Source organism: Carcharodon carcharias, chromosome 6 (genome assembly GCF_017639515.1).
Source record: "Carcharodon carcharias isolate sCarCar2 chromosome 6, sCarCar2.pri, whole genome shotgun sequence".
NCBI classification, from domain to species: domain Eukaryota; kingdom Metazoa; phylum Chordata; class Chondrichthyes; order Lamniformes; family Lamnidae; genus Carcharodon; species Carcharodon carcharias.
The window spans coordinates 74,543,960-75,680,932 of record NC_054472.1 but is presented as its reverse complement, the minus strand read 5'-3'; the positions used below and the strand labels follow the sequence as shown (position 1 = coordinate 75,680,932).

At 44.3% G+C, this 1,136,973-nt stretch overlaps 4 protein-coding genes across 6 annotated transcripts; 2 read left to right on the top strand and 2 right to left on the bottom strand.

The window, feature by feature from the left end:
* Positions 1–169,395: 169,395 nt before the first annotated feature.
* On the bottom strand, positions 169,396–199,756 carry pex2 (peroxisomal biogenesis factor 2). Of its 3 annotated transcripts, none has more exons than XM_041190590.1 (2): positions 199,512–199,756; positions 169,396–172,365 (listed from the first exon to the last, which is right to left on the bottom strand). In XM_041190590.1, the coding sequence occupies exon 2, from the start codon at positions 172,346–172,348 to the stop codon at positions 171,440–171,442; it is 909 nt and encodes a 302-aa protein (XP_041046524.1). In that variant the 5' UTR covers positions 172,349–172,365; positions 199,512–199,756; the 3' UTR covers positions 169,396–171,439. The 3 variants fall into 3 exon arrangements, with proteins under 3 accessions (XP_041046524.1, XP_041046525.1, XP_041046526.1); XM_041190591.1 differs by lacking the exon at positions 199,512–199,756 and adding an exon at positions 193,588–193,633; XM_041190592.1 differs by lacking the exon at positions 199,512–199,756 and adding an exon at positions 188,228–188,333.
* A 344-nt stretch (positions 199,757–200,100) lies between these two features.
* Positions 200,101–486,835, top strand: LOC121278804 (filamin A-interacting protein 1-like). The gene is made up of 14 exons (XM_041189257.1): positions 200,101–200,503; positions 223,109–223,258; positions 227,279–227,410; positions 256,854–256,924; positions 261,755–261,890; positions 321,016–321,156; positions 377,704–377,862; positions 378,590–378,673; positions 391,575–391,721; positions 409,762–409,929; positions 426,242–426,421; positions 448,510–448,593; positions 486,418–486,585; positions 486,818–486,835. The coding sequence occupies exons 1-14, from the start codon at positions 200,225–200,227 to the stop codon at positions 486,833–486,835; spliced, it is 1,917 nt and encodes a 638-aa protein (XP_041045191.1). The 5' UTR covers positions 200,101–200,224.
* A 19,133-nt stretch (positions 486,836–505,968) lies between these two features.
* Positions 505,969–863,621, top strand: LOC121278803 (polyamine-modulated factor 1-binding protein 1-like). Its single transcript, XM_041189256.1, has 18 exons — positions 505,969–506,094; positions 508,290–508,532; positions 510,003–510,233; positions 554,791–555,021; positions 578,818–578,940; positions 587,656–587,940; positions 596,947–597,193; positions 650,272–650,461; positions 679,046–679,199; positions 734,422–734,589; positions 735,510–735,677; positions 768,647–768,814; positions 788,109–788,218; positions 801,444–801,518; positions 810,069–810,162; positions 817,905–817,975; positions 841,853–841,955; positions 862,984–863,621. Exons 1-18 carry the CDS (start codon positions 505,969–505,971, stop codon positions 863,446–863,448), a joined length of 3,252 nt encoding a protein of 1,083 aa, XP_041045190.1. The 3' UTR covers positions 863,449–863,621.
* LOC121279310 (histone H2B type 1-B-like) lies at positions 529,594–529,974 on the bottom strand. The gene has a single exon (XM_041190455.1). The coding sequence runs from the start codon at positions 529,972–529,974 to the stop codon at positions 529,594–529,596; it is 381 nt and encodes a 126-aa protein (XP_041046389.1).
* Positions 863,622–1,136,973: the final 273,352 nt, after the last annotated feature.

Below are 1,136,973 nucleotides of genomic sequence, written 5' to 3'. Positions count from 1 at the left end.
AATACATGCCCTCAAAACCTGGGTAAATGGGATATGCACCCTGAGGTTCAATTAACAGTCGCTATGGCTATAACTTCAAATAAACTAAACCAAAAATGTTATTGATGTTTTATATATAGAGAGTTAGTCTCATTAGTTTTTGTTACTGTAATGTTTGAAGTCTCAACTGTACCGTATTACGGTAAATAACATGGTTTTGAAAACATTTTTTATTTTGTCACAGACCTGTTGTCATAGTTGAAATGACGTTTATTGTAGATGGTATCTGAACTTATTCTTCTGGAAATAGTTCATCAAGTATGTTTGTTGCTCATTGTGATACATTAAAAACTGTATCTGCAAATCTTGTCTAGTGTCCTGTGCTCTGCATACAGACATTAGAAGTTAGTTTATGAGAATATACACACAAAATAATAAAACTGTTAGAATTCTACAAGTCACATGGTTAAGAAACTCACTTGATTACATCATATTTTGCTATGACTCCCTTCAATAACATCTAAAACTGTTCAAGTTATTGGAAAGTTCAAAATTCAACCAATACATTTAGATTGCAACATGAAATATTTTTAGGTATTTGGGAAACTCCAATCGCTCTGTTTCAGGATAATTTATCATATGATCTGGACCCCTTGTCAGAGCTTTATAAATCCTTTCCACTTAGATACTTTTGCAACATTTAGTTAATTAAATACATGTATCATTAAAAGATACAGCAAACAAAAAAACATTTATAAATACCTGCTCTCCTTATGTGACCTAAATGACTTCACAGTACTCTTATTTCCCAGTTTTTACTGGTGTTCCATTTTAAGGTATACTAAACCAGTTTTTACTGTTTTTTCACTCTGGGTTTTACTATGTTTTCTACAGATCAAAGACTTCTGGTCTGCAAAAGCTCTGAATGCTCCATGCAACAAAGAAATAGTTTGCTCGGTGATTTAATAGGGAGAATTTTAGCCTAAAAAGCATGCAGTTTTGGGTCGGCTTAGGGCTGGTCTGAGAAATCTATTTTCCAACTCAAAACCACCCCTAATGCAGCCATTTCTGGCTTTAACTGAGGCTGGAAGGTGGGAGAGGAAACCGACCCACCGCAAGGATGCGGGTTGGTACTTTTAAATAAAAGGAGGCCTTGAGTTTCATTGTCATTCAGCTTTTCAACTTTAACCGTTGTCAGTCAGGTTTCCTGACTGTCAGAAACTCAGCAGCTTCATCCAGGCAGAGACGTGATCACTTCAGGAGGTGGATGTCTTTACACCTACCTCCTGAATCCAGGTCCATGCCTGAGGAGTCTCCACAATCGGGCATCCCCTCAAAAATCTCCCCCACCCTGAGGCCTCCAATTTCACTGCCCCTTTTTTGGCCTTTGATATGCCCTACAAAGAGGCCTTCGATATCTCCCACTTCCCTAGCACAAGCTTCTGATCACCCCCTTGTCCCCCAACCAAACCCCAGGACCCGACCTCCCTGAAAATGAGACTTCTTATTCTCTTCCCAGGCCTGACAGCCCACGTGATCAATCCCCCTTCTCTCCCCAATGGAGTCTCATCTTTCACAGTCGACTCCCAAATCAAGACACTTCCCCCGCCCCAAAACATGGATCTGCCAGCAGTCTTCACTAATCGGTTTCTGCCCAACTAGAGGTCACTCAGGCAGGGAAGCAACCAGTGGTGTCATGGACTTGTTGTGGAGTTCAAACTCCCCAATATATATGGAAATTCTAAACTCCAAATTCATAATGAATTCCTGACTGACCTTTGGGCAAGTGGAAATTTAGTAAAAGTAAAGTAATAGTAAAAATACCTTGAGGTTTCTACCATCGCAAATATTTATTTACCACATTTATCAGCAGAATGGAGCATTTTGGTAAATAGCAAGACCTCCCTCCCTTAAAAATATAACATCATATAAAATAAACCACTGATGAAGACAAAGTACACTATGGCCACAGAATTGTGGCTCATGTTCTCTCATAGTTACCAAAACTGGCAGCTTCTTGCAGCCACCCCAATTGATAGTTCTATAATCTCTGCGTACTATTCAATCACGGTCACAAACAATGACTAGCTAGAAAAAGCAGACAGTTTCTTGTACATTAAGTAATTCAGACAGTCAATATTTCTGAACTTTTGACATTTAACTTTAATAGAATAAGTGAAACCCTCAATAAAGCTGCAGGTAAGTGACAAAATGTTGTTTAATCAAATCAAAAGCTATTATTGGCAGTATTTACAACTGGAAAATCTGTACATTTGTAGAACTGTTTTTGTGCTTGCCTCAAGAGACAATACTTAAATTCTGAGCAACTTTTTTAAAATTTCTTGTTATTGCACTTTTTTTATTGCAAATTCTACCAATGTTTCCTTGTTACAGTCTGACTTGGATGAATGATTGAAGGAAGAAGGTCAAGAGACTAAAGGTCAAGATCATTAATCTTTCAGTCTGCACTCAATTTTGTAGGGCAGTACAGATATGAAGTTGATGATTTCTATTCAATCAAACCTGTTCTTTTCCTTTCAGTACTTTAGTATCTTCGAAACAACAAATTCTTTGTAAAGCCTCAAGATAGCTGCAAATTACAAAATTTCCCAGCACCAGAAATCCTTATTCAGGTACTCATGAATTTTTCGAACTTCTTTTTGGGTTGTTGGATTGCTGGCAAAGCTGGCATTTATTGTCCATTCCTAATATTCCTGAGAATTTTTTTTTAACTGTTATTTTTTGTAGTGATTTGATGCAATGGAATGGCTGGCTGGTCAACTACTCTAGTGGGGAGCAAGAATTACATACAGGCTAGACTGGCTATGGACAGCAGGCTTCCATCCCTAAAGGACATTATTTAGGTTTTTATAACTATCTGATTGGCTGCTTCATAGTTATTTTTACCAATACCAGCTTTCTCCAGATATTTAAAACTCTAATTCATATTCATATGCTGTGATTTGAATTCATGCTCCCTGGATTACTTGGCCAATAATATAGCCATTATACTAAACGACCAGACTCAATAACCCCTTTGTGCTTCAGTTGAGTTATTCAGTTGGGGAAGATGAGTAATTATGACAGCTGTTCAAGACAGTCTGTTCCTAACAGTAAAGGAGAATGCGTATCTGCCATAATGTTTTTAGTCTCCAAAATTTTGAGAAATTATATGGAGCCTTCTGTGTATTGGATATTTTTATTTATTATTTCATGGGATGTGAGCATCGCTGGCTAGGCCAACATTTATCGTCCATCTTTAATTGCCCTTGGAAGGTTAGAAATGAGCTGCCTTCTTGAACTGCTGTATGTACACTCAGAGAGCTGTTAGGGAGGGGGTTCCAGGAATTTGACCCAGCAACAGTGAAGGAACAGCAATATATTTCCAAGTCAGGATGACGTGTGGCTTGGACAGGAACTTCCAGGCGGTGGTGTTCCCATTTATCTGCTGCCCTTGTCCTTCTAGGAAGTAGAGGTCATGGTTTTGGGAGGTGCTGTTGAAGGAGACTTGGTGAGTTGTTACAGTGCATCTTATAGATGGTACACACTGTTGCCACTGTCATCAGTGATGGAGGGAGTGGATGTTGAAGATTGTGGATTGGGTGCCAGTCAAGCAGGCTGCTTTGTCCTGGATGGTGTCAAGCTTCTTGAGTGTTATTGGAGCTGCACTCATCCAGGCAAGTGGAGATTATTCCATCATGGTCTACTCCTGCTCCTACTCCTTATGTTCTTATCAAACTTCAGACTTGTACCTTGTAGATTGTGGATGGGCTTTGGGGAATCAGGAAGCGAGCTACTCACCACACAATTCTCAGCCTCTGACCTGTTCTTGTAGCCACAGTTTTTAAATGGCTGGTCCAGTTCAGTTTCTGGTCAATGGTAACTCCCAAGATATTGATAGTGGCGGACTCAGCAACGGTAATGCTATTGAATGTCAAGGGGAGATGGTTGGATTCTCACTTATTGGAGATGGTCATTGTCTGGCACTTGTGTGGCGCAAATGTTAATTGCCACTTATCAGCCCAAGCTTGATTGTTGTCCAGGTCTTGCTGTATAGGGGCACGGACTGCTTCCATATTTGAGGAGTTGCGAATGTTCCTGGACATTGAGCCAGTCATTCCCATTTCTGACCTTAAGGTGGAGTGAAGGTCATTGATGAAGCAGCTGAAGATGGTTGTGCCTAGGACACTACCCTGAGGAACTCCTGCAATGATGTCCTGGGACTGAGATGATTGACTTCCAATAATCATAACCATGTCCCTTTGTGCTAGGTATGACATCAACCAGTAGAGAGTTTTCCCCTGATTTACATTGACTCCAGTTTTACTAGGGATCCTTGATGTCACAGTCAGTCAAATGCTGCCTTGATGTCAAAGGTTGTCACTCTCACCTCACCTCTGGAATTCAGCTCTTTTGTCCATGTTTGAACTAAGGCTGTAATGAGGTCAGGAGCTGAGTGACCCTGACGGAACACACAGTGAGCATCAGTGAGCAGGTTATTGCTGAGTAAGTGCTGCTTGATAGCACTGTCAACGACTCCTTCCATCGCTTTGCTGATGATTGAGAGTAGACTGATGGGGTGGTAATTGGCTGGGTTAGATTTATCCTGCTTTTTGTAGACAGGACCTAACTGGGCAGTTTTCCACATTGCTGGCTAGATGCCAGTGTTGTAGCTGTCCTGGAACAGCTTGGCTAAGAGCACAGCTAGTTCTGGAATGTTGTCAGGGCCCATAGCCTTTGCAGTATCCAGTGCATCCAGCCATTTATTGATTTTTTAAAAATTAATTCACAGGCTGTGGGCTTCACTGGCTGGGCCAGCATTTATTACCCATCTCTAGTTACCTTTGAAAAGGTGGTGGTGAGCTGCCTTCTTGAATCATGTGGAGCAAATCGAATTGGCTGAAGCCTGGCACCTGTGATGCTGGGGACCTCAGGAGGAGGCCAAGTTGGATCATCTATTGGCACATCTGGCTGAAGTTTGTTGCAAATGCTTCAGACTTGTCTTTTGTAGTGCTGTGTTGGGCACTCCCATCATTGAGGATGGAGATATTTGTGGGGCCTCCTCCTCCGCCAATTGTTTAATTGTCCACTACCATTCATGAATGAATGTGGCAGGATTGCAGACTTAGGTCTGATCCATTGGTTGTGGGATTGCTTAGCTCTATCTTAGCGCATGCTGCTTTTGCCTTTTGGCATGAAAGTAGTCCTGTGTTGTAGCTTCACCAGGTTGACATCTCATTTTTAGGTATGCCTGGTGCTGCTTCTAGTGCAAACTCTTCATTGAACCAGGGTTGATCCGCTGGTTTGATGGCAGTGGTAGAATGAGAATCTGCCAGGCCATAACGTTACAGATTGTGGTTGTATACGTTTTTGCTGCTGCTGATGGCCCACAGTGTCTCATGGATGCCCAGTTTTGAGTTGCTAGATCTATTTGAAATATATCCCATTTAGCATGGTGGTAGTGCCACACAACATGATGGAGGGTATCCTCAATGTGAAGGCATGACTTCATCTCCACAAGAACCTTGAGGTGGTTACTCCTACTAACATTGTTATGCACAGATACATTGGCAGCAGGTAGGTTGGTGAGGATGAGGCCATGTAGGTTTTTCCCTCTTGTTGGTTCCCTCACCACTTGTCGCAGACCCATTCTTGTAGTTATTTCCTTTAGGACTCGGGTAATGATGGTGCTACTGAGGCACTCTTGGTGATGGATATTGAAATCCCTCACCCAGAGTACATTCTGCACTCTTGCGACCCTCAGTGCTTCCTCCAAGTGGTGTTCAACATGGAGGAGTACTGATTCATCAGCTGAGCAAGTGCAGTAGTGGTAACCAGCAGGATGTTTCCTTGCCCATGTTTGACCTGATGCCATGAGACTTAATGGGGTCCAGAGTTGATGTTGAGAACTCCCAGGGCAAATCTCTCCCAAATGTATACCGCAGTGCTACAACCCCAGGTGGGCCTGTCATGTCAGCAGGACAAGATATACCCAGGGATGGTGATGGTGGTGTCTGGGACATTTTCTGTAAGGTACAATTCTGTGAGTATGACTATGTCAGGCTGTTGCTTGACTAGTCTGTGCAACAGCTTTCCTGATTTTGGCACATACCCCCAGATGTTAGTAAGGAGGATTTTGCAGGGTTTGGGTTTGCCATTGTCATTTCCAGTGCCTAAGTCAGGTGGTCTGCCTGGTTTTATTTCTTTTTGACTTTCCTGTAGTGGTTTGATGCCATTTCAGAGGGTATTTAATAATTTGGGTCTGGAATTGCATGTAGGCCAGACCAGGTAAGGCAAGCAGATTTCCTTCCCTAAAGGACATTAGAGAACCAGATGGGCTTTTATAACAACCAACAATGGTTTCATGGTCACTATTACTGAGACTAACTTTTTAATTCCAGATTTATTAACTAGCTGCTGTGATAAGATTCAAACTCATGTCCCCAGAGCAATAGCCTGGGCCTCTGAATTATTGGCCTGGTGACATTACCAGTATGCCCCCTCCCCTTTCCGGACGAATTTGTTGCTCCCTTGCAAATTACATATTCTAATGATAATGATCTTTGAAATATATTTCTTCACTCAATCACTTTTTAGTAATTTATTCAGGTATGATTGAATATTTGTTATTGATGAATATGAAGTTTTTGTGTAGAATTAAAAGGCATACTTTGGCCAAGTAATAGCATTTGAAAATAGAAATCCATTCTGTTAGCTACGAAGTTAAAATGTCACTATTTCAATCATATATTTGCAATTGAGTAGCTAATAAAAGCTATAACTTAGCAGTTAGTGTTTGTGATCTTAATGAACAGATATTTAATGCTTTTGTATGATAATCCACTATTCACTATTTTAACAAAGATGTTAATCTTCTTACTTTAAATATATTAATAATAACATGTAGGAGACAGCAGAATGTGACACTAATTCTTTAAATGTCCATGTGGTAATATAACATTAGCATGCTATGAAAAATTAACTTAAACACTGTCAATCTCAGGTATCTTTTAACCTTTGAAAAACTTCAGGCGCCAGGAACATTTCCAGGTTCCAACCCCACGTGTCAGAGTTCTGCCAACAGGAGGAAATCTTCCGGAAGACCAAATAACAGGTTTCTTCTGCATCTGCCATCCAATTAAGAATGGCTAGAGGAAGGTCAAATAGGAGGGCCCGCAGCACTGGATGAATGGTTGCCTCAATGGGAGAGGTGGACACTGCTGAGGCTGGTGTAGTATTAGGATGTTCGGGACTGTAAGGGTTAATGTGGGACTGGGAAAACTGTTACTCCCTATTATGATGTACAGGGTCACATGGGAGTGGTAACGTGTAGTAGTGAGTCTGGTCGAAGTCAGCATGAAGATAGCACCTAGTCAGGACTATATCCTGTATGTATGTAAACAGTTATTTGTTATTAATAAATTAAGCCTCTAGACCGCTTCATAAGACGACATGTGACTTACAACATGGTGGCATTGGGTGAAGGACCCCAAAGTCCCTAAGAATGAAGAAATAAAGAAACTGCAGTCTGATCTGAGAGAAGTGCGCCCAACTTGAAGACCTCAACTACGCAGCTGAAGATCACCTAAGAAGTTCCATTACAGGCGTGGAGGCTGAAGGCAGAAGAAATATCCACTGTGCAGCGTAAAAGAACTCCACCAGAGCACATGGAGGTCAATTGTGAGACCCAATCGAAAGCAGTCAAAGGACCTAGTCAGATTGCAAAAGAAGGCTGAAATAAGCTTTGAAATTCGGTGCAATAATCAGGCAGAACTGGCAGACCAATTGTTTAACGAGCACGGCTCGAACGCAACGGCCTGGATCCAGAATCAGCGCCATAACACACCTGAACAAAAAAAAAATTACGGAGAAGTCAAAGCAAAAAATTGGCTTCAGTTCAATTCTTCAAGCTCAGGAAAGCAACCTGCTGGCCAAAGTGATTTGTTCAAAAGATCTTCTGCAGAATCGCTGAAGTTTAAAACGACTCCGTCATGTCAAGAGCCCATTAAATCCTGACAAGCACAAGAAGAAAAAAATGATTACTGCGGCGCCATTTAAAAAAATAAATTTAAAGCTCTACTGTGTCATGATGGTAAATCAACATTGTCAGATCAATTAAGGCAGATGGAAGAGCCAGACCAGGTGCAAAATTGGGCATTATGGAGAAGACGATTTTTAAGATATATGATAGCATCGGGCTTGGATAAGAAAACAAAGGCTGAACAAGTCAAGACGCTATTATGTTCAGTAGTTCCAATAGCTGATGACATAATTGCCATAAAAGGAATAAATGAATCTTCGGAAAACTTTGAAGAGGTCATGAATTCCTTTGACATCTACTTTACCCTGAGGCAATAAAACTTTGGAGCAAGCAAAATTTAACTAGAGTCCAAACACCCGGAGAACCTGTAGGCTCTTTCATAAATAAATTATACAGATTGGCTAAAGACTGTGACTGGTGACCTTAAGTTGGAGCTCATAAGAAACCGAATAGTTTTGGCCAATGGTACTTTTTCAAATGTGCTCCAGTCTAAAGAAGTTCTGACTTTGGAAAAAGCCATCCAAATCATCAGACAATCGGAAGACCACCAGAAAAGCCAATCCATTTTGCGTGGCTAAGTTAAACTGTGGTATGGAGCAACCCCAACAGTCCAGTTGATAAAACAACAAAAAGACAAAGTGACTCCAGGCCAAGGAAAACAAGACCCAAGCAAAACACAAGATGATGGGAAAGCATGTCAGTGCTGTGATGCCAAAGGACCTCTCAGTTGTGAGCAATGTCCAGCAATCACTGTGCAGTGCTTTCACTGCAATCGCATGGAACATTTTGGAAAGATGTGCAAGTCCAAAACCTCAAGACGTGCGGAGGATCCAAAATGAGTCCATGAGATAGAAGAGCCACACCAAGACATCCAACAAAACTTCTTTCAAGAAATTAAGGATCCCAGATTCATGTTTTGGAATGTTGACGTATCTGTAAATGGTCACTTCACTAATTTCAAGTTAGACACAGGGGCCAATGTGATGTTCCTGTCTGATAATGAACCGTGGTTAGTGAAACAATGTCTGAAGCTGCCTACAACACAGTTATATGGATGGGAGACATCAAGCTCCAGGTCAAAGGTACATTGCAAGCAATGGTCCAATATAAAAACAAACAAATATGGGCAACGTTATATGCGCTCCACAACCAAGAATTTTATCTACTGAGCAAGAAATCCTGTGTCGACCTCATCCATAACATTGACAAAATTAACCGGCAAGGATCTAGTCCCAATTTTAAAAAGGATTTTCCAAAATTTTTCCATGGCCTGGGGCAATTTAAGGCTGCATACAGCATAAACACTGAGAAACAATGGCAAACCCATGTGCTTGTTTACACCATGGAAAATACCGCACCTGTTTACGTAGCAAATACAACAGCAACTTGATGAGATGACCAAAATGGGGGTCATCTTCTTCGCTCAGCCGACAGAATGGTGTTTCAGGATGGTCCCAGTTCCGAAGCCAAATGGGTCCATCAGTATCATCCTGACACAATTCAACAAGGCAGTGGCGAGGGAAATCCATCTGATGTCCTCAGTGGGTGAGAGCTTGACCAAACTCGCCAAGACGACAATGTTCTCAAAATTTGATGCCAACAGCAGCTTCTGGTAGGTTCCTTTAGACAAGAAATCTAAGTCACTGAGTTTGGAGGAGTCTCGACTGTTTTGGGCGGATTTTATTGGTTTGGTGTTGAAGTTGTTCTTGGTATTTCCATCATTTGGGGTTTCTACTTCTGATTCACTCAAATGTATGAAAGGAGGTTTGCCATGAGGAATGAGGAGAAGACTTCTGGGGTATATATCAATTAAGAACATTGCTGATCTTCATCTCTCAGGACAATTACACCTTCTCTGTCAAGGTCCCTGATCCAAACCTTGACACCTTTGTTTAGCCTGGGCAGGTTTTTAGTACAGTACCACCTATTAAGTGGAAGCTTGTCGTTGTCTGTTGGACTGATTTCGGTCCTGAATCTCCTGATAGTCCCTGACAGCCAACCCAGGAATTAATTGCATCGGCAGCATGGGAAGTTGAGTGTAAAGTTTTCTGCCCATCAGCAGCTCCAATGGGACTAATCCACATTGTACTGGGGTGGATCTATATGTCAAAAGCACAATTGGAAAATCATCATTTTTCTTCAAGAGGGTTTTAATAGTGCAAACGCCACTTTCTGCCTCACCGTTAGATAGTGGATACCTTTGGGAGCTGGTGAAGTGTTGAAACCTGTAATTGCTGGCAAAATGAGTGAAGTGCTCATGAGTGAATTGCGAGCTGTTGTCGGGCACCACTTGGTCTGGAATGCCATGGATCGCAAAGATTTCTCTTGATGGCCTAATGACCAATTCTGTGGTCGTTATGTGTAAACACTTCACTTCAATCCACCAAGAGAAAAAATAAACAATGAGGAGGAAGGAGTTGCCATTTTATAGGAATAGATCCATTCCCAAAAGTTCCCATGGTCTGGTAGGGAAATCTTTGGGGATAAGGGGCACCCATGGACTAGTTTGTGCAGCGCACACACCTGGCAGTTTAAAATCACCTCAATTGCTCTTGATATTCCTGGCCACCACACTGCAGACTGGACTCATGCTCTGCACTTTGTGAAGCCCAAGTGGCTTTGGTGGATTCGGTGTAGAATCACTGGCCGGAGTGAGACGGGAATGCCCAACTGATCTTCATACACTGGCAGATCATCAATAACAGTGAATTGAAAGAAACATTCTTGGACTTCTTCTTGGTGTAGCTCATCTACCTCATGGGCTCATTTTGGATCCTCTGCATGTCTTGAGGTTTTGGACTCTCACATCTTTCCATAGTGCCCCATGTGATTGCAGTGAAAGTACTGCACAGTGATTGCTGGAACACTGCTTGTGCCACAGCATTGACATGGTCTACTACCATCTTCTGTTTTGCTTGGGAATTGCTTTCCTTGGCCTGGAGTCACCTTGTGGATTTGTAAGACATTTCTTAGTTCATCCAAAAATACCCTTCATTCCCCTCATTAAAATTTCTTTTAGTTTCTTAAATTACTCCATGTCGATCACGGTCTGTGAGAAGTACTTCTGATATTGGTCCTAAGTTTCTCTTTTGCTAGTTTGAACTTATGCTCCTTTGTCCTACTGTTGTAATAAACTAAAGGGAAATGTTGGAGAAGTTGTTGAACTAAAGGAGACATCCAAAGACACTAACAGAAATTGAGGAAGAAATAGCAAAAGCTCTGTTAAGAGTGGAACTGTTCCAGAGGACTGCAGAGTGGCCATTGTAATTTTTCAATTAAAAAGGAAGATAGAGCACAGGTCAGCTATTTTACCATCTCTGATATTAAAAATGGGTAAAGTGGTGGGGAGAGGTTACTAAATATCTAGATGAATATAAAGTAATAATCAGAATTTAAAAAAATATATATCTGAAAAGATTACACTTCAAAACAAAACTGATAGATTCCTTTAAGGAGGTAAAATATACGGTAGATAGGGGAAATGCAGTGGATGGGGTGTGCATGGACTTCTCAGAAAGCCTTTGACAAGGTACCACTTTGGAAAAATTAAGGGGTATAGAATTAGGGGAGGGTAACAAATTTTATTACAAGTGGATTGGCAGCAAGGAAACTCAAAATGCAAATTCACCTCAACATTCTCGATCATAGAAAGGCCCAGCGGCAGATCCTGCCCCTGTTGCCGGTGTTTGGTTTCCCAGTCATGAAATTTTATAGCCTTTCCTGCCAGCTTCCTGCCCAGAACAGGTGGAGTATGAGTCAGCAGGATATAAATGAGACCTAGAAGTTTTCATTTTTTTCATTCATTCATGGGATGTGGGCATCGCTGGCTAGGCCAGCATTTATTGCCCATTTCTAATTGCCCTTGAGAAGGTGGGGGGTGAGCTGCTTACTCGAAGCACTGCAACCCATGTGGTGTAGATACATTCACAGTGTTGTTAGGGAAGGAGTTCCAGGATTCTGACCCAGCATCACTGAAGGAACAGCGATTTATTTCCAAATCAGGATGGTGAGTGGCTTGGAGGGGAACTTCCAGGTGGTGGTGTTCCCATGTGTCTGCTGCCCTTGTCCTTCTAGATGGTAGTAGTCATAGGTTTGGAAGGTTCTGTCTGAGGAGCCTTGGTGAGTTCCTACAGTGCATCTTATAGATGGTACACCCTGCAGCTACAGCGCGTCGGTGGTGGAGGGATTGAATATTTCTTTGTGCATGGTGTGCCAATCAGTCGGGCTGCTTTGTCCCGGATATTGTCAAGCTTCTTCAGCGTTGTGGGAGATGCACTCATCCAGGCAAGTGAGGTGTATTCCATCACACTCATGACTTGTACCTTGTAGCTGGTGGACAGGATTTGGGAAGTCAGGAGGTGAGTTACCAGCTCTTGTAGCCACAGTATTTATATGCCTAATCCAGTTCAACTTCTAGTCAATGGTAACCCCCAAGATGTTGATAGAGGGGGATTTAGCAATGGTAATGTCATTGAATGTCAAAGGGAAATGTTTAGATTTTCTCTTGTTGGAGATAGTAATTGTCTAGCACTAATGTGGCATGAATGTTACCTGTCTCTTGTCAGCCCAAGCCTGGATATTGTCCGGGTCTTGCTGCATTTGGACATGGATTGCTTCAGTATCTGAGGAGTCGCGAATGGTGCTGAACATTGTGCTATCATCAACGAACATCCCCACTCCTGACCTTATGATAGAAGGAAGGTCATTAATGAAGCAGCTCAAGATGGTTGGACTGAGGACACCACTGAGCCTTATTTCTGAAGCAGTGTGGAGGCACACAACAAAGGTTGTAATGCAGCACAGCACAACATCTGATCTCCTGTTTGGCACTTCAGTTTACCCTCCCCTGAGGAGTGCAGCGTACTTTGCCTCTCAGAATGTGGTGGTTGTTCAGGACACGACTGCCACCTCCAATACCTTAAACTCTTGGGTACACGAACACCTGCTAAATGTTTGGTGCTCTGTCAAACCACTGCCTTCTTTCCAAAACAAAAGCAGTGAAAATGTTGTTCCTGAAGAAAAAGGTTTCTGGTACTTGCTTAATGTATCTGTGAGCAACTGGCTGGGTGATTTCATATTTTTCACCCATGGTAGCGTGGAACAATGGGATAGCAAATATTTTTAAGGCAAAACCATGAGAAGAATTCCTATGTGATGCACATCCTCTGCAGGTTGGCCTCCAAGAAGTGCTATAGCTATATAGCAGCTGCTTATTTAAATGGCAGAGCTGACGATACTCTTTTATGAAAGAATTTCTGGGTCAGAAAGAGTTAATTATGAAGTAAGAATGGGTGCTTACATAACAGAATCTTAACAGTGCAGAAAGAGGCCATTCAGCCCATCAAGCCTGCACTGGCTCTCTGAAAGAACATTCCACTAAGTCCCACTCCCCTGCCTTATCCCCATAACTTTGCACATTCTGTCTTTTCAGGTAGCAATCCAATTCCCTTTTGAATATCTCGATCAAACCTGCTTCCACTACTCTTTCAGGAAGTTTGTTCCAGACTCCAACCACCTTCTGGGTGAAAACATTTTTCCTCACATCACATTTACTCTTTTTGCCAATTATTTTTAATCTGTGCCCTCTAGTTCTTGATGTTCTCTTGAGTGAGAAAAGTTTCTCACTATTTACCCTGTCCATACCCCTCAGGATCTTGTATACCTCTATCAAGTCTCCTCTCAGCCTTCTTTTCTCCAAGTAAAAAAGTCCCAATCTCTCCAATCTATCCTCATAGATACAGTTCTTTATTCCTGGAATCATTCTTGTGAATCTTCTCTGTACTCTCTCCAATGCCTTCACATCCTTCCTCAATTATGGTGCCCAGAACTGGATGCAGTACTCCAGATGAGTCCTAACTAGTGTCTTATACAAGTTCAACATGACCTCCTTACTCTTGTATTCAATGCCCCTATTAATAAAGCCTAAGATACTATATGCTTTATCAACTGCTCTCTCAACATGCTCTGCCATCTTCAATGACCTATGTACAATTCACCAAGGTCCCTCTGGTCCTACATCTCCTTTAGAGGCACTCCCTTTATTTTATATTGTCTCACCATATTTTTCCTGCCAAAATAAATCATCTCATACTTCTCTGCATTGAACTTCACCTGCCACTTGTCTGCCCAATCCACCAACATATCTATGTCCTTTTGAAGTTCAAGACCATCTCCATCACAGTTGACAACATTTCCAATCTCCGTATCATCTGCAAATTTTGAAGTCATGCCCCGAACACCACAGTCTAGGTCATTAATATATATCACGAAGAGCAAGGGTCCCAACACTGACCCCTGGGGAACTCCACTACAAACCTTCCTCCAATTTGAAATTTCACTACTCTCTGTTTCCTGTCACTCAGCCCATTTCTTATCCAAATGCCTACTTTCCCTTTTATTCCATGGCCTAGAATTTTGTTCACAAGTCTATTGTGCGGCACTGTATCAAATGCCTTTTGAAAATCCATATACACCACATCAACAGTGTTTCCCTTATCAACCTTCTCTGTTACCTCCTTAAAAAATTCCAGCAAATCAGTTAAGCATGATTTTCCTTTAATGAATCCATGCTGGCTTTCCTTAACTATCCTCCACTGAGTGACTATTGATTTTATCCCATACTTTAGTTTCCAGAAGTTTCCCTACCACTGAGGTCAAACTGACTGGCCTGTAGTTGCCAGCTTTATCCTTGCACCCTTTTTTGAACAAGGTTGTAACAGTCATGATTATCCAGTCCTCTGGCACCTCTTCTGTGTCTAAGGAAGACAGAAAGATTTTCACTAGTGCCTCTGAAATTTCCACTCTCACTTCCCTCTGTACCCTTAGATGCATCTCATCCAGTCTTGGTACCTTATTTATTTTAGGTAAAGATAGCCTTTCCAACACCTCCTTCCTTTCAATTGTAAGTTCTTCTAGTGTACCAGTTACCCCCTTTCTCATCTAGGCTTGGTTAGGATCCTCTTCCTTTGTAAAGGCAGATGCAAAGTATTCATTCATCACCTGCACTATTTCTCCAGCCTCCATATGCAAGTCCCCCTTTTTGTCCCTAATTGGCCCTACTCTTTCTTTTATCACCCTTTCATTATCTACTTGCTTATAGCATGACCTTGGGATTCCCTTTTATGTTCACTGCCAGTGTCTTTTCATGCTCTCTCCTTGCATTTCTTACTAGCCTCTTCACTTCCCCTCTGGTCCTTCTATATTCAGTTTTATTCTACAGTTTATTTTCTACCTGACATTTATCGTACGCTCTCTTCTTCATTTTCATCTTAACCTCTATCTCTCTCATCATGCAGGGCGCTCTGGATTTATTTGTTCTACTTTTCCCCTTCAAGGGAATATATCTTGATATTGCCTGCAATACTTTTTCCTTGAAGGTGGCCCATTGTCCAATTACCATTTTTTCTGCCAACATTTGATTCCAACTCACTTGACTCAGATGCATTCTCATCCCATCGAAGCTGGCTTCCCCCCCCAATTAATTATCCTCCCTGCTCTGGATTGTTCCCTTTCCTTTTACGTGATAAACCTAAACTTTATCATACAATGATCACTGCCCCCTAGAGGTTCTCCCACTCATATCTGATCCACTTGGGCCAACTCATTCCCCAGAACCAGGTCCAAAAGTGTATGTCCTTTCGTTGGCTTGGAAACATACTGCTGCAGAAAATTATCTTGAACACACTCCAGAAACTCTCGCCCCTCTTGTCCCTTTGCACTATTCCTATCCCTGTCTATAATTGGATAATTGAAGTCCCCCATTATGATTACTCTATAATTCTTGCATTCCTCCATAACTTCTTTGCACATTTGTTTCACTACATTCCTTCGGTTAGCTGGTGGTCTATATACCACACACATCAACATTATTGCACCTTTTTCATTCCTTACCTCTAGCCAGAGAGATTCCACCCTTGACCACTCTGGAGCATCCTCTTTCCCCAGTACTGTATGCCAGCTTTAATCAATATTGCCACTCCCCCCACGACCACCCACAATCCGCCCCCCCCCCCCCCAAACTCTCCACCTCCACTTTTCCTCCTAAACAACTTGTACCCAGGAATACTTAATGTCCAGTCCTGCCTGCTTTGAGCCAGGTCTCTGTTGTAGCAATAATATCATAATTCCATTTGTCAACTTGTGCCTGCAGTCCATCAACCTCATTTAACACACTCCGTGCATTTACATATATGCATATTAGCCCTGATTTAGGCTTTTTTACTTTCCGCCTTATTCTGGCCCCATCTAATGACTTGCTATTGCCTACCCTAATTCTATCAAATGCTCCAAGTATTCTGTTTACCTTGATACTACTCTCTAATTTATCCTCATTATCAGTTGATACTTCACTACTTCCCACTGCCAGTTTTTCTCCTTTGCACACTGAATTTTCCCTCAGACTTTCACCCCAGCCAATCTAGTTTAAACCCTTCCCAACAGCACTAGCAAACCTCCCCATGAGGACATCCCTCTTCTTGTACAGGTTACACTTGCCTCAGAACTAATCCTAATGCCTCTGAAATCTAAAGCCTCCCTTCTATTTAATTTCTCCAGCCACATGTTGAATTGCTCAATGTTCCTATTCTTATGCTTATGCTCACTAGCATGTGACACTGGGAGTAATCCTGAGATTACTGCTCTTGAGGTCCTGCTTTTTAATTCCCTTCCTAACTCCCTAAAATTTGCTTTTAGGACCTCACCTTTTCCTACCTATGTCATTGGTCCCAATGTGGACCACGACCTCTGGCTGTTCACCCTCCCCCAAAAGAATGTCCTGCAGCCACTTTGTGACAACCTTGAGCCTGGCACCAGGGGGACAACATACCATCCTGGATTCACATTTATGGCCACAGAAATGCCTGTCTGCTCCCCTAATTATGGAATCCCCTACTACTATAGCACTTGCACTCTTTCTGCTCCCCTCCTCTGTAGCTGAGTCAGCTGTGGTGCCAAAACGTTTGCTCCTCTGTGTCCTCTGTGTCCTCTGTGTCCTCTGAGGAACTATCTTGCTCACCATAATCCAAAATCAAATGGAAAAGCAGTTAGAGACCAAGATAGCCTCAGCCTCAGGGGCTTTCTGCACTACTTGCCTGTTTCTCTCAGATACTCTGGCAGTCACCCATTCCCTCTCTGCCTGTGTACTACTTAGCTGTGGTGTGACCACCTCTCTAAATGTGCTAACCACATAATCCTCAGCCTTGTGGATGCACCACAGTGACTTCAGCCACCGCTCAAGCTCAACAATTCGGAGCTCAAATTTCTGTAGCTGGCGACACTCCTGCAGATGTAGTCATCAAGGGCACTTTGTGCCTGCACAACTTTCCACATGCCGCAAGATGCGCATTCCACATAGCTGAGTTGTACTGACACACCTTAAACTTTTATATAAAGTGTTTACTACAGTACTTATTTACTAATTTATTTTAATTTAATTATTTATTTTAATTATTTTCTTAATTAATTTAGAACAATTCCTATGTATACTACTATTTACTGTGTTTATTAAGTGTTAGAACCACCCACAAATACAACTAAAAGTTATATGTTTCTTAATTACACAGGTATGTGTTTTAGGTATTTATTTTAATTATTTTATTTTATATTGATTTTATTTTGAAGTTTTACTTCTTGCTATTTATAGATCTACCTTAACTCCTGTGTCCTAAGCTGGCTTTTAACACACTGTCCCTTCCACCAAGCACTAATCGGCCAATCAACTTACCTGTCTCCTGTGATGTCACAGTTGTTTTTCTCCCACTCAGTTTCTTCAAAAGCTGAAATGCACCCACCCTGCGTCTGCCGCAATCCGATCCCTGGGCTTTATTTATGCTGCTCCCAGCTCCCGGCCTGCCTCTGCTCTGCTCCCAGATAGGAAATGCTGCGATCCGATCCTTGGGCTCTTTTTATGCTGCTCCCAGCTCCTGACCTGCCTGTGCTCCACTCTAAAGTTGGAAAGTCTGGGCTGAACACCTGAGCTACACTCACATCTCCCTTTCTGTCTCTTCAAAAATTGCTTCTGCTCCAAATCTGGGGGCATCATTTAACTCCCAAAGGGATTCCCATCCAATCTGTAACAATTGCTGCCAAAGTTGGTGCAAGTGAAACACCAACTGGAAGCATCATCCAAGATTAATCAACCAGAAATGCCGAGTGGATGATCCATCTCAGCTTCCTCCTGAGGTCCCCAGCTGTCAGTCTTCAGTCAATTCAATTTGCTCCATGTGATATCAAACAATGGCTGAATGCAAAAGATACAGGAAAGGCTATAGGCTCTGACAACATCCCATTGTAGTTCCAAAGACTTGTTCCAACATTGGCATTTACTGAAAACTTGAAAAACTGCCTAAGCATGTCCTGTACACAAAAAGCAGGACAAATCCAATGCGGCCGATTGTCAATCAATTCTCAATCATCAACAAACTGATAGAAGGTTATGTCAGCAATGCTATCAATTGACCCTTACTCGACAATAACCTGCTCACTGATGTTCAGTTTGGGCTTTGCTAGGGTCATTCAGTTCCTGTCCTCACTAAAGCCTTAGTCTAAACATGGACAAAAGAGCTGACCTCCAGAGGTGAGGCGAGAGTACCTATGGCATCAAGGAAGTGCTTGACAGAGTGTTTCCTCAAGTAGTTTTAGCAAAGTTGAAGTCAACGGGAATCGGGGGGAAACATCACCGATTGGAATCATATCTAACATAAAGGACGATGATTCCTAACATAAGGGATGATGATTGTGGTTGTTGGAGGCCAATATCAGCCCAGGGCATTGCTACAGGATTTTCTCAGGGTAGTGTTGGAGGCCCAACCATCTTCCACTGCTTTGTCAATGATCTTCGCTCCATCTTAATGTAAGAAGTAGGGATATTCGCTGATGATTCACAACTCCTCAGATATTTAATCAGGTTGTGTCTGCATGCAGCAAGACCTGGACAACAGTGGCAAGTAATATTCATGTCACACAAGTGCCAGGCAGTGACCAGATCTAACAAAAGAGAATCTAACCATCTCCCTTTGACATTCAAAAGCATCATCATCACCATCATTGACATCCTGGGAGCTACCACTGACCAAAAACTTAACTGGGTTATCCATATAAATACTATGGCTACATGAGGAGGTCAGAGACTAAGAAATCTGGTGAGTAACTCTCCTTCTGACTCCCCAAGACTTGTCCATTATCTATAAGGCATAGGTCAGGAGTGTGATGGAATACTCTTCACGTGGCTGGACGAGGGCAACTCCAACAACACTCAAGTATCTCAACGCCTTCCAGGATAAAGCATCCCACTTTATTGCTACTCCTTCCACTACTTTAGACATTCAGTCCCTCCACTGCCAATGCACAGTGGTGGCAGTGTGCACCATATACAAGATGCACTGCAGCAACTTGTGTAGGCTTCTTTGACAGTCCCTTCCAAACCTGCAACCTCTACCACCCAAAAGAAAAAGGGCAGCAGAAGTTTGGGAACATTACTATCTGCCAGTTCCCTTCCAAGCCACACACTATTCTTACTTGGAACTACATTGCCATTGCTTCACTTTCACTGGGATAAAATCCCTCCCTAACACCATTTTAGGTGTACCTCCATCACATGGACTGCAGTGGTTCAAGAAGGCAGCTCACAACCACCTTCTCGAAGGCAAGGATTGGCAATAAATGCTGGCCTTGTCAGCGATGCTCGATCCTATGAATGAATAAAAAAAACAAAAGTTGTAAAAAAATTGATTTCCAAATAAGCCATGCAGTGCAAAAAAAAAGGACCTAAATGGCAATCACGTAAAAGTGCAGGAAAGGTAATGTGATGAAACTAAAATAATCTCCAAACTGGTAAAAGGCAATCCTCATTCCTGCAGGCTGAATTATGTACATGCTGTTGGGCCACTTTCAAAAGGGTGAGCAGAGGAAGCAGTAAGTTAGGTATAAGATGCAGCGTGGGACTCATTAAGTGTTTCTACCTTGAGCAGTCTATCGGTGAAGCCTCAAAAATGGCAACACTTTTCTTCATTGCAAAACATGAGCCACTGTGAATCATGCACACTGGACTATTGGCCCAAATATAAGCAAGGCTTAAGAGAATTGGTTCCATCGAAACCTATACTGGAAATATTTCTTATTCATTTTTTTAATTGTTTACCAGTATAATTTGCATCATCTGTGTCTAAAGGTTCTATAGTAAATGAGCTGTTTTGTGCAATAATCCATTTAGATGTTCTTAAATTTAGATTAATAACCAAGATGAATGTATTTGAATATTTTTGATTGTACTGAGTAATTAATCAGTATTTACAGGTTGATCTCTGGAACTAGGTTTATTTCTTAAATGTCATTCTACAAAAAGAAGAGAAATTCAAAATACAAGCATTCCAAATGTATATACACAGTAGGCTAATTAGAACTTGCTCTGCCTCCAGTTACATTGGAATTAAGCCACTAAGGAATATAATGTACTATCAAATGCTTTTCCCCAGTTTACCTAATTAAGGTTGCCTAATTTATTTTTAATATATGGTGTAAACAGAATGTATAATGACTACCCCTGGGATATGACTTGCATCCTACTCATTGTCCTGATCATGGCTGCTCTAGAGTAGTTGTGACCCATCTCATGAGTCTTTATAATAGTCCACTACATATGGTGCTTTGGGTGATGATGCTCTTGCGGTTCTTTAATAAGAAATTTGAATGGAATTTATTTTACATTTGGTTAAAGAATTTCTCAAGTAGTCTAATAGTTTGAATAAGAGCATTAGAGTTTAATGGCCTTTCTTGTGTCAATTTTTACAAGGGCATTATTTTTCAGCTTGCAGACTTGTTGCTCCTGGCATGGCCCTAGTGAGAATAAAAAGATACACACATACAAACAAATGAATTAGAGGCAGGAGTAGGCCACTCGCCTCTCAAGCCTGCTCTGCCATTCAATAAGATCATGGCCAATCTGTTTGTAATCTCAACTCCACATTCCTGCCTATCCCAGGTGACCTTTCATCCTCTTGCTTATCAAGAATCTATCTACCACTGCGTTAAAAATATTCAAAGACTCTTCCACCGCCTTTTGAAGAAGAAAGTTCCAAAGACACACGACCCTCTGAGAGGAAAAAAAATTCTCATCCCTATCTTAAATGGGCGACCCCTTATTTTTAAAGAATTCTGGATCAAGTTAGAAATCACTTTCACAAAACCCCAGCCCAATTCACACTTTTTGCCTTCAACTGTAATGTTTTGGAGGAATCAAATCAAGGGGCTCAAATAGTGCTAACTTTTAGAACAGCTCTGCAAATGGCACACCATCAAAAGCACACACTGTAATGCCCTTTAGTAGGACCAAGATAAAATAAAATTAAAAATAGAAGTTTTTTAAGCACCCCAAATATTCTATTTTATATTTGAAGTGCCACAAGATGAAAAAGCATATAAGGGGATCAGCAGATATCAGAGCCAGGCTGCTCATATTCGTCATTACGCCGAGCCCTGGCACAACTCCCTGATAGTGGCCAGGGGTCAGCATGCATTTTCAGAACCGTAGCATCCACTTTAAGAGCCACAGGATCAAGAGCAGTATGGGCGGGCTTTGAAAATCATGGTCCCAGAGGTCATATTGGAATCTCAACACATCTGGGACAGTTTCAAATTTTCAAAGGGCTAGCAGGGAAGGGAATGGGAAACCCACTCACTCCTAATTAACTCCCATTTAAGCATATTAAGGAGATCATTAAAGAGCTTATCCTCTTGAGTTTAGAATTTTAAATTATTTTCTTGGCGAGCCCTAATGGTCTTGTGCGTGTGCACAACTGTCAAGTTCGTCTAGGGAACTGGTAATTTTTTCTGCAGTTGCTTTGAGTTGAAATCTGGGGGACCAACTCGCACTGGCAAGAGAATGGGTCAAAATCCTGGAACTCCCTTCCTAACAGCACTGTGGGTGTACCTACACCACATGGACTCAGCAGTTCAAGAAGGCAGCTCACCACCACCTTCTCAAGGGCAGTTAGGGATGGGCAATAAATGCTGGCCTAGCCAGCAATACCCACATCCCAGGAATGAATTTTTAAAAAAGAGCGGTGCAACAAAGCTTATTGTCCATGGCTGCATTAACTTGTCCTTGCAAGGAGCTGCCTGCTCTAATCCTTGATAAAAATGTCTGGAGTGCTTTAAAAAAAATACTTGCTATTTCACTCTGTCTGTTGACTTAAGCCTGAGGAGTATGACTACTGGATTAGTGCTGTATGACTGATTTCACAACCTTCCAAAATCACAGGAGGATGCCTTCCATTTTACAGTGTGATTGACTGTAAATTGGTTATAGACTGTTTGATGTTGGACTATGAATTCAAATGTTTGTGTTTATAAGGATTAAGGATTTGAATTTTTTTATAAGAATGTAGTTAAAGGAATGTAAACATTTTGAATGGGTTTTTTATAAATTTTTTTAAAATAAAGTTTACATTGACACTTGGAACTTTATTTTATTTAATCTCAGCAAGGGTCCTGAGGTCTACTTATGGTGAATACTGGGTGAGTTGGCAAGGTAGATGTAAGGGCATGGGTTGGCATGAGTAGACACTAAGTTGGCATATAGGCTATAAAGGGCTGTAGAAAGTGGGTAAAGGTTGGTATGGAGGGTAACAGGGATGATGGGGGTGAGTATAGGGGCACACTTTGACATGGACTATATGAGAGGCCATAGGGGGTCGGTAGAGAACATGGGTTGGCATGGATGGAGCATGGGGAATGTGCAAGGGGTGTGAGGGGTGAGGGCTGTTTTTAGTTTTATTTATTTTTTTAAAATCTTGGACATAGTGCCAGAGCACATACTCAGACCTTCTGCAAGCCCACCTCCACATCCTGCAGCCTTCACACTCATTCCAGGAGCGGTGGGCCCAACTCCCAGAGAACTCCACCACCCCGGAACAAAAATCCAACCATCTGGGGTTCTTTCTCCCAGGTCGGGTTTGTGAAGCCGAGAAATGTCCCGACTCTGCACTCCTGACACCGGAATAAAAATCCAGGTCTCAACACCTTACGCAAATGTCATACAGGGAAATAAATGTTAATATCTACTTTCTATCTGGATTGTAACCAACATTGATTCTTTCATTCTTCTCTCTCTCTCTCTCTCTCTACAAATGGCAATAGGAAGCTTACAATTTTTATAGGACTCTGGTCAGTACACCCATCCATTGTAACCTTGATGATTCATTATAGTGATGAGTCATTTTTCAGTTTTCCTAATGAATCTGTTGATCATTGCCTTTGTTTGTATGAGATATAGGCTACCCTCTTATCTAAAAGACCGTTGTAGCTTTATTCATCACTCATTGCTAACAAAAAAAAACCCTCCTTGCTGGCAAAGCCTTTTCCTGTAAAGGTCCTCCATTCTGTAAAACATTCTAGGAATGAGCTAATTGACTTTTATTATTTCTGGCCAGATTATAAATCTACATGCTATAAGTCAAAAGAAACCAAAAACCTTAACCATATGAGGTTAAAACAAATTTTATCCCAACATATATATTTTTATTTGTTCATAGGATGTGGGCATCGCTCTATAGGCCAGCATTCCTAAAAGCCCTTGAGAAGGTGGTGGTGAGCTGCCTTCTTGAACTGCTGCAGTCCATGTGTTGTAAGAACACCCACAGTGCTGTTAGGAAGGGAGTTCAAGGATTTTGACCCAGCGACAGTGAAGGAATGGCAATATACTTCATAGTCCGGATGATGTGTGCCTTGGAGGGAAACTTGAAAGTGGTGTTGTTCTCATGCATCTGCTGCCCTTCTTCTAGGTGATAGAGGTTGCAGGTTTAGAAGATGCTGTTGAAGGCATCTTGTAGATGGTACACGATGCCAACACTGTGCATCAATGGTGGAGGGAGTGAATGTTTAAGGTGGTGGATTGGGTGCCATTGAAGCAGGCTGCTTTGTTCTGGATGGTGTCAAGCTTCTTCGGTGTTGCTGGAGCTGCGCTTATCCAGGCAGGTAAGAATATTTCATCACACTCCTGACTTATGACTTGTAGATGGTGGACAGCCTTTGGGGAGTCAGGAGGTGAGTTACTCCCTGCAGAATTCCTAGCCCCTGACCTGCCTTTGTAGCCATAGTATTTATATGGCTAGTCCAGTCAGTTTCTGATCAATGGTAACCCCTAGGATGCTGATAGTGGGGGATTCAGCGATGGTAAAGCCATTGAATGTCAAGGAGAAATTGTTGGATTCTCTCTTGTTGGAGATGGCCATTGCCTGACACTTGTGTGGCACAAATGTTCCCTGCCACCTAGTAACCCAAGCCTGAATGTTGTCCAGGTCTTGCTGCATATGGATATGGACTGCTTTAGCAGCTGAGGAGTCACAAATGGTGCTGAATATTATGCAATCGTTCGCGAGTATTCCTACTTCTGACCTTATGACAGAGAGAAGGTCAGTGATGAAACAGCTGAAGATGGTTGGGCCGAAGACACTACCCTGCAGAACTCATGCAGCAATGTCCTGAGACTGAGATGGTTCACCTCCATCACTTTGCTGATGATCGAGAGTAGACCGCTGCAGCGGTAATTGACCAGGTTGAATTTGTCTTGCTTTTTGTGGACAGGGCATACCTGGGCAATTGTCCTCATTGCTGGGTAGATGCTAGTGTCGTAGCTCTACTGGAACACCTTGGCTAGGCGTATGGCTAGTTCTGGAGTACAAGTCTTCAGTACTATTGCTGGAATGTTGTCAGGGCCCATTGCCTTTGCAGTAACTAGTGCCTTCAGCAATTTCTTGATATCACATGGAGTGAATCAAATTGGCTGAAGAACAGCATCTGTGATGCTGGGGACCCCTGGAGGAGGCTGAGATGTATCATCCGCTAGGCACTTCTGGCTGAAGATGGCTGCAAATGCTTCAGCCATGTCTCTTCCATTGATATGCTGGGCATCATTGAGGATGGGGATATTTGTGGAGCCTCCTCCTCCAGTTAGTTGTTTAATTGTCCACCACTGTTAGAGCTTGTATATCTTTTGTTACAGAAGATTTGTCAAGTACAAATGTTTGACTCACCAACTGTCATAAGTTGAGGCAGGCTGCTTTCTTTCCTGAACATGGCCACAATGCTGTCTTTTCACTCAGCTGTAGTTATCTAAATCAAAGTTTATAGTTGTGCAATCTCTGCTGCTAATTTTTGAAATTAAAGATTAGAGTCCAAAAATTGCCATCGGTGATCATAGTTAAGTTGACAGAAATTGTGTGATTGTAGTCAGTAAAGTCAGAGTGTGAATTTCCACGTGTTCCCTCCCCAATTTCCACCTCTGAAGGTTTTGGGGCTGCCATGCATTAATACTTTGCTGTCCTTGCTATTTCTCATGCAACTGGTCATTAAGGGGAACATGTACCAAATTACAGGCTTCACAGATCACACATGCAACCCATTCTTATTGGCCATTTGGATTTTGCTGAGCAGCTGAACTCAGCTGTTCTTCTCACCTCTACACATCAAGTTGTTGTTTCCAAGATCGTGACTGACCTCAATTCCTCTGACAATCTCCCCTCTACAGCCTGCAACCTCAGTCTCCCAACCCTGAACAGCTGACTTCTACCTGCTTCCCGAGATTCACTAACATGACTGTCCTAGAAGACCCATTATTGCAGTCTATTCCTGCCCCACTGAACAAATTTCTTACAATCTTCCATTTTCAATTTTTCTTCTTGCCCGGTCTCTTCCCATCACCACTCTTAAGACACTCTCCACCACTTTAAGTGTTTCCAGGCCCTAACCATGTCATTTTCACCTTGGATGTCCAATCCTCTAAACCTTCATTCCCTATCAAGGTGGACTAAGGGCTCTCCCTTAGAAGGAGAGGCCAAAACAGTCGAAATCCGCCACCATGCTGTTCCACCTGCCTGAACTTGTTCTTACTTTGAACAAAGTTTTTAACTCTACACCTTTCCTCCATGTAAAAGTTGTTGCTTTGGTTGCTATTGGTCCAGTTATTCCTGTCTTTTTGTGCAAGATGTGGAACATTCCTTGTTCCAGGACTATGCAGGTTGCCTCCCTCACCTCTTTTTCTGATACGTAGATAATTGTATTGATGCGTTTCTTGCTCTTGCCCTAAACTTGAAAATTTAATCAACTTTGCTTCCAATTTCCACCATTCTCTGACCTTCACATGATCCATCTCTGATTATTCCTCAACTTTCCAACTTCATTTCTGGGCTTAGGCTTTCGACAAATATCCATTTTAAACCCACTGACTCCTAGAGCTACTTTGACTACCTTTGTTCTTACCCCATTTCCTGTAAGGAATCCATTCCATTCTCTCAGTTTCTCCATCTCTGTCACATCTATTCTGATGGTGCCACCTTCTGTACTAATGCTTACAAAATGTTTCTTTTTTTTTCTCAACCAAGGATTTCCTTTCCTACTGTGGTTGACAGGCTCCTCCAACATAGCAATTCCATTTCACGGACTTCTGCTCTCATCCCTTCCCCTCCGCTCCTCAAATTAAGCCATATAGGGAGAACTGAAAAACAAAAAAGGAACAGTCACATTGCTGGGAGTGTACTTTAGGCCCCCAAACAGTCAGAGAGAAATAAAAGAGCAGATATGGAGGTAAATTTCAGAGAAGTGTAAAAATAATAGGGTAGTAATAGTGGAGGATTTCAACTTCCCCAACATTAACTGGGTTAGTCATAGTGTGGTAGGTTTAGTGGGAGCAGAATTCTTAAAAAGCATCCAGGAGAACCTTTTAAGCCAGTACGTAGAAGGTCCGACAAGAGAGGCGGCGGTCCTGGACTTAATTTTAGGGAATGAAGCCGGGCAAGTGGTAGAGGTATCAGCGGGGGAACATTTTGCAAATAGTGATCATAACTTGGTTAGATTCAAGGTTGTTATGGAAAAGGTCAAGGATGGGCCAGAAATCAGAGTTCTAAATTGGGGCAAGGCCGATTTTAATAAGATCAGATATGATTTGGCCAGAGTGGACTGGGAGCAGCTACTTTTAGATAAATCTGTATCAGAGCAGTGGGACTCATTCAAGAAGGAAATAGGGAGAGTACAGGGCCAACATATTCTAGTAAAAATGAAGGGTGGGACCAACAAATCCAGGGAACCCTGGATGTAGAGGGATATACAGGATTGGATAAAGAGAAAAAGGGAGGCAGATACCAAGGGCTCAAAACAGCAGAAGCCCTAGAGGAGTATAGAATGTGTAGAGGGGAACTTAAAAAGGAAATCAGGAGAGCAAAAAAGGAGCATGAAAAAACACTGGCAGGTAAAATAAAGGAAAATCAAAAGTTATTTTACACGTACATTAAGAGTAAGAGGATAACTAGTGAAAGAGTAGGGTCCATTAAGGATCATAGTGGTAATTTGTGTGTGGGGCTGGAAGACATAGGTAGGATTCTAATTGAATAGTTTGTGTCGGTGTTCACAAGTGAGAGGGACAATGTGGGTATAGAAATCAGGCAGAAGGACTGTGATATAATTAAAGAAATTAACATAGAAAGGGAGGAGATTCTAAGTGATCTGGCAGGCTTAAATGTAGATAAATCTCCAGGCCCGGATGAAATATATCCCAGGCTGTTGAGTGAGGCAAGGGAGGAGATAGCAAGGGTGCTGGCAATAATTTTCAATATCTCTCTGGCCACAGGAGAGGTGCCAGAGGACGGGAGGACAGCCAATGTGGTACCATTATTCAAGAAGGAAGGAAGGGATAAACCAGGGAACTACAAGCCAGTGAGTCTAACCTCACTGTTGGGGAAACTATTGGAAGCAATCCTGAGGGACAGAATTAATCTACATTTGGAGAGGCAGGGATTAATAAAGGATAGTCAGCATGGTTTTGTTAAGGGGAGGTCATGCCTGACCAGTTTGATTGAATTTTTCGAAGAGGTGACCAGGTGTGTAGATGAGGGCAATGCATTTGACGTAGTCTACTTGGACTTCAGCAAGGCTTTTGATAAGGGCCTGCATGGGAGACTGATAATGAAGGTAAGAGCCCATGGGATCCAAGGCAATTTGGCACATTGGATCCAGAATTGGCTGAGTGGCAGGAAGCAGAGGGTGATGGTCGAGGGGTATTTTTGTGACTGGATGCCTGTGTCTAGTCAGGTTCCACAGGGGTCCCTTTCTGTTTGTGATATATATAAACAATTTAGACTTTAATGTAGGAGGGTTGATCAACAATTTCGCGGATGACATGAAAATTGGTGGGGTGGCAAATAGTGAGGAGGGTATCCTTAGATTACAGGAGGATATAGACAGGCTGGTCAGGTGGGCTGATCAGTGGCAAGTGGAATTTAATCTGGATAAGTGTGAGGTGAGACACCTGGGCAGGACAAATAAGGCACGGGAATACACGATGAATGGTACGACCCTGGGAAGTACCGAGGGTCGGAGGGACCTTGGCGTGCATGTCCACTGGTCCTTTAAAGTAGCGGGACAGGTAGATAAGGTGGTTAAGAATGCATTTGAGATACTTGCCTTTATTAGCTGAGGCATAGAATATAAGAACAGGGAGGTTATGCTGGAACTGTATAAAATGCTGGCTAGGCCACAGCTAGAGTATTGCATGCAGTTCTGGAAGGATGTGATTGCACTAGAGAGAGTGCAGAGGAGATTTACCAGGATGTTGCCTGGGATGGAAACTTTTAGTTATGAAGAGAGATTGGGTAGATTGGGGTTATTTTCCTTGGAGCAGAGGAGATTGAGGGGGGACATGATTGAGGGGCATAGATAGGGTAGACAGGAAGGAACTTTTCCCCTTGGTGGAGGGATCAATAACTAGGTGGCATAGATTTAAGGTAAGGGACAGGAGGTTTAGAGGGGACGCGAGGAAGAATTTTTTCACCCAGAAAGTGGTGGGCATCTGGAACTCACTGCCTCGTAACATTTAAGAAGTATTTGGATGTGCACTCGTGATGCTGTGCATACAAGGTTATAGTCCTAGTGGTGGAAAATGGGATTAGAATAGTTAGGTACTTGTTTGACCAGCACAGACTCGATGGGCTGAAGGGCCTTTTTCTGTGCTGTAGACCTCCACGATTCTATGACTCCCCCCCCAGAACAACGAAAGGGTTCTCTTTGTCCCCATCTTCCACCCCACCAGCCTCCACGTTCAACAGATCTCCCTCCACCATGTCCATCACATTCAGGGTGATGCCACCACCAAACACACCTTCCCTTCCCTTCCCCTTTCTGCATCTGAAGGGACTGTTCCCTCTGCGATATTCTGGTCCACTTCTCTATCACCCCCAACACCTCCCTCCTTTTCTATGGCACCTTTCAATGCAAGTGCAGGGATACACCACCTGCCCTTTTATCCCCTCCCTTCCCACCCTCTAGGGTCCCAAATACTACATCCATGTAAAGCAAAGATTTACTGGTATTGCTTTCATTTTGTGTGCTGTGTTTGCTTCTCATGATATGGTCCTCTTTACATTGGGCAGACCAAACCCAGATGAGGTCACTGCTTTGGGATCATCCCCATTTTACTTCACTGCCTCAATCCCATTCTTACCTCTCTCCCCTCAGTCTCCCACACTGTTCCATGTATCACAACATAAGCTCGAGGAACAACACCTTGTCTTTTGATTAAGCACTTTACAGTCTACCAGATCCAATGTTGAGTTCAATCATTTTAGATCATAGCTGTTTTCAGCCTTATCCTATGTTTCTGGAGTCTGAAGCTTAGATGGAAAGCTGTGCTGTTCATTTCAGGAAGACCTACATCCAATTCTTACAAACAAACATACAGCCCCTTGAGCCTGCTTCGCCATTCAGAAAGATCATGGCTGAGCTGTTTGTGTTTCGAATTCCACATTTCCATCCTTCTCCAGTAACCTTAGATTCTTGTTAGGCAAAGGAATCAATCTACCTCTGCCTTAAAAATATTCAATGACCCCACCTCCACCGCCTTCAGAGGCATAGAGTTCCAAAGTCGCACTCTGTGAGAGAAAAAAAATTCTCCTCATCTCTGTCCTAAAAGGGTGACCCCTAATTTTAAAACACTGCCCCGTAGTGCTGGACTCACCTACAAGAGGAAACATCCTTTGCACGTCCACCTTGTCAAGACCGTTCAGGATCTTATATACTTCAATCAAGTCACCCCCTAACTCTTCTAAACTCCAGTTTAGAAACAAGCCCAGCTTGTATAAACTCTCCTCATAAGAAAACCCACTCATTCCAGGTATCAATCTTTTAAACCTTCTCCGAACCACTTCCAATGCATTTACATCCTCCCTTAAAGAAGGAGGCCAAAATGGCACACAATATTCGAGATGTGGTCTCACCATTGCCCTGTATAACTGAAGCATAACATCCCTACTTTTATGTTTAATTCCTCTCATTATAAAGGATAGCATTCCATTAGCCATCTTAATTACTTGCTATGCCTGCATACTAACTTTTTGTGACTCATGCAGTAGAACACCTAGATCCCTCTGCACCCCAGAACTCTGCGGCCGTTCTCCGTTTAAGTAATACTCTGCTTTTTTATTCTTCCTGCCAAAGTAAACAACTTCACGTTCTCCCACATTGTACTCCATCTGCCAGATTTTTGCCCACTCGCTCAACCTATCTATATCCATCTGCAAACTCCTTATGTCCTCTTCACAACACACTTTCCTACCTATCTTTGTGTCGTCTGCAAATTTAGCTACCACGCCTTCACTCCACTCATCTAAGTCATTGACATAAATTGTAAAAAGTTGAGGCCGCAGCACATAACCTTGCAGGATTCCACTCCTCACATCCTGCCAATCAGAAAAAGAACCATTTGTGCATTCTCTTTGTTTTCTGCCAGCCAGCCATGACACTTGTGCTGGAGTGTTCGCATGGTCTACAACCTACAAAATTACCAAAAAGATAAGTTTTTAAAAAATGTGATTTGAGGAGCAGCAGTGTCTTTCCTACTCCACAACACACTTAAGGCCCACTAACAGACTATGGTTGTCACAAACCCCCCAACCCAACCTCCCATTATTCTTCCCCTGTTCCACCTACGAGTATTTAACTGTAATTGTATCACTCAGCATGTGTGAGCTGCTTCTGGAGGTGAGTCAGGTACTAGCTGCTCCACCCATAATATTAAAATGAGGCCAGGGGTGGCAGTGGCGCGGTGGTGTTGTCACTGGACTGGTAATGCAGAGACGCAGGGTAATGCTCTGTGAACCCAGGTTTGAATCTCACCACAGCACACAGATTCCAATTAAAATCTGGAATTAAAAGTCGATTGTTTGAAAAGCCCATCTGGTTCACCAGTGTCCTTTAGGGAGGGAAATCTGCTGTCCTTACCTGGTCTGGTCCACATGTGACTCCAGATCCACAGGAGTGTGGTTGACTTTTAAATGCCCTCTGAAATGGCCTAGCAAGCCACACTTCCTCTTTGCTGGAAACTAAGCATTTCCCAGGCACAGTGTTGAACAAAATCTGCCGTCTTGCCTTTTGAGGGTTTGTTAAGTACTGTGAAAGCCTTTTTAAAGCTGAGCATACTTCTGTTGTAGTGTGCCTAGTGATTTCTTGGTGGACAATTGGAGAGGAAAATCTTTAAGTTCTTTATTTTGGCTATCTGGGAAGTTGGAGCAAAATTGAGCAAGTATGCAGTATGAATAAACAGTAAGTCAGGCATTCTCTCTTGGATGAGTATTAGTCATACAAAAAAAGGACAAGATTTGGATTAACAGCACACTATTAGGAGAAATTAACCTTTCATATGATTTTTTAGCCCCAAAAAATGAATGAAACAGTCAGTTATTTTATTGTGCAGCTGAATTTGAGAGAGATACAAACTTGGGAGTGCAGAGAAGATGGGATGCATACTCTCACAAGACTAACTAGCCCAGGGGCCTTTTGTATTATAACATTCAGCTATCCCAGGATGATGCGAGACCACCATATGTTGAAATTCAGGGTCAACATGGACACTGCAACTGTTGTCTGATGTGAAAATCTAACTCTAGACTGGACCATTGTCTGATGCTGAAAGAATCAACATAAGGAAATAGACTTTGTGATCTTATCCTTGCCAGCCTAACTGGCGTAGCCATATCCGCCCCTGAAGTAACCATCGCACAATTCTGGTGAAGAAAATGTCTTGTTTCTGCCAGGATGTCCACCATCCTGTAAGGCGGTGCTACCACAAACTGAGGACAGATGTAGCATCCCAAAGACAGGCATTCATAAGGCATTGTGGGCCATCAGTGGCAGCAGAACTGTACACAACCACAAACTGCAACCACATTGTCCACCACAATTGATGACCTTGAAGTCAGGAGATCCACTCTGAAATCTGACTCAAGCAAAGTGCACTAAATATAGAACCAGACAAATCTTGGAGTGAGGTGGTAAGCTGGTATTGCACATAGCTACCCGAATGCAAAGCACCAAAGTTTTGGCCTAGAGATAGAACTACCCATAATCAATGGATCAGAGTGCAGCTCTAACACCTGAACGCATCCAGTCAAGAATGGCAAAAGACAATCAGGCAAAGAGGCACAATGAACATTTCCATCCTCGACCGAGGTGGAACTCAGCAAACGAATGTAAGGCATAGCATGAAGCATCTTCAGTGAAAGGTGCTGAGTTGGTGACCTTATTTGGCATTCTCCTGAAGTCCCCATCATCATAGATGGTGTCTTAGGCTCAACAATCTTCAGCTGCTTCATCACGGGCCATCCCTCCATTCTAAGGTTAGAAATGGGGATGTTTGCTGGTGATTGCACATTTCTCAGCATAATATGCCACACCCCACCCCCACCCACCCCCTGCCCAGATGATAAAGCAGTCCATGTCCACATGCAGCAAAACCTGGACAACATTAAGGCTTGGGCTCAAAAGTGGCAAGTAACATTCATGTCACACAATGACCATCTCCAACAGGAGAGAATCTAACTATTTCAACTTGATATTCAATGGCATTACCATCACTGATTCCCCTACAGTTAACAAATTAGGGGGTCACCATTGACCAGAAATTTTTCTCAACCAACCACATAAATACTGTGGCTACAAGAGCAGATCAGAGGTTGGGAATTCTGCAGTGAGCAACCTCACCCCCTGACTTCTGAAAAACTGTCCACTATCTACAAGGCACAAGTCCGGACTGTGATGGCATACATTTGCTTGGGTGAATGCAGGTCCAACATTGTTCAAGAAGCTCCACACCATCCAAAACAAATCAGCCCACTTGATTGTCAACCCATCCACAACTTTCATCATTCACTCCCTCCATCACAGGCACACAGTAGCAGCAGTGCATCATATTTACAAGAGGAACATAGGACTTAGGAGCAGGAATAGACCATTCAGCACTTCGAGCATGCTCTGCCATTCAATAAGATCATGGAAGATCTGGTAGAAATCTCAACTCCACTTTCCCTTGACCCCCTTGTCTACCAAAACATAAACCTTACTCTGAATTTATCCAGGCAATGTCCCAGCCTCCACTTCTTTCCGGCGAAGAGAGTTCCACATACTAACAACCTTCTGAGAGAAAAAAAAAATCCTCGTTTTTGTCTTAAAAGGAGACCCTTTATTCTTAAACTGTGTTCCCTAGTTCTAGACTCCCCCACAAGTGGAAACATCCTCACAGTGTCTACCCTATCAAGTCCCCTCAGGATCTTATCTGTTTCAATAAGATCATCTTTCATTCTTCTAAAGATACAAGATGCACTGCAGCAATTCACTGAAGCTTCTTTGATCTCCCAAACCCACAAACTCTGCCACCTAGAGCAAGGGCAGCAGGTGATGGGATCACCACCTCTTGCAGGTTCCTCTAAGTTGCTGAAGACCTGGGTACCAGAATTATCTACCAATCTGTTCCAGCACAGCTATGACACTGGCATCTACCCATAAATCGGAAGATTTCTTGTCTAATTTCTATCAAAAGAAGATAGGATAAATCTAACTCAGCCAATTACCACCCAATCAGCGTCCTCCCAATAAGCAAAGTGTTAGAAGAACTCATCCCTCTTGCCATCCAACAATATCTACTCACTCGTAATCTGGTAACCAAAGCTCAGCTTGGATTCTACCAGAATCACACAGCTCTAAATCTCATCAGTCTTGATCTGGTCCAAGAGCTAAATGCCAGAGAAGAGTTAAGGATACTTGTTTTGAACAACAAGGCCGCAATGGACCAAGTAGAGAATCTAAAAGCCCTAGCAAAAGTGAGGTCAATGAGAGTTAAGGGGATAGCTCTATAGACCCTTGGTTTAGCTTCTCACCCAAAAGATGATGCCTCTGACAGTTCATCAATAATCTTTCCTCCATCATGAGATAAGGTTGGGCTTTTGCTAACATTTTCACAGTGTTCCATCCATTCACAAATCTTCTCAGAACAAAGCAGCCCATGCTAACCTACAGCATAACTTGGATTTGCCAGTGGCAGGTACAATTCATTCCATGTATGTGTCAGGTAATCATATTGAACAAGAGAACAAAAAGCCCAATTTTATCCCCTTCAATTTAACGGCTCCCATCATTAGCTTCCCATCATCCTGTGGCTACAGAAATGAGGGTAGAGGTTAGTTAATTTTGAATTAGTGGCTCATCTTCTCACCAGTCAAAGCTTTTCTACCATCTACAAAGCTCAAGTCATAAATATAATGGTGTACTCAACATTCACCTGGATGCTTGGAGCTGAAAATATACTTAAGAAGTTAACTCAAGCCTAGAACCAAGCAACTCATTTGAATGGTGTCACTGCCACAGATTCACACATTTGGCTTAAGAAAGTAAAAGTACAGGGTATAAAATGAACAGTTGTGACTTGGGCATACCGTTGGCTAAGGGACAGGGGGCAGAGAGTAGAGGTCAAGTAGTGGCCCTATGGGACTGTCAACCAATGTTCATTTTTTATGTGAGCCAAGTGACTGGAGTGTCATTTAGGTAGATTGAATGAGTGATTAGACCATCACTTGATTGGAATGGTTTTTAGGGAGTCACTGAGCTTAGCACATGCCATGTACTTCTTTTCTGCAAGTGTGGCATAACATCAAAGGGAATAGCTGACATATGAGCCCTTGTATAGGCACATTAATAAATGTAAGGTTGTCAAATGAGCAATGGGGCCAATTAAAGATGAAAATAATGATCTATTGGTGGAGACAGAAGGCATGGCTGAGTACTTTGCATTGGCGTTTACCAAGAAAGAGGACTTTTCCAAGGCTAAGGTAAATCAGTTGTTGTCAGGATACTGGATAAGATATAAATAGATAGGAAAGGCTGACTACTTAAAGTGGATAAGTTACCTGGTCTGGATGGGATGCAGTTTAACATTGGCAGTAGGGAAACAATATTCTGGGCAAAAATTAATAGTCATATGGAAAAGAATAGAATAATAAAGAATTTGATAAGGCCAAATCATGTTTGACTAACTTGATTGAGATTTTTGATGAGGAAACAGAGAGGCTGGATGCAGGCAGCACAGTTGATGTTTTTATGTAGGCTTTCTGAAGGATTTATCAAAAATTACCACATAAAAAGGTATTGTTAGCAAAATTGAAACCCATGGAATAAAAAGGGCAGTAGCAACATGGAGAAAAACTTGACCAAGGGATAGAAAATTATTTTGGTGAGTGGCTGTTATTTGGACTGGAGGGAGTTATGCAGTAGTGTATATCAGGCTTCAGTACTAGGACCACTGCTGCTTTTAATATACATTAAGGACTTGGACTTGGGGTACAAGGCACAATTTCAAAATTTTTAGATGGCATGAAACTTGCAAGTGTAGTAAACAGTAAGGAAGATAGTAATGGACTGGGATGGGCAGACACATGGTAGATGAAATTTCACACAGAGAAATGTGAAGTGGTGCATTTTGGTAGGAAGAAGGAAGAGAGACGATACAAGCTAAATAGTACAATTTTAAAGAGAGTGGAAGAAGAGAGTCCTGGGGATGTTTGTGAACAAATACTTGGATGTGGCAGGACATGTTAGCCTGGTAATTAATAAAGCATATGGGATCCTTGGCTTTATAAATAGAGACATAAAGCACAAAAGCCAGGAAGTTATGTTAAAGCTACAAAAAAATCTAGTTTGGCACCATCTCAAGTACTGTGTCCAATTCTGGGCACCACACTTTACAAAAGATGGGAAGGCTTTGGAGAGGATACAGAAAAGATTTACTAGAATAGTTCCAAAGATCAGGGCTTCAAGTTTTGTGAATAGACTGGAGAAGTTGGGATTGTTCTCTTTAGCGCAGAGATGGCTAAGAGGAGATTTAACAGAAGTGCTTAAAATCATGAAGGATTTATGTAGAGTGAAATAGGAGAAACTGTTTCCAATGGTTGTAGTGCCTATAATCAAAGGGCAAAGATTTAAGGTGATTAGCAAAAGGATCAGATATGACATGAGTCTTCTTATACAATAAATCGTTAGGATTTAGAATGCATTGATTAGGTGGTGTAGATTCAGTAGTAGCTTTCAAATGAGAATTGAATAAATACTTGAAGAAGAAAAAAGATCAGGAATATGGGAAAGAGCCTGTGGTTGGGACTAAATGGTTTGCTCTTTGAAAGCGCTGGCTCAAACTCGATAGCTGAATGGCCTCCTCTTATCCTACACTATTCTAATTGGTGGCCCTTTTTGGATGTAGAATGGGAGACTTGAGAATTCTGATGCCTACTAATCACACTATGTGGATGTCCATTTCTCTTTCATTAACTTAACAGATGTATATATGTTTTGCTACATGAAGGGTGATTGAATGGCAAGTAAGCTTAAGTAATTTTATTTGAATAATACAAACAGATTACTGTTTTTATATTGGTCTGGGAGCTTCCTGTAATTAAAATATTTGAGAATGAAAATGCAGCATTTGCCATGGCCGCTGGCCCCATCTGCAAGCCTCTAAATCTCAGGGTGAAAGTTAAGGCTTGTTATGAGTAAGGCTTTAAAAGTGTGAAACTCTACTCTGTGCAAGTTTTGTGAATACCATTTTACCAAAAAACATCTTTGGTTTGAAACGCAACTCATTTAGGAAACTAACTTGAATCTGTTTAAAAGTAAATTAAATGATGTTCTGCACTTTTATGTGAAGATGTCCCTCTTGTCCCTCCTTCCCTCTCCTTGTTTCAGAATTTGGAAGAAAACTATTTTGAACTGTATCGTAACAAGGAAATGTGTTCGTAACTCCTGTGAAAAATGTTCCCCAGACACGAGAGCCTTGACTTTCAATAGTGGGTAAAAATGGAATTGAGCAAAACACAAACATTCTGGTGCATACAGTATAGGGAACAGACCTGGTTTAATTTTCTGATGGGAGTCCCTTTCCATAATCCTATAGGTACAGTAAAACCAAGACATTATGCTTGGAATCAAAAAATCTCACAAGGCAGTAGTTCATGAATGACTCCAGATGGCAGTTAAAGGGAAAACTGTGGTGGAGACAGAATTAATTAATTACAATGGCATTCCATTACAATTACAATTGCATTGGAGAAATGCAGGCAATGGATTCTGCTTTCAGAAGTGCATCAAAGGAAATTACTTTTTTTGGAGGTTGAAGAACAACCTCCAGCAAAAAGTACAGTTGCCAGCTGCCTGGAGGGAGATTGGCTCAATTAGCAATGTGGTCATCCAAATTTTTCTTGCACCTGTCTGCAAACTGGAAGAAGTTTACTAATATTTATGAGCAAATGAAGGTCAATGCACTTTTCACTTTTGCACATATCTTGTGTGTGTGTGTTAGGGCGGAATTTTTCAAGCCCTCTGGTGGCAGGCGTGATAGGTGGTGTGTACGGAAAATATGGCTTAACCTGCTTCCCGACGGCCTGAAGGCAGGTTGTGATCGTCCACTCAGCCTGCCGATGGTGAGCTGCAGTTCCTGCCAGTGGTCAGCGGGGAGCTAATTGCAATACATTGGCATATAATTAAAAGGCCATCCTGCCAGGTTCTTGGAACCCCACTGTATCGTCCATCCACGTCGGCGGGAAAACACGCTGACATGTTTCACAATAGCACACAGGCAATGTGAACCTTGGCAGCCTTCATTTGGGGGAACTGATGTGAGTGGGCAGCAGCGTTCTCCATAACTCGCCCGTTGTTTACAGGCCTCAGGAGCACCAGGGGGCAGGGGCAGCTGATGCCTGGCCCCAGAGGCAACTACTGAGGGGGGCGGGGATGGTGTCCGGGGGCAAGTGCTGGATGGCCTCTGAGGAGACTGGTGAGTTGGTGGGGGGGGAGCGGTCAAGTGCTGTCCTGGCGCTGCATCCCGTGCACAGGCAATCGAGGAGGGGGGCAGGGTAAGCGAGGGGAATTGCCACACATTAGGGACACCTGTATAAACTGACCATGCCTCTGCAACTAAGACAGATTGGGGTCAGACCATGCAAACAATGTGGAGGCACCAAAGGGCCACCAAGCCCTCCATACTTTACCCACTCACGTCCCAACCCCCCCACCCCGCCAGCACAGACTTCGAATCCGCCACCACTTTATTGGATCGCGGAGCAGTTAGACTGCACACATTGTACAAAGTCCTCACCAACGCTGGCATGTAACTGTCACTGCTGGAGGCACTCACAGCCCCTTGCAAACTCAGCATCTTGGTTTGGACCAGTGTCCCCCATGTCGCAGGTCAACAGGGCAGCCATGCAGCACACTCATCTCAGGCGATTCGAGGGGTGACCTGCACCCTTCAGAAAGTATTAAAGGGTGTACACACAGGGCCAGGAAAGGTACTAAGTACAGCCAAGGTAACCACATCTCTCTCCCTTTCATGCTGCAGGAGGACCACATCAGGATCATGGATCCTGGTGACCTAGTTGTAGGCCTGATGGCCTACAGAGACTGTAGGGGAGAGCGACTGAGGCACCAGGCCATGCAAAGGCAGAGCAGCAACCTCAGGAAGAAGGGGTAGCAGAGGCTCCTGCACACGCTGCCCAGGAGCGACAGCAAGCCATGGCTGGTCGGCGCCTAGCGACACCCAGGGTCTATAGATGCCGCCTGCCATTCCTGGAGATGACTGAGAACCAGTGTCACCAATGACTGCACATGCCTAGGGACCTGATGGCTCTCATCTGCCACTTACTGCAGGACTTGGTGCCAAGGGGACATGCAGGGTATCCACTGCCAGTGGCTATGAAAGTGACCACGGTGCTCAATTTCTGTCAGTTGCTCCTTTCAGGGCTCCACAGATGACCTCTGTGGGATTTCACAATCCACTACCCACAAATGGATCCACAAGGTCACATATGCCTTTTTTTCCATGGTACACAACTTTATGCATTTCGCCCGGGACCGGGACAGCCAGGATGCAAGGACCATTGGATTTGCCCTGATCTCAGGATTCCCACAGGTGCAGGGCATGATTGACTGCACTCATGTAGCGCTCAGGTCTCCATCCCTACACTCAGTGGGCTTCATCAACCGCAAGGGCTTTCACTCACTGAATGTGCAGCTTGTATGCGACTATCAGAAACACATCCTGCAGGTATGAGCATGGTTTCCAGGGATTGTGTATGACTCCTACATTCTAAGTCACTTGCAAATCCCTGCAGTCTTGCAGGGTTCACAGAGGCTGCAGGGTTGGCTCCTTGGTGACAAGGGCTACCCGCAGAGGCCGTGGCTGATGACAGCTGTGCGGTGGCCTCAGACTGCAGCGGTGCGAAGGTATAATGAGGCTCATGCAGCAACTTGCAACTTTGTGGAGAAAACTATCAGGATGCTGAAGATGCAGTTCCAGTGCTTGGACTGGTTTGGTGGAGCCCTGCAATACAGTCCGCAGAGGGTGTCACACATCGTTGTCATCTGCTGCGCCCTTTACAACCTGGCACTGCAACAGGGAGAGGAGCTGGCTGAGGAGGAGATGGAGGAGCAGCATGTCTCCTCCAATGAGGAAGATGCTGATGGAAATGAATGTGAAGAGGTCCTTGGTGGTGACGACAACGGGGATGAGGCTCTCGCACTGGCTTGACGAGGCAGGCACACGCGGGAGGCCCTCAAAGCTGCCAGATCTGTGGAAGATGATGACGACATGCAGTGAGTGCATGTACAGTTGTGAATGTTTGACTCCAATCTGGCTTTTGGCAGCGCCAATACCCTCTGTGAGAATGTCCCTGTCATTGAGATGTAGTGGAGGCCCTAATAGTCCCTCGATCACAGGAGGATGATGACGATATGCAGTGAGGACACTCCACAGATCTTCACATAGCCTCTGAGAATGTCTGGCTCCTGTCTGACCGAGGGCGGCTCACCTGCGCTCCATGATCAGGGCCATCTCAGAGACACAGCCATGAAACTTTAGACGCATTTGATGCTGTGTCCGTCTTCAGTGCCCCAGCGTTTTAGGAGATGGTGGACAGCATCACTGGGTGCAGATGCTGGTGGGCCAGCTCCACCTTAAAGGCGCTGAGGGCACACAGAGAGAATGAGAGAACTCTGTGGCGCCTGCCCACTACAGTCTTTTTGCCTTTGCTGGCCATGTCTCCCAGACAGCAGTGGTGGGCTGGTGATGATGAGTACTTTGCTGGTGGCCAGCTTTTAAAGATGGCAGTTGGCGTTATGCAACAGCAGGTGATGGCAAGTGGGCGAATGGGAGCCTGCCCGCCTTGGAAATGGTGTGTTTCCCGAGAATGCTTAAATAACGAGATGGGCTCGGGATGATACAGCATGAAAACCAACTATTTTCGTTGGCAGGTAGTTTACTGCAAATTTGGGAAAATTCCGCCCATAGAGCTGATTTTCCTGGCAACTTTTCTTGGTGGAAATATTGAACTTTATTTACAAGATGAAAGCAGCAACTACATGCGTGCACCAAACTCTAAAACTAAAGGAGAACTCTCCTCGAGGCTCGCCGCACTGCTAAGTCATTGGTTTACACAGATCATGTGATCTTACAACACAGGATTATTCTTAAAGCTATAGTCCTATGTTTTTCAAAACTATAATTACTATATTCCTCCCCCTTTAACTTTTCTGTACATTTTGTATTCACAAGGATATTTATCTCATGACATTACAATGTTTACACAGGTCATGAAATTGCAAGTTCAGTCTTTCAGGTGGTTTCCTGATCCGTGTGGAAGGTCGTAGCTCCATGACCTCCGATTCTTTGACAGGAACCACATTCTCTGGATGCATTAACATCAGGTACTTCGTTAGGCAGCTCAGTGTTGTCCGCTCTAACAGAGACATCGGGCATGTCTATCCTTGGTTGAGCAACTTCAACAGGAACCACAGGTTCAGCAGTGGTTACAGATGGAATATCATTTTTTGGGGTATCTCCCTCCTTCTTAAATGGCCCACATGTTTACGGGTGGTCCTGCCCTCCACTTCCACGTGGCATGACGATGGTATGGTCACAGAGCTTACATTACCAGGTAACCACTTCAGTCCTCCACCAAAATTCCTTACATATACTGCTTCTCCAACAGTAAATTGTCACTTACAGCTATGCAGATCATGAGTCACTTTTTGGTTCCCTTGGCTTTACTCCACCTTCCCGTCCAAATTGGGAAGTATCAGGTTTAGACTTGATCGAAGACAGTGCCTCATCAGTAATTCTGGAGGTGTTGCACCTGTTGTAGTGTGGGGGTGGGGGTGTTGTTCTGTAGTGAAATAGGAAACAAGCAAGTTTAGTTTCTAACAATTCACTTGTTAACTTTTTCATTCCCTCCTTTTATTGTCTTTTCGGAACCTTCTTCCTTTTTGTCTTCTTTCTACCACAGAGTTTAGAATTGGCCTTCTTTTTGATTTCACTCTCGGCCAGACTTCTCTCAGGTGAAATCTCAACTTTTCTTAGTTCAGTAGTTGAGCTACCCATGATTTCATTATCTACTCGCATCTTAGAAAGTTCTACGACTTTTGCTTTTGAAGCCTCTTTAGCTTCATTCAGATAATTCTTCAGCTCTTCTGTCTCCTTCCTGTATCTGTTGGCTTCCTCCTGGAACCTTGAACATTGCTACGTCCTCTCTGCCAACTGGTTCTTCAGTTTGTTCAGAGGGATGTTAAATTCTTCCTGGTTCTCTTTGTAATTTTCCAGAGGTGCAAACTTTGACCTGAGGGATCCTTGTAATGTGTGAAGGTCTTTCAACAGGTTTTCCTTCTCTTTGTGAAACTCACTCACTTCATCTTGAATCCTGTCATTCAGTAGAGTCTCCTTGAGTTTCTTCTGCTGTTCTTCCATGCTGTTGTTTCAGACAGTCTTCATTTCTTCAGGTTGCTGAATGTTTACGCATTCCTTTTTCATCCACTTGCGGTCTTTGGACTCTCCAGGCTCTTTCTGCAGTACCTTGCCTTGTTCTTTTTCCAACTCAGGAACTTTTCCTGCTTCCTTTTGAAATCTCACTGGCCAATTAAGGTTAATTTCCCTCAAACAATTTCGATCTAGAAGGCTTGGTCCTCTACCTCCTAATACCATCACTGGTAGTTGTGCTGTTTGGTGTCTATAATAAACAGGTGCTCTGGTGATATCTTTTACCTGGATTTCTTCACCTCGTATACATTTTCAACTTGGCAGAAGTTTGTTCCAAATTTAATTGTTGAGCACCATTATTTAAATATCTGAAAGCGTGTTCTCCTATTACAGTGGTAGAAGCACCCATGTCTACTTCCATTTTTTAAGGTTTACCATTCACTTGCAATGTGATGGTAATTGGCTTATTTGACCCAACTTTCACGTTGAATCCGGAATAGATGTGAGAAATGTAAGGTTGTTTCAAACTCTTCTACGTTATATAATTTATTGGACTTCGTTTGTTGCCTGGAAGCCTGTTTAAATCTCGCTTTGCAACATTTAAATATGTGCCCCCTTTTGTGACAAAAATAACACTCCACCTTCTTAAATTGCCAATTGTTAGGAGTAAGATTATTTCCATGTCAATAAAAACTAGTTTTTGAATTTGCAGCTAAGCTGTTTCCTCTAAATTTCCAGTTAACGGGGCTGTTTCCCACTTTGTGGCAGAGTCCTGGCTTTTCGTGTCACTTTCGGCTGACCATTCCCACCCAACTAGGGAAACAGCGCTATTTCGCGCACCTTGAATCACTTGTCAATCCCTTATAGTGCTTTCCATCACAAGTGCTATTTCTAACGCTTTCTTAAAATCAAGATCCGTTTCAGCCAGCAATTTTCATTGAATAGCATTATCTTGCACGCCACAGACCAAACAATCCCTGAGCAGGATTTCACCAAAATTACAATATTCTGTTAGTTGTTTTAATTTTGCCATGTAGATAGCAATGGTGTCCCCCAGGTCTTTAATTCTGTGAATTGAACCTGAACCTCTGCAGGGCTTGGGTTGGAAATGTCCCTTAATGAAGTCTACTAATTCACTGAAGGTCTTTGAATCAGGGGCACTGGGGACCGTCAAGCTTCAAATTAAACTGTAGGTCTTGCTCCCACAAATACTCAGGAAAATCACTCTCCTCTCCCCACCCCATGCATCCCCCCCATGATTTTGTTGGCTTGAATGTAGAACACAAGACGTTCTATATATTGAGACCAGTCATCTGTGGCTGGCTCAAATGAATCGATTTAGTCAAACTGTGGCATCTCGGATGAGTATATCTTCCTTTCCTTTTAATTACGTTAGATATTCACAATCGCTGGGTGAGGGACAGCACCGGATCTGATTTATCCTCATCGCTAGTTTGTTATAGAGTTGATTTTCCAGGCAACTTTTCTTGGTGGAAACACTGAGCTTTATTTACAAGATAGCAGCAGCAACTACATGCATGCGACAAACTTTATAACTAAAGAAGAACTCTCTCCTAGAGGTTCACTGCGCTGCTAACTCATTGATTTACACAGATCATGTGATCTTACAACATAAGATTATTCTTAAAGCCACAGTCTAATGTTTATCAAAACTATAATTACTGCAGTGTGGGGATCATCAAACATGGTACAAGCCAACTTAAGATCTTAAACACCTTCTCTGAAATGCAATTGGATGTCACTCTTCTCTTGTAGGTGGACTAATCAACATGGAAGGAAAAAAACAGGTTCTAAGTCTCTCAAGCCAATCAGTGGTCTTAACAGCAATGGATACAGAAGTTATCCCTAGTATCCTAAGAGCCATTAACTTCTCCCTTCCTCCATAGTGCAAAAATTCAGGAACCGTGGACTGGTAGTTACTGATGAAGTAGGGCCAATTCCCTGATCAAGATCTGGTCTTTTAAATATTTTTAGTATGCCTCCTGTATTTTGTATAGATCTATTTAAATGCTAACAGCAACTAACAACAATTAAGGAAATATTGACTAAAAGAATAACATGCAAAAATGGCAGAGGTCCTAACAAAAACAATTAATACAAGGAGCAAATTGAGCCTTAAGTGTTTCGAAACACAAAGAAAAAGCACTTTTTCACACAACAGCATCTTGACTTACCTTTAAGAAGTAGGCCAGACTCCAAAATTCCCAATGAGTTCAACTGAAATGAGCAAGAAGTCCCTAGTTATGTGCTTGAAATTCCAACAAGGCTCTGTGTTCAAATAATTATTCACTATAATAGACAAGCAAATGCTAGTAGTATGGTCTCATTTTTTGAAGCCAAAATTGCAGGCTGTGTATCAGGTGCCTGATTTCTCCAGCTTCCACACTGCTGAGACAGCCTTGCAAAGTTTACATTCTTATTTAACAAAATCATGAATCCATTCTTTATAAACAGGTTTATGAAAGTTAGTTTCCGAGGATCTTCTCCCTTGTTGAAGGGGGAAAAACCCTAACAAGTTCACCCTCTATGACTATACTACACAAAAGAAACTATTCCCCCCTATCAGGTGTGGATATGAATAGATAACACATCTGCAAAGTTACTCAGCACTTTTACAAGCCCCTAGCATAAATTCAGTTACCTAGGTGGATTCTGAAATAATATCTATTTCCAGTAGATTTTTCTGCCTGCACAGGTAACCCTGACCAGGGCTGAGGCTTTCCATGTATCCATCTCACTGATGCTGCTGGGGACTTATGAACAAACATTTAAGTGAGCAGTAAAGTGTTGGAATGCCCAAATCCTGTGACTTAAGCTCCCAATGCACCAAAGGTACTTAGAATTAAGTAAGAGTTACACCTGTGGCCAGTGTCAGTTGATATTGGTGGAACTTTAGGATCTTGAAGGAAGTTTTACCAAGTGTTTGCTGGTGTTTCAGAAGTGCTTTTAAGGCACTTCTTTTTTTTGCCTTGTGTCTGGATTAAGATTTTTTTAATTCACTTACTGGGATAGCATTTATTGCCCATCTCTGATTGCCCTTGAGAAGGTGGTGGTGAGCTGCAGTCCCTGTGGTGCAGGTACACCCACAGTACTTCAACATCCTGAGAGTCTCTGAGGTTATTGAAAAATGTTTACCTCCACCCATGGAGAGACGTTCCCAATGTGTATTCCATTAGATGCAATTATAATGTAGCAGGATGATGAGCAGTGCTCCCCTGGGGTCTCTTCACCTCTCTCCATAATATTCCCAACCACAAGAACCTTCTCTTCTTTGCTATGTTTCCCTCCTCATGTTGTATTCTGGTTGTAACCCACTGACATTCCTCTAGGTCCAGCTTTATTTCTTCCCTCATTGTCCCCCACTTTTGCATTGCACCAACCCTCCTTTTCTCCTTCCCTCCACAATATTACCAACATTTCCCTTTGTTATTTTCTCGTTCCCTTTTTTTGAGACCTGGTGCTGAGGGATGATGGGTCAGTCAGACAGGCCCAGGTGATCAGGGTGGGGGGAGGGGAGGTAGGCCCGCCACCTGGAATCTGTTGAAAGGGACAGCAGGTCTCCCCGACATGAACAAAATGTCCATGGAGGCTAGAAGTGGCCCTTAGTTGGCCAATTAAGTCACTCAATTGGACTCCAAGCAGGTAGCTGATCCGCCAGATGTGCAAATCCACCAGGTGTGATCCGCCATTGCTGTGAAAATGGCATGGAGGCAGGCAGATATTGGGCACTCCTCCAAGACTTTCCCACACCATTTTTCCCATCTTCCCTCCTCCCATCCCATCGCCAAAGGCTGGTAAAATAACCATCATTAACTCTAGCCGGGTTTTTCCATTCCCACCAGTGGCAAGTGTTATGGCAGGCAGGCGGGGAAAATATTGCAGGAGCAAAATAGTCACCATAAAAACAGGTTGTGATTGTCCACTCCCGCTCTCAATGGTGGTGTGCTTTTCCCGCCATATCATGTTGGAAATGCCATTTGAATACATTAGAATACATGAGAATATCATGAATGCTCATTATCAAGGCAGCTTGCTGGAATCACATCCCCACACTGGATGAAAAGGCCACGCTGGCATCTAATTAGATGGTGTGATTCACAACCACATATAAGCAACCGGCACCTGACGACCTGCACTTCGCTCATAACTTCGAGGTTAGTTTGCCCACCTTCCATCATGCAACACTTGTGGCACCTTGGACTCTGCACCAGCTTCACAGGCAGCACCACTTTGCTTTCAAGAGAGTGCTGTAGAGGCAAGGCTTTATATACCAGACCAGCCATAAGACAGGGGTGGGTTGTGATATGCTGCAGGGCAAGGGCTCAACTGGGCGGTGGGTGGGTGGGGGGGAAGGCAAAACAGTGACAAAGGAAGGGGCTGGAGGGCAAGGGCTTGGCTGGGGCATGGCGAAGACAAAACAGAGATAAGGGAAGGGACTGGAGGGCAAGGGCTTGACTGTGGGGGTGGGGGGAGACTTGGGAGGCTTGCACTCAGATACATGACTGGAGTGGGCGGGGGGAAAGGGTTAGTGTCCTCTGGGCCAGGATTCGGAGAGTCTCTTACAGTAAGACATAAGCAAGTCAGGGACAGAGTGGGAGGATTGCGAGTGAAGAAGCGCTTCAGCTTCCATTGTTGAGCTTCCAAAGACAGTCCTTGTCCCAGTCTAGGGAGGGGAAGGGCATATCAGTCCGCTGTCAGTCGTGCTCAGCATGGTGTGCGCAGGAAGTGATCATCTTCTCACAAACAGCAGTCCAGGGGTTTCTGGCACAGTATTCAGCTGCAGATTGTACAATCACAGTCAGAGGAGGTATCTGCAGCCTGTAGATGGGGAACAAGTCATGTAGGGGTGGGCACGATGGTTTCTTGGGGGGGATCCCTATATATGACAATACAGTAGGCTTCAAGATGGGGAGGGGCAAGGCTTACATGGGCATAGGCACATCCACCTCAAATGACTCGGGGTAACACCGGGATATCAACCAGAATTACAATGGGATCAAGGATTACAGGAGGAAGACTGAGTAATAGGAGGGAGTGAAACCTGAGCATTATGCTACTCCAGGACAATGGGAGGGATGTCCACGGTCACATAGAGAGAGTTGAAGCTGGTCTGGTAATAAAAGCCTGAGGACCATCACCTTGGAGCCTCAAGCAATGGTGCAGCAGAAAGTGAAGCTAAGAAAAAACACTGCCGGAGAGAGCTGTTAGGGCTTCTGGGAGGAGTGGATTACAGCCTTGGAGGGCTGATTAAAGGCACATCCATCTGAAAGCTGTATTACCAAATGGGGAGCTGAGACATGTTAGGAGCATTTCAATAACTATTGAGGCAATCTGGATCCTTCAATGTAATAGCACGTTCATGGGAGATTAATTCTGATGCATTACAATCATCGATTTCCCTGCAATAATCCATTGCACCAATCATGGTAACTCTCCAGTGTGATCATGACTCCAAACACAAGTGGGGACCTGGGCAAACAGGAGAAGCCTCTTGGAAACATCACCTTGCAGCTGCAAGGTTCAGAGATGGGAACTCCCAGGCCCCCCTGAAAAGCATCTCATCCCCTCACAGAGCATATGCCCTCATTTATATTCCAAAGGATGTAGTTATAGGGTCCACTGAATGAGCAATTTATCACCTCGAATAAATACAGGATATCCAAGCGCCTGGCCAAATCCATCTCATAGTAGTAGGTCTATTGAAATATGGCTGGGGGTGTGGGGAGCGGAAGCATACTGTGACACTTGAAGCGGTCATTGCTCAGGCCAGAACTATATTGGCTAATAGGTGCCTAGACTGTAAGAAAGCCCTTAAACCCACAGTCACTCATGAGCCAGCAACAAAAAGAGAACCACTGGAGGCTGATGTTCAGTCATGTCTTTCTATGTTCCTGCAGAGAAGAAACCTTCAGGAAGAAAGAGGGTGCATTTAATGTTGCCTGCATCATCGCATGCAGGCAGGAGAAAGGCCGCCAAGTGTGCTACAGTGGCGCCAGGCTCGCTAAAGGGAGGAGCTTCACTCTGATCAGCAAGGGGCAGCAGTGCCCCTTCTGGTCCCAGAGGATGAGGCCCACAGAAACGTTGCGTGTAGGCACCTCATGAGACCGAGGGTATACAGAAGACACATGTCTCTTCTGTAGATGAGTGAGAGACAGTGTCGTCGACGCCTCTGCATGTCCAGGGATCTGGTGGCTCACATCTGCCACATTCTCCATGAGTTGATGCCGTGGGGATTGGGAGGGCATCCTTTGCCAGTGATTCTGAAAGTCACTGCCACCCTGAACTTCTACGCAACTGGCCCTTTCCAGTATTTCACTGGGGAGCTTGGCGGGATCTTTCAAGCTTCAACCCACAGGTGCATAGAAGAGGTGATGGATGCCCTCTTTGCCACGGCCCGCAGTTATATGCATTTTGCTAGAGATCAAGTTAGCCAGGCAGCCAGAGCACTAGGCTTTACTGCTATTTCCAGATTCCCACAGGTGCAGGATGCCATCAACTGCACTCATGTGGCTATAAGAGCTCCCTGACAACAAGCAATGCAATACATCAAATGGAAAAGCTTCCACTTGTTCAATGTGCAGCTGGTTTGCAACCACCAGAAACACATCAATGCAAGTTTGTGCGAGATACCCATGAAGCTGCCACGACTCCTACATTTTGAGTAGATCTCAGATTCCGAACATTTTCAAGGGATAGAACCGTTACAGCACAGAAGGGGGCCATTTGGCCCATCTTATCATTGCCAGCCCGAGGACACCCAGGTGCCTTTTCTAATCCCACCTTCCTGCACCTGGCCCATAGCCCTGCAGCTTACAGCACTTAAGGTGCAGATCCAGGTACTTTTTAAAAGAGTTTAGAGTTTTTGCCTCGATCACCAACTTGGGCAGCGAATTCCAGACGCCCACTACCCTCTGCATAAAAAAGTTCTTTCTCATGTTCCCCCTCCACCTTCTGCCACTTATCTTGAATCTATGTCCCCTGGTTCTAGAATTCTTCACCAAGGGAAACAATTTTATCCTGTCCACTCTATCTATTCCCCTCATAATTTTGTACACCTCAGTCAAGTTACCTCTCAGCCTTCTTTGTTACAAGGTAAATAACCCCAACCCATCCAATCTCTCCTCGTAGTTACACTTTTATAACCCTGGCAACATTCTTGTAAACCTCCTCTGCACTCTCTTCAGAGCTATTACATCCTTCCTGTAATGTGGTGACCAGAACTGCACACGATACTCCAGTTGTGGCCTCACCAGTGTTTTATATAATTCCAACATTATATCCTTACTTTTATATTCTATGCCTCTGCCAATGAAGGAGAGCATTCCATATGCCTTCTTTACAACCTTGTCTACTTGAACTGCTGCTTTCAGGGGCCTGTGTACTTGTACACCAAGATCTCACTTCATCTACCCCTCTTAGTACATTCCCATTTATCGTGTAATCCCTGTAACTGTTTGACCTCTCTAAATGTATGACCTCACACTTCTCTATGTTAAAATCCATCTGCCACTTTACCGCCCATTCCAGCAACCTATCTATATTGTTTTGGAGATTATGGCTATCCTCTACACTATCCATTACTCGGCCAATCTTTGTGTCATCTGCAAACTTCCCAATCGTACCCCCCATGTTCACGTCCAAGTCATTAGTATATAACACAAACAGCAAGTGTCACAACACCGAGTCCTGTGGAATACCACTTGAGACAACTTTCCATTCACAAGGGTATCCGTCGACCATTACCCTTTGTTTCCTGTTACAAAGCCAACCTTTTATCCAGTTTGCCACATTACCCTGAATCCCATGGGCTTTTACTTTCCTGACCAATCTGTCATGTGGAACCTTGTCAAATGCCTTGCTAAAATCCATGTACACAAAATCCACTGCACTACCTTCATCAACCCTTCTTGTCACTTCCTCAAAGAATTCAATCAAATTTGTGAGGCAAGACCTTCCTTTAACAAATCCATGCTGACCATCCCTGACTAGTCCATGCCTTTCCACATGACAGTTAATCCTATCTCTCAGGATTGATTCTATTAATTTGCTCACCACCGATGTAAGACTAACTGGCCGATAATTGTTTGGCATTTCCTTTGATCCCTTTTTAAACAATGGAATCACATTTGCATTTCTCCAGTCCTTCGGTACGTCCCCTGCATCTAATGAAGTTTGGAAAATCATCCTCAGAGCATCTGCTATCTCCTCCCTGACTTCCTTCAGCAGCCTCGGAAACAATCCATCTGGCCCTGGTGACTTATCAACTTTCAAGGGTTTCAACCCTTCAAGTACTTCCTCTCTCTTTATGACTATCCCATCCAAAATCTCATAGTCTTCCTCCTGGACTACTATATCTACATCTTCCCTTTCCTTTGTAAACACGGAGACAAAATATTCATTCAAAACCCTTTCCACAGCCTCTGCATCTACACACAAGTTTCCATCTTCATCTCTGATAGGTCCCACTTTTTCCTTAACTAACCTTTTAGCATTAATGTATTGGTAAAACATCTTTGGGTTATCTTTAACTTTACTTGCTAATCTTGTTTCATGCCCTTTCTTTGATTTTCTTATTTCCTTTTTTACTTCATCCCTGTACTTCCTATATTCGTCTAGGCTATCTGCAGTGCTTAGTTCTTTGTGCCTAACGTCCGCTTTCTTTTTCTGTTTGATCTTCCCCTCTATTCCTCTAGACAACCAGGGGGTTCTAGATTTGGCAGTATCACTCTTATTTTTGTAGGGGACGTGTCTACTTTGTACAATTAGGATCTCGCTTTTTAGTGCTTCCCACTGGTTTTCCAGTGTTTTATCCTCCAACAGTGCTGTCCAATCCACCTCAGCCAAGTCCCTTCTCATTTCTGCAAAATTTGCCTTCCCCCAATTCAAGACTTTTGCTCCTGCCTTATCTTTGTCCTTTTCCATTGTAATGCTAAATCTAACTGAATTGTAATCACTGTCCCCGATATGGTTGCGAACTGTCACTTCACCCACTTGCCCTTCTTCGTTCCCCAAGACTAGGTCTAGAATTGTATCTCCTCTTGTTGTTTTTGTCACTAATTGGTTGAACAAAATTCCGGGACAAACTGCATGAATCTTTCTCCCTCAGTGCCCCTTATATTGTTTGAATCCTAGTTGATATTAGGATAGTTGAAGTCTCCTACTATTATTGCTCTCTTGTTCTTACAAGCAAAAGTTTGCCTACATATTTGTTCTTCTATCTCCCTTTCACTATTTGGGGGTCTGTAGTATATTCCCAGTAGGGTGACTGCCCCTTTTTTATTTCTAAACTCAATCCATAAAGCCTCGTTTGTTGACCCATTTAGTATATCATCCCTTCTCACAACTGGAATTGATTCTTTAACCATTAGTGCTACCCCCCTCCTTTTTTATTTCCTACTCTATCATGTCTGAAGACTCTATAACCAGGGATATTAAGCTGCCAGTTTTGTCTCTCCTTTAGCCAGGTCTCCGTTATAGCAATGACATCCTGCTGCCATGTGTCTACCTGTGCCCTTAACTCATCTACCTTGTTTGTAATACTCCTTGCATTGAAATATAAACAGTTTAACCCCAACAATTTCCCTTGCTGGACACTTTTTAAACTTTGTTTCTCCTGTAACTCCATGTCAATCACAACGTCCCTTGCTAATGTTCTACTTCCATTTTTCTGATCTGAATCTGACCTATCTGATCCTACTGCTGGAATCCCATTCCCCCTGCCACACTTGTTTAAATACTCCCCAACAGAACTAGCAAAAGCCCCCGCAAGGACACTGGTCCCAGCTCTGCCTGGATGCAGCCTGTCTGCTTTGTACAGATCCCACCTTCCCCAGAACTAGTCCCAGTGCCTCAAGAATCTGAATCCCTCCCGGCTACACCATCTCTCCAGCCACATGTTCATTTGGTCTATCCTCTTATTCCTGCTCTCGCTAGCACATGGAACTGGGAGTAATCCTGAGATTACTACATTTGAGGTCCTGCCTATTAATTTATCTCCTAACTTCCTGTACTAAGCTTGCAGGTCCTCATCCCTTAGTTTACCTATATTGTTGGTACCAATGTGTACCACGACCACTGGCTGTCTACCTTCCCTCCCCAGAATGTTTTGCAGCCGCTCCATGATATCCTGGACCCTGACACCAGGGAGGCAAAATACCATCCATGATTCATGTTAGGGGCACAGACAGACGCCTCTGTGGCCACAAACTATTGAATCCCCTATCACTATAGCCCTGCCACTTGTTTTCCTCCTGCCCCTCTAAGCAGCAGAGCCACCATTGGTGCCATGAACTTGGCTGTTGCTGCTTTCCCCTGAGAAGCCATTCCCCTCCCAACAGTATCCAAAGCGGTATATCTGTTAGAGAGAGGGATTATCACAGGGGACTCCTGCACTACCTTCCTGAGTCTTTTACTATTGCTGATGGTCACCCATTCCCTTTCTGCCTGTGTAATCTTCACCTGCAGTGTGACCACCTCACTAAATATGCTATCCACGACTTGCTCAGCATCGGGGATGCTCCACAATGAGTCCACCCGCAGCTCCAGTTCCAAAATCTGGTTAGCTAGAAGCTGCATTTGGACACACCTTCTGCACGTATGGTCACCATGATACACAACATCCATGGTTGGCTCTTCGGTGACAAGGGCTACCCACAAAGGATATGGCTGATAATGGCTGGCCAACAGCCACAAACTCCAGCTGAGGGAAGGTACAACAAAGCTCATTCTGCCACACGAACATTGGTAGAGCAGACCACTGGCATCTTGAAGATGCAATTCCGACACCTCGACAGATCTGGCAGTGCATTCCAGTACACTCCCCAGGGGGTTTCATGGATCATCATGGTTTGCTGTGCCCTGCACAACCTAGTGCTGCAAGGGGGGAAGGATGCCGAGCCAGAGGAGTTCCGTGTCTCTTCCAATGAGGAGCATATCAAGAGGGATGGGGGCGATGAGGTTGAGAAAGCCAGGACTGTAGGGGAAGAAGCCAAAGCAAGGGCCAGACGAGGCAGGCGTGTATGTGAGGCATTCATAACTACCAGATTCCAGGCAGATGATGACGAGTTGTAGTTCTTATCCTGTCGGACCAGTGCCCTCCATGATGGGCCCACATCACCACCAGCATGGCTAGCCTTCTCAAGCATTCTGAGATTGAGAGTTTACACATTCTGTTCACCATGTCCTCATCCTTTGAAAGATGATGAAGCCTTGGGGGCATGTGTCCTTGCTGAGATGAGGTACCAACTGGTGAACTGGTGGTTGTTCCGGCATCACATGGCAGAAGGTGCTGTCTCTTCAAGCATCTCTCCAGCATCCCAGTCACTAAGGCAGTCTAAAAGAGGCAGAAGTTGCACTACAGTGCTCAGTGGATTCATGGCCAGTGTACCTTCAGTCTAACAAAGCACCCCAAGAAGATCCATCTCCAGCAATGGAAAAATGCCTAGTGTGTCACTTTGATGGTGATACTGCTACGTTAGACTTGGGCCAAGGCAGGCAAGGATGTTCAACAGGCGTTAACGCTTGTTCAAAGCACTCAGTCCCCAACATTACCTTAATCTCCATTACACTGAGACTCTCAATTCTCAGTTAGGGATGCAGGGCTCCTGTTAGCCTGATCTTTCAATGGGCATAGATCACTTCACAATGACCATCTTCACACATTTACCTGGAAAAACTCAGCAGCTCTGGCAGCATCGGCAGAGAAGAAAAGAGTTGATGTTTCGAGTCCTCATGACCCTTCGACAGAACTTGAGTTCGAGTCCAAGAAAGAGTTGAAATATAAGCTAGTTTAAGGTGTGTGGGGGGTGGGGGGGGGGCGGAGAGAGAGAGAGAGAGAGAGAGAAGTGGAGGGGGGGTGTGGTTGTAGGGACAAACAAGCAGTGATAGAAGCAGATCATCAAAAGATGTCAACAACAATAGAACAAAAGAACACATAGGTGTCAAAGTTGGTGATATTATCTAAACGAATGTGCTAATTAAGAATGGATGGTAGGGCACTCAAGGTATAGCTTTAGTGGGGGTGGGGAGAGCATAAAAGATTTTAAGATATTTAAAAATAATGGAAATAGGTGGGAAAAGAAAAATCTATATAATTTATTGGAAAAAAAAGGAAGGGGGAAACAGAAAGGGGATGGGGATGGGGGAGGGAGCTCAAGACCTAAAGTTGTTGATTTCAATATTCAGTCCAGAAGGCTGTAAAGTGCCTAGCTGGAAGATGAGGTGTTGTTCGTCCAGTTTGCGTTGGGCTTCACTGGAACAATGCAGCAAGCCAAGGACAGATATGTGGGCAAGAGAGCAGGGTGGAGTGTTAAAATGGCAAGCGACAGGGAAGTTTGGGTCATTCTTGCGGACAGACCGCAGGTGTTCTGCAAAGCGGTCGCCCAGTTTACGTTTGGTCTCTCCAATGTAGAGGAGACCACATTGAGAGCAACGAATGCAGGAGACTAAGTTGTGGGAAATGCAAGTGAAATGCTGCTTCACTTGAAAGGAGTGTTTGGGCCCTTGGACGGTGAGGAGAGAGGAAGTGAAGGGGCAGGTGTTGCATCTTTTGCGGGGCATGGGGTGGTGCCATAGGAGGGGGTTGAGGAGTAGGGGGTGATAGAGGAGTGGACCAGGGTGTCCCGGAGGGAGCGATCCCTACGGAATGCCGAGAGGGGGGGGGTGAAGGGAAGATGTGTTTGGTGGTGGCATCATGCTGGAGTTGGTGGAAATGGCGGAGGATGATCCTTTGAATGCGGAGGCTGGTGGGGTGATAAGTGAGGACAAGGGGGACCCTATCATGTTTCTGGGAGGGAGGAGAAGGCGTGAGGGCGGATGCGCGGGAGATGGGCTGGACACGGTTGAGGGCCCTGTCAACGACCGTGGGTGGAAAACCTCGGTTAAGGAAGAAGGAGGACATGTCAGAGGAACTGTTTTTGAAGGTGGCATCATCGGAACAGATGCGACAGAGGCGAAGGAACTGAGAGAATGGGATGGAGTCCTTACAGGAAGCGGGGTGTGAGGAGCTGTAGTCGAGGTAGCTGTGGGAGTCGGTGGGTTTGTAATGGATATTCGTGGACAGTCTATCACCAGAGATTGAGACAGAGAGGTCAAGGAAGGGAAGGGAAGTGTCAGAGATGGACCACGTGAAAATGATGGAGGGGTGGAGATTGGAAGCAAAATTAATAAATTTTTCCAAGTCCCGACGAGAGCATGAAGCAGCACCGAAGTAATCATCGATGTACCGGAGAAAGAGTTGTGGAAGGGGGCCGGAGTAGGACTGCAACAAGGAATGTTCCACATACCCCATAAAGAGACAGGCATAGCTGGGGCCCATGCAGGGACCCATAGCCACACCTTTTATTTGGAGGAAGTGAGAGGAGTTGAAGGAGAAATTGTTCAGTGTGAGAACAAGTTCAGCCAGACGGAGGAGAGTAGTGGTGGATGGGGATTGTTCGGGCCTCTGTTCGAGGAAGAAGTTAAGGGCCCTCAGACCATCCTGGTGGGGGATGGAGGTGTAGAGGGATTGGAGGTCCATGGTGATGAGGAAGCGGTTGGGGCCAGGGAACTGGAAATTGTTGATGTGACGTAAGGTGTCAGAGGAATCACGGATGTGGGTGGGAAGGGACTGGACAAGGGGAGAGAGAAGGGAGCCAAGATAACGAGAAATGAGTTCTGTGGGGCAGGAGCAAGCTGAGACGATCGGTCTACCTGGGCAGTTCTGTTTGTGGATTTTGGGTAGGAGATAGAAGCGGGCCGTCCATGGTTGGGCGACTATCAGGTTGGAAGCTGTGGGAAGAAGATCCCCAGAGGAGATGAGGTCAGTGACAGTCCTGGAAACAATGGCTTGATGTTCAGTGGTGGGGTCATGGTCCAGGGAGAGGTAGGATGAAGTGTCTGCGAGTTGACGCTCAGCCTCCGCGAGGTAGAGGTCAGTGCGCCAGACAACAACAGCACCACCTTTGTCAGCGGGTTTGATGACAATGTCAGGGTTGGACCTGAGAGAATGGAGTGCAGTAAATTCAGAGAGAGACAGGTTAGAATGGGTGAGAGGAGCAGAGAAATTGAGACGACTAATGTCGCGCCAACAGTTCTCAATGAAAAGATCAAGAGAAGGTAAGAATCCAGAGGGAGGGGTCCAGGTGGAGGGAGAATATTGGAGATGGGTAAAAGGATCCGTTGAACTGGGAGAGGACTCCTGCCCAAAGAAGTGAGCCCGGAGACGAAGACGGCGGAAGAAGAGTTCAGCATCATGCCGAGCCCGAAATTCATTGAGGTGAGGGCGTAAGGGTATGAAACTAAGTCCTTTGCTGAGCACTGAACGTTCAGCATCGGAGAGGGGAAGGTCAGGGGGTATAGTGAATAAACAGTCACTGAGAAAGGAGATATGGCTGTGAAAGCGGGTTTTAGTAAACACCTTGTCAAACACCAGGAGGGAAATGGAAAGCAATGAAGGTGAGCAAGGCAAAAGAGAGGAACGGAAATCTTGTCGCAGAAAAGAACAGCTTCTTCAAGGAGGTAGGCATTCCTTGAAGAGCAGCGGCAGTCAATTAAACATAGAGATAAAAACAAAAAAACTGCAGATGCTGGAAATCCAAAACAAAAACAGAATTACCTGGAAAAACTCAGCAGGTCTGGCAGGATCGGCGGAGAAGAAAAGAGTTGACGTTTCGAGTCCTCATGACCCTTCGACAGAACTTGAGGACTCGAAACATCAATTCTTTTCTTCTCCGCCGATGCTGCCAGACCTGCTGAGTTTTTCCAGGTAAGTCTGTTTTTGTTTTGGATTTCCAGCATCTGCAGTTTTTTTGTTTTTATCTCTGTGTTTAATTGACTGCCACTGCTCTTCAAGAAATGCCTACCTCCTTGAAGAAGTTCTGTTCTTTTCTGCGACAAGATTTCCGTTACTCTCTTTTGCCTTGCTCACCTTCATTGCTTTCCATTTCCCTCCTGGTGTTTGACAAGGTGTTTACTAAAACCCGCTTTCACAGCCATATCTCCTTTCTCAGTGACTGTCTATTCACTATACCCCCTGACCTTCCCCTCTCCAATGCTGAACGTTCAGTGCTCAGCAAAGGACTTAGTTTCATACCCTTACGCCCTCACCTCAATGAATTTCGGGCTCGGCATGATGCTGAACTCTTCTTCCGCCGTCTTCGTCTCCGGGCTCACTTCTTTGGGCAGGAGTCCTCTCCCAGTTCAATGGATCCTTTTACCCATCTCCAATAGTCTCCCTCCACCTGGACCCCTCCCTCTGGATTCTTACCTTCTCTTGATCTTTTCATTGAGAACTGTCGGCGCGACATTAGTCGTCTCAATTTCTCTGCTCCTCTCACCCATTCTAACCTGTCTCTCTCTGAACGTACTGCACTCCATTCTCTCAGGTCCAACCCTGACATTGTCATCAAACCCGCTGACAAGGGTGGTGCTGTTGTTGTCTGGCGCACTGACCTCTACCTCGCGGAGGCTGAGCGTCAACTCGCAGACACTTCATCCTACCTCTCTCTGGACCATGACCCCACCACTGAACATCAAGCCATTGTTTCCAGGACTGTCACTGACCTCATCTCCTCTGGGGATCTTCCTCCCACAGCTTCCAACCTGATAGAAGCGGGCCGTCCAAGGTTGGGCGACTATCTCCTACCCAAAATCCACAAACAGAACTGCCCAGGTAGACCGATCGTCTCAGCTTGCTCCTGCCCCACAGAACTCATTTCTCGTTATCTTGACTCCCTTCTCTCTCCCCTTGTCCAGTCCCTTCCCACCCACATCCGTGATTCCTCTGACACCTTACGTCACATCAACAATTTCCAGTTCCCTGGCCCCAACCGCTTCCTCTTCACCATGGACCTCCAATCCCTTTACACCTCCATCCCCCACCAGGATGGTCTGAGGGCCCTTAACTTCTTCCTCGAACAGAGGCCCGAACAATCCCCATCCACCACTACTCTCCTTCATCTGGCTGAACTTGTTCTCACACTGAACAATTTCTCCTTCAACTCCTCTCACTTCCTCCAAATAAAAGGTGTGGCTATGGGTCCCTGCATGGGCCCCAGCTATGCCTGTCTCTTTATGGGGTATGTGGAACATTCCTTGTTGCAGTCCTACTCCGGCCCCCTTCCACAACTCTTTCTCCGGTACATCGATGATTACTTCGGTGCTGCTTCATGCTCTCGTCGGGACTTGGAAAAATTTATTAATTTTGCTTCCAATCTCCACCCCTCCATCATTTTCACGTGGTCCATCTCTGACACTTCCCTTCCCTTCCTTGACCTCTCTGTCTCAATCTCTGGTGATAGACTGTCCACGAATATCCATTACAAACCCACCGACTCCCACAGCTACCTCGACTACAGCTCCTCACACCCCGCTTCCTGTAAGGACTCCATCCCATTCTCTCAGTTCCTTCGCCTCTGTCGCATCTGTTCCGATGATGCCACCTTCAAAAACAGTTCCTCTAACATGTCCTCCTTCTTCCTTAACCGAGGTTTTCCACCCACGGTCGTTGACAGGGCCCTCAACCGTGTCCGGCCCATCTCCCGTGCATCCGCCCTCACGCCTTCTCCTCCCTCCCAGAAACATGATAGGGTCCCCCTTGTCCTCACTTATCACCCCACCAGCCTCCGCATTCAAAGGATCATCCTCCGCCATGATGCCACCACCAAACACATCTTCCCTTCACCCCCCCCTATCGGCATTCCATAGGGATCGCTCCCTCTGGGACACCCTGGTCCACTCCTCTATCACCCCCTACTCCTCAACCCCCTCCTATGGCACCACCCCATGCCCACGCAAAAGATGCAACACCTGCCCCTTCACTTCCTCTCTCCTCACCGTCCAAGGGCCCAAACACTCCTTTCAAGTGAAGCAGCATTTCACTTGCATTTCCCCCAACTTAGTCTACTGCATTCGTTGCTCTCAATGTGGTCTCCTCTACATTGGAGAGACCAAACGTAAACTGGGCGACCGCTTTGCAGAACACCTGCGGTCTGTCCGCAAGAATGACCCAAACTTCCCTGTCGCTTGCCATTTTAACACTCCACCCTGCTCTCTTGCCCACATATCTGTCCTTGTCTTGCTGCATTGTTCCAGTGAAGCCCAACGCAAACTGGACGAACAACACCTCATCTTCCGACTAGGCACTTTACAGCCTTCCGGACTGAATATTGAAATCAACAACTTTAGGTCTTGAGCTCCCTCCCCCATCCCCACCCCCTTTCTGTTTCCCCCTTCCTTTTTTTTCCAATAAATTATATAGATTTTTCTTTTCCCACCTATTTCCATTATTTTTAAATATCTTAAAATCTTTTATGCTCCCCCCACCCCCACTAGAGCTATACCTTGAGTGCCCTACCATCCATTCTTAATTAGCACATTCGTTTAGATAATATCACCAACTTTAACACCTATGTGTTCTTTTGTTCTATTGTTGTTGATATCTTTTGATGATCTGCTTCTATCACTGCTTGTTTGTCCCTACAACCACACCCCACCTCCACTTCTCTCTCTCTCTCTCTCTCTCTCTCTCCGCCCCCCCCCCACACACCTTAAACTAGCTTATATTTCAACTCTTTCTTGGACTCGAACTCAAGTTCTGTCGAAGGGTCATGAGGACTCGAAACATCAACTCTTTTCTTCTCCGCCGATGCTGCCAGACCTGCTGAGTTTTTCCAGGTAATTCTGTTTTTATTTTGGATTTCCAGCATCTGCAGTTTTTTTGTTTTTATCTTCACACATTTGCCTGGCAGGCGTAAAAAGGCCTCCTTCTTGACACCATCAGTTTCCCATAATTGTCAGTCTTGGCTCTTGTGATCCCAAAAATGCAGACACACCACGGAGCCCTCAAGGTTCTGCTGCATTGATAATAAACAGCACACATCAACTGCATTACATCCTAGCTCCTAGCCTGTTTCTGCCCTGAACATTGTTTTCCCATCAAACTAACATATAAGTATTGAGGCCATGCGTAACGGTTCCATTGACCACAACATATCTCCATATGGATGTAGAATCACTGAGCTTGGCGAGTGCTTAGGGGAGGGGAGGCTAAGCAGAACGAGTGGGCCGGCGCTGCATCCCTTTTTGATGATAGCCTTATGGGTGTTGTGCAGATAATTCCAAGGTGTAAAATGGTTAAAGCTGTAGCTTTGAACACCAAGACAAATGAGGTGGGAAGGTATGCACATATTCGTCAGCTTAGCAGATGTACATTCGTAGAGTCGACAGTACTGGCAGGAGCGCACACGATGTCTGAGTATGGGCTTATAGACAGGAAATCCTCACGGATGACAGAGAGCACAGAGTTTAAGGAAAGATTACCCTTCACCATTCACATCTACATCTCTCTTTCTACACTACACCTTCACCTTCCCACAATGAAGACAAGTCAGGGAATACACAAGCCTCCATCTTACACAGCCAAGAAAGAACATCACTTGAACCTGCAATGACTTGCACAAGCACACTTTACATTGACGGTGAGGCATCACTGATTTCAAAAATGAACTGAGAAGTGACACTCTGTGATGAGATGGCTGCACACACATCGACCAGAGGCACATGATGCAAAGTTTTCCATAAGGAGGGGGAGGGAACATGGTTTGATATCTGATTGACCACAACACAACTCAGCATACAGAGGAGGCATACACAAGAGGAGAAGTGGAATGGGTGTGATTCTATTTGCATTGGTAGAATGTATATACATATTGTGCTCTAAATATTTCTTGACCTTCCTAACCCTGTCATGACATCTTGATGCATCCCCGACATCCACAGCGGAGGTGGAGGCAGCCTGCTGACTGCTCTGCCCTCTTGTCCATGATTACTTAGTCAGGCGTCCTCTGGAGGGCCAAAACTTGGAGGGCCCCAGCCTGCTTTGAGTCTCCTGCTGTGGGGCAGGTGCACCCTGCTCGCTTGAGTGGCTGAAGGTGATGGGGTCACAGACAGAGGGGATTGGAATTGGCCGGACGCTCCCGGAATCACCCAGAGTGGATGGCTCCGGGGTGTCCTGCTGCTGGTCCTTGTCCCTATGGGTGCCCGAAGGCCCCTTGCTGACTCCTTGAGGGCAAGGAGCACATGGAATGAGATCTAGGTGCCCTGGCCCCCTCTCACATAGCCACTGGTGGATGCCACCAATGCCTATAGTGATGGAGTGCAACTCCCGCAGTAGCTCAGGCACAATGTCCTGGACGAAAGTCTTCATTGCAGTCGCCACCCTACCAGTGTTGACCTCAGTGCGCTGGCATGCCAGGTGCTATTACCTCAGACTGAAAGCAGACGGACTCCTCCATCAAACACTGCAATCTGTGGAATGCAGCTGAAAACCCTGCCTGATATTGCCGTGTCTGTTGCTGCAGCTCAAATATCTGCATTAGGACTGAGTCCACAGGCTCGTCATCTGACTGGGACTCAGCAGAATCCTGGCCTTCAGCAGTCCTCTTGAGTGTCGGTGACCTTGGATATCCCTGCCTCTACCTGCTGTGGATCAGAATCTGTGCTGTGCTCATCAGATTATGACACCGAGCCTGCTCTAGATATAGGTCCCACTGTGGTGTATGTCTCTGCACTGGTGGAGGGTGTGGGTGAACACTGTGATGGGTCTTCCATAAGTCAGTTCTCAAGATCCTCATCCGAGATGTTTTCAGGGCTGGACTTGAGGGGACTGGCTCCTATTGTCCCTGGGATGCTTAGCTGTGGTGCCTATGGAAGAGAGTAGAGAGTAGTTATTTAGACAAGCTGAGTGAGTGGGCAAATGCATGGCAGATGCAGCATAATGTGGATAAATGTGAAGTTATCTACTTTGGTAGCAAAAACAGGAAGGCAGATTATTATCTGAATGGCTATAAATTGAGAGAGGGGAATGTGCAAATGAGACTTGGATGTCCTCGTACACCAGTCACTGAAAATAAGCATGCAGGTGCAGCAGGTGGTAAAAATGGTATATTGGCCTTCATCGCAAGAGGATTTGAGTACAGGAGCAGAGATGTCTTGCTGCAATTGTACAGGGCCTTGGTGAGACCACACTTGAAATATTGTGTTCAGTTTTGGTTTCCTTATCTGAGGAAGGATGTTCTTGCTATAGAGGAAGTACAACAAAGGTTTACCAGACTGATTCCTGGGATGGCGGGATGACATATGAGGAAAGATTGAGTCGGTTAGGATTATATTCGCAGGAGTTCAGAAGAATGAGGGGGTATCTCATAGAAACCAATAAAACTCTAACAGGACTAGACAGGGTAGGTGCAGGAAGTATGTTCCCGATGGTGGGGGGAGTCTAGATCCATGGGTCACAGTCTGAGGATAGGGGGTAGACCATTTGGGACTGAGATGAGGAGAAATTTCTTCACCCAGAGAGTGGTGAGCCTATGGAATTCGCTACCACAGAAAGTAGCTGAGGCCAAAACATTGTATGTTTTCAAGAAGGAGTTAGATATAGCCTTTGGGGCAAAAGGGATCAAAGGATATGGGGAGAAAGTGGGAGCAGGCTATTGAGTTGGATGATCAGCCATGATCATGATGAATGGCGAAGCAGGCGAAGGGCCGAATGGTCTACTCCTGCTCTATTTTCTATGTTTCTATAATTAGTGCATGGCAACAGACTCCAAGACATAACATTGCACTTACAGTCGCCCTATCTGAAAGAACAGTCGGTGCAGGGTCCTCACTTGGGTGTGTGCCTCCGATCTCACCGGTCCCAGTCCTCTCCAGCCAAGTGTACTGCATGCTCCTCATACTGGGTGAGGGCCCTGATCTCTGGCATCCCACCACTAGTCTGGGACCTCCTTTTATTATGGGCAAACTTAGCCTGCATGAAAACAGATGGAGAGTGTGAGCATGAAGCAATGCCTGTGTTGTGTGGGTGCTGAGTGGAGCCTGTACAGGATGAGGACACAAATTACACAAGATGTGAGCCCCTATGGAGATGTCAAGGTGTGTGTGGGAGAGTGAGTGATGATGTCCCTTGTGCTGGTAGTATGTGAGATCCATGTGGACTGTCATCCTGCGAATATGCGAGGTGTTTGTGAGTGTATGAGATTAGAGGGATGAAAAGATTGAAATACCCTGGCTGTGTGGATGAGATCATTCATCCTTTTGTTGCACTGAATTACTGTTCTCTTGTGGGCTGAGTTTGCGTTCACCTCCTCCCAAGCCGGGCTGGTGACCTTGCTAAGCCTCCGCCAGCCATCCCCAGGGTAGAGAATGCCTTGGTGGCCCCGACAGCATCCAGAAGATGACCCAGCGAGGCATCACGAAACTTGGAGGTGGCACTCTCCCTGCTTTTGGGGGCCATTTCTTGCCTGGGCTGTAGACATTGAAAGATGTGTATGCGGGTGCAGTTTAAATATGGTGCCAAGGGCAAGGACCCGCTGAGGTCACGGCAAGGTGAGCGTATAATATGCCACCAACAGTGAAATGGTATGTTTCCAGCACATTTAATGAGGCAAGAAGTGGACAATTGGGCGTGAAAACATGCCATTGAGGTCAGCGGGGAAAAAGCTGCTCTTCCCACCTGCCACTGCATTTAGATCACAGAGGGGAAAATTCCACCTGTGCTTCTTCTCTTCACAGATGCTGCCTGATCTGGTTAGTGTTTCCAGCGTTTTCTATTTTTTGTGAACAGTTGGTTGGTGGGAGACTGCAGGGCTAACCTCTGCAGCAAACACAAAATACTATGGATACTGGAAATTTGAAATAAAAAGAACAATAGTGTTTTTTAAAGGAAGTAGTATCTGAGGAAAGGGAGAGACTTACAATGTCAGCTAGCATGGGGGCCAGGGAATTTGATAGTCAGCAGTTTAATAGAAATGAAGTGAAGGGAGTGGTAAGTCAACCTCATGGACAAGGTGAAGTTGAAGAAGGCATGACAGAAAAATGGGAGGTAAACCAGAGAAAGACAGGTTCAGAAATAAAGTGGTGGGGTGAAAAAGGTGAGGAAGTCTTGCTTGAGATTAGGCTTGGTGGGCAAATCTATCAAATATCCAATTAGCCTTATTTCTCTATGGAGAAGAGTCCCAGCTTTTAGAACCATAGAACACTACAGCACAGAAAACAGGCCATTCGGCCCTTCTAGTCTGTGCTGAAATATTATTCCGCTAGTCCCATTGACCTGCACCTAGTCCATAACACTCCAGACCTCTCCCATCCATGTATCTATCCAATTTATTTTTAAAACTTAAGAGTGAGCCCGCATTTGCCACGTCAGATGGTAGCTCGTTCCACACACTCACCACTCTCTGAATGAAGAAGTTCCCCCTAATGTTCCTCCTAAACCTTTCCCCTTTCACCCTAAAGCCATGTCCTCTCGTGTTTATTTCTCCTAATCTAAGTGGAAAGAGCCTACTCGCATTTACTCTGTCTATACCCCTCATAATTTTGTAAACTTCTATCAAATCTCCCCTCATTCTTCTACGCTCCAAGGAATAAAGTCCTAACCTGTTTAATCTTTCCCTGTAACTCAACTCCTTAAGACCCGGCAACATCCTAGTAAATCTTCTCTGCACTCTCTCAATCTTACTGATATCCTTCCTGTAGTTAGGCGACCAGAACTGCACACAATACTCCAAAGTTGGCCACACCAATGTCTTATACAACCTCACTATAACATCCCAACTCCTATACTCAATACTTTGATTTATGAAGGCCAGTATGCCAAAAGCTTTCTTTGCAACCTTGTCTGCCTGTGACGCCACTTTCAGGGAATTATGTATTTGAACTCCCAGATCCCTTTGTTCCTCCACACTCCTCAGTGCCCTACCATTTACTGTGTATGCCCTACCTTGGTTTGTCCTTCCAAAATGTAACACCTCACACTTTTCTGCATTAAATTCCATCTGCCATTTTCTGGCCCATTTTTCCACTTGGTCCAGATCTCTCTGCAAGCTTTGAAAGTTTTCCTCGCTGTCCACAACGCCTCCAATCTTAGTGTCATCAGTAAACTTGCTGATCCAATTCACCATATTATCATCCAAATCATTGATATAGACAACAAACAACAAGGGTGCCAGCACAGATCCCTGAGACACACAACTAGTCACAGACCTCCAGTCTGAGAAGCAATCATGCACTATCACTCTCTGTCTTCTGCCACACAGCCAATTTTGAATCCAGTTTACAACCTCTCCATGGATACCAAGTGTCTGAACCTTCTGAACTAACCTCCCATGCGGGACCTTGTCAAAGGCCTTACTAAAGTCCATGTAGACAACATCCACAGCCTTTCCTTCATCTATTTTCTTGGTAACCTCCTCGAAAAACTCTACAAGGTTCAGTAAACACGACCTACCACACACAAAGCCATGCTGACTATCCTTAATCAGCCCTTGGCTGTCCAAATAATTATATATCCAATCTCTCAGAACACCTTCCAATAATTTACCTACTACTGACATCAGGCTCACTGCCCTGTAATTATCTGGTTTACTTTTGGAGCCTTTTTTAAACAACAAAACAACATGAGCTACCCTCCAATCCTCCAGCACCTCACCTATGACTAAGGACATTTTAAATATTTCTGCCAGGGCCCCTGCAATTTCTACACTAGTCTCCCTCAAGGTCCGAGGGAATATCATGTCAGGCCCGGGGGATTTATCGGCCTTTATTCGCTCTAAGGCAGCAAGCACCTCCTCCTCTTTAATCTCTATATGTTCCATGAAACTACTGCTTGTTTCCTTCTTTCCTTATACACTATGCCAGTTTCCTGAGTAAATACTGATGCAAAAAAACTGTTTAAGATCTCCCCTATCTCGTGAGGCTCCACACATAGACGACCACTCTGATTTTCAAGGGGACCAATTGTGTCCCTTACTATCCTTTTACTCTTAATATACTTGTAGAAACCCTTCGGGTTTACCTTCACATTATCTGCCAAAGAAACCTCATGTCTTCTTTTTGCCTTCCTGATTTCCTTTTTTAGTATTTTCTTACCTTTTCTATACTCTACAAGTACCTCATTTGCTCCTTGTTGCCTATACCTGCTATACACCTCTCTCTTCTTAACTAGATCGCCAATATCCCTTGAAAACCAAGGTTCCCTTTGCCTGTTGACTTTGCCTTTAATCCTGACAGGAACATGCAAACTCTGCACTCTCAAAATTTCGCCTTTGAATGCCTTCCACTTACTGAACACACCCTTGTCAGGAAACAACTTATCCCCATCCACTCTTCCTAGATCCTTTCTCATTTCCACAAAATTGGCCTTTCTCCAATTTAGAATCTGAACTCGAGGACCAGACCTATCCTTATCCATAATTAGCTTAAAACTAATGAGATTGTGGTCACTGGACCCAAAATGTTCGCCTACACGTACTTCTGTCACCTGACCTGTCTGGTTCCCTAATAGGAGATTAAGTATTGCATCCTCTCTCGTTGGTACCTCTATATATTTATTTAGAAAACTTTCCTGAACACATTTGACAAACTCCAAGCCATCTAGCCCTTTTACAGTATGGGAGTCCCAGTCAATAGGTGGAAAGTTAAAATCTCCTACTATCACAACTTTCTGTTTCTTAAATCGGACTGCTATCTCTCTACAGATTTGCTCCTCCAATTCTCTGACTATTGCGCGGTCTATAATATAACCCTATTAGTGTGGTCACACATTTCCCATTCCTCAGCTCCACGCATATGGCCTCTGTAGACAAGCCCTCCGGGCTGTCCTGCTTATGCACAGCTGTGATATTTTCCCTGACTAGTAATGCCACTCCTCCCCCTCTATCACTTCTAAAACAACGGAACCCCGGAACATTGAGCTGCCAGTCCTGCCCCTCCTGCAACCAACTCTCACTAATAGCAATAATGTTGTAATCCCACGTGCCAATCCACGCCCTAAGCTCACCTGCCTTTCCGACAATACTCCTTGCATTGAAATAGATAGACCTGAGAACATTTCTATCATGTACAGACCCTTGATTTCTGTCTATACATGCATTCCTCGTTTGACCTTTTTCCTCCTCCACCTCACTATCTGCTCTAACACTCTGGTTCCCCTCCTCCTGCAAATCTAGTTTAAATGCCCCGGAGCAGCACTAGCAAACCTACTCGCAAGGATGTTAGTCCCTCTCCAGTTCAGGTGCAAACCGTCCCGTCAGAACAGGTCCCACCTTCCCTGGAACAGAGCCCAATTGTCAAGAAACATGAAGCCCTCCCTCCTGCACCATTTCCTTACCTACGTATTTAGCTGCAATATCCTCCTATTTCTAGCCTCACTAGCACATGGCACGGGTAGCACTCCTGAGATCGTAACCCTGGAGGTCCTGTCCTTCAACTTTGCACCCAACTCCCTAAACTCTTTTTGCAGGACCTCCTCCTCCTTCCTATCCACGTCATTGGTCCCTACATGGACCACAACATCTGGCTGCTCACCCTCCCTCCTGAGAATACTGGGAACTCGATCCGAGATATTGCGGACCCTGGCACCAGGGAGGCAACAGACCATCCGGGATTCTCGATCTCTCCCACAGAGCCTCCTATCTGTCCCCCTAACTATCGAATCCCAGTCTCTTCATGGATCCAGCAGATGTAGCTAAATGAATGCCTGAGCTTTAGTAACAAAGTTGTCTATTAGCGCCTCGCAATTATTGCAGGTGGGGGTGGAGGAAGAAAGGCAGAAGGGTTTTTCTAGTATAGACAAATGCAATGTTATGCACACTGCATAGGACCATGTGGAACCAAGCCTATGGGTGTTGAGTAGGGAAAGACTCAGATGGTGTAGTGTATGAATTCCTGAAGGGGCACAGCCAGTGTTGAGAGGCTATTACAAACACAAATATAGTTCTAGGATATATTGCCAGGGCAATTAAATATAAAACAAATAATACTATTCTGACGTATGTAAGACCTTGGTTAGGCCACGTTTAAAATACTGTGTCCAGTTTTTGTCACTCCCCCTTCATTCTGCATGATGAAGAGGATCTGAAAGTAGTTCAGAAGAGTGTCAATGGTTAATATATTGATCAAAGGCCATTAGTTACCATGGGCAGAATTTTACGCTGGCAGGATTTTACAGTCCTGTTGATGTCAATGGACTTTTGAATGGCTTGCTGCATTTTATGACCCCACCTCTGCCACAACAGGGCCATAAAATTCCTACCCATGAGTTGGAACTTTTTAATTCAGAAAACCATAGACTTCAAAGAAATTTGATTGAGGTCTTTTAACTAATGAAAGGATGAGATTCAGTCCATGCGGATTGGCTATTTGAGTTGGATTGGTTAGGAAGAATTAGGGTACATGAATATAAGTTGCACAAACTTGGAACAAGGTTAGCTATCAGGAAACATTTCTGTTCATAGTTTCATTGAGCAATGAAGAAATTGAGTGTGGATTTGCTGCAAACATTCAAGAGGAAACTGGACAAGTTCCTAACAGTGGCTGACAAAACCACGGATAGAAAGATAGATATTGAAATGTGTCTCTAAGTCATCATGGTCCTCTGGAACTTACATGATTGCCCTTGGTGATAGGGGTGGGGGTGTGGGTGTCAAAAAGAAATATCCTAGCAGTATACCTTTTTAAATTGGTCTAGAGTTTTTTTTCTTAGGCTTTCGCAGGTTATTGCATGCTGGTTGGGAGGGAGGGGGAGCAGATGCGAACCATCATGTGCATGAGTTGCACCATGACAGTCTACAGCAACCTTGATGGACCAAATGATCTTTTCCTGTCTTTTGTCTTTCTATATTGATTTATATTGATTATCTGTCATTCATTCATTTTCTGCTTATGGGACCTGGCTGTTTGCAAATTGGATGCCACTTTCACCAACATAAATGACTATCCTTCAGAAGTAATTTTTCCACTGTGAAACACTTCTGGTCATCCTAAAGGCATGTTACGGTGTGAAATAAATGCAAATTCTTTCTATCCAAGTAACATTTTTGTATCTTAAACAGCAAAAGAACATTTATGAATCCTTTTGTTATGGAAGGCTAAGGCATAAAAAATGGTCAATTAAGGTTTTGCATCTGTGAAACACTCCAGTAGGCTTAACAAGGACCTGAAATAGTTCAAAGCTATTCATTATTGTGCATATTCATCAAATTGGGGTCCATTGGCCATCAAGCTAATGTTAAAATTGCTCTTTAATGTTACTTTGTATCTGCAGTTTATACTGTTAACACAGTGTAGCAGTCTACTTTTCTAGCACTGCACTAACATATTATTTTAAATTGCAGTATGCCTGCCAGATGTTTAACTGAAGTATGCCAACCAGATGTGAAGCATGTATAGTAGAATAAAATATATGCAAATGGAACACCAGAAATGCAGATAGCAAATAATTGTGACATAAAAACACAACTGAATCTAGGCCAGTAAAGAAGGATTTTGTAACAATGAAATTGGCATTCTTGTTAAGGAGTTCTTAATGTTATGTCATAAAACTGCTTTAAATTCCCAGCCAGGGAGGCAATGTTCTCTAAAATGTAGGAATAAATTATTGCTGCTTCATAGATTTTTTTAAAAAATGCAAGAAACTAATGACTAATGCTAAGTAAAGCAAAATCTAAATGCAGGTAGAAGGCATTCACTGAAACTCAACTCTCCATTCTAGGAAAATGAACACTCACTGTGGAATAAATGACAATGGAAATTAAATTCAAATCACTAAACATGTTAGCAGTGAAATAGAAGGACAGAATCAGCCACCATTAAACCATTAGAGTGAGGAAAGAATGATAAAACTGGAAGAGATCAAGAAATACCGCTAAGTTTTCCATCAATGTAAATATTTAGAATTAGAAAATCAAAGGCGCTGTGAGGGAAAAAAGAAAGGAATACATACAAACTGGATAAGGTATTCTAACACACTATTCCTCAAAAAAGCAGGCAAAGTTTCACTTTCAACCATTCTGTTATGATAAAGAGAGTATGAAGGACTTATGACATCAAATGAGAAAGTTAGTAAATATAGTCATGATGATGTTCTGATAATCACATACTAACTCAATTGAATAAAGCTCTTCCAAGTAATACATGAGGAGTAAAAGTGGGTCCCCAACACATTGAGAAATCCTATACTGGCAAAGACTAATATTTATTTCTCAGTTGCTGATACAGATTTGAAGAAAGAAAACAGATGCATGGAGCAGCTCTGTGATGCAATATTAGTTGAGAATCTGAAATGTACTGGTGACAATATGAGTGCTCCAGCACTCTTTACTAATAATGGCAAGGCACAATCCTCAGTGAAAGGTCATTCCAAATCCTTTATATATGCCAAGATCATATAGTATCCATTTGTTAAATATCAACATATGCGAAAATCTCAGATCCATCAATGTAACTACTTCTCCAAAGTGTTTTACATAGGCTTCTGTGCCTTGCAAATAGAAAGCCTTCAGATATTTTGGAATTGTCTTGGCGATGACAGATGCAGCTGTATTTTATATGCAGGTTCTCCATTTAACCTCATGAAAAGTGGTTTTAACAGTGCCACAGGCAATTACCACTTAGTGCCTACAAATTGCCATATAAAATAGCACATGTGGCTTGAAATGTGATGGTCTACATCATTTATACAAGTGCTAAGTGCTCCACCATGCTATGGGGCATGCATATAGCGACAGGCACACTAAAATGAGTCAAACCATGTTGTGTTGCAATAAAACTGCAAAGCATAAATAAATACATTTTAATCCCCTAAATTGCAATTCCAACATGGCACTGGCAAAATACATAAAAATATGACCTAGTCATGTTCTAACTTGTGGAAAAAAAAAATAATTAAATAGCTGATATATAAGCAGTTTTCTAAAATATACCAGGAAATATTGTTGATCAGCATATTGTTAAATTAGAGTACAAATCTGTTTGAAGCATTAATTCAAATCTTTCAATGCAATTATATGGCGATCTTGAAATACCACATGGTAGGGTTGCAAGTGTCAAGCAAGTTTCAAATATTCCATATGCAGTGGGGTGGGGAAGGGGAAGGGGAAGGGGAAGTCTGAATTAACAGTTTAAATTGGTCAGTTTTATTGATAATATAGGGATTGTGGTACTAAATGATTGTAGAATTACTTTATGACGTAACGGAAGTATAGATGGAGCCCAAAATATCAAGGAAAGAATCTGAGTTGGATTAAAAAAGGAAAGTTTGCAGGGAACAATCAATTGGTAAAGTTGGAGTGCCAAGTTGATAGCCACTGTACACCTTAAATGGGAATAACATTGATTTTGACAATGTAACACATTTTGCATGCTTATATGTGACATTGGTCATGGAAGAACACTGGCTTGGGTTTAATTCTGTTCATGTAGTGGATTAAAATATCAATTTTGTTGTCCTATTACCTTCACTTTGTCTATAATTTCATTTGTGATTTGTTATAGTATAGATCACCTTTACCAGAGCAAGACACACTAGAGTACAGCATCAGCAATAATTTCCTAACATATTTGTTGTCAATGAAAGTTCCAGGTAGGTGGAAGGAAAAATAAAGAATAGCTCTGAAAGTAAGAAGAACTGAAAAGAGTGCAAGCACAAAGAAACATGTTCCGTAAATGTTAAAGTTTTGTGAACCTAATGTCAACTCAGGAACTTTGGTTTTGGTATATAGGCCATACATCCCAATGACTGGAGGATTGTATCATACAGCATGTCTCTTTGGCTGTTCACAACAGGCAAAGTACTGACTATCCCCAACCAGGCCGTGCTTGCAAAACTCAAAACATAGTGTCCAACAATAGATGTGATTCTGTGATTGAACAAAACTTGCTAAACAATTATGACTGTGCTAAGAATTACACTGAAACCAATTAAGATTGTCAGTTGGGCTTGCAATTTGGTTCACTTATGCATGCTAGAAGCCACATATATTCACACACAGGGCCCTGCCCTTTACAGACAGAAGGAGCATGTCCACACATTGAGCCTCTTACAACTAAAGAAAGGTTGGAACAGTCATTCCTGATTCATTCTCCAGGCCAATGCCTTGACCAATCAGAGTTGACCCACCCATTTTAAATTTGAACAAAGTTGGGCAGTTAATTGTTCCATGTTGCATTCTCCATGGGAACGCCTCCACCAATCAGAGACCATTTGCCAACCAAACAGCAATCTCTTCTCATGAAGTATAAACTGTTGTTCCTTTTTACTATTGGTCTTCACATTTTTCATCAAACCTTATCCTAGGGCGGGATGATGTTTCCTTTATGAAATAGAATAAAAATAAATATCTGTGGACAGCATTCTAATCATTTATATTTTAGGTCATTGATTGTAAAGCATGGAGATTTCTTTTCAACTTTTAAAAACTTTATTTTAGCTTTTTCAGGTCTCCAGTGCCCTGAGGCAGCTGTCTGCCTTCAGTGAACTTTCTCGCAGCGCTCACCCACGACCGTGGAAACATTGCCCTCCCTCTTGCCCCCCCATCACAGCAGCGCTGAGCCTTTCAGCGTGCATTTCACACTGGCTGGCCAATTAATTGGCGTGAAATCGCGGTTAGGGGTCGATCGTGATCAGGGGTCCGTTTCTCGACTGTTCCCAGGCCCGCCGATTGGGTACACCTGCTGAAGGCAATATTGAGGCCTATAAGCCCAGCTTGCCGGAATCATCCCCCCCACTCTGGATCATCTGATGTATTTCACAACTGTGCATAAACAATGTGCACCTGGCGAGCTGCACTTTGCTCAGGACTTCGGGATTTGCTTGCCTACCTTGCTTCAGGCAGTCTCGGCGCCTGGCTTCACAGACAGCACCACATCACTTTTAGGGCAGGTCTCTACGTACCAGGCCAGCCATAAGGCAGGGGTGCTTTTCAATGACTGCAGAGCTAGGGTTTGCTTGGGGAAGGGGGAGAAGTGGCCTTAGGCAAGGGAAGAGGCTGCAGGGTGAGTGCTTTACTGGGGAAGGAGGGTATCCCAGGCTGTGTGTGGGGGCACAAATTGATCTGTGCAAGTGGCCTCAAGATGGTGTGGGCTGAGGAGTTAGTCTCCAGAGGCCAGATGGAGATGTGAGGGTGTGTGTGAAAGAGTAAGTGGTGATGTCCCTTGAGCTGGCAGTGAGTGAGATGCCAGTGAATGTGTGATGGGCTTGAGTGTGAGAGTTTAGAATGATGAGATGGTTGCCCTACCCTGGCGGCACAGATGAGGTGACTCATTCTCTATCTGCTTTGGATGGCCAACCTCTTCTGGGCAGCATGGGCACTGACCACAACTGCCATCACCTACCAAGCCTGAGTCTTCAAGAGTCATATGGACTCAAAATGTTAACTCTTTTTCTCTCTCCACAGCTGCTGCTAGCCCTGCTGAGTTTTTCCAGCATTTTCTGTTTTTGTGTCTGGTTTGTTAAAGCTGCTGAAAAAATTTATAAGTGCATGACTACATTGGGGGAAAGGATCTTCCAACTTTTAAAAAGGTAAAAGACAGTATTTTTTAAAATTAGCAGCCTTTATAAAAGTTTCTTTGTAGATGCAGAAACAGGGCAAGCCAAATGCGAGTGAAGTGAACCCAATGCTAGGATTAAGTCTGTTGCAAGTCTATTGCACAGGGCCTAATATCAGTTGTTTGATAGCTGATAAAGAGGACATGCTATTTGACTTCTGTTTGATAACTCCAAGCCATCCTCCCTACAAGACAGTATTGTGCGATTACTGGCAGGATGTGCCAGCCAGACTTAACACTGAGTATAGTATACTTGGATTCAGAAAATGGAAAGGTAAGACTACCCAATAGTACTGTGCACCAAATACATGGCTCCACATTGCATGCAACAAAACGTTGCTTGTCAACCTGTTCCATTTTTACTGCTCAGTCATTACAAGCCCTCAAAGCTCTTTCATTTCTATGATTTAGTGATGGCGGCTGAAGTTCAGAACTGATGGTTGGACTTTTTGTTTCAGTGAAGACCATTGCTTGGTACATAAGTGATATAAATGGTACTTGCCTTGGTCGCATACTAGCTGTACATTCAGCGAGTGGAAACTCTTCCTGTTGATGAAGGCTCCTGGCACCTCTTTAAAACCCTAAGATGCAGGACATTAGGTCCAAGGTATTTGTTAGTTTTTCAGTCTCAATAATTTCTCCAGGACTATTTCTTAACTAATAATATACTTAAATCTTTCATTTTCACCAAACCCTTGGTTCCTCATTACTTCGGATATTGTTATGGGTGGAATCATCCCAGGTTTGCACTAAGTGAGGTAGCGGGCAGGTACCCGCCGGCCGCAATGGCAGCTTTTCATGCCATTTCATCCCAAACCTGCCGCATTAATTATGCCTTCCCGGGAAACACACCATTTCCATGGCGGATGGGGCTCTCATTTGCCCATCATACCATCACCTCACTGCTTCATCACGTTGGGCGCCATATTTAAAGTCCAGCCACGCACACACCTCTCAGTGCTTCCAGCCCACCATTGCTGCAAAGAAGACGTGGCCCTGAAAGACAAAAAGGCGGCAGCCCCCGGGGTTCAATGACGCATCCCTCGAGTGCCTGTTGGATGAAGTGGAGGCTCACCCTGATGTCCTCTACCCCTATCTGGCCGCAGGATGGGCAGCAACATCACCAATCCAGCTTGGGAGGCAGTGGCGGCGGAGGTCAGCGCCAACACCCTGCAAAAGAGGACAGCCACCCAGTGCCGCATGAGGACGAATGATCTCCTCCGTTCCACCAGGGTAAGTCACTCTTCACATCACTCTCAACTCACACACTCACAAACCCATCATACATCCAAAGAGCCCTCACTCACTGCCAGTTCAAGAGACATCACCATCCACTCTCTAACACTCACCTTCATTGTCTTCATCCTGCCGATGGGACCACTCACCATCCACATATGCCAGGCATACTTATCATCTGGCCTGGCAGGGGTCCTGCTTATGCTTTCTCCATTGCGGTTTATGCAGGACAAGCTGGCACCCAACAAGAGGGAGAGGTTGCAGACTGCGGAAGAATGCTTGAAATCAAGGTCCACATAGACTTTGAAAACAGAGGCATTCAGCTGGCCGGCGAGGACCTGGACTGTTCCTGTGCTGACGGTGAGATCAGCGGTGTTCTACCAAGTGAAGATCCAGCAATGTAACATCCATCAGACAACCATGCCATAAATGATATGTCCTGTTTCACAGGCCACTGCCATGCACTAATTATCTCTCCTAGTTTTTGCAGGTGCATCTGGGAAACAGCCAAGGCAGATGACGACCCAGGGCCTCCAATCAAGCCCTGAGGAATGCTGAGAAGAGGAATCCAGTGAAACCCTCCCTAAAGATCCGTCACAGCGCTCACCCACACCCTCCACTAGTGCAGAGACACACACCTCAGTGGGACTTAGCTTTAGAGTAGCCTTGGGATCATAATCTGGTGAACACATCGCACTTTCTGATCCACAGCAGGCGGCAGCGGGGACTTGCCAGGTGTCTGGCACTCAGAGGACTGCTGGAGGCCAGAACATTGCAGAGCCCAAGTCAGATGACGAACCTCTGGGCTTGATTATGTCACAGTTGCTGCAGCTGAAAAGGCAACTCAGGAACATCAGGAAGGCATGTCCACTGCACTCCTCAGATTGCAAGGCTCGATGGAGGAGACCTTCAGGCTGAGTTGATAGCGCCAGCATGTCAATGCACCGAGGTCAACACTGGTAGGATGCCAGCTGGCATGGAGACCTTGGTCCAGGTCTTTGCTCCTGCGCTGCTGCGTGGGCTGAACTCCATCGTTGACGCCATAGTTGGCCTCCAATAGTGTATACGTGAGAGGGGTGCGGGGCAGACCAATCTTACTCCTGCTGCCCCTTCTCAAGCAGTCAGTCTGGGGCCCTTGGGTACCCATAGGGAGGAGGGTCAGCAGATGTACCCTCCAGGGCAATCCACCCAGGTGACTTTGGGTGTGTCCGGCCCATCCGAATCCCCTCTCCCTGTGACCTCAGCGGCTGCAGCTCCACAGGCTGAGGAGGGTGCCACTGCCACACAGCAGGGCTTTGAAAGTAGGCCAGGACCCTCCAGGTCACAGCCCTCCAGAGGACGCCAAAGTCACACAGACAGGGCGTAGCAGTCAGCAGGCTGCTTCCACCTCCACTGTGGATGACCGGGGAGCACTATGACATAGCGGCAGGATTAGGAAGATTAAGAAGATGTAATTATACAGCCTGGGCACGGGTGTTAATCAATTGTACATAATGTTCACTATTGTCAATAAACTCCCAAGACTGTCTCCCTGCCCCTTGTTATAACAAGCAATGTTCATGTCACTCAGATGTGAAACCTTGGTTCCTGCACAAGATAAAGGCAGGGCCTCTTCCCTGTGCTTTGTGCAACCTTCAGACCAAAGTGATGGTCTGGCCTCATACTCATTGGGCACATTACTGATGCCTGCACCTCGATGGTGCTTGTCATTATTCCCAGAAGGTAGTGGGCAGGCGTCACAGAGTTCCATCATTCTCTCTGTGTGTTCTCAGCACCTTATGGTGGGGCTGGCCCTCATCTCATCTGTAACCAGCAACACTGTGCTCCTGAAGGGGTCAGGTGCTGAAGGCAGACAAAGGTTCAGGTGCTTTTAAAGTTTCATGGCTGCGTCTCTATGATATGACCCTGATCACAGAGTGCAAGCGAGCTGCCCTCGGCCAGACAGGAATCGGACATTCTCAGAGGTTATGTGAAGATCTATGGACTGTCCTCACTGCATGTCGTCATCATCCTCCTGCAATCAAGTGACTATTTGGGCCTCCACTGCATCTCCATGACAGGAGCTTTATCACAGGGGGTATGTGCACTGCCATAAGCCAGATTGGAGTCAAACATTCGCAGATGCAATGTGAGGATCTATGGGGTCACCTTCCTGCATGTCATCATCATCCTCCACAAACCAAGCAGCTATGAGGGCCTCCTGAGTGTGCCTGCATTCATCAGGCCAGTGCAAGGGCCTCATCGCCATCATCGTCGCCTTCGAGGATCTCCTCACACTGATCACCATCAATGTCCTCCTCATCGGAGGAGACCTCCAGCTCCTGCATCTCCTCCTCAGCCAGCTCCTGTCCCTGCTGCAGCGCCAGGTTGTAAACGGCGCAGCAGGTGACAACAATCCATGACACCCTCTGTGGTCTGCATTGCAGACCTTCACCAGACTGGTTCAGGCACCAGAATCTCATTTTTAGCATCCCGGTGATTTGCTACGCCAAGGTGCGAGTTGCAGCATAAGCCTCCTTATCATTATACCAGCGGTCTGCTGCAGTCTGAGGCTGCAGTCTGAGGCCGCCACATGGGTGTCATCAGCCACGTCCTCTGCAGGTAGCCCTTGTCCCCAAGGAGCCATCCATGCAGCTTCTGTGGACCCTGGAATATGTCAGGGATCTGAGATTGACTGAGAATGCAGGAATCGTGGACACACCCTGGAAACCATGTGCAGACCTGCAGGATGCATTTATGGTGGACACACACCAGATGCACATTCAGCGAATGGAAGCCCTTGTGGTTGATGTAGTTGACCATTTGTTGCGACAGATATTTAAAAGTTACATGAGTGCAGTCAATGACACCCTGCATCTGTGGGAAACCTGAGATCTGGGCAAATCCAATTGCTCTTGCATCCTGTCTTTCCTGGTCCCGGTCGAAATGCACAAAGTTGTGTGCCCTCACAAAGATGTCGACCGTCACCTCATGGATACATTTATTGATGGAATCTTGTGAAATCCCACAGAGGTCACCTGTGGAGCCCTGAAAGGAGCCACTGGCATAGAAATTCAGCAGCACTGTCACTTTCACGACCATTGGCAGTGGATGCCCTCCATTTCCCAGTGATGCAAAATCCTGCAACAGGTGGCAGATGTGACCAATCAGTTTCCTAGACATGTGCAGTGTTTGGCGACACTGGTTCTTGGTCATGTGCAGGAATGAAAGGCAGCATCTATAGACCCTGTGTCTAGCTAGGCGCCAACCATCGACAGATCACTGTAACTCTTTGGTGGCGTGTACAGGAGCCCCAGCCACCCCTTCTTCCAGATGGGTCTGCTCCACCCTCTGCGCAGCCAGGCACCTCAGTCCCTCTCTTCTCCGTCATTTTCACTCTTCGTATGCCACGAAGCATACTGCGAGTTCACCTGGCTCCATGATCCTGATGTACTCCTCCTGCATGATAAAGGAGGTAGACGCATGAGTTAGCTTGTGTGTACTAAGAACCTCTCTTGGTTAAGTCTTAAGGTCCCTTAATACATCCCGGAGAGTGCTGGCCACCACTTGGATGGCCAGATATTAGTGCTCTGCATGGCTGCCTGAAACCCCACCCACCTCCGACCCACTCCACCTGACCAAAGCGGCAGCTTTGCCCACTGGACTGCAGGCTGTGCTCTCAGCTCAGGCGCAGGAATTCTCCTAACCCGCATTGTAAGGCTGTACTGTTAGCTTGAACCATGGGAAGGACTGGTCCAAACGGAATGATGACATTGCAAGGGGCTGTGAGTGCCTCCACCAGTGACTGCTCCATAGCCAGCTTTAGCAAGGGGATTGTACAATATGTCCTGTCATCCAACTGTTCTGCAGTCCACTAAAATGCTGTCTGTACCCGAGGGGTGAAAAACTCTGGAGCACTTGGTGGCACTTTGATGCCTCTGTTTTGCTTGAGTGGGCAGATAAGCTAGAGGCCTGACTCCAATCATATCAATGTGGTTGCACCTGAACTGTCTCAGCTGCAGAGGTATGGTCACTTTATACAAGATTTCCCTCTTGTGTGGCCACTTCTTTTGCCCACCTTGTGCGCTACCTTCAACCGCAGGTCAGCCTTTGCCGCCCCCCAAGTTGCCTCAACCGCAGGGCAGCCTTTGCACCCCCCAACCCAAAGTTGCCTCAACCACAGGGCCGCCTTTGCCCCTTCCAACATTCCTCAACCTTGAAGTCCAACAGGCAATCCTCACAAGCACTCCACAACGTTACTGTGTACTCACCCCTGAGTTCCCCTCAAAGTGCAGCCCACCAAGTGCACGCCTTATGCATACTGTTGTGAAATACGTCAGCATTGTGGGCGGATGATCCAGCAGGAGCGGTGGGTGGGAATTATTATGCCAGGCTGTCCTTATTATGACATGCTGATGTATTACATTGAGGGTCCCAACGTCCAATGGTGGAAAATGCGGCCCACCATCAATGGGCTGAGCACAAACTGGTTTGGTTTCAGGACATTGCGAAACTGATTTTTGGCCTTCTTCCCATATTGTCTGCTCACGCCACCAAACACGCCAGCGCCACTGGGCAGGGACAATTCTGCTCTATATCTTCTGCCCTGAAGACAGATATAAAGTATTTGATTAATGACTCATTTCTTTATTCTGCATTTATGATATTTCCTGCCTCTGCCTCTAAGGGACAAATGTTATTTATCTCTTCCTTTTTACATACTGATAGAAGCTTTACAATCTGCGTTTATGTCTCTAGCTAATTTATACTCATATCCTGTTAATTTCTTTCATCAGCAACATTTTTGTCATCCTTTGCTGAATTTTCACATCCTCCAAGTCCTTAGGCTTACTATTCATTTTAGCAACATCATAAACCTCTTCCTTTAATCTAATAATATCTAAGTTCTCTTGGCATCCACTTTTCCAGTGGGGTTTCTATTTCTTAATGGAAAGTGTAATTGTTGAAAACTATTAATTAATTCTTTAAATATTTGCAATCATGCATTAATATAGTTTCCCAATCTACCTTTCCCACCTTTGCCCTCATTTCTGCATAGTTTGCATTATTTAGGTATAAGCCCCTTATTTCAGAATTAACCACCTGATTCTCAAACTTGATTTAGAATGTTGGCCTATTATGATCACTATTCCTCAGTGGCTCCTTTACCACAACATTATTGATTCATCCTGTCTCATTGCCAAATCTAGATCTAAACAGCCTGTTGCCTAATTGGTTTCTTTACATACTGAACTAAAAACGTGTTTTTGAACACATTTCACGTATTTGTCTCCCAAGCCATTGCTGCAAATTTGGTTTGCCTAGTCCTTAGGAAGGTAAAAGTCCTCTATGATTACTGTATTACCCTTATAATATCCACCTCTAAGTTTCCAATTTATAATCTTCATGACACTACCAAAATTGTTAAGGGACCTATAAGCTTCTCCCACTACTATTTCGCCTGATATTCCTTAGGTCCACCCAAACAGATTTTGGGCAGGATTTTGGGTTTTGGGTTGGGTCCCAGACATCAAGGTTAAATAGGGATTGCAACCTTCACTTTGTGGGGAACAATCAACCAGCAGTGATTTTCTCCAAACTGATCATTAGCAGCCAAAGGGCGGGCTTGCTGTCCAATTATGAATGATAAGCTCCCAAAGCTAGAGGGCCCATAGGGGACCCCCACCACTGAAGGAGATGAGGCTGCAGTTCAGACAAGAGGCAGAGAGAGTGCCAACATCTTAAGCTACTCTCTCTCCAATTTTTTAAACCTTTTAAAAAATCCCTTAGCAGTCAGGCCATGGACCCCATCCACAAGGTGACCTGTGGCAGTGGCAGCTGTGGCTGGGCAGGCAGGGAGTGTCTCAAAGCCTGCCTGGAGCACTGGATGCTGATCTGCTGTCAGGAAGCTGCATCCAGGATGGTTGCCTACTCCCCAAAGCCTTGGAACATTCCATTTGACCTCGACTAGTAGACCTTAAGTGCCCATTTAACCTCCTTAATTGAGGAAAATCTAAAATGGCCCGGGTGGGGTGCAGAATGACACTGGCAAACCAGCCAGCGACATAGATTTTTGCACCGGCACCTCCATGCTCTTCCCATCAGGGGTAAAAATTCTATGGGCTGGATTTTATGGGACACTGCTGACCCTGCCCTCCCAGACCATAAAGTCAGGGGGGAGCTCACCCAGCAGAATAGCTGCCCACAGCCATTTAACACCAATCGGCCATTAAAAGACTGGAGGCAGGATTTCTGCACCTCAGGGCAGGAAGTTCCACCTCAGAGAGCTGGTGGCCAATCAGATGCTGGCAGCCCTCCAACATTAATTGCCCACTTAAGGGCCTTAATTGGTCCACTTATGAGCTGGCCACCTGATGCCACCCCCACCATTAGTAAAATTGCGGCTGGAGCAGGGATGAATGGCTAGGTGACGGATAGGTTGTAGCTGGACTTTTTGTGTTCCCCCACCTTCAAACCCGCCAGTGGGAGGGCATATAATCCAGCCCTATGTCTTAATTTCCGAGCCAAGATTGTTTTCTCTACTGTCTTTATCCCATTCTTCAGAATCAGGGCAACTCCTCCTTTTCCATTTTGTTTATCTCTTTTTCAGGTCAAGTACCATAGAATATTTAATCCCCAACGTTGTTCACTCTGTAACCATGTTTCCATAATGGCTATTAGATCAAACCAGTTAATTTCTAGATGTGTTATTAATTCATTTATTTCCTTGTGAAAGTTTCATGTATTCAAATATAGTGCCTTTAGTCTTTTTAAATTTGTTTTCTATTTTTGCCTGATGTCACCCTAGTTGATAATGTTCTATACCTCGATTACTCTCTGTCCATGACCCGCTCTGCTCATTTTTCCCAAATTGCTACATGTCTACAGCCTTGACATTTCTCTTATTGCTTTTGAAGATACCCTTTCCTGAATCCACCCAACCCTTCCCTTCATTAGTTTAAAGCCCTATTTGCCACTTTAATTTTTCAATTTGTTGGGACAGTGGTCCCTGCCTGGTTTAAGATGAGCCGGTTCCAGTGGAACAGCTCCATCTTTCCCTAGTACTGGTACCAGTGCTCCATGTACTGCCTCCCTCACTACTCTTTCACTGACACATTTAAACTTCCAATCTGTTTGGTGCTATCCCTATTGGTGTTTAGCTCAGGTGACAATCCAGAAATTATTACCCTCAAAATTCTTAATTTTAATTTCAGCATGAGCTCCTCAAATTCCCTCTCGCAGCATCTCATTCTTAGTTCTGCCTGTGTATTTGGTTCCAACATGGACCACAACAACTGGATCCTTCTCCTCTCATCCTAAGTTCTTCTCCAAACACGAGGGGATATTCATAACCCTGACACCAGATAGGCAACACATCTTCAAAATTCCCGGTGTTAGCTGCAGGAAGCAGTATCTAGCCCCCAGACTATACTGTTGCCAACCATTACCACATTCTTTTTCATTCCCGCCAACTCCCCAAATGGCCTCCTGTACCATGGTGCCAGGGACAATTTGCTCATCCACCATGCAGACTTTGCCCTCATTCAGACAGGCAGCAAGAACCTCATACCCATTGAATCAGAGCAAAGGCTGAGGCTCCTCCACCACTGCACCTGGGGTCCTCTTACATGCCCAAAACACATTTGTATCCTCCTGTCTCTGACCACTAAACAGGCCTTAATCATTTCCTTACCTAAGGGGTGTAGCTATCTTCTGAACCAAAAGTCTGCATTTTACTGGAAGAGAGGATGTTGAGACGTTGGGGCCCAAATCACATCACGTGTCCACTCAGGTAAGCGGTGGGTCATGGAAATGGGTTTCACTGCTCAAATTTAATTAACAGCCATTAGTGTGGGAGCCGGCCAATAATAGGTAGCAAACAGGAGGAAGTCCCAGCAGCTGAAACACGGATGCTATATTTAAAAGGAGGGCATCATTCTGTTTAAAAACATCACAAATAGAGGCACTTGGATTGGATTGGAGAGTAAACAAGGGTTCTTCAAAGGAATGACTGTATTTCGAGGAAGAGTTGCTACTAGGTGTTTTGTCTTGTGTTCAGGGTCTAAATGGGATTCTTTAGGGTTTGTCTTTTTCCCTAATAAAGCTATTTTAGACTGTAGTTCATAAAAATAATTCTTATTTATTTACAAATCTACGAACATCTCAGCAACTCTGCACAAGTTTATACATCCCCTTCCCTCCAGATCTCAGTTCCTTAGCCATGTGTCATTAGATCATAGTTACATTAACATCATGTGCTTCTGATGTTAACCCTTTACTCTACATCTAACCTCAAGTCTTTATCCCAACTATATACATCCTCCTTTATCCTTCCCCCAAAGTTGCAGATTTCCTAGGGTTAGTCTCTGAGTTGCCTTGACCAATCTCCCTGATCTTGTTCTGATCTCTTTCTAAGATTGAGGACATTCTGCACTCTCTCTTCATTCAATACGAGTGTCCATCTCCTGCGTGGCTGTCGAGCTTTGTCTTGTTTCTTGTCTTTGTCTGTATCTGAATAGTAAGCTCAAGCTTCTATTGGCTTCCTTTCCAAGAATATTAAGGCATTGCAGTTTTTCCTTATATTTCTCTGGTCCATCTCAATCTTATATGATCTTGGCTGTGGAGCTCTTTCTATGACTATGCCTCCTGTCTATTGCTCTCATACACATACTTTCTTCCCAGGCGTCACCACTAACAAGTCTCGTGCTCTGTGCTTGAAGCTGAAGTCATGAGCTTGTTTGTGTCTCTGTTGCTCTTCTCATTTTTTAATTCTTTCTTGGTCATCTGAGGTGATATTTGGTTCTAGTTTCTGTTGCAGAGCTTCAAGTTGCATTCTTAGTCATCTTCCCATTGTTATGATATGGTAGGTGGTAATTGCTGAGGCTGTCCAAATGCCAAAGGGAAACTTGGCCAAGCTATCACAATGGTTTGCAATTTGTATTTTATTACAAGAAGGTATGTCTACTAAAGTGAGAAGTAAAGATTCCACAACCACTTTTGGAGATTTTAAATATTAAATTAAAACATTTATTAACAAAAGAAACAAAAACTTAAACACACAAGATTATAGTCACATAGCTAAATTTAGCCTTATAACATTTCCCAAAATATTTCTACTTAGCTAGATTCACAAATAAACACCCTTTTACAGTTCCTATAGATTCTTGAGCTATAAAACATCCAATAATATTACTGCAAGGCACTCACTGTTGCTATAGGAGAGGTATGCCATGAACCTCTCACTCCCTCTCATTCGCCAAGGCTTATTAAAAAAACCTGGCTTTCTGGAACCAACAGACACTTCTCTGGGGTGACTAGGAGCTGCTACTTCAAAATACAATCTTCAAGATTTCACATAGCCACTTCCATACAGCTTTCAATCTGCTTAAAAATATTTTTTCTTTTTCATCTTTACCCATTTTTCTTAACTGTCTTTTGAAAGTTACTTTTCCCAGAATCTAAAATCTTTCATGTTGCCTTTATGGCCACCACCCTCAGGAAAAGTAAACTTAATAACTTTGCTTTATTTATTTATGATCTTTGCCAGTTGTAAAACTTCCTGTTATGTCTCTTTGAAATTCAATAGCTAAAAATTCAACTCCATATCTAACTCTTAATGCAAATTCTTAATCATGCTGTATCTACTAGGATCCCAACTTAACTCGCTTATCTCCACTTCAAAATGCCTACTTTTATACTAACCCCTCTGAAGATTTAAACTTTGCAGCCTGACCATTTTCAGTTTAATTAAATTAGTCACACATCCAACATGCACATAGCCCCCACAAGCCTGCATCACAGTATCCCAAAGTAATATTGAAACAAATGATATTTCCTTTACACCATTAACAACTCTGATGGTGAAACCGATTTTGTAGTGATGAAGTTCTATAAATAAAAGGTCTTCATTCTTTCTCATCAAGTTTTTTTATGGCTTTCACACCTCTCTCAGCTTTTCCATTAACCTGAGGATACTGAGGTGAGCTAGTCATGCAAATGAACCCATATTCCTTCACAAAGTTGTGGAATAATTCATCAGCAAATTGCAGACCATTGTCTGACACCACAATATCCAGAATTCCATGTGTTGCATAAATTCTCTTCAGTGACTAAATGACTGGTCCACCATGATGCTGGGCAATCTGTTCACTTCAATCCGTCTGGAGTAGTAATCAATGATACTGATGAATACTTTGCCTTCAAACTCACATAAATTCATTCCCAGGTGTTCCCTTGGACTCAAAGAAAAAGTGGAGAGTGCCAGTGGTTTGCTCTGCTGATGGCTATTTACTGCACATGTAAGACAATGGAAAGTTATCTCTTCAATAGAACAAGTAATGCCTGGCCACCAGACTGACTGCTAGGCTCTTGCTCGGCATTTCACTATCCCAAAGTGGCCTTGATGCATTTTTTTGGAGAATTTCAAGTCAAAGTGTTTTGGGGATGACTAGTCTATCGGTTAAACCAAGAAATCATCAATGATTGTGAGATGTTTTCTATGTTCAAAGCATTGGCAGAGTACTGGGTTGTTAGGAGTACAATCTGGCCATCCTTTCTGGCAATAGTCTTTTATTTGGATACATTTATCATCCTGCTGTTGTGATTGTTTAATCTCATAATTTAATCTCTTGTTTACTCTCTTCTCAGTGGCTGGTAAGTGTTTGATAATGAGTGATGTATATGCTTCCATTTCCTCAATAAATATCAAATCTTCCAGTTTCGTTACTTCAACTATTATTCTTGATAGTGCATCTGCTGTCATCTAGTATTTCTTTTGAACATACTCAGTCACTGAATTGTAGCCCATTAGTCTGAGTCTGAAACATTAAATTTGAGTCGCCATTTTTGCAATCTCCTTAGATTAATAAGAGCAGCTAAAGGCCTGTGGTTGGTTTCAATTTTAAATCTTAATCTCATCACATAATCTGAGAACATCTCACATGTCCAAGTTGTTGTCAATGTTTCTTTCTCAATGGTTGCATACCTTTTCTCTGTGTCTGTAAGTGATCTTGAGGCATAATAAATTAGTTTTATTTTTCCACCATTTTGAACTTGAAATAAAACTGCCTGTAGACAATGCATCCGCTGCTCTGCTACAATTATCGGCAATTCTGGATCGTAGTGCGCTAGAATTTCAGGAGAAATTAGAAGATTTTTGATCTTGTCAAAAGCATTTTGCTGGTCCACATTCCAGCACCACCGTTGACCTTGTCTCAACAGATGTCTCAATGACTCACTGGTTTCTGACAAATATGCCCACTTGGTTAACCATTCCTAGGAAACTCCATAGCTCTGTAATATTCCTGGGTTGCAGGAAAGGTCTAATCACCTTAGTTTTCTGTGGGTTGGCTGGTATTCCATAGGCTTTAAAAATGTGCCCTAAACATTTAATCGTACGTTTTGCAAATTCGTATTTCTCGTTCAATGTCGAACCTGTATCCTGTAGAAGTTTCAGGTCCACTTACGCTCTATGGTCATGCTTTTCTTTCATGGAGCTACATACGAATATGTCGTCCATATGGCATATTACTCCTTTCATGCTTTATAGGGTCTGAGACATCGTTCTCTAAAATATTTCTAGAGCAGACACAATTCCAAATGTTAATCTATTTAAGCAATAGTAGCCAAATGGTGTTATAAAAGTAGTCTGCAGTCTGGATTCTTTGTTAAGAGGTAACTGCCAAAAGCCATGGTTTGCATCTAATTTGGTGAAGAGGGTACTTTTTGCTAATTTGGCAAAAATTTCATCTGTTGATGCCATTGGGTGAATCTCACACTCTACTGATTTGTTTCATTGAATCAAGTCTCTTCAGATTCCAATTGAGCCACTAGGCTTTGGTACTGTGACCAATCGAGAACACTACTTTATCGGTATGGTTATTGGAGAGGTAACCTCTTGTTGTAGCATAAACTCAATCTCTCTCTTGACAAGCGTGGGTGAGGGACCTTTGTCAGTGTGAAGAGGCAAATTGTTTTGTCATCTGCTCTTAGGGTTACATGACACTCTGTTTTCAGCTTTCCTAAGCCTGCAAATAATGTTGGAAATTTATTCCTGAATACGTTATTGGACTGCTCATGAGAAATTTCATCAACCTTATAGATCAGCCTCAATTGTAAGCATGCTTTCCTGCTTAATAATGATGATTCTTGGTTCTGTATGACATTTAGAGGTTCAATAATTTCTTTACCCTTATATCTTCATCTTGCCAAGTGTTGTTCTATGACTTTCAGTGTAGTCCCTCCTGGATGAATGATGGTAGTACTGTGAAATATTTAAGCGCTTTGCTTCATCAGATAAGACTGAATCACCTGCATCTGTGTCTAATTTAAACACTGTAGGGTGTCCATCCACTTCAAGTTTAGTGCTTCAGTAATTATTTTCTTTTAGTTTCTTTAACTTCCCCTAGGAAGGTTTTTGTTTCTGTGGCTCTTCCACGTCTTGTATTTGGTTTGACCTTGTTGTTTTCTCTTTTCTCTTGTGGCTACTTGTGTTTTAGATTGGCAAACAATTTAAAAGTGTCCTAACTTTCCACAGTTCTGGCACTGTGCCACACCCTTCCCCCCCCCTCCCCCGGCCTCCCCCCCGCCCCAGCCTCCTGCTGGGCATTCTTCCTGCTTGTGCAGGGTTTTCTGCCACACCAAGAGGATTTCAAGATGGCAGTTGGAGCGATTTTCCCTGATTTCACAGGCTTCTGCTTTAATGCGCTTTCTCTTTACTGTCTGACACATTGAATGGCCTCACTCATTCGTTTCCAAAGGACATCACTTTCCCCATGAGCAACCACTCTATTTTGCTTTCTGAGCTTGGTCTGTCATGTGATTTGTATCGCCTTAATGAGAGTTAGGTCTTCTCTTGTTTGCAAGAGATCTGAAAGAGTTTCATCTAGGATCCCAACTATTATGCGATTGCGTGTTAATTCATCCCTTAGGATCCACCTAGTTGGAATTTTACGCTAGCCTGTACAGGTCATTAATGAATGAATCCAAACATTCACCTGGTTTTTGTTTCCACTTATTACATTTATTTCAATTATTACATTTTTTTGAATTCCGAAGAATGAATCAAATACCTGGAGGCTTCATCTTAAAAGCTTGAAACCTCGTTGATTCCCTATCTCACTATTACATTGTTGGCAATAGCTCCAACAGCATAAAGTACCGACCTGATCCTTTTTTTCCTTATGTAAACGTGAAGCTGTTTGATACCTAAAAAATCTCTTTTTCCAGTTGTCTCAGTGTTGAGCTTGTTGTGAGCCTTCAGTACTTTGGAATGATTCTGTGAGTGGCAGTGTAGACTCCATGCTTGTCCTAAGCTCTGAATCTGCTGCTGCTTCAGTAGTCTGGCTTGTAGATTCTGGTCTTTGCTCACTGCTGTCTGGACTCCAGGCCTTTGTCTCAGCTTGCATCTGCTGCACCCACGATCTTCCGAGCCCTCAGATGAGTCTTCAATCTATTTTCTTTTTGTCCTTCTTCCAAGCATCAGTAAGTCTGTCAGGTCTGCAGTCTTCACTTCACAGTCTGCAATTTCCCTAAGAAAGCTGCTTTAGATTGTAGTTCTGAAAAACTAGTCTTGTTTATTTACAGACCTATGTACATCTCAGTACTCTACATGAGTTGTACTTCTCCTTCCCTCCAGATCTCAGTTACTTAGTCATGTGTTGATACATCGTCATTATCAGCAAGAAGCAGTCCATATCCAAATGCAGCAAGACCTGGACAATATCTAGGTTTGGGCTGACAAGTGGCAAGTAACATTTGTACCACACAAGTATTAGAGTGTATAAAGTGTTTTCCATTTGTTAGCAAAGGTAACCTAGGTGTTTGGTAGCGTAGCATGACAGCGGTAGTAGTTTTAGCCAAGAAAAGGTATTAGGTAGGAGCCTGTAAAGCAAAGGCCGCTGGGGAACTTGACATAGGTTAGCCTAGACAAAGGACAGAGCACAAACTAGGCCATAATAGTCCAAAGCGGTTGTGAACCCAGTGATTAGAGGTATATGGGTGTAAGTTATTAGGCTGCTAAGTAAGAACAGACAGGAGACCTACAACACTTAGCATTTATTGGCCCAAATTTTACACCACATGGGTGGATGCGTGCCTGACCCGAACGGGCGTAAAATCGCACAAGATGACGCTGGGTGAGCGTCCCGATGTCATCTCGCGATCATACGTTCAGTGGTCGCGTGCAAAAGTCGGAAGAGCATCTGCCAACAATTAGGCAGGCAATTAAGATCATTAACAGCCTAATTGCAAACGATCTTTCATAGCCCATCCAACCTTACAGTTGGCGGACAGGCCAATCAGCCAGGTGGGCTTTATATTTTTGATGAAACCTCATCCAAGGGCGGGATGAAATCTTCATTAGGATTTAAAATTAAAATAAATATCAGGGGATTGTTTTTTTATGCGGTATGCTTTCAGGTGCTTGATTGTGCTGCATGGACATTTTTTGCAGCATTTTTTACTTTCTTTTATTATTTGGAGGTCTGCAACTCCCTGAGGCATCTGCCTGCCTTCAGGGAGCTCAGTGGAAGTGCTCACCAACACCCGCGTTGACGGTGACGCCCACCCTCTTCCCACCCCCACCGGCAGTGCTGAGTCTTTCTCAGGGCACGTTTCACACTGGCTGGCTGTTAATTGGCCAGCCATCATGAAATCGGTCAGCAGCCGATTGCGGTCAGGGGACCATTTCCCGTTTGCTCCCAGGCCCGCTGATCACGCACACCCGACAAATGCAAAATTCAGGCCATTGTGACAGCAATTGTAGGTAACGAGGTGTCAGTCAGTGGAATACCGCACAGCAGGACAGGACAGTTGATTGGAAACACTTTACACCTATTGTGATAGGTTGTGTGACCAAGAACACATAAGGAGTCACGAGAGGACAGGGACTAAATGTATAAAAGACAATGTAACAACTCAGAGGGAAAAGTACTGACTTCGACTGGATTGACTAAGACAGGCTCTCCCTGTGTTCGCTCGAACAAACGATTGAAAACCGTACCTGAATCTCTGAGGTGTTTGATTTCACCGCCACACAAGTGCTAGGCAATGACCATCTCCAACAAGAAAGAATCTAACCATCATCCCTTATCATTCATTGGCATTACCATCGCTGAATCCCCAACTATCGACATCCTGAGGGTTACCATTAACCAGAAACTGAACTGGACTAGCCATATAAATAGTGTGGCTACAAGAGCAGATCAGAGGCTCAGAATCCTGTGGCGAGTAATTCACCTCCTGACTCCCCAAAGCATGTCCACCATCTACAAGGCACAAGTCAGGAGTGTGATGGAATACTCTCCACTTGTCTGGATGAGTGCAGCTCCAAAAACACTCAGGAAGCTTGACACCAACCAGAACAAAGCAGCCCACTAGATTGGAACCCCATCCACAAACACTGTCTCCCTTCACCATGGATACAAGTGGCAGCAGTGTGTAACATCTTCAAGACACACTATAGGAACTCACCAAGACTACTTAGTCAGCATCTTCCAAACTCATGACCATTACCATCTAGAAGGACAAAGGCAGCAGACAGATGGGAACACCACCAGCTGCAAGTTCCCCTCCAAGCACTCACCGTCATGAGTTGGAAATATATTGCTGTTCCTTCACTGTCACTGGGTTCAAATCCTGGAGCTCCCTAACAGCACTGTGAGTGCACCTACACCACATGGATTTCAGAGGTTCAAGAAGGCAACTCATCACTACCTTCTCAAGGGTAATTAGGGATGGGTAATAAATGCTGGCCCAACCAACAAAGGCCACATCCCACTAACATGTTTTAAAAATCATGTGCCTCAGATGATAGCCCTTTACTCTACACCAGATTTAGTAATGCCTCCCTGGTGATAGCTGTATTGTTGCCAATGGAGGAGGAGGCAATGGAGCTCGAGGAATTTCAGCAGGACAGTCAGTCACTGAGGGTGTGGTGGGTCCACAGCCTTTAAAGAGTGAGTTACTTTATGGAAGCATCTGTGAAACCTTCTATCAAGCAATACCTATTGTGTACCTTTAGCCAGTGATGAACACGGGGAGTTCCAGATGAAGGAGTTAGTGGAAAGTGAAACTCTATACATACAAACATACTAAATAGAAACAGATGTAGGCCATTCGGCCACTGGGGCATGCTCCACCATTCAATAAGATCATGGCTGAGCTGTTTGTGTTTCGAATTCCACATTCCCATCTACCTCTGATAATCTTTGATTCCCTTGCCTAACATGAATCTATCCACCTCTGCCTTAAAAATATTCAATGACCCTGCCTCCACTGCATTCAAAGACAGAGAGTTCCAAAGTCATACAACCCGCAGAGAAAAAAATTCTTCTCATCACTGTCCTGAAAAGGCAACCCCTTAATTTTAAAACAGTGCCCCTTATTTCTGGACTCACCCACATGAGGAAACTTCCCTTCCATGTCCACCTTGTCAGTATCGTTCAGGATCTTATATACTTCAATCAAATCACCCCCTAACTCTTCTAAACTCCATTAAAAACAAGCACAGTCTGTATAACCTCTCCTCATAAGAAAACCCACTCATTCCAGGTATCAATCTTACAAACCTTCTCTGAACCACCTCCAACGCATTTACATGCTTCCTTAAATAAGGAGACCAAAACTGCACACAATATTCGTGATGTGGTTTCATCATTCCCCTGTATAACTGAAGCATAACATCCTTACTTTTATGTTCAATTCTTCTCATAATAAAGGAGAGCATTCCATTAGCCATCTTAAATACTTGCTGTACCAGAACATTAACATTTTATGACTCATGCACTGGAACAGCTAGATCCTTCTGCATCTCGAAATTCAGCGGATGTTCTCCGTTTAAGTAATACTCTGCTTTTTTATTCTTCCTGTCAAAGTGAACAACTTCACATTTTCCTAAATTATACTCCATCTGCCAGACTTTTGTCCACTCACTCAACCTACCTATATCCGTCTGCAACCTCCATACATCCTCTTAAGAACACTTTCCTGCCTAACTTTGTGTCAAATTTAGCTAACAGGCCTCCACTCCTCTCATCTAAGTCATTGATATAAATTGTAAAATGTTAAGGCCCCAGCACAGACCCCTGCAGGATTCCACTCTTCACGTTCTGCCAATCAGAAAAAGACCCACTTATACATACTCTCTGTTATCTGCCAGCTAACCAATCTTCTGTCCATGCTAATATGTTACATCCTATGCCATGAGCTTTTATTTTTCGCCATACCCTTTGTTGTGGCACTTTATCAAATGCCTTCTGTGGCTCCTCTTTATCCACAGCATTTGTTACTCCTTCAAATAACTCGAATAAATTTGTTAAACATGATTTCCCTTTCATAAAACCTTCTGACTCTCCCTGATTACTTTGAGTTTCTCTAGGTGCCCAGCTATAACCTCCTTAATGATCGATGCTAACAACTTCCTCATGACATAGCTCAAGCTAACTGGCCTATAGTTTCCTGTTTTCTGCCTCTCTCCGTTCTTGAATAGAGGGGTTATATTTGCTATTTTCCTGTTTGATGGAACCTTTCCAGAATCTAGGGAATTTTGGAAAATTAACACCAATGTACATCTACTACCTCATCAGCCAGCTCTTTTAAGACCATAGGATGAATTCCACCAAGACCCGGAGACTTGTCAGATCACAGCTCCATCAGTTTGTTCAGTACTGCTTCCCTAGTGATTGTAATTTCACCAAATTCTCCTCTCCCTTCCGCCTCCTGATTTACAGCTACTGGTGGAATGTTTGTTTTATCGTATATAGTGAAGACAGGAGCAAAATATTTGTTTATTTCTTCCGCCATTTCCGTATTATCTACTATTTACTCCCAACTGTCACTCACGAGAGGACCAACACTCACTTTACTTATTCTTTTCCTGTAGAAACTCTTGCTATCCATTTTTACACTTGAAGCTAGCTCCGCCTCATACTCAAATTTCTTTCTCCTGATTAACCTTTTGGTGATTCTGTGCCATTCTTTATATTCTGATTAATCAGCTGGCCTGCCACTCATTTTTGCGCAGGACAATGCTTTTCCTTAAGTTTGATGCTTTCCTTAACGTCTTTAGTTAACCAGATAGTGGGTTCTCTGCTTAGAATTTTTCATTATAGTCGGATTATACTTATTCTGAGTATTCTGAAATGTACCCCTTAAATGTCTGCCACTGCCTGACTTGGTATCCCAGTTAACTTCAGCTAGCTCAGCCTTCATGCCCACATAGTTGCCCTTATCTAAGTTTAAAGCGCCAGTCTTAGATCCAGTCTCTCTTTCAAGCTGGATGTAAAATTCAATCATATGGTGGTCGCTGCTGCCTCGTGATGCCTTCACTCTGAGGTCATTTATTAATCCTATCACATTACACAATACCAAGTCTAATATAATCTGCTCTGTGGTTGGTTCCAGAATGTGCTGTACTAAAAAGCTATCTCAAAAACATTCTATGAACTCCTCATCCAGGCTGCTACTGCCAATCTGATTTTTCCAGTTTATATGTAGATTAAAATCACCCATGATTATTACTGTCCCTTTATCACAAGCACCCAATATTTCTTCTTGTATACTTTGTCCTACATCGTGGTTACTGATAGGAGTCCTGTAGACCACTCTCACTAGTGACTTCTTTCCCCTACTATTCCTCATCACCACCCAAACCAATTCTATATCCTGATTTTCTGAACCAAGGTCATCCCTAACTATTGCACAAATGCCATCCTTGATCAACACTTTAACTAGTTTCCTACTTTTCTTGAACATCAAATACTGCTCAATGTTCAGGACCTACTCTTTGTCAACCTGCAGCCATGTCTCCTTAATGGCTGTTAGATCATATTTATTTACTTTAATGTGTGCTATCAATTCATTTACTTTGTTATGAATATTATGCGAATTCAGATACGGAGCTTTTAGTTTTGTCTTCTTGTTATCTTTGTAACATCTAGTTTTGGCTATTGGTGTATTCTTAGGTTTTATTTCTCCATCCCTTCTTGCTATTCTATAACCCTCACTTCCAATATTACTATTATGGTGCCTCCTGCCTTGAATCTACCCCTTGATTTGCCATATCTACCCAAGCTTGATCCCTCAGCCCCCTTGTTTAATTTAAAGCTCTCTCCACTTCCCTAGTTGTGTGACTTGCAAGAACCCGCATCCCTGCATCGGTCAGGTCCCAACGGTACAGTCCCCACTTTCCCCAGTGCTGAAGCCAGTACCCCACAAACTAGAACCCACTTCTCCCACACCAGTCTTTGAGCCATGCATTCATCTCTCTAATCTTATTTGCCCTAAACCAATTTGCACGTGGCTCAGGTAATAATCCAAAGATTATTACCTTTGAGGTTCTGCATCTTAATTTGGTACCTAGGTTCTCATACTGACTATGCAGAATCTCCTTCCTTGTTCTGCTTATGGCACTGATACCTACATAGACCACGATGACTGGATCCTCCCCCTCCCAACTGTAAGTTCCTCTCCAGCCCTGAACAGATGTCCTGAACCCTGGCACCAGGCAAGCAACACAGTCTTCTGGACTCTCACTCTTTGCTGGTGAGAACAGTGTCAATCCCCCTCACTATACTGTCCCCTACTACCACTACATTCTTGTTTGCTCTTCCCACTTGAATGGTTTCCTGTACCATAGTGCTATGGCCAGCCTGCTCATTTACCTTGCAGACCTCATCTTCATCCACACAGGTTGTGAGCACTTCAAAACTGTTTGACAATTGCCAAGTCTGAGGCTCCTTCACTACTGCCTGCTCGGTCACATTACCTGCCTCACTCGTAGTCACATCCCCCTGTCCCTCACTGCTGATCAAAACAGGCGCCCCTATTCTGAGAGGCATGACCGTCTTCTGGAACAATGTCCAGGTATTTATCTTATGTTGCGCAGTGTCTGCATTTTGGCTTCCAGATCGATAATCTTGATCCGATATTCCTCTACTGCTTACACTGTGCATTCCGATACAGAGGGGGAGGTGGTGCCATAGTTGTATTGTCACTAACCTAGTAATCCAAGGACCCAAGGTAATGCTCTGGGGACCCGGGACCACGACTGATGGTGGAATTTGGATTTAGTAAAAGTCTGGAATTAAAAGTCCATTGTTAATTGTTGTAAACCCTTTAGGGAAGGAAACTGGTGACTCCAGATCCACAGCAATGTGGTTGACACATAAATTCCCTCTAAAATGGCCTGACAAGCCACTCAATTGTATCAAACCACTATAAATTCAGTAAGAAGGAATGAAAGCGAACAGACCACCCGGCATCGACCTGGGCACTGGAACTGACAATGGTAAACCCAGCTCTGTTGACCCTGCAAAGTCCTCCTTACTATCATCTGAGGATACTCTCCATCATGTTGTGTGGCACCACCACCGTGCTAAATGGGATAGCTTGCAAACAGATCTAGCAACTCAAGGCTGGGCAACCATGACGCGCTGTGGGCCATCAGCTGCAGCAGGATTGTACTCAACCACAATCGTAACCTCATGGCCCAGCATATCCCCCACTCTACCATTACCACCAACCCTAGTTCAATGAAGAGTGCAGGAGGGCATGCCAGAAGCTGCACCAGGCATACCTAAAAATGAGGTATCAACTTGGTGAAGCTATAAAACTGGACTACGTGTTTGCCAGACATCATAAGCAGCAAGTGATAGACAGAGCTAAGCAATTCTAGAACTAATGAATCAGATCTATGTCTGCAATCCTGCCACATCCAGTTGAGAATGGTGGTGGACAATTGAACACCTCACCGGAGTCCACAAATATCCCCATACTCAATGACGGAGGATCGCAGCACATCAATGCGAAAGATAAGGCTGCAGCATTCGCAACAATCTTCATTCAGAAGTGCCAAGTGGATGATCCATCTTGGCCTCTTCCGGAGGTACCCAGCATTGCAGATGTCAGTCTTCAGCCAATTCACTTCACTCAATGTGATATCAAGAAACGGCTGAAAGCACTGGGTACTGCAAAAATTATGGGCCCTGAAAACATTCTGGCATTGGCACTGAAGTCTTCTACTTCAGAACTTGCCATGCCCCTACCCAAGCTGTTCCAGTACAGCTACAACACTGGCATCCACCCAGCAATTGGAAAATTGCCCAGGTATGTCCTATACACAAAAAGCAGGACAAATCCAACCCGACCAATTACCACCCTATCAGTCTACTCTCGGTCATCTGGAAAGTGATGGAACGGGTCATCAACAGTACTATTAAGCAGCGCTTGCTTAGCAATAACCTGCTTACTGACGCCCAGTTTGGTTTCTGCCAGGGCCACTCAGCTCCTGACCTCATTACAGCCTTAGTTCAAACATGGACAAAAGAGCTGAAACCCCGAGGTGAGGTGAGAGTGACTGCCCTTGAGATCAAGGCCGCAGATGACTGAGTGTGGCATCAAGGAGCAAAATTGGAGTCAATGGGAATCAGAGGGAAAACTCTCCACTGGTTGGAATCATACCTAGCACACAGGAAGATGGTTGTGGTTGTTGGTGGTTAATCATCTCGGTTCCAGGACATCACTGCTGGAGTTACTCAGGGTAGTATCCTAGGCCCAGCCATCTTCAGCTGCTTCATCAATGACCTTCCTTCCATCATAACGTCAGAAGTGGGGATGTTCGCTGATGATTGCACAATGTTCAACACTATTCATGACTCCTCAGATACTGAAGCAGCCCATGTCCAAGACCTGGACAATATCCAGGCTTGGGTTGACAAATGGCAAGAAACAATCATGCCACAAAAGCGCCAGGCAATGACCACCTCCAACAAGAGAGAATCTAACCATTGCCCCTTGACATTCAATGGCATTACCATCACTGAATTTCCAATTATCAACATCCTGGGCGGTTACCATTGACCAGCAACTGAACTGAACTGAACTGTGGCTATAAGAGCAGAGGCTAGGAAACCTGCAATGAATAACTCACTTCCTGATTCCCCAAAGCCTGTCCGCCATCTACAAGGCACAAGTCAGGAGTGTGCTGGGATACTGTCCACTTGCCTGGACGAGTGCAACTCTAACAACACTAAAGAAGCTTGACACCATCCAGGACAAAGCAGCCCACTTGTTTGGCACCCCATCCACAAACATTCATTCCCTCCATCACTGACGAGCAGTGTCAGCAGTGTGTACCATCTATAAGATGAACTACGGGAACTCACCAAGGCTCCTTAGACAGCAGCTTCCATACCCCCGACAATTACCAACTAGAAGAAGGGCAGCTGACTCATGGGAACAGCACCACCTACTACTACTTCTGATCTTAATTCTTAATCTATAGTTAAAACCCGAAAAGGACTTACCTGAACTTACCACATTAACCTAATTCTCTGCTCACTCAGTCTCCATCTCACTCTGGCTTAGTTGCCTGTCTTCTTGCACACCCCTTACTGATGGGCAGCCCTTCTTCTAACATTACTCTTGTCTCTCTCACAGGTCCAGTACCAGAGAAGGCAACAACTAAGGAAGAGGAACCTGATGAGACCTCAGAAGGAGCCACCATCTGAAGATACAGAACCAAATTATTCTAGTGCACCCTCCATCTGCACAGATACTCGCATATCAGTGGGCATTAGTGTGCAATTAGAAATGGTGGCACCAACTGGTCAGCATGGTACAGCAACATGTGAGCAGCTATCGGAAGTAGTGATAGGTATGCAGCCCCCCATTAGAGGACTGAGGAAGGGCTCAGTGATGCTCAGCTTCACACAGATAGTGAGCCTCTGGAGCCATCAGCAAAGTGGCAGATACTGGAGCAGCAACAGCCGAAAATGTGTGGATATCTGTCCAAGTTTCCAGAGGTTGCTCACTCCCATGTGTGGGCAATGGAAGAGTCCATCCAAACCATAAGTGGAGTCATATATCCTCCTTTGAGAACGTGGAGACCATCATAGAGAGCCATAAGTAGAATACGGCCCAGTGGGTGCAGCAAGTATCTGCTGATCTGCGCATGTCATCGCCTCATCCATGAGCTCTGCTGAACAAAGGGTGGGTGAGATGGTTCTGAGATACCTGGACCAGGTGCCAGCTGCTCAAGTGCTCCAGGAGCAGCGAGAGGGACAGGTGGGCCTTGAAAGGGTGGAGGGGTGGCTTTCTGAATCTTGTAGGGGTTTCTCTCAGCGTGCTCCAGTCATTGATTGTGGCTTTTCAGCCCTTTTGAGGGTGACACCAATGTTTCATGAAGCCACAATGACAGACAAGCATCCTGCATTGATGCAGATGCCCCCACCTTGTGCCTGGACCCTCAAGGCCTCAGCCACCCAGAGGATGAACGCCGTGGTCTCAAATGCACTGAAACAGAAAGGCAGGCAACCTGTTTCCACTTCAGCTGCATGCATCGGGACAGCACAATGTTGGAGCACTATGAACATTCGCATAAAACCACTTAATTGCACTTGGGCCTCACAGGTCATAATTGATTGTGGAAAGTGAGAGATTTAACTCAATATGTAAAATGAAAGATAATGTCTTGCTTCAGGTAATATCTCAAGTGCTCATTTCTGATCACTGGGCCATCACCAGCTGGTGAGCTCTTGAGAAGGAGCTTTAGAAGGTTTGCACTGCATGAGGTATTGGTGAGTGTATGCCTTGGCATCCTTCAAAGTGGACTAATAATAAGGGCATTCATGGAAAGGCCACCAAGGCTGTCTGAGGAAGTGAAGCACTTACATAGGCATTTAAGATAGGCTCAGGAGGAACGGGTCCATATGAATTGTTCACGTTTCCCTGGCTGGCACTTCAGTGCCCATTGGCATCAGCCACATTAGCTATCTGGTTTTGAGCCCCTTCCAGATCCTCCTCTAGGACGAGGCTTCATGCTCAAGGAGGTCCCCATTCTCCAAAGACTCCTCCCCTCTGCAGCACAACGTTGTCCAGAATATAGTACAATGCTACGTGAGACCCTTGATAGGGCATGCTGGAGTGTTTAGCCAGATCTCTCCAGGCACTAGAACCTAACATTCAGAAGGCCTATGGCATGCTCAATGGTTGCCCTTTTAGTCATGTGGCACTTGTTGTGGGTGTCTCTGCCTCTGTGTTCAGGTGCCACACAGGTGTAAGGAGCCATGTCTTCAGTACATAGTCCTTGTCGCCCAGGATCCATCCACAAAGGCATGTGGGTAGCCTGGAAGGTTAAGGCACTGAGGACTATCTCAGGATGAACAAGCCACAACAGCTTCCTGGGAACCTTGCACATGACAGCAGGAACCATTTGTGATGGTCACATGCTAGCTGTTCATTCAGCGAATGGAAACACTTCTTATTAACAAAGCCTCTGCAGCAACCTTAATGGCCACATGCTTGCAGTCTATTACGCTCCACACCTGGGGGAATCCAGTGACAGCCCTGAATCTGACAATTTTCTTGGCCTGACTGGCCTAATCTGTGTGAAACCATATGAATTGGCCTACCCTCTGGTACCAGGAATCAGCTACCTGCTTGACGCACTGAAAGGTTGCTCACTGGGAGTTCCCACAGAGGTCTCCAGAGATTCCCTGGAATGATCGTGAGGCATAAAAGTTGAGGACCATGGTGACTCTCATTGCCACAGGCAATGGGTGACTGCCACATCCCACAGGTCTTCAGTCCTTCTCCAGAGTTTTGGACAGCTCCAACGCCGCCTGCCTGGACAGCCACAGCCTTCACAGACACCACTACTGTGACATCTGCATGCATTTGCCGATAAATACTTTTGGCCGGATAACCCCTCTATGATGGTGAACATGCAATCATGGCCACCTCCGCCCTCCTCATCTATGTCTCTGTTCACCCTCATGAGCAGGCTGCTCCCCAGGACTGCTGTTGCAGTCCAACACCCTGTAACCGTACCTGTCACTCTCTCTCTCTCTCTCTCATCCTCTCCATCAGTAGAACAGTCAAAATCTAAATCTGAGGAGGTATTAAATATGCCGTCTGTACTTAACGTTGATAAGGCACCATGACTGGATGAGATCCAAGAATCTGAGTGCAGCGAGATTGGAAATTACAGAGGCAATGACCATAATTTTCCAGTCTTCTTTAGACTCAGCACCCCTAAGCTAGGGGTGCTGAGTCTAGAGATTGCTAGAGGACTGGAGAATTGCAAATGTTACACCGTCATTCAAAAAGGGGTGTAAAGTTAAGCCCAGCAACTATAGGCGATTCAATTTAACCAAAATGCTTTTAGAAATGATAATTCAGGACAAAATTAACAGTAGTTTGAGAAAATGCAGGCTAATTATGGAAAGCAGCTTTGATTTGTTAAGGGCAAATCATGTTTGACTAACTTGCTTGCGTATTTTGATGAGGTAAATAATGAGCGTGATGTTGCTGATGTAGCGTATATGAGCTTCCAAAAGTCATTTGCGAAAGTGTCACACAACATTAGCTGTCATGTTCAGGTAAATCTTTAAAGGTGTCGTGTCCTTCAGTGGTTGAGTGAGTGGATGAGTGAGTGGGTGAGTAGGTGGATGGGTGAGTGGGTGGGTGAGTGAATAAGTAGGTGAGTGTGTGGCTGAGTTAGTGTGTGAGTGAGTGAGTAAGGAATTTGGTGGGTGACTGGGTGGGTGGGTGAGTGGTTGAGTGAGTGGGTGAGTGAGTTGGTAAGTGGCTGAATGGGTAGTGGTATGGGAGCATGTAGTCAGGTCAGGGGGGTAATCAGGTCAGGCCAGGAGTGGTTGGGTTGTTGGGATAGTCAGATAGGGTTGGGGTAATTGGCTCAAGTTGTGGGGGTAATCGGGTCGGGGGATAGTCAGGTCGGGTCGAGGGGTAGTCGGGTCGGGTCGTGTGGATAGTCAGGTTGGGTCAGCCGGGTGGTAGGGGCGCGGTAGTCAGGTTGGGTCAGAGATTTACTAATGTAACATTTCAATGTAAGTCTTGCATGTCTGGCCTAAGTCTCTGACCATAAACTCTGTATCGGAGACTTTCATGTAGTGTCCTGGACAGTGCAAACAGCTCACTGAAAGCCTGAAATTCCCAGGCAATTTCAACACATCCCAGGCATGTAACAGCAACTTTTGTCCAGATTTTGCTGCTCTGGATCTTGGAGGATCCTGGACAATATAAAATAAAGGGTATAATTTTAAAGGGGATTCAGGAGCAGAGGGACCTGACTGTATATGTGCATAAATCATTGTAGGTGGCAGGACAAATTGAGAGTGCAGTTAATAAACCATAGAGCATCCTGAGCTTTATCAATAGGGGCATAGAGTACAAGAGCAAGGAAGTTATGTTAAACTAATAAAAATCACTGGTTCAACCTCTACTGGAGTACTGTGTCTGAAGGGTGCGAAAGCAATAGAGAGGGTACAGGTTCACGAGAATGGTTCCAGGGAAGGTGAACTTCGGTTACATAAAAAGATTGGAGAAGTTGGAACTGTTCTCACTGGAGAAGAAGAGGTCGAGAGGAGATTTAATATTGAGGTATTTAATACCATGAGGGGGTCTGAACAGAGTAGATAGGGAGGAAGTGTTCCCATAGATGGAAGGATTGAGAACCAGAGCGCACAGATTTAAGGTAATAGGCAAATGGAGCAATTGCGACATGAGGGAAACCCTATTCACACAGTGAGTGGTTAGGATCTGGAATGCACTGCTTGAGAGCGTGGTGGAAACGGGCCAATTGAGGATTTCAAAAGAGAATTAGATAATTTTGCTGGGCTATGGAGAAAAGGCCGAGAAATGACACGAGATGAATTGCTCCTTCAGAGTGCCAGCCCAGACATGATGGGCTGAATGATCTCCTTCTGTCCTGAAACCATTCTATGATTCCATGATTTTATGAATCATGAGACCCATTACTAATTGCTGTGCTTGTATCTCAAAACTCTCTCGATTCCAAACTCTGCATGCATGAGTTGCACACGAGAGAGATCTTTCCCATATTCTGTCCCCGTTGTGTACACCCACTTGGCAGCACCTCCAGCTTCTCCCTCCCATGCTGAATTACCTATCCCCCTTCCTGTGTTGAAATGCTGCTGCTCTCAGTGCTTCCACCTCCAGCCACTACACAGCTACCACTGAACTCTCTTCTCCTTATAGCTGATGAGCGCTGAAGCTCCATGGGCCCCGTGCACCCCTAGTAAAAACTGGTCAGTGAGAAACAAGGATAAACTCTCCAGTGGCTGCAGTCATAAGTGGAACAAAAGAAGATGACTGCAATTGTTAAAGCACTAAGGTCTCAGCTCTACGACATCACTGCAGGTGTTCCTCAGGTTAGCATCCTAAATTCAACCATCTTCAACAGCTCCTTCAATGATCTCCTCCCCACTGTGCCTTCTCAGGATGACAGCATCGGTTTTGCAACTGCTACCAATTCACCCAGTACCCTTAAATAAAAACATAAGAAATAGGAGCAGGACTAGGCCATTTGGCCTTTTGAGCCTGCTCCAGCATTCAATTCAATCATGGCTGATCTTCTATCTCAATTCTACCTTCCAATGTTATCTGCCAGGCAGCCACCCTAGGCTGTGGCTGTCCATGCCAAGGCAGTGCAATCCAAAGGCAGGCCTACCAGGGCCATAGCCATGTAAGGTTGTCCCACTTAATTTCTTAAACTCAATTGAATGATTTCTCATGTTACAGGCTTGAGCCTATAGTCCAAGTGCAAATTTATTTCTCAGACATCCAAAAGTATCACAAATTATGGTTATACAATCTAGCTTACTGCAGACCCAAGGTGATCAAACTTGGCCTCTGTAGTTGTTTCTCTTTCAACCGTCCCATGAGCTCTGACTCAAGAAAGCTGCTCCTTGATCCATGTGTACCCTTTTTTTCTGAGAGTCATATCACATTATGCCCAGAATGTATATTGAAGCAAAGTTCCTTCTCGCCATCCTCCAGACTTGACATAATAGCCTTGATGGTTTAGCTGTTAAGCAGCTAGTATTATAAAAGGAACAGGTGACCTAGACAATCCCAGATGGTTAAGGTCAGGATTTTAAGTCCCACAGGCAGCTGGGTGCCCGACCCGAACAGATGTGAAATAGTGTGAGATGGGCCGGGTGTCCCAACGTCATCGCGCACTTGCGCAACATTTCGCTCAGTGGGTGCGCTTCCAACTGCCACGCGCACCCACCAACAATTAAACAGGCAATTAAGCCCATTATGCTACAATTAACAGCAATTTTACATGGCCTGTCCACATTTTCAGTTTGGGAATGGGCGGCATTCCAGATGGCATTCACATTTTTGCTCCAACCTTGATCCAGGGTAGAATGAAATCTCCATGGGGAAATAAAATAAAAAGAGATATCTTGGGGACCTTTTTTTATGAGATATGCTTTCAGGCGCCTGATGGTGCTGCATAGGCAAATTTTACAGCATTTTTGTCAATTCCTTTTATTCTGTGGAGGTCTGCAGCTCCCTGGGGCAGCTGTCTGCCTTCAGGGAGCTCACTAGAAGTTCTCAGCTGCACCCTCAATTAGGTTGGTGCCTGCCCCCACCCCGGTATTGTTGAGCATTTCAGTGCACGTTTCACACTGGCTGGCTGTCAATTGGCCAGCCAGCGTGTAATCGCAGTCAGGGGCCAATAGTGGCTGAAGGCCCATTTCCCATCCGCTTCCGAGCCTGCTGATCGCACATGCCCAACGAACTAAAAGTTCAGGCCATAGGAGAGTTATAGTTCAGAAAGTGGCCATTCAGGCCATCGTGCCTGCACCAGCCAAAAAGAGAAAAAAGAAATTAGCCAATCATTTTAATTCCACTTTCCAGCACCTGGCACCTGGTCTATAGGCTTGCAGGTTACAGCACTTCAGATGTTGATCCAGGTACCTTTTAAATGAGTTGAGTGTTTCAGCCTCAACCACCAACTTAGGCAGTGAATCCTAAAAGCTCACCACCCTCTGGTTGAAAATTTTTTCCTCATCTCCCCTCTAATCCTTCTACTAATCACCTTAAATCTATGCCCCCGGTAATTGAAACCGTGAGCTAGAGGAAAGATGCCTTTCTTGTCTAGTCTATCTAGGATCCGCATAATTAGGTCAGTTAGGTCACTCTTAGCCTCCTCTGTTCTAAGGAAAACAACCCTAGCCTTTCAAATCTCTCCTCATAGCTGCAATTTTCAAGCCCTGGCATCATTCTTATAAATCTCCTCTGCACTCTCTCCAAGGCAATTATGCCCATCCTGTAATGTAGTGACCAGAAATGTTCATAAAATTCCAGCTGTAGCCTAACCAGCATTTTATACTGTTCCATCATTACATCCTTGCTTTTGTATTCAATACATTGCCCAAGAAAGGAAAGCATTCCATTTACTTGCTTAACCACCTTGCCCACTTGTCCTGCAACCTTCAAGGACCTGTGACCATGTACTCCAAGGTCTCTCACTTCCTTAGCACCTCTTAATAGATTCCCATATATTGAGTATCCCCTTGCTTTGTTTGCCCTCCCCGAATGCATTACCTCACACTTTTCCAGATTGAATTTCATTTATCACTTCTCTGCCCACCCAACCAAACTATTGATATTATTCTGAAGTTGACAACTATCCTCTTCGCTATCAACTACACGGCCAATTTTTGTGTCATCTGCAAATTTCCCTATTATACCTCCCACATTTAAGCCTAAACCATAATGTATGCAACAAACAGCAAGGACCCCAACACTGAGACTCATGGAACACCACTGGAAACCATTTTCCATTCGCAAAAACATCCATCGACCATTACCCTTTGTTTCCTGTCACTGGGCCAATTTTGGATCCAACCTGCCACCTTTCCCTGTATCCCATGAGATCTCACTTTCCTGACCAGTCTGCCATGTGGTACCTTGTCAAATGCCTTACTGAAATACATGTAGACAACACCCACTGCACTACCCTCATCAATCCTCCTTGTTGCTTCCTCCAATAATTCTATTAAGTTAGTAATACACAATCTTCCCCATAACAAAACCATGCTGACTGTCCCTGAACAATCCATCCTTTCTAAATGACAGTTTACCCCGTTTCTCAGAATTGTTTCCAATAATTTGCCAACCACCGAAGTCAGACTGACCGGCCTAAAATTTTCTAGCCTACCCCTCGCACACCTTTTAAATAATGGTGTAACGTTTGCAGACCTCCAATCCTCTGGAACCTCACCTGTATCAAGAGAGGATTGGCAAATAATCCTCAGAGCATCCGCTATTTCTTAACAAAAACAGAATTACCTGGAAAAACTCAGCAGGTCTGGCAGCATCGGTGGAGAAGAAAAGAGTTGATGTTTCGAGTCCTCATGACTCTTCAACAGAGGACTTGAAACGTCATCTCTTTTCTTCTCTGCCGATGCTGCCAGACCTGCTGAGTTTTTCCAGGTAATTCTGTTTTTGTTTTGGATTTCCAGCATCTGCAGTTTTTTGTTTTTACCGCTGTTTCTTCCCTGACTCCTTCAACAGCCTAGGATGCAATCCACCTGGTCCTGGTGATTTATCCACCTTCAAGGATGCCAGTGCCTTCAGTACTTCCTCTCTCACTATGCTTATTGATACTGCATGGGTACATCCATTGTTTCCTTCATGAATTGGCAGCCTGATGTGGTAGAGATGCTTGTGTATTCTGACAATTCTTTGAGTGATGCTGTCGGGAGATCTTTGCTCCTGCTAGAGTCACCATGGCAGCAAGATTGGGGGCAGGTGCCAGACAAAGTGTAGTCAAAAAAGTCCTCAATGGCCGAACAGGTAAAGGAAGACTGTGCATCTCTTTGGCTACAAAGGCAGATGAAGACTGCAGTGGCAAGGTGGTCCTGGTTATTGTGGCTCAACATGTCACCAAAATCTAACCACTAATCTGTCAAGATTGTGTGGAAATTGATGACACCCAAGGTTCCTTTGTTAAATAAAGCCACGCACACAATTCTACCAGGGTCCATTTGTCAAGTCCTGTGGCGATGGAGAATTGGTAACAGGGACAGGGCTGTGAACCTGAGAGTCCCTAGTCAAGAATCTGCACACAGACAGATGCTTTGGGTTGGGGCAGAGCTATCTTTAGGGTACAGCATCTGTAACTGAGCAATCCTCTTCAGGATACCATCTGCTCACCCTAGATGGGGAAGGGACTAGAAAAGGTGCCCTAAAAATAGGCTGTTCCACTTTCTCCTGACTGGAGAACCACACACTGCTCGATTACCATCTTTGTCTTCAAAGAAAGAAAACTCTGAATTTTGCAATTTTGAATGTTAGACCACTCATGGATAATCTCAAGAGTGACCATCCAGAAAGAAGAACTGCAATTATATCGGACCGTTGGCAGACAAGGAAGGAAAAGGAAGCAAAGCCAGCACTCTGGATACCATTGCCTCATGGGACATCCTGTCCTTTGCGCCCAAGGAACAATGGGTTGAGAATTGGCCTGTTCAGTCACGTGAAGAACCATGGCAGAAAAACGTGATCCTGAGTAGATGTCATCCTCGAATCGAGGGGCAGGCAATGACAATGCTTCCCTTGTTCTGCTGCATCTCCGATGTTAACACAAATCCTTATCAAGGTATGATTACCTTTGATGGGGCACAAACAAAATCTAACATAAGGCCATATGCAGTTTCCCCTAATGAGTCAGCAGCCTTTCACCAGCCATACTGCAGCTGCTGTTTAGGATCGAGCACTAGGCCAGGCAAAGACATTCTCAAAAGAGACACCAAGGGAACATAGATAGCCCTTGTTATCCAGTAACCCTCTGGTTGTCCAATACCCTCTGGTTTCTCACGGTACCCCAAATGCTGATAGTACAGAGGACTACCATGAAGTGAAGGCATCATTACTATTTCCAGAATACCAGGCATTGATGAGCATGATGTGCTAAATATGATCAAAAACCACTGAAAACTGAGAGAGGAACCCTTTGCAGCTGCAGTATATCTCTTGATTTAGGTGTGGTGCCTACAAAGCAATGTGTGTGCAGCTATTGACATTCTGCATATTGGGGATGCCTGCTATCTTGGCAAAGCTACATGCTCACTCTGCCTGCTTCCCTCTAGAAAGAGAGAATTCAATATATTCAGCTGTCTTGGAATACACATCCTCAAATCACCTCCCTTGTACAAGCCCTCCTTCCTGCACTATCTCTCAAGTCACACATTCATCTGCATTATCATTCTACTTCTACCTTCACCAGTGTGTGGAACTGGGAGTAATCTGGTGATTACTACCTTTGCAATACTGCTTATTAATTTCTTTCCTACCTCTCTAAAATTTCCTTGCAGGACCTCACCTCTCTTTCTACCTATGTCATTAGTACCTACATGGACCACAGCTGCTGACTGGTCATCTTCACCCCTCAGAATTTTCTTCAGATGCTTAGTAACATTCTTGTCTCTATCACTAGGGAGGCCACATACCAATAATTTCTGTGACCACAGAAATGCCTGGCTGTTGCTCTAACTATTGAATCCCCTATTAGTATTGGTTTTCAGACAGTGCTCTTTCCCCCACCCATCCACCTGTACAGCTGAGCCACATGTGATGCCATGTACTTGGCTCTAGCTGTACACCCCAGAGGAATCATCACCCTCTCCAGTATTCAAAACTAAATACCAGTTAGAGAGCAAGATGTACTGAGGGACTCCTGCACTATCTGACTGGTCCTCCTCTCTGACGGTCACCCATTCTCTCTTTGCCTGCATACACACTAGCTGTGGTGTGACCACCTCCAGAAACATAGGGGGAGGCAATGGCGGAGTGGTATTGTCACTGGACTAGTAATCCAGACACCCAGGTCAATGCTCTGGGGACCCAGGTTCAAATCCCACCATGGCAGATGGTGGAATTTGAATTCACCAAAAATCTGGAATTAAAAGTCTGATGATGACCATGAAACCATTGTCGATTGTTGTAAAAACTCATCTGGTTCACTAATGTCCTTCAGACAAATGACTCCAGACACAGCCATGTGGTTGACTCTTAAATGCCCTCTGAAATGACCTAGCAAGCCATTCAGTTGCTACAAAGCCTCAAAAAAGGAATGAAACCAGATGGACCACAGGCATTGACCTAGGCACCTGAAATGACAATGGCAATCTCAGCCCTGTTGACCTTGCAAAGTCCTCCTTGCTAACATCTGGAGTCTAGTGCCAAAATTGGGAGAGCTGTCTCACAGATTGGTCAAGCAACAGCCTGACATAGCCATTTTCATGGAATCATACCTTACAGGTAATGTCCCAGACACCACCATCACCGTCCCTGGGTAAGCCCAGGCCCAGCAGCGCAGTGGTATACAGTCAGCAGAGAGTTGCCCTGGGAGTTCTCAACATCGACTCCGGACCCCATTAATCTAACGGTGTCTGGCCAAACTTAGACAAGGAAACCTCCTACTGATTACCACATACCGCCCTCTCTCAACTGATGAGTCAGTATTCCTCCATGTTGAACACAACTTGGAGGAAGCACTGAGGGTGGCAAGGGTGCAGAAAGTACTTTGAGTGAGGGACTTCAATGTCTATCACCAAGAGTGGCTCAGGTAGCACCACTGCTGGCTGAGTCCTAAATGACATAGCTGCTAGACTGGGTCTGCGGCAGGTAGTGAGGGAACCAACAAGAGGGAAAACCATACTTGACCTCATTCTCACCAACCTGCCTGCCGCAGATTCATCTGTTCATGATAGTATCAGTAGTGACCATTGCATGGTCATTGTGGAGATGAAGTCCCGCCTTCACATTGAGGATACCCTCCATTGTGTTGTGTGCCATCACCACCACCACTAAAAAGGATAGATTTCGAACAGATCCAGCAAATCAAGACTGGGCATCCATGAGAAGCTGTGCGCCATCAGCAGCAGCAGAATTGTACTCAAATCTGTAACCTCATGGCCTGGCATATCCCCCACTCTAACATTACCATCAAGCCAGGGGATCAACTCTGGTTCAATGAAGAGTGCAGGAGGGCTTGCAAGGAGCAGCATTAGGCATACCTAAAAATGAGATGTCAACCTGGTGAAGCTATAACACTGGACTATTTGCATGTCAAACCACATAAGCAGAAAGTGATAGACAGAGCTAAGCAATCCCACAACCAATGGATCAGATCAAAGCTCTGCAGTCCTGCCCCATCCCCCCGGTCACAAATGGTGGTGGACAATTAAACAATTCACTGGAGGAGGAGGAGGAGGTTCCACAAATATCCCCACCCTCAATGATGGAGTAGCCCAGCACATCAATGCAAAACATAAGGCTGAACAATCTTCAGACAGAAGTGCCAAGTGAACGATCCATCTCGGCCTCCTCCAGATGTTCGCAGCATCACAGATGCCAGTCTTCTTTCAATTTGATTCACCTCACGTGTCAATTTGATTCACCTCACATGATATCAAGAAATGGCTGAAGGCATGGGATACTGCAAAGGCTATGGGCTCTGACAACATTCTGGCAATAGTACTGAAGACTTGTGCTCCAGAACTTGCCGTGCCCCTAGCCAAGCTGTTCCAGTACAGTTACAACACTGGCATCTACCTGGCTATGGAGAAAATTGCCCAGGTATATCCTGGACAAATCCAACCCAGCCAATTACCGCCCCATCAGCCTACTCTCCTTCATCAGTAAAGGAAGAGGTCATCAACAGTGCTATCAAGTGGCACTTGCTTAGCAATAACCTTCTCACTGACGCCCTGTTTGGGTTCCGCCAGGACCACTCAGCTCCTGATCTCATTACAGCCTTGCGTTCAACCATGGACAAAAGAGCTGAACTCTCATGATGAGGTGAGAGTGACTGGCCTTGACATCATGGCCACATTTTACTGAGTGTGGCATCAAGAAGCCCTAGCAAAACTAGAGTCAATAGGAATTAGGGGGAAAACTTTCCGCTGGTTGGAGTCATACCTAGCACAAAGGAAGATGGTTGTGGTTGTTGGAGGTCAGTCATCTCAGCCCCAGGACATCATTACATGAGTTCCTCAAGGTAGTGTCATCGGCCCAATGATTTTCAACTGCTTCATCAATGACCTTCCTTCCATCATAAGGCCAGAAGTGGGGAAGTTCACTGATAATTGCTCAATGTTCAGCACCATCACGACTCCTCAGATACTGAAGCAGTCCATGTCCAAATGCAGCAAGACCTGGACAATATCCAGACTTGGGCTGAAAAGTGTTAAGTAACATTCACACCACACAAGTGTCAGGCAATGATCGTCTCCAACAAGAGAGAATCCAACCATCGCCCCTTGATGTTCAACGGCATTACTATCATTAAATCTCCAACTATCAACATCCTAAGAGTTACCAGCGACCAGAAACTGAACTGGACAAACCATATAAGTACTGTGGCTACGAGAGCAGGTCAGAGGCTAGGAATCGTGCAACGAGTAACCCACCTCCTGACTCCCCAAAGCCTGCCCAGCATCTACAAGGCACAAGTCAGGAGTGTGATGGAATATTCCCCACTTGCCTGGTTGAGTACAGCTCCCACAACACACAAGAAGCTTGACACCGACCAGGACAGAGCAGCCTGCTTGATTGGCACCACATCCACAAACATTCACTCCCTCCACCACCAAAGCAGTTGTAGCAGTGTGTATCATATACAAGATGTACTGCAGGAATTCACCAAGGCTCCTTCTACAGCACCTTCCAAACCCATGACCACTACCATCTAGAAGGACAAGGGCAGCAGATAGATGGGAACCCCACGACCTGGTAGTTCCCCTCCAAGTCACCCACCATCCTGACTTGGAAATATATTACCGTTCCTTCACTGTCACTGGGTCAAAATCCTGGAACTCCCTCCCTCACAGCACTGTGGGTGTATTTACACCACATCGACTGCAGCTGTTCAAGAAGGCAGCTCAACACCAACTTCTCAAGATATGGGCAATAAATGCTGGCCAAGCCAGCAAAGCCCACATTCCATGAATGAATGAAAAAAAACAAGCTGGCTACATAGCTGTCATCTTCACAGATGCACTGCAGTGCTGCCACCTGCCACTCAAGCTCCAAAACATGGAGCTTAAGCTCCTCCAGCTGATGACACTCCCTACATGTGATTGTCTAGGGCATAAGCAACATCCTGGGGTTCCCACATCGTACAGGATGTGCTTGGTCTGAGGTGCCCTCCCATGCCTCTACTTGACAATGATCTAAACTTACCAGAGATAAACTAAGAACTTGTCCCTGATCTGGCACACTAGATTTTTTTTACCTCTCACCCTGACACTTGTGGTTCCTTACCTCCGAGCTCTCTGAATGAGGGGATTCACTACTTATAACTCTTCCATCACTCTGCTGTTCCATCCTGAACTCTCTCAGTTTCACATTCCCTTACCTCTGAGCTCTGAAATTCTTTCTATGAAACTGACCTCTGAAAAGCTATGATACTGTTGGTCTCTTGCAATGTTTCCCCCCAGGCTCCCTCTCTCTCCAGTCTCGCTGACTTTCTGCTCCTGCTTTTACCTGACAGTCTTTCTCCCTGTTTCCCCTCAGGCACGATCTTTCTGCTGTCACTGATGTAGAAATTCAGTTATTTTTATCCAGCTTATTTGTTTGATGTCAACACTGCTGTTTTAGTATTTGGGTGATGGTGTTTGCAAAGGACTGAAATGTTACTATGGGGACCAGGATTAGATGCATTAGAAACATTTTCATCCTCCTCTGCCTTGTCCCTATCCTGCAAGTTCTTCAATCTCTTTGTCTGAGGTCTGTTTTTCCTCACTCAGGTCAAGTCCCAGTCGATTGCAAAGTTCTGTAGGATAAAGCACATCATTATGATCTGAGATACTTTGATGGGACTGTGCTGTAAAACTGCTCCTAATCAGTCAAAACATTGGAACCATTCAGATTAGAATTATTGAATTCCAATATTTCCGTTCATATTGGCCATGGGGTTATATGAAGAGCTCTAATGTCCACTCCTAATTGTGATTAAAATGAAACAGAAAAAGGCTTATGGAAATTGTCAAGCTCATAATGCAGCAGAGAAATCATGCTGAATGCAGGAAATGCAGAGAAAAACTGAAAATGGAATTAAGATAGCATACGAAACTAGATTGGCAGGTAAAATAAAAGAGAATACTAAAGTTTTATAAGCTGATAAAGAGTAAAATGATATTCAAAGGAAGATTAGTGATCAAAAAGGAAACCTGGACAGAAGGCATGGCTAAAGCGTTAAATGAATGCTTTGCAACTGTCTTCATAAAGGAGGAGAACGTTGCCGATTTTGAAATAAAGCAGGAGATGGTAGGGAAATTGGTTAGAATAAAAATAAAGAGGATGTTCTAAAAAGAATGACAGAACTCAAAGTAGTAACATCACCCGTTCCAGATGGGAAATATCTGGGTTGCTGATGGAAGTAACAGTGGAAATTGAAGAGGCTCTGGCCACAATCTTCCAATTCTCTTTGTAGTGCCAGAGGAATGGAGAATTACAAATGTTATACCTTATTTAAAAAAGCAGAGAGGGTAAACTAGGTATCTATACATGACTCGGCCTAACTTCGGTGGTAGGGAAATTTCTAGAGACCATAATCCAGGACATTTACTGGTATTTGAGAGAATATGGGTTGATAAATAACAGCTAACCGATTTGTTAAATGCAACATTTGAGTTAGCTGATGAAATAACAGAGAGGTGTGATGAAGGCAGAGCAGTTGATATGCATAAGGACTTCCAAACAGCATTTCATAATACGTCACACAATAGACTTATTAACAAAATCAAAATTAAACGAGCAGTGACACAGTGGAGACAAAATTGGTTTAGAGAAAGGAGAGAGCAGTGGCAAATGATTGTTAGTCAAACTTGATGGAAGCATACAGTGGTGTTCCACAGGGATTGGTTTTAGGCCCACTACGCTTTTGACACGTATGAATAACTTGAACTTGGGTATAATAGGCAAAAAAAAAGAAGCTTGCAGATGACACAAACTTGGAAATAGAGTAAATAGTGAGGATGATAGTAACAGACTTCAGGAGGCCATAGACAGATAGTTGAATTGGGTAGACACTTAGCAGATGAAATTTAATGTAGGGAAGTGTGAAGTGATGCATTGAGGAACTAAGAATGAGGAATGGCAATATAATTGAAATGGCACAATTTTAAAGGGGGTGCAGAAACAAAAAAATTGGGGGGGTTAATTTACACAAATCTTTGATGCCTTGTCGGACAAGTTGAGAGGCTGCTAAAAAAGCATTAGTGATCCTGAGTAGAGACATAGGCCTCAATATTAATCTGAAGGTGGCTTCCATGTGGGTTTGGGGGGTTGGTGGCACAGGTGGTGGAATTAAGTGATGGAAACCTAGAAATGAACTGAGCGGGTCAGAATCTGTGACCGCAACTCAAATGAACTAATTAATTTTAACCTCTGAGTTTTGCATTTCCAAGTTGTGTAGCGAGCTGATGTGATCTTAACCATATTTAAAGGGCCAGTTCATAAATGTAAACTGGAGATGTTAAGGGTGAATGGTGAAAATAAAGCAAGGGTAGTATCTAGATTTAATGATGTTTTGCGAGAATTACTGCTGGGTGCAGTCAAGAGGAGGAAAAGAAGGGACATACATTTTCCCAGCAATGGGAGGAAGAAACTATGGCTCTCACCAAGAAGGTATAGTTGGAGGTAGCTGAGGAGGTAAGTAGCAGAAGCATCGTGTCTAGTTCATGGATGCAACATAGAAAGTTATTTAATGACTGACCCAGATAAGAAAAAGTGAGTACATCTGATGATTGAATTATGTCCTCTGATTTAAGCAGGCTCCCGTTTACTCTGGCCGGGGTTTTCCGGCCCCGTCGTGGTGGGACCTGCCGCTGGAGATTCGGCGCCCCAGCCAAAAGTCCATTGGCTGGACTGGCCAGAAAGTCTCGCCCTCTGGCTTTTTGTTTTCCATCATTCCTCACGTCCATTCAACTTTCAGCATCTTCCAACCTTCACTTTCTATGTATTTCATCACCTCCCCATTTACCCATCCACTGTTGATACTCAAACAAATACTTTTGCATACAATGCACCAAGCCCTGTTCACCAAGCCCTATTACTCCTGTGCTCACTGACCTATATTGGCTCCCAGTCAAGCAACTTGTTGATTTTAAAATTCTCATCCTTGTTTTCAAATCCTTCATGGCTTTTCCTCTCCCTATCTCTGTAATATCCTCCAGCCCCACAGCCCCCCAAGACATATGCACTCCTCTACTCCTGTGCTCTTGAGCATCCCCAATATTAATTGATGGCCAACCATCAGCTGCCTACATTCTAAGCTCTGGAATACTCTCCCTATACTTCTCCACCTCTCTACCTTGCTGTCCTTCACTAAGATGCCCCTTAAACTTACTACTTTGGCCAAGCTTTTGGTCATCTGACCTAATGTCTCCTTAGGTGGCTCAGTGTCAAATTTTGTTTTATAATGTTCATGTGAAGCACCTTTTGGTGTTTTATTATGTTAAAGGCAGTATATAAATATAAGCTGTTGTTGTTATCTCATATTCACCATCACTGGCTCCACTGCATCCATTGGGCAAATACCACCCCTTCACTCACAGGCAATTATCCCACTAAACTGTGTGGGTTTACGACCTCTCAGCTGCCTTGAAGGTATCTTGCAGGCTTTATTTTGTGATAAGTACTGCACTTTAGCAACTGCTGCAACAAAAATTAAAGGGCAGCACACTGAAAAAACTGGCAGCACAAAACAACTAAATTTTAAAGGGGCATTACACACAGGTTTGCTTTCTCAGGAGGGGGATTTACAGGACTGAGGTGAATCACTTCGAATAGTACAGTTCACAGAGGGGGCCACCCTGGGGGTAAGAGCCACAACTGCATCCCTCTCAGTCAGAGATGCAGAGATAGGGAGCTCTTAGATAGCTGGTGATAGAATTACAAATATCTCTGACAGGGGTATGCTGTGTTCATTTTATTAAGGACTGAACTATGAGAAGGCTGAGTATGGTGATTGTCAAGTTTGTGACTTTGCTAAAGCTAAATGAATTATTTTGTCTTTTATGTCCTTCACATATAAAGCACATGTCCCAGGACATCCATGTGAAGCATTCCTCAGAGGACCTCATTCTTCTCTGGGCACACGACTACAGAACCAATAGTCCTGCACCTTTGCAGATGCTCACACTTCAGTTGCCCCACTAAGACAGTTACTGGCTTCTCACCTTATGATTCACATATCACAAATGAACACGAGTAGGCACTTTTGGCAGGAATAGCTGTGGACAGTGTGCTTCAGGAGGCACAATCCTTTGCAAACTCTACTCAGCTGGCCACATTTGCTGAACCCTGGGACATATCATTGAGAAGGAGAATGTTAAAGGTGCATCAACAAATTCACTAAGTACCGACAGGCGTTGCCATGCACACTCTCTATAATAGGCAAGAGGTTAGAGGAGTCCAATTTGCTTGCTAGTGGATTGGTGGTATGGTGGTGCAGGGAATTGTTAGAATTTCTGCCAATGGAGAGAAAGCCCACATCAATGGATATTCTAGCAAAGCACTCAAATGAGTCCATGCAGACTATGACCACAGCCTGCAAACTTTGGATGCCAACATGGCTGCTATCTTAGACAGGATAACAGATATCTTATCTGTAGCCTCGTAACATGTCTTTGATCTTCACCAAGCTGATATGCAGCTGAGAGGAGTTTTGTAGTGCTGGCCAGAGATAGGGATGATGGTGAAAGGGGAAATGGAAGTGGGACTCCACACAAAGTGCTTCCAATCCCTACTTGATACACTTCCCTCAGCCAGTGTCTCACATGTTGCCTCAGCACCCGATAGCCAACTCTGTGCCTCCACAGGTGCAGGTGTGGTAGCCTTTGGCCAGAACATCAATTTCTCCAAAACCCAGGAGTCATCGGCCAAACGTAACTCAGCAGCAAGGGCAGGGAACTGTAGAGCCTGCCTCTACCTCTATTAAAAACCTTAAGGGTTGCAACATATAGAAACAATAGGAGTTGTAAGTTAAAGAAATTGTTATTCACCAAGGGTATGTTCGTGTTTGACATAATGTTATGTTGTTACATTTATTTTTTCTAATAATGCTACATAAAATTTATTGATTTGCACCAATTCCACATCTTCTCCATCATTGCATCCCAGTGGCCAATTTGTCCTTTCATTAATTTCACAATGGATGTCACATTTTGGGACTCCTTAGACAGATGTGCAGTGAATGGATGAGTAGTTGAAGCACTCTGTAATGCAAGGCTGGTGGATCGGTTGCTGGTGGTTGTGGGGGTGAACTGTGGTATTTCATTTCTTAATCTTTTACACTGGATGAAACCCATTTGATATTAGGGCACCATGGCATTCATGGCAGGAGGTTGGTCTAACAATGAGTGCTCCACCTTGAAACTCTTCTTTGTCCTCCGCCCCTTTCTTTTCATCCAAAGATGAGTGGTAAGCCCCATTTTCCTCCCCAATCAGGACCTCTCGCCTGTGGATCTCTCTCCTGTATACATGCTGTTCCCACCATAGCAAATTGTCACTGCTGTGGATGGTGGTAGTCTTCTTCTTCTAACGTATTATTAAAGATATCTAAGGTGTTTCCCACTTGCTCTTTTCAATTTGAAATTTTCCAAGCTGTGTCCAAGCACTCTTTGGAGGCATCTGTCAGAGGGAACTGAGACCGCAGCTGTGTTGAGGTTTTATTCAGATGGGACAGTGATGCATAAATAACCACCTGAGCAGCTGCTCAAAGTCATCCCTGTTTCCCTTGCCAGTTTCTTAAGCCCCAGGAAATTCATCCTGCTCAAGCTAAATTTGCAGTCAAGTTTAAAACAATTTTTAAAAACCTCAGTAACATCTCTTAAGGATGTTAATTGAGCCGACAATGAGCAACAAATTAGAAAATCCCTCAACTGCAGCCCGTCAGTTTCTTGCCAGGAACCAAACACATCTCTATTAAACCCGGAAGTGGGCAAATTGGAGCCAGGTTGTTCTTCTGCTCTAAAAGTCAATAATTATTTTTCTTCCCTGATGCTCCCAACCCATCCATTCTACCCATAAAGTACTAAAACATGGAAATTACGCTAAACACTTATAAATGACTGGTTAGGTCTCAGTTGGAGCACTGTGTCCAATTCTGGACACAACACTATATGAAGGATGTGTACGCATTGACATAGATACAGAGGAAATTTACTATAAGAATGCTGAGATGGAGAGAATTCAATTATATGGAGACACTGAACTGTGGGGCATAGAGTGAATTGGGAACTGCATACTTCATAAACAGGGTGTTGAAGTTAGAAATTTAATGCTTGTGGGAATTTGGTGCAGAAGAGGGAGAAAGTGTTGCTTTTATTTCTTTTTGTTTTAACTCCAGTAGCTGCTGATTGTTTTTCTTTCGTCCTGAAGCAAGGAAACTAACTTACTGTACTTTACATTACTAAATTATTAACTAATTAAATAAATAAGATTGAATAGACACAGCAGGCAGCTAGTGTGCCATAACCGTGCTATGTGGGAGTTTGGGGCATGCATTGTGACCCTGGATAGACATATTTGCGGTCAGTGTCCAAGTTCAAATACTTTGGCTCAGAGTTGTTGAGTTGGAGTCTGAGCTGCAGACATTGCAGTACATCGGGAGTGGGGAGCGTGGTGGTGGTGGTGGGCAGGGGCGTTAGCTGGGTATTTGTTCTAGGAGGCAGTCCCTCCCCTTAGGTTAAGTAGAACTTTTGAATTGGTCAATGGTCAGGGACAGAAAGTTATGACTACGAGTCAAGTAGGTACAGGGATCAGCATGTAGTGATGGGAGTGCCTCAGCCCTTGACATTGACCAACAGGTATGAGGTACTTGCCACCTGTGTGAATGAAAACAATGCAAGCAGGGTGGATGGGCAAAATGACCATAACATCATGGTGCATGAAGCCATTTAAGTAGGGGAAATGAAAAGGAATGTAGTAGTGAAATGGAACAGTATAGTCAGGGGGATAGATGGTGTTCTCTGCAGCTGTGACTGGAAGTTCTATAGCTTGTGTTTCCTGCCCAGTGATAGGGCTAAAGACATCACCTCAAAGTTAGAGACAAACTTGGAGTGGGAGAAGGAGGATTCATGTTGTGGTCCATGTAGAAACCAATGACATAGGTAGGCTAGGAATGTTATTCTGTTCAGAAAGTTTCAGGAGTTAGGGTCCAAACTAAAACACAGAACCTCAAAGGTAATAATCTCTGGATTGTTACCTAAGAAACATGCCAATTGGCATAGGGTCAAGCAGATTAGAGAATTAAACACATGGCTCACAGGGTGGTGAGAGAAGAAGGGGCTTTGATTCATAGGCACTGGCATCAGTACTCAGGAAATAGGGAGCTGTTCCGTTGGGATGGGCTCCATTTAAACTGGGCCAGGATCAGTGTCCTGGTATGTTATATAACTAGGACTATGGATAGGGCCTTAAACTAAAAAGGGGAGAAGGATCATGTGAAGGGAGATTTAGAAACCTATAGAGAAAAGCTAAGGCAGTAGAGCAATGTAGCGATCTGGGTAACATAAGCGGAGGGAGACAGGAAGGCATAGAGTTTAATAGTCATAGTGCTTCAAAGAATAGTAGTAAAAAATAAAATTAAATCTTTTTTATCTAATATGCGAAGCATTCATAATAAAATAGATGAACTAGTGACACAAATAGAGATTAATGATTTAGATCTAATCGTAATTACAGAGACATGATTCCAAGGTGACCAAGGTTAGACATTAAATATTCCAAGGTACACCACATTTCATAAAGACAGACAGAATGGAAAGCAGAAGGGGTAGCCTTGCTCATAAAGGATGATGTAAGGACAGTGTTATGACCACAGCCGATATTAATTGCTGTGCAAACCAAATCCCAGAGGGAAACCTGGTTTACGAGCTATACTCCTTTTTTTGTATTCTGGAAACAAGAAGAGAATGTATTGATCTCAGCAGTAAGAAGTCCAGTAATACTTTTGGGATTTTAAAGATTAAAAATAAAAGTGTTATTAACAAGAATAAAAGAAAACTTAAGCACATAAGATTACCGATATAGTTAAAATTAGTCTGACAAAACATTCCCCCAAAAAGACTCTCTACTTGGTCAGACGCAGAAGTGAACACCTTTCTGGCAACACTCCCTTATAACTGTTTAACTTTTAAAAAATCCAGTAATATTACCCAAGGAAAACTGCTGAAGCTTCAATAAAAGGCATATCACATGACCAGTAGCTGTCTTCCACTCTGCTGTGAAAATACAAACTTCAGAATAAAACTGTTTTTTGCAGCCCAAGACTTTTCTGGCTTAACTGGATGGTTGATTCAAACTGCATCTTCTCTCAGCCAGAGCTCAAGCCAAAGCTCCAGCTGCTCCATCACACACCTCCAGCTCAATAGTCCAACAGCTTCAAACAGCTACAGCCCCCATAAGCTCTCGACAGTAACTCTGAAATACCTTTGTTTCCCTTTCATCTCAGGTTTCATTGTTTTTACACCTCTTTGAAACTTAAACAAAGCTAATTATATTGGCATGAGAGGAGAGCTGGCTAACATTCATTAGGTAAGTAGACTATAAGGTATGGCAGCAATTAAACAATGCGAAACATTTAAAGAAACAATTCAAAATATTCAACAAAAATAAATCAAAAACAAACATTAAAAAAACAAAACCTCAGCGAGTAACCTCAGCCCTGGCTTCCAAGGATAATTAACGACTGCATTAGATTAACAGAAGAGGCATATGGTGTTGGGAAGAATAGTATTGAGTCTGATGACTGGGAAAGTTTTAGAAACCAGCAAAGGGAACCAAAAGTTGATAAAAAGGGAAAAGCTACAATGAGAGTAATCTAGCCAGGAATACAAAAAACAGAATGCAAGAATTCTTACAAGTATATAAAAAGGAGTATAGCTAAACTAAATATTGATCCCTTAGAGACAGGCAGCAGAAGTTATTAAGGGAAATGATGAGATGACAGAGAAGTTGAAAAAATATTTTGGCCAGAATTATCCCGTCGGTGATTTGAGGGTGGGGCCTGCTTGTTGATGGGAACATAACGCGGGATGATGTTGGGAGGAATCCCCAACACCATTCCGGTCTCTTTAAATTTTTAGGAAGGCAGGCAGACAGCGAAAGCAGCTGTCCGCCCGCTGACCTGTCAATGGCCAATTGAGGCCATTGACAGGGTTATTAAATAATTAAAGACCTTGCCTGTCCAACCTTAAGGCTGGCGGGCAGGCCAGGAGCCCCAGCGGGCTTCTGATAATACATGAAACCTCATCCAGTGGCGGGATGAAGTTTCATGTCCATTTTTAAAAACTTTAATAAAGTTTATGTCCTTTTTATTAACATTTCCCATCTCAGGTAACATTGTCACATGAGGGGGACATGTTAATAATTTTGATATTTTTCTATTTTTAATGTTTTTGACACTGTCAGTAATCTCCCTGAGACAGTCTCAGGGAGCAGGGTGCTCTTTCACACGCATATGCGAAAGAGTGCACTTTGACAGATGGGGATTCCCTCCCCCCACCACAGGAAGCACATAGCTTCCTGTCGGGCAGGCTGCTTGGCGGGCCTTAATTGGCCCGCCCGCTCAAAATGGCAGCGGGCCCCGTTTCGGCAGCAGAGTTTAGCTGCTCGCCTACTGCCGAGCCAGTAGGGCCCGCCTGCCAACCGAGGGCAAAATTCTGCCCTTTGTGTCTGTCTTTGCAATAAAAGACACAAATTACATACCAAAAATAAATGGTAACAAAAGATCTAATAAAACTGAGAAATATAAGGTAATTAATATCAGCAAAGAAAAAATTATAGAGAAACTTAAGGGACTAAAAGCTGACAAATCCCCACATATCTTTGGGTTTTTTTTTAAAAGAGGTAGCTTCAGAAATTGTGCGTGTGTAAATTATGATTTTCCACAATTCCCTACATTATAGAATAGCCCTAGTGAATAGGAAGTTAACAAATATAACATCGCTATTCAAGAAAGGAGGGAGAAAGAAAACAGGAATCTACAAGCCAGCTAACCTGACAGCAGTCATTGAGAACATGCTGGAATCTATTATTGGGGAAATCTTAACAATGCAGTCAGAGTTAACATGGTTTGACAAAAGGGAAGTTGTGTTCAACAAACTTTTAGTATTTTTGAGGATATAACCAATGTTATGATGCAGCAGATGATTTGTGCCAGGCTGACCAAATCCACAAGGGAAACCTGGTCCCGCTATCACAATGGTTTTGCAGTTTGTATTTATCATGAAAAGATGTGTGTACTGAACTCAAAATTAATTAGTCTATCAAGACATTTAGAGATTATAAAAAATAAATTTAAATATTTACTAACAAAATAAAAGGTTTCAAGCACATACATAGGACTACAATTACTTAATCCTATAATAACTCCTAAAATTCCTAATTAACCTGACTCCCAATTACACACACCCTTTAAGGCAACAGTCCAAAATAGATTTTAGATTTACAACAAAACCAGCAAACTGACACAGTACCCACTTGACAGTGGAATTCCAAATGGTTTTCTCCAACTTTAGTTACTGGACACAGCCGACTTATGCACAAATAGCTGGAGGCTTCTTGATAGCTGTTTCACACATTCTTGTTAGATATTACATGGCCCTCTCTTCACATAGCCTTTCATTCTCCTTTATATAGGTTTCTCTCTCTTTAATATGCAAATTCCATTGTTCCATATGTCTCTGGAATGGTACCTTTCCCATAATATAAAAGCTTTCATGTTGCCAATGTTGTCAGCAACCTTTGGGAAAAATGAACACACTCCTTAGCCTTGCTTATCTGTCTAGTTGTAAGCAGACTAACTTTGCAATCCAAACAATTCCTTCACTTATCTAAAAATGCAAATTCCCTTCACCTTTTACATGCTAAGCCAGCATCCATGTTTACTCATGGGTATTTCAAGCACATTTCTACACTGAACTTCTTTTGATAGTTCCAAACTTGCAGTCTACCTGACTCCAAATGTAATTAAATCACACAGACAAAGCCAACTATACTCACACCCATAAACCTACTTTACAATAAACTAGAACAATATTATGAAAATTAATAAGATTGAATAAATGTTGTATACATGGATTTCCAAAGGGCATTCAATAAGGTGCCACACAAAAGGCGAATGTGCGTAAGGGTGCATGGAGTCTGGGATAATATATTAGTATGGATAGAGGATTAGCTAATGGATTGTAAACAGAGAGCAAGAATAATAGGGTATTTTCAAGTTTGCAGGCTATAACTAATGGATTATCATGAAAATTGGTGCTAGAGCCTCATCAATTTATACTCTTACATTAATGCCTTAGGGCTGGAATTTACAGGCATGGGATGGACAGCTTTTCCCCCCCATTTCAGGAGTTAGCCAATAGCTGAAAGATCCAAAAGAACCCTGCACTGCCGGTGGGCTTAACAAGCTGTGAGTGGAAATTATGCCTCACAGTGGAAGGAAGTTCTGCCTTTGAGAGCTGCCAGCCAATCTGATTGGCTGCTCAGACTGCATGCAGGCCCAAGAAGAAGGCAGCCTGGCATCTGGCCCTGGGTAAGTTGAGGATCTTAGGCAGGGAGGAATCCAGGCAGCCTAGGGAGGGGGGTGTGGTTTAGGGGGTGAGAGGGCCCATTTTGGAATCCAGGTGGGGAGGAACAAAGTGGAACTAACAGGGCAGGGGGAAGTCCCAAATGCACAAGGAGCACCCCTCAACAGTTGTACCCTCATCCTTCCCTCCCACCTTTACAAAGCTTTTTTAAAAAAAAATCCCTGCCCATTCCAGCCTGCCCATACAAACTATTTAATGGCGTGGGCAGTACATTTTATGGGTCAATTGGCTTCTTAACTGTTGTAATATGCCTTTAAGAGTATAGCAGCATGACATCACTAAAAGGGAAATGTGATCATGCGATCCAGCCTTCCACTTTTGTTAAGCATAGACCATTGCATACAGAACTGTTTTCATCAAGCTTAATGTGATCTCATGTTCCACATCTTAATAAATGAACCCACAACCTGTTTACCCAATCCCATATGAGCGATAAGATATTATGTCATTAAAATAACATGATGTGATGATGAGCAGTGGTTAAACAGCCTGGCAGTGAGATTAGGTACAGGGATTACAGGGTGAACAGCTTTAGGTAGTCCTACATGGCATGAGAAGACCCCCAACATTTTGGTCAGACCTCAGCGAGTCCGCAGCATCGATGAGTATTAAAAACACAGCGTCCAACTGCACAGAAAAGCTTTGAAGATACAATGCTGAGATGGTGCACAAATATAGAGCTGGTAAGCAGATGGATCCCTTGTGCTGAGATGGCTAAGCATAGCCTGCCTGTTCCATCTGTCGAGAGGACCAGCATTGGGTTAGCTCAAATATAAAAACAAAAGATTGCAGATGCTGGAAATCTGAAACAAAAACAGAAAATGTTGGAAAACGCAACAGGTCCAACAGCATCTGTGGAGAGAAAAACAGAGTTACCATTTCGAGTCTGTAAGACTTCTTCAGAGCTAAAGAGAAGTAAAAATGTAATGAAATTTATATTGTTTAAGGGTGGTGAAGCAGGTGAAGCTGGATAGAAGGCCAATGATAGGTGGGGGCAAAGGAGAGACTGACAAAGATGTCATGAACAAAAGGGCAAAGGGGTGTTAATGATAGTGATACTGGCTAAAGGTGGTGCTGATGGAGGCATTAAGGTAAGAAAGCAAACTGTGATAATAACAGGACATGGGTAAGCACTCTGGAAAGAACAACATGAACAAGTGACAGATGGCCCTCATGGGGGTGGGGTGGGGGGAGGGGACAGTGATGGGAAAAAAAGATTGAAAATAGGATAAAAGGTAGGGATAAAACAATGAATAAAAATGAAAATAAATAAAAATAAGTGGAGAAAAAATTAAAATTAAAAAATAAAAATGAATATTGAAAAAAGGGATAAAAAAGGGTGGAGGAGACAGTTCATGTTTGGAAGTTGTTGAACTCAATGTTAAGTCCGAATGCTGTAAAGTGCCTAATCGGAAGATGAGGTGCTGCTCCTCCAGTTTGTGTTGAGCCTCATTGGAACATTGCAGCAGGCCAAGGACGGACACGTGGGCACGAGAGCAGGGTGGTGTATCGAAATGGCAAGTGACAGGAAGGCCTAGGTCATGCTTGCAGACAGACCGATGGTGTTCTGCAAAGTGGTCACCCGTCTGCGTTTGGTCTCTTCCAATGTAGAGGAGACCAAATTGGGAGCAGCAAATGCAGTACACAAAATTGAAGGAGGTGGAAATGAAGTGCTGCTTTACCTGAAAGGAATGTTTGGGCCCTTGGATGGTGAGGAGGGAAGAGGTAAAGGGGCAGGTGTTGCACCTTCTGTGATTGCATGGGAAGGTGCTGTGGGAGGAGGATGACGTGTTGGGGGTGATGGAGGAATGGACCAGGGTGTCCTGGAGGGAACGGTCCCTATGGAATGCTGACGGTGGAGGTGGGGGGGGGGTGAGGTGAGGGGAAGATATGTTTGGTGGTGGCATCATGCTGGAGTTGACAGAAATGGCAGAGGATGATCCTTTGAATGCGGATGCTGGTGGGGTGAAAAGTGAGGACAAGGGGGACCCTACCAATGGTCCTTGTGGGGGGGGGGGGCGGGGAGACGAGGAAGGTGTGAGGGCAGAGGCATGGGAGCTGGCTCGGACACGGTTGAGGGCCCTGTCAACCACAGTGGGTGGGAAACCTTGGTTAAGGAAGAAGGAAGACTTGTCGGAAGCACTGTTTTGGAAAGTGCCATCATCAGAACAGATGTGACGGAGGCAAAGGAACTGAGAAAATGGGATGGAGTCCTTACAGGAAGCAGGGTGTAAGGAGCTGTAGTCGAGGTACCTGTGGGAGTCGGTGGGCTTGTAATGAATATCAGTGGACGGTATATCACCAGAAATTGAGACAGAGAGGTCAAGGTAAGGAAGGGGAGTGTCAGAGATGTACCATGTGAAGGTGATGGAGGGGTGGAAGTTGGAAGCAAAACTGATAAATTTTTCCAGGTCCAGATAAGAGCATGATGTGGCACCAGTACAGTCATCAATGTACCGAAAAAAGAGTTGTGGGAAGGGGCCTGAGTAGGACTGGAACAAGGAATGTTCCACATACCCATAAAGAGACAGGCATAACTGGGGCCCATGTGGGAGCCAACAGCCACACTTTTTATTTGGAGGAAGTGAGGTAATCTTAAGAAGAATTTGTTCAGTGAGAGGACAAGTTCAGCCGGACGGGGGAGAGTGGTGGTGGACGGGGATTGTTCGGGCCTCTGCTCAAGGAAGAAGCAGGGAGCCCTCATCAGGTTAGCTCAGTCAGGAAAGACAAGTGACCAGGGTGTGGGCCAGATCAATAGCAAGCAAGGAAGTGTCAAACAAAAAAAAATCATAAGACTCGAACCAGTGAAGGTTGTGATTATAATGGGCAGCTTCAGGAGTTGCTGAACAAGAAATAGAATAAAAAGTAAAGACGCTATTACTCTTTGATGCATTCCTGCTGCAACTCATCTTCTTCCCGGACGGTGCTTCAGAAAACCAATCTAGGTGCTAAAGAAGAAGGAAGGTCAAAGGGATATTGTCAGAATGTTCACAAACTCCCCAGTTTGAATTGAGATGCAGTTGACCTACTATTCAAATTCAAAATGTTTAACCAGCATACAGAGCTATGGTTTCTTAATTCAGGTGTGGCTGAACCAGACAAGCAAGCTATAAAATTTCACTTAGCAATTGAGAATGAAGGTTTAATAGGCTGAACAAATCAGGATTAACAGAGGAAGAGCTAAAGGATCTACAAAATATATGGATGAATTGGAAAACTAGTTCAGAGGCAGGTTAAACTTCCATATTCATCGATTAGAATTCATGCTATTTCAACAACAGCCTACAGAATCTATAGACCGCTTTGTCAGCAGATGCAGAGAAAAGAGTACATGCTGTGATTTTTCAAACATAGAGCTAGCAGACAGAATTATTGAATTGGTGCTTGCATCCACTCCCATGGAAGCATTCCAGAGAGATCTGCTAGACAAGCCCAAAACATATAGCATCGACTCAAGGATGGAATTAAGTACAAAACAATCCTTGCAAGTTGACAAAGCTTACAGGTCCTCAGTACCACTCCAATTGTTGACACACTCACTAGAACACCCAAACCTAGTAAGGCACTTAGAAGGTATGGCATTCTGCATGCACCAAGAAAATGCCCAGCTTTTCACCAATCTGCAAGAGAAGTGGTAGAAAGGGACATTACATTGGCAGTGCACTAGAGCAAATGTTGATGCAGCTACAAAGAGTTGTGCACTGATCCAAACAGACCATACACAACCGGTACCTTCAAGCAATAAGAATGACCATCTGATGTCCCATCAGAAACATTTATATGGGGTGATTGACAAACCAGAAATGATGATGATGTGCATGACGAGACAAAGAGCAGTGAACACATGTTTCAGACTGTCAATCTAGTGGAAAACATAGGTGCGACCACACCACCCAAACTGTTTACCAAGATTCCAATTATCTGTCGTAAGAAATTTGGTAACTACTCGTTATTGGCCAAGAGTGACACAGGGGCAAGTGGCAACATACTACCTCTGCAAATTCTATAAGACATGTACCTACAGATGTGGAAGGCCATGGCAAAACCTACTATTGTGAAACTTTCTGTGTACAACGATTGTCTAATTTCATGCACAGGATCCATTGTCCTGGAGTGCAAGTAAAATCAATCCTCCTTGGTGTTACAGATGTTCCACATTGTGGAGGCTAAAGGCCCAGCATCTGCAGGTCTACCAGCATTTTGTGATCCCACGCTAGTAATAATCCATGGAATCAGTCAGACCTTACAAGGTAGATCAACATCAGAACCTACTCCTACTGACATAGTTCGTGACTTAACATTGAGATATCCAGAATGTTTCAACAAAATTGATAGTTTCAAGGGAGCTGCAACATGACACTCTCAGGAGAATGCACGTCTGTCCACCACACAAGCGCAGCATCCACATACAAACCAAATTGAAGGTTGAACTAGATAAAATGGAGAAAGAAGGAATCATTAGAACAATACAAGAGCACACAGATTGTTGCAGCTCAAACGTGTGTCATAAAGAAGGACAGATCATTGAGAGTATGCCTTGATCCACGATGTTTAAACACAGCTTTGAAAGGTTGTCCTTACAAAATACCCACATTAGAAGAGTTAAACCTGCGATTTGCAGATGCAAAATTCTTTTCTACGCTTGATGTTAGTAGTTACTACATCTTACAGAGAAGTCCCAAAAGTTTACTACATTTCGTATCCCATTCAGATGATACTATTTTCAACAAATTCCTTTCAGGCTATCTGTTAGCCAGGATCACTTTCAACCTCACACAGACCACATTACATGCACTGAGTGAGGATGCACCTATTTTGCAGATGATATTGCTATTGTGGGAAGAACAAAGCAAGAGCATGATCATAATCTGCACTTATTGATGCAAGCGACACATAACGAAGGATCAATGTTCAACAGACTGAAACATGATATCAACGTGCAGCAGATCAATTTCTTTAGTTCTATTTACTCCAGTGCTAATGTATGTCCCAATCCAAGTAAAATGGAGGATATTAGAGCCATGCCAACTCCTTAAGATAAGGACGATCTTTGAAGATGTCTAGGTCTCTTTAATTTCTTGTCTCCATACATTCCCAATTTCGCTAAAAATCTTTATTGCTAAGGGAATTGTTGAGAAAGGATGTGCCCTTCCTGTGGCATGAAGGCCACCAATACCTCTTTGAAGCACTGACATTGCATTTTTATGATCCTTGGGAGAAAACTACCCTGGAGATAGATGCCTCACAGAAAGATCTAGGAGCATGCATACTACAAAAAGGCAAACAGTTTGCATTTGCTTCAAAATCTCTGTTCATAAGGCAATCCAACGATTCCAAAATTGAGCAGGAAACATTAGCTTTAGTGTTTGGAATCATACATTGTCATACCTATCTATTGGGCAAAAGGTTTGTGGTAGAGACCGACCATAAACCACTGGATTTGGCAAAAACCATTGACCAGTGCACAGCCAAGATTGTACCATCTCTTGGTAAAGATTTTAAGGTTATGACTGTGAGTTTAGATACATGCCAGGTAGCTTGATAGTCACATCGGACATACTTAGCAGATTGTCTTACCTAGCTAAAACAGAAGGTATGTCCTTAGATCTACAAGTTGACTTCATTGACATTGAACTTGAAGATGTTCTACAAATCGATCTTGTTCATTTTGCTTAATGCAAATACCAGCAGCTACAAGAAGAAATGGTGCAAGATCCTACACAACAGAAACTGGAAAACCATCATTGAAAGATGGCCTGGTTTAATACAGCACGTCCATGAATAGGTGAGACCATTTTGGCCTTATCAGGATCAGCTAGGCATCTACCAGGGAGTCATTTTTAAAGGCTGGCAGATCACCATACTGGAATCTTTGAGACCTGATATTTTTCAACAACTCCATCACTCATACATGGGCATAATCGGCATAAACAAGAAGACTCACAAGAGAGAGACAGTCAATTGGCCAGGTATGAACAATGACATTGACATTGTATTCAAGAAGTGCAAGGCATGTCAGCACAAAGCTCCATTGATCCCACATGAAATTCCTACCCATCCTTGATCCAAAATTACTTCCAATCTCTTTCATGTTCAGGGTACTGATTTCATCGTCATTGTCTACTACTTTACCATCAATTGACAATTGTACAATATATCAAGCATGACTGTCAGACAAACTCTAAGTGCAATTTTCTGTTTATTTGGTGTGCCTAGAGAGATCATCATGGATAATGGTCTGCAATTTATTGGCAAGCCTGGGGTCTGTAAAATCCAGCCCTTAGACAAATAGACCGAACGTAATCTGTCAAAATTTGCTGATTATACAATGTTAGGTGGGAATGTAAGCTGCGAGGGGGACACAAAGAAGCTGCAAAGGGCTACAGACAAGTTAAGTGATTGGGGAAGTGCAAAGTTATTCATCTTGGTCGTTAGAATAGAAAAGCTGAATATTTTGTAAAGGAATGAAACTTTTAACTGCTGACGTTCCGAGAGACTTGGATGTACTCATACAAGAAACTCAGAGGCCTGAATTTTTGCTCCTGTGACCCAGCACAGTGTCAGGACAATGCCGGCTCCACAAACCCAACCTAGGAAAAAGTGCCCCGGAAGTTCCGATTTTTGGTCCGGCGGGGTGGAAATGTAAAAATGGGAATCGCGGAGGGCAACCCCTGAAACAGTACAGAGACTGTCAGGTGCAGAGGCAGGCTGGGCGGAAGACCTGCCTCAGTGTTCTGGCACTTTGTAGATGATATCAAAAAATGAATAAAACAAAAAGCATTCTTCCAGCCCTCACCCATCACATCCTCTCACTCACCCAGACACACGCCCCTGTCTGATCCATTCCAACTCATGACACCTCATGCCCCCCACCCACCCCCCCATAGCCCCCAAACCCTCCATGCCAACCTATGCCCCTCTATCCATCGCCCATAGCCCTTTATAACACCTATGTTAACTTATTTCCCTCTACCCACCACCTGGCTCCTTACAGCCCATATGCGAACTTATGTTCCTGCACCCACCATGTAACCATTTATAGCCTCTATGCCAAATTATGCCCTCTACCCTCCCCCATGACCCTTTATAGTCCCTATGCAAACTTATGACCCTCTACCCATCCCATTACCCTTTATAGCCCCTATGCCAACTTAGTGCAAATTCATGCCAACCCATGCCTCCCACCCCCATTACCCCCTGAAAAAATGGCAGAGGCCATATTCAGGGGTGGGACTTCTGGATCCAGGCCTCCACCACCATTTTTGCTCTCCATCTGCATGAAAATTCTGGCCAGAAGGTTAGCATGCAGGGACATCATACAATTAGGGAGGCAAATGACATTTTGGCCTTTATTGCAAAGGGATTGGATAATAGAGTTGTTTTACAATTGTGTTGGCTTTTGTTGAGACTGCACTTGGAGTAGTGTGTGTAATTTTGGTCTCCATGCCTAAGGAAGGATATACTTGCAATGTAAGTGGTAGAGCATACGTTCACTAAACTTATTCCTGATATGAGAGTTTTGACCTAAGATGAGAGGCTGAGTAAATTCAGCCTATGCTCTCTGGAGTTTAGAAGAATGAGAAGCGATCTCATTGAAATATATTGGGCAGAATTTTTAGGTTGGTGTGCAGGCGCACACCCGACCCGATCGGATGCAAAATCGCGCGAGATGAAGTCGGACGAGCATCCCAATGTCAAACCAAGTACGTGCGACGTTTTGGTCAGCGGGCGCGTGCAAAAGTCAGAAGCACGCCTGCCAACAATTAAGAGGGCAATTAGTATAATTAAAGTTGCAAATGTCTCCGATTTTTTTGTTGTTTGTCCAACCTTATTGTTGGCAGATGGGCAAATCGGTCAGGCGGACTTTGCATTTTTCATGAAATCTCATCGAAGGGCAGGACGATGTTTCCATTATTAAATTAGAAAAAATAAAAATGTATGGGCAGCATTTTTATCATGTATATGTTCAGGTGGCTGATTGTGATGCTTGGACATTTTTTCCTGATTCTAAAAGCTTTATTTAATTGTTTTGAAGTCTTCAGCTTCCTGAGGCAGCTTTCTGCCTTCAGGGAGCTTTCATTCCGTGCTCGCCCACGCTTACAGCAGCACGCCCCCTTCTCCCGCCCCCACCCTGGCAGCGCTGAGCATTTCAGCGTGAGCTTCATGCTGGCTTGCCCTTAATTGGCTAGCCAGTGTGAAATCGTGGACAGGAGCCGATCGGGGTTGGCAGTCCATTCCCCAGCCAATCCTGGACCTGCCGATCCCACCCGCCAACCTAAAAATCCTGCCCATAAGGTTCTGAAGGGGCTTGGCACAGTAGATACTGAGAGGAATCTAAAAGACCGGGGTACTGGATAAGGGGCCAATCATTTAGGACTGAGACAAGGAGAAATTTCTTCACCCAGAGGGTTGGGAAGCTTTGGAATTCTCTACTCCAGATGGTTGTGCATGCTTCATCATTGAGTGTGTTTAAGGTTGAGTTAGACAACATTTTGGTCTCTCAGGGAATCACAGGATATGAGAAGTTGGAAGGAAAGTGGAGTTGAGACAGAAGTTCAGCCATGATCAGATTAAAAGTAGAATTAGGCTTAAGGAGCCCTATAGCCCATTCCTACTCCTATTTTTTATGTTTTTATGTTCTTCAGCTGGGACTGTTGTTTTTAGAGCAGAAAATGTTAAAGGAAAGTTTAATATATGTGTTCAAATTCATAGAAGGCTTTCATAGGATATTCAGGGAGAAACAGTTTGGTATCAGAGGGCTGATAACCAGAGGACCTAGATTTAAGACAATTGGCTAGAGAATCAAGAGAGAGATGAAGAGACATTTTATTTTATGCCGTGAATTATTGTAATCTGGAATGCACCACCAACTAGTCAAGCATGACTGGCTGAGTCCAAATCCTGGAACTCTCTGTCTCACAACACTGAACAGCAGTGGTTCAAGAAGGTGGTTCACCACCACCTTCTCAAAGGCAATTAGTGATGGGCAATAAATGCTGGCCTTGCTGGCAATACCCATATCCCGTGAATGAATTTTAAAAATCTGTCAGCTGCAACAAAAATGTCTAGAACAAGTGCAAAAGCAAGTGGGTGCGAGATCCTACACCAGAAGAACTGAAGATGAAACAATCATCAGGAGAAACTAGAGACACCAGCAGGAATCTGCACCATTATTTATGAAGGCACATAAAAGACTGATTATATACTCTATAGCAGAAGTGGAGCTATCCAGATGGCTCACAATAAACAAATCACTGGTTACAAGTACAAGTTACAAGTTACACGAGAGAAGAAAAGATTGGATGGCAACCAATAAATAAGCATCCATATGAATATAGTTAAAACAGCAACTAAAATTTCTAATCGAAAAGACTCCTAGTCACCACCAATAAAGAATGGTAGAATAGTGCAAAAATCTATAACAATTACCTTATTTATCAGTACCTTAAAGTTATTGGCACCAGAACTGTTAAAGTTTATAGTTAATACCCTCTCTGATTATTTTCATTTTATATAATCTTCTATTTTCCTTTGAGAAGGGTAATGTAGGAATATTGGTGTAACTTTGTAAGTCAAGCACAGGTTATTGCTGTCTCTCCTCTCTGATGCGGAAGTGTATGTATGACCGACTATTACATGTTCTTAGTTTAAAATAGCAAAAGTAGCAACGTAAAATCTTCAATCACTTTTTTGACATCAATTGAATACAGTAACAACATTGCAAAAGAAGATGAAGGGAGAAAAAGATAAAGTTAACAGGAGAAGGAAAGAAAGGGAAGCTGGAGAGAAAAGACATGAGGGGAATTTCAAGGGGTGGGTTTGGGTTAGGTATTAAAGTATTAAGTATTAAAAATCTGAATCCTGACTCCAACCCACTTCCAACCCCACCCACTTCCAGTTTTAAACAGAGAGGGGAGGGCGTTGCAGGTTGGCAATCTGCATTCTAATTTCCTTTCACTGCGCAGCCTATTTGTTGAACTTTGCAAGGCATTTAAGATTGCCTCGTGGCTGCACATGCATGCATCCTAAAGGGACTGCTTCTTATGCATAGCCTGTTTATTCCCAGCGCAATAAGTTCTGAAGTGCTGCGAGACTATGCACCTGTGTAGCTTTGGGGGGATGTTGAGAACGGGCAACTATTTCGCTTCCAGATGGTGGGTTGGCAATTTTAATGCTATAATGAGCCTGTATGCCTCATATTTATCCACCATTTCCAATTTAACTCTGGTCAGCTTGGTTTCCAGTCAGGTGGAGAATACTGGAGAAGAAGCCACAGGACCAAGTAAGGAGTGGTGGGGGGGACACCATCCCATGGGAATGGTCCAATCCCAACCCTGTACTTTGGGGGACAGAGGGGTGGGGTGGAGTCATCCAATTCCTGACTCCAGGTGGTGAAGACTGCTGTTCATGGAATTAAGTGGCTTTCCATTTACCTGCTGGATCCAGTATATCTGCCTCACCAACGTCCCACAATCAAACGCACCCCCAACCATTCTGATCCACCCCAAGACCTCCAAACTCCCTCCCTCCCAAGGCCTCCAATCTCCAACCACCCCCCCCCCCAACTCCACCGAGGCTTTTGAACTCCCCCACGTCCTCTGATCTTGCCCCTCCACTTCCAATAAATTAGAATCAGACCCTCCCACCAGGATTAGATGCCCCACTATAGGGTTGAACCCCTTTCCAGCGTCACGCATCAGACCACTCCTCCTCCCTGGGTTGGGAGTCTGACCTACTTGGTCCTGTTGCAACCTCTTCTTCAGCATTCCATGCTAGATTGGAATCCAAGCCTGTCAATCAGGTTGGTTTCCAGGCAGGGAACCTGTCAATGACATCACACATACGCTGGGGAGTTAAATCTCAAGAACATGTGAAAATGCACTCACTTGCATGTTTCCTGTGTGTGACCTCCCTCCCCCATCTCATGGGTCAATAAGTTAAAATTCCCCAGAGAGAGAAACAATGCATAAGTGAGAGATAGTCAGGGGAAAAGAGTGATTGCATTAATTGATTATCCCATTGAAAATGATGGGTATGCAGAAAATAAGAAAGAGAGAGAAAGGAAAGAAAGATGAAAATATAGACAGAGAAAACTAATAGGGAATGAAAAGCACAGAGGAAGACAGACAGATAGAGTGATGGATAGATATTCAATTTTGACAGCTAGACTTCATACGACAGTTACGTATTAAACTGTCTCCTTTCATTCAAGGTAAACTTGAAGTTTGGAGAGGGGGATGTGACCTCTTACTAAATCTGTCCAGAGATAAGGCCATGTAACCTCATACATAATCTGCCCAGAGACAAACCCATGTGACCAGCTTGTTATGGAGACAAAGACTTAAATCAAAACTTATTGAAGTAATGTACAGGTTTTAAGAGCTGGACACAAAGGGGAGGCTGGTCTTGTTGTGCCCTGATATATAATGTATAAATGTGGCATAAGGTTTACAGTTGTGTTAAGAAGTTAATGGGAAATACCTTTTCTGTAGTTTAATCTATTAGTTGCCCACTCAGTAATGTTTAGTCAACGTTGATTTTAGCTCGTTTAGAGTCTTAAAAATGTGAAATCTTGCCATGCGATTCTTTGCGTTGATCACTGGGAAATTTATATTTATTTTTAAAAGTTATCAGTCTCAACAAGGCTTATAACAAACCAGAGGTTCTTGTGGGATATCAGTGCAAAGGCTGTAAAATGGATATACTGGAATATTCCAGAGTTTCAATGAACAAGATTTCATATTTATTTTTGCTCCCTTCATTGAAAAGTTGGCGTGGCTGCTTCTATTGCTCGAGCATTTGTTTAAAGAGAGGAATTGTTTCCAAATGCCTTACAATAGTTAACAAAGGTTAATTTGAAGGTTGTAGCAAAGAAGTTAAGAGTAACTTTGAAAGTAGAAGCCAAAAATGCAGAGATTTTTGATGTATTGGCTCAGCACTTGAATTTGAGGAGGAAAAGGGTGATTCCAATAACACTCAGGCTGTGTTAGATAGCAATTAATTAAAAATGAAACAACCTAAATTGGAAAGAGATAGAGAAAGGTCAAAACTTGAATTCAAGAAGGAGAGAGAAGAATTAAAAAAAGAATTTAAAAAAAGAAGAAAAATTAAGAGAAATTTGAAAACTTGAACTTGTTTTCCAAAGTGCAAAATAACAGGAAAGCCTTGGCCTGATTTTCACTACTGAGTCAAAAGCACAGAGTCAGGACAATTCTTGGCTCCACAAACCTGACCTGGGAGAAAATGCCCTAGAGGGTTGGATTTTCAGTCGGTGGGGGGCGGGGGTCGGGTGAAAATAGGAATCATGGCAGGTGACCCAAAACAATTGTGGAGACTGCCTGGTGCGGAGTTGGACTAGGTGGAAGGCCTGCACTGGCACTGCATCAAAGATTTGTTTTCAAAAACACAATAAAACATAAAACAGCCCTCCAGCCCTCATCCTTCAAAGCTGGTCAACCCCTCACACTCCCTATGCAAAACCATGCCAACTGATGCCCTCCACCCATCCCCATGGCCTCCATGGCAACCCATGCCCTCCCAGCCAGCCCATGACCCTTACACCTGACCTCTCTTAAAGGTGTCCCAGGACCATATCCAAAGGACTCCGCAAAGGTTAGACTTGCTCCAACCAGATCTAATCTGTACATATCATGTTTCCCACTCATAATTAATGAAAATCAGACATGACTGGAGACCACTGATGTTTTATATGGGCAGCTACCTCTGCGAAACATACATGTGCAAATCCCGACCCTCCCCATTCCTTCACCCATCCTGAAAATTGTAGGTGCCATGTTAGGGATCAGACTTCCAAATTTTGCTTCTTCCACCATGAGAGTCTGTCCGTCACTGTGAAAATCCAGGCCCTTGAGTTTCAAAGAGAAAGCAAGATAAAGGGAAACTGGAATGAGATAAATTGGAAAGGAAATTTAAACTCGACAGAGAAAGGCTTTGATTATGTGAACAGAGGGTGGCAGGAACGCATGATGACTCATCTAACTCCTGGTTTTGATTTGACAAGAAATTTTCACTTAGTGTTTAAATTCAGTGAGGAAGGAGTTGAAATTTGTATGATTTGAGAAAGTTGTTATGAAACTGCATTGGGCAAAAGAAAGTTGGATAATTTCATTGCAGATCGAGTTTGTGGGGAATGCTTTAGAAGTGTACTCACCTCTTTCAGAGATACAATCTGACGATCATAAGTGAAAACTGCTGTTCTCAATGGCTATGACTTAGTGCCACAAATTACAGCCACAAATTTAGAAATTTAAGGGAGAAACAGGGTAAGACTTTTGTGGAATTTGTAAGAGAAAACAAGATGATATTTGGTAGGTGGTATAGGTTTATGAGGGTTTAACCATGATTTTCAAAATCTTAGAGAGAAAATACTAATGGAAGAATTTAAAAATATTGTCCCTTTAGGCACAAGGTCCCACCTAGAAGACCATAAAATTTCTAAGATAAGAATGGCTGTAGTAACGCCAGGTGACGATGAATTGTCTCATAAGCACAAAAGTGGCAGTAAGCCTTTGTTTGCAAACCCACAGAGAAACTGGAGAAGTAAGAGGTTTCATTATGAACGAATTGCTAACTACAGTAAGGAAGATAGCAAAAATGAATTGGCAGATACTCCTCACTGGTAGGAAAAGAGAATATGGTTGATAAATATGATTCAAGGAAACTAACAAATTACTTTTGTTATAAGAGAGGGCAAGTAAAAGTGGACTGCTTGAAATTACAAGATAAACCTGTAGCATGGTAAGATTGCACAATATTTCTTCAGAAAATGCTGCATTGGTGGGTGAAACTTAGGACAAACCAATAGCTTCAAATATATTTACCATTGGAGTAGATCAGAGTATATACAATTATAGATGTTTTCTGTTTAAAGGTGAAGTAATTCCACTTTTGTCTGGTATAGTTGGCAGGTTGGTCGGTATTCTCAGAGATACAGGGCCATCTCAATTATTGATGTTAGCAAGTGACATGAACTTCTCTCCAGAAATTTTGTTAAATGAAAGCATTTTGATATGGGGTATTGATGGAAATTATTTACCTGGTTATGTAGGGGTGGAATTTTACCTGTGGGTGCACTGCTCTCAATGACAGAACAGGAAGTAGGTGCTATTTACGCTCTGTTGCCTTTTGCTGATTCCCAAACGATTACAATTAAAATTTAAAGTGCCAGCATCATGCACTTTAGACACATGTGATGATGTGGTAGAGGAAGTTTTGCAGTGATGAAACCCATCGTCATCTGACAATGGAAGCAAGTTGGTTGAGTCCATTCCTGACTTCTTCCTTTAAAATTGGAGGGCTATCTACTCCATTCTACCCTATTTTCCTTTGAGCTTTTTCCTCCTTCCTTTCTGCCCTTTCACTAATATCCCATTTCCCACTCTTCTCCCACCTTTTGTCCTTACCACACCTCTGGAGATGATTCGGGAAAGGTCTGTGAGTCAGCTCATCAATTAACTAGTGCATTCTCCATTGCAGCACTTTTACCAATCAGAGTCCACTTGCCAACCAATCAGCACTGTCTACTCATGAAGTATAAATTGTTGTTCACTTTACATTTTGTATTCTTGCGAATACCTTGATGAGTGCAAGATGAAAAGTTTCATGTTTTTCTTTCAACGATAATCAAATTCTTATTATTTTGCTAATAATCTAAGTACCTGCTTTATCTTTATAACTCATCTTTTCTTGTGCATATGGGTTTGTGTGTTTGAGGCAGTGAATGCTTTCGTTGCTTTTACATTTCAGGTGTTGTGTAAATAAACATTTATTCTTTCTTTTGAGTTAAATGCACCAGAAAGCTTGTTTGTATCAATCCTTTAAAGTCACAACACTCCAAAATGTTTATAACACCCCTAAAATATATACATCTTGTTGTGAACAACTATGAGTTGAGGGAAAAGGGGAAAAGTTATCCCAGCACCCCTCTCCATTTATAACAATGCAAGCTGCCATTCTCCTGCTCCCCTACCTTGCGCTGCAAAGTTCAACAAGTGGCAGTTGGAGATGAGGTAAAGCCATCTGAATTAAACATGCAGGCAAAGCGTGAACAAGGTGTGACAAAGCACGTAGCAAGAGTACTCAAAGCTAGTTACAAAACAAAGGAAAGCAATGCTTTGAAACAGTATGGCTCCACTGGAATCAATACTGACACCTTCAAGCTGTGAGGGACAATTCGTGCCCTTGGAGATAAATTCAAGCTTCAGAACTATGAAGGTATCACTCTTGCTAGAAAATAATTGGAATAAACTCGAATTCATTGCGAGAATGAAAACAAAAAAAAATTAAGGAAATTTGTGAGCTGAATAAAAAGTAGTAACAACATTCTTAGATAAACATTGAAATAACCTTAACAAGGTTCTTAAAGCAGCTTAAAAGGATTTTATTGAGCAAATGAATGAACAGCTTGCACAAAAGGAGGCAAAGGATTAAATGGTGAAACAAACTTAGATAAACGTGATCCTGAATGTAAACAGCATGAAGTGAATTCAATTGCTGTAGCGAGCAATCCAGAAGTTTTGTTGGTTGAAACTTTCTTCACAGACTTAGACATTAAGAAAACCTACAGATGTGGAAGAGAATGGGGATCAGGGGTTAAAACCTGACAAGGAAGGTTCAAAGACTGTGTTAACACCCAGATAATGATACTGTTCTTGACAAACTTAACCAGACCAAACTAAGTATATAACTTTCTAACCAAGGACATGGAAAAGTTGTAAAGGCTACAGAAAATGAAAAAGGAGATCTTCTATGACAAGAAATGAAAGTCAAGCGAACAGTAGTAAAGCAACCTCTCATTTGAAAGAAAGCTGGGGTTCTAAGAACCCACACAAACTAAACTTTAAATCCTAAGTATCACATGCAGTTGATTTCGATGGATTAAGCCTTATAGAGTTGTCAATGAGATGTTTAATTGCGAAACGCGGCAAACAAGGAAAGGATATTACCTATACTGTATGTGGCAAGTTAATGGTTAAACTGTTTAAAATGTTATATTTTGATACAGTTGGAGAAAACTCATTCCTACGGTAATAATTTTTCATTTCTTGGTGGGGGGAGGTGTTATGACCACTGGACTTTATTAGACGGTTATGTTCTAAACTGTCCCCATTAACTTAAGGTGAAATGGATTAGTTTGGAGAGAGCGATCTGACCTCCTACAAAATCTGCCTGGAGACAAGCTCATGTGACCCCATACTCAATCAGTGCAGAGACAAGCTCATGTGACTTACTTGTTATGGAGACAGAAACTCAAATCAAAAATTAATGAAGTAAGGTACATGTTTTAACACCTGGACACAAAGAATGAGACAGCTGGACTGGCTGTGCCCAGACTCTCAATCTCTCTCAGTCAGTCTGACAAAGAGATTTGGGGAAGAAGGTCCACAACAGGTGCTGGTATTCCACGCACAGTAAAAGCAGAGTGCAGGTGAAGATGGAACCCCTGTTTGAAGAAACGAGACTTGTGGAGAATTAAAGACCATGAAGTCACCAGAGGTTGCTTTGCTACTGGAAGTTCATTCAATTATGCTCAGATGATTAAGTGAAGGGATTTGCTATAAAAGGGCATTAGAAGATTCATGCTTGTGGGGCAGGGAGAAAAGATCGTCTCAAAGCCAGGCAGAGTTTGGGACTTTATACACAAGACTAGGGTGTGGTGTAACATATAAACATGGTGTGGGGTTTTCAGTTGTATTAATAAGTTAATGGGGAATACCTTTCCTTTGGTTTAGTCTGTTAGTTGCCTACTAAGTAATGTTCCATTGATGTTGATTTTGGTTTGTTTGTTGCAGTAAAAGTCTTAAAATGTGAAATCCTGTTGTGTGATTTTTTGTGTTGATCACTGGGAAATTCATATTTCTTTTTAAAAGTTATCAATCTCCACAGGGATCATAACAATTGTCTGGCTAATCTCTTTGAATCACTTTGAGAAGACCACTGAATTAATAGATAGATGAGTTTCTATGGATGTTGTCTTCATGAATTTCCAGAAGGCATTTGATAAAATTCTGCACAAGTCATTTTTTTTAAAATGAATGAACACACAATTGGAGGCAACCTCATGATATGGATTGGTAATTAAATTGCTGATATCAAGCGGTACTTGCACAGAAATACCCTGCTCAGCAATGCTCAGTTTGGGTTCCACCAGGATCACTTGGCTCCTGACCTTATTACAGCCTCATTACAGCCCTAGTCCAAACATAGAAAAAAGAGATAAACTCCAGAGGTGAGGTGAGAATGAGTGCCCTTGGCACCAAGGCAGCATTTGATCAAGCGTGGCATCAAGGAGGCCTATCAAAATTGAAGTTAATTGGATTCAGGGGGAAAGCTCTCTACTTGTTGAAGTCACAACTAGCATAAAGGAAAATGGTTGCAGGTTTTGGAGGCCAATCATCCCCACCCCAAGATTTTGCTGCACGAGTTCCTCAGGGTAATATCCTAGGTCCAAACATCTTCAGTTGTTTTACCAATGACCTTCCCTCCAACATAAAGTCAGAAGTGGAGATATTCACTGATGATTGCACAGTGTTCAGCACCATTTGTGACTCCTCAGATACCAAAACAGTCTATGTCCGCATGCAACAAGACGTGGACATCATTTAGCATAGGGAAAATCAGTAGCAAGTAATATTTGTGCCTCGCAAGTGCTAGACAATCTTCAACAAGAGAGAATCTAACCATCTCCCTTGACATTCTATGGCATTACCAACACTCAATTCCCCACTATCAACATCCTGGGGTTTGCCATTGACCATAAACTGAACTGCAGCAGCCATATAAATACTGTGCTACAAGACCAGGGGCAGAATTTTACAACAGCGGGATTTTACGTTCCCGTTGTCATCAATGGGATTTATAACAGCCCACCGCATTTTATGGCCCCGTCCCTGCCGAAACGGGGCCATAAAATTCTGCCCCAGGTCACAGGCTGGGACTTCTCGAGTGAGTAACTCACCCTTTGACTCCTGAAATCCTGTCTGTCATCCACATGGCACAAATCAGGAATCCACTCCACTTGCCTGGATAAGTGTTGCTGCAATAGCACTCAAGAAGCTCGACACCATCCACTTGATTTTGTGATAAATATTATTAACCTGGATGAAGGAACAGAAAGTTGTAATTTTGCACAAGACACTAAGGGGCAAATTTTCACAGAGTCACAAAGATTCTGCGGATCTTTAAAAATTGTGGATGGGACCTGGATGCTGAAGCCCCACCACCATTTCCAACAGATCCAACTTTTGCCTGCAAGGGGAAGAGGGCTAAACGCTACAAAAGCATGTATCTCAACAAGAGGTTCTGAGTTCACAGATTGATTGACAGTTTAAAGAGGATCTTAAAGGATTAGCTGTCTCTGCTGCATTACTGAATAATGTGGGTTTGTTTTTATAACAGATTAACCACCTATGCAGATTTAAAAGCTTTGAACGGGTTTCATGAATGGGAGCTTTTTTTACTATCAAGTGTGTGTGTGAGTGAGAGTTGTATTAGATTCTTAGAAGATTATTTTCTTTCATGGATGGCTCTTGAGGTCCACTCAAGGTGGATATGGTGAGTGGCTATGGATGTGGCATGACAGATATGAGGGGGTGCAGAGAGTGGGTGGGCACATGAGTTGGCATGGAGGTGGCATGAGTTGGCATGGAGGTGGCAAGGGGTTATGATGGGAGTATGAGGTGGCATGGGGATGGGTTCATGGCATGACTTGTGGGTAGGGAAGTGAGGAGGTGTGAGGCGTGAGGGCTAGAGGGCTTAACAGCTTCTGAAACAACTGGGATGAAGTCCCAGAGAACCAAGAGGAGCCCTCTAAACAACATTCACTGATGCCTGTGGCCACCTACAGTGTGCTTTCAGGGTTGACAGGCCTGACTCTATCCTGTCTCTGCCTTCCCAGAATGAAAATTTGGTCTAATGGGCTCTTTAAGTTGAGGCAGGTCTAGAGGAAATTTCCCGACTCAAGCTAACCACCTGGATAGTGAAAATCAGTCCCTAAGTTGGGAAGCATGAAGAGTTGTGTGCTTAGGATCAGGAAGTTACAAAGGTACATAGATAATCCAAAGTTAACAGGCAAAAGTATAGCCAATGGAGTTCAAAATGGGAAAGTGCAAGCACATCCACTTCGCATTCAAGAAAGGCAAATTGGAATACTTTCTTAATGGGGAGAGATTAGGAGCTGTGGAGGAACAAAGAGGTTTAGGTTTTCATAAAACACCAAAAACTAGTGCACTTGTGCAAAAAGAAATCAAAAAAGGCTGGTGGAATGTTGGCCTTTATCTTAAGGAGAATATGGAATTGAAAAATGAGGCACTTATACTTCTGTTATACATAGTCTTGGTTAGTCCCCATCTGGGGTATTGTGTTCAATTTAAAGCAACACACCTCAGTAAAGATATTAGCTCTGGTAGGGGTACAGTACAGATTCACCAGAATTATGCCAGGCTTAAAGGATTAAATTACAGATTGCTTAAATTTTGATAATGTTTCAAAAGGTTTCTTCAGATAAAGCTTCTAATTAAGTTTTTTTTAATAAAAAAGAAGCTGCCTGTGTGAGACAGGATGAGAAACAAACGGGCAGACTTCAAACATCACAATCTACTCACCTTCCTAGCTTTCGTTTATATCTGAATTCTAACCAGTCAAACAATTACTCTTTGCAATGGAAATTCACATTATGGGGGTGAATTTAACCTAACGTACCCAGTGGAAACCTGGCATGATTAGGTTGGTTGTAATTGTAAAACAGGTATGTGATCTGATCCCATCAGGGATCTGGGAGGATTAGGTTAAAATTACCTCCAGTCTGTGTATATAGTACATATATTTCAGTTAGTGTTTTTCAAAATGTTTTGTAGTACAGAAATTGGATAATGGAGTAGTTTTTCAAGTGAACTTTTAAATAAAAAGCTATTTTTTTTATGAGAGACAAATGTGACAGAGAGAGATAGAGGGAATGTTGTAGTCCTATAAAGAAAATTCCTGTTTACATATGATTTGTTTATACAGCTGCAGGGGTGGTGGGAGAGAAGCACAAATCATTTGCAGTTGAGTGGAAAATTCCAGAAGCCATGCAAGTTTTTTTTTAATTTTAACCTGATAATAAAGTTAACCATTTTGTTATCCGTTCTTTTTAAATCAGAAATCAGGGCACCCAACTCTAACAAGCAGATTAGTCTTGGGGGATGAGGTAACATCCAAATATAAGTGGGTTTGGATTAGGTGGGAAGCTAAAATATTTAAAAATTCCAACTTGACTCCAATCCTGCAACATTTGGTTTTAACTGAGGCAGGTTAAGAGACGGAAACCCTCAGGAGGCAGTTGGTAAAACTTCATAAGGAGGCTGCATGCCTCCATTTTAACATGATTTCTATTTTTAACTCATGGTAGCCGGGTTTTCCTGGTCTCAAGAAACCCAGTAGATAAAAGGAGGCAGGAAGGGCTGGATCCTTAAGGTGCATGCCTTTGCAGTGGTTCTTGCATGGCCCAACAAACTACCCATCGTGATCGCTCCTCTCCCCTCCCAATCTGTTTGCTGCCTGACCCCAATTTCTCTGCTCCCACCCCAATCCCAGCCATGTCCCCACTGCCTCCCAATCTCTTTGCTCACCTGGGCCAGATTTTTGCTCCCAAGGCAAGTAGCTCAAGTCAGGAAATTTCCTGGCTCAGTGCACCTACTTCAGCATGAAGTGCCCCAAATGGAGCAATTTTCATTTGGGGAGGTTGCAAGATAGAGTCAGGCCCCCTGCACCTGGATATTGATAGGAGGCTGCCACAGGGGCTACCTGCTGATTGCCAAGGTGCGCTGTTTAAAAAAGCAGCTTTGGTTCTCTGGAACTTCATCCCAATTGTTTTGTTAAACTGTAGGCTCTCTAGCCCCTACCCCTCACAACGCCTACCCATTCCCCATGTCCATACATGCCAACCCATCCCCATGGCCCCTTACAGTACTTATGCCAACTTAATGCCAATTAATGACCTCCCACCCACCACCCTTTTCCCTGACACCTTCCATGCCAGCTCACCCAGTATTCACAATAGGCCGATCTCTGGAGCCATGCTGAGGTGAAATTAAGTTCTAAATACCTATTATTGAATTCACAATATAAAAAAAGAGCCCCATTCATGAAAGTCCATTCGATATATACCCTTGAAGGGTCAAGCGCTTAATCCCTTATAAAATAAACATCTGTATACATAACCCATAACAACAACTAATCCTTTAATAACTTCTTTGATCAGTCAATCAAATTGTGAACTTATAACATCCCCACTGTGATAACGGGAGGTTATGGAAGGCAGGCAAAGCATTAACAATGCTATAATGATAGCACTTAGGGTTATGCCAGCAAACAGCTATTGAAACTGCTAGAACAGATTACCTTTCAACTCTCAGACATAGGCAGGCAGATTTTTTCAAATTTTTAAAGTTCAACTGCCCTTATCCACTCTTCAAGAGTATTTAAGATCTCTCTAAAGATTTGCAACTCTCACACTGCAGAATGAGGCTCTTGCTCCTGGAAAAGTGGGGTCTGTTTGAGCTCAGTAGTAGTGTTCAGACATTGGGTTTCTCTCATGTGTGAGTCACGTCCCATCCCCATTCCTATCAAAAATGGGGGTAGAACTTCCGGATCCAGATCCTGTATTTTGTAAAGATTCCCAGAGTCTCCACAACACTGCAAAAATCCAGCCCAATATCTCTACTCCACCACCACTGAACCTATCCACTCTGCAATTGTGGCACTGTGCCACAGGCTTTCTTGTCCAATGGTCTGGTCAGCTTGTCAATCAGGCTGGCTGTTGGCAGAAGGTCTGGAAGAAAATATTAAGTTAAAGCTGGAGGGTGTTTGGGGAGATTGGTCCTTCTGCATTTCCTGCTCATTACTCCTATAATGCCTATCCACCACTCTGCCCCTCACCCTTGGCTCTGACCACTTATCTTAGTAAAGCCTTGGGGTCAATTCCAAACTCCCTCACAGCAGCAAAAAAGAGGCATGAGATATTTTAACTCAATGGGCTTATTTAAATGCTGCTGGCCCAATTTCCACTTGTTCCAGAGGCAGGAAATTGATGAAAAGTGGCTTAAATTCACATGGTCCTGATGCCACCCGCTAAAACAAGGTAGATGGCTTGCTGGCTGTTGCTCTGTCCCGTGAGGTCCCAGTGATCAGAGGAGGGGTGAATTCTCCTGGCCCCACGAGGAAAGTAACAAAACCAAATAGCAATTTACCTTTTGGGCCTTTAAAGCTTTATTGACCCCAGTCCATTTCTTCACTAGGATAGGTGAGCAACTCTTATGAAACAAAATAAGTGGCATTTCGACTGTGGGATTGGGAGTTGGTTGGGGTTGATGGTAACTTTGAGAATGGGAGGGGGCTGCTGGTGACCCTGACAGCAGGGTGCTGGTGACCTTAAAGCCAGGGGAGAAAAATTATTTGCAATGCCTGTAAGCTATTGCAACATCACATTTAAAGAGGAACAACAGAAAAATATGTTAAACAGCTATAGTTTTTAACTTCCTTACACTGTTGTTGAATTCAAAGCTGCCATCTTCAAATTCGGCTGCTCTCTGGGGGCTTCAACACCACCTTGTGGCCGATGGGGGTTGCGCAGTTCAGTTGTGCAAATAACAAAGAAACACAGGTAGTTGCAAGACTCCAGCCAGTCTCCTAGATTGCAGGCCAATCAAAGCTTTAGAAATATGGGATAAATGCCATCCTGGGAAGAAAAAATACGGGATGCAGGATATTCAGCAAAATTATGGGATGATCCCATAAAAAAGAGGAGGGTTGATCATCCTGCACTAGGATGACCTGCAGGAAACTGAGGCCTCCTAGTAAATTTTGTTGTTGGGTCTTGATGATGTCATGGAGATCCAATATGCTAATATTAAAGGGGACCTCACTGCCTTTGGTTGGGTGTTCTTGCAACCTGCTCAATGGACAGCTCAGCTCCCAGCAACACAAGTGACCTGGACCATTCTTGCTGACCACTTGACACCTGGATTTCATCAGTGGAATGGATTAATATTGCCCCTTTGGACATTTGTTTCAGGTCATGTTTTGAGAAGTAATTGCTGGACGTCTTAATTCATAGCAAGATTGGCCATTCACATTGTTAGCTCACTTCATTTCCAAGAGATTTAAAAGTTGCTGACTAAATCTTGCTCAGTTAAATTTAAAATTAAATGGTGTTTAAGTAGCTATTCATTTCACAGAATCAGAAACACCAAGATTAAAATTTGTATAATTTATATATTTATTTCAGCTGTGGTTTGTATTTGATTGAAGGAAAACAGCATTTACCAAAACCAGGAAAGTAATCACAAAACATTGTATTCACTGGGCCAGAGTTTGCCATCCTGATGAGGGGTAAACCCTTGTCAGGAGGGGTAAGGGGAGGGGGAGAAGCAAGCAGGACCCAATTCCAGGATTCCAATCTCCATTCCCACCATGGGTCATGGTAAGGGTGCAGGTCATAAGCCTGCACACAGCATTCCCAACGTCATTTGTTCTGTTGCAGGTGTGATGATTTCACATATCCAGCAATTTTCATGGAGTCAGACTGGCTTCTGAAGGAGATATGGTTCAAGATCGCTCAGCGGTGTCATGACCATGGAGGGTGCCTGCTTTGGAGTTGGGAACATTTAGACAGGTAATTTTAAAAGGCGTTGCTAACTTCACATGCTATAATGTAATGCTGTAAGATAAGTTAATTATATTTTAATGTGATGATTGGTGATTGGGTTTTGTTTAGAAAAGGTGAGTGACCATTAAATTGACCAGCATTGTGAAAGTGGAAAAGCCTTCAGATGCATCGGTTTAATTTATCCAATGGATAAAGCCCTCTTCTGCATGGAACAATTGATCTCAATCTGCATTGAGATTCAGATTTTACAGTGTTAATTGCACCTTGAGCTTTGAGAATTCCACTGATTGACAGGTCAGCAATCTTTTCAGCCTTTTATGCAGTGGAACAGATGATAAACTGCTGCCTTAATTCGATGGCTTTTATGTATTCAGCTCTGGAGATTTTGTTGACACAGTTGTGTAATGAAATCTCAGTATGTACGCTTTGCCGACTCCAAAGCCCACTAATGGACTCAATTCAGAAGGGGTGGTTGATGCAGCTGTCAAGGAGACTGTGAGCTTCGTTTAGCTTGATAGTTCTGTTAGGAAATAGAGACAGTTTAAGTTATATTGGTGTTTGTGGGTGTTAGGAATGAGTTTTAACTTTAATGTTTAAGTTTGGTTTGTATTTCTGTATCTGTGTGTTAAGAAAAGGTTAAGTTGAGTTTTAGTTTCACTTTAAAAGATGCCTACATTTCTAATGAGAGTTTACGACTGTAAAAGACGTTAAGCAAACACAAGTGTAGAAAAACTGGGCTGTTGCCTAGCAACAGGGGTCCAGAGAGGCAGGTCCCTCCCACAGATACACACAGAAGAAACTAGAAACAGTAGTTGTTAAGTTCAGCTTGGAAGACAACTGCCAGATAGAAGTAACCTAGAAGGAGCAGATAGCCAGTCCCAAGCTAAAGTTGGTTGAAAATAGCTGCCAGAGAGAGACTGGGCAAAAGGGACAGATAGCAAGTCCCAAGCTAAAGAAGAAGGTCCCCAAATCTAGGGGAGTGGAACAGAAGAAAGTCCCAAGAAGACCTTCTAGTCAAAGGAAGGACAGGAACTTGGAAAAGGCCCTGTTAAGTGAAGATAAGAGTGAGGATCAGAGAATGGCTCCAAGTTTGAAGCTCAAAGAGATAAAGGCTTGGAAAAAGTCAGGAGGTCCAAAGAGACAACTGAAGGTCTGTAACTCTTTACTATGGGCATGTGAAGCAGTGGTGTACTGTTAACAGCTGAGTCAGTGAGAGACAGAGTGTGTGGAAGAAAGCTTGAATGCATGTGATGACCCAAGAGAGAGGAACATTGGAAGGAGAGTTTGAAACCCTGGAAGGAGTCTGAGAGAAAGCGTTGGTTTAGGAGAAGATTCCAAAGTGAGTTCTTGGAAAGTAGAGATCGGAAACCTCACATGAAAGATGGAGTTCAGTGAGATTGGTTGGCTCATGGTGTGAGAAGTGTCTGGGGTCAGGGGCGGGGGTGGGGGGGGGGGCATGGCTTTGGAGGGGGGAGTTGAGGAGAGATCCATAGCATTTGGCTGAGGTGGCATCTGTCACTTGGTTTCAGAGTGTGGTGTGTCTGACCACAGGTTGCCTATTGGTTTACATGGACTGCGTACTTACTGTGAATATTACAGTATAAGGTGGCTTTTGTAACTTGTGTTATCCTTACAAATCTGTATACATCTGTAAAGGTATAGTTGTGGGTGAATGAGTATTGTAATATAGTTAATATTTTCTTGTTCAATAAATGTTTTATTCTTCTGTTAAAAAGTTCATCAGCTGACTCCTTTGACTCTGACAGTAGCTACTGTCTACGTATCTAAATAAACAAATAAAAGTTAGGATCGATCAAGCTGGGTTCCACTCTGGGATCAGGCTTGAAGTGGTAACCTCAGCTGTAGATCTTAATAGTCTTATGAATCTGAAGAAGATTAGATTTTGGAAGTGATGTTTGAATGACTGCTTGTTTATTTTGGCAGTTTTATGACCAATTAATAGGATTAGGGTATTTTCAAGTGGTGTTTGAATGGCTATGTGTTTTATTGACAGTTCTATGAGCTCCTAAGAGGATTGAAGTTTTTTCAAATAGAACTTGAATGGCTGTTTGTTTATTTTGACAACTTCATGAGTATCTCAAAATGTGATTACAGACCTCATGAGTTCTGTCCAAAATGGATACTGGGAGAATAGTGGGTGGGGTTTGAGGGGTAAGTGGTGAGGAGTGAGGGCTAGGGTGCCTAATACCCATATATAGAACTGGACCAATGTCCCAGTGAATGGAGATGGACCTTCTACCCGGCCAACCTTTTGCATCCACCTGCATCTGTCCCCATCTCAGGCCTACTTCGGGAGGTGGCAGCCCCGAATCCAAGCTATCCTTGTCACTCCACCATGAAAATAGCATGGGTGGTCACTATCAGGCAGGAGATGGAAATGCAATGTTGGGAAGTCTCCCAACTTGGGATTCCTAGTTCAAAGGGGAAAATCTAGGCTAATATTTGGAAAGATCTCTTAGACAAGGAAGTCAAGGGTTATGGGGGCAAAGCGGGATTGAGACACAACTAGATCAGCCATGATCTTATTGAATGGCAGAGCAGGCTTGAAGGGCTGAATGGCCTACCCCTGCTCCTAAACTCTATGCTTCTATGTCCTATGTAAAATGACAAACCAATGCTGACAGTTCCTCCCCTCAATGCTGTCAGGCACACAACCTTCCCAACTCACTGTCAACTAACCTAAGGAATAACTTATTACATTCCATGACAATTCTGCCAAGCCTCAGGTTCCCTATCCACTGTTATGGCAAACCACAGGATCCCCATTCAAGTACTATAACACTGCAGGGTCTCCAATCAGTTTCTGTCAATTCCAGGATTATCTCCCTAGTGCTACTAAAGACCAGGATTTCCCCCTGGGCTACCAAAGGCCATGACTATCTGATGATAGCCATTACTCCTGACGGGGGAGAGCTGCATCACGAGGTGACCATGTTCCGGACTTTGATCAGGTTCTGGTAAAAAACGGGCAACGCCTGCAAGGAGCCACGAATGTCCCTCAGGTCTACAAACAGGAGCTGCACATCATAATTAAGGCCGTTCACCTGGTGGAAGAAATACATCGCCAGGGCACACCATCTCGGAGGGGGCTTGAAGTAAAGGTATCGCTGCAGGGCCTGAAGGCGGAAAGTCGCCATCTGGGTGTGTAGGCACACCAGCGCCTGACCGCCCTCCCTAAGCGGGAGACTCAGAACCTCAGCAATGACCCAGTGCAGCCTTTAGTCCCAGAAGAAGTCAACAGGCATTCTCTGGATTTTTGTGACAAAGTCCGGGGGAGGGGTCAAAGTGACCAGCCAGTACCACAACATGGCGGCAATCAGCTGGTTTATGACCAGCTCTCGACTCCGGTAAGACAGCACTCAGAGCAGTCCTGTCCAGCGCCACAAGCGAGTGATAACTTTGGCCTCCAGCTTCTGCCAGTTCACCGGCCAGGATTCCTAAGCAGGGCAGAGGTGGACCCCCAGTAGAGGAGGCTGGTCCTGCTCCAGGTAAAAGGCCTGAGCTCCTCAGGTAGGGGATTCATCTTCCACGGGCTGCCCCAATTGATCCTGGCAGAGGACGCGGCAGAGTAGACCTCCTGGTACTTGCGCATCCTCCACAGGTCAGCTGGTTTGGTGAACATGAGGAGCACGTCATCAGTGTAAGCCGAGAAGACCACCCCGATGCCCGGCCGGTGCAGAACCAATCCCGACAACCTCCTCCACAAGAGGTGCAGGAAAGGCTCCACGCATATAGAATACAATTGGCCAGACAGGGGGCAGCCCTGATGCACTCCTCCCCTAAGCGAAGGGACGCCATCAGGGACCCATTAACCTTAACTAGACACTGCGGCCGCGTACAGAAGGCGGATTCGGGTGACAAAAAGCATCCCGAGCCCGAATGCTTGCAGAGTCCCGCATAAATATTCATGATCCATCTTGCAGCACGCCTTCTCCTGGTCAAGAGGCAGGAAGGTGCTCACTAGACCAGTCCACTGGGAATGGTGGATGATGTCCTGGACTAGATGGATGTTATCAAAAATAGTGCAGCGCAGGACCATGTAGGACTGGTCAGGGTGGATCATGCAGTCCAGCACGGTGCCAAGGCGAGAAGACATTGCACTGGTAAAGATCTTGTAATCAGCGATGAGGAGGGAGACCGGGCGCCAGTTCTTCAGTTGGAGATCCTCCTTTTTTGGTAGCAGGGCAATGACCGCTGTGCGCCATGAGAGGGGCATCTCCCCGGTCACAAGACTCTCCCCCAGGACCCCCGCATAATTGCTCCGCAGGACACCCCAGAATGCCCTGCAAAACTCCACGGTCAGCCCGTCCAGCCCTGGGGACTTGCCCTGGAGAGGCTGTCAAGGACACCAAGGTCAGCTCCCTCAGACTTACAGGGGAGTCAAGCTTTCCGGCGTCCTCCAGGCCGACCTGCGGCAGGTCCTCCTGCAAAACTCTGCCAGCATCCTCGCTGGACGGATCCAGAGAGGACAAGGCAGTGTAATAGGTTTTGACAATGGCCCTGATGCCCTCTGGATCTGAGACAAGGGATCTGTCATCGGCCAGCAGCATAAGGAGCTGCTGACAGACCCTGTGTCTTTCGTCTAGTGAGTAGAAGAAGGGGGAGCCATGGTCCAGATCCTGAAGGAACTGGATCCGCAACTTCACATTCGTGCTGCAGGACCCAACAAGTTGCAGGTCATGCAGAGCGCCCTTCTTCTCTTTGTATGCCAGCCACAGGGCCAGGTCTGCGTCGGGCTGACGGAGATGTGCCTCCAGGTCGAGCATCTCCGTCTCCAACTCCTCGACCCTGGATTTCCGCCTCTTTGTCGACCCCTTCGCGTACTCCTGACAGAAAACGCGGACGTGAGTCTTGCCCATGTCCCACGATAGCCTCAAGGAGGGGAAGCCTCCCCGCTTCCTTCTCCAGCCAGCCCAGAAACGACGGAACGAGTCCAGGAACTGCTCGTCCTCCAGTAGTAGGTTGTTAAAGTGCCAGTACATGGACCCCATCCGAGCACAGAACGGAGCGAGCTCCGCCCACAGCAGACGGTCGTCCATGCATGCATGGTGCGCCTGACGCACAGAAGCTGACAGAACACAGGACACAAACGTCTTGGAAACGTAAAGGCTCCAACTCCAGGTGACACGAAAGTGAAAACACTGGAATCAGGATGGAGATGTCACCAGATGTCCACCAAGTCGAAGGACCCGACCAGTTCACTCAACTTACTCTCATCTAGTGTACAGTGCTGGGCACCGAGACGGTCCCTGGCCTCGAGGGTAAAGTTGAAATCCCCCCCGAGGATGGTGCACTCGCCAGCATCGATGGAACCCTGATGAGTGGACACTTCTTCAAAGAAGCTCGCTTGCTGCTGCGCGCCCACGGGAGCGTACACATTCACAAAGTGAAGCAGCGCGCCCCCCCAGGCGCACATTAAGGTGCAGCAACTGGCTTGGCACCGGCTCCTTGACCCCCAAGATTTCTGGCTGAAAATGTGGGGCCAACAAGATAGCCACCCCACCAGAATTTGAGGCTAGGTGGTTAATGTAAACTCCCCCTCATTGCCACTCCAGGAGCCACGTAGCTTTGTCTCCCAGAACGGTATGGGTTTCCTGCAGGAAGCACAGTGCATACTTCCTGTCCCTGAAGACTGAGAAGTTCTGGAACCTGCGCTGTGCGTCCCTGCTGCTGTTGATGTTGAGGCTTGCTATGGTAGTCTTCATTTACTATTTTAAGCCTTCCTCTCCTTCAGGAACCCAGCGAGAGACCTGTGGTCCCTGCTCTTAGCGTTCCAATCCAGCCCAGGGGCCTTGAGGGCCTCATGGGTGGACCAGAATCCAAGCGGAAAAGAATGCTAATGGTCCAGGGCCAACTGGACACTGTCTTGGTGACCACAATTACTCACTAAAAAATCCTGAATCTCATTTAAAGGGATGAGGGGAGAATCACTGGGGGGCAGCAAGGGATCCAACACCTCACCCGACAACGACTCTAAGTCATCCCCGGTGCTCACCACCGAAATCCCATTCTCCTCCAGGTCGCCGCCTCCAGCTTCCAACCCCTCCCCCATATTGAGTACGGGGGCTGGTTTGGAGCTGCCAGTCGGCTCCGCCTCCACCTCAGTCCCACCTCCAGGATCAATGGCAGAGGGGTCCTCTCTGGTCTCCTCTTGGGGATGTGGACCAAAGGGCGGTGGAGGCTCAGAGCCCCGCTTCCCCCCAAGGCACCAGGTTGCCTGGCGAGTCTGGAAAAAACTCCGGACCAAGGACGGAGGTGCCTGGTGTTGAAGGTTGGGAGGGAGCAGGGAGGCCTTACCACCGCTGCCTGATGACCCAATTGTTGGGACCACGAAGGGACTGCCGCAGTCCCCTGGTGGGCCAGATGGTATCTCAAGGGTACAAGGTGGGTCGGGGCGGGGCCCCACTGCAATACCATCACTGACCCCCGAGGGGCCCTGCTCAGGGAACTGCAGCAGGGGGTCAGGGATTTTGGCTCCCCCACCAGAGGGCAGAACAAGGACTTATGGGGCAGAGATGCCACCATCTTTTCATTGTGGAAGAGGACACATGTGACCTCATAAGTCGCGAAGTCCTCCTCCTCCAAGGGATGGCATCTCTTCCAGGTTAGGCTGGGGCCTGGGGTGACCTTCATCTGCGTGGCCCATGCCGCCTCATCCATCCCCTATGGACGCTCTGCCCTCTGGGGCTTTGGCTGGTCTATTCTTTTTAGGACAACCACCAGCTCGGGATCACATGCCCCAATGCCGCCGGACCCAGGAGCCCATGTATGAACCACGCCGGGCCCAGTACATGGTGCTGAGGCGCACTCGGGCCCGGGCCGGATGATGATTTTCTCCCCGAGCCGGTGTCCCTGGGTGTCTGGGGATCAGGGTTTGTTTGGGGAGTTTGAGGAGTTTGAGCGGCCACCTCCGCAAGGCGGTTCTTCCGTTGCGCCTTTCTCTACTCAGGGTCTCTCCCCTCCGCCTCGCCAGCAGCCGAGATGGTGGTGGCCGCCGGTGGCACCTCCCCTTACGGGGGAGGAAGATAGAGTGGTGGCAGGGGAAGGAGCAGCAGTACCAGCACGGCCGTTTAAGTGACATTGATGGCCTTGGAGGCGGGGCAGTTCTTTCAGACATGCCCCACCTCCTTGTAGGCATGGCACCACATGCTGTCCGCCAACCAGAAGACATGGTAGGCAGCCCCCTCAAAGGTAACATCAAACCACACCTCCGTGAAGTCCTCATGGGCCAGGTGCACCACCTCAGGAAGAACACCGCCTTCCCATACATGCACGAGGCTGCAACAATGGCCAGGGGGCCTACAACCCCAGCCAAAGCCTTCATGCATGTTCCTACAGTCAACTTGGGGTGAATGGAGCTCTTTACGCCTATGGGTCTGGTCAGGAGGCAGAAAGGTGACGAGGCCATGGGAGCAACGGAGGCCACAGAAGCAGTCACTCCCACATAGGTCTTCTTGGTGGGTCCCACCACTGGCGATAGCGTCGCCTCCACAGCTGCTCCGGCCACGGGTGACCCCACGGTCGCCATTGGGAGATTAGCCACACCTACCTCGAGCTCTGTCGGTGGTAGCAACAGCATTTAGAAAGGGGGAGACGGGGAAAAGAAGGATTACCCTCTCTTTCCTGATGGTGTGTAAAGACAGAAGGGGAGGAGAGAGAGAGTTAGGGAAAAATGACAGGGAGGCAAAGAAGGGGAAAGGGTAATGGGTGCAGGGTGGGTGGGTGTCACTGGGTGGAGTGGAGAGGCGTGGTGGGGGCCTAGCTGTTCTTCTTGTAGGGGAAGGGCAATGTCTTCACCAGGCAGCTGGTACTGCCTGGCACAAGGAAGTCAAGCCCATCCCTGTTCACCAGGCAGCACCTGCTAACTGGACTTGGACATGGGCAGGGCAAGAAGGCGGGGTGGAGGGGCAAGATGTTAAATGGACATACGCATGCACCCCTTCTCCCCGAGTCCTTTCAGTCGTCTTCTTCCTCCCCCTACAAAGCAACATGGTCTTCACAGCCCCCACCAACAAAAGTCCAGACACCCACCGCAAATGTAATAAAAAAAAGTCCTTGCCTCCTTGTCTTGCAGCATCTCCTCTCTCTCTCTCTCTGTCTCCTCCAATTCTTTAGGCCTCAGGCCTTGCAGGCTCCAGGCCCCTGCAGCCCTGGAAACAATACCAGCAGAAGGCTTCTAGTGTCCCTTGGGCAGCAGCAAAACCAGAGCAGCTTGTAAAAATCCAGAGGAGTGTGTTGGAAAACCAATAATAGCAGCAGCAGGGTGTGCCTCTCCCAGCGGCAGCAGCGTGTGCCTCTCCCAGCGGCAGCAGGGTGTGCCTCTCCCAGCGGCAGCAGGGTCTACCTCTCCCAGTAACAGCAGGGTGTACCTCTCCCAGTAGCAGCGGTGTTTTAACTCTCTCAGTAACAGCAGGGTGTACCTCTCCCAGTAGCAGCAGCCACAGCCAGCACACAGCAACAGCTCCCACTCAGGCAGGGACGAGCTGCCCCTGAGTCCAATCAGGATGCACAGCCTGGGTACGGGTGTTAATCACGTGTACATACTGTTCACTATTGTCAATAAACTCCCAAGAATGTCTTCCTGCCTATGGCTCCTTGTTCTGATGAGCAGTGTTCATGTCACTCAGATATGAAATCTTTCTGCACAAGATAAAGACAGGTGTCTCAGTCCACCGCCTCTTCCCTGTGCTTTTGTGCAGCCTTGAGACCAAATTGATGGTCTGGCCTCACACTCACTGGACACATTACTGAAGCCTGTACCTCGATGGTGCTTGTCATTGCTGCCAGAATGCCGGGCGCAGGCGTCACAGAGTTCCGTCATTCTCGCTGTGCTCTCAGCACCTTTAAGGTGGGGCTGGCCGCCATCTCTTCAGCATCTGTGACCACTGATGCTGTGCTCCTGACGGGATCAGGTGCTGAAGGTGGACAAAGTGTCAGGCGCTTGTAAAGTTTTATGGATGCGTCTCGATGATATAACCCTGATCACAGAGCAGAAGCGAGCTGCCCTTGGCCAGGCAGGAGTCAGACATTCTCAGAGGCTATGTGAAGATTTATGGATTGTCCTCATTGCATGTCGTCATCATCCTCTACAAATCTAGCAGCTATGAGGGCCTCCCGAGCATTCCTGCCTTTTCAGGCTAATGTGAGGACATCAGCCCTGTCATTGTCGTATTCGAGGACCTCCTCATCATCCTAGGAGACCTCCAGCTCCTCCATCCCCTCTTCAGCCAGCTCCTCTCCCTGTTGCTGCACCAGGTTGTAAAGTGCGCAGCAGAAGATGATAATGCGTGACACCCTCTGTGGGTTATATTTCAGGGCTCCACCAGACCGTTCCAGGCACCAGAGCCTTATTTTCAGCATCCCGATGGTCCGCTCCACCAATTTGCGAGCTGCAGCACGAGCCTCATCATACCTTCGCTTGGCTTCAGTCTGAGGCTTCCAAATGGGTGTCATCAGCCATGTCCTCTGTGGGTAGAACTTGTCCCTGAGGAGTCATCCCTGAACCCTGGAATACATCAGGGATCTGTGACCAATTGAGAATGTAGGAGTCAAGCACGCGCCCTGGAAACCCTAAGCAGATTTGCAGAATGTGTTTCAGGTGGTTGCACACCAACTGCACATTCAGTGATTGCGGTTGATGTAGTTGGCTGTGTGTTGTGATGGAGACCTGAGGGCCACGTGAGTATAGTCGATGGCATCCTGCACCTGTGGGAAACCCGAGATCTGGGCAAATCCAATCGCTCTTGCTTCCTGGCTGTCCTGGTCCTGGGTAAAATGCAAAAGGTTGTGTGTCCTCGCGATGATGGCATCTGTAGGTGCAGATTCATGGATGCATTTGTGGGTGGAGGCTTGTGATATCCCACAGAGGTGACCTGTGGATCCCTGAAAGAAGACACTAGCATAAAGCATGAGCACTGCTGTCACTTTCATGGCAGTGGATGCCTTCCATGTCCCCGTGGTACCAAATCCTGCAGCAGGTGGCAGATGTGACCGACCAGTTCCCTAGACAGGCTTAGTCTTCAGCGACACTGTTTCTTGGTCATCTGCAGGAATGAAAGGCAACGTCTACAGACCCTGGGAATTGCTAAGCGCCACCCGGTGACAGCATGCTATTCCTGTTCGGCGGCATGTGCGGGAAGCCCAGCCAACCCCTCATCCAGGCAGCCAGGTGCCTCAGTCCCTTTCTCCTGCCTCAACTTCACTCTTTGTATGCCAGGAGGCATACGACTGATTCACCAGGCTCCATGATCCTGATGTACTCCTCCTGCAGGATGAAAAAGAGAGGCGCTTGGTTAGCATGGGTGTACTAAGAAGCTGTCCTTGTTAAGTGTGAAGAAGCCTTAGCACTTCCTGGAGAGTGCTGGCCACCACTTGGATGGCCAGAGATTAGTGCGCTGCATGGCTGCCCGAAACCCCATTCACCAACCCGACTGATTGGTGGCAGCTTTGCCCATTGGACTGCATGCTGTGCTCTCAGCTCAAACGCAAACATTCTCCTAACCCACGCTGCAAGGCAGCACTGTTAGCTTGAACCATGCTGTTAGCTTGAGCTTGACTGGTCCAATCCGTGATGCTGACATTGCAAGGGGCTGTGAGTGCCTCCGCCAGTGACTGCTCCATGGCCAGTTTTAGCAAGGAGATTGTACAACATGCAGATTCGTCCAACTGTTCTACAGTCCACTAAAATGCTCATTAATTTGCAGTCTGTGCTTGAGTGGTGAAAAGTTCTGGAGCACTTGGTGGCACTTTGATGCCTTGATTGGGCAGATAAACTAAAAGCCCGACTCCAATCATATCAATGGCTATGCCTGAATGGGCTCAGTTGCAGAGGAATGGTCACTTTATATAAGGTGCCCTTAATGCATGGCCGATTCCCTCACTCACCCGACCCGCCACTTTGAATGTTTGTTCGCTACATTCAACCACAGGGCTGCCCTTGTCCCCTTGCAATGCAACTCAAACTTGAAGTCCAACAGGTGACCTTTGTGAGCACCGCACAATGTTACTACGTACTCACCTCTGAGTTCTCCTCAAGATACAACCCGCCAAGTGCATGCCTTTTATATGCCATTGTGAAACATGTCGGCATGCTTTCCCACTGACATGGGCGGACGATCCGGTGGTGGAGCCGGGGGGGGGTGGGGGGTGGTGGGGAGGCGATTCCGGCAGCCAGGCCTAATAATGACACGCGGATGTATTACAATGAAGCTCCTGATGTCCGATGGCAGGAAATGCGGCCTGCCATCAGCGGGCTGAATGAATGATTGCAAACTGGTTTCATGCCATTGTGAAACTAATCGTGCTATGTTGACTGCTCAAGCCACCAAACACACACAATGCTGGAGGGCACGCAATATCCTGGCCTTCATTGCTTCTCCATATCCCTTCTGCTAAATGCATCACTTTACACTTCTCTGTATTAAATTCCATCTACCACATCTGCCCATTCTAGTAGCCTATGTCCTGTTGCAGGAAATTTGTGTTATCCACACTGTTTGCCACTCCCCTATCCACAAATTTTGAAATTTTACTCCACATTCCAAGATCCAAGTCATTTGTATATAGCAACAAAAAATGTTGATATTCCAAAAGCCTATCGATATTTCAGGGGCAAAATATCAAATGCATTTCCCCCATCAGTAGTAACTCTGAAAAACTCTCAACAGGCTAGTTAAACATGACCTTTCTTTCCTGAGCCATGCCTTCTCTTTTAAAGTTATGTTTTTTTAAATATTTATCCATTAGATCTTTCCAAATTGTTTCAAAGACTTTTCCTACAATCCTCCTTACATATTCATTGCATCCAACACTGCTTCGATTCTTTTTCAAATAATAACTACATTAACTATTTACCAATCCTTACAATTTGCTTCTAAATTTAACAAACTTACAAAAATAGCAGAGAAGTTTCAGTAATTTCAGTGCTTCAAGACTTACAGGGGGTGGGGGGTGGGAAGCGTGTTTTCTGCGGTTTCCACAGTTTTTGCATGGAAGTTACTGTAACCAAGCAGGAGATCCTCATGGATAGTCACCCCACTGGTGTATGTTAATTTTTTTTGTCATGCCTTTATTGTTTTCTATTAGTCACTCTTGTGGAGAAGTGTAGAATCACTGAAGGCAACCTCTAGATTTCCATTTAATGGTGCATATGGGGACTCTAGGCACCGTTGTCAGTTTCAGATGAACAATGACAGCGAAAATGAACAGTTTTGCTCCAATTGCTACTGCAAAATCCAGGCCTTTATTATGCTTAAATCTTGTCAAACACTGACCTACTATAGTGTAGTATATTACACGCTTTGGGTAGATCTTCTATGTTAAATTGCCTTTTTTTTTTCTATTTCCTAAGTCTTCATTGAATTTCTGGTGAGATAGGAAAATTTAACAAGATAGATGTGTTAATTGTAATATCAGGTTTTTTTGTAATTGTAAAAGACTGCAAAAAAATGTATTCAATTTATACTCAGCCTTGCAATCAAATGTGGTGTTTAGAGTTATAGTCAACCAAATAATTATTTTACCCTTTTATCAAAATGGAGGATCTACCATAATTTTAGTTCTACAATAGATCAACTTATGTTAATTTTGCAAAGGACAGCAAAAAGTTAGCCTATAACTGTTTAATACCGAGACTGTGCATTCCTAAGGGTCTGCCGTCCAAGGCAACTGCAGTGCAGGAAGTAGCTTTTTGCCAAGCAGGTGCTTCCCATTGAGCTATAGTTGACCCAGAAGGCAACCAACAGGTGCTTCAATTTCTGAAAACAGATTGAACAGTTCAGAGAAAGGAGATGCTATGATTGCCACGTTGGAATCTCCAGTGAGACAGGCTGGAGACTATGTGAACTCAGCAATTGAGGACAGAAGGCTATAAAAATGTGCTTTGAAATGCACTAATGGAAGTAATTTGCCTGAACTGCAAAAATTAGAAGGAGACTGTGAAGTTCACCTTTGGGATCTGTAATGTTCATTTTTTAAAAAGTGGATTAATTGAGAATGTACTAAAATGTAATTAAGTATAGTTTCTGCTGAGAATGGATGCTCTTAATTCTTCACTGGTGATGCAAATAAGCCCTGGGAGATTCACTCTAGTTTGACCTAGGCACATTGATAACAATGCTCTGATAGATACTTACCAGGCAATACATGTTACAGCTTGTACAAATGTCCAATATTGACCGAGAATTTGCTGCAACAGGGCAGTTTGTGGTGTGCTCTCTTCATGTATTTTTTTTCCCCCTCACTCTTTAGCTCCAGAATATTTTGTGCCACAGATTGCTGACAGGGCAGCAAGGTCCCATTTTTACGAGGCTAACGGTGGGGCAGTGCAAATTATTCAATAATTTCTGGTAATTGGCAACTCATGACATATCACTTCCTTGCCACAAACTGGATTACTTACATGCTAAATGCCAAGCACATTAAACTCTATTTTCCCAGCAAATAGGAATCCAAACAGGTTTTTGTTTAATTATTCTTGAGGCAATAATTTGCCTCTACAAAGGTTCTATAGTAATGGATAAATAAGGGACTTGTTATTAAGACAGGAATTTAGAACTTTATCTCTGTATTTTCTCACTAATCACTACAACCTTTGGCAAAGTATACAATGTAATTACATAGAGGGAAGAGAGAAATTAGGGTGAAGGTACATAATTCCACGAAAGGTGAATACAAGCAATCCATAAAATGTCAGTTTCTTTACTAGCGATAGGGCAGGTAAATTTTCATGCATGTTCTCCCAATTGTCTGTCATAGCTTTGATTGAAGAGCTGTAGAAACCCTGGGTAAACAAGTACAAGCTCAAGAGATAGTCTTGAATTTGTAAAAGGCATTAAGTAGGCCACAGACCAAGCAGTGTGTGTAGTTTTAGATGCAGCATTATAGAAGACATTAAAGCCACAGACAAAATACAGTGTAGATTCACCAGGATGATAGCAAGGATGAGAAACTGTAATTTTATGAGAGACCCAGATAAATTTCCACTGCAGCAGAGAAAGCTAGGAGATTTATGAAAGGCTTTGATGGGCTGCATACTGAAAGACTTTTTCCTCTGGTAGGGGAATCATTGCCAAGTGGGTCATCAATTTAAGATGGTCACCAAGGGAGTTAGGAGAATTGTTTACACAAAGAGTTATTAGGACATGTAATGCTTCACCACAGGGGAGTTGTTGAGGCAGAGATCACTGCACCTTTTAAAGAAAAGAATAGATAAACATTTGTGTCAAAGGAAAATATAGGACCAAAGGGTGACAGCAGACAGTGAGAATATTTTGGATAGCTCAAGCAAAGAACTGGCAAAGACAAAATGTGGCAACTGGCCTCCTTCGATAATGCAAGCTAACGCTGGAATTTTGTCAGGCTGACAAGATTATTGTCCACTGGCCAGAGACCCAGCTTGTTCCATGGGGGAGTTCTAATGGAATCAAGTGCCCTTCAGGCAATTAGTTGGCTGCCATCGGGCCTTCTCTGTGGTTGGGGTCACTGGTGATGGAAGTACTTTGTGGATAAAGGTGTATACTTTTGAAAGATCAAGGGCCATTTTTGAGTGCATAAACAGTGACACCCCAATAGGAAGCCCAAGGTACCACAGTGACTTAGGCAACAAGCATAATGGTGGTCTTAGGCAGCTACATGAGATGCCTAAAAAATGGGTGGAAAGAATTTACTAGATAATTGAATACACAGCAGATTGGGCATGGGCTGTCCCATTGCTAAATTTGCCAGCATTGTACCTATTTTACACCTGAAAATTTCTACTCCCAAATGGTGTTTGTGTAGAAAGCCAAATGTTGGAGGTCCATGAACTTTAGAAACACAGAAAACCTCAAGGCTAGAAAAGACCAAAATGTGCTGTCTTCAAGATTCTTGTTTAATTTGACTTCAAGGAGAGCAAAGTGATATGCTCTACAACATCCCTTGACGAGATAACTGAAAACTAACCATCCGATGAGAAGCTTTCATGTATTTTGCTGAAACTCATATACTCATGTGCAAATAATCTATCATGTACTGATTAAAATACCTCCGATGGATCCGCTGTATCTCCAAATCATATGCAATTGAAAACCTCCAACATATACGGTTCCTCATTCTTCTCCTTTGGCAAGAATAGTCTCAGTTTTGAGAGTCTATTCCAAATTTTTATTCTCTAATCTTTTAATCATTCTTGGAGCACTTCTTTCAGATCACCTAAATCATTCCTGCAGTGAAGTCTCCAGAACTACACAAAATATTGCAGGTGTAGTCTCACATATGCTCTACAAAATGGCAGAATACCTTCCTTCAATAGACTATATTCCTCATTTTATTCAACCAAATCCTAATTCTTTTTCGTGACAGTAACTAGAAATTGGTTTGATGTTTTGAGGAGTACATCAAATACAATTCCTTTTCTGAGTTATTTTGTCAGTGTTTACCCTGTAAGTGCATAGTTTCATTCTTATTGACATTAAAGTGCCTCTGCCAATTATTGACCCGTGTCCCCAGTTTAGGTTCATTTTATCTTCGACCAGTTTTCCAGGATTTGAGGTACACCTTTTTGCAAATGAAGCTGCTGACACCCTCTTGCAGATCATTGGGCCGAATTTTACCATTCCAGCTTGGGGGGGGGGGGGGGGGTGCGGGTGCTCGCCTGATAAGGCGTAAAATCGTGCGAGATGACGTTGGGCAAGCGTCCCGACATCACTGCACACTTCTGCAATATTTTGCTTGGCAGGCGCGCACGGCAGTCAAAAGCACACCCACTGACAATTAAACAGGCAATTAAGCCCTTTAATGCTGCAATTGAATGTGATTTTTCATGGCTCGTCCAACCTAATGGAAGGCGGACAGGCTAATCGGCCAGACGGCCTTCACATTTTTCATGAAACCTCATCCAAGGGCAGGATGAAATCTCCATTAGGAAATAAAATAAAAAGAAATATCTGGGAACAAGCATTTTTATGAGGTATGCTTTTAGGTGCTTGATTGTACTGCATGGATATTTTTTGCAGTTTTTTAATGCTTTATTTTTTGCAGGTTAGCAGCTCCCTGAGGCAGCTGTCTGCCTTCAAGGAGCTCTCTCAAAGCACTCACCAGTGCCCATGGTGACATTGTCGCCCACCCTCTTCCCTCCCCCACCCGGGCAGCAAGAGCTTTTCAGTGCGCGTTTTATGCTGGCTGGCTGTTAATTGGTGGTTGGGCGCCTGTTTCCTGACTGCTCCTGGGCCCGCCAATTGTGCGCGCCTGATGAGGGAAAAATGCAGGTAACAGAGTACAGAACCCTGCAGGAACCAACTCATGACATCTCTCCAATCAGAATACTTGCAATTTATATAGACTCTGTGGATCTAATTCTCAGACATATTGTAAGGAGAGTTGGTGGTATTGTAACAGGACTGGTAATCTAGAGACCCAAGGTAACGTTCTGGGGACCTGGGTTCGAATTCTACAGATGGAGGAATTTGAATCCGATCAAAATCTGGAATTAAAAGTCTGATGATGACCATGAAGCATTGCCGATTGTTATAAAAACCCATCTGGTTCACTAATGTCCTTTAGGAAAGGAAATCTGCTGTCCTTACCTGGTTTGGCCAATATGTGACAGCAATGTGGTTGACTTTCAAATGCCCTCTGAACAAGGACAATTAGGGATGGCCAATAAATACTGGCCCAGCCAGCAACACCCACATCCCATCAACGAATAACTAAAGTTCTACATCTCATTTGCTAGACACTCAGGCAGCTTTTCCTACTACCCCCATGAACAGTCTTGACCCTAGATACACCCTCCAATGCTTGCTGATAGCACCCCTTAGAGTATGAAAGAAAGCTAGATAGAAATGTAAAACAACACCAAGGGTAGAACTTTTGGGTCGGCAGGCGGCTGCGATCAGCAGGCCCGGCAGTGGCCGCAGAACGGATCACTGACTGTGATTAGCCCCCGACCGCAATTTCACGTTGGCTGGCCAATTAATGGCCAGCCAGCATGAAAGGTGCGCTGAAAGGCTCAGCACTGTTGGGTTGGGGGTGGAGGAGGGCTAGCGCTGAAGTCAGTGTGGGCGTAGGGGAGCATGCAATGAAAGCCCCCTGAAGGCAAAGAGCTGCCTCAGGGAGCTGACAAATTTCAAATCAATAAAAACAGAATTTAAAATCCAGAAAAAATGTCCACGCATCAGAATGAGTCACCTCAACATATGGATGCTGAAAATTCTGTCCAAACATTTTAATCTTTTTTTTAAACGAATCTCGGAAACCTCATCCAGCCCTTGGATGAGGTTTTCTCAAAAAGGCAAAGACCGCCTGGCTGAATTGCCTGCCTGCCAACTGTAACATTGGATGGGCAGTGAAAAATCGGCATCAATTGCTACTTCAATGGCCTTAATGGGCCTCTTAATCATTGGCGGACGCGCTGCAGACTCTTGTTCATGCCCGCCGACTGAAATATCGCGCGAGTGTGCGATGACATCAGGACACTCGCTTGACATCGGCATGCGCTATTTTACGCTCGAGCCTGCCAGCTTGTGCCTGCACGCCGAGTGGAAAATTCTACCCAAAGAGTTTCTACAAGTATTTAAAAAGGAAAAGAGTAACTAAAATGAGTATTGGTCCTCCAGAGAGAGAGAGAGGGCCTGGGGAATTAATAAGGGGAAATAAGGAAATGGTGGAAGTGTTGAACAGATGTTTTGTGTCTATCTTCATTGTAGAAGATACAATAACACCCCAGAATTACTTGTAAATCAAGGCTCCTGGTGTACAGGATAACATATTAGCATGAATGGAGGATTTTTTTAGCTAACAGGAAGCAGAGACTATGGAGGCTGTAACTAGTTTAGTGCCACAGGTCTCAGTGTTGGGGTCTCAACTATTTACAATCTATATCAATGACTTGGATGAAGGGACCAGATGTATAGTTGCTAGATTTGCTGATGACACAAAGATAGGTAGAAGAATAGTTGTGAAGAGGACATAAAAGACTCTAAAAGGGATATAAATAGGTTAAGTGAGTGGGCAAAAATTTGGCAAATGCTGAATATAATGTGGGAAAATGTGAACTTGTCCACTTTGGCAGGAGGAATAGAAAAGCCGAATATTATTTAAATAGAGAGAGCTTACAGAACTCTGTGGTACAGAGGGATCTCGATGCCTTGGTACAAGAATCATGAAAATGTTAATCTGCAGGTACAGCAACTGACTTAGGAAGGCAAATGGAATGTCATTTTTTTTGCAAGGTGAATGGTATATAAAAGTAGGGAAATGCTGTTACAATTGTACAGGATGGTAGTGAGACCACATCTTGAAAAATGTATAGAGTTTTGGTCTCCTTAAGAAACTATATAATTGCAATGGAAGCAGCTCAAAGAAGGTTTACTCATCTGATTCCTAGATGATGGGGTTATCATATGAGGAAAGGTTGGACAGGTTGGGTCTTTATCAATTAGAGTTTAGAAGAATGAGGTGGTGATCTTATTGAAACATAAGATCATATGAACATATGAAATAGGAACAGAAGTAGACCATTCAGCCCTTGAGCCTGCTCTGCCATTCAATAAGATCATGGTGGATCTGTTTGTGTTTCAAGTTCTACATTCCCATCTACCTCTGATGACCCTTGATTCCCATGCCTAACAAGAATCTATCTACCTCTGCCTTAAAAATATTCAGTGACCCTGCTCCCACTGTCTTCTGAGGCAGAGAGTTCCAAGCCCTCAGAGACAAAAAAATCTTCTCATCTCTGTCCTTTTAGGGTGATTCCTAATTTTAAAACAGTGCCCCCTAATTCTGGACTCACCCATAAGGGGAAACATTCTTTCCGCGTCCACCTTGTCAAGACCATTCAGGATCTTATATACTTCAATTACGTCACTCATCAATTTCTAAACTCCAGTGGAAACAAGCCCTGTTCAACCTATCCTCATAAAATAACACACTCATTCCAAGTATCAATCTAGTAAACCTCCTCTAAAACACCTCCAATGCATTTACATCATTCCTTAAATAAGGAGACCAAAACTGCACACAGTATTCAGGTTGAGGTCTCAACATTTCCCTGTATAACTGAAGCATAACATCCTTACTTTTATGTGCAATTGTTCTCATATTAAAAGGATAGCATTCCATTAGCCTTCTTGATTACTTATTCTACCTGCATACTAACATTTTGTGACTCATACTAGAACACCTAGATCACTCTGCACCTTGGAATTCTGCAGTCGTTCTCTGTTTAAATAATAAACTGCCTTTTTAAAATTTTCTTGCTAAAGTGAACAACTTCACATTTTCCCACATTTTACTTCATTTGCCTGATTTTTTTCCCCACTCACTCAACTTATCTATATCTGTATGCAAACTCCTTCTGTCTCCTTCACAACAAACTTTCTACCTATCTTTGTGTCATCTGCAAATTTAGCTACCATGATTTCGTTCCCCTCATCTAAGTCATTGATGTAAATTGTAAAAAGTTGACGCCCCAACACAGACCCCACTAGTTGCATCTTGCAAATCTGAAAAAGACCCATTTATGCATAGTCTTTGTTTTCTGCCAGTCAGCCAATTCTCTTTCCAGGTGAATATGTTAACCCCTACACCATGAGCTTTTATTATCCGCAATAAACTTTGATGTGGCACCTTATCAAATATCTTCTGGAAATCCAGGTACAGTACATCTACAGGCTCCCCTTTATCCACAGCACAGGTTACCACTTCAAAGAACTCTAATAAATTGGTGAAATATGATTTCCCTTTCACAGAACCATGTTGACTCTTCCCGATGACCTTGAGTTCTCTAAGTGCTCAGCTATAACTTCTTTAATGATCGATTCTAACACCTTCCCCACCACAGATGTCAAACTAACTGGTTTATAGTTTCCTATTTTTGGCTTCCCTTCCTTGAATAGAGGGGTTATACTTGCTACTTTCCAGTCTGGAAGAACCTTTCCAGAATCTAGGAAATTTTGGAAAATTAACACCAATGCAGCTACTACCTCATTAGCCACCTCTTTTAAGAACCTAGGATGAAGTCCATCAGGACCCAGAGACTTGTCAGCCCACAGCTCCATCAGTTTGCTCAGTACTCCTTCCCTAGTGATTGTAATTTCACCAAGTTCCCCTCTCCCTTCCACCTCCTGATTTACCCACCCAAACTGATTCCAGATCCTGCTCTCCTGAATCAAGGTCATCTCTAACTGTTGCACAAATGCCACCCTTCATTAACAGTGCTACCCCTCCACCTTTACCTAGCTTCCTATTCTTCTTGAAGGTCCGATATCCCTCAATATTCAGGACCCAATGCTTGTCATCTTGCATGTAATGGGTATCAGATCATGTTTATTTACTTCAATGTGCACTATAAATGTGTTTACTTTGTTATGAATGCTATGTGCATTCAGATACAAAGCCTTTAGCTTTGTCAGCGTGTTATCTGTGAGATATCTAGTCTTGATTCTTGTTTTTTTCCATCTCTGTCCCTTCCTGCCATTCTCCGACCCTTATTTCCCATTGACTATTTTCCTCTCTTACCTGTCTCTACTCTTTGATATAACACATCTTTCCAATTTTGATCCCTTGCCCCCACTATTTAGTTTAAAACCCTCTCTACTTCCCTAGATATGCAGTTCACAGGAACACTGGTCCCAGCACAGTTCAGGTGTAGACTGTCTCAACGGTACAGTCCCCACTTTCTGCCAGTGCCCACAAATCAGAACCACTTCTCCCACACCCATCTTTGAGCCACGTGTTCATCTCTAACTTTATATATCATGTGTCAATTTGCATGCAGCTCAGATAATAACCCAGAGAGTATAACCTTTGAGGCTCTGCTTTTCAATTTAGTACCTAGCTCCATATACTCTCTTTGCAGAACCTCTTTCCTAGTTCTACCTATGTTGTTGGACCTACATGGACCATGGCAACGAGATCCTCCCCCTTTCACTGCCATTTCTTCTCCAGCCGTGATCAGATGTCCTGAACCCTGGTAATGGGTAGTCAACACAGTCGTCTGGACTCTTGCTCTTTGCTGCATAGAACAATGTCAATCCCTGTCACTACACTGTCCCCTACTACCACTATGTTCCTTTTTGCTCCCCCAACTTGAATGGCTTCCTGTATCATGGTCAGTTACTCATCCACTCTACAACACCCACTCTCGTCCAAACAAGCTGAGAGAACCTCAAACCTATTGGACAATTGTAGAAGCTCACACTCCTGCACTCCAGCCTTCTGCATCCCCTTACCTGCCTCAGTCACAGTCACACCCTCCTGTCCCTGACCAAATCAGAAGACCCTATCCTAAGTGGTGTGACTGCCTCCTGGTACAAGGCAACTGGTAACTTTCCACCTCTCTTATGTGTTGCAGAGTTTGCAGTTCAGCCTTCAGCTCAACGACTTTGAGCTGAAGTTCCTCGAGCCACAATTACTACAGACATGATTGCCCTGGATCACAATATTATCCAGGAGCTCCCGCATGCTGTAGCCTTGGCACATCACCTGTCCTACCATCCTTAATATGTTTTAATTAATTATATTATTCACTTACTTATGCTTTTTAATATATTTTATTAACTCTGCTACCAAATTGTATACTATTTTAAACCTTAGGAATGGAATAGGCTTTAGCCACTCACCAGATACTCACCAACTAGTTCCTTTTCCTGTAGTAGAGCAATAACCAAATCCTACAGTGTGAGAAAGATAGAATGAGAAAACAAACACCTCCCTCCCTCCTTCACCAACCTCCCCCCTCACCAAACTCCAAGTCTGCACTCAGTTTCCTCAGCTGCACTTCATTTGCTAAGGCTGAGATCCAGAGGGTACTTGACGGAGTGGATGTTGAGAGGATGTTTTCCCTTATGGAAGTGTCTGGAACTAGGGACATGAAAAATAAGAATCCTCCTATTTAAGACAGAAACAAGGAGAATTTTTTTCTCTCAGAAGGCTGTTAGTCTGTGGAATTCTCTTTCGCAAAGAGCAAGGGAAGCAGGGTCATTGAATATATTTAAGGCTGAGTTAGATAGATTCTTGATTAACAAGGAAGTCAAAGGTTATAGAGGAAATTAAAGTTGAGGCCACAATCAGATCAGCCACGATCTTATCAAATGGCAGAGCAGGCTCGAGGGGTCGAATAGCTTATGCCTAATTCATATGTTCATACATATATCCAAAGACACCCTTCCAATCCAATTCTAGCACATTGTTTAAATGCCTGATGTGAAGGACACATGCACATGTCAAACAGATGAAAAGTAAACGTGTGTTGGTGTACCTCTTGCTCTCTCTCTCATTCTATGATTAGTATTTATGTGAAATGCTGGACGAAACGACAAGACTAATCAAGGAAAAGGTTCCAGTTGGCAGAGATCACCAGAGGAACAGAGAAAGCACTGGAAGCAGTGAGAGAAAGAGAGTGTGATGAACATAAAGAGAAAGTGGGAGAGTATTTGACATAGAAAAACTTGATAAAGTAATACTCTCTTTCCTCTTGTTCTTTCTTTTTAAAGGCATGGAGAAGCACAGACCAGCTTCTATTAAAGGGTAGGGCTGGGTGTTCAAACCTCTGGCTGTACATACTAGACACTGCAAACATTAGCATACAAACTGCAGCAGTTGCGGCTAAGTCTCACAAACATCCAAATATCCTCAACTACAGAAAGAATAAAGCACATCAGTCTCAACTCAGCACTGCAGCCTGTCAAAGTGTTCCCTATCCTCACACCCAGCACCTGGATAAGCTAAGCTCACAAGAGATAACGGTATCGAAGATGGTGATGAGCTCCATGTTTTACATCTTAAACGTACCCACGAGAAATGCCATGGAAAGCTTAGTGTTCTAATAAAATATACACTGCCATTTCTTTTTGGCAGCATGGATGATTTAGAACTATCAGTCCAAAATACATTTTTCCCCTGATCATTTTAGAAAGGAAACTAATTTTCACAGTAAAAGGGAAAAAAGGTGATGCATAATGAATGGATTAAAATAATGAATTATTAAAGAGATAGACACATTGAGGTTTATCTGCTGGACATCATCTACATGTAGCACGATCAGCACAGAAAGTTAAATTGATGAGTGAAGGAATAAGGAAATGACAGGCTGATTACCTTTTGATTATTTTGCAAAACTGATGAGACAGCAGATGGTATTCCTTTGCATTAAAAGACTGAGCACAGTGTTTTTCTTCTTTCACATTCCTCATAGTGGGACTGTTTGTTAGCTTCCCCCTCCCCCAACTCAATTCAGTAAGATTGGAAATTACTGCATATTTGCAATGAAATTGGTTTTCTCAGGAAAACTGATGTATCACTTACTGCCAGTGACTGGAAGGAAAAGCTGCTGTATATGCCCTCACATAATGAATTTTTAGGTGATACACTTCATGGAAAAATATAACTCAAAGCAAGAACAGTCACAATAGTGTTTTTGGGTGATAATAAATGAAGGGACTGATTCATACTACTGGTTACAGGAAATATAAATTGTCCGAGAATGCATTCTATTTCTCCTGCAGAGCTTTATACATAGTGTTTACATATTTTCTCTCATAAGTAATGAACTATTACACTAAACTTAATATAGTAGACATTTGTGTGAATCACCATTTTATTAATGCAAATGGATACAGTAACTGCCAATGAATGCACTTCTAAAATGAATATTCCACCTTTCCCAGATTTTTCAAAGATCATCAATTAGTTGTTTTTTTCCCGAAACCCTCCGCCCCCAAAGTTTAAAACAAGCAATGATCATTGATAAAATAAAAGCATCTGGTGAAACACTCTTCCACCTCAATAAAATTAGTTAGCCTGCCTTAATTCTTGCTTCCACACAATCACTGTGACCCCAACTCATTATGTCTTAAAGCCCAAGTTCATACTATACCATTATGGAAGTAATTTTGACATCTATAGATGCAAAGCTTAGCAATTTCTGGACCAATTTAGTAACCAAATAATTTTGTATTGAGATTTTTATAGAAAACTTGTTGAGAATTATGCTGAAATATTTAAGTAATTTGAACTTGGGAACAGCATCAAAATTTGCAGGTGGCACAAATATGATGACCATTGTTTAAGAGTACCTGAAATGACTTCAGGAGCATATAGATTAGTAGATGAGTTAATGAATGTTGGATTAAATTTAGAGTGTTCTATTTTGGGATGAAGAATAAAGAGACAAAATATATACACAATGGTCAAACTCTAAAGAGCAGATAGATTCGGGAGTTCAATAAAATCTTTATCCCACTCTTAAAGTTGTAAAAACATAAAAGGGGTCATTTGAGATCTTTGTTTATAATTTAAGGCACCAAATCCTAAACATTTAGACCGGTTGTGAAACCAATCATTTCTGTAGGTTTTGTATTCGATGCCCCTTTTAACGAAACTAAGTTATAAACAATGTTGAGGTTTGGGAGACGGTACAGGAGATGTAAGATATATATACACCACGTTGAGGCTTTAGTTACAAGGATTATTAGAAATTTTGGTGAGGAGACTAAAATCACCAAAATAAAGGGAAGGCTAGATGATGTTTTTTGAACGTTGCTAGGAAATGGATTATCTTACCAGAAATCACGTTAGATGCAGAATCCATAATAACTTTGAAAGGGAAGTGGATAAATATTTGAAAAGGAAAATTTTTAAAGAATATGGGAAACATGTTTACTCTCAGGGCAGGCAAAATGGACCAAGAAGAATATTGTGTTGTAAAATTTTATGAGGGAGGTGGGCTAATAGTACCAACAGCTCCTCCAGCTATTTTCACTGCTTTTCTATCATCATTTCACTACAGAAACAGTTATTTTTCCATCATCAAAGTTTAGGTTAGAACAAATTGAATACTCAAATATAGTTGTAATACAGGATTCAGTATAATGAACAGTGAATTTTAAAAGCAAATAAATTGGGGCGGCAGGCAAATACAGAGTATATTGAGGACATTTTTCAAGAATTTCCATGTGTTACAGATGAAATTAAGATGCTTGGTACAAAGGATCTCAAGTTAATCAAAACAAATGACTATGCTCTAGTAATGCACAAAGTATTAGCACAATAGTCATTTGGCAAGGAAATTATGTTCAATTTCATTCATGTACTTACGTATTGAGTACATTAGATTTCTAAAACCCAAAAAGGTCACACACTGTAATCACTAGTAAAGGAACAGGAACAATACAATTTGGTCTTAACTGACAGATAGCAAAATACAGAGGTGATAGGTAAATGATTTCTGCAGTGAATTATTTAGAAAAGATTTCTGTATTTCTGCAGCCAAAAATGTACATGTTTTATCTTATTTCGAAAATAATTGTATTTATGATGTCCTCAGGATGTCTGAAAGTTTCTACAAATAGCAAATTAAACAGCCTAATCTGTTTATAATGATAGGTTTGATCGAGGGAACAACTTTGGCTAAGATACTAGGAGCAGTCACCACCTGCTCTGCAGATAGTACCATGTAATCTTTCACATCCATCTAACGAGGTAAATGTGGCCACATTTTCTCTTATCCAAAAGATGGCATCTTCAACAATTCAGCTGTTCTTGAAATATTGCATCAAAATGTCAATCCAGATTATGTGTTCAAATCCCAAAATTAGGGGTTAAGCATATTTGAATCAGACTGACTTGTGAACTTCAGGTGTCAAAGGTACTAAATTTTGGACTTCACTGTTGCATTTTGGGCAAGTGAAGTAAGCATCAGATAGGTAATTACTTTTAATGCAGTAATAACAAAAAACGTGCTTACAACCAATTGTGTGAGGCATTGTTGGCCAATCACCACAAAGGGCACATTCTTTACAGTGGATAGCTAGTGTGCCATCATTATCATGGCGATGACCTACTGGAAGGAACCACGATGAGACAGCTGTTTTCAGTTTTCTTGCATTGATCAATGGCAGAAGAAATATTAGGAATTCAGCAAAGCCGTGCCATAACAGTTCTCGATTCATGTATTCAAAGCCAACTTGACGAAAACCCTGAGGTGTGGAGAAAATTGCTCTGATTCCCAAGAGTCGTTCTGGAAATGTGGCAAACCTACCCTTCTGAAGAAAGATAAGAAAATTCAGTAGTCCAGCCACCTTCAAAAGTCCAACTATAAAAGTGATGAAATATTTCATCTTGTGAATACTTGACTCTGGAGAGCGATGACTGAATAAATCATGGGCTCTCTCTTGCAACCATTTCGCCCCAATGGTGCATAACGCATACCATAACTTCTGATGTTTACTCATTGGCTGATACTTTGGTCCCTGAGATAAGTCATTTTTATATTTGATATTCAGAAGTGTCTGGCCAACTGTTGCATTTTTGGAATAGACTGTAAATCTCCACAACAGAAGTTGTAGAAAGGCTTTCAGTTCTGGCTCAAAGTGTGTTAACAAGCCGGGTTTGAAACATTGAAAACACTGGGTAAACTGGGACCATATGAGTTGTTCTAAGGCTCCATCCAGTTCAAAAGCATCCAGCTGGCTTATTCTTAGTACTGGATTCAGGGAACTTAAGCTGTCCTCTTTGGAATCCATGTTACAACCAATGGCATCTAGAGAGAAACAAACAAATAGAATTCAGTATTTAATCTCATCTAATTACCTGAAAGAGAAGCTTGCATATCCTCAGCCATCATAATTTAGCTACAATAAAAAAAACAAAAAATACTATACAATCCATAAAATCAAATTTTTCTTGTGGGGTCAACATTTGTGAAAGTTAATTTTCAGCATATCATCTTAATCCTCAACATACTTTCTGCTCTCTCCAAACCTGAAGCTAATAACTCATGTATACCATTTCGTTGTACAACCAGTCCTCCTGTATGCTCATCAGCTAACTATTCTCATGCGTACAGATGTGCAGTGTGCAGACCATTGAAACACAAGCAGAAGCAAAGTACTGTAGATGCTGGAAATCTGAAATAAAAACAGAAAATACTGAAAATACTCAGCAGGTCTGGCAGCATCAGTGGAGAGAGAAATAGAGCTAACGGGCTGGATTTTTGTTGAAGAGATGGGAAGGGCCAGTTGGGAAAGTTCCTGACCTTGCATTGAGATAATTCCTGGCTTCCATCTTTTTGTTCCTGGGCGACAGGGTGAGAATAAGTCAGGGCTGCTGACTCTGGAGGCAGGACTGAGGCAACAACTGAGGCAGGCAGATGGCTAGGCTGGCAGGCTGAATGCCTGCCTCCTTTTACTAGGGCATTGGCCCAGTTGTAATCACGACTGCTAGGCACCCACCCGGCCACAATTCCCATATCCCACATGCCTCCTCAAATCCCAATGTCCTTTCCATTACCCACATGCCCCTTCAATGCCTCCCCATGCATCCTCCACACCCACTCTCCCGGTATCCACTATGGACAGAACCAATGGGCCATTTGGAAAGTCTTTGAAACGTTCCTGAAACTGACAGCTTAAGCAGAGACTTTGAAAAGATAGTTTGATAAAAACTTTTCGGTTTACAACTTCTTAAAATTTGTTAATAAATCATAGCCATTCATTGTTTTAATGTCAGAAGCTTTTATTGATTTCAGACTTCTTAATCTTGTGCAAGTAAACACACAGGCTTTGAAAAAAAACACAAAGAAATAATAACTTATTACAAAGTAATAGAGATGTCAAAACCAAGCTTGCTCTCCCCTCTGCAGCTGTGTCAACATAGTCTGCTGACCCAAGTCTAGCATTCATGCTGAGGTCATCTGGAAAAAAAGGTGTCTGCTTCTGTTGATACAGTTGCCAGATGAATTCATTATGAATGCTTGGCTGAGCTTCAGGAATGACTAATCCAAATAGCTTAGCAGGAAATTTTGACAGCTGCAGGGGGGAGTGCAGGCTTTGTCTGACTATCATCTTGATCAATTTGTAACAAGTTATTCTTTGATGTGTTTTTTCAATGCTGGTGTGTGTTTATTTACATAAGAATTTAAGAGGTCTAAACTAGATAAAAGCTTTTTGAAATTGAAACCACGAATGGCTGCAGTTGACTGACAGCTTTATGGTAAGGTAAGAACGGCTGTTTTCTCTTGGTTGCCAACTCATAACGAGCGACCCCCATGGTTCTCAACTCTGAGGTGCTGTGAACCACATATATTAACAGAATGGGTCCAACTCCATCAACATTGAGGTGGAGAGGGGTTGTTGCATGTGTCTGAAATGCCCTACCAAGCAATGGAGCTGGAAGGGCAGGAGTGCAGGCTGGTTTTGATTTCTTTTTTCTCTTGTTTATCGCGCACCAGCCAAAATTGCCAGATATGGAAATGGTGGCAGGAATCCGAGAATTGTATCCCACCTGCCATTTTTGAAGGCCTCACTACTCGACCTAACTACAAAAATCTGGGTCAATGTTTCAGGTCAACAACCTTTCATCAAAAGTGGGGAGATTAATATGTTTTAAACAAGTGAAAGTGGGAAAGATGACAAAAAAAACAAACGGGAGGTCTGTGAAAGGGTGGAAGGCAGGAGATTAAATGGCAAAGGAATTGATGGTACAAGATGAAATGGAACCAGGTCAAGAAACAAAAAAAAATGTCGCGAGGAGGTGTGAATGGCAGAATCATGAACAGTTGCCATCTGAAAGGAAAAAAAATACAAAAAAAGAGAAATAAACAAAATCTGCGAAGAGAAAATACACAAAATGGGGATAGAGCTTACAATATAAGATTGCTGAGCTCATTGTTGAGTCTGGAAGGCTTTAAACTACCTAGTTGAAAGATGAGATGCTGCTCCTCAAGCTTGTGTTGAGTTTCACTGGAACATTGTAAGGGACTGGAGATGGAAAGGTCAGAGTGGGAGCAAGGTGGAGAATTAAAACAGCAGGTGGTTAGAAGTTTGGGGTCAAGCTTGTGGACTGAACAGATCTAGTCCACAAAGACGCCACCCAACCTGCATTTGGACATTGTAGAGGTCACATAGTAAGCAGCAAATATAGCACACTAAATCGAAAGGGGTACAAGTAAATCATTGTTTGACCTAGGAGGAGTGGTTGGGACTTTGGATGGTGAGAAGGAAGGCGGTAAAAAGGCAGGTGTTATATCTCTTACCCTTGCATAGAAAGATGTCACGGGAAGGGGATGGAGCGCTGGGAGTGACTGAGGAGTGGACCAGGATATCTTGGATGGAACATACCTTCATGATGCTGAAAAGGAAGGAAAGGGAATATGTGTTTGGTACTGGCACACGCTGGAAGCATCAGACATGGCGAGGATAAACTGTTGAATGTGGAGGTTGGTGGGGAGGAAGGTGAGGACAAGTGGAACCCCAATCTGGTTCTAGGAGGGAGGGGAAGGAGTGAGAGCAGAAATGCGCAAAAGTGAATGGACATGGTTGAGTGCCCTGTCAGCCACTATGAAGTGGAATCCTCAGTTGAGGATAAAGAAAGACATATCAGAAGCACTAGTATGGAAGGTTGTGCTTTTGAAACTATTGTTTACTTTATACCCACCGACTCCCACAGCTATCTTGACTACACTTCCTCACACCCAGCTTCCTGGAAAGATTGCATTTCATTCTCCCAGTTTCTATGTCTTCAAGCGCTCAGGTCTCCATTGCTACACTCAGTGGACTTCATCAACCGCAAGTGCTTCCACTCACTGAACGTGCAGCTGGTATGCGACCACCAAAAACGCATCCTGCTGGTGTGCGTACGGCTTCCAGGGAGTGTGCACGACGCCTACATACCCAGTTGCTCGCAGATCCCTGCAGTCTTCCAGGGTCCACAGAGGCTGTAGGGTTGGCTCTTTGGGGACAAGGGCTACCCGCAGCGGCCGTGGCTGATGACAACTGTGCGGCACCCCCAGACCGCAGCAAAGCAACGCTATAATGAGGCTTATGCAGCAGCTTGCAACTTGGTGGAGTAGACCATTCCGATGCTGAAGATCGATTCCAGAGTCTGGACTGGTCTGATGGAGCCCTGCAATATAGTCCGCTGAGGGTGTCACGCATTGTTGTCATCTGCTGCGCCATTTATAACCTGGCGCTGCAACGTGGAGAGGAGCTGGCTGAGGAGGAGATAGAGGAGCTGCACATCTCCTCTGGTGACGATAACACCGACGGGGATTAAGGTGAGGGGGACCTTGGTGGTGGCGATGATAGGGATGAGGCTCTTGCACTGGCTTGATGAGGCAGGTGCACACAGGAGGTCCTCATAGCTACCAGATTTGTGGAAGATGGCGACGACATGCAGTGAGGTGTCCCCATAGATCCTCGCATTGCTGTTGTGAAGTTTAAATCCAGTCTGGTTTATGGCAGTGCCAACACCCTCTGTGAGAATGCTCCTGTCATGGAGATGCAGTGGAGGCCCTAATACTGACTCGATCGCAGGAGGATGACAACAACATGCAGTGAGGACACTCCATATATCTTCACATAGCCTTTGATAATGTATGACTCCTGTCTGGCCGAAGGCAGTTCGCTTGCGCTCCATGATCAGGGCCATCTCTGAGATGCAGCAATGAAACATTAGATACATCTGATGCTGTGTCTGCCTTCAGCATCTCAGCCCTTCAGGAGCTGGTGCACAGCATCACTGGGTGCAGATGCTGGTGTGATGGGGGCCAGCCCTACCTTAAAAGGTGCTGAGAGCACGCAGAGAGAATGAGAGACCTCTGTGGCACCTGCCCACTATATTCTGGCACCAATGACCAGCACCGCCGAGGTGCAGGCAGATGTTTCCAGAGAGTGTGAAGTTGGACCACTGCGGTCTGACAGCTGCACAGGGTACAGGGCAGAGGCCCTGGACTGAGACACCTGCCTTTTATATTATGCAGAAAGGTTTAACATCTGAGTGACAAGAACACTGCGCATCAGAACAAGGAGCTACAGTCAGGGAGGCATTAAGAGTTTATTACAATAGTGAACCGTATGTACAAGTGATCAACACCCGTAGCCATACCGCGCAACTACTTTAACTAACTTTCCTAATCCTGCCACTACGTCTTGGTGCTCCCCGGACATCCACAGCAGAAGTGGAGGAAGCGTGCTGACTGTGATGCCCTGTCTGTGATGACTTTGGCGGGCATCCTTTGGAGGGCCCCAGCTTGCTTTTGGGGTCCTGCTGTGTGGCAATGGCACGCTCCTCAGCTTGTGAAGCTGCAGCTGCTGAGGTCACAGGAAGAGGGGGTTCAGATGGGCCGGACACTCCCAGGGTCACATGTGCGGATGGCCCCGGAATGTGCAGTTGCTGATCCTCCTCCCTACGGGTGCCCAAGGGCCCCTGGCTGACTCTGTGAGTGTAAAGGGTAGCTGAAGTTCAAGCTGTCCAGCACTCCTCTTGTGTACACACTGTTGGAGGCCAACTATGGCATCAGCGATAGAGTTAAGCCCGTGCTGCAGTGAAGGAGTGATGTCCTGGACCAAGGTCTCCATGGCAGCTGCATTCCTACCAGTGTCGACCTCAGTGCGTTGCAATGCAGGTGATATCACCTCAGCCTAAAGATGGACAGAGTCCTCCATCCTGCCTTGCAATCTGAGGAGTGCAGCGGACATCCCTTCCTAATGTTCCCGAGTTTGCCTTTGCAGCTCCAGCAACAGTGACATGACTGAGTCCAGAGGCATGTCATCTGACTCAGACAAAGCAACGTTCTAGCCTCCAGCAGTCCTCTGAATGACGGGCACCTGGGAAGTCCCTGCTTCCGCCTGCTGTGCATCAGAAAGTGCGATGTGCTCACCAGATTGTGATCTCGAGGCTAGTCTAAAGCTAAGTCTCACCGAGCTGTGTTTGAGAGTGAGAGTTCGGAGTGATGAAAGTGATAGAGTGACTTACTCTAGCGGAACAGAGGAGATCATTCATCTTTTTGCGGCACTGGGTGGCTGTCCTCCTCCGCAGGACATTTGCGCTGACCACCGCTGCCACCAACCGGGTTGGTGACTTTGCTGCCCATCCTGTGGCCAAAGCGGGGGTAGAGCACATCCCTTCGGGCCTCCAAGGCATCCCTCAAGTTGCTCAAGGGACCCGTCGTTGAAGCCAAGGTCCGCAGTCTTTTTTCCTTTGCTGGCCATGTCTTCTGGGCAGCAGTGGTGAGCTGGTAGTGATGTGTGCCTTGCTGGCAGCTGCCTTTTAAATATAGCGGCTGGCATGATGCAACAGCGGGGTGGTGGTGAGCAGGCGAATGGTAGCCTGCCCACCATGGAAACAGCGTGTTTTGCGGGAGTGAATAAATAATGAGGTGGGCTCGGGAAGATGCGGCGTGAAATTCGCCATTTTCGTTGGCGGGTAGGACTCCATTTTACCCGACCGCTACCGCATTTAGTGCAATGCTGGGAAATTGCCGCCCATTATGCGTTCTTTATCCCATCCAACACCACCCCCCACCCCACCCCCTTTTGCTCTAAACCTGTTATATTCTACCTCTCTACCTCACTTTCCTGCTTTAAGATGCTCTTTAAAACATACTTTAACCAAGGTTTTGGTCATGTGACCTAATATCTGCTTATGTGGCAGCTTGGTATCATTGTTTTCATAATGTTCCAGTGAAGCACCTTGGGATGTTTTATTACATTAAAAATGTATATAAATATAACTTGTTGTTTGTCTGTCATTTTCCAGTTATAATCAAAGGTCATTGATCTGAAATGTTAACTCTGCATCTCACTCCACAGATGCTGCCAGACCTACTGAGTAGTTCCAGCGTTCTCGGTTTTTGTTCAAATAAAAAGAGCCAAGAGGATTGTAAGGAAATGGCAGACCACCCAACCCTGACCCTGCCTTTGCCAGGCATTTATTTACTTTCTAGCTGAGGTCAATAGATAGCGATCAAGATTTCTTTCCCTTCATGTTGAGGTCAACTGCAGCATGACCACTGCCATCAAGAGAAAATGTGTTTAATGATAGTTTAGCAATATATTGTGTCCCCATTTTATTTATTACACTCAAGAACGTTCCAAAGATTCTCTGCAATACAGTAGCTTTTCATTTCTACATTTTGAGTAGAATTTATGTTTAATTGAAATACTACAGTAAAAGCGTTTGTGACTCTGGTAAAACCACATTTCACAGGAATAAGCACTAAATAGAAGACCACTTAACCATCTGGGGATGATCAATGTTGTTATTTTAAATCATTTCTTAATTTTTATACCAGTTTATCTATCATGTGCATTCTTTTTATTTTTAAAAATTATATATTTTGGATGAAAGTCAACAACCAGCTTAGCGGATTTGTGCCACAGCAAAACTGCTAATTCACATTGTGCCTTGAACACAAAATATGGATTAGAGCTCCAATTACATTAGAAACAATTACATCTCAATATGCAGAAGTAATTGTATCAATGAATTCTGCATATTGATGATGCAACTACTCCATATTAAGAAAAACCCAATAAACAGTATTGTCAAACTGCAAAATGCCCAAACTAGCGTTATGCTATCTAAAAGAGGACAGAATGGGTGAAATTGACCCAAATTTGCACTAAGTATGGTAGTGAGCGGGTAAAATGGTGTGCTGCCTGCCGACGGCAATGGCGGGTTTTCATGCGATATCATCCCGAGCCTGCCTCATTATCTATTCATTCCTGGGAAACACGCCTTTTCCGTGGCGGGTGGGCTTCTCATCACCCTGCCGTTGCATCACACTGGGTGCCATGTTTAAAAGCCAGCCGCAAGCACAGCGCTCATTGCATCCAGCTTACCACTGCTGCCCGGGAGACATCACCCTCAAAGGCAAGAAGACTGCAGCTCCTCGGTTTAATGATAGATCATTTGAGCGACTGCTGGATACTGTGGAGGAAAGCTGGGATATCCTTTACCCCTGCTCTGGCCGCAGGATGGGGAGCAACCTGACCAATCTGGCTTGGGAAGTGGTGGCAGTGGTGGTCAGCGCCAATGCCCTTCAGAAGAGGACAGCCATCCAATGGCGCCAGAGGATGAATGATCTCTATTCTGCTAGGGTAAGTCACTCTTTTCATCACTCAACGCACACACTCACAAACCCAGCACACATCCATAGGGCCCTCACTTACTGCCAGTTCAAGGGGCATCACGATTCACTCTCACACTCACCGTCATTGTCTTCACCCCATCCATGGGACCACTCACCAACCGCACAGGCCAGGCACATTTATCATCTGATAAAAACAAAAAAACTGCGGATGCTGGAAATCCAAAACAAAAACAGAATTACCTGGAAAAACTCAGCAGGTCTGGCAGCATCGGCGGAGAAGAAAAGAGTTGACGTTTCGAGTCCTCATGACCCTTCGACAGAACTGTCGAAGGGTCATGAGGACTCGAAACGTCAACACATTTATCATCTGGCCTGGCAGGCGTCCTGCTTATCCTTCTCCATCTCTATCCATGCAGGACAAGCTGGCACACAACAAGAGAGAGAGGTCACAGACCGGTGGCGGAATGCCTGAAATTTAGGTCCTCTCAGGCTTTGAAAACAGAGCCATCCAGCTGGCCGGTGAGGATCTGGATCACTTTCACAGGCCACCGCCATGCACTAATTATCTCTCCTTGCTTTCACAGGCACATCTGCCAAACAGCTGACAGAGTCCATGGCCCAGGGCTTCCAACTAAGCCCCGAATCTAGAGGCACCCTCCCTGAAGTCCTGTCACAGCGCTCACCCACACCCTCCACCGGTGCAGAGACACATACCTCGGTGGGACCTAGCTTTAGAGTAGCCCTGGGATCACAGTCTGGTGAGCACAACGCATTGTCTGATCCACTGCAGGTGGCAGCAGGGACTTCCCAGATGTCTAGCAGTCGAAGGACTGCTGGAGGCCAGAAATTTGCTGAATCTGAATCAGATGAGACGAGCTTCTGGACTCAGTCACGTCAGGAGTTGCTGGGGCTGCAAAGTCAAGCTCAGGACAATCAGGAAGGGAGGGCCGCTGCACTCCTCAGATTGCAAGGCATGATGGAGGAGTCCGTCTGCCTTCAGTCTGAGGTGATAGCACTGGCATTTCAACGCACAGAGGTCAACACTGGCAAGATGGTGGCTGCCATGGAGACTTTGGTCCAGGACTTCGCTACTGTGCGGGCTCAACTCCATCGCTGATGCCATTGTTGGCCTCCAAAAGTATGTGAGAGGGGTGCTGGGCAGCTTGATCTCACTCCAGCCGCCCCTGCTCCTCAAAGAGTCAGCCTGGGGCCCACGCTCACCCAAAGGGAGGAGGATCCACAGGTGCACACTCCCATCCATCCATGTGATTCTGAGAATATCCGGCCCATCAGACTCCACTCTTCATGTGATCTCAACAGCTCTAGCTCCACAAGCCGAGGAGGTGCCACTGCCACACAGCAGGACCCTGAAAGAGGACGCCTGCCAAAGTCATCATAGACAGGGCATCACAGTCAGCAGGCTGCCACCACCTCCGTTGTGGATGTCCATAGTGGCAGGGTTAGAACAGTTAAGGAGAATTAACTCTTTTTGAGTCAACCAAGTAAACTAAATTAACAAAATTAGGGACAAAGTAAAAGGCAGCCCCTTTAAGGGAAACTGCAAAAACAAAGACAAAATTTAAAGGAAACTTACAAATATTAAACCAAAATGTGATTAATAGTGTCAATAAAACACCCCAGCCCCCAAGGTGCCCACCGAGCATGGAAGGCCTCGAGGTGCTGGCAGGCACCGCGTGCTCCCTCTCCAGGGACACCCGGCCGTGAACATAGTCGCGGAAGAGGGGCAGACAGTTGGGTCGGACGACCCCTTTGATTGCCCGCTGCCTGGACCTGTTAATGGCCAACTTGGCCAGGACTAGGAGCAGGTTCAGTAGAAGGTCCTCCTCCCTCCCGGCCTCCCTCCGGACTGGGTGTCCGTAGATTAGGAGCATGGGACTGAAGTGCAAACAAAACAACAGTAGAAGATTTTTTTAAATAACTGAAAAGGAAGTGCAACCTAAAACACCCTATATATACACACACACAGGGTCCACGGACTCCACAAGGCCGCAAAAGACGCAGGTGTCTTGGGAGTCCGTGAACTGACACAACCTACAATTGTATGCTGCACACAACACCCTCCACCCCAGGTCTCCAATGGAAGCTGGAGGACATCTCCGTAGATGGCCCCCCCCACTGGGGAAGCAGCAGAATAGATCTCCCGGCACTTGCAGGTCAGCCGGGTCGGTGAACATGAGGAGCAAGTCATTGGCGTAAGCTGAGAGGACCACACTGATGCCTGGCCTGCGCAGAACCAATCCTGACAACCTCCTCCGCAAAAGGCCCAGAAAGGCTCCACGCAGATAGAATACAATTGGCCAGACAGGAGGCAGCTCTGACGCACTCCTCTCCCAAAGCGAAGGGGCACCGTCAGGGACCCATTCACCTTAATTAGACACTCTGCGGCAGTGTACAGAAGTCAGGTCCGGGCAACAGAATGCGTCCAGAACCCGAATGCTCGCAGAGTCCTGAATAAATATTTGTGATTCACCCTGTCAGACGCCATCTCCTGGTCAAGAGGCAGGAAGGCACTCGACAGACCAGTCTTCTGTAAGAAGTGGATGATGTCCCGGACTAGATGAATATTATCGAAGATGATGCAGCCGGGACCATGTAGGACCGGTCAGGGTGGAGCATGTGGTCCAGCAGGGTGCTGAGGAGGGAGACCAGGCGCCAGTTATTAAGGTGGTGGAGATCCTCCTTCTTAGGCAGCAGGGCAATCACAGCCTTGCGCCATGAGAGGAGCATCACCCCAGTTGCGATACTCTCCCCCAGGACCCCCATGTAGTCGTTCCCCAGGACGTCCCAGAACACCCTGATCACTCCATGGTCAGCCCTTCTAGCCCCAGGGACTTGCCCCAGGAGAAGCTGTCGAGGGCACCAGTCAGCTCCCCCAAACTTATAGGGGAGACAAGCTTTCCGGCGCCCTGCGGGCCGACCTGCGGCAGGTCCTCCCACAAAACTCTTTGAGCATCCTCGCTGGACGGATCCGGAGAGAACAGAGCAGTATAATGGTCTCGGGCGATGGCCCTGATGTCCCCCCAGATCCAAGACAAGGGATCCGTCATCAGCCAGCAGCATAAGGAGCTGCTGACAGACCCCATGCCGTTTTTCCAGCAAGTAGAAGGGGAAGCCGCAGCCCAGGACTCGAAGGAACTTGATCCGCGACCTCACGTACGCACGGCATGACGCGACAAGTTGCAGGTCACGCAGCGCGCACTTCTTCTCTTCAAACGCTAGCCTCAGGGCTGGGTACTTATCAGGCTGACGGAAACATGCCTTCAGGTTGAGTACCTCTTTCTCCAACTCCTTGACCCTGAATTTCCGCCTCCTTGTTGACCCCCTCACGTACTTCTGACAGAAGACGCGGACATGAGCCTTGCCCACTCCAGATGGTGGTCCGTGCATGGCACCTGCTGTACAGAAGCCGACGGAACGCAGGGCATGAATGCCTTAGAAACTTTAAGGTGGTTGAGTCTGGATGCTCTGAATCCAGGTTAACACAAAAGTGAAAACACTGGAGTCAAGACGGAGAAGTCGCCAGACGTCCACCAAGTTGAAGGACCCGACCAGGTCCCTCAAATTACTCACATCTAGCGAGCAGTGCAGGCCTGGCCCTGAGGGTACAGTTGAAATCCCCCCCACCGAGGACGATGCACCCGGCCGCGTCGATATAGCCGAGATGAGTGGACACTTCCTCAAATAAGCTCACTTGCTGCTGTGCGCCCAGGGGAGTGTACACATTCACAAAGTGAAGCACCCCGCCCCGTAGGTGGACAGTAAGGTGCAGCAACTGGCCTGGCACCAGCTTCTTGACCCTCAAGATCTCTGGCTGAAAATGTGTGGCCAATAAGATAGCCACCCCGCCAGAATTGGAGGCTAAATGACTCATGTAGACATATCCTCACTACTTCAGGAGCCTCGTAGCTTTGTCTCCCGGAACGGTATGGGTTTTCTGCAGGAAGCAAACTGCATAGTTTCCGTCCCTGAGGACCGAGAAGTTTGGGAAGCTGCGCTGTGCGTGCCTGCTGCTGTTGATGTTGATGCTTGCAATGGTAGTCTTTATTGTCAGAAGTATGTGCTACCTTCACCTAATGCAAAGTGTAAGAAGGAGAGGACTATTTTAATCCTTCCCCTCCTTCAGGAGCCCAGCGAAAAATGTGTAGCCCCTGCTCTTAGCGTTCGGGTCCAGCCCAGGGGCCTTGAGGGCCTCACGTGCGGACCAAATCCCAAAAGGAAAAGAATGCCACCGTCCAGGGCCAGCTGGACCCTGTCTCGGTGACTGCAGTTATTCGCTAAAAATTCCTGGAGCTTCCTTAAAGGGATGAAGGGGGGAATTGGTGGAGGGCTCTGTCAGTGGTAGCAACAGTGTTTAGAAAGGGAGAGAGGGGGAAAAGAAGGATTACCCTCTCCGTCCTGATGGTGTATAGAGACGGAAGGGGAGGAGAGAGGGGAAAATGACAGGGAGGCACAGAAGGGGAAAGGGTAACGAGAGTAGGGTGGAGTGGAGCAGGGTGGTGGGGGCCTAGCTGTTCTTCCCATAGGGGGAGGGCGATGTTGTCACCAAGCAGCCGGTTCTGCTTTGCACATGAAAGTCAGATCCATCCCTGTTCACCAGGCAGCAGCTGCTACCTGGGCTTGGACATGGGTGGGGTGAGAAAGGGGGAGACCCAAGATGTTAAATGAACATGCGAACATACCCGTTGACCCAGAGTCCCTTCAGCAGTCTTCTTCCTCCCCCTACAGAGCAACATGGTCTTCACAACAAAAACAGAATTACCTGGAAAAACTCAGCAGGTCTGGCAGCATCGGTGGAGAAGAAAAGAGTTGACGTTTCGAGTCCTCATGACCCTTCAACAGAACTGAGTGAATCCAAGGAAGGGGTGAAATATAAGCTGGTTTAAAGTGTTGGGGGGCGGGGGGGAGGGGGATGCGGTTTGGGTGAGAGTAGAGAAGTGGAGGGGGTGGTGTGGTTGTAGGGACAAACAAGCAGTGATAGAAGCAGATCATCAAAAGATGTCACAGACAACAGAACAAAAGAACACATAGGTGTTAAAGTTGGTGATATTATCTAAACGAATGTGCTAATTAAGAATGGATGGTAGGGCACTCAAGGTATAGCTCTAGTGGGGTGGGGGGAGCATAAAAGATTTAAAAATATTTATAAATAATGGAAATAGGTGGGAAAAGAAAAATCTATATTATTTATTGGAAAAAACAAAAGAAAGGGGGAAGAAACAGAAAGGGGGTGGGGATGGGGGAGTGAGCTCAAGACCTAAAGTTGTTGAATTCAATATTCAGTCCGGAAGGCTGTAAAGTGCCTAGTCGGAAGATGAGGTGTTGTTCCTCCAGTTTGCGTTGGGCTTCACTGGAACAATGCAGCAAGCCAAGGACAGACATGTGGGCAAGAGAGCAGGGTGGAGCGTTAAAATGGGAAGCAACAGGGAGGTTTGGGTCATTCTTGCGGACAGACCGCAGGTGTTCTGCAAAACGGTCGCCCAGTTTACGTTTGGTCTCTCCAATGTAGAGGAGACCACATTGGGAGCAACGAATGCAGTAGACTAAGTTGTGGGAAATGCAAGTGAAATGCTGTTTCACTTGAAAGGAGTGTTTGGGCCCTTGGACAGTGAGGAGAGAGGAAGTGAAGGGGCAGGTGTTACATCTTTTGCGTGGGCATGGGGTGGTGCCATAGGAGGGGGTTGAGGAATAGGGGGTGATGGAGCAGTGGACCAGGGTGTCCCGGAGGGAACGATCCCTATGGAATGCCGATAGGGGAGGTGAATGGAAGATGTGTTTGGTGGTGGCATCATGCTGGAGTTGGCGGAGGATGATCCTTTGAATGCGGAGGCTGGTGGGGTGATAAGTGAGGACAAGGGGGACCCTATCATGTTTCTGGGAGGGAGGAGAAGGCGTGAGGGATGATGTGCGGGAGATGGGCCGGACACGGTTGAGGGCCCTGTCAACGACCATGGGTGGAAAACCTCGGTTAAGGAAGAAGGAGGACATGTCAGAGGAACTGTTTTTGAAGGTAGCATTATCGGAACAGATGCGATGGAGGCGAAGGAACTGAGAGAATGGGATGGAGTCCTTACAGGAAGCGGGGTGTGAAGAGCTGTAATCGAGGTAGCTGTGGGAGTTGGTAGGATTGTAATGGATATTGGTGGACAGTCTATCACCAGAGATTGAGACAGAGAGGTCAAGGAAGGGAAGGGAAGTGTCAGAGATGGACCACGTGAAAATGATGGAGTGGTGGAGATTGGAAGCAAAATTAATAAACTTTTCCAAGTCCCGACGAGAGCATGAAGCAGCACCGAGGTAATCATCGATGTACCGGAGAAAGAGTTGTGGAAGGGGGCCGGAGTAGGACTGGAACAAGGAATGTTCCACATACCCCATAAAGAGACAGGCATAGCTGGGGCCCATGTGGGTACCCATAGCCACACCTTTTATTTGTAGGAAGTGAGAGGAGTTGAAGGAGAAATTGTTCAGTGTGAGAACAAGTTTAGCCAGACGGAGGAGAGTAGTGGTGGATGGGGATTGTTCGGGCATCTGTTCGAGGAAGAAGCTAAGGGCCCTCAGACCATCCTGGTGGGGGATGGAAGTGTAGAGGGATTGGACGTCCATGGTGAAGAGGAAGCGGTTGGGGCCAGGGAACTGGAAATTGTTGATGTTTTGGTCTTCACAACCCCCACCAAGCAAAAGTCCAGACACCCAACGCAGATGTAATGAAAACTGTCCTTGCCTCCCAGCTTCCCTGTCTTGCAGCACCTCCTCTCCCTCTCCTCCAATTCTTCAGGCCTCAGGCCTTGCAGGCTCCAGGTCCTATCAGGGACAGCCACAGGAATACAGCAGCAGCAAGAAAGCTACAGGAAATCCCACAGCAGCAGCAACAGCCACAGCCAGCACCAAGCACAACCACAGCAACAGCACACAGCTCAGGCAGTAATGAGCTGCAGCTGAGACCAATCAGGAAGCACAGCCTGGGCACAAGTGTTAATCACTTGTACATAATGTTCACTATTGTCAATAAACTCCCAAGGATGTCTCCCTGCCTATGGCTCCTTGTTCTGATGAACCATGTCCTTATCACTCAGATGTGAAACCTTTCTGCACAAGATAAAGGCAGGTGTCTCAATCCAGGACCCCTTCCCTGTGCTTTGTGCAGCCTTCAGACCAAAGTGACGGTCCGGCCTCACACCCACTGGAGACATTACTGATGCCTGCACCTCGGCAGTGCTTGTCATTGCTGCCAGAATGTAGTAGTCAGGCACCACAGAGTTCTCTCATTCTCTGTGTGTGCTCTCAGCACCTTTAAGGAGGGGCTGGCCCCCATCTCTTTAGCATCTGTGAGCACCGATGCTGTGCTCAGGCTCCTGAAGCACTCAGGTGCTGAAGGTGGACAAAGCATCAGATGCTTCTAAAGTTTCATTGTTGCGACTCTATCATATGATCCTGATCATGGAGCGCAAGCGAGCTACCCTCGGCCAGACAGGAGTCAGGCATTCTCAAAGGCTGTGTGAAGATCGATGTCGTCATCATCCTCCTGCAATCGAGTGGCTATTAGGGCCTCCACTACCACTCCATGACAGCAGTCTCACAAAGGGTATTTGCACTGCCATTAGCCAGACTGGAGTCAAACGTTCATAAATGTGATGTGAGGAACTATGGGGTCACCTCACCGCATGTCGTCATCATCCTCCACAAATCTAGCAGTTATGATGGCCACCCCCAAGTGCCTGCCTTGTCTAGCCAGTGCGAGGGCCTCATCCCTGTCATTGTCGCCTCTGAGGCCCACCTCAGCCTCCTCCCTGTTGGTGTCGTCCTCCTCAGAAGAGACATGCAGCTCTTCCATTGCCTCCTCAGCCAGTTTGTCTCCTTGCTGGGAGCGCCAGGTTGTAATGGGTGCAGCAGATGACAACGAATCATGACAACCTCTGTGGACTGTATTGTAGGGCTCCACCAGACCAGTCCAGGCACTAGAACCTCATCTTCAGCATCCTGATGGTCTGCTCCACCAAGATGCGAGTTGCAACATGAGTCCCATTATGCCATCGCTCTGCTGCAGTCCGAGGCCGCAGCATGGGTGTCATCAGCCACGGCCTCTGCGGGTAGCCCTTGCCCCCAAGGACCATCCCTGCAGCTTCTGTGGACCCTGGAAGACTCCAGGGATCTATGACCGACTGAGGATGTAGGCTTCGTGCAAACTCCCTGGAAACCGTGCACACAGCTGCAGGATGCAGTTCTGGTGGTTGCACACCAGCTGTACATTCAGCAAATGGAAGCCCTTGCGGTTGATGCAGTCCACCGTTTGTTGTGATGGAGATCTGAGTGCCATGCGTGCAGTCAGTTGCACCCTACACCTGCGGGGAACTCTTGCGTCCTGGATCCAGGTGAAATGCACAAAGTTGCGTGCCCTTGCCAAGATGGCATCCATAACCTCATGGATGCATCTGCGGCTGGAGGCTTGAGAGATCCCAAAGAGGTGACATGTGGAGCCCTGAAGGGAGCCACTGGCATAGAAAATAAGTACCACAGTCACTTTCACAGCCACTGGCAGTAGATGTCCTCCATGTCCTCGTGGCACCAAATCTGCAGTAACTGGCAGATGTGAGTGACCAGTTCCCTAGATATTTGCAGTCTTTGGCAATACTGGTTCTTGGTCTTTTGCAGGAATGGAAGGTGGCATCCATAGACCCTGGGTGGCAGGTGCAGGAGCCCCAGCCGCCCCTTCTTCCTGAGGTTGCTGCTCCTACTTCTGCCAACCAGGAGCCTCAGCTGCTCTCTCCTCCGTCTTCTTTGCGTTCTGTAGGCCATCAGGCATACAGCTAGTTCACCAGGCTCCATGATCTTGATGTACTCCTTTGCAGGATGAAAGAGAGAGACACATGGTTAGCATGGGTGTACTAAGAACCTGTCCTAGTTAAGTGTGACTGTCCCTTAACGCCTCTTGGAGAGTGCTGGCTACCACTTGGATGGCCAGAGATTAGTGCGCTGCATGGCTGCCCTGTTAGCTTGAATCATGGGGGAGACTGGTCCAAACCAGGACTGTGAGTTTGCAAGGGGCTATGAACGCCTCTAGCAGTGACTGCTACATGGCCAGCTTTAGCGAGGAGATTGTACAAAGTGTGCAGTCCAACTGCTCTGCAGTCCACTACAATGCTCATGAATTTGCTGTCTGTACTGGGTTGGGGGGAACTCTTGGAGAACTTGGTGGCAATTTGAAGCCTCTGCATTGCTTGAGTTGGCAGATAAACTAAGTGCCCGAACCCAATCATATCAATGTGGCTGCGCCTGGACTGTTTCAGTTCCAGAGGAACGGTCACTTGCTGCAAGTTTTCCCAATGCGCGGCCACTTCCCTCGCCCACCTTACCCCCAACCCTGAATGCTTGTGCGTTATATTCAACAGCAGGGCTGCACTTAGCACCGCCCCTTCACAAATTGCCTCTGAGGTAGGGTGACACTTGCCACCCACTCCCCCTCAAAAGTCACCTCCGAGCAGGGGACACCCCCTGCCACCACGTCCCTGAAGCCTATAAAGCAACAGGTGACCATGGCGAGCTCTGCAGAAAGTTGCTGTGCACTCACCTCCAGTTCACCCATAGTGCAGGCACAAAGTGTACGTCACCTTTGTACTGCTGTGAAACACCTGTGTGTGCTTTTCCACCAACGAATGCAAACGATCCCGAGGGGTGCAAGAGCCTGGCAGGATGGCCTGGTAATGATATGCTGATATATTACAATGATGACCAATAGTGGGGAAACTAGGCCCGCTGTCGGTGGGTTGAGCAGACAATCACAACCTGCCTTCCTGCCATCGTGAAACCATCACGCCATATTGTCCACTCACGCTACCTGTCATGCACGCCACCAGTGGGCATGGAATATTCCACCCAATATTTTTAATGAAAGACTGCGTAAACTTTAAGATTACTCAAATAGGCTACAACGTACTAAAGTTGTACATGTATGCCTGTGGATTTATGTGGTTGAAGGTCAAATTTACATTTTTCTCAGCACCAATCGTAAAAAAGTAATTAAATCTAGGGCAGGAAAGTACTGAAAAGCTCGGATTAAATCTTAGAGAAAATGATTTGGGGTAGACAAAGTTCGACTTAAACCCATTTAAAATAACTGATAATCAAAGATTAGTCATAGCCTAACTGACATAAAATATTTGATTAATATCTAGATTTTATGTTATGGTAATATGTATAAAAGCCAAAATAAAGGATTGTTTTACTGAAAATTACTGTACATAAATGCCATGCACGACTGTACAGAAATATTTACTTCAGCATAGGTAAGGTACCAGTAGCCTGGATTTTGCAGTGGTCATGACAGGAAAACTGTCAGCATTTGCTGTTATTACTCCACTGAAACTGACAGCAACTTTGGAGACCTGACATCTGCAGAATTACAAAAAAATCCAGAAGTTGCTGTCAGTGATCCTATGCTTCCCTAGAGGGTATGTTGTTAAGGTACCCCCAGACGGCAATCAATCAATGAGAAATCAAGTGAATTGATGAGAAACTTCATTCTTAAACAGTTAGTCTCTCTGTAAAAACCCTTGAAAAAGTTACACCTTATTGAATGAGGTTTTTAACTGGGCTTTTAAATGATGTGCTAACTTCATAATTAACGTTAAATCTTCCCACTGGTCATGAGTAACTAATTTCATATTTGTGGAATGCCAAATTTCTCCATAGTAAAAAAAGTGGAGTTCTTTTATTAAGTTTGTTCATCTTTATTTTAGCTCCTACTTAGTCCAATCGTAATAATTTAATTTATTTCTCTATTTGAAAATTTAAATTAAATGTTAAGGATATTAGGTGCTTTTAACTGCTTGGTTTGTTGTATGCAAGAATACTTCAATTTGATTAGTTGCTTGCTGACACCATTGCTGCTACATGCCAAGACTTCCCCTTGACTTAGTGCCAGATTTAAACTGTTGTCAGGAAAGAGGAAAACCATGCCACAGAGATCACTAGATCTTTTTGGGCAGCTTTCTTCAAGGTCAGTAGCATACTGCCATTAATGGAGCAAAGAGAGAGGTGATGCACAAGATTCCACGGTCAAAGGAAGGGACAGACAATGAATTTGTGGTTTTGAAGATAGTTAAGACTAAGACCACAAATGGGATTTAAAAATAAGGATGAGAATTCTAAATCTATGGCATTGTGGGTCTGGGACCCAGTGTAGGTAAGCAACAACATGGGTGAGAGCTAATCAGGACTAGCTCCCAAGAAAGACTGCCAACTTGTAAGACAAGGGTTAATGAAGCTGTCTTGAGGTATTCTAATGTTATATTGCCATTGATTTCTTTTTATATTGTAGTAATATTAACCTTTAGCCTTTGCTTGTTAAGCAGGGAAGTATGAATCACTTTGGAATGGTGATCTCTAGGCTGTTGGATCAGGACTGACCCTGCAGCAATGGTCAGTTTCAAGATGAATGAATAAAAGACTTAATTAAAAGCGTCCCATTTTACACCTGTTTCTTGAGTTTCAGAGAACTTTAATCATTTGATAACGATATGAGAAAATATAGTTTCACAAAGGAACACATCTGGTCGTACATCATCAATTTAAATGGTATGGATGATACAGAAACAACGACAGACTCATAATTAAAGGTTTCATTGGCAGAATAGCAATTATATGGAACAAGAGGGAAACTATCAATAAGATAATGAACTAAAAGAGTTATACTTGTTAGCTCAATGGAGAAAAAAGCATGTTAAGCAAGAAAAACTAACGTTATTGATAAGGTTATGTCAATTAAATTCTCCTTACATGGATTTGTATTTTAACATTTATATAATTGTGCAATGAAGAGTTATGTGTTTTGTCATGCACACCAACAACTTGCACTGTTAATGTAGCAAAATGTGCCAAGGTGCTTCAAAGGAGAGTTGGCAGACAAAATTATACACCAGCCACTTAAGGAGATATTTGGACAGGTGATAAAAAAGCTTGGTCAAATAGGTTTTAAGGTGCATCTTAAAGGAGGAGATAGATGTAGAGAAGTGGAAAGTTTTCGGGAAGAAATTTCAGGGCTAAGTGTCTAGATGGCCAATCACACCCTAGTCAATGGTGGGGTGATGGAAATCCAAGATGCATGAGGCCAAAATTGGGGGAACACAGACACCACACATAATGGGTATGAAAGAGATATGTAAATTGGCATTTTTTTAATGAGTATTTGATTTTGTAAAAGCCTAAGATACAAAGCTCAGAACTGTAGCATATTTGAAACGCCAACCAACCATCATCAAGTGTGGTGGTCAGTACGACTTTTTAACTGTATGCTTAAGTCTATCGCATGTAGTGCATACTTGAACATTAAAGGCAGGTGTTATAGGTTTATTAAGTATGCCTTATTAGAAACCTCATGCCAATATCCTAATCCATTGCCAAAATGAGTTCTGCCACCCTGGCTTTCCTTTGATGCTAAACTTAACTCAGTTACTTGCTGACATGCCTATCACCTCCAAAGCTCCCAGTTAGAAATCATTGTTATTCCTTGGTGCAAACAATCACCCCCCTTGCAAAAAATCATTCTGCACCAATTCCATCAGTGTCAAAAGCTTGTCCCCCAACAACAAATATGCCTACTAGCCTACTATTTAAGAACACCATATCTCTACTTGATGCCTAGTCATGTGGGCTCTTAATTCCAGCGTCACATTTTTCCTATGGTCTCAGGAGACTCTGAGGTGACTAGCTGAGCTATTATTTCCAATCATTTGGTTGTGGGCCATTTCCCTTTTAAGAAACAATGAAGAGTAAAAGCACTTGCATGATATCATATGGAATATAACCCCGGTTTCAGAAAAGGCAAAAACAGGTACTATCAAGGAAATATTCATCACGTGAGTCTTCTACATGTCCAGCAATAAGTAAAGAAACACTTGCGGGAGAAGGGAAGGGGTGTGAAGGGTACTATGGTACTCCTGCACATAGATGTTAAACTGCAGATGGGGCAAGAGCAAGATAGCTGCAATAGGAAAACATCCTCATTAAGGTACGACTGCCTCCGGCTACTCTGACGGCCTTGGAGATGTCACTGAATTTCTTCTGGCACTGAGAAACCATGCAGGGGTTGCAGAAGGTGGCACTAATTGTTAAAGCCACCTCCTTCAATGAGTCTGCACCACACCCTCAGTGGGCCTCTTTCACTCTGCAAAAGTGCAGTTGCAGTAATGTTTTGGAGCTAATCTCTCACTAAAAAATTCTAGTCTCCAAATATCTGTATAACTTTTCATCAACATTTTATTTCAGTTTTTGAAAGGAATGCATTTAGCCAACTTTGAAGCAGATTTTATGGCTTGTCTGCACAAAACAGAATGTTAATTTGTCACATGCTATAATGTACTCTCTCCAGTACGGAAATCCAAATTCCAGAAACAGCAGAGCTGGATTTTCATGCCTTCATAAAGGCTGGATGCTGCAGGGGGACTTAAAAATGGCAGGCAGGACCAGATTCCGGAATTCCCACATTATGTCAGAAAATGGTTTGACTCTCAATTCCCATCTTGAGGTTAAAAATCTGGGCCCAGCTGTCCAGAATTTTTTTGAGCAGGCCTAAGCAACTCACAGGCTCGCCACTCATTGCATTGCAACAGATTGTGAAATAGTGAATGTGAAAGCCTTTACAATCATTCTAATGGTCCTGCTTCTACTGAAGATAAGAGTAAGTCTTTAGTGTTTCAGTGGGAAGGCTGCAGGAGAGAGACAAGATGGATGACAGAGGAAGAAAAGTCAGCTAATTGCTTAGGAATTAAAATTAAAAATCAAAGCCTCTCACACTGGTAAAACATTGCCAATCTTTTTGGGAAAGAAACCTGTTTTTTTTTATACTGAATTTTTAGTAAATAATCATTACCCTACTTTTCCCAGCCTGAGCTTGTTGGTAATGCAAATTCTGGGTCACCTGGAATCACCTGTTCTCTAGGCATCATTTTGGTACAGTACTTTGGAAACATGGAAGATACAATATTTGGATAAATAAAACCATTTTTGTTAGTGCTTTATAATGTTTTGTCGCTGCTTTGTATCGCAGGTCCATATGTATATCTAGTTCACGCACTTATGGTTATCATTCTAACATTATTCTATAATCCAGAAAATTCTGAAATCCACAAATGCCTTGGTCCCAAGCATTTCGGACTGGAGAGCTTTATTACCACAGGACTTTACACCATTTGTGTTTATCATGTTTCTTAGCTAAACTCACAATATCTGGCAGTAATGCTTGTTCTTAAAATATATCTTAAACCAATATAAATTATAATAGCATATCACTGTGGGAGTAGGAACTTCCCTTGAATTTTTCTTCAATACAGTTATTGAACAGTTTACAAATTATGAATTAATACATTTTATTTGGCAACATATTATTGACAGAAACCTATCAATAGTAATGTGACTATTGTCAGGAGCTTGTCAATATTAATGTAGTTATGATTTAGAGATCACACGGATGTAAGGCAGGCAGAAAAATGTCTCCCACAGGCTTCTATCAATACCTACATTTCTATTGACAAGCTCCCAAGACGTACCAGGAGATGTATTACCATCACAGTCTTCTGTCAATAGCTTTTCCCTTTAAGAAAATTGTTGTCTAAATTTTCAAAGCTTATGGAAAAGCCTGTTTCCTCAAACAACTTTTAGGCCTACTACACTCCACAAGCACTACCAATAACTTGCCTTCAATTTGGAAAAGTATGCACTCTATTATATTGATGGTAATAACTAAGGAATTAGATTGAATCAAAAATGTGTTTAAAGGCATTTAGGTATTGTACTGCTCACTGCTTAAGATAAAAGTTTTTTCTGCAGTTTTTTGGGGGGGAAATGCTTGGACAAAGCAAAAAAAACAAGCAGCAAGAAAGATGAGATGCTTCCTTGTTACTTTGAAAATGCACCAACTTGAAGCATTGCAAATATTACTGTAATATATAGACAAAAGAATCTTGGAGCTGCAAACTTTTTGCCAAGTGCAGATTCTAGCGGTAGACACATTTGGGGGTGGGGTGGTTGGCAGTGGTTACAAGCATCATTTAAGTTCGAATTTTTACTTTGGCCACGTTAATAGATTTGTTGGGTGGTTTACATTTTATTTAGTTCATGCTTGTCTCTAGTTGCCCTGAGAGATAGCTTCTGTTTATGTTACCAACTCCACTGGTGCGATCCAAGGCCTCCCAACTCTCCAAAAAAATGCTCTTCCTGCAGTTTCCAGTGGCAGGAATGTCAGTAACCAGAGTTCATAGATTTAAGTTGACTGGCAGAGGAAGTGGAGGCATTTTTTCAAAACAGCAAGTAGTTATGATTTGGAGGACTGCCTGAAAGCATGGTGGAAGCAGATGAAGTATCTTTCAAAAGGAAATTGAGAAATATTTAGACAGCATCATGGAATGATACAGCACAGGAGGCAGCAATTCAGCCAATAGTGCCTGTGTTAGCTCTTTGGTAGAGCTAAACAATTACAGCCTGCTCTTTCCTCATTGCCTTGTAAATGTTTTCCCTTCAAGTATTTATCCAATTCTCTTTTCATCTCTCTAAATGCTGAATTATGTGCAACTCTGTTCTGTGGCCTTAAGTTGCAGCTCAAAGGAATTGTTGAAATTTTCTAAACATTTTTGAGAGGATTTCTACAGCCCGCAGATTTCTATCTCATTGTCTTCACTGGATTTAAACCAAAGTCTAGCTTCTAGAACAGGATTTATGAATCATTTACCTCACTGTTCTGTCGCTGGCAGCAGTCCCATTAAACGTAGAAACTAAATGCCAAAGCACCACTGCCACCCAGAGATGCTGAGACCTACCAAAAGCAGTTTTCTTTGGTGCTTGGGAGGCAATATATTAGAAGTAATGCTACATTTCTATCTGATTTCAGATGGGCTTAGCTGCCTGCTCAAGCCTCACAGTTTCCCAATTTCTGCCTTGTATGAACTCAGGCTTCATAGATTGCAAATTGCATCTTTCATAATTAAGAATAAACACACTTGCATTTTTATAGTGCCTTTCACAAACCTCAGGGCATTTCAAAGTGCTTCACAACCAGCAAAATTTTTTTTCATTCTTTCATGGGATGTGGGCGTCACTGGCAAGGCCAGCATTTGTTGCCCATCCTCAATTGCCTTTGAACTGACCTTGCTACATCATTTCAGAGGACAGTTAAGAGTCTGGAGTCACATGTAGGCCAGACCAGGTAAGGATGGCAGATTTCCTTCCCTAAAGGACATTAGGGAACCAGATGGGTTTATATGACAATTGATGATACATTCTAGATGTATTAATTGAATTCAAATTCCACCAGTTGCAGTGGTTGGATTTGAACCCATGCCTCCAGAGCATTAGCCTGGGTCTCTGGATTACTAGTCCAGCAACATTACCACCACACCATCGTCTCCTCCAGTGTAGTCACTAGTAGTAATGTAAGGAAATACATGACAGTCATTTATTCCTGCTAGTGCATTGGAGTCTATCTTCATTACAAGTTGGACAGATCCCTCAGCATTGCATGCTCCAGCATATTAAAGAACAGGTTCCACTTTAACCCGCTGTTCAGATCAACATGACAAAACTTCGCAAAAGTGATACTGTATAAACTTCCTTTGAATTCTGAACTTTAGTTTTCATGTATCAAGTGGACTTTTTTATATTATAATTTGCACATTTTGAAAAGACAATCTTCTGAAATGACAGCTTATTTTTTGCAACATTTAGAATTATGTCACTTTTCAGTAGAATACACTTCTCTAGTGGCTAGCAATACATATCAAAAACAGTATCCTGGAAAAGATTAAATGAAAATGGTAAGATAAATCCTTGAAGTGCTGTTTCATAAATTACTACAGTATCTGTAAAACACCCCCTATAATAAATAACTTAATAAGATTCTCTCCAGGTAGCTGGTTTTCCAAACAGGACACAATCTGTCCTGTAGTTCCAAGCTCCTGGAACTTCTCATTCTGTTACCAACTTTTAGCTCCCAGGACTGCCACTGCTACTGGGCTTGGCAAAAGAATGTTATATTTCTGTATCTAAACCTGAGAAATGCAGATAAGATGGAAGCCCCAATCAGGAAACCCGTCGCCTTATGTTAAATTTATACACAAAAAAGGCAAAAAAAAGTCTGCCAATTTTTTTTATTTGAACAGACAGATACTTGAGTACTCATCAAGGGACTGATAACCTGCAGCATTCCTTTAATATAGTTACATTTTTCTAGAATTCTGAAGGTTATGATGTCATACAAATGTTTACAATTCATTCAGGCTAAATTAATGTACCTGCATGTCAGCCGTGGTTCAGTTGGCAGCATTCTGACCTCTGATTCAGAAGGTTGTGGGTTCAAGTCTCACTCCGGAGACTTGTGCACAATAATCTAGCCTGCTACTCTAGTGCCATACTGAGGGAGTGCTGCACTGTCAGAGGTGCTGTCTTTTGGAATGAGATGTTAACCCAAGGCTCTGCCCTTTCAGGTGGGTGTAAAAGATCCCAAGGGTCTACATCGAAGATGAGTAGGGGAGTTAACCATGGTGTCATTTTTAAAAATATTCTTTCATGGATGCAGGTTTCGCTGGCTAAGCCAGCATTTGGTGCCTATCCCTAATTGGCCTTGAGAAGTTGTTGGCGACTTCTGGGCAATACTTATACCTCAACCGACATCGCAAAACCAGATTATCTGTCATTATCACATTGCTGTATGTTGGAGTTTGCTGTGTGCAAATTGGCTGCCACATTTCCCACAATACAACAGTGAATACTTAAAAAGGCCCATTTTCTCATAGGCTTTGGAGAAGGAGTCAACAATGACCTGGAGCTCAGTTTCTGAGTGAATCAGTGACACTTGTGTCCTTTAGGGGTGTCCTCAAAGCAATCTTGAAGAGGTCAAATATCCCACTGACTTGTGACTGATTAAAATGGAGAAGGTACATTTAGGAAGGCGCCAAGCACATTGAGAGAGTTTGTAAGGAACAGCAGAGGCAAAGTCAAGAGAGTGCGCCCCAAACTCCAAACAAATCATCTACCCAACCCTTCAAGCACCACCTGCCCCACATGTGGCAGTGTCTGCAGATTGTGCCTTGGATCTCATCAGCCATCTCAGAATCCATTGAACTGGAGTGGAAGCAAGTCATCCCGAGGGGCTACCTAAGAAAACACCTAAAAGTGCTTCATTGGCTGTAAAGTGCTTTTGCGTGCTCAGTGGTTATGAAAGTATTATATAAATGTAAGTCTTTTTTCTTCAGCCAGACATTTTAACAAGAGGGCACTCAGTAGAACACATACTTCTGCTATGCTGTGTTAACTCAATGTTATTACAATTACGCAGCTCTTTGTTGTGTGATTGTTGCTCTGTAACAACAAAGCTAAAAAAAGAAATCTTTTTATTAAGAGCTTCCAACTCACAACTCACTGGGGGGGGGGGGGCTTCAGGCCAATCCACATCCAAAAACCTGCTCTGAAAACTCTGCTCACATTTTGACAACTGTGACAAATTCCATCACAGTAGCTGAGACAATCCATATCATTCTAAAACAATCAACAACATTCTAAATAAAACAGCCCAAAACATTCTAAAAAAGTCAATTCACCCCATCTCCCAATGTTAATGGATCCTTTTAAAATTCCAGGATCTGAATGCGGATCTGCATATTCACAAAAGACTAATCAGTTCTTCCTTGGGCCATGCTCCATCTGTGTACCAAGCTTCATTGAAATCTGCCCATTAGTTTTGAGATCATTTATAGATAAACAGGCTAACAAATGGGTGAAAGCATTACCTCCACCCATCGTCAGTGGCAGAGGTTAAAATATTTCAGTAGTAATCAAAATGGCAGTTTGCTAACAGTAGCTTCCTCTCCTTGCGTCCTCCACCCACCCTGATTTCTGTTCTAAGTCTTATGATGATACATCCATTGCTGGCTTCAATATCTATTCATCTGCCTTACATGGGAAAAAGAAAAAAGTAGTTGAACTCTAGTCCATGCCTTCACACAGTCTGAGATCAGGATCTCATTACGGACCATATAGGCATTAACCTCATGGTATTGTATTATATACTACAGAAGAAGGCCATTCGTTCCATCAGGCCTGTGCTGGTTTCTTGTCAGCACTCTGTTCATACAGTATAAAATTGTTGCTTCCCCTGACATTGGTATTCTTGCGATTGTCCTGATGAGTGCAAGACAAAAAGCTTTGGCAAAATATCTTTTTTCAGCAATACTCGAGTTGTGTACTATGAAACGATTATTTATAACATAGAGTAATCTTTTGTGAAACACCAGATCTCTTCAGAAGGTACAGGGTAGGAAACATGCAGCAAATTAGAGAAAGGGGAAGAAATCCACAAAACAATACATGTCAAAGAGGCTTCTGGAGGCAAAGGGTGAGGTAGGTGATTTTGATACTTCACCAGAAAGCTCTCCATTGTAGGAGTAATATATTATTTCAGTGGTCTTCCACATTATAAGTTGAAGAAGCTAAATTTGCTCTAGTAGCAGTTTAATGCTAGCCACCAAAAATACTATGACTAAGATAACGTTTCCCTCTAAATTTGAGGGGCTACGGAAATCGTAAAAGCGCATTCGAGGTAAATTTGTACCTAGAGGTTGGGCATGCCCTGGCTCAAGCGCTCCGTAGACCAGCCACAGGTAGGCCATGATTTATTATCGTGCTTTTTAGTTAAGGAAACTGAATCAGGACTTTAAAAGAGAGGACGAGGAAATAAACGCCCGGTCCTTTTTTAAAAAGATACAGCTACAGAGCATTGATCGAGTTTCACCGATTACAAGCACAACACCTACCAGAACCTCTCTTCTTCCCAACCGAGTAAAGCCTCTGTAACCAAGCGACCAGTTGCCCTTCCGGAATGCAAAACAACCAATCAGAGGGCAGCTTCCGCCTGTCACTTGTCAACGGTTACCGGTTCAGGGGTGTGAAAACAATCGCTGCAAACCCGTTTGACCCTTTTCAACCGTGTGAGAGAAGAAAATGGAGCTTGTCTATGCTAAGGAGGGCACTCCTACCCTTTCCCGGTTAATAATTCACATTTTCTCCTTTGCGCCGCTGATTATAATATAGGCTCTCGGCCGACGAAGTGCGAGGAATCGGTTTTAGTGACGTACACGATTGGCATGGGAGCGAACCAAACCGCCCGCTCGAGCGACCTTTCTCACCAATCAGTGGAGAGCAGGCGGGCGCCCCAAACGCACCCTCTACCAATTAGTGTAGAGGAGGCGGGAGTAGCAGCCCCCCCCCCCCCACCCCCTGCCTTTTCACTAATCAGTGTAGAGAAGGCGGGCGCTCCAGCCACACTCTGCACCAATCAGTGTAGAGGAAGCGATCGCTCCTGCTGCCCTTTCCACCAATAGGGGTAGAGGAAGCGGGAGTTCCAGCGGCGCATTCCGTTAGATTCAAAGTTTGGTTAACAGCTATACCCAAACGGCTGGAGATTGGCGTATTGTCAAAATGTCTAACGACAAAAGTCCACTGTCTTTTGTATGATTGAACCAAATCAATGGATATTGGAGAGCAGGACCTGAGGGTCCGTTGTTCTGATCGGGATCGAATAAAATTACAGACTGGCTCCTCGGGCCATGGTAATGTTGAAGGAGACGTTAGTGGCGGCTTGCGGCGGGACTTGGAGCTGCTGGGAGCGGGAGCCAAGGAATCTGCGTTTCCAGCACGAACGTTAGTCAGGCAAAACATGAAACATTTATCGAACGAATTCCAAGGCTTGTATGAGGAAAAATTGACACAGCTAGAAAATAAAGATGAAAGTAAAGGTACTCTAAAGGTAAGTAGTCTGCAGAAAACAAGAATAAATTTGTAACTGACAAAGATCCAAAGTGTGTCTTTCTTAATCAGATACATTAGAACAGATACACATTTGGAAGAGAAAACATAGGCAATAGGTTGTTCATATGGCGCCTTATTTTTCCTACAATAAATGGCAACAAGTGCTATCCGTCTACCTCAAAAATGCGATGAATGAACCATTCCTCAGTTCAATTCATGCCTCACGACATTAAATACTTATTAAGACTTCAAAACTTCATAAATTCTTGCTAGATCACAACCTCTTAATATATTTGGCCACATTTGAAACCATAGTTCTCTTTCAAAATGGAAATTTTCAGAACCATCCCTGATATATTTAAACAGTGAGGTTAGTTACAGACTTCAGGGGGATGTAAACTGATAAATGCGAGATGAAATTTAAGAAGAAAGGTGTGAATTCAGTCACCCGGAATCCTTAGGAAGCTGCAAGGACATGTCTCTCCTGTGTCCAGCAATAGTATCTCGCAAAGCCAAGCAGCCTTTCTCTCGGCTGTCGACACAACTGCTGTCTGTGAGATTCATTGATTTGTAGGGTAGCTTGTAGCCTGATCTTCTCTGCCCTCTTTCCCCATGGCAATGTGAAACACATTAATTTTGTGTCCAGGTAGAACTGCTGATTAGCTATTTTTGACCCAACTCCCTCTCATCATAAGTAAATGGACAGATTGCAGCACAACTATTTATAACTGGTTATCTACAATACCTTTCTGGCACTCAGAGTCTACTCATCGTAAACTCAGAGACTGTTGCTATTGTCTCGAAGTATAAATACTTTGCACCTTCTTCTCAGTAAAACAATCTAAGTCCTCCTTTGATGTCTAACAATTAAACCACCCAGGCTTACTGTCAGGCAGACTGCAGAACAGGTCAGATCGCATGACCTCCTTCATTTACCCTAAGTTTAAAGCTACAGTCCCAAAATATAACTTATAATTGTACCACAGTTAGCTCAAAGATTATTGAACTGCACAATGAACTTGGCCTGTTCACATTATTTGTTATTTCTGATGTGTGGATCACTACTCAAGAAAGTAGGGAGAGCAAAAACTACAAGCCAGTTACCCTGACATCAGTTGTTGGCTAAGTGCTGGAATCTATTATTTAAAAAGTCTTAACAAAGCACTTAGAAAATTCAAGGATGATCAGACAGTCAACATGATTTCACGAAAGGGTTTAACAAATTTAGTTTTTTGAGGATGTAACGAGCAGGGAACCAGGGGATGTAGTGTACTTCGATTTTCAAAAGGCATTCAATAATGTGCCACAGAAAAGGTTAATAGGCAAGATAAGGGAGGTAATATATCATGGATAGAGGATTGGTTAACAGACAGGAAGCAAACAGTAGGGATAAAAAGGGCATTTTCAAGTTGGCAGGTTGTAACTGGTTTAGTGCTGCAAGCATCAGTGTTAAGGCCTCAACTATTTCAATCTGTATTAATGACTTAAATGAAGAGACAGAGAATGTAATGTATTTAAGTTTGCTAATGATACAAAGCCAGGTGGGAATGAAAACTGTGAATAAGACGCAAAAAGATGTGGACAGGTTAAATGAGTGGGCAAAAAGGTGGCAGATGGAGTATAATGTGGGGAAGTGTGATGCTATTGACTTTATTTGTAAGAATAGAAAAGCAGAATATTTTTTAAAAGGCATGAAACTTGTTAATGTTGATGTTCAGAGGTACTTGGGTATACTCATACCAGGAACACAGAAAGCTAGTTTGCAGGCACTGCAAGTAATTAGGAAGGCAAATGACATTAGCCGTTATTGCAAGTGGATTGCAGTACAAGAATTAAGAAGTCTTGCTACAGTTGTACAAGGTCCTGGTGAGGACCTGGGATATTGTGTGCAGTTTTTGTATCTGTATTTAAGAAAGGATATGCTTACATCGAAGGCGGTTCACTAGCCTGGTTCCTGGGATGAAAGGCTTGTCCTAAGATGAGAGGCTAACTAAATTGGGTCTATATTCTCTGGAGTTTAGAAGAATGTGAGGTGATATCATTGAAATGTACAAGATTCTGAAGGGTTTGATAGGGTAGACACTGAGGTTGTTTTCCCCTGGCTAGAGAATCTAAACATAAGAACATACGAATTAGGAGTGGGAGTAGGCCACTTGGCCCCTCAAGCCTGCTCTGCTATTCAATAAGACCATGGCTGATCTGATTTTAACCTCATACCCTTGCCTACTCCGATAACTTTCACCTCCTTGCTTATCAAGAATCTATCTACTTCCGCCTTAAGATATTCAAGGACACTCCCTCAACCACCTTTTGAGGAGGAGAATTCCAAAGTCTCACTACCCTCTGGGAGAAAAAATCTTTCCTCATCTCTGCCCTAAATGGGCAGCCCCTTATTTTGAAACAGTGATCCCGAGTTCTAGATCCTCCCACAAGAGGAAATTTCCTTTCCACATTCACGCTGTCAAGTCTCCCCAGGATCTTATCACAGTATATTTACAGTGCAGCAGGAGGCCATTTGCAACGGGTTGTCTGAAAGACCATGCCACCTCCACCTAGTCCCATTCCTCTGCCTTATGCGTGTAACCTTGCACATTCTCTCTTTTTAGGTAGCGATCCAATTCCCTTTTGAATACCTTGATTGAATCTGCCTCCCCCATCCTTTCAGGAAGTTTGTTCCAGACTTCAACCACCCTCTGGGTGAAAAAAAAATTCCTCACATCATATTTACTCCTATTGCCAATTATTTTGAATTTGTGCCCTCCAGTTCTTGATGTTCTCTTGAGTGGGAACAGTTTCTCACTATTTACCCTGTCCATACCCCTCATGATCTTGAATACCTCTATCAAGTCTTCTCTTAGCCTTCTTTTCTCCAAGGAAAAGAGTCCCAACCTCTCCACTCTAGCCTCATAGCTGCAGCTCTTCACACCAGCAATCATTAATCCCTTCAATGCCTTCACATCCTTCCTCAAGTATGGCGTCCAGGACTGGACACAATACTCCAAAAGAGGCCTAACTAGTGTCTTGTACAAATTCAACATGACCTCCTTTCTTTTGTACTCAGTGCCCCTATTAATAAAGCCTAAGATACTGTTTGCTTTATTAACTGCTTTCTCAACATGCCCTGCCATCTTCAATGACCTATGTGCGTATACACTGAGGTCCCTCTGTTCCTTTCGAGGCTCTCCCTTTATTTTATACTGTCTCACCATACCTTTCCTGCCAAATAGAATCACCTCACACTTCTCTGCATTGAACTTCATCTCCCACTTGTCTGCCCAAAATGTTGATGTCCTTTTGAAGTTCAAGATTATCTCCATCACAGTTGAAAAAATTTCCAATCTTCGTATCATCTGCAAATTTTAAAATCATGCCCTGCACACCACAGTCATTAATATATATCAGGAGGTGCAAGGGTCCCAACACTGACCCCTGGGGAACTCCACTACAAACTTTCCTCCAATCTGAAAAACAACCATTTATCACTACTCTCTGTTCCCTGTCACTCTGCCAATTTCTTAATCAAGTGCCTACTTTTCCTTTTATTCCATGATCTAGAATTTTGCTTGCAAGTCTGTGTGTGGCACTGTATCAAATGTCTTTTGAAAATCCATATACACCACATTAGCAGTGTTTCCTTTATCAACCTTCTCTGTTACCTCCTCAAAAACTCCAAGTTTGTTAATCATGATTTATGATTTTTATCCTGTTCTATAGTTTCCAGAAGTTTCCCTATCACTGAGGTCAAACTGACTGGCCTGTAGTTGCCAGCTTTATCCTTGCTCCCTTTTTTGAATAAAGCTGTAACATTCGTAGTTCTCTAGTCCTCTAGCACGCCCCCTGTGTCTAAGGAAGACTGAAAGATTATCACTAGTGCCTCTGCAATTTCCACTCTCACTTCCCTCAGTACCCTTGGATGCATCTCATTTGGTCCTGGATCCTTATCGATTTTAAGTAAAGATAGCCTTTCCGACATCACCTTCTTGTGTACCAGTTACCTCCTTTCTCACCTTAGCCTGGGTAGCAGGTGCTTCCTTTGTGAGGACAGATGCAAAGTACTTGTTCAACATCTCCGCCATTTCTTCAGCCCCCACATACAAGTCCCCTTTTTTGACCCTAATCGGCCCTACTCTTTCTTTTACCATCCTTTTATTTTTTTACATGCTTATAGAAGACCTTGGGATTTCCTTTTATATTTGCTGCCAGCATCTTTTCATGCTCTCTCCTCGCTTTTCTTATTAGTTTCTTCACTTCCCCTCTAGTCCTTCTATATTTAGCCTGATTCACCATTGTATTTTCTACCTGACATCTGTTGTACGCGCACTTCTTCCTTTTCTTCTTTACCTTTAACTCTCTCGTCATTCAGGGTGCTCTGGATTTATTTGCCCTACCTTTCCCTTTCAAGGGAATATACCTTGACATTGCCTGAAATACTTTTTCTTTGAAGGTGATCCATTGTTCAGCCATTGTCTTTTCTGCCAACAATTAACCCCTACTCTGGATTGTTCCCTGTCCTTTTCCATGATTGACCTAAACCCTATGATACAATAGTCACTTCCCCCTAGAGGCTCGCCCACTTTATTTGATCCACTTGGGCCTTCTGATTCCCTGGACCCAAGTCCAAAAATGTATGTCCTCTTGTTGGACTGGAAACATGCTGCTTTAGAAAATGATCTTGAACACATTCCAGGAACTCTCGCCCCTCTTGTCTTTTTGTACACTTCCTATCCCAATCTATATTTGGATAATTGAATTCTTCCATAATGATAACTCTATAACTCTTGCACCTCTCTGTAAATTCTTTGCAAAGTTGTTTCTCCACATCCCTTCCACGAGTTGGTGGTCTATATACTACACCAATCAATGTTACTGCACCTTTCCCATTTCTTGCCTCTAGCCAGAGAGATTCTGTCCTTGACCTCTCTGAAACATCCTCCCTCTCCAGTACTGTAATGCCAACTTTAACAAATATTGTCATTCCCCCCCGCCCCTCACTTTTCTTCCTGTCCTGTCTCTCCTAAACACCTTGTACTCAGGCAAATTTACGCCCAGTCCTGCCCTTCTTTGAGCCAGGTCTCTGTTTTAGCAATAATATCATAATTACATTTGTCAACCTGTGCCTGCAGTTCGCCAGTCTTATGAACCACACTCCTTGCATTCACATACATTAACCCTGATTTAGGCTTTTTTACTTTCCTGCTTATTCTGACCTCATCTAATGACTTACTGTTGCCTAATCTAATTCTATCAAACTCTCCAAGTATCCTATCTACCGTGATGCAACTCTCTGATTTATCCTCGTTATCAGTTGATATTTCACTACTTCCTACAGCCAGTTTTTCTCCTCTGCACTTTGAATTCCCCCCTAGGCCCACCCCCACCCCGCTAAACTAGTTTAAACCCTCCCCAGGAGCACTAGCAAATCTCCCTGCAAGGACACTAGTCCTGTCTTTCTTGTACAGGTCCCATCTGCCGCAGAACTGATCCCAATGCCTCAGAAATCTAAAGCCCTCCCTCCTATTCCATTTCTGCAGCCTCGTGTTGAATTGCTCAATCGTCCTATTCTTATGTTCACTAGCATGTGGCACTGGGAGTAATCTGAGATTACAGCTCTTGAGGTCCTGCTTTTTAATTCCCTTCCTAACTCCCTAAAATTTGCTTTTAGGACCTCATCTCTTTCCCTACCTATGTCATTGGTCCTAATATGGATCACAACCCTCACCTTCCCCCCAAAGAATGTCCTGCAGCTGCTCTGTGGCATCCTTAACCCTGGCACCAGGGAGGCAACATAGCATGCTGGAGTCACGCCTATGGCCGCAGAAACACCTGTCTGCTCCCCGAACTATGGAATCCCCTACTATAGCACTTCCACTCTTCCTCCTCCCCTCCTGTGCAACTGAGTCACCTATGGTGCCACGAACATGGCTCTTGCTACAGTCCTCTGAGGAACCATCTCGCTCACCAGTATCCAAAATTGAAAATCAGCTCGAGAGTGAGATGGCCTAAGGGATTTCCTGCACTACCTGCCTCTTTCTCTTAGATACTCTGGCGGTCACCCATTCTCTTTCTGCCTGTGTACTTCTTAGCTGCGGTGTGACCACCTCTCTAAATATGCTATCCATGTATCCTCAGCCTTGTGGATGCACCGCAGTGACTCCAGTTGTTGCTCAAGCTCTGCAACTCGGAGCTCAAGTAACTGCAGCTGGTGACACTTCCTGCAGATGTAGTCATTGAGGCCACTTTGTGCTTTCACAACTTCCCACATCCAGCAAGATGCACATTCCACCTGGCCGAGCTACACTGACATGCCTTATACTTTATATAAAGCACTTACTACAGTATTTACTAATTTGTTTTAATTATTATCTTAATTTAGGATAATTCCTGTGTATACTACAATTTATTGTGCTCATCTCAGTCTTGCTCCTTCTCACGCTTTTAACTCTCTGATGCCGCTCTCAGTCTCATCCCTTCTCGTGCTTTTTTAACACTCAGACTCAGCTCTCCAGTCCCGTTGTATGTTTCAATCAAGTTGCCTCTTATTCTTCTAAACTCCAGCAGATACAAGCTTAGCCTGTCCAACCTTTTCTCATAAGATAACCTGCCCGTTCCAGGTATTAAATGAGTAAACCTTCTTTGAACTGCTTCTAATGCATTTACATTTTTTCTTAAATAAGGTTATCAATAATGTACACAGTACTCCAGATGTGGCTTCATCAATGCCCTGTATAACTGAAGCATGACCTCTCTACTCTTGTGTTCAATTCCTCTTGCAATAAACTATAGCATCTCATTAGCACCAGCATAATAACCTTTTGTGATTCATGCAAGTCTGGAACACGAGAACACAGTCTCAGGGGCTGATTATTTGGGACTGAGATGAGGTGAAATTTCTTAACTTAAAATGTGTGAAACTTTGGAATTCTCTACCCAAGAGGGTTGTAGAAGGCTGAGATAGACAGATTTTGGTCTTTTAGGGAATCCAGTGAGTGGGCAGGAAAGTGGAGTTGAAACTGAAGATCAGCCATGATTGTATTGAATGGGTAGCAGGCTTGATGGGCCATATGGTCTACTACCCCTATTCCTTATGTTTCTTATGGAGGATTGTTTATTTTGTGTGCTTTTCCAACAGCATCAAGTATGTTTTGCTCAAAGCACTAATCACAAGCTTTATATTTGTAACTGTAGTATATTATCCTTGATTGGTCTGTCTGTGACATTCACCTTATCCACTGTCTCTCTTTTGTAATTCATTTTTGAAGTACTAATGTCTTGCTTGGTTCCAATGCAAGTGACACAGCTCCAAAATACCACCACCTTGGATTTCATGACTACTACTATGCTTCCCTGATGTTGGGTGTGAATGCTCAAGAAATTTCTCTAACTTAACACTAATAAGTCCAACAGTATCCTGATCATCTCCTTCCAAAACCTCCACGTCTTAGGCCTGGTCTGTTATTATTTAGACTGAACACCACTGCACACCAAAGATAATTTATCCATGATGCACAACCTCATTGGTTACTTTCACCTTGAGTCTCACTTGAATTCCTATTTGCAAAGCATCACTAAGGTTGCCCTATTTCTGCCCCTGCAATATTACACATCTCTAATCTGTATCACCTCACTGCCACCAAGACCTTCATCTAGCATTTATTCATCTTTAGGCTCATCAGTGGTCTCCTTGCCAGCTTCCTGAAATTTAACCCTACATAAACTAGTGGTCAGTTAAAACTCTGCCACACAAATGATGTCATCTTTGTTTCTGCTAACTTGCATTGGCTTCCTTTCCCCTAGCACATCAAATTCAATGCTGAACCTTGTTCTCATTTAAATGGCTTTACACCCCACCCCCCCCAACAAACCTTACATTTGCAAAGTCTTCGGGTCGTTTGTGTCTGTGCATTTCTTTCGCTCTTCCAACTTTTTAAGAATTCATGGTTGGCATATAGGTGTCACTGACGAGAATATCTTTTATTGCCCATCAGTAGTTGCAACTGAAAAGGCAGAAGTGAGTTGCCCTCTTGAACCATTGCAGTCTGTTTGGTGAAGGTACTCCCATAATGCTGCAACGTAGCAAGTTCCAGGATTTTGACCCAACAAAAGCAATGGAGATAAGTAACTTGGAGGGAAATTTGCCCTTCCCTTTCACTATGGTGGAGGTTCTGGGTTTGAGAGATGCTGTCGAAGAAGAGTTAACATGCTGCTGCAGCGAATCCTGTATATACTACATACTACAGCCAGATGGATGCAGTAGATGTTTATGGTGCTGGATGAGTTGCTGATCAAGCAGACTGCTTTGTCCTGTATGATAAACTTTTGAGTGTTGCAGCTACACTCATCTAAGAAAGTATGGGGATTCTGTTACATTCCTGATTGATGCATTGTAGGTGGTGGTGAGGCTTTGGGAAGTCAGGAGATGAACCATTCTCTGCAGAATACTCAGCCCCTGGCCTGTACTAGTAGCTATGACATTTATTTGGCTCTTCCAGTTCAGTTCTGGTCCATGGCAATACCCAGGATGGTGGAGAATGGTGAAGGCAATGCTGATGAATGTCATGGCGGGATGGTTAGACTTTCTCATGTTGGCAATGGTCATTGCCACTTGAATTGTACGAATATTGCCACTTAATCAACTCAAGCCTGCGTGGAATTTGCTCAGGTCTTGCTGCATGCAAATGGAGCTGAACTCTGCAATCATCAGTGGATAGCTTTCTAACCTTTTGATGGAAGGAAGCTAATTAATGAGGCAGTTGAAGATTTGGCCTAGAATGCTGCCCTGAAGAACTGCTGCAGCGATGTCCTGGGACTATGATTGGTCTCCAACAACTCCAACCATTTGTGCTTTGTACCTAATATGAATCCAGCCAGTGGGGAATTTTCTCCTAATCCCCATTGTCCTGTTTTACAAAGGTTCCTCAGTGCCACATTGGTCGACTGCTGCCTTCTTGCCAAGGACGGTCTCTTTCAGTTCACCTCAGCTCTTTTGTCATGTTTGAATCAAGACTGTAAAGAGGTCTTGGAGATTATGCAATCCTGACTGAACCCAAACTAAGCTTCAGTGAGCAGGTTATTAGTTAGTAAGTGCTATATGATGACCCTGTTGATGATCTCTTCTATCACTCTGACTATTGAGAATAGATTGATAAAATGGACATATTGGGTAACTTTCCGCAATATCTGGTAGATGCCAGTCTTGTAGCTGCACTGGAACAGTTGGTCTGTTGTCAAGAACCACAGCCTTTTCTGTGCCCAGTGCACTCAGCCATTTCTTCATATCATGTTCACAAAATCACAGAATCAAACAGTGCAGAATAGGCCCTTCGGCCCATCGAGTCTGCACCAACATGTGAGAAACACCTGACCTGCCTACCTAATCCCATTTACCAGCACTTGGCCCATAGCCTTGAATGTTATGACGTGCCAAGTGCTCATCCAGGTACTTTTTAAAGGATGTGAGGCAACCCGTCTCCACCACCCTCCCAGGCGGCGCATTCCAGACTGTCACCACCCTCTGGGTAAAAAAAACTTTTTCCTCACATCCCCCCTAAACCTCCCGCCCCTCACCTTGAACTTATGTCCCCCCATGACTGACCCTTCAACTAAGGGGAACAGCTACTCCCTATCCACCCTATCAATGCCCCTCATAATCTTGTACACCTCGATCAGGTCGCCCCTCAGTCTTCTCTGCTCTGATGAAAACAACCCAAGTCTATCCAATCTCTCTTCATATCTTAAAGGTTTCATCCTAGGCAACATCCTGGTGAATCTCCTCTGCACCTCCTCCAGTGCGATCACATCCTTCCTATAATGTGGCGACCAGAACTGCACACAGTACTCCAGTTGTGGCCTCACCAAGGTTTTATACAACTCCAGCATGACCTCCTACTTTTGTAATCTATGCCTCGATTGATAAAGGCAAGTGTCCCATATGCCTTTTTCACCACCCCACAGATATGCCCCTCCACCTTCAGTGATCTATGGACACACGCCAAGGTCCCTTTGTTCCTCAGAACTTCCTAGTGTCATGCTGTTCATTGAATACTTCCTTGTCAAATTTACTCCTTCCAAAGTGTATCATCTCACACTTTTCAGGGTTAAATCCCATCTGCCACTTATCTGCCCATTTGACCAGCTCGTCTATATCTTCCCGTAGCCCAAGACACTCAACCTCACTGTTAACCACCCGGCTAATCTTTGTGTCATCTGCAAACTTACTAACCCTAGCCCCCCACATAGTCATCTATGTCGTTTATATACATGACAAATAATAGGGGACCCGGCACAGATCCCTGTGGTACACCACTGGACACTGGCTTCCAGACACTAAGGCATCCTTCTGTCATCACCCCCTGTCTCCTACAACTAAGCCAATTTTGAATCTACCTTATCAAATTACCCTGTATCCCATGAGCATTTGCCTTCTTTATAAGTCTTCCATGTGGGACCTTATCAAAGGTTTTGCTGAAATCCATACAAACTACATCAACTGCATTACCCTCATCTACACACCTGGTCACCTACTCAAAAAAATCAATCAAATTTGTTAGGCATGACCTCCCTCTGACAAAGCCATGCTGACTATCCTTGATCAAACCTTGCCTCTCCCAGGTGGAGATAGATTCTCTCCTTCAGAATTTTCTCCAATAGTTTCCCTACCACTGACGTGAGACTCACTGGCCTGTAGTTCCCTGGCTTATCTCTCCAACCCTTCTTAAATAGCAGAACCACATTAGCTGTTCTCCAGTACTCTGGCACCTCCCCTGTGGCCAGAGAGGAATTAAAAATTTGGGTCAGAGCCCTTGTGATCACCTTCCTTGTCTCCCTCAGCAGTCTGGGACACATCATCTGGACCTGGAGATTTGTCCAATTTTAAGCCTGCCAACTCCTCCAATACCTTGTCACTCCCTATATTTGTGAATCAAAGTGGTTGAAGACTGGCACCTGTAATGGTGGAGACTCAAGAGGATGTGAAGAAGGATCATCCGCTCAACACTTCTGGTTGTAGTTGGTTGCAAATGCCTTTTCTTTTGAACCTATCCTGTATTCCGCTATTATTGAGGATGTTTGTGGAACAATTAGTTGTTTAATTGTTCACCACCAGTCATGACTAGATCTGATAGGCTTTCAGAGCTTTCATCTGACTCATTTGTTGTTAGACAGAGCTAAGCAATTCCACATTGTACTTCTCCTGTTTAAAATGCATATAGTCTTGTTGCTTCACTAGTTAGCATTTTCAAGCATGCCAGGTGCTGTTCCTGGAATGCTGATTTACTCTCATTGAACCAAAATTGGCCATCTGACATGATGAAAAAGTGGGTATATGTTGGGCCATGAGGTTACAGTAAAGTACATTCTTCCCTGTACAACTACTGCCAAAATCCTGGGTTCTCACTGTAGTGTTGCACCATCCTCTGAAATTTCCTGCCTCATCATTAAGCTTGATCCTGGGATCTATGCTATGAGCTCTAGTTGTGGTTTCAAGCTCCACTTTTTGCCAGAGGTGTATAATTCATGTGTACCTGAGTGTTGTTACTAAGATTTCAGTGAAGGCTTGTGATGGATGTGTAAAATTATTATGCTCTGTCTACTTGAACTATAGGGCAGGGAAGAGAATAACCAATGGGCCCAATTGTGGTTTTTGATTTTCTAAACATAGGTTCTGCCTGGAGAGAACATTTTTAACTTTCAAATTGTAGGGTTAACTATTGGCAATTACAGGCCTGGCACTTATAATTTTCTTTTGGTGGTGGGGAGAGGGTGCAGGAGGGGAAGAATGGAGTGAGCTGGATGCCTGGCATGTACAGAGATTAATTACCATGGCTAAAATGGCCCAAATAAAGATATTGAAATCTCTAACCCACTTGTTGGATTTCTGTGTGCCAATTCTCTAAGTCTGGAGTCCTTGGGTGCAGAATAGCAGAATTTGGATTTAGCTATCATTAAGTGTGCATGGGGTTACTGCCAGAGCTTAACCAGTTAAAACTGTGCAGCTTACTGGTGTTGCTGGTGTTTGTTTAGCTAAGGCCACTTTGGGCATTGTCTTGTAGACTTTCTGGAGCCAGGTGGAAAGTACCGCAACTCCCAGTGACAGATCTAAGTTGTAAAGTGCTATTAGTGAGCCAGTTTTGCTGGTCAATCATTAACAGAACTCTGAAATATTATGGACTTGCCTAAAGTGAACCACCAGTTTAGGTCTGAAGTCACGTGCATTCTAGACTTAGTAAAGGTGACCGTTTCCCATCCGTGGAAGACATTTAGTGGCCAGTTTTTTCTGTTGTTGCTAGCTGATACATTACATGATTCATTAAATTCATTTTTGCACCGTTCCATGGTGGGATTTGAACGCAAGATTTCTGGGTTTCTATCCTAGTAGCGTGGCCACTATACTACCAAACCCAATCGGAAAGCAGAGACAAAGAATGCCTTAAGGTGCACGGTGAGCAACAGTGTAAAATGAAAATGCATTGCCACGATCTTGCTTATCATAACATGGATGTATATTGCACAATGGCTGAAGGTGTAGAATTTCAGCAGCTTCAGTTTGTTTCTCTACAGCTTGGGCATGGTCGCTACCAAGACATAGATGTTGTTTATTTGAGGGTTACAATTCATTTTAAAATTTAGTTTGTAATTCAGGCTTGAGATTCTACAATGAGATACTAATTGAGGCAAAATTGACATAAAATTATCAAAAAAGTTATTCAAAATTCATTCAATGTAAGATGATCATACATTACCAATCTGGGAGACGACAATCGTTCCTAACCTGGACCACTTCTCTTGCATGCTCCTGGGGATGAATTCTTCAGAATTTCTTGAAATTTGCTGAATTAATTTCCAAGATCCTAGGTGTACGTGATCACTGTCATGCCTGCTCATTAAGATAATTATACCAAAAGAGTTAAAAACAAGTCTATATAAGGCAAAACTAATGAGCAGACATCTACAGTTCTACTAATGAGATGAAAACTCTTCTTTGAACTACTGAGCACAAATTATGTTATCACACATTCTTTCTGCAGCTGGTTAATGCTCAATCTTGGAATCGAGTGACTCCAGGTCTGACTTTAATCCTGCAACCTTTCCATATTACAATGCATTAGTGTTACATTATAATTGGTATGTTAATTCTTTATTTCAATAGATTCAATTTATATTTCAACAATACAAAATGCAGTGTCATACCTAGCCTTCATATTACACTTCGAGAACTTCATCTTCCTAAGTCTCTTTCCTTGTCAGCGATGTGATAGGTCTTTGTAGTGTTTTGAAAATTGCATTGTGCATTTTGTCCACATGGGGCTACCATATGCACATGTACCAGCAGAGGGAGTCTGCTAGGAAGAGATAATAAAGGGTCCATGTTTACAGTTCGAATTCTAAATGTCTTTGGTTGAATAACTGTTTCTGTCCCTAGAAATTCACAATTGCTTCAGGATGGGGGAAAAATAAGAAACATTGCTTTCAGGAATGAAACTTTGAGGTTTTTTTGTCTACTTGCTGCAGATAGCATTTTAAATTGGAGATTTAGGGATATACACAAGAGGCACTCCAGCTCAGATTTAGAAACAAGAAAGCTTGCACAGTGTACACACACACTCACTGACCTTGCAAAAATAACTATCAAATCAAAAAAAAATCTTGAATCATTACAGAGAAGTTTTATCACTGTTACTGATGAATATGGTGTTGTCTGTGCCCAAGTTACCACCTTCTTGATGTACATTCAGTGTTTCAAAGGTGTGATGGAAGGTTTTGCAATCACAGATGGCAAAAAAAGCCTGACTTCTCCACAATAGAGGTGAAGAATTGGAAGATATTTTTGTGACACTTTGCCTGTGCAAGATTAAAATGCCTATGACTTAAATAAAATGCATTAACGACCTATTTCATGCCCAAGAAAAATATAGTTTACGAACAATTGTCTTCCAACTCACTAAGCAAGAAGCAAACTGGACAATTGACCAATATTGCATGCATTTGAGGCAACTAGCAATCAAGTGTGACTTAGGTGATATTGAACATGTCAAATGAGAAATTGAAACACAAATAATCGAAGGTCATCTCTCTAGTCAACTATGCTGAAAAGCAATTAAGACAGAAAACTGTCAGAGCTGATGGAGTTAGCAAGGTTGCTGTCGCTTTCAGAATCCAGAGCGACTGAAGTTAAGGCTGCCAAAAGTAACTACCACAAGTTCAACTGTCAGGAAGATATAATAGTTTTCATAATGTTATTGGAATTTATTGTAGAGGGGTGTGTGTGTGTGTGTGTGTGTGTGTGTGTGTGTGTGTGTGTGTGTAAACCGAATTAAAGGCAGCTGCTCTGAAGGCTTTGATGCAACAGAAAATAAGCTAGGTTTGAAATGTAGATAAACATAGATGTAAAGGGAACTTTTGCATTTTTAAATAAACCAGAATAACTTGAATTCAAAAGAGGGGGCTGAAATGTTTCACCTAGCCAGGAGAAGTTAAGAAACAGTGTGTTAATTTTTCCCAAAGATTACTGGTAAAATTGGTACTATGGTAAATTTTATTATTGGAGAGGTAAAGTCCAAAGACGTAGTGAAACAGTGGGAATTTGCATTTAAGTGGGAAAATATGTATAAAGGAGAGTAGGCTGTGTGTAAGGGAAGGCATTTTAAGACCTAACGCTAGTGTGAAAAGCTTCCAGCATCTAAGCATCAAGCTGCTGCTACAAGGAACCAAAGCTGAGAAAAACACTTTGAATTCGGCTGTTCAGGGTATTTTGTGTTACTTTGCCTGGGTCTTTTAAAATCTATGTGTCTCGCTCTTGCCTTATCAGAAATGAAACTGGGGTTTAGATTAATTAGCGGATTTAGAAGTTATCATTGTAGTAATTTGTAGATCTATGTATGTGCTTAAAATAATTTCTTCTATTAATAAGGGTTTAATTTCATTTTGTAAGAAACATATAAGACTTGGTGGCCTTATTTTTACTAAATTCAAAGCCTGCATCTCGAAATAAGTACAAATTGCAAATTGTTGTGGCAGCTGCTTCAAGTTTACCTCTGGGATTTGGGCAGCTTGGCATTTACCATCTGCCTGCAATACATCAACCCCTGTGAATACCCATCACTCATGTGCCAGGAAAGCACCTGCAAAGCAACAATGGCACACTTCTCCAAATGACGCTTCCACCATGGTGGCGCTTCTCCACACTGGATAGTGTCCTGTTACGACAAAATAGTGTAAAGCTTGTGGAAAACCCAACCACTTTTCTTGTGTTTGTTGCTCATCAGCAAAATCAACTATTAAGAGCAATACCACAGAAGGGTGCCACATATTCGTATCATAGCAAAAAGTTAAGAAAAGGTAGCCAATGGAGAGACAGACGACTCTGAATATACTTTTGCGCTCTTTTTTGGACACTGTGACTAGCCCTTTGTGACAGTGACCTTTGGCTGCTTAGACATAGATGCTCTGTGATTGCCAATTGCAATTCCACCATTGGACAACATTTGCTCAGTGTGCAAAAAATTACGCTGACTACCAATTTAAGATTGTCAGTCGGGCTCGCAGTGTGGCGTACTTGCATGTACTGGAAGCCACATATATTAATATATAGGGCCCTGTTCTTTGCAGACAGAAAGAGGAAGTACACACATTGCGCCTGTTTTAGGTAAGTAAAATAAGTGACAGCCGTTTGCTGACTCATTCCTCGGCAATGCCTTGACCAATCAGGGTCAAGCTGCCTGCTTTAAATTTCAAACAATGCTTGGCAGTTAACTGTCAGTCACCGTCACATGCATTCTCCATGGCAATTCTACTTGCCAATTAATCGGCACTCTCTTCACATATGGTATAAATTGTGGTTTTCTCCTTATGTTGGTATTCTTGCAAAATGGCCTGATGAGTGCAAGACAAAAAGCTTAGACATGTCTTTTTTTTCAGCAATACTCAAGATCCAGGAGCATCTCTCAGTGTCACGAGAGACAAAATGTTTAACAAACCTCAGGATTGCCCCATTTTCTGCAAATCAGAGAACACAAAAAATTTCCCTTACAACAGTGACAAAGCACTGAAAGTTCTCGGAGTTTAGAAACCCCCAATCTCATTCAAAGACACCAGAATAAATGCTGTATTCTATGTTATATCTGGACAATGTGACACAGGGCAGGATTTTCAGGTCGTTGGGCAGGCATTGCAAGCGGTTCCCCGAACAGCTGGGAAACGGTCTGCCTCCTGTGATCGGTCCCCAACCACGATTTCTCTCTGGCTGGCCAAGTAATGGCCAGCCAGCGTGAAAGGTATGCTGAGAAGCTCAGCATTGCCGGGGTGGGGGTGGGAGGAGTGCGAGCACAAAAGTCTGGCCATGCATGGGGGAGTGGCACTGAAAGCTCCCTGAAGGCAGGGAGCTGGCTTGGGGAGCTGCACAGTTTTAAAATCAAAAATAAGTATTTATAAAATCTGTAAAAAACAAGTCCTCACATGGGACTCACTCACAATTACATGAAGAGAATAAAAATTCTGCCCAAAAATTTACATTTATTAATTGTAGAAACCTCATCAGATTAGGTTTGCTAAAAAATCAAAAGGCTGCCTGGCTTATTCGCCCGCCCGCCAACTGTAAGGTTGGACGTGCAGCGAAAAATATGTTTAAATTAATTGATTAAGGTCCTTAATAGGCCTCTTAATTGTTGGTGGGTGCGCTGCTGCCTGCCCATTGAAATTTCGCATGAGTGCGTAATGATGTTGGGATGCTTGCTCAACGTCATTGCACACTATTTCACGCCCGATCGGGTCGGGCGCGCACCCACCCATGGGATGTCAAATCCTGCCCATTGTTATCAGTTTCCACACAGCAACAGATCTGCATGTGATCGCAGTCACATATGCAGTTCCTACACATACCTGCAACATTCTTGAATTGCTTGCTGGTCACTGCATTGCTATCAACAAACTGAAAGATGTTAAATGCAAGCTGCCTATAGACCCCAATCTGTCACATATTAATGCCCACAAATACCATTTCAAGTAAGGAAGCAGACAGAGAAAGAATTTTAGTGCCTACTTGAACTTGACATTATTGAGAAAGTTGGGGATGAGCCTACCCCTTGGGTCTCACCCAGACAAGTAATGAAGAAACCCAAGAGTGAGAACCAGATTAGAGTCTGCGTTAAAATGCGGTCACCAAACCATACAATCAATGGCATCACAGAGAAAGTGAATGGTACTAAACCCTTTGCTAAACTTGACCTCAATAGAGACTACCATTAATTCGGGTTTGGAGAAAAATCAAGCTATCTTACAGGATTCTCCACTCACATTGGCTTTTTTCTGTACAAGAGGCTCAACTTTGGAGTTAATTCAATAACAGGTATTTTAGCACCTGATTCAGGATGTACTTCAAGAATTTGAAGGCATACTGAACATTATTGATGACATTGTCATCTATTGTCACACTGAAAGTGAACTCGAGATGTGCCTACAACATCTTAGAGAACGTAACCTCACTTTGAACAAAGACAAGTGTTTGTTCAATGAAAGTAAAATCGAATCCTCCATTCATGTGTTCAACAGTGAAGGAGTATTACCTGATCCACGGAGAGTTGAAGGCATTGCAAATCTGCGAATCCTACAAATGTACAGGAAGTCTGGAGTTTGCTAGGACTCGTCATGTACTGATGTCGCTTCATTCCTGACCTCGCTATGTTATCTGCCCTCCTACGTGACCTGACAAAAGAAACCACCAAGTGGCAGTGGACTACATCACACAAGCAGGCTGTGATCGAACAAGTTGCACATATCCTTATTTCAACCCTGAGAACTTGAGAAAACCACCAAGCTAGTTGTGGCTGCAAGTCCGGTTGGCTTAGGTGCAGTTCTCGTGCAGAAAGTTGAGACAGGCAACCTATCAATCGTTGCGATGGCAAGCAGATTGCTAAAACTCGTAGTGCAGCGTTCTTCACAAACAGAGAAGTGCTTTCAATCACATGGGGTATCTACACTTTCACCTTTCCTTGTGTGGAAGCAAGTTTTAAGTAACCAATCATAGACCACTACGTAAGCCAAAATACAGTGCCAGAGTCACTAAAACTGTCTGGTATTAAAGCAGCAACAAAACAAGATGAGGCATTAGAACTATGTATAATGCCTATGGAATCACAAAACTGAAAAGAAATGATCAGAGAGCATCTACAAACAAATTCGCTCACACACGACAAGGTCTTCACAATAATTGAAATGAGCTCACCTCTGAATTCTGCTCAACCAAATCTGATCTTGTGTTAACCAACAACTGCATTGTTATTTTACATTCATTGAGAGAATGTGTTGTAGATATAGCATGTGAAGGTCACCAGGAAATTGCCAAAACTAAACAACTCCTTAGAGAAAATATATGATTTCCAAGAATTGACTGCATGATAGAACGCAAAATCAATCAATATTTGCCATGTCAAGCAACCACAATGTCAAATCTTTGTGATCCTCACAAGGTGTCTGAACAACCTCTAAGACCATGGATTGAGGTTAGTGTTGATGTCGATGATTTGCACTCTGGTGAACGCCTGCTTGTTGTCACTGATGATTACAGCAGATTCCTAATCATGGAAATAGTTACATCAACTTCAACAAAAGCAGTTATCCAAAAGCTTGACCAGATTTTTGCCTTGCTTAGAATTCCTTAAACAGTGAGAACTGACAGTGGACCCCCATTCAATAGCGATGAGCTCAGTAAATTTGCAAACTACCTAGATTTCAGTCATTGAAAAATCACACCCTGTTGGTCAAGAGCTAAAGGCAAAGTTGAGAGATTTATGTGTACTTTGAAAGAACTGATATAAAAAGCTGCAGCTGAGAACAAGTCATGGAAGCAAACGTTGTATTGCTTTTATTGCAATTACAGAGTGACTCTGCACTTGGAAAACCTCCAGCTACAATCATCTTTGGTGCTTGGCCTAAATAGCCAAGTGGTTATGGTACTGGGTTTGTAACCCTAAGATCAAGCGTTCAAATCTCACAATAGCAAACTATGAAACAATGTAACTTCATCTGAAACAGATGGAAACGGGTTTGTACTCGAAAGAGTTACAATCATCTTTGCACATCCTATGTGCACCTGTCTTCATGAGCTACCCTGTGGAGCTAATGAACAACATGTATGCAAATGTGATTGGAACAGAAGGATCAGATGAGAGCTGAGCAAAACTTGAAATTTAGAGCTACACTGCTAAAGCCAGGAGATGAAGGACTTGCGAAACGTGATGGTCATGTTGGAAAGCAAACAGTCCCACTATGACACCAGACCATTTATTCTGACCAACACAAAAGAGTCCGTGATCACTGCTAAGCACGGTTCACAAATCATCACACGCGTGCCCCATTCGACAAAACGTAATTTGTAAACATTGAATCTGATTCCAAAGTCGACACCTCAGAGGAAGAAAGTGAGTTAAATGAGACCACGGCTGATGTTAGTCGATACCTTACCTTACTCGTGAGAGAAAACATCCACCATGCTTAAATGATTGTTATGTAGTGAACTATTTTCAATTGATGAACAAATCTTACATCTCATTTTATATAACTGAGTAAATTGTTAAATTAATACAAAAGTTAGAATATGTAATAGTGGGCTGAATCTCCCATGGAGTGGCAATCAGCGTTGAATTGACGCTCCACTCCTATTTGTTTACACAGCGCTGGAGCTCCACATTTCTGGACTGGACTACCAAACTGGGTCTTCAGAAATGCGGAGTGTAACTGTTCTTGGAGTCTATCCTCGTAGTCCAGGATCATTGGGGAAGCCAAGCCACACCCCATTTCTGCAGCACTAACTGCTGTATTCTGGTAAGTTTTCATTCATTAACACACTGAAACGCTTTGCGACATTTAAATAGCGTTTCAGTGTGTTAGTAAATGAGTGCGAGTGTGGTATTTGGGTAGATTGGTGAGTTCGGGTCGGATCAGGGTTGGGTGGAATCAGAGGATCGGGGAGGTGAGTCGGAGGTTGGAGGGTCGGGGTGTGGGGATGTCAGTGGGGATCAGTTGTATAGTTAACCAGGAGTTAGACATGGTTTTCTTCTGTCTAATATTCCCTGTGTAACTATCCAGGTAACTGAGTTGGGACCCTCTGAAATCTCCAACTTTAACTCAGAGCAGGGGAATTGCCCATCGGAAGTTCAAACCTCTTAGGTAATTGCCTCGAGTCCTTGCATTGGGATTTTCTAAGGTTCCCACGTTGCATCTTCTGAAATCAGAAGATCTGGGCCAGTGTTACTGATGAAGTTGAAAGTTCAAGTTATCCCTAAGTTTATTGTTTACACTTCTGGAAACAAACCATTGAAGTATGCTATGCCTCTTATCAACTAAGAAGGGGAGGAATGTAGTGTATTGAAAATTACATTGTGCATTTTGTCTACTTGAGGCTACCATACACAAGTGTACCAGTAGAGGGAGTCTGCTCGGAAGAGATAATAAAGGATCTATATTTAACAGTTCATGTAGTTCTAATTATAAGCATATCTGTCTGAATGTATTACTGTTTCTGTCCCAAGAACTTTGTAGCATCTGCTTTCAACGTGATGGAAGAAATTACATAGGGGACCTTTTGTCCTGCTGACCACTTTGATATTCTAGACGTCCAAGTCCAATAACATAATCCAGGCTTACTCATTGTCAATTTTCAAACGTGACCTTATGGAAGAGCTTGTTGAAGGAGTGTGTTTGCTATGAGGCTGACTCCCTTCCATTTTAATTACTGAAGACTGATATAGACTGGAGTCTTCCATTCTGGTATCTACTTTTCTACTTTGCCATATATCCACCTTGGTATTTGGTCCTGGTCCTCATGTTTTATGGAGGAAGCCCTTCTGCACTTGACTGGGTGGACAGCCCTGCAGACCACCCTATATGGTGGCCTCCACCATAATATTGAGGAAGCCATAAAATAGTCTGGGTAGCACAGGGAATGCTTGTCTTACTGCTATTTTGAGAGAGAATAGTTCAATAATCCTCTTATCTGCGCTGGCATTGACCTTGAAGCTTGAATACACACCGTAGATAAAAGATTTGGCCTTGCAGTTCCATAGCTTCCTGCTTCTTCATGAGGACCATGAGCTACTAGTTTGATAGCCTTAAGTATCAATGAGTGTAATTAAATGGAGCTCCTGCTGAGCTTTATGACATTCTCCAGTCTCATGCAAAATGGCAACCTATGCTTCCTATGACAATCCTAAGTACCACTTTAATAACTCATTGATGCAAGTGAAATTCTTGGTATGTTTTCCGACTCAACTCACAAGGATCCTGTTCTCTGGAGTGCTAAAGGTACTGTGCCTCAAATAAAATTCTATTGATCAGCTTTGGAAGAATAGTTTCAGAGTGAGTCAGTAGTTCCTGGCATGGTTTTCCGAAAGCATTGTAAGTTCTCTCTTTACGCTTTTGCTTAGAGCAGGTTTAGGAATTTGAATGCCATGTTAAAAGTGGTAGGAACAATTTTAATTGAATAAAATTATCACATAACTAGCTAATTGGTTTAAGTCTGATAATTTGTCTCTAAGTGTATTAGTGTTAACCTGCTTAATAAACTGAATGACAACTATCATGTATAGAGGTGGAGTTTAGCTGCATTTGTGTTGATTTTTTTTTTATAAGGCATTTCCTTTTCTCTTTTTCCATTTCTTGGAGAGACTAAAGGATGACCAATCAGCGGGCAGGCAAGTAACTTACTTGTGGGCCTCTGTGGATGTGATTTTAAAACTGTCTGCTGTAAAGAGAACATGAGAGACTCAAAGTGACTATCCCTTTAGTTTCCCCTCCAGGGAGGAAGCTATCTGGCCTTGTTTTGGCATCTTCCCATATTGGTTAGCTTCCTGTCCTTGCAGGTGCAAATTCAGTTTGAATTCTGTGTCATTGTACACTGGATCTTTATTGTACTACAACATTATGTCACCCAGTTAGTGAAATTGATATGCAAATTGTATGATTGGAAGTTGGCTGTCTGCCACAAAGCAATTAATTATAAAATTGATTGAGCTATAAACACAATAGTGCTATATTTTTTATCTTGAAATTTTTTGAAAAGGAATAGTAGGTGGGTATTGTTCAATTGTGATTTGAACATATGGGCAGATTTCGTAGCTTCTGCACTCAGCTGCCAGATGGTGGTGTTGTGGCTGTGCTAAGACCTGGTGTTTTATCCAGGATGAAGTTTCCAATCTGTCTGAGTTGCTGTGCTAACTTTCTATACAACTGATGCATAGTTTTTGCATATCAGGCAATAGTTATTTGTTTTCCAATTGGTCAATCAAGTGGCCGGCATCCTCAAGTACTAGGTAGAATGGAATGGAAGAAATGGATATAAAACTAAAATTTATCAAATGGGTGCACAGTTTCTGAAACTGCACCAACTTGAAATTATTCCTTGAAATGGGTCATATTTACATTGGTAGTGGTTTAACACAAATCGGGCAAATTTTATAACATTTGTATTTTGACTAATTTTGGGTCCAATTTGATTTCAAGCCATGTAAAAATGACACATTGAGCTGTTCTGGCCTTCAAGTTGAAGGAAATGTGAAGGGTCAAGTATGAATTAAATGCTTTTGTTAAACTTTGACTTGGTTTAATTTTGTTTTAGATGAAGTTAAGGATTCTTCAGTCCTATGTAAATGATCTTAGTGACCAGAATGAAGTATTGGTTCAAGCCGTTGAAGACCTTGAGAGAGAAGCAAATGAAAAGGTTACAAATATGGATACTAAACTTCAGAGAGCTGACCAAACACTATACGTAAGATTATATATATTCTATTTTTCCTATTTTTTCCTTGTTTTTGAGTTTCAGCACAAATGGTCTACAAAAGTTCAGTGAAGAATAATTAACTCTTTAGCAGTATCTTCTAGGCAAAATTATAGAAATGTTTTTTCACCAGAATACAATTGTGAAGCTTAGAAACTGTCTAATTAGATAGATTATTTGAGGTGGAAAGGGGTGGGTAAACTAGGAGGCATTCATATAAAACACAGAGCAGGGACTTAAGTTTGATCGGAAGTATTTCTTTTCAGGAAGAGTTATCACTCTGGAAACAGTTACCAAAGTATGCAGTATGGATTTGCTAAAGAATTTATTGGTCACTTGTATCCTGAAACTTAGGAGACTGGCCGAGATATTTACAAAAAAAAGGAGTTCACTGAAAAAGTCTTGTAAAATGAGTTGATAAAATTGTGGGATCCTGGGTTTTATAACTAGGGACAAATAACAAAAAAAAATCAATAAAGGTAACAATAAACCTATACAAAACATTAGTTGGGCTATAGTTAAAGTACTTCTACTTTAGAAAGGACGTCAAGGCCATGGAGCACAGACTAAGATAATGTACTGTAACTTCTGAAGGAATGGCAATTGTTTTGATATGCCACTCCGCTTGAAAGTATTTAGTATCACCTGGATTTCCAGCTATCTCGCCTGACCTTCCGACTCAGGGCTGGTGAGATCTGTGTAGCGCATATTTATTGACTTGTCTTGTAAATGCTTCTGTAAATTCTGTGCCTACCACTACTTCTGGCAGGGCATTCCATGTACGAATAACCCACTTCATTAAAAAAAATTCTTCTAGTATTTTCCTTTGTTGTTTTGGCAATGATTACAAATATATACCCTTTAGTTACTAACTTGTGGAAAAAATATTTCCTTATTTACCACATCAAAACAGTTGGAATTTCAAACACATCCAATCAAGTGGTCTCTCATCTTTTACTGGCCTAATAAAAGAAGCACCGTTCCTCTAGTCTCTCCTCATAATTAAAATTACTCAAAACTAATGGGCTGTAACTTCTGAGCTCCAGGAAAGTGTAGGTTAACTCAATGGTGCACTGGGGTGTCGGGTCAGGCCGGGATGGTGGGAGGGGTGTTGAGCGTGGCCGGGGGCAAGAAGGGTGTCTGCCCTGGGGTGAGGAGTGGGGGGATTGTGGGAGGGGGTGTTGGGCTTTGCGGGTTCGGGGGGAGGTGTGGTGTCAGGTGTGGCTGGGGGTGGGAGGGGTGTTGGACATGGCCAGAGGGGGTCACGGGGTTGGGCATGGCCTGGGTGGAGGGGAGTCGAGCCTGGTCAGTGGGAAGGGGAAGAGGGGTTTGTTGGGGGAAGTCGGCAGTTGGGCCTCAGGGAAGGGAGCCCTCGGGTTGGGGAGGGTGCAATGGGAGTGGAAGTCCCATGGGGGTGGTGTGGGTAGGGGGTGTCCCATGTGGGAGGTTGGGGGGGTGTGTCCCATGGGGGATCGGTGTGGGTCTGCACACTTCTTGCTAACTATTGTACAGACCCATACCAGCCCCCATGGGACTCTCCCCACCCGCCACTCCTAAAATATGCCCCCCACGGGACTCTTCCACCCCCACCCCCACCCAGGAACCCCCTTTCTCGAGGCCAGACTGCGACATCCCCCACCATCAGGTCTAACTGCCGACCCCTCCCACCACCAGGTCCAACTGGTGACTGCCAACCCCACCCCCCACTTAACCCTAGGCTTGTCAATGACTTTTAAACCTGGCTGGACCTTTAGCTGCTGTAAACCAGGTAAGTTTAGTGCTGTAAACAGGGGGTGTGGCATACTTACCTGCGACTGAGCGACCCTCGGCGATGAGCCCTGGGAGTGAGCATTTTCGGATGGTTCTCGGTGCAGGGCAATTGCCCATTGGAAGTTTGCACTTCTTGAGCAATTGCTGTGCAATCCTTGCCTGGCAACATCTGGGGATGGGAGTGGGGTGGGTGGTTTCCCCAGAGCACCTTTGGGGTAACCCCCTACCTACAATACCCTGGAACTCAGAAGTTACAGCTCATTAGGTTTGAGTAATTTTAGTCATGAGGGCAGACTAGAGGAACTGGGGCTTCTTTCATTAGACTGGTAAAAGATGAGAGATTCCTTGATTGGAAATGTTTAAAATCCAAATGTTTTGATGTGGTAAAAATATTATTTCCACAAGTTAGTAACTAAAGGGTATACATTTGTAATCATTGCAAAACAACAAAGGGAAATATTAGAAGAATTTTTTTTATGAAGTGGGTTATTTGTACATGGAATGCCCTGCCAGAAGTGGTGATGGGCACAGAATTTACAGAAACATTTACAAGGGCAGTCAATAAATATTGGTAAAAGAAAAGAAATGTGATAGAGCAGGGGATTGGATCTGAGAAAGACAAACCTGAATGCTTTGTTAACGGTGAGAGACGAGGAGCTGTGAAGGAGCAAAGGTATTGGCAGATTAACTAACGGGCTAATTCTCCCCCAACCCCGCCGACCCCCTGCTGTGCCCCCCCCCCCCCCCCATTGCCGAGTGCACTTTGGGCAGCTGCCTAGTGGAATGTGCCCAGTGGCCTTGGGAGGAGGCCAGAACCTTTTGAGGCCCGAACATTTTGAAGGGCGAGCCTCTTGAGCACTGGAGTGGTAATCAATTGTCCAGCTAAGACCAGACCGCATGAAGATAGGTAAGATGAAATATTAGGGTGGTCCTGATCTTTGGAAGGGGTCAAGGGTCAGAGTGGTAATGAAGCAAGCTGAAATTTTGGAGCCTGGAAGTGCCTTCCTGTTCATCCTGGCCCCACAAAAAGGAAGAGGAACTTATCTTTGGAATCTTCTTTGGCTGGGTCATCTGATTATGGTAACCACTCAGTTTAAACCAAAAATAACCAAACCTATGTATGTCTTAGGGAGCCGATCAGAAAGACTTGCATTTATATGACATGTTTTATGATCCTTTACTGCCCCAAAGTGCTTTACAGCCAATGAAATACTTATTTAGGTTTAGCCACTGATAGTGTAGGAAATGCAGCAGCCAATCTGGATACAGCAAGATCCCAGAAACAGCAATGTAGTATTGACCTGATCGTTTCTTTAGTGATACTTAGGAACAAACACCGGTCAGGATACTTGTGGGAACTCTCCTGCTCTTCTTTGAAATAGTGCCATGGGATCATTCACATTCCAACAAGAGGACAGATGGGGTCTCAGTTTAACGGCTCATCTGAAAGCTGGCACTTCCTAGTATTGCACTACAGTGCTGCCAGTGTTTTGTCTCAGCCTTTGGGATGGGACTGGAACCTACAACCTTCTGATTCAGAAGCAAGTGTGCTTTCACTGAGCCATGGCATTAGAATTTACAGCTTAACTCGGAGTCATTGTTGCAGCTGCAGTGATGGCAGCAATGGAGAGGTAGATCTTTGCCCTTGGTTTGGGGCCTTAACACACAGTTCCACAGGGTTATGGGCACAAAAATTTAACCCTATGTTCCAGTGGCGAACAGTGGATAACTGGCAAAAGTATGTAAGTTGCTGGATCTAAAAATACATTCTTACAAAATGGAAGCAGAAGTAGGCCATTTGGCCCCTTGATGCTGCTCCACCATTCAATTCGATGACCCCGTATATGAATACGTAGAACTGGTAATAGACCCAAAACAAGAGAAACTTGAAAAAATTTCAATTTTTTGTCTATAGTCACAATCTTGTGGGGGTTGGTAAGCTCATTTGGCTAGATGGCTAGAGTGTGATGCAGAATGATGCCAATGGTGCAGGTTCAATCCCCGTATTGGCTGTGATAGTTCATGAAGGCTTGCCTCCTTGCTTTGCCCCATGCTTATTGCGGAGTGGTACCCCTCAAGCCATATAACCACTTGTCCCACTCTAATGGAGAGATATCTATGGTCCCTTGTAGACTATGGCTAATTGTCAATCACAGTTCTGCAACTATTATTGTCAAAAGTTTCAGTACATATGTTTCATCAAAGCAAAATAGAATGACTCCAGTATTTTGTATTTGACAGGAACAACAGTTGAAATGGGAAGCTTCTAAGAAAGAGACTGATCATCTACGCAGAGAAAACCTGGACATTAAAGTGGATCTCAGAACCCTGGTTGGTGCCATCCAACAAACTGAAATAATGCAGAGCTTTGATGTAGGTGATTATTATTAACCTTGGCATCTAAATTTTGCATGATTTTGGAACCATAGAGGCTACCACACTGAAGGATGTAATTTGATCAATTGAACTTATTTAACCTAAAAATAGAGGCACATCTGGATCAATAGAGGGAGGGGGTATGTGCTAAAGTCTGAAAAACTATTTCATCTGCTTTCAACCTGCCACTTTCTAGCTTTAACTGAGGCCAAGGTAGGATGGGCAGCCAACCAGTTCCAAGGAATTCTTTTGGAACTTTATCTGATAATGAGACCATCAAGCTCGTTGTCATTTAGGTTTTTAACTTTAACTCCCATCAACCAGGTTTCCAGAGCATCCAGGTGAGGACTTGGTGGATTTGGGAGGTAAGTGCCTTCACACCTACCTTCTGGATATAGGTGCCTGTCTGAGATCAAGGCTCCCCCATGACCTTCTTTCTTTGCTGATCTCACCTTGAGTCCTCAGATTTCCACACCCTCCCCATTGCCACAGCCCTAGATTTTTTCCCCTCCCACAGTCAGACTTCCAATTTTCCCCACATCGTAATAGGTCTCCAATTTTGTTTTCCTTTCTCCCCACGCCACCCTTTCACCACTGCCCCCAACATGAGGCCACTTATCTAACCACCCCCCCCCCCCCACCCTGACTTCCAAACTCAGATTACCCCTGTGAAGTCCAATTTCCCCCACCCCAGACCTCTCACTTCTCCTGGGATCGGCATCCTACCAAACTGGACTCCACTCTTCCCACCCTTCCTCCTACCAATTCCTGACCGACCCAGCTCTGAACCCAGCACTGATTTATGTGCTACTGCAGCCTTCACTGGCTTGCTGCTCGATTCGAGGCCCAACTTGTCAATCATGCTGGTCTCCTGGAAGAAAACTGATTAGCGATGTCACTAACATGTTGTGAAGTTAAAAGTACACACGGTGCTGGGAAATCCCAAATTGTGGATTCGCCATGACTTTCTGACTGACCGTCATTCTGTGGCTCAGGTAAGTAAAATTTTGCCCCACTGTGTCTGTGCTGGCCCTTGGAGCAATCCAAACTTGTTCTCAATGCCCTGTTCTGTCCCTGTCTTCATCTGCTTCAAATATTTATCTACTTTTCCCTTTGAAAGGTGTAGTGATGGCTGCCTAAAATACCCTGTGGTAAAGCATTCTTTATTTCAACAATTGTCTGTGAAAGAAACATTGCCTACCTTTCTTCCTCACATCTTTGTGCTAATTTTAAATTGATAACCTTTCATCATTGACTATGCAGGAGGAATTTATCTTTCCCTGTTCATTTTCTGCATATTTTAAAAGTTCCATTAAATCTCCTCTTTGTCCCAGTGTATTTACTCCTGGAATCTCAAATGCCTCCTTATAACCAGATTGTTGTTTGGTTGTACAGAACTTAGTATCGCTGAAAAAAGACATTTTGTTGAAGCTTTTCATCTTGCACTCATCAGGCCAATTGCAAGAATACCAATGTCAGGTGAAGCAACAACTATACTGTATGAGAAGAGAGTGCTGATTGGTTAGCAAGTGGACTCTGATTGGTAGAGGCACTGCCAGAGAGAGTACTCCAGTTAATGGTGAGTGACAGTTAACTGCCAAACATTGTTTGAAATTTAAACCAGGCAGCTTGACACTTATTGGTCAAGGCATTTCCCTGAGGAATGAACCAGTGAATGGCCATCAGTTATTTTGTTTAGCTAAAACAGATACAATGGGCAGAATTTTGCACTTGTTGGGCAGGCTCGGTAGGGTGGGTTGAGAAGCTAACTGCTGCCCGTGATTGGGGCTGGACCGCGATTTCTTGCTGGCGGGCAAATTAAGGACCGCCCATGTGAAATGTGTGCTGCAGTGCTCAGTGCTGCCTGTACGGGTGGGGAGGAGGGCAAGCGGGGAACTTTGCGCATGCGCATGAGTGCACGCTGGAAAAGCTTCTTGAGGCACAGAGTTGCCTCAGGAATATGAAGAGTTCTGAAAAACAAAAATAAAAGGCAGAATTTTCACCTCGGCGGGCGGATGCGCGCCTGACCCGCTCAAACATGAAATGATGTGTGATGACGTCGGGCGAGCGTCCCAACATCAACATGCGATTGTGCAATAGTTCAGTCGGTGGGTATGGATGGGATTTGGCAGTGTGTCCGCTGACAATTAGAATGTCTATTAAGGCCATTACGGTATTAATTAACTTAAATTTTCCGCTGCCTTTGTACCTTTTAGGAAATCTCATCCACAGACAGGATGAGGTTTCCAACAGCAAATAAAATAAAAAATGTTATATTTCATTCATAACATGTCCCTGCTCATGTGACAGAGCCACATGAGGGGACTTGTTTTTTACCATTTAAAAATTCTTTATTTTTGTTTTTCAGAACTCTTCATCTCCCTGAGGCAGCCCTGTGCCTCAGGGTGCTTTTCCAGTGCGCATGTGCAAAGGTCCCACTCGCCCCGCTCACCCTCCACCCCCTTCATAGGCAGCGCTGAGTGCTGCAGCATATATTTCATGCTGGCGGGCCTTAATCGGCCTGCCAGTGTGAAATCGCGGTCAAGCCCCAAACCCTGGCGGTGGGTGGGGGTGGGGGTGGGGGCGTCGGTTGGCTTCTTGACTGCCCCTGCCCAGTCCGCCCGACAAAAGCAAAATTCTGCCCAAGGAATTTTTAAATGTTAAAAAACATGTCCCCTCATGTGAAACTTCTGCCCAATGTGTTTACATCTTCTTTCTCTCTATAAAGAACAGGGCCCTGTGTATTAATATATGTAGCTTCCAGTACACGCAAATGTGCCATACTATGAGCCGACTGACAATCTTAAGTTGGTTGTTAGCTTAATTTTTAGCACACTGAGGATTGTTTAGCAAATGTTGTCCAATCGCAGAATCACATCTAATATTGGATATTGTTTTGAGTTTTGCAAGCACGGGCTGGTTGGGTACGGTTTGTACCTTGCCCGTTGCAAACAGTGGAAGGGACATGCTGTTTGATTCGATCAGCCAGTCTTTGGTATGTATGGCCTACATGCCTAACATCACACTGGGGTACTGAAATTCATATACCACATTACTCATTTGTGTGACAGGTAAAACATCTTTTTGACTTGATGGCAGCATCCTGTTAGCGGCAAATACCCCTCGTGTTGCTACTGCATAGTAGCAGTGTGAAACAGTTAGCTTCACCTGTTGCTCAAATTTTTGAGAATTGCCCTTCCAGGGTCATCTGAGATAGACTGGGCACTTCTCAGGGTCGAAAGTGATATCCTTAGGTCAATTTATGAGTTTGCTCGAAATAATCTGATCAGGGTAGCCATTACCCCGCAGAATATCTTTGAAGCACCCTATTTCAGCATCAAGCTTGCATGGTGAGCAAATGGCTTGGGTCCTATTTATAAGGTTGCTGATAAGGCCAATCTTATAGCATGTATAACTGTAACTTGCTATAGTCCTAAAATGAATATGAAAAACTTCAACAAAATGTCTTTTTTCATCAATATAACCAGATTCTCTCCCCTTGCATACTCATGGTGGATATTTGTTGTATGCTCTCGGTATCTTTAATACCCTTTCTGTAACATAATTTCTAGAACGGCACACAGCATTCTATGGCCTAATCAATGTATAAATGTAATATGTAGTTTATATTTAAGGGTTATATGGGGGGGCAGGCAAAAAAGTGGAGTTAAGGCCACAATCTGATCAGCCACTCCTAGTTATTATGATCTTATGATCATCTTTACTTATTTGCATCTGTTTATAAAAAGACAGTTCTACTGGACATTTTAGAGCTTTATCTACGTATATTTTTTGTTCTGAAGGAGTCATGTATTTAAATTCATGGATTTCTGTTCATCCACACCCTTCTATTTAGTGTATGCATCCCATTAATTGTATTTTTTTACTTATCCTAAAATGCATTACTTCACACTTAGATTAAGTTGCATTTGACGCCTGTCCAAAACTCTTCTCACTGCCTTGTTCTGTCCCAATCTTCCCCTACCTCAAATATTTGTCTCCCTTTCCCTTTGAAAGGTGCAGTGATCTCTGCATAAATCACTCTGTGGCAAAACATTCTGTACTCCAACAACTTCCATGGAAATAAATTTTTCCCAACCTTGCTCCTCACTTTCTTAGTAACCTGAATGTAACCAATAGAATTGTGGTTTTATAAAGGGGGACAAAGAAGTCCATTTCACTAAAACCTTTTACTGGACTCCTCATTGTTTGGAAAACCTCTCACTTCATTATTATTCACATATCATTTATTTTTGAAAACAAAAGGATGTGACTACAAGTGAGGCAGGTATGGGGATCTAAAATTTAGTATTGGAGGGGCCTGGGCCTTTGCAATTGTCCAACAGATTTTAGGCTCTTGCATCTTGTGGGGATGAGAGTGGGCGCTGCAGGGAGGATGAGCAAACTGACCACGGCGTCGTGGTGCAGGGAGCCATTCAATGGGGTGGGAGGAGTAAAAAAGAAGGTAGTGGCAGTAGTTAGGGACAGTATTGTTAGGGCCAGACTTAAGGACAGATCCTCAGGGATGCAAAGGAATTTGAATTGGGAGGAGAAGGATCCAGTTGTCGTGGTCCATGTGGTATCAATAACATAGGTAGGACTTGGATAAAGGTTCTGCTGAGGGAGTATGAGCACCTAAGGAGTAAATTAAAAAGCAAACCACAAAGGATTACTGCCTGAGCCAAGAGCAAATTGACATTGGGTAAGTAGGATTAGAGCGTTGAATGCGTGGCTCAAAGATTGGCATGAGAGAAATACATTTCATTTCATGGGGTACTGGCACCAGTAGTGGGGAAAGTGGAGGTGTGCCATTGGGCCGGCCTTCACCTGAACTGTGCTGGGATCAGTGTACTGGTGAATCATATAACTAGGGCTGTAGAGAGAGTTTTAAACTAAATAGTGGTGAGGAGAGATTTGTGAAGTTAAAGAGAAAGGAGAAGATAATAGTGCAGGGTAACAATGAAGGTAATGATAACCAGAGTGTGAGAGGAAGGGGAAGAGCATACAATCGTAAGAGAGCTCCAATAAAGAAAGTCATAGTGGAGAAAAATGGTAAAAAGATAGAATTAATGGTTCTTCATTTGAATGCATGCAGCATTCTTAACAAGATGGATGTATTGATAGCACAGATAGAAATAAATTAGCATGATATTGTAGCCATTGCAGAGTTGGTTGTAAAGTGACCATGGCTGGGACCTGAATATTCAAAGGTATTTGACATTTTGGAAGGACAGGAAGAAAGGAAAAGGAGGTGGCTCTGTTAATTAAGGATGAGATCATTAGTAAGTAATGATCTTGGTTCAAAGGGTCAAAATGTAGAATCAGTTTGGGTGGAGATAAGAAAAAGCAAAGGAAAGAGATCACTGGTGGTGGTGGTTTATAGGCCCCCCTAACAGTAGTTGCACTATAGGACAGAGTATAAATCAAGACATGATGTGGGCTTGCAAGAAAGGTACTCCAATAATCTTGGGAGATTTTAATCTTCATTTACATTAGATGGATCAAATTGGCAAATGTAACTTGGAGGATGAGTTCATAAAGTGTATTCAGGACAGTTTCTTCGAACAATACGTTCTGGAACCAATGAGGGAACAGGCTATTTTAGACCTGGTAATGTGTAATGAGTCAGGATAAATTAATGACCTCATGTTAAAGGATCCCTTAAGTAAGAATGATCATAAATGATAGAATTTCACATTGGCTGGAGTTTTCCGACCCTGTTGGTATCAGGCGTCATGACGGGTGGGGAGGGGGAGCAATATAGTGAAAAGGCCAAAAATTGGTTTCATGTTGGTGTGAAAGCACAGCAGGATCATCTGATGTCTTTTGTGGCAGAACATCAATCCTGCTTGAGGCCTGTGTGAACTCACTTTGCATCCCTTTAATGGAATGCAAAGTAAGGCCCAACTGGAATCATCCTCCCACACCAGATTTACTGTTACACCCGCAGGAAAACAGGTCTGTCCAGAATACGTCTTGATGTGATGTAGAAGTTGGGACTTACCATTAGGGCCTTGCTCAGATCATGGTTGTTTGAGGGGCAGAATATGCTGGAGCCCTACAGCTGACCCTGGAGGAACATGTGCATTGCATGCTGGGTGGACTCTCATGGACATGGATCCACCATGAAGCAGCCCACAGAAGGTAGGAGGCCTCCGTTGATGTCTTGGGTTGGCTTCAGAACATCACAGTCTTGCCATGGGCTGCTGTGGATGATCAGCTGGGGGCTGGGTGGCAGAGAGGAAGGTCCAGCTGTGAGTGGGAGAGCACCAGGAGCTGGGGCAAAGGTGTCAAGGGGTGGTGAGGTTGGGAGGGGAGGTGAGGTTGGGAGGGGAGGATGAAGGTGGTGGGGGGGGTTGAGGTTGGGAGGGGGGAACATGGGGGAGTAGGGTGTAACGGGGGAGAATGCAGCAAGTGGGGAGGTAGGTGTAAGGGGTGGAGGAAGGTGTAAGGAAAGGAGTCTGGAGGAGTCTGGAGGCGGGGGGGAGAAAGGAGTCTGGAGGCGGGGGGGGGGAGAAAGGAGTCTGGAGGCGGGGGGGGGAGAAAGGAGTCTGGAGGCGGGGGGGGGGAGAAAGGATTCTGGAGGCGGGGGGGGGGAGAAAGGAGTCTGGAGGCGGGGGGGGGAGAAAGGAGTCTGGAGGCGGGGGGGGGGGGGGAGAAAGGAGTCTGGAGGCGGGGGGGGGGGGGAGAAAGGAGTCTGGAGGCGGGGGGGGGGGGGAGAAAGGAGTCTGGAGGCGGGGGGGGGGGGGAGAAAGGAGTCTGGAGGCGGGGGGGGGGGGAGAAAGGAGTCTGGAGGCGGGGGGGTGAGAAAGGAGTCTGGAGGCGGGGGGGTGAGAAAGGAGTCTGGAGGCGGGGGGGGGAGAAAGGAGGCGGGGGGGGGGAGAAAGGAGTCTGGAGGCGGGGGGGGGGGAGAAAGGAGTCTGGAGGCGGGGGGGGGGAGAAAGGAGTCTGGAGGCGGGGGGGGTGGAGAAAGGAGTCTGGAGGCGGGGGGGGAGAAAGGAGTCTGGAGGCGGGGGTTGTCTAGGTGAACATGCAAGTGAGGGGTCTGTGGAGTCAATGACTGCCTCCTGGTGAGCAAACTGAGGGAGGTTGTGGTACAAAGGAATGGTGAGTATGAGAAAAGGCAGAGGGAGCCTGAAGGTTGGGAGGGTGAAGGTGTGTTGGTTGTAGTAGAAGGGACTGTGAGGATGGTTGGTGGGGACTTGGAGGCATACATGGACCCTGGGGATGGGAAGGAAGAGATTGGGGAGGTCATTGTGGATGAGGATAGGACTCTTAGGAAAGTAGGGAACATGCATGTTCACCTGGAAATCCTGGAATGACGAGGGTTCGGGTTGCTAGGCGACTGTGTGGATGTGGAAGGTGATGCTGGGGGATCAACAATGATGGGGTAAAGGACATGGATGACTGCTGAATGGGAAAGGACAGGGAAGTTGAGCAAAAATCTCAATACAGCCATTGTTTTCAAAATCAAAAGTGAGCGGAGCCTCATGTTGGATGGGCACAGGTGCTGCATGGGAGTGCGGTCAGTGGGTGGGCGGAGATGCAGGTCAGCTCAGGTGGACAACTGAAAGAGAACCCCAGCAGGCAGCATTGAAAATGCTCGGGATGTTGAGATGAGTGTGATGAATGAAGGATCTGCGTGCGTGGGAGAGTGCTTGCAAGAGGCTCTGAAAGGCCTTGCCACACACACTTCTCCCTCTGGAATCACCCATGCTCTGGCTGGGTGCAGCTGAACTGTTTGTGGGGACAGCAGGGGTGGTGAGTGGTGGGTGAATGTATGGGGAGGACTTGCGGAGCCTGACAATGAAGCTGAAAGACAACATTACACATTATTCAGTGAAAGTGAATATATTTTCAGATTATAAAGTGACAAAATGTGTTCACTCATGCATCCACTTGTGAGAATTTCTTAACTTTTCTCGGCCTCCGACTCCTTCTAGTTGCTGACCTGACATCCGCAGCAGGGGTGGAGACAGCCTTTGCAATTGGTGGCCCTGATGACTTTGTCCTCTGGAGAGCTGAGGCCTTGAGTGCTCTGGCTTGCTTTGGCTGTCCTCTTGTGGGCCAGCTGCTCCCTCTGCTGTGACAGGGACGAGGTTGAGGCGGTCACAAGCAAACGGGACTCCGAGGAAGTGGACAGCTTCTGAGATTCTTGAGTGGATGACCCAGGAGTGTCCAGCTGCTGTACCTCTTCCCTTTGGCTGCCCATGGGCCCTGGCTTGACTCCTTGAGGGGAAGGAGCAACTGGAGGGACGTTGAGATGCCCCGTTTCTCCCTTACGTTGCCACTGCAGGAACACACCCATGGATATTGTGATGGAGGGTAGGTCTGAGCGTATCTCCACGTTCTGCTGGACCAGGGTGTCTCTCCATGGCATCCACCACCCTTTCCGTGGAAACCTCCATACGCACACATCTGGGCACCAATTCATCGCAGAGCATCTGACTCACATGCCACTCTGTTGAGGACTTCCAACGGCTCTGTGTGATGTTCCCCCACCCTTTGTTGATTCTCCATGATGAGTTGGAAGGCCAAATCCAGAGGCTCATCATCTGACTCGGACCTCACTGGTGCCTCTTCCCCAGCAGTCCTCCGAGTTTCCGGAGCCCAGCTGAAGCTGCCTCCTCCTGCTGCCCCATAACCCTTGATTCCCTTATTGATTTGAAAATCTGTTTATCTCAGCCATGAATATACTTAATGATCCAGCCTCTAAGTCCTCTGCGGTAAAGAATTCCACAGATTCACTACCCTCTGAGAGAAGAAACACCTCCTCACCTCTCTTAAATGGGTGACCCCTTACTCTGAGATTATGTCCCCTGGTCTGAGGTTCTCTTACAAGGGGAAACAGCCTCTCAGCATCTACCCTGTCAAGCCTCCTAGGAATCTTGTATGTTTCAATAATGTTGCCCCTCATTCTTCTAAACTCCAATGAGTAAAGCCCCAACCTCCTCAAACTCACCTCATAGAAAATCCCTCCACACCTGGGATCAGCCTAGTGAACCTTCTCTGGACTGCCTCCAATGCCAGTATATCTTTCCTTAGATAAGGGGACAAAAACTGTTTACAGTATTCCAGGTGTGGCCTATTTAGTGCCTTGTATAGTTTTATCAAGACTTCACTTTTTATACTGCATTCCCTTTGAAATAAAAGCCAACATTTCATATGCCTTCCTGATTACCTGCTGAACTTGTATGTTAGCTTTTTGGGATTCATGCAAGAAGACTCTCGAATCACTCTGTGCTGTATTTTTCTGCAGTCTTTCTCCATTTAAATAATATTCAACTCCTCTATTCTTCCTGCCAAAATGCATAACCTCACATTTTCCCGCATCATCTGCCAGGTTTTTGCCCATTCGCTTAACCTGTCTATATCCCTCTGTGGACACTCTGCTGCCATTTCCTGGGTCCCCATTATTATTTCCCCAGCCTCATTCTCTAAGGGGCCTATGTTCACTTAGGCCTCTCTCTTCCTTTTTATATATTTAAATAAGCTCTTACTTGCTAGTTTATCCTCAAAGTTTATTTTCTCCCCCTTTATTATTTTTTTGGTCATCTTTTGTTGGTATTTAAAACTTTCCCAATCCTCTGGTTTACCATTAACCTTTGCCACATTGTATGTCCGAACCTTTTTGTCACACTCTGGGTATCATTACCTAAATAGCTGCTCTGCAATGCTGCCATATCCTTTTGCTTTGTTGGCCTACGTATCCCCTCTCCACTATCCTCCCCTCTACTATTTAGTTTAAAGCGTTCTCTACAGCCCTAGTTATTCAATTCACCAGGCCATCGGTCCCAGCAAGGTTTAAGTGAAGCCTGTCCCAACGGAACACCTCCCTTTTGCCCCAGTACTGGTGCCAGTGCCCCATGCACTGAAATCCATTCCTCCCACAACAATCTTTTAGCCACACCTTTAACTCCTTAATTTTATTTGCCCTATGCCAGTTTGCCCGTGGCTCAGGTAGTAATCCAGAGATTATTACCTTGGAGGTTCTGCTTTTTAAGTTAGCTTCTAACTGTTCAAATTCTTTTAGCAGAACCTCCTTTCTAGTCCTATCAGTGTCTTTGGCACCAACGATGGACAATGACAACTGGATCCCTCCCACTCCAAGTTCTTTTTGAGCCCTGAGGAGATGTCCTTAACCCTGGCACTGGGTAGGCAACACAGCCTTCAGGACTTAAGCACACGGCTGCAGAGAACACTATCTATCCTCCAAATTATACTGTCCCATACCACTACTACATTTCTATTTCCTCCCCCCCACTTGAATAGCTCCATGTACCACGGTGCCGTGGTCAATTTGCTCATCCTCCCTGCAGTCCCTGCTCTCGTCCACACAGCTTGCAAGAACCTCATGACTGTTGGACAATTGCAGGGGCCGAATCCCCTCGAATGCTACCCTCCTGGGTCCCCATACCTGCTTCACTTGCAGTCGCACCCTCTTGTCCCTGATCACAGACCAAATTTGAATTACCTAGTCTGTGGGGTGTGACTGCCTTCTGGAGCAAAGTGTCCAGGTAATTATCCCCCTCCATGATGTGGTGCAATGTCTGCAGCTCGGACTCCAGCTCCTTGACTCGGATCCAAAGCTCCTCGAGCTGCAAGCACTTAGTGCGGATGTGTTCGCTCTGGATCGCCTTGGTGTCCAGTAGAACCCACATGGTGCAGCAGCAACATATCACCCATTCTGCCATCGCTATCTTATTTTATTTATTTGGTTACTCTAGTATCCCTGCTCTTTATACTTGAAGGATCTCCCACTCTTTACACTTTATTGTAATTCTTTGACGCACCAATGTTGATCTTATACTTAACAAGCTATTTTTAAGAAAAAGACAACAAATGAAAAATAAGACTAGAGACCTAAACACAAACTAAAGACCTTACTTTTACTTTAAAGACTGGCAATATTCACCAATGCTACTCACCAATCTGCTTCTCTCCATGTCCTTTAAAGGTCTCTCGCCCCTTTCTCCGTGCTCTTTAATGGCCTCTCGCCTCTCTCTCTGCGCTCTTTAAGGGCCTCTCACTCTTCTTGCACTCTCTCACTGTTAATGGCTCCACTGACCCTCTTGCTGTCTCATTGTTAAAGGCTCGCTGCTCCTCTTGCAGTATTGCTGCTAATGGCCCTGTGACTCCTCTCGCACTCTCACTATTAAAGGCCCCACTGCTCCTCCCACTCTCTCAATGTTAAGGCCCCGCTGCTCTTCTCGCTCTCACTGTTGAAGGCCCTGCTGCTCCTTTCGCTCTCTTGCTGTTAATAGCCACGCTACTTCTCGCATACTTTCGCTGTTAATAGCCTTGCTGCTCCTCTCGCGCACTCTGCTGTGTCACATAAGACTCTCGAGGTCAAAGGATCAAGCACTGAGATGTATCTTTTATTTTCTATCTAAGCGTTACTTTAAGGGAGGCTTAATGATCAGACTGCATGATGAGATGCTGGCTTTCAACTCATCAGGCGTATCTCAAGAACGCTGGATGCAAAACATTGATCCACGCTGCAGTGTTGCACTTTGGCCTAGGTATGGGCATCGCAACTTGGTATATGTGTTTGACATATGATGAGGCCTATGTTTATGATCAGGAGAGGTTAAGTAGCCATATGAATGTGACTGAGTCAAGCGCTTTGATGTTCATTTGCTCCCTTGTAGAGATAGGCACTCCTTTGAGTAATTGTACAAAGGTCTTTATGTGGAAGTATTTCACCAGTGACCTGCTGATGGCAATTATAATAAAGATGGATCTCATGAAAATCTATTTTCAACACGGACCTCTCTAATGATGAACCCCTTCTGCATGGTATCAGTCTTGGTTACATGGCCATGTCTCCCTGCTGCTCTGCTATTGGCAGGCTCCTCATCCTCATCCGTTTCGGAATTAGCAGAATGTACAGGAGCACTCTTCTCCAACTCCTAATCCTCTTCTTCCTCAGAGATAGCAGCTCTGCCCATGGCCTTGTCATCATCAATTTGGAGGCCCCTACGCTGCGTAGTGTTGTGCAGCATACAATCACTATTCTTGAAACCTTTGCTGGGGCATATTGCAGAGCTCTACCTGAGCGATCGAGACACCTGAATCTCATCTTTAAATGCCAGTGGCCTGCTTTATGGTACTCCTAGTGATGGTTTGGCTGCTGTTGTGGTTGTGTTCTGCCTCGGATTGTGGGTTCCTAAAGGGGTCATCAGCCAAGTTCTTAACGGGTAGCCCTTGACCCCTAGGAGCAAATCACTGATCTGTATTGGTTGCTTAAATAGATGGAGGAGTTGCAAACTCTTTAATATGAAGTAGTCAAGGCAGCTGTCTGGGAATCTTGCATACCTTTGAAGAAAGACCTTGTTGTGGTCACAAACCACCTGGACATTGAGAGAAAGGTCTTCTGGTTAATAATGCTGTCTGCATGCTTAGTTGGGGCCTTTATTGCAACATGGGTGCAATCTATGATACATTGCACCCGAGGGAAGCCTGAAATTTGGGTGGAGGCTGTAACTCTGCATTTGAGAAGGCATTAGTTACTGCCTTAATAAATCGATGTGCTGCTGACTGGGATATACCAGACAGGTCTCCTGTTGAGCCCTGGAAAGAGCCAGAGGCATGGAAGTTTAGTGCAATGATTAACTGGCAGGCATGCAGGTCAATGGATTGTGCCTGCTGGATCATATGACAGATGCCTGTCATAACTTCATGGCTCAAAATAAGTCTCCTACTGCACTGGTTTTCTGTCATGTTGAGGTCAGTATGCCCTTCCCACATGGTAGAACCTGGTTGTGACTCCACACAAACACGCTGCCACCCCCCCCCCCCAAAAAAAACAATTCTTTCCTAGTGCCTTCTCCTCATGACCTTCGGCCTTTCCTCTGGGTGCAAGAGTCAGTAAGGGCAACAAAAAAAATTGCCCTCGGAGAGCTGCAGTTCCACCCTCCCACTTCCTTGGGTGATGAGAAGACATTTGGAGTTAAGTTCTTCACACTTCTTGAGCAGTAAATACAGATTTGAAGATAAATCTACAGGAGTACCTTACCAAAAGGGGTACCCTGGCTATCCAAGGAAATGCACAAAGAACAGACCTGCTCTGACTTGGTCTGCTCTGCACATGTGGGGTTCCAAAAAGCAGGAATGGCAAAATCCAACTTGACTGGAGGCAACTGATGATTTAAATGGCCAGCTGCCTTGTGAGCCGTGCATGTGCAAACCCGCTCCACTCCTGCCAAAATAGGAAGCGCTGTGTTTGGGGGCAGGACTTAGGATTTCTGAGCTCATCTGCCATTTTCACCATGATGGAGAGCCTCTTCGTTGTGGTAAAAATTCAGGCCTCTCTCTCTCTCCATTCAACTTGGCTCTACCAGTAGTCTAAGTCACAGTTAGGAATTCATTAGAATTTTAAACTCTTCTAGCCAACACACCAGACTTCAACTGAATCTTTCTTGAAAAAGATGTTTCTTTCATTCCAGCTTGTGCTAAACTCAAAAATATCAAAGAACCTAAAAAAAAACCCTACTTGAACACAGAATCACACCCACAATCTACTCACAATATAATTAACTTGTTGACCCCTTCTTTGAATGGTTTACCTTGCAGGCAGGGAGCCACGTTATCTTTTACTGGAAACCCGGTGCTTTACCAGAAAATCTTATCTTGGAGGAGCCTAGTTCTTAGAGGGACCATTGTTCCAAGATTAAAATATAGTTTTGTTTACCCCCAGAAGCACATGGGGCATCACACTTGACAATTAAAAATGCTTACATCTTGTGACAAGCTATTTTCTATCTGCACCAGGTTACCGCTCTTAAAGCACATCAGTGAATATTATTCAATATAAAAGGGAAAAAAAAACTATTATGTTCTATTACTGACTTCACAGGTTTCTGGACTGGTTTGAGAGAGGAGGGGTTTTAATTTGCTTGGGACAGTGAGTGATTAACCTCTGACCCACAAATTTGATTTGAAACAAATGACAATCAGGGATGGAAGGGAAAATCACCCTAAAAATTGGTGGGGGCGCAGATGGGGAAATTATTGTTGAAAACATTTCGAAATAATATCTATATGCTGGTCATGGCTAGACCATGCAACCATTAAAAATTTCAAAAACTGCCTCACATGCAACACCGTGGCCAAAGCTTGTAATTGCGACAGTTTACAGCAAAATTAAATAGGAAATGTTGATACATCAATTAATAGTGGGAAAGGTTACCTATAACTATGAGCAATAAATGTGACTAGAGAAAGTAAGGTTTTGTAGACAAGAAGTGTATTTAGACAATAGATTTTAATATTATAAAGCAATATATATATATATATATATATATATATATATTGAGATCTACATAGATATTACCTGACACATTGAACTGCACTTGCTATCGACTGGCTCAGTCACCTAAAAGAATCTGCTTACTTTGTTGTGAATTATTTATTTTGATTCGTGCATGTTGGTCATCATCTGCAATCTTGTAAATGTGTGCTAATATCCTGATCCAGGTCATTTATATGTATACACTTAAAACTATCAACGATTCTCAGGATGACACTTGGTATATTGCAAATTACTTCTTTCCATCCTGGAAAGTTCCTATTTTCAGGCCGTTACATCAAGGCCTATGGGAGCTTAATCCTCCAGTACTTAACTATCTGAATCCTACATCTGTATTTTGCCATCCAAATGAATTTTGAATGCATCCAGAGGATGGGTATAGACTAGTCAGTCTAATTAGTTATTCCTGATATTTATCATTCCAGGGGCAGAATTTTATCTGCCAAGGGGAGGTGGGTTCGGATGTGGGGTTAAATTCTCAAAAAGCAGCGTTGAGTCGGGAACCCAGTATGCTCCTGCACACTTCTGAGTTTGAACGTGAGTGGGGAACCCCATGCAGCTGTTGGGAAATTCATCAAAATATGCAAATTTAATCCTGCATTCTGGCTTTAACAGCCAGTGTACAGGCTTCCCAAGCATTCTGCATTTTGCCATGGTCACCGAGGCGAGAGCACATCAAGGAATGATTGTTTGATGAAATTGATGTGTTAGGAAGACTTCAATAGTCAAACTGAAAATCTGTAGGCTTGCCTATCTGAGAGGATGCTGCTCACAGCACTTCTAAGAGTGTGCTCTTTGTGCTTGACAGGTGATTTCCAAAAGTTTACTGGCCTTGAACTCACCTTGATTGCATTTCCCTGTTGTTAATCTTCACCGTAGCAAGTGAGCAGTTTATACAGCCTCTGCCTTGCACCTCTGCTGAGAAATAAGAGGAACAGCAACACCGACAGTACCAGCAGCAGAAGCAATGGCAACAGCAGCACCAGCTGACCTCTCAGCCACATGGCACTCCACAGGACACAAGATAGACACAGATCCAGCTCAAAGGAAGTGAGACACCTAACACAGAGTATACAGGCAGAAGATCATCTCCCATGACATGTGTAAGTACTTGTGCCTTAGGAGGCTCAGGCTTCCATGGCGGGTTATTGCTGACATCTGCAGCCTCCTTGAGGAAGATCTCCTTTCCAGTGGACTGGGAGAGCATGCATTGAAAGCATGGCCAACAGGGTGGTTATTACTGGAGCAATCCCCCCGTTCCACCCTGCCCCACCTCACTGCACTCGCAGTTCTCTATCTTTCCCTGGATATATAGAGTTCTACACTTTCTTAACATGTAAGGAGAGAAAGCAGAGAGTTGTTAGTGTGACCTGGAGAGGAGGGAAGGACATCATGTGTGGAGGGTAACTTTGAGACATGGGTGCGAGATGGCACAAAGATGTGGTGAGTGTGTGTTGACTGTTCGAATGAGGATGTGAGGAGGTGCCTGGAGAGAGAGAGAGAGGATGCGTGGATCTGCAATGTGTGTTGGTCTGAGGAGTGTTGTGCAGGAGAATGTTGGGAAAGTTAGAATATTGGCTTTGTCACCTCAGTGATAGACCACTCACCTTTCTTGCACACCCTTCCCCCCAGAGGTCCTTGAATCTCTTGGGGCGCTGTCTTCAGGTTTGAGGGACCACACTCACTTTCTTGACCATTTCTATCCAGGCCTGCTTGGTTGGAGAGACTGTCCCTTTCCTCCTGTCCTTGGCAAACATCATCTTGTTTCAGTCCTTAAGATCCCTCCAGGTAAGAGTCCTAGAAGTGGTGGGGGTAGTGGGAAAGAGCAGGGCAGCCTTCCTTGGCCTCCATTCCTGTGGTTGCTGAAGACACAAGAATCAACGTACAGCTCAGCCATTTCAACCCCTACTGGGGTCCCTTTTAACTAGAAACCCTTCCTCTGTCAGATTGGTAGTCATCCTGCCTGCCTTCTATAATTGGTGGAAAACTCAGAATTCGAATTTTGAAGCTGTATTAAACAGCCAAGGCATTGCTTGGATTAACTGCAGGTTTCTGACTTGCTACCAGTCTACCTGCTGCATGCAGGTCAGTTCAGTTAAGATTCTGTTCTAAATGTCAGCCTGACTTGTGGCCATTTTTTTCTCTGAGGATTTGGGATCGAGCCCACTCACAGACATGAGGAGTAAGCCAGGCTGATAACCTGCTGGAGGTTCTGCCCTTTAAATGAATCTGAGGTTACCTGATCATGAAATCATGTGCTAATTGCCAAGAGGAGAAGTGAGAGTAAATGCCCATCAGGGCAGCGTTTGATTGAATATGGTGTTAAAGAGCCTTTGCAGGACTGAAGTTAGTGGGGTCAAAGAGAACACTTTCCAATCACTGGAGTTATATCGAAACCAATGAAAGATGGTCATTGTTGTTGGAGGCTGATTATAGCAGCACTAGGATATTACTGAATGAGTTCTTTCAGGGCAACATTCTTGGTTCAACCATTAATCAGCTGCTTCATCAATGACCTACCTTCTCATTAAGTAACCTAATTACTTAATGCTACTTTCACAAGTGTAATTCTTCTGATACTCCTCTGGTAATGGAGCAGCCTAAACTGGTGTATTGCAAGACGTGGATATAATTCCATTTGTGGTTGACAAATGGCAGGTAAAGTTCATGGTTGGTGATAACAATCTCTTTCTGACCTTCAACAGCACCATCATTGCTGAGTGTGCCACCCTCAACATCTTGAGGGTTGCTGCTGATCAGAAGCGTAATTGGACTAACTATATTCACATTGGGTTTACGAGAGCACAGCAGAGGCTGAGTAGTCTTTGATAAGTGGCTCACTTCTGATCCCTTAAAACCTCTCCACCATCAGCAAAACTCAAATCAAGAGTGTGATACTGTAATCAGCTCTTGTCTGGATAGGTGCTGCTATAATAAGGCTCAAGAAGTTTAACACTGGGACAGAGCAGTTTGCTTGATCTTCCCCACAAAAGGAAACATTCTCTCTGTATTCACTCTATCAAAAGCTTTCATAATTTTAATGATCGCTATTAGGCCACCCCTCAGCCTTTTTTGAAGAGAGGAGAGACCTAGCCTGTGAGTCCTTTCCTGATACTTATGGCATCATTCTTGTAAATTTTCCCTGCACCCTCTCCAGCGCCCTCATATCCTTTTTATAATCTGGCGACATGAACTTCAGACAGTCCCTATTCGCTGCTAGACTTAAAATTCGTAAAGATGATTGACTGCTTCCAAATTAACTTTTTTGTTGGGAGGGGGTGGTTTTGTTTATCTTACTTTAAATTAAAAAAAAATCACTACTAGTACTGATTAGCAGCATGGTAAAGCAACATGATGGAGTGGTGGGATGCAGGTTAATTCACACTTTAATTTTGCGGGCTTTACTGGAGCACTGTGTGAAGTGCCAACTGATGCCAGGTAGTTTTCCACAGGCATGGTTTCATGCATTGGCTCTTGCCTGTTCTTCCTCTTTTTTGGAAGGGATAGCGACCTGGGTTCTGCATTCTCCCACCGCTGCTTTCAGTAACACTGTGATCAGTAGCAGATTTGTTTCTGTCACATGATTTTGGTTATAGGAGATTTAAAAAAAAACTTTGTTACTACAGCCTGCTCCATCTAGTGGCTTGGACAAGAAATGGTCTATGTCATATAGTGTAAGATGGTGATTCTACTTCAGTGAAGACTGTGGAACAACTTTCCAGATCTTTTTACAGCTTAACATGTTAATTCCTCTTTGTCGAGGGAGGCTTTCTTAGGCATACTTTGACATTTTAGTTCTGCTAATATCTCATAGTGCTTCACCAAAAATGTTGACATTTTTATGTTAAATTCATCTATCTTCAATGAGTTTGAGGAGATGCTGTTAATAATGGTTGCATTTTATCATGTGTGTAAAATGTATTATATTCAAAGAGAAATAGAAATATTCCCTCACTTGAGCAACCAGAAGAACTAGGTAGATATTTCAACATAGCTGGAAATGTTGTAAGTTCAATCTTCCTGTTCCAGTAGCTCAGGTGAAAGTTAGTGATTGGCACTATTTGAGGAAGAGCAGGGAATTCCTCTAGTTTGGATAGCATTCTTTTCTCAACCAAAGTCACCAAGTAAACTTTGAAACATACGATAATGCATTTCATCGTAGAGTGACAGGAGAGGAATCAGGAACAGCAGAGTTATGAGCTGAGAAATTATGGCAGTTGCATTTTTGAATCTTTCACTAGATTCAAGAGATCAAAGTTGCTGATGAGGGATGGAAACTCTGGGAATACAGCAGAAGGCAAACCTAAATTCCCACCCAAAAAGCAGAGTAATATATGGGTGAAAGTTATTGTTGCTATTGGAAGGTGTGATTGGTGAGCTTATAGATATAGTTTGCAACTATAATACAAACATATGAATGCATTTTCTGTCTTTAAGACTGTTAGACACTACGCACTCTAATCCAAACGTATAAAGAAAATCTGTCATTTGCAGTCTGTCTATTATTTCTATTAGATATTAAATTTGTACATGGGGCATGCACTTCACTGAAAAGTAATTGTAAGTACTTGCAGTAACTTTAACTCCTGTGGGTGATCCTCCTGCTTCTCCAGATACCATGCCCTAAGAGCATGCTGGTGAGCATGGACTTCCATGGAATTGGTCCATGCTTATGTTTGGCAAAGTACTTCAGTGGTTTGCCTATGTGGTGTAAGTACACCCACAGTGCTTTTAGAGAGGGTGTTTCATGACTTGGACACAGTGACAGTGAAGGAATGATTATAGTTCCAAGTCAAGCTGGTGTGTGACTTGGAGGGGAACTTGCAGGTGGTGGTGTTCCCAAGTACCTGCTGCCCTTGTCCTTCTAGGGAGTAGGGGCTACAGGCTGTTGAAGGAGCCCTGGCGAGTTGTTGCAATGCATCTTGTGAGATGGTACACACTGCTGCCTCTCTGTGCTGGTGGTGGAGGGAATATTTACAGTGGTGAATGGGGTGTCGATCAAGTGGGCTGCTTTGTCTTGGATGGTGTTGAGCTTCCTCAGTGTTGTGGGAGTTGCACTCATCCAGGTAAGTGAAGAGTATTCTATCACACTTCTGACTTGTGCCTTGTAGATGATGGAAGGGGCTTGGGGAGTCAGGAGGTGAGTTATTCATCACAGAATCCCCAGCCTCCAATCTGCTCTTGTAACTACAGTATTTATGTGACTGGTTCAGTTCAGAATCTTGTCAATGGTAACTCTCCAGGATGTGTACTTGGGCTCAAATGTTAAAAAGAAAGTATATTGCAACATCTTTGTTGAAACTTAATTTATTCTCCTAAGGTAAAGTCTCCTAGATGACTAAATTGCTTTGGTGCTGTGCAGTGCTGGGAAAGTTTGAGAGAATCCTAAACATTTTCCTACCATCATGCTAAGTCAAGTAAGGCCAATCAGCTGAGGGCTACAATTCACAAACTCTCTATGTTTTAACTAGAGCTTCTCTGCAAGGTTGTTTCCTAGTTTTATTGACATTTGCAAATTACTGTTCCATCATTTTATATGCTGTCTTATTGATCAAAGGAGAATTGTAGTATCCACTTTGCAAATACTTGCACAGCTCCTCATTTCTGTTTATTAAATTTGATGATTTAGGAATTCTAACACCTGTGTGTGTATTGGTTGAAAAGTATTGGCAGGATTGTGAGCTGTAATCTTACTACTGCATTCTAATTAGAAAAGTCAGGGGTTCAGTGAAAAGACATTTCCATTCATTCTATTATGGCTTCTTGAGGTTTCCTTAGGTCTGAATTGGCAATATTTATAAAGGAGATGCTTGACAAATTTATTGACATTACTTGTTTAAAGTTGACAAGTATTTTTGACGCCAGAGTTTGGTGTTTGGTACATGCCAGCAAAGCCCTGCTCCACATATTCTGCAACACTCTGTATCAAATGATTTTTAAAAAAAAAGCTACCATAAAGGAGCGTCCTCCATTTTTTTCAAATATTGGTCTTTTTCTCATTTTGAAATCTCTCCCAGCTATCAGCGCACATTAGGTTTGTTTTTCGTAGGATAAGAATTTTATTGGCTTTGATTAGCTTCATATCAAAATGAACTAATGCTATTTTGTGGTACTGGGGCTTTATATAACTTGGCAGAGGAAGGTTAAGTTTGATTTGCCTGGCATGTGATCATAACCATGAATTTTGGCATGCCCAGCTGCTGATGTTCCCAGAAACATTCAAACTTAGCTTTAAACAATGTCCTATGGTATGACAATGTGGGAAAGGTGTATATAATTCAAAGAAGAGAGAAAACCATACACGATAGATGACTGTACCATTGTTATTGTTTGGATCAGTCTGGATTTTTAATATTGTTTGTTCGACAATGAGCTGAAATTGCAGGAAAGAATAGAAATAAATGGTTTCAGATCAATTGGAAGAGTAACATTTATTTATGTAAACATATTGAGATAAGTGGGTTATGTTTCTATTATAAATGAGGATAAAGAGTTTTCTTTTGCACTTAACAACATAAGAGAGGTGTTGTTTGTACCTTCTGAGCTATTTCTCACTTAAAAGCTCTGCAACATGCAGATTCAGCAATATGCTGCAATGGGATTTGAATTTTCATGTAACTGACAAAATTGTTAATCATTCCTGTGTTTTTATGCTTTTCACAAAATGACAGAGCAATGTTTACACTTCTTAATGGCTTCCTTTATGGTCGCTAATTGATTTGCTTCATTACCACATGCCATTAGGGTAGTGGAAAGCAGTAAATGAGCTGTTTGATGCTAGAACATAATGAACTAATTGGGCTAATTAAAATCAATATGTGTGCCAATATCTAACCAGGAACTGGAATGCTACTTTTATCTGTGGAAGATTACCAACTCTAGCTGCGACCTAATGCTGATTTATGAGAGCCCGATGATCATTAGTTGGAATAAATTGCTTGTAGTCGTAGAAACAGCCTTATTCAAGTAGATGATACTAAGTGCATTGTTAGGTCACCAAAAAGGGCAAGCTTACATATGTTGTAGATTGTCACCTTAAACCTCTGTTCGTATATCAGTCTGCTGTTGTGAAAATTTACTTTATTTTTGGAACTATTATTAGATGGTGTAAACTATTTTGCCTGATGCACTTCACTGTGATAGTGAAATTTGAGCAAGAAATTAAATATTAAAATGTAGTACCTTCTAATTAAAATACCTGTATGTATGCTTATCAAAAGTAAGAAAAATACAAATAAAACAATATTATAGACAAGCTACACCTGACAATGCTTCTGAACTGTATTCACAAACCCCTATGCCAGCTGACACATACAGTTACAATTCGCTTCAATAGTGTTTTGCCAGTTTGTGGCTGAGCTATGATGTTGATGTAGCACTAATTTTGTAATATTTAATCTCTTCGTAGAAAACAAAAAGATACAACTCGAGTCAGCAACCTTAACAGTTGTGGAAGTCTGAACAGCATATGCTGAATCAATATTGGGTATGCTTTTTAATTGTTAAGGGCCTCAGAAAGGTTCATGATTCAGAATATAATACCTTGGCCCGAACCTTCCGTTCAGGGTCAGAACACCTATTTCCAACTCTGACCATTCAAAAAAAGTCATGCTTACCTTCCTCCGATTTTTCAGGGTAATTTTCTGATGAAGGATCCTGCAGAACTCAGTGCAGGAAACCTTGGAGGGAGCAGCAGAGAGAATCCACGCAGAAACCATGGCCCTTTTTTTATAGCACCAACTGCCATATTCTGAATGTAAAGAGTTTAAATGGCCCAAAGCATCTTTGAAAAGCTACGGTGGGAAGTTAAAGGTGTAAGGTGGGTTAAGTAAGTGGGTAAGGGGATACAGTGGAAGCTGGGTAGGATGACAGGTGGGTGAGGTGGAAGGGTGGTAGGTGGGCAGGGTGGAGGTGGGTGAGGTGGTAGGGTGGCAGGTGTTTAGGGTGGGAATTGGGTAGGGTAGAAGGTGGGTAGGATGGCAACTGGGTGAGGGGGTAGGTGGGTTGGAGGGTAGTTGGGTCGGGAGGAGTTGTCAGGTTGGGTGCTAGTCAAGTTGAGTTGGGGGAGTCGGTTGGTGGGGGCTAGTCAAGTTGGGTCAACAGGAGCCGGCAGAGACGGCATGAAGCTCGTCTGCCAACGTGAGGTCAGTCTGGACCTTCTTGCTCGCCATTAATAGACGGCACCTAGCAGAGATTTTAGGTGCCTCATCCGTCTCTCACACTGGCAGTGACCTCCTGAAGTCATTGCTTGTGTGAAGGCTTGCAGCTCCGAGCGCAAGCCCAGAGACCCCTGACTCTGTTCCTGGAGCTGCCTCTCCATGAGAGTCACCATCTCTCAATGGAGGAGGCAGTGCATTCGGTGCCCAGGGTCAGTGCAGTACTCATGCTCTGCATGGACCTCTTCATGACAGAGACCATGGCACGAAAACCCTCAGGAATCTCCGCCAGATCCTCCCGTATCCTCCACTGGTCATCCAGCATCTGCCACCAGAGGCTCGTCATTTGCCTCAGACTCAGCATGTTCCTGGTCTCCAGCAGTCCTCTGACTGTTGGCACCCTGAGCATTCTTTGCCTCCAACCAGCTCCTCAGAGTGTAGTGTGCCGTGCTCTCCCCACTGTGCACTGACATTGTAGCTGATGATTTAATGACCACTGGGGTGCTTGTCTCTGCGCTGGTGGCTGGTGCAGGGAGGGTGTGACACAGCTGCATCTGATGGGCTCTGGTCCTCCGGTGTCAAGGGTGGCTCCTTGGGGTCCTGCAATCGTTTGCTGGATGGCAATTCTAGGGCAGGAAAATGACATGTCAGTGGAAAATGACATGTCAGTAGTATCAGTCATCACACCGTCACTGTGCATGCTAGGCGGGCTGCGACTTTCAATGAACAACGGGGTCTGAAGGTTTGAGGTTTCCATTTCAGATGAGATAACAGGATAATGTTTACACACTTCAGCACTCTTGCATCTGTGCACTGCGCTCTTACCTTCATCAGAGACCCCTGCCTCTCCACACCAGTAGATCGAGTTGGGCATCGGCATTCCATCTCCAGGGCATCCATCTCGTACCTTGTCAGAATCATCAGGTATGCCTGTCCTTGATCTCTTGATGGTGTTATGGCTTCTCTTCTGAAAGAACAGAGGAGCATTGATTAGTCCTCTCTCTCTACCGGCAGCGCCATTGCAGCCTGGCCAACCACACCTGAGGAACATCTTGCACGGCACATCCGAGTCGTGGCCCTCAACCTGCAAAGTAATCAGGCCAAGCAGCCAGAGCACTCAGCCTTGGCCGATGCCAATATCAATGATAGCTGACACTCAGACTTGTACACCCCTGAGCAGCAGGGGGGGACGGCCAGCTGTGTTAACTCGGTACCAACCCTTGCCAAGCACAGCAGATCATTGAACCTTTTAAGGCACTGTACCCATGTTCACTGCACAACATTACGGCTGCTGACCTGGGCTGCCACCTCTGTCCATGCCTTCTTCGTGAGGTCTGGTGGCATCCTCTTCTCACCCCTGGGTATCAAGATGTCCTACCTGACACTGACATTCTCCACAAGGATTCCTAAGCACTCATCCAAGAACCAGGGGGACAAGTGCCCATCGGACTTGCCCTCCCACCTGGCGTGCCCAGCAGGGGCAGATGCCATTGCTATTCCACACAGATCTTTCTTCCTGGAACTTGACAGCTTCCCCGGGGACCTGGCAGCCTTCAGGGAGCTGCCTCTGCTCCTTTTGAATCTCCCACCGGTTTGTCATTGGACCCGGCATCTGATAGACTCCCGGCCCAACTTAGCCCTTCCGACCAGTGAAAAGATGCGTTTCCCCTGGGTGGACCTTAATTGGCCACCCAGTGTGAAATTGCATGGAAAACGCGATCCCACCCAGTAGCAGATTTTCCATCTGCTTCTGGGCTCGCTGACTGTGTGTGCATGCCTAGCATGAAATGCAGGCCTTAAAGTTGGAGACTTTTTCTGAAAGGTCCTGGAGAGCAGTGGAATTGCCCCTCCGAAATTCAATGTTCCCAGGCAATTCCAAGGAGTTCTTGCATTGGGACTTCCGAGGGGTCCCGTAGTGACTGAACATTGGGTATGTCCAGTCTCCGACCATCTAGAGATTGGAAGATCTGGGCCTTTGTTTATTTGGTGTCAGTAGGAAAGCTGTTTTGTAGTCCAATGCCCTGTAATGTTCAAGCTAAAAGTTAATATTTTGCTGTTTTCTATCATTAACAAAGTATGTGCACCCAACTTCCCCTCCTGGGTTCCTTGTTAGTCGATATTTTAAATGGTACTCCTTCAGGTGCTCTCTCTCTCTCTCCTTTAAATCTGCCATCATTACCTTTATCTTTAAAAACCCAACCTTTGACCCCACTGTCCTTGCAAACTACCATCCCATCTCTAACCTCCCTTTCCTCTCCAAAGTCCATGGAGGTGTTGTCACCTTCCAATCCTTTCCCATCTTTTCCAGAACTCCATGTTTGAAACCTTTCAATCAGGTCCTGCCCTGGCACTGTACTAAAACAGCTCTTATCAAAGTCACAAATTACGTTCTATGTGACTGTGACAACGTAAACTTTCCCTCCTTGTCCTTCTTGACCTGTCTGTAGCCTTTAACATGGTTGACCACATCATCCTCCTCCAGTGCGTCTTCACTATTGTTCAGCTGGGTGGGACTGTTCTCAACGTGATTCCATCCTTATCTATTCTAATTGTAGCTAGAGAAGTACTTGCAATGGCTTCTCTTCCTGCTTCTGTACCATTACCTCTGGTGTCCCTCAAAGGTCTATCCTTGGTCATCTCCTATTTCTCATCTACATGCTGCCTCTCGATGACATCATCCAAAAGCATATTGTTAGTTTTCACACGTAAACTGACGACATCTACCTCTATCTCACCACCACCTCTCTTGACTCATGTACTGTTGCTAAATTTTAGACGGCTTATCCAACATACGGTACTGGATGAGCAGAAATTTCCTCTAATTAAACATTGGGAAGATTGAAGCCATTGTTTTTGGTCTCTGCTCCAAACTCCATCCCTTAGCTACTGACTTCATCCCTCTCTCTGGCAATAGTCTGAGATTAAGCCAGTCTGTTTGCAACCTTAGTGTCACATTGGACCCAAGTTGAGTTTCCAACTTCATTTTTGTAGCATTAAGTCTGCCTATTTCCACCTCCTAACATCTCCTAACTTCATCCCTATCTCAGCTCATTTGCTGCTGAAATCTTCATTCATACCTTCAATGCCTTGAGACTTGACTCTTATCATGGAATCTGCTGCCAAGCTTTTATTTTTTGAGGCAGACTCCAACTGAAAAGGGAAACTGAGAAAGGAAACAGGAAAAGGAAACTAACCCTTCCAGTTTCTAACGAAATGGAAACTGAACTTGAGATTTGAAAACCAAAATTTCTGTGCAGACTGAAACTAAGGCTAGAGAAAGGGATGTAGAGCCGTCCAAGCTCAATAGTATGTTATGAATATCTAGTTTATGGTTCATGTGTTATAGAGTTTAGCTTTAGGTTTGGGAAATTAATGTCTTAGCTGTAGAAAATGGGATAAATGCAATTCAAGCAAGCTTGGAGCCTATTATACTTAAAAGGTTGGGACCATGTTGCTACAAGATGTTAACAGCTAGAAAGGTAAGATAATTCAAATGCTGAATTTTAGAGATTGCCATAAAACCTCAGGTAATGGCAGTTTAACAGGTAACCCATGTCTGTTTAATTAAGTTAGAAGAGATAGAGCTATAAAATAGCTTGTGGGCTTACTTAACCAAAGAGCTGGAGATGTGGTGTAGTTTTGTTTTGGTAGGTAGAGCTAAATTAGTTTAAAAGCATTGAGTAAAACCCATTCACTTCATCAGGTCAAAGAGAAATTGTAAATGAGGGAGAAAGTCATTTAGTAGTACAGAATTTGAATATAATTTAAAAAAAGACGTACTCAGTTTGAATCTTGTGAGGGAGCAGAAGCTTGAAGATTGCCTAATTTGAAGCTAGTGGGAGAATCTACAGTGGGCCTCACAGTGTCTCATTGCAAAAGAATCAGCTGAAATGGCTTGGAAGTATTGAAATGTAACCAGAACAAGGGACTTGAGGCATCCACAGTCAAGAGATGGTAAATGAAAGTTTTACTGCTGAGAATAGCTGGAGGAGAATTCTCTAGAGGACCATGGCATACTTGTGGGTGGTCCCCACAGAAGTAAATAGCTTTAAAATTGAAGTGTCTTAAAAGAGAATTCTTGGGGGAAGCAAGAAGTAAACATGAGTGCATAACATGTAGTCATAAGCTAATATTTGCTTTGTTTAATTTTTTTATGTGCAGTAATGTTTGTTTTGATAAAAAAAGTGAAAACTTGTGGTTAAAGTGAGGTATTTGGATTTATTTTTAATTGTCAATGGTCCTAACCAGTTCGTAAGTACAGGCAAGCTGAAGAAGACAGGGCCCAGATCTGGAAGCTGAGAATAAATTATTTTTTAATTCTTTCATGGGACGTAGGTGTCATTGGTTAGGCCAGCATTGTTATTGTCCATTCCTAATAGCCCTTGAGAAGGCGGTGGTGAGCCAAATTTTTGAACCGCTGCAGTTCACAGTGCTGTTAGGGAGGGTGGCCCAGGATTTTGACCTCGCGATAGTGAAGGAACGGTGATTTAGTTCCAGATCTGATTGTTGCGTGGCTTGGAGCCCTTTCTTATTTCAAGATAGCATTGGAAGATTTACGCTATCCAGTTCATTGGAAGAAGAGTTTTGGAGGTTCTGCAGACATCTGCCATTTTTGGTAAAGACCCCCATGTCTGTGGAACTCTGGTTGGTTGTGTGCTGCTATTGGCTGAGGATCAGACTATATCCTAGAAAGAGAGGAGTTGAAATTCTTTGTAAGGAAGACAGAGTTTTGAAGAACTTTCTGATTGAATTTGATGTGTGGACTGCTGAGCAATTCATAAGGTCTGTCTTAGTTGTACTTGCCATTTAATGTGTAATTTATACTTATATTGTAGTTTATAATCAACCATAATTTGCTTGTTAATTCATGTTTAACTTTTGTTGATTCTAGATGTTAGCGTAAATGAGGTTATTTAAAATAGTATTTAGTGTTTGCTTTGTTTGACTCCTGTAGAGTAAAAATTCTTGTGTTCATGACTGTGGAATCTTGTGGTTTTATTCTTTTAGTAACTAACTGGGATCTCAGATTCCTTTTTTAAAAAAAAGTTATTAGTCTCTACTAAGATCGTAACGCCATTCCAATGTACTCCTGTCTGGTCTCCCACATTCTGTCTTGCCACAAACTTTAGGTCATCCAAAACACTGCTACCCATGTCCTAACTCACACCACGGCCCTTTCCCTTATTACCCCGTGCTTAGTAACCTGTATTGGTTCCCAATCAAGCAACATCTTGATTTTATAATTCTCATCCTTCTTTTTAAATCCCACCATGGATTGGCCTCTCCCTTCTCTGTAATCTCCTCCAGCCCACAGCCCTTCAGTCTGTGCCCTCCTAATTTTGGCCTCTTGAACATCCCTGATTTTAATTGCTCCACTATTGATGGTCGTGCCCTTAGTTGCTTAGGACCTAAGCTTTGGAACACCCTCCCTGCACCTCTGTACCTCTCTACCTTATTTTTCTCCTTTCCTCCAAACATACTTCTTTGACCAGACTTTTAGCCATCTGACCTAATATCTCATTATGTGACTTGGTGTCGCATTTTGTTTTTTAATGCCCAGTGAAGTGCCTCATAATGTTTTATTATGTTAAAGTCTGTATATAAATTTAAGCTGTTATTTTTGTGTGAACTTCTTAAATTGGGATGAGGAGAAACTACCTTTAATTGCACTTGGCAAATCACAGCTGGGTTATGACTCTTTAATTCAATGATAAAGTCCCAATTGAACCTGTGTAACTTTTAAGGGAAGGAGCATGAAATTGTTGAGAAATTTAAGAAGCTAACTATGGGAAACTGCTCATGAATACTTAGCTTTTTTTCCTTTTTGCACAAATTCGTGGGTTGGGGGTGGGAAAAAGTATCTTGATAGACTTTGCTTTCATCCCAAGTGTTAGAATTCAGGCAAGTTTAAGGTCTAGTCCAAATCGAGTCAAGTCTAACCTTCCTTCTGGATACATATGCAAGCTGGCCCTAAATTTGGCAATGGACATGAGAGAATACTTGGTGTATGGGATGGGGAAAATTCACATTAAAGCATTCCTGATGGTACCAATCTTGTTGTTAAGACTCACTGTTGCTGCTGAGAGGAGGAGCCTTCACTATTTCTTTTAGGTAATGTCATATCTGCCTTTAGGGTTCTTTTTTTTCTTCAGTTCTTGGTTACATTGTGCAAACCTGTATTGTTATCAGTAATAGAAATTGCATGAGAGTTAAACTCAGGATGTTGCATGATTCTTCCCATTTCAATAATCATCATTGGTCAAATATTGGTGAAGCTTCAATGACTGTCCACCACATGTTGTGCTTTGGACTGTCCATTGCTCTTCCATTTAATTATGTGTTGTAGCAATGTCATGGTTTGTAGTTTGAGGGGTACCATTGGGTAATCAAAGGATTAATTCATCTGCCTTTTAATATTTTCTTCATTAAGGAACCTACTACTTTCCTCTCGGCACTCATCTGACTGAAACAGTTGTCACTTTCTGGGGATAGCCAGGTTTTGAACCACTATTTGGCCATCTAGCACTCTGTACTGCTGTCACAGTAATGTGTTTTATCACCTGACCTGGCACCAGTGCCTTTGAGTAGTTCTGTGCAGTGACAGGGTTAAATGGATTCTTTGAATGTGGGACAAATTTAGCAGGGTAGTTGGGTCAGGGCTTACCAGCACTGGAAGTACTTAAGGTCTGAATATTGAGTGGTCCTGGCGTTTATAGGTGGACAAGGAGCTCCAAGCCCACTATCATGTGGAAACTGAGCCAGATGGACCTCAGTCTTTTTAGAATAACAATTACTAAGTTCTTATGAAGTGTTATCAGTAGATATTTTACTCCATGTCCTTCTATTCACTGCCAAAGCAAATGTCCATAGAGCTCCATGGACCAAATCTGTAAATAAAAATCTTTAAAATGCTTAAAAGGAAAAAAACCTGAGTTTCCTCTAACCATATTCCTTTTCCTTTTATACACTGTAGTTTTCTTCCCTTAACTTGAGGAGTACTCCATTGGAGCAAGTTGCAAAATCAGCACTTCATAGTTCAATCAGGTAAGTGTAGAATTAGAGATTTTCCCTGGTTTAAGCCAAGCTGTGTAATCTGATGGCTCGCTAAGTGCTCTATGTTTGGATGGAAAGAAATGGGTATAACTTGCGCCATGCACGCTATATATAGTTGTACCAAGCACTTATTGGCCTAACAAATGATCCTTAAAAAGAATGAAGGAGGCTGAAAAAAAAAAGGTCAAAGAACATTTTTTTTTCTTGTTCATCTTGAAGAAGCAGGCGTGCTCTCCTTGAGTCCACAAGGAACTTTGGGACACTCCTGGCTTATTTTTTTGACCCTGTGTGGGATCTCCTTCCTCCAGCCCCTTGACCTGATCTGCCTGTTGGTCAGCACAAGGGCCAGTTGACCTCCCTGACCAAGCTGCTTCAGCTGGATACCGGTTTGGTCCAATTGTTTCTTACTTTCATTTTAATGGGGCCCAATGCTGAATTTCACGGTCCTCAAACTGGAAAGTTTTGGACACCAGTTTAATTTTTCCACATGTAACTGACAAAAGTGCTGTCTTACAGCACAGTGCTACTGTCTTACAGACAGTGTTGTCTAACAATTTTAAAATTTCTCTTTTTTTAGGTGAAACACTAAAAAGGCTTGCTTAAATTGTTAATTGTAGAGTGTGAAGGTTGCTAGTCCAGTTATGCTGCCTACTTTGTAATGCACTAAATTTATGTAAGGTCAGTTAATATAACAACAGGCAGATTGATATGAAATTATTGAAGTATTTGTTGTAGTTTTGAAACCATGGAGCCTTCCCTGTTGTTTAGCTTTCCTCAGCTGGTAAGTTTTGACATCTGCTGGTTTGGAACAGTTGTCAACAGCAGGGTAGCTGCTTTCAGTAGCAGTTGGCTGGATGGCTGCATGCCAGCTCGTACCATCTGTGCACCTGACATTTCCTTCTAATTAACAGAGGGGTTAATTGTTTTGGCAGGCTCAAGTGTAGTGTCTAACATTACCCAAGGGAAATTCGTACAAGTGCAGGAGTGGCGGGGAACTGGGGATGGTGGAGCTAACATTCTATTGTCAGACAATGGTTAACAGTTTTACTGGCTAGGCATTTGCAATAAGCTTGAACAATTTTTCTGATGAATTGTGCCAGGCTGCGGTAATGATGTAGAAGGAATTGAGCTTAGCAATGCAAAGACCACTGCCTCGAGGCAATTGTGGGAGACCAATTTGCATGTTATTACTGCATATTCATACCTAATTTTGTTAGGCTGTGCTAATAGAATAAAATGACAGTATGAAAAACCTAACATCGAGTCTATTGCCAACAAAGTTTTTGGGTTTCATTTTTTGGTCTTAATACTGATAACTGATCGTTTGGATAAAGATCCAGAAATTGACAGTAGCACCATTTTTTAGCCTGACAACATAATTTATAAAGCTGTATTCTGTGAGGTTTGTTTATACTGATAGTTTTATATAATTCTTGTAATGGTAACTCTAATAGTGTAAGGTTCATGGCTTTTCCAAATATGAAATTACACTAAATACCAAAATCAGATACCTCTTTTTCTGATTATAATTTGAGTTCTGCTATAATTTGAGTTCTGCAATATTTTTAAATATTTTTACATTTCATTTTTCATTACAATGCTTTCAGATATGACTTGGGATACTTAATTATATATTATCCTGCTTTCACATTGATCCTAGTGACTAAAAGTTGTATTAAAGACTGGACTTCTGGATCACAGGAAAATATTTTTTATTTTAACTTCATAAATGCTAAATATATTTTGCTTTGATAATTAGTAATTGAAATTGAATAAACTGTTGTATTTTATTAGCTGATGTTTTTTATTGGTTCATGGGATATGGGTGTTGCTGGCTAGGCCATTTATTGCCCATCCTCATTGCCCTCGATAAGGTCGTGGTGAATTGCCTTCTTGAGCTGCAGTCCGTGTGGTGTAGGTACACTCACAGTGTTGTTAGGCAGGGAGTTCCAGGATTTTGATCCCGTGATAGTGAAGGAATGGTGATATATCTCCATGTCAGGGTGGTGCGTGGCTTGAAGGGGAGCTTGCAGGTGATGGTGCTTCATGCTTCTGCTGCCCTTGTCAATCTCAGTGGTAGGGGCCGTGGGTTCGGAAGGTTCTGTCAAAGGAGGCTTGCTGAGTTACTGCAGTGTATCTTAAAGATGATACACTCTGCTGCCACTGTGTGCCAGTGGTGAAGGGAGCGAATGTTTAGTATGTTGAATATGATGCTGATCAATGTGATAATATTAAATGCTAGTTAATAAAATATAAACTAGTTATTAGTAACACTTTTCTAGTAATGGAAAGATGTTGTAAATTGCCCAATATGTTTGGCAAACTCATCCGAGGCCCTTGGGTCAATCTCAGCCAACTTGATAGGATGATATTTTGGACCAATGGGCATGTTGTAGGGGAGTTGACATCTAGCCACCCCCAGCAGCTCACTGGAGTAGCTTTGACCTCCTAGCAGGGAATCCCACAGCTCTGCCTACACTGTGCCCCCAGTGACACCATAACTCAGACATGCTTTAACCAACCTTAACCATACAGCCTAAGGAAGAATGTGATGAATTTACATCATAAATCCCCGACTTTCTTTCATATTTCATTTTTTTCCTCATTTTATTTGTTTCATGTAACCTTTATGTTCTGAGAAAATACATGTTATTGCTTAATGAGGGAAAGGGACAGGCAGCATTCAGAGCCAGGGAAGATGAAGAGGCTAGAGCAAAAAGTTGACAGCGTGTGACAGAGCGGAAGAAGAATCATTATTGCAAGTAAGAGACCTGGATGTTCGCCAAGTTGGGATGGCATGGGAGCCCTTTAAAAATAACAGGCGGGTCCCAATTCTGGGGTTCCTGATTCCTGATCTCATTCCTGGGCTTTCTGATTTCTGCCGGGGCCTTTTAAGGGTGCGACTTGGTTCAGATCAAATGCCTGCATCCTGCACTCCAAACTTAGTCAGCTCCATTGCGAAGATAGGCACGTCCAGTCCTCTACAATTTTCATGTAGTCAGGCGAGCTTTTTAAAGAGTCATGGTTTCACAGCACCTCAAAAGGTGTCATGAACCATGGTCTGCATGATGAAAACTTTTGAAAGGTAAGTTTAAAAGGCCCTTTCATGCTCCCTATGCATTTTATAGGTTTTATAGTGTATAGTGAGTCAAGGGGCATGAAAGCCCCACAGCTTGACAAAGGAAACATGAGGGTCTGTGGAGGTTGGGCGGAGGGGCATAAGGTAGCATGGATGGAGCATGGGAAGTGTGTGGCTTGTGTGAGGAGTGTGGGTTGAAGGGCCTTACTTTTCTCATTATAGCTGGGATGGAGTCCCAGCAGCACCAAGGTGGGCCTTTTAAACAGCCCACCTCGGCACCGGGCGGCCTCTGTGGCTCCCTCCGACCGCTTTCACAGGTTGGCTGTCTCAGCTGCATTCCACACTCGACCCATCAATGAAGATCCCATCTTTGCGGACACTTTCTCCCGAGGTGGGCATGCGAGGCTGGGAATTTTCCTGACTCCCACTACCCGTCTCAAAAATGAAAATCCAGGCCCAAGACTCTTTCAGGAAGCTTTCATCTATGATTCTCGCCATAATTGTGAGTAAGACCAAGATGATATTGGCATTAGGTTAGAGGTATGTGAATATTGTGGAACGAAAAAGTGGAAAAAAGAGCCATCTTCCATGTGTTGTGTAAATGGTAACATCTGATTGCCATCCTTAAATGAGCTGCCTGACCTACTGAATGTTGTTCTTATGGGAACAACAAGAAAATCAAAACATTCCTTGAAAAACATCAGTAAGTATAACAGCTGAGTAGGATCGTCAATAAATCTCTTTATTTTGGCTCAAGAAGGAAGTTCTAATGTGGTCTATCATTAAATATTTAATGTTTCAACAAACATTGAAAATGCAGACAGTGGCACTGAAAATGTAGAGGATGACACCACAGATGGTGTCTTTGACACTGATGATGAAATATTCAGAATATTAACAAACACTGAAGAAATAGGTGTAGATGTTGATTTTGATCCTGAGGATTTTGAGCGATATTGAGGATGTAGAGTATGATTAGTAGAAATCATATAGGCAGAATTGTAAATCTAATTAAACTAGAGTTAAGTAAAGTAAACAAAAGTAAATTCATTGTGAAAAAAATCGTCAAATAATATTTTTGAGCATAATAATTGTGTGAATTTAGGTATGTGTTTCATATTTGTATTATTAAAATTGTTGATTAAGAAGGTAATTGTGAATTATTGAATGAAACTTGTTGGATATGTGGTCCATATGCCCTTAGGATGAATATCTCAGCTTATTACTTAATAAAACAATTTTTTCTTATTTTTAGTACCTTATTTTTAACTCCAAACCCTTTATTTAAGAAATAGGAGCAGGAGTAGGCCATTTGACCCATTGAGAATTTCCTGGACTGAGGACGGGTAGCCCAGCTTGTACATGAATAAAATTGACAGCGTGTACATTATCTAGATCTTCATATTTCCTATTTTAGTTATGACTTAATTTGGTTTTTAGAAACGTGATATGACATAAAGCTTACTATGTTGAGCTCACCATGAAAGCTTGTTCCATCTGCTTTAATCATAGGTTTTTGCCTGTTTTATAATCTTTGCTTAAAATTATGTTAGTAAACATTGAGGTGCCTAATAACATAGTAAAATCATGCAATAAGTAAGATGTAATTATGATAAAGTAACTTGTATTTGCCATAATTTCGCTTTTGTAAATTTTTCACGAGCTGTTAGTAAAGATCGAAATGTTATGTATAGTAAATGGAATTTTATTTTGGCTATGAACTATATATTTATACCCAACAGAGAGAAATCAGAGGAGATTTTGAAGCCCCACTTGAAAAGCTTAAAATCCCAGTTGGTAGCCGGAGATCAATTGGCTCAAAGGCTTCCTGAGGAACTAAAGGAAGTGTTGTGTGACAGTGGAAGAAATAAGGCCGAGGTATGTTTAATTATATTATTCAAAGGAAATTAAATGCAGCAGAAAGTGCTTGAATACTCTGCAAATGTTAGCCTCTGTGGAGAGACCAGACAAGTTAATGAATGGTGCTCGCTGTTCATTATCTCAAAAAGCTACCCACAAAGATTTAGTGAGGTCTAGAACATAGGCCAGGATTTTCCGTGCCTGCCAGCGTCGGGAGTGTTTGGTGGTGTGAGTGGACAATATGGCACGATCAGTTTCATGATGGCGTGAAACCAGCTCATGATCGTCTGCTCAGCTGGCCGATGGCGGACCGCGTTCTCTGCCATCAGACGTTGGGAACCTCATTGTAATACAGCAGCATATCATTATTAGCCCTGCCCGCCGGAATTGTTCTCCCCCCCCACCCCCAGCTGGATCGTCCACCCACTGGCGGGAAAACACGCCGGTGTAGGACACACCTTGCCAACTGTGATGTGCAGAAGTTGGGACTTACCCGCCAGGGCTTTGCTCGCGTCGCAGACATTCAAGGAGCAGAAGATGCTGGAGCCTGACACCAGTTGCACATTGGGGGAACATCCATGGCATGCTGGGTGGATTGTCATGGATGTGGCTCTGCTGCGAAGCAGCGCATGTAAGTTGGATGATCACCGTTGATGCTCATGACGGATGATGTTGAGGGGATAGGAGAGGAAGGGTTAGGATTGCCTGGGAAAGGAAGAGGTTATGGGAGTTTGAGTTTGTGGGGAGGCAGGGGGAATGAAGGTCGTAGGATGGGTTGAGGTTGGGAGGGGGTGGAAATTAAGTTGTTGGGGGGAGGGAAAACGGAGGAGAGGGTAATGGGGGAGAAAATGGCAACTGGGGAGTTGGGTATAAGGGGGGCTAGAAGGTGCAAGGGAAGGAATGCGGAGAGGGGAGGGTGTCTGGGGGGAGGAAGGGGTGTGGAGAGGAGAGGGTGTCCAGGGGGAGGGAGTAAGGGCGGAGGAAGAACTAGGAGCGGAGGAAGGAGTCAGGAAGGGGGTAGTGGTAACGCTGGAGGAAGAAGCAAGGCTGGAGGAATAGGTAAGGCTGGAGGAATGAGTCGGGAGGGGGGAGGGGCTAAGGGTGGTGGAAGAGGTAAGGGTGGAGGAAGGGGGAGGGACTAAGGGGGATTGGGAGGACTAGTGGGGGTGGGAAATGGGTTCTGGCAATGGGGAAGGGGCTCCAGAGGGAGGAAAGGGGGGAAGGGGTGTGGAAAGGGGGGATGTGCATGTGAACGTGCATGGGAGGGGTCAGATAGGTTCATGTCTGCCTCCTGGGGAGTGAACTGAGTGTGGGCATGGTATGGAAGAAGGGCCCTGGGGGTGGGAAGGAGCAAGTTTGGTAGGGGTGAACGTGGGGGGGGGGGGTGGGGGGTGTCTGATGGGGGAAAGGAAATGGATGACTGGGGGAGGGTAAAGGACAGGGGAGCGAAAGTAAAACCAAATTAGTGCCGTGCCATCCAAATTGAAAGTGAAACGAGAGTCGTGGTGGACGAGATCAGGTGCTGCATGGGAATGTGATGAGTGCGTGGGCGGAGATGCAGGTCAGCTCAGGTGGACGACCGAAAGTGAACTCCAGCAGGCAGCATTGAAAATGCTTAGGACATTGAGATGAGTGTGAAACGTGAAGGATCCGCATTTGTGGGAGTGTTCTTGCACTAGGCTCCGAAAAACCCTGCCCTGCAAACATTTTTCCTTCTAGAATCACTCGTGGGCCGGCTGCTCCCTCTGCGGTGATGGGTCTTCCAGGCTACTTATTTCCACCTCTTCACTGGAGGAGGAGTCCACTTGGCTGCAGGTGAAGATGTGGATGGAGCTGAAGAACTGGCTGGCTATGGGTGTCGGTTCCAGACCTCCCTGTGAATCATAGTAGAGATAATATTGCATGGTAACAGAGTCAAAAGCAGGAGAGGAAGCACCCGCGGTTGCGTTGAGGGAGGCTTGATGTGGTGCAAGGTGCTCAGGTTAGTGTTCGCTGCCGACTTTACCGTCACCACAGGCATGGTCCACGTCCTTGTCAGCTAGCGTGATGGCACACTCCTCAAAGTGAGTGAGAGGCCTAATGTGGGCCACTCCACCCACAGTCTGGTGATGTGAGCGGGCTTCTCATGTAAGAAAGCAGATGGAGAGAATGTGATTATAACACATGGCACTGCATGTAATGTTTGTGTGGTGAGCGGCGCCATGGACATGAATGAGGATGTGAGCTTGAGAGGATATATGAGCCTGATGAAGATGTGAGGGTGTGCGTGAGTTAATGGTGTTGTCCCTTGATGTGTGAGATCCCTGTGCATGTGTGATGGGTTTGTGTGTGAGTTGAGAGTGATGAGAAGAGCGAGTTACCCTGAAGAATGGATGAGACCATTCACCCTATAGTGGCACTGGGTGGCGGTCCTCTTTTGCAGGGCACTGGCACTGACCACTGCCTCCCAAACCTGGTTGGTAACACCGATGCCCACCCTGCAGCCAGAGCAGGGGTAGAGGACATTGCGATGGGCCTCCACGGCATCCAAAAAGCGTTCCAGTGATGCATCATTACACTGGGGGCTGCAGTCTTCTTATGATAAAAGCAAAAAACTGTGGATGCTGGAAATCGAAAATAAAATCAAAAATACCTGGAAAAGCTCAGCAGGTCTGGCAGCATCTGTGGAAGGGAGCACAGTTAACATTTAGAGTCCGCATGACTTTTCAATAGAACTAAGGAAAAATCGAGAAGGGGTGAAATATAAGCTGGTTTAAGGGGGGAGGGGAGGTTTAAAGTGGGTCTTGTCCCAACCCCCCCCCTTAAACCAGCTTATATTTCACCCCTTTTCTATTTTTCCTTAGTTCTGTTGAAGAGTCATGCGGACTCGAAACGTTAATTGTGCGCCCTTCCACAGATGCTGCCAGACCTGCTGAGTTTTTCCAGGTATTTTTGTTGTTGTTGCTGTAGTCTTCTTGCCTTTTGTGAACATCCTTTCTGCAGTAGTCGTGGTTTGGAAGCACTGAGCTATGTGCGTGCAGCTAGACTTTAAGTATGATGCCCAGCATGATGAAGTGGTAAGGTGATGGAGGGTGGGCAAAGAAATGGCGAAGAAATGGAAATGGCGTGTTTCCTGGGAATGCATAAATAATATGGCTGGTTTGGGACAATATAGTATGAAAACCTGCCATTGCTTTTTACCTGCCCGCTACCACACTTAGCGCAAATCTGGGATGATTCCACCTACAGCTTTCCTCATTTTTGTTGTCTGTTCCTTTTTGCCACCATCTACAAGGGATCTGTAGCATCCAACAGCAGGACAAACAGTAGGCAGGCTGATCAGCCAATCAGATTGAATAATTCTTAGACAGCAAGCCATGAAGGAAAAAACAGAGAATGTAAGTCACATTCAAATCATTGTACGGTCAGCAAAATAAAGATCAGGACATACACATGGAGGTAAGGGAAAAACATAAATGTCAGGACAGGCTTTTAAAACAATAGCTTTTGTTTTGTTAAAAATCTGTAATTTTTAAATGTTCTTAGGCAATGAGACACCAGAATTGAAGAATTAGTTTTTCAGGGCTAGAGGGATTGTTCAATATTTATTACTTAGTACATCATTTAAAAATACAGTTACTCCTGTTCTGAATAGGGTTTAACATTTTCATTGGTTTTACAGTATGAATAGTGCATGGATAGTTGTAGTTCACAATAAATCAGCGATTTCTAATGGTTCCATCAGTGAAGACTGCAACAGTACACCCCAAGGAGGTCCAGGGTATCGCTGACTGTAACTTCTGAATGTACGGATGCCAGATGGTGCGCTGACAGAATTGCCAATCATTGTACTGCAAATTCTGGGGCATTGTTTTACTTGTGTAACCTTTTTCAAAGGGGGTTTACACTCAAAGTGTTAACTTATCTACTCTGTCCATTGAGGCTAACAGGCCTGCTATGCCATTGTAGCATTTTCTATTTTTGTTTTACATTTTAACTATCTTCAGAGTTTTTCTTTAACTTGTATAGTTAATGTTCTTCATATGATATAAATATTAGTCTTTGATCGACAAACTTAAAGAAATATTTTAAATTATACATTCATGTGAATTTACTGCAGCTTTCTTTTGTTTATGCCTTATGTCATAAAATATTCTGCATCTATTAAATTCCTTTAGAACGTACCTATAAATTCACTGTCTTCCTAGCAATGACCAAATATAACTAATGTAATATAAGTAGGATATCACATCCTTCAACAATTTCTGTAATGTATCAAAGAGAATTTAATCATGAAGTAAGATAAAGTACATTAAGTCATTTTAAAAATGAGGAAAACCAATTACAATCTTATACTTTTTTTCAAAATAACAGGGTCACAAACAATATAATTTCTATATTTGTCTCTTAGAAGATAGTTTATACATAATAGAACTATGATACTTTCAACAGACAAGATTCACTCTAATTACACCACCAACAGCCATTATCTTTGAGCTAAAAATTGTAGTGCACTTGTAGCACAATGGCATTTGCTGTACTGAATGAATTAAACAATAGAGTTGGATCTAATATAGACTGGCTATTCAAAGTAGTAATGATTTTTTAAGGGCATTTGAATTTTTATTAAATAGACAAACTCTCTGCTGAAGCAATCGTTAATATGCATTATCTGGAAAGTATCAAGCTGCGAGAACTTTTCACTGTATATAGTATTTTCACAAGCTTCTTTTTAGGCAATAAACTAATGTTTTATTATAATGTAGTGGTTGCTGATAAGTAGCATTTTTATCACTTGATGCTTTGATATAAAACTACAATACTTAACATTGTTAAACTTTTAATTTTACAGAACAAATAAATGTAAAAGTATTTACCAACAACATAACAGTATAAAGTCAAAACAAAGTGATACGATTGCATTATCTGCATCTATTAAAATCTCAGTTGTGTTTCTAAAATTTGACAGAACAAATCATTGGAAAACATCCTAGAGCATTAATTTTTACTTGCGCCTTCTGTAGTTTGTGCATTGAATGATAACAATGTCATGAATATAGCTTGTTGTATGTTGTAATATTCAACTTGCTTGATGAAAAATATTGTGAATAATTTTAAATTATGTGTATTCAATGGTTTCAAATAAGGGTTGGGTATCTATGCAGTATCCATGAAGAGGTAAAAAGGTTTATAGAAATTTATAAAGCTCAAAAAAGTAGACACTTCAACGCTTTTCATTATAAAAAGCTTAACTGTTTCATAGAAGAAGTCTCCATTTTCAATCTCCCAACTGTCTAGCTTTTGGCCCTTCGTTTACCACAGCAACTCCCTCAAGTCTGTTTTTGCTGCCTCTTTGTCCTATAAAACCCTCATTTTCTCCTGCCCTGGTTGTTCCCCCTGTCATCGTCCTCATTTTCCTCCCTCAAGCCCAAGAGATTTTACAAATATGGCATACGGTTGACTCAACTAATCATCACATGATTTGGCTGGAACAAAAGAAGCACAATTAGACCTTCCCCTTCTTTCCCAAAACTGCTAACAATCCAGGATCATATTGGAATGCAGAAATAGCCCCATGAATTATTTTCTCTGCTATCAACTGTCTCCTTAAACCCCTCTCCCCTTGCCCCTACATCCTGGCCTCCTATGTTTGAGAAGCTCATGGACTTCTTTGTCACTAAGATTGAGATGATCCATTCAGCTGTCCTGTCATATTCCTTTCTTTCCCATCAGCCGCTATGCTAGACCTCGCTCAAGGTTCAACCCCTGCATCTAGCCTAAATGTTATCCCATCATTCTATCTATCTTACCTGTCAACACTTCTACAACTCCTTTTGCTTGGATGATGCCCATCTGGTCCTTATAGGTTTCCTCTATTTTAAAAGGTGTTGCCTAAGTGACCAAAATCGTGATGCCCTATGCCAATACCTTAATTTTTTGCTTTGACTAACTACCCTCAACTTGTTCACCAGTATGTAGAATAGGTAGTGTATCAGAAAATATAACACAAGCTCCTTGCTGAAAGTTTCCTTCCTTAGGCTGGAATCGTCCCAGATTTGCACTAAGTGCAGTAGCGGGTGGGAAAAAGGACGTTTTACCCACTGGCCGCAATGGCGGCTTATCACACCGTATTGTCCAAATCCCACTTCATTAATCAAGCATTCCCAGGAAACATGTCATTTGGCTGGCGGGCAGCCTCCGATTTGCCCGCCATGCTGTCATCTCGCTGCTTCCTCACAGCAGAAGCCATATCTAAAGTGCAGTCACGTGCGCACCTCTTAGTGCTTCCGGCCCAGAACTGCTGCGCAGAAGACATGGCCCCGAAAGGCAAGAGGACTGTAGTCCTTCGATTCAGTGACACGTCCCTAGAATGCCTTTTGGACCCCATTGAGGCCCGCCGTGGGTCCTCTAGCTCCGTTCTGGGCGAAGGTCAGCAAGCAAGGTCACCAATCCTGCATGGGAGGCAGTGGTAGCGGTGGTCAGCACCAACGCCCTGCAAAAGAGGACAGCCACCCAGTGCCAAAAGAGGATGAGTGATCTCCTTTCCACCGGGATAAGTTACTCTTCTCATCACACTCAACTCATACACTCACAAATCCATCACACATCCACAGAGTTCTCACACCTCAAGACAACAACACCAATTGCGCACAACCTCACATCTCCATCAGGCTCATATCCTCTGGAGCTTGTTTTCTCATCCAGTCCATGGGTTGAATTTTCCCCCGCTTTGGAGGGGTTGTGGGGGGGCGGGTGGGAGTGAGTGCGAACCCGATTGGTGCCAATGATCGGGTTTGTGCTACTACTGTATGTGGGCGAGCCAATTAAGGCCCGCCCAGTGTGATGCTCGCCTGGAACCGCTAAGCGGCCCCTGTGTGATTGTGGAGTTGTGGGATGGGCGGTGGAGTGATATTCACTGAGTCCGAGTCTGTGCTCTTTCGCGCATGTGAGTGAAAACACGCAGAAATCTCCTTGAGGCACAAAGGTGCCTCAGGGAGATTTGTTTAAGTTTTAAACATCTGAATAATGTAATTTAAAAACTTTTAAAACATGCCCCCTCATGTGACAGTGCTGTCAATGAATTTTTAAAATAATTTTCATTGCACATTTAAACCCTTCATGAAACCTGCCCGTGGATGAGGTTCCATGAAAAATGCGAAGGCCACCTGGGCTCTTCGCCTACCACCAACCTTAAGGTTGGATGGGCAGCTCATTTAATTATATCATTTAGTTTTTAACAGGCCTTAATACGCATTTGACAGTTTGGCAGACGCGCAGCTGACTCAGCTCCCAATCGCCGACCAGAAAATTCTCCCCATGGTTCTGCTCACCACACAAACATTCCATGCAGTGCCATGAGACCTGCTCACACTCGCTCCATCTGTTTTCATGCAGGAGAAACTGGCTCACAGCAGCAGGGAGAGGTCCCAGAGCAGGGGTGGAGTGGCCCACGTTAGGCCCCTCGCTCACTTTGAGGAGTATGCCATTGCGCTGACTGGTGAGACCATGGATCATGCCTACGGTGACGGTGAGGTCGGCGGTGAACACCCACGTGAGGATCCTGTACCACATCGTCCCCCTCTCAACACAACTGTGTATGCTCTGTCCCCTGCTTTTGACTCTGCCGTCATGTGCTAATCATCTCTACTTTGGTTCACAGGGAGCTCTGCCAGGTGACCAGTGTCCTCAGCCAGCCAGCCTCTCAGCTCCATCCAGGTCCTCGCCTCCTCCATTAAAGAGCTGGAAATAAGCAGCCTGGAGACCCATCACAGCGCTTACCCACGTCCTCTACCAGCACAGAGAGACACACTTCGGTGGGACCTAGATCTAGAGCAGGCCTTGGTTCACAATCTGCTGGTCACCATACAGACACGAGTACACAGCAGGAGGATATAGGTTCAGCTGAGCTCCCCGGCACTTGGAGGACTGCTGGGGAAGAGGCATCTGTGGGGTCCGAGTCAGATGACGAGCCTCTGGATTCGGCCTTCCAACTCATCGTGGAGAGTCATCAGAAGGCGGGGGAGCATCATGCAGAGCTGTTGGAATCTCTCAACAGAGTGGCATGCGAGTCGGAAGAGTGAGTCCACCTGTTCTTCGATGAAGCAGTGCCCACATGTGCGTGTATGGAGTTCTCTATGGGAAGGATAGTGCATGCCATTGAGACCCTGGTCCAGTACAAGGTGAAGATGCGCGCAGACCTGCACTCCATCGTGGTACCCATGGTTGAATTCCTGCAGTGACAATGTAAGAGGGAAATGGAGTACCTCAATGTTCCCCCAGGTGCTCCTCCCCTCAAGGAGTCAATCCGCAGCCCTCAGGCACCTAAAGGGTGGAGGAATGGCAGTTGGATACCGTTGGATCATCCACTCAGGAATCTCAGAGGCTCCCTCCGAGTCCCCTTTCCCTGTGACCCCCTCAACCTCGTCCTCTATCACCGCAGAGGGAGCAGCTGGCCTACGGGAGGACAGCCAAAGCAAGCCGGGGGCCCCAAGGACTCGGCTGTCCAGAAGACGCAAGCCAAAGTCATCAGAGGCAACAGGACCAACCAATGCACAAGCTGTCTCCACCCCTGCTGCATATATCAAGGCAGCACCTAGAGGAAATGTAGGCCTAGAAAAGTTAAGAAATCCTGATCACAAGTGTTTCCATGGGTGAACACATTTTGTCACTTGATAATCTAAAAATTATATTCACTTTCACTGAATAATGTGTAATGGTGTCTTTCAGCTTCATTTGCATGCTTTGAAAGTCCTCTTGCTGCATTCCTCCCCCACTAGCAGTTCTGCTGCACGCAGCTCGCCCACGAGTGATTTTGGAGGGGGAAGTGTGTGTGGCAGGGCCTTTCGGAGCCTCATGCAAGCACTCTCCCACGCAAGCACTCTTCCACGCATGCAGATCCTTCCTCCATCACACTCGTCTCAATGTCCTGAGTATTTTCAATGCTGCCTGCTGGGGTTCTCTTTCAGTTGTCCATCTGAGCTGACCTGCATCTCCGCCCACCCACTGACCGCACTCCCATGCAGCACCTGTTCCTGCCCAACATGAAGCTGCTTTCACTTTCGATGTTGCAAAATGTATTGGTGAAGTATGTATTTAGTTCTGCTGTCCTTTTCTCCCCCGCATTCGCCCATATCCTTTCCCCTATCACTGTTGACCCCACTGGCATCACCTTCCACCTCCCCACCATTTCCTACCAGCCAGAACCTTTTTCTTTCCAAAATGTCCAGTTGAACGTGTGCATTCCCTACCTTCCTGAGAATCACACCCCCATCCACATTGACATCCCTGACCACCTCCTTCCCAGCCCGGGGTCTGTGTCTGCCTCTGAATCTCCACCAACCAACCTTGCTGTCCCTTCTACTGCTACTGTTGCACCTTCACCCTTCCACCCTACTGGCTCACTCTGCCCTCTCTCATTCTCACTATTCCCTCCTACCACGCGCAACCTTATTTCACTCCCCAGGAGGCGGTCATCGACGCCACAGACCCCTTCCTTGCATGTTCTCCCCCACTTTACTCCTTCCTTCATCCCCCCCTTACTCCTTCCTTCATCCCCCCTTGCTCCTTCCTCCTCCCCTTTTGCTCCTTCCTGCCCCCCTTTTGCTTCTTTCCCCTCTGAACTCCTGCGCTTACACCTTGCTCCCACCTTACACCTACCTCCCCAGTTGCCACATTCTCCCCGTTACCCCCTCCACACCCCCTATACCCTACCTCCCCCTGCCAACCTCACCAGGCCCTGACACCTTCTTTCCCTCCCCCTCCCAACCTGCCCCCTCCCCTCTACACTTTCTTCTCCCATTCACAGCTGGATCTTGATGATTATCCATAGCAGACTATGGCCAAAACACAGATGTCCTGAAGCAGACACTATGTCCATATAAATCCACCTGGTATGCAATGCATGTGTCCCTCCAGGGTCTGGTGGCTGTAGGGCTCCAGCATCTTCTGCTCCTTGGCTGCTCACAATGTGATCAAGGCCCTGATGGTAAGTCCTGACTTCTCCACGTCACACTTGTCAGATGTGTTCTGCAACGGCATGTTTTCCTGCCGATGTGGGCGGTAAATTTGATTTGGGGAGATGATTCCGGCAAGCAGGGCTTATAATAATATGCAGATATATTAAAATGAAGTTCATGACATCTGGCGGTGGTAAAGGCGGCTCACTATTGACGGGTGGAGCAGACGATCGCAAACTGGTTTCACGACACTGTGAAACCGATTTTTGGCCTCCTTGCCAGTTTGTCCGCTCACGCCCGCCATGATGCCCAACGCCAACAGGCACAGACAATTCTGCCCTTAGTCTAACATGAAGGACCTCTGGTCTACTACTAGCTATGCTATTTGTTCCCATCTGTTAATTTTACTTCCTATTTCACACTTTCCTACTTTGCAGACAAATTGTGTCTCATGGTATTCAAAGCCTTGTTGACAACAGATGATTTGCTCACTTGTGTGTAGTTCCCTAGGTCATAGCTTTTTAAAGATTAATGTTATTTTCATTATTTTCAAATTCTCGGGCATTACCCCAGTTTCTAATGATCCTCAGAGATAATGGCATTGGAGATGTGACTAATTTTGCTTGCTACTTCTGTAAGTATCTTAATAATCTTGGACTAGTGCCTTGTTTTCCTTTGTCTTCCCCTGTCTATTTATAACCAACTCTCCCCTTTGTGGGAGATGGTGGCATTGTGGTAATGCCACTGGACTAGTAATTCAGAGGCCCAGGCTAATGCTCTGAGGGGTATGGATTCAAACCCCATTATTGTAGCTGGTGGATTCATTTCATAAATCTGGAATATAAAATGAGTCTCGTTAATGGGCACCATGACAACTGTCATTGATTTTTGTAAAATGTTCTTTAGGGAAGAAAATCTGCTGTCCTTACCTGGTCTGGCCTACATGTGACTCCAGACCCTCAGCAATGTGGTTGACTCTTAACTGCCCTTTGAAATAGCTTAGCAAATCATTCAGTCAAGGGCAATTAGGGATGGGCAAGAAATGCTGGCCTTGCCAGGGACTCCCACACCCTATGAAAGAATTTTTAAAAAATCTGTTCAATCAGCACTTCCTGGGTTAGACATTAGTTTGAGCCTATTTTCGGTCTGGGGCAGAGTTCAACCTCTATGCTGGGGAAACTATTCCCGTTCTCTGTGAATACAGAAGAAAATTATGTGTACTTCATAGACTGCAAAGGTGATATGGTATTTCATGGGTCCCCACATTTCCTTTTTCCTGCAAATGTGTATTTATAGAAATCATTGACTTTTTTTAATATAATTTTTCCTACTTTCATAAGATTTTTCATTTTAGGGCTGTGATTTTCCGGCCCCGTCGCAGGTGGGACCTGCCCGTGGGTAAAGCAGTGCCCCAGCCAGAAGTCCATTGACTTGCGATGGGACCGGAAGATCGCGGTGGCAGGCGGGAGTGGAAAATCGTCGATTTCCTGACAAGTTTCTTAACCAATTTTTACCGTTGGCAGCAGTGTGCACTTTGGCAGCACCTCCCAAACCTGTTACACCTACCACCTAGAAGGACAGGGGCAACCAGTGCTTGGGAATAGCATTGACTCCAAGTTGTAAAAAAAGTGTAACGTGTTTTGGGCCTTGAAACTCTGTTATTTTCAGGTAATTCCAGCTTTGTGAGATATCATTTCTGTTAATGTGCAAACATGGGAGGGTTTGCATGTGGTTTGGAAACTGATCCTTGAGTCCATCCAAGCTTTAAGAACTTATCAGTGTTACATCACTCCTTAACAATTAATTCTGCTGAAGGCAGGATGCTTCATGTTAATATTAGTTTCGTGAGAAAACTAGAACATAGCAATCTTTCACACTGTATCAGTGGTATTCCTTTCATATATATTTCTCTGATTTTTTTAATATATCGATAAATAGCTCGACCAACAAGACTTGATCAACAGCTGCACAACCAGATAGCAGCCAATAGAAACAAAAGTAGTTTATAAAAAAATTGAATTTGCGGGGAAAATAATTGATATAATAGGTAATAGTCTGATTAACAGTTATCCTTATTGTGTGTGTTTTTGGCATCCAGATGTTTGTATAACACATCTGTCTAACATCACGGGGCACTTAAACAGCTTGTCTCTTTCTAATTAAGTCATTATGCACATTTGTACATGTGTATATTAGCGGTTTATTCCACATTCTAGTGTAGACAGAAATATTGCATGCATCAACCTTGGCAGACAAGATGTTTCAAAAATTTAACAGTTTTTAGGTGACAGTTTTACATTGCCTTTTTTAACCCTTATTAACTAAAGAAAAAATGCAGCATTTGAAAAGAGAAATTACTGAAACATGATTGAATAGTTATTGCTTAACAGAAAATGCATTGAAGTCTTTATTTGTTAATGACATTGTTGCATTCTATTGAATCAACCTCTAAAAAGCATGGTAATAGTTAAAAATGTAAGTTTAGAGATTATTTTAATTGAAAATATTGAATTGTGGAGCTGCCACTGCTCACCTTGCTCTTCGTTTCTTTTGCAATTTATAATTGATTTAATAATTTAATATTCCCATCATCACAGATGAATTATTTATTACCCATAAGCTCTTATCTGACTAATTATTTAATTTTAGTGGATGCAAGTGTTTCATTAAAAGCTGAATAGTCATGTTCAGTGATATATCAAACTTAAACATGACAGTGATGCATGGAGATAAGGCAACTGAAGTTTATCAGCTAAGATAAAAGCAAAAAACTGTGGATGCAGGAAATCCAAAACAAAAACAAAAATACCTGGAAAAACTCAGCAGGTCTGGCAGCATCTGTGGAGAGGAACACAGTTAATGTTTTGAGTCCGCATGACTCTTCAACACAACTAAGGAAAAATAGAAAAGGGGTGAAATATAAGCTGGTTTAAGGGGGGTGGGGGGGGGGGGGGTGGGACAAGAAGAGCAGGATAGAGGGCCAGTGATAGGTGAAGATAAGCAAAAGATGTCACAGACAAAAGGACAAAGAGGTGTTGAAGGTGGTGATATTATCTAAAGGAATGTGCTAATTAAGGGTAGAAAGCAGGACGAGCAAGGTACAGATAGCCCTAGTGGGGGTGGGGTGGGGTGAAGGAATCGAAAAAGTCTAAAAGGTAGAGATAAAACAATGGATGGAAATACATTTAAAAATAATGGAAATAGGTGGGAAAAGAAAAATCTATATAAATTATTGGAAAAAACAAAAAGGAGGGGGAAAATCGGAAAGGGGGTGGGGATGGAGGAGAGAGTTCATAATCCAAAATTGTTGAACTCAATATTCAGTCCTGAAGGCTGTAAAGTGCCTAGTCAGAAGATGAGGTGCTGTTCCTCCAGTTTGCGTTGAGCTTCACTGGAACAATGCAGCAAGCCAAGGACGGACATGTGGGCATGAGAGCAGGGTGGAGTGTTGAAATGGCAAGCGACAGGGAGGTCTGGGTAATGCTTGCGGACAGACAGAAGGTGTTCTGCAAAGCGGTCACTCAGTCTGCGTTTGGTCTCTCCAATGTAGAGGAAACCACATTGGGAGCAATCATTCCCTCCGTGACACCCTGGTCCACTCCTCCATTACCCCCTACACCTCTACTCCCTCCCACGGCACCTTCCCATACAACAGCAGAAGATGCAACACCTGCCCCTTTACTTCCCCTCGCCTCACCGTCCAAGGGCCCAAACATTAATTTAAGCACCATTTCACTTGCATTTCCCTCAACTTAGTCTACTGCATTCGTTGCTCCCTATGCGGTTTCCTCTACATTGGAGAGACCAAACGCAGATTGGGTGACTGCTTTGCAGAACACCTTCCGTCTGTCCGCAAGCATTACCCAGACCTCCCTGTCGCTTGCCATTTCAACACTCCACCTTGCTCTCATGCCCACATGTCCGTCCTTGGCTTGCTGCATTGTTCCAGTGAAGCTCAACGCAAACTGGAGGAACAGCACCTCATCTTCCGACTAGGCACTTTACAGCCTTCCGGACTGAATATTGAGTTCAACAATTTTAGATCATGAGCTCTCTCCTCCATCTCCCCGCCCGCCCCCCCCCCCCCCCCCCCCCACTTTCTGATTTTCCCCCTCCTTTTTGTTTTTTCCAATAATTTATATAGATTTTTCTTTTCCCACCTATTTCCATTATTTTTAAATGTATTTCCATCCATTGTTTTATCTCTACCTTTTAGACTTTTTCGATTCCTTCACCCCACCCCACCCCCACTAGGGCTATCTGTACCTTGCTCGTCCTGCTTTCTACCCTTAATTAGCACATTCCTTTAGATAATATCACCATCTTCAACACCTCTTTGTCCTTTTGTCTGTGACAGCTTTTGCTTATCTCCACCTATCACTGGCCCTCTATCCAGCTCTTCTTGTCCACCCCCCCACCCCCCTTAAACCAGCTTATATTTCACCCCTTTTCTATTTTTCCTTTGTTGTGTTGAAGAGTCATGCGGACTCGAAACGTTAACTATGCTCCTCTCCACAGATGCTGCCAGACCTGCTGAGTTTTTCCAGGTATTTTTGTTTTTGTTTTGAAGTTTATCAGCTGCTGTTTGTATTTCTATGAAAGTTCTTTCAGGCTGAACTGATAACTTCAGATTAAAGAGTTTGATAGAATAATTTGATTAGTAGCATGTGGTTAAACTTGTTTGAGTAATATACCTGATTAGCGAAACCATTTTCATTACAGATGTGATAACTAGACATAACTAGGGATACCACAGAGAAAAATGGAAAAACCTCTCCATCAAAATACCCACAAGTCAATCGACTTCCTGTTTTTAAAAATATCATATGTACCGGGTACTTGAGAAATCTGGCTCAATATTTGTTTTGCGTGATCTATAACATTTGGCAAGCTCAGTTAATACGATAATGACGAAAGAAATGCTCAACAAAAAATCTACAAAGTACAACTGCTCCAGTCTTCTTGTCAAATATTTGGCTAATAAATACTAATAGTCATGAACGCTGTTGAAAAAGTAAGAGAGCCAGAATTTGAACCTATTAAAAACCACAGACAAAACATCCTAAATGCAATTGGAGAGAGATTCTACAGTCTGAGCATGAAGTATGCCTAATTTTTTAGGATACCTTAATAGTAATTAATCTACCTAAATAAGAGATTACTTCTTTTATAGTCTCAAACAAAATTTGGGTGATTTTCAAAATTATTTGAGGGAAAAAAAGGAGAAAAATTTTATAACTTTATTTAGGTGAAATTTATACAGGGTGATTTTTTTTTTAAAGCGGGGAGTGACTTTTAACAACTTATCTGTTGAATGGGTTAGGCAGATCATTGAAATAGTGAAAAGTGACTTATTGCACTGTTCCCACCAGAAACCTGCCAACTGTTATTTTAATTGGGAGTAGTTTCTGATGGCAAACTTAACTACCAGAAACCTCTTTTAACATTGACTTGTTATGAGAGCGAAGTGCATGTATTTCTTTCTGGCTTTATTCAGTGGGGGGATATTAGATGGACAGACATATCAGTTTCTATCATATCTATCATACCAGATGCCAGGATTAATGCTTTGGAGACAATGGTTCAAATCCCACCATGGTAGATGGTGGAATTTAAATTCAAATAATTAATACAATCTGGAATAAAAAACTAATCTCATTAAGGATGCACATGAAACTATTGGATTGTCATTTAAAAAAAATCTGGTTCAATAATGCCCTTTAGGCAAGAAAAACCTGCTGTGCTTACCCGATCTGGTTACACGTGATCTCAGACCCATAGCAATCTGATTGACTCTTAATTGCCCTCTGCAGTGGCCGAGCAAGCCACTCAGTTGTATCAAACTGCCACAGAAATGTCAAATAAGAATAAAACCGGACTGACCGTCCGACATTGACCTAGCACGTCCTACCCAACTGACTGCGCAGCCCTCCTTACTAACATCTGGGGACTTGTACCAAAATTGGGAAAGCTGTCCCACAGACATATCAAGCAACAGCCTGACATAATCATATTCACCGAATCATACCTTACAGCCAATGTCAAAGACTCCTCCGTCACTATCCCTGGTATGTCCTCTCCCATGGTAGAACAGACCCACCAGAGGTGGCAGCACAGAGATGTACATTCAGTAAGGAGTGGCCGTGGAAGTCTTCAACATTGACTCTGAAGTCTCATGGCATAAGGTCAAACACGAGCAAGGAAACCACTTGCTGATTACCACCTACAGCCCTTCCTCAGCTGGTGAATCAGTACTCCTTCATGTTGAACACCAATTGAGGATAGTAAGGGCCACAGAATGTACTGTGGGTGGGGAATTTATGCCCATCACCAAGAGTGGTTGGTAGCACTGCCTGAACCCTGAAGGACATATCTGCCAGATTGGGCCTGTGGCCAATGGTGAGAGATAACAAGAGGGAAAAGCCTACTGAAACATCTCTATCAACAATCTATCTGTCTTCTTCTGAGGTTCTAAGCATCACAGATGCAAGTTTTCAGTATGTGATATCAAGAAACAGCAGAAATCACTGCATATAGCAAAGGTTAAGGGCCTTGGCATCATCCCAGCAGGTAACATTGTAGACCTGTGATCCAGAATTAATTGCGCCCTTAGCCAAGCTGTTCCACTACGGCTACATCTTTGGTATTCTCCCGGCAATGTGGAAAATTGCCCAGGTATGTATTGTCCACAAAAAGAAGGATAATTTCAATCCAGTTAGTTATCACCCCATCTGTCTACTCTCAACCAACAGCTAACTATTGGAAAGTGCATTTCACAATGCTATCAAGCAGCAGTTATTTAGCAATAACTTGCTCACCTATACTCAGGATAGGTTCTTCTGAGGATACTCTGCTCCAGACCTCATTACAGCCTTGATCCAAACATGGACAAAAGAGCTGAAGTCCAGAGAAGAGGTCAGAGTGACTGTCCTTGACATCAAGGCAACTTTTGACAGAGTGCAGCATCATGGAGCCCGAGCAAAACTGAAGTCAATGAGGATTAGGGGAAAATTCTCAACTGGTTGGAGTCATACACCACTCAAAGGAAGATGATTATGGTTGTTGGAGTCCAGTCATCTCAGCCCCAAGACATTGTTGCAGGAGTTCTTCAGGATAGTGTCATAAGTCCAACCTTCAGCTGCTTCACCAATGACCTTTCCACTAACATTAGGTCAGAAGTGGGGATGTTTGTTGATGGTTGCACAGTGTTCAGTAACATTCACAGCTCCTCAGATTTATGAAGTAGTCCTTGCCTGCATGCAGCAATATCTGGACAACATTCAGACTTGGGCTGATAAGTGGAAAGAAACATTCACATCATATAAGTGCCAGTCAATGATCATCTCCAAAAGAGAAGTCAACTTCCTGGGAGTTACATTGACTGGATTAATTGCACCCACCATATAAATACTGTGGCCAAAAGAGCAGGTCAGAGGCTGGGAATTCTGTGGCAAGCAATTCACCTCTTGACTCCCCAAAGCCTGTTCATCATCTACAAGTCAGGAATGTGATGGCACATTCTCCACTTGCTGGGTTAAGTGAAGCTCTGATAACACTCAGGAAGCTCAACACCATTCAGGATAAAGAAGCCCGCTTGTCGGCACCTCATCCACCACCTTAAACATTCATTCCCTCCACCACTGGTGCACAGTACCAGCAGTATGTACCATCCATAAGATGTACCTCAGCAAATTGCCAAGCCTTCTTCAACAGCACCTTCTAAATCTGCGACTTCTACCATCTAAAAGGGAAAGGGCAGGAGATGCAAGGAACACCGTCACCTGCAAGTTCCCTTTCAAGGCATACACCATCTGACTTGGAATTGACTTGACCATCTCCTGCCCATCCTGCGCATCCACCCTCACACCTTCCACTCCCTCCCAGAACCATGATAGGGGCCCCTTGTCCTCACTTATCACCCCACCAGCTTCTGCATTCAAAGGATCATCCTCCGCCATTTCTGCCAACTCCAGCATGATGCAACCACCAAACAGATCTTCCTTTCACCCCCCACTGTTGGCATTCTGAAGGGACCATTCCCTCCAGGACATCCTGGTCCAGTCCTCCATCACCCCTTACAGCTCAACCACCTCCCGCAGCACCTTCCCATGCAACCGCAAAAGGTGCAACACCTGACCCTTTACTCCACACCCCCCCCCCGTCCAAGGGCCCAAACACTCCTTTCAAGTGAAGCAGCACTTCACTTGCACTTCCCTCAATTTAGTCTACTGCATTCACTGCTCCCCGTGTGGTTTCCTCTACGTTGGAGAGACCAAAGGCAGACTGGGTGACCGCTTTGCGGAACGCCTTCGGTCTGTCCACAAGCATGACTCAGATCTCCCTGTCGCTTGCCATTTCAACACCCTGCTGTCATACCCATGTCCGCCCTTGGCCTGCTGCAATGTTCCAGTGAAGCTCAACGCAAACTGGAGGAACAGCACCTCATCTTCCGATTAGGCACTTTACAGCCTTCCGAACTTAACTTTGAGTTCAACAACTTCAGATCAGGAACTCTCTCCTCCGTCCTCACCCCTTTCCAATCCCTTTTTCTAATTATTATTATATATTTTTGAATATATATTTTTTTCACACCTCTTTCTATTATTTTTAAATTTGTTTCCATCCATTGTTTTATCTCCACCCTTTAGCCTATTTCGATCCCTTCCCCCCACCCCATCCCCACTAGGGCCATCTGTCACTTGCTCATCCTGCTTTATACCCTTAATGTCACCATTAGCACATCCTTTAGCTAATATCACCACCATCAACACCCTTTTGTCTATGACATCTTTGGCAATTTCTCCTTTGCCTCCACCTATCACTGGCCCTCTATCCCGCTCCACCTGTCCTACCCCCCTCAAACAGCTTATATTTCACCTCGTTTCTATTTCTCTTCAGTTCTGATGAAGACGCATATGGACTCAAAACATTAATTCTCTCTTCCTCTCCACAGATACTGTCAGACCTGCTGAGTTTTTTCCAGCTATTTTTGTTCTTGTTTCAGATTTCCAGCATCCACAGTTTTTTGCTTTTGTCTGACTTGGAACTATATTGCTGTTTCTTCATTGCCACTAGGTCAAGATCCTTGAACTCCCTCCCGAACAGCACTGTGGGTATGTTTACTCTGCATAGACTGCAGTGGTTCAAGAAGGTGGCTCTCCATCACTTTCTCTAGTGCAACTAGGAATGGACAATAAGTGTCAGACTTTCCAGCAATGCTTACATCACTTGAACAAATAAAAACAAATGTGTGTGATATATTCTCGCTTACATATCAGTCATACTTATATTGACATTTTTCCTTTGATTCCCATTGATTTCAGTTATGCTAGCCTTCTTTGATGCCACACTCAGTCAAATGCTACCTTGATGTCAAAGGCAGTCACTCTCACCTCACCTCTGGAATTCTATTCTTTTGTTCATGTTTGGAATAAGGCTATTAATGAGGTCTGGTATCGTGCCCCTGGCAGAACAGAAACTAAGCATTGGTGAGCAGATTATTGCTGAGTAAGTGTTGCTTGCAGTATTGTCATTGGCACTTTGCTGATGATTGAAAGTAGATTGATGGAATAATAATTGTCTGGCCTCTGTGTACGTATTATGGTTAGGATTTAATCCATCCGGTTGTGGTAGGAAACATGGCAGACGGGCCCACTAAATCATGTAGAACACCATGTATCAGTCTGCTGGCAGCGGGCAAATCTGATTGGTCGGCAGCTTGCTGAGGGTGGGATTTCTGCCTGCAGGATCCCATCCTGGGGAAAGCCCGATGCAGGCCAGCTTAAGTGTCTGATAGTTACTTAATTTCATTGGGTCTTCACTGCGGAAGCAAGGCAGGGTTCCCACCTGTTCTCCAACGTGTGGGCGAAATCCCCATTGCCCACATTAAATCCTGGCCCGTGTATCGATATTTAAGTGTACCAATAAACAAAACAGTAACAGTGATTACTTTGCAGCTTGTATCTTCTCACTCTTGGGTCCTTCCTCTCCAACCTCTCCTCAAATGGGACTATTTCCCTGCCTTTTATCCTTCCATGCTGCTGGTTGTCCTTGCTTGACCTTAATTTCCGGTTAAACTTTCTTAAAGCTATCGTGTCTTGCCTTGATCGTTCTGATATTATAATTCTTAAAGTGTTCCTATTGCTGATAAGGAACTCTCAAAAGCCTATGTCTCGCACATCATCCCTCTCGCATTCTTACAATGTCCCCATGTGATTTTATTTAGTTTAATTGTGCATCATTTTCATTTTCTTTGAACTTTTACGTGTTTTTTTTCCTCCTGATTTACATGGCAAGAATTGAACCCGAAAAAACATACCTGTGTTCTTGCTATGGAAATAAAGGTTGAATTTAATAATCCTCTCATATCTTAATCTCTTTCTACGACAAATATTTATGCAGACCCTGTTTGAATTTGTTAGCATCATCCACTTGTACTGCCTGCTCAGACTTTCTGTTCATTCTTTTTATTTGTTCTTGGGTTATGAGCATCTCTGGTAATGCCAGCATTTTTGCCTATCCCTGTTTGCCTTTGAGCAATTGGTATGAGACACCTACAACTGAATGACCTGCTAGGCCATTTCAGTTGGCAGTTAAGATTCAACCACATTGTTGTGAGTCTGGAGTCACATTTAGGCCAGACTGGGTAGGACAGCCTCCTCTTCTGAAGGATGTTAGTGAAGCAGGTGGATTTTTTATTATCATTATTAATGAGACTAGCACTTTATTTTCAGATTCATTAATTAAATTTAAATTCCTCCAGATGCCAAGGTGGGATTTGAAATCATGTCTCCAGAGCATTAGTCTAATAACAGTACCATGATGCTACCGTCCTCACCTCTCATATATATTCACCACTCTCTGCACAAGGTGATCCAAAACAAAATGTCTGCTTTCCTTCGAAGCATGAATTGTACCCCCTTGCTGAATTAGTCATTATATTAAACATTAAGGTTTAATTTTCCTGTACCTCTATAGAATATTAAATATTTCAATTAGTTCATTTATGAGCCAATTTTTCACCAGTGTAAATAACCAGTCTCTTATAGCCCCTCCTTATAACTCCTGTGCTTCATCTAAGTTATCAGTTTAGTGCCCTTTACCAAACCTTCTTTAATACCAGGCTGATATGGTTACCATAATTGTACACAATATTCCAGACTGGGTCAGATATAGCTTTGAACAAACTCATTATCACTTCCTGGCACATAAGATGTGTGTTTAGATGTTAGAACTTAAGATCAAGATTGCTTTGTTTGCAACTGGCACATACTATACTAATGGTTTTGTGTAATTTATCTACAATTGTTTCCAGATTCTTTTTTGAGCTATATTCTGTAAACTAAAATCATAGTTACACTAAAATTGTTGGCATTGATCACCACACTTGAGTATCCAGGTTATCAACATTATAGCAATAATAGTGAGAATTTGCTGTTCAGCAAAATACTTATTTTTAACTTTTTTATATTTCATAATGTCTGTATAAATATAATGGTTAGATTTACAAGATGGCTTAATTTAACATATTAATATACTAATGCCAGATTAATATAAATAAGCTACTATTGTTGCCACCAGTGCTATTTCAACAATCTTTGTATGAATCTTTCGTCTGTGCACTGCCAGTACTACCTATCCCCAAATTAGAGAGAGAGAGAATGAGAGAGAAATTCATTCATGTAGCACTACTTCTAGTGGTACTATGCAGACTTTCCTCAATTTTCCAGGGCAGGCAGCACATGGGCCACACGGCACCCATCTTTAATATGGAAGCACACAGTCAGGTAAAGGGGGCCCATAAACACTGGCATAGACTTTTGGCGTTTATTGGTCTATTTCTCTGCTGTAAATTCTATGGCCAGGATTTTCTCCTTGTCGGGCAGGCTCGGCCAGGCTGGGTGGGAGCGGATGGGAAGTCGACCGCCACCCGCAATCAGCGTGGACCCCGATTTCCAATTAAGGCCCACCCAGCGTGAAATGCGCACAGCAGCGCACAGTGCTGTCTGTGTGGGGGGGGGGAGGACGGCAAGTGTGCAACTTTGCGCATGTGCGTGGGTGTGCGCTAGAAAAGCTTGCTGAGGCACCGAGCTGCCTGAGGGAGCTGAAGAGTTTAAGAATTAAAAATAAACAATTTTAAATTGTTAAAAAAACATGTTCCTCATGTGACTCTGTCACATTAGCAGGGACATGTTCTTAATGAAATGTTAAAATTTATATTTTCTTTTTAATTGCTATTCGAAACCTCCTCCTGTGGATGAGCTTTCCTAAAAAGTGCAAAGGCCGTTTGGCCTTTCTGCCTGCCAGTTGACCGTAAGGTTGGACGGGCAGCGAAAAATTACATTTAATTGGGACTCTAATGGCCTTAACGTGCCTTTTAATTGTCGGCGGGCACACTGCCGATTCCAGCGTGCGCCCACCGACTGAAATATTGTGTGAGTGTGCAATGACGTCAGGATGCTCGCCCGTCATTTTACGCTCGAGTGTGTCGGGCTCAGCGAAAATCCTGCCCTATGTAAAAATTGTACTGGACAGCCAATCACAGATTTTCCATAACTTGGGCAGAGGTTTACCATTGAAATCTGCTAAAAAAAAAAGTTTCACTTGTTTTCTCCACCCCATTTTTATGAAAAACTATGATCTTTGGATGTTTGTGCTAAACAAAGAAACTAGGGGCAGGATCTTAGCCCCAATAGGGGGACAAGGCTGGGGCAGGTAGGCTCGTAATTTAACACCTCCATTCAACATGCTGATTTAACACCATATCACCTCCAAGCCATTCTGGGGAAAGCCAGATCGGGGCAGAACGGTTACCTACCTTAAACATGTGGTGAGTAACTTGTTCAGGTAGTTAAAAGGAAAATTAAGACCATCAATCAGAGTCCAAAAGAAACTTTATCATGGCCAAGTCATCTGTTTCTTATATAAGATAAAAGCAAAAAACTGCAGATGCTGGAAATCCAAAACAAAAACAAAAATACCTGGAAAAACTCAGCAGGTCTGGCAACATCTGTGGAGAGGAGCACAGTTAACGTTTCAAGTCTGAATATGTTTCTTATGTTATGCTGTGCTACCATGTGTCAGGTGAGATGTTGATATTGTCCAAATATTAACTATATACTTTTGTGGGCTATGCCTTGCAGTCGAGCAGTTGATGTTACGATGGTTGCAGGTAATTTTGAAGAAAATTATATTAGATATTATGTAAAAGGTTTTGAATTTCTCCATGCAAGTCAATCTCCTTTGGAGTTTTCTGTGGCAAATTAGAGAATGCAATCTGTTATTCATAGACCTGTTGCCCCACTGAAACTGTTTCTGTCTACTGCATTGCACCTTCTCTGATGGCAATGTGACACAATTTGACTATGAAGCTCTCATGTTTCCTTGCAATCTCAAACGGCATCATATCTTTAATAATCATTTTAAAATTGTAGTAGTAATATAAGATCTCTTCTAGCACATTCAATAAAAATGTAGTTCATAATTATCCAAATCTAATTCTCTAAAATATTAAGATAGTTCATGCTATTAAGTTAATTTTGGAAATGATAATTAATGAAATGGTACATTGCAAAATGTAGAAATTATCAGTCATCTAATGTAAATCTGTAAAATGTTAAAATTATTTTAAAAATTCATTGCAAGCATGTCAATATGTAATTAAAATAAATTTATATTTATGAATTAAATATACAAATGTACATTTATATCTATTAATATTTATGAATTGAACATTTAAAATTATTTACCAAAGATGGTTAAATAAATATTTATGAAATTATAAGTGACACAACATTTACAAATTAAATGAATAAATATTTATTGAAAAGGTTGGTGAGTTGCTAACTGAGTGAATTGGTGCATCCTAAATACTAGACTTAGAATCTCCTGAGTGGTTGGGGCTGGGTGCAGTGGAAATGATCTTGAGCCCTAATTCTGAGATGGATGAATTTTAAGAAAGTTGAGAGAATGAAGCTGATTGAGTTGGGTGGATATGATGTTTTTTCGGTAAATAAAAATTATATAAATCTTAAAAATGGTTAAATGAATAAGTATTTCCTGAAAAAAGACAGGGGGTGTGTGTGAAATGAGTGGAATAGGGGATGCCCTGGAGACTAGAACTGGAATCCCATAGCAAATGGCAGGTGGTGCAGTGGTAATGGGAATGACCTGAAGTCCCAATATTGGGCGGAGCAAGCTTCTGCAAAGTATCAGACTCCAGAGGATGGTGGATACTCCATTATTGAGTTGAGATAGATATATTTTTGATCTTTCACTGAATAAGGGATATGGGGAATTGATGGGGGAGGAGGGGATACGGGAGGAGTGTTGAGGCAGATGATCGGCCATGATTGTATTGAACAGTGGAGCAGGTTCGAGGGGCCATATATTCCACTCCTCCTATTTCTTATTTTCTCGTTATGCAAGGTGGATGACATGCAGATGGTGACAAACATGTTAAAAATAATGTAAAAAAGAGTTGAGGATGCCAAACAGGGAGAAGGGAGGGTCCAATTTGGAAAAGTTTGATATGTTATTTTAATGATAATGGTAAATCATTTAATAATTAAACATAAGAAAAACTAGAAAGGCAACAGTAATAAAGTTATTTCCCTGAATTAATAGTTGGCAGAGTAGTTGGGTGGTTAGAACACTACCTGTATCCTGGGGGTGTGAAAGCTAGGAAGCTGTGGTGACTTAGCAGTGGGGACCTGGAGCTTTTGAAATGGAAATGCTGGTGTGACTGGAATCATGATAGCCAAAAGGTCATTATTTAATTTGGGGAAATTCTATTAAAGGCATGCCTAGAAGCATGAAGTGAAATAGTGAGGTATAACTATGGACACCTTAACATTGGAAAACTCATACCTATCTATCTATTTTTGAAATGGAATGTGTAGCATACACACTGATTTTCATGCATTATAAATGCATAAACACTCAAGTTGAAAACTGAAGTTGGGAGAAAAATGGTAATGGTGGTTGAAACAAAACTCCTTACAGAATACTGAATTAAGTACACAAACAGCATTGCTCAGTTGGGATTGTTGTGATTGAATTGAAAACCACTATTGGCAAAGTTTTAGTTGTGGAGAGAGATGAGAATCTGAAAGATGGTAGTCTTGTTCTACTGACAAATCTTACAAAGAAAAAATGACATGGCTTTTTCATAACTAACTGTTTATTGGAGTTGATCCATTGGGACTGATTTTTCACCCATCAAAACCTATGTTAATAAGGCAATAATGGCCTCAAAATGTTCAGTTCTTTCCATCCCCCCGGGCCCTACCTACCTGTGGATTGGTGAGGCATTGGAGCCACTCTTGATACTGCACTGACCTGAGTTGCAGTTGACTGAACAATTTGAGCTATGCAGCTCGATGGTAAGATTTAAGTGAGGCCCAAGCTTAAAATTGAAAATTGGCTACATTGCAACTTATCTGCACAAATTTTAAAAAATTTTGTATCTCAGTGAATTTAAAGTCCTTTTATCAGATTATAGCAATAACCTAGTTTCCTATGATGGCTCAGCTCTAATATAGCTGGCATGTTGGAACAAGGAATTGTGCATTGTTTTTAGATGGTCTTGTGAAGTGATTTTTTTGAAAAAGTTTGTATTTATAAAGCATGTATGAGAATTTATTTAATGTTATCCTGTTGAATAGAACATTTCTTAAACATTTTATAACAATTTTGCTCCTTCTCCTTCACCTCTGAGGAAAAGCTATGTGAGTTATTTTTAAATTATCTAATTAATTGGAAAAGAAGTTGACACATTTTTGAAAGTATTACACAGTACTATAGTTTGCACTTGTTTGTCAAATATTGAGTTCTTTTTACAGTTCTAATAGCCTGAATATTTCAGTTTACTATATGCGTTTAATGGACGTTAACTATACTCAGGCAAAACTCTGCGTATGCCTTCAGGCAGTTGGAATATTTTGAGTATGTACCAGGTAGTTTATGAAATTGAGAGCTGCAAAAGAAATATATGAGCACTAAATTATTTAGTTTGTTCTAGTATAACTTAGCTTCCAAGACATATGAATGTCAGGATGAAAAAATACCATAAATTGGTTTTCTGGACAACATTTACTCATATTGCTCTTCGTCTCACTTTGCTTACTCAGAGCATTTATCCTGATTTATTTCCTCATGAACAATTATATCAGGTGTGCAGTATTTCAACATGCTGGGATAGATAGGAGTTATTGAATATGAGAATGTCTTTCCTTTCTTCTTCCCAAATTGTGGTTAATATATAATATGGTATGACAGCAGGATTTAGGTAACTATTGAGTTATCATTACTGGAAGATCTTCAATTTTCTTATTTCCCCACTTGCTCCCACCCTTTCAGTTATTCAGCATTTTGTTCTTTGTTCTTACTCCCCTTCACTATACAAAATACTTGGAGAGGTGCTCGGTACGACACTACATTGTAGTTTTGTGATCATTATAGACCTGAACCCATTAGGGGTGCTGAGGGAAGATGTTCCATCGGTAGGTTAAAAATGCTGGCATAGCTGTAGTCAATTCTTGCCCTACTTGTCTTACTTTATAGTTATATCTCAGGATAGCCATCAGGCTACGTGGTATATCATATAGGATTTGCCAGACCCCTCTCCTATTACAGTAGTGACAGTTTCTTTTCCTTGCCTTTTTTCCCTTTACATGAATGTAGACCAAGATTCAAACTGACAGGCTCCTGAGAAACCCAAACTGTATTCAGCAAACACACTACTTTCCATCTAATTTAACCTACAGTTCTGTAATTTGTGATGCTTTCTTGAATTTGAACTTGCTTTGTGACAAATGTAGAATTTTTGTTATGATAGAGTTGTGTTTCACCCCACAAACTCCAACTCATGCAAAATTCTCTGTCTGCATCCTGTTTGGCACAAGGTTTAGCCCATCTGTCACTGCAACTGAATGCCCAGTTAGTGTCCACCACCTGCAATTAATTGATGTACAATTAACAGATTCTCTTCTCTCTTTTAAATAAAAAATAAATTATTAAATGTGTCAACTTGTTTTCCAATTAATTAGACAATTTAAAAATAACACGTAGCTTTTATTCAGGGAGATGAAGGAGGACAAGGGGTGAAACTGTTAAACAATGTTTAAGAAATTTTCTATTCAACGGAATAACATTAAAAAGTTCCCAGAATTGGTAGCTTTATAAGTACAAACCTATAAAGAAATCACTTCACAAGACCATCTAAAACCAAAATTTTAAAACGAAATCAAATATCTCCATATTTTGTACAAAGCATTGTGAGGCACCCTTCCTCTAGGATCCGTAACAATTTCTTTATACATGCATTTCTCTTGTAAAACAATCTGATAGTTAATGGCCTGCATCCACTTGTTTAATTTTCAAGATTTCCTTGATCTCAATTTGTTGCAAGCCAGCAAGGTTAATTCATAACCTTGTAATGCTTACACTTTTTGTAAAGTGTACATTATCCCACCAGGAATGATTATCTATGTTAACACTTAATGGATATTTTCAGTACATCCATTATACAAAATCTCAGGAACTATTTGATAAATAGAATCCCATATTGACTGCCTCCATAAGAGCAATGTTTCAATAGCCAGGGCACTTTTGGCAACCCTTTTTATTTTCTTAGCATCATATTCTCACCAATCAAATTATAAAACCAGCTGCATTAGAACTCCCGTCGGGAAGAAATCCAGGTTCCCACCTGCCCTCGTAATGCAACCTTGGCTGATAGCCATGACCAATAAAAGCATGAGCTCAACAGGAATTCTGTTTTGACAAGTGAAGTAAATTGTTGACTTTGCTTGATTGACATCTTTAAGTGGTTACAATAAATTGTTCCTTCCGACTCTCTTTTGTCAATGTCTCTCCATCTATTTGGACAAGATTAAGAGGTGCGAAGTGTTTTAAAGCCTCTGTCATTGATACTTTAATGGTTCGCCTGGTTGACACTTTTATATGGTTGTAGGAACCCCATTTTTTTTCAAAGCTAATTTCTGAATGTGTAGCTTTTTTCTTCTCAGATCCGCACTTGCCATTGATGTTATATGACTCTGGTTATGTACATACTGGGTGAATGGACATTAGTTGACATGGAGAGTATGAGGGGCCTTGGGGAGTGGCTGGGGGCATGATTTGGCATTGAGTTGGCATGGAGGGTTTGAGGGGCCATAAGGAATGGCTAGGGGTCATGGGTAAGACCTTTTAAGCTTTCCTTTAAAAAGGTTCCTGAATCCAGACTTTGGTTCACAGCTCCCCTGAGGGACCATGATCCACAAGTCATGAAGAAGCTGGTCCAATTCCATGAAAATTGGGAAGGGATCGTGGGGAGGGGGGTGATGGGTGGACCTGGAGATACTGACCTCCGTAATGGATTTGGGAGAGCTTGCTACTGCACCATTATCCCGGGCTAGTGAAAATTGCCGGCACTGTGAATGGGGGTGAGAATCCCAGAATTTTTCCACAGCATCTATTTTTAAATGGGTCTGGAGCCCCTGACTACGTAAAAATCAGGCCCAATATATTTAAAAACCACACAGGTCTGACTGCAAATTTTAAGTTCTACTTTAATCTCAGTAATAACACACATCAAAAAACAAAACATGCCCATGAGTTCATCAACATACACCATGGAGATACCTGAAAGATTATTTTGTGGTACCAATAAAACATTGCAGGGACTGCTTTTAGTTGAACACCTATTTTAAGCAAAATAGATCTCACCTAAAAAAGCACCATGCCATTGATGCATAATTCAGGCCGTAGACGCATTAGTTTAGTTTCCATAGTTTTCCTTCTGCATCAGCTGCCTCTTCTCTCTGAAAGGTATTGCCTTAAGGAAATGTGACTTTTATGTGGATTGACCTACACTCCCATGAATATGTTACCAAAAGATTTTCAAGATTACTTTTCCAGCTGTGGGGGAATCACACTAACATCTCTACCAGCCAGTGGCTCTTCAAATCCTCTAGAAAATAACCCTACTTTAACCTTAAGTCACATTTTTCAGTACAAACCCACCTACTGGTATGTGACAAAGCTTATTGTAATCTTGAGTAAATTCCAAACTCTCTCCCAACCACCTAATTCTTTGTGCTTTACTTCTCATTAGTTTAAGCTCAAGTTTACTGGCAGCTACCATAACTTCATAGCCATGAGAACTTTTGCTTATAACTTCTGTTATGAGACTGCTCTATGGCTGTTATTTCATTGTTTAGTGTATTCAAGCTATGGCCTTGATTTGCACTTTTATATTTGTCAGGAAGACTGCTGTGAGATCTCCCTCTTTCACTTTCAGAGGTTCTTTCTCCAGTTCATTGCTGTTTTCTGAAAAAGAGTCATGTCTGGACTCACTTTCACTACTTGAAACGTGCTTTCTTACTTTCCACTCTTTCACTTCAAGTTGTTAGTCTCCTTCTTGGCTGTTACCCTGAACATTCAACCAATATTTAAACTTTACAGTAGTTCTTCCTGCATATCCCACCATTTTCACAACCCTCCATTCATTAGACCCATCTGGAATATATGTCACCTTTGTTCCTGCTCTGGGCAGTTGGCCTGTGGATGTATTAGCTTTGTCTGTGTGTCATGATCACTCACGTTATCACTCTCCAGCTCTTGATCAATTGCATTCTGTTCCTCAGAACTCTCATTGCAAAAGACATGTTTGAGGTACAAGGTGCTTTGTTTGCTTCTATTAGCTGCTTTGATTCTGAGATTTTATAATGCTAGTTAATCATGACAATTGAATGGATTGATTGCCATCATAGTCAATTATCTTACTAGGGACATTCCATTCCCCATGACCCTCCCTTTTACAACATACCAAAGCTCCTGAATTAAACTCTGTCTCAGGTTGTCTTATACTGCCTCAGTTCTTTCTGAATTTTCTTTCAAATCTCAGCTTTGATGGAACCCTGTCTCCCTGCATGCAGAACATTCAAATATGCAGAAAAATTGGAAGTAATTGTAGTACCTTCTAGAGTAGAAAGACTACACACAACACAGAAGGTAATTTGAGATTTTGCCTGTAGACTAATTGATGGGGGCTATGTTCTCTGACCATCTTCAGTGAATTCTTGGTAGAATGCTTATGTGACAGTATCATGAAACAAAAATTGTGGAACCAACTAAGGAAAAAGCTATTTTAGATCTAGTATTGTGCAATATGACTGTTTTAATTAGTAAGCTCATAGTAAAGGATCCTCTGGGAAAAAGTGATCATAATAAAACTGATTTCCATATTAAGCTTGACAGTGACACACTCTTAAGGCAGAATCATCCCAGATTTGCACTAAGTACAGTTGCCGGCGGGAAAAAGGATGTTTTAACCATCGGCCGCAATGGTGGCATTTCGCGCCATATTGTCATTGATGGCAGGCCGCGTTTCCTGCTGGCAGACATCAGGAACGCCATCCTAGTACATTTGCATCTAATTATAAGCCCTGCTCACTGGAATCATCCATCCACACTGGATCATCTGGGCATGTCCGCGTGATTGCACGCTGACATGTTTCACAACTGTACATAAGCGACGTGCACCTGATGAGCTGCATTTCGCTTGGGACTTCAAGGTTTGTTTGCCCACCTTGCTTCGGGAAGCACTCACAGTCATTAGCGCTAGCTTTCGCAAGCAGCTCTCATTCTTCTAAACTCCAATGAGTATTGGCCCAACCTGCTCAACCTTTCTTCATAAGACAAACCTGTCATCCCAGGAATCAGCCTGGTGAACCTTCTCTGAACTGCTTCCAATGCAAGCATTGTACCCCCTTAAGTAAAGTGACCAAAATTGCACACACTACTCTAGGTGTGGTCTCACTAATGCCCTATACAGTTGTAGCAAGACTTAACCTACTTTTATACTCCCTGCTTGCAATAAAGGCCAACATTCCATTTGTCTTCGTAATTATTTGCTGTACCTGCGTGTTGTCTTTTTGTGATTCATATCCAAGGACACCCAGGTCCCTCTGTACTGCAGCATTTGGCAGTCTTTCTCCATTTAAATAATGTTCTGCTTTTCTATTCTTCCTGCCAAAGTGGACAACCTCTCATTTTTTTCACGTTATACTCCACATGCCAATTTTCTGCCCACTCACTTAACCTATTTATATCCCTTTGCAGACTCTTTGTATCCTCCTCACAACTTGTATCCTCCTCCACTACTTTCCCAAGTGCACCTAGGGATGGACAGTAAATGTTGGCCTTGGTAGTGATGCTCATTTCTCGAGGATGAATTAAAAGATTAACAAAACAAAAACTAGGACCGTTTATGAAAGGATTAAACTAAACATTGCCATAAAATTGAACAGATATTGCAATAATACACGTGAACTGGTAACGTAAATTTCATTTAAATTATATTTTAGGGTGATACATGGTTGGAATGATCTAGTCTATGACCGTAAATATTTTTCTCCTGTATGGTTGTACTCACAGATTATTTTCAAAATCGTATATTTTTGCAATACATTATGCTTTAACAAAAAATAAGGTTGAGATTTAAATAGAGTTTGATACAGAAACAGCCAGTTTGTGAATTGAAAGAAATATTGTTATATTACATAACTGAATGTTGCCCATTGATAGAATGCTCTCACTTGACCTAATACGCGTGGAGTAGGTACCTCACCATGGTAACCCTGGTCTTCAGGCGCTCAAGACAGTAAATCATTTGAACCCTTTCTGTGTAATACTTTTATTGGCTCTGCAATTGAAATGTCACGCTTCACGAGCAGAAAAACTAGTAATTTCTTGCGGGTGATTAAACTACCTCTATAATGTATGAGGATGGATGAAACCCTAATGCTGCTGGTCAAAATAAGGTTCAGATTTTCTTTGTAAAATCCTATTGCAGCTATGCTTTCCAGGTTGCTTTGTTTTATACTGTAGTTGCCAATGTTTTGATAGATTTCTGAATGAATATACTATATCAGCACTCTGCTGTAGCTAGAGCAGTAAAGGATGCCTTGATTTTTTTTTAATTTATAAAAATATCACTTGGCAGAAGTAAACATAAAACCCATAACTATTAACAGAAATCAAATAGTGTTTTATGGTGAAACACATTTTACCCCTTTCAAGAGAATAGTTGGAAAATATATTACAACCTGTCTGATTTTCTGATGAATGTAACGTGCCTGAAATGTTTTTTTCAATTCTGTGTAAAGTTAATTTTAAATTTCAAATTACTGCAAGCAAAACATCATCTCATGTTCCGGTGATAGTAATTATTCTGCTAAAAATCTTTATCAGATTTCTCAAAATCCCCTAAATGTACCTTTCATCTGCTGATTTAAAGAACTAGTTGAAATCCTTTCCCATTTGTACCCCCTTTTCACATCCCCCATTCTCCTATCACATGCCACACTGGAAAATCCATTATTTCCCTCTTGTTTCCATTCACTGTCTCCTACCGTAGCATTCTAGATGCTTCTGCCTCGTACCCTGCCCCTTTTCCACCTTGCTCCTTTCCTGGCCTGCCTTACCCATCTTCCTTCACCCTACCTTACTCTGATGCTTCTCTCATGCAGCACCTGACGGCCACCAATGCAGAACACTCAACACGCTACCATACCTCATCCCACCTAAAAGAACATAAATGAGGCAAGGGACCTGAACATAAATGAAGCAGACGACCTGAACATATAAGGAGCAAATCAACTTAAAAATTGGATGAGAGTAGAAGGTGTCAAAAAAAGGGAGAGAGATGCAGAAAAGAAGTGAGAGAATGAAAAGAGCACACAAAGAAGAAGAATCCATAATACACTGCTGAGAGAGATTCTTCCCCTGCTTTTCTGTTGTTTAAATCATAGGAGACGCAGGAGTGATACTACAATTATTAAACAATTGAAAAGACACCAACAAAAATAAAGTTGTTTCAATCCTCAGAATGCGGCAATAACATTAAATTTTTCAAAACTAATTTTGAGACACCTGTCCTTATTTTCTAATCAAATAGAAGTGGAAATATGCATATGTTGAATTCATTTTTGATGTTGCTTGAAGCATTTCTTAAAGCTTTCAGTATTGAAGTTTTCTATTGACACTGAGCCATTTTATTTGTATTGTGGGACAAATTTGATGACAGTGGGAAAACATTGTGCAATTTTATGTATTTGCAGTTGCTCCAAGCTGCTCCTGCATGTGTCTAAGTCAAACATGTGTAGTTATTGTGAAGTCATATTTGCAACTTTGTCAGTATGGATTGAACTTTTCCCAGAGTCCATGGTAAGTCCATAAAGGCCAACAGTAATGGAATTTCTTGGCTGGCTTGTACAAGTAGGCAATGTGGCTATCTTTCTTTCAGCAGGAGACAACGTGGCAGGCCCAATATTAAGTGTCACTGGTGGGACATGTTTAGTTTCACCATCAGCAGTGTTTTGGTTAGAAACAGCTGATTTAAGCTTATGCTTAACAAAAATATCATGGGCTGAATCTCCCCCACCCCCCCCCCCGTGACATCCACAGGGAAGCGCTAGGCACTTCCTGTGCGGGCGGGGGGAATGCCTAAAATTGAGAGTGTGCTCTTTTGCGAATGCGCATGAGGCTAAGTGCTGCCTCAGGGAGACGCCTCTACTTTCAAAAATATTAAAAATAGAGAAAAAAAACATTCCCATACATGTCCCCTCATGTGACGATGTAACGAGTTGGGACATGTTCATAATTTCCAAAAAAACTTTATTAAAATATTTAAAACCCTACATGAAACCTCATTCCGCCCGTGAATGAGGTTTCATGTTTTTTCTAGTTCCTGCTGGGGCTCCTGGCCTGCCCACCAACCTTAAGATTAGACAGGTAGGTCCACTAATTATTTTAATTGCTCTGTCAATGGCTTCAATTGGCTTTTGACAGGTCTGCAGGCGCGCAGCTGATTTTGCTGCACTCCTGCTTTCTTGAAAATTTAAATGGGGCCCGGTGACGTCGGGAGTTCCGCCTGACATCACCGCGTGTCATTTTACGCGTCGGCGATGGTAAAATCTAGTCCCATGTATCTGATGGAAAGTACTTCGGAGCATAGGACTTAGGAGCAGGAATAGGACATTTGATAAGATCATGGCTGATTTGATTGTGGTCTGAACTCCTTTCCCTTGTATCTCTTCTTTCATTAGATTTCTATTGTGTAGGGGAGGCGCCAAAGTGTTAACATAAACACCAGTATAGACCAGCTGGACTGAATTACTGGATTCTCTGATGTACCTTATATGTAATGACCCCTTTAAATAATCAGCTTGGTAAAATATTGATCTCTAGTTGAATTTGACATTTGTATAAACCTGGCAGGGGCATCTAATGATATAGATGAAGTATTACAACATTGTGGTGTTATGTTTCCATGAGAGTCTTAAAATTGACAGGAATATTTTAGTTATTTAGAAAGAAACTCTTTAAGCTGAACATTTCCTATTCAGGTTTTTTATTCAATTAAATATTAAAACAATCACCTATGTATATACTGCATGTTTCAAATCTCAAGCTATCAAACGCATATAGGAAAACACAAGGAAAAGCTAATAATTTGCTGCTATTTTTTCCAAGGGCAGAATTTTATGGTCTGCTGATGGACTTGCAGGCGGGGACCTGTAAACTTCCCCGAATGGCCTACCTGCCTCTCTCCTGCTCTCCCTCAACATGTCCACAATTTTACGTAGGTTGGGTGAGGCCTAGGGATACCTGCCTGCTCTGACCCCAATTGAGGCCCTTTTTAAGGGCTGCTTGCTTAGTCTAAATTTTGCAGCTGGTGGGAGGAGTTCATGGGCAGGCTGGAAGCTTAGCAGTGATCCTGCTCAGGCGTCAGATGGGAAGGGGGGGTGGTTGTGTGCCTCTCTCGCTGGCCTGCTTTCCACATCGGATGCCTCTCCCCGCTCCTCCACAGGTCTGCCCGCCGACATCTTCATCAAGACACCCCTCCTACTCCTCCCTATTAACATGCCGGGCCTCACCTACCATTCCCTGTGAGACCCTCTGGACTTGTCTCTCCTGGACTCTGGGACTTATAATCTGCGATCGGTTGTGTATGACTCTTGCCCCTGCTGCTATTGGCACTACTGGGACTACAGAGCTGCTGGCTAGTCTGACTTGTGCATTAAGCAGCTACTGTGATTGGTAGGGATGCTTTTTCTGCTGAGTCCTAAGGTGGTGGGGCAGAAAACCTTGCTATCCGAGAAATCCTAAACCTGGTCTTTCCCAAGACCAGTATTGGGGTGATTATGAACAGCTGTCAATCTACAAGAACTTGCTCTGACAATTGACCTCAGCCCGCTTCCCTGTAAGGAGCAAGTGAGCAGTTGTCATAAACAGTTTGGCAGATTAAATGCAAGTTCAGTATAGACCATCTGACTACTTGCGTGCAATGTAAAGGAACATCAGCTACTAAGTAAATATGTGCACTTAATGATAATTGTATATAATTCTGTTACATTGTATACAGGTTATGGACATTAAATGGGGATTCACTTAGCCATGATGAATAGGAACAGACTGAAACTTTGTTGGGTTGGAAGGTGTGCACTTGTGCTGTGTATCTCAGTAAATAATGCTTATTAAGGTGTAAAGAATGGCTTCAGGTGTATCCTTCATTGCTTGGCTTTCTGGATTAGAACATAAGGGGGGTTGAATTTTCATGTGTGTGAAATAGCACGCGACCGCGTCGGGCGAGTGTCCTGATGTCGCACATTCACGTGATATTTTGGTTGGTGGGCGCATACGGGAGTTGGCAGCGTGCCCATCGACAATTAAGAGGGCTGTTAAGCCCTTTAATCAATTAATTAAATAGATGATTTCCCTGCCTGTCCAACCTTACAGTTGGCGGGCTGGTGAATAGGCCAAGCGGCCTTTCAATTTTTGTGGAAACCTTATCTGCGGGCAGGATGAGGTTTCCGATGTTAATTTAAAAATAAAATAAGTTTTCAGAACTCATTTGCAACATGACCCTGCTCATGTGACAGAGGGGACATGTTTTCTTTATTTTTAAAAACTTTATTTTTAATATGGAAAACCTTCAGTTCCCTGAGGTAGCTCTATGCCTTCATTAAGCTTTCTGAATGCATCCATGTGCATGCGTTGACTTCCACGCTCGCTTGCCTCCCCCCCCCCCCACCCAGGCACGCTGAGTATTTCAGCATGCGATTCATGCTGGCTGGCCGTAATTGGCCAGGCAGCATGAAATTGGGATCGGGACCCGACTGCAGGCGGTGGACCGTTGCACAGTTGCTCCCAGGCCCGCCTGACTAGGGGAAAATCCTCCCCATAGTAGCGGAGGATGGTTGCCTACAAGTGAAAGTTGGAAACTAAGAAAATATTTTTACAGACAGAAAACTAAAATCCAAGTAGTCATTGTGGAAAATGGTAGAAAGCAAATGAACATTGGTGGGGGAGGAGCTATCTGCTTACCAAAGAGAAACAAGGCAGGGCATAGCCTTGAATGCATTTCTTACAGGTAGTAAAATCAGAAGTAAAGTATTTTGTGAGATGGATGTCTGTCAGTTAGATAGTGATGAAGGTTTGGATCTTGTATTAGAATGCCTTTGAAGAAGTCTACAAGAAAAATGAACTGTTAAATCCTATGAGGCATGGCCAGAACTTGAGAGATTTCAGAAAACAGATGTCCATTCAATGGAGGAATATATTGTGGACCATAACAGGTTGTATTAAAGATTGATGAAATTCAAGTTGGGGATCCCTGGATGAGTGCCAGCATTTAAATTACTGGAATATGCTAAGATGCCTCATATAGACAGACAGTTGATTTTAACTGATGTTCAGTTTCTCAGAGAAGGAGACCTTATTGGATCATATGTCTGCTGCCTTAAAAAAAATTCCTGGGGAGAAAAATAGTAATTTATTTCCGGCATCATAGAATGAATAATATACTTTCAGTGACACAAAGAATTGAAGACACAATGATTACCAGAGTTTGAAATAGTCTAAACACTAGATGCAGGTGTCAATACAATGGAAGGATTAAAGAGTGGCAGAATAAGGATGAAAGCATGTTTAACAGATCTAGCTATTACAGCAGAAGACAAAACTGGAACGGAAGTAATTATTGAACGAATCCCAGAATGTTCAAAGTGCTTCAGGTATGATTTGAAATATCACTATGTGGTGAACTACCCAAAGCAAAGAGGCAGGGTCCTCAAAATTACACATAACAAAGACATTGCTGAGAAGGTGGATAAAGATAATGATGAATTCAAGCAAATTATACTGCTCACAAGAAATTTTAATCCTGTGATCAATGTTAGTCTTGGACTCATTTAACTATGCAATGCTAGATAGTGTTTGTACTTCTACAGCATACCTGACAGATTGTTTAGATAGACAATTTGCTAACTCTACTTGTGAAAGGTTAAAAATCTTGCTATAATAGACAGGTGTGGTTACTGAAGTGTATGTGAGGCTCTAGAAGAGATTAATGATAATTGTGAAATGTATAAAAGTGTTGGAGGACAACACCACATTCTATTGTAAGCCTTCTACTGGCATGTGACTTTAATGAGGTAATTGCCATGGATCTAAAGGCATGGGACAGACAGGTATTTTCATCCTACTTTATAGGCCTGTCTACAACAATACATAGTAAGGACAATAGGGTTTTTATAGATAAAATCATGGAAGAGGACTGGATTTGGGACGCCAGTAAAATTTATGATTTGAAAACTGTGGAAACTAAATAACTGCACCTGTATCTATGGCTTCAATGATCCTTCCAGATCATGGTATTTTTAGCTGCGATGTGTTTTGCTGAAAATAAGTTGTTTTCAACTAAAAGCACTCCCGCAATGTTTTATTGTTACTGTAAAGGAAAATTTTTAGGTATCCTCATGATGCATGTTGATTTCTTCTGAGATCGTACTATGGAATTTGAGAAATGCGTTGTTAGTAAGATTAGAGTGGAATTTAATTGGGAGCCAAGCTTGCGGTCCCTTTAAATTTTTAGGAAGGTGGGCGGACAGCGAAATCAGCTGTCCGCCTGCTGACCTGTCAATGGCCAGTTGAGGCCATTGAAGAATAATTAAGATAATCAAAGACCTGCCCATCCAACCTTAAGGCTGGTGGGCAGGCCAGGAGCCCCAGCGGGCTTCTGATAATACATGAAACCTCATCACTGGTGGGATGAGGTTTCATGTCTGTTTTTAAAACTTAAAAACATTTTATGTGATATTTATTAACATGTCTTATCTCGTGTGACATTGTCACATGAGGGGGACGTTAATAATTTTTAAATTTTTCTATTTTTAAATTTCTTTGGACTGTCAGTAATCTCCCTGAGACAGCACTTTGACAGCTGGGGATTCCCTCCCCCCCCTGCACTGGAAGCGCATAGCGCTTTCTATCGGGCAGGCCGCTGGGCGGGCCTTAATTGGCCTGCCCACTCAAATTGGCGGCGGGCCCTGTTTCGGTGGTGGGGGTCGGCTGTCCGCCGCCGCCGAGCCGGTGGGGCCCGCACGCCCACCAAGGGCAAAATTCTGCCCATTGGTTTAGATATTAAAGAAAGTATGGCTAGAATAACTTTAATCAGCAATCCTATTCAGACTATTACTCCCATCCCGTTTAATCATACTAGATCATGACAGAAAGGTAGTTTCTTTACACTTGGGGACAATTTCTAAGCTTGATTGGTCTGTTGAATTAGTTATTCTCTCAGACTAGAGCAGATGCTAGTTTTAATATGATGGAGAAAAGAATACGATGTAACATCCTAAAGTAGAGAATGTTTTAACAGCAAATAAAACTGGATAAATACATACTTAATTTCCCATCCATGGATGACCCAGAGGACATGTAGCTTGTCATTTTTAGTGATGCTTCACATGCTAATCTTCCTGATGGATATTCTCGTATAGCTGATTTCATAATATTTCTGACGGGTGAAAATGAGAAATCTTGCCTTTAGCTTGGGAAGCTAAGAAAATGAAATGTGTTGTTAAAAGTACTTTAGCTGCTGAAACTCTGGCTCTTATGGAGTCAGTGGATGTGGGATCTTATCTGTCAAGTGAAATTCTGTACAATGGACATAATGAAGATAGAATGCCCATTGAATGTTCTGTAGTTAAGCATTCCTTATAGGATAATGTACATTCTATTTAAAAGTGTAAGTGAGAAAAGTTAATGAATAGACCTTGACCGCTTGAAACAAATGCGAGAGAAAAAGGAAATCTTGAAAATTAAATGGGTTGATGTAAGTCATCTGTTCAATTGTTTTACAAAATGAAATGAAGGAACAAAAACATTGTTAGGGGTCCTGGAAGATGGGTATCTCACAATGTAATGCTCTGTACAGAAAATATGGAGGTCTTTGATTTAATGTATTTTGAAATTTTGGTTGTATGTATAAACTCTAATTTTTATTTAAAAGAAAGACAAGGGAATCTATTAATTGTATATTAATTGTATTTAATTATATTCAGATGGTGGACATTAGCTGGGTATTTGCTTGTGCTCCTAGAGATAGGAACAGATTTAAACTCTGGTTTGTGTTAGCAAGTGCATGCTTCTAATGTGTATCTTTGTAATTAAAGCTTATAAAAGTTTGTAAAAATTGGTGACAATTCTATCCTTCACGAACTAGCTTTCTGGAAGAGAACAGTCATTTCTGGATGGTGAGGAGAGGTATTGCTGGTGACCCTGCTGCTGCTGTCTGTGGAATTCAGAGGAGAGGAAAGATGTTGCAGCTGGAGGAACCTGTGGCAGAATTTTATATTGGCAGGTTTGCAGGCAGAGGAAGCCCGTAAAATTCCTTGGATGGCCTTCCTACTGACCTGCCTGCCCTGACCTCTCTGTAATTTTACAGTGGAACAGGCTAGACTTAGGCCAGCCCTTGCCCCATTTGAGGCCCTTAAGTAGCCAATTAATGACCACTTAAGGGCCGTTCCCCACCCAGCCTCAACTTTCAGGCTGATGGGAGAAGTTTAGGAGCAGGAGGGAGGCTTGGAAAGTGACCCTGCATAGGCCTTGCCCCCCCCCCCGCCAATCACAACTCCCTCCACTGCTCGACCTATCCAACAACACCCTCACCTGTCTTGCCCATTCCCTGGGCCTCGCCTCCCTTCTCTTCCCCACTCTGAGACCCCATGTTTACCTGGTTCTGGACTCTGGGACTCAGAAACTAGGTACTGCTTGTTATCCCAATCTTGTCCATGGCAGCCTCTGGTGCTGCTGGGATTAGAGAGCTATTGGCCAATAGCTCTCTGAGACAGGACTTCCTCCCGAGAAAGGGGGAGTAAGTCCTTTCTTCAGCCAAAGGCTACAGGGTAGTCAGTATCTGCTGTGATGCATTCTCCACTGACTCTTTGGCTGGAGGGCTGGGAAACGCTGCATCCAAAAAATCCTGGCCCTGGAGTAAGTAGAGGAGCCTGGGAAGAGGGAGCATCTTTGAGCTCCTTTGCTGTTGACTCTTCTTATTAGGAGGGGGAAAGGGAGGAAGAGACAATGAGACTTAGCAGCATCTGTTTCAGAGAAGGGAGAGAGAGAGAGAGAGAGGGAGACCAACTTTACTGCAAGGGGTGGTGTTATATTGTTATGTTATTTGTGAAGAGCTAGGAACTAATTGTTATGCGGACGTACAGCCAGGGTGCTACATTTACTGCTGTACTGCAGTCAGGTGCTGAGCAACAATATATCAGTCCAACAACCACATGGAGAACTGTAAGAAATACACTCGATGAAGCCCCAGCATTTTGGGTATAACAGTGTGTGACTATTTTGAATTTATAGGAACTAGAAGACATGGTGGCAGCAAGTTATAGTGAGTAAGGCTCAAAACATTTAAAAGGATTTAATTTTGGATTAAAAAAAATCAACCTGAATTAGTGCCACAGAGAGCGCAAAAAACTCACTGAATCGTGCAAAAAGAAAATGCCCACCACTGCAGCAATGAATGAATTGCTACAGCTCAGGGTGAATTGGGAGGCTGATGCTGTAGTAGAGGCATTTGATAAGTTTAGACAAAAGTGCAGACTGATGTTCAATAGTTTTCTAAAAGGCACTAGTGGAGAGGAAAAGGTTAGCTACGTCCTTTTGTGGGCAGGAGAGAAAGGGTCAAATTTATTTAATAGCTGGGAGATCAGTGAGGATGACTGTATAAATCCAGTCAAAATTTTTTTTTGAAAAATTCAGTGTACATTCACAGTCAAAGTAAAATCACCAGATCCACCAAAATGAGTTTCAAAGCTTGAGGTAGGAACCAGGTGAGCCTTGTTGATAATTTCATAACGAATTTGAAAAATGGAGCTTAAAAACAATTCCAAGAACCAGTTGAAACGCTGCTAGATTAGCTCACTTGGCTCTCAGGACACTCTGAAGTACAAAAATATTTATTGGAAAGGACAAACTCTCAATATCTCAGGCTGTAGACATTGCCAGAGCATAGGAAGCCACAAGTATGCAGATGACAATGCTGACTACCCAGATGGCTAAATAAAAGCAGCAGGGTTGGTGCAACAAAATAATGGAAACCAGACAGAGGGACAGATATGCAGGAGCTGTGGACAGCCATGAGTTCACAAACAGAAGGAAACGACCCTCATATGGTTCAAAGTGTAGAGCTTGTGGAAAGCGCAAACACTTGGACAAGAGGCGCAGAACAAAGAAAGAAGATGGTAAACAAATTATCAGAGACTGAGCAACAGGGCGATTGAGAAGGAAAAGAAACTAAAACATCCATACCCTGGCAGACGACGGAGTATTACGTATTGTGTCTCAGCAAATGATCCAGGGATGGCCTGATAAGATACAGCAAACACAGCAAGCAACGCAGCAGTATTGGTCTATTAGAGATATCTCACTAGAAGATGGTGTTCTGCTAAGCAGATCCAGAATGATCATAACAAAAACGATGCAGAAAGAACTTCTGAAGATCTGAAGACAAGATAGAAATGGAGAAGTGTGTAAGCTCAGAACCAGATCAGCTGTGTACTGGATGGGCATCTACAAAAGTATTGAAAGAATGGTGTCTACGTGCAATGCACACCAGAAGTACACAAATAGACAGCAGAAAGTGGAGATGATGGCTACTGAAGTACCAGCCAGAACATGACATACTGTGGCAGCCGGTTTATTCACACACAATCAAGAATGGTATCTTGTGGTTGCAGCTTACTACTCAAAGTTCCCTTTTATCCAAAAGGTAAAAGGTTTGAGAGCTGCAATAATCATCTTGCATCATTAGTTCTGTTTGTTGAGCAAGGGATTCTTGAAAGAATAATATATGACAATGGAACCCGATTCACCTCTACAGAGTCTAAGAATTTGCTGAACAATATGGGTTCAATGCCATCCCCTCATCACCACATTACCCAAGGAGGACATGGTTTTTGAAAGACACATTTAGATGACCAAGAGAACCCTCATGAAACACCAAGAGACAAAGGAAGACTCAAATCTTGCCTTAGTGTCACTCTGATCTACACCTCTCAGGGCTGACATGAAATTGCCTGCAGAGCTATTGAATGGAAGATGGCTCTGCCAAGCAAGATACACCTCCAAATGACCAGGAGGAAGTAAGACAACAACTCACTGATGCACAGGTAGAAGGAGGTTAACACTTCAACATGCATGCCAAATCTTTGCTTGTCTTGTTGGGCGGACAAACTGGACATGAACAGGATCCAATCGTGAAAACCTGGAACCCAGTAAAAGTTGTTGGTGAAGCTGATTCTCTAAGGTCATACATTGAGACAGAAACCATCCACATTTGACCTACACCTGAGCTGGAAAAGCAGAAAAGATCATCTAACCAGCGAGGAGACATCAACAAAATCACCAGCAAGTGACACTGCATTAATGACCATATAAATACTGTGGCTACAAGAGCAGGTCAGAAGCTAGGCAGCCTGTGGAGTAACTAGCCTCCTGACTCCCCAAAGCCTGTCCACCATCTACAAGGCACAAGTCAGGAATACTCCCCACTTGCCTGGATGAGTGTAGCTCCCACAACACTCAAGAAGCTTGACACCATCCAGGACAAAGCAGCCTGCTTGATTGGCACCCAATCCACAAACATTCACTCCCTCCACCACCAATGCACAGTAGCAGCAGTGCGTGCCATCTACAAGATGCACTTCAGGAATTCATCAAGGCTCCTTTGACAGCACCTTCCAAACCCGTGATCACTACCAACTAGAAGGATAAGGGCAGCAGATAGATGAGAGCACCACCACATGGAAGTTTCCCTCTAAGTCACTCACCACCCTGACTTGGCAATATATCGCAGTTCTTTTACTATCTCTGGGTCAAAATCCTGGAACTCTCCCTAACAGCACTGTGGGTGTACCTATACACCACATGGATTGCAGCAATTCAAGAAGGCAGCTCACCACCACATTCTGAACGGTAACCAGGGATGGGCAATAAGTGCTGGCCTAGTCATCCTGTCAACGAATTAAAAAAAAGCATGACTCCTACAACACCAGAATCAACAATTAATTATCGCCTGTGCAGCATGCCAACTCACTGCTGAGAGCAATGATTGCTAAATCAGGGAGGCAGTGGCATAGTGGTACTGTCACTGGACTAGTATTCCAGAGACCCAGCGTAATTCTCTGGGGACCTGGGTTTAATGATAAAAATTTGAATTCAATAAAAATCTGGAATTAAAAATCTAATGATGACCATGAACAATTGTCAATTGTTGTAAAAATCCATCTGGTTCACTAATGTCCTTCCTTTAGGGAAGGAAATCTGCCTGTGACTCCAGACCCATAGCAATGTGGTTGACTCTTAAAAATGCCCTCTGAACGAGGGCAATTAGGGATGGGCAATAAATGTTGGCCTAGCCAGCGATACACACAACCCATGAATGAATTTAAAAAATCTACAAGATGGAGGCACAACATCCTACCATCTGAACGATATCATGAATAATATTTTGAGAAACACAAACTATAACACACAAGGTATTCAGTTTAATTATAAAAGGTGACTTTGAATCTTCTTTAACTTTTCTCTTTATCCAAACTAATGATTGGAACAGTTAGATTGATATAAAGACATTATATTTTGTAAAGAATATTATTCGTAAAGAGCCAGTTGTTATACAGACGTACATTAAGGATGCCACATTTACTGCTGTACTGCAGTCAGATGCTGGGCAACAGTGTATTAGTCCACCAGATACATGGGCCAGAATTTTCCCGTTGGTGTGTGGGGGCAGGTCCAGCAAGCACGTGTGTAAAATGACGCGTGGTGACGTCGGGCGAGAGTCCCGCCGCACCGTCGCAATATTTTGTTGGGCAGGCACGCGATACACTCCAGTGCGCGCCCGCCGTTAATTAACGGGCCACTTAAGGCACTTGAGGCACCAATTGACTGCAATTTTTCAGCCCTTGCAATCTTCGGGTCGGAGCATGGGTGCAACAGGCAGGCGGGTAGGACACGTTTGTATAAACCTCATCCACGGGCGAGATAAGAGAGCTCAGTTGGGTCACGAGTGTGCTCTGTCAAATATTGATGTTTCAAAGTTACTGACACTTGCCTGTGCGATCAGCAATACTTCAAAACGTAGACCAGCTGCTTGGTCTGGACACTCAACCTTCAGGTCAGCACTCTGCAGTGAGGAATCTTTTTTGGGCCTGCATGTTTCAGCAAGCCTCCCCTTAGCCTGGGAATGGTGGCTGAACTCTCCACTGGAGGCACCTCCTCTGAGGAGGAAGGGAGGGCTAAAATAGGGAGAAGGCCAGGACTGCACATTCAGCCTCCATGGGAGCCACCTTTGGGAGGTCAGGTGCAGGCACGAGGGGTGCAGGGCCAAGAGGTAGTCCAAGGCAGAAGGGGCCGCAGAAGTCATTACTATCCTGCTGCCAGGGTATACAGGTGGCGAAGCAGCTACCTCAATATGTCTGAGGTGCAGTGCCGAAGGAGGCTCCGTCCCTCAAGGGAGACAGTCAACTATATCTGTCAGATGATTGGGCCTGAGATCTCCGCTAGCTATGTGGTTGGACACCCTATGCCAGTGGCTGTAAAGGTCACAGCTGCCCTGAACTTCTATGCCTCTGGTTCCTTCCAGGGACCAGTGAGTGATCTTTGTGGTGTCTCCCAATCAGCTGTCCACACTTGTGTCAAGCAGGTTACAGACACAATGTTCGTGCATTGACCTTCATCCTTGACTGTTGGGACGTGGCAAGCCAGACACAGCGAGCCAGAGGCTTCGCGGCCATTGCTAGCTTCTCCCGTGTCCAGGGTGCAACAGACAGCACATGTGGCCATCATGTGGCCAGGGTGAGCCTGGTGCCTTTGTCAACAGGAAGGGCTTCCATTCCATGAACGTGCAGATGAACGTGTGTGATCACAGGTTGCTGATTCTACAAGTCTGTGCAAGGTACCCAGGCAGATTCCGCGAAGCCTTAATCCTCAGGCACTCCCAGGTGCTGGGGCTCTCAGTGCTCCAGCTGGGCTGGATGGATAGCTCCTGGGTGACAAGGGCTACCCCCTCAGAAGGTCGTTCATGATGCCTCTCCGGCATCCAAGAACAGAAACTGAGCAGCTGTACAATAAAAGCCACGCCTCCACAAGGGCTGTGGTGGAGAGAGCCAGTGGTCTTTTCAAGATGCGGTTCCAATGCTGGGACTGCTCACGGGGCACATTCCTGTAGCCCCCCAGATCGTGTGTCGCTGATAGTGGTTGCATGCTGCGTTCTCCAAAATCTTGCACTGGGAAGGGTGGGGGACACTGTGGAAGATGAAGACGTAGATGCATTGGCTGCAGATGCAAGCGAAGAGTCCAGCAGTGAGTCTGGGGATGAGCATGCACAGGGAAATGCTGAGGGGGTAGATGCTGACCCGGGCATACTCCAAGGAGGCAGAGACACCCGGGAGGCTTTAATCCAACAAACCTTCAGCTAGCACACCACAGATGGACCTCCAAGACAAGCCTGGGCTGTATGCTCCATATTTGAGACCTAAGTTCAAAATTTGCCTGGTTAGGAACATTAACTAAGGCCCTTGTTAATAAAGCTGAATGTACCACAAATCACTCATTACATTATATGAAACCATCCACCTGCAGAAGGAAAGAGGCAACCTCAACCATGGTGACATGACTGAAATTATTATTGCAACCAAAGAAACTTAATGAAACAAAATGAAAAAGTTGTTAAAAAATCACTAACTCATAAAAACCTCATTGTGAGCCAACACAAAAGCACCAGTGATAAACCCGGGTTCTACGTCTTGGTGCTGACTCCTCGCTGTCAGTGGCATCTGAGACAGCCTGCTGACTCTGCTGTCATGTTTGCCTCGATGACCTTGATGGTCGCCCTCTGGCCCGTGGAGCCTGTGCTGGCCCCGCCTGGGAGGGAGCTGCCAGTTCCACAGCTGGCATCACCCCAGTCATTGCAGCCTCACCGGATGCAACGGTCACTGGCAGAGGGGCTGAGGAGCCACTGCCCTCATCCGGAGCACCCTGAGAGGAGCCCACGGAGACGACAGGCAGCTGCTGCACCCAAGTGAGGTTGCTTCGGACCTCCCTGCTCACGGTGGATGGATGGGCACCAAGCTGGGAAACTTGATGCCCAGACCATCTCCCACACTGGCACTGACCAGCTGAGGTCAATGCTGATGTGAGGGCTTGCTGGTCCAAACGCATGCCCAGGAAGCCCTGATGGGTCTCCTGGAGGAGCCTCTCCACGAGAGTCGCCACTCACTCCATGGAGGACATGGTGCTTGGACATGAGGCTCACTGACACCAAGCCAAGCTTAGCCTCGTGTATCTCCCCCAGATGTTCCACACCCGGCCGCATTTTCTGCGCTTGCTGTGTCGCAGATAACTCCAGAGGCACATCATCAGGCACCAACTGAGCATATGCCTGGCCCCCTGCAGCCCTCCGACTGCTTGCGCCATGGACACTCTCTGACTCTGCCAGTTCCTCCAGCGACTGTGAAGTGCCCTCACCGCTGTGCCCTGGGACACTAGCTAACGTTCTAATACCCACCGAGGTGCTAGTATCTGCGCTGGTGTCTGCCTGGCAGAGATGGTGTGACGCTGGTGAGACTTCAGGACCCTCAGGTGTGGGAGGGGACCCCTGCTGCTCCTCCTCCCGGCCCTGCTTAGCTGATGCTGAAATGAAGAACAAGGACATTGGATTAGTTAACGTGGAGACGATGTCAATGTGTGTCCCTGTCCCCCGGATCATTATGTGCTCATACTTCTATAAGCAATGGTCAAGGCATGTTGCAAACTTCAATCACTGAACAATCAGCACTGCCATGGCTGCTGGGAGAACAATGGTGACCTCACTGCTGGGCAAATATACCTACCCATGGCACCCCAGCCTCACCGACACCAGTGGACCAGCCCGCATGGTGCCTCTCCAAATCTAGGGCCTCCTGCTCGAAGCGGCTGAGAATTGCTAACTGTGCCGGCCCGCCGGCAGTTTTCACCCGATTGGCAGCATTTTGTGCAATATTCTCCCCAAAAAGAGAGAAGAGCATTGATTGTGCTAATTGTACCTCTTCGCGGACGGCCCACCCCAACCAGAGTGGGACATTGCAGGGCTCCAGTGTCTTCTCAGCCCACTGCTGTTGAACACTCACATAAAGATGCTAGGCCCGTCCCCACCTTACCCTCACCCCCTTGGCCAAATGCTGCCTACATCACATCAGGCACCACACGGGGGAGCTGGGGGCAGGTTGGGGGGCGGGGGGGGGGTGGGGGGGAGGGGGAGGCACACCAGGCGGAAAGCCCACCTGCTGGGTTACGTGACCAATGCCAACATGTTACTCACCCTTCCTGAACGCAACAGGTCGTTGAAGCGCTTGCGACACTGGACCCAGGTGTGGGAGCTCACCACCTCTGCCACCTCCTCCCCGGCACGTTTGATCATGTTGGCGGGCTGCCTCCTCCCATCCAGGAGGCACCAGATACCAGGACCTCCCGCCATGCTGCCACCTCCTTGAGGACGGCATTGAGGCAATCATCGGAAATACGAGGGGCACAGTGCCCCCCCTGCCCTACCCTCATGTCTGGCCTACTCACCAGCAGCGCTCTGGGAAGCCCTTCCACTGGCCATCATTCGCAGCCTTTGAAAGGTTGCAGCAGCTTTTTAAAACAGGCCCCCAGGTCGCCATTGGACCCGGCGGTCATTGCAGACCTGCCGCTGCCCGCCCACTCCCGCTATCCTCGGGAGCTGCGTTTCACGCTGGGCTGGCCTTAATTGGCCCGCCTGTGTAAAATGGGTCAGCACCGCCCACTCCTGCTCTGCACCCCCTGCCAGCCAGAAAATTCAGCCCATGGAATGCTGTAAGAAACACACTCAATGAAGCACCAGCATTTTGAATTTACAATGTGGTTATTTCAAATTTATGGGAACCACAAAACACAACAGGTGGATGCCTGGTGCACTATTTGAAAAAGACTTACCTGAAGATAGTGAGGGGAGGAAAGAGACGGTGTGTGTGTGTATTATATAGGCCACACAAACAATAAAATGCACACACACACACACACACACACACACACACACACACACACCCCCCCCCCCCCCCCCCCCCCTCCCCCATTGCCTGGCCTGGGATAGCTGGAGCTGCCTGGATGAAGTTTTTTATGAGACCTGGTGGAGGACTGTGCCCAGGCAGTCCACGCCATCCCGAGTGAGGACATCTGCTTCTGCCTATCAGGAAGATCAGTACCAGAGACTTTTAATAATCGCTAGAAAGTGCAACCCTGCAGCACTCTCCCACCCACCAAGCCCAAGCCTGACTTTGAGTGGTGACCCCTTCCCTTTGTTTTCTCTCTCTCTCTCTTTAAGACTTGACCTGCGTTCTCCTGGAACTGCATTGAAGGGAGGAAGCCACTCTCCAAACCCAATCTAAAAGTGGGGTTTTTCCTTTTCAGTTCCATTCCGTGCAGATTAAGATCATAAGAATAAGATCATAAGAAATAGGAGCAGGAGTAGGCCTATCACCCCATCGAGCCTGCTCTGCCATTCAATAAAATCATGGCTTATCTGACTGTTGTCTTAACTCCATGTGCCTGCCAGCCCCTGATTATCCTCGATTCCCTTGTACAAGGCCATCATGAGGAACATCAGGCCTGAGACTTGGGGTGGGTAAACCTCGCAAAGCTTCAACAGTGACTTCAACTTTCCTGGCTCTGGGGTCCACAAGGACCTATTCGGGAATGGTTGCCTCTGCTGCTTCAGCTGCCTCTGCAGCCTTGTCACTGTTCGCTGTAATCACCATAAAACATGAGTGAGGAGCTACCCTTATCCCAACACAATGATTGGCACCTCAACCATCGGAACAGCCTCGAAAATGTATAGGAAGGCCATCCTTTTTTGGAAGTGGAAGTGGTGCACCTGCCCTCGAGAGAGAGGGCACACGGTGGGCAGGACCTTCCTGCTGGTACATCCTCTTGAGGCTAGTGTGCAGCAGACTGTCATCTCACCCTATATTCAGTGTGAGCTCCCCCTCCCCTGCCTTTGCCAACTGGAGGAAGTAAGGTCAGGGAGGGTGCCGATCCCGCCCTGCTTTAGAGAGACTAATCCCGACATGCCTTCTTTATTCAGCACCTAGTCTCTGTGGAGATGGCACAGGAGGACAATATGGAGGATTGATTCTCCATTTAGCATAGGGGATCACCTACTGTGGCTTCTTGATGTTGGACACTGAGTAGTGCCATGCTTGTAAGGAGGTTGGGCATAAATGATAAAACTGCCCCATCTCCTGGGTTGCTGACAAAACCCAGGCAACTGAGGGTGGCACCCATCGCCATTCGTCCTGCTGCTGCCATACCCAGATCCGAGCCCTTGGGCCTGCAGTCGGCAGCCAATGTCAATGCTGCTGTCAGTGGGGAGGGGTGGAATGTCTGCGCAGAAGGAAGGTGAGGTGAAGAACCAAATACCTCGATGCAACCCCCCCCCCCCCCCAAAAATTATGCAAACCTGCTGCATGTGTCCCCGTATGCGACTCTGGGTTGTGCCTAAGCCTGAAACGTGCCTACTTTGGTGGAATTTTCATATCTCAGTTGCAGTAGTGAAGGAGAAAGGAAGGGTGCATGCTGGAGGTCTCAGCAGACTTCGAGGTCTCCTTTCCTCTCCATCTCTCCTGGAAAAGGAGAAGAAGGTGCCACTCCTCAGATGTGGGAAAGAGCCTGGGTAAAGGATGTCCCTCTGCGTTCACCACGCACTATTCGTGGAAGACCTCCATCTCTTGTCTGGCCTTATCCTCTTGAGCATGTCAGAAGACCCTGCCCGAGGGTGGGATGGAGGATCCACCTGGTATAACCCAGTCACTCATTGCCAGGTTAGGCATCCTGGAGGCTGTGTTGGGTGAGTTCAATGAGGCTAAAGCTGCCTGCTCATGTACATGACCTGCTCGACCTGCTGCAGGATTCAAATAAAATGGCCCCACCCACTAGGTCACTGCTGCTGGTGGGGAAGGAAAGGACCCCTTTCTCTGTCTTAGACAGGAGTACTGGTCTTGGGGATGAAGCTTTTCCCTGTGTCAGCACATGCCCCGAATTCTGGGGCCTTGATCCGCTGCTTCCCTCTGGCCCAGCTCCCCTAGAGGAGCGCACGGAGGACCTGTCTGCTGTTGATCCTGCATTGGGATAGTGACAGAGGTAGGGTTGGCTGGCGCAGCTGAGCGGTGAGCGGGTTGGTTACTAATGGTGACAACCCAGAGGAGGACATGGCACTTGGTGGAGGGCACCATGGATGACTTGAAATCCATCGCGAGTGAGGCGGTGGACAATTGAGTGTTTTCTACTGAGTCTCCCCTCATCCCCCTTGTGGAACTCTGGGAATTCCTGGCCAACAGATTGTGAGAAGGTTCAGCTGGATCTTAACTGATGATTGGAGCTGGCACTGACTGACAGATCTATCTGTTCTGTTGCAAAGACTACGGGCATATGAGAAAAGTGAGCTGACTTGAGGTACACTGGTTCAAGACGTTCCTCACTAGGCTGCTGAAGGAGGGAGGATCATACGTGACTATGTTCCCTCCGCTCTGTGCAGTGTAGGTGGTGGTTACAGTATACTCTAGCCTGAAGGACAGCTATAGCCAGCCTCAACATCAAAGGCAGCTTCCTGTAAGAAAACCACACCTTTCAAGGTGACAAAACTATGCAGCTCCTAGAGTGGCATGGACTGGTCTAGATGAGCCAGCTCACCTCCATTTCTGTCTTGCTGGCCCTGCATTTTCAGCTGGAGATCTTAGAGGTTGAAGAATCTGTGCAAGGTTGCTTGCTTCACCTCCCCAACCAGCTAGGGCATGTGCCTCTTCACTTCATGAATGTCTACGTTCTCCAGGCTGGCATATGCAGTAAGCACGCTCCTTTGAAGAAGAAGCTCCATCTTAGCTCCATTGTCATATTTGATCTTTTCCTCAGGGGAGATTTCAACTGTTACCTCGAGGTGAGGGACCGCTCTGGTTCCTCGCACTGCCAGGTGGTGATGGAGAAGTTGAGGGACTGGGCCAGGCACTACGACTTGGTGAACATTTGGTGAAATCTCCAGACCTACTCCAGCGCTTTCACTTTCGTGAGGTCTGTAGGAGGGTCCAAAATTGACTACCTTTACGTTTCTTGGGCATATGTCTCCTACTTTCCGGCAACCTCTGTGCAGGCAGTGCAGTGCTTGGAGCACTGCCTGGTGTGGGCGCAGCTGGTTTCCCTCTCTGCTTGGGTGGGCTCTGTATACTGGCATTATACCTTTACTTCTGGAGGATGAGTGGTTCTGGGTCTTCGATTCTGGTTTGACTGGAGAAAGAACCAGGGAGGTTTCCTCTCCTTGAAGTTATGGTGGAATGTGGGCTAGGCTCACATCAGAACATCTTCTTTCGGGAGGACACAAAAGGGTCAATAAGAAGGCAGAAGGCCAGGTTCCAGAGGTTGGAAAAAAGGTGCTCAACCTGGAGTTCCACCTTGGTCAGGCCGTTAAAGACCCTGCCCTGTGGAAGGCCTAGGGAGAGAAGAAGGATGTGCTAGGTGCACCTCAAGGCATGTTCATGAGTTTGTGGATCAGGCTCCTCCAGAACCTGGACTGAGGCTCCCCCTTCTACTTCCTGGAAAAAAGGCTGGGAGTCTGTAAGCAGCTTCTGGGGCTGCTGGCTGCCACCAGGTCCCCGGTGTCCAACATTAGTGTCCAGGCCTGAGCCTATTATAGTACTCTGTTCTCTTGGGATGCTCACAGGAGGAACAGCTGAAGATTGGCCCAGAGAACGTACAGCATCTCAGTGCTCTGCTTAGACTGGCGAAGCTGACTGGTGCCCACGACAGGTTTTTGAGGGGCATGTCCTCTGGGCTGGAATGGTTGACAGTGGAGTAATGAGCAAGAATGTCTTGTTGAGTGACTGCGCACAGGTCCTGGGGAAAGTCTGGCGACTGGGGAGATGGCCCTCTGTTGGCACAGGGCCATCAGTGTCCTGCTGCCCAAGAGGGGTGAACTCAACCTGCTTACGAACTGGCACCCAGCCTCTCTCCTCTTCACGGACTACAAGATTTTTGTCAGGGCCAAGCCTGCTTGCCTTGGCGTCTTGCTGACCCGCATGACCCAACCTGACCCATCCTACATGTTCCCAGCTGGACAATCCATGACAACATCCATTTGATCCAGGACCTGGTCCACTGTTAACAGAGAGCTGGTTTGTCGGTTGCCATCCTTTCCTCACTTGAAGCCTTTTGCCTGGAGCATTATCCAGTTCCTTTACTTGGGAGCATACCTTAATTCTGGCCAGAATGCCTGGCTATTGAACTAGCAAGAGCTGGAAGCCAAGATAAGCACTCACCGAGGGCGCTGGATAGGACTGCTCTGAGTGCTGTATACTGTGACTAAATTGCATTTATAACATTACTAGAAGATTTTTTTGTGGATTGGCAAGTTTAAGGATACTGCTTTATAAGGACACGAAGATTATATCATTTTTTCATTCATGCATGGGATGTGAACATCGCTGGCTAGGCCAGCATTTATTACCCATCCCTAATTGCCCTTGAGATGAAGTGTACAATGCATTTTTCTGCTGCTAAAGAATAGGTGAATGTTTCCTTAATCATTCTTAAAATCAGCTGTGCGGTCAATTACAGATAAGACAACTCTGTTTTTTAAATATTTAAACCTACAGAATTTAATTGTCAATATACAGAGGTTGTGATGAATCATGGTTTGATTCTTAATTTTGCTGATTGTAAGGCATCAGTTTTAGATTCCGGTCAGAAAATGGGCAGCTTTAGGCAAATGACTTTTTCTTTTTAATTTATAGGTATACAGCATTATCCCATGTAGATGAGAATTTTAGTTCAGTTTTCCACATCGGATAAATTAAGGGTATTAACCTGAGCTTTGCAAACAAGCAAAGTATTATACATATAGAGATGGGGCAGAATTTTCTGTCTACTGGGCGGGTGGGCCAATTAAGGCTCGCTCAGCATGATGTCCGATGGGAAGCGCTATGCGCTTCCTGTGCAGGTGGGGGGGTGAGATTCCCCAAAAGCGAGAGTGTGCTCTTTCATGCATGTGTACAAAAGAGCGCACATCTTCCTGAGGCTAAGTGCTACCTCAGGGAGATCGCTGACACTTGTACAAACATTAAAAATAGAAAAATAAAATCCTTAACATGCCCCCCTCATGTGACAATGTCACATGAGATGGGACGTGTTCATAAATTACACTGAAACTTTATTAAACTTATAAAATCCCTACATGAAACCTCGTCTCGCCGGTGGATGAGGTTTCATGTTTTTTCTATTGCCCGCCGGGGCTCCTGGCCTGCCCACCAACCTTAAGGTTGGACGGGCAGGTCCTTTAATTGTTTCAATGATCCTGTTAATGGCCTCAATTGGCCATTGACAGATCAGCGGGCACACAGCTGATTTTGCTGCGGGCCTGTTTTCCTGAAGATTTACCTACGTCATTTTACGCATCGGCGAGTGGGCCCCGCCCCCTGCTCGCCGATGGCAAAATTCTGCCCATGGTGTCCTCCATATTATATGCTGCATGCACCACCAAAGTGGTCTTGTAGATTGCTGCATTGCACTATGAATTTGGAAACCTTAGGCATTGGGAAAAAATATATAAGGAATAACTTCTTTTTAAGCTATTTAGTGATATTACATTGCAATAATCCCATGATTCTTTGCAGTGTAAAAAGCTTAACCACCCTGCAACATTAGTTAATTTTTCTTCATTTAGGCTGAATATTGGTGCTTATTCTCAAGTAATCCTGCTTGGGAAAACAAAATGTTACACTACCAATTTCCCTGACTAATTTTTTTCACTGCTCCTTTAGATGCTTCAATTTTTACAGACTTCCTGTTATATCTTTCCAGGATTGTTGCTAGATTTCTTTTCATCTTATTAAATTCTTCCAGTTTTTCAATAATGGCCGTTACCTATTTCAGTTGTAAACATGGGATTTTACCTTGCTGCATAGCCTTGACTAAAGTCTGTCATTGAAATGTGATTACAGGACCTGCAACCACAAGGTTTTCCTGCTCAAGGACCTAGCCTTTGGCTCAGGTACCCTGTGGCACTAGGTACAGCTCCAGCTTCACTCTCTCAGGTTATCACATCTAGTCCAACCCACAAGGTACATGGGTGTGTGCTTGTTTGACATTTTTCATCAATGTAGGAGAGAATCATGGCAGAGGCTTAGGCATGGGAGACAATCATTAGGGGTTACTCTGTATAAATTCAAACTGACCTGCTGCACTTTTGCAGCGTGATTTGTTCTAGTTACCTGAGGGAACCTTACTTAGTGGGTATATCCTTCTGTTATTTGTGACAGATGCACAGATAACAGAATCTGTGTATGTCTGAATCAAAGGGACTGATTTTACTTACAATTTTATGTATTCCTCAGAAAGTTGGAAGAGTACAATCATTTATTTGATATTTGAGCAATGATCCAGGTTCCTTTGCAAAGATTTGTTCAAGAAGGCAACATGATCTCAAGGCATTTGGACAGCATATCCAAGAATCTTTCAATAGATTCAGAAGATGCCTACTTTTACATTGTTGCTTAGCAATGTCACCATATGTGTCACAGCTTTTGTTCCAGTGTCTTATTTGGCAGTATAACATGCCTTCAATTGTCCTTTCATTCCAAGATTGTTCAGAAATGGCTAAATATTGTTGTATTGTGTTCTTAAATGATCAATTCTTAAAAATACTTTGTCACAACACCATTTAAACAGTCCTCCACAAATTTGCTTTGCATCCCAGGAGTTTGGTTTCATTGACCACTATAAGTTTCATCTGTAGATATAACAAGATGTCACATTTGTAGATAGCTATCTGTGTACTATATTGGAATCCTGCCTCCAGATTAGTTTGCAGAACTGGTTAGTGCTAGATTCATATTCTTGACCAGATATTGGTGTCTATTTTCAGCAACCTATTCAAGATTTCTACATTTGAAATTACTGTGTAAGTGGTCTGCCTACAGGCTATCATTATTCTAGTAAATGAAAGGGTTCTGCTGTGCATGTGAGATACTAGCCCCAAGTGTTGAATGTTCTCCAGGTGGGCTTGTTATTGACATTGCCTGCTCAATATTAGTTGCATTCCACCCATCATAAACTTAATGGCCTGAACATCACTTGCATGGACAACCCTAAGCAGGCTCAAAACTAAAAATTGCCGTTGATGGGTACAAAGTATGTGAGGGTTGGGTCTGAGGCTGGTCACATGGAGATAACCTCCAGTACGCAGTGCCCTGGCCAATATTTATGCCTCAGTCAAAATGTTTTTTTTTAAAAAGAGCAGATTAACTGCTCATTGCCACATTGCTATTTGCAGAAACTTATTGAGGAGAAATTGGCTGTCATGTTTCCTACACTACAACAGTGACAACACATCAAAATAAAAAGTCCTTAATTGGCTGCAAACCTTAAGGGCATTTTGAAGTTGTAAACAGCACTATATAACTGCACTCAAAGCACTGGAGAAGTATCACCAGCAGTGCCTTCACAAGATCCTCCAAATCTAGTGGCAAAAGAGATGGTCCAACAACAGCGTCCTCTCCTGAGCCAACATGCCAAGTGTTGAAATGCTACTTACGCACAACCAGCTCTGCTGGGCAGGACATGTCATTCGCATGCCTGACACCAGACTCCTGAAGCAACTGTTTTACTCGAATCTCAGTCATGGCAGGAGGCTCCCATGAGGACAGTGGAAAAACTTTAGGGGTGTCCTCAAAGCATCCCTGAAGAGATCAAACACCCCTGCTGATTCATGGGAGTCCCCATCTTTTGATCTTTCAAAATGGAGAAGCTTCATTTGGGAAGGCACCGAACACATCAAGAAGCTTCATCGAGAGCACGCAGAGGAAAAGTCGAGGCATCCCAGCCATCTCAGTAGCCATCAAACTAGAACTGAAGCAAATCATCCTCAGTCCCAAGGGACTGCCTAAGAAGAAGGAAATAAATGAAAGTCTTTCTTTCTTTAGTGGCACTATTGAATGCCAGTGGGAAGTGGTTAAACTTTCTGTTGTTCGATATAGTCATTGACTGGCACGTATGCAGTATATATTTTACTTGCCACTTGTCAGTCTAATCCTGGATGTTTTTTGGGTTCTGCTGTAGGCTGGCATGGGCTACTTTAGTATTGGAGGAGCTATGAAAGGATGTGAATACTGTGAAGTTGTAAGCAGTAGAGCTGTTTGCTAATATTGTTAAGAGAGTTGCATCAATGAAGCATATGAAGGTCATTGGTCCGAAGATGGTTTCCTTAGGCGTTGCTGCAGTGATGTTGTTAGGATTGTGATGAATGTGCCTGACAACCACAGGCATCTTTCTTTCATGTCAGGTATGACTTCAGCACTGGAGAGTTTGCCTATTAGCATGCATTGACTTAAGTTTTGTCCAAGTTCCTTTGTACCATATTTGATTGAATGCTGCCATAGTGCCGAACGTAGATTCGTTACAATGATGCTTGGGTTGGGAAATTGTAATTTTGAGGAACAATATGAGATACTAGGATAATTTCCACTGGAGCAAAGAAGATCAACAGGAAATTTAATTGAGTTTGTTAAAATTATGAAGGATTTTGCTAGTGTTGTGAGATAGTTGGAAAGTTAGCTATGAGTGCTCATCAGTTTAAAAATGTCACTTAGAGTAAAGAAAGAAGGGGGAATTTCTTTGCATTGTTGTTGGAGCATGGATTGCTTTACTAAAATGTTTGGTTAAGGCAAAGATTGTAGCATATATTACTGGAAAGTTGATTAAATATTTGATGTGGAAGGGCACACAATGGAAATGCAGGATTCATTTGGTTTGTTCTGCAAAGAACAAGCTCAGATATGATACGTTGAATTACCTCCTTTTTGTGCTGTGAACTTCTATGGTTCTATGCTCATTAGAAAAAAAAATACCCTACATTTATCCTGGTGTACCCTTACCCTGGTAGCTAATTTTCCTCCTGTAAGGAAGCTCCAGGTAAGAGGAATTTTATTTGTGCTCTTGAAGTATTTCAGTAACTCTCAAGAAATACTAAAACGTTTGCTTTCAGAAGCAAGCTTTCCAAAGTTGTTTGTCTTTGCAGAGAAAATTTGCTACTTACTGTTGAGTGTAAGTGAATGATTCACTTCCTGCACCTAGAACCACATGAGGCAGACGAAACGCATACTTGCATCTGTTTCTGTAGCTAGTTTTTTCTGGACCAAGTTGCCAGAGGCTTGAGGGGTGCCACTCCACATCAAGCATTGCTAACAGGACACTCTCCCGCTCTTACCGCCTGCCATTGACATATTAGAAGGATTTACAAGTTGAAAATCAATTGTTTGGCCACGTTATGAATGCACCTTCTGTGGCCATCAAGCCCTGGAGTGGAACTCAAATCTGGAGCTGTTGGCTCAAAGGCACTGCACCACAACATCTCCTGAATGTCAAATGATCTTCAGATAAAAATAAAATGTGATATAATTGCAGTGTTTACCTATAATTGGCTCAAATACTATTAAATTACTATTGCTGCCAAGAATTTAAAAATTAATCATTAAAATTTTTAATCATAAAATTAAATACCTGCTAATCTTGGTTTTAATCACATTTTATGAATGTATTTACTGCATCTGTCTCTTTCAAGTTTGTTTTATACATATCTTTAAATAAATCAATGGAGTATTACCACAAACTGTTAATAAATGAATAAATAGATTTAAAAATCGTTTTAATAATGAAAACACAAAACCAAGCCTCACTGAACTATAACACAGCCTCAGTTCAGCATACTGAACTGAGCCACTATGTGAAAAGGACACCTGAGCCCTATTGCTTGCTATTAGTTACATCACAAATCTCAAGTTTAAAAAAAAACATTAAAAAAACTCCAAAAATATTAACACGTTAATTACAGAATTTAACTACAATTAATTAAAATGCTAGTATATGAATATTATTTTGATTAGTATGTTCTAACTCGTAAAGTGTCAGCTTTTGGCTAACTTGGACTTTATCCTAAAATATTTACAGTGGAATTTAAACACAATTAATAACAATATGTAGAAATTGATTATCTTGGCAAGGTTTACAGCTTGCTTTAATTGCTTAAAATAGCATTTGTCAGTTTTATGTTTTATTGACAAACTTTATCGATTTATCTGATTTTTGACTTTGTCTTGTCTCTGGTACATAAGGTTCACATGTGCTGTTGAAATGGGAAATGGTTGTATTGATTTCCTTAACTTCAGCTGAAATGCTAAAGATTTTTGGATAAGCTTTCTCATTACTTAAGCCAAAATCAATGTGAAAGAGCTTCTTTTAATGAAAGAGCAGCCTGAGCACCTACTACAGAAATGGAGTCCTGTTCATCCTTTGCTTTAGGTATTGATCACCTAGGCTGTTTTACTGATGTCCAATTGGTTGACTTTGTCGTTCAGCTTTGTGTGTAAACTTGCAGCTTCAGAAAAGAAAAGGCATGATACAGAGATGACAAATGAAATCCTATTCCTGCAACAGAAAAAGGTGGGTTCCTTGTTGAGGTTTAGCTCTAAGCTATTCTGTGTAACTTATATTGAATGATTGTCTTAAATGTGTGATCTACTAGCACAACAATACAAGTACTTGCATGGAAGGCACATTTATGTTCGTACAAGAGAAATAAAGGAATGTTGATTGAGTTTTCAGTTTGTCAATTGTGGATAGTATTTTCTGATTTAGGAGAAGAGATCAAGAATCAGTATTCGGTCTTCCTTTGCTGAAAGTACGTTCGTAGTAACATTAATATATTTTCTTTGGCTAATGTTATTAATTATTTGTTGGATTTCTTTCAGCTTGAAGCAAAGGAACACAGGATTCATTATCTTCAAAAAGAGCAGCCAAACAAGAAGACAGAAGCTCATGGTAGGACAGCTCAGCAAGAACAGAATGAACTGGATGTTGATTGCAAGTCACTTCAGCCGGCACAACATAAGGTATTTTGCATAGCTATCATTAACTGTCCTGTACTACATAAATTATCTAATTACTCGTGTTAATTAAGTGAAAGGGACTTATTGACATGTGAGTCAGATAGCAGTATCATGGTAATCTGTTCTGAATTTATTAATTTTCAATTAATGGTCTTTTCACGTAAGCTTCCTAATTTCAAAATCTGCAAAGCTACATAGAATTATTTTGTATACAGAACATTATGTTTTTGACTCATAACTGAGTCAACATTTATATAATGCACCATGGATTGGCACTTTCTGAGCAGAATATTTAGCTGTTGGTCAGTCTGCATTTTTTTCCTGTTATTTCAAACGTCAGTGAGTGTCAAACTATTCAAAGTGTTGGCAATCGATTTATATAGTTTCTGTACATAGAGACCAGAAGGAAGTCAATATTTTAAAAGCCGTACACTGGCAACAAGAACGCACTGAAATGGAGTAGTGGCATTTTTGGTGCATTCTTCCTCATCTCTATTTCCCCGTCAGCATAACAGCAGCCAAATTGATCCAGGCATACTTGAGTGTATGCTGTAAATTGCACCGAAATTTTTATTTGTGTAATCTTAGAGGGCCGAGTCATACATATTTTTTCATCAGCCTCAAATTTTGGAGGAGCATACCTGACATAGTGATTCTTCATTTATACCAGAATATTAGAATCTGTGCTGTTGAAGTTAATAGAACAAGCAGCTGAGAAGTATCCATCATTTTGGAGTGGGTTGAGGCCTTGACTTGTTTATTTTAAAACTTTCGGTGCTAGTTGTGTTCATATATTGTATGACACATTGCTTGAAATTTATTTGAAAATGTTTCATTTTGAAATGATTTATTTCTAATTATTCTGTTGTGATTGACATGGATACATAATCCAATGAATCTTTCTTTAAGAATTATTGAAGCTTTTTCTTTCATTAGCACCTATATTATAATCATTATTTAATTATTGATTGTTTTATACTCATTCATATTAGCATAAACACACAAGCAACAAAAGAGAAAAAGTGTTTTATACAGAGGTACAATGACAATGCCTATGTTATATTTGAAATTACTTTGATATGCTCATCCATATTGCCACTCCTCTTGTAATTACTTACCTTGAAATCCAGCCGCTGCTAACCCGCCTGACCTTCCAGCTCAGGCCGGGTGAGACCTGTGTAGTTTTGCACACTCCTGGAGCCTACAGTTGAGGGCAGCTCAGTCGCAAGTGAGCAAGCCATGCCCCCTTTTTTACAGCATTAGCTGCCATAAACCAGAGAAGTTTAAAGGTCTTTTACAAGCCAGGAAGAAGGTAAGTGTGTAAGGTAAGTGGATAGGATTTGGGGAAGTGGGGAGGGTTGAGTCGGCCTAGGGTTGGGGGAGGGGAAGGGGGGTGGTTGTTGGGTTGGGCCTTGGTGGAGGGGGAGGGGGAGCAGCATGGGAGAGATGGGGGGTAGTATCAGGCCCGGAGTCAGGAGTCGGGTCGGGCCTGGGAGAGTAGAGTCGGGTCAGGGGTGGGGTGTGGAGTTGGGTGTAGGGAGTTGGGTAGTTGGGTCAGGGTTGGGAGTCGGGAGCCGGGAACCGGGAGCCGGGTCAGATCTGGTGATGGGGTAGGGTATTCAGGTGAGTATTGGTGAAGAGTCCTGTGGGAAGTCGGGGGGGTAGCTTGGGGTGGTAGTGGGGGACTGTGGGAGTCCCGTTGGGGTGGTGGGGGGGGCTTTCGTCGGGGGGGGGTCAATATGGGTCAGTACAATAGTTACCCAGAAGCTGGAAATGGTTTTAATTCTTTCACCCGTTTCTGGGTAACTATTGCTGTAACAAAGTCAGAACCATACAAAGTTTATGATTTAAAGCACATTTTCAGATGGTTCCCATTGCAGGGGAACTGCCCATCAGAATTTTGAACTTACTGGGCAATCTCCGTGCAACCATTACATGGGAACTTTGGGGGTGATTCCCCAACGCATCTTTTTACCCCCAAATACACTGCCCTGGAGCTTGGAAGTTACAGGCCAGTAAGTTGAGAGGGTAAGTGAAGAGGAAAATGTGATTGGCAAAGAGAGAATATGCTAATAGAATGACAGTTAACAACCCAAAAATCTTCTGCTGGTATGTAAATAGTAAGTTGGTAGTAAGAGGCTGTCCTATTAGGTACAAAGAGGGTGGTATATGCTTAGAGGCATAGGGCAAGGTTAGAATACTTAATGAGTACTTTGTATTAGTGTTTACTAAGGAAGAGGATGCTGACAAAATATCGGTAGAAGTGAAGATGGTTCAGGTATTGAATGGAGGGAAAATTGATAAGCTATACTAGATATATTAGCAAGATATACCAGAAAGGTCGAATGTGCTTATAAGGGATAAATTGCCTGTTTGGGATGATTTGTATCCCAGGTTGCTAAGGGAAGTGGGGCTGGAGATAGCGAAGGAGCTTGCCATAATCTTCCAATCTTCCCCAGACAGAAGGAAGGTGCCAGAGGATTGGAGAGTGGCAAATATGACGCTCTTATTCAAGAAAGGGTGTAAGGACATTCCGAGTAACTACAGCCTGGTCAGTTTAACCTCAGTGGTGGATAAGGCTTTCATCAGGGAAAAACTCAACAGGCACTTGAAGAGGTTTGAGTTAATTACAGAGACCCAGCATGGATTTGTAAAAGGCAGATTGTGCTTTACTAATCTAATTGAGTTTCTTGATGAAGTAATAGAAGGTTGATGAAGGACTGAATGTTGTCTATTTTAAGAAAGTGTTTGAAAATACCACATAAAAGGCAGGCTAACAAAATTGAGGCTTATCAAATAGGAGGGTCATTGTTAGCTTGGATTAAAAAAAAATGAATTAAGGCAGAAAACTGCGAGCTGTGGTAAATAGTAGTTTTTCAGACTAGAGGATGGTAGTGGTGTTCCCAAAGGTTAATGCAAGGACCGCTACTGGAAATGTTTGAATTGGGAGCACATCGTGTACTGAGTTGGTAATAGAGCGAGGTAGGATGAGTAGAAAAAAATAATTCCATTATGAGAATTTGACTAAACTTGGGAATTTGTAGCAGAAGGGATGGAGTAATATTCTTGGGTCACGTGGACTGCAGCGGTTAAAGAAGGTGCTTCATGACCACCTTCTTGAGGGCTACGAAGGATGGAAAATATATTCTGACATGTCTGGTGATGTTCTGATTCTGAGAATTAATTTTAATAAGCAGTTTAATTTCAATTTAAATGACTAAGGAATTTCTGGTCCTGCCCAAGGTGGGAAACGCCACAGGTGGGACAGAAAATTTGGAGAGGCAGCCAAAAGTCCATTGACTTTCAATGCATGGAAGCGATAGGACTGGAAAATCACAGCCAAAAAGTCTGAACCTATGCAACATTTATAGTAAAATGGCAACACAGGAAATAGCTATATCACATGTTCCTGCAGAATGTGGGAGTTTTGAGTCACAAATATTAATTTGGACAAACACAACTGCAAACTTTCAGTGCATAGAAGCGATGGTACTGGAAAATCACAGCCAAAAAGGCATATCTGTGCCTCAGGAATATAAGTTTTAAGTTTTAAAGGTTAATGAAGTGGAGAAATCATTTTTATGACATGTCCCCTCATGTGAAACTGCCACATGTGCATTAATTTTAATAAAAATTTGTGTGGAAATTTAAAATCATTCATGAAACCTCATCCCGCCCGAGGATGAGGTTCCATGAAAAATGCGAAGGCCGCCTCGGCTCTTCGCTGGCCCACCAACCTTAGGGTTGGACAGGCAGCTGAGGTAATTGCTCAATTGCCTTTTTTATGGCCTTTGACAGTTTGGTGGGTGCGCCGGCTGCGCGCCCGCCGAACTGAGAATCTAAATGATGTGTGGTGATGTCGGGATGCATGCCCAATGTCACCCCGCTTCATTTTACAGCTCGGCGAGCTGAAGATTCAGGCCTATGTTGCTGTTCATTCACTGTTGCTGCGTCAAAACCCTGGAATTTCCTTCTTGGATGCTGATCTTGAGTACCCGAACACTGAGATTTAGGAGCTGGCGAGTAATGTGGCCCGAGTCAACAAGAAGACCTGCACCAACCTCCACCACCTGCTGCTCACCATCAGCAATGACAAGGTGCTTATCAAGCTGCCGGGAGAAACCACCATAGCCCTGAACATCATGGCCGTGCTACTGCCCAAATAAACCAGACATCTTAGCAAGGTTTATGCCTGAAGGGGAAAGATCAGAAAAAGATCAAAACATAATGCGAATAAAAAATTTTAAAGAAAAAATATACCACCCAATGTATGGCTAAAAACCATAATCTTGTGGTACAGCAGCCCCCCACTGTCAAAACCTCAGTTCTTCCCAGATCCCACTTCCCCTGCCGTAAGTCAGCAAACGGCCAACTTGCAGGCTGTCTGGACCGTTCCCATCCCCTTCAAGCCTGGTGGAAATGTACCTACATAGGACTGTGTACCAGCTCCCATCCCAGTCTCGGGGCCAATCCCTGACGCCCTTGCAAGCCTTGGCCCTACACACCCAACCCTCAGGCCTCGGCCCCCTCCTCCAAGCCCGCCATCCGAACAGCCTATCTGCACTCCCGTCCAGTCTTGCCCCCCTCCTCCCCCAACCCTCTCTGTCTAACCCCCTTCCCCAGCACCCCCCTCTGTCCATGTCCACCTCTTCCTCTGTCTCCCCCTCATCCGCCTCTCCCAACCCCTCCCTCCCTGTCCCCCTCCTGCTCCCTCCATGTCCTCCTCCCCCTCCCTCCTTGTACCCCTCTGCCCCGTCCCCCCTCTCTCTCTCCATCTCCCTCTATCTCTTTCTCCCCGTCTCCACCTCTTTCTCTGTCTTCCCTCTCTTCTTCCCCTCTCACCCTGTCTCTCCTTCTCCTCTCTCTCTCTCTCTGTCTCCCTCTCTCCATCTGCCTTCCTCTCTCTCTCCATCTTCGTCTCCCTCTCTTTCTCCATCTCTGTCTCCCTCTCTCTATCCCCCTATGTCTATCTCTCTCCCCCTATCTTTCTGCCCCCTTGCTGTCTGTCTGTCTCTTTCTCTCGTTGTCTCTCACTCCCTCTCTCTCACTGTCTCACTTGCTCCCTCTTTCTCTCTGCCACCAACCCCCCACCCCCCTGCTATCTCCCAGCTGATGTTACAACTGGACAAGCCTGATCCCAGAGTAGAACCCAGCTTGATAGATCCCAACTTTTAATTTGTTTGGATACGTGGAGAGTGGCTACTGAGCAGAGTCACTGGAGTTAGCTGATGAACTTTTAACAAAAGAATAAAACATTTAGTTAACAAGAAAAGATGAACTATATTACAGTACTCCTTCACCCACAACTATACCTTTACAGACATGTACAGATTTGTAAGGATAGCACAAATTACAAAAGCTATCTTTTACTGTAATGTTCACAGTAAGTACACAGTCCATGTAAACGAGTCGATGACCTGTGGTCAGACACCCCACACTCTGAAACAAAGTTACAAATGCCACCTCAACCAGATGCTATGGATCTCTCAACTCCCCCCAAATACTTGTCACACCATGAGCCAACCAGCCTCACTGAACTCTGTCTTTCACGTGAGGGTTTCCAACCTCCACTCTCCAAGAACTCGCTTTGGAATCGTCTCTCAAACTAACGCTTTCTCTCAGACGCCTTCCGCAAGTGTCCACTTCCAGTGTTTTGAACCCTCCGTCCGATGTTCCTCTCCCCATGGGTCACCGCATGCTTTCAAGCTGTCTCCCATGCATTCTCTCTCACCGACTCAGCTGTCAACAGTACACCACTGCTTCACATGCCCATAACAAAAAGTTACAGACCTTCAACCATCTCTTTGGACCTTCTGGCCTCCCACTAGCCTTTATATCACTTTTAAATCTGCTTCCCACGTTGTTTGTCTCTTTAAGCCGGAAGCCTTTCTCTGCTCCTCACTCTTAACTTCACCTAACATGACCTTTTCCAGGTTCCAGTCCTTCCTTTGACTAGAAGGTCTTCTTGGGACTTTCTCCTTTTCCACTCCCCTGGATTTGGGGACTTTCTTCTTTAGCTTGGGACTTGCTATCTGTCTCTTCTAGGTTGCTTCTGTTTGGCAGCTGTCTTCAAACTGAACTGAAAGCTGCCGTTTGTGTGGGGGTGGGACCTGCCTCCCTGGACCCCTGTTGCAAGGCAGGTTTTTTCTACTTGTGTTTGCTTTAACTTCTCTTAGAGTTGAAAAATTAATTAGAAATGCAGGCACCTTTTAAAGTGAAACTGAAACTTAACTTGACCTTTTCTTAACACACAAATATAGAAATACAAATCAAACTTAAAGCTAAATCTCATGTTGAACACCCATAAATACAAATATAACTTACTTAAACTGCTTCTATTTTCTAACACTTGCTCTCGTTCTCTCTCTCTCACTCTCGCTGTCTCTATCTCTCCTTCGCTCTCAGTGTCACTCTCTTTAAATCTCACTGTCTCTCTCCCTCTCACTGTCTCCCTCTCTCTTGCGTTCTCGCTGTCTCTGGCGGAATCGTCCTAGATTTGCATACAACGGTAGGCTTTCATGCCATATCATCCCGAACCCGTCGCATTATTTACGCATTCCTGGGAAACATGCCATTTGCGGGCGGTCTCTTCTTTGCCCGCCATGCCATCACTTCACTGCTTCATCACGCCGGGTGCCACATTTAAAGTCCAGCTGCATGCACACATCTCAGGACTGCTGCAGTAAAGATGTCCACGAAAGGCAAAAAGACTGCAGCCCCACGTTTAATGTCACTGGAATGCCATTTGGATGCCATGGAGGCCGCCATGATGTCCTGTATCCCCACTCTGGCAGCAGGATGGGCCGCGACATCACCAATCCAACACGACAGGCGGTGGCAGTGGTGGTCAGTGCCAATGCTGTACAGAAGATGTTGGCATCCAAAGCAGATAAAGGATGAATAATATCATCCGTGCAGCCAAGGTATGGCAACCATCTCATCACTCTAATCTCATATACTCAAGCTTATCACATATTCACTAGCATCTCACTCATTGCCAGCTCAAGGGAAATCACCACCCAGTCTTATATACATACCCTCACATGTCCATCTGGCTTAATTTCCTCTGGAGACTACCTCCTCAGCCTTCACCATCTTGAGGCTACTTGCAACATGTGCCCCCACGCTCACCCTGGGATACCCTTCTTCCCCAGTACAGTTCTCGTCCTGCAGCCTCTTCCCTTGCCTGAGGCACTTCTCCCCCTTCACCAAGCAAGACCTTGCCCTTCAGCCATTGGCTGATCTGGTAGGTAAAGACTTACCTGTGAGCCCCCCCTAAAAGTGATATGGTGCTGTCTGTGAAGCCTGGTGTTGATGACTGCGGGTGCTGTCTCTCTATTTCTCTCTCGCTGTCTCTCACTCTCTTTCTCTGTATCACTCTCTCTTGCTGTCTCTCTTTCTCTCGCTGTCTCTCTTTCTCTCGCTGTCTCTCTTTCTCTCACTGTCTCTCTCTTGCTGTTTCTCTCACTCTCGCTGTCTCTCACTCACTTGCTTGCTATCTCTGTCTCTCTTTCTCTCGCTGTCTCTCGCTTGCGCTCATTTGCTCTCGTTATCTCTCTCTCACTGTCTCCCTCTCGCTGTCACTCTTGCTGTCTCTCTCTGGTTGTCTCACTGTTTCTGTCTCTTGAGACTAGTTCATATCTGGTACCTGTGTCTGAAAATGGCTTTTAAAATTCTGGTCGATTCTAAGCACATGGGGCAGCATTTTTCGCTGAGTGGGTGGGCACGCACCTGACCCGCTTGAGTCTAAAATAATATGTGATGATGTCGGGTGAGTGTCCCGACGTTATTGTGCACTCGTGCGACATTTCGGTTGGCGGGTGCGCACGGGAGTTGGAGCCGTGCCTGCCATCAGTTATGAGGCTAGTTAACGCCATTAAAAAGGCAATTAAACGTCTTACGTTGCCCATGTGATAATGCGCTTGTTGCACGGGCAAAACGGGCAGGCAGGCAGCCAACAATTTGCTAAATCTCATCCAAGGGTGGGTTTAAAAGGGTCAACAGCATCGCCAGTGTGAGTAGTAAGGAATTTTGGAGATAGTTTGCTGCTGGTTGCTTACTGGTACTTGGCAGCTTCATCTCTGTTTGAGGCTTCATTGTTAGCATTTCCAGGCTTCATTTCAGGACTTATTGGTGTTTCCAAGGCCCCCAGAGGATTCAGACCGTGTGGACCTTTCCAGGTACCAGACAGCCTCCTGTTACCTTGGTAATGGGGATTGTGTTCTCTGATGGTGGCATACCCCCCCTTGGAGGAGAAGAGGGGCAGAAGGGAGAGGAGGCCAGGTGTCCCAATACAGCTTCCCGAGGAGGGATCTGTGAGAGGAGAGGCACAGGCACAAGGGGCGCAAGGCCAGCAGGAAGTCTAAGGCGGTAGGGGATGCAGAAGATGCTACTATCCTGCTGCCAGGATTTACAGGTGGCGCTGCAGCTACTTCAAGGGAGACTGTCACCATTTGTCAGATGATTGGGCCTGAGATCAGCTCCACTGGAGGAAGAGGATCTTGATGCAGCTGCAAAGGCCACAAATGATGAATCCAGTAGGGAGTTAGAAAAGGAGCACGGTGAGGAGAATGCTGAGGGTGTGGAGGCAGACCTTGGTAACCTCCAGGGAGTCAAGGACACCAGGAACGCCTTGATCCAATGCTCCTTCAGCTTGGCTGAAAGATCTGCTCCCACCTCATGCTAGGGCTGCTGCCTCCATCCCAGATGTCTGAAATGACCCTTTCATTTGCACCCAAAGTCCACTCAATGCGCAATAAAGTACCCAGTTGCTCACGTCCAGCATTACATACTAGCGTACTCTGCACCAGAAAGAATAAAGGTGAAGCATACTCAGGCCATCAGAACCAAAGCAAATTTAATGTTATTGTCACATTGAATGCATAATAACATTACCATTACTGGTATTGATGCCTACACCAGCAGACATATAAACCAAACATAAATAATGGAAAATTACTTCAGAACTGTCCTTCTTGTGCTCATGGTGCCTTTCTGAGTGCTACGTCTTGGTGCCTGCTCCCCCCCCACCTTGCTGGCACCGGCATTAGAGACAGCCTGCTGACTCGGCTGTTTTAATGGCCTTGATGACTTTGGCAGTTGCCCTCTGGCCAGTAGAGCCTGTGTTGGCCCCACCTGGAAGGGAGCGGCCAGTGCCATGGCTGGTATCTCCCCAGTCATCGCAGCCTCGTGAGATGCGATGGTCACTGGTGGAGGGGCGGAGGAGCTGCTGTAGTCATCCAGAGTGCCCTGAGAGGAGCCCGCAGAGACGACAAGCAGCTCGTGTGCCAAAGTGAGGCTGCGCTGGACTGCCCTGCTCACCATTGATGGACAGATACCTTGCTGGGATACTGGGTGCCTCATCCATCTCCCACACTGGCACTGACTACCTGAGGCCATTGCCTGTGTAAGAGCTTGCAGGTCCGAGCGCAATTCCAGGAACCCCAGATCCTGTCCCTGGAGCTGCCTTTCCATGAGAGTTGCCACTCTCTCAATGAGGAGGCAGTGCGCTTGGCCATGAGGGTCAACGCAGTGCTCATGCTCCGCATGGACTCCTCCATAACAGAGACCATGGTGCTCAGACCCTCTTGGATTCCGCCACATCCTCCCGCACATCCTGCTGGACATCCAGCATCTGCCACCTAATGGGTGACTCCAGAGGCTCATCATCTGCCTTCGACTGAGCATTGTCTTGGTCTCCAGCAGTCCTTTGACTGCCGGCACCCTGGGCGCTCTCTGCCTCCACCTGTACCTCAAGCGAGTGTGAAGCGCTCTCACCAATGTGCACCGACATCCTTGCCGCTGATCTAATGTCCACCGAGGTGCTGGTATCTGCGCTTGTGCCTCTTCAGAGAATGGGTGTGATGCAGGTGCAAATGAAGCTTGGTGGTCGTCCGGCGTCAAGGGTGGCCCTTCAAGGTCCGGAGACCTAACGCCTGCTGGCGAATCTAAAAGGGAGAACAAGGACATGTCATTAGTTAAAGTCATCACACTGTGCATGCCAGGCACCCTGGTGAGACAATAGAGATCTGCATCAGTGTACCATCGTCTTTCAACAATCAATGGTGACGCCAGGCTCGAGGCTCACATCAGTGAGGAGTCTACACTGGAATGGCTGCACAATTTGAGAGTATCACCTCTGTGCAGTATGTTCTTACCTTTGTCTGGCCCCCCTGCCTCTCCATGCCCAGTTGCACGTGGAGCATGCTGGCTCTCCAGCTAAGGGCTCGAACCTGGTCAGCAGCAGTTGGTTGGCGGACCTCTGCCTGTACGTGACCTCTCTGATTGGTAATGGCTTGTCTTTTCCTGAAAGAACTGAGGAGCATTGATTAGTCCACTCTCTACTTGCAGCCCTATTGCAGCCTGGCCAACCCCAGCTGAGGAACACCTCGCAGGTCACATCCGAGTCGTGGTCCTCAAGCCGCCATGCACTCAGTCCAACAAGCAAGGGCTCACCCCCTTGGCCAACTCCGGCGCCATTGACAGTTGGCACTCAGTCTCTAGCCTACCTGAGATCCATGGAGAGATGGCCACACCTTAACACTTCTGCACATTGACCCATGCCAATATGGTACTACCCCTTCTTGAGCACAGCAGGTCATTGAACCTCTTCCGGCACTGTACCCATGTGCGCCGCACAATGCCATGGCTGCTAACCAGCGCTGCCACCTCCTCCCATGCCCTCTTTGTGAGGTGCAGTGGCCTCCTCTTCCCACCTCTGGGGACAAGGGTGCCCCTCCTGGTAGCCACCTCCTCTAGGAGGACCGCGAGGCACTCATCTAAAAAGCGGGGGGCGGATCGAGTGCTTACCTGAACTGCCCTCCCACCTGGTGTCTCCAGCTGCACTCGGCTCCTTCACTTAGCTAACGCAGAACAGGCGTTCTTCCATGGCAGGGCTGCCTGGGCCATTTTTAAACTGGCCGCTGGGTAGCCACTGGACCCAGCGGCCGATAGGCCCTCACCCCCACTTGGCCCTTCCCAACCGCTGAGGAGCCATGTTTCATGGGTTGATGTTTCGAGTCCTCATGACCCTTCGACAGAACTTGAGTTCGAGTCCAGGAAAGAGTTGAAATATAAGCTGGTTTAAGGTGTGTGGGGGGGGGGAGAGAGAGAGAGAAGCGGAGGGGGTTGGTGTGGTTGTAGGGACAAACAAGCAGTGATAGAAGCAGATCATCAAAAGATGTCACAAACAACAGAACAAAAGAACACAAAGGTGTTAAAGTTGGTGATATTATCTAAACGAATGTGCTAATTAAGAATGGATGGTAGGGCACTCAAGGTATAGCTCTAGTGGGGGTGGGGAGAGCATAAAAGATTTAAAAATATTTAAAAATAATGGAAATAGGTGTGAAAAGAAAAATCTATATAATTTATTGCAAAAAAAACAAAAGGAAGGGGGAAACAGAAAGGGGGTGGGGATGGAGGAGGGAGCACAAGACCTAAAGTTGTTGAATTCAATATTCAGTCCAGAAGGCTGTAAAGTGCCTAGCCGGAAGATGAGGTGTTGTTCCTCCAGTTTGCGTTGGGCTTCACTGGAACAATGCAGCAAGCCAAGGACAGACATGTGGGCAAGAGAGCAGGGTGGAGTGTTAAAATGGCAAGCGACAGGGAGGTTTGGGTCATTCTTGCGGACAGACCGCAGGTGTTCTGCAAAGCGGTCGCCCAGTTTACGTTTGGTCTCTCCAATGTAGAGGAGACCACATTGGGAGCAACGAATGCAGTAGACTAAGTTGTGGGAAATGCAAGTGAAATGCTGCTTCACTTGAAAGGAGTGTTTGGGTCCTTGGACGGTGAGGAGAGAGGATGTGAAGGGGCAGGTGTTGCATCTTTTGCGTGGGCATGGGGTGGTGCCATAGGAGGGGGTTGAGGAGTAGGGGGTGATGGAGGAGTGGACCAGGGTGTCCCGGAGGGAGCGATCCCTACGGAATGCCGATGGGAGGGTGAAGGGAAGATGTGTTTGGTGGTGGCATCATGCTGGAGTTGGCGGAAATGGCGGAGGATGATCCTTTGAATGCGGAGGCTGGTGGGGTGATAAGTGAGGACAAGGGGGACCCTACCATGTTTCTGGGAGGGAGGAGAAGGCGTGAGGGCGGATGCGCGGGAGATGGGCCGGACATGGTTGAGGGCCCTGTCAATGACCGTGGGTGGAAAACCACTCCATTCTCTCAGGTCCAACCCTGACATTGTCATCAAACCCACTGACATGGGTGGTGCTGTTGTTGTCTGGCGCACTGACCTCTACCTCGCGGAGGCTGAGCGTCAACTCGCAGACACTTCTTCCTACCTCTCCCTGGACCATGACCCCACCACTGAACATCAAGCCATTGTTTCCAGGACTGTCACTGACCTCATCTCCTCTGGGGATCTTCCTCCCACAGCTTCCAATCTGATAGTCGCCCAACCTCGGGCGGCCCGCTTCTATCTCCTACCCAAAATCCACAAACAGAACTGCCCAGGTAGACCAATCGTCTCAGCTTGCTCCTGCCCCACAGAACTCATTTCTCGTTATCTTGACTCCCTTCTCTCTCCCCTTGTCCAGTCCCTTCCCACCTACATCCGTGATTCCTCTGACACCTTACGTCACATCAACAATTTCCAGTTCCCTGGCCCCAACCGCTTCCTCTTCACTATGGACGTCCAATCCCTCTACACCTCCATCCCCCACCAGGATGGTCTGAGGGCCCTTAGCTTCTTCCTCGAACAGAGGCCCGAACAATCCCCATCCACCACTACTCTCCTCCGTCTGGCTGAACTTGTTCTCATACTGAACAATTTCTCCTTAAACTCCTCTCACTTCCTCCAAATAAAAGGTGTGGCTATGGGTACCCGCATGGGCCCCAGCTATGCCTGACTCTTTATGGGTTATGTGGAACTTTCCTTGTTCCAGTCCTACTCCAGCCCCCTTCCACAACTCTTTCTCCGGTACATCGATGATTACTTCGGTGCTGCTTCATGCTCTCGTCGGGACTTGGAAAAATTTATTAATTTTGCTTCCAATCTCCACCCCTCCATCATTTTCACGTGGTCCATCTCTGACACTTCCCTTCCTTGACCTCTCTGTCTCAATCTCTGGTGATAGACTGTCCACCAATATCCATTACAAACCCACCGACTCCCACAGCTACCTCGACTACAGCTCCTCACACCCCGCTTCCTGTAAGCATTCCATCCCATTCTCTCAGTTCCTTCGCCTCCATCGCATCTGTTCTGATGATGCTACCTTCAAAAACAGTTCCTCTGACATGTCCTCCTTCTTCCTTAACCGAGGTTTTCCACCCACGGTCGTTGACAGGGCCCTCAACCGTGTCCGGCCCATCTCCTGCGCATCCTCCCTCATGCCTTCTCCTCCCTCCCAGAAACATGATAGGGTCCCCCTTGTCCTCACTTATCACCCCACCAGCCTCCGCATTCAAAGGATCATCCTCCGCCATTTCCACCAACTCCAGCATGATGCCACCGCCAAACACATCTTCCCTTCACCCCCCCCATCGGCATTCCGTAGGGATCGCTCCCTCCGGGACACCCTGGTCCACTCCTCCATCACCTCCTACTCCTCAACCCCCTCCTATGGCACCACCCCATGCCCACGCAAAAGATGCAACACCTGCCCCTTCACTTCCTCTCTCCTCACCGTCCAAGGGCCCAAACACTCCTTTCAAGTGAAGCAGCATTTCACTTGCATTTCCCCCAACTTAGTCTACTGCATTCGTTGCTCCCAATGTGGTCTCCTCTACATTGGAGAGACCAAACGTAAACTGGGCGACCGCTTTGCAGAACACCTGCGGTCTGTCTGCAAGAATGACCCAAACCTCCCTGTTGCTTGCCATTTTAACACTCCACCCTGCTCTCTTGCCCACATGTCTGCCCTTGGCTTGCTGCATTGTTCCAGTGAAGCCCAACGCAAACTGGAGGAACAACACCTCATCTTCCGACTAGGCACTTTACAGCCTTCCGGACTGAATATTGAATTCAACAACTTCAGGTCTTGAGCTCCCTCCTCCATCCCCACCCCCTTTCTGTTTCCCCCTTCCTTTTTTTTGCAATAAATTATATAGATTTTTCTTTTCACACCTATTTCCATTATTTTTAAATATTTTTAAATCTTTTATGCTCTCCCCACCCCCACTAGAGCTATACCTTGAGTGCCCTACCATCCATTCTTAATTAGCACATTCGTTTAGATAATATCACCAACTTTAACATCTATGTGTTCTTTTGTTCTGTTGTTTGTGACATCTTTTGATGATCTGCTTCTATCACTGCTTGTTTGTCCCTACAACCACACCAACCCCCTCCACTTCTCTCTCTCTCTCTCCCCCCCTCCACACACCTTAAACCAGCTTATATTTCAACTCTTTCTTGGACTCGAACTCAAGTTCTGTCGAAGGGTCATGAGGACTCGAAACGTCAACTCTTTTCTTCTCCACCGATGCTGCCAGACCTGCTGAGTTTTTCCAGGTAATTCTGTTTTTGTTTTGGATTTCCAGCATCCGCAGTTTTTTTGTTGTTATATTAGAGCCATGTTTCATGTTGGGTGAGCCTGAATTGGCCCACCAGTGTGAAATTGCGGTCTGAGGCCAATTGTGATCTGAGGCCAAATGCGGGCAGGGGTCCGTTTCCTGGCCGATCCCGGGCCCACTAACTGCTCCTGCCCGCCGAACTCAAAATTCTGCCTGAGGTATTTCATCTGTCTTTAATTAAATTCAAAGATATCCCTGTGTGTAAAATGGGTAAAAGGTTTGTAGGCTTCTTCTGTCTGTTAACAAATTGATTCAATTCTAAATTATAGGGTCCTAAATATATATGAATTCTACCTAATATCTATATTCTGCTTAAATATATCTCTATACTCCGTGATACCAGAAATTGGGAAGCGGAAGTGTTCACTACCTGGCCGGCCCATACTAATTGCTGGTACATGCATTTAACCACACTGCAGGAACAAATTTCCAAGTACAGCGGATGTAGGGACTTAGTTCATTTCCAACAACATTCTATCCCTGAGTCCTTAAACAAGCCAAGATACTTACTGTGAGCAAACTTGGAGCTAGCCGATTGCTGATCCAGCATGATTCCATGACGGTTTAACACCAGTGATGTCAGCTGAATGGTGGCTGTTCGTAATTGATGTGGTTTCACTGCCTGCAAGCGAATAAATGTCCGCAATTGATGTGGTTTTAGGTCAATTCGTTCACTTGATTACTTTCAGATGTCAAATGATGACTTAAAAATTACTTTCGGACATTGAGCCTCACACCAGTCCAAGTTAGCATTTTTGCACGCACCCATAATACGGTCGGCGAGTGGTGCAGAAATTGGCAGCCCATCCTGCCATTTTAAAAAAAAGTAATTAATGGGAAATTGAGGTGGTTAACAAGCCAATTCACCTAAATATTATACTGCTCACGCCATAATACAATCGACATGGGCAGGTAGGCGAGATTCAGAAGGCCTTTTTTAAAATAGCTTTGTTGAAGGAAAGGGAGCACATCATACGGGGGTGTGTCCTGTTCACATTGGGGGACCCCCCTGGGCCAAAAATGGTAACCCGCCTTCTTTGTGCCTCCCCCACCTGCCCTCCAAAAACCACCTCCCTCACCCTGCGCCCCTCTCTTTCGGCTCCCTAATCCCTTCCTGCCTTAAAAGCCCAGGACCTACCTTAGACTGGGGCCTCTTTCTTGCTCTTCTTCCTGTGTGTGCTTGTAGTCCCAGCAGCAGCCACTACTGAGTTCTGGAATTGTTAGGACTGCTAGTATTGCCAGCTTTGTTTCAATGTTCTATTGAAGTTTGATCTTTGTCACAGCACTGGAGAATGGCTGATGTAATTCATGCCTGTTTTCAATTAGGATCTAACCCAGGTAATTACAAGCCAATTGGTTTAATATCTGTGATAAGAATACATGAATTTTTTAAAAATAAAGATGATATTACTAAATATATAATGAAGAACAAAATCAAAAATGGCCAACATGGATTTCAGAAAGCAGCATCATGCATAACAAATCTGAGTGAGCTCTTTGAGTTGATTGGTGATGGGAAGAATACAGTGCATGTGGTGTATGTGAAATTTCAGAAAACCTTTACCAAGGAGATCATTGAAGATGATTAAGGAGAATGGATTTAGTGGGAGGGCAGCAAACTGGATTAAAAACTGGTCAAAAAAAGACAAAAATTGTGGGAGTTCGGAGCAATATTTCAGAGTGGTTGGAAGTGTTTGGTAGTATCCCACAAGATTCTTGTACTGAGACCACTTCATTCACTGCACACATTAGTGATTTGGATATAGGGCTAGAGGGAATTGCAGCCAAATTTGTAGCCGTTCTAAAATTGCAGGTATAGTAAATGATTCTGAGGACCAAAGGAATCTGAGTGGGTTATTGATAAAGTGGTGGAAGAGGCAATAAAGCGGCAGATGGAATTCAGTGTCAGTTGATGTGAGCTGGTACATTTTGAATAAAAAAATAATAAGACTTTGGGGGAAATCTAGCTAAGTGATATGAAAGAGCAGAGAGATTTGCAGGATTAAGTTCATAAGATGTTAAAGGTAACATCTCAAGTGGCTAAGCCATAAGAAATCTAATAGTGTTTTGGAAAGAAGGATTGTTCCTTCCATGAAGAGCATCTTCCATGGAGAAAGATAAGTTGAGACCTTGGGTATAAAACCTTGGGGTGGTAATATTTGTATCATCTCCCAATTTGTCATCCACAGTTATATATGGAAGGTCTTGAGGCTCTGTCTAGTGAAGGAGCTGAATACATTTCATTCTCTCTTGCTGGAGAGCTGCAGGCAGAGCAAAATGCAGCTTTGGGAGGATTACCTATAGTGCAGGGTGCCATTGACTGCATGCATATTGAGTTACAGGCATTGCATGTCAACACTGAGATGTACTGCAAAAGAAAGGGAATCCACTCTATCAACATGACATTGGTGTGCATGAGGAGTTATGCAGGTCAGTGCCTGGTACCCTGACAGCAGTTATGATGCCTTCATTCTGTGGCCGTGCACTTCAGCTGTGCCATCTGCATTTAACCCAAGATGACAAGATGGCCACCGGGTGACAATGACTATCCTTTGATGACATGACTAATGATTCCAGTCCGCAAGCACACGCATGTGGGCAGCATGCATAGAACAAAAGTCATGCTGCCACACATAATGTGATAGAGGAGACTGTCAACGTGTTGAGACAATGCCTCCACTACTTCACCTGCTCTGGTGGAACCCTGCAGTACTCAGCTGAATGGATATCGAGGTTTGTGGTAGTATGCAGCATTCTACACAACCTTATCATCATGCTGGCACAGTCCTTGCTCTAGTATAAGGGTCTGGCACAAAAAGGGTTAATGTGGAGTTGAGAGTACTGCCCAGATAATGATGTAAGAAGCCACATAACCTAGATCCAGGGTCATTGTGGTGTTGAACAGAGATGTATGTAGACTTAAGCATGGAGATAGCTCTTAGCTTGTACCCTTTACTGTACATGTGTAAATAGCTCTAGTAGTTATTAAAGACTTACAGTTAACCTATGGAAGAATATGGAGACTTCTTTAAGACATACTGATCTGTAACCACTACCCTCCCAACATGCTGGCAGCAATGGGATAAAAACCCAGAATCTTGCTAAACTGCAGAGACAAATCAAAATGTTAGCAGACTGAGAAAAGTTTGACAAAGCCTTCAGACCTGAAAAGAAGCTCCTCAAGAAGCAGAGGAAAAATCGCCGGAAAATGCTCCAGAGGAAGGCCTGGAAGCTGAAGGCAGAGATTTATAATGCAGCAGAAGACTCCATTGAATCCCCTTTGGAAGTACAGCTTCAGAATGCAGAGTCAACAGAACCTGAAGCCAAATTTTGGAAAATTCCAGGCTGCAGCTAGTCCTGAGAACCCCTTTAAGTAATTCATTATAGAAGTGTTAGAAAGAAATCCATCACTAAAACTTGATTCCCGAGTCAGAGCCTGAGCATGTGGTGCCGGAAATTAAAAAAAAGAGAACAAATTAATTTAATATTTCGGAAACATCGTGACTGCTCAGCTCAGTAAAAAAACAAGCAGAAGCTCCAATTCAACCGACTTGACAGTTTACAAAGTAAACAGCTGAACAAAGGAAGCCGGTAGGCAGCCATTGTTAAAATATTTTTTCAAGAAGAGCACCATCGCCATTTTGCAGAGCCCATCAAAACCAGCAAGCGTGGGAAATCCCTTTGTCTCCGAGTGAACGGCGATGCCATCTTGAAAATTAGACAACTCTTAAAGGTACACATGTACTTTTAAATTTTTTTAACTTGGGTCAAAATTCCACGCTTCCAAGTCAATTTGGACTAATCCAAGGCCTAGAACAATCACAAAATTGTAGACTTGGAGGAAAAAGTTCTTAAGATTCAGGTTTAAATAAAAAGCCAGAAGACCTGTAAGCAAAGGAAGATCTAACACTGAAAGAGGCAAACTAGATAGTTAGGCAATCAGAAATCTGTGAGCAGCACAGGACAATCTTAAGGAGAGAGAATAAAGTATGCTGTATAGATCAACCCTCAGTCCAGCTAGTTATGCAACAAAGACACATGAACACTCTTAAGTCAGGGAAAGCAATACCGGAACGGGCCAGCACCGCAACCATGCCAATATTGTGGAGCAAAGTGGCCTTACAGGCAACGTCAATGTCATGCAAGTGCAGCCCAATGCCTTCATGGGTTGGACACTATGGCAAACCATGTAAGACAAAAACTCTGAAACGCGTTTCCCATTTTGGACTGTGGACATTTCTGTCAATGGCATAGAACAAATCTTAATTTAGATACAGGAAACAGCGTGACAGTCTTGTCGGACAAAGAACCATGGCTGGACGACCTCTGGCTTTGAACAACTGACACACCACTTGTTAAGACATGCTGAACTGTAACCAACACCCTTTCAACACTTGCCACCAGCTAAAAACCGACCAGATAAGGATAGTCATTGAGCATTACAACGTTTGCTTGGCAACAATGCAAAAAGAAAGGGCAACGCAAAATAAACATTCAAAACCAAACTTATGGACTGAATTTTGTGATCGTCGGGCGTGTGTGATTGGTGGGCCGGAGAGTGGTTGGGAAATGGGTCCACGACCGTGATCGGCCCCCAACTGTGATTTCATGCTGGCTGGCCAATTTACGACCAGCCAGTGTGAAACATAAGCTGAGAAGCTGCCAGGGTGGGGGCAGGAAGAGGGCTGGCGACTACGCCGCCACGGGTGTGGGTCAGTGCTTCCACTGAACTCCCTGATGGCAGACAAATGTCTCAGGGAGCTGCAGACCTCCAAATAATAAAGCACAAAAATGCTGCAAAAAATTGTCCATGCAGCACAATCAAGCACCTGAAAGCATACTTCATTTAAATGTTGTCCCTAGATATTTCTTTTTAATTTGTATCCTAACGGAGATCTCATCCCGCCCTTAAATGAGGTTTCATCAAAATGTAAAGGCCGCCTGGCCTGTCCACCAACTGTGAAATTGGACAGGCCACAAAAAAGCGCTTACAGTTGCGCCATTAATGGGCTCAATTGTCTGCTTAATTTTCGGCGGGCGCTCTTCCGACTGCAGTGTGTGTCTGCCGAGCAAAACATCGCGCGAGTGCGCAATGACGTCGGGGACACTCGCCCGACATCATCTTGTGCAGTTTTATGCCCGTTTGCGTTGGGCCTATGCCCGCCCCCAGAATGATTTTGCCCTGTTTTAGCCTGTCCTAGTGCTACCTCCATGGCTGGTGGAAGACTGCTGACTTTTATTGGTGAAACTTCAGATGGCCTTGTGTGATGACTTTGATCAGCTCTGGCTTTAGAGAAGACCTGGCTTTTGGACTGCAGCTCCTTGGCCTGGCCGGCATTAGGCTGGTCTGGTTGACGGCAGGCAACAGCATTGATGTAGTATCAGTTGTAGGAGCATGAATGCAGCCATCCTGAGAGAATCTGAAGCTGGTTGTTCAGGTACCTTGTACACTGCAACATCTGGCCCAACTGTGTTACTAATTCACATGACCTCTGTTGCCGTCTAGATCCTTGTCAGCCATTGCTTGATTGGGTTGGGGCTCAACGGTACAGGCAGAGTGGGACAGCAGAGCAAATTGTTAGTGTCAGCCTCCACAATGTGCCCTTTATGGCAGTCACAGGGATGGTGGCCCAGGCGGTTGCAACTAAAACAGCACACCGAATTCCTGGTTAGTCCAGACTTCTGGTTAAGCAATGAACCTTTGACGGTCACTAGCTAAGTCTTCATGAGTGCTTGGTAGAAGTTACTGTTCCCAGGTCATACGGGAATGGAGGAACAATGGGCACTAACCTAGGCACCCTGTACATGTGTGAATGAATTCTCTCATATACATTGCAAGGCAGCTCGTCACTCTTATACAAGTCCAATAAACCTTTTCGTAACTTTCGAGCAAAGATGTGCATAATTAAGATACCTGGACGATACATTCATGATCTGTGAATCTTCAACCACATGTAAGGATTTCCTTGTATACATTAATATGCTCCATACTGTGCACCATTTCACTTTCAAGATGGAGTAGGCGGACACACTCCCTTTCCTCAATGTGTTAGTTGAGAAATTGCTAAAGGTTTCTCCACATGTGCCTATCACAAACCCACCTTCACCAGTCAAAATATGCATTAGGATTTGTATAGTTTCAAACGCTAATATTGACTTAATCAGCAACCTTGTAAATAGGAACTTGATATTTGTTCACCTGCAGGCATGGTGTAAAAATAGAGTGCATCAAAGCTATGTTGCAAGATAATGGCTATCCTTATTAAATCGTTGTTCACTGTGTCCCACAAACTTGCAAATGGGCCAAAGACTGCCATTTTCAGGCCTGAAAAGTGCCTGGTCTATCTCAAATGCTCAGGAGCTGGTGCAGACACGATGGGCCAAATGGCCCCCTTCTACACTGTAACAATTCTGTGATTCTGAAAAGGTAGCAGATTTGTGCTTCACTGAGCCACCTCCAGCTCCCTGGAGTGGCCCATCATTAATCGTAGTTATCTGAGCTGCTGTGACACCCTGCGAGCCTCTTTGAATGCTGGTATCCTCAGTCGTGACAGCAGCAAGTCTGAGCTTGCACGACTTCGGTCTGAGCTTCCATGTTGCAGCACTCAGACGTCAGGTGGCTTCTGCTTGTGTGCAATGGAAACTGATATATTGGCCATCAGACATTGTATTGCGGTGCACAAGTGTGCTAACGGAATTGCCCATCACTTCCATGCTGGAAAGGATGGGCGCCAAGCTCTTTTAATCAGTGTCAGACTTCATCTGCTGCTTAACATTGCAGACAGGCTTTCTAACAGGTAGGCCAATGCATCAGGCATTTCATTGTTCATACCCGTCAGTATTCTTCTGTAGCCAACCTCATCAAAGTGCTCACCTGAATTTTGTACAGAAGAACTTGTGTGTGGTCTCACAAGGGATATGGGTCAGTGAGTGTGGCGCAATGTCTTTGGGCAATGTGTCTGTCAAGGTTGAATAGAGGGCAGTGTATGCAAACTGTGAGATGTGGGTGTGAGGCTTGCAGTAGATCTATGTATATAAGGGTGAGATAAAGCTATGAGTAAGAGCTATGAGTTACAATTAATAGAGAATATTGGGTGGTGGGTGATAAGGTTGTGATGCATTGTGCTGTATGTGAGGCCAATGGTGCAGTTGGTGGGATGTTGCATTCGAAAATGAATTAATTGACTTTGACCATTTATGAGGTTGTTGAACTTCTTGTGGCACAGCTTCCAGGAGTCTGGGACATAACTGCTGGCATTTACCGCCAGGACTGTCTGCTCCCATTGCCTCTGCATGGTTTATCAGCAGAGCTGTCTGATATTTTGTGGATACAGGACATCTCTACTCCCCACACCTCCTCCACCCAGGCCTCCAGTGCACTGCAAGAGAACCTTAAAGCTGGTCTTTCTCTTTTGTGCCATAATATACTCTTCTTGTTCAGATTTTCGTCCACTGGTTCCAGCCAGAATGCACCTTTCCTTTAAGAGGTTCAGACTGGCTTTAAGCAGCGCTGCCTAGCTTTAAGTGGTGTAGCCTCACATAAATTTCGGCCTCTTCTGAGGCGCACAGCCACTCAACCTTCAACAATCATTAAATTTAGCAGGCTAATGAAGCTGTCATGTTGCCTGTATCAGAAGCAAGAAAAGTAGGTTAATTATGCATCGCCATCTCCACACCCATTTCTGGGGCTATTGAATTTAGTCCCCATAGAGTTTTGTCGAGTAGCCCCATCAGTAAGTTTAGCTGCCCTTCTCTGTCTTGGTAAATGTGACTTAATGTACTTGGCCAAGGTGGGGGGTGCAGGTTAGGGGGCAGCACATTAAACCACAAGATGTAGAATGTGGGACCTGCAAGAGGTAACAGCCCCATTATTTTGATTTTTCTGATTTCTATCAACAGTAAGAACAAAAGGAAGGAGTGATCTAAAGTCTCAGAAAAGGTGCTCATCTCTGAAGTACCGAAACAGCACCCACGATATTTTGTACTTTCTCTTCTTATTTTGTTTGGACTTGCCCTGCAACAACATTAGCAGATATCCAAATCTCACTCGGCCCACTTTTTCCCCAATCAACTGCAGCCGAATTTCTCCTCTTTTTTACTCTCTCTTTTTCAGTTTCCTTGTTATACTTTCGTTCTGGTTTCCTCCATAGAAGTTGGATGTTCTTATACTTGATCAGCCCCTTCATTACTCACTTCTGCTCATTTAACACCTTTGAATCATCTGCCTTGTAACTGTGAATAAAATAAATGTCTTCCTTGCTGAATTCACGGTTTACTTGCTCTGCCTGTTGCTTAATGGACCTTGATTATTCCCTAGAACATTTTAACGTTTTGTCCAACAAAATAATAACCTTCAACATAAACTTCTTCCCCTTGCCCCTGCTGAAATAACTATTATTGGTGACTTAATTGTCCACCATCGCACCAGCACCAGCATGAATTGGTATTAAATTGACAAGTAGGCTATAAGGGGCCATTGGGGTGGGTGAGGGAGTATGAGAGGGCATTAAGTCAGCAAGGAGGTAAGGGGCCTTGGGGTTGGGTGGGGGACATAGTGAGCTTGGGGGGGGGGGTCATGAGTGGCATGGGTGAGACCTTTTGAAGTTATCTTTCAAAAAGTTTCCGGATTCCAGATTATAGTTCATGACTCCTCTGAGTTCCTGGGAAGCTGGCCCAACTCCATGAAAATTGCTGAGGACTAGGAGATGCCTACCTCCACTATGAAGCCAGCCAGGTTGGGAATTCAGGGTGTGGGCTCACTCTCCGCACCGTTCCCCCATGCCAATGAAAATTGGAGGCACCAGGAATGCTGGAATAGGGTATCACCTGTTATTTTTAAAGGTCTGTGGAGTCTCCATAATTCTGTAAAAATCTGGCCCATGGTGTTGCAAGATCCACTAAAGGAAAAACAGTAAAGAGAAAGAACATTTGGAGAGACCAAAGGCATCTCAGAGGCAGTCACCATATCTTGCGGGAAGTACAATGATCTATTTGCTTTCTCTACCTTTCATTCATACAACTGGGATGATTGTAATCTGTTCTACACTTGTTAGGGATAATGTTCCTAATTTTCAATTTTCTCAAAACAAAAAACCCTAACCTAAAGCCACACATCCTTCTATTTTCTTTCTATTACATTGATCATCCTTCATATAAAAAATTTGAACATTAGTGGCACCTCTGACAGGAACATAAAGTGCTTTTTCAACTCTAATTTTTGGAAGTGTATAAACTACTAATCTCTAAGATGTCCACATCAAAAGGTTAAATGGAGCCTACTTGTGGAGACCTTTAGCCATGCGTAATCTTGGAAATCGTTGCAGGGAGTGGAATTTATGCTTCAATATTTCGATATCTTGTCCACCAGCAGAACTGTCAATCAAATTTTTGTTGAGTCTATAAACCTGCTATCCTCTAGTTCTTTTGCCAATTATCATAAGTCTCTGACTTCCAGTTACTGAGCCTTCTGCCACCAGAAACAGTTTCTCTTTATTGACTGAATCAATACCCTCTATGATTTTGAACTTCCCTGTTAAACATTCCCTTAACTTTCTCTGCTCTAGGAAGAACAACCCCAGCTTTTTTCCACTCCCACTTAACTAACATTCCATATCCTTGATACCATTATAAATGTGGCTATTGCAATTTACAATGTGAAAAAGTTGACAGGACATACATAGATATGCAAGTCTTTTTAATAGATTACAGATATATAACCATTGCAGTGATGAAGGCACTCTTCACTGTATTACTAAGTCAATGCAGACTTGAAATTCCCAGGTTCAAGTCCTGGACTGCTATCACCTATGGCACCAGACCTCAACAAGAATCAGCACCTCATTGAGGGAATGAGAAAAATGGGGAATCAAAACTATATAAGATAAAAACAAAATACTGCAGATGCTGGAAATCTGAAGCAAAAACAGAAAATGCTGGAAAAACTCAGCAGATCTAGCAGCATCTGTGGAGAGAGAAACAGAGTTAACGTTTCGAGTCCTTGTGACCCTTCAGCTCTTAAGATACAGTTATACTGTTTAAGAGGGGTGGAGCAGGTGAAGCTGGATAGATGGCCAGCAATACATGGAGAGAAAGGAGAGATTGACAAATATGTCATGAACAAAAGGATAGATGGAGTGTTAATGGTAGTGATAAGGGCTAAAAAAGGTGCTGATAGTGGTGTAAAGGTAAGAAAGCAGAATGTGATAATAGCAGAACAAGGGTAGCATTGTGTGAAGAAAAATATGGAACAAGTAACAGATGGCCCTATTGGGGATGGGGTGGTGGGGAAGAAAAGGATAGAAAATGGGATAGAAGGGGGAATAAAAAAGGGATAAAACCATGGATAAATAAATAAAAGTAAGTGGATAAAAAATAAAAATGAAATAAGACCCCCCTGCACTTACCTGACCCTCTCTGGGTTCTGGCACTTAGAGTAGCAGGACTGCTTATTGTCCCAGAAGTGGCCACCGCTCCCGGTAGTGTTGCTGGGACTACAGGGCTGATGGCCTATCAGGTGGCTGGCAGCCTTGTGAGGCAGGACTTTATCCCGAATGAGGGCCAGGAGTCTCACCTCTGATCAATTAGTGCTCATGGCTGTGGAACAGCTGGCATCAGCAGGAATATGTGCTTTGCTGACTCTTGGGGTGGCGGGATGTGAAACACCACCGTCCATAAAATCCAGTGCCAGGAGATGACAAGGTTTAGGAGGTGGCCATGAATATGCTTGGCAGCATCTTTATGAAGACAAAAGTTTGAAGAGAGCAGGAGGGCATGTAAGTTTGAAGGAGACAGAGTAAGGGCAGTTGAGGTGAAGACTGAAATTACCAAAGTTAAGTTATTATTTGGGCCAGAGGCTGAGGGAAGGAAAAAGAGAGCATCCTCAGGGAGGAACATTAGGTGCAATTTGGATAAATTATGAACATTTTAAAGGAGCAGAGGGTAATTGAGGACTACGAGGAAGAGAACACTGTGTGATAGTAATGCAGGTACAGGATCCCTTATCCAGAATCCCAAGATCTGGAAGGACCCGAAAACTGGCAATTTGAAATTAGCATGCAAATCATTTTATTCTTTATTTGATTCTCCTCATTCTGTGATATTTGTTATCTTTGTTTCAGCAAAGACTCTACTGTACCTCTTCTTCGAGTTGTCCACTTCTTCTTAAGCATAACTGACAGATGGCCTTGTTAAGGAAGTCTGGGCAGTGTTATTTCTCTTATAGTTGGCAATGCCGGTTGTATCGGAGATGTCAGGAAAGTACTGGGAGAATGCATCTGGATAGCTCTCTGACTTCATCCCATCGCTGGTCACATTTCCCAGGGACAGCTGGGGAGTAGGAGGAGGAACCTTCAGGCCAGTGGCAGGTATCCAATTCAGGCTGTTAAGGGGGTCATTAACTGTGATTTTGTGCAGAGCTTTGAATGTTGTAGGAGACGCACAGGTCTTGTGGAGCTTCAGCTCATCAACAATAATGAGGTGAGAGCACAATAGCGGGAGGCTGTTGTTTGTAACTTTATTTTTCATAGTTTATTTTATTTCATGTATTATAAGCATTTTATGTATTGTAAGTAGAGGACTCAAAATCTGTAAAGTCCCCAAATCCGGCACACATCCGGTCCCGAGCTTCCTAGATATGGGGTCCAGTGCCTGTGTGAATTTTGATGCTCGTGTGATGGTACAAGGGTAAGCTTCCAGGAAGGAGAAAGGTGTTTCCGCTAGTGAGTGACATTTCAATAAATATCAGTACATCAACTTAGTCATACACAATTATGTCATAAATGGTGAGTGAGTAGATATTCTGGAGGGAAATGCCGAGAGTGATAGATTTGTTGATCTGTTGACAGAAGCCAGGGAGATGGTAATTAATGAGTTGAGTAGAATGGGAAGGAGATTATTTTAGTCAAGCGCATATCTTAACTTCATCAAAATTGCAACATGGCTACTGGCTTAGCTATTTAATCACTGTATTTGACATGTGGGGTTGCTTGAATTAACAGAGATTTATGCCAGGGTGAGCCTGGCAGACAATGCTGAGTTACAGAGAGGGTAGCCATGGCTTTTGCAAGGGTATAAAAACATGATGGTAGAATAGAAGCTACTTTATAGAGTAATGATGGTTGAAATAGAGATTGGTGAAGGGACTACCTGAGGAGGGGAGATGAAATGTTGATGTGACTGGGTGAGAAGAGATCTGGGTCCAAAATGAGCTGTAAAAAGGGAGATAGAAGTACTGGTCTTGGATCTGGAGTGGCTGCTAAAATGCATAGGCATGAAGGGTTCTATCTGCATGGCAGAGATTACACAAAACATGTAAGACAGGATTTTAACTCAGGACCCTTTTCCCTGACCGGAATCTTCTTGTAGCATTGAGTGTCCTGATCGTGGGACTGTACAGGACTTCTGCTCTTTGGTGGAACGGCTGGCCACGCACAATGGTGCAGCAGGCAGCCAATTAGATATTCATGGACGAGGTGCCTAGCCACTCGTGCGATGGGCCCGGGTAGGAAGTTAACAATTTCACCGTTACCTCATGGGATTGAAGGTCTTGGTGCCATATTTAAACGACACATGGACTGGCATTTATGAGGGCAATAACTTGGGGAGGATGTCCCAGAAATCAGAATCCTGACCCCCGTAGAAGAGGATTCTGCAGAACTGGCAGGGGAGTCAGAAATCTGGAGTGCAAAGGGACTAATTCAGAAATCTGGAGTGCAAAGGGACTTGGGAGTCCTAGTCCAGGATTCTCTTAAGGTTAACTTGCAGGTTGGGTCAGTAGTTAGGAAGGCAAATGCAATGTTGGCATTTATTTCGAGAGGACTAGAATATAAAAGCAGGAATGTGCTGCTGAGGCTTTATAAGGCTCTGGTTAGACCACATTTAGAATATTGTGAGCAATTTTGGGCCCCGTATCTCAGGAAGTATGTGCTGGCCCTGGAGAGGGTCCAGAGGAGGTTCGCGAGAATGATCCCAGGAATGAAAGGCTTAACATGGGAGGAACATTTGAGGACTCTGGGTCTATACTCGATGGTGTTTAGAAGGATGAGGGGGGATCTGATTGAAACTTACAGAATACTGAAAGGCCTGGATAGAATGGACGTGGGGAAGATGTTTCCATTAGTAGGAGAGACTAGGACCTGAGGGCACAGCCTCAGAGTAAAGGGAAGACCTTTTAGAACAGAGATATGGAGAAACTTCTTTAGCCAGAGAGTGGTGAATCTATGGAATTCATTGCCACAGAAGGCTGTGGAGGCCAGGTCATTGAGTGTATTTAAGACCGAGATAGATAGGTTCTTGATTGGTAAGGGCACCAAAGGTTACGGGGAGAAGGCGGGAGAATGGGGTTGAGAAACTTATCAGCCATGATTGAATGGCGGAGCAGACTCAATAGGCTGAATGGCCTAATTTCTGCTCCTATGTCTCATGGTCTTATGGGAGGATGGTTGTTGATCATGTGCGGACAGAGAGGCATCAGAGTGAAGATGTCTCCGGCCTGATATTCAGAACTGGGCATACAGGATACAGACATGATATCTTGATGGGGAAAGAGAACTTGCATAACCGTCAGCTAATTCTTTGTGTTCTCCACTACAGGTACTCACAGTCACAACAGACGGCGAAAGCAGCCTGTAGCAAGCCCGACCTCCACCTCTGCAGATGATGAAATGAACCAGTCAGGGGATGCACTGTCATGTCATTCCCCTGCACCCTCCACCAGGGCAGAGACATTCACCTCAGTGGTTACACTTTTGAGATTATACTCAGTGTCACAGTCTGATGATCACATCATAGACACACCCTTGCAGTTGATGAAGAATCTGACAGCTGAAGTCCCTGACAGTCAGAGGATTGTTGGAGACCAGGGCCATGCTGATCCCCATGCAGGAACCTGTTGGAGATGCAGAGATAGGCAGGGGAACATCTGGCAGGTTTGCCAGAGGCCATATACAGCCTTGAGCTAAAGTTGGAGGAGTCCACCCAAGTCTTGAGTGCTGATATGGCTCTGCCATGTGAGCACATGACATCCTCCTTGAAGAGGTTGGCAACCACCATGGGGAACCAGGTCCAGGAGAACAATCAGTAGCTGCTGGTTATGCACTGGAACCTGTATTCAGTCAGACTGGCCAGGGGCTGCATACAGCATTGGCTAGGCAAGAGGTACGAGCACTTTGATCTCTCTCCAGGTGCATCTGCTCCTCCTGGAGTCAGGGAGGTGCCTCGGGTACCAAGGAGCACCAGCAAGTCACCCTGAGAGCACCATCTTAGGGCGCCATAAGGGTGTGCTATCACCGCTCCTCCCCTCTGCTAGTGTTCTCATCGCCTCCAGCAGGTGAGGTTGAAGAGGATGCAATTGCACTTGTGCAGAAAATTTTCAGCAGGCTGGAACCCTCTAGGTCTCAGACTGTAAGAGAAGCGCAGCCAAAGCCAACTCAGGCAACAGTGTGTAGCGTTCATTAGGCTGCCTCCAGTTCAGCTGCAGATGTCGGGGTTGCACCAAGACATAGTGTTAGGAAACGTAAGATGACAAAATTTTAAAGGCACAAAGGTGGCAGGGGTGCCTATTCATTCTATGGATATTATAAGTCATGTGTTAACATGTGGTTTAGATCAATTTATTCATGTGCATTTAATGGTCATTTTGTTGGGAATTGCTCGTCCTGATGGGTGTATCTAAGGGTATGACACTTCAATGATTCTCATTGATGTTTGATGTGGGCTTCTGCAAGGTTGTGTAGGTGTAGCAGGCCACAGTGAACCTGGATACTCTGTGGCATGCACTGCAGCACTCCAGCTGAGCAGCCCAGGTAGCGGAACTTCATCTTCAGTGTTCCAGTGGTCTGTTCTATTGTTGCCCTTGTTGAGGCATGGGCAGCATTATAGCTTTCCTCTGCTGGGCTTTAGGGGTTCTGCACAGGTATCTTGAGCCAGGCCGTCCGAGGATATCCCCAGGAGCCACCCCTGCAGTTGCTGAGGGTGAGCAAACAGTTGTGGCACCTGAGACTGAGTGAGAAATTAAGAGTCATGAGAGCTCCTTGGGAATGGAGCACAGATCTGCAAGATTTGTTTGCGGTGATCACAGACCAGCTGCACATTGAGAGAGTGAAAACCTTTTCAGTTTATGAAGGCCGCTGGCTGATCCAGGGAGTTTGTAGCCCAACAGGTGTGCAGTCAATTGCCCCTTTTACCTGTGGAAATTCAGCCATGGCACCAAACCCCACAGCTCTTGCTGCTTGGCTCTTCGGGTCTGTGGTGAATCTCACAAATTCATTGGCTCTTCTGAACAGGACATTGGTAACCTACTGATGCATTTGTAAGTGGCTGACTGCGAGATGCCACGCGTCCCCAGTGGAATGATCCGGTAGCGTAGAAATTCAACACCATGGTTACCTTTAAAGCTACTGGCATTGGATTGCTACCCCGTCCACAGGAACTTAGATCACCCTGAAGCAGCTGACTTGGTGAAAATCCCTGGACATCCCTGGCTGTCTCCGACATTACTCACTGACATTTGCAGTGGTATATTTGATTATGCGCCAATGCTTGGCATCTCACAGGACCCCTGGTTGCCATCATTTGAGTTGCCTGACCCTCTGCTGGTGCCCCTTGTTGGAATTCTGGCCATTGTTGCACCTGGCCCTTAAGCACCCTCTGCTGATTCCTCTCCAGAAGCATCAGAGCTAGCAGAAGCACTGGGTGCAGTTGACCCATCTAGTCTGCTTGAGGTGAAATACAGACACAGGGCAGGCAAGGATCTGGTCAGCACAGCCTTTAAGGCCCTCTCTCCTGACCTGAGAACTTTTGACCAATGGGGAGCATTGGCTATGCCCTCATCTCCACCCATACCACCATGGATACCTCCATCCTCGACTTGTACTCCGGTGATCTCTTCTTGTAGTTGCAGCCATGTTCCTGGACATTCCTACATTGATCCTGGAGCTTGAAACCATCACCCTGCATCCTCCCTCAGTCACCTTTCCTCCATCACCCTTGACCTGCCTTCTGCTACTCTCAACTCTCAGGGCCTTACCTTTGACCTTCCCTCTATAATCCTGTATCTCTGCACTTAACCGACCATTTATCGACATTGATCTTTCCTGTGTCATCTAGCTTCCTCCATCTGTCCCACATGAGTCCTCATAGGTTCTCCATGACTCTTCTTCCCTCTGTCAGCCATGTCCCGATCCCTTGCGCTGCCACCACCTAATCTCAATACATGAATCCCTACTCTCTGGTGGTCCAGCAAAACTTCCCATAAAAGAAAAGCAGCTCCTACTCAGTCCAAATCCACCAGGAAGACCACCTTGCCTGCTGCACGCCACCTTTAACCATTTGTGAATCTGAAAGCATGTGCTTCTCATTCACTGCAGTTAATTGCTAAGGTACCATTTAATCTGGTGAAATGGTGATTTAATGAGTATGCATGACATGCTAATGCATTACAAATAGGTCTCTGCTGCTTCCTATTGGGAAGCTTGATCTGTCTTCAGCCCTCTTGGTTCCCTACTTTCATCCCACTGTCAGGAAGTTGATATTTCACTTACCACACAATTAAGTGTGCTTGCCAACCTCGTTTCTTGCTACCAGTAGCAGCACAAGATTCTGCCCTCTATCTTCCATTTCAGGTACTGAAATGTGAAGATACCTCTTCCAAAAGAGGAAAGCTAGCCTATGGCAACTCTCTGTTGCCATCAAAGCTCAGATGGCTGACATCTTGGCCCTGGGAAGGGAACCTTCAAAGTGACACAGCAGTCTTGAACTCTGTTTTTGTGCAGAGCTGTATAGGGTAAGGTGAATATTGAGTCCAGTGGAAAGAATGCCAATTCACTGAACTCTGTCCAGGATGGTGTTGAGCTTCTTGAGCATTGTAGCAGCAGCAGGTGAGTGGTGAGTACTCTATCATGCTAATAAACTATGTGAATTATCTGAAGGCTTTGAGGGGTTAGGAGGTGAGCCACTCATTGCAAACTACTTAGCCCCTGTCTTGTTCTTGCAACCATGGTGTTAATATAGCTAGTCCAGTTCAGCCTCTGGTCAATAGTGACCACTAAGGTATTGATTATGGGACACTAGGCGATGGTGGTTGAACGTCAGGAGACGGTGCCTAGGCCTTCTTTTGTTTGAGATGCTTATTACCTGACACTTAACATTATGTGAATGTCACCTTTCACTTGTGAGTCCAAACCTGGATATATGCCAGGAAGTGCTGTAGGTTTATATGGGCTGTTTTTTTTTTTACTGAATGAAGCTGAATGCTGTGGAGTCAGGAACAGTCCCAGTCCTAACTTTATGACAACAAGAATATCATTGATGAAGCAGCTGTAGGTGGTTAGGCTGAGATGATTCACTGAGGAACCCCTACAATGATGACTTGGGGCTGTGGTTATTGTCTGCTGACAGCCACAGTTGCCTTTCCTCGTGAAAAATCCAGCCACTGAATGGTTTTCTTACTGATCACCATAGAGTTCAGTTTTGTTAATGATGCTCAGGGCCATAATTGGTCAAAAGCTGCTTTGATGTCAAGAGTCAAGCTATCCTCACCTCTCATCAGGCATTTCACTGTTACATCCATGTCTATAGTAAGGCTGTGATGATTCGGAGCAGAGAGACCCTGGGAGAAACCTAACTGAGTGTTGGTGATCAGGTAATTGATAAGTAGGTATAACTTGATGCTACTATCGATGGTTCGTTTAACTACCTTTACAATAATTGATTAAGGGCTAATAGAGAAGTAATTTGCTGAATTATATTTGTTTTGTTTCTTGTGGATAGAGCATATTAATCATTCAAGTTTTGGCTGATGACTGTCAGAGCTGCACTGGCACAACAACCAGGAAGTTATCAAAGCCTTGCTGTATCTGTTGCATTCAACTGCTTTTTAAAATCTCATGGAGTGAACCAAATTGGTTATAAATTGTAACTAAGTTACAGGCAATCTTGTCCATTCAGCATTTTTCGCAGACACTTGTAAATACTTCAGCTTTGTATTTTTCATTCATCTGCCTAGTTTCTCCATAGTTGAAGATGGACATTTCAAGGGTCTTCCGCTCCCAATAGTTACCATATTTTCCATCACCATTCTCGATTGGATTTGGTCAGGCTACAGAGCTTTGCCATGATCCATTGATGATTGAACTGCATGACTTGCTGAGTTTGGTACTTAGCGTGCAAGTAGCCGTATGTAGTACCTCATTTTAAGTTGACCCTGATGCTGGTCCTGGCATGCCGTTCTACACTCTACACAGAACCAGGGGTACTCTCCTGGCCTGATGGTGAGGTCTGAGGGATATGTTGGGCCATAAAATTATGACAGTGTGCAATTATTCTAATATCCTATGGCACCTCCAGTTTCTAGATCTGCTGTTCATCTGCCCCATGTAGCACAGCAGTAGTGCTGCAGTACATGGTAGACAATTTACTCCATGTAGTGGTGAGATTTTATTTTCATGTAGGACTGTGGAATGATTATGCTCCACCTGTAGACAGGCAGGTTGGTGGTTTTAGCCCTTTTGATGATTTGGTGCATTCAAGTTAGGGTGGCACGTATTAGTATTCTTTGAGTCCAAGAATCTCTAGCTTTCCTTAACTACAGACAGAAAATCTATATGATACTTAGTCAGAAGATATGAAGAGAAACCTTCTGACTTTAAGGGGATAATTTTGATTTTGGGTGATTTGAATCAGCAGCCTGTTTTCAGTGCTGTCAATGTAAGTGAAAATCGTGAGAGATGTGAAACAGGTTGCTGATTTGCTGTCGCGCAAAGTCAGAATTACCCCTTTGTAGTTAAATTTTAACTAGACAGCATCCCTTCAAGTTATTTTCCTCCGAGATTCTTACTAAAAAAAAGACTTACATTTATATAGCACCCTTCATAAACTCAGGGCATCCCAAAGTGCTATACAGCTAATGAAGTACTTTTTAAAGTCACTATTGTAATACAGGAATTGTAGCAGCCAGTTTGCAAACTGTAGTATAAGGATCTGGCATGTGTAGGGTCAACGTGGGACTGAGTACAGTACCACCCACACAGTGATGTAAGAGGAGAAAATAAACCGTGGTACAAAGGGAACCCTACTTTCCAGTTACACAGAAACGGGGACAATCCAGGCAAGGGAAGCAATACCCTAACTGACCAGTAGAGCGACCATCCCAGTGCTGTGGAACAAAGTGCTCCCACAGGCGAGCTCAGTGCCCTGCCATTTCAGCCCAATGCTTCCAATGTATCAGAATTGGCAAATTGTGCAAAGCCAAAATATCTAAATGCACAGAAGACCCAAAGATGATTCATGAGGCCGAGACTGCACACCAAAAGGACTTACAGCTATGCTTCTTGGGTGAGGTCAAAGATCCTGGATTTTTGTATTGGAATGCAGATATTTCAGCTAATGGCCATCTCGCAAACTTTAAATTGGATACGGGAGCCAGTGCTATGGTCCGATTGGACAAAGAACTGTGGTCGAAAGATCTTGACCTCGATCAACAGACACAGGACTCTATGGGCCTGAACATGATTTCTGGTCATAGGCATGATTCTGGAACCACTAAGGTATGGCAGTAAACAAATCTTTGTGCTGCTGTACGTCATCCGTAACCAGCCTTTTTCTTTCTTGAGCAGAGATACCTGTGTAGCCCAGAATCTCCTCAAAACAGCAGAATATGTCAAGACAACACTGTCGTAAATTAAACAGAACTGAAAGTTCCTGAGAACTCAAACAAGAAAGAATGTCCTGACTGGGACTTCCGCTCTGAACTGTGTACTCTCTTTGAAGAGCAGGTTTTGTTCATTTCCTTTATGGGTGCCAGAAAACCCTTGTGGTCAGACCGCTCAGATGGTTATCATGATGCCTTCAATGGAGGATAGACAAGAGAGCAACCAACAACCAGAAGAGCCTCAACCTCCGGTTCTGACGGCTGTTGATGAAGTCAACACTGAGACCACAGAGTAAACACTGCAACTCCAGCCAGCATGACAGTGCCACAAATGATGCTGGAATCAAGTAGCAGCTACCCATTGCCGACAGCACACCACACAGCCTAAAACAACTGTGAGCTTACTGAAAAACCACATCCTCATAACAGGAAAGGCCATCTTCTGTCAGTGAGGAGATCACGACGACCCACACGATGAAAGTAGAGGAGGAAAAAATAAGATGGAGATGAGCACAATGATGGTATGCTTCGGAAAAAATGGGATAGAATAACAACCACCTAACGCCACAGCTGCTGAACCGACAAAGAGCTGTTCAATACCAAGGAAAGAAAAAAAAGGATAAAAAGATATCCAGATGTCAGAACAACCTCCAAATTAACAGAGCCTACCTGCAATGACAGAGACTACTACTCCTCCGATAGTAGTGCAATCGAGATTTGGAAGTGTCGAAAGGCCTCCAGACCGCCTGAACCTATGAACTCAGAGACTTGAAGAGACTTGATAATTTTGAAGTACTTTGGATAAAGACTTTTGGGGGGGCGGTGTAGTATAAGGGTCTAGCACATAAAGGATTAACATGGGACTGAGTACAGTACCACCCACACAGTGATGCAAGCGAATACATGACCCGCACTTAGAGGTCAGTCTAGTGCTGGACAGAGTCGTGTACATAAGCAAGCATGGAGACAGCTGCGAGCTTGAACCCTTTGCAGCATATGTGTACATAGTTTTTGTAGTTAATGACTACATGCACTTAAGAATGCGATGACTTCATTAAGACTTACTGAACAGTATCCAAACCTCTACAAACAACAGTGTTCCACAAACAACAGTGGCCTAATGAATAATCGGTTTTAATGATAATGGTTAAGGGATAAATACTGGTCAGGACACCAGGGAGAACTCCCTGCACTTTTCAAATTCACCTATTAGTACTATAATCTAGTTGTCTAAGTGACCTAATAGTCAAAAATAATGCACACATTGAAATTGATAAAATTAATTTTATAACATTTGAGCAACTAAGAGTGAGATTCCTCCTGTCAGTACTTTTTTCCGAAAAGTTAGTGGGAGCATACAATATTGGAAATCTCAATTTTTAATTATGCCGCATTTTTAAATTTTAAGAACCCTGGAGAAAAATATATTTCATATTTAACAAATGTTGACTACATTCATTGTAAGCATATGCTTCAGGAGCAGAACTTCATATAAACATTACTAGCATTTCGAGTTACGTTTGCCACTGGAACAATATCAAATTCCATGAAGAAAGTCAAAGCCTAAGTTTTCAGATCTTGGAAACTTGTGCATGGTACAGATATTTAATGAATAATAAATGAAATGCTTGTTGCATAAAGATTCATCAGAAAAAGGTTTGGGGTGGTAGGGGCTTATACTGTAAATAATAAATTGTAGAATGCAGCCACGCTTGTAGAAAATAACTATTTGAGGGATGGCGCATGAACTGAAAGCTGTAATTTTGACAGGTGGCAAGGTGTCATGTCACCAGGCCCTTCTAAAGTCTTATATCTCATACTCATTGATTAATGGCTCTAATTAAGGAATGAAATCAAGCATGTGAAGACAGGGGATCGCTTAAGGTCCTTGTTTGGTAGTTTTCTCATCCAGGTGCATAGCTCATCCATCTAAATATCACTGTTCTTTCATTTATTACAGCTGGATGATACCAAACATGAACTGTAGGGGATTCAGGCTGCTCTGTTCATTGCTAAGCACACGCTTGATATATCATATTCTAAGATATTACACAAGGTGATTGATTCATCTGAGTAACCAGTTCTTTTAGGAAATGCTCAGTGCATAATTTTTTTCCATTGGATTATTTTGTTTTCCTTAGACTATCCATATTATTTTTAGAGCTGCCCTGTTTTTGCATCTGTATGTTCTTATTCTTTCATAGCTGCTCATTTCATGTTCGCTGTATTTGAAAATTAGATCTGATCTTTGTAGTCCCTGGAAACTCAAAGTTCAGAAATAATTAAAGCAAAGGGAACCAAAAAGCTTTGAAACTCATTTGATAAAAAAAAACTTGATGTTTTCTGCTGTCAGAGTCGGAGAGGGAGGAAACAGTCTGCAGAGATGGAGTAGAAAGGGATTTCTAAAATATCCTATTAAATCAGGTTGAATCAATGATTCCAGCACTGTTTGTTTGCTCCGCGAGTGCAGCCACACAAACTGCTTACTAACAAGGCCTAAAGTCAGACATTACATTGCATAGCTAAATAAGTCCCCTGAGAGGGTAAGCAGCTGCTTTTTGGCCTCCATTATAATGCTTTATTATTGAATCCCCTATTGGTTTTAGGTGTGAGGTAGTCAGAGGGAGCCACCACCTGGAGTCTCTTGTGTACTAGGTGGAATTATGAATCATTTAAAATCCTACATAATACGTGATATTTAAAGGAAATGTCTGATTAAACGAGCTGCATTACTGATGAAGCGCAAATTTCTATACGGGTGCTCCACGGCTTGCATACGTTCATTTAGATTTCTGTGATAGTTTTAGTTTGCCTAACTTAAGAAGAAAAAGAAATCATGCCTTTAGAATAAGAATTTCAATAAAAGTCTTCAACTGAGATTTGTTTCATATCAAATGATATTTGGTATTCTATGATTAAAAAAGATTTTAAATTCATAAAAATTGGACTCGCCCAACTGCATTCACATATTATAGCTAGCTGTTTTGGCATCTGCAGAACAAAAAAAATGGATTTCTGATGAATTCTTGCATGACCATATGTGGTATTAGTCAGTGTGAGGTATTGCTAGCAAGCTCATTGCTTTCAAAAATCAAAGTTAAATGGTTCATCTATCATCAGAATTTGTGTCTGGGAGACTTGTCTGAACATCAGTATGATTTATGGTTTGAATTGGAGGAGTCAACCATGCATGTTTCTTAGTTTATCGTTTTATGCTGTCTTCAATTAAATGTCTATAAACATGGTGATGGCTTTACGACATTGTCCATCAATAAAGACCATCCGGTTTTTTGCATGAGAATATGTAATTTTCAGGAAAGTAATGCCCTTCTGACTTCTGATAAAACAGATTCTACATATGGTTTGTATTATACACAAGCTTAAAAGCTGGCCTCATCATACTTTGATTTCAGTCTTGTAGCATAATTAGGTCAGTAGCCAGTTTAATAATTTTATTTATATTTGATGTGCTGTGCCTTTATCGTGTATCTAAGAACATTCCTGTAATATATTTTAACATATTAGTGTCTGGATCTTCAATTTACTTATATGTTTGCATGTATGCATAAAGGCAAAATAAGGGTGAAGATGAAGGGGTGAGATGGCATGTCTGAATTTTCCAAAAGGTTTTAACTTGTTACAAACATAAATGTACCTCAAAATGGATATACATAGTGTATAATTATAAATGTTTTGCAATGGAAAAATAATGACTAGCAAAATTAATGGATATTCGAAAACTGCGGCCTTCAGTTTTCTTCAGGGACAATGCATAATATTACCTTCATTCTCTACATGTATAAATCTGTGGCATTCATGATAGCAGCATTTGATACCAGATCACTGTCTGTGCAGCTGTGCCTTAATACGGCTATCAACTACTCAACCTCTGTGGCTGTGAAATGCATTAGATAGGATATTTCATGGCTTTTTCAATATATTTAGAAAATTCTTTTTGTTATTTCCATTTTTATACCCTTACTCAGTTTGATTTGAATTACAGCTTTGTAAATTTTTTGTATAGGAATTGCCATGTTAAAATATGGCTACTTCACTGATGTAAGAGAATGTGCTCAAGGAATGGGGAGGGTAGGAATTGTGAGTACGTACTTAAGATTGGGGATGGGGGGGCAGGGAGAACTGTGGTACAGTTCCTGGAAAATATAACCAATAGCTGGCGAAATATTTCCATTTCCCACTCTTTATCACTTGGTATTAATAGATTTTAATAAAGTCCAATTTATTGCACCAAACCGAAGCCGATTCTTTAACTATAACTATTAACAAGTCTTCTATTGTAAATTATTTTTCAGTAAACTAAGAGAACTTATGCTCAACGGAGCTTTTGCTTCACTTCTTCTGAAGTTATAGCAGCGGAGCAAAGAAGCACTGAGGAAATTTGCTCTCTGTCTCAGTGAATTAAGAGGGAAGGACACTGGAATGAAGTATTCTTAAGGAAAAAACTTACTTTTTAATTGCTTTTGCTTTCTAAACCTCTGCCCCTCTCTACTGTCCAATCTGGTTTCCATTGCCGCAGCAATGAAAAATCACAAATGATGTTTCCTGTGATCATGACCTAGGGTGCATTTTCCCTCCTTGACCTCTCTATAACCTTTGACATGGCTGACAACACTCAGTTTCCCCAATCCATCCCCCCTCTCAATCTCTCCACTGACTGTGCACTAGCAGACTACTTTTCAGGCTTTTGTTTACCTTCATTTAGGCATCGGGAAAACCATTTTTTTTTGATCCCTACCACAAATTCTATATCCTTTCCATTTCCTCCTCCAACCACAATCTTGGGTTGAACCAGACTGGTCACAATCCTTAGATTCTATTCAACCCCGAGTTGTGAGGCCAGGGTTTGGGGGATAGTCTGGTCTGGTTCAGGGTTAGTTGGGGAAGGTGGTCGGGGCGGGGGATTAGCCAGGATAGATTGCAGGGGGGATAGTTAGGTGGTCGGGGTTAGTCAGGTTGGGCGGATGGTCAAAGGGATAGTCAGGTCGGGTTGGGGGTTGTCAGGTCGGGCTGGGGCTGTGGTCAGGGAGTTGGGGATAGTTGGATGACTGGGGCTTGGGATGGTCGGGTGGTTGGTGGGGGTGATCTGAGGTGTCATTTGTGATGTTCAGTTGACTTACACAGCTGTTAGACCAGGTGTTAAACTGTGTAACATTTCCTGGGTAAGTATCTGCACAAGTCTTGCCCTAAGCTCAGATCAGAGACATTCGCAGAAGGCCCCAAGTGGCAGGGAAATAGCCCATCGGGTGTTTAAACTTTCCAGGCAATTTCTGTGTATGTCTGTGCTTCAAGACTTCTGCGGAGTCCTCACGAGCATTTCCTAACATACGTCCCATTTCTGGCAATCCAGAGACCGGAAAATTTGGCCCATCATCTCATTCTTTTCCTCATTGTCCATTTTTATCTGCATATGGCTCTGCGAAGCTTAGGATACTTTTCTATTTTATTGAACCAGACTAACATTTTGTGTCTTTTGACTTGCTTGCCAGTTTTTTTTAAAACAGTTGCAAAGTCCAGCAAATATTTTCTCAGTGCCTATGGATAAGCTGGTAATTGAACATTATATAATGTCCTCAGCTGCAAAACTGGTAATAGACTAAAAATTAACTACATATGTTAAGGAATATATATAAAATGCAAGCTATGTTTTTACGGTATTTACAGAATAATGCACACTTTTGAAATTTGATCCCCTGAACAGCAATAATCCATTTAATACAATTTGAGTTACTCAGTCACTAAATCAGTGGCCCTAATGTTATATTTTGTATGGCACAATTATTCTATTCTTATAAAAAAGAGTATTCTCCAACTCACTGAGTCATGGGAGATCAATTTCAGTATGTTATGCGCCTGTATCTTCTATATGTATATGAATGTTTCCTATTCATCCATGTGTCAGCCATGTTGGTAGTACTTTTGCCTCTGAATCAGAAGGTTGTGTAGGACTTGAGCGCAAAAATCAAGGTTGACAATCTAGTGCAGTATTAAGGGAGTGCTGCACTGTTGGAGGTGCTGTTTTTATTTGATGAAAGTTTAAACTAACATTCCTCTCAAAGTGGACATCAAAGATCCCATGGCACTATTTTAAATAAGCTCAAGGCATTATCTCTAGTGTCACGGCCAATATTTATCCCTCAATCACCATGACAAAAGCAGATTGTCGGTTTGAGGGAAGTTGCAAATTAGCTGCTGTGTTTCCCCTACATTGCAGCAGTGACTACATTTTAAAAGTACTTTTTTTGGCTATAAAGAGCTTTGGGACGTTTGGTGGTTTTTAAAGATGCTATGGAAATGCTTGTCTGGGTTAATCATAGCCAAATTTAATCTTGGTAAATTGATTAGCTCACACAAGTTTATTCTAATGATCTTTCAAGACAATGGAGAGAGAAGCACTGTGATTTAGAATTTACAGAGAAATTTTCTCTCTGATAGATCAGGGTTCAAGATCTGCGAATAACCTGTGCCTGTTGATTGCAATACAAACACTAAAGGAATATACAAGGATAATTGGTGGACATTTGCATGCAATATGGCATGCTTTAATTAAACATTTGGTTTGGAATGTTTATTTTGTTTTGTATTGTGACCAAGTTGATGCTATAAAGGACAGTGACAGAGGGAAGGTGAGCTGTGGTAAGTTATCGAATGGAAATTGTACTTACTGGTATCTTACTTGGATGAGTCTTCAGTTGACCTTGGCAGGAAGTGGCTGTCTAGGTTGCCTCCAACCTTCCTTCTTTTTCCCCTCCTCCTCCTCCTCGTGTTTTTGTTTGTCAACTGTTTGTTATATAGCTGGTGGTCAGGGTTGAGCTCTCGTGATGGTGAGATTGAGTAGCGTGCACCATGAGTTTTGACACCCAACCTGCTGAGCACTGCAGGGGTCCTCTAGGGTAGTCAGGCAATGGATGTTGTTTCCGCATGCCATTTTGTATGATAGCGTTAATTTTAATGTATGCATGTTGCGCAGTGGGGTCATCAGCCACTTGGTCAGTGGATAGCACTTGTTACCCAGTAGCCATCCTTTGGTTTGCAATAGTGGCTCAAATGTAGCTGACTGCCACAGAATGAAGGCACCATGACTGTGGCCAGAATACTGAGCATTAACCTGCATGATTCGCTACCTATGGCCATGTACCAGCTGGATGGTGAAGACATGGAATCACTTTTGGTTCCAGTATATAGCATGGTTGACATGTGACACCTGCAAAGTGATGTGCATGCAGTCAATGGCATGCTGCACAGTGCGAAACACAGCAGTCCTAGCAAAACTGCTTGCTCACTCTACCTGCTAGTCTCAGACAAGAGTGAATAAAATATCATTAGTTCTCATTGAGTAGAGAGCTTCTTTGACCTCCATTATGCAATAGTGTCCATTACGTAATAGTGTATGACAAATTGCAAGATGTTGCAAAGATCTTAAGCTCCTGCCTGGAAGGAGTTAAATACATAAATCTTCATTGCCATGGTCACCTTTACAACCTCTGGTATTGTGGTTCTTGTCCTGCTCTCAGACTGCAGTTGTGGCTGCAGTAGATCATAGAATTCAATGAAGATGTCCTTACTGAAACACAGACTTCTTACACATTATCCCTCTCTGAGGTTTTAACAGGTTGCACGATGGGCAGATATAGCCTCCTGCTGAGGACCCTTCTCCCCTTATCCTGCTTCTTCCAGCAGCCTCCTGTACATTTCCCAAGTTACATTGTATTCCAAAGATGCCTACTAGGGCACCAGTGTTTGGGAGCAGTTGCTTTTTGCAAAAACCATGGGGCTGAATTTTACACTTATGTCAGGAACCCTCAGCCCATCTCCATTTGGATGGCTCATGCCACAGCCATTGAATGACTATCAGAAAATCATGCCCTGAGATCTGTTGCCAGTCACATGGCCAGGAGACCTCTTGTCCCAGCAGTGCCACTGGGAGAGATGGCCCTGCTGGGCAATCCTGAAGAAGAGACGCTGATGGAACTGGGACTTGAAGGCGCTTTGCTGGGCCTTGCCAACCTGGGGGTGGGAGGGTAGCTGGGATTGCCTGGGGGATGTGGGAGGGGAAACCCAGAGGGGAAAATTACCTTGCAGGGGTGACTCTGATGGGGATAGGGCGTCCGATAAGGAGGCATGCCCACCCTTGCCTTGCTACCAGTCCACCAGGTTTTACTTGGCAGGACGGACACTTGGCCCCTGTAGACCATTTGTAATTTTAAGCAGCTATAGAAAGCATCAAATATTCATAGTGTCTTATTTAGAACAGCCAGAACAATTCAACCGGCAAGTTATCTGTAGGTAGTTGATGATCCATTTAAATAGAGCTGGTTGGAGTTCGTTAGTGTTGTTTAAAGCATGTTTACCTGTACCAGGCTAAAGGAGAGTGGCGATTGGAGCATAGAGCTCTAAAATGGCTGTGTGTGTGTCTGTGTCTGTGTGTGTGTGTCTGTGTCTGTGTGTGTGTGTCTGTGTGTGTGTGTGTCTGTCTGTCTGTCTACCAGCATAGTGTTCAACTTTGTCCCACTGGTGTGTTCGCGCATGTTGCAGATGCTTTTTTGGAGCTCTGAGGCAGTATTGCCCATGAGCATCGTGATGCATGCTAAATTTGTGGTGAGCAGCTCATCATATTTGCTACATGATGCAAAATATCTGCAATATTAATGAAACAAATGCAAAATCTTTAGAAAATAAGTTTGAGGTTTTAAACTGTCAACAGCCAAGAGCAATACACTTCCTACCAGAGCCAGGCGAATAGCTTCAAAAGGATTTTACATTCCAACAATTCCCTAAAGCAAGCCTGCTATATACATTCTCAAATGGTGGTGACAATCTGTTAACGGAAATGTTCTGTTTCTGACAGTGTACTCCAGTTTATTTAAAAAAAAATAAATTTCCTCAAGAGTAAATTATCTTAATTTTGTAAGAATTAATATGTTATGATGCTCAGGGAGGGAAAATAATTAACAGGTATTTTTGTATCAACTTTAGTGGACCTTTAATTCATGGCCCACCTTCTGTAATCTCTCCTTTTATGCCAATAGCTATGACCAACCTCCTGTTATCTCCTGATTTGTGCCAATAGTTCCCTATTCCTTTCAATCCCTTATTTAACAGATTTATTAAGATGAAGACGGATCACTTTAGATCTTGCTATACCTCCCCACCTTGCCAAAATTGTACATTTCAACCCTCATTAGTAGCCAGTCAATGCTGTACGTTACTCACACACCTCAACTATTTCGCAGAACCGCCAACTACCAGCTAAACAAAACCAAGTTCTTCAGTTAGTATCCCTTGTGTCACTAGATTCCCCAAGGAAATTTCGAAAGTAAAGGGACCGCTATCTTTCCAAAGGCTGGCTCTGCTTTTGCAGCGATTCACAGAGTGGTCCTACTGATCTAAATGTATCATTCTTTTAAGGCACCCTGAAAGAACAAAAACAAAGAGGGTAACAAATTGTGGACTATTTTTGTTGTTTCATTGAGCAAGTGACCTTTCAGCTTCCAGGTCACTAGCAATTTGAAAACTGAACTATGTTCTGATGAACATAGTCACAGTCTGACTAGCTAAAAGTGGTTCCTATCTAAGAGCAATGTGGTTGTTTTTCCTTGCTTAATTGGGGATGCATGATACATAATGGTCTAGTGAATGACACGCATACTCATACCCATTGCTGTAATTTTAGCAGAACTCTATTATCTGGCTCCAAAAATGAACAACTTCAATTAGCCACATATCTGTGGCCGATTCGCCACGTGACCAGTGGTAAGTGCATTGGACAACACTGCTTTAAGGCATTGAGAAAATGTGTACAAACAATCCTGAATTCTCGCCCAATACATCAAGCAGAAATTATCTTAGTAAGATAAAAGTCAGAAATTCCATAGCCAATGACTTAATCAATAACTGTAAAAACCATATTTTCTTTCTAAAATGAGAGGCATTTCTTCACTGGTTCTGAAGAGCAGTTAAACTCTCATTGACTGCATCTTCCACAGTCCCCAACAACCATTAAAGCTTTGTCTCAGGCTGTTTATTTAAGAGTATGAAAGTGCGGATGTCCTTTATAGACCGCTGAGAAACCTTGGGCCACAGTTTGCCATGAATGACTGTCTCTTGTGCTGCCTCAAAATATTATTTTAAAACTACTGTTATAAATAGGTAAGGAGGGGTCGAATGAGTCTCCTCTTTGCCCTCTCCCCATTTGTCTGCAACAGGCTTTTTTGTTTGAAATGCTATACCTGCCACTTTAGTGAGTACTTAAGTACTTATGTGTTTCGACCATTAAAAAACCAACAAGATAAGTTTTCTTGGGTCTAACAAAGAAAGAGGTTAGCTTTATTATTAAATCGATCCAAGTAAAATAATAAAATACATACCGACTTTCATATGCACACATACTCGAAGTTCACTCACACATAAATACAGATTACAGAGTGGGGAAAGATAGGTTGGCCAAATTAGATTCCATAAAAAAAAAAGAGATTACAGTCTATTGTCTGGTGACTCAGCTGGCTTCAGGCTGAATTCGATAGTCTCGATGCCCCCGATATAAAGATGTAGACAACTGAGTTGGTTGTTCTTCGGGAGAAAGCAGTGCTGGGTTGGATTCTTTTAAGAAAGTTCTGCAGCAGGGTGCCCCTGGAAGGTCGCAGTCAACAAATAGGGCTAGAAGCTTACCAGGTAGGTTAGAGGAAACTGGAGGCAGGACGAACCCAGTTTAGGTCTTCTCCATTTGCTGCTTGTCCTCAGTTCTGCTGAGAAAACATGTACTGAAAACATACAAAGGTTGGCTTGTCATGTGACTTTCATCCTCCAACTGCCAGGGGAATTTTTAAAAAACACACTGGGAGGATATTTCCCCCATCCAGCAGGTTCGGCGGGGGTGGTCAAAAGAACGCGCACGGTAGCACTCAGCGCTGCCTGTGTGTGAGGGCGGGAGGAGGGCAAAAGCGCAAGTTCGCGCATACTTGTGTGTGTGTGCACTGGAAAAGCTCCCTGAGGCACAGAGCTGCCTCAGGGAGATGAAGAGTTTAAGATCTTGTGATTCTGTTACAAGAACGGGGACATGTTATTGATGAAAGGTTAACATTTTTATTTTATTTATATTTACTGGTGGAAACCTCATGCTGCCCTTGGGTGAGGCTTCCTAAAAAAATGCAAAGGCCGCTTGGCGTTTTCATCTGCCTGCCAACTGTAAGGTTGGATGGGCAGCGAAAAATTTCTTTCAATTATAAACTTTAATGGCCTTAATACGCCGAAATATCACACAATGTCAGGACGTACGCCCAACGTCATTGTTTTACTCTCTGGCGGGTCGGGAGTGTGCCCGCCTGACGAGCATTATATTCTGGCCATTGTCTGTGTATTTCAAAGGTGACTTTATTAGATTATGTCTAGAAGCTAACTTAGCCAAGGTCCCATTATCCAAACCATTAGTCTTAATGGCCTGTCTCCAACAGTGAATACCTCAGGTGATTGCCATAGATGCCTTGTTCATGAGACAGGAGATGTGAGCCCTTTACACTCCCCTGAAGTTATTGTCTTTGATGGGTTTTGTGGATGGACTGTCTCCACTCCAATGAATTTGTATGTGAAAACTATAGTAATGCAAATTGGAGTTAGCCATCTTGGGTTGTGCGTTCAAATCACTTTAGTCTCTTTGTTTTTCGAAAGTCTGCTTTTAGAAGTTCAATTCAGATTTCCAGCCGGCGGAGTAAAAATTATCATTTGGCAAAAGCACACCTTCATGGCACCAATTGTGTTTTTCAACTTTGTGGTCTACAAAGATCTCACAGCCTAACAGGGTGGTAGAGGCAGTAACTCTCAGCACGTTTAAAAAGTTCTTGGATGCTTACATGAAAATCCATGACCTACAGGACTATGGACCAAGTGTTGGAAGATGATATTAGGTGGGGTAGCTCTTTGTCAAGCGGCATGGACGCACTGTCTCCTTCCATGTTGTAAATTTTCTAGGATTCCATCCCACTGGTGTTTGGTGGTTAAAGTTCAAGCTTTTATTACTCTGCCATGATCAGATTTTTTTTGTTTTATTTATGATACTTGCCAATTACTTTTACATTTCCTTTCTGCTATCTGTAGTGAGGCTACAGTTTTTGCACTACTTCAAACAAGGTATGTAGGTTTTCCACTGGGGATTATTCTTTATCTTTGCTTTATGGAAGATGTACAAATGAAAGTCAGTCTGGATCAGAGATGCATCATACCCACCTGCTGATACCCCACAACTTTATGTACAGCAGAGGCGCTCCTCCACACAGTTTACTTCAAAAAGGAATCCCTCACTGATTAAGCACAGATGTAGCCCTTCTCATCATAGGCACTATTTTTCCCATGTCTATTAAGATCATCACTGCCCTGTACACCTGTGCTGGAGTGTCATGCCAGACTGCCAATAGGTTAATCTGTCACGGAACCTAAACAAATCAAGCAAAACACGAGTGCATTGTTCTCTTAGCAATTTTACTAGCTATCATGTCAGTGTGACAGATGGAATTTTATTGAGTGGTTGAGGTCTGCAAAGTATAAGGTGTCATAGATAATATATACACTTGGCCATAGTGTGACTTTCCTGTTGACTCCCTTTATCAATGGAAAGAATCACAGGAAAGGATACCACATAGTACACAAAGTACCACATATGTTTTTGATGGCATTAGTTCATAATTATTGCTAAGCATCTTCACTGGTCATGTAAGAGTAGTTTAAACTTTGTTGAATTTTCACAAATTTCTCCATTATGGTAAGAAATTTCACATTTTTAATATTTTTTCAAAAAAAGCTTGTTTATGGTATTTTAGCTCATACCTTAATCCCTTGTGAATGTTATAATTGCTTATTTTGCTACCTGTAAAATTTAAACTTAAAAGTGAAGGGGCTCTGTGGCTTTTACTTCCTGGTTTGCTTGCTGAGAATACTGTAAAGTGATTGGCTGCTGGATGTCATCATTGTTGCTGGATGCCTGAGATTTCCTTGACATGGCACCGGATTCCAAATGATATTGGGAAAGAGGAAATCAGCACTACAGAGATTGCTAGATCTTTGTGGGCAGCTTTTTTCGAGGTCAGCGCCAAGCACTGTTGCTTCGTTGCTGACCACCGCCTCTATTTTTCTTTCTTATCCTCTTACTTTCCAATGGGCGAAAGCAAAGGAATATTATTAAGAAGTGAGGCTGCCTTGAAAATAGGTTTTTTAGATTTAAATAAATTACTTTCATTTGTACTAAGGTGTTGTCTCTTGTTGAAGAGCAAGAAGGAAAGATAATAGCATTTAAAATTCAACATACGCAACAATTGAGCAGGACTGCCAGATTGTTACAAAGTGTATTAAGTTTTTATTTGGTGACCGGAATGTTGCTATCATTAGCAGATTTTACTGGGTGAACAAGGTTATCTCTAATGAAACGAATATGTGTGTAGGTTAAAATATTTGAATTATTAAGACAATGGGCGGAATCATCCCAGATTTTCTTAACTGCGGTAGCAGGCAGGCAAAAGGACATTTTACCTGTTGGCTGCAATGTGGCTTTTCATGCCGCATTGTCCTCTTTCCACCTCATTAATTATGCAGCCACAGGAAACATGCTGTCTCGCTGGCGGGTGGCATCTGAATTGTCCGTCATGCTGTTACCACACCGTTTCTTCACTCTGGATGTCATATCTAAACAGCAGCCGTGTACACAGTTCTCAATGCTTGCAGCCCAGGACTGCTCCAGTGAAGCCATAGCCCTGAAAGCCAAGAAAAGTTCAGTGACCCGTCACTGGAATGCCTTTTGGAGATCTGCCGTGATGTCTTCCACCCCCGCTCCGACTGCAGGAGGTTCAGCAATCTCACCACTCTGGCTTGGGAGGTGGTGGCAGTGGTGGTCAGTGACAACGCTACACAGATGAGGTTGGCCATCCAGTGCAGAAAGAGGATGAATGATCTCATATGTGCCGCCAGAGTAAGGCAACCGTCTCATCACTCTGAACTCTCACACTCACAAGGCCATCACACATTCACTGGCAACTCGCTCATTGCTAGCTCACGGTACATCAGCACTCACTCTCTCACGCACACCCCCACATCTTCTGGCCTCAGCCCCTCTGGAGACTGCCCCCTCAGCCCTCACCATCTTGAGGCTACTTTCACAAATCAACAAGTGCACAACCCTGGGATAATCCCCTTCCCCAAACAAGCCCAAGCCCTGCAGCTGTTGAAAATCCCTGCAGCCCCTTTCTCCCCCTTCCCCAAACAAGCTCAAGCCCTGCAGCTGTTGAAAAGCTACCCCCCCTTCCAGCTGGTTTGGTAGATGGAGACCTGCCCGTGAGCCCCCCTAAAAGTGATGTGTTGCTGCCTGCGAAGCCGGGCGCTGATGACCGTGAGTGCTGCCTGAAGCAAGGTAGGCAAACAAGCCCTGAGTAAAGTGCAGCTTCCCAGATGCATGTCGCTTATGTATAGTCGTGAAACACATGCTGAGGCGCTCGGATGACCCAGTGTGGGGGGATGATTCCAGTGGGCAGGGACTATAATGATATGCAGATGCATTAAAACGATGTTCCCGACGTCCGGTGGCGGGAAACGTGGCCCACCATGGACAGGTGGAGTGGACAATCCCAAATGCTTTCACGATGTTGTGAAACCAATTTACAGCCTTCCCGCCATATTGTTCGCTCACGCCTGTTGTGACGCCAGACACCAGTGGCGACGGAAAATTCCGGCCAATGTGCAATTTACTATTATAATGTTTGGTATGATATTTATTCATAAATAAAGTCAATTTTTTATAAATCACATGGGATGTGGGCATGGTTAGAATGGCCAGTATTTATTGCCCATCCCTAATTGCCTTTGATAAGAAGTTGGTAAGTCACCATCTTGAACCTTGGTAGTGTGTTGTATAGGTATATTTACAGTACTGTTAAGTAGAGGGTGCCAGAATTTTGACCCAGCGACAATGAAGGAATGGTGGTATATTTTCCAGTCAGGAAGATTTATGGCTTTGGAGGGGAAACTGTAGGCGGTGGTGTTCCCATGCACCTGCTGCCCTTGTTCTTCCGGTGCTAGAGGTCGTGGGTTGAGAAGGTGCCGTCAAAGAAGCTTTGGTGAGTTCCTGCAGTGCACCTTGTAGAAGTTACACACTGTAGCCATGATGTATTGACAACGGAGAGAATAAATAGTTAAAGTGTTGGTTGGCATGCCAGTTAAGTGGGTTGCATTGTTCTGCATAGTACGAAGCTTCTTGAATGTTGCTGGCGCTGCAGTCATCAGACAAGTATGGAGTATTCCATCACATTCCTGTTATGTGTCTTGTAGATGGCAGAATGGCTTTGGGAAGTTGAGAGGTAAGATATCTGTTGCAAAATATCCAACCTCTGACCTGCTGTTACAGCAATAGTATATTTGGCTGTTCCAATTTCTTGTCACTGCTGAACCCCAGGATGTTTATGATGGGGGATTCAGGGCGCTGGCAATGGGTATGATAGGTGGCATGCGCGGACAATATGGCACAATCGGTTTCACGATGGCAGGAAGGCAGGCCTTGATTGTCTGCTCAGCCCTCTGACAGTGGGTTGCATTTCCCGCCAGTGGTTGTTGGGGAGCTCATTGTAACACATCAACATCTCATTGAAAGGCTATCCCTCCAGGCTCTTGGATTCCACCGGATCATCCGTTCATGTTGGTGGGAAAGCACGTCGATGTGTTTCACAACAGCACACAGGCGACGTACACTTGGTGGCCTTCACTTTGGGGGAACTGAAGTAAGTGAGCAGCTACGTTTTCCACAGCTCACCAGAGCTGCCTGTTGCTTTGCAGGCATCAGGGGCGCCGGGAAGCCTGGGTGAAGTGCTGCCCTGCCTCGGAGGCAACTGTTGCTGTTGTTGGTGGGGTGGGGGGTGTAACTGCTGCGCAGGTGTTGGATCCCGCGCACAAGAAATTGAGGTGGGGGGCAGGGTAGGTGAGGGAAGTGGCCACGCATAAACTGACCATTCATCTGCAACTGAGATAGTTCAGGCGCAACAATAGTGATATGATTGGGGTCAGGTTCCTAGCCTGCCCGCCCATGCAAGCAATGCGGAGGCACCAAAGTGCCACCAAGCGCTCCAGACCTTACCCCCAACCGCCCCCCCTCCGGCACAGACTGCGAGTCCGTAATCACTTTACTGGATCGCGGAGCAGTTGGACTGCACACGTTGTTCAATCTTCTCGACAATGCTGGCCGTGTATCAGTCATTGCTGGAAATGCTCACAGCCCCTTGCAATCTCAGCATCCCGGTTTGGGCCAGTGTCCCCCATGTCACAGTTTGACAGTGCAGCCATGCAGCGCACTCACCTGTGGCCATCCAAGGGGTGGCCAGCACTCCAGGAAGCATTAAGGGGCCGTCTTATAGGGCCAAAAACAATGCTAAGTACAGCCATGGTAACCATGTCTCTTTCTCTTTCTTTCGTGCCGCAGGAGGACCATGTCAGGAGCATGGAGGCTGGTGACCTAGCTGTATGCCTGATGACCTACAGAGAGCAAAGAAGACGGAGGAGAGAGAGGGACTGAGGTGCCTGACTGCGCACAGGCACAAGCAGCAATCTCAGGAAGAAGGGACTGCTGGGGCTCTCACATACATTGCCCAGGAGCGACAGCGACCAGGTGGCTGGTCGGTGCCTAGCGACACCCAGGGTCTATACACGTTGCCTGTCATTTCTGCAGATGACCGAGAACCAGTGTCGCTGACGACTGCCGATGTCTAAGGATCTGGTTGCTCACATCTGCCATCTGCTGCTTGACTTGGTGCCAAGGGCACATGGAGGGCAACAGGTGCCAGTGGCTGTGAAAGTGACCGTGGCACACAATTTTTATGCCACTGACTCCTTTCAGGGCTCCACAGGTGACCTCTGGGATATCACAAGCCTCCACCCACAAATGCATCCAAGAGGTCACGAATGCCACCTTCTCAAAGGCACACAACTTTGTGCATGTCTCCCGGGACCTGGACAGCCTGGATGCAAAGGCCATTGGGTTCGCTGGATCTTGAGATTCCCACAGGTGCAGGGTGCAATCGACTGCATCCATGTGGCATTCAGGTCTCCGTCGCTGCACATGGCAGACAACATCAACTGCAAGGGATTCCACTCATTGTGCAGCAGGTATGTGACCACCAGAAACACATCCTGCAAGTATGCGCACAGTTTCTAGAGAGTGTGAACGATGCCTACATCCTCAGTCAGTCACAGATCCCTGGAGTCTTCCACCTTCCACAGAAGCTGCAGGGATGGCTCCTTGGGGACAAGGGCTACCTGCAGAGGCTGTGGCTGATGACACCCATGTGGTGGTTTCAGACTGCAGCAGAGCGGTGGTATAATGTGGCTCATGCTGCAGCTTGCAACTTGGCGGAGCAGACCATCGGGATGTTGATGATAAGGCTCCCGTGCCTGAACGAGTCGGGTGGAGCCCTGCAATACAGTCTGCAGAGGGTGTCGTGCATTGTCATTGTCTGCTGTGCCCTTTACAGCCTGGCACTCCAACGGGGAGACGAACTGGCTGAGGAGGAGATGGAGGATCTGCATGTCTCCTCCGATGAGGAAGACACTGACAGGGATGAGGGTGAGGAGGTCTTCAGAGGTGACAATGATGGGGATAAGGCCCTTGCACTGGTTACGTGAGGCAGGCATGCTCAGGAGGCCCTCATACCTGCTAGATTTATGGAGGATGGTGACGACATGCAGTGAGGTGACCCCCTAGATCCTCATAGCGCATTTCTGAACGTTTGACTCCACTCTGTTTTATGGCAGTGCAAATACCCTGTGAGAATGCTCCTGTCATGGAGACGCAGTGGAGGCCTTAATAGTTGCTCGATTGCAGGAGGATGATAGTGACAAGCAGTGAGGACACTCCATAGATCTTCACATAGCCCCTGATAATGTCTGACTTCTGTCTGACCGAGGGCAGCTCGCTTGCGTTCTGTGATCAGTGTTATATCATGGAGATGCAGCCATGAAACTTTAGAAGCATCTGGTGCTTTGTCCGCCTTCAGTACCTGAGCCCTTCAGGAGCTGGAGCACAGCATCAGTGGTCACAGATGCTGAGGAGATGGGAGCCAGCTACTCCTTAAGGATGCTGAGAGCACACAGAGAGAATGAGAGAACTCTGTGGTGCCTTCCCACTACGTTCTGGCAGTAATGACTAGCACCGCTGAGGTACAGGCATCAGTAATGTTTCCAGGGAGTGTGCGGCCAGACCATCACTTTGGTCTGAAGGCTGCACAGAGCACAGGGAAGAGGCCCTGGACTGAGACACCTGCCTTTATCTCCTGCAGAAAGGTTTCATATCTGAGTGACAAGAACACTGCTCAAGGAGCCATAGGCAGGGAGACATTCTTGGGAGTTTATTGACAATAGTGAACAGTATGTACAAGTGACTAACACCCGTGCACAGGTTATTCAACTAATTCTCCTTAGTTTTCCTAACCCCGACACTACATCTTGGTACTCTGTGGACATCTACAGCAGAGGCTGAGGCAGTCTGCTGACTGCGACATCCTGTCTGTGATGACTTTGGCGGCAATACTCTGGAGGGCCAAGACTTGGAGGGCCCTGGCCTGCTTTCAGGGTACTGCTGTGTAGCTGTGGCACCTTCCTCAGCTTGTGAAGCTGGAGCTACTGAGGGTACAGGAAGAGGGGATTCAGATGGGCCGGTCACCCCCAGAGCCACCTGGGTGAATGGGCCCACCTGCTGATCATCCACCCTATGGGTGCTCATAGGCCCCTGGCTGACTCTTTGAGGGGAAGGGGTAGCTGAAGTGAGACCTAGCTGCCCCGCACCCCTCTCATGTACACTATGTAGGCCAACTTTGACATCAGCAGTGGAGCTGAGCACATGCAGCAATGCAGGAGGTCTCCATGGTGGCTGCCATCCTACCAGTGCTGACCTCGGTGCTTTGGCATGCTGGCGCTATCACCTCAGCCTGAAGGTGGATGGACTCCTCCATTGTGCCTTGCAATCTGAAGAGTGCAGCAGACATCCCTTCCTGATGTTCCTGAGCTTGCCTTTGCATCTCCAGCAACTGTGACATGACCAAGCCCAGATGTTCGTCATGTGAGTTGGACTCAGAAAATTTCTGGCCTTCAGCAGTCCTCCAAATTCTGGGGACTTGGGAAGTCCTTGCCACCGCCTGCTGCGGATCAGACAGTGTGATGTGCTTACTAGATTGTGATCCTGTGTCTATTCTAAAGCTAGGTCCCACCAACACGTGTGTCACTGCGCTGGTGGAGGGTGTGGGTGAGCGCTGTGACGGAACTTCGAGGAGGGTGCCTTCAGATTCCCCTTCGGAGGTTTCTTCGGGGCTTGATTGGAGGCCCCGGGTCATGGACTCTGTCAGCTGTTTGGCAGATGTGCCTACGAAAGCAAGGAGAGATAATTAGTGCATGGCAGTGGCCTGTAAAAGAGGACATATCACTCACGGCATGGTTGTCTGATGGATGTTGCACTGCTGGATCCTCACTTGGTAGAGCAGTGCCAACCTCACCGTCAGCACAGGACCGGTCCAGATCCTCGCCAGTCAGCTGGATGACTCTGTTTTCAAAGTCTGTGAGGACCTTGATTGTGGGCATTCTGCCACCAGTCTGCAACCTCTCTCTTGTTATGTGCCAGCTTGTCCCTCATGGATAGAGATGGAGAAAGTGTAAGTAGGACGCCTGCCAGACCAGATGATAAATGTCCCTGAAACAAAAACAAAAAGTGCTAGAAAAACTCAGCGGGTCTACAGCATCTGTGGAGAGAAAGGCAGAGTTAATGTTTTGAGTTTGTATGACTCTTTTTCAGAACTCTGAAAAAGACTCTTTTTGTTTCAGATTTCCAGCATCCGTGGTATTTTACCTCTATTTTAGATAAATGTGCCTGGCCTGTGTGGGTGGTGAGTGGTCCTATAGACGGCTGAGGACAAAGGTGTGTGTGAGAGTGTGAATTGTGATGTCCCTTGATCTGACAGAGTGAGGGCCTTGTGGATGTGTGCTATGTTTGTGAGTGTGTGAGTTGAGAGTGATGAAAAGAGTGGCACAGGATGGCTGTCCTCTCCTAAAGGGCGTTGGCACTGAACCCCACTGCTACCGTCTCCCAAGCCTTGGTCACGTTGCCCAACCTACAGCCAGAGCGGGAGTACAGGATATCCCGGCGGGCCTCCACAGCATCCACAGTCACTCGTGGGACCCGTCATTAAACCGGGGTGCTGTGGTCTTTTTTCCTTTGCTGGCCATGTCTCCTGGGCCATGGCGGTGAGCTGATAGCGATGAGCAGTATGCTGGTGGTTGCCTTTTAAACATGGTGGCCAGTATGATGCAATGGTGGAGTGATGGTGGGAAGGCAAAAGAGAGCCCGCCTGTCATGGAAGCGGCGTGTTTCCCGGGAGTGCATAAATAATGAGGTGGGTTTGGGATGATATGCCGCGAAAACCTGCCATCGGCGGCGGCGGGTAGGATGCCTTTTTTGCCCACCCACTACTGCACTTAGTGCAAATTTGGGAAAATTCCGCCCTTAGTGATGGTAATGTCCTTGAATGTGGAGGTGGTCATTGCCTCATGTGGAGTGAATGTTACCTGCCACTTATCAGCCCAATATTGTCCAAATTTTCTTGCGTATGATGACAGACAGCTTCATTAGGTGATGAGTTACAAATGGAACTGAACCCTGTAATCATCAATGAACATCCCCACTTCTGACCATATGATGAAAACAAGGCTATTGAATAAGCAACTGAAGATTTTTGGACCTAAGTCACTACCCTGAGGAATTCCTGCAGCAATGTCCTGGGGCTGAGATGATAGTCTCCAACAAACACATCCATCTTTTTTTGTGCTAGGGTATGACTCCAACCAGGGATAGTTTTTTCCCCGACTTCAATTTTGCTAGGGCTCCTAGGCCACACTCGATCAAATGCTGCCTTGATGTCAAGAGCAATCACTATCTCCTCACCTCCATGATTCAGCTCTACTCTCCATGTTTGGACCAAGGCTATAATGAGGCCTGGAGCCGGGTGGCCCTGAAGGAAGCCAAATCAGTATTGATGATCAAGTTAGTGCTGAATAAGTTCTGTCTGATATCACTATTGGTGACACCTTTGATGATTGAGATTAGACTGATGGGGCAGTAATCAATCAGCCAGGTTGGATTTGTCCTGCTTTTTGTGGACAGGACAACCTGAGCACTTTTCCACTTTACAAAAACAGAATTACCTGGAAAAACGCAGCAGGTCTGGCAGCATCGGCGGAGAAGAAAAGAGTTGACGTTTGAGTCCTCATGAACCTTCGACAGAACTAGGCGAATCCCAGGAAGGGGTGAAATATAAGCTGGTTTAAGGTGGTGGGGGGGTGGAGTTGGATGGGGGGAGAGAAGTGGAGGGGGGTGGTGTGGTTGTAGGCAAAAGCAGTGATAGAAGCAGATCATCAAAAGATGTCACAGACAGCAGAACAAAAGAACACATAGGTGTCGAAGTTGGTGATATTATCTAAACGAATGTGCTAATTAAGAATGGATGGTAGGGCACTCAAGGTATAGCTCTAGTGGGGGTGGGCGGAGCATAAAAGATTTAAAAATATTTAAAATATTTAAAATATTTTAAAATACCTCCACTAGAGCTATACCTTGAGTGCCCTACCATCCATTCTTAATTAGCACATTCGTTTAGATAATATCACCAACTTCGACACCTATGTGTTCTTTTGTTCTGCTGTCTGTGACATCTTTTGATGATCTGCTTCTATCACTGCTTTTGCCTACAACCACACCTCCCCCCACCCAACCCCACCCCCTTAAACCAGCTTATATTTCACCCCTTCCTGGGATTCGCCTAGTTCTGTTGAAGGGTCATGAGGACTCGAAACGTCAACTCTTCTCTGCTGATGCTGCCAGATCTGCTGAGTTTTTCCAGGTAATTCTGTTTTTGTTTTGTATTTCCAGCATTCGCAGTTTTTTGTTTTTTGTTTTTATCACTTTTCCACTTTGTTGGGTAGATGCTAGTGTTGTAGCTAGACTGGAATAGCTCGGCTAGTGGCACAGCTAGTTCACAAACACAAATCCTCAACATGACAGCCAGGGTGTTGTCATTATTATTCACCAAATTATGATGATCATTTTTACCTGTTTGTGCTTCATAATTAGCTTAAGCCTGAATTCAAATCTTAATTTAGCTATAGAGTGCTTTAGCCCTCTCAGCTGTTGTGGGTAAAGTAGTAGCTTACCTGTGATTTAATTGCAACATATAAGCAGCTCCTTTCAAATGTTAAAAATAGTTTATTTGGCTAAAGTTACAATGAATGTATAGCTTACCATTTCCAAATTTGCATGTCTTTTTCATAAGATCATTACGCATTTAGACATTTATTTCCTAATTGAAGGTTCAAAAGAAGAAAGTCACCATTATTGACCTGAAAGATCAAATGAAACAACTTCAGCAGCAATACAATGAATCGGTGGAGGACAATGGACGCTTACGAGCCCGACTTGAAGCTTGGATTATCACTGCGCAAAGTGAACAAGATATCCTTTCAAATGAGGTAATATCCAGAATTTTTAATATATATTCTGACAAATGTATCTGAAATGCATAGATCTTTGAAGGTGTCAGAACATTTTGAGATAGCAGTTAGCAGAACATACGGGACCTTGGGCTACATAGAAGTATTGAGTACAAAAGGCATTAGGCTGAACATATGTAAAATTTTGGTCAGGCCACAACTAGAGTATTGTGTACAGTTCTGGTCACCAGACTTTAGGAAGAATGTGAAGGTCCTTGAGAGGAGATTTACTAGAATGATTCAAGGAATGAAGGAATTCAACTATGTGATGGCTCGGTGAAGCTGGGGTTGCTCTCCTTGGAGCAAAGGAGATTTGATAGATATATATAAGATTATGGCAGGTTTAGATAAGGTAGGCAAAGAAAAGTTATTCCCAGTAGCTAATGATACAAAGACTAGGGGACACAGTTTTGAGATTTAGATTTTGGGCAAGAGATACGAGGAGGTTGGGGGGTTGGTGTGAGAAAGAACTTTTATGCAGCGAGTGGTAATGACCTAAAACTCACTGCCATGCGGGTGGTGGAAGCGGAGATGATCAATGATTTCAAAAGAAAATTTAATAGGCACTTATGGGAAATAAACTACAAAGGCTACAGGTGACTGGATTGCTCTATAGAAAGCCAGCATGAACTCAGTGGTCTAAATGGTCTCCTTCTATGCTTTTATGACTCTTAAATAATTATTTTTTTACTTTATAAATCTACAGGTCTTTTGTAAAGAAGACATAATCCATAAACTAAGAATGAAACAATTAGCTCAAGAGGAAAAATGTAATATAGCAGAAGAACAGGCAAGTTTTTAAAGTTTTGTTTCATGTCAATATAGCGTGTTATGCAAACAATTTTATTAACTGAAATCATTTTTATTCTTAAAATACATATATAAGATTCAGTGGACTTCCATTAAATTTTCAACTTCTCATATTTTATATATTTATATATTCCAAACTAACTTGAGTTGTATCAATATATGTTCCAATAATTTACCTCATCCAGCATCCGACAGTTATTCAGGCTTTCAATGGAGAGAACCATTATGGCATACTGACTCCAAGATGTTACCCCATTATTTTCCCTTCCCTCAATTTGTAGGGTGCCCCTGTGATGTGATGCATCAGTTCTTTTCTCCATTTTCTCCATAAGGATTCCAAACTGGATAAAAACCTATTCCAATAAGATAGGAAGGGGTCAGCTTCAATTAACTGTGCATGGCGATGGGGGGAGGTTGAGGTTAAGAAACAGAAATCCAGATTAGAGATGAAGAATTTCAAATTTAAAATGGATAAAGTGCAAAGGTGAAAGAGGGAGGCGTATTAGAGAAAGATATTCTTTGACTGAATAGAAAGAGATGGAAACCTTAAAGATAGGCATATGATAAAACTAATGCAAACAATGCTAAGGGATATCGTGAGGAATGTGAGAAATGCAGCCGGGGAGCAAGGGTGAAAAGTAGAAGGGCCAAAAGAAAACTTATAAAAATCTCAGTAATATAAAAGGAAATAAAAACAGTTTTTATAAGGAGATTGTGAAAGAATAATTGGAGAGAGTGTAGGATTTGTCAGGGATTAAGAGGGACTCTAGTTTGCGAAGTTAAAAGTATTGGGGACAACATAGTTTATATCAGCTTTTACAAATAATAATTAAAGCGAGAATGTTGGTGTACTAGGGGAGAATTTTCAATGTAAGCTGTTTTCTTCCATAAATGTGCATATAATTTTGCTCCTTTTCTTGCTACGCATCTTTTCTTTATTCCCAAAGAGGTGGTGGGCCAGTAATAGACAACCCTGCTGAGAGTCTGGGACCAGGGATCTCACAAAACAGTGGATTTAAAGTGTTCATTGATTGCCAAGATAAGCTAACAAATTGCTTATTGTTTTTGATTCTTGGGGAAACAACTTCATAGCGTAGCTTATTAGAATTTGAATCATAAGTTAGATTCCCTGCTCTTATTTAAAAACTTGTATGAACACACTTTGCTTTAAAGGCCAATTCTTCATTCTTTTCCAAATCTTTAATATGGAAGAATGGGAGGCAGTTTTAGGCATACACCCAAAATGGCTCGACCGCCTGCCTGAAGCTAGCATTTCTGGATTCAAGTGATGCTTGAACTGTGAATGCCTCCCTGCAACTCACCAGTAAGGTAGTGTGGCAAACCAGCCTGGTCCTATCCTGGGCCTCTAGGAATGAAGGAACGAGAACTTAATTTATTGGTATTGGGGCTCACTAGGCTGTTGGAACTGGAAGATTTCTGTGGATCCAGGATTACAAATTTCTTCAGCTGTAGATGGTTTTTAATATAAGTGAAATTTGATTCAGTTGGTATACTTTGTCCATCCATGAACATGTCAAGAGCTCAATAATGCAGGACCCTTTATGGAATGGTTAAATTAAAAAGAAAGCTAGGAAAGCAAAGAGAAGCAATTAAAAATATATTGGCAAGTTGAATCAAGGAAAAGCCAAAGATGTTTTATAAACACTAAAAGAGAAAGAGTACAGAGTAGTGCAGATTAGAAATGGAAAGGTTAATTGTGTATGGAGGAGCAAGTTGTAAGTATGGTTCTTAGATTCATAGGACTGGATTTTAGAGGGTGCCAAAGTTGCCACCTCCCTGGTTAAAAGGTCGGCGGGGTGTGGTGGAGGCGCACGGCAGGAGCCTGCCCCCACTCCAGTCAGCTGCCCCACGGCCATTTAACACTTAGAGAAGTTTTAATTGGCCTGAAGCTGGCCTTCTGCCCCATCTGGGCAGAAAGTTCCTTCTCCAAGAGCTGCCAGCCAATTGTATGTCCAGCAGCTCTCTGGTCCCAGCAATACCATTGGTGGACATTGCTGGAACTGCATCTAGTCCGGGATATCGGGGAGCCAGGTGACGAATGCATATTAAAAACTGGGGACCAGGATCATGCTGGCAGGCTGAGGGGGCAGGGAGGCAGCGGGCATGGCCCTCACTGGATTTTACATGCCCTATATATTCAAATCCACCATGGGGGAGCTTAAATCCAGCCCATAGCCATTACAGCACAGAAAGGTTCCATTCGGCCCATGGAGTGCGGCCTGGAAAACAGGGCTTTTCTGGGATTTGAGCCCAGGACGTCTTGCATACTTTGACTAAGAACCACAAAGTAAGACAAGCCAATGATTATTTAGTGCCTGCTTCCACAAAAGAGAGGGACGAAGCAGACATTGTAATTAAGATGTGTGAAATATTGGATAGGATAAACGTAGTGAGGGAGGCAATATTGAGGAGGAATTATTGGACAACCTCAGCCTCTTTGAAATGAAATAAACCACTAGACCCGGATGAAATGTATTCCAAGCTGCTCAGAGAAGCAAGGGAAGAAATAGTAGAAACTCTGACCATTTTTTGACTCTCTCTCTAGCTGCAGGTATGGTACTGTTTAAAAAGGGAAGGATAGCCAGAGTAATAGCAGGCCTATCAGCTAACTTTGGTGGAGGGAAATTAATTGGAAGAATGCTGAAGGATGGTATAAGTCATCATTTAGTGAGGCATGGATTATTCAAGGACAGTCAGTATGGATTTGTTAAGGGCATAAAAACATAGAACAGAAGAAATAGGAGCAGGGGTCGGCCATTCGGCCACTCAAGCCTGCCCTGCCTTCCAATAAGATCATGGCTGATCTGCCTCAGGCCTCAACTCCTCTTTTGTGCCAGCTCCTCACAGTCCTCAACTCTCCAATACTTCAAAAATCTATCTACATCCTCTTTAAATATTTCCGTGATCTAGCCTTCACAACTCTCTGGAGTAGAGAATTCCAGGTATTCACTATTGTTTGAGAGAGCAAATTTCTTCGTATCTCAGTTTTAAATGCGTGCATTCTATAACTATGTCCCCTAGTTCGAGATTCCTCCACTAATGGAAGCATCATCTCAACATCTACCTTGTCAAGCCCCCTCAGAATCTTGTACGTTTCAATAAGATCACCCTTCATTCTCCTGAACTCTCATGAATAAAGGCCTAACCTATTTAGCTGTTCTTGATAAATCAACCCTTTCATATCAGGAATCGGCCTAGTGAATCTCTGTTGAACTGCCTCCAATGCCAGTATATCCTTTCTTAAATATGGGGACCAAAACCATATACAGCACTCCAGGTACGGCCTCACCAACACCCTGTACAGTTGTAACAAGACTTCCCTATTTTTAAATTCCAACCCCCTTGCAATACAGGCCTAAATTCCATTTGCCCTCTCAATTACTCGTTGTATCTGCATGTTAACTTCCTGTGTTTCATGCACAAGAACACCCAGATCCTTCTGTGCTGAGGTTTTGGGAGTCTCTCTCCAGTTAAATAACAGTCTACTTTTTGATTCCTCCTACCAAAGTGCATGATCTCACATTTTCCTACATTAAACCCTATCTGCCAAGTGTTTGCCCACTCACTCAACCTATCTATGTCCCCTTGCAGATTCCTTATATCTTCATCACAACATGCCTCCCATCTATTTTTGTATCATCAGCAAATTTCAATACATTACACTCTGCCCCCTCCTCCAACTCATTAACATAGATAGTAAATATTTGAGGCCCTAGGACTGATCCTTGTGGCACTCCACTAGTTATGTCTTTGCAGCCTGAAAAAGCCCCATTAAACCTGACTTTCTGTTTTCTGTGTGTTGAAAAATCCTGAACCCATGCTAATACATTTCCCCTAATACTGTGAGCTCCTGTATTGTAGAATAACCTTTTTATGTGGTACTTATGGAATGCCTTCTGGAAATCCATCTACCGGTTCCCCTTTATCAGCTCTGCTTGTTATATCCTCAAAGAACCCTAGCAAATTTGTCAAACATGATTTCCCTTTCACAAAACCATGTTGACTCTGTTCGATTGCGTTAAGCTTTTCTAAATGTCCTGCTATTTCTTCCTTAACAATGGACCCCAGCATTTTCCCAATGACAGATGTTAGGCTGACTAGCCTATAGTTTCCTGATTCTTGCCTCCCTCCCTCTTTGAACAGGGGTGTCACATTAGCAGTTTTCCAAACTGCTGGAACCCTCCTGAAATACAATGAGTTCTGGAATATTTCGACCAATGCCTCCACTATCTCTGCAGCCACTCCCTTTAAAACCTTTGGATGCAGGCCATCAGGTCCTGGCGACTTGTCTGCCTTTAGCCCCATTAGTTTGTCAAATACTTTATCCCTCATGATGGAGACTGTTAAACGATCTTTCCTCCCATTAGCTCCTTGCATATCTGATATCTTTGGGATGTTTATAGTGTCCTCCACTGTGAAGACCGATGCAAAGTATTGGTTTAAATTATCTGCTGTTTCCCTGTTCCCCATTATCAATTCTCCAGCTGCATCATCCAAGAGCTCACCCTCACTTTAGCCACTCTCTCTTTTTATATACCTGTGGAAGCTCTTGCTGTGTATTTTTACATTTCTTGCCAATTTCCTTTCATAATCAATTTTCTCCCTCTTTATTAGCTTTTTAGTTCCTTAAAAAAATCCCAATCCTCTGGCCTACCACTAGTTTTTGCCACTTTGTATGCCTTTGTTTTTGATTGGATATTCTCCTGACCACCTTTGTTAACCATGGGTAGTTCATCCTTTTCATCGAGTCCTTCTTTTTGACCGGGATAAATTTTTGCTGAGTGTTATGAAATATCTGCTTAAATGTCTGCCAGTGCTCATCCACTGACCTTTCCCTTAGTCCATTTTCCCAATCCGCTTTAGACAATCCTTTCTTCATACCTCTGCAATGCCCCTTATTTAAGTTGAGGACACTAGTTTGAGACCCGAGTTGCTCGTCCTCAAACTGAATTTGAAATTCTACCATGTTGTGATTGCTGTCCTCTAGAGGATCCTTAACTACGAAATCCCTGATTAACCCCACTTCATTACACATTACCAGATCTAAAATAGCCTGTTCCCGGGTAGGTTCCCCAACATATTACTCTAAAAACAATCCCTGTTGCACTCTACAAATTCGTCTTCCATGTTACCCCCGCCAATCTGATTTGTCCAGTCGATATGCAGATTAAAATCACCCATGACAATTGTAGCGCCCCTCTTACACACCTCCATTATTTTCCGACTTATACCTTGTCCTACAGTGAGGAAATTCTTCGGGGGCCTATAGACGACTCCCACCCATGACCTCTTCCTCCTGCTATTCCTTATTTCCACCCAAACTGATTCCACATCACGACTTATTGTACCTATATCAGTACTAACCACCACACTGATACCTTCCTTTATTAACAAAGCTACCCCACCTCCTTTTCCTTTTTCCCTATTTTTTCGGAATGTCGAACACCCTTGAATATTGACTTCCCAGTCTTAGTCACCCTGCAAACACGTCTCTGTAATAACTAGCAAGTCATTCATTTATTTCTATTTGTGCCATCAACTCATCTATCTTGTTACAAATGCTACGTGCATTCAGATAAAGAGCCTTAAGCTTTGACTTTTTACCATTATTGCTCATTCTGGTTCTGATTTCTTCTGCACTCTTCTGCTTATATTTTCTGCCTCTCCTTGTCACACTTTGATTATTGTTCGCCTCTTCACTACCCTGCACCTCTTCTCTCTCGTTTCTTTTTGATTTTTTTAAACATCCCTTCAATTGAACCCTCACCCCACTAATTAATTTAAAGTCCGATAGGACTTTAAACTAATTGTATAACCCTAGTTATACGAATCGCCAGGACAGTTATCCCAGCATGGTTCAAATGAAACCCATCCCAATGGAACAGCTCTCTCCTCCAGAACTAGTGCCAGTGCCCCATGAATCAAAACCCATTTCTCCCGCACCAGTCTTTGAGCCATGCATTTACCTCTCTAATCTTATTTACTGTATGCCAATTTGCACGTGGCTCAGGTATTGATCCAGAGATTACTACCTTTGTGGCTCTGTTTTTTAATTTAGCCCCAAGCTGCTTGTAGTCCCTCAGCAGAACCTCTTTCCTAATCCTAGCCATATTATTGGTACCAACATGAGCCATAACAACTGTATCCTTCCCCTCCCACTCCCACTCCCAAGTTCCTCTCCAGCCCAGAAGAGATGCCCTTAACCTAGAGACCAGGTAGGCAACGCAGCCTTCGGGACTCTGTCTTTGCTGCAGAGAACAGTATCCATTCCCCTAACTGTGCTATCTCCCATCACTACTACATTTCTCTTTTCTCCCCTCACTTGAATGACACTCTGTAGCACGGTGCTGTGGCCAGTTCGCTAATCCTCCCTGCAGTCTGTGCCCTCGTCCACACTGGGAGCAAGAATCTCTTACCTATTGGTCAAAGGTACTGGCTGAGGCTCCTCCAAAACTAAATTCTGGATCCCCATACCTGCCTCACTCGCAGTCACACCCTCCTGTCCCTAACCATGGTCCATATTTGAAGTAATTAATCTAAGGGAAGTGACTTTCCTGAAACACAGTCCAGGTACCTCTCTCCCTCCATGATATGCCGCAGTATCCACAGCACGGACTCCAGCTCATCAACTCTGAGCCGAAGTTCCTCGAGCAGCCAACACTTACTGCAGATGTGGTCACCACGGACCACACTGCCGACCACTGGCGACCACCAGTACCACATACTACAGCTGCAACACATCGCCTACCCAGACATCTCTATTCTATTTGATTAATTAATTTAGATGTTAAATATTTTAAAAGTGAATTTCTTAACTGTACTCTTCAGCTGTAATAACATCTCCTGATTTAAACCAATTGGCCAATCAAAAGAGTCACAGAAGAGATACCCACCAATCACCTACCAGCTTTCCTTTGATGTCACACTTTGGCTCTGAAATGTAGAAACAGGTTTAAGGGGATCTCTGCCGCTGGTTTTTATCTGCCGCTGCCCTTCTCACACACAGGTCAGCTCCCTGTGTCCGAACTCCCGGCTCTCCCCGCTGTTTTAAACTGAGCTCCCAGCTCTCTCCTCGCTGTTATAAACTGAACTCCCCGCTCCCCTCGCTGTTTTAAACTGAACTCCCGTCTCTCCTCGTTGTTTTGAACTGAACTCCCGGCTCTTTCCTTGCTGTTTTGAACTGAACCCCCGGCTCTCTTCTCGCTGTTTTAAACTGAAACTCCTTCCTCTCTCCTCATTTGGTGTGTTCTCCATGGCAAGTAGCACCTGACTAACAACTAAATTTTTTGAGCAGTAAACAAGGAGAGTTGAGAATAGCCCGTTTGAGGTTGTCTATCTGGATTTCAACAAGGTTTTTGACAAGGTCCCACATAGCAGACTGATCAGTAAATGGATAGCTCATGGGATCCAAGGAAAAGTGGCAGGTTGGATCCAAGATTGGCTCAGTGGCAGGAAGCAAAGGGTCATGGTTGATTGGCGTTTTTGTGACTGCAAGGCTGATTCAGGGCTCACTACTGGGTCCCTGGCTGTTTGTGGCATATATCAATGATTCAGACTTAAATATTGGGTGCATAATTAATAAGATTATAAGATGATCAAAAATAGAAATAGAATAGGCCATTTGGCCCATCAAGCCTGCTCTGCCATTCAGTAAGATCATGGCTGATCTGATTGTGGCATTAACTCCACTTTCCTGCCTGTCCGCCAAAATCAAAAATTTGTCTAACGCAATCTTGAACATGTTCAATGGCCCAGCCTCCACAGATTTCTGGGGAAGAGAATTCCAAAGGCTAACAACCTCCTGAGAGAAGAGACTCCTCCTTATCTCTGTCTCAAATAGAAGACCCCTTGTTTTTTTAAATTGTACCGCCTAACTCTAGATTCCCCCATGAGGGGAAACATTGCCTCAGCATCTACCCTGTCAAACCTCCTCAGAACCTTATGTTTCAATAAGATTACCTCTCAATTTGCTAAACTCCAAGTCTGTAATAGTTACTTAGAACTTTATTTTCACCTTAGCATAGCTCCTGAGGTCTACCCATAGTGACTACTGGGTGAGTTGACATAGAGGCTGTAGAGGAAAGGTTGGTGGGTGGGGGGGCATGGGTTGGTATCATTTGGCACTAAGTTGGCACAGGGGCTATCGGGGGCCATGATGGGGTGGGGGGGGGGGTGCGGTGGGCGGGGTGGTGTTATGAGAAAGGACGGAATTTCACTAGAGAGGGTAGAGAGGAGATTTACAGGGATGTTGCCAGGGCTGGAAAATTGCAGCTATGAGGAAAGATCAGATGGCTGGGGGTGTTCTCCTTGGAACAGAGGAGATTGAGAGGTAATTTCTTTGAGATGTACTAACTTGTGAGGGGTCTTGTTAAAGTTTTTTCCTCTTTCACGGGATGTGGGCTTCGCTGGCTAGGCCAACATTTATTGCCCATCCCTAATTGCCCTTGAGAAGGTGGTGGTGAGCTGCCTTCTTGAATCGATGCAGTCCATGTGGTGTAGGTACACCTACAGTGCTGTTAGGGAGGGAGTTCCAGGATTTTGACCCAGTGACAGTGAAGGAACGGTAATATATTTCCAAGTCAGGATGGTGAGTGGCTTGGAGGGGAACTTGCCAGTGGTGGTGTTCCCATGTGTCTGCTGCCCTTGTTCTTCTAGATGGTAGTGGTCGTGGGTTTGGAAGGTGCTGTCTAAGGAGCCATGGTGAGTTCTTGGTGTGCATCTTGTAGATGGTACACACCGCTGCCACTGTGCATCGATGGTGAAGGGAGTGAATGTTTGTGGATGGGGTGCCAATCAAGTGGGCTGCTTTGTCCTGGATGGCCTCAAGCCTCTTGAGTGTTGTTGGAGCTACACTCATCCAGGCAAGTAGCAAGTATTCCATCACACCCCTGACTTGTGCTTTGTAGATGGTGGATAGGCTTTGGGGAGTCAGGAGGTGAATTACTCACTGCAGGAATCCTAGCCTCTGAGCTGTTTTTGTAGTCACAGTATTTATATAGCTAGCCCAGTTCATTTTCTGGTCAATGGTAACCTCCTGGATGTTGATTTAGTGGGGGGATTCAGTGATGGTAGTGCCATTAGATGTCAAGGGGTGATGGTCGGATTGTCTCTTGTTGGAGATGGTCATTGCCTGACACTTCTGTGGCGTGAATGTTACTTACTGCTTGTCAGCCCAAGCCTGGATATTGTCCAGGTCTTGCTGCATTTTGACGTGAACTGCTTCAGTATGTGAGGAGTCGCAAATGATGCTGAACGTTGTGCAACCATCAGCGAACATCCCCAATTCTGATCTTATGATGTAAGGAAGGTCATTGATGAAGCAGCTGAAGATGGTTAGGGATAGGACACTACCCTGAGGAACTCCTGCAGTGATGTCCTGGAACTGAGATGATTGACCTCTAACAACCACAGCCATCTTCCTTTGTGCTAGGTATGACTCCAACCAGCAGAGAGTTTTCCCCCTGATTCCCATTGATTCCAGTTTTGCTAGGGCACCTTGATGTCGCATTGAGTCAAATACTGCCTTGATATCAAGGGCAGTCACTCTCATTTCACCTCCGGAGTTCAGCTCTTTTGTCCATGTTTGAAGCAAGGCTGTAATGAGGTCAGGAGCTGAATGATCCTGGCAGAACTCAAACTGAGCATCGGTGAGCAGATTTTTGCTAAGCAAGTGCCATTTGATAGCACTGTTGATGACCCCCTCCATCACTTTACTGGTGATCGAGAGTAGACAGATGGGGTGGTAATTGGCTGGGTTGGACTTGTCCTGCGTTTTGTGTACAGGACACGCCTGAGCAATTTTCCACATTGCTGGGTGGATGCCAGTGTTGTGGATGGAAAGAGCTTATTTATCTTAGCAGAGAGATCAGTGTCCAGGGGGCATAGATTTAAAGTGATTGGTAGGAGTATTTGAGGGGTGATGAAGAAAAAACGTTTCACCCAGAAGGTTGTAGGGGTCTGGATCTCACTGCCTGAAAAGATGGTAAAGACAGAAAACTTCATCTCATTTGAAAAGTGCCTGGACATATACTGAAGTGCTGTAATCCGCAGGGCTACGGACCAAATGTTGGAAAGTGGGATTAGGCTGGATAGCATAGTTTTGTCGTTTCTATGATTCTATGAGTTGGCACTAAGTTGGCATAGGGGCTATTAATTAAGATACAACTGGGACCAAATCCCAGAGAACTAAGGCGGGTCTTTTATCCAACCTGTCTCAGCACTCAGCAGCCCCTGTGACCACCTCTAATTTGTGTCCGGTAGCAGCAGACCTGACTCTATCCCGCGCTTGCCACCAGAACGAAAATCGCAGCTTTCGGGGCACTTTTTCTTGAGGCGGGTGCACGGGCTGGGAAATTTCCAGACTCCAACTATCTGCCTCCAAGATGAAAATCCAGTCCATTTTTCTTTTAGAAATGCCTTGATTGAAAACTTTTTTTTGCCATTTACTGATTTCTTACTGCAATTTCAGACCTTTAATTATTTGATAATGATGTTAATGACACAGTGTATATTTCTGAAAATTATACAGTCATTCATGTATTTACTGCCAAAAAATGTTATCCAGTTTGTTTCATAGCATGTGATCCCATAAATGTGTTAAAAGACAGTGGATTGCCTTGTTCTTACCCCAGCAATGTCCTGCTTTTGTACGGTATATGTCTTGCCGTATGTAATGTACTTGCCAAACAGATTAGATTAACTTTGCTTATCTTTATTCACAACTTTCTTTGGTTATAATACCAAAGGACTTTCTATTTTCTGTGCAAAAAACTTCTGGGCTGACACAGCTCCTTCAAACTATCTAGATGCTATTCTGCTCTGTGTATTTGCTAAAATGAAATGCACTTCATACAATAGTATTTTTGGGCTTCTGCAATTTGATTGTATCAATTGTAGGAAAGAGTTTTTGCTTAAAGTACAATTGGTGATCAGGTGCAAGTTGTGCTCAAAATTGTGCTAGTTTTGCAATTTTTTTATCTGTTCAAACTTATTTGCATATTGTCAAAATTTTGCATGAGCTTGTGCAGTTGGACAGCGTTTTAGAATGTAATTTTAAAAAATATTGCTTTGTATTAAAAAGAATTCCATGGTGTATTTATGACTGGTGCAGTTTTATTATTTTTAATTAATTTATTGATTAAGCATTTTTAATCAGAGCATCTAGTCTAGCGTTGTCCAATATACTTGTCACTTGCCACACATGTCAAAATGGTCACATATGACTAATTGATGCTGTCCACTTTTACAGTCACACATTACTGAGTTGTGTTAAAGTTGCAGCAGTGGGTATGAGTATGGGTGTCACTTGCTAGACTGCTAATTGTTGTACGTCCCGAATTGAGCAATGAAGAATGAACCACGTTGCTGTTAGATAGCGGTCACCTATTGATCAGACTATGACTATGTTTATCAGAATATAGTTCAGTTGTCAGGTTTCTACTGACCTGGAAGCTTAAGGGCCACTTAGTCAATGAAAGAAGAAAAACAATTTACTTTGTTACCTTCTTTTCCTGTATTCTCTGGATGCCTCTAAATGACAATACATTTAAATCTATGGGACCACTCTGTGAAGCGCTGTGAAAGCAGGGTTGGCCTTTGGAAGGACATAGGTCTGATTGCTCTTGAAATTTTCTTGGAGAGTCTAGTGACACAGTGAGTGTTAACTGAAGAACTTGGTTTGCAAAGCTGTAATTGGTGTTTTTTAGAAAATAAGTGAGGTGTGTGAGTGGTGGACAGCACTGCATAGTTGCCACTGAGGGTTAAAATGTGCAATTTTGGCAAGTTGGGGTGTGTAGCAAGACCCAAAGTCCTCTGGATATCTGTGGAAATGAGCTACTGAAAGGAATAGAATGCTATTGGCATAAAAGGAGAGTTTACAGGACACTATTGAAGGGCCTATTGAATTTCCGGATGCTGTGTTTGGAAGTGGCAGGTGACAGAACCTGAGCAAAAGTTGGACCGCAGAAGCAATACATAGAGGTCTGTTGATTATTTTCCCTCCCCGAGCCTCCTGATATATCAGTTCTGTTTCTTTTTTCAAAAAGAGACTGTTTACTCTTGAGGAAATTTGTTTTTTTGAAATAAACTGGAGCACAATGTTGGAAACAGAATACTTCAGTTAACAGATTGCCACCACCCTTTGAGAGCATATACAGCACATTTGCTTTGCTGAACAGTTGGTTTACAAAACTCTTTTGAGGCTCTTCTCCTGATTTTTTTTTGATTTGATTGAAGTGTGGCTATTTGCAGTGCAGTAGCTTGTGGGAACTCTATTTACATTGCATGTCGGTTGGCACTTGAAATTCTCAATCTTTTATGCTGGTTTGGCTGATTTTGGTTGAGTTGTGCTAACACCAACTTGACCTAGTGGAAACTCCATGCCTATATTTGTGTTTCGAGATCAACCCAAGAGTACAGGAGCAGTATGAGTTCCTTTCAATTTTCTTGCGTAAATGACTAAAACCAAGGTGCTAATTACTTTCCATATTTGAATGCATTGCAGGTTAGTGACTGGTTTGACTCAAATGTTGCTACTTCATTGAAAACAATCAGAGTAGTTGAATTACTTAGGTTTTTTTGTTAGTGGCAAAAAAATTGCAACTTTTTCTGAATGTATTTCATTTTTATTTTTCTGAGCACTATAAAACTATGTAAAATTACATTGAATATACAACACAGAAACAAGCCATTCAGCCCCACCAATCCATGCTGATGTTTATGCTCCGCTTGGGCTAATTTTCTTGGGTAATCAGTTAGCTTCACTAATCCAAGCTAAATTGGATCTTTTTCACGTTTTTGAGCCGACATGATTTTGCAAATAGAACACTTGTAATTGAACAACTTTTCAAAATTTATTTTAGATCCAGCATCAAGAGAAGCTGCTGGACCAACAACATCAGAAATACATGGCTTCAGTTAACATAGTTGAAAAGCATCAGCAGATGATTCATTCTTTAGAAGAGGACCTTCAAACTGCCATGATTGCAGAAAGGGAAATGGCTACTCAGGTAAAACAAGAATACTATTTTTAAATACAGACATTATAACCGTATTATGAAAGTACTATTATTTAATACTGTTAGCGTATTATGATTGTGAAATGGATAAGCTCAATGCTTTGCCACTTTGTGTAACTACTGTGGATCACAGCATATAAGTTGACCTTTGAATCCTTGAAAAATCCTCCCAAAATTGGGGGTTGATTTATACACTAAGTATAAAATATGAACTGCTGGTGTTGTGTTCGGGATTTTGAAATGTGAAAAAAGGATAACATTAGTAATTCAAATTAAATCAATGTGACACATTTATTGAATGAATTAATTGCGAACATGATCCTTAAATGACTTATTGAGGCTATTATGATCACAGCTGGTGTTAATTGCTGCGCAAACCAAATCCCAAAGGGAAACTTGGCTCATGGGCCATAACTTTTTTCTTTATATTCTGAAAATGAGAAGAAAATGTACTGATCTCAGCAGTAATCGGTTCAGTAACACTTATTTGGGATTTTTAAAAATTAAAAGTAAAAGTTTTATTATCAAGAATAAAAGAAAACTTAATCACACAAGATTGTAGTTACACAATTAAGGTTAGCCTTACAAAATATTCCCAAAAAACACCCCTCTGCTTGGTCAAACCCACAAGCAAACACCTCCCAGGCAACACTCCCTTATTAGATGTCTAAACATGAAATCTAGTAATATTATCCAAAGCAAACTGCTGTTGCCTCAATAAAGGCATACCACATGACATTCACCCTCATCCACTCTGCAGCGGAATCCATTTCAGAATAAAACTGCTTGTTGCAGCCCATGATTTTTCTGGCTTGACTGGATGGCTGAACAAACAACATCCTCTCCCAGCCCAGAGCTCCAGCTGTAGCTTATCAGCTCAAACAATTCCAGCTATCTCCCCAACTAAGCCCTTCATACTAACTCTGAAATACCTTTTTTCTTGCCTTTCAACTCTGGTTCCATTGTTCTCACACCTCTTTGAACCTCAAATCCTTCCAAAGATAAAAGTTGTTATGTCTTATGCTTGCCTTTGCTTTTGGGTTAATAAGGTATAATACCCTCACTACTATTGACGTATGGAACTCCTGCAAGATGCAAACATGTTTCTTTGTACCTCTGACTCCCCTTTGATATTCAAACAAACTCTCAACTTATCTAAAAATGCAAGGGGAGGCAATAGCATAGTGGTATTGTTGCTAGACTAGTAATCCAGAGACCCAGGGTAATGTTCTGGGGACCTGGGTTCGAATCCTTCTATAGCAGTTGGTGGAATTTAAATTTAATAAAAATCTGGAATTAAAAGCCTAATGATGACCATGAAACCATTGTTGATTGTCTTAAAAACCCATCTGGTTCACTAATCTCCTTTAGGGAAGGAAATCTGCTGTCCTTCCCTGACCTGGCCTATATTTGACTCCAGGGCAAGGTTAATATATTCCACAGCAATGTGTCTTACATGTCCCCTGAACAAGGGCAATTAGGGATGGGCAATAAATGCCGGCCAGTGATGCCCACATCTCATGAAGAAAAAAAAAATGTTACACCTAACCTATTCACAAACCTGGAGACAACCTGGCTCCTATCAATCTCTTTCCCAGCTTAATTAAATCTCCCTCACTCACGCACACAGTCTTATTTACAGAATAACACAATATCCCCCAAAAATATATAAAACAATAACATCGATTCTTACAAGGCACACATCCAAAAGTTGAACTACAGATGTTAGACCCCCTGGTGTACTGCAATTTGGGTGTTATTTCTTCACTGCCACCACTTGATCTCATTGGTTATCTGGGATCTGAACAATGTTCCACACTAACACAAAAACAAAAATTGCTGGAAAAACTCAGCAGGTCTGACAGCATCTGTGGAGAAGAAGACAGAGTTAACGTTTCGAGTCCGTATGACTTTTCATCAGAACTGGTTCCATGCTAATAAGCTGTATTCTTTGCATAGGACACTCGGGTGCCTATTCTACACATTATCGATCGACAACTTCACTCCACCTCATCCATCCAACCTCTGTCATGGACATACACAAAAACTCCAGCAGGGAACTTGATTTTCAGCGTGGTTTTATGTTTGAAAATTATGATAATTTTGTTCTGTTGGCCATACAGGTTAATACCACTCTGAATCTTGTCTTCCCATGTCCTGTGGTTTTCACTATAACTGTTTTTGAACCATTTCAATCCATAGTTTGGTTGCTGGTCATATTAAAATTCATGGGTGTTTCATCCATGTTGCTGATGTGACATAATGGGTACTTGTGTTTTTGCCACTGTCTGATGATGAATTGCTGAAAATTAGTAATTTTGGCATTGAGATATTTTGGTAGTCTCTGAGTGATCTTGATCTTCTGCCACACTGGACTGTTTAATTCCATAAAGTGGCTATGCCAACTAGCTGTTGCTCTGAAATCTTTGCTTGATTCATGGTCTAACTTGGCCCACATAAGTGCCTATATATGCATTGCATTTCTGGCGATGATGAAACCATTCTGATGATATTTGAGGACCCATTCTGATAGATACTTCTCAAGATCAGGCCAGTAGCTGATCCCTGTTCTCATGGCGCTTTTGATCTTGGAAATCTTCTTCAGGGCAGATTCCTCCTTCTTCAATTCTCCCTATGTAGCACAGTTATTTGATGAGTTAGCAAATGTTACAACTTTTACCTCAAAACCTTCATATTTCATTCTTTTGCTGGATGACCCATTTCTCTTTGCCGTTCGCCAGGCATAGTCTGCTCCGTGTGGGTGTGTCTTAAACTCCCACACATCTTGGTAACACAGCCATATTGCCAGGTTGATTGCATGCGCTGACTTATAAGGTGAATAAAGCAAGCATTTCTGAAGTGAAAAATTGAGGTGACTCCAAATGCGAGTATAGCATTTCTTAATAGAAAAGGCAGTGTGAGGGGGAGCTAAGGCCTAAACATAATTTTTGTGTTGAGAAAATGGGGTCGACTTATATGCCACGATCTAAGATTAATTATCTTAAAATTGTTTGTTTTCAGGAAAAGAGTGCTTAAAAAATCCATCTCCTCAATTTACATTTTCTTATTAAAATTTTAAACATGCACTTTGCTTCTGAATCTTAAAATATACCTGTGCCATACATGAACTCTAAATGATGTTTGCCTCATTTTGCTGTGGATGTCCTTTGTTAGGAGATAAGCGGCCTTACTTTAAATGTGAATTGTTGTGATGTTGGTGCACTTGAGTGTATTTGGAAGGATGCAAGTGGAAGTATTTCAGATGATTTGAACTTATCCTGTAAATTTGTTTGTAAAGTAATGCATGTTAAAAAGTGATCTTCCACTTTTAGACAAATAATTCTTCGAACAGCAGTGCATCCATATTTCAACCCCCAATTTTGCTGGAGCTCTTATTTCAATACCCTTCTCCCTAACTCTCGATTTTCTGCTCCCTCCTTAGGCTCCTGGATTTCCATTCACCTTTCTCTGGTTTCTGAACTCTCATGCACATCTCATCATTGATCTCTCATTCCTCCATTTGTACTCAGCAGTGCCTCAGTTAGGTATTGGGTGGGGGGAGTGGGGCAGGGATGGTGATGACAGCACTTAATTCAAATATATGCTCAACAGACTGCATTTTAAAACATTTAATAGACAGTTGTTTAAATTTGTTTGTGTTTCGCTGGACAACCTGGCTGAACCTGGCTGGTTCAAAATGGACAATCTGCCTGAAATCTTTGGAAAGGCCATATTACATCTGTTTTAACATTTTCACTTTCTCAGCCCGCTGTCTTCCTCTGCAGTAAATGTGATAGACAATGCAATGCCAGAGTGGGGCTCTTGAACCACACCAGGCAATGCTTAACACAGAGTTGACCACCACAATGCAAACCATCATCTTACAAGATAGAAGGCTGCCACTAGGTATAAAATATGTGAGCAGTAAGAAAAGTAAAAGAACTGTTCTATAAGAATGCAACAGTTGTGACATTTCTACTTAGAAGAATTAAGTTTAACAACGAATGTAAAATGTATTTTGTCATTCCTACTTTTCATTTCCCCTTACTGTTTAATAAATTTGTTTGTCAGTTAAAGCCTATGTCACAGTTTAATGTAGTATTGTTTTTTCCATCCTTCAAAGGTAAAGAGTATCATGTGCAGATATGTGGTAGAAGTCGAAGAAGATTCTCTGTTCAATTCTAGGGCGCACCACAAATTTACTAGATATTATGACAAAGCAAAAGGATGTTGTGAGACAGTGAAATTAATGATTAGGTTTGGTATGTAAAGTGGGTATTGAAGTGTAGAGATCTACACATAGCCTGTTGATTTCATTGAGGTCACAAGTAGATTGTCATCTGCTTTCCTTCCGGATGCAGTGGGCCTGTAGTAAAGTATTTGTTTAGAATTTTCAGTGCTTATTGTCTGAATCATAGAAGGGGATGGTTACAGCACAGAAGGAGGCCATTTGGCTTGTCATATCCATGCTGGCTCTCTGCTAGAGCAACTCACCAATCCCAATCCACTGCCTTTTCCCCGTAACTATGCTTATAGTGTTTTACCTGCTGAACAGAGGAGTTTTTCTGTGCCTGTGGACAGCAGGAGGTATAGATCCCCTCTATCTGAATTGGTTTTTTTTAAGTCACTTTGGACTTCTGTTATTTTGAGGCAGTAGGCAACCCATTTCCATGTAGGAGAGCAAACTACTGCAAATAGTAGAAATCTGAATTAAATACAGAAAATGCTGCAAATACTAAACTGGTCTGGAAGCATCTGTGGAGAGAGAAACGTGTTTGAGAGAAAAATCCTTGATGAGAATTTACAGCATTTTGTGTCTTTATTCAATTTGTATGTATTTCAGGTTGGACTGATTACTTCCTCAAAGGACATCAGTGAGTCAATTGGATTTTTTCTAACAATCCAGCAAATTTTATGGTCACTTTTTTTTTGTGATAGCTAATCAATCGCCAGTCTAATTAAACTCAATTTCATAACTCGCGAGATGGTGAGTTTTGAACTTGAAACCTGTAGGATGCTAGCCTAGGACTATAACCATTACACTTGATTACATTTAGAAGGGTTTATATTTGGCATACTGTATTTATATGCATTCCAAACGTGAATCCTCTCCTACAAAACAATATAAAACGTGAATAGGAGTAGACCATTTAGTTCCTTGAGCCTATGTTCAGCCATTCAGTGAGATCAGGGCTGAACTATGACTTAACTCCAGGGGCTGGATTTAATGGGATGCCGTAGCTCCCACCTCTCTCTGGCCAAAATATCAGAGGAGGTGGGGGGAGCCTGCCCGGGAGCTCTGAGTCCCAGCTTAGACGACCGACCGGCAGCTCTGTAGTACTAACAGTGCCCTTGGGAGTGGTGGCCATTGTTGGGATTGCAGTCCCACAATGCCAAGGAACCCAAGTAAGCCCAGGGTCACCAGGGTCAGATTGACAGGCCCAGGTGTGGGGTGGCATTCAAGAGGCCATAGGTGGAGGACTAAAGTGGGGGAAATGATTTTGGAGCATGAGGTTCCTATTGTGTGTCCAGTATTCTCGCAAAGGAGGTTTCCCTAACTTGCCCGACACCAGCCTGTGCAGCTAAAACTGCCAGGCTTCTTGACTGGCATGTGCCTCCCTCTGCCATGGATATAATAAAAGCGGCTGAAACGTGAAGCCCTTAAGATGCTGTTAATTGGCCATATAAGGTGTTCCCAGTATCCAGCTTAATTAAGATGGAAGCAGGTAAGTGGTGGGCATGGCACCTGCCTTCAAAGCTGCCGGCTGGGCAATGTGTAATCCAGCCCCATTTATCTGCTCTTGCCCATTCCCTTAATACCTTTCGTTATCTGTTATGACCACAGCAGATGTTAATTGCTGAGCAAACCAAATCCCAGAGGGAAACTTGACTTACGGGCCATTCCTTTTTTTGTGTTCTAGAAACAAAAAGAGAATATACTGATCCCAGCAGCAAGAGGTCCAGCAGCACTTTTGGGATTTTAAAAATTAAAAGTAAAAGGTTTATTAACAAGAAAAAACATAAGCACACAAGATTACAGTTACACAGTTAAAATTAGCCTTACAAAACATCTCCCAAAAAGACTCCCTACTTGGTCAAGCTCCCTACTTGGTCAGACTAACAAGTAAATACCTTCCAGGTAACACTCCCTAATAGATGTTTAACCATAAAAATCTAGTAGTATTACCCAAGGAAAGCTGCTGTGGCTTTAATAAAGGCATACCACACGACCTCTTAAACTCTCTTACACTCTGCTGTGGAAATCCAAGACTTCAGAACAAGACTGCTTTTTGCAGCCCAAAACTTTTCTGGCTTGACTAGATAGCTGATTCAAACTGTATCTTCTCCCAGCCTAGAACTGTTTCCAGGTGATCTTCCTTACACAGCTAACAACCAACAGCCAACAACCAACCTTTCCACAGTAACCCTAAAATATCTTTTTTCCCCTTTCTTTTGGGTTCCATTATTCTTGCACCTCTTTGAAACTCAAATCCTTCCAGGATTGGCGCCTGCCATTAATTAACAGGCCGCTTAAGGTCCTTAACAATGCAATTGTCTGAGATTTTTCATTGCCCGTGCTATTTTCTGCTCATTGCATGGGCAAAGTGGGCAGGCAGCCAGCTGACATTTCTTCCAATCTTATCCAAGGGCAGTATATAAAAGGTCAGTGGCATTGCCAATGTGAGTAGTGAACGGTTTTGGAGATTGTTTGCAGCTGGTTGCTTATTTGTACTTGGCAGCTTCATCTTTGCACCGGGCTTTATTCTTAGCATTTCCAGGCTCCTGGAGGATTCAGACAGCATGGACCCTTCCTGATATCAGACAGTCTTCCTTTACCCTAGTAATGGGGATTGTGATCTCAGCTGGGGGCACCTTCTCTGAGGAGGAAGAAAGGGGCAGAACGGAGAGGAGACCACATGTCCCCATGCAGCTTCCAGGGGAGGGATCTGAGGGAGGCGAGGTGCATGGCCAGCAGGTAATCCAAGACGGAAGGGGCCGCAGAAGACACCATTATCCCGCTGCCAGGGTTTACAGGCGGTGATACAGCTACCTCAATATGTCTGAGGCGCAATGCTGAAGGAGGCTCAAGGGAGACCGGCACTTTCATTTGCTAGATGATTTGGGCTGAGATCAGCTCCAACTGTGTTGGTGGACACCCCATGCCGGTGGCTCTGAAGGTCACAGTGGCCCTCAATGTCTATGCCTCTGGCTTTTTCCAGGGCTCAGCTGGGGATCTGTGTCGATTCTCCCAATCAGCTGTCCACAGTTGCGTCAAGCTGGTGACAGAAGCTCTGTTCAGGTGGGTACTGACCTTTATTCATTACTGTAAGGATGAGGCCAGCCAGGCTAAGTGAGCCAGAGGCTTTGTAGTGATTGCTGGGTTCCCCTGCGTCCAGGGTGCCATCGACTGCACACATGTGGCCATCAAGGCGCCAGCAGATCAGCCGGGTGCCTTTGTCATCTGGAAGGGATTTCACTCCATGAACGTGCAGATAGTGTGTGACCACAGGATGTAGATTCTGCAAGTGTGTGCAAGGTACCCTGGCAGCTCCCATGACACATACATCCTGAGACACTCCCACGTGCCAAAGTTCTTCAGTGCCCCAGTCTGGCTGGATGGATGGCTGTTGGGTGACCAGGTGGCTCATGATGCCTCTCTGCCACCCATGAACAGAGGCAGAGAAGCGTTACAATATGAGTCATGACTCCACAAGGGCGGTGGTAGAGAGGGCCATAGGTCTTCTCAAGATGCGCTTCCATTGCCTGTACCATTCAGGGGGAGCACTACAATACCCCCAAGAGCGGATGTCACTGATCGTAGTTGCATGCTGTGCTCTCCATGATCTAGCACTGGCGGTGGGGTGGGGGGGGCATGCAGGTGGGATCCACTGCAGAAAGCGGATCTTGATGCAGCTGCACAGGCCACAGATGATGAATCCAGTGGTGAGTCCAAGATGAGCATGGTGAGGAGAACGCTGAGGGCATGGAGCCAGACCTCGGTAACCTCCAGGGAGGCAGGAACACCAGGGATACCTTGATCCAATGTCCCTTCAGCTAGGGTACTAAAGATCAGCTTCAAATGCATGCCAGGGCTGCCTCCTCCATCCTGGATGTCTGAAAGGACCTTTTCATTTGAACTCAAAGGACACTCAGTACCTGTGCAATAAAGTTTAGAACCACGTATGTCCAGCATTACGTACTGGCGTACCCTGCACCAATGAAATAAAAAGGTGAAGCATACTCAGGCCATGATGACAAAACCAGATTTATGTCATTTTGACAAGTACACACTATTTACATCAACCTCCCTGGTCTTAAGTCCCAGACCAGTATACATGAACTAAACATAAATGAACGTAAAATCACCCGTGACCTGTTCCTCTTGTGCTTATGGTGCCTTTAACTTAACGCTTGTGAGTGCTACGTCTAGGTGCTCCCCCCTCGCTGGCACTGGCATTGGAGACAGCCTGCTGACACTGTTGTCTTGTTGGCCTTGATGACCTTGGCAGGTGTCCTCTGGTCAATGGAGCCTGTGCTGGCTCTACCTGGGAGTGAGTGGATGGGCACCTAGTTGCAATACTGGGTGCCTCATCTATCTCCCACACTGACACTGACCACCTGAGGTCAGTGCCTGTGTGAGGGCTTGCGGGTCTGAGTGTAACCCCAGGAACCCCTCATTCTGTACCTGGAGTTGCATCTCCATGAGAGTCGCCACACTCAATGGAGGGGGCAGTGCACTCGCCCATCACAATCAACGCAATGCTCATGCTCTGCATGGACTTCCCCTATCACAGAGACCATGGCATGTACACCCTCATGGATTTCCACCAGATGCTCCTGCACATCTTGCTGGACACCCAGCATCTGCCACCTAATGTATTACTCCAGAGGCTCATCATCAGCCTTGGACTGAACGTCGTCCTGGTCCCCAGTACTCCTCTGATTGCTGGCGCCTTGGCCACCCTCTCCCTCCACCTGTACCTCAAGCAAGTGTAAAATGCCCTCACCAATGTGCACCGAGGTACTAGCCATCGGACTGATGCCCACTGAGGTGCTGGTTTCTGTGCTGGTGCCTGCTTCAGAGAGTGGGTGTGATGCAGGTGACAGTGACGGCTGGTGGTCCTCTGGCGTCAGGGGTGGCCCTTTGGGGTCAGCGGATGGGACACTTGCTGGTGAACCTAAAAGGGAGAACAATGACGTGTTATTAGTTAAAGCCATCACAGTGTCGCTGCGCATGCCAGGCACCCTGGTGAGACAATGAAGATCCGCATCATGATGCCCTTGTCTTCCAATGATCAATTGGGACGCCAGGCTCGAGGCTCACATCAATGAGGAAACTACACTAGAATGGTTGCACAATCCAAGAAGCTCACCTCTGTGCATTGCACTCTTACTTTCCTCTGGCACCCCCACTTCTCCATGCCCAGTTGCACGAGGAGCGTGTTGGCTCTCCAGCTCAAGGCGTCCTACTGTAACCGGGAGATCAACAGCAGGTTGGGCGGGCCTCCGCCGGTATGTGACCTGTCTGCTTGGTTATGGCTTGTCTTCTCCTGAAAGGACAGAGGAGCATTGATTAGCCCACTCTGTATCTGCAGTGCCATCGCAGCTTGGCCAACCGCAGCTGAGGAACACCTCACAGGGCAAATCCAAGTCATGGCACTTGAGCCACCATGGACTCAGTCCAAGCGACCAATGCTCTCACCCCCTTTGCCAGCTCCAGCGTGATTGACTCTCAGGCACTCAGACTCTAGCACTGATGAGGTGGGGGACAGCTGCACCTTAACACTTCTGCACACTTACCCACGCCAACAGGGTGCTCACCCTTTCTGAGTGCAGCAGGTAACTAAAGCGCTTCTGGCACTGCACACATGTGCACTGCACCACATCATGGTAGAGGCATCAGTGGGGGAACATTTTGCTGATAGTGATCATAACTCCGTTAGTTCAAGGTTGTTATGGAAAAGGGCAAGGATGGGCCAGAAATCAGAATTCTAAACTGGGAGAAGGCTGATTTTAAGAAGATCAGGTATGATTTGGCCAGAGTGGACTGGGAGCAGCTACTTTTAGGTAAATCTGCATCAGAGCAGTAGGATTCATTCAAGAAGGAAATAAGGTGAGTACAGGGCCAACATATTCCAGTAAAGATGAAGGGTGGGACCAACAAATCCAGGGAACATTGGATGTTGAGGGATATACAGGATTGGATAAAGAGAAAAAGGGAGGCTTATGGCAGATACCAAGGGCTCAAAACATCAGAAGCCCTGGAGGAGTATAGAATGTATAGGGGGGGAACTTGAAAAAGAAATCAGGAGAGCAAAAAGGTGACATGAAAAATCATTGGCAGGTAACATAAAAGAAAATCCAAAGTTATTTTACAAGTACATTAAGTGTAGAAGAATAACTAGGGAAAAAGCAGGGCCTATTAAGGACCATAGTGGTAATTTGTGTGTGTAGCCGGAAGATGTAGATAGGGTTCTAAATGAATGCTTTGTGCCGGTGTTCACAAGTGAAGGGGACGACATGGGTTTGGAAATCAGGCAGAAGGACTGTGATATAATTAAAGAAATTAGCATAGAAAGGGAGGAGATTCTAAATGGTCTGGCAGGCTTAAACATAGATAAATCTCCAGGCCCGGATGAAATGTATCCCAGGCTATTGAGTGAGGCAAGGGAAGCGATAGGGGCGCTGGCAATAATTTTCAATACCTCTCTGGCCACAGGAGAGGTGCCAGAGGACTGGAGGACAGCCAATCTGGTACTGTTATTCAAGAAGGGAGGAAGGGATAAACCAGAGAACTACAGGCCAGTCAGTCTAACCTCACTGGTGGGGAAACTATTGGAAGCAATTCTGAGGGACAGAATTAATTTACACTTGGAGAGGCAGGGATTAATAAAGGACAGTCAGCATGGTTTCGTTAAGGGGAGGTTATGTCTGACCAATTTCATTGAATTTTTCGAACAGGTGACTAGGTGTGTAGGTGAGGGCATTGCATTTGACATAGTCTACTTGGACTTCCAGTAAGGCTTTTGATAAGGTCCCACATGATTGATAATGAAGGTAAAAGCCCATGGGATCCAAGGCAATTTGGCAAATTGGATCCAGAATTGGTTGAGTGGCAGGAAGCAGAGGGTGATGGTTGAGGGGTGTTTTTCTGGATGGCTGTGTCCAGTGGGGCTCCACAGGGATTGGTGTTGGGTCCCTTGCTGTTTGTGGTATATATAGACGATTTGGACTTGAATGTAGGAGGGTTGATCAGTAAGTTCGCGGATGACATGAAAATTGGTGGGGTGGTAAATAGTGAGGAGGACAGACTTTGATTACAGGAGGATATAGATGAGCTGGTCATATAGGCTGATCTGTGGTAAATGGAATTTAATCAGATAAATATGAGGCGTTGCACTTGGGCAGGACAAACAAGGCACAGGAATACACGTGATTGGTAGGACCTTGGAAAATACCGAGGATCAGCGGGACCTTGGTGTGCATGTCCATCGGTCCATTAAGGTAGCGGGACAGGTAGATAAGGTGGTTATGAAGGCATATGGGATATTTGTCATTATTAGTTGAGGCATAGAATATAACAGCAGGGAGGTTATGCTGGAACTGTATAAAACCCTGGTTAGGCCACAGCTAGAGTATTGTGTGCAGTTCTGGATTCTGCATTATAGGAATGATGTGATTGCACTAGAGAGAGTGCAGAGGAGATTTACCAGGATGTTGCCTGGGCTGGAAAGTTTTAGTTATGAGGAGAGATTGGAGGGGTTATTTTCCCTGGAGCAGAGGAGATTGAGGGGGGCACATGATTGAGGTGTATACATTTATGAGGCGCATAGATAGGGTAAACAGGAAGGAACTTTTCCCCTTGGTGGAGGGATCAATGCCCAGAGGGCATAGATTGAAGGTAAGGGGCAGGAGGTTTAGAGGGGATGTGAGGAAGAATTTTTTCACCCAGAGGGTGGTGGGAATCTGGAACTCACTGCCTGGAAGGGTGGTAGAGGCAGAAACCCTCATAACATTTAGGAAGTATTTGGATGTGCACTTGTTATGCCATGGCATGCAAGACTATGGGCTTCGTGCTGGAAAATGAGATAGGTACTTGTTTGACCGGTGCTGATGTGCTGAAGGCCTTTTTCTGTGCTGTAGACCTCTATGACTCTGAGATTTCCAAATGTCTACCACTCGTGTGTAGAAGTGTTTCATAAATTCATTCCTGAAATGTAATCAATCCCCTAACTTAACCCTTCAAGTCCTCTATCATTCTGATAAAGCTGTGCTGCACTCTCTCCAAACCCAGTGTATCCTTCATGTGGTATGGTTCCCAGAACTGATGACAGTACTCAAGTTATCACCTAACCAGAGTTTTGTGTAGCTGGAGCATGGCTTCTATCCTCTTCTAATCTCAGCTTCTTGATATAGGGATCAACATTCCATTATCCTTTTCAATTATTTTCTGCATCTGACCATGACATTTTAATAATCAATGTACCTGAACTCCTAAATCTCTTAGAACCTCTACTGCTTCTAGCTTTGGCCCATGTACTAAATACCATGTTCTATTCTTCTTACACCCTAGGTGGATGATTTAACATTTGCTGCCTTGAAATCCACTTGCCACACTTTAGTCCATTCCCCTAATTACCAATACCTCTGCAGTGTTATGCTTCTTCTAAGCAGCTTACAGTGCCACCTATGTTTCTGTTACCTGGATATGTGGCTTTGTATCCCATCAACTGATGACAGCAGATTCTTCATAGGCGAAAATCATGGGAAGGCTTGTGACATGATTGGTGGTGATTGAAGGGGCCAATTTTTGATCTGCAGGCTTTTGCGCAATCGGAGCACTGGAACTCCTGGTGTGTAGAGGCTCTGGCATAAGCAGATTTCATCTGTTGTCTGCACGTGGTTTCACATCTGTTTGTTTTGAACTTCTCGGTTGCTTTCCTGGTTGTTATGCACCAGCTGTCCCTGTTAACAGCATCCTGCCCGCACACCTGTTGGCTAATGTCGGCCAGAGAGAGCTGTTTTTTCAGGTAGTCTTTGAAGCGCTTGCAAGATGCACTTCTGTCTCGCTTACCGGATCATAACGCACTTTCCAGGGCAATTAGTATTGTAAGGGAATGCATTCAATGCTGAGTCAATCAGTTCTGTTGAGGACTTCATTATTTGTGATGTTCATAATGGATGAAAGACAGCATTACTGGAAACGTTCCAGCAATTGCATTTGTCCTCTCTACAGCCCAGGCACAGCATCTGCTCTGTGGTATCTCAGTCTAGATCACGTATACCATTTATATCCATTTTTTAGTTTGTTGTAAGTTGATATTCTTCTACACACTTTTGCACGAAGTAGTAAACACTGGACAAAAATCTTAAATATCTACTGCCTCAAGGTTATATGAACTAATGTAAGCAATTGAAATCCAAAAACAATACCTCCTTCCCACTATGTACCGAATTGTCCCCTCACCAAATTTACAACTGTTGCACTCTATTCATGCCTCATTGTTCTTGTAACCAGCCTACTGACTTTTACTGTAAAGTATTGTTATGATCCCTATCTGAAGCTACCACTGGACAAGCCTAATCTGAGGGTGGAACCCAGCTTGATAGATCCTAACTTTTATTTTTTTGTTTAGATATATGTCGAGGGGTTACTGAACAGAGTCATTAGAGTCAGCTAATGAACTTTTAACAAAAGCATAAAACGTTTATTAAACAAGAAAAAATGAACTGTATTAGAATACTCTTCCACCCACAACGTTTACAAATATATTCAGATTTGTAAGAATAATACAAGTTACAAAAGCTATCTTATACTCTCTAATGTCCACAGTAAATACACAGTCCATATACCATTAGGCAACCTGTGGTCAGACACACCACACTCTGAAACCAAGTGACAGATGTCACCCCACACAGATGCTATGGATCTCTCCTCAACGCTCCCCAAGAAACTTGTTACACCATGAGCCAACTGCTGTCACTGAACAATGTCTTTCACCAAGGGTTTCCTATCTGCACTCTCCCAGAACTCGCTTTGGAGTCATCTCCTAAAACTGATGCTTTCTCTTTAGATGCCATCTGCAAGGGTCTACCCTCAGGGCTTCAAACTCTCCTTCCGATGTTCTTTCTCCTGGGTCACCACATGCATTCAAGCTTTCTTCCACGCACTCTCTCTCATCGACTGAGCTGTCAACAGTACACCATTGCTTCACATGCCAATAGCAAAGAGTTACAGACCTTCAGTTGTCTCTTTGGACCTTCTGGCCTCCTGCAAGCTATTCTCGCTTTAAGTAGCTTTCTGCAGCTTTAGTCTCTAAATCTGAAGCTTGGAGCCTTTCTTTCTGCTCATTGCTCCTAACTTCACTTAACAGGACCTTTTCTAGATTCCTGACCTTTCTTTGACTAGAAGGTCTGCTTGGGACTTTCTTCTGTTCCAACCCCCTGGATTTTGGAGTCTTTTCTGTTCCCTTTGTTCCAGTCTCTCCTAGCAGCTGTCTTCAAAACCAACTGAACTCAAACAGTTTCCAAATCAAACTACTGTTTCTAATTTCTTCTGTGTGCCTGTGGAAGGGACCTGCCTCTCTGGATCGCTGTTGCTAGGCAACAGCCCAGTTTCTCTCTCCTTGTTTGTTCAACTTAGCTGCAACAGTCGTAAAACTCTCACGAGAAATGCAGGCATCTTTTAAAGTGAAACTAAAACTTAACTTGACCTGTTCTTAATACAGAGATACAGAATTACAAATCAAACTTAAGCTTTAAAGCTAAAACTCATTGCTAACACTTACAAATACAAATTTAACTTAATTAAACTATATCTATTTCCTAACGGTATTTAAAGTAGCTGAATAAATAAAACCCCAAGTAAGGTATATGTAAGTACTATAGTTTGAACAATGCAATATATTTTCCATATTCTGATTATTTAAGTGTTCATTAACGTGGGCCCAGATTTTGTGGGAGTAATGATGCCAAAGTGTCAAGCATCACTGCTTCGAAACTAACAGCAGCTTCTGAAGTCTGCACATGAGCAATTAAACGTGGAAATCCAGAAGTTGCTGTTAATAACTCTTATGAGTTGGATTTTACATGTCCCCATGAACGCTGGGTGTGTTTTTGTTAGGGGGCACATAATGTAGGTCGGGTGGCTAGCTCACAATCTTCCTGCTCACCCCAGGCTGACCTCCATAATACACTAAGTGGGCTTAGAAACGCAGCCCATTGGCCTTATGTAAATAAATAATTAAAGGTTAATTAGGCTTGTTAGTAAGTCTATTGACCTGAATAATATGCTGCTCACACCTAAATATGGCTGGCGTGGACGGGAGTGGGGAGGTCATTTTTTTAGGGCCTAGATGTAAAAGGGTGGGCAGGGGATCACCTCATTTCGGCGGTGCCCCATGCTCATCTGGAGCACCCTTCCTGCCACGATGTTCCCCCCACCCCCTGTCAACCTCTGCTACCTGTACTCCAAAACGTGGCCACCCACCCCTCTCCCACTTCTTTGGGCCCTTGGATCCCTCCCTGCCCTGAAACCCCACAACTTACCTTTGGGTAGCCATGATCTTCTTCATCCTCCTTCCTGTAGACCCAGCAGCGCCCACTACTGAACTCTGGTGCTACTGGGACTGCTGGAGCTGCCGGCCAATCAGATCCACTGAGGGGCAGAAGACCCTCACCCAACCAATTTTGCCTCCCCCCCCTTCCACCCCCAGTGTGTTATGGGCTTGTTCCGGTCATTCTGGACTAGTATTCCAAAAATCCAGGGTAATGCTTTGGGGTTCTGGGTTCGAATCCCACCATGGCAGATGGCGAAATTTGAATTCAGTAAAAATCTGGAATTAAAAGTCTGATGATGACCACAAAACCATTCTGGTTGTTGTAAAAATCCATCCATCTCACTAATGTCCTTTAGGGAAGGAAATCTGCCGTTCTTACCTGGCCTGGCCTACATGTTATTCCAGACCGACAGAAATGTTGTTGGCTCTTAAATGCCCTCTGAACAAGGGAAATTAGGGATGGGCAATAAATGCTGGCCTAGCCAGCGATGCCCACATCCCATGAACGAAAAAAAAGTCAGCTTCTAACTGACTTTCCTTCTGGGAGGGGTGGTGAACAGATCCCTGCACCCCTTGCCAACCCCCTGTAAAATGAAGCATTATGCTTCTCTATGGAGAGCGCCATTGAAGCTGGTAAGGTTGTAATCAATTAGAACTCACTGAAATGATAACAACTTGTCATTTTACACTATTAGTCTTGCTGTACAACCCTTAAAAATGTTAGACCCAGTTGAATGAGGTGTATCTGAGTTTTTAACCGTGCCCTGAGTTCAAAGTTACTGCTAACAGTCTCACTGTTCCTGAAAAAACTAATTTCCTATTTGTGGAGTGTTAAATTTCTCCATTACGATATTAAAAAACCCAACACATTTTTCAGCTGTTACCTCCAACCTGTGAGTATATTGTTGTGAGCCCCATAGAGACTGAACTTTTAAGAACACTTTTAGTATAGAACACAAGCTAAAAGCAGCATCGACTTAACACTATTTAAGTAGGCAATGTATGCTCCAATCTACAGAACAAATCTCACATTTCACTTTGAAATGACCTAGGTGAGGATTTCCCGTTAGTCGAACGGGCGGGCCCGGGAGCAGTCAGGAAGCTGACTGCCCCCTGCCATTGGGCTCCGACTGTGATTTCACACTGGCTGCCCAATTAATGGCCAGCCAGTGTGAAACGCGTGCTGCAGCGCTGCCAGGGTGGGGGTGAGAGGAGCACGAGTGCTGAAGTCTGCGCAAGCACTTGGCTGCATGCAGTAAAAGCTCCCTGAGGCACAGAGCTTCCTCAGGGAGCTGAATATTTTTAAAATTAAAAATTAAAATCTTAGGTAGTGTTTAAAAACACGTCCCCTCATGTGACTCTGTCACATAAGCAGGGACGTTATGAATGAAATTTAAAAGTTTTTATTTAATTTGTATTTTCTGTTGGAAACATCATCCCGCCCATGGATGAGGTTTCCTAAAAAATCCAAAGTCTCATTTAAAGCCTCACAAATTTGGCCTTTTCAGTCCAAGTATGAACTCCCAACTGCATTATTGTATGGTGAACAATAGTGACTTGCTGCTCCTGTCTCCTCTCTCTCTCTCTGTGGAATTCTGTCTGACTGACCCTGACTGTGAAGCTCAGAGATATTTTAAAAAAATGCCCTGTAATCTGATTCTCCAATGGCTTCCTATGGACTCTCCCCCTCCCAAAGCCCATCTCTATAGCACCATGAATCACAAGTCTTGTATCCAGATAGAAATACAAATTAATTATCCTTTTAACTCCTAACTGCGTTCTGTCTTGAAACTAAATAGATAGTAGAAACTATAAACATTTGCAAAACCTGACATTCCCAACACCTCCCTGGAAATTTGGACACTAACACTTTATTCACCTTCAAATTGGATGCCTTGGTTATTTGTTATAGACATGAACACCTTGCACATTCTTTGAGTGAAACAACCTGTGCTCCCCTTTAATATTTAACATCTAAGCCACCCAGACTTGCTGTCAGCAGAAATCAGAACAGATAATATTGACCCCCTTCATTCCTCTATTTTATTGTAAATTAAAGACAGTTCCGAACACAACAATCTTATAAAACCTTGCATTTGTAACAATGTCCCAATCATTTATTTTGCTCTTTGTAACTTAAAAGTGAAGGATAATCAGTGCTTTTAGCTTCTGTTTGCTGTCTTGGCTCCTTTCCTTGCTTGATGGCCTGGCCTGATGTCTGGAGCTCCTTTTGACTTGGTGCCAGATTCAATCTGACATGAGAAAAGACGAAATCTATGCCACAGAGGTAACTAGATCTTTGGGGGCAGTTTTCTTCAAGGTTAGCAGCGAGTAGCATCACTTTACTGCTGATCACAAAATCTGAGCCATACAATTCATGATTTGTTGTAAGTAACTGTACCAGTTCTCTCATCAAGTGTTGGCTTGTAAATTACTTTTATGATAGTTTGGTATCATTTTTATTTTTATAGGTGGCTCAGTGTGAAGAAACCATTAAACATTTGCGAATTGAATTATCTTCAACACATTCAGCACAAGAATTGAACAATAGGACCATTACACATAAAAAGCAGATTATTAGTGAGCTGCAGGAAGAAAATAATTCACTGAAGCAGAAATTGAAAGAAACATTATGCAAGGTGTGGTGAGATTTAACAATTAAGTTTGTATTACATTAAGTATTGATCTATTGTGTTAGATGATATGTACTTGCCGTACACAAGCCTTACTTTCTATTATCAAAGATTTCCAGCACTCTTCCATACCAACTTTTCCCGTTGTAATTTTTGAGTCCATATTTCCTATCCAATTTTGCTTTTTCTGCCATAATTCTAGCTAATAAATGATGGCAGAATAGGACCAGATCTGAGAAAATTCCAGGCCTCTGTAATTAGAGATTAAGTGGCACCGTATTATCTTTTCCCACACATCATCCAAAACATGTTCTGAACAAAATTCTCTCTGTCATTTCCTTTCACAGTAAGTGGAATTTCTAATGTCTAAAATTAGGATTCAAACAACATTTTTATAAATTATGTATTTCATAATATTATTAAATGTAACCATTGAATTGTCTTTTTGTCTTTTAATGTTGTCATTGAAGTCTTTACTTGAGGCCGTAGTCTCCCAAAATTCTGAGAGTGAAATTGATACATTTCTCCCAGAGCTGTAATTCTGTTGGCTGATTGTAGATTTTATAGCCTGGGCAAATGCAATGTTCCTAATTTGTCAGCATGCATCAGTACCATTTAATCAGCTGACCTGCTGGAATATCTTTCGTTAGCTTCCATTAAATTCTGCTCAATTATCAAAGTCCTGGAGGTTACCATTGACCAGAAACTGAACTAGACCAGCCATATGAATACTGTGACTACAAGAGCAGGTCAGAGGCTGAGAATTCTGCAGTGAGTAACTCACCTCCTGATTCCCCAAAAGCCTGTCCACCATCTACATGGCACAAGTCAAGAGTGTTATGGAATACTCTCCATTTGCCTGGATGAGTGCCACACCAATAACATACAACAAGCTTGATGCCATTGAGGATAAAGCAGCCCGCTGGACTGGCACCTCTTCCACCATCTTAAGCATTCACTCCTTCCACCACTGGTGCACAGTAGCAGCAGTGTGTACCATCTATAAGATGGACTGCAGCAACTCACCAAGCCTCTTTGGACAGCACTTTCCAAACCGGCCACCTCTACTATCTAGAAGGACAAGGGCAGCAGATGCATGGGAATACCAGCACCTGGAAGTTCCCCTCCAAGCCACACACCATCCTGACTTGGAACTTTATCGCTGTTCGTACATTGTCGCTGGGTCAAGATCCTGGAACTCCCTTTCTAACAGCACTGTGGGTGTACCTATACCACATGAGGTGTCAACCTCATAAGCTATAACACAGGACTACTTGCATGCCAAACAGCATAAGCAGCAAGTGATAGACAGAACTAAGCAATCCCACAACCAACGGATCAGATCTAAGCTCTGCAGTCCTGCCACATCCAGTCGTGAATGGTGGTGGACAATTAAACAACTCTCTGGAGGAGGTAGCTCCACAAATATTCCCATCCTCAATGATGGAGGAGCCCAAAACAGCAGTGCAAAAGAAACATTCGCAACAATCTTCAGCCAGCAGTGCCTAGTGGATAATCCATCTTGGCCTCCTCCAGAGGTCCCCAGCATCACAGATGCCAGTCTTCAGCCAATCCGATTCACTCCATGTGATACCAAGAAATGGCTGAAGGCACTGGATACTGAAAAGGCTATGGGCCCTGACAATATTCTGGCAATAGTACTGAAGAGTTGTGCTCCAGAACATGCCACGCCCCTAGCCAAGCTTTGTCAGGCTGTTGCTTGACTAGTCTGCATGACAGCTCTCCCAACAAAGAGATAAAAATGAGGGCATCTGAATAATAATTGTTAACTGATATCAACCACCAGCTCAACATTTGCAGATTTGACTATATAAGTAAGAGAGTAAATCAGATAAAAGAAAAAGGATTATTTGTGTTGATGCATCCAGGGCAAGACAAGGCCATCAAGCCCAAAAGTGCCCACTTCCATCCCTATTTCATTTCATTCCCATTATCAAACACTTTGGCCCAATATTTATGTGGAGGATGCTGTAATTGGCCAAAGAATCTGGCAAGGATAAACCTCAAAAATAAATTTCACACTTGTCATCTGGCACAGGATCTGGTACCAGACTGGTTTTGCCTGATGGGGGAGCAGACAATCCACGCCCATCTACGCCCCTACCGCCTCGGGCCTCTGATCGATATTTCATATTGTGTCCTGATGGCGTCATCGGACCCGATCTGCATAGTTAAAACAGGACCAAGAGTGGCATCAAGGAGCCCTAGTGAAACTGGAGTCAATAGGAATCAGGGAGAAAACTCTCCACTGGTTGGAGTCATAGCTAGCACAAAGGAAGATGGTTGTGGTTGTTGGAGGTCAGTCATCTCAGCTCCAGGACATCACTGCTGGAGTTCCTCAGGGTAGTGTCCTAGGCCCAACCCTCTTCAGCTGCTTCATCAATGACCTTCCCTCCATCATAAGGTCAGAAGTGGGGATGTTCGCTGATGATTGCACAATGTTCAACACCATTCGCAACTCCTCAGATACTGAAGTAGTCCATGTCCAAATGTAGCAAGACCTGGACAATATTCAGGCTTGGGCTGACAAGTGGCAAGTAACATTCGCGCTACACAAGTGTCAGGCAATGACCATCTCCAAAAAGAGAGAATCCAACCACCACCCCTTAATGTTCAATGGCATTACTACCACTGAATCTGCCACTATCAACATCCTGGCGTTACCATTGACCAGAAACTGAACTGGACTAGCCATATAAATAATGTGACTACAAGAGCAGGTCAGAGGCTAGGAATCGTGCGATGAGTAACTCGCCTCCTGACTCCCCAAAGCCTGTCCACCATCAACAAGGCACAAGTCAGGAATGTGATGGAATACTCCTCACTTGCCTGGATAAGTGCAGCTCCTACAACACTGAAGGAGCTGGACGTCGTCCAGGACAAAGCAGTCCGCTTGATTGACACCACATCCACAAGCATTCACTCCCTCCACCACTGACGCACAGTAGCAGCAGTGTGTATATACAAGATGCACTGCCGGAATTTACCAAGGCTCCTTAGACAGCATCTTCCAAACTCACAACCTATACCACCTAGAAGGACAAGGGCAGGAGATAGATGGGAACACCACCACCTGCAAGTTTCCCTCCAAGTCACTCACCGTCCTGACTTGGAAATACATTATCGTTCCTTCACTGTCGCTGGGTCAAAATCCTGCAACTCCCTTCCTAACAGCACTGTGGGTGTACCTACACCACATGGACTGCACCAGTTCAAGAAGTCAGCTCACCACCACCGTCTCAAAGGCACTTAGGAATGGGCAATAAATGCTGGCTTCACCAGTTAGGCACACAACCCGTGAAAGAGTAAAAAAATCTGTTTTATAGGATTATATGTAGAAAACCTAGAGCTTTATTCATATAAAGGTTTTTTTTAATAGACAGGCTGTTTGTTTGACTGTGTTGATGCATCATTATGGACATAACTTCCGACCAGCATCGGAAAGTGCTGGCCATCAGAAATTAGAAGAAATAAATGCGCACTTACCTAGTGTTGAAAATTGTGTAGCCACTTCCGTTCACTGGAGCTGCTTGGGGCCTGCAGCGAAAGACTCCTCACAGGCTCCAGCAACGTCTAGATCTAGCATATTCAAGGAGAACATGCCCCCATTTTTACAGCACTTGCTGCCGTAACACAGGTAAGTGTAAGGGGCCAGGGAAATTGTCAGGCCAGTGTCTATGGTAAGTAGATAGGATTTAGGGGCATCCTGAGATCGGGGGGTGGTGGGGGCGGGAGGTGAAGGGCGTCCCAAGGTCATGAGTGGGGGGGAAGTCGGCGTCCTGAAGCCTGGAGCAGGGCGGGACATGGATGTCCTGAGGTCGGGGGCGGAGCAGGGGGTGGGTGTCTTGAGGTTGGGGGCGGGGCAGGGGGCAGATGTCCCGAGGTCCGGCGTGGATTGGGGGTGTGGGCGTCCCAAGGTTGGGGGGGGATCCCAAGCTCAGGGGAGGGGTCCGAGGTCTGGGGCAGTTGGGGGGTGTCCTGAGGTCGGGGTGGTCTGAAGTCTGGGGCGGTGGGGGGTTCTGGAGGTTGGAGGGTCTGAGATTGGGTGGGGAGCTGTTGTCCTGAGGTCGGGGCCGGTGATGTGCCCAGAGGTCAGGTGGCGGGGGTCTGTCCAGGGGTCTGGGGGTCCAGAGGTTGGGGGGTCCGAAGCCTGTGGGGGATGTCGAGTGAAGTGCGTCCCGAAATCGGGAGGGTCTGAGATCTGGGGGTGTGGGGGCGCCTGGAGGTTGGAGGATCTGAGATTGGGGGGGTGTCAGGGCGGGGGTCTGTAAGTCGAGGGGCCTGGAGGTGAGGAGTGTCCGGAGGTAGGGGGTGGGTCTGGAGTTCGGGGGAGGGGTCCCGGAGGTCGAGGGGGAGGGTCCCAGAGGGCGGTGTTGGGGTCCCTGGAGTCGGGGGGGGTTCCTGGGCGTCAGGGCAGAGATGAGGACATTCAGAGGTCGTGGGGTTCAAGGTCTGGGCAGGGTCCAAGGTCAGGGTTCGGGGTCCGAGGTTGGCTGGGGATGGGGTTGTTGGAGGTCGGTGGGGGTGGTGGGGGCATGGTTGGGGTCCTGTGAGTCGGTCTGGGTCTTTACAATAGTTACCCAGCAGTTAGAAGAGGTTTTAATTCTTCTAATATTTTCTGGGTAACTATTGGCATAGCCTTGGCAGGACCATCGAAGTTTGCGATTTAAATCGCATTTTCGGATGGTTCACAGTGCGGCACAACTGTCCATAGGATGTATGCACTTCTGGGCACTTTCTGTGTAAACCCTTGTTTGGGAACTTTTGCCAGAGGGATGCCCAGCGCATCTTTGGGATACCCCCGCCAAATCCGAAGCTGGGGAGCATGGAAGTTACGGGCCAGTTTTTTCTTGAAACAGTGCAGTAAATGTATTAAGCTGAGACCTGAAAATCCCAGCTTCCTGGTCCTGTTGTTCTGTAGGATTATGCTGCTTTGCCATCCTGTGCCAACTTCACTACACATCATCCAACTTTTAAAAAAATGTATTCTTTCATGGGGTTTGGCTGTCATTGGCAAGGCCAGTATTTGTTGCCATCCCTAATTGCCCTTGAAATGAGTGGATTGTCAGGCCATTTCAGAGGGCAATTAAGTTTCAATCATATTGCTGTGGGTCTGGAACAGACCAGGTGAGGATGGCAGATTTCTTCTCCTAAAGGACAGTAATGAACCAGATAGTCATAAAAAACCTATCGGTGATTGATTCATGGTCACCATTACTGAAAGTAGATTTCAATTCCAGATTTTACTAATTGAATTTAAATTCCAACAACTGCTATGGTGGGATTTGAACCTATGTTCCTAAAACATTAGCTTAGGTATCTGGATTACTGCTATGCCACCATCTTCCCCAATTATATATTAGTATATAACTTCCAGTAATGTGTCAAATCTCAACTGATCTAGCGAAATAAAAACCCTTTGTATAGGGGATTTGCAACACAGCACTGCTCCCTTACTATTTTGAACTTGAATGAAAGAGGCTATGTTCTGTGCCTTACAAGTTGGACTTGGTTCTTGCTATATCTGGTGAGTTCCTCCAGACTTCCACAAGAGTTATTTGCAGTATTTTTTTTTAAAGTCAGCTATTTTTAAGGAATGCAAGGGGGGTGACTTTCACTTGGGGAAAATAGGGCAATTAGGGCTTCAAAATGTGTTTAACAAATTTAAAGCTTTGTTAACACTGATACTCCAGCTCCTGCCATTTTGAAAGATGCCTACACCTGGATTGTCAAAGTATCCACCTAAATGGACAGTAGTCTTTTTTCCACACAAGTTGGGGTCCTAATTACATAATTATGGTCCGATTTTTTAAAAAATTGTATTTTTGTGGAGTTGGGAACAGGCCTGTGCCCCCTCCCCAACTACTGAACACTTCCTGCCAGCTTCCCAGCTGTCTAAATTTCTGATGCTAAAGACTGGTATAGAAACATCTTTTTCATGTCCACAGTTTGCATGTTAAATTCAAATAAGGCTATAGCCCCAAAATCATGGCTGTTGGTATGGACAGCCGCTTAAGAGTTAAAATCGGCACCCACATGTCTCTTTATATCATCTGTGTTATTTTAGCGGTTATCACAGATGTCACTTTGACGGCAGGGAACATAGATTGAGCAATGAATAAAAACAAATGTTGAACTTTCAAAGTAGATAAAAAGCCTGAAATTATTACAGATTGCCAACCGTATTTTGTTTAAAAAATGTTGCCATTCTTACAATTAACAATGGTCAGATACTGAGAGAGACAGATATAAAGAATATATATTTGAAATGTTCGCAGCAAAATGATATGTAATTTGATTCCTACAAGGTAACTGCAAGGAATACTCCTGAACTGATGAGTAATCTTTTGGAGCATTTATCATCCATAAATTATGTAGCAAATTGTGTGTTAACTTTCATCACAGTTAATCAGTACTGATTCATTGAGGTAGCTCATTTAAAAAGACATTGGTTAATTATGTCAGGAAGTGAAAATGAAGGTTATGGAGTTAGATTTAGCTTTTAGTGAGTAAATACAACTGGAACATTTTTTTTGTTATATAAATTAAGCATGTTACTTAGTTCACCTTCAGGTCTTTTTTTCTTCCATCAACAATTTTGACTGTTAACTCTTTTTACTGTTCAGTATATTTGTACAATTTTACCTCTGAACATAAACTGGGGGCGGAATCTTCTGTGCCCGCTGGTATCAGGTGTGTTTGGTGGCATGAGAGGCAAATATGGGGAGAAGGCCAAAAATCAGTGAAACCAGCCCTGGCCATCAACGGCAGGGTGCGTTTTCTGCTGGGAAACACCGACACATTTCACAACATATATAAGGTGTGCACTTGGTGGCCTGCACTTCGAGGGGAATTCGGAGGTGAGTGCACAGTAATGTGGCGCAGCGTTCGCCAGGGTCGCCTGTTCGACTTCAAGGTTGAAGTGCTGCGTATACAGGAGAGGCCACAGGCAAGCCACTTTTTCCTGGCTGGCTTTGCTGGGGTAAGGGCTGCCCTGCAGTTCAGGCAAGTTTGGGGGGTGCAAGGGCTGCACTCCGATTGATGGTAATGCACAAGCACATGCGGGGGAGGGGCTGGGGGGGAGTTACCACACATAAGGGAAACCTTGTAGGAAGTGACTATTCCTCCGCAGCCGAAACAATTTTGACGCGGCCAGATTGACATGTTTGGAGTCGGGCCTCTAACTTATCTGCCCACTCGAGCAATGCAGAGGCACTAAATTGCCACTAAGTGCTCCTGAACTTTTCATCCCTCGGGCACAGACTGCAAACTAATGAGCATTTTAGTCGACTGCAGAACAGCTGGATGACTTGGCACGTTGTACAGTCTCATTGCTAAAGCTGGCCATGGAGCAGTCACTGGTGGAGGCACTCACAGTCCCGTGCAATGTCATCATTCAGGTTTAGATCAGTCTCCCCCCACCCCGGGTCAAGCTAACAGTGCAGCCTTGCAGTGCATGTTAGGAGAATGTCTATCCCTGAGCTGAGAGCACAGCATGCAGTCCAGTAGATGAAGCTGTCACCGATCAGTCAAGTGGAATGGGGAGGAGGTTGGTGGAGGCTCAGGCAGCCATGCAGCATACCAAACTCTGGCTATCCAAATAGTAGCCAGCACTCTCCAGGATGCATTTAGGGGTCTTCAGACTTAGCCAAGAGAGGTTCTTAGAACACCTAAGCTAATCCACGCATCTCTCTCTCATCCTGCAGGAGGAGTACATCAGGAGCATGGGTCCTGGTAACCTACCTGTATGCCTTGTGACATACAGTGAGTGGAGATGAAGGAGAAGAGAGCGACTGAGGCACCTGGTGGGAAGAGGGAGGAGCAGCACCCTCAGGAAGAAGGGGCATCTTGGGCTCCCACACGCGACGCTGAAGAGCCACAGCGAGCCGTAGCTAGGCTGCCTTACATTCCTGCAGATAACCGAAAACCAGTGTCGCCAAAGACTGTGCATGTCTATGAAACTGGTCAGCCACATCTGCCAGCTGCTGCAGGATTTGGTGCCATGGAGACATGGACTGCATCCACTTACCTTGGCTGTGAAAGTGACCACGGCACTCAATTTATACACCGGTGGCTCCTTTCAGGGCTCCAAAAAGTGACCTCTGGAATATCACAAGCCCCCACCCACAAATGCATCCCTGAGGTCATGGATGCCATCTTCACGAGGCACACAACTTTGTGCATTTCACTCGGGACTGGGAAATCCAGGATGCAAGAGTGATAGGATTTGCCCAGTTCTTGGGTAGAATTTTATATCCCTTGGGCGGGTGCGTGCCTGACCTGATCAGGTGTAAAATTGCGTGTAATGACATTGGCGAGCATCCAGATGTCATCGTGCACTCGCGATATTTCAATCGGCGGGCACGCATGCATGTTGGCGGTGTGTCCGCTGACAATTAGGAGGCCTATTAAGGCCATCAATTTATTAATTAAGAGAGATTTTTTGCTGCCCGTCCAACATTACGGTTGGCGGGCAATTCAATTGGCCAGGCGGCCTTTGCATTTTTGGGGAAACCTCATTCACGGGTGGGATGAGGTTTCTGACATTAACTAACAAAAAACAATGTTTTGACATAATTTTTATTATGTATATGTTCATGTGAGTGAGTCTGATGTGGGGACGTTTTTTTCAGAATTTCCAAATCTTTATTTTTGATTTTAAAATTCTTCAGGTTCCTGAGGCAGTTCTCTGCCTTCAGGAGCTTTCATTGTGCGCTCCCCCGTGCCTGTGCAGACTTCAGTGCTCACCCTCCTCCCATACCCACATCGGCAGCGCTGAGCATTTCAGCACATGGTTCACACTGGCTTGTCATTAATTGGCCAGCCAGTGTGAAATTGCAGTTAGGGGCCAATTGCAGGTGGTGAACCATTTCCCGGTTGCTCTTGGGCCCGCCAACCATGCCCACCTGACAACCTGAAAATCCTGCCCCAGGTTACCAAAGGAGCAGGGTGCCATCGACAGTACTTATGTGGCGCTCAAATCTCCATTGCAGCAAGTGGTCAACTATGTCAACCATAAGGGGTTCCATTTGCTGAATGTGCAGCTGGTGTGCAACCACCACAAATGCATCCTGGAGATCTGCACACGATTCCCAGTGAGTGTGCATGACTCCTGCATTCTCAGGCAGTCACAGATCTCTGAAGTCTTCTCGGGTCCACAGAAGCTGCAGAGTTGGCTCCTTGGGGACAAGGGCTACCTGCAGAGGATGTGGCTGATGGAATCCGTGCAGCAGCCTCAGACTGCAGCAGAGCCAAGATATAACGAGGCTGATGCTGCATTAGTGGAGCAAAACATCGGGATGCTGAAAATGAGATTCCGGTGCCTGGCCAGCCCGGTGGAGCCCTGCAATATAGTCCACAGAGGGTGTCATGCATCCTGCTGCACCCTTTACAATCGGGAGAGGAGCCGATTGAGGAGGAGCTGGAGGAGTTGGACGTCTCCTCCGATGTGGAGGACATGAACGGGGATGAGGGTGAGGGGGTCCTCAAAGGTGATGATGACAGTGATGAGGCCTTCGCACTAGCCAGACGAGGCAGGTGCATTTGGGAGGCCCTCATAGCTGCTAGATTTGTGGAGGATGATGATAACATGCAGTGAGGGGACACCATGTGTCCTCACATTGCATCTATGAACATTTGACTCCAGTCTGGCTCATGGCAGCGCACATACACTCTGTGATAAAGCTCCTGTCATGGAGACCCTAATAGTCACTCGACTGCAGGATGATGATGATGACATGCAATGAGGACACTGTATAGATCTTCACGTAGCTTTTGTGAATGTCTGACTCCTGTCTGGCTGAAGGAAGCTCATTTGCGCTCTGTGATCAGGGTTATATCATGGAAATGCAGCTGTGAAACTTGAAATGCATCCGATCCTTTGTCAGCTTTCTAAACCTGACCTCTTCAGGAGCCCAGCCTCACGGGTCACAGATGCTGAAGAAATGGGTGCCAGCCCACCTTAAAGGTGCTGGGCGCGCACGAGAGAAAAGGATGGAATTGTGTGATGCCTGCCCATAACATTCCGGCAGCAATGACAAGCACCATCAAAGATGTGTTCAGGGAGTGTGAGGCCAGGCATCACTTTGGTCTGAAGGCTGCACAAATCACAGGAAATGGGCCTTGGATTGAGACAACTATCTTTATTTTCTGCAGGAACCACGATTTCATGTCTGAGTGACACGAGCACTGCTCATCAGAACAAGTAGCCATAGGCAGGAGACATTCATGGGATAAAAGCAAAATACTCTGGATGCTGAACATCTGAAACAAAAACAGAAAATGCTGGAAAAACTGAGCAGGTCTAACAGCATCTGTAGAGAGAAAAAAAGTTAATGTTTCGAGGCCTTATGACTTCTTCAGAGCTAAAGAGAAGTAAAAATGTAATGAAATTTATATTGTTTAAGAGGGGTGGAGCAAGTGAAGCTGGATAGAAGGCCAGTGACAGATAGAGGCAAAGGAGAGATTGTCAGAGAAGTCATGGACAAAAGGATAAAGGGGTGTCAATGATAGTGATACTGGCTAAAGGAGGTGCTGATGGTGGCATTAAGGTCAGAGAGCAGAATGTGATAATAGCCGGACCAGGATAAGCATTCTGGAAAGAACATGAACAAGTGACAGATGGCCATGTGGGGGTGGGGTGGGGAAAAAAGATTGAAAATAGGATAATAGGATAAAAGGTGGGGATAAAACAATGAATAAAAATGAATTTAAATAAAAATAAGTGGATAAAAAATAAAAATTAAAAAGTAAAAATTAATAAATTGATTAATGAATATTGAAAAAAAGGGATAAAAAGGGGTGAGGGTGGAGGAGAGAGTTCATGATCTGAAGTTGTTGAACTCAATGGGCTGAATTTTGCTATCGCCGAACAGGGGGGTGGGGCCCGCTCGCTGACGCACAAAATGACACGGGATGATGTTGGGCGCAACCCCCGACTCACCCCGCCCCATTTAAATCTTCAGGAAGGCAGGCCCGCAGTAAAATCAGCTGTGCGCTTGCCGACCTTAAGGTTGGTGGGCAGGCCAGGAGCACCAGTGGGGAATAGACAAAACATGAAACCTCATCCACTGGTGGGATGAGGTTTCATGTAGGCTTTAAAAAAGTTTAATAAAATTTTGGTGAAATTTATGAACATGTCCCATCTCATGTGACATTGTCACATCAGGGGGACATATTAAGGATGTTATTTTTCTATTTTTAATTTGTACAACTTTCAGCGATCTCCCTGAGGCAGCACTCGGCCTCAGGGAGATGTGCGCTCTTTTGTGCACATGCATGAAAGAGCGCACTCTCACTTTTGGGGAATCTCCCCCGTCCGCACAGGAAGCGCATAGCGCTTCCCACTGGGCGTCACACAGGGCGGGCCTTAATTGGCCCACCGGCTTAAAATGGCGGCAGGGCCTGCTTCTCCGACAGGGATCGGCTCCCCGCCCGCCGGAGATTGGGTCGGGCCTGCCCGGTAGGCAGAAAATTCTGCCCAATGTTAAGTTCGGAAGGCTGTAAAGTGCCTAATCAGAAGATGAGGTGCTGTTCCTCCAGTTTGCATTGGGTTTCACTGGAACATTGCAGCAGGCCAAGGATGGACATGTGGGCATCAGAGCAGGATGGGGTATTGAAATGGCAAGCGACAGGAAGCTCTGGGTCATGCTTGCGGACAGACCGAAGGTGTTCTGCAAAGTGGTCACCCAGTCTGCGTTTGGTCTCTCCAATGGAAAGGAGACTGCATTGGGAGCAGCGAAAACAGTAGACAAAACTGAAGGAGGTGCAAGTGAAGTGCTGCTTCACCTGAAAGGAGTGTTTGGGCCCTTGGACGTTGAGGTGCGAGGAGCTACAGGGACAGCTGTTGCACCTTCTGCGGTTGCATGGGAAGGTGCCGTGGGAGGAGGCTGAAGTGTTTGGGGTGATGGAGGAGTGGACCAGGGTGTCCCAGAAGGAACGGTGCCTACGGAATGACGACAGGGGAGGAGAAGGGAAGATGTGTTTGGTGATGGCATCGTGCTGGAGGTGGCAGAAATGGCGGAGGATGAATACGGAGGCTGGTGGGGTGAAAAGTGAGTACAAGGGGGACCCTATCATGGCTCTGGGAGGGAGAGGAAGGTGTGAGGGCAGAGGCAAAGGAGATGGGTCGGACACGATTGAGGGCCCTGTCAAACCACGAAGTGGGAATCCTCGGTTAAGGAAGACATATCAGGAGTGTCAGTTTGGAAAGTGGCATCATTGGAACAGATGCAGTGGAGGCGAAGGAACTGAGAGAATGGGATGGAGTCCTTACAGGAAACAGGGTGTGAGGAGCTGTAATCGAGGTAGCTGTGGGAGTTGGTGGGCTTGTAGTGAATGTTGGACAGTCTATCACCAGAAATTGGGACAGAGACACCTAGGGAGGGAAGGGATGTGTCAGAGACGGACCATGTGAAGGTGATGGAGGGGTGGAAATTGGAAGCAAAATTGATAAATTTTTCCAGGTCCAGATGAGAGAATGAAGCAGTACCGAAACAGTCATCGATGTACCGAAGAAAGAGTTGTGGGAGGGTGCCTGAGTAGGACTGGAACAAGAAATTTTCCATAAAGGGACAGGCATAACTGGGGCCCATGAGGGTATCCATAGCCACACCTTTTATTTGAGGGAAGTAAGACAAGTTAAAGGAGAAATTGTTGAGTGAGAGAACAAGTTCAGCCAGATGGAGAAGAGTGGTGGTGGATGGGGATTGTTCGGGCCTCTGTTCAAGGAAGAAGTGGAGAGCCCTCAGACCATCCTGGTGGGAATGGAGGTAAAGAGGGATTGGATATCCATGGTGAAGAGGAGGCGGTTAGGACCAGGGATCTGGAAATTGTTAATATGACGTAAGGCATCAGAGGAATCCCAGATGCAGGTGGGAAAAGACTGGACAAGGGGAGAGAGATAGGAAGAAATCAGTTCTGTGGGGCAGGAACAGGTGGACACGATCGCTCTACCAGGACAGTCCTTTCTGTTGATTTTGAGGAGGAGGTAGAAGTGGGCTGTCCAAGATTGGGAGACTATGAGGTTGGAAGCTGTGGAGGGAAGACATTCTTGGGAGTATATTTACAATAGTGAACATTATGTACAAGTGATTAACACCCGTGTCCAATCTGTGCAACTACATCTTTTTAACATTCCTAACCCTGCTGCTATGTCTTGTTGCTTCCCAAACATCTACAGCGGAGGTGAAGATAGCCTGCTGACCACTCACTGTTTGTGATGACCCTGGCGGGTGTCATCTGGAGGGCTGAGACCTGGAGGGCCCCTGCCTGCTTTCGGGGTCCTGCTGTGTGGCAGGGCACCCTCCTCGGCCTGTGGAGCTGGAGCTGCTGAGGTCACAGGAAGCGAGGGTTCAGACGGGCTGGACGCTTGCAGAGTCCCCAGGGTGTGAACCTGCTGATCTTCCTCCCTATGGGTACCCGAGGGCATCTGGATGACTCCTTGAGGAGAAGGGGCAGCTGGAGTGAGATTGAGCAGCCTGCACCCCTGTCGTGTACACACTGTTGGAGGCCAACTATGGCATCAGTGATGGAGTTCAGCCTGCACAGTAGTGCAGGATAGATGTCCTGGACCGAGGTCTCCATGGCAGCCACCATCTTACCAGTGTTGACCTCGGTGCATTGGCATGCCAGCGCCATCACCTCAGCCTGAAGACAGACAGAGCTTCCATCGTGTGTTGCAATCTGAGGAGTGTAGCAGACATCCCTTCCTGATGTTCCCATGATTGCCTTTGCAGCTCCGGCAACTGAGACATGACTGAGTGCAGAAGCTTGTCATCTGACTCTGATTCAGCAGATTTCTGGCCTCCGGGAGTCCTCTGAGTGCAGGAGACTTAAGTCCCTGCTGCTGCCTGCTGTGGAGCAGACAGTGCAATGTGCTCATCAGATTGTGATACCGAGGGTATTCTAAAGTTAGGTCCCACTGAGGTGTGTGTCTCTACGCTGGTGGAGGGTGTGTGTAAGAAACATTCTTTTGCAGAGGTTTCTGCAGGGCTTGATTGGAGGCCTTAGGTCATGGACTGCCCTGGCTATTTCCCAAATGTGCCTGCGAAAGCAAGGAGAGATAATTGGAGCATGACGGGACTGCGGAACAGATCATATCACGCACAGCATGGTTGTCTGATGGATATTGGATTGCTGGATCCTCACTCGGTAGAGCACTCCCAACCTCACCATTAGCACAGGAACGGTCCAGTTCCTCACTGGCCAGCTGATGGCTCTGTTCCCAAAGTCCGTGAGGACCTTGATTTTAGGCATTCCTCCACCGGTCTGCGACCTCTCCCTGTTGCTGTGTGCCAGCTTGTCCTGCATGAACAGAGATGGAGAGAGTGCAAGCAGGATGTCTGCCAGACCAGATGATAAGTATGCCTGGCATGTGTGGGTGGTGAGTGTCCCTACAGATGGGATGAGGACACTGAAGGTGTGTGTGTGAGGGAGTGAATGGTGGTGTCCCTTGAACTGGCTGTGATATGGATATGTGGATATGTGATGGGTTTGTGAGTGTGTGAGTTGAGAGCGATGAGAAGAGCGACCTACTCTGGCGGAACGGAGAAAATCATTCATCCTTTTTTGGCAGTGGTCGGCTGTCCTCTTTTGTAGGTCATTGGCGCTGACCATCGCTGGATTGGTGATGTTGCTGCCCCTCCTGTGGCCAGAGCAGGGGTAGATGACATCACGGCGGGCCTCCACAGTATCTAAAGGGCACTCGAGGGACACGTCATTAAACTGGGAGCTGCAGTCTTCTTGCTTTTTGGGACCATCCTGTCTTCCGTGCAGCAGTCATAGCTGGAAGCATTGAGAGCTGTTCGTGGGACTGCACTTCAAATATGGTGCCTGGTGTGAGGAAGCGGCTAAGTGATGGTGTGGCGGGTGACTGAGAGCCCGCCCAACATTGAAATGACATGTTTCCTGGGAATTCTTTAATAAAGAGGCAGGATGTGGGCTGTACGGCGTGAAAAGCCGCCATTGTGGCCGACAGATAAAACGTCCTTTCCCTTGTCCGCTACTGCACTTAAATTCCGCCCTGGGTTTCTGCTGGTATTTTTTTCCTTGCCTGCTCCATAGCATATTCAGTGACACTCTAATGGTTGTTCTGTACATCAACCCACTGAAGATTGGAATCAGGATGCACTTCTGCATAGAAAGGGTGGAGCACAATGTCATACACTTCCCCAAAAAGGCTACTTTTGCTAGGTGAATTGAAATTTTTAAGTGTGATAGAGGCAGGTTTTGTTTAGAGGAGGGTATTGGGAAATCTGGAGCAAAGGTAGGTATATGGAGTGAAGGTGCAGATCAGGCACAGTCTATTGAAGGGTGAAATAGGTTTGAGGGGCTCAATGGCCTTTTTCTACAAAACACAGCTTACTTCATGAGTGTAATTTCCTTCTTGAGAGAACACAAGAAAATAAGACATAGGAGCAGGAGCAGGTCATGGCTATTCAATACTACTGCTCCATTCAGTACTCTAATGGCTGATCTTTGACCCCTAACTCCATCATCCTGCATTCTCCCCAGATCCCTGAATTCCTTTTATATTCAAAAATCTATCAATCTCTATGTTGAATATATTCAACGATTAAGCATCTACTGCCTTCTTAGGTAGATAATTCCAACGATCCACAATCCTTTGGGTGAAGAAATATCTCTTCATCTCAGTCTTAAAATAGCTGATCCCTTATTCTGAGAATCTGACTCTCCAGCCAAGGAAAATATTGTTTTAACAGCTACCCTGTCAAGCCACTTAATAATTTTATGTTTCAGTGAGATCACCTCTCATTCTTTCAAATTCAAAGGAAATTCTTCCAGTCTACTCAATCTGTCCTCAAAGAATAGTCCCCCTCAATCCAGGAACCAGTCTATTGAATCTTTGCTACACTCGCTCCAAATCTAGAAAATTCTTTGTTGGGTAAAGATACCAAAACCATATACAGTATTCTAGATATGGTCTCACCAAATCCATTTGCAATTGCAGTAAGCCTTCTTCAGTTATATACTTCAATGCCTTTGTAATAAAGGCAACATACATACAGACAGGTTTTCTACCTTCATAGAGTAAACCTTTGGATCTCAGGATGGAAACTTTTGCTAAAATGTTTGCTATGCTTAAAAGAAGATAGTCAAAGATTTACCAAGTGGAAATCACTTGCAAATGAAAGGCTCTTGGAAGAACTCATATGCGTCAAATTACAACTTTTATCTTATCTGTGCTTAGTGGAGTATTATTTGTATATTTGTTATAACTAAGGGTATATAATAACTTCTATAAAATAAACTATGAAAAAAATGTAATTACTTTTAGGTAAACGATAGTGAAGAACAAGTTAGCACTCTGGATCTGGAAGTAAATATGCTGAAGATGAGATTGGTGGAAAAGACAGATCTGGCTCAAAACTTGGAAGATCAAATTCTGAAACAGCATGAGTCCTTAAACAGAGCAAATGAAACTCTCAGAGATACAAAGAAGGCAGCTGGAAATAAGGTAACAACTGTCATAATGCAAGAAGTCATCTCCATATAAAGGCAGGGGTCCTGATTTCCAAAAGATTTTCAGGATGACCTGTTCCTGAACATAGGGGGGAATATTCCTTGGTCACCTGGATGAGTGTGGTTCCAGCAGCACCATCCAGGACAAGGGAGCCTCTTCGTTAGCACCCCACCCACCACCTTAAACATTCACTCCCTCCACCACTGGCACAGAGCATCAGCAAGGTGTACTATATAGGTGTACTGTAGCAACTCGCTAAGGCTCTTTTGACAGCAACTTCCAAACCTGTAATCTTTACCACCTAGAAGGACAAGGGCAGCAGGCACATGGGCACACCAAACCATACAAGTTCCCCTCCAAATCAAACACTATCTTGACTTGGAAATATATTGTCTTTCCTTTAGTATCCCTGGGTCAAATTCTGGAACTCCCTTTCTAACAGCACAGTGGGTGTACCTATTCCACATTATTGCAGCAGTTCAAAGAGGCAGCTCACCACCTTTTCAAGGGCAATTTGGGATGGTTAGTAAATGCTGGTTGGTCCAGTGATGCTCACACCTCCTGAACAAATAAATAAAATATAAGAAGCAAAAGTTAGCATTATTGATTTAAGATCCAAAACCATAGCCCACACCATACATGGGACAAATGCCCTTTTCAGTTGACCCATTTATACCAAATGATCTACGATAAATTTAGTGATCCTACACCTCCAGCATAGAGTCTCATTGAAGGGAGTGTTGGCTAGAGTTAAAGCTATAACACTGTAGCCTCAACTCTTCCACCTGTGCTACCTTTGAGCATGGCTCTGCAGGGAGGATGAGCTTTACCTGTTTGTTTAAAAACATTAGTAAAAGAATTACACATAAACTTAGTATCCATAAATGTATTGTGCAGTAACTAACAAATAAATTATCTGTTTCTGGCTTTTGTGAAATGTGGCTTTGTTTTCCTTCATTCCATGTCATTTAGGCCTTGTTTGGGAGTATACTTTAATTATTTTTCTCCCACTATTGGCACCATTTTCATTGTGGTCAGGACAAGAAGTTCTAAAACCACACTTACATAGTTGATAAGGGTCCTTTACTAGCCAATCCCTCATAGTAATGTAGATGGGAGATAGAATTAAATTTAACTTTGGTGCAAACTGTGATGCTAGCAGATGAGCTACCTTTAAACACTCCTGATTTTCCTTTCCATTGACTTCAAGGATAATATGGCCCTCAGTGACTCCCTCTCTGTCACCTACTGCAATCACTCATGTTTCCTCCATTCCCTTCTTCCAGTTATGTCCCCTACTAATTTACCTTCACACAACGACTTAATTCCCTATTCCCGCTCACACCCATTGCTACACCTACTCACCTCTATCTAGGTTATAGCCTATCTCTTCTTTGAAGACCTCTTCATGCACTCTATTCTTTGTGCCTCCTTGTTCTGCCATCATCCACCTGACCTTCACCCATCTATCCACTCCTCTCTTTTCACCTGCTGTCCTGAAGGGCAGATATTGAACAGCCAGAGGCTCATTCAACATAATTCCTTTCTCCCCATCCTTCTGCTTATCTATTTGCCTCAAATGAGGAAAGAAACGGTTTGCCTACTACTTTTCCGTTTGTGCCTTTTTGAGCTCAGTTTTAACTCCCAGGAGGAATGCAGCAAAGGGAGGGATTGTCCTGTCTAGGAGAGGAAGAAGTTGGAGGGAATCTCCGATGTTGAGGATTGAGTGTTTTAACTTTACAAAAATAATCTCTAGTAATCTTCAAACACCACATATTTCCCAATATCTGTGCTTTGTAAATAAAATGATAAAATACCATTACCTTACAAATTATCACTAGGACGCTCCTGATAGCTCAAATTATTTATCGAGTGAGCACCAAGTTTATCTAGTGATTAGTTGAACCATGCAAACCAGGAAGATGCAGCACCTGATCCTGCAGTAAAGGAAATATTAGCTCATTTCACAATGCTTTAGGGTGTTCACCCCAAAATCAGCACTTCCAGCAAACCAGAACAGAATGTCAGGGAACCAAACCCACGAGAGGGGGAGGTGGTGACGTAGCAGTATTGTCGCTGGACTGGGAATCCAGAGACCCAGCGTGATGCTTTGGGGCAAAAACAAAAAATGTTGGAAAAACTTGGTAGGTCTGACAGCATCTGTGGAGAGAAAGACAGAGTTAATGTTTCGAGTCCATATGACTCTTCTTCGGAACTACTCGCTAGATAAACTAGATAAATAATTTGAGCTATCAGGAGTGTCCTAGTGATAATTTGTAAGGTAATGGTATTTTACAATTTTTTTTCTTCATACGGACTTGAAATGTTAACTCTGTCTTTCTCTCCACTGATGCTGTCAGACTTGCTGAGTTTTCCAGCATTTTTTGTTTTTGTTTCAGATTTCCAGCATCCGCAGTATTTTGCCTTTATCGTGATGCTTTGGGGACCCGGGTTCGAATTCCACCCGTGACTGGTGGTGAAATTTGAATTCAATAAAAATCTGGAATTATAATGTCTAATGATGACCATAAAACTATTGTCGATCGTTGTAAAAACTCATCTGGTTCACTAATGTCCTTATCAGGCCTCCCCTGCAAGTGACTCCAGACTCACAGCAATGTGATTGATTCTCAAGCCACTCAGTTGTATCAATCCTCTAAAAGGAATGGAACCAGACAGACCGCCTGGCATTGACCTAGGCACCAGAAACGACACTGGCAAACTCAGCCCTGCAATGTCCTCCTTACTAATATCTGGAGGCTTGTGCCAAAATTGGGAGTGCTGTCTCACAGACTAGTCAAGCAACAGCCTGACATACTCACGGAAACATACCATACAGATAATGTCCCTGACATTACTTTGCATCTGTGCTGCTTAAGGTCAGTGGGAGATGATTAGGACTTTCTTATTGCAGATGGTCATTGTATGTCCCATATGTGACATGAATGTTATCTGCCACTTCTCAGCTCAGGCCTGGATGTTGTTCAGCTCCCCCATGGCTGCTTAATTATTGGAGGAGTTGTGAATGGAGTTGAACATTGTAGAATTGTCAGGAAATGTCACACTCCCAATCTTATGACTCTTGTTGAGTGACAATGACTGTCTTTCAGCAACAACAACTACTTTTCTTTGTGTCAGAACTGAACTAGGGCTATTTTGACTTGCCATATTCCACACTTATCCCTTGCTATCGAGCCATAAAGTTGCAGTTTGAGGTTGTATGTAATTCTGTTGCAATTGGTGGCCCAGAGAACATTTTGGTTGGCCAATTGTGAGTTGTTAGATCTGCCTTGGTCTATCTCACATGGTATGGTAGCTAGAGGGTCTTTTTACTGTGAAGCTGTGGCTTTGGGGCATTTTTGATTTCCATCCAAAATGGATATGAAGTCAGTGAAGGGGTTCTGCCACCCATTCAGACTCGGCATTAGGAGGTTTGAAATAGTTGCAGATCACACTGCAGCTCCCTGGTTGGGGAGAGTGGGAAATCAGCTAGCTTCAATGCTGAAACTTGTGTCAGGTTGTATCTGTGGGGTGAATGGGAGCCGATCACAAAAGGGAGTGAGCATTTGCCCACTAGCTCTGTCCATTTTCTCATAGACTCATACATTCTACAGTACAGAAGGAGATAAAAACAAAAAACTGCGGATGCTGGAAATCCAAAACAAAAACAGAATTACCTGGAAAAACTCAGCAGGTCTGGCAGCATCGGCGGAGAAGAAAAGAGTTGATGTTTCGAGTCCTCATGACCCTTCGACAGTTCTGTCGAAGGGTCATGAGGACTCGAAACGTCAACTCTTTTCTTCTCCGCCAATGCTGCCAGACCTGCTGAGTTTTTCCAGGTAATTCTGTTTTAGTACAGAAGGAGGCCAGTTGACCCATTGTGTCCGCGTCAGTCAACAAAGATCTGACTACACTAACTCCATTTTCCAGCACTTGGCCCATAGCCCTGGAGACAATCACAACGCAAGTGAATATCTAAATACTTCTCAAACAAGAGTTTCTGACTCAACCACCTTTTCAGACAGTGAGTTCCAGACTCCCACTATCCTCTGGGTGAAAAAAAATTCTCCTCAACACCCCTCTTAGCCTTCTACCTCTTACCTTAAGTCTATGTCCTCTGGTTATTGACCCCTCTATTAATGGAAAAAGTATCTCCCTATCCACCCTATATATCCCTATCATAATCTTATACACCTCTATCAGGTCCCCTCTCAACTGTTGTTGCTCCAAGGAAAACAACCCCAACCTATCCAATATTTCCTCATAGCTCAGACCCTCCAGCCCAGGCAGCATCCTGGTAAATCTCCTCTGCACCCTCTCTAGTGCAATCACATCCTTCCTATAATGTAGTGACCAGAACTGCACCCAGTACAGCAGTTGTAGCCTAACCAGCATTTTATACAGTTTCAGCATAACCTCCCTGCTCTTGTATTCTATGCCTCGGCTAATAAAGGCAAGTATCCCATATGCCTTCTTAACCACCTTTCTACCTGCCCTGCTACCTTCAGACATTAATGGATATGCACGCCAAGGTCACTCTGATCTTTAAGATAAAAGCAAAATACTGTGGATGCTATATATTTTTCTTTTTTCACCTATTTTTAAATTTATTTTGATCTGTTGTTTCATTTCCACCTTTTAGCCCATTTCAATTCTTTTCCCCCCACCCCACCCCCACTAGGGCCATTTGCCACTAACTTGTCCTGCTTGCTGCCCTTAATGTCCCCATTAGCACATCCTTTAGATAATATCACCACCGTCAACACCCCTTTGTCCTTTTGCCTATGACATCTTTGGCAGTTTATTCTTGACCTCCACCTATCACTGGCCCCCTATTGAGCTTTACCCGTCCCACCCCCCTCTACCAGCTTATACTTCATCTCATTTCTATATTTCTTAGTTCTGATGAAGGGTCATATGAACTTGAAACGTCAACTGTATCCCTCTCCGCAGTTGCTGTCAGACCTGCTGAGATTTTCCAGGTATTTTTGCTTTTGTTCCCTCTGATCTTTAGTACTTTCCAGGGTCCTACCATTCATAGTTGACACAGTTGGGGCCCTTGCTGTTTGTGGTGTACATAAAAGAGTGTAATCCCTTGCATTGTTAGCCCTCCCCAAGTGCATTACCTCACACTTTATCAGGTTGAATTTCAATTGCCTTGCTCTGCCCACCTGACCAGTCCATTGATATCCTCCTGCAGTTTACAGCTATCCTCCTCACTATTTACCACCCTACCAATTTTTGTGTCATCCGTGAACTTCTTGATCATACCCCCTAATTTATGTCCAACTGATTTATGTACACCACAAACAGCAAGGGCCCCAGCACCGAGCCCTGCGAAACCCCACCTGAAACAGACTTCCAGTCACAGAAACATCCCTCTTTTATCACCCTCTGCTTTCTGTCTCTCAGCCAATTTTGGATCCAACATGGCACTTTGCCTTGGATCCCATGGGCTCTTACTTTCTTGATCAGTCTGCCATGAGGGGCCTTATCAAAAGCCTTGCTAACGTCCAAGTAGGTCACATCAAATGCATTAATTACCCTTATCAACAGTCCTAGTTACCTCCTCAAAAAATTCGATCAAATTTGTCAAACACGATCTTTCCTTAATAAATCCATGCTGACTATCCCTGATTAACCCATGTCTCTCCAAGGGTAGAATCTTCGGCTCGGTGTGCAGGGGCGGGGCCCCTAGCCAAGTTGTAAAATAACGCGGGGTGATGTCAGTCGTGCGTCACTGCGTGTCATTCAGATTTTCAGTTTGGCGGGCCTGCAGCCGACTCGGCTGCGCACCTGCCAAACTGTCAAGGCCTCTTAAGGCCATTTAACAACCAATTAAATCATTGACCTGAGCTGCCCACCCAACCTTAAGGTTGGCAGGCAGGCGAAGAGCCGAGGTGGCCTTTGCATTTTTCATGGAACCTCATCCACAGGCGGGATGAGGTTTCATGAATGTTTTTAAAGTGTTGGAAAATTTTTTATTAACATTAATGGAGATGTCCCAGCTCATATGACAGTTTCGTATGAGGGGAGATGTCCTTAAACTTTTTTTCTTCTTTCATTCAATATTTTATATGTGAAACTTTTCTCCCTGAGACATCTCTGTGCGCGAAAGAGCGCACTCTCCGCCTCAGCCTATTTCTCCCGCCTGCGCAGGGAGCACTCAGCACTTCCAGGCATGCATCAGGCTGGGCGGGCCTTAATTGGCCTGCCCACGTAAAATGGTGGCACCCAGCCGATTGGGGGTGTCGATCGGCTGTGCACTCACCCCCGCACAACCCCCTGATGGGGAGAAAATTCTCCCCCAAGTGCAGATATATTCTGTCTCTTGGAATTTCTTCTAGTAACTTCCCCACCAACGAGGTTAGACCGACTGGACTGTAATTTCTTGGTCTATCCCTTCCTCACTTTTTTAATAATGGGACAACATTAGCAGTTCTCCATTCCTCTGGCATCTCACCTGTGGCCAGGTGGGTTTGAAAATTACTGCCAAGGCCCCTGATATCTCTTCCCTCCCTCAACAGCCTGGGATACATCTCATCCGGGCCTGCAGATTTATCCACTTTTAAGGCCACTAAATCCGCTAGTACCTCCTCTCTCTCTCTATGTTGATTTCCTCTAATATTTCACAGTCCTCCACCCTGATGTCTGTATCTGTGTCGTCCTTTTCCATTGTGAAGACCGACGCAAAGTATTCACTGAATAAAGACTTCACCCACGTCTTCCAGGTCCACACACACATTACTTGTATGGTCTCTAATTGGCCCTAATATTTCCCTTGTTATTCTCTTGATCTTTATATATTTAAAAAAACTCCTTTGGATTTTCCTTTATTCCACCCACCAATGCTTTCTCATGCACTCTTTTAGCTTTCCTAATTTCCTTTTTAAGTTCCCCACTGCACTTTTTATATTCCTCCAAGGACTCTGCTGAACTGAGCCCTTGGTATCTGCCATAAGCATGTTTTTTTCTTAATCCTAACCTTTATGCCTCTTGCCATCCAGGGTTCTCCGGATTTGGTCCCCCCCTTTTTCTTTATGGTAACATATTCGCTCAGTACTCTCGCTATTTCCTCCCTGAATGCCTCCCACTGCTCTGACATAGTTTTATCTGTAAGTAGCTGCTCCCAGTTCACTTGGGCCAAATCGCATCTCATCTTAGTCAAATTAGCCTTTCCCCAGTTTAGAACATTTATTCCTGGCCCAACCTTATCCTTTTCCATAACTATGCTAAATCTAACTGAGTTATGGTCACCATCTCCAAAACGCTCCCCTACTGGTACCCTCTCCACCTGCCCGGGCTCATTTCTGAATACTAAGTCCAAACTGCCCCCTCCCTTGTTGGGTTTCTATATACTGGCTAAAAAAGTTCTCCTGGATGCAACTTAAGAATACCTTGCACACTAAAACTATCCCAGTTAATATTTGGGTAGTTAAAATCCCCAACTATTACTGCCCTATTATTCTTACACTTCTCTGAAATTTGATTACGTATTTGATCCTCTTTTCTCTCCCTGTCTGTTTGGGGACCTATAGTACACACTCAGTAGCACGTTTGCCCCTTTTGTGTTTTTTACTTCTACCCACATGGCTTCATTTGATAATCCTTCCAAGATATCATCCCTCCTCACTGCTATAATTTATTTCTTGATCAATATCCTCTAAACCCCTCTCTATCTCATCTGAATACCCTATAACCAGGAATGTTGAGCTGCCAAACGTGCCCTTTTAGCCAAGTCTCGGTCATAGCTATGATATCATACTCCCACATGCTTATCTGTGCCCTCAGTTCATCTGTCTTATTCCTCAGGCTCCTTGCATTAAAATATATTCATTTAGCCTTGCTAAACTCACTTCTTTCTTATCTAGCCTATGTTTCCTCTACCTTCCAGACTCACTTACTAGCGTTTTAACTTCTAATTCCATCTGTTTCTCTCCCCTCTCAACTGCTTTTCAGGATCCCATCCTCCTGCCAGTTTAGCTTAAATCTGCCCCAACAGCATTGGTAAACCTCCTGCAAGGGCCGCGTTCCTGTTCAGATGTAACCAGGCCCACCTCCCCCAGAAACAGCCCCAATGCCCCAGGATTCTAAAACCCTCCTTCCTGCACCACCTCTCCAGCCATGCATTCATCTGCTCTATCTTTCTGTTCTTATACTCGCAACTGCATGGCACTGGGAGTAATCCGGAGATTACTATCTTTGAAGTCCTGCTTTTCAATTTCCTACCTAACTCCCTAAAGTCTGCTTGCAGGACTTCATTTCTCTTTCTTCCTATGTCATTGGTCCCAACATGGACCACGACCTCTGGCTGTTCACCCTCCCCCTTCAGAATGTCCTGCAGCCATTCTGTAACATCCTTGACCCTGGCACCCGGGAGGCAACATACTATCCTGGAGCCACGTCAATGGCTGCAGAAACGCCTGTATACTCCCCTCACTAATGATTCCCCTACCACAATTGCCCTTCCACACTTCTTCCTCCCGCCCTGAGCAGCTGGACCACCCACAGTGCCATGACATTTGATCTGGTTGGCCTGCATAGAGGAACTATCACTCTCACCGTTTTCCAAAGCCGAAAAAACGGTTTGCAAGCGAGATGCACTCAGGGGATTCCCTCACTACCTGCCCAGTCCCCTTCTTCTGTCTGGCGGTCAACCATTCCCTTTCTGCTTGTACTTCCTTAAGCTGCGGGGTGACCACATCCTGACACATGCTATCCATGAACCTCAGCCTCGTGAATGTACTGTAGTGCCCCCAGCTGCCACTCAAGCTCCAAAACTGGGAGCTCAAGTTGCTCCAGCTAGAGGCACCTCCAACACACATGGTCACCCAGACTGTCAGGAGTGTCTAGGATTTCCTACATAGCGCAGGATGTGCAAAGCACGGGACTGAGCTCCCCAGACATATCTTAACTAAATGGACCCTTGTTTTTAAGACCATAAGGCATAGGAGCAGAAATTAGGCCATTCGGCCCATCGAGTCTGCACCACCATTCAATCATGGCTGATAAGTTTTTCAACCCCATTCTCCCGCCTTCTCCCCGTAACCTTTGGTGCCCTTACCAATCAAGAACCTATCTATCTCGGTCTTAAATACACTCAATGACCTGGCCTCCACAGCCTTCTGTGGCAATGAATTCCATAGATTCACCACTCTCTGGCTAAAGAAGTTGCTCCTCATCTCTGTTCTGAAAGGTCTTCCCTTTACTCTGAGGCTGTGCCCACAGGTCCTAGTCTCTCCTACTAATGGAAACATCTTCCCCATGTCCACTCTATCCAGGCCTTTCAGTATTCTGTAAGTTTCAATCAGATCCCCCCTCATCCTTCTAAACACCATCGAGTATAGACCAAGAGTCCTCAAGTGTTCCACTTATGTTAAGCCTTTCATTCCTGGGATTGTTCTCGTGAACCTCCTCTGGACCCTCTCCAGGGCCAGCACATCCTTCCTGAGATACAGGGCCCAAAATTGCTCACAATATTCTAAATGTGGTCTGACCAGAGCCTTATAAAGCCTCAGCAGCACATCCCTGCTTTTATATTCTAGTCCTCTTGAAATAAATGCCAACATTGCATTTGCCTTCCTAACAACCAACCCAAACTGCAAGTTAACCTTAAGAGAATCCTGGACTAGGATTCCGAAGTCCCTTTGCACTCCAGATTTCTGAATTCTCTCCCCATTTAGAAAATAGTCTATGCCTCTGTTCTTCCTACCAAAGTGCATGACTTCACACTTCCCCACATTGTATTCCGTCTGCCATTTCTTTACCCATTCTTCTAACCTGTCCAAATCCTTCTGCAGCCTCCCCGCCTCCTCAATACTACCTGTCCCTCCACCTATCTTTGTATCATCTGCAAACTTAGCCAGGATGCCCTCAGTTCCTTCATCTAGATCATTAATGTATAAAGTGAAAAGTTGTTGTCCCAACACTGACCCCTGCGGAACTCCACTAATCACTGGCCGCCATCCTGAGAAGGACCCCCTTATCCCCACTCTCTGCCTCCTGCCAGACAGCCAATCTTCTATCCATGCTAGTACCTTGCCTCTAACACCATGGGCTCTTATCTTACTGAGCAGCCTCCTGTGCGGCACCTTGTCAAAGGCCTTCTGGAAGTCCAAGTAGATAACGTCCATTGGCTCTCCTTTGTCTAACCTACTTGTTACCTCCTCAAAGAATTCTAACACATTTGTCAGGCATGACCTCCCCTTGATGAAACCATGCTGACTTTGCCCTATTTTATCACTTCCAAGTATTCTGAAATCTCATCATTAATAACGGACTCTAAAATCTTACCAACAACCGAGGTCAGGCTAATCGACCTGTAATTTCCTGTCTTTTAACTCACTCCCTTCTTAAACAGGGGGGGTTACATTAGTGCTTTTCCAGTCCTCTGGGACCCTCCCTGACTCCAGTGATTCCTGAAAGATCACCACTAACGCCTCCACTATCTCTTTAACTATCTCCTTCAGAACTCTGGGGTGTAATCCATCTGGCCCAGGTGATTTATCCACCTTCAGACCTTTCAGTTTTCCTAGCACCTTCTCCTTGGTAATGGCCACCATATTCGCCTCTGCCCCCCCCCAACTCTCTTGAACTTTGGGGATGTTACTCGTGTCTTCCACCGTGAAGACTGACACAAAGTACCTATTCAGTACCTCCGCCATTTCTTTGTTCCCCACTACTACTTCTTCAGCGTCATTTCCCAGCGGCCCAATGTCCGCTTTTGCCTCTCACTTACCCTTTATATATCTAAAAAAACTCTTGCAATTTTCTTTTATATTACTGGCTAGCTTACCCTCATATTTAATCTTCTCCCTCCTTATTTCTTTTTTAGTTGTCCTCTGTTGGTTTTTGTAGGCTTCCCAATCCCCTGGTTTCCCACTGCTCTTCGCCGCATTGTATGCTTTCTTTTTAGCTTTTATGCTGTCCCTGACTTCCCTTGTCAGCCATGGTTGCCTCGTCCTCCCTTTAGTATGCTTCTTCTTCCTAGGGATGAATTTTTGCTGTGTCTCCCAAATTACTTCCAGAAACTCCTGCCATTGCTGTTCCACTGTCTTTCCTGCTACGCTCATCTCCCAGTCAATTCTGGCCAGCTCCTCCCTCATGCCTCTGTAGTTGCCTTTATTCAACTGTAATACCGTTACATCTGATTCCAGCTTTTTCCTCTCAAATTACAGGGTAAATTCTATCATATTATGGTCACTTCCTCCTAAGGGTTCCTTCACCTTAAGCTCCCTTATCAAATCTGCCTCATTACACATCACTAAATCTAGAATTGCCTGTTCCCTAGTGGGCTCCACCACAAGCTGCTCCAAACAGCCATCTCGTAGACATTCTACAAATTCCTTTTCTTGGAATCCACAACCAACCTGATTTTCCTAGTCTACCTGCATATTGAAATCCCCCATGATCACTGTAACCTTGCCTTTCTTACACGCCTTTTCTATCTTCTGGTGTATCTTGTGCCCCACATCCTGACTACTGTTCGGAGGCCTGCACATAATTCCCATTATGGTTTTTCTTCACCTTTGCGGTTCCCCAACTCTACCCACACAGATTCTACATCATCTGACCCTACGTCATTTCTTGCTATCGATTTAATTTCATTTCTTACTAACAAAGCAACCCCACCCCCTCTGCCAACCTGCCTCTCTTTTCGATAGGATGTATATCATTGGATATTTAGCTCCCAGTCCTGATCCCCTTGCAGCCATTTCTCCGTGATGCCCACCACATCATACCTGCCAATTTCAATCTGCGCCACAAGCTCATTTACCTTATTTCATATACTGTGTGCATTCAGATACAACACCTTCAGTCCTGTATTTCCAGTCCCCTTTCTCATTGTCATCCCTTTATCTGATGTGCTTGAAGTTAGATTCCTAGCCCTTTCCAAACACTCTGTCCTATTTTGTGTTCTGGGGTCTTTAATAGCCTCTCCTGGGCTCTCCTTTCTTTTTAGTTGTTTCATAATTTTCCATGCAGTTGAATCTACACCCCCCCCCCCGCCACCACCACCACCATCACCACCACCACCACACAGTCCTCCTCTCACATTCTCCTTACCCTTAATCCTACTTGAGTATAGACTAGAAGCTAGATCCTCTAGGAAGGCTTGATCCTCTAGGTGGTGCTGACTGCCTGTGCCAGGGTCCTCCTCTCGCGCTCTCCTCTAGATGCTGCTGACTGCCTGTCCCAGGGTCCTCGTCTTGCACTCTCCTGTAAGTGCTGCTGACTGCCTGTCCCAGGGTCCTCCTCTCACTCATTCCTCTAGGTGCTGCTGACTGCCTATCCCAGGGTCCTCCTCTCACGCTCTCCTCTAGGTGCTGCGGACTGCCTGTCCCAGGATCCTCCTCTCACACTCTCCTCAATTTCAGTTCAAATTGTGATTGGAGTCTTACAAACCCACCAGTTGTATATATGGGCAGCTTTACACCTGAGAAAGGCAGTCATGGCATTTGCCCACTTATTGGTCCACCTAAAATTTGCAAATGGTGGCCAAAATGCCCCATATCAAAACCAATTTTGCAGGCCATGCAGTGGCCACCTCACTTGTACTATTGTGGACAGACAAGTAACCCATTAAAAAAATGAATTCTGATTGAGAATCATAAAAATGAACTTAAATGCTAAAAGTGGTCTTTTGGATTGGCAATAAATCAGTGTACAAAAATGATTTTCAACCAATTTTCACTGAATAGTTGTTAGTGTTATTTTAGGTTGAATAAGTAAGTAATGATTTACTCCCAAATTTGAGAAAATAAACTTGAAAATTAGTATTATTTTCTCACCAAAATCAAGTGCATGGCTACTTGTACATGTTGTATATATGTGCTTTGCTGCTGTCATGGTTTTTGATGAGCAAGCAGTTATGCACAAGATTTTCTTTAGCAAATCTAACAGGCTGTGTAGTCCAGATTTTTTTCAAGGGGATCTGGATCATCTTTAGGTGTTGCTGAGAGGTTGATATTCTTTATGCTGCTTTAAATGTCAGTCTTCATTTCTAATTGGGTACAAAGGAAGAACAGCCATGCACTGCCAAAATTTCCACACTAATACTCCCCGAAATAATAACATCATCAATCAAAAGTTGACTCAGGTCACACATCAAGACAATGGGGTCTTGAACATTTGTCTTTCCTAAAGACAATGTCAAAATTGTTTCCCTATGCATTGTCACCAACTACTTGTATTATCTCACCATCAGAGGGTATTGTGAGTGGTTAGTTTTACTTTGAAACTTCCTAGGGTTTAAGTGAGAAACTATTGTTGTCCGTGAACTGTGTAAACAGTTGTGAATTATCATTTAGCTTGAATACATTTTTTAAATACAAAAATACCATGCTTGTTTTCTTGTGTTTTGATAATGCTTAAGACATTTGGCGGTATCAGCCTAGATTTGCACTAAGTGCGGTAGTGGGCGGGTAAAATTATGTTTTACCTGCTGGCCTGAATGGCGGGTTTTCATGCCATATCGCCACATTATTTATAGATTCCTGGGAAATACGCCGTTTCCATGTGGACGGGCTCTCATTCGCCCGCCCGCCATCACCTCGCCAATTCATCACACTGGGCACCATATTTAAAGTCCAGTTGCGCGCACACATCTCAGTGCTTCCAGCCCACGACTGCTACAGGAGAGGTCCATGAAAGGCAAAAAGACTGCAACCCGCAGGTTAAGCGATATATCACTGGAAAGCCTTTTGGATTTCGTGGACACCACCGGGATGTACTCAAACTCCTGCTCTGACTGCAAGATGGGCAGTGGCTTGGGAGGTCTGAAACAAAAACAAAAATTGCTGGAAAAACTCAGCAGATCTGACAGCATCTGTGGAGAGAAAGACAGAGTTAATGTTTCAAGTCCTTATGACTCTTCAGAACTAAACAGAAATAGAAGTGTGTGAAATATATGCCATTTAAGGGGGATGGGACAGGTGAATCTGGATAAAAGGCCAGTGGTAGGCAGAGGCAAAGGAGAGATTGCAAACTATGTCATAGGGCAGGACTTTCCCGTTGGCGAGTGGGGGGCGGGCCCTGCTCACCGACGCGTAAAATGATGCGCGGTGATGTCAGGCGGAACTCCCGAAGTCACCGCGCCCCATTTAAATTTTCAGGTAGGCGGGTCTCAGCAAAATCAGCTGTGTGCCTGCTTCCCTGTCAGTGGCCAATTGAGGCCATTGACAGAGTCATTAAAGTAATTAATGGACCTGCCCGTCCAATCTTAAGGTTGGCGGGCAGGCCAGGAGCCCCGGTGGGAATTAGAAAGGAGGAGATTTCCAAAGTGTTAAAAAATTTAATTAAAGTTTTTTTAAAAATTATGGACATGTCCCAACTCATGTGACAGTGTGAGGAGACATGTCAGGGAATTTTTTTTTTCTTCTATTTTTAATATTTTTGTCAGTAGAGGCGATTTCCCTGAGGCAGCACTTAGCCTCAGGGAGATGAGTGCTCTTTCGTGAGCATGCGCGAAAGCGCACTCTCAGGTTTAGGGATTCCCCCCCATCCGCACAGGGAGCACAAAGTGCTTCCATGTGTATATCACGCTGGGCGGACCTTAATTGGCCCGCCCAGGTAAAATGGCGCCGGTCGGAGACGCATCTCAGTGCGCCCGGGTTTCAATTTCGCCCCCGACGGGAGGTAAAATCCTGCCCATAAACAAAAGGTCAAAGGGGTGTTGATGGTGGTATAAGGACTTGAAACGTTAACTCTGTCTTTCTCTTCACAGATGCTGTCAGATCTGCTGGGTTTTTCCAACAATTTTTGTATTTGTTTCAGACATCCAGCATCTGCAGTATTTTGCTTTTATCCAGGCTTGGGAGATAGTAGCAGTGGTGGTCAGCACCAACGCCTTTCAAAAGAGGACAGCCTCCCAGTGCCGAAAGAGGATGAATGATCTCCATTCCGCCAGGGTGAGTCACTCTTCTCATCACTCTCGACTCTCACACTCACAAATGCATCACACATTCACAGGGCCCTCACTCACTGTCGGTTCAAGGGACATCACAATTCACTCTCTCATATTCACCGTCAGTGTTCTCATCACGTCCATGGGATCACTCACTACCACACACGTCAGGCATGCTTATCATCTAGCCTGGCAGGCATCTTGCTTACACACTTCCATCTCTATTCATGCAGGACAAACTGGCACACAACAACAGGGAGAAGTCGCAGACCAGTGGAGGAATGCCTGAAATCAAAGTCCTCACGGACTTTGAAAACAGAGCTATCCAGCTGGCCGGCAAGGTTGGACCATTCACTGTGCTGATGGTGAAGTCAGCAGTGCTCTACCAAGTTAGGGTCCTGCAGTGCAACATCCATCAGACAACCATGCTGTGAGTGATGTTTCCTGTTTCACAGGACACTGCCATGCACTAATTATCTCTCCTTGCTTCCGCAGGCACATTTGAGAAACAGCCAATGGAGTCCATGACCCAGGTACTCCAATCAAGGCCTAAAGAAACCTCTGAAGAGGAATACGGAGGCACCCCTCTTGAAGTCCCATCACAGGGCTCATCCACACCCTTTACCAGCGCAGATCCATGTGGGACCTAGCTTTAGAATAGCTTCAGGATCACAAAATGGTGAGCACATCGCACTGTCTGATCCACAGCAGGTGGCGGCAGGGTCTTGCCTGGTGTCCGGCACTCTGAGGACTGCTGGAGGCCAGAAATTTGCTGAGTCCGAGTCAGATGACTAGTCTCTTCACTCGGTCATGTCACAGTTCCTGGATCTGCAAAGGCAAGCTTGGGAACATCAGTAAGGGATGTCCATTACACTCCTCAGATTGCAAGCCACAAGGGAGTTCATAGAGCCAGCATACCAACGCACCGAGGTCAACACTGGGAGGATGGTAGCCACCATGGACCAGGTCGTCACTCCTGTACTGCTGTGCCGGGTCAACTCCATCACTGATGCCATAGTTGGCCTCCAACAATGTGCACATGAGACGGGTGTCAGGCAACTCGATCTTACTCCAGCTACCCCTTCTCAAGGAGTCAGCCTGGGGCCCTCGGGCTGCCATAGGGAGGAGGACACTTCGGGGCCATCCATCCAGGTGACTCCGGGTGTGTCCAGCCAATCCAAATCCCCTCTTCCTGTGACCTTCAGCAGCTCCAGCTCCACAGGCTGAGGAGGGTGCCACTGTCAAACAGCAGGACCCCGAAACAGGCCAGGGCCCTCCAAGTCTCGGCTCTCCAGGGGCCCGCCGAGGTCATCGCAGACAGCGCGTTACAGTCAGTAGGCTGCCTCTACTTCCTCTGTGGAGGTCCAGGGAGCATCAAGATGTAGCGGCACGGTTAGGAAAGTTAAGAAGAATTAGTTGCACAGCCTGGGCATGGGCGTTAATCACTTGTACATACTGTTCACTATTGTCAATAAACTCCTAAGAATGTCTCTACGCCTTTCGCTCCTTGTTCTGATGAGCAGTTTTCTTATCACTCAGATGTGACACCTTTCTGAATAAGATAAAGGCAGGTGCCTCAGGCCAGGGCCTCTTCCCTGTGCCCCTTTGCAGCCTTCAGACCAAAGTGATGATCAGGCCTCACATTCCCTGGACACATTGCTGATGCCTACACCTCGACAGTGCTTGTCATTGCTGCCAGAATGTCGTGGGCAGGTGTCACAGAGTTCCGTCATTCTATCTGTGTGTTCTCAGCAGCTTTAAGGTGGGGCTGCCCCCCATCTCTTCAGCATTTGTGACCGGTGACAGTGTGTTTCTGAAAGGCTCAGGCGCTGAAGGTGGACAAAGATCAGATGCTTCTAAAGTTTCATGGCTGCCTGTCTATGATATTACCTTGATCACAAAATGCATGTGAGTGACCCTCGGCCAGACAGGAGTCAGACGTTCTCAGAGGTTATGTGAAGATCTATGGAGTGTTCTCACTGCATGTCGTCATCATCGAGAGATTGTTAGGGCCTCCACTGCGTCTCCATGACAGGAGCATTCTCACAGAGAGTATTTGTGCTGCCATAAGCCAGACTGGAGTCAAACATTCACGGATGCGATGTGAGGATTTATGGGGTCACCTTGCTGCTGTCGTCATCATCCTCCACAAATCTAACGGCTATGAAGGCCTCCTGCGCATGCCTGCGTTGTCTAGCCAATGCGAGGGCTTCATCCCGGTCATCATCGCCTTTTGAGGACCTTGTTACCTTCACCCTCATTGGCGACTTCCTTATCGGAGGAGACGTGCAGCTCCTCCATCTCCTCCTCAGCTAGGTCTTCTCCCCATTGCAACGTCAGGCGGTAAAGGCGCAGCAGACGACGACGATGCATGACACCCTCTGTGGACTATATTACAGGGCTCCACCTGACTGGTCCAGGCGCCGGAACCTCATTATCAGCATCCTGATGCTCTGCTCCACCAAGTACCGAGCTGTAGTACGAGCCTCATTATACTGTCACATTATATCAGCCACAGTCTCTGCGGGTAGCCCTTTTCCCTGAGGAGTCATTCCTGCAGCTTCTGTGGACCCTGGAAGATGGATGTAATAATTGTGCGGACCTCCAGGATTCATTTCTGGTGGCTGCACACCAGTTGCACATTCAGTGAGTGGAACTCCTTATGGTTGATGTAGTTGACTGCGTGTTGTGATGGAAATCGGAGTGCCAGGTGAGTGTAGTCGTTCACACCTTGCACCTGTGGGAAACCGGAGATCTGGGCGAATCCAATTGCTCTTGCATCCTGGCTGACCTGGTCCCTTGTGATATGCACAAAGTTGTGGGCCCTCGCAAAGATGGTGTCCGTGACCTTATGGATGCATTTGTGTGTGGAGGCTTCTGCGATCCCACAGAGGTGACCTCTGGAACCCTGAAAGGAGCCAATGGCATAGAAATTGAGTGCCACGGGCACTTTCACAGCCACTGGCAGTGGATGCCCTCCATGTTCCCCTGGCGCCAAATCCTGCAACAGGTGGCAGATGTGAGCAACCAGTTCCCTAGACGTGCACAGTCTTTGGCAACACTGGTTCTCGGTCATCTGCAGGAATGAAAGGCTGCCTCTATAGACCCTGGGTGTCACAAGGCGCCAACTAGCGATGGCTCACTGTGGCTCTTCAGCGGCATGTGCGGAAGCCCCATTCACCCCTTCTTCCTGACGTTGCTGCTCCTGCTTCTGCACAGCCAGGAGCCTTAATCACTCTCTCCTCTCTGTAGGCCATCAGGCATACAGCTAGTTCACCAGGCTCCATGATCCTGATGTTCTCCTTCTGAACGATGAAAGAGAGAGACATGTGGTTAGCACGGGTATACTAAGGACCTGTCCTGGTTAAGTGTGAAGGCCCCTTAAAACTTCCTGGAGAGTGCTGGCCACCACTTGGATGGCCAGAGATTAGTGTGCTGCATGGCTGTCCGAAACCCCACCTATCTCTGCCCCACTCCGCCTGACCGATTAGTGGCAGCTTTGCCCATTGCTGTGTTCTCAACTCAGATGCAGGCATTCTCCTTACCCGTGCTGCAAGGCTACATTGTTAGCTTGAATCATGGGGGAGACTGGCCCCGAACTAGGTTGCTGACATTGCAAGGGGCTATGAGCTTCTCCAGCAGTGACTGCTCCATGGCCAGCTTTAGCAAGGAGATTGTACAACGTGTGCAGTCATCCAACTGTTCCGCAGTCCATTAAAATGCCCATGACTTTGCGGCCTGTGCCAGGGACCATTTGGTGGCACATTGATGCCTCTGCATTGCTTGAGTGGGCAGATAAGCTAGAAGCCCTACTCCAATTGTCAATGTGGCTGTGCTTGAACCATCTCAGCTGCAGAGGAACGGTCATTTCATACAGGTTTCCCTAATGCATGGCCGCTTCCCTCACCCACCCTGAATGCTTGTGCGCTATATTCAATGACAGGGCTGCCCTTGACCTCCAACCCCCCACCCTCCCAGTCACCTCAATTGTAGGGTTGCCCTGACCCCCCCTCCCACAAGTCAACTCAGCAGAAGGGCTGCCCTTAACCTCCCCACAATCAAGTGCTCCTCAAGCTTGAAGTCCAATAGGCGATCCTGGCAAGTGCTGCGCATTGTTGCTGTTCTGAGTCCCCCTCAAAGTGCAGCCCGCTAGGCGCACGCCTTTTATGTACTGTTGTGAAACATGTCGGTGTGCTTTCCCACTGACATGAATGGATGATCCAGTGGGGGCGGGGGGCGGGGGGGGTGACGATTCTAGTGGCCTGGCCTGATAATGATATGCAGATATACTAATATATTACAATAAGGTTCCCGATGTCTGATGGTGGGAAATGCGGCCCAGCCCGACCCAACCAAGCATAAAATGACGTGTGATGACGTCGGACGAGCGTCCTGATGCCGTTGCGCACATGCGCTATATTTCGGTTGGTGGGCACACACCGGAGTCAGCAGCGCGCCCACCGACAATTAAAAGGATTATTCAGGCCATTAAAGCCATAAAGAAATAAATTTTTCACTACTGTCCAACCTCATGGTTGGCGGGCAGGTGAAAAGGTCGAGCGGATTTTGCATGTTTTAGGACACCTCATCCACGAGTGGGATGAGGTTTCCAACAGCAAATAAAAATAAAATAACAATTTTAAAGTTTCATTTCTAACATGTCCCTGCTCATGAGACAGAGTCAAATGAGGGGACATGTTTTATAACATTTTTAAAATCTTTATTTTTGATATTTACAGAGTTGCCTCAGGGAGATTTTCAAGTGCGCGCGCACATATGCAAAGTTTGCACTCGCCCTCCTCCCATCCCCGCCAAGTCTGCCTGACAAAGGAAAATTCCTCCCCCTAATTTTTACACTAAAAACAAAATGGAAAAGAATAGCTTTTTAAAAAGGCAATGCAAACTGATTTAGACATTATTTAAATATCTTGCCGAATTGACACTGAAAGTTCCCACACAAAAGGGAAATACTATGTTATACATAGGATTGTTTTTTCCTTGATTACCTGGTCCAGGATTTTACAGCCCTCGAATGGCAGGCTAAGAGGTACAAGCTAGTAAAGGTCCCGGGAGCCATCTCAGGAGGGTATTCCAATGTAGTGCCACTGCTGGGCCATTTTACAATAGTTTACATAATTAAAGGACCAATTGACGAACATTTCCCCAGGTTACTGGGATTTTGACGGTGGTGGAGCACACCCCCCCACCCCTCCATCTGCATGGAGTCAACCCAGAAGCAGTTTCCCAGGCGTTGGAGCTCTCAGCGCTTTCTGGCCCAATGAGGGGGCTCCTGGTGGCAAAGGCCATCCCCATGACGCCGATGCTGCTGCTGGAGGGGTTTCCCCTCTGATCACTGGGGCCTGCCTACCTGGCAGGCCCCACTCCACCTCATAATGGTGGCACCAACTCATTCTCCTTGCAGCCTCAGCAGCAGCCACTGCTTGCCAAGGCTGCCAAGCTGCCAGTCCTCTCTTTGGGCTGGCAGTGTAGAGAACCAGCACGCTGTTCTTAATTGGATGGTGGGTCTTGCAGCGGACTCATAATTATCTGCCGCCAGTAAGTTTGTCACGATCCAAGCCTTAGTCTCATTAAAAACTAAACAGTCCAAACACTTATAGGAGAACCTACATTCTTGTTTTAGGTCATCTATTCAGGCCTTAAATATGAAGTTGAAATTCGTTTTAAACTAAAATTATGTGTGATTCAGCATCTGCTTATTGTGAATATTTTGACCTTAATTATATTGGTTTAAAGCTGTCATCTCTAAGTCTCATGCTGATATCTATATGTGATCACATTTTTATGAAAATTAATTTTTGCAGATTTTAAAATCTGTTTGATTTACAATATCTCCAAAATATTATCTGCTTTAAAACACAATGAACATTTTCAATCTTCTTTGTAGAAAAGGAGTTTGGATTCCAAAAAATAGAGGGGAAGCGAGTGAGCCACCCCTCAGTTGTATCACAGATTATTGAAGATAAAATATTTTTTCATTTTGTGTTTTTAGGCGATTTATCAAAAAGAGGAAAAATAGTGTTTTCTTTAGACATATTACTTTCATTCTATTATATTTCACGTAAGGAACATAAATTCTGTTGGAGAAATAGTTTATAAACACATATAATAATTCACTGATCTCAAAAAATCTAAATTTAAATATTTTTGTCGTGATTTGCTATTTCCAATATATTAAGAGTCCCCATGTACTATGTAAAATTATTCAGGTGTTTACAAGAAAGCTATTTTTGAAATGCAAAGGTTGTAGAATTAGTTTATACTGTAAATTATGTTCATCATTTTAAATTATATATATTTATGAGGTAACCTTGATATTTATATGGGCCTCTGAAGAAATTATTCAACTAGATCAGCTTAAAAATAATAAATTAAAGGACATACTTTTGAATTTGTGAAAATTACAGACTCAGAACAGTATTAAAAGATGGTTTGCAATTTAATGACGGAAGGTTGAGGTAATTAAATCTTGATGTACAATTATGAGCACATTTCAGAACATAGCTACAATGTGATATAGAATGAAAAGGACAATATCCAAAAACTTGTATGATGCTCTGTCATCTGAGGCTATATTTCATGAGTGCAGGGTGAAGGTCAAGGAGCTATCTAAACTCCATCAATCCTGTGGACAGTTACAAATGACCTTTCACTTTCCATAAGACATTCAATATTCTGAATTGTAGGGATACATTTTTCTGTGTTTAGAAAATGGAGAAATAAAAGCCTTTCATGCTGCCATAGGTGCAGTTATTGCAGGATCTTCTGAATGGTGCATTCACCCTGTGCGCTGATAGAAACTAATATCTAATTTACACCGACTGAGTCTCAATTTGAAAAATTGCATTTCTACAGTTGTTAGTGAAACCATAGGTAAACTTTCAGCATATAGAGTGGGTTATTAGTCACTACATCAGATGTTTTACCATTCTGAATAGAAACAGGGAATTTGTGCATTTTTTATGTCTATCTTGAGTTGAAACATTGGAAAACAAAAATGCAGCTCATTGTTCAGCAGTGAATTATCTTCAATATATGTACAGGAAAAGTATAGCATTATACTAGGTATAAATGGGCCAGGCGTTTGGGTAGATTGGCATAGTAAAGACTGCAAAAGAAAAAAATGTGCTCTTGAATTGTCTTCCTTTTTGTTTTATAGATTCATCAGAAAGAAAACAAATTGTGTGTTTTGCAAAAAGAGCTAGTGGAGGCCCAAACACAATACTCTGCCTGTTATGAGGAGGTAATAATTTTCTAAATAAATAAACTTTGGAACCTTATTTCATGACCTATTGTTTCTCATGTATCATCTAATGTAATCAGATATAACAGTTTGCATAATTGGGCAGCTTTTGTGCTGATAAAAACATCTGTCGTTCGAATAAGGGCCTATTATCCATCATATTTACAATAGTCCAGATTTTGCTGGAGCAGGACATCTCACAGCATATGCTATTAATTAGAATTGTGTATGTTTTGGTTTTAAAAGTTTTTAACTCGCAAAGTTGCTAGAACTACGATTGATAATGGAACAGCAAAGGCAATAGGCCATCTGGTAACTTGAAGGACAGTGTACCCCCCTAACAAAGGAGATTTGAACAGAGGAAGGACTGAGAAGTAAGATGAATTAGAATGGGTGAATTCAATGCATACAAAGAGAAATAAAGAGAGAGAAGAAAAGAAAGGCTTAAGAGAGAGACAAATTAAAAGTAAGAAAATAGAAATTTAAAATTTGACATTTTTTAAATTGCCTAAAACAGTTCACGACCTGAAGGAATGAGACGCCATACTTAAAGTAATTTCCTGGGCAAGAGAGGTTGATTGGGTGTCATTAATAATTATTACATCATTAATCAGATACTGTTAATTACTAGATTTAATGTCCTATGGAAAGGTTAATGGGCAATTAATATGATGATCACGGGGAATTTAAGAGTGAGATTTTGTTTTCGTAAAGCTCATGCTGAAGCAATGCAAGTCAACCAGCAACTTGTGGTGATTTGCAATTCTTCCTAGTCACAAATGGCTGGCCAATTTGTGCATTATTGACTGTGAACATCTTTCATTTACTATTATTCTTGCAGCAACATCTGGGCTTTCTATCTCATTATGTCTTTCATGCATATACTTGTCAGTGTACAATAGATCATTTTTAAAATAATGGAACCCTAAACAATTGTTCATGATCCTTTGAGTGGTAGGAACAGGTAAAATATTACTTCATTTTAATTTGTATCAATTCGATCAAAATATATATTATGCTTATTGCATAATCATGTTACTAGGCTAATTAAAATGGACTATTAATAAAGGGACTATTAATAAAGCAATTTTAGGGTTTAAGAGTTCCCTTGGAGTTATTTATTTGTAGTCCATCAATACACAAATGTGAAGCTTACAAATAGCAAGTTCTGTTTAGTCTTCCTGTCAATCAAAAAACTTCCATATTGTGACCTGTAGTCTGAAACCTGGTCCTAGAATGTGGTGTTGCGTACTTTATCTGTGCCTACCTTCTCAGAATTCCATGTTTGAACCCCTCCAATGAAGTTTCCACCTCAGACACAGTACTGAAATGGCTCTTATCAAAGTCAGAAATTACATCCTATGTGACTGTGGCAAAGGTAAACAATCCCTCCTAATTCTTCTTGATTTGTCTATAGCCTTTGACACAGTTGACCCCACCACCCTTCTCTAACATGCCTCCACCATTGTCCAGCTGGATGTGTCTGTATTCGCTTGTTTCATTCTTATCCTATCAAAGCCAGAGAATTGCCCACAATGGCTTCTTTTCCCGCTTCTGCACCATTACCTCTGGTGTCCCCCTCCTATTTCTTATCCTCATGCTGTCCCTACAGCACCAATTTTCATGTGATCGCCGCCCACACCCATCTCCACCTCACCACTACCTCTCTTCACTGTCTAAATTGTTACACAGCTTGTCAGATTGCCAGTACTTAGATGAACAGAAGTTGTCTTCAGTCCCTGCTGAAACTCCGTTCCTGAGTCATTGACTCTATCTATCTCTCTGGCAACTTTCTGAGGCTGTTTGCAACCTTAATGTCATTTTGACTCTGGTCTGAGCTTCTGACCTTTCATTTCTCAGCATCACAAAACTACTTTTTCCACCTCTGAAATACCTCCAGATTTTGCCCCTGCCTCAACTCACCTGGTCCTGAAATCCTCATCGGCACCTTTGCTATCTCTAGACCTCTCTAGATCTCTCTCCAAAGCACTGAACCCCAGCCTTTCACATTCCTCCCTCCATAAACTTTGAAGTTACCCAAAGCTTTGCTGCCCATTTCCTTGATCGCAGCAATCCCGTTCACCCTTCACCTCTGCATTCACTAACCTTCTTTTGCTCCTGGTTAAGCAATGCTTCTATTTTAAAATTTTCATCCTCGTTTTCAAATCCTTCCACAGCTTCACTCCTCTCTATCATTATCATCTCCTCCAGCTCTACAATCCTTTGAGAACTCTGTGCTTCCCTAATTCTGGCCTCTTGAGCATCCATGATTTAATTGATTCACCTTTGGCAGCTGTGCCTTCAGATGCCTAGACTCTTAAGCTCTGGAATTTCCTCCCTAAACCTCTATGCCTCTTTGACCAAGCTTTTGATCATTGGCCCTAATATCTCCTTAAATAGCTTGGTGTCAAATATTGTTTGATAATGCTCCTGTGAAGCACCTTGCAATGTTTAGTATATTAAGGATGCTATATAAAGGTGTCAATGATGAAGAAGATTATTCTCCTGTGAAGTTTGTAAATTTGATGTTGCATAATGTTACTTTATTTTGACTAGTTTGCTAATTGGGATGGATTCAGAGCAGAACTTGCAGTTCAAAACTAGGCATCCATGAGGTGCTGTGGGTCATTAGCAACAGTATTCAACCAAATCTGTAACCTCATGGTCCGGTATATCCCTCACCCTACTATTACCATCAAGTCAAAAGATCATCCTTGGTTTAATGAAGAGTGCAGGAGGGCATGCTAGGAGCAGCACCAAGCATTCCTAAAAATGAGGTGTCAGCCTGATGCAGCTATAACACAGGACCGCTTGCATGCCAAACAGTAGAAGCAGTATGCAATAGACAGAGCTAAGCAATCTCACAACCAACAGAGCAGATCAAAGCTCTGCAGTCCTGCCACATTGAGTTGTAAATGGTGGTGCACAATTAAACAACTAACCAGTGGAGGACAAACTACCAATATCCCCATTCTTAATGATGGGGGAGCTCAGCACATCCGTGGAAACAGTAAGACTGAAGCATTTACAACCATCTTCAGCCAATAGTACTGAGTGGATGATCCATCTCAACCTCCTCCTTAGGTCCCCAGCATCAAAGACGCCAACCTTCAGCTAATTCAATTCACTCCATGTGATATCAAGAAATAGCTGAAGGCACTAGATACTGCAAAGGCCCTGATAACATCCTGGCAATAATACTGAAGACTTGTGCTCCAAAACCAGCCGCAGCCCTAGCCAAGTTGTTCCAATTCAGCTACAACATTAGCATCTACCTGACAATGTGGAAAATTACCCAGGTATCTCATGTCCACAAAAAGCAGGACAAATCCAAACCAGACAATTACTGCCCCATCAGCCCCATCTCAATCATCAGCAAAGTGATGGAAGATGTAGTCAATAGGGCTATCAAGCATCACTTACACAGTAATAACCGGCTCATTGATGCCCAGTTTGGGTTCTGCCAGGGCCACTCAGCTCCTGATGTCATTACAGTCTTGATCCAAAAATGGACAAAAGAGCTGAATTCCAGATTTCAGGTAGGAGCAACTGCCCTTGTCATTGAGGCAGCATTTGACCAAGCGTGGCATCAAGGAGCCCTGGCAAAATTGAAGTCAATGGGAATCAGAGGTGAAAACTCTCCACTGGTTGGAGCCATACCTAGCACAAAGGAAGATGGTTTTGGTTGTTGGAGACCACTCATCTCAGTCCCAGAAAATTACTGCAGGAGTTCCTCAGGTCCTAGGCCCTACCATCTTAAACTGCTTCATCAATTACCTTCCTTCCATCATAAGCCCAGAAGTAGTGATGCTTGCTGATAATTGCACAATGTTCAGTACTGTTCACAATTGCTCAGATACTGAAGGTTTTCGTGTCCATATGTATTAAGACCTGGACAACATTAGCTTGGGTTTATAAGTAGCAAGTAACATTCACATCACATAAATGCCAAGCAATGACTATGTCCAGCAAGAGAGAATCTAACCATCTCCCCTTGACTTTCAACGGTATTACCATTGCTGAATCCCCTGCTTCCATCTTCCTGGGGGCTACCGTTGACCAGATACTGAACTGGACCAGACATACACAGAGATGAGAAATTTCCATCCTTTGGTAGATTTCTGACCCTCAGGACTAGTGCAACATACAAAGGTTAAAAAAAAAGCAACTCTGCTGTTAGTCAGTGAGAGCGGAAACTAAATCCAGAGCTGTGATTGGAGGAACAGTTACTCATAGATTATGTCTCTCCCACACTTACTGTGCCTCCAAACATAGGTTATGTCTTTCCCATGCTGGCTGTTCCAGCTCCTCCAATTACAGGTTCCCTCCCTTCTGCTTTTGCTGCTCTTCCAGAGACAGAATATATTATGACTGAATTTCTGCCAAGTGGACAAATTCACATTTTCTCACATTATACCCCATCTGCTAAATTTTCCCCATTCACTTAACCAATCTAAATTCTCTTGACAACTTACTCTACTATCTACCTTTGTGTTATCAGAAAATTTAGTTACCATACATTTGGTCCCTTCATCCAAGTCATTGACGTAGATGATAAATAGTTGCGGCCACAGCACTAACCCCTGTGGCACTCTACTAGTAACAGCTTGCCAACCTGAAAATGACCCATTTATGCCTAATTTCTGTTTTTTGTCAGCTAACCAATTCTCTATCCATACTAATATGTTCCCCCTGCATCCCCCCACCCTCACAGTGTGAGCTCTTATTTTATGTACAACCTTTGATGTGGCACCTTATCGAATACCTTTTGGAAATCCAAGTGCACCACATCTACAGACACCCCTTTATCCACCTTGCCTGTTACTTCCTCAAAGAACTCTAATAATTATTCAAACTCAATTTTCCTTCACAAAACCATATTGACTCTGCCTGATATTATTATGATTTTCTAAATGCCCTGCTATTACCTCTTTAATAATGGATTCTAGTATTTTCCCTATGACAGATTTTAGGCTAACTGGCTTATATTTCTTGTTTTCTGTCTCCTTCCTTTCTTGAATAAAGACATTCCAATTGCAATTTTCTAATCCACTGGGAACATTCCAGAACCTAGGGAATTTTGGAAGATCACAACCAATGCATCTACTATCTCTGAAGCTACTTCTTTTAAGACCATAGGACGCAGGCCATCAGGTTCAGTGAACTTGTCAGCCTTTTGTTCTAATAGTCTTCTCAGTACCTATTCCTTAGTGATTGTGATTGTTTTAAGTTCTTCCCTCTCTTTTACCTCTTGCTTTTCAAGTATTCTTGGGATATTTTTTGTGTCTTCTACACTGAAGACAGACACAAAGTACTTGCTCAATGCTTCCACCTACTTATAGAAACTTACTATCTGTTTTTTATATTTCTGGCTAGCTTTCTCTCATACTCTAACCTCTCCCTAATTATTTTTAATCATTCTTTGCTGGTTTCCAAAATCCATCCAATCTTCTGACCTGCCACTAATCTTTTCAGTGTTGTATGATTTTTCTTTGAATTTGATACTATCCTTAACTTCCTTAGTTAATCATGGATGGTGCATCCTTCCCATAGAGCCTTTCTTTCTCAATGGAATACACCTTTTTTGAGTTGTGAAATATCTCTTTAAATGCTTGTCACTGCTTCTCTGCTGTCCTACCTTTTAGCCTATTTTCCCAGTTCACTTTAGCCAACTCTGTCCTCATACCCTTGTAATTGCCTTTTTAAGTTTATGGCCCTAGTCTTATACCCTCACTTCTCACCCACAAAATTAATGTGAAATTCTATCATGTTATGATCACTATTTCTAAGAGGCTCCTTTATTATGAGGACATTAATTAATCCTGTCTCATTGCACATTACCAGGTTTAAAGCAGCCTCCTCCCTGGTTGGCACTAGAACTTACTGCTGTAAGAAATTGTCCCAAATACGTACAATGAACTAATCTTCCTGGTTACCTTTACCAATCTGACTTGTCCAATCTATATGAAGATTAAAATCCCCCATGATTATTGCGGTACCTTTCTTACAAGCTGCCATTATTTCTTCCAGCATACTCTGCCCTACAATGTAGCTACTGTTAGTGGGCCTATCAACTATACTTCTTACCTTGGCTATTTCTCATCTCTCACTGTACTAATTTCATCCTTAATTAATTAACAGAATTACCCCACCACCTTTTCCTAGATTCCCTTCCTTTCAAAAAGCTAAATACCCTTGACTATTCAGTTCCCAGCCTTGGGCCAGGATTTTACTGCCTCGTCGAGACAGGTCTCCCTCTGCCGCCCCCTCCCCGGCAGATGTGGCGAGCCATTTAAATCTCCATTCAGTTCGGCGGGACTGTAGTATCCTGCCGGTCAAGAGGGGCCGTAAATCCTGGCCCAGGTTATCTTGCAACCACATTTCTCACATGGCTATCAGGTCATACATATTTATTTCTATTTGTGCTCTTAATTCATCTGTTTTGTTATGACTGCTGTGCACATTCAGTTACAGAGCTTTTAAATCTATTTTTTTAGCCATTATTCTAAACTTGGCCTTATCTGCTTATGCAATCTTAAATTTATACGCTCCATCCCTTCCTGACACATTCTGCTTATCATTCTAAGATCACTTCCCTACTCTATTGCCCTGTCCTTTCCCTTTAAATTACTACATCTGCCCTCACATGATCCCTCCAACCCTCCCACCAATTTGTTTAATGCCCTTTCTATTGCCCTAGGTGTAGGAGTCGCCAGATCACTGGACCCAGCATGGTTCAGATGAATACCGTCCCAATGGTACAGCTCACAATTTCCCCTGTAATAGTGCCAGTGCCCAATGAATCAAAGCCATTTCTCCCACACCAATCTTTGAACAATGCATTCAACTGTCTAATCTTAAACAAAAACAGAATTACCTGGAAAAACTCAGCAGGTCTGGCAGCATCGGCGGAGAAGAAAAGAGTTGATGTTTCGAGTCCTCATGACCCTTCGACAGAACTTGCGTTCGAGTCCAAGAAAGAGTTGAAATATAAGCTGGTTTAAGGTGTGTGTGTGGGGGGCGGAGAGATAGAGAGACAAAGAGGTGGAGCGGGGGGTGGGGGTGTGTGGTTGTAGGGACAAACAAGCAGTGATAGAAGCAGATCATCAAAAGATGTCAACGACAATAGTACAATAGAACACATAGGTGTTAAAATTAAAGTTGGTGACATTATCTAAACGAATGTGCTAATTAAGAATGGATGGTAGGGCACTCAAGGTATAGTTCTAGTGGGTTTTTTTTATATATATATAATGGAAATAGGTGGGAAAAGGAAAATCTTTATAATTTATTGGAAAAAAAAGGGGAAGGGGGAAACAGAAAGGGGGTGGGGATGGGGGAGGGAGCTTACGACCTAAAGTTGTTGAATTCAATATTCAGTCCAGAAGGCTGTAAAGTCCCTAGTCGGAAGATGAGGTGTTGTTCCTCCAGTTTGCGTTGGGCTTCACTGGAACAATGCAGCAAGCCAAGGACAGACATGTGGGCAAGAGAGCAGGGTGGAGTGTTGAAATGGCAAGCGACATGGAGGTTTGGGTCATTCTTGCGGACAGACCGCAGGTGTTCTGCAAAGCGGTCGCCCAGTTTACGTTTGGTCTCTCCAATGTAGAGGAGACCACATTGGGAGCAACGGATGCAGTAGACTAAGTTGGGGGAAATGCAAGTGAAATGCTGCTTCACTTGAAAGGAGTGTTTGGGTCCTTGGACGGTGAGGAGAGAGGAAGTGAAGGGGCAGGTATTGCATTTTTTGCGTGGGCATGGGGTGGTGCCATAGGAGGGGGTTGAGGAGTAGGGGGTGATGGAGGAGTGGACCAGGGTGTCCCGGAGGGAGCGATCCCTACGGAATGCCGATAAGGGGGGTGAAGGGAAGATGTGTTTGGTGGTGGCATCATGCTGGAGTTGGCGGAAATGGCGGAGGATGATCCTTTGAATGCGGAGGCTGGTGGGGTGATAAGTGAGGACAAGGGGGACCCTATCATGTTTCTGGGAGGGAGGAGAAGGCGTGAGGGCGGATGCGCGGGAGATGGGCCGGACACGGTTGAAGGCCCTGTCAACGACCGTGGGTGGAAAACCTCGGTTAAGGAAGAAGGAGGACATGTCAGAGGAACTGTTTTTGAATGTAGCATCATCGGAACAGATGCGACGGAGGCGAAGGAATTGAGAGAATGGGATGGAGTCCTTACAGGAAGCAGGGTGTGAGGAGCTGTAGTCGAGATAGCTGTGGGAGTCGGTGGGTTTGTAATGGATATTGGTGGACAGTCTATCACCAGAGATTGAGACAGAGAGGTCAAGGAAGGGAAGGGAAGTGTCAGAGATGGACCACTTGAAAATGATGGAGGGGTGGAGATTGGAAGCAAAATTAATAAATTTTTCCAAGTCCTGACGAGAGCATGAAGCGGCACCGAAGTAATCATCGATGTACCGGAGAAAGAGTTGTGGAAGGGGGCCGGAGTAGGACTGCAACAAGGAATGTTCCACATACCCCATAAAGAGAACAGGCATAGCTGGGGCCCATGCGGGTACCCATAGCCACACCTTTTATTTGAAGGAAGTGAGAGGAGTTGAAGGAGAAATTGTTCAGTGTGAGAACAAGTTCAGCCAGATGGAGGAGAGTAGTGGTGGATGGGGATTGTTCGGGCCTCTGTTCGAGGAAAAAGCTAAGGGCCCTCAGACCATCCTGGTGGGGGATGGAGGTGTAGAGGGATTGGACGTCCATGGTGAAGAGTAAGCGGTTGGGGCCAGGGAACTGGAAATTGTTGATGTGACGTAAGGTGTCAGAGGAATCACGGATGGTCCACTCCTCCATCACCCCCTACTCCTCAACCCCCTCCTATGGCACCACCCCATGCCCACGCAAAAAATGCAATACCTGCCCCTTCACTTCCTCTCTCCTCACCGTCCAAGGACCCAAACACTCCTTTCAAGTGAAGCAGCATTTCACTTGCATTTCCCCCAACTTAGTCTACTGCATCCGTTGCTCCCAATGTGGTCTCCTCTACATTGGAGAGACCAAACGTAAACTGGGCGACCGCTTTGCAGAACACCTGCGGTCTGTCCGCAAGAATGACCCAAACCTCCCTGTCGCTTGCCATTTCAACACTCCACCCTGCTCTCTTGCCCACATGTCTGTCCTTGGCTTGCTGCATTGTTCCAGTGAAGCCCAACGCAAACTGGAGGAACAACACCTCATCTTCCGACTAGGGACTTTACAGCCTTCTGGACTGAATATTGAATTCAACAACTTTAGGTCGTAAGCTCCCTCCCCCATCCCCACCCCCTTTCTGTTTCCCCCTTCCCCTTTTTTTTCCAATAAATTATAAAGATTTTCCTTTTCCCACCTATTTCCATTATATATATATATAAAAAAAACCCACTAGAACTATACCTTGAGTGCCCTACCATCCATTCTTAATCAGCACATTCGTTTAGATAATGTCACCAACTTTAATTTTAACACCTATGTGTTCTATTGTACTATTGTCGTTGACATCTTTTGATGATCTGCTTCTATCACTGCTTGTTTGTCCCTACAACCACACACCCCCACCCCCCGCTCCACCTCTTTGTCTCTCTATCTCTCCGCCCCCCACACACACACCTTAAACCAGCTTATATTTCAACTCTTTCTTGGACTCGAACGCAAGTTCTGTCGAAGGGTCATGAGGACTCGAAATGTCAACTCTTTTCTTCTCCGCCGATGCTGCCAGACCTGCTGAGTTTTTCCAGGTAATTCTGTTTTTGTTTTGGATTTCCAGCATCCGCAGGTTTTTTGTTTTTATAACTGTCTAATCTTGTTTACCCAATGCCAATTTGTTCGTGGCTCAGGTAGTAATCCAACGATTATAACCTTTATACTTCTGCATTTTAATTTAGCCCCTAGTTGCTCATAGTTCCCGAGCAGAACTTCTTTCCTGGTGTTATCTATGTCGTATATACCCACATGAACCACAACTGTTTCTTCCCGCTCCCACTGCAAGTTCCTCTCCAGAGCAGATGTTCCAAACTCTGGCGGCGGACAGGCAGTGCAGCCTTCTGGACTCTTACTTTCAGTTGTAGAGAACTGTGTCCAACCCCCTGACTATACTGTCCCCTACTACCACTACATTTCTATTTACTTCCCAACCTGAATGGCTCCCTGCATCCTGGTGCCATGGTCAGCTTGCTCATCCACCCTGCAGGCCCTGCTCTCATCCATTCATGCTGCAAGCACCTCAGATCTGTTGGCCAATTGCAGTGGCTGAGGATCCCCCACTTCCACCTTCTTGATCCTCATACCTGCCTCACCTGCAGTTGCACCCTCCTATCCTTGACCATGAACCAAATCAGAAGACCCTAGCCTAAAGGGTGTCGTTACCTTCTGGAACAAAATCTCCATGTAACTTTTCCCTTCCTGGTGCACCGCAGTGTCTGAAGCTCAGCCTCCAGCTCAACGACTTTGAACTGAAGTTCCTCAAGCCGCCGACACTTACTGCAGATATGGTTGCCGTGGATCACGCTGGCATCCACCAGAACCCACACACTACAGCTGCAACACATCATCTACCCTGCCAGCCTTATTCTGTTTTAATTAATTAATTATTTACTTAAGTAAATGTTAATTAATGTTAAAGTCCTGTTTGTACTTATACTCTTAGTATATAAATTAATGTTGTACTTACCCCCATAAAATTTCCTAGTTTAAATAAAAGAAAAAGAGAAAATACTCACCAACCAATCACTTAGCTTCTTTCTTATTACATCACACTTCTATTTTCTTTAGAATGCAGACGGTGTGCTCTGAATTCACAGACTTGCCTCTCGCTCTTTAAAATCTCACTGCTGTCTTACTACTCCCTTGCAGGCAAACTCCTTAAAATCTCCCCACTTGGGACTAGGACATGAGGAACTCCAGCAATGTACTGGGAATGAGATGAATGGCCTCCAACAACCACAACCATCTTCTTTTATGCTAGATACGATTCCAACAAATGAAGAGATTTCCCCTGGATGCACTTTTGTCAGGGGTCCTTGATGCCACTGAGCCCTGGGGTGATCCTGGGGTTTGGCAAAACAGGGACTGTGCAGTGATCACTCCTAACAATACTGTCATGGACAGATGCATCTGTGACAGGTAGATTAGTGAGGACAGGGACTAGTATGTTCTCCCTCTCATTAATTCACTCATTACCAGTCTAGCAGCAAGGACTCAGTCAGTAGTGGTGCTATTGAGCCACTCTTGGTGAAAGACATTGAAGTCCCCCATCTAGAGTACATTCTGTGCCTTTCCACCCTCAGTGCTTCCTCCAAGTGGTGCTCAACTTGGAGGAGTATGGATTCATCAGTTGAGAGGGGGAGGGGGTGGTGGGTGGGGGTGGCAAGAGGTTTCCTTGTCCATGTTTGATCTGATGCCATGAGAATTCATGTGGGCCAGAGTCAATAATGGTGACTTCCAGGGCAACAATGCCACCACCTCTGTTGGGTAAGTCCTGCTGGTGGGACAGGATATACCCAGGGATGGGGATGGTGATTTCTGGGATGTTGTCTCTAAGATATGATTCGGTGAGTATGACTTTGTCAGGCTGTTGCTTGACTAGTCTGCGTGACAGCTCTCCCAACAAAGAGATAGAAATGAGGGCATCTGAATAATAATTGTTAACTGATATCAACCACCAGCTCAACATTTGCAGATTTGACTAGATAAGTAAGAGAGTAAATCAGATAAAAGAAAAAGGATTATTTGTGTTGATGCATCCAGGGCAAGACAAGGCCATCAAGCCCAAAAGTGCCCACTTCCATCCCTATTTCATTTCGTTCCCATTATCAAACACTTTGGCCCAATATTTATGTGGAGGGTGCTGTAATTGGCCAAAGAATCTGGCAAGGATAAACCTCAAAAATAAATTTCACACTTATCGTCTGGCACAGGATCTGGTACCAGACAAGTTTTGCCTGATGGGGGAGCAGACAATCCACGCCCGTCTACGCCCCTACCGCCTCGGGCCTCTGATCGATATTTCATATTGTGTCCTGATGGCATCATCGGACCTGATCTGCATAGTTAAAACAGGACCAAGAGTGGCATCAAGGAGCCCTATTGAAACTGGAGTCAATAGGAATCAGGGAGAAAACTCTCCACTGGTTGGAGTCATAGCTAGCACAAAGGAAGATGGTTGTGGTTGTTGGAGGTCAGTCATCTCAGCTCCAGGACATCACTGCAGGCGTTCTTCAGGGTAGCATCCTCGGCCCAACCATCTTCAGCTGCTTCATCATTGACATTCCTTCCATCATAAGGTCGGAAGTGGGGCTGTTCTCTGGTGATTGCACAATATTCAACACCATTTTTGACTCCTCAGATATTGAAGAAGTCCATGTCCAAATGTAGCAAGACCTGGACAATATCCATGGTTGGATTGACAAGTGGCAAGTAACATTCACGCCACACAAGTGCCAGGCAATGACCATCTCCAACAAGAGAGAATCTAACCATCGCCCCTTGCCGTTCAGTGGCATTACCATCACTGAATCCCCCATTATCTACATCCTGGGGGTTGCCATTGACCAGAAACTGAACTGGACTAGCCATATAAATACTGTATCTGCAAGAACAGGTCAGAGGTGAGGAATTTGGCAATGAGTAACTCACCTCGTGACTCCCCAAAGCCTGTCCTCCATCTACTCCACCATCTACAAGGCACCAGTCAGGAGTGTGATGGAATACTCTCCACTTGCCAGGAGAGTGCAGCTCCCACAACACTCAAGAAGCTTGACATCATCCAGGACAAAGCAACTTGCTTGATTGGCACCACAAACATTCACTCCCCCCACCACTGACACAGCAATCTGTACCATCTACAAGATGCACTGCAGGAATTCACAAGGCTTACGAGACAGCACTTTTCAAACCCATGACCACTACCATCTAGAAGGACAAGGGCAGCAGTTAGATGGGAACACCACCACTTGGAAATATATTGCTGTTTGTGAACTGTCGCTGGGTTAAAATCCTGGAACTCCCTTACTAAGAGCACTGTGGGTGTACCTACATCACAAGGACTCCAGCGATTCAAGAAGGCAACTCACCACCACCTTCTCAAGGGCAGTTAGGAATGGGTAATGAATGCTGGCCCATCCAGTGAAACCTACATCCAGTGAATGAATTTAAAAAATCATTGAATAGTCACAGCACAGAAGGAGGCCATTTGGACTGTTGCGTCTGCGCTGATTTTTCTGGTAATCCTGCAAATTCTTCCTTTTCAAATAATGATCCAGTTGTCTTTTGAAAGCCTCAATTGAACCTGCCTCCACTGCACTCTCAGACAATCTATTCCAGATCTTAATGACTCACTGCACGAAAAGGCTTTTCCGCATGTCACCATTACTTCTTTTGTCAATTACGTTAAATTGGTGCCCTCTGGTTCTCAATCCTTCCACCAACGGGAACAGTTTCTCCCTATCTACTCTGTCCAGACCACTCATGTTTTTGAATACCTCTGTCAAATCTCCTCTCAACCTTCTCTTCTCCAAGCAAAAGAGTCCCAACTTCTCTATCTTGCTACATAACTGAAGTTTCTTATCCATGGAACCATTCTCATGAATATTTCCTGTACCCTCTCTGATGCCTTCACTTCCTCCTTAAACTGTGATGCCAAGAGCCGGACACAATACTCCAGGTGAGACCAAACCAGTGTTTCATGCAGGTTCGACATAACTTTCTTGCTTTTGCGCTCTATGCCTCTTTTGATAAAGCCCAGAATGCGTTATACTGCCACCTTCAATGATTTATGCACACCTTTAGAATCCTACCTTTTATTTTATATTGACTCTCTGCATTCTTCCTGCCAAAATAAATCACTTCACACTTGTCTGTATGAAATGTCATCTGCCACTTGTCCACACATTCCACCAACCTGTCTATGTCGTTTTGAAGTTCTACACTATCCTCCTCATGGTTCACAATGATACCAAGTTTCATATCATCCGCAAGTTTTAAAAATGTGCCCTGTACATTAATATAAATCAGGAAGAGCAGGGGTCCTAGCACCGATCCCTGGGGAACGCCACTATAAACTTTCCTCCAGTCCAGAAAAGAACCGTTTGCCACTACTTTTTGCTTCCTGTCACTTAGCAAATTTCATATTCACATTGCTACTGTTCTTTTTATTCCATGAGCTCTAACATTGCTCACAAGTCTGTTGTGTGGCATCTTATCAAATGCCTTTTAGAAGTCCATGTACACCACATCAACAGCATTACCCTCATCAACCCTCTATTATCTCAACAAAAAAGTCAAGCAAGTTAATTAAAATGAATTCCCTCCCTGGTGCCAGGGTATCACTTCTGACTGAAGGTGGCTGATAACACCTTAGCTTATCTTTTCCACTCATACTGGGCTCTGCCATCATTGAGGATGTTGACGTTTGTGGATTCTTCTCCTCCCATTAGTTGTTTAATTGGCCACCACCATTGACAGCCTGACTTGGCACTTGCAGAGCTCTGATCTGATCCGTTGGTTTTAGGGTTACTAAGCTCTGACTATAACACACTACGCCTGCTGTTTCGCATGCATGCAGTTTTGTGATGAAGCTTTACCAGGTTGGCACCTAATATTCCCGGTGTTGCTCTTGGAATGCTCTCCTACACTCCTTGCTGAACCAGAGTTGATCCCCTGGCTTGATGGTAATGGTAGAATGAGGGATAGGCTGGACCATGAGATTACAAATTGTGGTAGTATACAACTCTGCTGGAGATAGCCTACTGTGCCTCATGGATGCTCAGTTTTAACCTGTTAGATCTGTTCTGAATCTGTCCCATTTTGCATGGTGATGGTACCACACAATACAATGGAAGAGTCTTTAGTGTGGAAAATGGAACTTGTTTCTACAAATATTGTGTTGTAGTCATTTCTACCTATACTGTCTTGGACAGATGCATCTGAAACATGTAGATTGGCGAGGACTTAGGTCAGTTGGGGTTTTTCCATGTGTTGGTTCTCTCATCACCTGCCACAGGCACAATCTGACAGATGTGTCCTTCAGTACTCAGCCAGCTTGGTCAATAATGGGACTACAGAGGCACTCTTGGTGATCGATTTTGAAGCACCCAACCCAGAGTGCATTTTGTACCCTTGCTACCCTCAATGCTTCTTCCAATTGATTCTCTGGAAACTTCATTGCACCAGTATCTTACTGTTAGATTAAGCATTAAAATGTATGAAGGGTGTAAAATTACAATGCTTATCCACTAACTACCCACGAAACATACCAGAAATTTTAGATGTAAGTGAAGTTTTAACAATGCGATAAGACTTAATTATCACCAAACAGCGCCTCTGACACTGAAAATTAAATTTTACAAGTAAGTGTTCTCATTCCTTCAGGATGTAATTATTGTTAGAGTTTTTAAAACTCTTTTCTTTATGTTTTTTATCACTTTTTCTTAATCCTTTCTTTCCATCTCAGTATTTCATTTTCTGTACATAAATTTACGTAAAACTAAATATTCTAAATCATACTTCATGGTTACAGCTCTTTAGGGGAAGTTTAACCCTCAAAAACAGGTAGGTTTGGGTTGTTTGGGCTATAAGAAGGTTAAAAATTTTAAATATGAACCCAAACTGCTTCGAACCCATCCACTTTTGGTTTTGGAGTGAGGCGGGTGGCCAATCTTCTCCCAGGAGGCAGGTTATTTACTTAAATATCTGAATGAGCCATTTTAGGTTTAAATATGACCGTCTGGATTTTCTGGGCATGGGGAAATCTGGCAACTAAAGGGGTTTTCAGCATTGCTTGTGAGTTGAAAGGAGTATTCACCAAGCTAATCTGTCCACCAAGCTAACCTGCTTGCTCCCCCAATTCTTTGATTGGACCCCTTCACCCCTACCACCCCCAGATCCAATCACCCACAAGCCACAGTCTTCTGCCCACCACCCTCACCAATCCATTAGTCTTTTTGATTCCTCCCTCTCTCTCTGTCTCCTGGGCATGGCCCCCAATCCTCCATTTCCTGCCTGAAACTTTCCGGTCCCTTCGTTTTAACCCTCTCCCCCACCCCCTCCACCATTGCCCCAGGTTTTCCAATTCCTCTGTTTCTCTTCTCCACTCCCCAGTTGCAGGCCAAAGGCTTTCCTGCCCAGCAGCCAACTGCTTCTCCATGTGGCTGTGAAATGGAACCACAAAATTTGGCAGAACTTGAGTGAAAAGTTTTTCGGGATTTCAGGAATGCAGAACTGTCCTCCCCACTGCCAACCTGACTTATTGCTAATGTCAGGGCCTTCTTGTCTCAGTGAGGATTCTTTAATCTGAATGACTGAAGAGACACATTGTTGCTTTTCCTGCTTTTACACACATCACAGTTCCCATGTAAAAAGCGTTATACTAAAAGGGATCTCTAATAACTGTAAATTGCTGTGCAAAAATCCACAAAAAGTCTACAGGCAGCTGTAAGCATAATGAACAACATGCTAATTTTGCCGCTGATCACAAAATCTGGGCTGTTGAGTTTCAGTGTCCAACTCACCAATGTAAATTAGAAGCAATAGCTGGGATTTTCTGGCCCCGCTGTGGAGGGACCTGCCGCAGGGGATGCAGTGGGCCCGCCAAAAGTCCAGTGACTGTTAGCGGGACTGGAAATCCTGGTGGTGGGTGAGCCTGGAAAGTCCTGGTGAATAGGGGTCCCAATCTTGGCCCTCCAACCTGCAGCCTGACAATATCCCTCTAATGAGTAGCCATTGTTTCTACAATTCAGCCAACTTCTTGTCCATATTCAAGTTTTATCATGAATTCCACAACTTTGAGCTCAATTAATAATCTCTTTTATTGAACTTTACCAAATGCTTTTGGAAGCCTAAGTATAGAACACATTCAACTTGAGTTATCACTTTCTTAAAAGAAATCAAGGAGGCCAAGCAGATTTTTCACCATCTAAAGCCCATATTGACTTCATCTTAGTAAGTATGTATAATTGTTATTTTTTTTCTGAATAATCAATTCCATTATTTTACACATAATTAATGTAAAACTAATGGACCTGTGGTTGCCTGTGCCTGTTTTATGAACTTGTTTTGAGTACAAGCAACAAGTTTATCTGTTTCAAATCTACTGGGACCTCATAATTCCAATATCTTCATCAGAATAATTCTCGGTGCCTAAAAATGTCTTCAGTAGTCTTACAATATGCCAGATAGATAACATCTAGAGAAGAACATAAGAAATAGGAGCAGGAGTAGACCATGTGAATCTGCTTCACCATTTACAGGAAAAGTGAGTCAAACATGGCTAACAAAGGAAATTAAAGATTGCATTAGATCAAAGGAGGAGGCTTATAAAGTTGCCAAAAAAGTAGTAAGCCTGAGAATTGGCAGCAATTTAGAATTCAGTAAAGGAGGACCAAGAAACTGATAAAGAAAGGGAGAATAGAAAATGAATGTAAACTGACAAGAAACATAAAAGCGGACTGTAAAAGCTTCTAGAGGTATGTAAAAAGGAAAAATTAGCCAAGACAAATGTGAGTCCATTACAGGCTGAGACAGGGGAATTAAGGGGGATTGGGAAATGGCAGAGAAGCTAAATAATTACTTTGTGCCTATCTTCATGGAGGATCTTACAAAAAACCTCCCAGAAATAATAGAGAGTGGAGACTACTGGAGATTAGAAACTGAAAGAAATTAATATTAGTAAGAAAGTAGTACTGGAGAAATTAATGGGACTGAAAGTTGATAAGTTCCCGGGACCCGATGATCTACATCCCAGAGTGCTGAAAGAGTTGGCTATAGAGATAGCGGATGCATTGGTGGTCATCTTTGAAAATTCTATAGGTTCTGGAACACTGCCTGCAGATTGGAAGGTTGGAAATGTAACCCCACTGTTTAGGAAAGGAGGGAGAGAGAAAACTGGAACTGTAGATCTGTTAGCCTGATGTCAGTAGTAGGGAAAATACTATAATCTATTATCAAGGATGTGACAGGTGGACACTTAGAAAATGATGATCTGATTGGCCAGAGTCAGCACTGATTTATGAAAAAAAATATGTTTGACAAACCTATTGGAGTTTTTTGAGGATGTTACTAGCAGAATGGGGGGGGGAAACCAGTCCCACACAGGAGATTAGTAAACAAAATAAGAGCACATGGGATAGGGAGTAATTTACTGGCATGGATTGAGGATTGATTAACGGACAGAAATCAGAGTGTAGGAGTAAATGGGTCATTCTCAGGTTGGCAGGCTGCAAATAGTGGGATACTGCAAGGATCAGTACTTGGGCCCCAGCTGTTCACAATCGATATCAATGATTTGGATGGGGGGACCAAATATAATATTTCAAAGTTTGCGGATGACACAAAATTACATAGGAATGTGTGTTGTGAGGATAATGCAAAGAGGTATCAAGGGGATTTAGACAGGCTTATTGGGCAGAATTTGGCCCTTGGCTGGTGGGCGGGCCCCACTGGCTCGGTGGCGGGCGAGCAGCCGAATCCTGCCGCCAAAACGGGGCTATGCGCTTCAGTTTCGTGGGGGAGGGTATCCCCAACTATCATTGGGGATTTCGCTGTCCGCCCGCCTTCCTTAAGATTTAAATGGACTGGGATGACGTCAAGGATTCCTCCCGACATCATCCCATGTCATTTTCCCCTCGGCGAGCAGGCCCTGCCCCCAAATCGCCGAGGGGAAAATCCTAGCCATTGAGTGGGCAAGAACATGGCAGATGCACTATAATGTGTGTAAGTGTGAGGTTATCTACTTTCGTTGGAGGAATGGAGTATTTCTTCAATGGTGTAAGATTGATAAGTGTTGCTGTCCAAAGGGGCCTGGGTGTCCGTGTTCATAAGTCATTGTAAGCTAACATGCAGATGCAGCAAGCAATTAAGAAGGCAATGGTATGTTGGCCTTTATCACCAGAGGATTTATGTACAGGAGTAAAGATGTCTTGCTGCAATTGTATAGAGCCTTGGTTAGACTGCACCTGGAGTATTGTGGACAGTTTTTGTCTCTTTACCTAAGCAATAGTATACTTGCTATAGATGGAGTGCAGCGGATATTCACCGGACTAATTCCTGGGATGGTGGGACTGTCCTTTTAGAAGAAACTGAGGAGATTGGGCCTGTATTCCCTAGAATTTAGAAGAATGACAGGTGATCTCATTGAAACTTATAAAATTCTTAAGGGATTAAACAGGGTGGATGCAGAAAAAATATTTCCTCTGGCTGGGGGATCCAGAACCAGGGCACACAGTCTCAGAATAAAGGGTAAGCCTTTTAGAACTGAGATGAGGAGGTATTTCTTCATACGTGGGTAGTGAACCTCTGGAATTCTGTACCCCAGAGTGCTGTGGAAGCTCAGTTATTGAGTATGTTCAAGGCAGAGATCAATAGATTTCTAGATACTAATGACATCCAGGGATACAAGGATAGTATGGGAAAATGGTGTTGAGGTAGATGATCAGCCATGATCTCGTTGAATGGCGGAGCAAGCCCAAGGGGCTGAATGGTCTACTCCTGCTCCTATGTTCTTATGGCTAATTCACCTCAACTCCAGTTTCCTGACCAAATCCCAAGTCCCTTAATTCCCTAAGAGACCAAAAATCTGTCTATCTCAGCCTTAAATGTACTCAGTGATGGAGCACTCATGGCCCTTTGGGTTAGAGCATTCAAAATCCTTTGAGTGAAGAAGTCCTAAATGATCGATCCCCTGTACTGAAACTGTGTCTCTGTGTTCTAGATGCCCCAGCCAAGAAAACAAATTCTTGCATGGTTCAACAAGATCACTCTCATTTTTCTAAACTCTAAAGAGTATAGGCCCAATTTACTCAGCCTCTCATCATAGGAAAACTTTCTCATCCCAGGAACCGATGTAGTGTACCTTCATTTGCAATTCAAGTATATCCTTCCTTAAATATGGAGACCAAAACTGTACATCTTACTCCAGGTGTGGTCTGACCAAAGCACTGTACAATTGGAGGAAAACTTCCTTATTCTTCTACTCCAATCCCCATGTAGTAAAGGCCAACATGCGGGCTGCCTTCCAATTGTTGCTGTACCTACATGGTAACTTTCTGTGTTCTTGAACAAGTACACCAAGTCTCTTTGAACATCAATGTTCACAAGTTTCATGCCTTTTAAAATGTATTCTGCTTTTCTGTTCTTACTAACAAAGTAAATAACTTCACAGTCCCCCACGTTATACGCCAGGTGCCACCTTGTTGCCCATTCAGGACATTGGGCCCTAACACTAGTAATACTGAAGACTTGTGCTCCAGTGTTAGCTGTGACCTGAAACATGCTGTTCCAGTAGAGCTACAACATTGATATCTACCCAATAATGTGAAATATTGTCCAGATATGTCCTGTCCACAAAAAGCAGCACAGAATTTGCAACTCCTCAGATACTGCAACAGCCTGTGCCCATATGCATCAAGACCTGGGAAACATTCAGGCTTTAGCTGACAAGTGATAAGGAACATTCTCACCGTGTAAGTGCCAAGCAATGACCATCTCCATCGAAAGATAATCTAACTATCTCCCCTGGACATTCAATGGCATTACCATTGCTGAAACCCCACCCACGTCCTGGGCATTACTGTTGACTAGAATCTTAACTGGACTAACCATATAAATACTGTGGCTACAAGAGCAAGTCAGAGGCTGGGAATTCTATGGCGAGTAACTCAGTTCCTGATTCCCCAAAGCTTGTCCACTATCCACAAGGCATAAGGGGTGTGATGGAATACTCTCCACTGGCCTGGATGAGTGCAACTCAAGAAACTTGACACCACCTATGACAAAGCAGCCTGTTTGACTAACACCCCAATCACTACCTTAAACTTTCACTCTCCCCATCTCCAAAGCACAGTCTACCATCTACTAGATGTACTGCAGCAACTCACCAACGCTCCTTCAACAGCACCTTCTAAACCCATGACCTAGAGTCATAGAGTTATACAGCATAGAAAACAGGCCCATCAGCCCATCATGTCCATTTTGGCCATCAAGCACCTATCTATTCTAATCCCATTTTCCAGCACTTGGCCCATAGCCCTGTATGCTAAGGTGTTTCAAGTGCTCATCTAAATACCTCTTAAATGTTGTGAGGTTTCCTGCCTCTACCACCCCCTCAGCGTGTATGTTCCAGATTCCAACCACTCTCTGGGTGAAAAAAAAATTCCTCAAATCCCTTCTAAACCTCCTGCCCCTTACCTTAAACCCATGCCCCCTGGTTATTGACACCTCCGCTAAGGGAAAAAGTTTCTTCCTTCTACCCTATCTATGCCCCTCATAATTTTATATACCTCTTATCAGGTTCTCCCCTCAGCCTCCTCTGCTCTAAGGAAAACAACCCTAGACTATCCAGTCTCTCTTAGCTGAAACGCTTCAGGCCAGGCAACATCCTGATGAATCTCCTCTGTACCTTCTCTAGTGCAATCGCATCCTTTCTATAATGTGGCGACCAGAACTGCACATAGTACTCCAGCTATGGCCTAACTAGCGTTTTATACAGCTCCAACATTACCTCCCTGCTTTTTTATTCTATGCCTCGGCTAATATAGGCAAATATCCCATATGCCTTCTTAACCACCTCTACCATCTAGAAGGACAAGGGAAGCAGACACATGGGAACACCACTAACTTCAAGTTTCCCTCCATGCCACATGCCATCCTGACTTGGAACTATATTGCTGTTCCTTCACTGCCACTGGGTCAAAATCTTGAAACTGAATTCTTAACAGCACTGTGGTTGTATCTACACCAGATGGACAGCAGCAGTTCCAGAAGGCAGCTCACCGCCACCTTTTCAAGGCTAATTAGGGATGAGCAAAAAATGCTGGCCTAGCTAGCAATGCTCTCATACCATGAAATTATGAAAGAAAAACTTAACTTGTCCATATCTCTTCACTGCTTTTTTGTAGCTTCCTCACAGCTTACATTCCCACTGATCTTTGTATCATTGGCAAACTTAGATGCATTACGTCTCTTCAGCTAAATCATTAATATAGATTAAATAGCTGAGGCCCCATCACTGCCGAACTTCTTTGGTTAAAGCTTGCCAACTTGAAAATTTTCCATTTATCCCTACTTTCTGCTTCTATCCTCTATCCATGTTAATATATTATCCCCAACTCCATGCACCCTTACCTTGCGTATTGGCCTTTACTTAGGAGATTTATTTGTTTTGCGATGTTTCATCTTGTTGGAACTTCCAACTTATCAAAGCCTTGAATTATGCTTTGCCATTGTCTTTTTGCGAGCATCTGTTGTTCATTCTTTTTTCTGAATATTTACTATCTCATGATCATCATCAAGACCATTACCTTTTCCCCATCTTCCTGACAGCTGTTTTGCTATTGTAATTCAGGTATTGAAAGAACTTGCCACAAATTATTTTAATAGACAGCAGATCTGTGGGCTAGTTAATGCACAAGCAAGTAATTTCAACTATACTGTTTTACAAGAATTACTCACTGTGTGAAGAATATCATGAATGAAGAATAAATGTTGTTTTCTCACCTTTAATCCTCTTTTTTGGATTAAACAATATGCATAAAGTATTCTGCACTCTCCTTGTATGATTTTGAGCAAAAGTGCACTCAAAAAAGATAGCTACCCTTAAAGAAAATTTCCAGTTGTACACTGATTTAACAGTGGTATTTAGATAGTAACTCTATTTGAAGTTTGAAGAATGCCATATGTAATGGTGCATTATCTACCTTTACTGGTAGCTGTAGCTTTTATCCCTTATGGCTTCACAAGAACAGCAGCTTGTCTGAAAATGTCTAATCATAAATAGACATGCCTTGAGAGAGAGTTCAGCTCATTTTAATATTCATGCCAATGTCACAGAAACTGGAACACTTTCACTGACACATTACAAGGTTTTATTTTCACATACTGGCATATTACTATCTGAAGCCATGGAAGGTCCTTTTACCTTGTCAAACAAATATGATTGCTTATTAATTGAGATGTAGAACAGTTGACAGGTATACATACTTCATCACAGAGTCTGAACTTTGACAACTCTACTTGATTCATTACATAACATGATTCTGCTACTGAAGTCACAGTCGACTAGAAAATTACAGCATTGCAAGACTCTGGAAGGCTGATTGTAAAAGGAAACAAAATCTTCATTTTTATGCTTTCCACTTATTCTTTGTAAATATTCAATAAATGGGAATTTAAAATTTATGCACCTAACTAAAGTTAGAATAGATTTTATGATGTGGATTTATAGAATCGCAGACTACACAGCACTGTGACAGGCCTTGGTCTATCAAGCCTTTGCTTCTCCATGTGAACTACCTAGCCTAATCTCATTCTTGTTCTCTTCCCATATACTCTAATACTCCTGGCAAACAACCGTCAAATTCACTATTAGAACAATTTGTAAATACTGCTTAAGCAACATTTTGTGACAAAGAAATCATTATCATAATCTTCCTGCAGGCTTTTCCTTACGCCTGAATATATGTCATAACAGTTTCTCCCCATGTCTCCTCAGGCACTCTACAAGCTCATTTTATCCATAAGAATTTTGTCCCTTGACCTTACTGACCACCCAACGTCCATTCCTAGCTTGCATGCTCTCTCACATTGTAAATGGTTCACTCTCCTCAAGCACTCTGTCTCACTTTGAAATCAACCATTGTCGCCTCCTCCACCTCAAAAAAAAACACCCTCACATCTCCTATCATTCCATCTCCAACTTCCCCTTCCTCTCATAAGTTTTAAAGAACAATGTTGCCCCCCAAATCAGTGCCCATCTCTTCTACAATTCGGTATTTGAATCTCTCTGATCAAGATTCTTTCACATTTGCAGCACTGAAATGGCCTCAAAATTGACATCTTATGTGATCATAGACTATTCATGTACTCTTCTGGATGATCTCCCATCTTTCACTCTGCATAAACTTGAATTCATCTAGAATGCTGCTGCCCATTTCCTAGTTCACACAAAGTCCCATTCACCCTTCACCCCTGTGTGCTCATTGGATGACTTTCACTTCAGGTGCACAAATGTCTTAATGTTAAATTTCTTAGCCTTATGTCCAAATCCCTCAATGGTCTCACTGCTACTTGTCCCTGTAACCTCCTCCAGCCATACACGCTCTGAGAACTTTGTGTACCTCCAACTGTGGCCTTTTTTAGCATTTTCCACTTAGTTTGCCCTGTCCTAATATCTCCTCCTTTGGTTTGGTGTCACTTTTAGCCTGCTTACACTCCAGAGAAGTGCCTCAGGACATTTTCCTACATTAAAGGTGCTATATAAATACAACAGTTGTTGTAATCATACCGTATTATTCCTCCTTGACCTCTCTGCAGTCTTTGACATGATCAACCATACCATCCTCCTCCAATGTTTTTCCTCTTGTCTAGCTTAGTGGAATTGCCTCGTTGGTTCCACTTTTACCTATCTGGCTGTATCCATAACATCTCCAGCAATGACTTATTTTCCTATCTCCTGCACCATTTTCTCTGGAGTTTCCCCAGAGATCTGTACTGGTCACCTCCTTTTCCTCATCTACATCCTGTCTCCTGTTTACATAATCCACAGACACATGTGGACATTTTCTATATTTCCCCCTCTTATCCCCTCTGTTATCACATATCTTAGGGGAGAACTTGGTTAAGACCTGACGATAGGCTCAGGGATCATGGTGCACAATCGGCCCACACCGTACATAGCTTTGCAGGCAGCATGGTAAGTTTGTACTGCCTCAGCTTTTAAATGATTTCTGCATGCAGCCAGCACTAGCATACATTAGCAGGGGCCTTGATAGCATGAGTGTCTAATGCTGTTTAAAGGTAGGTAGCACATCTTGGAGTAGAAAGGCACCAAGTGGCTGCACCAAGCCATAGAGAGTCATGAAGTGATTACAGCACAGAAGGAAGCTATTCGGCTCATCAAGTCCATGCTGGTTCTCTACAGAGCAATCCAGTCAGTCCCATTCCCCTGCTTTATCCCCATAGCCCTGCAAGTTCATTTCCCTCAAGTGTCAATCCAGTTTGCTTTTGAAATCATTGATCATCTCCACTTCTGCAAAGTTTGTAGCCAGTGAGTTCCATGTCATTACTACTCGGTGCATAAAAAAGTTCTTCACATTCCCCCTATATTTCTTGCTCAAAACCTTAAATTTATGTCTCATACTTCTTGTACCATCAACAAATGGCAACAGCTTTTCATTATCTACCTTATTTAAACCTGTCATAATCTTGTACATCATTGTACATCACTATCGGATCTCCTCTCAGCCTCCTTTGCTCCAGGGAGAATAACCACACCTTTTCCTCCTTTTTCAAAAATGAAACAGTGCTGTCTTACTTTGAGCAATGGCTGAACCTGCAAGAGAGCAAACACCAAGGTTTTCAAGCAATGCCTGGAGGCCTTGGTGCAAGAGGTGGAAAAGAGCAGAGATACCCTGTATTTGCCAGGGGATGGGAGGCCCTCCAGACACATGTTCAGGAGACAGTGCAAAGAAATAGCAGAAGACGTCAATGCCAGGTGCATTGTTCCAAGAGCACGGATTAAGTACAGGAAGAAGTTTCATGATTTCATACGATTTGTCAAAGTGAGTGACTTCATCTTCAAATGGCATATCATACCAACTACACCAATAGCTTCACCCACTGCTCAATTTATTCCATTCCCATCACCAATCTCTAACAAGCAGGGCTCAACCTAACATTCATATGCTTTACCTCACCCACATGTCTATAACTCACAGCTTGCACACACTGGCAACTTGTTCAATCGTGGCACCATATTATCCAAACATAGTGCACGACACTCACTGACATTCTTTTCCTCCTTCCTGCAGGAGAATGTGACACATAACAGCAGGAAGCAAACAAATAGAGGGGGACAAGCACACCTGCATACTTCAAAAACCATGAGTGATGCAGTATTGTAAATCATGGGAAGGGACAGTCACTGAGACAATGGCTATAGGAGGTGCTGAAGCAACTGACGAGCGGGTATGCCCTTACCAAACTCTTATCTCATCCCAGTTCTGCCTCATCTCTCAATACTTTCAGTGAGAGACTACAGTGGGTGTAAGCATTCACTTCTAACTTTCTTCTTCCTGCTCACCACAACCCAATCCTTGTCCCTTTATAATTCCAGACACCCAAGGACTGGAACCTGCCTAGTCTATGTAGGAAGGACAAGAAAACAAAGAAGCTGAAAATACATTGGGCGCAATTGTCTGCTCCCGTTTGCGGTGGGCATCATGGTGGGTGGGGGGTAGAATTTGCTGGGCAGGGCAGAAATCATTTCACGCCAGCGAGCAATCACAGTGGGATCATCCAATGGTGTTCGCTAGGGCGGATCGTGAGTCCCACTGGAGGCCGATATGAAGCCAATTTGCATCTCGCTGATGGGGAAAGCACTCCGGCCCAGAACACGTCTGCTCAAGCATGACGTGCAGAAGTCTGGACCGAAATTCAGAGTCTTGCTCAGATCACAGACATCCGAGGAGAAGAAGATGCTGGAGGTCTACAGCTGCTGGACCCTGGAGGAACACATGCATCTCACGGTGGGTGGATGCTCATGCACGTGGCTCCACCACAAAACAGAAGATGGGAAATCTCCACGCAGCAACTTGCTGAGGCTCAGGAACTTCACAAGCTTCACCATGGGCTTACACCATCTTCCCTGGTCTCCATTGATACTTCAGACCTGCTTCAGAACTTCATGGACTTTGCTGTGGGCTGGTACGGATGAAGGTGGGGGTGGGGGGAAGAGGAAGGCCAGGTGTGAGTGGGAGAGGAAAGTGTACTGGGGGGGGGGGTGGGGGGGTTGCGGTGGGTTGAGGTTGGAAGTGGGGGTTGAAAGTTTTAGGGAGGTAGAGTGAGGTTGGGGGGGTGATGGTTTCGGGGGATGAGGTTGTGAGGGATTGCGAAGGTGTCGGGGGTGAGGCGAAGGTGTCGGAGGATGAGGTTGGGTGGGGGGGGGTCGAAAGTGTCAGGCATGGGAGGGGGAAGAAGGGTGTCGGGGGGGAGAGGATGGATTCCGGAGGGAAAGGTTAATGGGGAGAGTGGTGCAAGTAGGGTGGTAGCTGCAAATGTGGAGGAAGGTGTAAGGGAATGGAACCCCGAGGGGGAAAGGTGTAAAGGAGGGAGTTCGGATGGGGGAAAGTGCCTGGGGGGAGGAGGGAATATGGAGGGAGGAAGAAATAAAGGTGGAGGAAGGAGTAAGGGGGGAGGAATGTGTGGGGGTGGAATGTCCAAGTGAACATGCAAGGGAGGGGTCTCTGGAGTCAATGACTGCCTCCTGGGGAGTGAACTCAGGGTGGGCATGGTAGCTTGGTATGGTTAGAGTAACAGGAGAGCAGAGGGAACTGGTGGGGTGGGAGGGTGCAACGGTATTGGTAGAATGGGTAGTGAGGGTGGTTATTGGGGACACTGAGGTAAACATGGACACGTGGGGGTGGTAAGGAGGAAATTGGGGAGTTGAAGTGGATGGGGGTGAGATTTTCAGGAAGGTAAGGAATGTGCATGTTCACCTGGACATATTGGAATGACAAGGGTTCGGGCTGGAAGGATACAGTGCGGAGGTCGTAGGTTATGCCAGGGTGTCTGTTGTTATGGAGGGATGGACATGGGTGACTGGTGGAGGAGAAATGGTGGGGAGTGCTCATGAGCAATTTGACCATAGGCATCTTTTCAAAATCAAAAGTGAGCGGAGCCTTGTGTTGCACGGGCACAGGTGCTACATGGGAGTGCGATCAGTGAATGGACAGAGATGCAGGTCAGCTCAGATGGACAACTGAAAGGCAACCCCAGCAGGCAGCATTGAAAATGCTCAGGGCAGTGAGATGAGTGTAATGGAGGAAGACTCCATGTGCGTGGGAGAATGCTTGCATGAGGCTCAAAGAAACCCTGCCCCACACACACACACACTTCTCCCTTCAGAATCACTCGTGGTCCGGCTGCATGTAGCTGAGCTGCTGGTGGGGTGGGGATGGTGGGGAATGCTTATTTTCAGCTCTTCCATGGAAGAGGTGTCTTCTTGGCTGGAGGTGAGGACCTGGATGGAGCTGAGGGACTGGCTGGCTGAGGACATCGGTCGCTTGGCGGAACTTCCTGTGAAGCGAAGTAGAGATAATTAGTGCATGGCAGCAGAGTCAAAAGCAGGAGAGAGAGCACTCACAGTTGTGTTGAGAGAAGGATGATGTGGTGCAGGATGCTCACATGGGTGTTCACTGTTGCTGCAGGCGTGGTCCATGTCCTCACCAGTCAGCATGATGGCACGATCCTCGAAGTGAGTGAGGGGCCTAATGTTGGCCACTCCATCCCGGTCTGGGACCTCTCCCTCTTGTTGTGAGCCAGCTTCTCCTGCATGAAAACATGGAGAGAGTGTGAGCAGGACACATACCATGGTAGATGTTAAGGATGTGTGCTCTGTTTGTGTGGTGAGTGGAGCCGTAGATGGGATGAGGACCACAAGCTCGAGACGATATAAGCCTGATGGAGATGTGAGGGTATGTGCGAGAGTTCGTGGTGTTTTCCCTTGAGGTGCGAGATCACTGTGGATGTGTGATGTGGTTATAAGTGTGTGTTGAGAGTGATGCGGTGGTTGATTTACCCTAGTGGAACAGATGAGATCATTCATCCTCTTCCTGCACTGGATGACTGACCTCCTCTGTGCTCAGTCAGCGCTGACTGCCACTGCCACCACCTCCCAGGCCGGATTGGTGACTCTGATGGCCCTCCTGCAGACAGAGCGGGGGTTGGGGACATTGTGGCGGCCTCCCACTGCATCTAGCAGGTGCCCCAGAGAAGCATCACTAAATTTAGGGACTGCTGTTACCTTTGCTTTCTGGACCATCTGTTGCTTGGAGCAGGCCTGGTCTGTAGACATGAAGTAGGCTACGCTCTGATGCGTTTTGAATATAGCACCCGAAGCAAGGAAGCGCTATGGTCATGGCATGGCGGGCAAAGCTGAGCCTGCCTGCCAGTGATCTGGCATGTTTCCTGTGAATGCATTATTAATGAGGCCAGGATAGCAGGAAGCTGATGATATGGCACGAAAACCCGTCATTGCAGCCAGTGAGTAACAAGTTTTTCACGCCCGCCACCACACTTAGTACAGTTCTGGGGACGATTCCATCCATTGTTACTTGATCTTGCACTCACAGCCACCAGCTAAGACACTGGCACTGCATGTATTTTAGAGCGTAGAAAGAGAAGGAATTTGCGCAGGGTGAAATACCAAGCATAATTGTGCAGAAGCTGGGGCATGAGGAAAGAATAGCACAAATGCCAGTTCAACAGAGGGCGAGATTGCACAAGAGTTCTACTACAAAGACTCAGATGAGGACTTTGATTGGCCAGGCAATGGAGGAAAGAGGATGAGTGTACACATCAAAATGCTTGGTGCACTAGAAATCCTGCCAAAAAGCCTGCACTCAGTGTTAAGAGCATACAGATTAGAAGTAGGCCATTTGGCCCCTCCAAAAGTGGAACCCAACACTAACTTTGCACAGCACAGGGCTTTGTGTAGATCATGGAGCTCATCTTTTCCAACATGGAATGGGTGATAACCTCCATCACATCTATAGAACTCAGCATGCTTCAGTCTCTGATGGCCTATATCACAGCTTGCATTACAGCACAGATAGTTTCCTACAAAGGTCTAAGTGCTGCACTAGAAGATCCGACTTGTCATGCAAGCTCGGGCTGCTGCCAGCATGACTCTGGATAGCAGTGTTCAAAGGGGCTTCCAGGGCATAATGGCAGTCCATCAATCTGTTCTGTAACCGATTACTAGGATTCCTGAGGCGCTGCCAATGGGAACTTAAGTATTCATTCCTCCAAATTTAAAAAAATATTTTATTTGCCCTTAAAAAAACATTCTCTACTTTGTGTATTTCATTGTGATACTTAACTGAATCGATACTTAACTCAAACACATCACAACCGGCAAATCTGAATGCACAGCCAGATCAACTGACCAATCAAACTTTGCAAGTTCTCTGTCTCTTCTTTAGATATGATGTTATCTAAACACGATGTTATCTAAATATGTTGATTAGCCAACATTTTATACAACATGCCATTATGATACAGAGGGATCTGGGTGTCCTGGTACATGAATCACAAAAGACTTTCAGGTCCAGCAAGTGATTAGGAAGGCAAATTGAATGTTGTTGTTTATTGTAAGGGGAATAGAATATAAAGTATAAGTTTCAGTGCAGCTACACTGGATCTTGGTGAGACCACATCTAGAGTACTGTGTACAGTTTTGGTCTCTTTTTTGACAAACAGATAAAATTGTGTTAGATGCAGTTCAGAGAAGGTTCATTGGAATGGCTCATTGCTGGAATGAAGGGCTAACCTTAAGAAGAAAGGTTGAACGAGTTTTGAGCTTAGAAGAATGAGAAGTGACCTTATTGAAACATATAAGATCCTGAGGGGACTTGATAGGGTACATACAAGGAGGATGTTTTCTCTTGTGGGGGAGACTAGAACTAGGTGACACAATTTAAGACTAAGAGGTCCCTCTTTTAAGATGGAGATGATTTTTTTTTTCTCTCAGAGGGTGATAAGTATGCGGAATTTACTTCCCCAGAAAGCAGTGGAGGCTGGGTCATTGAATTTATTAAAGGGAAAGTTAGATAGATTTTTGATAGACAAGGGAGTCAGATAGGAAAGTGGAGTTGAAACACAACCAGATCAGCCATGATCTTGTGGAAAGGTGGAGCAGGCTTGAAGAGCCGAATGGCCTGCTCCTGCTCCTAAATCCTATGTTCCTTTCAGTCACGGCATGATTTTTATCACACAGTCTATTGCTGAAAGACTTTCAGCTGCAGTATTCATGGTCATGATGTCATGCTTTCACTAAGATAAAAGCAAAATGTTGCGAATGCTGGAAATCTTAAAGAAAAACAGAAAAGCTCTCATTTGCCCCCACAAATCACTGGCCTTCTATCCTGCTTCACCTGTTCCACCCACATTCAGCAGTATAAATTTAAACACATTTCTACTTCTCCGTAGTTCTGAAGAAGGCTCATACAGACTTGAAATGTTGACTCTTTTTTTTCTCCCCAGATGCTGCCAGACCTGCTGAGTTTTTCCAGCATATTGTTTTTCTTTCATAGTTTCACTCATGCCTCTGAATTCATCATTGGTACATTCCCCTTCATTATCAGTGAGAAAGTTTGCTGGTGCCCAAGTCTGGTCCATATCCATTTCTTCATTATTTTATCTATAATGATCTTTCTGCCCTTACTAAGTATTATTGTGGAAAGACTAAATCCAGTTGGCAGGTCTACAAAATGTAGAATTAAAATATTGCTTTTTTTGCCCTATGGCAACTACCTTGTTAAAATCAAGTGCCAGTGGAAAGCTTACAGTAGGTTTTCTGCACCCTTTGATACTTTTTACAGATTTCACACATCTCACTAATCCCTTCTATTAGCCTTTTACTCTTCATTGACCACACCTACATCTTTAGGCAAAGTTTTAATCTTTGACAATTAGGGTGGTAACATTGTCAATGTAACTTTAAGGCAGTTTACCTTTTGCCTCTGATTCTTATCACCTGATGCCATTAATACTTGTTTAACACTCTCATCAGGTTTTGTTAATGGAATACAATAATGTCCTGACTAGGTAAACTGCAGATCCACTGACTTTCTGAAAATAATTGCCTTATCAAGCTCTATTTTAAGTTTCATTTGTGCCTTTATACTTATAAAATGGCTTACTCCCAGCTATTTTACATGCAATTATAGCTCTCCTTAGTGACTAATGTGTTCTCATCACCAAACTTAAAGCAAGCGGTACTTGTGTTTTCCTTAACCTTGTGTCAATCCTTAGTACTTAGTGAATCAAGGTAACATTTTAACTAATCTTTTTCACATAGTGTTGAAGTATGAGTGCTACTAGCTCTACACATCTGCAACTAAAACATTCATCATGGTGCTAAAACTCATTGTGACCAGTATAATTTGTTCGGATTAATCATTATTGTCATCCTCTTCAGAATTCTCTTTGTCATGTGTCATTTTGAGCTCCTTGCCTCTCCACTTTGAGTAGGTTATTGCACAATGATAATTCTAGTCACACCTGAAGCACCTATCTTCTTCCTCAGGCATTCCTAGGGTTCATTCGTCTTATATTGCTGTTCCAATTCTGTCTCCTGCTGTAATAGCCAGGTCTGCTAAAGGTACTTTCATTCAGCTTGTCATTAACCCTTCAGTTGTAATGGCATCTGTGTCCAGTATCTGGACCAATTTGAAATATGGCAATCATTAAGTACGTTATTCTTTGTCACAGCGGAATGTCCTTTATTTTTTCCATGAAGGCTGAAGGAAATGATTCTTTCCCCTGGAATTTTTCAAGGCAACAGACAACTTATCCAACAGATTCTCCCTCTCTGAGAACAAAACACTAGTTTGAATCAGGAGCCTGTCCATATGAGACACCTTAGCATAATCCAGCAATTTAAAAGTTAGTACTGATCCAGGGATCCCCAAATTGAATTTCATCAATCCTTTATACTATCTGTTAGATTCTATATGTTCCTCCATGGAAAGGCCATCCACTTTTCCAAATCTATCAAAGTCTAACCATGCCTGGTAGGTATTTAGCAGATCATTTAAAAAAAAAATTCAAGAGCACTAATAAAAGGTCTAAACCTTCATTACTATCCAACTGACAGGCATCCAGCTCACAAATATACTTTGTTTCTGATTTTACTTTTTGTAAGCAACAACCCAAGGTCATATCTTGTTTCATGTTTGGTAGGGACATAACTCATGTTCACGTATCCATTTCATTCTTCCACTGGTCATATGGTTCAGAATCCAAGAACATTAGAGTGTCATCATACCTTGACAATTTACACTTGCTTTCTGCCATTTTTCACAATGACCAATAGTTTGTAGTTTTCTGTCTGAATTTTTTTTCCTTTACTTCGAACATTCAACTTTAGGCAACCATCCTGTACTGCCACATTTTACTCCAGAAAGTCAGTTGGTGAAATATAGAAATGGAGCTAATTTTTGCACACTTTTACATTTATTTACAGAGTGACACATTACAAGTATGCACCTCCTAAACCCCCATGAGAATACTTTTGGCGTGTGTCTATATAAAGGGGCTTGCATGAATCCCCAGTTAAAGCCCACCACCTGTATGCAATTAAAACACAATTAATATATAATTAATATCCTGGGGGTCAGCATTGATCAAAAATTTAACTATACCAGCCACATAAATACTGCAGTTAAAAGAACTGGTCAGAAGCTAGCTATCCTGTGGCAATTCACTTGCCTCCTGGCTCCTCAAAGCCTTTCCACCATCGACATAGTACAAGTCAGGACTGCGATGGAATACTCTTCTCTAGCTTGAATGAGGACAGCTCCAAGAAATTGTTGGAAGCTCAATATCATCCAATTCTACATGTTTTTGGAGCTCTCTTATATTTTTAAAAAGTTTTAATAGTCTACAGAGAGCGGCATGGCACCGAAGTACTATATTGTCCATTTAAAAACCTGTGCAGAAACATGTTTCTTTTAGAGATGAATGGCCTAGAGGGCCTTCATCTTGGAATTGAGCATGCCTGGAAGAATGAAGAGAGGTCACCCAGAGCAATGCAGGTGGCTAGAAAAGGGAGGAGGTGGAGTGGAAGAAAGGTTCTCAGCCATCTTTGTTCAGGATCTTTAGGGAGACGCTCTCTAACCTAAATATCTGCAAGGATCATGCATGAATGTTTGCGCAACACAGTGCTTGTAACTGAAATCAGCCGACTGCTGTAGCCAGAATTACAATGCCAAAGCAGCAAAAAAACCACATTGCCCATGACTGCCAAGCTGACCGTGGCTCTTAAATTGTGTGTGTCAGATTTCTTCCATGCTGTTGCTGGAGAAATAAACATCTACCAGTTTGTGTTGTACTGCTGCATAAGGAAGGGCACAGAGATTCTCTATGCAAAGAAAGGCAACTTCACTTTAGTCCTTCTTGCCTCAAACAAGTTGGGGGGAGCGAAACAAGGGTTTGAACAGATTTTCATTTAATTTGTTGATGGGATATGGACACCACTGGCAAGGCCAGCATTTATTGCTCATTCTTAATTGCCTATCAGAAGATGGTGGTGAGCCGCCACCTTGAATTGCTACAGTCCCTGTGAGGTAGGTACTGTCACAAAACTCTGTTCCAGAGAGTTCCAGGCTAGCGACAATGAAGGAATGGAAATTTATTTCCAAGTCAGGATGGTGTGTGATTTGGAGGGGAAGTTGTAGGTGGTGGTGTTTCCATGCGCTTGTTGCTCTTGCTTTTCTGGGTGGTAGAGGTCATGGGTTTGGTAGGTACTGTTGAAGAATCCTTGGTGAATGCTGCAGTGCATCTTGTAGATATTACTTACTGCAACTACCTGGTACAGAGAATAAATGTTCAAAATGGTGAATGAGGTGCCAATCCAGCCAGCTGGACGATATCGATCTTCTAGCGAGTTCTTGGAATTGCCCTCATTCAGTCTGATGAGAAGTAGTCCATCGCAGTCCTGACTTTTGCAATGTAGATGGTGAAAAAGCTTTGGGGAGCCAGGAGGTGAGTGAATAGCACAGAATAGCTAGCTAGAATAAGTAAACCAGCAAGTAACCTGTAACTAGTTTTTGATCCCTTTAATATGTGTTGCTGGGGAATTGGAGGGACCTCCTTCATGCTGTTGAGCATGTTTTCATTTGTGGAAGGTTAAGAGAGGCTATTGGCTGGAGCTGGAAAGTGGCAGTGCTGGCATAAAATTAGCATTATATGCTGATTGACATCATAATCTACCACTACATGTGCTACATGCTGCTGGCAGCTGTTAGCTACATACTGCAAAACCCTTTCCAAAGTCACGTTCAGTGCACTTCTTGACAGAGAAGCTGTAATGGTCAGCATGGCTGATACCTGACTAACACTCCATTTTTGGCATGCAGTGGAGCTGACTTATGGAAATAGCACCATGGAGTGGCATAGAACTCTTTGCTAAGAGTAGATACTGCATCACCTCCAATTGGTTGTTATAAAACAGAGGGTCAAGTGCTGGGCTGCATCACCAATTATCTGCACCATTTCAGGCTCCATTTTCCTTCCTCATCCTCAGTGATTTCAACCTCCAGCTCAACTCATCATGTTCTCTCTCCTCTGAATTCATTGCCCTCTTACTCTCCCTAAAACTGTCTCTCCAATAAATTCCCCAACCCATATTCATGACCACCCCTTTGATCTTGCCATCTCACATGGCCTCACTACTCCCATAGTTTTAATCACAGATAAGGCCACCTCTGATAAAACTATTACTCTCTCTCACCCTGGCTGTTCCCTCTTGCACAGCTCTCATCTCTGCTTACTTAATTCCAAGGAACGCAGACTTGAATGGTTTAAAAATCTACCCCTGATCTGGCTGGACCACTTAAAACACTACCCAGTCCTCCTCTCACCTGCTAAAACTGTTCACTATTCTATGATCATCCTGGAATGCAAAGATAACTCCCAGCTTCTTTGCTTGACTGCAGACCATCTTCTTAAATCCCTCTCCCCTGTCTTCTCCACCCTCACCTCCAACTATAAATGCAAGGAGCTCACTAAGTTTGAGATGATCCAATTACCGACCTCCTTTCCACTAGTCCACCTGGCCAGACTTCCTTTAATGATCTTCCTTGCCTAGCCCTAAACTCATATTTGTCTTTTTCTCTCATGTTTCCCTCATGGTTTCTCTGAGCTCATCTCGTCCAGAAGACCCACCTCCTATTCCCATTAAACTGCTGATCACTCACCTTCCCCTCCTGCCCCCAATGCTAGCTGATATTGTAAACTTCAGGTGTTGTCCCTCTCACCTTTAAACCTGCTAACATCACCCCTCTTCTCAAAAAAAACAACCCTTGACCCCTTTGTCCTTGCAAGCTGCCATCCCATCTCCAACCTCCCTTTTCTCTCCAAAGTCCTTGAATGCATTGTCGTTTCCCAAAACCGTTCCCATTTGTGCCTCTGCCATAGTAGTGAAACGGGTCTTATCAAAGTCACAACAGACTTCCTGTGTGACTGTGTCAAAGGTAAATTTTCACTCCTCGTCCTTCTTGACATGGTTGACCACACCATTCTCCTCCAATGCTTCTCTATGTTATCCAGCTAAGCAGGACTGCTCTCACCTCATTTCATTCTTATCTATCTAATCATAGCTAGAGAATCACTTGCAATAGCTTCTCTTTATGTCCTCGCACCGTTCCCTCTGGTGTCCCCCAAGGATCTATCCTTGATCTCCCCCTACTTCTCATCTACAAGCTATCTTTTGATGACATCATCTGAGGGCATACCATTTGTTTTCACATTTATGCTGACGAGACCTAGCTCTACCTCACCACCACCTCTCTCAATTCCTCCACGGTTGCTAACTTATCAGACTGTTTATTCGACATCCAGTACTGGATGAGTAGAATTTTCCATCAATTAAATATTGTTTTTGGTCCCTGCTCCAAATTCCATTCCTAACTACTGACTTCATCCCTTTCCCTGGCAACAGTTTGAGATTTAGCCAGTCTGTTTGGAACCTTGGTGTCACATTTGACCCCGAGTTGGACTTCTGACCTCATATTTGTGCCACCTCTAAGACTACCTATTTTCACCTCCGTAACATGGTTTGACTTAGCCCTGTCTCAGCTCATCTGCTGCTGAAACCCTCATCCATGCCTTCATTACCTCTAGACTCAACTATTCCAACACACACTTGCCTGGTCACTCACATTCTACCCTCCATAAACTTGATGTCATCCAAAATTCTGCTGCCCCTGCCTTAACTCATAGTAGGTCCCATTCTGCTATCACCCCAGTGCTCACTGGCATACATTGGCACTGGTCAAGCAATGGCTTGATTTTAAAATTTTCATCCTTGTTTTCAAGTCCCTCCTTGGTCTCATCCCTCCTTATTTCTGTAACGTCTTCCAATCATACAACCCCCTGAGACACCTGCACTCCTTTAATTCTGGTCTTTTTTTTGCATTCCTAATCATAATTGCTCCAACATTGGTCCAAGCTCTGAAATTCTCTATTTACACCTCTCTACCTCACTTTCCTCCTTTAAGACACTTCTTAAAACCTACCTCCTTGACCAAGCTTTTGGCCGTCTAATATCTCCTTTTTTGGCTCCATGTCATACTTGTTTTATAATGGCTTTGTGAAGTGCCTTTGGATGTTTCATTATTTTAAAGATGCTATATAAATGTGAGTTGTTGCTCTTGTTGCTAATGGGTTTTAATGTCCGTCTAAAACTTTCAAAATATTTTTCATCCTTTTGTGAAACCTCCCTTTAAATGTCCCTATTAATGTAAGTTTGATTCACACTCAAGTTTATTCTCACAGAATTAATATACTCCCGACACCCATCTGAGTCTGTACTGGTGCTGTCAATAATATGTCACTGGAGAATTGAGTGCTATTTGCAGTTGACCTTTCGGAAAGAATTTCTTAACCATTCAGTATTGACTTAGACTTGGAGCCAAGAATTGGTGCTATTGTGTGTTAAAAGTTAAGAATAATTGAAAAGAGATGATATGATGCTGTTATATATTGTACCATCAAAGTGAACGTTCACATGAGAGGACGATGCAATGTAGTTTTAATGGGTCATCAGAACCTTCCAGAGAGCTACAAAAACTTTATATCCTGACTGTAAGCTAGAAATATTGATATGTGGACAACTCTGTTTGAAAGACGACAGCTACTTCTGCTGTGAATAATGTATTATAAATCACTCTAACTCTGAATTGCTCACACAAATATATTCACATAGGAAATTGTATTAGGTGTTAGAATTCAAGGACATGATGAATATCATTTGAAGTAATGGTTGCAGCTTTCAGTTCTGATCTCAGTTGCTCCACAGAGAAAAGCTCATGCAGAAGCTACAAGAAGAAGCTATGAAGTTGACAGACCAAATAACACAGCATTCGCAGGATGTCAGCAAGCTCAGCACTGAGAAGCAGGAAATAGAACTAGAGATGGCAGTAATTACTGAGAAACATAGAACTGCTCAACAAGAGGTATATTGGAGATGTCAATACAAGCATAAATTGTTGCTGTCGCCCTTTGCATATTTTTGTTAATATTTGGATAATGATTTACCTACTTTAAAATTAATGATCATTATAAAAATGTAAAGGATTTTAAGACACTGGTAACCAAATAAAGTTAAGGTGATCAGTATTTGTTGTAAATTGTAATGCCAGCATTACAGCATGTCTATTGTTTTTTGGTTCTCATTTCTCTTGGCAGATCAATCTATTCCCATAAGACACTGCTGAAGTCCTTATTGACTCACTCACAGAGCATCAATAGTGTTAGGGAAATGGGAGAGTATTCAGTACTACTTAACCTTACCAGTTACAAGGTCAGATCCTCAAGATTAGAGTCAAAAAAGATAAAATAGGAAATATAATTAAGCTTTTATTGTTGCATGCATTCTAGCACATAGGTGGAATCTGAGATCTTTTGACTTTAAATTAAATTTTACCTGGCACTTGATATCCAGAAGATTTGATCAAATTTAGCAAATAAATGCCTAGTTTTTTTGCGTCCAAAATAATGACCTGAATCTTCCAACGCCCAGAGCAGTGAAATATGGACTTCATTCTGTGCTGGGATCCTGCTCAATTCCTTGTGCATATGCGTGTTGTAATTACCCGGAGGCTTAAACTTCCGATGGGCTAATTTCCATTGCCTAGTCCCTCCACTCAGACCCCGAGCTCAGTGTCAGAGACTTGGGCCAGATACAAAGACTTAACCTGGATACTTACTGGAAATGTTACACAGTTTAAATCTCTAGTGTAACTCAGAGATTAACCATTGTAACTGCTCTGAGCACCATGATCGACCAACCCCCAGTCACCCATCCAACCTGATCTGACTATCTCCCGACCCGAGCTGACCTGACTAATTCCCTCACCTGACTACTGCACCCCCCGATCTGATTACCACCCCCAACCCAACTACTCCCCGAACCAAGTACACCCCAACCCGACTGTGCCCCGGACCCGACTGCACCCCCGACTTGACTACCCATGACCCAACTACACCCCAAGACTCAACTACCCTTCTGACCCAACTACTGACTGACTCACCTACTCAACCACTCATTCACCGACCCACTCACTCACTTGCTCACTCACCCACTTGCTCACTTACCCACTCATTTACACATCCACATCACCAACTCATTCACCCACTCATTCACTCATTAGCCACTCACTCACTCATCCACCCACTCACTTACCCACCCACTCACTCACCCACTCATCCACCCATACAGTCACCCACACACTCATCCACTAACTCACCCACCCATTCTCCCACACTATCACTCCCGCTCTCACTCACCCATTCCTGCACTCATTCACCCACTCGTTCTTGCACCCACCCATGCACTCATCCACCCATTCACTCACTCCCTCCCACATTCACTTACATACCTGCTCAGTCACCCACCCACACACCTACATACCCACCCATTCGTTCACCCACTCCTGCGCTCACTCACCCACTCACTCTCTCACCCACTTACACTCTCACCCACTCACACCCACCCACTCACTCATTCACTCCCGCATTCACTCGCCCACTCACTCACCATCCACACACTCCCCTACCCACCCATTAACTCACTCACTCATTGAAAGACTTGGCACCTTTAAAAGCCTTCCTGAATATGGCAGCTACTGTTGTAAAAAGGAGGTGCATCCTCTCTTTTTTCAAATTCTTCTGCATTCGCTGAATTTGCCATGGGGAGACCCCATGCTGGCCCATTTCTGCTAGAGCTGGGATCAGAAGTCCTGACCGCAAATGCACAATATAGTCGGAACACAGAAAATTTTGTGGACAGCAGAAATGTGCCCACCATTGCCGCTAACTGGGTGACCTGGGCCATTGAATTTGCACTGTCCTCCATACAGCTCAATGCTTGAGTACTACAAACCAACTATGCTGATCAATGATTCAAACATTTGCCACATTCTTTCTTCCATTTTAATTTATTGTTTTTCAAACTTAAAATTACATTAGTTGTACCAATAGTGATATACTTTATACTGTATTAATGTTTCCTCAAGTGATTGTTTTACAGTTTGTTTAACTTGCATTCTAATGCTCAGAAAAAGAATCAGTAAAATATGTATTTTGAAAAGCTGAACAATGTGGGATGTTAAGGTCTGGGCCACAGCAAGATTGAAAGATAAACAAGAATTGGAATTAATTTTAAATTTTATAATCCATATTCTTCATAGGATCCTTTTCTGAATTTTTTAAAATATTGGTGCTAAGTGTGGGTGCTAAAAGATGGCAAATTTTATGGATTTATATTTGCAGTTGCACATTTCTATAACCAAAACAAGAGTAAAGCAGCATGTATTTTTCTTTTTAATGTGACTGAGTCTACATTGAATTTTCATGCCCAACGATATAGTAGCTGATATATTAAACCAGGTTTGATAATAGTAGATAGAATTATTTCAGTTTATAGTGTTTGTGTTATTCATATCCACATTGTTTTGTTTGGATACTTAGGTCATAAACAGAGATCAGCTTATACTAAAATTGAAGACTGACTTGAAGACTGCACAGGAGAAATATACAGGTTCACAGGAAGAAGTATGTATTCTTTTGTTTTTCTTTTAGTCACCAGGATAAGACTTCAGAAAAGTATCATGGGCTGGAACTTTCCATGCCCTCTGGCATCGGGCGTATTCAGGGGCTCTAGTAGACAATATGGCGAGAAGGCCAAAAATTGGTTTCAAGATGTCGTGAAATCAGTTTACAATTGTCCGCTCCACCCGCCAACGGCAGGTTGCGTTCCCTGCCATTGGACGTCGGGAACCTCAGTGTAATACATCAGCATATATTATAAGGCCAGCCCGCCGGAATCGACCCATCCCTCCCCCCCGCTGGATCATCTGCCCAATCACACCGATGTGTTCACAACAGCATATAAAATGCATGTAATTGGCGGACTGCAGTTTGAGGGGAAACTCTGAGGTGAGCACACAGTAATGTTGCGGAGCGCTCGCCCCTTGGGTATCTGTTGGACTTCAAGGTTGAGGTGTGTTGGGGGTGGGGGGTGGCAAGGGCTGCCCTGCGGTGATTTGGAGGGGAGGGAGCAAGGGTTGCCCTGCGACTGAGGCGACTTAGAGGTGGGCAAGGGCTGCCCTGCAGTCCAGGCTACTTGGGGAGGGGTGGGGGCAAGGGCTGCCTTGCGGTTGAGGTAACTTGGTAGGGTAAGATAAGGGCTGCCCTGCAGTTCAGGCTACTTGGGTGGGGGCAACAGCTACCCTGCGCTTTTGAGGTGACTTGGGGCAGAGGGGGGTGGGGGGGGGAAGGGTCAAGGGCTGCCCTGCGGTTGAGGCGACTTGCAAAGGGAGGGGGGTGCAGCATAACAGATATCCTGTGGTTGAGGTAACTTGGGGGAGGCGGTGATAAGGGCTGCCCTGCGGTTGAAAGTAGCACACAATCACATGCGGGCTGGACAAGGAAAGTGGCCACGCATTAGGAACACCTTGTATAAAGTGACCATTCCTCTGCAGCTGAGACAGTTCAGGCACAGCCATATTGATATAATTGGAGTCCAGATTCTCTGCCTACTGAAGTACTCCAGAATTTTTCACCCCTCGGGCACAGACTGCAAAGTAAAGAGTGTTTTAGTGGACAGCAGAACAGTTGTACAATCTCCTTGCTAAATTTGGACATGGAGCAGTCACTGGTGGAGGTGCTCGCAGCTCTTTGCAATGTCATCATACCGGTTTGGACTAGTCTCCCCCATGGTTCAAGCTAACAGTGCCAGCCTTGCAGCGTGGGATAGGAGAATGCCTGCACCTGAGCTGAGGGCACAGCATACAATCTAATGGGCAAAGTTGCTGCCAATAGGTCGAGTGAAGTGGGATGGAGGAAGGTGGAGTTTCAGACAGTCATGCAGCGTGCTAAACTCTGGCCATCCAAGTGGTGGCCAGCAGTCTCTGGGATGCGTTAAGGGGCCTACAGACTTAACTAAGACAGGTTCTTAGTATACCCATGCTAACTCACATATCTCTCTTTCATCCTGCAAGAGGAGTACATCAGGATCATGGGGCCTTGTGAACTAGCTGTATGCCTCATGGCTTGCACAGAGTAAAGATGAGGGAGAAGTGAGCAACTGAGGCACCTGACTGGGCAGAGGGAAGAGCAGCACCCCTGGAAGAAGGGGCGGCTGGGCCTCCCGCGCACATGTGGCTGATAACACCAGTGTTGTGGCCTCAGACTGCTACAGCGCGAGGCTCATGCTGCAACTCGCAATTTGGTGGAGCAGAATGTCAGGATGCTCAAAATGAGGTTCCAGTGCCTGGACCGGTCTGGTGGAACCCTGCGATACAGTGCATAGTGGGTATCATGCATCATTGTTGCCTTCTGTGGCCTTTACAACCTGGTGCTGCAACGGGGAGAGAAGCTGCCTGAGGAAGAGATGGAGGAGCTGGAGGTCTCCTCAGATGAGGATGCCGACAAGGATGAGGGTGAGGAGGTCCTCGAAGACAACAATGACGGGATGAAGCCCTTGCACTGGCCAGATGAGGCGGGTGCGCTCAGGAGGCCCTCAAAGCTGCTAGATTTGTGGAGGATGGTGACGACATGCAGTGAAGCGACCCCATAGATCCTCACATCGCATCTGTGAATGTTTGATTCCAGTTTGGCTTATGGCAACACACATACCCTGTGTGGGAATGCTCCTGTCATGGAGATGCAGTAAAGGCACTAATAGTCACTTGACTGCAGGAGGAGGATGACAACATGCAGTGAGGACACTCCATAGATTTTACGATAGCCTCTGAGAATGTCTGACTCCTGTCTAGCCACGGTAGTTCACTTGTGCTCCATGATCAGGGTCATATCATAGAGACACAACCATGAAACTTTCAAAGCATCTGATCCTTTGCCTGCCTTCGGCACCTGAGACCATCAGGAGCATAACTGAAGAGATGCTGAAGAGATGGGGGCCAGCCCCACCCTTAAGGGTGCTGAAAGCAGACAGAGAGAATAATGTTACTCTGACACCTACCCATAACATTCTGGCAGCAATCACAAGCACCGTCGAGTTGTAGGCATCAGTAATGTGTCCATGAGGCTGGACCATCACGTTGACTTGAAGGTTGCACAAAGCACAGGGAAGAGGCCCTAGACTGCAACACCTGCCTTTATCTTGTGTAGAAAAGTTTCACATCTGAGTGACATGAACACTGCTCATCAGAACAAGGAGCCATAGGTAGCGAGACATTCTTGGGAGTTTATTGACAATAGTGAACAATATGTATAAGTGATTAACACCCGTGTCCAGGCTGTACTTCCTGATTGGGCTCAGGGGCAGCTCATCCCTGCCTGAGTGGGAGCTGTTGCTGTGTGCAGTGTGTTGACTATGGCTGCTGCTACTGGGAGAGGTACACCCTGCTGCCGCTGGGAGAGGTACATCTTGCTGCTGGGAGAGGTACACCCTGCTGCTGCTGGGAGAGGTACACCCTGCTGCTGCTGGGAGAGGTACACCCAGCTGTTACTGGGAAAGGTGCACCCTGCTGCTGGGAGAGGTACACCCTGCTGCTGCTGCTCAAACCCCCTGAACTTTCCAAACGAACCCTGATCCCCAGACACCCAGGGACACTGGCTCGGGGAGAAAATCATCATCCGGTCCCGGCGACTTGTTTGTGTGTGCTCCTGGGCCCGTATGTTCCTCAGCGCCATGTGCTGAGCCCGGCATCGATCATGCGCAGGCTCCTGGGTCTGGCAGCGATGGGGCACGTGACCCCGAGCTGGTGATGGTCCTGTAAAGGATAGATCAGCCAAAAAACCAGAGGACGGAGCGTCCAGAAGGGCTGGACGAGGTGGTGGGGCCTCGCAGATTGAGGTCTCCCCCGCCCCCAGTCCACCCAGGAAGAGATGCCACCCCTCGGAGGGGGAGGACCTTGCCAATTGTGAGGTCCATTGTGTCTCCTCCCCCAATGAAAAGGTGGTGGCGTCTCCACCCCATCAGTCCTCGGTCTGCGTTCTGGGGAGAGCCTAAATCCCCAACCCCTTGCTTCACTCCCCTGAGCAGGGCGCCTTGGGGGTTAGTGAGGGTACCGCATTTGCTCTCGTGTCCCACCCTGACCCACCTTGGACCCCCGAGATGCCATCTGGCCTCCCAGGGTTCTGCAGCAGGCCTGCTGGGTCATCGGGCGGCAGTGGTGAGGAAGGCCTCCCCGCTCCCTCCCAACTTTCAGCGCCGGGTGCCTCTGTGCAAGGTCTGGAGCTTTTTCCAGACTTGCCGGGTGGCCCAGTGCTTGGGGGTGGAGTGAGGCTCTGAGCCACCGCCACCCTTTGGCCCATATCCCCAAAAGGAGACCAGAGAGGTCTCTTGATCCTGGGTGTGGGACTGAGGTGGAGGCAGAGCGGATTGGCAACTCTGAACCAGCCCCCGTACTCAATACATGGGAGGGGTTGGAAACTGGAGGTGACAACCTGGAGGATGGCGGGGTTTCAGTGGTGAGCACCGTGGACGACTTAAGAGTTGTTGTTGGGTGAGGTGGTGGATCCTCTGCTGTCCCCCAATGATTCTACCCTCATCCCTTTACGGGAGCTCGAGGAATTTTAAGCGAGTAATCGCAGTCGCCGAGACAGGTCCAGTCAGCCCTGGACCAGTGGCATTCTTTTCCTCTTACGTTCTGGTCCACCCGCCAGACCCTCAAGGCCCCTGGGCTGGACTGGAACGCTGAAAGGAGGGGCTACACATTTCTCGCTGGGCTCCTGAAGGAGAGGAAGACTTAAAATAGTCCTCTCCTTACACGAGGCATGGTGATGGTAGCGCATACTTCTGACAATGAAAACTACCTTAGCCAGCCTCAACACAACGGCAGCAGGGATGCACAACACAGGTTCCAGAACTTCTCAGTCCACAGGGACGGCAAGTATGCAGTGTGCTTCCTGAAGGAAACCCGCACCGTTCTGGGAGACAAAGCTACGTAGCTCCTGGAATGGCGAGGGATGGGGTCTACATGGGTCACCTAGCCTCCAATTCTGGCGGGGATTCTATCTTGTTGGTCCCACATTTTCAGCTGGAGATCCTGGGGGTCAAGGAGCCAGTGCCAGGCCGGCTGCTGCACCTTACTGTGCGCCTGGGGGGTGCGGCGCTTCACTTTGTGAATGTGTACGACCCCCTCGGTGCGCAGCAGCAAGTGAGCATCTTTGAGGAAGTGTCCACTCATCTCGGCTCCATCAACATGGGCGAGTGCATTGTCCTCGGGGAGGTGGGGGGGGATTTCAACTGCACCCTCCAAGCCAAAGACCGCCACGGTGCCCAGCACCACGCGCTAAGTGTAAGTTGTGGAACCTGGTCGTGTCCTTCGACTTGGTGAATGTCTGGCGACATCTCCATCCTAACTCTAGCGTTTTCACTTTCGTGTCCAGACTCGACTGCCTTTACATTTCCAAGGCATTCGTGTCCTGCGTTCCATCAGCTTCTGTGCAGCAGGTGTCGTGCACACACCACCGTTTGGTTTTGGCAGAACTTGTTCTGTTCTGCGCTCAGACAGGTTCCGTGTACTTTAACAACCTGTTGCTCGAGGTCAAGCGGTTCCTGGACTCGTTCTGTCGTTTCTGGGCTGGCTGGAGAAGGAAGCGGGAAGGCTTCCCCTCCTTGAGGCTATGGTGGGAGATGAGCAAGGCTCAAATCCATGTCTTCTGTTAGGAGTACACGAGGGGGTCAACAAAGAGGCAGAAATCCAGGGTCGAGAAGTTGGAGAGGGAGCTGCTTGACCTGGAGGCACGTTTCCATCAGCCCGATGTGGACCCAGGTCTGTGGCTGGCGTACAAAGAGAGGAAGAGCGCATGGGGGAGCTCGTCGTGAGGTTGCGGATCCAGTTACTCTGGGTCCTGGACCGTGGCTCCCCCTTCTCCTACTCGCTTGAAAAAAGGCAAGGGGTCCGTCAGCAGCTCCTTACGCTGCTGGCTGATGACGGATCCCTTATCTTGGATTTGGAGGGCATTAGGGCCATTTTCAAAACCTACTACACTGCCTTGTTCTCTCCAGATCCATCCAGCGAGGATGATCGCAGAGTTTTTTGGGACGATCTGCCGCACGTCAGCCCGGAGGGCGCCGGAAAGCTTGACTCCCCTCTCAGTTTCGAGGAGCTGACTGGCACCCTTGACCGCCTCTCCATGGGCAAGTCCCCAGGGCTGGACGGGCTGACCATGGTGTTCTTCAGGTCGTCCTGGGATGCCTTGGGGAATGACTAAGCGGAAGTCCTGGGGAGAGTATCGCTACCGGGAGATGGCCCTCTTGTGGCATAAGGCAGTCATTGCCCTGCTGCCTAAGAAGGGGGATCTCCACCAACTTAAGAATTGGTGCCCTGTCTCCCTCCTCAGCATGGATTGCAAGATCTTTGCCAGGTCAATTTCTTCTCACCTTGGCACCGTGCTGGACCACATGATCCACCTTGACCACTCCTACATGGTCCTGGGCCAGACTATTTTTGATAATATCCATTGGCCCGTGACATCATCCACTTCTCCCAGAGGACTGGTCTGTCATGCGCCTTCCTGACTCTTGACCAGGAGAAGGCGTTCGACTGAGTGGATCACAAACGTTTATTCGGGACTCTGCAAGCTTTCAGATTCGGGACGCATTTCGTCGTCCAGATCCAACTTCGGTATGCTGCCAGAGAGTGTCTAATTAAGGTTAACGGGTCCCTGACAGTGCTTTGGGAGAGGAGTGTATCAGGGCTGCCCCCTGTCTGGCCAATTGTATTCCTTCTGCGTGGAGCCTTTCCTGTGCCTCTTGCGGAGGCAGTTGTCGGGATTGGTTCTGCGCAGGCTGAGCATCAGGGTGGTCTTCTCGGCTTATGCCGATGACATACACTTCATGATCACCGACCCGGTTGACCTGCAGAAGATGCGCAAGTGCCAGGAGGTCTACCCTGCCACGTGCTCTGCCAGGATCAACTGGGGCAAGTATTCTGGACTCCTGGTCAGTCAGTGGCAGAGGATTCCCTACCCAAGGAGCTTGGGCCTTTCACCTGGAGCAGGACCAGCCTCCTCTACCTGGGGGACAACCTCTGCCCTACTGAGGAATCCTGGCTGGTGAACAGGCAGGAGCTGGAGGCCAAAGTCACCACTTATCTGCAGCGCTGGACAGGACTGCTCCAAGTCCTGTCGTACCGAGGTCGAGAACTGGTCATAAACCAGCTGATTGCCGCCATAAGACCATAACATAGGAGCAGAAATTAGGCCATTTGGCCCATTGAGTCTGCTCCGCCATTCAGTCATGGCTGATAAGTTTCTCAACCCCATTCTGCCGCCTTCTCCCCGTAACCTTTGATCCCCTTATCGATCAAGAACCTATCTATCTCAGTCTTGGTCACTTTGACCCCTCCCCTGGATTTTGTCACAAAAATCCAGAAAATGGTCATTGACTTCTTCTGGGACAAAAGGCTGCACTGGGTCGCTGCTGAGGTTCTGAGTCTCTTGCTTAGGGAGAGCGGTCACGTGCTGGTGTGCCTCTGCACCCAGGTGGTGACTTTCTGCCTTCAGGCCCTGCAGCGATGCCTTTACGTTTAGTCCCCTCCGAGATGGTGTGCCCTGGCGATGTATTTGGTGCACGGCCTGAATTATGATGTGCAGCTCCTTTTTGAAGACCTGAGGGCCTTTGTGGCTCCTTGCAAGTGTTGCCTGTCTTTTACCAGGACCTGATCAAAGTCTGGAACATGATCGCTTTGCGATGCAGCTCTCCGTCATCAGGAGTAGCGGCTATCATTAGAGAACCGCTGCTCAGGAATCTGCCCCTCCGTCCTTTTCAGTGGCTGGCGGAGAGGAGGGCTGTGGCTGCCGGGGTGACCAGGATCGAGGACATGCTGGGTGGTGGAGGATATGCTGGGTGGTGGAGGATGCGCTGGATGATTCCCCAGGAGTTGATGCAACATGCATCGGTGGATGTTCGTCTCACGGCAAATGCCATCTAAGACCTTAGGACAGTTGTGCTCAGCCCTGACATCATACTGGGACTTGAGGTGGCGCAGGTGCAAAAGTCCAAAGTTCCTCTCAGCTCTGAGTATGCTCATTTCTCCCTGCCTCGCCAGGTCAAAATTCCTAGTGAAAGTTTGAAAGTTCTTCTGCTCAGCCTGAGTCTTCCAGATCTTTCACCAGCAAGACCTACCTCAGCAATTCCTTGTTTGTTAAATCTCCAAAACTTACATCAGCTCTGTTTTCTCTCTTTCAAACAGAAAATCAACTCTCACAAGGTCCTCCTTCTTCACAACAGTAGCTTCTTTGCTCTTCTTCTACATAGTAATTTCTACTTTCTCTCTCTCTCTATGCCTCAAAAAGCAACTGTTCCTTTATTGTGAGTTACTCTCCACAGGTGTGATAACTCTCACTTGATTTCAATGAATTACTGGTTGAGTTTCATCCCATGGTGACCAGACCACATAAGCATGTCTTTGAACTGGGGTGCTTCTGGAATTCCCAATTTTACCTCAAGTTAGAGGAGACATTTTAAAACATAACTGTGATGTAAAGTCTGGCATTCATAATGCAAGCTATCTCTTGGTGGGCAGAGTTTGGTTCTGAGCCAGTGGCCACCTGAACCCTCTGCACCTATGTGTCGTGAGGAACCATCTTAGATTAGTGCAAGTGAAGACTTTTTTTGATAGAAGTTCAAAGCTAATCATGCACATAAAATATCTCAGCTCTGCTTGATCAACATTTGTTTCTTTGACCTGTGGAGGCTAATATCTAGGGTGAAAATTCCTCAGAAATTGGGCCCGCTAGCATCAGGCGTCATGACAGGTGTGAGTGGACAATATAGCGGGAATGTCAAAAATCAGTTTGGCAACGTCATAAGACCGGTTTGCAATCGTCTGTTCTACCTGTCAATGGCGGGCCGCATTTCCCGCCGCCACGCATTGGGAACTTCATTGTAATAAACCTGCATATCATTATAAGCCCAGCTTGCCAGCATCATCCCCCCACGCTGGATCCTCTAAGCACCTTAATCACGTCGACATATTTCACAACTGAACATAAGTGACGTGCACCCGAAGAGCTGCACTTTCACTCTGGACTTTGAGTCTCGTTTGCCTACCTTGTTTTGAGCAGCACTAGCGGTGATCAGTGCCAGGCTTCGCTGGCAGCAGAACATCACTTTCGGGGGGCACACTTGCAGGTGTCTACTTAGCAGACCAGCTGTAAAGCCGGATTGGCTTTTCAATGGCTGCAGGACTAGGGCTTGCTTGAGGAAGGGGAAGAAGTGGCCTCACACAAGGGAAGAGGCTGCAGAGCTAGGACATTACTGGGGAGGGAAGGTGTCCCAGGGTGTGCGTGGGGACACATGTTGATCTGTGCAAGTGGCCTCAAGAGGGTGAGGGCTGAGTAAGCAGTCTCCAGAAGAGATGAGGCCAGATGGAGATGTGAGAGTCTGTGTGAGAGAGTGAGTGATGATATGCACTGGACGACCAACCTCTTCTGTGTAGCTTTGGCACTGAGCACCACTGCCACTGCCTCCCAAGCTGGAGTGATGACACTGATGGGCCTCCTGCAGTCAGAGCTGGGATAGAGGACATCGTGGAAGATTCCAACGGTGTCCAGGAGACCTCCCAGGAATGTGTCACTGAATCGAGGGGCTGCAGTCTTCTTGTCTTTCGGGGCCATGTCTTCTGTGCAGCAGTCCTGGGTTAGAAGCACTGGAGGGGCGCGTGACTGCACTTTAAATATGGCACCCAGCGTGAGGAAGCAGCGAAGTGACGGCATGGCAGGTGAATTGGAGGCTGCCTGTCTGCGAAACGGTGTGTTTCCCAGAAATGTATGATAAACAAGGCGGGATTGGGATGAAACGGCACGAAAACCCGCCATTACAGCCAGTAGGTAAAACGTCCTTTTTCCCACCTGCTACCAATTTAGTGCAAATCTGGGACGATTCCGCCCATTGTATTCCATGTCATTTTACTCTTGAGGATAATGACAATTCTTTTTCATACATGGAAATTCAATTTCTTCCAAAGAATGCGAATGAATCTACCTGAGGTAGCTAATCTCAGTGTGATCTTGGCCCACTGTTAGTATTTTCACCTCTAGTGATGGGTTCGAGCCTGATCTCTGGAACTTGAAATCATAGAGTAGGCTGATGCTTCAGTGCAGTATTAAAGCTGTGTGACATTCTCAGAGGTGAAATATCTCAAATGAGACCTTAGCCAAGATTTGTCTGCTTATTTCAGTGGGCATAAAGGCTAGAATTTTGGCAAATCACATGTTGTCCCACCACCGGTACCAAAAGTGAATGTGAACCTGCGCTGATGGATGCTGGCACCCCAGGTATTAGCAACAGTAGCCTACATGGGCCACCGCTAGGACTGCTGCCCAATTGAGAACAACAGCCCACTTCTCAGAGCTACCAGCCCAATCAGAGGGCTAGCAGCTTGGCAGCTTCAGCAGCAACACCAGTAGAGATGGCTGTTGCTGAGGCTACAGGAAGAAGTAGAGAACATCTTGAAAGCCTGGTAAGTGTTTTTATTTACTGTGCCAGTGCCAGGCAAACAGGCTCCAGTGATCGGAGGGGGTGAACCGCCAGCAGCAGTGTTGGAGCCATGGGAGCAGCCATTGCTGCTGAGGATGGCCCTCAGTGGACCATGAAGCAGCCATTAATCCCCACCCTGGGAACCTGCGGGGCAACCACCAGGGTTTACCTGGCCGTCTACCCACCTGGTGGAAATTCATCCCTACGCCGCTAAATGCGGATAGGGGAGGCGAGGGGAGGTGGCCATTTTTTAGTCAATTAATTGCTTAATCTGGCTGGCCGCCTTTGGTCAGGCTCCTCTCCCATCGCTTCTGCCACCATTTTATATGGCTTCCTGCCTCCCAACCTGTCTCCAAAGGGCTTGTAAAATCCAGCCCAAAGTTTCCCATAGTACTATTCAGAGAATAACAGGGGCCAACATACATCCCTTTGTCAATGCCTCCAAAAACAAATTAACTGGTCATTTATCTCACTGCAGTTTGTAGGAACATATATACGCCAATTGGCTGCCATACGTAATAATAGACTAAACTCAAAAATAATTAATCAGTGAAGTGCTTTATATTGTGCTGCAAATGTGAAAGGGACTATTTAAATTGATGTTTTTTTTCTAACATTTGTTTCACTTTCCTTTTGAGCATTGCTGGATGATGGACTATGAATGCTTTCCTTCAAAACATCTGGCTTTTTGTACCATCATGGCTTCAAGTTTAAGATCATGGTGCATTTCTGCCATTTAAAGCATACTGTTGTCATCTGGTTATGACACAGACTTACATAACAGATGAAGGATAATCAATGGCAAGTTATGTACATACTTTGCTATAGTGAAATGGAAGAATATTGGCTTACAGTAAAAAGTGATGGCCAGTGACTGGTACACTTGATTACCGGTGACATGTATCTTCCAAACTTAACTGAGATCTGAGCTAATGTGACAACCATATATTTCATGTGAAATGATAACTCAAATACAGCACCATGTAAGTTAAATAAACCAATATTGTTTTCTCACAGTAATATTTAATATTTCAGGGAGGAATACGTGTTCATCAGCTTAATAAAATGTCTAGTATTCTTCTCCTGAAAACTTGATTAAATGCAAAATCTACATAATTGTAGTCGAGCCATATCATACAGTTGTATTGGTAGAAATTTCATTATGTACAAATGCAGTCAGGCTGTATGTTTTACACCCCAGAAGACAGTGAAACTCCTCACCTGAGTAAATTTCTGGTAAGTATTGTATTATCAAATATATTTTTCTGATCAAGTACAGTCGAATAAAGATACTGATAAAGAAAATATAAACAACTCTGTATAAAACAGATACCATTATTCACAAGAGAAGTTTTGGTTTTCAAATAATCAATATATTTGATAATACCTGACAGAGAAAGAAACACAAGGCAGAGGTTCTAGATAAAGTGAATAGGCAAGTCATTAGAACAAGGATGATCAACTTATGAAACAGGCTGTCTGTATAGTTGGTTTTAAAACTGAAGAGTTTCAAAAAGGAATTGGCAAGTTCGCAGGATTGGAAAAGATTAATCATCATGATTATTTAAAGGTTATAAAACAAAGGGAAAATTTGGTCAACATGGACGGATGGCCCTCTGCTTGACCTGCATTGTATAAATTTTAGAAATTTGTATCCTGATCTTTCCCCACTTTGCTGTGTATAAGGCCTCAGTCAAACAATGGGCAAAAATGGGCCTCGCACACCCGCATGTAAATTGACGCGCGGTGATGTTGGGCGGGTGTCCCAACATCACCACGCGCCATTGTGATATTTCGTTGGCTGGGCACGCGTTGATCTCCGATGCTCGCTTGCCATTAATTAACCGGCCACTTAAGGCCCTTGAGGCGCCAATCGATGGTGATTTTTCGGCGCCCGTGCAATCTTTGGGCCAGTGCACGGGCACAACAGGCAGGCAGGTAGGACACATTTGTATAAGCCTCATCCATAGGCGGGAAAAGAGGGCTCTGGGATCGCAAGTATGCTCTGTCAAATATTGACTTTTCAAAGTTGCTGATATTTGTCTGTGTGATTTGCAATTCTTCAAAACGTATATCAGCTGCTTGGTCTGGACTCACAACCTTCAGGCCAGCACTCTGCAGTGAGAGATCTTTCTTTGGTCTGCATGTTTCAGGAAGCCTTCCCTTAGCCTGGGAATGGGAGCTGAACTCTCCACTGGAGGGACCTCCTCCTCTGAGGAGGAAGGGAGGGCTAGAAGATGGAGGAGGCCAGGACTGCACATTCAGCCTCCAGGGGAGCCATCTTTGGGAGGTCAAGCACAAGCACAAGGAGTGTAGGGCCAAGAGGTAGTCCAAGGCAGAAGGGGCTGCAGATGACGCTGTTTTCCTGCTGCTAGGGTATACAGGTGGCGAAGCAGCTACTTTAATATGTCTGAGGTCCGCAGAAGGCTACATCTCTCAAGGGAGACAGTCAACTATATCTGTCACATGATTGGGCTTGAGATCTCCACGAACTGTGTGGGTGGACACCCCATGCCAGTGGCTCTAAAGGTCACAGCTGCCCTCAACTTCTATGCCTCTGGCTCCTTCCAGGAGTCGGTGGGTGATCTTTGCGGTGTCTCCCAATCAGCTGTCCACACTTGTGTCAAGCAGGTTACAGATGCTGTATTCAGGCTTGCATTGATTTTCATCCACTACCGTTGGGACCAGGTAAGCCAGACACAGCCAGAGGCTTCACGGCCATTGCTGGCTTCCCCCGCGTCCAGGGTGCAATAGACTGTACACATGGCCATCAAGGCACCAGCAGGTGAGCCCGGTGCCTTCATCAACAGGAAGGGCTTCCACTCCATGAACGTGCAGATAGTGTGTGATCACAGGATGCTGATTCTACAAGCCTGTGCAAGGTACTCAGGCAGCTCCCACGACACCTCCATCCTCAGACACTCCCAGGTGCCGGGGCTCTTCTGTGCTCCAGCCCGGCTAGATGGATGGCTGCTGGGTGACGAGGTCTATCCCCTCAGAAGGTGACTCATGACGCCTCTCCGCCATCCAAGAACAGAAGTTGAGCAGTGGTATAATGGGAGCCATGCCTCCACAAGGGCTGTGGTGGAGAGAACCATCGGTCTTCTCAAGATGTGCTTCCAATGCCTGGACCACTCAGGGGGCGCACTCCTGTATCCCCCAGATCATGTGTCACTGATAGTGGTTGCATGCTGCACTCTCCACAATCTTGCGCTGGAAAGAGGGGATGCTGTGGATGATGAGGACGTTGACGCAGTGGCTGCGGCTGCACACGATGAGTCCAGCAGTGAGTTCGAAGATGAGCATGCACGGGGAAATGCTGAGGGGGTAGGCGCTGACCTGGGCATACTCCAAGAAGGCAGGGACACCCGGGAGGCTTTAATCCAATGAGCCTTCAGCTAGTACACCACATAAGGACCTCCAGGACAATAATGGGCTGTAGGCTCCAAACTCGATACCTAAGTGCAAAATCTGCCTGATTCGGAACAGTAACTAAGATCCTTGTTAACAAAGCTGAATGTCCCACAAAGCGCTCCTAATATTTTTGGAAACCATCCACCTGCAAAAGAAAAGAAGCACCCTCAGCCATAGTGACACGTCTGAATTTAATATTACAACCAAAGAAACTTAATGAAACAAAATGACAAAGCTGTTAAAAATCACACCAGCTTATAAAGACCTCATTGCCGGCCAACACAAAAGCACCGGTGATAAACATGTGGTGTGCCTACGGTGCCTTATGTTTACGTTTTCAGGTGCTACGTCTTGGTGCTGACCCCTCGCTGGGAGTGGCATCTGAGACAGCCTGCTGACTCTGCTGTCCTGTTGGCCTCGATGACCTTAGCAGTCGTCCTCTGGCCCGTGGAGCCTGTGCTGGCCCCGCTTGGGAGAGAGCTGCCAGTTCCACAGCTGGTATTTCCCTAGTCATCGTAGCCTCACTGGACGCAACGGGTCACTGTCAGAGGGGCAGAGGAGCTGCCGCCCTCATCCAGAGCGCCCTGAGAGGAGCCAACAGAGACGACAGGCTGTGCCAATGTGAGGTCGCTTTGGACCTCCCTACTCACCGTGGACGGATGGGCACCAAGTTAGGAAACTTGGTGCCCAGACAGTCTCGCACGTAGCACTGACCAGCTGAGGTCAATGCCTATGTGAGGGCTTGCTGGTCTGAGCACATCCCCAGGAAGCTCTGATGGGTCTCCTGGAGGAGCCTCTCCATGAGAGTGGCCCTGCTCCGCTGATGCTGAAAGGAAGAACAAGGACATTGGATCAGTTAACATGGAGACAATGTCAAAGTGTACCCCTGTCCCCCGGATCATTATGCGCTCATCCTTCCATAAGTAATGGTCAAGCCATGTTGTAAGTTTCAATCACTGAACATTCAGCACTGCCATGGCTGTTGGGAGAACAATGGTGACCTCACTGCTGCGCAAACATACCTGTCTATGCCACCCCAGCCTCACCGACACCAGTGGACCTAGGCACATGGCGCCTCTCCAAATCTAGGGCCTCCTGCTCGAAGCAGCTGAGAATCGCCAGCTGTGCCGGGCCACTACCGGTCCTCACCCATTTGGCAGCATTATGTGCATTCTTCTCCTGAAAAGGAGAGAAGAGCATTGATTAGTGCTACTTGTACCTGGACACTCTTTGCTGTCAGCCTACCCCAACCAGAGTGGGACACTGCAGGGCTCTAGTGCCTCCTCAACCCGCTGCTGCTGAACACTCACGTAAAGATGCTAGGCCTGCCATCCGCCACCTCCTGTCAGGTACATTTGGTCATATGGGGGTCCTCCTCCTCCCACCGAGCTGCCACCTCCATGAGGAGGGCAGCAAGGCAATCATCCAAAAAACAAGGGGCACAGTGCCCCCCTGCCCTACCCTCTTGCCTGGCCTGCTCACCAGCAGTGCTGTGGGGAGCACTTCCACTGGTTATGATTCGCAGCGTTTAAAAGGCTGCAGCAACTTTTTCAAACAGGCCACCAGGTCACTATTGGAACCGGCGGTTATTGCAGTCCTGCCGCCACGCGCCCACACCCGCTGTCCTTGGGAGCCGCGATTCATACAGGGTGGGCCTTAATTGGGCTGCACACCTAATATGGTGGCGCGGACCCGATTGCGGGCGGCGATTGGGTCTGCCCATGCCCGCTCCAATCCGTCTGCCTGACAGGCAGAAAATTCTGCCCAATGTCTTTGGATCTTTGCTTGGATATGACAGCATTGAGACCCAAGCAACAACAAGGATACTGAAATGCAAAGTTAAAGAGTAGCACACCTTTAGATTAGAAAGGATAGGCTGGAAGAGAACTTTGTGTGTGGAAATTGAGGGGCAGGATTTTTAGGTTGGCAGGCGGGCATGATCGACTGGTCCGGCTGGGGATCGGCCCCCGACCGCGATTTCACGCTGGCTGGCCAATTAACAGCCAGCCAGCTTGAAGCGCGCACTGCCGGGGTGGGGGTGAGAGGAGGATGAGCATTGAAGTCAGCGTGGGCGCAGGCAAACGCTCACAGAAAACACCGCGAAGGCAGAGAGCTGCCTCAGGGAGTTGAAGACATGAACAACCTAAAATGAAGGTCTCAGAAACCGCAAAAACGTGTCCAAGCTTCATAATCAGTCACCTGAAAATGTAAGTAATGAAATTGCTATCCACAGAAATTTATTTTAATTTTAATTTATCACAGAAACAACATCCCGACCGTAGTTGAGGTTGCCTGAAAAATGCAAAAGGCTGCTTGGCTGATTTGCTCACTTGTCAACTGTAATGTTGGACAGGCAACGAAAAATCTCTATTAATTGTACCATTAATGGGCTCAATTTCCCTCTTAATTGTTGGTGGGCATGCTTCTAAGTTTAGCATGTGCCCGCTGACTGAAATATCACGTGAGTGCGTGATGATATCTGGATGCTCACCCGATGTCATCACATCGTGAGTGGGCCGGGTGCGCGCTTGCCTGCTCGGCGAAAAATTTTGCCCAAGGAGTCACAGTTCAATCTGCCATCCAGGTGTAAAACTGGAATTGTGAATAGGCTGCCCATTGTAGAAACAGCCTGCTTTTCGTTTTCATTTCCATTGAAAACCTATCCCTGAATGTCCTTCAAAAGAAGTACCTATTTAAGAAATATCTAACAAGGTTCAATTGAGGCTTTATTTGTGTTTCAATTTCCAGTAAAGCAATAGCATTAAAAATAAGGAAGGGCAGTCTCAAATTACTAATGATGTTTGTTCCATTCTCATTTCAGTAGCTAGAAACACATTGTACCTGTACATTGGTATCAGCTTGGCTTATTGCAGAAAGGGAAAGAGTTCCCAATTTTTTGGGAGTATAGTGACTGAAAGTGGCTCAGACCAATAAAAGAGATCTCATGAAATGGAACTCAGCCTGCCATGTGAAAGTGATTAACTCATTAATGGGGAGTGCAAAAACAGACATGTTCTGGGGTTGCAACTCTTCCCACTTAGCTTCAAATAACACTGCAGCTTGTGACCTAATGGTGGAGTAGTCCTGGTTGGCTAACCCGCAGCTGTTTACCATGACCTGCACTGGACTGTGTTAAGGATTTTAACTTAATAAATTCTTCCAGCACCTCTTTGCACAATCGTCGAGATCTAAATCTTGGATCTTGTCAACCTAAATACTCTGACCTTAGGTATGTGGAATATGTCTCTATTAGGTGGTTCATTTAAGTCAATGGATACTCTACACTTTTGTGGGTTTATCAGTAGTCTGGTTTGGAGATTTAAGTACAATGATAGATTTTTATACAAGTCAAGCACCTAGCTGACAAAAAAACAATAATGTTGTGCAATGTAAATCACATAAGTGCTTTATTTTTAATAAACAGCTTGGTGTTCAGGAAGCTGAAATCAACAGACTTAATGAAAAAATGAAAGATCTGCAGAATGAAATTTGCAAACAAAAGAATATTGGCAATGTACAAGAAGATCGGCTGAGCCAGGCTGAAAAGTCTATTCAAGAATTTACACATGAACGGGAAATGCTCATTGAAAAGGTTTGTAGAAGGCAAAGTAAACAATTGCACATTTAAGTTACTGAGTGTAAGTAGTATTTTAGACAGTTATTGAAAAAGTATTTTATAATATTGAAGACTGTGCATGAAAAATAATTTCAAAATGACTGTTAAAAAGGTTTGGTCTTTCTATTTTCTCCATTAACATAATGACTACTTAGTTTCCACTACTAGGCTATTGATTGTTTGCTGCTTTCAGGTTCCACAGAGAACCATTCACCCTACAGTAGCTCCCCTGGATGGCCATTATGCAGTTGAGAACCTCACTAATCGATATTGTCTGACTATTCAACACAGGTACTTGGGGCTTGATTTTCAAGGCTCCCTGCTGACTGGTTTAGAAGGGGTGGGGGCAAGAAAGTACCTGGAAACCTGTTGGACAGCTTCCCAACACTGTCCCACCTCCTGGCAATTTTCCCAGGGTGGGCTGCCATGGCAGTTAGTGATGCTTCATGGAGTTGAGCAGACAATGAAGCTAATTAGTGCCCAAATCAAGGGCCATTTTCCCCCAGTCCTGCAAATTTCCTGACATTGCACGAACTTCTCACTTTGCTGGAAGCCGGGCAGTGCTACCCTCTCATAGGAAAGTGAGTGGACCGTGGATGGTTGAATTGATTGTCAGTATCAGGAGACTGCATTACTCACAGAGATCCATGAGCAGCTGCATGAGGGGTCAATCCTCCATCCTAGTCAGTAAAGGTGAAGGAGGCCATTTAGGAGGTTGCTTTATGTAATGTTACTCCAGTGCAGCCTCTGGACTTCCTTATGGTCCTGACATTGGTGGCTGGGCCCCCTGGAAAATTCAGGCCAGGGTAGCTAACTTGATTCTGGCCTCAATTCTCATCTATGCACATGCATTACCTCCAGTGGTCTATGACATTTGGGAATTGATACTCCCCATTCTAACCTAGGCACTAAAATAAGCTTGGAAATGATTTTGAGTGAAGCAAACTATTAATTATCATTTAGTAGTACAGGACTTGAGTATCGCTGAAAAAAGACACATCTCAAAGCTTTTCGTCTTGCACTCATCAGGACATTTGCAAGAATACCAAATGTAAAGGGAACAACAATTTATACTTCATGAAAAGATCGATAGTGTTGGATGGTTGGCAAATTGACTCTGATTGGTAGACGTGTGGCCATGGAGAATGCACCAGTTAACTGATGATTGACAGTTAACTGCCAAGCTTTGTTTAAATTAACATGTCAAACTGCGAGCCTGACTAACAATTCTAAATTGTTTGTCAGCATAATTCTTAGCACACTCAGCATTGTTTAGCAAGTGGTGTCCAATCACAGAATCACGTCTAATGCTGGACACTGTGTTTTGAGCTTTGCAAGCATGGGCTGGTTGGGTATGGTCACTACCTTGCCTGTTGCGAACAGCCAGAGGGGCTAAACGTCCAAGCCTTTTGAATTGATAAGAATGCTTGAGGGGCCTTTTGTGTTAGCAGACCCTCTGTTGACTGCTGGCAAGCCTGGGTTATCAAATGCAAATGGACTTTTTATAGCTCTCTTTGAAGTTGGGTTGCACAGTCCCAGGTGATCTTCATGGCTCCTCAGAGATAATGAGGTATAAAAGTTTTCCTGAAACTGCAAAGTGTCTTCTTTTATTCTGTGGTCACAGACAGACATAGGTTCAGCAATTTTAAGGATCGTGGTCAGCCAAGGTTCAGTTTTAAAATTTAGAGATATATATTATAAAAAAGTACAATATGAGATCGTAGTCCATCACACGTGCTATGAGCTACACATATTAATACACAGAGCCCTGTTCCTAGCAGACAGAAAGAACAAAAACACACGCCTGTTTCAACTGAACAAAATAGGTGACAGCCATTCTCTGGTTCATTCCCCAGGGCAATACCTTAACCAGTCAGTCAACCTGCCTGGTTTGAATGTAAACAAAGCTTGGCTGTTAACTGTCAGTCATCTGTTAATTAGTGCATTCTGTATGGCAATGCCCCTACCAATCACAGTCCATTTGCCAACCAATCAGCATTCTTTTCTTTTGAAGTATAAATTGTTGTTCCTTTTACATTTGATATTCTTGCGAATGTCCTGATGAGTACAAGACACAAACGTTAGACATGTGTCTTTTTACAAAATATAATTTGTAGAATTTCATGCAGAGGAATATCTATTTGATAAAATGCTTTTTTAAAAAAATATAGCTACAAGCCAATAAAAAAAATATAGCACAGTTGCACAATGATTTGGATGTCGCAAAGCAATCTTACAATGTCGATTTGGAACGATGGTCACAAAAGAACTTTTTGTTGCAAAATGAGTTGGATTCAACGGGAACTGAATTGCAGGATACTCTTGGTAAAGTGCAAGAATACAAGGCAAGAGTAATACAACTCAAAGAAGACTTGGAAAAAACAAAGCGTCTTCATCATGACTCTGCAAGCCAAGTAAGTGTTAAGAAAACCCTGAATATATTGCACTAAACATCAGTCATTAACTTTTGATTAAATCTTTTTCAATTTTTAACTACAGTGATTAGGCTCAACCTGCTAAACTAAATATTCTCTTCTATATATTATCCTTACTATTGTCTTTATGTTGATAAAAGCAATTTTTAAAATTTAAACTCATTTAAACTTTGGATTGACAAAGGGTGTAAGAGTTCGAGGATTTTAATAATTGGCATACTTTAGGACACCCCACAATTGGAAACTAAAAAAGACTTCTTTGGTGTTTTGTGGCTATTTCAGAAGAAGGTAGAATTTCGGTGAAATTACTCCAAATAAAAAGTCTGCTTGTTGACATTTTCCACTTATTAATACTCAATTTCTTAATAACAAATAATTACTACGTAGCAGAAATATTGCTATGTAACTGCATATTTGTTTAAGTAAATTTTCTCCTAAGCGATATGATCTATAAAATTTATTATGATTGTTATGGTTAAACAAATAGTAAACACGTCAATTGCTTAAAGTGTCAATTGCTAAAACCAGCAACAAATCTTGAAGTAAATCTATCAATACTTTACCTCTGACATCTGCCTGGACTAGTTTTCATGTTTTATTGAGCAAAAACGTGGGCCCGAAACTTACGCTTGACAGGCGTGCATGATCTGCGGGCCCAGAAATAGGCACGAAATGTGCCTCTGGCTGTGATCACAATTTCACACTGGCCAATTAGCAGGCAGTCAGTGTGAAATGCAAGCTGAGAAAGGCTCGGCGCTGCCAGGGAGGGGATTGGTGGGGGGGGGGTGTGCATAAGAAGAGGGCGAGCGCCGAGAAAAGTGAGGGTGTGGTTGGGCGCTTCTGACCAGCTCCCTGAAGGCAGACAGCTGCTGGGTAGCCAAAGACCTGTACAAATTAAATGAAAAGAAAAACATGCAGTAAACTGTGTCTATGCAGCCCATTCAAGCACCTGACAGCAGAACTCAAAAGACCCTGGACCCAGACATTTTAAATTATATTTCACCCTGAACGTTTCATTCCATCCTGGATTAAGGTTGTAGCGGAAAAGTGAAGGCCGCCTGGCCGATTGGCCTGTCTGTCAACTGTAAAGGTGGACGGGCCATGTAAAATCACTTTCATTTGACTCTTTAATGGGTTTAATTGCTCACTTAGTTGTTGGCTGGTGCGCTTCCAACTGCCCCGCGAGCCCACCGAACAAAATATCACACAAGGACATTGGGACGCATGCCTGACATCTTGTGCAATTTCACATGCTGTCAGGTCAGGCGTGCGCCTTCTTAACGTAAAATTCTGGCCGTGTTCTTTATGCAAGTGATTCCTAGAGGCTAAAATTAACGTTTTCAAATATATGCATTCATCTGATCTTTTTCTAGAAAGCTAAACAGCTCCAACAAAAGCCAGTGAGAAATGACATTGCCTTGTAACAAAGCAAACTGTTTGTTTCTAAAGGTTGAACAACACAAAGAGACCATCCAAAAACAAAATGGTGAGAATTTGCATTTAAGAGAGCAGATTGATCTTCTAAAGGATAAAATTACAGAATGTCACATTCAGGCAAAAGCTTCTGAATCTACTGCAGATCTGTACAAGCAGAAATGTCAAGCAAACACAGATAGAATACAAGAGCTAGAGAAACTTGTGCGAAGCTCTGAAGAAGAATCAACATATTCGAGTAATCAGGTATGTTCTCTTTTATGAGTAGTTTTGTTTTGTTGCTTGATTGCATTATTAATCAAATTAATTATATATTTAAGCATACAATATCTCAGCTGAAAAACCATGCACTTCTATTGCTTTGCAACCTTCACCAGTGCAAAATGTCTGTAAGGTATACTTTTTTTTTTCTGAATCACCTGGACAGTATTCTACAGAGCAAATCACCTGTCTATTAGAGAACCCTTTGTGATTTCCATTCTGAAGAATGGATCAGATGGATTCTATAATTGGTAGGTTGTAAATCTCTCCCAGCCTGAAGTATTCATTCACTTATTTTCTCACCGAGATATCTTCACTGTGTTCCCCCTCAACCTCTGCACTGAGCGACTTCTTATCCTCAGTGATTTCAACCTCAACTTAAATTCATCATGCATTCACTCTTCTGAATTCACTGATCTCCTAACCTCTCCCTGCATGTGGACTCCACCACCTTTATGTGTGGTCACCTGATTGCTCTTGCCATCTCTTGTGGCCTCACTATTCACATTACATGAGTCATATTTCTGATCACTTCCTTGTCTCACTCTTCAACCACATCCCCCTTACACCTCCCAACCCTACTTCCTTCTCTGTCTGCCCTGGAAAAATGCCAACTGTCTAGGCTTTGACCCTCTGTTCACCACAATATTTCTGCAGTTACTGATCTTCTCAAACAAATGCTCAACTCCTCTTTGATGTCTTTGTTCCCATGAAAACCATTACTGTATTCCACCTTGGCCATTCCCCCAGTAGAGGCCTCATGAGCTTCTCAGTGTTGATGTTGGAAGTCAGGGTGGAACAGGCAGTTTAAGTATAGAAAAAAAGTTGGGGGTTATATTTTCATTTCAGGATGATCCCATAATAGTGAGCAGTTTTAGTAGACTAGAGCAGGGTCCAATAGTAATTTATGTAGTTTAGCCAGATTTGGAGGTGATTGTGACCATTGGATCAGTTGCCTCTGCCACTTACCTCCATTCTCCTAGCCCAATGGGCCAAACTTTCTCTAAGGTGTCCCCCTCAGCCTCTGCACTGTATTTATTTCGAGATACGTGTACTGATTCAGAAGTAATAAGTCCACCAAGACTTTTAGAAATTTTAAAAAAGCTAAATTAAAATATTGATTAACAAAAGAAAAGATTTCAAGCACAAATATAGGACTACAAACTACTACTATAGTAACTTTTAAAATTACTAATTAACCTGACTCCCAGTTATACCCCTATAAGGCAATGGTCCAAAAAAAAGATTTTAGATTTTAAACAGATTCAGCAAATTAACACAATACCCTAGACAGTGGAATTCCAAATGACTTTTCTCCAGCTTTGGCTTTGGTAGATAGCAGGCTTATGCACAAATGCTGGAGGCTTCATTAAGGTTACTTCACGCGCTTCTGTTGGATCTCACAATGCCTTCTCCTGACACATAGCCTCATTCCTCTTTATATATGTTTCTCTTTTTTTAATATGTAAATTCTATTGTTTCATATGTCTTTGAAACTATATCTTCCTCACAATATAAAAACTTTCATGCTGCTACTATTTATTGTCTGTAACCTTTGGAGAAAAATAAGCACATTTCTTAGCCTCGCTTATTTGGCTAATTGTAAACAAACTGAGATCCCTTTGAAATCGAAATCTCCCCATAACTATCTAAAAATACAAATTCCCTCACACCTTACATGCCAAGCCAGCATCCATGTTTACTCATTAGCATATCAAGCACCTGGCTTGTTTTGATGAGTTAAACTTGCAGTCTACTTGACTCCAAATGTAATTAAATCACACATAGACAGACCCAGCTACTTACCACTATAAACCTACTTTACAATAAACCAGAAAAATATTATGAAAATTATTATACTCTCATGACACCCACATCTAGTGCTAGATGAACAGAAATTTCTTCCAGTTAAATATCAGGAAAACCAAAACCAATGTCTTTGGTCTCCACCACAAACTTCGTTCCCTAGCCACTGACTCCATTCCTTCCCCTTGTACCTATCATGAGGCTGAAACAGACTGTTAGAAACCTTGGTATCATTTGACCCCGGGATGAACTTCAGACCACTTATCTGAGGCATCACAAAGACCATCTCTTTCCACTTCCATAACATTCCCAGATTCCATCCTTCCTCAGCACATCTGCTGAAACCATCATCAACAACAACATATAGTGCTTGTAACATAATAAACTATCCCAAGTCACTTCACAGGTGGCATATAATGCAAAATAAGACTCTTGGTGAAAGACAGGTTTTAAGTAGTGCCTTAAAGGAACAAAGAGAGGTAGAGAGTCAGAGAGGTTTAGGGAGGGAATTCAAAAGCTGAGGGCCTAGGTAGCTGAAGGCATGGCCACCAATGGAGCAAATAAATTCAGGGATGCTCAAGAGAACAGAATTAGGTGAGAACAGATAACTTGAGTCCCATGGCTTGAGGAGATTAAAGAGCTGGGAAGAGGCAAGGTTATGGAAGGATGTGAAAACATGGATGACAATTTTAAAATCAAGGCATTGCTTGACTGGGAGCAGATGTAGATCAGCAAGCACAGGGGTGAGGGAGATCAGAATTTGGTGTGTGGGGTTTGGATGGGCAGCAAAGATTTGGATGACTTGAAGTTTATGGAGGGTAGAATTTTGGAGCGCAGCCAGGAGTGCATCGGAATAGTCAAGTCCAGAAGTAGCAAAGGCATGAATGAGGGTTTCAGCTCAGATGAGCTGAGTGGGGGAAAATTGGCCAATTCCACACAGGTGGAATTAAATGATCTTGGAGATAGCACGGGTTGGCAGCTCATCTCGAGATCAAGTATGATCTTGTTTAGTCTCAGACATTTTCCAGGGAGAGGAATGGAGTCAGTAGCTGGGGAACAGAGTTTGGAGCAGCGACCAAAACCAATATCTTCAATCTTACCAGTATTTTATTGGAGGAAATTTCAACTCATCCAGTACTTAACCTCTCCGTGTTTCTATCTCTCTCTTTTAGCCTACCCATTTAATAAGCTTTTGGCCATCTGACCTAATATCTCCTATGGGGCTGTGTCAAATTTTTCTTTGTAATGCTCCTGTGAAGTGACTTGGGGTGCTTTATTACATTAAAAGTGCTATAGCAATACAAATTATTGTTGTTGCTTCTGCCTTAGGACATTTTTGCAGCATGTGGTTGGCTTTAGTGAAATAGCCTCTGAGGTGTTTCTTCAGGTTGTGTTACTGACGATAGAGGTATGACAGAGGCTAGAGGTACCTTCATACCATGAATGTATGATGTCAGTTTTCGCCTGAAGCGAATATTGTGGGTGTATTTTCTCTGTCATTGTTGTCTCTGGTCTGGCATTTGGTAGTTGTGATCCTGGAGTTACAGATAAGGCTGGAGATGACACTAATAGCAAACTATATTTTATTTAACATTATGCTATGTACAAAGTAGTTCTAATGCAAGGTGCTACATGGAACTCTCTCCCCCATGCTCTGTTAAGATGTGATCTTACCTCACTGATGATGTAGACTATATATTTACATATTTAATATTAACCCTTTATAGGATTCAAGTTCTCTCTCTTGAACTCTGTTGAGTAGCTTGTGAATTTTCACAGACTGTTGGTTCGCTGTTCAGGTTGCCTTTCTGATCATATGGATACTTAGTGCATTCAACTGGTGGTCTTCTCCTTGCTGGTATGAGTGCACTTCTATTCCTTTTCACTATCCCATTCTCTGTTTCAACCTGATAAGATCTTGGACTTCTTGTCTTTTCCAGTACTTGGCCTTCTCTGTTCTGGGCCAGGATTTTACGGGCCCGCCACAGTGTGTCTCTCCACGACGGATGCAGCGAGCCATTTAAATCTCTATTCAATTCGGCAGAACCATAATATTCCACCAGTTGGAGGGGCCGTAAAATCCTGACCGTGGTGTCTAATCCAGACTGAATCACCTGGCTGGAGTTCTGGTAGCTCATGCACTGTATGACGTTGATTGTAATTCTTTGCCTAATTGCACGATATTCATCCTCCTTCTCCCTTACTCTCTGTGCCAGAGAATTTTAGACATGGCATGAGCTTATGTGAAAGAACAGGAAGTTGAGTGCATAATATTCTTCTCATCAGTAGTTCTGAAGGAGCTCACCCATTCTGTAGTGGTGTGGAATGGTAGGTGAACAGAGTTAAGTTGAGATCATCATTCTTTTTTCAAAGCTTTGACTATTCTAACACCTCTTTTGGCCTCACCATTTGTTTGTGGGTACCTGGGCGATCTAGTTGTGTGTCAAATCCATAGTCTTCTGTTAATTTCCTGATTATGTCATTCGCAAATTTTGGACCATTGTCAGAAATGACAAGATCTGGAATGCCATTTATGGCAAACATTTCTTTTAGTGAATCGATGATTGCCTCTGCCTCTGAGGGTATTCCATGAGGACATTTAACCTCAATGCATCTGGAGTAATAGTCGACAACTGAGGCCTGTATTCCCCCTTGAGCTCAAATAAGTCCATTCCAAGATGCTGCCAGGGTCTAGATGGAAATGAGGATACCATCAAAAGTTCCTTCTGCTCTAGGTGATGGATGGTACAGATGATGCAGCTCAAAATCATGTCCTGTAGTGACTTTGAACTTCTAGGCAACCATAATTTTGTGCCCTAACACAACACTTTGTAATTCCTAGGCGTTTGTTGTGTATCCTTTGAAGGATTTTGATTCTGAGGACTCTTGTGTGACCAACTTCTTACTGTAGATTAATAATTCACCCCCAGTACTGAGATATCTGTGTTGTTCGAAGTACTGTTTTAGGATGATATTGTTAGGAATATATCCTGGCCATTCATTTACTGATATGTTCTTTGCTGGTCTTTTCTGCTAGTCCGAATTCTGTTCTGTTTCTGGTGAACTTGCAACGCCAGTTCTGCCACTTCTCAGCATGGTCCAGGCCTTCCATGTGGTCGAGGCACTCAGGTAGAAGTAGGACTTTTCCCTCTCTTCTTTTTACTGTTGCTTCTTCTGGAGTACGGCTGAAGATCTTCCCATGCTGTTCTTGTCCTGCAGTCACTTCCCTCGCTGCTCCTTCCAGTCGCTGGGCTCTTCATTTGTTGCTCCTTGCATTGTGATTAACTGTTGACATCATCTGTTATTGTTTTCTTTGGTTGGGTATGTGGTAGTTGGGGTCCTGGACTTACAGATAAGGCTGGAGGCAATACTATAAACAAACTCCATGGCCTGAATTTCACGCTCCCACGCTAGCGGGTTTTTAGGTGAGGGGGAGCACGAAATTGAATGAACGGGATTCCCTCTGGGTTCCCGCCTGTCCTGACCTCACAGAGATTTTACACTGAGGCAGGCAAGGCCTCGGATGGGACACCTGCCCTTGCCCTAATTGAGGCCCTTAAGTGGCCAAAAGGCCGTGTCCTGCACAGTCTCAATTTTTAGGCTGGTGGGAAGATTTACCTGACATGGGGGAAGGCTGAAAAAGAACGGGCTTAGATCTTGGGCAGGAAGGAACGGGGGCGCCTCCATCAGAAGCCCCCTTCTGACCTCAGGTGTCCCCCCTGAGGTGGGCCACTGGACCTTTCTCCAGCCCCGCCCCCAGCCTCACCGCCAACACACCGATCACCCCCATTGCTCCCCCCAGGCACCTTCTACCCTCCCCGCCCTGAGATCCCTTAAACTTGCCTTGTTCTCCGGTCCCGGGACTTAGGCTCAGCCATTTTCATGCACTTCCTCTTCAGTCCAGTGCAGCTCCTGTTACTGCAGGGACTGGTGAGCTGCTGACCAATCAGATTCATGGCAGTTCTCTAAGGTGGGATTTCCTCCTGAGTGAGAGGCTGAAGTCCCACCTGCAGCTAATTGACGCTCATTCAAGTTTTCCCCGCTGATTCTTCGGATCGCGAGAAGAGAGACCCAACGATCCGAAAATTTCAGGCCTATGTTTGATTTAATGTTTTGCCAACTATTTCCAAGGTAGTCTCTACACAGTGCTTCACATGGAACTATCTCACTCCATAGTCTAGGCGATCTTGTATCACTAATGTAGGCTATATATTTAAATATTCAATATTAACACTTTATATTGTGTTTTCCTCTGTATGTAAAGATAAAATCCTCTTTAGCTTAAATTCAGTAGAGGATAACTTCTTTACCTTTACTACATATAACAAAATTGAATTTTCAGAGGAAGATGGATATGTATGACCTGAAGGAATTCCCGGCAGTGCACAAAACATTTCTCTGCTCCTATGTCACAGTTGTTTTAATGTACTTATTGCTTCTTGTTCAAGAATTAGGTTCTAAGACCTGCCAATAGCATCATGGCCAGCGTACTTCCATGTGACAATATGTACTTCATTTGATAATGGCTCCCAAAATTTTATTTGGAGTCATTGGTCAGACCTGGTGGATAGTAAAATTCAAACAGTGGAACTGATTTTCGTGTCTAAAATGCTGGTTTCTGACACTTCACAGGGTGTTGCAAACCAGAAAAAGGGTGGAAAAAGATGTTTAATCTTTTTGCACATGGAAGCTTTTCCATCAAACAAGGAAAAAGTAAATAACACGTGGATGAAATAATGATGCGTGCTGTGTTATTTTCCTGTCTTCTTGCTTTGCACAAGGCAGAATCACCCAATATACTGGGCACACACAGTTTCTGGGTTGCAGTTGTAGGCTAATAGAAATCCAGTGAGTGGGGGAAGAGGTTGTGGGCAGCAACTTTATTTTGAATTTAATCATTTTGGAGAATTTTTTCAGTAAATTTAAAAGCTTTGTGCTACGTGCACTTGAGATCAAGGGAATTTTTAGACCACAGTCAGGGTTACATTTTAGAACCATAATCTTTGTGCCTTTGGTGTTCTTTTCAGAATACCATTGTGTGTGTGGGCCTAGAACTTTCTCCAAGTTCTGGATTTTTCACTGAAGTCACCAAACAGTGCAACAGATTGAGAAATTTCACAGGCAAATGACGTCCAGTGCAAGTTGAGTTTCCGCACTCTTTTGCACTGGTTTAAAAACATTGGACAGGAAGCCATGTCTCAGCCAATTCCGCAACTGCCCCCCCCCCAAAAAACAAGCTGGCCATGCCTGCAGGTTGAAGTAATCAGCATGCTGAGCTCCCGCTAATTACACCTATACGGGACCCTTCGAGGAGGCCCAGGGCATTAATAGACAGTATTTTAAAGCTTTTAGATATTAAAATATATTTAATTTATTCAAAAACTGAGTAAGTTGTTCTGTATGGCTTTTTAAAATCATTTTGAATTATTCAAAATCAGGTTACTCACAAGTGGTGGACTTGGCACTCTGATTAAAAATATTTACTTTTTTTTAATAAACCTACTTTTCACCTGTAATAATAAAGCTGTACCAGGTCACCACTCATAAAAACATCAAGGAATAATTTTTAACGTAAATTTTTTTGGAATTACATTCTAAAATGTTGCCTGATTTTACTGGTTCATGGAAGGCTTTACATTCAGTGAGATGCAAATGAGTTTGAATTTAACATGAACAAAAAAATATTCAATTTTGAAAACTGTGCATGGATCATTGATTAAACCCAAAGTGAAAACTCTACCCCTTGTTTCTTGGAGGAAAATTCAATTAAAGAGGAACATTTGGGTAGCAGGAAAGTAAGGCAGTGTTACAGGAGGAGGACTACCACCTAATATCACCCTGTAATCAGCTGTTGAAGAATTACCTTGACCTGACTGGGGAGAATGTATGCGGAAGCTCAAATGCTGCATAAGACAATGACAGAGGTATGGGGTGGAATTTTCCCATCCTGCCCGTGGTGGGTTTTGTTAGGGAAGGAAACAGTTAAAGAAGTTCAATTGCTAATTATTAGGCTGTTCAACCTGGGTATCAATTTGGTTGTATAAAAGGGGTAACAGCTGAGACTAGTGCTAACTGGAGAGTTTTGTGACAAGCAATAAAACGCTGAAGGAGTCTGTCTTGGTTTCGGTCTTCATTTCTAAACAACTATTGGAACTTAACAGTGGTAGCAGAGGATGGTTCCTGCTTGCAAGTAAAAAGATTGGAAACTAAGCTTTCTTTGGACAAAAGACTGTATTTGGAGTTAACTTTAAGAGCAGAGTGGTTTTGAGCCACTCAAAAAAGAAAATGGCTGAATCGAAATGTAGAATGTCGGGGTAGGATCACTCACCGATGTTTTCGGAGCATCAACCATATGACCAATAGAAAAATGAAGTTACCATGTGGACACGAGTTACATCCTGGCCAAAGAAAAAACAGGGGATGGCTTTGGCACTTTCGTTACCATATGAAAGCAAAATAAGATGCAAAGTAATTTTGGAGTTGGAGTCTAAGCATTTAGACACAAATGAAGTTTTAGAAACTTTATCAGATTTTATGGATAAGATCGATCAAAAAGATGATTTATTAAGTGCTTATGAAGCATGGTCTGATTTTGACAAACTTAGAATGTTGGAAGAAAATTCCATAGAGGATTACATAATGGAATTCAGTAGATCATATACAAGATTGCAAAAGTTCCATCTAGAAATTCCCCAATTAGTGCTGGTGTTCAAGTTACTAGACTGTACCAAAGTATTGAACATAGACTAGCTTCTAGTTCTAACGGGAGTTAAGTTTGAAGAAAGACACACACTGTTGGAACAGATGTCAGAAGTGCTAAAAAAAATTCCTTGGAAAACATTCCTATTCGGCACCATTCATGATGCAAATGAGCCATTCAGCGGTAAGGCAGAAAATGGAGGATACAATGTTAATGGAAAGGCAAGATTGTTTAGAAACAGGATGCAGGTGTCAGTACAAAAGGAGATTTGTAACTAGAAACAAAGGGGACAGAAACACCTCAGACAATCAGTGTTTTAGATGCATTTCAAAATACCATATGCGATGAACTGTCCTAAATGATATAATAAGGTATTTGAGATTAAACATGAGACAGAAGACTCAGAGGAAGAAGCTGGAGATATTGACCAAAGAGAGGGAGTTGTATTAGTCACAAGAAGTTGCAGCCTGGTGATGAATGTCTTGGCAGAGTCCTTCAACTGTGCAGTGCTAGATAGTGGATGCATGTCTACTAACTGTGGATTAGACTGGTTAAAATACTACCTGGACTCCTTAAATGACAAGGACTGGAATAAGGGCCAGGATTTTCTTCTCGGCGATTTGGGGGCGGGGCCCAGTCACCGAGGGGAAAATGATGTGGGATGACGTCGGGAGGAATCCCCGACGTCACCCTGGTCCATCTAAGTTTTTAGGAAGGCAGGCAGACAGTGAAAGCAGCTGTCCGCCCATCGACCTGTCAATGGCCAATTGAGGCCATTGACAGGTTATTTAAAGTAATTAAAGCCCTGCCCGGCCAACCTTAAGGCTGGCGGGCAGGCCAGGAGCCCCAGCGGACTCCAGATTATTGATGAAACTTCATCCACTGTCAGGATGAAGTTTCATGTCTGTATTGTAAAAAATTAATAAAGTTTATGTGGTCTTTATTAACATGTCCCATCTTGTGTGACATTGTCACATGAGGGGAACATGTTAATAATTTTTTAATGTTTCTATTTTTAATGTTTTTGACACTGTCAGTATTCTCCCTGAGACAGCACTTTGCGTCAGGGAGAAATGCGCGCTTTTGCGAAAGAGCGCACCTTGACAGCTGGGGATTCTGTCCCGCCCCTCCCCCCCATACAGGAAGCGCATAGCGCTTCCCGTTGGGGATGGCGCTGGGCGGGCCTTAATTGGCCCACCCACTTAAAATGGCGAAGGGCCTCGTCTCAGTGGCGGGGGTCGGCTGCCCACCCGCTGCCAAGCCAGTGGGGCCCGTCCACCATCCAAGGGCAAAATTCTGCCCACGGTTAAAGAATTTGAGAGTTCCACCAGTTTTAGATTTGGAGATGATAATTCCCTAAATTTTTTAAAAAGGGCTGCGATTCCCTGTAAGATAGCTGGAGTCAATCATTTCATCAGCACGTCCAGTGAAATACCGTTACTGTTGAGCAGACCATTAATGAAGAAAGCGTAAATGAAGCTGGACATGGAAAATGACAAGGCCATTGTATTTGGAAAACCTGTGGATTTACAATTTACGCAACCTGGACATTACTGTATTCCTTTAATGAAACCTAACTTTTCTACGAAAAGAAGTGCTATTAGGTGAAGGAGGGAGAGGCGACACCGAGCGCAGCTGCAAGAAGAGGCCCCACCTGAGGCCCAGGGTCAAGGGGAGCCAGAGCAAGAGCAAGAGGGTCAGGAGGAGAGACCCAGACAACAGAGGCAACTCGCCAGACCTAGGGTATAACGAGGGAGACTCCTATTTATAAATGAGTGTGAGACAATGCCAGGCATGTCTCTGCTTATCCCAAGCTCTGGTAGATCACATCTGCCACGTTCTTCGTGAAAACCTGACATGCCGTGGAATTGGAGGCTATCCCCTGCCAGTGGCTTTAAAGGCGACCGCCGTGCCGAATACTTTTGCATGTGGGTCTTTCTAAGGATCCACAGGGGACCTCTGCAACATCTGTCAATCTGCAAAGGATAGATGCATAAAGGAGGTCACAGGTGCCCTTTACAGCAAGGCACATCACTATGTGATATTTGCTGTGGACGAAGATAGCCAGGCTGCAAGATTCATCGGTTTCGTTTCTATCTCAGGCTTCCCAAGAGTGCAGAGTGCAAACATCTGTACCCATGTGGCTTTAAGGGCTCCAAGACAGCAGCCTCTAATGTTTATAAATTACAAAGGCTGCTGCTCCATCATTGTTCAACTGGTGTGCGATCATCGGAAGCACATACTGCACATTTGTGCACAGTACCCTGGGAGTTGCCCTGACTCATACATCCTGAGTTACTCCCAGGTGCCTCAGATTTTCAAAGGGCCTGAACGTCGGCAGAGATGGCTGCTTGGGGATAAGGGGTACCCACTGAAACGTTGGCTGATGACACCGGTGAGTTGCTCTGAGTTGTTCTGCTCAAGCTCCACATGGTCCCTAATCGAGCAGACCGTTGGCACTCTGAAGATGTGCTTCAGATGTTTGGACCTCTCAGGCGGCACAGTACTGTTCACTCCTGACAGGTTTTCACACATTATTACTGTGTGTTGAGCCCTTCACAGCCTGGCACTACAAAGAGGTGATCCCTTGTCAGAGGGTGAAATGGAGGAGGATGAGAGCTCTTTGGAGGATGAAGATCAGGAAGGTCAGAAACCTCAGGGCAATGAGGGTCAATTTGAAGGTGGCAGTGCTATAGAGGAAGCAAAACCTGGGAGATGTGCCAGTGACATTTGAATCACTGCCAGATTTTAGGAGGAGTAAAGTGAAGACAAGGGAAATGGCCACTGTTCTTCTGGCCTTCATTGCCATTTCATTTCATCTCAAGGGACGTTCAACCAGTCACATTGAGAGTTAGTCTAGCATTCACACTTGTACCTTCTAGACTCATGATTCACCAGGCCATGACCTCTAAGGAAGTCAGCAGTGCCTTCCTGTGTGCGTTCGCTCTGGGGAGTGAGAGTACACTCAATAATGAGAACAATGCAAATACTTACTTGAAGCAGTCATCGCCACAAAAGTGAGAAACTACAGTGGGCAGTGAGATGAGGACGTGGTTGGGTATCTCCTCCTCCCATCCATGCCTTGTCCTTTGGCACTACCACTGAGGAGGCACAATTGCCGCTATTCCCTCAAGGCTGCTGAGTTGCTCTCGCAAAATGATGTTCCGTGAGGACAAAGGGTTGCAAGCACATAAATCACACACTTCCAATAAAGATTTTTACACATCTCCCTGACATTAAACAAGGGTGAAGATATCTTCTTTAGTGAGGCTGACGTCACATGAATGTGAATCTCAGAGAGGGTCACTATCACTGAGTGAGAGGATGGCTAAACCTGGAGATAAGAGGATTCAAATGTACATGATTACAACACCTTCAGTCGACCAAACTATCCACATAACCATCTAATGTATTTACAGAAGTGCAATATTTTTACATTGGTACCGTACCTGTGATCCAAAAGTGATTTCAATATTTCTTAATTTTCCTAATCCTACCACTACACCTGGGTACAGCCCCGACATTTGCAGTAGAGGTGGAGGCAATCTGCTGACTGCTACATCCTGATGTTGGTGATGGCCTTGGCAGACATCTTCTGGTGGCCCAAGGCCTGGAGGGTCCCGGTCTGATAAGAGTCCCCTGCACAAAGGCAGATGCACCCTCCTCGACTTGAACAGCTGGAGCGGATTGGGTCACAGACAGAGGGGACTCCAAGCGGCTGCACATCCTTGGGTTCTGAGAGGAAGCCCCTGGGGTGTCCGGCTGACACTCACCCTCCCTGTGGCAGCAAAGGAGATGGTGCACCTGGAGGGAGGTCAAGGTGCCTTGTACCCCTGTCGCCTACATCTTGAGGGTACCCACCAGGCTGTGTGACCACAGAATGCAGAGCCAAGCACAAATCCAGCAAGGTCTGCTGGACCAAGGTCACCATGGTGGTTGCCAGCCTTCCCATGGTAACCTCGAAGCGCTCGCATATCAGAGCCACGACATCGGACAGAACATGGATGGACTCTTCCAGCCTTCGCTCTAGTCTGCTAAATGACTGCTGAATCTCTGCCTGATGTTCTGCCACCTGTTGTGGCATCTCCAGCATTGAGTTGGTGGCCACTCACAGAGGCTCATCATCTGACTTGAACTAAGTGGGTGACTGGTCTCCTGCAGCCCTCCGACTGCTGGAGACCTGGGCTGTCCCTGCCTCCGACTGCTGTGAGGACTTGTCAGTGAGGTGTTCTCCAGTAGTTGAGCCTGAGGTGTGTGTCTCTGCCCTGGTGCAGGGTACGGGTGAGCGCTGTGACGGGTCTTCAGGAGCTTCCTCTTCTGACGTGGTCTGGGGGCTCAGAGCTCTGGTGGGCTGTCTTGTGGGCCTCAATCTGCTGGAGCCTAAAGGATAGAGAATAGAGTTTTAGTTGATGAGCAAGAGGATTATAAGACTGCATGTCACTCACTGTAATTGTCAGGGTGTAATTGGTACAAAGTTGCTGAGACAATCCAGTCTCACCTTCTCCAGAGCAGCAATCCTGTCCTCCCCAGCAATCTCGGCTGTAGCCTCCTCGAATTCACTCAGAGCTATTATGTCGGCCATGCCTACCCCAGTCTGTGCTTATTCCCTTCTGTTGTGTGCTAGCTTGTCCTGGATGAAGACAAAAGAAAGGCACGTGATGAGAAGGGATGCAGTATAGGTTGGGAAAGATCCATGCCTCCTATGTATGGTGAGCCCTCCCCAGCGGGTCTGAGGATGGAGAGTGCACATCATTGTAGATGGAACGGTGGTGATGTGATAGTTTCCATGAAACAGTCAATGGTGATATGGATCCCCTGCTAATGGTTATGTGAGATCTCTGAGTTGCCCTTTGATTACATCATGCCATGATGAAAGTTTGATATTGGAGGGAGTTGAAGGATGACGTACCCTGGTGGTGCGGATGAGATCATTCACCCTCTTCCTGCACTGGATGGCGTTTCAGGTGCGGTTGCCAGTCACGCTGACGTTCCCTGCGATGGCCTCCCAGGCCGGAAAAGTGAGGCCAGTATGCTTTCTGGAACCATCCCTGGGATATAGGATGTTGCTATGTGCCCGGACTCCTCTGATCAAGGCCTGGAGGGCCTCATGGCAGAAGCGGGGTGCAGCCTTCTTCTTTTGGCTTGAAGACATTTTCGTGCATGTCCTGGAGACAGGGTGAGCTGAAGAGAATAAGGTGTGTCTGTTCAGATGGCATATAAATATGCCACCTGGACCTTTGACCCCGCCAAGTAACAGTGGAGTGAGCAAATCAGCTCCCAGAGAGATACTCACCTCTGCATAATTAATGAGCTTCCAAGCATGAATCGGACACGATTTCCTGCCATTCCGAGCAGCAGGATACATGCCACAGAATCCGCCTGCAACTGCACTTGGGGCGGAATTTTTTGTGCCCGTTAACGGTGGGCGTGTTCGGCGGCGTGAGCAGACAATATGGCAAGAAGGCCAAAAACCAGTTTCACGACATCATGAAGCCAGTTTGCAATTGTCCACTCTGTCCGTCAACGGCGGGCCGTGTTTCCTGCCATCTGATGTCAGGAACCTCATTGTAATACATCTGCATATCATTGTAAGCGCAGCTTGCCAGAATCATCCCCCCCACATCAAATTTATCGCCCACGTTAGTGGTAAAACACGCTGGTGCACAAAACGTCTTTACAAGCATGAGGTGCAGAAATCAGGACTTACTGTCAGGGGCTTGCTCACATCACAGACATATGAGGAGCTGAAGATGCTAGAGCCCAACAGCAATGAGACCCTGAAGGAAGGCCTATCGCATGCTGGGTGGATTCTGATGGACATGGCTATACCAGGAAGCAGCTCACAGAGGGTGGAAAGTCACCATTGAGGGTCTGCTCAGTATCTTGGCCATGGTCTGTAAATAGATGATTGTCGAAGGGGTAGAGAGCATGGTCCAGCTGTGTTTGGGAGAGGAAGATATACCGGAGGGGGCGGGAGAAGAAAGTGTAGGACTAGAAGAGGAACGTGTGCTGGGGAGAAATGAGTTTGGGAGGGGGAAGCAATGGTGTTGGGGTGGGGTGAGGTTGGGAGGAGAGATGGAGTACGGGGGAGGAAGGACTAACAGGGAGAATACGGCAACTGGAGAGGTAGGTGTGAGGGGCCTATGAAAGTATAAGGGAAGGTGTCCAGAGGGGGGACGGGGTCTGGGGGGAAGAGAGGAAGGGGCCCGGCAGAGGGAAGGAGGAAGGTGTCTGGGGGCGTGGGTTAGGAGGAAAGAGTCCGGGGAGGTAGGAGGAAGGTGCCCGGGGGCGTAGGAGGGCAGGAGGAAGGAGTCCGCGGGCGTAGGAGGGCAGGAGGAATGAGTCCGGGAGTGGGAGGATGAAAGAGTCCGGGGTGGGGAAGGAGCAATGAGTCTGGGGAGGAAGGAGTAAAGTTGGTGGAAGAAGTCGGGAAGAGGGTGGGAGTAAGGCAGGAGGAAGTAGTCAGGAAGGGGGAAAGGGGTCTGGGGATGGGGGGAGAGAAGGAGTGCAGAAGCGGAGGTGGAGGAGTCACAATGAGGGGGAAGGAGTGAAGAGGTCCGGAGCTGGGGATGTCCCGGTGCATGTGCAAGAATAGTGTCTTTGGAGTCGATGACTGCCTCCTGGGGAGCGAACGGAAGGTGTGTGTGGTAGAAGGGAATGTGAGTTGATCGAGGACAGAGTGAGCCAGTAGGGTGGGAGTGTGAGGGTGTGACAGTATTAGTAGAAGGGACGCTGACAGTGGTTGGTGGAGGTAGGCACCGACCCTGGGGTGGGAAAGAGGAGGTCGGGGTGGTTAATGTGGATAGGGATGGGCTTTTTGGGGATGTAGCCACCGTGTACGTTCAACTGGATGTCGGAAAATAAAATGGTTGTGGCTGGTAGATGACAGTGGGGAGGTGGAAGGTGATGCCAGGGGCTTTGACAGTGATGGTTGAAAGGAAATGGGTGACTGGAGTAGGGGAAAGGACAGGGGACCTCAAGAAAAACTGGACCACCAAAATGCTTGTTAAATTGCAAGTGAAACAAGAGTCAGGTGCTGCAAGGGAGTGTGATCAGTGGGTGGGTGGAGATGCAGGTCAGCTCAGATAGACAACTGAAAGAGAACCCCCAGCAGGCAGCGTTAAAAATGCTCAGACATTGAGATGAATGTGATGGGGGAAGGATCCGCGTACGTGGGAGAGTGTTTGTACTGACACACACACAAACACCTCTCCCTCCAGAATCACTTGTGGGCTGGCTGCGTGCATCTGAACCGCTTGTGGGGTGGGTGGTGCAGGGGGCTGTCTCGCGAAGCTTGTACATGAAGCTGAAAGACACCATTACACATTATTCAAAGTGAATATATTTTCAGACTGTAAAGTGACAAAATGTGTTCACCCGTGCAACCAACTGTGAAAAGAATTTCTTAACCTCTGAATGCCTTAGACTTCTAGGTTCTGCCCTGACATCCACAGCAGGGGTGGAGATGGCCTGTGCAATGGTTGGCCCTGTTTACTCTGATACCTTCAGCATGGGTCCGCTGGAGCTCCAAGGCCTTGCGAGCCCCGGCTTGCTTTAGCTGTCCTCCTGTGGGCCAACTGCTCCCTCTGTGGTGACAGAGGATGAGGCTGAGGGGGTCATAGGCAAAGGGGACTCGGAGGCAGAGGACAACCACTGAAATTCCTGAGTGGATGAACCAGGGGTGTCCAGCAGCCGCTCCTCCTCCATTCGGGTGCCCAAGGGTCCCGGCCTGACTCCTTGAGGGGAAGGGGTACTTGGAGGGATGTCGAGGTGCCTCATTTGCCCCGTTGCATTGCCACTGAAGGAACTCACCCATGGCTACCATGATAGAGTGCAGGTCTGCGCGCATCTCTGCGTTCTTCTGGACCAGGGTCTCCATGGCGTCTGCCATCCTTCCCATCAAGATTTCCAAATGCGCACGTGGACACCACTTCATCCCAGAGTGGCAGACTGTTGGATCCAGTGCGCTTGGTTTGTTGGGGCTAAAGGATCCAGGTTGCATGCTTGTTTATTTACAAACTAAACAAAGCAGCTACACTTGTGTGCTTACAACTCAAACTCTTTCTACACTCTTTAGTGTCTAACTCAAGACCCTCCCATACAGAGGTAGCCCCCGCTACTCTGCTATTGGGTATTAAAATCATATGATCTTACATCACAATACTTGTCTTAAAGATATATTATATATCAGATTACTACATTCCTCCCCCTTACTGAAAATACATTTTACAATTTTTAAATACATCAAGTTATTTACACAGATCAATTATTTACAAAGTCAGTCTCTCTAGGGGTTTCCCTAGAAACGTCTCAGCTGTACAGCTTCTGAAGCTTGACTAAGAATCTGCCTTACTGAAGTACTCATCTGAGTATCTGATTCTTTTGTAGGTACCTGTAAATCTGTTTCTTCAACTCTTTCAGGTACAGTCAGCCTTTCAAACACATTTGTACTTGGTTGAGTTCTTTCAACAGGAGATGTGGATTCGGTCTCGAACACTGGTGGAATTACTTCTAGATATTTGGTTTCTCTTCTTCTTATGTGATCCACATGTCTCCTTATTAATCGATCTTCGACTTTCACGTGGTAGGAAAGAGGCCCCGTTACAGCACTTATTCCACCAAACAACCATGCTGGTCCTTCTCTAAAATTTTTCACAAATACTTTCTCTCCTACATTAAATGTTCTGTCCTGACTGTGACAGTCATGTCCAATTTTCTGACTTTCCTGCCTTCTTTCTCCCATCCCCCCCACGTTTGGCATAATTAGGCTAAGTCTCGATTGGAGATGGCGCTTCATCAACAAATCCGCAGGTGTGACACCTGTTGTCGAATGAGGGGTGGTTCTATAATGGAAAAGAAAACGTGCTAATTTAGTCGCTATAGAATCTCCAGATAATTTCTTCATACCAGATTTGAACATCTGAACTGCTCTCAGTAAGTCCTTTTGAAGAAGGGTGGTATGGAGATGTTTTCACATGAACAATACCGTTGAGGCTTGTAAATTGGTTAAATTCAGCACTTGTGAATACTGTTCCACCATCTGATACTAGCACTTCAGGTAGTCCATTTATAGCGAAACTTTGTCGTGGCTTGTCTATTGTTGCAGAAGATGTGGGCGACCTCACTTCGTATATGTCCATCCATTTCCCGCCCGCTACCACACAGTGCAAACCTGGGACAATTCTGCCCTTAGTTTCAAAAACAGAAAATTCTACCCATGCAGTGTGATCCAGGAAGATTTCAAGGGAAATTATAGCGCAGGCATTGTGCTGCAAGCTTCAGTTAAAATTATACTTAAACTTTCTGCATTGGATTCTTTTCAGGCTGAAAGCAATTATATCTGTAATATCAGTCTGTAGTTCACCATTGCTTAAAATCATGATATCTTGTTTGAGAGCAGAAACAATCACATAGTTTCTCTGTGGGCACAAGAGAACAACAGGGGAGAGCTGTAGGTTTCTTCCAAATAATAGAACTTCTCAAAGTCCAGTGTGTAATTGATGGTGCGTGCATAGCTTACATGCTCCTTTAGACAGGTATGCCCCTTGTTTGTATTGCAAGGGCTTCTACTCAATCAATATGCTCATCCCTGACCATACAGGATGCCCATGTTTTGCAACTGTCTGCTACACCGTAATTATTTGCATGAAATACCCACTACAACCTTGGCTCATGAGCCTTATGGAGCATCCATGACAGACAGTAAACAGGCAGTAGAGCGCGAATATAATGTGATGTTTGCGTTCACCACAGCCATCATTGACAAACATCTGTGGCATGTTTAAAGCAATGATTATGATATACTGAAGGATTAGAAAGTATTCTTCACTGCATCCTGTCTGCTTTCCGACGCATTTAAATTCGTTGGAAGAAGATGGCAGAATCAGATGAAGATGTTTCTATCTTGGGAGATAACAACATTGGGCAGAAAGATTAGGCATGTGCCTGACCCGATTGGATGCAAAATTGTGTGAGATGATGTCGGGCAAGCATCCCGATGTCATTCCGTACTCACGTGATATTTCGGTCAGCAGGTGCGTGCAAAAGTTGGAAGCGCGCCCACCGACAATTAAGAGGCCAATTAGTGTAATTAAAGTTGCAATTGCCTTCGATGTTTTCGTGGTCCATCCAACCTTACGGTTGGCAGACAGGCGAATTGTCCAAGCGAACTTTGCATTTTTCATGAAACCTCATCCAAGGCAGGATGAGGTTTCCGTTATTAAATTTTAAAAAATCTATGGACATATATACGTTCAGGTGACTGATTGTGATGTGTGGACGTTTTTTCCCTGATTTTAAAAGCTGTATTTAATGGTTTTAAAGCCTTCATCTCCCTGAGGCAGCTCTCTGCCTTCAGGGAGCTTTCATTCAGCGCCCGCCCTCCTCCCACACCCACTGAACATTTCAGCACCTGTTTCACGCTGGCTGGCTGTTAATTGGTGGATTGTTCCCCAGCTGATCCTGGGCCCACCGATCGTAGCTGTCCACTGACCTAAAAATGCTGCCCATTGTCTACCCTCCCCGCTAACAATTCCTGAGCTCTGGTTCATGGTGCATTTGATTTGTGAGTATGTGGTAGATACCAGTGATACCTGTTATTCTCTCAATTCAACCTGTGAATCTATCAAACAAGGAGTTGAATTGCATCATAAACGTTATGGGCAGGATTTTTAGACTCCGATAGGAATGAGTGCAGAAGCAAGCAGTGTGAAATTTCATACTGCCAACCAAAGTGGCGGTTTCATGTCACTCGTTCCTGCCCCAGTTATTTTGCTCAAGACAGGGTAAGGTGGGACCAACAACCCTTCCGATTTATTTCTCAGTGCATTGTCCGTGTTTCTACTTGGAGCTGGTGTACTTGGTCACCGCCTTGGTGCCCTCGGACACGGCATGCTTGGCCAGTTCCCCGGGCAGCAGCAGGCGCACGGCGGTCTGGATCTCCCGGGAGCTGATGGTGCTGCGCTTGTTGTAATGGGCCAGGCGGGTGGCCTCGCTGGCGATGCGCTCGAAGATGTCATTGACGAACGAGTTCATGATGCTCATGGCCTTGGAGGAGATGCCAGTGTCCGGGTGCACCTGCTTCATCACCTTGTAGATGTAGATGGAGTAGCTCTCCTTCCTGGATCTCTTCCTCTTCTTGCCGCACTTGGGCGGCGTTTTCTTGATGATTTTTTTCGCGCCCTTCTTAGCCGCTCCTGTTGCCTTTTTCTCGTCAGCCATCACCACCCTCAACGCGCAACGAGTTTGTTGCCAGCTCATTAAGATCCAGTATTGAATTATGGTGGTGGTGCTCATGATGAATCAGAAACAGTCCTGGTGCAAGAAAGCACCAATACAGCAGAGAACCAAACATTGCTGGATTGTGAAATTAGGTAAGCCCATGAAAGGGAGCATGGCTGAGAGGGACACACATCCATCAGACCAGGTGCCATCAGGTAGCAGAGCGATTGGCCTGTAGGTGCTTTTTCAGTGGAGGGGATCAGACAAGGAGACATGTAATGTAGTAGTACCAGGAAGATTTATTAAGCAACAAAAGTTATACTTAACGAAAAAGGTCAGCCAATATCTCAGACAAGGTAGTTCTTGCTTCTTGGGAAATTTCAGCAGGTCTGACAGCATCTGCGGAGAGGAACAGTTAATGTTTCGAGTCCGTATGACTCATCAACAGAACTAAGGACAATTAGAAAAGAGGTGAAATATAAGCTGGTTTAAGCGGGGGGTGGGGGGGTGGGGAGGGGGGACAAGTAGAGCTGGATAGAGGGCCAGTGATAGGTGGAGATAACCAAAAGATGTCATAGACAAAAGGACAAAGAGGTGTTAAACCTGGTGATATTATCTAAGGAATGTGATAATAAAGGTACAGATAGCCCTAGTGGGGGTGGGGTGGGGGTAAGGGATCGAAATAGGCTGAAAGGCAAAGATAAAACAATGGATAGAAATACATTTAAAAATAATGGAAATAGGTGGGAAAAGAAAAATCTATATAAATTATTGGAAAAAAGGGGGATCGGAAAGGGGGTGGGGATGGAGGAGAGAGCTCATGATCTATAAGTGTTGAACTCAATATTCAGTCCGGAAGGCTGTAAAGTACCTAGTCAGAAAATGAGGTGCTGTTCCTCCAGTTTGCATTGAGCTTCACTGGAACAATGCAGCAGGCCAAGGACGGACTTGTGGGTATGAGAGCAGGGTGGAGTGTTGAAATGGCAAGCGACAGGGAAGTCTGGCTTATGCTTGTGGACAGACCGAAGATGTGCCGCAAAGACGTCACCCAGTCTGCGTTTGGTCTCTTCAATGTAGAGGAAATCGCACTGGAAACAGCAAATGCAGTAGACTATATTGAAGGAAGTGCAAGTGAAATGCTGCTTCACTTGAAAGGAGTGTTTGGGCCCTTGGAAAGTGAAGAGAAGGCAAGTAAAGGGACAGGTGATGCACCTTCTGCGGTTGCATGGGAAGGTGCCGTGGGAGGGGGTTGAGGTGTAGGGGGTGATGGAGGAGTGGACCAGGGTGCCACGGAGGGAACGATCCCTGCGGAATGGTGCCAGGGGCGGTGAAGGGAAGATGTGTTTGGTGGTGGCATCATGCTGGAGTTGGCGGAAATGGTGGAGGATGATCCTTTGAATGCGGAAGCTGGTGAGGTGATAAGTGAGGACAAGGGGGACCCTATCATGGTCCTGGGAGGGAGAGGAAGGTGTGAGGGCGGATGTGCGGGAGATGGGGCCAGACATGGTTGAGGGCCCTGTCAACGACCGTGGGTGGAAAATCTCGGTCAAGGAGAAAGGAAGACATGTCAGAGGAACTGTTTTTGAAAGGTACATCATCAGAACAGATGCGACGGAGGTGAAGAAACTGAGAGAATGGGATGGACTCCTTACAGGAAGCGGTGTATGAAGAGCTGTAGTCGAGGTAGCTGTGGGAGTCGGTAGGCTTGTAATGAATATTGGTGGACAGTCCATAACCAGAAATTGAGACAGAGGTCAAGGAAGGTAAGGCAAGTGTCAGAGATGGACCATGTGAAAATGATGGAGGGGTGGAAATTGGAAGCAAAATTAATAAATTTTTCCAGGTCCAGATGAGAGCATGAAGCAGCATCGAAGCAATCATCGATGTACCGGAGAAAGAGTGTGGGAGGGGGCCGCAGTAGGACTGGAACAAGGAATGTTCCGCATACCCCATAAAGAGACAGGCATAACTGGGGCCCATGCGGGTACACATAGCTGCACCTTTTATTTGGAGGAAGTGAGAGGAGTTTATGGAGAAATTGTTCAATGTGAGAACAACTTCACCAGATGGAGGAGAGTAGTGGTGGATGGGGATTGTTCAGGCCTCTGTTCGAGGAAGAAACTGAGAGCGATCAGACCATCCCAGTGGGGGATGGAGATGAAGAGGGATTGGATGTCTGTGCTGAAAAGGAGGCGGTTGGGGCCAGGGAACTGGAAATTGTTGATATGATGTGGGGTTTCAGAGGAATCATGGATGTAGGTGGGAAGGGACTGGACAAGGGGAAAGAGAATGGAGTCAAGATGTCCAATCTCTCTACACCTCCATCTCCTTAAACTCCTCTCACTTCCTCCAAATAAAAGGTGTGGCTATGGGTACCCGCATGCGCCCCAGTTATCCCTGTCTCTTTATGGGGTATGTGGAACATTCCTTGTTCCAGTCCTACTCCGGCCCCCTCCCACAACTCTTTCTCCGGTACATCAATGATTGCTTTGGTGCTGCTTCATGCTCTCGTCTGGATCTGGAAAAATTTATTAATTTTGCTTCCAATTTCCACCCCTCCATCATTTTCACATGGTCCATCTCTGACACTTCCCTTACCTTCCTTGACCTGTCACATTTTCTGGTGATAGACTGTCCACCAATATTCATTACAAGCCGACCGACTCCCACAGCTACCTCGACTACAGCTCCTCACACCCTGCTTCCTGTAAGGACTCCATCCCATTCTCTCAGTTCCTTCACCTCTGTCGCATCTGTTCTGATGATGCCTCTTTCAAAAACAGTTCCTCTGATATGTCCTCCTTCTTCCTTAACTGAGGTTTTCCACCCACGGTTGACAGGGCCCTCAACTGTGTCCGGCCCATCTCCCGCGCATCCGCCCTTACACCTTCATCTCCCTCCCAGAACCAGGATAGGGTCCCCCTTGTCCTCACTTATCACCCCACCAGCCTCTGCATTCAAAGGATCATCCTCCACCATTTCCGCCAACTCCAGCATGTTGCCACCACCAAATACGTCTTCCCTTCACCCTCCCAGGCAGCATTCTGCAGGGATTGTTCCCTCTGGGACACCCTGGTCCACTCCTCCATCACCCCCCACACCTCAACCTCCTCCCATGCAACCGCAGAAGGGCAACACCTGCCCCTTTACTTCCCCTCTCCTCACTTTCCAGGGCCCAAACACTCCTTTCAAGTGAAGCAGCATTTCACTTGCACTTCCCTCAATTTAGTCTACTGCATTTGCAGCTCCCAATGCGGTTTCCTCTACATTGGAGAGACCAAACGCAGACTGGGTGACCGCTTTGGGATTTCCATTTTGATTAACGATCTCTGGATGAACCTTACCTCCAGCATCCAAGAATAAGATCCTAGGTATGTATCCTCCATCTGGGCTAAAGACTGAATCATTTGGCTCCTCCTCATCCTCCGGTCTGTCTGCAAGCATGACCCAGACCTCCCTGTCGCTTGCCATTTCAACACTCCACCCTGCTCTCATGCCCACATGTCCATCCTTGGCCTGCTGCATTGTTCCAGTGAAGCTCAACGCAAACTGGAGGAACAGCACCTCATCTTCCGACTAGGCACTTTACAGCCTTCTGGACTGAATATTGAGTTCAACAATTTTAGATCATGAACTCTCTCCTCCATCCCCACCCCCTTTCCGATTTCCCTTTTTTGCAATAATTTATATAGATTTTTCATTTCCCACCTATTTCCATTATTTTTAAATGTATTTCCATCCATTGTTTTATCTTTGCCTTTTAGCCTTTTGCAATCCCTTCCCCCCACCCTACCCCCACTAGGGCTATCTGTACCTTTATTATCAAATTCCTTAGATAATATCACCAGCTTCAACACCTCTTTGTCCTTTTGTCTATGACATTTTTTGGTTATTTCCACCTATCACTGGCCCTCTATCCAGCTCTACCTGTCCCACTCCCGCTTAAACCAGCTTATATTTCACCTCTTTTCTATTTTTCCTTAGTTCTGTTGAAGAGTCATACAGACCCGAAACGTTAACTGTGTTCCTCTCCGCAGATGCTGTCAGACCTGCTGAGTTTTTCCAGGTATTTTTGTTTTTGTTTTGGATTTCTAGCATCCGCAGTGTTTTTGCTTTTATCTTAGTTCTTGCTTTTTGCTGACTTTGGCAGCTACAGATTGCTGGTCGTGATTTCTGTTCTGCTTTCTCTCCCTCTGCCATCTTCAAAGTTTGTACACTGAACCTGTTTTGCTGTTTGTATATGTTTCTGCAGCTAAAGCCCTTGCTGTGTTCTAATATAGGCATCACACATTTGATCTTACTATTCCATTTGTCAGTAGTCACAGACCCGTGAACAAGATATTCTCAAAAATTAAACAGTTTATCCTTAACTTTCTCCTGTATAACAATTTGCTGGACTTAATAATCCTTGCACCCATTTATTTACAGCCCCAGAGCCTATACAGTTCAAAGCATAACCTTTGTGAACATGTGTCCTCTTTTTGCCAGTCACACTATCAATTCACATTACAGTCTGACTTCAATTTGACTTAAGTCACACAGGCCATATGTCGTTCACGTACATTTAAAATTAACCTTTCATCTAGCAGGAACTCAAGCAAAATACGAAATACAGAAAAAAGGAATTAATGGCGCACAAAGTATTATAAAAGTATATAAAAAAGGTACAAAAAGTCTAAAAATGCTCCCATTTCCTACAGCAATCATGCGACCATAAGAGGTGGGGTGGAGGTGAGGGTCCAGAAATAATCGTGAGTGCAGCTAAGTGCAAGCAAGGCAACAGCTGGATATAAGATTTAAGTTTCCAGATATTGGGTTGAGTAGCGATGAGGATCAGCAGCCTCAGCAGAAGATGCAGAGCCCCAAGCATGAGGAGGGCAGAGGAGAGGAGCGAGGGGCAGGAAGGCAATGGAGGCCATACCTGTAGCACTGTGTGTACCGCCAACAAAGGAATTAACTGGACATATGGAGAACCAGTGCCACAATGGGTGGCACCTAGATAGGTATATGGTCACTCAGATTGTGTTCTCGTAGAGGAAGACCTCACATGTTGCAGTACTGCCTGCCCATGCCCTGCCTTAACTATCAAAGTAACTGTGTCCATGAATTTCTTCGCCTCTAGATCCATTCAAAGATTAGCTGCGGACCATGGTCACATCTCTCCAGCAGCAACACGCCATTGCATCTTGCAGGACACTGATGCCCTTTTTGCAAAAGCTAGACTGCTATGGAGCAGACCATCAGGCTTCTGAAACTGATTGGACTGTTGGGTAACACCCTGCAGTACACTCCTGCAAGGATCTCGCAAATTGTGGTGGTCCGCTGCGCTCTCCATATAATGACCCTCCCAGAAAGGCGTGGACTTTGAAGAAGCCCTGGAAAGGCACTGCTCATTGGAGGAAGAAGAGGAGGATGAAGAAGAAGATGCAGGGCAGAATGGTGCCCAGACTGTGCAGGGAGGCTGCCAGGGCTGGTGCAGCTCTCATTAGAATAGCATGGACGCCAGGAAATATCTCATCCAGGCACATTTCGCCTGAGTGCTTCCCACATTGCACCCCACAGTACCTCATGTTCTAGAACTCACTTTGAGCTGCCTTCCATTGAAGAGGTAGCTTTGAATAGATACATTCTTAATGCCAATGCACGATGTGTAACTTTCCAGCGATCTCACGGTTCCTCTTCAAAGACCATTGCTTCCCTTCACCATTTCACTCTTTTTGGGCTTTGCCATTAAAGAATGGAAACTCACACATATGGATTCGTGTGTTAATATTTACATTGTTAGCAAGAAGTAACACAGTGCACATTAACAAGTAAACTCCAGTGAACACCCAGTGCTCTGTCTGATTTCATAGCCTCCAGTCTTGACCACCTCCACGTGGCCACGGATGAAGGGGAGAAAGCCTGCTCAATTGTGTATATTAATGACCTAGACTTGATTATACAGGGCACTGTTTCAAAATTTTTAGATATCACAAAACATGGAAGTATTGTTAACTGTGAGGAGGGTAGTGATAGACTTGAAGATGACATAGACAGGCTCGTGGTATGGACGAACAACATTTAAAAGCGAGAAATGAGAAGTGATATATTTTGGCAGATATGAGAGAGGCAATGTCAAATAAAAGGTATAATTCTAAAGGGGCTGCAGGAACAGACAGACCTGGGCGTATATGTACACAAATTGTTTAAAGCGGCAGACTGAGGAAGTGGTTAAAAAGGCATATGGAATTCTGGGCTTTATAGAGGTATACAGTACAAAAGCAAGGAAGTTATGATGAAATAAGAACAAAAAATGTAGGAAAAAGTCAGCAAGTTAGGCAACATCTGTGTGGAAAAACAGTGTTAAAGTTTCAGGTCGATGACCTTTCATCATGAATTTTGATGAAAAGTCATTGACCCAAAATGTTGACTCTGTTTCTCCCCACAGATGCTGCCTGACTTGCTGAGTTTTTCCAGCATTTTTTGTTCTTATTTCAGATTTCCAGCATCCACAGTATTTTGCTGGTGAAACTTTATAAAACACTTGTTGGGCTCTACTGGAGTATTGTATCCAATTTTGGGCTTTGCACTTTAGGAAGGATGTGAAAGCTTTACGAAGGATGCAGGAAAGATTTACAAGAATGATTTTAGGTATGAGGGTCTTCAGTTACTTAGAAAGATTGGAGAAGCTGGGGTTATTCTCCTTGGTGAAGGGGAGGTTGAGCAGAGATTTGATCGAGGTGTTCAAAATCATGAGGGGTCAAGACAGAGTGGATAAAGAGAAACTGTTCCCATTGGCAGAAAGGATGTGAACCAGATGGCACAGATTTAAGGTGATTGGAAAAAGAACCATTGGCGCCATAAGAAAAATCATTTTTTATGCAACAAGTGGTTAGGATCTGGAATGTACTGCATGAGAGGCAGATTCAGTTGTGACATACAAAAGGGAATTGAATGAGTAACTAAATTAAAATAGCTGGGTAGTGGGACTAGCTGAGTAGCTCTTGCAGAGAGCTGGCATGTACACAACAGGCCGAATGGCCTCCTGTGCTTCAACCATTCTATAATTCTAAGCAATCTATTATTACTTTCTATAGTCAGCATATGCAGTTTCATTTTCAGAATCAAATCTTTCATCTAGGCTGCAGCTTCTCTCCAACAGGCTGGCTGTTACAAAGAAATCATTGGTAACTAAGGATGTGTGCCTTCTGATAAATCTTTCATTAACACACTATGCAATGCAAATGGTACTCTTCTATCGCAGGAATAGACATCCATTGGATTTTCTACTTTGTGAAGTCTCTTTGCTTTGTAGTATCAGTTAGTTTCTTAATATACACTTGAATTCTTATCCTGTTGTAGCACATACTGCAGCCATTTCAGTTAATTTTACATTCCAATGATACAATTTGGGGAACACCTATTTTGTGGTATGTGGAAAATCAAATCAATATGATGGCCTCCTAAACTGGGATGTAAATTTGGTGCAATGTAGCAAATTAATAAACTCCAGATACTTGTATTAGACTTTGGAATTTTATATATTCTTTTTTCCCTCTGCCTTTTAACCATCTCAGAATCCATCTTTTTAAATGTTGATCACTCTTCTGATTTCTCCTTATGTGTCATTGTGTGTTGTATATGTAAGTCTATTTATTTATTTAATTCCCTCTGTAAAGTGCTCGGGGTATTTCCTACATTAAAAAAGCAATATTTCTGTATTCTGTTATTTCTGTAGTGCCTGATTTTCTTCAGGACCTTGATATTTATCTAAAATTGTTAAATTTGGGTAGAATGTGCAATCCTATCTATTTACCTATATTCTCACAAATTGAAAGTGCATCATTTAATTTAGCAGCAAAGAGGTTTTTTTTAAGTTTACTATTTTGACCGAACTTAATTATTTTTATTTGTCTATATTATTTGTTCTACAAAATCAAGAGTGGCTATCTAAAAACAGGTGGTTTGTTGAATGCAATTCTTGCCATTTATCAGGTGAAAATCCTTCAGTTAGCATAAAAAGCCACTGCAACTGGTCTACTCTTTTGTCTTTGGCTACTCTTAAAGAGAAGGGCTCAAAATTCCTGAGGTGGTGGAAGGCACAATGTAAATTGATCTCCTGTGGGGATTGGGCAATAAGAATTTGAGACAGAACCCAAATTCACTAAGTTTGCATTCCATTTACTCGCCAACAAAAATTCTTAAGAGGAGCAGGGCAAATCTTCCAGTGTTTGGAGTGGGCCCAACCTACCCAGCGATTTTGCCCAGACCACTCTTAGGTTCAGTGATGTCAATTCTGCCAAGAGCAGGCATAAGTCCCATACAAGCCCCCTTTGAAATCCACACAGAGCTTTCAGAGATAAGGAAATCAATTATAAGGGGAATTGATTATCACTGATTGCAGTTGATTCCCATCAGGGAAAAACTAAAGAAATGTTGGTTCTGTCGAAAGGTCATGAGGACTCGAAACGTCAACTCTTTTCTTCTCCGCCGATGCTGCCAGATGTGCTGATTTTTTCCAGGTAATTCTGTTTTTGTAAAGAAATGTTAGTGTTGTTTTTGGCCAGATAAGGCATTCTGGCCCCCTCCATCAGAGAAGCAGAGTGCTGCTCCGGTCTTCTGTCGATCATTTGTACCCAGATTTTCACAGCATTGAAAGAACTACGGAGCCAATTAAAAATGGCAGGTGGAACCCAATTCTGTGATTCCAGCCCCCACTCCTAATTTTCACTGTGCGGGATAAGGGTGACTCTGTCCTGCACCATTGTGATGGTAGGCATCTCTGTTACAATTCCCAGCTGAGGTTATCCCTGGACAAGCCTAATCAGAGAGTTGAACCCAGCTTGATAGATCCTAACTTTTATTTATTTGTTTAGATACGTGGAAAGTAACTACCGCATGGAGTCATAGGAGTCAGCTGACGAACTTTTAACAAACAAATTTATTAACAAGAAAAGATGAACTATATTACAATACTCCTTCACCCACAACTATACCTTTACAGATATATATAGATTTGTAAGGATAACACAAGTTACAAGAGCTATTTTATACTCTATTGCACACAGTAAGCACACAGTCAATGTAAATCTATGGCACCCTGTGGTCAGACACACCACACTCTGACCTCAAGTGACAGATGTCACCTCAACCAGATGCTATGGATGTCTCCTCAACTCCCCTCAGAAACTTGTCACACTATGAACCAACCAGTCTCATGAATTCCATCCTTCACATGAGTGTTTCCAATCTCCACCCTTCAAGACCCCGCCTTGGAATATTCTCCCAAACCGACGCTTTCTCTCTGACGCCTTCTGTAAGGGTTCACCTCCCGGGTTTCGAACTCTCCTGCTGATACTCCTCTTCCTTGGGACACCACATGCATCCAAGCTGTCCTCTGCACACACTGTTTCTCTGACTCAGCCATCAACAATATACCATTGCTTCACATGCCCATAGCAAAGAGTTACAGACCTTCAGTTATCTCTATGGACCTTCTTGCAAGCTGTTCTCGCTTTAAATCTGCTTTCTGCAGCTTTTGTATTTTAAATCTGAAACTTGGAGCCTTTCTCTTTGCCCTCCATTCTTAACTTCACTTAACAGGATCCTTCCCCAGGTTCCAGTCCTTCCTTTGATTAGAAGGTCTTCTTTGGACTTCCCACCTTCCACTCCCCTGGAGTTTTGGGTTTTTTTCTTTAGCTTGGGACTGGCTATCTATCCCCTTTTGCTCCAGCCTCTCCTGGCAGCAATGTTCAGAACCAACTGCACTCAAACAGCTTCCAAAACAACTGCTGTTTCTCTCCTTCTGTATGTGTGTCTGTGGGAAGGATCTGCCTCTCTGGGCCCCTGTTGCTTTACAACAGTCCAATCCTTGTACCCTTGTATATTTACTTTCTCTCTAGGGGTCGTAAAACTCCGCATTAAAAATGAAAACACCTTTTTAAAAGGAAATTCAAACTTAATTTGACGTTTCTTAACACAGATTCAAAAATACAAATCAAACTTAAAATTTAAAGCTAAAACTCATTCCTAACGCCCACAAGTACCAATATAACTTACTTAAACAATCTCTATTTCCTAGCAATCTCCTTGCCCCATGCAATTTTCATGGAGTTGGCCCAGCTTCTCCATGCTTTGTGGTTCACGGATCTCAGTGGAGTCTGAATTCAGGAACCTTTTGAAAGGTAAGGTCAAAAGGTCTGACCTGTGCCCCGCCCACAACCCCCCATGCCCCTACCATTCCAACTCAGTGCCAACTCATATCCCCCACACACGCCAATGACCTCTTACAGCCCCCATGCCAACTTACAAACCTTCAATGCCCAATTGCCCATTGAACACTTTGGACAGACCCAATGAGCCATTTGTTACAATGGCATGTGGGGAATGGTCAGAACAAAACCACCCATTCATAAATTTTCTTTGCAAAAAAAATGCTGCTCCTACAACCACAAAAGTGTCTAAGTCAGAAAGACCTTTAAAGTATCATAACAGAGGTTTCAAACACTTAACACCGCTTAATCTTGTGCACATTAACATTGAGAAATTGACAACAGAGATCACAGAAAAAATTATTATAACCACTTAAAGATGTCAATTAGGCAAAGTTAGCAGCTCTCTCCAGTTGTCAAAACAGAACCTCACTGAGACAATCCTGTTATGAGTCTGAGCTCTCAGCGATTTAACTTTTCCATTTCCTTTTGGGAAATTTTCTGACTCAGGCTGCCTACCTCAGTAGCAAATATCCGGGCCCTGGACCTCTGTTACATGCTCGATAAACATGGGACATTTTTTTTGTGGATGATACTGGAAAGATTGTATTTATTGTCCATCTCTAGTTGCCCTGAGAAGATGGAAGTCATCCTGCTCCTTGAAATGTTGTTTTTCTTAAATAGTTCAGGTTTTAGTATTACACCAGGATTTCATATGTTCTTGTTCAACCTGAGTCAGAGTCTAGGGAAGGGGAAAGCTTTAGTATACAGGGAGTGAAGTTTGTGACCAGCACTGAAAATCATGGTTCCTAACTTCCTAATGTTCAGTTGAAGGAAGTTGCGGTTCATCCAAGACATTTCATCAGATGGACAGCTAGAAACCACAGAAACCATTAAAAGATTGTGAGAACTTATGAAGAGATAGAATTGTGCATTATTAGCATATCTATGGAAGCTAACCGCATGCCTGTGAATGATGTCACTGAGCAGCAGCGTATATCTGGGGAAAAGATGGATGCCAAAATCGATTCTTAGGGGAATTCTGGAATGACAGTGCAGGAGAGGCAGAGCAACCATTGCAAGAGAAGTATTTGCTTCATCCAGATAAGTAGGAGGGAAACCAAGGAATGCCTTTGACCAGAGCAGGCTCACTGTTATGACATGTGTAGAGGCAGGATTGAAGGAATTTAAAAAGGAAATTCCTGGAGATAGATGAACTGCATTGGATGGTGATGATGCACTGCAAAATATTAGAGAAGAATAAGATGATAGTTGAGAAGACAACTGAGTTGAGGGTAGATTTTCTGATAAAAGCATAATGACATTGAATTTGAAGGGAAGGGAAATGATATGCAAATTAAATCATTAATATTGCCAATGAACATGGGGTCAGAAGTGGATGACCAGGATTTGGGTGGACAACGAATTAAGGAAACAAGAGTAGGACTCATGGAAAATATGAGTTTGAAGAGGCCAAGGCAATTGTAGAGAAACTGTAAAGTGATGTGTTTGGAGCTTTATTGATTGGGAAATTTTGACGATGACAGAAGTAAAGGAGGAGAGGTAAGTTGTGAGTTAGTGGTGCCAGCTGCAGAGATGATTTTAATGCTAGAGACAAAAATATCTATGTGCTCTTTATATTTGATATTGGAGGCTAGAGTGGAAGGGACAGGGGAGAATGATTTGAAGTGGAGAAGGGAAGCCAATGATTGCCTTTGCCCTCTAGCATGATTTAGTCTCATGGAAAATTGTGAAATTGAATTAAATAAATAAAGATGCACTCTGGGCATCTCATGGAAGGACAAAATCATGAACGTGACAATCCTCTCAAAGGCACACCTCCCAAGTATGTAGACACTCATCAATCAGAGGCGACCACTGGCTCGGGCATATTAATGGGATGGAAGACAGTCGCATACCTAAGGATTTTCTGTGTGACAAGGTAGCCAGAGTCAGACGACCGATAGGATGCTCAAAGCTCAGCTTCAAGGATGCTTGCAAGCTTGACATGCAGGCCTTAATAATTGAGTCTTGTACCTGGGAGACACATGCCAATGGTAGAGGAGAATGATGACATCATCTCTTGGCAGGTGTATGCCACCATGACGATCTGTGACTACTCTTTTGCCAATTTTGTCCAGATTCCAAGAACAAATTAAAAATTGAGACACAGTAAAGTTTGATTTGGTTGAACCAGATCGATAGATTTTGATGAGACTGGTTAAATTTGATTTTGCATTTCTCTGATTTAATGGAGTGAATATACTGGGGAATCAAAGGATTCAGATGGATTAAATGATTATTTTGTAGGGAAAAAAGGCATCAAAGATGGAAGAAAGAGAAGATGTAGTCAGTCAACAGCAGCAGTCAAGGCAACAAGAGAGGGAATTGAGGGCTCAGAATAAGTCTTCTCTTCCTTACTTACATGCTACTTCTGTGCAACATCATCCAAAGCCATGGGATCAGATTCCACACCTCTGCCGATGAAACCCAGCTATACTTCTCTTAATTGCTTCATTTCTTTTGTGATATCAGACTACTTGAACATCATTCAGTTATGGAACATAACTTTCTGAGCTAACTTTGGGAAGACTGAAAGCATGTCCCACTGACTTAATTTGCCTTTTAGCCAGTGTCTTAGGCTGAACCAGACTTGGTATCCTATTTGATCATGAGCTTTGATCATCTTTATCAAAAAGCCCACCAATTTATGTCTCTGTTCCTCCCTGATCCATCTACCACTGAAACTTTAATTTATTCTTTGTCACCTTCTGATTTGATTAGTCCAATTTTCTCCTGGCCAGCCACCACCCTCTATAAATTTTATTTTCCCTTAAACTCTGCTCTGCATTTCCTATTCCACTCCAAATCATAAATGTCCATTAAATCTGTCACTAGCCTAGATTGAGACAAAAGCCTCTCCTCAAATACCTTAAACATCAATTTCTTCTTATGTTTAAGCCCCTCACCCTCCCTATTTCTGTGATCTCCTTTCTACATACATTCCTCTGCTGCATTCTTTCTGAATCCAGCCTCTTGTACAGCCTTTCTTCTTTCTTTCAATAATCTCTAGAATTCCTTATGATCCCTAAATTCTTTCTTTAAAATTCTCCTTAAGATCCCACTTCCTTGACTAAGCTTTTAACCTTGGCCCTCTGACCTCATTTGCATCAGGCTGCTTGGGCCTCCCCAGGTAGCTTGATGGAGGAGAATATTTGACTTTAGGGCTGCTACATAGGAAATAGGAACAAGAGTAGGCTCTTTGGCCACTCATGCCTGCTCCGCCATTCAACTAGATCATAAGAGTTGACGTTTCGAGTCCTCATGACCCTTCGACAGAACTTGAGTGAATCCAAGAAAGGGGTGAAATATAAGCTGGTTTAAGGTGTGTGTGTGTGGGGTGGGGGGGTTGGGTGGGGGGAGAGAAGTGGAGGGGGAGGCGTTGGGTGGGGGGAGAGAAGTGGAGGGGGTTGGTGTGGTTGTAGGGACAACCACACCAACCCCTCCACTTCTCTCCCCCCACCCAAACCCGCACCCCCCCAACCCCCCCCCCCCCCCCCCCCCCCCCCCACCCCCCCCCCCCCCCACCCCGCCACACACACACCTTAAACCAACTTATATTTCACCCCTTTCTTGGATTCACTCAAGTTCTGTCGAAGGGTCATGAGGAGTCAAAACGTCAACTCTTTTCTTCTCTGCCGATGCTGCCAGACCTGCTGAGTTTTTCCAGGTAATTCTGTTTTTGTTTTGGATTTCCAGCATCCGCAGCTTTTTTGTTTTTACAACTAGATCATAAGCTGATCTTCTTCTACCTCAAAGCCATTTTCCCATGCTTTCCCCATATCTCTTGATATCTTTACTATCTAGAAATCTATTGATCTCTGTCTTGAATGTATTCAATGACTGAGCCTTCACAGCCCTCTGGGGTAGAGAATTCCAAAGATTCACCACCCTCTGAGTGAAGAAATTCCTCCTCATCTCAGTCCTAAATGACCTACCTCTTATTCTGAGATTGTGTCCCTGGTCCCGGACACCACTCCCTTGCCACCGCCACACACACCCCCGCACCACCCCCCCCCCCCACTCCCCCACAGACAGCAGAAACAACCTTTATGCATCTACTTTGTCGAGGCCTGTAAGAATTTTGTATGTTTCAATGAAATCATCTCACATTCTTCTAAACTCTAGAGAATATAGACCTAGTCTCCTCAATTTCTCCTTACAGGACAATCCTGCCATCCCAGGGATTAGTCTGGTGAGCCTTCATTGCACTCCCTCTATGGCAAGCATATTCTTCCTTAGTTAAGGAGCCCAAAAGTGCACACAGTACTCCAGGTGTGGCTTCACCAAGGCTCTATACAATTGCAGCAAGACTTCTTTACTTCTGTATCCAAATCTTCTTTACAGAAAGGCCATGATACTATTTGCCTTCCTAATTGCTTGCTGCACCTGCATGTTAGCTTTCAGTGATCCATGAACAGAACACCCAGGTCCCTTGGGACATCAATACTTCCCAATTTCTCATCATCTCTACGTTCCTGTTTCTCCTACCAAACTTCACATTTCCCCACATTATATTCAATTTGCCATGTTCTTGTCCACTCATTTAATGTGTCTAAATCTCCTTGAAGCTTCTTTGCATCCTCCTCACAACTCATATTCCCACCTAGTTTTGTGGCATATTGGAAATATTACATTTGGTACCAACATCCAAATAATTCATGTAGATTGTGAATAGCTAGAGCCCAAGCGCTGACCCTTGTGGTACCCGACTACTCACAGTCTTCAAATCTGAGAATGACCTATTTATTCCTATTCTTAATTTTCTGTTTGTTAACCAATTCCCAATCCATGCCAGTATATTATCACCAATCCCATGCACTCTAATTTTTCTTATTAATCTTCTGTGTGGGACTGTTATGACCGGTACAGTTGGTAAAGCTGAATTACTTTAAAAATCCCAGAGGGAAACTTAAAACAACTGTCATGACATATAATTTTAAATGTTATGTTTGAGATGCGACTCTAAATTCAGGAATCAGACCATCAGTTCTCGAGGTTTTACATTAAACTGAATGGAATATTTTATTAATTTACACAGGTTAAAATATAGATACACATGGCTTCAAATTACTTCAAATTCAAATCATAACTTTTAACAAATTCCCAAACTAATCTCCATTAAGGCAACAGCAACCCATAGACTTAACCAAACACCAGGCAAAGCACTTTCACCTTATGGATTCAAAATGAGGTTCTTTTCATTTTATTTCCTGTGGAGCTAGTTGGAGACTTACAGCTGCCTTTTGGTCTCACACTGCCTCTGCTCTGCACACTCAAGAACTGCTGAAGTTATACCTACCACCTCCATTAAATGTAAATTTTCATTGTGTCATCAACCTCTGAACTAAACCTCTCTAACAATAAAAACCCCTTTCATTGTACCAATTTTATTAGTAATATAAACATCCTGCTTGGTAACTGCTAAATAGGCATCAGTTTTTACCCCACTTCTTGAATACTCTATTCAGAAAATGGAAATGTACTCTACCTCTCTGTTTACATCTCAAAATTAGTAAATATCAAAGCAACCGGTCTAGCTGGCTTTAATCCAATTAAGACATGATCACAGACTAAACCTCTAATTTAAAAGAACAATATTTTCCAATAATATTATATACATTAATAGCTTCATGATATCCCCCTCCTTATCGAAAAATTAACCATCATAATTCTAAAAGACGGCTTCATTTAATAACCCACCTCACACTATCTCCTATACTCATTACACTATTACATTACCAGAGGCATGCATTAACATAACATATATACGCAAGTCCTTGGTATCAGCAGAAATCACTCTAGTTCAGTGTCCAAGTTTTTTAAAAAATGTTCCATTTTCCTTTAGGTTTCAAACTCTTGTTAACGCATCTGCAAACAACTTTGCTCTTCCAGCAATATGTATAATCCATAGGTTAAATGGTTGTAATAATAGACTCCATCTGAAAGGCCTTGCACTTTTGTCATGAAATTCGTCCAAAAACTTCAAAGGATTATGATCTTTATAAACAATTGTTTCTGGTGAATTGTTTGCAACATAAATTTCAAAATGCCACAACGCTAACATCAAACCCAAAGTCTCTTTTTCACTTGTTGAATATCTCCCCGGTTGTACATTCAGCTTCTGTTAAAAATGCTTTATTGGCTTTTCAATTCCAGTGTCGTCATCTTGTAACGGTATAGCCCCAATGCCAGTATTGCTTGTGTCAATGGCCAACTTGAATTGCTTGGCATAATTGGGTATCGCCAAAACTGGTGTCGTAGTTAATAAAGTTTTCAAACTATTGAATGACTTCTGACACTCCAGTATCCATTGAAACTTCTCGTTCTTTTTTAATGATTCAGTCAATGAAGCAACCACTTGGCTAAAATTTGGTACAAATTTCCAGTAAAACCCACTCATGCCCAGAAATCTCAAAATTTCTCGTTTTGTTGTGAGCACTTGGAAATCCACAATAGCCTAGACTTTCGCATCTCTCACAGCCACCTTACCATGTCCAATGGTATGGCCTAGATACGTAATTTGCACGTTTGCAAATTCACTTTTAGCCAAGTTCATCACCAAATTAGCTTCTTGTAGTCAAGTAAATAATTCTTCCAGATGCTGTAAATGCTCCTCCCACGTCTGACTGAAAACAATTAGATCATCAATATAAACTGCACAATTGCTTAGACCCGCAATTACTTTGTCAGTTTTTGAAATATCACAGGTGCATTCTTCATACCAAATGGCATAACTTTAAACTGATATAGTACACTTGGTGTTATGAAAGCTGATATCTCCTTTGCTCTCTCCGACAATGGTACCTGCCAATATCCTTTTAGGAAGGCAACTTTTTTGATAAATTTCAATTGTCCCACTTTCTCAATGAAATCTTCCAACCATGGGCCTGAATTTTCCTGTCGGCGATTTGGGGGCGGGGCTGGCTCGCCAACGGGAAAATGACGCAGGATGATGTCAGGAGGAATCCCTGACGTCATCCCGGTCCCTTTAAATTTTTAGGAAGGCAGGCGGACAGCGAAAGCAGCTGTCCGCCCGCCGACCTGTTAATGGCCAATTGAGGCCATTGACAGAGTAATTAAGATAATTAAAGACCTGCCCGTCCAACCTTAAGTCTGGCAGGCAGGCCAGGAGCCCCAGCAGGCTTCTGATAATACATGAAACCTTATCCACTGGCGGGATGACGTTTCATGTCTGTTTTTAAAAACTTTAATACATTTTATGTGATATTTATTAACGTGTCCCATCTTGTGTGACATTGTCACATGAGGGGGACGTGTTAATAATTTTTAAATTTTTCTATTTTTAAAGTTTTCTAGACTGTCACTGATCTCCCTGAGATAGCACTTTGTCTCAGGGAGCAGTGCACTCTTGCGCACTTTGACAGCTGGGGATTCCCTCTCCCCCTTACAGGAAGCGCATAGTGGTGGCAGGGGTCGGCTGTCCGCCCGCCACTGAGCTGGTGAGGCCCGCATGCCCACCAAGGGCTAAATTCTGCCCATGGTATGGTATATGAATCCGCTTTTGGCATTGCATTCACCTTTCGATAGTCCGTACACAGCCTTTGTGTTCTATACTGTTTTGGTACCAGTGCAATAGCCGAACTCCAGTTACTGGAATTAGACTCAATGATATCATTTTGAAGCATGAAATCAATTTCTTTTTGTACTTGTGATAACTTTGCCAGATTTAATCTGTAAGGCTGTTGCCTTATTGAAGAAGATATTCCTACGCATACATCATGTAAAGCTAAATGTGTCCCAACTTATTTCAACAAAAATGTTTATTTGACCACAATAGCTTTTCCAAATCACTTTGACACTTGCTTGGAAAACTCAACATTTCATTTAAATTTTCAGCAGCACCCCTCATTATCCAATTTGACTAGAGGAAAATCAGTTTCAGCATCCTGCACTTCCACCTCTTTCTCATCATCGACCATCACTAATACCTCTTTTTGTTCCTCTTCCCTGTCAAAGTGCTTTTCAAGCACATTTACATGACACATCCTCTGTTTCTTTCTTCTATCTGGCATGATTATTAAATAATTTATTTCACTCAATTTCTTTTCAATCCTGTAAGGCCCGCTAAATCTTGTATTTAATGAATCACCTAGTACCGGTAACAAAAATAGTACATTCTCTCCAGAAACAAAACTGCAAATTTTAGCCTCCTTATCTGCTTTCACTTTCATCCCATGTTGTGATATCTTCAAATGTTCCCTAGCCAGTTCACATGCTCTGTTCAATCTTTCCCTGAAATTTGATACATAATCCAGGAGATTAGTTTCTGAATTTTGACCCACCAATTTCTCATGAATCAATTTCATTGGTCCCCTTACTTCATGACCATAAACTAGTTCAGAAGTACGAAAACCAGTCGATGCATGAGGAGCATCTCTAATAGCAAATAACAAAAATGGAATTCCTGTATCCCAATTCGGTGCATAATCATGACAGTATGCTGTTATCATAGTTTTTAAAGTTTGATGCCATCTTTCCATAGCTCCTTGTGTCTCCAGATGATAAGCTGTTGACTTAAACTGTTTTATCCCCAAACTGTTCATTACTTCCTTAAACAGCTGTGACATGAAGTTTGACCCCTGATCTGATTGTATTTCCTTAGGTAAGCCATATCTTGTAAAAAAATTTAATTAACTCCTCTATAATCCTCTTAGTTGTAATATTTCTTAAAGGTATTGCTTCAGGAAACCTGCTAGACACATCCATTATTGTTAATAAATACTGATTTCCTCTTAGGGAGGGGTCCTACACAATCAATCATGACCCCAGTAAAAGGTTATTCAAATGCTGGTATTGGGATTAAAGGCACCGGCTTAATCACTGTTTGTGGTTTTCCTGTTACTTGACACATATGACAGGATCTACAGAATTTGACTACATCCCTATACAATCCAGGCCAAAAATAGCCTCTGTATCTTTTCCTGTGTTTTCCTAATTCATAAATGTCCCACATTGGAATTTCATGAGTGATCCTCAGAATCTCATTTCTATACCCTAATAGGATAACAATCTTTTGCATCTCCCTCCAGCTTTCATTTGCTGAGATTTGATCCAACCACCTCTTTCTCATTAAAATATTCCTTCAAAGATAATGACATGCTGGAATACATTTTGCTTCAGTTTATGAATAAGCTTTCTGATATAACTGTTTTAATTACAGATCATTTTTCTGTAACTCCACTAATCTCTTTGAGTTAAACATTTCAACTGAACTGACCTGCATTCCTTCCTCCTGAACAATGTTATGAAATACAGTGACAGCTAATTGGATTTTGGCATCTTCTTCTTACCTATGAACTGCCTGATTATCTTGTTTATCTTGTTCTTCCCTATGGGCCTTTGATCTCATAACACAATCAGGAAACAATCCAGCTTGTTCCTTCTGTAGCACTCCTGTTGAAAGCACTTCTACAGGCTGCTGAACTACCATAGGCATCACCCACATTTGCGATCTAGTTATATCACTACCTAGAATAAATTGAACCCCTGCAATGGGCAAGTTTTCCACCACTCCAACTATAGCTTCATCCGTTTTCCATCTGCTCTTTAAATTTACCCTTTACAATGGAATAGAATCAGCATCTCCATGAACCCCATTTATTATTACATTCTCCTGTGACACTCCCTCTGAACAACAAATGTCACTCTCCCACAACATTAAGGATTGACTAGCCCCTGTGTCTTTTAAAAGTTTAGCATCTTTAACTAATCCACCATGTACACATGGAAAGACTTTCCCTTCACATACAAAATCTTTAAACACTTCTGCAACCTGCTGTCCAGAATTCCCTTGAGTAAACTGTGAACACATTCCCGCTTCTTTACTTTTCACTGATTCTCCCTGTTTCACCTGTACACAAACCACTGGTTTCTCCTGTACCTGAACCTCAGAACCCACAGTACTTTTACTTCCAGAGCTTTTCTGTACCCCTACAATTCCTACAGATTTTTCCTGCAACCTACAGCACACTGACTTTCTGTGCCCCACTTTATTACAATGAAAACACCTCAATTGTTGAATGTCACTTCTATTTTCAGCTCCTTCCTTTTTATTCTGAGTAAAAACATCCTGGGAACTTCCAGCTACTCCTTCTCTTCTTTGATTACCTACTTTCCTTTCATCTTCCCATTTTTTTTATCCTTTTCCAGTTTGAAAGGATGACAGAAAAAAGGTTTAGCTCTATGAACTAACTCATAATCATCAGATATCTCTGCTGCTTGTCTTACAGAATCAACCCTCTGCTCCTCCACATGATTTCTTATTACCGAAGGGATTGAATCTTTAAATTCTTCCAAAAGAATGACTTCCCTAAGAGCTGCATAGGTTGTCTCTATTTTGCAAATTACTTTATTTTACTCTTTCAAACTCAGTATAAGTTTGCCCAGGCTGTTTTTTCATAGTCCTAAATTTCTGTCTGTATGCTTCAGGAACCAACTCATATGCACTCAAAATAACTTTTTTCACCACATCATGATTCACCGACATTTCTTCTGAAAGTGAAGCATATTCCTCAAGTGCCCTACCCAACAACTTAGACTCTGATAATAACCTCCAGTTTTCCTGTGGGCATTTCATCTATTCAGCTAGCTCCTCAAATGAAATAAAGAATGCTTCAATATCTTTTTCCCCAAACTTTGGAAGAACTTGTACAAATTTAAACATATCCCCACTGGGTTCTACTTTGGAGACAAATTGTTCCTCCCTTACTGACATCTCTTCTAATTGCCAGCATTTTCAGTTCGAATTCTCTGCCTCTCTCTCTTTATCTTTCTTCCTTCGCCATATTTGTAATTTCTAATTCCCTTTTAAAAGCCATTTCTCTGTCCTTTGCTTCTAATTCAAGCTTTTTCATTTGCAACTGAAGTCTCACTACCTCCAGCTGTGACTCACTAGCGTCAGGTTTCACTTCCAACCAACTGTGCTATACTTTAATCTATATCTGATTTCCTAGCCCCTGCAGGTAACCCCAATTTTAACTTATCTGCCAACTCTGAAAGCTTACTTTTGGTTATTTTCTCCAATCCAATCAAAGTCTTAGCAATTGTCAAAGCCATCTTGCAGTCTCACCACTCCTAAAATACCTCACCAACTCCTGAATTCAAAGTGCCTCTCATACTTGTAAGCTTAAGATTCACCAATTCCTAACCAAGCAAGGAATTAGAAATATAATTTATCCTGGCAAGAGCCCCTAATTGTTATGACCAGTACAGTTGGTAAAGCTGAGTTACTTAAAAGATCCCAGAAGGATACTTTAAACAACTGTCATAACCTATAATTTTAAGTGTTATGTTTGAGATGTGGCTCTTAAATTCAGGAGTCAGACCACCAGTTCTCGAGGTTTTACATTAACCTAAATGAAACATTTATTAATTTACACAGGTTAAAATATATATATATACACATGGCTTAAAATTACTACTAACATAACTTTTAACAAATTCCCAAACTAATCTCCATTAAGGCAACAGCAACCCATAGACTTAATCAAACACCAGGCAAAACATTTTCACCTTACAGATTCAAAATGAATTTCTTTTCACTTTGGTTCATGTGGAACCAGTTGGAGGCTTACAGCTGCCTTTTGATCTCACATTGCTTCTGCTCTGCACACCTGAAAACTGATGAAGTTATACCTACCACCCCCATTGAATGTAAATTCTCATTGTATCACCAAACTCTGAACTAAACCTCTAACAATAAAACCCTCTCATAACACCAATTTTATTAGTAATATAAACATATTGCTTGGTAGCTGCTAGATAGATGTCAGTTTTCATCCCACTTCTTGAATACTCTATTCAAAAAATGCAAATGCACTCTAATTCTCTGTTTACATCTCAAAACTAGTACATATCAAAACACCCAGACTAGCTGGCTTTAATCCAGTTAGACTAAACCTCTATTTTAAAAGAAAAATATTTTCCAATAACATAATATACATTAATAGTTTCATGACAGGGACCTTGTAGAAAGCTTTCTGAAAATCCAGATATACCACATTCACTGGTTCTCCCTTATCCTGCTAGTTATATTCTCAAAAAACTCTGAACAGGTTTGTTAAACATGATTTCCCACTCATAAATCCATGTTGACTCTGCCTAATCCTACCATTATTTTCTAGGTGTCCAGTTATCACATCCTTTACAATAGATTCTAGCATTTTCTCTACCACTGATGTCAGGCCAGCAGGTCTGTAGTTCCCAGGTTTCTCCCCCACCCGCAACTTTCTTAAACAGTGGGGTTACTTTTACTACCTTCCAAACTGCAGGAACCATTCTAGAATTTATAGAGTTTTGGAACATTTTGGAATGCCACCAATGCATCTGCTATCTGTACAGCTACCTCTTGCAACACTTTGGGATGTAGATAATCAGGTTCAGGGGGTTTATCAACTTTCAGTGCCATTAATTTCTTTAGCACTACTCTTTTACCAATACTAATTTATTTTAGTTCCTCCTTCTCGTTAGTTCCTTGATCTTCTAATATTCCTGGGAGGTTTTTTGTTTCTCCAAGGATGTATGTATGCTCATTATGTATGCTTGGCTCAGAGCCAAGATAGCCATTATGCATGTTGAAACTCTTGTGTTCCAGGGAAAACCTTGCTTGATTGACAATGTCAGCTTTCTGATCTCTACTGTCAATTTCATAATGTTTATTTACAAGGTTAAGTGGTTTAAAGAGTTTGTGGTTTTGTTATTGATACTTTAAAGGGGCTGGATGATTAACACTTTGCCTTCTAACTGAAATTACTTTTTTTAATGTAGTAGAAAGTCATGAATTATTTACATTTTTAAAAGCTTATTTTTACATATCCTACTGTCACTGTAGTCTTCACTGGTTCTATGCAGTGTATAGTGGGTCAATGGGCATGGAAGGGCCATAGCTGGCATTGGGGGCAAGAAGGGCCACGGGGGATGGTTGGAAGTGCCATAGCTTGACATTGGAGGTATGAGGGCCAAAGGGAGTGGGTGGAAGAGCATAGCTTGGCATGGGGTCATGAGGAGCAGTAGGGGGTGAGTGCAGGGCATTTTAACCAGGCTGAAGTCCCACTGCACCAAAGTGCACCTTTTAAATAGCATGCCTCAGCGTCCAACTCCAGCCCGCACCTGCCCCCAGCAATGAAGATACCGCCTTTATGGGCACTTTCTCCCAAGATGGGTGGGCCACGCTGGGAATTTTCCTGACTCACGCTACCCACCTCAAGGATGAAAATTCAGGCCAAAGTATTTGCGTAGTTTCTCTGCCATTTGCTTATTCACATCATAAATTCTCCTAATTCTGCCTTTAGTGGGCCCATATTTGTCTTTTTTTTACATACCTATGGATGCTTTTACAGTCAATTTTTATGTTTCCCGCCAGTTTACTTTTATATTCCATTTTCTCTTTTTTTTTTATCAGTTTCTTGGTCCTCCTTTGCTGATTTCTAAAATGCTCCCAATCCACAGACTTGCTACGCTTTGGCAACTTTATAAGCCTCTTCCTTTGATCTAATACAGTGTTTAACTTCTCTTGTTAGTCATGGTTGGATCACTTTTTCTGCAGGGTTTTTGTGCCTCAAAGGAATATAAATTTGTTGTGAACAATGTGTTAATTCTTTAAATGCTAGCCATTGCCTCTCCACAGTCATACCTTTTAAAGTAGTTTCCCAATCTACCACAGCCAATTTTCCCCTTAAACCTTCAAAATTCCCTTTGTTTAAATGTAAGACCCTAGTTTTGAACTACATCACCTTCAAACTTAATGTAAAATTCTATCATATTATGGGCATTCTTCTTTAGAGGCTCCTTTAGAACGAGATTAGGTATTAACCTTTTGTCATTGCAATTATCCCTTTCTCATTGTTACATTGCCTGTTTGTTAAATCAGCCTTGGGAGAATGGCAGTTGCATTGGAAAGAAAAGGAGAGCGTGATTAGGTGTGATGCAGAGATTGATTTTAGGTATTGGAGATGGGGTGGGATGGGTGTTGGAGTGGGGATGTGACCAGCTGTGTCCAGTGACTTTAATGTGTTATCAGAAGGAGCTCTCCTGAACCTCCAACCTCCATCCTCAGATAAATATTATTAAAACACTCACCTTTTTGATGACATCCTGCAACAGACCCTTTAAGAATTGTTGGTTAGGCCACATGTATATTTACTTTTACTGAATGTATTTGACAAAAGAAGCATCAAACAGGAGTTAGGCTCATTGTTTGCAAATGCAAAGGGACCATTGCCTGCATCAGGTCTGGGCCTGGATGCCCACTTTAATTCTTAAAGCAATATGGCAAGCAGTTAACTGACAGCTCAGAATTAAGGCTACCATTTTCATCCCTTTCGAATAAATTTCTATGCCATTTTATATCCAAGTCAGGATAGTATGTGAGTTGGAGGGGATCTTGGAGGTGATGATGTTTGCAATATGTTGCTGTTCTTGTCTGAAAATAATTATAAGATAATAAAGATGATGCAGTATAGCTAGGTTTTTTTATTTAACCTCGTAAATAATAAATGTTTTTGAAATTAGATTGTTTATTCTCAGAATTTTATATTGACAGATATTTGAGCTGAATGAGACAGTCTGTAAGTTAAAAGATAAAATAGTGACCTTGCAACATCGATATGAAGAAAAGTATAGCCAAATGGAAACTTGTGAAGAGATGATTGATCAACTATCAGAAGAGTTGAATGCAAGACAAGAGGACTCACAAAGTAACAAAGATCACACTGCACAGTGTGAACAATTAATTGAGACATTAAAAGACGAGGCCCAGAAGATGCAAAGAGAGGTATATATATTTAAAGTACTGTATTTGTCTTGTGATTTGAAGTGAAACTTGCTATAGCTATGTACAAAAATATTGAACTAGGAGCAGGTGAAGATGAATTGCACAATATCAATATGTAAGTAAATAGATCACTGGTGGCATTGCCCATGGTGAATTATTTGTTGTGTAATGTACAAAACATTATTCGTGACACTGATTTATGAGCCCATATTTTAATTTGGACACATGGAAGATGCAGCTGGCATCAAACTGTTCTGAGCTTGGCAACATACGATTTGGGCAAATTTTAAGTTCCCGGTCCTGATTTGCATGCCGCCAATCAGTTAGCTCCATGAAACTGGTGGGAAGCGGCAGCTGGGCACCCGTGTCAGAGCTAAAGTTGGGTGACAGAAATTTGCCTGTAAGTCATCGGAAAGTATTTTAAGGAGGCCTCTTCTGGCTTCACTTCTTACTGTAGCTTAGCCATGCGGGAAAGCCACAACTGCTTCCCCACTCGTGCCAGTGGTTAGTTTAGGAATAAGGCTCCCTGACCATTTCGGAACCCAATTTGCATATTTAGAGAAAGATCCCACCGGTTTCCAGCAAGGATCTTTGCCAAAGGTCAGAAGATCTGTTTAAAATGAATGACTGTGGGATGGGAGGATGACATTGGTAGGCAAGATTACTATCTGACTTTAAGTACCCAACTGTCCTAGTTTCCGCCAGGAAGGCAGCATTAATATTACCCCTATAATGATTGAATAATTGAAATTGTGCTCATTGCAAAGTACTGTTCATGTTTTCCAGTCACATTATATGATTATGTTCACATTTTTGTAGCATTTGTACATCAGTGGCTTCCATAATTTTTCTTACCAATTTGCATAGCTATGTAATGAATTTTATTCCTTACCTTTATTTAAGTCCAGGATCCAGAAGATGACTGGAGGAAAGATGTAGTTTAAAGGCAGCTTTGAGCCTTGTAGAAATACTAAGGATGACAAAGGGGCCTGGAGTTGCTGCTCAATTGTGCTAATTAATATGACACAATTCTCCAGATTTTGGCATAACTAGTGTAAAAGATCACAAAATTGTAAACACAAATTGCATTCAGTGCAACTCATGTTTCAGGGGTCTTTTGCGCTAGTTTTACAAACATCAAGGGGCAGAATTTTACGGCCCCATTTCAGCAGGGACGGAGCCATAAAATGCGGCGAGACATTCTAAACCTCATTGACTTCAGCGGGAATGTAAAATCCCGCTGCCGTAAAATTCTGCCCCCAGTTAGAAGCAGGCCCTGTGCATAGAACTGGCCATTCCCTGGAAACAATCCCTCTAATGGTCCTTAACTGTGCCCAGCCCTTTTGTTGCACTGCTTTACCCTTTATAGAAAAAACCTGATTTTCATTTCCAGTGATATTGATGAAAAGGAATATCAGATGATGGACAGCTGATCTGCAACACAAGTTTTACATCTGGTACCAAATTGTTTCTTGAATTTTTACTTGTACTCAACTTTTATTGCAGTGATATCTTTGTCACTGTTTCCATTTTCACTGAGCAAACACTTTGGGCTGAATTTTACCCGCGCCGGGGGGGGTGGGGGGAGTTGATGGGCGTGCTTCCGATCGGCGCCCGCTATCGGAGGTGCACCGCTATTTTATGTGGGTGGGCCAATTAAGACCCGCCCAGCGTGACGTCTGCACAGAAGCGCTATGCACTCCCTGTGCAGGCAGTGGGGGTGGGGGTCCCAAAATCGAGGGTGCACTCTTTCGTGCACAAAAGAGCACACTCATCTCCCTGAAGCTAAGTGCAGCCTCAAGGAGATCGGTTGTAGATATAAAAATAGAAAAATAAAATTTCCCTAACATGTCCATTCATGTCACATGAGTTGGGACATGCCCATAATTTTTACAAAACTTTATTAATTTTTTTTAAACCCTATGTGAAACCTCATCCCGCCCGTGGATGAGGTTTCATATTTTTTCTAGTTCCCGCTGGGGCTCCTGGCCTGCCCGCCAATTTTAAGGTTGGATGGGCAGGTCCTTTAATTCTTTAACTGACCCTGTCCATGGCCTCAATTGCACACCAGAACTAGAGGATAACCAAAGGGCTAGTAAGAGAGAAACTTAAGTTATTTAATAACAGGAGAGACTAAGGCCAGGATTTTCCCCTCGGCAATTTGGGGGCGGGGCCCACTCACCGAGGGGAAAATGACGTCGGGAAGAACCCCCGACGTCACCCCGGTCCATTTAAATCTTCAGGAAGGCGGGTGGACCGCGAAATCAGTTGTCCGCCCACCGACCTGTCAATGGCCAATTAAGGCCATTGACAGGCTAATTAACCTTGATAAAGACCCTGCCCGTCAAAGCTTAAGGCTGGTGGGCAGGCCAGGAGCCCCAGCGGGCTCCAGATTATTCATGAAACTTCATCCACTGGCAGCATGAAGTTTCATGTCTGTTTTTAAAAAATGTAATAAACTTTGTGTTTCTTATTAACATGTCCATCTCGTGTGACATTGTTACATGAGGGGGACCTGTTAATAATTTTAATATTTCTCTTTTTTGACTTTTCTTGCCTGCCAGTTAACTCCCTGAGACAGCACTTTGCCTCAGGGAGCAGTGTGCTCTTTTGAGCGCACTTTGACAGATGGGGAATTCCTCTACCCCTCGCACAGGTAGCGCTTCCTGTCGGGAAGGCCGCTGGGTGGGCCTTAATTGGCCTGCCCACTCAAAATGGCGGCCAGCCCCTTTTCGGCTGCGGAGTTCGGCTGCCTGCCCGCCATCCAAGGGCAAAATTCTGCCCTAAGTATTGGAGAAACTTTAGGGACTAAAATCTGACAAATCGTCAGGACCTGCTGGCCTACATCCTAGCAATCTAAAAGAGATTAGAAAGCTGGTTATGATTTTCTAAAATTCCCTAATTTCTACAATGTCCTAGCAGATTGAAAGTAAAGAAGTACAACTCTACTATTCAAGGAAGGAGGGAGAGACGAAAGAGGAAATACAGTCCAGTTAACCTGATATCAGTTGTTGGGAAATGCTGTAATCTATTATTATGGAAGTCATAGCAATGCACTTAGAAATTCATGATAAGATCAGACAAAATCAACATGGTTTTACGTAACGGAAATTGTTTGGCATACTAATGAACGTTTTGAGAACATACCTAGTAGGGTAGATAAAGGGGAACCAGTAGATCTAGTGTACTCGGGTTAAATAATCGATAATTACCACACACAAGGTTAATACACAAGATAAGGATTGTGGAGTTGGCTTAATATATTAGCCTAGATAGAGGATCAGTTAATGGCCAGGAAACAAAGAGTAGGGATAAATGAGGCATTTTCAAGTTGACAGGCTATAACTAGTGGAGTGCTGGAAAGGTCAGCGATGGGGCCTCAGCTATTTACAATCTATATTAATGGCTTAGATAAAGAGACCAAGAGACCAATCATTTAGGACTGAGGTGAGAAGAAGCTTCTTCACTCAAAGGGATTGTGAACCTTTGGAATTCTGTGCCCCAAAGGGTTGTGGATGCTCCATCATTAAATATGTTTAAGGCTGAGGTCGACAGATTTTTGGTCCTTCAGGGAATCAAAGGATATTGAGAGCAGGCAGGAAGTGGAATTGAGGCAAAAGATCAGCAATAATCGTACTGAATGGAGGAGCAGGCTCAATTGGCCCAATGGTCCTCTCCTGCTTCTATTTCTTATTTTCCTACATTTTTATGTTCTAAGCCAATCCAATGTAATGCTCTCTAGAGCGCACAATGCTTAAGTTTACCCTTAATGATTTTTATAGACTTAACCAACCCTATTTTACCCTATATAAAATGTACTGAAGGTTCATCTTAATATTTTATATTTCTTACTAATAGATTCACTTTAACCAGATTTTTAGTGACCGTTCCTTTTCATCTTTGCCAAAGAACATCCATCGAGTTCATATGTCAAGCTTTCTGTACAGTTACATTACATCTTACTACTTCCTTTGTTATTTCACATCATTCACCCATATCCCATTGAATGTTCTCCATCTTGCCTCATTTACTCATGGATCTTGATATCATCAGCAAACCTTACATTAAAGAGACGCAGAATGGACCTTTGTCAACTCTGCCTTTACTGTTTCCCAAGACAGATTTTCATTATCAAATTTTCATTGCCTTCTGGGTTCCTTTTCCAATGTTCACTTACACCAGCTAATATTTATCATTCATTCTAAGAGCCTTAGCCTTGTTTAAAAGTCTCACATGCATAAAATTATCAAGTGCTTTCTGAAAATCTACTAATCTCTAGCATTCATCTGCTAATTGAGTTCCATTTTCGTGGGATTCCATTTCATTCTTCAGGTATGATTTATTTTCTCTAAAGCCATGCTAAATGTTATTCTGGCTTAATGGTCTGTTTTATAGATTTATTGACTTATAAATTAAACATTATGAATTAACATCAGATGCCAGTCCTTAGATATAGATCATGTATTCATATGTCTTCAAGAGTTGACAGAGGCTCTTTCTGCCAAGTTTCCATTTTACTAAGAATTTAGGAGTGTACCTCATATTGTCCAAGGACCCTGTGTGTATTTTTTCAGACTGCAACTGCTGGTAATGGTTCTGCTGCTGCCATTTACAGATCTGACTAGGCCTAAGTAGCCTCTTTTTTTTTGTAGTGCGCAGTCAATTTGTTTCAGTGCATTGTCCCTTTAAATTTTTTTGTGCGGCAATGCAAGCATGGTAGCTTAAAGGGACTGACTTGTGTGAGAACATTAGGGTTGCTGCGTGGCTGGATAGCTTAGAGGGAACATTGTGCTAGACCTATCTTTTCTTTCTTTACTTGTCTTGCTCTCTTTAACCTTGTACCATCATCCTTTTTGTCATTTAATCATTCCTGCCTTCCACTCTATAACAGACCTTCCCTTTTCTTCTCGCTACCACCCTGCCCCCTATCCCCTTTCCATGCCTCTGTACTTGCCCATTGCATTTTTCCCCTCCGGACTGAAAACATTGGACAGTCCCATGGAGGGCATCAGGTTTTGGCAGGGAGGAATGCTTACACGTTCACAGCTCTGGGCGATCTTGCCGGAGTTGAATGAACAGCAGAAATGGCTACCCGCCCTTTCTTCTGGCTTTCCTGACCTCACAACAGCTCTCACGTAACCCCTCCCAAGCCCGCACGAAACCTTTCCCTAGTCTGAAAGCCAGGCTTCTGTTTCTGTCCAAGATGCTGCCTGACCCACTGAGTGTTTCCAACATTTTCTTTTTCTATTTCACATTTCCAATTTCCACAATCTGCAGTATTTTGTCCTTGTTTACATTTTAATTATTTGTGTTTCTTTGTCAGATACGTTTTATCATTATCTACATAAGTTGCTGTTTTCTGCAATTTGGGAAATATCAGGTTTGATGTGTAGAATGGAACATGATTTGTAAATGTTTATGAGAAGAACTGATTTAATTTTATAACCTTATTATTGTCCACTTAGATTTTAGACTCTTTGGGCTGGATTTTCTAAGTCCTCTGAAGGTGGGTATGGAGCTGGTGGGCTGGGAATTTCCTGGTGCCAGCCAGGGTCCTAATTTACTGGCATCTTCCCACCACTGGATCAGTATTAAAGAGACAGGTCAGGAGTGGTGATGGCTACCACTGACAAGAGACAGGCAGTTTGTTAACATAACTAAAAACCTATTAAGGCAAATGACCAGAGACCAATGGGAATTTTCCAGTTGGCCTGCGGCCTCCGCATTGCCCTGAACCTATCTGCTTTCTAGAGGCAGCCTTCTGGTGGCTGAACGGAACAGGTGGGATAGCCCTCTAAGATCAGTTTGAGGCCCCATCTTTCTCCTCTCCCCTCCTTTCCAACCTCTGCAGCTGCCATACTTAAAAGGCCACAATAACAGCCATAGTATACCATATAGTTTCCCCCTCACAATGGTGGTCTGCCATTTGTTTTATAAAAGTTTGTAATAAGTCCTGAGAGGGCCCTTGCATTTTGAGGCACCCTTTCTCTCCTTTACCTGCATCGGCAGGCTGCGGCTCCTTCAGTGCTGGAGGGCCTCCTATTGAACTTCTAGCATCAGGAGCCCGCCCACTGTCTGTAATTGGACATGAGTGCGCCCTGTGGCCATTAATTGACCATTCCTTTGAAAATTGTGTCAGGTGAGTATTTCTTACACTGTATGGTGTAGGGGCCTAGAATTGATCCTAATGTTGAGATCCTGCCCAAAACAAAAATCCAACCTTTGAATCTTAATTTCACGCTGTTTTCCTACCCTTTGTAACTGGGCAACACTTAGTTTTACCTCCTGAGCTTTTCCAGCATTTTCTACTTTTAGAGCACAAGTAAAGCACAAGAGAAGCGAAAGACTTGTGTTTTCTATACCTAAGTTTTCTCCAGGCTTCCTTTAACAGGGCCAGAATACCTAATGCTATGATAGGCGCAGTCTAAAAGCCAGAATCCTCTGTCCTCGCAGGAGGGGAAGGAGGCAGAGGGGTCTGAAAATTTGGTGGGTTAACATCAGGATCAATATCCGACGCCTTCCCACCTCCACCGATGTAACAGAATCTATTAGTAAGGCCCATGGTCAACCTTCCCACTCCACCTACAGTTGAGTCCCTTAAGTGGCCAATTAAATACCACTTAAGGGCCTCTTCCCATTTACACTGCAGTCTCCCTAGCTCCAGGTGGGCCTGCCAACATGCGACCTGCATGACTGATAAAACTGTGTGGTCTGCATGTCAGCTGGATGGGTTGGGTCGGGTCAGAATTCTGGACGGGGGTGGGACATGCACTAATCTGTGCATGATCAAGGGCATGGATATGGGGCAGGCAGGTGGCTGCAGACAGCCACCCCCCTGCCCTTGCTGCCAAACCTCATGGTCCCCCTCTTATGACCTCCGCCCCACGAGACCCCAACCCCCCAACAGCACTTATCTTTCTCCTGCATCGCTCTGCCATCCTGGTACTCCAGGGGGGTGTTGGCCCAGTACCAGCACTGGCCTCCTCCATGCTCTGTTGAGTGCGAGAGCTGCTGGCCTCTGATTGGACAGCAGCTCTTGGTGGGTGGTACATTGTCTTCCGGGGTCCTTGGCCAGAAGGAAGGCTGCCACTGTCCACTTAACTGCCTGATTGGCAGAAGATATGCCGGGCCTTCCACCTCAGAGTCAGCGCAGCATGTGAAACACCTACCAAGAACAAAAGACTCTGTCCAAAAGAAGTGGAAACAGGTGTTTCCAAGCATTCCACTTCATTTTCCTCTTTGTCCATTTTTAGGTTGGTGATTTGTTTTCAGGGCAACAGGGTGAGGCAACATCTTATTGCTGCTTTTAATGAACTTTTCAGGCTTGTAACAGTGGCTTCCTTTTTTTGAGATGGGCCTACAATGGGGTAGAATCTGTCCCATGCAGTTGTCTTGAATGTGAACATATAGTGGAGTTCAGATTATCATAAATAGAGCATATATCAGTAAAAGCAAAATACTGCAGATGCTGGAAATCTGAAATAAAAACAGAAAATGCTGGAAAAACCCAGGAGGTCTGGCAGCATCTGTGGAGACAGAAACAGAGTTATGTCTCAAGTCCATATGACTTCTTCAGAGCTCTGCCCTGTTATCATTATTGTAGGTTTTAAATGGTCTACATTTACGTATACAGCTGGTGGCAAGACTGTTGGTAAACTTTACCTTTTATTTAACATAATACTAACTATTTACAATACAGACTGAGCAAAGTGATGGAAGGGATCATCGAGAGTGCTATCAAGCAGCACTTACTCAGCAATAAACTGCTCATTGATGCTCAGTTTGGGTTCTGCCAGGGCCACTCATCCCCTGACCTCATTACAGCCTTAGTCGAAACATGGACAAAATAGCGGAACTCAAGAGCAGAACTCCCAGGCCCAACCATCTTCAGCTACTTCATCAATGACCTTCCCTCCATCATAAGATCAGATGTGGGAACATTCGCTGATGATTATACAATGTTCAGCACCATTCACAACTCCTCAGATACTGAAGCATCCCATACCCATATGCAGCAAGACCTGAACAACATTTATGCTGGGTTGATAAGTGGCAAGTAACATTCATGCTACACAAATGCCAGGCAATGACCATCTCCAATAAGAGAAAATCCAACCATCTCCTCTTGACATTCAATGGCATTACCATCACTGAATCCCCGACTGTCAACATCCTGGGGGTTACAATTGACCAGAAACTGAACTGGACCAGCCATAAAAATACTGTGGCTACAAGAACAGATCAGAGGCTGCGAATTCTGCGGGGTGTAACTCACCTTCTGCCTCCCCAAAGCTTGTCACAAGTCAGTAGTGTGATGAAATACTCTCCACTTGCCTGGATGAGTGCAGCTCCAACAACACTCAAGAAGCTTGACACCATTGAGGACAAAGCAACCGGCTTGATTGGCACCCCATCCACCTTCAACATTCACTCCCTCCACACCGATGCACAGTGGCAGCAGTGTGTATCATCTACGAGATGAACTCACCAAAGCTCCTCTGACAACACTTGACAAACCCATGATCCCTACCACCTAGAAGAACAAGGATAGTCGATGCATGGAAACCCCACCACCTACAAGTTCCTCTCCAAGCCACACAACATAGTGACTTGGAACTATATCGTCGTTCCTTCATTGTTGCTGGGTCAATGTCCTGGAACTCCCTCCCTAACAGCACTGTGTGGGTGTACTTACATGACATGGACTGCAGCGGTCCAAGAAGGCAGCTCACCACCACCTTCTCAAGGGCAATTGGGGATGGGCAATAAAAATGCTGGTCTAGCCAGTGATGCCCACATCCCATGAATGAATTTTAAAAAAGAGGTTTGACATAGAACTATCTCTCTACATGTTCTCTTGTCATGTGATCTTACATCATTGATGACGCAGACTAACCCAGTTAATGTTGGGGAAGTTGAAATTCCCCACTATTACCACACTATTATTTTTATACTTCTCTGAAATTTGCCTACATATCTGTTCTTCTATTTCTCTCTGACTGTTTGGGGGCCTATAGTACACTCCCAGCAATGTGATTGCTCCTTTTTTGTTTTTAAGCTCTACCCATATGGCTTCATTTGAGGAGCCTTCTAAGATGTCATCCTTCCTTACAGCTATAATTGATTCCTTGATCAATATTGTGATACCCCCTCTTCTTTTACCTCCTTCCCTGTCTCACCTGAAGACCCTATATCCTGGAATATTGAGCTGCCAATCCTGCCCCTCTCTCAACCATGTCTCTGTAACAGCAGTGACATCATACTTCCATGAGTTAATTTGAGCCCTCAACTCATCTGCCTCATTCGCCAGACTCCTTGCATTAAAATAAATACCATCCAACCCTGCCAAACTCACATGTGCCTTAATTGGACTATAATTTCTATGCATTCCAGACTTACTTGCTCTCTCTTCTAATTTTGGCTGTGCATCTCCCTCTGCTGAAACTCCTCCCAGGATCCCATCCCCCTGCCAAGTTCGTTTAAACTCTCTGCAACAACACTAGCAAACCTCCTTGCCAGGATGTTGGTCCCATTCCAGCTCAGATGCAACCCGTCCACCTTGTTCAGGTTCCAACATCCCCAAAAATGGTCCCAATGTCTAAAAACTTTAAAGCCCTCCCCCCTGCACCATTTCTCCAGCTACGTATTCATCTGGGCTAACCTCCTATTTCTATACTCACTAGCACATGGCATCGTTAAGTCTTCCAGAGATTAGTACCTTTGAGGTCCTGTTTTTTAATCTGCTTCCTAGCTCCCTAAATTCTGCTTGCAGGACCTCATCCTTCTTTCTACCTATGTCATTGGCACCAATATGTATCACGATCTCTGTCTGTTTGCCCTCCCGTTTTGGAATGCTCTGCAGCCGTTCAGTGGCATCCTTGACCCTGGCACCAGGGAGGCAACATACCACCCTGGAGTCGCGTCTACGGCCACAGAAATGCCTGTCTGTTCCCCTTACTATCAAGTCTGCTACCACTATTGCTCTTCCCCTCTTTTTCCTTCCTCCCTGTGCAGCTGAGCCACTCACAGTGCCATGAGTATGGCTGCACTCCCCACAGGAACCGTCACTCTCACCGTTTTCCAACACAGAGAAACGGTTCTCGAGCGAGATGCACTCTGGGAATTTCCTGACTACCTGCCTGACACCTTTCTTCCGACTGATGCTCACTAATTCCCTCTTTGTCTGCACTTCCATAAGCTGTGGGGTGACTACATCTAAAAACGTGCTATCCACGAAACACTCAGCCTCGCGGATGCATCTCAGTGCCTCCAGCTGCCGTTCAAGCTCCGAAACATGCAGCTGGTGGCATTTCCTGCGCACGTGGTCAGTCAGAGTGCAAGAAGCGTCTAGGACTTCCCACATGCTGCAGGCGGTACATAACACGGGATTGAGCTGCCCTGCCATGCCTGTAGTTGGAAAAAAAACCCTTACTTGGTGCTCAGATCTCTGTGACAACAAGCGATCAAGTACGTCGGCTGCAAGGGCTTCCACCACAAACGCATCCTGCAGGCCTGCGCACAGTTCCTAGGGAGTGTCCACAACTCCTACATTCTCAGTAGGTCTCAGATCCCTGACGTATTCCAGGGTCCAGAAAGGCTTCAGGTTTGGCTCCTCGAGGACAAAGGTTGCCCGCAGAGGACGTGGCTGATAACACCCATGTAGCAGCCTCAGAGTACAGCAGAGAGAAGATACAACAAGGCTCATGCTGCAACTCACACCTTAGTGGGGCAAACCATCAGAATGTTGAAAATGAGGCCCCGGTACCTGGACCGGTCTGGTGGAGCTTTGCAATACAGTCCATAGAGGGTGTTAAGCATAGCTGTCACCTGCTGCGCCCTTCACAACCTGGCACTGCAACGGAGAGAGGAGCTAACTCAGGAGAAGACGAAGGAGCTGTACATCTCCTCCGATGAGGAGGACATCGACGGGGATGAGGGCGAGGAGGTCCTTGAAGGTGAGGATGATGGCGATGAGACCATCGCACTGGCCAGATGAGGAAGGCGTGCTCGAGAGGCCCTCATAGCTGCAGGATTCGTGGAGGATGATGACAACATGCAGTGAGGAGACACCGTTGACCCTCCCAATGCATCTGTGAACATTTGACTCCTGATTGCCTGATGGCAGCGCACATACCCTCTGTGGAAAGGCTGCTGTCATGGAGATGCAGTGGATGCCCATAGTCTCTCCAGTCCCTACATTCCAGGAGGATGATGACGACATGCAGTGGGGATACTCCATAGATCCTCGCAAAGCTTATGTGAATGTCTGACTCCTATCTGGCTGATGGCAGCTTGCTTGCGCTCTGTGAACATCATGGAGTCATATCATGGAGATGCAGTGGGAAGCTTTCACTACTCCTGATACTATGGCATCCTTTGTGACCTGAACCCTTCAGGACCACACTGTCACAGGACGCACATGCTGATGAGATGGGGGTCCAGCCACACCTCAAAGATGCTGGGAGCACATAGAGAGAATGACCGAACCCTGTGCCGCCAGCCCAGGGCATTCTGGCAACAATGGTAAGCCCTATTGAGGTGCAGGCATGACTATGTGACCAGCGACAGTGACAGCACAACATCAGTGTACTGGGAAGGTTACTCAAAGCATTGAGGAGAAATCCTGGACTGTGCAGGGACCAAGGTTTCACATCTGAGTGACACAAACATTGCTCATCAGAACAAGGAGCCATAGGCAAGGAGATATTCTTGGAAGTTTTTTAACAAAGTGAAAATTATGTAGAAATGATTAACACCCATGCCCAGGTGTTCAACTGCATCTTCTTAAACTTCCCAGCCCTGCTGCTATGTCTTGCTGCTCCCCTAATATCGACAGTGGAGGTGGAGGCAGCTTGCTGATTGCTGCACCCTGTCTATGATGACCTTGACGGCGACCTCTGGAGCGCTGAGACCTGGAGGGCCCCAGCCTGCTTTCAGGGCCGTACAGTGTTGCAGTGGCACCTTCCTCGGCCTGTGGAGCTGGATTTGCTGGGGTCACTGGAAGAGGGGGTTTGGATGGGCCGGACACTCCCGGAGTCACCTGGGTGGATGGCCCTGGTGTGTGGACCCGCTGTTTCTCCTCCATGTGGGTGCCCAAAGGCTCCTGGGTGACTCCTTGAGGAGAAGGGGAATCTGGAGTCAGATCAAGCTGCCCTGCACCCCTCTCGTGTTGACACTGTTGGAGGCCAACTATGGCGTCAGCGATGAAGTTCAGCTGGCGAAGCAGTGCAGGACCAATGTCCTGGACCCCAAGGCCTCCATGGTGGCCGTCATCCTATCAGTGTTGACCCCAGTGCATTGGCATGCTGGCACTATCATCTCAGACTGAATGCAAATGGACTCCTCCATCATGCCTTGCAATCTGAGGAGTGCAGTGGACATCCCTTCCTGTTGTTCCTGAGCTTTCCTTTGCAGCTCCAGCAACTGAGGTATGACCGAGTCCAGGGGCTTATCATCTGACTCAGACTTAGCAGATTTCTGGTCTCCAGCCACCTTCTAATTGCTGGAAACTTGGGCATCCATGTCTCCACCTACTTTGGATCAGACAGTGCGACGTGCTCACCAGACTGTGACCCTACTTTAAAGCTTGGTCCCAACAAAGTGTGTGTCTCTGTTCTGTGGAAGGTGAGGGTGATCGCTGTAATGGGTTTTCAATTAGGGTTTCAGCAGATTTCTCTTCTGAGGTGTCTTTGGGGCTTGAGTCGAGGACCTAGGTCATGGACTCCCTCGGTTGTTTGACAGATGTGCCTGCGAAAGCACAGGGAGATAATTAGTGCATGGCATTGGCCTGTGAAACAGGACATGTCACTCACAGGATTGTTCTCTGATGAATGTCGCACTGCTGGATCCTCACTGTCAACACAGGAACAGTCCAGATCTTCACTGGCCATATGACTGTATTTTTAAGGTTTGTGAGGACCTTGATTTCAGGCATTCCTCCACCAGTCTGTGACCTCTCCCTTTTATTGTATGCCAGCTTGTCCTGCATGAAGACAGATGGGGAAAGTGTAAGTAGGACATCTGCCAGACCAGACATGGCATTTGTGGGTATGCCTGGCATGTGTGGGTGCTGCCATGAATTCGATGTGGACAATGAAGATGTGTGACAGAGAGTGAATAGTGATGTCCCTTGAACTGGCAGTGAGTGAGATCACTGTGGATTTTTTATTGGGTTGTGAGTCAATGAGTTGAGATTGATGAGAAGAGTGAATTCCTCTGGTGAAACAGTGATCATTCACCTTCTTTCAGCACTGGGTGGCATTCCTCTTTTGCAGGGCGTTGGCACTGACCACCGCTGCCACTGCCTCCCAAGCCAGATTGCTGATGTTGCTGCCCATCCTGTGGCCGGAGTGGGGCTAGAGGATATAGTTGGCTCCACGGCATCCAAAAGGCGTTCCAGGCCCCATCACTGCACTGGGGGGCTGCAGTCTTCTTGCCTTTCAGGGTCATGTCTCCTATGCACAAGCCCTGGGCTAGAAGCACTGAGAGGTGAACAGCGTGGCTGCACTTTAAATATGGCGCCTGGCGTGAGGAAGCGGCGAGGTTACAGCGAGGCGGGTGAATCAGAGACTGCCCAACGAAACGGCACATTTCACGGGAATGCATAATTAATGATTGGGACGATACAGTGGGAAAAGCTGCCATTGCGGCTAGCGAGTAAAATGTTCTTTCTCCTGTCCTCTACCACACTAAGTGCAAATCTGGGATGATTCCGCTCATAGTGCACAACATCAGATGTGATTCCGCGAATGGACAACATTTGCTGAGTAGTCCTCAGTGTGCTAATAATTACTCTGACAACCAATTTAATATTGTCCGTCAGGCTCACAGTGTGGCACATGTACTCAAAGCTACATACATTAGTACATAGGATCCTGTTCTTTGCAGACCGAAAGAACATGTACACACATTGCGCATGTTTCAGCTAAACAAAGTAAGTGACAGCCATTCGCTAACTCATTCCTCAGGGCAATGCCTTGACCAATCAGGGTCAAGCTGCCTGGTTTAAATTTCAAACATAGCTTGGCAGTCACCATCACTGTTGCATTCTCCATGGCAATGCCTCTACCAATCAGAGGCCACTTGCAAACGAATCAGCACCCTCTACATAGAGTATAAGTTGTTATTTTCCCCTTATAATTGGTATTCTTGTGAAATGTTCTGATGAGTGCAAGATGATAAGCTTCAGCATGTCTCTTTTTTCTGCGCTATTCAATGTAAGCTGACCTCCAGTCTTCTGGCACCACACCTGTAGCCAGAGAAAATTGAAAAATTATGGTCATGGCCTCGTAATTTCTTCTCTTGGTTCCCTTAACAGCTTAGAGTACATTTTATTTGGGCTTGGGGATATAGCCACTTTCAAAGATGTTAAACCCCTTACTATTTCCTCTCACTGATAATTTCATCCAATATTTTACATTCCATCTCTTTTATTTTAGTGTCTGCATCATCCCTCTCTTTTATGAAAGCAAATGCAAAACATTCTTTAAGAAGTATACCTGCACCCTCTACCTCCACACACAAGTTACTTTTATGGTCCCTAATAGACGCGGCACTTTCTTTAGTTATCCTCTTGCTCTTTATGTATTTTAAAATATCTTTAGCTTTCCTTGATTTTACTTGCCACTTTTTTTTCATGCCTTCTCTTTGCTTTCCTAATTTCAATTCTAATTTCACCCATTCACCTTTTATTCTCCTCTAGGATTTCTGCAGTATTGACCCCTTGGTATCTGTCATAATCTTCTTCCCTTTTTTCCTTCATCCTCCTGTTTACCCCCTTGACATCCAGGGGATCCACCCTTTTTCTTTGAGGGAACATACTTGCTCTGAACCTTCCTATCTCTTCCTTGAATACCTACCACTGATGTGGCACTGATATATAAAGAATGGGAAGTTTGTTTCAAGTAAACCAAATCCTCACAACCTGTTCATTCTCGCTGTGTCTAGTTGCATGGGGTCAATGTTGCCTTGTTCCTGTCTCCTCTTTCTCCTCCTCTTCCTCCTCCACCTCTTCTTCCACTCCCTTTTCCTCCTCCTAATGTGACCTCCAGTTGGCAGGAGGTAATGGCTGTGCTCTCATAATGGCCAGGTTGTGGAAGATGCAACATGCCACCACAAACTCAGAGACCCTCTCCTACATGCACTGCAAAGACACCCTCTTGAGCAGCCTAGGTAGCAGAAGCGTTGTTTTAGAAAACCAATTGCTCGCTCCACAATGTTAGACATGGCGCCCTGACTTTCATTGTATGGCCTCTCTGCTCGTGTCGTGGGATGGTGGAAGGAGGTCATACACCAAGCGCAGATGGGGTCTTCTCAGAGGCCCGAAGACAGTGCATAGGGCACACTGTCGCTGGATGATTGTACCCTGACTGCTGCCAGAATAGCGGGCATTCATTGAGAGGAACTTCTTGGTGTGGTCCCACACCACTTGCACATTTATAGAATGGTAACCATTACAAGCCGTTGCAAAAACTGGTTTCTGCACCTCTCCATGATGACATGGGGGATCCACAGAGAAATATGCATGCACCATTGGAAATCCACTACCCTGGTGGAGTCATGGGACCTTACACCCTGTCCTTGCCTCCTGAGGGAGGAGAGGATAAAACTGCATCACCTTGTGGATATGACCTCCGTCACCTCCTGGTTGCTGTGTTGACTGAATTCCACGCTGCAAAATATTTATGTTCTCTCCTGCTTGCATCTGAAAGCTCCAGATTTGTAAAACCTTCATGACTACAGGGAGAGCTGCCCTCATTATGCTGTGAGACTCCAGGTCAGGCTGAAGAAGGTGACACAGTTCCATGATCACGAGCCACCTCAGGCATTGCTTCAGATTCATAGGAATGTAGGAATACTGCTCCTACGATACTCACGATGGGTGAGATCTTCGATGAAGAGCCTCCTTCTCCTCTCTCCTCACAAATTCCTCCCTGTCTCCTCCATTACCTCTGCTGGTTATGTTGCAGTTGAAGAGGTGCAGGAACAACTGCTCCCTTGCCTGGGTTCAGTACTCCTTTCTCCTCCTTGACTATAATCACCATGTACCAAAAAATACCTCCAACAACATTCCAGAGTGTTTCCACCAATCTCCTCCTGAGCAAAAGTGAATGGAAAACACCTCAGCTTAACTTTGTTGACTGGCTATTTAAATAATTCTGGTTCAGGGCCCACTTTACCTTCCTGCACTTGTTTTTTTTAGTGATTCACACATATGTAGACATGACCTGCATATCCTGGTGTCGCATCAGTGCTTAGGCAATGTGACGTCAAGGTGACGTCCATTCACAGCCTTCCAGAGCACGTAGCAGAGCTACCTGTGTGGGCCCTTCTGCATTTACAGATGGCAACTGGAGGCACGGCCCACACCTGTGTTAGCGGCACCATACAACCCAAATTTGCTCCCTTCTAGTTAAAAATGTAACATAAAATTTGTGTTTCTGATGAATGTCATGTTCACAATACATAAGAGAATCAAATTGAAGAAGGAAATAAGAGGGAAAAAGAGCATGTAGGAGAATAATTTAGTGGGCAACTTAAAGAGGAACCCAAAAGTTGAAAACCTGGCAGCACTGTTACATGCAACTACTTATTTAATGAGCTGCATGTATTGGTGAGAGATGTTTTGTCCTTGTGAGAGAAACGGGTGAACAATACAAGGGAGAGGGTGCACACAAGAGAAAAAATGCCCCAGCTCACCATCTTCACTGCAATGGAGGTGGCAGCGATGGACATTGTGAGGGTGGTACCACGTGAAGAAGTAAGCAATGGAAAGATTAGAATATGTTGAAGAGAGGGTGAAATAATATTGAAACCTATGGATGAAGGGGATCCTGCCCATCTGACAGCATGCCAAAGCCTCAGCTGCACTGGGAAGTCTCATTTCCATCTGCTGTCACAGGTGAGTTCTCATGATCTCCTTCTTATGTCTCTTACAGGGCCAGTTGCAGAGGGGGAACATGTCATTGCTGCTGCAGCACCACTAGGGCCATTGGATGAGAGGGAACCATCAGACTCAGCACTATTTCATCATTTAGAAGCACCCTGCACCAGCAGCATTCATATTGGTTGATCCCCGTGTGCGATTAGAAAAGGTGGCACTAGGCAAGTGAGAATGAGGAGGTGATGGAGGCAGTGGCAGCTGTGGGCAGTCCTCCTTGAAGGATGGAGGATAGACATACCCTTGCTCAGCTGGGCACAAGTGCAGGACCTGAAGAGTCGCAAGCTAGACCACTCGACTTTGATCAGCAACATGAGATGTGTGCTCACATGTCAGAGTTCCCTGAGACAGTGTGGGGTCATGGGCTGAGTACAGAGAAGTCCACCCAGCTCATGTGCTCCGTCATGGTTCAGGGCTGTGAATGCATGTGTTCCTCCTCTGAGAGTGTGATCAACATCATGGAGAGCCAACTGCAGAAGCACTCGAGTGAATGCAGGAACAGCACACTGACATGCACTGAATGTATGCAATGCACTGGCATTGACCGATCAGTGATGCAGATGGCACAGAGGCATGGAGTGGATGCCAGTTGCAGCCTCCTAGAGGTCCCTTCCAGTGATCCAAAGCACCATCAGAGGGCTCACTCAAAGTTATAAGGGTGCCACTCCTCATGGGACACCATTATCATCAACTTCCTTGGCCCCTCTGACTCAGGGTCCATCTACGCAGCAGGCCCTGTGACGCAGGCTGTTCCCGAATTGACGCCAATGCATCAGCCTCTGGAGGTGTCACTACTGACACCACCACGATGAGAATGACTGGCACTTGCGTCTCAGTCACAAGCAGATAGATGGGAGCAGGCTGCCTTCAACTCATCCAAGGCAACAGTACTGTGTAGAACCTGTCGAGAGCGAAGGCCACCGTGGCAATCACAGCACTGAGTAGTTCACTTGGCGTAATTACACTTGTGATCGTGTACATTGTAATTTTTAAATAATATTTGAAATGCTGAGCCATGATGCAGGCAAGTGAGATTACATTCTTTAATGGGAAGACATTGTGAAGGGAAGCAGTGGTCTTTGAATGGGGACTCTGAGGTTGCTGGAGAGATGTGTACTATACATTGCTGGTAAGAATGGATCTTTTCCAGGTTGTGCTTTTCATGGGGTATGTCCTCACAGGCTGATCAAAGAGTGTGCCAGAGCATCCAGTCCTGCCAGTTGAAAAGTGTTCAGGTGAAATGTGCCAGGACTAGATGTTCCTTGGCATTCACTGCATCCTGATAAGAGCTTGGACTGCTGAGCCAGCCCCAGCCACCTCCCTGTACAGCATGGGCACCATTCTGCTTCTGCACCCTCCTCCTCCACTCAGCGCCTTGATGGGATTATGCCTTTCACCTGTGGGAATCCAGAGGTGGAGGTGAAACTCATTGAGGCCCCATCTTTTTGAAATTGCACATACTGGCCAGCTTTCACAAATAGGGCATCAGAAGCCTGTGAAATGCAGTGAAGGGTTGCTGCTTGAGAGATACCACCAAGATCTGCTGCTGATCCTTTGAACAAGCCAAAGGCAAAGATGATCAGTGCCACGCAGATGGCTACCGGAAGGGGTAGGAAAGCTGTACTACGAGGCCTGAGGCCTTCCTTAAGAGGGCACAAATCTCACTGACTGTCTGCCTAAATAGGCACAGTCTTCTGCGATAAAAACAAAAAAACTGCGGATGCTGGAAATCCTTCTGCGACACTGATTCTCTGACATGTTCAGGTAACTTCTTCTTCGGTGGTACACTCAATACTGAAGCTGTGACCTCCGTTGTCTTTCTTGTCTCTTGTTCCTTGCCTTTGCACTCCTTATGCCCTCCTCAGAATGTTCTGCAGATGCTCGGTGATATCCTTCGCCCTGGCACTCCCCTAACTATGGAATCCCCTATAACTATGGCTTTTTTGGTCTTTCTCCTCCATCCCTATATAACTGAGCCACACAAGGTGCTATGATCTTGGCTGTTGCTCACTCCACAGATGAACCCTCTTCTCCATCAGTATTCAGTACCTGCTATTTTCTGCCTGTCTGATAGTCACCCAATACCACTCTGTATGCATTCACTTAAGCTGTGGAGTGACCACCTCCTAAACTTGCTAGCCACAAAATACCCATCCCTGCAGTTGGATTGAAATAACAACAGTGGTTGCTCAAGTTCCAAAACACAGAATTTGAACTCTTCCAGCTGACAACACTACCTGTACCTGTGGTTGTCTGGGACATGGGAAGTGGCTGGGAGTTCCCACATGGCACATGTCCTGCCATACCTCAATTCAATAGTAACTTTCAAAAAGGATTGGATATCTGTGATACAGTGAAACAGTACTGTATATTTTTATGATTTAATGTACTTCCTCCAAAAGTAATGAAGTGGAGCGGAGAATCAGAGGGCAGAATTTAATGGGTGGCAGGGATTCCCACCCCAGCACCCGAAGAATTGGTGGGGAACACATCACCCTGATTCCGGCTGTCCAGTAACTATTTAATGCTCCATGGACCATTAAGTGGTTAGATGCAAGGCTTCTGCCCTTCACTTGGGCTTCAGATTTCTGGGCATTGAGACCGGTTCTGGGGAAGGTGGGACCTGTACAAGCCAGATGGTCTATACCTGAATAGGACTGAGACGAATGCCCTTGAAGGGAGATTTGCTAGTATTGTTGTGGAGGGATTAAACTAGATTGGTAGGGGACTCGAACCTGAGGGCAGATTCAGATAGGACAAGTTCAGAACGGGGAGTAGGAGACAGAAAATTAGCGGGTGACTCTGAAAGACAGAAGAAGCAAAGGCTAAAAGGTTTACAGCATAGGAATTTGACAATGTTAAAAGGTATTTATTTAAATGCGAGGAGTATAGCAAACAAAGCTGATGAGCTGAGGGCACAGATAGACACATGATAGAATGATATCATTGCTATAACAGAAACTTGGCTTAAAGAGGGGCAAAAATGCAGCTCAACATCTCAGGATATAGAATTTTCAGGCAGGACATGGAGGGGGATAAAAAAGGTGGAGGTGTAGCATTATTGGTTAAAGAATCAATTACAGCCATGAGGAGAGATTATATACTAGCAGTGGGGGACCATTTTAGAGACAATGCCCACAATATAGTTAGATTTAACATCATCATGGAAAAGTTCAAAGATAGAACAGGAGTAAAAGTTCTAAATTGGGGGAAGACACATTTTACGCAGCTGAGAGGTGAACTGGCAAAAATGGACTTGTTATAGATACATGAAGGAAAATCAGTGACAGACCAGCGGAAGGCATTCAAATGCGAGATTCTACAGACACCCCACAAAGAAAAAGGGTGGTACTGCCAAATCTAGACACGACTGGTTATCTAGAAGTTTACAAGGCAAGATAAAGCAGAAAAAGAAAGCTTATGACAGTCACAAAAAACTTAATACTGAGAGCGTAGAGGAGCATAGAAAATACAGGGGCGAAGTAAAAAAGGTAATTAGGAAAGCAAAGAGGATATGAAAAAATAATGGTAGGTAAAATCAAAGAAAACCAAAAGATGTTTTACTAGTACATTAAGAGCAAGATAATAACTAAGGAAAGGGTAGGGCTGATCAGAGATGTATATGGTAACTTGTGCTCTGATCCTGAAAATGTGGGCACGGTTCTCAATGAGTACTTTGTCTCTATCCTCACTAAGGAGAGTGATGAAGTAGATATTCTAGTTAAAGAGGAGGAGTGTGAAATATTAGATACAAGGATGTACTGGAGGGACTGACATCATTGAATGTGGATAAGTCACCAGGGCCGGATGGATTGTATTCCAAGCCAGGAAGCCAGGAAGGAAAGAGTGGACACTCTGAGGATCATTTTCCAATCCTCACTAGATGCAGGTGAGGTACCAATGGAGTGGAGGCCTGCGAATGTTGTACCATTATTTAAAAAGGGCATGAGTGATAGACCAAATAATTATGGGCTGGTCAGTCTGACTTCTGTGGTGGGAAAATTATTAGAATCAATTCTGAAAGACAGGATAAACTGTCAATTAGAAAGGAACTAATCAGGGATAGTCAGCATGGATTTGTTAGGGAAAGGTCGTGTCTAACTAATTTGATCAAAATTTTTGAGCAAGTAACAAGGAGGATTGATAAGGGTAATGCAGTGGATGTTATCTCCGTGGATTTTAGTAAGGCATTTGACATGGTCCTACATAGTAGACTGATCAGAACAGTAAAAACCCATGGAATACAGGGGAAAGTGGTGAGTTAGATTCATAATTGGCTCAGTGCCAGGAAACAAAGGTTATGGATGTTTTATGGATGTTTTTGCAAGTGGACAACAGTTTCCAGTAGCTTTCCTCAGGGCTCAGTGTTGGGTCCCTTGCTGTTGTATACATGAATGATTTGGACTAAAATGTGGATGGCGTAATTGAGCAATTCACAGATGACACAAAAAAATGGCCGTGTAATTGATTGTGAAAAGGATAGCTGTTGGCCACTGAATGAAATCAATGGTTTGGTTGAGTGGGTGGAAAAGTGGCAGATGGAATTCAATCCAGAGAAGTGTGAGGTAATGCATTTGGGTACAGCAAACAAAGCTAGGGAGGATATTGGGAGGTGTGGAGGAAGTCCAAGACCTTGGTGTGTATGTTCACAGGTCCCTGAAGGTGGAAGGATAGGTGGATAAGGTTGGAAAGAAAGCATATGGAATGCTTTCCTCTAATGGACACAGTATAGAATACAAAAACAGGGGTGTAGTGATGGAACTGTACAAAGCGCTGGTTAGGTCACAGCTGGAATTTTATGTCTCGATCTGGCCGCACATTACAGGAAGGACATATTTGCTGTGGAGAGAGTACAGAGGAGATTTGCAAGAATGTTGCCAGGGCTTGAAAATTGAAGCAATGAGGAAAGATTGGATAGGCTAGGGTTGTTTTCTGTGGAACTGAAGAGGCTGAGGTTTGCCCTGATTGAGGTGTGCATGTTTATGAGGGGCCCTAGATAGAGTAGACAGCAATGCCATGTTTCCTTTGGCAGAGAGGTCAATTCCCAGGGGGCATAGATTTAAGGAAATTGATAGAAGGATTAGAGGAGTCATGAGGAAAAATGTCTTCACTCAGAGGGTGGTGGGTGTTTGGAATTCACTGCCTGGTTTGGTGGTGGAAGCAGAAACCCTCAAATCATTTAAAAGACACCTGGAGCTGCACCTGAAGTGATACAGACCAGGAGCTGGAAGGTAGGATTAAAATAGCTAGTTTTTTGTTATTTTTTTCTTTTTCTGCCAGCACAAACATAATGGGCTGAATGGTCTCTTTCTGTGCTGTAACTTTTCTATGCTTCTAAGTCCTACCTCAAAGAGCTACCAGTCAGTCAGATTGGCCAGCAGCACCATAGTTCCAGCAGCATCACCTGGAGCACTGGCCACTGCGGGGACTACAAGCAGTCCCTAGAGTCTAAGTCCAGGACCAAGTAATTACTGGGAGACTCATGGTGGGAAGGGGAGGCCTGCAGTGGTGGGCGGCAGGATGAGGGGGGGTAGCAGATGGGAATTCTTGGATTCTTGATGGAGAGGCAGGGAGAGGAGGGGGCACCCAGTGGGGAGAAGGGTAGCCTTTGGTGGAAGTTGCCCAATGTGGAAAGGGCAGCCCTTGTTCATGCCCCAAGCCCAAAAAGGTAACTTGTGCTGGGCTTCCCCCTCTCGTCCGCTCCTGACCTCCTCTCGCTGGCCTCGAAATTGAGGCCAGGCAGGAAGTAGCCCACAAGTGGTGATTAACTGGCCTCTTAAGGGCCTCAACTGGGGCAAGGATTGGTCAGCACCCTAGGCCTCACCCCTCCTCCACCCTCCCCATCCCGTAAAATTGAGGACTTATTGGGAGTGGGCGGAGCATGGCAGGAAGGCCACTCAGATAATTTAACCCCCCCCACCTGCAAACCCAAATTCTGATTATAGAATCATTGAATGACACAACACAGAAGAAGACCATTAGCCCATCATGCTTGGTAGAGCTATTCAGTTAATCTTCACTGCCCTTTCTGTTTAGCCCAGCAAATTCTTCCTACTGAAGTACTGATGCAATTTCTTTTTGAAAGTTATTGTTGAATCTGCTTCCGCCAGCCTTTCATTCCAGATCATAACAGCTAGCTGCATAAAACAAATTCTCATTGTGTCACCTGTGATTCTTTTACAAATTATCTTAAATCTGTGTCCCCTTGTTACTGACCCTTATGGAACTGGATAATTTAACTAATTTATTGGAATGAATCAGCAGAAGTAAAATCAGTGATCATTCTATTGTAACATGGTAGGGCGTTTTATACAAGCTTTGGTGCAAATTTAATTAATTAAATAAAATAGTGGCCGTTTAATTCAATTGTATCCCTGTAATGGAAGATTTTTTTAAAAATGACTGTTGCATAATATATTAGTTAAAGAAAAGATGTGGAACTTGAACCAGAGAGGATTGAGTTAAAATTTATTGATGAAATAGAAGGAACAAATGTAACATGGCTTTGCTAAATTGAATTGATTAAATAATATCAACAGGAATTATGCAATTAATTCTGAGAGGAGGATCTCGGGAAAGTAATAGAGCAGGAGAATTGCAGTGCGCTTTAAAGAAAGCATTAACCACACTTGGAGCCATGAAATAGTTGTAAGTTCTTTGAAGTATTTCTTTTGATATTTCAGGAATGGAAAAATGAATGGTTGTAAGTTTAAACATGGTAGAAAAGTATAACAGGAAATAAGTGTGGCACTTACAGGTAATGTGATCCAAGCAGAAAATCTAACTTCGAATTTTTCCCCCAAATTCCCTGGTGAAAAGTGACATATTATGCTACCTTTTAACGTGTTATTATTTAGATTGCAGAACAAACAGAGGTAATACTACAACTCCAATCAGACTTGACACAATATCAAATCAACCATCACCATTCCAATAAGGAGTATGAGACGCAGACTGCAGACATTCAATATTTACAGAAGGTCAGCTTTGCTCTAAATATCTGGATAATAATCAGATTTCTTTAAATAAAAGAAAATGGAGTGATTGTTTGTATTTTCTCTTGCCTCCTCAATGCTTTTTTTGAACTGCTAGCAATTTCTTGTAACTTGCACTCCAAATGTAATGGACAGGGAACTTTTAACCAAAGTTTGGCTTCTAACTAAAAAGTAATTACTAAACCACAGGTATATATCTGAATTTCTTGTGTTTATAACTCACCTTCCCCATTTTTCAAATAATATATAATAACTTGAAGAAGAATAACAGAGCTGATGTTATTTGTCCCACAGGAAGTCTCTACTTCCATATAAATATCACGCTAACTCTCAGCCAAGTATAAAAAACATGTTTCAGTTTGGAACTACTCCTTTTCTTTTCTCTACCTATTTCATTTACCTCTTTAAGAACATGATTCTTAGCACATTGAACTTTACCTCTTATATCTAAATCTGAGTCCAGTCCAATGTTGTGATGGAAGTCTTTCTTCCTTGTCTCTGGAAGGGCCCTAGATGAAATTAATTTGAATGGTGTAAACCTGGCCCTAAAAAGGTATGGACCCACAGCACAAAAATATTCATAATTTTGTGTAATATAGCATTAATTTGGCACAAACATGGTCCTTGCCTTCTTCTAGGCCAACCTGCCTTTGTTAAAACTCTGCAGCATCATTAAAAGGTGTTGGCACTCCATGAGCAGCCAGCAGCTCTGAATTGTTTGACCCCACATTTATGGCTAGTGGCATCCTGATGTGCTGTACCCTAGGCACAACAGAAAAATGTTTAAATTAGCTGGTCTCATATTATGCTGATATCAGCTTAAGCTGAGTGACTCAAGACAAACACCATTCTCACATCTAGGGCGGAATTTTCCATTCATGAGACTAAGTTCTGTGGCGGGTGGTTTCAGCAGCGCCCACCCCACTGGCACAAATATCGGGGACTCCTGCCTGATTCTGCGCTTGGAGGGTCATTAATTATGCCCAGGTGCGTATCGGTCCAAATCACCTGGCGGGGCAGGAGCTAAGTTGTCCGCCCGCCATCATCTGGCAGACTCAAAGATCCGGGCGCCATATTTAAAGGCCAGCCCAACACTTAGGGCAGAATTTTCCGAGCCCGCTACCAGAGGGCGTGATAGGTGGCGTGCGCAGACAATATGGCACGACCTGCTGCATGACGGAGTGAAGACAGGTTGTGATCATCCGCCCAGCTAGCCGACAGTGGGCCACGTTTACCGCCATTGGTTGGCAGGGAGCTAATTGTAATACATGAGCATATAATTAAAAGGCCATCCCGCCAGGCTCTTGGAACCTGCCGGATCGTCCATCCGCATCGGGATGTGTTTCACAACAGCACACAGGCGATGTGCACTTAGTAGCCATCACTTTGGGATGAGTGAGCAGCAACGTTCTCCACAGCTCACCTGTTGGTTACAGGCCTGAGTGGTGCCAGGGGGCAGGGGCAACTGACACTGGACCCGGAGGCGACTGCTGAGGGGGGGGGATGGTGTCGGGGGGCAAGTGCTGGCCAGCCTCGGAGGCAACTGCTGAGGCAGGGGTGGGGGGATGGTGGGGTCAAGTGCTGCCCTGCCGCTGCATCCCGCACACAGGCAATCGAGGTGGGGGGCAGGATAAGCGAAGGGAGTGGCCACGCATTAGGGACACCTGTATAAACTGACCGTGCCTCTGCAACTAAGACAGATCAGGCGCAGCCACAGTGATATAATTGCGGTCAGACCGCTAGCCTGCCCACCCGTGCAAGTAACGCAGAGACACCAAAGGGCCACCAAGTGCTCCATACCTTACCCCCTAGCCCCACCCTCCCCCACCTTCGGCACAGACTTCGAGTCCGCCACTATTTTATTGGACCACAGAGCAGTTGGACTGCAAACATTGTACAATCTCCTCAGCAACGCTGGCCATGTAGCAGACACTGCTGGAGGGGTTCACAGCTTACAAACTCAGCATCCCGGTTTGGACCAGTGTCCCCCATGTCGCAGGTTGACAGGGCAGCCATGCAGCGCACTCAACTCTGGCCATCCAAGGGGTGACCAGCCCTCTTTGGGAAGTGTTAAGGGGCGGTCGCATGGGGCCAGGAAAGGTACTCAGTGCAGCCATGATAACCACGTCTCTCTATCCTTCATGCTGTAGGAGGACCACATCAGGATCATGGATCCTGGTGACCTAGCTGTATGCCTGATGGCCTACAGAGACTGTAGAAGATGGAGGAGAGAGCGACTGAGGCACCTGGCCACACAAAGGCAAGAGCAGCAACCTCAGGAAGAAGAGGCAGCAGGAGCTCCTGCACATGCTGCACAGGAGCGACAGGGAGCCGTGGCTGGTCAGTGCCTAGCGACACTCAGAGTCTATAGACGCCACCTGCCATTCCTGCAGATGACTGAGAACCAATGTCGCCGATGACTATGTATGTCTAGGGATTTGGTGGCTCACATCTGCCACTTAATGCAGGACTTGGAGGGTATCCACTGCCAGTGGCTCCTTTCAGGGCTCCTTTCTCAATCCACCACCCACAAATGTGTCCATGAGGTAATGGATGCCATCTTCTCCATGGCACACACTTTGTACGTTTCATCCAGAACCAGGACAGCCAGGATGCAAGGGCCATTTGATTCGCCCTGATCTCGGGATTCCCACAGGTGCAGAGTGTGATTGACTGCACTCGTGGCGCTGAGGTCTCCATCGCTACACTCAGTGAACTTCATCAACCGCAAGGGCTTCCACTCACTGAACGTGCAGCTGGTAAGCAACCACCAGAAATGCACCCTGCGGGTACACGCCCAGTTTCCAGGGAGTGTGCACGACGCTTACATCCTGAGTCACTTGCAGATCCCTGCAGTCTTCCAGGGTCTATAGAGGCTGCAGGGTTTGCTCCTTGGGGACAAGGGCTACCCCCAAGATGACACCCGTGTGGCGGCCTCAGACTGCAGCAGAGTGATGCTATAATGAGGCTCATGCAGCAGTTCACAACTTGGTGGAGCAAACCATCAGGATGCTGGAGATGCGGTTCTGGTGCCTGGACCAGTCTGGTGGAGCCCTGCAATACAGTCCACAGAGGATATCATGCATTGTCGTCGTCTGCTGCGCCCTTTACAACTTGGCGCTGCAATGGGGTGAGAAACTGGCTGAGGAGGAGGTGGAGGAGCTGCACATCTCCTCCAATGAGGAGGACGCCAATGGGGTTGAGGGTGAGGGGGTCCTTGGTGGTGCCAATGACGGGGATGAAGCTCTTGCACTGCCTAGACAAGGCAGGTGCACTCAGGAGGCCCTCATAGCTGCCAGATTTGTGGAGGATGATGACGACATGCAGTGAGGTGACCCCATAGATCCTCACATCGTAGTTGTGAACATTTGACTCCAGCCTGACTTATGGCAGTGCCAATACCCTCTGTGAGAATGCTCCTATCATGGAGATGCAATGGAGGCCCTAATAGTTGCTCAATCGCAGGAGGATGATGACAACATGCAGTGAGGACACTCCATAGATCTTCACATAGCCTCTGAGAATGCCTGCCTCCTGTCTGGCCAAGGGCAGTTCGCTTGCGCTCCATGATCAGGTCCATTTCAGAGACGCAGCCATGAAACTTTAGATGCATCTGATGCTGTGTCTGCCTTCAGCACTTCAGCCCTTCCGGAGCTGGTGCACAGCATCACTGGGTGCAGATGCTGGTGTGGTGGTGGCCAACCCCACCTTAAAGATGCTGAGAGCACACAGAGAATACGAGAGAACTCTGTGGCACCCGCCCATTATATTCTATCAGCAATGACCAGCACTGCCGAGGTGTAGGCATCAGTAATATTTCCAGAGAGTGTTAGGCTGGACTAGTACTGTGGTCTGAAGGCTGCACAAAGCACAGGGGAGAGGCCCTGGACTAAGACACCTGTCTTTTATCTTGTGCAGAAAGGTTTCACATCTGAGTGACAAGAACACTGCTCATCAGAACAAGGAGCCACGGTCAGGGTGACATTCTTAGGAGTTTATTGACAATAGTGAACATTATGTACAAATGATCAACACCTGTGGGCAGGCTGTGCAACTACTTTTACCTAACTTTCCTAACCCTGCCGCTACGTCTTGATTGTCCCGAGACATCCACGGCAGAGGTGGAGGCAGCCTGCTGACTGTGACGCCCTGTCTGATGATTTTGGTGGGCTTCATCTGGGGGGGCCAAGACTGGAGGCCCCAGCCTGCTTTCGGGGTCCTCCTGTGTGGCACTGACACCCTTCATCGGCCTGTGAAGCTGGATATGTGAAGGTCACAGGAAGAGGGGATTCAGATGATCCAGTCACTCCCAGAGTCACCTGGGTGGATGGGTCTGGAGTGTGCACCTGCTGATCCTCCTCCTTATGGGGGAGTGGGGGAGGATCCCTGGCTGACTCCGTGAGTAGAAGGGGTAGCTGGAGTGAGATCAAGCTGCCCAGCACCTTTCTTGCGTACATACTGTTGGAGGCTAAATATGGCATCAGGGGCAGAGTTAAGCCCGCGCAGCAGTGCAGGAGTGACATCTTGGACCGAAGTCTCCATGGTGGCCGCCATGCTGCCAGTGTTGACCTCGGTGTGTTGCAATGCCAGCGCTATCACCTCAGCCTGAAGAGGGAAGGACTCCTTCATCATACCTTGCAATCTGAGGACTAGAGAGGATATCCCTTCCTGATGTTCCCTAGCTTGCCTTTGCAGCTGCAGCAACTGTGACATGACCAAGTCCAGAGGCTCGTCATCTGACTCGGACTCAACAAGTTTCTGGCCTCCAGCAGTCCTCCGAGTGCCGGCGGCCTCGGAAGCCCAGACTCCGCTTGCTGTGGATCAGAAAGTGCGATCTGCTCACCAGATTGTAATCCCGAGGCTACTCTAAAGCTAGCTCCCACCAAGGTGTGTGTCTCTGCGCTGGCGGAGGGTGTGGGTGAGCACTGTGACCAGACTTCAGAGAGGATGCCTCAAGATTCCTCTTCAGAGGTTTCTTTGTGGCTTGATTGGAGGTCCTGGGTCATGGACTGCATGGCTATTTGGCGGACGTGCTTGTGAAAGAGGACAAAACATGATGGATGTTGTACTGCTGGATCCTCACTTTGTAGAGCAGCGCTGACCTCACCATCAGCACAGGACCTTCCCGGTCATTGCCAGCCAGTTGGTTGGCTGTGTTTTCAAATTCATTCAGAACTTTGATCTCCGGCATCCCTCCACCTGTCTGTGACCTTTGCCTCCTGTTGTGAGCCAGTTTGTCCTGCATGCTATAGAGATGGGGAGAGTGTTTCAGGACACCTGCCGGGCCAGATGATAAGTATGCCTGGCCTGTGTAGGTGGTGACTGGTCCCGTGGATGGGATGAGGACAATGACGGTGTGTGTGAAAGAGTGAATGGTGGTGTTCCTTTCACTGGCAGTGAGTCAGGGTCCTGTGGATGTGTGATGGGCTTGTGACTGAGTGTTGGAAGTGATGAAAAGAGTGACTTACCCTGGAGGAATGGAGGTGATCATTTTGCAGCGTTGGGTGGCTGTCCTCCTCTGCAGGGCATTTACTCTGTCTACTGCTACCACCGCCTTCCAAGCCGGTTTGGTGACTTTGCTGCTCATCCCGCAGCCAGAGCGCGGGTAGAGCACATCCCATTGGGCTTCCACGGCATCCAGCAGTCGCTCGAGGGACCCATCTTTGAAGCATGGGGCTACAGTCTTTTTTCCTTTGCTGGCCATGTCTCCTGAGCAGCGGTGGTGAGCTAATGGCGATGAGCGATTTGCTGGTGGCTGCCTTTTAAAGATGGCAGCAGACGTGACGCAACAGCAGGGTGATGGTGGGCAGGCAAATGAGAGCCCACCCGCCATAGAAACGGCATGCTTTGCAGGAGTGAATAAATAATGAGGTAGGCTTGGGGCGATGCAACGTGAAAGCCTCCATTTTTGTCAGCGGGTAGGACTCCATTTTACTCACCCGCTACTGCATTTAGTGCAATTCTGGGAAAATTCCGCCCATAATCTCACACTCCCCAGCCCACCAGAGTTGCCTGGCAGCCTGAAGAAGCTGAAAGCCTCAAGAAGAAGGCAGCACCCCGCTTCACCCATCAGGCCTTGATGAGAGGGGTGCAGGTGCACAGGCAGGGGCTCTATCCCAAATATGACTGCAGGAAGCACAGCAGACCTGGTAGGCTGTCAGGGAGCAGATCAGCACAGCTGGCAATCGCGCCTGAAATGCCATCCAGTGCAGGAAGAGGATGAATGATCTTATCTGCTCCGCCAGGGTAAGTCAACCTTCAACTCCGCCCAATATCAAACTCTCATCATAGCATCATGCACTCAAATGGCTACTCCCCTCAGGGATCTGAAGCAGCCATTAGTGGGCGACACATATCAACACATTCTCTCACTGAGACTTTCACATCACCACCATTCCATCTATCATGTTGCTGACACTCCATCCTCTGGCTCTTCTGGGGACAGCTCACCACACACAGGGAACATGCATCTCCCCCAACCTCTGCTCCATCCCTTCTCATCACATGTCTTTCTTTCTTCTTCATACAGGCCAAGCTGGTGCACAACAGGCACGAGGAAGCACAGGCCTGGGGAGGGAAGGCCGACATCATTGCCCTCAGTGAGGAGGCTGCAGCCAAGCTTTCTAGGGAGGACAGGGATTGACCCTTTAGGGAAATGGAGATTGGCCTCTCCCAGCAACCTAGGCAAGATCACAGCTCCATCACGTCATCAAATCCTGACATTCCTAATGAGTCACATGCAGTCTTATCTAGCTCATGCTCATTAACTGAAACTTTATTTTCCAAGCACTAGCAGATCGAGGCCCCCAAGCCAGTGCAGCAATAGTGTGACCCCACAGACTACATCTGAAGAGTAAGTTCTGAAATAACTATCATGGCGCTCACACATATATTCCATCAATTCTAAGACACACACGTCGGCGAGGCACAGCTGTAGATTATGCTCAGGCTCACTTTTTGGGGAACACCTCACTGACACATCCCTGCAGCAGTCAGAGGCAGGAACAGCCGAGGTCTCCAGCACTCGGAGGGCTCCTGGAGACCAGCCACCCGCTTAGTCCGAGTCAAATGATGAGCCTCTGGAAGCTGCCGCCAAGTCAATGCTGGAGATGCACTGGCAGGTGGCAGAACATCAGGCAGAGATTCAAGAGTCACTCAGCAGACTATAGCAAATAATGGAGGAGTCCGTCCGCTTTCTCTCTGATGTCGTGTCTATGACATACGAGCGTCTCGAGGTCACCATGGAAAGGTGTTATGACACAGCAGATGGTCTATGCCAGGTGGACCAAATCCAAGGGAAACCCAATTACGCTATCACACCATTTTTTCAGTTTGTATTTATTTCGAGGTGTGTGCACTGAATTCAGAAGTAATAAGCCCACCAAGACTTTTAGAGATTTAAAAAACTAAATTAAAATATTTATTAACAGAATAAATTATTTCAAGCCCATACGTAAGACGACAAATTACTATCATAATAACTCCTAAAATTCCTAATTAACCTGACTCCCAGTTACACCCTCTTTAAGGCAACAGTCTAAAAATAGACTTTTGGATTTTAAACAGATCCAGCAAATGAACACAATATCCTGGACAGTGGAATTCCAAATGACTTTTCTCTACCTTCAGTTTTGGTGGACAGTAGACTTATACATTAATACTGGAGGCTTCATTAAGGCTATTTCACATACTTTTTTAGATCTCACCATGCCTTCTCCTAATACATAGCCTCATTCTCCTTTATATATGTTTCTCTCTTAATATGTAAATTTTATTGTTTCATATGACTTTGAAACTGTATCGTTCTCACAACATAAAAACTTACATGTTGCTACAATTTATTGTCACTAACTTTGGGAAAAATTAGCCTTGCTTATCTGGCTGATTTGTAAACAGACCAAAATGCCTTTGAAATCCAAATCTCCCTTCATTTATCTAAAAATGAAAATCCCCTTCACACCTTACATGCTAAGCCAGCACCCAACTTGACTCTTTAGCATGTTAAGCACCTAGCTTCTTTTGATGATTCAAAGCTTGCAGTCTACTTGAATTCAAATGTAATTAAATCACACATCGACAGACCTAACTATACTTAGCCCCATAAACCTACTTTACATAAACCAGAAAAATATTATGAAAATTATTATGCTTTCATGACAGATGGCTGGCAACCACCATGGAGATCTTGGTCTAGCAGGTCTTGCTGGATTTGCGCTTGGCCCTACACTCCATGGTCACGCACCCTAGTGGGCACCATCAAGATGTAGGTGACATGGGGATAAGGCACCTTGAGCTCCTTTCAGATGCTCCTTCTTCTTCAGGAGTCAGAGCGGTGCCCTTGGGCACCCACAGGGAGAATGAGCATCAGCGGACACCCAGGGGGCTTCCTCTCAGGACCCCCTGCCTGTGACCCCATCCACTCCAGCTTCTCAGGCTGCCAAGGGCGCTTCTGCCCCACATGAATAATGTAAGCTTGTATCCATAACTGGTTTTATATCATTACTAGTCTACTAATTAAACATTTGAAATATTTGTTAAGAAATGCGAATGCCCGTAGTCAGCTATAAATTTATTTTTAAATAGCATGTACTCATTCTCATATATTACAGTACTTTAACAGAAATTAAATACTTTGGATAGATTTTTGAAGGATGGCCAGTATGCCATGTTTATTTTTATATTTTATTTTGTGGTTACCAGGAACTTGAAGCAGTAAAAAATGTTTGCAATGAAAACATCAGTAAAGTTGGAGAATATGAGCAAACCATATTCGATCTCAGGACAGAGATAGCAAAATCTTCTGATCAACGAGAGAACTATGTACTTGAAGTGGAAAAACTTGAAGAAATTTTGCAAACCCTTCAACTAAATGTAGCAGCTTCCGAACATAAACACAATCTAGAGGTTATACAACTGCAGCAGCAGATTACCCAGCTTGAAAATGATCTTACAGATTCCCAGAAAGCTTGTAATCAGAAGGATCAGGTTTGTTGCATATTTGTTTAAGAAAATTGTTAAGGTGCTTTGAGCAAATTTCCTAATGGAGTCTACCAATTGTCAACATAACTTAGGTGAAGGTTCAGCGCATGGTTTATCTATATCGTCCTTCTCCTAATCTACTGATGTTACAGTGGCTGGTCAGGAAAGCCTCCAAAGAAATTCCCAGTTGCTATGATTTTTCGAAGACTCACATAAATGAAATACAGCAATATAATTTGATAAACAATATTACTATGCTGCATTTAAAAGTTATGATTATTTAAGTTGATGTACACATGGATAATCAAGCCAATTTAGTTGAGTGCATCAGATCAAAGTATTGGCATTTAGTTTTTCACGGGCAGAGTTTTCCCATTGGTGTGTAGAGGCAGGACCCGCACGTCGATGTGTAAAATGATACGCGGTGATGTAAGGCGAGCATCCCAACGTCACCGTGCGCCATCACGATATTTTGTTGAGAAGGCACGCAATGATATCCGATGCGCGCCTGCTGTTAATTAATGGGCCACTTGAGGCGCCAATTGATGGTGATTTTTCGGCGCCCGTGCAATTTTTGGGTCAGAGCACAGGTGCAACAGGCAGGTGGGTAGGACGCCTTTGTATAAACTTCATCCACTTGTGGGATAAGAGGGCTCAGTGGGGTCACGAGTGTGCTCTGTGAAATATTGATTTTTCAAAATTAATGATACTTGCCAGTGTGATCTGCAGTACTTCAAAATGCATACCAGCTACTTGGACTGGACTCACAACCTTCAAGTTAGCACTCTGCAGTGAAGAATCATTTTTGGGCCTGCAAGTTTCAGGAAGCTTTCCCTTAGCCTGGGAATGGAAGTTGAACTCTCTCTGGAGGCAACTCCTCTTAGGAGGAAGGGAAGGCTAGAAGGAGGAGGAGGCCAAGAGTACACATTCAGCCTCCACGGGAGAAACCTTTGGGAAGACAGGCGCAGACACAAGGGGCGCAGGGCCAAGAGGTAATCCAAAGCAGATGGGGCCGTAGAAGAGGCCACTATCCTGCTGCCAGGGTATACAGGTGGCAAAGCAGCTACCTCAATATGTCTGAGGTGCAGTGCCGAAGGAAGCTCCGTCTCTGAAGGGAGACAGTCAACTATACCTGTCAGATGATTGGGCCTGAGATCTCCACGAATTGTGTGGGTGGACACCCCATGCCACTGGCTCCAAAGGTCACAGTTGCCCACAGCCTCTATGCCTCTGGCTCCTTCTAGGAGTCAGTTGGTCATCGGTGGTGCCTCCCAATTAGCTGTCCACACTTGTGTCAAGCAGGTTACAGACGCTCTGTTCAGACATGCATTGACCTGCATTCACTACCGTTAGGACCAGGCAAGCCAGGCACAGCAAGCCAGAGGCTTTGCAGCCATTGCTGGCTTCCCCTGCGTCCAGAGTGCAATAGACTGCACACATGTGGCCATCAAGGCGCCGGCAGGTGAGTCCGGTGCCTTTGTCAACAGGAAGGGCTTCCACTCCATGAACGTGCAGATAGTGTGTGATCACAGGATGCTGATTCTACAAGTCTCTGCAAGGTACCCAGGCAGCTCTCATGACACCTACATCCTCAGACACACCCAGGTGCTGGGGCTCTTCCGTGCTCCAGCCCGGCTGGATGGATGGCTGCTGGGTGATAGAAGGTGACTCATGACGCCTCTCCGCCATCCAAGAAAAGAAGCTGAGCAGCACTACAATAGGAGCCACGCCTCCACAAGGGCTGTGGTGGAGAGAGCCATCGGTCTTCCAAGATGCGCTTCCGATGCCAGTACCGCTCAGGGGGTGTACTCCAGTACCCCCCAGGTCGTGTGTCGCTGATAGTGGTTGCATGCTGAGCTCTCCACAATCTTGTGCTGGAAAGGGGGGACACTGTGGATGATGAAGACATCGAAACAGTGGCTGCGGCTGCGTACAATGAGTCCATCAGTGGTTCCGAGGATGAGCACAAACAGGGAAATGCTGAGGGGGTAGATGCTGACCCAGGCATACTCCAGGGAGGCAGGACACCCGGAAGGTTTTAATACAATGAACCTTCAGCTAGCACACCACATATGGACAAGCCTGGGCTGCAGGCTCTATACTCGATACCTGAGTGAAAAATCTGCCTGATTAGGAACATTAACTAAGGGCCTTGTTAATAAAGCTGAATGTCCCACAAATCACTCACAACATTATTGGTAACCATCCACCTGCACAATAATGGACTCATTGTGTGCAGCTGCAGCCACTGTTTCGATGTCTTCATCGTCCACAGCGCCCCCCCCTTTCCAGCACAAGATTGTGGAGAGCGCAGCATGCAACGACTATCAGCGACACACGATCTGGGGGGTATTGGAGTGCACCCCCTGAGCGATACTGGCATCGGAAGCGCATCTTGGAAGACCGATGGCTCTCTCCACCACAGCCCTTGTGGAGGTGTGGCTCCTATTGTACCACTGCTCAGCCATGGTGACATGTCTGAATTTAATATTATAACAAAAGGAACTTTAGAAAATAAAATGTCAACGGTGTGAAAAATCACACCAACTCATAAAGACCTCATTGTGGGCCAACACAAAAGCAACAGTGATAAACCTGTGGTGTGCCTCAGGTGCCTTATGTTTATGTTTTCGGTTGCTACGTCTTGATGCTGCCCTCTCGATGAGAGTTGCATCTGAGACAGCCTGCTCATTCTGCTGTCCTGTTGGCCTCAATGACTTGGCAGCCATTCTCTGGCCAGTGGAGCCTGTGCTGGCCCCGCCTGGGATGGAGCTGCCAGTTCCACAGCTGACATCTCCCCAGTCGTCGCAGTCTCCTCGGATGCAATGGTCACTGACAGAGAGGCAGAGGAGCTGCTGCCCACATCCGGAGCGCCCTGAGAGGAGCCTGCAGAGATGACAGGCAGCTGCTGTGCTGACGTGAGGTCGCTTCAGACCTCCCTGTTCACCGTGGATGGATGGGCACCGAACTGGGAAACTTGGTGCCCAGACCATCTCCCCCACTGGCACTAACTAGCTGAGGTCAATGACAATGTGAGGGCTTGCTGGTCCGAGCGCAGCCCCAGGAAGCCCTGATTGGTCTCCTGGAGGAGCTTCTCCATGGATGACCATAAGACCATAAGATACAGGAGCAGAAACCAGGCCAGTCGGCCCACCAAGTCCACATCCCCACTCAATCATGGCTGTTAAGTTGTTCAACCCCATTCTCTTGCCTTCTCCCCGTAACCTTTGATCCCCTTACCAATCAAGAACTTATCAATCTCAGTCTTAAATACACTCAATGACCTGGCCTCCACAGTCTTCTGTGGCAATGAATTCCATAGGTTCACCACTCTCTGGCTAAAGAAGTTTCTCCTCATCTCTGTTCTGAAAGGTCTTCCCTTTACTCTGAGGCTGTGCCCTTGGGTCCTAGTCTCTCCTACTAATGAAAACATCTTCCCCACATCCTCTCTATCCAGGCCTTTCAGTATTCTGTAAGTTTCAATCAGATCCCCCCTCATCCTTCTAAACTCCATATATGTTCCTCATATGTTAAGCCTTTCATTCCTGGGATCGTTCTCGTGAACCTCCTCTGGACCCTCTCCAGGGCCAGCAGAGCCTTCCTGAGATACGGGCCCAAAATTGCTCACAATATTCTAAATGTGGTCTGACCAGAGCCTTATAAAGCCTCAGCAGCACATCCCTGCTTATATATTCTAGTCCTCTCGAAATAAATGCCAACATTGCATTTGCCTTCCTAACTACTGACTCAACCTGCAAGTTAACCTTAAGAGAATCCTGGACTAGGACTCCCAACTCCCTTTGCACTCCAGATTTCTGAACTCTCTCCCCATTTAGAAAATAGTCTATGCCTTTATTTTTCCTACCAAAGTGCATGACCTCACACTTCCCCATGTTATATTCCATCTGCCACTTCTTTGCCCATTCTCCTAACCTGTCCAAATCCTTCTACAGCCTCCCCGCCTGCTCAATACTACCTGTCCATCCACCTATTTTTGTATCATCTGCAAACTTAGCCAGGATGCCCTCAGTTCCTTCATCTGGATCATTAATGTATGAAGTGAAAAGTTGTAGTCCCAACACTGACCCCTGCGGAACTCCACCAGTCACCGGCCGCCATCCTGAGAAGGACCCCCTTATCCCCACTCTCTGCCTCCTGCCAGACAGCCAATCTTCTATCCATGCTAGTACCTTGCCTCTAACACCATGGGCTCTTATCTTACTGAACAGCCTCCTGTGCGGCACCTTGTCAAAGGCCTTCTGGAAGTCCAAGTAGATAATATCCATTGGCTCTCCTTTGTCTAACCTACTCGTTACCTCCTCAAAGAATTCTAACAGATTGTCAGGCATGACCTCCCCTTGATGAAACCATGCTGACTTTGCCCTATTTTATCATGCACTTCCAAGTACTCTGAAATCTCATCCTTAATAATGGACTCTAAAATCTTACCAACGACCGAGGTCAGGCTAATCGGCCTGTAATTTCCTGTCTTTTGCCTCACTCCCTTCTTAAACAGGGGCGTTACATTACCGATTTTCCAGTCCTCTGGGACCCTCCCTGACTGAAGTGATTCCTGAAAGATCACCACTAATGCCTCCACTATCTCTTCAGCTATCTCCTTCAGAACTCTGGAGTGTAATCCATCTGGCCCAGGTGATTTATCCACCTTCAGACCTTTCAGTTATCATAGCACCTTCTCCTTGGTAATGGCCACCATACTCACCTCTGCTCCCCGACTCTCTTGAACTTTGGGGATGTTACTCGTGTCTTCCACCATGAAGATGACGCAAGGTACCTATTCAGTTCCTCCACCATTTCTTTGTTCCCCACTACTACTTCTCCAGCGTCATCTTCCAGCAGCCCAATGTCCACCTTTGCCTCTCTCTTATCCTTTATATATCTAAAAAAAACTCTTGCAGTCTTCTTTTATATTTCTGGCTAGTTTACCCTCATATTTAATATTCTCCCTCCTTATTTCTTTTTTAGTTGTCCTCTGTTGGTCTTGGTAGGCTTCCCAATCCCCTGGTTTCCCACTGCTCTTCGCCGCATGGTGCTTGACCATGAGACTCATTGCATCAGCGATGGTCCGCATAGAGTCCTCCAGCACGGACTCCAAGCCAAGCATAGCCTCGTGTATCTCTACCAGATGCTCCCACACAACCTGCCGCATTTCCTGCGTTTGCTGCATTGTGGACAACTCCAGAGGCACATCATCAGCCACCGACTGAGCATGTGCCTGGTCCCCTGCAGTCGTCCGACTGTTGGTGCCATGGACACTCTCTGTTTCTGCCAGCTCCTCCAGCGACTGTGAAGTGCCCTCACCACTGTGCCGCAGGACACTAGCCGATGTTCTAATTTCTACCGAAGTGCTAGTATCAGTGCTGATGCCTGCCTGGCAGAGATGGTGTGATGCTGGTGAGTCCGAAATTTCAGGGCTCTCAGGTGTCAGAGGTGGCCCCTGCTGCCCCTCCTCTCAGCACTGCTCCACTGATGCTGAAAGGAAGAACAATGACGTTGGATCAGTAAACGTGGAGACAATGTCAGTTTGGATCCCTGTCCCCCGAATCATTATGTGCTCATTCTTCCATAAGTTATGTTCAAGCCATGTTACTAACTTCAATTACTGAACATTCAGCACTGCCATGGCTGTTGGGAGAACAATGGTGACCTCACGGCTGGGCAAATATACCTGCCTGTAGCATCCCAGCCTCACTGACACTGGTGGGCCTGGGCGCATGGCACCTCTCCAGATTTAGGGCCTCCTGCTCTCCTGCCAACTGGGACGGCCCTTCGCCATTCTTCAGCCGCTCGGTTGCATTTTGTGCATTCTTCTCCTGAAAAGAAGAAAAGAGCATTGATTAGTGCTACTTGTACCTGGATTCTCTTTGTGGACGGCCCACCCAAACCAGAGTGGGACATTGCAGGGCTGTAGTGCCTCCTCACCCTGCTGCTGCCGAACACTCACACAAAGACCCTGGGCCTGTCTCCGTCCTCCCCCTTGGATAAATGCTGTCTGCATCACTTTTGGCACCACACGATATAACCTTCCATAGCAAGAAGGCACAAGCAAATGAAGCGCAGAGGAGAGCAGATTGATCGGTGCCACACCACCTTGAAGCTCCCCTCCCAGCATGTCACCACCCTGACTTTGACATGTCCTGGAGTTCCAGCTCTGAGCTTAGGCGCAGCTCCTCTAGGTTGCCCCCAAAACAGTAATGTGGGTCTCAGTGTACCACATGCTGCAGGTGCAAAACCTATTTCTTCACCACCCTTTCAAGGTGACCTCAGCATGGGCAATATCTGCTGGCCCAGCGAAGGACACGTGCTGTCAATGATTCAATGCAGTCACTACACTCAGACTTGGGGGGTGCGGGGGGGATGCCAGGAGGGAAAGCCTATCTTCTGGATTAAGTGACCAATGCTAACATGGTCCTCACCCTGCCAGAGTGCAACAGGTCATTGAAGCGCTTGCGACACTGGATCCAGTTGTGTCGCACAACATGGTGGCAGCTCATCACCTCTGCCACCTCCTCCCAGGCACATTTAGTCATGGAGGGGGGCCTCCCCCTCCCATCCTGGGGTACGAGAACCTCCCGCTGTGCTGCCACCTCCTCACGGAGGGTATCAAGGCAATCGTCAGAAAAACAAGGGACACAGTGCCCCCCTGCCCTACCCTCCTGCCTGGCCTGCTCACCAGCAGTGCTCTGGGGAGCACTTCCACTGGCCATAATTCACAGCTTTTAAAAGACTGCCGCAGCTTTTTAAAACAGGCCACTGTGTCGCCATTGGACCCGGTGGTCATTGCAGTCCCACCACCGCCTGACCCCTCCCGCTGTCCTTGGGAGCTGTGTTCCGCGCTGGGCGGGCCTTAATTAGCCCGCCTGCATAAAATGGCGCCGTGCACCCGATCGCGGGCAGCAATCGGGTCCACACCCGCCCAACAGGCAGAAAATTCTGTCCCACATGTTTTTCAAGATATCATTTTATCATTTACTCAAACTGTGGCCACTTAACCATATTTCTTACTTTTCAAGTTTATTAAAACCTAAACCTTTGCCAGATATCACATCGAAATTGTGACCAATTTGAAATTGTGGTGAAAATCTAGCTCAGGAATTAATATATGACTTACAATGGAAAAAATTGCAACCTGCTTTTTGATTTAGTTCTTTTGGAATTTGATTACATTTAACAGAATTCAAGATTACTTACAGGGCAGAATTTTCCTCCCTGTCGGCGGGGAAGTTCAGGAGCGGGCGTAACCAGGCGCGCCACCATTTTACATGGGCGAGCCAATTAAGGCCCGCCCAGCGTGACCTCCGCCAGGAAGCACTGTGCGCTCCCTGTGCAAGCGGTGGGGGGGGGATTCGCTAAGCTGAGAGTGCGCTGTATGGCACATGCGCACGAAAGAGCCCACCCATCTCCCTGAGGCTGGGTGCAACCTCAGGGAGATCAGCGCTAAATTCAAAAATGTAAAAAATAAAAAAATAAAATTTCCCTGACATGGCCCCCCCATATGACACTGTCACATGAGTTGGGACATGTCCATCATTTTTAATTGAACTTTTATTACATTTTTAAAAAACTACATGAGACCTCATCCCACCCGTGGATGAGGTTTCATGCTTTTTCTGAAGCCCACCAGGGCTCCCGACCTGCCCGCAAATGTTAAGGCTGGACGGGCAGGTTCTTTAACTAGCGCAATTACTTTTTAAATAGCCTCAATTGGTCGTTGACAGGTTGGCAGACGCACAGCTGATTCAGCTGCGACCCCGCCAACCTGAAAATTGAAATGACACAGGGTGACATCGGGAGTTCCGCCCGACGTCACCCCGCGTCATTTTACGCGTTTTTTGTGCAGGTCCCGCCCCCACACACCGACCGGGAAATCCTGTCCATAGTGTTTTAATCACCATGGATGTTTATTTTCCAATTTGTACCTTCATTTCCTGATGGCAGTGATACTGTGCTATGGCCAAAAAGAGAAGGAGAGAGAGTAGAACCTTGGCTTGAGAAACCACCCCTCCCCTCCACCCGTCCCCCACCGCCCCCTCTGTCAAGGCAACTCTTGGTCTCTCTGCCCAAAAAACCTATAAAGACCTGTGGCTCCAAGATTGGCCTATTGAGTCGCCTGAGGACACGCAAATGAAGCCTGGTGGACATCGGCTTGGATTTTCATCCTCCAGACGGGTAGGCAGAATTGGGAAAATGCCTGGCTCAGCCTATCCACCTCAGGAGAATGTGCCCGCTAAGACGGGATCTTTATTGCTGGTGGGTGGGTGCAAGCTGGAGTCAGGCCAGTCAACCAGGAAGAAGTATGGAGGCAGCCACAGGAGCAGCTGGGTGCCAAGGTGGGCTACTTAAAAGACCCATCTTGGTGCTGTGGGACTATGTCCCAGGGAAACAAATACACAAAGACCCTCACATGCCCTTCAGCCTCCAAAACTCCCATACCCTATCCATGCCACCTCATGCCCTGCAACCACCCCCTTAGGCCTTTCATACTCAATGCCAAGCCCTGCCCTTCCACCCAACCCCCGAGACCCTCTGAGCCAAGCCCTGCCCTCCCACCGACCCCCTCTGTCTCCTCATGTCCCCTAGGCCAAGCTCTGCCCTTCCACCCACCCCCTCAGGCCCAGAGATGGACTAATTAGGAGTGAAATAAGGAAGCACTTTTTTCACAAAAAGCCTAGTGGCAATCTGTAACTTACTCCCCAAAAGCTGTGCATGATGGTCACTTGAAATTTTCATACCTGAGATTTTTGTTGGGTAATACGTCAAAGGATATGCAACGAAGATGGAGAAATGGTGTTCAGGTACAGATCAGATATGATCTATTTGAATAATGGAACAGGATAAAGGGGCTGAATGGCCATTTCTGTTCCTGTGTACCATCTTATAGCTGGTTGACGTTATTTGCTGTTGAAAGGCCTCAGCCTTTCATAGCTCAAAATTTAAATTTTAAGAAGACTCAAGTGGAAAAACAGTTTATATTTTCTGTTGTTATTATAGGAAATATGGAAAAGAGATGATCTCCTGCAGAAGACACAAGCCGATCTCCTGAAGTCCCAAGAAAATCTCAAAAAGAAAATAGCAGAGGTAGAAGATTTGGACACCATAGCCAAGGGCCTGAGAGTGGGAATGCAGGAATTACAGAATCATATGAAACAGATTGATAAAGAAAATATAGCACTGAGAACAGAGATTCAGCAACTAAACCAGGAGCTGCAGGATATTCATCAACAGTACAGAGAGAAGGGTAAGCATTTTCCTTTAAAATAGAATACAGGGGAGGTGGTGGTGTTATGGTGATGTCACTGCACTAGTAATACAGAGACCCAGGCTAGTGCTCAGGACATAGATTCAAATCTCACCACGGCCACTATTTAAATTCAACTAATAAAATCTGGAAAATAAAGCTAACCTCTGTAATGGTGGCCATGACAACTATCATTGATCGCTGTCTAACCCATTTGGTTCACTAATGCCCCTTTAGGGTAGTGATGTTCCGTCCTTACCTGGTCTGGTCTACACGTGGCTCCAGATCCACGGTAATGGGGTTGATTCTTAACTCTGCCTTGAAATGGGCTGCCAAGCCACTCAGTTCAAGGGCAATTGTGGATGGGCAGCAAATTCGGGCTTTGCCAGTGAAGCGCACATAACATCAAAGAATAAAACATAATAATTCCCTTCCCAAACTAACTGAGCTCTTAATGTAGATTCTTTGTCTGGGAGATAGACACAGTTCGCTGCAGCCGAAGGCGAGAGCCTAGAAGGCTGTGTTGCCTGCCTGGTGCCAGGGGTTGGGAGATCTGCTCGGGGCTGGAGAGGAACTCGCATTGGGAGTGGAGGGAGATCCAGTGTTCGTGGCCCACGTAGGTACCAACGATATAGATAGGACAAGGAAGGAAGTTCTGCTTAGAGAGTATGAACATATAGAGGCTAAATTAAAAAGCAGAACCTGAGCCGTGAGCAAATTGACATAGGGTAACTATTTTAACGAGTTAAATGCATGGCTCAAAGATTGGTGTGGGAGAAGTGTGTTTCGATTCCTGAGGTACTGGTATCAGTATTATGAAAAGTGGGAGCTGTACCATTGGGAATGTCTTCACTTCGACCATACTTGCCAGTGTTCAGGCAAGTTGTGTAACTAGGGCAGTAAAGAGGTCTTTAACCTAAATAGTGGGGTTGAGGGAAGGTAAAGGAGCAGGTTGGCAATAAGGGGAAGTGGTCATCAGAGCATGGCAAGAAGGGACAGAAGGAACAAACAAAAGAGTGCGCCAGCAGTTAAGGCTGGAGATTATGAAAATATTAAGTCAAAATTAAAGGCACTCTATCTGAATGCATGCAGCATGGTAGATGAATTGACTGCAAAATAGAAGTAAACAGATATGACCTAATTGTCATTACAGAGATATGGGTGGGGGTGACCAAGGCTGGGAACTGAAAGTTCAAGGTATTTGGCAGGGTATTAGGAAGGATAGGCAAAAAGGGAAAGGAGTTGGTGTTGCACTTTTAATAAAGGATGTGATCAGTACATTAGTGAAAGAGGATCTTAGACCAGAAGATGAAGATGTAGAATCAGTTTGGGTGGAGCTAAGAAACAGCAAGGGGCAGCAAACTTTGGTTGAAGCTATTTATAGGCCACCAAATAGATGTGGTAATGTAGGGCATGGTATTAATCAGGAAATTAGAGGTGCATGTAACAAGAGAGATACAATAATAATGGGGGACTTTAATCTACATATAGACTGGGTAAACCTAATTAGCACTATTGCTGAGGAGATCAAATTCCTGGAATGTATACATGATGGTTTTCTAGAACAGTATGTTGAGGAGCCAATGAGAGAATTGGCTATTTTAGACCTAGTATTGTGCAATGAAAAAGGGCTAATTAATAATCTCGTTGTAAAGGAGCTTTTAGGGAAGAGTGACCATAATATGATAGAATTTTACATTAAGTTTGAAAGTGATGTAGTTCAATCTAGGGTTTTTAATCAAAACAAAGGAAACTACGAAGATGTGAGGGGCAAGGTGACTAAGGTAGAATGGGGAACTACATTAAAAGGTATGAAGGTAGAAAGGCAATGGTTAGGGTTAAAGAATTAATATGTGGTTTACAACAAATTTACATTCCTCTGAGGTGCAAAGGCCAGAATTTTTAGCTCGGCGGATGGACGCGTGCCTGACCCAACCGAGCGTGAAATAACAATGGCCAAGCGTGCCGATGTCAACGTGCAGTTGCGCAGTAGTTTGGTCAGCGGGCACATGCCCGCCAACAATTAAAAGGCCTATTAAGTTATCAACTGTCCTTAATTTTTTACTGCCGATTCAATCTATCAGTTGACGGGCAGGCAAAAAGGCCAAGTGGCCTTTGCATTTTTTAGGAAACCTCATCCACGGGCGGGATGAAGGTTCCAAAAGCAAATACAAATGAAATAAAAACTTTAATTAAAAGCATATCCCTGCTCATGTGACATAGAGGGGACATGCTTTATTAAATTTTTCTGTTGTTTAATAATTTTTTCAAGGGCATTTTCAAGCAGATTATTCAGCGCTCTTTCGTGTGCATGTGCGAAATTCCTGCTAAGCCCACTTGCCTTCCTCCCCCGCCCACACAGGCAGCGCTCAGCACTGCCGCTTGTGTATCACGCTGGGTAGGCCTTAATTGGCCCGCCAGCGTGGAATTGCAGTGTGCTGTCTATCGCGGGTGGCGGGCGGCTGCCTGACTGCCCCCACCGACCCTGCACGCCAAGGGAAAAATTCTGCCTAAAAATTCAGCAGAAAAGGTGATCCAACCATGACTAACAAGAGAAGTTAAAGATTCTGTTATATCAAAGAAGGAAGCATATGTTGTTGCCAAAAAAAGTAGTATGCCTGACAATTGGGAGCATTTTAAAATTCAACAAAGGAGAACCAAGAAACTGAGTAAGAAATATAAAATGGAATATAAAAGTAAGCTAGCAAGGAACATAAAAACGGACTAAAAGGTTCTATAGGTATGTAAAAAGGAAAAGGTTAGTAAAGACAAATGTGGGCCCATTAGAGGCAGGGAATGGACAATTTATCACCGTAATCAGGGAATGGCAAAGAAACTAAACAAATAATTTGTGCCTGTCTTCAGGTAGGAAGATACAAAAAAACCTTCCCTTAAATATTGGGGAGTCAAGGAACTACTGAGAATGAGGACCTGAAAAAAAAATAGTACTTGTAAAAAAGTAGTGAAGGAAAAATTAATGGGACTGAAAGTTGATAAAACCCCTGGACTTGATGACCTACATCCCAGAGTGTTGAAAGAGGTGGCTCTAGAGATAATAGATGCATTGATGATCATCTTTCAGAATTCTATTGATTCTGGAACGGTGTCAGTGGATTGTAAGGTAGCAAATGTAACCTCACTATTTAAGAAAGGAGAAAGAGAGAGAAAACAGGGAAATACAGACCTGTTAGCCTGACATCAGTAGTAGGGAAAATGCTAGCATTTATTATAAAGTATGTGATAATTGGGTACTTAGGAAATAATGGTAGGATTGGGCAGAGTCAACATGGATTTCTGAAAGGGAAATCATGTTTGACAAACCTGTGGGAGTTTTTTGCAGATGTTAATAGCAGGATGGGCAAGGGAGAACCAGCGGTGTATTTGGATTTTCAGAAGGCTTTCGATAAGATCCCACATAAGAGATTAGTAAGCAAAATCAGGGCACATGGGATTCAGGGGTAATATACTGACATGGATTCAGGATTGGTTAATGAACAGAAAACCAAGATTAGGGATAAATGGATCATTTTCAGGTTGGCAGGCTGTGATTTATGGGGTACTGCAAGGATCAAAGCTTTGGTCGCAGCTATTCAAAATCTATATCAATGATTTGAATGTGGGGATCAAATGTAATATTTCAAAGTTTGCACATTACACAAAACTTGGTCAGAATATGAGTTGTGGATAAGATGCAAAGGGGCTTCAAAGGGATTTAGACAGGCTAAGTTAGTGGGCAAGAACATGGCAGATGGAATATAATGTGGGAAAAATGTTACGTTTATCTAGTTTGGTAAGAAAAACTGAAATGCAGAGTATTTTTTAAATAGGGAGAGATAACAAAGTCTTGATGTCCATAGAGACCTGAATGTCCTTGTTAATAAACCACGGAAAGCTAACACAGTTGCAACAAGCAATTAGGAAGGCAAATGGTATGTTAGCTTTTCTTGCAAGGGGGATTGAGTACTGGATTAAGGAAGTCTTGCTGCAGTTGTTTAGCACCTTGTTGAGACCATACCTGGAGCATTGTGTATAGTTTTGGTCTCCTTATCTAAGCAAGGATATACTACCCATAGAGGGATGTCGGGATTGTCCTATGAGGGGAAATTGAGGTGACTGGGCCTGTTTTCTCTAGAGTTTAGAAGAGTGAGAGGAGATTTCCTTGAAGTGTACAAAATTCTTATAGGCCTCGACAGAGTAGATGCAGGAGGGCTGTCTCCTCTGGTTTGGCGGTTCTAGAACCATGGGACACAGTCTCAGAATATGAGGTAGGCCATTTAGGACCGAGATGAGAAGGAATTCCTTCAGCCAGAGGGTGGTGAATGTTTGGAATTCTCTACTCCAGAGGGCTGTGGAGCCTCAGATATTGTGTATGTGGAATGTAGAGGTTGATAGATTTCTAGATACCAACGACATGACGGGATATGGGGATAGTACGGGAAGATGCCATTGAGGCAGAAGATCAGCCATGATCTAGTTACATGGCAGAGCGGGCTCTAGGGGCCGAATGGCTTCCTCCTACTCCTATGTTCCTAGATCATGTGGTGGCTGTAGCTTTCTATATATAGATTTGAAAGTTATCTATTGCATGCACCACTGATATTAAAAAGTCATTATGTAGACTTTAGCTTTCAGCTGTTGGTAGCAATCGACCACCTTCAATGGAAAGGAATATTGGACAAAGTTTATAATGTGCCACCCATTCTTTCCTGCCAGTTTTCCACCCAGCTGTGAAAGTTAAATTTTGCCCTTTGATTTCAAGACTGATTTCATTTGCTGTTGCAGCTTCATCTATTTAATGATGTTTTGTATAGACTTGGGGAAATGAGGGAATGTGACAAAAGTTCATGAGTTTTAGGACTGTGAAAAACAGTCTCTAGTATAGAACAGCCATTTCTGGAATGTAATGGGAGTACTGAGAAATTCATTAAACTGAATCGGGTATTTATCAAGTAGAAGCTGGGATGGTATCGCAAACAGGCTTTTTACAGGTAACAAAGGTTGCTGCCTGCACTCACGTAATTGTGGTTTATACAGTTGCTGAGGAACAGTTGTATTCATTTCTATGTCTTTTACTCCATGTCAAAATCTGCTGACAGATACAGCTAAAAATTAAAAAACCATTAGAATTTGTATTGAAATTAAATTGTTTGACACTGTTAAAGTTCTCAAACCAATAGGTAACTTCTAAATTGCATTGTTAGATTACTATTGTAAAGATTCTTTGAATCCACAAATGTATCGTTGTAATTGTAGATTTTTCTGCATCTCCTGGCCTTTTTCATGGAAATGTTTAATTTTATTATAACTCTTTATCTGAGTTAATGAAATGTAAGACATTGCCTGGATTTTCACAAAGATGCGGAGACTCCCTTCACCTTTAAAAATGGTGGGTGGGACCCTGATGTGGAATTTCTGACCCCATTTCTGACAGACATTTTTGTCGGTAGGGAAAGGGGTTGAGGCATGACACATGAATGAGGGAAACCCAAACTCAGCAGGACCATTTGAACTCAGTGCTGAGTTCAAACAAACCCCATTTTTGCTGTAGCAAAGATTTTAAACTGCATTATGTGAATCACAATTTTTTAGAGTAGACATAAATACTCTTGAAGGGTGGGTAAGGTATATGCAACTTTCATGATGTGATCCCTAGCTGAATAAAAAAATTTTAAAAACAGGCTGCCTGTGACCATGAGAGTTGAAAATCTCTGTTCTAAGAGCTACAATAGCTGTTTATTGACATTTCCCCGAGAGCTATCATCATGTCATAATGAGTGCATGGCTGCTTTCCACAAGCTTTAATTATCTCACCAAGGGATCTGAAATTCACAGTTTGATTGACAACTCAGAGGTTATTAAAGGATTTGCTGTCTTTGATTTGGGATTCAACAAATAAGGAGATTTAAAAGTTTTTAATGGGCTTTCATGAATGGGAGTTTTTTTTAATGTGGTGAAGGCTGTAATAGATATTTAGGCTTTATTTTATTTCAGCTCAACATGGCTCCTAAGGTGGGCAAGTTGGCATGGAGAGTTTAAAGGCCAAGGGTGGTGGGTCAGGGGCAAGAGTTGGCATTAAGTTGGCATGTGGGTAACATGGGGAGTGGGTGAGGGGGGTGATGATGTGTGAGGGGTGAGGACCAGAGGGACTAAATTTAACAAAATAACTGGAACGGAGAACTGAGGCCGGCTTAAACTCAGCAGCCCCTGTAACCACCTCTGCCTTTGTCCGGGAGTGGCTGACTCAACTCTAACCTACCCCTGCCCCGCCCCTCACCCCACCCCAGAGCAAAAATTAGTTCTGACATGGCACTTTCTACAGGTAATTTCCCAACTCGAGCTTCTGGCTTTGGTAGCAAAAATCCACTATAACGTAGAACACATTTGTTTATGAAATGTAGGCATTATAAATCTTTGAATCAACTGATCAATAATACTGGAGAGCTTTCAAATATTTTGAATCATTTTCAAGCATTGTGAGAATATTAGCCTAGATATTGCTGTGTGCATTGAAAGAATGGCTGTTGCAGTTCACCTCATATACATGGACTTTTAGTGGGCTTTGTTAGTGGAAATTTCCAGTCATCCAGTGTCTTTTTGAATACAGCATCCGCTGCAGACATTTGTGGAGTCTGAGAGTAGGTAAAGCAAGGGAAGGTTCCTCTGTCAATCAGATTAAAGAATCTTTACTGAGACATGAACATGACTTTTAAGGTTGGTGGGGTTTCCCTTCCCGCCATCTGAAGAGTTGGTGGTCAATGCGTCGCCACCAGTACTGGCTGCTCTGCATTCATCTAATCTGATTGGTCAGCAGACCTCTAGTCCCAACAGCACCAGAAGCTGCGGTGCCGAAAGTTGAAACAAGGTTGTTGATGGAGCACCCCACCCTGCCATTTCACGTCTAAGGCCTGAGCAGGGTTACCTTCTTGGCCTCCCCCCAACTATTTTGAACTCAAGCCAGCCTGAAAATTGAGCCTGAGCAGGAAATGGCCCTCAAGTGGTCATTAATTAGCCACTTAAGGGCCTCAATTGGGGCAAGGGTGGACCAGTTTTCTGTCACACCGTGAAATTGCAGTGAGGTCAGGGTGGGCGGGAGCCTAGTGGGAAGGCCACCTGAGGAATTTTACCAACACCACCCTCCCCCCCCCCCCCCCCCCCCCCCGGCTAACCTGCAAACCCACTGGTGTAGGCATGTAAAATTCTGCCCATGGAGACTGCAAAGCAGGAAGTAAACAGGAAATACAAATTGGATTTAAATCATTGTACAAGAAGGATAAAAGGATTGAGGCATACACATGGAGTTAGGGAAAAGCCATAAAAGAGAACAATGTGAAACTATTTAAAGAATCTAACTTCTCAAAAAAATCTGCAACATAAATTTACTTCAGAGCAAATGAGACTCCATTTTTATAAAATTATTTTTTCTCAGGGCCAGAGAAGTTTTTCAGCAATGATTATTATTTACCATACCATTAAAAATTCAATTACTCCTGATTGTATAAACTCTAGCATTTTCATCTGTTTTTACATTGAATTGTATAGAATATACTGGACAGAAACAGGCCATTTGGCCCAACCAGTTCATGCTGGTGTTTATTCTCCACTCAAGCCTCCTACCATCCTTCTTTGTCTAATTCTATCAACATAACTTTCTATCCCCTTCTCCCTCATGTGCTTATCTAGTCTGCCCTTAATATATTTGTGGTAAGTGCCTCAACCTTGCCCTTTAGTAGTGATTCCATATTCACACCATTCTCTGGGTAAAAATTTCCTTCTAAATTTCCTATTGGATTTCTTAGTGACTATCTTATATTGATGGTCTCAATTTTTACTTGTTCCCCACACATGAAAACACTCTACCATATCTACTCTATCAAAATTTTTCATAATTCTCAAGATCTCTATTTGGTAACCCTTCTGTCATCTCTTTTCAAGAAGACAGAGACCTAGTCTGTTTATCCTTTCCTGATAGACAAAACCTTGCATTTCTGGTATCATCCTTGTAGATCTCTTTTGTACACTCTCCACTGTCTCTACATCCTTTATGTAATTTGGCAACCAGAATTGTACACACTACTCCTGTTGTGGTCTAACTAAGGTTCATTACAAGTTTAGCCTAACCCCTCTTTTTTAGTTCTATTCCTCTAGAAAGACAATCTTGTGTTTTCTTTATGCTCATTCTGCAATTTTATATTTATGTCTTCTTGTAATTTCTTGTAGTCCTCCTCAATATTGACAATCCTGCTTCCAATTTTGTGTTATTCGCAAATTTAGAAATTGTCTTTTTGATTCTAAAGTGTAAATTGTTTGTGTAAATTATAAACAACAGTGGTCCCAGTACTAATCTTTGTGTGATTGCACTTTCCATCTTTTGCTTTGGCCCCTTAGTCTTTGCTTTCTGCCTTACAGCCAGTTGGCTATCCATTTGCCTATCTGTCCCTTGACTCTGCATGCTCTGACCTTATTCATTAGTTTAATATGTGGTGTCTTTTGGAAATCTAGATAAATGACATCTACTGCATTATCCTTGTCTACTCTCTCTGTTAACTTCCTTCGATTTTTCAGTGAGATTAGTCAATCAAGATTTTAACTTTTCAAATTCGCGTTGGCTATTCATTATTTTTTGTTTCTGGATGCTTTTCTATTTTCTCCTTTAGCATGGATTCTATTATTTTTCTTACCAGATCACTTTAGAGCAAGAGTAATGGGTAATTAGCCTATGTTCACACCATTACAGTAATCCATGTAAAGATTCCAATGACAAAGACTGCAATAGGGAAGCCTATGGAAAGGTGGGGTATGACTGACAGCAGCTTTTGTATTTCTATATTTAACTACTGATCTGTGGATGACAGGAATTGCTGTCAGTTTCACCCAGTAATAATGGCAAGCGCTGACAGCGTCTCTGTTATTTGTGCAGCAAAATCTGGGCTGATGTATCTCAACATATGAATCATAAACAGCAACATAGAATTTACAGCAGTGTTGTCCAATAGGATTTCTATGCTCACCAAACTTGTGGCGATCAGGTCATCATATTTGCTACATGATGCAAAATATATGCAATATTAATAAAACAAATGCGTAATCTTTTGAAAATAGGTTTGAGGTTTTAAAATGTCAGTAGTTAAGAGTGACACATTCAATGCCAGAGCCAGAACAGCAGCTTCAAACTACTTTTGCCATCCAACTGTTCTGCAAATCAAGGTTGCTGTATGCACTCTTAAGGGGTGGTAACACTGTTAAGTGTAGTATTCTGTTTCCGACGATGTGTCTCCAGTTTATTTCGAGTAAGTAAATTTCTTCAAGAGTAAACAGTCTATATTTTATCAGAATTGATATATAATTGGGAATCAACAATTCTGTACATATTAGCTTCTGCACTCTGCCTTGATTATTCTCTGTTGCCTGCCATTTCTGAACACAGCATCCTAACCTTTGGCTCAGGACTAACCTCCTGTAAGTTCCTCTTTTATGCCAATAGCATCCTATTTCTTTCAATCCCTAGTTTCAATAGATCTATTGAGATGAAGGTTGAAAATATTTGGATGTTGCTGCACCATCCGAGCCTGCCAAAATTGCACATCTCAACCTGCACTGGCAGCCATGTAGAGCTGGCCGCTCCTCACGCACCTCAACTGTTTTGCTATAAAAATACCAACTACCAGCTAAGCAAAACCAAGTTCTTCAGTTAGCATCCCCTGTGTTGCTAGATTCTGCAAGAAAATTTCAAGAGCAATCAGACTGTTGTCCTTTCGAAGGTCAGCCCTGCTTTCACAGCACTTCACAGTCTTACAGTCCCAGATCTAAATGTATGGTCACTTAGAGGCACCCAGAGAGAACAGGAACAGAGAAGGTAATAAACTGTGGACTGTATTTTCTTGGCTCATTGAGCATGTGGCCCTTGAGCTCCCAGGCAACAAGAAACCTGACAAATGAACTGCACTCTGATGAACATAGTCGCGGTCTAACTGATATGTAACTCCTGTCAAACAACAACGTGGTTGATTTTTCCTCGCCCAATTATGGACGGATGATAAATAGCAGTGTAGTGAGTGAGACTCATGCTCATACCTACCATGCAATTAACACAATTCAATATTATCTGGCTGTAAAATTGAACAGCATCAATTTGCCACATGTGACGAGTGTGCTAGACAAAACTAATGTATAGCACAGAAGGAGGATGCTTGGCCCATTACACATGTTCCAGGACTGGTGGTCACTCTCCAACTGGAGCTGTCTACTTTCATTCTACATCTGTGTTCTTTGCCCATATGCTTTTCTGTACTTCCTTTTCAAATGTTTATCCAGTTTCGTTTTAAATAATATTACTGTCTGCCTGTGTAGGTATGTGAGGTAAAGCGTTGCGTGTCTTACGGCAGGTTTTTACTGACCTGACCTGACCTGACCTGTTGGGAGGTTGTTCAGTACAGAACAGTGCCTCTTAAAGAAGTCTTTGTAGTCTTCAGTAGGTTAACTGTAAGTCATTATTAACTATTAGAACTATTTATACATGTACAGTATAGGGTACAGCCAGGGAGCTATCTCCATGTTTAGGTCTTTACCTGTGCCTGCTTTTCATGAAGCTATTAATGTATATAATATTATTGGAAAATATTTTTCTTGTAAAACAGAGGTTTAGTCTGTGGGTGTGTCTTAATTGGATTAAAGCCAGCTAGTCTGGGTGCTTTGATGTGTACTAGTTTTGAGTTGTAAGACAGGTAGAATGCATTTGCATTTTTTTGAATAGAGCACTCAAGAAGGCAAGTGGAACCTGGCACCTAGCTATCAGAGATCAATAATATGTTTATATTACTAATAAAATTAGTACCATGAAAGGAGTTTTATTGTTGGAGGAGGCTGGTGATACAATGAGAATTTACATTCAATGAGCTGTGCTAGGTATAAGGATAGCAGTTTTATGTGTGCAGAGCAGAGGCAATGTAAGATCAAAGTAGCTAAAAGCCTACAACTGTCCCTACAGGAACCAAAGTGAAAGGAACCTCATTTTGAATTTGTAAGGTGAAAATGATTTGTCTGGTGTCTGTTTAAGTCTATGGGTTGCTGTTGCCTTAATGGAGATTAGTTTGGGAATTTGTTACAAGTTATGATAGTAGTAACCATGTGCATATATTTAATTCGTGTAAATTAATAAAATGTTTCATTTAGTTTATTATAAAACCTCTTGAGAACTGGTCATCTGATTCCTGAATTTAGAGATGCACCTCAAACATACCACTTAAAAATATAGGTTATGACAGTTGTTTAAAGTTTCCCTCTGGGATTTTTTTAATAATTCAGCTTTACTGAAAGGCTGTCTCATAACACTGCTCAACACCACACTGACCCCTGGGTCTGGGACTTGTGCTTTCTTACAACATTGTGTGGATAGTACTGCACACAGTCCCACGTTAACCCTTTACGTGCCAGACCCTTATACTACACCTTTATCCAATGTATATGGAGTTACACTGGTTTACAGGTGCCGTACAGGCCCCTTAATTGTAAAACAGAGTGCAGCTGAGACAACTACGTGAAGACTTGGAGTTTGGTGAGAGGGGGAGGTTTAAGTGTTAATTTTGTTCTTAAATTTTGCTCTTAAAATCTAATCTAGCCTGTAATTAGCAGTAACTGGAAAGTACTGTGTGAGCAGACTAAGTTCTTTCCTTCTGGCAGTTCAGACAGGGTAAGCTCACTCTCAGCTGTAGTCGCCCAGTAGTTACTTAGCTAACTGGTTAGACCTGGTTACTGTAGCCCCAGTTCCATTTAGCATAAATTAAGGGCTCTTTAGTGCAGCCTTGGAAAAATGGAGTGTAGCTGAGCTAACAGAGTGAAGACTTGGAATTTGGTGACAGGGGGGTTTGTAGAAGGAGGTGTTTGTTTCCTTTCTCTAACTTTCTCACTCCATAGGAATTGGGTTTTGCTTTACAACAGGGAAAGGAGCTAGCTGCTTGGTGAGTATCTGAAAACTGAGTAAGTTCTATTCTATCCCTAAGGTTTAAAATAGTATGCAAATTGATAAAGTTAATAAAATATATAAGAAAGCAACATAAATAAATGATTAATATAATTAAGTAATTTTTAAAACACATTAAGGATGGCAGGATAGGTGAAGTGTCAAGATGGGTACTTCTGGATAACACACTCTGTAATAAGTGTTTGCGGCTTGAGGAACTTCGGCTCAGAGTCATTGAACTGGAGAGTGAGCTGCAGACTGTGCGACACATCAGGGAGGGTGAAAGTTACCTGGATGCTTTATACCAGGAGGCAGTCACATAATTTAGGATAGGGTCTTCTGATTTGGCCAGTGGCTGCTAGGGACAGGAAGTCATGACTGTGAGTGAGGCAGGCAAGGGGACCCAGAGGGCAGGAGTGTGAGCCTCCACAATTGTCCATTGGTTTGAGGTTCTCTCAGCTTGTTTGTATGAGAGTGGGGGCTGCAGAATGGATGAACAACCTGACCATGACACTGTGGTACAGGAAGCCATTTAAGTGTGGGGAGCAAAAAAGGTACATAGTGATAGTAGGGGACAGTATAGTGAGGGGGATTAACACTGTTCCCTGTAGCAAAGAGCGAGAGTCCAGACGACTGTGTTGCCTGCCTGCTGCCAGGGTTTGAGACATCTACTCAAGGCTGGGGAGGAACTTGCAGTGGGAGGGGGAGGATCCAGTGGTCTTGCTCCATATAGATACCAAAGACATAAGCAAGATGAGGAAGGAGGTTCTGCATAGTCAGTATGAGGAGCTAGGCACCAAATTAAGAAGCAGAACCTCAAAGGTAATAATTTCTGGATCATTACCTGAGCCATGTGCAAATTGGCACAGGACAAATAAGATTAGAAGTCAATGCATAGCTCAAAGACTGGTGTGGGAGAAGTAGGTTCTGGTTTATGGGCACTGGCACCAGTATTGGCGAAAATGGGATCTGTACCATTGGGATGGGTGACACCTGAATGGTGCTGGTGTCCTCATGAGCTGCATAACGAAGGAAGTAGAGAGAGTCTTAAACTGAATTGTGGGGGAAGGGATCAAATTTGGGAAGCTGTGGTCAACCAAAGAGTAGAGACAAGGCAAGAGAGACAGTTATTAATATGAGAAATGATAAACGGACCGTGACAGGAAAGGGGCAAATGGCAGAATTTTCTGTGCCCACTAACATTGAACATGTTTGGTGGCATGAGCGGACAATGTGGCGAGAAGTCCAAAAGTCAGTTTGCAATTATCCACTCAGCCTATTGATGGCGGGCTGCGTTTCCTGCCATTAGACTTCGGGAACCTCATTGTAATACATCAGTATATCATTATAAGTCTAGCCTGCTGGACTTATCCCCCATTGCCGATCATCCACCCATCCCAACATGTTTCACGACAGGTTTTAAAGGTGCAAACATGTTGGAGGCGCCCACAGACCCTTGCAATGTCATCATGGTTTGGACCAGTCTACCCCCCCCACCCCCCCAATGCCCTATGCTTCAAGCTAATAGTGCAGCCTTACAGTGCAAATTAGGAGAATGCCTGAGCTGAGAGCACTGCATGCAGTCCAGAGGATTAAGCTGCCACCAATGGTGCGGGGCGGAGGAAGGTGGCGTTTCAGCCAGCACACCAACCTCTGGCCATCCAAGTGGTGGCCAGCACTCTCCAGGATGCATTAAGGGGGCCTTCAGACTTAATGCTAACCCACACATCTCTATCTTTCATCCTGCAGAAGGAGTACATCAGGATCATGGAGTCTGGTGAACTAGCTGTACACCTCATGGCGTACAGAGAGTGAAGACAATGGAGAAGAGATGGCTGCGCAGACGGTTGAGCAGCACCCTCTGTGAGAAGGGGCGGCTGGGGCTGCTGCACATGCTGCTAAAAAGCCACAGCAAGCCATTGCTGTTTAGCACCTAGCTAGACCCAGGGTCTATAGACACTGCCTTTCATCCCTGCAGATGACCAAGAACCAGTGTCACCAAAGACTGCGCATGTCTAGGGAACTGGTCAGTCACATCTGCCAGCTACTGCAGGATTTGGCACCACATGGACATGGAGGGCATCCATTGCCCGTGGCTGTGAAAGTGACAGCCGCCACCCACAAATGCAACCATGAGGCCACGAATGCCATCTTCGCGAGGGCACACAATTTTGTGCATTTTGCCTGGGACCAGGACAGCCAGGATGCAAGAGCAATTGGATTTGCCCAGATCTTGGGTTTCCCACTGGTGTAAGGTGCCATCAACTGTACTCACATGGCACTCAGATCTCCTTCGCAACACGTGGTCAACTATGTCAACTGCAAGGGATTCCATTCGCTCAATGTGCAGCTAGTGTGCGACCACCACAAACGCATCCTGCAGTCTATATACGGTGTCCAGGGAGTGTACACAACTCCTACGTTCTCAGTCGGTCACAGATCCCTGAAGTCTTCTAGGGTCCACAAAAGCTGTGGGGATGGCTCCTCAGGGTCAAGGGCTACCCACAGAGGACGTGGCTGATGACACCAGTGCGGCGGCCTCAGACTGCAGCAGAGCGAAGGTTTAACGAGGGTCATGCTGAAGCTCACAACTTGGTACAGCCAACCATCAGGATGCTGAAAATGAGGTTCCAGTGCCTGGACCAATCTGGTGGAGCCCTGCAATACAGTCCACAGAAGGTGTTATGCATCATCATTGCCTGCTGCACCCACAACCTTTACAACCTGGTGCTGCGACATGGAGAGGATGAGGAGATGCAGGAGCCGGAGGTCTCCTCCATTCAGGAGGACCTCGAGGGTGAGGAGGTTCATGAAGGTGGTGATGAGGCACTTGCATTGGCCAGATGAGGCAAGCGCACTCAGGATGTCCTCATAGCTGCTAGATTTGTGGAGGGCAATGACAACATGCAGTGAGGAGACCCCCATGGATCCTCATGGTGCAACTATGAACATTTGACTCCAGTCAGGCTTATGGAAGCGCAAATACTCTCTTTGAAAATGCTCCTGTCATGGTGACGCAGTGGAGACCCTGATAGTCGCTTGATTGCAGGAGGATGATGACGATATGCAGCGAGGACACTCCATAGATCTTCACATAGTCACTGAGAATGTCTGACTCCTGCCTGGCCGAGGGCAGCTCGTTTGCGCTCTGTAAACAGGGTCACATCATAGAGACACAGCCATGAAACTTTTAAAAGCATCTGATCCTTTGTCCGCCTTCAGCACCTGAGCCCTTCAGGAGCACAGAGTAATTGGTCACAGATGCTGAAGAGATGGGAGCCAACCCCACCCTAAAGGAATTGACAGCACACAGAGAATGATGGAATTCTGTGCTGCCTGCCCATGACATTCTGGCAGCAAGACGAGCACCATCAAGGTGCACGCATCAGTAATGTGTCCCTGGTGTGAGTCCAGACCATCAATTTGGCCTGAAGGCTGCACAAAGCACATGGAAGTGGCCCTGGACTGAGACACCTGCCTTTATCTTGTGCAGAAAGGTTTCACATCTGAGTGACATGGACACTGCTCATCGGAATAAGGAGCCATAGGCAGGGAGAGTTTCTTGGGAGTTTATTGACAATAGTGAACATTATGTACAAGTGATTAACACCTATGCCCAGGCTGTGCAAGGACCTGACTTAAGGGCTGTGCTTGAATTATCCCTTATTTTGTTAATTTAGTTTAATTGTTTTAACTCTAAAAAAGTTACAACTTCTTAACCTTCCTAATGCTGCCACCACACCTTGGTGCTCCCTGGACGTCCACAGACGCACCCCGCTAACTGCTATGACAAGGTCTGTGATGACCTTGGCGTCCTCTGGAGGGACCCGGCCTGCTTTCCGTGTCCTGCTGTGTGACAGTGGCATCCTCCTCGGTCTGTGGAGCTGGAACTGCTAAGGTCGCAGGAAGAGTGGAATTGGATGGGCTGGACACTCCCAGAGTCACCTGGGTGGATGGCCCCAGAGTGTGCACCTGCTGATCCTCCTCCCTATGGGTGCCCGAGGGCCCCAGGCTGACTCCTTGAGGAGAAGGGGTAGCTGGAGTGAGATTGGACTGTCCCACACCCCTCTCATGTACACACTGTTGGAGGCCAGCTATGGCATCTGTGATGGAGTTCAGCTGGCACAGCAGTGCAGGACTGACGTCCAGGACCAAGGTCTCCATGACGGCTACCAGCCTAATAGTGTTGGCGATGCATTGCCATGCTGGTGTTATCACCTCAGTCTGAAGGCGGACGGACTCCTCCATCGTGCCTTGCAATCTGAGAAGTGCAGCGGACATCCCTTCCTGATGTTCCCGAGTTTGCCTTTGCTGCTCCAACAACTGTGACATGACCGAGTCCAGAGGCTCGTCATCTGACTCGGAGTCAGCAAATGTCTGGCCTCCAGCAGCCCTCTGAGTGCCAGACATGCGGGAACTGCCTGCTGCCACCTGTTGTAGATAAGAGTGCAATGTGCTCACCAGATTGTGTTCCCAAGGCTACTCTAAAGCTAGGTACTATCGAGGTGCGTGTCTCTGCGCTGGTGAAGGGTGTGGGTGAGCGTTGTGACGGGTCTTCAAGGAGGGTGTCCTCAGATTGTTCAGAAGTTTCTTCATGGCTTAATTGGAGGCCCTGGGTTGTGGACTCCGTCGGCTGTTTGGCGGATGTGCCTGCGGAAGCGAGGGGAGATAATTGATGTATGGCAGTGGCCTGTGAAACAGGACATCACTAACAGCATGGTTATCTGATGGGTGTTGCACTGCTGGATCTTCACTTGGTGGAGCACCGCCAACCTCACTGTCAGCAGAGGAAAGGTCCAGATCTTCTCCAGCCAGCTAGATGGCTCTGATTTCAAATTCTGCGAGGGCCTTGGTTTCAGGCATTCCTCCACCAGTTGGTGACCTCTCCCTGTTGTGTGCCAGTTTGTTCTGCATGAATAGAGATGGAAAGTGTAAGCAAGTTGCCTGCCAGGCCAGATGATAAGTATGCCTGGCATGTGTGAGTGATGAGTGGTCCCATGGATGTGTTGAGGACAATGAAGGTGTGTGTGAGAGAGTGAATGGTGAAGTCCCTTCAATCACAGTGAGTGAGGGCCCTATGGATGTGTGATAGGCTTGATTGTAAGAGTTGAGAGTGATGAGAATAGTGGCTTACCCTGGCAGAACAGAGGAGATCATTCATCCTCTTGCGGCACTGGGTGGCTGTCCTCTTTTGCAAGGCACTGACCACCATTGCCACTGCCTCCCTAGCCAATTTTACATTCATTTTGAGGGAGAAATGAAGATGTCCAACAAAAGTATTTGAAAATTAAATAAGGGCAATTATGAGGGCATGAAAGCAGAGCTAGCTAATGTGCACTGGCAAATGAGGTTAAGGGATAGGTTAATAGAGTTTCAGTGGCAGACATTTAAAGGATATTTCAGAATAAACAAAATATACACATTCCAATGAGAGAAAAATTCCAAAGGAAGGGCCCACCCTCCGTGATTAACTAAAAGTTAAAGCCAGTGTCAAAACGAAAAAAAACAAACATAATTATGCAAAGACAGGTGGCATGTCAGAAGATTGGAAAGATTATAAAGAACAACAAAGAAGGCAAAAAGATTAATAAGGAAGGAAAAATTAGAGTACAAGAGAAAGCTAGCTAATAATATAAAGATGGATAGTAAGAGTTCCTATAGACATTTAAATAAGAAAAGAGTTAACAAAGTGAGCGCTGGTCCTATAAAGTGCTCCTGGGGAATTGATAATGGAAAGTAGGGAGATGGCGGATGAATTAAACAGGTATTTTGCTCCAGTCTTCATTATAAAGGATGCAAGTAACATCCCAGAAATAGCTGTAAATGAGGAAATAGAAGGGAGGGAGGAACTCGAGAGGCATTTGATAAAGTGCCACATTAGAGGTTATTGCGGAAAATAAAAGCTCATGGTGTAAGGGGTAATATATTGGCATGGATAAAAGATGGGCTGACAAACAGGGAAGTGGTTTTGAACAAATTGTTGAGACTATGGCCTGACAAATCCCCAGGTCCAGATGGACTTGAAAGAAGTGGCTAGTGAGTTAGTTGATGCATTGGTTTTAATTTTCCAAAATTCCCTAAATTTGGGAAGGTTCAATTAGAATAGAAAATAGCAAATGTAACTAATTTATTCAAAAAGGGAGGGGGACAGAAAGCAGGAAACTACAGGCCAGTTAGCCTAACATCTGTCATAGGGAAAATGTTAGAAGCTGTTTTTAAAGATGTTATAGCAGGGTACTGAGAAAAATTCAAGGCAATCAGGCAGAGTTAACATAGCTTTGTGAAGGCGTAATCTTGTTTAACCAATTTATTGGAGTTCTTTGAAGGAGTCACAGGTGCTGTGGATAAAGAAGGATGTACCGTACTTGGATTTCCAGAAGGCATTTGATAAAGTGCCATATCAAAGATTATTGCAGAAAATAAAAGCTAATGGTTTAGGGGGTAACATATTGGCATGGATAGAAGATTGGCTGGCGAACAGGAAGCTGAAGGTTGGCATAATTGGGTCTTTTTTCTGGTTGGCAGCATGTGACGAGTGGTATGCCACAGGGATCAGTGCTGGAGCCTCAACTTTTTACAATTTATATAAATGATTTGGATGAAGGAACCAAAGGAATGGTAACTAAATTTGCTGACGACACAAGGATAGGAAGGAAAATAAATTGTAAAGGAGACGTAAGGGGGCTACAAAGGGATATAGATTAAATAAGTGGGTAAAGATCTGGCAAATGGAATATAATGTGGGTATATGTGAGATTGTTCATTTTGGCAGGAAGAATAAAAAAGAAGCTTATTATCTAAATGGTGAGAGATTACAGAGCTCTGAGATTCAGAGGGATCTGGGTGTCCGAGTGCATGAATCACAAAAGGCTAGTATGCAGGTACAACAAGTAATTAGGAAAGCTACTAGAATGTTATCATTTATTGTGAGGGGAATTGATTACAGAAGTAGGGAGGTTATGCTACAGTTGTACAGGGCACTAGTGAGACCACATCCAGAGTATTGTGTACAGTACTGGTCTCCTTATCTAAGGAAAGATCTAAATGCATTAGAAGCAGTTCAGAGAAGGTTTACTGGACTAATACCAGGAATGGGTGGATTGTCTTATGAGGAAAGGTTGGACAGGTTAGGCTTGTACTCACTGGAATTTAGAAGAGTAAGAGGCGACTTGATTGAAGCCTTTTAAGATCCTGAGAGGTCTTGACAGGGTGGACGTGGAGAGGATTTCTCTTGTGGGAGAAACTAGAACTAGGGGTGACTGTTTAAAAATAAGGGGTCGCTCATTTGAGACAGATGAAGAGAATCGTTTTCTCTCAGAGGGTAGTGGATCTTTGGAACTCTTCCTCAAAAGGCAGTGGAAGCAGAGTCCTTGAACATTTTTAAGGCAGAGCTAGGTTGATGCTTGATTAACAAGATGGTAAAAGGTTATCTGGGGGTAGACAAAAATATGCATTGAGGTTAAAACCAGATCAGCCATGATCTTATTGAATGGCAGAGCAGGCTCGAGGGGATGAGTGGCCTACTCCTGCTCCTAATTCGTATATTCGTATGTACTTCATGTTTTACGTGATTGTCAGTCTCATGCATTAACATTGTCGTTACCATATTATTGTGATTACTATCTTATTGCTATTACTATATTAGCATTATTACAATATTCTCAATAACCCATCTTCCCCCTTCAAATCCTTGAATTTACAGGTTCATGTGGTCTAGAGGCCTTATAACCCTTCCCTATCTCGTTCACCCTTCTGTCAGAAGAGTGGTGGGTTCTGTTATTTTTGGTTCTTCCTGTTGGCTTGGAGGTTGCACTGGTATTCGGATGTACTTTCATTCTTTTCTTCCATTCCTTCATGTTGAACTGCACTTGGTCGGTTTGGCCATTGTGTGGATCAGTGGTTGCTGCTACTCTAACTCATTTCTTACAGGGTGGGTGAATATTGCGCTCGTCTCCATGTAGCTTCTTTCTTTTCTTTCTACGAGTAGGCTGTCTCAATGCTGTCTGTGGCTGAGGAAGAGTGTTCCTATGATGAGATTAAGGTTTAGAGATTTGTTCACCTCTGCTTTCTGCTGTCGATGGTGTGAGACTGCTGCCAGGTTCCAGCAAATGATGGCTAGAAGCTGCAGTGTGTGTGCATGGTGGTTCCTGTGTTGATTAGTTGTACCATCATCGTAGTTGGAGTAGAGGCTTCTCTCTTGTAGCACTTCCACAGGAAGTGTTGTAGTTATCCTGTGGACAGTAGGCTGGTCTGACCACTGTTGATTTTCTGGGACCTGCAATGAGAATGGACAAACCTGTCCCGCAAAGAGAGAAGTGAGATCAGAGCTGAAGTCTGAGTCTGAATACATTTTAGTATTTGAGTACTCAGGACTGTGCAGTCCTGTTGGATAATGACAGTGGTTGTCTTGACATCCTCTGCCATCTGGAAGAGATCCAAGGCTGCGCAGGCATCCCTGCTCAGGAGAGAGCAAGGCTGATTATGGATGACATACATCAGCTCAAAGATCTGTTTGCCGCCATACCTCAGTGGTTCCAGGATCATGCCAATGACTGGAAGTCAGATTCTTCCCGCCTGTAAAATGATGTGTCCATCATTCAAAGCCAAATGTCTTTGAACCATGGCTACTTGCCTGGCAGGACTCTCACGCTGGCACTTGAATCTAATTTAATATTTGTTAGATGGCCATTGACAAAGATGTCTACATTCCAGAATGAGAAACCACAATCCTTGACCTCACCCAAGAAGCATGGCTGCGTATCTCCTGGGTTTTTAGTCTCAACCTCGTGTATTACTTTTGGGACTTTTGTGCATTTCTGAGGTTCTGACTTGCACAGTTTACCATAGTGGCCGACCTTGTTACAGTGGAAGCATTGGGCTGTACTCACAGGATATTGATCTCTCCTATGAGGGCGCTTCACACTGCAGTACTGGCAAGATCACTCTGCTGGGCGGTTCAGGAATTGCTTTCCCTGACTTGGATTGTTCCTGTGCCTTTGTGGCCTGATAAGCTGGACTGAGGGTTGGCTTCTGCCCCATGTTTTATTCTCTCCCCTTAAGATTGTCCTGTGCTGCTCACGGAGTTCAAACAGGCTAACTATCTGGATAGCCTTGTGCAGGGATAGATCTGATTTAACTCGTGGGAGGAAGTCAGAGAGTGTATCTTCTGTTCCACCCACCACTATTCTGCCTCTGAGTTCAGACTTTAAATCTCTGCATTCACACCCCTCTATTATCCTACAGAGATCATTTATGAAGCAATCGATGGGTTCCCTGACAGTTGGATTCTCTTATTGAGTTTAGCTCTCTCCAGTATTTTATTGCATTGCAAATTAAAATAAATGTCAAAAGATTTTAAAACCACCCCAAATTTGGCAGATGACTCATTAATACTTTGTCTTACAATGATATCATCTGCAATTGGGCCTTGAGAGTAAAGGAGTGCGTTTAACTGCTCTTCTTCCGACTTTTTATTTAAAGCAGAAGCAGTGCTGTAACTTGAAAAATCTTTTCCTCCAAAGACCCCAATTTTATGACTGGTCTAGACCTTGGGTTAGTTCAAATTGAATTGGAAGTGTGGCATTGTGATCTATGTTAAAATGCTTTAAATTGTATGTGCAGCTTTAAGAGCTTACAGGCTTTCAAGTTGGTGTTGTCAATGACTCCAAGACAATTTGCCGCACTTGCCGGTTTTAGCAGGCTCTGCAAAATGCCGATAGTGCGCTTCTTACTGAAAACTCTTAGCAATGGCTGCCTGGATCGGCTGAATGCCAACTTTTTCAGTTCTGTAGTTTGCTATGAGTATTGAGGCATTCAAATTTAAAGTTATGCTTGCTGTTCTCTGAGCTGGACAGTCATGATGTTCCTGAGAGATTTAAATAAATCATTTTGTTTTATATCTTATGAATTCAGAAGCTATACATTTGGGCTTCAACTGGGAAATTGATTTTAACAATGTTCTTTCCTCCAATGGCGCCTCTGACACGGAATTAGAGCAAGAGTTCTCCGGGACTAGCTGCAGCCTGGAACTTTAAAAGATTTAGCTCACTCTTGCAGGCTCTGTGGACTCTCTGCTCTGAAGCTGGGCTTCCAAGGGAGATTCAGTTGACTCTTCTGCTGCAGTAAAATTTCTGCCTTCAGCTTCCAGGTCTTTTCTCTTGAGTATTTTCTGGCAAATTTCTCTGTGACTTCAGCTTCTGTTGGATGCTTCTCCCAGGCCAGAATTTTCACTGAAGTTTTTTTCTTAGTTTTCCAACATCTCAGCTTGTTTCAGCATTTTAGTGAGGTTAAGGGTTTTTGATCCACCTGTGCCAGCATGTTGGGAGGGTATTGGTTACAGAATGGTGTCTCTTAAAGAAGTCTTCGTTGTCTTCAATAGGTTGACTGTAAGTCTTTATTAACCACTAAAACTATTTACACTTGTACAATAAAGGGTGCAGGCCAGGAGCTATCTCCATGTTTAGGTCTTTACCTGTCCCTGCTCAACACCACACTGACTCCTGGGTCTAGGTCATGGGCCTTCTTAAATTACTGTGTACTGTACTCAGTCCCAAATTAACCCTGTATGTGCCTGGCCCTTATACTACATGACCCACAAGGAGCGGGTCAGTCAAAAAGTGGGGGAGGCCGCAATTCTGTATTCCTCCACTTGGTGTGGAGTTTTAACTTCATAGCTCGCCTTTGAAAGCGATTGTTTCCCGGTCTGCTGGTCCAGCCTGATTGACAGCTGGGCTTCCAATCAGGCAGGTAGATGGGCACCGCAGCAGTTAAATCCATGCCAGTAATGGGAAGTGAGTATTGACTTGGGGGTAAGGGGCACAATTAAGGGGTATCGATCAGATTGGGTGTGTTGATTCCATGGGGTGGTCTGGCATCTGAAGGGAGAAGGATGAAGACCTCAGCGGGGGTCAGGGTGCTAGTTGACTTGGGTGAGAAGTGGGCATTGGGCCTTGGGTGGGTGAGGGGGGCACAGGGCAGGGGTATGATTGGGGCCTAGTTAGGAATGTTGTTGGGAGGCTCCTCAAACAGCCACCTGGATCCAGGAGTTGATGTGAAGGCAGCACCCTCCTTAATCTGCCAAGGCTTCGCCTCAAGGATTCAGGAAACCTAGGTGGCAGCTGTTAAGTTTCAAAAGCTGTATGTCAGTGAGGTTCAGAGTCTTATTATCATATTTAAAGTTCCAAGCCATCTCTATGGATCAGGCTGGTCACCTGCCCACCTTCCAGTTTCAGTTCTAGATGGTATAGAGTCGATTAGAGGCAAGTTTGGGTCAGGAAATAGACTTCTGGTACTTTAAACTTCCACCTATTTTTAAGTTAAAATTCAGCCTTTAGTAATTTTTTTTATGTATAATAAATTCTTCCAGCTTCTGGTTTCATTCTTCCAGTGATAGTCCTCAGTCTATATCCTCTTGTTAACAATTTGGCAGTCAGTGGAAACTGTAATTCCCCAGTTGGCATCTCAAAAGTCTTTAATAATTCTGAAAACCCTTGTTATTTTTGTGATCCTGGCCAGGATTTTCCCCTTGGCGATTTGGGGGTGGGGTCCGCTCGCCGAGGGGAAAATGACGCGGGATGACGTCGGGATGAATCCCCAAAGTCATCCCGGTCCCTTTAAATTTTTAGGAAGGCGGGTGGACAGCAAAATCAGCTGTCCGCCAGCCGACCTGTCAATGACCAATTGAGGCCATTGACAGGCTAGTTAAGATAATTAAAAACCTGCCCATCCAAGCTTAAGGCTGGCGGGCAGGCCAGGAGACCCAGTGGGCTCCAGATTGTTCATGAAACTTCATCCACTGGCAGGATGAAGTTTCATGTTCGTTTTTTAAAAATGCAGTAAATTTTAAGTGTTTATTATTAACATGTCCCATCTTGTGTGACATTGTCACATGAGGGGGACATGTTAATAATTTTAATTTTTTTTATTTTTAGACTTTACTTACCTCTCACGAATCTCCCTGAGACAGGACTTTGCCTCAGGGAGCAGTAGCGAAAGAGCGCACTTTGACGGATGGGGAATCCCTCCCTCCCGCATAGCTTCTATCTTAATTCTGTGGCAATCCATTATGCTAGCTGTATTTAGGAGCATAGGATTTAGGAGCAGGAGTAGACCTTTCAGCCCTGGAGCCTGCTCTACCGTTTATTAAGATCAGTTGATCTGGTTGGGGTCTCAACTCCACTTTCCTGCATGCCCTCCATACCCCTCGACCCTCTTGTCTTTCAAAATTCTGTTTAACTTAGCCTTGAATAAATTCAGTGACCCAGCCTCCGCTGCTTTCTGGGGAAGAGAATTCCACATACAAACAACCCATTGAGAGATAAAAATTCTCCTCATCTGTCTTAAACAGTAGACCTCTAAATCTTAAACTATGACCCCTGGTTCTAGTCTCTCCCACAAGTGGAAACATCCTCCTGGTATCTACCCTATCAAATCCCCTCAGGATCTTACATGTTTCAATAAGATCACCTCTCATTCATCTAAACTCCAATAGGCCCAACCTTTCTTCATAGGATAAACCCCTCATCCCAAGAATGAGTCAAATGAATCTTCTCTGAACTGCTTCTAACAGTTATTATTTTTCAAATAAAGAGACCAAAACTGTACACAGTACTCTAGATGTGGTCTCACCAATGCCCTGTACAGCTGCAATAAAACTTCTCTACTTGGGAAAGTACGGTATAGATTTCAGCCATATCCCTTATTACCCCTGGTTAACAAATTATCAGTCACAGCTTTAAAATTAATGATTGAGCAAGATTCAGCCACAGTATGAGGAGCAGAGTTTAAAAACTGCTACTACCTTTTGCAAGCATGAGGCATTAGAGAAAGGGAGACTGAAAACTTGACAGCCCCTTTCCACTGAACTAAGTGAAAAAACTAAGTAGATTGTAATACCAGTAACATCAGCCCCAATTCCCCATTCACCAGAAGCCCCACATTCCTTTCCTTGCTTTCTGTCTCTAATTGACAATCACGTCATCCTCTTGGCTGCAATGCACAACTAAAGGTCAACACAAAATGCACGTTACAAACCAAATATATAACTTTGAATAATGCAACATTGCACACAAAGTCACCCATGTACATTCTCTAAGTGCGTATCTTCCATGTGCCTTTGCCCATCCTAGTGTTCTTACAAAGTGCTCTCCAGGGTAGGAAGACTGCAGACAGCCTTAGAGGGTGACCTCGTGCAGTTCTGGAGCTAGGTGGCCTGACTTCAGACTTCACAATCTCGACATAGAGGACAGCAGTCAGGGTTGACAGGCTTACATGCATTGATGGAGTGGAAGGGGTGGGATTATCAGGGTTTGGTGGATTGGCGTCTTGGAAATCCACCATTTTAAATATATTTGCCAACCTCTGGGGCTAGTCCAAGGTATAGGAATTTAAAAATAAGTGCAACTCTGTTGTCAATCAATGAGAGCGGGAACTGATTGTAATTCTATGATATGAGGAGCGGTGAGCGTGGGAGAGACAGAATCTGAGAGCAACTGCTTCTCCAATTATAGATTCTGTCTCTCTCCCATGTTGGCTGCTTCAGCTCCTCCAATCACAGGTTCCCTCTGTACCAGTCTTGCTGCTCCTCCAGACCCAGAATCTATGATTGGAAGAACAGCAAGGGAGGGAGTCTGTGATTGAAGGAACTGAAACAGCAGCAAGGGAGAGACTGGAGAACTGAAACCAAAGAAAAAAACTTTCCCTGCGTTCAAGAAAGAAAGAGAGATGGAAACAATTCTCTTCAGACCAGAACCTCAGAACTTGGGAATCAATGGAAAGTTCACACTTATTTTCTTCCCTTTGGCATTATTTATTTTAAAAAATCCTTTTAGAGTTATGTGTTTTTTATTGAAAGGGGAGTGGGGCTGTTCCTAGCAGCCGACAGGGAGGATGCATTCATTGTTTACAGACAAACAGTCTCATCCCCACCATCCCCACTGCGCTCTCTGCAATGAATCCTGCAATCCTAAGAGAGGCTCGCATTCACCTTAATCATTTCACTCCCCTGGGGCACACCTCAGTAATCCTAATAGTGTTTTATACTCGCAAGCCTCTTTAAGCAGTAGTATCGACAACTATAATACAGAAAGCTGACCTTGCACGGCATCAGTCTGAGCTTCCACTGCAGCGGCCGAACTCTTGATGGAAGCTGCATTTTCTTTATCTTGCATTGGATGTGAGGATTGCATGCAAGACCAGTATTTGTTGCCCATTCCTGGTGGCTCTGGAGAAGGTGGTGGTGAGCCACCTTCTTGAACCACTGCAGTCTATGAGGTGTAGGTATATCCATAGTGCTGTTAGGAAGAGAGTTCCAGGTTTTTTACTCAGCGATAGTGAAGAAACAGTGAAGGCTGGTGAGTGACTTGGAGGAGAATATGCAGGTGGTGGTGTTCTCATGTGTTGCTTCCCTTGTCCTTTTGGACGGTAGAGGCAGCAGGTTTGGAAGGTGCTGTCGGAGGAGGCTTGGCAAGTTGCTGCTGTGCATCTTGTAGATGGTACACACTGCTACTACTGTGTGTTGTTGGTGAAGGAGTGAGTGTTTACTATGATGGATGGCATGCCTGTCAAGCGGGCTGCTTTGTCATGCATGGTGTCGAACAACTTGGGTGTTTTTGGAGTTCTACACATTCAGGCAAGTAGACAGTATTCCATCACACTCCTGATTTGTGCCTTGTAGATGGTGGACTGGCTTCAGGGAGTCAGGAGAGAGTCCTTAACCTCTGACCTGTTCTTGAAGCCTCGGTATTTATATGGGCTGGTCTAGTTAAGTTTCTGGTCAATGGTTACCCTGAGGATGTTGATGGTGGGGGATTCAGCAATGGTAATGCTGTTGAAAGATAAGTGGTGATGGTTAGATTCTTTCTTGTTGGAGATGGTCATTGCCTGGCACTTTGTGTTACGCAGATGTTACTTGCCATTTATCAGCCCAAATCTGAATGTTGTCCAGGTCTACCTGCATTTGAACAAGGACTGCTTCAGTTTCTGAGGAATTGAACATTGTGCAATCATCAGTGAACATTCCCAACTCTGACCTTACGATGGAGGGAAGGCCATTCATGAAACAGCTAAAAGATGGTTTGGTAGGACACTACCCTGAGGAACTCCGGCAACAATGTTTTGGGGTTTAGGTCTTTGGACTCCAGCAACCATAACCACCTTCTTTTATGCTAGGTATGATGCTAACTAGAGAGTTTTCCTCCCAATTTCCATTCACTTCAATTTTGCTCGGATTCTTTGTTGGCACACTTGGTCAAATGCTGTCTTGATGTCAAGAGCAGTCACTCTTATCTCATCTCTTGAATTCAGCTCTTTTGTCCATGTTTGGATTAAGGATAAAATGAGGTCAGGAGCTGAGTGGCCCAGGCAGAACCCAAACTGAGCATCAGTGAGCTTTTGCTGTGCCGATAATAGAGAATAGACTGATAAGATAGTGTTAGGGACCAGGAACTTTTTGTTTAAAGCAGACAAAGGTTGAATTCCCAGTAACCCACTAGGAGAGTAAAGCCATAAGATGTCACAGTTTTAAAAAACAAAATAAACTTTACAAAGCCAGAAAAGTAAAACAATTTATAATATCTGTCTTATACTCTAACATTCAGAATTAACAAGAAGTAAATATGAATTAACAGGCAAACTGTGGTTGAACACACTGCAGGGCACATCAAATAGCAGATGCGACCAAGGCAGATCCCACAAATTTCTCAGCAACCCACCTAGACATGAGTGACAACTGTGAGTCATAAAATCTCAGAATTCTGTCACCCTTACGAGGGATTTTAACTCTTCGTTATCGCAGATCTATCCTCTGAATTCCCTCAAAAGCCACTCCTACTCGGACTGCATGAATGACTGCTCACCTCCCGATAGTTCAATTCCTTCTCCTGAGACTGCGTTCCATGGGATTCACAAAGCTGCACTCCCACATCTAATTACCAGCACACTTGCAACTCTTTTTCACTAAATTCACTAAGCTGGCAGGGTATCTCCAAAATCCAGTCTCCTGGCTGCACTGAGCTATAAATGCTCCCAGGGCTGCTTCTGAGACCTAAGCCTCTCCAGCACGGAACCAGTGACCATCTGCCACCTTCTCAGCTCCCCAGGACTTCTCCTGAGCCCTAACTGCACCAAACAGTTCCCAAGGTTTCTCTATGAGCTGCAAATCACACGAGGTCCGCTGCACAGAATGGCTTCAGGGGCTGTTCTGAGCACTAACTGCCTGGAGCCTGCTAACATCAGCACATTTTTGGTATCTAGCCTCTTCCCCCTGCTGCCAAACACTCAGATAAATTGAAACCAGAGGACCTTGATATGTCTAAAGTCATATCTTGAAATAAATGAGTGGCAAAAAGGTTGAATGTGATGGTGACTTTCGCAGTCACTAGTAATGCACAGCCAACAGATCCAGCCGAGAGCAGGTTGCCTTCAGGTTGTATACCTGAAGTGACAAATTCACCCTCCAGAAGTACTGTTCTTCCTAGAGGTCAAGGAAGCTGAACGTCTGTACACTCTTTTGTAGTTAATGCCTCTTGATTTAATGCCTCTTGTGAACTTGATCACTCTTTTGCTCACGTCTGTTGCCCTCCTAGTGCACTTCACAGCACACCCTTGCTGCTCCTGATGCTGATTGTCTTCCTGATCCAAAGCTTAATCTAATGCTGCCCTCCATCCTGATGTTCAGTGTGTGAAGACCTCTAAAGTCTACCCTCTGAGGGAACTGAGAAAGAAGCTATGAACATTGATCCTTTATTAATCTCGGGATTTCTCTATAACTAGCCTCATGAAGTGCAACTCAATCTCACCTCCATTTTAATGTGTAGTTGCCCAAACTACAGGAAATAAGTGCAGGAAGCATTTGGTTTAAATTGTAGTGAAGGTCCCATTAAACCGGCCTAATTTAAATATTAAAATCTATTACCTGCATCTCCAAAGGGGTTTATACTCAAACCCATTGTGGTTAAACAGAAGGTGGATAACACAGCTACCTCGACTACAGCACCTCACACCCCACTTCCTGTAAGGACTCCATCCCATTCTCTCAGCTGCTTTGCATCTGTTCTGATGATGTTACCTTCAAAAACAGTTCCTCTGATATATCCTCCTTCTTCCTTAACCGAGGTTTTCCACCCACAGTAGTTGACAGGGCCCTCAACTGTGTCCGGCCCATCTCCGGCACATCTGCCCTCACGCTTTCTCCTCCCTCCCAGAAACATGATAGGGTCCCCCTTGTCCTCACTTATCACCCCACCAGCCTCAGCATTCAAAGGATCATCCTCCGGCATTTCCGCCAACTCCAGCATGATGCCACCTCCAAACACATCTTCCCTTCACCGCCCCCCAGCGGCATTCCGTAGGGATCGTTCCCTCCGTGACACCCTGGTCCACTCCTCCATTACCCCCTACTCCTCAACCCCCACCTACAGCATCTCCCCATTCAAACGCAAAATATGCAACACCTGCCCCTTCACTTCCTCTCTCCTCACCGTCCAAGGGCCCAAACGCTCCTTTCAAGTGAAGCAGTATTTCACTTGCATTTCCCCCAACTTAGTCTACTGCATTCGTTGCTCCCAATGCGGTTTCCTCTACATTGGAGAGACCAAACGCAGACTAGGTGACCGCTTTGCAGAACACCTTCGGTCTGTCTGCAAGCATGACTCAGACCTCCCTGTCGCTTGTCATTTTAACGCTCCACCCTGCTCTCTTGCCCACATGTCTGTCCTTGAAGCTCAACGCAAACTGGAGGAACAGCACCTCATCTTCCGACTAGGCACTTTACAGCCTTCTGGACTGAATATTGAGTTCAACAACTTTAGATCTTAACTCCCTCCTCCATCCCCACCCCCTTTCCGTTTCTTCCCCCTCCATTTTGTTTTTTCCAATAATTTATATAGATTTTCCTTTTCCCATCTATTTCCATTTTTTTAAATGTATTAGACCCATCGGTTATTTCATCCCACCCCCACTAGGACAACTTGCTTGTCCTGCTCTCCAATCTTAATTAGCACATTCTTTTAGATAATATCACCACCTTCAACACCTCTTTGTTCTATTGTCTGTGACATCTTTTGGTTATCTCCTCCTATCACTGCTTGCTTGTCCCAACAACCACCACCGCCCCCCCCTTAAATCAGCTTATATTTCACCCCTTTCCTATTTCTACTTAGTTCTGTTGAAGGTTCATGAGGACTCGAAACGTCAACTTTGCTCTTCTCCGCCGATGCTGCCAGACCTGCTGAGTTTTTCCAGGTATTTCTGTTTTTGTTCTGGATTTCCAGCATCCGCAGTTTTTTGTTTTTATCTGTGTTTAATTGACTGCCACTTCTTTTCAAGAAATGCCTACCTTGAAGAAGTTTTGTTCTACTCTCCGTCAAGATTTTCGAATCTCTTTTTTGCCTTGTTCACCTTCATTGCTTTCCATTTCTCTACTGGTGTTTGACAAGGCGTTTACTAAAACCCGCTTTCACAGCCATATTTTCTTTCTCAGTGACTGTCTCCATCTCTGGCTTGCCCCACTTGGATTTCAACTGAAATTCCATCTCTCACGTTTCAAACCTACCCAGGATTACAGATATCTCCGGGAAATAAAATGTTTCTCAGACTGCTGTTCCCGTCGCATTCTGAGATCCATACTCAGTGCCATGCGCCGCCACATGAACACACTCGACCTCTCCCTCCAGCAGCACCGCCGTACCCTTTCTCAAAGCTGCACTTGCCCCCAGTTTCATTTTATTCTTCATCTCATCTGACGCCTCAACAAGAAACTTTGTCTCTTTCTCTCAAGTGCTAAGGAACGCAAGCTCCAACAACTCATCGACACCAACACCCATCCAGGACCCTCCACCCCTGCCTGTCCCTCCGTCCCCACCCCATCTTCCAATCCCAGCCCCGGCCGTGTAGTCACTATACCCGCTGACCTTCCCCTCTCCGACGCTGAACGTTCAGTGCTCAGCAAAGGACTTAGTATCACACCCTTACGCCCTCATCTCAATGAATTTCGAGCTCGGCATGATGCTGAACTCTTCTTCCGCCGCCTTCGTCTCTGTGCTCACTTCTTTGGGCAGGGGTCCTCTCCCGGTTCAATGGATCCTTTTACCCACATCCAATATTCTCCCTCTACCTGGACCCATCCCTCTGGATTCTTACCTTCTCTTGATCTTTTCATTAAGAATCATCGGCGTGACATTAGTCGTCTCAATTTCTCTGCTCCTCTCACCCATTCTAATCTGTCTCTCTCTGAACTTACTGCACTCCGTTCTCTCAGGTCCAACCCTGACATTGTCATCAAATCCGCTGACAAGGATGGTGCTGTTGCTGTATGGCGCACTGACCTCTACCTTGTGGAGGCTGATCGCCAACTCGCGGACACTTCCTCCTACCTCTCCTTGGACCATGACCCCACCACTGAACGTAAAACCATTGTTTCCAGGACTGTCACTGACGTCATCTCCTCTGGAGATCTTCCTTCCACAGCTTCTAACCTGATAGTCGCCCAACATCAGACAGCCCGCTTCTACCTCTTACCCAAAATCCACAAACAGGACTGTCCTGGCAGACCGATCGTGTCAGCCTGTTCCTGCCGTATGGAACTCATTTCTCGCTATCTTGACTCCCTTCTCTCTCCCCTTGTCCAGTCCTTTCCCACCTACATCCGTGATTCCTCTGACACCTTATGTCACATCAACAATTTGCAGTTCCCTGGCCCCAACCGCCTCCTCTTCACCATGGACGTCCAATCCCTCTACACCTCCATCCTCCACCGGGATGGTCTGAGGGCTCTCAGCTTCTTCCTCGAACAGAGGCTCGAACAATCCCCATCCACCACTACTCTCCTCCGTCTGGCTGAACTTGTTCTCACACTGAACAATTTCTCCTTTAACTCCTCTCACTTCCTCCAAATAAAATGTGTGGCTATGGGTACCCGCATGGGCCCCAGCTATGCCTGTCTCTTTATGGGGTATGTGGAACATTTCTTATTCCAGTCTTACTCTGACCCCCTCCCACAACGCTTTCTCCGGTACATCGATGATTACTTTGGTGCTGCTTCATGCTCTCGTCAGGACCTGGAAAAATTTATTAATTTTGCTTTCAATCTCCACCCCACCATCATTTTCACATGGTCCATCTCTGACACTTCCCTTCCCTTCCTTGACCTCTCTGTCACAATTTCTGGTGATAGACTGTCCACCAATATCCATTACAAGCCCACCGACTCCCACAGCTACCTCGACTACAGTTCCTCACACCTCGCTTCCTGTAAGGACTCCATCCCATTCTCTCAGTTCCTTCGCCTCCATCGCATCTGTTCTGATGGTGTACGTTCAAAAACAGTTCCTCTGACATGTCCTCCTTCTTCCTTAACCGAGGTTTTCCACCCACGGTGGTTGACAGGGCCCTCAACCGTGTCCGGCCCATCTCCCGCACATCCGCCCTCACGCCTTCTCCTCCCTCCCAGAAACATGATAGGGTCCCCCTTGACCTCACTTATCACCCCACCAGCCTCCGCATTCAAAGGATCATCTTCCGCCATTTCCGCCAACTCCAGCATGATGCCACCATCAAACACATCTTCCCTTCATCCCCCTGGCGGCATTCCGTAGGGATCGTTCCCTCCGTGACACCCTGGTCCACTCCTCCATCACCCCCACTTACGGCACCTCCCCATGCAAACGCAAAATATGCAACACCTGCCCCTTCACTTCCTCTCTCCTCACGGTCCAAGGGCCCAAACACTCCTTTCAAGTGAAGCAACATTTCACTTGCATTTCCCCCAACTTAGTCTACTGGATTCGTTGCTCCCAATGCGGTTTCCTCTACATTGGAGAGACCAAATGCAGACTGGGTGACCGCTTTGCAGAACACCTTCGGTCTGTCCGCAAGTATTACCCAGACCTCCCTGTCGCTTTCCATTTTAACACTCCACACTGCTCTCTTGCCCACATGCCTGTCCTTGGCTTGCTGCATTGTTCCAGTGAAGCTCAACGCAAACTGGAGAAACAATACCTCATCTTCCGACTAGGCACTTTACAGCCTTCTGGACTGAATATTGAGTTCAATAACTTTAGATCTTAACTCCCTCCTCCATCCCCACCCCTTTTCCGTTTCTTCCCCCTCCATTTTGTCTTTTCCAATAGTCTATATAGATTTTTCTTTTCCCAGCTATTTCCATTATTTTTAAATGTATTCCACCCATCGGTTATTTCACCCCACCCCCACTAGAACAACTTGCTTGTCCTGCTCTCCAGTCTTAATTAGCACATTCTTTTAGATAATATCACCACCTTCAACATCTCTTTGCTCTTTTGTCTGTGACATCTTTTGGTTATCTCCTCCTATCACTGCTTGCTTATTCCAACACCCCCCACCCCGCCTTAAATCAGCTTATATTTCACCCCTTTCCTATTTCTACTTAGTTCTGTTGAAGGGTCATGAGGACTCGAAACGTCAACTTTGCTCTTCTCCGCCGATGCTGCCAGACCTGCTGAGTTTTTCCAGGTATTTCTGTTTTTGTTTGAGATAAATGTTTGAGTTGTGATTGGATTTTAAATTTTTGCCAATTTCACTCCTTCCCCTCCCTGTAATTGGGTGTTAAAATCCACTTTCCTGCCCCGAGTCCTTCCTCATCTTAAATCTTCTCTCCCGAAACCCCACTGCCTCTTCACCTACCTCCTTCTTTCAGACTTCTTAAAACCTACTTTTTCGACCAATCTTTTGTTCACAAGTTGGCCAAAGTGAAATGGGAAAATAGGCTAAAAGATAAGACACTAGAGAAGCAGTGGCAGACACGAAAGGAGATGTTTCATAACTCTCAACAAAGATATATTCCATTGACAAAGAAAGACTATACAAGAAGGATGTAGCCTCCATGGCTAACTAAGGAAGTTAAGGATCGTATCAAATTAAAAGAAAAAATATACAATGCTGCAAAGATTAGTGGTAGCCCAGAAAATTTTAGAAACCAGCAAAAGATGATGAAAAGAAATAACGAGGGAGAAATTGTAATGTGAGGGAAAACTAACAAGAAATATAAAATCAGACAGTAATAACTTCTACAAGTATCTAAAAAGGAAAAGAGCTGCTAAAGCAAGCCTTGGTCCCTTGGTGAGTGAGACTAGGAAATTAATAATGGGAAACAAGGAAATGACAGATGCCTTGAACAAGTATTTTGTATCTGCTTTCATAGTAGAAGACACAAAAGAATCCCAATTTTCAAGAAAAGAAGGAGGGAAAAGGGAGGGAGGGAGGAACTTAAAACAACCATTAGAGAAAACAGACTAGAAAAACTAAAACCAGGGCCTAAAGACTGACAAGTCTACTGGACCTGATGACCCCTACCCTAGGGTCTTAAAAGTGGTGGCAGAGATAGTAGATGCATTGGTTGTAATCTTCCAAAATTCTAGAAAGGTCCCAATGGACTGGAAAAGCACAAATGTAAACCCCATCATTCAAGAAAAGAGGGAGACAGAAACCAGGAAACTGTAGGCCAGTTAGTCTAACATAGAATCATAGAAAAGTTATAGCACAGCCCGAGGACACCCAGGTGCCTTTTCTAATCCCACCTTCCTGCACCCGGCCCATTGCCCTGCAGCTTACAGCACTTTAGGTGCAGATCCAGGTACTTTTTAAAAGAGTTTAAAGTTTCTGCCTCTACAACCAACTTAGGTAGTGAATTCCAGACACCCACTACCCTCTGCATAAAAAAGTTCTTCCTCATGTCCCCCCTACACCTTCTGCCACTTATCTTGAATCTATGTCCCCTGGTTCTAGAATTCTCCATCAAGGGAAACAATTTTATCCTGTCCACTCTATCTATTCCCCTCATAATTTTGTGTACCTCAATTAAGTCACCCCTCAGCCTTCTTTGTTCCAGGGTAAATAAACCCAACCTATCCAATCTCTCCTCATAGCTACACTTTTCTAACCCTGGCAACATTCTTGTAAACCTCCTCTGCACTCTCCCCACAGCTATTATGTCCTTCCTGTAATGTGGTGACCAGAACTGCACACAATACTCCAGTTGTGGTCTCACCAGTGTTTTAGACAATTCCAACATTATATCCTTACTTTCATATTCTATACCTCTGCCAGTGAAGGAGAGCATTCCATATGCCTTCTTTATGACCTTGTCTCCTTGAACTGCTGCCTTCATGGACCTGTGTACTTGAACACCAAGATCTCTCACTTCATCTACCCCTCTTAGTATATTCCCATTTATTTTGTAATCCCTGTAACTGTTTGATCTCCCTAAGTGTATGACCTCACACTTTTCTATGTTAAAATCCATCTGCCACTTTACCGTCCACTCCACCAACCCATCTATATTGTTTTGGAGATTATGGCTATATCCACTAATCTTTGTGTAATCTGCAGGTTTCCCAATTGTGCCCCCCACGTTCACGTCCAAATGGTTAATATATAACACCATCAGCAAGGGTCCCAACACCAAGCCCTATGGAACACCACTTGAGACAACTTTCCATTCGCAAGGGCATCCATCAACCATTACCCTTTGTTTCCTGTTACAAAGCCAGCCTTTTATCCAGTTTGCCACATTACCCTGAATCCCATGGGTTTTTACTTTCCTGACCAATCTGCCATGTGGGCATTGTCAAATGCCTTGCTAAAATCCTTGTACACAACATCCACTGCACTATCTTCATCAACCCTTCTTGTCACTTCCTCAAAGAATTCAATCAAATTTGCAAGGCTAGACCTTCTTTTAACAAATCCACGTTGACCATCCCTGACTAGTCTATGCCTTTCCACGTGACAGTTAATCCTATCTCTTAGGATTAATTCTACTAATTTGCTCACCACTGATGTAAGACTAACTGGCCAATAATTGTTTGGCATTTCCTTTGATCCCTTTTTAAATAATGGAACTACGTTTGCATTTCTCCAGTCCTCCGGTACCTCCCCTGTATCTAGTGAAGATTAGAAAATCATCCTCAAAGCATCTCCTATCTGCTATCTCCTCTCTGCCTTCCTTCAGTAGCATTGGAAACAATCCATCTGGCCCTGGTGACTTATCAACTTTCAAGGATTTCAACCCTTCGAGTACTTCCTCTCTCTTTATGACTATTCCGTCCAATATCTCGCAGTGTTCCTCCTAGCCTACTATATCTACATCCTTTCCTTTGTAAACATGGAGACAAAATATTCATTCAAAACCTTTCCCACAGCCTCTGCATCTACACACAAGTTTCCATCTTCATCTCTGATAGCTCCCACTTTTTCCTGAACTAAGCTTTTAGCATTAATGTATTGGTAAAACATCTTTGGGTTATCTTTAACTTTACTTGCTAATCTTTTTTCATGCCCTCTCTTTGATTTCCTTATTTCCTTTTTTACTTTGTCCCTGCACTTCCCATATTCGTCTAGGCTATCTGCAGTGCATAGTTCTTTGTGTCTGTCATACACTTTGTTTTTCTGTTTGATCTTCCCCTGTATTCCTCTAGACAACCGGGGAGACCTAGATTTGGCAGTACCATTCTTATTTTTGTAGGGGACATGTCCACTTTGTACAATTAGGATCTCGCTCTTTCATGCTTCCCACTGGTTTTCCACTGTTTTATCTTCCAGCAGTGCTCTCCAGTCCACCTCAGCTAAGTCCCTCCTCATTTCTGCAAAATTTGCCTTCCCCCAGTTCAAGACTTTTACTCCTGCCTTATCTCTGTCCTTTTCAATGGTAACGCTAAATCTAACTGAATTATGATCACTGTCCCTGATATAGTCGCCAACTGTCACTTCACCCACTTGCCCTTCCTCGTTCCCCAAGTCTAGGTCTAGAATTGCATCTCCTCTCGTTGGGTTTGTCACTAATTGGTTGAAAAGATTTTCCTGGACACACTGCATGAATTTTTCTCCCTCAGTGCCCCTTATATTGTTTGAATCCCAATTGATATTAGGATAATTGAAGTTTCCTACTGTTATTGCCCTCTTGTTCTTACAAGCAGAAACTTGCCGACATATTTGTACTCGTATCTCCCTTTCACTATTTGGGGGTCTGTAGTATACTGCCCCTTTTTTATTTCTAAGCTCAATCCATAAAGCTTCGTTTGTTGACCCATTTAGTATATCATCCCTTCTCACAACTGGAATTGATTCTTTAACCATTAGTGCTACCCCCCTCCTTTTTTTATCTCCTACTCTATCGTGTCTGAAGACTCTATATAACCAGGGATATTAAGCTGCCAGTTTTGTCCCTCCTTTAGCCAGGTCTTCATTATAGCAATGACATCCTGCTGCCATGTGTCTACCTGTGCTCTTAACTCATCTACCTTGTTTGTAATACTCCTTGCATTGAAATATAAACAGTTTAACCCCATCAATTTCCCTTGCTGGACAGACACCTTGAACAAGTATTTTGTATCTGCTTTCATAGCAGAAGACACAAAAAGCATCCCAATTTTCAAGAAAAGAAGGAGAGAAAAGGGAGGGAGGAACTTAAAACAACCATTAGAGAAAACAAACTAGAAAAATTAAAACTAGGGCCTAAAGACTGACAAGTCTACTGGATCTGATGATGGTCTTAAAAGTGGTGGCAGAGATAGTAGATGCATTGGTTGTAATCTTCCAAAATTTTCTAGATTCTGGAAAGGTCCCAGTGGACTGGAAAAGCACAAATGTAAACCCCATCATTCAAGAAAAGAGGGAGACAGAAAGGAAACTATAGGGCAGATAGTCCAACATCTCTCATTGGGAAAATGCTAGTGTTCATTATTACGGAGGTAGAAGCAGGACATTTAGAAAATCACAATACAATCAGGCAGAGTCAACATGATTTTGTGAAAGGGAAATAAAGTTTGACAAGTCTATTAGAGTTCTTTAAGAAAGTAACAAGCAAAGTAGTTGAAGGGGAATTAGTTGATACGCAGTGTATTTGGATTTCCAAAAGACATTCAATAATATGCCAAATAAAAATTTACTACACAAGATAAGAGCTCATGGTGATGGGGGTGATATATTACCATGGATAGAGGATTGGCTAACAGGAAACAGAGAATCAGGATAAACGGGTGATTTTCAGGTTTGCAAACATTAACTATTGGAATGCCACAGGGATCAGTTATGGGGCCTCAACTATTTACGATTTACATTAATGACTTGGATGAAGAGACCAACTGCATTGCAGCCAAATTTGCTGATTATGCAAAAAAGCTAGGAGAGCAAGTTGTGAGGAAGATACAAAGATTTAGCAAAGGATTATAGATAGATTAAATGAGTGGGCCAAATTTGGCAAATAGAGTGTAATGTGAGAAAATGTTAGGTTGTCCACTTTGGTAGGAAGAATAGAAAAGGTGAATATTATTTAAATGGAAAGGGGCTGCAGAATGCTGTGGTACAAAGGGATCTAGGTGTCCTTGTACATGAATCACAAAATCTGAGCATGCAGGTACAGCAAGTAATTAGGAAGCTAAATGGAATGTTGGACTTTATTGCAAGGGCGATGGGTATAAAAGTATGGAAGTCTTTCTAAAATTGTACAGAGCATTGGTGCAACTGAACCTGGAGTACTGTGTACAGTTCTGGTCTCCTTACTTAAAGAAGGATATACTTGCATTGGAAGCAGTTCAGAGAAGATTCACTAGGCTGATTCCTGGGATGAAGGGGCTCTCTTTTGAGGAAAGGTTGAGCATGTTTGGCCTGTATTCATTGGAGTTTAGAAGAATGAGATGATCTTATTGAAAAATACACAATTCTGAGGGGGCTTGACAGCGTAGATGGTGAGAGGATGTTTCTTCTCGTGGGGGAAATATAGAAATTGGTGACACAGTTTGAAAATAAGGCACCTCCCATTTAGGATGGAGATGAGGAGAAATTAATTTTCTTAAGGGATTACTAGCCTTTGGAATTCCCTTCCAAAGAGAACAATGGACGTCGGGTTATCAAATATATTCAAGGCTGAGTTTGACAGATTTTTGATTTATAAGGGAGTCAAGCGTTATGGGGTACAGACAAGAAAGTAGGGTTAATGCCACAATCAGGTCAACCTTGAATGGCAGAGCAGGCACGATCGGCTGAATGGCCTATCCTGCTCCTATTTCTTATGATCATCCTTCTACCTTGGGAGCAACATCCATTTTATTTATTACTCTTCTGTGAGTTGCTTTGGGACATTCTTCTACATTAAAATGTTATATTAATGTTGCTGCAATTTTAGTTTTTTAAAATAATAAATTAATTGAACTTTGTTGGCAAACGAAGCCTCAAATTGTCACTTTCATTTTGTTGATGGTTAGAAAACATGAACATTCTCATTCTTGACACTGTGTAAAAGTGAGCCAAACCAATTAATACATATCTCTGCCTCAACTTAATTTGAGTTTTTTTGAAACAACAACACAAATTAGTTGAATTTTGATTCAAAACAAAGCCTTTAATCTTCACCTGTTTAGAATGATAACGAACAAATGTAAGCATTTTAATCACTGGAACCTAAAAGGTACACAGAGAGAGGAATGCACACACAGGGACAGAGAAATTTGACTTCTGCCTGCACTGGGCACCATTTTGGGAAGAGTGACCATGCTGCCTGTCCAGAGCTACACCAGGATCCCCATAGGTGCCCTGGAATGCAGACTGCCCATGAAAACTGAACGTTAATAATTCCCACTTGCCCTGTCGGCAATAACAACTTGCATATCTATTGTTCCTTTAATGTAATAAAATTTTCCAAAGTGCTTCACACGGGCTTTATCAGATAAAATTCTCTACTAAGCCACATGAGGAGACATTAGAAAAGGTGACCAATAGCTGTTAATGTAATAGGTTTTAACAACAACAACTTGCAATTATACAGGGCAGAAGGGAGGGGCAGGACCCGCATGCTGACACGTAAAATGACGCATGGTGACGTCGGGCGAGCGTCCTGACATCACCGCGCGCCATCGCGATATTTCGTTGGGCGGGCACACTAATTAATCTGCCACTTGAGGCCCTTGAGGCGCCAATAATGGTGTTTTTTCAACGCCCGGGCAATCTTTGGGAGGGCACATGGGCCCAACAAGCAGGCAAGTAGGATACGTGTGTATAAACCTCATCCACAGGCAGGATAAGAGGGCTCAGTGGGGTTGAGAGTGTGCTCTCTCAACTATTGATTTTTCAAAGTTATTGACACTTACCTGTGCGATCTGCAGTACTTCAAAGCGCATACCAGCTGCTTCGTCTGGACTCACAACCTTCAGGTCAGTGCTCTGCATTGAGGGATCTTCTTTTGGGCCTGCAGGTTTCAGGAAGGTTCCCTTTAGCCTGGAAATGGGAGCAGAACTCTCCACTGGAGGCACCTCCTCTGAGGAGGAAGGGAGGGCGAGAATTGGGAGGAGGCCAGGAATGCATATTCAGCCTCCAAGGGAGCCACCTTTGGGAGGACAGGCGCAGGCACAAGGCGTGCAGGGCTAAGAGGTAGTCCAAGGCAGAAGAGGCTGCAGAATACACCACTATTCTGCTGCCAGGGTATACAGGCAGCGAAGCAGCTACCTCAATATGTCTGACGTGCAGTGCCAAAGGAGGCTCCATCTCTCAAGGGAAACAGTCAACGATATCTGCCAGGTGATTGGGCCTGAGATTTCCGCTAACTGTGTGGGTGGACACCCCATGCCCTCAACTTCTATGCCTCCAGGGCTCAGTGGATGATCTTTACGGTGTCCCCCAATCAGCTGTCCATACTTGTGTCAAACAGGTTACAGACACTCTGTTCAGGTGTGCATTGACCGTCATCCACTACGTTAGGACTAGGCAAGCCAGACACAGTGAACCAGAGGCTTCGCGGCCATTGCTGGCTTCCCCCGTGTCCAGTGTGCAATAGACTGCACACTTGTGTCCATCAAGGCGCCAGCCTATGTTAACAGGAAGGGCTTCCACTCCATGAACGTGCAGATAGTGTGTGATCACAGGATGCTGATTCTACAAGTCTGTGCAAGGTACCCAGGCAGCTCTCACGATGCCTACGTCTTCAGACACCCCCAGATGCCGGGGGTCTTCAGTGCTCCAGCCTGGCTGAATGGATGGCTGCTGGATGACAAGGGCTATCTCCTTAAAAGGTGGCTCATGACGCCTCTCCACCATCCAAGAACAGAAGCTGAGCAGTGGTACAATAGGAGCCACGCCTCCACAAGGGCTGTGGTGGAGAGAGCCATCAGTCTTTTCAAAATGCTCTTCCGATGCCTGGACTGCTCAGGGGCGCACTCCAGTACCCCCACCAGATCGTGTGTCGCTGATATTGGTTGCATGCTGCCTCTCCACAACCTTGCACTGAAAAGGGGGGATGCAGTGACAACGAAGATGTAGATGCAGTGGCCACAGCTGCACACGATGAGCCTGGCAATGGGTCCAAGGATGAGCTCGCACAGGGAAATGCTGAGGAGGTAGACGCTGACCCGGGCATACTCCAGGGAGGCAGGGACACCTGGAGGCTTAATCCAATGAACCTTCAGCAAGCACACCACACATGGACCTCCAGGACAAGCCTGGGCTACGGGCTCCATACTCGATACCTGAATGTAAAATCTGCCTGGATAGGAACATTAACTAAGGGCCCTGTTAATAAAGCTGAATGTCCCACAAATCACTCATTACATTATGGGTACCCATCCACCTGCAGAAAAGGGGCACCCTCACCCGCTCAGCAGCATTATGTGCATTCTTCTTCTGAAAAGGAGAGAAGAGCATTAATTGATTGATACTTCTACCTGGATTCTCTTCGCGGACAGCCCACCCCAAGCAGAGTGGGACATTGCAGGACTCCAGTGCCTCCTCACCCCGCTGCTGTTGAACACACACACAAAGATGCTAGGCCTGCTTCCCCCCAACTGCCACCCCCCCATCACCCACCCACCACCCCCCCCCCCCTTGGACAAATACTGCCTATATCACATTTGACATCACACGGTCTAATCTTCCATAGCAAGGAGGCGCAGGCATATGGAGTGCAGAAGGCAGAAGATCAATTGGCGCCACGCCACCTTGAAGCTCCACTCCCAGCATGTCATCGCCCTGACTTTGACATGTCCTGGAGTTCCAGCGCTGCACCTCGGTGCAGCTCCACCAGGTTGCCCCCAAAACAGTCAGGTGGGTCTCAGTGTCCACATGCTGCAGGGGCAGAACCCATCTTTTCACCACTCTCTCAAGGTGACCTCGGCATGGACAATATCTGCTGGCCCACCCAGCGAAGGACACATGCCATCAATCATTTAACGCAGTCACTACAGTCAGGCCGGGGGGATGGGGGTGGGGGGCGCAAAGCCTACCTGCTGGGTTAAGTGACCAGTGCCAACATGGTACTCACCCTGCCAGAGTGCAACAGGTCGTTGAAGCGCTTGCGACACTGGATCGAGGTGCATCGCACCACATCATGGGAGCTCACGATCTCCACCACCACCTCCCAGACACGTTTGGTCATGTGGGGTGGGTGCGTCCTTCTCCCGAGCTGGGGTTCGAGAACCTCCTGCTGTGCTGCCACTTCCTCGAAGAGGGCAGCAAGGCAATCATCAGAAAAATGAAGGGCACAGTACCCCCCCTGCCCTACCCTCCTGACTGGCCTGCTCACCAGCAGCGCTCTGGGGAGCCCTTCCACTGGCCATGATTCACAGCCTTTGAAAGACTGCAGAATCTTTTTAAAACCATTGGACCCGGCAGACATTGCAATTCCGCTGCCACCCGCCCACTCCTTCTGTCCTCGGGAGCCGTGTTTCACGCTGGATGGGCCTTAATTGGCCCGCCTCCGTAAAATGGTGGCAATTGAGTCCATGCCCACCCGCCTGACAGGCAGAAAATTCTGCCTACAGTGTCTATAACAGTCTTGTCCAACCTTTTCTCGGGGGGGACAACTTTTCAATTTTTCTCACACTCGGGAGGCCGATGAGAAAATTTCAGAAAGACAAGGTTTGGTACAACATTAAACATGTATTTTAAAAAAAAAGCTAATGTGTGATTAGAAATAACTTGCTGAGCAAAATAAAACCCAATAAATTGATAATTAAGAAATGAGTAAAAAATAAAGATGAGTGTGGAAGGGTGAGATTGTGTGTCCAGCTCACTCTGAGCCTCAGGGTGCTCACCCACTCACCCTCATCCACTGAGAGTGCCTGTTGGTGTGTGGGGGTGATGGTGAATAAGAACCCAGCGACTGGGATGAGCCAGACACACACATTCCCCTCCCTATCGCCCTCTCTCTCTCTCTCACACACGCACACAGGCTTGCACGCTCACCCTCTTTCCTTCACAAGCGCGCACCCACCCTCACTCGCATACACCCACATTTACTCACCCACCCTCACACTTAGTCACCCACCCTCACACTCACTCACCAACACTCATGACATTGGCTTTGGGGTGGGGGTAGGTGTGATGTGAGCTGGAGCGAGGCCTGAGGCCGAGCAGTGCCTGAACACGGGTGCCTGCCGAGGGGAAGACTGAGAACTGGGGGAAAGCTGGAGGAATGTGGGAGAACCAGGGGAGAGCCTGGGGAATGTAGGGGGAACCAGGAGAAAGCAGGGGAGAACCAGTGGGACGCGGGGAGAGCCGGGGAAATGCAACCGGGCCAGAGCACTGGCAGACGAGGGAAAGCAACTGCAGCTGGGCCAAAGCACCATCAGCCACCGGAAAGCATAGTGAATGTGCGCTCCAAAGTCTTTCTCTTTTTTCAAAATACTCACAGTTGTTGATGAGCATATCAACAGCAAACTTGGGAGAAACCAGGCTGTGATTTGAGGAGCAGGCCCCTGGAGAATCTTCAAACGTGCTAAGCCGTCTTATTGATATTTTGCTCCGGGAGCCTCTGGCCGCGGGTTGGACAAGCCTGGTCTAAAACCTCCCAAGGCACGTATCAGGTGCTTTATCAAACAAACTCTGAGACCAAATGACATAAGGAGATACTAGAATAGGTGACCAAACACTTGGTCAAAGGGGTAGGTTTTAAGAAGAATTTTAAAGGAGGAGAGAGGGGCAGAGCGGTTTAGGGAGGGAATTCCAGGGCTTAGGCAGCTGAATTCATGGTCACCAATAGTGTAGCAATGAAAAGCAAAAATGTGCAAGAGGCCAGAATTGGAGGAGCTCAGGGATTTTGGAGCAATTATAGGGCTGGTGGAGGTTACAGATATAAAGAAGAGTGAGGCCTCGGAGGAAATTGATAACAGGGGTGTGAATTTGAAAAGTGAGGCATTGCTGGACTGAGAGCCGGTATAGGCCAACAAGCACAGGTAATGGATGAATTGGGCTTGGCACAAATAGAAAATGGACAGTAGGGTTTTGGATTAACTCAAATTTATGGACATGCAAGGTGGGAGGCAGCCCAGGAAGGCATTGGAATAGAAAAATTTTCACCCCTTTCTTGGACTCACTCAAGTTCTGTCGAAGGGTCATGAGGACTCGAAACGTCAACTCTTTTCTTCTCTGCCGATGCTGCCAGACCTGCTGAGTTTTTCCAGGTAATTCTGTCTTTGTTTTGGATTTCCAGCATCTGCAGTTTTTTTGTTTTTATCTAAGGCATTGGAATAGTTGAGTCTAGAGGGAATAAATCCATGATTGAGGTTTTCAGCAGGTAAACTGAGGCAGATTAGAGACGGATGATGTTGTAGAGTTAGAAGGAGACAGCCTTGGTGCTGGATGGTGTCAAAAATTCAGCTCAGGCGCTCCAATAGGATGCCAAAGTTGTGAATAGTCTGGTTTGGCTTCACACCATTGCCAGCGAAAAGGATGGAGTCAGTGGCTAGGGAATAGAGTTTGTTGGAGGAACAACAATAACCTTTATACAGTGCCTTTAACATCGCAAAATTTCCCAAGATGCTTTAGATTGAAAGTTTGCAAGCAGAAACCTTCCTTCAAAGCACATTTTCCTAGTCTTCAGTGTAGCAAAAATGTATGCAAGAGAGTAGCTCATTTAGCTGCAGCTTCTTAGAGCAGATAGCAGACCAAAATACAATTGAGACTAATGTTGTTGCAAACCTACTTCCGATTCCAAGGCAGTCTTAACCAGTCTATCTAACTTGGTGGGAAAGGCATCAGCAAAATTGACTCCTGTTTGACAAGTACATTTTATATTCAGCATACATGGGATATGACTTTTTGGCTATGTATATAAGGGGAGGTGATGGTGTGGTGGTATTGTCGCTGGACTAATACTCTGGACTAATCCCACTATGGCAGATGATAGAATTTGAATTCAATAAAAGTCTGGAATTAAAAGTCCAATGAAATCATTGTCGATTGTTGTAAAAACCCATCTGGTTCACTAATAACTTTGAGGGAAGGAAATCTGCCGTCCTTACCTAGTCTGGTCTACATGTGACTCCAGACCCACAGCAATGTGGTTGACACTTAAATGCCCTCTGAAATGGCCTAGCAAGCAACTCGGTTGTATCAAACTGCTACAAAGACTCAAAAAAGAAGTGAAACCAGACGGATCACCTGACATCGAACCAGGCACCTTCACTGTTGCTGGGTTAAAATCCTGGAACTTCCTTCCTAACAACACTGCGGGTGTACCTGCACCACATGGACTGCAGTGGTTCAAGAAGGCAGCTCACCACCACCTTAAGGGCAACTAAGAATGGGCAATAATTGCTGGCCTAGCCCGCGAAGCCCTGAATTAATTAAAAATGGATTTAATTACAGAATTTTATGCATAAGCATATCTTGAAACATTGGGCAACATTTTCCCCCCCGTCGGGGGCATGTGTGGGAATGGGCGCAAGCGGGCGAGTTCCTGATCGGCGCCCCCGATTGGGGGCATGCCGCCATTTTACATGGGCAGGCCAGTTAAGGCTTGCCCAGTGTGACTTCCACCAGGAAGCGCAATGCAGGGGGATTCCCTGAGTCAGGAGTGCGCTCTTTAGTGCATGCGCGCGAAAGAGCGCACAGATCTCCCTGAGGCAGCATTCTGCCTCAGGGAGATCGGCTCTGGTTTGAACATTTCAATAAAAAAGGGGAAAAAAATTACTGACATGTCCATTCATGTGCCACTGTCACATTTGTTGAGACATGTCAGTTTCTATGAATTAAACATTTTATAAAAATTTTAATACCCGTGGATGAGGTTTCATGTTTTTTCCGTTTTCCGCCTGGTCTCCCAGCCTGCCCACCAACCTTAAGACAAAAACAGAATTACCTGGAAAAACTGAGCAGGTCTGGCAGCATCGGCGGAGAAGAAAAGAGTTGACGTTTTTCTCCTCCGCCGATGCTGCCAGACCTGCTGAGTTTTTCCAGGTAATTCTGTTTTTGTTTTGGATTTCCAGCAGCCGCAGTTTTTTTGTTTTTATCACCAACCTTAAGGTTGGATGGGCAGGTCCATTAATCATATTAATTACTTTATTACTGGCCTTTTGGCGAACTGAAAATCTAAATGACGTGGGGTGACATTGGGATGCATGCCCATCATCACCCCACATCATTTTTCACGTCGGCAAGCGGGCCCCGCCCCTCGCTCGCCGAACAGAAGATTCTGCCCATTGTATTTATGTTCTTTTTACACAAAACTGGAAAAAAAAGGCATTTCACCATAATCTTAACTGTTTTTATTGTGCGCCACTTAACCACATTTCTCTGGTACAAATTAAAAAAGGAACTAGAGGTTGATCGCATTACTTTTCCAGCACTAACATATCTTTGCAGATAAGTGTATTACATGCAGTATTGATCTAAAATTGTTTTGCACAGGAAACTTTTGTTCAAAAGGAATTTGTTTTTCTTTATTTTTCCTAATTCATAAATGTAGCTCTGAATGTTACCTGTGAGAAAGGCAAGGTGAATGCATCTAAGAAATTGCCTCTTAAGAAGAATCTATTGATCATCTTAAATCAAAAGAATATCTTTGACATAAGATTACCTGCCAGTTTCAACATTAAGTACATTGTGTTATAGCCCCGGGCAGTTGTAAGTCTGCCAAAGGGTTGTAAATAAAGCATACTGCTGTTGGTGTCTGTGCCCCAACCAATTAAGGAAGAATAAAAAATTTTAAAGAAATTTGGTTAATATGAAGAATTTGAGGTGTTGATGAATTAGTCTTGCAAATTTTTGCTTGTCTTAAATAATCAGAATTTACTTAAATTGTTTTGATAATTTTCTGTTTTGATCACAAAGATTACTGTATCCAAAGAGTTATTTTGAAAATTGAGCAGATCAGTGGTTGGGTGAGTTCATGTGATGTGAACATTGCTAGAAAGGGCAACATTTATTGTCCATTCCTAATTGCCCTTGAGAAGCTGGTGTGGTGGTGAACTGCCTTCTTGAATACAACTGGGTGCATTGTATTAATTGTACAGTAAATGTGTTTACTTGTATGCAGATGGTAGACATTAACTGGGGATTCACTTCTGCCCTTATGAATAGACACAGATTGAAATTGCAATTGTTGGCTTAGCAGATGAATGTTTGTAATGTGTAATTCGGTAATTAAATGCTTATAGAAGTGTATTCTATCTTTCACCAACTGGCTTTCTGAATTATAACATGGTAGCAAAGCGTGGTTGCTTAAAGGTGAAAATTGGAATTTTTTTCAGACAGAAAGCTAAAATCCTAGTGGATATTGTGGAAAATGGCAGAAAACAACTGTAAATTATCAGGGTATGATTACCCTCCAATGATCCTGGAGTCTGAACCATATGACCAGTGGCAGAATGAAATGGATATGTGAACAGGGGTTAAGTCCCTACCAAAGAGAAAGCTTTGGCTTTGGCATTGTCCCTTCCGACAAAAAATAATAATCAGAACTAAGTATTTTATGAGCTGGATGCATGTGATGAAGATTTGGATATTTTATTAAAGTGATGAAATTGACAAGAAAGGTGGTCTACGAGGCATGGTCAGACTTTCATTAATTTCAGAAAACAGATCCCATCCAAGGAAGAGTATATCATGAATTTTAACATATTGTATAAAAGATCGACAAAATTCAATTTGGGGATCCCTGGATCAGTACTAGCATTTAAATTACTGATTTGTGCTGAAGTGTCTCAACTGGACAAGCTATTGGTTTTAACTGGTGTTCACTTCTTGGAGGGGGACAATCTGGTGGATCAGATGTTTTCTGCTTTGAAAAATTTCCTGGGAGAAGAGTTATTATCTTCAGTCTTTATGGAACAGATGGGACATTCAGTGGTGAAACAAATAATAGAGTGCTAATCATTACCAGATTTCAAAATAGTCCAGATATTGAGCTCAGGCAACAATACACTGGAAGGATTAAAGACAGGCAGAATGGGGATAATAGCACTTTTATCAAATTTAGCTATTACAGCAGAGGACAGAATTTGAACAGTAATAATAGGCAAATTAATCCCAGGAATGCCCAAGGAACAGTTACTAGATACTTCAGGTGTAATTTGAGGTATCATTATGTGGTGGATGTCCAAAGTGGAGAGGTAGGATACTTAAAATAACACCTGCCAAAGAGAATTTTGAGACAGAGGATAGAGATAATGATGAATATGAACAAATTATACTGGTCGCAAGGAGTTTTAGTGCTGTGATGAATATGTTAGTCACGGATTCCTTCAGTTGTACACTATTAGATACTTCTTGCACTTCAACAGTATGTGTATATAGGTTGTTGAAACATTGGGCTGGATTTTCATCCTCGATATTGGTAGTGGGAGTTGGGAAAATTCACAACTTGGCCCACCTGCCTTTAGAGAAAGTGCCTGCAAGGACAGGATTTACATTGTTGGGGGCAATGGGGTGTGGGGGAGTGTGGTGGTGGTTGTACAGGTGTGAGCTGCAGTCAGGCCAGCTGACCTGGGAAACAGGTCGGACGTAGCCACTAGGACTGCAAGGTGCAAAGGCAGGCTGCTTAAAAGGCCTGCCTTGGTGCAGTGGGACTTCCTCCTGGTTATAAGAACTGAAGGGCCCTCTAGCCCTCACTCCTCACAACCCCACTCACTCCCCATCCACGCCATATCATGCCTCCCCCCACCCATATCAAGCTATGGCATTTCCATAACAAAAACAGAATTACCTGGAAAAACTCAGCAGGTCTGGCAGCATCGGCGGAGAAGAAAAGAGTTGACGTTTCGAGTCCTCATGACCCTTCAGGGATTTCCATGACCATTTACCTACTGTACACTATATAGAATATGTATTGAACCAATGAACCCTATAATGACAGTAGTATGTGTAAAAAAACACTTTGAAAAAACAATCATTCATTGATTATTGTACGTGTCCTTCAAAAAAATAGCTTCTTTTTACTACAGGGCAATAAAAATTATCTTTAAAGGATATAATCCCCATTAATTAATCGATGGTTAAAATCCCAAATGGACTTTTGTTCTATGCAGAGATAAAAACAAAAAACAAAAAACTGCAGATGCTGGAAATCCAAAACAAAAACAGAATTACCTGGAAAAACTCAGCAGGTCTGGCAGCATCGGCGGAGAAGAAAAGAGTTGACGTTTCGAGTCCTCATGACCCTTCGACAGAACTAGGCGAATCCCAGGAAGGGGTGAAATATAAGCTGGTTTAAGGTGGTTGGGTGGGGGGGGGGGGGGGGGGCGGGGGGGGGGGTGGGGTGAAGTTGGGTGGGGGGAGAGAAGTGGTGGGGGGGCGGGGTTGTAGGCAAAAGCAGTGATAGAAGCAGATCATCAAAAGATGTCACAGACAGCAGAACAAAAGAACACATAGGTGTCGAAGTTGGTGATGTTATCTAAACGAATGTGCTAATTAAGAATGGATGGTAGGGCACTCAAGGTATAGCTCTAGTGGGGGTGGGGGGAATTCGCCTAATGCAGTGCCCAGAACTGGACACTTCAGTTGAGACCAAATCATTATTTTATAAAGGTTCATCATAAATTTCTCCCTTTTATACTCTATGCTTCTATTTATAAAGTCCGGAATACTACATGTTTTTTAATCGCTTTTTCTACCTGCCCTACTGTCTTAAATGATCGTGCCCAGATACTCCCATGAGACCTCTCTGGATATTTGGTTTGGTTTTTATTCCATTTCACATTTATTGATTTACATATTAATTTCCATTAACTAACTCTTGCTCTAAACTGCAAAGTTCTTATTGTGTCTTTTCTGGCAATAAATGTCAGTTGAATCTGTATGGTGTAATGAAGTTTGCAGCAAATTAAAAACAGATCTTTTTAGAAATGTGTGCTGCATTCAGGTAAACAATTAATGCAGACTTTTTATTTTCAGCAGTTAACAAAAATGTACATTGTTGTACTTTAATGTCAATGCATTTGGATAAGATAATGTTGGTTTTCCTGTGACCCAGAAATATAGCACCATCTATTGGTTTATTCTGTGTGCTAGTTATGTGCAGTATTTTCTTCTTACCTGAGAGAACACTGTCACTGAGGAAACTCAAGGCACCATGGAAAGCCTGCTCATCTTGGCAGAGCTGGATATCAAACCCACAATGGAGGAACGTAGCAAAGTTATTGACCCGCTCACCTTAGGCAAAGTTCCAGCTGATGCTGTACCTCCTGAAGTCATTGAGCATGGGAAACAAGCACTCCTGTATCATCTTCACAAACTTCTCTGTCTGCTGGAGGGAGAGGGCTGTGCGCCAGGGTAGGCAAGATGCAAAGATTGTGACCCCGTACAAGAACAAAGGCGACTGCAGTTATTGCAACAACTTCAAAGAGACATCTTCCTGCTCAGCATCATGGGAAAAATATTTGCCCATGCTGCCCTTGTCAGATTACAAATCCTGGCTGAACTCCGAATCCAAGTGTGGTTTCAGAACTGGAAGACCTACAGCTGACATGATCTTCACAATCCGGCAGCTGCCAGAGAAATGCTGTAAACAAAGGAGATCACTACATATTGCCTTCATCAATATTACCTAGGCATTTGATCATATGAGCAGAGGCAGTCTATTTAAGCTGCTGGAAAAAAATTGGCTGCCCATTGAAGCTGCTCAATGTGATCTCCTCTTTCCATGACAACATGATGGTAAGGTCAGCTATGTCAGGGCAACATCACAACCCTTTGAGATCCACAGTGAGGTCAAACAGGGTCAAATTCTGGCACTGACACCCTGCATATTCCTTTCTTTGCTGCTGTCAAATGCCTACAGAAGGGTCCTACTTACATATCAGTACTGATGGAAAACTGTTCAACCTAGCCAGGTTGTCATCAGAGAGTTGCTCTACGCTGATGATGCTTCACCAGCATGCCAAGATGCATGGAGTGGATGACTAGTATCTCCCAGTTGGTGGTTCCCTCTGACATTCAAGCAGCATGAAAGGGCTGACGCAGGCAGTAATAAGGTGGTGGGTGCGGTGAGGGTGGACACCCCTCACAGAGCACCGTCATCATCTGCAACCCCTTGGCCCTCTGACTGAGGCACCGTCAATACAGGCTGATCCTGTGACCATGGCTGCCCTCCATCAAGACAGGTGGGGCAGCCTGTCATTGTACTGACACTAGCACTTGGGTGACAAGGATGTTATGGTTATGACCAGTTCAAATGAATCATAGAAACATAGAAAATAGGAGCAGGAGTAGGCCATTCAGCCCTTCGAGCCTGCTTCGCCATTCATTATGATGATGGCTGATCATCCAATTCAATAGCCTGCTCCTGCTTTCTTCCCATATCTTTTGATCCCTTTCACCCCAAGAGCTATATCCAACTCCTTCTTGAAAACATACAATGCTTTGGCCTCAACTACTTACTGTGGTAGCGAATTCCACAGGCTCACCACTCTCTGGGTGAAGAAATTTCTCCTCATCTCAGTCCTAAATGGTCTATCCCATATCCTCAGTCTGTGACCCCTGGTTCTGGACTCCCCCACCATCGGGAACATCCTTCCTGCATCTACCCTGTCTAATCCTGTTAGAATTTTTTAGGTTTCTATGAGATCCCCCCTCATCCTTCTGAACTCCAGCGAATATTATCCTAACCGACTACCGACTCAATCTCTCCTCACATGTCAGTCACGCCATCCCAGGAATCAGTCTGATAAACCTTCGCTGCACTCCCTCTATAGCAAGAACATCCTTCCTCAGATAAGGAGACCAAAACTGCATACAATATTCCTGGTGTAGTCTCACCACGGCCCTGTATAATTGCAGCAAGACATCCCTGCTCCTGCACTCAGATCCTCTTGCTATAAAGGCCAACAAGCCATTTGCCTTCTTTACCGCTTGCTGCACCTGCGTGCTTACCTTCAGCAACTGGTGTACAAGGGTATCCAGGTTTCATTGCACATTCCCCTCTCTCAATTTATAGCCATTCAGATAATAATCTGCCTTCCTGTTTTTGCTACCAAAGGTGATAACCTTACATTTATCCACTTTATACTGCATCTGCCATGCATTTGCCCACTCACTCAGCTTATCCAAATCACACTGAAGCATCTCTGCATCCTCCTCACAGCTGAACCTCCCACCCAGCTTCAATGAAATGAAAAGGTTAATGATTGGAGCCAAACTTGTGTGACTCTAATGATTGGCTTTAAGACACATGAATGATGAGATGGGGGACCAATGCACATGACTGTGTCACTTAAAATAGCATGGCAGTTGGAGACTTGTTTTCTGACAGTGTGAGGAAGAGTGGAAACTACTCTTCCCATAAATCTTGGAATCGCTCCCACCCTCAGAAAAATGTGTTTCTGAGCTGCTTCACTTCCAGTATGAGGGGCCCTTAGTAGAAACGTACCTGAGTTAGTGTGGCGCAAGCATCCCTTCCATCCTGCTTGATACTTTGAATTTTCAGCCAGACCTGGGGAAGCTGTTGCATGGCTGATCCACCCTACTTTCCTACTTCCTCATCCTCTAAGGAAGTGTACCACTCCCCCATTTCCCCTTCAAGGTCCACACCTCTCTGGAGGCCCATGTTCTGAGGAGTGCAATAGAGCACTATAATTAGAAAAATCCTTGAGGGAGCACCTGGAGGAAGCCCATCAACCCCTGACCAGTGGCCTACTAATGGTCAAGTATTGTACATAAGTAATGACAACTTTGGCAAGGAAGAGAGTGACCATGGGAACTATGCCAACCAGGCAATTTGTGCTTTTAGGAGAGAAGGGGAGAAAACAAATGAAGGAAATAGAAGCAAAATTGGCTTCTGTTTGTGTATTTGCAGCATACAGTATTAAAACCTGGAAATATTATCATATGTAATTAATAGGGAAGTATACAAGTGATTTTAATGATAAAAATTATTGATATCCAATTGTAGCTCAAGAGCTTGCAAGTCGAGAGCAGAAGCTCATTTTACTGGAGTCTAACTTACAAGCTACTGAGAAGCAGCTAAATGAACAAATAGCTGAGACAGTTCGACAAGAGAAAAAGCAACAAAAGTTACATACGGAACTAGAAACACTGAAAGACCACCTTGAAACTACAGATGAAGAGATGAACAAGTACAAGTGAGTTATTCTTGCTTTTCAGCTATCTTCTTGGTTTATAGATTTTAACACTATAATGCTTTAATGTTTTCACTAAGTGACACTTGTTAATTTTTCTCCTTACCGAAATAAAACTTCATAAGCCATATCAACTCCCTAAGCTAATTCAAAATTGTGGCCTTTGGTAAACTATTTGAAGTTTGGTTTGATCATGCAACAACAAAAATCTGTATTTGTATAGAGCCTTTAATATAATGTAATAAATGTGCAAGGTGTTTCACAGAAGCATTATAAAGCAAAATTTGATGCTGAGCAACCTAAGGCTACATTAGGGCAGATGGCCAAAAGTTTGATCAAAGAAGTAAGTTTAAGAAGCATCTTAAGAAAAGGAAACAGAGGCAAAGAGATTTAAACAGAGAGTTCCAGAGCTTAGGGCCTAGGCAACTGAAGGCACGACCACCAGTGGTGGAGCAATTAAAATCCAGGATGCCTAAGAGGCCAGAAATTAGATGATCTATCGGATAAAAGTATTGTAGGTGTTTGGGATAAGCCTTTTAAACTATTCTGGAGCTATCTTAAAACACAAATTCCACAACCTTTATTTATGTCTACCTGAGAGGTCAGGGACCTATATTTAACGCCTCAATAAATGTCATTAGAAGACAAACCTTTAATAGGAAAACTAATATAGCAAAAAAGGTTGCATTTAGATTAAGTACCAAAAATTAATATCTCAGGTTACTTCACAAATGAATAATGAGTGTTGAAAAGGACACTGAGCTAGGGAGAAAGAGATAACCAGAGATGACCAAAAGCTAGGTCAAAAAGATAGATTTTTCAGGTGTTTTCTAAAAGAAGAGAAAAAATAGAGGCAGAAGGGTTTAGGGAAAAAACCGAAGCGAGCAGGATCAAGGAAACTGAAGGGTCACAGTGGTTGTGTCTATGACCAAAGCATGGAAAAGGTTTCCAGCAATGGAAGGACTGAGGTAGATTGTAAAGGCAGACAATATTATAGAAATTGTTATCCTTCCCATTTTAAGATTTTAGGGCAGATTTTCCCGTTGTCGTGCAGGGCCGGGCCCCTCACATCCACACGTAAAATGACACGCGGTGACGTCAGGCAAGCGTCCCGACGTCACCACGCGCCATCGCGATGTTTCGCTGGGCGGGTGCGCGATGATGTCCAACGCGCACCCGCCATTAATTAACGGGCCACTTAAGGCCCTTGAGTGTTCAATTGATGCCGATTTTTCGGCACCCGTGCAATCTTCAGTTCGGCGCAACGGGCAGGCGAGTAGGCCAGGTTTGTTTTAATCTCATCCACAGGTGGGATAAGAGGACTCTCTGAGGTCGTGAACGTGCACAATCAAGTATTTATTTTTGAAAGTTTTCAAACTTGCCTGTGTGATCTGCAGTACTTCAAAACGCATACCAGCTGTTTTTTCTGTATTCTGCAGTGAGTAATCTTTTCTGGGCCTGTAGGTTTCAGGAAGCCTTCCCTTAGCCTGGGAATGAGAGATGAACTCTCCACTGGAGGCAGCTCCTCTGAGGAGGAAGGGAGGGCTAGAAGGGGGAGGAGGCCAAGAGTGCACATTCAGCCTCCAGGGGAGCCACCATTGGGAAGACAGGCGCAGGCACAAGGGACACAGGGCCAACAGGAATTCCAAGGCGGAAGGGGGCCGCAGAAAACACCACTATCCTGCTGCCAGGGTATACAAGCAATGAAGCAGCTACCTCAATACTCCTAAGAAGCAATGCCGAAGGAGGCTCCATCTCTCAAGGGAGACAGTCAACTATATCTGTCAGACGATTGGGCCTGAGATTTCCGCGAACTGTGTCGATGGACACCCCATGCCAGTGGCTCTAAAGGTCACAGCTGTTCTCAACTTCTATGCCTGTGGCTCCTTCCAGGGCTCGGTGGGTGATCATTGCAGTGTCTCCCAATCAGCTGTCCAAACTTGTGTCAAGCAGGTTACAGATGCTCTGTTCAGACATGCATTGACCTTCATCCACTTCCGTTGGGACCAGGCAAGTCAGACACAGAGACCCAGAGGCTACGCGGCCATTGCTGGCTTCCCCCACGTCCAGGACGCAATAGACTGTACACATGTGGCCATCAAGGCACCAGCAGGTGAGCCCGGTGCCTTCGTCAACAGGAAGGGCTTCCACTCCATGAACGTGCAGATAGTGTGTGATCACAGGATGCTGATTCTACAAGAGTCTCTGCAAGGTACCCAGGCAGCTCCCATGATGCCTACGTCCTCAGACACTCCCAGGTGCCGGCACTCTTCAGTGCTCTGGCTTGGCTGGATGGTTAGCTGGTGGGTGATAAGGGCTATCCTCTCAGAAGGTGACTCATGATGCCTCTCTGCCATCCAAGAACAGAAGCTAAGCAGCAGTACAATAGGAGCCACGCCTCCACAAGGGCTGTGGTGGAGAGAGCCACTGGTCTTCTCAAGATGCGCTTCCGATGCCTGGACCGGTCAGGGGGTGCACTCCAGTACCCCCCAGATCATGTCTCGGTGTTAGTGGTTGCATGCTGAGCTCTCCACAATCTTGCGCTGGAAAGGGGGGACGCTGTGGATGATGAAGACATTGACACAGTGGCTGCGGCTGCACACGATAAGTCCAGCAGTGAGTCCGAGGATGAGCATGCGTGGGAAATGCTGAGGGGGTAGACGCTGACCCGGGCATACTGCAGGGAGGCAGGAACACCCAGGAGGCTTTAATCCAACGAACCTTCAGCTAGCATACCACAGATGGTCCACCAGATCAAGCCTGGGCTGTTGGCTTGACACTCAACACCTATGTGCAAAATCTGCCAGGTTAGCCACAGTAACTAAGGATCTTGTTAATAAAGCTGAATGTCCAACAAAGCACTCATCACAGTTTTGGAAACCATACAGATGCAGAAGAAAATGGGCACCCTCAGCCATGGTCACATGTCTGAATTTAATGTGTTAAACAAAGCAGCTTATTATAAAAAAATGACAATAGTGTTACAAATCAAATAAATTCATAAAGGCCTCATCTCGGGCCAACACAAAAGCACCACTGAAATACCCATGGTGCGCCAAAGGTGCCTTATGCTTTTGTTTACAGGTGCGAAGTCTTGGTGCTGCCCCATCACTCAGAGTGTCCTCTGAGACACCCTGCTAACTCTGCTGTTCTATTGGCCTCAATGACCTTGGTGGTCGTCCTGTGCCCCGTGGAGCCAGTGCTGGCCCCGCCTGGGAGGGAGCAGCCAACTCCACAGCTGGCATCTCCCTAATCGAGCCTCACCGGATGATACGGTCACTGGGAGAGGGGCGGAGGAGCTGCCGCCCTCATCTGAAACGTCCTGAGAGGAGCCCACAGAGATGACAGGCAGCTGCTGCACCGACGTGAGGTCACTTCAGACCTCCCTGCTCACCGTGGATGGATGGGCACCGAGTTGGGAGACTTGACGCCCACATCATCTCCCGCACAGGCACTGACCATCTGAGGTCAATGCCGATGTGAGGGCTTGTTGGCAAAGCGCATTCCCAGGAAGCCCTGACGGGTCTCCTGGAGTAGGTTCTCCATGAGAGTCGCCACCGTCTCAATGGAGGATGCATAGAGCTCAGACATGTGGCTCACTGCTTCGGCGAGCGTCCGCGTAGACTCCTCTACCACAGAGACCAAGCCAAGCATAGCCTCATGTATCTCCCCAGATGCTCCCACATACCCAGCCGCATTTCCTGCACCTGCTGCGTCGCAGACGACTCCAGAGGCACATCATCAGGCACCGACTGGGCATATGCCTGGTCCCCTGCAGTCCTCTGACTGCTGGAGCCATGGGCACTCTCTGTCTCTGCCAGCTCCTCCAGCGACTGTGAAGTGCCCTCACCGCTATGTCTCAGGACTCTAGGCTTTGTTTGAATTCCCATCGAGGTGCTAGTATCTGCGCTGGTGCCTGCCTGGCAGAAACGGTGTGACACTGGTGAGACTTCAGGCCCCTCAGGTGAGAGAGGGGGCCTCTGCTGCTCCTGGCCCTGCTGCAATGATGCTGAAAGGAAGAACAAGGACAGTGGATCACTTAGCGTGGAGACAATGACAAATTCCATCCATGTCCCCCCGGATCATTATGCGCTCATCCTTCCATAACCAATGGTCATCATGTTGCAAAATTAAATCATTTAACATTCAGCAGTGATATGGCTATTGGAAGGACAATGCTGACCTCATGTTGGGCATAAATATCTGGCCGTGGCACCCTAGCCTCATTGACACTAATGGACCTGGGTGCATGGTGCCTCTCCAGATCCAGGGCCTCCTGCTTGAAACAGCTTAGAATGGCAATCTGTGTCTGGTCACCGCCAGTCCTCGTACGCTGTGCTGCGTTAGGAGCATTCCTCTCCTGAAAATGAGAGAAGAGCATTGATTAATGCAAATTGCACATGGACTCTGTTCGCGCACGGCCCACTCCACCCAGAGTGGGACATATCAGGGCTCCAGTGCCTCCTCACTCTGCTGCTGCCGAGCACTCACACAAAGATGCTAGGCCTGTCCCCCCCACCCCCCCAACCCTCCTTGGCCACATGCTGCCTACATCACATTAGGCACCACACGGTATATCCTTCCATAGCAAGGAGGCGCAAGCATGTGGAACGCAGCAGATTGTTCATTGCCATGCCACCTTGAAGCTCCCCTCCCACCATCTCATCACCCTGACTAGGACATGTCCTGGAGTTCTAACACAGTGCCTAGGTGCAGCTCCAAGTTGCCCTACACCAGTCATGTGAGACTCAGTGTAACACATGCTGTGGGGGAAAAACACATCTCCTCATCACCCTCTCAGGCTGATCTCAGCGTGTGCAGTACCTGCTTGCCCACCCAGCAATGCCGTTAATCATTCAATGCAGTCACGACACTTGGACTTGGGGGAGGGGGCACAGCAGGAGGGCAAGCCAACCTGCTGGGTTAAATGCCCAGTGCCAACATGGTACTCACCCTGCCGGAGCACAACAATTCATTGAAGCACTTGCGACACTGGATCCAGATGCGCCGCACCACGTCACAGGAGCTCACTACCTCCGCCATCTCCTCCCAGACACATTTCATCATGTCGGGGGCCTCCTCCTCCCATCCTGGGGGACCAGCACTTCCCGCCATGCTGCCACCTCCTCGAGGAGGGCAGCAAGGCAGTCATCTGAAAAACGTGGGACACACTGGCCCTCCAGCCTGGCCTGTCCCACTGCCCTACCCTCCGGACTGACCTGCTTATCAGAATCCCTCTGCTGTGGCCTTGCACTTGTCATTGTGAGCAACCTAGAAAAGGCTGCCAGGCCTTAATTTAAACAGGCTACTGGGTCGCCATTGGACCAGGCGGTCTGTGCACGCCCACCGCCGCCCGCCCACTCCCGCTATACTCGGGAGTCAAGAAATACAATGGGTGGGCCTTAATTGGCCCGCATGCGTAAAATGGCGCGGACCCGATTGCGGGCGGCGATTGGGTCCGCGCCTGCCCGTGCCCGCTCCCACTCCACCTCCCCGCCACAGAAAATTCATGCCTTAAGTTTTAATTTTTTAGGTTTTAAGATTTTCATCCTTGTTCTCAAATCCTTCCATGGCCTCATTCCTTCTAATCCCTATAACCTCCTCCAGCTCTAAAACCCTCCAAGATACATGCATTCGTGTAATTCTTGCTTCTTGAGCATCCCAGATTTTAGTCGCTCTACTGTTGATGAGCGTACTTTCAGCTGTCAAGGCCATAAACTCTGGAATTGCATCCCTAAACCTCTCTGCCTCTCTGTCTCTCTTTCCTCCTTTTAAGAAGCTTCTTAAAGCCTACCTTTTTGATCGAGCTTTTGGTCATCTGCCCTAATATCTCCTTATGTGACTCAGTGTCAAATTTTGTTTAATAATGTTCCTGAGAAGCATCTTGGATGTTCCACTACAATGAAGGCACTATATCAATACAAGCTATAGTTGAAATAAGTATACCTTGCTTGTCCTGCTTTCTACCCTTAATTAGCACATTCCTTAGATAATATCACCATGTTTAACACCTCTTTGTCCTTTTGTCTGTGACATCTTTTAGTTATCTCCACCTATCACTGGCCCTCTATCCAGCTCTACTTGTTCCCCCCCCCCCCCCTTAAACCAGCTTATATTTCACCTCTCTTCTATTTTTACTTAGTTCTGTTGAAGGGTCATTCGGACTCGAAACGTTAACTGTATTCCTCTCCACTGATGCTGCCAGACCTGCTGAGTTTTTCCAGGTATTTTTGTTTTTGTTTTGGATTTCCAGCATCCGCAGTTTTTTGCTTTTATCTAAGTGTTATTGATGTTGGTTAGGATGTGGATTTGAAACCTAACCCTTGTTAAACAGGATGTGCAAATTCCACATGGCTTCAGGCTTAGGTAGTAGTCGGGAAATGGGATGGAAATAATAGTGAGTGTGCTGAGCTCATGATAAAGGAAAAAAATAGGGCTTAAGTCTTCCTGGTATTGAAGGAAGTTGTGAATTAACAATGACTCGATATCAGACAAGCAGTCTGATAGAATGGAAGTAATCTCAAGATCAAGAGTGGTGGTGGAGAGAAAGTGTTGTACAGCGATACGATTAACATTCATATGCTTTTGACTTCTTTCAGTTGTCTTTCCAAGATCATAAAAATTGGAGCATGAATAGGCCATTCAGCCCATCAAACCTGTTCTTTCATTCAATATGATCATCTGACTATAGTCCAGGGTTCCCCATTACCATTGACTTCCTTGTCAATCAAGAATCTGTCTTACTCAGCCTCCACTGCTGTCTGTGGAAGAGAATTTCAAAGACTGATGACCCTCTGTGAGAAGAAATTCCTTCTCATTCTCCATCTTAAATGGAATACCCCTTATTTTTAAACTATGCCCCCTAATTCTAGATTCCCCCATTAGGGGAAACATCCTCTCAGCATCAACCATGTTAAGTTCCATCAGAATCTTATATGTTTCAATAAGATCATTTCTCATTTTTCTAAACTCCAACGATGACAGGCCAAACCTGCTCAACCTTTACTCATATTCCCCCTGGGAATCAGCTTAGTGAACCTTCTTTGAACTGATTTCAATGCAAGTATATCCTTCCCTTAAGTAAGGAGACTGAAACTGTACATAGTACTCCAGGTGTGGTCTCATCAGTGCCCTGTTTAGTTGAGGCGAGACTTCCATACTGCATCCCCTTGCAATAGAGGCCAACATTCCATTTGCATTTTTAATTACTCTGTGGATGTAAACGCAAACTTTTTTTGATCCATGTACAAGGACACAAAGATCCCCCTGTACTGCAACATTCTGCAGTCCCTCACTATTTAAATAAGATTCTGCTTTTCTATTCTTCCTGCTAAAGTGGGCAGCTTCACATTTTCCCACTTTGTATGGTAAGCTCTCACTCTGAGTGACCCCTTTTTAAGTCATTTCAATTTAATGTTAGTCAGTTAATGGAGTGGGTATTCGCAATTAGCGTTGGGAACTTCATTTTAACATTGTTTTGCACCAGGTGATGTGGGGTCGCGTGACCCAATCTGCACCATTTTGGAGTGGCCTCTTCCACTTCCCAATCCTTCCAATCACTGTCTCTCCAGCTTGCGGCTTACCTCCATGACCCAGCAGCTTGAAGCTGCTTTCACTCCATAAGTTGCTTCCTGTCTATTGCCATTCATCTCCTGAGCCCTCGCTCAGAAAGAGGGTTCAAGAGAGGGAAGCGGCACGAAGGAGGATTGACCAGCGAGAGGATCAGAAATGACCAGTCGGGCCAGGCAGCGTGAAAGTTCGCTAGCAGGAGGGTCATGGAGAATGATCAGTGGTGAGCCAGAGGGTCAGGGAGCACTATTGGCAGTGAGCCGGAGGGTCGGGGAGTGGGAGAAGTGTCAAGTCGGGGGGTGGGGTGGGGGGGGGGAGGTGACGCGAGAGGCAGCGAGTGGGAGAGACAAGGAGCAGAAGAGGCAACAAACAGGAGAGATGATGAGCACAAGGTAAGCAGAAAGAGTTAGCATATTTATTTTATATTTCTAAATGTATTTTATTTTAAGACTTATTTCGTTTATGAATATAATAGTTTAGCAATTTACAGTAGTTAAACCTACAGTGTAAAATGTTTTCATGTTTTTTCTGACAGAGAAGGTCTTATCGAGCCTAATTAAAGCTTTTACATTGGTTGTAATGGGGAAATCTGATTCACTTAACATTGTTTCACTTAAAGTTGTACTTATCAGGAATGCAACAAGGAATTACTGTACTCTATCTGCCAAATTTTTGTCCACTCACTTAACTTGCCAAAATCCCTTTGCAGGCTCTTTGTATCCTCCTCTTGCTTTCCTTCCTATCTTTGCATCATCGGCAGATTTAGCTACAATATAGTAGGTCACTTCATCCAAGTTTGAATATCAATTGTAAATGGTTGAAGCCCCAGCACTCCACTAGCTACAGTTTGCCAACCTTGAAAATGGCCCATTTATCCTGACTTTCTGTTTCCTGTTAGTTAGCCAATCCTCTTTCCATGCTATCATCCCCAAACACCATGAGATCTCTATCTTGTGCAGCAACCTTTTATGTGTCACCTTAATGAATGTCTTTTGGAAATCCAAATACACTACACCTACTGATTCCCCTTTATCCACCCTGCTTGTTACACCCTCAAAGAACTCTAATAAATGTATCTATTTCTGGATTTCTCTTTACCTCCTTAATAATTGGCTCTAGTTTCTTCCCAATGACAGATGTTTAACTAACTGGCCTATAGTTTCCTGCTTTGTGTCTCCCTCCTTTCTTGAATAATGGAGCTACATTTGATATTTTCCAATCCACTGGGACCTTTCCAGAATCTAGGAATTTTAGAAGATTACAACCAATGCATCCACTTTCTCTGCAGCCACTTCCTTTAAGATCCTAGGATGCAGGCCATCAATCCAAGCGACTTTTCAGAAATTATTCTCATTATTGTTGGTTTTACAAAGTATTTTTCACCAAATAACACCTGGGATGTTAACTTAAAATACTTCCTGAGCCCTGCCATATGTTAGAGTTGAATTAATGTATGTAATTTATGTTATTGTCATATTAATTTATGACATTAAACACTTTATATTAACTAGTATGGCCAGAAAAGCCTTATCTGAATGACATAAGAGCATAAAGAGGAAAAGGCCATACTGCCCCTCAACCCTGGCTCTGTCAATCAAAAAGATCACAGCAGCTCTTCTATCTCAACTCCAATTTCCCACCCTATCCCCATATCCCTTTTGACATCTGACTAGTTACAACTTGCCAACCCAAAAGTATTCTGTTCATTCTTATTCACCATTGACTAATCTTCAATTCATGCTAATATATTACCCCCAATGTCATGAGTCCTTATCTTGTTCAGCAACCTTTTGTGTGTCATCTAATCGAATGCCTTCTGAAAATCTAAATATGTTACATCCACTGGTTTCCCCTTAGCTACTCTACTAAGTACATCCTTAAAAATCTCCAACAGATTCCTCAAACACCATTTCCCTTTCAGAATTCTGTGATGACTGCCTAGACTCTACCTGGAATTGTTTACTCCAACTTACCACTTACTGTGGATTACCTTGCTGGGAGTCAGAGCTGACTGGACTTGCGGGAGACAGTTGGGGGCTGAGGAACACCTATAAATACAGACCGGGGATTTGACCGAGGCCTACCTTGCTGGGAGTTGGAGTGGAACAGACCTGGCATCAGTAGTGGGGAAAGTAGGGTCTGTACCGTTGGGACGGTTTACACCAGAACTGTGTTGGGACGAGTGTCTTTGCAAAATGCATATCTAGGGAAGTAGAGAGGGCTTTAAACTAAACAAGAGGGGTAAAGGATCAAGCTTGGGTAGAGGTAGCAATTCAAGGTGTAGAGTCAGAACAGGAGAGCAAAATAGCAATATGAGAAATGAGGGTTAGACAATGGCAGGAAGGGACAGAGAAAAAACCTAAGAATACAGCAACAGTCAAGACTAGATGTTACAAAGATAACAAAAAGACAAAACTGAAGGCTCTCTATCTGAATACGCATAGCATTCATAACAAAGTAAATGAATTGATGGCCTACATTGAAGTAAATTAATATGATCTGATAGCAATTACAGAGACGTGGCTGCAGGAAACTAAAGATTTGATCCTTAATATTGAGGGGGCACATGACATTCAAGAAGAATAGGAAGCCAGGTAAAGGTGGAGGGGTAGCAACTGTTATCAAAGAGGGCATTGATGCAATAGTTAGAGAGGACTTTGGTTCAGGAGATTAGGATGTAGAATCGGTTTGGGTGGAGATGAGGAATAGTAGAGGAAAAAAGTCACTAGTGAGAGTGGTCTACAGGCCTCCTAACAGTAGCCACAATGTAGGACAAAGTATTCAAGAGAAAACATTGTGTGCTTGTAATAAAGCATCAGCAATAATCATGGTGATTTTAATCTACATATAAACTGGAAAAATTGATTGGCAGTAGTAGCCTGAATGAGGAGTTCTTAGAATGCTTTCAAGATAATTTCTTACAGCAGCATGTTCTGGAACCAACCAGAGAGCAGGCTATATTAGACTTAGTCTTGTGTAATGTGACATGATTAACTAATGACTTCAGAGTAAAGGTACCCCTATGTAGCAGCAACCACAATATGATTGACTTTTACATCCAGTTTGAAAAGGAGAAGAGTGGGTCTAAGACTAGTGTCTTAAACTTAAATAAAGGCAACTATGTGGGCACGAAAGCTAAGCTAACTGAAGTGAACTTGGAAACTAGGCTAAAGGATAGTTCAATAGAGAAGCACTGGCAGACACTTAATGAGATATTTCAGATTATTCAGAATAAGTATACTCCTACTATAAAGAAAAATTCTAAGGGGAGGTCCCACCATCCGTGGTTAACTAAAGAAGTTAAGGAAAGAGCACACAACTCCGCATAGATGACTGGCAGGACAGATGATTGGTCAGGATATAAAAAACGGCAGAGAATGACTAAAAGGTTAACCAGGAGAAAGAAATTAGAGTGTGAGAGGAAGCTAGCTAGAAATATAAAAACGGATTGGAAGAGTTTCTACAGGTATTTAAAAAGGAAAAAAAGTGAGTGTTGGGCCTCGAGAGTGACAATGGGGAGCTAATAGTAGATATTAAGGAAATAGCAGAAAAAATAAACAAATATTTTACTTCTGCATTCACGAGAAAAGATACAAAAAACATTCCAGTAATAGCCACAAATCAGGAGGTTAAAGGGAGAGAGGAAATTGAAATCACTAAGGAAACGGTACTGAACAAATTGATGGAACTGAGGACTGGCAAGTCTCCGGGTCTCCGGGACTACATCCTAGGGTCTTATAAGAGGTGAATAATGAAGTAGTAGATACTCTGGTGTTCATTTTCCAAAATTCGCCAGATTCTGGAAAGGTTCCATCAGACTGCAAAATTGCAAATATCCTCTATTCAAGAAGGGAGGGAGACAGAAAATCGGAAACCATAGGCCAGTTAGCTTGACATCTGTTGTGGGCAAGTTGTTACAATCAATTAGAGACAAAGATTGGCCAGGTGGTTAACAGTGAGGTTGAGTGTCTTGGGCTACAGGAAGATATAGACAGGTGGTCAAATGGGCAGATAAGTGGCAAATGGAATTTAACCCTGAAAAGTGTGAGATGATACACTTTGGAAGGGGTAATTTGACAAGGAAGTATTCAATGAACGGCATGACACTAGGAAGTTCTGAGGAACAAAGGGACCTTGGCATGTGTGTCCATACAGGATGTTGCCTGGGATGAAACATTTAAGTTATGAAGAGAGGTTAGATAGACTTGAGTTGTTTTAATTGGAGCAGAGAAGACTGAGGGATGACCTGATTGAGGTGCACAAGATTATGAGGGGCATGGACAGCGTGGATAGGAAGCAGCTGTTCCCCTTAGTTGAAGGGTCAGTCAAAAGGGGTCATAAGTGCAAGATGAGGGGCAGGAGGTTTAGGGGGAATGTGAGGAAAAACCTTTTTACCGAGAGGGTGGTGATGGTCTGGAATGCACTCCCTGGGACGGTGATAGAGGCGGGTTGCCTCACATCCTTTAAAAAGTGCCTGGATGAGCACTTAGCACATCATAGCATTCAAGGCTATGGGCCAAGTTCTGGTAAATGAGATTAGGTGGGTAGGTCAGGTGTTTCTCACATGTCAGTGCAGACTCGATGGGCCGAAGGGCCTCTTCTGCACAGTGTGATTCTGTGATCACCGAGGAGGTTATGGCTGGGCACTTAGAAGAGCTCAAGCCAGCTGGGAAGAGTCAGTGTGGTTTTGTGAGAAGAAAATCATGTTCAACCAATTTATTGGAGTTTTTTGAAGGAGTAACATGTGTGGATAAAGGGGAGCCAGTAGACGTATCGTACTTGAATTTTGAGAAGGCATTTGATAAGGTGCCACATCAAAGGTTATTACAGAAAATAAAAGTGCGTGGTCTATGGGGTTACATATTAGCCTGGATAGAAGATTGACACTTCCCTTCCCTTCCTTGACCTCTCTGTCTCAATCTCTGGTGATAGACTGTCCACCAATATTCATTACAAGCCTACCGACTCCCACAGCTACCTCGACTACAGCTCCTCACACCCCGCTTCCTGTAAGGACTCCATCCCATTCTCTCAGTTCCTTCGCCTCCATCGCATCTGTTCTGATGATGCTACCTTCAAAAACAATTCCTCTGACATGTCCTCCTTCCTTAACCGAGGTTTTCCACCCACGGTCGTTGACAAGGCCCTCAACCGTGTATGGCCCATCTCCTGCGCATCCACCTCACGCCTTCTCCTCCCTCCCAGAAACATGATAGGGTCCCCCTTGTCCTCACCTATCACCCCACCAGCCTCTGCATTCAAAGGATCATCCTCCGCCATTTCCGCCAACTCCAGCATGATGCCACCACCAAACACATCTTCCCTTCACCCCCCCTGTCGGCATTCCGTAGGGATCGTTACCTCCGGGACACCCTGGTCCACTACTCCATCCCCCCTACTCCTCAACCCCCACCTATGGCACCTCCCCATGCCCACGCAAAAGATGCAACACCTGCCCCTTCACTTCCTCTCTCCTCACCGTCCAAGGGCCCAAACATTCCTTTCAAGTGAAGCAGCTTTCACTTGCATTTCCCCCAACTTAGTCTACTGCATTCGTTACTCCCAATGCGGTCTCCTCTACATTGGAGAGATCAAATGTAAACTGGGCAACTGCTTTGCAGAACACCTCCGGTCTGCCCGCAAGAATGACCCAAACCTCCCTGTCGCTTGCCATTTTAACACTCCACCCTGCTCTCTTGCCCACATGTCTCTCCTTGGCTTGATGTGTTGTTCCAGTGAAGCCCAACACAAACTGGAGGAACAGCACCTCATCTTCCGACTAGGCACTTTACAGCCCACAGACTGAATATTGAATTCAACAACTTTAGATCTTAACTCCCTCCTCCATCCCCACCCCCTTTCTGTTTCTTCCCCCTTCCTTTTGTTTTTTCCAATAATTTATATAGATTTTTCTTTTCCCACCTATTTCCATTATTTTTAATCTTTTATGCCCTGCCAGCTTTTCCACCCCACCCCCACTAGAGCTATACCTTGAGTGCCCTACCATCCATTCTTAATTAGCACATTCTTTTAGATAATATCACCAACTTCAACACCTCTGTGTTCTTTTGTTCTTTTGTCTGTGACATCTTTTGATTATCTGCTCCTATCACTGCTTGCTTGTCCCTACAACCACACCACCACCCCCACTTCTCTCCCCCCACCCCCAGCTTAAACCAGCTTATATTTCACCCCTCTCCTTAGATTCACTCAGTTCTGTTGAAGGGTCACGAGGACTCGAAACGTCAACTCTTTTCTTCTGTGCCGATGCTGCCAGACCTGCTGAGTTTTTCTGGGTAATTCTGTTTTTGTTGTAGAATATTGACTGGCTGGCAGAAAGCAGACAGTATGTATAAATGGGTCTTTTTCAGATTGGCAGGATGTGACGAGTGGAGTCCCACAGGGGTCTGTCCTGGGACCTCAACTTTTTATGATTTACATCAACAACTTAGATGAGGGGAGTGAAGACATGGTAGCTAATTTTGCAGATGACACAAAGATAGCTAGGAAAGTTTGTTGTGAAAAGGACATGAGGAGGTTGCAGATGGATATAGATAAGTTAAGTGAGTGGCAAAGATCTGGCAAATGGAGCTTAATGTGGGAAAATGTGAAGTTTTTCACTTTGGCAAGAAGAACAAAAAAGCAGAGTATTACTTAAGTGGAGAATGGCTGCTTAATTCTGAGGTGGAGATGGATCTAGTTGTTTTTGTACATGAGTCACAAAAAGTTGGTATGAAGGTACAGCAAGTAATTAAGAAGGCAAATGGAATGCTATCCTTTATTGCAAGAGGGATTGAACATAAAAGTAAGGATGTTATGCCTCGGTTATAAAGGGCGTTGGTGAGAACGCACCTCGAATACTGTGCATAGTTTTGGTCTCCTAATTTAAGGAAGGATGTAAATGCATTGGAGGTAGTTCAGAGGAGGTTTACTGGATTGATACCTAGAATGAGTGGGTTGCCTTATGAGGAAAGGTTGGACAGACTAGGTTTGTTTCCACTGGAGTTTAGAACAATGAGGGGTGATTTGAATGAAGTATACAAGATCCTGAACGACCTTGACAAAGTAGACATCGAAAGGATGTTCCCCCTTGTGGGTGAGTCCAGAACTAGTGGGCACTGTTTTAAAATTAGGGGTCAGCCTTTTAGGACAGAGATGAGGAGAATCTTTTTCTCTCAGAGGGCTGTGCGACTTTTGACCTCTCTGCCTCAGAGGGCAGAGTCATTGAATATTTTTAAGGAAGAGGTAGATAGATTCTTGTTACGCAAGGAATCAAAACGTATCGGGTATAGATGGGAATGTGGAGTTCGGAACACAAGAAGATCAGCCATGATCTTATTGATCGGCAGAGCGGGCTCAAGGGGCCGAATGGTCTACTCCTGTTCCTATTTCTTATGTTCTTATAATTATTTTGATTTAAAAACTGAGTTTTGGTTTAATTACTGTAAACTTCTATTTCCTGCCCAGAAAAATTGAATGGTCGTATAATAATATAACTTTAAACCATAGTTAAAGAATGAATTGACAAAAAGTAAGCCGGCAAGATATTCTCTGGAAGTTTTGTGCGCCAAAGATAGATATTCCAGTTGTGGGACACAGGCGATGGTAGGCTCACACAATTCTTCAAAAACATAGTTGTCAAGTCAAATTGGTTAGAAATAGAGTTGGAAACTCTATAAATTGACACTAGATCACACTTTGTTTAGTATCTCTTACTGATAGACAGTAGTAATTTAGAATGTGTAATGTGCTCTAATATGTATTGCATAGTTTTGAATTGTTGAACAGTTATAATTTGTTGTGAAACAACCAGATAAGTTGCAATGCTTGCAAACAAATGGTTTTTTAAAATTATTGACTTAGTGACTGCAAAACAACATGTAGCTGAGTTTAAGTCATCATGAAAATATGCTGCAAATAAAAACAGCTGCATTAAATTTTTACAAAATGCTGGTAGGGGACAAAGGTTGCGTTCAACAGACCAGACCCCATTTTCCCTGTAGCAAGAGCCTCAATCTGTATTGTGGGAGTCACAAATTTTTATAGTCGATATAAATCCTCATGAAGGGAGGATACAACCTGTAGAGCCATCAAGCTGTGAAGTTATTTGAATCTACAGCCCTTTAAAAATTAAAAAAACACAGCCCGTCTATGTCACTGAGAGGTAAAACAAAACTCAAGCCAGGAAGTTATTTTAATCCCTAACCCTTTAAAAATTAAAACAGTAGGCTGTCCATGTCAGTAAGAATTGAAAAGCAATCTGTTCTAGCAGTTATAATAGCTATTTGTTGACATTTCCCCAAGGACTAGCATTATGTCATTATGAATGCTTGGCTGCTCTCCACTACCTACAATTATCTCAACAACAGGTCCGAAGTTCATAGTTTGATTGACAACTCAAAGAGGTTATTAAGGGATTAGCTGTCTTTGATATGAGGTTATGAATACAAGTCTGTTTTTATCAGGATTAATTCCTTGAGGGGATTTAAAAGTTTTGAGTGGGCTTTCATGAATGGAATCATTTTTAACATCATGAAGGCTATAATTGACCTTTAGACCTTTATCTTATTTATTCTCAGTGTGGCTCCTGAGGAATTCCCATGGCGGATAGTGTGAGTTGGCATGGAGGGTGTAAGGCAAAGTGTGGTGAGTGAGGGGCATGAGTTGGCATTAAGTTGCCTGGGATCTTTAAGGGGCCATGGGGTTGTTGGAGTCATGAAGTGGCATGTATTGGCATGGGTGTTATAAGGGGCCATGGGGGTGGGTGGGGTCATGGGTTGGCATTAATTGGCATGGAGGTTGCATGGCAAGTGGATGATGGAGTGAGGGCTAGAGTGCCTAAAATTTAACATAACAACTGGGACGAAGTCCCAGAGAATTGAGGCAGGTTTTTTAAACAGCCCACCTCAGTGGCTGCCTCTGATCTGCGTTCAGGGGCAGTGAGCCCAGCTTCATCCCACACCCACCCCCAGGAGGGAAAATTGGGTGTGATGTGGCACTTTCTCCCGAGGCTGATTTGGCAAGCTGGAAAATTTCCCAACTTGTGCTACCCACCTCATGAGCAAAAATCCCTCCTGATGTGTCTGTTCTTGATATCGAAAGAGTTTACCATAAGCAGCAGATTTAAACTTTAGCTTTCTAATGTGTTAATTTTTGCCTTGTCAAAACTAACTCCTGAATCACCTGAATTTCCATCCCTAATATATAGAAAGCAGGGTTATGCTCTAAACCAACTAATCTTTTCTGATATAAGAACAAAATACTGCCAATGCTGGAAATCAGAAATAAAGACAATGTGTGTTGGAAATACTCAGCAGGTCTGGTAGCATCCGTGGAGGGAGAAACAAAGTTAACATTTCAGGTTGATGTCCTTTCTTCGGAACTGGGGTTAATCCATTCAGATTCCTTCTTTCTTGATCTAAGATGAATACTGCAATCAGTTAATTCATTGTGGATTATTAGAAAAAGCAACAATATAGTAAAGAAAATAATTTTCTCATAAGAAGGGAGAAAAAGAGAAAGAGCTTTAATATCGTAAACTAAGCAAACTAGTATAATTGTCATGCCTTTTTTCACTTTCCACCCCTCCCCTCCCCCACCCCGCTGGATATTCTACCATCCCAATTCCCTATTCCAGCTTTTTAGTACTCCTCCACCCTTGCCACACTCCCAGACTTGACTCCCTCTTAGATAAGCCAAAGCTTTCCTCTGTGTATCTGTCAGCATTCTCCAAAAATCTTTTCAAGGCACTCAGTGCTGGCTAATTACAAGCAGCAACCCCAATTGCCTTCTCCTGTTCTCTTGCTCAATTTCCCACCCAGGGTGTCTACTGAGATCGAATCTTCCCAATCTCCTTCCCATCCAACTTGCTCTTCTCACCGCTGATCCTGTGGACTTCGCCAGTGGATCAGCTCCCACCACCCCTCTGCATATCTCACTCCAGCACGTCCATTCACTGGCGAACAAGGCCCTTGCCGTCCATTAACTTATTGTGGGGATGATTGCATTAATATATTGGCCTTAAAAGAAACCTGATTGAGGGATGTCGACACCTTCCCCTTTAAAGAAACCTCCCTGCCTTGCTATGCCTTCCCCCGCTCACCCCGGCTCTTATCTGTCTGAGCACTGAACAATTTCTCATTCTTGGTGATTTCAACCTCCACCTCAACTCATCGTATTCTTTCACCTCTGATTTCACTGACCACAGATCTTTCCTAAATCTCTCTCTCCATGAAAACTCCACAACCCAAATTCATGGCTACAACCCAAATTCATGGCTACACCCCTGACCTTGCCATCTCAAGTGGTCTCCCTGCTCCCATTATATCAATCAAAGAAAAGGCAATCTCTGATCACATTTTTGTGTCACTCTGCACTCACATTGCTCTTCCACACTCCAACCCTACTTCACCTGTATCTGGCCCTGGAAAAAGTTTTTCTTCTAAATTAATTTACATCTGCACTTTCAAAATCCCAACTGTCTAGCGTTTGGCTCTCTGTTTGCCGCAACATTTCTGTAGCTAATGGTTTGCTCAATCACACTCGCACCTCCATCTTTGATGCCCTAGTCCCCAATTACACCAGTTAACATCATGTTTGAAATTTTCCAATCAGTTGCCCAGCTCTGCCACAGTAATGAAACAGCTCTTATCAAAGTCATGTTATGTGACTATGACAAAGGTAAACTATCCTACCTCATCTGTCTCGACATGCCTGTAGCCTCTGACATGGTTGGCCACATCACCTTCTTTCAAAGCTGTGCCATTATTATTCAACTAGTGGGAATTGCACTCATCTCATTTCATTCTTATCTATCTACAGATTATCTATCTAAGATGAGCTTCTGACCATATATGCCCAGCATCATTAAGGCAGCTTATTTCCATCTCCATAATGTTGCCTACTTCACCCCTGCCTCGGCTAATCTGCTGCTGAAACCCTCATCCATGTCTTCATTACCTCTAGACTTGACTATTCCAACACAAACACGGCTGGCCTCCAAATCCTGCCCACTGTAACCATGAAATCATCCAAAACTCTGCTGCCCCATGTTCTTACTCCTACCGAGTTCCGTTTATCTTCACTTTTGCTTGCTGACCTACATTGGCTCCCAGTCAAGTAACACCCTAATTTTAAACTTCTCATCCTTGTTTTCAGATCCTTCAATGACTTCACCCCTCCGTATACCTGTAATCTCCTCCAGCTCCCTCATCCTCTAGGATATTTGCACTCATCTAATTCTGGTCTTTTGAGCATTCCTGATTTTAATTGCTCCACCATTAGTGGCCACGTCTTCAGCTGCGTAGGCTCAATTCTGGAATTCCCTCCCTAAACTTCTCCAGCCCTATACCTCTTTCTCTTCATTTAAGATGCTACCTAAAGCCTATCTCTTTAACCAAATATTTGGCTATCTGCCCTAATGTCACGTAATGTGATTTGGTGACTATGCTTTAAAACACCCTGTGATGCACTTTGGGATGTTTATTATGTTAAATATATGTTGTGGTTTTATTGCATGCAAAAATAGGTTAATTTTTCTCCAAATCTATGTGGCATTGATCTAATAGATTACTTATAGAAATACACACTTGAAGCATTCCATTTTACCTAAATTGTATGATACAAATTGATATTAATGAGTCATACTAGATTGCAAAAGCAAGTTAACATCAAAAGTTAGAGCCAGGGCCAGTTCCACTGAATGAATTTATACGAATTAAAAAGGCAATTGAGGAAATTGCAAATTATGAGTTATCAACTTAAAAACCTCTATTGGAACTAATTGCACGTTCAATTCTTACTATATATTCCAACACTTAAAAGTTGTCAGTGTCCAACTGGAATACTGGACAATATAATAGTTTATAGTATATTATCCTGCCAGCCAGTTGTTTGTCAAAGACAGATAATATCAGTCAACTAGCTGGCTTTGGGTCCGGTCAAAATCGCTGGACCTGAAGGCAAGGTACCAGCACCAAGTTAAGTGCTTGGGAGGAGAGGGGTTGAGGGAGGAAAATCAGCATGGGCAGAATTTTACATCCCACGGGCAGGTTTGCGCCTGACCTGAACAGGCGTAAAATAGCATGTGATGTCGTCGGGGGAGTGTCCCATGTGATATTTCAGTCGTTGGGTGCATGCACGAGTGGGCAGTATGCCTGCCAACAAAGAGACCTGTTAAGGCCATTAAAGTATTAATTAACAGCGATTTTTCATTGCTCACTCAACCTTACGGTTGACAGGCAGGCAAATCAACTGAGCGGCCTTTGCATTTTTGAGGAAACCTCATCCACCGGCGGGATGAGGTTTCCGACATTATTTTTTTTAAATTAAAATGTTCTGACATAACTTTTATTGGGAAGAATTTTTCGTCCCGGGGGCAGTCGTGCGCCGACACGAACAGGAGTGAAATAGTGCGTGATTACGTCGGGCAAGCACCCCAACATCATCACGCACTCTCGCAATATTTCGCTCGGCAGCGCACCTCCTGACAGTTAAGAGGCTAATTAAATTGAATTTTTTGCTGCTCATTCAACCATTCGGTTGGCATGTGGTGAATAGGCCAGGCAGTCTTTGCATTTTTAACAAAACCTCATCCACAGGCGGGATGAGGTTTCGGACAGTAAATAAAAAAACAATAAAAATTTTTAAAACTCATTTTCCACATGTCCCTGTTTATGTGACAGAGTCTCAAGTGGGGACATGAGTTCCTTATTTTTTTAATTCTTTACTTGTCAATTTAAAAATCTTCAGCTCCCTGAGGCAGCTTTGTGCCTTCAGGGAACTTTCACTGAGCGCACTCCCACATATGCCTACACTTCAGCACTTGTGCTCCTCCCGCCCCCACCCACACCGGCAGGGCTGAGGTTATCAACACATGTTTCACCTTGGCTGGCTATTACCAGCCAGCATGAGATCGCGGCCGGGGCCTGATTGGGAAGGCGGACCGTTGTTTCGCTCACCCGCCATGCCCACGCAATGAGGGTAAAATCCTCCCCATTATGTATATGTTCAAGTGAGTGAGTCCTACGTGGGGACATTTTTTTCAGAATTTTCAAAATCTTTATTTTTGTTTTTAAAATTCTTCAGCTCCCTGAGGCAGCTCTCTACCTTTAGGGAGCTTTCATCGCATGGTCCCCCCCACCTGCGCAGACTTCAGTGCTCACCCTCCTCCCGTCCCCACCCTGGCAGCGCTGAGCCTTTTGGCGCGTGTTTCACACTGGCTGGCCGTTAATTGGCCAGACAGCGTGAAATTGTGGTCAATCGTGGACAGTGGACCGTTTCCCACCCGCTCTCAAGCCCGCTTGCTAACGACCTAAAGATCCTGCCCTATGTTTTGAAGATGGGAAAGGAAAGTAGGCCAGGGCATTAGTGGCCCAGATATTATTTGTGATGGCTGGAGGTACAGATCACTGATAACAAGGGGGAATCTTGCAAAAGTGGTGCGCCTTGATGAGACATACTTATCATATAAGTGACTGCATACATTATTAAATCTGAAATATTTTTAAAATTTAGAAAGCAGGTTCTCATCTATGTCTTAAAGTTGAAAACTTGGGGGTGAGAGGAATGGTGGGCAAGAAGAAATGGGTGAGGAAAGAGCACTAGATTAAGTTGAGGAAAGAGGAATGAATGGATTTCTCCCATATCGCCTGCGGCAGGTTTCATGGCAGGTGGGAGCAGAGAATCCAGCAGCAGGCAGAAAGTTGCAAACCCTTCGTTGTAAAAATAGGTTGCAATTCTCCCAATGGTGTGTTTATGGGGGATCGGTTATCACAATTGACTTGTGGCGCAAATGCTATTTGCATTCATTGTCATGTCATGAATGCTTATTGAAATAGCTGCTCACCAGAATCTTGCCAAATCTGTTTGAAAAAGGGTGGCGTGTACAAGTCGGACCTCAGTTCACTCGTAACTTTAAGGTGAGTTACACAGCCTATAAGCCATAGCGCTATGTTGGCCTTGTTGCAATGAACGCCAAACTGATGGGGCTCTGGGCTGGTCTGCTTTTTGCCTACATTGTCCCGAGGAACACCACTTTCAGAAACCCGCATTTCAATTGGAGGTGGGGGTTGATGAACACAAAGGGGTCAATGGTGTGGGAAGGCTGTGGATTGGCAGTCAGGGGGAAGAGCAAACACAAGAGGGGCCTTTCTGGGATCGCCCTTGTTGCTGCAGGAATTGCTTTTTTATTCATTCATGTGGCTATCGCTGGCTAAGCCAGCATTTATTGCATTTTTAAGAGTAAACCACATCGCTGTGGGTCTGGAGTAGGCCAGGCACATTTCCTTCCCTGAAGGGTATTAGTAAACCAGATGGGTTTTAACAACGATCGGCAGATGGTTTTATCAGACTTTTAACTCCAGATTTTAGTTGGATTCAAATTTCACCATCTGAAGTGGTGGGATTCAAAACCAGGTCCCCAGAGGATTACCCTGGGTATTACTCTGGAATACCAGCCCAGTCACAATACCACTATACCACCACCACCTCCCCCTGTGAGCAGGAGTCTGCTTAGAAAGAAAGGAGAAAGACCTCCTTGCGATGAAAGCCACTGAAAGCCAATGGCTTCTTTAGCACAGTTAAAGGGCTACTCTTAACTCTGGCTTCATATCACAGTTGCTGCATCTCAAGCGTAACACATAGGAATGTAGAATTTGGGAATGCAGGCAATAATGAAGGAGGCACAGCTGTATCATATATGAAATTCCTTCAATGAAGACCTGTCATATGTTCACCAGAATTCATACTCCTAATGGGCCAAAGGGCATCCACTCATTGACCATGAGCAACTGAATGGTCATTAATATGCCACATCAGAGATTGAAGCACAGAGCTAGGTTGGGTCACTCATCTCACTGAAACCTTAGCATCCCACGCAGGGCTCTTGATGTTGCATATCTGAGATTCCTTTTTGGTCACCTGATGTGTGTGCTAGTGTCACAGGGACAAGGTGGCATTAGCCACCATACAAGTAGGGCAGGAAAAGCTATGGACCCTTACAGTCCCCAAACATGTCATCTTCTGAGCTTCGCTTTCTTGTCCCTTGAATCATTAATGTTTTCAATGTTTCCTTTCAGAGAGAAGGCAAAAGCATATTTGGATTCAGGGCTCAATGCTGACTTTGTCAGGGTCCCAATGCAAAGGGGGAGGCTAAGCGGAGCTAAACCATGAACAGGAGGAGAGACCCAGACAACTGGGACAACTCATCTGATCTACTGTTTATCGTAGGAGGGACTCCTATTTACAAATGAGTGAGAGGCATTGCCGTGCCTATCTGCACATTTCCCAGCTCTGGTACATCATATATGACACATTCTTCATGAAAATCTGACGCCACGAGGAGATGGAGGGTATCCCCTGCCAGTGGCTTTGAACATGATCGCAGCATTCAATTTCTCGGCCTCTGGTTCTTTCCAAGGGTCAACAGGCGACCTGTATAGCATCTCTCAGTCTGCAACACATCAATACATAAACGAGGTCACAGATGCCCTATACAGGAAGGCCCATGATTATGTCAAGTTTGCTCTGGACCAAGATAACCAGGCTGCAAGATTCACCGGCTTCACCACCATCTCAGGCTTCCCAAGAGTACAGGGTGCAATAGGCTGCATCCATGTGGCTTTATCAGCTCTTTGGCAGCAGGCCTAATGTTTATAAACCACAAGGGCTATAGTTCCATCAACGTACAACTGGTGTGTGATCACCAGAAGCACACACTGCAACCTGGGAGTTGCCATGACTCCTATATCCTGCATCACTCCCAGGTGCCTGAGATTTTTGAGGAGCCATTATGTCTGCAGGGATGGCTGCTTGGGGATAAGGGCACCCACTGAAATTCTGGCTGATGACACCAGTGCATCACCCTCAGAGCCGTTCTTAGGAGCGGTACAGCGCTGCTTACAGCTCCACACGCTCCTTTATAGAACAGACCATAGGGCTTCTGAAGACATGCTTCAGATGCTTGGATCCCTCAGGTGGCTCACTACAAATCACTCCCAACAGGATTTCCCGCATCATCGCAGTGTGTTGCACCCTTCACAATCTGGCAATGCAAAGAGGTGAACCTCTGCCAGATGATGAACTGGAGGAGGATGAGCGCTTATCAGAGGATGAAGATCCAGAAGCCGGCACCTCAGGAGGCTGCTGAGGATCAGTATGAGCACGATCACACCATGGAGGAAGGAAGACATGGAAGATGTGCCCACGATGCGTTAACTGCTGAGAGGTTCCAGGAAGGGTAAAGTGAGGGAATATGGATACATCTCTCCTAGCCCTCAGTGTCATTTTCCTTCAACTCAGGGGATGTCCACCCACTTGCAGCGAGAATGATTCCTGCATTCACACTTGTGCCATCTGACCTCATGAATCTCCAGGCCATGATCTTTGCTTTGGTCCGTGGGTGAGTAAGCTCACTCTGGGAACTGAGAGTCCACTTAGGAACAAGAGTGACGCAAGAGAAGACTTGAAGCCTTCGACACCATCTAATAATGCCAACACTGCTGCGACTGAGATGTGGACATTCCTAGGGATTCTCTCATGCATGTCTTTTCTTCGCCACTACCAATGAGGAGATACAAATGCCGCAAGAATATCAATGCTGATGAGTTACCCTCACTCAATGGTGTTCCTTGAGGAAGAAGGGTTAGAAATGCTTACATCACACATTTCCAATAAAGATTTAAACACATCTCCCTGACATCACACAAGGGTGCAAAGACCAGGTTAACTGAGGTTGACATCACAGGAATATGAATCTCACAGTGGGACACTATCACTGTGTGGGAGGAAGGTTAAACCTTGAAATATGAGGATCACAACGTCTTCAGTTGACAGGAACATTCACATAACCATCAAAAGTATTAACATAAAAGGGGATCCCAATGTCTTCTATAAGCATGTAAATAATATAAGGATGGTAAAAGAAAGAGGAGGGCCAATTAGAGACAAAAAGGGGACTTGCTTGTGGAGGCTCGAGAAATGGCGGAGGTGTTGAATGAGTACTTTGCATCTGGCTTTACAAAGGAAGAAGATGCTACCCAGGCCAAGATGAGAGCAGAGGTAACTGGTACACTAGAAGAACTTACAATTGATAAGAAGGAGGTGTTGGAAAGGCTATCTTTACTTAAAAAAGATGGAGAATTACAAATGTTACAGCCCTGTTCAAAAAGGGGTGCAAGGATAAAGCTGGCAACTACAGACCAGTCAGTTTGATCTCAGTGGTAGGAAACTTCTGGAAACTATAGTACAGGATAAAATTAATAGTCACTTAGACAAGTGCACGATAATTAAGGAAAGCCAGCACGAATTCATTAAAGGAAAATCATGTTTAATTAACTTGTTGGAGTTTTTTTGAGGAGGTAACAGAGAAGGTTGATAAGGGAACCACTTTTGAGAGAGTTGGGATAAGGCGGGCATTTTCAGGATGGCACCTGTAACTAGTAGAGTGCCACAGGGATCAGTTATTTACAATATATACTAATGACTTAGTTGAGGAAAGTGAATGTACTATCGCCAAGTTTGTGGATGACACAAAAATAGGTGGGAAGGCAAGTGATGAGGATGACAGAAAGAGTCTACAGAGGGATATAGACAGCTTAATTGAGTGGGCAAAAACTTGGCAGATGGAATATGGGAAAATGTGAGGTTATGCATTTTGGCAGGAAGAATAGAGGACCTGAATATTATTTAAACGGTGAAAGACTACAGAAAGCTACAGCACAGAGGGATTTGGAAATCCTCGTATATGAATCCCTAAAAATTAACATACAAGCTCAGCAGGTAATAGGGACAGCAAATGAAATGTTGGCCTTTATTTCAAAGGAAATGGAATATAAAAATAGGGAGGCCTTGCTAAAACTATACAAGGGACTAGTTAGACCACACCTAGAATACTGTGAACAGTTTTGGTTCCCTTATCTAAGGAAAGATACACTGGCATTGGAGGCAGTCCAGAGAAGGTTCACTAGCTGATCCCGGTATGGAGGGATTTTCTTAGGAGGAGAGATTGAGTAGATTACTCATTGGAGTTTAGAAGAATGAGAGGCGACATTATTGAAACATAAGATTCTTCGGGAGCTTGACAGGGTAGATGCTGAGAGGTTGTTTCCTCTTATGGGAGAGTCTAGGGCCAGAGTTATAATCTCAGAGTAAGAGGTCACTTATTTAAGACGGAGATGAGAAGGAATTTCTTCTTTCAGAGGGTAGTGAACCTGTGGAATTCTTTAGCACAGAAGGCTGTAGAGGCTGGGTTGTTATGTATATTCAAGGCTGAGATAGACAGATTTTTAATCAAGAAAGGAATCAAGGGTTATGGGGATAAGGCAGGAAAGTAGAGTTGAGGATTATCAAATCAGCCATGATCTCATTGAATGATGGAGCAGACTCGATGGGCTGAATGGCCTACTTTTGCACCTATGTCTAATGGTCTTATGTGGTGTATATGGATTTTCAAAGGCATTTGATACAGTGCCACACAACTGAGTTAGTGAGCAAAATTCTAGGTCATGGAATAAAGGGGAAAGTAGGCACCTGGATAAGAAATTGGCTGAGTGACAGGAAACAGAGAATAGTGATAAATGGTTATTTTTCAGATTGGAGGAATGTTTGTCGGTGTTGGCACCCTTGCTGTCCCTGATATATATTAATGACCTAGACTGTGGTGTGCAGTGCACGGTTTCAAAATTTGCGGATGATACAAAGATTAGAAGAGTTGTCAACTGTGATGAGGATAGTCTTGAACTTCAAAAGGACATAGACATGTTGGTGGATTGGGCAGACAAATGACAGATGAAGTTCAATGCAGAGAAGTGTAAAGTGATTCATTTTGGCAGGAAAAATATGGTGAGACAGTACAAAATAAAGGGAGAACCTCCAAAGGAGGTGCAGGAACAGAAAGACCTCAGTGTACATATACATAGATCAGAGCCACGATATCAGACAGAGCACGGACCAGCTCCTCCATAGTTCGCTCTTGTCTGCTGAGTAAGTCGAATCTCTGCCTGATGTTCCACTGCATGTTACATCTTCAGCATTGAATTCATGGCTGCTTCCAGAGGCTCATGATCTGACCTGGACTGAGTGGGTGGCTGGTCTCCAGCAGCCCTCTGAGTGCCAGAGACCTGGGCTGTCCCTGCCTCTGACTGCTATGGGAACGGGTCAGTGAAGTGTTTCCCAGAAGGTGAGCCCGAGCCTAATCTACAGCTGTGCCCCACCGACGTGTGTGTCTCTGAGCTGGTGGAGGGTGCATGTGAGTGCCATGATGGTTCTTCCGGAGCTTCCTCTTCGGAGGCTCGCACTGGTGTTGGGCTGTCTTGGGGAGTTCAATATGCTGCTGCCTAGAAAATAGAAGATAGAGTTTCAGTTAATGAGCATGAACTTGATAAGACTGCATGTGACTCACTGTGAATGTCAGGATTTGACAAAGTGGTCGAGCTGTGATCTGTACTAAGTTGGTGGGAGAGGCTGATCTCCCCCTCCCCACAGGAGCAATCCCTGTCCTCTCCCACCATTTCAGCTGCAGCCTCCTCAAACTCAGTGAGGGCAATGATGTCAGCCATCCCTTCACCGGCCTTCGATCTCTCGTGCCTGTTGTGCACCTGCTTGGCTGGATGAAGAAGAAAGGCATGTGATGAGAGGGGATGGAGCAGAGGTTGGGTGAGATGCATGTTCCCTGTGTGTGGTGAGCCCTCCCAAGAAAGGCCAGAGGATGGAGCGTGAGCATCATGACAGATGGGACGGTGGTGATGTGAAAGTCTCAGCGAGAGAATGAGTGCTGATATGTGTCGCCCACTAATGATTGCATCAGATTCCTGAAGAGAATAGCCATTTGAGTACCTGATGCCATGAAGAGAGTTTGATGTTGGAGGAAGTTGAAGGTTGACTTACCCTGAAGGGGCGGATGAGATCACTTCCTGCACTTGCTGGCATTTTAGGCATGGTTGCCAGCCATGCTGATTTGCTTCATGATGGCCTTCCAGGCCGGAGAGGTGAGGCTGCTGTGCTTCCTACAGCCAATCCTGGGATAGAGTATGTCCCTTTGCACCTCTCTGATCAAGGCCTGGAGGACCTGGTGGTCTGGAGAGAGTGAGATTGTGTGTTGGACTGACCTTTAAATATGGTACCCAGGCCTTCGAACCCACCAGCACAAATCAACTCCTGACCTTGCCAGGTGATTTGGACCGATATGCGCCTTTGCATAATTAATGAGGCTCCAAGCGCAGAATCGGGCGCAAGTTCCTGCCATTCTGGCCAGCGGGGTTAGTGCTGCCAAAAATGCCCACCACCACACTTAGCCTCATTTATTGAAAATTCTGCCCATTGAAAACACAGGGTATGGGTGGGGAAAAAGGAAAGTGGTAAGGAGATAAGAATAGGGGGGATGTAATGTCAGTAGGATTTAATTATGTGGAAATAACTGGAAAGGGAGAGGGATGGACAGGAGATGTTTTTTCTGTTGTAACTTAACTTGTGCATCTTAATAATTTATTATGTTATACTGTCAGAATCTTTTCTACACAGGTTTAAGGTTTACTATTATTGTTTGAGAGGCTTGATGCAAAAATTTTCCAGACTGTGTGGCTCTTGACTGTCTGGGCGGGACTTTCAACTTCAGCAAGGGCATAAAACTGGCGGTATCAGATCTGCCACCTGTTGTGCATTCAGTTTGATTTTCCTTTCTTGGCCTATATAGAAAGAAAAGATTCAAGTTCTGGAGCATTGAGGCAAGTGGTAGATTAATCAAATAAATACACCAAAAAGTAACCTTCACTTGATACAAAATGGCACCAATGTCCTTACATTGAGTAAATTGAGTGGAGATGGATTTAAACAGCTTGTACAGACATGACAGGATGAATAGCCTTCTTGCATGCTGCAAACACCTATGTAGTAATTGATACCATTCTTCTAATTGTGCTCATGCTTTCATAGAACCTGGCAGTCCCCATCACAAAATCTAACCACACTTGGCTACAGTATTTTTGTTTGTGTCTGAAATGTTTATTTTTGTTAATTGCCCAGACAAATCGAAGCGGAGCTAAGAAGTGAGCTGAATATGGAAAGACAACAGCAGCAACAGAATTTCCAGGAAATCCTGAAGCATCAACATGATAATCAGAAGACAGAGTTGGAACTGACCATTGCTCAAGATCAAGTCCAAACTCTACAGCAACAGGTACAAAATTGTCAAATGTTTGTATTCCAAAGAAACCAAATCCATACAAGTAAAGATTCTTTAGACCTAACCTGCATGGGGGGAGAAACAGAGTTAACATTTTCAGTCCAATTGACTCTTCTTTAGAACTTTTTATTGTAATATAGGTTTTGTGATTAAATCATTTTTTTCTGTTGCTATCCAGAAACTATAAAAATTCAGAGCAGTAAATTGATTTAACCAATTAAAGGAGAGGTTATTAGGAATTATATCAAACCTATAATAAGCAAAATAAATGATAGGCCATAAAATTTATAGGCCAGTTAGTTTGCTTTGATTGTGAGTAAATTTCTGAATTGCATAATAGGGGATGAAATGAGTAAACACTTAGAACGGCATTGACTATGCAGTGCAGCCAGCGTGGTACTGTGAAGGGCAACTTGCACTTGACTAATGGGAGCTTGGTGATCTTGGCTTAAGTGCTCAGACAGACCTAATTGGGACCTTCACCACTCATACCGCCAAGGTCACTGGAAGGGAGAAGTCCTTTAATGTGGCTGTAAATGGAACACGCCCAGGCCATCTGGACTGCATCTCTACATCTGAGGTGTCACATTGTAAAAATACTGGGAAGTAGGACAAAGATTGTCCAGTAGAGGATTTACCCCTTCACAACCCCATCTTCCCCCACTGCCCACCACCGCCCACCGCCCAACCCCCCATCCTCACGGCAACCCTGAAAGAAGAGCACTGTCCTAGCAGCTCCAAGAACCTTTTCAATTTAAAAAATATATAATTTTTAGAGGGCCAGGTATTGACCACATCAAGATTCCCAACTGGTACCCTTTTGCAGAGGCACATCTAATTTGAGTATGCATTACGTTACTTTGAAGCCCTAGAGTGCAGGAACTTGCAACATAATGGATCTGCATCATCCTTATAAGGATGTCCATGTTTGGGACAGGCAGAGAGTTAGTGGGTAGAGTTGGTCTTGGGCACCGGCATAAACTGGGAGTTAGCAAATCAGAACACCTCTTTAATCTCTATCCAGTTTTTTTCCCCATTGAAGTGAATAATATAGTAATTGGGAGTAACGTAAAAGGATGCTGAATCATTATTGCCCATTTTGTGCTATCCAATTTTCTTTCATGGTATTGAAGGGAAGGAAATGGAATCACAATGGTACAAGAGCAAAGAGAATGTTAACTGAATGTTTTGGTTCTCCAGGATTTGGTAGTGGAGTGTCATGATCAGCGCTATGACTATTTTAGTCTCCTTTTTTTCCAAATAATTTGAAATTGGGTATAAGGAAGTTATATCAAGGTATCAAGGTTTGAAGAATGATAAATTGAGGAAGAATACAAGAGATTTCAGTTATAAGAGGCAGGTTGGCAGAGTGGGAAGATAGGTGGCAGATACATGATGTGTAATATTACATTTTGGAAATTTTGTAGTGAAATGAATTGTACAGTAAATTTCTCTAAACTTTATAGAAGAGGTGTGTGGCTATAGATAAATCTTCAAAGTGCAGAGAGTGCAGATTGAACAGAAAATAAAAAGGCAAATAGAATTCTGGGTTTTATGCATGGGGCATTGAATATCAATGCCAGAGGTGATGTTTAACTTGCACAAAACATGGTTAAGATACAGTTGCAGTATAACATGTAATTCTGCTGCACCACCCACCCCCCCCCCACCCCCATACTATAGAAATGATATTAAAGCTATAGAATGAGTGCAATGAAAATTCACGACAATTATAACAGAAATGAAAGTTATAGTTATATGGTTCTAAAATTAATTATGGCCCTTTGGAATAGTGAAGATCAAAGATGGATTATTACGGAGGTGGAAATAGGTGATCTCAATAATGGTGCGGATATGTGGTCAAATATGACACCAAGGTTGCAAACAATCTAGTTTAGTCTCAGACAATTGCCAGGGTGAGGGATTCAGTTGGTAGCAAACAAAATGATAATGCATTATACAAAAAACTACAGTTTATGGATTTAAAAGATTTTCCAGCTGTCCATTTATTAGTCACCACCTTGTGCATAATTCTTGCTCAGTATTTGCATTATTTCTCCTTAGCTATCAATTTTCCCAAACCAAGGAGGGGATTTTTATGGAGCCAGCGAGAGCAGAAAGCATGGCGTGCGGGGTGACTTAATTAGGCAGGATGTGAAATCTGGATTTCCTGATGGCAGGCTGAGATGCAGAAATGAAGCCAGCGGTGTGTTTGCGGCATGTCAAGCCTCACGCAGCCTGTGGCACATTCACACTTGTAACTTATTTGCATGCCATGAATAGTTATTAATGTAAAACTTTTAAAAATTATGTCCTGCTTTCATTCTTAAGATAAAGTCAGGGGTGCACTAGAATTTCATAGCACCCGGTTCACATTTGTTTAAAGGTGGCGTGCACCTGTCGTAGGCTTAGTGCAGTTGTGTGTAAGGTCAGCAGTTTTCCTTGTTTAACTCTATGGCGCAAGGGAGGGGAGTGGGAGAATGGCAATTTACATGGAGGCCCAGTGGTGAAAGGATATGTGGTGTGGGGTCAAGGGCATGAAGGAGTGGAAAAGGGATCCAGGGAAGAACAAAGGATGGGATCAAAGGCATGGAGAAGTGAAGTGGGGGGAGGGTTGGTGGGGACAGTCAGCCAAGGTAAGAAAATAAGGGTTCTAAAGGGTGGTGTCAGTGCTGTCCACATATGCATCTATCTCAGAGTGTTGGCTGACAGAGACCTTACAGGGCTTTGAGTTCACCTGCAGCATTTGAATTATCCCTGCTGATTGTGATCTTGGACAATGTCCTTTACAATGCATGGAAGGGAAGGCATGTTCAGCCTACAAGATCAGCCATGTCCCACACAGTGGTGAGTACAACATTGGGCACTAACATGAATATTCAATAAAGAATGAACAAGAAAACACGCATTGTTTCTTCCACAATATAGGTAATGTAACTATCAGTGGATGCCAACCATGAGATGTGCCAGGACATTTAGCTCTCTCACTAAGGTAGTCTCAACAAATAACGATGATGCACACATGAATAAAGTGAAACCAATGTAATGTGTGGTATTTACAAGTGAAATTTAATTTTGAAAAATTCTCATGCCATCTTTGTACTCTCAAGTCTTATGTTAATGGCAATGATTTAGGCAAGAAAAGTTTGGCCATGATGCAGGTTTGACCAGGAGGCTCTTTTAAAGCCACCTTTAGCTGCAGCAAGTCAGCTGATGGCATGATTCATTCCTGAAAAGCGCCCCTCTCTGCGTGATCGCATGTATCTCCCACACTCATCGGAACTTTACATTTTAATTGTAATCGCTTGGGAAATGAGAAAAAGCAAGAGGACAGATGTGGCACATTCTTCCAGTTATGCTGTAACGAACACACTGTTGACAAAATCCACCGCCTCCCAAGTTTTATATTGCTCTATACTTTAATTTTATCCCTTATGACAGACATCAGTATGTTTGACTCTATTCTGATTGTCTTAAAGTCAGTCTCTCTCTCAAATATGTATCAATGACCTGACAGTTCCATAGATTTTATCCACTTGATGATTTAAAAGATTGTCCCAAGCTATCAAGCCACATTAACCATTTCTTCTCTTGTCAAGTGACTGAGCATGTCTGAAACCCATACTTCAGTTCAAATCCACCATGCATTTCTGCATGCTAGTTGCTTTAGATGTAACATCACATTTGCACACACATATCAGTATTCTAAAATCATATTAAACATGCCATCGGATACAAGCCATTCTTGGGCTTTCAAGAGGCGTCTGTCTGGAGACTTTTACTTGTCTCCCATGCATGATCTCAATGTTTAATGTATTGACTAGGCTATTAAATGCAATTTTCTTAAAAGGTTCACAGGCAACAACACAAACATCTTCAACAGAAAGCTATCAATAGCTACTCTGAACCACACTTTCTTTGTTTGCACTAGAACAGGGTTGTCCAATCTTTTCATATGAGGGGACCACATTTCAAAGTGTTTCTCACTGAAGGGGCCAATGAGCAAATTTTGGGAAGATAAAGTTTGGCACAACATTAAATATGAATTTCATTTAAAAAAAAACGGAGGTATGAAAGGAAACAACTTGCTGAGCAAAAAAAATGGGCAAACTTTTACATCCTTAGGGTGGGCGACACCTGACCTGATCAGGCGTAAAATAGCTCACTTGCGCGATATTTCGGTTGGTGGGCGCGCGCAAGGACCGACAGCACACCTGCTGATAATTAAGAGGCCTATTAAGGCCATTAAAGTATTAATTAACAGCGATTTTTCACTGCTCATCCAACCTTAAAGTTGGCGGGCAGGTGAATCGGCCAGGCAGCTTTCGCATTTTTCAGGAAACCTCATCCAAGGGTGGGATGAGGTTTTCGTAATTAAATTTAAAAAATAAAAATGTTTGTGCAGAATTTTTCTAATGCATATATTTAGGTGAGTGAGTCCGATGTGTGGACATTTTTTCTGCATTTATAAATCTTTTCGATGATTTTATATTCTTCAACTCCCTGAGGCAGCTCTCTGCCTTCAGGGAGCTTTCACTGTGCTCTCCCTCGCGCCAGCACTGACTTCAGCGCTCGCCCTCCTCCCACCCCCACCCTGGCAGTGCTATGCCTTTCAGCACACGTTTCACGCTGGCTGGCTGTTAATTGGCCAGCCAGCGTGAAATCGCAGTTGGAGGCCGATTGCGGGCAGCGGGCTGTTTCCCGGCTGCTCCCGGGCCCACCCACCTTGACTGCCCGAAGACCTCAAAATGCAGCCCAATGAATAATAAATACAGATAAGTAATAAAGTGTCATAGGGTGAGTATGTGTGTGTCTGGCTCACTCCCAGTCTCAGGGTGCTCACTCGCTCACCCTCACCCATTGTGAGTATGGATGATGAGTATGTTTGGGTGAGGGTGAATGAGAACCCTGATATTGGGAATGAGCCAAACTTATGGACACACTTTGCTCCCTGCATACACACTCCCCTCACACTCTCTATCCCCTTCCCACTTACTCTCTGTCTCTCTCTCTCTCATCTCAACCCCAACTCTCACTCTCTACACCCCCACATGCTCTACCCACTTCTCACATGCTCTAACCCCCTTACATGCTCTATCCCTCTCTGACACACTCTACCCCCCTCACACTTTATGCCCCCACACACACTGTACCCCCTCTCACTCTCTCTTCCTCACACACTCTCACCCCCTCCTCACACTCTTTCACCTCCTCACACTCTATCACCTCCCCACAAACATTTTCACCCTCTCACCCCCTCACACTCTTCCTACCCCTCACATCTTCTCTCTCATCTCTCTCCCCAACACGTTCTTCATTCATTCACTTACTCAGATGACAGTGGGCCTTGTCCCACTCCACTCTGGGAGCCTGAGCCCCACACCGCATGCCTCAAGCCCCACTCCACCTCGCCTGGAGTCCGCTCTGGACAACTTGGCTCCGTTCCACCTGCACCTCCTCTCCCTGGGACATGCTCCTGGCTCCTCTGCTCCCTGGGCCATGCTCCCTGCTTCTTTGTTCCCTGGCCCACGCTCGCCAGCATCTCCACTCCTTGCGTCATGCTCGCCGGCACCTCTGCTCCCTGGGCCACGCTCATGGCACCTCCGCTCCTTGTGCCGTGCTCGCCGGCACCTCTGTTCCCTTGGCCACGTTCATGACACCTCTGCTCCCTGGGCCACGCTCAACACCACCTCAGCTCTCTGGGCTACACTCGCCTGCACCTCCACTCCCCGACCATGCTCGCTGGTGCCTCCACTCCCTGGACTATGCTCGCTGGCGCCTCCACTCCCTGGACCATGCTCGCTGGTGCCTCCACTCCCTGGACCATGCTCGCTGGCGCCTCCGCTCCTTGGACCATGCTGGCCGGCACTTATGCTCCTTGAGCCACACTACCAAGCCCCCAAACTCACCACCGCTGCTATTCGCTGCTCCTCCAATCACAGATTGCTTCTCTCCCACATTTTGCTGCTGAGGAGCCTATCAGCAGCAAACACAGGAGAGGAACGTCCTGTGATTGGAGGAGCAGCTCCATGCAGAATCTTCCATTCAAACATATTTCTTTGATCAGCATTTTGTAAACTGGCTCCTGCAGCTGCAAAGAGGGGCTTTGTGGGCCACATCTGGTGCACGGGCCTGTAGTAATTATAGATTTGATAACAATTAGGACTGTAGCTTTAAGAATAATCCTGTGTTGTAAGATTACACGACCTGTGTTAAACCAATCAGTTAGCAACACAGGGAACCTCTAGCTCAGAGTTCTTCTTTAGTTATAGAGTTTGATGCACCCATGTAGTTGCTGCTGCTGTCTTGTAAATAGAGTTCAGTGTTTCCACCAAAAAAAGTTGCCTGGAAAATCATCTCCGTAACAACTGGCAATGAGGATAAATCAGATCTGGTGCTGTCCCTTGCCCAGCAATTGTGAGTATCTCGGATAATTAAAAAGAAGGGAAGATATACTCATCCAAGATGCCACAGTTTGGCAGAGTTGATCCCTTTGAGCCAGCCACAGATGACAAGTCTCAGTATATAGAACGTCTTGCATTCTACTTTCAAGCCAACAAAATCATGGGGGAGGAAAAGAGGAGAGCAATTCTCCTGAGTATTTGTGGGAGCAAGTCCTACAGTTTAATTCGAAACTTGATGGCCCCCAGTGCCCCTGATTTGAAGGCCGTCAGTGAATTAGTTGATCTCATTAAGCGGCATTTTCAACCCAAGCCCTCAGTCACAATGCAGAGGTTCAAGTTCAATAAACGGAATAGAGCCCGGGGGAGACCATTCCTACCTACGTGGCAAAATTAAAACAACTAATGGAATATTGTGATTTTGGTGAAAGCCTGAATGATATGTTCAGGGATCATGTGGTCTATGGCATGCAAGAGGATGCTATTCAGCAAAGATTGCTGGCTGAAGTGGATCTTGATTTTAAGAATGCATTAGAAATAGCTCTTATGATGGAAAGCATTGTAAGGGATTCACAAGCGATTCAAGGTGTGAAAAATGGTGCCGTTTTCCAAGTTGGGTGGGAACAGTCAGCCAAAAGTGGCGCCAAAAGCTGGGACTCAGCTGTGAAGCGGGAAACAGCCCCCACTAACCAAAATTTAGAGGAAACAGCTTAGCAGCAAATTGGAAAACTCATTTTTATCGAAATGGAAACAATTACACTCCAAACAATTGGCAATTTAAAAAGGTGGAGTGTTATTTTTGTCACGAAAGATGGCACATTTTGAAACATTGCAAAGCATGATTAAAACAAACAGCAACAAACAAAGTCCAATGAAGTATATAGTGTAGACGAGCCAGAAACAACCAATTCTGGCATATATTCATTATTCAACATGAAAGTTGGGAAGACAGAGCTAATTACTGTCACATTGCGAATGAATAGTAAACCCTTAAAAATGGAAGTAGACACTGGTGCATCTACCACTGTAGCAGTAGAACACATTTTCAGATATTTAAATAAAGGTGCTCAACACTTAAATTTGGAACAAACCTCTGCCAAGTTGAAAATGTACACAGGCAAAGAAATCCAGGTATTATAAACACTAAACAGCACAACTACCAATGATGGTATAAGAAGATAGAGGACTAAGCCTTCTAGGTTGAAATTGGCTGAGGGAAATTAACCTTGATTGGCCAGTGAGATTTCAAAAGGAAGCAGGAAGAGTGCTTAAGTTGGAAAAGGAACAAGGCAAGATGCTGCAGAAAGAACCCGGAGAGTCCAAGGACCACAACTGGATGAAAAAAAAGTGTGTAAACTGTCAGCAACCTGAAGAAATGAAGACTGTCTTAAACAACAACATGGAAGAACAGGAGATGAAACACAAGGAGAGTCTGCTGAATGATAGGATTCAAGATGAAGCGAGTGAATTTCGTAAAGAAAGGGAAAACCTGTTGAAAGACCTTCACACATTACAAGGATCCCTCAGGTTAATGTTTGTGCCTCTGGAAAATTACGAAGAGAACCAGTAAGAATTTAACGTCACTCTGAACAAACTGAAGAACCAGTTGGCAAAGAATACGCAGTGACGTTCCAGGAGGAAGCCAACAGATACAAGAAGGAGACAGGAGAGCTGAAGAATCAGCTGAATGAAGCTAAAGAGGCTTCAAAATCAAAAGTCATTGAACTTTCCAAGATGTGAGTAGATAATGAAATCATGGGTAACTCAACTACTGAACTAAGACAAGTTGAGATTTCACCTGAGAGAAGTCTGGCCGAGAGTGAAGTCAAAAAGAAGGCCAATTCTAAACTCTGTGGTAGAAAGAAGACAAAAAGGAAGAAGGTTCCGAAAAGACAGTAAAAGGTGGGAATGAAAAAGTTAACAAGTAAATCGTTCGAAACTAAACTTGCTTGTTTCCTATTTCACTACAGAACAACCCCCCACCCCCGCCGCCCCACCACCCCCACACTACAACAGGTGCAATGCCTCCAGAATTACTGATGGGGCGCTGTCTATGAACAAGTCTAAACCTGATACTTCCCAACTTGGAGGGGAAGGTGGAGAAAAGTCAGGCGATCCAAAAAGTGACTCAAGATTTGCATTGTCATGAGCGACAATTTGCTGTTGGAGAAGTAGTGTATGTAAGGAATTTTGGTGGACGACCGAAGTAGCTACCTGGTAAAGTAAGCTCTGTGACCAGACCATTGTCATACAACTTCAAAGTGGAGGGCCAGATTATCCATAAGCATGTGGATCATTTAAGAAGAAGGGAGCTAGCCAACAAAATAATGTTCTACCTATAACCATTGCTGAACCTGTGGTTTCTGTTGAAGTTGCTCAACCAAGGATAGACATGCCCGATGTCTCTGTCAGAGTGGACGACACTGAACTGCCTAATGAGGTATCTGATGTTAATGCGGTTCCAGAGAATGTGATTCCTGCAAAAGAATCTGAAGTCGTGGAGTTACGACGTTCCACACGGATCAGGGAACCACCTGAAAGACTGAACTTTTAATTCCATGACCTGTGTAAACATTGTAATGCCATGAGATAAATATCCTTGTAAATACAAAATGTACAGAAAAGTTAAAAGGGGGAGGAATGTAGTAATTATAGTGTTGACAAATTTAGGACTTAGCTTTAAGAATAATCCTGTGTTGTAATATCAAATGATCTCTGTTAATCAATAAGTTAGCAATGCGGGGAATCTCTAGGACAAAGTTCTTCTTTAGTTATTGAGTTTGATGCACACGTGTATTTGCTGCTGCTCTCTTGTAAATAAAGTTCAATGTTTCCACCAAGAAAAGTTGCCTGGAAAATCAACTCTATTACATGGCCATATGTTGGACAAACATGCACTAGAATGTACATTAATATCTGATTGATAACTTCCAGAGAATCATGCTCAGGTGGTTTTTCAATTTGTCAAAGAAAAAGTAATGATTTCCAAAATTGCAGATCTTTGATTGGTGGTTTTACATGGTAGCTTCACATTAGGGACAGAAGTGCTAGCAATTAGTTTGGAGGTGACTTTCTTATGTCCTTTCTCAAGCATTCTGAGCAGGATTTTGCCTGGAGGCTTCTGAAACCATCAGGCTCAAATGTGGGTCAGAAGTCTGCACTTTGTGGGAGACAGTCACTCAATATGGCTTTCCCCATGGCTGCCAATTAATGCCCAGAGAATGGGCTCACCATCCAGTTAGGGATGAAGGGCGGGCCCTTGAAGCTGGAGAGCCAATCCAAGTCCGTCCAGCATGAAAGCAGCAGCAGGCTGAAATGGAAGGTAAGTATGGGGAAGGCACTTCAAAATGCCAGCTCCGGGTATTTAAACTGCCCATCACCACTTGCAGAGACGTGGTGATTGACTGGAAAATCCCAGTTAGCCTCCTTAAATTGGCGCTAAGTAGCCGTTAACTAGTTGGATCAACTTCCTGCCACTTGCAGCCCTGCCTTCCCTCTCACCCACCCCCATCCCGCCTCCATGAAATGACCTGGAGCAGGATGGAACCAGGACATTGGCATGTCAGCCAGTGATATTATTTTTATCCTCTGATTTCAGCCCCAGCGTGGGGTAAAAATCAAGCCCGAGTGTTCTAAGATAACAAATGACCCTGAATAGCAAAACTTTTAATTCCAATCATCATCATGCAGTGATATTTGACATCTTCAGATAAATTCTTAAATTCCTAAAACTGCTGGATCTTTTGCTACGCCATCATGAAGTGGACACCTATTTAAAAGAAAACAGAGGACAACATTTTAATTGAAAAGGGTGGGCGTGTTCAAGTGTGGGCAGGGGTTAATTCCCCCCAAAAGTTTCAACATATTGGAAATCCTACATGATTGCCCTCACTTCTGGCTTTTTCCCTGGCATGCATTCAGAGGTGCAAGGGAAAGCCTTGTGGAGATATCGGGTCTCGAATTTAAATATGCTAAGAGGCAAAGAATTCAGACTTTAACCCAGTATTCTGGCTTTAACAGCCAGCGCACAGATTTACTGAACTGCTTGAAACTTGCTGGCATCACAAGCTGAGAGCGTAGCGGGGATTCATTGCTCTGTGAAACTCTGACAAACTGGAAAGCCTTTAATGACTGATACTGCATAGCTGCCTCCCTGGCTATATGTGAAAGGCTAGTGCTCACAAGATTTGTTCAGGGGGTGTGCTTTCACTGCTTTACAGCTGATTTTCAACACTTTGGAATTTATTTCACTTTTTTTGGACTTGTTGACTTTGACCTGAACTTCCCTGCTGTCCTTCACTGCAGCATGGGAGTAGCTTATGCAGCTATACAATGGACTTTCATTGAAGAATAAGAAGAAGAACAATACCAGAAATAGCAGGAGCAACAACAACAACAATTGCCTTCTCCTCAGCCACGTACTACTATACAGGACAGAGGAGATGGGCAGAGATCCAGCTCAAAGGAAGCGATACCCTCAACATAGGGTATATATGCAGAGGATCAGCTTTCTTGATATGATGGAGCAACAGTGCCCCAGGGACCTTATGCAGAAAGACTTGAGATCTGCAGTCTCCGAGGACAATATCTCCCCAAAGAGCCATGTGGGCATGCATTGCCAGTGGCTGTCAGTGCCCTGAATTTCTTCACCTCTAGCCCCTTCTAGGGATCTGCTGGTGACATCTGCAGGATTTCACAACCTGCTGCCAGCTACCATGTTTAAAAGGGCCTCCAGTACTTAGATACTGATGAGGCCAGTCAGAACTGGGGGGGCTGTCATTCTTGCTGCAATGGCTGGATTTCCACAGGTACAAGGAGCCATAAGCTGCACACATGTGCAGATATTTGGCAATCAAATTGCCCTGATATCAACTAACAGTCTTTGTCAATCAGAAGGGGTTACAATCTATCAATGTCCAGCTGGTACATGACAACTGAAAGATTTTCATGCATGGCTGTGCAAGATATTCTGGAAGCTACCATGATGCCTTCATTCTGCGCCAGTCATGCCTCCCACATATCTTTGCATATTCAAACAGTCAGTGAATGACTCATTGGAGACAAGGGCTACTAAGGACATGGCTGATGACACCTGCGAGCAGCCTGACCATTACCAAAGGAAAAATGCAACCAGAGCCTCATGAGCACAAGGGCACATTAGGTTGCTGAAGATGCGATTTAAAAGCCTGGACAGATCTGGGGTGCCCTTCAATATGTAGCAGCAAAGGTCTCCAGAATGATAGTCATCTGTTGTACCTTGCACAACATAGTGTAGCAGAGAGGAATAGGTCTGCAGATGGAGGAAGGTGAGGACCATTCTACTTCGTCAGGGGAGAAGAAGCAGATTAGGAGGAGCCTAATGTGGCCCGGTGCTTGCAGTCACTCACCTAGCTGGCTAAGAAACTGATGTCAGGCTTATTCAAGCAAGGTTCAGATAACCTTGAACCTGAGTGTGTAAAAATATATTCCATGACTTTGCTGAACCCACTGCCCACTGCACTCAACACATATCATTCCCACGGTCAGAAATCCCTTGTCTTCTACGCTGGTCATACTATTCTCCTCAAGACTAATGTCCTTTTGGAAGGCTGGAGGAAACAATGGAGATGACTGGAGAATAGAAGCTTGAAAAAAAAGTCTATGATTCATTCACATTTAATAATACATTAACACTCTGGCAATTTTATTGTCACCCAAGTGAATCCTGTTGTGCTACTAAAAAGTCTTCTTTTCTTATTACTTCCATGTGGTGCTACCCTGGTGGCTTCAGCAAAGAAAAATGCACTCTGCTAACTCCCCTGCTTTAATAGCTGAGATGCCTGTGTCAGATGTCCTCTGGGTTTTGGGGCCCATGAGCACCTGGTCAAAGAGTGCCCATCTGTAACAGTGTGCAGACTTGATTATTGGTACAGGAGGCATCATGTGGGGCTCATAATAAGGGGTGAAAGAGGATAAGGATTGAGAAGTAGGACCACCTTTGAGCAGAAACCCCACTTCCATGTTCCATCTTTCTCCAATTTTCCTCTCATGGCCCACCCACACTTCTCTGTATGCCAAGAGTTGAAGAGAGCACTTCAGTGTGGTTCCCAAAGGCTGATGTGAGGTTTTCCTTCATCCTGTTTGAAGTGTCAGACTGAGTAGTGCAGGTCATTGGTCAGAGTCAGCATGCATTCAGTTGCCTGTCACATCTGATGCTCCATGCAGATGGCCACGCTTTCCATGGAGGTGGACATCAGCGCAAAGGCCTGAGACATCATGGCACTCGTGTTTGAAATATACTCCTCCAAAGATGTGCAGTGCCTCTGGAAATGCTGATAAAACTTCACACATTTTCTGTTGCTGCTCCAGAGTAGTCCTCTGTGAATGACCTCCTAGGTTTAGCACCTGCATACAGGTGAGCAGAGCTTGGAGTGGTCTGTTCCCTTCAATGGGAGCTCTCCACTGCTGTCCCTGTCTCTGACATCTGCTCCTACTGACTTGTGATGTGGCTACCTAACTATTTCCCTTTGAGTCCCTACCAAGCTGGGTGTGTCTGAGCTGGTAGAGAGTGCAAATGATTTCTGTGACAGTGCTGCCTCAGAGTGTAAAACCTCCTCTGAGGATTTCTCAGACTCTTCCAGTTCCTGTTCCAGTGTCTTTCTTGAAGAGCTTGTGAGTAACAGAAGACATGAATAAGAAGCGACATGGGGAAAGGGTTCAAAGACACCATTGTGCAGATATTCACATTTCAGTTAGTGATGACGGCAAATCACCATTGGTGATTGTTATGTGCCATGTAGCAGAATGAGGGAGATGTCCAATTCTGTCAGCAAGCATCTTGGAGAACCACCCCCCCCCACCCCACCATTTCTCCATTACGATGGCCATGCTCTCCATTATCCTGCCAGTCTCCAAGACCTTTCCCTCCACAGAAGTCTGGGTGGCTCTTACTTCTAGGGCTAAAACGTCTTGGCTAATTGACCTGCCAATTCTCATTGGCCCAGGAGTAATTTTAGAATGGGCTCGTTCTTTGACCACCCCTAAGCACTGTTGCCTCCTCTCAACCTCTACCAGAATCCACCTGATCAGCCCTGCCAAAGTCAACATTTTAGCTTCCAGACAGGTAAATATTTTATGCCAAATTGCTTCTTACTATCAAAACATAAAGATGCATGGAAGGGGTCAATCGCAATAGCAGGTCTTAGGTTTACTTTGGCCGAACTGAGAAGACAGTGTTTTGTAAATTTAAAACAAGACTATACATTTTAAATGTAAACTACATAAAGAAATAGCAATTTTTGCCATAATCTAAAAATTCAGATTGAAACAATACACTGTTTTTCAGTTGTACAATAAGCTTTAGTCAACATAAATCCATACCAGCATCTTTAACTTAAAATGTAATTTAAAGTTGTTTTTCCCAAATCTGAATCTTAATTGGAATGAACATACTTAATTACATTCACCATTGACACAATTTAGAAATAGCGATCCAAGAAATGAGTTAGGATTGCAAAGTGCCAAAATTTATGCGATATTCCCAGGTCATAAACCCAAGGAATATTCATATGGTTTAAATCAGTTCAAAAGCCTAAAATTACTCAGATATCTCAAAAAATAATACACATGTGTATAAATCCATGGAGCAAACAATTAACCAACTTAAAAGAGGACACGCCTGTATACTTACAGCATCCAAAGCTAAACTCTAGAGGCTTTTAGCTCTGTGCACAGAGCCATGAGTACTGCTGACATCAAAGACAATCACTTAGATACTTTTTAAAGACAGACTTTCAAACAACAGAAATGCTACAACTGCTTACACATTCGTACACTCAGAAACTTTATCCTTTATAAAATAAAAGCAGAGCCTGCTGAAAACATATCCTACTTCTTTCTCACAGGAATTTTAACTTTTTCTGTGGACTTTTTAACTTCTTCCTTAACCATTTTTTTCACATATGTCAGTTGCCTAGGCCCTCAGCTCTGGAATTGCCTCCCAATACCTCTCCACCTCTCTACCATGCTTTTCTCTAAGACACTCCTTAAAATCTACCTCTTTGACCAAGTTTTTTGGCCATCTGACTTTATATCCCCTTATGTGACTCTGTGTGACATTTTGTTTTAAAATTCTCCTGCGAAGCACCTTGGTGCATTTTATGACCATAAAGATGTGATATAAATATAAGTTGGTAATTTGGTGGTGTTGTTCACAATTTTTTGAACATAATTTTCCACTCTCAACCTCCATAAAATTATTATTTTACTACACCTGTACCATGCTTAACCCTTCCCTCTTTGGATCCAGCCCTTATTGGAGATGATCAACCTCAATTTTTTCCTACAACAACACCCCACTTTCTCATGATGTCGTTAGATGTTGAGGTGTGCATGCCTAATACACTGGCTCCTTTCACTGTCGCGTTAAAACACCATACAATTGTGCATCAGTTTTAATCCCCCAATAAATTAGGCGCTACCCAAACATATACATAATCTTTATCCTGTGCCCTGCAATGCAATTGTCATTGTAAGTTGCTGGCAGTGGAAATAGTCTACATCCTGTCCATCATTCCGGATTGAGATCTTGATAGATGAAGTTTCACTTCAATCCAATGACACCCCATTTTTCAAAACAAATAGCTGTTTGTTCAGGCCATGGCTAAGCTTTCTATTCCATAAGCCGAGTTCCCTTTTAACATCTAGTTGCCTCTCTGCTAAACTAAATTCTTTAAACTTGCCTGCTACCTCACTTTATCCCACATTCCGACAAGGATCTATTAGAGGTTTTCAGGGTAAGCTGTGAATGATGGTGTTCATTGGTTGAAAAATCTCTCAAGATTATCGTGAGAGAACAGGGAGAGTTAGTTTATTTTCACACAGAGGGTAATTAGAACAGAGGTGTTATTGAGGCGATGACTATTAAGACGAAAGTTATTTGAAAAGGAAGGATATAGGGAAAGAACAAGAACAGGATAATGAGGTTAGATTGGAGAGGTATCACTGATATAGTACAGAATCATTTCAGATTTGCACTAAGTGCAGCAATGGGCAGGAAAAATAATGTTTTATCCGATGGTCGCAATGGTGCTTTTCACGCTGTATCATCCCAATGCTGTCTCATTATCATGCATTCCTAGGAATCACAGCATTTCAATGGTGGGCAGCCTCAGATTTGCCCGCCACATCATCACCTCATCACATCCTCACGCCAGTCGCTATATTTAAAGTGTAGCCATGCGCACACCTGTCAGTGCTCCCAGCTCAGGACAGCTGCACAGAAGACATGGCCCCAAAAGGCAAGGATACTGCAGCCCGCTGATTCAGTGACATGTCACTGGAATACCTTTTGGACACTGTGGAGGCTCACCATGATGTTCTGTAGTCCCACACTGGCCACAGGAGGGGCAGCAACTTCACCAATCTGGCTTGGAAGGCAGTGACAGCGGTGGTCAGTGCCAACGCCTTGCAAAAGATGACAGCCACTCAGTGCCAAAAGAGGATGAGTGATCTCCTCTGTTCCGCCAGGGTAAATCACTTTTCTCATCATTCTTGAGAGTATTAGAGGATGCTAACTATAAATGTAAAAACAGATAGCAAGAGTTTCTACAGATACTTAAAAAGAATAAGTAAAGTGAGTGTTGGTCCTCTAGAGAGTGACAGTAGGGAGTTAACTGTAGATAATAAGGAAATGGCGGAAGAAATGAACAAATATTTTGCTTCTGTGTGCACTTTAGAGGATACAAAAACATTCCAGTAATAGCTGCAATCAGGACGTGAACAGGAGAAGCAACTAGATGAAATTGAAATCACTAGGGAAATGGCACTGAGCAAATTAATGGAGCTGCAGGCTGGCAAGTCTCCTGGTCCCGATGTACTATATCCTAGTGCCTGAAAAGAGGTGGCAACTGAGGTGGTTGATGCGCTGCTGTTAATTTTCCAAAACTCACTAGATTCTGGAAAGGTTCCATCAGATTGGAAATTAGCAAATGTAACCCCTCTATTCAAGAAGGAAGGGAGGCAGAAATCAGGGGCAGAATTTTCCTGTTGGTGTGCAGGGGCGTAAAATGACGCGTGGTGACGTCGGGTGAGCGTCTTGACATCACCGCACTCTATCACAATATTTCAGTGAGCAGGCTGCGATGATCTCCGACACATGCCACTATTAATTAAGGCCCTTGAGGCACCAAGTGACGGTGATTTTTCGGGGCCCGTGTGACCTTCAGATCGTTACACAGGGACAACGGGCAGGCAGATAGGACACATTTGTATAAACCTCACCCATGGGTGGGATAAGATGGGCCAGTGGGCTGTGAATGTGCTCAGTCAGTTATTTAAGTTTGAAAGTTACTGATACTTGCCTGTGTGAGCAGAAATACTTCAAAACTCATACAAGCTGCGTGGACAGGACTCATAACCTTCAGGTCAGCACTCTACAGTGAAGATCCTTTTTGGGGCTTGCAGGGTTCAGGAAGTCTTCCCTTAGCCTGGGAATGGGAGTTGTGCTCTCCACTGGAGGCATGTCTTCTGAGGAGGAAGGGAGGGCCAGAAGGGGGAGGAGGCCAGGAGTCCACATTCAGCCTCCAGGGGAGCCATCTTTGGGAGGAGAGGCGCAGGCACAAGGGGCACAGGGCCAACAGGAAGTCCAAGGCGGAAGGGGCCGCAGAAGACAGAACTACCCTGCTGCCAGGGTTTACAGGCGGCGAAGCAGCTACCTCAGTAAGTCTGAGGTGCAGTGCCAAAGGAGGCTCCGTCTCTCAAGGGAGACAGTCAACTATATGTCAGTGGCTCTAAATGTCACAGCTGCCCTCAATCTCTATGCCTATGGCTCTTAGCAGGGCTCGGTGGGTGATTTTTGTGGAGTCTCCCAATCAGCTGTCCACACTTGTGTCAAGCAGGTGACAGACGCTAAATTTAGGTGTGCATTGACGTTCATCCACTACCCATGGGACCAGGCCAGCCAGACAGAGTGAGCTAGAGGCTTTGCAATGATTACTGGCTTCCCCCGCATAGAGGGTGCAATAGACTGTACACATGTGGCCATCAAGGCGCCAGCAGGTGAGCCCGTTGCCTTCGTCAAAAGGAAGGGATTCCACTCCATGAACGTGCAGACAGTGTGTGATCACAGGATGCTGATTCTACAAGTCTGTGCAAGGTACCCAGGCAGCTCCCATGACACCTACATCCTCAGATACTCTCAGGTGCCGAGGCTCTTCAGTGCTCCAGCGCAGCTGGATGGATGGCTGCTGGGTGACAAGGGCTATCCCCTCCGAAGGTGGCTCATGTGCCTCTCTGCCATCCAAGAACAGAAGCTGAGCAGCGGTACAATAGGAGCCAGGGCACCACAGGAATGTGGTGGAGAGAGCCATTGGCCTTCTCAAGATACTCTTTCGATGGCTGGACCGTTCAGGGAGCGCACTCCAGTAACCCCCAGATCATTTGTCGGTGATAGTGGTTGCATGCTGCGCTCTCCACAATCTTGCAATGGAAAGGAGCGACGCTGTGGACGAAGAAGATGTCGATACAGTTGCTGCGGCTGCACAGATAAGTCCAGCAGTGATTCTGAGGATGAGCATGCACAGGGAAATGCTGAGGGGGTAGATGCTGACCCGGCATACTCCAGGGAGGTAGGGACACCCAGGAGGCTTTAATCCAACAAACCTTCAGCTAGAACACCACAGATGGACCTCCAATAAAAGCCTGTGCTGCAGGCTCCATACTCTATACCTAAATGCTAAATCAGCCTGTATAGGAACATTAACTAAGGGCCTTGTCGATAAAGCTCAATGTGACACAACCCACTCATAATATCACGGGTAACCATCCACCTGCAGAAAAAAAGAGGCTCCCTCAGCCATGGTCACATGTCTAAATTTAATGATATAACAAACTGATCTTAAGGGAACAAAATGACAAAGGTGTCAAACACCACACCAACTAATCATGATCTCATTATGGGGCTACACAAAAGCACCAATGACAAACCCGTGATGTGCATAAGGTGCCTTAAATTTACACTTTTTGGTGCTACGTCTAGATGCTGTCCCCTAGCTGGCACTGGCATCTGAGACAGCCTGCTCACTGTGCTGTCCTGTTGGCCTCGATGACCTTGGCGGACGTCCTCTGGCCCGTGGAGCCTGTGCTGCCCCTGCCTGGGATGGAACGCCAGTTCCACAGCTGGCATCTCCCCAGTTGTCACAGCTTCATCAGATGCAACGGTCACTGGCAGAGGAGTGGAGCAGCTGCTGCCCTCATCTGGAGTGCCCAGAGAGGAGCCTGCAGAGACAACAGGCAGCTGTTGCGCTGACATGAGGTCGCTTTGGACCTGCCAGTTCACTGTTTATAGATGGGCACCAAGCTGGGAGACGGTGCCCAGACCATCTCCCACACTGGCACTGATCAGCTGAGGTCAATGCCGGTGTGAGGATTTGCAGGTCTGAGCACAACCCCAGGATGCCCAGACTGGTCTCCTGGAGGAGCCTCTCCACGAGAGTCGCCACTCTCTCCATGGAGGAAGCATGGCGCTCAGCCATGAGACTCATTGCATTGGCAATGGTCCACGTAGACTCCTCCACCACAGAGACCAATCCAAGCATAGCCTCATGTATCTCCGTCAGATCCTCCCACACACCCTGCTGGACCTCCAGCATTCGCTGCCTCATGGACGACTCCAGAGGCACATCATCAACCACTGACTGAGCATGTGCTTGGTCCACTGTAGTCCTCCGACTGTTGGTGCCATGGGCACTCTCTGTCTCCGCCAGCTCCTCCAGCGACTATGAAGTGCCCTCACCGCTGTGCCATTAGCCGATGATCTAACTCCCACGGAAGTGCTAGTATCTGTGCTGGTGCCTGCCTGGCAGAGTTGGTGTAACGCTGGTGGGTCAGAGATTTCAGGATTCTCAGGTATGAGAGGGGGCCCCTGTGCAGCACCCATCTCATCAACATCCTCTCAGGGTGACCAATATCTGCTGGCCCACCCAGCGAAGTACACATGCCGTCAATGATTTAATGCAGTAACTGCACTCAGAGTTGCAGGGGAGGAGTGCGGCCAGGAGGGAAAGCCTACCTGCTGGGTTAAGTGACCAATGCCAACATGGTACTCACCCTTCCAGAGTGCAAAAGGCCGTTAAAGCGCTTGCGGCACTGGATCCACGTGCGCCGCACCATGTCGTGGGAGCTCACTACCTCCCACAACTTCTCCTAAGCACATTTAGTTGTGTAGGGGGCCCTCCTCCTCCTGTCCCTGGGAACGAGGACCTCCCGCTGTGCTACCACCTCCTCGAGGAGAGCAGCAAGGCAATCGTCTGAGAAATGAGGGGCACAGTGGCCCCCTGTCCTACCCTCCTGCCTGGCCTGCTCACTCGAAGCGCTCTGGGGAGCCCTTCTGCTGGCCATGTTTGACAGCCTTTGCAAGGCTGCAGGGGCATTTTTAAACAAGCCGCCAGGTCGTCATTGGACCCGGCGGTCATAGCAGTCCGGCCGCAGCCCACCCGCTCCCACTGTCCTCGGGAGACGCGATTCACGCTGGGCCGGCCTTAATTGGCACAGCCGCGTAAAATGGCAGAGTGAACCCAATCGCAGGCGGTGATCAGGTTCGCGCCTGCCTGTGCCTGCTCCCGCATGGCCTGGCCAACAGACAGAAAATTCGGCCCCAGGAACTATAGGCCAGTTAGCTTGACATCTATCATGGGGAAGTTATTAGAATCGATCATTAAGGAAGTTATAGCTGGGCATTTAGAAGAGCTTAAAGCAACCGGGAAGAGTCAGCATGGTTTTGTGAAAGGACAATCACGTTTAACCAATTTATTGGAGTCTTTTGAAGGATTAATATGTGCAGTGGATAAAGGAGAACCTTTGGACAGACGTACTGTACTTGGATTTCCAGAAGGCATTTGATAAGGTGCCACATCAAAGCTTATTACAGAAAATGAAAGTGCATGGTGTAGGGGAAAATATAATAGCATGGATAGAAGATTGGCTGGCTGGCTGGCAGAAACCCAGAGAGTATGCATAAATGGGTCTTTTTCAGATTGGCAGGATGTGATGAGTGGAGTCCCACAGGGGTCAGTACTAGGACCTCAACTTTTTACGATTTACGTCAATGACTTAGATGAGGGGAGTGAATACATGGTAGCTAAATTTTCAGATGACACAAAGATAGGTAGGAAATTGTGTTGTGAAGAAGACAGGAGAAGGTTGCAGATGGATATAGAAAGGTTGAGTGAGTGGGCACGATCTGGCAAATGGAGTTTAATGTGGGCAAATATGAAGTTGTTCACTTTGGCAGAAAGAACAAAGAAACAGAATATTACTTAAATGGAGAACTGCTGCGTAATTCTGAGGTGCAGAGGGATCTAGGTTTCTTGTACATGAGTCACAAATAATTAGTATGCAGGTACAGCAAGTAATTAAGAGGCTAATGGAATACTATCCTTTATTTTGAGAGGGATTGAACATAAAGGTAAGGATGTTATGCTTCAGTTATACAGGGCATTGGTGAGGCTGCACCTCGAATACTGTGTGCAGTTTTGGTCTCCTTATTTAAGGATGGATGTAAATGCATTGGAGGCGGTTCAAAGGAGGTTTACTAGATTGATACCTGGAATGAGTGGGTTGTCTTATGAGGAAAGGTTGGTGAGACTGGGTTTGTTTCCACTGGAGTTTAGAAGAGTGAGGGGTGATTTGATTGAAGTATACAAGATCCTGAACGACCTTGACAAGGTGGACATCAAAAAGATGTTTCCTCTTGTGGGTGAGTCCAGAACTAGTGGTCACTGTTTTAAAATTAGGGGTCACCCTTTTAAGACAGAGATTAGGAGAATTTTTTTCTCTCAGAAGGTTGTGCGACTTAGGAATTGTCTGCCTCAGAAGGTGGTGAAGGCCGGGTCATTGAATATTTTTAAGGCAGAGGTAGATAGATTCTTGTTAGGCAAGGGAATCAAAGCTTATCGGGATTAGACGGGAATGTGGAAATCAAAACGCAAGAAGGTCAGCCATGATCTTATTGATTGGCGGGGCAAGCTTGAGGGACCGAATGGTCTACTCCTGTTTCTATTTCTTATGTTCTCAACTCACACACACAAACCTATTATACATGCACAGGGCTCTCACTTACTGGTAAGTGGTGCCATGGAGACCTTGGTCCAGGACGTCGGTCCTGCACTGCAGCACAGGGTTAACTCCACCTCTGACACCATAGTTGGCCTCCAACAGTGTCAACACAAGAGGACTGCGGAGCAGCTCGATCTCAATCCAGCTTCCCCTTCTCCTCAAAGAATCAGCCAGGGGCCCTCAGGCACCCATAGGGAGGGCAATCAACAGGTGCACATCCAAGGGCCATCCACCTAGGTGACTCTGGGAGTGTCCGGCCCATTTGAATCCCCGAATCCCCTCTTCCTGTGACCACAGCAAACCCAGTTCCACAGGCTGAGGAGAGTGCCTCTGCCACATAGCAGGACCCCGAAAGCAGGCCAGGGCCATCCAGGTCTTGGCCCTCCACAAGGCACCTGTCAAGGTCATCACAGACAGGGAGTAGCAATAAGCAAGCTGCCTCCACCTCTGCTGTGGATGTCAGGGAAGCACCAAGACATAGCGGCAGGGTTAGGAAGGTTAAGAAGATGTAATTGATCAGCCTTGGCATGCGTATTAATCACTTGTACATAATGTTCACTTTATTAATAAATTCCCAAGAATGTCTCCTTGCCTTTGGCTCCTTGTTCTGATGAATAGTGTTTGTGTCACTCAGATGTGAAACCTTGATCCCTGCACAAGATAAAGGCAGGTGTTTCAGTCCAGGGCCTCTGCCCTGTGCTTAGAACAACCTTCCCAGCACACTGATGGTGTGCCTTCACTGTCACTGGTCAATGGGGCCTATCATTGCTGCCAGAATTTGTTCAATCATTCCCTCTGTGTGCTCCCAGCACCTTTGAGATGTGGCTGTACCCCCATCTCATCAGCATCTGTGCCCGGTGACAGTGTGGTCCCAAAGGGTTCAGCTCACGAAGGATGCCATAGGATCAGGAGAAGTGAAAGTTTCCCCGCTGCATCTCCTTTATACGACCCTGTTCACAGAGCGCAAGCGAGGTGCCATCAGCCAGACAGGAGTGAGAGGTTCACATAAGCTATTTGAGGATCTCTGGAGTGTCCCCGCTGCATGTTGTCATCATCCTCCACGAATGTAGGGACAATGGGCATCCATTGCATCTCCATGACAGGAGCCTTATCACAGAGGGTATGTGCGCTGCCATCAGCCAGACAGGAGTCAAATGTTCACAGATGCAATGTGAAGATCTATGGTGTCTCCTCACTGCATGTCGTCATCATCCTCCACGAATCTAGCAGCTGCGAGGACCTCCCGAACGCGCCTGCCTCGTCTGGCCAGTGCAATAACCTCATCGCCATCATCCTCACCTTCGAAGACCTCCTCACCCTCATTCCCATAGATTTCCTACTCATCGGAGGAAACCTCCAGCACCTTCATCTCCTCCTCAGCCAGCTCCTCTCCCCGTTGCAGCGCCAGGTTATAAAGGGCGCAGCAGGCGACGACGATGAGTGACACCCTCTGTGGACTGTATTGCAGGGTTCCACTGGACTAGTCCAGGTACATCAACCTAATTTTCAACATTCTGATGGTTTGCTCCACCAAGGTGTGAGTTGCAGCATGAACCTTGTTGTACCTTCTCTCTGCTGCACTCTGAAGTCGCCACACTGTTGTCATCTGCCATGTCCTCTGCAGGTAGCCCTTGTCACCCAGGAGCCAACCCTGCAACCTCTCTGGACCCTGGAAGACTTCAGGGATCTGAAACCTACTGAGAATGTAAGAGTCGTGGACACTCCTGGGAACCATGTGCAGACCTGCTGAATGCATTTGTGGTGGTTGCACACAAGTTGAACATTCAGCGAGTGGAAGCCCTTGCTGTTGATGTAGTTGACCACTTATTGCCACAGAGATCTGAGCATCACATGAGTATAGTTGAAGGCACCCTGCACCTGTGGGAAACCCAAGATCAAGGCAAATCCAATCGCTCTTGCATCCTGGCTTTCCTGATCCTGGCGAAATTTATAAAGTTGTGTGTCTTCGTGAAGGTGGTGTCCGTGACCTCATGGATGAATTTGTGGGTGGAGGCTTGTGATATCCCACAGAGGTCACCTGTGGAGTCCTGAAAGGAGCCACTGGGTAAAAAATTGAGTACCACGGTCACTTTCAAGGCCACTGGCAGTGGATGTCCACCAAATCCTGCAACAGGAGGCAGATGTGACCAACCAGTTCTCTGGACATGCATAACCTTCAGCGATACTAGTTCTTAATCATCTGCAAGAATGACAAGCACCGTCTATAGACCCTGGGTCTAGCTAATCGCCGACCAGCGACATCTCGCTGTGGTTCACAGCGACATGCACGGGAGCCCAGCTGCCCCTTCTTCCAGAGGGTGCTGCTCCTCTCTCTGCCCAGCCAAGCACCTCTGTCTTCTCCTTCATCTCCACTCTCTGTAAGATATGAGGCATACAGCTAGTTCACCAAGCTCCAGGCTCCTCCTGCAGGATGAAAGAGAGATGCGTGGGTTAGCTTGGGTGTACTTAGAACCTCTCTTAGTTAAGTTTAAAGACCCCTTAACGCATCCCAGAGAGTGCTAGCCACCACTTGGATGGCCAGAGTTTAGTGCGCTGCATGGCTGCCCGAAATCCCATCCACCTCTGCCCCACTCTGCCCGGCTGATTGGCAGCAGCTTTGCCCATTGCTAAATGCTGTGCTTTCAGCTCAGGCACAGGCATTCTCCTAAGACTGCACTGTTAGCTTGAACCATGGGGAAGACTGGCCCAAACTGGGATGATGACATTGCAAGAGGCTGTGTGCACCTTGCTGGTTGCACACCTTATAAATGCTGTTGTGAAACATGTTGGCGGATAATCCAATGTGGGGGTATAATTCCAGTAAGCAGGACTTATAATAATATGCAGATGTTTTAAAGTGAATTTCCTGACGTGCAGTGGCAGGAAAACAGCGCACCATGGTGCAGTGGACGATTTGAAACTGGTTTCACAACACTGTGAAACCAAATTTTGACTTTCCCACCATGTTGTCTGCTCATGCCTACCATGACACCTGATGCCAACGGGCATGGAAAACTCCATCCATAGGTATAACAGGTAAAGTGACTCCATTCTATGATTATAAGGCATTGAAGCCGCTCAGATCAGCAAATAGATTTGATATTTGAACTTGGTATTTTCCTGATCTTGGTGACTCAGTCACTTTCTGGATAAATACACTAAACTGTCAGGGAAGCTCGAGTAATTGTTTTATTTCCATAATTTCCATACAGATGGTCTTTCCTTAAATATAAATAAATTTGCTTGATTTAAATGTTATTTTTCTCTTTATTTGTACATACTTTTTATTTTCTTTGTCTAAATTTGTTCAGATGTATATTTATTGAATATTAAAAATAGCCACCAGAGGCTTCCCCACAGGCCTGGAGAAAGCTGTGGTGGGCACGTCCAATCATTAATGGCCTTCCTTGGTGTTTTGCCATTTTGAGCTAACATGCAGGTGAAGGCATCAAGTAAGGAGGCAATGGGCAATTTAGCCTAGACTGCAAGAGGGATTTGAGCGTAGGACTAAAGAGGTGTGCATGCAGTTGCCTGAAGCCATTATCAGACCTCACATGAAGATTTTTTTGGCCTGCTTGTCTCCTTATCAAGGGTGGCAGTAGACTTCACATAAAGGGTTTGCAAAGTGCATCAGACCTCATTGAAGGACCACAGTCTTAGACTATGAGGTGAGAGAGAGTAGAATGGGCCTTTGTGCTAGACCGTGCCGAGGACTGTGAGGCTATCCATGTGAAGCATCAGCAGTTCAAATAGGGCTCTGCAGGGTCCATGCAGGAAAGATGCTTACCTTGGCTGAGGTGTCCGCAATGATGGATGATAGTCTTGCACTAATGCTAAGGCCATCTAGGACTGAGACTTGTAAGAGTCTCTGGAATTGAAGCATCTGGAGTGGTTGCAACTCAGCAGCCCATGGTGCTGGTAAGACACTGTCAATGAGTGGACTCCAAAGTAAACTCAAAACTTTTCGGCATGATAAACATGTCAAGGGATATGAGTTTACTATGGGTGAGTGGCGATTGGGGACAGGGGTCAGTAACACAATCTTCCCTGATCAATCTGCAGGGACAGGTGATCGTGAGGGGCCAAATCGTGTTCTCATGTTGCTCCTCCCTGTAGACCCATCTATCTTGTTCTGCCTGAAAGAGCTCTCTGCCAGGTCTGCCCCGCTTTGACAGCAAGTGTGAGGCTGGCATGAGTGCATCCCTGCTGAGGTTAGATTTGACATTGTTTCCAAGTTGTCATGCACACTGAGGGCAAGAGTAAGATCTCAAATCTCCTTACAGATGCCCAATGTCACGGTGAATCAGAGTGCTGTTCATGTTCTAATGCGTGCATTTAGCACCAGGTCTCTTTTTATTAGCACAGTTTGGCACATGCAGAGGATCAAACCACCAGCAGGGCAGATGTTAAGTAGTGCAATTTAATTCAGTTATCACAAATAAAGGTGCATTAGAGCAAAGTATGAAGCCCCTAACTAAAAAGGAGCTGGGGCTTTCCAGCCAGCAGAGGATAGGAAACCAAATAGTAAAGGAAATATCTCAGCAGCTTACTCTGTCTGGAATCTGTTAGCTATCATATTGGCACAGGTCTCTCTGCTGCCTCATACCTCTGCTATGGCCTCTGTATGTGGCTGGTTGACATATGGCCCTTGTCATCACCATCCCCTTCACTCTCCTCAACATCAGAGATGACATCTTACTCACCCATGTCTCCCTCAGCAAAGACATTCCCCCCCTTGGTTGCACAAGGGCGCAGGAGGCAACGATACTTACTGTGGTGAGCATTGGAGAACCCCGCCTAAGCAGTCCAAACATTTAAACCTCATCTTTAGGGGGTTTATTGTCTGCTCATTTGTGGACCTGGTGGAGGCTTGTGCAGCATTGTACCTCTCCTCAGCAACATTTTGCTGCCCCCAGTGCAGCCTTGGAAGGAGCCACTGACGAAGAAGTTTAAGGCAGCAGTGACCTTTAATGCCACTGAAATGGTATTGCCTCCAAGTCCTCAGGGTACACACCTCTCTGGAGGGTCATGTTATGGAGAGGGCAGCAGACCACCATAATGAGGATTAGGGTACCAGCGGGTACCACCTGGCCAGTCCAGGCACTGGACTCACATCTTCAGAAGCCCAATGACCTGTTCAATGTTGTTCTGCTGAGCAGGTGGCATTGATTTTATCACCTCTTTGTGTCTGTGTGGGGCTCCTGTACAGGGTTCAGTAGCCATCCCTTCAAGGAATTTCCCTTGTCCCCTACATGCACTTTGGAGATTGGAGCGAAGACCTGAGGCAACCTGGATCAGCGGAGGTTGAAGAAGCTCAAGGCCATAGCGACCTTGATGCTACCAATAGGGAATCCGACCAGCTCTGCAAGGTGCAAGGTTTCAAGCGTTGAGGGCAGAGATCCTGCTGAACATCTCCTTGGAGTCGTGGTCTCCTGCAGCACTGTTTCTTTGGGTAGCTATCCAGATCTTTTTCTGATGATTTGGCCTTTTTGCTTTACTGCCCTTCCTGATTTTTAATTTATTCTCTTATGGGATGAGGATATTGCTAGCTAGGTAAGCATTTGTTGCCAACCCCGAATTGCTCTTGAGAAAGCGGTGGTGAGCTACCGCTTTAAACCACTGATGTCCATCTAGTGTTAAGTACACAAACACAGTGCTGCTCAGAAGATTTCTAGGATTTTGAATCAGATACTGCGAAGAAACAGGAATATAATTCCAAGGCAGGTGTGTGGCTTAGAGGGGAATTTACAGTGGTAGTGCTTGCATGTGTCTATTTCAAAGAGTCATAGAGTTATACAGCATAGAAACAGGCCTTTTGACCCATCGTGTCTGTGCCGGCCATCAACCACCTGTCTATTCTAATCCCATTTTCCAGCTCTTGGCCCGTAGCCCTGTATGCTATGACATTTCAAGCGCTCATCTAAGTACTTGTTAAATGTTGTGAGGGTTCCTGTCTCTGCCATCCCCTCAGGCAGGGTTCCAACCACCCTCTGGATGGAAATATTTTTCCTCAAATCCCCTCTAAGCCTTCTGCCCCTTACCTTAAATCTATGTCCCCTGGTTATTAACACCTCCACTAAGGGGAAAAGTTTCTTCCTATCTACCCTATTTATGCCCCTCACAATTTTGTATACCTCTATCAGGTCCCCCCTCAGCCTTCTCTACTCTAAGGAAAACAACCCTAGCCTATCCAGTCTCTCTTCATAGTTGAAATGCTCCAGCCCAGGCAACATTCTGATGAATTTCCTCTGCACCCTCTCCAGCGCAATCACATCCTTCCTATAGTGTGGTGACCAGAACTGCACACAGTACTTCAGCTGTGGCTTAACTAAAGTTTTATACAGCTCCAACATAACCTCTCTGCTCTTATATTCTGTGCCTCGTCTAATAAAGGCAAGTATCCCATATGCCTTCTTAACCACCTTATCTACCTGTACTGCTGCCTTCAGGGATCCATGGACATGTACACCATGTCCCTCTGATGCTCTGTACTTCCTAGGGTCCTACCATTCGTTGTATATCCCTTTGCCATGTTAGTCCTCCCAAAATGCATCACCTCACAATTCTCAGGATTAAACTCCATTTGCGATTGCTCTGCCCATCTTACCAGCCCACCTATATCGTCCTGTAATCTAAGGCTTTCCTCCTCACTATTTACGACACCACCAATTTTCATGTCATCTGCGAACTTACTGATCATACCTCCTATATTCACGTCTAAATCATTAATGTAAACTACAAATGGCAAGGGTGCCACCTCTGATCCCTGCAGTACACCACTTGTCACAGGCTTCTAATTGCAAAAACAACCTTCGACCATCATCCTCTGCCTCCTGCCACTAAGGCAATTTTGGTTCCAATTTGCCAAATTGCCCTGGATCCCATGGGCTCTTACCTGCTTGACCATTCTCCCATGCAGGACATTGTCAAAGGCCTTGCTGAAACCATGTAGACTACATCAATTGCACTACCCTCATCTACACAACTAGTCACCTTGTCAAAAAATTCAGTCAAATTTGTTAGACATGACCTCCCCCTGACAAAGCCATGCTGACTATCCATGATTAATCCTTGCCTCTCCCTGTCCCTCTGAATTTTTTCCAATGGTTTTCCTACCACTGGTGTTAGACTCAGTGGCTTGTAATTACTTGTTTTATCCCCACTACCCTTCTTGAATAATGATACCACATTTGCTGTCCTCCAGTCATCTGGCACCTCTCCTGAGGCCAGAGAGGATTTGAAAATTAATGTCAGAGCCTCTGCAATCCCCTCCCTTGCCTCACATAGCAGCCTGAGATACAGCTCATCCAGCCTGGGGAATTATCAACTTTTAACCCCGCTAAACCCACTAATACCTCCTCACTTTCAATGCTAATTTATTCAAATATATCACAGTCCCCCGCCCTGATTTCTACTTCTATATCATCCTTCTCCATAGTGAGCACAGATGAAAAGTAATCATTTAAAACCTCACCTACATTCCATGCACAGATTGCCACTTTGGTCCCTAATGGGCCCTACTCTTTCCCTGGTTATCCTCTTGCTCTTAATATATTTATAAAATGCCTTGAGATTTTCCTTTATCTTGCCCACCAGTGTTTTTTCATGCCCCCTCTTTGCTCTCCTAATTACTTTTTAAGTGCCCCCTATTTATATTTCTCTAGGGCTTCTGCTGTTTTCAGCCTTCTGTATCTGCCATAAGCCTCCTTTTTTTTTCCTTATCTGATCCTCTATGTCCCTTGGCATCCAGGGTTCCCTGGACCTGTTGGTCCTACCCTTCACCTTTACCAGAACATGTTGTCCCTGAACTCTCACTATTTCCTTTTTGAATGACTCCCACCGGCCTGCTGTAGACTTTCCTACAAGTAGCTGCTCCCAGTCCACTTTGGCCAGATCCTGTCTTATCATATTGAAATTGGCCTTCCCCCAATTCAGGATCTTTATTTCCGGTCCATCTTTTTCCTTTTCCACAACTACCTTAAATCTTACAGTGTTATGGTCACTATCCGCGTAATGCACCCCCACTGAAACTTCTACCACTCGCCCAGCTTTATTCCCTAAGATTAGATCCAGATTCGCCCCTTCTCTTGTCGGATTTTCTACGTGCTGGCTCAAAAAGCTCTCCTGGATGCACTTTAAGAATTTTGCCCCCTCTAAGCCTTTCACACTAAGACTGACCCAATTACTACTGGGGAAGTTGAATTCCCCTACTATTATTACCCTATTATTTCTCTGCGATTTCCCTACATGTCTGCTCCTCTATCTCCCTCTGACTGTTTGGAGACCTATAGTACACTCCCAGCAAAGTGATTGCCCCCTTTTTTGTTTTTAAGTTCTACCCATATGGCCTCATTTGCGGAACCTTCTGAGATACCATCCCTCCTTACTGCAGTAATTGACTCCTTGATCAATAGTGCAATGTCACCTTCTGTTTTGCAACACCCTACCCTCTTTCACGCCTGAAGATTCTATACCCTGGAATATTGAGCTGCCTGTCCTGCCCTTCCCTCAACTATGTCTCTGCGATAGCAACAATATCACATTCCCATTTGTTAATCAACACTCTCAATTTATCTGCCTTGCTTGTTAAACTCCTTGCATTAAAATAGATGCAGTCCAGCCTTGCATTATTCCCTCGTGCCTTAACAGGTCCATATTTGCTCTGCCTTCCAGGCTGACTTAGTTTCTCTTCTATATTTGGCTGCGCATCACACCCTACTGTACCTCCACTCTGTTTTCCAACCCCCTGCCAAATTAGTTTAAACTGCAAGGACTGTCTAAGAATTCCCACATGTGTACAACACATGGGACAGAGCTCCCTTGCCATATTTTTTGTTTGTTTTTAATTAAAAGACTATTTCCTTAAATTTAAGCCGAGTAGAAAATAATTTAGTTTTTCTTTAAAAAAAAAACAAATGCTGAGACTCTTACCTTCTGTAATGTTGCTTTAAAGTGAAAAAACAACTTACCCACTACCTACCAATTAGTTCTCTCCCTTGTCTTGATGTCACTCCTTTTGAATTCCAGCGCCGCCGAGTGTCTGGGTGAGAACCAGCTCCATCACAGGTAAATTCCGCTCTGCTCTTTATACAGCTGCTCCGCTCCCTCACAGGTAAACCCCCACTCTTTATACAGCCCCTCCACTCCCACTCTTTATACAGCTGCTCCGCTCCCTCACAGGTAAATTCCCACTCTTTATACAGCTGCTCCGCTCCCACTTTTTATACAGCCGCTCTGCTCCATTACAGGTAAACTCCGCTCCTCTCCCTCACAGGTAAACCCCCGCTTTTTTTGCAGCCGCTTTGCTCTTGCTCTTTTTTGTTGCATCTTTATTATTTATTTAATTTCACCCTAGCCTTAAGTTACTAATTTGATAATACCCAACATGTGATAGTTACTCAGTTGCTTAAACAAAGCTAAAAGCTGAAATACTCACTAGCCAATCACCTGCCTGCTGTCTGTGACATTCACCTTTGTTCTTTCAGTGTTGGTTTGAATCGCTGTTTGGGGCCTCTGTCTCTCTCCCACACTCTTTTATTCATTTTCTCTCTGCACTGTTTTCACTCTCTCTCCTGGCACTGATAGCGGGGTCCCTGTTCTCTCTCCACTGCTCTTTATTCACTCTCTCCGCACTGTTTTCACTCAGGGCTGCTGTCTAAACTGCTGCTGATGTCCTTCTAGGTGGTAGAGGTCAGGAGTTTTGAAGGCGCCTTCAAAGGAGGCTTGGCGAGTTGCTGCCATGCATGTTGTAAATGGTAAACATTGGTGCCACTGCGGCCGGTGATGGAATGAGTAAATATGTGAGCTGGTGGTTGGGGTGCCAATCAAGCGGGCTACTTTGTCCTGGATAACGTCAAGCTTCTTGAGTGTTGTTGGAGCTGCATTCATCGTAATTGGAGAGTATTCCATTGCATTCCTGATGATTGTAATAAACTTGGTGTACTGGATAGGTTTCTTTTATGAATCAGTAAACTTTCTTTACAAAGCTTCTGATGACGCTACATGCTTGTACCAAGACCAAGGCTAGAAAGCTCTGCCCCTAAGACTACCCATGCTTAGGGCTGCTTCGTCTATACATCACATGATTCCCATTATAGCTTTAGCCTTTGAGGTGGTTTTCTGATTCGGGTAGAGAGATGCCACTCTATGACTTGAGATTCTTCCATTGGATTGACTTGACCAAGAACTGCAGCATCAGGGACATCCTTTGACAATGGCAGTTCAGAATTATTTACTTCAATAGAGACATCAGGTATGTCTATTCTTTGTCGAACTGACACCTCAGGGATCAAAGATTCAACTTCAACTTCAGGTAGAGTAACTGGTTGTTGGAGTGTCTCTCTACTTTTGAGATGATCCATATGTTTCCTAACAATCCAGTTTTCCACTTCCACTTGATATGACAAAGGTCCTGTTTCAGAGATGATTGGACCAGGAACCCATCTCGATCCAGTTGCAAAATTCTACACAATAACTGTCTCCCACACAGTAAATTTCCAATCTTTACTGTGAACATCATGATTCCCTTTCTGACTACTCTGGTTTTTCTCCACCTTCCCCATTAAGTCAGGGAACACTAGACTCAATCATGTATGAAGGCGGCGTTTTATTAGTAATTCAGATGGTGTTGAACCCATAGTTGCATGAGGAGTCGTGCAATAGTTGAGAAGAATCCTTGAAATTCGTGTTTCTAAGGCTGTTTTGGATAATTTCTTCATGCCTGTTTTAAAGGTTTGTACAACTCTTTCAGCTAACTCATTGGATGAAGGACGATACAGTGCTGTTCTGACATGCTTAATTCCATTTAGGTTCATGAATCTCTAGAATTCTGTACTATTGAAAGCAGTACCATTATCCGAAACATTGACTTCTAGTAGGCCATGTGCACTAAAACATTGGCGCAGCTTTTCAATACTTGCACATGATGTAGGTGATCTCACTTCATATGCATCCATCCACTTTGAATGCGCGTCAATGATGACTATAAACATGGTACCTAAAAATGGACCTAGATAGTCGATAAGTAGTCTAACCCACGGTCAACCATGCCACTCCCCCAGATGTAGTGGAGTTGAAATAGGCAACTTCTGCTGTTGCAGACTCTGGAGATAGCGTTTAACTATGTGTTCTATATCACTGTCTATACCTGGTCACCAGATGTAACTTCGTGCGAGTATCTTTGTTTTTGAAATGCCTGGATGTGCATTATAAAACTCTGTCAATAGTGATTCTCTTCCTTGTGTAGGGACAATGACTCTTGGTGTCCATAACAAGATATCACTTGACAACTTAGTTTAGATTTACAAGCATAGAATTGTTTTAATTCTTCAGCGACTTGTGCATTTGACCATCCTTGCAATACCTGTTCTCAGACTCTTAAAAAAATTGGATCTCAGTTTGTCCAATTCTTTATCTGCTTCGCACAGACTGGTGAGATGTCCAGGAAATTCAACAGAAGTACAACTTCTTGAGCTACTGGAGCATGTGTCATGCTGTCTGGCAAAGAAAGACAACTGAAGGTGTCTGCATTTGCTATATGCACACCCAGACTGTGCATAAAAGTATACTTAAAAGCTGGTAAAATCAAAGGCCATCTGTGAATTCCAGTAGAGGCTATCGGTGGGATTGCTTTATCTTCACTAAACAAACCCAACAGTGGCTAATGATCTGACACTATGATGAAGTGTTGATCATGCAAATATTGATGGAACTCCTTTACTCCAAATATTACAAATAAGCCTTATTTTTCAATTTGTGAGTAACCTTTCTTGTCTGCAGAGAGGGTTCTGGAGACATATCCTATTGGCCTTTCAGATCCATCCTCCACCTTGTGTGACTAGACCGCTCCCACTCTGTAGGGAGATGCATCACAAGTGAATATTAATTCATTTGGTGGGTTATAGAGTATATTCAGACATAGAATAGAGAACATTGAAAACAGGAGCAGGAGTAGGCCATTCGGCCCTTCAAATCTGCTCCGCCATTCGTTATGATCATGCCTGATCATCCAACTCAATAGCCTGCTTCCGCTTTCTCCCCATATCCTTTAATCCCTTTTGCCCCAAGAGCTATATCTAGCTCCTTTTTGAAAACATACAATGGTTTGGCCTCAACTACTTACTGTGGTAACAAATTCCACAGGCTCACCACTCTCTGGGTGAAGAAATTTCTCTCCATCTCAGTCCTAAATGGTCCACCCCATATCCTCAGACTGTGACCCCTGGTTCTGGACTCCCCCACCATCGGGAACATCCTTTCTGCATCTACCCTGCCTAGTTCTGTTAGAATTTCATAGGTTTCTATGAGATCCCCCCTCATCCTTCTGAACTCCAGCGAATATAATCCTAATCGACTCAAGCTCTCCTCATATGTCAATCCCGTGATCCCAGGAATTAGTCTGGTAAACCTTCGCTGCACTCCCGCTATAGCAAGTACATCCTTCCTCAGATAAGGAGACCAAAACTGCACACAATATTCCATGTGTGGTCTCACCAAGGCCCTGTATAATTGCAGCAAGACATCCCTGCTCCTGTACTTGAATCCTCTCGCTATGAAGGCCAACAAACCATTTGCCTTCTTTACCACCTGCTGTATGCTTACCTTCAGCGACTGGTGTATGAGGACACCCAGGTCTCATTGCACATTCCCCTCTCTCAATTTATAGCCATTTAGATAATAAACTGCCTTCCTGTTTTTGCTACCAAAATGGATAACCTCACATTTATCCACATTATACTGCATCTGCCATGCATTTGTCCACTCACTCAGCTTGTCCAAATCACACTGAAGTATCTCTGCAACCTCCTCACAGCTCACCCGCCTGCCCAACTTTGTCATCTGCAAATTTGGAGATATTACATTTAGCTCACTCATCTAAATCATTAATATGTACCCCACTAGTCAGTCACTGCCTGCCATTCGGAAAAAGACCTTTTATTCCTACTCTTTGTTTTCTGTCTGCCAACCAGTTTTCTATCCATATCAGTACACTACTCCCAATCCTATGCACTTTGATTTTACATGCTAATCTCTTATATGGAACATTGTTGAAAGCCTTCTGGAAGTCCAAATAAACCACATCCACTGACTCCCCGTCATCAACTCTACCAGTTACACCCACTAAAGATTCCAGTAGATTTGTCAAGCATGATTTCCGTTTCGTAAATCCATGCTGACTCTGTCTGATTCTGCCATTGTTTTCCAAGTGCTCAGCTATTAAATCTTTTATAATGGACTCAAAAATTTTCCCCACTACCGACGTCAGGCTGACTGGTCTATAATTCACTGTTTTCTCTCTACCTCCCTTTTTAAATAGTGGGGTTACATTAGCTACCTTCCAATCTGTAGGAAATGTTCCAGAGTCTAAAGAATCTCAGAAGATGCATCCACTACTTCTAGGGCCACTTCCTTAAGTACTCTGGGATATAGATTATCAGGCCCTGGGGATTCATCAGTCTTCAATTCCATCAATTTTCCCAACACCATTTCTCTACTAATACTGATTTCTTTCAGTTCCTCCCTCTCACTAAACCCTTTGTTCCCCAACATTTCTGGTATGTTATTTGTGGTCCTCCTTTGTGAAGACAGAACCAATGTATGTATTTAGTTGGTCAGCCATTTTTTTGTTCCCATTATAAATTCCCCTGTTTCTGACTGTAAGGGACCTACATTTGTCTTCCCCAACCTTTTTCTCTTCACATACCTTTAGAAACTTTTACAGTCAGTTTTTATGTTCCCCGCAAGCTTACTCTCATACTCTATTTTCCCCTTCTTAATCAATCCCTTGGTCCTCCCTTGCTGAATTCTAAAGTGCTCCCAATCCTCAGGTCTGTTGCTTTTACTGGGCAATTTGTATGCTTCTTCCTTACATCTAATCCTATTTCTAATTTCCCTTGTAAGCCATGGTTTGGGCACCTTTCCTGTTTTACTTTTGCGCCACACAGGAATAAACAATTGTTCAGTTCACCCATGCGCTCTTTGAATGTTTGCCATTGCCTATCCACCGTCATCCCTTTAAGTAACGTTTCCCAATCCATCATAGCCAATTCACGCCTCATACCATCGTAGCTTCCTTTATTAAGATTCAGGATCCTGGTCTCAGAATCAACTACGTCACTCTCCATCTTGATGAAGAATTCTATCATATTATGGTTGCTCATCCCCAAGGGGCCTCACACAACTATATTGCCAATTGTTCCTTTCTCATTACACAACACCCAGTCTAGGATGGCCTGTTCTCTAGTTGGTTCCTCAACGTATTGGTCCAGAAAACCATCCCATATACACTCCAGGTATTCCTCCTCTATGGTATTGTTACTAATTTGATTTGCCCAATCTATATGCAGATTAAAGTCACCCATAATTACAAATGTTCCTTTATTGCATGTGTCTCTAATTTCCTGTTTAATACCATTCCCAACATCACCACTACAGTTTGGGGATCTATGTACAACACCCAATTAAGTTTTTTGTCCCTTTATGTTTCTCAGCTCCACCCATACAGATTCCACACCATCGGAGCTAATATCTTTCCTCACTATTGCGTTAATTTCCTCTTTAACCAGCAACACAACTCCACCGCCTTTTCCATTTTGTCTGCCCTTCCTAAATACTGAATGCCCCTGGATGTTCAGTTCCCATCCCTGGTCACCCTCAGCCATTTCTCCGTAATCCCGACTTTATCATACCTGTTTACATCTATTTGCGCGGTTAATTCATCCACTTTATTGTAAATGCTTCTCACGTTAAGGCACAAAGCCTTAAGGCTTGTCTTTTTAACATTACTTGTCCATTCCCGCTATTTTTCACTGAGATAAAAGCAAAAAACTGCGGATGCTGGAAATCCAATACAAAAACAAAAATACCTGGAAAAACTCAGCAGGTCTGACAGTATCTGCGGAGAGGAACACAGTTAACATTTTGAGTCCGAATGACTCTAGTCATACATAAAGTTAATCATAAGTTGTCAAAAGTCAAGGTCATGTCAAGTGAGGCACTTTGGATATAGAGTCAGGAGAAGGGGTACACCTTTGCTGAGGTATTTAAAGATGTGTTCTCCCACCACCATGGTCGATGCTCCTGTGGCAACCTCCATGATTAGAGGCTTTCCATTTACTTGAAGGGTTACGGTGATTGGTTTTCCTGGCCTTGAGATTGTATTGGGAATAGATATCAGTAGCAGCTTCTGGTTCATTATATTGTGCACTTCATTCAACTTAGCCTGCTGTATGAATGGCTGTCTTGATTTTGCCCTGCACTGTTTTATAACATGCCCTTTTTTGTGACAGTAGTGGCATTCTGCCTCTTTAAGTCTGCAGGTTTCTGGTACATGATTACCCCACATCGGTAACACTTTTATTTCTGAATTACTAGTGAGCTGTTGCAGTATTTCTTTTTGTTTGTGTGAGTGGTTGCCACTTCCCGCTTCGTGGTTGCCTCCCTGGTTTTGGTGCTATGACTAGCGGCAGGCTCCTGCCCTAACTGAAGAATGGCGCCATGTTGCAAAGTCTGCAATGCCTGCAAATCCCTCTCAGCACTCTCCATTGCTAGCGCTATTTCCATTTGAGCTTCCACCAAAGCTGAAGAGTATGCTATTATGATCTCTTGCAGTGAGGGCCCAACTATCCCATTCCTAGAGGTGAGCACACTATATCCATGGTAGATGCAAAGTGAAAGAAAAAGCATACAGTGACAAAGATTAGTGGTAAACCAGGGGATTGGGAAAGTTTCAAAAACCAACAGAAGATGACCAAAAAAAAGGGAAAAAATAAACTTTGAGGGTAAACTAGCAAGTAATATAAAATCAGACAGTATGAGCTTCTTTAAATATATAAAAAGGAAGAGAGAGGCCAAAGTCAATATAGACCCCTGCGAGAATGAGTCTGGGAAAATAGTAATGGGGAACCAGGAAATGGCAGAGGAATTGAATAAATACTTTACATCAGTCTTCATGGTAGACAATACAAATAGCATACCAAAAATACTAAATAATCACGGGGCAAAAGCAGGGGATGAAATAAATATAATAACTATCACTAGAGAAAAAGTACTAGGGAAACTAATGGGGCTAAAGGCTGTTAACTCTCCTGGACCTGATGGGTTGCATCCTAGGACATTAAAGGAAGTAGCTGCAGAGATAATGGATGCACTGGTATTAATCTTACAAGAATCCTTAGATTCTGGAAAAGTCCCAAAGGATTGGAAAACTGCCAATGTAACATCCTTATTCAAAAAGGGAGGGAGACAATAAACAGGTAAAATATAGGCCACTAAGATAAAAGCAAAAAACTGCGGATACTAGAAATCTGAAACAAAAATAAACATACCTGGAAAAACTCAGCAGGTCTGACAGCATCTGCGGAGAGGAACACAGTTAACGTTTCAACAGAACTAAGGAAAAATAGAAAAGAGGTGAAATATCCAGTTAGCTTAACATCTGTCATTGGGAAAATGTTGGAATCTATAATAAAGGATGTAATAGAAGAGCATTTAGAAATACATAATATAATCAAGCAGAGTCAGCATGGCTTCATGAAGGGGAAATCATGCTTGACAAATTTATTAGAATTATTTGAGGAGGTAACAAGCAGGATAGATAAAGGGGAACCAGTAGATGTAATATATTTGGATTTCCAAAAAGCATTCAATAAAGTATCACACATAAGGCTACTTAATAAGATAAGAGCCCGTGGTGTTGGCAGTAGTTTATTAGCGTGGATAGACTGCCTAACTAATAGATGACTAATAGTTGGGATATGGAGGGTATTTTCAGGATGGCAACCTGTGATTAGTGGAGTGCCACAGGGATAAGTTCCAGGGCCACAGTTATTTACAATATGTTATTATATATTAATGACTTGGATGAAGGAAGTGAATGTACTATCGCCAAGTTTGCAGATGACACAAAAATAGGTGGGAAGGCAAGTGGTGAGGATGACACAGAGTCTACAGAGGGATGTAGACAGGTTAAGTGAGTGGGCAAAAATATGGCAGATGGAATATAACGTGGGAAAATGTGAGATTATGCACTTTGGCAGGAAGAATAAATGAGCTGAATATTATTTAAATGGAGAAAGACTGAAGAAAGTGCAGCACAAAGGGATTTGGGGGTCCTTGTGCATGAATCACAAAAAGTTAGCATACAAGTTCAGCAGGTAGTAGGTAAGGTAAATGGAATGTTGGCCTTTATTTCAAAGGGAATGGAGTATGAAAATAGGGAAGTCTTGATAAAACTGTACAAGGCACTAGTTAGACCACACCTAGAATACTGTGAACAGTTTTGACCCTCTTATCTAAGGAAAGATATAGTGGAATTGGAGGTGGTCCAGAGAAGGTTCACTAGGTAGATCCTGGGGATGGAGGCATTTTCTTATGAGGAGAGGTTGAGTCAGTTGGGTCTGTACTCATTGGAGTTTAGAAGAATGAGAGTCAACCTTATTGAAACATATAAAATTCTTAGGGGACTTGACAGGGTAGATGCTGAGAGGTTGTTTCCCCTTGTGGGAGAGTCTAAGACCAGAGGGAATAATCTCAGAGTAAGGGGGGTGCCCATTTATAACAGAGTTACGGAGGAATTTCTTCTCTCAGAGGGTAGTCAGTTGTGGAATTCTTCACCGCAGAGGGCTGTAGAGGCTGAGTCCTTAAGTATAGTCAAGGCTGAGATAGACAGATTTTAATCAGTAAGAGAATCAATGGTTATAGGGAAAAAGCAGGAAAGTGCAATTGAGGATTATCAGATCAGCCATGATCTCATTGAATGGCGGAGCAGACTCAATGGGCTGAATGGCCTACTTCTGCTCCTATGTCTTATGGTCTTATTGCAGAACATACCAGTTATTTTTAATCTACACATTTCAACACCACTCCGCCTAGGGCTATATCCTCATCATTGACATACACAGTGAGTAGAATTAGCTCTAGAATGAGCCCCTGTTGGACACCACTACCCACTTTCAACCACTGTGATAAATTGCCATTACTTTCTACTTTTTTTTTCTCCATTCTAACCAATGTTTAATCCAGTTTGCTATCCTCTCCCCAAAACCATAGTCTTTAACAATGTCCAGTATTGTATTTTGCAAAAGGAAAGTCAATTTATACTACATCCACTGCTTTTCCCCTGTCTACAAAATCTGTTGCTACCTCAAAGAACTCTGAGATTGTCACACGTGATTGTCTCTTTCAAATGCATGCTGGCTACATCTACTCTCTTTCTCTTTATCTAGATAAGTGGCAATTTTATCCTTCATTAATGATTCTAAAATTTTTGCCATCACAGGTTTAAACTAACTGACCTGAAATTACATGAATTATCTCTTGTCTTCATTTTTAAAAAATGGTCCACTCTCAAGTTCTCTGGCACACATTGGGCAGAATTTAATGAAGACTGCTGGACATGGTGGGCATGGCTGGAGAATAGCGTAGAAGAACTCGTGTCAGAGTCCTGGCAGCGAGAGACCAGTTTCAAATCAAGTGTATAGTGGGAAGTCTGTTACGCCACAGAGCCGTCCACAAACAACAGTCGTTAAGACAATTGACAAGTTGTTGAGTTTGCATGTCTCTCACCCAAATTAGATGAAGTCTTGTGAATTCAATAGGAGGCACATGGATCTCTTGTGCCTTCAGAAACCCGACCGTTGCAAGCTGGTGGTTTTGAGTCAGCTTCTTTAACACACACTGCAAAAGTCGATCTGACTCCCATGAAAGTGAGGTTCAGGACAAAGGAGAAAATTAATCGAAAATCTGTTGGGAAGAGAGAGGCAGCTCTGAGGAGCTTCATAGTTTTAGTCTTCAAGAAGCAGTGTATACTTAGGAGCTGAGCAGCTGGAGTGGGTCAACACCTCTAGTTCTATCAATTAGCAAAGGTTGTTTTTTTTTAGTTATTCTTTCATAGGATCTGGGCATCACTGGCTAGGTCAACATTTGTTGCCTGTCCCTAATTGTCCTTGAAAAGGTGGTGGTGAGTGCCTTCCCATGGCAGTCCATGTGGTGTAGTTGCTGTTAGGGAGGAAGTTCCAGGATTTTCACCTTGTGACAGTGAGGGAACAGTGGTATAGTTCCAAGTCAGGATGATGCTTGGCTTGGAGGGGAACATGCACATGGTGGTGTTCTGCTGCCCTTGTCTTTGTAGGTGGTAGAGGTTTCAGGTTTGGAAGAATGGAAATCATCCACCCAGTCCTGCTGCACCCACAAGTGTTGGAGGAGATGCGCAATGAAACACAACTCAATGTAGCAGACCCACCATTGCAGGCCCCACAACAGCAACCAACACAAGGCCAGATGGGCATGCACCAGGGGAGAGACAGACAGAGACTGCCAATGTATCCTTGAGTATTCAGGACAAGGATGAATTATTTCCAGCTCTCAGAGAAGCAGTGCTGGCAAAGATTCCACCTGTCCAGGGTCACTAACCTCTGCACCCTAATGAAGACCTGCATCCCAGGGGATTTGGTGGTCACCTGATGCCAGTGGTGCTCAAAGTAACCAAGGTGCTCAATTTCTACACCTCTAAATCCTTCCAAGGATCCACAGGTGACATGTGCGGGATTTGTCAGGCAGTAACTCACTGCTGAATCAAGGAGGTCATCAATGTGCTATTTAAGAGGACAGGTGACTTAATCAGATACTGAACAGACCATGATAGCCAGGCTGAGAGGTCCACAGGATTCGCTGCCATAGCCAGTTTTCCAGGGAGGCATCAACTGTACTGATTTGGCCACAAAAACACCATCTGATCAGCTCATGGTCTCCATAAATAGAAAGGACTTCTTTTCACATAACTTCCTCCAGGAAGCATGTTATGCAGGTTTGTGCAAGATTTCCAGAAAGCAGCCACAACGTCAATGTTCTGCTCAAATGTACCACATTTGTTCAACCCCTCAGCAACTAAACAGATAGATCCCCAGCGATAGGGACTGTCCTCTCCAGATCTGTCTGATGATGTCAGTCAGGAACACTCGCAGTAAGGCTGAGGAGAGATACAAAGCCAGTCAAGACGCCGCAAAGGCCAAAATAGTGAAAACCATAGATATACTGAAGATGCACTTCTGTTGTCTTGGCAAGTCCTGGAATGTTTTCACGGATCATCGTATGTTGCACGCTGCACAATCTTATGCTACAAGGGGAAGAGTACTTGAACCCAGAGGATGCTGAGGAGATATAAGCCTCATCTGAAGAGGATGATGGTGTAGTGATAGCTAAGCTGAAAGGAGGACAACAACATCTGACCACTACCGAGGTCACAAGAATGGAGATAGACGCCAGGCAGGCCTGAGAAAACTTGAACCACATACATCTCTAGCATCCTCGCCGCTCCTGATGGGTACCCAATCCCCAGGCCGCATATCAGGCCACATATCTCAACAATTACAGCAGATAGGCCTTCTTTATGAGCTGCTCCATTCATCTGAGAAAGAAATATATATCTAGGCCCCTTGCACATATATCCATGGGGATCCAAGCATTTTCTGATGCCATAATTAATATGCTATCAATGAATAGAGCACACAGCATTGAATGCACTAACACCTCAATCGCACACAAATAACCGACACGTGAAGGAATGACATAAACACCCATGCTACTCTGGTATGTCTATGTGACCTTTTTGAATAGTTTCCTTGTGCTATGACAAGGTGTGTCTCTGATATCTGCAGTTTTGTTGGAAGCGGGCTGCTGATCTCCATGTCCTGTGGCCTTTGATGACTGTGGTAGACATCTTCTGGTACCGCAGGGCTGGAGGACCCATGGATACTGAGGGACTCCTGCAGCAGCGCAGAAAGCTCCTCTGTGGCAGCTAACACTAGAGGAGTTTGGATCACTGGCAGAGGGGCAAGGGAGCTCTTGTCAAGCCACACTGTGCCTTGAGAGGAACCCTAATGTGTGGCAGACTGCAGCTCCTTGGGCATCTCTGTGCACGATGGCACCTTCCAGCTTCCTGTAGGTGGAGATGCACCTGGAGACACGTCCAGGGGCACCGGCAATCTCTCGCTCACCCACTGCTGCAGTGAGGCCATGGAGACAGTGAAGTCGATGGTTTGCAGGTTAACGCTAACACCAAGAATCCTCTGAATGGTCTTCTGGATCTGCATCTCCACAAAAGTTGTCAGCCACTCCATTGATGAACAATGCATTCATGTACTGAGACAAGGTAGAGGTCATGGGCTGATGAACTCCTCCATTGCCCAAGCATATCTGCCCAAAGCCTCAGGCAACTCTGTTTGTCTCTAGAACTCTGTGACTGACCAGAGGTCCGTCATCAGCCTGGGGCGCCACATCGCCTGACCTTCAACAGTCCTCTGACTATCAGGGCTGCAACTTTTACAACCTCTGTCATCTGCTTCTGCATTCCTGTGAGGTGCTCACCGGAATGTGTCCCTGAGTCAAATCATGAACATCTATTCACTGAGGTGATTGTATGTGAACTGGTGCTTCAAGCAGGGAAGATGTGGCGCAGCGCCATTTGAGACATTGACAATCACATCCTCAGAGAAAGTTTGAGGAACTTTGGCTTTGACACGTCCCTGAGATGCAAAGAAAAGAGACACATAATTGCCTCCTTTGCATGTCCGTAAGACCATAAGATGTAGGAGCAGAAGTAGGCCATTTGGCCCATCGAATCTGCTCATGGCTAATCTGATAATCCTCAATTCCACTTTCCTGCCTTTTCCCCATAACCCTTGATTCCCTTACTGATTAAAAATCTGTCTATCTCAGTCTTGAATATACTTAACGACCCAGCCTCTACAGCCCTCTACGGTAAAGAATTATACAGATTCATTACCCTCTGAGAGAAGAAATTCCTCTGCATCCCTGTCATAAATGGGTGACCCCTTACTCTGTGATTATGCCCTCTGGTCCTAGACTCTCCCACAAGGGGAAACAACCTCTCAGCATCTACCCTGTCAAGCCCTCTAAGAACCTTACATGATTCAATAAGGTTGTTTCTCATTCTTCTAAACTCCACTGAGTACAGGCCCAAACTACTCAACCTCTCCACATAGGAAAATGCTTCCATCCCCAGGACCAACCTAGTGAACCTGCTCTGGACTGCCTCCAATGCCAGTATATCTTCCCTTAGATAAGGGGACCAAAACTGTTCACAGTATTCTAGGCATGGTCTAACTAGGGCCTCGTATACTTTGAGGAAGACTTCCCGATTTTTATACTCCATTCCCTTTGAAACAGAGGCTAACATTCCATTTGCCTTCCCTATTACCTGCTGAACTTGTATGCTAACTTTTTGTGATTCATGCAGGAGGACCCCCAAATCCCTTTGTGCTGGAGACTTCTGCAGTCTTTCTCCATTTAAATAATATTCAGCTCATCTATTCTTCCTGCCAAAATGCATAACCGCACATTTTCCCACGTTATATTCCATCTGCCACATTTTTGCCCACTCACTTAACCTGTCTATATCCCTCTGCAGACTCTTTGTGTCATCTTCATCACTTGCCTTCCCACATACTTGTGTGATAGTACATTGACTTCCCTCATCCGCGTCATTAATATATATTGTAAATAATTGTGGCCCCAGCTCTGATCCCTGCGGCACTTCAGTAGTTACAGATTGCCATCCTGAAAATGTCCCCTTTATCCCAACTCTCTGTCTTCTATTAGTTAGCCAATCCTCTACCTATGCTAATATACTACTCCCAACACCATTGGCTCTTATCTTATTAAGTGGCCTTATGTGTGGTACCTTATCGAATGTCTTTTGGGAATCCAAATATATTACATTTACTGGTTCCCCCTTATCTATCCTGCTTGTTCTCCTCAAAGAGTTCTAACAAATTTGTCAGGCATGATTTCCCCTTCATGAAGCCATGCCGACTCTGCTTGATTAGATTATGTATTTCTAAATGCTTTGCTATTACATCCATTATAATAAACTCTAACATTTTCCCAATGACAGATGTTAAGCTAACTAGCCTATAGTTACCTGTATTTTATCTCCCATTTTGAATAAGGGTGTTACATTGGTGTTTTTCCAATCCTTTGGGACTTTTCCAGAATCTAAGGATTCTTGTAAGATTACCACCAGAACATCCACTATCTCTCTAGCTACTTCCTTTAATATCCTAGGATACAACCCGTCAGGTCCAGGACACTTATCAGCCTTTAGCTCCATTAGTTTCCCTAGTACTTTCTCTCTTGCGATAGTTATTTTATTTAATCCCTCCTCCCCTTTTGTGCCTTGATTATTTAATATTTTTGGAATGCTATTAGTGTCTTCTGCCGTGAAGACTGATGCAAAGTATGTGTTCAAATCAACTGCCATTTCCTGGTTCCCCATTATTATTTCCCCAGCCTCATTCTCTAAGCAGCCTATGTTTACTTTGGCCTCTCTCTCCTTTTTTATATATTTAAAGAAGTTCTTACGGTCTGTTTTTATATTACTTGCTAGTTTACCCTCAAAGTTTATTTTCTCCCTCTTTATTGTTTTTTGTTAATCTTTTGTTGGTTTTTTTAAAACTTTCCCAATCCTCTGGCTTACCACTAATCTTTGCCACATTGTATGTTTTTTCTTTCAATTTGATACTATCCTTAACTTCCTTGGTTAACCATGGTTGATTTATCCCCTTCCTAGAATCCTTATTCCTCACTAGGATATATTTTTGTTGTGAGCCATAAAATATTTTCTTAAATGTCTGCCATTGTTCAACAACCATCTTTTCTGCTAAACTCCTTTCCCAGTCCCCTCCCGCCAACTCTGCCCTCATTCCTTTGTAATTACCCTTATTTAAGTTTCGCACAGTTGTTTCTGACCCAAGTTTCTCACTCTCAAACTGAATACTAAATTCTATTATATTATGGTCACTGTTTGCTAGGGAATCTTTTACTCTGAGATCATTTATTAAACCTGTCTCTTTACACATTACCAGATCCAAAATAGTCCGATCCTTGCTTGGATCCACAACATATTATTCAAGGAAACTGTCCCGAATACACTCTATGGGCAGAATTTTGCCCTTGATGGGTGTGCGGGCCCCACTGGCTCGGTGATGGGCGGACAGCCTACCCCCACTGCTGAAACGGGGCCCACTGCCATTTTGGGTGGGCAAGCCAATTAAGGCCCACCCAGCGGCCTGCCCGACAGGAAGCGCTATGCATTTCCTGTGCTGGGGTGGGGGGTGGGGGGAGGGAATCCCTAGCTGTCACAGTGCGCTCTTTCATGCATGCGCACAAAAGAGCGCACTGCTCCCTGAGACTAAGTGCTGTCTCAGGGAGAATAGTGACAGTGCACAAAAGTTAAAAAATAGAAAAATAAAAATATTATTACCACATCCCCCTCATGTGACAATGTCACACAAGATGGGACATGTTAATAAAAACACATAAACTTTATTAAACTTTTTAAAAACGGACATGAAACCTCATCCCGCCAGTGGATGAGATTTCATGTATTGTTAGGAGCCTGCTGGGGTTCCTGGCCTGCCCGCCAACCTTAAGGTTAGACGGGCAGGTCTTTAATGATCTTAATTAACCTGTCAATGGCCTTAATTGGCCATTGACAGGTCGGTGGGAGGACAGCTGATTTCGCTGTCGGCCCGCCTTCCTAAAAATTTAAAGGGACCAGGATGACGTCATTCCGCATCATTTTCCCGTCAGCGAGCGGGCCCCGCCCCCAAATCGCCAATGGGAAAATTCTGGCCTATGTATTCTTGCTCGTAGCTACCTCTGCCAATTTGATTTTTCTAATCTACATGAAGATTAAGCGCACCCATGATTAATGTACTGCCTTTTTTAGATGCCATCATTATCTCCTGATTTATTCTCTGTCCTACAGTATAGCTACTCTCACCAGTGTCGTCTTCTCCTTGTTATTTCTTACCTCCAACCATATAGATTCTACATCTTCTGATCCAAGATCATTTCTTACCATCGTACTTATTCCAACCCATACTAACAAAGCTACCCCACCTTCCTGCCTGACCTTTCCGTTAGTCACATACCACTGAATATTTAGTTCCCAGCTTCAATCTCCTCATAACAATGTCCTTGTAATGGCTATAAGGTCATACCCATTAACCTATATTTGTGCCGTTAATTCATTTATTTTGTTCCGAATACTATGTGCATTTAAGTAAAGAGCCATTAATTTTGCCTTTTTACTCTATCCCTTCCTGTCACCCTCTGGGTATCATGACCCAAATAGCTGCCCTGCAATGCTGCCATATCCTTTTTCTTTGTAAGCCGACATATCCCCCTCTCTAGAATTCCCCACCCCCCACCCCCTGCCCACCCCATTTAGTTTAAAGCCCTCTCTACAGCCTGAGTTATTTGATTCACCAGGACACTGGTCCTAGCACGGTCCAAGTGAAGCCTGTCGCACCAGAAAAGCTCCCTTCTACACTAGTACTGGGGCCAGTGCCCATGAACTGAAACCTATTCCTCCCACATCAATCTTTGAGCCACGCATTTAACTCCTGGACTTTATTTACCCTATGCCAGTTTGCCCGTGGCTCAGGTATTAATCCCAAGATTATTACCTTGAAGGTTCTGCTTTTTACTTTAACTCCTAACTGTTCAAATTCTTTCAGCAGAACCTCCTTTCTACTCCTATCAATGTTGTTGGCACCCATGTGGACGATGACAACTGGATCCCTTCTCTCCCACTCCAAGTTCCTCTCCAGTCCTGAGAAGATTTTCTTCACCCTGGCACCGGGCAAGCAACACTGCCTTCGGGACTCACGTTCAGGGCTGCAGAGAACAGTATCTATCCCCTAATTATACTGTGCCCTACAGCTGCTACATTCCTATTTCTTCCCCCCGCACTTGAATGGCTCACTGTGCCATGCTGCCATGGTCAATTCGCTCATCTTCCTGCAGTCCCCACTCTCGTCCACACAGCTTGCAAGAACCTCATAACTGGTGGACTGTTGCAGGGGCCGAGGCTCCTTAAACACTACCCCTTGGGTCCCCATACCTGCCTCACCTGAATCACACTCTCCTGTCCCTGATCACAGACCCAAGCGTGACCATCTCCTAGAGCCAAGTGTCCAGGTAACTTTCCCCCTCCCAGATGTGGTGCAGTTTCTGCAGCTCAGACTCCAGCTCCTCAACTTGGATCTGAAGTTCCTCGAGCTGCAAACACTTACTACAGATGTGTTCACTCTGGATCACTTTGGGTTCCAGCAGCTCCCATGTGCTGCAGCAGCAAAATATCATCCATCCTGCCATCACTATTGTATTTTATTTAAATTATTAATTAATTACTCTAGTTTCCCTGCTCTTTACACTTGAAGAAACCCCACTGTTTATAGTTTATTGTAATTAAAGCTTTTACACCAGTATTGATCTTATACTTAACAAACTATTTTAAGATAAATACAGAAAAAAGATTAGGGACCTAAACAGAAACTAAAGACCTTACTTTTACTTTAAAGACTAGAAATACTCACCACTGTTCTTACGTAAGCCTCTCTTACAGTCTCACATTCTTTAGTTTTTCATTACTATTCTTATCATCTTCATAGGCTCTTTTCTCCAATTTTAATTGGCCTCTAACCTCTTTATTCATCCATGACATCCCTACCAGTAGTGTCCTGAATTCTTAATGTAATATATTTATTCTGTACCTTTTGTAATTCCTTTTTAAAAGAAAAAATCCCACTGTTGCTTTATAGCCCATGTGCCACTCCTTCCTTCCACCACCCTCTTTCTATGGCCTGCCCTAATCTAATTTGGTAGTATTGTTTTTGAACTGATGTTTTCGTCTTTCTATTTGGATCTTGAATTTTACATTAAAGTTACTATTCCCAAGCTGTTTACCCATATTTAGCTCAACCACAGATTTAACAATACAACCTTTGTAAGCCTATTAATGTACAGTTTGAGGAAGGAGTCGTAAAAGCATTTCAGGGATTCTATTCTCCTCCCTCTCTGTGACAAGCGATAAATGGATGTAGATAGAGTGGATGGGAAGGCCTTATTCCCTTTGGTTGTGGGGTCCATAACCTGGGGCATAGATTTAGGGTGAGAGGTAGTAGGTTCAGAGGAGATTCAAGGATAAATTTGTTCACTGAGAAGTTGGTAAGAATCTGGGGCCCATTGCCTGAAAAGGTGGTAGAGGCAGAAACCCTCATAATATTAAAAAAGTATTTGGATGTGCACTTGAAATGCTACAAGGATCTGGGAAATGGGATTAGACCAGATGGCTACTTGTCAGCCAGTGCAGACACAGTGGGCCGAATGGCCTCCTTATGTGCTGTGAATCTCCATATTTTTATGGATAATTAAAATATCCCAAAACAATAATTTCATTATTGCTACTCATTGCTACTTGGATATTGAAATACAGAGAAACATTTCACAATTTGCCAAGGACATCAAACTTGGAAGTGTGACAAACAGTAAGGATGCTACTAATCAACTGCAACAGGATATAGATAGGTTGGCAGAAATAGACAAGATGCAGGTAGAATTTAATATAGAGAAGTGTGAGGTGATTATTTTTGCAGAAGGGATGTAGAGAGGCAATATATTTAATAGCATAGTTCTAAAGAGTGTGCAAGGACAGAGGGACCTGGGGTTCATATGTATCAATTATTGAAAGTAGCAAGATAAATTGAGAGAGTAATTGGCAAAGCATGTGTGATCCTGTGCTGTAAACAGAGGTATTGACCACAAGAGAAGGGAAGTTATGCTGAATCTTATAGGTCACAACTAGAAAATTGCATGCAGTTCTGGTCACCACACTTTAGGAAGGATGTGAGGGTCTTTGAGAGAGCGCTAAGGGGAGTTACCAGAATGATTCCAGGGATGAGGGATTTTAGTTACAAGGTTAGATCACAGAAACTGGTGTTATTCTCCTTGGAGCAAAGGGAAGATTTGATCAAGATGTGCAAGATTATATATGTGTAGATAAGGTGGGCAAAGAAAATCTGTTCCCATTAACTGATGATACAGGGTTGAAAGGACATAGAATTAAGATTATGGGCAAGAGATGCAGGGTAGATGTGAGGAAGAACCTTTTTATTCAATGAATGGTAATGACCTGGGACTCTCTGTCTACAAGGATGGTCAAAGTGGAGGCAATAAATTATTTCAAAATGAAATTGGATGGGAACTTGAGAGAAATAAACTTGCAGGGCTATGGGGATAGAGCATACATATGGGACTATGTGGATTGCTCTACAGACATTGACATGAATTCGATGGACCGATTGGCCTCTTGCACCATACTGAGAATTTTGCCCTGTCAGACCCAATTTTTACGAAGGGCAGTTGGAGGGTGGTGGTGGAAGGGTTCAGGATAGAGTTGCCTCCGGAGGTAGATCAGGGTGGCAAGGTGCCAAGATGGGCCTTTTAAACAGCTGATCCCAGTTCTCTGGGACTTTGTCCCAATTATTTTGTTAAATTTTAGGCCCTCTAGCCCTCACCTTGCACAACCCATTATCCCCCCCATCCACTCCTCATGCCATCCTTAATGGCCCCTCACACCCTTCATGTCAATTCATGCCACTTTCAGCCCCACTCCAGCTTACTGTCAACCCATGACCCTCATGCCAACTCACCCAGTATACACCATGGGCAGACCTCAGATTAAATAAAATAAATGTCTAAATATCAATTACAGCCTTCAGTATATTTTTAAAATTAGCCCCATTCATGAAAGCCCATTCAAAACTTTTAAATTCCTCATGTCCTTAATCCCTTTTAAAAACAAACAACTTGTTATCATAACCTTGCATCAAAGACAGCTATTCCTTTAATAACCTGTTTGAACTGTCAATCAAACCATGATCTTAGGAACCCCCTGCTGAGATAATTATTGCTTGTGAAAAGCAAACAAGCATTCATAATGACAGAATGAGAGCTGTTGGGAAATGTCAACAAACAACTCTTGTAACTGCTGGACCAGTTTTTTCAACTCTCACTGAAACAGGCAGCCTGTTCTTTAAATTAATTTTAATGTGCTGGGGATTTAAATAATTTCGCATCTTGACTGTTCTACAAACCTTATCTGCCCTTCAAGAGGATTTACGTCTACTCTGAAGATCTGTGACTCACACATTACAGGTTAAAGCCCCTGCTACATCAAAAATGGGGGTTGTCTGAACTGAGTACTGAATTCAGATGGCCCTGCTGAGTTCAGGTTTCCATCATGTGTGAATCATATCCCACCCCTTTTCTCCAACCGGCAAAAATTGGATCTGTCGGAAATGAGAGCAGGACTTTTGCATCCGGGACCCGCACTCCATTTTTAAGTGACTCCACAACTCCATGAAAATCTGGCCCTGCAGCTCGAATCTAACTGCAGGTTCCCTCCTCTGTTACCTTCCCATAATTTGGAGATCTAAAACTGGACCAGAACTCCTGTTCTCCAAGGAGTCATACCCAGAAGGTACTCCAGAAGATGCACTGGTAGACCCCCTGAAGTTCCCACACAAGGACTGCATGGGAATTTCCTGGAAGTTCAAACTTCTGATGGGCAATTACCCTGCATTGGCAACCATCTGATACTCCAATTTAAATTAGAGACTTCGGAGGCATCAGACTCTCTTAGCAGAATAGTGACTCAGGAAAAGTTAGAAGGATTAAAACCACTTCTAACTCCTGGGTGACTATACGAGTGATGCCCCAACCCACCCCCACACACCCCACCTTGCCACCCCCCTCCTCTGACTAGACCCCTGACCATCCCCCAACTATCCTCCCCACCTCTGACCAGCCCCCAACTACCCTCCCACCTTCTAACTAACCCCCCCGACTCCTAACTATTCCCCCATACGCCAAAAATGCACCCCTAATCCCTTTAAATTATCTGGAACCTTTAACAGCTAGTGCTGTAAAATGGGGGCGCGGCTTTACTTCTCCCGACGCTGCTGCCCTGCACAGAAGAGTCCCAGGAGCTGGTATGCTACACATTTCTTAGCAGGCCTGAGCCAGATAGTCAGGCAAGAAATGTGTAACTCCTGACTAAGAAAAGTTAAAAGGAATGGAGTGGCAATCTAATTGTGATTGTCACTCCACAGAAGTTCTGGCCCATAATTTTATATTAATTTGACAAGTCCTTTTTATATTTGAGCTGCACCCAAATTAACTCTGATTGCACCCCTTCCTTTTTTATATCATCCCTCCCTACCATGTACTCCACCTTTCAACAATATTGGCACTCCATGTGCAGGAATTGATTTGCAAATCTACTGCAGGTGTGTGATTCGTTCTGTAACAGAGACCTTCAGGTATCTGCAGAAATGTCCAGGTTCGAGAATGTAGTTCACGTACACAGGAGTACCAGCATAACACTGACTTAAAATGGGGTGTCTTTAAAGTGTGGATACATCTGTCTGGTATGCCTGTTTGATCTTCATCCTTCAGAATCTGCAAATGAAGATGTGTACCCATAGAGATACCCATTAACGGTGTTAGCTGTGAATATTGTCACAAAAAATAAATACAGTATAGTTTTAACTAGCTGTCAGGGAGGCTGCAAGAAGCTCCTCTAATGACCAGTTATTAAAATAGTCAGTTGCTACAAGATAGAACAGTGTATCTTCAACAACAGGACCTCAATGAATTAACAGGCCTCCCTTATTCCACTGTTTTTATGTGGGCAAACATCTGAGCACTACTCAGGACTTCAGATCACATTTCCTTTATTCAAGGAAACGTCTTGCGGGTTACCAACTATTGCACCCCCCCAGTTGATGAATCAGTACCTCTCCATGTTGAAGAAGCCATGTTGAGGACCACTTGGAGGAAGCACTGAGTGTGACAAGGGTGAAAAATGTACTCTGGGTGGGGACTTCAATGTCCAACGCAAAGACTGGTCTGGTAGCACCACTACTGACCAAGCTGGCCAAGTCCTAAATGACATAGCTGCTAGAATGGGTCTGCCGCAGGTGAGGGAACCAACAAGAAGGAAAAACATACTTGACCTCATTTTCATCAATCTTCCTGTCACAGATGCATCTATCCCTGACAGTATTGGTAGGAGAGACAACCACACAGTCTTTGTGGAGACGAAGTCCCGTCTTCACATTGAGGTTAATCACCATCGTGTTGTGTGGCACTACCATTGAGCTAAATAGGATAGATTTTGAACATATCGATCAATTCAAAATTTGGCATCCGTGAAACGCTTTGAGCCATTAGCAGCAGCATAATTGTACACAACCACAATCTGTAACCTCAGGGCCCAACATATCCCACACTCTACAATTACCATCAAACTGGTGGATCAACTCAGGTTCAATGAAGAGTGCAGCAGGGGTTTCCAGAGCAGCATCAGGTATACCTAAAAATGAGGTGTCAGCCTGGGGAAGCTACAACCCAGGACTATTTGCATGCCAGAAAGCAGAAGCAGTATGCAATAGACAGAGTTAAGTGATCCCATAACCAATGGATCAAATCCAAGCTCCGCAGCCCTGTCACATTGAGTCATAAATGGTGGTGGACAATTAAACAACTAACTAGAGGAGGTAGCTCTACAAACATCCCCATCCTCAATGATGGGGGAGCCCAGCACATCAGTGCAAAAGACAAAGCTGAAATATTTGAAACCGTCTTCAGCCAGAAATGCTGAGTGAATGATCCATCTTGGCCCCCTGCTTCACAGGTCCCCAGCTTCACAGATGCCAGCCTTCAGCCAATTTGATTCACTCCACATGATATCAAGAAACCGCTGAAGGCACTGGATACAGCAAAGGCTGTGGGTCCCAACGACATTCCAGCAATAGCACTGAAGACTCGTGTTCCAGAAGTAGCTGCGTCCCTAGCCAAGCTGCTCCAGTGCAGCTATAACACTGGCATCTACCCAGCAATGTGGAAAACTGCCCAGGTATGCCCGATACACAAAAAGCAGGACAAATCCAACCCAGCCAATTAATACCCCATCAATCTACTCTCGATCATCAGCAAAGTGATAGAAGAGGTTGTCAACAGTGCTACCAAACTGCACTTACTCAGCTGACGCGCAGTTTGGGTTATGCCAGGGCCACTCACTGCTTGCCCTCATTAGCTTTGGTCCAAACATAGACAAAAGAGCTGAACTCAAGAGATGACGTGAGAGTGACTGCCCTTGATATCAAGGCAGCATTTGACCAAGAGTGGCATGAAGGAGCCCTAGCAAAACTGGTGCCAAAAAGAATCAGGGGGGAAATTTTCCCTGGTGTCATACCTAACACAAAGGAAGATGGTGAGGTTGTTGGAGTTTGCTCATCTCAGTCCCAAGGCATTGCTGCAGGAGCTCCTCATATTAGTGCCCTAGGCCCAACCATCTTCAGCTGCTTCATCAATGACCTTCCCGCCATCATAAGGTCAGAAGTGGGGATGTCTGTTGTGTTCAGCACCATTCAGACTCCTCAGATACTGAAGCAATGTACGTCCATTTGCAGCAAGAACTGAACAACATTCAGGCTTGGGCTGATAAGTGGCAAGTTACACTTGCGCCATACAAGTGCTAGGCAATGACCGTCTGCAATAAGAGAGAATCCAACCATCTCCACTTGACATACTTACCATCATTGAATCCCCCACTATCAACATTCAGGGGGGTTACCATTGACCAGAAACTGAATTGGACCAGTGATATAAATACTGTGACTACAAGAGCAGGTCAAAGGCTGAGAATTCCACAGTGAATAACTCACCTCCTGACTTCCCAAAGCACTGTCAGCCATCTGCAGGGCACAAGTCAGGAGTGTGATAGAATGCTGTCCACTTGTCCGGATGTGTCCAACAACACTCAAGAAGCTTGACAGGATGCAAGACAAAGCAGCCCGTTTAATTGGCACCCCATCCACCTTCAACAGTCACTCTTTCCACCACCGATGCACAGTGGCAACAGTGTGCACAATCTGAAAGATGCACTGCAGCAGCTTACCAACACTCCTTTAACAGCACCTTCCAAACTTGTAACCTCTATCACCTAGAAGGACAAGGACAGCAGCTGCATGGGAACACCACCGCCTGGAAATCCTCCTACAAGAAACATACCATCTGACTTGGAATTATATCGCTATTCCTTCACTGTCACTGGATCAAAATCCTGGAAAACCCTTCCTAACAGCACTGTGGATATACCTATACCACATGGACTGTAGCAGTTCAAGACAGCAGCTCACCACAACTTTCTCATGGGCAATTATAATGGGCAATAAATGCTGTCGTAGCCAGAGATGCTTACATCCAGTGAAAGAATAATAAAAAAAAACCAACTTTTAGTGAGTCTTGCCCACAGACAAGAGGTGCAGGATATCAGCTTCTCCCAGTCAAATAGATATGCTGTATGTGCGTGGGGTATGTATAGAATGTGACTAAGATATTTCCTTGTCGAAACTTTTCGTCTTGCACGCATCAGGTCAATTCGCAAGAAAATACCAATGTCAGGGGAAACAATATATTTATACTATATGAGAAGAAAGTGCTGATTGGTTGGCAAGAAGACCCTGGTAGAGACATGCCTTGCAAAATAATGCATTCTGTGAGAAGTACTTTGAGAATTTTCAAAATAACAAGATGCTGGATAAATTTCTACCATATTGCTTCAATAGTTTTTTTATTGTATCCAAGCTTTCAATAGCAGTTACATAAATTCCTATTACCAAGGTAATTTGTCGGCCTAGATTAACAGATTTGTCCCATTGAAGAAAATTTGGGAGCTGACCTCAAAATAGATCTCTGAAATTTAAATTAAGTTATTTATGGATTTACATATGTTCCCAATACTCAACAGTTATTTTAATGCTCTAATACTGTTGGTATTTGTTTTGTAGTTTCAACAACAAGAGAATCTAGTAAGGTACTTACGGGATGAGCTTAATCAGGAACAGAGCCAATATCAGAAGCAACAAAGGCAGTTGGTTAAATTAAAGTACCGTACGTCTGAATTGGAGGCAGAAGTGGATAATCTCAAAATGAAACAAAGAAGCGAAATGCAGATGGTAAATAAACTTCTTATTATTATAAGTGGTCTGTGGTGACATTGCTCACAAGTAGTCCTTGACAAGTGTTGGAATTCAGGGGTGTCAGAGCCAATTAACCCTTCAACCCCTTCAACCTCAAGTTTTAAAAAAGATTCAAAGCGATACCGTTATTCATGATAGTTGTTATTTTTTATTCAGTGTAAGTAACATCTAAACAGTAATTTAAAACCAAAAATATTATTGTTACGCCCTGGGGAGAAGTACAACCTCCATGTGAATAGACCCCAGTCGTGCCCAAAACATATCAGTCAATGTGACTCGTTACAATCTCTGTGGTCAGAGCACACTTTTTTATATTCTTGCTCAATTCTATGAAGACTGATGTAACCTAATCATCTTGCTATTATTTGAGCAGTCCAATTGCAAAAGATGGCATATACCCATCTGCCCATTCTCAGACCATGTTCTTTGGAATGGACTCTTTCCTGACTGGCATCCAGTATTAGAATTGAGCTTTTTCAGATCAGTTATACTGTGATTAGATTCAGATTACAGCACCCATTGTTCATCCTTAACTGTATGCGTTAGCCTTGGCTATAGAAAGATAAAATCTACCGTACCCATGTGACATTTTTACATTTCCCTCCATAAATTAGAGGACGAAAGGAATCTTAGCACACTGGTGTAGAAATTATTAAAATGTCACACTGGTGCAGTTTGGTGCTGTGGACACATGCCTGCTAGCAACCGGATTGTTCAAACTCATTTGGACCTATGGAATCAGCTGTTTATTTGAATTCTAACTGCCATTGTACCTGTAAATCTTTCACAAATAACAAAAAAAAAATCAATTCTATGTGAGCATAACATATTGCCAAAAATGTTAATTCCCAATATATTCTCATTACAATAAGTAGAATGCCTTGGTGATTTCACAGATTAAGGATCAGGAACATCATATATCTATACTGGAAGAAGAGATGGAACAGCTGAAAAATAAATATCATAGTGTCTGTGAGGAGCTCATGAAAGAGAAGTCCCAATCCAAAGATCTTCAATTAAAGATGACTACAGCTGAGAAAAAGACAAATAGCCATGCTAAAGAGGTACACTATAGTTTCATAGTTCATGGGACACTGGCACCAGGGTCAGGAAGGAACAGTACTATTGGGACAGGCTCTGCTTGAACCAGGCTGAGACTAGGGTCCTAGCAGCAAGGATAAATGGAGTGGTCACAAGGATTTTAAACTTGTAAACTGGGGGACAGGGCTCAGGTGGAAAGGTAGTTAAATATTAATTCAAAAATAAACAAAAAGACAGTAGAATAACAGTCATAAATTGTGTTGTAGACATCACGGGTAAAAGGAAAACTAAAATATGTAAATTAATTAACCAATATAGAGAAATAAGAAATGTGTGAGTAAGAAGAGCAGAAGGACAAGTTAGGGTGCGTGGCCCAAATAAACATTCTTTATATAAAAGCACAGAGAATAAAGAACAAACTGAATGAATTTCAGGTACATATTCAAGTCAGAGGATATGACATGGTAACCATTACAGAGACATGGCTACAAAACTGTCAGGACTGGTAATGAAATATACCAGATGATAAGGTCTACACAAAAGAAAGGGAAAATGGTAGATGGAGAGAAGTAGTCTTAGTGAACAAAGAAAAGGTACATCTTTCTTATACCCCCCTGTACATGTCTTCAAAAGCTGTGGTGATCAAAAATTGGCTACTCCTTGCAAGGTCAGCTCTGTGAGTCATCAAAGGTGATGTCACCGTCATGGACAGAGTACTATGATCTGTTTCAAAATGTCCTTTTAGACTTTTCAAGGCTTAGCATTCCACATGGTTGATAAGCATCATCCAAATGTACATATCTTCACAAACAAAAACAAAAATGCTGGAAAATCTCAGCAGGTCTGACAGCATCTATGCAGAGAAAGACAGAGTTAATGATTCGAGTCCATATGACTCTTCTTCAGAGCTACATACCTTCACGCTATTTCAAGGGTGCCCACTCTCCTGACCACAATGGCAACCTATGATATCAGAAGTTGTTTCAGAATTCTCTTAATGAGATCCATGCTGTCAATGTTTTGTTAATCATAGGTCTTGGAATCTTAGAATCATAATACGCAATGTCCAAGAACACCAGCAGCCAATATAAATGTGCTTGATTGATTTTGAGAAGGCATTTGATGCAGTTTCACATGAGGAACTGTAGTTGACAATGTTAGACATGGGATACCCACATTTAATTGACTTGCTAGCCAAGCTTTATCATAAGCAACAAGCTAGGGTCAAAGTGCTGGCACCCTCTCAGAATGGTTCAGAGTCAAAAGGAGCATTAAACAAGGTCCTCTCATCATATTTGTTCAACATCCTCGCAGCAATAGATATGACAGAGACACTTGATGGACACAATGGTAGGATACCGATTGATGGGCAGCAAGTTTTGAATCTTCCATTTGCTGATGACATTATTCTGCTCGCTATGTCAGTGGAGGAGCTACAGAAGTTGACGGATCGTCTTGATCAAGGTAACTGGAAATATAGTCTCCTGATCAATGTCAACAAGACTAAGGTGATGAGGATGGGTGGAAAGACCTGCAAGTTCAGCTTGAACAGGTTGACATCTTCCACTTTCTTGGGTCACTCATCACGGAAGATGCAGAATCTACCAAAGAATTTCAGGCAAGACTTAACATAGGTCATGGCATTATGAACTTACTTAAAAGAATATGGAGTAGCCACAGCATCTTGATTTACAAAGAAAATTCATTTTCTGAAAGCCCTTATGTGACAATGTATGGCTATGAAAGCTGGACCAACAAGAACAGTGGCGAGGTTTGAATAAGAACTTTTGAAATGAAAGGGCTCAGATAGATATTACATGTGTCATAAATGGCCAAGCAGATAAACAAGTGGATGCTCAAGAAAGCTGGTGTTAGAAGGAACTTGTTTGAGGTGGTGTTATCAAGAAAGCTCATTTTGAACATGTGATGTGAGCAGGAGAGGACTGTTTGGAAAAAGAAGTAATACAAGGCAAAACACCTGGGCCTGAATCTTCGGCTCGGTGAGCGGGGGCGAGGCCCGCTCGCCGAGGCCTAAAATGATGGACGGTGTCGTTGGGCGGGCGCCCCAACGTCACCGCGCGTCATTTAGCTTTTCAGTTCGGCGGGGGCGCAGCTGAGTCGGCTGCTCACCCACCAAACTGTCAAAGGCCTATTAAGGCCATTTAAATATCAATTAAACTAATAAACTGACCTACCCATACAACTTTAAGGTTGGCGGGCAGGCAAAAAGCCCAGGTGGCCTTCGCAATTTTCATGGAACCTCATCCACAGGTGGGATGAGGTTTCATAAAATGTTTATAAATTGAATAAAAATTTTTATAAAAACTCATTGACATGTCCCAGCTCATGTGACAGTGTCACATGAGGGGACATGTCTTAAAATTTTATCTTTTCTTTATTAAAATTTTGCGAAGTTAAACTAATCTCTCTGAGGCAGCTCTGTGCCTCAGGGAGATTTCTGAGATCTTTCACGCGCGCGAAAGATTGCAGGCCCCGACTCAGGGAACCCCCACCGCCCGCACAAGGAGCACTCGGCGTTTCCGGGCGCACATCACACTGGGCGGGCCTTAATTCCTCCCTTCCCTGCCTGTCCCCGCACAAGCCCCCCCAACGGGGGGAAAATTCTCCCCTTGGAAAACATGCATAAGGAAGGCCCAAGATGGCATGGATGGATAACATCAGAAAGTGGACTGGCCTCGCTATCAGACAGGCAGTGTGAAGGCAACAGAGAATAGAAATCAGTGAAGAAAGACTGTTCATAGTATGGCCAACCCACAGAACGAGGATGGATGAAAGACAAACTGACAGGTATTGGTACCATTGGAATATCTGCAATAACAACCGACACCATACCTGACCTCTTGTGATTACAAACTTTGAGTCATTTTATTGTCTTTATCCTGTTTTAGGACATTCCATACTGAGGTAAATTGACCAGGTTTTCATTACATTTGTTCCCTTAACCCTTGTGTTCCCACAAAGATCAAGCTAGCAAAGTGGCCAGTTTGACTTTAATGTTTCATACCTTATGCACATTTTAATAAGATAACAGAAAATTAATCAGTTGCATTCTCATTTCAGGCTTTTCTCTCCACATTACTTGACTCCAAATCAGAAATACCCCTGGTGTCTGATAGCCCTCTGCTCCTTGTTCCAACTGCTGGCAGATTCCCTTTCTGCCTGTCTCAAAGCTGCTCCCAAGATGACTCCAACTGCCTGTTTCTGTGAGAAATGACCAGATAAAAAGCCAAAATCAAAAAGATCCATGTAGTCTGTCCCCACGACAACCTGGGTTGTCCCAGATGGAAATTAATTTATCTCCAATTCCAAAATCTTCCCTTTGTTCTGGGAAGCCATATGAATAATTTAAACCCCTTATTGAAACACCTCTGGGCAGAATCATCCCAGATTTGCACTAAGTGCAGTAGCGGATGGGTAAAACAACTTTTTACCATCCGGCTGCAATGGCAGCATTTCATGCCATATCGTTCCAAACCTGCTGCATTAATTATGCATTCCCAGGAAACATGCCGATTCCATGTGGGCGGGCTCTCATTCATGTCGTAAAACAGGATATAGACAATAAAATGCCACGCCATCACCTCGCCGCTTCAATACGCCGGATGCCATATTTAAAGTCCAACCGCACATACCCCTCTTAGAGCTACCAGCCCACAATTGCTGGAAAGAAGAGATGGCCCTGAAAGACAAAAAAATTGCAGGTGCCAGGTTCAATAAGCCATCCCTCGAGCACCTTTTGGATGCAGTGAAGCCTTACGGTGTTGTCCTCTATCCCCGCTCTGGCGGCAGGATGGGAAGCAACCTCACCAATCTAGATTGGGAGGCGCTGGCAGCAGTGGTTAGTGCCAACATCCTTCACAAGAGTACAGCCACCCAGTGCCGCAAGAGGATGAATGATCTCCTCCGTTCCACCAGGTTAATTCTTTCTTCTCATCACTCTCAACTCACACACTTACAAACCCATCACATATCCACAGGGTCCTCACTCACTGCCGGTTCAAGGGACATCGCCATTTACTCTCTCACACTGTCATTGTCCTCGTCCCATCCATGGAACCATTCACCACTCACACATGCCAGGCATACTTATCTTTCCTGGCGGGCGTCCTGCTTACACTCTCTCCATCTCTATTCATGCAGGACAAGCTGACACACAAGAATGAGAGGTTGCAGACCGGTGGAGTAATGACTGAAACTAAGGTCCTCACATACTTTGAAAACAAAGCCATCCACTGGCCAGCGAGGATCCTGTGTTGACGGTGAGGTCGGCGGTGTTCTACCAAGTGAGGATCCAGCAATACAAAATCCATCAGACAACCATGCTGTGATTGATGTCCTGTTTCACAGGCCACTGCCTTGCACTAATTATCCCCTCTTGCTTCCGCAGAATATCTGGGAAACAGCTGAGAGAGTCCATGACCCAGGGCTACAATCAAGTCCCAAAGAAACTTCTGAAGAGGAATCTGGAGGCACCCTCCTTGAAGTCCCGTCACAGCACTCACACACCCTCCACCCTCCACCCTCCAGAAACACACACCTCGGTGGGAACTAGCTTTACAGTAGCCTCGGGATCACAATCCGGTGAGCACATCGCACTTTCTGATCCACAGCAGGCAGTGGCAGGGACTTCCCAGATGTCCGATACTCGGAGGACTGCTGGAGGCCAGAAATCTGCTGAGTCTGAGTCAGATGATGATCCTTTGGATTCGGTCATGTCACAGTTGCTGGAGCTGCAAAAACAAGCTTGGGAACATCAGGAAGTGATGTCCGCTGCACTCCTCAGATTGCAAGGCACGTTGGAGGAGTCCGTCCACCTTCAAGCTGAGGCAATAGCTCTGACATGCCAAAGTACCAAGGTCAACACTGGTAGGATAGCGACCGCCACGAAGACCTTGGTCCAGGACGTCACTCCTGCACTGCTTCAGATGCTCAACTCCATTGCTGGCATCATAGTTGGCCTCCAACAGTGTGCATGAGAGCGAGTGCGGGGCAACTCAATCTCACTCCAGCTAGCCCTTCTCCTCAAAGGGTCATTCAGGGACCCTCGGTCAGCCATAGGGAAACAGGTCAACAGGTGTACCTCCCCGCCCCCCCAGGGCCATCCATCCAGGTGACTCCGGAGTGTCCAGCCCATCTGAATCCCCTCGTCCTCAAACCTCAGTAGCTCCAGCTCCACAGGCCAAGGAGGGTATCACTGTAACACAGCAGTACACCGAAAGCAGGGCGGGGCCCTCCAGAGGACACCCACCAAGGCCATCATAGACAGGGCGTAGCAGTCCGCAAGCTGCCTCCACCTCCACTGTGGATGGGCAGGGAGCACCAAGATGTAGCAGCATGGTTCGGAAAGTTAAGAAGATGTAGTTGACAGCCCGGGCACGGGTGTTAATCACTTGAGCATACTGTTCACTATTGTCAATAAACTTCCAAGAATGTCTCCCTGCCTATGTCTCCTTGTTCTGATGAGCAGTGTTCATATCATTCAGATGTGAAACCTTTCTGTACAAGATAAAGGCAGTGAGTGCCTTCTGTACAAGATAAAGGCAGTGCTCTGTCAGTCCAGGGCCTCTTCCCTATGTTCTGTGCAGCCTTCAGACCAAAGTAATGGTCTGACCTCACACTCCCTGGACACATTTCAGATGCCTGAACCTCGACAGTGCTTGACATTGCTGTCAGAATCCCGTGGGCAGTTGTCACAGAGTACCGTCATTTTCTCTATGTGCTCTCGGCAGTTTTAAGGTGGGGCTGGACCCCGTTTCTTCAGCATCTATGACCAGTGGTGCTGTGCTCCTGAAGGGGACAGGTGCTGAAGGCAGACAAAGGATCAGATGCTCTTAAAGTTTCATGGCTGCATCTCTATGATATGACCCTGATCACAGAGTGCGAGCGAGTTGCTCTCAGCCAGACAGGAGTCAGACATTCTCTATGTGAAAATCTATGTGTCCTCACTGTATATCATCATCTTCCTCCTGCAATCGAGTGACTATCAGGGCCTCCACTGCCTCTCCATGACAGGAGCATTATCACAGAAGGTATGTGTGCTACCATAAGACAGACTGGAGGCAAACGTTCATAGATGCAATATGGAGACCCATGGTGTCTCCTCACTGCATGTTGTCATCATCGTCCACAAATCTAGCAGCTATAAGGGCCTCCCAAGCGCGCCTGCTCATCTGGCCAGTGCAAGAGCCTCATCCTCATCATCGTCACCTTCGAGGACCTCCTCACCCTCATCCCTGTCTGAGTCCTCCTCATCAGAGGAGACCTCCAGCTCCTCCAAGTCTTCCTCAGCCAATTTCTCTTCCCATTGCAGTGCCAGGTTGTAAAGGGCGCAGCAGACGATGACAATGCGTGACACCCTCTGTGAACTATGTTGCAGGGCTCCACCAGATCAGTCCATGCACCAGAACATCATTTTCAGCATCCCAATGGCCTGCTCCATGCTGCGAGCTGCAGCATGAGCCTCATTATACCTTCGCTCTGCTGCTGTCTGAGGCTGCCACACGGATGTCATCAGCCACGTCCTTTGCAGGTAGCCCTTGTCCCCAAGGAGCCATCCCTGCAGCTTCTGTGGACCAGGAAAATGTCAGAGATACATGACCAACTGAGAATGTAGGAGTCGTGGACACTCCCTGTAAATTGCGTTTTTGGTGGTCGCGTGGTCACATACCAGCTGCACATTCAGTGAATGGAACCCCTGTGGTTGACATAATTGAGCACTTTGTGGCACTTTGATGCCCCTGCATTGCTTGAGTAGGCAGAGAAGCTAGAGGCCCGACTCCAATCATATCAATGTGGCTGTGGCAGAACTGTCTCAGTTGCAGAGGAATGCTCACTTTATACAAGGTTTCCCTAATGTATTGCTGCTTCCTCGCCCACCCCACGCCACCCCGCACATGCTTTTGCGCTACCATCAACCACAGGGCAGCCCTTCCACCCCAACCCAACGCGCCTCTACCGCAAGGCAGCCCTCCCCCCACACACCAAACGCAACTCGACCACGGGGCAACCCTTCCTCCATCCCCCACAACCCACCTCAACCGCAGGGCTGGCCTTGCTCACCCCCAACGCACCTCAACCATAGGGCAGCCCTTACCTTGCCCCGCCCCAACATGCCTCAACCACAACTTCCATTTTCTATGTATCCTTTGAATGGAAGACTTTGTTATAAATATGTAATTTTATGTTTCATGTTTATCTTCCACCGCACCGCCCCCCCCCCCCCCACAAAAGCCCCGCAACATGCCTCATCCTTGAAGTCTAACAGGCGACCTGGGCGAGCGCTGCACAACGTTTTCATGTACTCACTTTCGAGTTCTCCTCAAAGTGCAGCCCGCCAAGTGCACCCCTTTTATATGCTGTTGTAAAACACATTGGTGTGCAATCATGCCAATGTGGGCGGACAATCCAGCGAGGGGGGTAGGACAATTCTGGTGGGCTAGGCTTATAATAATATGCAGATGTATTACAATGAGATTCCCAACGCCCACCATCGGCCTGGCGGAGCAGATGATCGCAAGCTGGTTTCACAATGTCGTGAATCCAATTTTTGGCCTTCTCGCTATATTGTCTGCTCACGCCACCAAACACGTCCGACGCCAGTGGGCATGGATGATTACACCCTCTGTCTCCATCAAGTAGCTCATGGAAGTAGCCTATTGTTTCAGATTTTTCCACTTCCAACTCTGACTTTATTAAATAAAGATAGGCCATCCTTTGATTTGCAATTACTTTAGGTTTGGTTACTACCTTCTCAAACCAGGTGTTTTCATTTGTCTTGCATTTAAAAATTTCAACCCCCAAACTTAAAGTTATACTCCTAAAACATATAAAATTAGATATTTGTAACAAAGTTTTCCATTCAAAGGTTAGACAGAGGATGGAAGATGTTGGCAAGATGATTTTCTTAATGATGCACCCTCTGAGCTATGTTCAATATTGATTTACATGACCAAATAGAAGGCACTCCTTAGACTACACAACCTCTGCAATGTCTTTCTCAATCAACTAATCTGATTAAGTAGTTCTACATGACAGGTAGCTGAGGTGTGTTTATCTTTTGTTTGAATTGTCCATCTTGTCCAAGGAGGAAAATTAGAGAGAAGAGGTTAACAAAAACGGATAGAGCGCTCATTACAGAAGGCATCAATCAAAGCCACAACAAAGTCATCAGCCAGCAGACATTCCATTTGATGATATAATAACAAGATTGCTTCACAGCATGGTGTTCAGCCATGGTCAAATCCTAGACGTTTGGCATATGTACCATACATTTATTTGCAGAGCTTCAATTATTATTTTCTTAAATTTGCTCTTTCATGGGATGTCTGGCAAGGCCAGCATTTGCTGCCTATCCCTGATTGTCCTTGAAAGTGACTTACTATTTCAGAAATCAGTTAAAAATTAACCATTTTTCTGTGAATCTGGAGTTGCATGTTGGCCAGACCAGGGAAGGATGCCAGATTTCCTTCCCTAAAGGACATTAGTGAACCAGAGTTTTTACAACAATCAATGATCATTCCATGCCCACCATTACTAAGACTAACTTTCAATTTCATTAACTGTTTTTAAATTCCACCAGTTGTCATGGTGGAACCTGAACCTATGTCCCACGGCATAAGTCTAGGGCTCTAGTCTGGTGACCTTACCACTACACCACCATCTCTCCCTAATTGAAATCAGCGACAGACCAGACCCTTCTCAGCCAAGCAATAGCATGGAGTGACATTGCCTTTGGGATTAAGCATGCCAACACATTGATTAGTAGGATCGCAGAACAAAACAAAACAATGCTTCCTCCTCCATCATCATACATTGCACCAGTCCAGAGAGGACACTGGTGAGGGAGACTTTGCATATCACTATTTCACAACAGGTTGCAATATATGACTAGCGAGGACTAGTGATGTCCAGGTTTTGTGGGACATCAAGGTGCATACCACTGTGCCATAAAGTTTAATTGCATGTTTCCACTTATTTGCATATATTTCAAGTTTCCGGCACTAAAGGCTTTCATATTCTGATTTAGGATTTATTCATAATGTGGTAACATTCTAAAAGCAGACATTTGTTAAACTCCGGGCACAAAAAGCTGAAGCAAGCCAAACCAGTAAATAAGTATGAACAAATAGAACTGAGTTCCTGTCACTATCATTGTAATTGAGTCCGATTTGTTCTTCATTATCCTTCACTGATGAGGGCCAAATTATCAGAATGGATATATTTGGCATAGATGGGAGGAGGGCCGTGGTCCATACTTCAGGGAACTCCTTTTGTACAAGTGAGGATATTATTTTCTCAAGAAGGTCCAAGGATGGGCTGACACAGGATCCTTAAGCACACAGAGTTATGAAGATTGTTGATCCCTAGACTCATGGAATAGGTCCCATAAAGCAAAAGAAAGCAGAATTTTCTTGTACTGTTGTTCCCACATAAGGCGCAGAATTTTATGTTCCCCCATCAGTGGGTTTGCAGGCAGGGGCCACCTAAAATTCTGCCAGTATCCTTCCCACCACCTACCCACCCACTTCAACATGGCAGCTATTTTATGGAGGGTGGGCAAGGCCTAGAGCAGCCCACCCATCCTTGACCCAGTTGAGTCCCTAACGTGGTCAATTAATGGTTGTTTCCTTCTGGGCTGCAACTTTTAGGTCATTGGGAGGAGATCAGGGACAAAGGGAAAGCCCAACAGGTTAGTCTGCTCGGGCCTCAGGCAGAAAGTGGGGCCAGCCACCCTCACAGCTCCACATTCCCAATTTCTGGCTCGTGACCCCCTCCGCAAGGCATTCCTTCCCCCACCCCTCACCCCCAGGTGTCTCCTCCCACCCCATGGCCTTTGCAACCCAGCCCCCAACTCCCCTTGCCCCTCCACACCCACCCCCAGGGCCTCCTCTGCTAGCCCCACAAGAGACCCCTGGACTTACCTCCAGTGTGGGTTCCCGAAACTTTGTAACATGGGATTTGATGTAGTTCCAATAGTAGCCACCGTTTTTGGTGCAGGACAGCCATAGGGAGCAGGGATGTGATCCCCACATTGGGCTGGATTTAGCAGTCCGCAGCAAAGCTATGATTTTCACTGCTGACATCGAAGGATGCTGTCCATAAAGATCTAGCGATCTTGGTGGTACGGACTTCCTCTTTCCTGACAGCAGTTTATTCTCATAGGCGGCAAAACGGGAAGTTAGAAGCACGGAGTAATTTTTGATTTAAATTTTTGATAGTGAAATGAATTATTATTCTTGGATTAAGGTGAAAGCTAAAATAAATATTTTTTAAAACTTTAAAAAGACATTTAAAAATTTTTATCATAATGGAGAAATTTGGCATTCCACAAATATAAAGTTGGTTTTTCAGAGCCAATGAGAGTGTTAAGCAGTAATTATGAATTTAGTACACCATTAACAACCCAGTTATATCTCATTCAACAAGGTGTAACTTTTTCAAGGGTTCTTACAGTGAACCTAACATCCTAAGATTAGAAGTTTTCATCAATTCACTGTTTAGGGATTTCAGCTTGGGGACCCACAACAGTGCAACTCCTGGAGAAGCATAGAATTACTTCCAGTAAATTCTGGATTTCTGTGTTACTGTGTGTGTGTGTAAGGACTTCCAAAGCTGCTGTCAATTTCAGTGGAGTGATAATATCAAACATGGACAGTTTCACCACCACTACAATCAGAAAATCTGGGCCGATACTATCCATGCATTGTCGGGAAGGGGTTGAGCTGTGTCAAGGCGGGGAGGGGGTGCGGTGAGCTGCGTCGGGTAAGTAAGCGGTATCAGGATTTTGCAGTGTTAGGGGCGCGGGATCTGAGCATTGTCGGGAGGGTGTTGAGCTGGGCCTAGAGGTGAGCTATGCTGGATGGGTGAGAGCATTGTTGGGAGAGGGGTGAGCTGTGCCAGGGATGAGCATCGCATGGAGGGGGTTGAGAGGTGCGGGGACGTGAGCTTTGTCAGGACGGGGCTGAGCTACGTCAGTGGTTGAGCAGTGTTGGATGGGTGTGAGCATTGTCAAGGGAGGTGTTGGACAGTGTCAGGGAGTGAGCTGTGTCAGTGGGATGAGCATTGTCGGGAATGTGGGATTGAGGGAGGGAATCTAACAAGACAGGTCATTAAAAAACTCTGCAAATCAATGAAATGACCACAGATCTTAGGGGTCTTCAGTTCACGACAAAAGAATAGCATGCCTTTGCTGGAATTACCCTTCACCACTAGGCTTCCCTGCTCTGCTTGTTTTCTGGATCCAAGCTGGAGCCGGGACAGGAAGGTCCTAAGGCTCCAGCATAAGAAGCGAAGGAGGTAGGGGGACAATTTTAAATGCGGTCAGAGGTGTGTTCTGCCTCTAACTGGAAGACCTGGGCCCACCTCTTAGCTCCTACTGCAGTGCACACAGTCATGGTTCAGGTCAATTTAAATGGATCTTTCAATTCATATGAGGGAAAAGATAGTTGTTGACTTTTGCAGTGCTTTAGTATACTACTGTTAGTATCTGAAGACTGGATGAATAAGGGAATCTCTGCCTCTATCCACCTTGTAGGTGGTATTACTTATCTCCCTGTTTCTTTTGTTTCCTGATTTGTTTAAGGAATAAAATTGTTGCTTGAGGTTAGAAACTTGCCTCCTCCAGGTAGAGAACTAAGAGTGAAGCCTTGAATAAATTAATGTAGACAATCAACTGAAGTTCCAGCTCATTCTTTCTTAAACGGGACAGTGTTTCCTTGTGAACACTCTCAGATCATGGTATGAAAAGTTAGAAATTCTTTCAAATACAATAGGTGAGTTAGCATTATCACCCAATGACCTTCGCCATATCTAACAGGCCTGGAGCATGAACTGTTTCCTTGTTTACTTTTAATATATGTAAATTTAGTTACCCTATCTCTAGGGAATTCTAAATAGCCTAAAGGCATATGTTTTAAGTGCTGTATTTGCATTTAAAAGTCATTATTTTTAGTGAGGCCTGGAAGAATTTGATGGCCTGGTGTCACTATCTGTCTGTGTGTCATTGTATCTGTAATTGTTAATGATGCCAGCTATAATTGCTCATGCATGCAGATGAAATACCTTGAAATCTTAGCTGGCTGTAAATAACTACAATTTTAATTTTAGAAAGCATGCTTTTTAGGAGTGGATTGAATTTTTAAAATTTACCTCATTTGAATTATCATATAATCTATTATGAAGCCATTAATATGTTGAAATGTGTTTAAAGATGATTTTTGTAATATTATAATCAGTCATTTCATTTTGCTAAGCTAATGAGATTTAATTGGCACCACAAATGGCCTATGGTGTATGACATCAGCCTGGCAGCTGTAAATTATGTCTTATTTGCAATGCTGGTTCCATTATAAACTGACATTGGGTTAATTTGTTGTTATAACATCAGTATTCAGCTTGCTGAGTGCCAAATGTTGAATTCCATTTAATGAAGGTAATGCTGGTGGGCAATATCTAAAGAGGAGAATTAATGAGACACAACTTAAATTTCTACAGCATTTCTCATAAAATAAAACATCTCTGATCATCTGCTTCTCCAGTAGCTCAGTAAGTTCATTCAATCCATAGACAAGCCATAAGCACAGGAAGATCCCAGGTTCAGTTCCTGTCTAAAGAGTGAGCTGAACTCATCTAGCATAACAGAAAGAGTTGCACCATGTATATTATGAATGGCCTGGACACCTTTGATAGATGATAATCAATGAAGGCACCATTCCTGATTGCTATCCTGCTAGAAGCTGTTGAATAAGGTCAGGATTATGCTTGACTGTGATATTCCTAGTGCTTGAATAGCCTACCACAATGCATACTAACAGCTTAAGACAGACTGTGCATTTGTACTACAATGAAATAAGAAAATTTAGCGAGAAAAGGAAAAAAATACAATGTTTAATTGTAATTATTAAATTTTATGGAGAAATTAATTATCTTCTTTCACAATGAGATATTGGGGTCGTTTTTGTCTTTACGGGACAAATAGTAATCTGTGGAATGGATTAATAAAATAAAAATCAAACGTGTTAGATAATGGGCAGGCAATCTACTTCACCACTTTACCACCCTTGTAGTGAAAACGAGAATTTTCCCGATTTTTTGTTTAATATTTATAAAAACTAATTTCAACTGCCATATTCTCCATTTCTGTCAATTCTGGGCTTATCAAAGGTCATCCAGTAATAGAAATTGAATATACCATTCACAGTTTTTCCCATATTTACAAGTTCTCTTTCAAATATAATTCTGATTGTGGCATAAGGTGTTCAATTGTTCCTTGGTAAAATTAGCATTATTAATAGGAATTTTAATATTGCTGAAAAGAGAGACATGTTACCAAAGCTTTTCGTCTTACACTCATCACAACAAGCGCAAGAATGTTGAATTTCAAACAATCACTACAATTTTTACTATAGATTAAATGGGTGCTGATGCGTTGGCAAGACAACTCTGATTGTCCGAGACATTGACATAGAGAAAGCAACAGGGAACTATGGGCTCCCCAAGCTCCTGGCTGATTCAAAAAAGGTGCAAAGCTTGAACATATTCCTTTTGTTTGCAGAGAACAGGTCCTGAATGTAAGTCGCTTCTAACAAGCGTATATGAGCTTGACTAATTATCTTAAATTAGTTGTTAGCATAGCTTTTAGTGCTCTCAGGATTATTCAGCAAGTGTTGTCCAATTGTGGAATCACACCTAACAGTAGATGCTTTGTATTGGGATTTGCAAGCGTGAGCTGGTTGAGTATAATCTCTACTCTGCCAAATATGAACAATCAAAGGAACAGGCTGTTTGATTTGATCAACGAATCATTGGGACATACAGCCTAGATACTTGACATCACACCGGGATTGAAATTCATACACGATGTTGTTCACATAGGCCATACTACCACCCCTCTGCACCCCCGAGCAAAATTGCCAGTGCTCAGAACAGCAATGATACACTGGCACAATTGCTGAAGGTGCTAATTTTCATGCCCATTCATCGATGGAGAACTGGATGTAATTATGTGCCTTAATGAAAAGGGCATCAGTGACCTCCCTTATGCATTTATGAGTGGACGATTGCAATATTCCACAGAGGTCCCCAGTGGAACCCTGGAACGATCCACTGGTAAAAATATTGGGTAGCAACAATTATCATGAGTGTGACCGGCATTGGATGGCCTCCTAGTCTGTGCAAAGTGAGATCCTCACAGCAGATATGGCAGATATGATCCACCATATCCCATGACAATCAGGCACCATCTCTCGCTCATCTCCATGTATGATAGGTTTCTTCTGTAGACCCTTGGTCGTGCCAAATGCCTCTGTGGATGTGGTCTCTCCACAAGACCCCCCCACTGGCTCTTGTTCGTCAGGGCGATGGTGTTCCCTGAGCTGTGTCCTACAGCGCCTGGCCCTTCTTCTCCTCACTTGCATCAGAATTAGTAAGAAGGCAGCGTGGCCTCAAGCCTGTATTCTACACACCTCCTTGTATCTGTAGACAAATAGAAGGAGAGATAATAGCACCCTACCCTGGAATTCCCTCCCTCAGCCGGCATGCCACAAGGCCAGTGTGAAACCATACACCTACCCTCATTCTTGGTGTGTCATCTCCAGGCCACCCCTTATAGCTAAAGCACATTCTGAAGGTTCACAGGCGGCTGAGCATCCCCCTCCAATATGACTGTGCATTCACTAAGGGCTTTGAACAGGCTGAATATGGCCATATACTCTCACCTTCAGTCAGGCTACTGTCAGGCTTCCTGCTTTAGCCTTGACACTAGCCCAGCCTCACTACAATTTCATGACTGTAAGCATTGTGGCCTGTAAGACATGATGATTGAAATGATTATGTGGAGCCTTGGCTAGAGCTTGATGCTTATGCTCAACAGCCCTGGCAACTTAATTGTTGCACCCTCTTCACATGCCTCCCTTACTGATGAAATCAGACCAAATCAAAGATTTCCCCAATCCTTAATGGATTCCTACATGAATGTGCTCTATGAATTAAGGTGCCAAACGTTTTCAATTTTCCAAAATTGCAGCCATTGACTCCTCCCACACGCCCTTAGACTCTTACCCAGGCAATTTTTTTCAGACTTCATTTTTCAACTGCATCATTCGAGATCTGAGTTAAGATGGTGGTGCTGCAGTTTCTGTTTGAGACCAGCTTCCAGTCTCCCCCTCTTACCCTCCAAGTCCATCCTCTCCTCCTCCATCCTCACCACATCTGAATTCCCCTTCCTCCAGTCAGTCTTCTGCCTCCCCCATCACACTGGAGCCAATTTTCATTTATGTTTATATTCCTGTCCTCCGCTGAAACCCTTTTCTGTTGATGTGCCCATGCTTATGTTGACCCAATCCCTTCCCTTCTCGAGGCCACATGTGCCATAACATTCCAGGACTCCCCCATGAAATCTTCTAATATCCAATCCCCCAAGACTTACCAGCTCCCATTTTACAGGATGCAGTTGCCTCCCCTGACCATGGCTGCACGATTTTCTTGCCAAAATGGATCCGCCAACCGCCAGGACCAGCATCCGTAGCACACTGACCATGACTTGCACAACATGCTGTGCCTGACCGTCACTGCCCAGAGAGGCCTTCCCCCTCCTAGGACCGGGACCAAGGCATGTATGCCAGGCACAGCCCTCTAACATGGCCCACTCAGCCCCGGAACTGTTTTCTGATTCTGCTCCCAACAGTGTGGCTTCAGCCCCATTACTGTCTTCTGATTCTGCCCCCGATAATGTGGCCTCAGCCCCAAGACTGTCTGATGCTACTATCCTCTGTACCTTTGCCAACAGCCGCCCCACCCCCAATCATGCGTCTGTGTTCCAGTCTTCCCTTCAGTGCTCCACTCACTCCTCCCAATCATGCCTGTGCCTTCACCCCTTGCCTACCTGGCTCCACTCACTCCTTCCTGGGCACGCCTGTGCCTTCCCTCCTTGCCACCCCGGCTCCACTCATTCCCCCCCCAAGTCATGCCTGTGTCATCCCTCCCTGCATCCCTGGCTCCACTCACTCTGCCCCAGCCATGCCTCTGTGCTCTTCTTCCCCATTGATATTGCCTCCCACATAACAGTTTAATGAATGCGCTGAGATCTCACAGCAGCACTATGAAAGGTAGGTGAAACTTGCTAATGAAGTGAACGTTGCCAGGTGCACACCACTTTTATACAATTGTGAAACAGACCATTCTAATTATCTATTGGCAAGGCATTTAAATTTGGAGTGAGAACATGATTCTGGCACGTTGCATTTTAATGAGTATTTATGAAATGAAAAGAGATGCAAATGCAGGAAACTCCACTCGCCATTAAAGTTGAGAGAATAAAATTCCAAACTAATTTCCTGCTGGCGGGAAACTGCCTTTTGACATCACTCCAAATTTTGTACCCCAACCCACCACAAGTCCCACCGCTGGCAGGAGCAGGAAATTCCACCTTTTATCAATTTTTAGCAACCCAGTGTCTCAACCACCTCCTCGTTCACTATGACTTGAGCATCATGTTTTCCTTTGATAGATAGATGCAAAGATCTCATTTAGTACCTCAGCCAGGCCTGGTACCTCCATGCATAAATCCCCGTTTTGGTCCCTAATCGCACCCACTCCTCACTTTACCATGCTTTTACTATTTATATGCCTTTTGAAGATTTTTGGATTCCCTTTAATGTTAATTGTCAGTCTCTTCTCATACTCTCTCTTTGTTTTTCCTAATTTTTCACTTTCCCTCTAAACTTTCTATATTCGGCCTAGTTTCAATAGTGTTATCAACTTTTTTCTGCATCATTTTACTTTCATTCCCACCATCAATGGAGCTCTGGCTTTGTTTGTCCTACCTTTCCCCTCTTAGGAAGGTACCTCGACTGTACCCACACTAGCTCCTCTTTAAAGACAGCCCATTGTTCCATTATGGTTTTGCCTGCCAACTTTTGAGTTCAATTTACCTGGGCCAGACCTATTCTCACCCCAGTGAAATAGGCCCTCCTTTAATTAGTTTTACTCTAGATTGTTCCTTGTCCTTTTCTATAGCTAGCTTAATGATGCAATGATCACTGTTCCCTAAATGTTCCCTACAGGCACTTGATTCACTTGACCCACCTCATTCTTTGGAACCAGATTCAGCAATACAAACACAAAACACTGCAGATGCTGGAAATCTGAAATAAAAACAAAACATGCTGGAAATACTCAGCAGGTCATGCAACATCGGGGGAGAGAATCAGAGTTAACGTTTCAGATTGAGATAACCTTTCATCAGAACCCTGAATCCTGAAACATTAACTCTGTTTCTGTCCATAGATGCTGCCTCACTTGCTGAGCAGATCCAGCAATGCCTCCTTCCTTATTGAACTGGAAACATACTGATTAAAAAATTCCCCTTGCTTGTATGGTGATTATCTGATGTACGCAATTGTATCTGTACTGATTTTAAGGATTTCTTAGTTCTATACAGAGAGATAAGGCCAATTTTGCAGTCGTCCTATTTGAACAAGTAGCATCACCAACCAAAACCTTATAAATTGTGTAGTAATCCTGACCTGAGCACCATAGCTTCAATTCCCACCTGTTAGAGTCTGAAGTTTTAACCAACTCTATGAAAAACTATCCAAGTAACACTTAAGAGGCAAAACAATGAACATTTAAGCAGACCATTTAATCAGGTACAATGGATAGAAATTTCAACTTTGGTAGGGGTGGTTTCTCTTTTTATGTCCCAATTGAAGTTGAAAATGCTGGCCAGTGGAGTTGATTTTTCTTCATGTGCAAACTTCGAGTGGCTGACTGGCCGATACACGTTAGCAAATGAGCAAAGGAGGCAAAGGAAAGCCAGATGGCCTTCGGGCTAGAGAAAGCTAGATCAGTTGATGTGTGCAATGCCAGGAATAAGTGGCCCAGGCTGGTTTTCACCTATGCTCTCCTTGCTGGATTACTGGTTGACACTTGGTGAAATGTGTGCAGCATATTTATCTCCTAGTACTATCTTAAAATGACAAATGAGGTTTTATGTATGCCATTGGATGCTTATTTGCATATTTTAAGGGCCTACAATGTCCAACTCAGCCACCCGTCGATAAACAAAGATGTCATCAATTGACCTGAGAAAATTGTAGTGGCGAGAACGATGGCAAGAGCAGAGCACAATGTCTTCCCTTCTCATTTTGGGCATTTCTGCAGACTGTTTTATGAGTTTATGTTGCAGACAGGGACCCTCCCAAGCTGACAGCAGATATTCAGGTGCATGTCATTTAAGACTTCTGATTGTGATTCTCAGCTGCCAGAATGCATGACAGAAATTTAACATGCACTGCCCAAAATTATCCAATCATTTACTTGGAAGATATTGAGTATCATGCCCTTGATTTTCCAATATGCACTGCCGGCAGGCAAGGCTCTTCTCTGACAGTGTAAGCTCAAAATTCCCCATATTGGGAGGTGGTGGCGTTGTCATACTGTCACTGGACTAGTAATCAAGAAGTTCAGACTCTGTGGATATGGATTCAAATCCCACCATGCCAGCTGGTAAAATTTAAATTCAATTGATAAACCAAAAATATAAAGCTAGTCTCAGTAACAGTGTTAGCATTATAACTATTGGTGATTATTTTCAAACCCATCCAGTTCACCAATGCCCTTTAGGGAAGGAAATCTGGCATCCTTACCCAGCCTGGCCTACATGTGACTCCAGACCCACAACAATGTGGTTGACTCTTAACTGCCCTTGAAATGCCTAGCAAGCCTCTCAGTTCAAGGGCAATTAAGAATGGGCAACAAATGCTGGCCTTGCCAATGATGCCCACATCCCATGAAGGAATAAAGAAAAATATCAAGTGAAAAATGAAATCTTTCAGTAACCAGAAGATTCTCCTCTCACTAAACAATGGATATGTAAATTCCCAGCAAAAGTATCTAATGGTAAGGTAGTTTACTCGATAAAAAATCAATAGGTGGAACTTTCAACTTTGAAGACTGGAATTGAATGGTGATGGGTCCCATTGACTTCAGTGGGAAGGGGAATAGTGCAGAAGCTATAACGTGTGGTTGAATCACTACCAACCATCACCTTAATTAAAAAAAGTTGGGTTTACAGAGATTAGTAGAGACTGAGTAGGGCAATGGAGCCAATTTGAGCTTGGCCTAAAATTGAGGTTAATAGACTTACTTTCATCAATACTGATGGTCTGGTTACGCCAGTTTGAAAGAGGCCTACGCCTGAGTGAATGTAACACCTGCCTGTTTCAGGTGCCAGGTCCTATTAATATGTAAGTCTTGGTCCTATGGCACCACTTCCCACAGTTTCAGGGCGAAGAATAGAGTGAAACAGGGCTGTGTCCTAGCCCCCACATTGTTTGGTACCCTCTTCTCCATGCGCCTGACCTTTACCTTCCTTGCAGAGATGGAAGGAATTTACCTGCTTATTCGGTCAGACAGCAAGTTCTACAATCTGTCCAACCTGAAAGTGAAGGTAAAAATACGGCACATCTTGATCAGAGAACTCCTCTACGCTGATGGTGCTGTGCTAGTCGTTCCTATGAAAACTCAGCTATAGAGACTCATTCTCCCTGACTATAAGCTTTAAGAAAACTATGGTTATGGGAGAGGGTGTCACATCTCTGCCCTTGATTACACTAAAGAACATTCTGCTGGAAGTGATTAGCAAATTCTGCTACCATGGATACATGGTGACAGACAAACTATCTCTTGATGCAGAAATCAATACATACTTAGGGAAAGCAGCTAACTTCTTTAACCGACTCACAAAATGAGCATGGAATAACATGAAGCTGACTCTTCAGAGAAGATGCTAGCTTATGAGTCCTGTGTTCCCAGAACCTTGTTGTATGGCTGTGAAACAAAGTTGACTTACAGCTGACAAGAGAGGAAGTTCAACAACTTTCATCTTTGCTGTTTGCAGCACATTCTACGCATCTCGTGGCAAGATAAAATCATGAATGCTGCTGTCTTCTCAAGACAAAGTTTCCAAGTGTGTTGCAGTCACCAAGCAGAGTGGCTTCCCTGCCTCGGGCACATTCAGAGGATGGAAGACGGTCATATGCCTATGGATTTTCGATATGGTGAGGTAGCTGGAGCCAGATGACCATCAGGACACCAACTCAAGCTTCACTTCAAGGATGTCTGATAGTGTAACATGAAGGCCCTAAACATTGATTCTCGCACCTGGGAAACACTAGCTGACAACTGATGAAAATGGTGACACCACCTATGGCCGGTGTGTGCCATCATGTTGATCAGTGGCTACAATGACTTGGCAATAGGTGCCAACACTGAAATCAACAACCCACAATGACATCAGAGAACCACTTTACATGCGGCACTTGTGGCAGAACCTCCCTCTCACAAATGGCTCTTCAGCCATCAGCAAAAGTGCACCATTTGAAGCTACCCCATCCTCAATGGATTTGATTTGCTGCATGTCCATCATCTTAAATAAATGGAAGGATGGTGACAATGTGACCTAAGATGCGCATAGGACCTCAATGCCATTTTAGATCCGAATTAATTGGAGAGTGCTCAGACCAGTTTTACTGGTGGTACAGCCAAAGAAAACTTCAATTTTAAATTATTTTTGTGGGATCAGGAGAAACAGGAGTGCTTCTCTCAAACTCAGAAAGATAATGGACACCAGGGTTTAAAATAAATTAGGCAACGGTGAATTTTCCCTCGAAAGCCACCAAAAAGCCCAGGAAAATTCAGTCACGGAGATGACCAATGAGAGAAAAACCACTCCCATACATGTAAGCAACAGAGTGAAGAGCTGCCTGTCCAATCACAGGCTGACTCTCTCCCATGCTTGCTGCTGAAACACCGGAGAGAAACAGCCTGTGATTGGAGGAGCTGTGAGCAGTGCAAAGGTGAGTGGCAGTGCATCAGCTTGAGCACTGGAGCGGCCGTGGTGAGAACAGCTGTGGGAAGGAAGCTGGATGTAGAAGGCTGCGAGGGAGAGGCAGCTGAGAGGACAGCTTACATGGGAGAGGTTGCAAGGGGAAGAGACTGGGAGGGAGAGGTTTCTGGAAGAGGCTGTGCTGGGGGGCAAGAGTCTGTGGTTGCTGGGAGAGGCTCCAAAGTAGAGAGAGGCTGCAGTGGGAGAGAGGCTGCGAAGGGGAAAGAACAGTTTTAAACTTGTCAACAAAGGAATACTCAGCTCATTGGGAGTCACTGAGGTCATCAATTGCTTGCAAATGAATGTGGAGTCTCTAGCTTAAGGCTGCATGAATTCAGGAGCTCCAGTATGGGGAGAAAGTGTAGTAGATGCTATTGTAGTGAACACTGTGTTAATTGGATAATTTCATACTGAACAGTTTTATTTCATAAAGATTTGCATTTGTGTTTTCACATCTCAAAGTGTTTCACGTACTGTAAATTACTTAAGGTGCAGTGACTATTAGAAACAAACATGCAACCATTCTGCATATACTAAGATCCCAAACAGTAATGAATGACTTACATTTAATGCTTTTAATGGCCTTGGAATATTACAGTCAGTGAAATACTTTGGAAGTGTAGTCATTGTTGTAATGAACAAAATATAATGAGGTAAATGATCAATTAATTTAGGGGAATCTAGGACTAGGAAGCCCCTGAAAACCAATGGCTTCCAGAGCTACAACCTGCAGCTAGCTGGTATTATACAAATGAAGACAGCAAATGACCAATTAGCCTTGGTCCTACTGCCAACCTCATTAGGCATAAGTAGCATCCACTGCTCCTTGATCACATCCTGATCTAGGCATGTGTCAATTTCCAGGCCATTATCTCTGTATTGGGCACATCATAATCTCCAGGTAACCATTCCCCATTCCCTACATGGCCTGTTGATTTCTTTCTGGGGTTTTGGCAACCCAAAGTTTATTGAAGTTGTTGCCTAGCACCATGCAACTAAGACAGAAAGAAAGAAAATGGGAAGTGCTTTGAGGTTAATTATTTCTTCAGTGATGGAAATTTTGTCACTTGGCAGACATATCTCCCTATTACAAGGTTATCAGCCTCCCACTATAAACCTTCAAGTTTCCAGATGTTCTAACACTGCTTAAAACAATGTTTAGAAGTGTCACGCTGCTGCATCTTTCCACTTTTGGCTGCTGTAATGAATGGCAAGTTACAAATGTATTTCTTGTGGAAAAAGTATACAAACTTAATAAAATACGAACATATGAACAAACAAAGGAAAAAGGAGGAGAAGTAAGCCATTTGGCCCCTCAAGTCTTCTCTGCCATTCAATAGGACCAAGGCTGATCTATTTGTGTTTCGAATTCCACATCCCCATCTACCCCTGATAACCTTTGATTCCCTTGCCTAACAAGAATCTATTTAAATGACTCCGCCTCCACTGCCTTCTGATGCAGAGAGCTCCAAAGTCGCACAACCCCCTGAGAGAAAAAAAATTCTCCTCATCTCTGCCTAAAAGGGCAATCCCTAATTTTAAAACAGTGCCCCCTCGTTCTGAACTCACCCACAAGAGGAAACATCCTTTCCATGTCCACCTTGTCAATACCATTCAGGAAATTATATACTTCAATAAATTTTCCCCTCATTCTTCTAAACTCCAGTCTCTAAACAAGCATAGTCTGTCTAACCTTTCCTCATAAGCCAACCCACTCATTCCAAATGTTAATCTAGGAAACATCCTCTGAACCGCCTCCACCGCATTTAGTAAATAAGGAGACCAAACTGCACACAATATTCGAGATGTGGACTCACGAACGCCCTGTATAACTGAAGCATAACGTCCTTATAGGTTCAATTCTTCCCATAATAAAGGATAGCATTCCATTAGCCTTCTTAATTACTTGCTGTACCTACATACTAACTTTTTGTGACTCACGCACTAGAACACAGAGATCCCTCTGTACCTCGGAATTCTGCAGTCGTTCTCTATTTATGGAATACTCTACTTTTTTATTCTTTCTACCAAAGTGAAGACCTTCACATTTTCCCACATTATACTCCATCTGCCAGATTTTTGCCCACTCAAATGACCTATATCCACCTCCAACTTCCTTATGTCTTCTTCACAACATATTCTCCTACCTATCTTTGTGTCATCTGCAAATTTAGCTACCATGCCATCGCTCCCCTCTTCTAAGTCATGGATATAAATTGTAAAATGTTGAAACCCCAGCATAGACTCCAATGGGACTGCACTCGTCACATACTACCAATCAGAAAAAGACCCATTTATGCATATTCTCTGTTGTCTGCCAGCCAGCCAACCTTCTACCCATGCTAATATGTTACCCCCTATACCATGAGCTTTTATTTTTGCAATAGCCTTTGATACGGCAACTTATCAAGTGCCTTCTGGGAATCCAAGTACAGCACGTCTACAGACTTCCCTTTATCCACAGTGCATGTTACTCCTTTAAAGAACTCTAATAAATTAGTTAAACACGATTTCCCTTTCACAAAACCATGCTGGTTCTTTCTGATCGCCTTGAGTTTCTCTAAGGCCAAAATCTTCAGGTTAGCGAGTGGGGACGGAGCCCACTTGCCGACGCGTAAAATGATGTGCAGTGATGTCAGGCATGCATTCCGACATCGCCGCACATCATTCAGATCTTGAGCTCGGCAGGCATGGAGTCGGCTGCGCGCCCACCGAACTGTCAAAGGCCTACTGAGGCCATTTAAATATCAATTAAACTAATGAAGTGAGCTGCCCGTCCAACTTTAAGGTTGGCAGGCAGGCAAAGAGCCCAGGCAGCCTTCGCATTTATCATGAAATCTCATCCATGGGCGGGATGAGTTTTCATGAAGGTTTTTTAAGTTTAAGAAAAAACTTTTAATAAAATTAATTGAGATGAGCTCATGTGACACTGTCATATGAGGGGACACATCTTAAAAAAATTTTTTTCTTTATTAAAATTTTCAACTATCAAACTAATCTCCCTGAGGCAGCTCTGTGCCTCAGGAAAATTTCTGCACTCTTTCACATGCATGCACAAAAGAGCACAGGCCCCAACTCAGCCTACTCCCCACACCCACAAAGGGAGCGCACATCGCTTCCGGGTGCACATCACACTGGGCAGGCCTTAATTGGCCCACCCATGCAAAATGGCGGCGAGCAGCTGATTGCAGGCAACGATCAGCTAAATGCCCGCCCGCTCCCATCCAACCTCCCTGACGGGGAGAAAATTCTCCCCTAAGTGCCCAGCTTTAACTTCTTTAATGATCAATTCTAACACATTCCCCATGACAGACGTCAAGCTAACTGGCCTGTACTTTCCTGTTTTCTGCCTCCCTCCCTTCTTGAATAGAGGCGTTATATTTGCCAAATCCCAGTCTGATGGAACTCTTCAAGAATCTGGCAATTTTCGGCAAATTAACATCAAAGCATCTACTACTTCATTAGCCACCTCTTTTAAGACCCTAGGATAAAGTCCATCAGGACCTGGAGACTTGTTAGCCTGCAGCTCCATCAGTTTGCTCAGTACCGCTTCCCTAGTGATTGTAATTTCACCAAGCTTTCCTTAAGCACCCCTGATTGTGCATTTTGAAAAGCCTGTCTCTTTTTTTGACCCTCTGCTGAGTCACTAGCTAGTTTAGCTTCCTGCTACAGAAATTAACACCAATTGAGACAACTGCTTTCAGGTGATTGACAGATAACTGCTGCTCGAGGCACTTCTCTATTTAACAAGCTAACCTAACTTACTGTATCAGATCTTGATTCTTAATCTATAGTTAAAATCTGATAAGGTCTTACCAGAACTTACCATGTTAGCCTAATTCACTACTCATTCAGTCCCCATCTCGCTTGTCTCCTCATGCATGCCTTACTACTAGTTCCTTGTGATTGAGATTTTTGGTAGTTTGGCTTATTATAGAGTGCCAGTAAGTGTAAAACGTACGCTTTTGCATTGTGATGAAAAAAAAACCTCCTCTGGATGTTCCCAGCATCACAGATGCCAATCTTCAGCCAATTCGATTCACTCCACGTGATATCAAGAAACAGCTGAAGGCGCTGGATAGTGCAAATACAATGGGCCCTGACAATATTCCAGCAATAGTACTGAAGACTTGTGCTCCAGAACTTGCCACACCCCTAGCAAAGATGTTCGAGTACATCTACAATAGTGGCATCTACCTGGCTATGTGGAAAATTGTCCAGGTTTGTCCTGTACACAAAAAGCAGGACAAATCCAACCTGGCCAATTACTGCCCCATCAGCCTACTCTCAATAATCAGTAATGTAATGAAAGGAGTCATCAACAGTGCTATCAAGCGGCACATTCTTAGCAATAACCTGCTCACTGACACCAGGACCATTTAGCTCCTGACCTCATTACAGCCTTGGTTCCAACATGGACAAAAGAACTGAACTCCCAAGGTGAGGTGAGAGTGACTGCCCTTGACATCAAGGCCGCATTTGATGGAGCATGGCATTAAGGAGTCCTATCAAAACTGGAGTCAATGGGAATCAGGAGGAAAACTCTCAGCTGGTTGGAGTCATACCTAGCACAAAGGGAGATGGTTGTGGTTGTTGGAGGTCAGTCATCTCAGCTCCAGGACATCACTTCAGGAGTTCCTTAGGGTAGTCTCCTCGGTCCTATCATCTTCAGCTGCTTCATCAATGACCTTCCTTCCATCATAAGGTCAGAAGTGGGGATGTTCACTGATGATTGCACAATGTTCAGCAGCATTCGCGACTCCTCAGACAATAAAGCAGTTCATGTACAAATGCAGCAAGACCTGGACAATATCCAGGCTTGGGCTGACAGGTGGCAAGTAACATTGGTGCCACACAAGTGACAGACAATGACCATCTCCAGCAAGAGAGAATCTAACCATCACCCCTTGATGTTCAATGGCATTACCATCACTGAAACTCCCACCATCAACATCCTGGGGGTTACCATTGTCCATAAACTGAACTGGACTAGCCATATAAATACTCTGGCTACAAAAGCAAGTCAGAGGCCTGGAATCCTGTGATGAGCAACTCACCTCCTGTCTCCCCAAAGCCTGCCCACCATCTCCAAGATACAAGTCAGGAGTGTGATGGAATACTCCCCACTTGCCTGGATGAGTGCAGCTCCCACAACACTCAAGAAGCTTGACACCGTCCAGGACAAAGCAGCCTGCTTGATTGGCACCACATCCACAAATATTCACTCCCTCCACCCACGACACACAGTAGCAGCAGTGTGTACCATCTACAAGATCACCGAGGCATCTTAGACAGCACCTTACAAACCCATGACCACTACTATATAGAAGGACAAGGGCAGCAGATAGATGGGAACACCACCACCTGGAAGTTCCTCTCCAAGTCGCTCACCATCCTGACTTGGAAATATATTGCCGTTCCTTCACTGTCGCAGGATCAAAATCTTGGAACTCCCTTCCTAACAGCACTGTGGGTGTATCTACACCACATGGACTACAGTGGTTCAAGAAGGCAGCTCACCACCACCTTCTCAAGAACAACTAGAGATGGGCAATAAATGTTGGCCAAGCCAGCAAAGCCCACATCTCGTGAATGAATAAAAAAAAAGTGGATAGATTTGATTTTTTCAGCAAGATACCAGATTATTCATGATGTTGTAATATTTTCATACAGCAGCTATTCTGGTGGGCATTGCACATTTTGGTTTTAGTTTGTCATAATAGCTTTTCATTTATATTTGGTACAGATAACTGTATCAAAGGATGGCTTATGAAAGTTGACCTTTTGAGAAATCAAGTTGTGTCTCAAATACAAAGAAAGAGTGGCTGGAATTCTGAACCTCATACATTTTTGATAACCTGAGAGTATAGGCTGAATTGTCACTTCAAGGGTGAGAAACACAAGTCTGGGACTGATTCTGCATTCTGAACCCACTCCCGGTGGGGAGGTTGGGGGGAAACAGTCACAGATTAGGATTTTCACAGAGGCACCCCCTTAATTGGCATGGAAACAGGTTCCCTTTCCAGTTAAGGGCAGCAGGCCTTGAAGCTGGAGGGCAGATCAGACAGAGCCTTCCAGCTTGAGAGGAACAGCAGCCTGCAGTAGAGGGTAAGTAACGGTGAGGGCACTTCAGCATGGAGGCCAGGCCACTACTGTGTGTATGTGTGTTGTAGGGAGAAATCCTTCCATAGGTTGGCACCCGCACCCAGGTAAGCAGTTGGAGCCTCTAAGCCTGCCTGGAGCACTGGCCTTACAACCTGCCACTGGGTGCCCACCTCCAGGCAGTTAAATAGTACCACCTTCCCAACTCCACCCCCCCACCAATCCATCAGGTTGGGAAATTGGACACCAACTTGAAAATTCTAATCAGCCTCCTTTAATTGGGCTTAACATGGCTCTTAAAGATTGGCTGCTCGCCTCGTTGGGGTGGGTAGCCCTGCCATCCACAAACCTGCCTCAGCAAAAATGACTGATGTCAGAAACTGGGTTGGGAAACAGGCACACTGCTCAGCAATGGTATTTTTGGACTCTGTCCCCCTGCATTCCTGCCAGGCCAGGCCTGTAAATTCAACCTTATATAGAGTGGATGCACACAAGGCTTTTTCTTGTAGATTTTGCAAGGAGGGATTGATAGAATATATCGTGCTCTCGCCGTGACATTCTAGTGGAAACATTATGCTTATCTACAAAACTGAATTTTTAATTATTTCTCCATAATAGTCAATTTTTGATCTCTTTTGCTCTACTTTATTCTGTTCCTGTCTTATGCAAGTTGAATGCCATTGTTGCATTTTGTTATTAACTAGAAAGGGAATTAGAAATGGTAATTTTGTACTGTCTTGATGTAACAGAGTAAGTTGTCAAATATCTTGCCAATTGACAATGTGATGTCCTTCTATGATCTGCCAGCAGCATAACAAACACCATAGCTTGAAGGTTAAAGCAAATCAGTGAGGATTATCAGTAACAGCTTTAATATGTCCAGGTATATTTGCTGTGGATAGGAACAAATAATATATGCCTTCTATAAGAAAATAAGCCAGACAAATAATATGAAATGTATTCTCTGAAAGAAGGTCAAAAGTGAATATGACCATTTTAGGATTTGAAAGAAACCACAAAATGTATAGTATGATGAGCTGTTTCACTTTGTTCAGAATAACAGAAGCAGAGGACATGGCCTATATTCAAAAGGGTTAAATTCAAAACTAATCAGCGGAAACAGTATTTCAGTGAGCAAACGTTCAATCTGTGAAACAAGCTCACTAGGGAGATTGTAGAAGCAATTAATATTGATCAGTTGAAATGCAAATTAGATTTATTTCAGAAAATAACATTTTGGGATACACTATATGAGTAATATGAGGCATGACCTGTGGTGAGTTCAGCTTTGGAGGAACAGGTGAATTTGAAACTGTTCCCCAAGCTCTCTGACTGGGGTTTTCATCACCTCATGCTTAGGTTTGGTGTAGACTAATTGATAAAGATTGATTGATACGACCAATCAACAGCTTCATTATGCTTGTATTGTACAAACACCATAGACCCAGAATAGTTGGTAAATGAGATGGACCTTAGTCTTTTTATCATCTAGCAACTCCAATGCTTATATGTGTGGCCCTTTAAATAGTTCTTCCAAATGCCATTTCATGTCTGTTTACTGGGCAGATCCAGTAATATGCACGATTTCTATGCTTTCTATCGAAAATTACATCAAGACATTATCGAACCCCGATTTGAATACTTCTGTGAGGTCCCTGTCCACTTTTAACAGGCACCAGGGATGCTCAAGTGAAGGCAGAAACAGGGCAGTACCATAATATTTGGGCTACTATCGCTTCATCATGGCTGGGTGGAGTTTTAGGATTGGGGGCATATATAGATATGTGTATACACATGCACACTTTGTTACATTTATCAAATGTTGCAGTCTCCAAATAATCTGTGATCAGCATCCTTCAGTATTAATTATATTGTTAGGGAAAAATACCTTCAGCATCTTTTTTATATATATTTATAAGTAAGTTCTGTGTTACTGATATTTGTACACCAGTAATATTTTGGACAGCAGTGATTTATTTTTGTTTCAAAACTCCCAATATCAATGCATCGACGTTTAATTTTTTTTAGACAAAAGTATGTGCATAATGTAGAACCTTGTTAGTTTTAGACAGCTTATGAAAGTGTTTCAGGCTTCACAATTAGATTGGATTTTATATTATACCCTTTCAGGGATCTACAATGAGGCACCTCTGTCAACCTTTATTCTATTCACAGCTCTGGCAGCTGTTTGAAACAAAAGAAGCTACATTTAAGTAATCAAAATATAGTATTGCTTGGCCATTTACAGTTCCCTATCAAGACATAGAAAAATGTTAATTTTAGAAGATTTATTTTATGACCTGTAATTACTGTCATTAAGAAAGCTCTGGAGACTAACATGGAGCTTTGACTGAAATTTAGCTTGACACATTCCATAATTAATGCTGAATTAACATGCTACATTATGTGCTAGATAAAATTATTTTCCTTGCAGCTAGAACTGCAGTTCAAAGCATGAGCTCTGAATGGTTATACTGACTAACATATAATGTTTCAAAAACCTGAATCAAATATATATGTTCATTTAGAAGCAATAAAATATTTTAAAAATCCAGAAATGTCTTTTTACAAGAGTGGCAAAGATACACAAAACAGCAACTTCAGCCTATAAATATAACTGAAGCAAATAATCTTATTAACTGCACAATTTATACCAGAAGATCATTATTTCAAAAAATTTGTTTGTAATAATGTGCTATGTAGAAACAACCTAATAAAATACAACATAATAGTAAATACTATTTTTTACATATAAAGCAGATCAACATAGCCTCCAAAAATGGGGATTGACCTATGTGCTGAGTATAAAATGTGAACTGCCAGTGTGGGTGGTCGCCATTTTGAAATATGAAAAAAAATAAACTGGTAACATATTAAATTAATGTGGCACAATTTACTAAAAGAATAAAGATACCCCTAACCACAATCAAAGCATTTTAAAACCATCAAATTCGTTGCCTTCCGCACCAACACAAAGAGTCCAATGAATTCATTCTGAGTTACTCTTGCTACGGTATCATCATAAGGAACCGACTTTGAATCAGATTTGGAACTTCTGCTTTCAGAATCATCCCTCCACAACAAATCATCTTCCTCTCCATGCATTGAACTGGATATTCTGCATCTTTTTGAATCTGCTGACACTTTGTGCACTAATAGCATCCAACAATTTGATAACGAAACCATACAAAACATCAAGCAGGGCAGTGCGCACATTTCCAATCCTTGTGAAGATTTTTTCTGTCAGTCATCTACCTATTCTATTTAACATGAACACAACCCTTGAATGGCTTCTAGATGCATGCATTGAAAGGTTGAACTGTAATATGGGCATTATTTCTTCACGGGCACCTCTTGATCTCATCGGTCATATGACATTTGAATATATCCCACACTAATTATCTGCATTCTTTATGAAGGCCGCCAGGATGCCTATTCCACACATTATCGAATTATAACTTCATTCCATCCTCTTCCATCCAATTGTTGCCATGGACATGTACAAAGACTCCTGTAGGAAACTGATATTCTGCATGTTTGACATTTGAAAGTTGCCATAGACTTTAATTTTATTTTGTCAACCATGCAGGCTAATAACACTGTGAATTTGTCTTCTCATGTCCTGTGGTTTTCACTGGATCTATTTTCAAACCTTTCCACACCATAGTTTGTCTGCTGGGCATATTAAAATTCATGGGTGTTTCATCCATGTTTCCTATGTAACTTCATGGATATTCCTGTTTTTGCTGCTCTCTGATCATGAACTGGCATCCGGTCACTTTGGTATTGAGGTCTCCTGACAGTCTCTGAGCAATCTTGGTTTTCTCTGCGCTAGACTGTCTGAACAACTGTTGGTCTGAAATCTTTGCTGGCCCACTTTAATGCATACATATGCATTGCATTCCTGCTGACAGTGCAACCATTCCAATACTTGCTTCTCAAGATCAGGCAGGTGGTTGGTTTGTTTTCTGATGGCGCATTTGGTCTGAGGCATCTTCTTCAGGGCAGACTTGTCTTTCTTTCATTATCACACTAGTTTTTCACTAACACCGAATGTCCTCGCTGCGGTGCAGTTATTTGACAAGTTAGCAAATGTTAAGGTGAGAATTTTTCTTATGGCGGGCAGGCTGGGCGGGGGCGGGTGTGGTGCTGATCGCCACCTGCGATTGGCTGTGCACTGCCGTTTTATGTGGGCGGGCCAATTAAGGCCCTCCCAGCATAACGCGTGGCCAGTAGCAGCACGGAGCTGCCTCAGGGAGATTAAGTTGATAACAAAACTTTTTAATAAATAAAATTAAAAATTATTTAAACATGTCCCCTCATGTGAGAGTGTCACATGAGCTGGGACATGTTTGTGAATTTAGCATAATTTATTTAATTATTTATAAAACCTTCAGGAAACCTCATCCCGCCCATGGATGAGGTTTCCTGAAAAACGTGAAGGCTACTCAGGCTTTTCGCCTGCCCGCCAATCTTAAGGTCGGATTGGCAGCATTTTTAACAACTTTAATTTTTTAATGGCCATAATAGGCCATTGACAGTTCAGCGGGCGCGCAGCCACCTCCAGCATGCGCCCACCGAATGAAATATCGAAATGACACATGATGAAGTCGGGATGCATGCCCGACGTCATCGTGCATAACTTTACATGTTGGCGTGTCGGGCCCGCCCCCGCACACCGAGGACAACATTCTGCCCTATGACTTTTTGTTTGAAAGCAGCTTCGTACTTTATCCTTTTTGGTGGAGGACCCATTTCTGTTCATCATTTGCTATGCCATGCAGCCTGCTCAGCATGGGCATGTCTTAAACTCCTGTGCATCTTCTTCGCAACAAAGCCTGTTGCGTCTGCTTGATCCCATGCACTGGCTTACAAGTACAAGTTAAGTAAAACATGCATTTCTGAGGTGAAAAATTGAAGCCAACTACTAATAAATAGCATTTTGTAACTGAAAAGTGGGGGCAGAGGGCATCGGTTGACTTATATGCCAAGTGTATGCAAAAACATGATTTTTGGCGCTGAAAAAATGGGGTTGTCTTATATGTCTTGTCAACGTCTACTCAGTGATCTACGGTAATTTATCCAGGTTAAAGTTACAATTGGTGATAACAATCATTTGTTATGTAAAGCTTTCTGCATACAATGAGTAGAATTAGCCCCATGCATTACAAATAATAGGAAAGTTTCATCTCTACACATTACACCTCTGATATTAATTGGATTATCTACTTTTAAATCTGCATGAATTCCAAATACAAGTGCAAATGAAAGAATCTTATGCAAAATTCAGTTTTTATGCTTAACATTGCAAGTTCTTATGTTCCAACTGATCTTGTGCTATATTTGTAGTTGTTCATTCTCAAGTCTGCCTAAAAATAGATATTAATATTAATTGTGTATTTGTTGCATGAGCATTATTTGATTTGCAATTCTTGAACATGGCAAGTGAAGCTTTTTGCCTCATAATAATTTAACTGGAACGCCAAAGAAAAACAAAACAATAAAGTCAAAATTACAGCAGGCCCAGCCCATTAACATAAGTGAGGCAGAGCAGAACCCAAAGCCACCCAACTGAAGGATAATAATCTCATTGCAAGTTGTGTGAAGATGGTCATTCATTGTTTTGGGGCAGGCCCCTCTAATTTGCCCTAAAAAGATTTTTCCTGTCCGGAAAGATCCTAAGTGAAAGATCTTTAGCACCAATGGGAACCATAACGCTGGCAGCTTGTTAAGTCCCTTCAGAAGTAGTTGCATGTAGGTGTCAGACCTGACAGGTTCCCTTCCCGAAGGACATCAGTGAGCCAGTTATTTTTTTTCACGAGCAGGTTTCAGGTGCCAAATTACTAGATTTATTGAATTCGAATTGACAGCTTGCTATTTGAACTTGCAGTCACTGAAATGCTAGTCATTACCATATTATACTAACATAACAATGTATTCACTAGGAAAGAGAACTTTGATTAGCCTGCTTTATTTGCTCTTCAGGTACATGAATATGAAGAGAGAATAACAGAACTTAGTATTCAGTTGAACCAAGCACTGAAAAAGAACAAGGAAAATACCAAAGATTTGGTCACTAAAGATGAGCAACTGATTATGCATAAAAGGGAGATGGCTGTCCTAAATGAGAAGCTCCAAGACAACATGAAGGAGGTATAGTTGTGGAAGCACTATTTAGCAATGTAAGAGTATAATATAGTGCTTATAATCCAGTGAATAATTCTGTATATCTTTTGAAACTGAAGAATCAATGTTACTCTTCTATCAGTAACTCAGTAGACTTTGCATTCTTACTATACACTAATAACAACTATGGATTGTGCACAGAATCACTTGTTAAAGCAACATAGCAACATTTTTTATTTCAGTAAAAGTGTGCAGGATAATTCTGTACTCTCGAGGGAAGCACAGGTTAGAGATAAGTGTAGATGTAATTCACTGACCCTCACTCTCTGCAAGAATAACCCTTGCTGTGAACTCTGGATTGCAGCATTATTCTTTAACAGTTGCCTGCGGTTAATGACTCCTGCACCATTTTCTCCTTTTCCTGATCTGTCTGCTGTCCCTCGGTGACATCACCAATAAGCACAGGTCCAACGTTCATAGTTATGCTGCCAACACTCAGCTCTATCTCTCACTGTTTACTACTTTTTTTAGACCACTCAATCCTCTGTGATGTCAGGCAACCTACCTAACATTAAGTCATGGATGAGCCAATATTCCTCAGGAAAACTAAAGCCATCTTATTCAGCTACTTCCAAAAGCTCCACCTACTTACCACTGACTCCCTCCCTATTCTTTATCACTCGCTCAAGCTGAATCAGAATATGTGAAATCTCAGTGTTCTGTTTAATCCTGAGCTTGATTTCAAACCTTCTATCCAGTATCATAACTGCCTATTCCTGTTAAGAAAATTAATTTTGTAATGTTATAGGCAAAGACTGCCGAACTGCATCCCTGTTAAACATGAGGTCAACATTAATCAAATATTTGAAGTTTTGTTATGGGTTAGATGAGGATATATTAAATTTTCAGCCGATCAGAGTCAGCATGGAATCATAAAGGGTAGATCATGCCTGACGAATCTGATTTAATCTTTTGAAGAGGTGACTAAAATATTGGAAAAAGGAATGGAATGAAAATGCTAATGAAATACTGGCCTTTATATCGAGAAGACTAGAATACAATAGGGTAGAAACCATGCTTCAGCTATACAAAGACCTGGTTAGAGCAGTTCTGCACACCACGCCTTAGGAAGGACATATTGACTTTGGAGGGAGTGCAGCCTGATTGACTAGAGTGACACTTAGACTCGAAGGGTTAAAACTTAAAGAGAGATTATACAAGTTAGTGTGACCCCTGGAATTTAGAAGGTTAAGAGCTAACTTGATACAAGTTTTCAAGATATTAAGGGAAACAGTTAAGGTCCATAGAGAGAAACTTTCTCATAGGTGGTGAGTCTAGGACTAGAAAGTACAGTGTAAGAAGGCAATTAATGCCACATCAGTTGCAAATTTTAAAGCTGAGATTGATAGATTTTTGTTACCCAAAGGTATTAAGTGATATGGGGAAAAGTCAAATGTATGGAGTTAGGTTGCAGATCAACCATGACCTCACTGAATGCTGAATGGGCCCAAGGGCTAAATGGCCTACTCCTATTACTATGGGGAGAGTTTTCTCCCCATTAGGGGGGGGTGGTGGACGGGAGCAGGCACACTGCCATTTTACGTGGACGGACCTTAATTGACGCACACCCGGAAGCACTGAGTGCTCCCTGTGTGGGCGGGGGGAGGAGGCTGAGTCAAGGCCTGCGCTCTTTCGCACAGAGCTGCCTCAGGGAGATTAGTTTGATTTTCAAAAATTTTAATAAAGAGAAAAAAAAATTTAAGACATGCCCCCTCAAGAGACAATGTCACATGAGCTGGGACATGTCAATGATCTTTAATTTAAAAAATTGTTTTAATTTATAAACCCTTTATGAAACCTCATCCCGCCCGTGGATGAGGTTTCATGATAAATGCAAAGGCCACCTGGGCTCTTCGCCTGCCCGCCAACCTTAAGGTTGGACGGGCAGTTCAGTTAATAAGTTGAATTAGTTTTTAAATGGCCTTAATAGGCCTTTGGCAGTTCGGGGAGCACGCAGCCAAGTTGGCTGTGCACCTGCTGAACTGAAGCTCTGAATGGCGCGCATGCCCGATGCCACCATGCATCATTTTATGCGTCAGCAAGCGGGGCCCGCCCCGCTCGCTGACCCGAAGATTCTGGCCCATGTTCCTATGTTACAAGAAATTAATTTCTGTTTTGCCCAGTTTGGGGGCATCAAATCATTATTTAATCTGTTAGTCTCTTTTAAATTAGCCTATTCGAATAATCCAACAAGATAATTCCCTGTCATAGGAGCATGGGAGATGAAATGGCACTGATCATCCTATTAGGAATACTGATTTAACTGATTCCCGAGGTAAGGCTGAGAACTACTAGTCCCAGCATTTCCCGGGAGATTCCACACATAAATGGATTGGGAGTGAGCAATTCACGTGCAGTCCAGCATTTTAGAGTTCTTTGGACCGGAATGAATGTCCAGCGTGCCGGCATATTATGACACAACCGATGGTAAAGACTGAGTTGTTCAAATCCCAGAGGGAAACTTGAAACAACTGTCATAATCATTTTTTTCAATGTGCATGTTTCGAGATGCAGACTTCGAATTCAGTAGGAATAAGACCACCAAGTCTCATGATTTTTTATATAAAACTAAATCAAACATTTATTAATTTAGCAACAAATTAAACACATACACATGGCTACAAATTACTACTATAATAACTTTTTAACAAATCCCCAAATTAATCACTGCCAGGTTAATCTCTACTAAGATAACAGTAACCCATAGACTTTAAATAGACACCAGGCAAAGCACATTTGACCTTACAAACTCTAAATGAGGTTCCTTTGCAAGTTGGTTGGAGGCTGGTTAGACCTTAAATGATTCTACCTTATGCACACAAACTCCTTTCTTTAGATACCTAGCTTTCCCTTTGAATGTAAATTTTCCGTTGTATCACCAGGTCTTTTGAACTTCAGCTCTTCTAACACTAAAACCCCTTTCACAGCACCAATTTTATTAGTAAGCTGAAAAAATAAACACATTGTTTGGCTTCTTCTAGCTAGGTGCAAGATTTTACCTGCTGTCTTGAATGGTTTATTCAACAAATGCAAATGAACACTTTACTGTTCTCCTTACTGCTCACCCAATTAACATCTCAAAACTACTATACGTCAAAGCACCCAAACTAGCTGGCTTTAATCCAGTTAAGACACACACAGACACACGCCCAGACACAGACCCCCACTAGAATTCTATTTTAAAAAATAATTTCCAATAACCTTATATACATTAATATTGCTTCATGACACTGCATAGGAAAAAACAAAGCAAAAAACCAATCACGGGACCCAGGAGTGGGGCACCATACAAGAGAGGAGTACCAAGACAGAAAACAGGGAGCGGGACAAGGCGAAGTCCCAAAGATGGAACCCAGAGAGGGTACCCAGGGAGAGCTCCTAGAGAGAGGGGGGGAGAGAACTAGAGAATGAGCCAACGGAAGGAGAAGGCCATCAGCAGGAACCACCGGGGAAAGGAGCAAAGAAAGAGGCTCCAAGCAGTAAAAGGGTGGCGGTTAGCAATCTTCAAGCAGTGAATGCTCAGGAGGACCCTGGAGATCTGAGAATGCAGCCGAAGGTTGGTGATTCCTTTCCGCAGACTGTTCGGGTAAAGATATGCCTTTGGAGCAGTAGTATTCTGCCCAACATGTCTGAAAAGTTAAAGTTGTGCTTGTGAGTTACTGCTGGAGTACCGACTGGGAATCCAGGGAAACATAGTTTCAGGAGACGAGATTGAAAGTCTGCAAGGTGAACTGTTGAGGTAGTCTGTGCTGGAGCTACTTTTGGAGAGAACGCCAAAGGGAATTCCAAGTTCAAAAGGGAAGAGTGAATACTTTCAATTCCTTATAAGGGAAACAGAGTTTTAACACGATTGTGTAACTCAGTAAGCACTGACATCTGGATGGGTTGCTGAGAAATCCATGGAATCTGCCTTGGTTGCATCTGCCAGTTAATATGCAGTATAGGGTGTTCGATCAGAGTTTGCCTGTTTATTCACATTTACCTCATATTAACCATGAATGTTAGAGTGTAAGATAGAAATTGCAAGTTGTTTTATTTTTCTGACCTTGTAGAGTTGTTTATTTTGTTTATTCAAAAACCACGGAATCTTGTGGCTTTATTATCTTAGCAAATGTCTTGGATCTCAAAGTTTGTCTGCTTTAAACAAAAAGTTACTGATCCCTAACCAGACCACACCAAACATTTGGGGGTCTGGTCCAAGATTATGACAACCCACTGAAGCCAGCTGAAATGGCCATGGTGGATGATCTTGAGTAGTTCCATCCCTTGCTCTAAGCTCTTCCTCTGCTAACCTTGAGCTTTCCAATATTGCCTAACTGCAGTATTACCTCACACTCTTTGCCACTGAAACCCAAATATATGCTTTGTCACCACCAGATTCAACTTCTCTAACATTTTTCTTGCTTGCCTCCTATCCTGCACCCTACAGACACCAATTTGTGCAAACTTGGTTGTGTAAATCCTGCCTTACCCTAAGTCCCATCACCTCCCACCAATTTCCTCACTGACCTAGACAAGTTCCCTGCCCTCAAGGCATTAAAGTCAAATTCTTTGTCCTTATCTATTAAATTCCTAATTGGTTTTGCCCTGTCTTGTCTCTGTAATTTTGTACACACTCTTTCCCTGCCTATATGCTCAGTTCATCTGATTCTAACCTTCTGCACTTGCCCAAACAATGGTGTTAGTCCTAATTTCTGCAACCCCCTCCCTAAACATTTGTACCTCTCCACCTTTAAAAATCTTCTCAAATACTTTCTTCAACTCAGAGGGTGGTGAATCTTTGGAATTCTCTACCCCAGAGAGCCATGTAAGCTCAATCATTGAGCAGGATCAAGACAGAAATCAATAGGTTTCTGAATACTAATGACATCAAGGGATATGGAGATGTGGGAAAGTGGCATTAAGGTATGATCTAATTGAAGCCATGATCTAATTGAATAGTGGAGCAGGCTTGATGGGCCAAATGGCACACTCCTGCTCCTATGTTCCCACCAATATGTTGGTTAAATAAGAAAAACTATTGGAGATTATATGTAGGGGAACAATTGTAATATTTCTTTTATTTTAAATAATGTCTTGTTGTGTGACCTGAGTCAACCTTTGATTGCTGACTTCAGTCTTCAGCTTTGCTGATTTTTACTTGTGCCTGAACAGTGTGTGTTCATTTTCAATGAATTTCGCTCCCATCATCTTCACAGAAGTTCCTAAAGATCATCCAAATTAACAGCCTTTTGTTTATTTACCTCTCAAAATCAGATCCAAAGATACATTCACATCACTTCCATATCATAAGAACAACAGTGTGTATGCTGAAATCTCGGGTTTGATGTGCACCAATCTTTGGAAATGATCTTTGATAAGGGAACAATTGGAAATGGTGCATTTTTCCTCAAGCTTGTGAAGAAATTGAGAAAAAAACTGATTTTATAATCCTTATGCACTATAATCAATAAATTATAGTATTGTAATGCAAATTTTAAGGTGTAGATTATGGACCTAAATTAACCAACCTCTGCATAGGCGATTAACCACATCATCTGAGTTCTTTAATCCCACCTGCATCTAGGCATTCAGACCCTATTGTCTTCTACGCATGTAACTGAAGCTAGTTCTATATAGTTGAAATTAATAATTCAGGATATTTCAGAATGTTAAACTCATAATGAAAGTTTCAACTTGAAGAGTGTTTACTGCAACTAGGAAATGTTAGAATGGATGTCCAACACTGGGGTTGAAATTAATCTCTCCATAAAATCCTAAAGCAAACAACAAGTTGACTAAATTAGCAGAATGGCACATTTTATTATTTCATTACTTTATGAACACTCAAGAGTACAAAATATGCTCTGTTTGGCATGGAATGGTGTTGAATATTCCTTTCACAGCTATGCATATTTAATAGTAACCATAATGTATTGGGTCCTTTCTTGTGATATCAGTAATCATGCATTGACTTGATAACAGAGTAATTTACTTTTGTTTCTATATTATTGCAACATTGTGCATGCCTGCCACTTATTCCAGATGAAGAAGGTTTTCAACAGAGTCAAGCAAGCCCAAAAAGCCAGGTTCCTCACCCATTCCCTTCTCTATTTGCGATGCGAGCCAGAGTCACTTTAACTTGATTTTCAACTGTAATTTCTTCAAATAACTCATCTGTAAAAATAAAATCCCAATTTCTGTGTCCACGTTTCCAAATTGCCAGCACCCCTACAATTTACTATAACATGTTGCAGTGATAATAATCTTTCACTTTAACAAACCTAGAGATAACTAAATCTAGTAAGGCAATTTTTATTCACTATGAATCTCCTTAAGACTCAAGAGGGATGATTTTACCTATTGGCAAAAAAATGGCATTATTAGATCTGATGCTTGTTACATATCCTGTCTCATTTTATTTTCTATTGAATTAAATGGGATTGACTTTAACTTTCACTAATTAGTTAAAATGGAGTAGAGCCACCAAGCCAGGTGATTTTATTTCCATATGAAAATGATGGGATGGAAAATTGAGTAGCATGCAAATTACCACGTATTTTCTGTCACCACTGAAAGTTCGAATCAACTCTTAGGTGCCTATGTGTGAAAAAGTATTGGAAATGGTAGTGCACTGCATGTCAACGTGAGTATCTCCCAATGCTTGAGGAGTTTTGCATTAACATTTTCATGTCCTCTGCAAGACATAATTTGAGGAAATTGGGAACAAATTTTTACAAGGGAGCTTTATCAGGCAGCGTGCTTATGAACTGTTTTGACACAGATAGATTCATAAATTGCCCATTTTCACAAAGTGATAAAGCAGTGCTGTGAGAAGTTTCTACCTTCTCAAAAACCTATCCAAATAGTAACCACAAATTACATCCTAAGAAATTACATATTTATCATAACTGACTTTTTCAAAGTGTCTTATGCAATCGGCACTTCAAATTATGCAAGCTGTTCCTCAGAGTCAATCTGCAGAAGGAATTAGAACTTTCCCTGGACATCAGCTCTCAGGATTCTAGCTATATAGGAACATAAGAAATAGGAACAGGAGTCAGCTACTCAGCCCTTCGAGCTTACTCCACCAATAAAATCAAGGCTGATTTTCTACCTCAACTGTACATTTACTCACAATCCCCATATTCCTTGATTCCCTTAGTGCTGTGACAGGATTTGTCTCTGTTATGACCACAGCCAGTATTAAGTGCTACACAAACCAAATCCCAGAGGGAAACTAAGCCTACGGGCAACAACCTTTTTTTTTGTGTTCTGATATTGAGAAAAAGATGTACCGATCTCAGCAGTAAGAAGTCCAGTAACACTCTTGGGTTTTAAAAAATTAAAACTAAAAGTTTTGTTAACAAAAAAAGATAAAAGAAAACATAGGGGAAAACTTTCCCCACATTGGGGGGGAAGTGTGGGAGCGGGCACGCCTCCGATTGCCACCCCCAATCGGGGAGCATACCGCCGATTTACGTGGGTGTGCCAATTAAGGCCCGCCCAGTGTGATGTCCGCCAGGAAGTGCTATGCGCTCCCTGTGCAGGTGGGGCGATTCCCTCAGCTGAGAGTGCGCTCTTTTGCGCAAAAGAGCTCACTGATCTCCTTGAGGCTACGTGCTGCCTCAGGGAGATCAGCTCCAAATTAAAAATTGTTATACAAATGATGGAAAGATTTCCCTGACATGTCCCCTCACGTGACACTGCCACATGTATTGGGACATGTCCATAACTTTTATTGAAACCTTTATTAAAAATGTAAATACCCTCATGAAACCTCATCCCACCTGTGGATAAGGTTTCATGCTTTTTCTGAAGCCCGCCAGGGCTCCTGGCCTACCTTACGGGTGGATGGGCAGGTCTACTAATGATGTTAATAACATTTTCAATGGCCTCAATAGGCCGTTGATGGGTCAGTGGGTGAGCAGCTGACTCAGCTGCGCCCCAGTCGACCTGAAAATGGAAATGACGCGGGATGACGTCGGGAGTTCCAGGTAAAAACTAGCCATCCACAATAACTCCAAAATTCCTTTTTCCCTTTTATCTCAGTCCCATTGTTCTCACACCCCTTTGAAACTCAGACCCTTCCAAATATAAGTTCTCTCACGTTTCCATTTTGTCTTTGCTTTTGGGTCAAGAAAATATCATATCCACACTCCTCCAGGATGCAAACATTTTCCTTGTAACTCTGACTCCGCTTTGATATTCAAACAACCTGTCAATTTATCTATAAATGTTAGATATAACCTATTTACTTGTACCTCAACTTAATATCTATATCCATTTCATGTTTCTAAACCCCCAGACTCGCATCAAACTCTTGCCCAGCTTAATTAAATCACACACACTGATACCCAGCCTTCTTTACAGGATACACCATATTCCCCAACATATTAAAAGTAAATCCATTCTCACATCTCCGAATAGGAATAGAAGTCCTTCAGAGTTGTGTAATAAACACAAAGATCATGTGAAAATATTACAAACTGGCAACCATTTTGTCCTTAATGTATTTTTAATATGGCAAGATTCTGATATGCAATGCCAGTGAATTGCAGGTAAATAGATCCATGAGATTCACTATTGTTTTCCTAATGGTCATACAAGTGCCCTCTTCTCTGATGTTCATTATCAGTTATTCCATCTATGACTACGTACCTTTGTGGAAAATATGCACCTAGAACCCGACCAATTGGTAAAATTACATGTTGATTTTATGGCAATTTTACAAATCTGTAATCGTGGCTTGAAAATTCATCCATGGGAGCACATACGTGGAATTTAAGTACGTGACCCCCAAGATTTTATGTGTATTTGTTTAACTTTTTACAAATTACAAGAAGCATGTTCCCCAATCATGATATGCACTCCCAATATGGAAGCTCCACACTAGGAGCACAAATTTGTGAATTACACTTTTGTTCTCAGTTGGAATAAAGACATACTAAGGAAATTTCATCTCCACATCCAGAATTATATAATTAATGAATTATGTAAGCAGGTGGTGAAGAATTCAGTGTTTGTCCCTAAGGGATGACCTCAAAATAGGGCACAATTGTATTAGGAGCAAAGTAACTTTTGCCGCCAGAATTTTATAAAGAGAACAAACCTTGGTGAGAGGGCCTCCTTATTAAGATAGTGATTTGCCCGCAACAATGGGCTCGCAACATCTCCACAGTCTTCCAGAAGTGAATTATTCTCAAATTACCCTCTATCCCAAGTGAGAAGAGACAATTGAAGTTGCTCTGTACTGAAAGATAGGTTCAGATGGAAAAGTCTTTCTTTGGAGAATGATGGTCCATTACATTTTGGAGTGCTTTTTTGGCATTCTGTCTAAAAGCTTTGGACTTGTTTGTAACTACTTGTAGAAGTATGATATTTTAACCTCCCACTCACAGAAAGGGCTTCTCAGAAGAGGTATGGAGAGGAATAAAACAACATTTATGGAGGATACTTTCCAGCAGACACTACTATCACCATACAAACTAAACAAACCTTTAAGGATCTTAATGAGGAGATGTGGACCTGTAGCCACTCACACAGCTCTGTCTGTGACTATGAACAAGTGACGATCTTACTCAACTTTTATGTAACCAGATAATGTCAGGCATCCATAGGAGATTTCTATAATATCAGTGAGGGTGCACTATTGGCATGCGTTTGTCATGTGACTAATACACTTTACAAGAGATCTGGCAAAGTCATTGACTTACGCATCACAGCAAGGCAGCAGTGAGAAAGGATCATCCAGTTGTGTGGGGTTTCTGACTTGCTTAAGGTCAAGGGTACAAAAAATGGCACTCGTGTTGTTTTGCAAGCTCCCACTGACAATTCCGTCAACAATAAGGGCTTACAGTCCTAAATGTACAGATGTAACAATATGTAAAATATCCCATGAGGTTTGTTGGAAATTGTCATGATGCATTAGTTTTTTTTAAATTCAGCACTCTTTGGACCTCTTCAAGGGAGAAAATCATGCCAACAACAGGCCTACACCCTGCTCCACAGATAATGAGTTCACAAAGAATTACCTGCACAGCAGGAGAGGAGTGCTACAGCAAGACACATAGTGCTCCCCAATGTGGTTATCAAGTAAACTATTGAGATCTTAAATGGGTGCTTTTTCTCCCATGGCAAGACATGAAGATGTTCTCTATAATGTTCCAGCCTATGTATCTCGCATAGTTGTGACTGCAAAACGTCATTGTACTAAAAGACCTGAATTTGAACATAAATGGCGAGGTAGCCTTAGCTGCTTTGAAAACTAAAGTGCGTTCACTAAGAGAACTCTTCAATGACTGCTCTAAGGGACATCAGATCACAACTGACCATTAAAGTTTATTCTGAGAGACATTAGTCTCAAACAATTTGATTACCGCCATTGCCATTCCACCAAAACATAAATCTGTGCCACCACTGATCAGCAACCTAGCTTGTTTAATGGCAGCTATCAGATGCTTAAAGCCTTGAAACATTGTAGCTTGCATTCCAACTGCTAGGATCTAAAAGCCAGTACATGCATTGCTGTTTCACAGAATCACAGAAGCACACAGTGCAGAAGAGGTCCTACGGCCCATTGAGTCTGCACTGACATGTGAGAAACACCTGACCTATCTACCTAATCCCATTTACCAGCACTTGGCCTATAGCCTTGAATGTTATGATGTGCCAAGTGCTCATCCAGGTACTTTTTAAAGGATGTGAGGCAACCTGCCTCTACCACACCCCAGGCAGTGCATTCCAGACTATCACCATCCTCTGGGTAAAAAGTTTTTCCTCACATCCCCCCTAAATCTCCTGCCCCTCACCTTGTACTTATGACCATATGTTTCCATTGATGTCTGCAACTAAGATAAAGCTTTCTTGGTGTTTACTTCAGATGAAGGCCCCAAACTCAATAATCATATGCTGCTTATCTTCAGAAACTGATCTCACAGCCTTCTTTGAACATCCTTCTCTTGAGGAAAGCACACATGGATTCTACCATCCACCATTCCAGAGCCATGGGCAATCTTCTTAGCCACCACTGGGAAGGTGGCCCATCCTCACACACTCTCCATTCCTCCTTCCCTCATACTGTATGTATTATCCAGTGTCTTGTCCTCACTCCACTATTTCATTTCCACTAGAGGAAAGTATTTGAGCTGATGCGTGGGAATGGAAAAGCAAGTGATGCAGTGCCAGTAGAACACAAAGCAGGATGCAGGAATTCATGAGTATATTTCACCACACCTTTTGCCCTTCTTCATCATCATCCTTGTTTTCATTAACCACATAATCCATCAGGAAGAAATATACTCCCCCCTCCATATTAAACTTAGAAGACCCCCCACATCTAGAGACGCATGAAGCAGACAAAGCACATGTTTACTCCTGTTTTCTGTAGCTCATTTCTCCTAGAACAAGTTACTAGCCTGAAGCAAATATAACAGAAACAGCTGGATAAACTCAACTGGTCTGGCAGCATCCATGGAGAAACAGAGTTAACGTTTCAAATCCAACGTGACTCTAAGGGAGGAATTTTCCCTTAATGAAACCAAGTGCAGTGGCAGGCGGTTTTGGCAGCGCCAAGCATGCTGTCCATAATGGCCGCAACCTGTGCCTGATCCTGCGCTTGGAACCTCATTAATTATGGGAGAGGCGCATATCAGTCTAAATCACCTGACGGGTCAGAGCTGATTTGTCCGCCTGAAGTCTGCTGATGGGTTCAAAGGTCCGGGGCACCATATTTAAAGGCCAGTCCAACACACAATCTCACTCTCTCCAGCCCACCAGAGATGTCTGACAGCCAGATGAGGAAGGTCGAGAGCCTGAACAGGAAGGCAGCACCCTACTTCATGCACCAGGTCCTCCAGGCCTTGATCAGAGGGGTGCAAGCGCACAGGCAAGTGCTCTATCCCAGGGATGGCTGCAGGAAGCGCAGCTGCCTCACCTCTCCAGCCTGGGAGATCGCTGCAGGGCAGGTCAGCGCACCTGGCAACCGTGCCCTAAATGCCACCCAGTGCAGGAAGAGGATGAATGATCTCATCCGCTCTGCCAGGGTAAGTCATCTTTCAACACCTTTCAATACCAAACTCTCATCATGGCATCATGCTTTCCAATGGCTACTCTCTTCAGGGGTCTCATGCAACTACTAAGGGGAACACATAGCAACACTCTCTCATCGAGACTTTCACATCACCACTATCTCATCGATCATGATGCTCACACAACATCCTCTGGTCCTTCTGGGGGGCATGCATTTCACCCAACCTCTGCTCCATCCCTTCTCATCTCATGTCTTTCTTCTTTATGCAGGTTAAGCTGGTGCACAGCAGGCACAAGAGAACGCAGACCCTCACTGAGTTTGAGGAGGTTGCAGCCAAGCTGGCTGGGGAAGACAGGGATCGCTCCTGTGGGGAAGGGGAAATCGGCCTCTCCCAACAACCTGGTACAGATCACTGCTCCATCACTTCATCAAATCCTGACATTCACAGTAATTCACATGCATTCTTATCTAGCTCATGCTCATTAACTGAAATTCTATTTTCTAGGCACCACCAGATTGAGGCCCTGAAACCAGTCCAGCACCACCAGTGCGAGCTCCAAGACTTCATCCGAGGAGGAAACTCTGTAAGAATTGTCACAGCACTCTCATGCGCCATCCGCCAGCTCAGAGACACACAGGTAGGTGGGGCACAGCTATTGATTAGGCTCATGCTCACTTTCTGGGGAAAACCTCATTTACATCTCCCCACCGCAGTCGGAGGCGGGGACAGCCCAGGTCTCCGGCACTCAGAGAGATTCGGCAGTCACTCAGCAGACTAGAGTGAACGATGGAGGAGCCCGACTGCATTCAGTCTGATGTTGTGGCTCCGACATGCAAGTAACTCAAAGTCACCATGGGGAGGCTGGCAACCACCATGGGGACCATGGTTCAGCAGGTCTTGCCAGATTTGCGCTCGTCCCTGCACTCCATGGCCACACACCCTGATGAGCACCATCAGGATGTAGGCAACATGGCAATGAGGCACCTTGCCCACCCACCCCACACACCGCCATCAACCCCGCCCCCCCCCAACCTCCAGTTGCACCATCTCCTGCAGGAGTCAGCGCGGAGCTCTCGGGCACTCAGGGAGGATGAGCATCAGCTGGGCACTTTGGTGGTCTCCTCTCAGGACACTACAAGGGTGTACAGCCGCTCATAGCCCCGTCTTCCTGTGACCCTATGACCCTATCCATTCCCAACTTCTCAGGCCGCTGAGGACGTTTTTGCCCCTGAGCAGGTAATCCTTATCAGGCTAGGGCTCTCCAGGCCTCGGGCCACCAGAGGACGTCTACCAAGGTCATCACAGACATCAAGACATAGCAGTCAGCTGGCTACCTCCACTTCAGCTGGGATGTCGGGACTGCACCCAGGCATAGCGCTACAGTTAGGAAAGTTAAGAAAAATTGACGGCACTTTTGGGTCATGGGTGCACTGAACGTAAATATATTGCATGTCTACATTTGATGGTTATGTGAATGTTCCTGTCAACTGAAGGCAAAGTGATTTGGTACTTTGGAATCCTTATTTCGAGATTTAGCCTTCCTCCCATTCAGTGGTAGTCTCCCACTGTGATATTCACATTCCTGTGATGTCAACCTCAGTTGAACTAGTATCCGCATGATTTGTGTGATGTCAGAGAGATCTGTTTAAATCTGTATTGGAAATATGTGATGTAAGCATTTTTAACCCTCCTTCCTCAAAGAACACCATTGAGCAAGGGCAGCTCATCAGCACTGATATTCTAGCGGCATTTGTGTTTCCTCAGTGGTAGTGTCAGAAGAAAAGATATGCACAGGAAGAGGAGATCCCTAGACATATCCACACTTCAACAGCAGCAGTGTTTGCATCATTAGATGGTGGCGAAGGTTTATTCTCTTGCATCATTCTTGTTCCTAAGTGGACTCTCAGTTCCCAGAATAAGCTCACTCACAGGGCCCTATGGACCAAAGATCATGGCCTGGTGATTCATAAGGCAAGTGTGAATGCAGGACTCGTTTTGCTGCAAGTGAGTGGACATCCCCTGAGTTGGATGAAAATGGCATTGAGGACTAGGAGAGATGTGGCCATATTCCCTCACATGACTTTTCTCTTCCTGGAACCTGTCAGCGATTAATGTATCACCGGCATGTCTCCCACGTCTTCCTTTTTCCATGGCGTAATCGTGCTCAAACTGACCCTCAGCAGTGTCCTGAGGTTCTTGGGCCTCCAGACTTTCATCCTCCAATGAGCTCTCATCCTCCTCCTGGTAATCCTCTGGCAGGGGGTTCACATTTTTGCACATCCAGATTGTGAAGGGCGCAACACACTACGATGATGTGGGAAACCCTGTCAGGAATGCATTGGAGTGAGCCACCTGAGCGGTCCAAGCATCTGAAATGCATATTCAGAACCCTATGGTCTCTGTATAAGGGAGCATGTGGAGCTGTAAGCAGCATTGTACCACTCCTCAGAAGGACTGTGAGGGCGACCCACTGGTGTCATTAGCCAGCATTTCAGTGGGTACCCCTTATCCCCAAGCAGCCATCCCTGCGGACGTAGTTGCTCCTCGAAAATCTGAGGCACTTGGGAGTGACCCAGGATTTAGAAGTCATGGCAACTCCCAGGGTACTGTGCACAAATGTGCAGTATATGCTTCCAGTGATCACACACAGTTATACATTGAAGGAATGATAGTCCTTGTGGTTTATAAGCATTAGGCCCTGCTGCCACAGAGCCTGTATAGCCACATGGGTGCAGTCTATTGCACCCTGCACTCTTGGGGAGCCTGAGATGGCAACGAAGCTGGTGAATCTCTCAGCCTGGCTATCTTCGTCCAGAGCAAACCTGACATAATGATGGGCCTTCCTGTAAAGGGCGTCTGTGACCTCCTTTATGCATTGATATGTTGCAGACTGAGAGATGCCGCACAGTCACCTGTTGATCCTTGGAAAGAACCAGAGGCCAAGAAATTGAGTGCAGCGGTCACCTTCAAAGCCACTGCAGGGGATACTCTCCAACTCCACGTGGCATCAGGTCTTCATGAAGAATGTGGCATATGTGATGTACCAGAGCTCGAGACAAGCGTAGACGTGCACGGCATTGCCTCTTACTCATTTATAAATAGGATACTCTTGGTCTCGCGAGCCACCCCCATTGTCTAGGTCTCTCCTCCTGATCCTCCTGCTCATGCTGTGGCTCCAGTTGACAATGTCCCTCCTGCTGAAGCTGTGCACAGAGTCACCTTTCCCATCTTTGCCTCCTCCATTGCATTAGGACTGTGACAAAGGCAGCATTGAGCCCTGGATCCATATGTGCTTTTGCCTTCTCTCTGAAAGAAAACATTGAAGACGTTAATGATTCGAGGGAAAAAAAAGCGAAGCTCAGAATATGACACGTTTAGAAACTGTAAGAGCCCATAGTTCTTCCTGCCCTACTTGCATGGTGGCTGATGTTGTCTTGTCCCTGAGACAGTAGCACACACATCAAGGTGACCAAGATGGCATCGCAGATATGTAACATCTAGAGCCTTGCATGGGATGCTAAAGTTTAAGTGAGTTGGGTGACCCAACCTAGCTCTGTGCTCCAATCTCTGATGTAGCATATTAATGACCAATCAGTTGCTCATGGTCAATGAGCGGGTGTTCTTTGGCCCATTAGGAGTGTCAAACAGGTGACAGGCCTTCATTGATGGAATGCAATAGATGATACAGCTGTGCCTCCTTCACTATTGCCTGCACTCCAAAATTCTACATTCCCATGTGTTACTCATGAGATTCAGCAACTGCGATATGAAGCCACTGAGTAGGCTTGGCCTAAATAGCCAAGTGGTTATGGTACTGGGTTTATAACCCCAAGATCCAACAGTTCAAATCTCACAATGGCAAACTATGAAACAATGTAACTTTATGGCTTGGCCTAAATAGCCAAGTGGTTATGGTACTGGGTTTGTAACCCTAAGATCAAGAGTTCAAATCTCACAATGGCAAACTATGAAACAATGTAACTTCATCTGAAACAGATGGAAACAGGTTTACTCAAAAGAATATCAAGAGTTCAAATCTCACAATGGCAAACTATGAAACAATGTAACTTCATCTGAAACAGATGGAAACAGGTTTACTCAAAAGAGTATCAAGAGTTTAAATCTCACAATAGCAAACTATGAAACAATGTAACTTCATCTGAAACAGATGGAAACATGTTTGTACTCAAAAGAGTTACACTTGTTAGAGGCGATATACATTCATACACAGGGGCCTGTTCTCTGCAAACAAAATGAAGCCACTGAGTCTGAGTAGCCCTTTAACAATGGTAGTGAAGCCATTGGCTTTAAGTGGCTTTTGCTGCAAGGAGTATTCCTCCTTTCTTTCTAAGCAGATTCCTGCTCACTCTGGCAACAAGAGGTTAGAGTGCAACCCCAGAAAGGCTCCCATCATGTTTGCCCTTCCCTCTCACTGTCATTCCACAGCTTCCCCTCCCATTGTCCCCATCGTGTTCACCCTTTCTTCTCACTGCCATTCTACAGCCTTCCTTCCTCATTTCCCCCATTGTGTTCGCCCTTCCCTATCACCACCATTCCACTGCCTTCCCTCCCTGTTGCCCCCATGGTGTTTGCCCTTCCCTCTCACAGCCATTTCACAGCCTTCCCTCCCTATTGAGGTCCAACTTGTTCATGCCACCCTTTTTCAAATGGATTTGAGGTCGACATAATTTCCCTCTGTTATGACTGAAGACTAGAAGATGTGGCAAGATTCCAGCGAGCAGTTGTTTTACTAAGCATTCATGACATGCTAATCAATGTAAATGGCCACCAGTCGGCCGAGTAACTGACCTGCCATGAGCACACTGTCGGGAGAATAGTGACTTGTTTTTACGATGGTGGATTTGTGACTTTTGGCCTGCAGCTGGATTCTCCGCTCCCGCCCACCACTAAACCCATTGCGAGCGTGATGGAAACATTCCAGCCTAAATGTCACATTGGAAGATAGAATTCCGAAGATGAGTCATATTGGACTCAAAGCGCTAACTCTCTTTCATATTCCACAGATGGTGGCAGACCTGCTGTTTTTTCCCAGCACTTCCTGTTTTTATTTCAGATCCACAGTATTTTATTTTTGTACTAGCCTGAAGCTATAGGTTGAAGGGCACTGCTGCACTTCAAGAATAGCTGATCATGAGTCCCTCAAGCTCTTACCACGTGCCAGAGATGTTTTTGAAGGATTTGCAGGTTGACAATCAATCTGTTTGGCTGTGTTACTAACGCACCATCTATGGCCGTGAAGTCCTGGAATGGGACTTGAACCCAGAGCTTCTGGCTGGGACACTATCCACTGCGCCACAAGACATCCACCTGCCACTCCCCCTCAGCCCCTCCCATTTTCCTATCAGTAATTATTTGCATGCACAACCTTAAAACCCCATTGTCCACTTTAACTGCCCATATCAGCTGTTTAATGCTGCCCGGCAGATTGCTAGCCTTCATCTAGTGCACTTTAGTGATTATAGGCATAACCTTTCCTCCTGCCTTTAGGGGTCACGTGATTGTACTGACGAATGAGCCCTAAGCGCGGGTAATCTTAGGGGCGGAGTTTTTTCTAATCGTGTACCTGGTTCAAGCATGTAGCTTCTAAATGAGCTCTATAATAACATTATCTGTTTCAAGTAAGAAACCTGTCCAGTACATCAAGTTCATTATATGCACTCAATGCTACAGATGAAGTACTTTTGGAATATTGAGCCCATGTAGACAGAAGGCAAAGCCAAGGCTCAAACTGGTGTTTAATCAGAATGCTGAATTATTTCTCTCTCACACACACATACACCCACAGCTGCCTTAAATCCTTTTTCTTAAAAAAAAACACTGATCGGAATTTTACATCAGTTAAGCTTTTGATTTTGTTCATATTATTTTGAAAAACTTTTAGTAAGAAACATCTTAAAGCTAATGAAAAAATATTCTGCAGAACAAAATAACTGAGTAGAATTCACGTATCCTGAGAAATAAGGACTCTGCATATCTAGACTGCACAATCCAAATTTAGTAAACTTTAAAAACTTTAGAGAAAATATCAAAAACCTTTAATAAACATAATCATTTTGTGAAATAAGTATGTTTACTTTGTTTACATCCTTTTTTTGGATTTCAAATTTTCAGTTTCTGTGGGAAAAATACCGTTTTTGTAAAAAACATTCAAAAAGCATTTTGAAAAAATTATGGGAGTGGCCAGATTACACAGTTAGGGATATGTTTACATGCATGTCTCTTTTATAAATGTGGACATAAGACTTTAAAATTGAAAAACATTGACATAGTAATTTTGACAATAATATGGCAGTGGAAAGTAAGGTGGCAAAGACATGAAGTGAACACACAGATAAGGGAGAAATTGGACTCCGTAATGCTTGCTTTTTAGGCATGGCACAACCTTCTAATGCTTGAAAATGGTGTCTAAGATGCCTGCACACATTTCCAATAAATAGGAAGTGTACCAGATACCATCTTGGTAAAAAGGTGTGCATGTGCACCTGATGACTGCCAGCTGCATGCAGAACTCTGACATCAGTTGATTTGGAAGACTGATTTGTGCCAGTGCTGCCATTTTCAAGCATCATGCTCCAAGCTATGCCCTGTTCTCGCAGCAGAACACAAATGGAATAGCATGAAGAACTCTCCAACAGTGTTACTTGAAGGGATCAGGAATGACTTACAGGCTTGTTGTTGGATTATTTCTTCTGGTTGCTGATGCTATTGTACGTGTTTTTGATGTTTTCTTATACTTGCCAACATTTCAAAACTTCACAGGAAGTGTACCTTGGATTATTCTTTAATAAGTGCTGTAGCTTACATTATAGTGAGCTTTCTTCAAAAGCAAAACAAAACTCGCCAAGGTGAAATATATAGGTACGTTGGTGAAATTAAAAGGCAGTGAAAATCTTTTCCTAACTAGTTTATAGGAAACACATATATTGGAAGAATTAGGGCTACTATATCTAAACTCTGTTACTTTATGCACATAGCTAATTAATCTAACGTACAAAAAAAATTGACAGCAATAATCCTGATTCAGAGTACATTGGAATATGGGGAATTGTTAGCAGTTGAATTAAAGTTCTTAACTAGGAAGCAGGAAGGAAATGTAGACTATACAATTGCCGTTGGGAAGATACACCTGCATACACGGGGGAAATTTAAATTTTATCCTGGAAACTACTTAACTTTGAGATCTGCTTCATTCTAAAAGACTTGTCTCCCTCTTTGATCTACACCCACAGCTGGAAACTCAGAAAGAGGCTTTGGAAGCTGCACAAAGAGATAATAATCGGTTCCATGAGGAAAGTGAGTTAATAGTCTCAAACGTTAATGAGTGGATCACAGAGCAAGGGTGAGTAAATTTTATCGTTGCTTAATCATAGGATCATAGAATCTTACAGCACATAGGAGGACATTTAGCCCATCATGCCATCATTGCCCCACTCCCCTGCTTGACTCCACAGCCCTGCAAAATTTTCCTTTTCTATATATATCCAATTCCCTTTTGAAAGTTATTATTGAATCTGCTTCCACCACCCTTTTTCAGGCAGTGCATTCCAGATCATCGTAACTCTGCATAAAAAAATTATCCTCATCTCCCCTGCCTATTTCTTTTGCCAATTATCTTAAACCTATATTCCTGGATTACTAATACACCTGCTAGTGGAAATAGTTTCTCCTGATCTACTCAAATCAAAAGCCTTCATCTTAAATCTAACACTTTACTCATACTAACATCGACTGTTCTAATCATCATAGTTATTGCAGTTTTCATAGACCAGGGTTTTACATTTGGCGTGCAGAGGCAGACCCTATACGCCGGAACAATGACGTCAGGCGTGCTTCTCGCGCTGTTTCACTCACCGGGTGCACGCTGGAGTCGGCTGCACACTCGCCAACAATTGATAGGCCTATTAAGGCCATTAACAGGAAATTAACATGAATTTTACACTGTCTGTCCAACCTAATAGTTGACGGGCAGGCGAAAAGGCCAAGCAGCCTTTACGTTTTTTAGGAAACCTCATCCACAAGAGGGATGAGGTTTCCTAAAGCTAATAATGATTATATAAAAACTTTTTCTGAAAAATAAAAACACGTCCTATCTCATGTGATACAGTCACATGAGGGGTCATAATTCATTAAATTTTTATTGCTTTTATTTACGTTTTTAAAAAGCGCTTCAATCTCCCTGAGGCAGCTCCATGCTGGACCCAACTCTCTCTCTTTCCCCTGCCCACACAGGCGCTACCCCTCGCATATTACACTGGGTGGGCCTTAATTGGCCCTCCTGCGTAAAATGGCAGTGCAGAGCCCATTGCGGGCAGCGGGTTCCCAACCGCTCCCACCGAGCCTGCCCAACAAGGGAAAAATTAAGGCTGTAGTTCTGCAGATGTTGTTGTAACTGTAACTTGTTTAAAATTGATTAAAATGTTACTGTATTATTTATTTGTGGGATTTTCAGTATGTTTTCATGCATCATTTAATGTGAGTGAATTGTTTCTCTTTATTTTGCATGGAAACTAATTAAGATTGTGAAAATAGATTAACCCTTCTAAAAATTGTAAATATTCAGTACAAGTAGTCCAATCTCTGGTTTTTAAATTTTCTTTGATTGTTTTAGAATGTTAATGCGGAAAGAACTTGCATTTATATAGCACTTTTAAAGTACCAAAGCATTATACTGTCAAATAATTAATTAAATAGTCAGTGTTGATATGTAAAATAACATGGCTGCAATCTGCAGCAAGGTCCCACAAAGAACAAATAATTAATCCATTTAAGTTGAGGGAGCAGTGATGGCCAAGACACCGGGAGAACATCTTCCTCTCCTTTGAATGTGCTATGGAACTTTTATGTCCGCCCAAGAGAACAGGCTGGGACACGATTTAATGTCTTACTCAAAAGATGGCACCTCAAAAATGTGCAGCACTCATTCAATCTACACTGAAGTATCAGCTAAGATTCTTCTTCTTCATGAGTTCCCAGTCAGAAGGCAGGTCCAACCTATAGGTCACAATCTCCAAAGTAGAGCAAGGAGGCAGGTCCCAAATCCACCCCAGCCAGAACAGGAATCAAACCCTGTGCCAATTGCCACCAATCTGATCCCTGTCGACCGCCCAAGCCAACCAGGGAGTCTGAGTTGCTGTGGCAACGTACACTTTTACATGAATGTTGTAGCCTGATGCTATGGTAGAGGCTCCAATTTCTTTTGATTACATGGCTGACCAGGAAACTCTTCCACTCTTACCTTTGGCATTGACATTGTTGGAAGGACTTACAAGTTGATACTAAACCACATTATGAACGCACCTCCTTTGGCCATCACGTTCTGGAGTGTGACTTGAATCCAGAGCTTCTGGCTCAGAGGCAGGGGTGCTACCCACTGTGCTACAAGAACTCCCTCAGCTCAGATTAAATTCTACATATGTGCTGAAATCACAACTTTATGCCTTAATGGCAAGAGTGCTACAGCAGAGCAGAATTGGCACTTAACTACAAAGATTCTGGCTGGAATTTTACAGCTCTGAAGTGGACAGCATTGGAGGCACGGTTAGCCATTAAATTGCACATGATGGAGTTGGGGTGAACCACTGATGTCATGATACTGAGGCCACATTTCATAGCGCTGGACAACAACCCTCATAGGAATGGCACTTGCCTTTTTGAAAGAGCCAATTTAGAGGTACTTAACGTTATTAAGGATCCAATAGTGAGCAGTTTTATGGCCCCCTCCAAATTTTGTGAGGAGTGCACAGGGTACACAAGACATTGGACTCTTGGCAGGCTTTTTAAGAGCAGCAACAGGGTGGCAGCTGAGGTCATTGCTGCAGCTGACAGCCATGGAGTCATAGGAAGGCTGGTACAGCGCACCCATAGCATTTAGCATAGAGGAAGGCAGTTGAGGAGTCATTGATCCGGGGTTGAGCCTTTCTTGGTGGCGCTCAGTTGCTGGCAGGGGATCCATTGAGAGAGGCCTGACAGGGAGGTGGGGTGCACAGTATTGTAGTAGCAACTGACAGAGTAGCACTTCAGACCAGCAGTGTCCCAGTACAAGGGGCATCAGCCTTTTAGAAGAGTTCTCCAGTGTGATGGAGAACCTGAGAAGTATGGAGATGTGTGATCATGAATCAGGGCAGCAACAATCTCCTGACAACCTACAGGGACAGCCTTGGGATGGGGAAGCAGCAGAAGGCCTCAGAGGGAGCTGTCGTCAAATGCTAGCACAGAGAAGAAGGTAGCCTGTAGCAAGGGTATACAGCCTAAGAATGCCTGTAGATGTCAGAGAGGCAATGTCACTGGAGACTGCGCCTCTTCTGAGACACCATGACCAATCTTTGTGCCATGCTGGCAGAGGAAGTGAGCTCTGGTTGCATTGGCGGTCACCCAATGACAGTGGACATCAAGGTCACTGTGGCCCTCAATTTCTATGCATCCAGCTCATTCCAGGGGCCCACTGGAGACTTGTGTGGCATCTCCCAGTCAGCCACACATCGCTGCATTAAGGTTGGGCCTAATACTTACTTCAGATGGACCAGCCAATACGTACAATACTGAACTGATGCAGATAGTGAGACCCAGAGAGCCAGAGGACTCCCCTAGGTGTAAAGTCACATAGACTGCACAAAAGTGGCTATCAAGGCTCCCACTGGTGGCTTTCATCAACAGGAAGGGATTTTATTCCATAAATGTGCAACTGTAACTTCTGTCAAGGGGTCCTGCAGTTGTATGCTTGTTACATAGGGAGCAGTTATGATGTAGAAATACTCTGGCACTCCCAGGTGCCACAGCTTTTTACCCTTTTGCCCCTGAATGCCTTCATAGATGGATTCATGCCAACAAGGGATACCCATTGAAGAGATGTCTGCTGACACCAGTAAGGAGACCTAGGACAGAGTAGGAGGAATGATACAACGCAGCAACCCAAGCCCCCAGTAAACAGACGATCTTGAGAAGTGACCTTGAGAAGAGATTCAGGTGCCTGGATCATTCTGATGGGACACTTCAATACACCCCAGCAAGGGTCTCCCAGATTGTGATGGTCTGCTGCGCTTTACATGACCAGATGCTGCAGAGGGAGGCCCTGTCCACTGAGGAATTAGAGCACAAGGCACCCACAGAAGATTATGATGATAAGGAAGCTGATAATCAGCCATGTCATCCCGATCTACATGAGGGGCCACATGGAGGGCATTAAGATATATGTGCAAGGGAAGCCTGGGAGACCTCACTCGATATTTGATTCAGATGACCCTTCCACCAAGCCATCCAACAAAATAAAGATCCACTTTCCAGCCACACTGATATCATTCACCTCTGTTCCTAGCCTACACTTACTCATTGCCATCTTGTGCTTGCAACGTACAAAAGATTACCACACACGCAAGGGTCTTCCCCAGCCAGAACTTAGGTCAACCCATGCCACTCCTGCACTGCCAGAGAGCCACTAACAATAAATGGAAAGTTGCAGAAACCAAATAAGACTTCTATTACATAAATCATCAGACACAAGCAGAGAAACATTAACTATCTAATAACCTATAAGGCCCAAATGCATCTAGTTTACTTAGTTCTTTTTTGTGTGCTCCTGCATGGTGCTCCCCCTTTGCTGCCAGCTGGCGTGGAGGTAGGCTGCTGATCTTCCTGCCCAATGACTTAAGACAAGCTTGGCAGTTGTCCTCTGGCTACCTGAGGTCTGGCAGGCCCCGGCATGTTGACAGTCTCCTGCACAAGGCAAGGATGTTCCTCTGTCATCGCAGCAACTTCAGGCACTGGTATCACTGGCAGAAGAGCTGAGGAGCTGCAGTCCAAAACAGCAGCACCTTGAGATGAGCTCCCAGAAGCAGAAGTCAGCTGTTCCTCTTCCTTTTCAAGGCACATTTCTACCTCCTTGCTAACTTGAGAAGGACGAGAACCTAGTGGAGAATCCAGCCTCGTCCCCCTCTCACTTGCTATTGTTCCATTAATGGTATGCAGATCTGCGCATACCTCCACTGGCTGGGATACTCAATGTGTTTCTCTTGAAGAGTGGACAATTTTTTAGTGGAGGAGGCCATGCATGCAGCTAAAAGGGAAATGGCAGCACTTATAGACTGGTTGGAGACTCCTGCTCTATCCAAGCCAGGGTGCGGATATCGTCTGAAAACACCACTATATCTTCATGCACCTCACACAGAACTTCCAGCATCTGCCACCTTACAGAGCACTCCAGAGGCACACAATCAGCCTAAGAAACAGCATGGGCCAACGTTCCACAGGCCTCCAACTGTCTGCTTCAGCTGTCATAGCCTCTGAAAGCTAGTCAGTCAGGCTTGTGGCTTTCATGGCAGGTTGTGACACTAATCTACTTGCAAACGCATACCTGCCAAGGTGAAAGATTGCATGCTGCTGAAGGGTGCGGAGGAATGATGCGATGCTGTACCGTCTGAGGTCCCCTCCTCAGAGGTGGGTGAGTGTCATCCAAAGACAGCAGCTCTTTTCCAGGATTGTGATAATTGGGACCCTGCCACAAGTCCAGGCCCTATCCTTAGTGTTTTTGGGCTTTCTTCTCCAGCAGGAACACAAAACAGGAAAGTTCATCGGCTTCCAAAAGCAGGCAGAACGCCTTTTCAGCTTGCATACAAGTGGCTGCTTCTGTGGCCACCTGCCTGTCTGTGGCCTTGGCCCACTCTGGAACCACTTTGCACAGGGTGGCAGTGCCAAGCTGACGTCCCTTGACAAAGCTTCAGTCATTTCTTTCCACGGGGATGCTGCAGTCTCTACCCATTGCCAACTACATGACGGGCTCTTACTCCTTAGCATCTGCACCCTCACATAATCAATTTGCTACCCCCCCAACTCCCCCACAGGGAAATGAGGTATTGTACTCACCTTCGTGGAGTGAACAAGGTCATTAGCGTGCTTGTGGCACTAAGGCAAGTTCTCTAGACGGCCCCACAGCTGCTGACCTCCTCTGCGACCTCCATCCAGGCTTGCTTGCTTAGGCAGGGAGATGTCCTCCCTCTGTCCCTGGAGAAGAAGACCACCCACCTTCCCTGAGTAGACTGCAGGGGTATATGCATGGAGTCATCGCTAAAAGATGGGGCCACCAGGAATCTTCCTTTTTCCATGCAAACGAGCACTTCTTTCCCCAGGAGTTCTTCCGAGGCTAATGGGCTGAATGCTCAGAGGCTGGTGCAGGAATGAATGATCAGAAGTTGATGCAGGAATGAATGGTCGGAGGTTGATGCAGGGATGAATGGTGCAATAAAAATGTTTTGAAGTAGTGTTCCGGTACTGTCAGCCCTTTATACATGGCGCCAGCGCATCCAACTTCATCAGCTGACAATGCAGCCTCAATCCCCGCCTCTGTCCGATGAATGGTTGGCCATCCTTCCTGCCTGCTGGCTGTTAATTGGCTGACCAGTGCAAGATGCCTCCAGAAACAGGATTCAGAGTGGGAGGGCCATCACCAGCCACTTTTGGTTCCACCTTCCACTTTCCACCAAGTCTCATAAAATCGTGGCCTAAAGTTTTGTTGAAAATCCTATGGCATTACATTTGCACAGCTATATTTAATTCACATATCATAAGTATCACTTTTTACTAACTGATTTAAATGTAGGAGTTAATGTTATCTACAGTATATTTAATTAGTAATTAGTAGTTGTGTAAGTACTCAAAATACACATTATTTGGTACAAATCAAGTATACAGTTTTTGCATTGAAAATGGAAAGAAATCTAAAACAAGGAGGTAATTAAACCATTGATGGTGTTAAGATCCCAGCTGATGTTACAACTGAACAAGCATGATCCCAGGGTGGGACCTGGCTTGATAGATCCTACCTTTTATTTTTTTGTTCAGAAAAGTGGCTACTGAGTAGAGCCACATGAGTCAGCTGATAAACTTTTAACAAAAGAATGAAACATTTATTAAACAAGAAAAGATGAACTATATTATATTACTCCTTCACACACAACTATATCTTTACAAATATACACAGATTTGTACGGATGATACAAATTACAAAAGTTATCTTATACTCTGATGTTCACAATAAGTACATAGTCCATGCAAACCAATAGGTGACCTATGGTTAGACACATCACACTCTGAAACCAAGTGACGGATGCCAGCCCAAACAGATGCTATGGACCTCTCCTCAACTCACTTGAAACGCTTGTCACACTGTGAGCCACCCAGCCTCACTGAATTCCGCCTTTAACACACCGGATTTCTAATCTCCACTCTTGAAGAACTCGCTTTGGAATCTTCTGCCAAACCGATATTTTCTCTCAGATGCCTTCCACAAGGGTTCCTTCCGATGTTTCTCTCCCCTGGGTCACCACATGCATTCAAACTTCCTTCCACGCACTGTCTCTCACTGACTCAGCCGTGCCAACAGGGCAACATTTCTTCACATACCTATAGTAAAGAGTGACCTTCAGCCACCTCTTTGGACCTTCTGACTTCTCACAAGCCTATATCACTTTGAATCTGCTTCCTGCAGCTTCCGTACCACTAAGCCTAAAACTTGGAGCCTTCCTCTGCTCCTCGCTCTTAACTTCACTTACCAGGACCTTTTCCAGGTTCTTGTCTTTCCTTTGACTAAGAAGGTCTTCTTGGGAATTTTTCCTAGGTTCCTGTAACCTGATTCTGCAGTTTCCTCTCCTGTCCAGCTTCTCTTGAGGCTTGGCTTCAACTTTAGTTTGGGACTTGCTATCTGCCCCTCTACAGTCCAGTCTCTCTCTGGCAGCTGTTTTCAGCTGAACTAAAACTGCTGCTTTTTTCCCTATCTGTGGTGTGGGTGGGTGGGGCTTCCCTCTCTGGACCCAGGCAAAAGCACAGTTTTTTTCTACTTTTGTGTTTGCTTTAACTTCTTTTCAACAGTCATAAAAATCTCATCAGGAATCCAGGTACGCAAACAGAGCTTTAGACCTCCTGTCTCCACTCAAAGAATGAAACTAGATCCCAGGTTTCACCTTTTAACCCACAAATAGAAAAAAATATAAATTAAACTTAAAAAATATACCTTATTCTTAATCTACTCAAAAGCACATGTACCTTACTTAAACTATCTCTACTTCCTAACAATGGCTAATTCTAGCTACCTTCAATATAGAAGCATGATAGCAGTTAGCAGAACTCATCAAAACATGGTCAATTTTATGCTCAAACTATAAAAATTTGAATTGAATGATTCAAATTTTAAACAAAATATTCAGTCAGAATACCCAGGCTGCAACATTGAGCTCGATAGTGGTGCTGGGTTCAACGCTACAAGAACCAGGAGATGAAAGAAATGGCGGGCAGTCCTCTTCCAATGGCTTCTAGTGCTGCCCATGTCGATCGCTACATTGTGGAAGGATATAGTACAGGCATCTGTGTATCTGCTGGTATTATTGCAGAAAGGCCTGAACCTAAGGCAGAAACAGGTCTTAGGTGACTGCGCTTCGCCAAGAAGGTGGTCATGGAACTGTGCTCCCTCTTTGAACTGGGCCTGCAGCCACAGGGCAGGGTGAGATTAGCTCTTCCATTGGCTGTCAAAGTCATTATGATCCTGAGTTTCTAGCAGCAGGTCCTTTCAGAATGGAGCCTGTGACATCGCAACATAATTCGTTATCAATCACTCCTTATGGGAGGTCAATGAGGCCCTGTAAGTTAGGACAGGGACTTGATTGTCTTCTCTCTGAACATAGAGAAGCAGGAGCAGTGGGTGACTTTGTTGGGATGGCAGGCTTCTTCATGGAGGAGGAAGCCTTCAGCTGCATGCTCTGTGGCCCTGCAGGGACCGCGTTTAAATGGGGAAATATTCACCAAACTCAAAAGCTTCCAGTTCCTGAATGCACAGTTAGTATGCAACCACACCATTAAGCTGGTGAATGCCAGCTATCCTGGCAGTAGTCAGCATTGCAACCAAGCTTTCATTCTGTGTCTTAGCCATATTCAAACCACCATGTCGAACAGAAGGTGGTTCCTTGGCAACAAGGCCTACCTGCTATACACAGAGATAAAAACAAAAAAACTGCGGATGCTGGAAATCCAAAACAAAAACAGAATTACCTGGAAAAACTCAGCAGGTCTGGCAGCATCGGCGGAGAAGAAAAGAGTTGACGTTTCGAGTCCTCATGACCCTTCGACAGAACTTGAGTTCGAGTCCAAGAAAGAGTTGAAATATAAGCTGGTTTAAGGTGTGTGTGTGGGGGGGCGGAGAGATAGAGAGAGAGAGAGAGGTGGAGGGGGGGGGGTGTGGTTGTAGGGACAAACAAGCAGTGATAGAAGCAGATCATCAAAAGATGTCAACGACAATAGTACAATAGAACACATAGGTGTTAAAGTTGGTGATATTATCTAAACGAATGTGCTAATTAAGAATGGATGGTAGGGCACTCAAGGTATAGCTCTAGTGGGGTTTTTTTTAATAATGGAAATAGGTGGGAAAAGGAAAATCTTTATAATTTATTGGAAAAAAAAGGAAGGGGGAAACAGAAAGGGGGTGGGGATGGGGGAGGGAGCTCAAGACCTAAAGTTGTTGAATTCAATATTCAGTCCGGAAGGCTGTAAAGTGCCTAGTCGGAAGATGAGGTGTTGTTCCTCCAGTTTGCATTGGGCTTCACTGGAACAATGCAGCAAGCCAAGGACAGACATGTGGGCAAGAGAGCAGGGTGGAGTATTAAAATGGCAAGCGACAGGGAGGTTTGGGTCATTCTTGCGGACAGACCGCAGGTGTTCTGCAAAGCGGTCGCCCAGTTTACGTTTGGTCTCTCCAGTGTAGAGGAGAGCACATTGGGAGCAACGAATGCAGTAGACTAAGTTGGGGGAAATGCAAGTGAAATGCTGCTTCACTTGAAAAGAGTGTTTGGGTCCTTGGACGGTGAGGAGAGAGGAAGTGAAGGGGCAGGTGTTGCATCTTTTGCGTGGGCATGGGGTGGTGCCATAGGAGGGGGTTGAGGAGTAGGGGGTGATGGAGGAGTGGACCAGGGTGTCCCGAGTGGTCTCCTCTACATTGGAGAGACCAAACGTAAACTGGGCGACCGCTTTGCAGAACACCTGCGGTCTGTCCACAAGAATGACCCAAACCTCCCTGTCGCTTGCCATTTTAACACTCCACCCTGCTCTCTTGCCCACATGTCTGTCCTTGGCTTGCTGCATTGTTCCAGTGAAGCCCAATGCAAACTGGAGGAACAACACCTCATCTTCCGACTAGGCTCTTTACAGCCTTCTTAACTGAATATTGAATTCAACAACTTTAGGTCGTGAGCTCCCTCCCCCATCCCCACCCCCTTTCGTTTCCCCCTTCCTTTTTTTTCCAATAAATTATAAAGATTTTCCTTTTCCCACCTATTTTCATTATAAAAAAAAAACCCCCCACTAGAGCTATACCTTGAGTGCCCTACCATCCATTCTTAATTAGCACATTCGTTTAGATAATATCACCAACTTTAACTTTAACACCTATGTGTTCTATTGTACTATTGTCGTTGACATCTTTTGAAGATCTGCTTCTATCACTGCTTGTTTGTCCCTACAACCACACCCACCCCCTCCACCTCTCTCTCTCTCTATCTCTCCGCCCCCCACACACACACCTTAAACCAGCTTATATTTCAACTCTTTCTTGGACTCGAACTCAAGTTCTGTCGAAGGGTCATGAGGACTCGAAACGTCAACTCTTTTCTTCTCTGCCGATGCTGCCAGACCTGCTGAGTTTTTCCAGGTAATTTTTTTTTGTTTTCTACCTGCTATACACATGGCTAATGGCTACCATCCGACCAGACACGAACAATGTTCCTACAATGACAGCCAGGCTGCAGCTAGGAATGTCATGGAACAGACCATTGGCATCCTGAAGCAATGGTTCCACTGCTTGGACGGCTTGGGGGCAGGCTTCCAGTACTTGCCAGGGTGTGCCTTATAAGTCATGGTCCTGCTGCATCCTCCACAAACTTACCATTATGAAGATACAACCCTTGATTTCAGGGCTTTAGTGACCGCCTCAGAAGGTGGAGGAAGGGAGGAGGCTCCAAGGCATCATCATTCTGGACTGGCTATCCCCAGATGTCCATGCAGGATGTACCCAAGTGCTCTAGGCCTTGAGGACCTAGCATCTGAATATACCTCAACGTGGGCAGCAGCAGTCTGGGCTGGCTGGATGACCGCAACAGTAGGAGCACTGATACTGGTAGGCGCACAAATGCTATCAACCTGAGAAAATGTAGCAGGTTTGTGCATCACAGGGCCACTGACACTTCTCCAGCTCAGCGTCACAGCAATCCTAATAACCTGCTGGAGCACAGATTGCTGCACTCTACAAGTACCTGCACAACTCTTTGGGCATTGGTATCGACAGCCATCATGCCAGCAGTTTGAACCTACATGGCACCAAGCTGGGCTTGCATGACAATAAGAAGAGATCACATGACTTCAGTCTGAGCTTTCACTGCCGCACTCAGACGTTGAGTGGCTTCTACCTCTGTTGCAATGGAAGCTAAAACATCAGCTAGAGCCACATGTGTTCTTGTGGAGTTGGCCACCAATCCCACACTGTAAAGGATGAGCCCCAAGCTCTGAGAAAAGCCCTGTGTCAAGTTGGAGCTGGTCTCCTCCATGCCCTTGTTTGTGACAAGAAGTTCCGTGGCAGGCCTAAAAATGTACCAAACATTTTGGTGTGCATGCCCATCAGCCTTTTCCTGTACACAGCCCCATTGAAGTACTCTCCTGAGTCTTCTGTAACAGACCCATCTGAGACCTTGCCCTCCAGGAAGCTGGCACACACATTATTGTTCCCCTTGGCCTGGCTGCAGCCTACTCATTCCTGATATTGATCCACTTCTGTGCTGCCCTTTAAGGTACACGCAGTGCCAGTATTTGAGCTGGTGGTTGTGTGTGTCAGATCAAGTGATGGTGCTTCTTCCTCAGAGCTGTGTTGTTTCTCTGGGTCTTCAGCTCAGGCAGCATTATGTCTGGCCAGGCAGCAGTTCTTGGGCATGAATTTAATGGCCGCAGCAGTGACCCTATTCACAGGCCGGAAAGCCGATGGCAACCCCGTCATGGTCTTTTTCAGAAGCCCCAAAAGAATTAACTGCCAATCGGGCAGTTAACTGCTTATCTTCGGGGCTTCTGTTCCTCTAAAGGTGAAGAATCTGCCCTCAAGGGCTGCTAGCCAATTGGAGAGTTAGAAGCTTAACGCTCAACTTTCTTGCATTAGGCTCATTCTAGGCATTTGTTAGATCTCTCAGTCAACAGCTGATCATTGCATCAAGCATATGGGAAATGCCTTCTTTAAGAGGGCAGAGATCTACATCTGGTTTTGCGCCAGACAGGCTAGTTAGGCCAACAGAGCGAATGGATTCATGGCCATGGCAGCATTCCCTGAGGTCTAGAGCGTTATAGATTGCATGCATGTGGCCAATCCAGCACCCTCAGAGCAGGCATGTTCATTAATAGGAGGGACTTCTACTTGCTCAATGTTCAAATAGTGTGCAACCACTGCAAAGAGATCCTCCAAGTGTTTGCAAGGTTTCCGAGAAGCTGGCATGAGTCATACATCCTGAGACATTCCCCGGTGTTTCAATTCTTCAGTCCACCAGAACACCTTTGTGGATGGATCCTGGATGACAAGGGGCATTCACTGAAGACATGGCTGCTTGCACCTGTACAGAACCCCCAAAAAAGACAGAGAATACCTATAACCTCTGCCATATGACTACGAAAGTGACCATCAAACAGGCATTTGAAGATGTGGTTTTGATGCTTAGACAAATCTGGGGGAGCCCTTCAACACATCCCATCAAGAGTGTCCTGAATCATGGTGGTTTGCTTCACTCTGCACAACCAGAGGCACCAGAGAAAAGTTACATTGGTCTCTGAGCATCTCTGAACCATATTGCCAACCCAGCGTTCAACACAGCTCAAGGCTGAGGCCACACTGTGGAGGCCGGTGCGTAACTCACGCAGCCATTCCATGGTCTGCCACATGTGGCTCTCCATTAGGGTCACCTAATGGAACAGGCCATGCAATCATAAAACACAGACAAGATGCCACTTATGGCATTGATGGGTTCCTCCATTGCCCATGCATAGGTGCAAGCAGCCTCTGGGAACTTCGACAGATGTCCACACATTTCATGCTGTTGCTCTAGTAGACTCCCGAGACTAGGCATCTGTGGGAAGCTGAGCATTGTTGGGCCTGTCCTCAATCCTCAGATGGGCTCTGGACACAGCTGCCATTGCCTCCGTCATCTGCTCCTGCACTTCTGTACCATTCTCACCTGCTGGTGCCAACCTTTCCAAACATGCATCAATGCCCACCAATGTGAGAGGAAGAAAGATTTTCATTGTTCAGACTAAATCTGATCACAGAATAAGCAAAACATGTCTTAAAAACATATACATTTTTATTTGAATTTAAAACAAAAAAATCTTTAAATTGTCAGAGGTGTGACAGAGTATTTTCAGCATTTTGTACACACTGGTTATTCTTACTAGAAATTAAAACAGGTTAAAAAAAATTCTGTTTTATTAAGTTAATCAGTAATGCAAATTTATGTTATCCTTTGGTAATTATGCAGTAATACTATATGTTTTATTCGTTATAGGATTGCAAATGAAACTTTGGGAACAAAAATCAAAGAACAAAACCAACTTGTTTCCCACTTAACTGCGGATAAGGTGTAAGCAATCAAATATTTCTGTAAATAATAAAATCTATAGACATTATAATATATTGTTTTACTGGTTGCAAAGTAATTAGTACAATTAATCCAACTGACGGTAAAAAATGATATGCAAGCATGCGGTTAAAATAGCTTATTTAATAGTGTGTTTTAAGAATACCGTCACATATATTTAATTTGTCAGATATTTAAAATACATATGAATGTACTGAAAATATATTGTAGCCAGCCATTGTGCTGGTTAGATTCAAGGTTGTATTTAAGACATATGTATATGTAAATCCAGTAGTGAGAAGATTCCTGAGCCAGATGTTCTGCTGAAAAGTACGCCATTTATTTCTCAAATTAAACTAGCAGGAAGAATTAAGAAACTTATTTAAACATCAGTAACTGAAGTACTTGAAATTACTAGTTACATTTCCGCTAGAAAGAAGGAAATTTGGTACGAATTCAGTCCCCTGAGGAATGTCATAATGCAAAGGCTCCATTTCTGATTCATGTAGGAATGCAAGTTCATCTGAATGTGATGTGTCACTATGTTTTAAGAGTTAACCCAGAAATTTTCTATCACCACAGTTTCTAATCCAAAATGAGCACTACAAAGTGACATTATGAGGTGGAAAGAAGGCCTCTTTCAACAAATCAGGCAAGCTGTCCATCACCTGTCATACCTCCACAAGCAGCTTGCCCATTACAACTTATGAATTTTGGGCTGATGCCTTGCCATCACCAACCTTCAAATAATTGCCAAGCGGGGAGAATTGTGGAATGGGAGACAGTTGTGGCTGGCAGGAGTGCTGTGGAACCCCTGGCTCCACAAGGATTTTTGGAAGGAAATTAAATTAGTTTTTCCATGGTGGCCAGGTCCTAGGCCCTATCTACAACTGGAAAATTGAGGGAAGAAAACTCAATAGCTGCACTGCTCAGGAAAGCCAACTTCTCGGAGGGGACCTAAAGCAGACATTAGATTCCTCCTTAAAATATGCAAAGGGCCTAATGTTTTTTTAGGTGACCACCTATTCAAGCCCAATATAATATGAACATTTTTCAGTCATCCTTGGACCACAGAGCTTCATGCTGTGGAATTGGTCATATTTGCATCCATTTTCCATCTCCCTCTATGTCATCAGATCATACACTTGTTAATTGCAAATCTTTTTCCAGACTTCTTCAGAAGTAGTCTCTCAGAGGCAACTCAAATGCTTCCAAATATAGCCAAGAATAATTCAAGCTAATGAACTAGAGGGCAGAGTCATGCCCCATTAATCTATCATGTGGCACCTTATCAAGGCCTTTTTGAAATGTAGCTAAATTGCATTTACTGCATGTCTAATTTCTCTGTTAGCTCTTCAAAAAATTCAATGACATTGGTCAAATAAGACTTTTCCTTTGAAAATCCACCCTGACTATTCATTATTATGTTTTTGGCATTCCATTATTTTTATACTGTTGATTTGAACCTACTGGTTAACACTTCCCTGGATATGTTCTATCTCCAGTTTTAAATAAAGAAATGACATTAGTTAACCTCCAGCCCTTTGGTACTACATCTTCTAACAAATTATTAAATATGTGTAATGCCACCTCTGCTATCTCTTTTCTAGATTTTTCTAAAATGCGTGGATAATATCTATCCAAACAAGGATTTTTACCTTTTTTAAGTTTGATTAATTTATTTAATATTAATTATAAATAATCCAACATTAAATGTTATTCTGCAATTGAACAGCACTTGCTAAACAATCCTAATTGTGCTAAGAATTATACTGACAACCAATTTAGGATTATTAGTCGGGCTCACAGTGTGGCTCACTTACATGTGCTAGAAGTTACATATATTCATATATTCACACAAAGGACCTTGTCCTTTGTAGACAGGAGCATGTCCGTGCATTGCGCCTTTTCCAATTAAGCTAAAGCTTGGGACAGAGCCATTCCCTGGTTCATTCCCCAGAGCAATGCCTTGACCAATTAGAGTCGACCTGTCTGATTTGAATTTAAATAAAACCTTGGCAGTTGACTGTTCCCTGGTTCATGCTCCATGGCAACACCTCTACCAATCAGAGTCCACCTGCCAAACATTCTCTTTTCATGCAGTACAAATTGTTGCTCCCCTTAGAATTGATATTCTTGCGAATCTGGCCTGATGAGTGCTATACAAAAAGCTTTGACAGCATTGTCTCTTTTTTCAGTAATACTCAAGTTCTGTACTACCAAATGACAATTAGGGAAATCTTGCTACAACTCTACAGGTTGTTGATGAGACCATGCCTAGAGAATTGTGCAGAGTTTGGCCTCTTTGTTCAGGAAGGGATTTCTTTTTTATTTCTTTTCTTTTGTGGACATCGCTCACTATGCCAGCATTTATTGCCCATTCCTAATTTCCCTTGCGATGGTGGTGGTGAGCCACCTTCTAGAACTACTGACGTCCATGTGGTGTAGGTATAGTCACAGTGCTGTTAGGAAGGGTTATAGTTATATCAGAGGCAGTTCGGAGAAGGTTCATTAGGCTGACTCCTAGGATGAAGGAAAGGTTGAACAGGGGATCATCCTCTCAGCATCTACCCTGTGTAGCCCTCTCAAGAATTTTAAATGCTTCAATAAGATCACCTCTCAACCTAGTGAACCTTCCATGAACTGCCTCCAATGTTTCCTGTTAGTTAACCAATCCTCTATCTGTGCTAATATATTACCCAAAACCATGAGTTCCTATGTAAGCATGGTCCCACATCAACTGTGTTTTCATCAAGTGATAACCTTTACAGTTGAGGAACATTTCAGCATTTAGATGCAGCTCCCACAAAATGTGTAGTCGATGGCTCTATGGACTATCCTAAGTGCTCTGCCTGCTTCTAACTGATCAGAGAAAACACAATGAGGTCTCACCTCTCTGAAGCAGCAGTGTGTGGCAAAATGCGGGATATTACAGATTTTGCATGCTCCAGCCTGGAAGGATGTTGGTGTAAAGCAATCCATGGCCATGGTCACCCTCACAGCTGCCGGTAACTGCATCCTTGGCCTGTTCTGAGGTTAGAGGTCTCATTACAGGATGCGACAAAGCTCTGAGCACCTCCTTCATAAAATGCAAACAATGCACACATTGCTTCTGACTTGGGTTGAGGTAAGAGAAATTCTCCTGGAAGATCCCTGGTGTATAAGGCCTCTTCTGAGATCCTCCCCCTTTCCCCTGTTTCCTCTGCAAACAGCTTATCCTTTTCTGTGTTGCTTCTGCTCAATATCACTCCAATGTGCAGGCCAAGGGGAATGGTAACTACAGTACCCATCACTGGGAGCAACATAAAAACAGAATTACCTGGAAACACTCAGCAGGTCTGGCAGCAACGGCGGAGAAGAAAAGAGTTGACGTTTCGAGTCCTCATGACCCTTCAACAGAACTGATCTTTCTTTACAAGGAGAGGGAAATATAAGCTGGTTTAAGGGGGGGTGTGTCGGGGGTTTGGGGGGGTGGGGTGGGGGGGGGGTGGGGGTGGAAGTGGAGTGGTGGGGGGTGTTAGGAAAGGACCAGATCATCAAAAGATGTCACAGACAAGAAAACAAAAGAACACAGAGATGTTGAAGTTGGTGATATTATCTAAACGAATGTGCTAATTAAGAATGGATGGTAGGGCACTCAAGGTATAGCTCTAATGGGGGTGGGGGAGCATAAAAGATTTAAAAATAATGGAAATAGGTGGGAAAAGAAAAATCTATATAAATTATTGGAAAAGAAAAAAAACAAAAGGGAGGGGGAAGAAACAGAAAGGGGGTGGGGATGGAGGAGGCAGCTCAAGACCTAAAGTTGTTGAATTCAATATTCAGTCCGGAAGGCTGTAAAGTGCCTAGTTGGAAGATGAGGTGCTGTTCATCCAGTTGGCGTTGGGCTTCACTGGAACAATGCAGCAGGCCAAGGACAGACATGTGGGCAAGAGAGCAGGGTGGAGAGTTAAAATGGCAAGCGACAGGGAGGTTTGGGTCATTCTTGCGGACAGACCGCAGGTGTTCTGCAAAGCGGTCGCCCAGTTTACATTTGGTCTCTCCAATGTAGAGGAGACCGCATTGGGAGCAACGAATACAGTAGACTAAGTTGGGGGAAATGCAAGTGAAATGCTGCTTCACTTGAAAGCAGTGTTTGGGCCCTTGGACAGTGAGGAGAGAGGAAGTGAAGGGGCAGGTGTTACATCTTTTGCGTGGGCATGGGGAGGTGCCATAGGTGGGGTTTGAGGAGTAGGGGGTGATGGAGGACCAGGGTGTCCCGGAGGGAACGATCCCTACAGAATACCGATAGGGGGGGAGGTGAAGGGAAGATGTGTTTGGTGGTGGCATCATGCTAGAGTTGGCGGAAATGGCGGAGGATGATCCTTTGAATGCAGAGGCTGGTGAGGTGATAGGTGAAGACAAGGGGGACCCTATCATGTTTCTGGGAGGGAGGAGAAGGCATGATGGCAGATGCGCTGGAGATGGGCCGGACATGGTTGCGGGCCCTGTCAACGACCGTGGGTGGGAAACCTCGGTTAAGGAAGAAGGAGGACATGTCAGAGGAACTGTTTTTGAAGGTACCATCATCGGAACAGATGCGACGGAGGCGAAGGAACTGAGAGAATGGGATGGAGTCCTTACAGGAAGTGGGGTGTGAGGAGCTGTAGTCGAGGTAGCTGTGGGAGTCGGTAGGCTTGTAATGGATATTAGTGGACAGTCTATCACCAGAATTTGAGACAGAAAGGTCAAGGAAGGGAAGGGAAGTGTCAGAGATGGACCGGGTGAAAATGATGGAGGGGTGGAGATTGGAAGCAAAATTAATAAATTTTTCCAAGTCCCGACGAGAGCATGAAGCAGCACCAATGTAATCATCGATGTACCGGAGAGACAGTTGTGGAAGGGGGCCGGAGTAGGACTGGAACAAGGAATGTTTCACATAACCCATAAAGAGACAGGCATAGCTGGGGCCCATGCGGGTACCCATAGCCACACCTTTTATTTGGAGGAAGTGAGAGGAGTTGAAGGAGAAATTGTTCAGTGTGAGAACAAGTTTAGCCAGACGGAGGAGAGTAGTGGTAGATGGGGATTGTTCGGGCCTCTGTTCAAGGAAGAAGCTAAGGGCCCTCAGACTATCCTGGAGGGGGATGGATGTGTAGAGGGATTGGACGTCCATGGTGAAGAGGAAGCGATTGGGGCCAGGGAACTGGAAATTGTTGATGTGACGTAAGGTGTCAGAGGAATCACGGATGTAAGTGGGAAGGGACTGGACAAGGGGAGAGAGAAGGGAGTCAAGATAACGAGAAATGAGTTCCGTGGGGCAGGAGCAAGCTGACACGATCGGTCTACCAGGACAGGTCTGTTTGTGGATTTTGGGTAGAAGGTAGAAGTGGGCCATCCGAGCTTGGGCGACTATCAGGTTGGAAGCTGTGAGAGGAAGATCCCCAGAGGAGATGAGGTCAGTGACAGTCCTGGAAACAATGGTTGATGTTCAGTGGTGGGGTCATGGTCCAGGGAGAGGGAGGAGGAAGTGTCTGCGAGTTGACGCTCAGCTTAAGCTTAGAGTTGACACTTCCTCCTACCTCTCCCTGGACCATGACCCCACCACTGCACCAACGGAAGTACCATCTTTCAGATGTGATGTTAAACCAAGGCCCCATCTGCTTGTTCAGGTGATGTAAAAGATCCTAAGGCGCAACTCTGAAGAAAGGCAGGGGTGATATCTCTACTGACGTGGCCAATTTATTTATCACTCAATCAATACCACAAAAACAGATTATCTGGTCATAATCACATTGCTGTTTGTAAGAGTTTGCTATCTGCAAATTGACTGTTGTGTTTCCCACAATCCAACAATGACTGCACTTCAAAGGTACTTCTTTGGCTTTAACACACTTTGAGACGGCCAGTGGATGTGAAAGGTGCTGCATAAATGCAAGTCTCTTTTTGTTACTCTGTAGCCATGTCTCAGTAACCCATGCTATATCTGGTTCCCCCTAAACATATTATTGCCTAGAGCTCCCCTATCTTATTATGGACACTGTGCATTGCTGAAAAGGCAGTTGAACCAATTTTTAATAGCTGTTCTCTCACTTTATTTTTAACCATCTTTTTATACTCCTGCTCTACAACTTTATTTATTCCTTGGCCATTTATGTCCTCTCAATATAATATGTCTTATGTTTCCCTTTCCTTTTTTTTGTTTATATAGAGGGTTTCATTTCTTGTAGATCCCTCCCCCATCTTCTTAGTTTAAAGCCTTTACCACCTCACAATTTACCCTTTATGCTAGGATTCTGATCCAGGTTCAAGTATCCTAATTCTTTATCTTTGACCCTTATCTCACCTTAAGCCCGGATTTTTGCTCTCAGGTCGGGAGCGCAGAGATGGGATATCTCCTGGCTCCACCAACCTGACCCAGGAAAAGATTAGATTTTCCTTCTGGAAGGTGGGACAGGCTGAAACATAAATCAGACCCTCCACCCCCGGATCGAGTGCAGCGGCTGATGGGTGCAGAGGTGGGGTGGGCGGAAGGCCTGCCTCAGTGCTCCGGCACTTTGTTGAAGTTATTAAAAAAATGATTAAAACAAAAAAGAACCCCTCCAGCCCTCATCCCTCACCCCTTCATCCCCCGCACACCCCATCCATGCCAACCAATGTCACTTCATGCCCCCACCTACCCTCCTTGGTCCCTCATTCTCTCCATGCCATCCTATGAACTCTACCAACCCTCCATGGCCCCTCATTCCCCTTATGTCGCTATATGCCCCACTATGCACTTCCCATGGACCCTCATGCCACTATGCCACCCTATGCCCCTCTACCCACCCCCATGACCCCTCATATCCCCCTGCCACACTATGTTCCTCTACCCACCCCATGACCTGTCATAGCCTCTTTTTCCCTCTACCCACCCCCCCATGGCACCCTCATGCCCCCATTCATCCCCTTGGCCCTTTATAGCCACAATGCCAACTCATGCCCCTAACCCACCACCCTTTTCCCTTACTCCCTCCATGCCAACTCACCTAGTATCCACCATGGGGAACCCCAAAGGCCATGCTGATGTAAAATTAGTTCATGTGTATTTTGATGATGTCACTATGCAAAGAAAATACTCTCATTGATTAAAAAAATTTCAAGACATTGAAATTCCTTCAACTGATCTCTTGTGAAAACAAGCTTTTCACTTAAGTACTAAATCTTTTTTGAAAACAAATATTTATAATCTATAACCGCTTGGAGCTGTCAATCAAACTGTTTACTTAACAGGTACCCCACTGTGATAATGTTAGGTTATGAAATCAGTCATACAGCACATTCCTATACTGATAGCCTTCAGGCTTATGTGCACAGAGTGAAATAGTAGGGACTTATTTTTTTAACTCCATACATTTTGTAATAAAGTTAAAGTCCAACAGCGTTAAATCCCATGACAGCTTTGACAGTTCCAATGAGCTTTGACTGTTCCGGTGAGTTTTGACAGTTCGTTGGCACCTTGACAGTTCTTTGACAACTTGACAGGTCTTTAACAGCTTTGACAGTTCCAATGAGTTTAAGCACTTTTTACCCACAATCTATCCCAGAGTAAATGATCTAGCCCAAAGGATACCTTACCTCTCCCAAAGGTGTCCCAAGACCATATCCAAAGCAGTACCTTACTTCTCCAAATAAATCCACAAGTTTCAGAGCTGCTGCTACCAGGTCTAATATGCAGACTTCGGGTTTCAGACACCTATTTCAGCAAAATAACATGAGTGGAGGTAGCTACTAATTTAAATGGGCAACTGCGTCCTTGAACCATGGAAGTAAGACTTATAGCCCACCCCCATTCCCTCCTCCCCTCGCCCCTGCTGTAAAAATGGCAGAAGCTGGGATTGGCACCAGGACTGCTGGATTTGGGCCTCTCCTGGCTTTTTCATGCAGACCCTCTCCGTCTCGTGAAATTTCAGGCCTTAGTACCTTTTATGCCTGTTTCAATATCTTTTTTGTTTGCGTTTTTTAACACAATAACTTGCACTATATGAGCAAGCACTGAGCAAAATGATGAATACTTACTACCTCAAGTTTACACAAACAACTACAGGTGTTAAAGGCAAAATGTGGCAACTCCCCCCCACCCCCCACCGCCCCCCCCCCCCCCCCCCCCCCCCCCCCCCCCCCCCCCCCCCCCCCCCCCCCCGACTAAATTCCTTCTCTCACGAATTCTAAACTACCCACTCAGTTCATGATCATTTCAATTAATGTTCTGCTCTGTGGTTATGTTTGGTGCCGCAGCTTACTGGAGGATTTTCCAGAAATTGTCTGTGCTTTTGTATTGTATGTGCACAGAAGTAATGAGACTGGCTGTTTTCACTTTTGTAAGTTAATGTTATTCTTATAAAGAAATAATAACGATCTGAACTTTTATAATTGAGATAGCATTTAGGCCTAAGGATTCATTCATCAGATTACAAAGGAAAGATTAAAGGTTATGTAATTGATAGCTTCTGTGAAAATATGCTCCTGGTTAAATCATTGTGATGCAAGCATTTAAAAAGACTTCAATATCAAAATCAGAATGTTGTTTCAAAGCCTTTTACAGGAAACCATTGAAGCTATGAGTCAAGAATTGAAGAAATTGAGAGTTGGGTTAGAAGAAAAGAAAAATTATACGGAACAAATACAGGTAGGCAAAATAAATCCGATTATTTTCATTGCGTAGTTTTCTTATGTACAGTGATATTTGCGACTGTTTTGTAGTACTAAGTAATAATCTTTGTAAACCCGTGTGCGCTTTTCGTTGTATATTCAATCTTGTTCAAATTCATTGGGCAGAATTGTCCCAGATTTGCATTAAGTGCAGTAGAGGACAGGTAAAATAACTTTTTACCCACCAGCCGCATTGGTGGGTTTTCACACCGTATTGTCCCAAACCCGCCACATTATTTATGCACGCCTGGGAAACACACCGTTTCCATGGCAAGCAGACTGTCATTTGTCCACCTGCCATTGCCCCACTGCTGCATCACTCCGGGGCCATATTTAAAGTCCAGCTGCAAGCACACATCTCAATGCTTCCAGCCCACCATTGCTGCATGGAAGACATGGCCCTGAAACTGAAGAAGACTACAGCCCCCAGGTTCAGCAACGCGTCCCTCGAGTGCCTTTTGGATGCCGTGGATGCCCGCCAGGAAGCCCTCTACCCCCGCTCTGGCTTCAGGATGGGCAGCAACAGCACTAACCTGGCTTGGGAGGCGGTGGCAGCGGCGGTCAGCGCCAAAGCCTTTCAAAAGAAGACAGTCACCCAGTGCTGCAAGAGGATCAATGATCTCCATTCTGGCAAGGTAAGTCACTCTTCTCATCACTCTCAACTCACATATTCACAAACTCATCACACATCCACAGGGCCCTCACTCACTGCTGGTTTAGGGGACATCACCATTCACTCTCTCACACTCATTGTCATTGTCCTCATCCTGTCCATGGGACCACTCACCACCCACACAAGCCAAGCATACTTAACATCTGGCCTGGCAGGCATCCTGCTTACACTTTCTCCATCTATATTCATGCAGGACAAGCTGATATGCAACAAGACAGAAAGGTTGCAGACCATTGGTGGAATGCCGAAAATCAAGGTCCTCACGGACTTTGAAAACAGAGCCATCCAGCTGGCTGGCAGGGTTCTGAACCGGTCCTGTGCTGACGGTGAGGTCAGTGGTGCTCTACCAAGTGAGAGTCAAGCAGTGCAGCATCCATCAGACAGCCATGCTGTAAGTGATGTGTCCTGTTTCACAGGCCACTGCCATGCACTAATTATCTCCCATTGCTTCCGCAGGCTCATCTGCCAAACAGCCAAGAAAGTCCATGACCCAGGGTCTCCAATCAAGCCCCGAAGAAACCTCTGAAGAGGAATCTGGAGACACCCTCCCTGAAGACCCGTCAAAGCACCCACCCACACCCTCCAACAGCGCAGAGATACACACCTTGATAGGACCTAGCATTAGGATAGTCCCAGGATCACAATCTGGTGAGCACTTGCATCGCCCGGTCCACAGTAGGTGGAGTCAGGGACATCCCAGGTTTCTGGCACTTGGAGGACTGCTGGTGGCCAGAAATTTGCTGAGTCCAAGTCAGATGACGAGCCTCTGGACTCGGTCATGTCACAGTTAATGCAGCTGCAAAGGCAAGCTCGGGAACATCAGGAAGGGATCTCCGCTGCGCTCCTCAGACTGCAAGACACGATGGAGGACTCCGTCCTCCTTCACTCTGAGGTGATAACACCAGCATGCCAACGCACCAGGGTCAATACCGGTAGGATGGCGGCCGCCATGGAGACCGTGGTCCAGGATTTCGCTCCTACACTGCTGGACTGGCTCAACTCCAACTATGATGCCATAGTTGGCCTTGAACAGTGTGTACGTGAGAGGGGAACCAGGCAGCTCAATCTCACTTCAGATACCCTGCTCCTCGAGGAGTCAGTCTGGGGCCCCCGGGCACCCATAGGGTGGAGGATCAGCAAGTGCACACTCCGGACCCATCCATCCAGGTGACTCCAAGAGTGTCCGGCCCATCAGGCTCCCCTTGTCCTGTGACCTTAGCAACTGCAGCTCCACAGGCTGAGGAGAGTGCCATTGACACACAGCAGGACCCCGAAAGCAGGCCAGGGCCTTCCAAGTCTCAGCCCTCTGGTGGACGTCTGCCAAGGTCTTCACAGACAGGGTGTCACAGTCAGCAGGCTGCCTCCATCTCCAAGACGTAGCGGCAGGGTTAGGAAAGTTAAGGAGAAGTATTTGCACAGCCTAGACACAGGTGTTAATCACATATATATACTGTTCACTATTGTCAATAAACTCCCAAGAATGTCTGAGCAGGTCTGACAGCATCTGTGCAGAGAAAGACAGAGTTAATGTTTTGAGTCCGTATGACTCTTCTTCAGAGCTAAAGTAGAAATGTGGTGAAATATATACTGTTAAGCTGGATAGAAGGCCAGCAATAGGTGGAGGCAAAGGAGAGATTGCGAAAGATGTCATAAACAAAAGGTCAAATGGTTGTTAATAGTGGTGGTACTGGCTAAAGAAGGTGCTAATAATGACATAAAGAGTGGAAAGCAGAATGTGATAATGGCAGGATCAGGGTAAACACTTGGGAAAGTGACAGATGTCCGAGTAGGGGTGGGGTGGGGGAGGGGGCGGTGGTGGGAAAAGAGATGAAGAGGCCAAAAGCTGGGGATAAAACAATGAATAAAAATGGTAATAAATTTTTAAAATAATAATAATGAAAATAAGTGGGAAAAATAAATAAATAAAAATTAAAAAATAAAAATGAATAAAGAAAAAAGGGGATCAAAAAGGGGTGGGAATGGAGGAGAGAGCTCATGGTCTGAATTTGTTGAACTCAATGTTAAGTCCAGAAGGCTGTAAAGTGCCTAATCAGAAGATTAGGTGCTGCTCCTCCAGTTTGCGTTGAGCTTCACTGCAACATTGCAGCAGGCCAAGGACGGACATGTGGGCATGAGAGCAGGGTGGTGTGTTGAAATGGCAAGCGACAGAAAGGTCTGGGTCATGCTTGCAGACAAACTGAAGGTGTTCTGCTAAGCGGTCACCCAGTCTGCATTTGGTCTCTCCAAAGTAGAGGGGACCGCATTGGGAGCAGCGAATGCAGTAGGCCAAATTGAGGGAAGTGCAAGTGAACTTGAAAGTAGTGTTTGGACCCTTGAATGTTGAGGGGGAGATAGTAAAGGGGCAGGCATTGCACCTTCTGCGATTGCATTGGAAGGTGCCTTGGGAGGAGTTGAGGTGTTGGGGATGGAGGAGTGGACCAGGGTGCCCCGGAGGGAATGGTCCCTATGGAATGCCGACAGAGGGGGTGAAGGGAAGATGTGTTTAGTGGCAGCATCATGCTGGAGTTGGCCGAAATGATGGAGGATGATCCTTTGAATGCAGAGGTCGGTAGGGTGAAAAGTGAGGACAAGAGGGACCCTATCATGGTTCTGGAAGGGAGAGGAAGGTGTGAGGGCAGAGACATGGGAGATGGGTCGGACACGGTTGAAGCCCTATCAACCACCTTCCCATTCAATCGCAGAAGGTGCAACACCTGCCCCTTTACTTATCCCCTCCTCATCATCCAAGGGCCCAGACACTCCTTTCAAGTGAAGCAGCGCTTCACTTGCCCTTCTCTCAATTTGGTCCACTGCATTCGCTGATCCCAATGTAGTCTCCTCTACATTGGAGAGACCAAACGCAGACTGGGTGACCGCTTTGCGGAACACCTTCGGTCTGTCCACAAGCATGTCCCAGACCTTCCTGTTGCTTGGCATTTCAACATGCCACCATGCTGTCATGTCCATCCTTGGCCTGCTACAACGTTCCAGTGAAGCTCAACGCAAACTGGAGGAACAGCACCTCATCTTACGACTAGGCACTTTACAGCCTACCAAACTTAACACTGAGTTTAACAACTTCTGACCATGAACTCTGTCCTCCATCCACACCCCTTTTTGATTCCCCCCCCTTTTTTATATTCATTTTTATTTATTAATAACTGTTTATTTATTTATTTCCCACTTATTTTCATTATTATTATTTTTAAATTTATTTCCATTTTTATTCATTGTTTTATCCCCAGCTTTCAGCCTCTTCGATCTCTTTTCCCACCACTGTCCCCTCCCCCACCCCACCCCCACTAGGGCCATCTGTCACTTTCCAGAGTGTTTACCCTGGTCCTGTCCATTATCACATTCTGCTTTCCACTCTTTATTTCACTATTAGCACCTTCTTTAGCCAGTACCACCCCTATTAACAACCCTTTGACCTTTTGTTTATGACATCTTTCGCAATCCCTCCTTTGCCTTCTATCCAGCTTAACAGTATATATTTCACCACATTTCTACTTTAGCTCTGAAGAAGAGTCATACAGATTCAAAACGTTAATTCTGTCTTTCTCTCCACAGATGCTGTCAGACCTGCTGAGTTTTTCCAACATTTTTTGTTGTCATTTCAGATTTCCGGCATCCGCAGTATTTTGCCTTTATCCCAAGAATGTCTCCTTGCTTATGGCTCCTTGTTCTGATAAGCAGAGCTCTTATCACTCTGTTGTGAAACCTTTTTGCACAAGATAAAGGCAGGTGTCTCAGTCCAGGGCCTTTTCCCTGTGCTCTGGGCAACCTTCAGAGCAAAGTGATGGTCCAACCTCTCACTCCCTGGAAACATTACTGATGCCTGCACCTCAGCGGTTTTGGTCATTGCTGCCAGAATGTAGTGGGCAGGCACCACAGAGTTCTCTCATTCTCTCGGTGTGCTCTCAGCACCTTTAAGGAGGAGCTGGCCTTCATCTCTTCAGCATCTGTGATCACTGATGCTGTTCTCCTGAAGGGCTCCGGTGCTGAAGGCAGAAAAAGGACCAGATGCATCTAAAGTTTCATGGCTGCGTCTCCATGATATGACCTGATCACAGAGCGCAATCGAGCTGCCCTCGGCCAGACAGGAGTCAGACATTCTCAGAGGCTAAATGAAGATTTATGGAGTGTCCTCACTGCATGTCGTCATCATCTTCCTCCAGTCGAGTGACTATTAGGGCCTCCACTGTGTCTCCATGACAGGAGCATTCTCACAGAGGGTATTTGTGCTGCCATAAACCAGACTGGAGTCAAGTGTTCATTGATGCAATGTGAGGATCTATGGGGTCACCTCACCGCATGTTTTCATCATCCTCCACATGTCTAGCAGCTATGAGGGCCTCCCGAGTACGCCTGCCTCGTCTAGCCAGTGCAAGGGCCTCATCCCCGTCAACATTGCCTCCGAGGATCTCCTCACTCTCATCCCCATCTGAATCCTCCTCATCGAAGGAGACGTGCAGCTCCTCCATCTCCCCCTCAGCCAGCTCCACACCCTGTTGGAGCTTTGTAAAAGGCACAGCAGATGGCAATGATGCGTAACACCCTCTGCAGACTGTATTGCAGGGCTCCACCAGACCCGTCCAAGCCCTGGAACCTCAATCTTCAGAATTTCGATGGTATGCTCCATCAATGTGCAAGCTGCTGCATGAACCTCGCAAAGATGATGTCCATGACCTCATGGTTGCTTTTATGGGTGGAGGCTTGTGAGATCCCACAGAGGTCACCTGTGGAGCCCTAAATGGAGCTGCTGGCATAGAAATTGAGCGCTGCAGTCACTTTCACGGCCACTGGCAGTGGATGCCCTCCATGTCTCCATGGCGCCACATCCTGCAGTAACTGGCAGGTATGACCGACCAGTTCCCTGGACATTCACAGTCTTCAGTGACACTGGTTCTCGCTCATCTGCCGGAATGAAAGACGGCGTCTATAGACCCTGGGTGTTGCTAGACGCCAGCCTGCGACGGCTCGCTGTGGTTCTTGGGCAGTGTATGTGGGAGCCCCAGCCACCCCTTCTTCCAGAGGTTGCTGCTCCTGCCTCTGCGCAGCCAGGAGCCTCAGCCACTCTTTCTTCCGTCATCTTTGTGCTCTGTAGGCCATAAGGCATACAGCTAATTCACCAGGCTCCGTGATCCTAATGTGTTCCTCCTGCATGATGAAAGAGAGAGAGACACATGGTTAGCATGGGTGTACTAAGAACCTGTCCTGGTTAAGTGTGAAGGCCCCTTAATGCTTCCCAGAGAGTGCTGGCCACCACTTGGAAGGCCAGAGATTATTGCGCTGCATGGCTGCTCTGTTAGCTTGAACCATGAGGGAGACTGGTCCAAACTGGAATGATGACATTGCAAGGGGCTGTGAATGCCTCCAGCAGTGACTGCTCCATGGACAGCTTTAGCGAGGAGATTGTACAACGTGTGCAGTCGTCCAACTGTTCTGTAGTCCACTAAAATGTTGATGAATTTGCAGTCTGTGCCAGGGGAGGGTGGGGGGCACAGCAGTGGGGAAGCTCTGGAGCACTTCGTGACACTTTGATCCCTCTGCATTGCTTGAGTGGGCAGATAAACCAGGAGCCCGACTCCAATCATATCAACGTGGCTGTGCCTGAACTGTCTCTATATATTCAACGGCAGGGCTGTCCTTGCATCCCCTCCCTGCCCCCCCAACTACTAGTTGCCTTAACGGCAGGGCAGCCTTTAACCGCTCTCCCACCTCCACGAGTTGCCTCTACATGAAGGCTGCCCTTAACCCTGACACCCCTGAAGCTTGAAGTCCAACAGGTCACCTTGGTGAGCTCTGCACAACGTTACTGTGTACTCGACAGTATGTTCCCCTCAAAAGTGCAGGCCACCAAGTGCATGGCTTTTATGTGCTGTTATGAAACATATCTTGTTCTTTCCTGCTGACGTGGAATGGGCGGGGGGGGCGGTGGCACGATTCCGGCGGGCTGGTCTGATACTGTTATGCTGATGTATTACAATGAGGTTCTTGACATCTCCCGCCATCGGTGGGCTGACCGGACGATCGCGAACTGGTTTCCCGCCGTTGTAAAACCGTTCATTCCATATTGTCCACTCATGCCACCGATCGTGCCCAATTCCAGTGGACACGAGAAATTCCTCCCATTATCTAAAGCTGCATGAGTCATTTGTAACTGTAGTGAATCACTTGAATAAACAGGGCTATTGCTTAGCAAAAATAAAAATACTTGGAAAAACTCAGCAGGTCTGACAGCTTCTGCAGAGAGGAAGACAGTTAACGTTTCGAGTCCATATGACCCTTCAACAGAACTAAAGAAAAATAGAAAAGAGGTGAAATATAAGCTGGTTTAAGGGGGGGTGGTCCCCCCTTTTTTCCAATAATTTATATAGATTTTTCTTTTCCCACCTATTTCCATTATTTTTAAATGTATTTCCATCCATTGTTTTATCACTACCTTTTAGCCTATTTCGATCCCTTCCCACCACCCCACCCCCATTAGGGTTATCTGTACCTTGCTCGTCCTGCTTTCTACCCGTAATGTCACCTATTAGCACATTCCTTAGATAATATCACCACCTTCAACACCTTTTTGTCCTTTTGTCTATGACATCTTTTGGCTATCTCCACCTATCACTGGTCTCCTATCCAGCTCTACTTGTCCCACTCCCCTTAAACCAGCTTATATTTCACCTCTTTTCTATTTTTCCTTAGTTCAGTTGAAGCGTCATTCGGACTCGAAACGTTAACGGTGTTCCTCTCCGCAGATGCTGTCAGACCTGCTGGGCTTTTCCAGCTATTTTTATTTTTGTTTTGGATTTCCAGCATCCGCAGTTTTTTGCTTTTAACTTAGAGCTATTGCTTAACCTGTTCCTGTTGCAAGACACAGATAGTTAAGGAAATTCTATTTTTACTAAGTGCCTTTACCAAAATTGCTGTTTGACAAATAAACATAACTGAAATTCTGTAACTACTGCCTATGTTTCCTCTCATCTGCATAGCACTTGATAAATTATGGTCATCTGAAAATTCAATGCATGATGCTTTCTATTGAATAGGCATTACAGACTCATTCTGCCAATCAGCAGATACTTCTCAATCAACTCAGAGGTCTTCTGGAAGATCAAGAGTAAGTGGTTTACCATATCTGCAATTGAATATCTTCTAATACATTTCAGCTATTCATTTGAGATCCTTCCTAACATGCTGACAATTTCATTGTATATAATGAGCTTTAGCTAAATTTATGTGTTGAAGAAGTCGCTGCCATGAAGCAAGAAAATTGTATTTAATATTTCTAAAATATTAATATTGCAACAGATTCAATCAAAGTCAAAACATTTGGAAGTGATTATATTCTTTTGTCAGAATACAGCACCAAAATCTCCATCACAGATAGGGCAAGTAGGCAGGTCCCAAATCCACCCCAGCCTGAATGGGGATCAAACCTCATGCTGTTGGCATCAATCTGATCCACACCAGTTCTCCGGTCCCTACAGAGTCTGAGTTGCTGTGACAACATACATTTTTGCATGCATGCTGTAGCCTGAAGCTATGAATAGTGATGGTAGAGGTTCTAATTTCTTTCCATTACATGGCTGACCATTTCTCTCCTGCTCTCACCATCTGCCATTGGCATATGTTGGAAGGATTTACAAGTTGATGCTCAACCTGTTTGGCTGCATTATGAATGCACCTTCCTTGGCCATCAGGTCCTGGGTCCTGACTCAGAGGCAGGGACGCTACCACTGCACCTCAAGACCTGCTTTCCTCATATACTTTGAATAATAAGCTTGATTTCTAAGACTTTTATAAAAAATAACACTTTTATGTGCTCAAGGCTTTGAAATAAAACATTAGAACATGGAAAATGGATTCATTTAGATGGAGAAATTCTGAAAACATTATGTACACACAGCATTTGATTGGCTTCTTAGAAGTCATGAACATTTTTTAAGATTCTCAACAACATTGATGCCTTTGGTGCTTCAATTATTATATTATTGTGTGTAAAGAAAATATCCTTCAGTGTAGATTGAATTGCATTTTTTAAAAATTCAGTTTTTCAAGAGCGCACTCTTAGATGGAACTCTCTGGACTGAGAAAATAATTGAGATCAGGATCATTCCATGTCCCAACCCCAACCCCACCACAATTGCACCTGTTGGGTAGATATCCTGGAAGTGGCCAAATAAGAAGCTGCCTCTGGGAGCCCTATCTAATTTGGAACAGCAGCTGGGTTCCAGAGTTGGGAGATGCAATCAGTGCAACCTATGGATATGGCCACCTTCACAATGCGGATGCTGCTGAGGGGCTAACAGCAGCAGTGGCACAGTGTAGTAGAGATGCCTTCAGTAAAGAAAATAATGCTTGAGAAATTAATTGGAGTAAAAGCCAACAAAACCTGATGATCTAAGGTTTTAGAAGAGTTGGCAACAGAGATGGCAGATGCATTGATTTTGATCTTCCATAATTTCCTAGATTTTAGAATGATACATGTGGATCAGAAAGTATTACTTACGAAAGGAGGGAGAGAGAAAACGGGGAGTAATTGACCAGATAGCCTGACATCAGTAGTAGTGAAAATGCTAGAACTTATTAATAGGGGTATGGTAAGAGGACACTTAAATGTTGTAATGACCACAGTAGATAAGGAGGAACTAATGAATGTAGTGTATTTGGATTTTCAAAAAGCATTTAATAAGATGCCGTGCGAGAAGGTGTTGTGCAAAATCCAGGCTCATGGGATTGGAAGTAATAAACTAGTATGGATTGAGAATTGGTTAGCAGACAGAAAAAGCAGAATAGGGATAAAGGGTCATTTTCGGGTTGGCAGGCTGCATAAGGATTGGTATTAGGGCCCCAGCTACTTACAAATCTGTATCCAGATTTGCTGATGATACAAAGTTAGGTGGGAAGACACAGACTGCAAAGAGAAATAAGCAAGTTAAGTTAAGCAGATGGAATATAGCATGAAGAAATGTGAAATTATCCACTTTGATAGGAAAAATACAAAATCAGAATATTTTTTAAATAGCGAGATACTAAGAAATGTTGGTATTCAAAGGCACCTGTTTGTCCTTGAACATGAATCTCAGGAAGTTAACGTGCAGCTAGGAAAGCAAATGGTATTTCATCCTTTATTCCAAAGGAATTGGATTGCAAGAATAAAGAAGTCTCATTGGAATTATATAGGTGGGGGCGTTGGTGAGACCACGTCTGGAGTACTGTGTACAGTTTGTGTCTCCTTACCTTAGAAGGAGTGTAGTGTAGAAAACTAGTTTGATTTCTATGTAGGATGAGGGGTTGGTTGTATGAAGAGAGATTGAGTAGACCAGGCCCATATCGCATACAGTTTGGAAGAATGAGAGATGATCTCACTGAAACACATAACATTTTTAAGGAACTTGACCTGGTACGTGCTGGATGTTTTCCCTGGCCAGGGAGTCTGGAGCTGGAGGGTTACAGTCTCAAAATAAGAGATTGCCATTTTGAATGAGATGAGGAATTTTTTTTTCACTCAGAGAAATGTGAATTTTTGGAATTCTCTACCCTAGAGAGCTGTGGATGGTCATTCATTGAGAATACTCAAGACAGAGATCGATAGATTTCTGGATACTGAGCGAATCAAGGGATATGGGGATAGTGTGGGATGGTGGAGTTGAGGTAGAAAATCGGCCATAATCTTATTGAATGGCGGAGCAGGCTTGAAGGACCAAATGGCAAACACTTCTGATCTTTTTTCGTATGCTCTTATGTAAAGAGGTACAGGTTGCCAATAGATAAGGCTTAAATCCCGCAAGTGTGAGTAGGGCACAGCTGGAGTTTAACAAGCTTAAATTATGTAACATTCCATAATTAAACTTCCTGCTACTTTTTCAGGTATGGTCACACTAACATTAGGACATTGGCTTGCAGAACTATCTGGAGCTGAGTGCAAGGAATTCCAGCCATAGTGATGGGCCTACCCTTCCAGTCTCTTTAATGGACCAGGTTGACAGGCCTAAGTTCTTTGAGGTATTATGAATCCAATTGGCTCAGGTTTCAGATTACCAAGGCAGCCATGATATCCAAATCAGTGATATCCTTTGCTTTTATAAATGATTTGAGCAATCTTACTTTTGTAGGGTTAATGACCTTAAATCTCCATGTTCGATAATGTTATCTGAGTGTATAACACTGAGATAAAGCAAATGTATTACTTGAGGAAGCCAATTCTCTGACACGTTACCACAGGCTAACAGTAAAGACTTCTTCAGACTCCTTTACTAAAGACACTGGTTCATCCAAAACTATCTGCAGTTAGTAAATGCTGGTGCTGGCATGAGGTGAGTTTCTAATGGCAAAAGCCAGGAAAGCCTAATCATCATGGTTCTGGTCTCCATGAGCTCATTCAGTTCAACTGACAATTTTAAGGCAATATATGATTTTCAATTCCCAGTGTATCTTTTGTTTCTTTGAAGACTACAATTGTAAATGGTATGTCCCTGTCAAATCCTAGGTAGGCTGACCCCAAACCATAAAAATTCCTGCCCAAGTTATGAGAAACTACCTGTTGTTGCACACATAGGGCTGGATTTAATGGTTGCGACGGTGGGCCCGCCACTGGCTGGAGTGCTGGTGGCAACTTCATCAAGGTCATTCCCAGGTGTCCTGACGTGATTAAAAGCTAATTAAGCACCTGCCTGGTCAGCCTCGGGGTCCCCGGGTCCTGCAGGGAAATCAGAGGCTTGTCAGTAGCAACAGTGCAAAAGGGAGTGATGCCCATTGCCTGCACAGCAGTACGCCACGGGGGGAGGAACAGCCCTGGAGCCCCAGAATCCAAATAAGTAGGCTTGCCGGGGCCAGTCAGGTGATGAGTCCCTCTTGGGCACAGTGTGCCCTAGCAAGTTGGACCACCCTCTCACGGTCCACTGGCAGCTTGCACATATGGTGATAGAGTCACATGAAGCGAAAATGTTATTAATATTTTTAAGTTCTGTATTTTTTATTTTCAAAATTCTTCATCTCCCTGAGGCGGCTCTGTGTCTCAGGGAGCTTTTATTGTGCACACCCCCATGCATGCGCACACTTCTGCACTCGCGCTCCTCCCACCCCCACTCTGACAGCGCTGCAGCGCACCCTTCACGCTGGCTGGCCGTTAATTGGCCAGCCAACATGAATTCCATGTCAGGGCCTGATCATGGGTTTCGCAGCCACTCCCAGGCCCGCCTGCCGTGCTTGCCCGATGAGGGCAAAATTCTGCCCCATGATAGAAAACAGGCTCAAGGGGCCAAATAGCTCCTATTTCTTACGTTCTTATGTATGCAACAATTTTGGCAATTAGTGAAACAGAAAGGAACAGAGTTCAGTGGTAATAACACATTCTTGAATAGGATTAAATCAGGAGAAAAGGGCAAAACATTAAAATTAAAGGCACTTTATCTGAATGCAGCATGCATTTGTAACAAGTTAGATGAATTATTAGTACGAATAGTATTTATTATCCAATAGCCATTACAAAGAGGCAGTTGCATGGTGACCAAGGCTGTAATTAAATAATTGAAAATGGAAAAGGAGGGAGGCCTGCCTGATTATTAAGGGTGGCACAAGGACAGTTGTGAGGAACGATCTTGGGTCAAATGATCAGGAAGTTGAATAAGAAAAAACTTAGGGGCAGGATACACTGGTAGGAATAGTTATCGGCTTCCTAACCATAGCTATATTGTTGGAAATTATATGAATCAAGAAATAAGAGGCACTTATCACAAAGATGATGCAATCAATATAAGGTACTTTAATCTTCATATATAGCAGACAAATAGTGCCAAAAGCAGTTTGGAGATAAAAAGACAGGTTTTGTATGGGAAGTTGATCATGTGAAGGGGAGTAGGTGTTAGAGTGAATGGAATAGTAAGCCAGGATTTCATGGAGGCAACAGTTCCTTTGCAATCCTGTTTGTGGAGGTTGTGAAGGAGATGAAAACGGAGTTGGGGATCAATGAGGTTGGAGGTCTAATAACGTAATCTTAAGAGTATTGAGTGGCGGAAGCAACTGTGGTGGCAGGCAGATGCAAGTTGAAGTGACCTTACAACGGCTAGATCTAGGTAGTATGATACAAGAATTTCTTGTGTATGCTTGCTCTAGCACTGCTTCGATCCTTTGAAGGACACTGATAGATATGAGGTCAGCTTGAGAGAAAGCAACCTTATCTGTCCCATTTCCTGTCATGTCCCAAGAATTGGAATATTTAACAAATAATCAAAAGATCAGTATTTACCTTGGCAGCCTAAAATAGCAAATGGCCACATTGTACCACCTACATGCATAACTGTGCTCTTGGTACATGGTGACTTTTGTTATAAATTTTCCATTAACCAAGTTTGACATCAAAATGTTTCACTCGTTTCTAAATGAAAAATTACCATTGACTCAACATTTTCATGCGTAAGAAGTTTGTGTATGTATTACATTATAACATTTTTGCTTGTTTATTGTATGTATATTTGAAACATAGAATGAACTCTGACTTAACCTATCACCTACTAAGAACTGGAGGGAGATACTGTGGAGGCATAGGACAGGAGGCTGCTGACCTTTTACATTGATAAACTACTAGTGAGACATGCTTGAAGGCCTAGGGCATGGGAACTCACCTATCAGAGTGATCTAAGGTACAAGAGCAGAAAATCTAGAGCAAGCCTGACCAACCCATGGCCCGTGGGCCATATCCAGCCCCCAGAGCCCCTCCTGTGGACCCCGGAGCCAGTTTTCAAAATGCCGGTCAAACAGGTATGTTGGAGTGGAAGATTCTGCAAGGAGCTGCTCCTCCAATCACAACCCTACATTTGCTGCTGACAAGCTCACTGACAGTCTATAATTGGAGGAGCAGGGAACATCAGTGGTGGTGAGTTTGCTGGGGGAAAGAGGTTTTCTTTCAGGCAGGGTGCCAGGAAGGATGAGAGAGAGAGAACCATGGGAGGGAGCACGGCAAAAGTGCCGGGAACCCTGGGAAAGGGAGACTGGCTGCCAGGGCCCCGGTGGGGAGAGGCTGGCTTGAGACCCCAGGAAGGAGAGGCTGGCTGTGGAGCCCCAGGAGGAGAAGCTGGCAGTGAGGCCCTGGGGATGAGAGGCAGCCAGGGCCCTGGGAAAGAGAGGTGGCCGGCGTCCCAAAAAAGGCAAGGAGAAAAACTGGCAGTGGGAAGTAGAATAGTATCAACTGTTAACGAGGAAAAATCAGAGAGTAGTATCAAGGTAGATAGAATACTTGGCGAGTTTGATAGAATTAGAGTAGGTAACAGTAAGTCATTAGATGGGGTCAGAATAAGGGGGAAAATAAAAAAGCCTGAATCAGGGCTAATGTGCATGCATGGAAATGCACGGAGCGTAGTTAATAATATTGGTGAACTGCAGGCACAGGTTGACAAATGGAATTATTATCTTTTTGCTATAACAAAGACCTGGCTCAAAGCAGGGCAGGACTGGGCGTTAAGTATTCCTTGGTACAAGGCATTTAGGAGAGACAGGAAAGGAAGAAGAGTCGGGGTGGAGTGGCAATATTGATTAAAGATGGCATTACAGTACTGGAGAGAGAGGATGTTCCAGAGTGGTCAAGGACAGAATCTCTCTGGCTAGAGGTAAGGCATGAAAAAGGTGCAGCAACATTTATCGGTGTGATATATAGACCACCAACTAGTCGAAGGGATGTGAAGCAAGGAATTTGCAAAGAAATTATGGAGAGGTGCAAGAATTATAAAGTAATTATAATGGAGGACTTCAATTATCCAATTATAGACTGGGATAGGAATAGTACAAAGAGGCGAGAGTGGCGAGAGTTCCTAGAGTGTGTTCAAGATAATTTTCTGCAGCAGTATGTTTTCGTCCAACGAGAGGGCAGGCACTGTAGGACCTGGTTCTGGGGAATAACTTGACCCAAGTGGATCAAATATCAGTGGGAGACCCTCTAGGGAACAGTGACCATTGTATCATAAGGTTTAGGCTAATCATGGAAAAGGACAGGGAACAATCCAAAGCAGAGATAATTAACTGGGGGAAAGCCAACTTCGATGGCATGAGAATGCGTCTGAGTTGGGTGAGTTGAAATCAAATGTTGGCAGGAAAGACAGTGGCTGAACAATGGGCCAACTTCAAACAAAAAGTATTGCAAGCAATGTCAAGGTATATTCCCTTGAAGGGGAAAGGTAGGACAAATAAATCCAGAGTGCCCTGAATGATGAGAGAGATAAAGGTAAAGATGAAAAGGAAAAAATGTGCGTACAACAGATTTCAGGTTTAAAATACAGTGGAGAATCAGGCTGAATATAGAAGGATCAGAGTGTAAGTAAAGAAACTAAGAAGAAGAGCAAGGAGAGAGCATGAAAAGCGGCTGGCAGTGGACATAAAAGGGAATCCCAAGGTCTTCTATAAGCATGTAAATAATAAAAGGGTGGTAAAAGAAAGAGTAGGGCTGATTAGGGACAAAAAAGGGGACTTGCATTTGGAGGCTGGAGAAATAGCAGAGGTGTTGAATGAGTACTTTGCATCTCTCTTTACAAAGGACAAAGCTGCTACCCAGGCTGAGGTGGGAGAAGAGGTAACTGGTACACTAGAAGAACTTACAATTGGGAAGAAGGAGGCATTGGAAAGGCTATCTTTACTTAAAATAGATAAGATACCAGGACCAGATGAGATGCATCCAAGAGTACTGAGGGAAGTGAGAGTGGAAATTGCAGAGGCACTAGTGATAATCTTCCAGTCTTTCTTAGTCACAGAGGCTGGCTGCCACGGCCCCGGGAAGGCGCGGCTAGTTGTCAAGGCCTGGGAGTGAGGTGCTGCGGAACTCAGGATTGAAAAAAGGGGGTGGGGGAGAGGCTGGCTGGCGTGTGTGAGAGAGTGAGTGATTGTGCGCGTGGGAGTGAATGAACTTATGCGTGGGAGTGAGTGTGTGTGGGAGTGTGAATGTGCGTGTGTGTGGGAATGAGAGAGTGGGCAAAATTTTTAGCTCAGCAGACAGGTGTGCGCCCAACCCGCTCGAGTGTAAAATGCAGGTTGATGTTGGGCGAGTGTCCCGACATCAACGCGCAGCCGCGCGTTATTTCAGTCAGCGGGAGCGCGCCAGAGTCGGCAGCATCACGCCGACAATTAAAAGGCCTATTAAGGCCAATAACAAGGTAATAAAAATTTCCGCTGCCCGTCCAACCATGGTGGGTGGGCAGGCGAAAAGGCCAAGCGGCCTTTGCATTTTTTCGAAAACTTCATCCATGAACGGGATGAGATTTCCTAAAGCAAACAAAAGTAAAATAAACGTTGTAAAACTTAATTAATAGTATGTCCCTGCTCATGTGACAGAGTCACACAAGAGGCATGTTTTATAACATTTTCAATTTCTTTTTTTTTAAACTCTTCATCTCCCTGAGAAAGTTCTGTGTCTCAGGGAGATTTTCAAGCGCTCAATCGCGCGCATGCGCAAAGTTAGTGTTCGTCCTGCTCGCCCTCCTCCCCATGCCCACACAGGCAATGCTGAGCGCTGCCACTCGTGTTTTACACTGCGCAGGCCTTAATTGGCCCGCCAGCGTGAAATCGCCTTCCGGTCTCAATCGCAAGCAGCAGTCAGCTTCCTGACCACCCCCGCCTGCCCCAGTCGGGCCCGACCGACAAGGGCAAAATTCTGCCCAGTGAGTCTGTGTGTGAGAGTGAAAGAATGAGTGTGAGTGAATGAGTATGTGTGTGTGCGCGTGCACGATAAAGTGAGAACGTGAGTGAGTGTCTGCCTTACTCCCAGTCTCAAGTTTCTCACTCACTTCCACCACTACACACTCACAACCACTTACACAATGGGTGAGGGTGAGTGAGTGAGCACCCTGAGAAGGTGAGTCTGGCACACACACTCTGACCCTCTCATACTCTGGTCTTTTTTATTAATTACTCTTTTTCTAACTTAACAATTTATCTCTTTGACATTGCTTTATTTTTGCTCAGCAAGTTGTTTGTTTTCTTAATACCACGACTTTTTTTTGAAATTCAGTTTAATGTTGTGCCAAACCTTATGGGCAGAATTTTCTGCCTGCCAGGCGGGCCTGACCGAATCTCCAGCGGGCAGGGAGCCGATCCCCACCGGAGAAGTGGGCCCCACCGCCATTTTAAGTGGGCGAGCCAATTAAGGCCTGCCCTGCATGACGCCCGGTGGGAAGCGCTATGCACTTCCTGTGCGGGCGGTGGGGGGATTCCTCAAATGCTAGAGTGCACTCTTTCACCCTGGGCACGAGAAAGCACACATCTCCCTGAGGCTAAGTGCTGCCTCAGGGAGATCGCTTACACTTGCACAAACATTAAAAATAGAAAAATAAGAATTCCTTAACATGTCCCCCTCATGTGACAATGTCACACGAGATGGGACATGTTAATAAATTTCCCTAAAACTTTATTAAAGTTTTTTAAATCCTACATGAAACCTCATCCTGCCGGTCGATGAGGTTTCATGTTTTTTCTATTCCCCACTGGGGCTCCTGGCCTGCCCACCAACTTGAAGATTGGATGGGCAGGTCCTTTAACTGTCTTAGTTATCCTGTCAATGGCCTCAATTGGCCACTGACAGGTCGGCGGGCCCGCAGCTGATTTTGCTGTGCCCCCGCCTTCCTGAAGATTTAAGTGGGGCGCGGTGATGTCGGGGGTTCCGCCTGATGTCATCCGGCGTCATTTTGTGCGTTGGCAAAATCCAGCCCCATGTTTCGGAAATTTGCTCATCAGTCCCTTGAGTGAGAAAAAAATGGAAATGTGACCCCCGTCCACTACCCCAAGCAAAAAGATTGGACAAGCCTGATCTAGAGTAAAGAGTAGAAATGAACCAAAATGTGCAACACCTAATTTGTGTGGAGAGGTAAAGAGAACAGCTTGCAGTAGGTGGAAGTGACAGAAAATTCCATAAATAACTTTAGTGCATTATTATGCATTTATAAGCACTCACTCAAACTGGAAAGTGCTTCAAAAGACAATTAAAATCCCTATTGGAAAATTAAGATAGATTAAAAAAATGCAGATACCCAATGTAATGGATAGCAAACCAATTTTCTGATCAGAAACACCCACTTTACACCCAAAATTTGGCTCTTAATTGAAAAATCTACGCTGATGTGTGCAGAAGAGCAGCCTCCTTCCACTCCAAACAGAAGTAACTGATTGGCTTTCATTCGCTACTGATCTTTTTAGAATATATCTAGGGCAGAGAGAATGGAATGAATTAACTAGATTGCTTCATAGTCATGGGCCTCAAAGCTCCTGCTTCCAGTAGCAGCGTTCTTGAGACAGAGTTTGATTTATCAAATAGAGAGCTGCTCCTGAATGTGTATTTGGTTCTGATAACTATGTTGTTGAAAGGCCAGTCAATAAACTGGGCTTGTCTAACTTTTTCCATGGTTATAATTGTTCTCATCATTAATGCCTCATCATATAGTGCTGGATAAAAATGTTTCAGTTTCTTGTACACAACCTATTTTGTTCCTTTTGTCAAAAATATTCTTCCCTTAAACATCTGTGTGACAGCTGCTTACAGACTAGCTGAATTATCAAATGCAGTTTACTGTTTTTGCATTTTACGTGGAGTTAAATTAGGCTCCAGCTGGCTCTTGTTTCCTAAAAGGAGCTTTCCTGTTGTATTCAATGGTCAAATCTAGTTTACCAGCCTATGATTTAAATTATCAGCGTAAATTTCTTCTCTATTTGAACCTGCTGCCACATGTGACAAAGATTTTAGCTTGAGAGGGATATTTGTTGGCGGGGGAGATTCCAACATACTAAGAAATATTAGCAAGTTACAACAACTTGTCATCAATTTCTCCTTCAAATAAGTTCTCTGGGATTCTTCTCTCCTGGAGAAAATCCCAAAGTCTTAAAGCAATGTAGTCTCAGAATAATTTTAACTTAATGCTAGTAAGTAGATCCTTGAAAGATCATTGAACTGTTTTTACTTTGATTTTACCATGCTAATGACATTTGCTGATCCTTGCTTTGCTTTCCACAAGAGGAAATGTGTTTGTTAGTTTTCTTATCTCTGAGCAGAGATTATTAAGTTAGATATCATTGCTGATCTAATTTTGTTATACCCTCTTAAATAGAAAAATTCTTTTTCAGTAAGGCGTCATTCGACAAAGGATATTACATTCTATCTGGCGGTTGTTGTTATAAGAGATGAAATACAGCTGCATGGGTCACTGAGCATGCCTTCTCAAACAGCCTTGAACTAACCAGTTAAATCAAAAAAGGAAAACAGCACTTTGCACAGCCTCGCTTCTTTTGAACAGGGTCTTCTAATTCTTGGGTCAAATTGATGCTGTTTTCTATTTTAATCTTTGCCATAACATTCAATACCCACTGTACTTTCTTAAGTACCTAAAGAAACTTAGATTGGAAAATATACTTATTTTGACTAAAAACAAAAAGACACTTATTTCCCAAACTAATATTTATGTTAAGTCAGAAAATAAGCTGTCTTTCAATACCATGTAATGCTTAGGCCTCTTCTGGTCATCAATCCAGCTCCGACAGATTTGTCCTGATGGGGCTTCTCCACTCAGGCCTCCAAATAAATAGCAGATTGAGTCACAGTAACATCATCAGACCCAGATCTACATTTTTAAACAAGATCTTGCCAGATAGGGTCAGGTGTTCTGCTAACTTGACAGGGAGGCAGCAGGGATCAGAGGGCAAGTCCCTGCTATCATTCTGATTGTCTGGGCAAGTTAAAATCAGGGTCAATGACACCCCCATCCTGTGAAAAACATTTTTAAAATCATTTTGTTCAAATGTGCAAGCTGCCTTTGGAGTTGCAGCAGACACCGACAACATTTGTTGTATTTGTTCACAGGATGTGCACATTGCTGGCTAGACCAGCATTTATTACCCACCCCTAATTGCCCTTGAGAAGGTGGTGGTGAGCCACCTTCTTGAACCGTTGCATTCCATTTGGTATAGGTACACACACAGTGCTGTTAGGAAGGGTGTTCCAGGATTTTGACCCACCAACAGTGAAGGAAAAACAATATATTTCCAGGGCAGAATGGTGTGTCACTTGGATGGGAATTTGCAGGTGATGGTTACTGCTGTTTCTGTCCTTCTAGGTGGTAGAGGTTGCACCTTTGGAAGGTGTTGTCGAAGGAACCTTGATGAGTTGCTGCAGTCCATCTTGTAGATGGTACACAGTGTTGCAACCGGATGTTGGTGGTGGAGGGAGTGAATGTCCAAGATGGTAGGTGGGGTGCCAATCAAGTGGGATGCTTTGTCCTAGATGGCATTAAACTTCTTGAGTGCTGTTGGATCTTCACTGCAGGCTAGTGGAGAGTATTCCATCACACTCCTGACTTGTGCCATGTCGATAATGGACAGGCTTTGGGGAGTCAGGAGGTGAGTTGCTCTCTGTAGAGGTCCCAGCCTCTGACCTGCTCTTGGACCCACAGTATTTAGCTCAGTTCAGTTTTTGCTCGATGGTAACCTCCAAAATGTTGCTAGTAGGGGATGCAGTGACGGTAATGCCACTGACGGTCAGGTGAAGATGGTTAGTCTCTTGTTAGAGATGGTCATTGCCTGGCACTTGGTTGGCATGATTGTTGCTTGGCACTTATCAACCCAAGCCTGGATATTGTCCAGGTCTGGCTGCATTTAGACACAGACTGCTCTAGTATCTGAGGAGTTGCAAATGGTGCTAACGTTGTGCAGTCATCAGCAAACATTCCCCACTTCTGACCTGACAATGGAGGGAAGGTCATTGATGAAACAGCTGAAGATGGTTGGGTTTAGGACACTACCCTGAGAAACTCCAGCAGCGATGTCCTGGGACTGAGATGATTGACCACGAGCAACCACAACCATCTTCCTTTATGCTAGATATGACTCCAACCAGTCGGGAGTTTTTCCCCCTGATTCCCATTGCCTCCAGTTTTGTTAGGGCTCCTTGATGTCAAACTCGGTCAAGTGCTGCCTTGATGCCAAGGACAGTCAATATCACTTCATCTCTGGAGTTCAGGTCTTTTGCCCATGTTTGGATCTAGCTGTCATGAGGTCAGGAGCTGAATGGTCCTGGGGGAACCCAAACCGAGCATCAGTGAGCAGATTATTGCTGAGTAAGTGCCACTTAATAGCATTGTCAGCAACACTTTCCATCACTTTGCTGATGATCAAGAGTAGAATGATAGGGTGGGGAGGGGGGTCATAATTGGCCAGGTTGGATTTGTCCTGTTTTTTGGGACAGGACATAACTGGGCAATTTTCCACATTGCCAGGAGGATGCCAATGTTGTAGCTATAGTGGAAAAGCTTGACTACGGGCGCAGCTAGTTCTTGTGCACAAGTCTTCAGTACTATTGTTGGAATGTTAACAGTGCCCATAGCCTTTGCAGTATCCAATGCCTTCAGCTGTTTCTTGATATCACATGGACTGATATCATTCAATTAATATTAATGAGAACCAAGACCCAATTTAGGGCTACTTCTAGTCCAGGCAAGCATTGAGACTGCATCCCTGCCTTCATACAAGATGGGCGGATACATGACAAATTAAATTTATTGCGGAGAAGTGTGAAGTGGTATAATTTGGTAGGAAGAGCCAGGAGGGACGATATAAAATAAAGGACTCAATTCTAAAGGAGATCAGGTTCAGAGAGGCCTGGGGATATATGGGAGTAAATCATTGGAGATGGCAAGACATGCTAAGAAAGTGGTTTAAGAAGCAAATGGGATCTGGGCATAGAGTGCAAAACAAAGGAAATTATGATGAATCTCTATAACTCTGTTTAGGCCTAAGCTGGAGTACTGCATCCAGTTCTGGATATCACACTTTAGAAAGGATGTAAAGACTTTAGAAAAGGTGCAGAAAAGATTTATGAGAATGGTTCCAGGGATTAGAGATGCCAGTTACACAAATAATTTGAGAAGCTCAGGCTGTTCTCTTTAGGGAAGAAAAGATAAGAAGAGATTTGAAAGAAGTGTTCAAAGTCATGATGGGCCCACACAGAGTAGATAGGGAGAAACTTTGATGGAAGAGTTGAGAACGAGGGGACACCAATTTAAAGTGATTGGCAAAAGAACTAATAGCAACATGAGGAAAAACTTTTTTACGCATTGTATGGTTAAGATCTTGAACCCACTTCCTAAGAGTGTGGTGGAGGCAGATACAATCTGGACTTTCAAAAGGGAATTAGATTATCATCTAAAAAAAATGCTTACAGGGCTACGAGGAAAGGGCAGGGGAATGGAACAAGCTAAGTTGCTTTTGTGGAAAGCTGACACGGACCTGATGGGCCTAATGACCGCCCCTGTGCTGCAACCATTCTATGATTCATTCACTGAATGTCTTCATCAATAGGGGCACTGCCTCAAAATAAATACATTGGGCCCTATTTTAATTTTGTGAATTAATGCGTTTTGAGTGAGTAAGACTCTTGCCTATTATGTGTGCTGCCAGGCAACCTTGGTATACCAATGGTTACACATGGACTGAACACTCACAAAGCAGATAACCTTCTGATTCATATCTGGGGTATTCCTTTATAGAGTAGTACAAAGGCTAAGGAGTGACTGATGGTATGTAAGTTGGTCTTTGTTTGGAAGAGCCCAAGTTCTCAGACTTGCTAACCCCTGTTCCATGAAGAATGCAATGTATTTGCCAAATCTGGCAAAATGACTCAATGAAAGCATTAATCCATAATTGGACAGTTAATGTTGGCTGTGCCACCTGGGCTGCTGGAAAGCTCCCGCTTGAGGCAAAACATTTAAATGCTATTGTCACCTTGACTGATACTGACAGCAGCACAGCAGCCCTGGAGCATAGCTCAAAATCTATGTGAAAATAATGACATAACTCCCATATTACCTCCCTGCTAAACCTCAGCTTCCAAAGGTACTGCTCCACAGTAAGAACCCCATATACATTCTGAAGGCAATAAATCTGGGCAGTAAGGTAACAGCAGGTAGGTATCGACCTTCATCTGTGATGGCTGGCACCGACATTCAGACGAGCTTTCCATTCATTATCCTCTTATTCATTTTTTCTATATTTTGCACCTAAAACTGGTGGGAGTTTAGGTACTCATGAGAGGACAATCTGGGCCAATATTAACAATTAAATACCTGTCTAATCCGATAATTTTGATCATCTTGTGCTCTAAAGAAATCTCCTTATGTACCACTACATTGTGTTGTTAAGAGCAACATAATAGGTAACTTAAACAGATAATGCCTACAGTAAAATGAGAGGTTCAAGAAAATATTTATAATTACAAAATACTTGTTAACTGTGACCTTTCTAATCAATACTACTTAGTCATGTAGGGCATTGATAGTTTAGTTCCTTGTAACAACTTAAACTGCTACAGGAAAAAAAATTGTTGCCCCTTTCCTTACCTCATTTAGAAACAGCAGCAATAACATGCTCTATAACTTATTATCTAACTAAACCATCACTACTGGTTGGTAAGCAATCTTTGTGTGTGTGTATGTGTGCGTGTGTGTGTACATACAGAGCTGACAGTGACTGTTATCTTGGAATAGTTATTACTTAATGTCATTAAGTTCTCAGCTTCTTAGTATGGGTTAAAAAAACTTATAAATTAAATTCTACAATGTCCGGAAACATGGCTGAGAGATAAAGCACATTTTTCCATATAGACATTGATGTTCCATTACCAGAAGAATTTTTTTTCAAGGAGCTGTTTCTAATACAAATGCACTTATTAAAAATGATAGCTCAGGGCTGATTCTGGCTAAGTAAAACAGCATTTGTCTTGATATTTTTGGCTGTAAGCCAGAAAAAATGTTCTGGGCCTCTGTTTTTGGTATGCTAACAATTACTGTACAGTTTTTATTTACACACTAGTTCACTGGCCTTAGCAACTTCCAAAATGCAGATATATTACCATTTACTGTATCTCAGCCAAACTGTTTCGATGTGTTTTATTGCATTAGCATTTTTAAACTGCCTTCAGCTCCTTGGGTTTTTTAGTGTTGCAATACTGAATGTTTACATAAGTTGCAATCAGTGTGTTGTCTGCCAGCTAAACCATTAGCAACTTTAAAATATTAAATGGTGTTAAGCAGCAATGATTCTTTGAAAATTATAATGCACATTTTAGAGTTATTCATGTGGTTTTATAATTTTTCAAATTGATGTAAACTTAGTTCATTTTTTAATATCTATACATTGTATAATGTCAAGACTAATTGAACCTTACTGAAACTTAAGAATTTAAGACAATACAGAATAGAAAACTCCATTTGAGCCATCCAGTTCAGTCCTTGCCCAAACCAATTTGCCTTAATATAGACCTACCCTATTCAATCTGCTGAGGGAAGTGACTAAACACAAATTCAATTCTTTAGCAGTCTGTAAAACATCTTCTTGTCCATTATGTGATTTTTTTTCTAGTTCTGGAATGTAAGTGGAATATCATTACCTTCATTCTTTGACCCTCCATTCCACAATGACATATTTTCATGATCCTGGCAGTGCAGGTATCATCTTATCCCAGAGTATTTGTCCATTAGTCCATTTCTATCTTTATAACTTCCTATTGTAAAAATAGAAATATTTATAGCCAATTTTAAATGAGTTAATAAACACAGCTCTACTACATTTTGAGGGGAAAATGTCGTCAAATTTCTGAGGATTGTTAATTTTGTACTTTTCTCCACTAGTTCTATAACAACAAGTTTAAGTTAAACATTCTGCTATGTTTGTATTATGTACACCCTTCACGTTAAAAACCCAAATCTCAATTTACCTTTTACAGAGGGACATGTCAGTTCTGCATTTTTCTGTCTCCACAGTGTAAAGCCTTGTGTATCATGCAATAATCCTAACAAGTCATCTCAGAACTCTGTTTTATGCATCAAAGTCAATTCTGTAAGAATGTGAACATTTTGAACAATATGCTAAATATAAATTTACCAGTGAGTCATACAGAATTTTTGCCTGCAAGGGTCACCATGGTACTTCTTTTTTTAAGGTAGCCACTCTTCAATTAATCCATGTGTAATCAATTTTTTTCTCATATTATCTCCATTTCATAAAATGTTTCAGGATCCATGCCTTTGTCACTGAGAGGAGAGGCCTGTTGTTTTTTTCCAAGGCCATTTATAACGATACTCAGCAAGCTGCTAAGAACCACGCAACAGCTTAATAAAGGCAATTTTTCCCCTCAGAGCCTCAGCCCATTTCTGTGTCGCCTATTGCAGAACTAATCAGTGGGGACTGGATACTTTCAGCGCAGAGTCAGTAACAATACCCAATGGCTTGGGCAACTACAAAAAGAAATCAAAAATGCTAATGGAATGTGGGCCTTTATCTCCAGTGAGCTACAATACAAATGGGAGGAAGTTACACTCAAGTTGTATGGAGTTTTGATCAGTTCTCATCTGGAGTGCTACGTATAGTTCTGGGCACTGCATCCCAAGAAAGATATGTTGGCCTGGAAGGGGTATAACAGATTCGCCAGAATGATTGCAAACAGTTAAATTATGAAAACAAGGTTGCATTAACTTGATTTGTATTCACTTGCATTTAGAAGGTTGAGGGGTGATCTAATCAATGAGCCGAATTTTTACCTTGGCGTGCGGGTGCGCACCCGACCTGCTTGAGCGTAAATAGCATATGATAATGTCGGGCAAGCATCCCAACATTAACCTGTGCTCGCGCGATATTTCGGTCGGTGGGTGCGTGCGAAAGTCAGAAGCGCACCTGCCGACAATTAAGAGGGCAATTAAGCCCATTAAAATTCCAATTATCATCAATTTTCCGTGGCCCGTCCAACTTTGCAGTTGGCGGACGGTGAATCTGCCAGGCAGACTTTGTATTTTTGATGAAACTTCATCCAAGGGCTGGATGAGGTTTCTATTATTAAATTTTTAAGAAATGTATGGACAGAATTTTCATCATCTATATGTTCAGGTGACTGATTCTGATGTGTGGGTATTTTTTTCCAGATTTTAAAATATTTCCTTATTGCTTTTAAATTCTTCAGCTCCCTGAGGCAGCTCTCTGTCTTCAGGGAGCTTTCATTCTGCACTCCCCCTGACCCCACGCATACGTCAGCGCCTGCCCTCGCCCCAGGAGCTAAGCATTTCAGCACACATTTCACACTAATTTCAGCTTCACAAGCACTTTTCACCATTTAATAAGATCATGGCTGATTTGCATTTCAATTTCATTTAGCCACCTTTATTCCATACGTTCCATATCAGTGAACAAAAATCTATCAATCTCAATCATGAAAATTTCAGTTGATCTCGCATCCACACTTGTTTGGGGAGTTAGTTTCAGGTTTTGTCCAGCCTTTTTGTGAAAACGTGCTTCATGATTTTATTCCTGAATGGTCTAGATCTAGTTTTAAGGCTACACCCTCTTCTGGGTTCCCCAACTGCAGGGAAGTTTCTCTGTAGCTACCTGAACAAGTTCTTGTAAACACATTGGGCAGAATTTTTAGCTCTGCATGTGGGCACGATTGGTGGGCCTGGGAGCCAATTAACGACCAGCCAGTGTGAAATCACAGTCGGGCACTGATCATGGGCGGCAGTCCGTTCACCGAATAAAATCATGAAGCACGTTTTCACACAAAGGCTGGAGAAAACCTGAAACTAACTCCCCAAACAAGTGTGGATGCAAGATCCACTGAAATTTTGATGACTGAAATTGATAGATTTTTGTTCACTGATATGGAACATATGGAATAAAGATGGCAAAATGAAGTTGAAATGCAAATCAACAGTGCTCTTCTTGAATGGTGAAATGTACTTGTGAAGCTGAAATTAGTCAAATTCCTGTGCACAAATTGGCTGCCCTGTTTCCTACATTACAGCAGTGACCACAATTCCAAAGTACTTCATTGGCTGCGAAGAGCTTTGGGATGCCTGAGAAAGGCAGTATATAAATGCAATTCTTTCTTTGAGGAGCTGTTTATAGTTACAGATTGTACTTGTGTCACTACACAAGCCTATATTGTCAATCCACACCATTATGTCAAATGTCATATCCAATCATTGTCTACAGACACAGGTTTTGATAAGTCATTGCTGGTATACAGGGAGATGCTATTAATTATTCATCCTTTGTCAATGCAGTATCTTTGCATTCTTTCAGAATGAAGGGCAAGATTCTGGATAGCTTCTTAGAATCAAGGGGTATCCAATAATACCGTAGCTCCAACCTGCTGTGAAGGCCCACAGATGAAGCAGAGGATTATACAATAAGGCCTACACTTAAAATGAACAGATATCGGTCTCTTCATTCCATTACTTAAGGTTTGAATGACACCATTCAGAGCCTCTGCATTGGAAGTGACACATATTCTATGGGACATAAGCAGAGAGATTTCCACAGCTGCCAGTCACTCCACACTACTTTGCACTGTTTGGAAGTTCTCCCTGTGTAGGATTTTCCGTTCGTCGAGCGGGCATGGCGGGTGGGCCCGGGAGTGACCCGGAAAAGGTCCGCCCCCCGTGATCAGGCCCTGATTACGAATTCACGCTGGTTGGCCAATTAACGGCCAGCCAGCGTGAAAGGTGCGCTGAAACACTCAGCGCTGTCTGGTTGGGGGTGGGTGGAGGGCGAGCGTGAAAGTCTTCGCATGCACAGGGGAACACACGCTGAAATCTCCCTGAGGCCACAAAACTGCCTCAGGGAGCTGAAGAATTGTGCAAAGGAAAGTAAAGATTTTAGAAATGATATGAACATGACCCCACATGTGACTCAGTCACATGAAGAGAGACATGTTTAAAATGAAGTTAAAATATTTTTTCTGATTTTTTTATTTACCATTGTTATCCTGCCCATGGATGGGGTTTCATAAAAAATGAAAATGTTGCCTGGCCTATTCGCCTGCCCAATGGTTGAGCGGGCAGCGAAAAGTACAAATTAATTACTTGCTTAAGGGCCTTAATAGGGCTTTTAGTTGTCAGCGGGCACGCTGCCTTCTCTCCCATGCGCCCACCAACCAAAAGATCGCAAGAGTGCGCGATGACATCGGGAAGCTTGCCTGACATCATCGCATGTGATTTTACGCGCTTGCCTGCAGGATGTAAAATCCTGCTCTCTGATGTTGAATTAAAGATTGCATTTTACTCCTCTGCCAGGCCTATGTCCTGCTGTATATTTTTGGATAACCTTTGCAGTACCTTCAACAAGTTTGATGCTCCCTCTCACCTTTCCATTCTTGACAAGATCCTTGAAATCCTTTTCCAAATACTCTTCAGGAGCGAGCTGACATTTCCTTAGCCTCCAATCAGAAACATCTGCTATTCCCCTCCTACCTCCTGGCTCTGGCTTCCTTCTGTGTCATACAGTAGTCAGTGTCTATTCCTCATCTGAACGATTTGTGACACACAACCCTCCCTTTCGCCAGGATTCACTGAGGTCTGGTGAGTGTGAATGAGAGGGTGAGTGATGATGTGAACAAATCTTTGTTGAGTATCCACACTGCTGAGGAAGAATGGCAGATTCCTCAGCAGGAGGGATAATCAACAAAGATTTGTTCACATCATCATTCACCCTCTCATTCACACTCATCACTTTCTCTCTATGCTTCTTCTTCCCAGCTTTTAGTTCATATGGACATATTGGGACAAAGAACTGAAATAGATTCTCTGCTGGCCACCATTTTCTACTGTTTTATTCTGCAAAAATCCCTTCAGACAATGAATGGCAGAAAACCAAAATTATTGTGAGATATGCTCAGACCAACTGCAGCTGCAGGATTCTCACATTTCCTTCCCCTATCAGTTGACAAAGTCAGATCCCATTATCTCAATTGCCTTCTCTTCCTGCTGGATTAATGACCAAGGACTGGAGGTGAAGGGGTCTTGCCACTGGCTGGAGCTCAGCAGGAGCCCCATGTCACCTCTTGTAGGGAAGACCTGCTGAATTCAGTGTCATTTAGGCACTTAATTGGACAGCAGCAGGCCCTACCTAGGATCACACTAGGGTCAGAAGTCTCACCCACCAACAGATGCTTTATCGATCATCAGTGGAGGTGGTAGCTGCTGCCAGCAGTGCACCCATCCGAGACCTAGGATTGTCGCTGGAACCAGAGAGCTCTTCCGGTCCCACCCATGGCCAAAGGTCCGTTGACTTCGGGCGGGATTTTCTGGTCATGCAGCGGGCAGGACCTGAAAATCCAGGCCTATGTCACAGATGAGTGATGGAGGGAGGGGATGTCACATGGTGGGGGTCTCAAGGAGGGGAGGTCGGCTGCCAAGGCAAGGGTGTGGCTCTCAGCGGGCCCATCCCCCATTCCCAGTGCTGGGTCTCTTAATGAGGCACTGAGTGCCTTTAAACAAGAAATGCCGACCGCCCCTCCACCCCACCACCTCAGGAGCTCACAAGTAATCCCACAGAGCTTTGCTTGCTATGCTCCTCACATGGTGAGACCCCCACCCAATGCTAGGTTAATACCAGCGGTGATGGGTTGAGCTCCCTAAGTGGCCATTAATTGCCCACTTAAGGGCCTTAATTGGCGGCAGGGTGGTAAAGCTTTCTATGAGCCTTCCCACCATGGACTTAATCAGGGCAGAGGTGGGAATACGGTGGGACCCTCACCTGCCACCCTCCCATCTGATTAAATGCCCCTCGCCAATGGGGAGGGCATTAAATTCTGCCCCAAGCAGCATTCCATATCATTGAATACAGGAAACTGTTTATTCTTAAGCCTTTAGTGTAAGATGAGGGGACAAGTTTTATAACATTTTTAAAATCTTTAATTTTAATTTTTTAAACTCTCATCTCCCTGAGGCAGCACATGTGCGAATTTCTGCGCTCGCCCTCCTCCACTGAGCGCCTCCACACACGTTTCACAGTGGATGGGCCTTAATTTGGTCGCCGGCGTGAAATCGCGGTCTGGCCCCGATCGCAGGTGACGCTTGGCTTCCTGACCGCCCCCGTCAAGCCCACCCGAAGAACGAAAAATTTTCCCCTTAGTATGGTGGAATTTCAAAGCCAGCAGTCACTGTGAATAATGAAACTAATATATGCAAGGAGACAAAACCCAAAATGTGAAAATGGAGGACAACCCAGTCAAACTAACTAATGCTACCAGTAAAATTCAACAAAAGCGAAATAAAAGTGCAAAAGCAATTACATAACATGGAATAAAGACTTCTTCATAATTTTTGCTGGGTCAAAATCCTGGAACTCCCTCCCAGCACCTCCATGAGTGTACCTACACCACATGGACTGCAACAGTTCAAGAAGGCAGCTCATCACCATCTTCTCAAGGGCAATTAGGGATGGGCAATACATGCTGGCCCAACCAGTGATGCTCAAATCCCATGAGCAAATAAAAAAAACCTTATTCCCTATTCCTTCCATTTCATGCAGTTATCCACCTGCTCTTCATTTCTGGAACTTCCTGCCTACCTCCCACTGTGTAGCTACCTCCTTCCATGCTTCCAGAGCCCTCCTCTTCAATGGTGCTTGTTATTCTGTATCCCAACTGTCACAATTTTCAATTCTCCTCTTTTGGTTGATGCCCACTGTTTACTTCCCTCTTCAATTAAGCACTTTAAGACTTCTTACTACATATTAGGAACATTGCAGAAATATCAGTTAATATTGTCACTGCTAACATTTTGTTAACTTGGTAAAATTAATCATAAATCTTAAGATTAATAAGATAAAAATAAGCAATCTAGGTAAGATTTCTGTTTAGTATCCCAAAAGCAAAATACTGCAGATGCTGAAATAAAAACAGAAAATGATGGAAATGCTCAGCAAGTATGGCAGCATCTGTGAAGAGACAAACAAAATTAACATTTCAGGTTGGGCTAGATATAGTGGAGTCCATCGGAGCCAAAATCATGGCGGGTAAGACCAGACAAATCAGGTGGGAGTACCTGCATCGGATTCCCAAACTCTCCCCAATTAAGTTTGGGGTGGGAAGGCCCTGATGCAATAAGGCAATTAGGCTCATTAATGAGTCACTTAAAACCAATTATCCCTGAGCCCAACGGAATATATTGGTGGCTCAAACATTCAATGGGAGCTGCTTGGCTTTCTCAAGTCTCCCTAAGACCATTCAGCTAACCTTGTAGGGTTTGCCTGTGGCCTTTGAAAGGGGAGGGGTCCCTTGTTGACAGGTACGATGTGCTCATTGGAAGAGCCCAGCATCAGGAGGGTGGTGTGCTGAAAGCCACCCTCCTGACACCTCCCCGGCACCGGAGATTCCCTTCCCGTGACCCCCATCCCGCCCTCAATCTCACCCTGTGACCTAGAATCCAGCATCAATCCTGGGGCTGGACCTCAGTGCATTACCAGAAGCAGCCACTGCTCCTGGTAGCACACCAGTAATTGAGACCTATCGGCCTCTAATTAGCCGGAAGCTCTCGGGGGCAGAATCTCTGCTCCAGTGGGCGCTTGATTATATGGAGGCCCGACTCTGGCCAGTGAAGTACCTGACGGGCACTTATTCACATCCAGCCTCCCCGTCAGAAGTGACACGCAGTTTCTGCCGGTTCTCCAATTGGTGCGGGGGACTCGCATCACCAGAACAAAATCCAGCTCATTAGCTCTGATTTTTCTCTCTCAACAGGTGCTGCCAGACCTGCTGAGTATTTCCAGTATTTTCTGTTTTTATTTCTGTTTGGTATTGTCCATGTAGGAAACTGAAAATCTTTTAACACTTTTCATGTTTCTCAACACACAAAGGCACCGTTCTACTCCTATAAGGAATAATTGAGAACAGCAGCCTCTGTTTGTCTTAATCATTCAACAGTTACATTAGTTGAATCTGCAGAGAAAAGAAAACCCTGTGCTCCACCCCCCCTGCAGAAAATGAAGTGATGATAAATAATAAGTTTAGAGATGATTTCTGTAACTGGTAAGAAACCTGATAGTCTGCAGGAGGCAGTTTTGCTGCCAGTCTTTGTCTGTGGAGTTGGCAGTAAATCATTTTTTCAAAAACATTCTTTCCAGTAGAAACAAATTTGAAGGAAACAAAATCCCCAATGTGCTTTATTCACAAAAGACAGTGAATTGTTTCTGTACCTTTTGCATTTAGGCATGAACAGGAGAGTCATATAGCAGAAAAACTTGCAACTATTGAAGACATGCATAACAGATCAAAGGCCAGTATTCAGTCAATTCAGCTGCTGAACCAACAGGTACAATACATTAAAATGTTCAGCCTAAGCTTGATAATAAATTGAATATTCAACTATAATTGCTTAATTTCCATGATAAGTTTCCTTAACTCTTTGTGAACCAAGAGCTTTTTTAGCTATTAGATTTTAATATCCTGTATAATGTAGGATTTAACAAAGCAGCTTTAAGTTAGTGACTGCCATTTTACTTGTGTGGTATCTACGATTTGTAAATCTGTTAGCATTAACCCAGGTAAACGTGTTTGTAAAACTTGTTTCACACTTAAACATATAAATGTCCATTTAGTTGACATAAGAGACGAAGTATTTATTTGCCTGTCAGTGGTGTGTGCAAATCCAATTGTGATTACCAAACAACAATTCCATAAAAGATTCATTGACTGTGTTTCAGGTGTTCTCCAACACAATGTACTGGAGAGGTGAGTTGGTTGGATAACAACTGTCTTCAGACTGCTACTGAGCAGGTTGATCATCAAAGCCAACTTAAAAGATGCATCAGAACAGGATTCAAAGTCCTTAAAATGACTAACAATTTTGCACTTGAATAGATATATGGGCCTTGTGAGGTGATGATAATTTAAATGGTGATAGGTCAGTTTGATCTAATCCTTCCAAATATCCTATGATAGCTTTGACATTGACTTGAACAAGCAGACAGGACCACAATTTAATGTTTCATCCAAGTGATGGAACTCTGACAAACCGGTATTTTCTAAGGGCGACGCTGGAATATCAGCTTAGGTCCTGCTGTTGGGCTCCAATGAACAACTTCATGAACTGAAGTCAAGACTATTCCCAGGTACTATCAGGACGGCTACTAAATGTTTTAATTTTCATGTTAGATATTTTCTCAGGTTCATTGTTGCTGATCATTCCCATAAGCAGTTCTCACACATCCTATGATTTGAAATACACTTTTCCTGCCCGATATCTAGATAAATAATAGCGAACTCAAGAATTATTTCAATGTATCACTCAACATTATGGGCAGAATTTTGCCCTTGGTGGGCATGCAGGCCCCACCGGCTCGGCGGCGGGTGGACAGCTGACCCCCAATGCTGAAGTGGGGCCTGCCACCATTTCCAGTGCGGGGCGGGGGGGAGAATCCCCAGCTGTCAAAGTGTGCTCTTTTGCGCATGCGTGCGAAAGAGCACACTGCTCCCTGAGACTAAGTGCTGTCTCAGGGAGATCAGTGACAGTCTGAAACACTTAAAAAATAGAAAAATAAACATGTTATTAACATGTCCCCCTCATGTGACAATGTCACACGAGATGGGACATGTTAATAAAAAGGACCTAAACTTTATTAAACTTCTTAAAAATGGACTTGAAATCTCATCCCGCCAATGGTTGAGGTTTCATGTATTATCAGAAGCCTGCTGGGGCTCCTGGCCTGCCCGCCAGCCTTAAGGTTGGACGGACAGGTTTTTAATGATCTTAATTAGCCTGTCAATGGCCTTAATTGGCCATTGACAGGTCGGCGGGCGGACAGCTGATTTCCCTGTCTGCCCACCCTCCTAAAAATTCAAAGGGACCGGGTCTATTCATAATCTTGGTGCTAAATTTGACCCCGAGATGAGCTTCTGACCTCATATTGATGTCACCATTAAGACTCTCTATTTACACATTTGTAATCACCTGACTTCATCCCTAACCCTCAGCTCATCAGCCACTGAAACCCTCATTCACACCTTTGTTACCTCTAGTCTTGAATATTCTAATGCATGCCTGGCTGGTCTCATACATTCTACCCTCCATAAAATTGAGGTCATCCAAAAACTCTGCTACCCGTGCCTTAACTCACTTAAACTCTGTTCCCCCATCAGCCCTGTACTCACTGATTTAAACTGGCTACTAGTCAGGCAACGTCTTGATTCTAAAATTCTTATCTGTGTGTTCAAATCCCTCCACAGCCTCACCCCTTCTTTTCTCTGTAATCTCCTGCAGTCCCACAACCTGCCAAGATATCTGCACTCCTCCAATTCTAGCCTCTTGTGTGTCCGCTATTTTAATCCCTGTACCACTGGTGGCCGTGCCTTTGGCTACCTAGGCCATAAGCCCAGGAACTCCCTCCCGAAGTTTCTCCTCTCCACCTCACTTTCGTCCTTTATCTTACCACATGAAATCTACTTCTTTGACTAAGGTTTCATCACCTGTCCTAATATCTCTTTATATGGCTCGATGTCATAATTTTATAATGGTCCTGTGAAGCACCTTGGGACATTTTATTACATTAAGGCGCTATATAATTATAAGCTGTTGTTTTTGTTCACTGGGTGGTCATTTACTCTCCACCAAATGCACCCTCTCGTATTGCCACATTCTAGCCACAAAGGTATGGTAAAGAAGTATGGAGTACTCACCTTGGCAGACTGAATAAGGTCATTGATGCTTTTGACACTGTATCCAGGTTCAGGGGGTGGCCCCATGGCTGCTGACCTCCTCTGCAATCTCTGTCCAAACTTGCCTGGTCAGGTGGGCCAGCCTCATCTTCTCGTCCCTAGGGAAGAGGATCTCCCACCTTGCCCTTGCAGCCTGGAGGAGAGCCCGCAGGGGGTCAAAAGTGAAACGTGAGACCACCCGGGGCTTGCCAATTGCTATTGCAGCTTCAGATTTCCTTTAAATTTTCAGCTTTCCGGGGGGAAGGCTGTCAGTTTTTGCAGACCAGGCAGTCACAGGGCTGGCAGTCCTTTAAATATGGTGGCAGCACCTGCTGTGACATCTCTGACACTGCCTCCAACACCTCACATCCCGCCTTCTCATTCCCACCAGATGACACCCGCACCTCACCACTGCTAATTGGTTGGCCGCCGAAGAACAAGTTTGCCTGGCTGCTCTGCACTTGAAAGAAAACACAAACTGCTTCAGGATCTACGGCCTAGTCACAAAATTCAGCCCAATACATATATGTATATACATATATGTATATAAACACATATATATGTATATCTCACTCAAAAATGCCGTTGTGGTTCCCCAAGAGTTACGATTAATAAATGGTTTATTTGAATCCTCAAAACTGCTGTGAGTACAGTAATTGACAAAAATGCACATCTGTTTTGTTTTCTTCTCTGTATTTAAGGAATCCGATAGCAATAAAGAAAAAAATGCTTCAACTAAAACGCTTTTGATTTACATTGTAATTTTAAATTTTTTTTTATACAATCTAAGAATGAGGTTGCTTTTAATTCTGTCATAGGCCCAAACATTTATATTTAGCCCTCACTTTTTATTCTGTGGGAATGTCTGCCTTTTCCCTGGAGGAAGGGGACCTGGAAGCCTGAGAGAGTAGCCATTCTATTAAAAATAATGGAAGGAAGTCATTAGACAGTTGAGAGTTCAAGAAGTGAAGGAGGCAAGTTTTGAAACATTCACATTTTAGGTCATCTCAGTAATTAACTGACATCTACAGATGGAGTCATTTCTTCATCAAAAAAATGAATCATCATAGATATTGCTTCAGACTCAGGTGTTTAAAATAATGAACTCAGTAGCCCCTTTTACTTTGAGTGGTTCCATTTAAAAATAACCCAGCAGACAAGTTTTAGTCTTAAACAAGATAAATCTTAGTTTATTACAAAATTACTGCTGAAGTAAAAATGATAAAGTTATTAACTAAGATACAGTTCCAAAGATTAAAATGCAAATAAAGGGAAAAAAATACTTAAAGATGAGATTTTCAAATCATTCTTTGAGATATTGTTGCCGGTCCGTTGCTTGAGTTCCTTCTTTCTGAAGTGAAGGTGTTGAAACTTGAGGTTTGGTTTAGCAGCTGTGAAGACTTCTGCAGTTGACTAGTCAGTGTTTGCTTTTTTTAGGTGGACTCAGTAGTTCAAGAAGGTTTTCGAAGAGAGAGAAGGTTTCTTGTTCCTCATTAGCTATGAGGTTACAGCACTTGCATATTTCCTGGACTTTTTTGGCAGAACAGTAGTTGATTTCTTAATTCCTTCCTCTTTGACTGCCAGTGGCAAAGAGAAAACCTCTCTCAGAGTTCTTCTTGGGGGTTTTTCACACAAGACCCCAGCAACTACATTAATTTTGATGAATCATTGTTCCACCAGGCAAACAATTATGTTGAGGCCCTTTGAAATCCCTTCCTGCCTCCTGTTCTATCAAAACCTTTCAGAAGATACATTGGACATCTCTGGAGGAGTCTTTGCATTTTAATAACTCTTCGTAGCCAGCTCTAGAGACAAGATTTGAACAAACACAGAAATGTGCCATGTTGCCTGTCCATACTTACATTTTGAATAAGGCTTTTAAACTCAAAGTAAAGGTTTGACAACAGAAATGTATATGTAAAACGGTTGTCCTTAAAATCTTTTATATCACAATTACACATTGGTGACATACCTTCCCCCTTACAGGAAAAAATGGTATTATATTTTCTTCTTTTAACAGAATTATGTTGTGGAAACAAGCAATAAAGTGATACATACATTTTTCACACTCTCTTACATTTTCTGGTTAGGTTTTATATGGGGATTCTCTTCTTTTTTTCCTGGTTTTTCCGACAGTTTGCACTGATTTTAATTTTGGAGCTTTGGTATCTGTAACCTTTTCATCACTGATGTCTTCGAAGAATGTGCCAGACAAAGCTAAAGCTGAATCAATTGCTGTTTCTTCGCCTGGATGTGTTTCCTGATCTCTTCCCAGACGTAAACCTTTTAAATTCTCTCTTTGAGTAAGCAAGTTAGCAATGGCCTCTTTCTGTGCCAGTAACTTGTGTCCCTTCTTTGTTCAAAGTCTCTTTTTGCTGATACAAGAATGTCACAAGAATATTCATGTCTGGTTTGTTCTTTGGACAGCTTAAAATCTCTCAGTTTTTCCTCATTCCACTCAGATCATATTGCATTTAAATCTTTTGAGCTAGGGCGACAGCTTTTGTGTTTTGTGTTGTTGCTTTTTCCTCCAACACCTTCAAACTGCCCCTCATTTCACAAATCAGTCTATCCCAATCATGTTTTGAACTAAGCCCAATAGCCACTATGTTAGTATTTCAATTCTGAAACTCTTTCAACTCATTTGGCTTAGCTTCAGCTCTTTCAACATCCAAATGACTTCCCCCAAGTTCTTCAACAAAGTGAGGCATCTCCCTCACTGTGTCTTGGCCTGCTTCTGGACTTCCTTGGTCCCTGTTTAACTTTGCTGAGCAATTTCAACCTTCATGTGTTTTGTCATCCCCTGTAAAGCTTCTTCAGCTGTCTGGAACTTTACAATTCCTGCTGCTCCGTTTGCTCAGTCTCTCTGTTTTTGAGTTTTATGGAGTAACACCTTTCAGTTTGCGAGATCATTTCCCAGCAAAAGTTCAACCCCAAGCTTGAGGTTATACCCACCGTTATCAACCCGATAACAAGTTCACTCTTTAAGTGAATTTCCAACAATTCTACCTCGATGCTTCTCCAGTTAGTTGTTTGACTATCACGTTGGAATTTATATGCTTCTGCAGGGTGGGAAATCTTCAATTCTTTCTGCCAGCAGTGTCTGTAAACAACCTGTATCCTGGATAGGTTTCTGGGGCTTCCTTTGCATTTGCACAAAGGGTTACAATTTTAAGACTACAGATACTGGCTGCATTGGAATACTGCCTGTGGCTTTCCTTGCATGCCAGCAGTGTTCTTTTATGTGCTTTTTATTCATTCATGAGATGTGGGCGTCTCTGGCTAGGCCAGTATTTATTGCCCATTCCTAATTGCCCTTGAGAAGGTGATGGTGAGCTGCCTTCTTGAACCGCTGCAGTTCATGTGGTGTAGGTACACCCACAATGCTGTTAGAGAGGGAGTTCCAGGATTTTGACCCAGTGACAGTGAAGGAACAGTGATATATTTCAAAATCAGGGTGGTGAATGGCTTGGTGGGGAACTTCCAGGTGGTAGTGTTCCCATGTCTCTGCTGCTCTTGTCCTTCTAGATGGCAGTGATCGTGGATTTGGAAGGTGCTGTCTAAAGAGGCTTGGTGAATTCCTGCAGTGCATATTGTAGATGGTACATACTGCTGCCACTGTGTATTGGGGCTGGAGGGAGTGAATGTTTGTGGGTGTGGTGCCAATCAAGCAGCTGCTTTCTCCTGGATGGTTTCAAGCTTCCTGAGTGTTGGACTTGCACTCATCCAGGCAAGTGGAGAGTATTCCATCATGCTCCTAACTTGTGCCTTATAGACGGTGGACAGGCTTGGGCAGTCACGGGGTGAGTTACTCACCGCAGGATTCCTAGCCTCTGACCTGCTCTTGTAGCCACTGTATTTATATGGCTAGTCCAGTTCAGTTTCTGGTCAATGGTAACCCCCAAGATGTTGATAGTGGGAGTAAAGCAGTGGTAATGCCATTGAATGTCAAGGGGCGTTGGTTAGGTTCTCTCTTGTTGGACATGGTCATTGCCTGGCATTTGTGTGGCACGAATGTTACTTGCCGCTTGTCAGCCCAAGCCTGGGTATTGTCCGAGTCTTGCTGCATGTGGACGGACTGCTTCAGTATGTGAGGAGTCATGAATGGTGCAGCGAAGATTCCCACTTCTGACCTTATGAGAAGGAAGATCATTGATGAAGCAGCTGAAGATGGTTGGGCCTGACACTACTCTGAGGAACTCCTGCAGTGATATCCTGGAAACTGAGATGATAAACTTCCAACAACCGCACCCATCTTCCTTTGTGCTTGGTGTGACTCTAAACAGCGAAGAGTTTTCCCCTTGATTCTCAATGACTCCAGTTTTGCTAGAGCTCTTTGGGGCCATGTTCGGTCAAATGTTGCCTTGTTGTCAAGGGCAGTCGCTCTCACCTCACCTCTGGAGTTCAGCTCTTTGTCCATGTTTGAACAAAGGCAGTATCGAGGTCAAGACCTGAGTGGTCCTGGCGGAACCCAAACTGAGCATCAGTGAGCGGGTTATTGCTAAGCAAGTGCCGCTTGATAGCACTGCTGATGATGCCTTCCATCACTTTACTGATGATTGAAAGTAGACTAAAGGGGCGGTAATTGGCCAGGTTGGATTTGTCCTGTTTTTCTGTGTACAAAACATACCTGGGCAATTTTCCACATTGCTGGGTAGATGCCAGCTTTGTAGCTGTACTGGAACAGCTTGGCTAGGGGCATGGCTGGTTTTGGAGCACAACTCTTCAGTACTATTGCCTGAATATTGTCAGGACTCATAACCTTTTGCAGTATCCAGTGATTTCAGCCGTTTCTTGATATCACAAGGAGTGAATCGAATTGGCTGAAGACTGGCATCTTTGATGCTGGGGACCTCTGGAGGAGGATCGTGCACTCGGCACCTCCGGTTGAAGATTATAGTAAATGCTTCAGCCTTACCTTCTGCATTGATGTGCTGGGCTCCCCTATCATTGAGGATGGAGATATTTGTGGAGCCTTATCCTCCAGTGAATTGTTTAATTGTCCACCACCATTCACGACTAGATGTGGCAGGACTGCCAGCTTAGATCTGATCCATTGGCGGTGGAACTGCTTAGCTCTGTCTATCACTTGCAGCTTATGCGGTTTGGCATGTAAGTAGTCCTGTGTTATAGCTTCACCAGGTTGACACCTCATTTTTAGGTATACCTGGTGCTGCTCCTGGCATGCCCTCCTGCACCCTTCATTGAACCAGGGTTGATCCCCTGGCTTGGTGGCAATGTAGAGTGGGATATATGCCAGACCATGAGGTTATAGATTGTGGTTGACTAAAATTCTGCTGTTGCTGATGGCCCACAGCGCCTAATGGTTGCCCAGTTTGGAGCTGCGATATCTGTTTGAAATCTATCCCATTTAGCACGATGGTAGTGCCACACAACCTGGTTTGTGGCCTGGTTTACTAGAATTATAACAGACAGGGTGCAGTCTACAGCTCTGCCATCTGTATTCCTTCTTTTCAGAGTCAGAGATTGGGGGTTTTACCATTTTTCCCCATTCTTTCCTTCCTCTCTATCCCCTGTTATCTTTTCCCTACAACATTATACAGACCATTTGACCCATACCTGCTGTGATTCAGAGGCCCGAGAGTTAATGTGTAGGACAGATGGAGTTTAATGTGGTAAAATGCGAACTTGTCCACTTTGGTGGGAAGAATAGAAAAGCAGTATACTCTTTAAATGGAGAGAGATTGCAGAACTCGGTGGTACCTAGGGATCTGGTTGTCGTGGCACATGAATCACAAAAAGTCAGTATGTTGGTACAGCAAGTGATTAGGAGGGTAAATGGAATGTTAGCATTTATTGCAAGGGGAATGGAATATAAAAGTAGGGCAGTTCTACTGCAGCTGTACAGGGCCTTGGTGAGACTACATCTGGAATACTATGTGCAATTTTGGTCTCCTTATTTGAAATAAGATATAATTGTTTTCGAAGCAATTCAGAGAAGGTTCACGCAACTCATTCCTGGGATGAAGGGCTTATCTTATGAAGAAAGGCTGGACAGGTTGGACCTATACCCATTGGCATTTAGAAGAATGAGAGGTGATCTTATGTATATATATATATATATATATATACATATAAGATCCTGAAGGGATTTGATAGTATGGATGCAGGAAGGATGTTTTTGGGAGAGACTAGAAGCGGGAACACAGTTTAAGAATGAGAGGTCTACCTTTTAAGATGGAGATGAGGAGGGTCATTAGTATGTGGAACTCTTTTCCCCAGAAAGTAGTGGAGGCTGGGTCATTGAATTTATTCAAGGCAAAGTTAGACAGATTTTTGATTGATAAGGGAGTCATGGGTTCTGGGGGGGGTGGGGGGTGGTTGGGGGGGGGTGGGGTGGGGGGGTGCGGGGGGGATGTGGGGGGGCACAAACGGCAAACTGGAGTTGAGACACAACCAGTTCAGCCAAGATCTTATTGATGGTGGAGCAGGCTTGAAGGGCTGACTGGCCTACTCTTTCTCTGAAGTCCTAAGTTCCTAATTCATAATCCTCAGTCTTCACTGCAGCTGCCCTTGCTGAAATAACCTTTTGTTCCCCCATTTTAATATTGTAAGGGAGGCAATTTTTAAACTCCTCTAACAAAGCCAGTTCTCTTATCCCATCGTAGGCATGCTCTATTTTTAAAGCATACACCCATCGCTCGAAAGTAATCTGCTTGACTCTTTCAAATTCTAGATATGTTTGTATGGGCTTTTTAGGGACTTTCAGAATTGCTGATGATATACCTCTGGCATGAGATCATAGGCACTCAGCATTGCATCCTTAGGCTGTTTGTAGTCAGCAGTCACTTCAGGACCCAGTGTGGAGAAGATTCCTTGGGCTTTTCCTGTTAGCTGACCCTGGATCATCAGTGTCCACACATCCTGGGATTAACGTAGCTGATCTGCTACTTTTTTGAAAGCAGTAAAGAAGGATTCTACATCTCTATTATCAAATTTGGGAACAAAGTTGGAGAATTCTAGGGCGTCGAGACCTGTTTCAGGGTTATGGGGATTTTGGCTGTCATACACAGTGAGATTTCCCCAAGCACCTTCAAGCTGTCTTAGGTCTCTATTTCTCTGCATTTGCAGCTCCAATTCCAACTTCCGTAGCTGGAAATTCCATTCTTTCCTTACCCTCTCTTTCTGAACTTGCCTTTCTAACTGTCTCTTTCTTTCTTGGTTTGAAGTTCTAGCTCCTATTCTCGGGCCAATATCTCCTCCTTTTCTTTCTGGGCTTTAATCTCCAAATGAATTTTCAGCTTTTGCAGCTCTATTTTCGCCAAATTAACCTGATCCGATTTTGATTCAACTTCTGCTGCCTGTTCTGACTCTGTACTGAATTCAAAATGCTCAGCCAGCATTTTAAGGAATTCCTGTCTCCTTGTCTTCCTGGGGATCTTAAGTCATACCTACCTCACACGGCTTATAGTTGTTCCACGTCTACGGACACTAACTTTTGCCAGTTCAAACCCTCCTAATCAGTAAACTTTTATGCATCAAAAGTTGCCAACATAAATTATGGTTAGTACTTTTTATAAAGCAAAACTCGCTGCTGTAGCTTCTGGGTTGGTTTCAAGTAATTTGGACTCTGTTACTTCGCAGCTGTAGAAGGGAATGTAACTGTAAGTCCCTTTTACTTCCAATTTCTTTGCAGTTTAAAATGTGACTCTTTTCATAATGGATTGAATCTTGGCTTTTAGTGCAAATTTGACTGTGGGTCATTTTGCAATGGGTACTGTCTTGGACATGAGACTCCAACTGTCACAACCATGTAAAACCCGTCCCTCAAAGTGGTCTGCAAGCTAAGAATTTTTGTGCATATGCATGTAGCCCCCTTTTAATTTATGAGTGGTTCAATTTAAAAATAACCCAGCAGATAAGCTTTAGTTTTAAACAAGATAAAGGCTAATTTATTACAAAACTGCTGCTGAAAGTTACTTAAGTAAAAGTGATAAAGTTTTCAACTAAAAGACTAAAAAACTAAAATTACAAAGATTAAAATGAAGACGAATTTAAAAAGATACTTGAAGATGAGAATTTCAAATCACTCTCTGTGAGATATCATTGCAGGCCTGTTGCTTGAGTTCCTTAATTCTGAAGTAAAGCGGTTGAAACTTGACGCTCAGTTTAGCAGCTGCAGTGGCTTCTGCAGTTGACTAGTCAGTGTTTGCCTTTTTAAGGTGGACTCAGCGGATCGAGCAGATTTTGGGAAAGAGAAGGTTTCTTGTTCCTCATTAGTTCTGCGTTTATGACACTTGCAGATTGCCTGGACTCATTTGGCAGAACAGCAGTTGATTGCTTAATACCATGCTCTTTGACTCCCGGTGACAGGGAGAAAACCCCCCTGATGATGTCTCTCAGCATGCTTTCTTGGGGTTTTGCACACATGGATTTAACACAATCTTCTTCACAATCAGGAACAAAATAGCTACTATGTTAATTTTGATGAATCATTGTTCCACCAGTAAGTAAGTTAATTATATTGAGGTCCTTTAAAGTCCCTTCCTGTCTCCTGTTCTTTGTGTGCAGGAAGTGTCTCCAACTGCAGCTACTCCAAATTCTCATTTTGGAGATGGAATTGCAGCTGAAGTCACTGCGGAGCATCCACAAGGATGAGATCTTCGTGAATAACACATATAGTGAGTTGGTCACACGTGCAGGTAAAGAATGCACAGGCAGATAGGGAATGGGTGACCACCAGACAGAGTAAAAACACTAGGCAGGTAGTGAAGGAGACCCCTGGGTCCATCTCCTTCTCTAACAGATTGTCCGTTTTGGATACTGCTAGGGGTGATGGTTTCTCAGCGGAATGCAGCAATAACCAGTCCATGACACCACAAGTGGCTCAGCTGCAGAGCTGGGGGGAGAAAAAAACAGTGGGAGAGCAATGGTGAGAGGGGATTCTATTGTAAGGGGAGCAGATAGACGTTTCTGTGGCCGCAGACATGACACCAGGATAGTATGTTGCCTCCCTGGTGCCAGGTCAACGATGTCACTGAGCGGCTGCAGGACATTTTGAAGGGGGAGGGTGAACAGCCAGAGGACATAGTCCATGTTGGCACCAACAACATAGATAAAAAGAGGGATGAGGTTCTGAAAGCAGAATATAGGGAGCAAGGAAATAAATTAAAAAGCAGGACCTCAAAGGTAGTAATCTCAGGATTATTCCGTGTCCAATGTACCAGTGAGATCAGGAATAGGAGAATAGACCAAGTGAATGCGTGGCTGGACAGATGGTGTAGGAGGGAGGGATTTAGATTCCTGAGGCATTGGGACCGATTCTGGGGAAGATGGGACCTGTGCACACTGGACAGATTGGACCCCAGCACGACCAGGACCAATATCCTCGCAGGGGTATGCGATAGCATTGTGGGAGAGTGTTTAAATTATACTGGCAAGGGCTTGGGAACCTGAGCAGGGAGACACAAGAGAGGGAAACAAAGAGAGGAATGAAAGACAGAAAAGTAGAAAACAAAAGTGGAAGGCAGAGGAAACAAGGGCTAGCAGCAAATAGGGCCATAGTACAAAAAAATGTTAAAAAGTCAAGTCTAAAGGCACTGTATATGAGTGCACGGAGCATTCACAATAAGGCAGATGAATTAACAGCATAAATAGATGTAAATGCGTACGATCTGATTGTGATTATGCAAACCTGGCTGCAGGATGACCAAAGCTGGGAACTGAACATCTATGGGTACTCGATATTTAGGAAGGAAAAGCAAAAAGGAAAAGGAGGTGGTGTGGCATTGTTAGTTAAGGATGAAATCAGTGCGATAGTGAGAGAGGATATTGGCTGAGAAAATCTAGGTGTAGCATTGGTCTGGGTGGAGCTAAGAAACAACAAGGGGCGGAAGACATTAGTGGGAGTTGTCTATAGGTCTCCAAACAAGGTATGGGACTGCATTAAACAGGAAATGAGAGATGTGTGTATCAAGGGTGCTACAGTAATCAACACATAGACTGGGCAAACCAGATTAGAAATAATACTGTGGTGGATGAATTCCTCGGGGAATCATGGCAAGCAGAAGGGCTCCCCAGAGCGCTGCTGGTGAGCAGGCCAGGCAGGAGAGCAGGTCAGAGGGGCACTGTGCCCCTTGCTTTTCCGACGAGTCCTTGCTGCCCTCCTCAAGGAGGTGGCAGCACGGCGGGAGGTTCTCGTTCCTAGGGACAGGAGAACGAGGGCCCCCCACATGACCAAACATGCCTGGGAGGAGGTGGCAGAAATAGTTAGCTCCCATAACGTGCAATGCACGTGGGTCCAGTGCCGCAAGCATTTCAACGACCTCTTACGCTCGGGATGGGTGAGTACCATGTTAGCAGAGGTCTCTTAATACAGCAGGTAGGCTTTCCCCCTCTGCCCCCCACAAACTCTGAGCGCAGTGACTGCATTGAATCATTCACAGCATGTGTCCCTCGCTGGGTGGGCCAGCAGATCTTGCCCATGCCTAGTTCACCCTGAGTGGGTTGTGCTGAGATGGGTTCTACACCCACAGCATGTGGTAGACTGACACCCAGAGTTACTGTTTTGGGGGCTACCTCAAGGATCTACACCTAGGGGCAGTGCTGGGAGTGCAAAACATATCAAAGTCAGGCTGCTGACATGCTGGGAAGGGAGCTTCCAGGTGGCGGGGCACCCATCCATCTGCTGCCTTTGGCGTTCCACGTACTTGTGCCTCCTTGCTTTGCAAGGTGAAACCGTGTGGTGGCAAATGTGATGGAGGCAGCTTGTGGGCAAGGGGGTCAGCCCTGGCTGCTTGGTGAGTGTGCGGCAGCTCCAGGGTCACGATTCACATGAGCCCTGCAATGTTTCACTCAGGTGGGGGTGGCAGGAATGCTATGGTAATCCAAGCACAGGGTGGATTCATCAATGCTCCTCTCTCCTTTTCAGGAGAAGACCGCACACAATAAAGCAGAGTGGATGCGGACTGGCAGAGGCCAGGCCCAGTTGACCATAATCACCAGATACGAGCAGGAGGCGATGGAGCTGGAGAGGCACCATGCACCGGTGGCGGTGAGGCTGGGGTGCCTGGGGGAGATAAGATTGCCGTGCACTAAGGTCACCATGTGTGTCCCAGCAGCCATGCCACTGTTGAATGTTCAGTGATTTAAGCTTCCAACACAGGTTGACCATTGATTATAGAAGGATGAGCACATACTGATCCGGGGGCCAGGCATGCACATTGACATTGTCTCCACTTGAACTAATCAAATGTCCTTGTTCTTCCTTTCAGCATCACCAGAGAAGGGCTGGAAGGAGAAGGCAGACGGGCCACCTCTAACACCCAAGGCCCCAGAACAATTAGAAGCACCAGCGTCACAGCATCTCTGCCAGGCAGGCACCAGCGCAGATACTAGCATCTCGGTGGGGATTAGATGGTTGGCTAGTGTCCCAGGGCACAGGGGTGAGGGCACTTCACACTCACTTGAGGTGCAGGCTGAGACAGAGAGTGCCCATGGTGCTGACAGTCGGAGGACTGCAGGGGACCAGGCACATGCTCAGTCAGTGGCTGATGATGAGCCTCTAGTCCCTGAGGCAGCAGATGCTGGAAGTCCAGCAGGGTCTGCGGGAGGATCTGGCGGAGATACATGAGGCAATGTGTGGCATAGTCTCTGTGCTGGAGGATTCCACACGGAGCATCACCGATGCAATGAGCCTTATGGCCGAGCACCACGCTTCCTCCATGGAGAGAGTGGCGACTCTCGTGGAGAGGCTCCTCCAGGAGAACAGTTAGGCCTTCCTGGGGTTGCATTCGTACCTGCAAGCTCTCAGAGTGGCATTGACCTCAGGTGGTCAGTGCCAGTGTGGGAGATGGATCGGGCACCAAGTATCCCAGCTAGGTGTCCATCCATCAATGGTGAGCAGGGAGGTCCGAAGCAACCTCACATCAGCACAGGAGCTGCCTGTCATCTCTGCGGGCTCCTCTCAGGGTGCTCCGGATGAGGATAGCAGCTCCTCCGTTCCTCTGCCGGTGATCGTGCGATCCGATGAGGCTGCGGCGATAGGGGAGATGCCATCTGTGGAACTGGCAGCTCCCTCCCGGGCGGAGCCATCAAAGGCTCCGCGGACCAGAGGACACCTGCCAAGGTCATCGAGGCCAACAGGACAGCAGAGTGAGCAGGCTGTCTCGAATGCCTGTGCCAGCAAGGGGATAGCACCTAGACGTAGCACCCGGAAACGTAAACTTAAGGCACCTTAGGCACACCACGGGCTTCTCACTGGTGGTTTTATGTTGCCCCACTATGAGTTGATGACAAGTTGGTGTGATGCTGAACACCTTTGCATTCAGTTTCTTTTCTGTTTTATTTTGTTAATTCATTAAATGCTTCATATGTGAACATGGCTCAGGGTGATTCCTTACTTCTGCAGGTGGACGGGAACCCATGATGCTATGAGTGACTTGTTTGTCATTGAACTTTATTGACAAGGCACATAGTTAATGTTCCTAACCAGGCAGATGTTGCTCTCCGGTATCGAGTATGGAGCCTGCAGTCCTGGCATGTGTTGGAGGTCCATCTGTGGTGGGCTAGCTGAAGGTTCATTGGATTAAAACCTCCCCGGTGTCCCTGCCTCCCGAGAGGATGTCCAGGTCAGCATCTACCCCCTTAGCATTCTCCTGTGCATGCTTATTCTCGGACTCACTACTGGACTCTTCGTGTGCATCCGGAGCATCTGCGTCTACATCTTTTTCCTCCACGGCGTCCCCCCTTTCCAGTGCCAGATTGTGGAGAGCGCAGCATGCAACCACTATCAGCGACACACGATCTGAGGGGTAATGGAGTGCACCCCCTGATCGGTCCAGGCATCGGAAGCGCATCTTGAGAAGAGCAATGGCTCTCTCCACCACAGCCCTTGTGGAGGCGTGGCTCCTATTGTAGCGCTGCTCAGCCTCTGTTCTTGGATGGCGGAGAGGCGTCATGAGCCACCTTCTGAGGGGATAGCCCTTGTCACCCAGCAGCCATCCATCCAGCCGGGCTGGAGCACTGAAGAGCCTCGGCACCTGGGAGTACCTGAGGATGCAGGCGTCTTGGGAGCTGCCTGGACACCTTGCACAGACTTGCAGAATCTACATCCTATGGTCACATGCTATCTGCACATACATGGAGTGGAAGCTCTTCCTGTTGACGAAGGCACAGGGCTCACCTGCTGGCGCCTTGATGGCCACGTGTGCAGTCTATTGCACCCTGGACATGGGGTAACCCAGCAATCGCTGCTAAGCCTCTGGCTTGCTCTGTTTAGCTGGCCTCGTCCCAGCAGTAGTGGATGAAAGTTGATGTACGCCTGACGCAAGTGTGGACAGCTGACAGGAGAGTCCGCAAGGATCACCCACTGACTCCTGGAAAGAGCCAGAGGCATAGAAGTTGAGGGCAGCTGTGACCTTCAATGCATGGGGTGCCCACCCACACTGTCGGAGCTGATCTCAGAGGTTATCATCTGACAGATGGAGGTCACTGTCTCCCTTGAGAGACAGAGCCTCCTTCGGCATCGCACCTCAGACATATTGAGGTAGCTGCTTCACTGCCTGTAAACCCTAGCACTAGGATAGTGTTGTCTTCTATGGCTCCTTGCGCCTTGCACTTCCAGTTGGCCCTGCACCACTTGTGCCTGGGCCTGTCATCCAAAAAGTGGCTCCTCTGGAGACTGAATGTGGACTCCTGGCCTCCTCCCCATTCTAATCCTCCCTTCCTCAGAGGAGGAGGTGCCTCCAGTGGAGAGCACAACTCCCATTCCCAGGGTAAGGGAAGGCTTCCTGAAACCAGCAAGGCCCGTAAAATGATGTTTACTCCAGAGTCCTGACCTGAAGCCTGTTACTCCTGTCCAAGCAGCTGTGAAGAGTTTTGAAGTATTCCTGCTCACACAGGCAAGTAGCAGTAAGTTTAAGCATTAAATGTCTGCCAAATAACACTCAAGACCCCACTTACCCCCCTTATCCTGTCCGTGGATGAGGTTTGTAAAAATGTGGCCACCCGTCTGCCCATTGTGTCCATGCAACGACCTGAAGATTACACGGGCCCTGAAAAATCAGCGTCAATTACTAGCTCAAGGGCCTTAAGTAGCCCATTAATTAATGGCGGGCATGCATCAGAAATCATTGCGCGCCCGCCCACCGAAATATCACAAAGGCGCGTGGTGACATTGGGGTGCACGCTCGAAGTCACAGCGCATCATTTTACGTGTTGGCGTGCGGGGCCAGCCCCCGCATGCTAAGGTGAAAATTCTGCCTCTGGAGTGTTCACAAGATGGTTTTTCAGACCAGTGTGTCGAGGAACCGACTGGGGAATAGGCTATCCTAGATTTGGTTTTGTGCAATGAGCAGGGGTTAATTAATAACCTTGTTGTGTGGGGTCCTTTAGGGAAGAGTGACCATAACGTGACAAAATTCTTCATTAGGATGGAAAGTGAAGTAGTCCGATCTGAAACTAGGGTCCTAAATCTAAACAAAGGAAACTACAAAGGTAGGAGGCGTAAGTTGGCTAAGAAAGAAATGAGGTGAAGTTTTTTCTTCTATTGGGTCAAGAGTCTTTGGAACTCTCTTCCTGAAAAGGCGGTGGAAGCAGAGTCTTTGAATATTTTTGAGGCAGAAGTGGATAGATGCTTGGTAAACAAGGGGATGATAGGTTACCAAGGGTAGGTGGGATGCAGATTTAAGGTTACTTTCCAATCAGCCATGATCTTATTAAATGGTGGAGCAGGCTTGAGGGGCTGTATGGCCTACTCCTGCTCCTTGTTCATCTGTTTGTATGATAGATTGGGGAACTTCATTAAAAGGCATGGTGGTGGATAGGCAATGGCTGACATTTAAGGAATGAATGCACTGCAACAGTTATACTTACCTTACTGTCACAAAAATAGAAGTGGATAAATGGCCCAACCATGGCTAACGAAATAAATTAAGGCAAGTATTAGATCCAAAGAAGACTCATAAAGTTCCTGAAGATTGGGAGCAATTTAGAATTCAGCAAAGGAGGACCAAGAGATTGATTAAAAAGGGAAAAATAAGAGTATGAGGGTAGATTTGCAAGCCTCATAAAAGCAGTCTGTAAAAGCTCCAAATGTATGTAAAAAGAAAAAGATTAGTGAAGACAAATGTAGGTTCCTTACAGTCTGAAATGGGAGAATTTATATTAAAGAGCAAGGAAATGGCAGAGCAATTAAACAACTACTTTAGTTCTGGCCTCACGGAGGAAGAGACAAATAACTTCCCAGAAATGCTAGGGAATCAAGGGTCTAGTGAGAAGGAGGAATTGAAGGAAATTGGTATTAATAAAACAATAGTGCTGGAGAAACTAATGGGATTGAAAGCCGATAAATCCCCAGGGCCTGATAATCTACATCCCAGGGTATTAAAGCAAGTGGCCGTGGAAATACTGGATGCGTTGTTTGTCATCTTCCAAAGTTCTGTAGATTCTGGAACAGTCCTGGAAGATTGAAGGGTGGCAAACACAACACCACTATTTAAAAAAGAAGGGAGGGCAAAAACAGCAAATTACAGTCTGGTTAGCCTAATAATAGTAGTAGGGAAAATGCTAGAGTCTATTATATATGATGCGATAACAGAACACTAAGAAAATACTAAAGAGATTAGCAAAGTCAGCATGGATTTGTGAAAGGGAAATCATGTTGACAAACCTTGGTGAGGCCACACCTGGAGCATTGTGTGCAGCTTTGGTCTCCTTACATAAGAAAGGATATACTTGCCATAGAGGGATGTGGCAAAGGTTCACCACACTGACTCCTGGGATGACAGGATTGTCGAGGAGGAGAGATTGGGCCGATTAGGCCTGTTTTCACTGGAGTTTAGGAGAATGAGAGGGGATCTCATTGAAACATATACAATTCTGAGAGGGATGGACAGACTGGATGCAAGGATGATGTTTCCTCAAGCTAGGGGGCCTAGAACAAGGGGGGTCACAGTCTCAGGATACAAGGTAGAACGTTTAGGACTGAGATGGGAAGAGGTAAACCTGTGGAATTCTCTACCACAAAAGGCTGTGGAGGCCAAGTCACTGAATATATTTAAGAAGGAAATAGATTTCTAGACCCTAAAGGCATCAAAGGGTATGGGGAGAGCGCAGGATTATGGCGTTGAGATAGAGGATCAGTTATGATCATATTGAATGGCGGAACAGACTCAAAGGGCCGAATGACCTGCTCCTGCTCCTATTTCCTATGTTTCTATAACTGAGTGTGACAAGGTTTGAACAAACACAGAAAGATGCCATGTTGTCTCTCCATACTTCCATTTTCAAAGAGGCTTGAAACTCAACATAAAGGTTTGAAAACAGAAATGTACCTATAAAAACAGTTGCCCTTAAAATCTGTTGCATCATAATTATATGTTTGTGACACAACAAATTGCCTTAATTGAAAAAATGCATGTTTAATTTTCATGTGTAATTATGACAGGATTAAATTTACTGGTGAATATATCTAAGTGGCATTTATTTTCAAATTCTTCAACAGTTGAAATGAATATGAAAAATAGTTCTTGAATTCTGTGGCTTCTTTAATATTTTACTGAACAGTGTTTGAGCCATTTCAAGCCTGCTGCAGTGTTTTCATTATTTTAGACCAAGGTTATCAAGGCAGATTCATCCATTTTTAATGAATTCAACATACAGCAGTCATTACGAATTACATCTGTATGTAATTCACAACTCAAAATCACAATAAAAAATAATTTCTTGACTGCATTTACTACTTTAATCTTATGCAGTACGTATATGAAGGAATGCTTTAATGTATTTTACAACATTTTTGACAGTTTTAAGACTTAAAGCATCTGTCTGCATGGAATGCAAATAACTTGTTTAGCAAAGTGAACTGTCAAGTTTAAAAAGTCACTATGCTGTCAAGGCACAGTGGTATAAATTTGAGTACCTAAGATTTTCTTTGCTGAAGGCAGATGTAAAGGCCACAAAAAATAGATGTTGTTTCTTGTTTACTTTCTAAGGCCCCAATCCCAATTTGAATATTAAGATGTATCAATGTAAACATTATAGTGTCCTTTCTGGATATCAATTACTTGCAGACCCAGAATTATAGGCACGTCCTTGTATTTTGCTTGATTTAAAAATATTAAATAAAGAAGGTATTGACAGATTTATTCTCTTACTAAATCTACACTATCTTCATTTCATAAGCAGCTCTATAAGCCTACATTTTTAACAACTTCTGTTAATTTGTCTAATTGTTACTAAGTGGAAAAGGTGGATTTATGCATGCTTTTATCTTGATAAGCACTTGACCACGTGAAAATTATATTTATAATTTTACATTTAAAGTGTCCTTTGAATCTGTGAATTTTGCAGCTTTTAGAATGGATATAGTTTTGACAAATAACCTTCATAACATCCTATGAAATATATGAAAATGTTAATTTTAAATCAAATAATCCTACCTCCACTATTTCACCATTGCCTTGGGAAATGGAGAAGAATAACTGGTTCAAGTGTATTCAGTTGCTTTGGGTTTTTGCAAATAAGAGAAATCTCCCCAAGCCTCAAAAAGTATCTGTCCCCAGGCACCATCTACTGGATTTTAAAATTTATTACAGTATTTAAATAGCAAACATTCATAGTATTTTATTTTCTTATTGTTATATTTTGGCTCTCTGAGGTATTAACTACATGTGGAAATAAATCAAAAAAGATGTAACATTGGTGAATAAAACATGGCGAATTCAGGAACTCCAGTTATTTGTGCAATCTATACATTACCTTCAATAATACAATGGTGGAGATGCTAACTGAGCATACAAAATGCATTACGTAGTACATCATATTTCAAAAAGCTAAAGCCATCTTCCTGAGACTGCTTTGTCAACAAGTAGGATGATTGCATTTCCCATGGGCCTGACCTTGTTAGTTTTTAGGCATTATGTAATAAAAATTGCACTATTAATATATACAATGTGTGTAAAATCTGCAAGTTGTCTTAATGTGGCAGAACATCCTTTACAAAAATTGGGGAAAAGTTAAGGAGGGTGACTGAAAAGAGGATTGAAAAGGTAAATTATGAAAAGGCTATTGGGGCTGGCAAGAGATGTAACACTGTGGAGGAGCTTAGGAAATGTTCAGACTCATGAAAGTTCCACCACCAATGATACATAATGAAGTCAGAATAGAATGTGAGTTCGTGCATAAGACAAGCGGATGTTGTAGCAATAGCATGGAGCAAAATAATTTTAAGTAAAGATGAGCATCTTGAAATGAATGCTTTGTGGAACGGCATCATAGACAGGGATTACAGGAAAGTAGAAAATCATGGAGAATAGGAAGCAGGCAGCAAATCTTTGGGTAAACCAGTATATCCTTCCTGAGATGCAGTATCTAAAACTGCAAGTGACAGTTCACGTAGTTATAGCAATGGTCTAGTTACTAGTATTTCAGAGGTAAAAACAGTAAGTGCTGGAAAACTCAGCAGGTCTGGCAGCACCTGTGGAGAAACAGAAGTTACCGTTTTGAGGTCAATGTGACCTATTTGGTGTTATATAATATCAATATTTTTTATTTTTATATATATTATATACAGAAAGAATATATATATAATATATTGTATTATAATTATCTTATAATGCTTGTGTATAAACCAAATTTAAGAATCTCAATTTACTATGTATGCCTTCTTTGTTGAATTGTAACAGTTAAATACACTCAACAGAGAAAATCTAAAACAGAAAAGAGAGTTGGAAAAAGAACAGCTCCTCCGTCATCAACTTGAACTCCAGTTAGAAACCTTTGGTGAGACTATCCGATCCCTTAGGAGGCAACTGAAGGATCAAAGAGATCTGGAACATCTACCAAGTCAGCAAGTATCTTTACCTGAAAGGGCTATGGCTTCTGATCCGGCAACCCTTTTAAACTGCTCCTCTGGACCTGAGGCAAAGCCAATCAATATTTCTCAAAAGGAGAGAGTTGAAGAATTAACCAGAGAGGATCTAGAAGAATCAGAGATAACTGATCCAATGGTACCAAACAAATCTTACTGGATCCAGCGAGTTGGAGAGCTTTCTGCTCAGCTGCAAGAGAGCACTGAATACTGGACAGGAAAAATGAATGAACTAACTAAGGAAATTGAGCATGTTACTTCATGCTCTTCCAAAACATAATGGCTCCTGAATTATCAAGTTCAGAAGACTCTTGGGAAAAGAATGATAATTAAAAGTCTCCTTGGATAAAGGATTTTTATGTTCATAACAAGATGTTAATAGGAATAAAATAATACCAATAACCTCATATTAAAATTATTAGTAATGTAAAATTTGCATGAAATATTTACTAATTGCAGGGTTACAACAAAATGTGTGTAAGTCCAATGGAAAAATAATGAAAATGGATGAACAACTGTATCTAGAGCCCTGAAAAAGCAGACTATGAAAGGAACCCAAAGAAATATTATGTATACTGAATAATTAAAACTCTAAGTAGTATTGGTATATAAGCAACCTCTTTGATTTACTTTTTTCTGGAAGGCGTCCATTTTCATGTCATATACAGATGAATTGGGGAAGGATGGTCAGTTTTATTTCTGGTATGCACTGATTATCACCACAGCTGATTCAATATCTTAGCAACAGCTATTATACCCAATAGATAGAAGAGAAAAGGTCTACTTTTTAATACAGGACTCCGCATACTTAAGCAACAGTGAATATGTACATTTTTGTCCAATCCATGACATTATTATTAAAGATATGTTGTTGGATAAGATGATATATATCTCTTTCCTTGAAAACCCTTCTCAAAAGGGTATGATTAAAAAATAGCTGATAGTTTTGGTGACTAAAATAAGACATCTTTGTTTGCTCTCTTATTTGCAACTGGCATGATACCTTTTTCAAAAAGGATGGAACATCTGGAAATGACATAGTGCCAAGCTGAGTGTTCACCATTTTATTTGTAGTATCCCTTAAAAGGCGAAAGATTATCCAGAATGAAAGATTTTCAAAGCCAGCCTTATACCACATCCAAAATGTTTTTAAATTCAATGAAAAATATTTTAAACTCAACAAACTTTAATTTAAAAAAAAGCATAAAAAAGAGCATTCTGCTCTTGTAGATTCATTAAAATGTACTGTGCAGGTGCAATTTTAAAGACCTTTTTCTCAATTCATTCATGGGATGGCAAGGCCGGCATTTATTACTCATCCCTAATTGCCCTTGAGAAGGTGGTGGTGGGCCGCTGCCTTGAACTACTACACTCCATGTGGTGTAGGTGCTTTAAGAGAGGGAGTGACAGGATTTTGTCACAGCTATAGGGCAGAATTTTCTGCCTGTTGGGCGGGCGGAGCTGGAGCGAGGGTAGACGGGCGCAGACCCGATTGGAGGCCGCAATTGGGTCCACGCTGCCATTTTCCACTGGAAGGCCCGCCCAGCGTATTTGCCGACTCCCATGGATAGCAGGGGTGTATAGGTGGCGGCGGGCGTGCACAGACCATCAGGTCCAATGACGACCCGGCAGTCTGTTTAAAGAAAGGCCTGGCAGCCTTCTGTAGGCTGCTCACAATGGCCACTTCGAAGTCACACCGCAGGGGGTTGGCTGAGCTGGGCACACTGGAGGGAAGGGCAGAGGAGCAGGCCAGCATGCAGGGTCTGCCTCAGGAGCAGGGCAAGCTGCAGGGTAGGCCAGTAGGGGGCCAGTGCGCCCCTCGCTTTTCAGATGAATGCCATGCTGCCCTCCTCAAGGAAGTAGCAGCACAGCGGGAGGCATTGGCCCCCAGGATGGGAGCAGGAGGCCCCCCCACATGACCAAATGTGCCTGGGAGGAGGTGGTGAGCTCCCGCAACGTGGTGCAGCGCACCTGGGATGCAGTGTCGTAAGTACTTCAACGATTTGTTGCGCTCTGGAAGGTTGAGTACCATGTTGGCAATGGGCATTTAACCCAGCAGGTAGCCTTAGCCTTTTAGGCACCCCCCCAACAAGTCTTACTGTCGTGACTGCATTGAATCATGTTGGGCATTTCTCATACGCTGGGTGGGCAAGCAAATAGTGCCCATGCTTAGATCAGCCTGAGTGGTTCATGAGGAGATGAGTTCTCCCTCGCACCATGTGTTGCTCTTAGTCGCACATGACTAGTCTGGGGGCAACCTGCAAAAGATGCAGCTAGGCGCATACTCAGAATCCAACACATGTCCTATTCACGTTGATGAGAAGGCGGAAGGGGAGCCTCAAGATGTCGTGGCCAAGAGCCAGCTCTCGACGCTGCATGTAGTTGCGCCTCCTTGCTTTGGGAGCAAAGTCGGTGAGTTTCCTAAAGTGGTGTATGCAGAATGTGTCCAAGGTGGCTATTGGGGGTTGGGAGATGTATTATCTTTGTATGACTAATCAGCAGTAGCGGGAAGAGGAGGCACTGGAGGCCTGATATGGGCCACTGTGATTGGGGTGCGGTGTGCGCGTGTCGTGACTGCATTGAATTATGTTGGGCATTTCTCATACACTGGGTGGGCAAGCAAATAGTGCCCATGCTTAGATCTGCCTGAGTGGTTCATGAGGAGATGAGTTCTCCCTCGCACCATGTGTTGCTGTTAGTCGCACATGACTAGTCTGGGGGCAGAGTCCAAGTGCAAATTGCCGCAATGAATGGTATTCTCTGTTTTTCAGGAGAAGAATACTCAATGCGTCGGAGCGTTGGAGGACTGGAGGCGGCCAGGCTCACCGGATGATGTTAAGCCGCTTTGAACAGGAGGCCCTGGAGCTTGAGAGGCGCCATGCGCCCAGGTCAACTAGAGTCAGTGAGGCTGGGGTGGAACGGCCAGGTATTTGAGGCCAACAGAAAGATCCACAATGTCCTCCCAACATCCATAGTGCTGATGATTGTTTAATTTGTTATTGTTGCAACATTGCTCGATCACAGAGTGATAGAGTCAGAGGTGTAGATCATAGAGAAAGGCCCTTCGGCCCTTCGAGGATGCAGGTGTTAAACAGGTTCCTAAGTCTTCTAATCCCATTTCCCAGCACTATGCCCATGGCCTTGCATGCCATGGCATCGCAACTGCACATCCAAATACTTATTACATGTTAGGAGGGTTTCTGCATCCACCACCCTTTCAGGCAGTGCGTTCCACATTTGTAACACACTCTGTGTGGAAAAGTTGACCATCACATCCCCTGTCAACCTCATGCCCCTTACCTTAAATCTATGCCACCTGGTTACTCATCCCTCCGCCAAGGGGAAAAGTTCCTTTCTGCCGACCCTATCTATGCCCCTCATAAGTTTAAAAACCTCAATCATATCACCCCTCAACAAATATCCCCAGTCTATGCTATCTCTCCTCAAAAGTCAAACTCTCCAGCCCAGCCTGCATCCTGGTCAACAACTCTGCACTCTCTCCACTCCCATCACATCCCTTCCTTGAAGAGCATTTCAAAACTGCATGCAGGACTATAGCTGTGGCCTAGGCAGCGTTTTCTACACTTGGAACATTACCTCCCTGCTCCTATATTCTATTCCTCGGCTAATAAATGCAAGAATGGCATTCACCTTCTAAAACACTTTATGTACCTGTCCTGCTACATTAAGGGACCTGTGGACATGCACAGCAAGGTCCCTCTGATCCTCCTTACTTTCCACGGTCCTACCATTCATCGTGCATTCCCATGCCTTGTTTGTCCTGCCCAAGTGCATCACCTCACATTTATCCACATAACATTCCATTTGGCATTTATTAGCCCATCTGACCAGCCTGTCTATTTCTGCCTGTAATTGTAATGCTATCCTCCTCACAATGTTCGTGTCCATTGATTCTGGAAGGTTGACCGCAGGATGAGCCAGGGGGAAAGAGATGAAGAGTGTCACTGTGTACACACTAACTGATCCACTGTCCTTGTTGTTAATTTCAGTATCATCAGAGCATGGCAGCCAGGAGGAACTGCAGATGCCCCCTCTTACACCTGAGGGTCCTCAAGTGTCACCTGTGTCACACCATTTCTGCGAGGCAGGCACCAGCACAGATACTAATGCCTCGGTGGGCATTGCAACATTGGCTAGTGTCCCGGAGCACAGTGGAGAGGGCACTTCACAATCGCTGGAGGAGCTGGCAGAGACAGAGAGTGCCGATGGTGCCAGCAGTCAGAGGGACTGCAGGGGACCAGGCACATGCTGAGTTGGGGTGTGATGAGGTGCCTCTGGAGTCGTCCGTGAGGCAGCAGCTGCAGGAAATGCGGCCAGGTGTGCGGGAGCATCTGGGAGTGATACATGAGGCTGTGCTTCGCTTGGTGTGCGTGGTGGAGGAGTCCACGCAGAGCATCACTGATGCAAAGAGCCTCATGGCAGAGCATCATGCTTCCTCCATGGAGAGGCACTTCCAGGAGAACAGTCAGGTCCTCCTGGGGTTATACTCGGACCTGCAAGCCCTCACAATGCCAGTGGCCACAGTTGGTCAATGCCAATGTGGGAGATGGTGTGAGCTTCAAGCTTCCCAGCTCATTGCCCATCCATCCACAGTGAGCAGGGAGGTCTGGGGCAACCTCACATCGGTGCAGCAGCTGCCTGTCGTATCTGCGGGCTCCTCTCAGGGCGCTCTGGATGAAGGCACCAGCTGCTTCGCCCATCTCCCAGTCATCGGGTGAGGCTGCGACGACAGCTGTGGAACTGGCAGATCCCTCGCAGACGGGGCCAGCACAGACTCCACGAGCCAGAGGACAACCGCTAAGGTCATCGAGGCCAACAGGACAGCAGAGTCAGCAGGCTGTCGCAGATGCCTCTCCAAGCGATGGGGCAGCACCAAGACATAGCACCCGTAAACAAAAGCTTAAGGCACCTTAGGCACCCCATGGGTTTCTTACTGCTGCTTTTGTGTTGGCCCGAGATTAGGTACTTATAATTTTTTTCTGCTTGCTTAACGTTTTGTTTTGGATTTGTGAGAATTCTGATGGTTAAAATAAAAACCAGATGTGTTACCATGGCTGAGGGTGGCTCCTTTGTTCTGCATTTATATGGTTAAGATAAATGTCATGAGTGTTTGTTTGGACATTCAAGTTTATGTCCAAAGCCCTTAGTTGCAACTGATGACCTGGCAGATTTAGCACTTAAGTGCCGAGTATGGAAGCACCAGGCAAGGCTGGTCCTCCTGGTCTATTTGTTTTGAGCTAACTGAAGGTTCATTGGATTAAAGCCTCCTGGGTGTCCCTGCCTCTTTGGTGTAGTCCTGTGTCAGCATCTAGCCACTCAGCATTCCCCTGTGCTTCCTCATCCTCAGAATCAGCGCTGGACTCATCATGTGCAACCGCATCCACTGCGTCAATGACTTCATCAAACACTGCATCCCCCCCTTTCCAGCGCAAGATTGTGCAGAGCGCAGCATGCCATCACTATCACCGACACACAATCTGGGGGATACTGGAGTGCGCCTCCTGAGTGGTCCAGGCATCGGAAACGCATCTTGAGAAGATCAATGGTTCTCTCCACCACAGCCCTTGTGGTTCCCTGGCTCCTATTGTACCGCTGCTCAGCTCCTGTTCTTGGATGGTGGAGAGACGTCATGAGCCACCTTCTGAGGGGATAGCCCTTATCACCCAGCAGCCATCCAACCAGCTGAGCCGGAGCACTGAAGAGCCCTGGCACCTGGGTGTGTCTGAGGATGTAGGCATCATGGGAACTGCCTGGGTACCTTGCACAGACTTGTAGAATCAGCATCCTGTGATCACACACTATTCTGCACCTTCTTGGAGTGGAAGCCCTTCCTGTTGATGAAGGCACCGGGCTCACCTACTGGTGCCTTGATGACCACATGTGTACAGTCTACTGCACCCTGGATGTGGGCGAAGCCAGAAATTGCTGCAAAGTCTCTGGGTCACTGTGCCTCACTTGCCTGGTCCCAACAGTAGTGGATGAAGGTCCATGCACGCCTGAACAGAGCATCTGTAACCTGCTTGACACAAGTGGGAACAGCTGATTGGGAGACACCGCAAAGATCACCTACTGAGCCCTGGAAGGAGCCAGAGTCATAGAAGTTGAGGGCATCTGTGACCTTCAGAGCCACTGGCATGGGGTGCCCACCCACACAGGAGAGATCTCAGGGCCAATCACCCGACAGATATAGTTGACTGTGTCCCTTGACACTCAGATCCTCCTTCAGCACTGCACCTCAGTCATATTGAGGTAGCTGCTTCGCCGCCTGTATACCCTGGCAGCAGGATAGTGGCATCTTCTGTGGCCTCTTCCACCTTGGTCTACCTCTTGGCCCTACACCCCTTGTGCCTGTGCCTGGCCTCCCAAAGGCGGCTCCCCTGGAGGCTGAATGTGCACTCCTGGCCTCCTCCTTATTCTAGCCCTCCCTTTGTCCTCAGAGGAGCTGCCTCCAGTGGACATGTCAGAACCCATACCTAGGCTAAGGGGAGGCCTCCGGAAAGCTGCAGGCCCAATAAAGATTACTGACTGCAGAGTGTTAACCTGAAGGTTCAAAATACAGAGAAAGCTGCTGGAATTCGTTCTAAACTTTTACAGATCACACAGGAAAGTTTAAAAACCTTTCTCCAATAAGTACTTCACAGACCAGATTCATGACCCCACTGAGCCCTCTTATCCCGCCTGTGGATGAGGTTCATAAAAAAAGTCTCTTACCCACCTGCCCGTTGCGCCGACCCGAAGATTGCAACGGCACCTGAAAATCACCATCGATTGATGAATTAAGGGCCTTAATTAGCCCGTTAATTAATGGCGGCCGCGCGTCGAACTTCATCGCGTGCCCGCCCAGCGAAATATCACAATGGCGCGCGGTGACGTCAGGACGCTCACCCGACATCATCGTGCATCATTTTACACGCTGACTGCGGGGCCTGCTCCCCGTACATCAGACAGAAAGTTCTGCCCATAGTGAAGAAATGACAATTTAGTTCCCGGTCAGCATGATGTGGGACTTGGAAGGACACTTGCAATAGAGTTTTGGAAGTAATTCTATCTAGAGTGATTTCAATTTGGTGCAATGCAGACTGCGAGCAATTAGCTGGAACCTAGCCTTTCAAAACCAGAAAATTGATATTTTTGTTATTATTTTATAACTCTAACCAGTGGACTTCTGTGTGTATATGATTGTGTCACAAAGCAGTTTGAAATGTATTCACACCCATTTTGAGTTCTCAGTCTCAGCCTGGTATCATGGATGGAGACCAAATAGAGACCAGGATCTTTGCTGGAAGGAAGGGGGATTCATTTCTCAGTTGCCCACAAACAGCTCCAAGAAATTAGTTCCCAAGTGGTATTATAGGAGTTCTGAAAAGACATTGACTACTTTAGGCCAGGAAATAATGCAATGTTGTTAGGTTTCTGAACATCAAAATAGAATTCAATAATATAGGCAAATACCTGTTCCCCTTTTCATGAAATATTTCTTACAATTACAAATCACAGTGCAACACCATGAATCGTTTGTGCCTTCCTTACTTTAGGAAGACAGTACATATCATTTTAATCATTTGCAAGAATATGTTTACATGTTTTTATAAATTTATATATTTTGGAATTGTTACCAGTCATTTTGCTGTATAAACATTTCCTATCTACATACTACTTGACTTCTTAATATACTTACACAATTCTTACTGAGTGTGATCAAGACAAAACCTCTAATTCTAAAAATTGCTTGGGCAACCACAGTATCATGTAATATGGCAGAGTGAATTATTTTGTAACTGAATCAACATCCTTGTGTGAGTAAAGCTCTTTTTGATATTTGCTTTGAAAAAAATGTAAATTAAAGTATAAAATATTATAGGCATACAGCTGGCCTGCCATATTAAACTGGTCTGCACATTGTTACACTCCTCAGTCACAATTAAAGGAAGAGATGGAGTAAGTGAGCTGAAAAATAAAATATTAAATCTTTGATGTCACAAAATTGTTATGACATCATAATGTACTGACAAAGGAACTTCAGTTGATGCTAAGTGGTTTTTAATGTCCTATAGCTAGTGAAACATTACCTACTTACACAGGTGTAACAGAGTTATACCCGTTGCTAACTGACAGAAAAATATATTTTCTATGCTTGCAAATGTCCCATAACATTTAACGCAGTGCATTAAATGATAACCATCTGAAACACAACATAATCTGCTGCTGAAGGACACTTTACGTTAGGTGGAATCGTCCGGTCCCGTTTGTGGCTGGCCTCATGGCAGGCGGGGATAGAATTCGGCATTAGGGGCAGAAATCAGTTTCGCACTGATGTGAAAGCACAGCGGGATCATCCGATGGTGTCTGCCGCTGGAAGCCGGCGTGAACACGATTTGCATCCCAGTAATGGGGTGCAAAGTTATGCCCTACCCGAATTGTGCCCCCACGCCCGATTTACCATTACGCCGGTTGGAAAACGTGCCATCTCAGATCACGTCTGGACAAGTGCAACGTGCAGAAGTCGGGACTTACCATTAGGGCCCAGCCCAGATCATGTACATCTGAGGAGAAAAAGATGCTGGAGCCCCACAGCTACCAGACCCTGGAGGAACATGTGTATCACATGCTGGGTGAATCCTCATGCACATGACTCTGCTGCAAAGCAGCTCTCCGAAGATGTAAGTTCTCCGTTGATGTTTTGGGCCTGCTTCAGAACATCATGGTTTTGACCTTGGGCTGCTATGCATGATCAGTGAAGGGTGGGGAGAGGAACGTGTAGCAGGGAGGGGCTAAAGTTGCAGGGGGGAACAAAGGTGTCAGGGGTTGGGTGAGGTTAGGGGGTAAGCGAAGGTGTCAGGGCAGTGAGGTTGGGGGCTAGAAATGAAGGCGTCAGGCGGGGATCCGGGGGAGGAGAGAGTACGGGGAGGAGGATGGAGTACAGTGGGGAGGAGGTTGTAATGCGGGAGAATGCTTCATGTGGGGAGGTAGGTGTAAGGGAGGGAGTTGGGAAGGGGAAAGTTGGGGTGGGGGAGGAGGGAGTTCTGAGAGGGGAAGGTGTCTGGGGGGAGGAGAATGTAATGTTGGAGGAGGGATTAAAAGTAGAGGAGGGACTAAGTGGGGGAATGTCCAGGTGAATGTGCAAGGGAGGGGTCTGTTGAGTCAATGGCTGCTTCCTGGGGAGTGAACTGAGGGTGGGCATGGTAGGAGGGAATACTGAGTGTGGGAGTCGGCAGAGAGAGCCAGTAGAGTGGGAGGGTGAGGGTGCGTCATTAACAGTAGAAGGGGTGGCAAGGGTAATTGGTGGTGACATGGAGGCAGATATGGACCCTGGGGAGTGGGAAGTAGGACGTAGGGGAGGTCAGTGTGGATAGGGCTGGGATTCTCAGGGAGGCTGGACACCCTGGAAAGACAATGGTTCAGGTTGCTGAGATTGCAGGGAAAGGACATGGGGGACTGGCTGAGGGGAAAGGATGGGGGAGCTGATCAGAAACTTAATGACTACTATGTTTATCAAATTGAAATCTGGGATAATTGCTCCCATAACCTCTCTGTCCCTTTAAGGCCATAGTGTCCAAATTGACGTACACTTAAGGTCACACAGAGTTTATTATTTCTGTAATGATTCTTGGTCATTTAAAGGTTGATTAATTGTTAGCAGGAAATGACTGACTATCTTGGTCTTTTTTTAATAGCTTTTTTTAAGACTAGTCAATTTCCCAGGACATTACACACAGGAAGTGTAGTCTTAAAGAGAAGTAAGGTTAGAAGGTGAGAGTAATAGAATCAGTGTGCAAACATAATTCAGGTCCCATTTTAAAGTCAAGTGTTCTAGCCTTATTTTTATGTAATATTTATTTTGCTATTTATGACAAATGACAAAATCTACGTCAATTTTGAAGCAGAGATATATAGTGATAGATCACAGCTTCTCTATTGAGGAGTTGGTAAACACAAGATTGAGGAGCTGGTAAACACAAAACTGGGTGGTACAGTATCACCACTGGCGGGAGGCCCTAATTACAGCGTGAAGCTTACATAGCGAGCTTCCATAATAAATGTGAACATGAGAATTTAAGATGGGAAAAAGTGGGCAGGAAATTAATGTAAATGTAAGATTTTTAATATTTTATGCATATATAAATGTATAATTTCCAAAATTATATTTCCTTCATGTATGTAAGCTGTCTGAGTTCACAACGTTTTAGCCTGCATATATAGGGGTGCATGCTCTCAGGGCAAAATGTTGTCTACCAGATTATATCAGGACCACCAGGAAATTATGACCTTGAACTTGAGTGGAGTGGCAAACAGAGTTGGATTGCTACTCCACTTCTAGTTTCCTACCTTAGAATCCAGCCACTACTTTCGCACCCAACTTCCCTACTTAGGCCCGACAAGAACTGTAGTGCAGCAGTTTCACAAGGCATTGTGTTAAGGGCAGCAGTCAGAGATAAGGAAGCCATGCCCCCTTTTTTCGGAGTAGGGTGGTCAGGGTGGGGGCGGCGGGCTGGGCTTGGATGTTCAGTGGGGAGGTCAAGTGGTCAGTTGGGGGGATGTTGGGTTGTCAATGATGGGGGGTTTGGGAGGTCAGTTGGGTAGGGTGGGATCAGGTGTTCATTTAGGAGGTTGAGTGATCAGTGTGGGGGTGGTGTTGGGTTATCAATGGAGGTCTTTGGGTGGTCATTGAGGGGGTGGGGGGTTTATGGTCATTGGTGGCTTGGGTGGTCATTGGGATGGGCTCAGGTAGTCAGTAGGGGGGTTGGGGTACAGAAGGTGGGAGTGGGTGTTGGGCAGACAGTGGGGAGGTGGGGGCTGGGTGGTCAGGAGGGGTGTCAGGTAGTGGGAGGGGGTGGGCCAGTTGGTCAGGTGGGCGTTGGGTGGTCATTTGGGGGGTTTAGGTGATCGGGGGTCATGGGTGGGTCTCAGGAGGTCAGTGGGGTTTGGAGGTTGGGGGTTAGGGTGTTCGGGGAGTTGGGAGGGGGTTAGGTGGTTCATGGAGGAGTTGGGTGGTCAGCAGGGTGGGTGGGGGCTAGGTGGTCAGTGGCGGGGTGTGGGACGGGTGGTCGGGAAAGTGGTGGGCATCGGTGGGGTGTTGGGTGGTCAGTGGTGGGGGCATTGAGGTGATCAGTTGGGGTGTTGTGTGGTCAGTGAGTGGGGTCAGGGGGGTTTGGGGCATTGGGGGCAGTCTTATGGGGGTTTGGGTGGTTGGGGGAATCCCCTGGGGGTCGGGGCGGTTGATATCAGTACTATGGTTACCCAGGAGTTAGAAGTGGTTTTAATTCTTCTAACTTTCTCTGGGTAACTATTCTGATAAGACAGTTGGAACCACCTGAAGTTTATGATTTAACTTGTACTTTTGGGTGGTCCTGACTGCGGGGCAATTGCCCAACAGAAGTTTGAACTCCTCGGGCAATTGTCATGCAATCTTTACCTGGAGACTTCCGTGAAGTGTTGGGGGGAAGTTCCCCAATGCTTCCTTTGGGTATACCCCAGTTACAATGCCCAAATCAGGAAATCACACACATGCAGCTGTCAGAAAATGTAACCTTTTGTACCATGATGTAACAACATATGAGTGGAATCATTCAGTCCATTGGCATCGGCCATCATGGCGGGCAGTGGGTGGCACAATTTGGCGCAAAGGGCAGAAATCAGTTTTACGCCAGCGTGAAAGCGCAGCGGGATCATCCGATGGTATCTGTCATGTGGACTGCGAATCCTGCTGTAGACCGGCATGAACCCGATTTGCATCCTGCTAATTGGATGCAAAGTAAGGCTCGACCGGAATCATCCCACCGCACCAGATTTACTGTTATGCTGGCGGGAAAATACACCAACCCAGAAAACGCCTGGCCAAACGTGATGTGCACAAATTGAGACTGAGTGTTAGGGCCTTGCTCAGATTGTGCACATCTGAAGAGAAGAAGATGCTGGAGGCCTATAGCCACCGGACCCTGGAGGAACACGTGCATCGCATGCTGGGTGGATCCTCATGGACATGGCTCTGCTGCCAAAGCAGCTAACGGAACGTGGGATGTCTCCAATGACGTTTGGTTCTGCTTCGGAACATTACATTCTTGGCCTTGGGCTGCTATGGATGATCGGTGAGGTGGGGGAGAGGAAAGTTTGGGTTTGACTGGGTGAGGAAAGTGTACTGGGGTGGGGGGTGGGTGCTAGTGAGATTGGTGGGAGGAAATGAAGGTGAGGGCGGGGGTGAAGTTTGAAGGGGAGGGAACAAAGGTGTTGGGGGAGAGGTTGGGAGAGGGAAGAGGGAGTATGGGTGTGCGGCGGGTGTAACAGGGGAGAATGCAGCAAGTGGGGAGGTGGTGTCACGGGGAGGAAGGTGTAAGGGAAGAAGTTCGGAGGTGGGAAAGAGTTTGGAGAGGAGAAGGTGTCCGGGGGAGGAAGGTGTAAGGGAGGGAGTTTGGAAGGGGGATGGTGTCCGAGGGGAGAAACGTGTCCAGGGGAAGGAGGAAATAAGGAGGGGGCTGATGAACATGCAAGGGAGGAGTCTGTGAAGTCAATGACTATGTCCTAGGGAACAAATTGAGGATGGGCATGGTAGGAGGGAATGGTGAGTATGAGAGGGGGCAGAGGAAGCGTTAGGGTGAGAGGGTTTCGGTGCTTCGGTTGCGGTAGAAGGGACAGCGAAGGCAGTCGGGGGGTCTCAGAGGCACACATGGATACTGGGGGTGGGAAGGAAGTGGTCAGGGAAGTCAATGTAGTTGGCGTTGAGATTCTCAGGGAGGGAGGGGAGGTGCATGTTCACCTAGACGTCCCTGAAAGAAAAGGGTTCGGGTTGTAGGGAAAGGACGTGAGGGGATAGGACAGAGGAACTGATGAGAAACTTAATGACTATCATGTTTATCAAACTGAAAGTGAGTGGACCCTCGTATTTGATGCCACATTTGCTGCATGGGAATGTGTTCATTGGATGGGCAGAGATGTAGGTCAGCTCAGGTGGACAACTGAAAGAGAACCCCAGCTGGCAGCATTGAAAATGGTTGGCACATTGAGATGAGTGCGTGGGAGAGTGTTTCCACGAGGCTCTGAAAGGCCCTGCCACACACACATTTCTCCCTCCAGAATCACTCATGCTCCGGCTGGGTGCAGCTGAACTGCTAGTGGGGGCAAATGCAGTGGGAGGATTCACATAGTCTGTCAATGAAGCTGAAAGACAACACACATTATTCAGTGAAAGTGAATATGTTTTCAGACTATAAAATGACAAAATATGTTCACCTGTGCAACTACTTGTGATCAGAATTGTGACCTACCATTTCTTCTAGGTGCTGCCCTCTGCAGGAGGGGTGCAGACAGCCTGTGTAATGGTTGGCCCTGTTGCCTCTGATGACTTTGGTCCGGGTCCTCTGGAGAGCTGAGGACTTGAGGACCCTGGTTAGCTTTGGCTGTCCTCCTGTGGGCCAACTGCTCTGTCTGAAGTGACAGAGGATGAGGTTGAGGGGGTCACAGGCAAAGGGGACTCGGAGGGAGAGGACAACCTCTAAGATTCCTGACTGAACGACCCAGGGTTGTCGCTCCTTCTCCCTTCAGGTGTCTGAGGGCTCCGGCCTGACTCATCGAGGGGAAGGAGCACCTGGAGGGACATCAAGGTGCCCCATTTCCCTCTCGTGTTGCCACTGCAGGAACTCACCCAAGACTACCTTGATGGACTGCAGGTCTGTGCACATCTACGCATTCTGCTGGACCCAGGCCTCCAGGGCATCTGCTACCCTTCCCATCGAGACCTCCATGCATGCAAATGCGGGTACCATTTCATCAGAGAGCAAGCAGATGTGCTCCTCTGACTCACATGCCCCTCTGTTGAGGGCTTCCAACAGCTCTGTGTGATGTTCCCCTGCCTTCTGCTGACTCTCCACAATGATTTGGAAGGCTGAATTCAGGGGATCATCATCTGACTTGGACCTCACAGGTGCCTCTTTCCCTTCCATCCTCCAAATGCCGGGGAGCTCGGCTAAACCTGCCTCCTCCTGCTGTGGACACATGTCCGTGCCATAAACACCAGACTGTGAACACAAGCTTGCTCTAGATCTAGGTCCCAATGAGGTGTGTGTCTCTGTACTGGTGGAGGGTTTGGGTAAGCGCTGTGATGGGTCTTCTAGGCTGCTTATTTCCAGCTCTTCAATGGAGGAGGCGTCCTCTTGGCTGGAGGTGAGGATGTGGATGGAGCTGAGGGACTGGCTGGCTCAGGGTGTCGGTTGCTTGGCGGAGCTCCCTGTGAACCAACGTAGAGATAATTAGTGCATGGCAGCAGAGTCAAAAACGAGAGAGAGCACTCACAGTTGGGTTGAGAGTGGGATGATGTGGTGTAGGACCCTCACGAGGGTGTTCGCCGCTGACATCAACGTCCATGTCCTCACCAGTTAGCGTGATGGCACACTCTTCAAAGTGAGTGAGGGGTTTAATGTGGGCCATGCCCACCCCCACCACCGCCACCACCCCCCACCCCCCCATCCCACCCCAGTCTGGGACCCTCCCTGCTGTTGTGAGCCAGCTCCTCCTGCATGAAAACAGATGGAGAGAGTGTGAGCAGGACACATGGCACTGCAAGGAATGTTTGTGTGGTGAGCGGAGCCATGGACGGGATGAGGGCATGAGCTCGAGAGATAACGAGCCTGATGGAGATGTGAGGGTGTGTGTGAGAGTTAGTGGTGATGTCCCTTGAAGTGTGAGATCCCTGTGGAAGTGTGATGGGTTTGTGAGTGTGTGAGTTGAGAGCAATGAGATGGTTGACTTAGCCTGACAGAACCGATGGCTGAAATCCTCTGTGCTCCAGTGGCAGTGACGGCTGCTGTCACCGCCTCCCAGGCTGGATTGGTGACTCTGGTAGACCTCCTGCTACCAGAGCAGGGGTAGAGGACATTGCGGCGCCCATTCTGAGTCCAGCAGGTGCCCCAGCAAGGCTTCACTAAATTTGAGGGCAGCCATCTTCTTTGCTTTCAGGGCCATCTATTGCCTGGAGCAGTCCTAGTCTGAAGATATGGAATAGGCTGCACTCTGGTACGCTTTAAATATGGTGCCCGAAGCAAGGAAGTGCTGAGGTCACAGCATGGTGGGCAAATCCAAGCCCGCCCGCCAGCGATCCTGTGTGTTTTGTGAATGCATTATTAATGAGGCCAGGAATGGGAAGATATGGCATGAGAGCCCACCATTGTGGCCGCCAGGTAAAATGCATTTTTCACGCCCACTACTGCACTTAGCGCAAATCTGGGACGATTCCACTGTGATACATTAAGAAACAGTTCACATTTTAATTTTGCTTTGAAACTAATTACATAGAAATCACAACACAGAAATATGCTCCTCACAATGTATTTTGTTCATCTCACCACACCAATATATCTTTCTATCTGTCTCATGCACATATTTAGTTTCCACTTAAATATAAGTACAATATTTACCTCAACCAATCCATTTGGTTTCAAATTCCATATTGTCAATAAGTACATGTTCAACTCTGGAAGACTATTTGTGTCTGAAAATTAGTCTATAAACTACTTGGTTAATGAGTTAAAATCCTCAGTTCTGTGAGCCGATTTGGTGATTGCATTTTTGACTAAACAAAAAATGTTGGTACATCTCAATTTATTGGTTAAGCTATTAGATAGATCCTTTCAAGAAAAATGCAGAACAGTATTTTTGTGACTTCTTGATACCATTTTGTAGAATTAGTTCCTGCTGGAACTTAGAGCTTATGGTATATTTTTCATATCATAGATATAGAAGATCTTTAGTTCTGACTAAGATTTAATCTGAAAACCTGGCAAGGATTTTTGCCTACTAAAAGAGTAGGCAACAATTTCACTGATGGTATTCACAGCACTTGAAATAGGATGAAAAATTGCAGCACTACCCCAGTGACATTCCATTCCATTTGATTACTTGGTTGCTGTGAAATGTAAAATTATAAGTGTATGTCAGTGACTTTATACCAGTCATCTAACCCTATTCTTGAGTCGTGATTTGTTGATAATTACATCTTGTAGTATAATAACTTATTTGGACAAGCTCTGTGTATAATGTTTCTCTTTGTCTTAGAAAACTTGTGGTGTCAAGTAGGGTTACATAGGTTTCAGTGTGTTTTGAGTGACTTGGGAGTGATTTTCCTTATTCTTGGATAAGATGAAAGTTATGTTAAGGAAAAACAAAACTCTGATATGGTAAGAGCAGCATTATTTTCAGAGCTCCGATACTGATGCATTAGGAAGCAATGACTTAGTAAGATTGGAAATGCCTGATGCTGTATATTACAAACGCAGCAGAATATATGCAAGTGCTCACCAATAACCAGGTTTCTACCACAACTATTTTTATTCTAAATGTACATGGTTTCGATATGTCTTGGTGGAAAACATTTTAAAAATGTCTACTAGGAAAAATTGAAAAATAATAAACATGATCTGTGGAAAGATGCAATATTGCATTTTTATTTATGTGGTTTCTTTCTAAATAAAAAACTTTCTAAAACAAATATGAATATGGAGTTGTGCACTGTAATTATGAGTTCTAATGTGGCAGCACACCACCAAAATTAAAGGTATAAACTATTTGCATCTTACCAATAAGTCTTGAATATTCTTAACATCATAACCTGGGGAGGAGAAAATTAAAGAAAAAAATAATCAAATATTTACCTTTTTCATCATTGGCTCTTGTTGAAATAATTTCAAGCAAAAAGAAAGGCTTACATTTATATAATGATTTTCACAATCACCAGTCATCTAAAAGTGCTTTATGGCCAATGAAGTAAGTAATTTTGAAATGTACTCACTATTGTAATGTAGGAAACAAAGCAGCCAATTTGCTCAGAGCAACCTTCCACAGACAGCAATGTGATAATGACCAGATAATCTGTTTTTCTGAAGTTAATTGAGGGCTAAACACTGGTGAGGAGTCCGTGGCTAACTCCCCTGCTCTTTTTCAAAATAGTGTTTTGAGATCTTTTACCACATCTGAGGAGACAAATGGGGCTACAGTTTAACATCTCATCTGAAAGACTGCACCTCTGTCAGTGCAGCACTCTCAATACTGCACTAAAGTGTCAGCCTTGACTTTTATGCTCAAGTTCTGGAATGGGACTTGAATCTAGAACCTTGTGCCTCAGAGGTGAGTGCACCACCAATTGAGCCTCAGCTGACACATCTATAATCCTAAAGTGCTAAGTGAAATGTGCAGTTTACAGGCTTGAGTATAACATTCTTTTAATTCGCCATTTACTATTTTAAAGATGAATTACATCTCCTTTCTGCAATCTTAATGCAGTTTAAAAAGAAAACACTTAATATTGTTATCATTATTGGCTATCCCACAAAGCAAGGATGATTGTCTTCCATGAGTCTGAAGATGTCTGATGAGGCCAATTTGAGATCTGCAGATGTTATAGCATGATGGGCATTTGTTGTCATGTGGGATGTCTGGTCTTGTATTGCCAGCTCAGGTCATGGCATGTTCGTTTTGCCACTCTCAATTTTTCTCTTCATTTGGTCATTGTTGGGTCTCAAAATGCTGGGATCCTTCCCACAGACTCTGCTGCCGTCTGGCTTGATCCAAGGCAATGGTCTCCTAGCAGTTTATGTCAATGTTGCATTTCTTCATGTTGGCTTTCAGCACATCCTTGAAGCCCTTATTCTGTCCTCGTCTGGTGTGTCTGCCCTGACTGAGCTGGGAGGAGATGACCTGCTTTTGGAGCCGCCTATCTGACATCTGAACTATATGACCAACTCAGTGGAGCTAATGGCGGATGATCATAGTCTCGGTGCTTGTGGTGCCTGCTTGTGAGAGGACACTGATGTTGGTGCGTCTGCCCTCTCACTTAATGGGTGGAATTTTCTGTGGGGGCAGGTTTGTTTGGCAGTATGAGTGAACAATATGATGAGAAGGCCAAAAATAGGTTTCACAATGTCATGAAACCAGTTTGGAATCGTCCGCTCTGCCCTTCACGTCGGGAATTTCATCGTAATACATCTGCATTTCATTATAAGTCCAGCTGGCCAGAATCATCCCCCCAAGCTGGATAATCCAAGCACTTTGGCGTGATAGTACACCAACGTGTTTCACAAGCGACGTGCACCTAGCAAGCTGCACTTCACTTGTGACTTTGAGGTTTGTTTCCCTATTTTGCTTCAAGCAGTACTCATGGTCATCAGTGCCAGGCTTCACAGGCAGCACCACATCACTTTTGGGGGGGCTCATGGGCAGGTCTCTACCTACTAGATCAGCCATAAGGTGACGGTAGCTTTTCACTTGCTACAGGGCTAGGTCTTGCTTGGGGAAGTGGGAGAAGTGGCCTCAGGCAAGGGCAGAGGCTGTAGGGTGAGGACTGTACTGGATGTGTGTGGGGGCACAATTTGATCTGTGCAAGTGGCCTCAGGAGGCAGTCTCCAGAGGGGATGGGACCAGATGGAGATGTGAGAGAGTGAATAGTGATGTCCCTTGAGCTGGCAGTGTGTGAGATGCCAGTGAATGTGTAATGGACTTGAGTGTGTGAGTTTAGAGTGATAAGGTGGTTGCCTTACCCTGTCAGCACGGGTGAAATCACACATCCACTTTCTGCATTGGATGGCCAACCTCTTCTTTGATGCATTGGCACTGACCACCACTTCCATCGCCCACCAAGCTAGAGGTGTGAGATTGCTGGACTCTCTGCAAGGTTAGGGGACATCACGACACCCAAAAGGCATTCCAGGGATATGCCACTGCAGTCTTCTTGCCTTTCAATGCCACGGCATACTCGCATGATATTTCGGTCAGCAGGTGCGCGCAAGAGTTGCCAGTGCACCTGTCAACATTTAAAAGACCTATTAAGGGCATTAAAGTCCCAACTGAGTAAAATTTTTCACTGCCGGTCCAACCTTATGGTTTGTGGGCAGGCAAGAAGGCCAAGTGGCCTTTGGATTTTTTAGGAAACGTCATCCACGGGCAGGATGAGGCTTCCAACAGCAATTAAAAATTAAATAAAAATTTAAACATTTTATGAATAAGATGTCCCTGCTCATGTGACAGTCACATGAGGGGGCATGTTTTTTTAACACTTTAAGATTCTTTATTTTTATTTCTTAAAATCTTCATCTCCCTAAAGCAGGTCTGTACATCAGGGAGCTTTACCTGCGTGCACCTGCGCAAAGCTCCCCGCTCGCCCTTCTCCCCTCCACACCGGCAGCGCTGTAGCAGGCATTTCACGCTGGGCAGGCCTTAATTGGCCAACCAGCGTCAAATCACAGCCAGGCCCCGGTCATGGGCGGCTGTTGGCTTCCTGACCGTTCCTGCTCGCCCCCGCCGAGCCCGCCTGATGAGGGCAAAACTCTGGCCTATGTCTTATTTGCAGCAGTCCTGAGCTGAAAGTACTGAGAGGTGTGCAGCTGCCCTTTAAACATGGCACCCGGCCTGAGGAAGCAGCGAGGTGATGGCTGGCCGGCAAATGAGAGCCTACCTGCCATCAAAACAGATTGTTTCCTGGGAACACATGATTAATGAGGTGGGATTGGGACAATACGGTGTGAAAAGCCACCATTGTGGCCGGCAGGCAAAATGTTCTTTTTCCCGCCTGCTGCCACACAGTGCAAATTTGGGACGATTCTGCCCCATAAGTAAGATCTTCGGCAGGCAGTGTTGATGGTACGACTCCAGAGCTTTGAGGTGCCTGCTATACATTTCCCGGGTTCAGCCTCGTCCAGTAAGGAAGGGATCACAACTGTAGAGTAGACCATGAGCTTGGTTTCAGTTTTGATGTCACAGCCTTAAGTGTTTTGCTTCCTCAGGTAGCGAAAGACTGCACCAACAGATTTCAGGTGATGCTGGATTCTTTCATCAATGTCAGTCGTCTGTGAAAGATAACTTCCAGGGTACTGGAAGTGTTCCACATTTTCCAGCCCTTGCAAAAGAGTTGCTCCCTGAATCTCAGTGTGGGCTTAGGCCATCAAAATGGGCGGCCAACATGATTTTTATAGCTCACCAACTACAAGAAAAATGTCTTAAACAACACCAGCCTCTACATAGCAATCTTTGACTTGACAAAGGACTTCGGCTCTATAAATCATGAGGTAGTCTGGAAGATTCTGCTGAAGCATGGATGTCCCCCAAAATTCGTTATCATCCTTCAGTTGCTTCATGACAATATGCAAGGTTAAGATAGGAGCCAAACAAGGTCGTATCATCGCTCCAACTCTTTTTGATATTTCTTGCTACCATGCTCCCCATCTGACTAGACACAATCTCCCTGCTGGAATGTGGTTTATTTGTTGAATGCATGGTAAGTTTAATTCTCAGGTGCCTCCAATTAAAAACTAAGACCACCCAAACCTCAGCCATTGAGTTCCAATGAGCTGCAGTAAACGCTGTGTCAGGGAACAGATTTCCAGAGAATTGTCAAAGTATTTACTATGTGTATGAGAAGATAGGACTTACGCTCAACATTCAGAAGACCAAAGTCCTCCACTGGCAAGCTCCAATGCACACACCCCAGCTCCATTAATTTGGATTCAAGATGACTCCCTAGGAAACTTAATATTGTATAAAGGGAGGCAATGACATAGTAGTATTGTCACTAGGCTAGTAATCCAGAGACCCAGGGTAATGCTCTGGGGATCTGGGTTCGAATCCTGCCATGGCAGATGGTGGATTTTGAATTCAATAAAAATCTGGAATTAAAAGTCTAATGATGACCATGAAACCATTGGCGGTTGTAACCCATCTGGTTCACGAATACCCTTTCGGGAAGGAAATCAGTGGTCCTTACCTGGTCTGGCCTACACATGACTCCAGACCCACAGCAATGTGGTTGACTCTTAAATGCCCTCTGAAATGGCCTAGCCACTCAGCTGTTACAAAGTCACAAAAAAGGAATGAAACCAGACGGACCACAGGCAGCTACCAAGGCACCGAAAATGACAATGACAACGGCAATCTCAGCCCTGTCGACCCTGCAAAGTCCTCCTTACTAACATCTGGGGGCTGGTGCCAAAATTGGGAGAGCTGTCTCACAGACTAATCAAGCAATAGCCTGACATAGTCATCCTCATGGAATCATACCTTATAGATAATGTCCCAAACTCCACCATCACCATCACCAGGGTATGTCCTGGGTATGCCCTGTCCCACCGGCAAGATAGGCCCAGCAGAGGTGGCGGCACAGTGGTAAACAGTTGGGAGGAGGTTGCCCTGGGAGCCCTCAACATCGACTCTGCACCCATAAGAAGTCTCATGGCATCAGGTCAAACATGGGCAAAGAAACCTCATGCTGATTACCACATACTGCCCTCCCTCAGCTCATGAATCAGTGCTTCTCCATGTTGACCACTACTTGGAGGAAGCAGTGAGAGTGGCAAGGGCGCAGAATGTACTCAAAGGACTTCAATGTCTACTACTGACCGAGCTGGCCAAGTCTTAAAGGACATAGCTGCTAGACTGGGTCATGTTGTGTGGCACTCCCATCGTGCTAAATGAGATAGATTTTGAACAGACCTGGCAAGTCAAGACTGGGCATCTGTGAGGCACTGTGGACCATCAGCAGCAGCAGAATTGTACTTGAACACAAGCTGTAACCTCATGGCCCGCCATATCCCCCACTCTACCATTACCATTAAGCCAGGGGATCAACCCTCGTTCAATGGAAAGTGCAAGACAGCATGCCAGGAGCAGAACCAGGCATACCTAAAAATGAGGTATCAACCTGGTGAAGCTATAAAATAGGACTACTTGCATGCCAAACAGCATAAGCAGCAAGTTTTAGACAGAGCTAATTGATCCCACAACCAACAGATCAGATCTAATCTCTGCAGTCCTCCCACATCCAGTCGTGAATGGTGGTAGACAATTAAACTGGAGGAGGAGGCTCCACAAATATCCCCATCCTCAATTATGGAGGAGCCCAGCACATCAGTGCAAAAGATAAGGCTGAAGCATTTGCTACAATCTTCAGCCAGAAGTGCCACGTGGATTGTCCATCTCAGCCTCTTCCAGAGGTCCCCAGCATCACAGATGTCAGTGGTCAGCCAATTCAACTCACTCCATTTGATATCAAGAAATGGTTGAAGGCACTGGATACTGCAAAGATTATGGGCCCTGACAATATTCCGGCAATAGTACTGAAGACTTGTGCTCCAGAACTTGCTGCACCCCTAGCCAAGCTGTTCCAGTACAGCTATGACACTGGCATCTACCCGGCTATGTGGAAAATTGCCCAGGTATGCCCTGCACACAAAAAGCAGGACAAATCCAAGCCAGCCAATTACCGCCTCATCAGCCTACCTTCCATCATCAGTAAAGTAATGGAAGGGGTTATCAACAGTGCTATCAAGCAGCACTTGCTTAGCAATAACCTGCTCACTGACGCCCAGTTTGAGTTCTGCCAGGACCACTCAGCTCCTGACCTCATAACAGCCTTGGTTCAAACATGGACAAAAGAGCTGAACTCCCGAGGTGAAGTGAGAGTGACTGCCCTTGACATCAAGACAGCATTTGACAGAATGTGGCATCAAGGAGCCCTAACAAAACTGGAGTCAATGGGGATCAGAGGGAAAACTCTCCGCTAGTTGGAGTCATACCTAGCACAAAGGAAGATGGTTGTGGTTGTTTGAGGTCAGTCATCTCAACTCCAGGACACCACTGTGGGAGTCCCTCAATGTAGTGCCCTCAGCCCAACCATCTTCAGCTGCCTCATCAATGAACTTGCTTCCATCATAATGTCAGGAGTGGGGATGTTCACTGATGATTGCACAATGTTCAGCACCATTCCCAACTCCTCAGATACTGAAGAAGTCCATGTCCAAATGCAGTAAGACCTGGACAATATCCAGGCTTAGGCTGACAGGTGGCAAGTAACATTCATGCCACACAAGTATCAGGCAATGACCATCTCCAACAAAAGAGAATCCAGCCATCACCCCTTGACATTCAATGGCATTACCATCTCTGAATACCGCACTATCAACATCCTGGGGCTTACCATTGACCAGAAACTGAACTGGAATAGCCAGATAAATACTGTGGCTACAAGAGCAGGTCAGAGGCTAGGAATCGTGCAAGAGTAACTCACTTCCTGACTCTCACTAGCCTGTCCACCATCTCCAAGATACAAGTCAGGACTGTGATGGAATACTCCCCACTTGCCTGGATGAATGCAGGTCCCACAACATTCAAGAAGCTTGACACCATCCAGGACAAAGCAGCCCGCTTGATTGGCACCTTATCCACAAACATTCACTCCCTCCACCACCGATGCACAGCAGCAGTGTGTACCATCTACAAGATGCACTGCCGGAATTCAGCAAGGGTCCTTCAACAGCACCTCCCAAACCCACGATCACTACTATCTAGAAGGACAAGGGCAGCAGATAGATGGGAATACCACCACCTGGAAGTTCCCCTCCAAGTCACTCACCATCCTCACTTGGAAATACATCACCGTTCCTTCACTGTTGCTGGGTCAAAATCCTGGAAACCCCTCCCTAACAGCACTGTGGGTGTACCTACACCACATGGAATGCAGCGGTTCCACAAGGCAGCTCCCCACCACCTTCTCAGGGCAACTAGGGATGGGCAATAAATGCTGGCCCAGCCAGTGAAGCCCACATTCCATAAATGAATAAGAAAAAAGATAGATTGAGGTTAAATGTCTTTGTGGAACCACATCAGAAGCAGTCATTGGGCTGCATTTTATGTACCCTTGTTGGTTGAGTTTTCAACGGCAGGAGCACATTACATTTGGCCCACCCCAACACCTTCCCACCCACTCTAGAGCCCACCCCCAAAATATGGGAAAGTGGGCAGGCGCTGAAATTGGCAGCCCTCCCACCATATTTAAATAGATAATCAAGGGCCAATCAGGCTTGTTACTAAACCAATTGACCCTGATAATACACTGCCCCTGCCATAAAACATTTGGCGTGGGCAGTCAAGTGGGAGTGGACAGTCTGCTTTTTTAAATAATCTCTGCAAAGTTCAGGAAGGAAGTGGGGTTTCTATCTTTGGGGGCTGCCCTTTGCTGATTGGGGGGGTGGGGCAGCCCCCCTAAGGTAGAACTCCCCCTTTTTTCCTATCTACCTGCAGCCTTAAACCTAATATCCACATTCCGCCAACATCTGCTCCCTGCTCAAACCCACCCCACCGCCCCCAACCCGGCCCACCTGTTTCCGGGGATCTGTGGGCCTTCATCCTCCTCCACTTACAGTCCTGGCAGCGCCCACTAACACACCCTTGGCGCTGCTGAGGCCTTTGGAATTGTTGGCCAATCCGATTGGCTTGCAGCTCCCAAGGGAAGGACTCCCCCCTCCCCCACCCAGTGAGGGGTGGAATTCCCACTTGGCCCTTTTTTAGCGAGCCTGTGGTGTGTTATGGCTGGGGGTGGGTGGCTAGCGAGGAGCGGATCGGCTCCATGCCGACTTTGCTTCTATGGGGGTGGGAGGTGGGAGTGGGGGTGGTGGGGTGCTGTGGGGGCGGGGGGAACCTCCCACCCCACTGTAATATTCAGCCCATTAAATTACTAAAAGAAATTTTTCGCCTCACTTGGCATTCCAGATGTAGTTATTTCAGACAATGTCACAGATTGCAAACAAATACTTTAAGAAGGTCGCGGAAATCTATAGATTTGTCCACATAACTAGCTGGCTTGGATACCCACGTGCAAATGGAGAGGCTGAAAGATGAGTAAGGATGTTAAAAGCTTTATTGAAAAAAAATGATTAATATCAACTTAGCACTGTTGAGCTACCACTTCAGAACGGCTTGACTCCATCAGAACTTCTGGGGGGAAGATGACTACAGCCACAATTTCCTGTTCTTCCACACGCGCTTATGTCTCAGAGCTAAAATATAGAGAGAGTATTGTGCAAATCAAACCAGAAGCAATCAACAACACCATGGAGTGCATGATTTACCAGAACTTCCACCAGGTGAATCACTCTAAGTTCGTGAACAGAATTGTGAAGGCCAAGTATCAGAAAAAAATATAAGGCTGGGATTTTCCACGCCCAATCTTTGGCCACCCAGTGCAAATAGCGGCGAGCAGGTCAGAGGGCCTCCTTGTTGGCCTGCTCCTGGGCCTGGCTAATGTGACCATAAATGAGTCCAGGTAGAGGGGGTGTTGGGGGTGGAGGGTGTCATTTGATCTGACTGCCTGCCCCTCTACCATTGTTATGTCCACACCCAGATGTCCTTGGAGAGGGAGCACACGTTGTTCGCCAGTACCCTTGAGGCCTTCTACAACCAGTTGGTGCCTCAGGGCCTGGGATGCATCATCGGCCCCGGGAACATAATTTCAATTTGACTTTGCATTTTTTTTTAGTTGCAATACCACATTAAAGGGTTGTTACTTAATTAATTTGTTTATTTGTTAATCATTTACTCAAAAGAGTACAAAGATATACTTAATGACATTGGTGGTGGGTTGTTGTAGAGGTAGGAGCAATACGTTTGTAATGTTACATTTGATGAATCAATCTAAAACTGAGTCAAGATTGACTTCTGGTCTCCTCCTTTACCAGACAGCTGTAGGAGTTTTAACACCCACCTGCTAGTGTTAATTGGCTGGCCGGTGCAAGATTTTGGTGAGATCTGGGATTGTATAAGGACCATCAGTGCCACCCACTTCCAGCCTTGCCTTCCAGTCCATTCTGGTTCACACAAAATCCCAGTATCATATTTCTATTTCTCGAATTTCTTAGAACTGTGATATACCTTTTTAATCTAAATGATTTCTTAGTAATTCAAATTAATGTTTCCTTTTTTCAGGAGTTTTTTTATTTGAAACTTTCATACTTTTTTTATATTTGAATAGAACAACACTTTTCATACCCAGGAAAGAGTTAGCAAGAGATTATTATATTGAATATTTCATCACTGAGATTTAAAACTGAACACTAGTAATATACAAGACAAACTAATCACACAGCATTGATTAAGTTTGAAATATTGTTCTATTCAGCTTGTAACTGTTAGAACTCACAACATTGTATTAAATTAAGCTTGGTGCATGGAGTTAGGTCATTTTTTAAACTCCTGTAATAGAATTTAAAGGTGCAACCACTATATCAAGATTAGGCTAAATAGCTCATTTTTGTCATACTGGCCTTTTAAAATTCTTTGAAAGATGACATAGAGGATCAATAAAGGAAACACAGTGAATGTGGTTTACATAGATTTTCAAAAAACATTTGATATGATATACACAAGTGTCATACTGCAAATATAAATGAATTATGGGTAATTTGACAGCATGTATGTGGGAACAGGACTAGGCCATTTAGCCCCTCGAGCCTGCTCTGCCATTCAATGAGATGATCTGTGGTATAACTCCATATAATCACCTTTGCCCCATATCCCTTAATACTTATGTTTAACAGAAATCTATCAAGCTCAGATTTAAAAGTAACAATTGAGTTAGGATCAATAGCGATTTGCGGAATAGAGTTCCAAATTTCTACCACACTTTGTGTGTAGAAGTGTTACCTAACTTCACTCCTGAAAGATCTGGCTCTTTTTACATTATGTCTGCTAGTTCGAGACTCCCCAGCCAGTGAAAACAGCTCCTCTCTATCTATCCTATCTGTTCCCCTTAATATCTTGAAAACCTCAATCAAATCATCTCCTTTACCTTCTAAATTCCAGGGAACACAACCCTAGTTTGAGTAATTTCTCTTGATAATTTAACCCTTGGAGTCCAGGTATCATTGTGGTAAAGTTATGCTACACTCCCTAAGGTGTAATGTTCAGAACTGCTTCAGAGTAGTTTGACCTGGGCTTTATGTAGCTGAAGATGACTTCTTGTATTCTAGTCCTTCAGATATAAAGGCCAACATCTCATAATTCTTTTTTGATTATTTTTTGCATTTGACTATGATATTTTAATAATCAATGTACCTGAACACTCAAGTCTCTTTGGACCTCCACTGCTTCTAACATTCCACCATTTAGAAAGTGCCCTGTTATGACACAGCAGTTGGTAAAGGCTGAGTTGTTTAAATCTCAGAGGGAAACTTGAACAACTGTCATAACCTAAATTTTCAACTGGTATGTTTGAGATGCAGCTCTGAATTCAGGAATAAAACCACCAAACCTCAAGAGGTTTTTTTAAATAAAACTAAAATAAACTTTAATTTAGTAACAAATTAAACACATACACATGTCTACAAATTATCACCATAATAACTTTTAAACAAATTCCCAAATTAATCACTCCCAGGTAAATCTTCACCAAGGCAACAATAACCCATAGACTTTAAACAGACACCAGGCAAAGCACATTTGACCTTTTGAATTCAAAATGAGGTTCCTTTCAATTTGCAGACACAGTTGGTGGCTTACAGGCTGGTTAGGTTTCACATGCCTCTGACTTATACACACAAGTTTCTTTCTGCTTATATCTAGCTTCCCTTTTGAATATAAATTTTCCATTGCATCCTAGGCTTTTAATGTCACATCTTCTAACAATAACATTTTCATTCCATTAATTTTATTAGTATTAGGGGGAAATTAAAAATATATGTTCAAAAAAAAGAGAACACAGTAAGAATTTGCTGAACATACTTAAAATCTCCAGGCAGCCATTGATGCTAAACCTAGTGACAGCTGAGAGTAAGCAGGTGGACATTGCACACAAAGGGGCTTTGAGCTTTTGTGTGATTTACACAGTTTCAAGAGATGAGCTAATGTCCAGTCACAGGCAAAACAATTCAAGTGGTGCAATGGTGCGTTGAAGCCTTGAGAGCTGGACTGGAGATAAAACATGACATAAAGTTAGATTAGATATACTCGTCTCTCAGATAGGGATGGGGCAGATGGTTAAGCTTAGATATGGGAGGACATTCAAAAGACAAAGAGAGGGCTTTGATGAAACACAAACAGTTTTGTGAATCAAGGTTTTTGCATACGTGTTTTAATTTTGATTGGATAATATAATTATGTATACATCCTTTAGAATAATTGGTTAGCAAAATCACATGCTTATGTACTCAATAGGATAGTTTTAACATGGTACCTGTGTGTCGATTACCGATTGGATGTATTCAAATGTACTCAAATGTATTGAGATAAGAAAAAGTACAAAAGTAGTGAAATGTAATCAATCTGGGAGCTGGGTCTTCATTCTTAGGAATGATTACAGCTCCCTTATATATGCTTGAATAAAACCGGTTAAAGGAAGCCTGAGTCACTGTGGTTGCTATGTGATCAGGGATTGTAATTTCTCCTCTTCAACTGGCCTCTGTGGTAGTTGCTGGATTGGAGGGAGTACCTTTTTCAATTAGTAATATAAACATGCTTGGCGTCTCCCAGCTTGGTGAAAAATTTTACTCCTACTCTTGAATGCTTTATTCAACAAATGAAAATTTACACTTAACCTTTTTTTTTTAACTTCCTTACTTTTATCTAATTAACATCCCCAACTACTATACATCAAAGCGCCCAGACTAGCTGGCTCTAATCCAATTAAGCCACACACATAGACCCTATTACAATTCCAATTTAAAAATAATTTCCAATAATATTATTGACATTAATCTCTTTATGACCCCTGTTCTATCCTTTTAGGTCCAAAGTGGATGACCTCACATTTTCCTCCATTAAAAGCCATTTGCCACACTTGTGCCATTCACTTAATATATTAATATCTCTTTATAATTTTGTGCTTCCACCTACACTGCTTATAATTCCTCCTATCTTTGTCTCAAATTTGGAGATGTGACTTTCTATCCCATCCTTTAAGTCATTAATAAATAGCATGAATATCTGAGCTCCAAGATAAAACCACAAGTCACATTCTGCAATTCAAGTACCTGCTCATTATCTCTACTCTTAGTCTCTTTCTGCTTAGCCAACTGGAACTTTAGCCAATTTACCTTTAACATAAACTCACAGGGACTTTATCACACACCTTCTGGAAGTCCATATCAATAAATTCACAGATATTGCCCTGTCCACTACTTTGTCACCTCTTCAACAACTTCAGTCAGGTTCATCAGGCATAACTTATCCTTAAGGATCCAGACCGGCTCTCTTTGATCAGCTCAAAATGTTCAAGAAGTTCACTCACACCACCCTTGTTGATAGACTCTATCAATTTCCTGGCAACAGATGTTGGGCTATCTGATCTATAATTACCTGGTTTTCCTCTCACACCTTTCTTAAATAATGGAGTAACATGTGAATTTTTTCAACCTAAAGGAATGATTTCCAAATTGAGAGAACTTTGGAAGATTATAGTTAAGGCAGCTGCAATGTTCTTACCTGCATCCTTTAAAACCCCAGGATTTAAACCATCTGATCCTGGGCTAAAAGCAAAATACTGCAGATGCTGGAATTCTGCAACAAAATCATAAAATGCTGGAAAAACTCAACAGGTCTGGCAGCACCTGTGGAGAGAGAAACAGAGTTAATGTTTCAAGTCCATATGACCTGCTCTGAAAAAGTGTCATATGTACTCGAAACATTAACTCTGTTTCTCTCTCTACAGATGCTGCCAGACCTGCTGAGTTTTTCTAGCATTTTCTGTTCTTGCATCTGATCCTGAGGATTTGTCACGTTTTAGTGTTATTACTTTCTTCACTACTATTAATTTGCTTACATTAATTTTGATGATTTACCGTTCCTGTTACAATATTAGTTTCCTTGGCCTGTCTGGTATACAAGTCTTGTTAGGCTATTAAACAAATCTGGACCATTAGTCATTATTAAATTTAACATAGCATACATCCTTGCTGATTCTGGAAAGAATTTTCCAGGCCCTTTGGGGATGGATTGGCATAATGGTGTTGCATAGTGCCTGAGGTCTTCCTGCTGCCATGCCATTTTGCCAGCAGAGAGAAAGTTGGCAGATCAGCTGCATGGCAGAGGGCCAATTGAGCCACTTATGAGGCCAATTACGGGCCACTTCAAACCTCCATGGACGCTTTAAATGGGCAATTCTAAAGGGGCTGTAGGTATATGTGCAAAATCATTGCAGGTGGCAGAGCAGATCGAGAAAGTGGCTGTATAAGTAGGGGCATAGAGTACAAAACCAAGAAAGTTATGATAAACCTGTATTCAACAGTGGTTTGGCCTCAACTGGAGTATTGTTACAGTAGGCTCAATGTTGTTCAAAAAAGCAAAAATTGACCTAATGGGAATGAATTTAATTTATAAAATTATACTACAAGATAAAACATGAGTTGATATTAAGAAGGAATTTTGTTATGCATTCTTTTTCTTAGCTGCTGCGGAATCCTTTTATAACTAGAGTCCTACGCAATAGGTAAAATGAAAAGAAATAATCAGTAAATGATAAGAAACAAGGATAGGACTTTAGAACTTGCTGGGAAGAGAGTAATGCTTATTTTGTGCAGCTTAAAAAATGTTCTAATTGTCAGAATTGAAGATTCTAAAAGCAAGTTCCAATATTATATCTTTCTTTGAGTGAAAAAATTTAAGCGTAAGCCGTCCTATTGAACAGTTGCGATGATTTTAGAAAATAATTTGCCATTTCCACCCAACCAAAAACAAAGGGGGAAATTTTAATTTTAATGAATGGGTTGGTTTGGATCAGGTGGATGGATAATTAAAGCCTTAAGAGTGAGATTCCCGACCCAAGCAACCTCCAATCAGCCCACTTCCATCTGTAACTGAGATAGGAAAATGGGTGGACGACCAACCTCCTCCAAGGGGACCATTGTTATTCAGCTTTCCAACTTTAACCCTGGTCAACTGAGTTTCCCGTGCCTTGGGAAATCTGACAGCTACATTCATTTGAGGCTTGCCTTTGCACTAAACTTCTGGATCTGGCATGGCTGCCTAAGCGTCCCCAATGATCAGGCACCTCCATCATGAAAGTCTCAAGGGTTTCAATCCACCACCCACGCCCACAACACCACCTCGGCCTCCAATTCTCTCTGAGGTCTGTAATACCTTCCATGCTTCTGTATCCACCTTCCAGGCCTCCAGTCCCCCTTCTGCAGGCCCATAACCTGTATCCCTAGACCTCAGACTCTCCTCAACCTCCCATCCTCTTAGGCCTGCCCATCCCCAGGACTGCAGGATTGGCAGCTGCTCCAGAATCCTGCCACACCCCTCTGACCTGCTATTCTCTCACCTTCCCCCAACTGATTCCCCCACCCCGCCCCGGGATCCATCCGCCATTCCCTGGGCAAGAACTTAGACTCATAGACTCATAGAAGTTTACAGCACAGAAGGAGGCCATTCAGCCCATCATGTCCGCACCAGTCAACAAAGACCTGACCCTAATCCCATTTTCCAGCTCTTGGCCCATAGCAATGGAAGCTAATGTTGCGAGAGTTTCTGACTCAACTTAGCTTGTCTTGCTGCCTTCACTGACCAGTTCCTTGTCTGACTCGAAGCCAAGTCTGTCAGTCAGGCTGGCTTCCAGACAAGGAATCAATCGGTGATGTCACCCGCACAGTGTGTGGGAATGGTCCCAGTTTCCAGGTTCCCCACTCCTTTCCAGCCCACTACCCCACTCCCCTCCTGACAGGTCATGTAGATAAAAATTCGGGCTAAGGCTCTCAATAGCTGATATTAATATAAACAATATCTGTTTTGTCCCTTTTCCTCTATTTCTTTGACAGGAGGCAGTGAGTGTGGGTATAGTTCAGCAGCAACAGTTCTCTGCTACTTTGTCCCACTGGCTGTTCTCACATGTGAGCCTCAAGCAATAGTGGGCCATTTTTCACAGGTACACGCCTTCTTATTTCATCTGTAATCAATGGGCTGGATTTAATGCAGCTTGTCATGGCAGCAACCATGGCAGCCGGACCCCCTTAATAGTGGGAGAGGCTCCCAGTGGCGGCAAACCTACCACCCCAGCCCCCTCCCCCCGATTAAATCAGAGGGCAGAAGGGACTGACGCAGAATATCCCAGACACCAGCAGGCAGCATGTCGATGGGGCTCATTCATTAGTCATTTGACACCCATTATCTCCGAGCCCATTACAATTCAGTGGTGACTCAGGGGTTAAATGGGAGCTGCATGGCTTTTCTGTGCCTCTTAAAGGCCGCTTAGCCAATCGTATTGTGTTTGTCAGCAGTCTCATTGTGGGTGTCCATCCTTAGAAGGCACTCTGTGCTTGATCAAGGGTCCCAGAACCATGAAGGGAGGAGGAGCCACTGAAAGCCATCCCCTGTCCAACCCCTCCCTCCCCCTTCTCTCCACAGCACCCGCCATGCAACCCCCATACTGCCCTCACTCACCTTTGACTTGGTGATCTTGGATCTCTGGTGAGCGCATTAATGGCAGCCTTCACTGCACCCACTGGCTCTGATGAGCAATGAGGAGCTGCTGGTCTCTGATTGGCCAGCAGCTCTTGGTGGGAGAGACTTCTGCTGCCGGTGTCCTGAATCCCATGGAAGGACTGATGTTGGAAGGCCTGAAAGGCACTTATTACCACCTGGCTTCCCTCATGGAACTGATAAGGGTTCCCCACCAATTCTCCATCCAGCAAGCGAGACCCCCATCAGGCCCACTAAATCCAGCCCAATATATGAAATCCACTAGTAGGGTTATTGGATTGGAGCTAGGAATAGAAACATTTACCATTTCTCCCCTCCATTGTTCTATTCTAGAACCACATTGCTGCCTTGGGGAAGGTCAGCTAACTCGACACAAAGCAGATAACCTTGTTGAAGCACACACCACCTTGTTTACCTAATTACCTAATCATTGTATAGTGTAATGATCCCTGTAGAGAGCAAATTTGTTCAAAAGAGACTTTCACTGCAGCAAACCAACTAAAATCAACATTGACTAAACATTACTTAGTAGACAACAAATCCACTAAACTATGGAAAAGGTTCTTAAGACAACCAAAAACCCCATGCCCTGTTTATACATCATACCACACTCCCCAGAGACACGTAGTCTTGAGTTAAAGTCCAAATTCTCCTGGCTCTAACAGGATCTCTTCACCCTGCCACACCAAGGTGAATCTTCCAGTATTCTTTCAAACAAAGTCCCCTTCACTCAACCCTTTGAGCATAATCAAATGGATTCGCCATTGGGTTCTTGCTGATGATTCCGTGATCTTTCACTTTACATAACCCTTGAACAAGGTTTCCGTCCTCTCCAGCTCATCACTTGGTGATTAACCCAAGAGCAGTTTTTTCCTTCTGCCTGGCATAGCAGCACCTCTTGTGGGTCTTCTTCCCCCAAAACCTTCGACTGACTGACTCTGAGTCTGTGGGAAGAATTCAACCCCGAGACGAATTTGGAGGTGTGAGGGCATTTAAACAGGTGAAAGCATGCCAGCTGGGGCCCCCAGCGCTTTCAGCTTCAGCCCCAATTAAATCCAGAGTGAAAAGGCTCATGGATGACCTACGTGCCCCAACACCAATTGAGGTTATTGCCCACTTATGCCAACAATTAATGCCCACTTAAAGGCCTCATTCCAGGGGGTAGTATATTAGTATGGATAGAGGATTGGCTAACTAATGGATTACAGAGAGTTGGGATAAGGGGAGCATTTTCAGGATGGTAACCTGTAACTAGTGGAGTGCCACAGGGATCAATGCTGGGGCCACAATTATTTACAGTATATATTGATGACTTCGATGAAGGTACTATTGCCAAATTTGCAGATGACACAAAAATAGGTGGGAAGGAAAGTGGTGAGGATGATACAAGGAGTCTGCAGAGGGATATAGACAGGTTAAGTGGGTGGGCAGATGGAATATAATGTGGGAAAATGTGAGGTTTGGCAGGAAGAGTAGAGGAGCTGAATATTGTTTAAATGGATAAAGACCACAGAAGGCTGCAGCAGTGGGGTGAGGCCCTTATGTGGGCATTAATTGCCAACATTAGGGCCTCAATTGGCATCTGAGTGAGAAAGTCATGCACAAGCCTTCCCACCCTGACTTAACTGGGCAGAGGTCGGAAGGTGGCAGGGTCCCCACACCACACCCTCTTGCCCGCTTAAATGCCTCCAGACCTGCCTCCAGATGGGACATTAAATTCCATTCAATTTGTCTCCCAGGAACAAACCAGAGGAAAAGCTCCCAAAATAACTTTAAATCCACTATCAAAACATTTTTGCAGCTATGCTGTGGTGAATGGTTTATTATTAGTAATGAAAACCACACAGTACAAAGAAGTACAATTCACACTTGTAACAAAGTAGGGGCAATGTTATAGTTAAGATGAGTTTTCTTAGTTTTTGATTTTTATATAATATTGGATTTTTGTATTAAAACAAAGCACTCTCAGAGCTGAATTCAGATCATCAGTTTTAGGAAGCAATGTAAGATGATCATTACAGCTCACCCCTGTATGGAGGAACAATAGTGGTCCTTTACTCCAGTTGGAAGAAATGCTTTATGCACATTTACATTTTAAAATGCACTGCACGCATACAGTAACCTTGGTTACAAACTGCTAGTTGGAACAATACACTTGGGGGAGGGGAAGTTTTGTAAAAGGTAACAACTTAAAGATTGTGAGACTTCATATTGATTTTTAAAACATTGGCTCTCAAAAGCCTCCTCCTCAAGTACATTAGTTGTATAACAACAGCTGGAGGTACTTAACTCCATGCATATTGTGTAATCTGATCTGTTTGACTCCCTCCTACGTATTATCGATCTGCTTGGCTGATGCCTCGGTTCTGTGGTGCTGGTACAAGCGTGCACAATACATTTTATATGTCGAAGCCTGTACTTTCAACTGACATTATGAAGTTGTTGTCATTTTGCGAGCAACTTGTTTTGTGACACCTAATTTTTAGTTACTTGTGCTGCAGTTTAAGGTTTTACCAACCATCTTCTTTCAAAAATCTAGCATCTGTTCCATCAGTAGACCTTTATCTTCTATAGATCTAGAATATGTACCCTTTGCACCTGTTCCCATTCACCCACCACCCTTGTGTCCGCTGACCTACTGGCTACTGGTCCAGCAACATCTTCAATTTAAAATTGTCACCCTTGCTTTCAAACCCTTCCATGACCTTATTGTTCCTAATCTCTGAAACCTCTACCAATTCTAGAGCCCTCCAAGATGTCAGCACTTTGCCAATTCTGACCTATTGTGCATCCAATATTTTCACTGCACCACCATTTGGCAGCTGTGCCTTCAGCTGTGCAGACCCTAAGCTTTGGAATTCCCTCAACAAACCTCTCTGCCTCTGTATCCCCTTTTCCTTCATTAAGAAGCTACTTAAAATTTACCTTTTTGGGCAATTTTTTTATCAGATCAAATAAATTAAAATTTCATGCAGTTTTCGAGTTAATATAAAAGGTTGTTCCAGCTTGTTTCCTCCCCTTGACAATTAATGGTATTACCATCGCTGAATCCCCCTCTATCAACATCTTGGGGGTTACCATTGAGCAGAAACTGAACTGGACTAACCGTATAAATACTGTGGCCAGAGGCTGGGAATTCTGCGGCAAGTAACTCACCTCCTGACTCCCCAAAGCCTGTCCGCTATCTACAAGGCACAAGTCAGGAGTGTGATGGAATACTCTCCACTTGTCTGGATGAGTGCAGCTCCCACAACACTCAAGAAGCTCAACAACATCCAGGACAAAGCAGCCCTCTTAGTTGGCACCCCATCCACAAACATTCACTCCCTCCAACACAGGTGCACAGTGGCAGCAGTGTGTAACATCTACATGATGTACTGCAGGAGCTCAGCAAGGTTCAGCACCTTCCAAGTGCATGATCCCTACCACATAGAAGGACAAAGGTAGCAGTTGCATGGGAATACCACCACCTCCAAGATCCCCCCCAAGCCACATACCATTCTGACGTGAAACTATGGCCAAGATTTTACGGCCCCTCCCGCCCAGCAAGATATTATGGTCCTGCCAAAATGAATGGAGATTTAAATGGCTTACCGTATCCACTAGGGCAGACACAACACGGCAGGGCTGTAAAATCCTGGGCTATATTGCCGTTCCTTCACTGTCGCTGGGTCAAAATCCTGAATTCCCTCCCTAACAGCACTGTGGGTTTACCGACACTGCATTGACTGCAGTGGTTCAAGAAGGCAGCTCACCACCACTTTCTCAAGGGCAATTAGGGATGGGCAATAAACGCTGGCCTATTTGGTGATGCCCACATCCTGTGGAAGAATAAAATTAACTAAATAATTAAACAATATGTCATCCATTAATTATTCTGAAGAGAGTCCATGGCAGCAATCTTGACTTTTAGGCAGTCAATTGATAGGGTTTGTCAGGCAGCCATCCATACTGGTGGTGAAGAGGCAGCTAGGAATTGGAAATCCTTAGCCTCATCTAACTTTGACAGGTGAGTATTGTGCATGCCAGTGCAGCTTTCTGGTCCTTAGCTTCAAGATCCTCAGCCAGCTCGGCCACCACCAGATACCCACAGGTAGTTCCAAAGTGGGGGTAAGCAAGAAGCATCGAGTTGAGGGATGTCCAGGCCCAAAACAATTTCTTGGAGCCAGGAATAGAACTAGTCCTTCTGTCTTCTAAATGTTTCTGTCCAGAAGAAGACAATTAGGCCATTCAGCCCCATGAGCCTGTTCCACCAATCAATTGGATCATGGCTGATCTTAACTCCATCTACCTGCATTACTTCTATACCCCTTATACTCTTGCATAACAAAAAGCTACCAATTTCAGTTTTGAAAGTTCACTCTGTAAATGCATTCTTTAAATTTGCAAGTGGGACCCTAAGTAGATTATTAGGCCTCTTATTTACATGAGAAAGTGGTCAACCACTTGTTTCAGGCTCAAGCTTAGGACCTTGTGAAAGTCATGGCAAGACAATCATTGGGGTTAACAGGACAGTAAAGTTGCTAACAATATTTTGACCCTCATGCCCATCAATGCTGATTTTCCCAAGTGAAAATTTGCCCCAAGATGTACAGAAAAAAACACTGAAATTGTCAATGCTACAGTTCCTGACAAAAATAGTGAAGAATATTCATGTCTAACTGGTGAGAGATAAAGGCAGTTTGCATGCGCAAGACAAATGGATTTTTAAATTAATTGCTTCAGTGCCTTCACTATTGAATAAACTTTGCATGATTTAAATTTCAAACAATGCTTGGCAGTTAACTGTCAGTCAGCATCGCTGGTGCATTCTCCATGGCAATGTCTCTACAAATCAGAGTCCACTTGCCAACCAATCAGCACTCTCTTCTCATACAGCATAAATTGCTGTTGTCCCCTTATATTGGTATTGTTGCAGTTTCCTGATGAGTGTAAGATGAAAAGTTTGGACATGCCTCTTTTTTCATCAGTAAACTAATTCTTTGATATGGGAAGTCTCCAGCTAATTATATCATGGCCATCTGCTACTTGGATCAAAAATATCATTTGAAAATTACAATCAAGAAGACAAACAACTCAGATTCTGTCACAAACTTGCAGCATCACCCAAGCTTATCGTTTTTGTCCTCCATTCCAGTGACATAATCAGCTGACACACTTAAACCTGTAGCTTGTAGAAGAAATCCTCAAAGAGCACAGACTAACTCTCCAATCTACGTCAGAGATTTTTTCATGTAGGGAACGTTGTGGGCTGTGTTTAATTAAATGGTGATAAATATGATTGGATGCCCCTTTTTATTGTAAGTTTGTACATGGTCTCATGAAGAGGTCTAGAGGCTTGAATGGTTGCACAATAACTGTTTATTGATAAGACACTGCTGTATACATATATAGAGGATACAATCCTGACTAGATGCTATCTCTATGCTGACTTTACCAGAGTGACTACTACCCTCTACTACTCCCATGTGACTCTCTACATCATGAGGTGGGCAGTACTGTTTCCCTAGTCCCACATTAGCCTTTACATTCCAGAACACCATAACACTACACATTTCAAGTAGGACTCACAGTAAACACTTCATATAAAGTTTAAGGTATGTCAGTGCAGCACAGCCATGTGGAATGCACATCCTGCACAATGTGGGAAGTTGTTCAGGCACAACGTGCTCTCGATGACTACATCTGCAGGAAGTGTCACCAGCTGCAGAATGCAGTATGGTTGCACAAGAACTGAGTTCTGAGCTGCGGAGCTCAAGCAGTAGCTGCAGTCACTGTGGTGCATCTGCAAGGCTGAAGATTACATGGATAGCACATTTAGAGAGGTGGTCAGAACACAGCTAAGAATTACACAGGCAGAGAGGGAATGTGTAACCATCATAATGTCGAAGAGAAGCAAGCAGGTAGTGTAGGAACCGCCAGGGTAATCTCACTCCCTAACCACTTTTCCATTTTGGATTGAGCGAGATGGTTCCTCAGAGGACTGTAGCAAGAGCCAAGTTCATGGCACCACAAGTGGCTCAGCTGTGGGGATCGGAGGAGGAAGAGTGGACAAGCTATAATGGTAAGGGATTCCATTGCTGGGGAGCTGACAGGCGTTTCTGTGGCTGTAGATGTGAATCCAGGATGGCACATTGCCTCCCTGGTGCCAAGGTCAAGGATGTCACAGAGCAGCCGCAGGACATATTCTTTTGGCAGAGGGTGAATAGTCAGAAGTCATGGTCCATATTATGACCAATGACATAGGTAGGAAAAGAGATGAGGTCCTAAGGCAGATTTTAGGGAGTTGGGAAGAGAATTAAAAAGCAGGACGTCAAGAGCGGTAATCTCAGGATTACTCCCAGTGCCACATGCTAGTGAGCATAAGAATAGGAAGATTGAATAGTTCACCATGTGGCTGGAGAAATGGAGCAGGAGGGAGAGCTTTAGAGTTCTGAGGCATTGGGACCAGTTCTACATAACATAACAACATAAGAGCCAGGAGCAGGAGTAGGCAATTCAGCCCCTCGAACCTGCCCCGCCATTCTTTACGATCATGGCTGATCTCATTTTAGCCTCAGCTCCAATTTCCCACCCTCTCCCCATAACCTTTCAACCCATTAATAATTAAAAATCTGTCTATCTCCTCCTTAAATTTATTCAGCATCCTGGCATCCACTACTCTGAGGTATTGAATTCCAGATTCCTTTGAGAAAAGCAATTCTTCCTCATCTCTGATTTAAAGCTACCACCCCTTAGCCTAAAACTGTGGCCTCTCTTTCGAGAATGTCCCAGAAGGGGAAACATCCGCTCCACGTCTACTTTGTCTATCCCCTTTAGCATCTTATATACCTCAATTAGATCACCTCTCATCCTTCTAAACTCTTGCAAGTATATGCCTAAACTGCTCAATCTCTCCTCATAAGACAAGTCCCGCATCGCTGGGATCAATCTAGTGAACATCCTTCCTCAAGTAAGGGGACCAAAACTGTGCACAGTTCTCCATTGTGCAGTCTCACCAATTCCTTGTACAGTTGCAACAACACTTCCCTATTTTTATACTCTATTCCTTTAGCAATAAATTCCAAAAATCCATTTGCCTTCCTTATTACCTGCTGTACCTGCATACTAGCTTTCAGCGATTCATGCATGAGGACACCCAGATCCCTCTGCACTGAAACATTCTGAAGTTTCTCTCCACTTAAATAATAAGTTGCCTTTTTATTCTAACGACCAAAATGGATAACCTCACACTGATCCAAGTTAAACTCCATCTGCCTAATTTTGGCCCATTCACCTAACCTGTCTATATCCATTTGTAAATTTCTTATTTCTTCCTTGCAACTTACTTTCCCAACTATTTTGGTGTCATCTGCAAATTTAGCTATAGTACGTTCTATCCCTGAATCCGACTCATTAATATAGATCGTAAATAGTTGGGGCCCAAGGACCGAACCCTGTGGCCCCCACTAGTTACAGCTTGCCATCCAGAAAAAGACCCATTTATCCCAACTCTCTGCTTTCTTGGTTAGCCAATCTTCTATCCAAGCTAATCCGTGTGATCTTATCTTGTGTATTAATCTTTTGTGCGGCACCTTAACAAAGGCCTTCTGAAAGTCCATCTACAGGATCCCCATTATCCACTTTGCTTGTCACATCTTCAAAGAACTCTAGCAAATTAGTCAAACACAATTTACACTTCATAAAACCATGCTGATTCTGATGGATTGCATTTTGACTTTCCAAATGCCCCATTACTACTTCCTTAATAATGGATTCCAACAATTTCCCAATGACAGATGTTAAACTAATTGGTCTATAGTTTCCTACCTTCTGCCTCCGCCACCCCCACCCCCCCTCCCCCCCCACCCCACCCACCTTTTTGAATAAGGGCATTATATTAGAATTTTTCCAATCCACTGGAACCTTTCCAAAATCCAGGGAATTTTGGAATATTATAGCCAATGCATCCACTATCTCCACTGTCACTCCCTTTAAGACCCTGGGATGTAGGCCATCAAGCCCTGGAGACTTGTCACCCTTTAATCCCAATAGTTTGCTCAGCACTTTTTCCCTAGTGATAGTGATTGTTCTAAGTTCCTCCCTCGCTATATCCTCTGCACTGCCTGTTACCATTGGGGTGGTACTAGTGTCCTCCACTGTGAAAACTGGGGCAAAATATTGATTAAGTGTCTCTGCCATTTCTGCGTTCCCCACTATTAACTCCCCAGTCTCATCCTCCAAGGAACCAACATTCACTTTAGCTACTCTCTTTCCTTTTATATACTCGCAGAAGCTTTTGCTATCAGTTTTTACATTTTGCGCTAATGTTCTTTCATTATTTACCTTTGCTCTTTTTACTATTTTTTTAGTAACCCTTAGTTGATATTTAAAAGTTTCCCAAACTTCCAGCCTGCCACTGACCTTTGCAATTTGGTTTGCCTTAGTTTTTGCCTTTATGCTATCTTTAACTTCCTTGCTTAGCCATGGAAGCTTTTTCCCCCTCTTACCATCTTTCTTCCTTGTACAGGCCCCATCTCCCTCTGGGCAGATGGGACCTGTACAAGAAGGAATGGTTACACTGAGCCCACCACATCAGTGCAAAAGATAAGGCTGAAACATTTGCAACAATCTTCAGCCAGAAGTGCCGAGTGGATGATCCATCTCGGACCCCTCTGGAGGTCCCCAGCATCACAGATGCCAGCCTTCAGCCAATTCAATCACTCCACATGATATCAAGAAACAGCTGAAATCACTGGATACTGCAAAGGCTATGGCCCTGACAATATTGTTTTTTTAAATTCAATTACAAGTTGTGGGTGTCAGTGGCTAGGCCAGCATTTATCGCCCATCCCTTGGGAAGGCGCTAATAAGCTGCTTTGTCTTCTTGAACTGCTGCAATTCATGTGGTGTAGGTACACCCACAGTGTTGTTAGTGAGAGAGCTCCAAGATTTTGACCCGGTGACAGTGAAGGAATGTCGATATATTTCCAAGTCAGTATAGTGAATGGCTTGGAGGGGAACTTCCAGGTGGTGGTGTTCTGATCCATCTGCTGCCCTTGTCCTTCCGGATGGTGGTGGTGGTGAGTTTGGAAAGTGCTGCCTGAGGAGCCTTGTTGAGTTTCTGCAGTGCATCTTGCAGATGGTACACACTACTGCCACTGTTCATTGACGGTGGGGGGAATGAATGGCTGTGGAAAGGGTGCCAATCAAGCGGGCTGCATTGTCCTGGATGGTGTCAAGCCTCGTGAATGTTGTTGGATTTTTACTTACCCAGGCCAGTGGAGAGCATTCCATCACACTTCTGACTTGTGCCTTGTAGATGGTGGACAGGCTTTGGGCAGTCAGAAAGTGAGTTACTCATCGCGGGATTCCTAGCCTCTGACCTGTTCAGTTTCTAGCCAATGATAACACCCAAAATGTTGATGGGGGGAGTTTAGCGATGGTAATTCCATTGAATGTCAAGGAACAATTGTTAGATTCTCTCTTGTTGGAGGTAGTCATTGCCTGGCACTTGAGTGGCATGAATGTTACTTGCCACTTGTCAGTCCAAGCCTGGATATTGTGCAGGTCTTGCTGCATTTGGACATGGACTGCTTCAGTATCTGAGGAGTCATGACTGGTGCTGAACATTGTGCAATCATCAGCAAACATCCCCACTTCTGACCTTACGATAGAAGGAAGGCCATTGATGAGGCAACTGAAGATGTTTGGGCCTAGGACACTACCCTGATGAACTCCTCAGTCCTGGAACTGAGCTGACTGACTTTCAACAATCATGACAATCTTCCTTCGTGCTAGGTATGACTCCAAATAGCCGAGAGTTTTCCTTCTGATTCCCATTGACTCCAGTTTTGCTAGGGCTCCTTGATGCTGCAGTTGGTGAAATTCTGCCTTGATGTCAAAGGCAGTCACTCTCATCTCACCTCTGAAGTCCAGCTCTTTTGTCCATGTTTGATCCAAGGCTGTGACGAGATCAGAAGCTGAGTGATCCTGGCGGAACCCAAACTGAGTGTCAGTGAGCAGGTTATTACTAAGCAAGTGCTGCATGATAGCACTGTTGATGATCCCTTCCAGTAATTTACTGATGATCGAGAGTAGACTGGTGGGCGGTAATTGTCTGGGCTGGATTTAGCCTGCTTTTTGTGGATGGGACATTCTTGGGCAATTTTCACATTGGCGGGTAGATGGCAGTTTTGTAGCTGTTTTGGAACAACTTGGCTATGGGGGGAACAATTGTGCCACACAAGTGTCAGGCAATGACCATCTCCGACAAGAGAGAATCTAACCATCACCCTTTGAAATTTGGTGGCATTACCGTCGCTGAATCCCCAACCATCAACAGCCTGGGGGTTACCACTGATTAGAAATTGAATTGGACTAGCCATATAAATACTGTGGCTACAAGAGCAGGTTAGAGGCTCGGAGTCCTGTGGCGAGTAACTTATCTCCTGACTGCCCAAAGCCTGTCTACCACCTATAAGGCACAAGTCAGGAGTGTGATTGAATACTCTCCAATTACCTGGATGAGTGCAGTTCCAACAACACTTAAGAAGCTTGACACCATCCAGGACAAAGCATCCCACTTGATTGGCACCCCACCCACAAATTTGCCCTTGAGAAGGTGGTGATGAGCTGCCTTCTTGAACTGCTGCAATCCATGTGGTTATGTACATGCACAGCGCTGCTAAAAAGGGAGTTCCAGGATTTTGACACAGCATCTTAGAAGGAACGGAAACATAGTTCCAATCAGGATGGTGTGTGGCTTGGAGGGGAACTTCCAAGTCTTGGTGCTCCCATGCATCTTTGCCCTTGTTCTTCTTGATGATAGGGGTAGTGGGTTTAGAAGATGTTGTCTAAGGAATCTTGCAGTGCATCTTGTAGATGGTACACACTGCTGTGTGTTGGTGGTGGAGGAAATGAATGTTTGTGGATGGGGTGCCAATTAAGTGGGCTGCTTTGTCCTGGACAGTGTCAAGCTATTTGAGTGTTGTTGGAGCTGCACTCATCCAGGCAAGTGGAGAGTAGTCCATTACACTCCGGACTTGTGCCTTGTAAATGGTGGACAGGATTTGGGGAGTCAGGAGGTGAGTTATCCATCACAGGATTCCTAACCTCAGACCTGCTCTCATAGCCACAGTATTTTTGTGGTTAGTCCAGTTCAGTTTCCAGTCAATGGTAACCCCCAGGATCTTTATAGATTCCCTTGAAGGGGAAAGGTTTTTTTTTATTCTGTCATGGGATAAGGGTATCCCTGGCGAGGCCAGCATTTGTTGCCTATTCCTAATTACCTTTCGGTTGAATGGCTTACTCAGCTATTTCACAGGGCACATGTTGGACAGGCCAGGTGAGGACAGCAGATTTCCTTCTCTAAAGGGCATTACTGAACCAGGTGGATGGTGGTTTCCATGGTCACATTTTACTGAAACTAGCTTTAAATTCCAGATTTATTCATTGAATTCAAATTCCAACAGCTGCCATGGTGGGATTTGAACCCCTGTCCCCAAAGCATTAGCCTGGGTCCTTGACTTACTAGTCCAGTGACATTGCCACTATGCCACAGGCCAGAGTGCACTGGATGATGAGGGAGCTAGAGGTGAATAAGAAAAGGAAGAAATGCACGTACGACAGATGTCAAGTAGAAAATACAATGGAGAATCAGGCTGAACATAGAAGGACCAGAGGGGAAATGAAGAAACTAATAAGAAAAGCAAGGAAAGAGCATGAAAAGAGACTGGCAGCGAACATAAAAGAGAATCCCAAGGTCTTCTTTAAACATATAAATAATAAAGGGGCGGTAGAAGAAAGAGAAGAACCGATTAGGGATAAAAATGGACACTTGCACATAGAGGCAGGAGAAATAGTGGGGGTATTAAACAAGAACTTTGTATTTTCCTTTACAAAGGAAGGTGCTACCCAGGCTGAGGTGAGAGAGGTGGTAACTGTTACATTCAAAGAATTTACAATTGAGAAGGAGGAGGTATTGGAAAGGTTATCTTAACTTAAAATAGGTAAGGTACCGGATGAGATGCATCCAAGGGTACTGAGGGAAGTGAGAGTGGAAATTGCAGAGGCACTAGTGATAATCTTCCAGTCTTCCTTAGACACAGGGGTGGTGCCAGAGGACTGGAGAATTGTGAATATTATACCCTTGTTCAGTAAGGTGTGTAAAGGTAAAGCCAGCAACTACAGACTAGTCAGTTTGATTTCAGTGGTTGGAAAGCCTCTGGAAACTATAGCTTGGGACAAAATCAATAGTCAATTGGACAAGTGCAGAATACTTAAGGAAAGATTGATAAAGACAATGTTGTTTATGTGGTGTGTATGGATTTTCAAAAGGAATTTGATACAGTGCCACACAACAGACTTGTGAGCACAATTCTAGCTCAGGGAATAAAAGGGAGAGTAGGCACTTGGATAAGAAACTGGCTGAGTGACAGGAAATAGAGAGTAGTGATAAATGAATGTTTTTTTCAGATTGGAGGAAGGATTGCAGAGGAGTTCCCCAGGGGTCAGTGTTGGGACCCTTGATCTTCCTGATGTATATTAATGACCTAGACTGTGGTCTGCAGGGCATGATTTCATAATTTGCAGATCATATGAATATTGGAAATGTTGTCAACTGTGATGAGGATAGTCTTAAACTTCAAAAGGATACAGACATGTTGGTGGATTGGGCAGATGAGCGGCAAATGAAACTCAATGCAGAGAAATGTGAGATAATTTATTTTGGCAGGAAGAATATGGTGAAATAGTATAAAATAAAGGGAGAAACTTAAAGTAGGTGCAGGAACAGAGGGACCTCAGTGTATATGTACATAAGTCATTGAAGATGGCAGGGCATGTTGAGAGAGCAGTTAATAAAGCATATAGTATCTTAGGCTTGATTAATAGGGCATTGAGTACAAGGGTAAGAAGGTCATATTGAACTTGTATAAGACACTAGTTAGGCCTCATCTGGAGTATTGCATCCAGTTCTGGGCGCCATACTTGAGGAAGGATGTGAAGGCATTGGAGAGATTACAGAGGAGATTCAAAAGAATGATTCCCGGGATAAAGAACTGCAGCTTTGAGGATAGATTGGAGAGGCTGGGACTGCTTTTCTTGGATAAAAGAAGGCTGAGAAGAGACGTAATAGAGGAATTCAAAATCCTGAGGGTTATGGACAGGGTAAATAGTAAGAAACTGTTCCCACTCAAGAGAACATCAAGAACCAGAGGGCACAGATTAAAAATAATTGGCAAAAGGAGTAAATGTGATGTGAGGAAGAATTTTTCACCCAGATTATGACTGGAGTCTAGAACAAACTTCCTGAGAGGGTGGCGGAGACAGGATCAATCGAGGCATTCAAAAGGGAATTGGATAGCTACATGAAAAGAAAGAATGTGCAAGGTTACAGGGTTAAAGCAAGGGGGGTGGACAAGGTAGAATGCTCTTTCTGAGAGCCAGTGTAGACTTGATGGACCAAATGGCCTCTTCTGTACACTAAAGTTTCTGTGATGGGAGCGGATGAGGGGGGTCATCAGCAAGGGCAGAGGGTGGCTCTCAGCAGGCCTTCCCCCTTCCTGATGCCGCATCCCTTGATCAGGTATTGAGTGTCTTTGTTGAGGGACCCCACCAAAAGCCCGCAAGCAAACACAATGTTTGTTTCTGGGCTTTCCACATAGCGAGTGTCCTGCCCACTGTAGGGTAAATACCAGCTGCAGTGGAGGAGGCCCTTCAGTGGGCATTAATTGCCCTCTTAAGGGCCTCAATTGTTAGTGGAGTGGGAAGGCAATCCACGAGCCTACCTGCACCAGATTTAAGTGGGACAGAGGTGGGAAGGCGGCAGGATCCCCATCCACCACCCTTTCACCTAATGAAATGGCCCCTCAATCAAACTTTCCACAGGGGAGGTCATTAAATTCTGACCCTAATGTTTTTCACTTGATGTGTTATGGCAGTGCTTACAGACAAAAATAAAATATTTCCCTTTCTGTAAATGCCTCCCTCTTTTTCTCCCACTCTTTCTGTGTCCTTCTCTTTGGTTCTTTTCCACTCCCTTTCTCTGTGTGATTTTCACTCACTGGGGCCTAATATTACCATTAGGCAACCTACTGACTGAACACGTCCAGGAGAAACTGGAGCCTGAACTGAAAAAAATGACAGCCGCAGGGTGTGGTCTGGAAGGGAATGGTAAATCTGGCTGGTGTTGCAGTGGGTTTGGGGTATCAATGTTGATCATTGCCCCTGAGCATTGTTGGGGCATGTACGGAAGTGAAGGAAAGGTGAGACATAGGCCTCTTGCTGAAGGAGAGAATTGGACCAAAAGCTGGACCAAGTGGGAGCACCTGGAGCCATGAGACTGGAGCATGGGAAGGAATGAAGTGGAGCCCTGTGTTTGGATCTGGAGTAAGAATAGACTGATAAGGTGTGAGATCTGAAGCCAGAATGTTAAGGAAATAGAATGGAGATGAAGGGCAGGGGAAGAAAGGGATGGAACAACAACTTTGTGTGCTGGTCTTTGGTGTTTATTGGTTAGATAATATTTTAGGTATACAGGCAGGGTGCTGCTGTTGGACGGAGGCAATGAAGCCATAGCTGGATCACTCAAAGCAACAGCGATATGAGAAAAAATCTTTTCCATGCAGCGAGTGGCTAAGGTTTGGAATGCACTGCCTGAAAGTGTGGTGAGGCAAGTTCAAGAATTTGAGATGGAATTTGGCTATTATCTGAAGAGGATGAATTTGCAGGGTTATGGGGATAAGGCGGGAGAATTGCACTAAGAGAATTTCTCATTCTGAGAGCATGTGCAGATACAATGGGCCAAATAGCCTCCTTCACAGTAACAAGTTGGTGATTCTGTCATAAGCCAATTATCAACTTTACAAGTCTATTATAGTTTTACAATATTACAGACGTACATAAATACTTACTTACTTTGACTTAGTTCCCCTGGTCCCGTGCAGGACAACACACAAGTCTTTAATTAGATGGATAGCTAGATGTTAGTCAAGTAGAAACAGTTTAGGAAAGATGTTTGGACATTGTCCATTTTGAAACTGACTGCATTCTGTCACTCAGCCATTCAGATTACAGGGTGGGTGCAAAGGCAAACAGTTTCTTTTATTAGACCTGCATAATTTTAGAGTTTCTGACTGAATGAAATAAAACCAAATGCAATATGTCATTATCCAATCACATAAATAAGATCTTCTGTGGAGTTTAGATGTATGGGCTCGTGTTCACAAAGCATTTGCTGATTTGCTAAAATGTATTTTCTTCCATTTTTTTCAAGTGTTAGCCCTTGTTTACCTCAAGCATTTTTTTTTTTTGCAATGGCATTTTCAGAGTAATTGTAACATTAGCACCACCTTTATGAATACTGGCCAATTATGTAAGAAAACACGGGTTTCATAACCAGTAATTGGTTAATATTACTGGAAAATAGCTGTCAAATGTATAGCCATTGCTATTTTATAGACAGACAGGAAGCTACAGAGCATTTTTGTCCCCATTCAGATTCACGAGGAAAACTAATTTTTTTTTTTGTCCATATTGAAATTCAGATGACATTGCTTTGTCCTGTAATGACCAGGCTGTCATCATGGACGCTGCTGCTCAAAATGCATTTCAGCATCACTTTATATCCTCTTACCCAAAGGATTGATGTTCTAATTGAGATTATAACCCCTGACAAGAAATGTGAACACCAAGAGCTGGTAACATAATTTCATGGTGTAATTCGCCGAATTTAAATCCATTTCAGCAAGACAATTAAGACCCCGAATACAACAAATGGTTTGAAGTTCACAGGAATTTCCTTTCTGACTATTTTACACTGTTTCAGTGTCAAAGAAAAATAGCCTAAATGGACAGTAGTTATTTTTTTGTTCATTTTCTTCTTTGTCTGATACGAAGGCCTTTAATTTTCTGTTTCATTGCACAAATGTGTAAGTAGTTCATGAAAGTGGTAATTTCAATGTTGTAATGAACTAGGGCGCAGCGTAAGACTTTCATCCCATACCAGGTAGCATTTTGAACTTTAAGCCTAGCGGGGAGGTGACCTTTATCCCTATATGCTCAGTCATTTTTATCAAGCCTCTCCAAAGGGACTCATCATATGCAGGGCTGTGTGAAGAAGAAGAAGAGTATTGTCCTTATCATCTCCTTCCAGAAAGTGGCAGAGTAATAGGACTTTGTAAGTAAAAATGAAGCTCAGTCTGATGGCTGCTGATTAAAAATTGACTCTGCCACATCAAAGAAGAGTTGAAGGTGAAAATGATGATCACTTCCTTCTCTCTGGGACCTTGCATCATTTCTTTTATTCAACCTTGAAAGGTTCTTTCTGAATAAGATAATATCCCATGAGTCTATCCAGCTAGACAATATGAAAATGTAGATCACTACATCTGTTCTTTATGGAAAATAATATGCTACTTTGTTAATGACATGGCACTTTAAAGCTTTACTGTTGGTCCTAAATGTAACAAAAGTAATTCTAGACTAGCAGTGCTACATAAAATTGAAGGCCAACTTAATTACTGACTTTTGTTTAGTCAGATATTTAATAAGCTGACAATCATTGACAATAAATGCATTAATTTCTCAAAAACAAAAACATTAAAGATTACCAAAAGCTGGAATCTTATTTAACACTTCTAGGCACAGGATTGTAATTTAGGATGATTTACTGACAAATGATGCAGAATTGAGCTGTTAGGCACTTGTGCTGTCTTATCATCATTGCTTTGATTTGGTTGTGCTGTGGGCAGACATAATCACAACTTTGCCCAAACTTGTCTGCATTTAGTTTCCGGCTTAACAGCATTGTCCCACATTTTCAGTTAGCTATGTGCTGAATACTGTGTATTTAATTATAACCTAGCATGTTGATTCCTGAGTACCAAAAGGCTCTGAACTCTAGGTGATGATTAACTGCACTGTCAGATAATTGCAAAAACGATTGCTTATGAATTGCTACATTATCTTTTTGAACCGTGTCATCATTAGCTCTTTAAGGAACAATAAAATGCTGCAAGTGCAGTTTGAGCTTTTTTTCCCTTCCAAGTAAATCAAGGTATATAAGGTTACTTAAAAGTCATAGAAATTCTTAAGTTCAGGCATAATTTAAGTATGATTAACTTGAAATAAAAATGGTGATAAAATATATTCACTACCTGTATTGTAAAATGCTTAATAAGGCAAAGACAGAATAGTATTAGTCTGCCTAGAACACTTAACAGTTACACATAATATTCATATCTTTCTGATATCTTTGATATATTTATAAGCTGTAAGATTTACTTTTAATTTTCTAATGCTCCTCATTAGTAATGCAGTAATAGAATAATTCATAATACAAATGCAATTTTCTTTTCATAGAATAGCAACATTGATTCTGACTAGTGACTTAAAATATGCAATGCTGGGGGTATAAAATATGTATGAAATTATGCAAATATAGTGGAAAAAGACTCCTGGCAAATTTTGTCTACCAGATTTCAGAAAGTTTGCCAAATGGGAATAAAAGAAGCATTCAGTAGAATGTTTGGACATCTGGTTACTTTTCCTTATTAATTTAAGGAAAATATTCACTATGTATTCAGTTGGATGAACTGGTACCAAAGTTACTATTCCACAAGTGTTTAAAGGAACTGCACATTCTTTGCCGAATACTGCTCTGTTAATTGTACCTCCCTTTTATATTTCATTAAAGGAATTCAGAAAAATGTCTTACTGTTTCTCATTTTGCTTCACTTGTTTTAAGATTCAAGAGCTTGTCTTTAAAGCCTGATGCAAATTTGTACCACACTCCCACCCAAGAGTTTGAATCAGGAGATGGTTGAGATGTGGCCTCAGAAAACATTCTCACTTCTGGTTTTACATAACCTGGGAATGAGCAAACCATTTGACAAACATCTGGTTCCATTTAGGAAAAATGAAGTCAGAATCATTATGAATCCATAACATCAAAAATTGGCGAAGCAATTGATGTATCCATACAGCTGTGGCTGCCAGCTTCCTGGTCTAGATTCACATATATTGTTTTAAAAAATGTTTTCTTTTTCAAATTTTAATTTGGTTCAATAATTTCTCACAGAAAATGTTGTTAGATTTATGGTATATTGGATTGTATTCTATATCAGTGCATTTAAAATCTTATAATGAGTGTGTTAGGGTTCTGATGAGGATATCCTATAGGTAAAAGAACAATCACATAATAATTTCCAGAAACATGGGTAATTAACTTTATAGATTAAATATGCTTCTAAACAAAGTGCAAGATATTCTGATATCCTTTATGTCTCACAACTCTGTTCAGCTAGACCTAGTAGAATTAATCCTACAGCTCCCCCAAATGTATAATTCAATTGCTGCTGAATTGAGGATTAATACATCAGTTACTTGAGTTGTTATCCTGTATCTGCAAATGTGAAGTTTTTAAATACTTTGGAATAAATTCCAGCAATTTATTAGTAGGCCAATCTTAAAGAATTTAGGAGATGTCAAAAGAGAATACTTTGAAATGAGTCAGCATGCAGTGACATTATCCTGAGACATCTTGAATTTAAATTTGTGTTTATAGCAAATTTAACCAGTCTTTTGGAAAAGAAATGGAATATGTAATATGAGCCTCTATTGTGATAAAGACCATCTCTGTGTAACTGAATGTTTATATTATGCTGTGTTTACTCTACAACTGCCACCTAGGTTCAGCAATTGCAGTGGGCTCCAGCCAGGCAGTTACCCTTTTGCATTGTCTGGCTGGATCTGCAAATCTCCGGCCCAAAAGGGAGTTCCTTGTAATGCGGTTGCACATATGAACAGAACTTGTCTACCAGGAACTGCAATTTAAATGTTTAAAAAGTGCAGGCGGTCCTTTACAAACATTTTATTTCACTGTAGGTAGACTTAAAAATGTCCAAGAGGTTGAAGGGATCCTCTGTGCATTTTTAAAATTTGGCTTGACATTATTCTTGAGGCACACGCCTATTAGTACCAAATCCAAGGCATGTGAGATTACCACACCCGGGAGTCTCACTTCTCAGTTTAAGGTTCCACTGTAAATTTAATGATGTTGCTTTTTAGTTCAAAAATTTGTCACAGTCTATATCAGAAAGAGAGATTTTGATAGATGTTGCTCTCCTCCCAATGAATTTTATTTATACCTGTAGATGTTTTTCCCATTGGAAAAGGAAAGAAGAGCATATTTCACAAAGAAGTATATACTGTGTGGCTGGTTCTGTCTTTACATTCACTGAATAATTTTATGATTCAGAGTATTGGAAAGTCTTGAAACAAATGTGTTAATGTCGTATTACCATTGAATAGAGATGAATAATTTGTGCATTATCAGGCACTTTATTTTGCAAACAAAGTATCATATGTTGTAGAAGACTGAATTTTCTACCCTTCAGATGTTTGCTTTGCAAAGAGTTTCAGAGATTTCTCTTATCTCTAAACCAGCACTTGAAACCTCTGGGATTGTAAATATGTCAGTTGTTTCTTTGCTCAGAGCTCTGGGTATTCATTAATTATTCCTCAGTGTAGGTGTTGAAAATTTATATCAAGTAATTTTGTTTCAAGTTAACTGGCCTGTATCAAAAATCTATTTCATCAAATACCAATATTTATCAATCAGATTTCATTAAACACTATACTATGCATACAATATTCCTTTTCTGTAAGATCACTCTCAGGAACTATTGTCCTCACTATAGGGTCATCTGCCTTATAGATGCAGATCAGAATAAGATCAATGAGAACATTTTATTGTGCTAAATTACTACTCATATTTTATGACAATTCTTTATTTTAAATTATAATTTGATTTGCTGCTTGAAAGTTTGCATGTTTTGTTTTAAGTGACAATTGATTAGTGAATTCTCTACAATTTGTAAATACAATTAATGGGCTGCCTTTTACATGCCCTTGGGCGTGTTCTCGGTGGGAGCACATGAAACAGGGCTGGTGCCCACCCTATCACCTTCCCACCCACCTCTGAGCTCACCCCAATAATACGCAGGTTAAGCAGATACTGAAATTAGCAGCCCACCCAGCATATTTAAATAAGCAATCAAGGGTTAATTAGGCTTGTTACCAAATCAATTGATCCTGATAAAGCACTGCCCATGCCATAAAATATTTGGCGTGGGCAGTCGGAGAGCCTGATTTTTTAAAAAGTTTTTCAAAGGATGGAAAGGAAGGGGGGGATTTGATTTTGGGTGCTGCCCTTTGCCGATCAGGTGGTAACCCCCCCTAAGATGGACCTCCTGCCGCTTTCTTCCTACCCGTCCAGAGCTTTAAATCCACACCCCCGTCTTCCTGCCCAACTCCCTGACCTGCCCAAACTCTTCCTGCCCTCAGTAAAAACAGAAAAATAAGGATACTGTTCCGAACTGGTATTGTATACCTTAAAATGGAACACCAGTAAGAACTGGGAAACAAGAGTCCTGCTCCAAACCATTTTCACCTTCTGGGTAAAACCCCGGACTTAAGTGCTCCGGGAATCCTTGGGCATTCTTCCTTCTTGCAGTCCCGACAGCGGCCACTGACACGCTCTTGGCACTGCTCGGACTGATGGAGCTTCAGAGGCCAGGGGCAGAATTTTGCCAACGGCGAGCAGGGGGCGGGGCCCACTTGCAGACGTGTAAAATGACGCGGGATGATGTCGGGCAGAACCTCAATGTCACCCCGCCCCTTTGAAATTTTCAGGAAGGCAGGGGCGCAGCTGTGGGCCTGCCGACCTGTCAATGGCCAATTGAGGCCATTGACAGGATCAATTATACAATTAAAGGACCTGCCCGTCCAACCTTAAGGTTAGTAGGTAGGCCAGGAGCCCTGGCAGGGAATAGAAAAAACATGAAACCTCATCCACTGGCGGGATGAGGTTTCATGTAGGGTTTAAAACAGTTTAATAAACTTATTATGTAAATTATGAACATGTCCCATCTCATGTGACATTATCACATGAGGGGGACATGTTAAGGAATTTTTTTATACTTTTAATCTTTTTAAAAGTGTAAGTGATCCCCCTGGGGGGGATGCGGGAGCAAGCCATCCATTCCCCTGTATTATTCAGCCCGATATGCTAAGAGCCACTGAATGTCTTTCTTATTTGTGGTAAATTAGACGACTGCAAAACACTAGTTCATGAACATCTATCTGTTACTTATTTATCAAAATATGGAATGAAATTGACGGCAATTCATAACTGGTTAGTCAGCACCTGAAAGAGAAAGTAATGGCTGTATCCAAATGTTTCCTCGTCATTCTCTTTCTAACCATAATTGTCTGTATTTATTTTGAACAGGCACTAATGCCCATATAGGAGATCTTGTGCTGCAGTGGGTAGTGTCCTTGCCTCTGAGTCAGAAGCTCAGCATTCAACTCCTACTCCATAACCTGATGGCCAGGGAAAGTGTGTTCATAATACAGCCAAACAGGTTGAATATTAACTTGTAAATCCTACCGATTACATACACCAATGGCATGAAGAGCAGGGGAGATTTCTAGTCAGCTACGTGATGGAAAGAAATTGGAGCCTCTACCATCACTATCCATGGTTCCAGGCTGCAACATGCATGTAAAAGTGTATGGGTGGGGCCATAAAATTTGGTGAGCTGTTCAAAATTCTAATTTCCAAAACTCCCTTGAAGTCGGTGTGAACGGAAGATCTCACCAGTATGAGGGGCAATAAAATTCTGCCTTATGTTGCCACAGCAACTCAGACTCCTTGGGGGAGCCGGTTAGCTCAGTTTGGCTGGATAGCCAGTGTGGATCAACTTGGTGCCAACAGCATGGGGTTTGATCCCCATTCCTGCTGGGGTGGCTTTGGGACCTGCCTTCTTGCCCTACTCATTGCAAAGGTTGTGGGCACTGATGGTGAGACCTGTCTTTGGGCAGGGAACCCAAGAAGAAAAAGAATGCTCATATACTGTTTAGACAGCACGTTTAGTTGATTCAGGGAAATCTGATTCCTTCACAACCATTGCTTTGAGTTAGAGACATAATATGGGTCATTTTGACTTTGGGTAGTAGTGTATAACAAGCAATATTAGATCAGCTGCTTGTTATACATCTCTCCCATTTTTAATTTCAAATCAATGGAGATGTGGAATGGGTGCTTGATCCATTATCACCAATCTTATACTCTTGCCCAGAGTCACAATTACCCCTTGTGAGCTTTACATATTATTGTGGAGTATGCACTAAGTTCAAGTTTACCACTAAAATATTTAAAATATTCTGCCTAATTTCAGCACGTGACCTAATGTATAATGGTAACTGGTACACCAGGAGATCTTACAATTGAGAGGAAGAAGGTGTTGGAAAGGCTGTCTTTACTTAAAATAGATAAGGTACCAGGACCGGATGAGATGCATCCAAGGGTACTGAGAGAAGTGAGAGTGGAAATTATAGAGGCACGAGTGATAATCTTTCAGTCTTCCTTAGACACAGGGGAGGAGCCAGAGTACTGGAGAACTGTGAATGTTACACCCCTGTTCAAAAAGGAATGCAAGGATAAAGTTGGCAACTGCAGGCCGGTCATTTTGACTTCAGTGGTCGGGAAACTTATGGAAACTATAGTACGGAATAAAATTAACAATCACTTATACAAGTGCAGGATGGTTAAAGAAAACCAGCATGGATTCATCAAGGGAAAATCATGTTTAACTAACTTACTGGAATTTTTTGAGGAGGTAATAGAGAAGGTTAATAAAGGAAACACTGTTGATGTGGCATATGTAGATTTTCAAAAGGCATTCGATACAGTGTCACATGATAGACTTGTAAGCAAAAATTCTAGGCCATGGAATAAAAGGGAAAGTAGGCACTTGGATAAGAAATTTGCTGAGTGACAGGGAATAGGGAGTAGTGATAAATGGTTGTTTTTCAAATTGGAGGAAAGTTTGTAGTGGAGTTCCCCAGGGGTCAGTGTTGGGATCCTTACTCTTCCTGATATATATTAATGACCTAGACTGCGGTATGCAGGGCATGATTTCAAAATTTGCAGATGATATGAAGATTGGAAATTCTTTCAACTGTAATGGGGATAGTCTTGAACTTCAAAAGGATGTAGACATGTTGGTGGATTGAGTAGACAAGTGGGAGATGAAGTTCAATGCAGACAAGTGTGAGGTGATTCGATTTGGCAGGAAAGATAAGGTGAGACAATATAAAATAAAGGGAGAGCCTCTAAATGAGGTGCTGGAACAGAGGGACCTCAGTGTATATGCACATAGGTCATTAAAGATGGCAAGGCATGTTGAGATCACAGTTAAATAAGCATATAGTACCTTAGGCTTTATTAATAGAGGCAATGAGTACAAAAGAAAGGAGGTCATGTTGAATTTGTACAAGACACTAGTTAGGCCTCATCTGGAGTACTGCGTCCAGTCCTGGATGGCATACTTGAGGAAGGATGTGAAGGCATTGGAGAGATTACAGGGGAGATTCACAAGAATGATTCCCAGGATGAAGAACTGTAGCTGTGAGGATAGATTGGAGAGGTTGGGACTTTTTCCCTGGAGGAAAAAAGGCTGAGAGGAGACTTGATAGAGTATTCAAGATCTTGATGGATATGGACAGGATAAATAGTGGGAAACTGCTCCCACTCAAGAGAACATCAAGAACTAGAGGGCACAGATTAAAAGTAATTGGCAAAAGAAGTAAATGTGACATGAGGAAAAATTTTTTCACTCAAAGGGTGGTTGGAGTCTGGAACAAACTTCCTGAAAGGGCAATGGAGGCAGGTTTGATCAACGCATTCTAAAGGGAATTGGATTGCTACCTGAAAAGAGAGAATGTGCAAGGTTACAGGCATAAGGCAGGGGAATGGATCTAGGTGGAATGCTCTTTCAGAGAACCAGTGCAGTCTCAATTAGCCAAATGGTCTCCTTCTGCAATGTAAAGATTCTGTGATACTGTGATAATAATGGATGATGCACAAACATGGACAAAAGAGCTGAACTCAAGAGGTGAGGTGAAAATGACTGCCCTTGACATCAAGACAGCATTAGTGGCATCAAGGAGCTCTAGCAAAACTGGAGTCCATGGGAATCAGAGGGAAAATGGTTGGAGTCATACCTAGCTCGAAAGAAGATGGCTGTGGTTGTTGGAGGTAAATCATTTTAGTCCCAGGAACTACAGAAGTTCCTCAGGGCAATGCCCGAGGCCCAACCATCTTCAACTGCTTCACCAATGACTTCCTCTCCAGCATAATGTCAGAAGTGGAGATGTTCACTGATGATTGCGCAATGTTCAGCATAATTCGTGAATCCTCAGATGCTGAAGCAGTCTGTGTCCATATGCAGCAAGACCTGTGCAACAATCAGGCATGGGCTGATAAGTGGCAAGTTACATTCATGACACACAAGTGTCATATAATGACCATCTCCAACAAGAGAGAATTCAATTATCCCTCCTTGACATTCAATGGCATTACCATCGCTGAATCCTCCACTACCAACATCCTGGCGGCTTAACATTGACCTTAACTGAACTGAGACATATAAATACTGTGGCTATAAGAGCAGGTCAGAGGCTGGGAAATTCTATGGTAATTAATTCACCTGCTTAGTCCCCAAAGCCTATCCACCATTTACAAGGCACAGGTCAGGAGTGTGAAGGAATACTCTCCACTTGCCTGCGTGAGCGCAGCTCCAACAACACTCAAGAAGTTCAAAGCCATCAGGACAAAGCAGCTTTTGATTGGCACCCCATCTACCACCTTAAACATTCACTCCCCCCACCACTGATGTATAGTGGCAACAGTATGTACCATCTACAAGATGCACTGCAGTAACTCACGAAGGTTCATTTGACAGCACCTTCCAAACCTACAGCCTCTACCAGCTAGGACAATTAAGGCAGCAGATGCATGCAAACATCACCACTTGCAAGTTTCCCTCCAAGACACACACCAGCCTGGCTTGGAGCTATAGCACTGCTCCTTCACTGTCGCTGGGTCAAAATCCTGGATCTCCCTTCCTAACAGCACTGTGGGTGTACCTACACCACATGGACTGCAGCTATTCAAGAGGCAGCTCACCACCACCTTCTCAAGCGCAATTAGGGATGGGCAATAAATGCTGGCCCAGCCAGCGAAGCCCACATCCAATGAATGAATAAAAAAAATTGCTGGTCCAGCCAATGATGTCCATATCCAGTGAAAGAATTTTAAAAATGATGATAAAAATCTAGATCAGAGCACTCATTTATTGCAATATACACTTAAATATAAATATCCATATTCCCTTTTGCCAACAGGACTAGTTGATTAGGGAAAGAAGAAACCATCATGCTTGCTCATTGTATTCTTCCAAAGCTACTTCTATTGTATGCAGAACATCTTTCTTTGTAGCATTCACAGAACAAATCTAGCTAATACCAGGTAAACTATATTGTTGATGAAGATACTGAAACATACATGAAAATGATGCACAATTTATAAGTTTGTGTTCAGGAATGTTAAATGGTAATTAGCTGAAAGAAAATATGTTTATTCTTTTATGTCAATATTCTGATACCTTTATATAATGTTATTATGTCCAATTCCACACGATAACTTCTAACAATGTACTTTAAAGGGTTGACATTGTGTTCTTGTGATTGTTCTTCCCTGGTTGAAATTTAAAACCTTGTGTAGTCCTGCCAGGATTTTTAAAGATTTTTATGGTTCTGCAGGAATCTATTGCTATGGTATTAGCTTGTTCAAAATTACAACACAGCATTCAAATTGAATTTTAACACAATATGCGCCACACTTTTTCCCGGGCACAATTTTAATAAGATATATGAATATTTGATTTTGTCTGTTTTGAATTACAGCCTTAGGTAGGCCGAGAGGAAGGAATACTCAATCTTTCAAGTAATGGATTTCCTTTATCCCCAAACACCGTGCATTGTTCTTCATTTCTCATATGTAAAAAATCCTGTAAACATTTTAAACTGAATATTGCAAAAATAAATGCAAATAATATTTCCTTAGCCATTTTCTCTAAAATTCTAACCTGAGAAGTCTCATGTTGGCCTTATCGAAATTATGCAAAAATGATGTGAGCATTTTCAAAGGGTTTATGCTAAAGAGTGTTGGTGATTGATATTCCATCTGCCTTACAGGTAGGTGAAGAAGAGCATAATCCAACATTTGATATTTATTGGTGGTGTTCAGCAGAGATGACAGTGAATAGGCAGAACAAAGCAATACTAGCGTTTGTTTTACAAAGTGTCCAGATCAGTTAAGTAATGCTTAATCCTATTAAAAATGTATTGGTTAGGGATTTGCTAACCTCTATGGATGAAATGATTTCAGAAACTGTCCCCAGCTCATTAGTTATTCAGTATTATCTCAATTAGGCTTCAGGTGCAAGTTTATTAGCATGGAACATTCTTTATGATACAGCAAATGGTTAAGCTCAGAAAAGATAAGTGTAAAGTAATTTAAATTATGTATTGCTTTGATTGAAGTAACTCATATTTCTGAATATAAAATAATTTTAACCCTAGGATGTTTAAACTAATTCATGTCAAAGAATGTGAATCATGCAAGAACATGTGCAAGCCATCAATAAAAACACCTTGTTAATAAATGAAAAAACAGTTTAATTGCTTTTATTACCTTTTAATTTTAACATGGCAGATAGATAATTTTGGTAGGGAGTCTTTGAGGGTTCTGTGATTCCTACAAGAAGTATAACTTATATAACTGTGAGAGTCAACAGTTTAAAATATGATTAACTTAAGTGTTTTTAATTGGTAGAAGTGCAATTGGAAAATTCCAAGAATACCACAAAGTTAAATACCCAATAAAAACAAAACATTCTCAGCAGATGGTAAACATTCAGACTGGTATTATAGGCAGAACAATCAACTTCAGCGGTTGAACCTTTAAGGCTCCAGCCAACATCTTTTTCTTCTTGAGCTTTTTGCCTGAAGGCAAGTCCTTGGCGATTATTTGCCGAATCACGGTCAAGTGCCGTAATTTTTTTACTTTGGGTAGAGTGAGGAGGCAGGCCCCAAGTCTACCTGAGCTGGAATGAGAGTCAAACCCCATGCTGTCAGTGCTAATCTGATCCACATGCTAGCTGTCCAGCCAACTGAGCTAACTGCAACCCCCACAAATATAACTTGCATAAAATTTGATTTTGCCCAGAACTCAAGCTTCTTAATATTAAAATGTCAGAACGTATGCAGGTTGAAAATAACCCCAAAGCTAGGATTAGCTGGGCAATTTATTTTTGCTATAAAATTCAACTTTTAATTCTCGATTAGTTTTTGTACAGACCCATTTTCTTTGTGATCAAAAGCTGTTGGTTCTGAAAAGTTTAATTGGAACAATCAAAATATTGTTAAAAATATACCATGGCCTGAACTTTTCGGATGGCAGGGTTTCCAATGCTGCCACCTGAAAGTCGGTGAGGAACATATTGCCACTGACTCTGAGTGCCCTGCAGCCATTTCTTGTTTGAATGAGCATCAATTGGTTGCAGGCAGGGCTTCCGGCCCTCACTTGGGAAGAAGTCCCGCCTTAGAGATGCATACAAACATACATACGAATAAGGAGCCATTCAGCCCCTCAAGCCTGATTCGCCATTTAATAAGATCATGGCTGATCTGATTGTAACCTGAAATCTTCATTCCACCTATCACTCCCTTGCTTCCCAAGAAGCTACCCACCTCTGTCTTAAAAGTATTCAGAGACTCTGCTTCCACCGCCATTTCAGGAAGAGAGTTCCAAAGACTCGCGACCCTCATCTTTGTTTTAAATGGGTGACCCCTTATTTTTATACAGTGACCCCTAGTTCTAGATTTTTCCACAAGAGGAAATAACCCCTCCACATCCACCCTGTCAAGACCTCTCAAGATCTTATATGTTTCAATCAAGTCGCCTCTTAATTTTCTAAACTCCAGCGGATACAAGCCAATTCTATCCAACCCTACCTCATAAAACAACCCACCCATTCCATGTATTAGTCTGGTAAATCTTCTCTGAACTGCCTCCAATGCATTTCCATCCTTTCTAAAATAAGGTGACCAATTCTATACACAGTACTCCAAATGTGGTCTCACTCATGCCCTGTCCAACTGAAGCATAATCTCTATACTTTTGTATTCAATTCCTCTCGCAATAGATGATAACATCCCATTAACTTTCCTAATTACTTGCTGTACATGCATACTAGCCTTTTGTGATTCATGCACTGGGACACCCAGATCTCTCTGCATCTCAGAGCTTTGCAATTCCTCACCATTTAGATAATATGATTCTCTTTTGTTCTTCCTGCCAAAATGGACAATTTCACATTTTCCCACATTATACTCCATTTGCCAGATCTTTGCCCACTCACTTAGCCTACCTATATCTTTTTGTAGCCTCCTTTTGTCCCCTTCACAATGTACTTTCCTACCTATCTTTGTGTCATCAGCAAATTTGGCAACTATCTCTTCAATCCCTCCATCCAAGTCATCTATATAAATTATAAACTGTTGACATCCCAGCACTGATCCCTGTGGCACACAACTTATTATATCTTCCCAACCTGAAAAAGGTCCGTTTGTGCTTACTGTCTGCTTCCTGTTAGCCAGCTAATCTTCTATCCATGCTTATATGTTACCATGAGCTCTTAGTTTCCACAACAACCTTCGATGTGGCACTTTATCAAATGCTTTCTGGAAATCTACGTGAAGTACATCCCCTTCATCCACAGCTCATGTTACTTCCTCAAAAAACTCCAATAATTTGGTTAAACATGATTTCCCTTTCACCAAGCCATGTTGACTCTGCCTGATGACCTTGAGCTTATCCAAGTGCCCTTTAATAATAGCTTCTAATATTTTCCCTACGACAGATGTTAAGCCAACTAGCCTGTAGTTTCCTGCTTTCTGTGTCCCTCACTTTTTGAATAACAGAGTTACATATTCTATCTTCCAATCTAATGGGACCTTACCCAAATCTAGGGAGTTCTGTAAATTTAAAACAAATGCATCAACTATTTCACTAGCCACTTCTTTTAAGACCCTAGGATAAAGTCCATCAGGACCCGAGCTTTTGTCAGCCTGCAGCTCTAACAGTTTATTCAGTACCACTTCTCTGGTGACTAATTTTCCTGACTTCCTTCCCAACCCCCATTTCCTGGTTTATAGCTGCTTCTGGGGATGTTACTTGTATCCTCTACGATGAAAACTGATGCAAAATACCTGTTCAATTCACCAGCCATCTCCTTGTTTCCCATTATCAATTCTCCAGAATTACTTTCTATTGGATCAACTCTCACTTTATTAAGTCTTTTCTTTTTTAAATATTTATAAAAACTTTTAGTATCTGTTTTTATGTTTCTGGCTAGCTTTCTCTCATACTCTTTTTTTCCCTCTTTATTAGTCTTTTACATGTTCATTGCTGTTTCTTATATGCTGTCCAGTCTTCTGACTTGCCACCTGTCTTTGCACAATTATATGCTTTTTCCTCGAAACAAAACAAATGAACTGAGAGCACACATAGAAATAAATAATTACTATTTGATAGCCATTACAGAGACATGGCTGCAGGAGGACATGGATTGGAACCTGAATATTGAAGGGTTGGCTCTGTTAGCACAATAGAGAGGGATGACCTAAGTTCAGGAAACCAGGATGTGGAAACGGTTTGGGTAGAGATGAGAAATGGAAAGGCAAGAAATCACTTGTGGGAGTTGTGTACAGGCCCCCTAACAGTAACCACATAGTAGGGTTGAGCAAAAAGGAAGAAATAATTGGAGCTTGTCAGAAAGGCACGGGGATAATCATTGGAGATTTTAATTGACATATAGACTGGAAAAATCAGATGGGCAAAGATAGTCTAGCTGAGGAGCACATCAAATGTTTTCAGAGTACTTTCTTAGAACAGCATGTTCAGGAGCCAAACAGAGAGCAGGCTATACATGAGCTTTTTTGTTCTGAATGCTATGTGCATTCAGATACAGAGCTTTTAGTTTTATCTTTTTATCATTTTTAATATCTCTAGTTTCATCTATTGATTTAATGTTAAATTTGTACCTTCCTATCATGGTTTTTTTTTCATTCTCCATAATAATACCTTTTTCTTTATTCTTGTTTCTGCTCTTTGATTTACCACATCTTCACAAATTTGATCTCTCGGCCCCACTATTTGGTTGGTTATGCAACTCACAAGAACACCAGTCCCAGCACGGTTCAAGTGTAGACCGTCCCAACAGTACAGATCCCACTTTCCCCAGTACAGGTGCCAGTGCCCTACAAACAGAAACCCACTCCTCCCACTAAACAGACATCAGTCTTTGAGCCACACATTCATCTCCCTAATCTGATTTGTCCTATGCCAATTTGCACGTGGCTCAGGTAATAATTCAGAGATTATGACCCGTGAGGTTCTGCTTCTTAATTTGGTGCCTAGGTCCTCATACCGGCTATGCAGAACCTCCTTCTTTGTCCTGCCTATGTCATTAGCATGTACTTGGACCATGACAACTGGGTCCTCGTTCTCTGACTGCAAGTTCCTCTCCAGTCCCGAGCAGATGTCCCAAACTCTGGCACCAGGAAGGCAACACAGCTGCCTGGACTCATGCTCTTTGCTGCAGAGAACTTTGTCAATCCCTTTAACTATACGATCCCCTATTACTACTACTTTCTTTTTTGCTCCCCCTCCACTTGAATGGCTTTCTGTATCACAGTGCCATGGTCAGTTAGGTCATCCACCCTGCAGCCCCCCACTCTCATCCAAACAAGCTGAAAACATCCTCAAACCTGTTGGACAATTGTAAAGGCTGAGGCTTCTGTGCACCTGCCTTCTGAGTCCCCTTACCTGCCTCACTCGCAGTCACGTTCTCCTGTCCCTGACCACTGACCAAATTGGAAGACTCTATCCTAAGAGGTGTGACTGCCTCCTGGTACAAAGAATCCAGGTAACTTTCCCGCTCCCTGATGTGTCACAGTGTCTGTAGGTCAGCCTCCAGCTCAAACTCTGAGCCGAAGCTGCTCAAACTTCAAACACTTACTGCAGATGTGTTTGCCCTGGATCAAACTAGCATCCAGGAGCCCCCCACATGCTGCAGCTGTGACACATCACCTGGCCTGACATCCTCAATGTGTTCTAATTAACTATTTAGTTATTTTATTCAACAAATATTTTACTTCTATTTTTATATATTTTATTAACCTTACCACCATTGCTATACTATTTTGAACAGTAGAAATAGAATAAACCTTATTCACTTACCAGATACTCACCAAATAACTAGCTTCTGCTCATGAAGCAGAGTACGACCGCTCCCTGAAGGCTGGAACAGTTATAAAGCAGCAAGCAAAAGAGCACCTCTTTCTCTTCCTTCCCCAACTCCCTTAATTACCCAACTCCCAGCGCTCTATTCCATGTCGCACTTCTTGCAGTAAAGCTTATCTACAGCCCCCCTTTTCCCCTTTACACCGAATTCCTACTTTGAACCAAGTTCCCAAATATTCTCACTCAGTCTCTGTCTCACCCAGGCCAAAGTCTCCCCTTGCTGATCATGCACCCCTTACTGATTGGCGAGCAACTCTCCAGTCCCTGCAGTGACAAGAACTGCAGTGGACTGAAGAGGAACTTCAGGAAGATGCCTGAGCCTAAGTCCCCAGATTGGAGGACAAGGTAAGTTTAAGGGGTCCCAGGGCAGGGAGACCAGGGAAGGCCTGGAGGTAGTACAAAGGGGACGATCAGGATTTTGGGGGAGAGGCCAGGGAGGGAGGGAGGGAAGGGGGTCCAGAGGCCATCGGACCTTAAAGTGGGGAAGGATGCTCCCACAGTCAGAAGGAGGCTTCTGATGGAGGTGCCTCCACCCCACCTGACCTTTCCGCTCAAGATCTAAGCCCGTTCTTTCATGGGCTTCCCCCAAGCCAGGTAATTCCTTCCACCAGCCTAAAAATTAAGGCTGGCTGGGACACAGCCTTTAAGTGGCCAATTTGGCCACTAAAGGGCCTCAACTGGGGCAACGGTAGACGTTCTGACTAAGGCCTTGCTGCCCCAGCGTAAAATCGCTGCAAAGATATGGCGGATGGGAACCCAGGGGGAATCTTGTTCCTTCATTTTCACGCGCCTCTCCCCACCTAAAAACCCACCATGGGGGAGTGGAAAACCCTGACCCATGTGTGATGGAATCTGTGCTTTCAAAATTGACATCTTTTTGAGGCAGACCATAACTGAAAACAGAGACTGAAGAAGGAAACCGATCCTGCAGTTTCTAAGGGAACAAAAAAATCAGACTGAGATTTGGAATGCAAACTGGGCAGATTGAAACTGGCTGGGGGTATATAAAGGGATGCAATCATCCAAGCTCAGTAATAGCAGTTGATGAGTCCAGTGGTGCAGTCCAGACAAGTTGAAGAAGAGAGAGCCCAGATCCAAAAGCTGAGAATAAGTTGCTGCAGCTGTTCTCTGATACTTGAAGATAACAATGATTGATCTACACCATCAAGACTGAGTTGAGGAGGTTCTTCAGATATGTGCCAGTTGTGGTGAAGGCCGTGCCCATGGAACTCAGGTTGGTTGTATGCTACTGTCAGCTGGGCATTAGGCTATCAGGCTATCTCCTAGAGGAGCTGAAATTCTTCATGAGGTGGACAAGATTTTGAAGGACTTTGTGACTGATGTCGATGAGCTATATGCTGTTTGAACTGCCGAGCAAATTTGTAAGACCTGTCTTCGTTTTACCTGCCATTTACAGTGTAATATATAGTTTATAATCAACTGCAATTTGACTGTTAATTCATGTTTAACTTATGTTGATTCTGGATGTTAGAGTATAGAAGGTTATCTACGATAGTATTTGGTGTTTGATTTGTTTTACTCCTGTATAGTAAAAATGTTTAAGTTTTAAACTGTGAAATCCTGTGACTTCATTCTGTTAATAAATAACTTGGATTCTGGATTTCATCGTTTTTTAAAAAAAACAGTTACTGGCCTCTACCGAGATCATAACTCATGGTTAGAGAGAGAAAAATAGCCAACTAAGGACATTGGAAACAAAGCCCCAACAGCCTTTTCCTGGAAACAATTGAAGCAGAAATTTAGTGGAAAAACAGAAGAGGAAGAAGAAAAATTGGATGGGTGAGACATGGTCTGAGGGAGGCTTGAATAAAGCCAGAGAAGGAGCAAGACAAAGCCAACAGCCACACAAAGGCTATGTTAAAGACGAGTGAACAAACAATGGTGCATGTAGCAAGAGTGACACTGCATTTATATAGTGCTTTAAAATGTTCCTCAAGAATGGCACAAAGAACTAGAATAAATTAATTTGAAGTGAAGTCATTTCAGTTCTAGAGGGAAACATGGCAACAAATGTCCACACAACAAAAAGTTCCACAAGCTGCAATGAAATGAATAATTAATAAATCTGATTTGATGGTGTTTGTTCAAGCAGGAACATTGGTCTAAACACTAGGAGAATTCTGCTCTTCAAATTCTTCCATGGGGTCTTTAATGTCTCCCTGAACCACTGGAACAGGCAGGTGGGATATTTTGGGCAAAATTTTACTGTCCCGTTTCGGTGGGAACGGGGCCATAAAAGGTGACGAGACATTCTAAACCTCATTGGCTTCGGCGGGAATGTGAAATCCCGCTGCCGTAAAATTTCGCCCTTTATCTGCATTATGGCCCCTTTACAATGCAGCACCTTGTTCAGCATTACACTAATACTAAAGAAAAGCATACTTTAATCATCAGTGATTAATTTCCTTGTATTCTGATTAAAGCATTTAACCACTTTGCAGCTTTAAATATCAATTTTATTTTGCCACCATCAGCTATGCAAAAAAGATATTGCTGTTGTCACTCTGACCACCCCAAGGATTCATTCTAAATTTGCTGTGTTCAAAAATGCCTAGATCTTATCCTTTTCTGACAAAGATCACATAGCTGACATGAGATCCTGTCTCTGCTGCTGTGCTGCTCATATTAGGCCCTTGCTTCTGGCAATCATGCCAATCATTTCAAACCACACAGCTAGTTCTTAGAATTCACCTGACATACCATATATTGAAAGTGTACTGAAACCTGATCTCTTCAACATCTTGATTTAAAACTATGTGTCATCCAGAGTTTCTGATTTGCAAGCCAGAAGTTTCTGACAATATATGGTTCTAAATCTTTGATTTATGCCCTTTGAGTTTTCCCTCCTGTAATGCTCGTGTTCCTCCTGACATAGAGTCCGCAGATTTACAATGAACTTGCACTGGGGTGCGAAATGGAAATCTTCTCAATCAGTTTATCACATATTGTACCAGAGTATTGCACTCAAACTAAATAAGAGGAGCATTAACGAATTGCATATGCAAAGGAATAGGAGGTAAATTATGCACAAAAATAGGTATAATGATATGTTAAAACAATCCGTGCTGGATGCAAAATTGCAAAGACAAACTCTAAAGAGAATTGTTAAATGTCTTTCATGTTTCGGTAGGCTGACCTTTGCTCTGTAGAGGTGAACATTTTATACCAAAAAAACAAATGTTAGATGACAAGATTTCCCATCAAATATGAGAGGCAGGGGAAAATAGTTACAAAGATTATCTATTTTCTTGGGAAGAATACTATAGTGGTTTATTAGTACTGTTCACAATAAAAGGGACGTGAAGGATTCTGAGCCTCTTCGTAGAAAAAAAGGAAGTTAGGAGTAAGCAGAAGGGAAACGAGAAATAAGCAAGCAATTTTAATTTACTTAATTAAAAAAAATGAAGACATTTGTAGCTATGCCCCAGTTGTTAAATAGGCAAAGTAAGATATTTTCTTATAAGAGCTAATATTGGCACATAAGTCTGTCAAAAATCTTTACAAGTGAATACAGTGATAAGTTATAGATAACTCCTTCAACCTCAAGAGTTAGAATGTGTCCTTGGTAAATTGGAAACTGGTGACTGTGAACAACATGGTGTATCAGCTAAATTTTCCTTCCGCAGACCAAGTCTTCATATGCTATTTTCTCCTGATGAAACTGTTCAGATTAGGAATGCATTATGGGGAGCTGCGCATGCAAACCTGTGAGCAACCAATCTGTTACATTATTGCTGAAGCATGATTATAGGAAATTATTTAGTTTCTCTCTTTGCCAATTTTCTACCCTCCTGCTCCTCTGCAGGCTACTAACTTATGGTAAAACTCAGCAGGTCTGGCAGCATCGGCGGAGAAGAAAAGAGTTGACGTTTCGAGGTGCTGCCAGACCTGCTGAGTTTTTCCAGGTAATTCTGTTTTTGTTTTGGATTTCCAGCATCCGCAGTTTTTTTGTTTTTATTACTAACTTATGGTTACGCCTTCACACCTCAGACAAGTAGCCATCCCTCTTGTGTGAGCCTTGACTGTATTAGAATGCTCAAGTACGCATTTGACACTGGCATGTGTCAAAACCACTTTTGTCTTGGTTTGTAAGTTCTTAGTATGTTTTTTCTTCTTATTCTGTCTCCTCATTAGCATCAGGATTCCCTCTGCCTGCTGAATAATCCTGTTCTGTTTTACAGCAGCTGTTAAAGCTCATTGAAGCCATTGTTTAATTAGTACAATTGAACCATTAATTGTTTCTGAATGATTAAGGCCAAAAATCCTTGTACAGACCTATTAACAATATGACCCTTAATTAAATTACTCCTTGTCAAACCTAATAGTATGAGATACTGCCCCTGAAATTTTTACAGGGGAAATTTGATCAAATGTAAACTGTATTGCAACACAATTGAGCCAATTTTACAAAGCCTCACTGGTGGAGGGTAACTGTTGACAAACTGGAATCCTGAAGTGCACATTTTGTTGCACATCACATTTTGCCATTAGAAAAGAGTTGACGTTTCGAGTCCTCATGACCCTTCGACAGAACTTGAGTTCGAGTCCAAGAAAGAGTTGAAATATAAGCTGGTTTAAGGTGTGTGTGTGGGGGGCAGAGAGATAGAGAGATAAAGAGGTGGAGGGGGGGTGGGGGTGTGTGGTTGTAGGGACAAACAAGCAGTGATAGAAGCAGATAGAAGCACTCAAGGTATAGTTCTAGTGGGTTTTCCCCTTTTTTTTCCAATAAATTATAAAGATTTTCCTTTTCCCACCTATTTCCATTATATATATATATATATAAAAAAAACCCACTAGAGCTATACCTTGAGTGCCCTACCATCCATTCTTAATTAGCACATTCGTTTAGATAATGTCACCAACTTTAATTTTAACACCTAAGTTCTATTGTACTATTGTCGTTGACATCTTTTGATGATCTGCTTCTATCACTGCTTGTTTGTCCCTACAACCACACCCCCCCCCCCTCCACCTCTCTGTCTCTCTATCTCTCCGCCCCCACACACACACCTTAAACCAGCTTATATTTCAGCTCTTTCCTGGACTCGAACTCAAGTTCTGTCGAAGGGTCATGAGGACTCGAAACGTCAACTCTTTTCTTCTCCGCCGATGCTGCCAGACCTGCTGAGTTTTTCCAGGTAATTCTGTTTTTGTTTTGGATTTCCAGCATCCGCAGTTTTTTTGTTTTTTACATTTTGCCATTCACTGGCATATTCAGGCCTTACCCAGATCGATTTAATGTATGTCAGGTCCTACAACAAATTTTATTACTTCAAGTGAGGCTAAATCCACAGATTGAACACCATCCATGTGATCCAACAAATAATCCTGAATCTTTGGAACTCTCTAACCCAGAAAGCAGTGCGAGACTGGATCATTGAATATATTCAAGGCTGAGTTAGATAGATTTTGGATCGACAAGGATATCAAGGTTTATGAGTTGGTGGGGGGGGTGCGGGTGGGGAAGAAAAGTGGAGTTAAGGCCAGCTATGATCTTAATGAATGATGGAGCAGGATCAAGGGGCCAAATGGCCTACACATGCTCCTATTTCTAATGCTCTTATGTTCAAAATTTGTTGATGATGCCAAACTTGAAAGAGGCACATACAGTGAGTTTGGATGGCTTTGAACTTCTTGAGTGTTGCTGCACTCATCCAGGCAAGTGAAGGGTATTCCATCGCACTCCTGATTTGTGCCTTGTAGATGGTGGATAGTTCTTTGGGGAGTCAAGAGGTGAGTCACTCACCACAGGATTCCTAGCCTCTGACCTGCTCTTGTAGCCACAGTACTTATATGGCTAGTCCAGTTCGGTTTCTGGTCAATGGTAACCCCCAAATATTGATAGTGGGGATTCAAAGATGGTAATGCCATTGAATGTGGAGGGGCGATGGTTAGATTCTCTCTTGTTGGAGATGGTCATTGCCTGGCACTTGTTTGGCATGAACGTTACTTGCCACTTGTCAGCATAAGCCTGGATATTGTCCAGGTTTTGCTGCATTCGGGCTTGGATGTGTCCTCAGTGTCTGAGGAGTCACAAATGGTGCTAAACATTGTGCAATCATCAGCAAACATTCCCACTTCTGACCTTCTGATGGAAGGAAGATCATTGGTGAAGCTGCTGAAGATGGTTGGGCCTAGGACACAAAGGCGATTTACCAAAATGATTCTAGGGATGGTGAATTTTAGCTACAGGGTTAGTTGGAGAAGCTGGAGTTGTTCTCCTTGGACCAAAGCAAATTGAGGGGAGATTTGACAGAGATGTACAAGCGTAAGGTGGGTTTGGATAGGGTACACAAGGAAAAACTGTTCCCCTTAGCTGATGTTACAATGACTAGATTTTGGGCAAGAGATGCTAGGGGAATATGAGGAACAACCTTTATGCGCAGTGAGTGATAATGACCTGGAACTCACTGCCCATGAGGGTAGTGGAAAGTGGAGACAATCAATGATATCAAAAATGTATTGGCTGGACACTTGTAATAAATAATCTTGCAGGGATATGGTGATAAAACAGGGAAATGGAAGTGACGAGTTTGCTCCATGGAGAGCCACTATGGACTCAATGGGCCAAATGGCCTTCTTCTCTACCTTAAAAATGCTGGGAATTCTGACCAATCCCACTCAAGAAAATTTCTAAAGGGAGGTTATAGTTTCAGTTTCCAGGTAGATAATATTTATTGGTGCAAGCATCTTGTTCAATGCATTAGTTGGTTTTCCTTGGGTAGTTTACCATCTTTGGAGGTGGGATACGGAATATTCCTTGAGCCACTCTCCTTCGTCACTTTTGATTGTTGCTGGCTTTTAGTCTGCAGAATATTAGGAGTGGATATTCCTTTCTGAATTCTAAACAAAGGCAGAAGCACAAGGACTAAACAGCTCCAGAGGTTTGTTGACATTACGCAGGCAAATGTGACTCTGGAATAAGAGACTGCCTCTCTGAAAGTAAATTAAATCCTAATATGGAAACAAAGCTGCAAAGAAATCACAGAAGAAAGAATGGTATCAGGTCAAGTTTTGATTCGACATCAAAGATGGCAGCTTGACATTCAATCCTTGAGAGTAATTACAAGAATTGAATCCTGACTGGGACAGGACAGTTATCAAAGAATACTGGGGCAGGCCCTTTAGGTTGTGCTTAACCGTCCATTTACCATAAATGGGTCATCTATACATACACTTCAAGATTGGCCCAAGTATAAAAACCTGGACAGCAAGCCATCTGTTGCGGAGGTTGATAAAATCGTCAGATCTCTACACTCAAGGAAAGCTCCAGCCTCAGATGGGATCCCAGGAGAATTTGCAAATCTGGAGGAACCCTGGCTATCCATCAGGCTCACACAACTATATCACAGAATATGGAATCAAGAAACCATTCCTCAGGAGTTCAAGCATGTTGCGATTGTTTACCTGTGCAAAGGAAAAGGGCAAACATCTGTTTGACAACCACAGAGGGATCTCTCTGATGTGATAGCTGTAAAATTCTAGTAAATGTTTCACTCATCAGATTGGTAAGCGACATAACTGAATGTCTACTACCAGAAAGTCAAAAGGGTTCAGCAAAGGCATAGGCACTTGAGACATGGGGCTGTAACTTCCTTGGAGTGGCAATTGGCATTGGATTGCCACTCCGTGCCCGCTTACCTACGCCAAATTTCTTCAGTGCCTGTGTCGCCTGACCTTCCAACTCAGGCCGGCCGATATCCAGGCAGAGCAGTTGTCTCCAAACTCCAGCACCTCAGTCCAGCAGAGTCAAATTGAAGGAGGACATGCCTTTTTTTACATCACTATCTGCTGTAAAGCAGGTAAGTTTAAAGGCCAATTGGAATTGTCAGGCTGGGGAGAAGGTAAGTGGATAGGGTTCGGGTAGCGAGGGGGGTCAGAGGTCGTGTGGGGATGGTGGAAGAGGTTGGGCATTGGGGGTGGTGGGGTGGTCAGACATCAGGAGGGTGGGGGATATCTGGTGGGGCGTCATTGGACATCAGGACATGTAGTGGGGGTTGGACATTTGGGGGTGTGGGAGGTTGGAATTTCAGGGTGGTGGGGATGGTCAGACATGGGGTGGGGTTTGGTCAGGTGTTAGAGGTGGGGTGCGGTGTCTGGTTGGGCCTGCGGGGTGGAGGGTCCAGTAGTGTCAGGAGGTCAGTTCTGGCCTGTAGGGGTGCGGTGGTTGGGTGAGAAGTTCTGTGCAGATGGGGGGGGAATCCCATAGTGGATCGGGGGCATGGTTGATGTGGGGGAGTCCTCTGGGGGTTTGGAGGTGTCGGGGGAATGCCATTAGGGCATTTATTGGTGCAAGCATCTTTACAATAGTTACCCAGAAGTTAAGAGGTTTTAATTCTGCTAACCTTTTCTGAGTAACTATTGATGTAACCCTGTCGGAACCATTTGAAGTTTGCTTTCTAAATTGCATTTTCGGATGGTTCCCAGAGCATGGCATTTGCCCAGAGGAAGTTTGCACTTCTGGGCAATTGCCATGCAAATGCTTACCTATGAAGTTCCTAGGTGGATTCCCCAGTGCATCTTTAGGCTTTCCCCCAATCCGATACTGGGGAGCTGGGAAGTTATGGCTCAGGATCTTCAGCCTTCGGCAAATACAAAACAAATGCTGCAAACATCAGATGGGACTCCAGCTATGCCTTTGTTGACCTTATGACGACCTTTGACACTGTAAACAGTGGGGCCTTTTGGAAAATCTTAGCCAAACATGAATGCCCTGATAGAGCTGTAAACCTGATACAGCAGTTTCACAATGGAATAATTTGCTGATTATAGTAAATGCATTTTTGACATTACAAATGGAGTGGGGATGTGTCATGGCCTCTGTGCTCTTCAGTATATTCTTTGCTGTCATGTTTTCTGAGGCATTTGATAGAAATGTTCATGGAATAGATGTCCAATTTAGAACAGATAGCAATTCAACCTCAGATCACTGAAATCCTCAACCAAGCTATCAGAAATGATGATACAGGAATTGCTGCTTGCTGATGATTGTGCCCTCATGTCAAATCCTGAGCATATGCCTTCAGATCATGGATTGTTTTTCAAATATAACTGGAGGATATGGGCTAACCATCTGCTTAAGGAAGACAGAGACATTCCACTAGCCATCTCCAGATTCTGAATATACTCCACCGACTGTAACTATCAATGACACAACCCAAAAGGCTGTAGATAACTTCACCTATCCCAGAATCACAATCTCTAGAAATGTCTGCATTGACAATGAGGTGCCAAGCTGTGGAGGAACCAACTTGCCAAATTTACAACAAAACTTGCTATGAGCAAAAACTATGGTAATAACCGCCCTAGTATGTACTTATGAGACACGGGGCAGAATCTTCAGCTTGGCGAGCAGGGGCAGGGGCCCACATGCCTGGGTGTAAAATGATGCATGGTGACGTCAGGCGTGCGTCCTGACATCACCGCGTCATTCAGATTTTCAGTTCGGCGAGCACGTACCTTAGTCAGCTGCGCACACGCCAAACTGTCAAAGGCCTATTAAGGCCAGTTAGCTATCAATTAAAACAATAAACTGAGCTGCCTGTCCAGCCTTAAGGTTGACGGGCAGGCAAAGAGCCCAGGCGGCCTTCACATTTATCATGAAACCCCATCCACGGGCGGGATGAGGTTTTATGTAGGTTTTTAACAGTTTGAACATTTTTTAAATAAAATTCATAGACATGTCTCAGCCCATGTGAGAGTTTCACATGAGGGGACATGTCCTAAAAATTTTTTTTTCCCTTTATTAAAATTTTTTAAACTTAAACTAATCTCCCTGAGGCAGCTCTATGCCTCAGGGAGATTTTTGCACTCTTTCGCGCACATGCATGAAAGATTGCAGGTCCCGACTCAGGTAACACCCCCGCCTGCACAGGTCACGCTCAGTTCTTCCAGGCCTGCCCACATAAAATGGTAGTGCCAAGCCGATCGCGGGCAGCGATCGGCTGCGTGCACACCTGTGCCTGCTCCTGCACAACTGCCCCCCACCACCCCCCCCACCAAAGGGGAGAAAATTCTCCCCATGAACAACCTATCCCAGACGTATTAAGCAGTTGGACAGGTTCCACATGAAATTTATTCAGAATATCGTGGGCATCAAATGGGGGGACAAAATGCCCAACATTGAGGTACTTCAAAGAGCAGAAATGTCTGGAATTGAAGCACTCATCATCAGAGCTCAGCATAGATGGAGTGGACATGGAGTACATTAGACTGACGATAAAATCCCTAAGGCAGTCATTTATTCAGAACTTAAACTTGGACACCGCCTGCAAGGTAGGGGGAGACTAAGGTCCAAGGACTCCTTAAAAGTGAACCTCAGAAATGTGGCATGTCTACCACAAACTTAGAGAAAAATGCACAAGAAAAAATTACTTGGCAAGTGATCTCAAGTAGTGGCATTGCTTCCTTTGAATACAGGCAGCGAAGGACAAAGGAAAGCTAGAAAGACTGGGCAGTCCCAGGCTAAGAAGGCTAATGGAATGTTATCTCTTATTATGAGAGGAATTGAGCATAAAAGTAAGCATGAGGAGAATTTTTTTCTTTCAGAGGATTGTGCGACTTTGGAACTCTCTGCCTCAGAAGGTGGTGGATGCGGGGTCATTGAACATTTTTAAGGCAGAGGTAGATAGATTTTTGTTAGGCAAGGGAATCAAAGCTTATCGGGATTAGATGGGAATGTGGAAATCGAAACACAAGAAGTTCAGTCAAAAACGCAGGGGAAGGTACGACGATGGAATGCCCACTTTACTTGTGCAAAAGCCATAAATGTACATCAAAACAAAATGCAGTGATGGGACTAGAGTCAGCAAAAGAGCCACAGCTCATTGAGATGTATAACATTTGAGCAACCAACTCGAGGCAATACAAGACTGATCACTGGTGGGGAAGGGGTAGAGATAGTGAATGAAAAAGCCATGGCCATTTGTCCTGTCCAGTTACTTTGTCATTCTGTGCTGAGCAACTAATGAAACAAAGGAAAACAGAATTACCTGGAAAAACTCAGCAGGTCTGGCAGCATCGGCGGAGAAGAAAAGAGTTGACGTTTCACAAAGAATTGCTCGCAATTATGCAATGGTGAAGAAGCTACAGTTTGATGGAAACTGCTCTGTGTGGAGTTGTGAATTTACATTTTGTTGGGTTCTGTCATGCCAAGGCTATTGACATCTCTTGCAGGGAGAAGCATTATTAAGTAATGCTCCCCTTGATAGTGTTGAGACATTGTGATTCATTATCAAAGCCATACTGGGAGTAATCTTCAACTTTGATACTCGGGTGGTAACCTAAAGGAGACAGGTTAGCCTGTCTGTCATAGAACCCACTCCAAAACCTGAAATCAATGGAACAAAAGTTGTGTAATTCTACAGCCAGCAGGCATTCTGCTTCAGTAGGTTACATCCCAGGTACAAAATTACCCCCAGTTGAAGATTTCTTTGAGTTGTTTGGAAGCAGCTAAGGAAAGAAACCATACAAAAATCTCACAACATTCTAATAATCTCTGCTCAGGGGATCACAAAGACTCTGCCTCCAGTAGCATAGAAATAGAAGAGTAACTCAAGTTGCTACTAGTCCCTTGACAACACCTGGTTCTGGCCATGAGATAGAAGAAGCACCTTAAAGTATAAAGATTCCTACAAGAACAACTTGCATTTATTAGCATATTTAATGGAGTCCAATTGCCCCAAGGTGCTTCACAGGACTGTAACAAGACAAAAATTGACACTGAGCTAAGAAAGAGATCAGGGTTTGGTGACTAAGGCAAGAATCATCCCAGATTTGCACTAAGTGTGATAGCAGGCAGGAAAAAGGAGGTTTTATCCATTGGCCACAATGGCAGCTTTTCGTGCCATATTGTCCCATCTCTCATTACTAATGAATTCCTGGGAAACACGCCAAGTCATTGGCAGGGCAGCCACTGATTCACCCATCCCACCATCACATCAGCCTTTAGTAATCTGGGTGCCAAACATAAAGGGTGCCCCTGCACTGAGCTAGCACTCTTCAAGGGATAGGAAGCTGTTGGGAACTGATTGTTGGCAAAGGGAGGGAACATGCTGTCCGCAAATTTAGCAACACCTTCCCTCAAGTGCCTACTGGACACAGTGGAGATGCGCTGCAAAATCTTCTACCCCAGCTCTGGGCGAAGACCAGCAAGGAAGGTCATCAATCCAGCATGGGAGGTGGTGGCAGCGGTGGTCAGCGCCAACACCCTGAAAAAGACAACAGCCACCCAGCGCAGTAAGAGGGTGAATGCTCTCATCCATTCTGCCAGGGTAAGTCGCTCTTCTCATCACTCTCAACTCACACACTCACAAGCTCATCGCACATCCACAGGGATCTCACACCTCAAGGGACATCACCGCTAACTCTCACACACACTCACATCTCCATCAGGCTCATATTCTCTGGAACTTGTGTCGTCATCCCGTCTATGTCTCTGATTACCACTCAAACATTCCATGTAGTGCCATTCAGCCCGGACACAAGCTCCATCTGTTTTCATGCAGGAGAAGCTGGCTCACAACAGCAGGGAGAGGTCCCAGACTTGGGGTGGAGTGGCTCACATTAGATTCCTCACTCACTTTGAGGACAATGCCATCGCGTTGACTGGTGAGGACATGGATCGTGCCTGCAGTGACAGTGAGGTCAGCGGCGAGCACCCATGCAAGGACCCTTCACTACATCATCCCTCTCTCAACGCAAATATGAGTTCTCTCTCTCCTGCTTTTGGCTCTGCTGCCATGCACTAATTATCTCTACTTTGCTTCACAGGGAGCTCTGCCAAGTGACTGACACCCTCAGGCAGCCAGTCCCTCAGCTCCATCCAGGTCCTTACCTGCAGCCAAGAGGCCACCACTTCCATTGAAGAGCTGGAACTAAGTAGCCTGGAAGACCCATCACAGAGTTTACCCACATCCTCCACCAGCGCAGAGACACACACCTCAGTGGGACTTAGATCAAGAGCAGGCTCAAGTTCACAATCTGGTGGTCACTGCATGGTCACATGTCCACAGCAGGAGGAGGTAGGATCAGCTGAGCTCCCTGGCATTTGGAAGACTGCTGGGGCCTCCATGGGGAAGATGGTGGATGCCATGGAGGCCCTGGCCAGCAGAACGTGGAGATGCGCAGATCTGTACTCCATCGCAGTAGCCATGTGTGAGTTCCTGCATTGGTAACATGAGACAGAAACAGGGCACCTCGATGTCCCTCCAGGTGCTTTTTCCCCTCAAGAACTCAGGCCAGGGACCTTGGGCACCCAAAGAGTGGAGGAGCGGCATCTGGACACACCTGGCCATCATCTCCAGAATCTCAGAGGCTGTTCTCTCCCTCCAAGTCCCCTTTGCCCGAGACCCACTCAGCCTCATCCTCTGTCACTGCAGAGGGAGCAGCTGGCCCAAGAGAAGACAGTCAAAGCAAGCCTCGGCTCTCCAGAGTACCCATGCTGAAACCATCAGAGGCTATATCAGGTGCCAACAATTGTGCAGGCTGTCTCCACCCCTGCTGTGGATGTCAGGGCAAGACCTAGAAGAAGTGCTAGGCCTAGAAAAGTTAAGAGTTTCTGATCATAAGTGGTTGCATGAGTGAACACATTTTGTCACTTCACACTCTACACAGGGACTTTCAGAGCCTCGTGCAAGCACTCTCCCATGCACATGAAGCCTTCCTCCATCACACTTACCTCAATGTCTAAAACATTTTCAATGCTGCCTGCTGGGGTTCTCTTTCAGTTGCCCACCTGAGCTGACCTGCATCTCCTCCCACCCCCTGATCACACTCCCAAGCAGCATCTGTACTGCCCAGCACAAGGCTCCTGTCACTTTCAATTTCAAAAGCATGGTTGTAGTAAGGTTTGTTTTCAGCTACCTTATCCTTTCCCCTCCCCCAGTTGCCCATGTCCTTTCCCCCATCACTGTTGACCCCCCCAACCCCCCCAGCATCACCTTCCACCTCTCCATCATCACCTATCAGCCACAACCCTTTTTTTCCAGGATGTTCAAGTGAACATGCATGTTCCCTACCTCCTTGAGAATCCCACCCCCATTCACATTGATCTCCCTGACCTCTTCCTTCCAACCCCAGGACCTGTGTCTGCCTCTGAGTCCCGACCAACCACCCTCGCCATCCCTTCTTCCACTACCATCGCACCCTCAGCCTCCCACCCAACACCTCACTCTGCCCCGTCTCACACTCACCATTCCCTCCTACCACACCCACCTTCATTTCACTCCCTAGGAGGCAGTCATTGACTCCACAGACCCCACCTTTACATGTTTACATGGACACCCCTCCTCCATCTTGACATGGAAATATACCGCCGTTCCTTCACTGTCGCTGGGTCAATATCCTGGAACTCTCTTCCTAACAGCATGGGCGTACCTACACCATATGGGCTGCAGCGGTTCAAGAAGACAGCTCACCACCACCTTCTCAATGGCAATTAGGATGAGCAATAAATGCTGGTCCAGCCAGTGAAGGACTCATCCCATAAATGAATAATAAAAAATAGTGCATTATTGTTTGTACTTTCTTGAGGTAACGTGAAGTTCCAAAAAAGTGTCCCCAACTGAACTTAGGACAAATAACCCATGTCTGCCAGTAACCAATTTTGTACTCTGTTTTCCCTTGCCTATACAAACAGTTGAGGAATGCTTTACTTCCCCAGTTTTGCAATGACTCCTGGAAAACAAGCATTAACCTGCATATATTTTTGCAGGTTTTGCCGACCATCTAAATGTTCAAGGAACAGTTACTAATAATATTGATGAAAGGGATTGCAGTGCCTGTTGGTGAATGAATGGTTACAGTGCAATCAATGGTGTCTTGTACTCGGACAATGCCAAATGATTAGAAAAATTGAGTGTGCCTTCCCAGCTGCTGCTGCATGCTGGTACTAAACTTGATATATGCAGACAGGGGCTGAAAAAAGGCAGCTATTATCTCTAGAATTTAGTTGTATATTGCATACGGACTGATTAAAGTTCTGTCTCCGGTTGGTGGCTAGGAAAGTGCTGTTTGAATATTGCTTTTGTTTCCAGGAGCTGAGACAAGTTTGACACTATAGCTGCTGAAGCACTGCTTCCTCATACGTCAGGCAGAATCTTTGTTCTGGGGTTGGGACCCCAATGTCGGCTGCATTTTCTGGTATGCACCCCATGTTGCGTCAGCTCCTGATATGCTATGAGATTTTAAGTGAGTCAGCCAATTAATGACCAGCGTCTCCCTGGGGGCTCTATTCCATGAAATGAACTTGAACCTCTGCATTGTGACTGAGGGCTTGGGTTGAAGATGTTCCTTAATGAGGTCTACTAATTCACTGAAAATCTTCGCATCTGGGGCACTGGGGGCCATCAAGATATGAATTAAACTGCAGGTCTTGCTCAGGAGAATTGCTCTCCTCTTTCCCACCCCCATGATTTTGTTTGCTTGAAAGAGGAACGCAAGACGTTCTATATATTGAAACCAATCATCTGTGGCTGGCTCAAAATGATTGATCCTGACAAACTAAGGCATTTCAAATGAGTATATGTTGTTTTATTTTTAACAAACTTAGATACTCAAAATCGCTGGGTGAGGTAAGCACAGAATCTGAGTTATCTTCATCACCAGTTTGTTATAGAGTTGATCTTCAGACAACTTTTCTTAGAGGAAACATTTAACTTTATTTACAAGACAGCTGCAGCAACTACACATATACATTAAACTGCATAACTAAAGAAGAACTCTCCTGTAGATGTTCCCCGCACTATTAACATATTGGTTTAGATATATCATGTAATCTTAAAACACAGGATTATTCTTAAGGAGACAGTCCTACATTTCCCAAAACTGTAATTACTACATTCCTCCCCCTTGAACTTTTCTGTACATTTTGTATATACAAGGATATTGTATATACAACATTTTGTATATACAACTCATGACATTACAATATTTACACAGGTCATGAAATTACAAGTTCAGTCTTTCAGGTGGATTCCTGATCCATGTGGAATGTCGCAGCTCCATGACTTCAGATCCTTTTGTAGGAAACACCTTCTCTGGAACCACATTAACATCAGGTATCTCATTAGGAATGTGATGGCATTGTGGTATTGTCACTAGGTTAGTATTCCAGAGACCCTGGGTAATTCTCTGGGGACCTGGGTTTGAATCTCGCCAAGGGGAGGCAGTGGTATAGTGATATTGTCACTGGGCTAATATTCCAGAGATCCTGGGGAATCTGCTGGGGACCCGAGTTTAAATCCCACCAAGGCAGATGGTGAAATTTGAATCCAATAAAAATCTAGAATTAAAAGTCTAATAATGACCATGAAAGCAATTTTTTAGAGAAAGAAATCTGCTGGTCCAGCCTATGTGTGACTCCAGACCCACAGCAATGTGGTTGAGTCTTATTATGCCCTCTGAACAAGGGCAATTAAGGATGGGCAATAAATGCTGGCCCAGCCAGTGACACCTACATCCCATGAACGAATATTTTAAAAAGTGGTTACAGGTGGAACATCATTTTGTCGGGGTATCTCTCTTTTTCTAAAATGATCCACATGCTTTAAAGGTGATCCTGCCCTCCACTTCCATATGGTATGACAATGGTCTGGTCACAGAACTCACTTTAGCACTTTGGTCGTCCAGCAAAATTCTTTACATACACTGCTTCACCAACAGTAAATTGTCACTCATGTCTTTGCAAATCATGAGTTACTTATTGGTTCCCTTGATTTTTCTCCACCTTACCCTCCAAATTGGGAAGTATTAGGCTTAGTCTTGTCCGATGAGGGCACCTTGATAAAAGATAGAGGCATATTCAGAATTCCTGGGTAAGCAAATTATGGGAACTGGCACTTGTATCGCTGGATTAACTTATGTTTGACCAGCATTTGTGTATGGTAATTCCAGTAGTTGCAAGTGAACAAATGGCAAAGTCATGGGTTGCCTCTGATCCAGAGTTCTAGAATGTTTCACAAAATCAGGATGTTGAGCAATGCTGAATCCCACACAGTATGATTTTTTGAAAAGTCAGTGCCTTATTAGTAACCCTGCATCCTCTTTCTACGTGTCTTCTTTCCATCACAGAGTTTAGTCTCAGCCTTCTTTTTGACTTCACTGTCGGCCAGACTTCTCTCAGATGCAATCTCAACTTGTCTTAGTTCAGAAGTTGAGCTACCCATGACTTCATTATCTACTCACATCATGGAAAGTTCTTTGAATTTTGCTTTCAAAGCCTCTTTAGCTTAATTTAGCTGATTCTTCAGCTCTTCTGTTTCCTTCTTATATCTGTTGACTTCCTCCTGGAAACTTTAACATTGTTGCGTCTTCTTTGCCAACTAGTTCTTCAGTTTGTTCAGAGAGGTGTTAAATTCTTCCTGTTTCTCTTCGTAAATTTTTAGAGGCACAAGATTTGACCAGAGGGATCCTTGTAATGTGTGAAGGTTTTTCAGCAGGTTTTCCTTTTCTTTGTGAAGTTCGTTCACTTCATCTTGAACTCTGTCATTCAGCAGAGTCCCTTTGGGTTTCTTCTGCTATTCCTCCATGTCATTGTTTAAGACAGTCTTCATTTCTTCAGGTTGCTGAATGTTTGCAGACTCCTTTTTCATCCAATTACGGTCCTTGGACTCTCCAGGCTCCTTCTGAAGTACCTTACCTTGTTCCTTTCTCAAGACAGGAACTCTCCCTGCTTCCTTTTGAATTCTCACTGGCCAATCAAGGCTAATTTCCCACAACCAATTTCAGCCAAGAAGGCTTGGTCCTCTACTTCCTAATACCATCACTGGTAGCTATGCCGATTGGTGTCTATAATGAACAGTCGCTCTGGTGAAACCTTTTACTTGGATTTCTTTGCCTGTGCACATTTTCAACTTGGCAGAGGTTTGTTCCAAATTTAATTGTTGATCACCTTTATTTAAATATCTGAAAGTGTGTTCTATTACTCTGGTAGAAGCACTTGTGTCCAATTCCATTTTTAATGGTTTACCATTCACTTACAATGTAACAAATATTGGCTCTATCTTCCCAACTACCATGTTGAATAATGAATAAATGTCAGAACTGGTTGTTTCTGGCCCTTCTACACTATGGGCAGAATTTCCCTGTTGGCATGCAGGGGTGGGCCCCACATGTCCGTGCGTAAAATGATGCATGGTGATGTCGGGCAAGTGTCTCGACGTCACTGTGCCATCGCGATATTTCATTGAGTGGTTGTGCGATGATATCTGCTGCGCACCCACCATTAATTAATGGGCCACTTAAGGCCCTTGACTCACCAATTGGCACAGATTTTTCAGCACCCGTGCAATCTTCAAATTGGTGCAAGGGCACAATGGGCAGGTGGGTAGGACACATTTGTATAAACCTCATCCACAGGTGGAATAAGAGGGCTCACTGGGATTGCGAGTGTGCTCTCTCAATTATTAATTTTTCAAAGTTATTGAAACTTGCCTGTGTGATCTGCAATACTTCAAAACACATACCAGCTGCTTTGTCTGGAGTCTTAACCCTCAGGTCAGCACTCTGCAGTGAGGAATCTTTTTTGGGCCTGCAGGTTTCAGGAAGCCTTCCCATCGCCTCAGAATGGGAGCTGAACTGTCCACTAATGGCACCTCCTCTGAGAGGGAAGGGAGGGCCAGAAGGGGGATGAGGCCAGGAGTGCATATTCAGCATCCAGGTGAGCCACCTTTGGGAGGACAGGCGCAGGCACAAGGGGCACAGGGCCAAGAGGTAGACCAAGGCAGAAGGGGCCGCAGAAGATGCCACTATCCTCCTGCCAGGGTATACAGGCGGAGAAGCAGCTACCTCAATATGTCTGAGGTGCAGTGCCAAAGGAGGATCTGTCTCTCAAGAGAGATAGTCATCTATATCTGTCAGATGATTGGGCCTGAGATCTCTGCTAACTGTGTGGGTGGACACAGTGTGGGCCAATGGCTCTAAATGTCACAGCTGCCCTCCACTTCTATGCCTCTGGCTCCTTCCAGGGACCAGTGGGTGATCTTTGCTGTGTCTCCCAATCAGCTGTCCACACTTGTGTCAAGCAGGTTACAAATGCTCTGTTCAGGCGTGCATTGACCTTCATCCACTACTGTTGGGACCATGCAAGTCAGGCACAGTGAGCCAAAGGCATTGCAGCCATTGCTGGCTTCCCCCGTGTCCAGGGTGCAAGAGAATGTACACACGAGGCCATCAAGGCGCCAGCAGGTGAGCCCGGTGCCTTCGTCAACAGGAAGGGCTTCCACTCCATGAATGTGCAGATAGTGTGTGATCACAGGATGCTGATTCTACAAGTCTGTGCAAGGTACCCAGGCAGCTCCCACAATGCCTACATCCTCAGATACTCCCAGGTGCCGGGGCTCTTCAGTGCTCCAGCCCGGCTGGATGGATGGCTGCTGGGTGATAAGGGCTATTCCCTCAGAAGGTGGTTTATGACGCCTCTCCGCCATCTGAGAACAGAAGCTGAGCAGCGGTACAGTAGGAGCCACGCCTCCATAAGGGCTGTGGTGGAGAGAACCATTGGTCTTCTCAAGATGCACCTCCGATTCCTGGACAGCTCAGGGGGTGCACTCCAGTACCCCCCAGATCATGTGTCGGTGATAGTAGTTGCATGCTGTGCTCTCCACAATCTTGCACTGGAAAGGGGGTCGCTGTGGACGATGAAGACATCGACGCAGTGGCTGCAGCTGCACACAATGAGTCCAGCAGTGAGTCCAAGGATGAGCATGCGTGGGAAATGCTGAGGGGGCAGATGCTGACCCAGGCATGCTCCAGGGAGGCAGGGACACCCAGGAGGCTTTAATCCAATGGACCTTCAACTAGAACACCACAGATGGACCACCAGGACAAACCTGGGCTGTAGGCTCCATACTCGATACCTAAGTGCCAAATCTTCCAGGTTAGCAACAGTAACTAAGGGCCTTGTTAATAAAGCTGAATGTCCCACAAAGCACTCCTAACATTTTTGGAAGCCATACACATGCAGAAGAGGCACACTCAGCCATGGTCACATGTCTAAATTTACGATCACAGGCAAAGAAACTCAATGAAACAAAATGATAATGGTGTTCCAGTTCAAAGCAAATCATAAAGACCTCATCTCGGGCCAATACAAAAGCACCGATGATAAACCTGTGGTGTGCCTGAGGTGCCTTATGTTTACGTTTCCGGGTGCTACATCTTGGTGTTGGGAGTGGCATCTGAGACAGCCTGCTGACTCTGCTGTCCTGTTGGCCTCGATAACCTTGGCAGTCATCCTCTGGCCCGTGGAGACTGTTCTGTCCTCGCCTGGGAGGGATATGCCAGGTCCACACCTGGCATCTCCCCAGTTGTTGCAGCCTCACTGGATGCTACGGTCACTGGGAGAGAGGTGGAGGAGCTGTTGCCTTCATCTGGAGTGCTCTGAGAGGTGCCTGCAGAGACAACAGGCATATACTGCGCTCACCGTGAATGGATGGGAGTCCAGCTGGGAAACTTGGTGCCCAGACTATCTCCCAGACTGGCACTGACCTGCTAAGGTCAATGCCGTTGAGAGGGCTTGCTGGACAGAGCGCATTCCCAGGAAGCCCCGATTGGTCTCCTGGAGGAGGCTCTCCACGAGAGTTGCCACTCTCTCCATGGAGGATGCTTGGCGGTTGGACATGAGGTTCATTGCTTCGGCGAGCGTCCATGTAGACTCCTCCAGCATGGACACCAAGCCAAGCATAGCCTCATGTATCTCCCCCAGATGCTCCCATGCACCCAGCCACTTTCATGCCTCTGCTGCATTGCAGATGACTCCAGAGGCACATCATCAGGCAATGACTGAGCATGTGCTTGGTCCCCTGCAGTCCTCGGACGGCTGGCGCCATGGACACTCTCTGTCTCTGCCAGCTCCTCCAGTGACTGTGAAGTGCCCTCGCCTCTGTGCCCCGGGACACTAGCCGATGTTCTAACTCCCACTGAGGTGCTAGTATCTGCACTGGTGCCTGTCTGGCAGAGATGGTGTGACGCTGGTGAGACATCAGGGCCCTCAGGTGTGAGAGGGGGCCCCTGCTGCTCCTCCTCCCGGCCCTGCTCCGCTGATGCTGAAAGGAAGAACAAGGACATTGGATCAGTTAATGTGGAGACAATGACAAAGTGCATCCCTGTCCCCCAGGTGCTCATCCTTCCATAAGAAATGCTCAAGCCATGTTGCAAAATTAAATCACTGAACATTCAGCACTGCTACGGCTGTTGGGAGAACAATGCTGACCTCACTGCTGGGCAAACATACCTGGCCTTGGCACCCCAGCCTCACCAACACCAGTGGACCTGGGTGCATGGCGCCTTTCCAAATCCAGGACCTCCTGCTCAAACTGGCTGAGAATGGTGATCTGTGCCTGGCCGCCACCAGTGCTCACACACTCTGCCCCGTTATGAGCATTCTTCTCCTGAAAATGAGAGAAGAGCACTGATTTGTGCAAATTCTACCTGGACTCTATTTGTGGCCGGCCCACCACACCCACAGTGGGACATATCAGGGCTGCAGTGCCTCCTCATCCCGTTGCTGCCAAACACTCACATGAAGGTGCTAGGCCTGTTCCACCACCTTGGCCACATGCTGCCTACATCACATTAGGCACCACACGGTATATCCTTCTGTAGCAAGGAGGTACAAGCATGTGAAGCACAGAGGGCAGCAGATGGTTCATTGCCATCTTGAAGCTCCCTTCCCAGCATCTCATCACCCTGACTTGGACATGTCCTGCAGTTCAAGCACAGCGCCTAGGTGCAGCTTCTCCATGTTGCCCCCAAAACAGTCATGTGGGCCTCGGTGTACCACATGCTGCGGGCACAGAACCCATCTCATCACCACCCTCTCAGGCTGACTTCGGCATGGGTAATATCTGATGGTCCACCCAGCGAAGGACACATGTCATCAATGATTCAATGCAGTCACTACACTCAGACTTGGGAAGGGCGGGGGGGGGAGGTGGGGTGGGGGGTGTGTGCAGTGCCGGGGGGGAAAGCCGACCTGCTGGGTTAAGTGACCAATGTCAACATTGCCCTCACACTTCCAGAGCGTAACAAGTCATTGAAGCGCTTACGACACTGGATCCTGGTGTGCCGCACCACATTGCAGGTGCTCACCACTTCTGCGACCTCCTCCTAGGCACGTTTCGTCATGTCGGGGGGCCTCCTCCTCCCACCCTGGGGAACTAGTGCCTCCCGCCATGCTGCCACCTCCTCGAAGAGGGCAGCAAGCAGTCATCGGAAAAACTAGGGGTACACTGGCCCCCCCGCCCTACCCTATGGCCTGGCCTTTCCTGATGGCCTAGACTTTGGACTGGCCTGCCTTGATGGCCTAGTCTCCGGACTTGAATAAACTTCATTGCCCTTCTGCAAAGCCCTTCCTCCAGCCATTCCAGCAGCCCGTCTATGTAAAATGGTGGCGTGAGCTCAATCGTGAGTAGCGATTGGGTCTGTGCCCACTCCCGCTCTGCACACCAACCCCCCCACCCCCCCCCCCCTTCCGCACCCCCCCCCCCCCCCAATCCAGACAATTCTGCCCTATAGATTTCTTTGAACTTCATTTGTTGTTTAGAGGCTTGTTTAAGTCTCGCTTTGCACTGTCTCATTATGTGTCCGCTTCTGTGACAAAAATAACTTTCTACTTTTTAAAATTGCCAATCGCTAACAGATTGATTGTTTCCACATTAATGAAAATTAGTTTTTAACTTAGTTGCTAAGCTGTTTCCTCTCATTTTTCAGTTAGCGAGAGCTGTTTCCCGCTTCGCAGTGGAGCGTTGGCTTTCCACGCCACTTTCGGCTGACTGTTCCTGCACAACTAGGAGAACAGTGCCATTTTGCGCCTCTTGAATTGCTTGTGAATCCCTTACAGCCCCTTCCACCACTAGCACTATTTCTGACACTTTCTTAAAATCATTTCAGCCAGCAATCTTCGCTGAATAGTGTCTACCTGGCCATGTCATTCAGGGTTTCACCAAACTCGCAATATTCCATTAGTTGTTTTAATTTTGCCATATAGGTAGCAATTGTCTTCCCAAGGGCTCTATTCCATTGAACCTCAACCTCTGCATTATGACTGAGGGCTTGGGTTGAAGATATCCCTTAATGAGGTCCATTAATTCACTGAAAATCTTTGAATCTGGGGCACTGGGAGCCATCAAGCTTCAAATTAAACTGTAGGTCTTACTCCCACAAATAATCAGGAGAATTGCTCTCCTCTTTTCCTCCCTCATGAATTAGTTTGCTTGAAAGAAGACAGCCAGAAGCTCTATATATTGAGACCAATCATCTGTGGCTGGCTCAAAGTGATTGGTCCTGCCAAACTGAGGCATCTTGGATGATTATATGTTCTATTATTTTTAAAAAACTTAGGAACTCACAATCGCTGGGTATAGCACTGAATCTGATTTATCCTCATCACCAGTTTGTTATAGAGTTGATCTTCAGACAACTTTTCTTAGGGGGAAACATTTAACTTTATTTACAAGACAGCAGCAGCAATTACAAATGTTCATCAAATTGCATAACTAAAGAGGAACTCTCCTGTAGATGTGCCCCATGCTGTTAACACATTGGCTTACACAGATCATGTGATGTTACAACAGGATTATTCTACATTTCCCAAAACTACAATTACTACAACCATGATTAGGGGCAGAGGAGGTGGGGATTAGGCAGGACAGCAGCAAAATGAGCATGATTTAATAAGGAGCAGGTAGCCATTATTGTGGTTGTCAATTTAGGGGGAGGTGGTAGAGGGAAAGGATCAGTATGTCAACAGAGGTACAGGCACACATGCTAGAGTGTCCCCTGATTTAGCAAATCCTCTTTTGAGGCTCTCCTGGAGGTGGCATTCTATTCCCAGCAAATGGCAGGCAAAGACCAATCAACCAGACCAAACAGCCTTGGCTAGAGGTGACAGGGTAAGTAAGTGTATGCACCATTGTGAGGAGGAGCTGGATTAAAACAAATGCTTTAATGACCTTCTGCTGACTGACAAGGTAAATGTAGCACTACACCCAGGTCTGTAATCACAAGCATCATGCAAGTTGAGCAGCCTGAGGCCACATGATCCTCCTGACTACTCCATACATGTGAACCCAGGAGCATAACTGACCTGTGGACAAAGCTGACCTCCCTATCGGAAGTGCAGGAGGTGACACTGCAGCCCGTGTCATCACATGTGTGGGTGCAGCTGAATGTGGTGAGAGAGTGTACATTGGTCTTAACTTTTACCCACTTGACCTTGCAGTGAAAGAGAACACATAATGCTAGAGCAAGGACCCAGTTGGGTGATGCAGTGTCAAATCTGGCCATTCTGAAGGCGTTGGAGGAGGTGGTCCTTGACCTGGTCAAAATGCCAACTCATGAGGGAGTGGGCAATAGTGAGAGTGGAGCCTGTCCAAGACAGTGTGAAAAGATCTGAACAACTTCAGTTGATAGGTGTGGGGCTCCTTCCTCCTTGGTTGCCTTCATGCCCAAGGGCCTGCTTCAGTTCTGAAGAAGTAGATGAAGACACCCTCTTATGTTTCTCACAGAGCCAGTTATGGAGGGGGAAATAGTGCAGACCAGAGTGGCAGGATTGACATCATCTGTAGAGGAGGAAGAAGCAAATAACTCTGCACCATCACACCAGTCGAGTGCATCTTCCACCTTACAGACACGGTCACCTCAGTGGGTCCTCAAGGAATCATAGAATAGGTGGCACAGGATGAGCAACAGATTATGGAGGAGGTGAGGGAGGCCGAGGCAGCTCAGGGCAGTCCCCATCAGAGGATGGAGGACTAGTACAGCCATAGTCAGTTGGATGGAGATGCCGAGCCTCGAGTGTCAGACACAAGGCAGGTCTTCCTAGAGCAGCAGGAAATGTGTGGCCAAATGTCAGAATTCCCTGAGGCTGTGCAGAGTTGTGGGCAAAGATTGGAGGAGTCCATCCATGATATGTACTGCACCATGTCTCAGGCATGATCTTATCCACTGAGAGCACGGTCAACCTCTTGGAGGGTCATCAAGCCAAGTGGATGCAGGATCAGCACACTGACCATCAGAGAGCAAATGCTACTTTATGTAGCACAGACCGCACAGATCTAAGGCACTGATGGTGCAACGTTGTTTGGAGTGAGTTCCATGTATGCCCAGTTGGTCATCCACTCTGATATTCAAGCGTCCCATAAAAGGGTTAAAGCAGGTAATGATGAGTGTGAAGAGGCCATGTCCCACAGGGCTGCTTCATCATCTGACACCCCCTTGGCCCCCATGAATGAGGCACCATCAACACAGGAAGGCCCTGTGGCAGCAGTTGCCCCTGCGTCAATGCAGGTGGGACAGCCTGTTGCAGTGTACATGTTGGCAACGTGGCACCAAGACAACCGGCACAGGCATCACAGCCTCATTCACACACACATGAAAAGCCTGCCTCCACTGTGCCTCAGCCACAGGTGAGTACCCGCATGTGATCAGAGGGTGATAGTCCCATAGTTTGGCTCATCTGGGTGATTTTCATTATGTTTTTGATCTGTTAAAATTAATCAATTTATGGCAATGAAGATGATTATGATTGCAGCCAGATGTGTGATTCAAACAATTGGTGCCTTAAAGACAGATCAGTTAGAGGTGGGGGAGGGAGACAAAGATATACGAGTTGACATAGGCCAGAATTTTACGCTGGTTGTGTGGTCATGCACCTTATCTGACTGCATGTGAAATTGCGTAAGAAGACATCGGGTATGCATCCCAATGTCAATGCACACTTGCACGATATTTCGCTTGGCGGGCACACGCAGCAGAAACATGCCCACCAACAATTAAGCAGGCAATTAAGCCCATTAACGACGCAATTGAAATACATATTATGTGGCCTGTCCACCAACCATTAAAGTGGATGGGTTAATTAGCCAGATGGTCTTTATATTTTTACTGGAACCTTGATCCAGCGTGGGATGAAATGTCTGGGGTGAAATTTAATTTAAAAAGATATCTAGGGACTGACGTTTTTTGAGTTCTGCTGTCAGGTGCTTGAATGTGCTGAATAGACACAGTTTGGTGCATTTTTTTCCTGCCATTTAACCTGTCCAGGTCTGCAGCTCCCTGAGCCAGCTCCGCAGCAGCTGTCTACCTTCAGGGCGCTCACTAGAACCGCCAGCCTGCACCCTTACTTTTGTCTGTGTTCACCCTCTTCCCACCACACCCCTACCCAGCCCCCTGGCAGTGCTAAGGCTTTCTCACCGTGTGTTTCACACTGGCTGGCTGTTTCCTCACCAACAGAGCATCCGTCAGCTTCTTGTGCTGTGATGCGCAGCTGACTGTGAGATGCCAGTGAGCTCTACTGCCAATCCTTGGAAACACCCAGAAGTAAAGGAGTTCAGCAACACTGTCACTTTGACGGCTTCTGGCAGGGTGTGCGATGTGAACACAAATGATAGAGGTGTAACTTCACCAGGACACACAACTTCACTACCACCTGCCTTGATAGGCTCATTTTTTGTGACACTGATTCTGTGTCAGATTCTGGAAGCTCACTTGTTGCCGATATACCTTGTGTGGAGGGTTTCACAGAATCAGAATCACAGAATCTTTACAGTGCAGAAGCAGGCCATTTGGCTCATTGAGTCTACTCTGGCTCTCTGAACGAGCATTCTACCTAATCCCACTCCTCTTGCCTTATCCCCGTAACCTTGCACATTCTCTCTTTTCAGATAGCAATCCAATTTCATTTTGAATACCTCAATCAAACCTGCCTCCACCACCCTCTCAGTTGTTCCCTCCCTGCCTCTCATTCAGTGTGCCTCAAAAGCATTGGCCTGCACTTGCTTTGTGAGTGGCTGCTCCTCATTGCTGCTTATGCCCAATTTCAAGTAGCTCCATGTTTGACCTCCTTTGCCTCTAGAAGTGATGTTACAGCTGCCTGAACCCCTCCATCCATAGGGTCACTCCCCTCAAGTGCTCCAGTGCCTACAGATTTGCCTCAATGTGAGCTTTAAACATTCAATGGTTACTGTGTACCGCTGTCTGAACAGTTCTCTGAGCCATTCTCCTTTAATCCGCTTACGATAAATGGACTCACCTCCTGCTGCTTGGGACATGGTTGCAACCTTTATGTCCCCAATGCCTGCAATCAAAAGAGTCATTTATGGCACAGAAGAGAGGCCATTCAGCCTATCGAGCCCATTACCGGGTGGTAATTTATATGCTAAAGTGTTGAACCTTTGGGGGGATGTTCATGTGTCTTGACAACATACAGGTCCCGATGCCTCTTCAAAAAGCGGGAGGAGGCAGGACCGCGCCAGAGGCCTGGCAAGTCACTCTGGGATTCAGTTTTGTGCCCTTTCCTGTCTCCAGTCCAGCCTCCTCTAGGCATTGAAAATTCTGTGCATTATTTCTCTCGGGGACCTGGCCAGAAGAGCCTGGATAGAAGAAAGTCCTCAAAGTGGGTCTCTGTTTTTCCTTTTCTTCCTCCTAAATAACTAACCTTAATCCTAGCCTTGCTGAGCATGGATAGAATGCTGCCACTTCAAACTGATAGCCTTATGTAAAAACCTCCCCTGTTAATTTCCAATATCTCCGCCTGGTGGCGACCTAGTTGGTGCTGTCCCCACTGAAAGGGCACTTTTCAGTTTGTGCCCAGTCCCCCTCAATTTGGAAGATCCGAGCAGGGGCTTGTAGTTGTCTATTTACCATTTTTGTTTCGAGTTAGCAAGAAATCAAGCCTTTCACTCTTCCAAACCTTTCCTTAATCCACACCTATTCCAAGGAGCATTCTAGCATTGGAGAAAAGTACGTTGAGGAGAGATTTGATAGAGGTGCTCAAAATCATGAGGGGTCTGCACAGAGTAAATAGTGGGAAACTGTTCCCATTGACAGAAGGGTTAAGAGCCAGAGGACACCGGTTTATGGTGATTGGCATAAGAACCAAAGACAGAATGAGGAAAAACCCTTTTAAACTGTGAGTGATGAGGATTTGGAACACACTGTCTCAGACTGTGATGGAGGCAGATTCAATTATGGCTTTTAAAAGGGAATTGGATAATTTTATACAGGGAAAGGATAAGGGAGTGGGACTAACTAAGTTGTTCTTGCAGAGAGCCGGCACGGACACGACTGACTAATGGCCCCGTTTTATGCTGTAACCATTCTATGATTCTATGTACACCACCTCCAGAGTAACAGACACAAAGACCAGGATTTTATGGCCCTCCCCTGCCCGGTGGGATATCATGTCCCGCTGAATTGAATGGAGATTGAAATGGCTTGTTGCATCCGCTGGAGGGAGATACGCCATGGTGGGGCCATAAACATCCTGGTCAAAGAGTTATGGAGTAGATCATGGGCAATTCTGAAAGTGAAGTAGAAAGAGATACTATCCATGCCAAACATTATGGGGAACAAATATCCTTTATCTGGACAACTCAGAAAATTATCACAGCTTATTGCACAATTACTACAAACTCTATTCTAATGCTCAGGGCAAATTACCCTTGGTTACCTGAACAAACCATTCCAGCAGATTTTTACAGTAAATTTTATGCTCCATCTGCGCTTTCAGGTGGACCTAATAGATTCCATGGTATTTTTCGAAGAAGATCGAGGGAGATCTTCCTGGTGTCCTGACAACGTTTATCCCTCAACCCACATCTCAAGAACAGATTATCTGGTCATTATCTCATTGCTTAGTGTGTGCAAATAGGCTGCTACATTTTCTCCATTACAACATTTCACAAAATAAAGCTATTTCTTTGTCATGCAAGCCATACTGAGGGAAGGGAAACATTTTGTTTGTGTCATGCATCCCTCAGATATAGGGGAGAACGAAATTCTGTGTGCCTAAACTTCGATAGCTAAAGAGGAAGAGAAAGTGTGAGGGAGAGTCTACTAACCCAGCATTTCAACAGATGTTTGAAAACTTCTTGCGCACTATCTCCAGATCTGATGTAATTATGAGTCTTCATTCATCTGCAACCCACCACCACCTTTTCAGGAAGAAACCTCCTGCACATTAAAAACTGTCATTTGCTACAGTAGGAAATTTCAGGGCCACATCATTGAAAGAGACATCTAGCAGAATATATATTGTTTGCCTATTCCAAAATGTGTCTCCCTTTTAGGTCGAATGTCCTCCCTTTAAATGCTGCTGGCTGTCCAAAGCTTGTGGCTGGCAGCCAATCAGCTTTGCAGCCCTGGCTTCCTGTATAACTTCTTCATGTTTGTCTGCCTACACAGTTTGTGATTGGGCGTTAGATTGCAAATGTTTGGCATAGCAATCCCCTGCACTTATCAAATTGGTCATGGCAATTTCAGCCTCTACTCGCAAATCCTGGGATTTGTAGGCCCATAGTTATAGTTTTAAAGGTTTGTGCGTTGTTTTGCACAACGTTTATGTTGTCACTTCACTAAATACAAAAGCTCAAACTGCAAAGTTTGCAATTGTTACTTTGTATTATTTTCCCAGTGCCAGTCCCTCATTAATCCCTGCTTAACCAGGTTCTTAATGGCCCTAAATGCCTGCCCGGTCCATGGGGTGACCTTCCTAGGCCTCAAACTTGGTATTGGCCAAATTGGCTGATATCAGGATCAGGGTCAGGAAGCCACCACACTGGCCGACCTCGCAATTTTCAGACCCCATCAGCCTCCATTCTGATGTTGATGGGGTCCAAACATTTAACCCTTAAAGGCCACTTGGTTCTTGAGATGTGGGTTGAGGGATAAATGTTGTCAGGACACCAGGAAGATCTCCCTTGCTCTTCTTCGAAAAATGCCATGGAATCTATTACGTCCACCTGAAAGCGCAGATGGGGCATAGATTTTACTGTACGAATCTGCTGGAATGGTTTGGTCATTCTCTCTCCACCTTCGTGCTTGCTGAATGAGTCCATTGTGTATGCTCCCTGTATTGCAGCAGGATCATGTTGTGGAGTGTGAAAGGCTAAAGGAGTGTAGACTTTAGCCCCAGCAGGAGTTCAATATTGAGATGCAGTCAGGCAGGAGTTATTTTCTATGATTCACAGTTGTGTAAGCAGGTTTACTTTTTTAAAGTTAGACACAGAGCATTACAGGTGTGATATGTGGCCTATCCTGTTTCTTGGCATTTGCATTGATTCTGAAAATTGATAGAGGATCTATGTCCTTGAACAGCCACATTCCACAACATCAAAGAGAAGGAGAGGTTTCAGCCAGGATAGAAAAGCATAATTGATATTGGGTTTGTGATAGAGAAGAGAGAGCCAAAAAGCAAGGTTTTAAAGTTAATTAAGGTAAACTTTGAAGGGTAGAGAAATAAATTGTCTGCAATAAACTGAATAGTAATGTTACTGTGTAAATTTACAAGTGGTGGGAAATATTCAAAGAAATATTTCATCCAATGGGGAACCCTTGCAACGCCGTTTCATACCCCAAAAAAGCATGTGCTCAACTTGTGTAATTAAGAAACCACCGACAAATTAACTAAAAGAAAAGGCTTAAGCAGTTAGGAAATAAGTGGAATTACAGTGAACAGAGAGAAATTGAGAAAGCAACAAAGGAATGCAAATAAAATATTAAAAAAAAAACTTGCTTGGGATCTCAAAGCTAACAGAAAAGACCATACAAATATATTAGCAGAAAAAGTGATGAAAAGGGATCGTGGACCCATGTGATGACCTTTGACCTGGAAACAGTATCGTAAGGAACATTTATCATTTCTTTAAAAGGTGGGATCCATAATTGTTTGAAAGAATGTTTGAAAAGGACTTTTAATGAGTTTGCATTGATTATAAAGGAATCAATTGTATTTGTATTGGATAATAAGAAATACTGATTCATGTGATTTGGTGACACTTGACCTGGGAGTAGGACCAACAGGAAGAAAGTTATGGCTGGCAGACACAAAGGAGAGCTGCAGGCAGAGGAGCTGGAGGGTGAAAGCCATTAGTGCACAGATGCAGAGTCAAAGAGAAAGTAGACACAGAAAGAAAGAGGAACACAGAGAATTCTTGTGAGGAGAATCAAATCACTCTCAGTAAGAGGTCAGTTTTTGTGGTTTGGTAGAAAAGGAGACGAGTGCTTAGAAGTTCTGTGCAAGTCAGCTAAGAGCCTCTAAATCCTGTGAAAGCTGTGTGAATAGCTCAGAGACATTAAAAAGCAGGGTATTTTCCCAGAAATGGCCAAACCATGGACCATCTTATTGGTTAGTTGGTTGAAAAGGAACTCTGGCAATCTAAACCATCAGGACTGTTGTGATCCAAGGGAGAGAGGGTTCATAGAAGTGTGCCTTACTGGTGATAATCGTTTCCGTGAAACTCTGAGGTGAAAGTTGTTGTTGGGTAGGATCCTTGACCTATTCTGCATGAATAAAGAATAGCATATTGTGGAACTGTGCAGCTACTTAGCGCTACATGCCTGTGGGGAGTGATGTGACTGCATGTGGTTGTGTAGGACATTTCTTTGTTGTATCAACTACTTAAAGTGAAAGTTACCTTTTTATTTGAAGTATCTTTTGCCTGTTAATTGATGTGGATTCTGATTCATGTTAAAGTAAAAGCTACAGAAAAGTGGAACCGCGTTGGTAATTTCTTCAGGTGTTGGGAGTGGTGGGGCGGGGGGGTGGGGGGGGGGGTGGTGGGGGGGCATTTGGTGGGGGTCGGATAGTCATTCAGTAAATTTAGTCATTTTGGCTTAAAGTTCCCCCACATGGATCCTGGCATCCATTAAAACAGATAGAAGCATTACTATAATGGATAACAGGGAATATTGTTAAATGTGTAATTTGTACTTGTTTTCATAGTAGAGGACGAGGGCAAATTATGATGAGATACAGGGGAATATGTGTTGTTCCAGGTCTGAGCACTAAACATGAAACCTATTTTTCTGGTGGCAAAGCTAACAGTTTCTTTAAGGATCTGACCAAACTAGTTGTTTTTTATTGAAGTCACTGGCATAGTTCATCGGAGTAATATATCGAAACATAGAAAATAGAAGCAGGAGTAGGCCATTCAGCCTTTTGAGCCTGCTCTACCATACAATATGATCATGGCTGATCCTCTATTTTAACACCGTACTCTTGCTCTCTCTCTATACCATTTGATGCCTTTAGATTCTAGAAATCTATCTACTTCCTTCTTAAATATATTCAGTGACTTGGCCTCCATAGCCTTCTGTGGTAGAGAATTCCACAGGTTCACCACCCTCCAAGTGAAGAAGTTTCTCCTCATCTCTGTTCTAAATGGTCTACTCTGTATCCTGAGACTGTGACCCCTTGTTCTAGACCTCCCAAGCCAGAGGAGACATCACCTCTGCATCCAGTATGTCCATCCCTGTCAGAATTTTATATGTTTCAATGAGATCCCCTCTCATTCTTCTAAACTCCAGTGAATACAGGCCTAGTTGGCAAGAGTGAATAGCAGAAGATTATTTCCTCTGGTTGGAAAGTTACTGATGGGTGCTTGTCAATTTAAAATTATCCTTATGTGAGTGAGCTAAAAGGTTAAGATAAATTTCTTTGCACAGAAGGATGTTGGAAAATGGAATGTTTTGCTTGGGGGAGTGGCTGATCCAGAGAAGACTGCATCATTTGAAAGGAAATGGGATAAAAAAAATGGAAGCAGAGGATTATACTGAGCTGCAGGGAGAGAATAGGACTGTGGGATTAATCTACAAAGAGGTGGCATAGGCAGGATAGGCCGAATGGCTTCCTCCTCTTCTGTCAAAATCATTAAACTGTTTCTGTAGTTCTGTGGGTAGTTGTGGGGCATGCTGAAGCCGCTGATATAATAGCGAAGACTCTTGGTAAGCTTTTCAGGTCATAGAAGTTCTGACATTCATCAGTTGGGGCATTTGATCCACAGACAAAGTGATAAGTCAATTACCAAATGGGAACTGAGAGTTCCTGGATATTCAGCCTCCTCCACAGTTTGTCCAGGTGGCCCTTTGTTGTACCCAAGCAAATTGTGCTATTGTATCAATTTTAGTATTACTGCAAAATATGTGTGGCTGAAATGCGGTTTCGAGTTTGAAGCAACACAAGGACCTCGGCACAAGTGCAACCAGAGTAGAATTAGTTCAGTAGTTAACATATTTATCTGACAGCTCTGTGGGAGTATATTCACCACACCAATTGCAGCGGTTCAAGAAGATGGTTCATCACCAGTTTCTGAAGGGCAGTTAGGGATGGGCAATAAATGATAGCCTCGCTAGCCACAGTCACATTCATGAATGAATTTAAAAATAATTAACATCAAGTTTGTTGCCACCTTGATAATTTTAAAGTTTGAAAAGGCCAGACAGGCAGTCTGCTAGATTACCTTCAAATTTCTAATGATGGAAAAGAACCAACTGCCCCAGCAATATGCTACCAGCATTTAACATTTTCCTGGCTGCTGTAAGCCAGTGAGTAGATCTCTGCACCTACATTTATGTGTAGATGCACAGATCTCTGCAGTTCCTGCAGAAGTGAGACAATATAACTCATTGCTGCCTGATGTGACAATAGGTACTGGTGTCAGATGGTACTTACAACACTAAATATCGTATAGAAGAGACCTTTATCTATCTGGATATCCTAGATTTCAACCTCAGTTTCAGGGTGGAGGGCATTATTTAAACAAATTGGTTTCAGCCAGCAATGCATGCTGGAATGTTAACCTGGCAAGATTAAATGTGCTACTTATTTTTATTTAAATGCTGTCACATCACATAACCACAGAAAAAGTCAGCTGAGTAAACTCATTTTTTATTTGATTTTCAAATTGCTTGGGGATAAGATAACCAATTTAAAGACATATATCTAATACTCCAGAGCTATAGATTATTCTTTGAACAATTAGTCCAGAGTGAGGCTATTTCACTTCAGGAGAGGATATGACTCAAAAGGTTTGCTTTGATCTTGCCTATTTGAATAAATAAAGAAGAGCTTTGTCAAATAAATTGTAGTACTGAAAGCACCCGCAGAGTTGACTTTGAAATAACTATAATGACGACTAATTGAATTGGAATGTGTTTACTTGTGATTTTTTTAACCCTTTAAATATGTATGCAAGTGCTTCTGTATAAAATAGATGTTGGGTTACTGCTGAGGCATCAGTGCATGCTGCAGGAATCTATTGTTTTTTTTTGAGAAGCCCATTAATTTTGAAATCACCGAAGAGGAAGACATGGATGCAAACATTGCTTTGTTGATAAAGTAGCAAGAGATTTCTTTGAAGCACTCAGCTGAGGAGACAGCAAGGATCAGTACATGAATAAGATAATACAGACCAAATAAAACAAACAAATTTTACTTTCTATTGATATGGTGCTATTTTATCAAGACAAGAGATTCTATTACAATGTTGCACAAATATAGGTTCTGCACATTGTCTCAACATTAAATCACAGTACAAATGGAATATTTAATGACAGTTTGATGTTCTCCAGTTAACTCTTTCATTAAGGAAATAGGTAATATATTTAGACTATTTGTCAAAAAAACCTGAAATGAAGAAGTTAGTGACATTTTCATTACTCTCTAGTTATGAGGTGATTTGAACTTTCCTTCATTCAATGAATTTTAATATATTTTGCAGCTCCTGAAAATTAATGTAGTGTTTATCAAACCATACTGTGCAATCTGAACACACAGCTTCAGAAGCAAGATTCAGTGGTCTCATTCTATTAAATAATGAATTCAGGGGTATATCATATATAAATTGTAAGCCATATAATGCTCAGATTAGAAGTTTATTTTTAAAGCAAACGTTATGCATCCAAAACAAACATTTACAGAGACTCAATTGTTAATTGAACATGGTTTGCAAATTATAAATAATACAATTTTTTTTAGTAATAATCATACATTTGGGTTTAATTCTTAAATTTCTAATGTTTCCTTTCTCATTGTCTGCCAACCAAAGGTTAACTTTAGTAAAGGAACCTTGTGAGTCCTCCCCCTCCTTCAATTCCTGAACAAAAGGGTGGGGGGGGGGGGTGGATGGTGGTTGGCGATGTACAATATCTGCCTATATATGGGCGGGTGTATTGTAATAATATGTAAATTAATAGAAATCCAATGTATTCCCTGTCACTCTCACCATAGCAACGCTGTTTGTTCCTGGTGTCTAGCTTTAGCAGGGAATGATGCTAGGCCCATTTAAAATTTAAATGCCCCCAAAGCTTATGCAATTGATGACTGAATTAATAATTGTGTAGGCTTAGGCATAAAAGTCAAGAGAAAAATTACAATGGAAGCACTGAGTCTACTGGTGACAGCCTGCTACAGCAATCTCTACCCACCCCCACCTCCCCAACCCACTCCAAGTGAACTCCTCAGTAAAGGCCAAGAAATCTGTCAAAATAGTGAAAATGACCCCAAGGCTAAATCTGCTCTATTTGTAGAGCAGTGGTTATGTTATTGGTCCAATAAACCAGAAAACCTGAGTTCAAATTCTACCATGGCAGTTTGAGAATTTGAATACAGTGAAAAGGAAACTTGAAAATAAAAATCTAGTTTCAGTTAAAAAAAATGACCATGAACTATCAGATTGTTGTACAAACCCAGTATGAGGTTCTCTCCTTTCTTTTAGGAAAGGCAACCTGCCATTCTTACCTGATCCACCCTTTATGTGGCTCCAGTCCCACACAAATGCCACTGATGCCTAACTACCCTCATTCATATCAAACCACTAAAAGATTTGGAGAATACCATCAGCACATGGACTGCAGCAGTCGAAGAAGATCCCATCACTTCCTCAGGGAAACTAGGGATTGGTAATAATTGCCCAGTGAGGCCGTATTTCAAAAATTAGGAAAGAAATTCTGTCTTCGTGTATAGGCTAAGGTATTGAATGCTGTTAGTCATATCATTATCTTTCATTTGTAAAATTACAGTCCAGCTCTGTTGGCTATCATGAGCTAAATGGTTAAGTTGTCATTATGTTCCAATGCTCACTTCACTCTTGTATACATAAAACTTAAATTTATTCATTCTTCTTTCATTTTTTCTTATCAGCATGTTTATTAGAACAATGTTTTAAAAGAATACATATTTGTTGTGATATCAAAAGCATAAAAAATTCAGCTAGAAGACAGTATCCCATATCATGTCACAGATCATGATATTCTTTCTAAATAATTGCCTTCAAACTGTGTTGAATCTTAACAAGAATATGATAATGAATTTAATAATACTTAATGATTTTGCCAGCAGTGTCTTAATTGTGGCTGTGTATAAACTAGCAAAATATCTGTAAGCATAATGTTTAAATGCATAAATATTATGGTGCAGAGGATAATTTTAAACAGATTCTGCAGGTAAAAATATTGTTACCTAAATTTTAATGGATCTGAAAATGACACAGGCTTTTTTTTAGAATGTGTTCATTTATCCACATTCTACACCCTTCAGCTACATACATCAGTATGATACAATGCATTTGGAAACCTGTCAACTTTATTTTTCACTGCATTTATGGTCCTCTCTTGACCAATATTAGAAAAAACAAATTCCATGGGGAGGACAATGTGCATGATTGCATGTTTGCCTTGTCAAAATCCTGGCTGTTTTATACAGTCATTTTTTCATATGAATAATGCATAGAACACTACCTCATTATATTTCATTTTCTTTATAGCAATATCACCGCACCTAGATAGGTTACGATTCCCTTTGGCCCTTCTCAACTCATTCTAGTCTCAATTCTGTCTAACCGCCTTGTGAGATAACTCTAACAAAATAGGCGAGTTTGGCCTGTCATCTCATGGCTTCTGTGAATTATTCACCAGAGCATTGCATAGATTTATACAATAACAAGATTTGTTACCCAGAGCTGTTTACTGTTTTTCATTTCTTCCGATGCTTTTGATGCAATTTTCATATAAATCTGTTATTCCTAACTAATATTTGGAAAGGTTTGGGGGGAATAACAAAAGATCTTGTGGCTTTACATTATTTATATTGCCATTTACCTGTGAATGGAATAATAGCAACTTTGGCTAGGAAGTAAGTTAGAGTTTTGCCTTGTTGGCATGTTTATTAATGCAACAATTTTACAGAAGTATAGCAACTCATGCATCAAATAAACACAAAATAGTAACAGCCATAGAATAACAAGAAAAACCTTTCCTACATTTTCTGGATGTCAGCTGACTGGCTGCTAACATCGTGAAAAAGAATTCGTATCTGTTTTAAAGGTGTGTTGTTTGCATTAAGTTAACGTTTGAAATATTTCTGATAGATTAATACATGATATGACATAATCTCTTGGCTATATGACAGTTCAAAGATCAACAATATTCCAGAAGAGCCCTGTGTATATCAATGAGCTGGGAGAATTATTAGGTTGTACAGTTTGACAGCAGCCTGCCATAATTCTAAAGAGCAGGAAGTGTGACTTCACATGCAAGTAAATGGAAATGTTTATCCCAAAGAGGAGTTCCTAAAATACATGCAATTAGTGAAAACATTCGCTTACATTTCTGAATATTTTTAATACCAAAACACTTAGTGAAGGATTCAGAGGTGTTTTTATTATTGAGGTTTCCACAGACTTTAAGTCTTGTTGAGGTTAATTGGCCTAGTACTATCAGGTAAAAAAATGTGACAATCATTTGGACAGATGAATTCAGAAAATGTAATGAAAAGTGCCTTTACAAAATTTCTTTAGATAAATTTGCACTAACCAATCAGTGAGTGTACCGACTATAAATTGTTGTCATTGCCTAATTTTATATCAGATATTAATTTAATTCTGCTTCTAATTAAACACCTTTTCATCTAATTGGCTTTTTAAAATTCTACCACGAAAGTCATGCTTTCTTTTTTTATATTGTTCTTCTATTGCATTTTTTTAACAAGGATTATAATAAAAATAAGTGGATGATTGCAATTGTTGGTTTTATAATTCAAGTAATGAAACATTACAAGTGGAAGTTAAACAGTTGCAAATGCAATTAATAAGTGACGGCTTTAATACTCTTCTGAACAGCTGCCTTTGCTTCATTCAAGTCAGCACATGGTCTGCCTGCCAATCCGCAGTCCAGTGATTGATAAAACAGTACCTTTCCTTGCAGCTTTCAAGCACTTGAACAAAGTGCTCTCACGTCTTCACAGCTAGTTATAGACATGATCTTTGTCATCACATGACATTGTCACTTACAATATTTGCTTGGGCCTCTCAACCCACACCAAGTGGAACTGGCTTCAAAGGCTACTAGAAATCCTTGAAAGAGAAAGCAACAACGAAGTGCTGAGCAATGTAGCCAAAATGAAATGCCTCTATTCAGGTATTTCATAGCACTAAGGATGGCACACCAAGGACCATCATCATTAAGGTCAACTTATCCAATCTTGGATTCTGTTGTAAGAAAAAGTTTAGCTATCATCATTGCTCTGGCATTCAATGATGTCAACCCTTGCCACTTCCCAAAAGAGAGTATACTTTCTGCAAATGCTTTTTCTCTTTCAAGATCTCAGTTCAACTCAGAAAATAGACTGCGAGTGCCTTTCTGAAAAGTAGCATGTCATTGTCATCATTAACCATGCATAGTAACAGGGCCCCATTTTATAGATGTCACTTGCTTCTGCTCAAAGCTTTGTTACAATCCTGGCGCATGCAGTCTTGTATGGCTAAATACAGCTTTAGGTTAACATTTGTTCCAAGACTCATATCTAGGTCCTAATTAAATTTACAGGTATTATTGTTTGCGTACATCAGGGACCCAAAGATTTGTGGAGGGTCAGGTTTTGGTGTTATTTTCTTTTAGGTAGGAGTTTTTGTTTTGTATATTCCAACAAAAGAAGGCTTTTGGAAGTAATGTGCATATGAGCTAATCAACTGATTAAGTCAAGTAAGATCAACTGAACTAATCAAATTTGCATAAAATAAAATAAAATCTATATATTAATCTGGCAGAGTGGGCTGTGTTTTGGGCTAGCCCCCGAAAGTGGGAATGGAAGTGGTGGGAGGGGTCCTGAAAATACTGGCACCAAGTAATGTGTCAGCTACAGGATGCTATTCCTGGCACCAGCAATGTTTACCAGGGCGAGGGTAAAGCAGGTGAGGAATCCCACTCTCCTCCCTATTTGGGCCAATTGAAACTGTTCAAGTGCTCGTTAACAGCTTGTCAAGGCTGGAATTTAAAATTTTTGAAGGGGTACATGGGTTGCAAGCCTTCAGAAACAGCTCTGCTAAAGAGAGCCAGGTGCAGAGTGGGGAGTCAGTCTTGGCTGTCTCAAGGCATCCCCATAAAAAGGTGAAAAGGGCAAAGGGAGACTCAGTACTTTGTGCGAAGGTGCACTTAACATTGTTCAGGTGGCAGGGAGTGTGCCTAGGCTTCGAATGGGGTCTTCTGAGTCACTCCAAGCATCAGCTGTGGGCCTTGGTGGCATCTTGCAAGTGGCTGCACAGCACTGCATCTTGGAGGTCACTGATGCATCTTTATACATTCATTTCATGACAGTCACAGGCTTGCAGGATCAGAGGGCATTGATAACACTGCCATCACTGGATTCTCCCAGGTGCAGGGCATCACTGATTGCACCCATGTGATCACCAAGGCACCCAGCGACTGCCCACTCAAATTTATGAGGAGGAGAGTCTTTCACTCCGTTGGTGTTCAACTTGTCTGCAACCAGAAAAAGAACCTCATTGTGGTGGTCTGTTGCGTTATCCATAACATGGTCCTCCAGAAAGGTGTGAACCTTGGGAGATGGTGGGGCCCTGGAAGGAAACAGCTCAGGGAAGAGAAGGAAGTAAGAGATGCCTATGAAGGGGAGATGGAGGGAATGTGACACTGAACAGAGATGAGTGCTCCTGCTGCCCAGTGAGATGGCCTCCTCTTTCCACCTTCCAGGAAAAGGACCACCCTCCTCTCCCTCAGGGCCTCCAGTATTAGATCCTGTTTGGCATCAATGATGTGAGGGGCAATCCTGTGGGCTTCTTGTCCCGCCTTCCCCCTACCCTGATGAACATTGCTGGCACCAGGAACTGCACCCTATAACTGACACATTACCTGGTGCAAGTATTTTTGGACCTCCTCCCACCACCTGTATTCCTGCTTTCGTGGGATGGGCGGGGGATGGTGGGTAGTTGGATGGGGTGTTTGAAGTGATTGTAAGCAAAACCTATCATGCTGTTATAGGGATCATGTGACTACAGACAAATCAGCCCTAAGCATGGGTAATCTTAGGGGCAGAGCTTTCTAGCCTTGGCCTTAGTACAAGCATGTAGCTTCATCAGGAGCTCTATAAATAAAGTTTACTGTTTTTAACAAGAAACCTGTCCTGGTGCACCAAGTTTATTACAAGGTGGGTGGCTGAAAATTCAACCCACTATGTCAGATTGATAGATTTTATTTATGCAAATTTAAGACAGTTGATTGCTTCGTGTGTATATTTCTTCCAAAAAACTTCTTTTATTTGAATAAGAAAAACTCAAAAACTTTTGGCTTCTGACTCACCTGCGACATCTGTGACAGCCAAAGGCTTCAGCACAATTAGCAGATTTCTCCAATACGACACCAGCATCTCAATGATGGCTGCCGTGGGGAGTGAACTAAGTCCCACACTTTATCTGATTCACCTTCATTCCTGCCTCCACTGGTTCTAAGTGGATAGGAAAGCCCTCTCTGTACCATTTAAGGGCTTACCCCAGTGAAAATTTTAACTTTAATTAGTTTCCCACCAGGGTTAGCTTTCTGTTCCAATAACAAACCCAGCTTCTGTTTCTGCCGATGTGGCAAAAATTCAGCCCAGTGAGTGTTATGATGGACAAGAAATGCATACACATATGAATTCCTTTATTATATTAACTGGGGATCTCCCAAGGAGCATTTCATGCTTAGAATGGATGTGCAATATTCAATAACTTTTTCTACTGCTAGGTTGGAGCTGTGTCCCTTTAAGGCTACAAAGTCCAATTGTTAAATACACAGTCTCACATTAATCAAAATGTAATTATTTAGTGAAGGAGTTGTGCAGGGTGAGGTCATTGACAGTTTAATTGCTTTAGGTTGCAATTCAGAACCCAGGATGAAATCTCTGCTGTTGTTTTTCGCATGTGATTACTCTAATTGTTTTTTAAGTCTTCTAGAACAGACATTTTAACTCCTGTGTTTGTGTAGTATCATCCACCAGTGAAAAATAATTTTTCTATGCTTTTCAAATGTCTAGCTTTCTTGCTTCAATTAAAGATTTTTGGCATTTCCCCCTACCCTTGTGAGCCAATCAACAGAAAGATATTTGTTTAGGTTAAATTTGGCTTAAATCAAGTATGACATGGGAATATGGCACAAGCAGAGTGATCTTTGGTGGGGGAGGGGCCCAAGAGGTATTTGCATGCACAGTTTTTATTTTACTATAAAATGATATGGACCTAAAGTACTTCATAAGCTTTTACATAAAAATAATTGCCTCTTATTTTGAATGTATACTACAACACTATAATGACCTAAATTAAAGGAAAGCCAACAAAATGTGGTTCGCAAACTCTCCATAGGGTCAAGAAATGAGATTTTGGGGTCGTGAGCAACAAGACAACAATGGCTGCTCTGAAGCTTGGGGCATTGGGGGCGAACAAGCTTCAAAATTAAACTGTAGCTCTTGCTTGCACAAATACTCAGAAGGATCGGTCTCCTCTTGTCTTCCCCTGTGATTTTGCTCGCTTGAAAGAAGAATGCAAGATGTTCTATATACTGAGACCAATCGTCTGTGACTGGCTCAAAGAGATCAATTCTGCCAAACTGTGGCATTTCGGATGAGTATATCTTCTGTCATTTTTACTGAACTTAAATACTCATAATTGCTGAGCAAAGTACAGCACCGATATTTCCTCATTGCCAATTTGTTATAGAGTTGATCTACGGACAATTTTTCTGAGTGGAAACATTTGCCTTTATTTGCAAGACAGCAGTAGCAACTACGTGCATCCAACAAACTCCATAACTAAGAAGCACTTTCCTCTCCAAGGAGGTTTCCCATGCTGCTAATACATTGGCTTTCACAGGTCATGTGATCTTACATCACAGGATTATTCTTAAAGCTACAGACCTACATTTCTCAAAAGTATAATTACTATAGCAGCAAACCCCTTTTGTTTGTTAAAAAAGTTACATTCTGCAGAGAGTTGAGGCTGATGAGCTGAGAACAAGCAGCTGAAGCCATTGAGACTTGCCATCTCTCCACCCTCTTCCTGACAAACTTTGAGCACTGTTTGTTGATCGAGGCCAAAAAGAGGCATATTTACTGCGAGCAGAGACCACGTAAAACAGAAAATCTGCTCAACACTACTGCCCCCAGAGGAACAACCAAATTAACTGGCCATAACTTTAACTCAAAACATCAGGACCTTTGAGAGAGCCTCTGACCAGCAGAGTCACGGAGCCACTGACCGGATATTCCTTTTACTTATGAACTCAAATTTGATCAACCTATCCTTCCTTTGTGTGTATGTGGGTGCTTGTGCGGGCATGCGTGTGTGTGTGTGTTGTATCCAGATTGAAATAAGTTCTGTTAAACTGAAGAAAATCTGTCCGATTGACACTTTTATAATCACAGCACTTAAACAGTTAAACATTTAAAGTATATCCTTTTAAGTTAAAAGGACCCTGTTAGGATCAAGCAAGGATGGGAAAAGAGGCGAGCCATTTAACTGCACCTCAACAGGGGCAGAACTTTCCGTGCCTGCTGACGTCAGGTGTGTTTGGCACCGTGAGTGGACAATATGTCGAGGAGGCCAAAAATCAGTTTCACAATATCGTGAAACCAGTTTGCAATCGTCCGCTCTGCCCGTCAATGGGGGGTTGCATTTCCCACTGTCAGATGTCAGGGACCTCATTGCAATACATCTGCATGTCATTATAAGGCCAGCCAGCCAGAATGAGCCCCCCACCATTGGATCATCCACCCATGTCGGCAGGAAAACACGTTGGTGCAGAGCATGTCTTGACAAGTGTGACGTTTGGAGTCGGGACTTACCGTCAGGGGCTTGCTCACATTGCAGACATTGGAGGAGCGGAAGATGCTGGAGTCTGACAGCAACATGTCCCTAGAGGAATGTCCATCACATACTGGGTGGATTCTCATGGACATGGCTCCACCGCAAAGCAGCTAACAGAAGTTGAAAAGTCACCATTGAGGGTCTGTTCACAACGGATGATGGTCGAGGGGATGGAGAAGAAGGTCTGGCTGTGTTTAGGACAGGAAAACATACCAGGGTGGGGGAGAGTAAAATCTAGCATCGACTGGAGAGAGAAAGGTGTGTCGGGGGGGTGAGGTTGGGAAGGTAGGAGTCAAGGTGTTGGGGGAGGAAGGGGTAATGGGGGAGAAGATGGCAAATTGGGAGGTAGGTGAAGGGGGACAAAGGTGTAAGCGAAGGAGTCCAGGGCAAGGGAGGAGACCGGAGGGAGGAAGGATTAAGGCTGGAGGAAGAAGTAATGGTGGAGGAAGGAGTTGGGAAGGGGGAAGGACAAAGTGCGAGAGGTGAGTTCGGGTGCGGGGTGGGGTCAGAGTTCCAAGGTGGTGGGAGCCCAAGGGTGGGGGCAGGGAGTTCCATGAGTGGGAGGAGTTTCAAGCAGCAAAGGTGTTCCAAGAAGGGAAGGATTCTGGAGGGGGGGATGTCCAGGTGAATGTTCAAGGGAGGGCTCTGTTGAGTCCATGATTGTCTCCTGGGGAGCAAACTGAGGGTCAGCATGGTACGAGAGAATGGATGGGACATGAGGGTTCGATGGTAGCAGTAGAAGGGACAGCGAGGGTGGTTAGTGGAGACTCAGAGGCAGACATGGACCCTGGGGGTGGGAAGGAGGAGGCCAGGGAGGTTAATGTGGATGGGGTAGGATTTTCAGGAAGGAAGGGAACGTGCACGTTCATCAGGACATCCCTGAAAGCAACGGGTTGTGACTGGTAGGTCATGGAAAGTGATGCCGGGGGCTTGACAGTGGTGGGGAAAGGAAATGGGTGACTGGGGAGGGAAAAGGATGGCGGAGTGTAAGGAAAGCTGTAGTATTATCATGCTGTCTAAATTGAAAGTGAAATGAGAGTCATGGTGGGCGAGATCAGATGCTGCTGGGAGTGTGATCAGTGGGTGGGCGGAGATGCAGGTCAGCTCAGATGGACAACTGAAAGCGAACCCCAGCAGGCAGCACTGAAAATGCTCAGGACATTGAATGAGTGTGATGGGAGAAGGATCCATGTGTGTGGATGAATGCTTGCATGAGGCTCTGAAAGGCCACACACACACGCTTTTCCCTTTACAATCACTCGTGGGCCTGCTGCGTGCAGCTGAATTGTTAGTGGGGGGGATTCAGTGGGAGGACTCATGAAGCCTGTTTCAACTAAGCTGAAAGACACCATTACACATTATTCAGTAAAAGTGAATATATTTTCAGGCTGTAAAGTGACAAAATATGACATGAAACCAACTGTGATCAGAATTTCCTAACTTTTGAACACCTTAAACTTCTAGGTGCTGCCTTGACATCTGCAGGAGGGGTGGAGACAGCCTGTGCAATGGTTGGCCCTGGTGCCTCTGATGTATTTGGCATGGGTCCTCTGGAGAGCTGAGGCCTTGAGGGCCCCAGCTTGCTTTGGTTGTCCTCCTGTGGGCCAGCTGCTCCCTCTGCGGTGACAGAGAACGAGGCTGAGGGGGTCACAGGCAAAGGGGACTTGGAGGGAGAGAACAGCCTCTCATATTCCTGAGTGGATGACCCAGGGCTGCTGCTCCTCCTCCCTTTGGGTATCTGAGGGACCTTGCCTGACCTTGAGGGGAAGCAGCACCTGGGGGTTGTCGCGGTGCCCTGTTTCCCTCTCGTGTTGCCACAGCAGGACCTCACCCATGGCTACGGCAATGGAGTGCAGGTCTGTGTGCATCTCCGGATTCTACTGGACCAGAGTCTCCAAGGCATCCGCCATCCACCCCATGGGCACCTCCATGCATGTACATGTGGACACCACTTCATCAGAGAGCAGGTGGACACACTCCTCCGAAACGCGTGCCACTCTGTTCAGAGCTTCTAATAGCTCTGCATGATTTTCCTCTGCCTTCTGCTGACTCTCCATGATCAGTTGGAAGGCCAAATCCAGAGGCTTATCATCTGATTTGGACCTCACAGATGCCTCTTCCCCAGCAGTTTTCTGAATGCCAGGGAACTTGGCTGAACCTACCTCTTCCTCTTTCTCCTCCTGTAGCCATGGCCCATACATTGACCATCGTGAGCCCGAGCCTGGTCTAGGTCCCACCGAGGTTCTGTCTCTGCGCTGGTGGAGGATGTGGGTAAGCGCTGTAACGGGTCATCCACGCTGCTAATTTCCAGCTCTTCAATGGAGGAGGTGTCCTCTTGGCTGGAGGTAATTGTAACGGAACTATCATATTTCTCTTATTATTACTCTGGGGCACTTTAAAGCAGGCTTATGTTTGTGTGTGTAGTTAATTTAATTAAACTAGAGACGATTCAACAGCAAGATTTAAATTATTAAAGATATGAGGCATGAAACAGTCGTTTGAAATGGAGATGAGTAAGCTCGGGTGAGGTCTCAGTAGATGTGGTGTGAATGAAATTTGCATTTTTAGATACGCAGAGAAACGTTTGATTTTCAAAGGGACATGGAAAATGTTGACAATCAGCAAGGTAAATAAGGCAAGGTTATTATGCTGATTATTTCCAAAAGTGCTGGCCATAATGAGAACATGAAAGATTATTATATTCTGGGAAAAGTAACTTCTAAAGACATGTTGAAACAATGAGATTTACAGATCAAAATGGGAGAAATATATGAAAAGAAGGATGGAAGGCTGTGTGGAATGTGGCTATGTGAGATCTTGAAGGGTGCACCGTCTGAAACAGACTTGGGGAAAAGCCACTAGCCATCCTGAAGAAGTTTGCTGTTTCAGTAACAAGGTTGTGTTAAAAGCCTTTGGAATTCCATTGTCCAGTGGGTGCTTGTGGTAATATAGCTGGATGACTTTGTAAATATGGAATCTATTCGGGCTGTTGCCTTAAATGAGGTGTGTAGTTGGGAGTCTAGTTAAGTAGAAATTTTGGGAACAGTTATAACTATGTAACTGTAATCTTGTGTATGTTTAAGTTTATTCTTCTTTTGTCAATAAATATTTTAACTTAATCTTTAAAATCTCTAAAGGTGGTAGTGGGCTCATTACTTCTGACTTCAGTACACAAGCCTTCTTATAATAAATACAAATTGCAAAATTACTGTGATAGTGTGGCCAAGTTTCTCTTGTGGATTTGGTTAGCCAGGCAAATACCACCAGCCATATCATAACATGAGGATGTGGATACAGCTGAGGGACTGGCTGGGCTGAGGGCGTTGGTCGCTTGGCAGAGCTCCTTCTAAACCAAAGTAGAGATAATTAGTGCATGACAGCATGGTCAATACAGGAGAGAGAGCACTCACATTTGCGTTGAGAGAGGGATGATGTGGTGCAGGATCGTCAAGAGGGTGTTTGTTGCCGACCTCACTTTTGCCGCGAGCACAGTCCACATCCTCACCACAGGCACATTTGCACTCTCCTCAAAGTGAGTGAGGGGCCTAATGTGGGCCACTCCACCCGGGGTCTGGGACCTCTCCCTGCTGTTTTGAACCAGATCCTCCTGCATGAAAACAGATGGAGAGAGTGTGAGCAGGATGTATGGCACTACCTGGAATGTTTGTGTGGTGAGCAGAGCTATGGACAGGATGAGGATGCGAGCTCCAGAGTATATGAGCCTGATGGAGATGTGAGGGTGGATGTGAGAGTTAGTGGTGCAGCCCCTGTGAATTTGTGATGGCTTTGTGAGTGTGAGAGTTGGGAGTGATGAGAAGAGTGACTTACCCTGGCAGAATGGATGAGACCATTCATTCTGCTGCGGCACTGGGTGGCTGTCCTCTTTTGCAGGGCATTGGCGCTGACCACCGCTGCCACCGCCTCCCATGTTGGATTGGTGACCTTGCTTGCTGATCACTCAGAGCTGGGGTAGAGGACACCACAGCAGGCTTCCACTGTGTCCAAAAGGTGCTCGAGGGACATGTCATTAAACCGGTTGGGGGCTGCAGTCTTCGGGGCCTTGCCTTCCGTGCAGCAGTTCTCGGCTGGTAGCACTGAGAGGTGTGTGTGCGGCTGCACTTTAAATATGGCGCCTGGTATGAGGAAGCAGCGAGGTGATGGTGTGGCGGGTAAATGAGAGCCCGCCTGCCATCGAAATGGCGTGTTTCCAGGAATGCATGATTAATTAGGCGGGATTGGGATAATACAGTGTGAAAAGCCGCCTTGGCCGCCGACGGGTAAAATGTCCTTTCCTCACCCACTACCGCACTTAGTGCAAATCTGGGACAATTCCGCCTCTGGCCATAACAGTGGGTTCTGCCTAATGGACTGCCATCTGAGGCCCAATTGTTGCTGCAGCTGCTGCTGCAAAAAGCCTGTGGATAGATAGATACTTCTTTCCTTTGGAAACTCTGCCTTTTTGGCAGCTTCACTCACGGGGGAGATGGGAGGGGTGAAGGAGGGGGAGATGGTGGGGAGGGTGGTGAAGGAGTGGGAGACAGTGGGGGGGGGTGAAAGAGGGGAGACAGTGAGGGGGGTGGAACAGAGGGAGATGGTCGGGGGGGTGAAGGAGGTGTGGGTGGTAGGATGAAAGAGAGGGAGATGGTGGGGGAGTGAAGGAGAGGGAGATGGCGAGAGGTGAAGAGGGTGAAGGTGGGAAAGTGAAGGAGGGGGAGACTGTGGAGGGGTGAAGAGTCAAGGTGGGGGTTGTGAGGAAGGGTGAAGATGGAGGGTGTGAAGGGAGGCGAAGGTGGGGGAGATGTTGGGGGGAGGGCAAAGGAGGGGGAGACAGTGGGGGAGTGGAGGAGGGGAAGATGGTGGAAGAATGGAGGAGAGTAGGATGGTGGGGGATGGTCAGCCCAAGCTACTTGCATTGCCACATCTCCCTCCTGTAATAATTTCCACATGTTTCTTCACTGACAGACCTATTCTCACGCAAACAACCTTCTACCCCTTCACTTGTAATAAATAAACTCCATAGACCTGCATTTTACCCTTGGCGGGCACGCATCATAGGCAGGCCCGCGACTGGTTTGGACACGGGTCACTGCCTTCGATCAGCTCCTGAACGCGATTTCACGTTGACCGGCCAACTAAGCCCGGCCCAGTGTGAAACATGTCTTCCCGATGGTCGGGAAGGACTAGGTGGGGGCAGGGGCCTGTCAGCTGCCGGGTCCAATGGCAACCCAGCGGGAGGTTTAAAAATGATACAGGCAGCTCCTTGAAGGCTGCCAGGGAAGAACATATTTGCAGTGTTGTGAACACCGAAGTTACGGCCTCAAGTGCGGCTGGAGACACCAGGCGGGAGGGCAGGTTGGGTGGGCACTCAGCCCCCCTGGTCTTTGGATAAGTGCCTCATGGTTCTCCTGGAAGAGGTGGCTGCCAGGAGGGACACCCTCGTCCCCAGAGATGGAAGGAGGAAGCCAACAAACCTGAAAAGAGATTGGGAGGAGGTGGCAGCTCAGGTCAGCAGCCATGATGTTGTGCAGTGCACGTGGATGGAGTGCCGCAATAGATTTAACGACCTGTTGTGCTTGGGAAGGGTGAGCACCGTGTTGGCATGGATCAGTGTGGAGAAGTGTAAAGGTGTGGCTGTCCCCCTGTGGAGCTCAGGGCTGTTAGAGTCTGAATGCCAACTGTCATGATGCTGGAGCTGGCCAAGGGGGTGAGCCCTGGCTGCTTGTACTGAGTGTCTTATGGCTCGAGGGCCATGTCTCGGCTGTGCCCTGCAATGTGTTTCTCAGGTGGGATTGGTCAGGCTGTAATGGTGCTGCAGGTAGAGAGTGGACTAATCCATGCTCCCAGTCCTTTCAGGAGAAGATGATCCATAACTACAGTGACAGGCCGCAGACAGGCAGAGCCCCCCCAATCTCCCAATCCTATCCAGATTTGAGCAGGACGCCTTGGAACTGGAGAGGCACCACATACCTCGGTAAACCCGCTGCGGACAGGCTGGGGTGTCAGACGAAGGTAAGAGCGCAGTGCACAGAGGTGAGAGTTTCGGATGGTGCAAACATTTTTGTGCAGTCTCTTCATTGATGGGAGCCTCAAAACTGGAGTTCCCATTGATCATTGAAAGACGATGGTACCATGATGCAGATCCCCATTGTCTCACCAGGGTGCCTGGCATGCACAGTGACACTGTGATAACTTGAGCAACAACATGGTGTTATTCTCCCTTAGATTCACCAGCAGGCACTCAATTGCAGGGCCCTTAAGAGCCACCCCTGACGCCAGAAGACCACCAGGTTTCACATATACCTGCGTCACATCTGCTGTCTGAACCAGGCACCAGCACAGATACCAGCACCTCGCTGGGCATTAGATCCTCAGCTAGAATGTGGAGCACAGCAGTGAGGGCACTTCGCAATTGTTTGAGGAGAATGCAGAGGCAGAGAGTGCCAAGGCGCTGGCAGCCCGAGGACTGCTGGAGACCAGGACGGTGCTGAGTCGAAGGTAGATAATGAACGTCAGAAGCCATCCATTCGGCGGCAGACGCTGGATGTCCAGCAGGATGTGTGGGAGGATCTGGCGGAGATCCATGAGTGTGTGTGTGCCATGTTCTCTGTTGTGGAGGAGTCCATGTGGAGCACAAGCACTGCGTTGACCCTCATGGCTGAGCTCACTGCCTCCTCATTGAGAAAGCAGTGACTCTCATGGAGAGGCAGCTCCAGGGACAGAATCAGGGGTTCCTGGGCCTGCGCTTGGATCTGCAATCTCTCACACGGCTAATGACCTCAGGTGATCAGTGCCAGTGTGGGAGATGGATGAAGCACCCAGTATCCCAGCTAGGTACCCACCCATCAATGGTGAGCAGGGAAGTCCAGAGCAACCTCACGTTGACACACAAGCTTCTGGTCATCTCTGCGGGCTCCTCTCAGGGCACTCAGGATGAAGGCAGCAGCTCCTCCTCCCCTCTGCCAATAACCGTGGCATCTGATGAGGCTGCAATGACTGGAGAGATGCCAGCCATCGCACTGGCTGCTCCATCCCAGGTGGGGCCAGCACAGGCTCCATTGGCCAGAGGACAACTGCCAAGGTCATCAAGGCCAACAAGACAGCAGAGTCAGCAGGCTGTCTCCAATGTCGCTGTCAGCAATGGGGGGGTCACCAAGATGCAGAACTCTCAAATGTAAGTTTAAGGCACCATGAGCACTAGAGGGACTGTTCACAGGTGATCTTCTAGTTCTGTAATGTTTTATTTATGTTTACTGGTCTGGTAATGAAGACCAGAGAAGGTTATGCCAATTTTTTTGGTTTGTCAAAATGAGGTAAATTTTGTTTTTGTCATAATGCTTCACATTTTCTTTTTGCTGTGGGCCACGCCAGTTTGTAAAGCTGGAATGCAGGCACTGAATAGATTTTAGATTCAAATGAAAGGGTCATTTCAGACATCTAGGATGGAGGCGGCAGCCCTGACATGAGGTGGAAGCAGATCTTTGGCAGCCCAGCTGAAGGATCATTGGATCAAGATATCCCCGATACCCCTGCCTCTCTGGAGGATACAAAGGTGTGCCTCCATGCCCTCAGCATTCTCCTCACTACGCTCCTCTTCTGACTGACTACCGGATTCATCCTTTGTGGCCTGCAGTGCTGCATCAAGATCCTCTTCCTCTAATGAATCCCCCTTGCCAGTGCCCGATTGTGGAGAGCGCAGCATGCAACCAATATCAGTAACACCCGCTCTGGGGGGTATTGTAATCCACCCACACAGTCAGAGCTGATCTCAGGCCTAATCATTTGACAAATGGAGGTCATGGTCTCCCTGGAGTGGCGGAACCTCCTTCGGCATTACACCTCGGACATGTTGAGGTAGCTGCATCACCACCTGTAAACCCTGGCAGCAGGATAGCGGCGTCTTCTATGGCCCCTTCTGCCTTGGGCTACCTGCTGGCCCTGTGCCCTGTGCCTGTGTCTCTCCTCTCACAGGTCACTCCCCTGGAAGCTGCGTAGGGACACCTGGCCTCCTCTCCATTCTGTCCCTCTCTTCCTCCTCAGAGGAAGTGCCTCCAGTGGAGATCACAATCCCTGTTATCAGGGTAACAGAAGATTGTCTGATACCTGGAAGGGTCCACATGGTCAAAATCCTCTGGGGGCAATGGAGACACCAATGAGTCCTGAAATGAAGCCTGGAAATGTGAAGAATGAAGCTCAGAACAGAGATGAAGCAGTCAAGTTCAAATGAGTAACCAGCAGCAAACTATCTCCTCAACTCCTCACTACTCACACTGGCAAAACTGCAGCCCCTTTTTATCCTGCCCTTAGAAGAGGTTTTGCAAAATGTGGGCTACCCCCTGCCCGTTTTGCACAAAATCGCTTGGGCAATGAAAAATCGGGTTCAATTGGGTTTTAATGGCCTGAATTGGCCTCTTAATTGATAGTGGGCGCAGCCCTGACACCCGCATGTGCCCGTCGACCTGAAGATTGGGCATGTACGAGGTGACGTTGGGCTGTTCGCCCCATGTCTTCTCGCATTATTTTCTGCTCGATTAGGTTGGGCATGCGCCCGCAAGGTGTAAAATTCTACCCATAAAAATTTACAGCATTGAAGGAAGCCATTCTGCCCATCGTGTCCATCCAGCCTTCAAGTCGTCATCCAGCCTAATCCAGCTCTTGGTCCATAGCCGTGTTGGTCCTGGCATGTTAATTGCATACATTTTGAATGCTGTGGTGGTTTCTGCCTCTACCACTCTTTCAAGCCCTGAATATCTCAGTGGAGGAGATAGTGTGCTCAGCCGTGAGGGTCAACGCAGTGCTTACATTCCGCAGGGACTCCTCCACAATAGAGACCATGGCACACCCACACTCATGGATCTCCTACCATTTACTCTAAATCTATGACTCTGGTTTTGGACTCCTCAATCAAGTACAATAGGACTTTTCTATTCACTCTATCTAGACCCTTCATAAGTTTTTTTACACTTCAATTAGATCTCCCCTCAGCCTCCTCCATTTCAAAGTAAACAACCCTAACTTATCCAATGTTTCATCATAACTAAAATTCTCCAGTCCAGGCAACATTCTCATAAATAAAAACAGAAAATGCTGGAAAATCTCAGCAGGTTTGGCAGCATCTGTGGAGAGAGAAACAGAGGTGGCATTTTGAGTCCTAATGACTTCTTCAGAGTTCTGTTTGTCTCTCCACAGATTATGCCAGACCCACTGAGTTTTTCCCAGCATTTTCTGTTTTTAATTCAGATTTCCAGCATCCACAGTAATTTGCTTTTAAATCTCCCATGTAGCCTCTCTAGTGTAACCACATCTTTCCTATGGTGCAGTGAACAGAAGTGCACACAGTACTACAGCTGTGGCCTTACTAGTGTTTTATACAGTTCCAGCATAACGTCGCAGCTCTTATGCTCTCAGTGAATAAAAGGAAGTAATCCGTATGTCTTCTGATACTGATACTACTCCTACTGATACTGTCATGGATAGATATATCTGCAGCAGGCAGGATGAAGTCAAATATGTTTTTCCCTCACCACCTGCCACAGACCCAGTCTAGCAGCTTTGTCATTTAGGTCTCAGCCAGCTTGGTTAGTAGTGGTGCTACTGAGCCAGAGAACATCCTGCACCCTTGCAACCTTCAATGCTCCCTCCAAGTGATGTTCAACATGGAGGAGCACTGATTTGTCAGCTGAGGGAGGAGGTTTCCTTGCCCATGTTTGACCTGATGCCATGAGACTTCATGGGGGCTGGCATCAATGTTGAGGATTCCTAGGGCAACTCCCTCTGAACTTTATACCACTGTGCATACATACCCAGGGATGGTGATGGTGAAGTCTGAGACATTATTTGTAAGGTATGATTCCATGAGGATGACTGTCAGGCTGTTGCTTGTGACACTAGTCTGTGAGACAGCTCTCCCAACTTTGGCACTAGCCCCCAGATGTTAGTAAGGAGGACTTTGTAGGGTCAACAGGTCTGCGATTGCCGTTGTTGTTTCCGGTGCCTAGGTCGATGCCGGGAGGTCCATCCACTTTTGTTCCTTTTTTGTGTCTTTGTAGCAGTTTGTTAGACCTGAGTGGCTTGTTAGGCCATTTCAGAGGGCATTTAAGAGCCAACCACATTGCTGTTGGTCTGGAGTCACATGTAGGCCAGACCAGGTAAGGACGACAGATTTCCTTCCCTAACCAGGTTTTGTACAACAATTGACAATGGTTTCATGGTCATCATTGGACGTTTAATTCCAGGTTTTTATTGAATTCAAATTCCACCATACGCCATGGTGGGATTCAAACCCAGGTCCCCAGAGTATTACCCTGGGCCTGGGTCTCTGGATTACTATTCTAGTGACAATACCGCTACACCATCGCCTACCAAATGGAATAGATTTCAAACAGATCTAGCAACTCAAAACTCAACATCCATGAAGCGCTGTGGGCCATCAGCAGCAGCAGAATTCAACTGACCCACAATCTGTAACCTCATGACCCTGCATATCCCCAACTCTACCATTACCATCAAGCCAGTGAATCAACCCTGGTTCAATGAAGAGTGCAGGAGGGTGTGCCAGGAGCAGCAACAGTCATATATAAAAGTGAAATGTGCACCTGGTTAAGCTATAACACAGGACTTCTTGCGTGCCAAACAGCATAAGCAGCAAGTGATTTACAGAGCTAAGCGATTCCACAACCAATGGTTCAGATCTAAGCTCTGCAGTCCTGCCACATCCAGTCATGAATGGTGGGTGGACAATTAAACAACTAACAGGAGGAGGAGGCCCCATAAGTATCCCCATCCTCAATGATGGGGGAGCTCAGCACATCAGTGCAAAAAACAAGGCTAAAGCATTTGCAATAATCTTCAGCCAGAAGTGTCGAGTGGATGAGCCATCTTGGTCTCCTCCTGACAGGTGCCTAAATTTAGTTAATTTGAATTATTCCATGTAATATCAAGAAACGGCTGAAGGCACTGGATACTGCAAAGGCTATGGGCCCTGACAATATTACAAAAATAGCACAGAAGATTTGTTCTCCAGGACTAGCTGTGTTCCAGTACAGCTACAACACTAACATCTACCCGGCAATGTGGAAATTTGCTCAGGGGGTATGTCCCTGTACCCAAAAAGCAGGACAAACCCAACCTGGTCAATGATTGCCCCATCAGTCTACTCGCGATCATCAGCGAAGTGATGGAAGGTATTGTTAACAGTGTTATCAAGCGGCACTTTATCAGCGATAACCTGCTCACTGATGCTCAATTTGGGTTATGCTAAAGCATGACCTCATTACAGCCTTGGTCAGAACATGGAAAAAAGAGCTGAACTCAACAAGTGAGGTGAGAGTGACCGCCCTTGAATCAAGGCAGCATTTGACCGAGTGTGGCATCAAAGAGTCCTAGTGAAATTGAAGTTAATGGGAAACAGGGCGGAAATGTTCTCCCCAGTTGGAGTCATAGCAGGCATAAAGGAAGATGGTTGTGGTAAGAGCGAAGGTCAACATTTCAGTCCCATGACATCAGTGCAGGAGTTCCTGAGGGTAGTGTCCTTGGTCCTATCATCTTCAGATGCTTCATCAATGACCTTCCCTCCATCATAAGGTCAGAAATGGGGATGTTCGCTGATGATTGCACAATGTTCAGTACCATTCACGACTCCTCAGAAAATGAAACAGTCTGTGTCCATATGCAGCAATATCCGGACAATATTTAGGCTTGGGTTGATAAGTGGCAAGTAACATTCAGTTCACACAAGTGCTAGGCAATGACCCATCTCCAACAAGAGAAAATCTAACTATTGCCCCTTGATATTCAATGGCATTACCATCACTGAATCCCATACTATCAACATCCCTGGGGTTACCAGAACTGTACTAGCCATATAAATACTGACTACAAGAGCAGGTCAGAGACTGGGGATTCTGAGGCGAGTAACTCACCTCCTGACTTCACAAAGTCAATCCACCATCTACAAGGCACAAATCAGGAGTGTGTTGGAATACTCTCCACTTGCCTCCAATAATACTCAAGAAGCTCAATACTAACCAGGACAAAGCAGTCCTTTTGATTCACCCAACACCTTAAACATTCACTCCCTCAACCACTGATCATGGCAGCAGTGTACACCATCTATAAGATGTATTGCTGCAACACACCAAGGCTCCTTAGACAGTACCTTTCAAACTTGCTATCATTTGGAAGGACAAGGGCAGCACTTTCACAGGAATATCACCTCCTGCATGTTCTCCTCCAAGTCACACACCATCCTGACTTAGAATTATATCATCATTCCTTCATTGTTGCTAGATCAGAATTCTCAAACTCCCTCCCTAGCAGCACTGTGGGTGTTCCTACAACACATAGACTGCAGCAGCGGTTGAAGAGACAACTCACCATCACCTTCTCAAAGGCAACTGGGAAGCAAATTGCTGGCCTAGCCAGCAACACTCATATCTTTTGAAAGAATACATAAAAAAAGATGATAGAGGGATCAATCCCTAGCACTTTGTACACCATCAAATTTAATATATTGTTCACAACAGTTCTTCATGAATGACAGGTCAGTGCCAAGTGGCAGTGTGATTTTTAAATTATTTTACCAGTTCACTCTGCCACCCCCATCTCTCCAATGACAATAGCCTGCACTGCTGCCACACTGCCGATTTCCAGTACATCCTGCTCCATTGCCATCAGGATGACCAAAGAGGAAGCACCACCCCTGCATCTGGGAATTGTAGGCTGCCTTCTCCTGCAATGAGAAAAAGTAGAGTTAGGGCTGTTAGGAGCGCAGTTGTTGCTCAGCAAGTAGGCGAAACATTTATGGGGGAGGACGGAGGGTGGTCACTGTGGGATGGGGAATGTAAGGTCAGCAGATTGAATGTGGATGTCAGTGTTGTCTGTGGTAATGTAGATTTGAGGCCTGGGAGACAGTGTTCTGTGTGGCTGCAAACTGTATGCCTCAGAGGATGTCTGTGCTGGAGATTGCTAAGGAGATGAGAGAGTGATGGCTGCCCACCGGGAGTTGCATAGCATTCACCTTGCTGCACTTCAAGTCATCATTGAACTGTTTCCTACACTGAATCCATGTCCTCCAAACCACACTCTGACTTTTAACCTCCTCAGTAACCTTCACCCAGGCCTGTTTGGTGAGGCTGGCCACCTCCTGCTACCCTCTGGAAAGATGAATTCTCTCTCTGCCCTGCATACTCCCAGCATGATCTCCAGGGACATGTCTGTGAAGCAGGTGACCCCTTCCAAGTCTCCCATCCATTCTCTCCCTCTTTCATGCCTCTGAGCAAAACACACTGAACAGTGTTGCCACTGTGATTGCAGCCCGTGTCTCTTTAAATATTGATCATTCATTCATACTTCTGACACTTCACCCCACCCACTCCCCTAATTGAATGGCAAACCCAGAGCTGGGCTTTTAATTGGTTAGCTTTTGTAAATGACAGCTAGAAGACTTGTCATTGGATTGTTGGATTCACAACCCAGAAATGATCCCGTCGTTGCACCAGGGACTAAGTTTATAAGATTCTGCCCATTATCTCTCTCGAAGATTATCTTTATTTAACCACTAATATCTGATTTGCCCGATTTGCCATTCAAAGTCAGATGAATCTTCAGAAATATTCTTTCCATTAGACTACACCCTTCTTTAAAGACAAAAGGGTGTGAAGCTAAACTCATGCAGCAACTACAGGCCAGTCAGTTTAACTTCAATGGTAAGGAAACTTCTAGAAACAATAATCCAGAACAAAATTAATAGTCACTTGGGCAAATGCGGATTAATTAAGGAAATCCAGCACGGATTTGTAAGGGGTAAATGGTGCTTAACTAACTTGCTGGAGTTTTTCGAAGAGGTATCAGAGAAGATTGATGCAAGTAATGTCTTTGATGTGGTGTACAAGGATTGCCAAAGGACATTTGATACAACGGTGCATGACAGACTTGTGAGCAAAAGAGACAGTAGCAACATGGATACAAAATTGGCTGAGTGACAGGAAACAGAGAGTAGCGGTTAATGGATGTTTTTTGGGCTTGAAGAAGATTTGTAGTGAAGTTCCACAGGGGTTGGTTTTGGGCCCCTTAGTGTACAGGGCACAATTTCAAAATTTGTGGGTGATAAGAAACTTGGAAGCATTGTGAACTGTGAGGAGGATAGTGTAGAACTTCAAAAAGACATAGACAAGTTGGTGAAATAGGCAAACAAGTGTCAGATGAAATTCAATGCATTGAAATATAAAATGATTCATTTTGATAGAAGAACAGGGAGAGACAATGTAAAATAAAGGCTGTAATTCTAAAGGGGCTGCAGGAACAGAGGGACCCAGGTTTAGGTTGAAGGTTGCAGGACAGGTCGAAAGAGTGGTTAATAAAGTATAAATTATCCTTGGCTTTATGTAATTCAAATTTGGTCTGTGATCAGGGATGGAGTGGTGGGGGTGTGACTGCAGTTGAGGCAGGTTTGGGAACCCAGGGAGTAGCATTTGAGGAGCCTTGGCCCCTGCAATTGTCTAACAGTTATGAGGTTCTTGCAAGGTGTGTGGCCAAGAGCAGGGACTGCAAGGAGGATGGGCAAACTGACCATGGCACCATGGTACAGGGATTCATTCAAGGGGGTGGAGGAAATGGGAATGTAGTACTGGTAGGGGACAGTATAATTAGGGGGATAGATAGCGTTCTCTGCAGCCGTGAGCATGAGTCCTTAAGACTGGGTTGCCTGCCCGGTGCCAGGGTTAAGGAAATCTCCTCAGTGCTGGAAAGGAACTTGGAGCGGGAGGGGAGGGATCCAGCTGTCGTCATCCGCGTTGGTACCAACGACATTGATAGCAATAGAAAGGAGGATCTGGTGAAGGAATTTGAATAGTTAGGAGCTAAATTAAAAAGCAGAACCTCCAAGGTAATAATCTCGATATTACTACCTGAGGCACAGGCAAACTGGCATAGGGTAAATAAAGTCCAAGAATTAAACGTGTGGATCAAAATTGGGTGTGGGAGGAATGGGTTTCAGTTTATGGGGCACTAGCACCAGTACTGTGGTAGAAGGGAGCTGTTCTGGTGCTACGGGCTTCATTTGAACAGTGCTGGGACCAGTGTCCTGGTGAATCAAATAAATCAGGCTGTAGAGAAGGCTTAACTAAATTGAGGTGGCGAGTGCTCTGGAGAGAGGGTATGTAGGTTAACAAAGCAAAAAGATATGGCAGCATTGCTGGGCAGCTTTTTAGGTAATGATACCCAGAGTGTGACAGGAAGGGTCAGAATGTACAAACATAAAAAACAGTAGCAAATAGGGTCAAAGGGAGAAAAATGGTAAAAATGCAAAATTAATGGCTCTTTACTTAAGTACATGTAGTATTCAGAACAAAGTAAATGAATTAAAGGCACAAGTAGAGGTTACTGGGAATGATTTTATAGCCATTATGGAGGCATGGTTACAAGGAGGTCTAAGCTGGAAACTAAATATTCAGGGGTACATGACTTTTCAAAAGGACAGGCAGGAAGCAAAGGGTGGTGGTAGCTTTGTTAGTACGGGATGGATTAAGTATGATAGCAAGAAATGATCTTGGGTCAAAAGAATCCAAATGGGTGGAGGTAAGAAATAACAAGGGGAAGAATGGTGTAGTCTATAGGCCCCCCCTCCCCCCCAATAGTAGCTATACTATCAAACAGAGAATAAATCAGGGGATAATGAGGGCATGTAAAAAAGGTAGTACATTAATAATGGGTGACTTTAATCTTCATGGAGATTAGGAAAATCAAATTGGCAGAGGTAGCCATGAGCAAGAATTCATAGAATGTATTCTGGACAGTTTCCTAGAATAATATGTTGTGGATTCAACCAGGGATCAGGCTATTTTTGATCTGGCTATTTTGGATCTGGTAATGTGTAATGAGACAGGTTTAATAAATGATCTCAGAGTAAAGGATCCCCAAGGAAACAGTGACCATAACATGTTGAATTTAACTTTCAGATTGAGAGGGTCAGAAACAACTGTACTGAACGTAAATAAGAGTAATTACAAAGGAATGAGGGCAGAGTTGTCTGGAGTGGACTGGGAAAGGGGTTTAGCAGGAAAGATGGTTGACGAACAATAGCAGACATTGAAGAAAATAGTTCATGACTCACAACAAAGATATACCCTAGTGAGGAAGAAGGAATCTAGGAAGGTGCTAAACCAACCATGGTTAACCAAAGAAGTTAAGGACAGTATCAAATTGAAAGAAAAGACATACAATGTGGCAAGAGGATTATAAGCCAGAGATTGACAAAGTCTTAAAAACCAACAAAAGATGACCAAAAAATTAAAAAGAAGAAGATAAACTTTGAGGGTAAACTAGCAGGAAATATAAAAACAGACAGTAAGAGCTTTGTTAAATATATAAAAAAGAAGAGAGAGACCAAAGTGAACATAGGCCCCTTAGAGAATGAGGCTGGGGAAATAATAATGGGAACAGGAAATGGCAGAGGAGTTGAATAAATACTTTGCTTCAGCCTTCACGGTAGGAGACAATAATAACATTCCAAAAGTACCAAATATTCAAGGGGAAAAAATGGGTGGAGGGTAGGAAATAACTATCACTAGAGAAAAAGTACGAGGGAAACTGATGGGGCTAAAGACCGATAAGACCCCTGGACCTGATGGGTTGCATCCTAGGATATCGAAGGAAATAGCTACAGAGATAAATGTTGCACTAGTAGTAATCATCCAAGAATTCTTAGATTCTGGAAAACTCTCAAAAGATTGGAGAAGACCAATATAACACCCTTTTTCAAAAAGTGAGGGAGACACAAAACAAGTAACTATAGGCCAGTTAGCTTAACATCCGTCATTGGGAAAATGTTAGAGTCTATTATAAAGAATGTAATAGCAGAGCATTTAGAAATACATAATATAATCAAACAGAGTCATCATGGATTCATGAAGGGGAAATCATACCTGACAAATTTATTAGAATTATTTGAGGAGGTAGCAAGCAGGATAGATAAAGAGGAACCAGTAGATGTAATATATTTTGATTTCCAAAAGGTGTTCAATAAGGTACCACACGTAAGGCTACTTAATAAGATAAGAGTCCATGGTGTTGGGGGTAGTATATTAGCATGGATAGAGGATTGGCTAATTAATAGAAGTCAGAAAATTAGGATAAGGGGGCATTTTCAGGATGGAAACCTGTAACTAGTGGAGTGCCACAGGGATCAGTGCTGGGGCCACACTTATTTACAATATATATTAAGAACTTGGATGAGGGAAGTGAATGTACGATCACCCAAGTTTGTAGATGACATAAAAACAAGTGGGAAGGCAGGTGGTGAGGATGACATAAAGAGTCTACAGAGGGATATAGACAGGTTAAGTGAGTGGGCAAAAACTTGGCAGGTGGAAGATCACAAAAAGCTAGCATCAAGTTCAGCAGGTAATGGGGAAGGCAAATGGAATGTTGGCCTTTTTTTCAAAGGGAATGGAGTATAAAAACAGGGAAGTCTTGCTAAAACTATACCAGGCACTAGTTAGACCACACCTAGAATACAGTGAACAGTTTTGGTCCTGTTATCTAAGGAAAGATATACTGGCATTGGAGGCAGTCCAGAGAATGTTCACTAGGTTGATCCCAGGTATGGATGCATTTTTTTATGAGGAGAGGTTGACTAGGTTGGGCCTGTGCTCACTGGAGTTTAGAAGAATGAGAGGCAACATTATTGAAACATATAAGATTCTTAGAGGGCTTGACAGGGCAGATGCTGAGAGGTTGTTTCCCCTTGTGGGAGAGATTAGGACCAGAGGACATAATCTCAGAGTAAGGGGTCACCCATATAAAACAGAAATGAGGAGGAATTTCTTCTCTTAGAGGGTAGTGAATCTGTAGAATTCTTTACCGCAGAGGGCTTTAGAGACTGGTTTGTTAAGTATATTTAAGGCTGAGATAGACAGATTTTTAATCAGTAAGGGAATCAATAGTTATGGGGAAAAGATAGGAAAGTGGAGTTGAGGATTATCAGATCAGCCATGATTTCATTGAATGGTGGAGTAGACTCAATGGGCTGAATGGCCTACTTCTGCTCCTGCGTCTTATGGTCTTATGGTCTTTATTAAAAGGGGCATAGAGTATAAGAGTAATGAGGTTATGTTGAACTTGTATAAAGCACTGGTGTGGCCTCAACCGGAGCATTGCATGCAGTTCTGGGCACCAGACTTTAGGAAAGATGTGAAGGCATGAGAAAGAGTGAAAGAATGATACCAGGGATGAGGACTTCAGTTACGTAGATAGATTGGAGAGATTGTGGCTGTTTTCCTTGGAGAAAGGAAGGCTTTGAGGAGATTTTATAGTGGTATTCAAAATCATGAGGGGTCTCGACAGAGTAGATAGGGAGAACTGTTCCCATTTGTGAAAGGATCGAGAATGAGAGGGCACAGCTTTAAAATAATTGGCAAAAGAAGCAAAAGTGATATGAGAAAAAACTTTTTCACACAATGAGTGGTTAAGGCCTGGAATGCACTGCCTGATAGAATGGTTGAGGCAGGTTCAAGCATTCAAAATGGAATTACGCTGTTATCTGAAGAGGAAGAGCATGCAGGGTTATGGGGAGAAGGTAGGGGAACTTAATTTTGAGTTCAAACAGATGCCTTTTTGGCTGTTGCAATAGCCTTAACATAAAGGGAACAAATTCATAACTACTTACTCTGTCCAGACCCCTCATGATTTACAATACCTCTAGCAAATCTTCTCTCAATTTTTTCTTCTTGAAGGAAAACAGTCCTAACTTCTCTAACCAACCTCTGCAACTAAAGTTCCTTATCCCTGGAACCATTCACATGGTAGTCATGAATTTATGGATTAGACATAAACACTCTTGAGGAGTGGATAAAGTCTGTTTAACAGTCATGATATCAAGTTTTTTAAATCCTATAAATTTTGAACTCATCACTAAATTCTCCTGCCTTCTCCCCATAACCCTGCAAATGCTTCCTCTTCAGATAGCAGTCGAATTCCATCTTGAATGCTTGAACCTCGCTCAATCATACTCTCAGACAGTGCATTCCAGACCTTAACCACTTGCTAAGTGAAAATGTTTTTTTCTACTTAAACTGCCAAAAAAGAAAACTGGCTGCAGCTGTTAGTGATGGCTTAAAAAAAAACTCTGCTGGGCCGCTTTGATTGACTGGCCAGCAGTTGTAACAGTTTTAGTAGAATTCTTTGTTGATATTTCCCTATGAATGTTTGGCTGTATTACAAAAGCTACAATTATCTCAGTAGGGGGTTTCTGAGTTCACAGTTTGATTAACAGCTTAAGGAGGCTATTAAAGGATTAGGAGTATGAACAGAAGTTTGTTTTAAAATAAATTAACCAATTGTAATTTCAAAGCTTCAATACTTCCATGAATGGAAGGTTTTTTCCACATCGAGTCAGTATGGTGAGAGATGTTTTAGGTTTTTAGAAATTTCTTTTATTTCATTTTCACATGCCTCCTGAGATCCATCTATGGTGGATTCTGAGTGAGTAGCTATGGACTTGGTATGGTCAATTTGAGGGGCCATGTGATTGGGTGGGGGACATGAGTTGGCATTGAGTTGACATGGAGGGTATGCGGGACCATGGGGGCTGGGTGGAGAGGGTTGGGGGGTGTGAGGGTTAGAGGGCATATAATCTTCAAAAACAATTGGGGCGATGTCCCAGAGAACCAAGGTGGCCCTTATAAATAGTCCATCACAGCACTCGCCTGCCCTGTGGCCACCTACACTATGGTGCTCTTGGAGTTGACAGGCCCAAACCCCACCCCAATACCCATCTCCTAGAGTGAAAATCCCATGATTTGGGTTACATTTTACCAAGATAGGTCCAGTGAGTCAGGAAATTCCCAACTCGGGCTTCCTGCTTCAGTAGCCAAAATCTGGCCCATTATGTTTGTTAGCTACATCTGACTTCTGCCTGATCAGAGATTCAATTTGAAAATCCATGCTAGTACTTCACTCCTTTATGACCATAGTCTTGTACAATAAAGTGACATTGTGAACAACGTTCTGCATCATTTGCTAACCTGGCTTGGTGAATGCGTAAATTTTAATTTCTTTTGGAAGTGAGTACGCATGTTATAATTGGAGCTATTCTCTTAGGCGGCATAATGAGTTAGAGACTGTTGTTTTCCCTCTGGATTGTGGTTCAAATTTCGTGCAGACAGATGGATGAAATTCTTCTTTCTTTGATGGCTGTTAGAAGTCCCAGCTGACCTGAGCTTGGACAGTCACCACCAAGATCCCTGTGGGCACAATCCACAATACAGAGCAGCCATAATTTGGCACTAATTGGCACTAATTGGGTAAGCTGAATCGAAGAAAGCATGAGGACAAATGTTATGGGAAATAAAAATGTCACACTTATGCAGGATGGGCTGCTTCGAGACACTATTATTGAAACAGTAGGGGAGAAAGATTAACATCACATCTATCCCATCTTAAAGCAGATCTAAGAGTTTTTGATGTTGATATTGATGCAGAAATTGAAAATGTTACATTTCCCAGTATTGAAATCCCTTTGGTGCACATAAAACATTAAATTCTAAATATATATCTAGGTTGTGTTCTACCTGCATATGTTGATATGACTAGGATGCTTCTTTGATCAGCATACAGTCATATAATTTCCAGAACATATATTTATAATTAATAACTTCATTGTCAATACTTTATGACTCCAACCAATTTCCTATTCAAGGCCAAAACCAATAGTATAATGAGAGAGAATCAGATAAAACTCCTGCCCACTCAAAAATAAAACTGTCCACTACACAATACTGCAGCTTCAGGACTAAAAGTCAGTATTGAATTGTTAAACCAAAGCCATTGTACTTTCTACTCATGGTATGCTTTGTTTGAATCTAACTTTAACATTTTTAAGTAAAGACATCACTGTTTCCTTCTTAGGCATCTGCAGCCTTATTTTATGTTTTTTTAAACCCAATGTAGGTTCTGATTTTTTTTTTGCTGAAAATCTTAAATGCTTTTGCATAAACGTGAAAATAGAGCAGTTTGAGGATTACAATATAGACTATAATGCTACTATAATAACTGCACCTTGGTTAGTATTCCAGCTTGAGGGGGAGATTCCCAAATAACAAGAAGAACTTTAATAAGAACTTCAGTAAACCACATTAACTGCAAGCTGAGAAACAGGGACATTAACCGACATCACCTGCCAGGGAAAGACAGCTGGAACCCAAGGATAAATTATGGTTGCTATGGGATTGGCAGATTGGATTGGTACAATCTTGAGGTGAGACATTATTGGACAGCAACAAGTAACATGCATAATGAAATAACCCCATTAAACTTTGACCCAGCCATGAACAACAAAACAAGACACGCCTGAAAGAACCCATCATTGAGATATGCATGTGAGATTTACAAAGAAACTGTGGACACAAAGTCTTTTTTATTTGTTCCTGGAGTATGAGCATCACTGGCAAGGCCAGCATTTATTAGCCATCCCTAATTCCCCTTGCAAAAGTGGTGATGAGCCACTTTCTTGAACTGCTGCAATCCACCTGGTATAGATACACTTGCAGTGCTATTAGGAAGGGAGTTCTGGATTTTTGACCTAGTGACAGCGAAGGAATGGTTATATAGTTCCAAGTCAGAATGCTGTGTGGCTTGGGGGGAAATTTGCAGATGGTGGTGTTTCCATTTGTCTATTGGCCATGTCCTTCTAGATGGTAGGGGTCATGGGTTTGCGAGGCCCTGCTGAAGGAGCCTTGATGATTTGCTGCAGTGCATCATATAAATGTCACACTAATGGTACATTTAAGTACTAAGACAATGGCTAGCTCCTACACTGTAATCGGCTTGGAAAGATGGGTTCTATGGTCTAATGAAAAGGAGATGTCTAAAGATTCAACAGATTTTGAGTATTTGTTGGTTTAGCCAGCCAGACACTTAACACCAAGACAGGTCTTGTTGCGCTTTTTAATTTAATTTGTGTGTTAGTGGTTAAATAAAGGCAAACTCTGTGTGCTATAGCGTATCTGTGTATCTCTGTCAAGGTGGATTCAAGTTCACGAATGCCACTTTAAATCTAATGTGGGAGGAGTGGAAGTCATATATAACGCCTAAACTTTTGACACCTGAATAGAGATTTGAGCGCAAAGACCAGTCATTGGAATATGCTGGTAGATTGGAATATGCTGGTAGACTAGGCCGTATATAATAATACGATGGAGGACCTAATGAAGCACCCAGAGAAGGAGTTGGGCACTTGATGCAAGGGAGCTGGGTGTTCAAACAGTACTGACAGAGAAACTATGGCAAGTGGTGTGCATTGTCTAATAATGAATGTTTGAACCTGGAGTCAGGGAGACTTTCTGTTTACTAGCCCTCAAATAGGAGCAGCAGAAAGCACAATAAATAGTGAAGGAGTTAACTTAAATGAGGTATAAAGAGTTGAGATGGAACATTCCAGAAACTAAGATGATTATGCAAGATGATATGGTGTTAATATTATCAGAGTTAATACCAGGCTTTTCATAATATAAAAATGTTGTGAAAGAATTCCATAAAATTTCTGGGTTGGGACATAGGAACATGGGAAATAAGAGCTGGAAAGGCCATTTGGCCCCTCGAGCTTGGTCCGCCATTCAACTAGTTCATGGCTAGTCTTCTATCTTAATGCCATTTCCCTGCACTACCCCCATATCCTTTGATATTTTTAATGGCTATCAATCTCTCTCAATCTCTGTCTTAAATACACTCAATAACTGAGTCTTCACTGAGGTAGAGAATTCCAAAGATTCATCACCCTTTGAGTGAAGAAATTCCTCTTCCGCTCAGTCCTAAATGATCTACCTCTTATTCTGAGACCGTGTCCCCTGATTCTTGAACTTACCCAGCCAGGGGAAATATCCTTCCTGCATCCACCCTGCTGAGCCTTGTAAAAATTTTGTATGCTTCAATGAGATCATCTCTCATTGTTCTAAATTCTAGAGATTACTGGATCAATCTCTTCATTGTCTCCTCATAGAACAATCCTGCCATCTCACGGGTCAGTCTGGTGAATGTTCATTACATTCCCTCTATGGCAAGTATCTCCTTCCTTAGATAAGGAGACCAAAACTGTATACAATTCTCCAGGTGCAGTTTCACCAAGGCTATATGCAATTGCAGCAAGACAACTTTACTTCTGTACTCGAATCCTCTTGCAATAAAGGTCAACATACCATTTGCCTTCCTAATTGCTTGCAGCACCTGCATGTTAGCTTTCAGTGACTTATGAACAAGGACATCCAGGTCCCTTTGGATATCAACACTTCCCAATCTCTCACCATTTAAGAAATACTCTGCGTTTCTGTTTTTCTTACCAAAGTGGATAACTTCACATTTTTCCACATTATATTCCACTTGTCATGTTCTTGCTCACTCATTTAGCTTGTCTAAATCCCCTTGAAGCTTCTTTACATCCTCCTCACAATTCACACTTCCACCTAGTTTTGTGTCATCAGCAAACTTGGAAATATTACATTTGGTCCCCACATCCAAATCCTTGATATAGATTGTGAATAGCTGTAACCAAAGCATTGATCCTTGTGGTACTCCACTAGACACAGCATGGTAAGTTGAGAATAACCTAGTTATTCCTACTCTCTGTTTTCTGTCCTTTAACCAATTCTCAATCCATGTCAGTATATTAACCCCAATCCCATGTGCTCTGATTTTGCCTACTAACTTCTTGTGTGGGACCTTATCGAAAGCCCTCTAAAAATCCAAATACACCACATCTACTTGTTCTCCCACGTCTATTCTGTTAGTTACACCCTCAAAAGCCTCTAACTGGTTTGTCAAACATGAATACCCTTTCATAAATCCATGTGGAATCTGCCCAATCCTACCACTATTTTCTAAGTGTCCACTTATCACATCCTTTATAGTAGATTTTAACATGTTTCCTACTACTGATGTCAGACTAACAGTTCCCTGTTTTCCCTCTCCCTCCTTTCTTAAACAATAGGGTTACATTTACTACCTGCCGATCTGCAGGAACCATTCCAGAGTCTATAGAACTTTGGACGGTGACCACCAACATAGTGGCTAACTCTACAGCCACATTTTTCAACACTGAGTCCAGGGGATTTAGCAACTTTTAGTCCCATTAATTTCTCCGGTACTACTTTTTTACTCATACTAATTTATTTCAGTTCCTCATTCTCCCTTTGTTATTTAGTATTCCTGGGAGGTTTTTTTATCTTCCTCTGTGAACACAAGCATTAAAGTTTCTCTGCCATTTCCTTATTTCCATTATAAATTCTCCATTTTCTTTCTGTAATGGGCCCACATTTGTCTTTGCTAATCTTTTACTTATAGAAGCATTTAAAGTCTGCTTTATGTTCCCACTAGTTTATCCTTATATTCTATTTTCCTTTTCTTTGTCAATTTCTTGGTCCTCCTTTGCTAAATTCTAAAATGTTCCTAATCCTCAGACTTACTACTTTTTTTGACAATTTTATAAGCCTCTTCTTTTGATCTAATCCAAACTTTAACTTTTCTTGTTAACCATTGTTGTATCACCTTTCCTGTTGGGTTTTTGTGCTCAAAGGAATGTAAGTTTGTTGTAAACCATGTATTAAATCTTTAAATGCTAGTCATTGCGTGACTACTGTCACATCTTTTAATGTAGTTCCCCAAACTACCACAGCCAATTTGTCCCTCATACTTCCTTTGTTTAGATTTAAGACGCTAGTTTCGGATTGAACTACATCACTTTCAAACTTAATGTAAAATTCTATCATATTATGGTCAGTCTTCCCTGGAGGCTCCTTTACAATGGGATTATTAATTAGCTCTTCCTCATTGTACAACACTAGATCTAAAATAACCTGTTTCCTAGTTGGTTCTTCAATGCACTGTTTTAGAAAACTGTCTCATATACATGCCAGGAATTCATCCTCCTCAGCTTTAGTGCTAATTAGGTTTACCTAGTCTAGGTGTAGATTGAAGTCCCCCATGATTACTGTAAATGCATCTCTAGTTGTCTGATTTATACAGTGCCCTACATTAACACTACTGCTGTGTTGGCCTATAAACAACTCCTACCAATGTTTGCAGTCTCTTGCTGTTTCTTAGGTCCACCCAAACAGATTTTACTACATCTTGATCTTCTGATTTAAAATCTTCTCTCACTCATGTACAGGTCTCATCCTTTATTAACAGTGCCACCCCATATTCTTTTCCTTTTTGCCTATCCTTCCTAAATGTCAAATACGCTTGAAAATTTATTTCCCAGCCTTGGTCACCCTGAATCCATCTCTTCACAGTGGCAATTAGATCATACCTGTTTATTTCCATTTGTGCCATCAATTCATCTACCTTGTTGCAAATGCTGTGTGTATTCAGATAAAGTGTCTTTAATACTTTCTTTGTATTATTTTCACAACCTCTAGCGTTATCTGCTGGCACAGTCTTAAGTTTGTACACTCGGTCCTTTCTAATCACATTTATATTTGCTTATTGCTTTATTGCTGTATTGGAAGAGATGTATAACAAAAGGGTGAGCAAAAATCATGCAACAAACTGGCACTTTGAGATCATAACATGTTACAGAGATCAATATTTCTAAGTTGAATGAAAATGTCAATATGGTGGCTTGAGTATGTTCATTTCAATTTAAAGTTATGCGTCCAGATTTGGGGACAACTTTGAATTACATTTTAAGTTAAAGATACTGGTGTGGATTTATTTTGACTAAAGCTTACTTGTGCAATTTTGTAAACCAAGGTGTTGGATCAATTAGAACTTTTCGAAGCACTTTGGTATAGTTGGAATACCGCTTAAAAATGTTATTGCTTTGTTTCTTAAGATTGGGCTTTAATTTTCCTGTCCTGAATTGGATGAGAACAGATGTGGGGCTGCCGTCAATATGGTCACTAAGTGGGCGGGTGGAAATCCTAACTTCATTTTCACCTTCTGCCTTTATCGCAAAGGCAGAAGAGGGACCAGGTCTCAAACAGTCCGGCTCCTATTAACAGCCTCACTTACATCATAGCAGGCTCATTAAGATCCATCTCCAGTATGGCCAGGGTTCAGCAGCTGTCAGATTTCACACTAGCTGCATGGAAGGGGGAAGAGGTTCAAAAGGTAAGTAATTTTTTAAGCACTTTTGATTGTTTTTATATTTTCAGTTTAGGCATCTGCTGAGATTAACAGTTCTAATGTCAAAGTGTTTATTTGGGAGATTTGTAGACTCTTGGATGCAATCCAACTTTTATAGTAGGATTAGTGAGTTTATATTTTAATGAAGTGGATAAAGAGTGGGGAGGGTGGGGGGATGGGGTAGGTAGGGAAATGCTTCTAAATCTGAACATGTTTTGAAATACTTTAAAAAATTCCTGATACAGCTCAAATTGCCCCATATCCTTCCAAAGATGCAGGCCAGTGTATTTGTGAAAGGACATGAACAGAGGTGGTCCTTTCAACCTACCTTCTCCAGAGTCAGCCTCTTCCACTCCTGCCTTGGGTGTGCCAAAGTTGGCAGCAGTCCTGCCTCAAGGCAAATTAAGGCCCTGGGGACCACAAAATCAGGTTCTCTGGCAGCCTGGAGACGGAAGCAGAAATGAGATTTGGAGCTCGATCCCGAGTCCCACCTCTCAAGAGAAAAGTGCGCCCATGTTCTTGTTTTAAATCAATTTGAACAAAGCACTGTTAATGCAAGTCTGAGACCTGCTGTTGTGATGACTCTTCCTGCACACCCTAAGCTTTTAACAAGTAGTATCAGAAATTGTAAATTGAATTGAAAGAGAACAATACTAAACGAATCCAGGAAGTAATGGAGAAGGAGAAAGTGGCAACATTCTATACCTTTTCTGCTGTCACATGTTGTTTCTTTTAACCAACGTTCTTTGAGAAAGCCGTTGGAATGTTTCAGGTCCACAAACTATGGGAAACTCTGTCCTCTTTTCCCCTTTTGTGTAAGAGGTTGTCCTTCAATGAGAAAACTATTTTCTTAGTTATATTAATTAATATTTGTACAGTCACTTGGAAAGACACCTGAAGAAAGAAATATGAAAGATAATGTAATTCACTTTTTGTAAGCATGCGCTATATTGTTATACGTTATCTGTTCTATATCGTGTTTAGTTAATACAATATTGACCTGAATTAAATTGGAACTATTAGGGTTAACTAACCTTTTAAATTGTGAAAACTGAATTTTCATTGTAGCCCGAGGTGAAATTCTGGTTCTTATTATTGGGTGGAAGTCTCCAGATCTTGAATTTCTGACCAAGGGCAAGGACTCAGTGATATGAGATGATTCTGATTGTTTAATCACCTTGGCAGTACTGGAATGTGTGATCATAAAAATGGGACAACTATCGTTATTGAACAGTATGATAATGGTTCGAAAACATCATGTAGTTGGATTGTACTACAGAATTGTTTCAGAGTATGTTTAAATTTAATTATGATGTTACTAATGCCTTCTGTTGCTTTACCAGACTTTCATTTCTTATATTTTCAAAAATTGCGCAAGTTTTAAAATGCAGGAAAACTTAGAGGGGGGTATGTTAAATGGAATTTGGTTCCTTTTCAATTAGGAAAGCATTTTTAAAGTTATGTGAAGTGACACTATGGCATCCAATTATCTCTCACTCTGCCTTCTTACAAATCTGTAAAAAAGAGTTAACCTTCTGCTGACAGCCGTTCTTTTTGAATTCACCAAACAATCACTTTTGTAATGCTGATTGGATGTTATTAAAGTTTCGTAATGAAAGTGAGTATTTTCCCAAGATGGCAGAAAGAAATTATGAATTAACAAATTAATTCCTTGGACTCTTGAGCAGAACCACTCTGGATTCTATGGGTGGAATTCTCCCATCCCATCCCATGGCGGTGATGGGGTTGGGGAGTGTCTCCCGTTGTGGAGGCTGATGGGAAACTGCGCCATATTTTTCGGCCCCAGCGTAATCAATTATGCATCTGAGGGCTTCGCGCCGTCTTCCATTGGCAGTTGGGCTTGATGGCTCGCATCCCGCTGTCATATCTGGGCGCCATATTTAAAAGGCCCCCGGATATCTGCAATGTTGGGCCAGAACCAGAGAGATGTCTACAAGGTCATTCGCTGGCCCAGCTCCAAAATTTACTGACGCCTCCCTGTGCATCCACCTGGACCATAGCGAGATGCACAAGAATGTGCTGTACCCACCTGATGGGAGGAGGAGGCCAAGCAGGGACACCAACGTTGCATAGACGCATGTGGCTGATGCCATCAGTGCTCAAGGGGTGCACAAGAGGTCAGCAACACTGTGCTGGAAGAGGATGAACAACCTTATTCGCTCCATCAGGGTAAGTCTCATCAGATGGTTTTAAAAACCACAAAGACTCCAATATGTCAGGGTCCAAGGCTCAGAGGCAATGTAATGTCCTGCCTCACAGTCCCACCTCAGTGCATCCACGGTACAGTGAAGTGACCACTGTGCCTGCTTCACCTTCAACAGACATGGAACACTGCACGGGGTTGGGGGGGGGGGGAGGAGGTGGCGGGGTGGGGGGGAGGTGGCGGGGTGGGGGGGAGTGGGGATTGGTTAGTAGGGTAAGGGGGAAACCAGCTAAGGTGTTGAGGAAACCAGCAATCTCCACAAATCATGTGCCTCTCTGAGCCTTCTCCTTGCATGTGGATTTGCTCAGCACTCTGGAAGGAGCTGGTCCACAGTCTTTCTGCCCAGTTCGCACCAGGGATAACATGCCACAAAAGCTGGCTCACTTCCAAGGGGAGGTATGATAAATGAACCAAATTCTGCTGCTCCAATCCATGCAAGATGCAATTCCTTTCAAACTTGTTCTCTTCTTTGAGCAGAAGCTCCATCACAATTGCAGAGAAAGTGAGAAGACTGGCAGGAGGATGGCCATTTTTCAGGCCTCTGACGGATTTTGAGGAGAGGGCATCTGAGCACACAGGAGTGGAGCAGGACTGAGCCATTGGTGATAGGGCACTCAGCCTTGGGCATCCACCTAGTTAAGGATTCATCCATTCAATGCAAACCTGAGGGTCGAATGTGCCTCCATGTTGGAGGCAGCTGATGCTGTTGCTTGCACTCTTCTATTTCACTTACAGGTGCCTTCAGGAAGAGACCAAGACCAGACGAGGAGAAGGACTCCATATCAGTTGTCAGCCCCAGCCCCAGTCCAGAGATATGCCAGGATGGAATGGAAAAGGAGAGCTCCATGCCTGCAGAGGCAACACAACAGTCGCTTGTACCCTCCGCCAGCTCCGGAACACACACCTCAGTAGGTATGAGAGCTAGTTTAGGAAGGGTCACACAATCTGGCAGTCATTGAATGGACATGTGTCCACAGCAGGAGGAGCCAGCTTCAGCCAAGCTTGCTGGCTCTCGGAGGTCTGCTGGGGAAGAGGCATCTGTGAGGTCCGATTCAGATGATGATTCTCCGGAGTCAGCCTTCGAACTCATGGTGGAGAGTCAGCAAGAGGCAGTGGAACATCACAGAGAAGCCCTCAACAGAGTGGCAGGCAGGTCAGAGGAGTCCGTCCGTCTGCTCTCTGATGAAGTGGTGCCCACATGAGCGCATGGATGTCACCATGGGGAGGATGGAGGACGTCATGGACACCCTTATCCAGAAGAACGCCTCAACATCCCTTCAAATGCCCCTTCCCCTCAAGGAGTCAGGCCGGGGCCCTCGGGCATCCAAAGGGAGGAGGAATGGCAGCTGGACACCTCTGGGTCATCCACTCAGGACTTTCAGAGGTTGCCTGCTCCCTCTGAATCCCATTTGCCTGTGATCCCTTCAACCTCATCCTCTGTTACCACAGAGGGAACAGCTGGCTCACATGGGGACAGTCAAAGTAAACCGGGGCCCTCCAGGCCTTGGCTCTCCCGAGGACCACCGCTGAAGTCATCAGAGGCAACAGAGCAAACAACTCCACAGGCTGCCTCCACTGCTGCTGTGGATATTAGGGCAGCACCCAAAAGAAGTGGTAGGCAATGTAAAATCAAGAAAATTTGATCACAAGTGGTTTCACGGTGAACAGTCACTGTATTGGCTGCAAATATATTCACTCTCACTAAATGTGCACGTTCCTTCCTTCCTGAAAATCCCAATCCCATCCGCATTGAACTCCCCGACCTCCTCCTTCACACCCACCGACCACCCTCGCCACCCATTCTACTGTTACCAATGCACCCTCACCCTCCCACCCTACCGGCTCCCTCTGTCCCCTGTCACTCCAACCATCCCTTCTTGCCATGCCCACTCTCAGATCGCTTCCCAGGAGGCAATCATTGATTCCACAAACCCCTCCCATGCACATGCACCTGGACATTCCACCCCTTACACCTTCCTCCCTCCATACTCCTTCCTCCATCCTCACTTCTTCTTCGATCTGTATGCCCTCCTCCCCCCTTACACCTACCTCCCCACTTGTACCATTCTCACCCATTACACCTTCCTCCCTCAGAACTCCCTTACCGCCCTCCCATCTTCACCCCCAAACACATATGCGCCCTGTTCCATCTTCAACCACCTCCTCCCAGACCTTCCTCTCCCACTCACACTTAGCCCTTCCTCTCCCCCACCACCACCTGACTTCACTGCATCCTTTCCAGCCCATGGCAATATCCATGAGGTTTCAAAGCAGGGCCAAAGCATCAGCGAAGTCCATGAAAATCCAAAGCCTCAGTGAAGTCAAACCTGCTGCATGGAGAACTCCCACCTTCTGAAGCTGCTTCATGGCGGAGTCGTGTGCATGAGGATCCACCCACCATGCAATGCCACCTGTTCTCCAGGTAGCTAAGGGGCTCCAGCTTCTTTATCTCCTCGGATGTCTGCAATCTGGCTCTAAAGGTAAGTCCTGACTTCTGCACGTCACATTTGTTCAGACATGTTCTGGACCAACGTGTTTTCCAGTCAGTGTAATGGAGAATTTGGTGTGGGGAGGTGGGGGATGCAAATTGACGCTTTGCCGGCCTCCAGTGGGATTCTCGATTTACCATGGTAGGCAGCATCGGAATATCCCATTGATAATGCATGACAGCGTGAAACTGATTTTTGGGCCTCCCGATGAATCCTCCCACCAATCCTGCCTGCCACTGATCCTGCTGGCTGGAGCATGAGAGAATTCTGGCTTATGTTTCCATTTGTTTGAACTAAGGTTTTTTTGGATAACATGATGTTGTTGGCATTTCAAGAGATATAGCTGTTATAAGAATTTAAGAACTTATGTGCAGACAACAAATGCCACTGCGTGATGACAATTTGAACTTAATATTTGCCTCTTAAAGGCTCAGACTTAACTCATTCAGGATTATTCGTTACCTTTCTAGACAGAATTTTAGAGAGATAGAGATATGCTTGTTACCACCAAAGTAACTGCAAATATTTCTGGCTTTAATTCAAAACCACCAGGTCATCATTTGTTTTGAATTTGGGCTTGGCAAGATATACTGATATAAATCATTGTCTCAAGCAAGGGGAAATGTACTTCCAGTTCATGAGGATAATCAAATTTTTATTAAGAGAAAAAAGAAGACTGCCGACTAGGTTGTTCCTATGGGCATATGATAAAATTGAACACTGACAACTGTCAGTCCAATGATACTATTCTTTGGATTTGGGATCATTTTGAAATGATAAAATGGAGTTGGGCAAAATATTTTGGGAAATAAAAGGTACAAGAAAATAAATAAAATGTGTTAATAACTTGGACCTCATGAGAACTTCTGATTTATGTTTAAAGATATTATAATAATATTGGATAGTAAAGTTCCTCCAGGGCTCATGAATGAGATGAAATGGTAATTACTGTATAAAATTGAATGAGAGGAAGTGATTGAGGATATAAGATAAAAAGAGGAAAATTACACCACCAAATGAGAATTTTACTAAACTCATTTTTTTTCTCCCTGGATGAATTGGAATAAATAACCCTGCACAATTCACCAAAAGATATTTTTTGGTATCAATGTACATGGGTGTGAAAGTCAGGAGACTAGTTAAGTATAGTTAATTGATAATTCTCTCTTGGAGATGTTGGTGTCCTTGTCTCTACTGAGTATATGATAACTACATTTAGTCTTTTGGTAGTACAGAACTTGAGGAAAGGCATTTTGTTGAAGGTTTTCATCTTGCACTCATCAGGACAATCGGAAGAATACCAGTGTCAGGTGAAGGAGCAACTTCATACTATATGAGAAGAGAGTGCTGTTGGTTGGCAAGTGGACTCTGATCGGTTGAGGCATTGCCATAGAGAATGCACCAGTTAATGGTGACTGACAGTTAACTGCCACACATTGTTTGAAATTTAAACCAGGCAGCTTGACTCTGATTGGTCAAGGCATTGCCCCGAGGAATGAACCAGCGAATGGCTGTCGCTTATTTTGTTTAGCTGAAACAGGTGCAATGTGTGTACATGTTCTTTCTGTCTGCAAAGAACAGGGCTCTGTGAATTAATATATATAGCTTCCAGTACACGCAAATGCACTACACCATGAGCCTGACTGACAATCTTAAATTGGTTATCAGCATAATTTTTTGCACACTGAGGTTATTTAGCAAATGCTGTCCAATCGCAGAATCACATCTAATGTTGGGCACTGTGGACAGAATCATCCCAGATTTTCAGAAAGTGCAGTAGCAAATGGGAAAAAGGTAATTTTACTTGCCGGCTGCAATGCCGGGTTTTCGCTCCATATTGTCCCATTCCCACCTCATTAATTGTACAGCCATAGGAAACATGCCGTCTTGGTAGTGGGTGGCCACTGATCTGCCCAACATGCCGTTACCTCACCGCTTCCTCACTACAGGTGCCATATTTAAACTGTAGCCATGCGCACCCTTCTCCATACTTGCAGCCCAGGACTGCTCTGGTGAAGACATGGCCCCAAAAGCCAAGGAGAGTGCAGCCCTCCCTGTTCAGTGACGCATCCCTGCCACACCTTCTGGGTGCGGTGGAAGCCCATCAAGATGTCCTCTACCCTCGCTCTGGCTGCAGGGGGTCCAGCATTTTCACCGCTCCAGCTTGGCTTGCAGTGGCAGAGGTGATAAGTGCCAATGCTCCACACAAGAGGTCAGCCATCCAATGCAGAAAACAGATGAATGTTCTCATCCATGCTGCCAGGGTAAGGCAACCAGCTCATCACTCTCAACTCATCCACTCACAAGGTCATCACACATTCATTGGTATCTCATTCACTGCCAGCTCAAGGGACATCACCACCCATTCTCACACACATACCCTCACATGTCCATCTGGCCTCATCTCCCCTGAAGACTGCCTGCTCAGCCCTTGTGGCCACTTCCACAAATCAACATGTGCACCCCCCCCCAACAAACTCTGGGATTGCCCTCTTCCCTTGTACAGCTGTTGCCCTGCCGCCCATTCCCTTGCTTGAGGCCAGTTCTCCCCCTTCTCCAAGCAAGCCCTAGCCCTGCAGCCATTGCAAAGCCACCCCTGCCTTATGGCTGGTGTGGTAGGTAGAGATCTGCCCATGACCACCCCCCCCACCCAGCTAAAGGTGATGTTATGCTGCCTGCAAAACCTGGTGTTGCTAACCATGCATGTTGCCCAAAGCATGGTAGGCAAACAAACCGCAAAGTCCCAAGCGAAGTGCAGCTCACTCGGTGCATGTCGCTTATTTACAGTTGTGCTGGATGATCCAATGTGGGGCGATGGCTCCGGTGAGCAAGGCTTATAATGAGATGCTAAAGTTTTGAAATTAGGTTCCCGATGTGTGGCAGTGGGAAACACGGTCCACCATTGACGGGTGGAGCAGACGATTGAAAACTGGTTTCACAATGGCGTGAAACTGATTTTTGATCTTTGCACCCACTCCCACTGTCCACCATGACGCCCCATGCCAAGGAGGCCGGAAAATTCCAGCCTGTATTTTGAGTTTTGCAAGCATGGGCTCGTTGGATATGGTCTGTACCTTGCCTGTTGCAAACAGTGTAAGGGACATGCTGTTTGATATGATCCACCAGCATCCACTGGCACTGAAATTCATATACCACATTACTCATTTCTGTGATAAGCAGGACATCTTTTTGGCTTGATGGCAGCATCCTGTGAGTAGCAAATACCATTCGTGTTGCTACTGCATAGCAGCGACATGATACAGCTAGCTTCACCTGTTGCTCAAATTTTTGACATACTTTGCCCTTCCAGGGAAATCTGAGGTAGACTGGGCACCTTTCAGAGCTGAATGTGAGGGCCTTAGGCCAGTGCATGGGTTTGCGCTATATACAGTGCAATGTAATCTGATCAGGGTAGCATTTATCCCGCAGGATGTCTTTGACGCTCCCTATTTCAGCATCAAGTTTGACTGGTGAGCAAATGGCTTGGACCCTCTTTACAAGTTTGCCGATAAGGCCAAGCTTATAACGCATGGAACTGTAAGGATCCCAAAATGTGTATTAACCAGCGAAGGTAGACTTGCGTGATAGAGAACCCCTTGGCAGATTTCTCAACTAGTACGTCAAGGAAGGACAGTTCATTTGACTGCTCCATTTCAAAGGTGAACCTGAGTGCAGGATGGAGCGCAATGTTAACTGTTTCTCTCTCCACAGATGCTGCGAGACCTGCTTGTTATTTCCAGCACTTTCCGTTTTTATTTTGAATCAAACTATAAGGATAGAGTTAAACACATTAATTTTAATCCACTGATGGGTAGCAAAGAGGAACAAAACATTTTGTATGGGACAATTAAGGGCAAGGAAGAAATAATACAGAGCAAGAATTATCCACAAGATTATTATGGAAGAAAGGGAGAATCTTTTAACTCCACCATTTTCCTGATTATATGGTAAACTGTAGCTTTCTGGGCAACATGTTAGGATTTTCTTATGTTCTCATGATTTGGGATGCACTTTGTGCTTATGTGTGGTACACCCCACTTAACTAAATTTAGAGGGGGGAATCGTCCCAGATTTGCACTAAATGCAGTAGCAGGAAAAACTATGTTGTACCCGTTGGTCGCAATGGTGGGCTTCTGCTCCATATCATTCCAATCAGTCTGATTAATTATCCATTCCCAGGAAACATGCCGGGTCGCTGGTGAGGCGTCCTCTGATTTGGCCGCCCTGCCATCACCTCAGACCTTCAGTAAACTAGACACAGTATTTAAAGGCCGCCCCTGCACAGAGCTAGCATTCTTCGAGGGATAGGAAACTGCTAGGAATTGGTGACTGCCAAAGGGAGGAAACATGCTGCTCCCAGATTTATCGACACCTCCCTCGAGCATCTACTGGCTGCAACCAGGGCCACTGCCCCTGCACTGGGCGAAGGCCAGCAAACAAGGTCACCAATCCAACATGGGATGTGGTGGCAGCAGCAATCAGCACCAACACCCTGCAAACAGCCATACTGTGCAGGAAGAGAATGAATAATCTCTGCCGTTTCATCAGGGTAAGTCATTCGTCTCATCACTCTCAACTCACACACTCACAACCCCATCACACATTCACAGGGACCTCACACTTCAAGGGACATCATCACTAACTCTCACACACACCCTCACGACGCCATCAGGCTGGTACCCTCTAGAGCTCACGTCCTCATCCCGTCCACGTCTCCACTCACCACGCAAACAATCCACGCAGTTCCATGTGTCCTGTTCACATTCTCTCTATCTGTTTTCATGCAGGAGAAGCTGGCTCACAACAGCCCAGACTGGGGGTGGGCTGGCCCATATTTGACCTCTTATTCACTTTGAGGAGCGTGCCATTGTGCTGACTGGTGGGGATGTGGACCCTGCCTGTGGTGCCAGTGTGGTCAGCAGTAAACACCCACGTGAGGATCCTTTACCACATCCATGCCTCTCTCAACACAACAATGAGTGACCTCTCTCCTGCTTTTGACTCTGCTGCCATGCACTAATTATCTCTACTTTGCTTCACAGGGAACTCTGCCAAGTGACTGACACCCTCAGCCAGCCATTCCTTCAGCTCCATCCACGTCCTCACCTCCAGCCAAGAGAACACCTCCTCCATTGAATCATGGAAATAAGCAGCCTAGCAGACCCATCACTGCGCTTACCCACACCCTCCACCAGCACAGAGACACACACCTCGGTGGGACTTAGATCTAGAGCAAGCTCGGGTTCACAATCTGGTGGTCACTGCATGGACATATGTCTACATCAGGAAGAGGCAGGTTCAGCCAAGCTCCCTGGCACTCGGAGGACTGCTGGGGAAGAGGCATCTGTGAGGTTTGAGTCAGATTACAAGCCTCTGGATTTAGCATTCCAACTCAACGTGGAGGGTCAGCAGAAGGCAGGGGAACATCACTCAGAGCTGTTGGGAGCCCTCAAAAGAGTGGCACGCGAGTCACAGGAGTGTGGCCACCTGCTTTCTGATGAAATAGTGCCACATATATGTGTATGGAGGTCTCCATGAGGACGATGGCGGATGCCATGGAATCCCTGGTCCAGCAAATCGTGGCGATGCACGCAGACCTGCGATCCATCGTGGTAGTCATGGGTGAGTTCCTGCATTGGCAAAGCAAAAGGGAAACCGGTAACCTCGGCATCCCTCCAGGTGCTCCTTCCCTTCAGGAAACTGGCCAGGACTCTCAAATACCTGAAGGGAGGAAAGGCATCTAGACACACCTGGGTGATTCAATCAGGAATATGAGAGGCTGTTCTCTCCCTCTGAGTACCCTTTGCCTGTGATCCCCTCAACCTCGTTCTCTGTCACCACAGAGGGAGCAGCTGGCCCACAGGAGGACAGCCAAAGCAAGCCAAGCCCTCAAAGCCTCGGCTCTCTGGAGGACCCACACCAAAGTCATCAGAGGCAACAGGGCCAACTATTGCATAGCTTGTCTCCACATCTGCTGCAGATATCAGGGCAGCACCTAGAAGTGTTAGGCCTAGATAAGTTAAGAATTTATGCAAAAGGTGAACACATTTTGTCACTTTATAATCTGAAAATATATTCACTTCCAATGAGCTATGTGTAATGGTGTCTTTCAGCTTCATTGACAGGTTTCGTGAGTCCTTCTCCTGTATCCCCCCACCCACCGCCCCTCCAACCCACTAGCAGTTCAGCTGCTCACAGCCAGCCCATGTGTGATTCTGGAGGGAGATGTGTTTGTGCGTGGCAGGGCCTTTCGGAGCCTCGTGCAAGCACTCTCCCACACACGTGGATCCTTCTCCCATCACACTCATCTCAATGTCCTGAGCATTTTCACTGCTGCCTGCTGGGGTTCGCTTTCAGTTGTCCACCTGAGCTGACCTGCATCTCCGCCCACCCACTGATCACACTCCCATGCAGCACCTGTTCCTGCTCAATTTGACACTCCTTCCTCTTTCGATTTTAGAAGCATGGTACTGGTAATGTTTGTCTTCAGCTCCCCATCCTTTCCCCTCCCTCAGCAACCCATGTCCTTTCCCCCATCACTGTTAACCCTCCCCCACCACACCCCCGGCATCACCTTCCACCTCCCCACCGGCACCCACCAGCCAGAACCCTCGTTGCTCCAAGATGTCCAGTTGAACATGCAGGTTCCCTAACTTCCCGAGAATCCGACCCCCATCCACATTGACTCCCCCACCTCCTCCTTCCCACCCCCAGGGTCTGTGTCTGCCTCCAAGTCCCCACCAACTACCCTCACTGTCCCTTCTACTGATACCACTGCACACTCACCGTCTCACCCTACCAGCTCAATCAGCCTTTTCTCATTCTCACCATTCCCTCCTACAATGTCCACCCTCATTTTCCTCCTCAGGAGGCAGTCATCGACTCCAAACACCGCACCCTTGCCTGTTCACCTGGACATCCCCCCTTACTCCTTCCTCCCTCCTTACTCCTTCCTCTACCCTCATTCCTTCCTTCAACCTTACTCCTTCCTCCAATCTTACTCCTTCCACCCCACTGGACTCCTTCCCCTCCTAAACTCCCTTCCTCCTTGTGAACTCCTTCCACTGCCTAACTCCTTCCCCCTGTGAACTCTTTCCCCCCCAGGTCCCTTCATGGCCCTGGACTCCTTCTTCCCGCTGGACTCCTTTCCCCCTCTGGACTCCTTCACCCCTCAGGACTCTTTACCCCCTCCAGACTCCTTCCTCCCCCTGGACTTCTTCCTCCTCTGGACTTCTTCCTCCACCAGAAGTCCTTCCCCCCTCTGAATTCCTTCCCTTCCATCTACTTCCTCACTGCCATATTTTCCCTGTTACACCCTCCTCCCCCGTACTCTCTCCCCCCACTCCAACCTCACCCCTCAGGCAGCATTGTTTTGCCCCCCACTCCCACCTCATGCCCCAGGTACACTTTCCTCACCCAGTCAAACCTACATCTTCCCCTCCACTGCCTCGATGATCATCCATAGCTGACCATGCAAGACACCGATGTCCTGAAGCAGACCCTCAACTGTGACCTTCCACCTTCTGTGAGCTGCTTTGCAACGGAGCCACGTCCATGAGAATCCACCCAGCACGTTATGGACTTTCCTCCAGGGTCCTGTTGTTGTCAGGCTCCAGCATCTTCCGCTCCTCAGATGTCCGCGATGTGAACAAGGCCCTGACAGTAAGTTCCAACTCTTGCACATCACATAGACATGTACTGCACCGGCGTGTTTTCCCGCTGACATGGATGGTATATAGTGGGGGATGATTCCAGTGAGTTGGGTTTATAGTGATATGCTGATGAATTAAAATGAAGTTCCCGATGTGTGGTGGTGGGAAATGTGTCCTGCCATTGTCTGACACATCGGATGATTGCAAACTGGTTTCACGACGGTGTGAAACCAAATTTTGGCCTTCCTGCCATATTGTCCACTCACGCCCGCCATGATGCCTGATACCAATAGGCACGGAAAATTCCACCCTATGATCCCGGTATTTCCTGCATTGCTGCTCTTCACCGGATGCATCATCCTGACAATCAGCCCCAATATCTGGCATATTCTAAGCCAGTTTATGGCCCAAATGGAGAATATGCCCAAAAGGTCTTTAAAGAAGGGGATCGATATGGTGCTGGTGGATTCCAGAATGTCCAATCTTGAATGGTCAATTGTCCATTTTTCTCACTCCAGACTTTCTTATGTTCTTAATTTGTACATCAAGGTGAGCAAGCACTGCACAATTATTCAGTGAGGACGCAGCCCATAGATTTTCTTTATGAATCTTACCTGATAAATGCTCTTCTCTGGAGCTGTTTTATTTTAAAATTCAGGAACCTTGTGTTTTTTTTAAATATCATATTTGGATAAGTCTGGATACAAATTACTGGTGGAATTATTTCTATAACTTTCATGTCAGAAAAGTTAGGTGATTAAAGGAAAGTAAATCTCTTTGACAACACATTTGGCACTGTTAGTCTTGCTTAGGTGGTCACTTTAAGCAAATTATATCTAATTACTTGCTGAACAAATCCCAGGGGGAGAGAACAAGGAGCAGTTGGAAAGATTCATCTATTTCTTTTTTTTTCCCTGAAATCTAGCTGAAATTGTAATTTATTACTCTTGGATCAAAATAAATTATAATAAGTGCTGCAACCTTTAGTAACAGAAACTGACAAGCTGGCAATGGATTTCCTTACATTGTGAGTTTTGAATGGTGCATGTTCCTGAGGCAAGACAATGAAAATAAATCAGTAAACCCAGCTAAAAACAAAAATACATCAAGTCCATTAAATTTTAAACTGGCTATTCCTAAATTGGTTTAATGCTCTAAATGGTAGGCACTTATGTCCATAATGATGCATTGCAGTTGGTGTATCTTTCTCTGAACAAATTATATTGTTTTATTTGATTTTTTTAATATAATGGTAATGGAAGGAGCATTACACATTGTTAAATGTCATTACATCATGTAAGTGCCCTTACATATATTTGAGTAAATGTGGTTAATATAGGAAGGCTTAATCTTATTTTGATTGTCAACTGTCCACACATAAATGGTTGTGTGCAGACTGCTAATCTGACCTTATTAACTGTCACAGGGCTGTAAGATCAGAGTATCCTGTGAATATTAGGAAATAATGCTATATTTGGTGCCTGAACCATTATAATATTAGCGCTACAGGGGAATTGCCTATTTAATGATTGGAAAATGCAAAGATAACCGTATATCATACAATGACATTAAACTTATTTTTAATATTTTGTAAAACAATGAACAGTGGAATGAAACAACATGAAGTAGCACATAAAGATAAAAATTGCATTAGCAACAGAAATGTATGCAATTAATTAACATATATAAGAAATTAGACCTTTAATAAATAATACTTTTCAGAATAAGTATAGAACTCTTATGGAATTAATAGACATAGCTTAAGTTGAGTGTGTGGGCAGGTAGAAACAATGTCAACTGGGATGGTGTGGAGGCAGCTGATTTCTACAGGTACCACATAAAAATAAAGAAAATGAGCTTTCCTTAGCTAATAATGCAAGATTAATTGTGGATATTAGTTGCATGATGCACAATGATTCTTATGGCACCTTTATTACATAGTAATTACTCAAGACAGGTCAATCAGCCCAACAGGTCCATGTTGTTGTTTATGCTTCACATTGGTTTCCATCCACACTGCTTCATCTAACTCCATTAGCATATCCTTTCATTCCTTTCTCTGTCATGTGTTTGGTTTCCCCATAAATGCATCTTACTATTTGCTTCAACCACTCCCTGTGTTGCAAGTTCCATATTATGACTGTTCTCTGGGTAAAGATGTTTCTCTTGAATTCCTGAATGGATTTTTGGTAATTATCATATATTTATGTTCCCTAGTTCTAGTCCATGATCTTAAAGATCACTATCAGCTCACCCTCATTCTTCTCTTTTTGAAAGAAAAATGTTCCAGCCTGTTGAATTTTGGAACTGTATAATCTGCATCATAAAATCCTTGTAAGGCAAATTAGCGAAATGATGAATGGTTACGTACAGACGTGCACATAAAGATAAAAATTGCATTAGCAACAGAAATGTACGCAATTAATTAACATTTGTAAGAAATTAGACCTTTAATAAATAATACTTTTCAGAATAAGTAGAGAACTCTTATGTCATTGATCCTTGAATTGCTATATCATGATGCTATTGTTGTTCAATAGGAAAAATGAAGAAAATATTCTACTTACTAATGTATTGATTAGTCACCTGTTTGTATACAGGTGAGTTGGTTGGCACTGCAGATGACTTCCTAGCTTGGTTTGGGAGCAGGTGGAGGCAAAAGGTTGAAAAAGGCAATGATTTTGAGTAACTAAGCAGTGTTTTCCTTGTGGTACAGGTGGCTGCAGATGCCTTTGTATGTGATGGCACAGAGCTGGCAGAGGCAGATCCGCACAATCGTTGTCAAGTAGCTGTGCCAGGGTCTACAGGAATAGTTTGCAACATTGTGGTTGTAAGCAGTCCTGTTTCTGGTCTGGCTGATCTCTCTGACATTCTGCATTCACCATCCATCACTTTAACCATGAAATACTGTATTTGGGACACTTTAAAGCCTTTTGAATTCATGCGCCCGGCAAGGAGCATCGTCCACTGGGAAAATGTATCAGAAATACAAACAATGAGCAGCCTGTGATTTTTTTGACCATTTGAATAAGAAGTCAGAGAATAATGTACTTGAACTTGCAATATGCATTCTCAGTTGGTGTAGCTCCCCACTGGGAGCCCAAAGTTGGAAAATTACATTTCTTAATTGAAATGAATATGTAAAATTTTAAAATGTAATTAGATATTAATATTCAACAAACTTCATCAAGCCATTTCAACTGTAATTACTCCAATTTAAAATAGAAATAAGCAATCTTTTAAATTTTGACAATTAACACATTTCTTATTGAACAATAATATTCAAAGATATGAAACAACAAGCTACAGTATGGACCTGTATAATTCAAAATTATCTTGCTGCTCATGGCCTCAATAGATGAATATTTTAGGCCAAATGTTTGACATGTTCTTTATATTTTCTATTCAACCAATGGCCCCATTGAGTATGATGGTTCTTATGGAAAGAAGGATACAGTATAATTTTGGTACAGATTCTGAATGTTAAAGCCCTTGGATGAGAAATTGGGATTGTTTACATCCATTTGTTGATGCTATGAGTACCCTTGGAGTTGCAAAATGGAATCCATAAGCATGTGAGCAAACCTACGAGACTAATAGCACCAGATGCCAGATTGGCAAGGAGGTTAACAGGCATGCAGTGAATGGCCACCAGAAGTATACAGCACAGCCAGGTCGTGACACCAATCAGTGTGCCATACTGATTTGACACCAACAATGTCATTTTGCAATTAATGTCCCAGTTAATGTCGTATGTTAACCTCACACATCGGAACACATTTTCAGTGACAGAAGCCCCATCCCACAAAATATATTTAAGGAATCATCAGCTATTTACAAGTTGCTGATTTGATATCTCCTGGCTGTTGGTTCAATTCTACAAATGTTTGGTGATTTCTTTTGGCATTATAGTTGGTGTTGCAGATGGTGAAGGAGGTTTTGCTGATCTGAAGGCTTCTGCACAAACCTATAGACAAGGGTGCACTAGAAGGCATACCTGTTAGTATACATAGAGGCCTTACACAGCAGAAAATGCTCCTGGAAGGAGGGGGAGGAGGAGGGGGAGAAAGACTCTCAGCAGGAGGCCATATTACCCAGGGTATTCAGGGAACAATTCTCCTTTTTCAACCTCAGTGAAGAACAATGTGTGACCTGTGCTTCAGTAAGAATGTCCTCACTGAAATCTGCCACCTGATGCAGCCACTCAGAGCAGTGAAAGGACTGTATTGCCAGTGGCTGCGATGGTGACCCTGGTGATGAACTTTTATGCATTTGGTTCTTCTCAGTTTGGAGCCAGAGATACTTGCAACATCTTGCAGTTTGACACTCTCTGTTGCATGACAGAGGTTACTCCAGCTCTCTATTCAATGAGATATAACTACATTTCATCCTTTCCTACCAGGTTTGCAGGCTTCCCTAAGGCGCAGAGTGTTATAGATTACATACAAGTCACTTTGTGGGAGCCACACATCAACTCTGCTGTATATTGGAACAAAAAGAGATTCCACCTTCCTAACATCCTGGTCATATGCAGCAAATCATGCAGACCAATGTCTGGTATCCTGACAGCAGTCATGCATTCATTCTGCGACAGCCCGCTGTGCCAGCTGAATTTGAGGCACCATGGCAAACCATAGGGTGGCTATTGAGTGACAAGGGCTACAATGAAAACCATGTAACCACACAAAACGTGATAGAGCAGACCATTGGAGTACAATACTTCTGCTGCCTAGACCACATTGTTGACCCCTGTACTTCTTGGCCGAGCAGCTGTCAGAAATTGTGCTGGTCTGCTGAATACCATACAATCTTGCCAAATTACATTGCAAACCAAATTTGTAAATGAAATAATGCCATATTTTACACAAGTCAACCGTCCATGTTCATCTTCCCTACAGCCTGTCTTTCCATGTGCCATTTCCTGTCTTAGTGCTCCAGTGCAGTGCTACTCGAGTAGTTGCAGAATGTCTGGTGGAAGAGTACTGAGTTTCAGTGGGGAGAATGCAAATGACTTTGGAGGATGACCTCGAGCCATTTTAGGCCTAGAAGGCCTTTCTGTAGACTACACAGTCTCAGCCTGGACAGCAGCAGTCTGGGCTGGCTAGCTGTCAGACAAGAGCAAGGTTATACCCTGATGGATTGGTGGGAGGTTAAATGCTGCCTTTCTAGGATAACACATCAGCAATAGCCAGCAAGAACCCCAATGGGGGATTCAGAAGAAACTTCATTACCCAGAGACTGGAACTCACTATCGAAGCGAGTGATTGAAGTGAATAATATAGTTGTATTTAAGGGGAAGATAGACAAGCACATGAGAGAGAAGGGAATAGAGGGTTAAGGTGATGGATTTAAATGAGGAAAGATGGGAGGAAGTTCGAATGGAGAATAGTTGCTGGACTAGTTGGGCCGAATGGCCTGGTTCTGTGTTGTAATATCTTATGAAATGCTATGCAATGGGAATAGAGATGGCATGGGAAATGGCAATGTTTAAAGGGCTGGCCATGAATATCTGTAGCAAAGCCTATATGGAGGGAGATGTTGAGGAATCTCAGCGATTCATAAAAGAGAAGGCAATGGAATTGAAATGGATTGAAATTATCAATGATAAAAAGTCACTCAGTGCAGGAGGAAAGGAGCGAGGATATCTTGGGAAGAAACTCTGGGTGACAGTCAGCAGGGGCAACAGACCACATGGATGTTAAAGAAGTGGTGAAAAAGGAGGAATGATGCAAAGTGTGCAAAGGAGGATAAGACGACAAAGGAGAAAGTAAGAGGGAACAGGGTGTGATTTGGTGATAAGAGCCATAGTGCCACAATAGAGGCTTGAGACTCATGCTCAAAACTACATTTACTCATGTCTGCGCATTGCACGTTTTCCAACTAAACAATAGCTTGGGAGACAACTATTCCCTGGTTCATTGTCCACGGCAATGCCTTGACCAATCAGAGTCGACCTGCCTGGTTTGACTTTGAACAAAATCTTAGCAGTTAACTGTTTCCTGGTGCATTTTCCATATCTACACCTCTACCAATCGGTGTCACTTGCCAAGCAATCAACACTTTCCTCTCCTGCAATATAAATTGTTATTCCCTTTACTACCAACAGCAGTTGGTATCCTTGCAAACTGTCCTGTTGAGTGCAAGACAAAAAGCTTTGACAGCAGTTCTCTTCTTTCAGCAATGCTCAAACAAGATTGGCAGAAAACAGAGAAAACATAGCATGTAGGAGACTGACAGAACTAAGGAGACAACTACAAATAGAGGTTGAGGGAAATAGTGATACAATCAAGTGAAAGGAAACTTACAGAAAAAAAGCTACAGCAAAAGAGCGTACCAGAAAAGGGAGGAAAAATATCAGAAATACAGAAGACTGCAAAACTGGATTTCTCGACCCTTAGCCACAATAAATGTATTAGTTTCACCAGCAGCTCTTGCCTCTGAATAGCAGTACTATATCTATTTTGATGACATTCAAATTGACTATTTTTGTAATTAATTTGTAACTAATGTTTCTGCTTATGGACATATGGACAGGTCATTTATTAATTTCTAAAGTGTAAAAGCATTGATAAGGGTTCATTTACCTTACTATTTTGTTTGTGGTCTGTTCACACAATTTACAGCTCTTAAATTACAATATGTTAAAGTGAGATACAGTGAATATCATTAGACAAAGCACAGACTGCATCATGCAAAAATGCTAACCAAGATTTGAATATCTATGACAGAAATCATGCTATAGCATAGATGGGCTGTATTTATTCCAAAGCTCTAGTTCTCAAGTTTTCACGTGTTAAATGGCAGTCCTTTTTATGAAATGGGACTTCTGCAACAGTGATAACGAATGGCAAATATAGCCTGTCACAGCACCTAGAAAGAAAAAAAGCAATCTTCGATCTTCTTTTTCTAATTTGTAGTGAACTGGGTGATTCCATCAGGATTATACATATTCAGTCTTGAATCCAACCTCAATGTGTGTCAGTGTATATTGGATTATGTTTTTAATGCTGACAATGGCTTATTTATTAAAAATTTGCTACTTGATTCGCTACTTGAAACCTGGCGGAATCTTTCTATGCTGCATCGAGGTAAGGGACAAATCTTCAAGAATACACAGCACTAATTTAAATCATTCTTTTCAAAAGATAACTGCTTTTATGTTTGTGATAAGAGACTGGATCTGTGAGTCAGTTTGCACTATTAAACCTGGCTCCCTTATCCATGCAGCTAGTGAACCGCATGTTTTGTGGACCTGTAAGTCTGCCACCTGGGAAAGGGAGATGGATGTAGTTGTGTAAATGGCAGATCTGGATCAGGGATCTTCTGCTGGAATCCAAGCCAAAGCTACAGCGATATAAGACAGTTGAAATGTATAGGGACAGGATAAATAACTTCAAATCAGACTTTTGGCCTATACAGCATTTCTCCTTCTCCCTCTCTCCGATGCAATAGTCTCCCGAACAACCCTGCTAGCTACGAGGCTGACACAATTCCATTTGAAGCCAGGTGATAGGAACTCCAAAGACAACTCTCCTGATTTGACCTCATTGCATCTACCAAAATGGAGCAGTCAAAACCAAAACTGATATTAACGTGGTGGTAGCGACCTCAAAATTGTTTGCCCCCATCTTGAAAGGGGACAATCCTCACAGCACCTGGCTCAAAGATACCACTTACTTCTGCAGTTCGGGGTCCGTAAGGTGCAGTTAGAACCTCAATTGCAATGTTAAGGGGCACACTGGCATTGAGCAGCCTGTGCAGCAATTCTTAAACAGGAAACAGTACTCCAAACTTGTACTCTTGTGGAACTGGAATGAGCACGAGCGTTGCTCCTCACTTCACAAAAATACTGGCCTGCTGCTGACCTTGGCTTACCCTCGCTTAGCAACACCTACCCCCTGACCCTCCAGCCTGCTGCTCTTGTTGATGTCTCAGCTGGCTAACATTCCTGGGTCCAAAATGAAGCTTGGATTTCAAAGTCAATTGTTTCTTTGCTGCTGTAGCAGGCAGGCAGCTGACTGGCTACTTTTGAAATCTACCCCAAGTTTCCACTGATGTCAGGAAGCCATTTCATGAAGGCTCAAACCTGTCTTTTACCTAACTATTAAACACACCATCCTACAACCCAATGTTAAACAATGGCTGCCATTACTTTCAGACTCTTGCAGCAGAGCAGAGTCAATTTTAATAACAGCCATATCATTCAGCCATATTATTAGAAAGAATCTTTTGATGATCAGTCCAATTTTTTTTCTCTTCTATTAATAAGCGATATAATAATTCATTCAGGGCTAAGAAAAGCACCTTTGTATTAGCCTTTGCACCCTAACTCTTCCAAGTAAATGAGGAGGCCTAAGGCTCATTTTGCTAATTACCACCTTTCTCTCTTGGTTATTAAATTCAGATCTTAATTCTTTACTATAGAGACCAATAAAAGATAATGCGGCATCACACATATCCATTTGATTTTGTACCTATCCATTTATGGATGATCCATTTGCCTCTCTGAAAACCCTATTAGAGCATCTTCGAAGTAGCATCAATTTTAACTTGTATAAATCTCTTGTAATGGTGTTTGGTACAGCCCTGAATTATGGCTCGATAAGCAACCATGCAATTTCAAATCTTGAGGAGAAAAAGATATTAAACTCACTGAAGATCTATCTATCTGTCCAGGGAGGAATTACTTCATTTTGACAAGCTGTGGAGAGGTAGAAATTCAGTTCAGAGGAATTTTTCAGATACTTACAACTTTGCCATTTTTTAAATATATGATACATTAAGAAGATCCGGTGAATATCTCAAAAGTGAGCCCAGCCGATAACTCATGACCAATGAAGTCATGTGTGAGTTACGATTAGCAGCACAGGCAAATAAATCATATCCCACTAGCGTTATACTGTATTGTGTAGAAAAAAATATTTACAGCAATGATTGAACCAGTATCCATTTCCAGAGCGGAAAACAGACATGTTTTAGTTTTGTTCTGAAATTTGTGAAATTATAGGCAAATTAAAGCACTGAAGTATATTTTACATTTTTATTGCTTGGCCGTTAAACATTCCCTTGGTGCAGCACAGAGAGGAAGATTGAGAAGGATGAATTGCTCAAAAGAAGGAACTCACCTAATTGTCTTACCCTTCTGTATCAGGCATACAGTCTTCTGTGTTCAATTGTCATCATCTGAGCTCTGACCAGAAAATGTTTAATACCCAGGAGATAAAGGTGAAAGTCTATCACAGTATCATCAATCGTATTTTCCTTACAGTCTCTAAAGTAAACTGGCACTATCGGAATGGAATTTCACTAACAAGACTTAAACTAAAAAGAAAACACATGGCTGTGGTAATGACCCTGTCCACCCATTGGAAAGCTGGGGCAACCCTGCCACAGCAACTTCCGGAAACCCTGACTCAATTGCATCCCATTAAGCAGCCAGTTGCCTGGTGTCCATTCCGTTAAGGGCATATATCCCACCTGCAAGTGCTGACAGCCAATCGGATGGTGGGCAGCTCTTTAATCCTAGTGGTACCAGACCCAGGCTCCAGTGAGGACACAGGAGGAGTTGGTGGGGGGTGGGGGGTGGGTCAGTCATTGAGGGAGGATGGGGGGTGGGGGGTGGGGGAATGCATCCATAGGCCTGCCCTGAGAGGGGGTGCCCTCAATGGGCCACAGGGTGCCTAATCAGGAGGGTCCCCTGAGCCTGAAAAGAAGCCATCAGCTTTTATTTGGCCACCCCACTGATGGGAAATGAGGCCCTTGGTCACCTGAAGGCCTTAATTCACCTCCAGGCAGGAAGGGCATCTTTGACCTTCTCTGCCCCTGCCTTAATTGGAGGGAATTGGGAAGGTGATGTGCACTCCACCCCCACCTTCCTCCCTGATCTCTGGCACACCTCCACCTCCAGCCTGATTCTGAGGGGGGGATTAAATTCCGCCCATAATGTCGAAGGCATATGTCATGTGAAAAAGAAGTATGGCAATTATCTAATCCTGTCCAAACATGGTTAGAGAAAATATTTCTTGTTTCTGCATTTTTAATAGTCAAAAAATGTTCAGGTACAACCTCTGTATAACTGCAATGGCAGTTGGGAATCTTATGCAGCAATCTTTGCAGCATCATCTATAGGAATCTTCCCTGTTATGAGTTAGTAATAAGTGGCCTAGAAGGCTCAAGTCAATTGCTAGCATTGGAAAGTTGAACTCCCAAGAGCAGTAAGATAAAATCAAAATACTGTGGATGCTGGAAACCTGAAACAAAAACAGAACATGCTGGAAAAGCTCAGCAGGTCTGACAGCATCTGTGGAGAGAGAAACAGTTAACATTTTGTATGTGTATGACCCTTATTCAGAGCTAAAAAGAAGTAGAAATGTGATCAAATTTATACTGTTCAAGGGTGTGGAGCAGGTGAAGCTGGTTGAGGCAAAAGACAGATTGACAAAGATGTCATGAACAAGAGGACAAAGGGAATGTTAATGGTAGTGGTAAGGGCTAAAAATGGTGCTGATAGTGGCGTAAAGGTAAGAAAGCAGAATGTGATAATAGTAGAACAAGGGTAAGCATTCTGTGAAAGAACAACATGGAACAAGTAACAGATGGCCCTTTTGGGGGTGGGGTGGGGTGGGGAAAGGGGACGGTGGTAGGGAAAAAGAATAGAAAGTGAGTTAAAAAAGGGATAAAATGAAGAATAAATGAATAAAAATAAAAATAAATTTTGAAAAAAGTGATTAAAAAAGGGGTGAGGATAGAAGACAGAGTTCATGGTGTGAAGTTGTTGAACTCAATGTTAAGTCCAGAATGCTGTAAAGTGCCTAATTGGAAGATGAGGTGCTGTTCCTTCAGTTTGTGTTGAGCTTCACTGGAACATTGCAGCAGGCCAAGGACAGACATTTGGGCACGAGAACAGGATGATGCGTTGAAATGGCAAGCAACAGGAAGGCCTGGGTCATGCTTGCGGACAGACCAAAGGTGTTCAGCAAAGTAGTCACTCGTCTGCGTTTGATCTCCCCAATGTAGTGGAGACCACATTGGGAGCAACGAATGCAGTAGACCAAAGTGAAGAAGGTGCAGGTGAAGCACTGCTTCATTTTTAATGAGTATTTGGGCCCTTGGGTGGTGAGGAAGGAGGAGGTAAAGAGGCAGGTGTTGCACTTTTGCGATTGCAAGGGAAGGTGCCGTGGAAAGGGGATGAGGTGTTTGGGGTGTTGGAGGAGTGGACTAGGGTGTCCCGGAGGGAATGGTCCCTACAGAATGCTCATGGGCGAGGGTGGGGGGGCGGTGAGGGGAAGATGTGTTTGGTGGTGGCATCATGCTGGAGTTGACGGAAATGGCAGAGGATGATCCTTTGAATGAGGAGGCTGGTGGAGTGAAAAGTGAGGACAAGGGGTCCCTATCATGGTTCTGGGAGGGAGGGGAAGCTGTGAGGGCAGAGGTGCGGGAGATGGTCTGACACGGTTGAGGGCCCTGACAACCACAGTGGGTGGGAACCGTTGGTTAAGGAAGAAGGAGGACATGTCACAAGCGCCGTTTTGGGAAGTGGCATCATTGGAACAGATGCGACAGACGTGAAGGATCTGAGAGAATGGGATGGAGTCCTTACAGGAAGCAGGGTATGAGAAGCTGTAGTCGAGTTAGCTGTGGGAGTTGGTGGGCTTGTAATGAATATTGATGGACAGTCTATTACCAGAAATGGAGACAGAAAGGTCAAGGGAGGAAAAGGAAGTGTTGGAGATGGACCATGTGAACGTGATAGAGGTGTAGAAATTGGAAGCAAAATTTATAAATTTTTCCAGGTCCAGATGAAAGCATCAAGTGGCACCGTATCAGTCATCAATGTACCGAAAAAGAGTTGTGGGAGGGGGCCTGAGTTGGACTAGAACAAGGAATGCTCCACATACCCCATAAAGAGACAGGCATAACTGAGGCCCATGCGGGTACCCATAATCACACCTTTTCTTTGGAGAAAGTGAAATGCTGAAGGAGAAATTGTTCAGTGAGAGAAGAAGTTCAGCCAGGTGGAGGAGAACAGTGGTAGATGAGGATTGTTCGGGCCTCTGTTCAAGGAAGAAGCAGAGAGCCCTCAGTCCATCCCGGTGGGGGATGGTGGTGTAGAGGGTTTGGACATCCATGGTGAAGAGGAGGCGCTTAGGGCCAGGAAACTGGAAATTGTTGATATGGCATAGTGCATCAGAGGAATCGTGGATATAGGTGGGAACAGACTGGACAAGGGGAGAGAGAACGGAGACAAGATAGGAAGAAATGAGTTCCATGGAGCAGGAAGAGGCTGACAAGATCTGTCTACCAGGGAAGTCCTGTTTTTGGATTTTGGGAAGGAGGTAGAAGCGGACTGTCCAGATTTGGGGGATTGAGGTTGGAAGCTGTGGAAGGAAGATCTCCAGAGGAGATGAGGTCAATGACAGTCCTGGAAACAATTCTCTCTCCACAGATGCTGACAGACCTGCTGAGTTTTTCCAACATTTTCTGTTTTTGTCTCCCAAGACCAGTTTAGATTAAGGATAAATGCTTCCATAGAACATTCTAACTGCATTTAACAATAAATGATTGTGTAGCTACACATTTTGTGATGGGGAGTTTTTGATGGTTATGTTGATAGTGTTGTGTAAACTTGATCCTGTTTATCCTGTTACTGTTAAAATGCATTCACAGTCTGACTTGGTGCTGATTTTGAATGATAACCAGTCACAGAGAATCACAGAGTTGTTACGCTGCAGAAGGGGGCCATTCGGCCCATCGTGTCTGCACCGGCCCTCCAAAAGGGCATTATGACTCAGTGCCATTCTCCTGCCTTTTCCCATTAACCCACCACATTGTTTCTATTCAAATAATTATCCAATGCCCTCGTGAATGCCTCAGTTGAACCTGCCTCCACCACAATTCCAGGCAGTGCATTCCAGACCCGAACCACTTGTTGTGTGAAAATGTTTTTTCTCACATCACATTTGCTTCTTTTGCAAGTCACTTTAAATCTATGCCCTCTCATTCTTGATTGTTTTATGAGTGGGAAAGTTTCTTCCTATCTACTCTGTCCAGGCCACTCATATTTTGAACACCTCTATCAAATCGCCTCTTAGCCTTCTCCTCTCCAAGGAGAACAGTCCCAAATGCTCCAATCTATCCTTACAACTATAGATTCTCATCCCTGGAACCATTTTTGTAAACCTCTTCTGCACAGTCTCCAATGTGTTCACATCCTTCCTTAGTATGGCGCCCAGAACTGTGCATAATACTCCAGCTGAGGTCTAACTAGTGTCCTATACAAGTTCAACATAACCTCCTTGCTCTTGTACTCTATGCTTCTCTTAATAAGGCCAAGGAAACTGTATGCTTTAGTAACTGCTCCCTCCACTTTTCCTGCCACCTCTAGTGAATTGTGCACATTTACCCCCGGGTCCCTCTGCTCCTGCACACCCTTTTGAATTGCATCTTTTATTTTATATTGTTTCTCGATGCTCTTGCTACCAAATTGAATCAGCTCACTTTTATTCAGTGTTACTCAACTGGCATTGTTTGTCGTTCCTGCCTGAACAACATTAGGATGAAGATCAGGCCTGAGCTATAACATCATTTCACCGACGTTTACAGCTGAATACAATTGTGGAAACAGTTCCAGCCATATTGGACTCCTTTTTAAAAAATTTGTTCACGGGGTGTGAGCATCGCTGGCGAGGCCAGCATTTATTGCCCATTCCTAGTTGCCCTTGAGAAGGTGGTGCTGAGCTGCCTGTTTGAGCCACTGCAGTCCGTGTTTCTCTCTCCATAGATGCTGCCAGACTTGCTGAGTTTTTCCAGCACTTTTTATTTTTATTTCAGATTCCAGCATCCACAGTATTTTGCTTTATACAGTTGTGAATAACTCTTTGGAAATTTATGCTTACTCATGCAATCTCACATAACCATCGAGAATGTGCTAGTAGTCAGAGTGATTATGTTGCACAAAGCATTGAATTGTCACTTAAGGAAACACGAAAAGTCCTCAGCTATCTTTCCACTGAACTATCTTGGATCAGCTTGACTGCAGTCATCTTATCCCATACAGTACACACTTACTCTGTAACTAGGAAACACTTGGATTTTATGTATTTAATCTATAAAATTGAGTTCATTACAAGGAATTGTTTACTACAATTGCTCCAATGGTCAAAACCAACCTGACAGGAACAGCAGATACTAATTGTCAATCTAATTATTTTAATTCACTGAAGGCCAGTCATTTAAATAACAGGGACAGTTGTGTTTGTTTCTCAGCCCATGCAAAAGCCTTCATCTGTGGGTTTTGGATAATTATTTAACGGAGAGCTAGAGAGAATAGTCCCATAATACTAAACCTTGTTCTGGAAGATGGCACATCATTGCAGTGGATCCTTGGGATGACAACGGAGGCATTCTTGAACAAAACACTTGCTTCCCGGAGCTCCGCAGTTTGCAGTTTAATGTGGTAATAATGGGCATCTGAGAGACACCAGTAAGATTACAGGTGATAACATTTGTATCATTAAGGAATTATAGGACAATTCAGAGGACCATATTTCCCCTTTAAGACACTACCACTGTTCAACTGATGCTAAAATCCTGGGACAGACATGACTGACATGGCCAGGCAGAAGCACAGACAGACGAGGGAGGAAATCCAGGCAGTAGATCCCAAGGGTGTGAAGCTACATTAGTGAAGAGCCTAGGAGAGGATACATTGAGTGGTTTATTACAGTCTACCTCTGCATCCAGCTGCACAGGGATTTCTATTCCACTACTTATAATAAAATCTTTATTGAAGAATTAATTGTCTTACATCTTCATTTTAAGCTAATCCTTCAGGGACTCTAGAAACAGGCAGATATTATAACCTGTTTCATCTGCTTCTGGACAGATACATTTTCTTCTGACTATTGCCACTTTTTATATTTCTTGTGGATATATCTGTATTTGCATTTATATTTCCAAGACTATGGGGTCAATTTTCAGATTGGGTGGGTGGGAACAGGCAGTTGGTTCATCAAGAGGGGGATGCTGTGATTCCAATAGCTCCTTTGCTGACCCAAGCTGGCAGTAAACCCTTAGAGGATGGGAGAGCGGAAGGAGGAAGTCTCTGAGTGACCAGTAGTGCATGGGAAGATTTTTGTGGGAGACAATTAAGGGAGGATTCATGGCCCTGCAAAAATTAATGGCACAACTTTTCTATTTTGTCCTGAAAAATGCAAAATCTGTCTGGCCGATTTGTCTGTCTGCCAACCTTAAGGTTGGATGGACCACGAAAAATCAGAGACAATTGCTCCTTTAATAACGTTAATTGGCCTCTTAATTGTCAGCGGGCGTGCTCCTGACTTTTAGGTGTCATCCCGCTAACTGAAACATTGTGCGAGCGCGGGACAACATTAGGAAGCTCGCCCAATGTCACCTCTTGCAATTTTGTGTCTGATCAGGTCAGGCGTGTTCCCGTCCGATTAGCGTAAAATTCTGCCCAATGTGTATTACTGCCCTCTAAAACTTTTTTGGAATGACTGACTGAACATCACAGAGAAATTATGCTTATGTACCTTCACAGAATTTGTTCTCCTTGTTTCATTTTTTATTTCATTAGTAGATGTACATTTCTCTGATCTTCATTGGGTCAGTTTCTCTCCTATTCCTGCTTCCACTTCCTGCTCCTGTGATCTGCCTATACACTGCTTATTTTCAAAGCACTCAACTATTGGCTCTTTTCACAGGATTCCTGTGGATCTGCTGCCCCAGTTAGAACAGACAATGGGGAGAAAACCCTGTGAAAATTTGCCAAAAGCGAATATTATTTTGCTAAGTCCTTTATGCCAATTGTTGCTAGGCCGAGCTAATCTACTTAACAGTCCAAAAAATTAACATGCCAAATGCAGTGGTTTAATATTGTTTGCAAACAGCCACCAAATTCTGTGCTCCATGAGGTTCAGGCTGGGCAGATGAATATTTATATGACTAAATTGAAGGGGCAAAAGGTAGAACTCTAACTCATATTCCAAAATTGACTGTGAAATATTGGCAGATTTTAAAACAATCACCTACGTGATCTGGGTGTCCTAGTGCATGAATCACAAAAGGCTAGTAAGCAGATACAGCAAGTAATTAGGAATGTTAATAGAATGTTATCATTTATTGCGTGGGGAATTGATTACAAAGTAGGGAGATTATGCTTCAGTTATACAGGGCACTGGTGAGACCACATCTGGAGTGCTGTGTACATTATTGGTTTCCATATTGAAGAAAGGATGTAAATGCATTGGAAGCAGTTCAGAGAAGGTTTACTAGACTAATACCGGGAATGGGCAGGCTGTCTTATGAAGAAAGGTTAACCGATTAGGCTTGAATCCCCTAGAGTTTAGAAGAGTAAGAGGTGACTTGATTGAAACCTTTAAGATCCTGAGGGGTCTTGATAGAGTGGATGTGGAGAGAATGTTTCCTCTTGTGGGAGAATCCAGAACTAGGGATCACTGTTTAAAAATAAGTGGTCGCTCACTTAAGGCAGAGATAAGGAGAATTTTTTTCTCTCAGAGAGTCCTGAGTCTTTGGAACTCTCTTCGTCAAATGGCAGAGTCTTTGAATATTTTTAAGGCAGGGCTAGATAGGTTCTTGATAAACAAGGGGGCGAGAGGTTATTGGGGTAGGTAGATATGGAGTGGAGGTTACAATCAGATCAGCCATGATCTTTTTGAATGGCGGAGCAGGCTCGAGGGAACAAATGGCCTACTCCTGCTCCTAATTAAAAGCGTCAAAAAATTCACCCAAACCCAAAATGAGGTAAAATGAACTCCGCATGAATAGTCTTTGTGACAATAATACACCTCTAAAGATTGTTGAGCACCACATTCTAATTTCCTGGCAGAACTTTTTTTGTTTTGCTCTTGAAGAACTTGCTTATCAGGTACTTTAAGACTGCAAGTGATTGAGGCTTCCTGACTGTGGTGTGAAAATTGCATTTAATGAACTGGTGTCCCATAATTATCATTACACTCGTTAAGATATTCACAGATGGCATGAGTGAAAAAGAATTCACTAGCTACAAATATTTCAGATTAGTGCACCATTTCCTGCTCCATATCCTACTCCATTCTTGATCATTTCTAAGGCTAGTGGTTTTGGTAGCTGATGAGGTATCCATTGGTCTCAGGTGGGAGATTTGTGCATAAATGTAAACAGTTAGTAGGACCCCAGTGGCATTATATGGAGCCTGTGTGAGGAAGTTACTGTAGCTTTCCATCAGGTGGAAGAAGGTTCACATCTGATCTGCAGATAGAGGAGGTCCCCCAAGGAAATTCTGAAACTTTCCTTCAAGAAGCCAGGAGAAGCATGAGTGCTCATTCATGGCCCACAAGGAAAGTCACAGCCTCCTCTGGTCCAGGCTCCCCCTCTTACACTCACTAAACCATGTCAAGCACCAGATATCAATTCTTAATTCTAATTCTATTAACTCTAGTAATCACTTATCATGTATTGTTTGTTTCAGGGGTTGATTTTCCAGTCATTGCCTCCTCACATTTATGTGCTCTTAAGGTCGAGTGCAGCTGAAGTGCGATCCACTTGGCTTGATCATTGGCCCAGAGCCATTGCTTCCCAGTTACAGGCCTGCCCACTGCATCAGGAAATTAGTATGGAATGCAAGAGATATTGGCTACATGGTTTGAATCTGTTGTCCAAAATCAGCAGCCTTGATCCCTGCCTTGCCAACCCTCTGTATCAGGGAACGGTTGGATTCATAGCTAAAGACTCAATTCTTTTGGACATTCCTTAAAATCAACACCTGTTTCAGCTTTTTGGAAGAAAATGAGATACGAAGGATAGTTAACCCCTTCCCATCACATTAACGTGCCTGCCTTTTGCCAGGGCTTTGTCCTCTTTACATTGCCTGGGAATCTCTGGTGCTTCCTTCATAAATGCATGGATCCTTGGGCAATGGAAAACAATCAGCCAGTTCCAGTAGCATTCAAGATTAACAAATAACAACTAGCTGCTCAATAATATTCCTTCTACTCTGATCCAATCATTGGTAAGGATTTCTTCTGTGAGATGGATCCAGCAAAATTGGAATTGTCTTTGTAATAGCAGGCATTTCCCTACTTCTTAACTTGTTTTTCACATAATATTATGAAAGCATGTACATTGTATTATAATACTAATTTAGCAAGAACATTATTCTGTAGGATGTTGTGCTTATTGCTGGCTTTTAAGCAACCAAAGGTCCTTTATATGAGCTTGATTTTTCCCAGATGCTTTAGGCACTAAAGAATCTCTGAGCTGCCCCAGGTAGAATCTTGAGCTGCAACACTGATTGAGCTGGCCTTTACTGCAGGATGCCATCTTTGTAAAGGAATTGAAGTGTGGCAGGAACTTTAAAGGTCTGATTGACAATTAAATTACCTGCTACAGTTTATTAAAAAGGCTACATGGCATTTTGGTGTCTATTGCTTCAATTAATGACCTCTCCTAAAAGCATCCAACAGAGCAGGAGTCAGGAAAAAAATCATTCACAGGATTTTTGCATGATATAAATTAATACTCAGTTTTCATTTTTCACGTATTGTGGAAGGTTTAAAGAACAGTTTCGAAATGCAGCGGGAGACTTTGTCACGACTTAAGCAACACTCAGGGCAGGATTTCCATTTAATGTGCAGGGGGGTGCGGGACCTGCATGCCGACGCGTAAAATGATGCACAATGACGTTGGGCGAGTGTCCCGATGTCACCTCGCGCTATCGCGATATTTCAGTGGCGCGCGCATGACAATCTCCGTTGTGTGCCCACCATTAATTAACGGGCCACTTAAGGCTCTTGAGGCTCCAATTGATGAGGATATTGTGGTGCCCATGTGATCTTTGGGTCGTCGCATGGGCGCAACGGGCAGGTGGGTATTAGAAATTTGAATAAACCTCATCCATGAGCGGGAGAAAAGGGCTCAGTGGGGTCGCGATTCTACAGATTTAAAACTTATTGTACAAAAGTTACTGAAGCTTGCCCGAGTGAGCTAGAAAACTCCAAAACGCATACCAGCTGCTTGGACTGGACTCATAACCTTCAGGTCAGCACTTTGCAGTGAAGATTTGTTTTGGGGCCTGTAGGTTTCAGGAAGCCTCCATGACCCTGGGAATGGGAGGTGATCTCTCCACTGGAAGCACCTCCTCTGAGGAGGAATGGGGGGCTAGAAGTGGGAGGAGGCCAGGAGTACACATTCAGCCTCCAGGGGAGCCACCTTTGGGAGGACAGGCGCACGCACAAGGGGCACAGAAAACGCCACTGTCCAGCTGCCAGGGTATACAGCCGGCGAAGCAGCTACCTCAATATGTCCCCCTCCCCTCGCCAGATGGAAAATTCTGCCGTCAAGCAACATTTGTTCTGCACATTCTCTGAGAATTTCACCTAAAAAGAGTAAAAAGCCGAAGTCTTATTGATTTGAGTCCCTGAAAGGAGTTGATCCCAAGTTCCTGAGGAACACGCGGTTTGCCAAGTAACACAGCAAAAAAGGAGTCGGGAAGATTGAAAGCAAAAATAAAATGGCAATCACTAAGAAAAGGACTGACAATCTTGACGATTTAACACTGATCGTCCATGAGGATGGCAGACATATGATATATTGTTTTCCAAATTGTTTATTTTGAATAAAGCACAAGTTGGGACTTCAATTTCCAATAAAAAATAAATAAAAAGAGTAAGTGTTGTGTTACCGTACCTTACCGAAGGCCTTATAGAACTCATCAGAAAGGGAGTGCTTGGCCATGGACATCTTGATAGGGCCCCCCTCTTGGTCTGGAGAAAGAATGGGAGGAGGTCATGAGCCCAGGCGCAGAACACCAGCTGCTGAAGACAGCAGGGATAGGAGGGTTGGATACTGGGCTCTTTCATCCCTCCCTTGTAGGCCCAGCCCATATCACCTTCTATGGACCTCCTCCATCAGGACCTACAATGCAACACTGGAGAAACTGTATGCTCCTGCCCTCCGTCCCTGAGCCATTCTGATTCACACTGTGTCAGCAGCACAAACCACACCTCCAATGGGAAAGGATACAGTGAGTCTGCAAATGTCATTCTGTGAATATTACTTCTGATTAGTGCCTAATTACTAAACCTGTAGAAGTCTGTTTTAGTTGCCATTGGGCAAGTTTAAATCAAGATTATCATTAAGTAGCATCAAAAGTGCAGCTCCCAAGCATGACCAATACCACTGCTATGCATGAAATACTTCCAAAGGACCCAGCCATGCTCTAAAGCTTTGACAAGAGCTGGGCCCCCTAGAGCTGTACCTTTATTCCCCATTAGACCTTTGCAAACTTATCTCTATGCTTCCTTCCAGTTCCAAAAATAACACTAAGAGAACCTGAGAGAATGCGGGGGAGGTAGTGGAATAGTGGTATTATCATTGGACTAGTATTCTAGACACCAAGGATAATGCTCTTGGAACCTGGGTTTGAATCCCACCATGGCAGATGGAGAAATTTGAATTTAGTAAAAATCTGGAATTCTAAAAATCAAATAATGACCATGAAACCAATGCTGTAAAATCCCATCTGGTTCACTAATACCCTTTAGGGAAGGAAATCTGTTGTCCTTACTTTGTCTGGCCTACAGTAGATCTTAAAAAAAAAGTGGGTAATAAATGCTGGCCTAGTCAGCAATGCCCACATCCCATAAAAGAATAAAAAAAGGCTTGGGAATGAGACTTAAGTCATGAGACAGCTGAAGAGAAATGAAAGCAAACACTCACAACTACCATCACAACAGAATACATGAGTGCCAAATTAAGAAAATAGGCAGAATTTTACATCATGCGGGCGGGTGCACACCCAAGCCGATTGGGTTTTAAATAGCGCGCTCACGCTCGGGCGCTCACCTGATGTCATTGCACACTTGTGCGATATTTTGGTCAGCGGGCGCGCCCACTGACAATTAAGAGGCCTATTAAGGCCATTAAAATATTAATTAACAGGGATTTTTCTGCTGCCCATCCAACCTAACGGGTGGACAAATTGGTCAGGCGGCATTTGCTTTTTCAGAAAACCTCATCCAATTTCGTATTAATTTCGTAATTAACTTTTTAAAAACTATGCACAAAACTTTATAACGTCCACACACAGGTGACTCATTCTGATGCATGGACATTTTTTTCCGGGTTTCAAGTTCGTCAGCTCTCTGAGGTAGCTTTCTGCCTCAGGGAACTTTCCTTCCATGGTCTCCAGCACCCACGCTGACATCAGCACTCGCACTCTTCCCGCCCCCAACCCTGGCAGCACTGAGCTTCTCAGTTCGTGTTTCACACTGGCTGGCCATTAATTGGACAGCCAGCATGAAATTGTGGTCGGGGCCAATAGTGGGCAGCGGCCTGTTGATCGTGGCTGCCCACTGACTCGTAAGTTCTACCTAGTGGGGTGGATATTTGTGCTGCAATCAGGAAATGGGAGTTGGGCCATTTCCGCAAATTCATTACTCCCCTCCCCCACCTGGTTACCTTAGTTAAAACCAGAAGTGGACAGGCTTGAGGTGGGTTGGGATTGGAATTCAGATTTTTAGCATCTTTACATTGCTTTTTTGGACCCAGCTATTAATCTAGGATGTCATATCATTTCTTTCAAACAATCTTGATCACCTTTATATCAAAAAAACTGTCAGGACCATGTTTTAACTCAAGCAGAAATATATCTTTAAGGGTAGCTTGTAGTATTAAGAACTGCTGGTAAATGATTCCTGCTTCTAAACCTTGCCAAAAAATTCTACATGCTCAAAAATATTAATGCAAACTTTGATACAAAACCCATTCTGTATGGACCAACTCTGCCAACTTCCCTCACTTCAAATTCATATTGTCTGCACCACTAAGATCAACTAATTCAGAGAAGTCTATGTTGTACCTTCCAAGCCTACAATGACATTTGGTTGTGAATTTATGCACTGAACCACTGAGGAATCCAAGACAGCAATCTTGTCTTAAACATAAGTACTCAAGAAATAGGAGCAGGAATAGGCCATTTGGCTCCTCAAGCCTGCTCCAACATTTAATAAGATCATGGCTGATTTAATGTGGTCTCAACTCCACTTTCTTTTCTCCCCCCCCATAACCCTTCACTCCCTTGTAGATCAAAAATCTCTCTACCTCAGCCTAGAATATATTCAATGACCCAGCCTCCCTGCTCTCTGGAGTAGAGAATTCCAAAGTTTAATGACTCCCTGAGAGAAGAAATTCCTCCTCGTCTCCATCTTAAATGGGAAATCCCTTAATTTGAAATTGTGCCCCCTAGTTCTAGATTCCCCACGAAGGGAAACATCTGCTCGGCATCTAGATTGTCAAGTCCCCTCAGAATCTTAAATGTCTCAATAAGATCACCTTTCATTCTTCTAAACTCTGATTAGTATAGGCTCAATCTGCTCAACCTTTCCTCACAAGACAACCTCTTCATTCCAGGAATCAACTGAGTGAACCTTCTTTGAACTGCCTCCAATGCAAGCATCCTTTCTTGTCCTGCTTGTGGCTATTACTACCAGGTGACCTGCTGTCATGGTATATGTCTACTACTACCAGATGGTCTGCTGTCACGGTGTGTCGTTGACTTTCATGGCTAACTATGGGGCTTATATTGTGAAAGGTCCCAGACACTTCACAAGTGACAGGCCACTTTCCTTTCTGAACATCATGACAGTGCCATGGATGTGTCACCCACTTTGCTGGTGTCCATCTTCTGAGCCATTGTACTACTAACTTGTTAGGATCTTCTGCCTCATCCGCTGTTCCCAATCTTTGTGCATTAAGAGGTGATGTCTCTGCACTACACCAGCTGAAGTTGAGTACAGTATACCCCTCCTTAAATAAGAAGACCAAAACTGTCCTGTAAGAACATAAGAAATAGGAGCAGGAGTAGGCCATTCGGCCCCTCAAGCCTGCCTCGCCATTCAATATGATCATGGCTGATCTGCCCCAGGCCTCAACTCGTCTTTTATGCCAGCTCCTCATAGCCCTCAATTCCCCAATATTTCAAAAACCTATCTACTCCTCTTTAAATGCTTCCAGTGATCTAGCTTCCGCAACTCTCTGGGTAGAGAATTCCAAACATTCACTATCCTCTGAGAGAAGAAATTCTTTTGCATCTCAGTTTTAAATGAGTGTCCCCTTATTCTGTAATTATGTCCCCTAGTTCGAGAATGCCCCACTAGTGGAAACATCTTCTCAACATCTACCCTGTCAAGCCCCCTCAGAATCTTGTACGTTTCAATAGGATCACCCATCATTCTCCTAAACTCTAATGAATAAAGGCCTAATCTGTTTAGCCATTCTTAATAAGTCAACTGCTTCATCCCAGGAATCAGCCTAGTGAATCTCTTTTGAACTGCCTCCAATACCAATATATCCTTTCTTAAATACGGGGACCAAAACTGTACACAGTACTCCAGGTGTGACCTCACCAGCACCCTTTACAGTTGCAACAAGACTTTCCTATTTTTAAACTCCAACCCCCTAGCAATACAGGCCAAAACTCCATTTGCCTTCTTAATTACTTGATGCACCTGCATGTTAACTTTGTGTTTCATGCACAAGAACACCCAGATCCCTCTGTGCTGCACTTTTTTAGGAGTCTCTCTCAATTTACATAATTGTCCGTCTTTTGATTCTTCCAATTAAAGTGCATGACCTCACACTTTCGCTACATTAAATTCCATCTGCCAAGTTTTTGCCCACGCACTCAACCTATTTATATCCCCTTGCAGATTCCTTATGGCCTTATCACAACATGCCCTCCCACTTATTTTTGTATGATCAGCAAATTTGGATACATTACACCCTGACCCCTCCTCCAAGTCATTAATATAGATAGTGAATAATTGAGGCCCTAGGACTGATCCTCATGGCACTCTGCTAGTTACGCCTTCCCAACCTGAAAAGACCCATTAATCCTGACTCTCTGTTTTCTGTGTGTTAACCAATCCTCAATCCATGCTAATACATTACCCCCAATACCATGAGCTCCTATCTTGTGCAATAATCTTTTATGTGGCACCTTATTGAATGCCTCCTGGAAATCCAAATACACTACATCTACTAGTTCTCCTTTATCAACTCTGCTTGTTATAGCCTCAAAGAACTTTAGCAAATTTGTCAACCATGATTTCCCTTTCACAAAACCATGCTGACCCTGTTTGATTGTGTTAAACTTTTCTAAATGTCCTGCTATTTCTTCATTAATAATGGACTCTAGCATTTTCCCAAAGACAGATGTTAGGCTGACTGGTCTGTAGTTTCCTGCTTTTTGTCTTCCGTGGGACCCTCCCAGAATCTAGTGAGTTCTGGAATATATTTCGACCAATGCCTCCACTATCTCTGCAGCCGCTTCCTTTAAAACCCTTGGACGCAGGCAATCAGATCCTGGCAACTTGTCTGCCTTTAGTACAATTAGTTTGTCAAATACTTTATCCCTCATGATAGAGACTATTACAAGATCTTTCCTCCCATTGGCTCCTTGCTTATCTGATCTTTGGGATGTTTATAGTGTCCGCCACCATGAAGACCAATGCAAAATATTGGTTTAAATTACTTGCCATTTCCCTGTTCCCTATTATCAATTCTCCAACTGCATCCTCCAAGGGTCCCACGCTCACTTTAGCCACTCTTCTCCTTTTTATATACACATAGAAGCTCTTGCTGCTTGTTTTTATATTTCTTGCCAATTTACTTTCATAATAAATTTTCTCCCTCTTTATTAGCTTTTTAGCCATCTGCTGCTGGTTCTTAAAAAATTCCCAACCCTCTGGCCTACCATTATTTTTCACTGCTTTGTATGCCTTAGTTTTTGATTGGATGCTCTCTTGACCACCATTGTTACCATGGGTGGTTCATCCTTCTCATCGAATCCTTCTTTTTGATCAGGATAAATTTTAGCTGAGCATTATGAAACATCTGCTTAAATGTCTGCCACTGCTCATCCACTGAATTTCTCCTTGGTCCATTTTCCCAGCCCGCTTTAGACAACTCTTTCTTCATACCTCTGTAATTGCCCTTATTTAAGCTGAGAACACTGGTTTGAGAACCAAGTTGCTTGCCCTAAAACTGAATTTAAAATTCCACCATGTTGTGATTGCTACCCCCTAGAAGATCCTGAACTACAATATCTCTTATTAATCCTACCTCATTATACATTACTAGATCTAAAATAGCTTATTCCTGGGTAGGTTTTTCAACATATTGCACTAAGAAACAATCCCTTATGCACTCTACAAATTTGTCTTCCATCTTACCCCTGCCAATCTAAATTGCCAAGTCAAAATGCAGATTAAAATCACCCATAACAATTGTAGCGTCCTTCTTACATGCCTCTATTATTTCCCGATTTATACTTTGTCCTACAGTGTGGCAACTCTTTGGAGGCCTATAGACGACACCCATCCTTGACTTCTTTCCCTTGCTATTCCTTATTTCCACCCAAACTGATTCCACATCATGATGTATTGCACCCATATCACTGCTCAACACAGCACTGATACCTCCTTTATTAACAAAGCTACCTCACCTCCTTTTCCTTTTTGCCTATTTTTGCAGAATGTCAAATACCCTTGAATATTGAGTTCCCAGTCTTGATCACCATGCAAACACGTCTCTGTAATAGCTATCAAGTCATATTCATTTATTTCTATTTGTGCCATTAACTCATCTATCTTGTTACAAATGCTGCATGCATTCAGATAAAGAGCCTTAAACTTTGACTTTTTACCATTATTGCTCATTCTGGTTCTGATTCCTGCTGCACTCTTCTGCTTATATTTTCTGTTCCTTCCTATCACATTTTGACTATCGTTCGTCTCTTCACTACGCTGCACCTCTACTCTCTCATTTCTTTTTGATTTTTTAAACTTCCCTTGTATTGAACCCTACCCCCAATAATTATTTTAAAGTCCTATCTAGTTATATGATTCGCCAAGACACTGGTCCCAGCATGGTTCAAACGAAGCCCGTCGCAATGGAAGAGCTCATCCTTCCCCAGTACTGGTGCCAGCCCCTGGGATGAGTGGGCTCTCTTATGAGGAAAGGTTGGACAGACTGGGCTTGTTTCCATTGGAATTTAAAAGAGTGAGGGGTGATTTGATTGAAGTATACAAGATCCTGAACAGCCTTGACAAGATGGATGTCGAATGGATGTTTCCTCTTGTGGGTGAGATCAGAGCTAGGGGGCATTGTTTAAAAATTTGGTGTCACCCTTTTAGGACAGAGGTGAGGAGAAATTTTTTCTCTTAGAGGGTTGTGCGACTTTGGAATTCTCTGCCTCAGAAGGTGGTGGAGGTGAGGTCATTGAATATTTTTAAGGCAGAGGTAGATAGATTCTTGTTAGGCACAGGAATCAAAGGTTATCAGGTTTATTTGGGAATGTGGAAATCAAACACAAGAAGATCAGACATGGTCTTATTGAATGGCGGAGGAGGCTCAAGGGGCCGAATGGCCTACTCCAGTTCCTATTTCTTATATTGTTATGAATTGGAACCCATTTTTCCCACATCAATCTTTGAGCCATGCATTGACCTTTCTAATCTTATTTACCCTACGTCAATTTGCATGTGGCTCAGGTATTAATCTGGCGATTACTGCCTTTGTGGTTCTTTTTTGAAATTTGGCCCTGAGCTGCTTGTAACCTCTCAGCAAAACCTCTTTCCTAGTCCTACCTATGCTGTTGGTACCTGTGTGGACCACAACATCAGGATCCTTCCCCTCACATTCTAAGTTCCTCTCCAGCCCAGAAGAAATGTCCTTAACCTTAGCACCAGGTAGGCAACACATCTGGTGTCTCTGTCTTTGCTGCAGAGAACAGTATCTATTTCCCTAACAATGCTATCCCTTATTACTACTACATTTCTCTTTTCTCCCCCCACTTGAACCCAGTACCACGGTGCTGTTGTCAGTTCGCTCATCCTCCCTGTAGTCTGTGCCCTTATCAGCACCGGGAGCAAGAACTTCGTACCTATTATAGAAAGGCACTGGCTGAGTCTCCTCTAAAGCTACATTTTGGATCCCCATGCCTGCCTCATTTGCAGTCACATCCTTCTGTCCCTGACCACGGTGCAAATTTGATGTAATCAACCTAAGAGGAGTGACTGTTTCCTGAAACACAATGTCCAGTAACTCCCCATCTCCCTGATGTGTCGCAGTGTCCACAGCTTGGACTCCAGCTCTTCAACTCTGAGCCAAAGCTCCTTCAGCAGCCAACACTTGCTGCAGATGTGGTCACGATGGATCACACCGGCGTCTACCAGAACCCATATACTACAGCTGCAACATGTCACCCGTCACCTGACCAGCCATCTCTATTCTATTTAATTAATTAATTTTGATGATTAATATTTTAAAAGTGAATCTCTTAACTGTACTCTTCAGCTGTAATAACATTTCCTGATCTAAACCACTTGGCTAATCAAAAGAGACAAATAAGAGATACCCACCAATCACCTACCTGTTTTCCTTAAGCATCACACTTCAGCTCTGACAGGTAGAAACAGGTCTTCCTTTCGCATTCCCCTCTAGGTGCTGCCAACTGCCTGGCTTGGGGTCTTCTTCTCATACTTTCTTCCACGTGCTGCTGACTGCCAGTCCCAGTGTCCTCCTCTCACACTCTCCTCCAGGTGCTGCTGACTGCCCGTCCCAGGATCCTCTTTTCTACATGTTCTAGAACCAATGAACCCTATAGTGTATAGTGTATGTGTAAATAAAAGTTTTGAAAAAAAGAAATCCATTCATAACTTTTTCCTCCGTTTGAAAAGAAAAGTCTGCACTATAAGCTAATAAATCATCCAGGCCCTTTGAAGTCTAGAAATACACAAACCACAACTTCTTGAAACCACTTAACTTGTATAAACAAACATCGTGAAGAGCCTGAGCTATCAACCAAACAATATTTCCTCTGGGGAGCAGCTGTTTCAACAAACCTAATGAATGCCTGGGCTCTCAGCCAAGCCTCATTATGTATGCTTGTCTGAGAGTGCAGACATCTATTAGAGTACTAAAACAGCTACCACCAAGATGAAACATTGTTTGATTGACAGCTCAGGCTCTCTGATCTCTGCTGTCAATTTCATAATTATTGTTCACACAAGTTAAGTGTTTTCAAAGGGTTGTGGTTATTGATACTTTAAAGGGCCTGGATGATTGACACTTTTATTAGCTTGCAAACATAGAAGAAAGTTATGAATGGATCACTTTTTTTGAAAACTTTTTTACACATGCCACTATATACTGTCAGATTCATTTGTTCCAGAAGGTGTACAGTGGGTCAATGAGCATGGAAGTGCTGTAGCTTGGCATAGGGGACAGGGTGTTGGTGGAAGGGCAGAGCCTGACATAAGGGACATGAGGGGTCATGAGGATGGGTTATGGTCATGAGCTGGCATTGATGGGTCATGGGGGGTGATTGCAGGGTGAGGGGGTGTGATGGGTGTGGGCTGGAGGGCCTTTGAGTTTTTATTTTAATTGGAACAAAGTCCCATGGCACAAAGGTAGGACTTTAAACAGCTCACCCCATACCTGGCAGCCCCTATGGCTGCCCCCACATCTGCAGGCAATTTCTCCTGAGGTGGGCTGGTCAAGCCGGAATTTTCTCGATTCCAGCTACCTGCCCCAAGGGTGAAAATCCAGGCCTTGGTGTCATCCTCACAACTTGCTTTCCCACCTCCTTTTGTATCATCAGCAAATTTATCTACAATACACTCAGTCTCTTCATTTAACTCATTGATGTAGATTGTGAATAGTTGATGCCCCAGCATTAATCCCAAAGGCACCCCATTATTTACAGATTGCCAACCTGAAAATCAGCCATCTATCCTTACTCTCTATTCCCTGCTTGTTTATCCAAGCTCATATATTACTCCCAACAAAATGATCTCTTATCTTGCCTAGTAATCTTTTATGTGACACCATATTGAATGCATAATATGCTACACAAACTGAATCCTCTTTATACATCCTGCTTTTCACATCCTCAACCTTGTTTTGAATTATATCTTGGAGGACCTCTAGCTTTAAAGTACCAGCACATGATCAGTTAAACCCAAACTGTTCAGCAGAATGAAACAATAAATCGAATTTTCCATGCCGGCTAGTGTCGTAAATCATGGAGGACCTGAGCGGACAATATGGAGGGAAGGCCAAAAATTGGTTTCATGATATCATGAAAACAGTTTGCAATTGTTCGCTCTGCCCATCAATGGTGGGCTACCTTTCCCAAGTTGGGAACTTCATTGTAATACACCTGCATACCATTAAAAGCCTAGCTCTCCGGCATCATCCCCACATGCTGGATCATCTGATTGCATGCCGACATATTTTACAACTGGACATAAGCGATGTGCACTGAGGACTCCGAGGCTTGTTTGCCTACCTTGCTTCTGGCTGCACTCACAGTCCTCAGTGCCAGGCTTCACAGGCAGTACCACATCACTTTTAGGGGGGCTCACAGGTAGATCTTAGACCAGCCATAAGGCGGGGGTGGTTTTTCAATGACTGCAGGGCTATGGCTTGTTTGGGGGAAGGGAGAGAAGTGGCCTCATGCAAGGGAAGAGGCTGCAGTGCTAGGACATTACTGGGAAAGGGGGGTATCCCAGGGTGTGCGTGGGGACACATATTGATCTGTGCAAGTGACCCCCAGAGGGTGAGAGCTGAGGAGGCAGCCTCCAGAGAAGATGAGGCCAGATGGGGATGTGAGGGTGTGTGAGAGAGTGAGTGGTGATGTCCCTTGAGCTGGCAGTGAGTGAGATGCCAGTGAACGTGTGATGGACTTGTAAGTGTGTGAGTTTAAAGTGATGAGATGTTTGCCTTACCCTGGCAGCATGGATGAGATCATTCATCCTCTTTCTGCACTGGATGGCGAACCTCTTCTGTGCACCATTGGCACCGACCACCACCAAGCCAAGGTGGTGACACTGATGGGCCTCCTGCAGCCAGACCGGGGTTAGAGGACATTGCAGCAGGTTCCATTGGTGTCCAGAAGGCATCCCAGAGAAGTGTCACTGATTCCGGGGGCTGCAATCACCTTGCCTTTCAGTGCAGCAGTCCTGGGCTGGAAGCACTGAGCAGTGTGCATGTGGCTGCACTTTACATATAATACCTGGCATGGGGAAGTAGCGAGGTGATGGCGTGGTTGGCAAATCGGAGGCCACCCACCAGCGAAATGGTGCAGTTCCCAGGAATGCATGATTAATGAGGTGGGATTGGGATGATATGGTGTGAAACGCCGCCATTGTGGCTGGTGGTAAGCGTTCTTTTTCCTGCCCGCTACTGCACTTTGTGCAAATCTGGGACAATTCTAATATGGAATGCTATCAAACTTTTAGGGTTCTTCAGCTAGATGATGTAATCCCTGCTAAAGGTGGTTTTAATGCATGCTCCATTTGATTATTAAAAAATTTGCTTCTTATAAGATTTTATCTTCAACATCAATGCCAGAGGTAATCACAGACCAAGAAAATTCTCAAAAATGATTTGCTAAGCAACTTGTAAAAATTCTTTACCTTAGAGTTAACCAGATAACAACAATTTGTAATATATAAAATGATGCTTTCTCAGATAACCATAAACTTGAAAACAATTGTAATGCTCCTAATCAAATCATTTACTCATTGAGAATGTTGAATCTCTGTCACCCTATTTGTTTTTATCTTTCTACTGTTCTCTCTCATAAGCACTCAGCTCCTCTCTATTTTGCTTTCTGACCAATGAGAATAATTTAATTCCTTCCCCTATCCCAGAGTTGACATTTTGAAAATTCCTCCTAGGCTTCCTCAAATCAAGCTTACAGTTAACCTTCTCCAGAACCCTTCTTGTTTTCATCTGTAATCTCTTTAATAAACTGCTGGACACTCAGTGTATCTGTTCTATAGACAGCTTCAGGCATACCTCATCCTTGCTTGCAAGTTACTTAATAATTGATTCCTCCAACTATTTTCCCAAAGTGCAGAGTGATGTGCAACAGTGGGGCTGCAAACCAGGCTATTTGCTTCCAAATGTTTTCCTCCTGCTTCAGCCACTCTTTCTTCCGATAAATACTCAAAGACATAGTCAGGAATGATTTATTTCAGAAGATATGGTTCTCACAAGATTAATGTATCTATTTTCAACCATTTAGAACATCTGATAGTACCTAAAAGTTTGCTTTTCATTCTTTCTATGGATATTTGCATTTCCATTGTGCTACAATCTGTATCACACTGCTAAGAAACCAGCCAAATACCAACATAAGGTTATTATTCATTTGTTTCTAAACAGATATCCAAAAACTCAATAGTGGCTATTTTAAATAAAATTAAAAATCTAAGAAAATAAATATAGAAAATAAATTTAAGAAACTTTTCTATATTTTTTAAATCTTTCATGCTAGAAATTATAGAATCAAGAAAGCCAATGAGAGAGGAACTAAGTGGAATTAATTGCTTTCTCCACCTCTCAAGTCTTCCATAAAATTTCTATTACTTATTTTGCACTTCAAGAATTTAAAAGTAACTTTAAGGCATTGATACTGAGGTATTATGGGAGAAAACAACAACTTGTATTTATATAGCACCTTTAATGTAGTACAATGGCACAATTTTCCCAAACACATTTTGACACTGAGCCGCATAAGGTGATTAAAAGTTCAGTCAAAGAGGTAGGTTCAAGGAGTATCTTAAAATAGGAGAGTGAAGTTCCAGTGCAAAGAGCATAGGCAACTGAAGGCACTCTGCCAATGGAAAGGTAAAGGAAATCAGAGATGTACAAGAGACTATATTTGGAGAAGCACAGTGTTCTCAGAAAGTTGTAGAGCTGCAGAAAATTACAGCGATATGGAGGGGTGAAATCACAGACGAACTTGAGCTCAAAGATGAGAATTTCAAAATTGAGGCACTGCTGGACTGGGAGCCAATGTAGGTGAGTGAGCACAGGAGTGATGAATGAACAGGACTTGCTGTGAGTTAGTGTCCAGGTAGCAGTTTTCTGGCCAGGATTTTTAGTCCCCAATGGGGACTAACATGGTGGCAGGCACAAAAATTCACGTTGTTGGCCAACCATCCTGTCCTTAGGCCATTTTCACGAAGGACAGGTGGGTATCTGGGGTTAGGCCAGCTGCTTGGAGGAAACCTTCTAGTAGTATGTTGGGAACCAGCACCCTTGGTTGGCTTTGAGAACTTCCCATTTGCCTGGTAACAGTTGTAGCCACAGGCTGCTCTGTAGATGGGTTCCCACTCCATAAAAATGTCCCGACTATTGTGTTTATTTTTTATTTAAAATTTTAAGAACTTGGAAAGAGGGAACTCTCTCTTTCTCTCTCTTAGCTGAAAAGACAGCCTGCTACTTCTGTGCTGGGAGCCTTCTTTTGACTTACCTTCAGGGAGCAGAGAGGGACCAGACCTGTGTAGAAACACCTCTAATCAGGAGCAGACAATAGAGGAAAAAAGCTTGGGACCTTCACTTACCATCAGGGAGCGGAGAGGAGCTGGACCTGTGTGGGAGCTCCACTAATTGGGAATTTTTAGGAGCTGACTGCATTTGTATAAGAAAAACAGTGACATGACAGGAAAATCATGAGTTGATTGGTTGGTGAGTAACTGCTCTTGGGGAGTACCTAAATAGCTGAAAATTTTAAAATAAGTAAACATTTTTTTTAAATGTAAATGGAAGTAAATGGGTATGATCTAATTGCCATTATGATGGCATGGCTGAAGGGTGACCAAGGCTGGAAACTGAAAATTCAAAGGTATTCGACATTTAAGAAGGATAGGCAAAAAGGGAAAGGAAGTGGGGGTAGTGCTGTCAATAAAGTATGAGATCAGTACATTAGTGAGAGATGATCTTAGATCAGAGGATCAAGATGTAGTACCAGTTTGGGTAGAGCTAAGAAACAGCAAGGAGCAGCAATCATCGGTGGGAGTTATTTATAGACCACCAAAAAGTAGTGTTAATGTAGGGTATGGTTTAAATCAGGAAATTAGAAGTGCATGTAAAAAAGGTAATACAGTAATCAAGGGAGACCTTCAATCTACAAATAGAATGGATGAACTAAATTTGCATGAATGTTGTGGGGGATGAACTCCTGGACTGTATACAAGATGGTTTTCTAGAACACTGTGTTAGAGAACCATCTAGGGAATGGGTTATTTTAGATCTAGTATTGTGCAATGAGAAAGGGATAATTAATAATCTCATTGTAAAGGAGCCCCTAGGGAAGAGTGACCAGAATATGACTGAATCTTACATTAAGTTAGAAAGTGATGCAGTTCAATCCAAAACTAGGGCCTTAAATCTAAACAAAGGAAACTGCAAAAGTATGAGAAGCAAATTGACTGTGGTAGATTGGGAAACTACATTAAAAAGTATGACAATAGACAGGCAATGGCTAGCATTTAAAGAATTAATACACGGTTTACAACAAATACACATTCCTTTGAGGTACAAAATCCTAACCGGAAAAGCAATCCCACCATGGTTAAAAAGAGAAGTATTAGATCATAGGAAGAAGCTTATAGGGGAGAGTGTTCCCCATGTCGGGCGGGCCAGTCAGGAGTGGGAGTGGACCCAATCACCGCCCGCAATTGGGTCCACACTGCCATTTTACGCGGGCGAGCCACTTAAGGTAGTTCATGATTCCCGTGCATAGGGGGAGTGGGTGGGCGGCAGCAGGCGTACTCAGCCCGCTGGGTCCAATGGTGACCCGGCGGCCTGTATAAAGGAAGGCCTGGCAGCCTTTCAAAGGCTGCTTGAAATGGCTGGGAGAAGGGCTCAACAGAGGGGCAATGCTGGTGATGCAAGTCCGGAGGGTAGGCCATCAGGGCAGGCCAGGACAGAGGGTAGGCCAGCAGGCAAGTGTGCCCTTCGTTTTTCAGACGAGTGCCTAGCTGCCCTCCTGAAGGAGGTGGCAGCGTGGTGGGAGGCCTTTCTTCCGAGGGACTGGAGGTGGAGGCCCCTAAACCTGACCAAATGTGCATGGGAGGAGGTGGCCAAGAGTGTCAAGAGTGTTAGCTCCCATGATGTGGTATGGCACACATGGCTGCAGTGCTGCATAAGATTCAATGATCTCCTGCACTGGGGAAGGGTGAGTACCGTGTTGCCTCAAGACACTTAATGCAGCCGTTACCCTTTCCCTCAACCGCAGACCCCCCCCCCACCCCCACCCCCTCCCCCCACCCCCTGCCCCAGCCCAGCAATTCTGAGTACAGTAAAGGCATTGAATCCCTCACGGCATGTATCCATCGCTGGGTGTGACAGCAGAGATTGCCCATGCAATCCCCGGAGAGGGTTGAGCTAGGATGTGTCCTGCATCCACAGCATGTGTGACACTGACACCCAGAGTATAGAATGGGGGTGAAAATCAAGGGTCTGCACCTAGGCCGAGTGCTGGAACTGCGAAGCATGTCAAAGTCAGGGTGCTAACATGCTGGGAGGGGAGCTTCCAGTTGGCGGGCCAACAATCCATCTGCTGGTCTTTGTGCTCCATGTGCTTGTGCCTCCCTTGCTTAGCAAAGTGATACCTTGTGGTGCCACATGTGAAGGAGGCAGCATTTGGGCAGTGGGGATGGGGGGTCAGTCCTGGCTTGTTTGGGTGAGTGTGTGGCAGCTGCAGGGTGATGAGGAACTGGAGTCCTGCAATGTCCCACTCTGGCTGTGTTGGCAGAGATACGATGGGAATTCTCGTTCAGGCTGGACTAATCAATGCACCTCTCCATTTCAGGAAGTGACTGCGCACAATGCATCGGAGCGAATGCGGGCTGGCGGAGGCCAGGCCTCATTGGCCATCCTAACGGCTTTCGAGCAGCAGGTCATGGATCTGGAGAGGCGCCAGACCCCCAGGTCCACCGATGGCAGTGAGGCTGGGGTGTCACGGGAAAGTATGTTTGACGAGCAGTCAGGTCACCATGTGTGTCACAGAAACCATGGCACTGCTGAATGCTCAGTGAATGAACTTAGCAACATGGGTTTACCCTTGATTATGGAAGGATGAGCGCATAATGACCTGGGGGAGTGGCATGCAAGTTTATATTGTCTGCACTGTAACTAATCAAATGTCCTTTCCCTTCCTTTCAGCATCACTGGAGCAGGGCTGGGAGGAGGAGGCAGCGGGCCCACCTCTCACCCCTGAAGCCCCAGAGCAAATCCGCTCACCAGCATCACACCATCTCAGCCAAGCAGGCACCAGCACAGATACTAGCACCTGAGTGGGAATTAGATCTTCGGTTAGTGTCCCACAGTATGGCAGTGAGGGCACTTCACACTCGCTTGAGGTGCAGGCAGAGACAGAGAGTGCCCAGGATGCTGCCAGTTGGAAGACTGCTGGGGACCAGGTATATGATCAGTCGGTGGCTGATGATGTGCCTCTGGAGTTGTCCCTGAGGCTGCAAATGCTGGAAGTGCAGCAGGGTATGCAGGACGATCTGGTGGAGATACATGAGGCACTGCGTGGCATGGTGCCCGTGCTGGAGGAGTCCACGTGGAGCATCACCGATGCAATGAGCCTCATGGCTGAGCACCATGCTTCCTCCATTGAGAGAGTGGTGACTCTCGTGGAGAGGCTCCTCCAGGAGACCAATCAGGTACTCCTGGGGTTGTGCTCACTCCTGCAAGCCCTCACAGAGGCATTGGCCACAGCTGGTCAGTGCCAGTGTGGGAGATGGTTTGGGCACCAAGTATTCCAGTTTTTTGCCCATCCATCTACGGTGAGCAGGGAGGTCCTCATGTCAGTGCAACAGCTGACTGTTGTCTCTGCGGCCCCCTCTCAGGGTGCTCCAGACGATGGCAGCAGCTCCTCCGCCCCTCTGCCAGTGACCGTGGCATTCGATGAGGCTGCAGTGAATGGGGAGAAACCATCTGTGAAACTGGCCATTCCCTCCCAGGCGGGGCCATCAAATGCTCCACGGGCCAGAGGACGCTCACTAAGGTCATTGAGGCCAACAGGACAGAACAGTGAGCAGGCTGGCTCAGATGTCATTGCCAGTGAGGGGACAGCACCTGGACGTAGCACCTTTAAAAGTAAATTTAAAACACCTTAGGCACACCATGGGTTTCTCACTGGTGCTTTTATGTTGGTAATTTGTGGAAGACTTGGTGTGATGTCCAACACCAGTTTTGTTTTGCTTTATGAAGTTACATTTGTTTACTCAATAAATTTTGACATGTTGCCATGCCTCAGGGTAATTCCTTACTCTGCATGTGTACAGGAAGCCATGCTGTTATGAGTGAGTTGTTTGACAGTGAGTTTTATTGACAAGGACCTTAGTTAATGTTATTATCCAGGCTGATTTATACTCAGGTATCGAGTGTGGAGCCTACAGCGCTGGCGTGTGTTGATGGTCCATCTGTGGTGGGCTAGCTGAAGGTTCTTTGCATTAAAGCCTCCTGGGTCTCCCTAGAGTATGCCCGGGGCAACGTTTACCCCATCAGTGTTCTACTGTGTGTGCTCATCCTCGGACTCACTGCTGGACTCATCGTATGCATCCGGAGCAACTGCATTTACATCTTCCTCGTCTACTGCCTCCCTTTCCAGTGCCAGATTGTGGAGAGTGCAGCATGCAGCCACTATCAGCGACACAGGGTCTGGGGGTTACTGGAGTGCACCCCCTGAGCGATCCAGACATCGGAATGGCACCTTGAGAAGACCGATGGTTCTCTCCACCCAGCCCTTGTGGAGGCATGGTTCCTATTGTACCGCTGCTCAGCTTCTTTTCTTGGATGGTAGAGAGGTGTCATGTGCCATATTCGAGGGGATAGCCCTTGTCACCCAGCAGCCATCCATCCAGCTGGGCTGGATCACTGAACAGCCTCGGCACCTGGGAGTGTCTGAGGATGTGGACGTCGTGGGAGCTGCCTGGGTACCTTGTACAGATTTGTAGAAGCTGCAGCTTGTGATCACACATTATCTGCATGTTCATGGAGTTGTTGACGAAGGTGCCGGGCTCAACTTGATGGCCACATGTCTATTGCACCCTGGATGCGGGGGAAGCCAGCAATGGCCGCGAAGCCTCTGGCTCACTGTGTCTGGCTGGCATCATCCCAGCGGTAGTGGATGAATGTCAATGCATGCCTGAATAGAGCGCCTGTCACCAGCTTGACACAAGTGTGGACAGCTGATTGGGAGACTCCACAGAGATCACCCACTGACCCCTGGAAAGAGCCGGAGACATAGAAGTGGAGGCATTTGAGCTGTGACCTTTAGAACAACTGGCTTGGGGTGCCCACCCACACAATTTGCGGAGATCTCAGGGCCTATCATCTGACAGATGGAGGTGACTGTCTCCCTTGAGAGATGGAGCCTCCTTCGGCACAGCACCTCAGACACATTGAGGTAGCTGCTTCACCGCCTGTAAACCCTGGCAGCAGGATAGTGGCATCTTCTGTGACCCCTTCGGCCTTGCACTTGCTGTTGGCTCTGCACCCTTTGTGCCTGCGCCTCTCCCCCCAAAGGTGGCTCCCCTGGAGTCTGAATCTGGACTCCTGGCCTCCTCCCCCTTCTGGCCCTCCCTTCCTCCTCAGAGGGGATGCCTCCGGTGGAGAGCACAACTCCCATTCCCAGGCTAAGGAAAGGCTTCCTGAAAGCTGCAGGCCCCAGAAATGATCTCTACTGTAGAGTCCTGACCAAGGCTTTACTCCTGTCTTAGCAGCTGGTATGAGTTTTGAAGTCTTCCTGCTCACTCAGACAAGCATATGTAACTTTCACACTTAAATAGCTCAAACATCACATTCGTGGCCCCACTCACCCCTCTTATCCCACCTGTGGATGAGGTTTATACAAATGTCTCCTACCCACCTGCCCGATGTGCCCGTGCAATGTCCTGAAGATCGCATGGGCTGCGAAAAATTGAGATCAATTGCTGCCTCAAGGGCCTTAACTGGCCCATTAATTAATGGCGGCCGTGCATCCGAATTTATAGTGCGCCCGCCTTCCCCAATATTATGATGGCGCGTGGTGATGTCTGGATTCTCGCCCGATGTCACCGTGCATCATTTTATGTGCGGGCATGCGGGGCCCGCCCCCACATGCCAAAGGGAAAATTCTGGCCATAGAATTGCCAAAAAAAGTAGTAAGCCTGAGGATTGGAAATTTTTTAGACATCAGCAAAGGAGGACTGAAGAACTGTTAAAGGAAGAGAAAATAGAATATGACAGTAAACTAGAGCGAACATTAAAATGGACTTTAAAATCTTCTATGTGTATGTAAAAAGGAAAAGATTAACAAAGACAAATGTGAACCCATTACAGACAGAGACAGGAGAATCCATGATGGGGAAATAAGGAAATGGCAGGGAAACTAAACAAATACTTTGTCTCCCTTCACAGAGGACAATATAAAAACCTTCCAGAAACACTGGAGTACCAAGTGCCTAGCGGGAATGAGGAAGTGAAAGAAATTAGTATTAGTACAAAAGTAGTAGAGGAGAAACTAATGGGACTGATAGTTGATAAATCCCCTGGACCTGATGGTCTATATCCCAGTGTGTTGAAAGAGGTGGCTCTGGAGATACTGGATGCACTGGTGGTCATCTCCTTCAATCTTTCCCTCTGTGTCCCTCTCTCCCTCCCTCCATGTGGCCCTCTCTCCCTCCCTCCATATGGCCCTCTCTCCCTCACTCCCTTCATGTCCCTCTCCCTCTTTCCGTGTGGCCCTCTCTCTTCCTCTCAGTCCATGTCCCTCTCTGTCTATGTCCCTCTCTGTCCCTCTCCCCCTGTCTGTCCCAGAAACACTGGAGTACTAAGTGCCTAGTGGGAGTGAGTAAGTTAAAGAAATTAGTATTAGTATAAAAGTAATAGAGGAAAAATTAATGGGACTGATAGTTGATAAATCCCCTGGGCCTGATGGTCTACGTCCCAGAGTATTGAAAGAGGTGGTTCTGGAGATAGTGGATGCATTGGTGGGCATCTCCTTCACTCCCTCCCACTGTGCCCCTCTCTCCCTCCCTTCATGTGGCCCTCTCTGTTCCTCTCAGTCTGTGTTCCTCTCCGTCCGTATCCCTCTCTGTTCCTCTCCCCCACTCTGTCCCTCTCCAACTCTCGCTGTCCCACTCTCTCCTCTGCCAGTGCTTAAACAGTCCAATTTAGCATCATTCCATGTTAGTTCTATACCAATGATGTCAGTTGAACTGTTGCTGTTCACAATTGATGTGGTTTCAATGCTTGCAGGCAAATACATGTTCACAATTGATGTGTTGTCAGTCAGTTCCTTCATATTAGTAAGGGGCACATGAGGAGAGGCGACTATGCCAGAGTGAGGTGGAGACCGAGTGAGTAGTGAATTAGGTTTAAGTGGGAAGTTGGTGCATGGGGAAAGAAGTGTAATAAATATACAAAGGAATTATTTTAAGTTGATTCAGTGAGTGATTAAATTATGTTAACTAAATAACATAAGTAACAATGGCAGGACAGGTGTTATGTTACAGCTATAGAATGTGGGTTTTTTGGATGCCAAGGAGATCCATGACAAGCACATATGCAGAAAGTGCAAGGAACTAGAACAATTCAAATCAGGATTATTAATCTGGAAGCCAAACTGCAGACACTGCACAAAATAAGGGAGGGAGAGAAATACCTGAATGCTTTGTTCCAGAAGATGGTCACACCTCTTAGAATAGGGTCGTCCATTTTGATCAGCAGCGAGGGACAGGAAGATGTCACTGTGAGTGAGGCAGGTAAAGGGACCGAGCAGACAGCATTGAAGGAGCCTCAGACTTTGCAGTTTCAAACATGTTTGAGGTGCTCACAAACTGCGTGTGGAAAGTGAGGTCTGCAAGGTGGATGAACAGGCTAGCCATGGCACTGTGGTACAGGAAGCCATCCAAGTTGGGGGAGCAAACAGGAATGTAGTGATAGTAGGGGACAGTATAGTGAGGGGGATTAACACTATTCTCTGTGGCAAAGAATGAGAGTCCAGAGTGGGCAAAACTCTGGTGGAGTATAATGTGGGAAAATGTGAAGTTGTTCCTTTGGCAGAAAGAATAAAAAAGCAGAGCATTACTTAAACAGAGAATGACTGCAGAATTCCGAGGTGCAGAGGGATCTATGTGTTCCAGTGCATGAGTCAGAAAAAGTTAGTGTGCAGGTACAGCAAGTAATTAAGAAGGCTAATGGAATGCTATCCTTTATTATGAGATGATTGAACATAAAAATAAGGAACAACTTTAGATCATGAACTCTCTCCTCCTTCCCCATCCCCTTTCCGATCCCCCTTTTTCCAATAATTTATATATATTTTTCTTTTCCCACCTATTTTCATTATTTTTAAATGTATTCCCATCCATTGTTTTATTTCTACCTTTTAGCCTATTTCAATTCCCCCCCACACCGTCCCCACTAGGGCTATCTGTACCTTGCTCATCCTGCTTTCCACCCTTAATTTCCCCATTAGCACATTTCTTAGCTAATATCACCACCGTCAACACCTCTTTGTCCTTTTGTCTGTGACATCTTTTGGCAATCTCCACCTATCACTGGCCCTTTATCCAGCTCTACCTGTCCCACCCCCCCTTAAACCAGCTTATGTTTTACCTGTTTTCTAATTTTCCTTAGTTCTGATGAAGAGTCATTTGGACTCGAAGCGTTAACTGTATTCCTCTCCGCAGATGCTGCCAGATCTCCTGAGTTTTTCCAGCTATTTCTGTTTTTGTTCTAGATTTCCAGCATCTGCAGTATTTTGCTTTTATAAAAATAAGGATGTTATGCTTCAGTTATACAGAGCATTGGTGAGACCACATCGCAAACATTGTGTGCAGTTTTGGTCTCCTTATTTAAGGACAGATGTAAATGTATTGAAGGTGGTTCAGAGGAGGTTTACTAGATTGATACCTGGAATGAGTGGGTTGTCTTATGAGGAAAAGTAGACAGACTGGGCTTGTTTCTACTGGAGTTTAGAAGAGTTGGGGTGACTCGAATGAAGTATTTAAAATCCTGAACAGTATTGACAAGGTGGATATGGAAAGGATGTTTTCTCTTGTGGGTGAGCCCAGAACTAGGGGGCACTGTTTTAAAATTAGGGATCGCCCTTTTGGGACAGAGCTGAGGGGAATTTTTTTCTCTCAGAATGTTGTGCAACTTTGTAATTCTCTACCTTAGAAGATGGTGGAAATGGGGTCTTTGAATATTTTTAAAGTGGAGGTAGATAGATTCTTGTTAGGCAAGGGAATCAATAGTTATCTGGGAAGATTGGAATGTGGAATTCGAAGCACAAACAGATCAGTCATGATCTTATCGAATGGCAGAGCAAGCTCGATGGGTTGAATTTCCTACTTCTGCTTCTATTTCATATATTTGTATGTACTTGAACACTTTCAGATATCAAATGATCACTTAAAAAGCACTTCCGAATGCAGAGTATTGTACCCGAGTGCAAGTTAGCACTGTTGTGCACAGAATCTGTCGAAATTTTCAGGTGGGAAATGAAGCCCGCACCTCCACCAGAGCCATCATCGAATGTACCACTGGCCTTGACAAGTCCAGAAAGTCTGCAGGATGCACTACACAGGCTTTCAAGGATAGTCATGGGTGCAACACCCCTCCTCAAATGAGGATGAATGTGATGAGCCACAGGAAGATGACTTGAATGTGTATGATCCTCTAATGGATGCCAGTGCCATGGAGCGACATGCCAGGGATACCAGGGCTATCTCATATACACGAGATTCACATAAGATTGAGGAACTTACGTGACCATCCCCCAATCATCTGGGACAGCTTTGCCTGCTCAGCATGACTAACAAGCCCTGCCAGCCTCCCCCACAGGATCAAACTTGGAACTTGCATCCTCTACCATCTAGAATAGCAAGGGGAGTGGATGATTGTCACACACACTCACATCGAAGACTGATACCCAGGATAACAGATACGCCAATGGGCATACGTCATGTAGTCGAGAATGAGCAGAATCTCTGAATCTGCTGCATTGTTACAGATAATTGACTTCACATAAGGCAGTTCAGTTGTGCCTGTGCGATATAATCTCAGGCAATTTCCTTGACACTGCAAGTATTGAAGTGCCTGCACATCTTCCTCTATGCCCCACAGACTGGAGACCAACTACAATCACACAAAGCTATAAGCTGGAATTTTCCACTCCCATTGGCGGTGGTCATGTTTGGCAATGTGAGTGGACAATATAGCAAGAAGGCCAAAAATTGATTTCATGCCATCGTGAAACCAGTTTGTGATTGTCTGCTTTGCCCGTCAATGGCAGGCTACGTTTCCCACTGTCCAATGTCAGGAACTTAATTTTAATACATTTGCACCTCATCATTGTGCCCACAAACTGGAATCATCCCCTCACTTCAGATTCACCTCAAATGGCAGCATATCTTCAGAACAGTGTGATTGACAACTGCCTTTGGAAGGTGTGTCCCTGGTGAGCTGATCTTCAAGGGGAACCCAGAGGTCAGTGCACATAACCTTGTGCAGTGCTTGTAAAGATTGCCCATAGCGCACCAAGGAAGAGGCACCGCGCATTTGGCAGGGGGCACAGGCAAGTCGCTTTTTCCTGGCTGGCTTTCAGTGCGGTGCCAGGGCGGGGGTTCCAGTGTGGGTGGGCCTGGGGTCGGACAAGGCAGCACAGACTAAAGTAAGTACTCAAGCTTGTGCCGGGATGGGTGTGGAACGGGAGTGAAGGGTGAGGGGAGCAGCCATAAGAACATAAGAACATAAGAACTAGGAGCAGGAGTAGGCAATTCAGCCCCTTGAGTCTGCCCTGCCATTCAATACGATCATGGCTGATCTAATTTCGGCCTCAATTCCAATTTTCTGACCACTCCCCATAAACTTTCAACCCGTTATTAATTAAAAATCTGTCTATCTCCTCCTTAAATTTATTCAGCGTCCCAGCATCCACTGCATTCTGAGGTAGTGAATTCCACAGATTCACGACACTTTGAGAAAAATAATTCCTCCTCATCTCTGATTTAAATCTACCACCTCTTACCCTAAATCATGGCCTCTTGTTCTAGAGTGCCCCACAAGGGGAAACATCGCTCCACGTCTACTTTGTCTATCCCCTTTAGCATCTTGCCATGCCATGGGCTTGTGAAATCAGGAATGGGAGAATAGATCAGATGAATGCGTGACTGGAGAGATGGTGTAGGAGGGAGGGATTTAGATTCCTGAGGCATTGGGACTGATTCTGGGGAAGATGGGACCTGTACATGCTGGACGGATTGCATACCAGCAATATTCTCAAAGCGGTATTCACTAGTACTGTGGGGGAGGGTTTAAACTAGACTGGCAGGGGGATAGGAACCTGAGCGGGGAGACACAATAGAGGAAAACAAAGATAGGAATGAAGGACAGAAAAGAAGAAAGCAAAAGTGTAAAGCAGAGGAAACATGGGCTAACAGCAAATAGAGCCACAGTACAAAAAATGTGTAAAAATGTTAAGAAGACATATCTACAGGCATTGTATCTGAATGCACAAAGCATTCGCAATAACGTAGATGAATTAATAGTGCAAATGGATGTGAACTGGTATGATATGATTGCGATTATGGAGACATGGCTGCTGGGTGACTGGGAACTGAATATCCAAGGATATTTGATATTTAGGAAGGACAGGCAAAGAAGAAAAGGAGATGAGGTGGTGTTGTTAGTTAAGGATGAAATCGGTGTAATAGTGAAAAAGGATATTGACTTAGAAAACCTAGATGTCAAATTAGTCTGGGTGGAATTAAAAAGCAACAAAGGATGCAAAACATTAGTAGGAATTGTCTATAGGCCTCCAAGTAGTTGTGGTAAGGTGGGGGATAGCATTAAACAAGAAATTAGAGAGGAATGTAACAAGGGTGCTGCAGTAATCATGGCTGACCTTAATCTGCATATAGACTAGGGAACCTAAGTTAGCAATGATGCTTTGGCAGATGAATTCCTGGAGTGCATACAAGATGGTTTTTTAGACCATCAGGTAACCAACTAGGGAATAGGCTATCCTAGAATTCGTATTGTGCAATGAGAAGGGGTTAATTAATAATCTTGATGTGCCGTGCCCTTAGGGAAGAGTGATCATAACGTGATTTAATTCTTCATTAGGATGGAAGGTGAGGTAGTCCAATCTGAAACAAGAGTCCTAAATCTAAATAAAGGAAACTTTGAAGGTACGAGGGGTGAGTTGACTACGATAGATTGGGGAACTTCATTAAAAGGCATGACAGTGGATAGGCAATGGCTAATATTTAAGGAATGAATGTATGCATTGCAACAGGTAAGCATTCCTTTCTGGTACAAAAACACAACAGGAAATGTGGCACAGCCATGGATAGATAACAAAGAGATTAAGGATAGTACTAGGTCCAAAGAGGAGTCATATAAAGTTGCTAGAAAAAGTAGCAAACCTGAAGATTGAGAGCAGTTTATAATTCAGCAAAGGAGGATCAAAAGATTGAGTAAGAGGGAAAAAATAGAGTATGAGAGTATAGTTACAGGAGAAAAACAGTGAATTATGACCAGTTAGCCTAACATCAGTGGTAGAGCAAATGCTAGGGTTTGTTATAAAGGTTGTAATAGCAGGACACTTAGAAAACATCAACAGGATTAGACAAAGTCAACATGGATTTATGAAAGGGAAATCATGTTTGACAAAACTGCCCTGGATTGAGACACCTGCCTTTATCTTTTGCAGGAACCAAGGTTTTACATCTGAATAACATGAACATTGCTCATCATGATAAGCAGCCATAGACAAGGGGACATTCTTGGGAGTTTATTTACAATAGTGAACATTATGTACAAGTGATTAACAACAGTGTCCACATGGTGCAACTACATCTTCTTAACCTTCCTAACCCTGCTGCTGCATCTTGATGGTCACCTGACAGCAGAGGTGGAGGCAGCCTGTTAACTGCTAAGCCCTGTTGTCTGTGATGATCTTGGCGGGTGTACTCTGGACAGCCAAGACCTGGATGGCCCCGGCCTGCTTTGGGTATCCTACTGTGGGCCAGATGCACCCTCCTCAGCCTGTAGAGCCGGAGATGATGGGGTCACAGGAAGAGAGGATTTGGATCAGCCAGACATTCCCAGAGTCACCTGGATGGATGGCCCCAGGATGCTGAGTTGCTGGTCCTCCCCGCTATGGATGCCCGACGGCTCCTGGCTGACTCTTTGAGGAGAAAAGGAAATAAAAGTGAGATCAAGCTGCCTCGCACCCCTCTCGCATTGACACTATTGGAGACCAACTATGGCGTCAGCGATGGAGCTTAGCCTGCGCAGCAGTGCAGGACCGATGTCCTGGAACAAGGTCTCCATGACAGCCCTTATCGTACCAGTGTTGACCTCAGAGTGTTGGCATGCCAGCGCTATCACCTCAGACTGAAGACAGATGGACTCCTTCATTGTCCCTTGCAATCTGAGGAGTGTGTTAGAATCATATCTCTCAGGACCAAATTTTTCTTTTACAAAATGGAAGGACCTGGCATGATCTGGACATTTGGATGTTAACCTGGGATTTTTTTAAAAACGTCATAGGTTCACCTTGGAACTGTCAACAAGCTGGCCTCTTCCAAGAAATCATCTGACTATATGGTACTTGAGAAGGAATTGTTTTGTCTGTGTTAAGCTGCAAAGCACTTTAATTAATGAAGCTGGGAAACTAAAAGGCAATCACATGGGAGAGAGAAAAAAATCTTAAGTTGTGAACCTGCTTCTTTGGAAGGAGTCTTGTTGGTGAAAAAGCTGAGGAAAAAAGGCTCCCTCTCTCTACCTTGCCTAAAATTGTGTGTGGCTACCACCCTGTAGCCAGAGAACCCTCACCTGAGTGCAACCAGTTTGCATTAGGACTTGCAAAGCTGAGACCAGTTGGGGACAATGTCCAAGCATCCATTGAGGCCAGCTTCACACGAGAGAACTCCATGTCGACAGCATTGAGGCCCTGCGGGCTTTATCCTTTATTTTATGATGTCCATCCTCCAAAATCCATCTCTGCAGAGTGACTCTATCTATTTGTCCTTTGTTTTGTTGTGTGTGTTTGTGTGTATGTGCGCGCACGCGCGCTGGGGGAATTCTTTAGGAAGAGATAGATAGTTGTACTTCCCACTTACAATAGTGTGGTAAGCAGCACTTGCAACTTGTTAAAAGAAGTTTTGTTTTAAAAATAAATTAATCATTCTGAGTTTTTGAAAGAAGCTTGGTAAGAGTCTCTTATCTTCTGGATACTAGAAGTATAGGTGCACAATTGGTCATTTTGGTGACAAAATTAAACATTTAAATTAATGTATGGCCTGCGGAATATTGGGGCTTGATAATTTGTGCACTCTTCCCATCCTGGTTATAACAAGTGCACCAGACATCCTTTCCTGATGTTCCCGTGATTGTCTTTGTAGCACCAACAACTGATTGAGGACTGAATCCGGAGGCTTATCACCTGACTCTGGCTTAGCAGATTCCTTGCCTCCAGCTGTCCTCAGAGTGCTGGTGACCACAGATGTCCCTGCCTTCGCCTGCTGTGAAACAGACTGTGTGCTGTGCTCACCAGATTGTGATCCCGAGGCTGTTCTACATTTAGGTCCGACCATGGTATGTGTGGCTGCGCTGGTGGAGGGTGTGGCTGACGCTGTGATGGGTCTTCAATGGTGCTGCCCTCAGGGTCCTCATCTGAGGTGCTCTCGGTGCTGGGGTTGGGGTCAAGGTTGCCTGAAGGTGATGTGGCAGATGTGCCTAGGAGAAAAAGTAGAGATTATTAGTGCTTGGCAGCTGCATTGAACACAGAACAGTGTACTCAGAATAGCGTTGACAGAGGGATGATGTGGTGTAGGATCCTCACGAGGATACTCACCGCCAACCTCTCTGGCCAGTTCCAATGCACAACTCTTGAAACGAGTGAGGACCTTGATGTCCGACACTCCACCCCCAGTCTGGGACATTTCCCATTGATTGTGCGCGATCTTGTCCTGCATAAAGACAGATGGAAAGAGTATGAGCAAGGCGCACGTCAGGCCAAATGAGAAGGATGCCAGGCGTGCATGTGTGCTGAGGGAAATATGGATGGGACGAGGGGGAGATCTCCAGAGTAAATGAAGCCGGATGGAGATGTGAGGATGTGTGTGAGAGAGTGAGTGGTGATGTCTCTTGAACTGGCAGTGAGTGAGATGCTAGTGACTGCATGATGGATTTGTGAGTGTGTGACCTGAGAGTCATGAGATGGTTGACTTACCCTGGGAGCACAGATGAGATTCATCTTTCTTCTGCACTGCATGGTCAACCACTTTGTGTGCACTGTTGGCACTGATCATCTCTGCCACCGCCTCCCAAGTTGGAGTGGTGAGACTGATGGGCCTCCTGTGGCCAGAGTGGGGGTAGAGGGCATTGTGGTAGGCCTCCAAGGCATCCAAAAGGCATCCTAGAAATGTATCATTGAATAGGGAGACCGCACTCTTCTTGGCTTTTGGTGCCAGGTCTTTACTGGAGCAGTCCTGGGCTGAAAGCATTGAAAACTGTGTGCACAACTGCAGTTTAAATATGGCACCCGGCATGAGGAAACAGCAAGGTAAAAGCGTGGCAGCCAAATCGGAGGCTGCCCGCCAGTGATCCAGTGTGTTTCCCGTGACTGCATAATTTATGAGATGGGAAGGGGGCGATGAGGTGCGAAAATCCGCCATTGCAGCTGATGAGTTAAATGTCGTTTTTCACGTCCACTACCACACTTGGTGCAAATCTGGATTGATTCCGCCCATTGTCTCCTACATAATAAAGGAAATGCCTAACATTTCCTGCAGCCATCAATGAATGCCAACCATGAGGCATGCCAGTACAGTTAGAGCTCTAATCAAGCCCCTGAAAAGGAAAATGAAGCACATATGAATAAAGCTAAACAATATATTGTGAATTATTTACATGTGACAAAATGAAATTTGGTGGAACACCCACTCCAAGTTTTTGCTCATAAATTCTTCAACTTTCGCTTTCTACCACTGCATCTAGGTGCAAACCCAACATCAGCAACTGAGGTGGAGGCAGGCTGCTGAGCTTGATGCCCTATTGCTTGTGATAACTTTAACCTGTGGTCTTTCAAGGTCCAGGGCCTTGCAAGCTCCATCCTACAGCGGGTATCCCTCATGGATGCAGGGGCAACCTCCTTGACTATGCCTGCTGGAGGCAATGGGATCAATGGCAGAAGGAAAAATGAGAGGCCACTCACTCTGGGGGTGTCCTGAGGGGAAGCTGATTGGTTAACTGACAGGAAACAGAGTAGGCATAAATGGGTCATTTTCAGGTTGGCAAGATGTGACAAGTGGAGTGGCACGAGGATCAGTTCTGGGGCCTCAGCTATTTACAATTTACACCAATGACTTGGATGAAGAGAGTGAATGTACGGTCACTAAATTTGCTGGTGAGACAAAGACAGATAGGAAAGTAAGTTGTGAAGAAGACATAGGGCAGAACTTTTCACTGAGTGGGCGGGCGCGTGCCCGACCCGCCCGATTGTAAAATAGCACATGATGATGCCGGGTGAGTGTTCTGATGTCCTTGTGCACTCAGGTGATATTTCAGCTGGCGGGGGCGTGTGGGAGTCAGGATGGCACCCGCCATCAATTATAAGACCAGTTAAGGCCATTAATAAGGAAATTAAGTTGTATTTTATGTTGTTTGTGCAATTTCACACTCAGGCAGGTGGGCAGCCGACGATTTGCTAAACCACATCCAAGGGCAGGATAAAAAGAGTCAGCAGCATTGACAGTGTGGGTAGGGAGGGGTTTTGGAGATAGTTTTCTGCTGGTTGCTTATTGGTACTTGGAAGATCCATCTCCTCGGGGCTTCACTGTTAGCATTTCCAGGTTTCATTTCAAGACTTTTTGGTGTCTCCAAAGCCCCTGGAGGATTCAGACCATGTGGACCCTCCCAGGTATCAGACAGCCTTATGTTACCCTAGTAATGAGGATTGTGGTCTCCGCTGATGGTACGTCCTCTGAGAAGGAAGAAAGGGGCAGAAGGGTGAGGAGGCTAGGAGGCCTTATGCTGCTTCCAAGGGAGGGACCTGTGGGAGGAGAGGCACAGGCACAAGGGGCGCAGGGCCAGCAGGAAGTCCAAGACATAAAGAGCCATAGAAGATGCCACTATCCTGCTGCCAGGGTTTATAGGCGGTGATGCAGCTACCTCAATATGTCTGAGGTACAATGCCGAAGAAGGCTCCGCTTCTCAAGGGAGACCATGACATCCATTTGTCAGGTGATTGGGTCTGAGATCAGCTCCGACTGTGTGGGTGGGAACCCCATGCCAGAGGCTCTAAAAGTCACAGTGGCCTTCAATTTCTATTCCTCCGGTTCTTTCTGGGGTCAGTGGGGGATCTGTGTGGAGTCTCCAAATCAGCTGTCCACAGTTGCATCAAGCTGGAGACAGGAGCTCTGTTCACATGGGTAATGACCTTTCTTCTTTACCATATGGACAAGGCCAGCCAGGCTGAGTGAGCCAGAGGCTTTGCAGCGATTGCTGAGTTCCTCTGCATCCAGGGTGCCATCGATTGCACACATGTGGCCATCAAGCCACTAGTGGATCAGCTGAGTGCCTTCATCCACAGGAAGGGCTTCCACTCCATGAACATGCAGATAGTGTGTGATTACAGGATGCAGATTCTGCAAGTCTGTGCAAGATATCCTGGCAGCTTCCGTAATGCTTACATCCTGAGACACTCCCAGGTACCGTAGCTCTTCAGTGCTCCAGCCCAACTGGATGGATGGCTGCTGGGTGACAAGGTCTATCCCTCGAAAAGATGGCTTATGATGCCTCTCAGCCACCAAAGAACAGAGGCTGAGCAGCGGTATAACAGGAGAATGGCTCCACGAGGGCAATGAAAGGGAGTTCAAGTACCCTCCGATCCTGCAGCGACCATACGAGGCTCCAGCTTCTTTTCACCGGTTTTATTCAAGCATAGTTATTCAAAAGTAACCTGTTAAATTACACTGCACTTTTCACATTTCAAGATTGTTCCAAATTCAAATCACAGTGCTGTTGGGATGCAGATTTCCATTCCTATTTAATTCATCTCTTCAAAAGAAATCCCTTTTTATCCATTGGAACCACTTAGACCGTGTGTTTATGTTTTAGGTTTTCCTAGAATCCTTTCGAATTTCAGGTACTTTTTGTTTCCTCGGAATTTTAGAATACCAACTCATATGAGCTAATGTAACTTGTATGTATCAATCAGCTTGGAAGCTGGTGATAAAGGCTACTCCCTAATAGTCTGCAAGGGGTTGGTACAAAGGTTGGTTCATCTTGTTTTATCTTTACGATACCTTCAAAATGCGATTTTTGCCTGAAATCTCAACTCGAACCTTATACTCAAAACTTTGGAATATTTGAGTACACTTTTCCTATAATTTAATATGGGTCTTTCGACTCTAAAGTGCTGAACTCCACACGCAAATGACAATTTATGGAAGAAAACACATTAAAGCTCACATACAAATGCATACAAACACTTCATTGCACACAAACACACATAAATAAAGGTATGTATTTATATTTTTATAACATTGAATTTAACAACTTAAAACTCTCATACTCTAAACAAAACTTCAAGTAGCAGTGGGGGGAATAAAGGGATCTTGGAGGCTCCACCTACAGGGACAATCAAACTGACTGAAGCTTACATTTCTTCTGCTCTTGCCTGTCACTGCTTATTAACCCCCCACCCCCCCCACCCCACTAGGGTACCCCTTTTTCTCTCTCTCTCGTTTTCTCTCTCTTCAGCACAAACAGCTATTGTAAATTAGATCAATTCATTTTTTTTGAGTTATTTACAAAAAATTCAGTAGGGGGCCTTTCTGATCCCAGCCATTCTTCCACATATTCCCATTCTATGTCGTTGGCCCCTGGCAGAAATCAATCTGCCGCTGCGGCCTGTGCAACTCGACCAAGATGTTTCTGTATTAATTTAGTTTGTTGTAAATACAGACTCAGGATAAATACAATAGTCTTGTCGGTCTTATCACTTGTCTGAGCTTTTCACTACTCCTTAGAGCATTGTGGTGAATCGCTTGGCTACCAATCTCGTTGATTCACTTTGCTGATCAACTTTTTATGCTTCCAAGTGAGGTGAAGGGAAATGGTCCCCTCATCTCCACATTCCGCAATGAACTCGAGTTCGGTTTTCTTGGGCATAGTCATTGCGTGCCTAACAGGGATCCAGTCATCTCCCAGGACTCAATCTTCCCACTTTACTCGTGCACCCAGGATCCAATCAACCCCACTTACTTGAGTCCCTGGTCTATAGCTCGGATCCACCCTTACACCTCCGTTCTAGTCTGACACGAACAACTGGAGAGTATTTTCAAATGAAATATACTCACCAGATCATTGTTCCGCCTTCACATAGATCCAGGCGAATCCTGCCAGCTAAATCACTGAAAGGGAATTCAAGCACTCTCCAATCCTGCAGCGACCACATGAGTCTCCAGCTTCTTTTCACCGGGTTTATTCAAGCATATGCAGGGGAGCCGCATCCATTCAACAGAATGGTACCCAGCTCCCCGATTGATTACATTCCACTACTTTTGTACTATTTGCTTATCATAGTACATTTGAATACATCAAATCAGTAACTGACACACTTCTTACTCTACTATCTCTACCCAGTTGAACATATTTACACACAGTCAGGTTATCCAATTACTTTCAAGGCACATACATAGGATCCATGACCTTGTTTCAGCGACTCAGAGCTGCTTGTGGATTACCAAAGCTTCTTCCTTGTCCATTGTTCTAGTCTTTTAACCCTTTCATCTCCCCTTTCAGGCAGTGATAGCGAGGATCAAAGGTCTTCTCAAGATGCACTTCCAATGCCAGGACCGTTCAGGAGGAGCACTACAATGCCCCTCAGAGTGGGTGTTGCTGATAGTGGTTGCATGCTGCACTGTCCACAATCTGGCACTGGCAAGGAGGGACCCACTGGAGGAAGAGGATCTTGATGCAGCTCCACAGGCCAAAGGGGATGAATCCAATAGCGAGTCAGAAGAGAAGCACAATGAGGAGAATGTTGAGGGCATGGAGGCAGACCTCGGTAACCTCCAGGGAGGCAGGGACACCAGTGACCTTGATCCAATGATCCTTCAGCTAGGCTGCCAAAGATCTGCTCCCACCTCATGCCAGGGCTGCCGCCTCCATCCCGGATGTCAGAAATTACGCTTTTATTTGAACCCAAAGTCCACTCAATGCCTGTGCAATAAAGTAATCAGCCACTCAGGTCCTGCATTATATACTTGCACCAGAAAGAAAAAGGTGAAGCATACTCAGGCATCAGAACAAAAGCAAATTTAATGTTATTGTCGCACTGAATGCATAATAACATTACCATTATTGGTATTGATGCCTACACCAGCAGACATATAAACCAAACATAAATGAACAGAAGATCACGCGTGAATTGTTCCTCTCATGCTCATGGTGCCTTTAACTTACGTTTGCAAGTGCTACATATTGGTAACCTCCCTCGCTGGCACTGGTATTGGAGACAGTCTAGTCACTCCATTGTCTTGTTGGCTTCAATGACCTTGATGGTTGTCCTCTGGCCCGTGGAGCCTGTGCTGGCCCCACCTGGGAGGGAGCAGCCAGTGCCACGGCTGGCATCTCCCCAGTCATTGCAGCCTCATCAGATGCTACGGTAACTGGTGGAGGGGCGGAATAGCTGCTGCTGTCATCCAGTGCACCTTGAGAGGAGCGCGCAGAGACGACAAGCAGCTTGTGTGCCAACATGAGGTCACTCTGGACCTTCCTGCTTACCATTGATGGAAGGGCGCTTAGCTGGGATACTTGGTGTCTCACCCATCTCCCAAGCTGACACTCACCACCTGAGGTCAGTGCCAGTGTGAGGGCTTGCAGGTCTGAGCGCAAACCCAGGAACCCCTGATTCTGTCCCTGGAGCTGCCTCTCCATGAGAGTTGCCCACAGTCTCAATGGAGGGGGCAGTGCACTCAGCCATGATGGTCAACACAATGCTCATGCTCTGCATGGACTCCTCCACAACAGAGAACATGGCACGCAGACCCTCATGGATCTCCACCAGATCCTCCCAAATATCCTATTGGAAATCCAGCATCTGCCGCCTAATGGATGACTACAGAGGCTTATCATCAGCTTTCGACTGAGCATTTTCCTGATTTCCAGTAGTCCTCCAACTGCTGGCATCCTGCGCACTCTCTGCCGCCATCTGTACCTCAAGTGAGTGTGCACGAACATTTAGCTGTCAATCTAATGCCCACCAAGGCGCTGGTTCTGCGCTGATGCCTGGTTCAGAGAGCAAGTGTGATGCAGGTGCAAATGAAGCCCAGTGATCGTCTGGCATCAGAGGTGGCCCTTCAAGGTCCAGAGAGTGAGTGTGTGCTGGCGAATCTAAGGGAGGACAAGGATATGTCATTAGTTAAAGTCATCACACTGTCACTGTGCATGCCACTCATCCTGGTGAGACAATGGAGATCTGCATCATGGTTTCATCAACTTTCAATGATCAATGGGGAACTCCAGGTTCGAGGCTCCCATCATGAAGAGACTGCACTAGAATGGGTGCACAATCCAAAACTCTCAGCTCTGTGCATTGCACTCTCACCTTCATTTGGCACCCCTGCCTCTCCATGCCCGGTTGCACGTGGAGTGTGCCAGCTCTCCAGCTCAAGGACATCCTGCTTTTGACCCTGGTGAGCAGCAGCAGATTGGGCAGGCCTCCGCCTGTATGTGACCTCTTTGATTGGTTATGGCTCATCTTCTCCTGAAAGGACAGAGGAGCATTGATTAATCCACTCTCTACCTGCAGCCCCATTGCAATCTGGCCAACTCCAGCTGAGGAATGCCTCACAGGGCAAATCCAAGTTGTGGCCTTCGAGCCACAAGTCCAAACAGCCAGGGCTCACCACTTGGCCAGCTCCGGTATCATTGACAGTTGGCACTCAAACTCTAGCACCCCTCAAGCCTGTGGGGGTGGGGTGGGGGGTGTTGGTGGGGGGTGAAGGGGGGGTGGCATTCATACCGTAACATTTCTGCACACTTCCTCATGCCAACACAGTTGATGGAGTATAATGTAGGAAAATGTGAACTTGGTTCATTTTGGCAGGAATAACAGAAATCAGAATATTAATAAAATGGAGAGAGATTGCAGAACTCAGAGGTACAGAGGAATCTTGGTGTCCTGGTACATGAATGACAAAAAGTTAGTATGCAGGTACAGCAAGTGATTAGGAAGGTAAATGGAATGTTGGCTTTTATTGCAAGGGAGATGGAATATAAAATTAGCAATGTTTTGTTACAGTTGTACAGGGCATTGGTGAGACCACATCTGTAGTACTGTGTACAATTTTGGTCCCTTTTTTAAAGAAACTATATAAATGCATTAGAAGCAGTTCAGAGAAGGTCCATTTCACTGGGATGGGGCTGGGGGGTTACCTTATGATGAAGGGTTGGACAGGCTGGGCCTGTGTCCATTGGAGTTTAGGAGAATGAGATGTGATCTTATTGAAACTTGTAAGGCCTTGAGGGGACTTGACAGGGTGGATGCTAAAATTTTGTTTCCCCTTATGGGAGAGATTAGAACTAGGGGAGACAATTTAAAGACACTGGCTCTCCCATTTAAGACGGAGATGAGAAAAAAATGTTTCTCTGAGGATTGTGAATCTGTGTAACTCTCTGCCCCAAGAGTGGTGGAGGCACCACCAAGCTGAATGCATTCTCACCCTGCTGCCCAATCTCATCATCAGCAATAGATTGGCCTCCCTCCTCTCAGGCAATCTGGAGGGCTTCCGCCTCAGCAGGGTTGATGACCCTCAAATCAAGCAACCCTCTACCAGTCTGCACCCTTACTTTCTGATGATCTACTTGACGTGCAGGAGAAAGTGGAGATTCAGCAATTTGACAAATGCCAACTGAGCCCCTTTGTACGCATGCATTCCCATCACACATACTGACTTGATGTTTTACTCCGTACCTAATCGCTCACTCAGGATTCAACCACCGAGCCTAGCTGCACACTTGCACATAGCCTGATGCCCACATGAATGACAATCCCATGCCAATGTGCTACTTACCCGACTGGAACGGAGGAAGTTGCTGACCCGCTTCCTGCATCAGACCCAGGATCTTCAGTGAAATCCACGGTTGCTCACCACTTCTGCAATCTCTGTCCAGGCCACTTGGTCAGGTGGGAGGGTCTTCTGTCGCTATCGCTCGGGAAGAGCAATTCCCACTGTTCCTTGATGCCCTGGAGGAAAATCTGCAGGGAGGTGTTGCTGAACTGTGGGGCCAGTTTATGTCTTTGCTCTGACATGTTGTTAGCTTTGACGTTATTGGTAGTTGGTCTGAGGATAATGGATTTGAATGAGTGGGTGTGTGCTGGGGTGGAGAAGTTTGAAGGTGGCTGATGGTTATGAAGGATTTGAAAAAAATTGCAGTAAATTGCAAAACAAACAGATGTGCAACCCATGGCTTTGATCCAGACCCTCCCTGATTGTCCAAGAGGTTCTTTTATAGTCAGCCTGAACCTATTGAACGGACACTTTAAGATGGGATCCTCCAATAGAAACCTGCCCCCATCACACATTTGCATGTGTTTTACGTGCCTGCTGCTGGCCCTTTAAATTTTGATCTTAATTGCCTGGGGGGTATCGACACAAAAGCAGGAATGGCGCCCTCTTCCAGTTACGCCATCAGGAACGACATATCACAGATTAAATTCCACCCATATATGTGTCATACTTTGAGTGAAGAAGAACTGTCAATGGCAGCACAACTTGTTTACAACTTACTATGTACCACGTACTGACCAGATGTCAGCACTGAGTCCATTGAAACCCCTTCGATTAAACAGTATCATTCTGCAGGACCATATGACATTGGAAAGGGTTTTAAGGATGCTGGTAGATAAATCATTGATCTATTTTACAGTGTGTGTGGTAACAGTAAATGGGGAAAATAGGATCCTGAGCTGTATAGCTAAAGGTGTTTGAGCACAAATCTGAAGGTATAATTCTGAATTTGTTCAGAGTGCTGGCTTGGCCCCATGCACCTGGAATACTGTGTGCATAGTAGCCACCATATTGTGAGAATGATATCCTATAATTGGAAAAGGTGCAGTAAAGGTCAACTGAACTGATAGCTGAGATTTGACATCTGAGCTATGAAGAGCAGATACAGATCAAATTTTATATTAGTCAAGATAATGATGCTGAATAATCTTATTGAAGTATTTAAAATCCTAGTAGGGAAATGAAAAATGAACATCACTCTGTTCAGCACAATCATAAATTCTACAAGAAGGCATAGTTTCAAATTTTAAACAGGGAGAGTCAAAAATGCATGGAATGGATTGCAAAGGGAAAAGCTGAAGATCAATTGGCCCTGGAAATACACAAAGTCTGCTTCCCAATGCAATATGGATGACCCTTCAGTTCCTTTCCAAATAAGACTGCTTCACTTTGCTAAAAATCATTCAACTCCTCTCATCTTTAGGGATCCAGGGTCCAACTTCTGTCTGGATTGCAAATTAAACTCACTTCCATCCTGGCCAAGTTTGAGGCCATTTGTGTGAACTCTCACAGACTGACAGTGGGAGTCCAATGGAATGGCCATGGATTTTTTTTTAATTCATTGATGGGATGTGGGCTTCACTGGCTGGCCCAACATTTATTTCCCATCCCTAGTTTCCCTTGAGAAGGTGGTGGTGAGCTGCCTTCTAAAGCCACTGAAGTCCATGTAGTATGGATACACCCACAGTGCTGTTAGGGAGGGAGTTCCAAGATGTTGACCCAGCGACAATGAAAGAACGGCGTTATATTTCCAAGTCAGGGTGGTGAGCGACTTGGAGGGGAACCTCCAGGTGGTGGTGTCCCCATCTATCTGCTGCCCTTGTCCTGCTAGATGGTAGTGGTCGTAAGTTTCGAAGGTACTGTCTAAGGAGCCTTAGTGAATCCCTGAGGTGCATCTTGTAAAGGTTAAACACTGCTGAAGCTGTACGTTGGTGGTGGAGGGAGTGAATGTTTGTGAGTGGGGTGCTAATCAAGCTGGCTGCTTTGTCCTGAATGGTATCAAGCTTCTTGAGTGTTGTAGGAGCTGCACTCACCCAGGCAAGTAGGAAATACTCCATCACACTCTTGACTTGTGCTTTATAGATGATGGACAGGCTTTGGGGAGTCAGGAAGTGAGTTAATCATCACAGGATTCCTAACCTCTAACCTGCTCTTGTAGCCACAGTATTTATATGGCTAGTCCAGATCAGTTTCTGGTCAATGGTAACCCCCAGGATGTTGAAATTGGAGGATTCAGTAATGGTAATGTCATTGAACATCAAGGGGTGATGGTTAGATTTTCTCTTGCTGGAGATGGTCATTGCCTGGCACTTGTGTGGCATGAATGTTACTTGCACTTGTCAGCTCAAGCCTGGATACTGTCCAAGTCTTTCTGCATTTGGACATGGACTGCTTCAGTATCTGAGCAGTCACGAATGGTTCTGAACATTGTGCAATCATCAGCGAACATCCCCACTTCTGACCTTATTATGGAAGGAATGTCATTGATGAAGCAGCTGAAGGTGGTTGGGCCCAGGACACTATGCCGAGGAACTCCTGCAGTGGTGTCCTGCAACTAAGATGACTGACATCCAACAATCACAACCATCTCCCTTTGTGCTAGGTATGATTCCAACCCGTGAGAGTTTTCCCCCAATTCCCAATGAATAGACCATTACTGATAATCGAGAGTAGACTGATGGGGCAGTAATTGGCTGGGTTGGATTTGCCCTGCTTTTTATGTATGGGACAAACTTGGGAAATTCTCCACATTGCTGGGTAGATGCCAGCGTTGTAGCTGTGTCTTGTATTTGGGAGTATATTTGTCATGGTATTGGGAAGTGTATTTACACTTGTACTGGGGAGTATATTTGTCATCGTATTGGGGAGTGTATTTACACTTGTACTGGGGAGTGTATTTGCAATGTTATTAGCGAGTGTATATGCCCTTGTATTGGGGAATGTATTTGCCCTGGTATTGAGGATTGTATTTGTCATGGTATTGGGAGTGCATGTGCCTTGGTATTGGGGTGTATGTGCCTTGGTATTGGGGAGTGTATATGCCGTTGTATCAGGGACCGTATTTGCCATGGCATTGGGGAGTGTATTTACCCTTGTATTGGGGAGTCTATTTGTCCTTGTATTGAGGATTGTATTTGTCATAGTATTGGGAGTGTATGTGCCTTGGTATTCGGGAGTCTATTTGCCCTGTTATTGGGGAGTGTATTTACCCTGGTACTGAGGACTGTATTTGCCATGGTATTGAGGAGAGTATTTGTCATGGTATTGGGGAGTCTATTTGCTCTGGTATTGGGATGGTATTTACCATGGCATAGGGGAGTGCGTTTCCACATGTATTGGGATGTGTATTTGCTCTGGTATTGAGGAGTGTATTTGCCCTTGCATTGGGAAGGGTATTTGCCCTTGTATTGGGGAGTTTATTTGCCCTTGTATTGGGGAGCACATTTGCCATGGTATAGGGGAGGGAATTTTTCATGGGGTTGGAAGAGTATTTGCCCTGGTATAGAGGAGTGTATTTGCTCTGCTATTGGGAAGTCTATTTGCCCGTCTATTGGGGGAGTATTTGCAATGGTATTGGGGAGTGTATGTGCCCTTGTATTGGGGAGGGTACTTACCTTGGTATTAGGGAGTGCATTTGCCCTACTTTGGGGAGTGCATTTGCAATGAAACACTTGCCTGATGTCATTGCGCGCTATTTCACACTTGAGCGTGCCTGGTGCGTGCCTGCATGTCAAGCAGAAAATTCTGCCCACAGTATTGGGAAGGATATTTGCCATGGTAATGGGCTGTATTGCTGCATTAGGCAGCCTCCCTCTTGCAGCTGTCATGTCTTCTTTCATTGGGTGTACTGGGCATTTCTGTGTCAGGTTGGAGTCGTGGAAACTGTGACCCTTGATGCCTGCTCCCTGCAGCCACACACCCTCTGCTGCGGATGTCCTAATTTGGGACGAATGAAAATCCTGCCAGAAACAAAGTCCCTTTGAAGCCAGCAGGGAGAGTCAATGTATCTGAGCCCTGGTCTAGTTCCCTGCCCTTCTGTCACATGATCACTGGATTTAGATTGGCAGTGTATATAGACATCTGTGGATTTTCAATCCTATTTCATCAGAAATGTTGTAATTCTAAAATGTCATATGCTTATAAAAATGCTACAAAAATAACTTAAATAGTATTAATGGACATTTCCATCCTCCTTTGTTTGTTGCTTCCCAGCTGGTCCCAGGTATGTAAAGTTTATGTGCTAAATGGAGTTATGTCTCCCCCTAGTTGCCAGATGTGTGTCAATCGAATAATTGCTACTTGTATGTCAATTTCATTCTACCTTCATCTGACATCCATTTTCTTGCTCTTCCTGAAAATTTGTAATTGATGCAACTCAAAACCTAAAGACTGGCTGCTGTCTTTATGCCATAGTTAGCGTTCTTTGTTTTGAGACTGTAACATCCTCTCCCTGTTCCACCAACAGGATTTTCTGGGTTCGGCCCTTATTTTAACTGCTTTGTTTAGATTTAGAATCCAATTATAATTACTGATTTTGGATATCACCATAACCCTCTGCATTTTCTTCAGTTGTTGTTAATTTATTTTTCCTTTGCCTTCTCTGGTTCTTCACTTTTATCTGGTGATCAATGTAACATGTCCTTCTCCAGCTGAAAAGGCATGATGTGACTCTTTCCTAGACCACTAGCAATTACTCCATTAAGCCTCCATAAAGATATGGCCAATTGTTGGTACACAGGCCTGAATTTTCCAAGCCTTTTGGAGATGAGCTGGGAGGTGAGTTGGCTGGCAAAATGGTGTAGGAAGGTGTTGGTGGAGTGGGATGAGGCTGGGGTGGGGAAGCGGGGGGGAGGGGTGAGGGGGGTGAGGGGCAAAATGCTTGCCATCTTCATGCCTCCAAGATTTGTGGGAAAGTTGCATCTTGGATGCTTGTCGGGGGCTAATTGAGCCAATTAAGTGGCCATTAAGGGTTCCTTCCTGCCTTCCAAGCATTTTGCTTGCATAGGCAGGACCTACCACCACATGGGTGACTGCCAAGTGAAACCAGGTGGCCTCTCGATGGGTTCTGGGGTTAGGGACGGTGTGCCATGGCCAAGGAGGGCTCGCCACTGCCGAGGCAATTGCTCTTGTGGCAATGGCAATGCCAGTGCTCAGCAACCCCACTTCACCCCCTCCATGATAGTCAGAACCTGCCCCTGGCGTCCCTCAACTCAACTCAACTCACCTGTCTTCGAGGACAATTGCGAGCCCTCTCCCTGGAGCTGCACCCTCAGCACTGGCCACAGTTAGTGGTGGCACTGTTGAGGCAGCCAAACTTCCAGACCTCTGATTGGGCCCACAGTTCTTGGGAAAAGGCTGCTGTCCTTAATTGAATGGTGTCCCATCTACTGGTCCCTTAATTGGCCGATGACAGCAAGATGTCACTCTGGGTCCTGACAGCCAAAGTAGAGTTGCCTCCCGCTTTCAGCTGGGAAAATTCAGCTCATAGAGACTGCCATTAGTTGGGCCAACATGAACCTTATCCCTTTTAGTTTTCTCTCCCTACCTACTGGGCGCTTCCATTCAGTGCCTCAATGACATCACACCAACAATTTGCAATCGTGCAATAGCTAAGATTAAAACTTGTGATTGGGGAATTGCTTGTACAGCAAGTTCTTTTATCATTTTTGCATTTGTGTCCAAGTTTCCACATGGAAAAACCCACACCACAAAAAAAATCTAATGAGTTATTTCCTTTCTTGATAAATTCCAAACATATTGGGATACGAAGCACACTTTTTCTACAGAATTTAATTCACATAACACTCCTTAGAACTGATTTTAAAAATTTGTATTGTTTATTTTAATATTTCTAATATACTGTTAGAGGTAAAAGATTTTCCTATCATTAATACCTTAGTACCTGGAGCTTGCGGATTTCCAGGGTCTGAGTAAAGGAAGTACAGATAAAGACCTGTAATACTGGGTCTCTGTTCCCTTGGCATTGACATGTGATATCTAGGGCTTTCCTGGGAAGGGGTAGATGATATGGTGGATTTACTATAACTGCAATTGCTTAGTGCAGTCACTTAGGTGTAAGGTGACATTCCCATCTCTTCTGCTTCATTTACCTGTTCCATTACCATGCAATGGCAAAATTCCACAAGGCCTTAACGCCTTCTGGCCTGCTCCTCTTTAAACAAAGAAAGAAAGATATTAACCCAATAAATAAGTTTTATTTTTGATTTTTCAGGGTTATTATTTTAGACAGGATCCAAAGGGCACCAACAAGCCTCCTTAGGTCTGCAGCAATAGTCAACTTTGCTCCTCCCACTTCCAAGTGTTAGTCCTTATGGACAGGTAGGCCTGCACCTGGGCTATAACTGGGCCACTCAAATGACCCAACCCAAAAAATTTACATGTAGAGGGGGCCCAGGATAGTCAGCCCTTAATTAGACCATGGATTCTAGTATGTGATATCCTTGGTTTACTTGTAGATGGAGATATATCAATAGCATATGGAATAAATGAGAAAATCTTTGTAGACAATTACATGCAACAGGCAAATTGAACCTGTATCTGATTTTTTGTATGCTTTAAAATAATTTCACATCAACAAGTAATGTTTGATGTAAAAAAAACTAAAGCCTCAAGTTTAACCACCTGTTCCTGACAAGAAATCTTGAATAAGCCCAGGAGTTAAAATGGCCTCAGTCTTATGTCACCAATGAAGTGAGCATCAGGCTCCATGCTCACCCCACACTCCCAGTTAGGAACTGAAAAGCTGAATTACTGTCAGAACGAAGCTTAACTTAGAGGAGGAAATGATAATATACACAATTATTACTTGCCTCCGGCTGGGGCTATCCTATTTGGAATGATAGAATGACTTTCTGACAGTATGCTAATTTTCAACAATCTGCCGATAACAACAACAATGTGCATTTTGTAATATCTTCGATATATCAAAATGTCCCAAGGTGCTTAACAAGAGCATTATCAATAAAAACATTTTTGATATTGAGTCACAGAAGGTGATATCAGCTCAGATGACAAAAAGCTTGGTCAACAAGATAGGTCTTAAAAGAACATGTCAAAGGAGAAGAGAGAGAGAAAGAGAGAGAGGGAGGGGGGAGAGAGAGAGAGAGAGAGAGAGAGAGAGGGAGAGGAGTAATGAGGTCAAGAATTTTATGAAGAGAATTCCAGAGCCTTGTACCAAGGCAACTGAAAGCAAGGCTGCCAACAGTGGAGGGACTAAAATTGGGGTTGCATAGAGGCCTGAATTGGAGGAACACAGAGGTATAAAAGGATTCCAGGCCTGGAACAGATTACAGAGATAGGGAAAGGTGAGGATATGAAAGGATTTGAAAACAAGCAAAAGAATTTTAAAATTGAGGCATCGCTAGTTTGGAAGTCAATTATGTAGGTCAACAGTGCTGGGTGAACAAGACTTTGTATGAGTTAGAATAGGTCCAGCAGAGTTTTGGATGGGCAAAAGTTTATGTAGGTTGAAAGGTGGGAGGGCAGCCACAAGAACATTGGAATAGTTGAGTCTAGAGGTAACAAAGGCACAGAAGAGGCTTTCAGCGTGTGAGGTGAGGCAGGACTGGAGTTTGGGTGACATTATGGAGGTACAAATAGGCAGCCTTGGTGTTGGTGTGAATATGAGGTTAGGAGCTCATTAGCAAGCATGTGGAACCCAATGTGTTTTCAGGTGTGATTATGAGAGGCAGTATGTAAATGAGAATTAGAAGGCGGCCAAGGACATATCCTTGGGGGACTTCAGGCATAACTGTGTAAGTGGGAAGAGAAACCATTACAGGTGATCCTGTAGCTACAATTTGATAGCTAAGAATGGAACCAAGCAAGTACAGTTCCACTCAGCTGAGCAAAGGAGGAGAGCTGTTGAAGGAAAATGGTGTGGTCAGTTGTATGATGGTGGCAGCTTGGTCTAGAACAATGAGGAGGGATAGTTTACCAAGGACATAGTCACATAGAAAGTCATTTGTGATTTCGCTAAGAGCTTTTTCAGTGCTGTGGCAGGGTTGAAGGGATTCAAACATGGAATTATAGGAGAGGTAAGTATGGATTTGGAGGCAACAATACATTGGAAAGAAAATAGAGATTAGAGATGGGACAGTTGTTTGCTAGGATAGAGGGTTCGGGGCTGGTTTTTGAGGAGAGGGGTGATGATGTTAGATTTGAAGGTAAGGGGTATAGTACCTGAGGAGATGGAACCATTAGCAGTATCAGCAAACATAGGACTCAGGAAGGAAAGTTAAGTGATCAACAGTTTGGTCACAATAGGGTTGAGGGAGCAAAAGGTGGGTCTTATGGGGAAAATTTTGAGTTTGGATTCAGCAAGGTAGGAATGGGATAAAATCTAGAGAAATGTGTGATAAGATGAACGCTTTCATTACATCAAGCTAGATTATTCTTGTGATGGATTGGGTAATGTGACAGATGTGGTTAAATGTTGGAAGTACAGGTTGATCATCACCCAAAAGAGAAGGATCAATATTTAAGATATAATGCTCCTTCACCCAGTACTGGCAGACGAACAAAATTATTTAATAGGTCTGGAACAAAACAAAAAGAGGTGTTAAAAGATATTTTAGTATAGAAATCATCTCAGGTGCAGCTAAATAGTGTTGTACTTAAATCTTACTCATGTTAGCTAAAATTATGAAGAAACATTTTGAGAATAAATTTCTGCAATACAAGTATGATTAATAAGTTAACTTTCCAAACAGAGCATTTTATTTTGAACAATAATATAATCCTTTCAACTCCTTTAGAAGTGTACCGGGTAGACTTTTCATTAAATCACTCTTTACCAATTTGTAGTTTTCCTACTGAAACACAAGCAAGAAGTTTGATCAGAACATGGCCATCTTTCCCAAATACCTGTTAAAATTGCTCCAACTTCCTCATTGCTTTTTTCCCTCTGGTTTGTTCCGTTCTCCTGTTCTTTGTTCATCATGAACTTCTACTTGATTGAAAAAATTGGTTTGTCATCGAAGAGGTTAGTATGTTTTCCTTATAAACAATGGAGAAAATGCAGCCAAATTGGCACCAAGAAGAATGGGACAAACAACACATGTCCTGAATTCTTATTTTTAACTGTTATAATTCTATTAACTAATATATTAAAATGTTGTTAATTATAAACTGTAGCTAAGTCTGAAATGTTATTTGCTTGACTAATGCTGTCCTCCCACAGATGGTGCGAAAAATGCATTGCTCCATAATTATCTGTTACCTTTGAAGAGCATAAATCCCATGCGTCCTCTCATCAATAATTTTCACCTGTTAATTCATTTTGTGTGAGGTAATAACCACAGCATAATAACAAATGTGCAAGTACTCAGACTTTGCAATTAAAAACAGTGGGGGTTCCAATTTTGATCACACAGAATGTGACATTCATCAAACAAAACAATTCAAGCCTTGCAGGATGACAGATGCCACACTGATGGCTCTACTAACTAACTGCCTGCCCAAAAAATATAATTGTCTGACTGCAACCTATAACTGCAAGTTATCTGATAGCTCCTGACCATCGGATGTAGAATACATGCAGTGGCTAAAGTACAAAAAAGGTAATTTTACTTCTGAAAATGAGGCTTCTACAAGATTGCAGTGACCTAGATGTTACTAGTGCGAGTAGCAAGTTGAATTGCTGAATAAATAACCTATCAAGATTTATGAGCGAGCTGCAATGTGTCACTTTCTGGATTGCCAAAACAGTGAAAAAAAAAATTCCATGTGAATGATTAGAAAAAAAAAGGTGAAAGATACTATTCTCTGTAATTTGTTTTCCCTGTGTTGCTTTTTAAAATAAATAATGGTTAAGGGTTTTGGTGATTTCTTTCAGATCAAATTGAATGTAGAAGCCAGGCAATTGGAGCACGATTACATTTTGTCATGCTCTATGCATTTCCATGGCTGAACAGTGCTCAGAGAAGAATAATTATACAGTGTTATGCTGTAAGGAAGCATCTACTGGTTAATTCATGCTATTGTATAAATTATTGGCCTTTTATGGGTCAAGGCAGCTTGCGTGCAATAGTAATCTGTTAATACAGATATTCTGCTAGTTCAAACCATTCACTCGTTTTCTGTGGAAATAAGACTTTGCTTACCATACAGGATGTTCCTTCAGCAGTATGGTTGGTTTATTGATTCATGACAGAACTATATTCTATAGTTATAGTAATAAACATAATTAAGAATGAAATAGAGGTTTACAGCAATTTTCTGCATTCCCTTTCCATTTGTTTTGCTACCCTTGAATTTGAGGCCATTTAAGGTACTCAGCCTTTATTCAGCATCATACTCATCCAGTGTTACATTCTGGCTGTACTATGGCTTCCCAGGCAACAAATATTGGACATGTCAGTCAGTGTGGAGAGGTACCATACCCCCATTAGAGACACAAATCATACAGGAAGTAGAGTTTATCCTTGTATTTCAGAAGCTAAATATGCTTATGGACATTACGTAACATGGATTCAATCAATTATGCAGTGCCAAAAATATATTACAACACATTTTGTAGCATGATGAAGCCTGGTTATCACCGCATGTCTTCTTACTGCACCATTATGTCACATTCAGGCAACTGAAAGCTGTCTTGATAGAAATATTTAGGGCATCATTAAGGAGCACTATGGCTAATATCTCCCTCCAACCTAAGAATAATCCTGTTGAAGGTTTTCATTGAAGATTCTTCCAAAGCTCCTCCAATATAAGTATGAAATTTGTAATCAGAAAAAAATGTATACTATTATTGCAAAATAATTTCACAGTGCTATTTATTTACCTTATATTTCTTGTTATTGAATTGCAGCTTAGTTATATGTTTTAACCTGAAGCCTGCCGTAGTGCTTTGGCACTTAACGTCATTGCATTTAGGTATTTTTCTAGATATCCAGATGTGCTTTAGGTTTGCCGGTTAGAAACTCAATATAACGTCATTTACTTACTATTTACCAACAGAGAGTCTTGACTCAACAGTAGCACCCATACCCCTGAGCTCTAAGGTCATAGTTTAAATCCTTCTCCAGGATCTTGAGCCTATAAATTAGGCTGATATTGTATAATGCCCCAAAGATGCAATGTATCTTGGTACTCCAAAGTATTATTACATCAAAGGCGCACTGGGGAAACACCCCCCACTCACCACCTCTCTCCCCGGAATTCCTCAGGTAAGGATTGCATGGCAATTGCCTGGGAAGTTCAAACCTCGTTGGATAATTGCCCTGCAATCGGAACCATCCGAAAGTACAATTTAAATCGCAACTTTGGATGGTTCCAACTGCCTTACCAGAATAGTTACCCAGGAAATGTTAGAAGAATGAAAACCTCTTCTAACTCCTGGGTAACTATAGTACTGATGTCCCCCATCCCCCAAACCCCCATACCAGATCCCCCTGGTCACCTGACCCCCCCTCAACCGCCCTCCCACTGACCACCTGACCCTCCCCAGATCACCCTAGCACAAACATCCTTACAACCCAGCCTCCAATCCCAACTGACCACTGAAACCAAAGCCCTCCACTGACCACTCGACCCCCAACCCTTACTGACCAACTGACCCCTCCCAACCAATAACACCCCAACTGACCAATATCCCTTGCCTCCCTCCCCCCCTCCCCCCCAATCCTACCCTTTACCTTACAAGTTTCCCTTTTCCCTGGCTTCTCAAAGTAGCTGAACCTTTAGATTTGCCTGTTTTACAACAGATACTGTTGTTAAAAAAAAGGGGTATATCTTTCTTACCTTCAACTCTGCTGGCCTCAATACAAGACTTCGGGGACACACTGCATTAGATAGTTCTCGCCTGGCCTGAGCTGGAAAGTCTGATGAGAATGGAGCGGCTGGATTTTAAGGTAAGAAACTAGGAGCAATGTGGCAATCTGACTCTGCCATTCCATGGAGGTTCAGGGCCATTATATATCATGGCTGCATTCAGAGAAGAGCAGGGGAGTTGTCCTGGCAAATGTTCATCTCGTTGGTATTTGTGGAATCTTGCTGTGCACACATTAGCTGGCATGTTTCCCTATGTTACAGCAGGGATACTACTTTAAAAGTACTTCATTGGCTGTGAAACAATTTATGATATTCTACCATGATGAAGGCACAATATAAATCCAACTTCTTTCTTCTTTCCTTCATCCCAGCTAGATTTGGATCAAACCTGTGACTAGGTCAGGAACTGATTGGAATGGGGCCTTAAATGTGCATCAGTAAACAGGTTATTGGTGAGTATATGCCACTTGGTGGCATTATTGGTGATACTTTCCATCACTTTGCTAATTCTTTTGCTTGCAGGCTTGAACGTTTATGGCTCACAAATACTTTAGTCATTCATCACCGGATCTTGTTGGACTACATGAAGCATTATTGGGTTCTGCTCTCAGCTGCTAAAGCTGCTCACCATTCCAGGATCATCCTGAAATGCAAAGATAACTATAGATCTCTTCCCTAACACAAATCATCTACTTAAACCCCTCTCCCCTGCCTTCTCCCTCCAACCTCACCTTCAACAAGTGTGAGAAGTTCATGTTCACTGAGATTGAGGTCATCCTTTCAGCTACCTCTACGCTTTCTTCCCTCCTACTAGCCCACCAACACCAACATGTTTATATAACAACTTTAATGTAATAAAACAGCCCAAAGTTCTTTAAAGGAACATTATAAAACCAAATATGACTCATAAGGAGATATTAGTCAGATGACCAAAAGCTTGGTCAAAGAGGTGGTTTTAAGGAGTGTCTTAAAGGAGTAAAGAAAAGTAGAGAGGTGGAGAGGTGTAGGGAGAGAATTCCAGAGCTTGGGACCTAGGCAACTGAAAGTGCAGTCATCTATGGTGGAGTGATTAAAATTGGAGATGCTCAAGAGGCCAAAATTAGAGGAATGCAGGTATCTTGGAGGGTTGTGTGGTTGGAGGATATTACAGGGACAAGGAGAAGCCAGGTCATAGAGGAATTTGAAAACAAGGATGAGAATATTAAAATCAAGATGTTGTGTGACCAGGAACCAACATAGGTCAGTGAGCACAGGGGTGATAGAAAAACTAGACTTGGTGAGAGTTAAGACAGGAACAGCAAAATTTTGGATGACCTAAAGTATATGGATTTAGATTGTGAGGCCAGCCATGAGTGTATTGGAAAAGTCAAGCCTAAATGTAACAAAGGCATGAATGAGGGCTTCAGTAGCAGATGAGCTGAGACAGGGGTGAAGTTAGGCGATCTTAGAAATGGCAGGAATATGAGGTTGGAAGCTCACCTTGGGATGAAATGTGAACAGATTGCTCGAACTCAGGCTATTGCCAGGGAGAGGGATGGAACCCAGAGCTATGAAACAGAGTTTGGAACAGGGACCGAAAACAATGGCTTCATCATTCCCAATATTTAATCGGAGGAAATTGCTGCTCACCCAGTACTGGATGTCAGATAAGCAGTCTGATAGTTTAGCCACAGTGGGGACCTAAACTTCCCTGAGGGATCCCCCTGTCTTTGTCCTGAACTTGCATCTTTCTCTATTCTCTCTCCTGTCAAAGTCACAAACGGCATCCTATGTGACTGTGACCATAATAAACCATCCCTTCTCGTCCTTCTTGATTTATCTGCAGCCTTTGACACAACTGATCACACTATCCTCCCCCACTAGTGGGTGACACTGCACTCATCTGATTCCATTTATTTATCCAATCATAGCCAGAGAACACCTGCCACATCTTCTCTTTCTGCTTCCACATCATTACCTCTGGGATTCCCCCAAGTATGTATCTTTGCCCTTGCCCTATTTCTCATCTACATGTTGCCCCTCAGTGACATCATCTGAGAGCACGTCAGTTTCCACATGTACCATCTCAACACCTAGCTCCACCTCTCTTAATCTCTCTGCCTCTTCACTTTGTTACATTACTTGTGACAATGTTAGAAATGCAGGTCCCTTTAAGAGTAAACCATGGCAAGCTTCAGAATGAATTGAGAGCAGATGATGCTCATTGAAGCCTGTACTTAAGAGCTTTATTTTTCCCCAGTGAGGGGGTTTTCTGCTTCTGGACAGAGGGGATCTAGAAGAGAAGGTATTTGTATTGAATTATTGAATTATAGTTTAACAATAAAACAGTTGTGATTCTTAGAATGTCTTCTGCTGCCTGATTCGGTAAAGGATATCCGACTATTAAACAACTTGTTTGCAAAGCCACTGCTGGATGAGCAGAAATTTCCTGCTACTAAGTATTGGAAAGACCAAAACCATTGTTTTCAACATGACCATGAACTCCATTCCCTAGCAACCAACTCTATCCCTTTCACTAACAACTGCCAGAGGCTGTATTTAACCCCAGGATGAGCTTCTGACTATATATCACCACTATCACAAAGACTGCTTAATTCCACCTTGATAATGTTGTTTATCTCCACACCTGTCTCAGTTTATCTGCTTTTGAATCCCTCACCCATGCCTTTACTTCCACTAGCCTCGACTATTCCAATGCTTCCCCTAGCCAACCACCCATCTACTACCCTTCATAAATTTGAGCTCATCCAAAATTCTGCTGCCCCTGTCCTATTTGTCCAAAGTCTTGTTCATATCTGTGCTTGCTGAAAGTTAGCATAGTAATTATGTTACTGTCTAGCATTCCAGAGGTCTGGACTAATGATCTGGATATATGAGTTTAATTCCCATCAGGTCACTTGATTCAATAAACCTGGAATTAAAAAGTTAGTATTGATAATGCTGATGATGAAACTGCTGCATTGTTGTAAAAACCCATCTGGTTCATGAATTTTCCTTAGGGAAAGAAATCTGTCAGCCTTATCTGGGTTAGCCAACTGCCACTGCAGATCCACAGCAACATGATTGTCTCTTAACTATCCTCTCAAACAACCTAGGAAGCTATTCAGTTATATAGGGATGGGCAATAAATGTTGGCCTTTACAGTGTTGTCCACATCACATGAATGAATAAAAAAAAAAATAGAATGCTCAGTCTTGAGCTCAAATCTCTTCATGCCCTCATGTCTCACTATCTCTGCATCCACCTACAGCCCTACTATTCTTCAAGCTTTCTTCACTCTTCCTGTTCTGGCCTCTTGCACATCTGCAATTTTTATCACTTTGGCATTGGCAGCTGTGCCTTCATCTGCTTAGACTGAAAGCTATGGAATCCTCTCGCTATACTTCTCTGCCTCTCTACAGTACATCTTCCCCTTTTGGATGCTCCTCAAAGCCTATTTCCTGGGTCAGGGATTAAGCTATATGTTGCAGAATATACAACCTCCGCCCTGCCCTTGTAGCCACAGTGTTCCTATGGTTGATCTAATTTAACTTCTGTTCAATGGTGACTCAAAAGATATGGATGATGTGGAATCTGGTGGTAATGTTGCCTTTGAGGGTCAAGGGCAGATGAGTATGCTTCCTGTTGTTCAGTATATTCATTATATGTCACTTGTTAGCCCATGTCTGGATGTTTTCCATGTCCTGCCGTAGCATGTTTGAACTGATTCATTACAATGGTTGAGCATTGTAAATTTGCTAGTAGCTCCCCCATTCCTGACCTTTTGAATGATGAATGGTCACAGGTGAACCAGTTGAAGACAAATAGACCAAGGACACTCTCCTGCGAACCTCTTAAGAATTATTCCTGGGACTATCATAAGTGATATCTGACGATCTCAAAAATCTTCTATTGCATTAGGTATGACTCCAGCTACTTGGCTCCTATTGACTTAAGTTTTGCTAGGGTTCCTTGGTGCCTTACTGGGAGAAATGTTGTCTTGGTTATTAAGAGCAGCCTGATAGATTTGTACTTGACTGGGTTAGAAGTCTCACTTTTGTGGATGAGAGATATTTGGACATTTTTTCACATTACCAGGAAGATACCAGTGTAATAACTGTGCTGGATTATCTTTGCTATGTGATCAAATAGCTCCAGCCTGCAGATCTCCAGTATTACAGCCACAGTGTTATCAGGGTGAAATAATCTTGCCATCTGCTTCTCAGTTTTATGTCAAATGAACTGACTCGATTAAACATTAGCATCTATGATGGAGGTGGTGGGGTTTGTCTACTTGTCATTTTTAGTTAAAGACATTTATAAACACTTCAATATGTATCAAAAACAACTTTAGTGTCTCTCTCCTTGTGATATTGATTAATATATCCAGAGAGGATGATTCTAGAATGAACTAAATAAACCAGCCATTTCATTGTCACACCAACAGAACATCTAATGAATATAACACTTAAACCTATAATAGCCTGCCTCGGCTCAGAATTTCACCATATGGAAAATAGAGGTTACTGAGTTCTTCCATAGTCTAAATAAATGGTAATTGTTATGGACGGGGTTAGAGAAGCAAACTGAACTCCTTCATTTTTCTCGCCATCTGCGACCGCTGCCCGTGATAGGACTGGAAGGCCATTTTGCGCTGGCGGGCCAATTAAAGCCCGCCCAGCATGATGTGCGAGTGGTATTGCTCAGCGCTGCCTGTGCGGGTGGGGGGAGGAGTGTGAGCGGGCAAGTGCAAAATTTGCTGATGCACGCGAGTGCACGTTTCATAATCTCCCTGAGGCACAAAGCTGCCTCAGGGAGATGAAGAGATATAGGGGAAAAAAAACATTTTTTAATAAAAATGTAATGAAATATGTCCCCTTTGCCACATGAGCAGGGACATGTTATTAATGAAAAATTAAAGTTTTAATTTTATTTTTATTTGCGTTTGGAAACCAAAAAAGTGCAAAGGCCACTTAGCCTTTTCGCCTGCCCACCAACTGTAAGGTTGGACGGGCAGTGAAAATTTTAGTTTATTTAACTTTTTAATGACCTTAATAGGCCTTTTAATTGTCGGTGGGCACGCTACCGGCTCTGATGCGCACCCATCGACCACAATATCGCGTGATTATGTCAGGATGCTCGCCTGACGTCATTGAGCGTCACTTTACGCTCGAGCAGACCGGGTGCACGCCTGCCTGCCCGCTGAGCTAAAAATTTTACCCATGGACATTAATTCACTTGAATGTCAGAGTCTAGAATGTCAGAGTCCAGTGAGGGCTCCTTCATGGAGGACTTAATGTTCAGGTGGGTTCAGTTAACTAAAAGCAGGAGTTGCCGATTTCCTTTAAAGTTGGCGATGATGCAGCAAGTTGAGGTTGGTATACAGAGACTTGGTCCACTGTACAGGCGATGGCAGGAATCTCCCTGAGAACCAGGCTTTGAGGAGGTTTATACTTGAGGCAGGCTTTGTCATCAGCCTGAAGGCCTGCTTTGGTGTTGGCAGACTGTGTGAAAACAGCGGACTTCCCTGGGATTCCAGGAATATGACATTAAAACTTCCCAAAGGCCAAAGGAGCTTAGGTCATGTGGTGTTGCCCACTGATGAGTCAGTTTCAGGTTAGCAATCAGTTACTATGTCTCTAGTTAAAATCTATTGTTCACCTTAGGTGACAGTTGGTGGCTATTAGTGCCTTCACAAGTATTACAAGTTTTGAGGGCTCTCTCTTTGTTATAAGTCTAGACTGGGGAGACAGACCATCTGGTGCTCTCTTGGGGAAAATTTTCCCCATGGCGGGCAGAGCTGGAGCGGGCGTGGACCCGATAGCCGCCCACGATCGAGTCTGTACCGCCATTTTATGCGGGCGAGCCAATTAAGGCCTGCCCAGCGTATTTCTTGACTCCCAAGGACAGCGGGAGTGGATGGGTGGTGGCAGGAGTGCACTGACCGCTGGGTCCAATGGCGATCTGGCAGCCTGTTTAAATGAAGTGTTGGCAGCCTTTGCAAGGCTGCTCACAATGGCAGGTGGAAGGGCTCACCAGAGGGCTTCTGGTGGGTAGGGTAGGGCAACAGGGCAGGCCAGGCCAGAGGGAATGGCAACAGGGCAGTGTGCCCCTCGTTTTTTGGGTGAGTGCCTGGCTGCCCTCCTGGAGGAAGTGGAAACACTGCAGGAGGTCCTGCTTCCTAGGGATGGGAGGCAGAGACCCCCACCCCCCCACCTGACCAAACGTGCCTGGGAGGAGGTGGCCGAGATGGTGAGCTCCCATGATGCGGTGCGATGCATATGGGTCCAGTGCCGCAAGAGACTCAATGACCTCCTGTGCTCAGGAAGGGTGAGTACCATGGTGGCAGAGGTCACTTAATGCAGCTGTCAGCTTTTCCCCCCAAGGAGCACCTCCACCCCTCTCACCACCCCGCCACTCCCCCCCCACCCCACCCCACACCCCCAACCCCCACCCAACAACTCTGAGTGCAGTTACAGCATTGAATCTTTCACAGCATGTTTCCCCAACTCCACCGAAGCCAGTTCCAAGCCTGGTTGAAAAAGGAGGAAGGTTGGGCATGAGGCTAGCACCTTCACCCTGTAAAAACCCAACACCACTCCAGAAACAGCATTCTGTTTCAGTAGCGATACATAAGTACATTATGTGCCTTTTTTTAAAAATTAAAGTATAGCACTAACTAAATTGGAATATGAAATGACAAATATGTTTCTTGAATGGAAATTTGAAATCTTGAGGTATGTTTTATTTACAAATGTTGTTGGCTTCCCCTGCTAAATATCTTTCGGCCCTACCTCTGATTGGTGGGAACCATGAATGAGGACCAGAAGTAATGTCAACAAAATGCATTGTGCAGAAGCTATATCACTACTAAACATATTGGTTTTTACAAGAATGAGTGGAGTAAATAATTATTTGTAAACATTTTTCCTCATTTTCATGATCATCTTCCCACGCTATCCCCAAGTCGACACTCAGCTTCCCTCATGGTTTAGGCTCCTTTGGATGGTTCTTCACTTGGATAGATTTCATTAATGTTCACCCTTACTCTGAACAATCTATCCAAGAACAACACATTCCCCCTTCCATCCCTTTCTCCCTCAGGAAGCTTAAATATGAAGACAGTGAAGACTGTTAATTGATTATGACTGTAGCTAAAGATCAAATGCACTATTATCATTGATACTTGAGATATGGTACTGTTAATACGTGAGATTTTTAAATTTACTACCAAATGCAAATGCACAGTTTTGATATTTTCTAGAATTATTCTCATTCAAAGTAATCTGGCAGATGAAAAAGAATAATTAAGCGATTAGAATAAATTTTTTTGATTGCGAGAATAAGCTTTTATAGATCAAACGAAAATTTCATAATGAACATTACTATTGTTTTCAGTTTCTGGTGAAATAACAATAAATAGTTTGTATCCCAGGTGTTCAGTATATTTTTCAGCGTAACACTGGCTAGGATTGTTAATCACCTGGGATAAAACTGCCCTGATGCTTCCTGCTTTCCATTCTGTACTCCACATGTCACATTTCTCAATTTACCCCTGGTGTCAATCAGTCACATTTTTTCCTTTACCTCCACAGAATTTTAAAAAGAGCTGCAGAAAAATTGCCTGCAATGACACTCTCAGGATCAGCTGTTGATATTTCAGTAAGCAATTCCACAAACCAAAAAGCTACAGAATATAAGACAGATTACTGAACAATGAGTAAAACATTTAGCAATATATGTTACCTTCTCTCACAGATTAAACCCTTCCTAGTGTTTCAAACTGCTACTTGATAATTACATTTCAGAATAATTACTTCTGTAACAATGCAGTTTTTAAAAACAAAAGCAGTTTCAAATCAGTGTATGTTTGAAAATTGCTCTAACATCCTGTCATGCTAAGTATAACCTTAAACCTGACAATTAATTCTTTGCAAAGGAATAGGAATTAATGTATATGATTCTTCCTTTTTATCTGCTATGAGTAGCAATTTAAATTAATATGATATTGTTCCAGGATATAAGCAAATCCTTACTGTATATTAGTTAACAAAGCATGAATGCTATCAGACATACTTTCATTGTTCCCTTATAGTAGATTCAGGTAAACTTTGTTTTAAAGTCAGATTTATTTTTGTTGCTTTGTGTAATATAATACTGTTAAATGGTTTCTTCTCACCAACCCTAGAGGCCTTGGAATTTCTTTTGCGTATAAAGTACACACCATTAGCTTTGACTATAACTTCTTAGCAAGATTGACATTTGTAACATGTGTACTGTATTTGCAAAGAAAATGAAAGAAATACTCTATGTATATTTTCAAGATGTCAATCATTGCTCATTTTGTAGGATGCTCACTCAAATCACCTTCCTGTCAGTCAGCCAGTCTCATAACCAGCATCAAATGCCCCTCAACTTTGACTTCATGCCAACATAAGAATTGGACTTGAGCTTAAGTGCTCCATTATGCGTTTGAACTCTAGACCTGGTCATATCAACATGCAAAGCTGCACACCATCATGCTGTGAGACTTCTTTGGATATGTACAGAACAGTTCAGGACACAGTTGGTGGTTAAAAAAAAAGCCACACTACTTGGAACATTGAATTTTAGACCTGTCAACACTCACTCCTTTTCAGTAGGAGTCACTCACTTTGGTTTAAAGATATGACTTGTTTTAATGATTGCCACACTGAAATATAATCAGCACCTTATAGGCTAGAAATTCTAATTGGTAGAATTCACAAATACATGCCTAATGTTCTCACATTACATTGCTATGTGAGCTCTTTATGTAGGTGTTAATCTGGTTATATGGGTTAATTCCTGTGAAATAATAACACACACAGGAATGTATTGCAAGTATATTGTCTTTTTATATAAATTTCATTGATTGAAGTATTTGCAGTTTGTTTTACTCTTTTTAATTATAAATCCCATTTGTAAGGCAATCTCAATATCGTCAGTTCTGTTGAATTTCCACTTTAAGAAGACAACAAAATGCTTCAGAATAATTTCTTATAACTCTCAACAGAACTGGAACAGCTGTTTATTTTAGAGTCATGCTGTTCTCTTTGTCTTCCTTAAATAAACTGAATTGCTAATTGAGTCAGTCACTGTAACCAATAATCTCTAAATACCAAAATGCACAAGCACTGAACTGTCTTAATTAGTTCCAAATTAAATTATGGCACTTAAATTATAATTTAATTAAGCACAGTAACAAATGGCTCTTCGTGCATTAATCAGCCTCTTCGGATGGTCATATTTTACATTAGCAAGTTTATAGAGTGCATGTTCTGCAGTATTATAAGTCAACTACATATTTTTCCCATTGGAACAAAATTTACTGTATGCATTTGATGAAAAAAGGTTTGTCAAGTAGGTAAAGTAAGAGCATTTCATAATTGGGAGGGCTGGTGGGCAATGCAGATTCAATAGAGTCACCAGTGTTTGATTCCAGTGGCATTGTTCTGATGAGCCTACAGTAAGACCAGGTTTTAAGAAAGTTCAGCATTCTGAAGATTCAATTCTTCTGTCCTGATGTTCCTGATAACTGTTGTGCTGTCTATTTGAAGATTAAATTGAAGGAATTATTTATTTTACTCATAAATAATCATTTGTTTAAATATGAATTGTATCAGAAATATATGTAAATTATCATTACTCCACTCCTTTTAAAGTTTGCAGTTGAAACATATTCAGATTTCAACACAGTAGGATAAAATCAATGGTGTATTCACCTAGATAGCAAAAGTAACAGCCACTTTGAGGTTTAACACATAGGGCGGAATTGTCCCAGATTTGCACTAAGTGCGGTAGTGGGTGGGAAAAAGGATGTGTTACCCGCCAGTCACAATGGCAGTTTTTCAATCCCACCTTATTAATTATGCAGCCACAGGAAACGCGCTGTCTTGCTGGCGGGCAGCCTCTGAATTGTCCGCCATGCCGTTACCTCACCGTTTCCTCACTCCGGGTACCATATACCAGCAGCCACCCACACAGTTCTCAATGTTTGCAGCTCAGGACTGCTCCAGTGAAGACATGACCCTGAAAACCAAGAAGAGCTCAGTGACCTGTCACTGGAATGCCTTTTGGAAGCCCGCCATGTTGTCCTTCACCCCTGCTCTGGCCGCAGGATGTCCAGAAATCTCACCACTCCAGCTTGGAAGGACGTGGCAGAAGGGGTTCACCATCCAGTGTAGAAAGAGGATGAATGATCTCATTGTGCCGCCAGGGTAAGGCAACCATTTCATCACTCTAAACTCACACACTCAAGCCCATCACACATTCACTGGCATCTCACTCACTGCCAGCTCAAGGGACATCACCACTCGCACTCTCACACACATCTGCACACCTCCATCTGGCCTCATCTCCTCTGTAGACTGCCTCCTCAGCCCTCACTATTTTGAGGCCACTTGCACAGATCAACATGTGCCCTCACACACACCCTGGTATACCCCGTTTTCCAGAACAGCCCTCACCCTGCAGCCTCTTCTTTTGCCTGAGGCCAGTTCTCCCCTTCCCCAAACAAGCCCTAGCCCTGCAGCCATTGAAAAGCCACCCATGCCTTACGGCTGGTCTGGTAGGTAGAGACCTGCCCATGAGCCCCCACTAAAAGTGATATGGTGCTGCCTGAGAAGCCTGGGGCTGAAGACCGCATGTGCTGCCAAAAGCAAGGTAGGCTAACAAAACCTGAAGCTCTGAGCAAAGTGCAACTTGCCAGGTGCACGTTGCTTATGTACAGTTGTGAAGTAAATCGGAGTGCAACCACACCGATGTGCTCGGATGATCTAGCAGGTGGTGATGATTCTGGTGAGCTGGGCTTATCATGATATGCAGATATATTACAATGAAGTTCCCAACATGTAGCGGCAGGAAATGAGGCCAACTATGTACAGGCTGAGTGGACAATTGCAAATTGGTTTCACGATGTGAAACAGACTTTTGGCCTTCCCATCATATTGTATGCTCACACTTGTCATAACGCCCAATGCCAGGGGCACAGAAAATTCCTCCCATAGTCTATTGCAACTTCTTCATGATTACTTGGGATTTACAGCCAAAGATCCTGAATTTCTTTGATGACCACTGTGCCTTTAATACATCAGAAAGTTACATCATTCACTAGCAGAGGGAGTTACATGCTGGCTTCCTAGGTGGGTTAATTTGCAAATGATTTGGCGTAAGTTCTGGTGTAATTGTATTCTCAAAGCACATTGAGCAGCAAATATCTGTATAGAAGCAGCATAGCCTTTGTAAAGGCTTGGCGGCAGCAAAGGGAGTCTTTAGAGATTCTTTTCTTGATCCCTTTGCATTTTATCCATTCAGGATATCACCCACCTTCATCCAAGCCAGCAGTCACAAGCCATTGATGCCTAGTGGGTGCAGTGACAGATCAACATCTCATTAAAGGACTGTGATCTTTTTCACAGGCAGAGCTACGAGTCCTCTTGGTTGGTTGGCAGCCTTCCATCTGTGAGAGAAAATGGAGAGCAGTCTCAGAACTTTGGTGAGGTCAGATCAGATCATCTGCCACACTTCTTTTGATGGATTCTGAAAAGGTAAAGTCTGCTACAAGTGCCACACATGAAGTTGTCCCTTACTTGCGGGATTATCTCTACTGATGCCTTGTTTACAGAGCTAGTGCCTGCTTCGGAGGTTCTAAAACCACATATTGCCATGATGGTGAATTCCTGCTCACAGTTGGTGTTGCCAATTGCAACAATTGTCAGCTTGAGTTTCCCACTTGTCATGATTGATGTGGAGGGCTTTCATGTCTCTTTTGATAGCATCCATCATTTGGGCTTTGTGTGCTCTGCTGATCTCTTGGTACAGATAACGTATTCTCATATAGCATGTCCTTGAGAAGGTGGCCATATTCCATCCCATGCACATGCCCAAGCCAGCGAAGCCTTCTTTTCCTGATTAGTGCCAGCATGTGTGGCATGTTTTCCCTAAAAAAGGCTACTTCATTGACGACTGGTGCAAGTTATTGAGCCTTTTTTCGGTAGGCGTGAGTTGTCCAGGCTTCACTGCCATACAGCAGTGTGATGATGGAAAGGGCTTTATTGATAAGTATCTTGGTTGGTCCTGTGGGTCAGATTGTTGTCTCCACATATTCTTGTTCCTCTTCCTAATAAATAAGGATGGCATATAGAAGTCTGCCTATAGGAAAAAGCATATCTTCTTTAGAGTCATTCTGAATATGTGAGATGCCCCAGAGTGGGGAGGTAGAGGTATTGAAACTTATATGGGTGAATAAGATTGAGGCACTCTGGGGCAAAAGAGTTTAAGTGTAAGGGTGGAATTTTCCCTCCCAGGATGAAGTTTCCACTGTGGGGAGTGGGATGGGAATGGGGAATGTTTCCTGCCGTGAAGGCCGCTGGGATTCACAGCGTATCACTCGACTCCGGACTGATTAAATATGCATTGGGGGGATTTTGCGACATTTCGGGAGGCAGGGTGGGCTGGATGACACACGCCTGCCATCATATTCAGGCACCATTTTTAAAAGGCATCTTGACATTAATGACCCACCATTGAAGGAAGAAGATGGACCTCCTGAAGAAAGGAGATGGACCTCCAGGAACACACTGAAGCTGAAAGATGGATCTCTTCAAATATACTGAAGCCAGAAGATCCACTTGATAGATGCTCCCCTCACCCACTGCTGCATATTCCAGAGTCCATGGTTGCTGGAGGCATCCATTGCAAACTCCAGAGACAGCCCTGGCCTTCTGCAGGTAAGTGCCAATATGTACATGCCATGTTGGTCTGTGTGCGTTCTGGACTGGCATGATTTCCCAGCAGATGCGCGGACAATTGGCGATTCCAATCGGGCTTTCATCAGTATCACATTAATGGGATGGAAATCAGTTTTATGCCAGCCTTTGACGGGAATTGCAACCTGCCATGGTGGGCAGAAGCAGAAGCTCCTGGCACCATTTTACACTGCCGTCAAATCAATTTTTGGATCTCCCACCACATTGTGTCCCCGCCCCCACCCCCGCCCACCAATAAACCCATTGTGGGGGGCACGGGAAAATTCCGCCCTAAGTTATTGATAAACTGTGATAAAATGGGTTGTAAAAACATCTCTGAAACTAGAAATTAGCAATTAAAATTTATGGTTGCTCTCACACTCTTCACCTCTAGCTGGATCAGTTGACTGGGGGAATGGCTATATCTTTTTAACATGGATCTAACAGTAATGGTGTAAAGGCACCCGGTGAGTGAGACACTTATACAAATGAGTCTGACAAGGCTTGGGCACACAAATTGTCAAAACTGACAAAAAGATTAAGGAACTCAAATTTATGAGATTACGCTGTTTATGCACTGTTAATGCTCAAGTTTTCTCAATTGCTTTCACGCAATAACAACATATTAATGGCTTAAGCAATGATGGTAGTGAGAAAATCCAGGGCCAATTTTTTTTGAGCTAAGCTACCCTTTAGCTGAATCATTTAACAGCTTTAGCTTATAATAGTTTGTCCCAATATTTTTCAGAGTGGGTGACATCAATTTACTGAGGTTGAATTATATATTTTCTGTATGTTGATTTGAAATCCAAATAGTGTTGCATGGAAGCTCAAGGGACTGCAATAATTTATTGTTCAACAACATATTTATAGCACTCCTGAAACCGATGTATCATTTATTCTTTTCCCTTCATTTTTGGGAATATATTTTACCTTGGATCTGATCTGTTTTTTTCTATGATTTTGCATTGACTGCAATGCGATACTAATTGGCTCTCGTTTTGCAAGGCTATAAATATTTAAATGAAGCTTGATGAGACTTAAACCGTGCTTCTGCAATGTTACTGTCATCGAGTTTGTGCACATTTTTTGTCTGGAGAACTGACTAGGGTCATTCTTCCTGACCTTTCATAAATTGTTTTACTCATATTAAGGATTTAAGGAATAATCCAGCTGAGCTCTTTCTTGGTATCTTTTCCCAACAACCCTTAAAATTTTAATTAACCCAAAAAAACTTGATTCCGATCATTTAAGGGTGTCGTAAGGTGGCTAGTAATTTCAATATGGAGCCAGAACTGTATTTGTAATGGCATTACCTTCCCACATTGATTATGCTGCTTACAAGAATATTACAATTGTGACAAAACAGTTATTTGGTACTTTGGACATAAGTGTTTCAAATAAAAAACTCATGGTTTCAATGCACAACAAAAAGTCTTTTCACGTTAGTTGGTAAATCATAATTGTGACACACCATTTACTAAAGACTTTTACTGCAAAGCAAAAACATAAAATAGGGCCAATTTATGTCCTTCAGAAAAATTTTAGCAGTAGAATATGATCATGGTGATGCATATAACCAGTCAGCTTTACACAGAAGAAGGTATCTACAGAACTATTTGCTGCACATTTCTTTTTTCAGTTTCCACTTCCTGTCTTACAGAGTTTATCTAAACAGCTATGGGCTGTATTTTCCTTCCAGCGTGGATGCTGGTTCTGGGTCCTGATCCCGCACCTGTGTTTCAGACACTCCCACCGATATTTTTCAAGGTTCAGCCAATTAAAGGCCAGCGACTGGGCCATCCAGGATGGGCTCCTGAGGCTGGAAAGCCAATGGGAGGCTCTAACGCACTCTCAGATCGGTAGCTTAAGGCTGAGGTAGGAGTTGCCAATCTGAACATGGAGAGAGGGAGAAGACCAGCTGAGTGTTTGATTTTTAAAATGGCTACAGGTGTCTGGGCAAGGAGGAACAACCCCGCAGCTGTGGCCTGGCAGACTTTTTGGGTGCGTGGGGGGAAGGGGAGTGGGAGTCTCTTGCTTGACCAATTGCAGCACCGTTTTTCTCATCCTGAGATGACCACATTGGCCTTGGCCACTTTAACAATGTAATCCAGCAATTTCTATTGCTTTTAGGTCTTTGTTAAATTTCAGTCTGCTTCTAAATCAGCTTTCAATTAATTCACTTTAATTTACTCTTGTTCATACGAGACCGAACCAATCAAGGTAAGGCAGGATTCTGGATAGTAAATTTTTAGAAAGTTTATTAAAGGAAAGGTATACTTTTCAAACTTGAGACAATGGTTTTTACAATTTTAGATGGTTGCACAGTCCTTTGAAGTGTTGGTCACGTTCACCCTCAGGCCTTTGGTCTCAATCTTGAACCCACTTATGGAGATTGACATGTAGTTAGCACTCATGAGTCTTCAAATCTTGACTAGCAGCAGACCCCTACAGGATCCTCATTTTTATCCCCTTTGATGAACATTGCACCATGCTGAGTCAGGCTATTGTAAATTAAATAATTGGTTCTAGCTGTTGCTAGGTAAATTTAATTGGTGTTTAATTACATCTTCCAATTGATACCACCTCAGTTCAAAAGGACATCCATGGAAGACAATGGCTTCTTAACTTTGCTAGTCTTAATCAAAATATAAACAATTATTTTATACATGAGCCAGATCTTGCCAAGGCTATGGTGTCCTGTAGCTTATCAAAACATTAGAAAGATTCCATTGACTAAACAGTTTCTATTAGATACAAAATCCAATCTTTCCAAAATACTTATTAATTATACAAATTCACTATTTATAACTAAATCAAGTTCATTACTTAATAATCATCTATTTCATGACTGGCTTTTACTCAGAACAAAAATCAATGCAACTGGTTAATACCACACCACAACCAGGCCAATGTTATCTGCCTGCATTGCTGATAGGAAATCCCAGTCAGCACCAGGCTGGAGCGATAATAGGCCCCTTAACCCACCACTTGCGGGTGGGGAGTTGATCTGACCTCAATCCAGCTTCTATGAAAATGGTTCAGGGTTGGGATCACGGCAGGGACCCAGCATGACAGCTGACGATGCCAAATTGCAAACTTGCCTGCCCCCAATCTGGAACCCCAACCTCAGTTGAAAATCCTGCCTTATCATTCTCATTCCTAAAACATATACAATATGCAGCAATCAACAAGTACAAATAGGAAGCCAACACTGGAGTTGTTTTTGGCTGTCCTACTTTCTACGCCTGGATTGTTTTTCCCAGTGCATAAATTAATCTTCAGGTGTAGAAAGTAGAAGCAAAAATCTGCTCTCCTGCTGTCAACTGATTGTTTTGTTTTGATTTAATTGAATTAATTCTATTGGTTTAATTAGAACCATTAATTGAATATTCACTGAGTCATCATAAGGAGAACAACTTCTGAGTAATATACATTCAGTGTCTAATGCGGTAGTGTGTCAATGTTATGCTGGATAAACATGAATGTGGTTAGATTATATTAGTTAAGATTTTAATTATCCAGTGAATAAACCAGAATTTATTTTGTTATTTTAACAGCGCTACTTGTGTTTCATGGAACAGGATTTGAATAATACTAAGCCATTCTATGCTTATTCTGAGTAGATGAATGGCAAGCAGCTTCCATTATAATAATTATCAGTTTGCACCCTAACAGAGATAATCAACATGGCCTAAAATTTCCTCAAAGCTGCTCCTGTTCCTATTGGTACAACTTCACTGGAACTCTGGCTTAAACTGAGTATGAACTTACAGTGGAGTGGAAGCAGCTCATAGGCACCAACAGGACATAAATGCATTGGACTTTCTGGTGCCGGACAACTGTAATATCATCAGAGGCCTGGCAGGAATCCAATGAAGAAGTTATGGTGGAGCAGGGGCAAAGGGAAGGAAAAGGAAATTTCAAAGGAAATTTAAGGTCACAGTTTTGGTAATGTTGAGCAGAAGCACAACATCAAAACCAGACCAGAGAGCACAACAGAAACTACACTATTTATTCTCTCTTTGCTAAATTGTAGCACATCACAGACAGAACATAGAAAAACGACTCCATTTTTGAACCTAATTTCAGCATCAAGTCACTCCACACTTAGGAAGGAATTTTCTGTGCCCATTGGCGGCGCGCGTGTTTGGCAGCGTGAGCAGCGAGAAGGTTAAAAATCGGTTTCACAACGACGTGAAACCAGTTCACAATCATCCACTCTGCCCCTCAATGGTGGGCCGTGTTTCCCGCTGTTGGATGTCAGGTACCTCATTGAAATACGTCTGCCTATCATTATAACCCCAACCTGCTGGAATCATCCCCCCTATGCTGGATCACCCGAGCACGCTGACGTGTTTCACAACTGCATATAAGGCATGCACTTAGCGAGCTGCACTTCGAGGGGAACTCGGAGGTGAGAGCACAGTAACATTGCGCAGAGCTCACCAAGGTCGCCTGTTGGACTTCAAGGTTAAGGCACCGCGTATTTGGGTGAGGGCACAGGCAAGTCGCTTTTTCCAGGCTGACTGTCAGTGCGGAGACGGGCTGCAGAGTGGACGAGGCAAGTGGGGGGGCGTGGACAAGGAATGCACTGCAGTTGGTGGTAGTGCACAAGCACATGCAGGATTGGGGGAAGGGGAGCGACCCCACATTAGGGAAACCTGTATAAAGAGACCATTCCTCTGCAGCTGAGACAGTTCAGATGCAGCTGCATTGACATGCTTGGAGTTGGGCCTCTAGCTCATCTGCCCACTCAAGCAATGCTGAGGCATGAAATTGCCACCAAATGCTCCTGAATTTTTAATCCCTCAGGCACAGACTGCAAACTAATGAGCATTTTGGTGGACTAGAACAATTGGTCGAGGATGCACGTTGTACAAGCTAGCTTTGGAGCAGTCCCTGGTGGAGGTGCTCACAGCCCCTTGCAATGTCAGCACCCTGGTTTGTCTCCCCCATGGTTCAAGCTAACAGTGCAGCCTTGCAGTGTGGGAAAGGAGAATGCCTGCACCTGAGCTGAGAGCACAGCATGTGGTCCAGCGGGTAAAGATGCCATCAATTGGTCGGGTGGATTGGGGTGGATGTGGGTCGGTTTCGGGCAGCCATGCAGCGTACTAAACTCCGGCCATTCAAGTGGTGGCCAGCACTCTCCAGAATGCGTTAAGGGTCCTTCAGACTTAACCAAGAGAGGTTCTTATTGCACCCAACATAACCCATGCATGTCTCTCTTTCATCCTGTAGGAGGATTACATCAGGAGCATGGAGCCTGGTGAATTAGCTGTGTGCCTCATGGCTTACAGAGAATGGAGATGAAGGAGAAGAGAATGATGGAGGCACCTGTCTGGGCAGAGGGAGGAGCAGCACCCTCAGGGGCTGAAGGCTGGAGCTCCTGCACACACCGCTGAGGAGCCACAGCGAGCCATTGCTGTTCGGTGCCCACCTAGACCCAGGGTCTATAGAACACCGCCTTTCCTTCCTGGATGACTGAAAACCAGCATCATTGAAGACTGTAAATGTCTAGGGAACTGATCAGTCACATCTGCCAGCTGTTGCAGGATTTGGCACCATAGGGACATGGAGGGCATCCACTGCCAGTGGCTGTGAAAGTGATTGCGGCACTCAATTTTCACCCCAGTGGCTCCTTCCAGGTCTCCACAGGTGACCAGCATGGGAGATCGCAAGCCTCCACCCTCAAATGCATCCGTAAGGGCATGGATGCCATCTTCACGAGGGCACACAACTTTGTGCATTTTGCCCAGGATCGGGACAGCAAAAACTATTGGATTTGTCCCAGATCTTAGGTTTCCCACAGGTGCAGGGTGCGATCGACTGCACTCACATAGCGCTCAGATCCCTGTTGCAACAAGCTGTCAACCACAAGGGCTTCCATTCGCTGAATGTGCAGTTGGTGTGCAACCACCACAGACACATCCTGCAAGTCTGTGCTTGGTTTCCAGGAAGTGTCCACAACTCCTACATTCTCAGTCGGTCTCAGCTCCCTGGCATCTTCCAGGGTCCACAGAAGCTGCAGGGATGGCTCCTCAGGGATGAGGGCTACTTGGAGATGATGTGGCTGATAATGCCCCTGCAGTGGCCTCAGACTGCAGCAGAGCAAAGGTATAGCGAGCCTCATGCTGCAACTCGCGCCTTGGTGGGGAAAATCATTGGGATGCTGAAAGTGAGGTTCTGGTACCTGGACTGGTCTGGTGGAGCCCTGCAATACAGTCCACAGAGGATGTCACACATCATCGTGTGTGCTGCGTCCTTTACAATGGTGCTATAAAGGGGAGAGGAGCTGGCTGAGGAGGAGATGGAGGAGCTGTACATCTCCTCTAATGAAGAGGACATTGATGGGGATGAGGCTAAGGAGGCCCTCAATGGTGATGATGACGGCATTGAGGCCATCGCAATGGTCAGACGAGGCAGGTGCACTTGGGAGGCCTTCATAGCTACTAGATTTGTGGAGGATAATGAGTGAGGAGACACCATAGATCCTCACTTTGCATCTGTGAACGTTTGACACCAGTCTGTCTGATGGCAGTGCACATACCCTCTGCGGTAATGTTCCTATCATGGAGGCATCCTAATAGTCGCTCAATTGCAGGAGGATGATGACAATATGCAGTGAGGACACTCTGTAGATCTTCACATAGCCTCTGTGAATTGTCTGACTCCTGTCTGACCAAGGGCAGCTTGCTTGCGGTCTGTGATCAGGGTCATATTATGGAAAAGCAGCCATGAAACTTTAAATGCACCTGATCCTTTGTCAGCCTTCAACACCTGACCCCTTCCGGAGCACAGTATCCGGTCGCAGATGCTGATGGAATGGTGACCAACCCCATCTCAAAGGTTTTGAGAGCACACAGAGAGAACGACGGAACTCTGTGGCCCCTGCCCACTACATTCTGGCAGCAATGACAAGCACCATTGAGGTACAGGCATCAGTAATGTGTCCAGTAAATGTGAGGCCGGATCATCACTTTGGTCTCTAGGCTGCACAAAGCACAGGGAAGAGGCCCTGGACTGAGATACCTGCCTTTATCTTGTGCAGGAACCAAGGTTTTACATCTGAGTGACACAAATACTGCTCATCAGAACAAGGAGCCATAGGCAGGGAGACATTTTTAGGAGTTTATTAACAAAGTGAACATTATGTACAAGTGATTAACACCCGTTGCCAGTCTGAGCAATTACATCTTCTTAACCTTCCTAACCTTGCCACTACATCTTGGTGCTCCCTTGACATCCATAGTGGAGGTGAAGGCAGTCTGCTGACTGCTAGGCCCTGTCTGCATTGACCTTGGTGGGCATCCTCTGGAGGGCAAAGACCTGGAGGGCCCTGGCCTGCTTTCTGGGTCTGCTGTGTGGTAGTGGCATGCTCCTCCACTTGTGGAGCTGGAGTTGCTGGGGTCACAGAAGGAAGGGATTCGGATGGGCCGGACACCCCCAGAGTCACCTGGGTGGATGGACCTCAGGTATGCACCTGCTGATTCTCCTCCCTATGGGTGCCTGGGGGCCTCTGGCTGGCTCCTTGAGGAGAGGGGGTAGCTGCAATAAGATCGGGCTGCCCCGCATCCCTCTCGCGTACACATTGTTGGAGGCCAACTATGGCATCAGTGTTGGAGTTAAGCCCACACAGCAGTGCAGGATCAATGTCCTGGACCAAGGTCTCCATCCTACCAGCATTGACCTCAATGCATTGGTATGCCGGCACTATCACCTCAGCCTGAAGCAGACAGACTCCTCCATCGTGCCTTGCAATCTGAAGAGTGCAGCGGACATCCCTTCCTGATGTTCCTGAACTTAGCTTTGCAGCTCCAGCAACTGTGCCATGACTGAGTCCAAAGGCTCGTCATCTGAATCGGATTCAGCAGATTCCTGGCCTCCAGCAGTTCTCCGATTGCCAGAGACCTGGGATGATCCTGCCACTGCCTGCTGTGGACGAGACAGTGCGATGTGCTCATCAGATTGTGACCCTGAGGCTACTCTAAAGCTAGGTCCCACCAAGGTGTGTGTCTCTGTGCTGGTGGAGGGTGTGGGTGAGCGCTGTGAAGGGTCTTCAATGAAGGTGCTTTCAGATTCCTCTTCAGAGGTTCCTTTGGGGCTTGATTGGAGGCCCTGGGTTGTGGGCTCTTTCGGCTGTTTCCCAGATGGCCCTGCAAAAGCAAAGGGAGAAATTAGTGCATGGCAGTGGATTGCAGAACAGGACGCATCAGTCCACAGCATGGTTGTCTGATGGATGTGCATTGCTGAACTCTCACTTGGTAGAGCACAGCCAACCTCACTGTCAGCACAGGACTGGTCCCAATCCTCGCTGGTCAGCTGGATGGCTCTGTTTTCAAAGTCTATGAGGGCCTTGATTTCAGGCATCCCTCCACTTGTCTGCAAACTCTCCCTCTTGTTGTGTGCTAGCTTGTCCTGCATGAATAGAGATGGAGAGAGTATAAGCAGGATGCCTGCCAGGCCAGATGATAAGTATACCTGACATGTATGGGTGGTGAGTTGTCTCATGAATGGGATGAGGACAATGAAGGTGTGTGTGAGAGAGCAAACGGTGATGTCCCTTGAACTGACAGTGAGTGAGATCCCTGTGGATGTGTGAAGGGTTTGTGAGTGTGTGAGTTGAGTGTGACGAGAAGAGTGAATTACCCTGGCGGAACGAAGGCGACCATTTATTCTCTTGCGGTACTGGGTGGCTGTCCTCTTTTTTTGTAGGGCATTGGCACTGATCACCACTGCCACCACCTCCAAAGCTAGATTGGTGATGTTGCTGTTCCTCCTGTGGCCAGAGCGGGGGTAGAGGACATCACAGCGGGCCTTCAATGCATCCAAAAGGTGCTAAAGCTTCATTTTATTAAACTGGGGGAGCTGCAGTCTTCTTGCCTTTTGGGGCCATGTCTCCTTTACAGCAGTCCTTGTATAGAACCACTGAGGTTTTTGCGCAGCTGCACTTTAAATATAGTGCCCGGCGTGATGAAGCAGTAAGTTGATGGCATGGCGGGCGAATGAGAGCCTGCCCTCCGTTGAAACAGCATATTTCCCAGGAATGCATTATTAATAAGGCGGGATTGGGACGATACGGTATGAGAAGCCGCCATTGCAGCTGGTGGGTAAAATGTCCTTTTTCCAGCCCGCTACCGCACTTAGTGCAAATCTAGAACGATTCCGCTGCTGGTTTTACTCTAGATTATATGCACTTCAAATTTCCTGTTTGGCTGCCTCATCCACGTTCTTTAACCCCAAATTTATCTAGTCCCTGCACCACTGTGACCATTTTGTCCATCTCTGCCATCCTTATGTCTTCTGAGTTGGCTTACCCAATTATTGATAATTAATGCCGGGTTACAAACATGTTTACGCTGTGGATGCCCATCCAGTGGGAATTTTTGACACAGAATGTGCAAGCTAATTTACCTAAGAACCTTATCAGCCAAGGGAGTCTAGACTTTTCATCCTATTTTCTAAGTTGAATTTAATCCAAGATCCCTCAGGCAAAGGATGATGTTCTAATCTATTGTGTCACACAGCCTTTAATACATTTCGCTTAAGGAGTGCACATTTCATATGTCCTGATTTTTGAGTGCAGGAGCTGTGATTCATGGTATGTTCATGCCAATTCAAATAGAGGTGGATTAGACACAAAATTCACCTACCTGCCTCAGCTGAATGACTTTCAGACTGGTTCCTACGCCTCCAGTGTTGCTTTCTCCTTCTCAACACTACCAGTGAGCTTTCCATGCAGCAGGAGGCCCCAGCAGTGTTTCTGTAGACCATGTGTTACAGGCAGACTGCTCTTCTTAAAGGCAGGCTAGCTCTTAAAGAGAAACTGCACAACAAGTTGCTGCGATGGATATTCTTGCAAACAGGGCACAGGGCAGTCAGAGGGACTCAGTCTGATGGATGCTGCACTGGAGGTATAGGTGCTGCAGGTGGGCAAAAAGAGAGACACCCATGGTCGCACGGTGGAGCTATGGAGGGAATTCCAGCATTTTGACCCAGCAGCAGTGATTTAGTTCCAAGTCAGGATGGTGTGCGAATTAGAGAGGAACTTGCAGATGGTGGTGTTTCAATGCATCTTCTGCCTTTGTTCTAGGTGGTAGAGGTCATGGGTTTGGAAGGTGCTATAGAAGGAGCCTTGGTCAGTTGCTGCTATGCATCCTGTTGATGGTACACACTGCTGCCACTGTGTGGCAGTGGTGGAGCGAGTGAATGTTTATGGTGGTGGATGGGTTGCTGATCAAGCGGGTTGCTTTGCCTTGAATGGTCTCCAGCTTCATGAGTGTTATCGGAGCTACACTAATTCAGGCAAGTGGAGAGTATCTCATCACACTACTGACCTGTAGATGGTGGACTGGTTTTGGGGAGTCAGGAGGATTACTCACCACAGAATTCCCAGCCTCTGACCTGCTCTTACAGCCACAGTATGGCTGGTGCAGTTAAGTTTTTGGCTACTTGTAAGCCCCAGGACCTTGCTGGTGGGGGCTTCAGCAATAGTAATGCAGTTTAACGTGAGGGGGAGATGATTGAATTATCTCTTGTCAAAGATGGTTATTGCCTGGCACTGGTGTGGTGTTAATGTTACTTGCCATTTATCAACCCAAGTCTGAATGTTATCCAGATTATTGCATGTGGGCACAGATTCTGAAGAGTTGTAAATGCTATTGAACACTTTGCAGTCATCAATGAACATGCCCATTTCTAACCTTATGATGGGGGCAGGTCATGTTTGAAGGAACTGGAGATGGTTGGGTCTAGGATGCCACCCTGAGGAACTTCTGCAGCGATCTCCTGAGGTTGAGATGATTGACCTCCAACAACCACAACCATCTTCCTTTGTGCTATGTCTCCAAACAGTGGAGCATTTTTCTCCTGATTTTCATTGCCTTCACTTTATGGAGTTTTCTTGATGCTATACTCAGCCAAATGCTGCCTCGATGCCAAGGACAATCACTCTTACCTCACCTCTAGAATTCTGCTCTTTTATCCATGCTTTGACCAAAGCTGTAATGAGGTCAGAAGCTGAGCGGCTGTGACAGAACCCAAACTAAGCAGATTATTGCTGAGTGAGCCCTGCTTGATAGCATGTTGACAACACCTTCCAGCCCTGCTGATGATTGAGTGTAAATTGATGGATCTGTACTTGGCTTGATTAGATTTGTCCTGCTTTTGTGAACAGGCTACACCTGGGCCGTTTTCCACAATGTCAGATGGATGCCTGTATTGTAGCTGTACTGGAACAACTTGGCTAAGGGTATGGCTAGTTCTTGAACACAAGTCTTCATTACTACTGCCAGGATGTTGACAGGGCCCATTGCCTTTGCTGTACCCAGTGCCTTCTGCCATGTCTTCATATCCAGTGGAGTGAATTGAATTATCTGAAAACTGACCTATTAGTTGGTGGGGATCTACACTACCTTGTAGGTTAGAATAGGGTCAGGATCAGCACGTGCTGAGTCACTTAGCATGCGTGGGCTGCAACCAGGCCAGGTTGAAACAGGATAATTTATTTGTCAGCCTCCCAGAGGGCAAAGTTTCAGACAAGTGCTGCTACAGAGGACTCATGTGAGGACTTCAGTGGTGTAGAATACAGGAAAGTGTTAACTGCTACGCACACCGAGATGCTGGGTGCAATGGCTGGCCTGCCAGGCAGCCTCCTGTCACTGATGAGCATAAAGGAGCCTAGCTCCAAGTTAGCAGAGGGCATGGTGTTGAGTTTGTCTCTCTGTAGCCTCTGCCCCATCTCCATGTCATGCTGCAGCCCCTGAGGCATTGGCATTGCTGCTTCCATACCTGTTCAGCCTTTGTGTGTAGAGGTCAACTACTTATCTGCCATTCCTGTGAGGATGTGACAATACTCTCTGACAAAAACAGGACCAAAATATTTCCAAAAACACTGCAGAGCGCTTCCAGAGACTTTGCTATAGAGAAAGTTCCAAAATTGTAACTTATCCTGCTATCAGGATGCTCAGCTCTTTCTTTAACCATAATGCTGTTTGCCCTCTTTTTTCAGAGTTGCCAAGAACTGCTTTGTCAGAATTTGGAATCTTGGCATGATGTCAACTGGTTGGGATGTTTGATGTTAGGATAATGCCAATTCAATGTGTTTGGGCACATGCAGCTTTGTGCAGCCATATCAATAGAGAGTGTTGCATGGGCCACACTGATGCCAGCCCCATCACTGCAAATGCAGATTTGTCTTTGTGGCACGGCTAGGATTCACTTTGCCACCCATAAATTTCTCCAAACTGAAAGGTATTTTAACTGGTATGCACAGCTATTTTATTCATGAAAACTTCTTGCTATTAAAGGTAGCACCATCTGACTCAAAATGTTAAATATTGTAGCAAGTCTTAATACCAACTCATGCCAACACATGCCCCTAACTCACCACCCTTGCCAACCTCCAAACCAACTCACCTAGTATCTTCTGACAGTTCTTTGACAGCTTTGACAGTTTCAATGAGTTTGTGCATAAAAAGTGCATTATCATTTACTTTCAAGTGTGTCTTACCTCTCTCAAATGTGGCCTGGGGCCATAGCCAAAGGGGTACCTTACCTCTCCAAAGGGATAACCTCATTATCCAAACCAAGTTCAGACCAGCTCTTAAAAGGTCTAATCTACACATGTTGTGTTCCACACTCCTGGCCTACCAAAATCCCAGTTCAGTGGAGGCAGCTTATGATTTAAATGATCAGCTGCTTCCAAAAACCCTGCATGCGTGAACCCCAGATCAACTCGAGTTCTGTGCGCCCCCCCACCGCCACGAAAGTAGAGGTGCCATGTTCAGTGGTGGGACTTCTGAGCTTGTCCACCATTTTCACCATGACAGAGAGGCCAAAATCTGGGCAGTAATGTTCATTTTCATGAAGGGCATCCAGAAAACTCTGGCAACTATAAATCCATCAGCTCTCACCATAAAATAATGGAAGCATTGTGGAGTCAGCTTGTCGATATTTATGATATTGATTGTAAGGCAGGAAGCAACAGTTATTTATTACAATAGTTATATTAGTCTGGGTTAAGTGCTGAGTGACAAAACCTAGGCAATAGGGCTGGGATTCTTACAGTTTTTAATTTACATTTAATAATTTTCATTCAATAGCTCAATGTAACTGGGCAAGTTCACAGTCAATGCCACACTAGAAGGAACAGTTAAACCTGAGGAAGTAGCTCAGGAATTATAAAATGGCTAGGGTTTGTAGAACAATAAAAGGTAAAGTGATGTACAGACAATTATAAATTACTCCAGGTGCCAAGAGGAAAAAAAGATGATGGTGTACCCCATGGACAGAATGTTTCACTCAGCGTGCAGGCACGTGTCTGACACACTCGAGCATGAAATAGCACGTGATGACATCAGGCAGGTGTCCCAACATCATTGCCCACTCGTGCAATATTTTGGTCGGCGGGCACACGGGAGGGTCAGCAGTGCACCCACCGACAATTAAGAGGCTGTTAATGACAATATTAATCAGCCATGATTTTCGCTGCCCATTCAACATTATGGGTGGTGGGGCATGCGAATCGGCCAGGCAGCCTCTGCCTTTTTGAGGAAACCTCATCGAAGGGCGGGATGAGGTTTCCGATATTTTTTAAAAATTAAAACCTTTACACAGGAAGTTCATCTGGTATGTGTTCCAGTGACTGATTCTGATGCATGGGCATTTTTTCCTGTTTTTTGCAATCTTTATTTTTGGCATTTAAATTCTTCAGTTCCCTGAGGCAGCTCACTGCCTTCAGGGAGCTTTCTATGAGTGCTCTCTCGCACCTATGCTGACTTCATGACTCCTGCTCCCACCCCTACCTTGGCAGCACTGAGCCTTTCAGTGAAATTGCGGTCGGGGACTGATCGTGGTCGGGGGTCTGTTCCCTAGTTGCTCCTGGGCCCGCCAATCGCAGGCACCCACCGAACAAAAATCCTGCCCCATGAATACTATTGAAATAGATACTTTAAGGATAAATTAAAGACAAAGGAGCCTTCGACATTAAACGGAGATGAAAATAAGGTTTCATGGAAACGAAAATCAAGTATATTGTAAAATGTCTTGCCAATTTCACCCTGACAAGAGTAATTTTGGGGTCTATTACTGTGCAATTTGTATAAACAAATTGGCCTGGGTGTAGGGAACAGCATTATAAAGGTTGTTGGTGATATGAAACTTGGTAACGTGGCATATAGTGATGAAGATAGTTATAGACATTAGGATGAGAGCCAGGATAGTGAAATGGGCAGAAACATGGCAGATGGAGTTAAATGCAGAGAGTGTGAAGTAATATACTTTAGGAGAACTAATCTGGAAAGACAATATTCTATAAATGGCATGATTTTGAAAAACGTAGGTGAGCAGAGAGGCCTTGATGTCCATTTATACAATTCCTTGAGGACGTTCTGCCTATCACACAAGTGAATAATGTGGTATATGAGTTTCAGTGCCAGTTTGATGCTAGGAACACAGGCCATCCAAAAGACTGGTGGATCATATTAAGCAGCATGTCCCAGTGGCTGTCTGCAACGGGCAAGATACAGACCTGTAGTAATCTGATGTTTAATATACCTTTTAAGACGAATCTTGTAATGGAAGATCACATGATCTTGGTATCCAATAGCAGAGTAGCATGGGCTACCTCTGTGGTCAACAGTCTTGAGTTAAAGTTTGAAGAAAAAAGACAGAGTTTTGAGTTGTAAGCACACAAGTGTAGCTGCTGAGCTCCTTTTGTAAATAAACAGAATGTGTTTCTTCTGAGAACAATCTACTAATCTTCTCTATCTATGGTACCAACTCGGTCACCCCAAAACAAGCAAGCAACCCGGATCCTTAAGTCCCAATGAACCAGGGTACAATGTCCAACTAGACTGTACACAAGCAGCCCGTGTGCTTGCAAAATTCAAAACACAGTGTTCAACATGAGATGTGATTCTACGATTGGACAACATTTGCTAAATAATCCTCAACGTACTAAGAACTATGCTGACAACCAATTTAAGATTGTCAGTCGGGCTCACAATGTGGCACATTTCTGTGTACTGGAAGCTACTTATTTTAATCCACAGGGCCCTGTTCTTTCTAGACAGAAAGAACCATATACACACATTACGCCTGTTTCAGCTAAACAAAATAAGGGACAGCTATTTGCTAACTCATTCCTCAGGGCAATGCCTTGACCAATCAGGGTCAAGCTGCCTGGTTTAAATTTCAAACGATACTTGGCAGTTAACTGTCAGTCACATTAATTGGTGCATTCCCTGTAGCAACATCTCTACCAATCAGAGTCCACTTACCAACAAGTCAGAACTCCCTTCTCATGCAGTATAAATTGTTTCTTTCCCCTCATGTTGGTATACTTGCAAAGTGTCCTGATGAGTGCAAGAATAAAGCTTCAACATGTTTTCTTCATCAGCAATACTCAAATTCCTTGAGGGTGGTATGGCAAGTTGCTAAGGTGCTTAAAAGAAGCATAAGAGTTCTTTGGGTTTATAGATGGAGGAAGAGAGGATAAAAACATAGAGGTCATGCTGGAACTTTATAAATCCCTGGGGCAGAATCTTGCCCTTGTCGGGCGGGCTCAACGGGGGCAGGCGGGGGTGTTGGGAAGCCACCCGAGATCAAGGCCAGAAGGTGATTTCACGCTGTCTATCTCAGCCTTGAATATACTTAATGACCCAACCTCTACAGTAAAGAATTTCACAGATTGACTATCCGCAGAGAAGAGATTCCTCCTCATCTCTGTTTTAAATGGATGCCCCCTTACTCTGAGATTATGCCCTTTGGTCCTAGACTCTCCCACAAGGGGAAACAACCTGTCAAGCCTCCTAAGTATCTTATATGTTTCAATAAGGTTGCCCCTCATTCTACTAAATTCCAATGAGTACAGGCCCAACCTGCTCAACCTCTCCTCATGAGAAAATCCCTCCATACCTGGGATCAAGCTAGTGAACCTTCTCTGGACTGTCTCCAATGCCAATATATCTTTTCTTAAATAAGGGGACAAAAACTGTTCACAGTATTCTAGGTGTGGTCTAAATAGTGCCTTGTATAGTTTTAGCAAGACTTCCCTATTTTTCTACTTCATTCTCTTTGAAATAAAGGCCAACATTCCTTTTGTCTTCCCTATTACCTGTTGAACTTGTATGTTAGCTTTTTGGGATTCATGCACAAGGACTCCCAAATCCCTCTATTGTAAATAATCTCCCAACAATGTCACCCTGGCTATGGCTCCTTGTTATGATGCACAAGATTTGTGTCAGTCTGAAGTGAATGTTTGGATAAAGGCGGGTGTCTCAGGCCAAAGCCCTGTGCTTTGTGCAACCTTCCCAACAAACTGATGGTGTGCTTTCACACTCACTGGGCACATCAATCATGCCTGTAACTCGATGGGGCTTATCATTGCTGCCAGAATATCCTGGGCTGGTGGCAAAGAGTTCCGTCATTCTCTCTGTTCACTCCCAGCAACTTTGAGATGTGGTTGACCCCCCATCCCATCTGCATCTGTGTCTGGTGACAGTGTGGTCCTGAAGGATTCAGCTCATGAAGGATGCCATAGGATCAGGAGAAGGTAAAGTTTCTCCACTGCATCTCCATGATATGACCCTGTTCACAGAGCGCAAGTAAGCTGCTATCAGTCAGTAGGAGTCAGACATTCACATACACTGTGTGAGGATCTATGGAGTGTCCCCAATGCATGTCATCATCCTCCTCCTGGAATCTAGTGACTATTAAAGCTTCCGTTGTGCTTCCTTGACAGGACCCTTATCACACCCCTTATCACAGAGGGTGTGTGCACTGCCATCAGCCAGACAGGAGTCAAACGTTCACAGATGCAGTCTGAGGATCTATGGTGTTTCCTCACTGCATTTTATAATCATCTTCCATGAATCCAGCAGCTCTGAAGGCCACCTGAGCACGGCTGCCTCATCTGAACAATGGGGTGGCCCCATTGCCATCATCCTCACCTTCGAGGACCTCATCACAGTCCCTTTGACACCCTTCTCATCAGAGAAGACATGCAGCTCTTCCATCTCCTCCTCAGTCAGCTGCTCTATCCATTGCAGTGCTAGGTTGTGTAGGCTGTAGCAGGCGACAATGATGCATTGCACTCTCTATAGACTGTATTGCAGGGCTCCACCAGGCCGGTCCAGGCACCAGAACCTCATTTTCAACATCCCAAAGTGCAAGTTATAGCAGAGCCTCATTGTATCTTCGCTCTGCTGCACCCTGAGGCAGCCGCACAAGCGTCATAAGCCATGCCCTCTGCAGATAGCCCTTGGTCCCGAGGATCCAACCCCGCAGAGTTTGTCGACCCCGGAAGGCATCAGGGATCTGAGACCGACTGAGAATGTAACAGTTATGGATACTCCCTGGGAACAATGTGCAGACCTGTGGGATGTGTTTGCTGTGGTCGCACACCAGCTGAACATTCAGCGAATTGAAGCCCTTGCGATTCACATATGGCATTGATTGTTGCCACAGAGATCTAAGCATCACATGAGCACATTCAATGGCATCCTGCACGAGTAGAAAAGCATAGATCTGCACTAATCCCAGCACTCACTTCCTGGCTTGCCTGAGCCTGGTCGAAATGCACAAAGTTCTGGGCCTTCTTGAAGGTGATGGCCATGACTTCCTGAATGTACTTGTAGATGGAGGCTCTTATCTTATTAAGTAGCTTAGTAGCCTTATGTGCAGGAACTAATCGAACACCTTTTGGAAATCCAAATATGTTACATCTATTGGTTCCCCTTTATCTATCTTGCTTGTTACCTTCTCAATGAATTCTAATAAATTTGTTAGGCATGATTTCCCTTTCATGAAGCCATGCTGACTCTGCTTTATTAGATTATGTATTTTTAAATGCTCTGCTATTACCTCCTTTATAATTGATTCCAACATTTTCCCAATAACAGATGTTAAGCTAACTGGCCTATAGTTACTTGTTTTTTGTCTCCCTTTCTTTTTGTGTAAGGGTGTTACATTGGCTAATCCTCTGGGACTTTTCCAGAATCTAAGGATTCTTGGACAATTACTACTAGTGCATCTATTATCTCTGTAGCTACTTTCTTTAATATCCTAGGATACAACCCATCAGGTCCAGGTGACTTATCAGTCTTTAGCCCCATTAGTTTCCCCAGTACTTTTTCTCTAGTGATAGTTATTGTATTTATTTTCTCCCCACCTATTGCCCCTTGATTATTTAGTATTTTTGGAATGCTAATAGTATCTTCCATTGCGAAGGCTGAAGCAAAGTATTTATTCAACTCCTCTGCCATTTCCTAGTTCCCCATTATTATTTCCCCAGCCTCATTCGCTAAGGGGCTTATGTTCACTTTGGCCTCTCTCTTTCTTTTTATATATTGAAAGAAGCTCTTACTGTCCATTTTTATATTACTTGCTAGTTTACCCTCAAAGTTTATTTTCTTCCTCTTTATTTTCTTTGGTCATCTTTTGTTGGTTTTTATAACTTTCCCAATCCTCTGGCTTACCACTAATCTTTGCCACACTATATGTTTTTCCTTTTAATTTGATACTGTCCTTGACTTCCTTGGTTAACCATGTTGGTTGATCCCCTTCCTTGAATCCTTCTTCCTCACTGGGATATATATTTGTTGTGAGTCATGAACTATTTACTTAAATGTCTGCTATTGTCTTTTCTACTAAACTCCTTTCCCAGTCTACTCCAGCCAAATCTGCCTCATTCCATTGTAATTACCCTTACTTAAGTTTAACACAGTTGTTTCCAACCCAAGTTTCTCACTCTCAAACTGAATGCTAAATTCTACCATACTATGGTCACTGTTTCCTTGGAGATCATGTACTCTGAGATAATTTATTAAACCTGCCTCATTACACATTAGCAAATCCAAAATAGCCTGATCCCAGATTGGATTCACAACATATTGTTCTAAGAAATTGTCCCGAATACATTCGATGAATTCTTGCTTGTGTCTACCCCTGCCAATTTGATTTTCCCAATCTACATGAAGATTAAAGTCACCCATGATTAATGTACTGCCCTTTTTACATGCCCTTGAGGATGAGGATCTTACATGGTTACAGCCACAATGCGGCTGTGCAGATCTAAGTATGCCCACACTTTCAAAAAGCCAGCATGGACATGGTGGGTTGAATAGCCTCTTTCTTTGTTTCAATGATGCTAATATGCACAATCACTGCAACACAGCAATCAATGAAGCAAATAGATTATTGAACCACTTAGCTAAAGCTGAAGAATGTAAGTTGGATGAGGCCTTGAATAACGTACACTTTGCTCAGGTCAAACCACACCAGAATAATGTAAGCGAATAGGATCACTAGGGACACAAGAGATATTTCAACCTTAATGCAAAGAAAATCCAGGAAGCTGAGCTTCACATCAGAGGACAAAATTAAGAGTAAGAGCTTCAGAAATTTGGGATTTTTAGTCTTGAAGAAAGACAATTAAGAGATGAATGTATCAATATCAAGATGAATGTTGTCAAGATAATGAATAGCATCAAAAAGATGAATTCAGAGCACTACATTCTGGTGTCAGCCTTGGTTCAATGGTAGGGCTTTCCTTTCTGACGAAGAAGGTTCAAGGCCCAATCCAGAGATATGAACATGTAATAGAGGCTGACAGTCTTTGTGCAATACCGTGGGAGTGCTGCAATGTCAAAAGTGTCTTTCAGAGGAGACATTAAACCATCTTGGGTGGACATATATATTCCCATGACATGATTGAGAGAAGATATCACCCGTTACCCTGACTAACATTTGTCCCTCAACAAACACCAGGAAAATAGGTTTTCAGATAATTTATCTTATTGTTTGTCTGACATATCTGTGTGCAAATTAGCTTAAACATTTACTTATAAAGCAGCAGTGACACTCATTTCATTGCCTGTAAAGCACTTTGAGACTTTCTAAGAGTACAGCAAGTGCTGTATAAATATAAATGCTTCCTCTCTTCACTTCAAATTGAAATGTCACAAATGGACAAGGGTTCACAAATTCAAACTAGCTAAAGGCAAACTTAGGATTGCTGATAGAAAGAGAGCAAGAGCCTTGCTATTTAAACTAGCAAACTCTGACCCAGAGATGGCAGAGTACGAAGATGAGGAAAGAAAGAGGAATAATTTCCAGGCTCAGTTTAGGACCTGAGGGCTGAGGCTGGTTGGAACAGATTTCTGTCTCCAATGCTACGCTAAATTTCTTGCTTTTCTCTGAGATGACATAGGTGCAGGACATATGCCTCTGTTGCAGCATAATGTCCTGATGTTTAAGGCAAGGTTTGAGCACCTATTTCTGTACGCCTCTCCCAATCTCACCACACAGTCCTGCCATGATGCGGGCCGGTGTTGGGACTGCACCCTGTCCATGCAAATAGCCCAGGTCAGGAAAATTGAGATTGCACCTTTCTTCACAGGTAAACTGGCCTTCTTATATTTGGCACCATTGGGCTCACCATGTGGGTTCTGAGAGTAAAACCCAGCTTTTGATGCAGAATGCCACAAGTCCAGACTGCAAATGGGGAATTTGGGTCTGGAGGTCAGTGTGCCTCACAGAATTTCCTGAATAATAAAGTGGATTAATTAGGGAAATTTATACCACAGAAGGAGGTCATTGGGCCTATTGTGTCCACACTGGCCAACAACGGGCCATCCAGCCTAATCCCAATTTCCAGCTGTTTGACCGCAGCAATTGTAGGTTACGGCACATCAAGTGCATACCCAAGCACTTTTTCAATACAACGAGGGTTTCTAGCTCTACCATCCTTTCAGGCAGTAAGTTCCAGATCCCCTTCATCCTTTGGATTAAAAAAAATTCCAATTGAATCCCCTCTAAACCTCCTTATCCTAAATCCATGCCCCCTGGTTATGGACCCATCAAGCAAGGACTTTGGGGCAGGGCCCTATCCACTCTATATATTTTTTAATTCTTTTTACAGAATATGGTGCCGAAGGAAGCGTAATTTTTTTATGCTTCAATTAGGTCTCCCCTCAGCCTCCTCTGTTTCAAATAAAACTACCCTCACCTATACAATACAGATGGAGAAAGGAGCTGCAGCCAAATTCTTCTAACTAACATGTATCTGCATTGAACATACCATTGGTGTCTTGAAGATGTTTTTATATTGCCTTGACCAGTCAGGTGGTGCAGTATGAGCCAGCCAGAGTGTTGTATTGTGTTGGAGCTGAATATGTGCAGCAATTTTTTCCAGCAAGAAGAGTTTCGGGACCTAGTCCGGCCAAATTTTATCCTTGGATCAATATCACTGGAAGAACCTAGTACAGAATTTGATCATTGTTCTGCCAGTTTTGAGGGAATAGAACAAGTGCAATTTGGGCCAATTACAGGGAGCAATGACATGTGCACTAAGAACATCTCAAAGGTGTCTGATCAGAAATTGGGTCAGATATTTTCTCAGGCACCCCTGAAATGTTACTGAGGGGCTTCATGCCTATTTTAGGACCCTCAGCCACATTGGACAGCATGGAGCTGAGCAGGCGGCTTTGTTGAGGATCTTTTGTGACCAATGCGGCCGAAGCTATGACTGCCCCTAAAATATCCATTTAAAAAAGAAAATCAAAAGCCATTCTTGTGGAGCCATAAGCAGCAGGATTATTCCACCAATTCCGTTGTCTCCCTAATATATCAGTCCTCATTGCGATTCCATCTCCCCAGCCCCCATCCCCCAGGACTCAGCTTCAGTCTGCTGCTGGCAAAGCAAGCAGTTTGAAATTACATAGGATTACATAGGATATGATGGAGGCTTTGTGCTGTAGTAGGCAGCGTCCCAGCTGTCTCCATGCCAGAAGCTCTGGGTTCTAGTTCCAGCCCAGGTCAAGGAATGTGCCTTCATAATACATCCAAATAGGTTTATTATCAACATGCAAATCCATTCAACATACGCCAACAGCAGGTGATACGGGCAGGGGAGATTTCTGATCAGCAATGTGATGGAAAGAACATTGGAGCCTCTACCATCACTATCCACAGCTCCAGATTACAACATGCATGTAAAAGTGCATTGCTGCAGCAACTCAGACTCCCTGAGTGATCCGTAATACACATAAGGTACATGACACAGAAACAGGTCATTCGGCCTAACCAGTCCATGCCAGTGTTTATGGTCAACTTGAGCCTTTTACCATCTTTTCTCACCCTAAACCTACCATCATAATCATCTATCCACTTGTACCTCAACTCTTGTCTAGCTTCCTCTTAAATGCATCCAAACTATTTTCCTCATGCGCTTCCTGTGGTAACAAGTTCCAGATTCTAACCACTCTTTCGGCAAAGATGTAGGGTGGAATTTTCCCTTCTTGGTCTAAGTTGCTTGGCAGGATGTGGGGATGGGGAGTGTTTCCCACTCCAGAGGCTGCTGGGAATTAGTGTGACCCTGGCCTCATTAATTGTGCAGTCGGAGGTTTCCTCATGGTTATCACGGCGGGGCAGGTGGACTGGTGTATGCCCCATTGTCGTATCCGGGCACCATTTTTAAAAGGCACCCAGACAGCAACTTACTCACCAGGCTGATTAAGGAGGTGGCCAGAGGACACTCAGCTCCGAAGCCCAAGTTCAGCGACACCTTCCTGGGTGTCCTCCTCAACCAAGTGGAGACCATGAGGGAGATCCTCTTTCCAGCAGATGGGAGGAGGAGGCCGAGCAGGGAGACGAACTCTGCATGACAGCAAGTCTCCAGGAGAAGTTAAGCCACAATCATAGAAAGAGGGAGAAGAAGGGAGAGAATTGGCCACAGTTGAAAGAACTCACTGACTTCGAGGAACAGGCAGACCAGATGGCAGGAGTGGAGCTGGACCGATCCATTGGAGATGGGGAGGTTGGCTTGTGGCCTTCCTCCAGTAAGGGTCTTTGCATGTCATAGAAACCCCAGGATCAAGCGTGCCTTGGAGGCAGCTGATGCAGTCACTCACTCCTCCCTCAGTTATAAGTGCCACCAGGAAGAGGACAAGGGCCGAGACTCAGGATGCCCAGTCCAGATCAAACACAAGCCCGGAGAGGAGCAAGGACATCACTGACTAAAGTGCACCTGTAGAGGCGTCAGAGCAGACACCTACACTCTCCACAGCCTGGAGACACACACACTCATTCTAGTTTAGGAAGGGTCTCACATTCTGGTTGTCACTGCATGGACAGGTTTTCACAGCGGGAGGAGACAGGGTCAGCCAAGGTCACCGGCATTTATAGGAGTGCTGATGAAGAGGCATTTGTGAGGTTCAAGTCTGATCACAGGCCTCTGGGATCGGCCTTCCACAAACTGCTGGAAAGGCGGATAAAGGTGGGAGAACAGAAGGAAGAGTTGTCAGAAGCCCTAAAGACAGTGGCACACAAGGTGGAGGAGTCTGTCCATTTGCTGGCTGATGAAGTGCTGCCAAGCTGTTCATGCACCGAGGTCTCCATGGGAGGGTCGAGGACTCCATGGAGAGCCTAGTCCAGCAAATTCTGTGGAGGAGTAGTCCCAAAGCAGGACAGCCAAAGAAAGCCAGGGCCCTTTACGTCTCTGATCTCCAGAGGACAGCCGCCAAGTCATCCAAGGCTAAGGTGTCAGCAGGCTGCTTCCACCCCTGCTGCACATGTCAGGTGAGCACTTAGAAGAAGTGGTGGGGAAAGAAAAGTTTAAGAAGTTCTGAATTCACAACTTTCTTTTCTTGATGTGATATGTGCATCTCTGGCAAGGCCTACATTTGTTGTTGCCCATCCCTAATTATCTTTGAACTGAGTGGCTTGCTGGGCCATTTCAGAGGGCAGTTAAGAGTTAACCACATTGCTGTGGGTCTGGAGTTGCATGTAAGGATAGCAGTAGTCCTTTTGTGACATCAGTGAGCCAAATGGGTTTTTACAAGCATCAGTAATAGCTAAGCATCACTGAGACTAGCTTTATTTTACAGATTTGTTAACTAAATTCAAGTTCCACCAGCTGCCATGTCCCTAGAGCCTGAGCTTCTGGGTTTCAAGTCCAGCGACATTACCACTAGATCACAATCGCCCCCACGTGATTGTTACACATTGCAAACCATTGTTACACATGTAGGGAAGTGGTGATGTCATGGTATTGTTGCTGAGCTAGTATTCCAGCAACCCAGTGTATTGCCCTGGAGACTAGGGTTCAAATCCCACCATAGTAGGTGGTGAAATTTGAATTCAATAGAAACCTGGAATTAAAAGACCATGAAATGATTGCTGATTGTTGTACATGGGTTTGCTAATGTCCTTTAAGGAAGGAAATCTGCTGTGCTTACCTAGTCTAGCCCACATGTGACTCCAGACCCACAACAATGTGGGTTGACTCTTAAAAATGCCCTCTGAACAAGGGAAATTAGGTTTGGGCAATAAATGCTGGCTTAGCCAGTGATGCCCACATCCTGTTAATGAATTAAAAAAAAACTTTTGCACATTAATCATGTCTGACGTGATTTATTTATGATAGTCCTTAAGCCTTTGCTCACCTGCCCCCCAACGTTATCTTCCGGGGGACAACCCATGGCGTCATTTTACACCAGCGGGAAAAAGATTTTTGGTCTAGACATGTTCTGGATGGCATAATTTAATGTTGGCATCGCAGGCGATTGTGTGTGGGGGTTGTGGCGATTCTGGTTGGACGTCCTATTAATGGGAAGCAAATCTGTTTCACACCGGCCACTGGTGGGAATTGCAATCCACCATGGCGGGCAGGAACGAAGGATCCTGGCATCAGTTTACGCCAGCGGGAAAAAGATTTTTGAGCTCTCGTGGCATTGTCCCAGCCCCCCCCCATCATTAAACACGCCAGGGCGGGAAAGGGGGGAGAGGGGCCGGAACAGGTAAGTTCTGACCTTTTCTTCTGAATTCCCTACTGGATTTCTTTGTCACAATTAATATTGATGGCCTCTAGTTATGCTCTTCTCTACAAGAGGAAATGTTCTCTCTGCACAGTTTATTTACTAAAATGGAGGCATAGCTGTCATCTCACTCAAATATTAAGAAGGCCAGGAGCTGAATTTCAGGCCTCCTGGTTGAAGCATCCAATCCATGGCTGCTTCAGATCCAAAAATGAGCAGAAAGCAATTTCATCTCTGTAATCTGGTCATTTGCTGTTCACACATTAGTTGCCACATGCCTCAAATTACAATAGTGGCTACACTATAAAAGTACTAAATTGATTGTGAAGCACTTTGAAAGAAACTGAGGTCACGAAAGGTGTCATATAAATACAAGTTCCTCTCCTTATTCATTCAAATTGATATTTGATTGCTGGGAACAAATTAGTAGTTACATAATCTAAGCACAAATATCGTACCCATAGAAAAATTGATGCTACAATTTTAGTAATGCTTTTGGGAGGTGCGAATTTATAAATGTGCATTACATGTCAGTCTTTTAGTTAAATTGATATGTTTCCCTCTTAACTTTTTGATACACACCTTTCTACAGCTGATAGGATGAGCAGGAAAACCTGACTCACGGGAATGCACAGCAGTGACTTAGAGTGGCTTGGTAAACAACGTCCCCTCCATTTCTAAAGAGAAGCACAAATGTTCATCCCAATGTTTAATGTAGACCAACAACATGCACAACAAAATGTATACCAGCCTGCTGCATCAAATGGTCACCCACCACAGATCACTAACATTCTTTTTATCTACAAAGAGCGTCTGATATTTGTATCCGGGCCTCTATGCAATCAAATGGATTATTCCGTTTGTTGAAGTGATTAAATGTCACTTAATGTATTCAAACTGAAGTCACAGTATGTTCTGTGAGAAGCCTGGAATTTCTTTCTAACTCCCGTATTCCCCCTGGGAAAATAAAGCAGAATTTTTTAATCTACATTTTGTATCTGCAATTACAACCTGACCATTTAAGAAGGAAAGACTGAGATTAATTCTGTAAAAGGCTGAACGGATAACCTATTAAGTCCCATCACTGTGGGCAAAAACTATACTCTCTAAGCTTTCATCCTGAAGTTCAAATGTCTAAGTTATGAGGTAATTTTATTATGGTCATTAAAGGTGACTTCCCCCTAACAAATTTATGGTTTTGTTAAAAAATGCTTCCTGTTTACAATTCTAATTTATTTTACATTATTCTGTTTCTGAAAATTGTGGTGCAATTTGAGAGACCTGGGGCAGAGCCAGACCTGTCACAAGAAAATTATTTAATACAGTTGGAAGTGCCTCAGTTGTCCTTTGGGAAAATTTGGAGTCAGAAAAATGCACACTTTTTATATTTTCTAAAGTTCTGAGCTGTTTTAAAAAGTATATGTCAAGTACTTTTAATTACCAAATTCAACCAATTCAAAAAACATTGCATCTGAAAAATCCTTTGTGAAGTGTAGCAGGAACAGCTGCCTAGTAATACATAGTTTATGTCCATAATAAAAAAAAAAATCAAAGAGCTGCCCTGTAATTGGATTTTACCCTGGAAACTGCTGATTGTGAATTATGTGCAACAATAAAGGTTTTGGAATCTGCTTTCAAAATGAGAGGATTCTGCACACCCCCTTCAAAGAAACGTAAGATTGTGGGTTCTGATCCTCATCATCAATGTGTTATATACATGCAGCATTATATATGAAATTATGACCCATAGTGGACAAAAACCTTCACAGTCTTTCATGTTATGAAATAAAGATACTTGGAATAGAGGCTAGATAAAAAAAAAATTTAACAAGAGCACAATCAGATGAAATTTCAATTAAAAAGAACACTAACTGAATTTGCACGGATTTGAGGAAATTACAGACATTTGGGGTGGAATTTTACAGTCCCAGCATGGCAGGGGCGGGCCTGTAAAATGCAGCAAACCATTCAAACGTCCATTGACTTTGGCGGGACCGGAAAATCCCACCAGTGGGAAGGGCCATAAAATTCCGCCCATGGTTAACTCCTTTCACTCTTTCCTCCTGTTTTATTTGGTGTTCAATAATTTACAATAGCCTATAACGCATTCGTTTTCGCCAAATTAAAATGATGTTTGTTATTTTGTGAACTATAAAAATGTACAGCCCTAACCTATGCTGTACAATGGCCCCCTGCTGGAAGCCTGTGTGTGGGCACTGGGGAAACACAAGATCAGGTTCAGCTGTGATGCGTCCTTCATTCTCTTTTGACACTCACTTTCAAGACTCCTAAATGAATAACAGCCAATTGGAAAGACTCCAGTGGGATAATATTTTCAGGCTAGAAGATGGGGGAGGCCTGAAAATTGAAAAGAAAAAGAAATAATGCAAGAAGGATCAAATCCAAGGCCCTGCTGGTGCATTCTATCTGTAACTCTGGTGAATGCACTTCAAGAGTTGAAATATTCTAGGACCCAGTCTTAACATTGGGTGGTCAGTGTAGCCTTGTATGAGGCAGAACTAACACCTGTGCCCATACAAGGACAGCAGCATAGGAGGGACTGGGCCCAGGGGCAAGGCCTCCCCTTTCTGGGAGATATAGTGTCCTCAGGCACTTGGCACAATATTGGGGATGGTGTGCCTAGTAGCTGCCAGTGTGCCAATCAGCAGTTTTGGGGCCCACAGGGCCTGGATCTTTGAAAATAACAACATTTTTGTTAACATTTGGCTTCAAAAGGGACCTAGGTGCCACAATTTTATCCATTCCCAAAGGGGGACATCAAACCTCTCTGAAGGTCAGTAACTCATGTCCCAATGTGTCTCTGGGGCAAAGTGGCTGGCTAAGTTGCTCAACATGTACAAACCCTGACTCCACCAGGCACGTCTCAGTACATTCAGCAGAATGCAACCTTCACCCCTTGCATCCTAACTCCCCACTCCCCAACGCACATACACATAGGAATCCATATGGTAGCAGTGAGAAAGTCTACATTATGTGTTTGTGGGTTGAAATATTTATGATCCACAATTAAGAATAAAACACGAGCATTTGAAATTGCACTGAGGCTCCTTTTTACTTTTGAGCATCTGTCTAATGCAATCCGCCAGTGTTGCAGGGTGTCCGAGTTGTACTTTTAATGATAGGGTTGATCTGCAGACACTTCTTCGGTGGAAACGCTAAGGGCAGAATTTTCTGGATGGCAGGGGGGCGGAGCGGGAGTGGGCGGGCGCGGACCCAATTGCTGCTCACAATTAGATCCATGCCGCCATTTTACGCAGGCAGGCCAATTAAGGCTCGCCCAGCGTACTCAACTCCTGTGCATAGTGCGAGTAAGCGGGCAGCAACCATGCTCAGCCCGCCAGGTCCAATGGTGACCCGACAGCTTGTATAAAGAAAGGCCTGGCAGCCTTGTAAAAGCTGCTTGCAATGGCTGGGCGAAGGGCTCTGCAGAGGGTGAATGGAGGTGATGCAAGTCTAGAGGGGAGGCCATCGGGGCAGGCCAGGCCGGAGGGTAGGCCATCGGGGCAGGCCAGGCCGGAGGGTAGGCCATCGGGGCAGGCCAGGCCGGAGGGTAGGCCATCGGGGCAGGCCAGGACAGAGGATAGGCCATCGGGGCAGGCCAGGACAGAGGGTAGTCCATCGGGGCAGGCCAGGCCGGAGGGTAGGGCGGAGGGTAGGTCAAGGCTCTTCTCTCATTTTCAGGAGAAGATTGCTCATAACGGAGCAGAGTGTGTGAGGACTGGCGGTGGCCTGGTGCAATTAGCCATTCTCAGCCGGTTTCAGCAGGAGGCCCTGGATTTGGAGAGGCGCAATGCACCCAGGTCCACTGGTGTTGGTGAGGCTGGGGTGCCATGGCCAGGTATGTATGCCCAGCACTGCCCCTTATTTTTCGGATGACTGCCTTGCTGCCCTCCTGGAGGAGGTGGCAGTATGGCGGGAGGTGCTAGTTCCCCAAGATGGGAGGAGGAGGCCCCCCAACATGACGAAACATTCCTAGGAGGAGGTGGCGGAGGTGGTGAGCTTCTGCGAAGTGGTGCAGTGCACCTGGATCCAGTGTCGCAAACGCTTCAATGACTCGTGCTCCGGAAGGGTGAGGGCAACGTTAACATTGGTCACTTACCCCCATGGCCTTGCCACCGCCACTGCCACAGCCACCACCCCCCACCCTGCCCAAGTCTGAGTGCAATGACTGCATTGAATCATTGATGGAATTTGTCCTTCGCTGGGTGGGCCAGCAGATATTGCCCATGCCGAGGTCAGCCTGAGAGGGTGGTGATGAGATGGGTTCTGTGCCCGCAGCATGTGGTACACCGAGGCCCACATGACTGTTTTGGGGGGCAACCTGGAGCAGCTGCACCTAGGCGCTGTGCTTGAACTGCAGGACATGTCCAAGTCAGGGTGATGACATGCTGGGAGGGGAGCTTCAAGGTGGAATGGCAATGAACCATCTGCTCGCTGCGCTCCACGTGCTTGTGCCTCCTTGCTATGGGAGGATATCCCGTGTGGTGCCTATTGTGATGTAGGCAGCATGTGGCCAAGGGGGGTTGGGGAGGTGGGGGGTGTGGGGAACAGGCCTAGCATCTTTGTGTGAGTCTTTGGCAGCAGCGGAGTGAGGAGGCTCTGGGCCCTGATATGTCCCACTCTGGTTGGGTTGGGCCGTGCGCAAAGACAGTCCATGTACAATTTGCACAGATCAATGCTCTTCTCTCCTTATCAGGCGAAGAATGCTCATAACGGGGCAGAGTGTGTGAGGACTGGTGGCGGCCAGGCACAGATCACCATTCTCAGCTGGATTTGGAGAGTTGCCATGCACCCAGGTCCACTGGTGTTGGTGAGGCTGAGGTGCCAAGGCCAGGTATGTTTGCCCAGCAGTGAGATCACCATTGTTCTCCCAACAGCCATGGCAGTGCTGAATGTTCAGTGATTTAATTTTGTAACATGGCTTGACCATTTCTTATGGAAGGATGAGCGCATAATGATACAGGGGACAGGGATGCACTTTGTCATTGTCTCCATGTTAACTGATCCAATGTCCTTGTTCTTCTTTTCAGCATCATCAGAGCCTGGAGGAGGAGCAGCAGAGGCCCCTTCTCACACCTGAGGGCCCTGAAGTCTCACCAGCGTCACACCATCTTTGCCAGGCAGGCACCAGTGCAGATACTAGCACCTCGGTGAGAATTAGAACATCGGCTACTGTCTCGGGGCACAGAGGTGAGGGCACTTCACAGTCACTGGAGGAGCTGGCAGAGACAGAGTGCCCATGGCGCCAGCAGTCAGAGGACTGCAGGGGACCAGGCACATGCTCAGTCGGTGCCTGATGCTGTGCCCCAGAAGTCATCCGCAACGCAGCAGGGGCATGAAATGAGGCTGGGTGAGCAGGAGCATCTGGGGGAGATACATGAGGCTATGCTTGGCATGGTCTCTGTGGTGGAGGAGTCCACGCGGACGATCGCCAAAGCAATGAGCCACGTGTCGAAGTGTCATGCAGCCCCCATGGAGTGAGTGGTGACTCTCGTGGAGAGCCTACTCCATGAGACCCATCAGGGCTTCCTGGGATGCGCTCTGACTAGCAAGCCCTCACATTGGCATTGACTTCAGCTGGTCAGGGCCAGCGTGGGAAATGGTGTGGGCATTAAGTTTCCCAGCTCAGTGCCCATTCATCCACGGTGAGCAGGGAGGTCACAGCAGCTGCCTGCCATCTCTGCGGGCTCCTCTCAGGGAGGGCGGCAGCTCCTCTGCTCCTCTCCCAGTGACCGTTGCATCCGGTGAGGCGGCAATGACTGGGGAGACGCCAGCTGTGGAACTGGCAGCTCCCTCCCAGGCGGAGCCAACACTGCAGTCCTTAAGAAGACCAATGCTCTCTCCACCACAGCCCATGTAGAAGCGTGGCTCCTATTGTACCGCTGCTCAGCTTCTGTTCTTGGATGGCAGAGAGGCGTCACGAGCCACCTTCTGAGGAGATAGCCCTTGTTACCCAGCAGCCATCCATCAAACCAGCCTGGAGCACCTGGGAGTGTCTGAGGATGTAGGCATGGGCCAGAGGACAACCGCCAAGGTCATCGAGGCCAACAGGACAGCAGAGTCAGCAGGCTGTCTCAGATGCCACTCCCAGCGATGGGGTTGCATCAAGACATAGCACCGGGAAACGTAAACATAAGGCACCTTAGGCACACCACGGGTTTATCATCGGTGCTTTTGTGTTGGCCGAGATGAGGTCTTTATGATTTGCTTGGAACTGGAACAGCATTGTCATTTTGTTACATTAAGTTTCTTTGCCTGTGATATTAAATTCAGACATGTGACCATGGCTGAGGGTGCCTCTTTTCTTCTGCATGCGTATGGTTTCCAAAAATGTTAGGAGTGCTTTGTGGGACATTCAGCTTTATTAACAAGGCCCTTAGTTACTGTTCCTAACCTGAAAGATTTGGCACATAGCTATTGAGTATGGAGCCTACAGCCCAGGCTTGTCCTGGTGGTCCTTCTGTGGTGTACTAGCTAAAGGTTCATGGGATTAAAGCCTCCCTGGTGTCCTTGCCTCCCTGGAGTATGCTCAGGTCAGCGTCAACCCCTTCAGCATTTCCTTGTGCGTGTTCATCCTCGGACTCACTGCTGGACTTATCGTGAGCAGCCACAGTCACTGCGTTGATGTTTTCATCATCCACAGCGTCCCCTCTTTCCAGCGCAAGATTGTGGAGAGCTCAGCATGCAACCGCTATCAGTGACACACGATCTGGGGGGTACTGGAGTGCACCCCCTGAGTGGTCCAGGCATCAGAAGCACATCTTGAGAAGACCAATGGCTCTCTCCACCACAGCCCTTGTAGAAGCGTGGCTCCTATTGTACCGCTGCTCAGCTTCTGTTCTTGGATGGCAGAGAGGCATCATGAGCCACCTTCTGAGGAGATAGCCCTTGTTACCCAGCAGCCATCCATCAAACCAGTCTGGAGCACCTGGGAGTGTCTGAGGATGTAGACGTCGTGGGAGCTGCCTGGTTACCTTGCACAGACTTGTAGAATCTGCATCCTGTGGTCACACGCTATCTGTACATTCATGGAGTGGAAGCCCTTCCTGTTGACAAAGGCACCGGGTTCAACTGCTGGCACCTTGATGGCCACATGTGTACAGTCTATGGCACCCTGGATGCAGGGGAAGCCAGTAATGGCCACGCAGCCCCTGGCTCACTCAACCTGGCTGGCCTGGTCCCAATGGAAGTGGATGAAGTTCAATGCATAATAAACAGTGTCTGTGACCTGTTAGACACAAGTCTGGACAGCTGATTGGGAGACACCGCAAAGATCACCCACTGAGCCCTGGAAGGAGCCAGAGGCATAGAAGTTGAGGGCAACTATGATCTTTAGAGCCACTGGCATGGGGTGTCCACCCAGACAGTTAGCAGAGATCTCAGGCCCAATCATCTGACAGATCTAGTTGACTGTATCCCTTGACGTTTGGAGCCTCCTTCGGCACTGCACCTCAGACATATTGAGGTAGCTGCTTCACCGCCTATAAACCTTGGCTGCAGGATAGTGGCATCTTCTGCGGCCCTTCCACCTTGGACTATCTCTTGGCCCTGCGCTCCTTGTGCCTGTGCCTGTCCTCCCAAAGGTGGCTCCCCTGGAGGCTGAATGTGCAGTCCTGGCCTCCTCCGCTTTCTAGACCTCCCTTTCTCCTCAGTGGAGGTGCCTCCAGTGGAGAGTTCAGCTCCTATTCCCAGGCTAAGGGAAGGCTCCCTGGAACCTGCAGGCCCAAAAAAGATGCCTCACTGCAGAATGCTGACCTAAGGGTTAAGACTCCAGACAAAGCAACTGGTATGTGTTTTGAAGTATTACAGGCAAGTTTCAAAAACTTTCAAAAATCAATACTTGAGAGAGCAGTGAGCCCTCTTATCCTGTCCATAGATGAGGTTTATACAAATGTGTTCTGCCCGTTGCGCCCGGGCACTGACCCAAAGATTGAATAGGCGCCAAAAAATCGGCGCCGATTGGTGAGTCAAGCGCCTTAAGTGGCCCATTAATTAATGGCGGGCGCACAGCAGACATCATCGTGCACCCGCCCAACGAAATATCGCGATGGCCTGTCATTTTATGCGCAGACATGTGGGGTCCGCCCCTGCACGCCAACAGGAAAATTTTGTCCTAAGTTTATTTACAATGTACTCAGCAGCAACTACAAGTGTTCTCAACTCCAACTCTAACTCTACACTGACTGTTGAGGTGGGCCAAGCTACTCTCCCATTGGTTACTACAGACCATGTGATCTTTCCTAACAAGTATTATTCTCAAAGGTACATTTCACACTAAATAAAACCATAATTACGACATTCCTCCCCCATTAACTTGCTATACATATTATATTTACAAGTACATATTTTTCAAAACAAATTACTCTTTACATTGTGTAAGGAATTTACAAGTTCAGTCTTCCAGGTGCACACCTGGTACATGTGGAACATTGCAGCTCCACAGCTTCAGATTTTTTGTCAGGAACCTCCCTGTTCAGAGTTGCCTGAACATCAGGTGCTTCAGTGGGCACTTGCAGCTCTGTATCCTCAACTCTTACAGGAACATTAGCCATGTCTGTCCTGGGTTGAGTATCCTCAACAGGAATCACAGGTCATGATCACTGATGGGAGCAAATCTTGGTGATTTGTCTGTCCCTTCCATAAATGGTCCACATGTTTCCAGATGATCCAGCCTTCCACCTCCACGTTGTAAGATAGAGGTCCAGTCACCGCACTTATTTCACCATGTAACCACTTTGGTCCTTCCTCGAAGTTCTCCATATACTTGTTCTCCCACAGTAAGTTTTCTCTTGTGACTATGCCAGTCATGTCTAGTTTTCTGGCTTCCTTGACTCCTTTCCACCTTCCCTTCTAAATTCTGCATTATTATGCTCAATCTTGTCCTGAGACAGCGTTTCAACAATAACTCTGCAGGTGTGACACCTGTTGTTGTATGAGGGACAGTCCTGTAATGAAAAAGAAAGCATGCTAGCTTTATTGCCAAGGAATCGCCAGTTAGCTTTTTCATGCCTGCCTTGAATATTTGAACCGCTCTTTTGGCCAGTCCATTTGAAGAAGGTTGGCACAGTGCCGTTTTCACATGAGTGATGCTGTTGAGGCTGATAAACCATTGAAACTCAGCACTCGTAAATGTGCCATTATCGGAAAGGACTACTTCTGGTAGTCCATCAATGGCAAAACTCTGACATAGTTGCTCAATTGTAGCACCCAACATTGGTGACTTCACCTCATATACATCCAACTATTTTGAATGGGCATCGACAATGAGCAGAAACATTGTTCCCAGGAAAGGTCCAACTTATTCAATGTGTAACCACACCCAGGGTCTACCTGGCCACTCCCATGGGTGTAATGGAGCTGTCACTGGCAACTTTTGAGTTGCTGACATTGCACACAGTGCTTTACTGAACTCTATTTTGCCATCCATCCCAAGCCACTGTAGATTGCTGCATGCTATGGTCTTCATTCGGGAAATTCTTTGACGGGCACTGTGTAGTTCAATTAAAAATGGCTCCCTTCCCTATCACTCATGGTCCCCACAATGAGATGCCATCCTGGCTGGTTATTTCATGTCTTCTGTTGAAGTACAATTTCACTTTTCTTAGATACAGGCTCCTGTGACCAACCATGCATTTTTTGTTCTCATGCTTGAGATAGGACTGGGTCCCAACTTGTCCAGTCTCTGATCTGTTGAGCACATACCGGTGAGTAATCTAGGAAATTTAACAGTAAAAAAAGTTCCTGTGGAACTAAGACGTGCTCATCATTATCTTGTAAAGGCAAATGACTAAGACCATCGGTGTTTGCGATTTAATTGCCAGGCCTATGTTGGAAAATGTATCCATATGCTACCAGAATTAAAGCCCATCATTGTAGTCTTGCTGAGGTTATTGGTGGTAAAGCCTTGTCTTTGCTAAACAATCCTAGCAATGGTTTGTGGTCTGAAACTATTGTAAAATCGCAGACGTGTATGTACTGGTGAAATTTCTTGACACTTACAATGATGGACAGGCCTTCTTTCTCTATCTGCAAGTCCCTTTCAAGGCAAGTGAGCATTCTTGATATGTAACCTACTGGCTGTTCTGTGCCATTGTCCATCTGATGGGAGAGCACTGCTCCATCTCCATAAGGAGATGCGTCACATGTCAGCACCAATTCTTTCGTCTGGTCATAATGCACTAATAGATTGGACAAGTGCAATGATTGTTTCACCTTTATGAAAGCTTCTTTCTTGGATGCCTCACAAGAGCAGCATTGGCTCTTTTTGAGTAGAGAATGCAGGGGGAGCAGCACTGTAGACAAATTGAGTAAGAACTGCTCATAATAGTTGATCATTCCTAGGAATGATATGAGCTCTGAGGCGTTCTTTGGCGCAGGTGGCTCTCTTGTGGCTCCCACTTTCTCCTCAACTGGGTGGAGGCCCTGTAAACCCAGCCAGTGACCTCCCTCGCTTGGAATGTACACTTTTTGTTTTTTAAACATAGTCCAGCTTGCAAGAAACATCTTAAGACTTCTAAGTTTGCCAAATGCTCTTTTTCAGTGAATCCTGTCACCAATAGATCATCTAAATAGACTACAAGCTGGGGCAGTCCCTGCAAGATGGCACAAGCAGAGGAGACACTGAAGGCAATCATGTATATCGGTACAACCCTTTGTAGGTATTAATTGTGACAAATTCCCAGGAGACATTATCCAATTCTATTCGTTGTTAAGTATGACTCATGTCAAGCTTTGTGTATGTTGTTTCCCCTGCCAGCTTGGCCTACAGGTCTTCGATTTTTGGAATGGGGTGCCTATCTAGCTTTGTTACTTTATTAACCATCGGTTTATAGCCTCTATAAATTCGGACTCTTTGGTAGGGTTTAAGGACAAACTATGGGTGCTGCCTATTCTGAGAACTGAACAGGTTGTATAATGCCAGAGTTTCTCTAGTCTGTCCAATTCAGTGTCGACTTTTTCTCACAGGGTGTATGGCACTGGTCTCGCTTTCGTGAAGCGAGGGGTTGCTTCTATATCCACATGAATCTTTGCCTGCAGGCCCTGGATTTTCCCCAGTTCGTCCCTGAAGACGATGGCTACTTTCCAAGTAGCTTTGGTAGCCCACTTGCTCTCAACTGGAAAAATTCAGCCCATTCTAACTTAATCTCCTTTAACCAATTTCATCCCAGGAGGCTTGACCCTTCACCTGCTACCACCATCATGGGTAACTTTGCCGATTGGCTTCCATAATGGACAGTTACTCTACTTATGCCTTTTTTATTTGAATGTCTTCACCTGTGTATGTTTAGAGTTTGGCAGTTGTTTCTTCTAAACTTAATTGGTGTTCACCAATATTCCGCCATCTGAAGGTATGTTCCCCAATTAATGTAGTGGAAGCTCTCATGTACATTTCCATTCTAACAGGTTTGCCATTTACTTTCACTGCAATAAATATTATTTCTGTCTTTCCAACTTTCAGGTTAAACAATGAATAAATGTCTGAATTTGTTGTTTCAAGCTCTTCTATATTGTAGATTTATTTGGGCTTCTTTTTTGTTTACAAGTCTGCTTGAAACTTTCCTTGCATTGCCTCATCATATGTCCATTTTTATGACAATAGTAGCATTCGAATTTTTTAAACTGCCAATCGCATATTTGTTTCCGCCTCTATTAAAACTATTCTTTGATTTCACTGCTAAGTTATTTTTCTTTATTCTTTGGCTAGCGAGGGCTGTTTCCTGCTTCTCAGTTTAATCTCGTTTGTTTGCGCCACTTTCGCTTGTGGTTTCCTGCCCAATGTGGAGGATGGTGCCATTTTGTGCACCCGGTATTGCTTTTGAATCTCTTATTGTGCTTTCCATGGCCAGCGCTATCTCTAGCGCCTTCTTGAAACCCAGATTTGCTTCGGACAATAATCTTTTCTGAATAGAGTCCTCCTTCACACCACACACGAAACAATCTCTGAGCATGTTGTTCAGAGTCACACCGACCTCACAATGCGCCGTTAACTGTTTCATATTTGCCATGTAGCATGCAAGTGTCTCATCTGGGGCTCTATTTCATGAATTAAACTTGAACCTCTGCATCATGACTTAGGTTGAAAGTGACTCTTCATGAGGTCCAACAATTCATCCAAATTCTTCGAATCTGGGGCACTGGGTGCCATCAAACTTCAAATCAGACTGTAGGTTTTGCCCCCACAAGTACTCAAGAGGATCGTTCACCTCTTCTCTTCCCCCGTAGTTTTGTTCACTTGAAAAAAGAACGTGAGTTGTTCTATATATTGAAACCGGTCATCTGTGGCTGGTTGAAAAGGATCAATTCTTCCAAACTGTGGGATCTTGAGAGGGGATAACTTCTTCAATTCTAATGGAGCTTGCTACTTACGATCACTGAGTGAGGTACAGTGCAGATTTTTTTTTTTAACTTGATTTCTCCTATTCAATCCTGTTTTATCCGCTCTGCCAGTTTGTTGTAAGGTGGCTGAGTTGTACTATTAATGATAGAGTTGATCTGCAGACACTTATTGGTGGAAACATTAAGTTTATTTACAAAGCATTTGGCAGCAACTACACATATGCTTTCAGCTCCAACTCTAACTCTACACTGACTGCAGAGGTATGCTGCTGTCATGTTAATGCATGCATCTGGTATTGTAATAGTGTAATGAGTATAGGAGATAATGTGAGATGAGTTATTAAAATGAAGCTGTCTTTTAGAATTATGATGGTTCATTTTTCGTTAAGGAGAAGCATGTCATGAAGCTATTAATATATGTAATATTTTGGAAAATATCTTTCTTTTAAAATAGAGGTTTAGTCTGTGGGTGTGCCTTAATTGGATTAAAGCCAGCTAGTCTGGGTGCTTTGATGTGTACTAGTTTTGATATGTACGAGAGATAGCGTGCATTTGCATTTTTTGAACAGACCATTCAAAAAGTAGGGCGAAAACGGACACCTATCTATCAGCTACCAAGCAACATGTTTATATTACTAATAAACTTGGTAAAATTGGTACTATGAAAGGGGTTTTATTGTTAGAGATGTTTAATTCCGAGGTTGTTAATACAATGAGAATTAACATTCAATGGGCTGTGGTAGGTATAACAAGACAAGCGTTTTGAGTGTGCAGAGCAGAGGCAATGTGAGATCAAAAGCAGCTGCAAAAGGTGACTGGCACCATTTTGAGGCTGTTATTACCCTGTTAAAGGCAGGCATAAGTTCAAATTGCTCTTCCCTGTTTAAACACCTTTGTACAAATTTCCTTTGTCTCTTATTTTAACAGAGGCATTGTCTCATTTCCATAAATGCCTTGTTTAAATGCAGTCATAGACTGATATGTTATTGCATTTCTTAATAATATCTCACAAAGTGATTGCAACCCCTTCCACTGTTATATATCTGGGTGGAATTTTGAAAGGGTGAAGAACAAATAATTTCACATTATGTTTGATTCTGAATGTCCAGCAGCTAGCGGACTGATCTTTTGATGAACATGTGTTGAAAATCGGGGCTGTAGTGTTAAACCCCTATTACACATACCCTTTGCACAGCTCTCCACTGTGATTGTGGGAAATACAGGATCACCCCTGTTGAGTAAATATATCTGCCCGAATGAATATCTTTGGGTAACATGTCTTAGCAGAGAATACATTTGGTACAGATAAGAATGTTGCTATGCACTTTTGAAACTTTGCCTCTGATGTAGGTGGTATGCAGCAGTTTGAATGACAAGTTGCTAAGTTTTTCAGCAGTTATCCTGTTGTCTTACTTTTCTTATTTGACTATTTCATTTAGGACTATATTTCCTCATCTCATTAATTTTAACAAAGGAATAGGTATGTATAAAACAGGGATTATTGTCCATTTGCTTGTAATGTTGAAAAGATAATAATTAGGAATGGGGTGCAAACCAAGTAATAATCCAAATCCTATCACTTATAAAAATGATCCCAGCACCATCTCTCCTTCTGTTCCTCCCAATCAGTATTTCCAAGACACTCAACTCAGGAAAGTTAAAGGGTGTGCCAAGACACTTCACTGGGTCACACTCATAGAACAAGTGAGAAACATGAGGGAGTTGTTGCCAGATGATCAGAAATCACTGCCTCTCAACTGAAGAGCCTGGGGATCTGGAATTCGCATGTTTTACATTTAAAAGAATAATGCTGGCAGAGTATCAAGCTTCAGTTAAGGCATTAAGGGTGACATCAGACAGGATGCTGCAAATGGCCCAGTAGCAATTCCTGCAGGCTGCAGTTGACAAAGGAAGCTGTCAGTGAACAATTCCAAATGCTTCATGGACATTCTGACCTTTCCTGCCAGTAGCAGCGAAGTGCCTGTGGTGGAGTTAGACTTTAAAGTGGTTTGAAGCAAGTGGAATTGTTCACTGATGTCTTCCTTTTTAAAGTACTGGGACACCTGGAGGATGAACCTCCCTAACGATATAGCTTTTTATTCATTCTCAGGACATGAACATTAATTGGCAAGGGCGGCAGTTATTGCTCATTCATTGAGGAGGCGGTGGAGCTTCTTCTTGACCTGCTGCTATGTCGACAATTTGTTATAATTGAGTTGTTTGTTAGGCTACTCCAGAGGGCAGTTCAGAGCAAGTCATGCTGGTGTGGGACTGGAGTCACATATCAGCTGGGCTGGTTAAGGATGGCCAGTTTCCTTCTTTAAAGGACATTGATGAACTAACAGGATTTTTATGACAGCCTGGCAGCTTCATGGTCATTTTTACTGATCCCAACATTTTATTTCCAGGTGAATTCACATTCTCAAACTGCTGTGGTGGAATTTGAATTCATGATCTTTGGATTATGAGTACAGGCTGCTGGATTACTAATTAAAATAGGAAGTTCTGGAAAAACTCAGCACATCCGGCAGCATCTGTGGAGAGAGAAAGATAGTTAACATTTCGAGTCCAATATGACTCTTCTTCGGAACTGATGGAGAAGGATGGAGTTCCGAGGAAGACTCATGTTGGACTTGAAATGTTGGGCGGAATCATCCCGTTTGCACTAAGTGCGGTAGTGGGCGGGAAAATGGATGTTTTACCCACCGGCTACAATGTCGGCATTTTGCACCTTATCATCCCCTTCCTGGTGCATCCTGCCTCATTAATAATGTATTCCTGGTGAATACACCAGATTGCTGCTGGGGTGGCCTCTGATTTGCCCAACCTGCCATCACCTCAGGCCTTCAGTAAACTGGGAGACATATTTAAAGGGCACCCTTGCACACAACTAACACTCTCCAAAGGATAGGAAGCTGCTGGGAACTGATGGCTGCCAAAGGCAGGGAACATGCTGCCCCCAAATTTGGCGACGCCTCTCTCGAGCGCCCACTGGACACAGTGGAGGCCCACCATGATGTCGTCAACACCTGCTGTGTGCAAAGGCCAGCAAGCAAGGTCACCAATCCAGCATGGGAGGCAGTAACAGCAGTGGTCAGTGCCAATGCCTTGCAAAAGAGAACAGCCGTCCTGTGCAGTAAGAGGATGAATGCTATCATCTGTTCTGCCAGGGCAATTACTCTTCTCATCACTCTCAACTCACACACTCACAAACCCATCACACATCCACAGGGATCTCACACCCCAAGGGTCAACACCACTAACTCTCACACACACCCTCACATCTCTATTAGACTCACATCCTCTGCAGCTCATGTCCTTATCCTGTCCATGACTCCACTCACCACTCAAACATTCCATGCAGTGCCATGTGTCCTGCTCACACTCTCCTCTTCTGCTTTCATGCAGGAGGAGCTGGCTCACATCAGCAGGGAGAGGTCCCAGACCAGGGGTGGAGTGGCCCTTATTAGACCCCCCATTCACTTTGAGGAGCATGCCATTGCGCTGACTGGTGAGGACGTGGATTGCACCTGCAGTGACCGTGAGGTCTGTAGTGAACACTCATGTGAGAATCCTGCATCACATCATCCCTCTATCAGTGCAAATGTCAGTACTCTCTCTCCTGCTGACATGCACTAATTATCTTTACTTTGGTTTACAGGGAGCTCTGTCAAGCATCCGACATCCTCAGCCAGTCATTCAGTTCCTCAGCACCATCCACATCTCTCACCTCCAGCAAAGAGGACAGCTCCTCCATTGATGAGCTGGAAATAAGCAGCCTGGAAAACCCATCACAGTGCTTACCCACACCCTGCACCAGTGCAGAGACACACATCTCGGTGGGACCTAGATCTAGAGCAGACTCAGGTTCAGGTGGTCACCGTGTCTGCAGCAGGAGGAGGCAGGTTCAGCCATGCTCTTAGGCTCTTGGAAGACTGCTGGGGAAGAGGCATCTGTGAAGTCTGAGTCCGATGATGAGCCTCTAGATTTGGCCTTCCAACTCATCCTGGAGAGTCAGCAGAAGGCAGGGAAAATCACACACAACTGTTGGAAACCCTCAACAGAGTGGCATGTGAGTTGGAGGAGTGCATCCGCCTGCTCTCTGGTTAATTGGTGCCCACATGTGCTTGCACTGAGGTCTACATGGGGAGGATGGTGGGTACCATGAAGACCCTGGTCCAGCAGAATGTGGAGATGCATGCAGACCTGTACTCCATCACGGTAGCCATGGGTGAGTTCTTGCAGCGGCAACACAAGAGGGAAATGGGGCACCTCGACATCACCTCAGGTGCTCCTTCCCCTCAAGGAGACAGCCTGGGGGCCTCAGGTACCCAAAGGGAAGAGGAGCAGCAGCTGGACAACCCTGGGTCATCCGCTTAGGAATCTCAGAGGCTGTCTGCTCTCTCCGAGCCCCCTTTGCCTGTGGCCATCTCAACCTCATCCTCTGTCACCTCTGAGGGAACAGTTGGCCCAGAGAAGGCCAACCAAAGCAAATGGGGGCCCCCAAGGCTTCGTCTCTCCAGAGGTTCCATGTCGAAGTCATCAGAGGCAACAGGGCCAACCATTGCAAAGGCTGTCCCCACTGCTGTGGATGTCAGGGCAGCACCTAGAAGAAGTTTAGGCCTAGAAAAGTTACAAATTTCTGATCACAAGTGGTTGCATGGTTGAACCCATTTTGTCACTGCATAAATTTGGCAACATATTCACGTTCACTGAGCAATATGTAATGATGTCTTTCAGCTTCATTTACAGGGTTCACAAGTCCACTCTTACATCTTTCCCATTAGCAGTTCAGCTGCATGCAGCCGAACCAGGACTGATTCTGGAGACGGAAGTGTGTGTGGCAGGGCCTTTCAGAGCCTTGTGCAAGCATTCTCCTATGCACATGGAGCCTTCCTCCATCACACTTATCTCAATGTCTTGAGCACTTTCAGTGCTGCCTGCTGGGGTTTGCTTTCAATTGTCTATCTGAGCTGACCTGCGTCTTCGCTTACCCAGTGATCACACTCCTATGCAGCACCTGTGCCCGCCCAACATAAAGACCCTCTCAGTTTCAATTTCATAAACATGGTCACAATCAAATTTTTGCTTAACTCCTCTATACTTTCCCCTCCCTCAGTCATGAGAGTTATTGCAATTTTGAAAATATTTATTTATTCTCATTTTTTTCAGACAAAGAAAGAACATACATTTAATTAGAGTCTTTCATGACCTTGGGATGTCCCAAACTAGCTTACAGCCAAGTTAATACTTTATGAAGTGTAGTTACTGTCATAATGTACGGAAAAACAGCAGCCAATTTGCACACAGCGTGGTCCCACAACCAGCTCTGAGATACATGACCAGGAAATCTGTTTTAATGACAGTTATTGAGGGGCAAATATCAGCCAAGGTACCAGGGGCAGAATTTTCTGTGCCCCCTGGCAGCAGGCGTGATAGGTGGTGGGCGCAGACAATATGGCGTGATCTAGTTAATGACGGCGGGAAGGCAAGTTGCGATCTGCCGCTCAGCCCGCTAACGGTCAGTGGGGTGCTCATTGCAATGTATCAGCATCTTATTAAAAGTCCATCCCGCCAGGCTCTGGACGCCCACCGGATCGTCCGTCCATGTTAGCGGGAAAGTACATCAACATGCTTCACAACAGCACACAGGGGACGTGCCTCTGCCAGCTTTAACTTTGGGGGAACTGATCTGAGTGAACAGCATCGTTTTTCACAGCTCGCCAGTGTTACCTGTTGCTTTCCAGGCTTCAGGGGTGCCGTGGGGGCCTGGGTGAAGTGTCACCCTGCCTCGTTGGCATCTGTTTTCGGGCTGCCTGGCCCCAGAGGTGAGTGTACTCGAGATGGGGGTGTCTGGGGGCAACTGTTGCCTGGCCCCAAAGTGACTGTACTTGGGGTGGGGGTGTCTGGGGGCAAGTGATGCCCTGGCATTGGATCCCGCGCACAAGCAAGCGAGGTGGGGGGCGGGGTAGGCAAGGGAAGTGGCCATGAAGTAGGGACAACTGTATAAACTGACCATGCCTCTGCAACTGAGATAGTTCAGGCACAGCCATAGTGACATGATTGGGGCCGAGCTCCTAGCCTGCAAGCAATGTGGAGGCTGTCAAGCACACCACACCTTACCACCCCCCATACCCCCAGCACCCTGGCACAGACTGTAAGTCTGCGACTAACCGTGGAACAGTTGGACTGCACACGTTGTACAATCTCCTCGCCAATGCTGGCCACATAGCAGTCACAGCTGGAGGTGCTCACAGCCCCTTGCAATGTCAACATCCCGGTTTGGACCAGTGTTCCTCATGTCGCAAGTTGACAGTGCAGCTATGCAGCACATTCATCTGTGGTCATCCAAGGGGTAGTCAGCACTCTCCTGGGAAGCATTAAGGGGCGATCACACAGGGCCAGGAAAGTTGCTAAGTACACCCATGATAACCATATCTCTCTCTGTCTTTCATGCTGCAGGAGGACCACGTCAGGATCATTGGTGCTGGTGACCTAGCTGTATGCCTGATGGCCTACAGAGAGCAAAGGAGATGGAGGAGAGAGCAACTGAGGCTCCCAGTCATGCAAAAGCAGGAGCAGCAACCTCAGGAAGAAGGGGCTGCCGGGGCTCCTGCACACAATGCCCAGAAGCAACAGTGAGTCATGGCTGGTCAGCACCTAAAGACACCCAGGGTCTATAGTTGCCACTTGTCATTCCTGCAGATGACCGAGTGCCAGTGTCGCTAACGACTGAGTATGTCTAGGGACCTGGTCGCTCACATCTGCCACTTACTGCAGGACTTGGCGCCAAGGGGACATGGAGGGCATCCACTGCCAGCGGCTGTGAAAGTGACTGTGGTGCTCAATTTCTATGCCAGTGGCTCCTTTCAGACCTCCACAGGTGGCCTCTGCGGGATTTCACAATCTGCCACCCACAGATGCATCTATGAGGTTACGGATGCCATTTTCGCGAGAGCATGCAACTTGGTACATTTCGTCCGGGACCAAGACAGGCAGGATGCAAGGGCAATTGGATTCACCCAAATCTCAGGATTGGTGCAGGGTGCGATTGGCTGCACTCATGTGGCGCTCAGGTCTCCATCGCTACACTGGGTGGACTACATCAATCACAAGGGCTTCCACTCACTGAATGTGCAGTTGGTATGCGACTACCAGAAACACATCCTGCAGGTATGCGCACAGCTTCCAGGGACTTTGCAGAAGCCTACATCTTCAGTCACTCACAGATCCCTGCAGTCTTCCAGGGTCCTCAGAGGCTGGAGGGTTGGCTCCTCGGGGACAAGGGCTACCCACAGAGGCCATGGCTGATGACACCTGTGCGGTGGCCTCAGACTGCAGCAGAGTGACGCTATAATGAGGCTCAAGCGGCAGCTCGCAACTTGGTGGAGCAGACGATCAGGATGCTGAAGATATGGTTCCGGTGTGTGGACTGGTCTGGCAGTGCCCTGCAATACAGTCCGCAGAGGGTGTCACACATCGTCGTTGTCTCCTCTGATGGGAACAGCAGCAGGGATGAGGGTGAGGAGGTCCTTGGTGGTGACAATAACAGGGTTGAGGGTCTCGCACTGGGTAGATGAGGCAGGTATGCATGGGAGGCCCTCATAGCTGCCAGATTTGTGAAGGATGATGACAACATCAAGTGAGGTGACCCAATAGATCCTCACATCGTGGCTGTGAATGTTTGACTCCAGTCTGGCTTATGGCAGCACCAATACCCTCTGTGTGAATGCTCCTATCATGGGGATACAGTTGAGGCCCTAATAGTGGCTTGATCACAGGAGGATGATGACAACATGCACTGAAGACAGTTCATAGATCTTCACATGTCCTCTGTGAATGTCTGACTCCTGTCTGACTGAGGGCAGCTTGCCTGCACTCTGTGATCAGGGCCATCTCATGGAGAGACAGCCATGAAACTTTAGATGCATCCGAAACTGTGTCTGCCTTAAGCACCTCAGCCCTTCAGGAGCTGATGCAAAGTATCTCTGGTTGCAGGGGATGCTGTTGTGACAGGGGCCAGCCCCACCTTAAAGGTGCTGAGAGCACACAGAGAGAATGTGAGAACTCTGTGGTGCCTGCCCACTGCATTCTGGCAGCAATGACCAGCACTGCCAAGGTGCAGGCATCAGTAATGTGTCCAGGGAGTGTGAGGCTGGACCATAAGTGTGGTCTGAAGGCTGCACTGAGCACAGGGAAGAGGCCCTTGACTGAGACACCTGCCTTTATCTTGTGCTGAAAGTTTTCACATTTGAGTGACAAGAACACTGCTCATCAGAACAAGGAGCCACAGGTAGGGAGACATTGTTATGAGTTTATTGACAATTGTGAACAATATGTAGAAGTGACCAACACCCATGCCTAGGCTGTGCAACTACTTTTCCTTAACTGTCCTAACCCTGCCGCTATATCTTGGTGCTCCCTAGGCATCCACAGCAAAGGTGGGGGCAGTCTGCTGACTGTAACGCCTCTTCTGTGGTGATTTTGGTGGGCATCCTCTGGAGGGCCAAGACTTGGAGGGCCCTGGCCTGCTTTCGGGGTCCTGCTGTGTGGCAGTGGCACCACAGTGGCCTGTGGAGCTGGAGCTGCTGTGGTCACAGGAAGATGGGATTCGGATGGGCCGGACAGTCCCAGAGTTACCTGGGTGGATGACCCTGGAATGTGCACCTGCTGATCCTCCTCCCTATGGGTGCCCGAGGGCCCTGGCTGACTCCATGAGGGGAAAGGGTAGCTGGAGTTCAAGCTGCCCGGCACCCCTCTCATGTACACACTGTTGGAGACCAACAATGGCATCAGGGATGGAGTTAAGCCAGTGCAGCAGTGCAGGATGGATGTTCTAGACCACGGTCTCCATGGCAGCCGCCATCTTGCCAGTGTTGACGTCAGTGTGTTGCAATGCTGACGCTATCACCTCAGCCTGAAAGTGGATGGACTCCTCCATTATGCCTTGCCATCTGAGATGGGCAGTGGACATCGCTTCCTGATGTTCCCGAGCATGCCTTTGCAGCTCCAGCAACTGTGACATGACCAAGTCCAGAGACTTGTCATCTGACTCAGACTCAACAGGTTCCTGGCCTCCAGCAGCCCTCCGAATGCCAGGGAGCTGGGAAGTCCCTGCCTCCACCTGCTGCGGATCAGGCTGTGCGCTGCTCACCAGTATGTGATCCCGTGCTTATTCTAGATCCAGGTCCCACTGAGGTGTGTGTCTCTGAGCTGGTGGAGGGTGTGGGTGAGCGCTGTGACAGAACTTCGAGGAGGGTGCCTTCAGATTCCCCTTCGGAGGTTTTTTCGGGGCTTGATTGGAGGCCCCGGGTCATGGGCTCTGTCAGCTGTTTGGCAGATGTGCCTGCGAAAGCAAGGAGAGATAATTAGTGCATGGCAGTGGCCTGTGAAAGAGGACACATCACTCACAGCATGGTTGTCTGATAGATGTTGCACTGCTGGATCCTCACTTGGCAAAGCATCGCCGACCTCACCGTCAGCACAGGGCCGGTGCAGATCGTGGCCAGCCAGCTGGATGGCTCTTTCAAAGTCCACAAGGACCTTGATTTTGGGGATTCCACCACTGGTCTGCGACCTTTCTCTCTTGTTGTGTGCCAGCTTGTCCTGCATGGATAGAGATGGAGAAAGTGTAAGCAGGATCTGGGCCAGATGATAGATGTGCCTGGCCTGTGCAGGTGGTGAATGGTCCCATGGACGGGATGAGGACAATGAAGGTGATTGTGAGTGAGTGAATGGTGATGTCCCTTGAACTGGCAGTGAGTGAGGGCCCTGTGGGTGTGTGATGGGTTTGTGAGTGTGTGAGTTGAGAGTGATGAAAAGAGTGACTTATCCTGGCGGAACGGAGATCATTCATCCTCTTGCAGCACTGGGTGGCTGTCCTCTTGTGAAGGGCACTGGTGCTGACCACCGCTGCCACCGCCTACCAAGCCGGATTGGTCACATTGCTAACAATCCTGTGGCCAGAGTGGGTGTACAGGACAACCTGGTGGGCCTCCACAGCATCCAGCAGTCGCTAGAGGGACCCATCATTAAACCGGTTGGGCTGCATTCTTTTATCCTTTGCTAGCCATGTCTCCTGGGCAGCAGTGGTGAGCTGGTAGCGATGAGTGGTGTGCTGGCGACTGCCTTTTAAATAGCAGTGGTGATGTAAGGGCGGGGTGATGGCCGGGAATGTATAAATAATGAGGCGGGTTTGGGACAATACAGTGTGAAAACCCACCATCACGGCCGGCAGGTAAAATATCATTTTACTTGCCTGCTACCGCACTTAGTGCAAATCTGGGAAAATTTCACGCCAGGATCACCCCCCTTCTCTTCACCAAAATTGACATGGAATCTTTTATGTCCACCTGAGAAGGCAAACAAGGCCTTGATTTAACATCTCTTTTGAAAGATATATTGAAGTAACACTTCGAGTGGAAAGTGTCTCATTTAAGTAAATGGATTTTTGGAAAATATGACAACTTTAATGTATGGGTGATATTTTACAGCTGACATGAAATTAGTATTATAATTACTGTGCACTGAGAAACCAGCTCTCTACACTCCAGCCCAATTATAAACAAACTGTTAAGGGTGAGACTCACCTCTCTTAGTTTATTAGAAGATCTTTTAATTATTTCCTTCACCAAATGCTTATGTATTTGCAGGTTATCACAACAATTCAGTATATTTGCTAGGCTGATGCACACATAAGTTATATGTGCAAAAGCACAATTGTGATTTCTACATGTTTGTCAAAGAGTTCCTCTTAGGCCTTGTTAAATTATATTCCAAAAAATGTTTTAACCAAATGAATTGTTATTGAATTCTAATATTTCCCATGTTTCAATATTGCATCATTTTTCACTTCAGGAATTTGATAACTGATGAACTATGCCTGAGAATGTGTTGAAGCATTTGCGATTGTTCATGTTTTATTCAAAGTAACCAACACAGACATATAAAGGGTCTAAGATTTTAAAATGTATTGAAGCTTGTTTTTCATTAATTTATTGTTGTTTTAGGAGTGAATGTAACATGGGAGTTGACTTCTTAATGAAATAATCTAGTGACAGCTTTAGTTTGTTTTCTTCTCCATTATTATCAGTATCTGTCACAAATTCAGTTCAGTGACATCAGTTGCTTGTATAGGCAACCTGACAACTTAATTTTTGTGAGAGTTATATTGTCTTATATCTACTTGTCCTCTTATCTTCTACATCATCAAGACCATGTACTTGCATGTCACAGTCACATGATTTAAAAGGATCTGTGGGGATAAGCAAGGGTCGACAACTTTCGCCGCACATGATGTGGATGTAGGGGAGTTTACTCCTATAAAGCAACATCCTCATCATTTAAGTCCAGAGAAACAAGCAGAAGTGACAGCAGAAATTCTGTACATGTTAGAAAATCATGTATTTGAGCCTAACCAAAGCAATTGGTGTTCTCCTGTAGCATGAGTGCATTAACCTGACCGGTTAATCTGATTCTGCATAGACTATAGAAAGATTAATATGATAGCAGAAACAGATTCCTACCCAATCCCTTGTCTAGAAGATTGTGTTGACAGGGTTGGCAGTGCCACATTCCTTACTTAGATAGTTTTGTTGAAAGGATACTGGCAAGCACCTTTAATATCATGAGATAAGGAGATATCGGCTTTTGTCATGCCTAATGGGCTATACCAACGGCCAGTAATGCCATTTAGACTAAAAAATGCTCCCGCCACTTTCCAAAGACTAATGAATCAGGTGATCATTAATGTTCCTAACTGTGTGGTTTACTTGGATGATGTATTGGTTTATAGCAACATGTGGAAAGACCATTTAAAACAACTGGAGGCCTTATTTAAACAATTACAGTCTACAGATCTAGTAATAAACCTTGCAAAAAGTGAATTTGTAAAAGCACAACTACTTATTTAGGGCATATCATAGGGCAGGGGCAACTCCTACCAAAAACAGCAAAAGTACAGGCTTTGATGGAATTCCCTGTCCCTAAAACTAAACATGAAATCATGAGATTTCTCGTGATGTGCGGTTTCTATTGTAAATTTGTGCCAAACTTCAGCACAATAACGGCTCCATTAATGGATTAACTGCAAAATAAATCAAAGGTGATATGGTCACGAGAGTGCCAGATAGCTTTTGAGAAGCTGAAGATGATTCTAAATAATCAACCAGTATTAGCCACCCCTAATTTTGCTAAACTCTTCAAGCTGGTAATCGATGCTAGTGATTTGG

Bases quoted from the DNA above. Each gene is read 5' to 3' on its own strand.
- pex2 (XM_041190590.1), bottom strand. From the start codon at position 172,348: ATGGATTCCAAAGAGGACAGCTTAAGTTCCCTGAATCCAGTACTAAGA.
- LOC121278804 (XM_041189257.1), top strand. From the start codon at position 200,225: ATGGATATTGGAGAGCAGGACCTGAGGGTCCGTTGTTCTGATCGGGAT. The intron at 256,925-261,754 runs GTAAGTGTAGAA...TATACCCAACAG, and splicing joins GCACTTCATAGTTCAATCAG to AGAGAAATCAGAGGAGATTT. The intron at 426,422-448,509 runs GTAACAACTGTC...TTTGTTTTATAG, and splicing joins AGAAGGCAGCTGGAAATAAG to ATTCATCAGAAAGAAAACAA.
- LOC121278803 (XM_041189256.1), top strand. From the start codon at position 505,969: ATGAAAGATCTGCAGAATGAAATTTGCAAACAAAAGAATATTGGCAAT. The intron at 768,815-788,108 runs GTATAGTTGTGG...CTACACCCACAG, and splicing joins TCCAAGACAACATGAAGGAG to CTGGAAACTCAGAAAGAGGC. The intron at 817,976-841,852 runs GTAAGTGGTTTA...TTTTGCATTTAG, and splicing joins GGTCTTCTGGAAGATCAAGA to GCATGAACAGGAGAGTCATA.
- LOC121279310 (XM_041190455.1), bottom strand. From the start codon at position 529,974: ATGGCTGACGAGAAAAAGGCAACAGGAGCGGCTAAGAAGGGCGCGAAA.